The 947,080-nt window shown below is 36.4% G+C and overlaps 5 protein-coding genes and 2 pseudogenes across 43 annotated transcripts; 4 read left to right on the forward strand and 3 right to left on the reverse strand.

Annotated features, from left to right (window-relative positions):
* Nucleotides 1-22,965: 22,965 nt before the first annotated feature.
* Nucleotides 22,966-488,412, forward strand: PPFIA2 (PTPRF interacting protein alpha 2). 38 transcript variants are annotated; one of them, XM_027592669.2, is made up of 35 exons: nucleotides 22,966-23,190; nucleotides 23,899-24,005; nucleotides 28,373-28,623; nucleotides 109,146-109,199; nucleotides 303,156-303,257; nucleotides 311,187-311,351; nucleotides 317,401-317,475; nucleotides 340,405-340,500; nucleotides 347,068-347,184; nucleotides 369,291-369,512; nucleotides 380,918-381,064; nucleotides 382,056-382,190; nucleotides 387,492-387,578; nucleotides 388,006-388,089; nucleotides 388,337-388,468; nucleotides 390,004-390,066; nucleotides 394,152-394,243; nucleotides 398,869-399,004; nucleotides 400,781-401,001; nucleotides 408,013-408,250; nucleotides 411,871-411,900; nucleotides 415,018-415,148; nucleotides 416,901-417,055; nucleotides 427,947-428,040; nucleotides 441,124-441,132; nucleotides 452,067-452,148; nucleotides 455,862-456,062; nucleotides 464,003-464,065; nucleotides 465,776-465,805; nucleotides 467,355-467,548; nucleotides 472,166-472,263; nucleotides 477,897-478,072; nucleotides 479,000-479,068; nucleotides 482,184-482,343; nucleotides 487,947-488,412. In XM_027592669.2, the coding sequence occupies exons 3-35, from the start codon at nucleotides 28,375-28,377 to the stop codon at nucleotides 488,054-488,056; spliced, it is 4,017 nt and encodes a 1,338-aa protein (XP_027448470.1). In that variant the 5' UTR covers nucleotides 22,966-23,190; nucleotides 23,899-24,005; nucleotides 28,373-28,374; the 3' UTR covers nucleotides 488,057-488,412. The 38 variants fall into 38 exon arrangements, with proteins under 38 accessions (XP_027448470.1, XP_027448471.1, XP_027448478.1 ...); XM_027592677.2 differs by lacking the exon at nucleotides 22,966-23,190 and adding an exon at nucleotides 483,544-483,635 and having other exon boundaries at nucleotides 23,744-24,005; nucleotides 485,660-488,089; XM_027592681.2 differs by lacking the exon at nucleotides 22,966-23,190 and adding an exon at nucleotides 483,544-483,635 and having other exon boundaries at nucleotides 23,744-24,005; nucleotides 467,373-467,548; nucleotides 485,660-488,089.
* Nucleotides 488,413-488,463: 51 nt separating this feature from the next.
* ACSS3 (acyl-CoA synthetase short chain family member 3) lies at nucleotides 488,464-633,537 on the reverse strand. The gene is made up of 16 exons (XM_027592708.2): nucleotides 633,108-633,537; nucleotides 599,386-599,530; nucleotides 585,090-585,278; nucleotides 580,667-580,801; nucleotides 576,944-577,084; nucleotides 567,061-567,141; nucleotides 566,885-566,980; nucleotides 548,304-548,455; nucleotides 534,931-535,034; nucleotides 519,899-519,994; nucleotides 517,152-517,215; nucleotides 506,945-507,026; nucleotides 504,666-504,788; nucleotides 491,030-491,129; nucleotides 490,765-490,940; nucleotides 488,464-489,918 (listed from the first exon to the last, which is right to left on the reverse strand). The coding sequence occupies exons 1-16, from the start codon at nucleotides 633,419-633,421 to the stop codon at nucleotides 489,850-489,852; spliced, it is 2,067 nt and encodes a 688-aa protein (XP_027448509.1). The 5' UTR covers nucleotides 633,422-633,537; the 3' UTR covers nucleotides 488,464-489,849.
* On the forward strand, nucleotides 624,817-626,399 carry LOC113921705 (annotated as a pseudogene).
* Nucleotides 633,538-741,027: 107,490 nt separating the features above from the next.
* On the forward strand, nucleotides 741,028-741,204 carry LOC113923301 (annotated as a pseudogene).
* A 4,861-nt stretch (nucleotides 741,205-746,065) lies between these two features.
* Nucleotides 746,066-868,619, forward strand: LIN7A (lin-7 homolog A, crumbs cell polarity complex component). 2 transcript variants are annotated; one of them, XM_027595584.2, is made up of 6 exons: nucleotides 746,066-746,651; nucleotides 787,822-787,940; nucleotides 827,743-827,814; nucleotides 830,153-830,362; nucleotides 857,386-857,583; nucleotides 863,391-868,619. In XM_027595584.2, the coding sequence occupies exons 1-5, from the start codon at nucleotides 746,570-746,572 to the stop codon at nucleotides 857,581-857,583; spliced, it is 681 nt and encodes a 226-aa protein (XP_027451385.1). In that variant the 5' UTR covers nucleotides 746,066-746,569; the 3' UTR covers nucleotides 863,391-868,619. The 2 variants fall into 2 exon arrangements, with proteins under 2 accessions (XP_027451385.1, XP_027451386.1); XM_027595585.2 differs by lacking the exon at nucleotides 746,066-746,651 and adding an exon at nucleotides 763,435-763,453.
* Nucleotides 868,620-917,769: 49,150 nt separating this feature from the next.
* Nucleotides 917,770-919,635, reverse strand: MYF5 (myogenic factor 5). Its single transcript, XM_027595725.2, has 3 exons — nucleotides 919,135-919,635; nucleotides 918,364-918,439; nucleotides 917,770-917,960 (listed from the first exon to the last, which is right to left on the reverse strand). Exons 1-3 carry the CDS (start codon nucleotides 919,633-919,635, stop codon nucleotides 917,770-917,772), a joined length of 768 nt encoding a protein of 255 aa, XP_027451526.1.
* An 8,058-nt stretch (nucleotides 919,636-927,693) lies between these two features.
* On the reverse strand, nucleotides 927,694-928,953 carry MYF6 (myogenic factor 6). The gene is made up of 3 exons (XM_027595382.1): nucleotides 928,431-928,953; nucleotides 928,049-928,139; nucleotides 927,694-927,830 (listed from the first exon to the last, which is right to left on the reverse strand). Exons 1-3 carry the CDS (start codon nucleotides 928,947-928,949, stop codon nucleotides 927,712-927,714), a joined length of 729 nt encoding a protein of 242 aa, XP_027451183.1. The 5' UTR covers nucleotides 928,950-928,953; the 3' UTR covers nucleotides 927,694-927,711.
* Between the last annotated feature and the right edge of the window lie 18,127 nt (nucleotides 928,954-947,080).

Consider the following 947,080-nt stretch of genomic DNA (forward strand, 5'->3'; position numbering starts at 1 on the left):
TGGAAGTAGCTTTTCTTAAAGCACTTTTTGTTTATTACTGTTGACTACAGTCATATATGTAATGATAAAGGGGGAAAATAACTTAAAAAGCTATTTCAGTATGGCATGAGAGGCGTAATAATTAATTCTGCCGCTCTATATCATATTAAGGGAAATGTCCTATCTCAGGTGAATTGGGGTATGAGAAATGCAGGGAAATTAATTTGTGTAGAGGAGGGCATCTATCCTAAAATGGGGATGAGAAATGAAGGCTGCTTGTGAACAGGAAGTGACAGGGAATGGTGATGACATCCTTTGGAAGTCATCAGAATCAGTCAACAGGAACTCCTAACCCACAGCAGTGCTTAGGCTGTGGGTTCATGTCAGGCAAAGTCATTTCCTGGTTCCTAGAGGTCACCTACCCCCATGCAGCACATGAAAAGTGGTTGGTGTCAGGGAGCAGCATCCACTCCCTGGAGGGTAGCAACTGGAAGAACTAGGCAATGTTTGTCATCAGTGGCGAGAACAGTTCCAGGTGCAGAACTCCAACCCCATAAAGGGAATTGAAAGAAAACCAGGGAACTAAAGTAGAAACTTTGCAACTATGACAGGAGCAGGGGAAAGAAGCAGCTTGGAGGGCTCTAAGGTACTCAGAAATCTCTTCAAAGCAGTAGCTCTAGAACACGTCTTCATAAAAAAGATTCTAAAATCATGCTGTTGACTTGCACACATTTTTATGGAATAAGTAAAACAAAATGGAGGCATCAGCCACTGTAGCTGAGCCATGAAAAGTTCTCAGTAAACTTCAAAATACTGGTATGCTAGAAATTGTACCGGGCATATTCTTGGACCAGATTGTATGTGCATGTGTGTATTAAAAGATACAATAATATAAATAAAACATATAAAATATAATCATTTAAAGAGAGATATACAAAATAACCAACAAGATTGGTAGTTGGGATCTGTTTCTTTGGAGAGAGAATCAATATCAAAATTGCTGAATCTCTAGGAAATAATAAAAGTCAAAAACCTATGTGTGGACTTGATCAAGGTGAAGTGACAGAGACTCAGTTTACTCTACCATCTAAAAACAACTAAAAAAATAATGAGCAAAATCTATAAAACAGTATTTAAAACACTGGACATCAAGCAAGGAGGAACAGTGATCCCTAAAATGTGTGGCGCACATGCAGTGAGCCCTTCCCCAGCTTTTTGCCTTGAGAGAGCTTTCATGCTATGTGGCACAGGGAAGTGGTACCTAGGTAGAGATTGGCATGCTCCCCGAGTTAAGGAGTTGGAGTTGAGATCTGGGGAAACCAACATGGATAGAGTCCTGCCAATCAGAATACCTGAAAAGAGACACTTCTGCACAGAGAAAGATCTGCAGTGGATTCCCCTTGAGTATTCCAGAGAATACCAAACAGTGCATGACTATGGAAGAAACTACCCGAGGCTCTGAAAAGAACCACCCTAAAGGATGGGGATGTTGTTTATAAGCATGACATCAAATACAAAAACCTTAAAGTAATAGGTTGGTGGATTGGTTTGCATAGTAGCTCAGAAAACTCTATGTCAAAAAGGTCCAAAGACAATGAGCAGATAAAAATATATGCATTATATGAAACAGATGAGAATCAGTTTCCTTAATATATGAAAAAATTCATAATTAGAGAAAAGATTAATAGTCCCTTAGAAAATAAAAACACCATAACGTTGCAGGGATATATGTAGGGATGATTATTACAGGGTCATTTGTAATTTAAAAAAAAGTTTTCCCATATTCTGTCAAGAAATAATGTGATTGAATATATTTTGGGACACTCATAAAATGAAATACTATTCAGCATATAAAAAGGACAAGGGAAATCTCTGTAACCTAATACAGAGAGAAGAACAGGATGGATTATTTTGGAAATAAAACAAAATTGTGGAACATCAATGTAGCATGATCTCATTTTTGTAAAAATTAAAATAAATTATATGTGTATGTAATTAAAAAAGAAAATAAAATTGAAAAAGTCTATGAAGAGTTATATCAATAATGAATAAATATAAGAATATCACATACCAAGGGCCAAAAAATCTATGATCATGTGGATATATTCATAAAAGCACCACCAGATTTGTAAAACTGTAAACAGGTGATAAACATCAGTGTTGAAGTGTTGACACCTGCTATGTAAAATAGAAACTCAAGCAGTTGTTATTAATAGGACTTAACACTTCTTTAACCAATAAGGAAATGAATATTGAAATGATTTATTTGAAAACTAGAAGTTCCACTTATAGAAATGTTATCATACTTCTATAAATGTGGGAGCATATCTGTATAAAGATAGTTAATTGTTTATAATAATCTAAACTGAAAACAACTTAGTGACCATTCATAACGGCTGCTTAAAAAAATTAAGGTTTTGAAATACAACTAATATTCTTCAAGGCTTTAAAAGGATGTGTGCTATAAAGAGAATGTTTTGGATTTTTAAAAATTTTTGTAAAAGATTTTATTTATTTATTTATTTATTTATTTATTTATTTGAGAGCGAGAGTGAGCGAGAGAGAGAGAGAGAGAGAGAGCACGAACCAGGGGAGGGGCAGAGAAGCAGACTCCCTGCTGAGCATGGAGCCTGACTTGGGACTCCATCCCAGGACCCTGGGATCATGACCTAAACCGAAGGCAGATACTTAACCAACTGAGTCACCTGGGCACTCAGAGAATGTTCTGGATTTTGTCAACGTGCCCCTCCACATACACTCCTTACTCTCTCCGCTAAGTTTGCACTACCTAGACTTGCAGAAATGTCACCAATAGCGTCCTTGACTTCTGGTTTCCAGTCTGGATGGGAGAGGAACAACAGTGAGAGTTTTCTGCCATTCCCACTTCCTGCTGGGTAATTAAGGTTAGAGTGAGCTGGTGGTTCCTAGAAGGCAATCCTATCTACCTAGTCCTCTCTTGTCTCTGTATTTTGGGGGTTGTTCCAAGTCTAGAGAAATGGGAAGATGCCCTCCTGTTACTTACCCATCCCTCATGTTACTGGCTTCCAGATACTGTACCATCCTTGTGGTTTTCCTTCACCTCAACCATAACTTTATAAAGAGTCCCATTATTAATCTCTCCTAAAATTATTTTAGGTAGCCAGCTGGGACCCTAGGTAATATATATTGTTTGCTATAACAAAAGCAAGCTGAGTATGTCAGGCAGTTCAACTTAGAGATTCTGGAGTCTGGGCTTGAGTCCCAGCTATACCACTGACTAGAGTGGCTCTGGAAAAATTGTTTAATTTCTTTAAGGCTTAATTTTCCCATCTCTGAGTAAAGCAGACATTCTCTGCTACATCGGGCTATCACGAAAATTAATTGAGAACATGACTGTGATATACTGACCCAAAAGACTGGTCATTAGTAATGAAAGGCAACATGAACGGATTTCTTACAATGCACCATGTATTCCAGGCCACTCTATTTTAGTCTTTTCAATTGCTTGTGAGTAGAGACAATTACACATACGTGCGCGCGCACACACACACACACACACACACACACATAAAATAGTATCTGGAACATAGCAAATATTATTTTTTTAAAGATTTTATTTATTTATTTGAATGAGAGGGAGAGAGGGCATGGGGGTGGGCAGAGGAAGAAGCCGACTCCCCGTTGAGCGTGAAGCCTCACATGGAGCTCGATCTCAGGACCCCGAGATCATGACCTGAGCCAAAGTCAGATGCTTAACTGACTGAGCCACCCAGGTACCCCCATAGCAAATATTATATAAATCTTTGTGTTATGATTGTCATCTGAATTTCCTAATTTTATTGATGAGGAAACGGAGAGGTTAAATATTAAAGGTTGGTTTATCAAACAAGAAATTTAGCTTGGATTTGAATTTAGGAGGAGTGGCTTTAGAACACAATATTTTATGTGCACTTATCAAATAAATATTACTTATGATGGTTATTGTTTATGCTATTTGTGTAAATATATATTTAATAAATATAATATTTACTGTATGTGTATTTATGGTATATACACACATATGAATATTTGTATGTTCACAAGCTATGTCAAAGAAGACTACGTATCAAGCCATTATTTTAAAAATTACAGATGTAGGAATTAAAAATAAATTATGTTAGTGTATGTGTATCTATCTATGTGTATATCTGTGTACCGACTACCTGTATACATATAGATGTAAGTATCTGTCTATAAATGTGTACATATATAGCACATTAAGTTGTAACATCCTCTGCATTTCTACGTGTATGACAAAAATCAGCACATGCATTTAAGATCATTTGTGCTTGCATTTCCTAATTTAAAAAATATAACTTTTTCTTGTAGCTAATGGACAATAGTCAAAAGTTAGAAACTTGTTCCATCAAACAAAATCACTAAATATACCTTATGTTTTGAAAATGTGTAGTTATGATATTTTAGAGAAAATAGTGTTTGTTTGCTTATGGATATGAAGAAGGCTATCTCTACTTATGCTAGAGGTATTTTTGCTTTTGTGCTATCACCAAACTTATATGATGATGATTTTTGTTTGAGAAATGCTATTTCACATGTGTTAAAGGAAAGGGTATACTTTGTTCATTTCTAGTATTTTAGGAGCCTCCAGTATTATTCAATATAAGTAGTTGATCTTTGAAAACTGTTTCTCTTATTGTATCTCCCTCAAGAGTAGAAGCTGCCTTAAAATACTGAAATATGCCTCAAATAATGGACATCACATAAATTAATAGAATCTCTGGCTAATGCAGAACTTCTTCTAATGTAACCATGGTATCATCATTGAACATTTCTATTGTTAGTTCCCTATTCTACTGGAGAGAGGCAAAACAGCAGGACTTTTTGATATCTGAATAATTTGAACATAAAATGACAGAATATAATACAAAAGGAAGGTAGCTAAGTTTTATGTGAGTATGGATTTAAATATATATTTTAATTTCCAGAAGGTAATATGGATTCCTATGGCAAAACAATAACTCTAATTTAAGCTACAATTTATTGTGAAGAATGAGGAGTGTGATGAAACATTCAGGCAAACTGTCAACCCTGATGCTTAAATGTTGTGATTACAGCTGCTATTTGAGGGCAGAAATCATTTTGCTTGAATTCCTTTCTGGTAAATTTATTGTTCAAATAATATGGTCCCTGAAATGTCATATAAAATGATAACTATGATCAATGGACTTGTGATAATTACTTATCTATTGTAGATATTTTCAATGTCAGGTTGCAGTGTACAAAGAAAATAAAGAGGGCAAATCCGTGGGGAAAATGTTGATGCAAATTACAGACTATGCTTTTAATTCACTCAGTGGCAGGGAAACTTCAGGGCATATACCAGCTTCACATGTTTTTTCCTTTTTTGTAATTGGAAGACAATAAATGTTCTAATAAAGAAGGTGTAAAATAACAAGAAACATTAGCTCCTTTGGTAAATGATATTGAACAAAGTGATGTGATGGTGAAGTTAAATTATATATCATTTATATTGATGAATAGATCTGTGACATAATTGATTAAGTTAATAGTTATAGTGTGAAGTTTAAATTTAAAAGCTCCCAGAGCAAAACCTTCAGAGATAATTAATTAGCTTTCCTTTGACCTGTCAGTCAAACACTGAGGGACACAGAAGATACCATTTTTTCTGTAATTTTTCCTTAGCTTCATCAAAGTATGTTCAAATATACAAAAACCTCCTACCTTATCTCTTAAAATGCTCTATCAGAGTTCCTAGTTAGGTTTTGGCAGATTTTTTTACAACTTGCATACATTCTTTAAACTGAAATATCATAATGATGATCTAATGACCCACTTAGGTAAATAACTCCTCAAACTAGAACTCAGAGTTCCATTTTTAATTTCCATGACTTATTTGCAGCTACTATGGACTTTTAAAACATTTTATGGACTTTACATATCTATGTTTTATTGTCTAGTATTGGAAGATGTTTCCTAACTAATCAGAGATGTAGCTTATAAGAATGAATATTTTATTTTAGTTCTAGCTTTGATTCTAAGCAACAAAAAAGTGATTTAATACTTATGACCTTCTTTCCTTTACAGGAAAGGCTTTATTATTATTTGTATTAATATTATTAAGGATGGATTCTTTTTTTTTTTTTTTTTTAGTTCACAGTGGGATCATGGAGTGGTGTCATATATTGTTGCAGGCAAAAATTAGCCTTACTATGGACAATCATATATTATTCTCAAGTTTCTTACATGTGAATAAATTATTTGTACATGAAGGAATTACAAGTGTACTGGCATATTTCAGGTCCCACCCATCATACTTACTCCTTACTTCTACTGACCATTTTATCTGATCATACTGGAAATTCTTTGAAGAAAGGCAATATATTTGTTCTATTGTCTTCTGTTTTCCACAAAATATTATATATACTATCTAGATAAATATATAGAACAATTTTTCAATCTATGATACAAAGATAAAAATGATTTGTTTTATTTTGTCTTTTTTTTTTTTTGCATCTTTAAGTTAAAGTTTTCTAAAGTGCTCCTTATTTTCAAAGAGCTAAATGAAAGTGTAGTGGTTGCACTCAGTTTAAAGGAATCATTTAACGTGACTACATTTTAATATGTTTTCCTTTCACAATAATTAAATTGTGAAGTGCATGGCCAGAATGGCTCCTGATGTGAAAAATTTGCACTACAGTGATATTTAAGAATTGATTTATCTTGGAAAATTGACAACATAATGGATATAACAACATTAACCTTGAAACCAGGACTTATAATTAGCCAGAGTTGTCACGGAACAAAGGTCGCCATCTGAAGGTTATTTTCAGTATCTTTATCTGATTTCTAAAGGACAAACTTACTTCATCTAACACCCACTGTCTAAGTGATCACCAAATAATCATTGTAAATTGGTCTAAACTAAAACACCTTGTCTGTCCATATACTTCTTTTGTTCTTTGATAGATAAGTGACAAAGAAAGAGAATATTAGATCACTCTTGCTGGTGTCCACATGGTGCCTGGCCCATAAACATATGCGGCCTATCAAGCCAGTGGTGTTTTATTAATCTCAGCCAGATTGACCAATGCAGTTAGTTCTTTCTAAAATGTGCCCTTCCTTCACAAGTACAGGTTTTTCTAGTTTTTCAAGTAGGTGATATCATTGCAACCCTAGAGTCTTGAATAATTTTCCCACTTCAGTAAGTTAAACATATTTTTGGGTCATGAAAACAGAATTAATTAAATCATTTAAAGGACTTTTAGGCAGAGAGGTAGGCTTCAATTTACATGGTAAGTACATTATTACAGGAGAAGATGAGAAAATAAATACATACAGTATTACTAAAGAAACTTTTCAAGTAATGTGGGTTTGTAAGATAATATAAAGCAAGATTTAAATCAAAATGCCTAATATAAATATGGATGCAGGAAATAATGTCTCCTATCCATATAAATGCAAATAATAGACATAGATGATAGATAGATGCTAGATAGATAGATGTATAGGTAAAGAGAAAGATATTGTATTAAAACAGCAAAGGTGGAAATGTGCAGTGACTCGGTATGAAGCTGGTAATTGATAAATGAAAGATAGCATTCTTTGTATACTTATTTTATGGCAGTACCTATTTTATTAGTCATATCTTCAATTATTTAGCTAATTTTAAATGGGCATAATCCTTTATGCACAGTTTGAGTTTCTATTTAGAGTATATTCATATGAAATATTATAATTTATTTGTTAAAATTGGACCATTTAATGTAAATGTAATGTAATGTCTTTTCTAAAATGAACCAGAACATAAATGACGCATTTAAATTCTTAAAATGTAGTGTTTATGGCAAGAAACATAATAGGATATAATGATATTCTTAAACACTGACAGGAGTATTGTTTATTCTTGCAGTAAAATGGAAAAGTTAAATTGTATTTTCCCATATTAGAGAAACGAACTCCCAGTTTTAATCCCAATACAATTTTAATATTGTTTTTGATGATATGAACCCAAATATACAAATTATCTTAGAGTACTTACGAGAATTTCCTGTAATATGCCTTCTGTTCAGAAATTTTGTCACATTTTACCATAAAAAATAGTAACTGTGAGGTAATTATTTTTAGGAGCCCACATCTTATTTAAGATTTTGAAACTGGTCGCTTCTCTTAAAAAAAAAAAAAAAGAAAGAAAAAGAAAAAGAAAATCATCCCTTTTAAGGGAATGCAAACTGCCAGTACTTGGAGATTAAAATATTTTCTCATAACTGCTATCCTTGGTGATATCAGATGTTAGCCTGAAACTTATAATATTGAAATTAAAATCAAATAAATGACATCTTGGTGAAGTGAGAGTGATAAATAAATAAATAAAACTGAGTTATCAAACTCATAAAGTAGTTATGAAAAATTATTCATGTGAACAATGTATCTTTACACATTTCAGTTAATATAAAAAATCTTTTTTTCTTGAGTAAGCTCAATTTGTGAGCCACTCTTCGCATTATTAGAGCGCTATGTAAGCACACACTTACCTTCTTTAAGTAAAAATAATACCTTCAATCAGTTTAAGTAGATATTGCTTGTTTTGATAACTTGCTCACCTGAATTTAATAATTATTATAGTAATTGCTTAAAGAAAGTATGCCATATTCAATGTTTATCTGTTGTATCTGACATCATAAATATTTGTTGGCTGTATTAATAATTTATTATTTTAAACAGGGATATTTTCTGTAGATCAAAAACATATACAATCCTAAAATAGTCATATTAATAATATTTTGCCATGTCTTTTTATTTTTATGCTTTTTTAAAAGAGCTCTTATATATTCTTGTCAGAGAATCAGTATGGTTTGAGGAAATGATGTCTAGCGCTGCCTTCTCATACATTGTTTTAACTCCATACCATGTGATTTAGGAATACAAGCTGAAGTCCAGACAAGGATAATTTAATTGCGTTTTTCCCCAGATGAAGATATGAAGGATTCTCATACTTTAACAATCCAACCTAACCATATGTTTATATTCTGATAATGAGTCAGTGAAGATAACTGTATTAAAAAGCATTTTATAAAATCATTAATAAACTAAATTGTATGTTGGTGCCTTAAATGTTAACATAAATTCTATATAATTTAGTTGTGTATTTTCTACTTGAAGCTTCAGAATTGAGAGGGTAGAGCAAAGTACGTTTATCTAACAAGACCATCCCTGACTTTTATCTGCTTGTACAAATTTGCTCTACCATGACCTCTAATTTTTATCTCAGCTGCAAATACTAGGTTTTGCCTGGTTTTTCAGGTCTCGAATTACTGGTGCTAATAATAGCTGGCATTTATTTAGCTCTGTATATAAATGATCTTCTTTAATCTCATGCTGTAGATACTATTTTATCCTTATTTTTCACATAATGAAATGGGAAATACAGGAAGTTTAAATAATTTGCCTAAGGTCGACTGGCATATGATAGGATTTGAAAACAGGCAGTCTGCTCAGAGGATGTTTTCTGTGCTACATTTTATTTCCTTACTTAGGGAAAGTGTCCTGCCTTCCTCTTGCAACCTCCTGTGGGCTGGAATTGTGCTTCAGTCAGTTTCTGAGCAACCCTCACATGCTGCCAGACATCCTACTTGCTTCTCCTTGACTGCTGGTGTCTCCCCTACTAGGTGAGGACATCATGATTCAGATGTTCTGCCCACTGAAATATTGGTGTATAATTTACCACTGTACCTCGCTGGTACATCCCCCTGCCTTTTGCTTGCCCTAAGACCCTTTATAGTCTGAGTTCCTCCTACATGTGCTCAACACCTTCAAGAATATTAAATAAGGTCAGTTTAATGACCTCTACAATAATATGGCATGAAGGAGATTGCATCACAATGAAAGAAAGAAAAAAGAAAAATGAAATATTTTGTGGTTAAAACACAACAAATCTTAGTATCATACTAGATACCAGGCCAAAATTTAGAATTAATTAAATGGAGATTTCAAAATTATGAACCTTAGTTACTGGAAGGTTGGATGTGTCATTCAAAACAAAGAGAAACTGAGAGGAGGTAGGGATAAAAAGCAAAGAAATAAACGTGCTTTTGGCTACACTGATTTTGAAGCGAAGGAGAAACATACAAGATATCTTGATATCACTATGTCCTCATGTTTATTTGTTCACCATACATGATATCATTTTTTCAAACTTTTTAAATATCTCATAGTGAAATGGTGAAAAAGCAGAGCTCAGGAAGTTGCATTAAGAAGTACATAATAGGTGTTCAAGAAATTCATGGTAATTACCAGACTAAGGCATAGATTGATATCTAATTTTGACAGTTTCAAGGCCAATTCATTTCAAATTGAATGTGCTACACTCAATTGTTAATAAATGGAAAGAGATATCAAATGCTGTCACTAAAGCAGAATCTGCCATATAGGTATATTCAATTAATCTTAAAAACTTTAAGTAACTTAAAACTTTAAGTAAACTTAAAAAGACTTAAAAGTACTTGGGCACCTGGGTGGCTCAGTTGGTTAAGCGACTGCCTTCGGCTCAGGTCATAATCCCGGAGTCCCGGAATCGAGTCCTGCATCGGGCTTCCTGCTCGGTGGGGAGTCTGCTTCTCCCTCTGACCCTCCTCGCTCTCTCTCTCTCAAATAAATAAATAAAATCTTTAAAAAAATTTTAAAAGTACTCTAAGAATATTTATTTTTGTCCTTAATAACTTCAAAATGAAATGAAAAATCAGTCCAAAAGTTTCCAATTAATAATGCTTGTTTTAATTGCAAGGTTATTTTTAAGGTGTTTAATAGGTATCTTAGTGTAAAATTCTATTTCATAAGGAAACAGAGGTTTGAAATAAGAGATTATGAGATTTGTTCCTCATAATTTGCTTAGGAAATTTCATGTAGTTATTATTTATAACATTTAAAGTATTTAACAAATTAATGCATTTATATTTTTAAAGAACAAAGAATATTTTTTTATCTGTTTCCTTTGACTTTGCTCTTTTTTTTTTTTTTGAGTTTCTAAATAGGACACTAAACCCAATTGGACAGAAATTAATTTAAAGAGAATTATATTCTTCGGTATATCTTTAAAATTGATTGTCCTTAGGTTCTGAAGGGTTCAGAAATCATTAATACAATTTTATGTTGTTTTTTATCCCCTTTATCTACTTACCCTTCCCCCTACCCACCTTCCTTCTGGCAACCACCAGTTTGTTCCTGTATTTAAGTCTGTTTATTTTATTGTTTGTTTTGTTTCTTAAATTCCACACGTGACTAAAATCATACGATATTTGTCTTTCTCTGACTGACTTATTTCGCTTAGTGTTATACACTTTGGGTCCATCCATGTTGTTGCAAATGGCAAGATTTCATTCTTTTTTGTGACTAATATCCCATTGTGTATATGTACCACATCTTTATCCATTCATCTATGGATGGGCACTTGGCTGCTTCCATATTTTGGCTATTGTAAATAATGCTGCAATAAACATGGGGATGCATACATCTTTTTGAATTAGTGTTTTTGTATTTTTTGGTAAATACCCAGTAGTGTGATTACTGGATAATATGGTCATTCTATTTTTAATTTTTTGAGGAAACTCCATGCTGGTTTTCACAACGGCTGCAGCAGTTTGCATTCCCACCAACAGTGCATGGGGGTTCCTTCTCCCCTACATCTTTGTCAAATGCTTGTTTCTTCTGTTTTTGATTTTAGTTATCCTGACATGTGTGAGGTGATATTTCATTGTAGTATTGATTTGCATTTCCCTGATGATTAGTGACGTTGAGCATCTTTTCATGTGTCTGTAAGCCTTCGTTGGAAAAATGTTTATTCAGTTCCTCAGCCCATTTTTATTTATTTAATTTTTTAAAGATTTTATTTATTTATTTGACAGAGAGAGACACAAGCAGGGCAGGGAGTGGGAGAGGGGAAAAGCAGGCCTCCCGCTGAGCAGGGAGGCTGATGAGGGGCTTGAGGCTTGATCCCAGGACCCTGGGATCACGACCTGAGACGAAGGCAGACGCTTAACGGCTGAGCCACCCAGGCACCACCACTCAGGCCATTTTTAAATTGGATTATTTGTTTTTTGTGTTTTGAGTTGTATAAGTTCTTTATATATTTTGGATGTTAACCCCTTATCAGATATATACTTTTGTGCTTTTTTATTTGTAAATTATTACGCCAAATTGTTTTCTTGTCAACTTTATTAAAATGTGGAAACATCATAATAGTCATAAAAGCCACACATGATAATGAACAAATATAATGAGGAAATAGAGAACAATTTTGTAAAGAAGTGCATTTTATATATAAGCTTCTCTGTACCTTAGTAGAAACAGATATAGAAATAAAGTGCATTTTAAAAATAGGATATTTAGGACATGCATCTGGGTCAAAGTTTCTTTTTCTATACAGATACACACATACACACACACATACACACAAAGACCAGGGGTCCATGGTTTTTGCAAGGTGCTGTACAATAACTGATATTTATAACTGGGGTCACATAGTACTGATGAATTATGTGATAAAAAAGAAGGTCTGTAATAAATATTTTGAAATAGATGAATACTAGAATGTGAACTCCATGAGTATAGATTTGTTTGTTTTAAAATTCACTGCTACTTCCTTGACATTAGCACATCAAGATGTTTAATAAGACATATATAGAATGAAAGAAATGAAATTCATAAATTAGGAATGAATTAGAGCAGGGAAGAAACTATCTGAGTATAAAAATATGTTTCTAGCTACTTGGATTAACACTGCTCCTCCAAGCCCTATATGCATCATTCCTGACCAAGTATGAAACATCATCTTGAGGGCGCCTGGGTGGCTCAGTTGGTTAAGCGACTGCCTTCGGCTCAGGTCATGATCCTGGAGTCCCTGGATCGAGTCCCACATCGGGCTCCCTGCTGAGCAGGGAGTCTGCTTCTCCCTCTGAACCTCTTCCCTCTCATGCTCTCTATCTCTCATTCTCTCTCTCTCTCAAATAAATAAATAAAATCTTTAAAAAAAAAAGAAACATCATCTTGCATTTCCCATTTAACTCCTTGTTCCACTGTTACTTATTTCCATATATAACCAGTATAATGTTGTTTCTGGTCTTTACTCCAAATGTCTTTTGATTCTTTCTTTCACTAAAGTTTTAGTGTCACTTATTTTAGCGAATTAATAATCCAACAATTTAGGTGTCTTACCACTATCCTAGAACATCTCTCTAGTCGGATCATCCTTCTTATCCTAACCCTTTCTCTATTTCCCCCATCCCCAAAATAAATTCTGTATAATTGTTCAAGCTCTTTACTCATACTCTTACCTCCTAATGTAACTCATAAAAACATTTAAAACCGAATTAATATCTACCTTCTTTGAGAACCTTATTGCTTTGATATGCATAAAATTTCAGTGGATTATACCTTTACTTTTTTTATACTAAAGCCTATTGTGATTTTGTCTTATTTCTTCCTTAGGGCCTCAAGGAGTGGGGCCAGATTTGTTTTGTTTTGTTTTGTTTTGTCTGGTTCATATTGAGTAATATTCCGTCATCACTCAACATATACTCGTTCTGTGAATAAAAACAATTCTTGATGCAGTCCTTCCTTTGCACTGGTTATATAGAATGGAAAAGGAGAAAAACCTGAAAATGGCAATAATATCCAAAGAATATTGATATGTGAACACATTAGTCAAAGATATGATTTTGAAAAGTATATTAATATATGATGCTAAAGGGATAGCATCTATCCTGGATCTGTGGCAGAGGGAAAAGAGCCAAGGCAAAACTGTGATGAAATCTCTGTTAGGTTCTGGCTTAGCCAGTTCTTCCATGAACACAGTCAAATAACATGACCAGGCCTATGTCAATACAGAAGGGCTACATAACTCCTCCTATAGAAGGCAGTGCAATGAGCATTGCAACAGGTGGGGGTTTATAATCTTTTTCAGGGAATATTGTAATAACAAATAATAATAAAATATATAACAATATGCATTATAATAAAGTAATTAGATTTGTTTTCCTGTCCCAGAAAAAACTAGTCACAGTAATATATTGTGATCATATATAAATTTAGGTCTCTGCAAGTTATAGAAATTATACATAGAGTATATAATACTAATGAGTATCTAATGTATTACATACAGCTCTGGTTACTAATATTTTGATCTCTGACTCCCTTTAAGAATCTCATACTATCAATATTCATCTAAAAAATGCACTTGTGTATATACATACAAATTTTGCATGTAATTTCAGGGGATTCTAGAAATTTCTAAAGCCTGCTTAGGACCACATAGAGCTCTGACTTCCAAGACAAGAACTCTTATATTCTCTTTTCGGCTTGTTCCATCTCTTTCCCACCATCAATGGCTATATTCCTTGGACAGTCACTATTTCAACCTGTAATCTCCTTAAGCCACTGTGATTTGTCTTCAAAAATTATCACTTAAGTGAAACTTCCCTTATTAAATATTCTAGTAATATCTTGTTGCTAAATACACAGGTCATTTTCCATTTTTTAATCTTACTTGATTTTTCAGGAATATCTAAGACTGGTCACTACTCCCCACTTCTTGCGATGTTCTTTTTTTTTTTTTAACTTGTGTCCATAACATACACCCTACTAATTTCTCCCTCTTGTATACCTATTTCTTGTTAGAACCATTTTGTAAATATTAGCATTCACTGAGATTCTGGAATTCAGCCCTCATTTTATCTAACTGTACACTTTTCATCATCAATGTTGTTCACTTCCATGGTTTCAAATACCACTAATGATTTCCAAACATTTATCATCAGTCCAGATTTCTCATTTGATAGATTAGTTTTTCCAATGTATTTTGAATATCTCTAATAGGATGGCTCACAGTCGGATAGTAAATGTCAACATGACCAAAACTAAATTCATTTTGTTTTAACCTAAATATTCTCCTGTTTCATAACTCACTGAAGAGTAATTTAATCTTCATATCTTAACCTAAAATAAGTTTTTTTCTTCTTTCCCAACTTTTTATCCTGTTTCTTCCAAAATATGTTCTACCTTTTCTTGTTTTTTTTTTTTTTTTTTTTTTGAGAGAGAGAGTGCACATGAGCATGAGCAGTGTGGGGTAGGGACAGAGGGAGAGGGAGAGAGAGAGAATCTGCAGCAGTCTCCATGCCCAGCAGGGAGCCCATGCGGGGCTGACCTGAGCTGAAATCGAGTTAGACGCTTAACCAACTGAGCCACCCAGGTGCCCCGTTTTTCTTGATTTTAAACTTTCCTCGGCTCCCTTAGGATAAATATAAGCTCTTAAACAAGATTTACACATTCTTTCATGGTCATGGTCGCTGTTTGAATTTTCATTCTCTTCTCTCAGTCTCCCTCAACCTCACATAGTAACCAAATTGGCCCTGTTCCATTAGCAAAGTATTGTTTATCTGCCTTTCGTTATTTGCCATTGCTGTTACACTTTTACACCATCCATTCATGATTTACTTAGTAAACCCTTCTCTTCCTTGTCTCTGATCTCCCATAAATAGATTAGATGGTTCTTTCTGTGTTCCCATATCACCTCCAATTTCTCTCTTATTAGATTGTGTGACTCCTGACTCCTTACGCAACTGGTTACTAGATGATGCCTGGACACCTAGAGTTATGAATAAAAACTTGGTTTACAAATATATAATATCAGAAACCCAAAGACTCATTTTATAATCCCAAACTCTAAAATTGATTGGGAAAATAAAACACAGATGTATACTGTAACAAATACTTACTATGGTAAATGATTACTAAAATAAATTAAAATGCACACTTGCCTAATTTCAAAGACTAATCAAATGGTCATAATTCCAGCTTGCCAGGAGTCCAGATTATGGTTCCCCTCTATAAATTTAACCAGGACCCTGTTTGCAGTTTGGCAGCATTTGGTGATAGTTGTCTGCCACAACTTACCTACCCTATGGCATAATTTTGGGTTCTGTGGCTGAGTGAGACTTCAGATCCAGAGAACTGCTAATTCGCTGACACCTGGTTGGTCAGGATCAGGTTTTTTGTGGTTGCTATTGTTTGTTTTTGTCTGGAGCTCAATCCGAGGAGATAACACTGGAAAAATATTTGAGGTTATAAACTCAAACTTTGCCTCCTAACCTTCCAATATAAACTGTCATGGGACATTACCTTGATACAATGGTAGCCTCCACGTACATTATCAGCATGCTATCCCAGAGGTCATGATATAGAAAAGCTCATAAAGCAAGTTAAAATACTTACATCACACATTTTATCAATTTTATTAAAAACACACAGAAGCAAGGGAAAGAGATGGGATAGGTTTACACACATAGGATAAGGTAGTATGGAAGGACTGCATGATCTGAATCTCAAGGTATATAATAATCAAATGTCCTGTTCCTTCCTCTGCCACATCAACCTTCCACACTGATGGTGTGGTTACAAAGGCCAGACTTGAAGTTTGAGCTAGAGTTCAACAGGCAAAATACACTATGGCTCAGAGATACACACTTGTTCTACTAGAGAGATGCGGGGACAAATACACCTGGTTGATAGATGTACCTCTCCAGTTAGCCTAATAAACAGCCTTGGGTTTTATTTGTGTTACTTAAGCAGGGGACATATAGAGTCATAATTGAAGTCACCAATGGATAGCCAAATAAGGACTTTGTGAATGATAATTTTTCATGTATATCTATTGTATCCTGAATACTTATAGGCTCTTGTATCTTTATTCTTAGTTATATTTACATACTATAAATATATAGTTTACAAGTGTCTCATAAATATTAGGTATTTCTGATCTTTCCATCCCTTTCTGTCTATATTTAACACAATGTTCTTCTTTCTAACTACTTATCTTATATTTAACAATTCTCATGAATTCCACCAATGTCTAACAAACATTTTACTTACCAGCTCCTCGTCTATTTTTTAAAACATTTTAAGGTGCTTTGCCTACATTTTACAAACTAAAAATGTATTCATCTAATATAATAGAATACTTTCAATAGCAAATGTGCATTTCACAAAAGTAGCCTGCTGTGACTGATTGTATTTGTGAAAAACAGCTTCAATAGTATTTGATTACCTTGTGATTTCGATGCTCTTCCCATTGAGAGGTGAGGGTCTATGTTTCTTTGCCTTGAAATCAAGTGGGCTTGTGACTGGTATCTGGTAATAAAATATGGTGGAAGTGACGCTATTTGACTTTCAAAGCTAGGTCATAAGAAGAGAAGCAGCTTCTGCTTCTGCCTTGTTCACTACTTGTTTTTGACTTCTGCTGTGATATCTGATTGCCCTTAGGCTGCCATGCTGTGAGGAACCCCAAACTATCCCATTTAGCAATACCACATGTAGAAGCCATAAGACCACAAAATGGGAGTGGGGGTGGGGGTGGGGGAGAAGTAGAGAGCAAGAGATATCTCCCAGGTCAGCCCCAGCTGCTTTAATGGTTCTGCTCTTCCAGGTCTAGCCACTGTCACATTTCAACCACATGAGAGATTCTAAGCCAGAACTATGTAGGCAAGAACGTCCCAAATTTTTGACCCACTGATACGATGATAAATAAGAAAATGATTGCTGTTTTAAGTTACTAAGTTTTGGAATGATTTTTTACTCATTAGCATATGCCAGAACACTTGCCATTTCTCCACCTGGTCTTGACCTCCCTTCCATATTTCACCCCTCCACATTCATGAGATCTGAACGTGATTCTACCCCATTTCAGACTGAGCAGAAGACAAGAGCCAAACTGCTAAAGACACCATATATAACTGCCATTTTGAAGAGAGTTTTATAAAGATGTAAACTCTCTAGGACTTCTTGTTATTAAATTTTTCTTATTAATTTAATATTGAAGATGCTGTTTTTTGTACACAGTCTTTCTAAACCATATATTTGTATCCTTCATTATTCTGTGAATCTTTAAAACTATATCCAAAATGAGGATTACCGATGTCAGTTATTTTCATTGTTTAATTTACTATCTATGACTGCTTGCACATGTCTTTGAATGAAACATTAAGGAAAAGCTTTCATGTTGGTGATTTATTTCCCAAGGATTTCTCACCCAAAGAACAGAGTAATCACTGAGCTCACTTCATCCAGTTTATTTATGTTGCCACCTGATTCAGAGAATTAGACTGGTATCACTGATGTCAATAAACAAGGTAGTTAGGTAATCAGAAATAAGTTTGAGTCAAATTCTGAAGGATTTATATTTGGCAGGAGAAGTTAAAAAGTAGATGCCGCAAGTCAAGCTGTACATGCCTAGCTTCTTCAGGTGCTTGAGTTGGAAAACCCAGGACTTAATACTAATGAGTTTTATCTTACCTGTAAGATTGGAGTTAGATGGGCACTGGGTGTTATACACAACTGATGAATTATTGAACTCTACATCTGAAACTAATGATGTACTATATGTTGGCTAATTGAACTTAAATTTAAAAAAAAAATTGGAGTTAGATTAGCATCACCAGCATAAAATTCTATGGTTCTTAAATGATAGAGTGAGGCTCCCTGAATTTGAGCAGAGGCAAAAATGAAAACCTTTATTATGAGGCTTTATGTTATAATCAATCTCTTCTCTAGATGAAAACAACCACTGAATATATTTAGGATGTTTCTTTGCTCTTGATATTTTACCTCATAGTGGTCAAAAGAGGAACATAAAAGATTTTTTCCTACAAAATGTTATTTTGGGGCACCTGGGTGGCTCAGTTGGTTAAGCATCTGCCTTCGGCTCAGGTCATGATCCCAGGGTCCTGGGATCGAGCCCCACATCATGCTCTGTGCTTAGTGGGGAGTCTGCTTCTTCCTCTCCCTCTGCTCATGCTCTCTCTCTTACTTGCTCACTCTCTCTCTCTCAAATAAATAAATAAAATCTTTAAAAACAAAACAAAACAAAATGTTATTTTTTCTTTTAAAAGGAGAAAAGTATTTCTGAAGTCATTACTATTTTAATTTATTGCTCCTAGATTTGATGTCAGATAGCAGAGCGATGCAAAATGAAATTCTCTGGAACTTGTCTTCTCTTATCACATTTTGACTGCAGAGAGTAACGAGCAGTTTTTGCTCTTCTCGAACACTAAGATATTCTTAGTTATGAGCTGAAATCTCGGTGACTGTTAAATGGGTACATTTTACAGTAATCCCATGTAAATGCATAAAGACTGATTAATGTAGTCTTTTCACAACAATTTATCTTGTGAGAACTGGTGCTTATGCTTTTGTGCGGAGGCACAAGAGTCAGCAACGATGTGCTCAGTACAGCTCTTGCGTTCTGTGGTTTGCAGTTTAGACAGTAAGAAGAGTAATATAATAAGAAACATGAGACCTACATAATAAACAATACTTACTATTTGTGATCGAATTGGATATTAATTTTATGGCAATTGATTTCAATTAATTGCATTCCATCTATTTTTTAAAGTATGCATAACAGAAAACTTAAACATAGCATATTTTCTACATACCTTTTATTTCCATTATCACTTTCACAAACAACATGTGGAAGAAGCTGGTAGGTTTTTACCAAAAGCCTCTTTATTCTTCTTCCAGCCTTAAGGCTAGACTACTTTCCCAGCTTCTCTTGTAACTGGATATTGCCATGTGAGTTGTTCTCAGCAGTGGAATTTAACAAAAGTGTGTGTTACCCCTGCACCAAGGATTTTTGAAGTGGCTATGGTTCCTCCACCCTGTCTTTTTCCTTTTGCTTATCTGGATATAAAACCCAAGGAGATAGCAGGGCCCAGATAAGAAAGGTGCTTAAATTCCTGTGTGAAAGAAAGTAGACCACTGATCAATTCTCACTCTGGAATATTGAGAAAGTGAAAAATAAACTTCAATTTTGTTTGAGTCATTATGTATTTGGGGTTGTTTTGTTGCTTATTCTAAATAATACAATGTAATGGTATTGAGTGGCCTTCTTCTTTAATGAAATAAAATAAGATACACATTCCCACAAAACTATAGATAAAGTGTGTGATGGGAGTTACTTCTATTTTCTATCCAAATCCATCTTGAAATTTGAATTCAACAGTAAGCATAAGTGCAGAAAATGTCATTTAATTGTTTTAACAATGTAAAACTATTGTGAATATAGGCAAAAACATATTCATAATGAGTAACTATATAGTTGAAATGAGGTGATACTGAGATCAAAAAAATCTATTGAAACTAATATTGTTTGCTTTCTTTTTGCATCCATATTATCCTTGCACTTAAAAGACAGATTATTGTCACTTACTAAATCTTTGTTGTTGTCATGGCCCATGCTTTTGTGCTTGACCTCAGTAACTTAAGCTTTACAAACAAAACCATCCTTGATTTTAATAAAACAAGCACTTTTTATTGTTACTAAAGAATGGTTGTATGACACCCTGCACTTAAGACAGTATATAGGTAAAAGATCATATTTGAAATAAAATGTACAGAAAGAGTATTAGTAAGTGTGGTTAGAAGAGTGTGTACCTCTGTGGACTAAATCCTTTCATTGATATAAGGCACTAAGACTAATGAAAGAGATAATTTTCACTACCTCATCCTAAACCTATTTGACTACGAAGAAGGCATATCTCATCTTAATCATTACTCCTTGGCTATTAAAAACCAGTAGGAACAGAGGATAACTTAGCATATTAATTGGTTTTATATTTGTTTGAGAGACTTTTTTGCCTTGAATGAATAACATTAGTTGTTTTTCTGGATCTGTATGTATTCTGTTCCCAAATTTCTTTGGATTTATTTAAGCAGTGGTTCACAAAGTGGGATTCCTGATCTAGCAGTATGTCCTTTAATGGGAACTTATTAGAAATGGAATTTCTCTGGTAACACCATAGACCTACTGAATCTGAAACTCTTGGGATGGATTTCAGAAATCAGTGTTGTAACAAGCCTTCTGGAGATTCTCTTATATGTTAAATTTGAGGACTATTAAGCTAGAAGAACTGGTGTAGGGGGTGAGTCCTCTTTACTCATGTGAATTAGTTGATGTAATGCCTTCTGCAAAATTGCTGCTTAAAAATGTCCCTCAGGGGTCCCTGGGTGGTTCAATCGTTGAGCGTCTGCCTTCGGCTTTGGTCATGATCCCAGGGTCCTGGGATCGAGTCCCGCATCGGGCTCCCTGCTCCGCGGGAGGCCTGCTTCTCCCTCTCCCACTACCCCCCTGCTTGTGTTCCCTCTCTCGCTGTCTCTCTCTCTCTGTCAAATGAATAAATAAAATCTTGAAAAAAAAGTCCCTCAGTTTTGATAGAAAATGTTGTTTTCTTGTAGTGATGTTAGTGGTGAGAAAAGGAGAATGTATAGTTTCTAAGCTGAGAGTAACCATGAAGACTATCTCTTCTTACTAAAATATTTTTACTCATGACTATTTCCTGCCTTCTATTATCAAAATCTTCCTTTCTGTGATATCAACTACCAAGTATCTTTTAACTGTGTGTCAGCCACATGTGGGGATTATACTTAGAATTAAAACTTTTATTTGATGTGTGAATGGGAGTCAGGCAAATTAACATTCTTCTTGGAAATGGTAACATCGGAAGCTGTAATTGGCAAATGTTGATTACTAAGGAAATTAGAACCAAGGTTTAATAAGGAAGGAATTCTTCTACAGAGAGACATATTAACTGTCTTTAAACATAGGAAGTTCTCTCATGTGTAAAGGACATTTTATGTTTTCTGGGCAATTCCAGGGAGTGATAGTTAAGAGGACTGATTCTGATTAATATGTAAAAGCTATTATTAAATTAAATGGACTGGGCTATCTCTTGAGTTAATGAGTTTACTCAAGTTAAGCCACATCAAATGGTAGGTTGATAGAGTGGTTTAGACCCTACTCAAAGTGTGGTCTTATCCGGGAGTTGTTAGAGGTACAAAATCTCATGGTTTACCCCAGTTCTAGTGAATCAGAATCTACAATTTAACAAGATCCATTGGTGATCTGTATGCACCCTGTGTTTGAGAACTAGTGCTCCAGTAGACATCTAATGAATCATCTAATTGTTCTTATACTTAATTCTTATAGGATTGTGTTGTGATGCAGAACTTGAGTAACAGTCTAGAAGAGAAGGAGGAAATACATGAGCATGGCCTCACATTCCACTGTGGGGCTGCTAACTGAAGTAAATGCTACTCTAGAAGAAAAGATTCTGTTTCCTGAATATTGTACTTAATTTAAGTAAGCTGGCATTTGAATACTACTTCTTTAGTTAGCTTTGGACTCTTTGTGTTAACCAAAAATGAAATATACCTCTTAGATTTCTTGCACTACCTCTCCAAGATACTTGCATTAACCCCCATATTAAACCCAATGTTTAACCCTTCTCCCAGTTCCCTCCTCCATGCCCTCTTCCGGTTCACTAAAACTAGGATATGCTAATTTCCCTCACTGAAACATTTCCTTTTTGTTTAGGTACTGGTTTCGTCTCCTGCTTTCTCCCTATACCTGGTTGGATGGGTTTGTATCAATGGAGAGTAGCGGCAGAAGGAAAGAATAGGTAAAGGGATGTGCAGGTATAGGGGGAACTGGAACGCGTTCTAGAAACCAGACTTCGCCCAAAGCTGAAATTTACTAGGGCAGGGAGTACTAAACACATACCCCTTATAGCCAAAGCAGTGAATGGAGAGGAGCTGGAGAGGTAGTGAGAAGTGACAGATGCCACCACACCCTAGCTTGACTCAGGTCAGCCGTGACTACCATGCCCTGGTCCTGGGAGCAGGAAGCTGCTTAAAGAAATGACAAGCACGGAAGGCCAGAGAGCCAGAAGGTGCCCAAGCGCATTCATTCGCCTTCCCCCAGCGTGGGCGGTCACACGCTTCCCTGTAGAGACCATTGTGCGGGGGAAGCCCGGACGAGGAAGAGCGTCTCCCCTGCCCACACCTGCCCATCCCCAGCCCTTGGCTTCTCCGGGTGCACTGGGAGCAGCGCCAGCGCCTGCAGCCCGGGAGCGGCTTTGAGGGAGTCGTGTGTATCCGCGAGCGCGTGTGCGTGAGGAGGAGAGCAAAGACGTGATTACTTCAGAATTTATTTAAGGGCCGGTGGAAACCACTGCAGCAGCTTCCAGGGGAAGCCCTTGTTCCAGAGGAAGAGGAGGTGGCGGCTGCCAAGGAGAGGAGGGGGGAGAGACCGAGGAGGAGGAGCCCCGGCAGCCACAGCACGAGGCAAGTGAGGAGCGAAGATGCTGTAGCAGCCGCACCGGCTCCCAGCAGGTTGGTTCCTCCGGCCGACTGATGCAAGCAACGAGGCTTGCAAAGAGGCTGGGAGGAGAAACTGGGTGTGGGGGGCCGACTGTTTGCCTTTCCGGAGAAGAGGCGCCTCTTTTGAGTTCAGTGAGACACCCTAGCGCAGAAAGAGTCCGGGGGCCAGGAGAGGACCCGTCGTGCTTCCCGCATCCCTGGGGACTCGCTTCCCCTTAGCTTTCCAACTCGCGACGTTCGCCTTAAACTCCGGAGGGGCTCCGGGAGGGGGACTGGGTGGAGAACTTCTCTTCCAGATACTCCTCACGCCTTTCCCCAAAGCTCACGTTTGGAGGGACACCCTCCGGGTGGCCTGGACGCGGAGGGGGAGCAGTGTGGCTTGGTTAAGTTTCTATAAGTCAAACCCAGTACCCAGCTCCCGGCTCCCCGCCCCGGGTCTCCAGCTGCACGCGCGGAGTCCAGGCTGCTCCGGCAAAGGGGCCGCTACTGCTTTAAGAGCCGCCTCCCCCTCTCCTCCCTTTGACAATGGTCTGAACCGAGCTCTGCTTCCCAAAGCAAAATTTGTAATATGCCATTTTTCCGATGGACGCTTCTCCTTTGGACTGCTGACGGAGCCGCGGGAAGATGCCGGCTTGCTGCCACGCCACCCAGCCGGGGCACGTTCCGGGAGGGCGCCGGGGCACTCGAGTGTCTAAGCTGCCTTTCTCCTCCGGTTGCTAGGGAAATGGTCCAGGAGTGCCGGGCGTGAGCTTCCCCTCTCGTCAAGCCTGAGACTGCGGTTGTCATTGATCTATTGAAGAAGCAAGACCCGAAATTACAGACATTAGGTACAGAAACTGTGCTTGAGTTACAAGGTTTCCCTTCCGCTTTATTTTTTTTACCACCCTCTACCTCCCCGGCCCCACCCCGCCCCCAGGGAAGATGAGATGCAAATTCCTCCTTGCCAATTACTGTTCCATACCTTTTGCTTTCCACCCCCATCCTCTCCCTTCTCCTATTTCTCCACCTCCTCCCTACTTGGCTCTCTCTTGCTGGGCGAGAGATAAAGAATTTTAGTGTGGAAATTATTAAGTCAACTTCAGGGTGGTGGGGGGGGGTGTGGCTGAGCGATAACTGTCCAGCCGTGTGGCTAGAGCTGCTCTTGGCCATCGGTAAAGAAAGTGCAAAATGCTTCTATTAGAGGTGATAATAATATTTCCTGAGGACAGGGAAGATTTCAAAGAGTTAAATAGGAGGAGGAATATTCATGTAATGTAATCAGACAATGGCTAGGATTTCTCTCACCGAATTACTCCTTGTGGGTTAAGTGAGGTGGAGCTGGGTTGGTTCTTAAGACTAAATCTTTGAAGAGGAAACTAACTACCCAGAATAATCGCATCTTTGCCTGTAGGAGGGTCTAAATCCCAGTGATCTGCTTCTATGAAGTGATTCATTGACAGAAAAAAAGCCTTTTGTAACACTATCATATTTGAATAGGTACTGCTTGAGAGGCATATATTGCTAAGAAGCACACTGCATCTCGAAAGCCCTTGGGCAATGACTCCAGTGGGCATTCAAAACTTTTATTTTGAAATCTGAGAGATTTGGAAGACAGTCAAGGTTATGTACTAAGAGTAAGGGAGTTGGTTTTCCTGGTATCAAATTCTTCAAGCTAAATTTAAGCACCGGGATAATTAAATCAATATTTTATTATTTTTTCTTCTCACAACAAAATAAATATCTCTAGGTCTTAAAACCTTCAGTAATTAATGAAAAAGGCATCAACATTTAGAAAAGGATAACAATTCATATATCCATTTGACTTTGGGGAGGGGTGCCGAAAAGGCAAATATCAAAGTGAGCTGTTAGGACGTCCTTCCTGGTTTTTCAGGAATTATGTGATACAATACAACTTTTAATACTGAAAATGATTGTGAAAGTTAAAAGTGGCATATGAGGATGAAGTACACTAGAGGGTAAATAGCCTCTGGAAGTTGCTTCAGATGTCCGTTCTATAAGAGGGTGTTGAACATTGAAGATAGATTTTTAATTGATTTTAATATCTAAATATGCATTTAAGAAATAGGTTAGACTGTATTTTCAGGATTATGCAAGACAAGTATTTTGTAATTTATATTAGAATCCGAGTTCTATTGCAAGAACAAAGCTAGTTCATGAAAGTGACCTTTATTTTTTGTAGAAAATTTTTTTCTCCTAGTTTTGATGACAAGATTTTAGATTTACTCATTTGGGTTGACTGTTGGTGGAGAAAAAGCAGAGGAATTCATTTTATTTCCTAAGTAACTTTAGCATAGCTTGATTTTTCCCAGTTGGATTTGAAGAGTTCAGAGTACCCACCGGAATTAAAACTTTAGGCATGGAATCAGAATGAATCGTAAAGGCACAATATTCTTTCTGCAAAGGTGAATGTTGGTCACCTTATAAAATAAATAAATACTTGTATTTGTAATTGTCCTTTAAATTTTACTGTGTGATCTCAGTCAAGTATTCTATTGGAGACTTACAATGGGCTTGTTTTAAAAAAAAAAAAAATCATGGATTCTTATCCCTACTTACAGAAGAGAAAACTGAAGTTTTGAGAGGTGATGTGACTTGTTCTGGTTCCAATGCTACAGGAGTGGAATTGAATCAAGTTGAGTGTAGAATTAATAGACTAAGACCCTAAGTCCCTAAGCTGCTTCTCATCATAGTATCTTTGGACTGACTAATTCAGAGACCAGCTTTTATACTGATATAAGAGTCTAAAGTCTGTGAATGTCTAATATCTCATGGTGGCAACAAGCCTTTGTTAGAATTAGGGTCATGTATTCAGAAGGAAGTTGTAGCTGCAATTACGCTTTTCCTTGGAATTTAAACCTTTTTATAAGTAATTCAGAGTGAAGATGTGCTAATGGCTTTTTTCCAAGAAGGAGATGTTTTAAAATACAGATTTAGGAATGTTTAAGTAACCCTAAAATGTAAACCTTGCAAGTGTTTTGGCACAAATTGTCACAGTGCAATCATTTCCTCTCCCAGTATTTTGTTTTAACCTTAAATGTCAAAAAGAAACACATTGGCTTCTGGTAATGATTTCTCAGAATGACACAGCTGTTCAGTGTGTGGATTTTCATGCGTGACATGTGAACTAATTGTTTTTAATATTCAAATGTGTTAGAACAGTTTTTTTTTTTCCAATTCCTTTTCAATTAATGTAAAGAAAATGTATAGCAGTTAGAAAAGAGTCTCTTTTTTCCAGGTTTGTGATAATGTTTAAATAATATTCAAACTGAGAAAAACACACAAAAAAATACTATTTTTTCATCCATTAGGTGGTTAGCGACAGTAACAATGCACGAATGTGTGTGTGTGTGTGTGTACATGCATGCGTGTGCACTCACATGTGCGTTTAAATAAATCTTACCTATCTATTCTGTTACCTATTTTAGAGTGATTTAACAAGTCAAATATTTGCCTTCAGGTAGCCCAGTGTTTTGAGTGATGAGCAATAATTCAAAGTATTATCTTAAATTATCCTAAAATTCATACGCCCCTGTAATTTTTTTTACATAGGATATCAGTAAGAAAATACTTTCCTTTTATCTTTTAAAAAGTTTCTCCTAGTTTTCAGGGGGCCCTGACCAAATCATTCATATAATTGAATTTATCTCTTCAATAACCCAATTTATTTGAAGAATCACATAAAAGTATTAACTATTGAGCTGTTAAGTCTTGACATTTTATTTGACTATATCACCAGAAATATTTTCCTAATGGACAGGAATATATAGGCAGAAAAATGAATTGACCTTGCATTATAAAACCAAAGAATGCTCCAGGATCAACAGCCAAACCAGCATTTCTCCACATCAGCCTTCTGCAAAACCAACCCCTCTAATTAATAGCTCCTGGCCTCAGTACAACAGCTGAAATTGAGATGGGTTTGATTCTTTTTTGAACACAAGATAAAAGATAAAGGAAAAAATGAGATAATTTCTGATTTTTTAAAATGTCATACAGTAGATCAGTGTTGCATCTTGAAGTCTGTTGTCTATTATAAATCAAATTAAATGATTTAAAAAATATTCTGAATAGTTCATTTATTTCATGACTGAAAGCTTGTGATTAACAGCTGAGATGTGAAGTAACTACATTAGCTAATGTAATTTATGGTTTCTGTTTTGGGGAATATTTGAGAGTGTTATTTTGTATTGTTTGGATGGAAAACTGACAATGCAGTTCACAGGAAACAAAAGAATATTAGGGGCAATTATAATAACCTAAACAACCTCAGTCTATTTCATAGAGCTTACATTTAATTTAGTCAATATCACTTTGTCTACTCTGTGTAGATTACCTTAACAATTTAGCACATAAAAGTGATAAAATGGGAGTTGTAAAGTCAAGAAACTTTAAACTAGTTGGTATGAAAAAAACCTGTTGATAAAATCTGAAAAAAAGTAAAAACTGATTATTATATAAAATGAATACTTAATTATTTGTAGATTCCCTAAATGCAAGAGTGAACATTAATTCATTCAATTATTTAAGTCATTCAAAAATCAATTACTTCCTACCCATGAAGTGCTAGACACTGTGCTTGCTTTTAACAATATAACAAATAAGGGTAAGATGGTGGTATTTGCTGTAAGAGATTTGTAAACTTACAGGGGTAGAAAGGTGATCAACTAGTAAGTTGAATAACATGCTACTATAAATTGAATTGGAGGAATAAATCATGAAAAAAAACAGCAAATCTTTTTTTTTTTTTTAAGATTTTATTTATTCATTTGACAGAGAGAGAGGGAGCACAAGCAGGGGGAGTGGGAGCGGGAGAAGCAGGCTTCCCGCTGAGCAGGGAGCCCGATGCGGGGCTTGATCCGAGGACCCTGTGATCATGACCCGAGCCGAAGGTGGACGCTTAATGACTGAGCCACCCAGGTGCCCCAAAAAACACCAAATCTTTGAGAAGTAGGTGGAACCAACCTGTATTTTGTAGGTAGGAGCTTTATACATTATCAATAAATGGGAAAGGATATAGATTGGAGGAAGTCAATGAATCATATTTCATTGAGTTCAAAATATTTAGTGTGGTTGGAGTTGGGGCAGTGGGTAGGGGAAAAAAAGAGACAATTAGGCTAATGAGCAGCAGAGTTTGGTGAGTTGAGGGTCAGTTGGTTTCTTTACTAAGACTTCCTTCCTCTTTACTTCCTTTAAGCAATGATGTGTGAAGTGATGCCCACGATTAACGAGGACACCCCAATGAGCCAAAGGGGGTCCCAAAGCAGTGGCTCGGACTCAGACTCCCATTTTGAGCAGCTGATGGTGAATATGCTAGATGAAAGGGACCGTCTTCTAGACACCCTTCGGGAGACCCAAGAAAGCCTCTCACTTGCCCAGCAAAGACTGCAGGATGTCATCTATGACCGAGATTCACTCCAGCGACAGCTCAATTCAGCCCTGCCACAGGTATGCTTCCTGGTAGTACTTGTCCTTCCTATTGCAATTGCAAAAGTGACAAGACTTAAATAAGCTGTGCTTTATTTCTATTCTTATAATTATCTTTTCCCTTAAATTATATGATATGCATGTTTTGGTGAGAAAAATATAAAAATAGATTATTAGTTCACATAAAAATCTTACCCCAAATTTGTGGTATGTTGGTGATGGTGGGTGTGAAGGCTGAGTTCCTGTCTGGTCTCTCTTTTTTTTTTTGAAAATTTTATCTGTATGTTTTGATGGGCCTGTCAGCTGTTGATCAGCATTCAACTGCCCAAACGTGGGAATAGTTTTCTCCTTCTTGCTCTTTAAACAGTATTATGACATTTGGAAATATGTATTTTCCATTTTTAGCTGTGTGGTCTGTCTTTGGAAGTGATTGTAGTTTGGAAGTCTGCTGTCCATTTATATTTTATTTGTCTTTCTTTAAAAATGCCTAACACCTGCTCAAAAATTCTTGGAATTATCATGTATTATCCTCTCTTCTCAAAAAACATTTCAACCAGTTTCTTTAAAAAATATTTAGGAAAATAGAGAAAAGGCAAAAGTTCAGCCTTATTCTCACAAACTTAAAATTGTTAGAGGTCTTTTGAAATATATGCTTGTCAAGCATCTTATGTTATAGGAAAATATATCATTTTAAGGGTTTCAAGCTTATTTATATACAAAGTTAATTTTGAGACTCAATTTTCTTATTTAAGAACAGAAGACTTGTGTTTGTTTTAGATATGAGAAATATTATAGAATATGAATAAGATTTGCAATAATCACCCCAGTACACTATATTTTTCTTTTGAGTACGAATTTGATTGGCCCTCTACTTTAAGGACAGTATAGAAATGTTGAAGAGTTGACCTCTCTCCATGAAGTTATGTCTTGTGGCAAATATCTTTTCATGAATATTAAAAATTATATAATAAAAATTGATGAAATTCTAAACCCAGCTGTACTATTAACTTGAAGTGTGATGTTGAGATACTGAAGACTCTCAGAATGGAAAGGATCACCTAGAGTCCTTTATCACATCCCTATCAAGAAACCCTGTAGCCCTATATGAAGAACCCTTGTTCCATTCGTTTTCATTTTCAGTCAGCTTATCTTGTGTTAAGATGCAATACTATGTTCAGTAACTCTAACGGGTTTGTTTAAATACACAGAAAGAGTCGATTCATTTCAAAAGACAACTATCATATCTTCACCAATTATTATATTTTTCAAGGTTGACATTTCAGTCTTTGCAACTGTTCTTCATAAGGTGATTTTTGAAAGATCACCATCATGCTTACTCTCCTTTAAGATTATATGAGTTGCTTAATAGTGTTAAATTGGCTCCTGGACCCCTCAAACTATTCGTTATCTTCTGTGACAAGCATAGAATAAACAATCATTTTTCTTTCTGGATAGAGTGTTTTATTAAAGAAGCCTAGGATTACATTATACATGGCGGCAAGTTCAACATACTTTCAGTATGCCCTGGGACAGTAGTCACCTGAGGTTTATAATTGAGTTGCATAAATGCAGCATGCGTTCCCATTTTCCCTAAACTCTTATTGGAAGTTGATTCCTTGGTCCTATGTGTAGGACTATGCATATATCCCTCCTGCATTATCTTTGTGTATCTTATTCAAGCCTGATTCTGTCAGTTTGGATCCTAACACTATCAAACTGATTCTAAGAATAATTTAAATGTTTAAGTTATTTCTCTATCTGTAAAAAGAAGAGAGAACAAAGTATATTTGGGGAAAAGAGGAGAAAACTGGAAATGCTTTCATACATACTATATTGTGCAGATAAATCTTTTCTTAAAGGTACAATAATAAATTCTAGCAATTCTGTTGTATTGAATATCTTGATTATAGTAAAATCTAAAATTTTAAGTTTTGAATTTTAATTATACTTGTCTGTAATCTTTTGTTCAAAACCCCTGGGGTCAGTTGTATTTTAGAGTTCAGAATTTTCTTGATTTTTTTGTATGTAAATGATGTATATTATGGAACACTTCTCCAGATGGATTCTGGGAAGCACCTCATAATCATACATTTTTGTGTCTGAAGAGAATTCTATGAATATTCCCATTGCATGGGAAAAATAAAGACCATAAGTCTCTCATGTTAGTACAGGTCTAGTTTTGCACCAGTCAAGTTAGCAACACACTTAAAATGAAATATCAGTTTTCAAAGTATATGGGTTTTGGAATTACAGATTACAGATTATGAACCTGTACATTTAGATGGACATAGTTCCAAAGTCTTTTACAAATACTTTGACACTTTTTTTAATGTTAATTTGCATTTGACTATTATAAATATTTGAGTAACACTAGCAATCCACAGGTCCTTAAAGAGAATGATGGTCCTGTCATATTTTTAAAGCAAGCTTTTAATAATCTAGTCTGTACCTTAAGGGCCGTAGGTTTTCTGCAAGCAATAGAGTTATTCTTCTTTAATTGGTATCTTGAATCTTTTTGACTATTTTGTAAGCAGTGTGCCTATGCTGTTTGGTGGCATTAGCATTGGATATTTAGCTGGAAGGAGAAAATAACTATAAATGTGAGTTTTGAGGCATTAAACATTGCTGTCTGTAAAACATCAGATATTATGGATGTTAGGTTGCATCTCCATTGTTAAACCTTCAATGAGAGTTTACATTTATGTAAGTTGTGCAAATTCTCTTTGTAAATACAGAGTGAAGTGTGGACATAAACTGGTCCTGCCATTTGGATAGTGGCACTAGGCAGATTTATGTGTGAACTAACGACAAAAATTCATGGCTAGCAATATGTAAAATAAATTTTCTTTGCAGAAAAAAAAAATAAAGCATGTAAAATTGAAAACTACTACAGTAACATAAAAATGAAAATTATTGTAACAAACATGGGATAGAATTCAAAGCAGGGTCAAACTTTATGACATATTATGTTTTATACAATACTTTTAGGTGTTGGTGATTTAGTGCTTTGCTTTAGTCACTTTCTCTCTCAACATTGCTTTGTGAACAAATGTAGCAATGATTTTAACAATCCTAACCATGTAAAATATATTGTACCATAGTGTTTAGTTTTTCATATGTGACTGGGTGTTTAAAGAGTACTAATAATTCCATATCTCCAGGCCTGATGTTTCTAAGCTACACACTCGATTTTTTACCTTTCTTATGCACAGATGCATCTTAATGTTCCATAGAACCTCAGATTCAATGTGCCTCAAACTCAGTCATCCTCTGCCTCCTCTTTCCCATCCAAATATGGTGCTCAATCTCCTCACCCAGACACTGAAAGTCCTAAATTCAATCATCACTGGGCCATATTGTTTTTAATCTCTTGAATAATTCTCAAATCTCTATTCTTTTCTGTTTTTTTTTTTTTTTTTTGCACCTGGTCCCAAACTTCTTTTTCCATCTCCTAACATTTCCACTTTAGCTAATATGTCATGCCATGTGTTTGAATAATACACAAACTTCATGCTTTTCCAGCCCATGAAACTTCATGCTTTTCTAATATCTTCTTCATGCATATTCATCTATATGCCCATAATGTACTTCCTCAATGTCTTTGCCTCACTACTCGTCTTAACCAAGAATTTATCTCTTCCAGGAAGCCTTCTCAGAACCCCCAGGCACATTTCCTCTGTGTTTCTTAGCCTTATCATTTCCCATTTTATCATCAAATTATCCCCTTATATGCCTGTTTCCTAACTTAGACTGTATGCCCTTAAGAATAGGAAAGTATCATAATCATCTACAATGCTCTGAACCAGTGGAGTACCAGGTCCGTAGTGAGGGCTTTTAAGGTAAAACCAGAATTAAATGCGTATTCATTTGGATGGAGAAGGAGCAATAAACTTGAAATAGGAAGATCTAGTTTGTATTGTGACTCTTTCATATATCAACTTGCATCAGGACTTCAGATTTCCATGCTACAAAAATCAGTTAATACTAACACCTCACAAGGTAGTTTGTGATGATTAAAGAAAATAACATAAGTAAAAACTAATTAATTTGTTGGGGCGCCTAGGTGGCTCAGTTGTTAAGCATCTGCCTTCGGCTCAGGTCATGATCCCGGAGTCCTGGGATCGAGCCCTGCATCAGGCTCCCCACTCAGCGGGAAGCCTGCTTCTCCCTCTCCCACTTCCTCTACTTGTGCTCCTGCTCTCGCTATTGTTCTCTCTGTCAAATAAATAAATAAAATATTAAAAACTAATTAATTTGTAATGCATTAAATATGAAAAGACTTGAGTCTGTTTATTCAGAATGCCAAAAGATAAATTAATTTCTATATATGTATGTCAATGAGCATTAGAATAATTTACTAGGAATATTGATCAAATAGTATTAAATTTTTTGAAAACAGGACAGATATTTGTCAATTACTAATATACTTAGTAAGAATATTTAAAGGAAAGGGGAGGGAAGAAGTGAGTTTTCCATTTTTAAAAATCATTATTTATAAAAGTTTACAATTCTTTTTTAGCGCTTTTTTTTAGCATATATTGAGGGTCTTCTGTGTATTATTAAATTGTTATATATATTTGTAAAGGGGATAGGGAATAAGAGGAACATAATTTGGCTCCCAGAGAATTCAGGAAATAAAGTTGCTTAGAAAAAATATATAAATGGATCTAAATTAATATAGTACTAGAAGCTTATAGAAGTACTGAAAAAATTTTGAGCTATAATATTGACATATGATTAAATACAGAAAGTTTCATGTGTAAAGTGATATTAAAGAGGTATTTTCAAAAAATTTTGGAGGGGCTCCTGGTGGCTCAATAGGTTAAGCATCTGCCTTTGGCTCAGGTCACGATCTCCCTCTCCCTCTGCTGCTCCCCCTGCTTATGCTCTCTCTCTCTGTCAGATAAATAAATAAAATCTTTAAAAAAATGTTGGAAAGAATTCAAGGATATTCTCTCTATCCTAAATCAGAATCAAATAAGGAGAATAACTGACAGATATTTTTGTCAAAGAGTTGTAGGGTAGGAATGAAATTTTATATAGTGGCAGTGGAGGAATACGACCTGTTCATATATATGGTGACAGCTAACAATAGGAGTTTGTATATAGAATGATCAGTAGAATTTTGAGTGAACTGGTGATGAGGTAATAATGGAAAAATATTATTCTGCCATTTTGATTTAGATGGATTATATAACATACTCATCAGCTAGCTATCACTAAAATTATACTATGTAGAAAGACAAATACTATATGATTTCACTCATATGTTGAATTTAAGAAACAAAACAAAAGAACAGAGGGGAAAAAAGAGAGAAATTGGCAAAGCAAGAAACAGATTCTTAACTGTAATGAACAAATTGATAGTTACTAGAAGGGAGGTTGGTGAGGGGATGGGTTTAAATAAGTGATGGAGGGGCGCCTGGGTGGCTCAGTCGTTAAGCGTCTGCCTTCGGCTCAGGTCATGATCCCAGGGTCCTGGGATCGAGCCCCACATCGGGCTCCCTGCTCCACGGGAAGCCTGCTTCTCCCTCTCCCACTCCCCCTGCTGTGTTCCTTCTCTCGCTTTGTCTCTCTCTGTCAAATAAATAAATAAAATTCTTTATAAAAAAAAATAAAAAATAAATAAATAAATAAGTGATGGGGATTAAGGTATACACTTTGATAAGCACTGGGTATTGTATGAAAGTGTTGAATCACTATATTGTACACCTGAAACTAATATAACACTGTATGTTAACTAGCTGAAATTTTAATAAAAACTTAAAAAAATAAAATTATGTTATGTAACAACACAAAACTGCACTATAAAATCTTGTGCAAAATTTTGGGTTTATGGAATTCAGCTGATCTTAACTTGGATTGGTTGATCTTGGCTAGCTCACTTATGCCATTGGTTAGCTGAAGGTTGGTTCAGTTAGCTGTATGTTAACTGGCTATTGTTTGATCCAGGATGACCTTGGCTGGACCAACTGGGGCCACCCAGCTCTATCCATGTGTGTAATCCTGCAATAGGCCAGCCCTGGCAGGTTCTCATAGTCATGGAAGAAGAGTAAGAGCAAAGCAGAAAAAAGCAAGTTCTTTTTAAGTTTCTTCTTGAGTCTTTTGGTAATACTTCATGGTCAATCCTAGAGACAGAGTGGAAAGCAATACGAAATTACATGGCAAAATTACAGGGAAGGTTGAAGCACAAGGACGACCACTGCAATTGGTCTACCACAAATATAAGCTAAAAGAGTCACTTGAGCCATTATTGTATTAGGGAGAGCATATCATGGTAATCTAATAGTTCTAGAGGGTTGTGGGAACTTGAAATAGGATTGTGAGCCTTGAATCTAAGAAAGACAATAGAAATGGAAAGAATATTGAGGAGAAAGGATAGACAAGGACTGGTAATAAACTGAATGGCCAAGACTTTGAAGTTGAATCAGAAGATCTGAATTTGAACTGGAGTTCCACTTATTAGCTGAGGGACCATTGGTAAGTAACTTGACTTCTCTGAAACTCAATTTCCTTAATTGGAAGGAGGGATGATATCTTCTCTTGGGAGTGGTTGAAAGGAGGTGTGTGTATATGCTTCAGAAACCCTGAATATTTAAAAATGTCAGGAGGCATTTTGCATAAATTGGGGTATGCTAGTAGTATACCCCAAAGAGGAATTAAGTTGAAAGAGGCTACTTGTGGAGAGCAGGAATATGTTTATATTTTGACATTTTAAAACACAAAGTATTTAAGTGACACCTTAATCACTTAAAAGAGAATCACTTTTATTCTGGAGGCAGACTACCTGAGTATCTTTTTTGGCTTGTAACTTACTAGCTCAATGACTTTGGTCAAAGTAGTTCATTCAAACAATGATAGAACCAGCCTTATAGGATCATTACAAGAAATGAATGAGCTGGAATGTGTCAGATGATCAATTCAGTGTCTCACAGATAGTACATGCTCAATAAATGTGAAATGCACCTATTAAGAAAAGAGAATAACTATAATAAGAGGGAGCAAAAGATGCAGCATCTTTGACGGGAGAAGGGATAAAATGCTTAGTGCAGTGGTATTAGGTTTCATTGAAAAGGAAAGAGCTCGATCCAGATGTTATCTTCTCAGCACGATACGAAGGGATGTTGTTTGAGTTAATCAAGGGACACGTGAGACTAGCCATTGAGGAAGTGGAAAATTTGGGGAAACCATTTAGCAGAGTGTAGTTAAGAATTCTTTTTTTTTTTTTAAAGGTAAATAAAGGGACTTGCAAAATTTGGTCAAGATTGTAGAGAGTAAGGAGTTTTAGTGCTTTCAGTTTGTGCTAGTGTTCATTATTACCCAGTAAAATTGTGCAGTTAAGGTTGGCTAAGGATAATGATGATAATATCTATAGTAATAATAACAGCATCAATAGGTGCATTTCACAGGTAGGAGGTATGCTTCTTTCCTCCAATTAGTTATTTTCCCCTGACCAAATGAAATGGTGTTCACAAGCAGCCTTTGTGTCTCATGATTTGTAAATAAATTTATATTATATTTGTATCTTTTATTTACATCTCTTTTTTAACCTTTGTAATCAAGCTTTTATCATCACCATTCTCTTAAAAATACACTCGTGTATGCTACCAGTGGATACATATTTTGCAATCTAGTGATTCTCTTTCATTCTTCATGCCCCTTGGCATCTCGGTGCCAAGCAATACTATTAATTATTTCATCTTGTAATTCCCATGTCCTAAATTCTTTATAGCCATTCCTTTTCTAGCTACTCGTTATGTTGTCCTTCATTACTGGTTCTTTTCCCACATACCCCCATACACTTATTTACTCTCACACTCATCTTCATTTACTTCTGTTCTCCAATCTTATGCATTGCCCTTTCTGGTTAAAGCTAATACCTTCCTCTAAATCTTTGATGCCTTGTTCTCAAGTCCCTTTGATTATTATTTTTTCTCTGTATCTACTATCTTCAATTATTCTTGCTCTATCAACTGCCTTTTTTGTTAACATATTCAAATTTATTTCTTAAAAGGAAAAGTACAAGACCAACAAAAGAGTTACTTAACACCGTGTCTCTGCTTAGCCACCAATCTATCTTTTCTTTTCCTGACGCTTTATTTCGCAACTTGTCTGTTCTCACTGTCTCAGTTTCTTCATTTTCTATTCACTTTTGAGCAACTGACATCTGGCTTTCCCTCAGACTCCTTGCTCAAAATGATGTCACCAGTAGGCAGTTGATGAATGCAGTAGGTCTGTTTTATTAAAATTCACTGCAAAGTTTGACACTGTGATTGCTCCCTTCTCAAAGAGCAAAACAAAACAAAAAAAGCCAAACACCTTACTCTCTTAACTTATATGACACCACACTGTCTTGGTTTTTAAATTTTTTTTTTGACTTTTTCTTCCCCATTTCTTTTTCTGTGAGCAGCTCCTCATCGATCCCCTCCTTAAATCTTAAATAATAAAGATATGATGAATAATAGCAATAGCTAATATTTCTGAACACTCCCACTATGCCAAACAGTGCTTTTTTAAGCATCCAGATATTCAAATGGGAGGCTTTCTGTCTTTCTCTTTAAAGGGAGGCTAATTAAGTGAGATGTAAGACTTTATTCACAGAGAGTGCTAAGACATAATCCAACTAGTAAGTCCAACATTAGTTCAGGCTCCATTTTTAAGACTCTACAGAGGTTGAGGTGGTAACCATTCCATGTATGAAGGCTAGGGTAATTACCCTTCAGTTGAGCCAAGTGAGATGAGCTTCAGGGAAAACACTTAAGAGAGCTTGATGTATTTCCTCCAGAAGCTGAAGGATATAGATTCTGATGTCTAAAAGACACAGCTGTGGCTACAGATGCCCCGCCTTTGTAGTAGATTAAAGGGTCGCATGGTAGGCAAGATTCAAGTACTCCAATGTAAAAAAAAAAAAAAAAAAAGTTGTTAATTTTTTGAAGCCCAGGTCCCCAGGTGGTAGGCAAGCTTCAAGTCCTCCAATGTAAAAAAAAAAAAAAATTTGGTAATTTTTTGAAGCCTAGGTCCCCAGGTGGTGAATAATGAGAGACAAATTGGAGGATTGATTCCAAATAAGAAACTGAGAGTGAATCAAGTAAAACTGAGGAAAAGTGTTCTTTGAGAAAGTCATGAACCTACCCCAGAAGGGTCATTGATTGTATATTTGCCATTCAGAAAGCCCTGACCATAGCTGACAACTGTGTCAACCACATTCCACTGTGATCTTACATTCCAGTTTTAGGGTCAGGAACTGTTGCTATGAGTATAGGATGTCAGCATAAAGGGAGACCACCGTGTTCACATCCTCCATTGCAGACTTCAAAAGCTTGAAATAAGCCTGAACTGAGTGAAAGGGGTGAGCTTTAGGTGGGATAGAAGCTTAGGGCTGTTCCTGTATGGAACTAGAACTATGAAATTGTTAGACTATTTAATTCCCAAACAAAAGGACAGATAGTTTATTTTCTAAGCATGAACAGAAAAACTAAGACACCTGCCTGAAATTCTGTTTGGGGTTCATTTCTTCACTTGAGGGAATCAGGAGACATAACAAACAATATTGATTTCTGAATCCAGCTCTTTCATTAAACTGGTTAGATGTATCATCTCAGTCAATCCTCACAACATTCCAATGAGGTCGTTATTATTATTCCCATTTTACAGATGATACAACCGAGGCACAGAGAGGTTAAGTAACTTGTTCAACACCACACAGTTGGTAAGTGGTACTCACCAGGATTTTATTCATGGCTTACTTTTGTTTTACTCTGAGCCATCTCCTTCATTTCATTACGCTCATTGGATATAAAGAAGTATTAAGCTTCTCTGGAAATCTTCGTTATGAGACATGGGCCATTGAAAGTATTTCTCATGTCTACTCCTAAGTTTTAATAAGGCAAACAACGTTATTATGAGTGAAATATGAAAAGATTATTAGAGCTCATACAATTATATAAACAATTATTTAAGGATCTCAAGTCTTTATAATATCATAACTTTACCTTTTAATGTATTGAGCATACTTTATAGCCATCAGATACTTTTTATAAGCAAGAAAGTATGGGTTGCATGGAAAAGTATTCAACAAGAAATAATAGTACGTGGATTTCAGTTTTACTTTGCTAAACCCCATGACACAAGAAAAGCATTGAACTTTTGAGACTTCTGTTTACTTACATGTGAAAGGGTAATTCTGGTTCTCTCTAATATGTTGAATACTTTTGCTAATTTCAAATGATGACAAAGGGCGTACCCTTTAGCTTTACTGATTTAATCATAACCATTTAATCAACACTTACGACTTCTACAACCAGTATTTTAGGGCCTACTCTGTGTCAGGTTCAACGCTTAGAGTGTAGTGTTGCTGATATTTATGCTTTATTTTACAACCTTGGCTAATTATGGTTCCTAGGAATATATTGTGGTAATAAGAAGGTAAGGCGTATAATCCAGTGAATATCATGTCTATTTGTAAATTCTTTGTAACTGAGGATTATCTCTAGTTATTCCATTGCCTTTTATCCTCTAATGGAATGAACTGTCCACGTTCCTGGAAAAAAGGCAGTTCCCTCTCGTGTGTCCAGAAATCATCCCCTCTTGCTATTTCAGGACAAAACTTTTCCCCTTCTTTTCCTACATCATCAGTGTATCCATCTTTAGTGGGTTATAACCAACAATATTAAATGTTCTTATATTTCTCCCATCTTAAAAAAATTCTATTAACAACCTCACCTTGCTAAGTCACCACCCCATTTCTTTCCCTTTACAGCAAAAGTTACAAAAAATTATATACACTCATTATTTCTCATCTCTCTCCACATTTTCTTCATTTTCTCTTGAATTCACTCTAGCTGGGCATTTACCCCCTAAACTTCATCTACTCTGCTTTGTGAACATTATCTATAATCTCCACATTGCTAAATGCATTGGTCAATTCTCAGTCTCATTCCTGTTAGTCAGCAGTTACTACCCACTTTTCTGAAACACTTTCTTCATTTGGCTCTAGGGCAGCACACTTAGCTACTTTTCCTCCTGCCTCACTGGTCACTCCTCAGTGTTTGTTGTCGGACACTCCTGATCCTCCAGACCCATTAATGCTTGATGATTCCAGGACTCGGTACCTGTATCTTTTCTCTTCCCCTCTGGGCTGACACAATTGATGATCTCTTCTATCTCCTGGCTCTCCATATCATCTAAGTGTTGATGACTCTGGAATTAACATTTCGAATCCACACATTTCTCATGACCTTCAGACTCCTATTGTCAAATGCAGAAATTTAGCATGTCCCAAATTGAGTTCATGATCTTCACTCACTCTTCTGCATCTCAATTAATAGCCACGTCAATCTTCTGTTGACCTAGGCCAAAACCTCAGTGTTTTCTTTCTTTCACACATTCAGTATTCCAACTCGCAGTAAAGTCTCTCCATTTTGTCTTCAGAATATATGTAGACTTGAACCCCAACAATCACTTCTACAGCTCCATCCTAGTCAGAGTCACCATCTCTTATCTGGATTAGACAGCATTTTCCTAACTGGCTCCTTGCTTATGTCCTGGTACTTCATCAGCCTGTTGCCAAAATAGCAACAAGAAAGATCCTGATTCTGATAAAAGGTAAGTCAAATTTTGTTTCACACCTGCTCAAATATCTGAGATCTCCCCTCCTCAGTGTAAAAGCCCAGGTCTTCAAATTAGCCTAAAGGTCTAACAGCTGCCCCCTTCCCTTTTTCTGTCTGATATCATCTCCTGCAGTTTTCTACCTCATTCACTCTACACCCACAATCCTGGTGTCCTTTGCTCTTCAACATGTCAGGCATTCGACTGCCTTAGGGACTTTGTACTGGCTATTCCCTAGGGCTGGAAGGTTGTCCCCCAAACAACCATGTGACTGGCTCTCTCAACTCTTCAGGGATTTTCTCAGATACCATCTCCTCAGTGTGGCCATGCCTGATCAATGTATTCAAAGTTAAAATAGCTCCCTCCTTAATATTTCCAATCCCTCTTTTCTGTTTCTTCTCCATAGCACTCTCCACTAGTCTCTGTTCCGTGAAGCCAGGGGATTCTTTTCTAATGGTTTACGGCTGCATTTTCTGCCCACAACAGTATCTGGCATGTCCTCTTGTTCAAAAGTACTAAATAATGAAATGAAAACAAAAGTCATTCTTTTGCTTGTTGAACATATTCTCTTTGGTATCTACTTTGTGCTTATTTGGTTAAGTCTCATATAGCCATATAAAAATTAGACAGCATATATTAAATATCCTGATAGAACAAGAAAACAAATCCAATTTATAGAGCAGTATGGCTAAGATGTTGACAGCACTAAAGTCCTAGTATATATGTCTGGTGTTGATATTACACCTCAAAGGTCCTTCTGGGATGAAGTGGGTTTTATGTCAAGAGACTGTGGCATTTTTAATATTTTATAAATCAGAGCAAGAGAGATCAGAATGTAAATGGCTTGCTTTGAAAGACAGTAGTCCAAGTTTTTTTTTTTTTACTTCAAATTCCATTTCTTTTCACACTTTCATGCCCTTTTATTAAAGAGTTTATTTCCTAAATTAAGCCAGCTTTCTTGAAAGAAGTGGTGTGGATAACTATGACACGCTATGATACTACTGCCACTCTTTGAAATCTCTATCGGACTTTCATTTCATGGAAGGACAAAAATAAAAGTAGAATATTTTGGTTAGTTTTTATTTTTGAACAGTTTACCTTTTAATTATTGAGTCTTTTCCTTTCTTTCCTCTTTTTTTTTTTTTTTTGCTTGCTCTTATTCTCGTTCTCTCAGAAGGAATGATATCAACAGAAAAACAGTCATTAGTATTCTCAAGATGAATTTCTAACTTGAGTGTTCCACTAAATTTTATAGTCTAATTTGATGTACTTAGTACTAGCATGCATATGATTAATTTGTTTTTATTAATCTTTGAAGAAAAATTTTGGATTCAATAACAGAGACATTGAAATTTACATTGTTTACTTTTTCTGGATCTTTCTCTTCAGGACCTTATGGCTCAAGACAGCAGCCATCACAATGTTCTAGTCTGGAAAAGAGAAAGAGTTTAGAACTATAGTTGTAGAATGCTTTACAAGCATGACTATCACACTCTATCTAATTATATTACACATCTTTGCGTTGATTTCTGCTACTTAATTAGTTTACAAAATAGTAGCTCTCTATTAACTTCTATATCATAGACCTTAGGAGGCACCTAAAATTTGTTGTCTGGTTACTTAACAGTCAAGATTATGTGAATAATTCTTAGTGAAGATTAGTATATCAAAGGAACATAGTGCTTGAATTTTAAATTATTCTTTGCATTGCAACTGAGTTTGTGACTCTAATTTTTTTTTTTTTTTTAAAATACAGATCTACTAATTTCCCCCAAATGTGACAGAATGTCTTCCTTGGGCCTTGAATTTGGACACATTTCTCCCAAAATGAAATTTTTAAATACTTTTTTGCCTCCCAAGAAGTGAAATCCTTGATACTGGAACTTGGGATAGGTGCTATGGGAAAAAGGTAAATATTCCTCTAGACTCTCCCTCCCAGGAGAAGTTCAAGAGATCTCAGATTGCCTGTAAAGGCTGGTGTAAGGATTGACAGTTGTTCTTACAGTATTCAACATAAGATGAAGATTTCTGTTTTGAAACATTACTCTGCCGGCAAGCCCACGTTAATCTTGACGTTAATTAGAGGAAATTGTTCAAAAATGGATGTGATTAGAATTTGGCACCACATTGTTTTATATTAAACTAATTTTCCTGAATTATTCTTACTTATGATTCTCCTTTTATGCCTAGTTTTAGGGTAATCTGCTTCAAATAAAATATGTAATATTTTGGCTCAAAATTTATTATATATTTATGTGAGAGTGTAGAATGTACATTTATGTTCTAGTGACTTACAAAAGATCATTAATTGATGAGTTTAAAAAAAAAGTGGGTGTTAATTTAAAATTTTTCATGATAAAATCTTACCTAACGATCTATTTCTAAGATAAAGGAGATAAATCAGTTCCAAATAATAGCAAGATTATTTTATCTTTATTAATTTTGTATATGAGAAACATTATTTAATAATATTTATACAAAATGTCCTTATAAAAATTCTGTTAGTTAATTGCCTGACCTATTCTGTCATCAGGATATGGTCCTATGAACTATATACAATCTGCACAAAATAATCCATGGCAGTTGACATTGCTTGAGTTAGAAGAAATTTATCAATTAATATCTTTTTAGTAGAAAAGATTAGATCTCTGAAATCACTTTATTTTATTTTATTTTATTTTTTTATTTATCTATTCATGAGAGACAGAGAGAGAGAGACAGAGAGAGAGAGAGACAGAGGGAGAAGCAGGCTCCCAAGGAGCAGGGAGCCTGATGCGGGACCCGATCCCAGGACCCTGGGATCATGACCTGAGCCAAAGGCAGACGCTTAACCATCTGAGCCACCCAGGCGCCCTGAAATCACTTTTTTTAATAACGTTGTTAGGTAAATTTAATTTTTCTTCTAAAAATGTAACTTCATTTTTACAGCTCCAAGTCTAAATTTCTATGTTGGTATAATTACAAATTTTGATGTCTCCCACTATGCTTATAGATTTTCTTTCTCCTTGCAGTTCTATTAATTTTTACATATGTTTTGAGACTGTTATTAGTTGCTTTCTACTATATCATTGTTTTATTTTCCTGGCCAATTGAACCTTTATCATCATGAAGTGACTGCTTCTATTCTTAGGCATTTTCTCATAAATTCTGGGTCTGATTTTAATTATATGATAGAGGATCTTTTTTGTTAGTCTGTCCTGTACACATTTACTTGTCTTTTTACTTTCAGTGTGTCTGTGTTTCTCTGTGTATTATGCACAGATAGCAAATGGTTCTTCAATTTTATTTGTATGCAGTCTGACAACTTTCTCTTTTAATTATTTGGTCTCTTTATATTTACTGTGATTACTTGACTGTGCTTAATATAATGTCTTAGTAAGGGCTATTTTCCTTGTCTTTTTTGTGTTCCATTTATTAAACCCTTCATGCTTCCTTTTGAATTGATTGAATACATTTTTTTATTATTCAATTTTCCCCTCTATTATCCTGTCAATTTTATACTGTTTTGCTATTCTTTTTTTTTTTAAGGTTTTATTTATTTATTTGAGAGAGAGAGAGTATGTGTGTGCATGAGCAGAGGGGAGGGGCCGAGGGAGAGGAAGAAGCCGACTCCCCACTGAGTGGGGAGCCCGATGCAGGACTCTATCCCAGGACCCTATCCCAGGACCCTGGGATCACGACCGGAGTTGAAGGCAGACGCTTAACTGACTGAGCCACCCAGGCACCTGTTTTGCTATTCTTTTAACAGTTAATGTATAAATTGTGATGTGCAAACTCAGTATGCTCAAGTGTAATGTTAATGTGTATTTTCCTGCCTTCTAATCCCATGTGTGTGATGCAAAAGATATTATTTTTTAGATTTATACAGGCAATATTTCTTTAGATTTATTCACACATTTACCATTTATGTCACTAATTCCTCTTTCTGGATCTTGAATCTTCCATTTGATTATCTTTCTTCTTTCTGAAGAACAGCCTTCAAAATTTCCTTTAGTATAGAGGATGTAATTTAGTATAGATGAGTAATTTCTTAGCTTAGGACTTTCTGAACATGTCTTTATTTTACCTTTATTCCTAAAGGATGTTTTCACTGGATATAGAATTTTAAATTAGCAGTTATTCTCCTTTGGCATTTTTAACATGTCATTTTATTCTGACCATCATTCTTGCCATTGAAAAGGCAGTTGTGAATTAGTTATTGCCTCTTTGAGGGTAAATTGTCTTCTGTTTTTCTTTTTGGCTGCCTTAAAGAATTCTTTTTAAAAAAGTTTTAATATCATGTCCTTACAATGTATTTTTTTTATTCTCTTCTGTTCTGGGTTCATAGGGATTATTGACATTGTAACTTAATGCCCTCTATTAGTTTGGGAACATTTTTACTCTTTTTTAAATTCAGTTACATTCCATTTTTACTCTAATTCTAGAATTCCACTTTCCATATGTTTATTCTTCTCATTTTATCTTTTATGCCTCTTACACTCATTTCTGTATTTTCTATTCCTTTATCTATGATTTATTATGAATTTTTTTGTACTCACCTTTTGGTTCACTAATTTTCTCTACTGTATCTAATTTGATGTTGAATCTATTTATTTGGTTCTTTGTTGCGTTTATTGTCCTTTTTGATTTTACAATTTCATTTGTTTTGTTTTTAAATGCCAGTTTCCTGTGAAATTTTACAATCTTTTTTCACCTTAAACACTATAAGCATGGTTATTTTAAGTCTTTTAGATAGCTTCAATATCTGGGACTCCTATGGTCTGTTTCTGTTGTTTACTATTTATATTATCATTTGTTCTTATTGTCTTGTCATCTCATGTTTATGGTTATTTTTGACTATGGGGCAGACATTTGATTTGTAAAATTGTTAGTAGAAGTCACTTTAGTTCTAGATAACAGTTCTAATAAATACATATGTATTTATTCTGGCCAGGTGTCTAAGAAAATAGCAATCCTCATTTACCTTTATTCAAATAATTCCTGGGGTGATCCATCATCCAGGGATATTCCTTCTAGAGTATAGCCTTTCAGAGTCTCAAATTCAAATGAAGAGGATTCCCTAGAGCCACTTTATCTTATCAGAACTTGACTCCAACTCCTGCCCCTTTAGCCCTATGAAGCTATCATATGTGCTAAGCTAGTCCCTTTAAAACTAGGGAAAAAAATAAAAAATAAAACTAGGGAAAATTATCAGACCTAAATGTCCAAGACCTTACTTTTCTCCTGATCCCAATTCTTCACTACTTTCTTGCTATATTCGGTCATAAGTGAATTATATATATATATATATATATATATAAAATCCGATGTTTTTAGTTTTCCTTATCAAGAAAGCTAGTCCAAATTGCATGGTCTGACATTACCAGAAGCAGAAGTCCATGAGCTATAATGAGTACAATAAATGTAATTAATTTAAAAGAGATCTGAAAGCAATTTTCTTAAAATAAATATGCTCATTTCTGTGAAACAATTAAGCAATTATCTTTCTTAATTCATTTTCTAGTATACTCCTAGTCCTGTTATATATTCCTGCTAGGCTTCTGGATGTCAGTAACTGTTTCAACAGTGTTGAAAAATAATCTCCTTTCTTCCAGCATTTCCTCCTTCAAATACATCCTCCTTACAGCTGCAAAATTATCTATTTAAAACGCAAATCTGACTTTGCCACTCCTTTCTTAAAATGCTTCCATATTCACAAAAAAACAAAGCAAAACAACAACAAAAACACTATTAGAACCAATAAACCAATTCAGCAAGGTCACAGGATTAAAGATGACTATACAAAAATTGATTGAGGTGACCGATGATTAAACCAATATTAAAGATGGTATGTGATAGAAGTATGAAAATTAGAGAAGTATGTAGATAATGCATAAAAGCAAGGGTCAAAATAATGGAATGGGGGAAAAGAATAAGCATTTGTTGATCATGTATTATATTTCCAAGTATTACATTAGTTGCCACTTCCAAATATTTCATTTTATTCTCATAAGAGTCCTGAAATCAATCTCTTTAATTCTGTTTTATACATAGTAAAATAAAATCTCAGAAAAGTATGTTTGTTACTCTCACATTACTGATAAATGTCAAAAGCAGGATTTAAATTAAAGTTTCTCTGATTTCATTTCATTTCATTTCATCTTATTTTTTTGTGGTAAGTAAGGGCACTTAACTTCACCCTCTTAGGTTTTTTTTTTTTTTTTTAAGTGGGCTCCACACTGGAAGCCCACTGTGGGGCCTGAACTCACAATCATGAGACTGAGACCTGAGCTGAGATCAAGAGTTGGACGGTTAATCGACTGAGCCAACCAGGTCCACCCCCTCTTAAATTTTTTCAAACTGCAGAGTACAGTATTATTAACTATAGGCACAATGTTGTACAGCAAATCCCTAGAATTTATTCATCTTGCATAACTAAAACTCTGTGTCATTATACCTTTAAATGCAACTTCCCTTACAGCACTTAAGATTTTAGAGTCAAAGATAGTTTTTTGGGAAAAAAATCGTTATATTTCTTTATTTAGGAAAATAATTTTATTTTTGCCTGAACTATAAAATTGCTTTAAGCTGTCTTTTGATTAATTACATTTATCGTATTCTATTCTTGCTCTTTTCCTATGCTGAACTTGCCCATCTGTGTTAACATAAATAAATATTTACTGTTAGAAACCTGTATGCATTATTTTTACTCAAGATGTTGTCTATAATTGCATTCAGGGTTGGAGTTAAGTGTTCAGCAACTATTTAAATGCCACCTATGTTTAATGTATTTGAATGTTTGTATCATTCCTGTATTCATTTATCCATTTTTATATTTTTCATTTTGCTTTCATCTATTGGCCTGATGGAATGTAACCTTAAGTAAACTTTCTAAGAAAGGTATTTGAGTAGTGCTATATTTTCTGAACACTTAACATGTATTACAGTGTCTATTGACTTTATATAAGGTCAAATTTCATGTAATATCCACCTATTTCATACTATATATCATACTGTGATAAAATAGGTAAAATAATGGGCTTTCATCTTCTCATTGTAATTTCTTTTCTAAAAGTTTTTGGAACTGCTCTTCATGCCCCACTGTACCACTGATTCTTCAGAGTAGTGACTAGAATCAGAAACAGAAATGATAGCCTCTGAGAGTTTGTGTTCCAGATACAGTTCCAAGGTATATCTATGTAAATATGTTATATATATTATATAACAAACTTGATTTGAACCACCACAATATGGACTACAGGTACTGTAATTTTATCCCTTTTACAGCTAAGGAAACTAACATAGAACAGGGTTAAGTCACCTTCCCGGGCTGCACAGGTAGTGTGTGGTAGAGTTCCAGCTGTAACCATGATAGTCTAATTTCTGAGCTCTCACGGTGAGCACCACTCTACATGGATATACTCATATACTGATAGACAACTTTTAATACCATTTCAAACTTACTTATTTTTAAACTAACTGATATATCCTGAAAGGAAAAGTTAAGGTGTTTTTCAGATACGATACTGGCAAAACAAAGTCCTTTTGTCAAACTTGAGACACCAAACTCTAGAAGAGTGTAGACCTTGATGTACAAAGAAAAGCATTGCCTGTGAAATTTGAAGTTTTGATTTCAAGTTATGTCAATGTCTTGAACCTCTCTGTACCTTGCAGTCTTTGTTTTCGAAGAGTTAGTGAGGTTCATATCCATAGTGAAGAAAAATCAGCAAAAAAAGGACTGAACCTTCAGATTTAAGTATTTCATATTGTCATGTGGAAAAATGGAAAGGGACTCTGGAAAGTTACAGTTCCAGTCTCAGTTCTTCCAGACGGACCAAAGATAGCCTTCTTTTAACTGCTAGGATCAGATAGGAAAAGAAGAAAGGGAGATGAAAGAGAAGAAAGCATTTTTTGAGCAGCCAGCACCAGGCCACCAGAGCAACCTCCAAAGACAGACTTCTGAAGGCAAAGACCGAGTTTCAACTGAACTTTGGAGCAGTGATGCCAGTGATGGTGTATGAAGTGGCGGTAGTTGTAATCAGAGTAGCAATACCAGGATGGCAGGAGCCCCAGAGATGTAATGGCTTCAGCAAAGATTGTTGACTCTTTTTTGTTGTCATTAAAGAGTAGCCTGTTAAGTGCTGAGGTGCTTGGGTGACTCAGTCTGTTAAGGGTCTGACTCTTGTTTTTGGCTCAGGTCATGATCTTGGGGTTGTGAGATCAAGCCCCATGTGGGGCTCTGTGCTCAGTGGGGAGTCTGCTTTAGATTCTCTCTCTCTCTTGCCCCCCCACTTGCATGCACACTCGCTCTCTCTCAAATAAACAAATAAAAAGAGTACCCTTTGAGCACTGAGCAATTTCACTGTGCTTTAAAAAAAAAAAATGGCAGCTATTTCTTCTCTTGATTGTTAGAAACTTTTCAGAAGCAGCGCCTGTATTTAATTCAACTTTGCTATGTCTAACACTGTACATTATGTAACATATTGTAACTTTCCTGCAAATTTTTGGTAAAGTGGATGGGCAAAAGCCAGTTTCAACGAGTTTGAGAGAAAATGAATTGAGTAGATATACAGATTTCAAGTATAAAGAGATATTTCAAGGAATTTTGCTATAAATAGGAAGATATAAACAGATGATGGGGAAAATGGAATCAAAAGAAATAAATGTTTTTTCTTTTTTTCAAGATAGAGTAACAGGATGTTTTTACACTGATGGATGCTGATGAGAATAATCTCCATAAATTTATGATGTATAAAGGTGGGGGGGACTTCCTGGAGTTATATCTTTAAGGAGGTGGAAAGGAAAGATAGAGGGAATGGCTTCAGTAGGTGCCATTTATATATTTTTTCTTTTCTTTTTTTTTAAAGATGTTATTTATTTATTTGACAGAGAGAGAGAGCAGGAGCAGGGGCAGAGGCAGAGGGAGAAGCAGGTTCCCTGCTGAGCAGGGAGCCTGACGCGGGGCTCAAGCCCAGGACCCTGGGATCATGACCTGAGCCAAAGGCAGATGCTTAACCAACTGAGCCACCCAGGTGCCCTTACCTATTTTTTTCTATGATAGTACATGAGATATGTCAGTAGAGATGCTTGTAAGTGGGCAGACAAGATTAGGAAGTCTGTGGAAGTTTTCTGCTGTTTGCTTCAATTTTCTCAGTGCAATAGGGAGCAGGGCATCAGTTGAGAGTGAATACAGGAAGGAAGGAAGTTAGATGTTTTGAGGATAAAAGATATGAGATAGTTTTCTAAGAGTGTGAAAGAAAAAATGAAATACAATATAGAGTATGATTGCTGGAAACTATTAACAGCCCCTTAAGGTTTATTATAGCATCTATTATTTACCTATTATTATATTTTCTTTTTTTGCTTTGTGCATATGCTTTCTTCTCTTTTTTTTTTTTTACTTGACTGGAATATTCAAAAGGTTATCTCTTTGTTTCTTTTCAATGAACTGTTATTTGGCTTATCAGCTGTATGATTTTTTTCTTATTCATTTATTTATCATTTTAAAATGTTTTATTTTTGTAGGTTTTTGTTATTCTTTTTCTATGGATTGGGTGTTTAATTCACATATTTTCTGTGTTTCTTCTTCATAAATATGAGTATTAAGTCTCCCCCCCCCCCCAAGAACTGTTTGGTTTCTCTCCATTAGATTCAGATATATAGTATTTAAAATATTCTGTAGGGTTTTTTTTTTAAAGATTTTAATTATATATTTGAGAGAGGAGAGCACACATGAGCGGGGTGGGTGCGGGTAGAAGGAGAGGGAGAAGCAGCCTCCCTGCTGAGCAGGGAGCCCAACAAGGTGCTCTATCCCAGGACCCTGAGATCATTACCTGAGCTGAAGTTAATTGCTTAACTGACTGAACCACCCAGGTGTCCCTAAAATATTCTGTAACTTTACAAAATTAAATGATTGATTATATAATTTTGATGTTCGGAAGATATTTTTAGATTATTTTCTAATTAGTATTTCTATCTATAGTGCATTGTGATCAGAAAATCCGGTCTCCACTAGTAATGTCTACTAGTTCTAATATGGCAAAATTTATGAACTAAGGGAATTTGGGAATAAAGCTCCATTGTTTTTTAAGGTGTAGAATTCAATGTATATATCGTGTAGACCTCTTATTTGTTATTATTAAGTTCTTCTAAATTGTTATTTAATTTTTGTTCACTTGCTCTCACATGAACTGAGAAAAACCTGAATTAATTATATAGGCAATTTAATAACATTTTGTCATTCCTTGTAATTATAGAGCTTTCAAGTTATCAGCCAGGCATAACATAATGTCATTCTGAAGCTTATAATAAGCGGAATAATTAACGATCACTATTAACAACAACCTTTTGAAAGAAGATATTCTATAAATCTTTTAATATTATTTTTAAGATTATTCAAACTTAAGATAAACAGTTGAAACCAAGGCAAAAGATAACTGGAAATAGTCTCATGTGAAACAGTGATATGTTCCATTTCATTTTTCTTGTATTTGCAGATAGCTCCATTATTTAAAATAAGCAAAGGAATAATAGTTTGAAATTGCCTAAAATGTGCTTCAATCTCAGACATTTTAGTTGGCAATTTAGTTAAAATTAACAGCAAATATCATTTATAATTTATCTCATTTTCAGTCTTGAAGGAGAAATGTCTCCTAATTTTACCCTCTAATTTGTGCTTTCAGATATAAAGCACCTTAAGTGGGGGAAAATTATCCCATTGTAGTATGCAGAATTTTCTCAATGGGCTTGCTTTATAGACAAAATTCTAGAGTGTCTTTATATTGCAAAATTTGCATTATAATAGATGTTTTTTCAAGAACGTAAGGCGCTCAACTGGAAGCTTTTCAGTGTGTACAGGGAATTGTGTTCTACTGAGCGATGACATGATTTTTTTTTTTTATAAATAAAAGTAATTATTTTCTTGGATACCTGGGGAATGTACTAGAATTGGAATACGAAGGGCAGAGTAGGTGACGATAATGATAGTCAAGATTATATTTCAGTGATCCCCCTCGGTACATCAATATGGACAGTTTTCTACAGAGTGATTCCTGTTAGTCGTTATTTTTGTGACACTTAAAAAAATATTAGCTTTCTACTTAGTACTCTTTTTAGTTTTACGTATTTAAAACAAGTGTAGGTGTGTCACAAATCATCTCATTTAATTGTCACTAAAACCTATGAGGAAGCTTGTGCAGTCTTGCAGTTGCATTTTCTGTAGACCTACTAACATTTCCTCTTTATGTTTTGTATTCAACTGCAAGCAGAAAGGGTGCTGTGAACTAGTTGGTGTTTTGAAATGTTAATTATAAGTTTCAAAGGGGATGCATGGAGTTAGTGGAGCAGTGAAATATGAGGCAGCAAAGAAGAGGCACAATGTATTCATAACCTTTGTTTTCCTGAAGATGTTTGCCTACATGCTTTAACCTGTACATATGTGCAACTAAACTTTTAAGTGAGGCTAGCCACAGATGATAGGTTATATCCTCAGGCTGGGTTCTGTTGTTTGCCGTTATATATTGCCAGTTGATGTGTAATTCATGTATATCAGAAACCTGACAAGTTGAAGAGGTAATTAGTTTCCCTTATGCTTGTTGCACTGCACCTGTAAAGTCTCAGAAGAGAAATTTGAAAATAAATTACATCTTGGCAAAGCAGCAAGACCAGCTTAGATAAGCATCAAGTGGGCAGGTTTCTCAGAACAGGAATCTTCCTTAGGAGGGTTGGAATGAGGCAATCTGGAAAGTCAATATTGAGACCTGAATTTGGGATAATAAAAACCTTCCCGTGTAGAAACTGGAATTTGTCTGAATTGGTTTCCTGATTTGCATTTGGGAAGGCAAATAGAAGAAAATAACAACTGTTTCTCAAGGGATTTTGCAATGGGAAGCTGAAGTTTAATACAGGAAGTGAGACAGATGCTCTTTCTCTCATGGGGTTCTGTGATGTTAGATAATACTTTGTTGGTAAATGAGGAATTATTTTTTATAAAGTTTTGAAGGAAATCACAGAAGCTTTGTTACCTTTTATCACATAAATACATTAAAAAGGTTAATACAGATTTAGCCAATTTAGATTTGGAATATCAAGAGAATCCTCATTAATAATGACTTGATGGACAGTAAGCATGGTTTAGAGAAAAACCTATCTCAAAGGCAGGTTGATATACATGACATCAAGTTCTTATTATTGTATAGTGTATTGTAAGATTATTGCAAGGTTTCAACCACTTGACTTTTGGTTAAGATTAAATTTGCCTGGAAGGTGGGAGTTGAGGGAGAGTGTGAGGAGTGTGTCACATGGCAAAACTCATCTGGGTTATACCTACTCTCTCTATATTGCATCATCTATGTGAAGTTTTGCATTAAAACAATATTATTGTAGAGATAAATGCTATAGAAAACGTTTTCTCTGAAAACCTGATGCATTTTTCCCTTCTGGACAGTAGGAAAAATTATAAATTACAGATCTAAGCTAGTGACCTACACCTATTACTACAGATACTTTTTGGTTTTGCAACACATTGTTTTAAAAAGTAAAAATAGCTAATATTTATTAAGCCCTTATAATACATCAAACACTCAGTTATCCCATTTAAATCCTTACAAAACCCCTTTGACGTTGATAATTACAGGTGACTCTTAAACAACATAGGGGTTGGGGCACCAATCCCCATGCAGTCAAAAATCTGTGTATAACTTTTGACTCCCCAAAAACTTTAGTAATAGCCTACTGTTGACGAGAAGCCCTACTGATAATATAAACAATCAACTAACATGTATTTTGTATGTTACATGTATTATATATTGTAATCTTATAATAAAGTAAACTAGAGCAAAATGTTATTAGTAAAATCATAAGAAAGAGGAAATACATTTACAGTGCTGTGTGCATATTTATTGAAAAAAATCTGCGTTTAAGTAGACCACATGGTTGTTCAAGTGTCAACTGTATTATTTTGTTTTCCAGATGAGGTGTAGGGAGACTTACTGTCATGTTCAAGGTAAAACACCAGTAAATGATAAAGCCAAGACATAAGCTCAGGCAGTCTGATCTCAGAGTTAACTTTTTTTTTAACCTACCAACTATAAATTAATTTCCAAGTTTTAAATTTGGGAAATTTTTATATCTGCAATTCTAGTTTCTCTTAAAACTTGGATAATCTTGTGACTAGATTTGTATTTATTCACGGAAACAATGATTTTAAACTGAGGAGCAACTGGACCTTTAGACACATTTCGGTAGGGCTATCAAATTGTACTCATGGGAGCTAAGACCGTGAATGATGAAAGTGATTGTGTTCTCTTCATTTTGATTATTAGGATATTCACAACATCTGTGACTGAGTAGTAGTTTTTTTCTTCCTTCTGGTATTGATTTTTAATGTTCATAGCTCTCTAATGAACATAAATTTGTTGTGTGCATTTCTTTTTAGGCATGACAAATTCTTTGTAGGATGCTTTATTCAACTATTGTGCTAAAATCTCTTCTGTAATTGTATAAAGAACTTGGGTTTTAAATAGACATAAATTTTGTAATAAAGAATTTAAATAGATTGCCATGGAAGAGTATTAGAGCTCCTATAGTTAAGCTGTGTTATCCTTAAGTATATGAAATTTATGTAATTGAAAAAAATGTGGATGATATAGTATGGTGCTATATCATGAGATTATGAAGAAAAGGGTAGAGTTGCTTTTAGACAATAGTTGTAGTAAAATATTTTCCTAATGGCAAAATTGGGGGGATATGCTTTGTGAGACTCCTAATTACAGCTACCTAATCACTGGGGACAGTCTTAAATCTCAGATTGCTTTAAGTGTGTGTGTGTGTGCACTCGCGCGTGCATGCATGTGCACTTATTAAGTGGAATGAAGTCAACATGTGTTAATGGAATAAATATTCTGCACAATTCACTCTACCAGATATAGAAAGCATAGTAACCATAAGCCCTGCCCAGCTGGAGCTTGAAAATGCACTGAGGAATATGAAAGAGTTTAGAATATTTACAAAGCAAAATATATAGTCCCGGAGAGCAGACCATGGTTAAGCCAAATTGATCAGGGGAAGTTTTCTAGGAAAATCTCTGGGGTCAACATGAAAGAATCTCCAGACTTGGCCTTATCTACACCTGTTTCCCCATTTTACTAGTGCTCTTACACTTCCCTGCTTTATTGTAGTATTGTCATTTATAATAGCTGCAGCTAAGCAATATGAACTGTCAATATTTTTGTCTTGCTAAGGTGTGACCATTTATCTATTTTATAATCACCTGCTTGTTGCACTTTCCAATTTGAGATTTATGAGACATTTTATGTGCCAATTCTAATTTATTTGTTATTACTACCACACAGAAACATTTCATTTTTCTTCTGTATATGTAACATTTTATCATTTCTAGGAGCTTTGATTGGTCAGAGATCTTTTAAGTAATGGAAGTTGATTCTAACTAAATAAAGTGAAAAAAAGAGTTTATAAGTTGTATACAAAGCAGTGCAGTCTCAGAAAAGAAACCCAATAGTTAGGTCTCAGAAATACTAGGGACCAAAGGAAATACAGGGAGATGAGCAAGAAGGAAGGGACAACCAACGGGGTGTTTGCATTGAGTTGAATCCCTTCCAGTTCTTTACAGCTTTTCTGACTCTGTTCGAAATTCACATTCTCAGGTAAAAGAATTGAAGCAGTCCAAGTGGAGTGACAAGCTTATACCTTGGCTAAAGGGGGCAATACTTTCGTCAGTGGTCCTAGTGTATGTGATGGAGAAGGGGTAGTGTTCCAAAGAAGCTGAAGTTTCATTAAGAGGAAGGCAGGATAAATGCTGTGCAGGGAAACTGATAGATGTCATTCCTGCTGGAGTCTTAAATTCCACCCATTTTAGTTCCACTTACACGTGTGTAGCTCTTGGCTACACAAGAATGAAATTAGTATATGCATTTGACATGCAGACACAAATGTATTTAGTGCCAGTAATTTCAACCAATTTTTCCTCCAAAAAACATATTTTATAATCAGTTAGAGCTTTTTCTAGAACTATTTATCTTCCTAATTAAAGAATCCCGTTGAGAGGAACTGTCTGCACAGAACTAAGTAACAATTAGGGGTTTGATTCTATTTGAAATTTAAGACTTGGGCATATGTAGGCCATGCTTCCTCACCAATTATATCACAGGTTACTTCACAGGACTTGTATTTGACTTCTTAAAGTAGAGAATGTCTGACTATGTTTAAATTGCATTAAGTATTCTTGAGGTTTACCAATTCTAAATATATTAGAGGGATAAATTTGTTAGTAAAACAGACATCACTCTTAAAGTGTAAGCAAAGGAAATAAATGCTCTTTCACACCCCAATATTCTATATAGTTAAAGCAAAAATATTTAAATAAATTAAGCTAAGTGTTATGCATCAGAAATACACTATTTTGTTCATTTATTATTTATTTTTTTTAGAGAGAGAGAGCGAGCAGGGGAGGAAGGGGAGAGGGAGAAGGAGAGAATCTTAAGCAGGTTGCAAGCCCAGCATCAGCCTGATGTGGGGCTCGATGTTCCGACCTTGAGATCTTGACTCGAGCCCAAATCAAGAGTCGGACACTTAACTGACTGAGCCACCCAGTTGCCCCAAGAAATACACTATTTTAAAAGTCAGAGGACATATACATTATTTTGCAATGACTTTGTCCCAACAGAATATGAAAGTATATATAATTGTGGGAAAGAATTGAATTTTTATTCATTTATCCTTTTAAGATCTATGGTTAAATGCTGTTTTTTTTTTTTTTTTTTTTTTTTTTTAAAGATTTATTTATTTGAGAGAGCGAGAGTGAGAGAGAGAGTACATGAGAGGGGAGGAGGGTCAGAGGGAGAAGCAGGCTCCCCGCTGAGCAGGGAGCCCGATGCGGGACTCGATCCCGGGACTCCAGGATCATGACCTGAGCCGAAGGCAGTCGCTTAACCAACTGAGCCACCCAGGCGCCCAGTTAAATGCTGTTTTAAATATTGTTTTACTTAAACTAAGATAAAGATGTTTAATTAAAAACTTTAACTCCTCCCGATGGATCAGTTTGACACAAATTTCTCTTTAATGTCATCGGTATCTCAGCATATTTAAAAAAAAGAAACATTTCTCAGAGTCCATAGTCTCTCATGCTTTGTCTCCCCTTCCAATTTCCCCCCCTTCATTTTTCCCTTCCTGCTATTTTCTTTTTTTTAACATATAATGTATTATTTGTTTCAGAGGTACAGGTCTGTGATTCAACAGTCTTGCACAATTCACAGTGCTCACCATAGCACATACTCTCCCCAGTGTCTGTCACCCAGCCACCCCATCCCTCCCACCCCCCACCACTCCAGCAACCCTCAGTTTGTTTCCTGAGATTAAGAATTCCTCATATCAGTGAGATCATATGATACATGTCTTTCTCTGATTGACTTATTTCACTCAGCATAACACCCTCCAGTTCTATCCACGTCATTGCAAATGGCAAGATCTCATTCCTTTTGATGGCTGCATAATATTCCATTGTGTATATATACCACCTCTTCTTTACCCATTCATCTGTCGATGGACATCTTGGCTCTTTCCACAGTTTGGCTATTGTGGACATTGCTGCTATAAACATCAGGGTGCATGTACCCCTTCGGATCCCTACATTTGTATCTTTGCGGTAAATACCCAGTAGTGCAATTGCTGGGTCATAGGGTAGCTCTATTTTTAGCTTCTTGAGGAATCTCCATACTGTTTTCCAGAGTGGCTGCACCAGCTTGCGTCCCCACCAACGGTGTAAGAGGGTTCCCCTTTCTCCACATCCCCGCCAACATCTGTTGTTTCTTGACTTGTTAATTTTAGCCATTCTGACTGGTGTGGGGTGCTATCTCACGGAGGTATTGATTTGGATTTCCCTGATGCTGAGCGATGTTGAGCATTTTTTCATGTGTCTGTTGGCCATTTGGATATCTTCCTTGGAAAAATGTCTGTTCATATCTTCTGTCCATTTCTTAATTGGATTATTTGTTCTTTGGGTGCTGAGTTTGATAAGTTCTTTATAGGTTTTGGATACTAGTCCTTTATCTGATATGTCATTTGCAAATATCTTCTCCCATTCTTTCGGTTGTCTTTTGGTTTTGTTGACTGTTACTTTTGCTGTGCAAAAGCTTTTTATCTTGATGAAGTCCCAATAGTTCATTTTTGCCCTTGCTTCCTTGCCTTTGGTGATGTTTCTAGGAAGAAGTTGCTGCGACTGAGGTTGAAGAGGTTGCTGCCTGTGTTCTCCTTTAGGATTTTGATGGACTCCTGTCTCACGTTTAGGTCTTTCAACCATTTTGAGTCTATTTTTGTATGTGGTGTAAGGAAATGGTCCAGTTTCATTCTTCTGCATGTGGCTGTCCAATTTTCCCAACACCATTTGTTGAAGAGACTGTCTTTTTTCCATTGGACGTTCTTTCCTGCTTTGTCAAAGATTAGTTGACCATAGAGTTGAGGGTCCATTTCTGGGCTCTCTATTCTGTTCCATTGATCTATGTGTCTGTTTTTGTGCCAGTACCATACTGTCTTGATGATGACAGCTTTGTAATAGAGCTTGAAGTCCGGAATTGTGGTACCACCAGCTTTGCTTTTCTTTTTCAACATTCCTCTGGCTATTCTGGGTCTTTTCTGGTTCCATACAAACTTTAGGATTATTTGTTGCATTTCACTGAAAAAAGTTGATGGTATTTTGATAGGGATTGCATTAAATGTGTAGATTGCTCTAGGTAGCACTGACATCTTCACAATATTTTTTCTTACAATCCATGAGCATGGAATGTTTTTCCATTTCTTTGTGTCTTCCTCAATTTCTTTCATGAGTATTTTATAGTTTTCTGAGTACAGATTCTTTCCCTCTTTGGTTAGATTTATTCGTAGGTATCTTATGGTTTTGGGTGCAATTGTAAATGGGATCGACTCCTTAATTTCTCTTCTGTCTTGTTGGTGTATAGGAATGCCACTGATTTCTGTGCATTGATTTTATATCCTGCCACTTTACTGAATTCTTGTATGAGTTCTAGCAGTTTTGGGGTGGAGTCTTTTGGGTTTTCCACATAAAGTATCATATCATCTGCAAAGAGTGAGAGTTTGACTTCTTTGTCGATTCGGATGCCTTTTATTTCTTTTTGTTGTCTGATTGCTGTGGCTAGGACTTCTAGTACTCTACTGAATAGCAATGGTGATAGTGGTATCCCTGCTGTGTTCCTGACCTTAGGGGGAAACCTCTCAGTTCTAGAGGGGAAGGGGTGGGGGGATGGGTTAGCCTGGTGATGGGTATTAAAGAGGGCACATATTGAATGGAGCACTGGGTGTTATATGCAAACAATGAATCATGGAACACTACATCAAAAACTAATGATGTAATGTATGATGATTAACATAATATAATAAAATTAAATAAAAAATAAAAATAAAAATAAAAAAAGAAGTGTGACATAGAGATGAAAATTAGACTTCTATTTCAAGGACATCTCCTCAGTAAGGACTAATCATCACACTAATAAGTTTTTAACAGCAAATGATCAAGAAGCACTATTACGATCAGAAATTTGTATATAGGAGATTGACATCTTTAAGGCAAAGCCAGAAACTTTAGAAATTATACTTTAAGAAAACAGAGTATGGCTTTGCATTGGAGATTATAAAAGTATTTTGATTTAATAGAGTTACTGGATGTAGTTAGTTTACATTAAACAACAACAACAACAGAGGGCTGAAGCAACTAATAAATATTTCTATGAAGGCCAATACTAATATGAAATGGAATATTTCTTTCAAACTAATTGAAGCAACAGGCTATCATTAGTGTTATTGGGTATTCACGTGCAGTGTCATTTTAAGATTGCTTTATAACTACTTACTGATTATCCTTCAAGGATGGTCTGCTGGTCTCCATTCATCAACTTGAACATAAAATACTTTGCATTGGGCTTAGTAGAACTGACAATTTATGGTGCTATACTCATCCTGGAAGTAGCTGACCATTGCATGTAAGGAAAATATGGCTCACTTGCTTGAAACCATGTCACCATTTCTCTTCCCCAAGGTGATGGAATTACAGCTAGCATAAATGCCAAGCTAATGCCGGACTGTGAGCATGCATTCTCTGTATATCAGCCAGCTAGCTCTCATCCTCTCACAGTTTTGCCATTGATGGGATAACAAGATTCACGACTTAAACAAATGAAACCTAATATACAGAAACAGTTCAAATATTTACAGCAGAATTTCCTTCAAATGTATTAAATGGGAAGTTGCTTCCCATGCTTTTAGAACCCCATCCTTGTCTTTTAGCTTCAGTGAGATTTTTTCACTATAGAAATTCCCTAAAATTTGGGAGTTAGACCAGATGGCTTTTGAGAGACCTTCTGGTTCTAAAGAGATAGCTTGTTTCTCAGTGTAAGAGCTCAACACCCCTCAACACCCTACAATGATCTACAAGGCTCTCTACATAATCTGTCACTGCCTCTTTCCTCTCTGGCTCAATTCCTACGTACCTCACTACCCATCCTTAACCATTTCAGCCACATCTACCTTCTCACTCTTCCTAGGACATTACAAAGCTAGTTCTATCATGAGTTAGTCTTCCTTTGTTCAGATAACTACATGACCAACACTCTTAATTTTGTCAGATCTCTTCTCAAATTTTATATTAATCCAAGAGGACTTCCTTGATCACTCTATCTAAAAGAGCACTCCTTCTACCCACATCATTTTCTGTCTGCCTCTTTCATGTCATGACCTGGCATATTAAATGTTAATATGTTTAACATTTTCATCTCTCCCTTGTAGTGGATACTGTTAGTTCCCTGGCCAGATCCCGCCTACTAACAATTCCCAGATACTCTTGTCTCCTTGTCCGGACAGATTTACCCTCAGGTCAAACAAGAGTGGCCTCTCCAGTGAGGCCGTGCCCTCCTGAAGATAAGAGTACAAATAGTCCACCCCCTTCCCTCAAGGTGCAGCCAGTTGCGGTGCATTCCTACTGCAAATTTTCCCCATTGGATTAACGTGAAGCCAATCCCCAGCTAAGACTATTTCTTGCTTAATTTTTACTGAATCTTGCCTCCTCCATTCCCCTCTTTCTCAGCCTCTGTTTCTATGGAACTTGACCCGATACACTACTTTGGAATGTAAGCTGCCTGAGGTTAGACAATTTGTCTCCTTTATTCACTGACACATTCTCAGCATTTATATGACATTTACAAATACTTAAGTGATTTAGAATGACTGTTTTAGTCTTGAAGTCCCTGATTATTTTAGGTGATTTGAGCACTCATTCTGTATTGGGTAAACACAGGCAAACAAGTGAAAGCCGCCCAGCTTTACCTTCTCCACTTGCAAACATCTTAATGTTCAATTAAAACGGGTTCATTAACATATATCTTTATTATTATTCTCAACCAGCATTGGATTTTTTGAAGTTCTGTGTGATGATTTAGGCCAAACTATGACTTGTGGGTCAAATCCAGCCCTGTTTGGTATTGCCTATAAGATAAGAATGTTTTTTACATTTTTAAATGGTTGAAAAAAGACTTAAAGAATAGGATTTCATGACACATGGAAATTGTATGAAATTCTAATTTCAGTGTCCGTAAATAAAGTTGTATTAGAATACAGCCATGATCAGTTATTCATGTATTATCTATGGCTATTTTCATGCTACAAAGGAAGAATTTTTAGGAATTGCAACAGAGACTATACTGCCCACAAAGCCTAAAATTTTACTCTCTGGCCCACTGCTGGAAAATGTTTGCTGATCACTTTCTTTATATGTAGACTCTTGTGGTGTCTCATGACCCCTTGCATTCTTATAAACACTTTCATTATCACTTTAGATCATGAAATGTCTTTAGTCCAACAAGGCGTGTGACACCATACTTTTCCCTATAATTATTATCTGACCTCTTTCATTCAAGAAACACACTTTATTCTTTCCTGTTGGAAACTTCATTTTTTTCCTGGTTACCAGCTGCTACATGTCTAGCTGGTAACCTTTTCTTAGTCATCCAAAGCATTCACAACTCTCTCTGAGTATATTTGCTCTCTTACCCAGTAAAACATTCCTGGCACAAGTCTTACTAGTAGAAACAAGAAAAAAAAATAGAATACATGAAAACACAACAAAAGATTTCCACTTGTGGCAATTTTCTTCTAAGAAGTTTTTAGTACTTATTAGGTACAAGTCCCACAGTCTTTTATTCCAGATGAAACTAATTTTATCACTGTCTCTAACTTGCATTTCTTAGGTAACAGGTCTTTTGGTTTTCTTCGTACAAATAGTATAGAGAGCAGACAAAGCTTGTCTCTGTGTGTGTGTGTGTGTGTGTGTGTGTGTGTGTGTGTGTGTGTGTGTGTGTGTGTGTGTTGATCATTTCTAAGCAATAGGTAGTTTATTATCCAACTGAAAACCTGTTAGGTGAGAAATAAAATCTTAAACAATAACCATGGATTACACTTGGTATTAAAAAAGAATGTCTTGGCAGTTTTATGAACTGCTTTATGATTTAACTATCTCAGCAGTTAGATCATAGTGCTAATAAGTTGAAATGGATGAACTTATTTCCTATAGGCTAATTAGCTTTATGCTCTTCTTTGACCATATAAATGTCAATTTAGTGAGATGTTTTGCTGGTCCAGCTCTTTACTGGCATAGATATTAAGACAAGAGACAAGAGTGTGGATGAAATCAGTAACATTTAATTATATAGTTTATATTCACATTTGAGAAGAAACATTTTGTGTAAGATATTTAGATTACATTTTAATATTTATTTATTTATTTATTTTTCTTAAAGATTTTATTTATTTATTTGACAGAGAGAGACACAGCAAAAGAGGGACCACAAGCAGAGGGAGTGGGAGAAGCAGAAGCAGGCTTCCTGCAGAGCAGGGAGCCCAATGTGGGACTCGATCCCAGGACCCTGGGATCATGACCTGAACCGAAGGCAGACGCTTAACGACTGAGCCACTCAGGCGTCCCACATTTTAATATTTACAAAACTTGTTATTCTAGATGATACATAGATAAATATAAACTGAGAGGTAAAAGTGAAAAGTTAGCCATTATGACTAGTTGAAGCCATGACAATCAATATTAGAATCAATTTTTTTACTATATCAATGTTAAATATTATTACTTTGATTTACTCAACAAATCTAGTAAAGATTTATTAAAGAAAATTCATTAAAGAAATTTACTCAAGTTCTACCTAAAATGTCTCTGAACTATGAATTAAATTTGAAATTTGTGGTTCCATACAAATATTAGGTTTGTTTTTTTCTATTTCTGTGAAAAATGCCACTGTAATTTTGATAGAAAGTACATTGAATCTGTAGATCACCTTAGGGAATATGGACATTCTAACAGTATTAATTCTACTGATCCATGAACACAGGATATCATTTCATTTATTTCAACTTATTAATCAGTGTCTTATAGTTTTTTGTATAGAGATCTTTCAACTCCTTGGTTAAATTTATTTCTAAGTATTTTTATTTGTTTTTGATGCCATTGTTCACGGGATTATTTTATTTTCAGGTAGTTCATTTTTAGCATATAGAAACACAATTGATTTCTCTATGTCTGATCTTGCAACTTTTGTTGATGTCTTGGGATTTTCTATATACATGATTATGTCATTGACAGAGACAATATTACTTCTTCCTTTCCTATTTTGGATGCCTTTCATTTGTTTTTCCTGCCTAATTGCTCTGCCTAGAATTTCCAGTACTGTATTGAATAGGAGAGGTGAGAATGGGCACTCTTTTCTTATTCCTGACCTTAGAGAAAAGCTTTCAACATTTCACTATTGAGTATGTTAGCTGTGGGTTTGTCATATATGCACTTCTTTGTACCAAGGTATGTTTCTTCTATATCCAGTTTATTGGGAGTATTTCTCATGAAAGGATGTTGAATTTTGTCAAATGCTTTTTCTGCATCTATTGAGATGATTCTATGATTTTTATCCTTTAAACTATTAATATGGTATATCACATTGATTGATTTATATATGTTGAACCACCCTTGCATCCCAAGGATAAATCTCACTTGGTCACTGAATATGATCCTTTTAATGTGCTGTAGAATTTTGTTTACTATAATTTTTTTAAAGATTTTATTTATTTATTTGACAGAGAGAGACATAGCAAGAGAGGGAACACAAGCAGGGTGAGTATGAGAGGGAGAAGCAGGCTTCCTACCTAGCGGGGAGCCCAATGCGGGGCTCGATCCCAGGACCCTGGGATCATGACCTGAGCTGAAGGTAGACACTTAATGACTGAGCCACCCAGGCGCCCCTGTTTACTAGAATTTTATTGAGAATTTTTGCATCTGTATTTATCAGGGATGTTAGCCTGTAGTTTTCTTATAGTGTTCTTATGTGGCTTTGATATCAGAGTAATTCTTGCCTCATAAAATGAGCTTAAGAGTGTCCCCTCCTCTTTAATTTTCTGGAAGAATTTGAGAAGGATTCGCTTTAATTTTTCTTTAAATGCTTGGCAGAATTTACCAGTTAAGCCATATCCTGAAACAGCCAAAGCAATCTTGAGAAAGAAAACAATGTTGGAGGCATCAGGCTTTCTGATTTCAAACTATATTACAAAGCTATGGTAATCAAAACAGTGTGATACTGGGCCTAAAAACAGACACATATCCCAGTGGAACAGAACTGAGAGCCTAGAAATAAATCCACACAGATATGGTCAACTAGTATTTGACAAGAGATCCACAAATAATTAATAAAGAATGGATAGTCTCTTTAAAATGTGATTGAAAAACTGGATATTCATATGCAGAAGAATGAAATTAGACCCTTATCTCATACCACTCATAAAAATCAACATGAAAGAGATTAAAGACTTAAGTGTAAAACCTGAAACTGTAAAACTCTTAGAAGAAAACATAGGGGAAAATCTCCTTGACATTGGTCTTGGCAATGAGTTTTTGGATATGACACCAAAGTACAAGCAAAAAAATAAAAAATAAACAAGGGAGACTGCATCAATCTAAAAAGCTTCTTCATAGCAAAGGAACCAATCACTAAAATGAAAGCACAACTTATGGAATGGTTATCATATAATCTGGTAAGGGCTTAATATCCAAAATATAAGAAATTCATATGATGACATAGAAAAAAAAACAAAACCAAAAAGAAATCTGATTTAAAATAGGCAAAGGAACTAAATAGTCATTCTTCTAAAAAAGACTTAAAAACTGTCAACAGGTACATCGAAAGGTGCTTAACACCACTAATTATCAGGGCAATGCAAGTAAAAACCAGAGTGAGATATTACCTTATACTTGTTAGAATAGTTATTATCAAAAAGATAAGAGATAGCAGGTGTTGGCAAAGATGTGGAGGAAATGGAAACCTTGTGCATTTTTAATGGGAATATAAATCGATACAACCTTTGTGGATAACTGTATGAAGGTTCCTCAGAAAATTAAAAATAGAACCACCATATGATCTAGCAATCCCATTTCTGGGTATAAACCCAAAGCAATTGAAACTACTATCTCAAAGAGATTTCTGCACTTTCAGGTTAATTGCAGAATTATTCACAATACTCAAGATATGGAAACAGCCTAAGTGTTGATGGATGAATGGATAAAGAACATGTGGTTTTATATAGAGAATGGGATATTATTCAGCCACGAAAAAGAAGGAAATCCTGTCATTTGTGACAATATGGATGACCCTTGAGGGCACTATGCTGAGTGAAATAAGTCAGACAGAAAAAGACAAATATTTTATGGTATCACTTATATGTGGAATCAACAAAAGCCAGACTTAGAAATAGAATAGATGGGTGGTTTCCAGGCATTGTGGGTGGGGGAAATGAGAGATGTTGATCAAAGGGTACAAACTTTCAGTTATAAAAAGAATAGGTTATGGGGATATAATTTACATTATAGGGACCGCAGTTACTTATATTGTATTGTATACTTGAATGTTGCTAAGATAGCAGATCTTAAGTGTTTTAGCCACAAAAAAAAAGAGAAGGAAGGAAGGAAAGAAGGAAGGAAGAAGAGAAAAAAAAAAGAGAGAGAGAGAAAGAGAGAGAAGAAGAAAGAAAGAAAGAAAGAAAAAGAAAGGAAAGAAAGGAAAGAAAGAAAGAAAAAGAAAGAAAGCAAAGAGAAAAATAAAGGTAACTATGTGAGATAATTGATGTCTTAGCTAAGCTAACCTTATTGTGGTAATTATTTCACAATATATTTGTATATTAGTCGTCACATTTTGCACCTTAAACTTATACAATGCTATTTGTCAATTGTATCTCAATAAGGCTGAAAAAAATTAAAATTTGTCTATATACCAGGGTCAATCATATGTAATAAGCTGTTGTGTTGATAATAATACACTAGAGTTTGTTCTAAATTATTTTTATAGAGCTATGACTGATATATAGCATTATATTATTATATTAGTTTCAGGTATACAATGTAATAATCCATTATTTGTGTATATTGTAAAATGATCACCACAAGAAGTCTAGTTAACATCCATCACCATACATAATTACAAATTTTTTTTCCTGCAATGAGAACTTTTAAGATCTATTCTCTTAGCAACTTTCAAATATACAATACAGTTTTATTAAATATAGTCACCATGCTGTACATTGCCTCCCCATGATTTGACTTATTTTTTTATAACTGGAAGTTTATAGCCTTAAAATTATTTTTAAATAGTAAAAAATAAAAGTAAAATGAGATCAGAGGTACATAGGCCATTAGCTTAAGTTCATGTGAATTATGTATTTTGTCAGTAATTGTTCATTTGTTTTATATAATTTAGTTTTCCTTGCCTAAATTTTGTACATCCAGCTTGCAAAGCACTATACTTAAATTACAAATGTGTTTCTTGGGCGCCTGGGTGGCTCAGATGGTTAAGCGTCTGCCTTCGGCTCAGGTCATGATTCCAGAGTCCTGGGATCGAGTCCCGCATCGGGCTCCCTGCTCAGTGGGGAGCCTGCTTCTCTCTCTCTCTCTCTCTCTCTCTCTCTGTCTCTCATGAATAAATAAATAAAGTCTTTAAAAAAACAAAAAAAAACCCAAATGTGTTTCTCATTATTTACCCTAGCACTGAAGATTATGTTCATAAAGTCTAACAGCAAATGTTACATTCCTCTTATTAATGTCATGGCCTCACCTTAATGTTATGGGAAAAAAGAAAAAAAGCTGAGAGAAAGCACATTATATTTGATTATCTCCCAATCTGCTCATACCCAGTAGCTTACCTGAGGCTTGAACATGAAATCATCTGAAAAATGTAGGCTTCTTTATTATATCCACCCTTTTTTAAAAAGTGTTCTCTATGTTAAACTTAGGATACAAGCATGATTTTAAAAATGAGTACCAAATTCATCAGTGTATAGTTATTAACATGTAGTATATTCAGCTATAACATAATTAAATTCTTCTACCATTAGTAAAAGGGGGATAGATTAATGAAAATAAAGAATTCTCAGTCTTATAAATGTATAGAAATTGTTCCCAGGACTGGACCCCATATAAATATTGTATTTCTATCGTCTTCTGTTAACATTAGGAAATTATCTGCTTATATGTACCAGGGTTCTTGTGGAATTTTGTGAGATTAAGGCCAAGGAATACTTTTATATCTTTAATATTTGAACTTCCATTGCTGGACAAATTAATAATATGAATAATACTCAGATTAATAATATGAATAATACCAATAATATGTGGAAATTTGTAAACAGACTTTCCTCTTCTTTAACTTCCATTGACCATTTACAGATGTTCATAACAAATCCTCCACCATTACCTTTTGGAAATGATAAGTGTTGGCCTGTGTTCTTGGCCTGATTTCATACCAAGAATTAACACATATATTCTTGTCATTGCCATTATTTCATCAAATAATATCAATTTGTCTATATACCTCTTTATATTCCTCTTGGTTCATTGTTAAAGCCAAAGCATCTTCCCTTATCCAAACACAATATCTCCATAAATTTTACAGTGTATCTTTTATGAAAGGCATAGTTGTAAAACATAGTGTTTTTATAGAATATTATCTGAGGGCTATTCAGACCCTCTCTATTCCTTCATATTCTATATTCTAGTTACTTTTTTTATTCCGACAATATAATTTCTTTCTCATATTCCTCATCGCAAAATGTCACCATGCACTAATGTTGGTCCTTTGTCTTCTCTTTCTACATTGACTCTGAGGGTGAGCTCAGCCAGTCTCATGGCATTAAGTATGGTGCATAATGTGACAACTCCCAGATTTCATCTAAAGCTAGTAACACTTCCTCAAGGGGGACTCATATCTACAACTGGTTATTCAATAGTTCCATTTTGACATTGAATAGGAATCTGAAATTTAACGTATTTATAACGTGAACACTTGATTTCCACACCCAACCCTTCAAAAAAATTGCTCATCCAACTGCTCTCCACATTTTTGTAATAAATTGCATTCTTCCAGTTGCTTAAGCCAAAAATTTGAAGTCATTCTATATTTAATATTCTTTTTCTTTCACACACATCCAATCCAGCACTTAATCGTCTTGGCTCTTCTTTTCATACATAAATGTATGCATTTATGTATATATGTATGTACACATACATACTTACATACATATTTCCCATTTCATCTGCCCCCTGTGTCTCTCTAATCCATACTACTCTTCCCTCTGTTTTTTTCTCTCTAATTACACTAATGAGGCAATTCTTCTTAGAATGGTCTTCTCCCAGAGGTATAGATGGATCACTTCTTCATTTCATTTAGATCTTTACTCAAATTCCTTATTATTGAGGACTATCCCACCATCCTATATAAAATGGCTTTTCCCATCTTTGACTTTTTCTTTCACAGTACTTATTGCTAATTGACTAATTATTTATCACTTATATCACCCTTATCTAGAATATAAACTTCATTAAAGCAGCAATTTTATTTTGTTGTCAGCTATTTTTCCAATGGCTGCAATAGTAATGGACACATAGTAGACATTAAATAAATTTTGAAGAATAAATGAATCAAACTGACCCAGGAGTTAAATTAGACAGCAGAAAATGTTATGATAATGACATGCAGAATATGCTATGGGATAAGTACATTGGCAAGCCCATGATATATTGCTAACACATTAGGATTTCCAGAACTTGTTAGGAGTAATTGAAATTGGGTTGCTGTAGAACTGCAGAAATGGGTATTAATGAATCAAGGAAATGCTGTCTCCATAACTTTCATTATGTCCTTGTTAAACTTCAGACTGGTAGCTGGAGAAAAACTTTAAGTTATATGAAGCCCTAGAGAGTATACTCTTCAAGAGTGGGAGGCAGAAGCCATCTGCCCTGCTTTTGTCTTAGCTCTACTACTCCTAGATATGTGATCTTGGGCAAGAATTCTAATTTTCTGCTCTGTCAATATTCTTGTCTGTCAAATAGGAATACAAATAGTACTAACCTCATGATTTTGCTGTGAAGGTTAACTGAATCAATACACTTAAAGCTCTTAGCATACCATCAGCCCTCAAAACAGTTCTATTATTATTGTATTTTCTAGTAAATTTGTACTAAATATTAAAGGGAATCATAGAAATATTAATCATGACCAGGTACCACATAGGTGTAAATTTGACTTATTATTAAGCAAGAGTGAAATCATGGTATTTCATACTTCCAGAAATAGACTCCAGCCCTTACCTTGAGAGTAATGAGCTTATGATACAATCAAATTTTACTTACTTAGTGGGACTCTAGCCACACCATCTCTTAGAGATGTGGTTAAAAATATCAGACATTTAAGGAAATTTTAGGCATGTACAGGATGGCAGGTCCATGATCCAAGTTAAAGACAGCACAATTGGAAGTATAACCTAGTCCCTTTTTGTGGTTGATGTCAAAAAAAAAAAAACAACAACAGTGATGCCCCACTAAAAAATCCTTTTGTGTTATTGTTAGAGCCAGAGTGAAGGGGCTGACTCACCCAGGAAGCCACCTGTTAAATCACGATGTTTCAAACTCTACTACCTTCAGAATATATTTGAGAGTGGGCTGTTCATTAGTCATAACTAAAAATATGTGGTACCGAAATGCAAGCTAGACACATAGTCTCTATAACTGATACTTATAAATAAACTCTTACCGTAAGTTTCTAAGTCTATTTAGAAGTTTAGGCAGCCTTACTTTTAATGCACATCCTTATAAACCAAAAGTAAAGTCAGTTGGGAGAGACACATTTGCAAATAAGCATTTTTGTCCAAATCAGGAACAATATTATTGGGGAGGTTTTCTTTGCAATCAATAGAAAATATTAAGTACTTTTATCAAACTATTACAATGGCACATTGATACCAGCCTCAACACATTCAAACCTATGAAGTGATTTCTCTGATATTATTTTTAGATTTTTGCTGAGTATTAAAGATGAAAGTGAGACCAACATATAGCATACATGTGTGATATATATTATAATATATGTACATTGTATGTGTATGTAATTTTCATAGTCTTGGGATAAAGTAGGTCCTTTTAAAAGTTGATACTATAAATCTTGATATAAAAAATTGGTATAAAAATTAAACTTGATATAAAAAATACTGAAAGGAAAACTGATATGACTACAAAACAGCTAACCATACAAAAAAAGATAAAATATGTATAAAAATGCAGAAAAGTATTTACAAATTATTTGAGTCCATATATTAAATACTCAATATATGAATTGTCAAGTATCGATAATTTCAGTATTGACAAGAATATGGAGAAGTAGTAGTCACTTTTACACAATGTTGATATAATTAGAAACTGATAAAACATTTTTGGAGGAGAGTATAGCAATGTGAGTCAGAATTTAAAACGTATATTTTCATTTACTTAATTTAATTTAGGGGGATTTATCTGGCAGAAATAATCAGGCATGTGTTCAAATATCTATGTACAAGGATGTAAATCAAAATGTTTATAATGGTAAAAAAAAAGGTACTAATCTAAGTTTCCAACAATAAGGAATTTGATAACAATGTCTAGTATATTCAAATGGTGGAATGCCCCGTAACCTTTAAAAAAATATGTTGTAGAGATATGCTCTCATCATAGATTTTTACCAAAAAAAACTGGCTACCAAATATCTGGGGCAATATGACATTAATTTTGTTTAATATACATGTGGATCTGTGCATCTGTCTGGTTTGTGTGTTTGTATGTACAACATCAACTTGTTAATGGTAGTTTGTTAATGGCAGTGGAAAAACCACATAAAGTTTTAGTTGCTGTGGAATGTTCTACAGAGGGAAGTATAACTGTGAACAACTAAGCATACAGATTAACAAGATGCATTCAGAGTTGTTGGTCATTCCAAGGAAAAGTAAGGAATAATTTCTGCGTCAGGGGAAATGATAACTTAAAACAGGGAACTCTGGAAAGATGTCTCTGAAGTAGTAACATTTGAACTGAGACCTAAATGAAAAGAAGGAGCTTGTTTTGAGAGCCTTGGGGAATATAGCCTTCTAGGAAGAGGGAGAACAGCAAGGACAAGTACTCTTAGACGGGAATAGGGTTGCAGGGCTGGAGCAGAAAGAAGCCCTGAGTGATGGAGGGACCAATGACAGAGGGGAAAAAAAATGAAAAAAAATTGGAGAAAAAATTGGAGTCTTAAAAAAAAAGAAGTGTATTTTAATTTAATGCAAATGTATGAATTAAGCAGGACTAACTAAATTTTACAGTTACAAAAAAACAGTGAAATAATTTTATTTTTAAAGTTACCTTGCCTTGAAAAGTAAAAATTCAGCTAGAGTACTTAGCATTGCCTTCCTAAAACAAGAGTGTTCTGCCTTCCCTTTCCCTAACACTTTAATTTAACAGTGAATCAGGTTCATTGAATCACGGCTAATTGTAAAGCTTTCAAAATTAGCAGAAATCTTCCATTAAGGGCCCGGTGATTATGTTTATTAGTATTTGTAGCCTGATTTGTTATTAGGTAAAGAATGCTATTACAGTGTAATCTCATGCATTTTAACAGCTATGTTATTCCTAATCATTCGAAGAAAACTGTAAACTGAGTCTCTTATATTAACAGAGATTCCCTAAACAGGGTAGATAGTAACAATCCATTTTATTTTAAGGCACTTCACAGAAATTCGTAGAACTATGTAATTAGTTTAATGTTATTGAGTGTCACTGTTGCTTTATGTTAACTCAGCTAAATATTTATTACTCATAATTTTTGTACAAGTAATAATTTTATCAAAATAACTTCAGGAAACTTTTTATATGAGGGTCATTGACTTACAAGTAATTTCTAAATGTATTTTCCTTAATTTTACAGTAATTGATGAATTCGTCTCAAAATCTCTAGTTTTAACAAATAGATATTGACCATCTTAAACCATTTTTAATTTAACTCTTAAATTATGTTATCATACTCTGTATTTTCATGTTTCTTTAAAATGAAAAAAATAAAGATAATCATATAAATATATAATTGCTATACATTTCTACCTAATGTTTATTTTATCTTTAGCTTTAACATGTACAAAGTGCTATTAAAAATCAATAGATTCAAAGGAAGGGTAGTATACATGGATCAGAAAAATTAAGTATTTTTGTATGTTAATTTTCTAGGGTTGTGGAAATAACAAAAATAACACAAAAAATAGCCTCATTAAAAAAAAACGGTGGGGCGCCTGGGTGGCTCAGTCATTAAGGGTCTGCCTTTGGCTCAGGTCATGATCCCAGGGCCCTCAGCATTGGGCTCCCTGCTCCGCAGGAGGCCTGCTTCTCCCTCTCCCACTCCCCCTGCTTGTGTTGCCTTTCTCACTGTGTCTCTCTCTGTCGAATAAATAAAATCTTTAAAAAAAAATAAAGGTGGTTATGAAATTTCCCACTAGCACAAGACAACACCTTAGAGGTTTTTAGGTTTAATTTAAATTATAAAATATAGTTCCCCTAAGTAAAACTATATTAAAAAAATACTCAATGCTTTTCCATATGTATGAGATTACTATACTGTTATATAATGCTAAATTTTTATAGTTTTCATTTGAAGCACATACTAGTTAAAGAGGATTTTATGTGCTCAGTGTTGAATAATCTCTAATCTAAATTGGTGTTATCCATTCCTGGAGAATAGTATCAACCTGTTTTATAAACCCTTTAGAACAGCATAGTCCTTTAGAAATGTCTGTACATGTAGTTTAACATTTTCTAGAAGTCATATTTAAAAACAGACAAAATAGGTGAAATAATATTAATAATACATTTTATTTTATCAGTGTATCCAAAATATTATCATTTCAGTATGTGGCAGTAGCCATGTTTCAAATGCTCAGTTGCCACCTGTGGCTCACAGCTCCAAGTTTAGTCAAAGAGGTTTGAGAACATGCATTGATCTATGACTTAAAAGAGTCCCTATAGACTGTAGTTTCTCCACAAGAGAAGCTGTGTTTCAATTAGCAGAGACAGTTATAGTGGAAGAAAGCTAAATGACGGATTAGATAGTTTTCTATCATGACAAAACAACCAACTGTATCACTTTGCTTTAGATTTTTGCCTTTTTAATTTTTAGTGGGATGTTTTGGCTCTGAGTGAACAGTCTTCTATGCCGCAGGAACTTGTATTAATTGACTGAGATGTTCTCAGTTCTCAGCCCTTTACCTGGACGGCTCCTGCGCTCCATATTCCACAGACACTCCATTTTCCCTCAGGCCTATGACTTTGAACAGGTAATTCATTTCTTCTATCTGGAATAAGCTTCTCTCATTTTATGGGAAGCCAAAACTTTACTTACACTTGATGCCTGCACCAAAGGTATACCTTTTGTGAATCCATCTTAGAATCCACCAGGTAGAATTAGTTGACTTCTCAATAGTGGGGCCTCCGTAGCATTGTGTTAGGTCTTCTATACTGCTTGTTGCAACATATATTGATTTGATGTTTAGCTCATTATCTTCCTTCCCTCTCCCTCCATTTGGATTATAGACACTCTGTGGATAGGTACTATATTTTATTCATTTTTGCCAACCTGACTCCAGCTAGAGGATTGACACAAGATAGGTCTTTAATAAATGTTTATATATTATATTTAAATTGCTATGCCAAAGTATTACTCACCACAATTCTGATTTTTTCTTATAAGTTATCTGTGGTTATTAAAATTTCCCAAGGCACATGAAGCTTGTATGTGCACACATATATGTAATTTGATTCTGCTACTTAGTGGGATCTACTCTTGTCCTTAATTTCATCTCATCTCATTTGTGCTCACTTTTTGGAGGGCCATGGATGTTCAAGGCTGTTCTCATCAGAGACCCATTTGTTCTCATAAGTTTTATTAAATACTTTACAGCTATTTGACACATCATGAAATCATTTCATGTATCCTTTTCCTGTTGCTTTGTGTATTTAAATCTTAGCTCCTCAAGACTATAAATGTTTTTAGAGAGTAATGACTATTTTTATTTATCTACTTATTTATTTATTGAAGACTTTATTTATTTGAGATAGAGAAAGAGAGAGCATGAGCATAAGTGGGTGGAGGGGTAGAGGGAGAGGGAGAAACAGACTCCCCACTGAATAGGGAGCCTAACATGGGGCTTGATCCCAGGACCCTGGGATCATGACCTGAGCCAAAGACAGATGCTTTAACTGACCAGGCACTCCGACTATTTTTATTTTTATTCAAGTCTCCCCATAACACCAAACAGTATTCTGGGCATAGAGTAGGTACGGGGTTCAATAAAAGGTTGTTGATAAATACACAATATTCCTATATAACAATTACATGTAATATGGAAGGGTTACTATATAGCAATATAGTTAAACTTTTTTATGTTTGTATAATTTAAAATAAATCCTACTTAATTATTTAAGTGTACATTGAATACGTATTTCATATTGTGTTTATTCATTCAGCATATTGAGTGCTACAAATTCAGCAAATGTATTAGATAATGAGCATCTATTAATGAACACAAGGGAAAAGATCCTATATTGAGTATTTTACAGTATAATGACAAATAAATAAGCAAATACATATAAAATAATTGTTCTTAATTCAATGAAGGAACGAAAAGTCGAGAAGCAGAGAATAACAAGGGGAATACACATAGATGAAGTGGATAGGGATTCCATGAGCAAGGAACTTTAAACTGAGGCTTGAGTGATTAATAAATCATTGCTGTGTGAAGAGTAGGAGAGAGAACATTCCTGGGAGAGAAACAACTGGTGTAAGAGCACAGTGCTTATTGGGATTTAAAAGCTGGGCATTGCAGCTAGGACCCAGTGAGCCAGTGGGAGTGGCATGGGATATAGGTGGAGGGGGAGGCAAGGGATAGGATTAAGTAAGACATTTGTAGGCTATGATAAGGATTTGGGTTTTATGCAAAAGATTTTGAGTAACAAAGGACATGCTTCATACTGAACAGACTATACAGCATCTAGTGGAGGAGAGCGAGAGGGCAGATGGATAAGGATTAGGGGAACATTGTAGGTGTTCTTATGATAGAAGATGGTGGCTTGGGCCACAGTTGTCGCAGTGGTGATGAAGAGAAGATGACTTATTGTACACTGGTTTGCAGAAGATTTATCAAGAGATTGTAGATGAGGATTGAGGAAGGGTGAAGGATCAAGGATGACTAACAGTTTTTCTGCTTTGCAAATTGTGGGTGTTAGGATTTTTTTTAATTTTTTTTTTAAGCTGGACCAAAAGAAAACATAATTAGAGGGCTGTTAAAAATAGTTTTTAGGAATGGATAAAGGATGGCAGAGTAGGAAGACCCTGAGCTCACCCCATTCCATGTTTACAACTAGATATTATCCATATTCAAGTCAATAAACTGGAGAGTGATCTAAAGTCTGGTAGAACAAACTCCACAACTAAATATAGAGAAGAAGCTGCATCTGAAAGGTTAGGAAGATCAGAAAGTCAAGGGGAGGCTGCCTGCAGGAGGGAGGCAGCTTCACACATGGAGTGGGCAGAGAAACAGGCCCTCAAGAGCCCCAGGGAACTCACACAGGGAAAACTAACCCCCATAACATTTAGCTTTGAAAACTAGAGTGGCTGAATTCTGTGAGTTTGTAAAACCAGTGGGACTTGGAGCCTGGAGTTTTGAAAGTCAGCTGACTTAGCACTGGACAAGTAGGGAGAGCTAGTGATATGTCACCACCCTTAAAGAGACAGTAACCTGTGCAGAGAGGCAACATAAAAATGGCAGTGTACACAACCCCAGGGAGAGATCTGTTCAAACTAATTTCAGACCACGTTGGGGGACTTTTCCCAAAACAAGGGAACTGGCAAGAACCATTTTCCTCCCTTGCTTCCCAACATAAGCACAGAGACACCTGTGGGAGGCAGAGCTACACAGACACTTGCTACCCAATCTGATAGCAGGGTGCCATGCCCACAAGTTTTCATGAGGACTCGCATACTTCAAGCCTCCAGGCACAGCTGTCACTGCACACTGTGCCCATCCAACATGCCACACCCAACCTTGTATCCCCAGCCATCCTCAGGCACTGGGCTCAACTGCACCCAGCCAACATCATGCAATGCATTCAGGCTCCCACCCCTAGCCACCCTGGTGCACAGTCCCCAGCCTCCACAGTGTTTCGGGTGATCTGGCAAAGAACTAGTGGCCAGTGCAAATTTTGCTATTACCGCTGCCCCACTCACAAGTTTCCCAGCAGGCACACCCCTCAAAGCTGGCTTGCGTGGGTCCCACTAACACCACAGAAAGCAAGCATAGCTCAAAAGAGGAACAGTGTCAGTGCAGACAACTGTACTGAAAGGAAAAGTGTCATAGACACACAACAGGGTGTAAGCAACACACGTGGGATACTCTCCTGAAATGCCAGGTTCTGGTGAACAAGAGACACTGCACTGCAGGGCACTCCAAGACCTCTTCTTCATCAAGTCACTACTTTGAAGAAGACGCAGTTAACTTTCTTAATATACAGAAACAGACACAGAGAGGCAGACAAAATGAGGAGACAGAGGAATTACCTGAAATGAAAGAACAAGATCTAAGTGAAACAGGTATAAGTAACAAGACTGATAGGGAATTTAAAACAATGATCATAAGGATATTTACTGGACTTGAGAAAAGAGTGGAGGACATGAATGAGACCCTTAACACAGAGATAAGGTATAACATAGCAGAGATAAAAATTCTCAATAAATGAAATGAGAAACATACCTGATGGAGTGAACAACAGGCTGCAAGAAGCAGAAGAATGAATTAGTGATCTGGTGGACAGAGTATTGGGAAGTAATCGAGCTGAACAAAAGAGAGAGAAGAGAATCATGGAAAATGAGGATAGACTTAGAGAAATCAGTGACTCTATCAAACATAATAACATTTGCATTATAGGAGTCCCAGAAGAAGAAGAGAGAAGAAAGGGGGCAGAAAAGTTATTCAAAAAATTAAAGGATGAAAATTTCCCAAATTTGGGGAAGGAAACAGATATCCAGATCCAGGAGGCACAGAGAACTACCACCAAAAGCAACAAAAGCAAACCCACACCAAGACATATTGTAATTAAATTTGCAAAATATAGTGATAAAGAAAAAATTTTCAAAGCAGCAAAACCAAAGAAGTCAGTAACTTATAAGAGAAAACCCTTTATAAAGCTAGAAGGAGATTTTCAACTGAAATTTTGCAAGCCAGAAGGGAGTGGCATGATATATTCAAAGTGCTGAGTGGGAAAAATCTGTAGCCAAGAATACTCTATAGAGCAAGGCTATCATTCAGAATAAAAGGAGAGATAAAGAGTTTCCCAGATGAACAAAAACTAAAGGAGTTCATGACTACTAAAACAGATCTTCAAGAAATATTAAAGGGGACTCTTTGAGTGGAAAAGACAGACAAAAAGTGACAGCGTAGAGGTAGGAAACATAAAAGCAGTAAAAATGAGTAATTCTGTAAAAAAATGCATCAAGGAACTCACAAAAAAAGAATATAAAATATAATGACATATACCTAAAACATGGGGAGGAGAGGAATAAAGAATGGGTTCAAAGTTAAAAGACCACCAGCTTAGTATAGACTGCTATATGCAGAAGAGGTTATATACAAACCTAATGGTAACCATTTATCAAAAACCAGTTCTAAACATGAAAAGAATAAAGAGAAATTGAAATATATCACTAATGAAAATCAGCAAACCATGAAAAAGAGAAAGACAAGAAAGGATCAGAGAAAATCTTCAGAAACAACCACAAAACATAACAAAATGACAATCAACATGTATCTATCAATGATTACTTTGAATGTAAATGGACTAAACACTCCAATCAAAAGACTTACGGTGACAAAGTGAATTAAAAAAAAACAACAATGAAAAAAATCAAGACCCATCTATATGCTGCCTACAAGAGACTCATTTAAACCTAAAGACACCTGCAGATTGAAAGTGAGGGGATGGGGGCACCTGGGTGGCTCAGTCGGTTAAGCGTCTGCCTTCAGCTCAGGTCATGATCCCAGGATCCTGGGATCGAGCCCCGCATAGGGCTCCCTCCTCCGCGGGAAGCCTGCTTCTCCCTCTCCCACTCCCCCTGCTTGTGTTCCCTCACTGTGTCTCTTTCTGTCAAATAAATAAAATCTTAAAAAGAAAGAAAGAAAGAAAGAAAGTGAGGGGGTGGAGAAATATCTATCATGCAAACGGATGTCAAAAGAAAGCTTGAGTAGCAATACTTATGTTGGACAAAATAGCCTTTAAAACAAAGATTGTAACAAGAGACAAAGGACACTATATAATAATAAAGGGAACAATCCAACAAGAAGATATAACAATTGTAAATATTTATACACCCAACATAGGAACACCCAAATACATAAAACAGTTACTAACAAACATAGAGAAAATAATTGATAATAATACAATAATAGTAGGGGACTTCAACACCCAATTTACATCTATGGACAGATCATCTAAACCAAAAATCCACAAGGAAACAATGCCTTTGAATGATACACTGGGCCAGGTAGATTTAACAGACATATTCAGAAAATTCTGTCCTAAAACAGCAGAATACACATTCTTTTCAAGTGCACATGGACATTATCCAGAATAAATCACATATTAGCCCACAAAACAAGCCTCAACAAATTCAAGAAGATCAAAATCATACCATGCATCTTTTCTGACCACAACACTATGAACTAGAAGTCAACCACAAGAAAAAGTCCAGAAAGACTACAAATACATGGAGGTCAAATAACCTACTACTAAACAATGAATGGGTGAACCAGGAAATAAAAGAAGAAATTTAAAAATATTTGGAAACAAATGAAAGTGAAAATATAATGGTCCACAATCTCTGGGATGCAAGAAAAGCAATTCTAAGAGGGAAGTTTATGGGAATACAGGCCTACCTCAAGAAGGAAGAAAAATCTCAAATAACAACCTATCCTTACACCTAAAGGAGCTAGAAGAACAACTAAGGAAACCTAAAGCCAGATAGATCAATGAAACTAGGAGCTGGTTCTTTTGAAAAAAGTCAATAAAATTGATAAACCTCCAGCCAGACTTATCAAGGAAAAAGGAGATAGGATTCAAATAAATAAAATCACAAATGAGAGAGGAGAAATAACAATCAACACCATAGAAATACAAACAATCATAAGAGAATATTATGAAAAACTATATGCCAACAAATTTGACAACCTGAACAACTGGATAAATTCCTAGAAACATATAAACCACCAAAACTGAATCAGGAAGAAAAGGAAAATTTGAACAGACCAATTACCAGCAATAAAATTAAATCAGTAATCAAAAACTTCCAACAAACAAAAGTCTAGAACCAGATGGCTTCACAGGCAAATTCTACCAAACATTTAAAGAAGAGTTAATACCTATTTTTCTCAAACATAGAAAAGGAAGATTAACTTCCAAATTCATTCAATGAGGCAAACATTACCCTGATCCCAAAACCAGATCAAGACACCACTAAAAAAGAGACCTATAGGCCAATATCCTTGATGAACATGGATGCAAAAATTCTCTACAAAATAATAGCAAATAGAGTCAAATAATACATTAAAAAAATCATTCACCACAACCAAGTGAGATTTATTCCTGGGTTGCAAGGGTGGTTCAGTATTCACAAGTCAATCAATGTGATGCATCACATCAATAAGAAAAAGGATAAGAACCATATGATCATTTCAATGGATGCAGAAAAAGCATTTGACAAAGTACAACATCCATTCATGATGAAAACCCTCAACAAAGTAGGTTTAGAGGGGCCATACATAATAAAGGCCATATATGAAAAACCCAAAGCAAACATCATACTCAGTGGTAAAAAACTGAGAGCTTTTCCCCTAAGGTCAGGAACAAGACAAGGATGTCCACTCTCAGTACTTTTATTCAACATATTACTGGAAGTCCTAGCCACAGAAATCAGACAACAAAAGAAATAAAAGGAGTCCAAATTGGTAAGGAAGAAGAAAAACTTCCACTATTTGCAAAAGACACAATGCTATATAGAAAACCCAAAGTCTCCACCAAAAAACTGTTGGAACTGATAAGTGAATTCAGTAAATTCTCAGGATACAAAATTAATGTACAGAAATCTGTTACATTTCTATGCACCAATAATGAAGTAGTAGGAAGAGAATTTAAGAAAACAATTCCATTTACAATTGAACCAAAAATAATAACATACTTAGGAATAAACTTAACCAAACAGGTGAAAAACCTATACTCTGAAAACTATGACACAGATGAAAGAAATGGAAAGATATTCTATGCTCATGGATTGGAAGAACAAATACTGTTAACATGTCTATACCAAAATCTACACATTTAATGCAATCCCTATCAAAATATCAACAGCATTTTTCACAGAGCTAGAACAAACAGTCTTAAAATTTGTATGGAACCACAAAGACCCTGAACAGCCAGAGCAACCTTGAAAAAAAAAAGCACAGTGGGAGGCTTCACAATTCTGGACTTCAAGTTATATTACAAAGCTATAGTAATCAAAACAGTATGGTATGGCCACAAAAATAGACACATAGATCAAGAGAACAGAAAAGAAAACCCTGAAATGCACCCACAATTATATGGTAAATTAATCTTTGACAAAGCATGAAAGAATATCCAATGGTAAAAAGACAGTCTCTTCCACAGTGTTGAGAAAACTGGACAGCTACATGCAAAAGAATGAAACTTTCTCATACCATACACAAAAATTAACTCAAAATGGATGAAAGACCTAAATGTGAGACCTGAAACCATAAAAATCGTAGAACAAAATAAGCAAAAATAAGCTATTGGGACTACATCAAAATAAAAAGCTTCTGCACAGCAAAGGAAACAATCAAAAAACTAAAAGGCAACCTAGGCAGTGGGAGAAGATATTTGCAAATGACAAATATGATAAAGGGTTAGTATTCAAAATCTATAAAGAACTTATCAAACTCAACACCCAAAAAACAAATAAACCAATTAAAAATGGGTGGAAGTCATGAACAGACATTTCTCCAAAGAAGACATACAGATGGCTAATAGACACAGGAACAGATGCTCATACTCACTCATCATCAAGGAAATGCAAATCAAAACTACAATGAGATATCACCTCGTGCTTGTCAGAATGGCTAAAATCAATAATACAAGAAATGACAAATGTTAAATGACAAGTGTTGGTGAGGATGCGAAGAAAATGGAACCCTCCTGCACTGTTGGTGGGAATGCAAACTGGTACAGCGACTCTGGACAACAGTATGGAGGTTCCTCAAAATGTTAAAAATAGAGCTACCCTATGATCTAGCAATTGCACTACTGGGTGTTAACCCAAAGAATACAAGAACCCTAATCCAAAGGGATCAATGCATCCCTATGTATATAGCAACATTATTTACAATAGCCAAGATATGGAAGGAGCACAAGTGTTCATTGACTGATGAATGGATAAAGAAAAGGTGGTAATATATATACAATGGAATATTATTCAGCCACAAAGAGAATGAAATCTTGCCATTTGCAATGACATGGGTAGAGCTAGAGAGTATAATGCTAAGCACAATGAGTCCGTCAGAGAAAGACAAATACCATACAATTTCACTCATATGTGGAATTTAAGAAAAAAAAAACAAACAAGCAATGGGAAAAAATAAGAGAGATAGGGAGACATCAAGAAACAGACTCTTTTTTTTTCTTTTAAGAAACAAACTCTTAACTATAGAGCACAAACTAATGGTTGCCAGAGAGGAGGGGGCTGGGGATGGGTGAATAGGTGACGAGACTTAAGAATTGCACTTGTGATGAGCACAAGGTGATGTTTGGAAGTTTGAATCACTGTTTTGTACACCTGAAATTAATATAACACTGTATGTTAACTAAGTGAAATTAAAATAAAAACTTAAAATAACAAAAAAGGGAAAAAAATTAGACTTAAGTTTGAGATGTCTGGGGACATGTCCAGTAAAATGTCAAATAGGCATATTGTTTTAGAAACCTGAGGCTCAGGGGAAACTTTGGGGGTGAAATGCACAAGTCTGGAATTCATTGAGACATGTAGGTAGCCTTTAGAGTTATGGAACTGGATGAAAAACCCTGGGGGAAAAGTCTACAGAAAGAGATGATGTCTTTAAGCGGAACCCTGGGGGATTCCTGGGGGATACCTGTCTGAGCTCAGGCTCCCATAAGAACTACCACAGGCAGAGTGGTTTATTTTTGTTTTTATTTTTAATTTTTTTTTAAAGATTTATTTATTTATTTATTTGACAGAGAGATAGAAGCACTACTAGGCAGAGAGGCAGGCAGAGGGAGAAGCAGGCTCCCCACTGAACAGGGAGCCCGATGCAAGGCTCGATCCCAGGACCCTGGAATCACGACCTGAGCCGAAGGCAGCCGCTTAACTGACTGAGCCACCCAGGCGCCCCTTTTACTTTTAATTTTTTTGTTGTTGCAAAAATCTAATAATAACTATTTTGTATTATTTTATATTATTTTTTGGTGCAAAATATAATGTATAATAATAATATTATAATAAAAACAAATAGGGGCTTTTATTATAGCACAGGGATATGCCGTTTACTTTACAGTTCTGGTTCTGGGAAGTCCAAGATCATGGTGCTGGCAGATTTTGGCTTGGTGAAGACCCTCTTCCTGACTTTCAGACAGCTGCCTTTTTCCTATATCCTCGCCTGGAGGAAATAGAACTCTTTTATAAAGGAACTAATCCTATCATGGGAACTTCACCCTCCTGACCTGATCTAAACTTAATCTTGTCCCCCAAAGTCCCTCCTCCTAATACTGTCACACTGGGGGGTAGGGCTTCAACATATGAATATGGGGGAGATGCAAACATTAGTCCATAACAACTGGCATTTAGAGTTTTGTTTGAGAAGGGTACACTAGGGAAGTAGGATTAAAACTCAGTGTAGTGTCTTTGGAGACTTGTCCTCCCCTAAAAACTCTTTTTGTGGCTTCCTGTGGCACTTTGGATAAAACCCAAGATTTTTAGTGTGTTCTGTAAATCTCGGTGTTTTGAAAAGGATGTGAACAACTCCAGGAAATGCCACTGACATGTAGTAAAATGTATTTAAGTAATTTGGTGATGTCAACAAGATTGGCTTTCCAGGAGTGGTGGTATTTGAAGGCAGTTTGGAGTTGCCTGGGCAATACAGCGAAGGGAACTAGTGGAGACGTTAAAATTTTGGTTGTCAATGGTAAGAAAGAGAGTAGTAGCTGGGAAGGAAAATGGACCGAGAAAAGATATATTTAGACTGCGACAAGCTCTAGCACATTTGCATACTGAAGGTGTGTGAGTGCAGAATTACATCAACTTGCAAAATCTGGGCTAGAGTATCGCACTAGACAAGAGTAGTCGCAGTGCCATTTGTGGTGGGGGTGGGTCTCAGAAAAAGAAGCTACACTTCGGGTGTTTGCCAGTTGCCCTATTTTTCTTATTCCTATCCAGCAGCCAGCTGCTAGAAGCAAGTGATAGGAAATGCCTGCTTACATCCCACGTTTTCTCTCACTTTTCTCAAGTTTCCAGTCTGCTGTTCTTTCTCTCTTTCCTTACTTATCCAAGTCTGGTTAATCTAAGCTTCTAGCCACTTTCTTTTTTATTCTTTTTACCTTCCATGAAAACTACAGCTTATTCTGATGAGGTTAACCGAAATCAGAAAAAAGAGTGCAGTTCAAGCTTTATCAGAACAGTTATGTGACTGATGAAGTGAAGCAGAAGTAGTAAGCCTCTATTTAGTTTTAATGGAGAACCACGTTAGCTCTCCCCCCCCAAAAAAAGAACGAGAATGGTAGAATATGAGGTAGTGACTGATACTTATTGAGAACTGTTTAAGTGCCTCATGAGCAATGTGCCGTTTACATTTCACAACAACATTTAGTCACCTGTTACTTTTATCCTCATTTTATAGATAAAGAAGTTGAGTAACTAAGTTAAGATCAGAGGTTTTAGAGCCAGGATTTGAACCCAGATAGTCTGACATAGAGCCTGGCCTCTAAAGCCCCTAAATCGTGCTGCCTGGGACACCTGGAATGGATATCTTAACAGAGTGCCAGAATCATGTGGCTCCTTCGGGATGGTGTCCTTCTGAATCCCCTCAAAATGCATGGATCAGTTCAACCCACGCCCTACAAGGAGGGCGCTGTGTCTCTACTAATACCTTTAAGCGGTAGTAAGAGCAGCAGCTACCCAGCCAAACAGCCACACTTGGTAAGAGATGACCTTTGCTGGATGATGACTGAATGCCAGGCACTGTGCCAACCATTTTACTTGGAGTATTTCATTTAACCTTCCTGCAGCCCTTTGCAGGGGTCCCACAATGGTCTTCATCTCACAGATGAGGGAAATGAGATTCAGAGGGGCTGAGTAATTTGCCACCTTGCTCGGAAATACAGGAGGAGGCAGTATTACCCCAGAATCTGGGCTATCAATCTCAAAATCTTGGACATTTTTACTTGCTCAAAATTTTTTGATGAGTTTAGCCAATTCTCCGTAGTCTTTCTCTGCCTTATCTTCCAGATTTTTCTTCATCCCAATTTGGGAACAACTTGTAGATGACCTTTTATTGATTTCTAGAGGACATACAATATAGGAAGTTCCGACTTTGAGCATTCTCAGTAAAGTTTATTTCCACGCAAATTATTTGTCACTCAATTTTTATATCCAACTAATTTATTTAGATTTCATGTTTCCTCTTCCTTCCTCCCTCTCTCCCTCTCTTTATTTCCCTTTCTTTCTTTCTTTCTTTCTTTCTTTCTTTCTTTCTTTCTTTCTTTCTTTCTTTCTTTCTCTCTCTCTCTCTCTTTCTCTCTTTCTCTCTTTCTCTTTTTCTTTCTCCCTTCTCTGTTGTCTTTATTGGTAATTGTTCTCCGAAATATTTCTGTGGTAGATTTTAGCTGTCACTTGCTTTTTATATCATTCTGAACACTGAATGAAGTTGAAATATAAATTCAAACATAATGCACAATGCCAGAAGTGAAACTAGTTATCTTTTACATGGTGACATTAAATTGTTTTGAAACACATGTTCCAGAACCATATGCTCTGGAATGTGCCAAAAGGAAAAAAAAAAAAAAACCCCTCTGGGCAGAGAAAGTTTTCAGGTTCCATGTTTTATTCTCTATAAGCTCATCATTTATTTTTCCACAAGCTATGACAAATTTTATATTTAGCAGAAGAAAACATCTTTAAAAAGCATAAAACAGGAGTTTTAACTTTTTTTTAATTTGAAAGCAATAGACAATGACTAGAACTTTGTCTTTGATTAACAATTGTAATTTTTCAAAATATTTTCATTTAAATATCAAATGTAATCTTTGTTGTTACTCCTGTGGTTAGAGAGGTTTACTTTGCTTTCCAAGTGAGTTAACTGTGGTGTCCAGAGAATAGCCTCAGAAAACCAAATAATTTTATGTAGCAAGGTCAGAATTAGCATTTATGGCAAAGAAAGAACATCCATTTTTTTGGTCATTTTGGCCCTTACTTAGGGACTTTACTGGCAGCATTGAACATTTAAGGGGTTCTTAAACATAAGAGGTATTCCCAGAGAGGGTGCAAAAGATACCACTCTCCCAAGATACAAGCCCAAAGATAACCAAAAGAAAGAAAGACCCAGACAACTCTCCTGAAAGTTGCAACAGTCAATAGGATGCTAGACGCAAATGGAAAAGAACCCACATTTCTGTCCAACTGTATTTTTGGGGTCCCCAAACTGACAGTTGCCATAAAAGTTCTCAGGACACAAATCCAGTCAAATAAGGGGTCAGGAGCTGTCTGGGGAAGAAAAAGGAGCCACAATCAATGGATATCTGAAAGCAAATTCAGGAGTCACAATTTAAAGACCTAATATTTATTTGTTTGGTTGTTTGTTTGTGGATATCTGAAAGCAAATTCAGGAGTTACAATTAAAGACCTAATATTTATTTATTTATTTGTTTGCTTGCTTGCTTATTTATTTATGCATGCATGCCTGCCTGCCTGTCAATCTGAATTTGGAAAGGTAAAGACAACATAAAACTTTACCTTCCTGTCTCAATAGCGATCTAGGGCCGACTTTGATAAGAATTCTTACCCTTTGCCAGCTTCTGCCAGTTTTTGCAGGATATAGTCTGCAGGCTCTGGGAGTGGGTCTCACTCTAGTAATGAGAAACTATAGAGTAGGAAAAAGAGTTTCCCTCTACCCTTGATGGTGAGTTTTTTTGTTTTGTTTTGTTTTTAAGATTTTATTTATTTATTTGACACAGAGAGAGAGCACAAGCAAGGGGAGTGGCAGGCAGAGGGAGAAGCAGGCTCCCCACTGGGCAGGGAGTCCCACACAGGACTTGATCCCAGGACCCTGGGATCATGACTCCAGGCCAAGGCAGACGCTTAACCAACTGAGCCACCCAGGGGCCCATGAGTTTTTGTCTGAGACCCCTTTTTCTCTAGGGCAGCTCATAAATGGATAAGCTTATCTAGATTAAAAGTTCTCCACTGTGGCCACTGTAATTCAAGATTACTCTTGGTGAATTCAACCTGCTTGTTCAGCCTTAAAATAAAATTTTATTCACCTGAAGCCTCATACTGGAACCCGTGCAGCTTAAGTTGGACCAAGAATGATTCCGGACCTACTCTGGTTTCTGTCAGACCCAGAACGACTCCGGACCAAGTCTGGTTTCTGAGTGGGACCCACTGTAACCCTGGACGTGCTCTGGTTTCAAAGCCGGAAGTGGTCCAATACTGAATGTGCTCCGGTTTCTTCCTCAGACCCTAAACCCGGTCCAGTTTTTAAGCCAGTCCCTGCCTGAACCTAGACCTGGGCCAGTTTCCAGGTAGGACCCAGTCTGACCCAGAACTCAGTCTGGTTTCTAAATCCGACCCAATCTAGTTCCAGTCGGTTTCAGGACCCAGTCCAGAAAAAAAAAAAATTCTCGAAGTCTGAAAATTCACAACGCAAAGCGGCAGAGGACCCGAGAAGGACTCATGACCCCCCGAAGCAGTGAGAAAGCAAAGAGCTTGAGGTGCTCAACAGGTACCATCCATATCTGGTTGCTCCTTGCTCCAGGGGTGGGGAGGGAGGGGCAGGGGTGTCTTCTTTGCTTCCCTGTTTTGACATTAAGAACTGTTAAGAGATAAACTGAGGCATATTAAAAATTTTAAGATTTGGGGCACATGGGTGGCTCAGGCAGTTAAGTGTCTGACTCCTGATTTTGGCTCAGGTCGTGATCTTGGTGTGGTGAGATCTAGCCCTGGGTTGGGCTCTGGGCTCAGTGCAGAGTTTGCTCCAGAGTCTCTCTCTCCCTCTCTTTCTTTCTCTCTCTCTAAAAATAAATTAAAATTCTTTAAATTTTTTTTTAAGAATTTACTTGAGCAAACATTGATTCAAATTGGACAACATCCAATCTAGCAGGTAGGTAGGAGCTCTGAGGAGCTGTACAAAATTAAAGACTTTTATAGGTAGAAGGGAGTGGGAACAAAGAAGTTATACTAGGCAAAAAAGGGAGTTCATTATTTCAAAGTTACTTTCCCTTTAGGGGATAATAGGGGTTTATCTTGAAGATTACCTAACTAGAGCTGATCAGGAGATTCCTGATTGGTTTAAGTAAGATTCCATTTCTGGGAGAAGTCTTGGTTTGGTGACATGGGGTTTAACATAAACAACTCCATTTTGGGCCTGTTGTCTTGTTTTTAATAAAGGATATAATCTTCTCTAAGTATAAAATATAACAAAAAAAAACCTTGAAAAAAAAAAGCAGAAAAAAGATATGTTTCTGACTCATCTAGCCTAAGAAAAGACTAGATAGATGAAAATAATGGGACCTTTAAGTTTGTACATCCCTGCCGCACCCCACTATTTTTCAAACCAGGGTATTGCCAAATGTTATAGGACTGATTGCACAACAAAGAGGATGGCCACATGCCTGATACCATTATTAGTTCCCTATTTTATTCTTTGGTGAATTTATTGATATTCCTTATCAATAGCCTATATACAGCCTGTACACCTGCTCAGATCTTGTCCATACCTCAAAAACAAACATCCTTTGCTAGAAAGGCAGATTTTTTTCATTCCTAAATCCACTGAATCAGAAACTTATGGATGAGGTGTGGAATCTGCATTTTTATCATCTTTCCAGATGTGCATAAGATTTGAGACTTATTTAAGAGGTAAAATTACAAGGCCTGGGTGATGTAATGGAGAAAGGAATCATCCAGGGATTCTACAAAGTCTGATTTAGGTAATGAATGGTAGTATTATTAATGGAGGTATGAAGGTCAGTTGAGAAGAAAACCTGAATACTTCAGGTTGGATACATTATATTTGGGATTTCTCAGTGGCAATAAGCAACAAGACAGATAAGGATTCAGGAATCATCAGTCCACCTTATAAATGGATGAGATCCTCCAGGGAAATCACAGAATAAGAAGACAAATGAGTCAAGGATTTAACTTTGAGGGATACCAGTTTCAGATAAAGAGGCTTGCATTAAAGAATCTGAGAAGGAGTGGTCATGGGGTTAGAACTAGGAGAAAGTTTAGTATTTTCATGGAAGCAAGTTTCCTGGGTTAAAATTTCAAGATGTGAAGATTCAACCATGTTATGGTGGACATCCAATAAGAATTTTATTTAACTATACATAAATATCATTGTGCCTTTGGCAAGATAAGATTCAATAGAATTGAGGGGGGCGCCTGGGTGGCTCAGTTGTTAAGCGTCTGCCTTTGGCTCAGGTCATGATCCCAGGGTCCTGGGATCGAGCCCCACATCGGGCTCCCTGCTCAGCGGGAAGCCTTCTTCTCCCTCTCCCACTCCCCCTGCTTGTGTTCCCTCTCTTGCTGTGTCTCTCTCTGTCAAATAAATAAATAAAATCTTAAAAAAAAATAGAATTGAGGAAGCAGAAACCGGTTTGGAATTGAAAGATAGATGAAGATATAGAGAGGGAAAGGTATACTGCTTCTTTTAGAAGATGGACTAAAAAGGAAGGAGAGACAGGGAGATACCTGGATGATGATTCAGGGCTAAGAAATGTATATTAAGATACAATAATTGGGGTGCCTGGGTGGGTCAGTTGATTGAGCGCCTGACTCTTGGTTTCAGCTCAGGTCATGATCTCAGGGTGGTGCGATAGAGCACCGTGTCGGGCTCTGTGCTCAGCTCAGAGTTGTCCTGGGACTCTCTCTCTGCCCCTCCCCCATACAATTAGTAAATCTTTTTAAAAAGATACAATAATTAATATTGTTCAAAGTTGTAACACAATTTATGGTGACAAAATACACTACAGGTAAACTTTTATCTTTATGGAATCATCTTAGAATCCAGTAATTTGTTTCTTCTTTCATTTTGATTACACTTAAATCTATACTTAATTCTAATGATCAGGGGAGAAGCTAACTTTTGTTTTAGGGATTTTATCATAATTTTTAAGTGTAGATACTCTGGACAAGTGCTTACATGACTACTATGAACAAAGTAATTTCACCACTACGCAATTTTTGATACATAAAATATTTATGATAAATGTTGGGGAAAATCTTTAAAACAAGAAGGAAATATCTCTTTAAAAAAGTAGTGTTTACACAATCTGAAAATCATTAAAAATTAAAATAATTTTTATGTATTATTGTATTTATTTTAAAATGTTTTTTATAATGTATACCAAGAGTAGGGGCTTCTTAACCCTATCAAATGTTTAAACTTCTATTGAAACAAACAAATACAAATCAAATGGATCCTGTTTTATCTTTTTATTGTTTGAGGATATGGATAGATAATCTGCCCATTTAAAAAGGTTTATACTCTATATATCATCTTTAGTGATTTCTTCTAATTTCTTGAATCCCATAATATTTTATTTCTGAAGTCTTTCTGTTGTTTTATAGTAGATCTATCATCTGATTCTATATATCCTTTGATAGTAGAATATCTGATCTAAAGGCTTTTCTGAGTTAGAAGAAATAAGTCTGTTTTCAAAGTTACTCATGGATAGCAAATATCTTAGCTTTCCCAATATTTATAGTAAAGTCCCTTGTGCTCAAATGCATTAGTTATAATATACAATTATCATGGAACATGCAACAGATAACTTACATCCAGTCTACTCAAAGCCACTACTCTAAAGAAGAAAAGGAATGGGTCTGTTTCCACTGTGTGTGTGTGTGTGTGTATAAAAGTATTTATATATGTCTGTGTATATATGTCTGTGTATATATGTGTGTGTAAATGTAGGCTTATGTAAAAGTATTTGTGTATATATGTGTGTATGTATAAATATATATATATGAAAATATGTGTGTATACATATATATAAAAATATGGCTTATTTAAAAATGTCACTAAACAAATTTATCTGAATAGGATTATTCTTATCATATTGGTTATAGTATTCTGTGTTTCAAATTCCAAACACCCTATATAAATTTGTTTAAAAAAAGTAACTTCAAAGATTACGTTGATTGATCATTCTAGCCTGGTTTGAATTAAAATAGTGTATTCATCCAGTCATTCAATTATATTTGAGTGCCTATCATATGTAGACACTTATCCGCATGCCTGTAAATTGAGCAGTGAACAAAACAAAGCCATGAGGAAATGTGCTGAATAGTAAGGGAGACAATGAGAGAGCATTTGTAACATTTTGTAAGTTTTTCTATTGACTGATTTTCATTTTGTCATTTCCATGTTCTGTTGCAGTTTCTATGTTAATGTTATTACCTAAAAGTGGAAATTATCCTCTTCTGAATAGCGTAAATCTAAATTCAATAGTGTGATACAATTATGTATAGATTTTTCAGTTAAAGTGGCCTTAAAACTCTTCATAATTATAAATACAACTTATTTAATTTCTCTGCTTTTCTTTTCCTTTCCTTCCCCAAACCAATTAAATATATCTCCCTAGTCTGAGCTGAGAGTTGTTGCAAGGGAAAAGAATTTTAACTAGCATAAATAATGGTATTTTATAAATTAGTTTTTAAATATTTTAGCATAACTTTTTGTAACATACCATATGGCATAATATTTAGTGACTCAGAATAGCCTTAAGGCTTTAAAAATGATTTACTGAGAAATTATCTTACTTTGATTGTCACTTTCTGATAAGACCTCCCAAATGAGAGAAAAAGATTGTCTTCCTTTCTATATTTAATTTGTCACACAATTAAAACATATTCATTAAATAAAATTTAGAAATTCAAGGGACAATCTACATTTTCTATGTAAGCTTGCCCCTTTTCTCATTAGGTATTATCTGTCTGTGATTCATTTCAACAACAACAAAAATTATTCTAGATTCATAGTTAGCCCAGATTTAAGATTAAAATCTTTTACTTTCACATGCAAAAAGTATCTTGCTTCTCAAAGGAAAAAAATCAAATTCAAAGGTAGAACTTTATTTCCTTTTAAGTATATGCACTTTAAGGATAAAAGAATGTCTTTTCATCCAGTGAAGAAAGACATAGCAGGAGATCAAATAGGTCAAGACTAATTGGATCCTATTTTAGTAGGTAACTTTATATTGCCTATTTTCAAAAAAGTGTCCAAAACATTTTTAATTAACCTTTTCTGAGAAAGGATTCATGATATGGCTTGAGAAATTGCTCATTCAAAAGTAAACTTTGAAGAAATGAAAATACAGTGATATGTGTTATGAACAAAAATTTTGCTGAAGACGTGGTATACAAGAAGGCTTGAAGAGACCTGCTTAATTATAGGTCTCATTAAACCTGTAAAAAAATTGTGAGATCTATTAACCTTGGTTTGTGTCTCTGCTTCATTAGAGAAGCCTGGTTGTTTCATGATTTGGTAAGTCAAATATTCAAGGCTTAAATATATAAATATTGAAATATATCAGTCTTTTTTTCCTTACTCTTCATTCAGCCACAATGTCTCCTGATGAAATTGTCACCACACCCTCATGATTAGATGAGAGGGAGAGCCTGTAGGCCACATACCTGGTAAAATTGAAGGGCCAGACTGTTTTACTCTATCAGTATGAGTTCAAAATTTAAAACAAAATACATGAAAACAATATTGCAACGACTACTACTCAAGCTATGCTCCTACCAGCTAACCCTTATTTTCATTTGCTATGTGCAGTCATTTACCCTCCCAATGACCATGTGAGACAGGTACTATTATTATATAAGTTTTATATGTGAGACACAAAAACACAGGAATGTTAAATAACTAACCCAAGTTTACTCATCCGATCAGATTCAAACCCAGGTATTCTGGCTCTAAAGCTCATATCCCTGACTACACTATCCAGCCCCACATTTAACACTAACACCAAACCACATGACATAGAACCACCATATGTTGAAATTAAATTAGCTTCTCAGTCTATTTTCTGATTGCAAAATTCTGGATAAATTTGTCTCTCATGTTGGGGGACGCTGCTTGTTCAGACAATTATGTAACAGCCCTGGGAATTAGGAATGAGGTCAAGGAGTTGCCTAAGGAAACTAGAGTTGGGAATATAAAATGAAAAACCATTTAGAAGAAGCCGAAATCAATTGATGTATACTGGTGATCATTAGAGCAGAAAGATCAGGTTTTTTAGGAAAACATTAAAAAAATTTTTTTTTGACTGCTGTGTGTGTGTGTGTGTGTGTGTGTGTGTGTGTGCAGAGTGAGGCTGGATCATTTGTAAATGCTCATATAAAGGGGAATTCTCTACATGGAATTTTAATATCTTCTGTACTTTATAGTGCTTCCTCAAAAGGATGTTTTTAAACTGCCTTATTTATTAATTACTAAAGCACTAGGTAGAAATGATTTGGATGGATATGTTCATATTTTTATTATGTGGTCAGACATTGAATGAGGAGTATTTTTAATCTCTGTTGTAAAATATCTCAGGTTAAAAATAAAGTATGAGTCATCTGCTATGATGGTATATTCAGTAGCTAAAAATCACAGTGCTTTTAAAACATTCTGCTGTGTCAATTCGACTAAGTCATTCATACATAATTGAAAAGATACTGCTTTTTCTCTATAAGATTTCATATTGTAACTGATATTTATAAGGGTTTGAGTTATCAAAACTCCACCTTGTAGTAATCACCACAAAAAATGCTTTTCTTAGAAATTTAAGGATCCTTAAGTATTCAGAGATGGCCAAGACAATGGAAATGTAGAGGGAAGAAGGCATATTGTGAGTTATGCATACCTTTTTTATGATTCTTACTCATAATTATCAATAATGCAGGCAATCAATTGACCACTTAGTGTTTTTTCCTGAACATTGCTTTGCTTTTAGAAATAAAGTTAGAGTTGTACAGATGCATAAAAGAAGAAAAATAACTTTCTATGGATTTATTGGTATAAAAACTTAATCCTGTGAAATATTTTTATTTTATAATGAGCCCTTATATGGTGGATATACAAAATTGAATGATAGATTAAAAATGTAGGAGTTTTGAGTTTAGTTACTGTATTAGCTATTTATTCCTGTGTAAATAGTTACATGGTTTTGTAAACCTCAAAACTTACTGGCTTAAAACAACAGCATTTATTACCTCACAGTGTCTGCGGGTAGGGGTTTGGTGCAGTTTAGCAGGGTCCTCAGACCCAAGGTCTTTCCTAAAGCTGGAATCAAAGCATTAGCCAGGCCTGCAGATATTTCAGGCTCCAGTAAGGGAGGAACTGCTTCTAAATTCACCTACAGAGCCTGGCAGGCTTCACTTCCCAGCTGGTTGTTGGCATGAGATCTTTGTTTCTTGTCACATGGACCTCCCCATAGGGATGCTCACAATGTGGCAACTTCCTCTAGAGGAGTCTGAGAGAGAAAGAGAGTTGTCACAATTTTCTCAAAACCTAATCTCAGAAGTGACATTCCATTACTTTTACCATACTTTCACTAGGTCTAGCTCACGTTCAAGGGGAGGGGATTATACAGGGCAAGAATTCCAGAACATGAAATCATTGAGAGCCATTTTAGAGTCTTCCTACCACATTTTCAAAGACATATTAAACAATATTGTAAAAGAAGGGAAATGTATCTTTTTCTTCTCTTTCCCTTTTTGATAACTTTCTTCCTTATGGAATTCTCTCTTCTGGTCTAAAATGACTTGTCTCTTCCCCACAACTGATTAAAGTTTGCTTTGAGCTATTGTTGAAATAATCTTATTTTGTGTGTAAGACATTTAGCAAATGCAATGTGGACAATAACAGAATGAGTAACTTAATGTACTTCCTCCCAATGAGTTTGTACTGTAGGTGCTTAAGATGGGTTAGAATATGTTGAAATGATTCATTTTGTGTTAGTGACTAATTCCAATAATGAGTTTTCTTTTAATTATGCCTTAGGTTTCAAGGCCTTAGAATAGAATAATAAGTTATAATAGGACCTCAAAGGGAATCCTTTTTGTTAGAGGCCTTAAGAAGCCTCTTCCACGGTACAGGCAGCTGCCTACTTTCAGCATCCTACTATTGATTGCTTGGGGGTTTTTGATTTGACATATTTATCAAGAGCTTATAGAACACAGAGAGGTATAGATCAATCTCTGCTAAGGGAGTTGAAATTTATATGGAAAGAAGTGGTAGAATATATGACAATTAATACATGAATATAAATATAATGGAATTTCAGTGGATGAAGAGGTCACTCCTGGCTGGGCTGGTCAAGAAAGTGTTTTGAACCTGAGCTATCCTTATAGTTCCTATGATTCAGGCGAAGCCTACTCCAGCTTATATTTTTAATATCTCATTATGGTAGGGTAAATAATAATTGCCCAAAGATGTCCACGTCTTAATTCCAAAAACCTGTGAATATGTTACCTTATATGGTAAAAGGGACGGTTCAGGTATGTTTAGGATCTTGAGATGAGGAGACTGTTCTGAAGTATTTGGATGAGGTCAATGTAATCATAAAGGGCCTTATAAGAGGGAGGCAAGAGAGTTAGAGTCAGAAAAAGGAGATGTGAACCAGAGATTGGAGTGATGCTCTTTGAAGTTGGAAAGGGGGCAAGAAATGCAGATGGCCTCTAGACTTTGGAAAAGGTAAGGAAATAATTCTCCCCTGAAATCTCCAGAAGAAACACAGCCCTGCCAACACCTTGATTTTTAGACCTCTGACCTCCAGAATTGTAAGAGAATAAATGTGTTTTCTTTTAAGTCACTAAATTGTACTAAGTTGTTACAGTAGCAATAAGAAATTAATATACTTCTTACTCGCTGAAATTTCACTTATCTATCCCCAGACTAGGTTGCTTAACCCTTCTAGGAAGTCATCTTGGGTTAACTACCTTTCAGGATGTACTTCCTCTGGGTAGGCCAAATATGGTCTTTGGGATTGTGTGTGTGTGTGTGTGTGTGTGTGTGTGTGTGTGTGTGTGTGTGTGTGTGTTGGCGTTAGGGAGTTAGAAACAGGGATGGGCTTTGGTGCCCATGTCTGAAGTTGCTGGACATCCTGAAAAGTAAAGATACTGCACTATGAATGAAGAAGATAACAGATGTTGATAAGATTGGAAATATTGGAACCCTTGTACACTATTGGTGGGAATGCAAAATGGTGCAATTACTATGAAAAACAGTACAGAGGTTCCTCAAAAAATTAAAAGCAGAACTACCATATGAACCAACAGTCTCACTTCTGGGTATTTATCCATAAGAATTAAAATTAGGACCTTAAAAAGATCCCATGTTTAATGTAGCACTATTCACAGTAGTTCAGATATGGAAAAATCTTAAATAGATAAAGGGATATAGAAAATATGACATAAAGGGCATCTGGGTGGCACAGTTGGTTAAGCATCGGACTTGGTTTCGGCTCGGGTCATGATCTCAGGGTCGTGACATCAAGCACTGCATGGGGCTCTGCGCTAGCGGGGAGTCTGCTTGAGACTCTCTCTCCCTCTCCCTCTGCCCCTTCCTACTGCATGTGCTCTCTCTCTCTCAAATAAATATATCTTAAAAAAAAGAATATATGACATGTTTACACATGTGCACACACACACATATACTACATACATATGTATATATATGCACAATGGAATGTTATACAGCTTTTTAAACGAAGGAAATCCTACCAAATGCAACAATATGGATGAAGCTTGAGAATATTATGCACAGTGAAGTAAGCCAGTCACAGGACAAATTCTACATGATTCCACTTATATGAGGTGTCTACAAGAAAGTCATAGAAGCAGAGAGTGGTGGTTTCCAGGGGCTGTGGAGAGGGGGAGATGGGGAGTTGCTAATCAACAGTTATAAAGTTTCAGTTATACAAAATAAGTAAGTTCTAGGGACTTGTGCAACATGTGCCTATAAGTTAATACTACTGCATTATGTACTTAAAAATTTAGCAGGATAGATTCCATGTTAAATGTTCCTAGTTTAATAAAATATGTATAGGAAGATTTTTCCTACCCAATATACCAATAATGTCCCCATTAAGAGAAGGTGCCCATCACTTTTGGCAGAAACTTTTTTTTTTTTACAGTATTTTAGCATGACCTGGTGTAGCTTCTTGGTTGAGGATGTGGGGATACTTGTCACCATAACATTCTTCTTGGCCTTTGGGCCAAGCTAAAGTTGAGAAGGTTTCCAATTTTATTTTTTATTTTTATTTTTTAAATGTTTTATTTATTTATTTGACAGAGAGAGACAGCGAGAGAGGGAACACAAGCAGGGGGAGTGGGAGAGGGAGAAGCAGGCTTCCCGCTGAGCAGGGAGCCCGATGTGGGGCTCGATGCCAGGACCCTGGGATCATGACCTGAGCCCAAGGCAGACGCTTAATGACTGAGCCACCCAGGCGCCCCGAGAAGGTTTCCAATTTTAATATTAGGTTATATATAGCTACTGCATTATGCATTCAGGATTCACAATCCAGTTTTGGGGATGCTGGAGGCAAAGAAATAAAGACTGATCTACCATTACAATGTAGCTATAGGCTGTCCTCAGTCTACTTGTATTGTATTAACTGAAACCAGTGCATGTCAAAACCAGAGAGCTGTGTCCTTGCTTTACATGGTAGCTGAGTTACCATGGAGCCACGTCAGGATGTGGTTCTTATATTCACCAGTTTCAGTTAACACTGTGCCATGCAAAATGAGTACTGTCTGCACTTTCTGTCTGGGTGGCTTTAAGCAAGAGAAATGTGCATACTTTGTTACTGCACTAATCTCAAGAGACTTGGCATTCTATGCACTTTGGAATTCTTAACTGGCTGTGTGGCTCAGATGAATGCTCTCAGTTACATTTGGAAAGAATAATTAATAATGAAAAATAGGTTCCAGAAATATGAAGGAAAAGAAAGATCTGAATATAAAATATTCTAAATTAATTATAGTAAATCAAAGCATATTATAAATTTGAAGCTTGGCTTTGAGTTTTTTGTTTTCTTTGTTTTGTTTTGTTTTTTGGAATCTGATCAAATGAATAGAAGAAAACAAGACTGTCTATAGAGCATATACCGACCATAGACCATTCTGTCATGGACTCTTAAGTCTCCAGGTTAGAAGACTCTTGCATTATGTTATAATCTCAGTTAATTTAGTAACATAGCATCAGTGCATTTTATGCTCTCATTTCAGTCAGCTTCATTTCCTTTCATTTAATAGTATTTTGAGAATGTGATACTGCTATTGTAAACATTGATTCATATCAGAATTTTGGTAGCATCAATTGAAATGGAGCTGCCCAGAAGAAAAATAGAGAAATCATATGTCCTGTTGCTATTTCTGGTTACCATTCTAATCATCATTCATCATTTCAAAAGCAGAAGAAATAGGAAATGAATTTGAAATTTACTTCTTGTGATTTGGAACTTGGTAAATGAATTTTTTCCCTAAAGTAAATAGCAATGCAGAAAAGGAATTTGTCTGCATATCCTTTAGATTCAGATTTGACTTTGTTCTGAAAAGTTTGCGTATCTGATTTTAGATAGTGCTACTGATTCCTGTTTTTTCAAGTTCTCATCTCTCCCCCATCTATCTGATCCTCCATGCCTCTTATTTTCAAAATTAAGTTATGAGCATGAGATACATAATATTTAGCTGAAAATCCCATGCCAGACTTTTCTGAAACTGTAAACTTAATGTATTTGAAAAATATTTTATCTGCTCTCTTGCCAGCTTCTCATGATTACCTTAAAAATTATTAGTGTTAATTGGCTTAATACCTAGAATCTCGTAAGATGAGTATTTATTAGAAATATCTATGTAATACGCTTATATATTTTTAATAAATTATTTGCTCTGTTTCTGTTTTTAGTTCATAAGCAATTCTTCCTTACAGTTATTTATAATTCAAAATGATAAATGGCTTTGAGGTACTTTGGTGTAGTCAGTAGAATTGCAGATAATAGTTGGAAGGGCAGATGTATTTTATTTTTTCCTCTAAAAAAAAATCACCTCAGATAGAAAAAAAATCACCTCAGATAGGACAATCTCCAGTTATTTTTTTGACCTCGCAAATATTTTAAGCTATTATTTACTGAGTTAAAAATAAAACCTGATACTTTAAAAGGGTAAGATATGTTTTTTTTTTCCCTAGCTAATTTATTGTGTTGCGTCAGGGGAAGATTAAGTATAGGTGGAGGTTGTTTTTTTTTTTTTTTATTTGACAGAGAGAGAGAGAGAGCACACAAACAGGGGGAGCAGCAGGCAGAGGGAGAGGGAGAAGCAGGCTTCCCACCGAGCCCGGAGCCCAACGTGGGGCTCAGTCCCAGGACCCTGGGATCATGACCTGAGCTGAAGGCAGACGCTTGATCGACTGAGCCACCTAGGCACCCCTAAATGGAGGTTTAATTGTAAACTAAGATCACAGTAATTGAGTCTCTGACTCTTAACCAACAATGGCTTATAGATAAATCTGCCGTAAATTATGTGTATCGTGGATTATAACATTGATATCCTCTTTTAAATGTTGGATCTTTTCTCTCAGTTGCTACCTCACATTTTGAACAGGCTGAAAGCTGCCCACCATGGTGCATAAATATGTGATGTCAGATAACACACACTGGAAGAGGAATAAATTGTGTATAGGTTCATGGTATGGATTTTATTCAGTAAATAATTCTAGCAAAAAGATTGCTCAAAAATAAAAATTATATATTTAAAAATACTGTGAAAAATTTATAATAACCAAAAACATAAAAATGCATGAAAAATTATAGGGTGGATTGAGGAGGTAAAATATAGAATTTAGGATCTTTTGCCTTTCAGGGAACATACATTCTAGAAATTTAATGGAAGTTAATAAATAGAATTAATCCATATCTAGGTCTTATCCACATGTTTCTAATCCATATCTATTTCAACATACATCATTTTGTAATCTGTGTCAATAACCTATCTTTGTTTTACTCATTTATAATCTAATCTGTGCCTATGCGTCATTTCATGTATAGTAATAACTAATAATAATTGACAATTTACTATCAGTTATCATTAAGTATCTTTCCATGAACTCTCATAATTAGTTTTCCAAGGTCCTCCTAAGATAGGTCCTAGGACATAGATTGACTTATTTTACATGAGGAAGATCAGGCAGTTGGCCCAAGTTCACACAGCTGGTAAGTAGTGAACATAGGCTTGAACCTGTTTCCTTGATCACTAAGGTATTTCTTCTCCCATGTGTGTTGCATTTTGCAGGCTTGAGGTAGAATTGAAGGGCTATTGACCATCTTTCAGGCAGAGTCTCTTGGGATGGTGCCTCTGTCGTGTTAACAAAAATATCTGATCATCAGTCTTGCCATCCAGAAGTTCAATTTCTGCAGTAAACTCAAAGATAATCAGCTTCTCGATGGTTGTTTTATAGTAATGAAACAAAAATATAATGAGGACAAAAATCTATTAATATAGGATAATGCACATTTCAAAGTGGTCCCAAACACTGATGTCAGCTAATCAGCTTATCCTTTCTTTGCAGGAGAAATTCATAGGAAGCTAAATTCAACATAAATTTTTCAACTTCCTTTAACATTTATTGGTTTTTCTTTGTGGTAACTTCTGAGGACACAGAGATAATAATAAGTACAGTACTGAGTTGATTTAACCTTCAATTTTTTTTTCACATGAGTAAAATGACAATTATAAAGTGATGTATGTAGTAAAGTTGTGATAGAGTTAAGTGCAAGATGCTGGGAATAAAGGGAGAACTAACACTCTAGCTTGAGGGACTCAGGAAAGTCTCCTAAGAGAGGTGATGCCTGCAGTGGATCTCAAAGGTAAAATTTATCCAGAGGAGGGAGGTGGCTTTCTAGGCAGAAGGATCTGTGGTGCAGTAGCATAGAAGTTAAAAAAAAAAAACAACACTTGACGCAAAAAAAGAAGTATGGAGTTCATTATGGTAAGAGTGTAAGGATTCTTTTGAGGAAGTGGTGAAAGGTAAAATGAAAAAAGTAGTCCAGAATGATATAATGAAAGACCTCATGGATAAATACGCTTGATATTTTTTTTCCCAAGAAGAATGGGGACTTATTAAGAATTTTGGGTATGGGAGTAACCTATACATATCTGCATTTGAAACACATCATTCTAGAGTAGTGTTTTCCAAATTTTACTTTGCATTAGACTCACTTGGGGGCTTGTTCAAACACAGAGTTTCTGATTCGGCAAGACTGCAGTAAAACGTAAAAAAATGCGTTTCTTTTTCTCTCTCTTTTTTTTTAGAGAGGGAGCATGCCCATGCGGGGGTGGGGGAGGGGCAGAGGGAGAGGGAGAGAGAATCTGAAGCAGGCTCCATGCCCAGCATGGAGCCCAAGGTGGCCCAATCTCATGACCCTGAGATCCAATGACCTGAGCCTAAATCAAGAGTCAAACGCTTAACAGCAGGTGCCCAAAGAAAATGAATTTCTAAGTTCCCAGGTGACACTGATGTTACTGGTCCCCAGACCACTCTTTGAGAACTACTGCTCAGGAGAAAAGATTATATGAGTGTGAGAGTGGAAAAAAACTCAAAAAACACACTGTTTTGGAGAAAGCCAGCATGGTTGTGGGGTGGGGGAGATAAATGAGGTTTTGAACTAAGGTAGTGAATGCAGTAGTTATTAAAAGTAGGTAATAGATTGAGTTGAGCAGATAGTTTGGAAAGAAAAATTAACTGGCTTGGTAAACAGATACCAGTGTGAGGGAAGACCTTATTTACCTCCAGAAATCCCAGGTTGGGCAACTGCCTGTTTACTGGAAGTACCAACAAGATAAGCACTAGAGGAAGAAATTGGATGGGAGGCAGCTGGCCATAGTAATGGGAGGGGAGGAGAGGAGATGATGTCTGATTTGGACATACTGAGTTTGAGATAACAAGGATACATCAGTGTGTAAACATTGGCAAAGAGGATCTGACAGAGACTGAGACAGGATTCAGCAAAAGATTCCCTTTATCACCTCAGACATATGGAAGGGAATAGACAAGAAAAAAGCAACATGCAAAAAAATTCATAAAGGAAAGCGTTTCAAAGAAGGCACTCCATGGAAAAGGCAGAACCTTGAAACTCTTCGGTACTTTCTTCAGAAAACCCTGTTCCATGCGATACTGGCACAATTATGTCTTTGAAACATATTAGATTTCCTGTTTAGGTGTGAGTTTGAGGACAGTATTTTGACATTAAAAATATATGGCAAAAGTCTTTGGAATTGTACTTTTTTGCTAAATTCAGTGGCATTCACTCTCATACCTGTAGGTTGAACAAGGATATTCTTTTTCCCACCAGACGATCCACTTCACTTCAGGAAAACTCTGCTTGCAATGCCATTCATTCTTTCTACAAATATTGAATAAATATGTTTTTTCCCAAGTCACTATGTGTCATACCAAGTTGTCCCCATTTTTCCCCACACCTCCATTTATTTAAGAGAGCATAATTGTTAGAAATCATTTCCTTTGGAGTCAGCCTATCTAGATTTGAACGCTTATTAGCTGTATGATTTCTGTCACATCATTTAAACTCCTGAAGACTCTCTTCCATCTTAAAAATGATGGAAATAACAGCTAAAAGAGCTAGGATGCTCTTTAATAAGGCAATAGAGCTCTTTATACTGGGTCTGGTATAGTCAATGCTCAATAAGTGTTAATTATATTGTTACACAGTCAAGGTCTCAGGACAAACTTTCCCAGCATGCATTCAAAACCATAAACAATTCTGGAAACATGAAATACTCAAACTTACTGTCACCCTATATAATCTACTTCTATAACACCTATATAGTATAATTTTAGCACCTTGTTTCTCAGAATTCTTCCTCATTTTGCTAGATTGAAAGATCTACTTTTACTCTTAGATTGACATACTCTTAGACTGAAAAGATCCTTGAAATCAGAGAGCATGTCGCAGCCTCTATATTCCATACACCTGATTCTGTATGATACCTTGCACTTATTATGTGTACAATATACATATACTGACTAAATTGTCTTTGTCATTCTGACTCCCCACTAGACTGTGAACTCTTTGAAAGTGACCTTGATTTATTCATCATCATGCTGTTCATGTTCAGCACAGTGCCTCAGTCAGTCATTGCTTTATGAAAGAATTCATTGTGTGGCTCATGGAAAACTTAGATTCGGGCTGGACTGTGCTCAAAGTAAAAAATGTAGATATTTTCCTTTTTTTTTTTAAATTTAAAGAATGACTAAATAGGGCTTTTTCTGGCTTCCATAGGAAAGAAGATATATAAATTGGTTGTGTGTGTTCCCTGCTTCTTCCTCTGCCTCCCAGGAAATTTACCCTGTAAAGTTGCCAAGGAAACACTAACAGCTTAAGTCTGGTAGAGGAGAAAGATGCCTCATTAACAAACTCAGTTTCATTATTTGGATGCTTGCCTCAAGGAGATGCTGTTCTGTGATGGAAGATTGTTTCCATTAAGCATTGTGTGAAAAACTGAATGTTTTTTTTTTGACGAAATTTCTTCTTCTATTACTCTTTCCCAGGGCAGTGAACCTACACACTATGAGACATTACATAAGAACATTATTGACTTGTAATTCAATGTATTTGAACTATTTATTATTGCTAAGTGCATAGGTTAGATAAAGTTTTCAAGCATTCACTGTATAATGATTAAGGGGTGAGGTCTTTAATTTGAAGTATTGACAGTATTTCACCAGAAATAAATTTAATGTATTGTTTATTGTTTATTAAATCCTTTTGTATATTTTCCTTCTTATGAACTAGAAACCCTGGGAATATAGAAATTTATTGTCTTAAGATAATACAGAATTGAGTGCCTTTTCTTTAGGAGGCTGTCTCATCAGTGATGTATAATGGAAAAAAGGTACATGGTGCTTGGGGTTATAACACTTGGGATTCAAAGCTTCTTTCCAGAATTCACTAGCTGTTTGGTCTTGGGAAAATCATTAGTTTTTTATTCAGGCATTCTATAAAGATGGGTTGTGCAAACACTGTTGCCTTGAGCCATCTTTCAAAGTGATATATTTATATAAAAAATGAGAAATTCTTCATTTATGTACCCTGAGCCTCAGCTTTTTTATGTATAAAAATGGTATTATGTGCTTTATTGAGTCATTCATCCATTCAAAAAGTATTTATTGAGCTCCTACTGTGTGGCAAGCTGTTCTAGAGGGTGATGAGAGGTGTTCATCCTTTGTTGGACTCTTGACAACATTGTTCTTTTTTCTTACTTCTCTGGACTTAGGGTTGGTTAAGACTTCCAGCTGTTACTAGTCCCAGTGCATCGCCATTCCCTTGGATCCACTGAACCATCCATACCTTTATAAAGTATCCTTTTATTAAATGCTCTTTTATGATGTTTTTGAGTTTGTCATTTGTTTCTGGGTGGAACTTTCACTGATTTAGACAGTTAGGAAAAGTCTGAGATTTTGATACTTAAATTGAGATATGAGGGAGTGGAGATAGCTAGGGATTGAGCATCCTAAGCAGTATGAAAAACATGTAAAAGACAACCATGTGGTAGGAGTCCTATTTGGACTGTTTCTGGAATGGCAATGGGATCAATGTGACTGGGTGGCATGAGAGAGTCGGATAATGGAAAAAGGATGGTATCAGAGAGATGGTCAAAGCCAAATCACTACAAGGCATTGCAGGACATGGTAATACATGTAATACAAACATAAAATACCTCATCAAATGTTTTTAAATACCTTGCAGCAAATTTTAAATATAATCATTCAGTAAAAATGGTTGAAATCTATTTCTTATTGATTTCACTGTACTGATACATTTTTGATAGATTATTTTAATGCACTAAAATGTACTCTATATCAAAATTGAATCACTTTCCCCAAAAGCATTGGGAAAATATTCCCAAGCTTTAAATATGTATAAACCAAATTTTAAAATAGCAGTAGCTAATAACAATATTATAATGTTTTAAGTATTTTTATAATATAAAGTGACTTTTTGGAAGTATAACACTTGAAACTTGATATTAACATTAAATGTAACTATTAGGTTTCAAGATGTTCTGGGTCTTATGGCATTTGCAATGTTAGACTCAGTGGACTATTTAGAATTTTATTTTTCTTCATTTTTAATGTATTTGATACCCAAGCTATTTTAACATCTTTTTCTTGACCATAACTGGCTGATCCTACTCTTTAGGTATAAAAATAAGGATACAGCAACAGCCCTGAGGGAGATTTCAATCCCAATATCCTCTTTTTTCCCCCACCTCCATGCAGGGGAAACAAGACTTAAACATCAAACTTAATGACTTACATTGAAAACCACATGATTAATCCCTAAGCTCCATTATTGAAAGTGTCTGTCAAGGGAAAAATTATGTCAACTCTTGGAACAGGGGATCATGGGGAGGGGGCACAGCTGGGCAGCCAACAGCATCAGTGCTGCACAATGTGGAGTTTATTTTAAACCTCTCCTAATATGGTACCCGAGGTCCAGGCTGCCCTCAAATCTCACTCTACTCAGAGCTCTGACACTAATCGCTGCACCTGCGGCTCAACCTTCCCAAGACTTGAGACTTCTGATTCGTGAGCAGCCTTGGCTTACCAAGGACAGAGCTTTCCTACATTAGAAGAGGCTGCCTTCACACAGCTTGTGTCAAGGCTGGCTAATAACCTCACTTAGCTATTTGACACCTTGAAGAATAAGTGAAACTTCCATTACCTGAAAATTTTTTTAAGAAATAAGGTTGTTGGGGCACCTGGGTGGCTCAGTTGTTAAGCGTCTGCCTTCGGCTCGGGTCATGATCCCAGGGTCCTGGGATCGAGCCCCGCATCAGGCTCCCTGCTCCGTGGGGAAGCCTGCTTCTCCCTCTCCTACTCCTCCTGCTTCTGTTCCCTCTCTCAGTGTGTCTCTCTCTGTCAAATAAATAAAATCTTAAAAAAAAAAAAAAGAAAGAAAGTTGTTTACATGGTTAAGGATCTTAGTTTAGGGGCGCCTGGGTGGCTCAGTCAGTTAAGTGTCTGCCTTTGGCTCAGGTCATGATCCTGGGGTCCTGAGATGGAGCCCCACATGGGGCTCCCTGCTCAGTAGGGAGTCTGCTTCTTCTCTTTCTCTCTCTCCCCCTGCTTGTGCTGTCTCTCACTCTCTCTCTCTCAAATAAATGAATAAAGTCTTAGGAAAAAAAGGATCCTATTTTATTTTGTTCTGTGTAGATGATGGCAACACATATAATGGAGGCTGTGTAATACTGGCGGTAAGTAGCGATAATATCTGAGTAGCAGCATGTGGGCAGGTACTAGGTTGGCTTGGCATACTTTTATAAATTCAACTGGGAAACAATGAGTCAAATGGATATAAAGACTGTATTACATACACAGCATAAACAGAGTCACCATGGTGTCAGCTCTCTATATTCCTAGGAAGGTTAGGACTAGGTGAGACAAGTAGGGTGCTTAGGGCACAAAATTTGAGGAGTCACTCACTTCTAGGATTGTACAAATGCCAATTCTGTTCTTATAGGACTCTAAAATAAGGTGCCTAAGGGACAAAATTTAAGGAGGGACTCATTGTCAGGATCCTGCACGTGCAGGGGCAGCACTTGTGTGACCCTCAGAATGAATGCGTCCCTAAATTGTATACCCTAGACATGTCATCAGTTGCCTCACCCGACCTGGTCCCTAGTCCCACAGGACGACACTAAATTGGATGGACCAGATGACAGACAACAAGGAGGGAGAGGCAACTGGGGAGGAGCCAATCCCATAGTGCACCTCAGCAGTTTTACTGCCTGCCGATGGATCTAAGGTGGGGAAGAGTAAGGTGGAAAGTTCCATGCCTCACGGGTGCCAGAGAGGTGAATGAGAAGCAGCTGTATGGAAGCTCTTTATATGACTGCCTACCTTGTTCTGTTCTCAGGAGGCTGACAGAATATTCCACCAAGACATAGGCCAACCTACTGTTTAGCTCTGCCTATATTGTCCATGTGGGTATGTTCAAGGTAACCAGAATGCCATGGTAAAGCTATTCCCGTACAACTGGTATTAAAAAACACGTTTGCAGTCATACAAATATGTTTTGTAATACCACTTCTAATAGCTATATGACATTGGGTAAATTATGTAAACTTTTTAACTTCTTAAGTGAGAAAAGAAATAGGTACTCTGTAAGGCTGTAATGTCAATGTTTATAAGGCATTTACATGGTACATAGTAAGTGTTGAAAGAGTAGATATTTTGTTAGATCTAAATGAACTATTAGATCTAAATGAAGCTATTAAATCTAAATGAACATGGTACATAATATAGTTAAATTCTGTAACTAGTTTAAAAAAATCAGTTTGTTTTGAATGTTTAGTCAAACATTATTATAATAGTCAGCCAACAAACTTTCTAGGAGATGAGTGTTTTTACTTTTTGATGTATTTTTGTTGTTATCTGTATAAAAAGATATCTAAATAACAAGATAGATGGATTTGTTAAGGATTTCAGTTATATTTGGCAGACAAAATATTCAATAGCCATCAAAAAATTGACTCACTTTTAGTTATGTGCAGTGTTCCTCAAAAGATTTATTTATTTCACCTATTAATTTCACAACATAAGTGCATTCATGCACACTTATGCTCATTATTCACACCCGAAATGTTTATTTTTGCATCAGGTGATAGATAGCTGTGTTTAATTTGGGCATTCGTCCAAGTAGGACACTTTTTTTCAACTTATACTCAAAATAGCGTATAAGCTCAAAAAATCATTTTTCATTTATTTTATTTTTTTAAAGATTTTATTTATTTGTTTAAGAGAGAGAGAGAAAATGAGAGAGAGAGAGCACGAGAGGGAAGAGGGTCAGAGGGAGAAGCAGACTCCCTGCTGAGCAGGGAGCCCGATGCAGGACTCGATCCCGGGACTCCAGGATCATGACCTAAGCCGAAGGCAGTCGCTTAACCAACTGAGCCACCCAGGGGCCCAATCATTTTTCATTTAAATGAATAATCAGAATAAGAAGATATATCTGTACTCTGTTTAGAGCCATGAGTTCCTAGTTTGCTTTAATTCAACATGTTAAAAATCATTAATCTCAATGCCTTTTGCATTCATCTTCTAAATTCTACTTTTGCTTTGTTTTTCTCAAGACGATAACTGTCATGAAAGGCTTAAAATTTTAGGAATCTGAGAAATGATTCAGTTTACCTAAGATAGCAATAAATCTTCATATCTATGAAAGTAAGAAATCTTTATGATATAACTTTAAAAAATGCATTAAATAAATGGCTAAAGTGCTTTTAATCTGAATCGGTTTCTATGTTATCTCTTTAATAATGACATCAGAAGTGTTTCTCTTTAATGTACTTTATATGTCTTTATATTTAGAAAGGCATGTATTAATTTAAAATGTACTTAAAATCATTTTCTTTCATTTTAAATGTACTTGGAAATCACTTTTCCTATGAATAGAACTTTGTTTTTTGTCATGGTCATAACAGGTATATTTTCAAACAGTGCAGTGATTATGCTTTATTTTCTGTTGATCTAGTATTTTAGCCACTTTACTACCTAATGTTGTCAGTTCATTCCATGAAATTCTAAAACAGGTTTAAAAATTATACTTTTATCTTTGGATTAGAAAATGCTTGTCAGCTTATAAATATGTTTCCCACTTTAGTTTTATTATGTAAGGACATAAGGTTACTTAGATGATTTAATAGGAATGTTAAAGGATCTTGCTGTTTTGAGAGCCAGAAACTTATCTTAAATTTGCAGGTAGGGAGAACATCTGGTTTCAAATGTTACTCAAATGATAGAATCATGGACTTGGACCCTACCATTATATCTTCCCAAATCCATATTACCTTAATTTTCCATAAGACTTCTGTCTCATTTGAAGCAATTTTTATAAGCCTATTTTGGAGCTAGAGTGAGGGAGAGGAAGTTCTTCAAAGGGATGCTGAGTAGGGAAAAACATTATGTACAATATGTTTGTTCCAGTGAAGACAACAATTTTCTTGGCAAGTATTCCTTGTGGTTGCCGTGTCATTTATGGTCCTTGATAAAATATGCATATGGAAAGTCATCACCCATTGAGTTCTTGCTCAAAGTCAGCTTCTTCTGATGGAAACTTTCATCACATCATTCCTTCCTTCTCCCCTGTCCTGCTGTTTATGTTGCCTCCACATGCTCATTTCAGCCGCATGTATTTTGTTAAGATTCCCTATTTTTGAGATACCAGGGAAATAATGATGTGATTAAGTCCCAAATGAATTTGTAGCATAAATCTTCTTAATGATATAAAGGTATTGGTTGTTTCTCTGATCATAGGCATTTAATTTTCTCTTCCTTCAGTCTTGACTCAGTGATCTTCCATCTTTGATTTCTTACTGCAACTGTATTTCCTGGGTTCCTCATCCCTATCCTTTCAAAAAGATGCAAACAGATAAGTGACTGGGGTCACAAGAAAAAAACTTTTTGTCAAGAAGTGTAACTCTTCAGTGTAGCCCCAAACTCCTCCAGCAGCCATTGAGCAGACAGTTTTGGCTACGCTGTATGTGTACCTGTAAATTGGGCATATGCTCTCTAGTTTGTCACAGCATCACCCATTTCTCCGTGTATGATACTTTTGACAATTATCATTATGCAGGCATGATCTTCTGTAGTTACTGACTGAAGATTAGAAATAACCTTGTAAAAGAATAGCTAATCTATCCATATCTATTTATATTTTTATCTTTTAAGTCCAGTAATAGAGTGGACTACAGATAATTAAAATTTTTATAGGGCAAGCATTTTCCATGGGATTTATATTCTTGCAAATAATATGTTAAATTGCAGTTTTATTAAAATTTCTTTTTTCTGTTATGTCCTCACTTTGACTCCCTAGGGAACAAAACTGCCTTCCTACCTAGAGTGATTTTTTTTTTTTGCATATTTCAAGATTAGTCTGTTTACATTTTATTCTTTTTACGGTTTCCACAGAATTAGAGAAAATATCTAGATTTTTAGATACAGGCTATTTGTATAGTGTTACAGTGTGCAAGATTGTCTGAAAATAAAACAAAGAAAACAAATGTAGCTATGTGCCCTAACTTTGTAGCTAAAGAAAATATGACACTATGGGACTGGGATATTCTCCATGCTGTTGAGTGGCATTTTACAATCAACACCTCTCCCCTTTTCAGGATATCGAATCCCTAACAGGAGGGCTGACTGGTTCTAAGGGGGCTGATCCGCCGGTAAGTTAGATTCTTCATTAAATTTAACTGTTAACAAATTGAATTATGTACACACCAGATCATCAGACAACTACTTGTATACAATTTTCATATAGCTATCTTTTTCAAATATATAGCTATTTCAATAGTACACACACACACACACACACACACACATATACACACACACTAATATATAGTAATTAATACAAAAGTATGAACTTGATTTGAGATATTGTTTGGTGTTTTAAAAAGTTTTAATATCTCATAAAATTCATCTCTGTGTATTGACTCTAAAAAGAATAAAATCTTCATTAGAATATGTAAATACTTTATGTCCTATGGGCTACACGAAAACTTTTGGAACTCGAGGGTTTACCATTCTAGATATGAATGTATGATATGTGTTGCAATATATTTTCTAGTTACTGAGAAAAATTATTTTATTGGCCCATTTTATCAACATTATTGATCCTTGATATTGCTATTTCTTTTCTACTTTATCCAGGGAGCTTCTGGAAAATTAGAGAAGTGTTCTAAAATTTTAAAGGATTATTGTTTTTAAGCAATAAGAAGAGATTGATAGTCTAGTATTGGAACATCTTAGTTCTTTCTGTGATACCTGCTGTCAGAAAATATTGATTAAGATAACATGTGATTTCATGTTTGAAGTACAAACATGAGTTCATGGTGTATATATAAAGTAATATGATTCCATCTATTTCAACAGAGAGTCAATGCATAAATTTTTATCACTGTTTGCTTTTCACTTAGCACTGTGAGGTTTAATGCTGAACATACAGAACCCAGTGTTATCAATTTTAGTTATACTTCACCGAGGTATCTAGGTGAAGTTCATAATCACATTAAAACATCAGTGAGATGTTAAACATAACTTTCAATGGCACCTCTTTCTCTCCTGTCTCCCTTCTATATCTCATGATGTTGTCTAATCAAATTGCTTCTAAAGTAGGCTAAACAACGTATTTTAGCCCTTTCCCTTCCTTTTATTTTCATTGTCTGAATTTATGTGGGAAAAAATGTATTGTCTTCAGATAGCTGCTTATATTTAGTCCCTGAACCTATTACATTACAGCTCAAGGCAAGATGAAATGTAAGTCAACCAGCCAGGATATTGTGACAGGATTTACAGCCAGTCTTATATTTAAGTAGTGTAGGTGACTGTTTATGTGATATAATCTTACTCTCCTGCCTGGCATGGTGTTTGTACATAGCACTCAACTTTTATTAGAAGATTAAATCCGTTTCCTTCAAAATCCCACCTCACCTGTCCACTGATTCCTAAAAGAATTCTACGGTTAAGATCAATTGATTTTAAAAGGATTTGTCCCTGGTTCAAATAAAAAATTAACTCACTGATATGAGGAATTTGAGAAACAAAACAGAGGATCATAGGGGAAGGGAGGGAAAAAAGAAACAAGATGAAACCAGAGAGGGAGCCATAAGAGACTCTTAATCTCAGGAAACTGAGGGTTGCTGGAGTGGTGGGTGTTGGGAGGGATGGGGTGGCTGGGTGATGGACACTGGGGAGGGTATGTGCTATGGTGAGCACTGTGAATAGTGTAAGACTGATGAATCACAGACCTGTACCCCTGAAACAAATAATAATTCTATCTTAATAAAAATAAATAAGTAAAATAAAAAAATTAAATGCCTCTCTTCTGCAAGGGTGATAAAAATCTTATTCATGATTTCTATGTTAAAATAAGTTAATCATATCCTTTCAAGAAAACATTTTCCAAATATGGAAGATTGAGTGGGTATAAAAATCTAGTTGTTGAAAGAAGCTTCTTGAAAGGAAAAAAGATCACAGAAAGGAAAGATGGTGTACAGAAGGCAAGCTTCATCAACTTCATTCCCAGTAGCTAAAAGTGAAGTGTGTGTGTGTGTGTGTGTGTGTGTGTGTGTGTGTGTGTGTGTGTGTGTAGTTTATAATACTGTGAAATAGAGATTCTCTCTTGGCCATGACCTACCATGATGTTGGATATTTTATACTGCTGCTTACATTTTCTAAAATCCAGACTGTGCTTATTTTTTACCGTTTCGTGGAGTGGGAAACATGCAAATTACAGAGTACATGAGCTTAGGCAATCTAATTAGGGGTTAACAGTACACATAAATTTAGTACTCCCCATTGTTAAAGAGCTATCTAGAACATATTACTTGAGAAACTATAATAAAATCATTTCTTAGTCCCATATAAAGCTTATAGAAAGCAGTCTAAGTAGCAGTGAAATGATAATAGGATCTAGTGTTACTTCAGATACTTAAGAATAAGACTTTGAATGAAGCTATTGTTGTTGGCCCTAAGTTAGAAAACTGAAAGTAGATTACATTAATTATAACCTAAATCCATTTGAAGTTGTTTATAATTTTTCCTTTCTTTAAAAAATATCTTTATGATAGATCATCTAAATACTATTGTCCATTTCTACAATTAGGTCTTCTGTATACGTGTTTACAGTATATTACTAAAACTGTTCTATGATGAAATTTTTATTAGTAAGAAATTCAAGGTCCTATATATTTCCCCCTCATTATACAGAATATATAAGGTGCTAAAGGAATGGCATATCTCACAATGCCACCACAATGATGCATAGCTGTGAAATAATTTCTTTACCAGTATAACAGAAATCTCAGGGATGTAAATGGTATATTTAACAAATGCATTTTCTTTTCCTGTGGTTACATGTGTGTTATTTCTGAAGCATGAGAAAAAAGTGAAGTTTATATTATTTTAAATGTACAAGAAGTTGTATACATTTGCAAATGTCATTATAGATAAATTTGTATACCTGGTAAGAATAAATTTGAGGAACTCCAAGAATATAATTTACGTTAATATTTTTAACAATAAATATTAGCTAGTTTTTTTGAAAACTCAAGTAGTCTCATTTTCAGTACTAATCGTGAATGGTAGAATCATTCGTTCATGATTTTCAGGGGCAATTTCAAGTTTTATGATGGCTTTCTTCATCTGAAAAGGATTACAAGAAGGATTTTTTCTTTTTTTTTTTAAAGATTTTATTTATTTATTCATGAGAGACAGAGACAGAGAGAGAGAGAGAGAGAGGCAGAGGGAGAAGCAGACTCCCCGCTGAGCCGAGAGCCCAATGTGGGACTCGATTCCAGGACCCTGGGATCATGACCTGAGCCAAAGGCAGACGCTTAACCATCTGACCACCCAGGCACCCAAGAAGGATTTTTTTTTAATTCAGAAACTGAAAATTAATTGGTTCAGTAGATAGAATTTATAGATTTTTCTAAATCATAGTCATCTTAGAAAAAACCTTTCTGTCATTTAGAAATATTATCAGTTTAATATTGCTTACAACTGCCTTTGAAAAATTATATCAGACATAGTCTACATTTAGCATGTTTTTCATTCAGAAAAATTGGATCACAAGTTAACGTCCAGTGTAAAATCAGCATATATTTACATATAAAAATAAAGTGAAAGAAAAGAATTAAAATCTAAAGGGTAAAAATATCATTAAGTTAAATTAGTGCTTTTTTATATACCATTTGCCATAGTGGTTTTTTTTTCTTGTTTTTATTTAAATTCCAATTAACATACAGTGTTATATTAGTCTCAAGTGTATAATATAATGATTCCACACTTCCATACAATACTGATGCTTACAGCAAGTACACTTCTTAACCCCCATCACCTATTTAATCCATCCCCCCACCCACCTTCCCTCTGGTAACCATCAGTTTGTTTTCTATAGTTAAGAGTCTGTTTCTTGGTTTGCCTCTTTCTTTTTCCCTTTGCTTATTTGTTTTGTTTCTTAAATTCTACATTTGAGTGAAATCATACGATATTTGTCTTTCTCTGACTGACTTATTTTGCTTAGCATAATACTTTCTAGCTCCATCCATGTCATTACAAATGGCAAGATTTCATTATTCTTTATGGCTTAGTAATATTCCTGTGTGTGTGTGTCCCACATCTTTATCCCTTCATCAGTAGATGGACACTTGGACTGTTTCCATAATTTGGTTATTGTAGATACTGCTGCTATAAACATCAGGAAGTATATGGCAATACAGGTCTACTTTAAGAAGCAAGAAATATCTCAAACAATTTAACATTACACCTAAAAAAGCTAGAAAAGAAACAACAAATGAAGCCTAAAGCTAGAAGAAGGAAGGAAATAATAAAGATTAGAGCAGAAATAAATGACATAGAAACTAAAAAAATAGAACAGATCAATGAAACTAGGAACTGGTTCTTTGAAAATATTAATAAAATTGATAAACCTCTAGCCTGGCTTACTAAAAAGAAAAAGGAACCAAATAAAAGCACAAATGAGAGAGGAGAAATAACAACCAATACCATAGAAATACAAACAGTCATAAGAAAATATTATGAAAAACTAAATGTCAACAAATTGGACAACCCAGAAGAAAGGGATAAATTCCTAGAAACATATAAACTACCAAAACTGAAAAGGAAGAAATAGAAAACTTGAACAGACCAGTAAGCAGCAATGAAATTCACTCAGTAATAAAAAATCTACGAATAAACAAAAGTCCAGGTCCAGATGGCTTCCCAGGAAAATTCTACTAAGCATATAAAGAAGAATTAATACCTATTCTCAAACTATTCCAAAAAATAGAAATAGAAGGAAAACTTCCAAACTCATTCTATGAGGCAACATTACCCTGATACCAAAACCAGATAAAAACTCCACTAAAAAAGAGAACTACAGGCCAATATCCTTGATGAACATGGATGCAAAAATTCTCAATAAAATACTAGCAAACCGAATCCAAGAATGCATTAAAAAAATCATTCACCACAATCAAGTGAGATTTATTCCTGGGTTGCAAGGGTGGTTCAATATTTGCAAGTCAATCGTGATACACATTAATAAAAGAAAGGATGAGAACCATATGATCGTTTCAATAGATGCAGATAAAGCATCTGTCAAAGTACAACATCCATTCATGGTGTTTTAAATTTTTAAAATAATAATATTAAAATGTAAAAAACTGGTAACCTCATGGTATCAGGGGTGTCCCAGGATCAGTTTTGAGCCAACATTTAGGAAGGCCAGGATAAGGTCTAAACAACAATAGCTTCAGATAGCCAAGAGGATTCTGGATACTAAAGACTGGGGCACAAAGCATAAACACTCCCAGTGAGATGTGCTAGCTGCACTTGGTATCTGGAGAGCTGTGGGTTTGTAGGTCTGTCAAGTCTTGAGCCCATGGAGCCAGGATTTGTCCCAGACTGTGGGCCAGTTCTAAATCTATCGCTGGAATTTAGTAGCTCAGCTTAGCCACAGAACTTAAGTTTAATGACAGTAGACCCATGCAGACTAAAATACACAGTGAGGAAGGTTTTTCTTTGTAATTTGGTTTAAGAAATGTCTGAGTATTAATTGGTTTTTTTCTTAATCATTTCTGATTCTTTTTAAGAGTCAGCATGGACAAAATTTAACAGAGTAATGTGGGACAAACTCTAGACCACATGAAACACATTTCTGAACCTATTTCAGTGTAACATACACATTGGTTCAATGTGGAAGTGTCATGCTATTTCAGAGTGCTGTTGTCAGTGTTTGAATGAAGTCTACCTCATTTGCCTCATCCAGAACTTACAGCAGTAATGTCACTGGCACTATGCAGCTTCTTCCCTGTTTCTCTTTCTGTTTGTTACCTTGAAGTAATAAGATCTGTAAATGTGCTTCTTACAGAACTTAGTACTTTTAATTGTTCTGTTTTCTTTATCCGAATGCTAATGGTTCTCTTTATTTCTAAAGTGTGGTGAATAAGTGAATACTCCTCTAATCCACATCCTTGGGTTTGTTATGTACACTGTCCTGAACATTCTCTAGCTCTATTAATTTTTTCCCCATTGAGGAACCAGAGTGTACATTCCATATTTTTGTACTTTCTGTTCTCATTTTTATGTCTTCTTGATGATTCTTAGCAATTTGGGTAAACACCCTGCAGAATTTGAAACAAGTTTATTTTCCTGAGGGTGCTGTTTAGACCAGATTATATATTTTTCAAATTGTAAATGGTCTTAAAATTTAGAAGTCTTCAAAACCAATTTTAATTTGATTATTCAAAAAATGCCAATGTTCTACTTATTTGCTATAAAAGATAAGGGAATAAAAAAATGCAAATCTGCATTGTGATCTAATATAATTTCTTTCAACCTAGACTTTATATTGTGTATTACATACTTTGATTCTTCTGTCTGTTTATTTAAAATTCAGTGTATATTTGAGTGTACACTAGGTGCTAGACATTTGTTTAGGTTTTGGAAATACAGGGATACAAAATACACAGTTTCTTATTTCAGAATCTTGCAATATAGTGGAGTAGTCAGGTTGGTAAAAATAATTACAATGTAAAATAAACACAGCATGAGATGAAAATAAGAAAGAGAATCCATATAATCCAATTGTTGGGAATGAAAGGGGCTAGAGAATCAAAGAAGGTGAATAGAAGAAAATACTGTCTAACTTTATAATTGTAGGATAAGTTGAAGTTTGCCAAGTGAGGAAAGCGGGGCATGGCATTTTAAGCAGAGGAAACAGTGTGTGCATAGGTCAAAAAATGAGAAAATAACTTACTGTCGCTAGAATAAGCTGGAGTGTGGGAGGTTGTGGTAAAGAGAGAAGGCTAGGTTAGGCCAGGGCAAGAACACGAGAAATTTCATGGAAGGAATTTGTTCTCTATACTAAGAATGAGGAACCATTAAAGTCTTCAAACAGGAGATCATTTAATCAGCTCTCTCCTTTAGAAGGCTTTTCTTTTTCTTTTGACTCTACTTGGAGAGTGATTTAGATGATAGTCTAAAGCAAGGAGACAAGTGAAAGGCTCTTGTGGTCATCCAAAAGAAAGATGAGAAAAATGGTAATTGCAACCTGTGTGTGTAGGTATATGTCTACCCCACTGAATTATAAAACTAGTCGAGGGCAGTATCTCAGGAGAACATCAACATTTTGAGTAACACAATGAATGATTAATATGAACCTATAGAGTGACAGTGAGAATGGAGAAGAATGGACTGATTGATGAGATAATAAGAACATAGTGAATACTCAGGAATAAGGGATTGTTTAGAGGGAAGAGAATGAGACTTACTGAGAAGTCAAGGCTGACTTTTGAACTTTCTGGTTTGGAAACTGAGTGGATGAAAGTTCCATACATAGAGACAAAAATCTCATGACGTAGAGCACTTTTGGAGTGGGGATGATGAGTTCAGTTCTGGACACATTAAGTTGAGCTGACCAAACCGGGAATATATGAGTGATTTTGGAATCAATGAGGTGAGATCTCATTTATAGCCATCGATTTGGACATGTAGGATCGTTAGTAATTGAAGCCATTGGAGTTGATGATGTCATCTCCAAAAATTATATTCCAAGTGAGAAGATAAGAGAGCTCATAATAAATAAAGAAGTGGGAGGGAATAATAGCCAATATAGGATATGAGGTTGAGTGTGTTGAAACAGATGGAAAGCACATAAAAAGGGAGAAGAATTTACTGAGGAAAGAGAAATTAATTGATAGAGCAGAAGATGAGGAGAAAAGGATGGACTCCAGGGCATGTTCTAGAGAAAGGGCAGTGTGTCTTCAAATATGAAATAAGTGAGAAAGAAAGGATTCTTTTTAGAAATGGAGGTCTAAAGAAATTGAAAGTGTCCATTTAATGGTTTTATTTTCCTCACAAAGTATAAAGGAACTAATTAGCTGATAGTAGCAGGAGAGATGATGGGATGAGGTATCTCAGGAATATAGAGATGATTTATCTATTATGGATTATGCGTGAACTATGTAAACCACAGATGGAATACTGGAAAGTGTTAGAGGTCCACTTGTAGTTGTGGGCAGTGAATTTGTAGTGGTTATGTGACTCAAAGGTGTGTTTGCTTTTACCTCCAGCAGTGTTCTGTAGCTCAGGTATGGGAGGGGGGAATGCCCACAACCATTTTAATTTCAGGTTGTTCTGCGAGACCATTGCTATGGAAGGCCAATTGGGCAAGATAATTGAGAATATTAGCAAAAATCCCAGAGTCTAAGCTGAATCAGAATTGTAGTGAAGATAGGAAAGGATTGATAAAGGATTCAAAGTTCTCAATAAACTTGAAAAACAGGTGCAGTGGATATGAGAAGAAAGATAGAAGGTTATGGTGAGAGAGTAAGATGCTTGATTTAAGCATTTCAGGACCAAAACATTTCTAGGTGCTAATAAGATCCCGATTGAGGTTGTGGGAATGGGTAAAGTACAGAGGGAATGAAGCGCACTGAACTGATGACACCAAGAAACTGAGAGACAAATTTTGGATGGATCATTTCTGTGGGTCCGGCAATCTTTCCTGCTACATTCATTCCCTTGATAATCCCAACCTGTTTTACAGTTTAAATGCCGTCTAGACTCTAATAACTGCATCTGTAGGCTGGATCACTTCCCTGAATTTTAGACTTGTGCATCCAGCATATCCACTTATACATTCAAAAAAGGAATTTAAAACATAACAAGTTAACAACCTGAGCTTCTCATCTTCACTGTCATTTTACAAGTTTCTTGCAGTTTTCGTCATATCATTTCATGGCTACTGTTTCAAAAAAATCAAGACCCAGAGTCATTTTATAGGTTCTACCTTCATAATTTATCTAGAATCCAACCAATTCTTGCTAACCCGACAAAACTACCAGCCTGGTCAAAGCTACCATCCTTTCTCACATGCACATGCTCAGTGAAACAAGCAGGATAAGTTTCTTAAAGTCAAATCATGTCACATCTAGGCTTACATCATTGTCAGCTTCCCATCAGAATAAAATTCCCAAAGCCAATGGAGTAGTTTCTAAGACCCTTCAAGACTTCTCTCATTACAGTACCTCTAGGAACTCCTCTACCTTTTTATTTTTCCATATCTCATTCCATTTCAGTTGTACTAAAAATGTGCTACCCTTTACCCAGGCAAGCACTTGCTATTATTATTCCTTCTGCTTGGCATGTTCTCTCCTGATATATCCCCATGGCTTACTCCCTCATTTTCTTTAGGTTTCTGTTAAAATGCTGTTTTAACAGAGAAGTCATCCATGAGCACCCAATATTCTTTTCTTGCCTCTATGTGTTTATTGTTTGTGTTCTTCTACTAGAATATAAACTCTGTATGGTAAGGGTCTTTGCCTCTTTTGATCACTATTATAACCAAATATCTAGAAATAAAAACCTGTTATATGAGTTCCCCAATACATATTTGCTGAATGAATGAATGAGAACAATACATTTTAAGCACATGATTTATATGATTACATTTGTGTGCTTAAAATGATAACTAGAATACTGAATGGAGAAAGAGATTAAGAATGTTACAGTAATTCTGTAGTGAGATTATACCGGTGTACCTGAGACTATGGTAATGGTAGTAAGAATTAAAATAGCAGAGAGTAGGGGTGCCTGGGTGGCTCAGTCGTTAAGCGTCTGCCTTCGGCTCAGGTCATGATCCCAGGGTCCTGGGATCTGGGATCGAGCCCCGCATCGGGCTCCCTGCTCGGCGGGAAGCCTGCTTCTCCCTCTCCCGCTACCCTTGCTTGTGTTCCCTCTCTCACTGTGTCTCTCTCTGTCAAATAAATAAATAAAATCTTTAAAAAATAATAATAAAATAAAATAAAAGAGCAGAGAGTAAAAACCTTATAAAAACAGTATTAATAGAACCTTATGGTAGGGAAAGAAATAGGACTCATGGATAAATTCAAATATTGGCCACTGGGAAAAATAACAGCAATATAAAACCAGAAGGATATATTTTGGATACTGTATATCTCATTTTCTTACCTTGCTTAATATCACTATACATAAGCCCATTGAGAGGAGGATTTTTCTGTCTGGCTTACAGCTGCATTTGCAATGCTTTCAACATAGTGGGCCGTCAGTAAGTATTTAATGAACAGATTAATGAAACAAGAATGATAATGCTAAAGGGTCTTCAGAGGGTGAAACTGTGAACCAGGCATTGGAAACTTCAGTAAATAAGGGAGGCAAAAAAAAAAAAAAAAAGGCAGAGTATAAAAGATAAAAATGAAACTTCCATTGTTGATTCAAGATATTACTGAAAGCCCCGAACCATAGTACAATTGGTGATAAATATCCCCAAATTCTATGGAGAAGTGCTAAACATACTCACCAAAGACTTACTAAGTAATAATTACAGTACTATCAGTCCTGCACTGTGAATCATCACCTTGAGCCTAAGAGATGACCAGAAAGGCATCAGCAGAATTTCAACTGTAGGGATTACTACAGGTTTTTACCCTTTGAAAGAGAGAAGGGTGTGCCTCTTCTAAATCAAATGAAGGTGAACCCAAAGCAATGACTCAAAGAAGGAGCCAATGGTATCTCCATGTTTGGATATTTGTTCAGCAGTTAAATTAGCAGGTGCTTCCATGAAATAGATGTAAGAGAGAAATTAATGTGTATCTCTTGGAATATGGGGACATGCATAATCAATGAATTAGATATTTGCTTCCTATCTAAGTCATCAGTCATATAACAAACACTTGGCCTATTTTTTTTCTGTAATCCCTTTTCATATCCCTGCCCTAATCTAGAAGGAAGTCCTATGAAGAAGACAGAAGACAGGTGAAAAAAAACGAATCATTTCCCTCTTCCCAATACAAGTTCCTCAGTCCTAAGTTGGAATGATCAGGGAAACTTTGAGTTGAATAAGAAACTAAAGTTTTGATACAGGGCTTTATTAGAATTTCTTAACCTGAAATAGTCTTAAAATCTAAAATAAAACTTATTCTTATAACTCTAAGTGTCCAGAAAGTTATGAATATGCTAAAGCTCAAGCAGTCAGACATGGGAAGGTAATATATGACAAAGCATATTTAATGGCAAGGCTGGGTGAAAAATGAAGTTGGTATTTATTTAGATCTGTTACTTGTATGCAGTTACTCATTTAAATTGAATTCAGCTCATTAAATAAAGTCATTTATATTGTGGAAAGAGAATGTCATTTATAGTTATTAATGACAAGGAATGGTAAAGCGGGGGAGAAATAGTGAAATGATGTGGGTCTCAAAGTAGAGATTGTTTTGCTTGAGACTGGAGGAGTAATGGATTGGAAATTCTAATGGCTTTCAAGAAAGGTGCCAACTTTACCATCTGAAGTGAGCTAAGAAATTATGAACACAATCATGTTGGTGCTACCCATGAAGTTACATAAATTCATTTCAGTTAAGATAAAGTGATGGTGGTCTCCTTCAACAAAGTGATAAAATACACAGGAAAGACTGTTTACTGTAAAATAGGGGTTTCAGAAGGCACAAAGTTTGAGGGGAAGATAAGACTGCAAAGTAGGATAGAGAAGAGTGAACACAGAACACTACGATAAATGTGCTAGAGAGACTTGGTGACTTAGAAGGGTTAACATTTTGTGTGTCCTACGAAGATGAGAAAGGTTAACTGGTAGGAAAGTTTCCGTAATAATTCATACCAAGTATACATAGAGATGTCACTCAGACTTTAATTTACAAAAAATAAACAAAATTTAAATATATATACAATGTAATATACAAATTACATTTTGTGTAAATCCAAATTTGAATTGTTTTGTAATCCATGGAAAATAACAGAAGATATAGTGATCTAGACTGTCGGCTCTGGAAAGTGGCCTCAATTTGATTTTTGGCTCTGCTTCTTCCTAAGTATGTATGTAATCTTGACCAAGTTACTTACTTCATTGTGCCTCAGTTCCCTGAACTGTATGATGAGGGTAAAAATAAAATCTTTTTCACAGAGTGGTTATATATAATGAGTCACTACACACAGAATATTTCAGATAATACATTGTATGTGCAAATCCTCTGTTAGTGTTCATCACTATAATTGTTATATAAATGAAAGTCTTCATTAAATATTGTGGGATCATTGCAAAGAACTGACTTAGATTGTATGCTATATTTTAACTGGAGAAGGAAAAGCAATAGTCTATGTAAATTAATTTTAAATCAATTTAACCCAGTAATTTGATGAACCACAAAGGACATTCTCCATAGAAGGTGGGTATATACCAGGGTGGATAGGGAATAGGAAAGAAAGGAATCAACTTCACTCTAATCAATTAATTAATATTTTTTAACTTGTCAGAATGGTTAGTTAAAATATTGATGGCATGAATATGTAGCCAAAATACTGAAAGATCATTCATATGCAGGAATTTTATCATGAGAGTAATGGGATAGTTAGCATATATGGTACCATAATTCCCATGTTATGTTATTTCTTACTCATTAATGTATTACTGATTAGAACTATTTAATCATTTATATTTCAACACAATCAAACTACTTAATTAGAGGGGACATTTGAATGTGGTTTCCTACATTCAAAAGTTTATGTTAAGTGTGAAAGTGAGAAAAGAGATGAATTATAGGCTAACATCTGAAAATTGGGTTTAAAATAATACTGAATGTGGGAAACATTTATGAGATCTTTTGGCATATTGTTTCACTAATGACTAATGTGATAACAAAACATTTTAGAAATGATTTTTCCAGTATAATCATTATTTGAGAAGCTCAGAGTAATGAAACAACTCCTTGTTGGAAATAGTCTTGTTATTTACTGTTAATTTGTAATTATAAGAAAAAAAGTACTTGAGGGGCGCCTGGGTGGCTCAGTCGTTAAGCGTCTGCCTTCGGCTCAGGTCATGGTCCCAGGGTCCTGGGATGGAGCCCCGCATCGGCCTCCCTGCTCCGCAGAAGGCCTGCTTCTCCCTCTCCCACTCCCCCTGCTTGTGTTCCCTCTCTTGCTGTGTCTCTCTCTGTCAAATAAATAAAAAAATCTTTAAAAAAAAAAGAAGTACTTGAAAAAATTTTGAGGGGAAACTAATATGTGAATGAAAAAAAACAAGGTAAGTAAAATCAATTAGGAACTTGTATTATTGCAAAGATACATTATTTTCATTAATAATAACATAAAACATTGAAATGTATATTGATACATTTTCTGATCATATAAAGTTCAGTATGAATTAATTTACTTATCTTTGCTCCCCAAAGTACATATCATAACTTTGTCCAAGAGTAATATAATTTCAACCACATTTATATTTTGTTCTTTTGTACCTGCCTTCTTTTCTTATTCTTTTCTCTATTATTTTTATAATACATAAATGTATTTGTATATATGTGTATATGTATTTATAGGTAACATATGTAAACATGTATAATATATATAAAACATATATAACATATATTCATATATATATAAACATATATAACATATATTCATATATATTTATATATATATTTCCTCCTACAAAAAACAGAACAGATTTTTTTAGTCTCTTGAGTTTTTGACTAAACAAGAGGCTGGTTTCTAATTAGATTTTTCTTATCTAACACAATAAAGTGAAACTATTTTTATTCTTGTTCAAAGATGCTTATAATTTAGAATGTTTATCTGAAAAGATGGATGAATACAGCTTTATACATATAATTGTTCATTAAAATGTGAAAAATATAAAGTAAAAATAAAGGTTTATTTAGAAAGCATATTTGTAATGCCTCTTGTGTACTTAGTGCTATTCTAGGCACCTTAGAAAAAAATATCAACTCAGTGCAATAGATTTTTGCACTCTAGTTAGCAATTGTTTCTTTTTAAAAACATGATTAATAAGTATAAAAAGGGGTAGAGAGATACATAATTTTGTGTTATAGGCAATAATGTAAGTGTGTTTTGGGGCATTTAATTTTTATTTTTTTGGAAGATTGTTTTGAAAGGTAAATGTTGAGCCAGGTCTTAAAGAGCTAATTTGCATTAAATTTTAAAACTTTTATTCTAGATGGAAGGAAATCAAGGGTCTTTCTTTTCCTTTTACCTAAAAGTAGTTCAATTCTATATATGGCTTTAGCAACTAATAAAGCTGGCTGCTGCAACTTGTTTACAGTACATCAGCTTATTTAATTGCCAAAGTTATTTAGAATATGAAATTAAAACTAGTTTTTAGATATCCTTTTCAAAAGTATCTATGCATCATTTTTTTCTAGGAAGCCCCAAATAACCTCCATGTGCTTCTGTAGCTTAACAGCTAAACACCCGTTCACCCTCAGTGAGATTAGTCTACTGGACGATGCTTGCCTGGCCATTCCAGAAAGTAGTCATGATTGCCCCCCAGCTGCCCTCTAAGAGGAAGAGTCTGATGGGCAATTCCAGCAGAGCCTCAAGTGACAGGACATGCTCAGCTCTGGGGCTGCTGTCTTTGCTTTTCCAAGGATCCCAATAAGGTGATGCTCTATCTCCTTTAGCAACATGAAAAGGAGCTAGAAAAGTTTTCAAAGAATTTACCCCCTTTCCACTTGTGGTATTCATTAAAGATTGGCTGGGTAAGAAACCTCAAAAGTTTTTGCCTAGGATCCTCCCCTTTTCCCACATTGGCCTCCAGTGGATAAGGAGGCAACATTAAGGCTTGCTTGCCTTCTAGCCCTACCCAAGGAACTTGTGTCTCTGTGTGAAGGAACACTTACCTGGAGGGAAAACAACTTGCTCTAGCCACTCCGCTATAACTAGATATTCTTTTTCAAATGCATACAGTCAGGGAAACACGAACCAGCAAAATGTAAATGCTTGAAATTGCATACATATTCTTTTTTTCACTTAATGTTAATTATAACGATGGCAGGCACTTTAAAAAGGAATCTGATTATATATTCATAATAAAGTTGAGATTCTGTAGAATTCTTACTTTCAGTTAAAGTCTGTGTTGGTTTAAGAACACTGTATACTAAGAATATATCCTAAAGATTTTATGATTTTATTTTCCAAGATTAAATTATTTTTCAAAAAGCTTTGAAACTGTTGAAGTATATTTAGAAAATTATAAGTGTTATGGAAAAGTGGGAAATTAAAATACCAGAAATTGAATATTTGACCGAAAGAGTTCACCAAGGTTTTTTGAAAACTTCTAAATCATGTTCTGGCTACATGACAAATTCTGCAGATATTCTTATATTTTACTCATAGAAATCATTTATATTTTTACTGGAGTATGGTGAGAAGTTTTGTGGAAAATCCTGGTTATTCTCTCTACTCTCCCTTCCTTTTACTAACAGATTAAAACTGGTAATCCACATGAATGACTATTTTATCCCTCTGTAGACAGCTCTCTCTTCAAACTTTAAAAAAACAATCTTCTTGCTATGCCTATTTAGAAGCACTGGATTTCATTTCATTTACTTCACCATTCTCTAAAAGAGCAAGAACTTAACTATTATTTTACGTTACAACCAACATCATTATTCTAACTTTTAAATAAAGGTATTTAAGTAATTGCATTAAATTTTAGTGAAAGAAAATGGTAAATTTGAGATAAAGATTGCCTGAATGACTTTTTAAAAAAATACGGTTGTTTATAAAAGAAATTTTAAATTTAAGAATAAAGAAAGGTTGAAAATAAAATGATAGAAAAGATATACTGTATAATACTAACTAAAAAAATTCCTATGCAGTTATATAATATCAGAAAATAATCTTTAAGAAAAAAATTATTAAGTGTAAAAAGAGAAATACTTCAACATAAAAATTGATGTACCAGAAAGATAAAAAAATTTTTAATTTTTATGCACCTAATAACATACACTTAAAATATAGGAAACAAAAATTAACAGAAACAAGAAGTTTTAAAAAAAACTTCGGTCATGGTGGAACATTTTAATACTTAGTACCTTAAGTGAACAAGAAGATAAAATTTGTAAAAATAATGATAAGTTGAGCAATAGGAAAAACAAGCATGACCTAGTGATATATAGAGAGTTCTGTACTTGATTTCTACAAATTAAGCAAATATGTGTCATAGAGGAAGATTCAACACATTCTAAAGAATTGCATCAGGCTGAATATTTTCTTAAAATAGCAGAATTCAGCTAGAAATTAGTAAAAAAAATGAAATTTTAAAATTGATAAATAGAAAATACTCAAGGTTTTGAAAAGTAGGACAAATACTTCTAAGTAATTCACTGGTCAGAGAATTTGAAAATTAAAAATTTTTAAATTCAGTGGTATTGAATACTACATATTGAAACATATAGGAGGCAATTAAAGCCTCACTTAGAAATTTACAACATTTATATATATTAGAAAAAATAAAGGCTAAAAATTAATGATCTAAGTATTCATTTTGAAGCTAAGGGAAGAGAAGCAAATGAAACTTAAAAATAAGAAAAAATAATGAAGCAAGTAGTAGAAACTAATAAAATAGAGTAGAAATATTTAAAAGAGGATAAACAAAGCTAAAATTGATTTGTTGAAAAAATTATTAACTGATAACTGATAACTGATGGGTTGGTAAAATAAATGAGAAGGTGCAAATGAATTAAATATAGTGAAAGGATTTTTAACACAATTTATGCTTATGAATTTTAAGTTGTTAGATGAAATGAAGAAATTCCTAGGCAAATACACCGTGGCCAATTTAACACAAGAAAAAAGAAATACAAGTAATACTTTTACTATATGAAAGAAACCTTCAAATAAAAATCTCACAAAGAAAACTGCAGGAGCAGATGGTTTCATTAATGGATTGTAGAATCCATTTTAATGAAGGAATTATACCAATTATTAAAAGCTTTAAAAGACATTAAAAAAACCACTTCCCAAGTCGTCTTATGAGTTTTATTAGTTTTCTATTGCTATATAACAAATTACTACAACTTAGAGGCTTAAAGCAACATACTTATTATCTCAATTTCTGTGGGTCAGGAGCTTGGGAATAGCCAAGCTGGGTCTTCTGGTCAGGATTTAACTGGCTGTGACCAAGGTGTGGGCTAGGTTGCATTTTGATATGGAGTCAGGCTCCCTTTCCAAGTTCACATAATTATTGGTATATATGCCTATATATATATATATATACATATATACAAATATATACACATGTATATAAGTACACAAACACACACACACCATGTGTGCATGTATACACATCTATACACATACATATGCAATGATTGGAATGACATCCTATTACCTTTGCCATATTCTGTTTAGTTAGACCTTGCCCATGCTCAAAGGGAGAGGATGAGAGAAAGGATGAACATGGGACCATCTTAGGGTCTGTCTGCAACATGAGGCCAGAGGGAAAAATCTTAAAGCAAAGCCTGAAAAATTAACTTAAAATGTTAGCTAATTACATGAAGTAATACATAAAGACATGACATCAAAAACTAGTTGGGTTTGTTCCAGAAATGTAAGGTTATTTTAACTTTCACAATTCAATGAATGTAATTCACCATGTTAATGAATAGGGAAAAATAATATAATCATACACATAGGTATAGACAAAATGTATATAAAAATTGAGTACTTATTTATAATGATATATTCCTATATTATATAATTATATGATTTAATATATAATGGTTTAATATCATTAAATATTAATTATATAATGATTTTTATGATAAAATTTCAACATTCTAAGAATAGAAGTGAATTTTCTTATTCATTAATTCCTCTGTCATTATTTTATTCAAATATTTATTCAGCAACTAATATTCACTAGGAACTCAACTCTTTTCCCTATCCCTGTGCACTCATAGATATCACTCCCTTTAAAATATTGGCAGCTCTAGGGGCACCTGCGTGGCACAGCTGGTTAAGCATCCAACTCTTGATTGCAGCTCAGGTCATGATTCCAGGCTCATGATCTAAGGGTCCTAGATCGAGACCCATGTTGGGCTCCACAATCAGTGTGGAGTCTGCTTATCCCCCTCCAGACCCCACTGCCCCACCCCCTGCTTGTTCTCCCTCTCTCTCAAAATATGAATAAATAAAATCTTTAAAAATAAAATATTGGCAGCTCACCATATGCATGCACTATACAGAGATCATGCTTACCAAGTACTTACACATCAGAAGTACACACAAAATACTTTACACTTAATCTGAATTTATTTCTGTTTAATAATTTTTTTCCTCATATCCTTCCTTCTGTATTTCCTTATTATTTAACCAAATATAATAGCTCTTCCAGACCTTTCCATATTTAACAGCTGGAGTTGTGTCCAATTTTCAAGATTCATTTAGTACAATTACTCCCCTTTTTATAGCTAAATCATACATGTATTTTTTGGCTAATACTTAAATGAATGAAATGAAAATTTTTAAGGAAATGTGACTGGTTTGATTTTTTTAAGTGGAAAGAAGATGGATTATTATGAGTAAGCTATGTAAAATATTATGCTTCCCAGATAATTAGGAATATGAAAAATTTTGCAAAAATGAGTATATTTATGCATACTTAAAACTGACAAACAAAAAAGTACAAAAAATAGCATTATACTCATTAGGTAAATAGATAAGCTGCTCCAGAATGAAGATTTGAAAAGTAGTATCTTCTTTGTTTTGCTATTCTCTGCAAAACTTTAATGCTGTAAACAAATCACCAAAATGCATACATCGCTAGCAATAATTAGAGAAGGGTTTATATTAGTATTCTTTTAAAATATTTATAAATATCTGGAACTTGTTACTTGTAATTATGTTTTGTTTATTTTATGTTTGTTAATATTGGAACTTAATCTCTCAGCCAAAAAAAAAAAAGTTCAAGTATAAAATAGCCTTTACCTGGTACTGTTTTTAGAGGACATCACTAGTATAAAGCAAAAGAGTACAGTTGAGGGGCACCTGGGTGGCTCAGTCTGTTAAGCATCTGCCTTTGGCTCAGGTCGTGATCCCAGCATCCTGGGATCGAGCCCCACATCGGGCTCCCTGCTCCGTGGGGTGCCCCCTCTTTGTCAGCCTCTGTCTTTCTCTGTCTCTCATGAATAAATAAATAAAAATCTTTAAGAAAATAAAGAATACAGTTGATATTGTACATTAAGACTCCCTTCCTTCCTTTCCCCTTTAAAATTCTAGTTATGAATCAGTTTCTTTGGGGCCACTAATCAGCTCTTTCGATTGTATGGCAGTCTTGATTTGCTAATCTAAACTAGATGAGGTTGGATGCCATAAGGAAGAAAGGAAGAATGCCATGTTCTTGCCCTTAAGAAATTTATTTCTAAAGTCATCAAGACATTAACTTAAGTTCACATATTTTAATGCTATTCAAACAATTTTAAATATTTATTTGGACATGAAGGAATTCCATTTTCAATATATTATAGTAAGAAAGATTGTTGCAAATACTTGAAGGGAAATTTCATTTATATTAATGTTGAAGATGTGACAAGAATTCAAATGTATTGCCGAAGTGTAACTATAAAAAATGGAGGTTTTGCTAAAGTGTATGAAGGTTTTATTTAGATATATATATATCAATCAGGGTATCTATAGCCACACATCTAACTCTTATTATCTCCTGTCAAGGTTGGATTTAATAGGAATGACTGAGAAGCTGACTTTCCTTCCTTTTCCCTTATGATGCTATTGTCTATGGAAAGCTCATATTTTTGGAAGTAAAAAAATTTAGTTATTTTGTGCTGATCCTATCAGAGGACTCTATAGTACTTAAACTGAAATTAATAGACTGGAAAGTCTGATTTTTAAAAAAATTTTATTTAAATTCAATTTAGTTAACATAGAGTGTATTATTAGTTTCAGGGGTAGAATTTAGTGATTCATCATTTGCATATAACATTCGGTGCTCATTATATCAAGTGCCCTCCTTTAATGCCCATCACCCAGTTACCCCTTACTCCCAACCACCTCCCCTCCAGCAACTCTCAGTTTGTTTCCTGTAGTTAAGAGTCTCTTATGATTTGTCTTGCTCTCTGTTTTTCTTATTTTTCCTTCTCTTCCCCTATGTTCATCTGTTTTGTTTCTTAAATTCCACACATGAGTGAAATCATATGGTATTTGTCTTTCTCTGACTTATTTCACTTAGCATAATACCCTCTAGTTCCATCCATGTCATTGCAAATGGCAAAATTTCATTCTTTTTTATGGCTAATATTCCACTGTATGTATATGTGTGTATTATATATCTCCACAATAACCAAAATATGGAAAGAGCCCAGATGTCCATTTATGAATGAATGGATAAAGAAGATGTGATATATATACACAGTGGAAAGTCTAATTTTTTAGAACTTTAGTTTTTTTTCTGAACAACTCATGTAATACAAAGTGTTATTGCCTTGCACCTTCCCTTTGACTTCTCATTATTTTCTCATAGTTTATCTTTGACACCTGTTTATTTTTTTAATTTGAATTTTATTTTTTTAAGTAATCTCTACACCAATATGGAGCTCAAAGTCATGACCCCAAGATTAAGAATCACATATTCTACCGAGTTAGCCAGCCAGGCACCCCTCTTTGACACCTTTTTAGACTTAAAATTGTTTCTGCTAATTTGCTTTTCCTTCTTCCTTATACTCTTTATTCTTCGGGTGATTTTTTAAAAAATTATTTTTAATTCCTTAAATATTGCACTTGTTTCTTTCTAGCTTTGTTTGAGTATATACCATGATAAAGTTAGATAAGAAATGTTCTCATGTTCTTAAGGGGAACCCTCCTATACTATTTGTGGGAATGCAAGATGGCGGAGCCACTCTGGAAAACAGTATGGATGTTCCTCAAAAAGTTGAAAATAGAGTTACCCTATGACCCAGCAATTGCAATACTGGGTATTTACCCCAAAGATACAAATGTAGTGATCCAAAGGGGCATGTGCACCCAATGTTTATAGCAGCAATGTCCACAATAGCCAAACTGTGGAAAAAGCCTAGATGTCCATCAACAGATGAATGGATAAAGAAGATGTATACACACACACACACACACACACACACACACACACACACACACACACACACACACAATGGAATATTATGCAGCCATCAAAAAATGAAATCTTGCCATTTGCAATGATGTGGATGGAACTAGAGGGTATTATGCTAAGCAAAAGAAGTCAATCAGAGAAAGACAATTATCATATGTTCTCACTGATCTGTGGAATTTGAGAAACAAGGCAGAGGATCATAGGGCAAGGGAGGGAAAAATGAAACAAGACAAAACCAGAGAGGGAGACAAACCATAAGAGACTCTTAATTTCAGGAAACAAGCTTGAGGGTTGCTGGAGTGGAGGGGGTGGGAGGGATGGGGTGGCTGGGTGACGGACATTAGGGAGGATATGTGCTATGGTGAGCACTGTGAGTTGTGTAAGACTGATGAATCATAGACCTGTACCCCTGAAATAAATAATACATTATATGTTAATTAAAAAATGTTCTCATGTTCTTAACTGATCACAGAGCGTGCACATGCAGACAAACATGTTACTATGTTTTTTATATTTATATATTTATATTCAGAATGTATTTATATTTAGTATGCATCTGTGTGTTATATATGTGTTTGTTATGTAAAGTAAAATATACCACCGAAATTATACGTATTTGGCTAGTGTTGTGAAGGCAGCAATAGGGAGCTATTATTAAGAATGAAAGATAAGGGTGCCTGGGTGGTTCAGTCTGTTAAGTGTCTGTTTTTGGCTCAGGTCATGATCCCAGGGTCCTGGGATCAAGTCCTGCATCGGGCTCCCTGCTCAGCAAAGAGTCTGCTTCTCCCTCTGCCCAACCCCTCCCCACCGCTCGTGCTCGCTTGCTCTCTCTCTTTCTCTCTCTCAAAAAATAAATAAATAAATAAAATTTAAAAAAAAAGAATGAAAGATAAAGTCAAGGAAGGTCTCTCTTCCTAACTCTAAAAACTCTAAAAACCATGAACCATCTAAAGAGTAGATGCTGAATGATCTGGGCAGATGAAATAATATGAAGAGTGTAGTGGGTTAAATGGTGTCCCCCTAAATTCGTGTCTACCCAGAACCTTAGAATGTGACCTTATTTAAAAAACAGATCTTAAGATCAAATCATCCTGGATTTAAGATGGGCTCTAAATCCAATGACAAGTATCTTTATAAGAAGATGAAAGGACACTGAGAAGCACACCAAGGAGAACACCATGTGAAACTGGAGACAGATTGCAATCATGCATCTACATACCAGTGAATGCCAAGGATTCCTGATAGCCAACAGGCTGGAAAGAAGCATGGAACAGATTCTCCCTCAGAGTTTATACAAAAAAAAAAAAAAAAAAAAAAACCAAAACTGCCCAACAACTTGATTTCAGACTCCTGGCATCCAGAACTAAAAAAAGAATAAACATCTATTATTTTAGGCTAACAAGTTGTGGTAATTTATTACAGCACCCTTAGGAAACTAAGACAAGGTGCACAGGACTTAAACATGACTGAAATTTAGTGAGCTACAGGAAAGTGATGTTAAATTAAACTTTCCCTGCAGCCAGATCATGTTGGGTCTTATAGGAGTTTGGGTTTTTTTCAAGTGTTATGGGAAGTCATAGGAGAGTTTTATGTGAGGGAATTACATGGTCACATTTATGTGTTAAAAATATTATGTTGGGTGCTCTTAAAAAATGAGTGGAGTAAGACAAGAATTGAAGCAGGAAGCATGAGGGTATGAGACCAGGGAAGAGGTGATGGAAGTCTGATTGAAGTTGGTGGTGACAGAGAAATGAACTGGGCTGAGGTATATTTTGAAGTTGCAATTGATGACTTGCTGATGGATTGGGTGTAAGTGTTGCAAAAAATTAAAAATGCCTTTTTAAGTTTTGGGCTGAGCTACTAGAGAGATGATCGTGGCATTTACTGAAAACAAGGAGCACAAAGAAGAGAAAAATTTGTGGGGAGGGAAGGAGGAGAATGTGATTTAGCTTGACAGGTCTGAGTTGTTTATATGGATTGAGATTTAAATTTCAGGGATGAGAGTATGTAAATAATATTTAAAGGGATGGAAATAGTTAAGATCATCCAGGGAAAGAGTGTAGAAAGAGGAGAGAGTAGTCCAAGCCAATACTGAAGCAAATTAGAAGAAAAGTATGGACATTAAATAAGAGTTTCCTGGTCAAAAACTTGAGTGTTATGTTAAAGAGGAAGAGAGATTAAGTGGGGAGCCAAGTTCTAGAGTCTCACTATAGTAGAGTAGATACAACATTTATTTTTATGTAAAGGAGGGATTTATGAGTCAAATGATTTGGAGTTCAGGACTTTTTGCCTAACATCTTGAGAAAAAGTTTTGTTCATACATATGGCTGGGCAGTTAGTCTAGTTTTAGACTCATAGGGATATAGAACTAAAATGGACCTTACAAACTGTCTAGAAGTATACCTTTATTAAAAATAAGGGAATCAAGACTCAGAAAGGCAAAAACAAACAAAAAACAAAAAATCAAACTTGCCCATGGTCCTATCTTGGCAGAAATGGAACTGGCTTTTTTTGGGGGGTGGGGGAGGGCAATCAGAACTGCACTGTGGAAGCTTCTCTTTAGAATTAATCACAAGGGAATGCTGTCATTCGGAAGGCAACAATAGATTCTAGTTTCACTGAGGGAAAGAACAAAAGAAAATATTTATTATATACTGTGGTTATATAAGTCGTCATAAAGGACCTTAGGGCTTAATCCTAATTTTATCACTTTAATAAGCACTTTGATTTTTCTCAAGCTACATATTCTCACAGAGCATCAGTTTTCTCATCTGTAAGGTTAAACCTGCATTTCACAAATGACTGTTATGTCAGGACTCATGATAATTCTTTAGTAACTAATTAAAATTCTCAGTCTCTTGTAGCCTTCAATCATAACGCCATTAAAATAGTACAATTTTGACTCACCTTGGAAGCTGGTCTTGACAAGAAGAACCAAGTAGAAGAGAGAGGGAAGTAGTAATGAAAATAAAGAAAAAATAACAGCAGCATTTTAAAGTTCTGGCCATGTACATGTAATACTGATACATTGGCCTTTAACTCTTTTTCCAGTAAGGTTTTTTGAAAAAATGTTACAAACTTCCCCTGCAGCAAGAATAAATCTTCTCTACCTTCCATCTTAATAGATTACTTTTTTCCCCATCTCTAATGGTTTTCACCAGTAGTATCACTCTCCTTACTCTTTTAGCACCTTGGGGATCTTTAACCTTCAAACAGTCCTTTTTCCTCCAGCAGTCTCCTCCTTTCCACTGACCCCGCTTTCTCTAATAGTCACTGTGCTTAAAACCATTCTATAGGATGATCCTGTTCTCTCTGGTTTGGGTCTTCTATACAACCAGATTCAAACTACATTATGCTTCCTGCTATAATTTCTCAGCCACATTCTCTCCTTCATTTTCTGTGAAATTATTTCTATTCCCAAACTATAACAGAATGTTTGAAAATTATATTTGGAGCTGTAGTAATTGAATCCACTGACCTAATTTCATTCTTCATTTCCCTTGCTCTCTCTGTAGCATCTGATACTGCTCTGTCCCTGCCTTGAAAGACTCCTCTTCTGTCTCCCACTGCAACCAAGTGAACATGCCCTAAAATTCAGTCCTTAGTCATATGCTTCTCTCTGTACATACGTACATTTTTATAGTGGTTAGCTTCCACTACACACATCTAAATCTAAAATCTCTGGCTCTAGACCTAAAGTCTCTTTTGATCTCTAATCTTCCACTTACAATTAAAGAGGAAAAAAAACTTATTTAAGGAATATTACAGGGGTTTCTAAACTTGTTCCCTACCCATCATTCTTGATTACCAAATCTAGTTTTATCTTCCCAAATTATATATTTGATTTCATTCTCCTGTTCAAGACTTTTTACTAATTCCTGTTGAGTATAGGTTATAAGCCTATACTTAGGTGGATTTGCTTCTTACGCATTGGGCGTCATAAGAGCCAGAAGACAAAAAAAAAGAAGAAGAAGAAGAAGAGGAAGAAGAGAAGGAAGGAAGGAAGGAAGGAAGGAAAGAAGGGAGGAAGGAAGGAAGGGAGGAAGGAAGGAAGGAAGGAAGGAAGGAAAAGAAGAAAGAAAATTATTTTTGAAAATCCCTTAGGAAGAAGCCATGGTAAAGACTGACAACACACTGATCAAGTCATCTAATATATTTATTAAAATTATTTAGGTATAATATTTAAGGAGTAAAATTCACATTTTCAAAGTATAAGTTTGATTAGTTTTTAATCAGCACCACAATCAAGATAGAGAACATTCCTGTTACCCTAAAATTTTCCCTGTGTCCCTTTGTGGTCACAACCCTCACTGACACTCACACCATGGCAGACATTGATCTGTCTGTGAGGATAATTTTGATATTTTTGGAATTTCTTATAAATGGAAACATACAGTGTGGCTACTTTCACTTAGCATAACAATTTTAAAATTATTATATAGTTTTGCCTGTATCATTAGTATATTCTACTAAGTAGTATCCCATTGTATAGTTATACCACAATTTGTTTATCCAGTTGTCAATTGATAGACATTAGGGACATTTCTAGTTTCCAGCTAGTGTGAAGAAACCTGCTATGAATATTCAAATACATACTAATTTCTCTTGAGAAGTTACCTACAAGTGGGATTTCTAGATTGTCTAATAAGTGATCCTTAATTTTATAAGAAACTAGCAAGCTGTTTCCCAAAGTAGCTTATCATTTTGCATCATCAACACAAGGTATGAGAATTCTAATTGTTCCAACCTTCTTCACCAAAACTTGGTATCGTCAGTCCTTTTTATTTTTGTTACTCTAATGAATATATCATGGTATCTTGTTAGAGTTTTAGTTTTCATTTCTTGAGAAGTAATGATATTGAACATGCTGTCTAATGCTTTTTGGCCATTATACTTAATGGCTATATATCCATTAAAAGATTTTTTTTTCCTGTAAAATTTTCAGAGTTCTTTACATAGTGAGGAAACAAGTCCATTATTAGATACATATTTTATAAATATTTTACAATCTGTTGCTTGTCTTTTCATTTACTCCAAAAGTATCTTGCAAAAAGAAGATAATTTTAATTTTGATGCAGTCCAGTTTATCTTTTTTTTCTTTTATGATTTATGTTTTTGGGTCCTAAGAAATAAATAAAGGTAATAAAGATTTTTTCCTATAGTTTATATAGAAGTTTTGCAGCTTTAGCTCTGACATTTAAGTCTGTGTTCCATGAATGGTTAGTTTTTGTGGATCCTGTGTCAGTGTTCAATTTTTCTCATGTGATATTCATTTGTTTCAGTTTCAGTGGTTGAAAAGACTATCATTTCTTCACGAAATTATGATCAAACCTTTACCACAATAAATTAACCATATCTATTTTGCTCTGTTTTGGACTCCCTCTTCTTTTCCATTGATTAACAAGTCTGTCTTTTCCCAATACCACAGAGTCTTGATTACTGTGGTTTTATACTAACCCTTGAAAGATTTACACTTTTGTTCTTATTTTCACTATTGTAGGTTTTCACATTTCCATGTAAATTTTGGAATTAACTTGTCAAGTTCTACAGACAAGACAAGCAACAGTAAAACAACCTGCCCCAGTTTTATTGAGATTTCATTAAATCTGTAGATCAATTTTGGAGAATGGATATCTTACCAGCATTGAATCTTACAATCCATGAATATGGAATGTCCCTCCATTTATTTATTTTTTTTAAAAATTGTATCAGAAATTGGTTTAACATTTTAATTTCCGATTTTCTTTGAAGATATATAAAACTTAAAATTTATTTTTCTATAGTGACCTTATATTCTACTATCTTGCTCTACACACTTATTAGTTCTAGTTGCTCTCTATGTAGATGATTATATTTTGTGAAAATAAAGACAGACTTTATCTGGTTAGGACCCTCCAAAAAATGTTGAAAAGAAATAGTAAGGCTGGACAGCCTTTTCCTATTCCTGTTGTTAGGAGGAGTAACATCATTATTTTGTTATTAAGAAGGATATCAGCTCTAGGGTTTTCTTTTCTGTTTCGTTTTGTTTAATTTTTAGAACTTTTTTTCATTTCATATTGAAGAAATTCCTAGTTTTTAGGGACCATTTTAATTAATTTGATTTGTATTTTATTTAATTATTTTTCTTTCTGTTGATTGAAAAAAATGTGTCCTTTTCTAGTGAATTGTATGAATTAATTTTAATTGTTGAACTAACCTTACTACTATATTATAATATGAAGTATTATACTTTTTATATAATCCTGAATAAATATATTGTACCAGTTATAGGATTCTAGATCAAGATTTTTTGCCTTTCAGTAGAGATGTTTGCTTCATTGTCTACAGGCATTCATAGTTTCTGACAAGAAGTATCCTTTAATTTGTAATTATTTTTTCCTATATATACATATATAGTGTCTTTTTTTCTCCTGAAAATGCCTTCAAGATTTTCTCTTTATCTTTGATTTTTAGTATTTTTACTATGATTGCCTATTTGTGTTTTTCTTCTTATTTCTCTCTCCTGGAATTCTCAGAACTTCTTGAATATATAGTTTTTGTTCCCAATTGTTTTGGAAATTTCACATGTATTTTAGACTGTTGGATACTGTCTTGCAGGTTTCGAAAGTTCAGTTTGTTTTTCCATTCTTTTTTCGCTACATGTTTCAGTGTGGATAACTTCTATTTACCTATATTTTCAAGTTCGTTGATCCTCCACCGTATCTACTTTGCTACCAAGCCCGTTAATCAAAATTTTTAAAGATTTTATTTACTTACTTGAGAAGGACAGAGAGTGCATGAGCAGGGGGAGGGGCAGAGGGAAAGGGAGAAGCAGACTCCCTGCTGAGTGGGGAGACCCGATGTGGGGTTCTGTCCCAGGACCCTGAGATCATGACCTCGGCCGAAGTCAAATGCCTAACCAACTGAGCCACCCAGGCACCCCCATCAATCAAATTTTTAATCTCTGATACCATGTTTTTAATTTCTGGCATTTCCATTGGATTCTTTTATTTATGGTTTCTGTGTTTATGGTGAAATTTCCTATTTTGTACATAATATCCATTTTTTAGAAACTGAATTTCCCAATATATCAATCATAGTTATTTTAAAGTTTCTAGCTGAAAAGTTCCATTGTTTGAACAACTTGGATTTCTGTATCTGGTTCTGTCAAACTTTTTTTTTTTCCTTTTTGTATGCCTTGCAATTAATTATTGATTGAATAACAGACATTGTGTGAAAATAAAAATAAACTGAGGTAAACAATATTTATGTCCATAAATTGTTTCCCCTCTTTATCAAGCCATTAATGTGGGGACTGAGTCAATAGTTAGTAGTGAAACTTGATTTGTTTCATTGCAACAAAGTCTTAAGTCCCCTAATTTTGAACTGTACCTATATTGTATTTTATGCGTTTTGGAATGCCAGATGGTTTGTTGAAGTGTTCCTGTTCTACCCTCAACCTCTAGAAAACACTATGTGCCTATCCTACAAGGGGGTGTGGAGAGAAAGCTCTGCATTCTTACATCGTCCCTAGCAAAAGATTGCAGTTGCTTGTTACTCACTGCAAGGCTCATGGTAGGAGCCATGGAAGGGGGGACTGGGCCTTCACAGTTCTCCTCAAGTCTTGGTCTTAAGCTGGCTCTGAGCACCAAGACTGAGAACTGGGTCTTTCTCCTTTTTCCTGCCCCCTCCTGAGTGAGAATTTTTCTATTCCTCCTCCAAGGTAGCTGACTGCCTTGATTTAGTAGGTGTTTCCACAAGTCAGTTTCTTGCCTTCCCTACAATAGATCTCTTCTTTTTTTTTTTTTTAAAGATTTTATTTATTCATTCATGAGAGACAGGGGGAGAGAGAGAGAGAGAGAAGCAGAGGGAGAAGCAGGCTCCCAAGGAGCAGGGAGCCTGATGCGGGACTCGATTCCAGGACCCTGGGATCATGACCTGAGCCGAAGGCAGACGCTTAACCATCTGAGCCACCCAGGCGCCCAATAGATCTCTTCTTTATATCGTTGCACATTCCTTGGATTGAGTAGGCTACTTGATTTTCCCCCAGTGGCAAATGGCTTTTTCTTACTGTTAGTGCATGTTAGAAGGGATGGATTTCTGTACTTCTCTAGTGTCAGTTGCCTTTAGACTGGGAGCAAGAGGTGAGAAGGCTTCCCATGCCTTCCCTAGTGGCAGCCAACCTTTGCCTGGGACTAATGGAAGGGACTTTATAACTCCTGTAGACAGATGCCTTTTTTTTTTTAATGAAAACAAGATCAGCTGTTGGATATTAGAAGGGTTCTTGCTCTTCTCCCAGTGGCGGATATCTTTTTCTTTTTTCATGCCTGTCCCCAAGCAGCAGCTGAGCTCATCTTGTTAAAGAGCAGGTAGTCCACAGGTGCAGACTCCCCTTGTACATGGAGCTCCCAGGATTCTGATGTCTCATGAGAGCCCAGACTAGGCTTTTAAGAATTTGTTAAAATGTGAGTTTACTTCTTCTCACTTCCTTTTATGGTTGCTTTTGTCTCCCATGTCCTGCCAATAATTAAACAGTTTGTGTATCCTGTTTGTCCTTAGAGGGGCTTATCAACCTTGGAAATTTGGTTCATCTGGATGCCTTGTATCCTCATCTTTCTGATTGTTAAAGAAAAAAAAATTATTATTGTCAGATCACCTGGTTATTCTTCATTGTTAGCATGGGAGCAATGTTCTCTTAATACTTTCTTTATTATAAGTGGAAGTAGAACTCCTCATACAATTAATTTTATTCTAGTATTGAAGTATATTATTCTTGCTTTGGCTGATTACTAGATATACTCTTTGGCTTTTCCTGAGGAGTGATATGAACAAATAATAACATTTTGAACACTAAAATGGGCCTCAGGAAGGTGAGATGTAGTACTCTAAAATAATTGAGGGAATTGAGGACACTGAAGAAATAACAGATTCAAACTTCTTATCTCATACTTAGGGAATATAATCCTTGAGAAATGGTGAATAAAATCACTATCATTATTCAACTTATTTTCTTCTTCTTTCTACATCTCACTCTCTGGTTTTCCTCTCTCTTTCCCCACTAGCTGAATTCAAGTTAATATAATGGCTTAGTATGTGAATCCTCTGTATTAGCTTAATATTAAAGGCTTTCCAGATAGTGTTCCCATACTATATTCTAGTTTTCTTCTCTTTCCAGGGAAGAACATCTATTCCAGACAAACGTTATCTTCTTCCTTCTTTCCTTTCACGTTTTCCCTTCTGAAAAGACTGCATTTTCCTATTCAGATTTTAACCTTGAATTTTTAAGACCTCTAAATTTTCAGTAACTGAATTGCTACTAAAACTTATTCGTACATTTAGCATTTTTTAAATAAAAGTCTAACTTTAACCCAATAAGTGAAGTGGGATGATCAATAAACATAAATTTTAAGTAACGCATGCATTTTCACGGCTCATTTCACCATTCATAATATGCTGAAGCCTGTATGATGTCTTTGAGCACTATGCAAATAAAAAACTAAGCTGCTTTCTGTTGGAATTTTTAAATAAAGAGCACCACCTTGTGGGAATATATATTTATATGAAATGGAAGACAGGAATAGTAAAAGGATAATAACTCATTTTTAAAATACCTGTAATTTATGCTATTCTAAATTATTAGTGTGAAAAGAAAACATCATACTTTTTCCTAAGGAAGATTAAAAGATAGCAAGAGAGAATTAGAAGATTTTTATTGTGTAATCAAATGTCAGGTTTTTTTCCTATTCTATGAATCAATATTTTAATTTCATTTATCATTAATTGCTAATGATTCCTCTTATATAAATGTTCTTCTAGAACTGATTTTTAGCGTAAAATGATAAATATTGTTATAAGGAACTATTAAGATGATCTAATCCAAAAAAGCCTTACTTTAAAAATAAGAAAACCAAAATTGAGGGAGTGTATTTAGTGCATTCATTAGGTATCAGTGGTGGGATAGGTATGTTCATGGAAACATCATTGCTGTTTGCCTGACAGGTTTTGATCAGTTAGCAGAAATTAGAACATAGTAATGTTTCATTGACCTCTGCTGAGAAAATAGATTATAATAAAACAGTACATAATATATAATACACTGTTGTCTGCTTAAAATAGTTATTATTTTTCTAGAATCTTTCTATGGTGCTTTGTTCTTATTTCTTTTTTAACAGCAAATAGTGCATCTATTGTTTCATGGAACTTAATTTGTAAAAACTTAACATTTTTATGGATTAAAGTGTTGCTGGTTCTTTTAAAAGTTCTACATTTGGCATTGTTTCATTTCAGCTTACTTTCAAAGATTGGACTAAAGTGTATTGATATTCTTCTTAAAAAGAGGAACCCAGAACTAGAAAGTAGTTCTCCCCACAAATATAAAAAACAAACATATATGTTTCCTCATCTTACAAACTCAAACACTGGTCTTATGCTTTAGAACTTCAAATTACTGGGGCGCCTGGGTGGCTCAGTCTGTTAGGTATCTGGCTTTGGCTCGGGTCATGATCCCAGGGTCCTGGGTTCAAGCCCCACATTGGGTTCTCTGCTTTTGGAGGAGTCTGCTTCTCCCTCTCCTCCTGCTCTGCCTGTTTGTGCTTTCTCTCTTGCTCTCTGTCAAATAGATAAAATCTTAAAAAAAAAAAAAACTTCAAATTACCTTACTACTTTTTGATATCAAGTCATAATCAATCTTCCATGTTGAAATTGCAGAAGAATAAAATGTAGGTTTTTTTGTTTATTGTTTAATTATTATTGTTTAAACATGGAATTTTGTTAAGCCAGGTTTTGCCCTGTTGTAACTTGTGTGAGTTGGGCAAATATTTCTAACGAGTTTAAGCAGTCTGGCTTTGATTCTTGCAGTTTGTTGGAATCTTTATGAATCCTGATTCTGTTCTTTGGTTCTTATTTCTCTCATTTTGAGTGATAAATATAATTTATTTATAAATATATTTTTGAGTCTTCATATACAATAACAACAGTGAACTAGAAAAGATCAGTTAGACTTGAGGCTTGCTTCTGGTAACCTACATTCAGGTGATTCCCAGTACAGTTATTTGTTCTGTTAAGAAACCTTCTCACTACATCATCCAACTTGTACGTACTCATCTTTTCTCCAGGAGCCTTGACTTAGATGATCATGCCCACCAAACTTGTTGGGCTGTAGCAATATTTCTCTCTCTAGTCTTATAATCAAGTGTAATTCAAATAAATCTGTTTGTAACTATTTTCATTCATAATTTATTGCATCTAACAAAGCGTGACTCTGAAGAACCAGATTGCATACGCTTACGAGGCATGATTTCCAGAAGTCATTACATAGGGTGATTTATAGAAGCTGTAGGACACGAGTCTTTGAAAGTATTTTCGTGGTTTAGGGGTCTTTGATGTTTATGTTTCAGTTCTCAGAAGTCTTCTTTATGGTGTATTTATTGGAAACCTATCCTTCAGAGAGATGACATGTGACAAATTATTTTGAGTAAATTTCAAATAATAATCCTTTTGCTTTTTAAGCCAATCTGAATAGAGTATTTGAATGATAGCATATTATATTTTTATAAGATATTTTAAATAATTTGGATATGTATGTTGTAAGAATTAAATACATGAATGTATATGAAATCCTTAGTACAGAGTCTGGCACATAGAAGTTTCTGAATATGTTTGCAGTTCTTTTTTTTTTTTTAAGATTTTATTTGTTTGACAGAGAGAGAGACAGCAAGAGAGGGAACACAAGCAGGGGAGTGGGAGAGGGAGAAGCAGACTCCCCGCGGAGCAGGGAGCCCGATGCGGGGCTCGATCCCGGGACTCCGGGATCATGACCTGAGCCGAAAGCAGACGCTTAATGACTGAGCCACCCAGGCGCCGCCATGTTTGCAGTTTCTATTAACATTATCATTATTATGTCCTCAGGAAAATCTTGGCTCAAATAGAAGGATCAGAGGATTATAAGTATTGTACAGAAGTGAAAACTAAGGCCAGAAAAATAAAATAACCTATATAAAACCTAACATAAATCTGTATAGAAATTGTTCTGTAACTAGAGCTAATCTTCTACTTTTCTACCTTTTTTTGGTACTTCTTTAACTCAGTTATATAAGCAATTTTTATGTTAGTCTTATTATAACAGGTTTGTGATAAAATTGTGTTGTGTATGTATTTGAAATAGCAAGTAGAGTAACTGCAATCATGTAATCAGAAGGTAAAATATGCCAATGAATTTAATCAATAAGACACCATTACAAGAAAATAATATGAAAGTAGTGTGAAATATGGTATGCCAGTATAAAAGTGGGGAGATAGGGCACCTGGGTGGCTCAGTCTGTTAAGCATCTGCCTTCAGCTCAGGTCATAAACCCAGGGTCCTGGGATCAAATCATGTGTCAGGCTTCCTGCTCACTGGGGAGTCTGCTTCTCCCTCTACTCCTCCCCCTGCTCGTGCTTGTGTGCTCTCTCAAAAATAAATAAATCTTAAAAAAAAAAGTGGGAGAATAAATAGTAAGTAGGCCAGTTTGATTAGAGCAGAGTTTTCATAAGTGAATAGGTTACATTTTGTTACATACCAGACTCCCTGACACTCAATGATTTAAGACAGTAACCATTTATTTAGCCTACAGTTCTATAGGGTGGCATTTTGGGGTGGGCTCTCTAAGCCAGTTCTGCTGATGTGAGCTATGCTCAGATGAACTTGGCTGGACCTGTTCATATGACTGTAGTCAGTTGTCAGATCAAGGAGGCTGGCTGGCTTAAGATGGCTTAGCTGGTATGGCTCGTCTTGTGTGTTCTCTCGTCCTCCTGCTGGGCCAGGTATGTTTCATAGGTAGCAGTGGCAGAAGTCTCAAGAAGGAAGGCAGAAACATGAAAAGTCTCTTGAGGCATTGATTTAGAACCCACATAACTTCATTTCTGGAGCATTCTATGTTCCACAGTAAATTATAAGCCAGCCCAGATTCAAGGAATAGGTAACTTCACTCCTCTTGTTAGTGGGTAGACCTGCAAAGAATTGTGGTCACTTTGGTAACTTACCACAACCAGAATTGTAGCCATGGAAACGAAAATGGTATACACTGTGAGATAATAATCAATGGGACTTGGAATCAAAGAAATGAAGAAGGTGGAAAAGTCAAGTTAAATTATTTGAACTAAGTGACTCACTTAACGAGAAGCAACATAATTTATGTGGTTAAAGATTTGTAGTAAGGTTTGCCTGGATTAAAAGTCCTTTCAATTTTACCACCAATTCCCTTCACTAAAATCTGGCCTTAGGCATGTCATTTAATTTCTTTAGGTTCTCATCTGTTCCTTCATTTGTAGAAAGCTGGATATGATAATAGCTACCTCAGGTGATGGGAAAGATTAAATGAAATCATTCAAGTAAAGTACATGATTGTATGCTTGATACAGTAAAAGCTCAAAACTGTCATTAATAATTATGGAATTCCTATTTTCTTGATGGTATTACAAATAGTATCCTGATTACAACAAAAACACACTCAGGAGGAAAACTCAGTTGAAGATAATTCTGTTTGGGACAAGGTTTGACTGCAATGTCAATGGAAGTAGTTGCTGGGGCACTGAACATTTTAAACTGGAGCTTTAGATGGAAATCAGAGATAGAGATACCCATATAGAGATGATACTTGACAGCAAGGAATGCAGGAAATCTGGAGCAAAAATCTGTGCAAGGGAAAGAGCACGCAGCCAAAACTAAATATTTAGGGATTTAGAAGATTAGATTATGATTAGTTTGGCCTGTTGGATCGTATATATATATATATATATATATAAGATAGGATGGTATTTTTGTTGTTGTTTGCTTCCTGGCTCTAAATTTTTGCTCATTCTGTTTTTAGTTGTTTACATCATCACTAACTGTTAGATCTTATTCCTCTGCAAAGAATCTTACTCATATATCCCCTGCTTTCCATGCTTAATGATCTCAGCCTGTATTTGTAGGCAAATAATAACAGCTCAAGAAATATTTTAATTGAATAAAAACAAATGCAAGATTCATAATATACTAAGATTCCAAAATTTTATATTTCATATGTGATAAATATTAAATTTAAACATATTTAATCATATATACTTATATATAATCATGTTCACATTTGAGTATCATCAATCATAGGTAAGCTTCCCCAAACTCAAATTAAACAAAACAAAATAAAACAAAAACACCTGATAGTTCTTCCTGATAGTTAAGTATAAATTTAGCACTACCAGTTACAAGTGGTAATAACTAACTGTATCTGATATAGGAAAACATGGAACCATCTGGTTTCTGCAAAAGCAACCTTGTATTTATTTTATTAATGGCTCACCACAGGGCAGAGCTTTGTCCAGATCAACAATTTTGGTCTCATTGTATAATTTAGTATTATAATCTTAATGTGAACTTCAGTGAGATATTATATCATTTTTCAGTCTTATTCAATAGACATTTAATTAGAATATATCATGTAAAGGATGTCCTTGTTTTAACTTTCTTAGTTTAAATCCCCCCAAAATAAAATAAAATAAGACATTTCAGCATTGGTAGAACCTATTGTGACTGCATAATATATTTTATTGCTGACTTTAGGAAAACTAATTTTTTCAACTGAGTAGACATTCTTTGTAAATGTGGGTAAGGGGAGAATGTGTCTGTATGAGTCATGCTGGAGGTGGGAGGGAATGTGGGTGGTTATAGTTTATTTTTCTAGGCTGTAGGTGGTATTTTGATATTTTGGGGATATTTCAAGGCTTAGGAGTGAATGTTCTATTGTACTTTCTATTTTCTTTTGTCAGAGTTATGCCGAATGTTGTTTTTGTTGTAGGTGGTATTTGGAAATTTGATCCAGAGGAACATGTTTTAAGAGAAAAAAAGTGGGATAAATCAATACCAGTCAAACATACTCCTACACTGCTCATCTGGTAGTTGTTATTGCTCTTGTAGTTTTGTTTTATTTTATTTTATTTATTTTTTCTGTGAGACACAGTGAATGATGAACAAATTGTTGGCTTTCATATCTGACTCACTAAGGGCTATGACAAATCCCTTAATAATAAGTACTTCCCTCAAAGGAGAGAAAAGTGACAAGAAACTAGAGAAGAAATACAGGAAAGAGACTCCTAAATATATAGAAGTGAGAAAGAAAATTTAAGACAAAAAGGAAAAGCTAGGATTGCTGTCTCCATTTTCTTGTATTATATATGGAGCTCTAAGAAATTCTTATAGAGACTTCAAATTTATAAAATTATTATCATCCTGCATTGCTCTTATGTGGATGTAATCAGTGAAGCAAACATTGCTTCAAGATCCATCCTCAACATTCCGCTTCTCTCTCTCCATAAAATCATCTAAACTTGTGACTTCAAGTATAGCTATAAAAATTACCTATCACTGTAAGGATAAATTTATCTTATCGTATAGATACTTCTTTTATTTCTTATTGAGGTTTTTCCTGAGCTCTAGATCCACTTTATAACTTGAATATCACAGAGAGAGCACAAGCAAGGGGAGTGGCAGGCAGAGGGAGAATTGGTACCTCAAGTACCAATCCAGTCTTACCCTCTTTTTTTTCTTCTCCTGTATTCTATATTTTACTAAATGGTTCTTCTACCAACTCAGACACTCCAGTTCAAAACTTAGATATCATTCTTTTGAATCCTTCTTTTTTCTGAACATCTCTTTCATTGCCAACTTCCATCAATTTCATCTTCAAAATACATCTCAAACCAAACATTTCTTTTCTCTTTGTGGCCACAGGCCTGGTCTAAATCACTGCTCCCTCACTCTTGGACCTCTGCAACAGCCTCTTCATTAGATTCCTTACACCCTGCTTCACTCCCTCAAATTATTCTATAAATTTGACATGGCATTTTTCTGTAATATGTAAATTTGATCACAGCGAAGCTGCAATGGGATACCAGAGGAAGTAAGTTGGAGCACAGGAGATACTAGTCAAATGGGTAGAATCTGGAAGCTGAGCGTTAGATCACATTGTCACAGATGGTGAGGACAAGATCAAGGTCTAGCCATCTGCATGCATGTCAGAGATGAAGCACTGGAAGTGAGGAGACTGAAAAGCTGAAAAAGCTGGTTGCTGAATGAATTTCCTGTGATTTTTTTTTTTTTTTTTTTTTTAGCCATTAAGAATGGCGATAGGAATAGGTGGATGACCTGGACTTTTACCCTTACCTGGAAGTGATGAGGCAGAACCTCCCTCATCCAAGCACTGGAATAGTCGGTGGACGTGTGTTAAAACATAATAGTTAAATAAGATCCAGGAATCATAACATAATACCCAAATGTCCAGGTTTCAACAGATGTTAATCCTGAGATAGCACAATGGTTAGGATGCTGTGATGAGGATTTTATTTTATTTTTAAAATATTTTATTTATTTATTTGTCAGAGAGAAAGAGAGCACAAGCATGGGGAGCAGCAAAGGGAGAGGGAGAAGCAGGCTCCCCCCTGAGCAAGGAGCCTGATGTAAGACTCGATCCCAGGACTCTGGGATCATGACTCATGACCTGAGCTGGAGGCAGATGCTTAATTGACTGAGCCACCCAGGCATTCCCCTCCCTTCTTTTTTTTTTAAGATTTTATTTATTTATTTGGTGATGAGGATTTTAAAGCAGGCTTCATAAAATTGCTTCAGTGAGTAACGACAAACATGCTTGAAACAAATAAAAAATAAAATCTTAGCTAAGGAAAAGCAAATATCAGTAAAGTGATGGAAGATATAAAGGGAACCAAAGGAAATTTTATTTTTATTTTTTAAAGATTTTATTTATTTATATGTCAGAAAGAGAGAGAGAGAGAGCACAAGCAAGGGGAGTGGCAGGCAGAGGGAGAAGCAGGCTCCTTGCTGAGCAAGGAGCCTGATGCGGGACTGGATCCCAGGACCGTGGGATCATGACATGAGCTGAAAGCAGATGCTTAACCTACTGAGCCATCCAGGCATCCCCCCAATGGAAATTTTAAACCAAAAAGTATAATACCAACAATAAAAATTCAGTGGCTGGGCTCAACAGTGAAATGAAAAAGACAGAGGAAAAAAATCACTGAATTTGAAGAAAAAAAGATAGGGATTATTTGCTCTGAAAAACAGAGTAAACAAATTAAAAAACAAAGTCTCACAGACAGAACTAAAACGAATTATCTGTTCATGTCAGTAGAGTGCAAGAAGGAAAGGAGAAAGAAGGTGAGCTGAAAAATATTCTAAGAAATGAAAAATTATCATTTCTGAGTAAATCCCAAATAGGATAGTTTCAAACATCTACACCAGGACACATCATGCCAAATTTTTGGAAAAAAAAAAAAAAAAGGATAAAGAAAAATCTAGAAAGCAACCAGACAGAAATCATACATTATCTGTTAGAGAAAACCAGTATAAATGAGAGTAGAATTGCAATAAACCTTGACTCTCAGAAGACAGTGATACAGTATTTTTTAAGTGCTGAAAAAAAAGAAATGTGAACACAGAATGTTATCCTTATCTAGTGAAAGTAACCCTTAAAAATGTAGGGAACAATCAGGACATTCTCAGATGAGAGCAAATTAAGAGAATTTGACATCCACACCTACTCAAAAAGAATGTCTAAAGGCAGTTCTCTAAACAAAGAGTTATCAGTAGGCCACTTGGAACATCAGGAAAGAAAAAAACATGGAAGGGGCAGAAATATAGACTTTCCTTCTCCTCTTAAATTTTCAAATTCTACTTAATGGTTGAAACAAAAATTACTACACTGTCTAATGTGGTTCTCAAAAGCAATTATGATGACAAGTAATGTGTCTGAAAATTCTATGTGCAGCCAGTTCCTTCAAGGAAAAATACTACACTTTTCACCACAAGAGGGCAATGTAAAATCCTCTGGGAGAAGGATTGGTTTTAACCGCAGAGAATCAAAGTGTAAGACAAGAAAATGACTTAATTTCAGGAAGTTATTTACAACCTTCTTAACTCTGGGGGACAACAAAGTTATAATTGGATTGGGCCACTTCACCAATTCACCTGAAGGCCAGAAATACACTGTTTAAAGAATACAAAACAAAAACTTAAATACTTTTTTCATCCCACAAAACAAGCTTACAGAAGTCACTCTGGTTTTATGAAAAATGGGTTTCGTTGTTGCAGCAGGAACATTCAAAGAAAGAATGGAGACTTCTTGCCTTTTCCACAATTTTAAACCCTTAGGTATAAAATTCATATTGTAACTACACTACAAAAAGATGCCAGCCTTCGAAGCAACAATATACAGAGCAGTCCATGAGAACAAAACCTTCTATTGTGTAAAGTTTAGAGACATTTCTAGAAATGAAAGAAGCTTCAACTTTTATTTGGAATCCATATTTGGTGTGGCAGGGCACAAAACTGCTTTACTGGGGAAAAAAAAATGGTAAATTTTCCTTATGTTTCAAGCCATTCCAAAGTGGAAACCAGCTGATCACACAGAGTACCCTTAAATAGATTTTTTACCTCCCAGCTTTGTAGTGTTTTAAGTATATGATCTTCTCATTTTTGGCGTATATTCCTGAGTTCCTGATAAAAATATAAAGAGCCTCTGTAATAGCCCCTCAGCCCTCCCCCCAAAAATTACAATTACCGTCTTAACGAGGAATTATGGCTACTTTGATACTCTTCATCTTGTTTGGTTTCTATTTAGTCTCATTATCTTCATATGTTTAATCATACAGTTTTTATCTGTATAAATGTTTGAACCTTAGTTTATTAAGATTTTTTTCCTTTGCAAATAAAATTCTTCTCGCCGAGAATGGAAGTCATTCCATATGTACTGTACCCTTCTCTACTAGCAAGCTGCTTTTTAGTTTTCAAGAACTAATTTAAAAGCCACTTCCTCTGGGAAATCTCCGTTTTGTTTTGCTTTGTTTTGTTTTTGCTTGTTTTGCAGTCCTGCAAAAGAAAAAAAAAAAAAAGCAGCAACAATAACCTAACCACGATTACAGCACTAGTTTTCTCATCTGAGTTCCCAGGTGATCTCCAGAATATCTCGTGTTACACTGATGTAGTTTTTTGAATGTAGGTGAGGTCTGGAGCCGACGACCAAGAAAGAATTCTTCAGACGTCTTTGGTTCAAGATGGTGGTTTTATTAAAGCATGGGGACGGGACCCGTGGGCAGGAAGAGTTGCTGCACCGGGATTGTGAGGAGCAACTGATTGTATACTTTGGGGCTGGGGGGAAGTAAAGGTTCAGGGAAGTTTCAAAATGATTTGCATATGCTAAAGAAGACTCGGGAAACCTGAGTCCTTGCTATTGTCAAACTGAGGTTGTTTTTCCCTCTAGCAAGGCATTAACATGAAGACAGTTGGGAGCTTCCTGGAGAAACTTTACACTCTGTATTTGTCAATGGGCTGCAGGTTATAAGGACATTTAATTTTATCTACAGTTCCTTCTGCCTTTGTTTCCCACATCAACATTTTATTAGAATTGTTTGCAGATCTGCTTCTCCACAAAGTTGTCAGAAATAAAAGTGGTGACAATGAGAAATTAATCACTTAAATCTCCAGTATCTAACACAGGACCGAGCACATGACTCCAGTGTCTGGTTTATTAAAAATTTCCTAAGCAAAAATAAACTTTTTTCTTTCTAATTATCCCAAGCCTTTCTACAGGTTATTCTTTTATATTTTGCACAAGAAAGAGAAATCACAGATGTGCTTCAAGAGTATGATATTGGAAAGTGTTTTCTTTTCCTATAGTCCAATTAAGGTAGAAGAACATTATAATATAAATAGCAACACTGTTTTTGGAGTCCGACAGTTACCACACTCATCACTTACTAGATATGTGAAAGTGATCAAATTTTTTTCATCTCTGCAAGACTGTTTTTCTCATTAATATCATAACTACCTCAAAAGAGTTGCCATGAATGGTAAGCATGAGAGACCGAGTAAATGTAGTACTTACAGAGTGCTCTGCACAGTGTGAGTGACCATTTCCTAGTCAAGCAGAAACTGAGAGTCCAGTTAGGTCTCCTGTGCTACTGAAAATCAGAGTGCCAACAACTTGAATAGAGACCTGTCAGTTGGCCAGAGCCCACGGCTGGGGCCAGAAAAGAGGAGCAGTTCAGATCAACCAAGGGCCATTGAAGCCCTCAGGACACAGGCCGTAGCCTCTGCCTAAAATGCAACCCTTCACACACATCCTGGCTTACTTTTCTTTGGCTCAGAGATTAAAAAGGACTGCATTTGCAGCTTGCAGACTTCCTTTCTTATTTCAAGAGCCGCTGAAAATGTGAATTTTGTAATTTCTATCACTAAAGAAAACTAACGGTAAAACAAGGGAAATGGGAAACACAAAGAGAGCAAGAATGAATTATCAAAGCTCTCCAGCCCAGTGCAGCGTTTCCATCAAACTGTATTATTTTATTGCCTTCTTTGCTTTTTTTTTTTTTTTAAGAGAGAGAGCAGGTTGGGGGTTGGAGGGTGGATCAACAGTGGGAGAGGGAAAGCATTAATATTAATATTAAGCACGCCCAGCGCGTGGACCCTGAGATGATGGTCTGAGCCGAAATCAAGAGTTGGTGACTGAGCCACCCAAGGTGCCCCTCTCCCTTTGTATTTCTAAGAATTTTAGTGCAGTATACACCCGAACACTTCCAGATAGATGATTTTATGTGTGTGTATATATGATGAGGTTTTGGAATGTAGGTGAGGTTCGGTTGGGTGAGGTCTGGAGCCAACGACCAAGAAAGAATTCTTGAGACGTCTTTGGTGCAAAATGGTGGTTTATTAAAGCATGGGGATAGGACCCGTGGGCAGGAAGAGCCGCTGCATCAGGGTTCTGAGGGGTGGCTGGTTATTTACTATGGGGTTGGGGGAGGTAAGGAAAAGGGAGGTGTCAAAAGGATTTTCATATGTTAAAGAAGACTCACAGGATACCAGAGGCCTTGCCATTGTCAAGGTTATTTTTCCCTCTAGCAAGGCATTAACATGAAGGTATTTGGGAGCTTCCTGGAGGAGCCTGCTTCAAGTATCTGTGAATGGGCTGCAGGTTATAAGGACATTTAACTGTATCTACATTTCCTTCTGGAAGCTAGGTTATAGAAATGCTTTGCTCTTGTAGATAGCTAAGACATTCGTAAACTGGGGGAGACTCCTGTCTGGCAGGATTGTGATCACTGTAAGTTAACTATTTGTTTTTCCTTTCCTTAGCTTTAGGGCAGCCAGGAGTGCCTGAGGAACGTCACATATATCCCATGGCGGGGGGATTGTGGGGTGTCAGCTTCCGCTTTGTCCTCAGCTAGTCTTCTGTTCCCTCATTATTTATATACATAGACATATATATTTATACACATACATATATATAGTGGGACTCATTATGTGATTTTCAAATGATATAAGATCTTTAAGAGAAATTGTTACAAGATTTTTGTCCCCTTGTTCCCCTGGCTCTTGGTCGCCCTGCTTCGAAGAATGAAGAGGTAGACCAGACAAAGAGTGGTCTGGACCCAGGCGTCCCTACTTTGCCTTTATCCTGAGAGCATTTCATGGTATACAAATTACTTGGAATTAGAAAATATGAACCAATTTCCCACTTCTGTATTTTGTGTTAATGGCTACTTTAGAGAGTTGTATTGTGATAAGAAATCTACTTTACCACTACGTAAAAACACATTACAAAAGATGATTATAAGAATGCTAGCCATATATTGTGAAGGAGGATAGTGTTATTTCAGTGAAAAAAATATGTTCACCACATTGTGTTGCGTGGAAAACATGTAAAGACACATGTATAAAAGATATTTCTAGGAGAATAAGAGAGAAATATGTTTTAGGGTACCCGGGTGGCTCAGTTGGTTAAGTGTCTGCCTTCAGCTCAGGTCATGATCCCAGGGTCCTGGGATTGAGTCCTGCATGGGGCTCCCTGCTGAGCGGGGAGCCTGCTTCTCCCTCTGCCTGCCGCTCCCCCTGCTTGTGCTCTCTCTCTCTCCTCTCAAATAAATCAATAAAATCTTTAAAATACCTATTATTTGTACATTTAATCGTTTATAGCAGTAGAAATATATGGAATAAAAATAGTATGGATTCCTAATAATGGACACAAATATTATACCCTCAATACATATTTGACTTGTCATACTTAACATTCCTGATATTAAGAACTAAGATGACCTGAGTAGCTTTCCTGTGCTAGATAATGTGCCAGGTCAATAAGGTATTATATGTCATGCCACTGAAGCTTGTTACTAATCCATACAGTAAGTACTATGATGACTACAACTTTACACATGAAGAAGGTTATTTGGAAATTGTAATTAGACCAGGTCAGAGCCAGAACTGGAAATTATATCCGTTTGTTCTTGAACACACTTTTACACTGCTTAACTATTTTGGAGTTATTGTAAAGCAAAATTGGGATGAAAGCATGTACAGAAACATAAACACTAAATAAATAGTAGACTTTGTGGTAATTATGTTGTAACTCAGTTGAGATGGTATCCTCCAAATTTAAGGTTCAACAATTCATGAGTTTGATCTTCTATATTTATCACCAGAAAAAAAAATGTTGAAAAAGAATGAAAAACTAAATTTCAAATTTTGCCTTAACCTCTGTTTTCATAAGCAACTTTATAATTTTATACAACATTGCCAGTTGTTTTCCCTTCATTTTTACCATTAGACCTTTCAGTTAGGTGAGATTGAGGTTTAGTCAAAGGAACTGGGCTCAGAGAGAATCATTTTCACAAGACCAGACATTCATTCAATAAGAACTTTATTGTGAATGCAGTGTCCAGAATTTATCCTGACTCTTAAATCAGCATTTTTTTCCATCAGAAAAAACTGACAAATTCAATAGTATAATCCAATTTTATATTTATTTTAATAACTAGAAATGTGCATTTTAATGTAAACATTACTAGTAGCATTGAAATCAATGTCTAATTGTACAGATCAAATGTTCTACAGCCCTTCTAAAAAATGTTCTACAGCCCTTCCATAGGAATGTTTATGTAAGAATGTGACGGAGACTAGCAGCAGGATTTTTCTTTTTTAATGAAAACATTATGTAGAAAAGATGCAATTATATAGAAAATGTTTTTTTAAATCATGGTATGTCTGATTAATTTTAGCTATAGTAGGAATTGGCTTTGATCTTTGATGGCTAAAGCAGAAATTTTATGATTTTGCCTTAAGCTTTTGGAGGTAGTGATCTAGGAAAGAATGGAGATAATGGATCAGAAAGTCATCAGGACTAGAACATCAGGCTTCCAAAAACAATTTGATGATGATGCAGTCTAAAGAATAATGATAATATGAAACTGTGATAAGAGGAGATACATGTACTTTCTTTGGGTTTCCTAGCACCTGACGCTTTTTCATATGCTTAGAGAATTTCTCACCATGTACTCCCCACCCCCACCACCTGGCTTTGTGTAAGTTTAAGGTGTACAACATAACAATTTCATATGTGTATGTGTGAAATGATTACCACAATAAGTTTGTTCATGCCCACACTTCACATAGTTATATTTTTTTCTTGTAATGGAGAATTTTTAAGATCTACTGTTAGCAACTTTCATATATACAATACAGTATCATTAACTATAGTCACCATGTACATTACATCCCCAGAACACATTTATTTATAACTGGAAGTTTGCACCTTTTAACCACCTTCACCCATTTCTACCAGCCCTCAGTTCCCACCTCTGGCAACCACCAATCTGTTCTCTGTATCCACGTATTGGTTTTTAAGTAGATTCCACCTACAAATGAGATGAGATCATACAGCATTTGTCTTTCTCTGTCTGCATAGTATGTTCGTCTGATGGGTCTTGGGGTGAAATTTAATGTCTGGTGTGGTCCCAGTTACTCCAAAGCCTCTGGTCTTTTTTTCTTCCTTTCCAAGCCAGCTGGCTCAGGTTTTTTTGGTGGTTCTGTGAGCTACTATGTACTTTTTTTTTTTAAGATTTTATTTATTTGACAGAGAGAGACACAGCGAGAGAGGGAATGAACACAAGCAGGGGGAGTGGGAGAGGGAGAAGCAGGCTTCCCGCCGAGCAGGGAGCACGACGTGGGGCTCGATCCCAGGACCCCGGAATCATGACCTGAGCCGAAGGCAGACGCTTAACCGACTGAGCCACCCAGGCGCCCTGCTACTACATACTCTTTACAAACATTCCTTCTCCAAGTTAATTAGACCTCTGACTGTATAGAGAGTATGAGTGAGATAGATGACATTTATAGATGGAAAGTCCAGGCAAAACAACAACAGCAACAAACTTCCCAAAACAAGAAATAAAAACCAAGAGAGTTTCCAGCTTCCAGCTGTTAGAAAGTCTAATCATTGATTTGTTGAATAAATGTAGTAGAGATTAATCAGTTATTTTTTAAAACTTTATTTTTATTTTGAGAGAGAGAGAGGGAGAGCAAACTCTCTGATGAGTAGGGAGCCTGCTGGGCTCAATTTCAGGACACTGAAATCATGCCTGAGCCGAAATCAAGAGTCCCACGCTTAACCAACTGGGCCACCCAGGTGCCCCTGGTTATTTTTAACCTTAAAAGATTTTCATCTAAAAATAAATATTTTAAATGACTCCTAGATTTTAAGTTGCTGTCTAGTTAAATCAAACCAGCAGTTCATTAAATGTAATATACATTGTATTAAAGTAATTGATACATTATAAAATCAATCAATTGCTCAGTCTCTACACACACACACACACACACTCAGATCTAGGTTACATAAACATTTACAAAGCTTTTATGATTCAGTTCGTGTCCATTTCTTATTGGGGTGGTGACCACAGAGTGGCTTTACCTTTCTTTTTGGCATATATCACTTCTGGAAGAGGTAGAAGGGTCAACTAATTTAGCTTACCCAGGGAAGCCTGCTTAGCATCTCTCCGCCTGTGGCCCTTTTCCTCCCCTTTATTGCTCGCAGCCACTCCCTGCTAGTCCAGTACTGAAAACAAGAGACTATAAATACCATGTGTCACTGTGTCCTTTGCTCTAAAAAGAACTACCCCTAAAGCCTGCAAATGTGACCAGAAGGCAGCTTCAAAAAAAAAAAAAAAAAAAAGGCATTCATAGATATTGTGACTTGCATTCTAGACATCAGATGGAAAAAAAAAAACAACAGAACTGTTCGTTGCTAGCGAGCTCTTGCTCATGAGATGTAGGGCACAGCTAAAATGGATGTTAATCAAGATCACCTGGCTCAAACTTCTTTTACAAATAAGGAAACCGAGGCTTAGAAAGCTTAAATAGCCAGCTCAGGATCAATACACTTTTAACAGCTTCATTGTCTGATTGTATTTGTATGATTTCTTAAGCTGTCTTTGAAAATAAAAGTGCTCAGTTTATTAAATATGTTAGGTAACCAAAAAGAAATCCTTTTCTTTTAAGATTTTTGTTTATTTGACAGAGAGAGACACAGCGAGAGAGGGAACGCAAGCAGGGGGAGTGGGAGAGGGAGAAGCAGGCTTCCTGCGGAGCAGGGAGCCCGATGCGGGGCTCCATCCCAGGACCCTGGGATCGTGACCTGAGCTGAAGGCAGACGCTTAACGACTGAGCCACCCAGGCGCCCCAAGAAATCCTTTTCTAATATTAGCACTTTTCTAATAATGATCTTAGATATTAGTATTATATCCTAAAATTTCTTTCTCTTGAAAATTATATTAAGGATAGCACTAGACGGGTGTCTGGGTGGCTCAGTCGGTAAGCATCTGCCTTTGGCTCAGGTCATGATCTTGGGGTCATGAGATGGAGCCCCTTGATGGGCTCCCTCCTCAGTGGAGAGTCTGCTTCTACCTCTCCCTCTACCCCTTCCCCTCTCCCTTTAATTAATTATTTAAAATTAATAAATAACCATATCAGACTTCCATTTACTTATTTATTGTATTTCTTGAATAATTTTATTATTATTATTGCAGCCAGTATTGAATTTTCAGAAATCAAGATTTGCTTACAATTCACATTGAAGAATATTCGTGGATATTTCATCTTGAAATATTATAAAGTGAATTTTAAGATATTAATAAACCCTCGAATCATTTCCTAGATATAAAGAAAATACATATATTATTTTCATTTTGTTGTTAGTAGCATCATATATGGCCACAAGAGGGCAATCTATGAAAATAATTGAAATTGCAAGGAAAGCCGCATTTATTAAGTGGATGTTGTTAGGTACCTCTGATCACAAATTTGGCATCATCGTCAAGCTATATAAAGGGGTTCCATTTTAACTACATAGTATTTCATTTTAATCAAGACAAAATAAGCTTTACAGTTTCCTTTAGGTTGTGATGTTTATAGTTATGCAGTAGATGCATCCTATGTGTGACACTGGAGTAAGATTACATTCTTATGGTAATGATATCTTGAACTATCAGGTCCTAGGAGAGTGGCAATGATCAAAATAACTGTCATTTTGTAAAGACTGTCTTGGATTTTGATGACCTTTGCCTAATCACTGATAAGGCCATTTCCTGCTTTGAAGCACATCTCATGAGACTTAGGGGGAAAAAAAGGGGGGTCCCTTTATGGATTTAAAGCTATTTTGATAAGTAGAAGTAGATTGATTATTAATCTTATCTATATCCCTATGACTCAAAGTAATGTTGCATAAGAATGATTACTCCTCACAGGATCAAAGAGGAAAAAGTGTTTAAAGGATAAAGAACGGTTTTGGCATACTGAGTTCTTCAAAAATCTCTGCCCACACTAACTTCCCACCCCGACAATCCCCAAAATAATACATCTCATCTAAAATGTACATTCACTTTTGTTCTTAGGAAAATAATGCAATAGAGTCTTCCAATTGAATTTCTGGAAGCAGGTGTTCTTTATGATAGCATCACCTTAATTCCTGCCAAGAACATAATGTTCAGCACACAATTCCAGTTTTATTAATTTCATTATTATGTGCAGTACTCTGCCCATGCTACCAGACATACTGCAGAGTGACTCAAACAGCTCAAAAGAGAATTTCTATTTATATCCAACATTGTGTTTATTTGGTTACATCCCTTAATTTTTTAAGATTATGTAATTCTGGGGCGCCTGGGTGGCTCAGTCCTTAAGCGTCTGCCTTCAGCTCAGGTCATGATCCCAGAGTCCTGGGATCGAGTCCCACATCGGGCTCCCTGCTCAGCGGGAAGCCTGCTTCTCCCTCTCCCACTCCCCCTGCTTGTGTTCCCTCTCTCGCTGTGTCTCTCTCTGTCAAATAAATAAATAAAATCTTAAAAAAAATTATATAATTCTGGGATTTAATAAAGATGTAATAATAACATATTTGTTACAGAATTATACTTTTGGTGGTATCTCAGACTATGTAAAGATTTACTTTGAGATTTCATAAGTTGAAACACGCTACATTAGTAGAAAATATCCCTTTGATGTGCAATGGAAAAAGCTTGAAAATAATTCTTTCAGATAGCTTTAAAGTTCTTTTTGACCTAAGAGGCATCCTCTCCACTACCTTTAATGTTCCTGTAATAGGTAGGATATGTAAATTACATTCACAAACTTGGTATAAATGATGGCAGCAAGAGTTAATGAGCAAACTTAGAAAAGGAGTACCTGAAACTAACTTTACATATTCTACTCTGGAAACTAGACATTTCTGTCAACTAAGTAAGGCTCTGGGATTGGGTTTTTTAATGAAATCTGATAATGATTGCTAGTGAGAATGGTTTCTTCCTCTTTCTAGGACTTTTGCATCATATTTCTGTCACAGACACTGAAGCTATAGTGCAAATAATTACGGGGTATAAAAATAGAAGAGAGGGAAAAATCAGGAAATAGCAATAATGCTTAGAGAAATGCCTGCAGAATAATAGAAATAACATATAAATGAAATCAACAAATCTTTTTTTCTGAAGTACCTATAATGTTAGTTATTTTCAAATAAGATGTCTAAATACAACTTTCTCAGGTATGTGTTATTACAGCTAGTTTACAGCCTTAGAAACCATGCCTTTAAAAGTTAAGTATCTTGCCCAGGAACACATAATAGCCATTATGTAAAGTAGCAGAGCCAGGATTCAGCTCATGCCTTCTGAGTCCCAAGTCCAGTATGTGTGTGTTTTGTTGTTGTGGTTTGTTTTCTTGTTTTGCTCTTATGAAATTTCCTAATGGAAATCCACTAAACTACCAGAATACTAGCGATCAACAAATTTCCTGAGTATTCCTAGTGCCAAATAGAAAGAAGAGGCAGAAGGAGAAAGGATGCAAAGAATGGAAAAATAAAGTAAAAAGCAAGAAAGAGGGATACAATTTGCCAGGATTGGAGATGGAGAAGTTTTGATTTGGTATCTGAGAGGCACCAAACATAACTGAGATGTAGAAGCCACCTTTCTATGCATATGATCTTACTCATCTGCATTCTACCCTAAGCCCTGCTCTACCCATGTGCTGCCCATTCTTGTGGTCTGTGCATAAGCTGTGTCTCACCCAGGCACCAAGGGTGATAGGAGGCTCGCTCTCAGATGTTACCGCTATGTTATTCAACTTTGGCCAAATTTCTAAAGCTTTTTCAAGTTTCTTTTCAGGCTTGTTTCTTTTTTCTCCCCTCCCTCCCTCCCTCCCTTCTTCCCTCCCTCCTTGCCTGCCTGCCTGCCTGCCTTCCTTTCTTCCTTCCTTCCTTCCTGAGAGACTTTTGCTAAGCCTGGCAAAGAAACTAAGGAAGATCATGTCATGACACACTGTATTGATGACACCGATGTTGGGTTTTGACACACAGCGTCCAGATTTTTCCCATCACACCGAGTTTTCCTGCCTCCTTGGAATGCCATCCAAAGAGACTGCAAATTTTAATAATGAATCTGAGCACTGTATCTGAAGTCAAGCATGATTTTTCTCACTAGATTTCATGTTTTGGGATGTAAATGTAAGCTTTGAATTACCCATTCACAGCTTTTTTTCCAGTGCTTAGGACATGTCCATGCAAACTGAATGTATTAGAGACAACTTTGACATATCAGAATTACTAAGAGTGATAAGGTTACGCCCCAACCATGACCTGGATTAAAGTGTGTAAGTGTACAAATTTAGCAGTTAGGCACTAATCTAAGTCCAATTTTCTCTGCAGGTTATACACAGTTCTCATGAGCTGAACAGATGCATTTCTGATATCCCAGAAGCCTCCCACTCTTTATGTAGAACATAATTATATATATACATATATACGTATATATATTCATACAGACATATATTGTGTATATATACTATGTAGGGTTTTTTTCCTTAGAAAACTGAAATATGCAGTTTTATTTATTTTAGTGATAGTGACATATCCCATACTGTCATAAATTTTTATTTAAACAACCATATTTTTTAGCTAAGTAAGTCCTCCTGTGGCTCAGGACAACTCTTTGCAAGATGATGGTGAGCATTTATGAATTCTAGTACCACTTCAGAGAATAAAACTGATTATTTTATTATATCATAGCATTACCTCATAGCACTATTACCTCTGTGCTTTAACAAATTGGCTTAATTTCATTCTATATGAAATTTGCCCAATTATTAACATTTTAACAGATTAAGTTATTCTGAAATGTTTTTTAATAACATAGTTGATTGCATTGTGGCCTGGCTTCCTTCACTTTTGCAATTGATATCATATTTAACATACTGAAATGTTTTTCCATTTATATAACCTGTAACTAAGAAGTTGTTACTTCTATCAAGATTCTGAGAAAGCCTAGAACTATTAAAGGACTATGTCATTGTCTTAGTTCTGGTTGCTGTCTACAATAAAACTTGTAGAGGAAATTCCTTAAGACATTTTGTCATCACCCTTATCATCATTAAATATTGTAGATAAAATTGTGACCTGGGACAAATGCTAAAGCAATGTATAAATTATAGTATTTGGCCTGGCTCTGAACCTAAGAAATTAATAATTAAGAAATGGGGTATAAGGAAAGTAATGAGCATGTTTCTACTCTATATTTTTCTGGATTTGCAAGTTTGATTATGATTGTCAACTACCCTAGGAAGATTATATTTTGATGCTTAGTGCTTATTGATAGGAAGATCCATTTTTTCCAAACCACCTGTCTCTTTCATTTCGCCTGTTCTTTCCTATTCACCATTTCACATGGAATCTTCTCCCTTGATAAGGAGAAGATACATTAATTGTGAACCAGTTAGTACAAAATAATATGACAAGTGTTTCACTATAAAGGATTGGTGGCATAATGTTCTGATCAAGAACATAGTGAAATGTGTGTGTTTTCTTTTTTATGCAGCTATTTGAGTAATGCCCCCAAATGTAGCTGCCTTGTTTACAGGACATAAAAGAGTACTAAGTAAAATTTGCCTTTTTTAACCCCAATATCACAGTCTTACTTTCATCACATCTTAGGTGGAAAATGATGTGGTTAACACTTCTCTATTCAAAATAGACTCCAAACTCAAAAATATGGTATCTTTAGCCAACACATAATAATTTCATTTCCACAAAAAAATTCCTGGTGTCCTGATTTACCTCACTTAAATGTTAATTGTCTAAATACCTTTGTAAAAGTGCTTTTAACTAACATGTATCACAGTAACACATGTTCTCTATCCTCATGTCTATGGTTCTTCACAACCATAACTATTCCAATTAGGAGTTTTTCTAATTAACCATTAAATAAATATTGTTTTAACACTTTCCTAGCATAGAAGATATAGTTAGGAGTAAGGGTCTTTACTCGCATAAGGCTTATAGTCTCAATTTATAGATAAAGAAACAAAAATGTAGATTTTTCTATCACATTTTATGATCCAACCATCAATAGCTTAGAGCTAAAGGTGAATAAGCCATTATCCATGCTCTTTAAGAGAACTGATGGTGAATTGAAGGAGATGAATACACAGATAATTCTCATGTGAGAAATATAGATATAAGCCTTCTAATAAAACTATAGACAGAAAGATCTGGGACTGTATGGGAAGGAGAAATTATACCACTGTTTGAACATAAGAATGAATAATTATTATATTTATATTAATATTGAATGAATAATTATAGCAGAGTAATTCACACAAGGATTGGTTGCAGCTATGATAAATGAAGTTATTTAGGATGCAAGGTTTTCCTTTTCTCTCTTCCATTTTACACACACACACACACACACACACACACAGGCTTTTTAAAAATTCAAAGTTGTGTATTTGTTTCCCTTTTGGGTGGCCTGCAAATTGAATTTTAACTACCCCATGGTTCTTTTTTGCTTGTATACTTTTGCTTTGTTTTGATTTGATTTAACCTGCTTTGGCCTACTTCTAATCTGAGTGGAAAAACCTAATGCCACCCAACCATGTTTTAAGGCTTTCCTCCTTCCCTAATCACTTCTGATGATTATTGGCTTAGGTAAAATTAGACACATCAGTTCCTTAGCTTCTGCAATTTGTTTTGATTACCAGGTGTTGTTATGTTTCTACTGTCACCAAAAATGCAGTGTATTGTCTAATTTGGGAGTAAAAAGTGAATATACATTTTAGGGCCTCCTACCCTTGCAAATCTATAACTCTGTTACACAGAGTAGCTTGTTTAAAGTGGGCTTTTTCATGGATTTCAAGAGATTGGTGTTGTCACTCCAGCTTGTGTATGTTATGGCATTCATTCATTCAACAAATATTCATTGAGTTGTGACTTTATGTGAGGCTCTGTTCTAAGCACCGAGGTTATAACAATAAGCAGAACAAAATTCCTTGCCATTACATAATGTAGATAGTTCCAGTACAAGGAAAAAATGAGCTAGTTTCATATTATGTCAGATTTTTTGGTATCAAATTCGTGTAAGAAAAGATCCAGATACATATCTAGATCATCAGGACATTTGTTCTTCTTTTGAATGTCTGGTTTTAGAAACTGTACCCACATGCCCATAGGATGCACTTGGGGATATACTGCATATGCAGTCTGAAAACAGATTGTAGTGGGAGTCTTACATTGCATATGTAAGTTACTCTGACATCTTTGCAGATCACTTAACTGCTCACATTTGTAAACATCTTTTGGCCTTAGACAGAAAAATTAATGTCCCAGTTCTGTACAGTAGATGGATGAAGTTAATGACATATCATTTGAGGTCATTAAAATTGCCTAAGATACTCATTATTTTCATGAACATTTATAAATAGGAGTTTGTATTGCTCATGACACTTACTCCTTTTTATCTACTCTTTTAAATTAGTGCTGTACATTTTGAGCATCTCTGTTTTCACTATTTTGAATATCTCCTGAAAGTCTCACATCTCTAAATAAGCTGGAGTATTCCTCTTGAGGGACCCCACAAGATTGCTTTCCTAGTCACACTTCCACTTAGTGCTGGCAGGAAGGCTTATCTTCTATTTGATTAAAATAGATTGATATTGTAACTATAAGTTCATTATCATGCCTGCTCTTCATTGTAACTTTTGTCTTTCCCGAGGTGGTTTGGAAGAGCATAATCACTATCTTGTTTTTCTTTTCTTTTCTTTTCTTTTCTTTTCTTTTTTTAATCTTTAAATGCACCTTTTTTACCCCCCTACCTTAGAGTTAAATGTGTTCCTGAACTGGATAAACCTCACTGAATGTGTGTATTCTTATTTATATCAAGTTTAATTTTCTTCTAGACTATAAACTTTCTCACTTAATTTAAATTATAATTTATTTAATATTATTGCCAGATAGCCCGGGTATCCTCAATATGCTATCGGTAGTTTTGGAGATTTTGCATATCATAATCTAGGTTGGGGGAAAACAGTGCTCATGTACCCAGCTTGAGGACACCACCGTCCTTGTTCTTTAGTCACACTCTGAGCATGCTACCACCTTACCACCTTTGTATTTCTTTGTTCTACCTAGCACCCTCTTCCTTTGATAACCGCCATGGCTCCTTCCTCACCTCAAGTCTATTTCTGTTCAAATGTTACTTTCTCATTGAGGCCTTCTTTAAGTACCTTTAAAAAATTCAGTTCTTATCTAGAAGATAAGCTCCATGAGGAAAAGAATATTTTTTTTTCTGTTTTGTTCACAGTAGAATCCTCAGCAGTTCAAACAGCTGTAAGAATTCAGTACACATACACACACACACACACACACACACACAGAGAGATTTTATATATATATATATATTTTTTAAAATAAATCAATGACCTTTCCTTAAATTCTTTCCTTTAATCTCTAAATAATATACCTACTTTACTATGGGTATCTTGGTGCCCTTACCATTTTTGAAGATATAAAAGGGGATTTTAAATTTGCCTGCCATTTGCACCAGACTTGTTGCTTCTGATTCATGCTGTAGGCTCAATTCCAATTACCTTAGATACAGTTGGTTCCACTGCTACCGGAATCTGTCCTCTGCTTGAACCTGCTTAACTCACACATGGAGGCATCCTTCCCTAAGGTGTCATGAATGCAGCTTTTTATGGATAATTTTAAGATAATAAAAGGTATTACATCACCAAAGAGAAAATAGTTTAAAAATCAATAATAAGCATAATAGTTCATAAAGCTTATTGGCTATTCTCTGCCTCAGATTATGTCTTTTTTTTTAAGATTTTATTTATTTATTTGACCGAGAGAGACACAGTGAGAGAGGGAACACAAGCGGGGGGAGTGGGAGAGGGAAAAGCAGGCTTCCCGCAGAGCAGAGAGCCCAATGTGGGGCTTGATCCCAGGACCCTGGGATCATGACCTGAGCTGAAGGCAGACGCTTAACAACTGAGCTACCCAGGTGCCCCAGATTATGTCTTTCTTGCTCTCGTGTGAAACTTTGGATATTTGTTTATCTTTACATTTCTAGGTTTTAGTTGTGGTCTAATTATGAAACTACAAAAGTTGGTACATTAAAACTTATAGATTATAAAAACTATTCAGTAGTTTAGACCCATTACTGCATCCATTTTGGATCCAGAGTACAAACTTGAACCATATAAACTTTTATGTTTAGAGCTCTCATAAGTAATTTTTTTTCTTTGATATATAAGTTATAGATTTAGTTGTGAGATATTTAACCTTTGCTATGTTTGTTTTATCCTCTTTTGATAAAGAAGTCTTTCTTTTTCCATTTCTCTAATCAAGTTATCTTTATTGCAAGGCAGTTTTCTTTTTAAATGGTTAGCTTTGTTTTGTTAGTGGCCATAATGAAAATTACATTTTGTGTTGTGAATATTAAGCTTTAATGACTAAGTAATTAAAATATGGATTTTACAATGCATTTGCCTTTTATTCCATTGGGAGAAACACTAAAGTTGCCCAAAAAAACATTTTAACATTTGAATTGCAAAAATAATGAAGCTCTTACTCAAATTTCTTATAATAGAAATATTTTTTGATATTCCCAAGAAGGAAATAACAGATTTCTTTAATATCTTGCAGTGTATATATATCAAGTGAAGATATTAACTAGCCCCATTCACTGTTCAATGACACACACATATATATGTAAATTTGGCATATATATTAAAAACATATAAATATCTACAAATTCAAAGGGTGAGAAAAACACTGATTATTATATCTTATGGTATTGGGTGAACTGCTTTTGTTTTTTTAAGATTTTATATATTTATTTGAGAAAAAGAGAGAACGGGGCAGAGGGAGAAGCAGACTCTGATTCCCCGCTAAGCAGGGAACCCAGACTGCGGGCTTCCATGACTATTGTTGAATGGTGATTTTACTCAAAAGAAGCAGTGTGATGCTTCACAGTCTTTGTATTTTAATTTTTATAATAATATGTACTCAGGGCTTTATATTAATTAAAGATGACTCTAAAAATAATTATTTCAATTTTTAAAATTTATTCTTATTTATTTTTTAAATTCTATTATAATTAACCTACAGTGCTATATTAGTTTCATATATATAGTGAATTGTTGTAAATCTAGTGCTTAGTACAAATCTTAGAACATTATAGGCACTCAATTCATAATTACTGAATTAATGAATTGTATGGTCCAATTTAAAGAAGTTTGGCAGGTCATTGTTATCAATAGGAGTGCTATGGGTATCAAAAGTAGAATTTTAAAATATGAAGATTCCTCCAAGTTATTGAGAAATAATATATTGTTGATTAAATTTTAGTTTTCTTGACTCTACCTTTTATATTTAATAACTGTTAGCTGAAGCTAATTATTACTTACATTCATTTATTCAATAACTAGTTATTAACAACTTTATGGCAAACATTGTCCTGAGCACTGGAAATGAATGCAACAGTTAATAAAACAAAAAATATATTCCCTTATAAAATGAATAAATACCATTTTTCACATACAGTGCAGTGGAGAAAATAAAGCTGACTAAGGGAATGAAATGTTGCAGTGTAAGAACAGGGGCATACTTTTTACATTCTCTTCAGATAAGGACCTTCAGAAGTGCTAACATTTAGGTAAACCCTTAAGTAACTGATGGAGGGAACCATATGAATATTGGGTAGGCTGGGGAGAGAGCCAGGCAAAAGGAACAGCAGTTGCAAACACCAAGAAGAGAACATGCTAAATATGGGATTTGAAATCACAACTAAATAATCCTTTCCTTGCTGTAGTTCCTGTTCCCCCTCCACTGCTCTCCTTCTTCCCGTTGCACTTATCCCCTTCTGACATACAATAGAATTTACTTCTTATGTTGGTAGTTTCTGCACTTCTTCCCACTGCAGTGAAAGCTCTACAAAGAAGAGTGTCTGTTGTGTTCACCAGTGTAACCTAAATGCCTAGAATAGCATCCAACTCACAGCTGGTACTCAGTAGATCTTCACTGTGCCAGTTGACATTATATTTGGGGGACCGCAAGATCGTGTGGCAGTGAACAGTATATAGGGGTGTAGTGGCACAAGTGAGGACAGAGGGCCAGGATCAATAATTGTATGGCTTTATAAGCCATGGAAAAGACTTTGTATTTTCTCCTAAGTGTGATAGGAAGCTTCTGGAGGGTTGAGAGTAAGAGAGTGGAATGGCCTGATTCACATATTTACAGATCTTATAGACTGTTGTGTGGACAACCATCCACATTCTCCAGCAGCTACCAGTTGTGTGGACAAACACACCAATGTGCTAATAACTCACCTATTGCAGACCTTAGTAAGGGCCACAGCTGAAGTACAGACTAATTATGTGAGGATAGAAAGATTCTGGACTGGTAAGACTTCCTAGATGAGGGAGCACTGGAGTTAGATCTTGAATATGAGTAAAAAGAAAATTTCAGGCAAAAGAAAACAATTGGGCAAGGGATAAATGCAACACGATCTTTGGGTAGAATAAAGAAATTTGGAAAGTAGGTTTGGATTCTGAGTACTGAGAAGGTGACAATGACAGTAAATGCTCTAAATACATTATTTCACTTAATTTTTATCAAACCCCATTGAGTTAAAGCCTATTTTAATCTCCACTTTTCAGAAAACTGAGGCTCAGAGAAGCTTAGTCAAAGCTTTATGCAATAGGAAAGAAGCATGGAGATTTGAACTTGGATCTGTTTGACGCTAGATCCCATGTACTGAGTTGTTGCTTTAATAATATAGTCAAAATTCAAAGAATTACCCAGTTCCTTGCATTTGATCAGTTCAATCAAATTAATATTTATTTTGCATGACTGGGGCTGCTAATGTGTATAATGCTGTCCAAAGCACCATAATCATCTTACTGATTATGGTCCTTTTTATATTAAAGCAAAGCATTTATAATAAGAATTTCTCTCTTTGTTATGAAATGTTAATAATATTTATGTTCCTTTCATTTATTTATGTGTGGTGAATGTCAAGTACGAGGCAGATAAATTGAAGAAATTAATGTATGCCCATAATTTATCATGACATAATAACCTATTAATTCTGTGTCTGCATGGCCTTGTAATCAACAAGCTGAAAAATTGTGACTTGACCATAGTCATTTAGATATCTACAATTCCAACTAGGAAGTTGTGATTCAGGACGTAATAATAACTTCTAATAATTCACTAATATTCACATTCATTTAAAATGAAGTTTTGCCAAGGTTATTCCCTAGGTGGTGTTTAAATTTTTCATTCCTTATTTAGTTATTGGACTGAAGAATATACTGATAACACATAACTGGTCACAACACCTGGCCTTAGAAGAGAGAAGAAACATTAAAAATGGAATTTAATGCAGAAAAGGTGAAAAGATAGACTTCTTAAAGAAGAAATATTAACCTGTGGCTTTGAGGATAAGCATACACCAGATCAGTGTTTCTTGATCTTGTTCACATTATAGCACAAATAGGAAATCATAATATTTTTACATTACATGAATGTAGACAGAGGAGGATGCTCAAGCCTGGTATTGAGTACTTTAGGCACTGTGGAAGCCCCAGGATCTGACGAGTCACCCTGAAGCTGAGAGACTGCTGTTTCAGTGCACCTGTGATCTATTTGTAACACACTGGCTGGGAAGCTCTGTCCTAGTTAGCTCAGAATGATTCATGGTATGACCAAGAAAAGCAAGACATTTTTATCTTTCTTATGTTCAGTTTGACTATAAAAAAAAAAAAAATCCCACTATATCAGCTATCCCTTAATCCTGTTTGCACATTGAAAAAAAAAATCCTGGGGAGATTTAGAAAAATACCACTTTGGCATCCTTAAACTAATTAAATAAAAAATCACCAGTGGTGAGGCCCAGACATTGGTATTTTTTAAAGCACCATAGGGGATTCTAAAGTGCAGAATATTCTACTGTACTAGATGATTGCTAGTGTCTTCTATATCTCTAACCAGCTAGGATTTTAAGTGATGTTAGAAGATAGTCTATAGAAACCTAAGTTTGGAGAGGCCAGTGAATGTGTGGATGCTGTACAGGGACAATTAAGGAATACCCACAAAAGAGACTGTCTCTCAAAAAAGAGATTGCAAGACACTACTCATGATGCCTAGGAAAATCCCCATAGACTTAAAATTGCCAGTAAGCTTCCCTTTCTCCTTGTGACAAAATTCAAGTGGAGGCATCAGTCTGAGACTTTGAGATGAGAGAAAAAGAGATAAGGAGAGGGACAAACACATGTGAGATTGTAAGGAAAGGAACTTCAGTATAAAACAACCAACTGTTAATCTGCTGCAGGGGAGCGTATAAGCAGTGAAGAGAGGCCTCACCAGACTGGAGAAAGGTTTATTGGACTGCCGTGAAAAGAACGTGGGGGGTGGTGGGGGCCCAGGCGGTATAGAGGGCACTGTTGAGGTTGAGGGTGGCAAGCTTGCCAGCGCATTGATCATCTGATGTGCTCCAGCAACGCGCATCAGTTCAGCTTGTAGCAGAGAAGCAGCGTTTGATACAGATGATCGTCTTGCCTACTTGATTCATGTCAATCTCTCGACTTCCAGGACACATCCCTCTCTTGGTCTCCCCCCATCCCACGTCACTGGTTGGTTCCTACTCATTCTCCCTTGCTGGCTCAGGATTCTTATTGTTGGAGTGCACTAAGGCTTGGGTTTGGACCACTTCTCTTGTCTATTTGCATTCACTTCCTGATGACTTCATTCCAGTTTTTTGGTTTTCAGTCTGCATGCTAATGTGGTCTCCAGATTTGTATATTCAACTGCCAACGTGACATCTCTATTTAGATGACTAATAGAAACCTCAAACTCAACATGTGCAAAATTGAGCGATTGAATTTTTCCCAAACCTGCTTCTTTCACAGCCTTCATCTCATTTGGTGGCAATTTCATCCTTTCACTGCTCAGACCAAAGACCTTGTAGTTGTTCTGGATTCCTTTTTGCCTTTCACAACCCACATCTGATTCATCAGGAAAATCTGAATACTTCCATAAAATTAAAATAGTTCATCAGATAGCCAGTCACCGAAGAATTCTTTGACATATGAAATCAATTAGAAATTTATCAATTCCTTTTTCATATTCTGTCCTGAATTAAAATCAGTGGCAGATAAAACAGTACCAAGATGTAATTTTGATTTATGGGGGACTTTTGTAATCAGCTAGACCTGGTTTCAAATGATATGAATTTCCCATTTGTCTAAGTGTGATTTTAGACAAGTTATATTTCTCTAAGACTTTGTTTCCTTATATATAACTGAGGAATACCTCCTTCAGAGGGTTTTATAAAAGGCAACTCTGGCTTCCCTGTAATATCATTCAATAAATAGCAACTATTGAGCTATTGTTATTGCCCTTAATGAAAATAAAACAGGATCATGATTGGCTTTGTCTTTCAAATGAAATTCTTGGAAAAAGTAAAATTAAGGAGAAAATAAAATACTTGCTACCATGACAACTGAGGCAGTAGAGAATGTAAAGAATAAGAAATGATAGTCTAAAGATTGCTTCAGTCTATTTCAATGTTTTCACTAATATTGCCTTTGTTTCTGTAATCTTGTAATCTTTCTAATCTTAAACATGGGATTGTGAGTGGAGTGTCCATCCATATAAATTAAAATGTTTTTTTTAAATGTTCTATTATTCCAAGATAGCTATGATAGCATTATCCTAAAAGCTCTTGCACAGCCTTGGTTACTATCATGATTCTTCTCTTCCTGTTATCCTATCAGTTAAACCTGTATCTTCTGAGATGGTATAAACAAAGTATTTAACATAAAGTGAACTCTGTGAAGAGCATCAGAACATCTGTTTTGTTTGTTGGACCATACCTTTCTTCTTTTTCTTTATTGTGATATTTCTCCCAATACTCTGTGAATGTGTGATGGAGATGATTTTATCTGTATGTACATTTGAATGGATGGATGCATGTAAGTTTGCAAAGTTATTTTTTCAATCTATTTTCGAAATTGTTTTTTTAAAAAAAAATCTATTTACTAAACTACTAGGCAGCATTATTTAATACAAACAATATGGGTTGGTAGTTAGAATATCTGGATTTATACATTCTCTTTTTTTGTTCATTTATTCACCAACAACTTGACTATTTTTTAAAAATTTTATTTATTTATTTGAGAGAGAGAAAGAGAGCATGAACAGGGGGAGGAGTAAGGGAGAGGGACAAGCAGACTCCATGCTGAGCATGGAACCCGACGTGGGGCTCAATCCCATGACCCTGAGATCATGACCTGAACTGAAATCAAGAGTCAGGTGCTTAACTGACTGAGTCACCCAAGTATCCCTTCGCCAACAACTTGACTGTTATGTACCAAGCAGTACAAATAGCCCAAACTTTGAATGTTCGGTATACCACATATTAACTGTAAGAATCTGGGAATTAGAATAAGCATTTTTGAGTTCTCAGGACTAGTCAGTAAGTCAAAACGAGATAATTACTATTAAGATACGACTCATAAAAAGACAGAAGCAAAACAGCCAGAGGAAGATTTGTTTCAAGCATTTCCCAAATATTTATCGGATGCCCACTCTATGCCTTGCCTTGTGCTGGTTCTTGTTAGTGATAGACAAGAAATTCTATACAAGACAACTTTTGCATATTAAGGACTCTTACTTCATCTCAACTTTAGAAACTATGCTTCCTGGTTTAAAAAATAAAATCAAAATTTTATGTCAGTGACCAAGAATTTTTTTTTTTTATCCTGATGCAATAATTATGGTATATAGTAACAGAGGACATATATGGAAACTGGACCGTAACTAAAGTAGAAAATATAGATTTATCCAGAGTGGAAATATTGGCCACAAATCGCTAAGAATTTTGCCAATTTCTAGGGAAAAGTGAAACTTAATATCAAAACTATACTATAAAATAGGGCATGTAGGGCATAACCATGTTTAAGTTCAATATGTAATAGTCTATATGTAGTTCTCATGCCATAGAATGGACCCAGTGTTTCTCAACTCACTGTATTTATGTTTATAAAAGTCAGAACTCAGAAACCCCTTCAGGTATTATAAAACCTTAAACTATGTGGGCATTTGATATTCATAGTGGTAGATGAAGAAATAATGTCCTGCCATAGAACTTTAATGTGGTTTTTGTAAAAACAGGCTAATGACATGTATTTTAGAACATGAGATAAATTTAACAAAATACAGTAAAATTATTGTGTCATAGAATTATAAAGTTCCAATCCATCAATATTTTTTTCAGTTAAAGGACCAAAACAAAACTCAAGCCTGAATTTCATACAATTTAATATTTTTTAATTTAAGCATGAAGATGTTTATGGACTATTATAATACATGTAAATATTTGTGAAAAATGCCATTCAAGCAAAGAGAAACCAAAGTGCAAAGAAGAAATAGTATGGGGAGCCTGGGTGGCTCAGTCGTTAAGCGTCTGCCTTCGGCTCAGGTCATGATCCCAGGGTCCTGGGATTGAGTCCCACATCGGGCTCCCTGCCCCTGCTTCTCCCTCTCCCACTCCCCCTGCTTATTGTTCCCTCTCTCACTGTGTCTCTCTCTCTCTCTGTTGAAAAATAAATTAAAAAAAAAAAGAAGAAGAAGAAATAGTATGGAAAGAAGATACCCTTTTAAAATTTTCTAATTTGAGTTTTGAAGACAATATGTATGTAGATGTGTTTGTGCATTGCATTATACATACATATACATAAGTACAAGTACATGCACACACAAAAACATCCATACACATAGGTATATACACGTCTACATGCATGCCTATATCTAGATATATATATATATGTAAGATTTCATGAGATTATGTTTTTAAAAACGAGCGCATTATCATCAAGATGTGGATTAAAGGCAAATTTAATATTTTTATCTTGTTATAAATGGAAGCTTGTAAGTTGCAGTATGCTTGATTTGTATTTATTTCTTTAGTCTGAATGACTACAAATCTCAAGGGATCACAAAGGATTCTAAATATTGTCTTTATTTGAGACACCCTCAGTGAACGGTTAGGTAGCTTAGAAATATCTCCTGAACTCGGAAGAAAGTCTTTGAGGCATTAGAAGTTTTGTTTTGTTTGTTGTTGTTTTCTAATTGGGATCTTCCAATGCAAGCTCTCACAGCTAGAACTGATTATACCTGTTGGATGGAGTATTTCATTGGCTGGCTACAAATGCGGTGTTTCCTCTCACTTCACCTGCCCTTCATCTCTATTCTAACTGTAACAGGTGTCTGGTACTTCATTGCTCCTCAGTAAAAATTTGTTGAATAAATGAGTGAATAAATGAATGAGTGAACAAAACCTACAAGCTTGTGTACAACCAGCTGTGACTGTCAGGAAGGAAACTCAGAGGCAGTGTGCAAAAGTAAACTTAGAGTTGTTGGCTTTCTACATAAGATCATCTTTGCTGAATCTTGTAGAAGTCATAATATGAAGAGAAGGAAGCAGATATAGTTTGAGGTGCATAAATAAGAATATATATTTAGTAGATAGATAGATAAGATAGATAATCTAGCTGGCAATATGTACCTAACTAGCTTCCACATGCCATCCATATGGATCACTAGGATGTATTTGCCCATCTGGACTCCAAATTTCACTCCATCTGGCATGACTTCTAACTGAACGCTTGGCTAGAAAATTCTTTGTTATCCTATAGTGTGATGGTGTAAATTGTAGCGATCTCTCTCCTCTCTTCCCTCCTCCCTCCCTTTCTCTCTCTCTTTCCTTCGTATTCTTTGTCCAGTATGGCATTTTCCCCTCTGGGCATTTATCAGGAACTAAGAGCAAATGAACAGCCCTTTCAGTGTATTTCCTTAATTCTCCAAATTCTTATCACTCTAGCAAATTTTTGAGCTTCTTATCAAATACCCATAAATGAACAAAAGAAAAGATGTATTGAATTGCTTGTCTTGAAGCAAAATATATCTAACAGTTATTTGTTCAAAAAGTTATATTGAGGGGCTATAAAAAATGTGTGAGCTGAATCTTCCTGACAGTATATGAAATAGTAGGCTCTAAAGTATTTTTTTGAACTTTTTATAAAACCAAGCTGATAACATACATTTCAGAAGGCTTAGGAGTAACTATTCTCAGAGGCCGAGGGGTATATTAGATGACTTCTGGGAATCTTCTCTGTAAGTCTATTAAGAACAAGTGTCTGGCTTCAGGATTTTATTTTACCCATTTTTAAGAAAGTGTAATTGAGTTATCCTTTTACTTTTTCATCTTCAGTTTCTTTCTGTAAAAATCCAAGGGGTTGAGATAGCTGGAATTAAATCTTCTAGAGTTCATATTCTTAATTTACCTATCCTGAGAAAAGATATACCTTGAGAGATTTTGGGGGGTGGTCTGGGTGTAGTAATTGAAGTGGACATATTATTTACCCTTTATATGGTTGATAGACATTGTCCAGAACCTAATGACTGCTACCATAAGCACATTAAATTTTGTTTCACATAGTAATACTGTACTGTATACTTTTACTTTCAAGTTAATACTTAAAATAGTCTTATTATAAATTGAACTCAATCAAACTAAGAATGAAGTTTCTTGACAAGCCAAAAAATCTTGGAAAGCTATTTGGAAAACTTAAGAAAGATGTCAAAATATACTAACCAAAAGTATGAAAATATGTCTCTACATTTCATATATTTTTTGAGACAAGAATGTTCTAACTTTACTTGATTTCATAGAAATAGGGTGTTAACCATATTAAGTCTCTTTACGAATTTCACTTGAGAAAACATTTGTATATGAAAAAACACGTCTAACACAGTTACCTCATATGCCCCGAAATGTTTTCAGCCATATTTCCCCAAACATTTTGTATCTTTTCATGCTTTTATTCTTCTTTTCAGAAAGCCTTCAACCTCCTGCTCTTCCTAGGGTCACTTTGATATATCCCTCGAGTTGGGTGCTTTTCAAATGAACGCAATCTTCTTTACGTTAAGTCAGTCATTAAGACTCATTAAATTGCATTTCAGTTGTCTTGATAGTTAACAACTTCTTACTAGTTGATATCCTTCCCACCAAATTGAAAGTTCCTTGAGGACAGAGACTGGATCTTTTAGAATTATTCCTCCATTAGAAACAGTACCAGACTTCTACAACCACAATGGACAAGGCAAGATTCTGTATCCTTTCAATTTTTAGACATGGACACCACCTTCACTATTGCTGCCAGGCAGAGAAAGAAACTTGAGTTGTCTTTAAATAAACCCTCAGAACAATGATATACTGTCATTATCATAAATAGCCCACTTAGAAAACAAAAATTTGGGAAGGAATGTATATTTTGACAATTTCCACAACATTTAGAGTAAAGCACTGTATTTAAAATAATTATATATTAATACTGTTTCTCCTTCCAGCTTCTTTCAACATTAATTCATACTGCCTTCTTTCCCCTCCCCACACAAAAACTATGGAAAAGAAAAACTTGTACTCTTCTTGGCCAAAAGCTTTAGAATTCCTTGCTAAAACAGTTTGTTGGTTGATGCAAATTCAGCAAATATATGAGATTATACCAGGAATATGTAATATTATACCAGAAATATTTGATTTATTGGCCCCTCTAAAAAATAATAAGAAATCTAGTGAATCGTCTGGTCTATATTATATCAGAACCAATTAACAGATAAGCATAAAACACATGGAGATTTTTTATAGCATAATAATCTATTTGGAAAAAAAAAATTCCTTTAAAACCTGGATTCCCAAGAACCTTCACAGTTGTTTTTGAGACATTATTTCCACTAACAGCTCTTTGAGGAGCACAACTTACATGGCCCCACTAACCATAGGAAGAAATATGATCCCAACATATATTTTTGAGTGAGAAAAATCAAAATTTTTTACATAGATCACTGATTACCAACATGTATAGTAATATGGCTGATTAAATAATCATGGAAAAAGAAAACATGACTTTTCAACTTAAATTGCAGTGGTAGAGTTATAGTTATGATGACTAATACTTTTAGCAAATAGGTGACTCATACAGGAGAAAAAAAATTGTAAAAAAAAATAGTCGTTTGAGTGCTCAAAAAACAAATGGATGGGAGCACATCAAAGGGAAATAGGAGCCAGTCTGAAGGAGCTCTCTGTGGCCAAAGCTGGGACAATTTGAGCATCAAAATAAATTATAAGTATAAAATAAATATACATGGGTCCATACTGATACAATTAAATTATTGAAGAAATAATTATAGATGAGGCAAATCTTCTCCACAGAAGAATTCTACTTAATACATATAAACACTACCCTCCACCAGGAAGTAAAGCTTAATTTCACCACTTTCTATCACTTCTTTGAGGATGTACTAGACTTAGTGGCCAACTTCCAAAGAATAGAGTATGGAAAGGAAAAAATAGTGACTTTACAGTAGAGAAACCTGGCAAATGCCATCTTGCCAAGTGATGGTTAATATTACTAGTGATATGTGGATATTGTATACTTGCATAATGATGTGATGAGGTCAGTTCATTAATATATGATGAGAAGGACACTTTACCTCTGTGGTATTCTTCCCTAAAGCCCATGGCCTGAGTCTAATCATGAGGGAAACATCAAATAAAATTAATATAGGCATCAGAGCAGGATAGCCTAGGGGATACTTGGCCAGTACTTGATGGTCTTCTAAAGACCATCAAGATAATGAAAAAGTAGGAAAAGCTGAGAAGGTGTCACAGACCAGAGGAAACTGGGCAGACACGGAAACTAAATAAACATGGATTGGAAACTAGAACAGAAAAGAGACATTAATGGAAAGACTAGTGAAATCCAAGTGAAGTCTGGAGTTTATTTGATAATAATGTGCCAATAACAGTTATTTAGTTTTGACAAAGTGCACCATAGTAATGTAAGATGTTAACAATTAGGGAGATCGGGTGAGGGATATATGGGAACTCTTGTACTAGTTCTACAACTTTTCCATAAATTTAAAATTATTCTCAAATTAAACATTTGTTTAAAAATTATCTTCTGGCTTATTTAGCAGTTTGCTGGGTAAATAACTACCTACTTGCTGAATTTACCAGAATGTGGGACCCCTATCTAAGGAACGGGGAGAGATTTTTCTGCTTCCTCCTCATTGATATTATAAATCTGAATCATAATTGGAGAATAAAGATATAAATGAATAATTAAGTTTTGAGAGCCCATCACCATCATACTCTATTTATAGTCTTCAGGTTCAAAGCAGGTGGTTCTTGGTTCTTAATTATGTATAAGTATGCCATCTTAGATACATTCACAAAGACACCGCTTTTGGCTCGTTCTCTTCTCTGTTCTCCTGAAGTCTCCACCTTTGAACCATGTGTAAATGGAGCATTTATTTTTACCTCTAAAAAGTGTAAAGTCATCTGAATATGATCTTTTATCCAGACTGAATACTTTGTGTTAAAAGACATAAAAAAATGGACATGATTTGCAATGTAGTCTAGACCTTTGCATTTAATGTTTTTGGATATTGAGTTAAAAATCTTCATGTAGCTAAAATATTTTTTGATTTCTTCTTTCTATATATGAGAGATAAAGTTTTGATTTTTAAACAAGTGTATTGGACTTCTTTAGCCATTAATTATGAAACTTACTGAATTTTTGAGTTAAAATGGGGTAGGGAGAATAATGATTATGTCCATATTGTGATGTTCTTTGAGAGTTCAGAAAAGTAGAAATATTTAATGCATTTTATTTGATAATATTCCTAGTATTATATAGCTTTACTGAATTGTATGCCTTGAGCCTCAGTGTTCTAGCCAGCTATAATATGCTTTGATCTATAAATGTAAAAAGAACTCTTCACTGTAAAAGAAAAGGATTTGTACAAAAGTCTAAAATCTTGTTGAAAAGACTGGGAGTAACAAAGAGATTTGGAAACATACAGAAATAAGAGTGTAGAACAAGAATTTGTTACTAAATACGGCTTTAAACGGCATATGAAACATGCTTCAGGTTAGTCAGAAGAGGTCCTCTGAATTACACTGTGCACGCTTCCCTGAAATGAAACTGTATGTTATTGGTTAACCAGGATATTTAGCATAATCACTCTGCTAGACTGTGGTAGAGGGAGGTGATTATCACTGAGAACAGATGGGCAGGTCCACAGCACTGCCAGATTCTTCACAAGCTCCATTTATTGTTGGTTCTTGCTTTTTCCCTTCTGTGTTTTAATTTTTTTTAAAAAACATTATATGTTTTAAAGAACTAGCTGCACAAAAGGTCGGTGGCTGATAGTCTTTCAGCTTAGATTTCAAACGCAGGAGAAAGATTCAAAATGCTATCACTGTGTATCTATGAAGGATGGGGCAGATTTCATTTTACCCTCTAGCCTCCCTCAATGATGCACGGATTTATCTGTACGCTAAGCTCTCTGCTCCGCATCTGTAGCTCCTTGTGGATTATACTGTCTCTGTGATCAGAAATGATTTTCTCGGATATGAACACCGTTTCTGGCTCCCCTAAAGTGCATCCTCCTAATGGGACCCGGTTTTACACTTTTCAAGTAAGTGTGTTTTAAATGGCTTCGCTACTTAGGAAGTTAATGTATAGTCAAACTTTTAATAAAGGCAAATATAAGCAAAGGAAAACTGCAAAGTGTGAAAGTGTTAAAGAGGATGTAAGAAATGGATTATGTGCATGTCAGCTTAATCTATATTTTTAAAATATGGAAATAGGATGGCATTAGGATTCTGTGTGAATTCAAGCAAAATAATAATGAACACTTAATTTTCACAGGGAATTTAAAATTTGCTACTGTATCATCCTTGAGGGTTTATGAGATGTGTGTCCTGATACTGTTATTTATGGCTATCATATGGTGAACATTACAGAGTTACTTCTCTTATATATCACAGAGAGAATAGAACTAAGGGACATATAATAGGACTTTAAAAACTGTCTCCTCTGGGCTTAGAAAAACCTTTTATATTTCATATACATAGCTTAACCAAATTTCTATTATTTCATTTTGTTACACGTGCAATAAACAAGTAATCACTAATATAAGAGGCTTAAATACCACGTTTAGTATGCTTTACAATTTGAGATAAAGTAGAAACTCATGAAGATGGAAGATTTTCTGTGTTACCAGAAAGTCAAAATGATTTATAACATAAATATAAATGTGAGTTACAAAGCTGTTACCTACTAAATGTATTTCAGTTGCCTGTGAATAAATCAGTCATCAATCTAGAAAATGGTTAAGTCTAAACTAAATCAGATTCTTCCTCATTTTATCCTCAAACTGCATCTTTTAGTACTAAGGTTGACTTTGTAATTCAGTCATATCATCATTACATGAAAAGGGAAAATGAACCTCTTCTCTCTGTGTATTTTACTGTATGTGAAAATAAACAGCCCAGCATTTAATTATTATAGCTATATAGTTATAATGTTCTGAAAAATATATATATAAAGACCTAGAGAATTAATACAGTAGAGGTAGTCAGAATTCTTTTAAAAGAGGGCTCTGAATAAATGCATATCTGATTTATTAACGTCTTTTGCCTTTGCAAACTATAAGCAGCAAATATAATTACTCCATCTCTCTCCCCTTTTTATACTTCTATTTTTAATCCTGGTGCCTCTCCTGCTTTACACTGATGTCCACTGATAGTGCAAGTCTGTGCTGTTACAGAATATATTCACTTCCCAGTGGCGATCTGCTTATTGTGGCAGTGACTCAAAATGCAAGTGCCCTGGGGCTGTTCTACAGAATTTTTTTTTTTTCTCCTCTGTACACTGAGATATAAACACGCTTTACAATATCCTGTGGTCTGGCTCTTTGGGACAGCTTTTGACATTAGGTATTCTAGTTCAGTCTCTTAAAGTTTAAGGGTCAGTAAATTCCATATGCTCAGTCATGACACAGGCTTTTTACAATTCCTTCAGTAAAGATCTTCCTGACACCTTTCTTGGCAGGTGATTTTCTTTGAAAATACACTGGAATGATTTTTAAACACTCACTTTTTTTGTTGTTGATGTTATAACGATTCGTTTAAGAACTCTAGGAATTTGGATAAATAGAAATGTTTGTTGACAAATATGAACTCTTTCACATTTTTAATTCATAAGGTGATATTTGATCCTGACATTTATGATAATAGGCAGTGCGTGTTTAACTTTTTGTTGCTATTGTTTGCTTCTGTTTGTGGTAGAAGAGAAGGAAGAAAAAAAGATAGTTTTTAAAGCATGGAAGGTAAAGATTTATAAAAGTTGACTCTTGGCTTTTATTTTCAAAGGGCCGAATTGAACATGATTATTTTTCTTCTTTATAAGCCTTAACCTATTTTAAGGCAATATATTTTCTTTGGTTGAAATACTGTTATAAGAAATGAGATGCTGTAGAAGTAACAGACCATTTCTCAAAAAAAAATGTGTCTTTGAAAATGATCAGTTAAATTTTCAAAAGCGGTTCTCATTATGGAATGACATAAATGCATTTCGGAGATGATTCTGCATCAAGGAGTTGAGATTTTAATGCTTACTTTCTTAAAATTATTTTAGCACGAAAGTTAACATATGCAAAAGCATTTAAGATAGCTTAGCATGAATAGTATTGAGTTTCAGTTCCTTCTTCTCATTAAATGTTCAAACTGTCCTGTCATTTTTGCTGAAATTGTACATTACCAAATTTTAAGAATAAGATTTAAAATGTATTTGACCTGGACAGTTCAAAGGTAACAAGGCAACAAATAAGCTGAAGGCTATTTTAATTACAAGATTTTCTTTTTCACTGCAGTTTAATTTAGTCAAATATATTTGTACTTGTACATACACATGCAAATATGGTTTTTGTATAGCCTATCTAACACTTAAGTTAATTTCCTTATATGTGAGGTCTCATTTCTATCTTCGTATGCATATACGTGTATCTGCTTTTTTTTTTTTTTTTTTATTCAGAGGTGCCTGGATCCTGGATGATGCCAAAACTCAATCTGCACTATATGTTTAGTGAATTATTTATCACCAGAAATCAAGTTCTAGAATGTAGTTGCCTAGACAAAAATTGAGATTAAATGCTACTATAGGAGAAAAAATTATCATGTTTGTATGCATCAGAACAGCCAATTTATGGCACTCAAATGTGTATAAATGGGAAATATTCTTCAAAACAAATTAAATGGAGATACATATGCTCTACATATGAATGCAGTAAATTCCTCTTAATTTTATGTCCATAAAAATGATGCCCCAACATGATTTAACTTGTATTTTTGCAAGTAAAGCCATCTATGTACTTTGTTAAATCTCTCGATTGGCTAATCATGGCTTAATGGGTGAACCTCCCAGAGGTATTGGTGTCCAGCACACTACCCCTCATTTCCCAGAGATTAACTATCTTCACCTAGTGGTTTCCAAACTGTATCTGCACAGCCCTAAGGTTTCATGAGAGTTTGTCAGTAGTTGCTAGAGACAGTAGGGAAGAAGAATGCATCCTGAGGTTCTTAATGTTTCTTGATTCTATATTAACCAGTTTTAGTCATTGGAGCTCTATGCAAGTTTTATGAACAATAGTAACAAATGGCATGGTATTATCAAAAACAGAACAAAATAAAGGTTGCAAACTACTTCCTCCAACCAAAGGAATTTACTTCTGATGGGAGCAACTTTATCTGTTGAGTCCGCAGAGGAGTTATTTCTGTTTAGAATACATTTCTTTGCCATTTAATCCTAGCATTAATAACATTAACTGCCAAGACTGTATGAGTGGCTGACTCTGTTGCTCCTGGGACCCACAGAAAACAAAATATGGCAACATAATAATCACTATTTTTATGTTTAAAATACTTCAGGTATCCCCTGTCCTTAAAGGATGAAATCCATCCCTCCCGCTTGGCATAAAAAGCTCTTCATGGTCTGGAGTGCATGTGACATACTGCTTTACTTGCTTTGTTTTCCCAGAATGTTGTCTGTATGCTTCTGCTGTCTTTGTCTCTTCACTCAACCTGTCCATTGGTCAATTTTTTTATTTTACTTTAACACTCCTCTCAAATGCCATCTCCCCTGTGATCCTTTACTCATTCACCACATTTCTGAAGGCTGTATTTTTTTTTTTTAAAGATTTTTATTTATTTGAGAGAGAGAGAGAGAGCACATGAGAGGGGGTTGGGTCAGAGGGAGAAGCAGACTCCCTGCTGAGCAGGGAGCCCGATGTGGGACTCGATCCCGGGACTCCAGGATCATGACCCGAGCCGAAGGCAGTCGCTTAACCAACTGAGCCACCCAGGCGCCCTCTGAAGGCTGTATTAAGTGCCTTCCCTTTGCTCCTTTACCTGTCCATACCATTGCTGAAGCACTTACCATGCTTCGTTTTAATCCCCAAGAACACTTTATCAATCTGTGTCCCTAGCACATCATGGATACTGCCAACATCTCTGTTTAATAAGCTGAGGGAATATATTAGGTAAATGATTAAAATATGAAAATTTAAAACAATCAGCAACAAATTCTTTTTTTTTAAACTAGGCATTCCTTATTACTTAGAGTTTTTCATATTTTATCAAGAGAGATTTAAAATTTGAGTAGTATCTGTATTTCCCATTCAGCAGATAGGATTAGCACCTGAAATATATAGAACACTAAAGGGCAAGCTGAAAATTTCAATTGCATGAAGAATTTCACTCAATTCTTTTAGTGTGGGACACCATATCTTTGTTATCAAATGAAGTTGAGGTAGTTCTGGCTTTTTAGCAAAGAACCAGATCTTTAAAATATTCTATATCTTTAAAATATTCTGTCTACCTAGGAGTCCACTGTTATTTTTCTATTATTTAGAGCACATTATAACTTCTTACTATTGATAATTTTGAAATGCATTGAAAGCATCTAGCAGAATTCTTGGCACATGTTATATGTTTAAGAAATAAAGGCAAATTAGCACTATAGAGAAAAGAAAGACCCTGTGGCTCCATTGTAATGCAGGCAGAAGTCCCCAGCTAAATGAGAGAATTGAGCATTTTCTCTGTCATCCAGTTGTATGTAGTCATGATTATGAGTGGTACACAAGAGGTGGTCCAAGCAGGTGGACGAGCCCATTCAAAGGACTGGTGTGTGGGAAAGGCAGAGTTTAGTATAACTGGAACATAAACTGAAGATAAGAAATGGTTAAAAGTGACGTGTGCAAACTCCAGAATTAAAGATAAATTTGAATGTCATCTTCAAGGATCTTGGACTTGGTATTTAGAGATTTTCAGCGAGAATTTACAGGCTTGGATATGCTGTGTAGTTAGAATATTGGATTGTGCCTTGGCTTGGTGATAGGACTAAAGCAGAGAGAACAACTCAGTAGCTTTCAAAAAAGTTCAGATTAATTGTTATGATTTTCCTGTATTACCGATGAAAACAACCAAAAAACTGGTACTCAGACTAACAAACTGGTGCTCACAAAAGGTTTTCAAATGGTGGTTAATAATGCAGAGAGTAAATAATGAAGCTTCTGTCTGAATTCAAGATTATGGAACCCAAAAGTCCATGCTCTTTCTCCTATGTTCTGCTGCCTATAGTGTTGATGATTCAATATATTAAAAAAGTATTCCAAGCTACATAATTTCCAACTCAATGATCTATTGATTTATAAACATATAGGAATGTGCTCCACCACTTCAGAACATTGTACTACTGCCTCATTGGGTTTTTTAACTTAAGGCTTTCATTTGGTTACACCTCCTCATTTTATCTTTACTGACACAACATCCTCATTTTTATAGTAACCAAATTGTCAATAAACTTATATCTTGGAATTGCACTGAAAGACAAAAAGAGAAATCGAGGGGAAAGCTCTCCTAAATATATATATATACTTGCGTTAGTTTAAGAACATCAGTGAGACCAACCAAGGGAATCAATGAATAGCCCTTGGAGCTTCATGTAGGAAATCAAACTCTTCCACCTGCAGAGGTTCTGCTTAATGGAAAGCTGGTGGACTTTATGTTCTGTAAGCACAGGCACTGTGTCCTTCTTTTCACTGTTAAATCACTAGCACCAAGCAGAGTGCCTGACATACAGCCATGATTAGCAAATAGATATTGAATCGATTTGCAAATTGAAAGGAAGAATGTCTTGCTCCTCATCATATAGGCATTACTGATACCCTGTATAGAATGACCTCCTCATAGGAACACATAAATGCTTGTAAGATTCCCAGGCTGAGGTCCACAAATATACTTCACTTATATCTAGCTAAAATAGCTACATTTTTCAGGTACCGTCTGGAGGGGAGGGCAATTGGAAGTAGGGAAATGATTAAAGATGTTCCTGAGATAAGCATTTCATGCACCAAGTACAGTGTCAGGTAGTTAGTCAGGGCTCCATAACCACCAGCAGCTGCAACATCAGAAGCAGTAGAAACTTTGGAGGTAATCTTGCCTTGTCCTCTTTTGTGTCCTATATTTGGTAAGTTAATAAAGTCTTTTGAATGTTATCTCTTAATAGCTCTTCTCTCATGCTTAACTTCTCTCGGCTCATCCTTGCCACTTCCAAGTATTATTATGACTTGTAAGTTTCCATTAAATAATTTTACCTCCAAATCTACTTTTAGTTATAGTTCATGGTGAACTTTTCCACTGTTATCATATTAGTAGTGATAAAATTGTATAATAGTTAAGAACATGTCCTTTGGAATTAAACACAGGATTCAAAACCAAGTTCTACCATTTATGGGAGTGTGACTATAAGCAAATAGGATCATTTCTGTATTTTCCCTTCCCTTGAATATTGTAAAATAATAAGAATAACTCATGAATGGTAGGTGGATTATTTGTGAAATCATGTGTAACGTATTTCCTTCTGATAAAGATGGCCCGCAATCAAGATTAGCTATTGTTGTTTTAATTATTAACAAAACTTTCCAAATAATAGTATAATTTATTTTACAAATGATCTTTTTCCTTTTGGCTTATTTTAAATTTAGAAAAAATTAATGCTAAGAGAGCACATTTACCACTTCAGAGAGCATATTTACTACTTTAAATACTTAAGGGAGCTTATCAAAATATTTCATTAACTTTCCAAGATCTTAAATTTATATAAAATAGTTTTGTGTTTATAGAATGTAAGCTTTTGGAGCATTGATACTATGTATCCTTTTGAAAATATACTTGGGTTCCTTTTATAAATATAGCTTTTGTATTTTCAAAATGTGTTTTGTAAATTTACTTCGAAGTTTACCTTATATCTTCATTATGACTTACTATCATCTAAAGTTTTGCACACATGCAAATGCAGATTTAAAATCCTCAGTTTATGAAACTGGCTAATTTAGTGTAAAATATAAAATATCTAAAAATCAAAAGAGAGTATCTCACTTTGTATATTGGATGCTCTATACAATATTTAAAGATCTAAAGTAGTTATGTTACTGGGAGCCATGAAGATTCAATGCTATTATTGGCAGCAGAACTGTCTGAGAACTGCTGAGCATCCCAAAAATAATTAGGCATTTTAACAAGACTAAAAATTGTACAATGTTTTTAAAGAAATTCACAAAATGATATGTTCTATCACAAAGCAGAGTTGGCAAAGTTAAATGGAAAATTGAACAATGTTATTAAAAATAAATGAAGGTAACCTAGTTCCTATAGCTTAAATATTCACAATTTCAATTATGTTAGTGAAAAAAATACAGAAGATTCATAGAAAACAACATTATATTTAATTAGTTGTTCTCTACCAGATAAAATCTGTGTAAAAGTGACGGTTTGAACTACAGTGTAATTTTACACTGTTACATAGTATAATTTCCTTTTATCCTGAATTTTTGTTTTTCTTATTTAGTACAGCATTAATCTGCTCTTTCTCGGATGATCCATCTTTGAAGTTATGATAGGCCTATAGGAAGCCACAGGTGTATTTTGATTCATTTTACAAAGAAGCTAAAAGAGGAAACCTTGTTTGAAATCCTAGAAGATGTTATCATATGTTGTCATAAAATAGTATAAATTTATTATATTTGAAGAATTATACATTGTCATTAACTATGTTATTTGTTTTAATACCATTTTGTTTAGATGTTAAAATGTTTTATGCATAAAGAACCAAATGTTTTAACAATAATATAATGCAGTTCAAATAGTTGCAAACACATTTCTTTCATTCATTCTTTTCACTTATTAACAACTTACTTTGGAAGTGGTCATTATTTTCACGAACAATTCTTTCAGGACATAGCAGATCAAAATAAATATTATCATAGAGAATCTCAAAATACAGTGACTTAGTACAGCAGTACTAAGAGTCAGTTAATTCCAAACGTGTCATTGAGAAAGACTTCAACAAAGAACATTGGTTTAGAAGTTAGTAAGGAATTTTAAAATAACTCTATTATACAAACATAGGTAAAAAAGATCATTTTTTTCAATTTATGTATGCCAGCCATGTCTGTGACTGGCCAAAGGTCCATGATCTGTGGGACCATCCTAGACAGACTACTCTGTCTTTCCCTAGAGTCTTAGACTTTGCCCAGATTTTTTTGTGTCTTATACCTTCTTGTAGTTCCAAAATGTGCTGTGGACCCCAGGCCTCCATATCTTTAGTTATGCTGCTCCTGTGCCCATGCTGGATGGTGCACACATAGACACAGTCATTCAGTACCTTTTGGTGCTGGTGATCATGCAGAGAAAATACTTCTTTAGCTATGAGGTTTGTATGAACAGCTTGGATCCTGAACTAGCATGGCATTCTGAAAAGAGCAATGACTGGTTTGTTTTACTAAATCTTAAATGTCCAATATTTACTCTTCTTACTTTAAAAATTGCATTACAAGAAAGAAACTGCATATTTTCTTTGATGCTGAACATGTTTATTGATAGAGGACAGAGAAAGCTAAGAAATCAAGAAATGTGAGGTTAAAGGAAAAGCTCAAACAGCCTTGAAAGGAAGATGCTTCATTTTCTAAGGAAGAAAAAATGAGGATGGTGAAGGAGATAGAACAAAAAGCTGGAAAGAGAGGAAGAAAGTGGAGGCAGTTCATATCCAATAGCCTCATCCTAATGGTTTTACCTAAAGTGGATGAGATAAGTAGGTAATATGCTTTAGGGCAATAGGAAAGGTTGGAAATAATGGCTGTGTTGGGGATAACAGCTGTCAAGCAGCAATGAGACTCAGGCTGGGATTGGAAGCATAAGTTTGTAGCAGTATTAATAAGTGAATTTTTGTGTTAGTCTCCCTAAATGGAAATTACAATCAGAAGAAATATTGGCAGATATGGCAAATATCAAGGAAGTAAGGAATCCTAAGTGCTATGGGATTAATGTTGAACGGACTGAACACAGTTGTCTTCAGATAATGAACATAGGAAGTAATATTTTTAATTAAAATTATAGTTTACTTTTTTAAAAGGAAATAAAAGAAATTCAAAGAAAAATTATGCTTTGATCAATGCTTCTATAATATCATACTACAGACACAAATTCCAAGAAAATTTTTTTATTTAACATACATTTCCAGAGTATTTTACCAAGCCTGCTACATAGTAAGTTCTCCAAAAAAATATATGTGGAATGAATAGATGTTCTTTAATAGGTCTGAAGATTTTTTAACCTCATAAAATATTCTGAATGAACAAAGTTAATATATTTTGCACTATTAGGTAATTCTCAAATTTATTTTAATGTTTTGCCTTTAATAAAAAGATTAAATCACAGTATAAAACATGTATTTAGGGGAATATGAGCAAATCAGACATTGTAGATAATGATAGAGGACAGTCACACCGTAAACTAAACAAAGGTAGAAGAGTCTGCCACAGACTAAATTACATTTTGAAAATTATCCTTACTTTTCACATTACATTAGTTTAATTTCATTTAATATAGCCAGTTAGGGTACCACATTTTCAAAAAATAGAGAAATCTGTAGTATAGAATGCTGCCAAATAACTTATTCAATGAAAAACAGATCTTGAGAAGAAAAGATAGAGAAAATTGTGGACAATATGTAGCCTGGGGTAAAGAATAAGGAAAAGGGACCCCATCTCTTCCACTCAAAAGAAAGTTTCTTTTGATTTGAATACATTCTAATTGTTCACAATATGTGGCGAGAAAACTGCAGAAATACGTGAGTCTGAGTGAAAACCGGAGCGGTTTCAATTGCATATAGAAAATGAGTCTACATCTATTGCAGTGATAAAATAGTGCAGTGGGCAGTCAGCAAAGATAACTCTGGGAACTCTCTATATTGGGGATTATCAAGAGCAGGCCGAATACAAAATGCAAGTAGCAGAAGAAGCAGATTTGTATTTCATATCTGCAACTTGAAACATGTGAAAAGGCAAAAGTGAGTGAATTTTACTGATTCAGTTTCCTCATTTTAAGCAATGAGGATAGTTAATATGTTTCTCAGGGTTGATATGAGAAACCACATTTGAAAGCAGTCTATACATTTAAAAAACACAGTTAAGCCTCTTTTGCAAGCAACAGAAACAGATCCTGGGTTCATTCATCAAAAGAAAAGTATGTTAGAATGATATGGGAAACACTGAAGGAAAAAGAGAAGAATCAGGATTTTCTTGACTCATGCAGCCTACTGTGTACCAGGTTCTGTTCCAGGCACTGGATAAAGAGTGAGCAAGTAAAATAAGATTATATTTTAGTGGGATGAAAGATGTATCTAGTACAGAAGGGGATAGGGAGTGTGGGAGGGTGCAGTTTAAATCATGTGGGCAAGGAAGTTGTCCTGGAGATGTGAGAGAAGACATGGAAGAATCAGAGAAGCTTTCTACATCCCTATACTGGAATGAACTAAAGAGTAGTCTCTTCACAGTGTCATCACCAGATAGGTTAACTCAACCTACCTCCCTATATTTGGGATTTAAATTCAAGGGAGAGGAGGTTTGGTTGGCCCAAACTGGACTTCCATGAATCATACCTTGCCTTTTGCCTGGCTTGCCCGGTCTCTGTCCCAGAGCTCTCCCACTTACTGCAGTAAGGTACCCCATCGACAGACTGTGGTGCTCAACAGATTTTAGATTTCCTTTAAGACATAAGAAGCTGTCCTTTCCATCTGGATATTCCTCACTATTCCCAGAACTTTCTGTATCATCCTTTCCCCATTTTCTACCTTTTTTGTCCCCAAATCTCACTAATTCTTTAGACTTCAATGCAATATGTATCTCTTATGAATATGTCACATTCCCCAGTTAGGTTCACTCCCTCCCTGTTAAGATATCATAAAATGTTGTGCTTACCTCTATCACAATAAATGACACAAATCTAATTTAGGGATCCATATCCCTTTCCCCATTATACTATGAGTGCCTTAAGGACATAATATATTTCGTTAGGTGAATGAATTTTGAGTCCTCAATAAGTATCTAAATATATAAAGGATACCTGTGATTATTCCAAAGATCACAAAATGCATTTTGTATCACATTTTATGTTGAGAATATGGTGGTTAAAGTTGACACTGTGACTATAAAATATGAATTATCTGACAGAAGATAGTTGATTAGCCTCATTATCTTTCATGTGCATGTGAGCATGTCTGGGTGTGTATGTGTATGATTGTGGATGTTTTCTTTGTTTATTTGGTGGAGAGATTATAATTAAGGAATAATTTATTTTTGTATGGATTTTAAAAGAATAAATTTTAAAATATTAGGGTCGGTTGAGGTGCTAACCATGGGGCTCAATATGAACAGATGTAAAATGGGTGTATGTACAGTGTTCTTTTTATTAATATTATTGTCAAAGCATCAAGTATTTGAAAGAAATACTTTGTTTCTCAAGAATATAATTACTTCCTATTGTCAATGCAAATTCTTTCTGGGAATTGAAATTGGGCTTTCAGATATTATGTTATTGACTAGAGTTTATATTATCCCACCTCTCTTGTGGATCAGAGTAAAAGATCCTTTGAGTTGTTATAGGGATTCTCAAGTTTCCGAATACATAATTATCCAAAATGCGGGCTACCAAGTGCCACCCCCAGAGATGATTCAGAAAATCTGGTAAGGGCCAAAGAATTTTCATTTTAAATAGAATTCCAAGTGATGTCTGTACAGAAATGTCACGAATTGGGAAACAGTGGACAGGAGATGGAGAATTTTTAGCACTATGAAAGGTACTTTCTATTTGAAGGACAATTGATGAATGGGTGAAATATCCACAAGGCCTTGCTTTGGTTTTCAAGACAGTTGACCATTGAACAAGGTGGGAGTTGAGGCACCGACCCCCTGCACAGTAGAGAATTTGTACATAGCTTTCAATTCCCTCAAAACTTAACTACTGGTAGCCTGCTATGGACTGAAAGCCTTACCAGTAAGTCAATTAACATATATTTTATGTGTTCTGTGTATTATATACTGTATCTTACAGTAAAGTAAACTAGAGAAAAGAAAATGTTATTAGGAAAATCACAAAGAAGAGAAAAAACATTTACACTTCCATACTATAAAAAAATCTGCATAAAAGTGGACCCATGCACTTCAAACCCATGTTGTTCGGGGGTCAACTGTAATTGTTCTATTTTAGAAAGACATGCTTTTGATTTGTTGTAATGAAGTCATTTAGTATTTCTTTCATGGGCAATTTTTAACTGAGTGATGTATGAATTGCAAGGATTCCAAACTACTGCTAAGAGAACCTGATTAAATCGAGGACCAGTGCTCAGGAATGATGAACTTTAGCTTATTCTTCCTTTAGGGCATATGTTTGTCATGGAATTTCCAAATTCAGACTTAATAGATGGCCAAGTCAAGAAATATTCATTTGTTATTAATTAATGATTTATCTGTCACCTAGAAATTGTTGTAAAATCAAAGAAAATCTCTGAATTATTCACTGCAGTAAAGAATCAGTTCCTTTTTTAAAATTCTGATTTCAAATTAGAGCTTGATTAAAACAGTAAGTGTTCATTAGAAGAGGAGTGTTAGGTGGTTGCTCTTCCTGGACTACACAATTCTGTTATCAAAAATAATCCCTCCTTGTGTGTTTAGTCATTATCTATATGCCTTCAGCTAATACTCAATATTAAGACCTACACAGTGTCACTTAGCTTTCGTAAAATATCTGCCCTTATGCCAAGTTATGTTTGCATCTTCAAAATCCCAAGTTCATAAGAAAATTGTGGTGTTAAAACCTTCACAAAGAAGGTTAACTATATGATTAGTTGTAAATACACTAATTTCTTGTCTCCAGATTTTTTTGAATTTAGCTTCAATGAGAAGAAAATTGGCAATCTTACTCGAATTTTGTAAAATAAGCAGTTATTAAATATATTTTACCTAGTGTAGAAAAAATGCCTTTAAGTACCTGGATTATTAGTGTCGATTAATGTCTCCATCTCCTGCACTTTGTGCTATTTTAAGAAGGACAGTGGTCACTATGCAGACATTTTTAATCTAGCAGGATCAGTCCAGAGCTGACGATATTTTTTGAGAAGCATCATATATGTTTGAAGGAGTAGTAAGATTTGAAATCAGATCAACATATATCCTGCCACTTACTGCCTATATGACTTTGGGCCCGTTATTTAATTACTCTGATTTTTAGTCCTCTCACTATAAAATGAAAATAATTAAACTTATCTCATGAGAATTTTATAAAGATAAGAAATGATGTAAAGAGATATTATAAAGATTAGAGACGAGTAGACTCCTAAGTATGTGGTACGTTTTTTGGGGGTTTTTTGTTGTTATTTTGTTTGGGTTTTTTTTGAGAGAGAGAGGTGTAGGGGCGGGGAGGGGGTTGTGGTGGAAGAGCAGAGGGAGAGGGAGAGAGAGAGACTCTTAAGCAGGCTCCACACTGAGAACAGAGCCCGATGCGGGGCTTGTCTCACAATCCTAAGATCATGACCTGAGCCGAAATCAAGAGTCGGATATTTAACTGACTGAGCCACCCAGGCGCCTCTACGGTAGGCCTTTTTATAATAAAAAATGATGATGATGATAATGCTAATATTAAAATACTGGATTGTTTTCTAACTTCCATGATTACCTCCAATGATTCTCACCACCTGTAATTCATGTCTTTGTATAGACCTCTCCTTCAAATTAGAACTGGCACTGTGTGAATAATACAAGGTTCAAGTGACAGTGGGTGCCTTCTGAAAATGAGATCAGGAGGCATTGCAGCTTCTACTTCGCTCTCTTGGAATTGCTCACAAGCCAGCTGCCATGCTGTGAGGGTGCTTCAGCAGCCCTGCGGAAATGCTCACATGGAGAGTAGCTAAGGAACCCCCAGCCAATAGCTAACACTAATTTGCCAATCATGTGAGTGAAATATTCTGGAAGTGGATCCTGTAGTAGTAGTCAAGACTTCAGATGATTGTTGCCCCAATCAACCTCTTGACTGCAACCTCAAGAGAGGCTCCCAGGTAGAACTACCCAACTGAGCCATTCCCAAATTCCTGACTCATGAAAAAATGAGAAATAATAAATAATCACTGTTGTTTTAAGCCACCGAATTTTGGGATTTGTTATGCAATGATCAGTAACTAACACAACTACCAAGATCAAAAGACAACTTTGTCTTCTCTAAGAAAGTTCATGCTATGTATTCTGTCCATATATATTTCATTATCCCTGATATAGCCTTCCTAGCCAAACTGACTTGCTCTTTCTCCGCCTAAATTATCTTTGCTCCCCACTTTTCCTCGTTGCTTTTACTTCATGAATACATCAATCTTAACAGCATCAATATCTTTCACATAAAACATTTTATGGGCTTTTCTTCCTGAAAGTCTTTTCTAAGATGTTAACACAATACACTTATAAGTTGCTTGTTATCAGGTAACCTAACTTCTCTTCTTGCATTCTTTTGACAGCTCATATGATCTAATCTCATTTTATAGTAGTTAAATGAATATATGTATACTCTCTGGTATTTGGCAAATTGAAGGTCATGTCTGCTTACTAATACTGTGCATGGGAAACGAACCTTTTTTTTTTTTAATTGAAATATAGTTGACAATGTTACATCATTAGTTTCAGGTGTACAAGGTAGTGATTTGACAACTCTGTATATTATGCTATGCTCACCGCAAGTGTAGCTACTACCTTTCACCATGGATTGCTATTACAATACCATTGACTATATTCCCTGTGCTGTACCTTTCATCCCCAGCACTTATTCATTCCATAACTGGGAATCTGTACCTCCCACTCTCACCCATTTTGTGCATCCCTCCACCCTCTTCCCCTCTGGCAACCATCAGTTTCTTCTCTATATTTATGGGTCTATTTCCACTTTTGTTTGTTTTTTAATTAGGACAGGAGCCTTTTATATAGGGGATGACCAGTCCAGAGGAAAATTTGAAAGAAAAAAATAAAATAAATAACTCCTTACAGGTTTTTATTTTTTAATGGAATATTTTACCATAATTTACAGTTTCCTTCTAGGGAGAGAAATGTTAATTTTGGTAAGCTGGATAATTAAAATAATTATTTTATGGAAGACAAAATACACTAATGTCTAACTTTCTTAGATAAAGTACCATTTTGTATTGAAAGAATTTGAATCCCTTTTGTTTTTTTTAAGGTTTATTTATTTATTTATTTGAGAGAGAGAGCTAGTGAGCGTGGAGGGAAAGAGAGAATCCTAAGCAGACTCCCTGGGCTCAATCTCAAGACCCTGAGATCACAACCTGAGCTAAAACCAAGAGTTGGACACTTAATTGACTGTGCCACCCAGGTGCCCCTTGAATACGTATTAAGTAAATCTATAAATCAGAATAGCCTGTTTAGTAATGCATTTTATTATCCTGACTAACAAAATTCAAAATAACATTAATTCTTATATTTGATTTATGTTAATGTTTATGTGAAATTCTAGTATCTTCAACTATACTTCAAAACTGTTCCTGCCAAGTCTGGATTTTCCAGAAAAATGACTGGTCTAAAAGTTGTTTTTTTTTTTAAAGATTTTATTTATTTATTTGACAGAGAGAGACAGTGCAAGAGAGGGAACACAAGCAGGGGGAGTGGGAGAAGGAGAAGCAGGCTTCCTGCGGAGCAGGGAGCCTGATGTGGGGCTTGCTCCCAGGACCCTGGGATCATGACCGGAGCTGAAGGCAGATGCTTAACGACTGAGCCACCCAGGCACCCTAACGTTTTGGATAAATTACCAATCCCCTCTCTTCAAAAAATAAATGGGCAGGGGATGTTTTCAGAGAATATATATCAGATGAAAGCATAGCAGTTAAAGGGGCTTTAGGACATGTTTCAGAGAAATATTTCCTAAAATATGAGATTTGTTCACCTAAAAATTTTTAAAATTTTTGCTTTAGCTCAGCAAAGGTACTTCAAACAGCTTTTATAAAATATGTATATATATATATATATATATATATATATATTTATGACATTTATATGATCCTGACAGGAGAGATTCATTTACTTGTGTCTGTGATACTATTAGAAGCTTACATAAACTCATTGCAAGAGTAAACTTACTATTATTAATAAACAAAATGAAACTTTAATTACTGACCAGGCTCAAGAAAAATACTAAAATAGAGAAAATAGACCTTATCTAAGGTCTTATCTAAGGGGTTAATAATAAAGGCTGTTATATTAAATAGGATTAGTTAGGACTAGTTTGAAGTGCATATTTTAAAAATCTCAAAACGGGTGCCTGGGTGATGCATTCAGTTGATCGTCTGACTCTTGGTTTCAGCTCAGGTTGCGATCTTCAAGGTCTTCGGATTGAGCCCTGCGTTGGTCTCCGTGCTCAGTGCAAGTCTGCTTGAGATTCTCTCTCCCTCTCCCTCCACCCCTCTCCCCCTGCTCATGTGCCCCCCTCAAATAAATAAATAAATCTTTTTTTTTAAAGATTTTATTTATTTATTTGACAGAGAGAGACACAGAGAGAGAGGAAACACAAACAGGGGGAGTGGGAGAGGGAGAAGCAGGCTTCCCATGGAGCAGGGAGCCCGATGCAGGGCTCGATCCCAAGACCCTGGGATCATGACCTGAGCCGAAGGCAGACACTTAACGACTGAGCCACCCAGGCGCCCCAATAAATAAATCTTTAAAAATCTCAAAACAGCACTAATAAAACAAGAGAGAAGTTCTTTCTTTTCCCACATAAAAGACTACTGAATACCAGTGGTCTACATCCCACTGGAAGGGAGGCTGGCACAGCCATGTGGATTGTGCCTCTGCCTGGAATGTCCTTCACTCTCCCCTTCCTCCTGCCATCCTGGGTAACCACTATTCACCTTTCAAACCTCAGATCTAAAGTCATTTTCTCAGGCATGCTATGGCAAATACTGCTACTTACCTCCCAAATATCTATTTCTTTCTTCTTTCTTATTAAAAGACTCCTAATTCTTAAGTAGGCACATTTCGCATGGCTATACCATACCCTCTTATAGCTGGATATGGCTGTATGACTAGGTTTTCACCCACTAATGTAAGGGAACAGGTTGTGTGAAACTTCTAGGAAACTCTTTAAAAGAGATGGAAGGCACCGTTTCCCACTTTACTCCTTCCTGCTAATTAGAATGCAGAACTGATCGCTGGAGCTCAAGCAACCATATTTGATGAGGTAGAAGCACATACTCAAATTGGCAAAACCAAAAAAGGAGGAGAGGCTTCTGGCTACTTGGACTTTCCATAAATAGCCTTGGACCACATATATTCAGTAGTCTTTTATATGAGAGAGCAGTAAACTTCTTTCTTGTTTCTGTCATTTTTATTTTGTGATTTTTATATGCAACTGAACTTTATCCTAATTAATATAACAGCCTTTGCTGACCCATTAGGTAAGGTCAAATTTCTCTGTTTTATAGGTTTATAGCACCATATTTTTTCTTTCATACTAGTTATCTCAGTATATAATTATACATTTATTTTTTTAAGTTTTTGTTTAAAGATTTCTTTATTTTGAGAGAGAGAGAGTTGGCGGGGAGCAAAGGGAGAGAGAATCTCAAGCAGACTTGCAAGTCTAACAGACTCCCTACTGAGTATGGAGCCCAACACAGGGCTTGATCTCATGACCCTGAGCCCAAACCAAGAGTCAGATGCTTAACCAACTGAACCACTTAGGTGCCCTGAGTATGTAATTTTACATTTATGTGTATTGGCCTTCTTTCTTTTTCAATGGAGATTCCAGACAGCAGGGCCTATGTATATTTCTGCTCACTTTTATTCACTGAAGTCTATCATAGCGCTGACCACAAAGTCAATATTTCATAAATATCTGCTCAAAAAGGAATGATCACAAGGTCAATATATATGAGCTGTGATTGATAAGCTTAAGTGGGACTTTAAATTTCTCATGAAATCCTGTGAGTAATGATTACGTTTCAGACCTGTGTTTGTACTGGTTGTATGTCTAGCAGTAGTAAAGTATTTATAACTATCTACTTTGTCATAAGACTTAATTGGTGAAAAGAGTGATGGGAGAAATACTGTTTTGATGGATGAAATTCACTGTCCCCATCACGCTGTGATGAAATTCGCAGTTTCCAGTTATCTTCATTACATTTGTCTTTACTTTTAAGCACTATTTCTATTGTGGAGATGGGGATTTTAAGAAATAATTATTGAGTATATGCTCATAAATTACATAAATTGTGTATGTCACAAGATAAAAGAAATGTAACAATTTTAAAATCAGTGCTCTCGTGTGTATTTTTATATAAATAAATAACTATATATATTATATATATGTGTATATATATGACTTTTTTGGCTTCATGATAGAATATTCTGTCAGTTTTCAGAACCAAAAGAAACATCAGTTTAGTTAGCATTCAAATTACTTTTAATACAATCTCATGAAAATAGGAGAAAATGTCAAAATCTTTTTGTTTGCCTATCATCCAACCTCAGGTAACACAAAGCCTTACCACAGCAAACAATTAAGCTTGGTAAATGTGAGATGCAGTGTAAAACATAAAAGGATCAATTAAATTAAGACTTTGTTTCTATAAATGGACATGTGACTCATTTGAATGCAAGCCCTCTCAGAAGAGGACGTTTTTTTGAAGAAAAACAAAAAGTCTATAAGGACACCATGGTAACTGCAGGTAGAAATGCACTTACACATACTTTGTTCATGGGAACTGGAAAGTCAAAGGGTATTCTAGGGATCATATTACTAAAAAGGTTATTGATGGGTTGTGCACCGTGTTATCATTGCATTCATTCAGTCCTAATAGAAGGATGCAAACTTTTGTGCCTGGGAAGCTGAACACAATGGCATAGAAATAAGAATCACCTGTTCTAATTCTGACCATTTTTTATTTAATAGTATTCCTGTAAGGCTTTTTTTTTTTTAATACAAGGAATTTCAAAATTCTGATAGGGCTACTGAAACATCAAGAAAAAAGTCAATAAATGGTTCATTTAGTGTTAATCTTAGATATATAAAACTCCTTAAAAGCTGATCCATCGCTATTACACAGAATATTATGTTATCCAGAATTCTCCATTAATCCCCTGATTAAAAGAAAAATATATTAGAAAGCAATTCAACAGATGGTAAGGCGTGGTATGGAACCTTATGGCTGAACAGAAGTAGATGATAAAAGAGAAAATGTGGGTTATTTTTCCTGGGTGTCTACAGAAAATGGATATGCAGCCCATGATAACTATTTCTGTATTGTGATATTAGAAAAATGTAACATTAAATGTGCAACTGAGTACCATCTGTCTACTTGCAGGCCAAAATCATGATCACAGATCGGACATACTAAGTAAAGCTCTAATGAGAGAGTGGAAGTCAGAGGTACAGTTCTTACTGAGAATGTTTATAGCTTAGAACACTGTACAGATGGAATTTTTTTCTTTTGTTACGATATTAGAGTGCTTTTAAGGTAGAAATATTGACCATTTTGAGATACTGGGGTCAACCAAAGCTTCTTTAACATCCATAGATATTTCAAAAATAATATAATATAGTTAAGGATGGTATTTAATTGCTATTCTACAGGAGCATTTTAATTAACAGTTTTGAAGCTCCTAGCATCAGTGATTGAAACCATGCTGCTCTTTTTCTGTCTTCCTTAAGAGGGTTATACATTCTTAGCAGTGAAGAAAGAGTTGTGATTATGGTTGTCAGACCAAACACAAGATTAGAATCACCAGGTGAAAGCTATGAAATCAGAGGCAGAGAGAGGAATGTGGGGATTCAAGTTTATCAGAAAGACCTAGAAATAGAGACCACCTGGGGAACCTAAGTGTTGACTCTGCCATTTCTCCTTTAAGGGTCCAATTTTGCTAATGTCCAATCAGAATGGTTGTCTGTAGACATCTTTTAAATGGACATGCATAGATTGTTAGCATTCCAGAATGGTGATATAAACTCTAAGGATAACACACTTATGTGTTGTCAGTAGCAAGGAACTGGCTATTTTCTCACTGAGTACAGAGAATGTGAGGGCAGTTGTGCACCTACCCTGTAGGGTAACAGTGGATAAGAAAAAGATAGGCCAAGATATGCTGCTGCTTTGTGTGGTAGCCCCTCTTTTCTTAAGGTCTGTGACCCTCACCATGTAAATTGGGAACTTATAGCACATATCTCCGTGCTGTTCCTTCCTACCAATCTGCAACACAATCTAAAAATCTGAATATATCATGACATTTAATTAAACTTATTATTAACCTAAATAATTAATTAATCAAACTCATTGCCTTCTTATGATACCAACTAAGTAATATGAGTTCCTATTATATATTGTATAGGTACTTTTAGACTTAGGTGATGAATTTTTATTATTTTTTCTTTATGTATTTTCTTTATATATGATGTTAATAATTCACATTTATTATTTAACAAGGAAAAATAGACATTTCTAGAAAAACAGCCTTATTGAGCATTGTCCTTTTTTTTACTATTATAATTGTAAGAAAACTCTTTTATTAAACTCTTAAATTAACTTAGAGTAAAACTGACTTCTTTTGGTATACAGTTCTATGAATTTTAACACATATATAGGGTCATGTAACCACAATCCAAATACACAATAGTTCCATCACCCCCAAAATTCCCTCCTGCTATCACTACTTTATACTCCCCTCTGCCCCTAACTAGCCTCTGGCAATTTGATCTGTTCTCCATCACTCTACTTTTCATTCATCATATAAATGGAATCATACATAATATAACCTCTGGAGACTACCTGCTTTCATTCAACCTAATACCTTTTGAGAGTCATCCAAGTTGTATGTATTAATAACATGGATGCTTTTATTTTATTTTTTTAAAGATTTTTTATTTATTTATTTGAGAGAGAGAATAAGATAGAGAGAGAGCATGAGAGGGGAGAGGGTCAGAGGGAGAAGCAGACTCCCTGCTGAGCAGGGAGCCCGATGTGGGACACGATCCCGGAACTCCAGGATCATGACCTGTGCCGAAGGCAGTCGTTTAACCAACTGAGCCACCCAGGCGCCGAACATGGATGCTTTTAAAAGCTCCTTTTACACAGTTCAAATAAATGTATTTTTTCCTATGTAAATATACCATGGACCAAATGACAATTTTGATATTTCTTACTAGAAACAGCAAATCTTAAACTCCAAGGCCAAAAAGAATTAATTTGATCTCTATTATATTAACAATGTGGAAAAAAGATAAGACTTTACTTTAAAAAAACACATTTGCTAGAGGTTTTATCAGAAGAGCATTTTTAAATTACATTAAAAAAAATACAGTGTTTTAGACCTTTCAACTATTTTTATCTTCAAGAATTAAAGACATATATTTTGAATGTGTTTAAAGGAAGAGTTGGATTTTAACAAATGTAGTGTATATTAATGATCATTTAATTATTGACTGGAGACAGAGTGATCAGAGATACCTATTAATAGCTCTGTAACCTTGGGTAGTTGACTTAACCACTTCTCACCTATTAAAAAAATCAATAAAAGGAATGATGGCACCCTTTTCATTGGTTTTGTGTTATTAAATAAAATAGCATATATGAAGCTGTTTGCACAATTCTTTTACTCATGAAGGGCTAGTGGAGGTTATTGGTGTTATTTAATTCCTCTTTAATTCCACAATAAAAGTGTTCCAAACTTGTTTAATATTCTACTTCTATGTTTATCATTTGGTGTTAAATTAAAAATATAGGACACAACGGTCCATGTCGAGTATGATCCTTTTGTTTAAATGCTTTTAAGTGAATGAATTTTAAAAATTTTGGAAGTATATTTTGAAAGATATCACAACCAGTTTCTTCCTGAACATTAGGATTTTACGTATTATAAAATATCAAAGGATTTTTGTCAGTGTTCTAAGATTTTAGGTGATTTTATTTTGTTTTTGCTTATTTACACAACTTGTTCTAGAGTAAATGGACATTCCTTTTTTGCTAGGGAAGATAAAAGTTACATATAATGCTTATCTTAAAACATTTCATTCCTCAATTGTACAACAGAGCTAATAAGTATGGTACAAAGTTTTTTTTATTAAAGATAAAATATCTTTATATGTTAAAGTTAAAAAATGTAACAACACTATTATCCCCAGTGCATTTGTTTGGTCTAAACAGAATTGTTGTGAGCTTGTGTCATGTGACTCTATCCTGAAGAAATCTGAAAAACTGAAGTATACAAATCATCATACCATGTAGGTATATTTTCAGCAATATCATTTAAAAAAGCATGGTTCAAGATGAATGCATCTTGATGACTAAATTAAGTAGTTAAAATATTGGTTTGTTTTTTAGCAATTCAATTTGAATATCATTTTGAAGAAAGTAGAAAAATACCTAATTTAGTTTTACTTAAACAGTGTTTTTCTATTTTGGCCACATAAACATATTTTATTATTTTAAATAAATAATTATGAGTTTATGTCCTTATTTAGCAAAGAATAGGGGCGCTGGGGTGGTTCAGTTGGTTGAGCATCTGACTCATGGTTTCGGCTGAGGTTATGATCTCAGGGTCGTGAGATAGAGCCCTGTATTGGGCTCCACGCTCAGCAGGGAGTCTGCTTGAGATTCTCACTCTACCCTCCTGCTGCCCCTCCCCACTATGTTCTCTCTTTCTCTCTCTCAAATAAAAAATAAATAAATCTTTAGAAAGAAACAAAAAAACCCACAAAAGATAGTATTTTGAAAAAAAAAATAAACTGCTTTGTTTTAATTTCTCCATTAAGCCAAAATTTCATTTGTAGCTTCTGACCTCTGGCCCTGAGTAGTGATGTAGAGAATGCAGTAAAGCCTGACCCTTTCTAGCAAGAGGGGAAACGAGAGGAAGGAGGGACAGATATTAAACAGGTTAAAGATCTAGAGGTATATAAGATAAAAGAGAGGCATATAGAGCAGAAGGAAGATTTGACCATAATGGATTCCTGTTCTTTACTCTGAGATGAGACTCACTCAACTATGGGTATAAGGGAACTTGGTTCCCCAGGCATGCCTATTTTCCCCGTAGGATGAAAAGACCTGTGAGTTCTCAGATAAATCTTCCTGAGAGGACATGCCTCTGGAGGCAGTTAATTTGAGTGTTTGGGGGTTTGCAGTCGGACTAGCCCTGGGAAAAAAGCAGTTTGACCCAGCAGTGAAGGTGGGAGGTGGACCACCCATACAAGGAAGCTCAGTCAAGCATGTAGGTAACTTTAAGCCGCCTGGCAGTGGTGACCGGACTCCAACAGAGGCGGCAGTAACATTAATCACAGATAGTCTGTGATTCTACGGGAGAACCATCAGCAGATAGAGAAGGGAGAGAGGAGTAGAGGACAGCATCCTTTGTGGCTCCTGACTCTTGTCCATTTTTGTGAGTTTATGTAAGTACCATCACCCCGAACTGTCATCTCAGATTGTAGCCAGGACACACTCTAGGGAATCAGAGCTTTCTCTAAAGGGACTGTTCAAATTATCAGACTGGATTAAGTTCACTTTTATCTACTGCTCGGTGTATGTAGCTTCTTGAGGAAGATTAGATGAATCACATATTAAACAAACATACCAGTCACTCTACCTTCAAACATAGTGTTAGTCACATTTATGGCGTGGTCACTGCAGTGTGGTTCTGACACTGACTATCCAGAGTCGGCACAGACTTCACAGATTGAGGTATAGTCCTCCACAACACTCCCTACCATTTAGACACTGGTTGCAAACTCCAGGCTTCCCAAGCCACCCACACTCTAACCAACCGGCTATAAATTTGAGGGTCCCCACTACCCTGTCAGGTTTGGTAATTCACTAGAACAACTCAAAGAACTGAGGAAGATGCTATAGTTACAGTCAAAGTTTCATTATAAAGGTTATAAATCAGGACCTTCCCAGTGTAAAGACACATAGGATGAGATCTGGGAGGGGCCCAAATGTAAAGCTTCCACGTTCTCAGAATGTATTATCCTCCTGGCACATTGATTTGTATCACCAATAAGGAAGCTCATGAGTCTTTGGATATTCAGGTATGGTTAATTGCATCATTGGCCAAATGATTGAATTCAGTCTCCAGTCCCCTCCCCTCATCGGATGGAGGTCAGGAAGTCATGTTGATACCACTTGGCTGAAAGCCTCAATCCTCTGATCACATGGTTGATCTTTCTTGCCCAGACCCTATCCTGAAACTATCTGAGGGACTACCATGAATCACTTCATTAGCATAAACTCAGGTGTAGTCTAAGGGACCCACCATGAGTAATCAAGACACTCATCACTGGGGACATTCCAAGGGTTTAGAAGCTCCCTCTTAGAAACCTGGACAAAAACCAGATATATTTTTTATTATACAATAGTTTACATATTTTAGAAATTGTGTTAGAATTTTTTTAGAATAGAATTTTGTTGTTAGAATATTTTAACAGAATTCAGTAGATTTCTGAGAAACTTTTATATCATCAAAACATTTCTTATACTATATATATATATATATAGTTGAATACTGGTATACATATACGCATACTATATATATGTATATTTATATATCAGTATATGTACAGATATGTCTCACAGATATGGAAAAGAGTATGTATTAAGTGGAGTGGCATCATTTACATATGTATCTTATATAAATTCAACTATTCATGTACTGCAACATCATAAAAGGGGGAGACAAATAATCATTTGAAAATTACAGAGGATTACATGCAATGAGCATATTCTCTCCAGGTGAATGTGAGATGAGAAACCTGAACAATTTCTGAAGTCGCTCCTGTGATTCTCACGGTGTGAGCACCTCATGATGCTGAATTAATCTCAGTTTTTAAAGATACTTCTCATACATTAAAGAGTACACATTGTACTTTTCAAAAAACAAAGCCCTTATGGCAGGGTAGGTCATCCATCTGGTGCTTTTCCCCTGTAGGAGTGATATGCTCTAACCTGGGAGGAAAACTTCCTGGAGTGGACTTAGTGGGACATAGTATGTTGGTCTCCAGTGTGATGTCTCCCCGAGGAATTGTGTAGAATAGTGTGGAGTACATTGTTTTTTTCCTTATGAGCTGACTTTTAAAACCAAATCCTCCCCACAGAGAGGATGTGATTTCCCTGTAAATATATATATGTGACAGGTTTGAGAATATCAGTTTCAGGTCTGCCTTCAGCAACTAGTTTTTTTCAAAAGGAAATGAATAGTTGTAGATTTGTGCTAGAATGAAGTGATCAGATGACGGATAAAGGAGATAATTGTTGCATTATCTTTGACATTTTAGGAGACACAGCTTGTAATTTTTTATAAGATATGGAAGATATTTCTAGGAATCTGATTTTCTTATTCTTGTTTCTTAGGGCAAACAGTCTCAACTATATTAAGTACCATCTATCTGAGGATTCCTGGGAGTTTAAAACTGTCTTCTGGAGTTGATCTATCATTTTATAATTGGAGTAAATGAGGGAGTGGGAAAAACGTAATACTCATATATTCATTAAAATGTTTTTCTTTGAACTGTTATAAATATTTTCAGAAAGGGGTTGTGCACGTCACCATATAGTCGTACTTTTGTGCTCCGTTTGCCTGTTTGGTGAAAGATCATTTGGAGTGGAGCATCATGGGTTCTGATGCTCTTCTGCCCTATGCATGTGTGTGATTTGTAACAAGTGTCTTCCAGAGTCAGTTCCTTCTTTATAAAACAATAACTTTGGACCAAGTAGTCTCTGAGTGCCTTTCAGCTTTAAAAGTGTATAGTTCTGTAAGTTTTCTCAGTTCAATTATACCACCTTTTTTAAGATTTTATTTATTTATTAGAGAGAGAGAATGAGAGAGAAAGCACATGAGATGGGGGAGAGTCAGAGGGAGAAGCAGACTCCCTGCCGAGCAGGGAGCCCGATGCGGGACTCGATCCCGGGACTCCAGGATCATGACCTGAGCCGAAGGCAGTCGCTTAACCAACTGAGCCACCCAGGCACCCAATTATACCACCTTTGAAGTGCCATTTGATTAATAATTATTTTCATAAGTATTTAATGAAAATGAATGTTTTCAATCTATAATGATAATCAGAACTAATATCATTTAAAATAGTTGTTTTTCATATTTAGGTCTATTTTACAAAATGAGTAATGTTTTGTGTCATTCACACAGAATTCTTTAGAAGCTATTTCTATTTGTTTATTCCCATTAAAATGAAGAGATTTATATAATTTTTGTTTGATTTTATATACTTGAATGGGAACAGTGATTTGTATTAAAGGTTTTTAAAATAAGACCTCTTCCATGATACCATTCTGCAAGGTAAATATTCTGCTATAGCCTTTATCACATTTTATAACAATTAAATGTAAACTTTTTTCTCTCAAAAAGTTCAGTGACCGTATCTTACTTACCAAAGTTTACACTTCGGCACCTGCAATGAAACCTGCCAAATGATACTGATTTAATATCTGTTAAGTGAACAAATTAATGAATGGTGACTGAACGGTGTGTCATTAGAGAAGCCAAGAGGGAAGACAGTGTGAAAGAAAGGAGTTATAAATTGTGTCAAATATTAGACAGATTATTAGAAGTGGACTAAAAGGACCATTGGATTCAATCCATTAAAAGTAAAGATAGATTGCACTGAACAAGTTAAAACCAAATGGAAGCAGTGAAGTTAGACCACTTAAGAAGCATAGTCATGTAAAGGAGAAATCTAAGGCAGAAGAATAAAGGTTGTACATATATGAAAGGCACTGTTTTTAAATCTTTAAATATGTTACTAGTATATAATGTTTGAAGGCCATGCTGAAGGATCCAATGGAGATGCTGGAGGAGAAGGGTGCCCAGGGTAAGTAGTGGAGTGACATATCAGAGGAGGGAGAAGATAAAAGTAATGCATTAAAAAAATTGATATTTTTGGAAAGGAATAGATGGTTGAGTTCTTTGGAAAAGATAATTTAAAAAGAAAATGAGGGGTGCCTGGGTGGCTTAGTCAGTTGAGCGTCTGACTCTTGGTTTCGTCTCAGATCATGAGCTCATGGGTCATGGGATGGAGCCCCATGTCCGGCCTCCATGCTCAGCGGGGAGACTGCTTGAAGATTCTCTCCCTCTACCCCTTCCCCAACTCATGTGTTCTCTCTCTCCCTCTCTCTCTCAAATAAATAAATAAATCTTTTAAAAATTATTTAAAAAAATAAAAAGAAAATGAATGCATGTAAAAGAGGGCAAAATGAAGAAATTTATTCCAAATTAAAAAGACTGAAAATGGAGGCTGTGACTTCTCTGTGAAGACAGTGTTCATTGTCCATTCTCCTACATAATGACTTGCAAAAATAATCTCTTCTTGCATAATAACCCGAAGGAATCTCGATACTACCATATTGGAATTCTCTAGGGCAAGTGGGTATTGCATAGTCTCTTAAAAATGGCTATATACTGTTGAAATATTCCTCAGTGAACCTTATTCGGCTATTACCTTTACTACACAAAAGTTTTGTTTTGTTTTTTCCTAATAGTATATCACCTCTAATTACCTGTATAATAAAAACAAGTTATTATTTTTATTGCAATAAAATAATGCCCTGGCATTCTCTGAATTATTTTTATTTTATATGCTGGCTTAATCATTTTTTACCTATAATTTTATGATCAGAGAACATCTATGCAATTAACCCTTGGTTTATATTAGCATACTTTATTCTTCTTAGTAACTTACCACTTTTAGATTCATTCAATTTTTATGTTCTACTGGGTTTTTAGAATTTTCACTTCATGTCCCCCAAGTTATATTTGTTTTTCTGCAGTGCTTGGCACCAGACAATTGCTACAAAGCTAGGTCTGAAAAACATGCAGGCCCATCCTCTTCTTAAGAGATAAGAAAACTTTAGAATTAAAGAATTTGTGTCAATATTAACTTATTAAATGATTTTTATCTTTGATGCTATCTCTGTTTTCGGTCACTAGTAAAAAATGTGAACATGGAGTATTTGTTACAGTTAAAAGAAAGCCTAGCCAGAATTCACTGGAAACAAAAAGCTGTCACTGGATGCTGGATATTACTGTTCGCACTTTGGTGGAATGAATGGACTCTGTCCATACTTGCTGTTTATCACAAGTCTCAGATTATAAACCTCAAGTAGAAGCACCCAAATGGCTGAATGTATGGGTGCTCCAGTCGTTAAAGATCAGGGTAAACATCTGACTTTTTTTGCAGTGAAATGCAGATGTTTCTTTCTCTTAGATCCACCCATCCACCTCTAACACTCTTTCCCCGAACTCAGTTACTTTAGGTCAAGTAGTGACCACCTTATCTAAACTTGCCAGTGAGATCTTTCTAGGGAATTTTAGGAGAAACAGAAAAGAGGAAGATTTATACTTGTACACATAAAGTTTGGGAGCAGTATGAAGTCCCCCCACCCCCCCCTTTTTTTAAACTAAGGGACCTAAGGGAGAAAAAGCAGAACTTCAGAGTGGTAACAGAGAAAAGAATCAAGACGAGTAAGAAAGGGGTACAGATAAGAAGAATGAGTCTGTGGCCATTCAAATATTCTTTCTTTTCTTAATTCCTGAGACTCGGTTCTTTTCCCATTCTTGAATTTTGTGAGACACTCATTTTTCTTGTAATAATTTATCCTTCTTAGTCAAGTAAATTCAAGTTGTTTGTTAACTCTGGTTGCTGTAAATATGTTCCTTATTTGTAGGTCAATTAAAATGAAATAAAATATGGTAGGATTTTGATGTAGGTGAGATAGTGAAATATTTATATAGGTTTGACATTATAAACTTTTAAAATTATGAAATGAATTCTACCATAAATAATGCCATATTGGTCAGTATACTACACATCCTATTAAAAAGGAGAGAAAACAAATTTTACACTTGAAAAACCCTGTTATGTTTTTCTTTAAAGAATTAGTTTTTGGGGGGCACCTGGGTGGCTCAGTTGTTAAGCGTCTGCCTTCGGCTCAGGTCATGATCCCAGGGTCCTGGGATCGAGCCCCGCATCGGGCTCCCTGCTCAGCGGGAGGCCTTCTTCTCCCTCTCCCACTCCTCCTGCTTCTGTTCCCTCTCTCGCTGTCTCCCTCTGTCGAATAAATAAATAAAAAAAATCTTTAAAAAAAAAAGAATTAGTTTTTTGATGTTTAACTTACAAACAATAGGTTATTTCTATTTTAACAAATTACTTGCTTATCTGAGTACATTTCTTCTGAAAATACTTTCAGCTTAATGTGTCTACATTCACAGTACAAAGGATCTAAAATTCTCCAGGATTAACGCAAACTGGTGCAGCCACTCTGGAAAACAGTGTGGAGGTTCCTCAAAAAGTTAAAGATAGAACTACCCTACAATTCAGTAATTGTACTACTAGGTATTTACCAAAGAATACAAAAATATTGATTTGGGGGGCCCCCTGGGTGGCTCAGGCCATGGAGCACCGACTCTTGATTTTGGCTTAGGTCATGATTTCAGGGTCGTGGGATCCAGCACCTTGTCGAACTCCACACTCAGTGGGGAGTCAGCTTCAGGTTTCTCTCTCTCCTTCTCCTTCTGCCCCTCCCTCTGCTTGCTCACTCTCTCGAAAATAAATAAATAAATCTTTAAAAAAATGCTTACTCAAAGGGACACATGCACTCCAATGTTTATAGCAGCATTATCAACAGTAGCCAGGTTAGAGAAAGAGCACAAATGTCCATTGACTGATGAATGGATAAAGAAAATGTGGTGTGTACACACACACACACACACACACACACACACACACACACACACACACACGCTAGAATAATATTCAGCCATAAAAAATGAAATCTTGCCATTTGCAATGACATGAATGGACCTAGAGAGTATTAAGCTAAGCGATGTCCGTCAGTCAGAGAAAGAAAATTACCATATGATTTCACTCATATGTGGAACTTAAGAAATGTAACAGATGAACATGGTGGGGGAGAAAAAGAGGCAAACCAGCCTCTTAAGAGTTAAGAGTCTTAACTGTGGAGACTCTTAACTGTGGAGAACAAACTGAGGGCTGCTCCAGGAGAGGTGGGCCGGGGCGGAGGGCTAAATGGATGATTTGGATTAAGGAGGGCACATGTGATGAGCACTAGGTATTGTATGGAAGTGATGAATCACTAAATCCTATACCTGTAACTAATATTAACATTAGTATGTTAACTAACTGGAATTTAAACAAAAACTTGGAAGAAAACAGAATTATCCCAGGGTTCAAGTAGAGTTTTCCTGTGCAGCCTACTATAATTTTTTATTAAACTCACACTAGAATGTTTTCTGGATTTTTAGGAGCCTTCTTCCTTAAGAGCTTTTCTAAGTATCTGTCTTAACTTTTAAGTATTAAGAATGGTACTGATAGCAGAGGCTTTAAACTGGATAATTGTTGCTATTAAAATGTGTGCATGTTTTCTATGTCTTCTTAATTCTAGATGTGTAAGAGGTAGTTTCTACAAAAGATGCCAATATTTCCAGAACTGTAATTCTGAATTATACTCACAGTTTCTGAATTACTATCATAACGGTTATTATTAGCAAAGTTATTGCTTTTTAATTTATATATGTGATCAGAAGAATAGATATCTTTTAATTTGGATGGCCCTATTTATTCATTTTTAATTGTTGAAAGGTCCCCACATGGAACTTTATTTCTATCAGACTGGTGATTTTACACTTCCCAACACAGTAAGGACCTATTCCAAACCTGTGGGTTACTTCTCTTTACCCCCAAACTCCTGGTTCCCTCTCACGTCACCCCCACTGATCTGAATTCTACATCTTCTTCCTCTACCTTTTCATGAATCGTCCCTGAATATCCCCCATATATGCTCTCCTTTCCTTGAACTCCATATGTAATTTTCTAGTATCTACCTCAAAAAGGTTAAGGCAAACATGAAATTAGATGGCATCTGTACAATGATTGATTGATGTATTTTAGGTGCTCAATAGATACAGACTTCCTCTTTGATGATGTATATGAATATCTAAAGGCAGAAATTTTGACTTGACATTAATCAAACCATGAATGGAATGGGTTATGTTTCATGATGTTTCATAATAAAACTTTTTTTGAAAAAAAAAGTGGAGAAGCTTTGGAAAGTCGTATGTGGGTTTTTTTCTTTTAAGATTTATTTATTTATTTTGAGAGAGAGAGAGAGAGTGCGCACAACCAGGGGGAGGAGCAGAGGAAGAGGGAGAGTCCGGCATAGGGCTGGATCCCATGACCCTGAGATCATGACCTGAGCCAAAATCAAGAGTTGAGCTGACTCACCCAGGCGCCCCAGAAAGTGATGGTTTTTACAAAGAAGGCAGAACTTGGTAGCTTGTATCTGTTACTAACTCCATCAGAACTCTATTGTAACGGACCAAAAGAGATTCCTTAGACTATCTCAATCAGTGCTCCAGAGAACGTAAAAATTATTCATCAAGAGAAGACTAATCTTTCATCTACATAGATTTAGGAACCCCTGAAGTACCTTCAGGAATATCTCTACACACCCATGGTTTTCTCCTGAACCACACTTTATTAAGTCATACCTCTGCTTGCGGCATCCTCATACCATAAGTAAACCTTCTATCAAAGTCTTACTAAAGGGGGCGCCTGGGTGGCTCAGTCGTTAAGTGTCTGCCTTCGGCTCAGGTCATGATCTCAGGGTCCTGGGATCGAGCCCCGCATTGGGCTCCCTGCTCCACAGGAAGCCTGCTTCTCCCTTTCCCACTCCCCCTGCTTGTGTTCCCTCCCTCACTGTGTCTCTCTCTGTCAAATAAATAAATTAAATCTTAAAAAAAAAGAAAAAACAAAGTCTTACTAAAGTATGAGTTTAGTTTAGTAAAATTGTCAGTTGTCCAAAGATGTCATTTTCATATATAATTAACCTGTTTTCTGTGGCAATTTCTATGATACAGGATTTGTCAATTTGGCAACTGTTAGAATGCTCAATAGGCGTCCTCATAATCTACTCAATGTCAAATATTAACAGTAGTGATCGTTGGGTTACAGCATTTAGAATGATTTTTTTTTTCTTAAGAGCTGTCTTTTCCATCTTTCATGCTCTCATGTCTGGAGGCAGCTTCATCTTCCTGAAACTGATCTTTTAGAAGCTGCCAGTACTGTCTGTCTGCAAAACAAAACTTTCCCTTTCACACTTCTCAGCTTCAAAACCCACAATGGCTCCTAATTTTGCTAAAAGAAGACTGCCGTTCTTCCTAACAGAGTTTTAAAAACCCTAGAGGCTGGCCCCTGGGGATGTTTTCGGCATCATTTCTTGCTGTTGTCTACCTCATACTTTCTGCTTAGTTAGTTGCCCTCCACCTTAAAGCCTGTTTCTTAGTGTGTGTTTTTGCTGAATTCATCCACCTTCACCAGGATAAATGTTTAACTTTTAAAACTCCTTCAGATTTCACCTCTTTATTTATGAATCCAACAAGTGTTTTTATTAAGTAGCTACTGATTTTATGGTGAGAAAAAGCAGAAACAGTGCAGCTGTCTTAGAGCCTCCTGTCTATAGGAGAGGCAGGGGCGCCTGGGTGGCTCAGGTCATGATCCCAGGGTCCTCGGATTGAGCCCTACATCAGGCTCCCTGCCCGGTGGGAAGCCTGCTTCTCCCTCTCCCACTCCCCCTGCTTGTGTTCCTGCTCTTGCTATCTTTCTCTGTCAAATAAATAAAGAAAATCTTTAAAAAAAATAAAGGAGAAGCAAATATTTATCAGATATTCGAAGAAATATAAATACAAAAATTAGTTAAGAACCAAGTGAAGGATGAGGTTCAGAGAAAACTTTTCCTGAGGAAGTCCAGAATTTCTTCAGTCCAGAGCTTGGCCTTAGTTGGTTCAAAGGAAGGACAGGGAGTGGGGTGTTAGCTGAATAAGCCCCTGGACAAGAGCTTTTCTATCATAGCCAGAGTCAAGTAAGGGCTTTTCTTGGTACTCCCATATTACTGTATGCACATCTCAATCTTGTCACTGATCTCATTAATTTGTTACTTCTACTTGCTTCACCAAAGAGATTGTAGAATTTTTGGAGCATGAACTGTGTCTAATTTATTCTTGCTTATTCAATCATAGTTGCCTGTCACATAAAAGGCACCTAAAACTATTTTATGAATTATTAGCTTATATCCTAATTGAAATGTTATGCCTCAAACTAGTGAGATTAAATTAGTCCAATATCATAAGGGAAAAGTGGGACACAGGAGTCAACATATTATGTTCAAGCATTTTGCTTTGTCATCTCATATAATATACAGTCTCTGTCTGTCTTTTCTCCTGTGTAAGCCACAATAGAAATAGATGCTCTCATTTTAAATGAATCATAGGAATAATTTTGGCATGTTATTACACTTTTAAATTATTAGTGAATTAAATAAACTACTGCACTAAAATAGCTAATGTATATACAGAAACAAGCAATTAACTTCTCATTTATAAGAATAAAAGCTCCTTTATTATAATTTGTGCAGAATGTCTCTTGCATTAAACGTGGTTAGCTGATGTCTATTCTTCCCTAAACAGAAGTATCACTAGATTAAATTTATCAGCGGTTTTCAGATAGATGCATTCTGTTAAATTTTCTGAATTTAAGCTTCTACGTTCACCAAGAAATCATGCCCGTAATGTTCAAATGTGAGGCACTAGAGCTGAAACTTGAACTTGGGTCCTGTGACATCTTTTCCTATCCTATGCTTTCTCCTGCCTACAAGTATAAGGTTACATGATGCTGAAAAATAGTACAGGCAAATTGTTGGCATGTGTGAGCTAAATTAAGATATTTAGAGCTATATATTTAAGATCTGAAAAAGCCTTCTGTGAGAGACAGAGCCCGCTTTCTGCCTGACAAAGAGTAGGCTCTTAATGGACATTTATGGACGTTTATTAAATAAGTCAATCCAGTTTTTATTTAACAAAGAAGTAAGACATCCTGATAAGTCTCCTAGTTCTTTTCAAAACATATATGATCCTCTGCTAATATTTTATAAGAATAGTCAAATGATGAGAACATTTCAATATTTATAATATGTGATTACCTATTGCTTTTCACATGTAATTCTGTGTCCAATGCTAAAGGATTTTCTTTTTCTCTCTTTTCCTGTCTCTCTCCACCTCCTCTCTCTCTCTCTCTCTCTGTCTCTGCCTCTATCTCTGCCTCTGTCTCTCTCTTGCCTCTGTCTCTCTCACACATATACGTACATACTACACAGAGGTTTGTCTTCTAAAAAAGAGATGCCAGTACTTTTACAATGTTTTAAACTTCTTATTCATACTATCTCTGGTATCTCTGCTATTTCAACCATATTTCACCTTTTTTACATCCCAGTCTCTGGTACCCGTATTCCCCAAGGCCCAGGCACAGGCCAATAAATGTCAGTTAAAAAGACGAGAACAAGAAAGAAGATGCACAGCTCTTCTGCCTCGGTTAGTGTGAAGCATGATAGCATGTGCTATATTTTCAGTGGAGGAGGCCACATAGGTCCACTCATAAATTAACATTTGAGCTTTTTATTCAGGCCAAATGAGTCTACTGAAGTAGGATGATAATTAATTTGAGCAGATGTGTGTCAACATTGGTCTGGGGGAAAAATGAGCCAGAAGACTGCAAAAGAACTTAGCATCATAGAACAAACACTGGGTAGGAGAAAGAAATGAAATGTAAAAGTCATTTAAGAAATATCATTACTTTGCAATTTTTGAGGTTTGCAACATCCCACCCAAGTGTGAAGATGTTTTTCTTTCGATGTTTGTGTGAACTTTTAGATACAGTAGCACTTGAACCCATTCTTAAGTCTAGAATAACTGTGACCTAAGAGAAAAAGTCTACAATGGTATCTTGAGTATAATTTTTAATATATATATAAAGTTCCCTTAGGTTGAAGTCATGATTTTCATTGTACAACAGGAAAACACTAATTTAACTTTGGGATAAAAAAAGTATTTTCCTTCCAAATGAATAAAACTTTGGAGAACCCATAACACACAACAACTCCATGGAAATCCAATCTTACATCTTTTCTTGCCCTCTAATTTCCTCACTATTTAAAATATGTACACACACACACTGCTGCCCCCACACCCACATTCCGTTTTTAAACATTGGAACAAGGCTGTTTAACACTTATTTTTGAAATGTAGTTGGTTGTTTACCTGAGTTTTGTACCAGTTAGAACATCCCAAAGCAATCTTGACTCTTTTAAAGAAATGAAGGATGGCATTTTCTCTGTTTTAAAATGGTTTCAGCTATTGCACGAAGTACAACATTTAAAAAAGATTCAACCTTTTTTTTTTTTTTTTTTTAATTTTCAGGACCGTCAACTCTGGAGTGGATTTAAGAAAAGAGTTTAAGCTATCCAGATAGCCCTCTGTTGTAATTCAAAAACTTATAAAAACAAGTTTCATGCTTTTTCTAGTGCAGAAAGGACTCTTCCCACACTTGCCATTACAGGACTTTAAATAAGTTAGCACAGGGCTGGCCACAACTTCAAGTATTTGACAAGTCTCCAGAAATGTCTCAAGGGTCCCCCTAACAAACCCTTTGAGTGACGGTGATCTTCTTCAGTGGTCCTGGCTTCTTTAACTGTCCTGGCCTCATTGATGTACATGACTCTGTAGCTCCGTGATCTCACTAAGTGGCTTTGTCTCCACTACCACCGGTATACAAGCACCATGCTGTTTCAGGCGGATGTGTGAGAATGCTCTCTCTCTCTGGGTGGTGCAGTTAGCAGCGATTTATTTGTGTTTTGCTTATCTAGATTTCCTAACTATTCTCAGTGAACTCATATCAAATTATAATTTATATGAAAATATATTTGCATTAACATAAGTAAATATAGTAGGTCATAGTAACTACGCACCAATCCTCCATTTGTTCTAAATACTGGTGTAAGGTCCAAGCTCCACAAACTGAGAAGCATAGGGAACATTTGGAAAACCATGAATGTAATTCTTCCTATATTTTAATTTAGTCACGAGAAGAATCAGGTATCATACAATAATATTTCTTACATACAAGGCGGAGTTAATCATATGTATATTCTTTGAGAAATGAGCCACAATCCGGGGTTCCCAAGAACCTTTATTTGATAAACCTGGTAGACTCTCATCTGCTAAGGTGGCATGTGTGTAAATGGGATATTTTCAGAATAACAAGATAATATCTCAGAAACTTTTTAAGCATGACTAATAATAAGCACATAATTATTTGTTAAGCACTACTATTTTTTAAGCATGTCGTTTTTTCAGGCAAGATCACCTTGGGAGGACCCTATAGTTGTGCCATCCTGCAGCTCTGATTTAACAATCTCTTTAGTTTACCAAAATATATACATTTCTTGTCAGCAAGAGTATGTTAGCTACTACTGCTTTTTTCTCCATTCTATAATGTACATCCTTGATATATATATTTTTAAAATTTATAACATTCTGTTATGACTACTTCAAAAATACACTGCGGATTTTATATTAAAATATTGCTTATCTGCATAATATGTCGAATAGCATCAATTCAGTGTGCAATATAATTTTTACAATGCCATTTTCAAATCTAGATAAATATGATGTGTCAGGTAATTAAATAAATATATTTCCTTACTCCTTAAATAGTCTTTAAAATAGAGTCCATTTATTTTATCTTTCAAAATAAATCAAAGGGTGCCTGGGTGGCTCAGTTGGTTAAGCGACTGCCTTTGGCTCAGGTCATGATCCTGGAGTCCCGGGATCGAGTCCCGCATCGGGCTCCCTGCTCAGCGAGAAGTCTGCCTCTCCCTCTGACCTCCTTCCCTCTCATGCTCTCTCTCTACCATTCTCTCTCTCTCAATAAATAAATAAATAAAAATCTTAAAAAAAAAGCTGTCTCAAAATAAATCAAAGTGTTGTGGTATTACACTTCTATATATTAATGACAACAAAATTGAATTATAAACATATTAATACAATAATTTTTTCAATTAAGGGAGAGCTGTGTTAATGGCTGCTATGAAATTTGACCCAGGTACAAGCCTAGATTCCTATCTCTCAGATTTTAAAGAATGAGAACAGAAAATTTCTGTGTCACCTTTTGGCTGCTAATAAGATAGAAAAAATGGTATATATTATATATTTTGTTTCTATTAGCTATGTAGAATTCTTAAAAACATATATGAAACACTTTAACATTTTTTAAGTTTTTATTTAAATTCCAGTTAGTTAACATACAGTGTAATATTAGTGTGAGGTGTACAATATAGTGACTCAACACTTCCATACAACACCCAGTGCTCATCACAACAAGTGCCCTCCTTAATCCCCATTACTTATTTAGTCCATCCCCCCCCCGCCCCACCTCTCTCTGGTAACCATCAGTTTGTTCAACATAGTTAAGAGTCTGTTTCTTGGTTTGCCTCTCTCAACATATTTTTTAATACTGTCACTAAAATGTTTCATCTCTGGTGAAGTAAAAGAAAATATCATATTGCATACCTAACCATATTGTGGACCAAATAAATGAAATTAGAAGTAAATTATGATGTAATTTTAAAATTACGACCTAGGGCCACTGATTCCCAAGCACATGACTTGTAACTGGAATCTCACCATCCTTCAAGGAACTTGTTGATGCCTTTTCCTATGATAATTCACTTCATTCTGTAGAAACATAGTACATTAGTCAGATCTCAATGTGTGCGACTTAGAGCATTAATAATTTGTTCATACAAATTAGGCCATAGCCTTCCTATAGACACCTTTCCTGGGTCTCAGATGATATTAGAGAAATAATTTATGGCCAGAGAGTTTGTAAGTACATTTTCGCATAAACATTAATTCTCTCAGACCATTAATACTCTTAAGTAAATTACCCATTTAATGAGCTAAATGCTATTTAATTTGAGAAGGCTCAGTTATGGTCTGAAAGTATTTAAGTCTGAGTAATGAACTAGACTTTGTATTTTCAGGAATTAGCTTAAATAATAGAAAAAAGGAATTATTATAACTATTCACCTAGGCAAAGACTAACTTTAATGATAGCTGATGGGAATTGCTAAAATAAGGCTGCTATCCAGAACAATTGATAACCTTTATTATAAGATTTTGAATAAGAAACCATTAACTCTAATCATATAACTTTATAAGGTTGATCAATTTTAAAGATCCTTCTTTACTCTGGTAAGCAGAAAGGAAAATATGTAAGAACTCTCAGTAGAGTGGGTTTGACATTGTATGTAACAGAAAGGATTTTAAATATTCTTTTAAGATTTTGGGATTTGGGGATTTTGAGAGTTTATCTGGTGCAGGAAATTATGCTGATATGAGAATATCATGATGAATGAAAGTAGATCTAATCCGTCCACTCATGGAGCTTTTAGTCCAGTTGGCAGACAAATATGAATCTAGTAATCACTCTAAGTAATGTACAGCTATAGATTAGGAATGACACAGTATAAAAGCACTTTAGAATTACTTTTCAACTTGGGAAGGGGAGAAAAAGGCTTCCATAAATGAATATAATTATATTCCTCTTGATCACAAATCCAGTATCTCATAAATTCTCTAGCAATCCCTGTAACCACAATTTATTGGTAAATTGAATTGGTTTTACAGTGACTCATATCTAAATGTGAATAAGGATGGAAACTATACCAGAGTAACCAAAATTGCAAGAACGATTGGTAGGATTTACACTGAATTGGTTAGATAATCTTAACTTCATTCTGTGAAAAAGGCTACCAGTTTGTGTGTGCATGTGTGCGTGTGTGTGTGTGTGTGTGTGTGTGTGTGTGTGTAGGTTTTGGAATCAGAGACCTGATAAACCACTTCTTATTTAACCCCTTTTCTTTTTTCTTATTAAAGATTGTATTTATTTATTTATTTGGTGGGGAGATAGTGGGAGAGAGAGCATGAACAAGGGAGAGGGGGAGAAGCAGGCTCCCCACTGAGCAGGGAGCCTGACACAGGATTCCATCCTAGGACCCTGAGATCATGACCTGAGCCAAAGGCAGATGCTTAACTGACTGATCCACCCAGGTGCCCCTTTTTTCTGTTTTCTTATAACATCAATATAAATATAAAAAAGTGGTTTTCAGCATTTTAAGAAATTAAGAGTTGTTCTGCTATATTCTTTCTAATGAATAAAAAAATACAAATACGTTGAGAAGTGCCCAAAGTACCATCCTGATGTAACTTATATTTTACCTTCTCTTGGATCTATCATGAATTTCAGTTATAAGGACCCCAACAATGAGTAGTTCCTAGGATTAATGCTATCTGTGGAATTTCTCCCTTAAATTTGTTGTCACTGATAAGCTTTTGCTTGATGTCTTATCAGCCACAAGAGTTAGTGTAGATAAATTGAACCAAAACAACCTAGCAAAGCATTCATCAAAGGTAGCTCAAATGTATCCACTCTGGTCCCACTTGATTGCTTACTTAATCTCACCATCAGCAATAAGCTTTAACTCACAGGATCACCTATTAAGTCCAATCAACACATTTTACATTTAATTTGTGTAAAAAAAAAAGTTCAGAATTTTGCATCTTTTAATACACATGGAAAATTGTAAGAAATATTCCACAAATGATCATCAAACCAAAGTAAATCAAGTTTAACAAGAAACTAGTTTAAAATGTTAGAATCTCAATGAGCCCATTCTGTTATTCATGATAAGATGTGTTATTCATTTGATAGCCATAGACTCTTGTTTATTCATTGGGTTGATTTTTTTATTATTATTATTATGTTAATCATCATACATTACATCATTAGTTTTTGATGTAGTGTTCCATGATTCATTGTTTGTGCATAACACCCAGTGCTCCATGCAAAACGTGCCTTCCTTAATACCCACCACCAGGCCAACCCATCCCCCTACGCCCCTCCTCTCTAGAACTCTCAGTTTGTTTTTCAGAGTCCATAGTCTCTCATGGTTCGTCTCCCCCTCCGATTTCCCCCCCTTCATTCTTCCCCTCCTGCTATTTTCTTCTTTTTTTTTAACATATAATGTATTATTTGTTTCAGAGGTACAGATCTGTGATTCAACAGTCTTGCACAGTTCACAGCACTCACCATAGCACACAGCCTCCCCAATGTCTATCACCCAGCCACTGCATCCCTCCCACCCCCACACCACTCCAGCAACCCTCAAGTTTGTTTCCTGAGATTAAGAATTCCTCCTATCAGTGAGGTCATATGATACATGTCTTTCTCTGATTGACTTATTTCGCTCAGTTATAATACCCTCCAGTTCCATCCACTTCATTGCAAACGGCAAGATTTCATTCCTTTTGAAGGTTGCATAATATTCCATTGAATATATATACCACATCTTCTTTATCCATTCATCTGTCGATGGACATCTTGGCTCTTTCCATAGTTTTGTTATTGAGGACATTGCTGCTATAAACATCGGGGTGCACATATCCCTTCAGATCCTACCTTTGTATCTTTGGGGTAAATACCCAGTAGTACAATTGCTGGATCATATGGTAACTCTATTTTCAACTTTTTGAGGAACCTCCATACTGTTTTCCAGAGTGGCTGCACCAGCTTGCATTTCATTGGGTTGATTTTGATAAAATAACTACCACACATTTATTAATATATAATTATTGGACTATCATCATCTCAAAGTATTTGGCCTAATAGTAAGTTTTCATTATGATGAATGAATAATGATAACCCAAAAGTGTATAAATATAATGTACGTTATCTAGAGTATTTGGAAATAGTTGGCAAGTGACCTAGGAACAAAGACCCCGTCTAGTGATTTTCACATATCATGGCTAGTCATGGACTAGTGTAGTGGTATCAGAGTCTCCTGAGGTGCTTTTGAACATAAAGATTTCTTGGTTCCAAAAAGAATTTCCAACAACTCCTTACTCAGTTTACTTTGTGTTAAACTGCAGGAGTCCCTGTTCCTACAAAACTATTTGAATTATTCTGATGAGCAGCAAAGTACTGGAGCCACTGATTTTTTGACCTATTATGTTTAATAAGGGCCATGTTTAAACATAGAGTATAACTGTAGCATGTACATCTGTAATCTTTAAGCTTTTGTGTTTTTTTAAGATTTTATTTTTAAGTGAACTACACCCAGTAGAGGGCTCAAATTTACAACCCCAAGATCAAGACTCACATGCTCTACTGACTGAGCCAGCCAGGCACCCCTAACCTTTAAGCTTTTGTTCTGCAGACATGAGTTGGGATTCTGGATATTTTCTTCTCCTCATATGCAATTAAAATGCTATTATTTATTTTGAAAAATATCTCAACTCTATCAATATACTGACTAATTTGTGCTCTAATCTTTTTCTTGTCTTTTATGAAATTAATTGTAATGTTTTGTGTTTTGCAATTCAAAATATCAGTGAAAAGATTAAATAACAGAAACCAATGACTAACTATTTTCTCCTAATGAAAGTCATTGTCTGAAAATTATGCCTACTAAAATTTATAGATTGCCAGTTCAAAGGACCTCAGATTAATGAGGCATAACCCCTTTGGGGAAAAATAGGAAAATAATTAATGCCAATGCTATTCCTTAATTATAGCTATCATATTTAATGAGATTTTATTCAACAAATAATGTATGTGGTAATGATTTTATGCACATTATTATGTTATATATTATACACCATATACTCTAAATTAGAATTATAGTTTAAATACCTTCCAGTTTGAAATCATGGAAATAGATTTTAAATCAATATTATCTTAAGTGCATTTTCCACAACATGTAATACAGGTTATTAGAAACATCATTTTTAAAAATTGTCAAATACATTAGACAAAACTATGGATATATATTGAGAGACAGAATTTTTCAGAGCTTTCAATCTTCTAAGCTATATAGTGAATGCCTAAGAGGCAAACATAGAATGTAGCACTTCTAAAGTTCACATGACCACAAAACCCTGTGTTTGAAGTATTTAGAAGAATACTCTTTGGGAAATGCTCTTCTAAAGCCAATGAACTTCCTTAAGTTTTGCTCACAAACCATACCCTGCAATCCTATTCCCCAAAGAATATCTACATTGAAAGAAAGGGGAAGAGTCTTAGTTACTAGAATATGCACCCAGCCTTCTCACTGAGAGTGAAATGAACTCACATGGTACTGAATGAGAAAAAACCCTGGCATACATTTCATACAGCCTTCAGTTATTGTGCTGAAAAAAAAAGTGCATAGCTTTTTAGTTCAGGAAACATTTCTATTTCAAATATAAGAACTAATAACTTCCACTTGATCTATATTGCATTTTCACTTGGACATAATCATTTTCTTCTATTAAGACTATTCACCATACCTCAGATGAAACCCCCCTTTGCCAATTGTGAGAATATGAGCACGAAGAGATCAATTATTTCTCAAATATTTTCCTAGATATTTCTGAAACAATTTGTTCCTGGATCTGAGAAAGACAAAGTAGGCTTTCTATTGGATTTAGGACTATTAAATATACCTCTTAGCTGATTTGGAGGCCATATTTTCCTCCATCCAATTTCCATCATCAAATCCAAAATTTCTTCCATGAGAAAATTGGAAGAAATCATTGTACAGAGAAAGAAAAGAAAGAAAATTTAGGAGAGAAGAAAAGTGGAAAGAGATCTGGGGACATTGGTTTCCTCGTCCAGTTGTCCCAGATGCCCAGACACATCCGAATCTTTTTTCTAGGAAAAACCCCACTGTCCTGGAAATATGTCCCACATTGCCTTAATAAAATTTAATTTACTGTCATTTTTGACTATTTGAATACCCAAAATTGTATCTCCCATCCAACTGATCACGTCCCATGAAATTTTTTCTCCTATACAAATCTTCACACCACTTGTATCCAACCTTCCTCACTGTTGCCATTTTATTTTGGGCTCATTATTTGTATTTCAATTAGTGAAGCACTCTTTTACTTGGTCTCCTGATTCTAGTGGTAGCCTCTTTCAGTTTAAGTTGCAATATCTAACATGTAAATTGTATCAGATCAATTTCTAGCAAAACAAAAATATATTTTGAATCATTTTTTTTTGTTTTGTTTTATCACTTCCCTTAAGATAAAACCAAAATCTTAAAAATGCCATGAAGGCCATTCTTAATCTGATTCTCAGCTATTTATCCAGCTCTGTCTCTTGCCACCTACCCCATCATCACTGTCAAACACACTATATTTCAGTTATCCACTGTTGGTAAAGAAAAACTTCAAAACATAGTGGCTTAAAACAACAGTTTATCACTATTTCTTATGATCTGAGAGTTGGCTAGATGATTCTTGCTTGGAGTCTCTCATGCAGTTGTAGTTGGAAAGCAGTTGGGCCTGGAATCATGTCTCAACTGGGATGGTCAGCAAAGATGGCTTCTTCACTCACATGTCTAACAGCTCAGTGCTCCTCTGCATCTTTCCAGTTAGAGTCCAGTGGTACCTGCACTTCTTGTGTGAAGACTAGACTCAGGGTTGTAAGAAGCAGGAGGCAGAAGTTGTTAGGGTTCTGTTGGGTTGTATAGGCTATGCTTGGAGCTACGCTATTATTTCTGCCACATTCTATGGGTTAGAATACTCTCAGGGCCTGCCAAGATTCAAGAGGGTAGAGAAGTGGAGTCTAGTCCACTTCATGACAGGGACAGAGTAAGATAACATTTCTGAAGAGCATTCAGAGATCTGATACACAATGTAATATGTGAAGCATTTCCTTGACTAGAAGGTTTTCTTTCCCATTTCCTGTCTCCAGTATAGAATTCCATGCTTGTATATGAGATTGTTCCTTCTCCAATCCATAATTTTTGAGATACTGACTAATCTTATTAAGCAGTTTTACTATTTAATTATTTTAAAGTTCAATTATAGTTTTTGTTGTATGGCATTATTTTATTATAGTAATGATAACACATATATTTCAATTCTTTAACATTAAATTGGCTATACCAAAATTATTTCTTAGAATATTTGTCCTTAGTGTTTTCATCCAGACCTCAGTGTGGTCATAAAGAAAAGAGCATTCTGAGGAAGAGAGGAACTGAATTAATTAATCAGATCATTTTTATTACAAAGTACAGTTACAGAGAATGATCTTATTTTTATTTTTTATTTTATTTTTTTTAGATTTTATTTGTTTATTTGACAGGGAGAGACACAGTGAGAGAGGGAACACAAGCAGGGGGAGGGGGAGAGGGAGAAGCAGGCTTCCCACAGAGCAGGGACCCTGATGGGGGCTTGATCCCAGGACCCTAGGATCATGACCTGAGCCAAAGGCAGACGCTTAACAAGACTGAGCCACCCAGGTGCTCTGATCTTATTTTTTTGAGAAAAGTTTTGAAGGGATAAAACTGAGGCTATAATTAAGGATATGGCAAAAATTACATGAATCCATTTATTTGAAAAGATGTTCATGTATATAATTAAAAAAATTATTTTTAACATAAGAAATTCACAAAGTTACTCTGAGGAGTAAATTTTATAATACAAAAATAAGTTCCACATGTAGGTGAAATCATATGGTATTTGTCTTTCTCTGTTTGACTTATTTCACTTAGCATAATACCCTCTAGGTCCATTCATTTTGTCACAGATGGTAAGATTTGACATCTTACCATCTTACTGTGGCTGAGTAATATTTCATTGTACCTATGTTTACCTTATCTTTATTCATGCATCTATTGATGGACGCTTGGGTTGCTTCCACATCTTGGCTATTGTAAAAAACAAAACAAATGAACAAACAAACAAAAAACAGAAACAAACTCATAAATACAGAGAACAAAATGGTGGTTGCCAGAGGGGAGATGGGTGGGGGGATGGATGAAATAGATGAAGGAGATTAAGAGGTATAAACGTCCAGTTATAAAATAAATCACTGAGATGAAAAGTACAGCATAGGGAATATAGTCAGTATATCATAATAACGTGGTATGGTGACAAATGGTGGCTACACTTATTGTGGTGGGCAATGAGTACTGTAGAGAATTGTTGAATCACTATGTTGTACACTTGAAACTAATATAACATTGTATATCAACTGTATTTCAATAACAACAAATTTTTACAGTAACTATAAAAACATAACCCTCCAAAAAAGAAAGGTTACTTTCTTATAACAAAACATTGTCTGGTGCATATCATAGTATTGTAATGTAATAAAGTTAATTAAATATAATAATGCAGCACCCAATAATAAAGTACACAATCAATATTCCATTTTGGATATGGGTAAACCTGCAATTTCATAGTCATTCATCTCTTCATTCACTTACCCAACAGTCTTTAATTGAGCATCTGCTAAATGATGAGTCTTGTTTGTCTTGGCCTTGATGTGTTAACACTGCCACCAAATTTTGACTGTATTTGTAGCCTGATCATTTTTCTACTCACTATTATCTGTGTTCACCATAACCATGCAAATTAAATTGCTTTTGCCATGTTTTCTGTCCTATTTGCCAAATTCAATGAATATTTTTCAATTTATTTATTTGATCTCCCTGCATTATTTATTACTGTTGATAACCCCTTCCTTCTTAAATTCTCTCATTGGGATTATAAGACAGCTCAATCATCTGATTCTTCTGAATTCCTTCTCAAACATCTTCCTAACACAAGATTCTTCCTCTCCTTAGCCATTAAATATTGATTTTCCCCAGGGTTCAGTTCCTAGTCCACTGGTCTTTTCACTTACATGTTCTTTCTTTATATTTTTATTCACAATTTGCCTTTGTTCCCTCTTTTATACAAATAACACAGCAAAGACATCTTGACTTTATTTCTACTCCCAGATGTCCCATACGCACACCAAGATCAGCTCAACTCAAATGCCAAGTTAAAAACTATCATTAAATACTCTCTGCAGAGCTTCCTCAGCCAGAATCCTGGGTCTATTGAAACCAAATTCTTTTTTTCTTTGTTTAAGCTTTTATTTATTCATTTGACAGAGAGAGAGAGCATGCACAAGCAGGGGAAGTGGCAGGAAGAGGGAGAAGCAGGCTCCCCACAGAGCAGGGGGCCCGATGTGAGACTCAATCCCAGGACCCTGGGATCATGACCTGAGCCGAAGGCAGTCACTTAACAAACTGAGCCACCCAGGCGCCCAAAACCAAATTCTTAACAGGAAACTTGTGCCTGTCCAAAATCCTCTAAGTACTGTTTACTTCCACAGCCTGCTCTACGACCTTCAAAATGTATCGCTATAATCCCCTAACCTGCTGGCTAATTGCCTTGCATCATTCTGTGTATATCCTGTAAAGATAGCTCTTTACTCTTTTCCCAAATAAAATTCCTCCGTGCTTTACCAGTGCTCTTCCCTGGGTCTGGAGTACCTTAACTTCCCAAGTGCCTAGCAAATTCTTAGGCACTCCTGAAGACTTAGCTCAGATCCGATGTTTCCTTCTATGTGAATTCTGCCTCAGGCCATGAGCTGTATAATCTCTGGATTTTCCCTATTCTTACACATCTCATACAGCTCCATTTTAATACTTAGTGCATTGCCTGTAATCTTTTCGCTTGTCTATCTTCCTAACTAGACTGCATTTTGAAAGAGGAACAATTTTATCATTTATTCTGCATCTCCTGTGTCTATTGTTAATTAATTGGTCGATTTACTTGAGATTAAAGATTAAAAAAAATTGGACTAATTTTTTTTTTTTTTTTTTGGCCACAAAGCTCACAAACTTTTCTTAGGAAGAAAACTGTCTTTGCTTTGTAATGTACCTTAATGAGCTTGGTTTCTTATTAAGATAAAATGGTCTGGAGCTGCTTTGGGAGACCACAGAAACAAATAAATTGCTTTACATAATAAGTTAATTGGGCTCTGCAAATGTGGAGAGAAAATAATAGGGACCCCAACAAGAAAATGGTTAGCTGGACAGCAACAATTTCTCAGTGATATGGAGAAATAGTGATTCAAAAAAACCTTTTAGAATAAGAATGCCTTATACTCAGATTGCTATTATTTATCCTGATGCTATTATGCATTACTATGATCTATTTTGAGATTATTGTATATTGTATATATATGTATGTATATATGTATGTATAAACATGCAAATGCCTTATGTGAATGATGTTTTGATAATATTTAGGGAAAAGGACCATATTCAAGAATTCAGTAAGACAAGAACTTTGGAGTGATGAGATTGTTGTGAGAATGAGCACTCCTGTATTTTTAAAAATATCAAGGGTGGGGGAGCATTGGACTTCCCATAGGATATGATATGGATGTAGCAATCAGTATTATTTAAATTTCAAAATGAAGGAGACCTCAGTTGACATTGAAGTCGTATTTTTACAGAAGCTAAAATTTCTATCAATTCCTATAGTGTTTCTGATATGCATCATTAGATATCTTAAAAGTAGATTTTTTTCTTAGAATATACATTAACTCTCCACTTGTCAATTCAAATATTATTTCCATTTATGAATGAGAATCATTGATATCTTCCAATAAAACATGTAATTCTTATTCAACATCATTAAAGGACAAGACGTTTCTAGGAAGATAGAGGCAAAACTAGAAATATATATAAGTAAAGGCAATAATAATGTATGTGCCAGTGCTCTTTCCAGGGAGGCATGTGTTTCTAAAGGATGTGGTTGGGTTAGGACAGATGGGACAGTATGATTCTCTACTTGCGTGGAGGCAAGCTATGGCTCAAAGACATGATTTTTACTATTTATTTCTCTTGTGGGAAACTAAGCTTTGTTGTATTTTTGCTTACCAAAGCAACTTACTAACTAAAGCTTTGAAATAACACAAATATTTCCTCTGCAAAGTTAGTATTATAGCTCTATAATAAGCACCCATAGTGTCTTTGTGGAAAATCATAGTATCTTTTGTAACATTGGTTTAATGACTAACCTCATAATTCCTAACTGTGGCTACAGGAGTCATGAAGTAATATTGTCGTTGTTTAAAGGAAAGTAAATATTCTAATTCCCTTCTTACCTTATTAAGTAAAAATAGTCCTTTGTGAGAAAAACACAGTAGAGCTTTGTCTCATTTCTTTATTAAATTTTTCCTAGGTACTTGCTATTGTTGTTATAATTAGAGATCAGTTATTATTCTTATTTTTTCTGATTAAAATAATAGCCGTATGGAATTCACAGAGGTTGTCAAAGAACCACATAGAACATCATTGTGGAATTGAGCTCAAATCCACGATTTTCTTTGTTCTTTCTCTAATTCTCTGTTGCCTCTCCAATTAAATATGTCACTGATCCATTTACAAGTTAATCAACAAGTTAATGGTTACCATAAAGTGAAGAGTATAGAATTTTGTTTTAACCTAAGACTCAAAGGTAGACTGTTGATAACTGGATTTCATATCACTTGAGATGCGTAATTGATCAGTAAGATTTTTTCTGTAATAAAATAAGAATACAAACGAAACTTATACAACTTAGGTTTTTAGTTAATTTAAAGTGAGCATAATTCCATAAAGTGAGCACAGTTTCTATAAAAGATAAATGCAGATTGTCATGGACAAATAATTTTGCTGCCAACACCAAAATCTAGGTGCCGGAAAATATTATTTCCTCTTCTCTTCCAGCACACCCACCCACCCCCAACATCTGCCACGGTTCTCATTGCCAGGCTTAGGGCATGATTGGGAGTTGAGAAGTCACAACCTGCTCTAACTCTTCCCATACTGAAGAAGAAGGAAAAAGGATCAGGAGCTTTCTGGACCAGTGGTGTTCAAACCTCCCCAACCCTACAACCTGGTCTCGTAATAAATACAGTACTATCTAATGCAGTGCTCGTTTTTACTTCCTAAAGTGACATGCACCAGAAACATAATTCATCTAAATATATATATATATGTATTTTTTAAAAAGTCAACATAATTCTCTAACTGAAGTGTAAAAGAAGCATAAAAGAAGGTTAATGTATAGTAAATAGCATGTATTTTAATATGTAAATGTTCAGGCATATCCAGATATAATGAATTTGTTAGATGTTTTAATTTATTATGTAGGATCTCTGTGGATGTGGCAGAAGTATGCTCTATTGGTAACTTGAGTCATTGGTAGTGAGGCTTTCCAAAATGTTTTCAAACAAAATTGAGTCTGGTCAGTATTCCATTTGCTACTGAGGTATCATTACTTCTAGGCCGTCCCCCTTGACAGAACAATTAATTATATGTATATACTAATTTGTGTGTGTGTGTATATATATATAGACAAATGATGGATAGATAGATAGATAGATAAGGTAGATAGATCTGTATTAGTTGCCTGTGGCTGTTGTAACAAAATACCACAAGCCTGGTAGCACCAAGAAAACAAACAAACAAACAAACAAAAAACAACCAGAAATACATTCTCTCACAGTCTAGAAGCTAGAGTCTAACACTGAGACGTTGGCAGAACCACCCTGCCTTCCAAGCCTCTAGAGAAGACCCCAGTTGTGTTTCTTGCAGCTTTTGGTGGCTGTAGGCATTCCTTGGCTTCTGGCTACATCAGTTTGATCTCTGTTTCTGTTGTCTCATTGCCTCCTCCTCTTCTGTCTCAAAACTCCCTCTACCTGTCCTTGATAAGGACACATGTGAAGCCATCCATTTACTTAATAGTTCAATCCCATCATACATCTATAGTGGTGTCAAATTGTTAACTGGTAGCCCAGAGCAAGTCAACTCAAGAAAAAATGTCTTTATCTCAGAGACCTGATCACAGATACCTGAAACACTCAAACTCTTAGTCTTTTGTTTATTGATTACTATAAAGACGTAGTCTATCTGATTAATATAAAAAAGGGAACTATTTGTTGATAGATGACAAATTTTCCACAAGTCTATTTTATTTTTGACAAAGAAAATAAAGCCTCTTCCACATTATCATAGATAATATAAAGATCACACGGGGATGCGCCAAAACAAAATTACTTTGTTGTATATTTCTTCTTGGAGTTTATGATTTTCCTTTAGCACTGGATTTCCCACCACAAAAGACAATTGTTCTAATGGGAACTTCTTATAGAAACATTAACTTTGCACAAAATTGTCTTGCATTAGTAGGGACAGTTGTTAAGGAGGGGCTCATGGTTGTCAGATTTGACTATGCCATGCACAGTTTCCTACAGCTGAATTCATTGAAGAGCACTCATTAAAAAAAGAAAATGCCTGCCAAAGAATTGTTTGTAATGCAAGGAAAGAAAAAGTGGAAATGACCTGATTCTCTGTAAGAGAATGAACTGTTTTGTTTTTATAAAAGAAGACTATGCAGCAATTAAAACAAATGAACTACAGTTACATATATCCATACTGATAAGTTTAAAAAAACTTAATGTTAAGTAAAAAGCAAGTTATTTATGCAAATGTTTAAACACAGAATGATACTATATTTTTATGAATATATATGTATAATATGCAGGAATCTATATGATAGTTCTGTACTCCAACTTCAAGGCCGTGCATATCCCTGGAGAAAGAGATAAAAAAGGACTAGATGAGGAGGTACAGACTTTAATTGTATCTGCGACGTGTGACTTTTTTTTTTTTTCATAAAGAGAGATCCTAAGTCAATGTGGAAATAGGAAAGATCTCTAAAATCTTGATAGGTACAGTTTATATGTCATATTATTTCTGTACTTTTCTATATGTTATTTTTATTGAAATGTACCAAAATACCTTAGAATTCTAAATTGTAATAATATATGAATATAACATAATTATTTGACTGTGTAAATTTTTATTTTGAATACTCCTTATTTTTGTCAATAAACACAAAAGAATATATAGATATACAATTTGCCCTTAATATATTTTTAAAATCCTAAATACCTATATTTGTTTAGAATGAAATAGTTGATAAGTTCCCCCTGTACCAAAGTTCCTTCCTTTAATGAGAGATAATTTCTTCCATCTATTTTTTAAGAAATTTTATTTATTAATTTGAGAGAGAGAGCCGGGGGAGGGGCAAAGGGAGAGGGAGAGACTCTCAAGCAGACTCTGTGCTGAGCATGGAACCTGATGCGGGGCTCGATTCCACAACCCTGAGATCATGACCTGAGCTGGAATCAAGAGTCAGATGCTTAACCGACTGAGCCACCCAGGAGCTTCTCTTCCATCTATTTTAATAGCAACTTCATCTTTGCTTAGTTCTTGGAGTGACAAGGTACTGTCACATATGAGAGATCAACCTCAGCCCTCATGGTGAGTTTACAAGGAAGTTTTTCTAGTTGTATACATATTTAATGTTGAACATGAGGAGGTTCTGAGAGATTAAATCACTTTCCCCGAATTTGTTGTTGGGCTAATATCGAGCACAGTTGTTTCCATTCTTAACTGCTAACTCTTATGTTAAATCTTTTTACCTTCCTTAAATATTAAAAGAAAATTTCAAAGATCTGTCATGTATTTACTCCCTGAGTTAATTTTATTCCCTTGCTATTTGTCATTTTATTTGGTTTGTTTGCTTTGGTGAAGGCAGGAGTGGGAGTTGGTGAGAAGTACAGAATCTGCCTAAAATAGGCAATTAATACAAACATCTCTCCTTCCCTCTCTCTCTTTCTCTCCACTGAGAGAATTCATCTGGGTAAACAAGCGCTCTTTTGGAATACTAATTATCCCTAGATGGGTAAAAACGTTAGTTACATTTTTGTTGCTTTAATCAGATTTAATGGAAAGGAATTGAAGTTAGTGAAATCAACTTGGGAGGATAAAATCTGCTCCAAGCAATCATGCCTGAAGGAAAATGTAAAATGAGAAAATAAGAAATATAAAAGTATGTAAAAGCATTAATCTGAGTGTAGTAATATCTTAGAGCATGAGCTCACTGAGTGACTGTTTGATACTGTATCTAGTGGAGTGTCTGGTTCTTCACACAAGCTCAATGATAGTTTATTAACATTTAAGAGAATCAATGCAGGTTCTTCCATTTTACCACAAATCCAACTGTACCTCTAAGGCTTAAGCATGCTTAAGAATGATCTGAAAGAGTTACAAAAAACATGAATTGCTGGCACCATCCTGAAGCTACTGATTCCTTATGGCATGAGTAGAGCAAAGAATTGCCTTTCCCCTGTGATGCTGTTGATGCTAGTTGGGGGAAAAATCATACTAAGTTTTTCTCCTACTTAACTGATTCTTCCTTCTCAATTTCCTTTGCTGGTATTTCTCTTTCCCAGACCTCCTAGTACTGGACTACCTCAGAGCCCAGTTCTTGGCCACTTGGTGATCTCACATATCCAGAAATCTGACCAGATCTTACCATTTATCTTGCTACCACCTGCTCTGAGCAGTCACCTCTCTTCTGGATTACTACAGGATTGTCTTAAACCATACACCTTAAACCTTTCTTCTACTCTTGTCTCTTTACGGTCTATCCTTATCACAGAAGTCAGAGTGATGTTAAAACTGTCAGTTCTTGTTATTTTTGTACTCAGAACTCTCCAAAACCTTTTCATGTCCTTCCAAATAAAAGCCTAAATTCATAAAGTGACCTACAGAACGAAATTCATGCTCTGGCTTCACCTCATACTATCTTCTCCTAGTTCACCCCACTCAGGCTATGCTGGCCCCCATCTTGTTCCACAAAATAAGTCAGGGCTTTATACTTTAAGAACTTTGCATTTGCTGTTAACTATACCAAAATGATTTTATGCCTGAAATCTGCATGCTCACCTCCTTCAAGTCTTTGTTCAAATAACATCTTTTTAATGAGACTGACAGGGACTTCCCAATTTAAAATTTAAACTCCTCTTCTGTCTCCTCATCCTCAGCATTTTCAGTCTCCCTGTGCTTTCTGTATTATTTTCACCAAAACGCTTATCATCTTCATTCTTATTATATAAAATATATGTTATATAAAATATATATGTATTTCTTGGATTTTTACATTTATCTCCATCCCTACCGGAATATAAACTCCATAATGTTTTGTACACGGATATATCCAAACATCTAGAATACTGACTGACACTCAATAAGAATATGTTTAATAAAGGAATTAATTAATCATCAAGAACTACAACTTCATCTTCTCTGCCTTTGTTATTGTCATGATAATATCAACATTTTCTGCTTCTGGTGAACATGCAGTGATTGTGCTATGTATTTATCCTACCTTATCTTTTTTTAATATTCAAAACCAACTTTTGAGCAATTATTATGCTTATTTTAGAAATGAGGAAACAGACTTATTGGATATAGTAACTTTCTAACACTAGGAGCTAATGGGGATGACAACATTTGATTTAATAAAATATGATCGAGGGGTTGTAACCTGAACCACTATGCTGTGATGCCTATTATTCACTTGTTGGAGCTTGTGCTTGTATCAAATTATGAATATGGTTGACATGAGTCTAAGTTTAAGACATGGATCCACTCTCAGCATGCTGCACAAATCAAATGTTCAACCATACAAGATTGTAAGAAAGATACTAATCTAAGGAAGACTCAGTAAGGAAATGTCATGTCTTGAGATCCCTCATAGCTAGCCAGCTCCCTTGCTCCTCAAAGCTCAAGGGTCTTGTTCTAGTGAATATCTGCACAGGCCAGGCATTGTGCCAGGTCCTAGAAGACACTGATGAAATAAAGAACTCTCTCACAGGCTAAGGGGAAGAAGGGATTCTCAAAATACTTTGTGATCTGCACTCTACTAGAGGTGTGTTAGTGGTAGAATAAGAGCATCCTAAGTTTACCAGGAGGTGTGGAGAGGCATCTCAGGGATCTGGATTAGATGAGTAAATTATTTACACAACGTTGGTGGAGAGCCAGAGGGGGAATCCAACGAGGGGACATTGCATGGGCAAATGCACAGAAGTGAGAAAGAGCTCATGTCTTCTTGGATGGATGTCTTTGGTTCTAGTTCAGGCAACACTGTATTTTTCTCTCTTTCCCTCCCTTACCTCTTTTCCTTCCTTTATTTCTCTCTTTTTTTTCCTATTAATTAGGGAGTTAGGGGTTTGGGGGCTGGGTCTGGATTGCCAGTGGGGAGAATTTATGAAAAAAATGGGAAAAATGAATCAAATGCTGAATACTGGATTTCATCTACTACATAAATGTCCCAGCAGATTTTTTTAACCTTATATCACATTAAATAATTATTCTTTTACCCTGTCACTGTTTCTGGTTAAATTTTTTGTGTCATCTATAAAATACATATGTATTTAAGTGCTTTATTGGAAGATACTTAGTTTTGATTCGTTTTCCTTCTACTGTCTAATAATGTTTTAGGGCTATGTGGTACAAACAGCATGTGCCTGATAGATTAATATTTACTGATGTAAAATCAGGCACTGGCAGGGAATCATTCATGATTTTTAAAAAATGTTTAGTTTTCACATTTAATATATATTATGTAATATATAGTACTAATTTGGTAATCTACAGTAGCTAATTTGTCGTTCATATCTTTATTCCTTAAGAAATTGAATAATTTTATTCTTCTCAATAAAAAAATTTGGAACTTTAAGAGAAAGTTTCTATTTTTGATTTTCTGTAGTAAAGTCATTGTGGGGAAAACAAGACATCTTTAGCTCGTGTCTAAAATAAGGTGGTTGATAGTTTTTAGTAATGGTACTTGAGTAGTTTGGAAAATATAATTAAAAGCTTTATGTGTAAAGCACAGTAAAAGTCTTAGATGAAAATTACAGTTTATATTAAATATTAAATATTCATGAGTATGTAAAATGTGTAGATTAAAATGTGGAAATTATTCTGAGCTAGTAAGGATTACTGTGTTGATAGTTCAGAACGATGATACATTTATCTTGTTTCATGTTTATCTTAAACCAATCTGATATAGAAGTAAATAATAGTTGTCTGCTTTGTTGTGATTTTTGATGAATATTAAGTGCTTTGATAATTGATTCTTATAGTGTATTTTATGCATGCTGAGATGCTGACTATATTTATGACACCCATATTTTCACTGAAGACTTAGCTGTGATGATGTGTGAAAATGAATTTGAGGAACAGATTTGAAAATCTGGCTTTGCTCATCTTTTATGACTTGCCTGATTTAGTGAAATGTGTTTTTCCTAGTTGTTACCTTGTATTTTATTCTGGTTTCACATTAAAAGGTAGATTTGTACTCAGCTACAACAAAGACAGCATGAATAAGTTTTTGAAGTTATAAGTCATATAATAGAACTGAAATTTTCATACAACGCCTAAATGTGAAAGAAAATAAAAGTCCTACAAAATTCCTTATTTTCTGTAATTAATATCTTCTTATTCTTGAGGCTTTTTTTCCTCATATGAAGAAATGTTGATAGCATCATAAAAGAAACCTCAGTTCTCCTTTAGTTTAAAACAGTCTAATGTTTACAGAGTTACTCAGTTGTGGGGTATTTTTTTCCTTTTTTTTGGTGGTGGCTGGGGGGGGTGAGAATCTCCATGCACATGAATTTTCTTCTTTCCCTCCTTGCCCAGATAACATCTGCATAGATAGAAAGGGAAGCTTAGGTGTGTTTGTAGTTTTGAGTTAAATTTTCTTTATTTTAGGTGTCTCACCATGATCTCATGGAATCAGTTACAGTGAAATTTTGCCTTCCAGGAAACTGGACATCATTACCTGGTGTCTACTGAAGTTGGCTATCTGATCTTCCAAATATTGTTCTAGAACCCAGTGCCAATGAGTATAGACCTGGCCTTTGCCTGGAGTCAAGAGTTCCCAAACTCTAGGATCCTCTTATCCTGAAGTCAGGCCTCTTGAAATTCTCCAGCACTCATAGAACTTCTGTAAATCCTTTGGTGCCCATTGCCCTGAAGAGTTTAACTATGTATTTTATTCTGCTGTCTGCATTGTGTCAGATCTGCCAGATCTGCTGAGCATGCTCTTATGTTTTTTCATCTAGACAGCTTCAGCCATTACCTTGTTGTATTATGGTGGTCACAGCACCTGATAAAACTGGGACTTCTCTGAGAGTGTTGAGGCTTTTGAGGACTATACAGAGGAAAGTGGGAAACTTCTCAAGAAGATCAGTTTCTTGGGGTGCCTGGGTGGCTCAGTTGTTAAGCGTCTGCCTTCCGCTCAGGTCATGATCCCAGGGTCCTGGGATCGAGCCCCGTGTCAGGCTCCCTGCTCCGCGGGAAGCCTGCTTCTCCCTCTCCCACTCCACCCTCTTGTGTTCCCTCTCTCGCTGTCTCTCTCTCTCTCTCTGTCAAAATGAATAAAGAAAATCTTTAAAAAAAAAAAAAGATCAGTTTCTTCAATCAGCCTGAATTGATTCAATCTACCTAAATCTACTTGTATGTCAGTTACTTTATCTGGACTTTCTTCTGATTTCATGGTCTGTTATCTCAGGTTTGGTTCTTGACAGACATAAATTCTACTTTGGCTGATTCTAGAAAAGCTTTTGAGTAAAAGTTTTATGAGTTTTTTGTGTGTGTGCATAAAAATTTGTTTCCTACAAGTTTTTAAGAATTTATTTAAATTCCAGTTAGTTAACATACAGTGTAATATTAACTTCAGGTATATGATTTAGTGATTCAACACTTCCATACAACAGCTGGTGCTCATCACAAGTCCCTCCTTCATCCCCATCACCTATTTAACTCATCCCCTCATCCATCTCCCCTCTGGTAACCACCAGTTTGTTGTCTATAATTAAGAGTCTGTTTCTTGGTTTGCCCATCTCTCCCTTTTATCCCCCCTATGCTTGTTTGTTTTGTTTCTTATATTCCACATATGAGTGAAATCATATGGTATTTGTCTTTCTCTGACCGACTTATTGCACTTAACATAATACTCTGTAGCTCCATCCACATCCCTACAAATGGTAAGATTTCATTCTTTTTCATGACTAATATTCCATTTCATATATATATGAAAACACACCACATTTCTTTATCCATTCATCAGTCGATGGACAGTTGGGCTGTTTCCATAATTTGACTATTGTAGATAATACCGCTATAAACCTCAGGGTGCATGTATCCCTTGAATTGGTATTTTTGTGTACTTTGGGTAAATATCTAGTAGTGCAATTGCTGGATGGTAGGCTAGTTCTATTTTTAACTTTTTGAGGAACCTCCATACTGTTTTCCGGAGTGGCTACACCAGTTTGCATTCCCACCAACAGTTAGAATAAACAATCCTAAAATTTGTATGGAACCATAAAAGATCTCAATTAGTCAAAGCAATCTTTAAAAAAAAAGCAAAGTTGAAAGTGTCACAATTCCAGACTTCAAGTTATATTATGAAGCTGTAGTGATTAAAACAGTATGATACCAACATAAAAACACACATAGATCAATGGAACAGAATAGAACCCAAACTATATGGTAGTTAATCTTTGACAAAGTAGGAAAGAATATCCAATGAGAAAAAGACAGTCTCTTCAACAAATAGTGTTGGGAAAACTGTACAGCAACATGCAAAAGAATGACACTGGACCAGTTTCTTACACCATACACATAAATAAATTCAAAATTGATTAAAGACCTAAATGTAACACAGGAAACCATTACAATCCTAGAAGAGAACACAGGCAGTAACCTCTTTGACCTTGGCTGTAGCAACTTCTTACCAGATAATGTCTCCTGAGGCAAGGGAAACAAAAGTAAACATAAACTATTGGGACTTCGTCAAAATAAAAATCTTCTTCATAGCGAAGGAAACAACAAAACTAAAAAGGCAACCTAAAGAATGGGAGAAGATGTTTGCAAGTGACATATCTGATAAAAGGTTAATATTCCAAAATACGTAAAGAACTTATGAAACTCAACACCCCAAAAATAAATAATCCAATTAAAAATGGACAGAAGATATGAATAGATATTTTTCCATTGAATTCTTGACTTAAGTTTGAAACTTAAAGTTCAGTAATGAGTTGTTAGTCTTTGAGGTCCTGTTATAGCCTTCTCTAAAGAATTCCAAAAGAGGGGCTCCTGGGTGGCTCATTTGGTTAAGCATCTGCTTTTGGCTAAGGTCATGATCCCAGGGTCCTGGGATAGAGCCCTGTGTCAGGCTCCCTGCTCAGCGGGGAGCCTGCTTCTCCCTCTCCCTCTGCTGCTCCCCCCTGCGTGTTCTCTCTCTCTCTGTAAAATAAATAAATAAAATCTTAAAAAAAAAAAAAGAATTCCAAAAGAATGAAAAGTAACAAGAAAACAATTTAATTTCCAAGAAGATGAAATGTAATGACAGTATTTCAAAACACAGCCCCTTTCATTATATCCACTTTTCAACTTGGTAAAAAGCCCAGCAAGGGAGTGATAAATGAAAGACAAATATGGTGTTAGTATGCAAGGTCACTAGAATAGGACAATGGCTAAAGCAAGGAAATTTGAATTTAGAAATGATTATAACTGAAGAGGATCTTCGCCATACCATCGATAAGCTCTAATTCATATTTCACATGTTTATCACTCTAGGAATATTTCTAATCAGGAGCAATTTTTGCACCCATTTTTTTCCCACTCTGAAATCTTGCAAGTTTTAAAAGCTTGTAAGTAGTGGCAAATCACTATGGAAAGTCTTCAGCTGAGTATAATCTACCAGAATTTATTTGCTATAGATCTTGAGGTCTGTTCAGTGGCACTTTTTTTTTTAAATAACCTGGTCCTAAATAATAGGATAAAAAGAATATTGAAGACATACAACATTTAAAGAATATATATATATTCTCTATACATAAATTTGATAGACCCTAGAATCATAAATGATCTTTGGAGAAAATTTATACAGTATCCTTTTGTACTAAAATATTGCAGCCTTGTTTATAACAGTACCATATCTGAACACCTATAAGCATTTTGAACATTTTAACCAATGCCCTTTTCATCATGGTTACACACTGCACTTTATTAATCTCTTTCTTCAGCAAGTGACATTGGATATGAAACTGAACCCTACTTTGTTCAGAAAGTTAAGTACCCCTTCACAGCATTTCACACTAATGTTGTAATTTGAAGTTGGAATGTCAGCTAAATTTTGGCCAAAAACCAGATATATGAGAAACATAAGTAAGATTTGATAAATGGAGACAAATTCTTGGTTGAGATAAAAGGGCTTTTGCTTTCATTGGTGAGAAGCTACTTTAGTTAATATGTTGACAGAAGGGGGCAAATAACCATTTAAAAACATTTCTAGCCACTCTGCTAAAGAGAAGGAGGTTAGGGTGGGGGGTAAACAAACAATAGGCATAGTTCTTTCTTCAGTAATTAAAATGAAGATCAAGATAGTTTCCATCATAATATCAGGAACTTACTAATAATGGATACTTAAAATTCTGAAAATGGAATAACTATCCAAAAGAGGTATGCTTCTGGTACCTAGATATTCATAGAGAAGCTAAATAACTTAATAAGTAAAAGAAATTCCTAACTGCATAGTATCTTATTTGTTTGTTTATTGATTTATTGCATCTTCCACCCAGTGTTCTTTGGGTGCAATCAATATACACATACATGTGAACAGATCAAGAACAGGGGATATTGATTATGAATGTTTGAAGAGCCTCACAAAATCCAACCATGGGAGGGAAAGACTGCTTGACTTCATGAGAACTGGCAGGACTTTGGGAGCTAAGCTGCTCTGACAGTCTCTCAGGGACTACATGATTCTTATCTCATTCTCCTTTTTTATGTCTCTTCTCTCTACCTTTCTCTATAGATTGGCTTAGTCATAAGTTTGCAGAAGCTTGCAAATATCGACCCCAGAACCTAAGGGTACATCATCTTCTAGCTGGAAAGTTTAAAGCTCACTAGTAACGATCTCTACATCTCTCACGGGATTACATTAGCACATCTCTTAAAGTCAGACCACCAAAATCATAAGTTTCTCTAAGCAAATGTCATGGCTGCTTTTATTTCAACCTTTGATCCAATTAACTGTGGCCAAAGGTTGTAGTTGGAGGGACATTGCATTAAAGACAGTGCCGACCTTTTAGGAAACTAAGCAGCTCAGTTATCAGGAAATGTGTCCATCTCCTTTTCTTTTCTTTTCTTTTCTTTTCTTCCCTTCCCTTCCCTTCCCTTCCCTTCCCTTCCCTCCCCTTCCCTCCCCTCCCCTCCCCTCCCCTCCCCTCCCCTCCCCTCCCCTCAAGATTTTATTTATTTGAGAGAAAGAGTGAGCGGGAGAGAGCACAGGAGCAGGGGCAGAGGGAGAAGGAGAAGCAGACTCCCTGCTGAGCAGGGAACCTGGTCCGGGGCTCTGTCCCAGGACCCTGGCATCATGACCTGAGCCAAAGGCAAAACACTTAACCTACTGAGCCACCCAGGTGCGACCATCACATTTATTTTCTTGATTAATATCTACTTAGTGAATTCTCAGTTATTTCCAGAAGTGATTTCACAAACTTGAGAGTTGATCTATGAATTTCTTTCTGATTTTCAAATTCCACTGTTACCAATTCTGTTATTATTATAACCCCTAAATTTAATCTTCTTGTCTATAGTCTCACTCCATTTCAGTGTACTCTTCTGTGTTGTTCTTTATGGGGGAAAAAAAAGTCTTCAAAACCTCCCCAGTACCATTAGGAAAAAGTTTTCCTTCACGTGGCCTGGGAATATAGGCCTGCTTCCTTTCTATCTCATATAATGCCGTATCATCACATCCAATGTCAGTCATCCCCTGACCATTTGCGGGTTGCCAGTTATTATTATCTTCTTCTTCATCACCAGTTTGTCTTTTTTTTTTGTTCTGCAGTTTGATTAAAACTGATCCATTCATAGCCTAGAGAACTCTCCATTACTCAAAACTCTAGCCAAACATTAATTAAGTCTTCTATGATCCTTTGATGTGGCATTTTGTTTCCCTTTTCTGAGACGTCATGGTACACTTTACTTACACTATCATCATATTTCTTCTTCAGTGTTGTTATTTAATTACCTCTTTCTTCTGCTGAAGTATGGTTTTCTGAAGGTATCTTTCGCCTCTGAATATGTACTGCCTAATCAAATTCCAGGTACATTGTAACTAATTAATCAGTAGGCATTTTTTAATGAATAAATACTATACTATTTATGCCAGTTTGATTTGCTGGCATAGCTTCCATTCACTGGATATAAGAAAACTGGAAAACTTACCTTGAGAAAGGCGAATGATATGTCAGGAAAATAATGCAAGTTATTTCTTTGAAATTATTTTTGTATCTTTGACCAAAAAAATTTATAACTTTTTGCACCTTATATTTCTCACCCATAAAATGAAGAAAGTGGAATAAATGACCTCTAATAAGTCCTCAACATTATAATACTAATATTATAGAAAAATATTGACATTTTAGTGTTAGTAACATCAGTTTTTTATCAAAAATATTCCTGCGGTAAATCAAAATTATCTGTTGATAGTTACACTCTAGGCTTACCACGAAATTGATATAAATGAATTTGAAGGATATTAATACAAAACATGGAACCAGATACACAAGTAGAAGTTTCCAGATGTGTTTCTCCTGCCCTGACATCCACAGAGCCCCACCATGTACATCAGGTGCCTACTTCACATCTTCACTGGGACGTCTCATAGATACCTCAGACATCCTCAAAAGAGATGTCTTGATTTTCCACCTTCAAAACTTGTTTCTCTTTAGTCTCAATAAATAACACCACCGGGGCGCCTGGGTGGCTCAGTTGGTTGGGCGACTGCCTTCGGCTTGGGTCATGATCCTGGAGTCCTGGGATCGAGTCCCACATCGGGCTCCCTGCTCAGCAGGGAGTCTGCTTCTCCCTCTGACCCTCTTCCCTCTCATGTTCTCTATCTCTCATTCTCTCTCTCTCAAATAAATAATAAATACAATCTTTAAAAAAATAAATAACACCACCATCTTTTCAGGTTCTCAACCCAAAATTCTAGTATTCATTTTTAATCGCTTCCTTTTTCTTATATGTCTCCCATCCACCAATTCCCAATGGAAATCAGCAAATTCTATCAGCTTTACCTGATTTCATGCATCCAAGCATCCTAATTTACTTTCAATGTAAACCACTATCAACTCTTAACTGAAGTATAACACAGTCTTAACTGGCCCCTGTGCTTCCATTTTTGTCTCCCTACCATAGCAACCAAAGCAATCACTGAAAAATGCATATCCAATCTCATGCCTTCACAGTTAAAACTTTCCAGTGCCCCCCAGTGTAGGATTTTGGAGGGGAAAAAAAAACCTTCAAATCCTCACTCTAGCCTTTATAGCCTGAAGTGTTACACTCAAGCCTGCCTAGGTGCTCTGACCCCAGATATTTGAATTATTTTATTTTGTTTTATACATTATATATTTATTATAGTTTAGTATATATTATGTGCATTCATATGTTTATTTAGTTATTTATTTTTGCTCTCCATTCCCACTCTTTACATACAACCATGAGGTCTATTTTAATATATAGAAAATATTTATTTGATGATGACAGAATTAATATTCAGTGGTTTAAAGTTATAAATCCTAAACTTAATTTTCTCATTTATAAATGAGAAATCATACTTTTCTACTCATAATTTTAGCAAGTCTTAACCTTTATAAGGCTTTTGTTCAATCTATACTTTGCCATTTATAAACTTAATTAATATCTTTTTCTGTGTTTTGGTCTGCATCATATAGTTAATAAATTTGATTTTCCTTTTAATGGCTTAAATGGTTTGACAGATAACATCATTTTAAATTGCTTAAATTACTCTCAAACCTTAATAAAAAATATATTCAAGACTAATTTCCCTTAAATATTTCAATACTGCAAACTTAATATGATTTTTATTTAAAATCGTAGTTCCAAATCAAATAACACAAAACAAGAAATAGCCTTGCTCACCAGTGTATTCTTAGTGCTTAGAACAGAAATATAAAGCTTATGTTCTCTTTAGAGGTTATTCCTTCATGGTGGACTATTGGATTGGGTTTTAATTCTCCCATCTGACTTTGTCCCATCTTTTTTTTCTCCTTTCCCTGCAAACTTTTTTTTTAATGTAATACTCATGATTCTAGAATTATGCAGTATTAAATACAAAGGTTAATACTATATCGAAACAGTAGAAAAATATGAAGTCAAAAAATGTGATATTGCCTCATCACTTGATGCTGGAAAGGTAAATGAAATATTAGCATTAGGGTCAGATATCTTTTTTGATTGGCTAGAGAAATCTATAATTACCTCATTTTTATATACTGGACTTAAATTTTTATTTAATATAGCAAAGTGTTTACTTTGGTGGTATTTCTTTGTTTAATGTGACCCATTAAAATAAAAATGATTCTCGTTTTGGCTGTCAGTTTGATATTTTCCTCTTCTGACTTTGATAGTCATTTGATAATCCGTTCCTTTCTTAGTTCCAGGTGAGCTCTTAGCATTGAGAAGAAAGTAAGTTTCATTAATGAGATACAAATTAGGATATTTGATTTTTTGCATGTCTTCTTCTAAATTTGGAACTCTAGCTGCAGTATTTTAATTTTAGAAAAATAATCCAAAGTTAGAATATAATACATTTTACTGGTACTGAAAAATATCACAATGTCTCTTTCATAGTTATTATTATAAAATATATATTTTCATACTCATTGGTTTCCTTAAATTGTAGAGTGTACAATGTCTTTTAAATATGAAATATAATTTTCTGTTCATGCTGCTGATTCTGTTGTGTGGGTGAGCACTGTAGTCCCACAATTTTGAGAAAAATAAAGCTTGGTTTTAGCATATTTCCTCTGCTGCTGATTATAGAGGTAATTATTCTGATGTTGCTGTGGAAATACTTTTAATAACACTTTTTGTAGATTGTGTTGCTGGTGTAATATTTCTGTTTATTTACTTATTTACAAATTGGTGAACTTAAATTACATTTTGTAGGCAAAGACAATTACAAGACACTATAGCTTAAGGCTGATAACATAAGTACTCTGTAATTTTAATGGAATGCAAATTCCTTCCCATTGTCAGGAACTGCTTTTAATTCACCTCATACCTAGAAGTTTGCCTACTTCTACTTAAAATCAGCTTTTTTCAAAACAGATGCTGCCTCTAGAACGTATGAAATATGTATGGATATTTTCTTCAGTAGAAAGCTGTTGCTTTATATCTAATTCCATTCTAGAAGGTGGAGTCCTGTGCATTTTACCTAGTCTTCTTGCTGAATCTCTGAATTCCTATTACCTATGTCACTCTCTAGTTCTTGATGTCTTTTAATCAAACTGTCTGCTTTAAGACTGTACCCTGACATCCTCTGTCTACTAATGGCGGCTGCCCTAATTTTTGCTCACTGGATAAATGGTGCTCCGTCGTTCATTCAACAAAAAGTATTTAGTATCTACTAAGGGCTAGGCACTATTCTAGGAACTGGGATACTGAAGTGAATAAAATAAAGACCTTCCTTTGTGGAACTTGCTTTCTAATGGGAGTAAATGGTGATGATAATATAATATAATAATATAATATAATATAATATAATATAATATAATATAATATAATATAATATAATATAATATGTATATCAGATGATCACTAAGCACTAAAGAGAAAAGTAAAGCATGGGGACACTGGAAGTATTAGGGAAGGTTTATCTGAGATTATATTTGGACAACAGCTCAAAGAAGGTGAGAAAAGGACTATGCAGATATTTGAGAGGGGCTGGGGAGGGTCATTGTGAACCTTTTCAAGATGAGTTTTAGTTAGGAGAGTTTGAGAGAGAATAGAAAGAGTGGAAGCAAATACCATGAGTAGAGACAAGTTTGTCAAAGAGTCTTATTCTAAAAAGAAGCAGAAAAAAATGGGATGGGAGCATGTAGGAGATGAGAGGATTAATGATATGCTTTCTGGATGGTTGAAATTGCATGTTTTTGTGTTGATGGGAATGGTCCAGTGGAAAGAGAAAAGAAAAAAATCCATCAGATGCCCAAAAGTAGTTTCTTGGTCTGTTTTCTTAGTTTGCCCATATAGTGCTGACATCTATTAAAATAAGATTGATTAGCCCAATTCCTACAAGCAAAGAAAATGTTATGGTTCAAAAAAATACATCAAGACACAAGCATCTTGATCATATAATTGGCAAGGATTTTTCAAAAATTAATCCTTCTTCCCATCACTATTTTATAGAATTAACTGAATTTCCCACAGTTGTGCTAGTATGCCATAGCCTTAGTTCTTCTGATCAAAAGCTAATTTAAATTCTCATAGAGAGAAATCCTTTATTTTAACCATTAAGTCACACTCCCATCTAGAAGCATAAATACCATTCTGTTATGGGAATTCCAAAATATGAGTAAATATATCTATCAGTTAAAACGAATAAATCATACGTAGACTAGATCAGAACCATAAAGGTATGAGTAGTTAAATACCATTAAGAAATCAAATGTGTTAAATATTTTAAAATATCTGATATTTGTTATTTTTATCCTTGTAACTCAATATTAAGAAATGTATTATTTTTGGTTTACATTATCATATGAGGAAAGTATTAACAAAATGTCAAAATTATCAATTCAGTTACTTAATATTTTATAAACAAACAACTAATTGAATGACTAATGCTTATTTTATACTAAATCCTAATAATACCTTGAGAATATAGCTTTAGAAACTATCAGTTCAAATTTTATGTTAAAGCAACAGAAGTCCAACAAAAACTGGTTTTAAACTATGGCATGATTTACTGGTAAGTGAAAATCCCCAAATAAGGCAGAATTCAGCATTTGGTGGTACAGTACCTTAACTAGTGTCATCAAAAACACAATTTCTTTTGTTTCTCTGTTCTGCCCTCCAGAGATGTTTTCTCCATCATCAAATAGGCAAAACACAGCCACAAAATTGGCTTCCATTAGCAACCAGGGTCGCATACCTCCTTATTCACATCTAGGAGGAGACAGAACACTTTGTGATTCCAGAATTCCAAGTAAAATATTCAGAGGGTACATCCCTGGGACAGTGTCTGAGGACAAGAAAATAAAAATGCTGACTAGACAAATCAAAAAGATTCTCTGAAGTTAGGAGATTAACTGGCTTTTTTCAGACTGCCTGGGATACATGTAGGCGGTGTAAATAATTGTTCTAAAATCTTGATACTTTGAATAAAAGGACCCAGCAATACCACTACTGACCTAGATGTTTATAATAATTTCCTGATATTTTTACTTTATTTTTTTTACCAATGATTGAATTTCTTAGACAAGAGTAGAGGGAAATGTATGGGAGTTTTATTGTGTAAATATATTAATCAAATCAACAAAAATATTTACTGATTCACTGAATTTTACAGATTAGAGGTGGTTCCTGCCTTCAAGGAACTCAGAGTCTCACAGGAAAAAAAGATGTGAATGAGCCAGAGATATAGCATGTTAAGTGTTGTAACTGAGTTAATAAACACTGCTGGGAGAACATATGTAAAATATCTGTATTACTTTTCTAGTGCTCAATAATAAATTACCAAAAGTATAGCATTTTAAAATAATACACATTTATTATATCACAGTCATCCTGGTTTTGGAATCTGGGCATGATTTAGCTGGGTTTTCTGTTCATTCTCACAAGCCCATAATTAAGGCTTCAATCACTCAGATCTCAGTACTCATTTGGGGCTTGGGGTACTCTTTCAAGCTCATAGGTTGTTGGCAGAATTCAGGCCCTCATGACTGCAGTGAGGAGGCCTTCAACTCTTAGAGACCAGCTAGCTACGTTCCCCTTCAAGGTCAACAGAAGAGTCTTTCATCTTAACGGGGACCAGTTCCTCTTTTAAGGCTTCCCACCTGAATAGACCAACCCCACCCAAAATAATAATACTTTTGATTAACTCAAAATCAATGAATTTGTAACATTAATTACATATGCAAAATCTCTTTAACTTTGCCATAATCTGTTGACCAGGAGCAAGGCACGGGTCCTGTCTGCACTCAAGAGAAGGGATATACAGGGGCGCCTGAGTGGCTCAGTGGGTTAAGTGTTTGACTCTTGATTTCCACTTGGGTCACGATCCTGGGGTCCTGGGATCAAGCGGGTGTTGGGCTCCCTGCTTAGCCAGGAGTCTATACTTCTCCCTCTCCCTCTACCCCCACCCCCTTTCATGCTGTCTGTCATTTGCTCTCAAATAAGTAAATAAAATATTTAAAAAGAAAAAAAGAGAAGGGATGTATAGAAAATGAACAACAGAGGGAAAAAAAAATCAGTGTCTTGACCCTGGCCCTGGGGTCCATTCACCATAGGAGCCAAGTATAATCTATCTAAAGGAGCAGAGAGAGAGGGAGAGATAGTCTTAAGCAGACTCTGCTAAGCATGGAAGCCGAGGCAGTGCTTAATCTCACAACCCTGAGATTACAACCTGAGCTGAAATCAAGAGAAAGATGCTTAACTAACTAGGACAGCCAGGTGCCCCAGGATATTTTTAGATAAGAGAGGAAAGGGCATGTAGGTACTGAACTAAAATGAGCAGAAGTTTATATGGAATTCTAAAGTGATTAAATGTGGAATAGAGAAATAGGTCCAATATTCAACCAAAACGTTTATAAGAAAAAAATGGCTTTAGCTTTGACTATGTATGGCCATATCATAATATGTCATAAAGAGTTTAGAATTTCCTCTGTAGACAGTGGAGAATGATCACAGGCATTTTCACTTTTGTCTGTGCATCCACCCATTCATTCATCCATCAATATTTCCAAAATGGTACTTTGTGCAAAGCACCTCTTAGATGATAAGGATATGCAGGTAAATGTTATGCTTTCCCTGCCACCAAGAACTTAACAGTCTAGTGAGTAATGAGTCGAATTCATTTAGCAACTTGTATAAATGTGACTATGAGACAAGAATAAATCTGTAACTTACTTGGTTCAGTCCCAGAGAGACTTTGCCATCCAAAGAACCCAGTTCAGCAACCAAAATTATTTCAAAGTAATTCAGTTCCTTTACTTAATGTTTCTTGAAACTGGGAAGGGAACACAAAGTTGGCAATAATATTTTCTAAACTACCCCTTTTTTCCCCATCCACTGTCCTCAAACTAGAAGCAACATGTTAAAGACCATACAACCTCCATCTGCCTGGGTTCTGGAGTGAGTGGGTGGATCCAAGTTTCCCAGGCCACTGATTAGAAAAACTTCTATTGAGATGGAAGAGTTTCTCTGTTGCAGAAGCTACCATCACCTTAACTAATAAGAGGTATTGTATCCATGGGTAAGAGCCTGGGAGAGCAATGCATTCCAAATAAAGCTCCATTTCAGTCAAAACAGGCAAATGGGAAGGCATTCTGTGAAGAATGCAAGTAAATAAGAGAATGATTTATTATGGAAAAGGGCTTCTGAGGAAAAATTTGGATCGGAGGGAAGCAAAGTGGAGTGAAATGAAGAAGTGATGTAACTTATAAAGGTAAGTCTTGCAGCAATAGGTAGGGTGAATTATAGTACTGAACCAGCGGGAGCCTGCGGGCAAAAAGCTTATGTAACTTCCTATTCAGAAATAGTTCTATAGAGATGTAGTACTGATTGATTCAAATTTTTCTATGTCTAAAGCATTCTGTATAAGAATTTTGAAAACATTTTTTCATAGAGCCAATCTTTAGATAGATATAGTACTCTCTTTTAATGTATCATATCTTTCTGAACCCAGAAGACATGTAGAGTTACATTAAATTTTGCATATATATATATGCAAAATGTATATATATTTATATATATATATATTAAAAATCCACACTAGACGGGCTACATGTATTTCTAAAAAGAGGGTATTTATGTACATATGAGAGTACTTGTTCATTCCCTGGGAAGGTGTAGGCAGTGGAACCAAGAGAAAAATGGAGCCTGCAACAAATTATTTTGAAGCAATTGAATAGCTACCTTTAAATATCTTAAATAATGAGTGCTTGCAGTCCAGTTCACATTTCTTCTATTTTTTTCTTCTTTTAAATCTACAGACTTAATATTTTCAAAAAGCTATTATGGAACAAATAGGTGAGAATAGCTATTTTAAATATTTTTCTTTATTCATCCTAATTTCTTCTCTTAGAAAAGTGTATTATTTGATTATGCTTAGTTGGAGTAAGAACAGTTGAAAATATCGATCCTTCCTCTTGTCTTTACAATGTAAATTTGGTAATATAGAATCAAGCAGTCCTGGATATAATTTAACATCTTCATAATATAATAACATAGATTACATATAAAAATGTGCAGTGATTTTAACAAAAGTCTATGAACATTTCAAAATCTCTCAATGACCTATGGCTATTCAGAATTGTATTTCAATTAAGAAAATAGTCTTATTAAGCACTCACTGCACATATAAACCACACTTACTATTGTGGCTCATAAATTGCAGGTGTTTGCAATATACTGGCTCTTATCCAAAGAATTAGTGATTAGTAAAGATCAGAATAAACCTCCATCCACTCAATTCCATGATTAATATGTCAAATTACCACTCACCAGAGTTACCGTATAAGCAGCATTTTAGTGGCTGTCATCTAGGGCATGCAGAAGGCTGGAAACTCACTCTGATCTTTTGTTAGTGATCATTAGACCACACTTTCTTTCATGTGACTCCTGAAATTTCTAAGAAGTGTCAGGAACACATGGTTTTCCATTACCACTAATCATTTAGTTACAGTCTAATGATTCTTTTATGAATATTTAGCACCACTCCTTTTTTAATGTACTGTAATTTTTGGATTTATGTGATTCTCTAACATTATATACAAAATTGGGTAGCCTATAAAAAGAAGTTTCTTTTACAATACGTTGATAATTTGGCACTCCTCCACCTTCCCTCCTTCCCAGAAAATGGCTTCTCATCACACTTCCAGTAGAATCCAGTCTCCCTCCTTGGCTGCCAGGCACTGCATGGTATCAACCCTGCCTACCTACTCTGTCTCTTCTCTTAACACACTTACTGTCACCCACTCTGTTCCCAGCACACCAGCTCTTAGAATATACACTGCTTTTCCCATCAGAGGAAAGTTGTGTGGATGCTCTCAGAAAAGACAGTCACCACTTCTGACCTCCTCCCTTACAGCTGTTCTCTTGACTGACTGCTTTCTATTCTTCAGATCTCAGTTAATTTGTGTGTTTTGTTACATGCTATTCAGTCAAACCTGTCAAAGTGGCCGGCGCAGAGTAGATGACCAAAAGAGGTGAAGGAAGGAAAGAAAGGAAAAGGGGAAGGGAATAACAATTGTCTTTTGCATTGTTTCTTGCATATTGTTTGGAGTTACAAATACATAAACCCAGATAATTCCATTTTAAAACTGATTCATTACGAATACTATTATGATAAGCTCTACATAGTATTTGTGTGATATGCTTCTACCTCTTAAACCGTGTAGATTTTAGGAGCATGTTAATTAACACAAGGACTTGAAACGTTTCTTGAAGTATACTATTTCATGCGATTTGACATACTGTAGATCTTTGGATGGTTCATTATAGTAATGAAAACAACATTGCTGTAAACAATCAAAGTAACATGCATGTAAGTTTATGGATATAGGCTCTCCTATTGCAAGCTTATGTAATATGGGCCTCTATAATTAGCTAATCAGTTTAATGGTTTTTACTAATTCAATTTTCTTCTCCATTTCCTTTTAATAGATTGTCATGGTTGATTTACCTGATGTAATTAATAACTTGGGAGCTGCTGAAAGGCATTGTTAAAGTCAATCTTTAAATATTTTCAAGCTATTTAATTTCCTTCCTTAAAAACAGATTGAAGAGTAGAATCAATTAGAAGAGAATAAGAATTTCAGTACAATATTAATATAACTTATAGTTATTTTAATTGACCAATTTAAGAATTCATTCAGTAAGTTATCTCATATATTTTTAATCTTTGAAAATTGTATTGTTGCTTTATTTCAAGTAATTATCATGAAGAAGCTGGGAAATTTTATAAGAGGAAATAGAAAAGGAAAATTTTCAAAGATATATATTCAAATTTCACAATATATAGCAAAAATATTGCCTTTGTATTTTTGTATGTCATTGACTTTATAATAGACTTTTCCACTTACCTTTAATGGGTAGACTAAATAAAATTTTGAGGGTTTGCTTCATCTTAGAATTTCAATTCTGTATAACTCACTTATTCAAGAAAATATTTGAACATGTATAGTGTTCTAGTTAAATTAAGGAATTATTACTAGATGATTATGTTGTTAATTTACTCGGTAAATATTTATTGAGTTCTTACTTTATGCCAGACACTATTGTATATTCTGAGGCAAGAGCAGTAAAGAACAGAATCTATGACCTCATGGAAATTATACTTGAATAGGAAAAGAGGCAGATGGATAGTTAGATAGATAGATAGATAGATAGATAGATGTATGTCACAGAAAACTATAAGGCAGGAAAAATGGTTTAGAGAGTGTTAGGGAAGAGAAGGAGATAATTGAAAAGGTGACAGTGTACAAGATTTTAATGATGATTATAATGATGAGTTGTGGTATTAAGACAGGCAGTTAGGCATGTGAGGGCATCAGAAAGTATAAAGAGATGATATGCATTCACTTTGAAAAAAAAAAGATGATATGCAGTGAGCATGCTCTTTCTAGCCTTGAAGAATTGCTGAGTTTGGGGTATGTGAGACAGTAGAAGATGGTTTATATAAAATGAGATGTTTATAATTGAAATTATGGGAATTTGGGTATAGTTATTGTTATTAGTGGGACAGAGCATAACCTTGAAAGAGGGTGGCTGAGATATGATTGAGGATTGAATCACTGAAAAAAAAAGAAGGTCAAGATTCTTCTCCATAGATATTGAACCATTGGGAATTCTGACCAGAAAAAACTAAGTGGCAGTGAGCCAGGTGTTAAAATCTTTAAGAAATGAGTAATTAAATGTCATTAAATTACATGTAAAAATTACTTCAAAAAAGAAAGGTAGCAGGCAGTGTAATCTGAGAGTTTGGGCTTCAAAACAAGGAGTTTTCAGGAAGTAGTCTGAAAGAGGCAATGAAGAGTAAGGACTCCTATGCTAGGCATTTCACTGGGCATCTAAGGTGCTTCCATAGCAAACCAATGTTGCTAGTTTATCTGGTGGCTATAGTGGATTGGTGCTCACCACCATCCCACCCTTGTTCTAATGGGGCTTGATGAGTAGAAGAACATGGCAAACTACAAGCTACATTTTCAAGAGTCTCTTGCAGTCAGAGCTTCAGAGGTGATATAGGCTTAATCTCATGCCCTCTCAGAAAGCTTGTGTTCTATAATTTCTGCTCCGTTGGCTGACAAGCACACTCGGGAGGCATGTGGGGCTTCTGATGCAGAATTAGCACCAGTCTCAGCATCTTGTCAGGTGCTCTGTGGGTGCTGAGCGGCAGGGCATGTGGCACATCTCACTGGTGCAGGTTGTAGCAGATACGCTGTAGTTCTGGAGCGGCTACTGCTTTTGTTGTTTTTTCTGCTCGCTGCAGTGGTGTCAGAAACTTCCTGACTGGGGGCAGAGATAGCAATTCCCCTGGATCCTTGTTCTGTGGGATATCTTTAAGGTTGGTTAGTAAATGTTTAACCTAAAGTCTATTTCTTCAGCCCTCCCAGTGAGTCAGTCATTTACTATGCTGTGACAAATCCCCCCACAACTAAAGTGGCTTCTCATCTCTCTAATAGAGCCTTGAGCAATACAGAACAGTTAGTCAGAGAGAGCTACATAGAATTCCATATGGTAGACATACAGGGAGGAGTTAAGGAAAAATGTTACATTAGTGACTTCATGTAGCTTTCTCTTTTGGTCATGAAGCCTTCCTTTTGGCTCTGTAGAATGTAAGGGCTATTTATTCAACATGTTTTCATGTAGGTTTGATAGAATTTCATGTCTGGCATTATCATTATTTTTCATTAATTATCTAGTTATCTATGGTTCTTTACTAAGCAGTGTGACAAATGATCTACCTATCCCAAGTCCATGTCTTTTCATAATCAACCTTCTAAAATAGTTCAAAAGAATGGACACATTTGTATAAAATACAGTCAAACAACTTCACTAGTTAGTACTGAGATTGCTGTAACAAAGTATTACAAACTGAGGGGCTTAAACAACAGAAATTTTATTGTCTCACAGTTCTGAATGCTCAAAATCTGAAATCAAGCCATTGGCAGGGTTAATTGCTTCTGAGAGCTGCTAGGTAGAATTTGTTCCATACCCCTCACCTAGCTGGTGGTTGCCTTGTGGATCCTTGGCTTGTAGATAGGGTCCTTTCTGTGTCTTCACATGGTCTTCCCTCTGTAAGTGTCTGTATCTCTGTCCAAATTTCCTTGATTTATAAGGAGACAATCTTATTGAATTAGGACCCAACCAAATGACCTCATATTAGTGTGGACATCAAAGATCTTATTTCCAAATAAGGTCACAATCACAGGTACTGGGGGTTAGGACTTTAACACCTTTGTGAGAAAGCACAATTTAACCCATAACAACAACCAAATAAAAATATAAATGTCTGGTATATGTAAGGTAAGGTAAGTGTATAGTAGAGCTGATAAGTGGAGACTGGAAGATTGTATAACTAATCCAGTAACTTAATCTCACAAGAAATGGACATGTATCAGGAAATATCATCCTCATTTTGCCAATAAGTAGACTGTGTCTCTGGGTATTTCAATAATTTGGCCAAGTTTAAATAAGCATAAAGGCAGTTTTTGAACTCTGAAATTGTAGAACTGATCTATTTGAAACACTTTCAATACATTTTTCCACTCTTCTATGCTGTTTTCCCAAAATAGAAAAGCTACATAAGAATTAAAATCTAGAAAGCATCTTTTTCTTGATACTCATAATCTTATGGAAAAATATAATAGTGTAAGAACTGTTTCAACCATGAGGAACAGAAAATGTGTGTGCTGGGAATTTAAGGTCCTTCCAGGTGTGTGATGTTGATATGGTGGAAACTTTGGTAAGAGTTTTGGTAAGAGATGATGAGGACTATGGAAAAGGAGAGGGGGAATGAGATCCCAGAAATATATCTGGGATAGAATTTATAAGTTTTGATGATTTAGTAGATGTGTAGTAATGAGAAAAGAGGGAGTTTAGAATGACTCCCAGATTTCTGTTTTGAAAGAAGGAAGTCAGGTAGAAAAGCATCCATGTGTATATAGAACCATATTCATAAAGAGAAGATACAGGGAAAGTAAGTTTTGAGGGCATGGGATTGGAGGTGACTCTGAAACATCCAGATGATGAGCACTAAGAAGTTTGAATATAAGAATCTGAGCTGTTGGAAAAAGCCAATGATAGTCTTTAGAAATCAGGACTGAATATCAAAGTAAACGTGAAAGAGTAGTCAAATTGAAACATGAATCAGAAATCAGAGAAATGGATAATGAAGCTGAAATAATGGTGACATGATATTTGGAATTTTTTGCAATATACATTTTTATGTGTTTAATTACGTAAGCACAGTATGTTGATCAATATCAATATTACACATTTGGATTTGTGTATTATTTGTATTAATCAGAATATGATTATATACATACTGGTTAATCCTCAAGATTTTTGAGAAACAGTGGGTTTTATCCTAAGTGTAAAGTTCCTTTTGATACACTTTTTGCCAGCCATTCAGAACATCAAGCTAATAGGAAAGAGAGGGGGAGCTTTATTGTATGTTCCATCACTGTTGAGTTAGCATCATCTGCTATTTTTTAGGTGCCAAATATTGTTGATTACAAATAAAGTATAATTTTAATTGTCAGCTCATTTTTATAGTGATTTTAAAATACTTAAATGTAAACAAGTATTGTAGAATTCATGAGATGTCAGTAATAGGAGAATGTCATATTTTCTCTCTCATTAAATTCATTTTAGTTTTCCCATACATGATCTTACAGATTAAAGCAAAAAAAAAAAAAAAAAGAAGAAGAAAGGCACTAAGCATCTACAAGTGATTCTTCTTTAAAATAGAAGCATAAGTGACGGCTTAAATAGTGAAATGTCATAGAATAACAAATGAGTTAATTTATTTCTACAATCTGTTATAAAGGAAAGGACAGTGGATTGAAGCAAAGAAAAAGGCTAAATCATATAGGACAGTTTAGTGTATTTACTTTGAGAAATAGAAATCAAATTTGTTATTGTATATAAGTAATTATTTTGAATGTCCAGTTTTGTCATAAATATGTCATTTAGTTGTTCAGAATACTATGGTACCTCGTTAAGTCTTTTTTTTCTGCATTTTTTAATTGAATTATGGTTAGCATACATTTTTATGTTGCTTTCAGGTGTACAATATAATGATTCCACAATTATGTACATTACAAAATACCACAGTAAGTATAGTTACCCTTTGTCACCATACAGCGTTATTATAGTATTATTGATTATATTCCCTATGCTGTACTTTTCAATTTTGTTATTATTTTTTTAAATTTAAATTCAATTAATTAACATATAGTGTATTATTGGTTTCAGAGGTAGAGTTCAGTGATTCATCAGTTGCGTATAATATCCACTGCTCATTACATCACCCAGTGACCCCATCCCCTCACCCTCCTCCCCTTCAGCAACCCTCAGTTTTTTCCTATGGTTAAGATCTCTTACGGTTTGTCTCCCTCTCTGGTTTCGTCTGGCTTAAAGTAAAATAATATAAATCTTTTTTGTAATTGAACAGTCTCAATGCAGTATTTCCTTATATGTGTATTAAATTATAAGAGAATGCATAACTCCAAAAGGATCCTAACTTTGAGTAGATGAAGATACTCTTTTAAAAATTTATTTCTAAAAGGGTTAAAATAAAATATGTATTTCTTTTAATGAGTGTATAGTATTCCACTGTGTGAATGTATAATAATGTATGTCCTCATACATAGTTTAATGGGCATCAAGTTGTTGCTATTTTTTTGCTGACACAAAATGCAGTATAGTGAACATACATTTATGTACGTTTTAAGTAATTTTGAAAATATGGTAGGATAAATTCTTAGAAGCAGGATTAGGTTACAGAGTACCTGCATTTTTTATTTTAATAAATATGAGTGAGTTACTTTCCAAAGACATGTATGACTTTATATTTCCCTAGTTGAATGTGTACCTACTCTGCCTGTCACCTTAAATGACATCTGTAACATTTATGACCTTATATTTGACATCTATGACACTATAAGGAAACACTAGCTTCCTTTTATAAATGAGGAAGGTGTATTTCTAGGCAAGTGGGATATTTATCTCTATGTTTATTGACCTTTTGTGTCACTTGGTAATCCCTCTTTTCTGCCCTTTATTCAGCTTTACAAAAGAAATTTGGCTTAGTTTTTAAAAATTTCTTTGTAAATTTTTATTGGTTTCAGTTTAATCTATCCAAGCCTTATTTTTCATTGGTAGACACTGACACTGTCTGTCAGTAACTATACACTGGATTTTATGTGTCTACCTAAATATCAGTAGCATGTCTCACATATTCCAACAAGAAATAAACCATACCACTGACTTTTTGTTTCCTGTATTCTCTTTTTTTCCCCAAGTCTCTACTTTGAAGACATTAAGGACTAAGGTAAACATAAATGTCAAATATATATTTTTTATTTTGTTAGAAAACAGAGTATCAAGGCATTCCCATTAGCTATTAGATTATTTTAGGAAAGGAGTCTTAGTTGTATTTGAAATATGAAATGCCTTCATCAAACACAAGATCACACATATGCTAATGATGAAGAAAAAAGCAGATGATCAAAGCCCATAACAATGAAGCACTATATTAGAAAAAGAGGTGTGCCTATGAAATGCCTATGAACATAAAGTGGTTCACTTCTAATTTGCAAGGTAACCTTGGAAAACGAGATCCATTTTAAATGTGCTTTTATGCTTAATTGGCCTCTTTGGTCAGTCTCCCTAAATAATTAAAATGTTCTTTGAAACTTTAAGCCATTTTGGATTTCGAAACTGAGTACTGTAATTTCTAACTAATTCAATGTAGCACATCAATAAAATGATTTCACCAGCTTCACTCCTGTATCCATACTAATCCATCTGAAAACACTATGCTAGATAATTTATTCACCCCATAACTATGTATTGAGCTTCTGCATTGGGCCATGCTTTGTGCTGGGCACCAGAAAAATGACTAAGACACAGAAGCTAACTTTGAACAGGTGCCAGTCTAAGGGGAAGTCAGTCAAGGAAAGCTGCGATCACATCAGAGTTAATTAGACATGTGTAAAGGGGAACCCCAGGTCCAGCTGGAAGAGGGAGGACAGAGAAAGTTTCCTGAGGAAGGTGACAGTTGTGGTGAATTTTAAGGGAAGATTAGAACTTAGATCAAGGCAAAATTGTATTGCAAACTAGGATACAGAATATACAGTCTAAAGTAGAGAGTTCAGGGAATGTAAGTAATTTAGTTTGGCTGAGGGCATATAAGACACTAGTGGGAGACGGAACAGGAGAGGTAGAAATGTGTCAGGCCATCAAATATCTTTTGTGTCAGTTTGAGGCATTTAGATTTTGTTATGAAGACACTGGGGAGCCATTATGGGATTTTAAGTAAGGAATAATAAGGCAACATCTCCTAAGTATTAGACACATTGTTAGCTAACATGCTGACATTGATGGACGCTACAGAAAAAAGAACTAAAAGCAGGCAAAGAAAACAAAAATTACATAGTGCATCTCAATAGATCCTAAGGGATTCAGTTTACTATGGTAACTGTAGCTCTTACTTATTTAGTGCTATATGCTTATGTGTAAATGCTTTTCATGCCTTTGTGCCATTTAATCTGCACAAGAACACTATGAGGTAGTTACTAGGCTATTATCTCTTTTTAAATGAACAAATAAAAATAATCTGCTGCCTGATTTTGCAAAATTAAAAGGGGGATGCAAACGACCCTTCCTTTGAATAGAGAATATCTACTTGTGTAGATGTGCTTGATCTATCAAGGACAGTCAGTTTAGGAGTTGGAAATGGTTGGTCATTAAAGAACTCCTTATCATGAATCCAACAATAAATATTCATTCATTTGTTAATTTTCTGGGTTTTTGTTGTTGTTGTTGTTGTTGTTGTTGTTGTTGTTTTACTGAGAATTAATTATGTTCCTGATATTGAACTGGTGCTGGAGACATGAAAGTGAACAACACAGTTTTTTCCCTAATGGACCCTCCAGTATAAAGGAGAGCCTAATGAAGCTTTGGGTGTATTTTTATGTTTTGGAAATCAAATTATACACACATACCTGCTCACACTTGCCTAGTGCTTTATAAAACAATATTATTCAGGAATATTTTCCTATGCCTTCTAAATTTCCATGATTTTAAATTATATTTTAATCAGTTTTAATTATGAATATCATTGTATATAAATCTTGATCATCATTTCTAATTATTTCCTCATAATGATTTCCTGGAGGAGGTATTAGTTGCTTAACAAATAACTTTGCAAAAGACTGTAATGATTAACACTCCCACCAGCAAGTGCCCAGTAACAGTGTGAGAGGAATTTTTCTAATGTTTTTTTGTTTGTTTGTTTTAATGTAAATGTTATCTCTTGGCATAGTGTTGGAAAATATACAAAGATGGGTCAAAAATGATCACAAGGTTGACCTAGCATTTTTCAGAATTTTTTTGAACGCAAAGAGTTTTCGACTTCTGTTGTTTTGCTTGAAAATTTTTCAGAATTTTTTATTGCTAACAATGACTATTTTTAGAAAAGCTGTCATTTATTTTGCAGTGAAAATCTTAACAGTATGTGGCTTTTCCTTTTTCTAGTAAGTTATTGTGAGTTTAACAACTACATGTCTACTTCTATTTGAAGATTATGGAAGAGATAAAGATGGGAAACAAAAAAATAAATAAAGACAGGTAATTAGAATATTTTAATAGGCACACCAGCTTCCCTGGCTGAAGCTGAATCAGTTTTGTGGGGGTGGTTATGTTTTCAGACCTGGCCTTCTTTTTATTATTTCTAGTCATGAATATTTTGTTTGCAAAAACAATTTCTTTGAAGGCTTTCTTTTATGATGACTGCACAAAATTAGTACCTCATGACATTAATTAAAAAGAAAAAACAGAAATAGTTCTGAGCAAAGACTCTGGAGTTATATTCTGTGTTTAAATCCCTGCTCTGCCACACACGTTTATGATTTTCTGTATCTTCTTTGTTATCACTAAAGTGGGTATAACCATGAAATAAATTTCAGGTGTTGCCTTTAGCATTAAAGACATAAAATATGCAGAGTTTTGAGTAGTATCTGGTACCTAATAAGTGATTAATAGATGCTAGATATATATTTTTGTTTTAAAATTCAGTTCATTGGTCAATGATTTCATGTTGCTGTGCTGAAAGTTTAAAAGTTACACAAGTATCAAATACAAATGTAAAAACAAATTTGAATTTGTCTGTAATAATTGGAAAAACTAACATGTAGAGAAGTTCGAAGTTCACATTACCTGGAACTCAAGAGAAATGTATATTTCTTTAGGAAGTTATACACACACACACACACACACACACACACACACACACACGCATCTGCCTTGTTTATTTGTGTATCTGTTATTAAGGAAATGTATAGAATAGCTGTTTGAAAAATACTCAATTTTTGGAGATTCAACTGAGATTTGGAATTATGTGTTAAGGTAATTTTGGAATCTGCCAGTTGAAGAAACCAAACTATAAGGCATAGGCAGTTAGGTGATTGGAATAGTCAGGTTGCACTTTATTTGTGGAATAGGTGTCTTTCTTTATTCCTCTTCTACTCTCCTTTAACATCTAACAGAATATAATGGTTCTGAACTTTTAAAAATGTTCACATTACTTCTGATGAAGAAAGACAAGGTTGAGTTCTCACAGAAACCATCTTGAGTCCTTTGTTATCAGGGAAAAGAGAGAATATTTTCTCTAAGAGTGGTGTCTGACTTCCTCTCTTGTTCAAGCTAGGCTTTCAGAACTCTGAACTGACTGAGTCCACAAAAGCCACATTTGATTGTGGGAGTAACTAGAGGCAATCCACAGCTTGGAGCTTGGAGCAGAGAAAAACCACAGACTGCATTTCACACAGGAAGACTTTATACAATTTTAAGTTTAAAGAGAAAGTTTGGAATCAAGAGCTAACATTGAAGTGAAGGATCCTGAGAAGGGGCTGGGTGGAGTGGGCAGATTCAGACTGCAAGGCTTGGGAGTAGTTCCTGAAGCAAGAGGACGTGGTGAAGAGGAGGGAGCTATTAAGATGGATCACAGAGGACTATACATATCCCTACAAATAAAATCTTGTTCATCTCAGCCCTAAACCTTGTATTTGACCCTGATACATGATCTCAGACCAATGGTGGGAGAAGAGGAGGGGGGATAAGACACCTTAGTAATATAATTTGAAGGTCCGTCCTAATCGACAGGAAGGCTAGGGTTAAAAGCCTTTTTTCCCTTACCATTTTCTAAGTCCTATACAGTATCTGAAGTCTATGAGCCCTTGTGGAGGGGCACTACTCAGATTTGTACCATCCGCACGTCCAGATACCTCGCCAGGAATTCATGGACAAATGGTTCTACTTTGCTTTGGACCCCAACGAAGTGGTATTGTTTCTATACTTTTAAATGCCTATAAAATATGCTCTTGTTATTTGTAATTCTTTAAATTTTAAAACATTCCTGCCATAAACATTTTCCCATTTGTTACTTGTAGATGATTCAAGAGACATAGGATTTGTATTATGAATTTTATTTCAAAGATGAAAAGCAAATATACACAGATAATAAAGTTAATGCCATACTGTAGTAAAGTTTAATAGAAAGGACTAGAATCCAGAGCTAAGGGTCTTAGGACTTATTTCACAAGTAGGAGTAAAGGCTCTATGGTATTATTATTTTTTAAATCCCTAACACTAATAAAATCATCAGCATACAGATATAAATTAAGGAACCTCTGGTCATATAACAGAGTCTCAAATGCCAGGTGTGCTCTGTGCTAGTCTGAAACCTGTCACAGTCTGTGAGAGGTTGACAGGTCCCTCCACCTTTTCACAGATTATTATCCATCTAAAGTTGATTATGCCTGGGTTTCAAGCAAAGGAAACACTTGTGTGTCTTACATCTGTTTTAAAAGGATCTCTCCAGCAGCTATATTGAGAAGAGATGGAAAGAAACAAGATAGAAACAGAAATTAGTTTGAGGATACTGCAGTAATCCAGAGGACAGATAAGGACACCTTGAACCAGCATGGTTGCTGGGGAAGGAATGGATATGCTTGGAAGAGTAGAGCCAATGGAATCTCTTAATATACTGAATGAAATGAAAGACAGGAATCAAGGGTGATTTCAGGTTTCTTGGCCTTGGTAATATCTAAACAACTTTAATGGAGTATTGAATACCAAAAATTACTTCAGTGGTACATATAAAGTTCAATTAAAATATTCCCCAGATGTTTAAATAAGAATTTCAGCCTGGGTTTTAGCTATATATATATATATATCTAGTTTCAAGTTCATAAAATATAGATTGAAGAATATACTACCTTGTTAACAATCTATGTAAAAAAAAAAGGTGGGGTGCTTTCTTGCTAAAACTCACAAGAAAATAATTGACAATGATAACATTCAGTTTTCAGTTCAGGCATAATAAAAAAAACTCAAGTGGAAAAGACTTAAGGGGATTTGTTTGAAAAAAAGATCGATTTGAATCAATGATATTGCATGCTGAAAATGTAACATAGTCTTAGGCCTATCCATGAATATAGTGGAATATATATAGTGGACTCTCCACCAGTATAGTGTCTAGATAAGCCTTTCTGTCATCCATGGTTGCTCATCTGAACCACAGAAAAAAGAAAACAGTTTGAGTAACTATCTCAATTCTCCTAAGATGCCACATAACTACTACCACTCTAGGTGCAAAAGAAGTTAATTCTTCTTTAATTCAGCCTACAAATGATGCTTGAGGCCTTAGGGCTTATTCTTTTATATAATCCTGGTTGAGAAAGACTATTCCAGATAAGGGCCATATCCAGCAGGTCACCTGTTTTTTTAAAGAAAGTTTTATTGGAACAGTCATTTGTTTACAACTTATCTCTGCTGCTTTTGTGTTGCAAAAGTAGAGTTGAGTGTCAGAAAAGAGGTTGTGTAAAAAGTTTGCTGACTGGTAATCTCATTCAATGGAAATAATGTATCTGTTCTAAACCTTCTTGTTATAAAATATCTCAATATTATTTCACATTTATCACAAAAGACATTGATAAACGTGAGTTTCAAGATAGTATAGGAATAGAAAACCTGATGTATCTTGTGTTTAATTCAATTCATCAAGTAATAATTCCTTAGCATAGATCACATGCTGTGTTTGGTTTGGAGTTAAAAAAGGATGAGGCACAATCCATGTGCTCAATGAACTTATATTCTAATGGAGAAAATACACACAAACAAACGTAATGCTGTGTGGCAATGTTAAGTTAGAATTATATGCAGAGTCCTATCTGAAATTAAGGTAATTCTGCTGAATTTATATTGGGGAATGTTCCATGTAGAGTAGACATGTGACCTGGGCTTTAGAGAACCCTGGAAATTTGACAGGAAGACAAGAAAGAAGAAACATTCTGGAGCACCTAGGTGGCTCAGTCAGTTAAGCATCTGACTGGTGATTCCGGCTCAGGTCATGATCTCATGGGCCACGGGATCAAATCCCCATGTACGGCTGCGCACTCAGGGGGAGTGAGTCTGCTTGAGGATTTCTCTCCCTCTCCCTCTGCGCCTCCCACTTGTGCTCTCTCTCTGTCTCTCTAAAATAAATAAATAAATCTCTTAAAAAAAAAAAGAAAGAAAGAAAGAAGAAGCATTCTAAGAGAGAGAGATGCACGAACAAAGAATAAAAGTAATAAAAATATGTGGGTTTTAGTCCTTTCAGACTGCTATAACAAAAATGCCATAGACTGGGGGGCTTATAAACACCAGAAATTTATGTCTCTCAGTTCTGGAGGCTGAGAAGTCCAAGATCAAACACCAGCAGATTCAGTGTCTGGTAAGGACCTGCTTTTTGCTTCAGAGATGAACGTCTTCTTTCTATGTCCTCACATGGTAGAAATGAGAAGGGAGCTCTCTGGGGTCTCTTTTATAAGGTCACTAGTCTAATCCATGAGGATTTTTACCCTCATAAACTAATCACCTCCCAAAGACCCCACCTCCAAATACCATCACACTGAAGATACATTGAACACATAAATGGGGGGAGGGGGGACACAAACATTCCATCTATAACAGGGACTCTGTTGAAAAGTAAGCACAAAGAATATTTTCTAAGCCCAGTTTCATTGAGCATCTGACCTCCAGTTTCCTCAGCCTGGTCCCTTGCACCAGCATGCAGCATTTTCATGCTCCTGACAGCTGCTGTGCTACTTAGGTATTCCATGCTTACTTCCCCCTCAGAGACCTGACGGCATCAAGGTACTTTTGTTCTGCGTTCTGTGCTCATTCCTCCCACCAGATCAGATGTTCTTGAGGCCAAGAGGATATACCCAAGTAGATCCCCTATTACCCCTCTTAGACCATCTCTGTGTACCAGAAACTCTGAAATTCCCTAACCCAGTAACCTGGCTCTGCTTCCAAGGCCTGAATGGATGTCTTCCTTTGTCTGGAGACCTCATCTCTGACATGTGCATCCCTAGGACAAGTGAGCCAAAGGGGGGGCTGCTTGTGGCGAAGGAGCTTGGACCTATGGGCCACAGTGTACACATGTATACATGTGTCTGAGTCCCCTCACTGTGTGGGACAGAGCAGGTGGTGGTGGGAAAAGAAGGGGGACAGCATTAAACCTCCATGTGCATTGTTGTGACAGTGTAGCCAGAAGCCAGAAAACATGTTCCAGCTGCTGGCCAGCACTGTAGATCTGGGTATAGATCACACCCACTTGCATAGGGAACCAGAGCTCAACAAAGATACTGAATAAACACCGTCATGGGAAAAAACACTTGGCTACAGAGAACAGAATGCCAGAGCCTGTCCTTTTGAGTAATTGCCAAGATTTTCTATCTCTTTACAATGATAAATCATAATAGCTACTCTACTATCACTCTCAATACATTCAGGGGCACCTTCTTTTTAGATTTTAATGGTTTGCTCTTTCTTCCCTTCCTTTCCATAGTCCACCTGCCTCTGAGCCTCAAAAATTTATGAGAAAGAGGATTAAAAGTTTTAAGTACTTGGGAAATAACTAATTTATTTATAATTATTTACTATGAAATTGCATATAAAAATATCTCACAACCAAGTGTAATCTGCCTCCAGAATATCACTCTTTAGTCATATTACTTTAAATATAGTATTATTTTGCTCAAATTGCCTTGTTTGTATCTTTTTCATAAACTAAAATAATCCAAAAGATTTTCTTTTTAATGAGTTTTAAACCCAGCATTAATTAGCAGTCTGCCCCAGTTTTCTACACATTGTATATTCTGCTTAAAATAACTTTTTTTGTGTATTTATGCATAGGCATTTGCACGACTATTTAGGCTATGAGGTGTACTTAAAAAATGTACGATTTATAAATAGGGAGAAATGAGCAATCTACTCAGTTTACCAAGGACCCAGGAAAATTAGTTTCTGTAGAAGGCTGTAGTTTTCAGTTCATACTTTATAAGGTTTTCAAAAACTGCATAAAAAATTTCATCTTTTTTGTGTTATTCCTTCATTTAGTAAAGCTTATTTATTTATTTATTTTACAAAACACCAGAAGAGTGAGTAGTCCCATGTATCTAGACTTGGCTAGCCAGAGTTGCACCAGAAAATTTGATCAGAGTCAGGTTGTAGAAAACTGTGTATGCCATTCTAAACTTGATCTTTGAATAATGGGAACTTGTCTGGCTTGCTTTTTTTTTTTTTTTTTTTTTTGACAGTGAAAGAGCAGATCTGAGATTCAGGGATATTTCTTGGGACTTTGAAGGACTGTTTGCAAAGTGAAGATTCTGAAAAACAGGAAATTAGTTAGAAAGCTATTACCATAGTCCTTGCTAGAAGTGGGTCATGGCAGTGGCTGTGAGAGGGAAAGAATGAGAGAAAAGAACTAATCAAAGAGAAATGTTTCTTATGGGAGGAAAGAATGTTTAGTCTGGAGAACAAACCCACACACAGGGTTTCTAAATAATTGAAGATCTTATGTTTCATCTCAAGTGAAATGAAATTCTCGCTGTCTGTCTCTCTGTCTCACTTTCTCTTTCTCTCTTAAAATTTCTGTGGGCGAATGGCTTTTGATTAAGGCTGTGGTTTCTTCTAGAGGAGATGTTCCAAGTACAGGGAACATTTTAAGCTGTATTAGTTAACAAATGGTGGCCTAGTTTCACTATATCCTCAATATTCTTTAGATAAATGATAAAAAGTAAATTTAGGTTAATTTAAATCAGATTCTGTAAGAGTGAGTATAAAAAACAAAGATTGAAAGGTTTGCTCATAATGAGAAGGAAAGCTCACTCGATCTCCTTTATTAAAATGATTAATTAGGTCAGGCATGACTTCCATGAAAATATGGTCTTCTACTGGAAAACAAAACAAAACAAAACAATTCTCCAAAAATGCACATCCCATTTTTTTGAGAGAAAATGTTCCCCATTATGTAACTTCCTCTCAGTACCAGAGCTCAGATCTGTTCCTCTTCAAAGCCACATTAGTGTCCCTAGCTCTATGCATCTTTGGCTTTCAGTTTCTTGTTCTTTGATCTCCCTTAGGATCATATTGACAATAGCAGTTTTAGGAGCACTATTTATACTTAAGAGCCCGTCTTTACCTTGGAAATACCACTGCCTTTAGTATATACTTTTAGAATTTTCATTTAAAAAATAAAAATATTAATATTAATAAACTTTTAACAATAAATGTAAAGATTTAACAAAATATGACCACATAACATTAGCTTCTTCTATAAACTGGCTAGTATTATTTAGTAATAATAATCCATGCCTCAAACATTTGCAAAAGTTGATAGTAGTGTATCTACTCATTTATTTATTCAGTCACTTGATAAATAACGTTTTAAGAACCTCTTTGGTGCCAGGTACTTCTTTAGGCTCCATAATCTAGCAATGCTCAAAATAGAGACATGTGCCTGTGTCATGGAGCCTACACAGTGTTCAGGGGGAGACAATAAACAAACCCATTTAAGCAAATATATAGACTGTAAGGTAGTAATAAATATCCTGGTTGAAAATAAAGCAAAAAGAATGTTGTAAATTTAAGTAAGGTGGTCAGATAATGCCTTGATGAGAAGGGGACATTTGAATAAAGGTTTGATTGAAACAAACGAGAAAAATCTGGGAAAAGGCAAAGGAAATGGCCCTGAGGTGGAAGTATTTCTGGCATGTTTGAGCAGAGGGAGGATGATTCCACTACAAATGGATTAGGATGAAAATATTCAGTGGTGAAATCAGAGGAGAGGGGTACAGGCAGTGTAGGACATTGTAGGCAATAGCTGTGACTTGGACTTGAGTGAGTGAGTGAGTGAGGTTAGAAGCCACTTGAGAATTGTGAGGTTAAGTGAGTCAGGTAAGAAGCCACTTGAGAATTGTGAGCAAAGGGTGGTAGTGCTGGTCTGACTTTGGTGTAAACAGGGTATCTTGGCTACTGTGTTGAGATTAGACCAAAGTAGGGCAACTGCTATTATTGGCAATGGTTTTGACCTCCTCCCTGAGGCAGCTTTATCTGAGTTCATCTGATTATGAGGAGCAGAGGTCAAGACTAAAAGAATCAAGTCCGTGGACAAACAGAAATAGCAGTTGAGAAATCAGGGTCAAAGTAACAGCCAAAACTCAGAAAAGCTCACAGCTCAAAGATATGGGTCATATAGCAGGTCAGGATATGCACATTGTTAGTACAAATGAATGAATGACCACCACTTGACGCCCTAAATGCTATTTAATATAATACCTAAGAAAGATAAAATCTGATTATGTTAATTTAAATTATATTCTAAGAACAAATAACTTACGTATTTTAGAAATGGAAATTGAACAGTTCCTATTGTGCATCACTGGAGGCCTGTTGCTAGACTGACAAGATATTGGATGCTGGGTGCCAAAAGTAGTGTTGTCTATCAGTGTAGAATGTGCTTTTTGGTCTGGAAGCTTTCTAATACAAAGTGGCTAACGATTTGGATAAAATGTGCAAATGAACTCAAAATTAATAAAAGGTCATGGAAATTATTTAATTCAACAACACTTATGGAATACTCTTTGTGTTCCAAGCATTTTACTACAGACAGGGGCTTAATAGGGATGGGTGGTACAGGGTTGCATAGGACAGGGAGGGTGTGTACTGCAGTGGTTATGAGGTCAAGCTTTGGGCCAGAGAAACTAGAATTCCAATTCTAATACTTGCTAGCTTTGTGACATTGAATAAGTAATTTAATCCTTTTAAACCTCAGTTTCTTCAGGTGTAAATGGTGATCTCAATTTCTGCTTCATAGGGCTGATGGAAGCTTAAATAATTATATGAAGTGCTTAGCAGAGAGCCAAGTGTGCAGTGACCCAGTTAATGGTGACAGTTGCTCTGTTGCTTTTTTTCTTTTTTTTTTGTCTAAGTTTAAGAGTTACAGGTTAGGACAAGAAATACACATTTCACAACGTTACATGTTATAAAATAGATTGATATTGTATGCAGATAGGCGGTTCAATGTAATTACAAGGAAGAGATATCTAAAGATATCTGAAGGAATCAAGAAAGATGTTACATAGGTAGGTAAGGGAGAAAATAAGCTGGATTTTGAAAAATGTTCAAGGTAGAGGTCATCATTCATTCACTAATTCATTCATTATTAGTCATTTAATATTATTTTGTGTATGCTATATTCAGGAACTTGCTAAGAACTGAAAATGCAAATCTTTATATGAAATAATCTTTGCCCACCATTTTCCTCTATGATGGAAAAGAACAACTGGTGAGAATCAACTGTTACACATGTCAGTCTGTGTTCCCTAAAGCTTCCTGTAGGTTATATACCCTGAGAGCAGAATGGAAAGAAGGTAAATGAGTTTGAAGTAATGAGAGGAGGAAAATGAAAAGAAAATCCTGCAAGTATCCATTCTAGGTGCTTTGTAAGTGTGTTTTCCTCATATTAGGGGAAGAAACTTAGAAGCAGGGGTGTTAATTATCTTGTCCAGATCATTTAACCAGCAAAGGGAAAAATTGGGATTTGCACACAGCTGCAGCTAACTTCAGGGGAAAAGGAAGTGCGTGTTGCTATGTGCCCAAAAGGAAAGAAGACCCAGAATATTTGTCAGCATCTCTCATGACAACCACAGATGGCTCCCTGCTTTGAGGAACTGGTCAGAGTTGTGTTGGCTGAAATAAATCAGTGCAGGAGGATCATGTCCTTCGGTTTCAGCGTTCCTGGTAAAGGCTGGAAATAGCAATGCAGAATATTGGAAGAGTAGTGTTCTGGAGAGATTATATAATAGCCACTTAGGCATGGAGAGTGATCAAGGATGCAGACACAGAATCTCACATGAAATGAAAAGTTCTTAGGAAGCACTGGACTGTCCATGCTTCCATTAGAGTTCTGTGATCAACTGGACTTTCCATTTTTAATGGGGAGCCCTAAAGTCTTGGGCATGAAGAAATTGTTCTGTAAGTTCAAGATCTTTGCAGACAAATAATGTTAAAGCCAAGAATAAAATTCTTACAAAGAGTAAGAATCTTTGTGTTTAGTTTCTCATTTTGCCACATTTCATATAAAAAATTCTTATTGTTATTCATTGTTGAGTGGAACTTGGGGAGCCATCAGAAACACACACGAAATATAATTTTTATTTGCACTTTATATTACATGATCTCTAACTACTCATTTGTATTAGAGTAGGACTGGCCATGTGAAAGGAGAAGCATTAAGCTCTTTGAGGGAGACAAAAACCTCAGAACTTTAACAGGGTTCTTTCTGTGTACAATTGAATTGTATTAAATAAAACTTTGTGAAACCCTTGTTTGCTGCAGGTGTTATTGTTCACATCATTTCTGCCTTTCAAAAGGGCTTGGAAGCACAGAAATAACCATTACCAGTTGTCTCAGGGCAATTATTGGGGCATCTACCCTCCAAGAGAATGGGATCAAGATTGCATTTGATTGGTGATATCAGGAAGATGTGTGCCTTTCAACCACAAACTGAGAGGGTGTACATCATTTATACCCTCAGGTGAGGGAGGCAGAGAGATCTTTGGTCTTTACGCTTTACTACCTGGCTGACTGAAGAATTTTTTAATCCCACTGAACTCTACTCTCCTCATCTGTAAAATAGGGAAAATAATATTCACCTCAGAGGCTTCTGAAATATAAATGGGATCTAATGAAATTTCTCAGCATGGTACATACATGATGACTCATCCTCCCTTCTCCCCCTTTCTCTATTCCTCGACAAGATAATTATTATTAGCTGAGCCTCTACCTCCAAGGAGAGAATTAACTGAGGAGAGGGTGGACTCCCCTGGGGCATTGCTTTTGACTGTGCCTCTCTGCTCAGATGTAGAATCAAAGAGAGAGAAGAGATAAAAGGAAAGAGAAAATGAGAGTTATAGACCTTTTTTTTTGAGTTTATCAGCAATTTCTGTAGCTGGAACAAAAGAAAAAAGTAGTCACTGACTCCCTCTAGTTGTTAGTTGTTATTGTGGTTGATAATAGAACTTGGAGAGCAGATGTGGAATGGTGCACCCTTCGAAGAGGCATTACAGAGGCATTGTACAGAGGTAGGATGTATGTCCTAGCAGGGAGAGGATATTCCATGAGTTCATTGCAGGGGTGGCAGGGTCTGCAAAGATTAATGTAGCAGAAGTACTGAAGTTCTTATAGCATTATACCCGCTAGCTTATAGTATTGGCTTATGGCCAGCAGGCCAAAAATATCAGCAGAGAAGGAGTATCATAACAATTTCCTTCTTCCATTGCTTGATGCACAATGTTTTTCTTTATCTCACTTTCTCAAAAGGAAGCATGCATTTTTAAATCTCTATGACCGGACCCCCTGAGAGGATGCAGCAAGAAGGGCACACCATGTTTGTGATATTTTTACAAAAAAAAAAAAAATCAATAACTTCAGTGTAATCATGAGAAAATATCAGATAAACCCAATTGAGACTCATTCTACAAAAGATGTGACCAGTATTCCTCAAAAAGGTCAAGGTCATAGAAGACACAGAAACACTGAGAAACTGTCACAGGTCAAAGTAGACTAAGAAGACCTGATGACTTTAACATAGCATTCTGGTGTCTTGGATTGAATTCTGGAACAGAATAAAAATATTAGTGGAAAAATTTAAGAAATCTGAGTAGTTTATAGTTTGTACCACTGTTCATTTCTTAGCTTTGATAAATGTTCATGGTTATGTAAGATGTTAACAGTAGTTGAAGCTGGGTAAAGGGTATATGGGAACTCTGCTATCTTTGTAACTCTTCTGTAGATTTAAAATTGTTTCAAACTAATTTAAAAGAAAATTCTAAGGCACATACTACAGTGTGCTCTCTTGAGCCATGTCAGCTTTATGTAAATTTGTAAGAATGAGGGCTGTTAGAGTTTTTGTTCATTTTATCATTTGGGATAAGGTGTCCTTCTCATCTGTCTCTTTCCCAACCAATTTTAGTGAAGAACCAGGGAAAGGGAAAAATATGGAAAAAAGAAATGGAGCCCTGCCCATGTAAAGTGAAGGAAACTCTTTAGAACTAGAACTTAAGGTAGTGCCTAAAAGTATCCAAAAAAGATATAAGAGATATGGGGACTTATTTAGATGCAAAAATGTCATGAGGAAAGAGGAAAGGTTCTTTTTATATAGTTCATCCCTATTATGTTTTCTAATGTAACTTATATACTAAAAGCATAAAGGAAACCCCATGTTTTAATAAAAAGAAAATTAATTTACAAATAATCTTGGGAAGAAAAGATATTAAGTCACTAGTTTCATCCAGGAATTCAAAAGCATCTCATTTTTTAATCCTTAATATTCAATATTGTTGAGCCAACAAATAAATAATAATGAAATGACCTTAAAATGTGGCCTCAGTGCAGTTGCATCTGTGATTTTATTAATCACAAAGAACAATCTCTAAGAGGCTTATTTCTCTAGTCACAACTGTCATTGGTGAATAAAGCATTTGGTTGTCTCTAGGGAAGTGGGACTGCTTCCAAACAGCTCATATGCATGAGGAACTAAGCCTGAGTTGGGACACATATTTTGACTTTTATGATTCAGGACTATTAGTTATGACAAATTTTTGTTAGTGATTGTTGAATTTTTTTTCAAAAAAACTGTAACCCCGCTCTCCTAGGAGATGGTGCTCCAGCATAGCTAAAGGCACTTTAAAGTCTATTAAGTCCGCACTATTTGCTTGGAGGCATGTGATAGTCAGGAAGAGCAAGATGTGGTACATTGCATAAGATGCCTACTTTCTCAGATTTATTTTTTATGACTCAAGGCTGCCCCCTCCTTTTCTATCTTACTAACCAATCCGTCTAGTCTTGCTCACATAAACATAGCATCATCAACATCCCATAATACACATATACTCAGAATATCCCTTCTGTTTTATTTCTGAATGTTGAATTATCTCATACCATCCCAGAGGGGTGGCTGCTAGAAACCCTGGACTCTGATCATATGTGTTAAAGCTAACAAAATATATAGAGTCAAAATTTATTGATATCATTTTTTCCTTCACATTGATTTATGATTATTTTGCCACATTTGCTTCATGTATTTCTTTCTCCAACTTTTTATCTGGAACACTTGAAAGTAAGTAGCAGGCAGCATGGTGCCTCACCCTAAAGACTTAGAATGTCTTTTGTAACAGTGAAGACTTTCTCCTATTATAATACAATACTATTATCGCACCCAAGAATTTCACACAATAGTATTCTCTAACAGTCCATAGTCAATCTTCTCCCATTCTCCCCAAAGTACTCTTATTATTTATACCTCTTTTATTCAGTCCAGAATTTAATCAAGGATCACATGGATCCATAATTGGATCTTCCATGCACTCCATTTCCTAAGATTGATTTGCCTATTGAAGAATCAAGCCGATTCTCCTTTCTCATATCCCGTTTCAAAAAAGCCTATCTCCCTCTATATAATATAAACGAAAGATGAAAGGAGAAAGGAAGGATGGAAGAAACGAAAGATGGGAGGGAAGAAGGGAGGGAGGGATAGAAAGCATCATTTTCACCCATTTTGTATTTTTCATGGTACATAGTTCTAAGTTATAAAAACTCCTGAGACACCAAACAATAAAACAAAACATAACATTGGCATCTGTGAAGTATTGTTTAATCAACTTACAACATTCCTCCCTAACTTTTCATTATGCTATGCACTGCCAATAAAATTTACTTCCTATATCTTATAAAAATCAAACTTTGTAATACATGTATACTGTTTTTCTTTGAATACTATTTTGACTAATAATTAGTCAATAATTTTGACTAATAACAATTTGGCTAATAACTTTGACTAATAATAGTTTATGAGAATTCAAACCAAAGGAAAATTTAAAAATTGAGCCTTATGATATTACACATTTTTACCTTATGATATTACTCACATTTAAAAATTGAGCCTTATTACACATTTTTACATATTTAGATATATTTATTGCAGGCAGTTAGGTGATTAACGAGTGACTCTAAGCTTAGAAATACATTCCAAGTGATGAGAAATGAAATGGAAATACAATTTAGGTAGAAGAAAAATGCAAAATTTCAGTCTTAGAGAAGAATTTTTTTGTTGTTTGGTTAATAATGGTGATTTAAAATTGCAAAGGTATTATGATTCAATTTGGTGTATTTAAAAGAACGATGTAATAGTTTTATTTTAATATGCCAATTATACACCTGTATCACTACAGTATATTAGAAATGGCATAGTTTGTTTCCAATTAAACACAGAGTAACACATTTTGTATATCACTTTAAAGATGTGGGAGGAGGTACATTCCCCAAATTTCATAGGGGATAATTGAACAAATATGTTTGAAGACCAGCGTCCTAGGTATTTTCACACCATGACTTTCTCTCATATTTGCAACAGTGCCTTTCCCATTCTTGTTCTCCGTTGTTGGCTCTGCTTCTTCCTCTGACAAAACTGACGTTCCCATCATGATATCTCATCTACTTACGCGTTATCCTGTGTTCTTTGTTGTTACTATGGGAAACCTGGTCCTGCTCCTGGCAAAGGCTGATCCCTTCTTCAGCTCCCCTCTTGCCTACATAAAGACATTTTCAATAACCTTCCTTTCTTTCTCCTTGTCCCTTCTATCGACATTCAAAAGTCTGTTCTTTTCCAATGTGAATGCCATTTTTAAAAACCCTTTTGACTCCACTTAGGGTTCTACCTACACTCCCCACCCCAATTTCTCTCATTTTCTTTACAGCAAAATGACTCAGAAAACTGTGAATGCTTATTGTCTCTACTTTCCCTCCTCAAATTCTCTCAGGCTCTTGCCCTATCTCTCCAGCAAACCTGATAATGTCAAGAACATCAGAGATTTCCATGTTACCAAATCCAGGGATTAAATTTTAGTCTTCAAGGGTATTTGGCAGAGCTGACCTCTTCTTGCACCATGTTCCAGCCTTCCAGCAAGAACATTCTGTTTTTTCTCCTCCCTCTCTGGCCACTCTCAATCAGTTTCTTTTATTATCTACCTCCTAATCTTCCCAATATTTAGATATTGAAGAGTACACTGGACTTGTTCTTTGGACCTCTTCTTTTCTTTTAATGTATTATATACCTTGGTAATTTTTGGATGGATTATTATAGACTTAAATACCATTTTATAAATAATGACTCCCAAATTAATGTCTCCAGCTTGGACCTAAACTTCAGATTAAAAAAAAAATACATCTTAGTTTTCTAAATGGCATCTCAAATTAACATATCAAAAACTGAGCTACTGACTCCCTACCCCTTGCTTCACACCTACTCTTCTCAAAATTTTCCACATCTTTTTATTCTGTTCTTCTAGTTGCTTTGGCCAAAATTCATTGACTCATCTCTTTACCTCACACCCACAGATAATTTTTCAACATATCCTGTTGGCTTTATCTTCCCAGTATATTTTTTATATACTGGCTACTTACTCTAGTTACTTCAGTCACTTCCATGGCTAACATTCTGGTTCAAGTCATTATCACCTCTCTCTGGATTCTTGCAATTGCCCTCTCAGTGTATTCCTCTCTTGCCCTACTTCAATCTCTCTCACAAGCAGCTGCCCAAGGGATTACATCAACACTGAAATTGGATCATATCACGTCCCTGCTCAGAATCTTCCAATTGCTTCTGAAAAGCTAAGTCCTTACAGTTGCCTATAGAGTCCCAAGTTACCTCTGGGAACTGATCTCCTTTGCTTTGCTGTTTTGTTCACTCTGCTCAGAATACTCTGTCCTTTGTACTTGCGCTTCTATCATATTAGATATGATATGATATCCTATCTCTTAGGGATCCACATGTCTTACTCCATCATCATCTTTACCCTTTTGCTCAAATGTCACACTATCCCTGAGTGCTCTCTTATATCCTTATCTAAATTGCACCTCCACCATTCCCTGTTTTGTTTTACTCTTTAGCACCACCACCATCTGATATTCTCCCTATTGCCTATTTGTCTTCTTTATTATAGTCTGTCTTCCCAACCCCATCCACTATCCCTGCAAGGATCCCACCACCATCCCTTGCAAGCTCTCTAAAGGGCAAGGATTTTTGCCTGGTTTGACTGAATACAGTCTGCTACTCTATTTCCATTCTCTGGCAGAGTGCTCAGGCCTTTTCTAGGAAGTCCATCAATATTTTTGAGTGAATGAATCCATGAGTAAATGTAATGAATTTTTGAAAAAAAAATTAAGAGGTATTCTAGCTTTTTTTTTTGCAGATTTTAGTGTATGAAACATAAGTAGCATAATACCTACATGTTACTTTTTTTCCTAAAATAATTTGTAAGATTATTTTAAACACAAAACTCTTTCTGCTTAGGTTTGAGTAATTATGAAGAAAAGTGAATTGATCATTACATTCTGGGACAGTTGGAGAAGTATTCATTGAAGTAGTAGGACGTGAGCTAGGCTTTAAATAAAGAACATAGAATTTAGAAATGTAGAAAGGTGAATAACAGGGTGATCCAAGCAAGAGAAATGATGTGAAACTACACTGAACAGGCAGGAATGTGTGTAAACATGCTTTTCTTCCTGAGCAGAACTTCCCAATTAAAGGAGGAGAAGCTATAACTTAGGGATAGGCTAAGGGAGAGGCTAGTACGTGGTGATCTTGAACAAAGGGCTGAGAACTTTTCACTTTATCCTCAAGGTATAGGATGTTTATCAAATATGAAGTGACATATTTTGAGGGGGGAATATGGGAATGAAATGCTAAACAAAGTGTTGGATAGATGATGTTCTGGCTGTAAGATTAATTAAACATAAGAAAGACTGAAAGTAAGAGAACCTGGATTGGCCAGTATTTCAGTAGAGTGAGGATGAAGCCTAAAGGGGAAAAAAAAAAAAAAGTAATGCTGAATCCTGGGAAAATAGCAGAAAGTAATTTTCCTGAAGCGTAGTAGAATGGAGAGAGATAGTAACTTGTAAGAGAGGGTTGCAAAAGTCTAGCTTAGAGTGGGTGAAAAAGGAAGACCTCTCTTAGAAGATGGCATTGAGGAGGGGAGAGCATTCCAGGCATAATGAAGAGCAAATGCAAAGTCCATTTGCAGGCGAGAGTTTGGTGTAATAAGGGAATGGGTGAAAGTAGCATTATGTTCAAGTAGGAAATGGCTGGAGATGAGGCCAGAAATTAAGTCAGAAGCCTAGAAGAAATGAAATCAGATAATGGCTTACCATTGACAAATTAGGGTGTCATTTCCTTATTTGAAAGATATTTAGTAGAGGAGTTATGCTTTGAAGAATGTTGAATGAGTTGAGAATGTTAAACATGAGGAGAATCAGTGGAACATATATAAGCCAATGTCTACATGCCATGAGCGGTGGGATAAAATGAGAACAAAGCAGGAAAAGACTGATAAGACTGAGGGAAAAAGGCACGTTGGAAAGGTAGGAGGTGGAAGGTGCTCTAACAGAGAATGTGATGGTTTGGAAGACTTACGAGACTGCAGAAGATTTTGTTGTTGCCTTTTCTCCTGCAAAGTCAAAGTCAAAGCTACTTAACAGCATTTGCTTTTATCTGATGAATATGAATCTGACACCCAGAATAGGATTTAAATATACAAACTTCAGTAAACTTCTACTTGTATTTAGTGCTTTTACTTTTACATGTTCTCAAACATAAACATTTAGCTTAGAAGAAATAGTATGTTCCTCATTTAAAAACATTAGTAAGTAATGGCAAAATGGTGATAAAGACAACCATGGAAAAGAATGATGCTAATGGCCTGGATGCATTTCTCTCTACTTGGCAGTAATGCCCTTCCACTGAAGCAGGTGTTTATGTTTATGTTGTTTCTACTGTTTCCATTTGCAATTTTCAGTGGATTGAATTTCCAGAAATATCCTACAAAGCAACATGCCCCAAAATGAATTATCAACAACAATAATAAAATCAGAATTTTCCAAAGGGTGACCTTATAGCTCCTAAAATTCCCAGGGAACCCATCTGTGAAACAGCAGATGTTGTAAGTTTGAGTTTTATATTTCCAAAATATATAGTTTATTCAATATGAATTTATTAAGGATCTACCATGTGCTCTAAACTGTGAAGCTGTTTATTCATGATACCAACAAAATGTTAGGTCTTATAATGAGGAAGATCTTATCATGGAGAACCTGGACATATACACAAAAGAAGACTATGATAATAAGTTAAAAAAAGGGAGGGTATGAGATAGATAGATGATAGATAAGAAGGCGAGAGAGAGCAAGAGAAAGGGAGAGAGATCATTTATTTCTAACTGGCAGAATATCTGAGTAAACTTCTCTATACTGGTGGAATACAAAATGGATCTTGAAAGGTAGGGAGCATATCAATAGGAAGCTATGCAGCAAGAGTTAGAAGGACATTCTTGTCAACCTCCACTTGTGCAATGTTTTGAATTGTTAAATATGATGCATAGGCAAGTTTCAAAGAATACAGTACTTTTTTAGTTCATATACAGCTTAAATACTCTAAGGCCTTAAGTAAAATTATACTCAATAGAAATATTATTTCTCACAAAAAGCTTTATGGGGAGCATCTAACAATTGAGTTATTTGAAATTTTGTGAAAATTAAACTTTTATTAAAGACGAGTTTGTGGATTGTTTTTTCAGGATTGTGTGATAGTGGGGTGTAGTAATTATTTAACAGAAAATTAAGAAAAAGACTCTTTTTTAAGTATCTTTTTGACCACCTGATCCAGAATCAAAACTGTCTAATAACATTTCTGTTATTTTGATTGCTTTAAAGTGGTGCTTTGAAACATATACACATGCAAACATTCAAATAAAGAGAAAATCAGAAATAATGTCCTTGAACATGGAAAAAAATATCTTGAACTTTCCTGTTACCCCCAGAATATTTGGTAAAATACTTTATGTTATAAATATTTTGATCTAGTCATAATATCTTTATATGTTATTGCTAGAATACTGAGCTACTAGAGAACCATTTTTGAGCTTTCTCTAATACTGTGACACTTTGAATACCTGAAAATTCATGAACTACCTGAGTAATTAACAATGCCCATTAGTACAGTTTATCATTTTTGTAACTCTCAGTGTTACCAAATTAAAAAATGTTGAGAATGGTAAACAGCATATCTGATTAAGAAAAACTGAACATTGGTGATCTGGTCTAACTAATTTGTAAAAATAAAATAGGGTCTTGTTTATGTGGCTGACCTCTACGAACTTAAAATCATTGTAGTGTGCTCAGTTTACCTCTATTCCATTATTTATCATTCATTCAAACATATTAGGATCTTGCTTTTCTCAAACACCTCATGTGGGAAGGTTACAATAAAAAGACCACAGTTTCTGCCCTGCAGAGTCGTGTGGTCTCGTGTGGGAGTTAGACATCTGCACACATAATTACAGCACCATAAATAGATCTCCTAGTCTATGGGAAACCTCAGGACAGATTTTTAAATTCTTTTTGTTGAAGACAGGCTTCTTAGAATAAAGGATATGCCATCTAAGTCTCAGAGAATGAAGAGGAGTCATTCAGGTAGACAGGGCAAGCAAGAGCAGCATGAAGCAGAGGAAACAGGTGGTACAAAATAAGGGAGATCCAGTGCCTTCAGTAGATGCTGTAAGGTCATGGGCTTTTTAGTGACCAAACTCAAACACTATCAGGAGTCAGATTACACATAGATTTAAAGCAGAGGAGTCACAGGATGATAATTGTGTTTATGAAAGATCACTTTGGTGCTGATGTGGAGAGAAAAGGCACTGGATGCAGGAAGAGTTGATAGGTGTCTGGGCAAAAAATAATCTTGATGTTAACTAAGACAATAGTAGTGGAGAAGGAGAGGGTGGATGCATACAAGAGATAGCAAAAAAGTAGAATGACAAAACATGATAATCAATTGGATATTATGACAGAAAGGGAGAAATCTTTGTGTTATTTTTTTCTGTCCCTTTTATTTGTTTGTATGTGTGTGTTGGTAACTTCAGTGAAATCTCCAGTTATGATGGAGCAGGGAGGTATGGCACATAGTCTTTAAGAACCAGCCCTGCAAAAAGACACATGCACCTACTGTGTTCACTCAGTATTATTTATAATAGGCAAGATATGGAAACAAATTGTCATTGATGGATGAATGGATAAAGAAAATGTGGGGTGTGTGTGTGTGTGTATGTATGTGTGTGTATATACTGGAATATTATTCAGCCATAAGAAAGAAAATCTTGCCATTTGTGACAACAGAGATGGATCGTGAGGGCATTATGCTACGTGAAATAAATCAGACAGACAAAGGCAAATACCTTATGATCTCATTTAAATGTGAAATCTAAATTAAATTAAATATGGAATAATAATAACTAAAAAAAAAGCTCACACATGTAGAAAAGAGATTGGTGGTAGTTGCCAGAGATGGGGTAGAGAGTGGGAGAATGGGTGAAGGGGCTCAAAAGGTACGAACTTCCAGTTATAGAATAAGTAAGTCATGGGGATGTACAGCATGGATACTATAGTTAACAATACTGTATTGCATATTTGAAAGTTGCTAAGACAGCAGACTAGACTTATTGCAGTGCTTATTTCATAATATATACAGTTAGTGAATTATTATGTTGTACATTTGAAACTAATGTCAATTATGCCTCAATTAAAAAATAAATTCTAAAATGGCAAAATGAAAGGTGATGAAAATTGTAAGTAGGAAGTATATGACAAAGCAGTGTATATTACACATTTTATGCATTGGCTAGTAAAAACTGGAACGGATTCTGGCTTCATTGTGATCATACCTTCTGTATGTGTCTGATCCTATTCTGCAAATGAAAATATTTTTTTTAAAACCTGCAATAATAAAATGACAGGGATAGATAGATAGGAACTTTTCTTTGGATAAATGCTGGAATTCTTAGCAATGATTAATGTTTTCATAAAATATTTAGCTATGTTACATGTCTTTTAAATCACTAATTTAAATATGAAAATTTAAATGGAATGGGTGATGGTTATTAAGGAGGGCACCTGTGATGAACACTGGGTGTTATATGTAAGTGATAAATCACTAAATTCTACACCTGAAACCGACTTTACCATATATGTTAACTAATTAGAATTTAAATAAAAACTTGAATTTAAAAAAAATTAAATGGAAGTGCAGATGTTAATAATGAAATCAGATTTTGAGACTCATTACCCTCACACACATTACAAACTATTTGTATAATATAATTTTTATTATCTGCCTTCTATGGCCATTTATATTAATTATTCTTTCTGTCCAGTTCTGTCCAGATCCTTGAAACATCAGGCTGGCCATCAAATAGCTGTCTTTATCATGATATCAGGCCCAATGTTACTGTTTTTTCTCTTACCATAACAGAAATAACTTAGTTGACTAGGATAAGATTCTGAGGGTGGAGCTGAGAACGTGGATGTGAAATACCAGCCATGGAAGCTGATGATCAATGTGACAATGTCAGTCCCTAAGAATAGGTGGGGCTTCAGGACATAAGCTTACTGCTAGAATCACCTGTGACATGAGTTTCCTGTCCTTAAAGACATAAGCTGTGAGTTCATTCCAATAATAATAGTGAACACTTAGCAAGGACTTGCACTTGTCTCAGAGAAACCTATTGAGACTGTGTGTTTGGTTCGGTCATTTATCCCTATTTTATAGATATGTAATCAAGTAAGACACAAAAAGATAAAGTAAATTTCCCAAGGATAGACAAGTACTGAAGGATGGTACCAGGATTCTAACACAGCTGCTTCCAGAGCTGAAAATTTTAACCACTTTGCTTCTTTACCTTCCCAGAAGTCCCCTTTCTCCCTCATGTAAACAGGCCAATGACAGACTCACCCCCAACAGACATTCTAGTTAAGTCCATTCATGGCCAGTTGATGTTCCAGATGCATCAACCTGAACACTGTGAGGTGCACATTCAAATGTTTTTCATCCTTAAAAGCAGCAATCACATTGTTTTGCAAAATAGGAATATCCATTGAATAGAATAATGTGTGTGTGTATATATATGTATATATACATTTTTAAAGAAATTTTAAAAAGAGATTCCCAGGATTTCACATGATTCATTATTTGAGTATAAGAAGGACATGAGGTGGGAGTACCTGGCTGGCTCAGTCCATAAAGCATGTGACTCTTGATCTCAGGGTCATGAGTTCAAGCCCCAAGTTGGGTGTAGAGATTACTTTAAAAAATGTTTAAAAAAATAAGAAGGACATGAGGTGACTGGCATATGTTTTCAAGTTTACTTAATAAAAATTAATATTTCACTAAAAGATCACATATTTTTCTTTTAGTTTCATTGCATTCCCTCGTCAACAGATTGAAGTTGACAGTTACGTAAAAGTAATATATTTAGATGGGCTAAAAATATTGTCTATTACTATTACAATGATTACTATCAGCCAAGAGTGGATATGAGTATGACTCTTCTAAGCTAAAGATGTATAGTTAATATCCTATTATTGCCAGTATGAGTTATGTAAATTAAACATGGCATGCCTATTAGTTTTAAGAAGTAATCACTAGCTGATTTGACGATTGAGCAACCAAGTTTGAAAATATTTGTGTATATTTATTGAACAGAGTTACGCAGTTTAAAAATATTGGCATATGCTTATAGTAAATAGATTTTTATCCTAAAGCAATTTGTGCCTGAAAAAGGCATTGATAATATCACTTCTAGAACTACCATTGTTATTTACCCTTTCTCTGAGCTTACATCCTAAAGTTCTCTGCCTTGTATATTAGATTGTGTTATACTGTTCATGTTATAATAAATGAGAGTGGCATGCAGTGTGGTGCTTAAAAACTTTAACACCAGGTGACTAAGTTCAAGAACTAACTTCTCCATATAAGACATTAAAACATATCAGACATTGGGAAAATTACTTAAATTCTCCGTTCCTCATTTCCCCACGTGCAAAAATGAGATAATCATAGTAGCAAAACCATATGATATTAGGAATATTGAGTCAGCACATACAAGGAGCCTAAGACAGCGCTTGAAATAGAGTGAAAAATACATTTGCTGTTATTATTAATGATCTTATGATTTACATTGTGTTTAAAAATTAACTTCTAATCCTGAAAATGTATGACAATATATTACGTGCAATGAATAAGTGAAATGTGAAATCAAAAGAGAAAATGTCCTTTCCAAAGGTTCAATTTTATCCAGTAAGAGCTTCGTATTGAAAGGTAACTATTTTTCTCTAGGAGATCTTGATGTTGAAAGATAACTAATTCACTGTTGATTCAGTTATCATAGTTATAATGGATAAAATTTGAATCAGTTTAATACATTAACTACTTTCTGAAAACAAAACTTGTGGCTATAAATGAAGCACTTTGGCCAGTAGTCTCAACCACTTCAATCCATTGCAGCAAGTTTCACCCAAGCAAAACAAACCTAAACTTAAAAAAAAAAAATTTGAAATAGTGACATTTTAAATGGAATTTTCAAGCATTAGGTAATTATTAAAGATTAATCCCATAATAAAATTATTAGCACTTAAAATTAGCAATGCTATTTCTATTTTAATGGAAGATATTTAATAGAGAAAAACATTAAATGATACCCAAACAGATACCTATAGTGGAGATTTAAAAGCTGAGAGGATCCAATATGGTCTAATGCAATTTTGCTAAAGTAAGGGTCTGACCTACTATGAAATGTGTACTCTCAGTTCTAATGGTTATTTATTTTCAAGGTACCATAAGGAATGTTGCTGTTATTTCAACTTACTGAAGTATAATTAAGTTAGAATATATGCATTTGAATAATATGGAAGCATGACACCAAATAAAGCCTGTGAGTGTTGGAATATATTGGACAATATGAAAACAATATCTGAAAGCCTTTCTTGGTCCCATATTCACCATTAATCCTACTTCCTCTGGAATGTTTCTGTAGCACTTTGCACATGTTTTTACCATGAGGCTCTGTCCCGTAACTATTCATCTGCTTTGTTTTCCCCACCAGATAATCAGCGTCACTTGAAACAACATCTTCTTTAAACACATCTGGTATAGAACTAGGCTTGAAACCGTGTGAACTAATATTTAAAATTTATCCATTATACCTATCTCAGGAGCTTTTGACTTTTAACTTGATGATATTTTAGGCCTTTTATTTGGGTTATTTAGAAACTAAAATTACTAGAATATAATGCAATTATTAATAAGGAAATGACCTTTACCCAGGCAGTCCCACACTTCTTTTTTAGTGTCCTTTGAGAATATAGTACCACAAATTAAATAGTAGGGCATTTTAAAAGTGATTCCTCCCCTAGAGATACTTCAATTTTCTTCACAAGGGCAAGAACTAATTTACTTTTATATGTTCGCCCAACCAAAAAAAAAAAATGCAGGAGATGATGCTATGAGGTACTTTGAAATGATTGCATTTATAATGTTAAAAATTCCCAAGTGTGCAACAAGGAATTTAATTCAACTTGAAATCTGTATCCTATAGAACTGAAAATACTAGACTTCAGAACTTGGAAAACTATCTTCTATGAAAGTCCTTTTCCATTTTGATTTTCAAATACTTTATATAACTTTTTTCTCTTATAATTTTTATAACAACTTTACTAAGATATAATTTACATACCAGAAAATTTGCCCTTTTAAAGTATACCGTTCATTGTTCTTTAGCATATTCACAGAATTATACAACCTTCATGACTATATAATTTTAGAACATTTTAATAACCCTTCCCCCCAAAAAACTGGTATTGATTAGTGATCATTCTCTATTCGCCCTTCTCCAAGCCACTGCCAACTACTAAACTATTTTCCTGGTCTACTACTTGCATATTCTGAACATTTCACTTAATTGGAATCACACAACAGGTGGTCTTTTGTGACTGACTTATTTCACTTACCATATTTTTAAGATTCATCCATGTTGTAGTATATTTCAGTATACTTCATTTCTTTTTATTGGTAAATAATATTCCATTGTATAAATCTGTCATTCAATGGATAAAAGTTTGTTTATCCATTCATTAGTTGATGGACATTTCAGTTGTTTTCATTTTTTGGCAATTATGAATAATGCCGCTATGGACAATCATATATAACTTTTTTGTGTAGACATATGTTTTTATACTTTTTGGGTATATAAGTAAGAATGGAATTTCTGGGTTATGTGGTAACCCTATGTTTAACATTTTGAGGAAGTACCAAGCTGTTTTCCAAAGTGACTGCACCATTTTGCAATCCCTCCAGCAGTGATGAGGGCAGGTTCTATGTAAGTTTTTATAATACATAGTTGAGTTAAAGAAAAATTCTATCTCCACTTTTATAGAATAACTTTCCATTTTTATCACAATGTACTATATATCACAGTATATCTGGAATAAGTCTGTTACCTCCTTAGACTGTAAGCAGAATTTAAGAGCCAGAACCTATTTTATCCATCTTTGTGATGCCAACAGAATTTTGACATGTGACAGTCATTTTTTTAAAATGTTGAAAAAATGGTGATTTGGATTTATCATTTAATAAAAATATCTGTAAATATATTATCCATATTTGATTTCTACTTTCTGCCAATGTGGCAAATATGAAAGTCTGAAAGCTTCCCAGTACAAAAGCCTACATAAAATGCACCAAATAGGCCATTTAAATACCAGTATAGTGTTTTCTGAAGACTGGAGCAACCTGAAGACTTTTGCTGATCCAAAGAACTAGAAACTTGGGTTTAACGCCAATGGGATAAATCGGGAGCAGAGGAGTAAGAAAGGGAATTGGGACTAAAACCCCTGCATCAATCCAGAACCAGTAAAGGGCCACACCCTCAGAGACAGGGTAGCCTAGAAGAAATCTGCAAAAAGATGTCAGGAAGACGATCAGTATAAACCTGAGTTAGGAAACTAGGTTTAGAAAAAACAACAACAGTAGCAATGATTAACAGGATGTTGCCCTTGAAAAGGGTGGGAGTTCATATTTTTATTTATTATTTAAACTTAAAGTAGTCTCTGCTTCATAGTGCTTAGCAGAAGGAAAAATATATTCTCCTGAAGGAAGGTCTTTCAGCCAGACCTTACAGAATTCCTACAGATTAGATAAACCAAATTGGGCTTGCAATCACTATTTTAAATCATGAGAAGAACTAAGTTGCCTTGTGCTAGAATCAGAAGAAACAATAAATAGCAAATTCTGTTCTCAAGGATATTGAATATTATGGGGCGCCTGGGTGGCTCAGTCGTTAAGCATCTGCCTTCGGCTCAGGTCATGATCCCAGGGTCCTGGGATCGAGCCCCGCATCGGGCTCCCTGCCCTGCGGGAAGCCTGCTTCTCCCTCTCCCACTCCCCCTGCTTGTGTTCCCTCTCTCGCTGTGTCTCTCTCTGTCAAATAAATAAATAAAATCTTAAAAAAAAGATATTGAATATTAGAATTGCAATACACATAATATAAAATAAGTGTAAAATATTTAAAGAATAACACTTTAAGGGCACCTGGGTGGCTCAGTCGGTTGGGCGTCTACCTTCGGCTCAGGTCATGATCCCAGGATCCTGGGATCAAGTGCCGCATCGGGCTCCATGCTCAGGGGAGAGCTTGCTTCTCCCTCTCCCTGTGCTGCTCCCCCTGCTTGTTCTCTCTCTCTGTCAGATAAATAAAATCTTAAAAAAAAAAAGGAATAGCACTTTGAAAAGAATGAAACTAGTATGCCATATTTTAAAATTTATTCATCAATAGCTTTATGAGAAGCAAAATTTTACTAGTTTTTTCTTTAAAAGGCTTATTAACTTGCATTAACGTTGTTATTACTAAATATGAACAGTTTAACATTGTTTTTATTTAACAAATGCAATTCCTATGACAGGCCCATCACAAGGAGCTGGCAGTATAGCAGAGGCAAAAAAGTCTCAGTTCTGGCCCTCATACTTTACCATCTAGACACAGAGATTTTTATATTGGATTAGAATTAAAGCTTCTAGTTTTCTGTCTTATTGAGATCTGAAGATTTACTACCGTAGATTAATAAAAGTCGAAGGAAGAGTGGCATGAATAATTTAAAATGAGAGTTAACTCTCCTAAAATTCTCATTAATTTTAAAAGATTATTTTATTTCTATGTTTTATGTATCATTGTGTTCTGAACAATTCACATTTCAATGTCGGTCAAGATTCTTCCATCAGGGTCCCCCTTCTGTATGTACCATTGACTTCACCACACAAATGATTCTAAGAGTGATCTATTCAATGTAATACAGCAAAATTAACAAACTTATAGCTAATTAGAAGGCTAACCCTTCTTTAATGTATTGGAAGCAGAGACTTGGCAACAGTAATTAGATTTTTACTTCTTGTGAAGGATACAGGGTTTCTAAAGAACACCATCAGAAGACACTAGTTGTATTTCAGAGCAATTAAGTTACTACAGAATGGGACTGGGTGCTAGTATATATTTACAAGTAAGGTTGTTTAAAACAAAATGTAGGGACGCCCGGATGGCTCAATTGGTTAAGCGTCTGCTTAGGGTCCTGGGATGGAGCCCCAAGTTGGTCTCCCTTCTCAGCGGGAAGTCTGTTTCTCCCTCTCCTTCTGCCCCTCCCCCCTACTCATGCTCTCTCTCGCTTGCTTGTGTTCTCTCTCAAATAAGTAAATAAAATCTAAAAAAAAAAAAAGAAAATGTAAAAACTCAACATGAAGGATGGGTTAAAAATGTTTTCTTCCCTGAGAGTTATAACCTCCTCTGACTTTTTCCTGTGTAAAATTCTCACTCATAGAATATGCTCTTCCTCTTGAAGTATATTATTAAATAAACTTAACACCAAAAGATAAAATTAGGAAGAAAGAACATCTGAATATAGACATTGACTCCTAGATGTTTTTCATTCTCTCAAGCAACATTAGCTTAAGGAAAAAAAAACGAAAACAAGTAAGGAGTATTATGGACCCTCATTTCAAGGGAAGTAGCTTTTCCATGGTGATGTCTCTGCATAATTTATGCATGTAAACAAATGATAATCCTAGTCGTGGTTCTGCAGTTGAAGAACTTTCTGTAGGAGAAGTTTCTAACTTGGAGTATTTGAAACACTCTATTTTTTGAAGAAGATATAAAAAAAAAAAAATTCCAGAACAGAATGGCAAATAGGATTCATCTTGGGTACCAGGTCTGGGGTAATAAATAGCTGCTGTGTAAAGTTGCAGCAAGAGGAATATTATGAGGTTGCTTCAAGAAACAGGTGATTATTTCAGGTTGTCTCAGGCAAGGGAGGATAGAGTGTCAATACATATGTGGCTTATTTGATGCAGCTGTAGAAAGCTGGTGCCAGGTAGTAAAAATCAATCTATTACGTAGCTGATTGTACATTTCAATTTCTATATGCAATTTTATGCACTATATGTTTATGTAGCAATTTAATATTGATGGGGCTTATTTCGTAAATGAGTAAATATCTTTACAATACAGATAAGTCAAGAGTTTTTCCCAACTTTAGTTAAGTCTTTTTGTTTGTGTGAGAGAGAGAGAGCGTGCACAGGAGGCGGGGTGTGAGAGGGGCAGAGGAAGAGGGAGAGAGAGAATCTTAAACAGGCTCCATGATCAGAGTGGAGCCTGATGGGGGTGCTCAGTCTCACGCTCCAGAGATCATGACCTGAGGCAAAATCAAGAATCAGATGCTTAACCGACTGAGCCATTCAGGTGCACCTGGCTAAGTCTTTGCCAAAGATTTCTTATGAGCAGTTGAAAAGGTTAAGAATATAGATGAGTGGTTTTCCATATATATTCTTCTTGAAAATGTGTCTTACAAAGCACTTCTCAAGAAAGCAGTATTCTGAGATTCTTTTTGCTTCTACTGACCAGAAAGATTCAGATGTTAGAGGAAGTCCCTGGGAGAAGAAGGAACAATGACATATTTCTTATGTAAAGTGTTGTTTTTATTAGTATTGCTAGGGAAGGGACACCAAGATGATCAAAAGGATAGGAATGAAAAAATTTCCAATAGCAAACAATAAACAAATGTTATTGAAATTGAAAGAATTGGGTGTCCACAAGAAGACTCTTTTTACTAAAAAAGAATATGCCAGGGTGTTGTTACCTTAATAAATTTAGCAAGGTCCAGAATCTAGCCCTTTGCTGGGCAAGTCCAGAAATTTTTTTTTTTTTTTTTTTTCAATGACTTTGAGCAGTAGCTAAACTCATATGAAGGAAGAGGAAGTTAATAATGTCATTTACCTGCTTAAATCCCTTCCATGGCTCTCATTCCCTTCATCAAAGACCAAAACAAATAGCAGAGCTTATACTCCACTGCAGCTGTACTGAACTGCTATTTTTTTAGATGTTTTATTGAAACATCATTCACATACCACATGCGTTATCTTGGAGATATTGTGGGTTTGGCTCCAGACCACTGCAATAAAGTGACTATCACAATAAAGCAAGTCAAATGATTCTTTTGGTTTCCCTGTGCATATACTGCAATCTATTAAGTGTGCAATAGCATTATGTCTGAATAAAACAGTGTACATACCTTAATTTAAAAATACTTTATGGGGCGCCTGGGTGGCTCAGTGGTTAAGTGTCTGCCTTCAGCTCAGGTCATGATCTTAGGATCCTGGGATTGAGCCCCGCATTGGGCTCCCTGCTTGGCGGGAAGCCTGCTTCTACCTCTTCCGCTCCCCCTGCTTGTGTTTCCTCTCTCGCTATGTCATGTCAAATAAATAAATAAAATCTTTAAAAAAATAAAAATAAATAAAAATACTTTATGGTTAAAAAATGCTAACTGTCATCTGAGCTTTCAGGGGGTCATAGTCACTGATCAGAGATCATCATAACAAATATACTAATAATTAAGAAGTTTTAAATATTGGGAGAATTACTAATGTGACACAGAGACACAAAGTGAGCAAATGCTGTGGGAAAATGGTGCTGACAGACTTGCCGCACTCAAGGTTACTGCAAGCCTTCAATTTGTAAAAAACGCAATTATCTGCTAAGTGCAATAAACGGAAGCACAATAAAATGTGGTATGCATTATAGTTAACCCACTTAAAGTGCAATTCATTGTCTTTTTATTAGAATCACAGAGTTAAGCATCCATCACCACAATTTTAGAACATTTCCATTACCTGCAAAAGAAATCGCGCATCTCTTAATTATCACCTCCTCCAATCTCCTCACTTCCCCTACCTCTAGTAACTACTAATTTATTTTCTGTTTCTATATATTTGCCTATTTTGGACATTTCATAGTAATGGAATTATACAATAAACATGGTCCCTTGGGGCTGGCTTCTTTAACTTAGCATAATATTTTCGAGGTTTATCCATGTGATAGCATGTATCAGGATTTTGTTTATTTCTGCATAATATTCCATTTTACATATATATTACATTTTTTTTCATCCATTCTTCAATTGTTGGATGTTTGGGTTGTTTCTACTTTTTAGCTATAATGAATAATGCTGCTATGATCATCCATGTATAAGTTTCCATGTGGACATATGTTTTCCACTTTCTTAAGTATATTCCTAGTAGTGAAATTGTTGGATCATAGGATAACTGTTTTACCATTTGAGACACTGCCATACTGTTTCTTCAAAGCAGCTGTACCATTTTACATTTCAACTAGCAGTGTATGAGGCTTCTCCACATTCTTGCCAACACTTGTTATTATTTATCTTTTTGATTATAGCCATCCTAGTGGGTGTGAAGTGGTATCCCATGGTGGTTTTAATTTGTATTTAATTTGTATGATGTTGGATATCTTTTCATTTGCTCACTGGCCATTTGTATATCTTTGGAGAACTGTCTCTTCAGACTTTTTGCTCATTCTTTAATTGGGTTGTCTTTTTATTATTGAGTTGTAACAGTTATCTATATATTCCAGAAACAAGTTCTTATTATAACATATATGATTTGAAAAAATTCTCTCATTCTGCGGGTTGTCTTTTCACTTTTTGGATGATTTCTTTTGAAGTGCAAAGATTATTAGTTTTTATGGGTGTCAAAATTTTGATGGTGTCAGCTTGGGCTGCCACAGGCTGGATGGCTCACCCTAATGTATGTTCTCACAGTTCTGGAGGCTGGAAATCTGGAGTCCAGCATGTTAGCATAGGCAAGTTCTTTTCCTGACTTGCACACACCTCTTTTCTGACTGTGTCCTCACATCATAGAAAGAGAGCCCTTGTGTCTCTTCCTCTTCTAAAAAGGGCAGAAATCCCATCCTGAGAGCCTCACCCCCATGACCTCATCTGAATTTAATGATCTCCCAAAGACCCCATTTCCAAATACCATCACATTGGGGATCTGGGCTTAAACATGAATTTTGGGGAACACAATTCAGGCCATAGCAGATGGTGTCCATTTTATCTATTTTTCTTGTGTTGCTTGAGCTTTTAGTGTCATATCTAAGAAACCACTGCATAATCCAAGATTATGGTTTACCCCTATGGTTTTTTTTCTAAGAGTGTTACAGTTTTCGTATACCTAAGTGTTTTGTTTGTTTTCTTGCTTTGACTTTAGGAAGTTGTTCGTGCTGTTTTCTTGATCTGGAAAATATTTTACTCAACATACCCCTTGCCTGCCTAATTCTTAGTCATTTCTCACATGTTGTCTTAGATGTTCCCTCCATAAACATACTTTCTGCAGGGTTAGTTGAATGCTGAGCACTGAGGATATAGCCCCATCACAGCACTGATCACAGTGTTTTGTAATTGCTCCAGCTACCTTTATTTACCATGTCTGCTTCACCATTGTACACATTATAATGTCTGAAAAAAGTACAGGAGCTCCTACATATGAGGCATTCAATAATATTTTATGGGGCCAATAAAGAAATGATCAAAATGTCAACTTTTAATTTATGGTGAGAAATAGAATTGTCAAGCAGACCTGGTATCCAAACTGAGCTGACAAGGGCAGGTCTCTTTTCTGCAGTAAATGACACAGAAAATTCAATTATTCTAAGAATATTTCTTGGTATCCATGGGCTCAGAATGTGTTATATTATTTGAATATTTAATGGCCCCATGTTATGATGGTGTGTCCTGACAGTTCCAGAACACACATATACTTGTCTCTACCCCTATTCTCACATGACTGTGATCGTTGAGACTTCCTTTCAGAGAGAGAGTGCTTTGAAGACCCCTGCCAGCTTTTTCTTTCCCGTTGTTTTTCTCTGTTATTTGGTGCCATTCCTTCCCATTTCTCACTGACAAATTCTGCTTTATTTTTATATTTATATTAATACAACATAATAGAACACAGGGTGTTACTCTCTGAGTTGCGCTCCTCTTCTAAATGCTGCACACGGTAAAATTTTCCATGGCAGGACAATATGTTTTAATATCCTTTATAACTTCTAGGGCACCCACCAGAGCATTTTAACTCTGTGAATAGCAAACAATGTCATAGCCCAAATATTTTTGGCTATATAATTATAACTCTGTTGATTAGAGACATGATTTAGTTTTGTTTTGTTTAGAGTTAGAGCTTTGTTGGGCTATGTAGGGAGATTTAAATATTCAGCCTGAATGCTATTTTGTGTGCCTGGGAGTGTTTGCCACAGCAGGTGTTACCTAACCAGATGCTAAAGCCTTTTAAATTAATACGCAGCATCTTGTCAAACATGCCTCCTGCTTTACACCGTCAGAGCTGTTGAAAATTGGCTTTTCCTGCCAACAGAGTTGTCAGTTGGTAATGACTCAGCCTTGAGATGCTTTAGCTACAATGCTTACTGGGCCAGGTGATTTTACTAATGTGCTTAGAATGTTGAGTTTTAAAATAAAAATAAATTTATAAATAAATTTTAAAATAAATTTATAAACAAATTTCCAAATAATGTTCAAGCATCAAATGAGCAAAATGTATCTTTTGGACATTGGTAGGAATAAAGGATTCATTCCCTCTCTTTCCATAAGAATGAGTCAAGCTCAAGGACAAGCTCATTAATTGGGTTAGAGAACTAAAAGGCTTGGTTCCTGTGTGAGGGTTTCTTTCTGGTGTTCTTCCTCTCTCTTCTTTCATATATCTGATACAGTAAGACCAGGCCTAAGGACTTTTCCTATTTGGGGAAAAGTACAGCGGGGAGCTGGAGCAGGTTAAACGGAAAGGATACCTGGACTGTGTCTTCAGTCTTGTTTCTAGGCCATTGAGTTTGTCTTTGTCATTTCAGTAATAATATGCAAAGGGACAGCAGGATTTGGGAGTTAGAGAAGCTACTCAAAGTTAGGATTTGGAAAGCTGCTCAAATTTAGAGCCAGCACCCAAGAGGGAGGGATCTTAACATAGTCCATCTTACTCACCTGAGTCAGGAAATCTATAAAAGGGTTCAAACTGTAACCCTGGGCTCTGGACAGACTTGTAGGCAACCGGGCTGCCCTCAAACAGCATTTCAGAGCAAGCAGCACAAGGGTCCACTGAAAACTCCTCCGATGTGTTTTATCCTATAATTTCACTTTGGACTCCAGACAGCATCTCCAGTGTTGTGTAAGCCCCAGGGAAGTGGCAATAGATTCAGTCACAAAGGTGTGGAGGGAATTATAGCAGATGGCGTCACATGCATTGTACGGGGCTCCTAAGAACAGTTTTGTGACGACCAGAGAATGTCTTCATCATTGCTATCTTTATAGACATTAATATGATGCTTAAGAGAACAGAGTGTGTTACTTGATGTGTTTTAGGTAATATCCAAATTAATGGAAGAGTAAGAATATACTCCTTGCAAAGGAGCAAGCGGGTACAACAAGTCATTTTCTCTTATAAAAATGTGCTAGTTGTTTTAACTCTGTCACATTGTCAATCATTTTTATCATGCTGCTCCACTAATGATACAGTAGGATCGTCTCTTCTTGAGAGCAGTCCTGCTGTCCCTGATTTACAAATAGGATTCTTCTCAAAGAAGTGTGTGTGTGTCTGTGTGTGTGTGTGCACGTGCGTCTGTGCACGTGCATGTGCGAGCGTGGGGGTGGAATGGGGATCTCAATGAAATTTGTTTAATTGATTTATTTAAGTTGGTTATGTGACTCTCAAGTTCATTTCAGTTGCCGTGAATTGAGGGTGGGGGAACTGCATGATTTCCTGAAGCACCTAATGACATATACTATCCTAATATAGAAAACTGGGTCTTAGAAGAAAACAAAATTATATGTAGAATAACTACAGATAGCTCAAAAATTATAGAGTGTGTATCATTTATTGGACATCTGTTGTAACCAGGATCTATGCTAGTCACATTTGTACTAATGATCTCATTCTTCTTCTTCTTCTTCTTATTCTTATTATTATTTTACTTTAAGATTTTATTTTTGTAGAGCAGTTTTGGATTCACAACAAAATTGAGAAGGAGGTACATAGATTTACATAGACTCCCCCATTATCAACATGCAGAGACTCCACCATTGTCAACATCCCTTACCAGATGGTACATTTTCTACAATTGATGAATCTACATTGACACATCAGTATCATCCAAGTCCATAGCTTATTTTACAATTCACTCTTGGTGTTGTGCATTCTATAGATTTCAAAAAATGTATAATAACATGTATCTAATATTATAGTATAATAACTGGGCATTTTTATACCCAAAAAATTCTCTATACGCTATTCATCCCAGCTCTCTCTGACTCAAACCCTGGCAGCTGCTGTTTTTTGTTTTGTTTTGTTTTGTTTCTTACTGTCTCCATAGTTTTAACTTTACCAGAATATCATATAATTTGAATCATGCACTATGTAGCCTATTCAGAATGGCTTCTTTCACTTAGTAATGTGTATTTCAGGTTCCTCTATGTCATTTCATGGCTTGACAGCTCATCTCTTTTTAGCACTAAGTAATATTCCATTGTCTGGATGTACCACAATTTATATATCCATTCACCTCTTGAAGGACATCTTGGTTGCTTCCAAGTTTTGGCAATTGTGAATGAAGCCGGTATAAACATCCATATGCAGGGACTTTTGTGGACATAATTTTTCAGTTCCTTTGGGTAAATATGAAGGAGCACATTTGCTGGATCATATGGACTAATGATCTTATTTTTACACCAATCAAGGAAGAAGGCACTGCTACCTACATTGCCTAGACAGACAATTGTGGTTTAAAAAGTTCACTGCTATTGGCCTAGATATGAACCTAGGTCTGTTTCACTCTGAAACTGGTACTGTTTGGACTAAGCCATATATAACTTCAATAAGGCCAATTTACCCATTAGGCACAGTGAAAGCACTGCTTCGGGCACACATTATCCTTAGGGGCCCATGCAAATGTTCCAATTACTTTAAACATTAAAAGAAAAAAGTGAATATTATTCATTCTGGATTATATTAATCTTTATATCAACACAATCATAAAATAGAATTTTTAATACTTTTTATGAACGAAGGGGCCCACAAAAGCAAAAGTACCTAAGGCCCACAGAAGTCATAATGTAGACAGAGTAGTCAATTTTGGGGTACTGAAAAATATACTTCCCTCGAAATAGGTCCCCAACCAATCTATGATAGCATTGCCTGTCCTCCAGTATTCAACAACAAAGGTGAATCATTTCTAACAGCTGCTTTTAAAGAGCATCTGATACCTGGGGCAGCGCTATACACAGATGGACAAATTAAAGCCTAGAAAGCAGAGCAGAGATAAGATGTAAGATGGGAACATTTCAGTGGGAATGTAATAGATGAGGCATGGTAGGTACATGGCTTCATGGTTAGACAGCCTGAGCCTGCCTGACAGCAGCACCTATGTTTGACTTCAACAAACACCCACTTTTTGGATGATGCAATTTCCTTGATTGGAAGATTTTTGAAAACAAAAGCTACCCAGTACCTATGTCTCTATCTACATAAAATGGTTCTTGTAGCATGTTTGATTTTAAACAGACTCACATCTCTCAGATCACTATAATACATTAACATAATTTTCTATTACGCAGTTTTAAGGAAAAGGCAACATAGTCCTCTTGTTGGAATATGGATACATAAAAAATCAAGGGGACACAAAATATTATTTGCATAGGGTTTAAATCTCATTTTCCGGGGCACCTGGGTGGCTCAGTCATTAAGCGGCTGCCTTCGGCTCAGGTCATGATCTCAGGGTCCTGGGATCGAGTCCCACATCGGGCTCCTTGCTCAGCGGGAAGCCTGCTTCTCCCTCTCCCACTCCCCCTGCTTGTGTTCCTGCTCTCACTGTCTCTGTCTCTGTTAAATAAATAAATAAAATCTTAAAAAAAATAAATCTCATTTTCCTTTTAAATTGGGCAGCCTTACTCAACAATTTCTGTGAAAACCCTGAGAGTCCAGTTGTGCCTGTCAAATTGTATTAGCTATGCAGGCGATTCTCCAAGCTGTCTAGCCCAGGGCTGACCAGGAGACGTGGCTGTTTCACACAGTAATTTTGGATGACAGCTTTTCCTGAGCTCATGCAAGTCTAGGAGGCAATTATGAGACCAGAGGTCATTAACACTGCATTTGATTATATAACATAATATGGCAATAATAATACAATAAAAATGAATGTATATATACATACAGAGAGAGATGGGGTATTAATGTCTATAAAACACATGCTTTTTTATTTCCAAACTGAATTGCTACAGACTCTTGTTAATTTATAACTGATATTCTGAGATTTGTGTGTGTGTATATATATATATATATATATATATATATATATAAAATTTAAGGACTACATTAAGACTTTTTGTTTTTTGTCTTCATCTCTTCAATGTAATATTTCTGTTATTAATTTGTTCTAGAAAATATGTCCTATGGTGTAGGAAAGGAGATATGTATCATTATACATGTAAATTTATGTGCAGTTATATCCAAAGAAATGTAGATTTAAAATCCAAAGCTTTCCACTGAGGATTACAAATAGAATTGCTAGAAGAATTTTCAATTTTCAAAAGAGGAGACACCAAAATGCGGTAAAATTGGGGGTACAGCCTAAGGAAGTCATTATAAAAACATTTTGAAGTCGTTAATTTTGTCTAATTTAAATGCTGGATGGTCAAGTCAGCATGCTTCCATGCCATATGCTTTCCTCAGAGCTATTTTTGATTTGCACAAATGTTAGATGGTTGGAGAATAAACTTAAAAGATGCTTTTTTTGTGGTTGGTGAGGTTGGTGGTGCTTAGTGAAGCTGAATTCCAGCTCACCCTTTATTTTTTCTCTTCTCTCTAAGACTGGTTTGCACTTATGATTTTTCAGCCAGTATATACTCAGATATACTGCAGAAATAAGGCCATTGCCATAATTAATAAAGTGGCCCGCAAGATTAGAGAATGCAGGTTTAATTGGAAGGTAAAGAGTGTTAAAATTGTGATTATGATGAATGGATTGTCAGAGATTACTCTGGAGACTGCTGCCTGGTGTCAATGACTTGAAATTAAAAGGTTGAATTTCCCTTTTGTCATGCAGCTTCTCCTGACCTGCTTTTCTGAGGTGAGGATTCACCTATTAAATCAAGGCCTTTCAAACATTTAGTTATGAGAAAATATGTCCTTTTTCTTTTTCCAAATAAACCCCCTCAAGTCAGCACACCATCCTGAAATGAATCAGAGAAGTTAGCGGTCTATTTCAGTCCTATGTTTAATATTAAACATCAGAAAATGCATCTCAAGATGAGCATGTTTAAAAGTAGAATGTTCTGCATCTGTCTGAAGATGGACAGCCTAGTAGGCTGTGGCGGTTTACCAGGTAAAAAGCGGCATGAGGTGAAGGGAAGAGAAATGATAGCCAGAGGAAACTCTGAATCTAAACACTCTCCTCCTGTCCAAGTCACTCCTGTAGAAAGTAATTAGATGCAGAAACTCAGGGAATTTGTATCTTGCCCTTGTAGCTTTCACTTTTAACACATGCAGGAACCAAAACAAGAGAAGCTTCTTGCATGAAACCAACTGAGAACAACTCACTGACCCAAGGGCTATTATTTGAAATAGTAGCAACTCAGACACTTGAATTACTTAAGTTCATCCTTAGCTCTGATGCCAGCAAGCCCAGGCAAAACCACTTTTAAGATACAAAGGCAGGTTACCTCTGCTCTGGGGATCTGACAGACCTGGGGGAGATGGATACATAAAAAATCAAGGGGGCACAGTATGGGTTTGCTAGAGTTAGTTAATCTCTTTTTTTTAGATTTATTTATTTATTTTAGAGAGAGAGAGTACACGCTTGCACACACAAGTGGAGAGAGGGGCAGAGGGAGAGGATATTTTTTTATTATTATGTTATGTTAATCACCATACATTACATCATTAGTTTTTAATGTAGTGTTCCATGATTCATTGTTTGTGTGTAACACCCAGTGCTCCATTCAGTATGTGCCCTCTTTAATACCCATCACCAGGCTAACCCATCCCCCCACCCCCTCCCCTCTAGAACCCTCAGTTTGTTTCTCAGAGTCCATAGTCTCTCATGGTTCGTCTCCCCCTCCGATTTCCCCCCCTTCATTTTTCTCTTGAGACACCACCTCACACCAGTCAGAATGGCTAAAATTAACAAGTCAGGAAACGACAGATGTGGTGGGAATGCAGAGAAAGGGGAACCCTCCTATGCTGTTGGTGGGAATGCAAGCTGCTGCAGCCCCTCCGGAAAACAGTACGGAGGTTCCTCAAAAAGTTGAAAATAGAGCTGCCACATGACCCAGCAATTGCAGTACTGGGTATTTATCCCAAAGACACAAATGTAGGGATCTGAAGGGGTATGTGCACCCTGATGTTTATAGCAGCAATGTCCACAATAGCCAAACTGTGGATGTCCATCGACAGATGAATGGGTAAAGAAGATGTGGTGTGTATATATATCTATATGTATATAGATAGATATAGATATATATAATGGAATATATATATCTGCCATCAAAAGGAATGAGATCTTGCCATTTGCAATGACGTGGATAGAACTAGAGGGTATTATGCTGAGCGAAATAAGTCAATCAGGGAAAGACATGTATCATATGACCTCACTGATAGGAGGAATTCTTAATCTCAGGAAACAAACTGAGGGTTGCTGGAGTGGTGGGGGTGGGAGGGATGGGGTGGCTGGGTGATAGACATTGGGGAGGGTATGTGCTATGGTGAGTGCTGTGAATTGTGTAAGACTGATGAATCACAGACCTGTACCTCTGAAGCAAATAATACATTATATGTTAAAAAAAAAAGATAGTAGGAAGGGAAAAATGAAGGGGGGGAAATCGGAGGGGGAAACGAACCATGAGAAACTATGGACTCTGAGAAACAAACTGAGAGTTCTAGAGGGGAGGGGGGGATGGATTAGCCTGGTGATGGGTATTAAAGAAGGCACATTCTGATGGAGCACTGGGTGTTATACGCAAACAATGAATCGTGGAATGCTACATCAAAAACTAATGATGTAGGGGCGCCTGGGTGGCTCAGTCGTTAAGCATCTGCCTTCGGCTCAGGTCATGATCCCAGGGTCCTGGGATCGAGCCCCGCATCGGGCTCCCAGCTCCACGGGAAGCCTGCTTCTCCCTCTCCCACTCCCCTGCTTGTGTTCTCTCTCTGTCAAATAAATAAATAAAATCTTAAAACAAAACAAAACAAAAAAAACTAATGATGTAATGTATGGTGATCTTAAGCAGACTCCCGGCTGAGCCCAGAGCCCTGCACAGGACTCCATCCCAGGACCCATGAGATCATGGCCTGAGGCAAAACCAAGAGTCAAACACAACAGAGGAAGCCACCCAGGTGTCCATAGAATTAGTTAATCTCTTTTAATCAAGTTTTTTTTATAAGACTTGTAAATTACAATTAGGGGTGCACAGAAATTAGATGACTTGTGTTTGGTGTAAGAAATGATACTTTCAATTTTTTTAAGATACTAACAAAAAAAATTTCTTTCTATGTAGAATATTTTCTATATATTTTATGTATATATAAAATAGAAAAAATATGTTTTCTGCTTGGCTATATTTATTTATTTATTTAAATTACGGTGTAGTTAATATACAGTGCGGTATTAGTTTCAAGTGTACAATATAGTGATTCAACAGTTGCATATATTACTCAGTGCTCATCAGGATAAGTGTGCTCTTAATCCCCTTCATCTGTTTTGCCTAGCTCCCCCCCAACCCCTGCTCTGGTACCCCTCAATTTGTTCTCTATAGTTAAGAGCCTGTTTCTTGGTTGGTTTCTCTTTTTTTCCCTTTGTTCACTGTTTTGTTTCTTAAATTCCACATATGAGTGAAATCATATGGTATTTGGCTTTCTCTGATTGGCTTATTTTGTTTAGCATTATATCTAGCTCCATCCATATTGTTGCAAATGGCAAGATTGCATTCTTTTTTATGGCTGAATAAAGTTCCATTGTATACTCACACCACACCTTCTTTATCCATTCATCTATTGATGAACACTTGGGCTGCTTCCATAGTTTAGCTATTGTAAATAATGCTGCAATAACCATGGGGTGCATATGTCCCTTCAAATTAGTGCTTTTGTATTCTTAGGGTGAATACCTGGTAATGTGATACTGGATCCTAGGGTAGTTCTATTTTTAATTTTTTGAGGGACCTCTATACTGTCTTCCACAGTGGCCATATCAGTTTGCATTCACACCAACAGTGCTCAAAAGGGTTCCTTTTTTCTCCACATCCTTACCAACAGTTGTTGTTTCTTGATTTTTTTAATTTAGCCATTCTGATAAGTGTGAGGTGATATCTCATTGTGGGTTTGATTTGTATTTCCCTAATGCTGAGTGATGTTGAGCACTTTTTCATGTGTCTGCTGGCCATCTGTATGTCTTCTTTGGAGAAATGTCTATTCATGTCTTCTGCCCATTTTTAAATTGGATTATTTGTTTATTGGGTGTTGAGTTGTATAAGTTCTTTATATATTTTAGACATTCACCCTTTATTAGATATGTCATTTGCAAATATCTTCTCCCATTTGGTAGGTTGTCTTTTAGTTTTGTTGGTTGTTTCTTTAGCAGTGCAGGTTTTTTTATTTTGATGTAGTCCCAATAGTTTATTTTTGCTTTATATTTTAAAGGAACTAATCTACATGGTGAGTTGATTTAGTTTTGAGGGTGATATAGCTGGAAATGATTCACTCTTGGGACGCCTGGGTTGCTCAGTCAGTTAAGCGGCTGCCTTTGGCCCAGGTCATGATCCCAGGGTCCTGGGATCAAGTCCCGCATTGGGCTCCTTTCTCAACAGGGAGCCTGCTTTTCCCTCTCTCTCCCTCTGCTTGTGCTCTCTCTGTCAAATAAATAAAATCTTTAAAAAAAAAAAGAAATGATTCACTCTTGAATAAAAGTTGCTTGAATGGTGAATGCCTGAATGTGTATGAACATATTGAGAACAAAAACTTTAACTTGCTTCCTTTATTGTCATCTCCCTAGCACTTAGAATAATGTCAATACACAGGGAGTGCTCATAGGAATGTGTGTGTGTGTGTGTGTGTGTGTGTGTGTGTGTGTGTGTGTTAGGTACATGAGTACACGTTAAGAAAGAATAGTATATTCTCTTTGGCCTGAGGGTACTTACATGGCTCTTTGTGTCTTGACCACTCTAAAATTCCAAGAAAAAAATAGAGTAGGGAAAGTCATTTTAGTCCTGGGAAAAAGTAGGAATTTTGGCAGACTTGTTGGGAAACAAAATGATTGGTCTGGAAAGTTGTTGAATATGGCTTGTGGTTGGTAACTGATCTACTACTCCTGTGTCAGTGACTCAAAGCAAACTCAGCTCTTCCTATAGACTCCTTTGAATTCAGAAATGGTGGAGTATGAATGAAGTTTTCTTTATCTTTGCTGTCTTCAGCTTCTGAAAATACTCCATATTACACACTGTGTTCTCTTTCTTACCTTTTTCACTCAAAATTATACTTTTGAAATCTTTCCATGTTGCTGTAAAAAGATCTAGCCTATTCATTCTGCCCTTTGCACAATATTCCATCATGTGCATTTACTATATTTAATTCACCCATTTTCTATAGATGGAAACCCAGGTTGTTCCCAATTCTTGGCCACAAACCCAACTTTCCTCAGAATCTCTAATATTCTGATTTCTATAATATAGTTCCAAGAGCAAAATATATAACATACATCATTTCCCAAATTCATTTGGCTATGGATTTTTTTTCTGAGACTCTTATAGAAATACAGTTCTATAGACTATAGTTTGGGAAACAATAGACTAGAGAAATAACACAAAATAGTATTTTTTTCCTCTGAGAATGAACAAGACAATACAATATAGCCAAGGAACAAATGATAAATCTGAATGCATGAATTATTGGGAATAATAGTATCACTTTATATACATGCAACACAATATAGCAGATAATAATGCCATTGCTATGTAGAATATAGCATAGCATAATATTTCAAATGTAGACAAAAACGACTTCTACAAAGTAAAAAGGATATCAGACATATTATAGGTGGAACAAATTCTAAAGATCTCACTCAGAAAAAGAAATAACTACCAAATTATACCTTTTAAATACTGTTTTAGTATTAAAGTAAAAAAATTTAGGGAAAGTGAACCATTCATTTATTGTTACAACAAAGATTCATTGTCTATAATTTGTCAGGAACCGTGCTAAATCCTGAGGATATAAAAATAAACAAATAACAACCTTGCATTAAAGGATCTTACTGTTACTTGGAGGAGATGAACACATAATTCAGTTACTTTAAAAACAATTCAGTAAATGCATTAATAGATTTTAGAGAAGGTACTGTAGAACATTAACAAGGCAAACTGGTAACGTAAAAATAAATTAGGGGGCTCCTGAGTGGCTCAGTCAGTTAAACATCTGATTCTTGATCTCAGCTCAGGTCATGATCTCTCGGGGTCTTGCCATCAAATCCTGCGTCAGGCTCAGGCTCTGCTCAGGGTTCACTTAAGATTCTCTCTTTCCTTCTCCCTCTGCTCGTCCCCTTGCTCACTCCCTCTCTCTCTCTCTAAATAAATAAATAAACCCTTTAAAAATAAATAAATAAATGAGTTAGGCAGAGAGGTTGTGGAAGAGTATTACAGATATAAGAGATGGTATGTAAAAGAAAGAAAGAAAAAAGAAGAGAGATGAGGAAATGGAAAGGTGGAAATTGAAACAGGAAAGAAAAATCTGTGGTAGATACAGAAGACAGACCTTCTAAGAAGGAGGCTTTACAGGGTAAGAGTCATCTGTAAATCAACAGTGTCTCTAAGCAGGTAGACTAACATTCAAAAGTTAATTGTGTGTCACTTTAGTGATGGGTTTTGAGTGACGAAAATCCCTAATGTGCCTTAAATGTGATTTTCGAAAGGTCTGTGAGATCAAGTGCAGCACCTATGCTAGCTCTAGATCTTCAGCACCTAGCAGCGGGTCTGAAATGTAGTAGGTGCCCAATAAGTGTTGTGTGGATGGATGGATAAGAGGGATAGATTTGTATCAATTGTTACTATTAAGAAATTTGATGATTTTTCATTTTCAGCCAAAAGGAGGTAGTGTTGCAGAAATTAGAGAGTTTGGGAATCAGGGTGAATTATTTTTAGCTGTGTGACCTTGCACAAGTTACTCATCCTGAGAAGCTTCAGCATCCTCATCTGAGAAATAGGGAAAAATGCTAAGCTCAGGGCAGAGCAAAGTGACTCCTGCTCAAAGGGGTAATTGCTATTGTTCAGTGAGAAATAGAGTGAGTTAATTATGAAAGGGCCATGTTTTAGATAGTTTGAACTTTAAAAGTTAAAATCTGTTTACATTTGGTGTGTTGAAAGTAGGAAGCTCTGAAAAGTTTTGTGAGCTTGAGAAAGATATAATGTTACAATGACTGAACGAAGGACCAATTAGAAACGGAAAGCCTATGATCAGGAGGGAAAAACAACAAATTGTCCTCACCTATACCATTGACTGACTGTCTAACATTGGGCAAATTTCTTAACTTCTCTAGGCCTCAGTGAGACTTGTTTCTAAGACTTTATATTCTTAGAGCAGTTTTAGGTTTCTAGCCAAATTGAGGGGAAGGTACAGAGATTTCCCATATACCCTCTGCCCCCACACATGCGCAGCCTCCCCTATTATCAACATCCCCCATCAAAGTGGTACATCCACTACAATTGATGAACCTGCATTGACACATCATTACCACCTAAAGTCCACAGTTTACATTACTCTTGGTAATTATTCCACTCTTGGTGTCATACATTCTGTGGGTTTAGACAAATATATAATGACATGTATCCAGCATTACTCCACAGAGTAGTTTCACTGCCCTAAAACTCCTCTGTGCTCCACCTGTTCATCCCTCTCCCCCAACCTAACCCCTGTCATTCACTGATCTCTACAGCTGTGCCTTTGTCATGTACTTGGAGTTATACAGTATGTAGCCTTTCCAGAATGGCTTCTTTCACTTAGTAGTATGTATTTAAGTTTCCTCCATGTCTTTTTCTGTCTTGATAGCTGATTTCTTTTTAGCATTGAATAATATTCTACTGTCTGGTTGTACCAGAGTTTATCCATTCACCTACTGAAAGGCATCTTGGTTCCTTTCAAGTTTTGGCAGTTATGAATAAAGCCATTATAAACATCCATGTGCATGTTTTTGTGTAGACATATTATTTCAACTCCTTTGGGTAAATGCCGAGGAGTGGGTTTGCCAGATTACATAAGAGTGTATAGTTTTATTTAGTGATATTCTAGTATTTTATTACAGAGTTTTATTATGATTAAATGAGATAATCATATAAATTGCCTGGCAGAGTACCTGGCATATTCTAAGGGCTGAATCAATGTTAATTATATCTGGTGTTATTATCATCTCATAAAAGATATATAGTAGATACAGAAGAGAGAAATGTCAGAGGAAAAGTGTAAGAACATTTGATGATTAGCTCTCAGTGAGATGCTCTGTATCTGAGTCTGCCTCTACTGCAGTCCCAGATACACAGAATGTGCTTGTCTAATTCATGCTGCTCTGCATGAAAGGTATACTTTGCCTTGGGCCTCTTAGTTCCCCCATACCCCCTTTGGACTAATGAAGAAGGATAATACAGGTAATTGTAAGTAATGGTTATCTAATCCTTCAGGTAAGGGGAAAAAATACAGCTAAATGCACTCCAAATCTGAATCATATAAACCTGACGAACAGCTAGGGTCAAATGGAATAGAGGAAAAGCACTACTAGACAAGTGTTCTGGAAAACTGTGTTCACTGTCTAACTCACTTTGTGTGGATTGTGAACTTAATGAACTTGGACTTGAGTCTTAGTATTTCAGTTTCCTCAGCCGTCAAATCAGAATGAAACCCCCCCCCCCCCAGTTATTTAGAGAGCAAGATGAGATAAGGAACATCAAAGTACTGCTTGAAATTTTCTAGGAAGTTAAGAAATTTAAAATTAATCTTAATACATGGAGACACCAAAGAGCTTGCTCAGATTCAGTTCCATGATAATAAATAAAAAATCCAAAGTCACCTAGCACCAGTAACATCATGACCAATTTCTGTCCTCGGTTTTGAATATATGATTGCTTCTATGCACTTATAGATTTGTATTTTTTCTGTTTTCTAAGCATAAAAAGCATATTTCTCCATTGTAGAGAGTTTTGATTATTAAAAATACATAGGAGGAGGCAAAATCAAACCAAACCAAACCAAAGCTCACTTATTATTTTACCACCTGGAAATACCTCATGTTAAAATTCAGAAACATTTCTTTCTGATATTTTATCTTTCTGTAGACAGTAAGCTAAATCTCTAGAAAGGTAGACCTAGATATAAGTTTTTTAAAAGTGGTCTGTTGTTAAATATAGATTTGATTTATATTTTGTCTAATAATCTTCATAAGGATAAGATTACATCTAAATGCCCATATGTTAACAATATATAATGTAGCACTGTCACTTCTTCATCAAAATTATGCTGTTTTTATAAAGTTCTGTTTTTTTATGGAAATGTTTATTGTTTTCTATTTGTTGCTTATTTCCATTCTCCACTAAAATAATATGCTCAACATTTTTTTTTAATTTAAGATTTTTATTTATTTATTCATGAGAGACAGAGAAAGAGAGAGAGAGGCAGAGGGAGAAGCAGGCTCCCAAGGAGCAGGGAGCCCAATGTGGGACTCGATCCCAGGACCCTGGGATCATGACCTGAGCTGAAGGCAGACTCTTAACCATCTGAGCCACCCAGGCACCCACTCAACAACATTTAAGCAGGCAGCAATCAGGGGAGAAAACATTTATCTGTAATGCCAGCCTAAATGTAACAATGAACGCTTTCATCTTGATTCTAAGCTCTAAGTCTACTCTGAGGTCTTTGAAGTACCCACTTGGGCTAAAGCCACTCAGAAAGAAACTGAGCAAAATAAGTGGTTTAAAGCAAACAAAAATATGAACCCTAAACCTTTCGAAGCTTTGCATAATCATATTCATTTACTTTTTTTGTTGTTGTTGTTTTTGTTTTTGTTTTTATTATGTTATGTTAATCACCATACATTACATCATTAGTTTTTGATGTACTATTCCATGATTCATTGTTTGTGTATAACACCCAGTGCTCCATGCAGAACGTGCCCTCCTTAATACCCATCACCAGGCTAACCCATCCCCCCACCCTCCTCCCTTCTAGAACCCTTAGTTTGTTTTTCAGAGTCCATCGTCTCTCATGGTTCGTCTCCCCCTACGATTTCCTCCCCTTCATTCTTCCCCTCCTGCTATCTTCTTCTTTTTTTTTTTTTTAACATATAATGTATTATTTGTTTCAGAGGTACAGGTCTGTGATTCAAGAGTCTTACACAATTCACAGCACTCACCATAGCACATTAACTTTTGACTATATTTCCCTTTATAGAGGTTAGGTTAACCATAATTGTCTCCCTGATTTTCATCTTTATTTTTCATCTTCTGACAGTGACTTCTCAGCCTGTTTCCCAAATATTTAAATATTTGACAAGCATCAGTTTTATTACTGGGAATCACTTTAAATGATTTAATGATAATCATAATGATAACATGGACCTGTTTACTGTTTTTCAAAATCATTTTAAAAAATAGTATTTGATTGTAAGTTAGAGTAGCCGAATAATTGAATTTAGTTTCTTGATTTTCTTTTTATGTAATCTTTACTGTGTTGAAACTCTCTGCTTCATGGTAAAAATACCCAGATCATACAATTTCTGATCCTATTTTGGGGAGGCCATTGAAGAATCCTCTAAATTGTCACTTGTCACATGGAGAGAGGATTCTTCCAGAACCCTCAATATTTTTTTCTAACAACATGATCCATTTTCACTTATTGAAAATAAATACTATTGAGCACCCGGTATGTATTAGACATTAAGAGTGTAGCAGTGAAGTCAGACAAAGTCCCAGTTCACATGGAGTTTATGTTTCAGAGGGAAAGACTGAACAATGCATAAATTAATAATTTGCAGGATGATGTTATTAACTCTTAGATATTTATTATTTTGTAAGAGGTACATTTGCTTTCTTCATCGTGTTAACATATAAATGAATTTCTTAATCTCTGGATACACATGTAGTAGGATTTTTTGTGGTTGCTTTTGGTAGTGGTTTTGTTTTGTTTTGTGTTTGGTTTTTGATGATTTAGTATACTCAGTCTGAACATTGCTGAATAGGAGTGGAAGTGTAAGATTTTTGGAGTAGTTCACAAAATTAGCCAAATTTAAATCATTCTATATTACTAATATATTATCATACTAATGTTAATTTCAATGTGCTGTATCTGATACATTTTGAAACATCTTATATTCACTCACCGAAGCAGCATATTACAATAAAATGTAAATGTTAAATATCATGGTTTAGCATTTTCTGAACATTGGAATCCAATTAATTCAATAACAGCAATATATATACATATAGGCCAGTCATTGAAGTCATTATTCCCGTTTTTCACATTCAAGTTTATATTTTGATTTTTTTTTATTCCTGTGGGAAACATTTTTTTTAATATCTGAAATATGTCTTCAAATATTTTTATTCCCTTTTCAGGAATTTGCTGCACTGACAAAAGAATTAAATGCCTGTAGGGAGCAACTTCTAGAAAAGGAAGAAGAAATTTCTGAACTTAAAGCTGAAAGAAACAACACAAGAGTAAGTATAAAACCACCTCTGCTTGGAATCAATTCCATATACGGTTCAGTGCCTTATCTCTTGTATACTCATAAGAATATAAACATTTAAAAACTTGAGGAAGGGGCGCCTGGGTGGCTTAGTCGTTAAGCATCTGCCTTCGGCTCAGGTCATGATCCCAGGGTCCCGGGATCGAGCCCTGCATCGGGCTCCCTGATCCACAGGAAGCCTGCTTCTCCCTCTCCCACTCTCCCTGCTTGTGTTACCTCTCTCACTGTGTCTCTCTCTGTCAAATAAATAAATAAAATCTTTTAATAAATAAATAAAAATAAAATAAAAACTTGAGGAAGACGTTAAGCAGACACCAACTCATAGTCTGTTACTTCAAGTAGCAGAGACTATTCTATAAAACTCAAAACAGGAAGACCAGAAACCTAAATTACAGTCTCAACTTCCAAATCACCGTGTTGCCTCAGAAAATGCTTTTATTCCTTCTGGCCTTTGCTTTCTTTGACTTTAAAAAGAAGGACTGGATTTCAATAGTCTCAGACTTTCAAACTGTTGTACTGGAGTAAGGGGCCAATTCTCAGAGGCTGGAGGTGGGCAGAGAAGAGTTTCTCTTCTCTGGAAGAGAAGGCTCAGAGGCTCAGAGGCTGGAGGGGAGTATGAGTTTCCATTATGGGGTGATGTGAGGGAGTGGCTTGGCATTGGTCCTCACCTCGTTAAAATGTAAAAAACCACTGAAGCAGAACTCTCCTAATTAAAAGAGGCATAGCTTTTCTATTTCGGAAGATGATTGAGGAGACTTCTGTTCTGATGTCATGATTTTGATGGACTCTTGTATCTTCTGCTCTTGGAAACCCATGTCTCTTTCAGTCTCATGCCCTGTAAAACTGAAGTCCAAAATTTGATCAAAGGTGCTGTATTTTCTTGTACAGAAGAAATAGTCACTAAATTTCATAAAATATATAAATCACCAGATTACCTATACCTATTACTAGAGAACAGTTTCTCTATTAAAAGAATGTGGAGGAGAAAACACTTTTGTGTGGATATATAGTTCAATTTCAACATGAAGTAGGTGAAAAATATTTTCAGTATTAAAACTCTGGCAGATCAATGCTAAAAAATAAGAAAGTGAGGTATTGTTAATAGTGTATTCATTTGATGCTTGGTCTTAGAGAATAATATAAAAATAATAGCTCCATAAACAGTGAGCTTGTGCCTTTAATGAGGAGTACCATGTATCCATAATGGTTATATGATCAAACTCAATTTATCTCCTTATTCATCAGGGTCTTATTTTTATGGTTAAGAGAATTCACACAGTATACACACAAGATTTGGTTTTCATTGAGACTTTGATGACTGCCTCAAATAGAACATAATGAGGACAGTTTAGATCATGTTCCCAGGTGTCTGATGAATTTTTTCTATTTCTTTCTCTCTGTTGATATTTTTTCCCCACCCTTGATTTCTAACTTACAATTTTTTCATGCAAATTTAAAGTTTATTTCTGCCATGAGATTTGTTCTGCCCTATTTCACTATTTTCCATTTTAATGCTTTAAGCTACATTCCCTGATGTTGCACAGTACAGCCAAATGTAAAAGTAGGATCAGGAAGCTGAACATGGAAGGAAATGTAAACTTCTTGGTAAACTTTCAACAAATTCTCATATTTAAAATGCACCAGAAATTCTTTTTTAGCTGTGTATTTCTCCTTTATACAACTTTTTTTTTTTTTTTTTTTTTTTTTTTTTGTCTACAGCCCTTTACTCCTTTCTAATGCCCTATGAGGGACATGTTATAATTATCCCCATTTTACAGATGAGGTAACTGCTCAGAAAAAGGCAGATAACTTGCTGGATATTATGCAGTGAATAAATAGAAGAGAAAAGGGATTTGAAAGCTAAGGCAGTCTAACTCCAAAGCCTGTGCCCTCAGCCATGAGGCCATTAGCACAATTACTCAAGTTAGATCCATGGAGGAGCACCTGGGTGGCTCAGTCGGTTAAGCATCTGACTCTTGATTTTGGCTCCAGTCATGATCTTGGGGTCGTGGGATCAAACTCTGCATGGGCTCCACACTCAGCTGGGAGTTGGCTTGAGATTCTCTCTCTCTTTCTTCCTCTGCCTCTTCCTCCAACTCATGTGTGCTCTCCCTCAAATAAATAAATAAATCTTTTTTTTTTTTAAGTTAGATCCATGGAAAAACTCCCAAGATTTACAACAGCTTAGAGAAGACTTTGCCGTAAGAGTACACCACTGCAGTATGGAGTGTATCATTCCTTCCTGATTATGACTAATTTCAGAGAACTCGGAGATTTGGCAGCAGCATCCATACAGTCTTCATCATATTACACTCTGTCAGGCCCAGAAGGACCTGTGGCTCTTGTACCTGCAGAGGAACCTTGGGGGGTAGAGGCAGTAAGGCAAGCTCTACTTGCAATACCTCTTCAGGGGTCAAAGTGAGAAAAATACAAATATTAAATTCCATTAGGGTAACAAAAATTGAAGCCATTGATTTTAAACATGAATAATAGTTACTCTGAAAGCATGAGTAAAGCTGGAAAACATTTTTTCCACCCTCCTTAAAGCAGTGGTATGAGGATTTTTGTTGTTGATTAGGGAAAATAGGGAAATGGATCTAGGAAAACTTTGTGCAAAGTATCAATTATATAACAACTTCCTAAATTACATAACCACCTGTTCCCCTCCCCACCACCCAAAAAATATCCAGGGCTAAAAATCAGCCATATCTTCTTCATGATCCCAGAGTCCCAGGATTGAGCCCCGCATCGGGCACCCTGCTCAGTCAGGAGTCTGCTTTTCCCTTTGACCCTCCCCCTTCTCATGCTCTCTCTCTCACTCAAATAAATAAATAAAATCTAAAAAAAAAGCTTTATAGCAGCAGCCAAGGTTATGTTGAATTCAAATCTAATAAGAAGTTGTATAATATTAGAAATTTAGTTCAAAAATCTCCAATGATGCAGTATGTACGTATGCATATATACTATGATATGTTTATAGATATACAGGCTGTGGTCATTTAAAATGAATCCCAACATAGGATTAGTGGTCATTTACGTAGTCTTTGCAATCCTGTGAGTACACCAAAAAGAGTGCCTTCTGCAATATTTATTAAATATTAGATAAAAGTGCAGCTCCTAGCAAAGGTATACAATTTGTAGCTTGTTAGTGTTATCTTTGTGAGTTCCTCTTCATTTTTCATTTATTTTAATTTATAAGCTTAGAAGTCATGGATACGTGCTAGTTTTGAACATTTTGGCCCACATTCTCCAGGCTAGATAACTTATATTTATCTCACTTCAATTCAATATGTGAGTATTAAGCAGATATTCTATAGAATATTTTCCTAAGTATTGAGGAGTACTGAGGATAAGTTAAATTGTTAAGCCCCTAAGAAGTCTGTTTTATATTAATAAGAACACATTATTTGGTTTTATTATATCCTAATTGCATAAAACAGTACAGCTTAACTGTTTGAATCAAGAAGACATTAATTAAGAAATGTAAGAAGTCTCCAAACCTAGCTTCCATGCACAATGTCTAGGACCATATTTCTTAGCTTTGGTGAGTTTTCCTTACATTCCTAGTCCCAGAAACATGCAACCTGTGCCGACAAAATGGACCCCCATGCCTAGCATGGCTCCTCATTTGGCTCCCTTCAGAATCTGTCCTGTGTGGGTGGCTCTGGTTGGCTGACTCTTAAGTCACTTGTCTGCCACCTGGTGGTTAAACATGCCTGCAAAGTGTTTTTTTTTTCCAATATTGGGAAGATGACGTTCAGCATTCAGGTAATTATCAAAGATGGAGGGTATGTACAAAAGATTTTGGGCAACCACAAATACCAAGTCTCCATGATAAACTAACTTTTATTATACTCTTTTTCATATTAAAGCTCTATACAGCAGCAGTACTAACATGTAACTACCCAACAATACAACTATACCTCTTAGACAAAAACAAAATCACCTTTTCTCAAAAAAGAAGGTGCATGCATCCAGCCACAGGACCAGGGTTCTTCCATATGTACCTTCTTGCTCTTATTAAGTCTCAGTCATATCTTAATATTCTGTAATGTATGGACTACTTAAAAAGTTAATCAGAATCAAATACCCAGTATATAAGAGTAAAAGGGGAAAATAATTTAATATACATTATGTATATGATATAACAAAAAAAATAAAATCCTCTCTTCTCCAAGTGATCAATAAGTCCTATTGGTAATTATAAATTCCAATTCTAAACCTTCATTCCTGGACCTCTGTATATGGACCAATATATTCATCACTAACTCTAAATATATACTAATTTCAGGATGATAGCACCCCAACCTAGCCATGTGTTATCTCCAAGCAATAATTAAGATAGACTCTTCCTTGGGCCATTTAACCGTTTTGTAGGATCACCTGCTTCTGAATGATGTGATAGCATGGTGAAACCAGGGCTGGGAACATCAGTCAATTGCATTACTCCTTTCAGTATAAAATGAGTGTTTTTTTTTTCTTCTTTCGGTCAGATGTAATGTTGTATATGATAATAAGACTGTAAGCAGGGGACGCCTGGATGGCTCAGTCGTTAAGTGTCTGCCTTCGGCTCAGGTCATGATCCCAGGGTCCTGGGATCGAGACCCCCATCGGGCTCCCTGCTCAGTGGGAAGCCTGCTTCTCCCTCTCCCACTCCCCCTGCTTGTGTTCCCCCTCTCGCTATGTCTCTCTCTGTCAAATAAATAAATAAAATCTTTAAAAAAAAAAAGACTGTAAGCAAAAATCTGATAAGATAGTATTGCTAGTAGAAGCAGAGCCATTAGAGAAGGCAAATCCATATCCAGAAAACATTTATTACATTAAGAAAAGGCAGCCGCCCCCTCCTTGATGGAAGGGATTTAATGTAATCTACTTGCTTCAAGGTAACTAGCTGGTCTCTAGGTATACTATATCATGAAATGGGTTCAAAATTGATGGCTACAGCTAATCACTTGGCCATTCAGCTGTGATGGTAACCCTATCAACCTTAATGGTGAGAAGCCCATTTTGCAAGGTCAATGAGTAACTTCTCTCCCTGAAACCATGGGCACTTTTTCTGCCCACTGAGCAAATGTGGTGGTGGCCAGAGAAATAGGCTAATATCCAAAAGGTGAATCATTTTTGTCTATGAGATTATCAAAAACCTCTACAACAGTGGGTACCAAAGAATTAGTCCTAGTTCAGAGATAATATCCAAGAAATTTGGTGTTCTTTTTTCCTCAGTACTGTTGACATGGTATAATGGCTATAGATGCTTTTAGAGAAGATCTTCTGATTAGCTATTGCTTCATAACAAACCACCCCAAAATTTAATGTCACAAACAACATTTTACTGTACTCACAGATTCCATGAGTCAGGGATACAGAAAGGGCATAACATTTGCGCTCCCAACACTGATGACTAGTGACACTGATGTGCTGGTAAATGATTTTTTTACCAGGAAAAAAAAAATACTAATCTATATAGCGTTTGGAATTCCCATGGTGTAAATACTCCCACTGTAGCTGATTTCAAGCTACCAACATGATGTCACTGAATGCAGAGGTGGGAAACGATGCAAGATTGGCAAACAGTCTATAGTATTTCTACCATTCAAATACAATAGAAGTAAACAACCCAAGGAGCATGGGATATTTAGGAACTTTACTAAAAACTTGGAATTTGGGGCGCCTGGGTGGCTCAGTCGTTAAGCATCTGCCTTCGGCTCAGGTCCTGGGATCGAGCCCTGCATCGGGCTCCCTGCTCCGCGGGGAACCTGCTTCTCCCTCTCCTACTCCCCCTACTTGTGTTCCCTCTCTCACTGTGTGTCTCTCTGTCAAATAAATAAATAAAACCTAAAAAAAAAAACCTTGGAATTTAGTAATATAATTAGGAAGTAATACATTCTGAGTGTTTATTATCTTTAAAAATATTTTTATTTAATTATAAGCTTGCATAATTTAAGCTTTAACAATTCCTGTGTCTTAACCACTGGCTCACAGAAATCCTGAGAATTAACGGTCCACTCTAGCAAGCTGGTATGAGCCAGCTTTAGCACACCATTTGCGGGGGAGAACGAGAATATCTGGACTCTGAAAGGTCTACTGGGAGCAAACTGTTTCACATAGGTTATGGGGCTTTGTACGAACTTAACCCTGCTTATCTGGGGTTGATCTTTCTTTGACAAACTTTGCTCTGACCGTACCAGCCTCCTTCGGTTTCCTTAGAAGCCAAGCCTTTGCCTGTGCTGTACCCTCTGCCTGGAGTCCTTCATCTGGCCCCTCATCTGGCCAGCTCTTTCTCATTCTTTAAGTCTCAATTTAAACATCACCCTCTCACAAAGGAGATCTCTCCTCTTTTCAGCTCCCATAATTCTATTTCAGGGTTAAGTTCACACAAAATCCCATAGCCTGTGTAAAACAGCTTAGATTTAACCAATGCATGCATATATCTGTAGAAGTCAAGAGAGTAGAACACCAGGAATATAATCAGATTGATAAATAAAAGGAAAGCTCTTTGAAAATACTGTGTCATCATCATACTGAAGAACTATTAATATTATTTTGACCCTTAAATGTGATCCCTACCTGCTGATCTATATACATTTCGGATTTCAGATGTTTGTCTTCTTTTGTACCAACGCATGGCAAAGTTTTCTGACACTTTGAACCATAATTAGTGATGGTGAATGGAAAGAAATTAATTTATTAAGGACTAAGAAAGGTGACACTAATATGTGACACTGAATCTAACAATAACTGTGAAAACCAAGAATTTCCCCTACTTTAGGAAATGTAAGCTTTAGGAAAAAGCCTGCAATTTTTTTTCCTTTCCTTCTTTCCATCCCAGTATCTTATATCTGCTTTTCCCTTTTTTGTTTGAGTAATTTCTGCCTTATTTTACATAGACACCATTTGTTAGCCTATGCTTTTCACTATCCTTCTGAAAATCTCTCCTACAAAACTTCCTGCTCATGTCTTGTTTTTCCCTGGCAAAATCTCAATAACTGAGAAGTTAAACCAGCAGGGTTTTTTTTTTTTTTAATGTATCTTTGTTTTTAGCAGCAGAACTCCCTTTATTAAACGAAACGAAGGTGAAGCCCCAATTCACAAAACATTGAAACGTAAAATTTCTTTGGGAAATGTTAGAACAGACTGAAACACTGTTCACTGGACTTTCTCCAGACTCTGTCATGGCTCCAGAGGCTATTCTGGGTGAATGTAGGTTCTAGAATAGACAGTTTGAAAAGCATGCACTTTAACCTCCTTTCCCCTAGTGATTATTGCAAATCTCGGTTACTGTATGCCAGTTGGTTGCATATATTTTTTCTATTATTTCTATTTCTATTAAGAATTAATTGTAAATAAAATCATTATTTTCCCTATAATCTTTAGAGCAACATGTGATTATAACTATCACTCTAATCACTACATAAATATGATTATCACTATAATCACATTCAAAGCAACCTGATTATGTTATGCTCATTACCTTCATTGCAACACCAAATGTAAATTAAATTGGTTTTGACTTTTAATACTTTTTTCTTAACACAATCATTATTGTGTTAAGAATTGTACCATGTTCTTTAATAATTATTCTATTTGATCATGCCTATTTTGTGTTCTGTTTCTACTGAATTCATGCTGAAATTATTAAATTGTTTAAAAGAATGCATAAGAATTTACATGATATTTCTTAAATGAGCAATTTGTTATATACTAGAAATGGGACTTACTTTAATGTAATTTAGGAACCCTGGTTTAGACTTCTTTGCTGCTACCTGTGATAAAATCTGAGGCTATCATTAGATTCTATGCAAACCTGCAATCTTTTATAGTAGTAGTCATGAGTATTAGTAACTTGTGTTCATAAGATAATTACATTTAGGATAATTGCATTTTCTGTTAAACCCAATAGCTGTTACTGGAGCACTTGGAATGCCTGGTGTCCCGACATGAAAGGTCACTAAGAATGACAGTGGTGAAACGGCAAGCCCAGTCCCCCTCAGGAGTCTCCAGTGAGGTTGAGGTTCTCAAGGCACTGAAATCTTTGTTTGAGCACCACAAGGCCTTGGATGAAAAGGTATAGTATTGATAAAGGATTCCTACAATTGTATGTGTCAATTATACCTCAATCAAGCTGAAATGTAAAAAAAATAAAATGAAATAAACTTTTATCTACTAATTTTAAAAAAAGTTTTAGTACTGACAAAAGCTTTCAAAGCTTAACAGTGCTTTTGTCATCAGCATCAAACTCCTTGTCTTCATCTAATGACTCAGCTGACTCCTGATGTAAATCAGTACAGAGAAACGCATTTGGATTATAGGAATATCATTTTTTTAAAATGCAACTGAATTATTATTGTGTGTATATGGGTAATACTCATAACCATGTTGTTTTTATTGCCACTGAATCTATGGCTTATCAAATTATACTTGTCTTGTGTTGCATTATGGTCCTAGTCCAGATGGCTATTTTGAAATTTAATATTGTCATTCAGTCTCCCTCTCTCTTCCTCTCTCTTTCTCTTCTCCCAGCCCCTCTTTGAAGTGCAATGTCTATAGATGGCAACACAGGAGACTGCTAACTGACAACATATCTTGAGGTGTAAATTGGATGTACTCTAACCTTTGGAGATTTATATTAGAAGCATACATTTTTTTTTTAGATCTCTTAATATCTAGTATCTTCTGAATATACATTTTGAAGAGTCTCCACATCTAACAGCATAAGGTGTTAGTGGAAAAAACTGCCTTAGGTCTTTTTAGAAGTAGCAATAAGCTTCTCTTAGCTGTTACTCAAAAAACCTTTCCTGACATAAATAAGCCAATATGATGATAATATCCTTTGGAGATTAGTAAGGCTTATGACATGATTTTAATTTTGTGAAATGTTAAAGAATTAACTTTTTAAAATCAATAAAGCTTTAAGATTTTGTAGAGTAGGAATTGGGGCACTTCATTAGAAAGTACCTGAGAAGTTCTGAGTATTAAAATCCAAATAAGGGATTATTACCCAGTTATATCTAGGTTTTGAGCATGCAGACACTTGTGCTCTAGTTAATATTTATGTACATAGATACTTTTATCATTGGTCTTTCAGATGTTCTTAGAGCGGGGGATTATGTGAAGTTTGTGCAAAAGGATAACTATAATTCTGTCTTCTAGATTATTAAGAAATTATAGTTTATTTTTCATTTTAGCTGTGAGAGGCAAATAATTTTGAATAAAACAGAAATTGATATTATTTAAAGATCCATGATAAATGTAATATCAAATAATCATATTTAATGTTTAGTTTCATATATTCCTTTTCTTATTACAAAAGTACATTGTTAAGAATTTGGAAGACTATATTTATGGAATATCTATTATATGTAGGACAGATATTTGGCCACACAAAAATAGACAAGACATTCTCCTTACAACTGAAGAGATCATAGCACTAGAGATTCATGTCAATAATAGGTAATGTTAAAAAAACAATATGTACAATGCAGTATGAAGTAACAGAAAAAGTTGTGACTAATTCTACTTGAGAAAGTGATGAAAAATTCAAGAATATCTTCACAGAGAGGACATGTTGTCTGAATATTAGAGAATGTGTTGGAGTTTTAAAAGCAGAGTCATAAAGATACTCTGCACACCAAGATCAATATGTAAGATAACCCAAAGATGTAGGAAGAGCGTGGCCCATCCAGAGAAAGTGTAATGGTTTGGAATGCCTTGAATGAAAGTGCTTGAGAATGTGTGATTTTAGATGTTCCCTGTAATCATTCCCACATCACTTGAGGGATGCTGTTATGAAAGAATGGATATAAGGCAATAAAGAATATTGAAAACAAATAACCTGGTGGGTTTGAGTACATTTAAGAAGAAAATAGTTGTACAACTTAAAATTTAGAAATAATTTACTATGTAGATGTTCAGTGAGCTTAGCATAACTAAATGAAGCATTTATACCATGGCCCTAGGAGCTATAATAGTCTTTAATAACTCACCGGAAGTGCCATGGACATTGATGAATCCAGGGGCCACTGAACTGATTATCAGCTAAGTATTGCTGACAGTCTAAAGGAAAAGTGTTATGAGCTTGGATTCTGGAGTTGGACAGATACGGACAAGTGACTTAACTTCTCTATGCATCTGTTTCCTCTTATTTTGAATGAAGAGAGTCACAGTACGTACCTCATAGAATTGTCATGAGGATTAATGGGATCTGACATGCAAAACTCTTAGCCAGGACTTAGCATATGGCAAATGCTCATTAAATGTTAGTGAATATTACTATTAATATGTAAATTTCAGTATTTGATAAAACTTTCGAGCTAAGTAAAGATATTGGTGTCACTGTTGATCCACACGCTTGTTTTAAATAGCCTTTTATTTAGTTATTGAGGGATTAATCTGTGCCTTCATAGACAATTTCCCTAAGAATAGCTCACAGCTACTCAAAAGGATAGGGAGGGTGGAGACACAAACTACAACATCCTAATTTAAGTGGTATGGATATTATGTTATAATATATAGAGATGATCAGAAGAAGATGCAATTAACCATGTCTTGAGGACAAGACACTACCAACTTTACCACAGAGGGTAAAGTTACACATGAGGAACTAAATAAAGTATAAAAAATTGAAGATAGCTGTGAACAATTACAATGACTGGCAGTCTTCATTATTAATGTCCTTATTTATATATCCACTGAGTTGTAGGATCAGATTTTCACAATTAACTAAGACCAACAGTAATTTTGACATCACTCTCCAATATGTTTACCAATTTCATGGGCTGGAGGAAATGAGAGATATACATGTGTTTTGCAATCATTCAGACATCATTGACTTTTTTTTTTTCTTTAAAAGACATATTGGCTATGCCTGGGGAATATAAGCAAAAAAAACAGTAAATATGTATGCACTCTGCATATATTTCTGTGATCTGCTATCACAGTGCCAAAACTGGATTTGAACTTTTGGTCTAAGATTTCTTTATAATGTTTTCTGTTATAAGAATGGTAGTTCCAAAATGAAACCCTGCCATACCTTACTTTTAATTTGGAATGTATGCTTCTTCCACCAGAGTTCCTCTTTATCCCGAGACACATTTGTTATTTTTAGGGACTTATTTTATTTTAAATCCTCAGGGATTTAAAATGTAAGTAGCCTTGAAACATCTTTTGGGAAAGAAATTCTTGAGGTATTTTGAAGAAATATGCCATTATGAAGAAAATAGATGTAACAGATGAAATTAGAAATAAAAAATTCTAGGTGTACATAAATATTTTGGAGTTTACACAATAGCTCCATAAATAAACAACTGATATATATGAACTTAAAGACTACACAGACGATGGATTAATTGAATGTGGTTAAATAGTAAAAAATCAGAAAAGGTTAAGTAGAGAGCTAAGGCTATCAACTGTGCACTTACATTTAGGAAAAAAAATTAAAATTGTAATTTGTCATGGCATATCAATCATGTCTAGATGGTTCCACAAGAACACCAAATCTAACAAGGAAAATAAAGATAATTATGGCATTCTGCTGGTGCTGTCCTTAACAGAGCAAAGCAAAAAGCTAAAAGGCTTGTCAAAGATAATTTTTTTTCCTGTTAATGCAGTTTTAGCTATGTAGACAAGGTAAGATGTTAAGATTCTTTATACCCTGGAAAAGTTACTCCTTTGGATCTTACTTTTTTTTTTTTTCTTATCAGTTTAGCAGAGATTAGTGCAAGATGAATTAAATACAGAGAATAATTTATCCTCATATAAATGTGACTAAAGAATTCATATCATACTACATTGATAATTACAGCACCAATTTTTACATTTACAGCTAATTCAAAATATATTCAGAAATTGTTTTTATTTTCTCATAAAGACAGCTTTGGATTCATTACTCTGTGGGTAATAGGATCTTAAGCTGTAGATACCATTCTAAATTTATTGAGGGGTGATTCTATTTTCAAATTGTTTTATAAGCTTAATGATTTTTACTTCTTGGAGGCTCAATATAATGAGAATAAAAAACGCTTAACTTGTAAATAGAAACCAGTTTAGAACATTTTCTGTGATTATTAGTTTAGCAAAGAAAGTCAGGAAGATATTTTAACCTACAAGATAGCCTGGTTTCAGCCATCCTTTATATGATTTGAAGGACTCTTTTAGAAACATTCCAATGTATCAGTATATCTTAAAATAGGACACCTTCACCTCTTCACAGCAATCTAAATGTGATCTGATCAATGTTGCATATAGTGAGATCGTTAAGTCACATTTAGACTGTTTCATATTGCTGTTCTCATCCACCAGGATCCTTAGACCTTTCTCCCTCAGAACACCCATATTTTATAGTTGGTATTTTAGGAAGTGGGCATAAAACTTTACAATCATCCCTATTAAATATCAACCACATCTAGTAAGATTTTTGTTGATATCTGCTTTCCACATATCAGCAATTCTCCTTATTTTCAGCCTTCAGGATATTTGCTTCTTTTGCATCTATCCAAGCTTGCTCATAAAAAGGTATTCCCCAGATCAAATCATCAAAGATTCCCTTTCAAGTAGCTCTTGTTCAGTTATTAATCAGCACTAATTTTATGCATTTTAATGAACAATTATTTGTCTAACAGCACTGGTACCTGGAAGTCCATCTAGCATGCCTAAATATCAGGAAAGGTTCTAATTATCTTTGAAATCAAATATCAATTTATGTATATATTACTAATTTTCAGAGAATTTCAGCATAATTAAGTAAAAATAATATTAAGCTACTCTCAGATCATTATTCTTTCTCACTCAAGATGTATTTCAGGAGTTAAGTGCACCCAGCCACCTGAATATGTATGTATCAGTTATCATTATACAGCACAAAAATATGGTTGAGATTTTTAAAAATTTCTAATTAGATTCTAGATTAAGAAGATATTAGTGTTTTTTGTCTGTTTACTAATTGGAAAATAATGTTATAATTCAACATTAAAATTGTTAGGTAAGTTTTTAAAATATAGTTTATATATTTAACCTATATTATGTATTAATAATTAATTTATTAAACTATATTACTTAACCTATATATTATGTTCTCAGTTAAATCTTTTTTTTAAAAAAAGGAAAATGTGATTTATTAAACTGTACTATCAATGAATTAATAAAATTAGTTTATAAAAATATAATTATATATTAAAATACATGTTAACTTCACAAAATACTCTAACATTGCCATGCAAAAAAAAATGTATGTTAACTAATAATCAGAAATTCACCATGAATTGCATCTCAAGTTGAAGCTATAAATTTTGTTGATTATTTTCTAAGGAGAATTAAGCCGCTGTAGACATTCATTTTAATTCAGGCAAATCTCTTTCTCTGAATTTCTTAAATTTTTTACATAATAAAAAATACCTTTTTAAATATATGTAATATAGAGCATATCTAAAGATCTGAACATATAAAAACTAAATCAATTTTAGAAGTTCTAAGAAAGCAAGAATTAAAAAACTACTTTGAGTTTCATGTATGAAACATTTGCAAATCACAATTATCTTCAAACTAAATGTGCAGAGTCTTTGGTTCTATAGAACGTATTGGCTTAACCTTTGGTATCTGGAAGCAAGTTAGGAATTCCAGAGTAATCAAGTACTTGCCAATCCCTCAGTAACAATATAGACTTCTAATTAATATAAAATGTATGTGCAATGGACACATTTTTCAGGTTCTAAGAATCCTTTATGAAGTTATTCATACCAAATGAAGCTTATGTATTATTTTTTTTAAAGTAGAAAATTTTTTACCCATGTCATACTTAATCAGTGAGTCTGTTTTTCAGATGAATTCATAATATACTTTTGAACTTTGCCTCCACTTACTTAAGATCAAGCAGGTCTATCTCCAACCCCATTGGAAATTCTTTCATTGGAACACTAAAATGACTTGCTTATAAGGAAATCCCTTGATATAGTGATGCTATAAGGTGACAATGTATTCATAGTATTTATGAGCACTGAGGGCTATAAAGACTTTAATAATTTGCCAAATGTGACTGTCTCTGATAATGGTATTGATGGCTTCAGCACAGTTTAACATGTATGGGATGTACATTACTGCACATATTTTGGTTTTTCTTCTAGGTAAGGGAGCGACTGAGGGTTTCTTTAGAAAGAGTCTCTGCACTGGAAGAAGAACTAGCTGCTGCTAATCAGGAGGTAACATACCAAACTTTCTCCTCTTTTGAGGTGCAATATCACTAACATTATAGCCCTTGTGTTTCACGTCACTTTTATTAAAACTGTCACAAAAAATAAATTACATTCTGTATATGCCACTGAACAAGGTCTGTTGAAACTAGTTGCCAGAGTCATATTTTCTGATTTCTGGTGATTCAGATCTGTCACTAAGAGATGAAAAGAAAATTACCAAGAACTAGCAACAAAGGGGCTTAGAAAGACTGCAGTCAGAATACCAGTCCTTTTAAAAAGTAAAACACAGCTCCAAAATTGGAAAACATGTCAAATATCTGTTAAACTTAGAAAATGTCACAAATGAAGTTAAACTCCTTGGAGATATAAATATACTTCCCTTAAGGTTCTTATTGTTCTTATCTTCTAAGAGCATCATGCCCGTGTTTAGTGGCATCATTGAATCCACTTTTCTTGCTCTCATTCATGACTAAAGTATTATAACCATCTCTGACATTTAAAGAGTTGTTTTTTTCTTTAGAAAAATTTGCTAACTTTGGTTATTAGTACACAAATGAACTTGGGTCATTAGACTAGATAGATAGATAGATAAAAAGTACATTAAAATATATAAAATATATGAAAAATAACCTGGGTAGGCCACCAAAATAGCCCCATCTCATTTTCTCTCTCTAACATTTACTTATAAGGCTACCTTTTTCTCCAGAAATTTATTCCAGTGATGTAAATATTAGTATTGCTAGTAGTAGACATACTAAAATAATCCTACAAAATCTTCTTAGTTTTAAGTAGTTAAAGATGTGGGAGGCTAATGTCCTTAATTATAAATATTATCAAGCCATTCTCCTTAAAATAATATTTGCATTTACATTGCACACACAAATACACATTTTTAAACCATGATAAAAAATCTCGACTAGTATAAATTACCTTGTTCTTTAAGCTAGATCAATTAAACAAGTCTAAAGTTTACCTTTGTTTATTCTAGGTTAACAATTTAAATGTTAGAAAAAAATGGACTTTTAAATGCAGGGAGAATGAGTTCCATGTGAACTAAATGCTAGCAGTGTCAAAAACAGAAACGATGGTACAACAGTTTAAATATATATAGACAAAGCTGTTTGGTGACCAGATCAGCTTAGCAAACTGGATGGCTTTAAATAAATAAATAAATAAATAAATAAATAAATAAATAAATAAATAAAGCAAAGGGAACAAAGGGAAATAAGAGATTGGTACATCTTAGTCATCATAGAAGAAAAGAACCTCTGAAATAATAGATAATGACAAGAAGAACTCCGCCTTTTTATGAGAAAGAATAGGTTTTACCAATGACGTAAGTATATGCATTCCTGGAATGTCCAGAAAGAAGATATCAATTGTTTGTTTATTTTGTGTTTTACCATTGTTAATTTTGATTTTCATGTATGTTTAAAAGTACATTTATTTTGGGTACATCCCTCAAAATATTTTATTGATAAGAGTAAAAAAACAAAAGCTTTGGCAACTACTACTGGAAAAACCTTGCTTACTGTGTGGTGATAAATCTTCTGTTTGCCAGAGACAAAGGTGTGGTGAGACTTCTTGGCAAAGTTATGTACCCTGAAGTAAAAATATTCCTCAAGTTCAAGTAAGGCTCTCTAAATTTGCTCCAGAGATGGCAACAGAATCGCTCAATTAGATATAAAATGGAAGAACGATCCTTGAGAGAACCAAAGTGGAGGAGAGACCTTTGACAGTTATTTAAATATTTTAGCCTCAAATTTTATTGTAGGCAGCATGGTCCATTTGATTGCGTGTGTATATTTTAAATCATTAACATTATTCTACAATTACTGCAGCCCTTCTGAATGCTTTTTGTTTTGTTTTACATCATTTGCATAAGAGGAAAGTAATTGTGTACTCATTGTTAACTCCAATATGGTTTTTTTCCCTTGATTTTTATTAACTTCCAGGTGGCTTCACCAGAATCCCTATTTAGGAAGTCACATATCCAAGGATCGGGAAGGGGGTACGGAAGTTCCCTTAGTTTTCTAACAATAAATTGTTTATAAATAATTAATGATTTTAAGAGAGAGTGCATGGGGAAAAGCCAACTTTTACTTCATAATGAAACTTGTATTTCATTATGAAAATAAAAAAGAGAGCGAGAGAGAAATCAGAAGACACCTGCAGTTTGACTTCTTAGAGTAACAGTTAGTACAAGAAACTTCTATAAACCAGGCATCATGTATTGATGATAAGATACATTTAGAAATCTGACCAAAAAAGTTTAGAAAAAGTTACACTATTATCAGCTTCAGAAAGGGGAACTAGATGACATTTGATTATTAGAGGAAGTAATTGAAGAAAGTATTTTAGAAAATAAAGGGCAATTTTTTAATAGAAAAAAACTATTTAAGAACACAGTCTTAAGAACCAAACAAAAATATGTAACACGGACAAAAACAATCAGGTACTAGAACAAAATTCTGCAGATGGCTAAATGAGGAAGGGTTTGGGGAAAATTTCATTTGGTGCTTCAGATTTTAAATTAAAATTAAAATGTGCTTACAAGTGTCCCTTACAATTCAAATCTGTGCATTTCCTGAGTTCATATAGCAAGCTTGACAAGTGAGGATGCCGTAGTATCTGAATCTGTTTGAGTCCCAAGTTTCTGGTAGTGGTAATAACTGTTCAGATAGCAAGGAATTTATCCAAATATATTCCTGAATTATTTCAGTTCCAAAATTCAGAAAGGAGAAATCAGAGAGCAGGGGTTTAGACTGCAAGGGATACATTGATATATTCATACATATATATGCATATGTAGAGTCTTAGAAGATGATAAAATAGAGTTTATTCTATCATCATTATTTTAATAGAGTTTATTCTGTCATCTATATATCATTATTCTCTTTCTGTGTCTATGTATCTGTCCCTATCTCTGTCTCTCTCTGTCTCTCTCACCTTGTCCCATTCTCATACATGTTTTGGAATTAACACCGTTTAATACCTTTCCTTTATAGAAACTCCCCCATGGAGGCCTCATCTATTTCTCTTACATCCAAGGCTACAACCATGACTTCTGTGAGGGGAAAAAAGAAAAAATCTGTAGCTCAAAGTTCATGCTTTTTTCTGAGCCTCACAAAAGTTTTTAAACATTGGTTTGGCATTTCCACACAGCTTTGCTAATGGTTGTAGAGATCGTTCTCTGCCACAGGTATCCAGCAGGGGACAAAGCAGAGAGATTGAAATCTTCCTCAGGGTTTGCAAATTAAGATATGCACCTGTATGTCTGTCATCACCTACAAGGAGCAAATTTTCTAATTTACACAAAGGCACCATATGTGCTGGTGGGCCTGGAACTCCACCTAGTTTTTCCAAGTGTCCCCTTAGATTCCCTATGGCCCATTAATGCAGTGAAATAAGTAGCCTTATTCAAAAGAATATGAGGTGACTATATGTTCTAATTTGGAAAGAGCTCCAAAACATTCTTTTACAAAAAGAAAGAAGTTGCATAGAATGATCCCGATGTTGTACAAATACAAGTAATAAATACATTATTGTAGGACTAGAAAAAATTTTGAGTATAAATACCAAACTGTCATTATTGGTTGTCTCTGCTGCTTGTAATAATATGTACTATGCATTTCTGTCATATTTGTGTTTTTAATAACTCTTCATTATATCAAATGATAAAGATATTTTAGAGTTAGATAACATTTTCCATGACTAGATGATTCTATTGATCACTTAGCAATAACAATAAGTAATATTTACTGAGTGCTTTAAATTCCGAGGCACTGTGCTAAATACGTATGCATCAGCAGAATAATCCTGGAAGATTGGTACTACTATTATTTTATAGATGAGCCCAGAGAGGTCATTTCTCCTAAGGTGCCATTCTCTCCGACTGCAAAATGTTCTTATCTCTGAGTTTGTCTTAACTCTCTGTACTCAGGGAGTTCCAGTCTCTACATTTAAATGTATCTGTAGTCAGCCCCCCCATCTATTTACTCTCTTCTCTTTGCATATACATTAAAACCACTGTAGTTCAGGTGTTCATTAATTCTCACTTGGAATATTACAATAGGTTTTCATTTATTCTTGTTTCCTCTCCCTTTCTGCTATGTAATTCTCCAAGGTTAAACCTGCTAAGTAAAGTTCTAATCATAGTGATCATTCCTCATAACATATTCCAATATGTAATATACACTTATATGCAATAAATACCATATTAGTATATTAATAACATAATGCCATAATATACTGTACTAACACATGTTAATAATATAATCATGTATCAAGAACCTCTTCAGTGGTCCTAACCTACAAATCTAGCTCTAACTCCTACTACCCCTACTGCCCTGAATCATTCTAAGCCTTGTTAACATCATTATATTCATTGTTTTTGAAATCAGCCAGCATGTTTCCTGTATCTTACTTATGCTAATGTCTCTCTTGGAATGCTTCCACAACCCTAATTCACCCACTGAAATCATATTTCCCCATTTAAACTCGAGTTCAGACATTACCTTTTTAATGAAATATTTTATGATTTCTTGCCAACAGTCATCATTCCTTAGTTTAAATTGCTAAAGCTCATTGCTTCAGCATCTATTATGACTTTTCAACAACTACCGGAGTTAATTATATATCTGTCTAAACCTAGGTTGTTAGTTCCCTGAGAAAATGGACTACATCTTGTTCATTTGTATTTATTGTATTCACTACAGGGATTTGAACCTCATGATTAACATATATTTGTCAAATTTTACTGCAGAGTTTGTTCTAACCAGTGTTTTTACATGGTTTCTTCGCTATTTCCTTAGTATTAAAGTTTGAATAACCTTAGGCATGCTCAATAAACAACAATGCATTGATTATATGGATTAAATGGACAAGATGTTTGTTCTTTCCAAATATAATTGTTGAGTAACCACCAAGTGCAGACAGTTCTGAGTCTCTGACAGGAGGAAGAGGAAAAAACAACATTATGCAAATTTTCATGTAATTTGCCCTCAGGTGATGAAAATGAATATATAAATGTAAGTAAGACAAAACTTAGTGCAAAACTAAGTAAATGAAAAATAGAGGCCCAAAATGCAGAGAGGAGAAGGGTATTTATTGTCAACTAAAGGATCAGAGAAGGATCACACTTGAAGGAAGGCTATGATTTGGTTTTAAAACTGGGGGAAAACATTTCAGGCTGAGCAGACAGTATGGTAAAAAACAAAAATAAAACCCTGAAATTGGCTGTTTCAAGAGTTAAAGATGGTGCTGTGTCTGTAAGGATTTGGGTGTGAAAAGATGTGGAGGTGGGAGGTGGGGAGGACTCAGATTTCAGAGGGCCCTGAATGCCACGATCAAAGTGTGGAATTCATACTTTATGAAATGAAGAAGCATCGAAGGTTCTGTTTTGGTTTATTTTTGTTCTGTTTTGTTTTAGTAAAGTGAAAACTACTGAAAGTATGTGCTTTTTTTTTTTTTTTCCTTTTGTAAAGAGGTTAGAGTGGAGTAGAGCTGGAAAGTTGACATAATTGACATGACTGGCTGATGTAATTGGCTGATGTGTGATTTTGATCATGACACCTCAGTTGAACAAACATTTATTGGCCATCTTCTGTTTGCCAGGCATTGAGTTAAATACTAGTAATAAATATATTAATAAAACGCAGATATTTAATGAATCAGAATTCTCTCAAATACAGGAAATAGATATGTTAAAAGTAATTATAGTGGGAAGTTGTTATTTCATGGGTATGGAGTTTCAGTTTGGGAATATGAAAAAAGTTCTCAAGATGGATACTGGTGATGGTTGCACAGTAATGTAAACGTGCTAAACCCTACACTTAAAATTGGTTAAAATGGTAAATTTTACGTTACATACAGTTTACCACAATAAGAAATTAATTATAATACATATGACTAATATGCAAATTAAAAGTAAGTAGTACAAGGTTTTTTAATATTATAAAAGAGAGTAATTAATTATATGGGCATAAAGGAGGAAAAGCAGATGGTGTTACAAGCATTCTGCTAGAGAAATTTTGTCATTTGCAACAGCATGTATGAATTTTGAGGCATTACACTAAGTGAAATAAGTCAGACAAAGAAATACTGTATGACTATACTTATATGTAGAATCTAAAAATGTTGAACTCATAGAAATAGAGTAGATTGGTGGTTGCCCAGGCTGGAGGTAGGGGAGAAATGGGGAGAGGCTTGTCAAATGATGGAAACTTTCAGTTATAAGGAGTAAGATTAGGGGATCTGATGTAGAGCATGGTAACAATAGTTAATGATAGTGTATTGTATACTTTAAAATTTGTTAAGACAGATATTAAATGTTTTCATTACCAACAACTAAAAAATGGTAATTTGTGGGGTGATGGATGTATTAACTAACTTTATTGTGGTAAACATTCAAAAGTATATACATATATCAAATCACTGCATTGGGTACCTTAAACTTACACAATATTATTTGTCAGTTGTATCTCAATAAATTTCAGAATCTTTCTAGAGAAAAAAAATTACCTAGAATTTGAAGGGTGATTTTAAAGAGCTTACCAGATGGACTTGGAGGAGAAGAAGGGAAACAGGCAGGAGGAGGGATGAGGACTAAGCTGCAGAGGTAGGCAGAGCAGAGTTGGGGAAGCCTGAGCTGCCTCCTGTGGGCAACAGTGAGTCAAAAAAGAGTTTTTAAGGAGAGAGAAATGATCACATTTTCAATTTTGCAGACCAGTGGTACCTCCAGAAGTTAAAGGTAAAAAATGTATATGATAACCAAAGTACTGTGTTTATAGTTCAGATTTTTAAAAATCACTATGAATTTTTGAAAGAAACAAGGGACTAGAGTCAGAAAATACTGAACTGTGTAGAACAGAGGTATTACTATGTCTGGCATTTCTTCTGTTCTTTTATTTTTTAAAGATTTTATTTTTATTTATTTATTTGACAGAGAGAGAGGGGGGAACACAAGCAGGGGGAGTGGGAGAGGGAGAAGCAGGCTTCCCGCCGAGCAGGGAGCCCAATGCGGGGCTCGATCCCAGGACCCTGAGATCATGACCTGAGCCGAAGGCAGTCACTCAACCAACTGAGCCACCCAGGCGCCCCTCTTCTGTTCTTTTAATAATGGGAAATAACATAAATGAAAGAATCAAAACAGCATTATAAATACATGTGTGTGTGTGTGTGTATATATATATATATATGTATATATAAATTTGCTGTCATTTTATACCTCTTTGAATAGCCCCACAGAGGTAGATTGTATTGTTAATGTTGAATACTTTTTCCAGGCCATTGTCCTAAAAAAATGAGTTCAGGTTACTTAGACATGGAAAATACAATGAAGTCTTTATTTCTTGCAGAATATTTTTGTTACTGCTTAAAATTGGAAAACCACACACACACACACACACACACACACACACACACACACACAAATGTACAATAAAGGGAAGTGCAAGGAAGAATAAATAGATTACTTCCTAACAATGTGTTCTCCTTTAGCAGAAGCCCATGTCCTTTTAAAATTATTTAATTAAGTGAGACAAAATGGATTATTTAGAAGTTACAAGTAAAAACTCAATTGACAGACTAATTTTCACTGAATAAACAGGGGTACTTATTTTAAAAGCTTTTCTACATGATTGCATTATACATAAAAAGAACTGGTACATGGAATTGTAGGCTGATCTATATATATTTTTTATGTTGCTTTCATTCTGTGTTTGTTTATTCCAAGCAGTGAATTTACCAACTTTCAATTAGAATTTTCTTAAGGAAATTAGCATTTCATTTTACTTCATCTATAACCAGGCTTATCCTTGAAGTCTCGTTTCCTAAGGAAAAATTAAAGAACTCACATGGGCAAATCAAATATCATTTGCATTTAGAAGAATATTGGATCAGAATGGTGAGAGGAGCTAGAGGTAGACAGCTCATATTTGGGGGACTTACAGGACTGTGAACTTTGGCCATTACATTAAATACATTACACCATTAAATCATCATAATGATTTCTTGAGTTGGAATTAGAACCAGTGCTTTGTGGAATCCATGGAAATTAATGGAAACATGAAAAATGTGAACAGATACAGGCAAAGGTGGAACCTACCCTAAAAAGCAAATAAAAGTCTGGGGAGGAGGAATGAGAGATGTAAAATTCAACTGAGTCAAGAGTTAATGAAGCAAAAAAAGAGATAGAGATAGATAAAGAGAGAGAGAAAGAGTTTTAAGTGTGGAGATTAGAGGTGGACAACAGTGTCAGTGTTTCATGAAAACATAAAAGATTATGTCTAATATGAGATGATTAGGTTTACAATTAGGTCACTGGAAATGTTTACAAAGAGTTTCAATAAAATATAAGAGAAGGAGAATAGCTATGATGAAAAGAATGAGTCAATTAGAAGTTTAGACATGGAAATGATGAGTAATAATCTTTGAGAAGTTTGGCAAAGAAGGAGAAAGGTGGTTAAAAGTTGAAAAAGTAGGCCATATTGAGAGATAAGCTATTGAAAATGCTTTCAGCCAAGGAAGAAATGAAGGAGAAGCAATTTTTGATGGGCAACCACAGTAGAGGATCAAGATCAATTGCAGGTAGTAGAACTCTTTTCTCTGAAAAATGGAGAAAGGAGAATGGAATGTGTAGTGAAGAGATGAATCAAAAGTTTGATTTGGAGGGAAATATTCCTCCCACGGAAGTATGGGTTCTTGGCTAAGGGAGGTGGGAGCAGAGGTACTTTTTATGAGCTTAAGGAAACTGAAAATAAGGCAATTAGAATATGGCAAGGAGCCAATAAGACAAAGCAAGGAAATTTTATTGTGAGACGATGGACTCACAGGAGGTTTTCATTGAGATCCCCCAGCAAACTAAAAATGGCCAGTTTCCATTTACCAACTGAAACAACGTGGATTCTGCCATGATGTTTCCTTATCAAAATCTATGAAGTTCTGTTATTCATCATAATTTGAAAGGAAGAAATATGAATATGAAATTAAAGTTGTTTCAGATGACTTTGGCCACTTTGAATCAATCCAGAGGTGAAATGTTTTTCTACAACTTGACAAGGGTAAAAATCAGGAAGTTTCTGAAATCCATGAGCAACTCAACTATAGGTAAATAGTTTGAGAGAAATTTAGTAGCTGAAAATGATCCAGAAAAATGTGAAAAGTGGGAAAGCTGTTAAGCGGGACTTAGTAAAGATACTTGCTTTTGGGGAATGGATAGCAATACTCATCTGAAGTTACAAGATCATTTATTTGCAGATTTAATGAAACGACCAAGTCATTTTCCTCTTCAAATTAAAGCTGCCATTTCTGTGAATGGAAAGTTCCAGATGTAGAAAAAAGAGACTGCTACAAAAGTTCTTGAGTTAAATTATCTCAGATCCGAAAATTGATCATTATTTATCTTGATAGACTCTACCAGTTACTCATTTTTTGATCCTTTTAATTCTCTTTCCCAGTTCCATCAGATGAAAGTCTATCCCTGCCTTTATAAAAATGATTAATCTTAAAACAGCTTTCTAATTTACTGTATGTTTATGTACACCACAGCCTAATTCAGCTAATTAGCTTATTTTCATCATTAGTAAATGTATGAAACTATTTTCATAAATTTCATGACCGACTTTGAATTAATGTTCTAACAGAAATTCAAATACAAGTTTTTCTGTGTTTTATTAGCATTTGAAGCAAGTTGCCATGGCTAAACTTACGTGAAAATATTATTTAATGACAACAGTGTTTGCATAAGATAGTGACATCTTGTAGCTCCCAACTTATATCCCAACGTAAAACTCTCTGATGTGACATTTTTAGCTTGCCTGCAAACTTTATGACCTTCTGATAGACCCATTTATTGGAAACTTATACTTCCTGCTGGAATTGTATCATTTTGGGTTAGAAAATGTGGAGTTCTTAATTGATTTTATTTCATGGAAAAGTTTAATAATAGTTGAACAATGTCCTTTTTTTGTTTTATATTTGGTAAAGCTCAAAGCTTTGACATTGTCAAACTGGTAGTTATTCACAAAGGCCTACAATTGCTTATTATACCTCTCGATTATCCTTTATGATGACACTGTATTGTAAAGATAAGTGTAGTACTGTAAATTGCCCACATTATTATCATCAATGGAAAATGTCTTCTTTGCTGTTGATAATTGTACTGTTCCAACACAAAGAATCTTTCCAAATAAAAGGAAATCAGATGTCTTATGACAACATATGTTAAAAGGCAACAATGAAAAAAGCTAAAGAAATTGCCATTTGCTACTCCCACTGTTTTTACTATTTCCAAGACCTGTGTAAAGCAATTGTTTAAAATATAGGTTAAAGTTGTCTCCTGTTGTGCATGAGACATTTGAAGTCTGTTTGCCACTCTTTTTGACTCTTTTTCCTGTTTTGGTTAGAATTGGTTCCCTGATGAAAGCATAGGATTTGTTTTTCTTGTGATAGCAGGCTTGGCTGTATTATTTACATATGGAGATTACGAACTGTTTTTTTTTTCCCCTCTTACTATTAATAGCAAGATCACACTTGATATTAATACTTTGATCATAAGTATCATAAATTGACCCATTTTATTTTACTCATAGGTTTACTAAAGCATTTTTATTAATTTCAAAGCTAACAATTTGAGAAAGATAACTTTTAAAAAATTAAAATGGAATACTGAAATTTAGTGAGAGATAAGGGAAAAAGGTGAAAAAATGTTTAACTTGAAGTTAAAGATCCCCGTTGAGTCTTAGACTAATCACTTTCTAATTTTGTAGCCCCTGGAAATTTATTTACTCTCTCTGCACCTCAGTTTTCTTAACTGTGAAATGGAATACTAATAAATTTTGGATCAGCCTAAGGCATGATATTTGGATGAGATTTTATACAAGGAAGTACTTGGTAAATTTGAAATGCTAAACTCGTATTGCTGTTACAAGGCTCAAAAGGCCAATATCAACTAGTTATTGGTTGAGTAGCAGAAAAATCTTTTCTGTTGACAACTTGAACTTGATGACAAATGAAATAATAGTAGTTTATTTTATACCCAAGACTAAATCTCCTTTCTTGGGTAAATAAACATTTATTCATGGGATGATTCTGTAGCACAACATGCATTTTATAAATTGCTTTGCAATTTGCTTATTTATGCAGTTGGTAAAAATAATAGCAGTCTAGAGTTTTTTGAGAGATTATTGTGTGCCTGGCACTATGCTAAGCACCATATATCCCCCCAGAAACACACACACATTTTTCAGTTAATCATCATAATTAACTTACAAAAAAAAGCAGCAGGAATCCAGAGCCAGGATATCTGACTCAAAATTTGAGTGTTCAATAGTGGCCACTAAGCTGCCTGGCCTTTCTCTTAATAACAAAATTTCTTTATATATGAAAACTGTGTTTCTAAAGAAATAGTTTGCCTTCTACCAGTTACTTAAATTCATCATGACATCTTCGGATTTGTTATATTCCTATGGGTGATTTCAAGATTCATAGCTTCCTTATATTGACAGCTATATTAAATCAACTAGTTAAAACAACCGGCTTTTAAACTGTCAAATGTTGGATTGAAATTGAACATTTAACTCTATAGAAAAGAATAAAACATCGGTATTTGCAGTCATTTGGCTAAATAAGATTGTTGGATTTTAAACTTTGCATCTAAGTGTTTTTTCTTGGTTTTTCTTGACTCTGACTAGTGTTCCAAAGTAAATAAAATGACAGCATTCTATTGGTCCCTATGTCTTCAGTATAGAAAATATGAGACCTCAGATTATACTAAAGAAGTTCAGCACTCCTTTATTCCCATTTCATTTTTATAAGGGAAGAACAAAGGATCTTAAGTGTTGAGAAATTTGGAAGTTTCAAATAGGTGAACTTTTGAGACACTAAAAAGAAACAGATGGACAAAATGGATGCATGGATTGCTTTCATTTCTTGATTCTTTCTCTTTTTTGTAATTAGTAATTTGACTGCTCATGATTTTACTTTTTAAAAACTTGGTAGTAGAAAACATCACAAATTTGATAAGCTAGTATTTACCATATGTTGTTTGTCTCAGTCTGTTTGGGCTGCTATAACATAGACTGGGCGGCTTAAACAACAAATACTCATTTCTCACAGTTCTGGATGCCAAGTAGTCCAAAGTCAAGGTGCTAGCAAATTTGGTGCCTGGTGAAAGCTTACTCCTGATTCAAAGATGGTGTCTTTTCACTCTGTACTCACATGGCTGAATGGGCAAGGGAGTTCTCTGGCTTCTCTTTTACAATGGCACTGACCTCAATCATAAGGGCTGTGCCCTCATGAACTCATCACCCTTAAAGGCCTTACCTCCTAATACCATGACACTAGGAGTTAGGATTTCAGCGTATGAATTTTGAGGGGGTACAAACATTTAGAACAACACTTAGCCAAACTGCAAAGTTTGAAGGCACAGTGGCCCACAAGAGTAGCCTCACTTCAAATACCAACTACAAGTTCAAGGGGTTTGAAAACCTACTCCCAGATTCAATAATTTACTAGAAAGACTCACAGAACTCACTGAGGGTTGTTATACTCACAGTATGGCTTATTACAGGGAAAGGATACAGATCAAAATCGGCCAAGGAAAGACACACAGAGAAGAATCTTGGAGGGCTCCAAAGACTAAGCTTCCATTGTTCTCAGGATGTATTACCTTCCTAGAATCAGTGCATAACCATATACACAGAGCACTGCCAACCAAAGAAGCTCACCAAAGCTTTGATGCCCAGAGTTTTTATTAGGATTTCCTTACATAAACACGATTGATTGATTGTCCATATGGCTCATATCAGCCTCCAAGTCAAGATGCAAAACCTCTGAAGTAATATGATTGGTCTTTTTGGGATGAACAGCCCCCAGCTATTATATCTCCCATCCTAGGAACCAAAGTGGCCATGCCTTATTGTAAACAAAGACATTCCTATAAGGCATGGCACAGATGACCTCCGAAAAGCTGAGGGCAAGGCCAACATCTTTACTATATAGCAATAAATTATCCTAACTGAAGATTTTTACAAACAGTAAGTGCTGATAATATCTCCTTATTTAATAACATGTTGATAAAGCAAATATATTACTTTTCACCCAGAAAACACTGCCAGTGGGAGATAAGAAGGATAATAACTTATAAGTAGGATCAGAATATGTGTTGAGAAAGTTTTATAAAATCAGAAAAAGCATGAGAGGCAAAAAAGGGAAAATATAGCCTTTTAAGACAAAATTGCAAAATAGATTATAGTGTCATTAGAAATATTTTGGGAGCACCTCCTTTGTGAGGCATTAGGCTGGCTGAAACACTAGGATGGTGCTTTTCCACTCTCTTTTAGGCAGATTCAATCGCTTACCTCTCCTCTCCTTAGGTTTATGGATCCCCACATCATGAGATAATTGCTATTGTTAATAGCAGTTCACTGTTAGTAAGAATTTATTGAGATCCTGTTATTGCCTCAACACCTTACAAGGCGGGAAGTATTGTCACCATTTTAAAGATGCGGAAAATACCTTCTGGAACTTGAAGTAACTCACCTGAAATATACAACTAGTAAATTATTGAGCCACTGCCCTTTTCTGGGGCCTGTGAATTTCTTTAAATCCTTATTTTTCAAAACTCTTCATAAGCTTTGATTATTCCCCACTGATTCTCAGAAATATAACTATTATCTATCCAAGTGATTGGATGGATTTGTACCCTCACTAATGCTTCTGTATGTTTTTGTATGCTGAATAAAACAGCTGGGGGAAGAAAATAAGTTAATATTTCATTTTACTTATTTATTTTTAAAGATTTTATTTATTTGAGAGAGAGTTGGAGAGAGAGCACAAGCAGGGGGAGCAGCAGAGAAAGAGGGAGAAGCAGACTCCCCACTGAGTAGGGAGCCCCACACGGGGCTGGATCCCAGGATCCTGGGATCATGACCTGAGCTGAAAGCAGCCTCTTAACTGACTTAGCCACCCAGGTGCCCCATTAATATTTTAATTTTAGAAGAAGAGCAGTCCACTGAAGCTCTGGTATCCTTTTTTTTTTTTTAAATCAATTCTTTCTGATATTTAGGATTCCATCACCAAAAAGGATAAATAAATGGAGAGGAAATACACCACAGTGGAATAATTCTCAACCAACATCCCCTGTAAAGCATTTGAAAAATGCAAGTGTATCTAGAAATTCTTAGCCATTGTTAGCATGAGACCTGGCCTATCTTCACTTAAAAAATAAAAGAAAAACTGTTATAACTGATTCTGATGTTAACCTAAGTTGAGAACTAGAGTGAGTATATAGTAGAGAAAAATCATGGGCTTTGAAGCAGACCGACATAGGTTTGACTTCCTAGTCCTGCCATTTATAAGCTAAGTGATTTGACATAAGTCAGTCAATATTTTATTTATTTATCTATCTATTTATTTATTCTTTTATTTTGAGAGAGAGAGTATGTGCAAGTGGAGGGGCAGAGGGAGGGGAAGAGAGGATCTCAAAGGCTCCATGCTCAGCATGGAGCTCGATGTGGGGCTCAGTCGCACAACCCTGAGATCATGATTTGAGCTAAAATCAAGAGTCAGACGTTTAACCGACTGAGCCACACAGGGCCCCTAAGTCAGTTAACATTTTTAAAATGGTGAATGTCTATTAGTAAAATATGAATGGATCAATAGCTACCTATAAGCCTATTGTAATAATGAAATACCACAAAGTAAAAAATGTAGCACAATTAACAGCTACTCAATAAATGATAAATATCATGTTGATAATCAAAATGGTAATGATTCTTACTTATCTAATGAGAATAATTTGAGAGACACATAGAACTTGTCCCATGAAAGGATGATTAAAATGCTGTGCAAATGCTTAGAACCATTCTTCCTAAAGCTAGTTAGAACTCCAGGGATATGATTTGGAAAGTATGATTAAGTTCACCAGAAAATTTTCTTTACAAATGAAATTATCATGCTGAAAATACTAACTCAGGTATCAAACAAAGGTTCAAAGGATGACACATACAGGCTCAATGTGGGAGTATTTATGGGTGTAGGACTAAGTCCTGATTTGCTGTAAGAAGACACTGATGAGATAAATGTTTAATCAACTTGCACTAAGGTCCTATTTCCTAGCTTTAGTCTTTCAGACAATAACCCAGTTCTAATATGCACTCTGATTTGCATGCATGACTGAACTAACATCCAACCCTGAGTCACATTGCCTTCTGAGTATTTGTGGTAGAATATTAAGGTCCATCTGTCCATCATGACCACTTCATAGCAAAGGCCCCAGTTCAACGTGGTGCGCTGCTATCTTTGCACACTTCTGACCATAATGGGAGAAACCCTAGTAGTTATTAAATTTACTTCTGAAGGCCATGCTCCCTTGATATTTAAAGAATCTCCTTCCATTTGTGTCAGAATTACTCTCATCACAAGGAGAGTGCATAATCTTAGACATACTTTCTATAACAACCAAAGTAATTTTATCTGTATGTAAACTCAATACGGTGCTTCTAAAATATACAGCTGGTTCTAAATTATAACATCCATTTGGGCAAGTTGCTTTTATCCTTTCTTACTGAGAGTTTATCACAACTTTTATTGGCTCAACTGACACATACACATATAATGACTTCTATCTTTGGGTTGAAGTGCCTGCCACAATTGCCACCACTTCTAGCCAGCAGGATATGGAAGGGGATCAAAATGTATATAAAGATAAATTTCAGGGGCATGATAAGGAAGCAGTACACATGATTTTTGCTTACATCCCATTGAACAAAACTTGGTTTCACAATCACTTTGAGCTGTAAAAGAGACCAACAAGTGCATGCTCTGGTCAGGTGGCCATATGCAGGAGTTCTATGGCTAAAGAATGGGAGAATGGATATTAATATGCAACAAGGAGCATCTAGAACATGTGGCATATAAAGAATGCTTGGGATTCATTAGTAAATTGAATAAAGTTATATAAAAATATGTACACAAATATCAGGAGCATTCCCATACTAGCAGTAAGTAAATAGAAAAAATAACAAGATCAAAATAACAAAACTTGAAGACCATGAAAAATGATTAACCAAAAATGTATGCAAGGATAATAATTTAAGATCTTACTGATATTTAGCAGAAACAACATTCACTCAACAAACATTTATTAAAACAACAATTACAACTAATAATTATAAAATACCCACAGAGGCCCTCTTCTAAGTGTTTTATGAATTTTAACTAGTTTTAATCTTCATATTAGTAATCTCTGAGGCTGGTATTACAAACATTATTTACAGAAAAGGAAACCGAAGCTCAGAGAAAGGAAATAACTTGTTCAAGTTTATACTGACAGAACATAGCAGAACCAGAATTCTGCTTCATATTTCATACTCTTAATCAGCACTTTGTCTTATCCCCTGGACAGGTACCAAGTACTGTTTTGGACCTTGAGGACATACCAGTAACCAAGTCAGAAGTTGCCCCTCCCTCAAAGAGCTTGTATTAGAAACACATAAATCTGAAAATCTTTTAGATAGTGATAAATTCTGTGAAAAAATTACACAGGGCTATGGATAGAGAGTATTGTAAATAAAGTCCACAATTATTTTTAAGATTTTTCTTTGTTCTCTCAGTTCTTACTTTTGTAATATCATTAATCAATGTCATCATGTCATCTAAAACATTCCTATTTTGACCAGAGAATACCAAAGAGCATACAAAAAAAAAACCATATTTACTTCATTAGTAATTTCAATCTCAGGGATAATTTAGCCTATGTTTCTACTGATTTAACTGACATTAGAAACAATGTGTGAAAGTGAATAAAGAACGTAAGTCTAAAACTCAGGAAATGGAGTTACAGTTCTGAGTTTCACTGAGTTCACTTGAACAGTTTTGAAATTGTTTATTTTATTTGTTATCTGAGTATAGTTGACACAGAATGTTACATGAGTTTCAGGTGTACAACATAATGACTTCACAAGTTTACACGTCTTGCTATGCTCACAAGTGTAGCTGCCGTCTGTCCTCATACATCTCTATTACAATATCATTGACTATATACTCTATGCTGTTTTTTAAAAAAGAGATAGGCATGAGCTACTACATCAGGGATCAGCAAACTCTTCTTTAAAGAGCCATCTAGTAAATATTTTAGGCTCTGTGGCCCAGATGGTCTCTGTCACAACTACTCTACTACTGTAGAGTGAAAATTATCACAGACAATCATGTAAACAAATGAGCTTGGCCATGTTCCAATAAAAATGGATTTAGGAACCCTGGAAATTGAATTTCTTATAATTTCTATGTGTCACAAAGTGCTATCTTTTGATTTTTTCAACCATTCAAACATGTATAAACCATTTTTAGCTTGCAGGCCTGACAAAAATGGGCTACCTGAGGGCTGTAGTTGATGACCCTGTACTAGGTGATCACATAGGGCCTGTCCTGGAGGCTCACTGTTACTGGTGTTGGCTTTTCCCTGGGCTGCTACCTCTACCTGCACAATAGATAAGAGAAAAGCCCTGAACTGAAGACTATATGCATTGGTCCTCAAACTGAAGGGTGTATCATGATCACCTGGAAGTAGATTCAAATTCAGATTCTTTAAAATGGAGTCCACATTTTTAACAAGCATCATAGGAGATTTTGATGCATGTGACTTTGAACTGTTAACAAGAACCTGGACCTGAATATAGCATGAACATCAGACACAGATGTAATCTCCCATAAACGGGAGATTACAAAACAGTGAGATAAGAAGCACAATAGAAATAAGAAGGAACCAAACAAAGAATACCTGATATTCTGAGAAAAGTGGATACTAGGGAGTAGTTAGAAGTTAGCATGGACAAGTGGGAGGAATGTGGCAAGTTTAAAACCCTTTTCTCTGTGGAATACTTAATTGGGTGCTATAAATACATTCTGCCCTGGTTGAGAAAAGAAGCGTGAGGACAAGAAAGGAAAGAAGCAACACACTACAAACAGGAGCTGTAACTTCCCTGCAGGGGAATTTACTTTCTCCCTAAGCGGTACTGCCATTTGCGAGCTCTGTGACTATAGGCAATTTCCTGTATCTTCTTTGCCTCAATTGGCTCAAACTTCATTATGAACTTCTAAGGTTATTGTGAGGTTTAAATAATGTAAAGTGCCTAAAACTGTGATTGGCACCAAGTATCTTTCAGTAAATATTTTTGATGTTGATACTGATTTTTTTTTTAGCCGTGATACTGTCCAGCTCCTTTTAAAGATGATTGAACTGAGGTCCAGAGAGATGGAGTGTGTGTCCCACAGTGGGACTAATTAGGTAAAGTTTGGGGGGGGGGGGCAGAAGAAGGTTTATCATTCATTCTCTGTAAACGTTATTTTCTTTATCCATGGAAATAAAGTATGAAGACCACATAAGTTCTGGTCCCTTTCCATTCTGGCATTTTCTAATATATACACATTTGAAAAGCACATAAAAATAAAATTGGAATGGGTGCAAAGGAAGGTAGCGCATGATTATCACCATTAGAACCCAAGCAAATAGGTTACTTGAAAAGGAATTCTTCAGAATAATGGGTTTAGTATGCTTCTTTTGTTATTTCTAAGGAAGAACTAAATGGGTAAACTCTTTGTATTGCCCTGGCTTCCTTTTTTATATTAAAGAATGACTAATGGATATTGTTTCTGTCTTCTGCATTTTCTCCAGTGCTTTTCAAGCACTTTGAAATGCTTTTCTTCTCCTTAAGACTTTTTCCCTTACCATATCAGAGCTAAAAAGAATTGTTCCAAGACACAGCCTATAATTTTGTCATTTTTGCCCTGATTGGGAAAAAAAGGTGGGGGGACAACAAAAACTCAAGAGTGGATTCACGGTGTTAGCCATGCCTGGGTTCACGGTGTTAGCCATGCCTGGGTTCACGGTGTTAGCCATGCCTGGCTGAGGAGGTCAAATCTAATGGTGCCGAAAGGGAATACAGTCCATCTTCAAGGAGGTTACTTTTACTTATTATTTTTTTATCTTTATAGGCTATCTCTCCTTTTTAAGTGTTATTGAGATATGATTGATATACAAAAATTGCACCTATTTAATGTATACATTTTGATGAGTTCGAACTTATGTATACACTCGTTAATACAATATCACCACAGTCCAGGTACTAAGCTTATCCATCACCTCCAAAAGTGTTCTTGTGTTCTTTTGTTGATGTATCTTGTTTTCGTTTTTGTTTCCGTGGTAAAAATACTTGATAAGAGATCTGTCTTCTCAGCATATATTAAAGTACACAATACCATATTGTTAACTAAGGGTACCTATGTTGTAAGCAGTCTCTAGAATGTATTCATCTTGCATTCCTGACACTTTATATTCCCTAAGCAACAACTCCCCATTCCTTCCCCCTCACTTCAACCCCCTGAATGTGCTGAATCTTTTGTCTGATCTCAGAAGCTAAGCAGGGTGGGGGCTTGGTTACTACTCAGGTCAGAGACATTAATTTTAATGTGACATTTTAAAAGATTCAAATATTTATCGATGGAAATACAGTGTTTTTGGATTATTAAAGTGGAAATTTCATTCTAAAACATCCAAAAATTCCTGACAGCATATGATTCACTCTTGAATAAACAGATGACAGAAACATGATCAGTATTAGGTAGATTTACCTTTATTAATTTAATAATCAGTATTTGCTCAAAGCATTTTAATATTTCTCAGTATACATAACATAACTAAAGTAGAAACTTTTATTCATGTCTTAACATAGTTCATAAAAAACAAGCATTTATTGAGACTTTTAAAGACAGACTCTTATTCACAGAGCTTACTGGCTACTCTGTAAACTAATCATGTCTGGACCCATTGGATCCTTACATTGCTGTGACTCTCAGCATGACTTGGTCTCCTCATTTTTGTTTTTTTTGTTTGTTTGTTTGTTTCACTTGAAGGGTGTGGGATAATTACTGCATTCAGTTGTCCTCTTGCCTTCGCGGAAGGACATGTCAAATTAGCATGTTTTTTTGCTTCTGACTTTAGGGAAGGTAAGGGGCCTAGTGATTGTGGGAAGTATCTTGAAGGAAACCTCTGTTTTATGCCAACAGGTCCTTTATGATAAGCAGTGCCTTTAGCAACTCCTGTTCGTTTTTTTCATTGTGAGACGTGTTAAAAGATAAACTGAAGCATATTAAAAATTCTAAAGGTTTCTTTATACAAAAATCCGTTCAAATTAATCAGCAGGTTCAAACCAGAAATGGTTAGAAGCTCCCCCCACCCCGGCCCCGACAGGACGGGGGTGGGGGGGGGGGTCAGAGACAGACTGTGTAGAGAGAGTGCCAACTCAAAGAAAGAATCTTATTTGATTGGCTCTTGTAAAGCCTAGTGAGCTGTTTGTGATTGGCTGTCCTTGGCATTTCAGTTCCTTAACCTTGTGGCATTTTATAGGGTCACATTTTGGTTTGCTCATGTAGCGTGCCATGGTATTAGAGCCACCTCAGTCTAATGGCCTCCTGTTTAATTAATTTAACAGCTTATTTTTTAAATAGGCTTCTGCTGTCTTCAGGGAGGGGAGGAGTTATTAGCAACTCCTTGCCCATCTTGCAGTGTATTTTTTTTTCATGACATTCAAAACTTTAAACTACTGCCAACATTCTCGGCACTCAGTGTTGAATTATTGCAATTGCTTACACATGGTATACACTTCTCAGCGTCATTTGTTTACCTCAGTGAATATTCTTCACCCCTCCTTATTTTTTTTTTTTTGCTTATTTGTATTTTAAATTGAGGCTTGCTTTCCTGCAGTGATAAATATAACTTGTTCAGAATATGTTTTCCTATTATTGATACTTTTGGAAAACTCTTTAGGACTTTGTTTTTGCTTTTATTCTCTTGATTAATTCTTGTACTTTACTACATTAGCAGCTTCCTTGGTCATTTTTATTACTGTTCTTCTATTTTAGGCCACTCTTAGCTGCTAACCTGCTACAGCAGCAGTCCTGTGCCTCAACAATGTCCACTAATTCTCTCCATTTTAAGTTGTTTTGTATTTCCTGTAGTCATTTATATGCCCCTAATGAAAATGCTAGCATTCCACTTTATTATCATATTAAATATTATGGAAATATTTGAATAATGGAAATAAGTTAAAATAAAGAATAACCAAGTATCAAAAAATAGAATGACTGAAATACCAATTAGATGAACAAAATAGAGATAGTTTCATAGAGAATTGTAATTTATAGTAGAATTAAATATCAATAACTGTATTAAAAATATAGCTATTGAAATTAATATTATTAAATATTATAGTTAACAATGAAAATGAATACCATAAGTATTCCATGCAAAAACAAATCTACGTAGGCAAACATTCGAAATCCTATTGTTATTGCAACCATTGTCTTTAACTTAAAACTAACAATAAGTTTTGCATGCCAGTTATTCTTTTAAAAATGGGCTTTAAAAATTTTAATGTTACTGAGTTTTTTAAAGATTTTATTTATTATTTTAGAGAGAGAGCGAGAGTGTGATTGGGGGGTGGGCAAAAGGAGAGGGAGAGAGCATCTCAAGCAGACTCCATGCTGAGTGCAGACCTGGATAAGGGGCTCAATCCCACAGCCCTGAGATCTTAACCTGAGCCAAAATCAACAGACTGAGCCACCCAGGTGCCCCTCTAATATCATTATGAAAAGGATTTTTTTTCACCATTAAAAACTACACAAGGAATTCTTATGTTTTTAGGTATAAACAAAATCAGTTCATGTGTAAAATTTGGAAATAGCCAAAATTCATGTCCTGTTCATGTACTGCGTTTTCCATCAAAGAATCCCCAGAAACTTATTGGTGATGTGCATTTAAATTTGAGTACCCAGCCAATTCATCTAATAGGAATTGGGAAGGAAGGCTGGTCAGCCAAAGTGGAGCAGATTAAAAATAAAGGTATATTGTGTTCTCATTTATTCAATAAGTATTTGTTGACTGAATAGAGGTAGTATAGTGATAAAAATTTGAAACCACCACAAGTGAATCTGTGTTTTCTGCCTCTAAGCTATTTGGTCATTCACTAGGATAAATGGATTCATACATTAAATCATTGATTAACTAACGATTTTCTAAACTTGACAAGAGTCAAAATCTCACAGTGCAGACCTCTGAGTCTCTTCTCAAAACAATTCGATCATTCATTGAATCTGCTCAGTTTCACAAGTTTTCAGTCGTTCACTGAAAGACGCTGAAAATGAATGTTACATGTGAGCTGATCAAACTGCATTAGACGCTATGAAGTTGTTTTCCATGGGTTTTAGTATGCTTCAGTGGTGCTTACAGATCAATGGCCAAGACCTAGCGCTGGAAAGTGAAATAGCTATTGGCTTGGGGTCCTAAATTCTGTTTGAATAAGTATCTCAATCTTTATAGTTTCCCAATTAACACAAATCCATATAACAACACAAATCCAAACTATTGCAGCTGGAGAGTTGCTTAAACATAAATCATAAATCTCTACTGTTCTACTAGTTACTTTGCTTTTTCATGTTGCAACGTCAGTGGAATCTAAGCATGGAATTCAGCTAAATTAGAATAAGTATATGTGTAGAAGCAAATTATGTGTTAGTGTAGTGAGATTTCTGTAAGTCTCACTCTTGGAATTGTTAATTGAGTTTAGGGTAAAAATAGATGAAAAGAATCTTTGTTAATTAGACACGGGCACTGTCTGGAAGTTCTTGTTAAGTAGGTAAAGGCAACTATGAATTCACAAATATCAGAATGACAGTCCCTGGAGAATTAGGATGAAGAGTAGACATGATTTATTTTAAAACAGTAGCTGGGTAATTTTCAAAGTAAATTGAAATGCCTGTGCCACATAAGAGTTATAAATAAAAGTGATAAAAATGTAAACAGCATGATTTTTATTCCTGGGAATAATTGAAGATATTTTCTAACTGTATCTAAATTGTTTTGCCAAATCATTACAGGTAAATGCCCCTGCTATCAGACCACAAAACTGTAGTCTTGACCTAGATAAATTTTGGATTGTGTATGCAGTGAATCACTTCAGTCATTTTCAAAAGGTATTATAACATAATACTTAAACAACAAGTTTTAACGGTATCAAATCTGGATTGGAAACCTGTCTCTGTCATGTCTTTTTCTCTGTGACCTTATGTATATTAGTTATTCCCTCTGTGCTAGGTTCTTCATTTGTAAAATCAAAATAATACCCAATTTATAACGCTATTAGGAGGATTAAAAGAGATTATAGTAAAAGCTTGTAAATTGCTTTGCAATTTGTAGCATGTAATATATACCCAACATATAACAACTATTATTATTGCTAATAGTTCTTAATTAGAAACTTAATTCCTAAATTTCTTTTTTCTTGTTTTTCGGCCTTCCTTGTCAAACTTCGGAATGTCCTGTAGATTAATATTTTCAAAAAATAAGGAAGAGAAAAACCAAGTGAAAATTAAATTAAATTACATTGCTTTTCTTTTTTCACTTTAAGAATTCTGTTGGCTGAAATGAATTTCTAGATACCCTTGGAATTCCATTTTTCCATCTAATGTCAATCTATTTTAAATCTAAAGCATATAAACACAGCATGTACTTCAGTACATCCAAATCATACTTCAATATACTTGTAAACATTTTGCAGTATTTTAAGACACAATGAGACACAGAGGTCTGGTTAACTTTCACTAAAGCTGGCCTCCCATGATCCTGTTCCTATCCTCCTTTATAGTTGCCTGTGCCTTCTGCCCTGTCTGCCTCCTTACATTCAAGCTGTGAATATCCTATAAGACTAGGTCAGTACTTCTCATTCTTCCTTTATTTTCTCAATGAGTTCTTCCATTCTCAGGGCTCCTTGCTAATCTTGAATCATGTATGAACATTGGAAAGATTTCAGGCTCACACAGTCTTCCACACGAATGACTTAATTTTCCTCTCCATGTATAAATTTTCGAGAACTTTTCCATCCAATTTTTCCAACTCCCTATCAGTCTTTTCCATTCATATAGTGTGTTTTCATGCAACATTCAGTAAGTATTTCTAGAGTGCCTCCTACTTGTTAACCAGTGTCTTAAAAACTGGGAATAAATAATCAGATATAGTTTTCTGGTCTCGAGGCACTCAGTGGCAAAATGGGCAGTCAGAAAATAACAGCTAATTGTGATAAAGAGTGATAATTTGTACAACATGAGTTATTGGAGAATGCTAAGAAATTATATAACTTAAATCCCTGGGAGGAGGATGGTCCCAGAACCCATCTCAGAGTGGGTGACATACAAGCAAAGACCCAAAAGGTGATCCAGAGGCAGTCAAGAAGGAGGAAGGGGTGTAGAGGAAAACCCCAGTCTACCTCCTGTGGTTCTTTACTCTCACATAACTACCACACTTACAGCACTTCTGATTACAGATGTGTGTGTGCATGGGTGGGAGGGGAGCGTTCTTCCACCAAACATTCTCTGAGACACCAGTGGGTATCCTACAATTTAGCTTAATTCTGACACTTCCTGGAGATAGTGTCAGATCCCACAGGTTAAAGGCTCAGTCCCACGTGTCTACTCCCTTCCACTTTTTTTTTACTTTTTTTAATTTAAATTCAGTTAGCCAACATATAATACATCATTAGTTTTTGATGTGTTGTTCAATGATTCATTAGTTGCATATAACACCCAGTGCTCATCAGGTCACATGCCCTCCTTAATGCCCATCACCCAGTTACCCCATCCCCCCACCTAGCTCAGATGTCAGTTGTAAATAAAATTTGTCACCCGTGTTCCTGACTGATTCGCTGTAAATCAGAGGTTCCCATAACCCCCTCTTTGGATTCTACTAATTTGCTAGAGCAGCTCAAAGAACTCAGGAAAACAGTTACATTTACTAGTTTATTAAAGGATACAGATGAACATCCAGATGAAGAGAAACAGGGCAAGGTCTGGGAGGGTCCCAAGCCCAGGAGTTTCTGTCCCTGTGGAGTTGGGGTGTGTCACTCTCCCAGCACATGGATATGTTCTGTTCACCAACCTGGAAATTCCCTGACCCCCATACTTCGGGATCTTTATGGAAGTTTCATCACATAGGCACGATCGGTCATTAACTCCAAGCCCTCTCCCCTTTCTGGAGAATCGGGGGTAGAGTTGAAAATTCCAAGCTTCTAATCATGGCTTGGTCCTTCTGGTGACCAGCCCCCATCCAGGAGCCAAAAATAATCTGACAGAGGCAAAAGCAAGAACAAAACTTGGAAGATTGGCTTGGAAATATCATGGGTTTGGAAATGTCTAAACACAATGGGTCAGGCTCTCAGAAGCTAGATGAGCAATCAGGAAACACAAATAAGGGTTGAGGAGAAGCAATAAGCCAGAGAACAAAAAGCACACAGATGTCAGAGTTTTAGTTGAGGTACTACAGTTTTTTTTAGTCTCTTGTCCTCTATCTTCATCCAGATAGTGTTTGCCCCAGGAATATTAAACAATCTATAGTACTAGGAACACAAAGAGCTCCTGTTCTTCTGTCCACCTGAACAGTTTTCTCCCATTGTCCCCAACTGGTAAATTCTTAGTCATTTTTCAAAATCTCCATTTAGAAATTCCATGCTCTGTGTTACCTTCCATGTCGCTGGTTATATTTTCAAGGACACTTTCAGTTATAAGTGACAGAAAAGCAAGTTTGAGCAAAAATGAGAAATTTTGGGCTCATATTAATGAAAGACCAGGGGTAGAGATGATTTAAGAATGGTTAGAATTAGGAGCAGATGTGATTCATCAGGGCTCTATCTTTTTCATGTGCTTTTCTCCGTGAGCTAGAACTGATGGTAAACACTCATCCTGATCAGATCCTACCAGCTTAACCCCCATAGTAGAAAATGAATCTTACCCCATACCTCTGCCACAAACATCTCAAGAAGTATTCTGATTTCCCCGGCTTGGATCATGTATCCATTTGCCCTAAGCTCTGACCCCCTAACTGACAGTCTCTAGAGTAGGGAAGGAAAACGCCGCAGTGAAAATGTAGGATGTTGTTTACAAAAGTAATATTGAAGGGATACTGGGCATTTAAAAAGAAATGTCAACAAACAGTTGATAAATCATGGTTGATCAATTAAAACGACTGTGGGCAGTTCCCCTTGACCAGAGTTCTATGGGCCTTCAGTGGATTGATAAACTGAAAATGTAGGCACAATTATGCCTGGATGTGAATCTCTCCAGGGAGGGGTCCATACCTTAATGATATAGAAAGGATTCCAGGGTGGGAAGGTAGAAATACTTGGAAAGGAAATACTTTGTCCCCATCCCCATCCACTATGAACTTCCCTGACTTAAGCCATGTGAGGCAATTTGACAGAAAGTAGAAAGTATCAAGATAGGAGTTAACTTTTGATTCCTACTTAGTTTTCATCACACTCTGTTTATCTCCATTTAATCACTTGTTAAATGTGGATCATAAAAACTATTTTATAGATTAAAATAGTTTATCACAGTGCTTGACACATGGTGAGTTTCCAGTACTTTCTCGCAGTTATGTAACAACTGGGTAAACCACAGAGACTACCCAGAAGTGATTCCTCCTGCCTGCCATGCCATCTCATTTGTAGTAGGTCATGCTCTTTAGCAATGAGGGATCCAGGACTACTTTGGTATCCTAGACAAGTCACTGTCCCCTCCCTTTGACAGCATTCCCTGCCAGTGAGAGCCCAAAGAATGTTTGAAGTCCATCAGCTTCTTTTCATTCTGCTTGTGCTTACAAGCTAGTTCTCAAGCCATCTCCTGCATTTGCTTCTTAAGCCAGTTGGGAGAATTTCCTAAAGAGGACTCTGCTACCTAGAGACCCTGCGATTTCTAGGTGAATTTCTCTGCCCTTTGAACACATTAAAGAGGCTCAACTCCCAACATTGCATTCACAGGAGAGAACCTCTCACTTTTTCCCCCGTGAAAGAAAGAATCAAGATTATTAACACCTACAATTAAATCATATGCTGAAGCTTTGCTTTCATAACTCCTCAGGATAATCTGTTATTGGGCAAAAACAGAACAGAATAAAATCATTTAACAGTGATAAAGAATATAGAGGATTCTACATCTATTCTGTTTCAAAAACCTAATTTGCGGGCTTAATTAAAAACAACAACAAAAAAAGTAGAATTTGTATGTTGGTTGTTGTGTCTTTCTTAGAACTGCCATGTGTATACTTTGTAAAACACTTGAAGTTTGTCATTTTTTTAACATAGCTGCACAATTATATTTGCATACAGTGTTTTCCATATGAATTTGGTGTTTTGATGTTTATTATTTATTATTATTATTATTATTTAGGGTATTAATTCACTGAGTCATTCAGTAAACTTTTATAGAGGGCCTGCTTTAATTTAGGCACTAGGCCATGTTTAAAATTTATCTGAATTACTAAACCAATAGAAATTATTCTGAAAACAGAGTTAAATTTGGTGTTTAAATGTTTTTTTTTAAAAAGGTCTCTCTTCACTTCTAGGTAGATTAAATAAAGGAAGAAAATGCATAGAATTTTAAAATTTATTATTAACTTTGTCAACAGATTTGTTAAGTCATGGATGTTATCTTAGTGGAATGTCAGCATACAATGCTTAAATTTTTTAAAATTTGTAATAAAATTTCATTATGTAATGATGATAATATAATATTATTCTTTTATTCAAGAGACAAGATGTTAAGAATTAATATAAAAATGATATGCCAAGGGACTATTTTATTCTTATTGTTCCTTCGATATAATCCATTTCTGTGCTAACATCAAGAGAAATGTCTCTGAAGGTTCCCACACACTCTAAATCATTATCTTTTGTTACTTCTGAATGAATTAGGCTTACATTCTTTGTTTACCCCTATCCATTCATTATTTAAATCAACACATTTTTGTTGAATAAAATAAACCTTGCACATAATAATATGATGTGCTGCTTCATATGAAAATGTTGTTTTCAATAAGGTATTCCTTTGAAAATTGTTTTCCCCTGAAATATTATTAGGACTTCTGATAGCTAAATAAATAAGCAAAGTGATTAAGCAAATAAAGGAAAATAATATTAGATTATAATCACTGAAATACCCACAATAATAAACAGGGAAACTATAACAAGTGGTTGATGATGGCAAGGTATGTTTTCTCTGAGGAATGGCATTTCAGCTGAATTTTGAAAGCTGGGATTATGTTAACTGTGGTCTGAGCTGGGATAGAATGTTTCAGGCAAGAAGATAAAGTTGCTAAAATCTGAGTGAAAATGAGCCCAGTGTATTTGAGAGACAGGAAGCCATTGTGACTGAAGGGATCATATAGGATATTCTAGACTTTGTTAAGAAGTTTAAATTTCTGCAAATAAATTGGGAAAACATTGAGGTTCTTTGGAACGCGGCTGACACAATGTAACTTAAGTTTCAAAGGTGAATCTGGCTCCTTTGTGGAGGATAGCTTGTAGATGAGCGAGAGTGGGAGCAAGGGAACCAGTTGTTTGCTGATTGCAGTTCAAAAAGAAGAGCATTTACAGAGTTGTTCTTCATTATTTGGTGATAGGCCCTTACGAAAGGATATGCTGTATGTTCAAATGCTGGAGGTCACATACAAGATACCTGATCTCAGGAACACAGCATTGTGCATCTGGGCATTAAAGCAGTGGCAGGGATGGGGACAACCACCCAGCTTCTTGACATTTTATGTTTATTTGGTGATTATTGGTCTATGCGACATACTGGTCTCATATGTGATTGACTATTTATTGTGTATTAAATCTATGGGCATTGATTTCCCCAAGAACCGATACTAACTCATTATCTGAGTTGATAATATAATAAGATTTGCCAGGAAATAAATAAGGTATGGTATTAATGTAAAATACTTTAAAAAAATATGTGTAAATAGCAACTATATTTTAAAACACCATTTAAAAATGTTAGAATGATATTTTTCCTCTGTTTATTACTAAGATTACTTAAACTACAACTATCTGAGAATCTTTCTTAGTTGAAAATATTATGTCTGTAAAGTTGAGCTGAAAATTTTCAAGAATTAATTCCTTTTTGAGAAGTCTTCTGCAAATTAACTATAGTTGAATTAGCAGCACTAAGATAATGGTCATTAAAATAATGATAAGGAAACCAATTTAATTCTAAGTACTCATGATAGTGCCACAAAATTAAGTCTAGTTTATGTTATTTGCTTATTTTAAAATTACAGTTATCCTACCTCTTAGGGTGAATGAATGTGCTTATAACTAGCCTTCAGCCTGCAATATTTTCATTTATCTTTCTTTTATACTTTAAAAATATAGACCCATATGAATTTTATCACATTTCATAAATTAATTTTAAAGGTAATTTCTGAATTAACACATGGATCATGGCATTAATTTAGACACATTTCCGACTATATAGATACATATTTAACTAGAAAATATTTTCTTCAGTAAATTTCATATTCATGTAATTATTATTCAAAATGCTAACCTAAGTGTTAAAAATATTTTAAGTAATAACAAGAGTTATATTAATGTTTATTTTCTGATTATTTGTTTGTATTCATTAGTTCTTAACCACATTTGAATAAATTCAGTTTTTCTATACTTTATGCTCTAGTTTAGATTTTTAAGGCATAATGCTTTTATTTTGCAGATTGTTGCCTTGCGTGAACAAAATGTTCATATACAAAGAAAAATGGCATCAAGTGAGGGGTCCACAGAATCAGAACATCTTGAAGGGATGGAACCTGGTCAGAAAGTCCATGAAAAGGTATGACACATACGACATGGTTCTACATGGAAATATTCATTTGCTATATCATTTGACAAAATATAAAATATGAAGTCCATGTGATAAACATTCTTTATTATTTTTTGATTTGTTGGTCAAAAGTTCATGATGACTTTTCATTTATTCCTTTTAATTTGATCTTCTTAAAAATAATATGTATATGTGTATGCATAGATATATATTTGAATTTCTCAATACTTGCTGTTAACTTGATTCTCTGAAATAATTCAATTGTATATCTAATTGAATAAATATATTTGCACAGATAGGTATATCTATGATATATATCCAGGACTTTTTAAGTATAATAACAATAATTTTGATTTATAAATGGTATTATGTACAATTGGCAACTCATCTGTGGCTTATCACTGCAAAAATTTTTTTGGTAATCTCCTATTTGGTTTGGTATTTTCCGTGTGTTTAAGAAGGTCCTAACAGTGTTCCTGTTAATGAGAAATTTCATAAAAGGATATCTGAAGTCTTGGGACTTTTACTGGTTTTTAGAAGGGAATTATTTTCCTTTGGTTGGGTCTTCTACCCAGGCTAAGAACACCAGCAGTCTGCTTGGCCCTTTTAGCCCAGAAAAAATTTGTTTCCAGCACAAAATTTGGTCAGTTGCTGGTAGGTCTGGAATCAGATAAAGATGACATAGGCTTTGCATACCCTGTGCCCGAGGCTTAGACAGTCTGCAGAGATATTTGCCGTGACCAGTTACATCTTCAGATGGTTGAACTCTTTAAGCATCAAGACTGCATGAATTAGGTAGCTAAATTGGTTTCATTGTCAATGTCAAGAGATCTTAGAACATAGAGATCAAGAGGCAAGTGACTGGACCACGAAGCAATAGCACCAGACTTCTTACCTGAAAATAAACTGAACACTTCCTTACTTATCCAGTTGAAACAACTGGAGGGGCTTATGTTTCTTCCTCCAAGTATGAAAGCAAAGGAGGCCAAGTCAACCAGACTAATTTCCTGAGACTGTCATCAGTTCTGGTGGCTGAGAGGCAAATAGCTCTTAATTTAAGGCTTCACTGTTTTAGCCTTTATCCATGTATTTTATAGAAATCTCAAGCTGAGTATTAAACATAAACTACAGTCTGACAGCTAGGTTTCATGAGCTGTATTTCAAATTTGAATAAAATTATTTCTCGTCCCTTCAGATAAGTAAAGTGACATTAATTCAGTAAACAAACCACCGAGCTCTTTAGAATAAGCTGTTTGCACTCAAAACTCAGTTTAGGAAACTAACATGTAATTTTCTATTACTGTTTCATTTTAATTATGTCATCAGTAATACAGTGCTATACCTTTTCTCAGAGAATTATAGAATCATACTTGTTTGGGTATAAAAATGGACTTTGTGGTCATGAAGTCTTTTTCTTAGAAGTCTACAAAACATTGCGTTTTTTTTTTTAACAATGCTGTATTTATGCTAATCCAGATAAGAATTAAAGATATATGTATTTGAAAGGCAGAAAGAACTTGAGATCTTGTCTATTCCCTAACAAACCATTTGATATTTAAAGCGTTCGTCTAGTACTTTCAGGAGAGAAGAGAGTACTCACACACATTTTTTTTTCAAATGTTGTTTCTTTTAACATATAACCCCTAAATGTCCAGGCATTCTAGAATGTAAGACAATTCATGTCAGATTAACTTTCAGAAACTGGTTCTAGTATCAGGATGAGGACCTATGTATAATAGATGTTTGTCTCTATTGGACTCCACAGAGTCTAAGGATTCTGAGTAGTTGGTGATGTAAAGTACTTGTCTCTTTCTTTGCCTTTTCGTTCTTGAAGAAGGCATTTCAGCCAGTAAAGAAGAAAAATTCCATGCCATTGCTAACTTACTCTTCCTTATGAATGTAACTAAAGATTTTTAAACATTGTAATTATTGGTATTCTTTTCTTCCCAATTTCCCAGAATTGTAAGAAGAGTGATTTCCAAATGCTTTGAAATAATGGTAAACTAGTATTGTTTAAAATAGCATGCCCCTATCTTCTGAGTGTAAACCTAAAATATATATCATGCATATATATTTTTTTCTAATTTAAAATAAGTGACCTGTTTCAATTCATATTACTACTGAGATGTCAATCAGGAAAGTATTTTGAAAGTTTGAGGGGTTTTTTGTTTTTTCTTTATTGAGGTATAATTGATATACAATGTTACTTTAGTTTCAGGTGTACAACACAGTGATTTGATGATATTTCTATACCTTGCAAAATGATCACCACGATAAGTATGGTGACCATCTGTCTCCATACAAAATTTATACAATATTACTGACTATATTCCCTATGTTGTATATCACATCTCTGCATCTTATTGATTTTATAACTGGAAGATTGTACCTCTTAATCTTCTTCATCTGTTTCATCCATTTCCCAATCCCCTTACCTCTGGCTACCATCACTTTTATTTTCATGTATTTATTTATACATTCATGTCACGCTTCTTTGCCTGCCATTTCTTTTTTTCCAGTTTTATTGAGATATAATTGACACATAACGTTGTTAAGTTTAAGGTATACCACTTGATGATTTAGCATATGTCTATATTGTGAAGAAATTACCACAGTAAGGTTAATTAACACATTGATTAGTTCACCTAATTACCTTTTGTGTGTATGTGTGTGCATGTGCTAAGAATATTTTAGATTCACACTCAGCAACTTTCAAGTATATGATACAATCCTACTAATAATGGTCACCATGCTGTATATTAGATCCCCACAATATTCTAACTGCTGACATTTATGGATAGAATATGAAATGATATCCTAATCATTATATTTATCATCCTTATATAAATACTCCTATCTTACACACATACACATTATAAAGCATCTTTACTTTTCAAAATTATTCTGTTGCATGATTATTTAAAGCATTTCAAATACCAAGTGTTATAGGATTGTAATTTAAATCCTACCACTTAATTTTTTATTGAGAATTGTTTAAAAGGCTATTCCAACAAAAAGAAATATTATATTTGGGAGTCTCTATACAATGAAGATTATCAGTTAAGTATGACTGTAGTAGTAATGCATAAATTGCAAAGTGGAGACAAATACACAAAACTATTGTTAGATACTATGGAACTGCCAGAAGGTGACTTGTAAATCCTAGTCACAAGGATTACCCTTTGCTTAGGGTAGTAAAGCTACTTAAATTACATAGTCAGGGTGAGTTATTAGCCAACAGATGTTTTATGTTGGTGGCTTGAGAATTCTTTTGACAAAATAGTTGATAAAAATAGTCTCAAAAAAGCACACTCTGAAACGGCCTTATTACTCATAGAAAAGCTGTGTAATTATTATCAACATTTTAAAAACAAAAAATTAAAAGAAAAAGTAAGCTTAACTGAAACTAGTTTAAATGTTTCTGTGGGCCATAAATTTAATCAGTTGTTCTAGAAGAACATAAATACTCATCAGATAATAAAAATTTTCAGGACACTAAATTTTACCTCATTAAAAGTTCAGAACTGGGCTCAATACGTTTCTTCCTATTAATTTCTAGAGGCGAATTAATTTGTGAAATTTTTGCAATAAACACACTGTTCTTGTAAAGGAGATAATAATGCTCCTGACTCATATACTCTGTACTTCCAATTATTTTTTGCAGCTGCAAATATTTGCTAAGTGATGTGGATAAGTGGGATGTTAGACACTGGTGGAGATTCAGAAGACATTGTCTCTGTGATAAATCTGCTGAGAAACTAGAGTGGAAAATCAGCATGCCTCAATTAATATTGTAAAACATGATAAATAAGTAGTGTCAAAAATGATATTAGAGTTTAAAGGAGAGATAAATTAATTGTGATGGGAGGTGTTAGAGAGGCAGCATGGAATAATGATTTGTTTGATGTCAGTACACCTGGATTCAAATTCCATCTCTGCCAATTACTAGCTGGGTGACCTTGAACTTTAACCTCTCTGAGCATCAGTTACCGGAAAATAGTCATACCCAACTTACAGCTTTGTTGTAAAGAGTAAAGACACTGACTATAACTAACAAAACTTGATTACAAGCAATAAATAGTGATGGTTATATTTATTAAAACTATGTTTTCATGGTCATGCATTTTTCAATGAATATTTAGTGGCAACCTTATTGAAGGTGCTAGGATATAGGTTCTGGTCTAGGTGGTTGGGAGGTAGTAATGAACAAGGCAGATGAAGGCACAGGCAATAAGTGCATATAAGAGGGAGTGAATGTGATCAAGGGGCAGGTGTGAAGTATGTTAAATAGACATGGCAAGGAAGGTCCTTTTTAGGAGGTGGGGCTTGGACTGAAACCTGAAAGAGGACACGGATTCAACCACATGGAAAAACTTAAAAGAGTTTTTGAGGCAAAGGAAACACTAAGTGCAAATGCACCAAGGGTGAGAAAGAGCATCTCTGGCACCTTCTTGGGAAGAAAGGATGACAGGGTCACTGAAGCCTAGTACTAGGTCAGGGGAGAGGGCAGCAGGAGACAGGATGGAGCAGTGAACAAGGTCAGATCATGTAAGTTCTTGTAGGTTGTGGTAGGGAGTCTAATTTTATTCTCAAAGCAATGGGAAGATGTAGAAGTCTGTTAACCTGGGAGCATCTTAATTAGATTTTTTTTTTTAAATCATTTGCACTGCAATTTTATATCCGTCATTTTTTCACACATCAGACTTCCAAAGTTGATAGAGATGTTCCTTTTCTTAATTTTACCGATAATGAAATTGAGACTTAGAACAATTAAATGACTTATTTGTCCAGAGCAGGACCACAACCCTGGTCTTCTCACCTCCAGGCAATATTATGCCCTCATATTCCTTCTCACATGCCTGGATGATTTCTATAGGTGTTACTGTCAATTTTTAAAAAAATTCATTCTAGGGGCGCCTGGGTGGCTCAGTTGGTTAAATGACTGCCTTCGGCTCAGGTCATGATCCTGGAGACCCGGGATCGAGTCCCACATCAGGCTCCCTGCTCGGCGGGGAGTCTGCTTCTCCCTCTGACCCTCTTCCCTCTCATGCTCTTTATCTCTCATTCTCTCTCTCTCAAATAAATAAACAAAATCTTTAAGAAAAATTCATTCTAAGCCAATCTTAGTTTTTCTGATCTTTTCTTCTTTTATTATTATATATATTCATTTGTTTTTTAGAATTGATTATTTCATTCTCTTCAAGAGTGTGCTTTTATTTTTATTTTTATTTTTCCCACAACTTCTCCCAGTTATTACTGGTTTTTTTTGTTTGTTTGTTTTTTTGTTTGTTTTTTTGTTTGGTTTTTTTGTTTGTTTGTTTGTTTTTTACTCTGAACAGATCCTCCAAGGCAATGGCATTCCAAATTTTTGATCATGGCAAGCATGACTCTTAAACCTAGGCAAGACAGGGCTGTGATTTGGTGGGCCTTGCCCTTCTACTGGATGAGAAGTTCAGGAGACCAGGGGAAATCGCACACCTGTGAGCCACACCACCACCACTTCTTGACCCTATGCCGGGTACTTGGAAGCCCAGACACTCTGATCAGACAGACCTTCACCTGCCTCCAGGGCCTTTATTGACTTCTTCCCAGGAGCAATGTCTGTAGTCTATCTGCACTCTAGTGCACCCATTCCTAGACTGAAGGAGTGTGGCCAAGGGATGCCTGTTTGCTGGGGTTCCACAAAGTTTGAAAATGCTGGCTGAGGTATCTATTCAGGCAAAACCAATTCAGTATTCTGGAAGGAGCTGAGACTAGGAAGAGAAAGGGAGCAGACAACAGTCCAGGGGCCATAGCTGGCTAAGTCCTGCCATAGAACTTCAAGGAGACTGAGAATTATTATTTAGAATTTGGTCTAAAAGTCAATGTGAAGGTATCTTTTCAAGGGATGTAATAGGTTATATTTTTACTTGACAGTTTGCTGGCTTGATTTATAATCGTTAAATATTTAGATTTATGGTAAATGGACCTCTCTTCATTGTTTTGCCCTGGACCCCCCCGGATACTGGGTACCTACCTGTCAGCTACCCACTGTAAGAAATACAATTTAATTTCAACCTTTTACTCAGCAATATATGTATTACATCTGTTTGCATGTATGTGTAAAACTGAAAAAGAAGTCTCACAAAGCAATAGTTACATTTTACCATATACAGTACATTTTGATATTTCTTATTCATCAGTGACTGAAACATTACTTTAGTTCTTCACAGAACTAAGGGTGAAGGAGGTGGCTATTTGTCAGTGACCATACAAAGTGTGAAGCACCTTTTGACATGTGAGGCCCTCTCTAGGCTGGTGGTTCTCTGCTCCCCCCTCAAGCTTCCTTCGCTTGTCATCCTCACTTTGAACCTAGGTGCTCTGAATGAACCAAGCTGTTTGCTCGCTTTTCAAAATTGTTGTTCTTGTTATTCTCTTCTCTTAGAATCTGACATTAGTTCATGACTGTTCTTAAATTGAAATGTAACATAACTTAAGCAACAGTAATATGTAAATGTAAAAGCTGAATAAATACAAAATCAGAAATGGATTTTTATTCACATTTTTTCAGTTCCTTAGTTCAGATAGGGAGAAAAAATTATGGCCAAAAAATTCACAAAACAAAATGAAGAATCAGTGGCAAGAATAATCCTCAGTTCAGAAAATCTAGGAACTAAGTGTGTAATGTTTGCTTTGTAGAACTTTGGTCATGAAGGACACTGAGCTGAAATGTTATAAAAAATGAAATATGGCATGTGCCTTTACCAGAATTAAGGGTTTTATGGATTTCTAGCAATACAATGCTGTATTTTAAATGAACCACCAATGACAAAAATGGGCACTTAGGAAAAGTTAACATACGAGCAAAATGATCCTCAGTGTTGACAAAAGGATTTTATTTCATCATGCTATTATGGTCTAATTTGAAATATCATAATATGAAGATTCTGCATAATCTCACACAAAGCTGATAGCTGTACATTTAAGGGTTTGGCTTATGAATATACCATATTTCTAATTTAAAATACTAATAAACATTACTTGGCACAAATGCCATTCTTTTAGAGTCCTCTGCTAAGTTCTAGTTGAAAGTAGTTACCCATGGGGATGCCTTTGGTGTATTCACTGCATTTTGGCCATTTTTATATGCCTTCCTCACTACATGTCAACTACTGCCAGCAACTATTCTTCTAGAAATTTAGTCTTTGTCAATGGTGGCCTATTTTATGCATTATTGATTAAGCCCCGATTTCTTCTCTGTATCAAAGATAATTATCATTTGGATTTGTTTACATTTGAATAGCTCTGACAGAGTATTTTCTTCTGTGCATTGATCCCATATATTGTAATCTAATTCCTCATAGGAACTGTGTATACTTCTCTTTTATTCTTTATTTGAATTTTCAAGCAATGAAACCAAGCAAAGGGATGGGATTTACGAATTCGCCATCTTAGGGGTGGCACGTCTCTCAGGAAAGAGAAGGTCCAAGTATAGCCCTTGACACATATGGCTGGAGTGGCTTAGAGGTCTATGACTGGCTTTGAAAGGGCCCAGAAGAGGCAAGTTTAGGATGCCCCATGTTCATTCATATGCACATGAAGTTATACCATATCAGTTTTATAGGAGCTGAGTTGAAGAAAAAACTTCTGACCAAAAGTCAGGCATCTTCTATATGCAATGGCAAAAATGAGAAATAAAAATCTAATGTGTGGGAACTCATTAAGCTCAAAATAAATGTCTCTCTGAATGCAGTGCCTGGGTTTTTATGCTTTAACTATGGCCTTACTAGATGGGAAGAGAAAGGGGAATTGACTTGCCTATCTTTGAGAGCAGATTCAGTATCATTTATATTATCAGCCCAGATATGAGGGCAGAAGAAAGAACACACCTTTGTTGAAGTAGGTTATCTTCAGACTTTAAAAGACTGATTCACAGAATTTGACAGAAAGTGTGTTCATTTATCTCTATCCTATTGGCATAATTTGAGTGTTTATTTTATACCAAGGATTTGCTCCCTTAAAGTGATGTAGAGAACAAATACTTTTCCTTCCCTGTGTATTGTTTCGTCTGATCTGCTGAGTCAATCCAGGAAAATTTTTAAAGCTATTATTTAGATACTCTGCAATTGACCTACTTTTATTTTTCACTTTTGTTGAGTTTATCCTTCTTATCATTTCTCATGAAGCCCTCGTGTGCCAGGAATTTAATGTGTGTTTTACAGAATCCACTTCCCCAGAAAGAGAATTCCTAGGACAAAAATATTAGGAAATGTTGTGCTATACATTTTTGAACTAACATCTTAACTGTAGTATTCATTAGATTTTTTTCTTAATATTGTCAAGCTCCAAGAGGAGCAGTATTCAGCTTTTCCTAAACTTGTATGACCAGAAATCCCCTTTATCTGCAGGGAAATTGCGTATGCCAGGATGAGTATTCTGAAGAATATTCCTTAATGCTGGCCCTGGCCTTTTAAAGATAGGCAAACCCTTCTTCAAGCCTGTGTGGAGATTTTATTAACAAAGGCTACACACCAATATGAACAAGATAAATAACTGGTATGAAGCCCTTTACAGCTTTCCCAAAGTGCTTTTACACAGTTGTTTTATTTGATGCCTGTAAAAACCCTGTGAGGTTTGTAGAGCAAAGATTACTAACTCAAAGTCCCACAGCTCGTAAACAGGAGGAGGCGACATATAGTATAAATATACCAAATATTAAAAGTGAACATGGGTGAAGAAAGGCAGCATATCAACTACCTGATTTCATGGATTTCAAAATATAAGAGTATTTGCTTTAAGCAAATTCTTAAATTGTCCGTGTGTCTAAGAGGATGAAAGGGCTTATTAGACTGAGCATAAATCTTTAAAAAATTCAAAACTAGGGGCACCTGGGTGGCTCAGTCGTTAAGCATCTGCCTTCGGCTCAGCTTATGATCCCAGGGTCCTGGGATCGAGCCCCACATCGGGCTCCCTGCTCCGCGGGAAGCCTGCTTCTCCCTCTCCCACTCCCCCAGCTTGTGTTCCCTCTCTCGCTGTGTCTCTCTCTGTCAAATAAATTAAAATCTTTAAAAAAAATTCAAAAGTAAATCTTAGACAAAGACAACTTTGTTGTCTCCTGTGTTGACGTCTCCAGCAATCATCTAGTCAGTTATACTCCCCCAGCCATTCTTATTGTGCTGTCCTTGTCATCATTTTTTTCTTTATCCCATTCCTATAACACACAAAATTCTTCCAACTAAAAGAAAAAAAAAATTCTCTCTTGACCTTACTTCTACCATCAGCTATTGCTCTATTTTTGGCTCCCATTTGCCACAAAGCTCTTCAAAGAGGTTGTCTACTCATTTTCCCCAGTTGCTTTCTTTGCAGTTTTTATAAATCTATTCCAATAAGGTCTTTGTCCCACCACTCCACATAAACCAATCCTGTTACCATCACTACTTGGTAATTTTATACTGGTAAATTTTATATTGGTAAATACAATGGCCAATTCTCACCTTTGTTGTAGTTAATGCCTTAGATCACTCTTTCCTCCTTGATTCCCCCCCTTTTTTTATTTACTTACATTATAGGAAACCACACTCTGTTTTTCTCTTACTTCACCAGTGGCTCTGTCTCAGTCTCCTTCCTTTCTTGGACCATATTCTTCTTCCTGACTTCTTTTTTTTTTTTTTAAGATTTTATTTATTTATTTATTTGACAGAGAGAGCACAAGCAGGGGGAGTGGCAGGCAAAGGGTGAGGGAGAAGCAGGCTCCACACTGAGCAGGAAGCCCGATGTGGGACTCGATCCCAGGACCCAGGGATCATGACCTGAGCCAAAGGCGGATGCTTAACTGACTTAGCCACTCAGGTGCCCCTTCTTCCTGACTTCTTAATGTTGGAGTAACCCAGGTCTCAGCCTTCCATTTCTTCTCTTAATGATTGCCATCAGTCTCATAGTCTTAACTAGTATCCATAAGCTAATGATTTACAAACCTTTACTTCTGCTTCAGACTCTACAACCAAACACATTTATCCAACAGCCTATTGAACATCTCCACTTGTACATCTAAAAGATATTGCATACTTAAAATGTCAAAAACTTACCTCTTGTATCCCCTAGACCCAAACAAATTGTCTGCATCTTCCCCATCTCAGATAATGGTTGCTCAAGGTGAAGAATATCAAGTTATCCTCAAGTCCTCCCTATGTCTCACACCCCACATCAAATTGTAAAGAAATTAGATTTGCCCTACCTTCAAAATATACGTAGGATCTGACCACTTCTTACCATCTCCATTTAATCATTATACTCTGAACCACTATCAACCATCTCTCACCTGGGTTATTGTAATTATTTCCTGGCCGCTCTCTCTGCTTCTCCAATGCACCCTCTACAGTCTATTTTCAACATAGCATGATTTTATTTCTTTACTTCTTATGTATTGCCCAAGACTTCAATGTTCAATACAATGTTCAAGACCTCAATACACTATAGAGTAGCATGGGTCAAAATGGCATACTTGACTTTATATAAAATAGTCTGGTATCACTCTCTTAGAACCATTCTTGCTCTGCCTGAATTATCCAAGAACCCCCAAAACTTAATCAGGTCAAAAGCACCAGTTTGTTTTGTTTTGTTTTGTTGTTTGTTTGTTTTTCACATTTTGTGAAAAAGAACTGGAAAATTTCGTAAGATAACAAGTGACCAACCATTTTTTTTAATTGCCATTGCCTCTTTTGAGTTTTCAAAGTATCACTTTTTTAAAAATAGGTGGCCCCTCAAAATCAAATGCTATCCATGTACCATTGCAATAGCCCACTGACATACAGGCTAAAAGAAATCATTCCATACCAGTCATTGGCCTGGTTTGAAGTTCCACCAGCAGTAGTGACATCCCATGGCAGTTTGCTTCTTCAGGGAGGATTCCTCCTTCTTCAAGTGACACCACTTTGAGGCTTAGTTTCACACCTAGGTTCCCAAACTTATCAAGATGACTGAGCCAAGGAAGGTCTTTCAGACTCAGCTACACACTGAGCTAGAACCATGACTGATATTGGGCATTGGACTCAGGTCCCTGTGCATACTCCCACTTCCCACATGGTAGGTTCTTCTCAGGAGTTCTTGGAAACCTTCTGATCCAGTCAATTGTCTTAGTTTGTAGGATAATTGAGAATAACACTGAACTTCAAAACTGAAAGGAGAGCAGTCTTATTTTTCCTTTCTCCCCTGAGGTTTCCTGGTAATTATGCAAATTAACCTTCTGCTATCCTCTCTTATATCAAAAGACACTTGTTATTTCTTGTGTTTTTTTTTTTTTATTTTAGCCATTCTGACAGATGTAAAGTGGTATCTCACTATGGTTTTGAGTTGCATTTCTCTGATGATTAGTGATGTTGGGCATCGTTCCATGTGTCTGGTGACCATCTGTATGTCTTCTTTGGAAAAACGTCTATTCAGGTTCTCTGCCCATTTTTTAATTGGATTGTGTTCTTAGTGTTGAGTTATATAAGTTCTTTATGTATTTTGGATATTAACCCCTTATCAGATATATCATTTGCAAATATCTTTTCCCATTCATAGGTTTCCTTTTGGTTGTTTATGGTTTCTTTCACTATACAAAAGCCTTTTAGTTTGATGTAGTCTCAATAGTTTAATTTTGCTTTTGTCTCCCTTGTCTGAAGAGACATTATCTCAAAAAATGTTTCTACAGCCAGTATCAAGGAAATTGCTGCCTATGTTTTCTTCTAGGAGCTTTTATGTTTATCACATTTGGTGTGGAATCCACTTTATATTTTTATTCAACTCTCCCAAGGATTATAATGTGTAGTCATGGTTGAGAATAACTGATATGGAGTACAGATATTCTGTCTGCTTTGTTCTAGGCTCTAGATTTGCAAGGTTTGTAAATAGATGATTTATATATGATGAAACAGATTTAAAGAGTCAGTGTAGAATTAGAAATAATAGCTGTGAATTCCGTGCTGGAGAATTTCAGAACAAAGACAAAATGTGGTTATTTGTAGGACAAGATTTGAAATATGAGGTCGGGTCTGATTTCTGAGAGCTAAAAAGCAATATGGAAATTAACATAAACAGTCTAGGCAGACCCAAAATGTCCAAAATCATAGCCTTGAAGCCTTTGGACTCCTCAGTGTTTAAATACTTTTTGGTCCTTATGAATTTTGTTAATGGTTTGGTTGCTTGCTTTGGTTTACTCTTTTTTCCTATATTTTGTTACTTTCAGGTAGGAATCTTCATATTCTGAGCACCCAACGTAGTGTCTGGCATATGGTAGAGGCTAAACAGTAGTTTTAGTGCTTGAGTGAATGGATAAATGAAATACAAGTAGAGATTGAATAAATTGATAAATGAAACAGTGAATGAACAAAAGTAAGCAGAGAGAGAGGCAGAGAGAGAAAGAGAGAGAGAATGAATGAAAAAAAGAATGGTATGTGACACTGGAATACTTGGGTTCCTGTTTGAACCTCATTACTTTTTAGTAGTGTGACCTTAAGCAAAATACCCATGTTCCTTGCTTCAATTTCCTTTTCTGTTAAAATAGTGTGCTATAGGGATTAAAGAGTTTATGAACATCATGCACTTGGAACAGTGCCTAGTACATAGTCAGAACTTAACAAATGTTAGTGAAGTGGAGTAATTATTTCAAACCCATGCTTGGATCCAGAAATCTTACCAGCTATATGTCTTGGGTAAGTAAGTATCCAATAAATGATAGCTATTATTATTAGTTGTCATTATTCTAATGGAAGATACAGTCTTATTTGAGGATTTGGAGGCAAATCCAAATTTGAGAATTTGAAGTAAAATGAGGAGCATAATGATCTCTTAGAATGAAAGGAAATAATATTTGCTAGGGCATCAGATTGGCTGAAGTCTTCTAGAGTCCCCCCGGAATCAATGTTTGGTCTAGGATTTACTCACAGAGTTTACAAAGAGACTTCACTATTGGTCTGTAGAATTCCTGATTGACTAGGTCTTTATTCTGTTACCTTTTTCACCCTAACATTGCTGACTCACATAGGAAATTTCCAATGAACTATCAACTCTAGTTTTTTTTTCTTATTATTTTTATGCTTATGAATGTTTTCCCTGTCTGATTTGTGTTATTTCTTTATTTTTGGTTCTATATTTCAATAGTACTACATTTCTCTTCTCACAGAATGAAATATATTTTATAAGACTTTGCCATTTTTTAGAGTCTCTCTAATCCCCCACAGAATTATTAAAGCTAGATTACTTACGTTATGATTGCAAATCTTAGTGTAACTTTTTTGATCAATCAAGGATTTAGCTCTAACCATAATATTCATAGAACTGTTTTTAAAAATGGAATGGAAGGGCATGGTGTGACCCCTTAAATGCTGATAAATTTTAAGTGTATCTGTGCCTTTAACATCTGGATTTAATTAATAATAAGATAAATTCCTACTTTCTACTCTTTGGCCTCACCTTTTCTTATTTTCTCTAAAAGATTAATAAGCCACGAGAAGTAAAATACATAAGAGAAAAAGAGATCTACTTGAAATTCCTTATGAGAGAATCAAGCACTTATGGTTTAGATATGAAACACATGGGAAAAGAGGTGTCAAAATGTACAAATCAAGTGTGGAATTATGTTCAGAGTAATATTTAAGTTATCATCTGCCATAGTGACTATAGTTAAGAATACTGTATTGTATATTTGAAATTTGCTAAGAGAGTAGATCTTAAGTGTTGTCACTACAAAAAAGAAATGGTAATTATGTGAGGTAATGGATGGGTGTTAACTACCCTATTGTGGTGATCACTTCACAATATATACATGTATCGAATTACCATGTTGTACACGATATGCTTGTGCTTACACAATGTTATATATCAAATATATCTCAATGAATCTGAGGGAAAATTATCAGCTGTCAAATATAATAGCTTCTTAAGGCAGGGGGAGGTCAACCAAGTATTCATTCTGCATAGGCAGTGTCCATCTACCTCTAAAATCTTATAATTAACATAGCTCCTAAATCCTCTGGAATACCTTGTCAAGACATAACTATCCAAGGGGAACTTAATTATTAAGTTATACTAATATAGCACTTTAAATGCCCTCTGTTCTGTACATTCAACAAGCATTATCTTACCATTTAAAAGAAATGTGAAAATTATTCATTGTTATGTTTCAGAAACTGCTGTTCTTTGATGGGGTAGAAGGGCAATGTGTAACCACTAAAATATGCTCAAAATCAGCAGTAACCGTTAAAGCATCATAAAATGCAGAATGCAAATGTGCACATTAGTAATTTAACTAGACTATTTTTTTAAAAACATGTTACAGTTTTTTAAATAAATACTAAAGCTAGAAGTAGGATGGAAAAAATATTAATGGTGAGGTCATTTTACTGAAGATTATCAAATACAAAGAGAACCATATTTCCAGTATTTACTTGATAGAAAATGGAAGACCATGTTTAAATTCCTGGCTTTATCTTTAGAAGCTGTAGGACTATGACATGGTAGGACTTCTGGGACTTCATACACTTCATTTGGTCTTACTTGTAGACTGTATATTTCTACCATTTTTTTATCTTAATATGCATTTATAATAATGGTTTCCTTAGTTTACATCAGATTTTTCTACCATAAAGATAATTCATCTATATTATGCTTTAAAATAGGGCAAAAAAGGACTCAGTTCTATTTTATATATACTTTTTATGAAAACATTTTTTTCATAAACTTTGTGCAATGAAGGCTGGAAATACTGTCTCCATATTTTATTTCTTTTTGAATCCTTACTGTTTTTCCTAAAACTCATCTTACTCATTAATGGAAACTTTCATTCATTCATTTAACGAATACATTTTTTTGTGGAAGATGCTGTTCTAAGTCACTAGAGACACAAGTAATCAAAACATTTATTCAGTTAAGAAAAGTTTATCTCATAACCATCATGTGTCAGGCATCATTCTAGGTACTTGTGATACACAAAAAGAAAACATATAAAGGTTCTTTCCCTGCTGAAGCTTATGATCTAGCAAGTTGGAGAAGGTTAGCAGATAATAAACAATAAATATAGCTAAGTAAATCATCTAGTATGTCATAAGGTGATATTGAAAAGGTAAAGTAGAGAAACACAAAAAAATCAGGAGTCTTGAGGAAACATGGAGGTCGGAACAGTTTGCCCTTTTAAATAAAGTGGTCAGGGCTGGCTTCATTGAAATAGTTGAGGTTGTTAGCCATGTGGAATACCAGTGAAGAATGTTTCAGTCAGTAGCAAAAACTAAAGCCAAGGCTGCAATGTGGAGGAGTGATTGACTTATTAGAAGAGCAGCAAGGTTGCCCATGTGGCTAAAGCAAGAGCGCAAGTGGGAGAATAGTAGGAAAGAGGGCAGGGAGGGCAGGGCTTGGAGGGGAGGGCAAGAGAGTAGGAAGTGGGAGGCTGCGGTTATTGCTTGTTATAATATTTTTGCTTTTGTACTGGGTAGGATGGAAAAGGATTGGAGTGTTCTGAGCAGAGGAATGACTTGGTCTGACTACCATGTAACAAGATTACCATGGATCATTTTGGCTCTTTTAAAAAGGAAATTAAGAGGACAAGGTTAGAAACAAAGAGACCAGTTAGAAGGTTGTTACAGTAATTCAAGGGGGAGTAGATGACCCAGACATCATGCGCGGAACAGGAAAATCCAGCTACAAATCCCAGGTGAGGATTGGTATGGAGGATGGCAAAGATCATACCAATGCCAATCACCAGGAGTAGGAGCTCGTAGATCTTGGCCTACTGCATCTTCTAGGGGTTCAGAGTTGTCAAAGAGGATTGGATATACAGATGTTCATGACACACAAAGAGGTCATGGACATGGGTCCAGTTCAGATATGTCACAAGGTAATGTTCAGTATAAGATGTCACTGGATCCAAGACCCAAAAAAGAACATGCCACATGTTTATCTGGTAGAGGAAACAGAAAAATCAAAGGTTGGGAGACACAAGTGGGTTTAGGGATTTTCAAGGGGACCAGTATAGCCAGAATGGAATAGACTATAGCAAAAACATGGGAGTGGGCATAGATGGGCAGATGATGTGGGTTCTTGAGATGATATGGGTTTTTTTTTAAAGATTTTATTTATTTGTCAGAGAGAGAGAGCACAAGCAGGGGGAGTGGCAGGCAGTAGAGAAACAGGCTCCCCGCTGAGCAAGGAGCCTGATAGGGGACTCCATCCCAGGACCCTGGGATCATGACCTGAGCTGAAGGCAGACACTTAACCGACGGAGCCATCCAGGTGTCCCTGATACGGGCTTTTGAGATCATTGTAAGACCTTGACTTTTACTTTTTTTTTTGTTTGTCTGCCCACTCCCATCTTTTTGCTATAGCTTTGTCCCTGCTCAGCGGGGAGTCTGCTGCTCCCTCTGCCCCTCCCCCTTGCTAGTTTTTTCTCTCTCTCTCTCTCTCTCTCTCAAATAAATAAATAAAATCTTTAAAAGAAAATAAAGATAAAATTCAAAGAGTATCACAAATAATATTTTCTCTGCCTCCATATCATAAATATGTAGGCAAAACCTAACTTTATGATAACTCATTGCATTGCCTAATAGTTGCTTATTTGTGTTACTTCTCTGCATGATGAGACTTTTCTTGATGCAGAAATGTATCAGCACATTAAAAAAAAATCCCAAAACATAATACTTTCCTCCTGGCACATAATCGGTGCTCAATACGTATTTTTTAAATGAATATATATATATACTTAAAACTCTAACATTTGAGCTTTTATTGCATTTGAAAATTAATAATTTAAATATAGTCTACAGTTTAAAATAAAACATTGACAGTCTTTATAACTTTGTGTTAGGAAATAATTTCTTGATACACCAAAAGTGCAAGGCATAAGGGGAAAAATGATAAATTGGACTTCATTAAAAATAAAAACATTTGCATTTCAAACAGCACCATCAAGAAAGTGAAAAGATAATCCACAGACTGAGAAGAACTATTTGCAAGTCATATAACTGATAAAGTACTTGTATCCAAAATATATATTTTATGGAATTTTTATAACTCATTAATAAAAAGACAAATAACTAAATTAGAAAATGAGTAAAGAATTTGAAATAGACATTTCCCCAAAGAAGATATATAAAAGCCAATAGGCACATGAAAAGATGCTCCACATCATTAGCTGTTAGGAAGTGCACATCAAAATCACAAAGAGATACCACTACATACACGCTAGAGTAGCTGTAATTAAGGAGGTCATGTGATGTGAGAAGCACTGGGTGTTATATGCAACTGATGAGTTACTGAACACTACATCTGAAACTAATAATGTAATATATGTTGGCTAATTGAATTTAATTAAAAATTTTTTTAAATTTTAGAAAAGCAATAACAGGTTTGGGTGAGAATATGAGAAACTTGAAGTCACATCATTGTGAGTGGGAATGTAGAGTGGTGCAGCAATTTTGGGAAATAGTACTTCAAAATGTTAACATAGAATTACCATATGATCCAGCTATTTTACTCCCAGGAATCCACCCAAGAGAATATAAAACATACATCCACACGAAGACTTGTACCCAAATGTTCATAACAGCATTATTCGCAGTAGCCAAAAGGTGAGAACAGTCTAAAATGTCTGTTACCAGATGAATATATAAATAACAGGTAGTATATCCACATGGTGGAACACTATTCAGCAATAAAAAAATCTGATAATAGCTACAGCGTGAATGAGTCTCAAAAACATTATGCTCAGTGAATAAAGCCAGTCACAAAAGGCTATCTATTTTGATTCAATTTATGTGAAAGGTACCAAATAGGCAGGTTTATTGTGGCAGAAAGTAGTTAAGTGGTATCTAGGGCTCGAGATGGGGGTCAGCTGCAAATGATTGCTAATGGGTAAGGTTTCTATTTGGGGTGATGAAAATGTTCTCCAAGTTAGATTATGTTGATAGTACACCTCTTTAGGTATAGCAAACACTATTGACATTTATACTTTAAATGGATGAATTTTATGGATACAAACTGTATCTCAACAAAGCTATTTAAAATAACCCCTGAGTTTTCTTTTAATTCAATAATTTGTCACTTCAGTTCAAATCCCACAATTTATTTTAAAGATAAGTCTACATAACAATGATTTGGAACAAAAGTATTATTTTTCTAAGATATAAATCATAGTTTTTATATGACCTTTTACTATGAAATTATGAAATATAAAGCTCACCACAAAATATACTTAAGGGGGTTTGAATAGGTGAAATGTTACACATCTTTAAGCATAAACGATTTATAAATACTTCAGAAAAAAACTGAGGTTTCAAAAATTTTCCCATGGATAGTCAAAGTAGTGTAAAGATGTTGTAATATACATCTGTTGCTAAAGGAATTAAAAAGGTTAACATTTTAAGTGTTTTATTTTAGTTGCCTGATTACTGTTTATATTTAATTAAATTTTTCTTGCCTTAAGCCTGTTAAAAATATGCAGTTTTTAAACAAGATTTTAATGGACCTCAGGTGCACAGAATTGGAATAATCATTTTTCTAATTAGAAAATTAACATGATTCAGTTGACTGAACAAATATTTGTTGAATGTGTGGTGTGTGTGTATCCAGTATATTCAGTACACACACACACACACACACACACACACACACACACACACACACACACACACACACACACACACACCTACACAACATTCCTGGTACTTGTCTATACCATATAGCATGTATAAGTGTATCCTGTTGATTTACATGTTCCGAGTAAAGGCAATATGGTAAAGGTTAGATGAACTGAACTGGGAATTCAAAGTTCTGCCTTTTAATTCAAATCCACTCTGTGTGATTACCTGAGTCTCATTTTCTCTCACGTTCTTTAGGGCTTTAGAATCCGAAGTGTATTTTTTTTCCAGTTATATAAAATATTTTCTAAAACAAAAATTTGTTTTCTAGTGATTTTTATAGTTTCTAAAAATTGTCTTTTTTAAGATGACTAGAGGAAGTCTTCAATGTAAGGCGTTAGAAGTTCTCTGAAAAACAAACTGAGGGTTCTAGAGGGGAGGAGGGTAGGGGGATGGGTTAGCCTGGTGATGGGTATTAAAGAGGGCATGTTCTGCGTGGAGCACTGGGTGTTATGAACAAACAATGAATCATTGAACACTACACCAAAACAAATGATGTAATATGTGGTGATTAACATAACAATAAAAAATTGAAAAAAAAAGGAGAAATGGATGCATGCTTTCAAAATGTAGATGCAGTACAATTATTTTTAAATAAGCAGAATAGGAAAAACAAATTAAAAAAAAAGAAGTTCTATTAAAGCTTAAGCTTGCCTCGTTACTTGTAAGTAGTATACAGAGTTCAAAGATATTTGCTATTATGAAAAAAAAAAAACGAACCATGTCATATCATGCCTCAGTAATACCAAATTTGGACATAACTGACTGGCAATTGGCTCTAGCCTTCTTTTTTTTCTTTTTTTTTTTAAGATCTTATTTATTTATTTGAGAGAAAGAGAGATAGAAAGTGGCAGAGGGAGAAGCAGGCTCCCTATAGGGAGCCCCATGCAGGGCTCATTCCCAGGACCCCGATCACAGGACCCCAATCCCAGGACCCCGGGATCATGACCTGAGCCAAAGGCAGATGCTTAACCAGGAGCCCCTGGCTCTAGCCTTCTTCCTTAAACCAGTTCTCAATTACTGCCTAAGGATTATAAACTGGCTTTTCTCAGTTCAATGCACAGATAGTTGTGTCCTGTGTAAAGGTCCCTAGGTTTTTGCAATTTATGCCCATAAAAACTGTCTAGAAAGTTGGTTTTTCTTTAGCTTCACAGTTCCTCTACTTTGTATGTGACATTGCATGCCTCAGGGACGGGCATAACTTTGTAAAGAGTTCTGGTCCCTCAGCAAGCAGCCATCTCAGCAGTGGGAGGAATAGAGCCGCTGAAGGAGTACCTGGATCTCAGCAACATCTCCGGACGTTCCTACATATTTGCAACACCTCCTACTTGTTTTGCTAGATAATTAGATGTTCAGTGTCTGCAATATAAGAGTTCAGCAATATCTTCAAGGTATTAGGTCTGTAGATCTGGCATCTTTAGATACCATCTTAAGAGTAACTCCATCTTTTCTGCTATTTTAATTTAGATTTTCCAGGCTGTTTCTCCATGTGTTGGTTATTGAACTTTTTAAACACTCCTTACCATTTGTCTGCATTCCCTTTCTATTTTCTCTCTCTCACTGCTTTTATGGTGCTTTCTGTTCTCCCTCTTTTCTCCTGCAGTCAGTTTTGCTCTAATGTGTCATTTGCATTCCTAAAAGTTATGAGCTAGGCAAAATTGCACAGTAAAAAAACACAGGGCTTGAGGAAGGATAGGAGTTTGTGTCACAATTTTACCAATGGCATAAAACAAAGAGAAAACTAATTAAAAATGTAGCACAGATTTATAGGTTAAATAGTCAAGAATTGCATAAATACTATAAATATGACTCTTTCCTTGGAAAAAGACCTGAAATTTGGGTGTTGGATGTGTTTCAGGGTTTGTGCATTATATGAAGTGGTGGAAGGAGGGGTATTTGAAATCAGGCAGAAAATGATAACACAGTTGGGGGTGGTTTGACTCAAAGCATGTGGTAAACTGAGGCGACGTTAGATGTTTGAGGAACGTGCACGTGTCTATTTTGTGTATTCCTACAAAGCTCAGTTAAGTTAGTTATAGGTTTCTGTGGTTAGCCACTGATTCTCAGGAATGAATAGTGCATAAGAAAACACAAAATTTAGAGCATAGCATAACATATAGAGCTGTCCAATCATTACGTTGTACACCTGAAACTAATGTAACATTGCTTGTCAACTGTACTTCAATGTATTGGAAAAAAGAAAACACAAAATTTATATAATATTCAAATTGTTTCTTATATCTGTTGTATTAAAACAGATTCATGTTTTCCAAACAAGCACTATAGCAAAATTAACTGTACTTTCTTTGCTTTTTCTCAACTTATTTCTTTTTTTATGTTTATCTTTTTTTAATTTGGCATTCGTTATTTGCATCTAGATTAAAGCAAAGTGCATCATCATTTTCTTATTTCAACTTAGTTGTGCCCTTTTTCTTTCTTCTTTAAATTTTATTATGTTATGTTAGTCACCATACATTACATCATTAGTTTTTGATGTAGTGTTCCATGATTCATTGTTTGTGTATAACACCCAGTGCTCCATGCAGAACGTGCCCTCTTTAATACCCATCACCAGGCTAACCCATACCCCCACCCCCGCCCCTCTAGAACCCTCAGTTTGTTTCTCAGAGTCCATAGTCTCTCATGGTTCGTCTCCCCCACGATTTCCCCCACCTTCATTTCTCTTTTTCTTTTAGTGCTGTTTCTCCGCAGTGGTTGCACTGTCTTCACCACAAAGCTTCTCCAATGTAGCTGGGCTATAGGACGTGCTTCTGAACACATGGGTCACCCTGTTTCTAGGCAGCAAGGGGGGAAATCAGTCTCAAAGTATTTAATCCTCTTAAGCCTCCTTCCTGTGGGTTGTGTGCCCTCAGGACTTTATGTTCTTAGCAATATAGAAATCAAGGCTTTTTTACGTTTCACCTTTGTTCCAGTTAGGTCAGATTCATACCGGGAATAACCTTCTTTAAAAGAAAAACGTGTAAGTTCTTTTCCTGAGTGTCATTGAAAATAAAACTTGGCAAATGCACACAGGATCTTGAATAAAAATAGAAAATATTACAGTTTCTGTCTTCTTTCGTATTACTTAGTAATAATACACTTTATATAAGTATAATATTGTTTATAATAAATTTTGAATATAGTTGATAAAATAATAGCTGCCATTTATTAAATGTTTAGGATACACCAGTGTTTTGTGTGAAGTTAATATATATATATATATATATATATATATATATATATATATACAGCTTCCAGTTCAAATACATCTCTTAAGCTATTTGAAAATTACTGATCTACCTTTATATTTAATGTCAGTTAAGAGTTTTTCTAAAAACTTAGTTTTTCTTCAAAACTAGAGTTCTTATTTCTCACTGTGAAAGCTCTATCAGTTTCATTTCTTTAAGTTCATGAATTTTAAATTGAAGATGAAGAATATCCTAAGTGCCATTTCTTTTTTATTTCCTGCAGCGTTTGTCCAATGGCTCTATAGACTCAACTGATGAAACTAGTCAAATAGTCGAACTACAAGAATTGCTTGAAAAGCAAAACTATGAAATGGCTCAAATGAAAGAACGTTTAGCAGCCCTTTCTTCCCGAGTGGGGGAGGTGGAACAGGAAGCAGAGACAGCAAGAAAGGATCTCATTAAAACTGAAGAAATGAACACTAAGTATCAAAGGGACATCAGGGAGGTAAGTGATTCATAACACTTTCAGACATTGCTTTCCAAATGCTGCTTCTGAGAAACTGTCTCCAAATCCCCTCTAATGGCATATAATGTTTACATCTCAGAAGACCATGATTTGGGATGCATTGTATTAGTTACAAAACATGTCCACAAAGGCAAAAAAGAATTTACCTCATCAACCTTTAAATAGGTATGCAAAGAAAATTTAGTATCAAGTCACAGGGTAAAAACTTTCTGTAGTTTGTAATGAATTTTTAACATTTTTAAGCTGCTAATTTTAAATAACTTTAGACGTGGGTATGAATAATGAATTGCCACACTCTTAGCATATAGGAATACTCAAAATCACTACTTTATATTTTCCCCCTTTTATTTTGGTGTTGTGTCTGTGAGTGCGAGTGTATCTATGTAAATGTGGGAACCTTTCTTTCTCTATATCTTTGGTTCTTCCTAGACATAACATCACTTCATCTACTTAATAGAGTACTTGAAAGTTACTGCAAAAAGATACAAGGAGATGTTTTATATGTAACATCATCTAATCATCTTACCAGCTAAGGTGAAATATTTAGAATCTCACTTTTTGCTCAGTTAATTAAAAAGAAAATTATCTGTATTTGTGGAAATTTTATTTGGTAACCTCTCACCTTTTTCATTTTTATGTATTCTTTTAAATTACATATTTTTTATCTTTTCAAATACTTTTCGTATATAATTAACTAGTTGCTATTGAAGTTGAGTCTACTGCGTATATTCATTTCTTTTCTTCCCATTCCCTCTTGAGCCCATTTTACATTCTTTGCCTCTAACATCCCATTAAAACTGTTCTTACCAAAGTCATTGCTAACTTCTCTGTTGTTGAATCCTGCACTGGATCCAATTATCACTCCCCGTAGTAATTCTTCACTTGGCTAAAAGCACCCTGTACTCCTCTGATTTTCATCCGTCTTTACTTTCTACCCTCATCCCAGGCTCCTTCATTGGTTCTACTTTCTGTAGACTTGTAGTGCCTTCCCTTCTCAATCTACCTTCACTCCCCTGCTAAGTCCATGCAGTCTCATGGCTCCAAAAACCACCCACTGCCTTGAATCTCAATTTATATCTCCAGCATATCCTATATCCTGATTGCCAGATGCCTGGAAAACTAACATATTCTCAAAATTAACATATTCAGGACTGTTTTCCCATTATCCTCCCACCCCCAAGAAGCCAGACTTGTAGTCTTACACATCCAGCTGTCCCCAAGGCCATTATCCTTACTCAGATCAAAAAACCTTGGAGCTGTCCTTGGTACCTCTGTTTCACTCACACTGCATTTGATTCAGCCATAAACCTATTACTTCCAACTTCAGGATATCAAAAATGTGACCTCTTCTCGAAGTATTCATGGCTATTCCTTATTCCACACAACCATCATCTCTCACTGGATTATTCAATAGTCTCCTGGCTGGTTCTTCTCCTGCTGTTGACCCACTTCAGTCTATACTCAACCTGGCAGCCTGAGTGACTTGTTACAATGTAAGTCAGTTCAAGTTAATTTTCTGCTTCAATGGCTATGTACCCTACTTACAGTAAAATACAAGTCGTCGCCTACAAGCCATGTATGATCTCCACTACCACCTTCCTGACCTCTTCGAAATCACCTCCTACTCCTTCATTTTAGCCCATTCTGTTCAGTTAAGATGGCCTCTTAAACTAGCCACACCTATTCTGTTGCATTTTCTTTTCCCTCTTCCTTTTGCTCAAATGTTTTCTTCTCAGTCAAGTGTTCCCTAACCTTGTTATGTGCACATATACACTCTCCCTCTTCTTTCATTTTGTTTCATCTCACAGCCCTTACTGCCATCTGACACAATATGTACTATACTGATTTACTTGTTTGCAATATACCTCCCTCTCCACTGTACATAAAGATTCATAAGGGCTGGGAATTTTTGTTTTGTCTTGTTTTGTTCACTGCTTTATTCTAATCACCTACACGGCTACGGGGCATATAATAATAATAATATAATAATAGGCATTCAAAAACTCTTTGTTGAGAGAATGATATTTATAAGTGTTTGGTGTAAATATCAAAAGGCACAGATGAGATTAGAATGTGTATTAAAACAATATCTACTGTCTCAGAAAAAGATGATCCATGAAGTGTGAGATGGCTTTACTACCACACAAATGATGATACTGTGCTCTCTACACCTTTATATGAATTGATCGTTCAAAGATACGTCTCTCATTTTCACTCCTTCCCACAACCCAAAGTCAGAGAATTTATAAAATAGCTGAAGGTTTGCCACTCTTCTATATCCCTGTTTGGAAACACTAAGATTTCTGGCTAGTAAAGCATCAACGCTATTTCTTGAGTTCTTGCTCTTTGTAATTTCTTCATTGTCTTAGTCCCAGAGATTTAGCTGTTTTCCTTTCATCTAGCACTCCTCTCCTACCTCCTCTCTTCATGTTTATCTAATCCAGTGTCACAGGTAGAGCCCAGGATCTCCAGCTCCCCTTTCTTATTGTTTATGTAAAAATAACCCCTTAATTCTAATAGTCTTTGGATGTAGGTGACAAAGAGCTAAGTCAGATGGAAAATATCGATCATCTGATGCCAGGTTTCTTTTATGAGGAACCTTTTCTAGTTGGTAAGGAGTTCTGCTATCACATGGAATTCTTTTAAAATATAACGAATCTTATCAGCTCTAAAAATTTTTATGTAGTTATATTTTAGAAGAGATTCATGAGAAAATATCTTTCATCATTCACCTCTAAAGGGAGGTTGCAAACAAATGTTTCAAGAGCCAGGCCGACATATAAATGTATAACACATTAGGCAGCAAACATGCAACATAGAAAGTGGTAGAGTTAATGAGATCTGGACAAGGTACCTATACTCTGCCTGCCTTTCTGGATATATCATGTGTGGTATGTGTGTATGTGTGTGAAGGACACTGTGAAGGCCAAATAGAATATTTCCAAAAAGGTTCAGGTCACAGACCACAAGGCCCTGGCTTACTGCTAGGAATTTCTTGAGGATCAACTATGAAAACTATTATGGATGCATTGCATTTAATTTCTCTAATTTCTTACATCGGTCCCATCCAGAAGGTACTTGTCATTATCCCCATTCTTCTCAAATGAGGTAAAGTGATTGTCAAAGGCACATGCACTGCCTTCCCCAGCACCCCACTTCTTCCAACCCCTCTCCCCCGCCCCGCCCCTTGCACCAGGAAGACACAGGATCAGCCCAGCTTCAAAACTTGTGTTTCTTCCGCTATGAGCAGCTTCCAAAATCAATGAAATAGAATCATTCATCAGTGATAACACTAGTATAAAAAATGCAGCTGCACTATTAACTGCCCAAATAATCAATCTTTTGCTCTTTCTTTCCAGTAAGATGTGAAAATCATGTACTTTAAAAAGGTATCACTTAACGCTCAAAACTTCAGCCTCTGCTTTTGTTTTCCTGACTGATAATGTACTCAATAGGCGATGGGCACACAAGGTCTACTAGATTGCGTTTTTTAGTAGGAAACTAGAAAAGTGATTCTTCTTGGCTACCCCTATAGCATTGTTAACACAGTATGTATGTATTATATAAGCGATGCATATTTGTTCAATTAATTAAGGAAAAATAGGGAATAAGAAAAACTGACGAGATAATTAAAAACTGAGCTCATTTTGCTTTGCATGTGAGGACAGACTAATATATCTAAAATGAATTGTGTAAGTATATTTCATTAATGGCTTTAGAGTATATTTTTGTCATTATTCTTTGTCAAGAAATAAATCTATTTAAAATTTACTTTTGTTTGAAGTTTTGTCTTATTTGCTCCTTAAATTCACTGTGACCTATTAGAGTAGGGGGCTGGATTAACGCTAAGCATAGTCCACATATTAGAAAACGTAGATAATCTTATAGTAGGCTTAGCTCTCCACTTTTTTTTTAAGATTTTATTTATTTATTTGACAGAGAGAGAAAGAGCACAAGCAGGGGGAGCTGCAGAGAGAGAGAGAGAGAGAAGCAGGCTTCCCACTGAGCTGGGAGCCCAACATGGAGCTTGATCCCAGGACCCTAGGATCATGACCTGAGCCAAAAGCAGATGCTTAACCAACTGAGCCACCGAGGCGCCCCTAGCTCTCCACTTTTTTATCAAAATAGCTACTAATTTGGTATTAGATAATAACATTTTATTAAATATATAGGTATGCAAAGAATTAGAATTTTCTATGATGTATTTAAATTATATATTGTTTTGTGAATTAAACCAGCTTATCTTTCCAACTTCCTGTTAAGAGTTCTTAAAAAATTCCTTAGTGATTAAATGAATACATATCAATTTTGTCTTTTCTATGATCTGAAATATGGAGTTATATTTTTTAGTTTACTAGATCTACGTTACTATAGAGTTATATTTATTTGATACAATAAAATCCATTTTGTACACAAACTTCAGGTCAAAAGATAATTGAATCTTTACGCTGTTTTTCTCCTTTTAGGCAGCAGTTTTTAAAGACTAGAAAAAGCTTCCTTTTTTAGAATTTCCAAGTGACATGCAGGGAAAAGATATTTTTCCGACTTGTAAATTCAAAATTTATTTTTGGCAACACAGCTTGCAGTTAAAAATTGAATCTCCCACATGAATCACTGAATCAAAAATGCAGTAGCAAAGTCTATACAATGACTTCTGCATGCAATATATGCCATAGAGTCAGATCAGCTAATTAGAGGCACAATAGTAATTAATAATAAAAAAGCAGCTATTATTTATGGAGTGTGTATTACGCATAAGACCACACAAGGCACTTAAAATTTTGTATCACAACAATGTTGTGTGGTAGAAATTAATATCCCATCCAAAACCAGAAAACAAAACAAAGAAGCAAACAAACCAAAAAAAAAAAAAAAAAAACCTGACAAAAGAGAAAAGGTGAGTTATAGAAAATGTAATCAACATTTTTGCATGGTAACTGAGTTAATGAATAGCAAAAACTGGGACTTGGAGCTAGTATGTGCTGCTCCAATGCTCATGTTCTCAGGAAACCTGTATATGTCTTTAACTGAATTTATTGCTATTGTAATTTAGTTAGAAGTTTATATATGTAGGCTTGATTCAGGATTTTCTTTTTGGGCTACAAAATCGACATAATGTTCCCAGAATTCTTTATGAAAATGAAATTAACAGAATACAGTACTCTGAAAGAATCCTCTAAAATGATAAACTCTATCCTCATTAGGCTAAAAAATAATATTATAGAATCAAAGAAGTCAAAATTTAAAATACAAGCTTTTTAAATAGTAGCTTTTTTTGTGTTGGCTAAAGTCTAGAGATGTATAGATAATGTTGAAAAAAATAGTCTGGGTAATTTTTGCCAAATTGATGGATTAGCTGAATTTCAGACATCTGATCTTTAATATTAATATAATAACCAAGTAATCTTTAGTTGGATCTTGAAGGTCAGTAGACCCAGAAGAAGGTAATAAAAATGCATTCCAGGTGGAAATGAAGTCAAGAATGCATTAGTTTCTTAGGGCTCCTATAACAAATTACCACAAACTGGGTGGCTCAAAACAACAGTAATTTATTTTTTCACAGTTCTGGAAGCTCCAAGTCTGAAGTCAAGGTGTCAGCAGGGCCGTATGCCCTCTAAAGACTCTAGCAAAGAATCCTTCTTTGCCTCTTCTAGCTTCTGGTGGTTGCTGGCAATCCTTGTGTTCCTGGCTGATAGCAGTGTAACTATAGTCTGCTTCTCTCTTAACATTGGCTTTTTCCTCTGTATGTCTGTGTGTCTCCAAATCTGCCTCTCCTTGTAGGAACACCAGTCACTGGATTTAAGGTCCACCCTAATCTTATATAATGCCATCTTAACTTGATTATGTCTGTAAAACCCTATTTGTAAATAAGGTCACATTCACAGGTTCTAGGTGGACATGAATTTTTTTTAGGGGGTGGGGGGTATGCTATTCATCCCAGTACATAGAGATAGAAGTGTTAAGTCATGAAGCTATTTGTTTTCCAGGCTTTGTAGCTCAGATTTTCACTGAAGAGGGGGGGAGGGGGTTGGGGGGGTTGGTGAACATATAAAGGTATTTAAGCCAAGAAGCAGTATGATCAGACTGGCATTTCGTATTTTCTCTTGGTCAGCAGGTTAGAGAATGTGGAAGTAGGAAAAAGACCAATAGCAGGTTAGGCTATTAAGTGGGGAGTTAGGGTGAAGATTTGAAGGATGATTCTAAGAAGAAAATCTGATTTGTAGGTAGACAGGGCAGGCAAGCATGATGGGTTTCATGGTAGAAATATTGTTTTTTAATTGCTTTTAATTTTTATATATACACAATTTTTCAAAGTCAAATAATAGTAAGAGGGTACAAATCTAAATACGTACACACAAACACACACGTACATAGAGAGTGCCCACCGACTTTCCCATCTTACTTGCCTGAGAGTCTTAACTGCAATCCTTTAGCTGTTACTTGTGCTATTTTCTCTCTTATTTAAACTTAATCTGCGCCTTGCTATTATCTGAGGATTTTAGCTCTTTTATTCTCTCTCTTCCTTTCTCTCCCACCCATCCTTCCACTACAGTTACCTCAAAATCACATTTAGTATCTCCATTATGGCTATGTAAGTAATTCTCACAACTGATCCAAGTGGTGATTTCCCATGATAGTATTTCCTATTGCTGTACAGCTTTTTGTTTTTCTAAGATTTTATTAATTACTTGATACATTAACTTGCTTACTTGTTTTTAAAACTATGGCATATCTTCCCACCCACTCTACCAGATTAGTAAATTCTATAATTTCAATTCAGTTATGGTCAGTGGTCAAGCAGATAATTTATCTTCCTTTTCCTTACTTTCTTTGAATCATTCCTTTTTCTTCTGCCATCCACCTCTGGCCTGTACAGCCTTATCTAAAGCCTGCTCATTGTTTCTGCTGTAGTTGTGGGATTTACTTCTACTATCATTTTGAAAATCCAAGACAAAAAAGGTGATCAAGATCCTAAAAGGCATAAAATGTTGAGCACAGATAATGATTAAACTTTGAGAGAGGGTGGAACACCTGTTCTAAACTGAGAGCTAGAACTTAATGATTTGTGTATGTGGTTATTTCCAGTTGGTGGTGAGGGAAGACTGAGACATTGAGGGACTATCCATTTAAGGGCTTCTATTTATTTTGGAAGAATGGAAGAAAATTTATCTGCTCTGTGCATATAGCAGGACTGGCTCTGGGTCCTAAAGGAGAGGACCAAAAGAACTGATTAGGAAGACTCATCAAAGAAATTTGGATAGTAATACATGGAAGCCACCACCATCACATCAATTTTAGGCTCCTTATGCAAAGAAGCTCTCCACATTATCAGGAAACCACATCAGGCCCATGAAACTCACCTTTTTTTTAATTTAAATTCAATTAGTCAACATATAGAACATCATTAGTTTCAGATGTAGAATGCAGTAATTCCTTAGTTGCATATAACACCCAGTGCTCATCACATCACGTGCCCTCCTTAATGCCTGTCATCCTGTTACCTCATCTCCCTTCCCACCTCCCCTCCAACAACCCTCAGTTTCTTTCCCATAGTTAAAAGAGTCTCTCATGGTTTGTCTTCCTCTTTGATTTCTTCCCATTCCATTTTTCCCCTCCCTTCCCCTATGATCCTCTGCATTGTTTCTTATATTCCTCATATGCATGAAACTATATGATAATTGTCTTTCTCTGATTGACTTATTTCGCTCAGCATAATACCCCCAGTTCCGTCCATGTTGATGTGTATGGTAAGATTTCATCCTTTCTGTTGGCTGAGTAATATTCCATTGTATATATGCACCACATCTTCTTTATCCATTCATCTGTCGATGGACTTCTGGGCTCTTTCCATAATTTGGCTATTGTGGACTTTGGGGTGCAGGTGCCCCTTCAGATCGCTACATTTGTATCTTTGGGGTAAATACCCAGTAGTGCGATCGCTGAGTCATAGGGTAGCTCTATTTTTAGCTTTTTATTTTTTTTATTTTTAAGATTTTATTTATTTTTTAACAGAGGGAGAGACAGGGAGAGAGGGAACACAAGCAGGGAGAGTGGGAGAGGGAGAAGCAGGCTTCCCACTAAGCAGGGACCCCAATGTGGAACTCGATCCCAGGACCCTGGGATCATGACCTGAGCCGAAGGCAGACGCTTGATGACTGAGTCACCCAGGCGCCCTCTATTTTTAGCTTCTTGAGAAACCTTCATACTATTTTCCATAGTGGCTGCACCAGCTTGCATTCCCACCAACAGCGTAAGAGGGTTCCGCTTTCTCCATATCCTCACCAACATTTGTTGTTTGCTGACTTGTTAATTTTAGTCATTCTGACTGGTGTGAGGTGGTATCTCATTGTGGTTTTGATTTGGATTTCCCTGATGCCAAGTGATGTTGAGCATTTTTTTCATGTGTCTGTTGGCCATTTGTATGTCTTCTTTGGAGAAGTGTCTGTTCATGTCTTCTGCCCATTTCTTGACTGGATTGTTTGGTTTTTGGGTGTTGAGTTTGAGAAGTTCTTTATAGATCTTGGATACTAGTCCTTTATCTGATATGTCATTTGAGAATATCTTCTCCCTTTCTGTAGGTTGCCTTTTAGGTTTGTTGACTGTTTCTTTTGCTGTGCAGAAGCTTTTTATCTTGATGAAGTCCCAGCAGTTCATTTTTGCTTTTGTTTCCCTTGCTTTTGGAAACGTGTCTAACAAAAGTTGCTGTGGCTGAGGTCACAGAGGTTGCTTCCTGTGTGCTCCGCTAAGATTTTGATGAATCCCTGTCTCACATTTAGGTCTTTCATCCATTTTGAGTTTATCTTTGTGTATGGTGTAAGAAAATGGTCCAGTTTCATTCTTCTACATGTGGCTGTCCAATTTTCCCGACACCATTTGTTAAAGAGACTGTCTTTTTTCCATTGGACATTCTTTCCTGCTTTGTTGAAGATTGGTTGACCATAGAGTTGAGGGTCCATTTCTGGGTTTCCTATTCTGTTCCATTGATCTATGTGTCTGTTTTTGTGCCAGTACCATACTGTCTTGATGGTTACAGCTTTGTAATAGAGCTTGAAGTCCGAAATTGTGATGCCACCAGTTTTGGTTTTCTTTTTCAACATTCCTCTGGCTATTCGGGGTTTTTTCTAGTTCCATACAAATTTTAGGATTATTTGTTCCAGCTCTGTAAAAATTTCGATGGTATTTTGATAAGGATTGCACTGAATTGTATAGATTGCTCTGGGTAGCATACACATTTTCACAATATTTATTCTTCCAACCCATGAGCATGGAATGTTTTTCCATTTTTTTGCCTCTTCCTCAATTTCTTTAATAAGTGTTCTGTAGTTTTTAGAGTACAGATCCTTTGCCTCTTTAGTTAGGTTTATTCCTACGTATCTTATGGTTTTTGGTGCAACTGTAAATGGCATCGATTCCTTAATTTCTCTTTCTTCTGTCTCATTGTTAGTGTATAGAAATGCCACTGATTTCTCTGCATTGATTTTATATCCTGCCATGTTGCTGAATTGCTGTATGAGTGCTAGCAATTTTGGGGTGAAGTCTTTGGGGTTTTCCACTTAAAGTATGTCATTTGGGAAGAGTGAGAGTTTGACTTCTTCTTTGCCAATTTGAATACATTTTATTTCTTTTTGTTGTCTGATTGCTGAGGCTCAAACTTCTAGTACTATGTTGAACAAAAGTGGTGAGGTGGGCATCCCTGTCATGTTCCTGACCTTCAGGAAAAACTCTCAGTTTTTCCATGAAGCTCACTTCTGACCACAGAGGCATGTCACTCACTTCTGACCACTATTTGGGCGTGTCATGGCAGAACACTCGTTTCAACTTGTCGACCTCTCTTAAAGCACGCGTGTGTGTATGTGCATGTGTGCAAACACACAGGTTCACATGGCCAAGCCCTCGTGGCTCTGGAAACTCTGTGCCCTCTTCCCAAAAGCCATTTGACCCTAGGAGAAGTCCAGACTGGCCAAACTACAAAGAGCTTGTGGACCTTGGGGACAACCCAGAATGAGGATTGCTGCTGGAAACAAGGAGTGTGGCCACGCCATTCCTGGGGGTCCCAAGCAATTCCCTTTTGCCCCAGGGCCAAGGTCCCCTTCCAGGCAGGGGGCAGGTGGCCTCGGGCTTCGGCCACTTGCCTACTGCCGGCTCCTGGGCTCTGGGGGCCCCACAGAGACCTGCCTCCCCTGGTTCGCTCTTCTACAAACACTGGATCTGCTGGGGCTAGGGGCTGGGGCAGAGAGAAGGGCCCGCCTCAGCACCCTCCCAGCAAGTGTATTGTGTACAGAGGGGAAGTGTGTGTGGGAGCGGGGTGCACGCCGGCTTAGTAACGTGGCTGAAGCCTCTGCACTTCCCCATTCTCAGATAAGAGATTGATTTATTATTTCTGAATAACTTCTTGGGGTAGAAACCAAATTTCTTTTGACATATTACATATATATGTACACACTCCTGTGAAATATTATGTACTTTGAGGGGGATCTATTTATGTTCCATTGGGAGTCTCTCTTTTCTCTCAGGAATCTTACCCTGCTGCTTTGTGTATTTGGTCAGATTCCTGACAAATGTTTTGTTTTCTGTTTAGTAAAGGTGCTTTTTCTGGGATGTACTCAAAAAAAAATTAATATCTTTTTTAAAAAGTAGGTTATCCACCTACTAATAAATTTTCATGTAAGCTGTTAGGAAGATAAGATTATCTCCATATTATCTTTGAATTTAGATGGTTTAAAAATTATTGTTTAGAATATCATTAATGCCAAGGTTTTCTCCATTTGAACTGATAGTTTATTTTTCCCTAGAGTTTTGTGTTCATTGAGTTCTTTAAATTCTTTTTTTATTTAGAATATATATGACAAGGAAAACGGTTAAGTTCCAAAGTCAGTTGGTCGATTCATTTGTGAATATGACGCAAATTTACTTTTTTTTTTTGGCCTCTTTTTTTAACTGTTGAGTTACTTTTACTTATATCTGAAGTTGAAAATACTGATGATATTGGTTATCCTTAAAGATTGCTATGCATTTTGGAACAGTAGCCACCATTTCACCTTTATGGTTTACAACTCTACCCATAATTGTACTTATCTTTACTATATAACAAGCTAATTTAGCTGTCACTTCTTTTCTAAGAATGCCAGTTCTACAATAGGTAGTTTCATGTACTCCACTGCATTCTCAGAGAGGTAAACTTCATTAACCCAAGATGTAAGAATTCTGACGATAAATTGGGGAAATTCACAAGAAATCTTGCATACCTTCCTTGAAAAGAAAGGAATGAATATTACTTCAAAAAAACAATAGCTTTTAAATCTTACTATTTTATTTAAATAACAAGACAGTACATTAAACTATCTGAGAATCTGATTTTAATTAATTTCTTATTTTAATTGTAGGCCATGGCACAGAAGGAAGATATGGAAGAAAGAATCACAACCCTTGAGAAGCGTTACCTCAGTGCTCAGAGAGAATCTACCTCCATACATGACATGAATGATAAACTAGAAAATGAGTTAGCAAATAAAGAGGCCATCCTACGGCAGGTTGAGTATCTCTATCTTGGTTTTGTTCTGGCCCATGTGCATTCTAATCATTCTCACAAAACATGGAGTAAATAAAATATGGTATTGGCAATCAAACCATTGTCTAAAATTTAGAATAGAACTGACTAGACAGATGTGATTTTCAGCATATAATTTATAAATTTGTCTTAATAATTATAAAAATAATTACTTTTAACATTTACTTTGGATCTAGACATGAGCCAGAAACTGCTAAACAGTTAACATGTATTACCTCACTTAAATCTAATCATCACCTGTGAAGTAAGCACAATTATACTGAGGCACTAAGGTTCAGAGTCATGAAACCTTTTCCAAGGTCACACATCTGGTAATTGCCAGTCATTAACAGAGGCCTAAGTCTATTTGACTCTAGAGCAGGAGTGGACAGACTATGGCCCGTGTGCCGAAACTATGGCTCTGTTTTACAAATAAACCATACCCATTTATTTAGCAGTCTGTGACTGTTTTTGTGCTGCAATAGTAGAACTGAGTAGTTGGAACAGAGACTATATAATACACAAAGCCTAAAATATTTATTTTCTGGTCTTTCAGAGAAAAAAGTTTTGTCAAACCTATCTCTAGAGCCTGGACCCTTAACCATTGTACTACATTCCCTCTCTCACTCCGGTTAATACTATAATTTTCAATATTATGCTGTCATGGTACATCTGATGTCTTAGTATTGAGTTATAATCCATTTGTCCAGGTTTATACTCACTAGTGACTTTTTTTTTCTTTTTGCTGCCATTGGTAAGAGCTTTTCTATTTTTTAATGTGCTAAATTTTATTGAGGAATGTGCTTAAGTAAGATATGAAAATACGAATACAGTCATCCCTTTGCATAGCAGGTATGGTAGTACTGGCTGATTTTAAGTCTAGAATAATGGCTGAAACCCAAAGCCCCTAGGGGCTGGTGTTTGTTATCCTCACAGTGACTCTGTAAGCGTCTCTTTTTCCATCCCTATTTCAGATGGAAGAGAAAAACAGACAGTTACAAGAGCGTCTGGAGCTGGCTGAGCAAAAGTTGCAGCAGACTATGAGAAAAGCTGAGACCTTACCTGAAGTAGAGGCTGAACTGGCTCAGAGAATTGCAGCCTTGACAAAGGTACTGCGATAAGACAGTCAACCTAGATATACTTATAGAAATGACTAGTAAACCAAATGGATTCTATAGATTTTCTTTAGGTTTTATGAAATTTAAGTTTATTTAATCTACCGTATTGGTTTTGTTGATTCGATGAATGTTTCATATTATATATCTTATTTAACGCTACCATGAGTGATATACATGTGCATGTGATGATACCTCTGCCTATTTAAACAGTAGTAAATACAAAATTTCACATCGTTATAGTTAATTTTCCATGATAATATTTGCATATTAGAATAATCACCAAATATAAATAACGATATTTAATATGTATATAGATAAGCCATGATAATTTAATAAGCTTAATATAAATTGGCATTAAAAACGTAGGAAATATCATAAGCAGTTGATTGCATTCTGACTAGAGTATGAAAAAATTTGTTAGAAATTGGAGGTTAGATTTGTAGAAGTCTAAATTCTAAAGTCATTAGTCAGAAGGTGATTTTAATAGTTACAATTTCTCCTGAACCAATTAAATTCAAAAATAATCTGAGGGATGTTCAAAATTATCTGCCATGTTATGGCTGTTAGAGTCTGCAATTGTCTGCATATTTTAGAATTTTGCAACCATTATAATGTTAAAATGACTATTCTGACCTTTCACAGTCAAATGGAAATGGACATTGCTTCCAAGTGTATGTCTATATCACTACAATGCAAGTTTAGATTTGCTCACTAAAAGCATGTTTTACTTTTAATATCAGTTCAAAAATGTACAGACATTTTAAAAATTGTTATTTATTTATTTGAGAGAGAGAGAGAGCAGGGGTGAGGGGCACAGGAAGAAGAGAGCGAATCCTAGGCTCCATGTTCAGTTTAGCATAGAGCCTGACATGGGGCTCAATCTCAAGACCATGAGATCATGATCTGAGCCAAAACCAAGAGCTGGCCACTTAACTGACTGAGCTACCCAGGTGCCCCCAAATTTTCACACATTTTAGATATTCATGCACTCTTTGCTATGTGCTAAGTTTTCCGTCCCACTATAATAGATGGGTAAGATAGATATGTGAACTGCAAGTTACAAATTCTGGCATTCAGGATTATCCAATACAATTGATATTAGCAATATAAAAGCAGGTACACATGTTTACTTTCCTGAAAAAGTAAATGATTAAAGAGGAACAGTAGACTGATGCCTCCTGGTTAAAATAGGGTAATGAATCAGGTAGTGAAAAGGCAAACATTTGCAAAGCAGAGCAGGGTTTAGGAAGTATTGGAATAGTTGGTTGTCTACAGAGTATTGGAATAACTAGCTGAATAAAATATTAGTGTGATTAGGGTAATGTTACAATCTGTATCCTTCTGTAGTCATAGACATACCATAAACCCTTCTGGCAATTTGAGAGATGTGTGATTTATAAGATGAAGATAAATTTATCATTTAATTTGAGAAATAGTCTCTAAATTATATAAAAATGTGCAAATATAGTAGTAGTATTCTATTTTTTTGGAAAGCACATTTTAAATTACTTATGTGTGGATGTATACACACACACACACACACACACACACACACACACACACACACACACACACACTTAGGCTTTCCATTTGAGGAACATGAACTTCTATAAAGAGTTATTGAACTCTTTTCAGGAGCTTGGTGAGTGGCTAATAATAAAAATAGCTCTTGTAAAATTTTAGTGTAAAATAATCATCAGTATTATCCAGAGTAAAATACAAGAAAATCTGGAATCTCTCTCAAAGTAACACAATTTAAAATTCACCAAATAATTGCTCCAAACTAACCTCTGTAGACTGAGGATGAAACATACTTTAAAACATTAATACTTGGGGCACCTGGGTGGCTCAGTCATTAAGCATCTGCCTTCGGCTCAGGTTGTGATCCCAGAGTCCTGGGAACTAGCCCTGCATCGGGCTCCCTGCTCGACGGGAAGCCTGCTTCTCTCTCTCCCAATCCCCCCTGCTTGTGTTCCCTCTCTCTCGCTGTGTCTCTCCATCAAATAAATAAATAAAATCTTTAAAAAAAAATTAAACATTAATACTTGACTTACAAGGCTTCAAATTATACATGCCTAAGATTCCTTAACTTAGAATATAACAATGAATCATGGAACACTACATCAAAAACTAATGGTGTAATGTATGGTGATTAACATAACATAATAAAAAAATTAAAAAGAGATAACTTGAAATATGTGCCTTATCTTTTCTGCCCTCCGTTTTTCTCTGGGGCTCTTATTTATTTATTCACTTATTTATTTATTTTTGATTCATATATTCATTCGTGTACCCAAAATAATTTCCTCAGTTTACTTCTACCTCATAAGATGTTGCTAAAATTTCACTTCATCTGAATCCTTTCAATTTTCTCCTTTTTCAGTAGAGTTTTATCCTTCACTCTGCTTCTCTTTTTTACCACTTTCTCTTCAGGCTGACTCTATGTAATATAAACACCATTATTTCAACTATAGAGTTTCTAGATTATTGGTATATTTAATTTACATTTGTCAATGATGAGGTTTCATCCTCAACACACTCCCTCTGCTTATAACATTTTTATTGAAATGTTACTCTTTCATTTGTTTTCCCAAGTTTTATGGCTATAATGATCTTGCACTTTTTCTTCTCCTCAGTTCACAGGCCTTTAGGGACTGTCTCTAGAACCTGCTTTACTTATTTATTTTTTCACTGTCAGTTACATTTTTAGTATATCACTATTATGGATCATCATAATTTTTTTCTACTTCTTAATATTTTTGACACTAAAGCAAAAAGATTCTGCTTAGCTTGAAGCTAAGCTTCCCTCTCCTATATTATGAATGACATCCTAAATAATTTTCAGACATTTTATTTGGCCTATATATTTTTTTCTGCTTTTATTATCTGCTACCTGTTCTTTTTTCTTCTCTTTGGTCCTCCCCTCTTTTAACTTTTATTTCTTTTCCATTTCTAAATATACTCATGCTTTTCTCAAAGCCACTTCTATGTGTAATTGCCTCTAAAACTTTAGCTCATTTGAAATAGTCCTGTATCACATTAAAGAGTGAAATCAAGATAAACTCTATATCCCATCAAGAAATACAAAAAATAGCAGATTGTTCTTGTATTTACATTAATTACTTAAACTGCAGTCTTCACAAAGCTAAGATGAACGTAAATCAATAGTAGTTAAAAATTGATACCAGTTTTTGTATAGAAATGATGTCTGAATTTATTCTCTGACGGATAAGATTATGTTTTGTGTATGTGTGTGTTTGTAGATAGGTAGGTAAAGCTCATTTAAGGCTTAGAAAGTCAGAAGTATTGATTAATGGCTATGGATAAAAGGTATAATTTGGCTTTGGCAAGTATACACAAAATTAACCAATAAAGACTTTAGGCTCCCAGTTTTTTTATTTATGATGTTTACTTCTTTAATTAAAATGCATATTCCCTCAGCAAGGACATAATTCATCTTGAATTCCATAAGGTATTTCATTCATTTTTAGTACCAATAAAAATACCAACAGTAACAAAGTAATTTAAACTTGACAGAATTCTTGTTCAGTCTCTGAAGTGAATTTTCACAATGTTTGGTATGTTTTCAGTAGTTAGGATGAAAACTTTTGAAGAGACAGTTTTGGAAATTGAAATGTTCGTGCGTTGACTATGTTGAATCAGTCACCTGATTAATTTTTATACCACCAACTGCCTGTTAAAATGTACTTTTGAAAGATTACAGATATCTTAATGAATTTAGATTATTTAATTTCAACAACATTTTGTCCCATTTACTGTATTCTTATTTGAATTCTAGGTTTTAAGTGATATTAGAAAATCATTTTATGGCATTTGGGAACTATGGTAGCTTTCTGTGTTTCTTTTGCTTGGAAATTTGGAGAGAGAAATCGGTCATTTGTTATTTCTTCATTACTTTCCCATTTATGAAACAAGACTATCAAAAGGAAAATCTTACAAAATGTAAATGTTGAATTGTAATTTGTATAAGTACACCAGTTAAATGATAAAACTTTATTTTGTAGATTAGTTGGAATTTGTTGCATAAAATAGTACATATGCATATGAGCCAATACATGAATAGGCTACTATTTCTTTTCAGGTACTGCATGCCATATTTATATATAGTCCTATATTTGCATAAAGTAAGTTTCACTGTTTTAGAATAAACTTATAAAATATAATAGAATATGCTCTGGAGTTCAATCTTCTAGATCTGACATAGGATAATTTTGATGTTATAATTACTTAACTTGTAATTATGATTAAAATGTTGCTTTGACTTTACATGTAATCTGTGCATAACATACTAATACAATTCAGCTATCAGCAGTGTCACATGTGTTAACACTCTGTGTCTTTGGTAACCTGACCGTCACCTCCAAGACATGTAACTAACCCTGGCACGGGGCAAATACTAGCTCACCCAGGCACCGTGCTGCCTGCTCACGTTAGGGCACTATTTTGTTTCCATAGCAACAAATAACACAGAAACAGTTTGGGAGTGGTTCCTAGTGTCATTCAGGAGAGTTCCTAAATAAGTTCTCTTGTCCTCACAGTATATTGTCATCTTGGTAATTTGAGGACTTTTAATCACTTTCATTTAAAATTTCAAATTAAGACTATATCTGAGAACAGGTGCTAAGGTTCTAGACCTAGAGTCATACTGTGTGTTCAGAGACAAGAAGTCATTTTGTAAGTTTGTCGCTGTTGCTGAGGAAACTCAATCCTCCTTAAACTGGAGAACACCCACAATAATGATTTCCCCTGGCTTAGCTTTTTCTTGATTTCTACAGTGTTAGGTTTGTAATAAATTTTCTTACAAATTTATTTCACCCGGGTCATTGCCTTAGCATACACTTCAACACTGAGATACATTGTTTCCATTATTCTTAAGTAATATGATAAACAAGCCAAAATACAAAACTTTTAACAATCTATCAGAGACATATTCTAGTGTTTGGTTTCCCAGAATTCCAATTTTTACATGACTCTTTCAGAGTTGCTTTAATTCATTCTGTAGTAATCTTTCATTGCCATCACTAACCTTCCATACCTTAGGTTGGTAGCCTTTTATTTGGGCATATCATTGTTTTTCATTTATAACCATTGACTGCATCATGTTCACCAGATACCAGTGTAGCTCTTTTCATATAAAATTCCGTCATATTAAAGTATTAAATCTGTTGTCACATTTTTCTTTTAAGCATTCTGTGCTATGTTCTGTTCAGTGTCAGTGTCTTTAGTTCTGATTTTTCAATTTTGTCCCTCTCCTTTTCCTTGACTTGTTAGTCTGATCCAACCTCTTCTACCTCATCTGATGATTATCAATATGTTATGGAAGCTAAACTACAAGAAATGATCTCCATACGTAGGAAGGTAGTCCTACTGGACTTTACTTTCTATTGCTAAATAGAATCCATCTAAGTTTTTCTTTTCATTTATAAAAATTATGTTACTTTTATTTATTGATAATCAACCATCTGTGCAGTTCAGTGCTTCAGGAGCTTAAGATTGGACAATGGCAGGTTTGTGTTCAAACCATGCACAGTCTGCATGTTACATTTGGCTGATTTCATTGCTCATAAATAAGTCCAATGTTTTGCTGATGCTTGGATGTAACAGGCCTTTGTAGCTGACACATTTCAAGCAATGCTGTTCAGCTGCCTGTTTAAAGAAAGTTTATTTTTTGAAAATTACATTTGCGGTTGGTAGTAGCTTGCTTTACATTTTATTTCAGTTTATTTAGAGGAAAAGTGTTAACCAAATCTTACATGTCAGGTACATTTTTCATATTTCTCAACAGGCCGAAGAGAGACATGGAAACATTGAAGAACGTATGAGACATCTAGAAGGTCAACTTGAAGAGAAAAATCAAGAACTTCAAAGAGTATGTATATTAAGTACCATTCCCCTCGATCATCAGTTTATGGGCATGTAAGAAATGACTGTATTTCTTGATTATGGGTTCTATTTACAATCTTATGAATATGCTTTCTGCATCTAAAAGGAAAAAAGTTTCTGCCAATTTAATCACACCAGACATAAAATGAAATCAGTTTTAAAGCCAGAAAAATATAAAATACTTGTGTAAATGACTTTTATGTCAAGTTTATTTATTTTGTCTTGAATGTAAGGCTAGGCAAAGAGAGAAAATGAATGAGGAGCACAACAAAAGATTGTCTGATACTGTGGACAGACTTCTGACTGAATCCAATGAGCGCTTACAGCTACATTTAAAGGAGAGAATGGCTGCTCTAGAAGAGAAGGTAAAATGACAGGAGAGTAGACTCGCATGAATATTTAGCAGTGTGCTCATGATCATGGTTGTTTTATACCCTGCTGCATTTACTGCCCTGATCAGACCATCCATGTATTTTCCTTAGGTGTATGTGGTTTATTCTTAGAAGTGAACAAGTAGTTCTGTAAACATGTGTAAGATAAATTTTTTAAATGAATAACAAATGCTTATTAGCATAATCATATAGATAAATGCATTAAAATGTGTTTTGTGATGAAAATATTTTAGTTATCCTTCACCTGGTGTGCAAAAAAGAGTGATAAGATAAAAATCAATATTTTGGGGTATGTGGGAAGTCTCCTTGCATTGAACTATTCAAATGTTTCAAGTAACTAAATCTACAACTACTCTAAAAGCCAAAATGTGAGTAAATTTATATTACCAGTAGAACTAGCGTTAATCCCAGTACAGAGTTTAGGAATGCAATCATTTCAGCGGCATTGTTTCAAAAAAAAAAAAGTGCTTCTTTACAGTGTGCAATATCATTCACAATTTTATATGTCTCATTGATAGTTGGCAGCCACCAGACCAGCACGAGTTATGTGAGCTGGTTGCCAATTCCAGAGTATAAACAAAGGTAGGGGCTAAAACCCAGGTAGACAAATCATTTTGGAAATTTAGATTGAATACCCATCATTACTTAAGCTAGACATTTTCCCCTGATCCATACAACATAGGAAAAATGTTTGCATGAAATTGTTAAAGTAGGCTGATTAATTTACCCATTACAAAGTGATAAGGCGGGCCTTCTTCCCATTCAATTCCAAACGCATGACCATTTTGCCGATTGCTACACACTTAGTTTAATTTTACTAAAATTAAATTAGAAAAGAATACATTATTTTAAGTCATGCTTTGTAGTAAATATAAAAAAGTATAAAGCTTTTACAACAGTAATATGTTCATGACAAAATTTAAAAAAATATACCTATGATACAACTTATTTTCATATGTCATGAGATGTAAGAGTTTTGTAAATAGTTAAAATTTCATTTTTATTTCTCTCATAATTTAGCCATTATTAGAAATTAATTATTCTGTATTTGAAATCAAAGTCCAGAAATTAAACTTTTCAAAAATATGATCTGATCTTTTATTTTTTTCTTCAGGTAATAAAAATGAGTTCATCTGAATTCTTTATCTATAACACCTTTGGCTAATATTTCACTGTTACTCACTTCTTCTCATTTTAAGAGTAACCTTATTATTTCAAATTTTAAAAGACTGAGAAGAGGAAAACATAAATAACTTAAAAGATAATGTTTATTCCCTTCGTCAATCCAAGTGTTATAAAATAACATTTCCCATTTAAATTATGTATTTTTCTAAATGTTAAGGTATCATGTTTAAAGATTCTATTTAAATTTGGTTTCCACGGAAACCAAGAAATAGATACACCAAGGAAGGAATCAAAGAAGATTCTTGAGCAATAAAAAAATTAATCTACATATTTAATTATTTTCTGTTTTGTTAATTAATTCTTTATTTTTTTATTTTCTTTAGAATGTTTTAATTCAAGAATCAGAAGCTTTCAGAAAGAATCTGGAAGAATCTTTACATGATAAGGTATAATGGAAACTTACATTTTATCCATTTTTCTATTTTACACCGATGAATGTTTTGCTATGAAATAAATTTGATAAGAAATAAGTTTAGGATGTTATCTTTTTAAAAATTTTAACTTTTATATTATACATACAGAAAAGTATGCATATATAGAAAGAGCTTGATGAATTTTTACATACAAAACACACTAAAAATCGACACTATGGTAGCTCCCTCTTGTTAACATACAATTACTACTTTTATCCTAAATGATAATCACTGTCTTGACTTCTAACAGAAAAAAAAATGCTTTTGACTTTTTGTGCTTTATACAAATGGAATAAAAATGTATGCACTAATTTGTGTTTAGTTTGAGGTTATCATTTTGGTAGAGATGCATTAAATATCTATTATGCGTAATAAATTATGCTGTGTATTTGCAAACATGATCCTAACTCCAAAGTAGCTGAAAAATGTAATTGAGGAGAGAGAACACACCTTTGACAAAACAGCGAGTTGCAGACGCCAAGTGTCAAATGAGTGAAATAGTAAAAGCTACAGGGGGCAGAGATCACCATACGTTGCAGCTATAAAGAAGGCTTCAGGAAGGTGTGAGTTGACAAAATTTTAAGGAATGGTAGGACTATGTTGCAAGCTTTCAAATACAGTGCAGGTGGCATGATTGCAGGTGCTTCGTGTGGGGAGGGGGTGAGGTAGGGAGTCTGATATCTTAAATAATAATGGGCATAACAATTTTGGCTAAAATCAGTTATTCCTATTGTAGGATATATGGTAGAAGAGGAAGGTAAGGACTAAATTATGAAATGTTAAAAGCTGTAATTGCTAATATGTCTTTTCCTCCTTCATTAACCTGTAAATTCCTGTGAGCAATTTTGTCGGATTTCATTTTGTTTGGCATAAGCATATAACATAACATAAAATCACTAATTTAAGAAGTGACCTATACATGTGTGTTGAACAAAAGAAAAAGGAGAGAGAGTGGGAGCAAAGGAGGGAAGGGAGGGAGGGACAGAGGGAAGATCTGGCAATAGTATGGCATAGGGAAAGTACTGGAAAAGATGAGAGAATAAAAATTAAAAAAAAAAAAGCAATTGTACATTTAGCCCCACTGAATGTTAACTATTATGATGTTAATTTAAAGCTGGTTGGTCCCACAGTCAGGGTATATAAGATCTCCTGCAAGAGAGGTCTGCTATAGCAATACAATATGGTGCCCAGAAGACAGCATCTAATTCTTTCTGAAGTTGTTGAGAAAGTCTACACAGGGGAGTTGCCATTTCATCAGGTTCTTGAAGGCATATAAGATCTTATCAAATAGAGAGGGGTAGGGCAGAAGACAGAGCCTATGTGATAGCACAAAGAAAACAAAGATGGTTGATTTGCTGAATCACCAGAAGTTTGCTGTGACTGGTATGTGTTTAAAGAACTAGGTTGTGACCAGATTGTGGATTCTGGACTCGATGCTGTTATGTAATGTTATGTTATCCAAAGCTCTGTGTGCTCCTGGCAAGATCCCCAGAACCCACTCCCCCACCACCTACCCAAGCCTTGTAGCTTCAACAATCTGCCTAAGCAACCAGCAGAACTAAACATTCCATGCTTTGCACCCTTGTTCATGCTAGTAACTAGAGGAGGCAAATACCAGGTCATACCTCATTTCTGAATATCATCCCATACAGCTGAACATATTTCCCAACCTAACTACATCTCCTATAACTTCTCAGATTTTGACTCAATAATCTATAACTGACTGTCCATCATTGGCAAAATCTCCTGTATATTCAACCTCTTCTTATTGTTTCTCTTCATCATGTTGATCTCTAAAATATGAAATTCTTAGGACTGGTTTTTGAATTTCTTCTCCATATTCAGTCCCTGAGTTCAGTCTCATCTGATCTCATGGATTTAAATACCATCTATAAACTGAGCATTTCCAAATTTAGATCACCTACTGGGTCCTCTCTGCTGAGAGAGCTCATGTGTTCAAGAGCCAACTCAGTATCTTTATTTGGACACTTTGGCACCTCAAACATTACAAGGCAATCCCTCCACCCCAAACGCCAGCACCACCAGTCTAAACTACCACCAGCAGCCATCTTCTCATCTTCTCAGTAAATCACAACTCTTTCTTTTACTCAGGTTAACCTTGGAGTCATTCTTGACCCCTTTCTTAATCTCCCACCCCACATTCAGTCCAATAGCAAATTTGTTAGTTCTGTCATCAAGGTATAACCAAAATCCAGCCATTCTCTCTAACACCATTATTATCCAGGCCACAATTCTCTTGCCTAGATTTTTGGAAGAACAGTAATAATTTTATTTCTTCCCTCCCTCCCAGTCTTATTCAATGGTCCATTTCACTGCTCTTAGAATGATCATGTCACCTCTCTACTCAAAAATTCTCTAGTCATTTGGTGTCCACTCAGAGTAAAAACCAAAGACTTCAAAATGGTTGACAAGGCTTTCAGGACTACCCTTCCCAAGCCCTACAACCACACTTTTCTCAATCTATTCCCTATCTGTCTTTCTCTTTAACCTGTCCAGTTCTGCCACAGTGACCTCCTTGCCTACTCCTTCAACAAATATACTCCCCTCCCAATAAGGGACATTTGCAGTTGCTATGCCTTTTCCTGAGACATTCCCATTTTTTTAAACTCCCTTCCTTTAGGTCTTTGCTCAAATAACACTTTATTTGAGAGCCCTTCCATGACCCTTTTATTTTCTTTTTCCTACCAACATCCTATAGACTCTGTTTATTATCTTTTTTACTAGATTATAAATTATGTGAGGGCAGGGAATTTTTTATTTTGCTACTTTATCATAGTGTGTAGCACAACAGAGATGCTCTATGCATATTTGTGGAAATAACAAACAAAAGAATTAATAAATGCAATAAGAAACCATTGAATATTTTAGGCAAATAATTTATTTGATCATATGTGTTTTTTAAAATGATACAACTAGGGGCACCTAGGTGGCGCAGTCAGTTAAGCGTCTGACTCTTGGTTTTAGCTCAGGTCATGACCTCAGGGTCCTGAGATCAGGCCCCACATTGGCTCCACACTTAGCTCGCAGTCTGCTTGAGATTCTCTCTCCCTCTCCTCCTCGTGCTCATGCTCACTCTCTCTCTCTCTAAAATAAATAATTTTTTAATTAAAAAAATAAAATGATACAACTAGCAGAAGACTGTGTAGAGAAGAGATTGAAGACAGCACCACTTCTGTGGAAGCTGGTGAAATAATGCAGGAAAAAAGTAAAAAATGTATTAAGTAGAATGATGGTACTAAGAATAAAAAGGGCAAATGAGAGAAATACTGGGAAAGCCACACTGACAAAAATGTATAGTGAGAAGTGAAGTATGATTCAAGTAAAATGTCAAGCATTGGCTGGTGGGACAGGAAATAAAACAGCAATAGAAAATCCAGAAAGATACATTTAAACTTTTATAACATTATAAAAGTTATAATCATGAAAACAAAATTAAATGCTTACATAAGCATTTAATTAAGGACTATAAGACAACCCTTATCTTAAAAAATCTACAAACTGAAAGTGTAATACCAATCTGAGAAAATTTTCAGATGCACAAATAATTCTACGAATATCAAACTGATAATTTTAACTTATAATAGGTAATGATTTTTTTCCTCATCTTTTTAATCCATTCTTCTTTTTCTTCATCCATGTGTACTACAACGCTTATAGAATAATCAAAGTCCTTCACTTACTGCATAAATAAGACCTTTTCTTTATTTTTTAACTGGCTATGATTATGACTCTGCATTTTGAAGTGATGTATACATAGCTAGTCATAATCTTAGGATTCCCATATGTTTGCAAAAATTTAGGATTAATGAATGCCAGACAATATAGATAATTTTTTATTGATTTCTGCTATTCACATTTCATTACAAGGGAAAAATTAGGCATATTTTACTGTCAAGATTATTATCTTTAATAAAACTATATCCATCAGTTTTGCATTTTTAAAAAGCCATTAAGCTTGGTAGCTTGGTTTATCATAATTGAATGTTGGTATTATTGGCATTTACATATCTTCTGAGTAAAACTTCTTTGATTTTTAGGAAAGATTAGCAGAAGAAATTGAAAAGCTGAGATCTGAACTTGACCAATTGAAAATGAGAACTGGCTCTTTAATTGAACCCACAATATCAAGGTAACAGTAAATTAAAATCTTATCTATAGCTCACCAAAAATCAATATGAATTTTTTATGATTTCATATTGCCTCAAATAAAATAAATAAGTACCTCTTATTGCTCAGCAAGCATTGCCCTATGTTCACTCCTGACTGATTTACTGTTTCTATATTCAAAAATCATTCTCTAATTTAGTAATCTATTCTGCAAATATGCAATAAAAATTTAAATTATTACCTTTTGTATTCTCCATTTAATTACATAGCTATAAATACATAAAAAGAGTCTTAAATGAAGAAATGGAACTGTATATAAGGAGATTACATCTCATTCTAGGAAGCAGCAACACCTCTTTCCTCTACATGCAGAAATGTTTTCAGTGCTTAATGTTACTGAAGAAATATCATTAATTATGGTCCCTTAACACCTACCTCTTTTTTTAAATTAATTGCAGATTCAGAGTGAAGGAGAAATTATACATGTTTTAAAAACAAATACGTTTAGCCATACTCATCTACATTGACTCAATACCTCATCTTGAAAGAAAGAAGCAATGACATGATTATTTACTCTCTAGATAGATAGCTCAATCTTGATAATTCACATATAATTTTCTTTTGTGCTAGGGCCTTTTATTTAAGGTTAATAAGAAACCCTACAAAGATTTACTTATTTGATCATTTATTTGACAGCACAATTATATCAACTATCTGAAACTTTTGAATAACACAGACTTTTAGAAGTTCATTTTTCTTGCTCTTATACTTATCCTAAGAATGTTAGCTCCACAGAGGCTGGAATTTTTGTTTGTTTTGGTTACTATAATCTCAGCACCTAAAACAAACAAATAAACAAACAAACATTGGTATATTATACTCATAATAGATATCACCGAATGAATGAATATCTAATAAAGCATTTTTCAGATACTCAGAGGAAAAATCCAAGTTAAAAAAATTCAAAAGGTGCTTATATCCTCTTTAATGTAAGTATTAATAAGAGTAATAATGTAAAGTATTAACAAAAATAAGATTCAGCATTTTGAGTATTTCTACCTTCAGTTTAATATAAGAAACACAGTTCTGCAGGCACAAAAACACCCAAAGAACTTTTAAAAGTGTAGGTCTTTAATTTAGAAAATCTTGTTTATTTGTCTAAATGCTTTGTTATGATTTGTGTATCTGAACTGAAGCTATTTTTTTAATTCAGTGGTATATATTCACAAGGTGGTGATGATGACAATGATGGTGTTGATGAAGGGCAAGAGCTGATAAAAAATATCAACAGAGTAAATACATAGAATGAGCATCATCCAGTCAACACATTTAATATTTTTAATAGAGCCAAATGGCCATTTTGTTAGCTTTTTGACCTTTGGTCTCAGAAGTACAGAGTTGTATTTAAAAAAGGGGGTTCCTGGGGCATGAGGAGAGAGACAAACAAAAAAACAGACTTTTAACTATAGAGAACAAACTGTTGGTTACCAGAGGGAAAGGCGGTAGGGGGGTGGGTGAAACAGGTGAAGGGGATTGAGAGTACACTTATTGTGATGAGCACTGAGTAATATATAGAATTGTTGAATCACTAGATTGTACATCTGAAACTAATATGACACTGTACACTAATTATACTGGAATTAAATATATACATATATATCACTGGGGAGAAAAACAGAGTTGTAGAAGTATTGTCTAAAATTTCATCACTGCAGTGAGTCATCATGGACAGCCTAATAATGGGACACTTATCCACAATGAGGGATCATCATGGAAGCTTGGGAAGTACATAGAGAACAATTCTTCTTTGATACAACAGCTTATAGTAGAAACAAAGGTAGACCAAGAATAAGAAGACTGACATCCCTAGGTCTAAGACAAACAATTACTAGCTGTTTGATTTTGAAAAGCCTATTTTCCTTAATAAGTTCAAATTTCATATGTATTTTACATGAATTGTATATAAAATAATATTTTTATGACTATCTCACAAGCTTACTTTGCAACAAGTGATCAAAGGGGGGGTTGTAAACTAAATCATAAGTGTAAAGTATTATAAGAATTATTGATAGATAAACTGATGGGATGGAATTATAATGTGGTATAAGATAACAATATTTATTGAACAGCAATTATAAACTGATGGGGTGAAATTATAATATGTTATCACAATATTTATTGAGTGGCAATTGTTTATCAAACATCCATGCTTCTGAGTGCACAATTTAAAAAGAAATAAGAAAACAGAAGATGCATGAGAATTTCATTGATCATAAGGCAGAGAGGTAGGAAGAGATGAGCTAAAGTTGGTGAATATCAGTAACTAATATCCTCTACTAGTATCTCATCTGAGAATAATAAATGGCTGGAGAAGGTCTGATTTGTCTCAATTCTGAAGAAAGGTAGGATCTGGGTCATTGGAAAGGACAGTCGAAGACAATTCAGGAATCATAGAGATGGGTAAAAATGTTCTTTAAGAAAATTCAGACTTGATTTATCTATGGAAGTCCTTTGGTGAGATTCTATGCAAGAGATTCAGGTGGGGAAACTGCACGGGTTCATGTCTAAAGGAACCAGTGACTATATTGTAACTTAGACCTCCAAGTGACTCAAAATATTGTACACCAAAAATTATTTAAAAGTTGAAATGTATGGAAATATTGACTCTGATTTCTGTTAGTAAAGTAGCTCATGGAGTTGAATAAAAGGAGAGAGGTGAGCAGTAACTGCTTTAGATGAAGTATAAGCAATGGGCTCTTCTAAAGTTGATGTTGGTTCAGGCCTTTTGTTCTTTCAAGATCAGTTATGCACTTTCTACTTGCAAGAAACTGCATTGGAGATATAGTGGTAATGGTGATGAAGAATACATGTTTCAAATGGGAAATACAGGGATACTGTGAGGACAATTGAAATAGAGGGAATACAAGGGGCTACAATAATATAAGACAATGGGAATTTTAATCTGAGACTTTAAAAATGTTAACCGCATAAAGGTGTGATGACTATTTCCAGCAGAAATAGTATGTTCAAAGGACAGTATGTTCAAAGGCTCAGGATTAGAGGAAAGTGTGAGTCGTTCGAGAAATTGAAAGGAAGTCTGTATGCCTGGAGAGAGAAGAGGCAGATAGTAACTAAAAGTGAAGCTGGGATAAGAAGGAGCGTTCTAGATTGTCGAGGGCCTTGTAAGGCCATTGAAGAGTTTTAAGCAGTGAATCAATAGGAGCAGATCTGTGTTTTGGTTCACGTTTTTATAAATGACTTGGAGTTGAGAGAGAAAACAATACTCCTAGAATGATGAGTTATAATTTTAGAATCTCCACTCTGATGACCATAGAGATATTACCCAGGCAGTGACAGAAAAAATGTACTTAGAATGTTCTGAGGTAGACAGTTTAGACTGTATAATAATTAATTTCATTCATTCATTATCTTACCAGATATTTATCAAGTGTTTATTATATGCTAGGAATACCTCCTTAAGCATACAGTGGTGACTAAAATCTGACCTTTGTCTTCATGAAACACAGACCCTGTTATAGAAGTTGAGAGAGGTCCTATTTATGAGTATGACCTGGTTCATTAGTTTTTATATATGACTAATCCATAATAAAACCAGTTTGCTTGATTAAATTTCAAGTTCACCGCTATAAAAATGAACAGCTGTCCTCTTTGGGGGATGTTTTCTTAGTCCATTTGCTCTAAAGTTCTATTTGACAAAACAAGGATTTGCATCAGTTAGGTCAGTGTCTTCTACTGTTGCAAAAACCTAGAACTTACCTAACCTTTTCTAATCTTGCCTATCATTTGGAAATGTTTGGTTTTTCCCTTTTCTTTTTCCACAAAGAGAAATAATAGAAAGAGCATAGTAGATCATCAGGACCCCCAGTTCAAGAGGAAAATACAGCATTAAGCATATTTTGTCCTGATGATAGAGCATTTTATAGGGCAGCACGCTGTCACTGTTATTATGATTATAGCAATAAACTGAATTTGTTGTAAATCTCTATATAAATAATGTGTCTGGAGAAACCTTTATTACACTTTGATGACAGTGTACTTTATTATCATGTTTATTGAAAACCAGTGTGATAATATTTTTCTATTGGAATTTTCCAACTATTTCGTCTCTAAGCAGATTTCAGAATCAAATGTGCTTATCAAAAGATTTTTCTTTATCTTTTTGAAACAGTGTCTTAACAAAAGCTGAAAAATTATCTGGTGGTATATCCTATTTTGTTAAAAAAATAAAGGGATACAGCAATAAATAACATGTTGATATGTATACTAAATACTTCAACAAAAAAGAATTGCCAGAATTTAAGCCAATGGATCTTGGTTGTCCATCTTAACATGCTTAATTTTACTACCACAGTTGAAAATGATAATTAATGAACAAACAGATTTTTTCTATTCTAAACAGAAAATTCACTTCACTTTCAGGAATGAACCTGAGACTGGAATTTCTGACATAAGCCTCACAAGAGACCTCAAAGAATCATGATAATTCATCAGTTTTCTTCCTTGAATTTTTCTTTTTTCTTGAGGGTTTATGCTTTATTCTTTATTGACAATTAAGCAGGTGATAGTGATTTGCTGGGAAGTTTAACTTCTGCGATTGGTCGTCTTTCGTATTTTTCCTTTTTCCAGAACTCATCTAGACACCTCAGCTGAGTTGCGGTATTCTGTTGGATCCCTAGTGGACAGCCAGTCTGATTACAGAACAACTAAAGTAATAAGAAGACCCAGGAGAGGCCGCATGGGTGTGCGAAGAGATGAGGCAAAGGTTAATTTTTTTTTATTTCAAGTCTTTGACGATTCTAAGTAAATATCTTACTCCATCTTGAATAGAATTTTAATACTGAGAGAATTCCAACTGCTAGCATTTTTAGTTTCAAGCATGACATATGACATATTTTTGAAACTATAACTAATGCAAAACCACTGCTATGTACCAGAAGTTGAACTAAGCATTCCCCATGTGTGTATCCACATAACCTTTTGAATTTGATTCTATTTTTATGCTAACTTCAGACATAAAAAGATTGGAGCTCAGAAGTTTTAAGTGTTCAACATTATACAGCCAGCAAAGTGTGATAGAGTCAAAACTTGTACCTTTATTTGTGTGGTTTCAAATTCCATGCTTTTTTATCCCTTATGCTGTATTGCCAAACAAATGGACTCTTGGTTTGCTTGGGCACTTATGCAATGGTATTCATATTGTTAATTAAGATTAATTAAATATTTTAATTATAATTGCTATTTTAATAAAACTTTGAGGAAAATGTACATAGACTATTGAAAGTGTTTATAGAGAACTCTTCATGATAAACTGCAGTGCCAATCTTCATTCATTCGCTACATATAAACTATGTATATTGTAAGTGGGGAGTGGCATTTTATAGAAAAGTCCTATAGTTCCTTTGTGCCCTAAGTATAAGCTGTTCTCTGCAACCACTTTCATGTGTTGAATACTATCTAACCTTATTGTCCTTACTTGTATACAGGTCCTTCATACCCTATGGTTTTTAATTGGTACCTGTATCATGTATAAATTAATCCTTCATAGTAGGCATTCAGTATCTGTTAAATGAATGAATAAGAAGTGAACAAATGAAGAATAAATCAAGTCCATCTTAGTTCTTTTCTCATTTGTATATGACAAATAAATTAGTGCTACTTGGTACCAAAAAAATTTATAACACAAATGCTAATTCAGGTGCTCAAATCTTAAATAAATACTGTGGTATTTACATGTGGTCCCCCTCCCAGAAAATCATTTTACATCTTCACAAAAATGAAAACCAATTTTTTAAAATGCAGAAAACTCTAGGTCCTCTCTCTCTTACTTCCCTTCCTCTCCTATCCTCAGATAACAGCCTGAAAAACACCAGTAGATATATTATCTTTGGGGGCACCTGGCTGGCTTAGTCAGTAGAGCATGCAACTCTTGATCTCGGGGTCATGAGTTGGAGCCCCACATGGGGCATAGAGATTACTTACAAAAAAAGATTTTCATTCACATGAGGGATTTATTATATCAAATAAAAACCATAGTCATGTAAACTAGTGTGCCTTGGGCTTAAAAAATCAATGAAGCATTTAAGTGATCAGAGAAGTAGAGGTGAAATTAAATCACTTTTCAATATTATTTTAATTATACTTTGTTAGAATCTATGTAAATGAATGTTGGGGAGAGAATTATTATATAACTAGTATGATAATATTTGCAGTCTCAGTCTATAATAAGAAAGTGTAAGTAAGACTAATTAGTAAAAGAGATGGAAATGCTTCAGTACCAGTGAATAGAGATTGTTATATTTGGAAAGAAGGAAAAATGTTTCAAACATAGATGCTTCAAAGTGATTGTTAACTTGAATTGGGGTTGAACTAGAAATCATGCATAAGTTGATCATCAATATTCCTATTAAAATCCTATTAAAAACTTCTGCTTTTGCTAGGTAAACTATAAAGCATGTGTGCTTTTTGTTGATATTTTTCAGAATAGTGCTTTAATAATGAGCAATATGATACATATGGTAATGACTCATTTACCACACAGGTGAAGTCTCTTGGGGATCATGAGTGGACTAGAACTCAGCAAATTGGAGTGCTAAGCAGCCACCCTTTTGAAAGTGACACAGAAATGTCTGATATTGATGATGATGACAGAGAAACTATTTTTAGTTCAATGGATCTTCTCTCTCCAAGTGGTCATTCTGATGCCCAGACTCTAGCCATGATGCTTCAGGAACAATTGGATGCCATCAACAAAGAAATCAGGTGAGTTCAATTATCACTGATGGTTTTAAAGGATTAGAAGAACTTGATACTAAAAATGAGATAATTAAACCAGAAGCACAGGCATCATCTGGGAACCTTTGAATTTTAAAGCACTTTTTACATTTAAATTTACTATTTAAATGATATTTGTGGTAATAAGGTACATTCTTAAGGTACATTTAACACTGCCATAAAGGTACTAAATAGCATGCAATTAATATGCAGCCAGCTCCTCAAAACTATTTAGACATCAGAGTGAAATTAACTAGGACTGAATTATTTCATAGTAGATATGAAAAAACTGCACTATCACCACAGTGGATAATAGATGGTTTCCAAAGAGTAGATTACATTATAGAGTTGAAGTTGTACAAGTTATCAATTCAGACATTGAGAAATGTTGATAATTTCAATTTTTAACTTAATACTGTCTCAAATCCCAATAATGTTAGTAGTCTTTACTTACCATTAACTTGACTAACCCCAGTAAAGAACCTAACTGTGTCGGGTGGATTTACAGACTTTCAAACATCGGGAAACTACTCTTAACTTGTTTTTTCTCAATGGATGAACAGTTTTTTAATATTTCAAACAGTGGGTTTTTTTGTTTGTTTTTCTGGCTCTAGCTAAGTCTGTTTACCTCCTAATACAATTCACATCTATCCAGTTCTCTACTATCATCAGCCTTTTGCACATTGTAATAGGTTCTCATGTAGATGACAATAATTCTTTCTGGTTTCCTCACGGTGTATGGGTTCCCATCTAATCCAAAGTAACACTGCAACCAGAGAAGACTTTTTTAAAACCGAATGTGCTTAGGTAAAGTAACCCTTTTTCAAACCCTTCACTTGCTCTTAAGATAAAGAACAAAATACTCCATATTGTCTACAGTGCCCCACCTTCCTCCACATTCTCACCTACCTGATTCCATGTTCCATTATACGTGACTTCCAGTTCTTTGAATCTTCCTTGCTCTCTCCTTTGTGGTTGCTGTTCCTTTCTTCTAGAACATTCTCCTCATTCCACACCATTGTCCCATAACATTTCACCCTCTTTAACTCTTACCACCATCCCTTCCTCTGTCCTTCAGTTCATTTTACTGTCCTTCTTACCTTCATTAGATTGTAAATTATATAAGAACAAGAAATATATCTTGTTTTGCTCACTGTCTTTTATATCCAGATATTAGCACTTTTCTTGATAAATAGAAAGTGTTTCACAAATATTTGATTAGTATAAATAGAAAAAATAATATAGAACATAAATTCAAACTGAATGACATTTTTTGATGCTACAGAGCTAATGATTTAACAGAGTAGATTTGAAATCAAGTATGTATCTGTGATATTTGTTTTCATCGAAAATATATACACACATCCTCAGTAACAACCCATGTCCCTCTAGGACCTCAACTTTGTTACCTTAGGGTAGTAAAGCCCAGTTATAATCTTGGTCTAGACTAATTAAGTTGGTACCCTTTTATATGTTTCCTTGCTGACCCTAATAATGTATTTAATATAGTTGCTAATTTTTAAGAAATTAAGAACTACATATAATTCAGGTATATAGCAACATTCAAAAGAAATGGGCATCTTGGACAGCAGGAGAAGATGGTGGAGTAGGAGGACTCTAAGCTCATCTCATCCCATGGATACAACTACAACACTCACATAAGTGAATATAACCCAGAAAATGATCTGAAGACTGGAAGAACAAATTTCACAACTAAAGGTAGAGAATATATCTGTAAAAATTAGTCAAGGGATTCACAAAATAAAAGGATGTAAAATATGACATCATATACCTAAAATGTGGTGTGGAGAGGATTAAAGAATGGGTTCAAACTTAAAAATGAGTCAATGGAAAAATCAAAAAGAAATAAAAAATTACATGGAAACAAATCAAAATGAAAATGCAATGGTCCAAAATCTTTGGGATGCAGCAAAAGTGGTTCTAAGAGGAAAGTTTATAACAATGCAGGCTAGAAGCAAGAAAAATCTCAATCTAACTATATACCTAAAGGAGCTAGAAAAATAACAAACAAAATGCAAAACCAGCAGAAGGAAGGAAATAATAAAGGTTAGAGCAGAAATAAATGGTAGAGAAACTAAAAATAAATGAACAAACAAAAACTAAAGAAGAGATAAATGAAACCAGGAGTTGGTTCATTAAGATCAACAAAATTGATAAACATCTAGCTAGACTCATAAAATAAAATAAAGACCCATATAAACAAATCACAAATGAAAGAGAAGAAATAATAAGCAACACCAAAGGAATACAAACAATTGTAAGAGAATATTATGAAAAATTATATGCCAACAAATTGGACAAACTTGAAGAAATGGATAAATTCCCTGAAATGTATAACCTAAAACTGAAGCAGGAAGAAATAGAAAATTTGAACATTTGAAGAAGAGGTAATACCAATTCATTTCAAACTATTCCAAAAAATATAAGATAAAGGAAAACTTTCAGATCATTCTATGAGGCCAGTATCACCCTGATACCAAAACCAAATAAAGACATCACACACACAAAAAAGAGAACTATAGGCCAATATCTCTGATGAACATAGATGCAAAAATTCTCAACAAAATAGTAGCAAACCAAATCCAACAATACATTAAAAAAATCATTCACTACAGTCAAGTGGGATTTAGTCCCAGAATGCAAGGGTGGTTAAATATCCACAAATCCATCAATGTGATATATCACATCAATAAGAAAAAGGATAAAAACCATATGATCGTTTCAATAGGTGAAAAAAAAGCATTTGACAAAGTACAATATCCATTCATGATAAAAAACTCTCAACAAAGTAGATTTAGAGGGAAAATATCTCAACATAATAAAGACTTTACATGAAAAACCCACAACAAGTATCATACTCAGTGATGAAAAACAGAGCTTTTCCCTTAAGGTCAGGAAGAAGACAAGGATGTCCACTCTCACCACTGTTATTCAACATAGTACTGGAAGTCCTAGCCATAGCAATTAGACAACAAAAAGAAAGAAAAAATGTCCAGATTGGTAAGGAAGAACTAATACTTTCACTAATTGCAGATGACATGATACTGTATATAAAAAACTCTAAAGACTCCACCAGAAAACTACTAGAATTAATAAATGAATTCATTAAGGTGGCAGGATACAAAATCAATGTACAGAAATCTGTTGCATTTCTCTACACTAATAATGAAGCAATTCCATTTACAAATGCACTAAAAAAATAATGAAATATGTAGGCATAAACTTAACCAAGGAGGTGAAAGACCTCTACTCTGAAAACTATTAAATGTTGATGAAAGAAATAAAAAACAACACAAAAAAATGCGAAGACATTCCATGTTCATGGATTAGAAGAACAAATATTGTTAAAATGTCTATACTACCCAAAACAATCTACAAATTTAATGCAATCCCTATCAAAATACCAATAATATTTTTCACAAAATTAGAACAATCGTAAAATTTGTGTGGAACCACGATAGACCCTGAATAGCCAAAGCAATCTTGAAAAAGAAAAAACAACATATCACAATTCCAGACTTCAAGTTATATTACAAACCTTTAGTAAAACAGTATGGTATTGGCATAAAAATAGACACATAGATCAATGGGACATCATAGAAAACAGAAAAAAACTCACAAGTATATGGTCAATTAATCTTAGAGGAGGAAAGAATATACAATAGGAAAAAAACAGTCTCTTCAACAAATAGTGTTGAGAAAACTGGACAGCTACATGCAAAAGAATGAAACTGGATCACTTTCTTATACTGTACGCAAACAAATTCAAAATGGATTAAAGATCTAAATGTGAGACATGAAACTCTAAAAATCCTAGAAGAGAGCATAGACAGTAATTTCTGACATCAGCCATAGCAACATTTTTCTAGATATGTCTCCTGAGACAAGGGAAGCAAAAGCAAAAATTAACTATTGGGACTACATCAAAATAAAAAGCTTCTGCACAATGAAGGAAACAATCAACAAAGCTAGAAGGTAACCTATGGAATGGGAGAAGATATTTGCAAATGACATATCCAATAAAGGGTTAATATTCAAAATATATAAAAAATTTATACAACTCAACACCCCAAAAATAAATAATCCAATTAAAATGGGTAAAAGACATGAACAGACATTTTTCCAAGGAAGACATACTGATGGCCAACAGATTCATGAAAAGATGCTCAACATCACTAATCATCAGGGAAATGCAAATCAAAAGCACAATGAGATACTACTTCACAACTGTCAGAATGGCTAAAATCAAAAACACAAGAAATAGCATGTGTTGATGAGGATGTGGAGACAGGAGAATCCTCTTACACTGCTGGTGGGAATGCAAACTGGTGCAGCCACTCTGGAAAACAGTGCAGAGGTTCCTCAAAAAGTTAAAAAGAGAACTACCCAAGACACCAAGAGACACCAAGACACCCAAGACAACTAGGGTGGCTCAGTCGTTTAAGCGTCTGCCTTTGGCTCAGGTCATGATCCCAGGATCCTGGAATCGAGTCCCACCTTGGGTTCCTTGCTCAGCAGGGAGCCTGCTTCTCCCTTTGCCTGCCTCTCCCCTTGCTTGTGGGCTCTCTCTCTTTCTGACAAATAAGTAAAATCTTAAAAAAAAAAAAAATAGAACTGCCCTAAGATCCAGTAATCACACTACTAGGTATTTACTCAAAAAATACCAAAACACTAATTCAAAGGGATTCATGCAACCCTATGTTTATTGCAGCATTATTTACAGTAACCAGACTATGGAAGCAGCCCAAGTGTTCACTGATAGATAAATGGATAAAGAAGTGGTATATACATACAATGGAAAATTATTCAGCCCTAAAATAGAATGAAAACTTGGGGCACCTGAATGGCTCAGTTGGCTAAGTATCTGACTCTTGATTTCAGCTCAGGTCATGATCTTAGGGTTGTGAGATTGAGCTCTGCCTCAGGCTCTGCATGGAGCCTGCTTAAGATTCTCTTGCTGGAGAAGAGGTGGGTGACGGGATGGGGTAACTGGGTGATGGGCATTAAGGAGGGCACTTGAACTAATGAGCACTGGGTGTTATATGCAACTGATGAATCACTAAATTCTACCTCTGAAACTAATACAGTATATGTTAATTAAATTGAATTTAAATAAAAAATTTTAAAAAAAGAAATGCACATGTTGCAGGTGTACAACATAAAAAAAATCCCCCCCGCCCCTCACCTCCCCTCACTCACGTGTGTGCATCTGTGTGTGCTCTCTTTTTCTCTCTCTCAAAAAAAAAAAAGACGAAGAATGAAATCTTGCCATTTACAACAACATGGATGGAGCTAGAGAGTGTAATGCTAAGTGAAGTAAGTCAGAGAAAGCCAAATACCATACGATCTCACTCATATGTGGAATTTAAGAAACAAAACAAATGGGCAAAGGGAAAAAAGGGAGGCAAACCAAGAAACAGACTCTTAACTGTAGAGAACAAACTGATGGTTACCAGAGGGGAGAGGGTAGGGGGATGGGTGAAACAGGTGATGGGGATTAAAGGGTACACTTATCATGATGAGCACTGAATATTCATGGAAGTGTTGAATCACTATATTGTACACCTAAAACTAATATAACACTGTATGTTAAACTATATTAGAATTAAAATTAAAAAACATTATAAAAAAGAAATAAGCATCTTCATAAAAACAGTGACAATGTCTTCGTAAAAACTGCTAACACTAACTAGAATTTATTTCTGGTTAAGATTTTTCTTCTTCCACAAACTATTCTAACCATTAAAAAAAAATTCCTCTTTTCTGGTTTCCTCAGTTTACTTATTCTCCCTTAAAGGAAGGGATCAAATTACTTCATTTGCCACTGTCCTGTTTGTTAGTTAATCTGTGCATCTATAGTTAGCTACTGTTTTGAGTGCCTTACTTTTATGGTCTTATTTATTATTTCATCCTTTTGTATGATTTATATGGGACTCTCTCCCCAACACATTAGGACATTTCAAAGGGAATCTATTTTGTGTTCTTTCTTTCTTTCTTTCTTTTTCTTTCTTTCTTTCTTTCTTTCTTTCTTTCTCCTTCCTTCCTTCCTTCCTTCCTTCCTTCCTTCCTTTCTTTCTTTCTTTCTTTCTTTCTTTCTTTCTCCTTCCTTCCTTCCTTCCTTCCTTCCTTCCTTTCTTTCTTTCTTTCTTTCTTTCTTTCTTTCTTTCTTTCTTTCTTTCTTTCTTTCTTTTTTTCTTTCTCTTTCCTTCCTTCCTTCCTTCCTTCCTTCCTTCCTTCCTTCCTTCCTTCCTTCCTTCCTTCCTTCTACATATTCTTGAAGCTTCTCCTTAAAGAAAAAATGAGTAATAGTGCTTTGTTTTCTCAAAAGCATTTATAGCAACAGCTAAAACAGTTTCTTTTATTAGGTATGTATGTGTCTATCTGACTATAAATAGATCATCTCCATATTATTAACACTGCCTGGTGCTTTTTTGAATTTGACTTGGCTAAGTAGGTATTGTTAAAAAAAAAATCTCAGGGTTTTATTTGACCAAATGATAATTATAAATGACCATTCATTGAAAATTCTGTCAGTCGTACTGTTTCATCAGGTGGGAGTTAAGATTCAGTATCTTTGTTGGGATCTGAGTTTCTAAAAGTCTCATTTATTGGCACCTCAGTTCAAATGTAAGATTAGGATGAGTGACAGGAAAAAAAAAAAGGATTAGTGGCAGAAATTTTCTTGGCAGGCAAGGTTTTAAAAGGTTTAGCAGGTGGAAAAAAAAAGTTTTAGCAGGTGTAGTATAGAAAGAGGGTTAGACTGAAAGTGGGGAGGAGTTATATATCACTTGAAAAGAAGGATTTTCTAATATTCAGCCAGAAAGCCTCTGGAATTTTTGAAAGTTATATCATAGCCTTAGAGAAAAGAAAACATTAGATTTGATATAAAATGTTCACAGAGCTATTTATTTCTTTATGTGAATTCCAGTTACCATCTTAGCAGCATATAATGGATCCAAATTAAATTGTATCTTTCAGGCTAATTCAGGAAGAAAAAGAATCCACGGAGTTACGTGCTGAGGAAATCGAGAACAGAGTGGCTAGTGTGAGCCTGGAAGGCCTGAATTTAGCAAGAGTCCACCCAGGCACCTCCATCACTGCCTCCGTTACAGCTTCTTCACTGGCCAGTTCATCTCCCCCGAGTGGACACTCAACGCCAAAGCTCACCCCTCGGAGTCCTGCCAGGGAAATGGATCGGATGGGAGTCATGACACTGGTATGATGATATGCACGAGAACATTTGTCCCCATTAGGATTAATGGTGCATGAGCTGATACTTATTGGGTGTTTATTCTAAGGACCTTCTGTGGTTTTTATCATTTTTCTTTTTTCACAACATCCCTTGGTGGTAGGTGCAACTATTAATCTCATTATGAGACAAGCAAATGTAGCCTACACAGGTGTAATTTTCTAAGGTCACATAATAGGTAAGTAGAAGAGCAGCAATCTAAATATCACAGCAGCTATCTGAATGACTTAAACCATTAAGTAAATTTTTACTGGTGATATCTTGAAGTAAATTGGGACTGGGTATTTTATTTTTAATGCAATAAATCACAAAAAAAATATTATAATTGCTTCAGTAAAACAACAAAGAATGTTAACATTTTATAATCTAGATAATATAATTTTAATAAGAAGAGCTATCAAAAATAAGAGTGACAATTTCCCAATTTTGTTTTAGAATTTCATGTCAACATTTTTACCCTTCTTTATTCTTTAATTCTTTGTTTCATTTATTTTTATATTTGGGATTCATAGTTAGAAACCTAAGTTAGGCGGTACCCTGAATATAACTGAGAGAAAATCAAAATGCCTTTGCTAAAAATAATATAGAGAAACCTCTGGAAGAAATGATGGGAATGACTACTGAGTGCTATGATGGTTAGCCACTTAATTCTCATGATAACATCTGCAAGTCTGAGGGCATCACCTCAACAGAGAGCAGAGGTAACTGGGGTTTGAGAGCATGAGTAAATTGCTCATGTTCAACACAGTAAGTGGAGCTGGATTTTTTCTTCAAATTTGCCAGCACAAAAGTATGTGCTATTCTGTCCCTTCTGTGTGTGTGTGTGTGTGATTACCTGGAAATACGTTTAAATGACAGTAATGAAGATTTAAATATTCTGAACTATTTTGGGAGGTAAAATTCTGCTTTTGTAATGAATATTAAAACTTTACTATTAAAATAATAAAATTCTAATTAAAAATGAGTTTGGGGATAGAAATTAATTAAAAACAAATAGGTGAAATAATAGTTTTATACAGTATAAAACTAGCACAAATATAACAAATGGAGGAGAAATTAATGATACTACAGAAGAATATGAAGTGTATACAGTGTTTCTAAATATAGTCAGAAGGCTGTGAAGCTTCTATAAGAAGTGTCACAGTATCTATGTGTGTGTATGTATGTGTGTAAAATATCTGAACAAAAAATTTTAATTCATTTCCTAAATGACATCGTTAATAAATATGTTGCAGTAATATGTATTATAGCTAATAAATTGTAAAAATTATTTCCACTGGAATTGATTTATATTAATGCACATATATGCATTTCTTTATAAAGAAATTATATCTATATCTATCTATATATATAAAATGCTCTCACCTCTAGGGAAAAACTACCTTATAATTTTTTTTTATTTTATTTTTACAAAATTTGTTATGTATGTAAGTTAAATGTCTTTTTCTTTAATTTTACAATTGAGAATTGAAACAGAAAACTATTTTTATGGTGTGGCAGCATTTTTCACATCCAAACTCTTTATGATTATGGACTTCCATACAATAAAGTCAACATAAAAGAAAAATGACAAATTTTTTTAAAAAAAGGGAAACTTTTACCTTCTTAAACCACTGAGTCCTCTATTCTGTGCTCATTTCCAGACTTGATATTAAAAATATTTTTAAAATAGGAGCGCCTGGGTGGCTCAGTCAGTTAAGTGGCTCCCTTTGGCCCAGGTCTTGAGCTCAGGTCTCGTCCTGGGCTCTGGCCCCTCCCTAGTCAGGCTCCCTGCTGCTCTGCAGGGAGTCGGCTTCTCCCTCTGCCCCTCCCCCCTTTTCCTGCTCGCTCTCTCACAAATAAATAAATAAAATCTTAAAAAAAAATTTTTAAATAGACATCATAGACTGTGCCCAATCAGGACAAAGGACAGCTAATCAGAACTGACCCCCCTTTGACACAGCACACAGTTTTAGCCAACGTACTATATACCCAGTATATGGAGCTACATTATGATCTGCTTATTTTTAGAAATCTAGGAACCGTCAATCTGACTTTAACTAAACAGGATATTGTCTCTCGCTTAGTTTCTGTTTATATTTGCTACATATATTGATGACTTGTTTATTATCAAAGCTACAGTAAGAATGTTGGCCCACAGAGCAGAATTTAGTCAGCATTCAAGGCAAGGAAGCTTTGGTTATTTCTGTCCTGGTCCTTACATTTTTGCAACATAGTGTTTTGCTCTTTAAAGTATTTTCATAAACATTGCTAATGTTATTATTTTATACTAATAAAATAATGTGTATAAACACATTTACACACATCATTTACACATGAGATTTGTGTATATTTGAAAAAGATGCCACAGCTTTCATGCATTTTCTTGAGCAGTTAGTCATAAATAAATCAATGATAAATGAACATTATTACACTGTAATTACAGTACTTAAAAATGTTTGAAGCATTTCCTGAGGGTAAAAAAGTACTTAAAATTTTCCATATCTGACTCAGAAAAACAAGAAATGAAATCCAGAAGTCCTTATCACCCTAAGAAAAGTTTGTCATTAAATTCATCACTGCTACAGTGAAAGACAAGTAGATTTTCTTTTACCTATAGAAAATATTGGGGGGGATAATTCTGTTGGATATAATCCATGTTTGAATTTTCAGAGGAAAATGAAGAATTTTAGGGACAGAAAAGCAGAGATTGAAAAGATATTGTATTCATTTGTATTGTATATGTTTATATGTTATGCAAACATTGTTATTTGTCCTGATTATAAAATGTGCTTTCATTTACTTTTACCTCACCACAAATCTATAAGCATAAAGAACATTCTACCAATATCTAGTTAGAATATTGAATGAACTAGATCAACCAACTTTCCAATAACATAAAAATATATAAATGTAAATGTAACTAAAATGGAATAAAATTGTTTTACTCACACAAGAAAAATTAACGAAGATATTAAGTGAATAAGGTTCATTGGAAATCAGAAAGAATTAACTTTTAAAAAAAATTCTGTAAAAGCACATTGACAAGAAAACAGCAGCTGTAGAAACATGTTACACTGAGGCCAGAGCTTTAGGCATTTGGGAATGAGAGATTTGTTAGGATGCCAGGAAGTGTGAGATACATCAGGGATAACATCCCTGCCCTAGGGAGGACCAAGGCTCTGCATAGATAGGGCAAAAGGGAATGTTTATAAACTCCATATATGTGCATTGATTCTTCATTTACATATGATCTTCTTCATTCCCATTTATGTTTTCTCGGGAGGATATAGTCCCATATTTATTTCTGGCTAGATCACTGCATACGTGCTTCCTGTTCCCTAGGGTCCCGTGTCTCAGATCTCATACACATATGTTTGACCCTCTCATGTGGACATGCCCCCTACCAATTCCATCTAAGAAGGTTCCTCTCTGAAATCACTCTGAGGAGGAGTCCTTCTGTAATGGTTAAAGACATTTATTTAGAAAACAATGGAATGAAAAAACAAGACAGTCATGTTATGAATACTATTTAAACTTGTAACATGGTCAATTGGTACTCATTAATTAGTTCTATTTTATGTTGTTTTTATTACTGCCAATCACAGCCAAGTGATCTAAGGAAACATCGGAGAAAGGTACTGTAAATATCTTTTTTTTGATTGCTAGTTGAATATTGTTTTTCTGTGAAAGCTTTAAAATTATATTCCCATTAGTTGAGCCATTTTAGTAACATAAAAAGAAATATTAAAAGTATTTAAGTGTTATCCAGTTGTGTAAATATGATTATAAGAACAGATGCCTCAAAATAAAATTGTTTATGCTTCCTAGGGTAATGGTTAGATTATGTGGTCTAAATATCCTAGAATTAGATTGTTTATTGCCAATGCTAGAACAGTGCTGCTTGTTTTTAAAATGTAGGTTTTACTGTTATTCAGGCATGTGAGACCAACAGATCAGGAGACCACTGTCAACGAAAAGAGAGCTTGTTACTCACACTTCCCCAGAGGAAGGGCATGCCATGCTATGCAGAGGCAAAAGGAAGTACCAGAGGAGGTCCTGAAGCAGAAAGAGCTAGGAGAAAAGATGAGTAGGAGCTTTATTGTGGTTTCTGTTGGAAAGGCAAGGCAGGGTAAGCAGGCTTAGGATTGGCTAGTTTTAATCATGTCAGTGGGCTCTAGGTATAGGGGCCATCTCTAGTTGTCCAATTCCTGGCCTGGGACAATTAAGGCAGAGGAATATTGCCTCCTGAAGTGTAAGAGCCAGAAAGAGAGTATGGTTTGGCGCACTGGTCTAGATTGATTGATGTGCACATGAAAGGCACACTCCAGGGAAGTAGTTTGCTATCTCTAGGAATTAGCCAGCCCTGAGAGGAACATTCTGTCCTGGGGACCAGATGCTAGAGCATCAAGAAGACAGAACTTATAAAAATATAATTAATCTGATGCCTTCCTATTTGGTGTGACATAAATAGAATAAGTATTGGAAATGAGAAACAAAATTGACTCTAGTTCTGATTCACAAAATGACATCTTGTTAGATAATTGAGAACAGCAAAGCTCAGAATCATGGATGTTGGATGGGAAAGATTTCAAAGATTCAACCTACTATCTAGTGCATAAATCTATTTTTCAGCATCATCAAGATGTGATAGACTATTTCCAAACACTTCAGGAACCAGAAAACTATTTTTTTTTGTCTTTTTTAAATTAAAGAAATCTGTATTTGTGTGGCTTAGATTGATGGAACTTTTTTTTTTCTTGAGTTAACATCTATCTTCCTATGGTATCTTCTCCTTGATACTACCATTTGGTTCTCAACTGTCAAATTTATCATGCATAAAGTTCTTTGTCTCTGACTTCCTCTACCACTTAAAAGGATTATTCTAGGAATATAGAAAGAAATCTGAGTAGATGATGGATGTAAAAGAAGTTCAGTGGGTATAAGAATAAAAGTGACAAAGGAAAGTCTCATACAGGAACGCAGGCTCAGGGAATTTAGCGGGTGAAGAAACGGTTGGTAAAAAAAGTAGGTCATGGAAAGACCGCAAACTAAAAATTGTTGTGTATCAGGCTAAGGAGTTACGGGTGTGATTCCATTTGCACTTCAAAAGAACACTTTAAGATAAGTATTATCACGTCCATTTTGCTGATGAGGAAATTGAATCTTAGAGAAGGTAAGTAATTAGCACGCGTCATTCAACAAATAAGAGAAATCAGAATTCAAATCCATCTCTGATTCCAAACCGTTTCTCCTCTATTTTATTTATACAGTGTAAGCTCCAAGCATTATTCAGACAAACAGTTTGTGTATGATGTTTTTAAAAGCTGGTATTTGGACAGTTGGCATATTTGACTGGTGGTGTGGAGAGAATAAGGCATTTTAGGAGGTGTTTCAGAGGAAAAACTCTGGAAGCAGAAGGGTCAGGCTTAGCAGAAAAAAATCACAGAAAACAATTACGGCTAGACCATGGGACTGTGAAGACATAAACACATATTAGGTAGAGTTTGGAAACGTACTTTATGAATTTAGATGAGAGGTGAGTTTAGGAAGAGTTTTCCAGAGTATTAACCTCATGCTGAAAGTAGTTCTTGAAAAAGATTCTTCCGGTGGCACTATACTCATTGAAATGGAGAGAGGAAATCGTATATAGATGCCTACATGAACTGTTACAAGTAATCTAGGCTTGGATGACAAAAGCCCAGTCAAACAATTTAATTAAGTTTCTCCAATACATGAGGTCTTTATCATATATCATATATAAACACACTTATGAATAATAGCTCAACATAGAAACAAAGCAAGGCATTATGTAGACATAAGATGATAAACAGCTTTAAAATTTTTGCTATAGCCATATTGCTAACTTTTTGTCATCAGAACTTCCAGAACTGTATCTTCTAACTATGCTTTCCAGAATCTTTCTCTCTATATGTATGTATTTCAATGCACAGTGATGCCGTGGAAAAAAATGCAGGGTTGTTGTAAAAAAAAAACCTCTTTACAATCAATTCGATTGTTGAAAAGTCTGACTGTCATGCAGTTTTATATGTCTGTCTCTGACAAAATTTATCCTGAATTGTTCTGGATTCTGAACTAAATTATTTAAAGAAATCCCTTCCACCTCATCTTCTTGTTTCTGTATACCTTTGTCCACATTCCCATGAGAGGTAGTGAAATGAAACAATTTGCAAGAATTTTTTTTTCTAATAAATTGCCACTCATTTTTTAAACATCTGGAACACATTTCATTAGCCTGATTTAATACACTTTATCTGGTAAAGTTGTATTTTTGCCACCTTCTCTTCTCACTTCAAAGATCTATGTAAAAGATATCCATGTTATGATAACCTGACTATGCATACTTTTTTTAGTGAATTAGCTCAAATATGTGTTCAGTAACTTTTTATGAAACATTTACATTCCTGATATATTGAAATGGATTCCAGGGTAGCTTTTTTATAGTCCCTAGATACTGATCTATGGTGTTTATTTACTCTGAAATAATATTTTTGTGTAAATTATCCAAGAGTTTTTTTTTTTTTCAAACTGGAATATCTTTACTTTTAAACAGTTATGACACACACTCTTCAATAATGTGAATTTATATGTGTAAGACCTATATGCCCCAAGTTTTTTATTTTGTTTTTGTGTTAGAATTACACAAATAGCCTTGCTTAATGATTTCTCCATTTCCATCCATTTCCATTGAAATCTAGAAAGAGTTCATCTGAATGTATTGTTTTCGCTTCTAGATTGCAGTGGTGGAAGAAGATGGTCGGGAGGATAAAGCAACAATTAAATGTGAAACTTCTCCTCCCCCTACCCCTAGAGCCATCAGGATGACTCACACCCTTCCCTCCTCCTACCACAATGATGCCCGAAGGTACGACTCTCCCAGAACACAGCACAAGACCTGCTCTCCTTTAGAAAACACTCCTCTTTCTTTCAGTGTTGTCAAATTGACTGCACTCATATACTTTCTCAAAATTATATGAGAAATTTTATTTGAGCTCTAACTCTCCATTAAGGTATTGCCCTGCTCCCTCTCCCCAACATCACTTGTGGAAAAAAAAATTTGCATTCTGAAATCAAATTTTTAGTTTTAAAATTGTATATTTTTGGTCTTATTAGCCAATATGGATGAGACGAACTCTTCTATTTTTAGTGGCTATTTCCTATTAAAATAGAGTCAGACTAATGGAAGGACTTATTAGGAAGAATAATAGAAAAATTAAGGTATTCGAGGACAAGACTATAAATTTGGCTTAAATGTAAGAGTAATTAGGGTCTGAAAAGTCCATAATTGCACATCATTTACTTTTAGCAGACAGATAGGTATACCACCCTCCAGGTGCTGGTGCTGCTGGCTAGAACAGCTACTCAGGCAGAAAGTTCTTAAGAAAAAAAAAAGTATATTTGCCAAAATATTAAAAGAAAAGGTAAGGGAAAATACCCATTTTTCACAGTAACTCATCCTGTGGTCCTTTCTGTCAGCCTACAAAATTGCAAGCAGATCTCCATAAGAATTAATGACATAAATAAACCTAAACATGCGAGTCACATCTTAAATATATGGCCTTTTACATTCTTATCAATTGCAGCGTCTCTAGACACATAATTGATATAACTGACCATAATGACTTAGTATTAATAACTTATGTAAGAATCTGTCTTCTAAATAGTATGTGTTTTACAGCAACTATATTTGAAAACAGAGCTTTCTGTGCTGGCAGGCATTTTTTGTCTTTCTGTTTTGCTTATTTTTGATTTCTAATGTGGAAAACAAAAGTTACTCCAATTTCAAAATATATGCTTTCACCTTCCAAGAAAAGAGTGAATTATATTTTAACATGTGAAAGCTATTGGTTTGGAGTTTAGAGAATGTGAACTCATGAATTAGGATGAATAAGTAAAGTAATTCATCAAGGTGTTGTCACATTAGCAGCTGTAGAATAGATAGCAATATATATGAACCTCTCCTATTAATACGGTGTCAGTTACACTGACCAGGAATGGAACAGCAAGCACCTGCTTGGAATTCATTTCAGTGTCTCATGTACCTAAAAGAATACCTGAGAACTATAAGAAAAAACAAAAAGTGATCACTAGAGCATATGATTATTTGCTTCTGAATCCTTCCTAGATGATTTAAAATTAAACGATTTAGACTCCAAAACTGGGAGAGAGAAAGGTGGCTAGAAGAAACCCCAGTAAAGATGTGGGCTGGAATGGCAGCTTAAATTTCATTGTTAGTTAAATTTAAATGTCTTATCATAGGTCATTATGTTTATGACTGAAAAAAACATAAGCTCTGAGAAGGAAATAGGGAAAGGGTCACATGCTAAAGAATGGAAGGTCATTTAACAGGCAATGAATAAGCCAATCTATGTTCATTGATTCATTTGAGATCATATCAGAAATAAGGGGGAAAACATTTAGAACAAAAATAATCTTTTCTAGAAAAAATTTGGAGGCTCAAGGCCCTAAGCCTGAAAAAAACCAAACTTCAATATGTGTAAAAGCAAATATAGGAGGAAAGGGAGAAAATAAGTGTTCTTCCGTTTGTCCCTTTCTAAAAGAAACAAGTCTTAGTACTTTGTGGGACGAGCAGTTTGCTCTCTTTTGTGTTTTGCAGTAGTTTGTCTGCCTCCCTTGAGCCAGAAAGCCTTGGGCTTGGCAGTGCCAATAGCAGCCAAGACTCTCTTCACAAAGCCCCCAAGAAGAAGGGAATCAAGTCTTCAATAGGACGTCTGTTTGGTAAAAAAGAAAAAGCCCGACTTGGGCAGCTCCGTAAGTGTGCATGTGTTTGACTCTTCACTGCCACTCATTTCAGTCACTTCTGAGGGTCCATCTGCTTTTCATTTCATTTCCCATCTTTGCATTGCTTTTTTTTTCTACCTGACAAACTTTCTTTTTCAATCAGCTCTGTAAATGCAATTTAGCTGAATAATGTTGGACAAAACTTACAAGGGAAGAATATTGTAAAACGTATAGTTCTTTTGATTTCTCTGTGAATAACAATAGCTAGAATTTATTTGATGCTGACTCTGTGATAGACACAAGGCCCCTATGAGGCAAGCGTTATTACCGTTATTCTTATTTATTGTTGAGTAAACAATGTCTTAGTAAGTTGCGGAACTGAGAAATTTATCCTAGTGTCGGTGTTTCAAACCAGTTTAAAATCACTGAGCGTACTGCCACTTAAGGCACAGATATCTATAAAAGCTTTTCTGCTGAAACAGTTGAAATACCTATAAAAAATCCAAAATAATTTTTTTAGTCAAAATAAAGAATTATATGCAGGGCAAAAAAAGTACAGGATTTCTTTGTTTAAAGCTAACACAGCTTTCCACAAGCAAACTCTACACTATGTAGGTGGGGAGACAGAGGAAGGAATAGGGCAATACGGATTGTGTTAGTCACTAATAGAATAAAAATATAGATCAGTACATTTGAAATGACCCTAGGTAAATACATAAACATATGTACATAGGTGATGGATGGATGGATGGACAGACATATTTATAATTGTCTGAAACAAAAAGAATATGAAAAATGTATTTCCTAAAATGATGATATATATACACTTGCCTGTGTGTGTGTGTGTGTGTGTGTGTGTGTGTGTCTTCCTATATATTTATTTTTTCTTCTGAAATCTTTTTTCATCATATTGGATATTTGTGATTACATCTTCTTTTTTCCATCTTTTCCCATTTAACTTAGAACTATAGTTAAGTGATTGGGAAAATATTTAGCTCCCACCTCTAACACTAAATGCTGAACAGAATGATACAAATTTCTTAGCACTTTCTTTAGTTTTCCAAATAAAGGAATGATTACTTACAAGTAATGCTCCAGCTCCCAGGCTTACTTGCCTGTCCTGGCACCAAAAGAATTTCTGAGAATAATATTTATGTTTGCAAATTTACAAATGTGGTATTTTCAAAAATGCCCGTCCCAACTTCCGTAATGTAAAACCCACACAAAGCATCAATGATGTCTGACCAGCTGTGTGATTAAATGTTACTCAGCAGGTGAATTAAATCCTCTTTGGATTTCTGTTTCTCAGGAGGGAACTCCTTAAGCTATAAAAAAAATTATTGCATAAGGAGAGAAGATAGAAGATGCTTCTTTTTTAAATATAAAATATACATGCCAAGGCATTGTTTTAATTTTTTTGTTTGACAACTATTTATAATCTTACCAAATTGTCATTTCCAATATATTACAGTGTAATTCACAATAGTGTAGATAGTTATTTTAAGATATTTATTTTGCTAACATAGTAATCATTTTATTTATTCCTATTTCAACATATATATTCATTTTAGGATCTATAATTTACTTTTCCCTTTTAACATAGATTTAATTGCCTTTCCCTCATGGATTTTTTTTCTATTTTTATTTTGTATTTAACTTCGATGAAGAGTAACTGAATCAGAAATTTTGCCAATATTCTTTCAAAATCAAAGCCAAGATATAATTTAAAGTCTGGTAAAATATAGATTCTTCTAGAAACCTAGCACTTCTTACCCATTTTCAGTGACTGTGTGTCTCTATGTCAGACCAGATGAAAAGGGAATCAAATTTTCTGATCAACACCATCCAAGTTGGAAACTAACCATAGTTTTTGGGGGTCATAGCATCACCCCAGGAAGAATTCTGAACTCTCAACAATTTTGTTTTACGCTGAAGAACAACAGACACAGTATAAATAAAGCCAGAGTCAGCATGCTAAGGACTGCACTACTGATGAGGAAGACAGTGACAAACATCTGTGCCTCTGGAACTGTACAGAAGCTGTACTGAAGGTGAATCAAAGCTCCTAGAGAAGCCAAGAATAAAAAGTCTTTACTGGAAATGAGACTGGAGTAAATAAGAAGAAAATACAGACACAAATAGGTTCTAAAAAACCATACATTTACCAAAAGAATATGGTACATGGTACCACTGGTACTTTGGTTGAGGGATAAGGACTCAGGTCTACTTTTGTCTTGGAAGGTGTATCCAGGTTGTTAGGGGAAGACTGTGAAAACTTTTCAAACCCCAGAGGCTACCACCTGGTCATGCTGATTTATGCATTAGAAGAAACTAAGAAAGACCTCTAGTGGTTATGATTTTAATATCTTGATCTGACAAATTTAGGCACAGGCACTGGCAATGTTCTTTCTTCTGCCAATGTGAATAGAAATAGAATAAAAGATGGCACAGAAAGTAATACGGTAGAGGGATGATGGTGTCAAAGAACCAAATTTGAAGTTTTGGACCACGTCCTAAGATTTTGAACTCTTAGTTAAAGATTTAACTCATAAGCTCAAAGAAAGAAAAGTAATCTGAGGGTAGCTATGCTAGAGGCCTCTAAATGAAATATGGTATGGAGGAAGAAAACTATCTAAACAAAACTATGAACGTGTTCGCTTGGTTCCATCAGGAATGATGAAGAACAAAGGAGAAATTCTTAGTAACTCAAAGAGGAGAATATTGGTTAAGGGGGTGTTGTTTGTATTGTATAACAATCTGAAAAGCTAGGGTTATAAGATAAAATTCAGATATGATGGATCAGTCAGTGTGACTGCATTAATAACCCCTAACCATGAATCAAACTGAATATCCAAGTAGTCATTTTTTCAAATGTGTTACTAGCAGAGACAATATAAACATGGAGACCCCAAAGCACAAAGACAACAACACATCCAAAAACATTTGAATAAAGCTAACAGAAACCAAACAAAATTATTTTATTCCAGAAGTCTGTTTGTTTATTTATTTGAGAGAGAGAAAACAAGCAAGAGGGGGAGTGGGGGAGAGGCAGAGGGAGAGAGAGACTTAAGCAGGCTCCACACTGGGTGTGGTGGGGCTCAATCTCATGACCCTGACATCATGACCTGAGCCAAAATCAAGAGTTGGATGCTTAACCGACTGAGACACCCAGGTGCCCCTATTCCAGAAATCCTTAAAGTATGTTTTCCTTGGATACCTTGATTATTCAGTCAAATCACAAAAGTAGCATGGAGAAAAGCTTGGTAGTAATGGAAGATTTCACATTTTCAGGTACCTTTTAGAAAATTCATTCTGCTCTTTATCAGACAGTTTGACAGTTCTGTGTACAGTATTAATGCCTATAATGTAGGAGCAGGATTTGCAAACTAAAATGTCTACTCAGTGCATCAGATTATAGGCAGAGTTTAAAATAACAGGAAGTGATATAGATTAAAATGAGTGAATGAGCATTTATTCTTCCATTTAAAGCATTCATATTTAATTTTTAAGTACTATGCTGGAAAGGTAAAACATATATATGAGCCAAGTCTACCTGAAGGTATCAACTGAATTTGGGGAGAGTATCCTAGCAGAGGAAGTATTCCTTCTAGCAGACATGGGATCTGGTTTTAGTTTCTCTTTCTCCTTTTATTTTCACTTACTCTCTTCCCATAGTACAAATCCCAAGATGAAAAGATGTAAAAACAGGTTTGATAATCTTGTTGAGGGGCATAGAGACAACAGGACCAGTAAAAACTTCTGCTGACTTTGTAGAACATAGATCCAGGGTGTGATAGTTGTCTATCAAGACATAGCAGCCCAATGACCACAGCCTTTTTTCTCGATGCATACATCTAGAGATGCAAGGCATCCCTGATATTTCAATTAATATTTAAACATGCTATGTCCAATCTGTATTTAAAGTCATCACTTGATCCTGCCATCTTCCTTAGATGTTAACTTATCTTTCCCTTACCTCTAATATCCAAGCTTAAATGAGTTGTCCACAGTTACTATTTTCACATTCTCATCTGTCAGTCACTTTATAACCTACCACAGCCTGACTTCCACACAAACTACTAAAATTCTAGAATCAATTTTAGTCTTAACCAACATAGAAGATTGGTTAAGACAATGAAGGATAGATGTTATCCCAGCAATTCAAAAGGATAGTAACACACTCAGGAGAGTATTTATTATGATGTGAACTTAAGGAAGAAGCAGTATATCTGAAACAGAAGACCTCTTCCTAAAAAATATAATTTGAAAGATTTTGGTACCAAAGTTGTATGTATAACAAATGATAGATATAAGCAAATTAATAAAAGTAAGGTTTGCCTTATGTGATCAGTAAGTACACATAAGTGGAACTATTCAAAAATTCACTTTTGCTTTTGCTTGCTTAAAGAGAAAGATTTTACCCAGAAAAGAAGCATAACAAGAGGGAATTGAAACCCAACAGGGTTGAGATTTTGAGGGAAAAAAGAACACAGAGATAATCCAAAATCATTTCTGTCTTCCTACTTTGAGTGAATAAGCATATGTTGAGCCATTCTTTCTTGTAGAGTACCAACCATGAACTTTAGTAAAATGGCTAAAGCATAACTGTTGGCATCAAAGAACTTTCAATTTATTAAAATAAAGCACATAAGCACATACAACCTTTTATTTAAAACAAAACAAAACAAAACCTTCAGCATGTTCCTGACCCAGAAAAATTTTACCTGCTGCATTGTCTATCCTACCAGGATAGCTAGGGATAGGAGTTTTGAACCCCACAATCTAAAATTATACATCGGTTATTGGAATCCTGACTGGCTTGCCTTTTAATTCTATCTGAAGGCATTAACCTATTTTGAAGCAAAGCAAATTAAACTGTGTTAAAAATAACTATGTCAGATGACACTTGTTTGTTTTTCTGACAAAGTTACTCAGTTACAGAACAGGAAAGGCAGTGGGTGAGCTGTGACTCATGGCATCCCTGTGGACAAGATGTCAAAATGGGGTCTGGGTGATGGAAAAATTCGGTGGGGTTTATAACTGGTTGAATAATCCTCCTATTATAGTGCTAACAAGTAGAGTGATGCCACCTTGGATCAAGGTCCCTGGTGGCATAATTAGGACTCCTCTGTCTTTAGTCAATACAACCCCAGTCACTTAACGTGAATATTTCAATAGCACAGGTATCCGATTTATGGATTACTGATATGGACAGAAAACACAAATAAAAAAAAAAAAATAGAGTTGTTCTAAAAACTATCTCAAAAATATCTCTCCATATGATCTTAATACATTCTTTGATTTACTACCTGGGAAACACCAGGTCTCCCAGGTCTTCAGAGAACCCCAATTATAATGACTATAAAGAAAAAAAAGAACAGAACACACATGACCATCCTAGCTGATGTTAACAGTGAATGATAAGGATAAAGAACAGAGGCCATTGACAGACATTGTAAGAGAGGTGAACAGAAATCAAAGACGAAGAGATTTTCAAGTATGGAGAATTGATCCAATAAAACCAAATGCGACGAAGCTATGAAAAACAAAAACAGTAAAAACAAAAAAATATATTAAATTTGAACAGGCAGTGTCCCCAATTTTGAATGTATAAAATACATGTATCACTGAGTAAAAATAGATTGATAGATGATAGATAGAAAGATAGATAGATAGATAGATAGATAGATAGATAGATAGATAGATAGAAGCTACTTTTGAGAATTGCCTTAAGTGCACATGAAAAGCAATACATTCCCAAGAAATTTTTTGCCTCCTAAATTGCAGTTCTCTTTCCTTTATGGTCATCTGACAGATTGTATTTTAGTTGCCCGAACTCACTGACCTACTATAATTAGCGTAATGAAGAAAATACCTTCATAATGACAAAAACAACATCAATATTGCACCAAAAATGTTCAGCAAGCACCCTTCTACACATGAAATTTGGGTGGCTTGTGCTGGCCTTTATCCAAAAATTTAGATTGTTCCTAGATGCTCTGGAGCCAACAGATACAATAGAAATTCCCAAAGTATCAATTACAGATGACTCATGCTCTTCATGGTGAAAGGGCCTTTCTTTGAATAAAAAACTATTTAGCTTCCATTATGAGTGCATTTTTTACACTTTATGAGCCAGGCCCTGTGTCTAGGTGCATTTTTCAGAGAGCTAACAGACTAACAGATACAGAGCAATTAAGTAACCATTTGTAAACTCAAAGTGTGTTTAAATCCAAGTGAATGCTATGGTTTAATACTAAAGAGAGGTCAGTTGAAAGAAAAGATGAAGCCACCAATGGGCACCAGATTGCAGTCTTCATCTCTGTGGAGTTAGAGCTCCCTTTTTAAATACAAGAACAGGGACCTCTATTGGATAAATGGAGAGGTATAGACCTTGCAATATGGGTTTTGGCTAGAAATTCCTATAGACTTGTATTTCAAGGGACAACATGAAATAAATTATGTTGAAAGGAATCTAAGGGCCAAGCAACATAGAGATATTTGCCGTCATAGTTCAGATGAACAGATAGCTCCAACCAGTACTATTCATAGATCCGAGTATATAAGGGTCCTTTAGATTCCTTGGCCAGGGTCTTAGGAAGCCTCACACTTTGCAGCACCTTCCTTGGAATTTTCTATTATCCCTCTCTGGTACCTGGGAGAGTCTAGGGCTGGCTGTGCTATCGGGGCAGGACACTCTTAGCCAAGAAGCCAAGATTTGGACCTGTGTGGGTCTAATCACTGAAAGCACTGATTATTTTATTTTATTTTTTTTAATTATTATTATTTTTTTTTTACCTTTCAGACCCTGGGGCAAACCAGGGAGGCAGTGCCATCTGGGCACGGTGCCTGATCCAAGCAAACCATGTGGATTTGGGTCCCTCTTTCTCCCCTTCAGAATGTACCTTGACCCTCTTTCCCGTGCTTGGGGTCAACCAGATATCCCAGGAAGCCCAGAGACTTACACCCATGAGGTTGTTCTGGGCCAGTGGCCCAACTTTGGTTGCAGGAGGGTGATCTGACAAGTGAATCACTCACTCCTGCTGTCTGGAATGCTATTGTATGATGTTGGACCACTAGATTGTTGTCCTGCTGATTTGGGGTTAACTCAAAATGTTTACATAGAAAATGAAGTGGAGGGCGCCTGGGTGGCTCAGTTGGTTAAGCGACTGCCTTCGGCTCAGGTCATGATCCTGGAGTCCTGGGATCGAGTCCCGCATCGGGCTCCTTGCTCAGGCAGGGAGTCTGCTTCTCCCTCTGACCCTCTTGGATCTCGTGCTCTCTCTCTCTCTATCTCATTCTCTCTCTCAAATAAATAAATAAAATCTTTTAAAAAAAAAGAAAAAAAAGAAAATGAGGTGGAAAAAATATTTGAGTGGGACCCTCACATCTTAGGAGTGGTCCTGTGTCCAACAACTTCAACTCCTACAAGACCTCACCAGTGTAAATGTGCTTAGTGATACCCTAGAGAACTTCACTGAAGGCAAGAATTTTGACTTGGGCATTTGCATGCACAACTACTGGGTGGCCACTGCCAAGTGATAAGCAATTTATTATCTGAGTAATCCAGTCAATCATGAAACTCAAGCCTTCAATGTCTGAGTGCCTCATGCCATGAGAGGGTGGAGAGTTAATGATGCTCTCTTAACATTCCTTTTTTTTAAAAAAAAAAAAGATTTTATTTATTTGTCAGAGAGAGAGAGAGGGAAAGAGAGGCAGAGGGCAAGCACAAGCAGGGGGAGCAGCAGGCAGAAGGAGAAGCAGGCTCCCCGCATAGCAAGGAGCTCAAGGCGGGACTCCATCCCAGGACCCCAGGATCATGACCTGAGCCAAAGGTGGCCACTTAACCTACTGAGCCATTCAGGCATCCCTCTCTTCACATTCCTAATGAATCTCCCATAGAGTGAGTAACCCCTAGCTTCCACAGGCTAGCGTTTCATATCAGGGTCACTCTTGCCATTTTAAGGATAGGCTAAAGGATTTTCTACTCATTAAAGAATTTAGAATCCTTGTTCCCTGCCCAATATGTATCAGTTGCCCTTTGCAATCACTGTGACATTTGAAAACGTGCCTCCCTCCCCAATCAACATATGCAAATATTAATTTCCTTCTGGAGATTGGTACTGTCTCCAGTTTAGAACCATCAGTATAGAGAGAGCTGTCCAACAGAAATATAATTCAAGCCACAAATGTGAGTCACATATATAATTTTTAATTTTCTAATAGCTACATTAAGAAAAGTAAAAAAAAGACCATTGAGTTAAGTTTTAATATTTTATTTAAGTCAGAATATTTCAACATGTAATCAACATAAAATTATTAGATATCTTATATTCTTTTGCATTCTGTTTTCAAAAGCATATGTGTATTTTATACTTCCAACACTTAATTTGGACCAGCCACATTTCAAGTGCTTCATAGCGCTGTATGACTAGTGAATAAAATGTTAGTATAGATACACAGACAGATATTCCTAAAGTCCACATAGCCATATGAACCCACTACCACCTGGACAAGAATAAGGCAGACACTCTCCAGAGTCAGAGGATCATCCATAGAGTAAGAGTTCATCAGCTGGTTTGGCTGAGATCATTATTACCAATAGCTGGAACCTGAACTTTGCTGGATCAGTTCTATGAAAGAAGGTTCTCATCCAGAAATATTTTAATCGGGCTTAAAAAATGCACCTGATTAGACTTTTGCTCCTGCTTAAGGGTACTGTCCTACATGTGATCCTTAAAAATAATTTTACCTACTATGGCCATAAATGTTATTTTGAAACAGGATATAGCTGTAATTCTCTATTAAATGCTCTATTCAAAGGACATTAGATTTTGAAGTAGCCAGAGTATTTCCAAGCTCCTCATGCTTTTTATTTTTATAGTTTTATTTATGAGAAACAAATTCTAATATCTTTTTTTTCTGGGTCTAGATTTGACTCACCGTATTCTTCCAGAGCTGTCTTTGTTTTCCTCCCAGAGCAATCATTTATTTAAAAATGTTAGTTTTGCTAATTAAAATGTTGGGTTCTTGAAAAAAAACTGAAATCATAATTTAGATGTTCTTCTTTGCTGAGAAAAAATAGAAAGCCTGATTCATACAACCACTCAGTGGTCGAAATGTCTTGTTTATTGAATGGGTCTACCTCATCAATCTCTATGTCCCCATCTGGACTGATCAAGAATTTTGTAACTTTTAAGTGAATCATTCATTTCCATTTCCATTTCAAGAGAACAATTTTATTGTTACTTGCAGACTGTGAATAATAAGTTATGGATATACAGTAAGGCAAGTACACTGATGAGAGAAATAAAATGAAAATACCCACTCACTGTGCATAAATGGAAAATCTCACATTTAAAAATGACCCCCAAGAGTCCTTCATTCAGCTAGTGGATGATTTTCCTAATGGTGCCCACAATGAAATTCTTTCATAATAAAAATTAAGTATTAATTACACATGTGCATAATAATAAAATAAATTTTGGTACTCAGCTTCAAAATTACTGACTAGATCTAGACAACAGTCACTGTGTTTTCAGTTAAAGAGGATTTTGTTACAATTATACAGTTCAGTAAGAGAGTTACTAGGCTATGAGATTAATATTTATGCCAATGCTGCAGAATTTATAGCATCAAGTATTATAGATTGTTTGCTAAAATAAATTATGAAAAGCATTAACAACAAAATTTGTCACTGGTGCTTTAATAAGATATCTCATTTCACTAGAAAAACCATAACCTGGCCAAGCCCTGCAAATGTGAAGTCGGGAAATTACAACGACAGAATAGTAAAAATTGGCTTTAGTAATTTTATTTATTGATATATTGGTGATGTGTGTGTGTGTGTGTGTGTGTGTGTGTGTGTGTGTCTAGTCTTTGTAAGGGTTAGTATTAGCTTGAGTCTTTCTGCCTAATCTTGAGCTTAACTGGAATTTAAATCCCTTACACTTAAAAAATATGCATACCTTAACCCACTTAAAAATAGTGAACATTTTTTCATGTACTTTGGCTTCATGTTTTTTTGCATATAGTAAATATGAGAGAAAACAGAGCCCAGGATTAAGTTCTCATTTTTCAATCGTAACAAGAATTTATTAATTAATTATATGTTTATGGATCCTGAATGAAATAACTGCATTGTAAAATGTGTACTTCTGTGTTTGATTCCCAACATACTTTTTTTTTCTTCTTCCTTTCCCTGCAATGTTATGTATATTGCATATTTTCGAGAGCCAATAAAAATGACACTACAGTAAATAATCTATGGCCTGCTGAGTAAAAGCAGTTCTTACTAAGATCTTTTGAAGACATGATTTTTTCCAGATGTCATTATAAAATTTACAAAACAAAAGAAAACCTGCCAGAACATAAGAAGTTCTGGAAGTAGGGCTTATACCAAAGGTTATAGTAGTCAGCCAGGTGAGGAAAAGATGATTCCAAAAGCAGGATATGAAAGATCTTTAGAAATCAGCAAATGCCTCTACATTCCCTTGGCTTGGAATTGAAGACATGCACCGGATTGGGTTCATTGGGCTATCATGTATCCCATTATATATAAAATATGTCACATTTTTCAAATGTTGAAAAAAACCTCACTCACTACACCCATACTTGCTCTTGTTTTTCGTAAGAAGAAGAAAGGACCTTGAAGCTTGCAGACCGTACTTATCCATGTATTTATTATGTATTATGTTGCTGCTGGGTGCAGTTGAATAGGAGGCTAATAGGGTACCTTGTCTTTTCATTCTCTCAGTGTATGTCCATTTGTGTACCCATGCCATTTTACACATGTTGGGTTGGAAATATAAAGACTATCTGAGAAAGAAAAAAGAATATGTGGTTACTGAACCTGTTGATCATCTAACTTTTAAATTGACACAATGTATCCAACCTAATATGAATAGTTACTTCTTCACAGGAGGCTTTATGGAGACTGAGGCTGCCGCTCAGGAGTCCCTGGGGCTAGGCAAACTTGGAACTCAAGCTGAGAAGGATAGAAGACTGAAGAAAAAGTAGGTTTGGAGATTTTCTTCTTCCTTTTTCTAGCTTTTACTGACTATTATTTGTGGGGAATTAAAAAGACAGTAGTTGAAAGCAATAGACCAAGGCCACTGTTGTCCTAGGATTCCCTAAAACTACTCAGTGCTGGGATTTCCTGCTTCTACTCAGCTACAGTTTGAAATAGGTATACAAATCTTCGGCCTATAATAGAAATAAACAGTTTATTCTAAGAGACCAATGCATTTATTGCAAAACTCGTATATATTGAAAGTATTTAAATGTAGCCTCGTAAGTAATATAATAATCTATTTGATGTTAAATCCAGTACTGAATTGGTATGATAAAATGAGAACCTATACCATCCAACTTTGTGTTTCCTCTTACAACAATTAAAGTACCTCCTCTTAAATTGGAGTATTTAAAAGGAGAATATTTCTCTGACTGATTGAACATAAACTTATTTTAGACCCGGGGCAGATTGTTTTGCATCTGTCAGGAAACTGATAGTGTATCTTTTCATTCACATATAATATGGAACATTTAAATGACTTGCAAAATTGGCAAATTTTGAGTCTCAGCAGCTGTTAGAAAGCTAGTGGGTCTATAAATAACATATTTTTAAAATACAAAATAGCATTTTCAGGGATGAAATAATACCTATAAAACATGTTCTTTAAAAGCCAAAGGATTTCTCTATTCCAGAATATATTGGTTGGTTACTCCTTTACCTCTCCTCCCTCTCAAATATTTGTTTGTAGTTTTCATGTTTACCTTCTTTCCTATGAAATAATATTCATTGCTCTAGTTACCATTTTTATAAGAGATATGCTCATATGGTTATAGTATTTGGGATAATCAGTTGACTTCATATTTTGCTTTCTCATTTGCTTTACAGATGTTTACTAATAATGAGAAAATACAGACTTGCAAGTTGTAGAAGAGCTCATTGGCCTAATTATTTCATTAATTTTCTACTTATTAAAATTATATATGTATATATATGTATCCAAATTTAATAGAAGCACTGTGCAGAAATAAAGAAGTGACCTTGAGAGCATTATTTCTTGAATACAACCAAATGCTCAGTTGCATTCAGTGCAATAAATATTTCTTCTTTCATTACAGATCACTCAAAAATATAACTAAATATTATCACAATCTGTTCAAACTCTCTTAATTTTATTTATTACTATAAGGAATGCTTTATTCAATTTTATGGCTATTTAATGAGAAAAAAATTCTTCTAAAAATCTGTTTTGATAGATTCTTTAGAATTTATTTCAAGTCTAAAGAACTAATTTTATTTATTTAAAATTATTTTAAGTCTAAAGGAATAAGAGTAATTAAAACCCAGGCTGGCTAATAAACTTGGTTTATTTCACTTAAAAGTTAATTTTCATTTTTTCTATAATGAAATATTTATATATAATGGCAATTTGACCAGTTTTCACATTGTATAGAAGGGTGATATTGAGGCAAATAATATATTTCATTGGTTTATTTATGGAACCAAGTTAAATGTCTTTTTTAACAGTTACTAAAGTTAAACATTTCCAATTATGCAGTGATTTTAAGACTAATATATTTAAAATTTATTATTAATTTTAAACACTGTTGGATTAACTTAATTTTATGGAGTTATTTCTCAAATCCTAACTACCCTCATAGTCAGAAACCAATTTTAGTTCTAGATTTGGTTTGAAGATTTTACTATACTTGACTTTTGAGTTTTATTTTGCAAAATGTTTTGGCAAAATATAATTTTAAAATGTATTAAATAAAACATTTGTCTTTAATATTAAGAAGAATATTAAGAACATTCTGTAATATAATAAAGGATAACATTTCTCAGTACAATTATTTCCTATAGGATAATGGTATTTGGGTTAAAAAGAATCCAACAAGGCAAGACAGAGTTGATTAATGGAAGAATAGAAGTATTTCTGTTATTATTGATTATTCCATAGCAGGTACTTCAGGAGTATAAATATGTAACCAGTATTTATGAGACATATATAAGTGCTAACCCTTATTCAGGACTTGAATGACACTGCGCCTTGGTTTCTGGATTACCAAAGAGTGAAGTGTCTTCATGTAATGAGTTTTATAAGATAGAAAAGATCAATTATTTCATGTTTATTGGTCTTTCAAGATGGATAAGAAATTCAGGTACATTTTCCTGAAAAATAAACCAAGGCAAAAATGGAACAATTTCTTTGAAAATATTGAACACTATCAGTTTATGTGCATAGTTGGAATGACTGTAGCTTCCTCACAGTTGTTGCTGTATGTTCTATCCACTGACCAAGCCAAATGATGTTTCCAGGACAAAGTACTTAGCTTAGACCTATGTTCACTGCCCCAAAATTTATATCAGAGCTTCATTAGTCTCAGTGGGAATAAGCAGAGCTGAAGAAAAATAAAAATCTTCGTTTCAACTTTACTAGTATATCAGGTATCTACAGTTGACAATCTGTGGATTGAAATTTAATTGAGAGAAATCCTATCTCAAGAAGTTAGTTATGACACATTTTTTAAAAACCATATGTGGGAGATACTTTCAGAGAACAGCACTCAAGATATTCCACAAATTCTTGCAAAGTTCAGAAATTTGTAATGTTGGCAGTCCCAAACAAAGGTCTAATTTGAGGCACATTTCCCATCCAACAAATTAAGCACACGCAGGTTAGAACAGCTTACTGGGTCTGGGTCCCTACTTCATTCTACTTTTACTTTGCTTTGTGATGTAGGAATTTGTTTTTTCTTATATTTCTCGTTATTTTCCTATGATTAGACATAGGACTAGTACAATAGTGGATCTTCTAAAGCACCCACTGTTCAAGAAAATCTTGTTGACCTTTCCCTTCCTGAGTTGGATATTACCATGCAGGTGCTATTCAATCAGAGCACCATCTTATCTAGGCCTGAAGTCCATCTACTATTGTTCTGTCTGGTTTGCTTTTACTATGCCTTATCTTTGCTGTTCTTCCCTTTAAAGCTTTAATTACATTAATTATTCCAGTAGGTTTATATGGTATACGGTTAGTACCTACAATAACTGTGTCAAATTGAAACTCATCTAGTAATTCTTCAAGTACTTCACATTAATTTCTGGTCTTCCCCTCTAAAATTAAATAGTTTTTCTGTAGCCTCATGATACAGCTGTCCTAATCTTTAAGAACTGAGTCACGTATTTCTCAGTATGTTCTCTCCACTTTAAAATGGTGATTCTCATAGTTCTCTTGATGTGGGCTCCTGCTGGAATATCACAGCTCTCGGAGATCTTGTCCATCATCCTCTGTTTGATTTCAGTGGACTCCAGGCACCTTCTCTAACTTAACACATACTAAATGGCATCTCCATTTCTAAAATTCACATTATGAGCAACTAGCCCTGAGAATTTCACCTCTCCCCTTTTATACCTGTCACCCTGATCTTTAGGAACTTATTCCTCCTTCTTAGCTCTCCAGCCAATGTTTTAATCTAAGATCTACAGCTACTTGCTCAAGATGGCCAACTAAAGCCAACCACACAACTACGAAAAGTAATTGGGGCATGATAGAAGCTATTGCAAGGTCACAAACTTACATGGTCTGGCCCATCAGAATCTGAATTTCTTTTTTTGTTGTTTTGTCTGAGCATAATATTTTTATTGAAGTGTAATTAACATACAATGTTATATTAGTTTCAAGTGTACAACATATTGATTCAACAATTATGTAGATTATGCAGTGCTGAATTTCTAAATGTTCTTTAAGTCCCCAAATTTTCCTTAGGGTTTAGATGTGGGTCTTTTAGGACCCAATAACTAGAAACTCTGTTCTTCACCTAAGTTTAGAACGTATTTGATAATAGACAAAGGGGTCAGGCAGTTAGAGATCAAAATGTCAACTTTATTACCAATCTACCAATCTAGCTATTAGGGTATGACTTATGAATATGGCAAAAATGGGGGTTTCCCAAAACTGAAGCGCAGAATTAGAAAAACTTAACCTGACATGGAAAGAGCTGGATTGTCACAGATTTCCAAAGTGTGCAAGTATAATTCCCATCTCTCCTAAAAATAGCAATCTATAATATTATGATTCTGTAAATATGTCTCTCTAGAATCAAGGACTAGGAACTCACAAGGAAGGAAATGAAATTTTATGTCATTAGCATTTAAAAGAATTTTCAAAGTTTTAACATTTCAATGTTAAATGTATTAATATCTCATCATACTTCTTGCCTTTATTTTCCTGGAATATACATAGCTGACAATTTCCCATCACCATTTCTAGAAATGTGATGCTAGGGTGTATGGCAATCTCCCTGAGTTTTTAGAGAATCTGGAAATATATTTTACATATAAAATTAGTTGATAATTGCCAAAAGTGTAAAGCTATTGGTTCAAAGTGATTTTCTCTCAAAACTTTAAGAGTACTGGTCTTCTTGCTTCTAGTTATATCTAATATCAATTGATTGTCATTCTTTTGTATATAACATGTAGGGTTTATTTTCTCTCTCTCTCTCTGAGAGTTTTAAGAATTTCCTCTTTATCTTTGGGGTTCAGGAATGTAAGTATTCTATTCAAATATTTTTTGTTTCTTTTTTCTGCTTTATACTTGCAATCTGAAGTCTAGTTAGTCTGGCCTGTTTTACATGTATTGACTTAAAAATTGTTCACTTCTAGACTCAACTTTAATTCCAAGAAGCCCATTTTTAGAGACTTACAAGATTAAAGATGAAGTTGTCTGTTTCAGTAGTAATACACTGGTCTAACACTCTCATGACCGTCCCTGATAGGCAGTGAACATATTCAAATTGACAGAATACCCTGGGAATGGTTACTTATCTCTAGAAATATAAATTCTGAAATCTTCATCTTAATTTTTATCTGCAAATTTTCCTCCTGCATTTTTACACTACATAATTTTTTATTGAAACATGTGCATACTGAGGTCTTTTGTATCTTGAGACTTAAATTGAAAAATCCCATATAAATATTAATATACTAATTTATCATTTTCGATCTTTAGTTATAATATAGGTAATGTGTTATTATTGCTATGTTAGATATGCTATATTCTTCCAAGTGGATATCATTGCTAAATGAATATGAATTTGAAATCAATTTTTCAACATCATTAAAATGAAATTAACATTCCAACTCAGCTATCAGCAGCATCCTCCAGAGAAGTGGTTTTATCCTTGGAGCATGGCAGTCAGAGTCAATCACTACCAATGAATCTTTATGTTAGAACTTCAAAGACATAAAAGTGAAGCTCTATAGATTTAGTTAATTTATTTCCATTGCAATCCTAAGGGTCTTCCTCAGTGCATAATCTTTAATGTGTTTTGAGACTCTGCACTTTTAATCCTTGGCATTTGGAAGGCTCAGAGTTTGCATATCTCTAAGTAAAATAAATATCACTGAAAATATTCATAATGAAAGGTATCACATAAATTCCACAACATTCATTCATTCAATAAATATTTATTAAGTGTCTGTGTGCCAAGTTAAACTTATAAATGAGTTGTATTCCAGAGGTTAATTTGTAAGACGTGTGTTAGAAGCTTTGAATACATTTTGCCATCTAAGTATATATATGGAAGGTAAATGTCTTTGCTTCCTCCGCAAAAATCTATTTTGTAAACATGCTATAGGAATCGAATCTGACTAGACAAAGCAAAAGGGGGAATTCATGATAGGATATTAGAGTATCTCAAAGATTTCAGAAACAACAAGGGCAGGACAACTCCAAAATTTCAACAGTAAGAGATTATGAAATATTTCTCTAGAGTGTTTTCAAGAGCTCATATATTCTGTTTCACCCCATTCCAAATTTTCAATTCCTGGAGGGAAAGCATGTGATTGGCCCAGTGTGGAACCGATATTTGTACTTGGATCCATCAGTTATAGTCAAAGGTTCATTTAATACAGATAAGACCACAGGAGAACACTCCAGAGACTCAACTCAAAAGGATCTAATAAAGTAGAATATTCCAGAACCTAAACCTGACGTCCTCAATATTTCTCTGGGAAAATGTGTCCCAGTTTCCTACTCGAAATTTCACAAGCATGTCTTCTCTGCCTGCACTGAGATAGAGCTCTCTTTGCCTTGCCATCCGATCCTATGTACCCTGCCTAGCTCCAGCCGTGGACAATTGTAAAAATTCCCTAAACCTAATAATAATAATAATAATAATAATAATATCCAAAGACTAAAGGCCAAAATGCATTGAAATTTTTTAGGAAAAGAAAGATAAGAAAAATCAGAGTGTTTTTAAAAATATTTATATTAGATATATTCTGTCTATTTGTGGGAAAGAAAAGAACCCAGAATGAATAGGGTTGCTGTTTTGAGCTTACAGTGCAATATTAATAGATTAGAATAAGTAGATCAGAAGCCCTGTGTAGTCGCCATATTTTCTGCCCAGGAGAAACATTTTTGACATGGAAAGAGTAAAATAAGAATTAGTAGTAGGAAATTAAAACTTAAGATAGTTACATATACTAGAAGAATGACCTCCTTTTCTAAATAAATCCATACCATTTGTCTTCATTGAAATATATCCTGGATTAATGGAATATGCAAATGATAATTTTTCATTCATTCACTTAATGCCTATTATGTCCCAAGGACTGTGTTAGAAACTGATATTCAGATTACACAGTTCCATTTTTCAAAGTGCTTGTAGACAGACAGACACGAAAACAAATTATTGCACGTATTTCAGAGGCCATGATCACTTCTCTGAATCACTAGTTTTTGAACAGAATTTAAAAATAAAGGTGCTGCACACCTAAAACCACCTCATGTTCTTATTTGAAAGTTGTTCTGATTACCTCATTGTTAGATTCCAAAATAAATGTGTAACATTTATTAGATTATTTTTGATCAATAAGAAAGGAGATTATTGATGACCAAGAGTAAATGGAGTCCTTTAAGAATAAGCTAGACAGGTAGAGGAGGGAAAATGCTGTAAAAACAGCTTTATTGAGTTCAGCAAGGTATTTCTCTTACTTTGTAAATGGTATTTGTAAACATACCGGGTTGAAACTAACAAAATGGATTTATATCTGATGGGACCATTGTGATCTGAACAAAAAAACTGATGACATAGAAAGTGCCTGACTCAGCTCTTTCACAAGTGATTTAAATAAGGGTATCAGATTTGTGGAGGAATGAAGCTAGAAGGCATAGTTAAGGTTTTAGATAAATCATTTTATTTAAGGAAGACCTTTACATAGAGATCCAGATCGAAGAAGGTAAAGTTTAATAAGGATGTTTATATAATTCTCCATCCAGTTTCATGGCTACCCTTGCCGGTTACTTGTGTATAGGAGGCTATGATGTGTGTCTATGTATAGGGGGATCTAAACTGCAACTGCTAAGATAGCGGTTTCTGTAAAAAAAAAAAAAAAAAAAGGACACGTTAGCAATGTCTGGCAAGGAAGTTAATGATTTTCAGTATCCATAAAAGCAATTGATAGGACCAACATTCTGTGTGCTGCACAGATCACAAATCATAACTGGATATTGTGTTAATTTCTGGGAAATATACTTGAGGTGGATATATTCAAACCAGGATCTATTCCAAGGAACATGACCAGTATCTTCATGATTAGACTGTGGGCCAAAAGTCAGAGGTTGTTACAGATAAATTTGAGCTGAATCTAAGTGAGAACTGTTAGCAGTCACATATCTGAGAAGAAAGAATTAACCACCTGGAAAGAGAGTCGTTCCTCATGATTCTGTCGAATATAGACCTGCCAAGTATGTATATGTGGCAGAATTATTATATGGAGGATTCAAATTATATAAGACATTGACTTACATGCTCTTCAAATTGTCCCTACCCTGGAATTCTATTATTCTCCATATAATTCAGAGAACAGAACTCAGGAGAACCCAGGCTTTTTTATTTTACTTATTTTTTTTTTTAACATCGCAGTGCCTGGCATATTGGAAGTACTGAAAACATATTTTCTGAATAACTGAATGCATGAAAAGAAGCTGCACGGGGAAAGAACTCTAAAGAAAACCTAAGAAAAGAACAGATACTAGGGCAGTGATTTCTACTCAGATGACCAAACCAGGAAACTGGACTTCATCTTCACCCTTAGTCTTCTTGTCCTTATTCTTCCTCTATGCACCTCTGTTTACTATCATTCCATATACTCGCTCTTTAAAATCTCTCAAATGAATTGATTTTCTTCTTTCCTTTTTCAGACCATCGTAGTAAAGCCATGTTCCATTCTTGCCTTCCTGTAATCCATTCTTCACACTTCAGCTAAAGAGATCTATCTGAATTAAGTTTCTGAACCTGCCTACCATCCCTCAATTATTACTTAGCTTCCTTAGGATAAATTCCAGATGCCTTTATATGGCCCACAAATCCCTGCATCATCTGGTCCCTATTTGTCTCACCAGCTTTATCTCTGTCTACTTCCCATCTTGCATGTTATGGTCTTAATATATTTAATATCTGTTACTTATTTGTAATTACTCCTCTCTCCCTGTGTGCATATATCCTGTTCCATTTTCCTCCTCATTCTTTGTATGGTAATGATAATCATTATCTATTATATTTGTAATAACTGATAATCACGTTGAGCAGTCACAATATTCTAGGTGGTGTTCTATACACATTTTACATGCATTATCTCTTTTAATTTTCACAAAGCCTTCAAGGTAGCAGCTGCTATTTTCCTCCATCTGTGAGGAAATACAGCTTTCCAGGGCCTGGGCCATACAAGGGGCCGGACCTCCAGAGCTTAGCTTTCCTCTAAATTATTTGGGATCTCAGGGTAAAGCTGCAATGTAAAACATGTGGCTGTCTGTCAGCTGGACCTTGAATATTCTATATAATTTTGGATGCTTAAATAGGGAGTCAAAAAAGAACTCCTCACTCTCTTTATACCCTAAAAAGGGTAGCATATTTTTTCTAGAGAATAGTTAGTTTCTCATCTGACCCTATCCCATCTTTCAACATGAGCAACAAATATATTCAAACCAAACACCTTTTTTTTTTTTTTAAGACTGGGAGGGGGACGTAGTTTCAAAACACAAGATGTAGCTGTGTTATAAGCTTGCTTTCTTATATATAATTAGCCACATATAATATCTCAAAGTTTGATATAAGAATAGTAATGATCACTTATAAATAAGCTATATAAGAAATTTAAATGTGTCCTTGAATCAATCTTAGGCTATTCGTCCCAATAAAACTTACAAAGTCAGTATCAAACAGCAAGGATAATTAACCTCCTTTTTAAAGAAAAAAAAAGTCACTAAATAGGGTACATTTAAATATAATGCTGGCATCTTAATCTGGAAAGAATTACCCCCATTTGTTCCCACAAATACAGGATCTTATATTGGCTCTGCATAGGTTTTTCCTAAGGTCTTTGAAGATACTGTCTCTTCTAGCAGTTATTTAAAATTAGCCAGCCGTCAAGCAAGGTTCTCTTCCTTGTTTCCATGTTCCTAAGAAGGGCAGTGATTATCTATATCTCATAGCTAGAGTTTTATTTAAAAAATAGTTCTATACCAAAACATTTCCAATAAAAAATATAAGTATGTGTATATGTATGTTTTATGCACATGTATATGCAAAAATACAATTAAATGTCTTTGTTTCAGATTTTACATAATCAAAACTTTACCCATGGGCCTGACTGGGTTAAATTTACTAGGCAAATGAACAGCAAAATTCTTAGAAGAATAAAGATTTCTTAACCTCTCTAAAAGAGTCTCAAGAATCTCAAACTTTAGCTATTTGAAATCGATATGAACTTTAAAGAAAATTATTTCTGAAGTAGTGTGATGATGAACCCTACTGAAAACTTCTGAACCATTTTCTTTCAATTATAAAGATCACTAGAAATATGCTTGAACATTTATTTATCTGTATCCCAGCACACTAGCCTCTGTCTGTCCTCTTCTTGCTTCCTGTTTAGCTTAGATTCCATGGGCATAATTTCAATACACTCAAAAATCCCTAAACTTTTTTGCTCCTCTTTCATTTGGTTGTATCCACAAGTCATACTCACAGCCACCAGTGAATTTTCTTTCCTCATGTCTGCGTTTGAACACCTCTGTGCTGCCGGAAGACATTATAGCAGAAGTTGAGCCAGCTTCATTTGGGAACTCAGCAGTGCCCAATAATTGCAGTGTTTTTCTCTTACCAATCTTGTTTCTACTCTCTGCAGCTTTCATTAGAGACCTCCGCGGTCCTCAAACCTGCATCTTCTGCACATGAGCTCACAGTCTGCCTCAGAGGAAGAGAAAAAAGAAACCAACAGGGTGCCCTAAATTATTTGCTGCCAAATACACACTAACACTTGTCCTTCTCCTGTTTTATTAGAGGAAAGTAGGATACTCTCTTCTTGCCTGTGCCCATCTCTTCCCAGTTTCTTAGTCATGTTGTGCTGACTTCGCATTTGCTCTCATACCTTCAGATTCTGCTCTCTTCTGTATTTTGGCCATCAGCATTTAAACATTCTCAGGTTTCACCTATTAAGAGAAATCTTCTCTTTATTCCACATTTCCACATCAGTTCCTACCCATTCACTTCCCAATCCGGTGTTAATAATTGATTTTAAAATCTTTCTGAGTCACCAACTCGAACCTAAAGAATCGAGAGGCAATCACATTCCACATATGAAGCTCATGTAGTGACTTATTTATCATGTGAAGTTTTAACATTCAAAGTTGACTAGTTTATAAACAGGCAAAGGCCCATTCATTCAGTAAGAGATCTAGAGGATTGAAGTGAGACAGCTCAAAAGTTTCAGGCACCCATTTTGGACTATGACATGTTAGCTGGTAATGTCTCCTTGTGTCTGGATGTCTGCTGATGTTCCCAAGGAAGACATGCTAATAATTGGATTTGATCTTATTCATTAAATGGTAACTTAAAACCTATTCTTTTTCTATATCAATTAAAACTTGTTATTTGCCTGTTACTCACAGACGTCTTTAACTGAAGAACATTTATTTTTCACAGACTCTGTCTTGCTATTATCATAACCTTGACAATCTGGAGTGAAGAGAAAAAAGAATAATGAGGTTATGTGTTGTTGTAAATAACTGCTTGTAAGAAAGAATATAGAAAGAAGAAAAATTAAACACTTTATCTAGATGAAAAAACTGTGCAAATATATACTCCCTCTGACATGAATTTATAGTATATTCCCACAACATATGTCAGAGTCATTTATGACTCTAGCTTTTTGAGACTAGACTGTCTGAGAAATCAGACAACTTACGAAAGTTGGTAACAAATATATCAGAACTTTAAGCAGTACTTTTTGAGTGTCTCCTTTATGTATGTGTTTCCTCCTTATTTTCATAATTTCTCAAAAATGTTATATTTAAGGTATTTTTTATTAGTATAAGTTTTCTGTTTTTGAAAATGACAAATGAAGATGTGAGGACTATTAATATTCCACTGTGTGCAGATTTAATCAACTTGTTTTATTGGAGAGCAATTCCTAGATAGCTGGTAGACTGCAAAAGATGATTTTGTCCATGGGAATAACTGGCCCCCAATACTTTTGGCAATTTTCCTGGAGAGCTCAGAAATTGCCTTTTTTAAGAGCTCATCAAAGAGTTCACAGGTATGTTGACAGGAAAGCCATTTTAACCCCTTAGAAGTGATCTCTTTTTGGTTCTAATGTTCTTTCTGTTGCATGTGTGATGTAAAAAAAATGCCTTAAATTTCTTAGAACATGGTGGTGCCGATGTGTATGGACATTTATGTTTTTGTTCATGTGAAAATTTGAAGAGCTTCCCACAGCTGTTCCGGAGCTAAGGCCAAAGAATATGCGTTCTCCAAAAGGCCTATCTAATGAAACAATACCTGGTTTCTCTGAATGAATGCGTTTAGACGAGGCACGTACAGGGTGTTCCATTGCACGTCAACCTTTACTTTATAATGATTGAGCAATAAAAATGGAAACTAAGTTGCCTAATTTCTGAGATATGAATTTCTGCTTCATATTTTGTTGTACTTAATATATTTTATGAGTTGTAGTAAAAGTTTTATTTTTTCAAAGAATTAGTCTATTATGCTTGTATAGAAAAATTTTAAAATAATATTCTCATGGCTTTTTGTTGAATTATTTAAAATCTGTTATTTTCCCAGTGCCACTACTATATCCAGGGAGCAAGAGGGCTACCTCAAAAACTACATTTAAATCAATGCTGTTTTGTGATGATTTATGGTAAGATTGGTGAACCAATTGAGTTTGCTTTTTTCCTCAGGGCAACATTTATAAAAATCTGTCCAAATAAATGTTCCTATTGAAAGAGACCCAATTGGCACCAACACCATTTATTTTGCCAGCTCAAACAGAGGAGGAAGAAGTAGTGTAGCAGGAGGAGAAGAGTGATAGACTTCTTTTATTCTTTCTCACATTCTGAAGACTGGCAAATGCATATTTATAAAAATAATAATTATTATTATGACATTTGTGAGCATATTAAAATTATGGACCCAGAAGGTAAAATTTCTTCCTGCCCCAGATTAAGGTGAGGACATTGAAAATCAGAACCTGCTAGTAATTTTAACCAACTCGTGTATGAGAACTGGAACCCAGATACTCTGACCTTCACCCTAGTGCTCTCTTAAGTCGCTGTCTCTGCAGGGGTCCATCATAGTTTGCTTTGAGCTCTAGCAGTAAGCATGTAAGGCCATATGAGGATCTGAGTACTCTTTTGTAAGTTATTGCTTCTATTTGTAAAACAAGCCAGGAGTGGCCTAAGGTAAAGAATATTCTTTAATAAAGTGCCTAATTTCTTCCCGGGGTATACTAGAGGCTGGGAAAAATGTGGTCATGCATGTTTCAGAGTGGCTCATTTTCAAGAGACAGACTTACTAGTCAACAATTAGAGCTACCCTCAACCTGATCATGCTTTTGGACGCAGTGAGTATGTGTGTCATGGTGAAATTAAAAAAAGACACCATGTCTTTCTCATATCTGAGCTTTTGCACATCTGAAATGATGCTCTTGTTTTATTCCATGGCTTTCTTTGGACTGAAATGTATCCATTAACATTTGTGTGCTTTTCTTTTCCATCCATCCTTCTCCATCTCATGAAAAGCACATCTGGGTAAGTTGAATGACAACGGCTGCTGAACATGTTTATTTTCAGCACCATCCTTTTTTTCTTTTATCTTTAGTATTTCTCTTTTCAGTTGTGACACAAGCTGCACTGCCTCTGACCTAAAATGAAAAATGTGAAGTGTATTCATTTCTACACCGTAAAGGAATCATTGGTTCAGAGAAATGTTCACACTCAAATTAATGATGGTGGCCTTGCAGGCACTTCTGTTTCTTCAGTTCTACTAGGAACATGTCAAAAGGCATTCTAGATGTCATTTCCTTACTTCTCGAGTCATTCTCTAGGAGTTAGGATGGCACTCAGTGAGGCTTAAGTCATGGGCCACTTCAGTACGTTGGACAGTGCTGTATGATTGGGTCCTTCTGTGTGCTCCCTAGTGCTTTCTGGTTCCCACTGCATCCTCTTCCAGACACAGGCTTCTGTGTTCATTACTAGAACTATACTTAAATGAAGAGGGTTAAATGCTAGATCTTACCCAGTAGGACTTTTATGCCTAGATTCCAAAGAAATCCTTGGTTTTGGTTGATTCCTTTGGTTGTGTGTGTTTCTTCCATTATTTCCGATACTACTGGTTAATTTTCAAAGCTTTAAAATCCAAACAACTCAATCCTGCTCTTTGAACTAAAATTAAAACATATTATTATCTATTCCTAAGACAAATTGGGCTTCGAAGCAAAACAAATTGTGTACAACATTTACAAAATATTTACATTGGTGTAAACTTTTGCTTTGGTAGCATGGTGAGCTTTTAAAAACACTCTAGTTTGGGGGAGCTATTGCTTTTAAATTTAAAGCTATATATATATATTATACACACACACACACACACACACACACGCATATTTGGTAAACAAATGGCTCCAATGAGATGCTGTTATCCAGGAAGTTAGGGAGAGTGCCCCTAATTTGCTCTATGGATATTTTATATGCCAATACAAGGTCATGTACTTTGTAATATTGCTTAGTTCATTACTATCGCTTATATTTGTTATACTTTTCTACTCTAATTTTAAGTTACGGTTACTATTACTGATTATTTAACAATGCAGAATTTACTTCAGTTATGGTAATTTATTATATTAAGAATATTAAGGATAAACTAGGATATTAAGCTCTAGTAAGTGTTCTTAAAAATGCAAGGTGAGCTGTGGTTAGGGTAATGTTCAACTCTGCTAGCCAAAGTTGTAAGCTCTTACTTTTTAAAAATAATGAATATTCTAGACATTAGATTTAAAACATTGTTTTCATGTCATCATATAATACTGGCCTTCTGTTTCCTAAAGACTTTTAAATTTCATGAGGAAAAAAATCCCAATAATAAAACTTCATTTCCCTATCACTTTTTGAATGAAATACTGAAAAAGAATAAATGCATGTTGCATTGTCATTTATGGACTTTAAGAAACTGATGTAATTGTCTTCATTCTAAAATTCAGATTCTTGTCATCTTGTACATGCTCCTGGAACTTAACGGTTTATGACCTCAAAATCACTTCCCTTGTAGAATCTCTAACAGAAAGCTTAGGAAGTTAAAGTACAAATATAGTGAAAAACAGAAGATTTGAGGTGGAAAGATCATTCATTAAATTAGCAAACAGAAGATAAGAATTTAAGCATCAACTTTCCCATGTGTTGCATACCCTTGAGTGACTGACGTATTCTCTTTATTTATTGATACCACCATCAACTTCCCGCACCTCATAAGAGCATGAGAAAATATGTATAACCTCAGAAGCACAAAACCTATAAACTTCAAAATCTGAGTTAAAGAGGGCTGAAAATTAGATGAGGCACTACGGCAATCTAGTCTAAATGGTGTCCAAATACCCTGAAAATTACCAGTGTTCCTCCAGTAAGTCCCCAATTTACTATCAGGAAGTGACTAGGGAGAACAGACCATAAAATCTTTCCAAAAGTGAAATTGTTCAATAGAAAGTAATACAAGTCCCTTTAGTTTTCAAGAACAGCACAAGTAATTGTATTGCTCCATCACATTTGTGTGTGTGTGTGTGTGTGTGTGTGTATACCTTTTTAATGGTTTTGAAACTGATTAAATTCAAAATAAAGTGAGGAAAGAAATTATGTAAATCCCAATTCAAATTCACAAATAAATTCCTGAGACTAAGCCCTCCATTTCAGAGCAGCTTGAAGAACAAAAGTTTCAATATGAATAAGCTTTGGTTTTAATGTAGTCAAACTATTTCAATTCCAAACAACCTAGCATGTGTTCTTAGAATCTAAATAAAACACGACTTAGATGTGTAATGGACTTTTAAATGCACTTCATGTGAAAATGTGCCATAATACGATACACAAACACACATTCACTTGCACACACACACACAATCACAGTATACTGTGCTTTTAAAATCAAGTCAACCTTGTTAGTGTTGAATTTGAAACTCTTAATTTTATGGAGTTAAATATGTATATTTAGGCAATCAATGCTCTGAAGCAGCTGATTGGGATTTTGACATTTCTGTTTAGAATAATTACGTGAGTTAAGATATACATTTTCAGCTTGCACATGTTAGAAAAAATGTGGGTGGCACCATATTTTGTTCATATTTGCTGACCAGAATTTCAAATGGTTTCTCAAATATGTAATGTTGATTTTCATAGAATTGATCAACAAGTCTAGATTTCCGAATAATACAGTTATAGCCTATTGTCTGTTTGAAATTTGAGGTGATCATTTCCTACTTATCCTTCTGACTCTTGAATTTTAATGGAGCAATTAATAATGGTGTGAAGTAAAGTATAAGTAAGTTTACTGCTAGCATTATGTAACGGAGATTTATTCTCTGGCCTACGCTGTTGAGAAGAGATTCAACTGTCAAATTATTTTGACTCATATTTTATTCTTGGTTCTTATTGAGCCACATATTTATTTCTTCTGGTTATATCAATAACTAGTTACTTGTCATGTGCTACAGTAAATAAATAAGGCCTGAAGATAAATTTTTCAATCAGAGAATTACTTTGTATTGCAATTACACAGAATCAATTGAACTGAAACCAGTTACAAGAAGTTTCGGCTTTTCCTTCCCAATTAGATAAACAAGACCAACCTCCTTCCTCTGACAGAGGTGCAGAACCTGGCATTAAGGAGGAACAAGAAGAGAAAAGGCACAGCTCCTTTTTTTCTTACAGTGTTAAGGATTAAAAGGTGTGATGTAAGGGGGTAAAGACTATACATACTAGCCAGGAGGCCAAATAAGTATATACCACTTCTAAATATAAACAAACCACAAGAAAAGAAAGTGGGAGACTATCATTTTATTTAATACTAACAATGAAGTGGATGCAATTGGTTTTAATGTAATCAAATTCTTATAGTCAGTTTACCCTCTTTTCTCAGTAATGAAACATTCAAAGGGTAATTAACTAAAGGATCATAGGAGGGTTAAGAAAGTTAACTCTGTGGCCAAGTTTTTGAGGCTCAGATTCTGGCTCTGCCACCCACTGGTTCTATGCTCCAAGTGACTTTTGCTCTTCAATGTCCTCAGCTGCAAATGAGTATCAATATATATCTTAACCATTGTGAAAATTAAAGAAATTATACATATAAAGCACTTAGGATAAAGCACTTAGGATAGGATAAATGAATGTTAGCCATTGTTGTCTGGGATCCAAACCCTAATTTGTCTACATCCAGAACCTTTGTTCTTTCAAACCATGATATAGTATTTCTGAAGAATAGAAGTGGTTTAAAGACAAGAGAGCAAGATAGATAAACCTCTATTATGGTACATTTTGAATGAGAGGTATAAGAAGTGCAATAACTGGAGTATACACAAGTGATACTATTTGTATAGAAGAGAAATCTAATTCTGCCTGGGAGAGGTCTTGGAATCTTCACAGGAAGGATAAAGCATTAGCTATGTCTGAGGGACAAGTATGAGTTTGCCACGATTCTGATGCAAAGAAGGATGTTTCAGTCAGAAGAAAAAGATAAGAGTCATGGAAAAGGTCAAATAAAATGAGGTATTCAGGGGATGGCAAGTATTTGGGCACTGACTGAGCACAAGAGTCTGGAGAGAGAGCCAGGGCCAGATTACTAAAGGTTTTTTTTCCATCATGCTGAGATATTTGACCTTTATTTTTAGGACAATGGGGAGGTTTTTAAGTAGGCAAGTCTTAACAAAAACTTTGTGTTTAGGAGGGTCTCATTGGGAGTTGGAAATAGGATGGAAAGGAGGGGGTACCAAACAAGAGACAGAGAGACTCTGGGAGTCCATTGCCATGATCCACAAATGATGAGAATTTGAACAAAAGCTTCGGTAGTAGTCAATCAATTTGCAAAATATCTTATTTAATATTAGAGAGTACATTTTTTTCTCTTTCTGAACAGCCAATATAGGTAACTGCTAAACAAAATTCGTATTCCTTTTCAAGATGTAGTGCACAGTTTGATGTTAACAAAAACAAAATACTTAGAATTCACTCTGTCATCAAAGATCCCAGATGGTTGTCAACATTGAGAGTTTTGTGGATTACAATATAACAACCATTCAAGAGATATTCTTAGCTACAGCATGGGAAGAAAAGCAAGAGACAGTGGAAGAGCAAAATCTCATCTCTAGGACTTTAGAGTCTTGGGTGGGAGAGGAGATGCACGCATGTGGTGCTAACCAACAATCTCTATGAGTGATTTTTGACACTATAAGTATCCAGATTTTGAAGGATAAAGAGTGTTTGTGGAATGGGATTATCACAAAAATGAAAGGAAGGGTCATGATTTAAGCAAACAGTAAGATTCTGATAGTTGAAGAAGGGAAAGAACTTCTCAGCTCTGGAAAATGGTACTCGCAATGATAGAATTAGTAAAGCACAAATTATTTGCAAAAGTAGGTTCTCAGTCCTGGTTAGAAGTGAAGACGATTAGAAAGGGAAATCAAGGCTAAACCTATTTAGTATTTGTAATTCAGGTTGAGGGTTATACTTTAAACATTCAAGGAACCATTGGAGGGTCTTCAGAGGACAATGCTATGACAAAAGTAACAGTTCACATTCATTAGCTGCTTCCTTTGTGTGAGGCCCTGTTGTAATCACATTACATGTATTTTCTCAGGTCACTTTCAGGAAGGTACTGTTATCAGCTTTATTTTACAGATGAGGAAACTGAGGCACAGAGAGGTAAAGTGACTTGTCTGTGGATGCACAGTAAGAAGAGGAGGCGCCGAGAATCAAGCCTGAGCAGTCGGACTTTAGAGGCCGCTCTCTTACCTAATCTGCCAGCATAGCAGATTCTTTTTATGCCAGGTGCATTAGAAGGGTTAGAGAACTCGAGATAGGGACCAATTAAAGGGTTGGGAAAAAAGGTATGGTGGCAACGGGAATAGAAAGTAAAGAAAGATGAAATAGAAAACATGAAGGGGAAATGGGCAGGCATTAAATAGAAGGTGACTGGCGCGGCCATCACGCAGTCATCACAAATTGGCAATCCTAAAATAGCATTGTAGGCTAAGTGGTCTGCTGGTAAAGTCTCTTTTCACTGACAGTGATGGACCGTCCACACTGAGAAGAATATGAGAAAGGAGACCTTACTGGCTCTGTGGTCTGTGACTTTTTTGAGTAATTAATGAACTTTATTTCTCAGAGTTTAACACTTTCTTGAACTTGTTGATTTACGAGTTGTGTTCCCGTACTATGAGGGCATGAGGACAGGGAACTTTGCATGCCCCAGGATTAATCAAATTTGTTAGGTAGTCAGTCATCTGATTCTTTTTACAGACCTACTATGTGCCAGGTTTTGTGTTCAGCAAAGAATAAAACCGACTGAATCTCTGAGTCGATAAAATGTTAAAGGTACTAGAGGTAGGAATGCTTAGTATTCTAGGGCACTTATAAAAAGAAGTAGTAAATATTGCCTCAGGGGTGAGGAAAGGATAGCTTCAGAGAAGAAGTATTTTTGTATGTCTTGAAAATCAAGACAAAGTGAGGGAGGAGACAAGGCAGGGAGGCAAGAGGACATTGTTGAGTGTCCTCACATTTGTAAGAAACACAGCTTACAAATATGCAGGCATACTCCACCAATTAGGTCCAAACTACAATAGCTGAGGAGAGACATAAAACCAAAAAAGGAGGAACCAGACATTTCCATTTGGATTGAGTCACTGAGGCAAAGCCATACCTGCTTACATTCATGTGGATTAAGAGTTAGAAACTACAAACCCAGCAAATGCCCTTGATTTATGTACATTTGTTAGACATCCTTGATCATTTACCCAGAAATCCTTGGGGCTGGTTATTCTTAGGGTGCCCACACCTTGTTCCTGTCCTCAGATTAGGCCTGGCATGAACAGGCTCCCCTCTGTACAGTTATATATGGGCATGCAAATGACTCATACCCCCCAAGTGTTTCTCACCTGTTGGGCCTCCTGAGGTGTCACTTTCCAGTCACAGTAACTCATTGACACCTAATTCAAGAGAGTCTGACACCTTTGGGGGAATCTAATAGCATTCTTCACTGTAGATGAGAATGTGTTTCTTGAAAATACTCAATGATTCAGTTTTTCTTCTTCAGTACAATTAGTACTTTTCTTTGAGTTTTCACACAGGTGATGACTAGCCCTGAGCCAGATAGATTTTCTAAAAGGAAGTGCTACTGATATCCTCTAAAATCTAGTCTACATCTTAAAACAAAAATGCATACCCATAATTATAGTGATATATAAATTATCCTTTGGGAAAAGATGGTTGAATATTAGATTGTCTGGAGAGGAAAAAAAAAGAAAAAAAAACAAAAATATTTCTTCAGGTCTAAAAACAAAGGCAATTTCCAGACTCACACATATACTAGGGAAAGTTGATCACAGCCCTGCTCTGGAAGAACTGTCACTTGACCTTTTAAAATGCTGACTCTGGAGTATAGAAAAAAAATCATACCTTTCCACACAGGGACTGGTTCAAAAGAGAACACCAGTATATTCAAAATGCCTGTTTGTGGCAAATCAGTTTTTTATTTAGTATTTCCTCAACAGTTCGGGTCACTATTTCTCTGTCAGTGACACCAAAATATCTCATGAGAAGAAGCATGCCCCCATACAATTAATGTTGACACTTAATAATCTGTTAGAAAATCATAATGTATTAAACTCAGTGATTTCCAATTATTCTAGTTTTGCCTGTATTATTTTTTTAACATCGCTTCTTTCTCATGGCATACACCCAGATACATGTCTTTTATAAATTCTGTATGGTGCAGAGTTTTTTAAGATTGAGAAGAATTAAATGTAATGTTGCTTTGAGAATTTCAGTGCATTTCTTTACACAGTTGATTCTACCCTCAGATTAAGGGAAAACGCATCTGGAGTTAAAGTCATGTAGCGCTCCGTTCTGCTGCAAAACCCAGCCTTCCACCCCTTACCTGGCAGTTTCTCTCCTGTTTCAGCTCAAAGGCCTTTACATGGGCTCCAGCCCTGCCAGTTGGGGTCCAAGGGACAGAATCAGGTGGACTAGAGTTCCCTTTTCCTATTATCTTAGCATATTCTTACTAAAGTCATCATGGTTACAAGAGTTTGCAATTTAAGCAAAACAAACAAAGCAAAAACAAATAAAACTTTTTCAAGGGCCAAATTGCCCAAAGATTTCACAAAGAATTGTGTGATTAAATTTCCATTAAGACAGAAAATAGAACTACCTGAGCACCTTGGATTGCATCTTAACCACACTGCTGTCAGGGATCCCATGCCAGATCACACTCGGGATCCGCCAGAGTGGGTGTTACTTTGACAAATTGGCTCAAGAGGAAACAATTTAAGGATTTTTTTTTTTTTTTTGAAACGAAACTTTGAATGGGTGTTGTAAGCCAAAACAGAAAAAGATACTTGGACTACAAAAAAATATATACGTTATCGGGCTCAGTTTACTCTAACAAGAAGTACCTAACTGTGAACACTGGCAGACATGTTCAACATTCACAGCTATATATTGAGCACCTTGTCTGTGCCTGACCTTGTTCTAGATGCTTCTAATTATCTCTAAACAGAATATGTGAAAACATCAGTCCTCCTTGAGCTTATATTTGATTGGGATATAAAAGACTGAGGTGTAAATGATACTTTGTGTTTGAAGATAAGTGCTGTGGAGAGAAATAAATCAAGGAACAGGGATAAAGAATGTCTGGTGGGGGTTGAAGGAGAGAAGGGAGAGACAGAGGAGGTGACATTTGAGTAAATATTAAAAGTAGAGAGGGAGTAAGCCATGTGGAAACAGAGGGCACAAGCATTCCACACAGAGAGAATAGTGGGTACAAGGGTCTTGAGGCTGAAAGGCCTGCCCTGTTTCCAGGGAACAGCGAAGAGGCAGCATCATTGTGCGAGGTAGCAGCTGAATCAGAGAGTTGAAGAGGGTAGGAGAGTAGATCCTAACTGCCGCTTTGCCTTTTATTCTCAGGGAGACCAGGAGTGATTGGAGGGTTGTGAGCAGAGAAGTTACAGTATCTGACTCAAGTTTGAACAGGTTCACTCTGGCTTGTGTGGTGTAATATTTTTAGAGAACTAGTCAGAAGTTTCACAATTAAAGTGTTCTAGCTTTTAAAAATGGCTTTTGTACAACTCCTTTAATTCACCTATGACAATGTTATGTGTTTCCTTGGTGCTGAGTGCCTATTTACTTGCCTTTTTACTAAATGTAGCAAAAAACGGCTGTAAATGTCTGTTTCTTCCCCTTTACTGCCACTCAGCTCCTGCATCACTGAAAGTGTTTCTTGCCCTATTGGATATAACATTACAACTCCGAATAAGGCTCGTCAGCCCCGTGGAGGTCTGCTCTCCATTGGCTTGCACGTATCCCATGCCGAGTCCTTCTTCTGACCCCCCACATTTACTGCTTATCCTGCTTAGAACGCCTTTCCACATTCCCTTCAGAGCCAGCTTGGTTGCCACAATGCCTTCACCAAGTGTTTCCATTGCTTCTGACCCATATTCCAAAATCCTCCCGCTCAGAACGTGCATCACCAAGTTTTAGCATCTGTTTGTGTACTATATTGTGTTTTTAGACAGTTCATGTGTTTGCTTTTTCTATCTAACCGGGGATCTTGTGAAAAAATGGGGCCATGCCTGTATTCTCACATGGGACACAGGTCTAAGCTCACAACAGGTGCTTACAATGAGTACCTGATGGTTGGTTGGTTGACCCTTCAACCCCTTTCTCTCAGTACCAGTAGCAGTGAGACTAGGCTCCTTGAGTCTGTTTTTCAATGAAGGAATGTTGGGAAGCGCGAGGGAATGGGGGATGGTACAGAAATCCAGGTGAGGAAGCCCCTCTAGTTTTCACTTTGGATTCAAGGCACGGGTCACTCTTCTCTGTCACAGGTGCTGAGTAACTGACAGGTAGAACTGACCTGTGCTTTCCTTGCTAGTCCCTCAAACAAAACAGCAGTTGATTTATATGTCTCTTCAGCTGCTCTAACTTCAGTTTTTATTTTGCCTCTTTGTTTCTTTTTTCACACTGATTATTTGTTGGCAGCATCCACTGCAAATATGGAAGTTCTCACTGAAAAGCATTTTCGGTTATATACAGTTGACCATTGAACACCGTGGGTTTGTACTGCTCGGGCCCACTCATATGAGAATTTTCGTCGATAAATACACTACAGTATTATAATGTATTTTCTCTTCCTTATGATTTTCTTAATAACATTTTCTTTTCTCTAAATTTACTATAAGAATACAGTATAAAATACATATAACATGTAAAATATGTGTTAATCGACTGTGTTGTTAGAAAGGCATCCAGTCAACAGTAGGCTATTAGTAGTTACGTTTTTGGAGAGTCAAAAGGGCAATGCAGATTTTTGAGTATGTGGGGGGGTTGGTTCCCCTAGCCCCCGTGTTGTCCAAAGGTCAACTGTATCTTAACATACTATAATAAGCAATTGATTGTTTGATAGTGGGAAATAATCAAATGCTTCATTTTGGAGTTCATATATGATATTATTGATAGATTCCTAAGCGTGAAAGATACACATTCAAAAAAGCAAATAATATACTACATTTTTATCATTTGTGTGGAAGATCAAAGCATACTAAGGAACAGAGAATATATTTTCCAATATAGTCCTGGTCAGGTATATATCAATTTGAGGTTCAACACATATTTGCTCTTTCAACAATGAACGACTCAAATTGGTTTTGTAAATGGATGTCAGTTATAAGGCTCAGTAGTAGAGACAGTGATTAATAATACATTTGTCAAGGCTCTTTACAACATTTTTCTATCAGAAACAACCATTTGTTGTCATTGAGGTGTTTCACTTTCATTAAAAGCAGGAGTGATTATAAATGAAAAGGAATGTACTATTGAATTTCACACCTTACATTGCTTTCTAGTGATAGAAGTTAATTTCCCTCTGAGCTCTCTTTAAATGAGAGGTAATTTCATAGACTAGATTAAAAAAAAAAAAAAACTCCGAATATAGCTACCTGGACCTGGAGAGCATACTAAAATGAAGCACATGTCTTGAATGGGACTAAAATAACCAAATTTATCTACTGCCTCTATATACATTTTCTCTATCATTGAAATCGTAAGGAGAAGTGAGCAAGGCAGATGGAAGAAGCCTCATTTAGATCCCATGATGTATGCTTGAATATGCATATGTGGGCTATTTTCTTGTTAAAGAGATAAGATATTTGCTGATAATAGAATTCAGCTTCTTAGTCCATTAACATTTAATGTTTGAATTTTGTGAATAAATGTTGGGAGAAATTATTTTTAGATGTCCGTGTTTCACTCATAAAATCAGTGGGTGATTTCCATGTATTACTAAAAGGAAGAAAGAATTCTGTTATTCTGTATTAGCTCAGAAAAAGTTTGTAAAGGATTATTGGTTTTTAAAAAATACTGTCATTAAAAATAGTTGCCACTGTCTTTTTCCATGCTACATAACTAATAATCTCTGCTGTGTACTTCAGGCATGAACTTCTAGAAGAAGCTCGGAGGAAGGGATTACCTTTTGCTCAGTGGGATGGGCCCACTGTGGTTGCATGGCTGGAGGTAAGAGAATTAAACCAGAAAGCTCTTAAATTCATCACTTCAGTTTGATACTTTTTCTAGATACAGGTAAGGATGGGTTCCTGAAGTCACAGCTTTCCAGTAGCCTGGAGTAGCTTATAAAGGGAATATTTGCTTTATCCAGGGGGCTATGGGCATTGTTTGGATCTTACTCTGATACATTCTTGTGATTGGGGCAGAAGGAAGCACCTAGTGGGATAAAAGGAAGTTTCTCTAAATCTCACCATCTTCATGTCCAGAGAAAGAGAAGACAACTATTGAGCCACACATCTGTTGTCGCAAGAAAACATCTGTCCCCATCCATCAGTCCAGAGTTCTTCCTCATCAGCAGGTTACAGAGAAGAGCCATCTCTATCTTCAACACTTCTGTGTTTTCCAAGAGATCACTGTCACCTGATTGCATAGAGAACCATTCCTTTGCTTGTAAATTAATTCTAGAACCTAATTCTCTAAAGCCTAGAGGCCAGCTAGGTTTAGCCACTTGGAATAAAGCAAGAGAATACTTAGCCCCTTGTTCTCCTCTTGGTCTGAAGTGAGTGTTATAATGAAACAAGAACTACATTCAGCATTTTCTACAGAACACTGGGGCCGGGAAAACAAAAAACAACAACAAAAAAAACAGCACCCGAGCAGGGTGGGGGGCAGCAGGAGCAGACTGGGACAGTGGAGGAAACACACATTTCATCACGAAAGACCCCTTCGTACCACGTATTAATAGTGCTCACTGCCTATTCCATTCGGTTCTCTAACGTGGGCTGCTAGCCGCTGCCGGGAGATGCCAATGTCAGGGCAAAGAAGAAAACAGGCTTTTCTTGCCTGGCAGAGGCTATTGGAACCCATTGTTCTAAGTGGTTGGAGATGATGAAATCACTGACTTTCATCATCCTATCATATCCAGAGCTAACAAATTAATCAACGAGGAAAAATGAAAACCCATTTTAGTTTAAAAATTAGTCTTATATAGATAGATATAAAGACATAATTTTTTCTTAGACTGAGTGAAAGAAGCCTGTCTTGCTTTATTTTATTTTCTCATATCAGTCAGGGGATTTTCAGCATATTAGTGATCAGAGCTGCTTCTTCCAAATGTGCTTTTAAAATTATGATACTTTAAAAATCAACTATAAGGCAACATGCTTAGGAAAGCACACTTCAAAATTGATAGCAGTTTTTTTGTTCAGTGTCACTCCAGTAAAATGAGCTACAGTTTGACAGAGAGTTAGCTGCTATTTTGGCAAGTGATGAACAAAGCCTTAGACAAAAAAGAAAAAAGCTTTACCGACATTAAGGAGCTAGGAAATGACAGGCAGTGAAATTTTGTGCTAATTAAACCTATCCTGAGCACACAGAAGTTGCTCATAATGTGCTTCCTAAAGTGACTCAAATGATAAAATGGAATAAACAAGATGAGTGAGCAGGGTGATCCAATGATGGAGAGCTCTTAACTTTCTAGCTCCTTTAGTGCTTCCTCGTGTGCACGGCCTGGTAAGAATGATGTGCAAACATAAGTCTGCTGCTTCACACACCATTTGTCAACACCAGAAACTTTTTGAAAGTCTAATTAGGGATGGTACCCATAACAGTGTATTGGCAAGATTTGGGTAATATTATTCGGTATAGAAATCTAAATATCTTAGAAAGGGGGGGTGAAAAATCATTAGGGTCCAGGGAAGGTATATTTAGATGTTTACTTATTGTGCACAACATGAGTTTATAAACTAAGAAGTCCCATCTTCCATCACATCTAACAGTGCCTGTCAAGGTGAGGTCAATACTTTGTGCCACACCTGCTGGAAGATAGCATGAACTTCTCAGTGATGGGCTATACTTAGAGCCCCTCTGCCTTGTCTTTTATCTCTAATCACAGCCCAGGCCACAGTGATTCAAAGATTTGGCTTTCTGTTTGTTTGTCTGCCTCCCCTGTAGAGACAAGTTAACCTCCTCATACATACGACAGAATTTTTTGAATAAAAGGATATCTAGTTAGGTTAGTTATCTATTACCACGTAACAAAGTATCCAAAAACGTAACATTTATTTTCTTCGTGGCTTCTGTGGGTCAGGAATCTAACCTGGGTTTCTGATCAAAGTTTCTCACGAGGCTGCAACCAAGGGGTCAGCCAGATTGGCAGGCATCTCAAGGCTTGATGTGGGGAGAATCCACTTCCAAGCTGACTCTTGTTTTCACAGTCATGATTCAGTTCCTTGCCAGTGACTGGCTGGTAACATTTGCTCCTTGCCACGTGGGCATCTCCAACAGGGCTGCGCACAACATGGCAGCTGAATTCCCCCAGAGCTAGAGCACTGAGAGGAGGGAGGGAGCGAGGACTAGCAGGAGTGAAGCTACCCTCGTTTTGTAACCTCATCCGGAAAGTGGCGTCCCATCACTTCCACAATAGCCTATTCATTAGATATAAGACACTGGTTTCAGCCCAAAGTCAAAGGCAGAGGATTACACAGAAGCACAAATATCAGGAGGAAATCCCTGGGACCCATCTTAGAAGCCTCCTACCACAATGCCCTAGAAGTAATAAAGCTGACTCTCTTTGTTTTACAAATGAAGAAAATAAGGCCAAGGTTTAGAGAAGTTCCAGGCCTCACCAGTGACACTGAAGCAGTTAGAGCCCAGCCTTCTGGTCCAGAGCTCTGGGCGTTGACGTTTGCTGATTCATGGCTTTTCTTCTTTGTCCTGTCCTCACTGTTCTCACTCCTTTTGCTCAATCTGTTCATATCAACAAATAAAATAGTCGAAAAAAATGACTATTTTGGACATTTAAAGACCAAGAGTTAAACTGCTCACTTGCCTGTGCCCTGCTTCTTATTCATAGCTAATGATGGGGGGGAAGGGGAAATGAGAGAATATTCCTTTTTCCAAATGTGCGTAATTCAAATGCTACAACACCATCCGTGTGAGTTGGCATTCACCCAGCACTTAAGACGTGTGCAGACACTGTTTACCGATTCCATTGTCTTTTAAGAGCATCATAGCAAAGTTGAAAAATTGGAATCCCTAAGTTCTGATGCATTATTCATTTTCTTATTCTCTTTACCTAAAGTTTTCCAGATGTTTATAACTTCAGTCTCTCCCTTTAGCACATCATTTTATCCTCCAAAACTTTGTCCATGCAGAACATCAACTTAAGTTCACACCACTATCGCATGCTATAGGTAGGTATGTGAGAAATGGGGCTTAACTACAATACAGGCTTGGATCAAAATCACATGGCTGGAGGTGGTAGGGCCATCTCTTTCGGCAACAGAACTTCTTTGCCCTCAGAATTCCAAAGGAGATTGATAAATTGAATTCACGCATTAGACAAAGTCGATTGAGCCTTTACCAAATGCAGCTTGGGGCTGTTCTTCTTGTCCTTAAATCCAAGGGGGCAGGGGTGGATTTGGTGATGTGCAGCTAGTATGTTTAACCTAATAATATAAAATAGTTGTTAAATTGCACACCCGAGAGACTCAATTTCAAATCTTTAGTTCCATCACTGCCTAGCTGATATCTTTTAATAAATTGCTTAATGCCTTTATGCCTCTGTGTCATCTGGGGAAAATAATAATAGCATCTGTCTTTTGGGGTTTGGGCAGTAAAAGAGTTCATACGTGTAAAGTACTTAGAATAGTGCCTAGCACATAAGAGACACTATTAACTATTAGTATAATCTGTGTATGTATTTTTTCCCTACCCAACAGCTCTGGTTGGGAATGCCTGCTTGGTACGTAGCAGCCTGCCGAGCCAACGTGAAAAGTGGTGCCATCATGTCTGCTTTATCAGACACTGAGATCCAGAGAGAAATCGGAATCAGCAATCCCCTGCATCGCTTAAAGCTGCGACTAGCAATCCAGGAGATGGTTTCCCTAACAAGTCCTTCAGCTCCTCCGACATCCCGAACTGTGAGTCCACTTGTGCTCCTTCCCTCTCCAGTGCTGGGCAAATAGCAGCCTCTCTAAGTCCACAGAGCCAGGCTGTGGCAGCACACATTTCAATGTCAGCACGAATTATTCGGAAGAGACTTAGCTTGCTCTTCATTAACCTTGCTGCTACTTTTAATAGGTTTTCAAGTGAGGAGCTGTGATTCCGATCAGACTTGAAGACTGTGACCAAGATAGACTTTTGAGCTAGTTTCTAACTAAAGTCTACGTTTTTCTCCCAGGCAACAGTATCCCAAGTTTACTCTTTTTTAGGATGTTCCCTTTAAAAAAAAAAAAAAAGAACAGGAGATGAGCTGTTGGCATTAGTGCTTTCTAAAGATGCAATGCCGAACTCACTACTTCTTACGCAGTTTTCATAATTATGCAACTGTGCAGATATTTGATATTTTATAAACACCAAGTGGAAAACCTTCAAATTCTCTCTTTGCAAATTCTCTTTGCTTCTCATTTATAAATCCCTATTCTTCTGATAATTGTGTCCCTATCCTAATGCTAGGAAAGAACAAAATGTCTAAAAGAAAATGCATGCCAGATGACAAATTCATATACTAAGAACAACTCCAAATAATATTCATTCTTTAGTCCATTCCTGATTTATATATATCTTTTGCTGGTAATGGATATGATTTCTGATGTTAACTGAATTTCTCTGGTCCCATGTCTTATGCAGAATAACAAAATATGAAAGAATGAGGTATATTTGAGATGTGGGTAAAAGATAGAAAAGTGGTATTACTTTATTGCAGTTTTCAGACACAAAACTAAACTTGAGACAACTTTTCCTCTGTGGCCTCCAACAGTCCGAAAGAATTGGCTTCATGTGTATTGTATCTACCTTTACATTCCTTCCCAGCATACTAGGTTCTAATGCCAGAAATACCAGGTCAAATTTAAAAAAGTTTTATCTTTCTTGCATAATTCCATTTTAACTTTTTCTAAATCAGATGTAGAAAAAAGATACAGTTTAACAAACATTATGTATAACATTATTTTAAAATGTCTATAATGTTGTATCCTATAGCTGACGTGTTACTTAAGCTAAGAAATAATACAGAATATGTTTAACATAAAAGCTGAGTAGCCCATTAAAATAGGTATTGTAAACCAAATTCAGATCTGATAGAGTTTAATTTCCGAGTGAGAGCGAAGCATCACAGCTTGTTTGTATCAACACTCTTTTCCTAAGAGCAAATGCATACGTGGTTGCTGAAAATGCAAAATTGGAGCCTTTGAAGTCCCAATTTCAAGAGGAAAAGTAGAATATATTTTATGATTTTTATTTAACATCCAGATCCATTTCTTAATGGAAAATAGAATAATTAAGCACTATTTTTCTAAAAATATCTAAGTGAACTTAAGAAATTTAAATCACAAACTATTAAAACTAAAAGTATACTCAGTTGTTTAAAGAACAGTCAAATGTGGAGAGAATTTACAATGAGATTCTTCGTGATCTAGTGATGTAGCCTCAGTTCACCTCAAAGGCTTTATCTCCCCAGGACAGGATCCCAGTGACACAGAACTGCTTTCAGCTCGCTAAACTTTCATGCTTGTGGGTGATTGTGAGCTTTTGCAATTGCTCTTCACTCTGTCTGGAACACTCTTCCCACTCCAGGATCACCATCCTTCCCCAACTCATCATTCATCGAATGATTCGTGAATGTTTTTCCTTGAAAAAGCTTTCACTATGCACCAAAATCCGGTTTGCTTCCCTTCCTGCGTTACCACTCCATATACTTATAAAAACCAATTAAATTTTTTTCTTAATTTATCCTCCACTAAAGCCAACCAAGGATATTATCAGTTTTCCATGGCCTTAATTCAGTGCCAGGCAAATTATAGAGAGTAGTCAGTAAACATTCATCTTAAGAATGGTGATTGTACAAGTCACTCTACCAACGAATGCAGAGGCTGTAAAATCTGTATGGCCTTGACTTCTATGCCCTTCTACCATAGGACAGCTATGCTAAAGAAAATAAGACTTGCTCACCACTAGGTTTAGTAGATGAGATAGTTTAATTCCTCAATGTTAGGCAGAAGCAAAAAGTTGTGGAATTCCAAAGAAGGGCAAACCTTCTCTGGAATTTGAATAAGGCTTCAAAAAGGAACTAACAGTTCAAAAACAGGTAATATATTATTAATTAATTATTAAAAATTACTAATTTTGTTCAATAGTAACTTTTGGATAAGACACCTTTTCAGTCTATTTCTTTTATCTTTTTAGAAAGATGAATTATTTCACATCATATATTATTTTATATTTTTCTTTTAAAACTTAGTAGTATGGTGTGAACATTTTCCTCATATTATTAATATACAATTATAATATCATGTCTAATTGCTCTATAACTCCTTCATGGAAATACCATAATGTATTTAACCAAATCCCTAATATTGGACATTTTGCTTAACAATTTTCATTGTATTCACAATACCATAGTGGATGCACATATAGTTATATTGTTGCAAAAACTTTTTCCATAGCAATATTTGTGTATAGGGCATTTATATTCTTATTACTTTTAAATCTAAATCGCCAAATTGTATTGTGTAGCCTTTTCTTCATCTTTTTGTTAACAGTGATTGTTACATTGCTTAAACTTATATTTTTAAAATTACTACTAAAGTTAAAATGTTTTCATATGCTTATTGATTTAGTATTTAAATGAATTACCTATTAGTAATCTTTTCCATTTTTCTAAAGGATACAGGACTATTCCTCTTACTAATGTGTAAAAATTCTTTATTCAGAGAGGATATATACCCTTTACCAAATACTGATGCAAGTTACATAAAAGATAAGTTGTATCTATTTGTTTTAATAATGATCTACTGAATACTTTTTCTTCCTTTTACTCCACCACATGGAAGTATTTACTCACTTTTAATACATTTTAAATATGATTTGCTTTGCTTATAAATTTCTAGTAATGAATCCACCATATAGAGTAAAGACTAAAACATCTTAAAGTCATCACCTAAAGTTATATATTAGGATTCACATTTTATTTTATTTATTTATTTTATTTTTATTTTTAGAGGGGGGTGGGGGCGGAAGGAGAGGAGAGAGAGAGAATCTTAGACAGCTCCATGCCGAGCACTGAGCCCAGTGCGGGGATGTTATCGCGTCTCCCAGAACACTGTAATTAGTTCAGACTATACAAAGGTTTCTGTGTGTTCAGGTTTGGGTTTGTGTTCCTCAGTCAGGTGTATCTTGCTTATTTTTTCAAATTTTCAAGAGAAAAAGACAAGATTGTTTACTTAGGCTTTTTTTTTTTTAACTGAACAGAACTCTTGTCTGATTCTGCCTCCTTTCCTGTCTACATGAAATGGGCCAGACCACCAAAAGGAAAATCTAATATTTACATTTATTATTTTCTTGGGTCAGCCCTAATTTTCCAGCTTTCTGTTTCTTCTTCCTGAGCTGCTGTTACTCTGGAAAGTCTCTTACCTAAGAGAACAAGGATGGAGACATCAGTTCATTGAAATATTTGGTTAAAGGAGGATGTCATAAAGAATAAGTACATGCTTTAAATATTTTATCTTCAATAAAAATATGTAAATGTTCAGGCACTTGTAAATTTTAAATGAAACACTTAGGACTTTTCTTTGAGTACAATTCCAATGCCTGGAGTCCTACATTATCTTTCTTTTATAACTTCATACATAAAACATCTTCAATTTTTCTAGTTTGAGTTTCTTTTTAAAGTGGTAACTTCAGGATACTCAAAAAGCTATTTGAGCGCAGAATCCTCCTGGACATTTACAATCTTTTCCCGACTTTGATGAAATTGTATCTCATTGATAACGTGTTATAAGATTTGCCTAGATCTGTCTTTCCAAATAATTCAACTCAGTGTTCATATGTGAGTGAAACTTATTTTCATTTTATGTAATATTTATTTAAATTGCCTAAGTAAAAAAATAGTGCAGTATAAAAAATGGGTTTGGGAACGCAGAATTCAGCAAATTCGAGCAGAAATGTGAAGCACAAGATAGGCATCAGTCAGCACAATATACAGGGGAAACAAAGAGCATTTATGAAACAAAAGATTTACTGGAGTAGAAATTGCTTAACAAAATTTCTAAAGAAATTGTAAATTTCTAATGAAACTGTGATAATATCCAACATCAGTGGATGCCTAAGTGTCAGGTACTGTTTGAAGTGCTTTACATGTTATAACTGATTTAAGCCCCACAACAACAACACTATGAGATAGGTGTTTTTTTTTTATATCTGTTGTGCAGATGGGAAAACTGCTGTACAGAGAGGTTAAGTGACTTGTTGAAGGTCACACCACCTTGTGGTTTGCCCCAGAGTTTATGCTACTATTAAGTACACCCTCCTGCTTCCTGCATCTACCTGTTTTCTTCTCTTTTACAGCACTCTTCCAGTCTGCTTTGGTTCCCCTTTCCATTATTAGTAACCTCATAATAAAGTGAGGTGCAATTGTGCAAATGCTAGTCTTCATATAATAAGAAATATTTCTCTTCTTATACTGAAAAACATAAAATCAGATGGGGAGAAATGTGGTTCTGGGCCATTTCGAATGTGAAAAGTAAATGTCAAGTTTATTTACTTTGTAACTCAATTATCAAGTAGAATAATACTGCAAAATGACCTAGGAAGTAACAGAAGTTACTTCCAGGTAAGGTAAGGTTTAGGATTATTCTGGGGTCTTGCTGCTTTACTTATTTTCTATTTCTGCCAGCAAGAGAAGTGATTATTTTCCCATAATTAATTTTCATGAGTTATCCCTTAAACTAATTTTAATATTTATTTTTATGTTGTAACTCTTTCCTGAATGACTTAATTAGGTAAGTGCTTTAATCCTCAACAACCATTAGGAATCTTCCTCCTAGTTCTCATTTGATAATACTATCTATATATTCTACTCCGATTGGACTAAGGTGAGGCAATTGAGGCAGGTCAAGTACAATACTGAGGGAGGCATGCTCTGTCAGGTGCTGACCTTGCATTTGCACAGCCATGAAAGTGAGTGCTTCCTTAAGTTTAGTCCCCTTGATACCTTACCTGCCTTATCTTAGTCTCGGACCTGTATCAAAATTGATTATATTATAAATTTTTCAATATTTTTTCTAGTATGAAGTACATTCCTAACCCACTTAACAGATACAGAATCTAAAACTTAGAGAGGTTTAGGAAATGTCCTAGGGTAGTTACTGAAAAGTGGCATTGCTAGAACTCAAGCATCTTTATTATAATTTGGTAAATTTCCAGATAGTTGAAATTTTAGAAATCACCTATTAGATTCAGACTGTTAACCACACACACACACACACACACACACACACACACACACACACACACATGAAAATGACTATAGGTAGGTATTCTTCAGCTCAGAATAGGGGGCTACAGCATAGACTGCCAAGGAATGAGTAAGTCATTTTCAATGGCTCTCAGAGAACCACAGTCAAATTATGTGATCCTTGTCCTTTATGCTTTTCCAAGTTACTTTTTTGCACTCTTTATCTTTGGACCCCAGGCATAGTATCCTCTGTCCTTTGGTTGCTCAAAGCCTCGCCCTCTAGCTATTCTCTAAGACATGCTCTTCACTGGAATGCTTATGCCCTACATCATCCCTTTATGACTTACCCAGGTGAAAGTTCCGTACCTTTAGCAGGTGGTGAGGAGAAAGAAATCTGAATAATTGACTTATGGCGCATGGGCTTGCTTATAAAATCAACTTGTTGAAACCTCAACGAATGTCTAAATGATTGGGTTGTGCAGAAGCTATTTTATGAGTTACTTTACAAGATTCTAGAACAGACAGTGTTCCTCACAAGTAAAACTACAGGTCAAAAGAGAACAACTAACATACAAGTTAGGAAAGTTTGCCAGCCGTATATATTATTTTGCATGTATATATTATATATCAGTATATATTATTTTGCATGTAAAGAGCTACAGATAAAACCCTGGCTTCGAGCATCGTGCCCATTCCAGAATATGATGATAGACTGGCCAATATAAACTTTAAGATAAACTCTGAAGGGGATTATACATGTATGAATTCCAGTATGAGATAATACAGGTCAAGTTTCTTACAGAAGGAGGGAGATCTTAATTATTTGGATTCACAGTTAACAGAAAAGCTACAGAAATCGTTGTAAAACGAGACTGGCTTAAGTGAATTTCGAGTAACCATCACAGCAGTTCCCTTTGAACAAACAGTACAGCCATTCAGGCAAAGCACTGTGGTCTCTGGGTATAAAGGGTATGTGACACAGGAGTGTTAAGTTCTTTTTAGTATAGTACACCCTTCATAAAGTTAATAAAAGCAATTTATTCCAAGTGATTTCATGATTCATACATCCATATGCCTCTGTTTATATTGAGCACCATTCCCAAAAGCTGGGAGTAGAGGGGAGGGGCTCTTAATAACGTAGGTGACTCCAGTATTCAAAATAGTTCCTAAGTACACATAGTTTTATCTTATAGGGAAAAATTCAGATATACTTTAAATTCCAAAATGGTAGGAAAATGAGAATTTTGCACATATAAATTTTACATATATGATGGCTGTCCTCTGGGATTTTTTTAAGTAAGCTCTATGCCCAATATGAGGCATAACTCCCCTTTGTTACTCAACTATATATATATTCTTATTCTATATTACGCATTACTCATATATATATAATTCTCTTATAAATGAGATTTCTCTTATATTGAATTATACTCATCAGTTTAGTTTATATGTAGTTATTTTTCAAATTATAACATAATGTTTAACAGAAGGAAAATTAAAACGGTACTGTGTGTTGGTAGAAGACGACAGAGAGAGTTATGGTGGAGGTTTGTGTTAGGGCATCAGATTTCCTACTTCCAATTCTAGACCCCTTCCAAAACAAGTTGTAAGCAATGTATGGGATATAAATTCCATTGTAACTATAGGATGGATGTACTTGGACAACCTTGCAGTGTTCATAAGGATTTCCCAGTGAAATGGTGGAATTTAATGGGAAGTGGTTCCCAGTAGCCGTTCCCATCAACAACATGTCTGTTCTGTATGTTACTAACTGGACTTTAGTTTAGAAATTGTGCATTATTCAGTGTATAGAGCAAATATCATGGGTTATCTTATTTAGAAAACAAATGCGACTTTATAAAAGAATAGTGCCTGCTAAAAGGAAAATTTCCTTTTACATCATGTTATTCTCTATAATGGTATAGGACACTGCTGAGAAATTGGGAAGCCTAGGTTTTGTAATTTCTGACAGCATTTAGTAAGGTTAAAAAAATACCCTTTAAATTAAAAGTAGCATTTTACTTCTTTTTCCTCTATAAGAATATAGGAAAACAACATACATAAGGAATTATAAAAGGAAGAAATCATTTGGGAAAAACTGATGTTAGTTTCCAGATAGATGATGATAGTGCTTTCTGCTTTGTATTGACCACCAATTTTCTCTTTTCAAGGACATTGAAGAATCAAAACTTTGTGAATGAAATACTGGTAATTGCACAGCAAAGTACCTGTGCTTTTGTTTTCTGAAGAAAAATAAATACATTCCCCTACAGATCAAATTTAATCAGTTCTTTATGATTACAAAAAAAAAAATGGATCCAATAGCTCCCTACCTTTGAAATGCAAATCGTGATTTGGCCTTTTTCCTGATTAATAATCACAGGAGCATCATTTTAAATCTATCCCACAGGAGCTTCACAGCATGCCTCTTTCTATTTAATCTTTTTAAGTAGAAGAAAAAGGGAGCTCTGAGCAAACCAGCAATGCTGTCTCTCCTGTGCATGCTGTAGAAGCAAGAGCACTGTCGTGTTGCTGTGGGGCTGGTAACTTACAGTGCTGCTGCCTTTCTTCTTTACCACTGCTTCCCTCCCGTGGATACCACTGCTTCCCCGCGGGCCTCCTCCCTAGCCTTCAGGCAACGTTTGGGTGACCCATGAAGAAATGGAAAATCTGGCTGCTCCAGCAAAAACGGTTAGTCTCACAGCTTTGTTGAACATGAAAAATAGTTATTTGGCTGCTATTGGGATGAAAAAGCTATTTTGTGTGTGACAGATCAGAGTAATGGGTATGTTTCCATAGCGATATGCATGAAAACTAATATTTTTCGTTAAGGTTTCATTTTACTGCACTTGAACATTGTTAATGAAACAGGGCTAGATGGTCATAATGAGTTTGTAATGTGCAGGCAATAATCAAGAATTTTACAAAGCTTATTAATCCATTTTGCAACCCTGGGAATTTTTAGTAACAGCTATCACCTAGTATTGGGCATATTCATAGGTAATATATGTTATCAAACCCAATTAAACTGGTAATAGAAAAGTTCAGATTGAACACTCCTTTTTTTCTTTTTCTTTTTTTTTTAAAGATTTATTTATTTATTTGAGAGAGGGATAGAGGGGAGAGGTAGAGGGAGAGGGAAGAGGAGAGGGAGAGAGAATCCCAAGCAGACTCCTTGCTGACCACGGAGCCCAGTGTGGACCTCAGTCTCACACAACCGAGATCATGACCTGAGCCAAAATCAAGAGTCAGATGCTTGACTGCCTGAGCCACCCAGGCTCCCTGAAGACTCATTTTTAATACAAGCATTTGGTTTCTTGTACTTTACCAATACAGAACTTAAAACTCCACCCCTCCAAAAATATTCTGTTCATTTGATATTCAAAGCACAGGCTTAAAGAAATTTTTAGTGACTTTGATTATAATTGTCAGCTTTTAAAAATATAGTCTTACATATACTCATTTTTCATTTAAAGTAACAAAGTTGTATGTCATACATTTTATTCTTAGCAGCTTCTTTTAATCTAATGTCTTTTTGGTTGTATCCATATGTGAAAAATTGATTATCTAGTTTATGAAGGATAAAAATACCAATGTCATTTTCTAACTATATTTCTAGTTCACTTTGTTGGGTTTGGTTTTACTCGTGTTTGCTTTTGTTTGTTGTTGACTGTTGCTGAAATCTGTTTGATTACCACAAAGCTTTGTTAGAGGGAAACAGTTACTTTTTGTACTTCATTAATTTACTTTATGTTAGATTTTTTTCAGTGTGTGTGTGTGTGTGTGTGTGTGTGTGTGTGTGTGTGTGTGTGTCTGTATACATTTACATGTATTGGGCGCCTGGGTGGCTCAGATGGTTAAGCGTCTGCCTTCAGCTCAGGTCATGATCCCAGGGTCCTGGGATCGAGTCCCGCATTGGGCTCCCTGCTCCTTGGGAGCCTGCTTCTCCCTCTGCCTCTCTCTCTCTCTCTCTCTCTCTCTGTCTCTCATTAATAAATAAATAAAATCTTTAAAAAAAAACATTTACGTGTATTGTATACTTGTATATATAGAATCAGGAATTTTTATTGTAGCTTTTTTTTTTACATTTACATTTGGAAAACAACATACTTTTAAGAATTAAAAAAAGGTTTGGAATGACCAGATCAAATATCATGAAAAGCCCATATGTCGTATGTGTGTGTGTTTAATCGGAATTAACTGGAAACCACATGGCTGCTCTTGAACTGCTATATTGATTACTATGGGTTTGAATAAGTATCAGTGTATTTATCTACTTAAGTCATAATTAACATTTTCAATAACAAACAATTTTGCTTCTGCTAGAATAATTTTACTGTCTTCATTTGAGATTAATTTATATTCATCTGCTTTATTAATCATTCCCTGCTGCTAACACAGAAAGAATCTGAGGAAGGAAGCTGGGCCCAGGTAGGAAATTCATATGCTCTAAAACAATATCATTTAGTACTCTATGAGGATATAAAATAAGAAACTGTAGTATGTCATAATATAAATCTTCACTTAGCTTAGGATTAAGCTAATATGTATGTTTGAATTTGTTATGTTTAATACTATATATGTCCTTTTAAATCACCATATTTTGCTAAGAAAATGAATATCATTTCATACCTGGCCTCTTTGAAAGGGAAATTTTCTTTCTTTTTCAAAAGAAGGAACTGTAACTTAAATTTCTCTGAAATCGCCCCTGAATATATTTAATCAGGAATCATTCAAGTTGGATATAAAAGGGGGTGTTACAAAAAACCTTACAAAACATGTGCTTTAAAGTATAATGGAAAGCGTGGGCGGCCTGGGGTCGAAGGCCATGTGTCAGCATGAGACTGCAGGTCCGAAGTCACTTCCATTAATTGAGATGGCCATATGAGACAGGCATCTGTACTTTGAACAAGCATGTGTGTTTGCAAGGAAGCTGCACATTTTTCAGCATATCCACATGACATACAACCAAAAGAATTAATGCACGTGATTAGGCATCTGATTCAAACCTTTGACTATAAGAAAAACTTGGTATACAGTTATTACTAGGACCTATGTTTAAACATTCAGTAAATTAGGGTGGTATTTGGTTTTGATTTGGGTAAGAATTTCATCCTTTTTAAGAACACGCAAAAGAAGGGGAGAGCCTGAGACTTTCATTAGAAATACATGTTATAATTACAACTGTGAATTTGTTGTAACATAAAGAACTGTAAAATTAGTAGATAGTAATAGTCCTTTTTAACAATTGGTTTAGAGGTGATGGTTGACTTTGGTTTTCATTTTGGCTGTCATGAACAATGCTTGGTTAGATGAGTTCTTTCATATTGTTATATTAAATAACTAGATTATTTCTTTGTTTTTTGACCATACCCTGCTTCTTAAATACAGAGTCTATACTGATTGATTTCTAAAAGAGACTGATTATTCCCAGTGACCTTTATGGACCACTGGCTGCATGCTTCACTAGATAACAACAGTGTCCACAAAAAGCTTCAGCATTCTGTCTCTCTAGACTTGTTGCTCCTTTCTCTATTTGTTTACTAAGGTCTCTACTTTCATGTTGAGATTTGCAATAATGCCATGGTAATGCTAATAGTAGCATCGAAGAGATGGTGGACTATTAGCAGACAGATAAAAATCAGTTATATTAAATAAACTTACCTATACAAAGAATCTCAGTGTTTATATTTTGTCATTAATTCTGTTTTTTAATTTAAAAATGCATATTTGTATATAATATAATTTCTTTTGAGAATACAAAACAAACACAATCATTTCATATAAGCAGGTGCCATGATACATGTACCTAGAGTTTCATTTTATCAAATTAAATCAAATACTTAAAGGCTAGATATTATTTCTGCTTTTTTCCCATATATTATAGTAATTAAATGTCAGTTATCATAATATGCAATATCCTCCTATTACCATCTCATCTTATTGGCTAAGAAACTTGACTGCTATAAAACAATTCTAGTGTCCGGTTTTTCTACAGACTCTTGCTTATGGAGATATGAACCACGAGTGGATTGGAAATGAATGGCTTCCCAGCCTGGGGTTACCTCAATACAGAAGTTATTTCATGGAATGCTTGGTAGATGCAAGAATGTTAGATCACCTAACAAAAAAAGATCTCCGTGTCCATTTAAAAATGGTGGATAGTTTCCATCGGTAGGTTTTTTTCAAATAGTAATTAAAATGAAACGATAAATAATGTATATATTACTAGAACAAAAAGATGTCTAGGAGATAGAGAATTATGCTGTTCAAAACACCTGTGTGCATATACTTGGTGAATATTTTCATGCAGCAAATTGCAGGGACTATCTAATGTAGAGCTTTGTACATATTATGAGCTCAAAGTTTATGGAACCACACATGTACACAATTCTCATGCAGTGTAAATCTTTTTTTTTCTGTATCTTTGGGAAATTCCATGTTTGTGATTTGTATCTGTGTATATTTTTATATTAGGAAGTTATTAAGAATAAAATTAAGTCAGTTTCAACTCTATAAATAGATATATGGTTATAAATTATATAATTTAGGTATATACTAGGAAAAATTTGAGAGAGCACTGGATCCTAATCACTAGACCACCAGGGAAGCTTAGAAAAAATTTGAGAAGGAATTCTTCTCTGAAGAAAATATTTTTTTTGTTTTCATATAAATCTTTTAATATTTTTATTTGTGCATTAATTTTCAGAAAAAAATACTGAATGGATTTTGAGACAGCCATAAGGACACATGAATAAAATGCAACCTCTTTTTTCAAATTGTTTACCATCTAGGGCGAAGAAGCTTGTTATAATACCGTGTCATAAATGTTATGCTGGTATCTTTGTAGGTTAGGTGAGAAATTGTCAGTGGGATTATGATTCTTTTTTGTTCACTTCAAGTGTTTATTTATTTATTTTTTAAAGATTTATTGATTTATTTACTTATTTGAGAGAGAGAGCACATTGAGCAGGGGGGAGGAGCAGAGCAGGAGAAGCAGACTCCCTGTTGAGCAGGGAGCCCAATACGGGGCTAAATCACAGGACCATGGGATCATGACCTGAGCCGAAAGTAGACGCTTAATTGACTGAGCAACCCAGGTGCCCCTCAGGTTTTTGTTTAAATTCCAGTTAGTTAACATATAGCATAATATTAGTTTCAGGAGAATTTATGGTTCATCACTTACATACAATACCTAGTGTTCATCGCAAAAAGTGCCCTCCTTAATATCCATCACCTATTTAACCCATCGCCCACCCAACTCTCTCTATCAACCCTCAGTTTGTTCTCTATAGTTGAGTTTGTTTTATGATTTCATATATAGTTTATTATGATGATAAATTAATAAATACAAATCTAGATGATTTTGGCTTGCAAAACCCTATTTGTTCACACCCTGTCCAACATTTAATTAGTGACTGAAATGAAAATGGTATAAAAAATCAGATATGTTGATATGACATAAAGTTGGGATAAAGAGATAATAATTGGAGCTCTTCAATTAAACTTATGGAGATGTTTTGAATCTTAATACAGTTGTTGACACTGTTGGATTAAATTTAGTAGAGATAAATATGATGTAGTTTTTAAAAACCATTAAAATGTTGGATGGGAATCCATGTTTTAAAAGTAGATCAGGTGAAAAAGATATGATTTATACTTGGCACAAAAATCTCAGTTTTGGTTAATGGCTTACAGGGCATATTTAGATTGTGTTTATTTTCAGACTTAATAAAGTCCTACCATATGGTGAGATGACAATAAGAAACTATTAATTTGGGCGCCTGGGTGGCTAGGTCGTTAAGCGTCCACCTTCGGCTCAGGTCATGATCCCAGGGTCCTGGGATCGAGTCCCACATCGGGCTCCCTGCTCCGCGGGAAGCCTGCTTCTCCCTCTCCCACTCCCCCTGCTTGTGTTCCTTCTCTCGCTGTCTCTCTCTGTGTCAAATAAATAAATAAAATCTTAAAAAAAAGAAAGAAACTATTAATTTATGGGTATTAAATTGTTATTGATAAAGTGGTAAGAGCCTGGTGAAAAAGTTGAATTTTTAAAAATTTATTTTTTTATTTTGAGAGAGGGAGAGCGAGCAAGCAAGTGAGCACCCATGCAAGCTAGGGGGAGGGGCAGAGGGAGAGGAAGAGAGAATCTTAAGCAGGCTTGACTCCCAGCATGGAGCTGGATGCGGGGCTCAATCCCACGACCCTGAGACTATGACCCCAAGACCATGACCCTGAGACCATGGCTGAAACCAAGAGTCGGATGCCCAACTGACTGAGCCACCCAGGCATCCTGAAAAGTTGAATAAATTAAAGACATTTAGCTTGGATAAAAGTAGACTTTAGATGTTTTCCTATGTTTTGATATTATTACATGATGGAAGAATAGTATTTGCTCTGTTGAACACGTACTTTTCTAGTTCAGATAAGTGTAGATTGGTGAATGATTTGTGTTTAAGTAGGCTGAATGATTTCTATTCAGTAGAAAGAACAGCTTTGTGTGACTCTCAATTACCCTATCGTATACACATTATTAGGCAATGAACTCACTGTTCACTGAACTCAAATTTTACGTGGTTGTATTAGATTTTCGAATACTAGAATCTTTTGATGATATATTTGTGCCTGTTTCCCATTCTTCACTAGGTTTTTAATTGTTTTACATTATAGTAAAAATGATTGTTACAATGATTTTTTTTAATAAAAATTACTGAAACAGGGTTCTCTTGGTTCAGGGAAATACACAAACTTCACCTTTATGCTATACTTAGTTCTGACTTAAAGCAGGTAGTACTGACTGCATAGTGCATCCCACTGTCGTTTTATGGCCCAGTTTTCCATCTGATAGACATTGATGTAATAATATGTATCTTAATAGTACAATTTTATATTATGTATAAAAACTTGGCAGAAATGAGCCAAGAGCCATTGGTTTAACCTCAAGCTACCTAATACCTATGACTATTATTACATCTGTATTATCTGTTTTTCCACTATATTAGTTTGCTGGGGCTGCCATAAGAAAATACCACAGACTGGGTGGCTTAAATAACAGAAATTGATTTGCTCACAATTCTGGAATCTAGAAGTTCAAGATCAAGGTGTAAGAATGATTAGTTTCTTCTTGGCTTGCAGATGGCTGATTTCTTCTTGTGTCCTTACATGATCTTTCCTCTGTGTGTGCATTTCCCCGGTTTTCTCTTCCCAGCATGTCCAAATTTCCCCTTCTTTTTTTTTTTATTATGTATTTATTTTAAGAAATCTCTACACCAAACGTGGGGCTCAGACTCACAACCCCAAGATCAAGAGTCACACGCTTCTCTGACCGAGCCCTCCAGGTGCCCCCAAAATTCCTCTTCTTATGAGGACACCTACCAGTGAGACTGGAATAGTACCCACCTTAAGGGCTATATTTTAAATTACCTTTTTAAAAACCCTATCTTCAAATATAGTCATATTCTGAAATACTGAGGGTTAGGGCTGAACATTTGAATTTGAGGGAATGTAATTCAGCCCATAACACTGACTTTTTTCCCATTTCTTCTGATTCTGAAATATTGTAACTCAGCATTGTCCTTATTAACATGCAAGGCTTAGAAATGCTTCCAATGCTTGGGTGTAACCTGGCCAGTGTGTGTGTCGAAATTTCTGTGTATTTCTAAACAAGAAATTGCTAATAACAATGCTCTTTACTCTTGAAGCCTAGAAATTCTTTTTTCCTATTGTACTCTTTCACATCTTTTATATCTAATATCACCCTGTCTTCTTTCTTCTCTCTGTACATCTCTACTGTCTGGATTTTCTTTTTATGATCATGGCAGTTGTCCTTTTTGTGCCCTTTATTTTCACAGCATTGACCCCTTAATTGATTTCCCTATCCTTAGATTTGCCTATTCTCCCCATCTCCGGTTTTCCTGCCAAGTTAGTCTTCTTACACCGAAACAAGAAACCATTTATGATCAATTCTTTTTGCTGTGAAAACCATCCAAATAATTCTCTGTCACCTAGATGTATTCCACGCTTATGCCGAATGAGGCTTTCCTTAATGTTACCCCATTCTCCATATGTAATCATATTCCTCCTTACTTCCTGGCATGGATTTCCAACTCTGTACAGTATGTCTCATTATCACCACACATTTAAAATTTCATTGGCGACCCTGTGTTCATGGTGCTCCATTTTCTTTAATAACCCTTTCTCTGCTACCTGACCTTTAAGGATCTGATCAGTTTTCTGCTCTTCCACAATATCCTTTCCACACAGAATTTCATTATCTGCTGACTTATTTCTTTCACATACTCTGTATCACTGAAAGGTGGTAGCTATTCATTTTGGTATGTGGTTCTCTGTCTTACTTTAACTTATTCATGTGTTTATATTTTTTTCTCATCAGCTTAAGAAGAAAGTATTCATTTTTTATAAATTCCTTCCTCTCATCATAATAGTGGTTTTAAATTCTTTCCAAATGAGTAAAGTGTTCATTTGTCTGCAAATAATGCCAAAATAGCTTGATGGAAGACAAAGACATATGGATGAACAACATAATCCATAGTTATTTTCAAGACTGTGGTTTTCTTATTTTGAAATTAGTATTTTTACTCTTTAGAAACCTCGTGTGCTTCAAATAACTGTAGTTTGTTTCCCACCAGTACTAAAGGAGTTAATTGCAAATGTAGTTTATTATTCTGTTGCCCTAAGAAGTAGTGCATAGTGTTGAGTATGCTTAATCAAAGAACATTTATTATCTGCTGAGTAAATTCAATGTGTTTTCTTCTTTTAAAAAAAAAATAACAGAACAAGTTTACAATATGGAATTATGTGCTTAAAGAGGTTGAATTATGACAGAAAAGAACTAGAAAGAAGACGGGAAGCAAGCCAACATGAAATAAAAGGTAGTATGTCTTTCTTTCATATCAAATGCCTTTTTTCCTGGGGTTTTTAGTTTTCACTTTTATGAATCCCAAATGCTGTATATGTTACAATGTCACTAAGTAGCATAACTGTTTAGGCCACTATTTAGAATTCTGTCATCATTATTTCTTTTTTACTGCTTTTATGAAACATTAAATATAAACATGAAAAAGATATCATCACTTTATAAGGTGACTATCCCATCTAGGACATATTCTTGATTTTTTTTTTTAAAAATTGCATTGACCCCCTAATGAACAAATGAATCATGAACAAATGATCATGAACAAATGAATAAATTAAGATTTATTCCTCTGAACCTATTAATTATACATTGTTTGTCCTGGAGATACCTTCAGGTAGACATTTTTGTCAAACTTTTAATAGAACATTCTCATATTCAACAGAGAAACATGGTATATAATTTATTTATAGCAGTTCATCTTTGGTTTATATCATTTGAATTTTATTTCAGTGCTTAGAAATTTTATTTGTGTACTATAGTTACAGAAATCATATAGGGATTTTATATAGAAGTTACACAGAAATTTCCCCTCTATAAATGAGATTAATCCATTAATAATTTTAGCTCTAATTGTTAAGTCAAAGAAATTATTTAAAAGCATTGCTAATTGCTGCAACTATTGTGTGTACAAAAAGGTTTGATTTGAATAAGAAAAGACACTCCCTATTACAGATTAGAAAAGTATTGTATTTAATAATTAATTCTCTAAATGTTGAGAAGTACCTTAATATACAGGGGAAAGAATTGTTTAAAAGAACATGTTAGATCCTATATTTATTAGACACCACTTTGCTTTTATTACTATTGTTGAAAGAAAATTTAATTGTTGGGTATAAGTATTTATGGGTCTTTTTCAGTAAAAATCATCAGTCCACTTAAGTCCATTTATATTTTTTTAAAGTAAAAAGTCTCTCATTAAGGGAAATATCACCAAATTTTTTGTGGAAGATTTTGGATACAAGCAATGTTTCCATTTACTCTTCCCCAGGAGTTGATATATGGGAGCATTTCATCAAGTTCAATAGGTGTTTTTACATTAATTGTTTACAGTTAGGCATGAGTCTCTGTTTTCATCTTCACTTCTTTTGGGTCTCACTTTTTTGGGGGGCTCACTTTAAATATGAAAATAGTATGTGCTGCATGTTATGTTACCCTTTCCTTCCTATTCAAGTTTAACGTTGTTTTATTCTTTAGGATTATCTTAGACTTCTGTCATTTTCATTTGTGATAAACAATGTCAGAAATTACTTTTATCAGGGTGCCTGGGTGGCTCAGTTGGTTAAGCGACTGCCTTCGGCTCAGGTCATGATCCTGGAGTCCCGGGATCGAGTCCCGCATTGGGCTCCCTGCTCAGCAGGGAGTCTGCTTCTCCCTCTGACCCTCTCCCCTCTCATGTGCTCTCTCTCTCTCATTCTTTCTCTCAAATAAATAAATAAAATCTTTAAAAAAAAAGAAATTACTTTTATCTTTGGCAGTTTAGGGAACAGCACATTAGTTCTAGTAGAATGGGTTTGAATGCACGTGAAGGTGATTGGTTAATATATTTTTCCATATGTGGTTCATTGGAGAGTAGATAGACACACAATGGATTTCTTGTAACAGTTCATTTGACTCATTACTTAGGAGCAAGAAAGTGTTTTTCCATTATCAAAGTTGAGTTGTTTGATTTCACTTTATTTTGGGGCCCCAGGAAATTGCAAGTTGTTTTCAGTACATTGTCATTCAGTTGAGTTGAAATTTGGGAACAAGTTGATCAAAGAAAGACATTAGAAAGAAGTCTATGCTTGACCTAACAAAAGATGTTTTAGCACACAAATAGATTTTACCCATGGGATACCACTTTCTAGTTTTCTTTCTGAAGTATTTTTTCCAATTAGATTTTATTATGCTTGGTCTCACTGCATGGAATCCTTCGTATATAGGCAGATGTAAAAGAGAAGGAGAAATTACCCATTTGGCCCTACACCAAATATTATATTAGTATTTGGCAGCTACTGGTTAGAACATAGCCCTGAGAAAAACTGCTGTGATTTACTCTGATTGTACACAGACCACTCCATATGATAGGTGGCTGTGAGTGAGATCATAAAAAGATAAAAAGCCCCTGTTTCCTGTAGCTGACGCAATGACATTTGCAGGAATAATTCTTGACGCTGACAAAGGGTCTCTGTTATTATCTGAAGTGTTAATTAACCTTGACCTTAATAAATAGCTTTCTGAAATGAAGGGACCATGTGAATATCAAGAATGTACTAACATTTAATTTGTTGCTAGGAAACAGTCAACACCGATGTCTAGCCATTTATTGTTGAGGTCAAGAAGATCCTTACAAAAACTTTAAAGTCAGGGCATAAATTTTTCTTGAAAACAGATTTACAGAAAGGGATCTGATTTACAAAATGAAAAAAAAGTATATTGCTGTTCAGAAGGAATAAAGTTTAGATTAGTGCTTTATTTACCTTCACCCTATAAATAAATGGATTATTTTCTATTTATAATTTTATAAATTTGAGTACTCTGAGCTACAGGTGTGGCAATGGAATTTTAATGAAGATATATTTGCAGAAATATGGTAAATGCAAATGTCTTGTCTATATTTGCAGAAACACAGTAAATACAAATGTCATAATATAAGCCCATCTCTAGAAAAGAACAAGCACTTCCTACTTACTGATCCACTTCGTGCAAACTGGACAGGTTTTGTTATTTTTTGAGGAAACCGTTGTAGCATTACTTTTTAAAAATATTGCCGTTAGTGAAAGCAATTGGAGAACAGATGCTGTCAGCCATACATACCTGCCCAATTTTTGAAGTGCAAGTTTAGTGCAACCAGTAGTTTGAATCGATCTGTTGTTATCAACAGCAGTTGATTAATTTAACCAAAATATAATACTAACCAACTTATATCCCATTTTCTGAGATTTAACACCTCAATAGAACAAGCTAATGAAAACTCAAAGGAAAATATACCCTTTAGGAATGACCCAGGGAGACCCCACTGAATGAATATGTGTGTGTGTGTGTATACACTATAACATTTCTCTATCTAGTAAAGAATTTCTCTGTAGAATAAAAAATTTCTGTATGTAGTAAAGATCATTAAGAATGTCTTTTGCCTTGTTGAAGACATGGGGAAAGAAAGACCCATAAGTGTGAGGGAGACAATAAACATCCTTCTCCCTAAAGAAATTCATTCTGCCTTGGCTGGAACAGGGAACGGTAATGACTGTGGGAAGTGGGCATTATGAGTCTTTCTTCACATGTTCCTCATTAACTAAAAAAAAACATAAGGATTGGAAAAAATATATAGAAAATCCAAGTAATCTAATGATATGCCATATAATTCAAATTAATATGTGAATTTATCAGGGTCTGTATATAAAAATTCAATATGGCTAAAAAGAAATGAACAACCAAACCATGAAAAGACATGGAGGGACCATAAATGCATACTGCTAACTGAAAGAAAAGTACTGTATGATTATACTGTAAGAATCACACCATATGATTCCAACTATACGGCATTCTGGAAGAGGTAAAATTCTGGACACAGGAAGAATTGATCAGAGGTTGCCTACTGAGTTGGAGAGGGAGGGATAAATAAATGTTGTACAGGGGATTTTTAGGGCAGTGAAACTATTCTGTATGATGCTATAATGATGAATATGTATCATTATACATTTGTCCAAACCTGTAGAGTGTACACCACCAAGAGTGAACCTTAATGTTAACTGTGGATCTGTGTCAATGCAGGTTTGTCTAACGTAACAAATATAGCACTCTGGTGAGGGATTTTATAGTCAGGAAGGCTGTGTATCTATGGGGGCAGGGGCTATATGGGAACACTGTACTTTCTGCTCAATTTTGCTGTGAACTTAAAAATACTCTTTAAAAATAAAGGCAATTTTAACGTTTCAATAGATAAAGCTACTATATTTCCCCAAGTATTCTTTATACTTTTTCTGGAAAATAACAGAAATATATTGTCTCACAGTTCTGGAGGCTGGATGAAGGTGTCAGCAGGGTTGGTTCCTTTTAAGGGCTGTCAGGAAGAATCAGTTCCATGCCTCTCCCCTACTTTCTGGTGGTTTTCTGTCAATCTTGATGTTTCTTGACTTTTAACCACATCACCCTGATCTCTGCCTTGATCTTCATATTGTTTTCCTTGTGTGCATTGCATATCTTATTTCCAACTTTCCCCTTTTCAGAAGGAAATCATTATATTGGTTTGGGGCCCACCCTAATAACCTTATTTTAACTAGATTACTTAAATAAAGAACTTCTCTCTAAGTAAGGTAGCACTCTGACGTAGTGGGGGATCAGGACTTCAACATACGAATATTGGGAGGACACAACTCAATCCATAACAACAACAAATTTACCATAATGGCTAAAAACAATGAAATGAAACAAAACATATGAAAAATACAAAGTATTGGTAAAGATGCAGATTTTTATACATTGCCATTGGGGGTTTAAATTGTGAGAGTGGAATTTATTTAACATATATATGGTTATTCAAAGCAGCGCTATCCTTAATAACCCACAGTGGAATCTAGCCAAACGTCCAGCAACAGTAGAATGGATCAACTGTGGCATAATCATACAAGGGGGTACTAAGTAATGATGCAAATAAACAAGACTTCTATTTTCCATAGCACAGATGAATCCCATATTGAGTGAAAGACACAGACACAAAAGTACGGATTGTACAGTTTCATTTATAAAAAGCTAAAAAACAAACCTCAAAAGCAGAACTAATCTGTGTTAAGGATAGTTAGAATATTGGTTACTGTTGACGTGAGGACAGTGACTGAGAACATGACATAAGGGGCCCCTGTGCGGCAGAGGTATCACTCTCTTGCTTTAATGGTGTGCACAAACCTAACTTGATTATAAATGAATGCATTAGGACAAATGAGTAATGCTTTTGAAAAACTTAAACAATATATAAATACTCTCCGCCCCCCACTTGTGACTTGACTGAGTGCTTGATTTTTGCATTAGTATGTGATTGAAAAATAATGAATTGACAAAGTAGTGGGGTAAGGAGCCAACTATGGAATCACTGTTCTATCTTACTGTTCTGTTCTTGGATTTATTGCTTCAGGTTAAAAATTAAAGTCTCTCTAGTCTATATTCAATATCTAACCAGTGGTAAAAAAAACAATGATGAAGAACCATATTAGCCTCTCATTTTGCCATCTTTACTGAAGAGCTGTGTATCAAGACACAAAGGAGAAATGTCCCCATCTGGTGATAAAATCACTGCACTTCAGACAGACCCCTAGAGCTCTAGAATGAAAACAGGAAACACTTTGAGACATCGTGTTCTGTGTTATGGAAGTGCTTTTCAGTGATAACAAACACTCTTCAAATTGACAACTTTTTTTTCTAGGCTAAAAGTAGCATAGGTGAGTTATGAGAACGGTAAATACATGCAACACAAGGGGGCCAGGTGCATCAGCGAGTGGATGAAGAAATCGGCATAAATGCTGACTTGGCCAGACACCTGTGGCTCATTTCAGCCAGTAGGTTTGTTTTTCATGCAAAATACTGCAGCCTAAAATGATGCGCCTCTTTTCCTAGATGTGTTGGTGTGGAGCAATGATCGAGTTATTCGCTGGATACAAGCAATTGGACTTCGAGAATATGCAAACAATATTCTTGAAAGTGGTGTGCATGGCTCACTTATAGCCCTGGATGAGAACTTTGACTACAGCAGCTTAGCTTTATTACTACAGATTCCAACCCAGAACACCCAGGCGAGCCCTTTATGCTCTAGTTGTACTGTGTCTTAACCTGTAGAATGATAAACTGAACTTTTAGCGAAAAAGTAAAAGTTGGCTGTGTATTCATGATTCCTAATGAGAGTTATTAGCTCAGCTCAACCTTTGAAATGTGTCACTGGGGCTTTAATTTCAAGCCACTGGATTTCTAGCCAAAACAAAATCATAAAACTAAGCAGGAAAAGGGATTTAGAGATTCTGTAGTCCAGCCTTCCACCTGAACGCCAGATTTCTCAAAACAATACCCCTGGCAGATGGCTTTCAGTCTCTGCCTCTCTTAGAGGCGTTCATTTCTATTTACATGTCTGAATTAGACAGACACTTAACAATGAGGATGCCAGTGATTCCCCAGCCTGGATAATTATTTGAAATCATCAGAATTCCTTAAAAACTTAAAAGAAGGCTGCAAGCTTCATCACAGGCCTGAGAAATCAGATATCTAGAGGTAGGGTATAGGAATCCTAATTATCTCAAGTTTCCCCCAAATAATGATCATTGAACAAGTTTGAGAATAGATGTGATGAATATCACGCATTGACATGATAAAGATCACGTATAGATGTGATAAAAATTTGGCAGTCAACTTCACTTTATTTTGTTTATATATATTGTGAAGTTTATATAAAATATTCAGTTGGATTAAAGTAACAGAGTGAGGTCAGTGCCCCTTGACCTCAGACATGTATGTGAGGCTATCTCTCCATTGTTCACAGACTAAAGAAAATTGCCCTGCTTTATATTTATAACTAAAACTTGCAATGGCTTGCAGACATGGAGGACTAAAAACTTAAGCTCCCATAAATAAAATAGGATTTGTAATGTTTTCTCGAATGAATGTAATGTCTATGATTTTTAAAATAAAATGTGACTTTGATGATGATAACTGTACTTTGATGTCAACAGGCAAGGCAGATTCTTGAAAGGGAATACAATAACCTCCTGGCTCTGGGAACTGAACGGCGACTGGATGAAGTAAGTCCTTCTGTATCATTCTCAAGGGATCTCAGAGAGTACAAGTAAAACGGCTTTCAAGGAATAGTGCTCAAAAATCAATCAGATGCTTGTTCCCGGGATAGAATCTAGAATTTTCCCCAGTATTGTTCTTAGCTATTAAGTGTTATGACTCATTTGGTTTTAGAAAAACCTTTATGAATTCATAAACATTATCATATCAGCCGTTAGTAACACAAAGAAGTAATTCAGAAACAGGCTCTTTTATGAGCTGTGACTGCAAAATTATGTTGAGTGACATTTAAAATAAGCAGTGATAACACTAATCCTGATAAGTTCAGCTTTTTAATAAGGAATGCACTTATTTCTTAAATATCAGTATATCTTCACAGGAAATTTTAGGATATTAAAATGAAGAGAAAACCTGCTTTCAGTAAGGGGAAGCTTTTCATTATTTTAGATAGCAATACTGAGTTTTCCTTAAAAACAAATGAAAAACATTTTGACAGTCACAAGATTTGAAAGCCACATGGAATGTTAAGAATCCCAAGCATCATATATGCTTGTTTAAATTATTTGGAAAATAATAAACATGTAAGTAGCCTCCTGAGATAAAGGAATACAAGGGGCATTGGCAAACTCTGTGCATTGATAAATGCAGTGGACTTTAACAGGCCTTCTGAGTTTTTTACAGGCCCTTTCTGGAAGAAGTAAGAAGAAATCCTGAGTATGAAGTCGAAAATGCAGAGATGCATAATTCTGTGTTGCAAAATGCAGGTGTTTCTTAGCTATCGAGAAAAGCTGATTAAAATAATTTTGTTAATGAACCCAGCAAATCCTAAAATGAGGCAATTATTCCACATTCAAATGGGCAGGACAGATGATCTTGGATTTATAAAACCCAGGCTTTCCTTTGCAGAGGAGGTTATGGACAGATAAGCTCTACCTTCTTGACCTCAGCTAACTTCCTATAAATTCATACTCCTGTCCAATAGGATAATGAATAATATTTTTAAAACCCAGTTAATACTTAACTGATTTTCATTTTATAAGTTGTTTGATAATCTTTTGTCCTTATTCTTAATTGTTGAATCAAAAAGATAGTCTACATACACCTACATCCTTTTGAACATAATTATTCTCCTTGCTTAAAAGTTGCAAAAGGGATTTTAATAAAAATTATTAAAGATCTGTCCTATTGCTATATTTTTAAAATGTGGATTGACCCAAAGGAGCTAGGTAGAGATACAAGCCTATGTGAGTTAGTGTTGCTTTCTGAGAGTAAAAATAAGCAGAAAGGTCTAAATGGAATGTGACTATCTGCCTTTAAAATATGCTGCATCTTTTTCTTATTGTTAAAAACATGGCACATGATTTTATCACTCAAACTCTGTAGTCTCTTTTGTCCTGTCTTTTGTCATTTATTTATTTATTTATTTATTTATTTATTTTAGTGTGAACAAAAATAGCTAGACAACTAACCCAGAACCAGAGTATACTTGTTTCTGGGGCTGATTACGTTCAGATTCCACTAAAAGAATTTGAAAAGTGCTCATGTGCTTCTATAGACTTTGACTTCAGTTAAGTGGGTATCTTTTAACCTCACCTCATGGAAACTTTTTTCCTCTGATGTTGTCGCTTGTAGGTCCTATTAACTTTCTACAGTAATAAAAGAGCAAAAGGAATCATTATTTAAATCTTCAACTTGCTTATTTTTCAGTCCTTAACTCATGCATTATAGGAGTTGTATATCCCTACAATGTAATGTAGTGTTTAGTAGAACTGAAGAATATTTATCTTTATGCAAGAACTCTTTCAAAATTCAAGAAATCAGAGAGGCCACAACTGTGAAATTCTGTTCCTTTTCTTTATTTATAAACATTTGGAGGCGTAGGACCATGCAGAACCTGGCAGCTGAGAAAAGGAATAGCAGACATCTCCTAAAGTGTAAAATGGCTACCTAATCTAAACAAAATTTAGATTTGGATAATAAGAATTCTAGTAAAACTGTATATATATATATATATATATATATATATATATATAAAATTGCATAAATTTTCTTCTTTTCCAAAATGACTCTGAATGTCAATTAAATTAGCAATCTATGATGAAGAATACCTTATATTTCACTCATTTATAACAATGATAATTTGAGCCAAAATGAAATCACCTGAGCTAGTAGGGTCAACCCCACATACTGAGCCGTAACTTCAGGGAATGGACAGCCATTGCCTAGATAAGAAACTTAATGATATAAGAAGATAAGATCTATATAGAATGATTAATATATTCCTTAGAATTTGACACAAAGAATAATTTGTGTTTAATAAAGAATACTACTAGTTAGACACTCGGTTACATAGCATTCCTTACGAATTTAGAGAAAGTTCATTGTATTTGAGGAGATACTTTGTGTATGCACAGAGAGGGAAGAGAGTATATCATTATGATATAGAATTACACTTGTAAAACAGGAAGCAGAATTATATTATGCTTTTAGTGGCATCTAAGGAGCACGTGGATTTATTAAAAGGATGGTTTCCGGACTGCACAGGTTTTTCAGTAAACTACAAGTTAATTCAATATCAGATGAAATCTGATGAATGACAAATTTAGAGTTTCTTACGTAGACTATAGGCTGTAGTGTCTCATATGATCCAGGCTATATCAAATATAGCTTTTCCCTTTCTCTTTTTTACATAAAAGTAAAATTCAAGTAGTAGTTCCTCAAGTCTGTGAGTCAAACGCAGTTTGCCTAACACTTATTAAACTGAATATGTCATCTCATACAGTAAAATGAGTTGGCTTACAGTGTAACAAAGAACAGCTAATATTCTTTTCAGAGAAACTTTTGGGGTTTTACTTTAGATTTTCAAAACTGTTTACTTTTGTAGATAACAAACCTTAGATTTGAAGTCACAGGAACATTTTTATAAAAACATTTCTGTTGCAAATCTCCTGTGTTATCATTTTGGAATCATAGAACTCTCAAAATAAAGCACAATATTCCATATGTATGCTTTACGGACTGAATATTAATCATCAATATTACATGTTTCTAAGCACACATTTTTAAGTACCTGGACTAGTTTACTTGTTGTTATCACATCAAATTATAATTCTGTATTGGCAGAGTGATGACAAGAATTTCAGGCGTGGGTCAACATGGAGAAGACAGTTTCCCCCCCGTGAGGTACATGGAATCAGCATGATGCCTGGGTCCTCGGAAACATTACCAGCTGGATTCAGGTTAACCACAACATCTGGGCAATCGAGGAAAATGACAACGGATGGTATAGTAGTTTTGCATTTCTCCTTATAAAGTAAAAATACCAGTTTAGCAAATGCTAGTATCATTCTCTGACCTTGCATAGCTTTCTGGAATTCTTAAGTTGGTTTGCTCTGCTTGAAGTTTACTTTGCTTTCATCAAAAACCAGACTCTTGTAAACGGCTAATGCATGAACCCATGGCACCTCGTTCACATTTTTCAAAAGAATTTAGAAAATCCTAAAAAGGACAATTTTTGGCTAATGTCCACATCTAGGAAGAACAATACTCATCTGCATGATTTGTGTTTCTTTACTCTTCTATTCTCAAAGTAAAGAATTTGTTTAGTTAGAGGTTGGATTTGGACTAATGGTCCTTAGTGGATGGAAATTAACTCTGTGGTCACCCTACATGTTTGAATATTGTGAGTTTTATATTTTGTCTTAGAAACCCAGACTCATCAGATCTTTTCACCTCTGACCAAGGCAGAAGGCCTTAAATAAACAAGCACAACTATGAGAAGAGAATTAAACAAACACAAAGCCAACAGTAATTTCCCAATTAGTATTATTTCCTTCTGTGGACATTAGACTTGTGTTACATACTTCACAAAGGAAAACAGCCATTCTGAAGGAGAGACACTTTGAAGTAGTAGTCACAAAGTTATTTCTATTTGGGAGGCATTAAAAAAAAATAAATTCCCTCTCTCTTTATTAAGACAATTGCCCAGAGTCATTATTTCTTTTCAAGGTTATAGCTCTCATGGCCCTTAAAATTAGTTCCAGTATAAACTGTGATCTCTGATCTACACGTCTTCTCACTTGTTAATATTATGGAACATGTTAACAAAATTCATGAGGAATCTAATGTGATTAAAATTAGTGAAGAAGCTCTTTAATACTTGGAGGGGAAAAAAAATCCACTATTCTGAATTCTCTAGGAGCAGTCTTCGCTTCAGAAACAGAAGCACCGTGGAGAGTTGCTTTTGTTACAGGCTTCATCTAAGGAGGACTACAAAACAACCCGAAAGCACAGTTGAATCACACTGGAATAAATTTTCATTAGTAACTTGGTCTAGCGGGAAGGGATGTGAGTGGCCTATGTCTGAGAGAAAGAAGTTCTACTAATATGTTCAGGATCCCTTTACGCAGGGGATCATCTTTCTCATCTGAGATTCTGTACTCCATCATCCAAGTTCCTCTAAAGCACTTTTCTCCGTTTGCAGTTGCTTCATCAAGACTGCAGAGGTTAGACAACTCCACTGTTCGCACATACTCATGTTGACAAGCCACTCAAAGGAGGCAGCACTGACTTGCTGTGAGTAGCTTTCCTTGGCTGACAAAAGACAAACCACCCCAAAGTGGAACCTACGTAGAGTAGGAAATATACACGATACTCTTTGGGATGGCCTAGCAGTCCAGAAGGGAGATCACCCTTTTGGGTCACTAGAGGGTAGAAGACGAGTCTTAGCATCGTAGCTCTGAATCCAGTCTTTCCGATCACCATCTGCCTGTTCTGATTGATGTAAAGTCCCGCTGTTGGCAGCCTGGCACTATCTTATTACACATCAGCAGGTCGCAGCCCTAGCCACCGTCACCTGCTTTTGAGTAGCATTTTATATGGATGCACATAGCATTTTACTGAGGACAGTTTGGCACCTTCAGAATGACACACTTCTAAGTGAGTATTTTATGTAGGGGAAGCTGAAGTAAGCAGAGAGTGATTCTAGTAGGTACACAGAGTCAAATAGTAGCAGAGACAGGAAAATGACTTAGAGGTTGTTTATTATTAAAAACAAAAGGGTAACTGACAATTTTGAACTTTTAGCATGTTGTTTTTCATCGCTGTGATTTATATTTGTTGAAAACAAATATGAGTTTTAAGTAGCTGGGGCTTACAGCATAGGGACAAAGTGAAATTATAAGAATGGCAAATAGGACTAAAACCTTGATTATACCATCGTAAGATGCAGGCATTTGTATTTAGAGAAATACTTAGCTGATGAAATCTACTTTCAAGTCCATATAAAAATGGAGTTTGACTGGAAAAGATTTGGTAGTAAGACTGTAGTTTCCTGGATTATAAATGTCAAGTGCTCATGAAACTTTTTTAACCTAAAACTGAGTTTTACAAAAATATTCACCATTTATAATAAATTAATATTTTGGAAAAATAATTTTTAGAGCAATATTTAGAACCCAATATATGCACAGGGATGGGGAGAGGAAGCAGTTATAGGCAGAGGAACAGCTCATCTTGTGCTGTTTATTCATTGCCTTGAAAAAGCTCCATGCAATTTATTGTTGGTCTTTGGGGCCTAATATGGGAGCTGGTATGCTGCCTTATTTGGGTCACTATTTGAAGCTGCTGATAAAACAAAAAGCTTTCTGATAAGAGATTTAATTTCAGAATGTAAAACCTAACATTAAAAATTTAATTATGGTATACAATTTGGCATCTAATTAGGCATGATCTAAAGTATATAATGATTCGGCTAAATAAGAGGCTTTCCAAAATACTGTTTGTAATAGCTTCTACATGATAATTTCCCCAGGAAATGAATACTTCACTAATTTACAAATGACTATTTAATATGTTGAGTAGTGCTTGCTTCTTAGTTCCTGACTGATGGGTAGAATTACTCTTTAACTATTTGCAGTCTGTATTTTGTGCATGGCATTCTAGTTCACATTTCCCAGTTTTTACCATTAAATGGGATAAAGGTATTTATTTACAATAATCTAATCTAGGACAACCAATTTCTATTAGCACTTTTGTTATTAAAAGAATTCAGAACATATCATTTATTGTTTCATTTGTGTCAGAAAGAGAAACTGTGAGCTTTTCCTAAGTATATTATCACAGGAAAGAATCAGTGATGCCACATCACTGATCCAGATCCTTTAAAATATGTCATTTATTACCATTATGTTTTTGTCACAGTTAAACAAAGGTGTCTTTTTAAGAGCTCTAGAAGATATGAACTAGAATATGACTCTCTTTCATGGACTAGGTCAACTCAACCAAATTTATTGATGAGCAAGCTCTAAATTTTTCAAAAGTACTGCTCACATTTTCTGTGAATATCTTTGTTTCTATTTACCGCCATGCTTTCCACAAACTTGAGCAAATCTTGTTACTTATTAAGTTGGCCTGCACAAAATCGGAGAAGAGCAAATGTTAATTACCTACAACTCTCAGTCAGATCCTAGCTGACATTCTGGGCACAGGCTCCCAGGGCAGACGCAGGCAGGCTGCACGGAGATCACCGACAGTGGCAGAGGGGCATTGCCCAGGCTGGGAGCTGTGGGTAGACTAACGCTGTGCATTAACTATTTTAGATGTCTTTTCCGTCTACTCTACCTAAAGTGCACTACCATCTCAGAAGACAAACAGTGAAAACCTTTGTGAAGACTGAATTCTAAGGACACAACCACAAGTAATGGCTTATTAAGCTGAAAATGTGACCTGGGGGGAGTCAGATACTAAGTTTGATTAGTTTACTACAGTTGTAAGAAAATGCTTCAGTCATTTGAATAATAAGCATCATCCACATCATAATTCTGTACAACTGATGCTTTTATGAAATGGAGCCACTTGTTTTTTCATGTTTTATTGTAATATACTACGCATTTATGTATTACTGTGTATGTATTTCTTTTTAAATGTGTCTTATGTAAATGGATATAAATATGATTTTTAAAAAAATAAAATATATGGTTCATGGAGTCTCGAGTGCAAACATTTGACAATTCCAAGTACTGTTTGTATTTTACCATCCCACCATTTTTACAGTTTTTGAATTGTAACAGTCAAATCGATATGTTTCTCCTTCAAGTCTGTCAATACTTAAAGCTGAAAACCTGCCTCTGATCATGTAAAAAGGAATGATTTAACCTGGAACTGGAGCCAAAAATAGTCCTTTAAAGGCAATCAGGGATGTCCTAAATCTTTAGAAATAGCACTGTGATGGCTCGATCTCCTTTTCAATACAAAACAGAGCTAAACTGTTTACAAGAGTCGAAAGCAATTATTTAAAAAAATTTATAAGGAATAAATATTATCTTCTCTTGTTACCTGTGGACCAAGGAAAAAAAGAAAAAAAACTTCTTTACTAAGAACCACATGTTCATCAGATCTTGAACCGCCAGCCAGCACTGTTCAGTGAATGTCAACCACTACGGAGTCTGAGGCTCATTTCCATTGAAAAAACAAAACAAAACAAAATCCAGAAACCTTTCCCTTTTGTCAATGTAACAGGGCATTAGTCAGACTCATGTATAATGTTATAAGCTTCTAGCCAAGATGGCCTTGTTGCGACTTCCCTGAAGTCAGTCTTATCAGAGGAAATAAATGAAAGACAGAATGATTAACATATATAGTGTATAAAAGTATAGAAGAGTAATCTCTTCCCTGTGGCTTTATTTGGTGGTGTTACTGTTGTTTATTCTTTGTTTATATGGGAGATTTCAAAGTAAAAACCTATTTAATAATACCATTTATCTAACTGCTGATTTTCTGCTGCTTGATCTTATGAAGCGCAAGACCTGTCATTAGTAATTTCCTTTTTGCATTTAATTTGCTATGTTTGCACGTACATTACATTTGTTTTGATGTCTGTTTTTGTTTAACAGATTCAGTCAAAAGGTAATGGTAACAGAAACCCTTTCCATTGTCAATAAAAAAAAAAATACTTCCAGTTCTCTGTTTAATCTTTGTTTTCTAGTCACCTAATGTTTAACAATTTACTTGAACCACAATGCAAATTGTCCTTTTAGTGATTCTCAATCTAATATCTTCATTAGTGAGTCTGCCACATGAGGGAGCTCTAAACTTGCTTATGAAGGTGATTTTAAATTTTCCAGAAATGTTGCCTGAGCAGAAACAATGGGAAAGAGCTTTCTAAGCTCATCTGATCGTGGGGATCCTGACTTAAGGAAATGAAATGTAATATAGGAACTATGATATTATAATAACAAACGATTTGTATCTACTCTCAATACATGACTTAATCACATAATCAGTTTCTCCCCTTTAGAGATCATCTGGTAAGAAATAGTAATCGTTTCTAATAGACTCTTAACGTAGAGCGATAAAAAGATCTACCTGTTCCTTCAAAAAAAGTATAAAATACTCTTCAACGTATGATATAATTTCTGCCAGATTCTAAACTACATTTAATTTGGATTTAAGCTCAGAATCTCAATAGTTTTCCTTCTGGCCATCTATCAGCTTTATGAATTTTCACATTTGTAATGAGAGCCTGTTCTCAAATACAATTTTATATAAATAAAAGTGCTCTTGAAATGTAAAGCAGGTCTAATTTTTATATATTTAATGTATTGTCTTGAACAAAATAACTCAATTGGAAAACACTTTTCCATAGATTTTAAAAGAACATATTTAAATTTTTCCAATGTCTTACAGTAAAAATTTCCATGGAGATATCAAAAGAAGGCCATGCGGACTTTATTTCAGCACATTTAAATATGACTGTATTTTTAGTAACATTATATTGTTATTTTTAAAGATACATTTGATCCAGAATATTTTAGGTACAATCTAGTGAAAGTGCTTTATGGTAAGTATGAAATAGAAAATTCCTTTTCTTTTCCTCCCAAATTTTAGGCAATCGACGACTCAAGTTTATCTTTCTTGCCCCACTTTTCATCAGTGAAAGTAACAGTACTTCTCCAGCCTCATGCACCGTTTTACAATCCCACTCAACTGGAAAATAACTCAAGCCTGATTGCTAATGTGCCCCTTCAGAATTGATTGCAGGACAAATGTGCAAGAGATCCCACAGATGTACCCTTCACACATGCCTTTGTTTACACCTTGCAAATGATGATATGCATTGAGCTAAAGAATGTGCCATTTCAAATTAACTGAATCTTATCTGAAAAAATAAGGTAATACATTTTAAACATTAAAAGTGTATTATTTGTTAAGATTACAGTTGTGATTATGAGTAAAATGTACCCAAGAGAAAAGACACTTTAAGGAACCCGGCAGCTTCAAATTATAAGTTGAATGTCTATCTAGTTGGTTTAATTCAGGCTACTAAAAAAACTAAAGAGAACAGTTAGCTGACTATATTTTTTCAGGTATAAACAACCAAGAAGCCAATTTAAGCAAACAGGACTTTCCTTTGAGAAGCCATTTATTTATACAGCCTATGGTCCAAAAAAAAATCTATCATTTTCAGAATGTCTTACACTGGTTGTAAGTAATTTTTATGAAACAAGTAAATAAGCTCTTACGTGTTACCTCTCACAAATATTTCGTGCCCAGACTATTACGTTAGGACAGCTACTCTTAAAAATAATGTTCCTGATGGGGACTGAAAGACTGGGAAATACTTCGAGCACCATCAAAGACTCAATGGGCATGGTATATTTTTTTTACTTTAAATGTATTATTTGATAACTGATATCAGGTAGAATCCTAAGTAATCCTAAGTAAATCACATATTTAACTATATCAAGCTACTGTGGCTTTAACTGGCACATTATCATAAGCTTAGCAACAAAAACTCATTTTCAATTACTTTTCTTAATTTCTCAATACTTTTCTATAAGTTCAAATGGAAAGATGTGTTTGGAGGTCACAATATTATTTTTTAGTGAGTTATTATTTAAAAATTAGAGATTTCAATAAAAATCTGGATTTGGGGTTTCTTAAAAATTCCTGGTCTTTAGCATAATGTAAAAACTTTTACATTTCTTCCTTAAGAACTTTCCTTGTCAGTTTACCCCATTTCTGTGTCATTTGCTTGTTTTGATAGGAAGCTGGAATCATTAAGTGTACAGTCTACTAAGAACCTGAGACGGGAGGAGGAACTCCAAACAGCTCTCATCTCCATGACAAAGAGATCGGATTAAATGACCTCTAGGATCTGTCAGGCATGTGATTTCCCTTGACTAAAAATGGCCTGAAGGCAGAGCTGTACTCTGGTATCCAACCTTCCCTCAGGAAATGTATGACGAGACAGATCCTCCTATCTAGAAAATCATCTGTCTAGATGATTACCTAAAACCTCCCATGTTACCGATTTCATTTAAAATAACCGGGCATGGGGACATCTCAAGAATATTAGAAAATACTCAGAATTTCTGTTAAGAAAAATGATAAATATTTTCTGACTTCAACTTGAGTTTTAGGTTTTGGGTCAAAGCTACAGATTCCTCATTTCAGGAAGTAGCTCTATATTAATGTGTCTCTTTCAATTAAAATATTTGGGGGGTTCAATTTTTTAAAAATCATACGGTAGATATATTTTTCTTTAAGTGCTAGACAACCTTTAAGGAGCCATGTTATAGGCAACTGAAAAAGCTGCTTTTTGGATCTAATCAAACAGAAGGCACAGGTCTTTCACTAGGCTTCAAGTACTGTTTTTAGACCAAGCTTTACAATTCATATTTCAGTTTGCAAGGAATTTCTATTTAAATATTTATTTATGGGAAATAATTCCAGAAATTTGACTCCAATTAGAAAATTGATTCAAATTGACTCAAAATAGGGGAAAAAGTCATGATGACTGCTTCAGCACTTCTTCTATGTGCCCAAAAATGCTGGGGTCTTCGATTGTAGGTGTTATCTGGAAAGAAAATACAAGTCAGATGAATGCTATTCCTTGAACCCTTTTCCCCTCTCCCTATAATTAAACAATTACCTGCAATACTGCATTCTCCATTTTCTTATAAAGGCATATAGAAATGTTCAAAAAAGGGGACTCCAAATTTAATATTTTAAAATGTATATATAGTCTTCCAGAGTAATAAACTGTTCAGTTAGCAAAACTATAGGTCCTAAGTGGAATTTCTCTAGAATCCCTCTAATGAGCCTTTCTATGTGCCTCTCTAGAAATATATATATACATATATATATATACATATATATATATGTATATATATATATTTGTATTTACAACTACTATTTACTGCTGCATCACTTTCTGTTAGCTGTTGAGGATTAAAGACATGTATATCTATGCACATATAAAGTGCACAAAAATTCAAAGAATATATATACTTGAATTAGCCTAATGTTTGCCAAAATAATTTTCACTCAAAACAGGAGACATAATTAGCATATGCACCAGTTAGAACTGCTTAAGCATGTATAACCAGCCTCAAGTGTTTGCTTTCTCATTCAGTAATAGACATTAATGACTACAATGAAGGAAGTTGTGTCTTTAATTCAGTAAGATTGCGTTCCCACAAGTTGCTGGAATTTGACGTATTTACTAATAGTAAAAGTATTTCCACACACTGGTACCTATAATCTCGAAGCATATGGTGTTAATTAATCTGTGTTTCCACAACCCTCATTCCTAGAGAGTGGCTATGCAGTTTCCCCCTTAACATTAAAAAAAAATGTTAATGCCAAAGAGGTGGGGAAGAAACTTTTCAGAACCTGGCATTAAACATTCTTGATAATTTACCTTATAGGGCTTGCCGTTGACAAGGGCTGACAGAGCCGACCGAGGAATTTTGCCAGACCTCGTTTTGGGTAACTGTTTGACAAACACTACATTTCGAACTGCAGCCACAGGGCCAATGCTCTGTCTCACATGGTTTATAATCTCTTCCAAAACTTGTTTCTCTGTTGTATTTATATCTAGGGAGAAAGTCCAGATGATAAGCACTGAATTAACCTTCGTTAATCATTCAGGGCCCAAACACTCAGGGAGGACAAAGATTTCTCACCTTTTCTCAACACACAGAGCGCTAAGGGCACGTGACCTTTCAAAGGATCTTCCTTGCCGACAACAGCACAGTCGGCCACAGTACCATGGGAAAGGACTGACTGTAAGAAGGAAAAGCATCCATTTAGAAAATATATGTGTACATATATAAGAATGTATATACACACACACGTATTTTTGTATGTATTTCAATTGGGAAAAAAGTACATGTCGGAGAATCGAAAACCTAAAACCTATAGCTGTCTGTGTGGAAATTACTGCTGATTCACAATTCCTACCATTCTAACTGGGGTGAGAGAATTGTTAGGACCCCCGTGGTAGTCACTCAGTAAAGGCTAACCATAATTAAGACAAATTGCTTTGCTTACCTGGAAAGTAAGGGAACTGTTTCTTTGTCTCGCTTGCTTATTAATGAAGTTGGGGCAAATATGCAGCAGATACCACATGGGAACAAGTTGCAGTGGGCATCCGAAAACAGATGACCTCATGGTGATTTGGCTTTAGGTGGGCTACCATAAGCGGACTCTCCAGAGAAATCCAAGGCAGCCCCATGACTAAACGGTGATTTTATTTCTGTATCTGTTACTGAGCAATGAACAGAGCATTTCTTTTGTTGAGTGACCACCCATCCAGAGAGGATTTTCCGACTTGAAAGAAAAGGCTGGGCGTGGCATGAAGCCCTGACATCAGATAATCACTCCTGTTGAGGAATCATTTTCATACTGCTTACCCTGAGCTCTAAATATCTTAAAGAAAAAAGCAGCTATCTATCTGGAATCACAAGAACCCACAGAGTAACCACATGAAATACAGAAGCTTAGGGTTAAAAAAGCATTTCTACCGTGATGGTACTTTTAAAAATGATTGTTCAAAATATCCTCTTCTGAGAGAGTGATGGGTCTTTCAGTGACTGCAAATCTCTAATAGCTAGAGAAAACAGAGGGCAATATACCAACAGCTCGTTTGGCACTTCCCATTCTTTCAACAGTTACTAAATCCTTCTCTGTTCCAACCACTGCCCTAGGCCCAGTGGTGAGCAAAAACAGGTGGAGCACCATCTCAGGCTGCTTACAGTCTAATGGATGAGGGCAATATTCATAAACAATCACGAGTACTTATTATTATGAATGTTTAAATATACAAGTGATAAGGGCTCTGGAGAGCTAGCCTGGTTTTTATATGAAAGCCATAGCAGAAGCAGCCAAAAAAACTTGGGTTTTTATAGGAAATATATGGCAAAAGCAGGAGGATAAATACCGGTCTCAGAGAAGCCTTCAGGAAATGACAATGAGTTCAGGTTTAGGTTTACAGGATGAGTAGTCACTGATTAGGCAAGATGGAGAGGCGGGGCAAAGCCCTGAGGAAGGACTTGGCACAAACCATTCAAACCTGAAAGAGATTAATATGGAGGGAAAGCAGAGAGCAAGACTTTCAGAAAGGAGCAAGAAGAGATGAACGTGCAGAGTTAGAGAGGGGCTGAGCTAAGGACTTCCAATTTGTTTTAGTAACATTGGAAAGGCAATAAAGCATTTTTGGGAGTTGAGGAGGAGAGACAAGATTTTTTTTAATAGACTTTATTTTTTAGAGTAGTTTTAGATTCACAGCGAAACTGAGTGGAAAGCACAGAGATTTGTCATATATGTCCTGCTTCCATATATGCGCAGCCTCCCCCACTCTCAAAATCCCTCACCAGAGTGGTATATTTGTTAGAACTGATGAACCAACATCAACACATCAGTCTCACCTTAGGCCATAGTTTACGTTAGAGTTCACGCTTGGTGTTATACATTCTGTGGGTTTCATGATGTATGTCCACCATTATATTGCATTTCACAGAATAGTTTCCCTGCCCTAAAAAATCTCCTATGCTCTGCTTATTTATTCTTACTTCCTGCTAGCCCTTGGCAAACATGATCTTCTCAGAGTCTCCAAAGTCCTTTTTCAGAATGCTGGAATCATACAGTATCTAGTCTTTTCAGTTTGGCTTCTTTTACTTCAGAGTGTATTTTGAAAAACAAATTTACTTTGGGTTCATTGTAGAGAACTAATAGAGGATTGTTAAGGGTGAGTATTACAGTTTGTTGAAATCGCCCATGAGGCTACCATAGTAGACCAAGGCTATGACAGTCGGTATGAAGATTCTAGAGTTTCTTTAGAGGTAAAATGAACACAATTTTATGGTAAATTGGATATGGGGCAAGAAGAAGGTAGAGAAGCCAAGGATGATTCTGTGCTTTTTGGCTTGAACAGCTGATTGGATAGTGGTGCCATTTTCTAAGCCAGAAAATACTAGTGAAGGCCAGGCTTGGAAGGAATGATCATATATTCAATCTTGGAGATGTTCCACAGAAGCACCTTGGAGATATCTGAGTCGAGGCAGTTGAATCTGATGGGAGTCTTACTCTGGAGATGCACATTTGAATGTCCTTGAGGCAGTTGAATCTGATGGGAGTCTTAATCTGGAGATGCACATTTGAATGTCATTAAGTGCAGAGAAGGTAATGAAAGCTATAGACATTGATTAGATCAGTTAGGGAGAAAGCAGTGAGAAGAGTGAGAGCTTTAAGGAACGCCACCATCTAACAGCTACATGAAAAAGGAGGAACTGCCAAACTAGACTAAAAAGGCACAACCAGAGAGAGAGGAGAAAAACCCACAGAATCTAGGACACTCCACTCTCAAGGCCCAAAGTTTCCGTGAATTCTTCTTTCTTTTAATGATGCCAAGTTGAAAATGAGCTGTCTCTTCTCTGAGGTCCTGGAAGACTCAGTGAACTACTAGCCTGTGCACTACCTCACACAGCCCCTAGTGAAACAGAGAAATCAACATCTCCTCTATCCTCTTGTTACCATCCATGTTGAAGGACTGAGTTGTAAGAGTTGCCATCCACATAGTTTTTGACTCTTATACTCCTGAGGATAGTATGTGTTAAATGATTTTTGTGCTGTACATTTTATTAACTTCATTGCTGAGATAGAGATATGCACCTCATCTTCCATTAATTGGGCGTCACTAAAAGGCTTCTGCAAAACACCAACTAAACAGGCCATACAACACCATCTCCTCCCAGTGCTTCAATCTGAACTCTCAAAGTGCTTTCAACAGCTTTCCCATTTATTAAGATTTTATTTATGGTTTAGGTCCATATGCTTAGAGACAAATATTTATTGCCAGAGATTTGTACTGGTAGGTAGTAAAGTCAGTCACAGTCTTTGGAAGAGAGTATTTTGTCTATAGCAGATAGAATATAAACTTGGTAGGCCCATTGCTCTGATTCCGATTTAGGATTCCCTTACTGAGAACAGAAAAAATTTTACCTGCCTAACCAGAGTTTTGATTGTCAAAAAAAAAAAATTTATTAAAGTTTTCACTGGTGCCATAAGCCTCTCTACCTTAGTTTTTAAAATGCCAATGTATCTGTTCAAATTACTATTAAAAAAAATTGATCATCCAGGTATTTTGTCACCTAACTGGTATAGTTTTAACTAAATCAAACACCAAATCTTTAACTAAATCAAACACCTTCTCTCACCTTACTGTTTTAATTTCGCCATGTTTCCATCCTCAGTGTTAGTATGTTTAGAAGTGGATGGGAAAATGCTGACTGCTTTTCCATATGGGCGGAGTATTTTAAATTCAAAAGTAATATATAACACAGTTTTCTACAATATCAAAGTTTCAGTTTTTTGTCCAGTTTGTGGACAAACTCTTAAAAATCTGTGAACAACATAATCATTTACCAGAATTTTATGTCATCTGTAAATGAGGTTCATTATTATAGTAAATAAAATATTAATCTATCAGCGTTAAAATGATGTCATAAAGGGAGGGAGACAGCTTTCTATGTTGGCTCCACAAATAATATTTACATGCCAAATTATGATTTCAACGACTGAATCATTAAAAAGGAAAGCATCAAAGTATGTCTTGGCAACATTTAAGGGACAGAAGCCAAACAAATGTCCTATGGGGGTAAAAATAGCAAAAGCCACTTTCGTATATGTCCTGCAGGTACAATCCATAAAGCATCCGTGATTAACTGACAGTTAAGAACTGAAAAAAAATGATACAACTTGAGAGATAACTGTCTCACCAAAAGTGTGCAATGGTTCCAACTTATGACTTTTTGCCTTTAGGATGGTGTGAAAGCGATACGTGTTCAGGAGAAACTATACATCAAATCTTGAATTTTGATCTTTTCCCAGGCTAGCAGTATGCAGTACACAATCCTTTCTTGTGATACTGGGATGCTTCTTGTCTTATGGTATTATTTCTCTCACATTTTTTTCTTATTTTGTAATATTCCAAGCATCATTTATTCATAGTGGGTAGGGATGATCTGTAAATCTTCTTTGTCCTTATATCTTGAAAATGTATTTATTTTGTCAAATTTGATTGATAGATTAACTATATGTAGAGTTATTATTTAAAATCCCTTCCCACTCAAATTTGATAGCATTTTCCAGTCTTTTAAAAAAATTTTTAATTTAAATTCAATCAATTAACATATATTATTAGTTTCAGAGGTAGAGTTCAGTGATTCAACAGTCTTATATAACATCCAGTGCTCACTAAACCCCTTCACTCCTTAATGTCCATCACCCAGTTACCCCATCCCCCAAGCCCCCTCCACTCCAGCAACCCTTCCTTTGTTTCCTATGATTAAGAGTTTATGATTATGGTTTGCCTCCCTCCCTGATTTCATCTTGTTTTATTTTCCCTCCCTTCCCCTATGATCTTCTGCTTTTGTTTCTTAAATTCCCCATATGAGAGAGATCATATGATAATTGCTTTTCTCTGACTGACTTATTTTGCTTATCCTCTAGTTCCATCTACATCGTTACAAATGGCAAGATTTCATTTTTCTGATGGCTGAGTAGTATTCCACTGTGTGTGTGTGTGCGTGTGTGTGTGTATATATATATATATCATCTTTATCCATTCATCTGTTGATGGACATCTGGGCTGTTTCCATAATTCGTCTATTGTTGACATTGCTGCTATAAACATTGGGGTGTAAGTGCCCCTTCAGATCACTACATTTGTATCCTTGGGGTAGATACCTAGTAGTGCAATTGCTAGGTCATAGGGTAGCTCTATTTTCAACTTTTTGAGGACCCCCCCCCATACTGTATTCCAGAGTGGCTACAACCAGCTTGCATTCCCACCAACAGTGTAGGAGGGTTCCCCTTTTTCACATCCTCACCAACATTAGTCATTTCCTGACTTGTTAATTTTAGCCATTCTGACTGGTGTGAGGTGGTATCTCATTGTGGTTTTGATTTGTATTTCCCTGATGCTGAGTGATGTTGAACACTTTTTCAAGTGTCTGTTGGCCATTTGTATGTCTTCTTTGGAGAAATGTCTGTTCATGTCTTCTGCCCATTTCTTGATTGGATTTTTTGTTCTTTGGGTATTTAGTTTGATAAGTTCTTTATAGATTTTGGATACTAGCCTTTTATCTGAATAGACATTTGCAAATATGTTCTCCCATTCTGTTGGTTGTCTTTTGGTTTTGTCGACTGTTTCCTTTGCTGTGTAGAAGTTTTTTATCTTGATAAGTCCCAGTGGTTCATTTTTGCCTTTGTTTCCCTTCCCTTTGGAGACGTATCTAGCAAGAAGTTGCTGCGACCAAGGTCACAGAGGTTACTGCTGGGTTCTCCTCTAGGATTCTGATTGATTCCTGTCTCACATTTAGGTCTTGCATCCATTTTGAGTCTATTTTTGTATATGGTATAAGAAACTGGTCTAGTTTCATTCTTCTGCATGTGGCTATCCAATTTTCCCAACATCATTTGTTGAAGAGACTGTCTTTTTTCCACTGGATATTCTTTCTTGCTTTGTCAAAGATTAGTTGATCGTAGGGTTGAAGGTCAATTTCTGGGTTCTCTCTTCTGTTCCATTGATCTACGTGTCTGTTTTTGTGCCAGTACCACACTGTCTTGATGATTGCAGCTTTGTAATAGAGCTTGAAGGGGATACTGTCATTTTTGTGTATATTTTAATGGATTTGAAAGATTCTATAACTTTAGTGGGTTGAATTACACAGATTTTTCAATTATGTTTTTAAGAATTTTAATTTTAGAAGTATTAGTTTAAATCAAGCACCTTCATAAGATGCAGGATCCAGTCTTTGGTAGGAGATTGCCTCTGCAGTGGGAAGAAGAATGCTTCTTCATTCCCTCTGATATTGGAGTCATCTAGGAAACTGTTAGATTCCACATTATCATCATATTCATATTTGTACTCAGGAAAATATTCAGCAATTTTACAACTATTTAAAACCAGTAGTCATTTAATGCTGGGTAGAAGTGAAATTACATGGCATCTTTGCTGAATGCACACTTTATGGAAATATATTCATTCCTGAAGAAATCAATCCTAAAAATAGCAAACAAAATAGCTAACTTGGAAAACAAACAGTGAAACTTTGGTTCGAATAACCTTCCAAAGGGCAAACTGCAATGAACACTGCTCTAGGATTTAAGTGCCATATTTTAACAATTCCCAAGGATACTAGTAGAATTATTTAACAAAATGAAACTTAAACTACAAGTGAAAGAATGAAACCAGGGAGCCTAATTTGTTCCCTGGAGGTGTCTTTGCATGAAAACCTGACCACAACAGTGAAAGAGAACCAAGCAAGAAGGACCACATTAGCTCCTAGTAATTTTGGCTCATAAGACCTGAATTAGCAGATTTCAGACCCAATTTTCTTAAGGACACTTTGAACTTCCACTGAAGTATCCCAAGTGTCGAGCTAGATGTCAGGCTCTCAAACATTAATCAACTTTTCAAATAGATATGATTATTACTTAATAGTTACAGAAGGCCCTTACACGTGTTGAGATCTGCAAGGATAAGATGCTCTTAAATTTATAAAAGCTATTCTAGAACTGTTTCTTATGATGAGAACAGAAAAGAACATACAGTTTCCTGAAATGTATTTAATGTAGTAATTTTAATAGAATTTGTTTGATTTAGTCTTATGTAAGGTAATGCACTTGTCATATTTTACTTTAAGAAACTGGAAAGACACAGATTTTCACACTATATAAAAATAACATTCAGTCTATTTTTAATTATTACAAATGAGAGTCCCGTGAATTAAGACCCTCAAATCCACTTCAAAAACTCAGAGTGGAATCCAACATTCAGAATTGACAATTGAGAATCCTAGTGAGAGTCCTGGAAAGCATTTACAAATAAAGTAAGGTTTGAGCACTTTAATAAATGTTGGTTATGTCATCAATAAAACCAATAAAAATATGTATGTAAAAACATACACATTAATTATCAATGTTAAGCAATTTTGCTAGGAGGTGAGAAAAATCCAGTAAAGAATGTTAGTTCAAAACTCTCTAACAAATGCCAACATGAAGAAGACAAGCCTGATATGAATTGAGGTACTAACTTCCTTATTAGACATAAATATATGATAGAGTTAATCATTTAATTCATATAAAGGGAGACGTTCACTTCAAGAAGGCTTCAAGGCTGACAGGTGTCCTATTACGTGCTGTAAGTACTCCAAGACCTAGTGGCAAAATTCCTGTAGGAAACTATTGATTCTAGCATGCTTTTTTTTTTCAATTTTGTCATTTTACTGCCTACCTTCTGCCTGCTTCATTCTCTGATTACATACAGTGAAAAGGATGTCAATAGAAACATATTAAAACATATATTTAAATAGGTTGATACTTCTCTTTTTGTTCTAAAAATAAGAGAGAACCAAGAACTTTGACTGATAATAAAAGCCTTGCATATGTAATCTCCATATTTTGATTAGCTGACTCTGCCAGAAATGCAGGTGAATATTAGAGGTAATCTCCTACAGGCAAGAAATTAAAAGTTCATGCGACCAGAACCACATTTTGCCAACACACCAAAATACATGAAGCGTAAATTTCAATTTCAGGTTATCACAAAATTCACAGTAGGTTAAAAATAAGATAATATTATGATAGCACACAAAGCCACTTATTCCAAAATATTATATAAAGTTCTTTCCTTTTACTCAAATGATATTACATTGTCACACACACAAAGCCGACATGACAAGAAGCGTTAAGCTATTTTGTTGTCACTGAAGGTAAGTATGACTTTCAAAGAAGGTGACCATCTTCAAATTATAGGAAGGAGAACTAAGCTTTCATTCTGCACACTCTGATCCCACTGAATTATTTTTAAACATTGTCTTTCATTTAAACTTCAGTTTGCTCTATTCCATTTAAAAATTATTCTGGGTTTGGTTCTGAAAAAGATGGAAGAAATATGTTCCATCTTATCACTTTCACTAATTGCAATGAAAAACTCTGGCTAAAAAAACAGGTCGGATGACTCTCTTAAAATTATAAGAACTTGAGACACAACCATCTTGTTTGTTTCTTTGGAGGTTTTGGGTTTTGCTGTCATTATGGTTTGTTTCTTTGTTTGTTTTGCCTCCTATATATTCTGGCTTGGGTGCTAGAGTAGACCAAAAGGTGCAGCTGCCAATAAGTGCAGACAGAAAAGCCCTAAGAAATGTCTGCCTTTATAGAGGTCCAGGGAAAGGATAGAGGATCTGGGAAATAATCCTTTTCATTTTACCTCCCTACTCCAGGTGAACACCAACAAAGAAGCAGTGCCCTTCTTCCTTCCTACAGAGCTGTAGCAACCTTATTGACTCTCTGCACCCTACTCCAAGTGAATGCCAGCAAAAGAGCTGGGTCCTTCCCCTTCTCCACTACTGGTGCACAGCCTGTGGCATGAAACCCTGAGGGACCCCCGCCCCAAACACATGCACACACTCTAAGGGAGCCTAGAAAGATTCAGAGCCATCTGCACCACTGCCCCCCGCTCCAAGAGCAGCTATCCAGTCCCTGAGTAGATCCCTGTTAACTTGCTCTGCTCTACACTAAGCGAGTGCTACCAAAGAGACAGTCTCATCCTCTGCCCAGGGATGCTGTGCACGTAGAACATGCAGTATTGACCCCTGATAAGAAGACAGGGAACACAAAGCCCCAACTTTTTACCCAAAAGAATAGCAGTGGGGATCCTTGGAAATCAGGAAGTGAAGAGTAGATTATGGAGAGGAAGGAGCTGGAGAAAGGGATATTTTAAATCTGTGTATGAAGTCCTGAGCCTACCCCAGATTCGTGCATGCATGAATCCAACCAGATTCAGCACAGTGTAGATTCTGAACACTTAACTCAAGTTTCAGATTGGTCTCTGGGAGAGACACAAGTGAGATGGACCACATATCACTGCAAAGACTGAAAATCAAATTGACATTGGAACTACAGTCCACAAAAAGTGAATAAGGACAGGTGGTCTGTTCTCAACTAAAATAAGTAATCACAAGAACACAAATCCAGATGATTTAAACAGGATCCAGAATCTCATAATGTAATATTCAAAATATCTAGGATAAAAATCTAAAGTTACCAGACATAAAAGGAATCAGGAAAACCTAAACATCTCTTAAGAAAAAAGACCATCAATCAATAGATGCCAATGACAAGATGACCCAAATATTAGAATGATCGGACAAAAATTTTAACGCAGCTATTATAATGGTGGCAGAGGGATAAAACTTTCCTGGATTCCTCATTACTCCTCTAAAAACCTCTAGCCTCCTGAGAATTTTCAAATACCATGAGAATTTGATCTATAGCTGTTTGTCAGGCTAATTGCTCTGATCTGAAAGGATAATAAAACTTTTCTAATTTCCCTGGGAGGGCAAAATTATTAAAGTCTGGACTAGACTAGATCCCTAGGTTAAACTCACAGTGTGCTGGGGAGACTGGCTCAGTAGCTTCCTAGGTATTTACATGTCAAAAAAAAGATGAAGCCTCAGAACTTGGAAACATTTCTAAGTTGTTAAGAGTTGAGACACACAGGGCTATCTGGCTCCTGGAGAGATTTTATTTACATATCAAAGAGTTGGAATTTGGAATAAGGCCCTTATGTTTGTAAGGAGACCTTCTGATGAAGGGTGGAAGATGAATGACTCCTTGCTCTTCATAAGCCGACAAAAATTATCTTCCTCATCTCTCATCTATGAAGTGTCTAGCACTTATGTGCGAACGAAGGCTAGAACCTAAGAGGGCGATGACACACTTAAAAGAAATCTGTCTTTGACCCATAACACCTCATTTGCACATTCAGTATAAAATTAACCAAAGATGAGTATTAAAAACTCAACAATAGCCATGGCGCAAGAAGAATGGGCAAACATTCTTGGAATAAAAGGAAACACAGTTTTCAGTAAAGAAACAGAAGCTACAAAAAAAGAATGAAATGACTTAAAAGATAGGAGATAGGGTATAGGAGAGGAATGAAAAAGAGGCAAAAAGAAAACTAATACACTGATAGGCATAAATATAAACATATGAATAATTTATTTAAATGTAAATGATCTCAGTTAAAAAGATAAAGATTGTCAGATTGGATTAAAATAAAAATAAGACCCAACTGTATGCTATCTACAAGAAGTCCATAGGAAGCATAATGATCCAGATGATGGATCTGTATGGATCCATAATGAGCCAAATGAAAGGATGGCAAAAAATAAATGATTCAAATGCTATTCAAAAAAAATGGAATGGCTATGTGATTACCACACATAACCAACTTCAGAACAAAGAAAATTACTATAGATGTTTTTTAAAAAAATCACCCAGGGGCGCCTGGGTGGCTCAGTTGTTAAGCATCTGCCTTCGGCTCAGGTCATGATCCCAGGGTCCTGGGATCAAGCCCCGGGCCCCCTACTCTGCGGGAAGCCTGCTTCTCCCTCTCGCACTCCCCCTGCTTGTGTTCCCTCTCTCGCTATGTGTCTCTCTGTCAAATAAATAAATAAAATCTTTAAAAAAAAAATCAATACATTGCAACCAAGTAAGGTTTATCCCAGTGATGCAAGGCTGAACATTTGAAAATTAATTAATGCAATTCATGTATTAAAAGCCTTAAAAAAAAAAATGATCATATCAATAAAAGCATAAAAAGCCATTTGGCAAAATTCAGCATTCATTCGAGATTTCTTAAAATACCTCATCAAATTAGGAACAGAATGAACATCTTAACTTGATAAAGTTTATCTACAGAAACACCTACAGGAAACAACATTCTTTTTTTTAATTTTTTATTTTATTTTTTTTAGGAAACAACATTCTTAATGGTAAGGTACTGAATGTTTCTACCTTAAGATCAGAAACAAGACAAGGGTGTCGGTTCTCACCACTGTTATTCCATATCATACTGCAGTTTTAGCCAGTTCAAGAAGGCAAGAAAAAGGAATAAAAGGCATTTAGACTGAAAAGAAAGCAATAAAACTATCTCTATTCACAGACAATAGGATTTTCTATATAGGAAATCTCAAGAATCTATAAAAAAATGCATTACCAGTTCAAGGAAGTCAATGGTATTTCTACCCACTAGCAATGAAAATTTAGAAACTAAAACTTAAGAAAAGATTATATTTACAATAGCTTAAAAATTAAATACTTAGTTATAAATCTGTATACTAAAAAGTGTAAAATGTTGATGAAACATCAAAAAAGACCTAAAGAAACGGAGGCACATACAAAATTCTTGGATTAGAAGATTCAGTATGGATCAGATATCAATTTTTCCCAAAAGAATCTATAGATTTAATCAGTCCCAATAAAAATCCATTGTAACTACAAAAGATTCATTTGAAATATATACGGGAAAGTAAAGAAACTAGAACATCCAAAACAATTCTGAAAAAGAAGAGCAAATGTGGCTACTATTCAACTTTAAGGCATTCCATGAAGCTATAGTATCAAGACAGAATAGTATTGGTAAAAAGATAAACATGTAGAATAATGAAACAGAAGAGAGACTCTAGAAATAGATCCACTCAGATACTGTCAGCTGATTTGGACAAAGGTGCAAAGGAAATTCAAAGGAGAAATGCAGTCTTTGCAATAATTGATTCTTGGAACCATCGACATCCATATTAAAAAATAATAATAATCCTCAACCTACATCTTGCACCATACACACACATGAGAACTCAAAATGTAAATGTAAACTGATACAAAATGTAAAACAATAAAGCAAATGTAAAGAATGAAACTATAAAATTCTTACGTCAAAACAAAGGAGAAATATTTATGACCTTGTGTTAGGAAAGAGTTCTAAGATATAATGCCCAAATTATGATCTGTCAAAGAAAAAAACTGAATTTGATTTCACATTATGAAAACTACTTCTGCTCTGTTAAGGACACATTTAAGAGAATATAAAAACTAGTCACAGACTGGAAGACAATATTTGCAAATCATGTATCAGATAAAGGACTCTCAAAACTGAAGAATAAGAAAACAACCCAATTTTCAAAGAATGGGCAGAATATTTCAACAGGTATTTTACAAAAGAAGATATGTGGATGAGAAACAAGCATGTCAAAAGATGCCCAACATCATTAAGTCATTATGGAAAAGTAAATTAAAAGTAATGAGATACCATTACACATCTAATAGAATGGTTTAAATAAAGAATAATGATAACACCAAGTGTTGATGAAGATGAGAAGAAACTTCTACCCTCAAACACCGCTGGTGAGAATGTAAAATTGTGTAGCCACTGAGAAAACAGTTTGACAGTTTCTTAAAAACTTAAACATACACTTACTACCTAACCCAGCCAACTCACTATAGGTATTTATCCTGGAAAAATAAAAACAAATTTTGCCCCAAAACCTGTACATGAATGTATATAACAGAATTATTTAAAATTGTTTCAAACTAGAAACAATCCAAATATCCTTCAGTGAATGAATGGATACAGAAACTGGTTAGTACATCCACAAGTGGAATACTACATAGCAATATAAACGGACAAATTATGATACACACAAAAACTTGGATGGATCTCGAATGTATTTTCCTAAATGAAATAACCCAGTCTCAAAATGTTACATAACTGTATGAGTCCATTTATATGACAGTCTAGAAAAGCAAAAACATAGAAACAGAAAAATCAGTAGTCACCAGGGATGGGGAGGGTCAGAATACAAAGGTCAATGTTATGGGAGAATTCTTTGGCAGTGTTGACATTTTTCTGTATCCTGTCTGTGGTGATGGTACCAAGAATCTATACAAGTATAAAAACTCATAGTTCTGTACAACAATAAAGTGGATTTTACTCAATGTAAGTATACAAATTAAAAAACATTATAAAAGAAACCTCTTCTGGGGACTTTGTGACAACGTATTTACATTGGAAGAAAATTCTCAGGATTTAAGAGTACAATAAAATGTTTAAATCTCACACCAGTTAAAGACGATATGCAAACCAGGTTATTAAGCAAGAGAAAAATCAAGAAGCTAGAGGCAACGAAGTAGCAAGGATCAAGAAGCAAAAGTATATAAGCTCTCCTATAAATAACACATATGTGTAGCTTCTTAAAATTCCTCCCTACCACCCAGACAGAGATCAGGGAGTGAGGTGAGAAGAATAGGAGGATTTACACAAGAGGAAGTGAGGTGAGAGAGATACAAGAGTAACCTAGCCTCTACATCCAATGAAGGGTACGGTAATTTTCCAGGTACACTGACTTAACCTCAATTATTGACTTCAGCTCTGTCTCTAAAAACTACCAGGAACAGAAAATCCATATTCATCAATACCTCTTCAATAGCACCTGCAGAAATCCTGTGACCTGCAACATTTATCACATCATCAACTCGAGACATAACATATAAATAGCCTTCTTCATCCATGTAACCAGCATCCATGGTGTCATAGTATCCCTGAAAATAAGAACCGATAATGTTTAATTAGCATGTATTGCTAGGTAATGCAATCATTTAGGTTTCTTATAATATAAAATCTGATAGAAATGGATTTACTGCATGCATTTGACTTTTTTCATTACTAGGCTATGGAATTAAACTCCTTTTGATTTTGATAACTTACTAGAATCTCTTTGCTCCACTAATAGCCAGGACTAAATTTAAGCATTCTTATATATATATTCAAGTTAAATGTTTGAAAGTTGTTAAGTTTATGAACTCAATTTTTTTTTAATGGAGAAGTAACAGTTCAATGTTTCCAATATACTTTGGTATTGCAAAGTAATTCTTTGATAGATTTCTTCCTTAATTATATTAATTTTTAAAAGCTTTAAAGCTCTCTATAAATAATTACAAAATAGAGAGCTAGTTTACTAACATGAACCTGGGTTAGACTCTAGCTTCCATGAAATATAATAATAGGGGTGAAATTTAATTTTTAATCAACTCAAAGTAGTAGCACATCTTCACTGGTCCAGAAATCACAACAGAAATGAAGAATCAAGAAGAATAAGTAGAAACAAATACTACTTCTAATGCTTTTCAGTTATCTTGATACTTACGTTAATAAGCATGGGCTCTAGCAACAATCCAGATGAGTCACTATTTGTGCTTCTTATTCTTTCTGAGACTCAGTGCGCTCATCTGTTAAACAGGGTAGTGGACTATACCCTGTAAGGCTTCTGTGAAGCATAAACGAGATAGTGTATCTAAAGAGGGCAGGCCCTGGCCCATTATAAGCCCTCAGTAATTGGCAGCTCTTACTGCAATTACTACTGGAGAGAAAACCTAGAGTACAGTTAAAGAGCACGGACCGTGGAACCGGCCATTATGAGTTCCATTTTCAGCTCCATCACTTCTAAACTATAGGCAAGTTACTCAACCCTTCTGTGCTGTGATCAAGCCCTTAGATGAGAAGTTTGAAGTCAGGGTAACACGGCAAGAATATATATACAGAGTCACTCCACATAGTTTAACCATAAACTGAGACTCTGAAGGAGCTTTCAGTGTTAAAGGTGATCATGTTAAAACCACAGGCACACCTTATTTGCCATTGTCAGGTGTTAACTAATCATATCAGTACTCTGATGATTTAACGGTGGCCCATCGGGCGGATAGATTGGGCTGACCTGGAGTCAACTCTACTAACAAATCTTCCTGGCCACACTCTATCCATCGGGGGCCTGTTTAATCTCAGCTACTGAGGTCATTTAACTCCAAGATCTCTTTCTAAAGGAAGCTATTTTAAATCTTGTCATTTGTCTGCTTGATTAGATTACCTGTCCTTCACTCACAAATAATAAAGATAAATTGTTAAACACTGAAACTTGTTTTTGTTTTTAAATGAAGTTCTGACCTTTTTTTTTTTTCACCTACTGCATGATGAGAACCAAGAATCTCTCGGAAAGAAATAGAAGTCAAAGGACAGCAGCAATATGATGGTGGGACCTGATGTGTATTATCAGTAAAGTGCTGTTATGAACACAAAACACATCTCGGTGACGTGGAGAAACAGGTAAATGACAAGACAAAAACAGTTTTTGTCATCCAGGTGACTGGAGTTTGTGCTACAGGAACACCATGTCTAGCATGTATCTGTATTTTAAAATGGGAATTTAAAATAAAAAGCCAAGAGAACATTCAGGAACGAATGTCAAAAATAGGTAAGGGAATGGAAAAATAAAACTGTGGGCAATCCAAATGAACTTTGCTCACATAGCATAGATTAAGGGGTCCCAGTGACAGGGTACAATTCTGATCAGGTGCTCTCAGTCTGCAGAGGGATCCAATGCAGGAAAGAACAGAGATAGCCCCCCAAAAGTCTTTAATTTAATAAAAACTTTCCTGATATTGAGGGCTGCTAAAATTCAGGAAAATGTGCTAAGAGAAACAGAAATGTCTATGTCCAGAGACTGAAAAATAAATATAAAAATGACTTGTTTCGATCACTGGGGTGTGGGCATTCTGATTTCTGAGATCTAGAACTTGGTCCAGATAAACTTTAAAAGTTGTATTGTTATCTATGATTCCAGGACTGAGTGCTCAATTTAATAGGCAAGAACTATAAAGAAGTACTTTGGAAGGTTTAAAGAAAAGTATAATAAAGTTCTTACAGGAAATTTTTCAAAGTATAAATGCTTGAATGCTTCCTGATTCTTCCAGAGTCCTGAAAAAGCCCCAGGTGGTAATGGCAACCTTATATAAAAACAGAGCAGTTAGAATTATGATCAAAGTGGTAATAAAGATAGATTGATTAGAATAATTTTCTAGTGTGATGGATAATTGCAAGTCAAATCCCACATTGAAATATAACCCCTAAATCTACTGGACAGATCATGTCTAACTGAGGCTGAAGTAGCTGACCATGACATAGCAGCGTCACTGAGGGATGACTGTAGTTTCTGGAAAGGTCACAAAAGGCATATATAGCTGGCATTCAAATAGATATTAGCAGCAATCACTGTTTCAATAAGAAGCATAACATCTGCAAAAAGGAACCACAAATGCATCACTGAATTACTTTTTAGGACAAATATCCTTCTACCATAGGCAAATAATTTTTTTTTTTTTTTTGAAGTTCCAAGGTCCTAACTGCCACCTCTGCCCATCTCTGTGTGATGAAATGCTCCAAGTCAACATTCCAGGAACAATCTTACCTTCCTAATCAATCTGCATCAGGGAATTCCCTCTCACTACACCCTCTTGTATTCTTCCTTTTCATGACCATCCCAATCTATGTGATTTCTCATCTGATGAACACATGGAGATACTTGTGAATATAAAATATAAGATAGGATACACCCTTCTTTCCAACTAATTTGCTCTTATATTTTTTGCTTTCCTCCATAGTATCAAACAGGTGTTATACACTTGGCAAGGGCTTCATCTTTATCTGTCTATCTTGATACAAGTAAATGAACAATTGTTTTCTGGACACAAGAACATTTTCAGATGTTTTACAGTTTGGAAATTCAGATGCTGTAAAACTTATGGATTTTCCAAAAACCTTCCCTCTCCAGGCTCACGTAATAAAAAATACAAAGTGAAGCAGTGACTTCACAGTACTGATTCTGAGAAAACTGAAAACAAAGTAGACATGGCTACTGCCCACATGAGGCAACGTCCTGCATCCTCCACCCCAACATTAGGCCTCCGAGGCTCTGAACTGTAGTCTCATGTTCTATCAGGCAGAAAGTGCCGTTACAGGTGGATCCGCAGCCCAGCTCCACCATCCCCAGCCTCCCGGTAGGTCCTCTCCTTGCAAGGTCTTCATTTTGTACTATTTTATGATGGAGGAAAAAATGCAACATCTGCATTTCTGGACCTCATGTAATTGCATAAAATGCATATGAAAGCAATTTGTAAAGAGAACGACAGAGATTCTGCTGTTGTTACTATTGCTGTTCATCACTAAACCTGCGCGAAGGCAGTAGGCTGAGGCAGATGATCCCTTTGGGTCCTTGTAACTGACTTTGCTAGGTCAATCCTCAATCACTATGTACATAATTTCATTTCATCAGTTTGTTTTTATTGTTAATATTTTACAAACAAGTGTAAATCATTGGTAATTAAACATGGAAATAAAATATGAATATGGCAGCCACCAAAACACATTCAATTCAGCATCCTTTTCAAGATGCTGAGGATAAAGAGGTGAACAGGACACCAAGAAGGGATGGTAGATGGTAAATCAAAAGCCAATCCGGGCCAGAAGTGATAACATTAATGAGTGAAGCCAACTATATGTAAAATAAAAGACCTCGACCATAATCTCAGTGGAGATGGGTTCTGTTCACATATTAAATGAGTAATTTTCAGTTGTTTCCCTCCCCCAAATATATCCTGATATATATTCCTTTGTTTTTCATGGTGATATTTTTAAACTATACTCTAAGAAAAACAAAAGTTAACTATGATAATAAATGGCAACTGACACCCAGGCAGCTTTGGGGACATCAGAATGCGGACACCACGTCTAAGGAAAGCAACTTTTTCTTAGCGCCATCTGATTGCTGGTATACAGAAATGCCCATCCAAATCCTGAAACACTTAACATTGCCCATATTAAAAACTATGCATATAGAAGGACCTACTGTTCAATAAGCTTCGCTTTCATTTTATACAAATTTTGATCCCCGCAGCAGTAGAGACGCCTAAGTATTTGCACTAATAATCCAAATGAATTAGTACTTTGGGTACTGCATGCAATCTGACTTTCCCGGTGGCCTAGTATGTACCTGATTCAGTCAGTGTGTGTACATGGGATGGAGAGTGCAGCATTTTCTGGTAAGGGTGTTACTAGAGAGAAAAGGAACATTTTATACTTCCCAGAAGTCGGTTACATCTGCAACCTCTGTCCTTAAAAAGAAGATGCCCTGATAATTTGGCTTTTCTCTTACTTCCTGAGAGGACTATGGTACCAAAAATTAGTAACAGATACATTATATTCTTATAATTAATTAAAGCTTAGAGAATTAAAGTATAGGTAGCCATCCTCTGGGGGGGTAATTAACGAACTTTAAGGACATGGGCTTTTTCAGCTGTTGCACATTTTAAACACCTACTTAAATTTTTTGAAGAACAGGGACAGTAGGGATTTTTATACAATTTCTCACTCCTGTGAGAAAGGTCTGCATAAGTTTGTATAGACCTACAGACCCTGAGAATTAAGAATAACATACCAAGGATATGATCCAGGGACAATGCATGAAATGGAAGGAAAAATTCAAGGGCAAATGCTATTCTTCTTTAAGGACCAAAGAAATAAGATCAGGGAACAAAAACAAAAGAAAATCAGATGTTTAAGAACTAGGAAAAGATAGTATCTTAGGAGCCACTCCAGTAGAATTTTAATAATGACTGAGTGTTCAACAAAGTCACAGAAGCACAGATTTTGTTTGAAAGTGATTCAATAGAGGTCAGGGAATTTAGTGATTAAGATACTTTGAGTATTCTTAGGATTGCCATTTCAGTGGTGTGGAGCAGACAATAACAGGAGTGATTAAAAAGTAAACAGGAAGTAAGTGGAGGCAGGAAGTTAGACTACACTTTTTTAAAAGTTTGTGGAAGACTGGAAGGAAAAATATGTCATTGATTTAAGGCAGAGAAGCAGGCTGATTTAAGATGGGGACTATGTGAATAGAAGTAGCCAGTGAGGGGGCAATGAAGATATGAAAGTTAGAGAAGAAAATACCAGAGGAATTATGTTTTATTCACTCATTCATGTATGCATGCATGCGTGCATTAACTCATGTATTTATTTTCTTCATTCAGTCAATATTTGTTGGATGCTTGGTATTCCTCAGTCACTGTGTTAGACATTAACGATATAAAGATTTAAATTCCGGTCTCAGACACATGAAGATCCTGGCATAATGGTACTATAAGAAACTTAGTATTTTTATAATATAGATAAGGAGAAAGACTGTCATGAATGATGTCTATTCCATTAAGTTAATGAAATAACATAAAGATGTTTGTCAGGCAAGTTTTATAGCAGGTCCTTAGACTCTGTACCAGCAGGAGCTCTTGGAAGAGAGTTTTATCCCTCAAACTAAGCCCACACCTAAAAGCCAAGGTGTGGATCTGCTGGAAATGGCATCTGTGCCTCCTGATCATTTTTGAGATGTCCCAGAAAACTACTTCAATATCCCCAAATCTAATTGAGAAACAGGCTGGAGAGCAAGATAGGAGATTGCAATTAGTATTTAGTAGGATAAAATGAGGGAATGCTATCTGTTCTTCACTAATAAAGTCTGATACATTTTAAAAATTCAGATGTTGCAATTTCAATATTAGAAAAGGAGTCTAAAAAAGGAACCTTGAAAGATGCCATATAATGGTCCTAAAGAAAAGCAGGAAGAGAGGCTTCCAGAATTGGGAGTGTGAAATAAAACAGGAGCAGCAATAAGCTCCAGAGAGAAGTTAGGTGTATATGAGTTAGAGCAGATTTTTTTTTTTTTTACAAAATTCCAAATTAACATTTTTCTTGTTGAATATCCTAACGATTATCCTATTCCTTCTGGAAAAATGGATGCCCTGGGGATAATATCTGTCCTACCGTCTACCTCACAGAGATGTTACAGAAAACGAAAACTATTTTCTATAGTTACAATAACATGAAGATACATTAGACTGGCAGGAGGAGGGGAAGACTTGAAAATACTGAGACATAGGCTGGTTAGTGTCTGTACTCCTCCTTCAAATCCAAGATAAAATGTTACCATTCTGTGATACCTTTCCCAACTCTTTCAAGCAGAGTGAAAGGCAAGTTTTGTTGCAACCTGTCCAACTGTGAATCAAGAGTTACCCTCAAAGAATGTCTTTCCTCAGAGACCAATCTTAAGGGAAAAGAGAAGTAACAGAAGTGATCCCGAGCACGGGAGCTGATGGGGAAGCATGGGGGTGCTGAGAAATCCTTAAACAGATAAGAAAAGAAGGGAATGCTCATCACTGTAGAAGATGACATTCCGGATCACTCTGGAATGTAAAACTCTTATATGTCTCCATTCCCAGATACAGGATGGTCTGTATTTACTGTTCCATTAGGAATCCCCATGGTAACAGAAGTACATTGAAGATATAACTCCTGTTCCCTAGAGAACTGTGGGATTAGATCCCAACTTTGCCCTCCCAGCATTTCCTATGGAGTCTGCAGGCTTTACTTGATATTTTTCATATGAGGCTACTTTTTGTCTCCCCACAGAGACTGATTAGGCCATAATTTCTTTCTCTCTGGACAGACAAAAGACTAGGTTATAAATGTGAGCTCTAGCTGTGTCACTACGAAAGATGTTTAGACACCCATGTCTAAAATGAGGATAATATCTGTCCCACTGTCTACCTCCCGGTGATGTCGTAAGGCTAGTAAAAGATCATACTAAAATCTGCGTATAATAGTTAGAAAGGAAGATGATTACAATTATGTGTCACCCTTAGTTTTACTCAGAGGAGATGCTGAAGAAAAGAAAGCTGTCCTGACCCTTTCCCAAGACAGCAGCAAAGCAACCAAATCACTCCTGCGAAGCTATAAAGATGTGAACAAACACCGTTAGGGGACAGGAGTTCAATTTCTGGAGGCTGAGAAATTGGCAGGCACCAGAGTAGAAGCCACCTGGACGCTGCCACTGCCTGCAGGGCACCCCCACCCCCCCACTGCCCCACCCCCAACCTCCACCCCCTGCCCCCCACCCCCCGCACACATCAAGAGTCAGACAAGCCCCACTTCCAGTAGCAACAACTGGATCTGGTCCAAGAAAAATGCAGGCCCATAAAAGAGGACTTTTTTTAAAAAACTGAATACAGTGGAAAGATTTATTAGTCAGTACAAGTTGGTTTTGATCAGCTATTGCCTACTTGTTACAGTAGCCAGAGACCTATGGCTTTAATAACAGTGAGCAGTGTGGTACTGAGGAAGGCAATTGCAGTTAAAATGTTCTTTCATGCCCTGCTCTGTGTTGCTTGGAAATTACTGGCTGTTTTACTTCTGCACTTTAAAGCTCTGAATGCAATTGCAGGACACCTCCCACAATTCATGAACATTCTGTATTCATAGCAATTCAGACACTATAACTTTCCCACTAAATTAACTGCCTGGAGTAGGTTTCAAAATCAAAGGAATTTGCTAACATCCACAAAGACGCATAGTTTCTCTTCTACTAGAAAGGCAAATCCTATGAATGCAGAGAATCTACAAAGCTGTAGGATTCATGTTTATTACATCCCAGGGTCTATGGTAGTTTAGGAATCACTTAAATGTCTCCCTTCCAGTAAAGGGATCCCCAGGAGAGCAAAACAGTGATTTCTAAAAAACATTAACAAAAAGAAGTGGAAAAAATGAAGCAGAGCTAGAGTTTTCTGTTCAACATTTCCACATACCACTATTTCTCATTTTAGGTGAATCATCTTAATATGATAAAATGAATCATTACATTTAATATCTCGAAAAGGGTAGAAATATGATTATAGCTTCAGATTTTAAAGAAACTGTCAGAGAAAGATGGTATCCAATGTTATTATTTATCCTATTCATAACAGATTTTATAGTGAAAGAAGCAGCTATAGCAGTACTTATAAAAGCAAACAAATTTGGGATTAAAACAATGAATCATTTTTTTATTGACTTACTTTAATATACTTTAAGCCCCATACATTCCAAATATTCCATGCAGACTTTCCCCATATTCTTGTAATTATACTCCAAGTAGGATTAGTGAGCAAAAATAACATTAGGGAATACTGCTCTTTCAAACTGCTCCTACTTAGTTACCAGACAAGATAATAAAGAAAAGTGTGGGTATGAATAATTGAGAGTGGACATCTATCTCTGGCCAGGGGTCAATCCCAGGGGTGGCTTTTGATGCCATCTCAGTTTCAAGTCCCCCGTGGGCCCTAATTATTCTTATTACCAGTGGCCTTACCCCCTATATGTGCACAAATAATAAAACATAGCAATACGCCATAGAAACTAGAATTTTTCTGGAAGAAAAGTTATAATTTTGCTTTTAAAATCATTTGGCAAGAAGCCACACATTTAGTTTACTATTGGCTCTTATTTCTCAGCAGTCACTGTATATATTCAGAAACTGTGCAGAATGAGAAAATAAGACCTAAACGTTGTTTGCAAATGAACTGAAAAATTTATGAAGATTCAATTGACTGGGTGCCTGGGTGGCTCAGTCATTAAGCGTCTGCCTTCGGCTCGGGTCATGGTCCCAGAGTCCTGGGATTGAGCCCCGCATCGGGCTCCCTGCTCAGCAGGAAGCCTGCTTCTCCCTCTCCCACTCCCCCTGCTTGTGTTCCCTCTCTTGCTGTGTCTCCCTCTGTCAAATAAATAAATAAAATCTTTAAAAAAAAAAGACTAAATTGACCATGAAGTTGTTATGATGTTAAATTTCAAAGATATTTAATTAAATATGTATTAACTTTTGTTGTAAGTTTTTTCAAATTTGAATTTTAAGAATTTTTCAAATTTCTTAAAATTTAGAGTCTCAGAGGATGTGAGGGCGATCTGGCTGCGACATCTGTCACCCCATTGATCGCCAGGGTTGATTCAGCTGATCTGGCTGGCTAGGCGGGTGTCCCCTTCCTCCCTCACCACTCCATGTGCGTCCCTCCCAAAGCTGCGCACTCGGTCGAAGAGGGCGACCTTCCCCGATAGAGAAGAGGACCGTTCTTTGGTCAAGGGTATACGAGTAGCTGCGCTCCCCTGCTAGAACCTCCAAACAAGCTCTCAAAATTTAGAGTCTCAGATATTTTGTATATCTGATATAATCCCTTTTACAGTCCACTGAGGTTTTTGGGGGGCCCATGTGGCCAATCTCTAGAAAGAAGCCTGCTTTCAGATCACAGACCTTCTTTAGAATGTAGTCTTCAGGGAAAAAATTATTATCTCTCAAATTACATACTATTTTTTTAAAACCAGAATAATCTTTATTAACTCAAAAAGCTGTGCTTTTTTCTTCCCCTTAATTCAATTAAACATGTATTCATTATGAGATCTTAAAAAGCATTCATTGACCATTTCACATTCTGGATGAATAATGTATCCCCTCGAGGTACAAAGAACAGCTATGGGTCTTATCGATAGATGTTAAATATGAAAACATCCTTCGCATGCTGCCACTGAGATGCACAAATAATTTTGAGGTTAATGGGTTAGGGTGGAAAGGCCACTGGAGAAGTGGGTTTCAAAAGGAAATCCTTGCTCTCCCAGATAAAAACGAGTTCCTAAAATAAGGCTTCAAGAACTATTTTTTTTTTTTAAAGAAGAGATCTTAGTGGGAACTTTTTTTTCCTGATTTTTCTACTTTACCTTTTGAATACAATAATATATATAACATTTCAAACATCTAGTTTCACTATTAACTTAAGGAAAGAATCAGACTCCACTGCATGTTATAACATATTATATCTTCAAATAATTCACATAGAAATTTCAGAATCTCAGATCAGTACAATAAAATTCCCTGTTCAGGAATGCAGAGGGAAGAAAATAATTCTGAATTGGTGACAATTTAAACAACAGAATGCTTTAAGGCAATAGTTATGTTACTCTTAAGTACCAGAAGTCACATCAATGGCTTCAAGAAAAAATATAGTTTATGTGGGCTGTTGCTATATTTTATTATTTTTGAACGGAAGTAGGGCAAAGCTACCAATAATTAGAATGACAGAACACATGAAGGGTATAAAACTGCTAGATCAAACACTACCCCTAGGATCATACATGAGTTGCTTTATGAAACAGATAGACTCACTTATAGTTAAGAGGTTATATAAAAATGTATGCTGCTAGAGTACTTTTAAAGGCTCTCAAAACCCATGTGCTTCCCTAAGTAAGCTAAACAACCACCAACAATCTTGTTCAGATTACTTATTTCTTAGAACGCCATGCCCCCCATCCCTACCATCTTCCACCCAAGAGGTCAGATTTCAACCAGCTCTATATTAACATGCATTCTGGCTCAGAATAATATGCATGTAAATGGTATATTCAGTATTTAATTTTCCCATCTTGCCAACAAGATGTCTTAAAATTTAAACTTGAAAAAGCAACATAGTGCTTATATGTTTAGGGATAAATGAGAATCTGAGAATTGTATCATAAAGTGTATCTGCTCTGTTAGCTTTTTGTAAGGTTAAAGTATTTTGACCTGAAGAAATACATTCTTTTTTAAGTTACTGTTTTTCATTTAATTTTCACAGAATTTTAAATGTTTTATTAACCTGAGATAATTTTTTCTAGCTCCATCCCTGTTATTGTAAGTGCCAAGATCTCGTACTTTTTTATTGCTGAGTATAGTCCATTGTATAAATATACCATATTTTCTTTTTTTTTTCCTCAGATCTAGGGTTCAGGTTTGGGTTCGGGTTAGGTTTAGGGACTGGTGAGGGTATGTGTCTGGTATCCTGCAGTTCAGACACCTAACCTGAGACAATTTTGTACCTCAGGTTAGGTCTCTGACCTGAGACAGGATGCCAAGTCATAAGAATTCTTTTCTTTTATTATTTCATTTTATTTTATTTTTTAAGGACGCTCCACACCCAGCTTGGAGCCCAGTGAGGGGCTTGAACTCACAAGCCTGAGATCAAGATCTGAGCTGAGACCAAGAGTCAGATGCTCAACCGACTGAGCCACCCAGGAGCCCCAAGAATTCTTTTATTTTAAAAATTTTTTTTCCAAGTATTTTTTTAAATAAATAGGAAAACAAAGCTTTTTTCAGACCTGACATACAATGTTCTTTATTTATAGCAGCTCCTTCTGCCAAATTCTACTACGAAACCATATCAGTAAAGATGCCAATCTCATGCTAATCAGAGTCACTAAAGTAACCTGTATCAATTACTAAAATGTCACATCCTGTTTTCCTCCCAACTTAATCAACTTCCATTTCAGCTTCCACTAGCATAACAATTTTAAAGTATGGATATAATCAAAGCAAATTTTAATATTTCCCTTCAAATTTTGACACTTTTGCTTACAAATGAACAAGGTTGAAAAATGTTAGCAAGAAATTGTACTTGCTGAGTCAGGGATTTTATATTATGCTACTATTTGACCTAGTAATTACACTTTCAGAAATTATGCAATACTATAGTGATTATCAGAAAAGAAGAAAAGACAACACAAAGAAAGATGTTCAATACAGCATTATTTATAATCGTAAATATTCGAAAAAGACTAAGAGTTCTAGAATGGGATAAACATTTTTAGAGGCAGAGTTAAAGTGAACAATGCTCGTGAGACAAATTTAAGGAAAAACAGCAATACAGAATAAGCTGAATTGTTTCAAAAATCTAAAATGCCTACCAAAAGGAAAAAGTCATATATACTATAAAATTAATGTTGTATTGCTAAAGGGTGGGAGTATAGAATCTTTATATACTTCCTTGTATTTTCGGCATTTAAGTTAAATTGATCACCTACACATTACTTGTATCATCAAAAAATTATTTAAAATGGAAGATTTATCTTTTAAAAAATCATATCTAAATTTGTTCTACTTTAGGGGGCTTCCATGTTTATTTATTTTTAAAATTTAAATTCAATTAGCCAACATATAGTACATCATTAGTTTTTGATGTAGTGTTGAATGATTCATTAGTTGCATAACACCCAGTGCTCATCAGATCATGTGCGCTCCTTAATGGGACCTCCATGTTTAATGACAAGAGTTGGCACTGTGTATTCTCAAACAATGCATGAGCTTATTTTGCAACCCCTTCCCTAGGACTATCATTGCAACCACTCCATTTTTTTCTTAATATTATATACCAATTCTTGGTCTCTTAAATAGTAGCATTGCAAATCTTTCTTACTTTACCACAATATTTCCTAAACATCGAGCCTTCAGTTTTTGCATGTTGTCATCCAAAATCATAACTGCAAAGTAAAATATAAACAAACAAATAATATAAATTTGAATAAAAATGCATACCCTTAAAGCATAAACTTTTCCATGTTTCCTATATCCAACCCCCAAAATTGTAGCTTCACAGGCATCTTTTAATTTCTATGAGACCGTGAACATATAACTATGCTAACATGTCTCACAAAAAATTAAAAGAGCACATGCTTTGATTCTTAACAAGATCATGAATTTTCCCTCAGAACCTCCCTTAAGTAAAGACATTGCATTTCAAACATGCTGTTAATTTCATAATCCATGTTTATATCCACTTCAACATGGCCTTCTATTCTACCACAAACATTAAAAATATATGCAGCTTTTCAAAAATTAAAGGAAACACATCAAGTTCTAAAATACACCAAAAAATATTTCAAGCAATAAAAATAAGGTATTTAAGCCTGGGAAACCCCTTCTTCTGATTTAAAGCTTAATATCCACTTCTGAGCCTTCAAGATCCATTTAATTCCCAAATATTATCCCAGTACTTTCTGTTAAAATACACTGTTAAAATCCTGAAGATTTTAGGAGGTCGAAGCTTGAATCCACATTCAGTAACCCCTAGTGCAAGCTGGAAATGAGGATATATCATCATGTTTTAAGCTCTAATTGATCCTTTATGTGGCTTCATCCATCCAGGTTGTTCTACTGAGCGAGGCTATGAGAAAAGAAGGACACTGTCCCCAGAAAAAAGTTAATCGTTCCTTTCTTTGTGTTCCCAGAGCACTTTGTTTTAAAGTTCTATTCTGACAATTAGTAGTGGTATAAATATTCCTCTCACAAGACTAGAAGGTCATTAAGGTTGGAGGTCATGCCTCACTAATGCTTGCGTCCCCAAATCTCAGTACAGTAGCCAATTTACTCTGCTCCCCTGTACAAGTATTACACCCTCAATTGATTCTTTTCTCAGTGTTGTTACAAGAATTACCTGAAGAAAAAGGTGACAAGCTTGTGTTAAGGTACTCAATGAATGTGAAACTGTTACATCGCATTGAATATTTTTCACACACAAAAAATGGTTTTCTTTCCTTTCCCAAGTGGATACTGCTTTTTTATTATACTACTGAATACTACATTATGCTTCTGAATCTCTGACTAACCACAAAACATAAAAATCATGAGTCATAAAGTCACCACTTCCTTGGTTATAGATACTTTAGTTCTAACGTTTAACCTACACTGTCTGTCAGCCAAGGAGAAATTTCTGTACTGAAATTTCATGAGGCATCAAAGCTTAACTCTTTCTTATAGCTCAGTATAAAAATACCAAAAGGGAAATGTATTTAACATCTCCCACAAACATCAGCCCCTAAAAATGGCTCAACACAAAGCAATTTTTCCAATAAAAGGAGCAAGGATGACAGAACCGTTCAAAGTGAAGATTTCACTAAAGCTGGGTTCACCTTCCCATGCTTGGAAAAGTCACTGACTTCACAGAATATCTATTTCTGCCCTAAAAAAAAAAAAAAAAATCTAAAGTTTCTTTTTACAAATACATCTGAGAGGCTAAGTCAAATGATCCACGTTTCCTTAACTAATCACTGTCCTAGAAAGAAAAGACAGTATTTTTATGTCAGAGAGGCAGAGGATATATATTTTATATATTCTCTATATTTTAGAATTTACATGCAAATAGAAACTATATGTTGGAACCATTTTCTGTCTCCCAAAGATGGGTTTTCCTCATAAGTCTATTAAGCTAAATTGTGTGACCTTATGCATATAAAATAACTTCTGTTCTTCATATTCCCTGAAATAGCAGCACACGACTAGCTAAGACTTAGTTCAGTCTGGTTACTGGCAAGTGCTTGTGTTAATGCTTCAGTGTGTTACATCATGACCCTATGAAGCATGGGGAATTGTTATTCCCATTTAGAAAGAAGGAAATCGAATTTCTGAAAAGTTAGGTGACTTGTATAAGTTATGCAACTAGCCCATGGGATATTACTGAACTGTTATAGCCACTACCAGCAATCTATAGCAAATACTTAAAATATATTATATCCCATTGTCACATACCACCAGCATGGATGAAGTGATTTTTCTATTTAGAATCTTTACTTTTTATTTATTTTGAATCTTTACCTTTTATACTTATCTTTGGCCAACAAGGTTCAGAAGCCTTATCATCACTCCTAAATTAAACGGTAGCATATATATAATGGGAAACACTGCAACTTTTGTAGCAAAAACACACAAAGAAACAAACAAAATGAAACGTTGTCTATAGGAGCAATCAGCCGTATTACCTCAAGAAAGTGATTCAGTCTCTCCGGGCACCAGTTAACTCATCTTTAGAATGGTAATGATACCTCTGAATTAAATACAATTCATCATTAAATGAAATGATGTATGCAAAGTACTCTGCACCTAGCAAGGATTCCATACATATTAATTTCACAGCCATATCCTTAATGTACCTTATAAATACTATTTTCTTGGTTATGACAGCCATTTAGAACATGTCCTTGGAAGTCAACAATCTTATTTTTGATCCAATTGACTAATAACAAAATTAAGGCATTTATTTATAGTACAAAGTATTCATTCAATCAAATACTTTTAAGCACCTACTGTGCAGTTTGATTCGCATTAGACATGGAAAAATATCAAATGTATTAACCTTGCATATTCCAAATAATCAGGGTCATTTCTCACCATTGTATCCTGGAACACTTTTTCCTGCTTGTCCTGGAGGAGGTGTTTTAGAATTACCTAATCCAATGCATGATGCCGTAATTGGGGATCCAGTCTCTGGAGAAATAAATATTATTTATCATTTAATATTTAAACTCGAGATCATGATGTTTCTTCGATGTATGCCCTGCCCCCTACCCCCAAGTTTGTCATAGACTTTAACTGCACGAGGAAGAGATGAGGAGTGGAAATGTATTCTTTAAAAATGAAAAAAAGATCCAGTAATCGATACCAGATCCAACAGTTTTAAAACCTAAGGACACAAATTGAGAATAATGTATAGAGTAACACTTCTAAAGAAAAGAGAGGTCTCTCTAATGTTCTTGGTTATGAATCAACAGGCATGAAAAATACAGAATTATGTGGCTGTGAGAATTTTGCAACACATGATAAAAACTCAAAGATCTTTAGAAAAGTGCTCTCTCTTAATTCACCTAAAGATTTTTATCATGGTAAATAATAGCTACGTGCAAGATATTTGTTATTTATGGCTTAATTTCTGGAATAAATAACCCAAGGATTTGGGGGAATATATGAACAATATCAACTCTAATTTTGAAAGAACTACAGCTACCTAGAGAGCTTGCATCTACAGCTGAACTTAACAATGCTCTATCAAATTGCTCTCAGTCTGTTGTCCCTGGGCTCCTAGAAGGCAGGAAGACAGGGCAAGCAGGCAGGCAGGAAGGGAAGAAGGAAGGAAAGAAGGACATTTATGCTATGCTGATTATTTCATCAAGACCAGAGACTTTGCCACAATTAACTTGCACGGATGAACAAACATGATAAAATCATTTTCTCTGTCTCAAATTGTTAATAGTCAGAACAATAGCAGCTATTATATGATAGCCGTACATTCTGAAAGTGATTATTTTTATGGACAAATGCATTTGTTATTATGGGTGAACACAAGTTTGGGGTTAGCATAATCTTTTAAATACGAGATTTACATGTGTGGAGGAGCACAGTAAGAGGTACTAACTGAAAAGTTTTGGAACTAGTGGCTTAATATTATACACACAAACATACAGTATGTATACCCAAGGGATTAACTGCCAAACCAACTGGATCCAAAGTAATCCAAAAAATTAAAAAACATCTATCTTCCTAAGGACTCAGAATGTATTCTTTCCACTATGGCTTCTACCATAACTTATCATACATTTATATCACTTTAGGATGGTGGGAAGAATTTATTACTCTTCTTTACTTTCCAGAGTAGTTCAGTTTATTATTCACATTTTATGGATGGTGGTTCAGCTGGCATCAATAACGGAAGATGGACTCTGGAACATGAAAACACAGTTCCTAAGTCACAGTCCAGTGCTTAAGATGCTAAGCGATATGGTCACCACTGAGGAGAAGCAGCAAGTCACCAGAGCAGACATTTCTGATGTTAACAAAGAACTTTCAAATGGCTTCATACCATGACAAATGTTTCAAATGTGTTCATACCATGACAAAAAATGGACAGGCATTATACAAAATGGCATTCCATCAGTCACGCAATCTCCCTGTCTTCTCTCCCTACAGCACAAGCAAAGCAGGGAAGGAAACCCCCATATTCGGAAAGGTTAGCAACATTTTCCCCTTTGCCTTTTTAAAAATGTCTCAGTAATGACTCAGCTGTCCTCCAAACTGACAGAGACAAGAGCGGTGTGGTACCGGGAAGCAACCCCCTGTCGAGTTTCAGTGAGGAGCTTAAAGGAAGGTGTGCTGACAGAGCAAGGTGACTACAGCCACAGAAGCTACTAGGACACAGGACACAGGGAGATGTCCCCCTTATGATGCTTCTGTTCCCCCTCACGCCCTGGGCGGGGGAAGCAACTGCTAAAGCACATCTTCTGTGTTCAAAGTGTGTCTCATCAGGTTTAGTTTATCACCAGTGGCACTCCAATCATTTCAAGTTCAAACTCTCTACATTTCTTAACACCATGAAGCCTCTCAGCAACGTGTCAACAGATGGCTCTAGAACCTACAAACGAACCTTCCGGAAGATGGCTTCAGGACCTGCTGTCTGAAAGAGAGACAAACACAAAACCACCACAACGAAACTCTAACTGCACTCTGCTGCATCTCATGTCCCTGTGGATTCTTAGGAAAGATGCGGGCACTCTGTTCTTCCTCTAACACTGGGAGAAAGGAGGTATGGGAAGAGGAAGCGAGAACAAAACCTCGTCTTACGCAAAGACACAGGAATGAGTTAGTGACGTGGTCAGCTTCTACTACCTGCATCTTTGTATAGTGATTACATAGTTACCATCTTTGCACCCTCAGCTGTTTTGTTATAATTAATGATTGTAAGACATATGAACAGCACGTTCTTCTACATGATTACTTTGACTGAATTTTAATGGCAATGAAAAGGATTATCCAGTAGTAGACAAGTAGACAATATAAGTCATTCAGGTATCTCGCTGACTTTATATTCATTTGGGGGTTTGGAAAAAGAACTGTTGGTAGTGACATGTAAAAGATACATTCAGGCGAAATGACAGTTCCTCGGCTCCACACAGGGAGCCATAGTTAGGACCAAAGTGGGATGAGAACTTTGGTTTTCTCTCTTTATATCTCTGAACATCCTGAGACCCAAAGAATGTACTGATCCACCTGCACGGCAAGTGCATGCCTGTGTGCTCACACATCCATGTGCTCACACATTCACGCACACAGATCACAACCACCCCGGCTCTCAGGCTGGTCCATGTGCAGAATAGGCTTCTGGCTGGGACAAGCCCTCAGGCATACTGCCGGCCTTAACCAAACTTCTAAGGATTCCCAAAGTCCCACTGCAAATATGTTCTAAAATCATCTGCTTCACACTGTCCAAGCTATAATTAACCGGCTAGCAGTTATCTAGGGAGATGGGAAATCTGGATGTCACCCTGTGACCGGGAAATAGGTGCAAACTAGAACATTCTCTCTGAAGAACAGAATTGGATGGTTCATTTGGAGAAATCTTTCCAAAGATACCTAATCTTAGAAAGAGACACCCAGGAAGAATATGGCAGGGAACTGAAGCTTGTGAAGAATGCGTTATTTTGGTACATTTATATTCATACTGCATTAACGGCGAATGCAGACACTTCACTTTACTGTCTCTCTACCTCATTGCATTAGTGAACTGTTACGTAAAGGAATTTTCCTTAAAACTGCTAACTCTAAAGGAAGAAAAGGAATGAAAATGAATATACTTTTTTTTTCAAATATGAATTATGCTGTGTACTATGCTAAGTGCTTTTTGTTTATATCATGCGTTTAATCCAACTACATAGGGAGACAGGGAGAAAAGGGAATATTCTTCTTACAAATGAAAACTACTAAGGACTAACCTAGAAAATTTAAACCATTTGCACCGGTTTGCATAGTTCTTACAGACAAGGAGAAGAATGAAATAGACAAGTGTACCACTTGTGAGGTTCTTAGGGAGAATACAGAGGGCTGAAGAGAAATCACCCAGACTGTGTCTCAGAGGAAGAAAAATCCTAGCAACAGAGAGTGAGCCCGGTCTCTCATATTCGCAAATGGAGGTACTGGTGGGACATATCCCTTATTAGCAAATATTTACTGAGCAGCTATTACATGATAGGTGCTCTCATTAGAACTGGGGATAGAATAGTAAACAAAAGTGACCACAATTCCTACGGTCAAGGAGCTCACATTCTAGTTGGAAAGACAAACAATAAAAAACATAAATAAACCATATGGCATGTTAAAGAATGATGAGCACTAAGAAAATTTTTAAAAACATAGACAGGGAATGAGATGTGATGGGGAAGAATTGCAATTTTTGACTAGGGGGCCAGAAAGGCCTCCCTGAGAAGGCAACATCTGAGTAAAGACCTGAAACGAGTGAGGACCTATGTCACATGACATCTAAGGACAAAGAATCCACGAGAAAGGAACCACAACTGCAATGGTCCTGAGGTAAGCTTATTCCTGGAGTGTTTCAGGAATAGTTAGGCAGCTGGTGTTACTGAAGCAGAATAAATGAGGAAAGTATTAACAGGAAATAAGCTCAGATAGGTAGTGAGGAAACAGATCATTTAAAACTACTTTGAAGTCCTTGTAAGACCTTAAGCTTTCAGTCTGAGTGATCCTGCAAGCTAATGAGGGCTTTTGAACAAAAGGTTAATGAAGCACAACAATGCACATAAAATTTATGTAAATATTTGTACAACATCCATTGTCTGCAATCAGGTTTATTTTAGTTGGGGTTTTGAGAGAGATGTGTATGAGAAAATTCATGGACAGACAGAGGCTATATTAGAATAGTTGTTTCATATTGAGACTTCTGTGGCTTCCTGAACATGAAGAACATGAGAATTTATTCTCAGATGAGAATTCACTAGACTAGCAGAAAGACTAGGGTGCAAGGGAGACAGATTGCCCACAAAAGCCAAAGACAATCATTTTTGTTACATAAGTGTTAGTGTGTGTATAGATCAACACAACATTTCTCAAAGGCAATGTGGCAATTATAAAAGTCCTTAAAAATGTACATACTCTTTAACCCAGTTGTACCACGTTAAGGGATATATATATATAAAGGAATATTTGTAGGAGTTCACAAACATTAAGCATCAAGGATATTTATCACAGTATTGTTTATATTAATGTTTAGAAGACTGTCCAAAAATAGAGAATATTCCATATTAAGAATTATGCATAGCTATTCAAACAACATAGAAAAATGTCTGATAGGAGATAATTCTCACAAAATATTGTTTAGAAAATCTGTAAAACAGAATGCATAATATGATTCTTTTTTGTAAATACTATGCGTTGAACAAAAATATGTATCCTGGCAAGATACACATGAAAATATAGGCAGAAGTTATTTATGAATGGCGAGCAAAGGGGAAATTATGTTGAAAAATTCAGAAGGCTACATCCACAACTTTGAAATTTACCCACGGTGGAGATTAAGGATGACTGCAATTTATTTGAGCCTCATCCTCCTGAAAGGTGGGACCTATGTCCTCTCTATTGGAATCTGGGCCACTTTTTGATGACACTGAGAGAAAAGAGTGGAAGTGATTCTTTGTTTCCAGGCACAGGCCTGAAGAGTTTTAGATCACTATCTCTGGAACCTCTGAGCCACCATGTAAAATGGCCCATTATTCTGAATCTTCCACACTAAAAATGCCACTTGCAGGCATTCACACCAACAGTCCTGACTGACTCCAACCTTCCAGCCATTCCAAGCATGAGAGTGAAGTTATCTTGACCCACCAGATCAGTCCATTCACCACTATTTATTGTCTGAGTTGTCTCAATCAACAGTCCATGGAAACAAACAAACAAACAAACTAGTACATGGAGCATAAAACCCCTGCTGATCATTGCCCATAACACACACCCATGAAACCATGATACATGGATGTTCTTTTAAGCTGCTAGGTTTGGGGGGGTTTTTTTGTTTGTTTGTTTGTTTTTGCACAGCAATAAACACTTGGAACACTCGCCACTAAAAATATTATAAAATCTTTCAAAAAAGAACTAGTGTAATTCTCAAAAAAAAATGTGCATATAATTATCTGAAAACTCTCTCCTAACCAGTTGTTGAAATTAGGTTCTTCCTAGGTGCTTGAGAATCATTTGAATGAGCAGGACCAAACACAGTCTAGTCCCTGACATTTTGTGCTCGAGAAATGTTTGCTGACTAGTAAATACATATTTCTTACAGGGGTTTAGGCTCCAGTTCCCATTACTGAGGTCAGGGTTCTTAAAAAATAAATAGCTAATCACAGAATAATGCAATCCTAAAATGAATCAGGGAGTGGGAGAATAAAGGATTCAGAAGAGAAAAAGCTGTATCTTACCATTATAATTCTGTTCCAACATTTTCTTATCCCAAGAATGATATTCAAAGGTCAGTCCTTCAATACATATTTATGGAATTCTCTGAAAGGCATTTCTTTTAATGAGAAGGCAGTGTTAAGAGTGGAAAGACATGCCAAACAGAAATAGCAGCATGTTCAAAGGTTGAGAAGATAGACCATCAAGGGACTGACAGCAAGTTATTCAGCATAGCAAAGCTCAGGGCAATTGGGTGGCTAAGAGAGAACAGAACAAGAGACAAAGTGAGAGAGATGAGCAGAGGCAGATCATGAAGTGTCTTCTGTGCCATGGCAAGAAATGTGGATATCATTCCGGGAACAAGGAGAGACACGGGGTTTTAGCAGAAGTGATTTGCTCAGAATTGCATGGTAGAAAAATCCCTTCAGTTGCAAACTGGAGCACTAAGCTGAGGATCCCATCCAGAGCAAGAAGTCAGTTTGATGCTGGTGGTCTGATGAGGGTGAGTGAGCAGAAGTGGAAGATGAGACCAAATCTGAGTTATGCTCAGAGTCAGAGGGTCTTGGTGATTGTCTGGGTATGGAGAAAGAGCAAGAGGGAGAGGTCCAGGACCACCCCAGGACTTTGGCTCAGACATGAAAGGCAACGTGGAAAGAAGAGTAGATGTGAGTGTGGGTTAAGAAGAACACAGTGGCAGGTTCACAGAGCCCAACTCTGTTGATAAGAGCTCCTGTCGCATCTGAAAATCTGCTATTCTGCACACTGTGGTTCTAGAAACACTACATTTAAGCAATATAGATTTAGAAGTTGGTGGCCCATGCAGAGAGCTGAAGTCCTGGAAATCAATCAATTCAGCAGCCTGGTACCGCTGAGTCATATTAATCACAGCATCATGATGGGCATAAAAGCAATTTGTAGAGAAACCATTCTCTCCACCTCTGAATCTATACAGTGCGCTATAAATAACTTGAATGGTGGTAGCAGAAAGAAAGCAGAACAGTGAGATGTACACTGGTGAAAGAAAATCAATTCAATCTTTGTGTTCATGAGATGGTACGATTACTGTTTAAAATACTTAATTCAAAGCCGCCTAACTTTTTGTGCTGGAAGCAGACCATGAATTTGAGCTGTGGTCTTATCCTTCCTCCTTACGAGCTCCTTCCTGCCTCTAGTGGTGGGAAAACTCATAAATAACCTGCAGTTGAGTTAGATAAGAAATGTTGAATTAATGAAGGCATAAGATAGGACATAAAATAGGAGGACTCTGGACAACACAGAGCAAGGAGAGTTCCAATTCTAATCTTAACTAGCTGGCTGACTCTAAGAAATTAAACTATGATTACTTTTTCTCATGTATAAATTGAGCTCTTATGTTCCAAGTTTTCTTGAGTCTGGATTACCTACAGGCCAGGAGGCTAAAGATGGTCTTTATATTCGTGAAGGGTGATTCATAGAAAGGAAAGGAAAAGGAAAAACTTTATTGAGTGTTACGATCGGCCGGGAAGTCAGCTGCATTGCTTGACATATTTCACTTCATTTCAAGCTTTCTACAAGCCCATGAGATAAAATGCAAGCAGAAGATCAAGGACTTGCCCATGGCTATCGGGTCAGTGGCTGAATCAGGATTTAAAGGCCATCCTGTTAGGATTCCACAACACTTTCCACTACCTACATTGATTGCTTTTCCAAGGAGAATAGGCATCTGTGGTTTTTGAAACCAGAACTGACAGCAAACGAGTTAATTGGGAACTATTTGGGGGGGGGTCAATGGACCCACAGTACAGGGGTTTACATGCAGGAAAGAGAAATTTCCAGACAGTAAGGTTTATCAATGGAGGGTTTAGGAACTCTTTTTTTCTTATAAAGATCTACAAAAACATAACAGATTTTCACCTTTGAAGAGTGGATTAAATGTGATTCTTGCCAAAGGTTGGAGGATTAGAATAGACATTTCAAAGACCAAACCAACTTTATGTTATTAATCGATTTCCCAGTGTTCAGTCTTCTGTGAAAACATTATCACTAATACAATAATGAGTACAAATAAATATTCTAAAAAGCAGTTATACATATCCACACTACTTCATGTAATCGTATTTGAAAAAAAAAACAACTTGATGATCTTTCTACATTATCATGCTGTAAAGAGGACAATGTCTGATTCAATGGCTGTTATTTGACTTGGGAGATTCAGTTTCAGATGGATTAACAATTTGTAAACAGTTATTCCCTTTCAAAAAGAAAAGCCTCATCAAGCTTGCCTTACATTTGACAAGAGATTATTCCTTCCACAATTCAAATTCACGTAGCTTACCTCTAAGCCCCTGCTTCTCAAATGATCAGTAAAAATTACCCACCTTAAACTAATGAAGATTGCTCTAAATGAGAAAAAAAAAAAATACCGTTGCCAGGCAACAAAGATGACGTCAGGACTTTTTTCTCAGCAGATGGATACTGTGGCATCGCTAGCTGAACATTGCTGAGATGCCACTGCATCCATAAAACTGTTCTTTCCCCAATCATAACTTCTCATGCTAAACTATGTAAAATGTCTTCCCCATGAATTAGAAAAAAGAGGTGAGTTTATTTTTGACCACTGCATTGAAAAAAGCAAAAAGGCAGCAGACAGAAGTGATTCATTCACATCACTAAAGACTCTGCATCCTACTATTTGAAAGTGGCATGGGGTCTACCCTGGACAGCGCAGGTCATGGGGCGAAGGCATTGTCAGTGCAGCCCAATTCAACCCAGCATTCTGAATTCTACAGTGTGCATTTCGAGAGTTTAGTGCAATGCATTGTCTTTGAAAACACAGGCCTGTACTTTAACGAAGCTATGCCACTCGGACTTGGACATTAAGTAAAACCCAAAAGCCAGGAATAACAAAGAGTTAGAAAGCAAACACAGGAAGGCATCATCTGTACATAGGTGTATTTCACTCCGAGATCTGCAGCCGGGGAGTGTTGGCTAGTGACTATTGGCTCCCAAGCTACAGAGAATAGCTTGTAAATAATTGAGGATAGCATTTTCAAGGTAAGTGACCAAGAAGACGCTTTCCTCACTGTCACGTTACCCATATAGAGCTTCTTACGCCTTAGTCCTAGAAAAGCATTTTGCAGCAAAATATACAAGATTTTGCATGGGGCAAACTACATTCAAGTTATAAGAAAGTCACACATTTCGCACATAGTTTCAAAATGTTTTTTAAAAAGGCAGAAATAACAATCATAAAGCTTCCAATGTTGAATTCCAAAGATGAAGAAAATCCCCTACTATGGATTAAATTTAGGACTATAGACTGACACATTAGAATCTCTCGGCAAAAAGTGTACCAACATATGCACAAGAGTAGAATGTCTGAGAAAGTGGGGGTAACAAAGGAAGAGGGTGATCCGGAGAAACAAGTGGCTTAAACTCTGATACCCTCCATATCAAATCCTCAAATGTTGGCTATGTGTTTCACAATTAGCCTAGCTGGGAGGAATGAGATGGTACTATATCTGAACCTGTACCATTTCCCACAGAGATCCCTGCTCAGGGTAATTGTTCTTAAACTGTAATTAATTATTCAATTTTGTGGATTTGATTTTTGTAAAGAAAATACATTGCTGTCTTTAAAAAAGTCCTGGGCTACTGGATCTTGTCCAGATAAACCCAAGGATATGGACTGAATTTGGTCAGCCTAGCCAGTTTTTGTGGTTAAAGCTGTTGTCCAAGTTGTCTGTTCTTAAAAGTACATCCTACCAAATTGTGCAAAAATAAGGATTACCACGTCAAGTAGCCTTGACACATATTAATAATATGGTATTAGGGTTCTGTGTACTTTTTTTTTTTTAAAGATTTTATTTATTTATTTATTTATTTGACAGAGAGAGAACACAAGCAAGGGGAGCGGCAGGCAGAGGGAGAGGGAGAAGCAGGTTTCCTGCCAAGCAGGGACCCCGATGTGGGGCTCAATCCCAGGACCCCGGGATCACGACCTGAGCCGAAGGCAGCCGCCTAACCGACTGAGCCACGCAGGCGCGCCGATTCTGTGTACTTTTAAGATCAATGATTTTGGTTTAAGAACTGGCATGAGTGAAGTTTGCTGGAGGATTTGGAACCACTTTAATAAAATCCAGAATTATCAGGCTCCTCAAAGAAGGAGGATTTTGGCTATATATAGAATATAGTGACTTCAGAACTGGCAATTGCAATTAAAACTGTAGCAGTTCAATCAAACAGAGACAAAAATACTGTGATTACTCTAAGACATAAGAACTCAGCAAAGATGGCTCAAGGCAGATAAAGAAAGATCAGTAACTTAAGTTGTCACCAATGTCTCAATCCATTAGGTGACTACTGTTTTCTCATTGAAATCCCTCCTTAGGGCTTTTGAAATTCTATGAAGAATCTTACTCCCCCATTAAAGTGATAGAAACAAAACAAGTAAACAGACAAACAACAAAATCACCCTGTTGCTGCTCCAACTGGCAGCTCTTAAGTCATTTCTACTACTTCCTCTCTACTTAGGCAGAAGGTACTTGAAACACTTTCAGTGTCAGCTCTGTATCTTCTGAGGGGAACCACACAGATAATATTCTGGCAGCAGATGGGAAGAATCATGGATTCCTTTCATCTCAACCCTTTACCAAGTTGTCCTTTATAGAAGCCTTCGTGGAACTCGAGTATTCTAACCTCACAGTCGTTGTCTTTAATTAACTGACTGATGTCATGTGAAGAAATAGTGTTTCTACATAAATAACATTAAAAAGTGGGACGCCAAGCTGTTTGGTTGCAATCATTTCTAAACCAGCATCATAGCTTCTCAGTAAATAGCTGTGATGGAAAGGACAGGAGAGAAGAGGAAAGGTAGAAAACCTCAGAAAAGTGTAAGGTCTACGATGTTTTGGGTTTTAGTAACTAGTCTCGGAAATTGAAGGAAGCTTTTTGTTTGTTTGTTTGTACTTGGTCATTCACTCATAAGGAAAACCATTCCTTTATAGTTATCTTCAGTCAGAAAAAACAAAAAAACAAAACCCTTCCTGCAAAGGACGCCATGCACCATGCAGACAGCTCTCTCTTTCCAAAATGGTGCCCTGTATCTGATTTCTGGAAAAGCTAAAAGTGACTCATAACAGTACAGTGTTTTCCTGGTGATTGTACACCTCTAAGGATAATGAAGTTCTGGCTGTTTGTTTGTTTGTTTGTTTCTGCACATGAACTACCATATCTTAATGGGACAATTATCTATTCCCTTAATTTCCCTTTTTTAAATTATGATTGTAGCACCTGTTTCTCTATGTACAAAAGAAAATGAAAAATTCAGTCTATAATCCAGATGTTTTCAGTCATTTTATAGATAAGTTGCTGGGAAGATAAAACATCTGGGTAAATGCAACAATTTGAACAATTTGTCTTTTATCCAGATTTATGAACCAAATGGATACAAGCCCCCGTCTAAATTTAGCAAGATGAATTTTCTTTATGAAAGCACTTAATGTTTGCACTATGACAACCCAAAATAAGCACTTAATATTTTAGTCATGTTGAACGGTGGTCTTTATTGAAATGCTCCTACAAAGAGTTGATCGGTTCTCAAATTTTCCACAGATTACTTCTCAATTTAGAATCTTAGGTATTACATATCAGATATTAAAGAGTGTTGCTATTAAGGGGCCAAAAGAGAATGTTAGTCACTAGATATCTGCAGTCACTAATACAAATTTCACTTATGTAACGAAAACAACACGGTAATGAAATGGATTGACTGCATGCACAGTACCTTCTTATAACTCAAGTCACAGGAATTTATCAATTTTTATTCATAGTTTAGTTATTTAACATATTCCTAATTAATTCCAAATCATACATCACCATTTTGAAACAGCTCATTTGTGCACATATATTAATGTAATCAGAGAGCAAATTCATAAATTATACATTGTAGGGAAGGCTCATAAAAGTGTACAGTTATATAAAAAAATCAATTTCTAAGTCAATAAAAAGAAAAGAGATCTTGTTAGCAGGAAGGGAAGAATGAAGGGGGGGAAATCGGAGGGGGAGACGAACCAGGAGAGACTATGGACTCTGAGAAACAAACTGAAGGTTCTAGAGGGGAGGGCGGTGGGGGGATGGGTTAGCCTGGTGATGGGTATTAAAGAGGGCATGTACCGCATGGAGCACTGGGTGTTATACGCAAACAATGAATCATGGAACACTACATCAAGAACTAATGATGTAATGTATGGTGATTAACATAACATAATAAAAAAAAAAAAGAAAGAAATGTACCTAGACTGAATCGAGATGTACTGTAAGTGCAAATTACACCAGATTTTGAAGACTTAGTACAATAATAAAGAATATAAAACAGCTTATTAATATTGTTTAATGTTGATTACATGTTGAAATGATCATGATGCTTATATTTGGCTATAAGTCAAATAAAATATATTATCTAAATAAAAAAAAAAGAGATCTTGTAGAAAACCTGACATTTGAAATGAAAAGTATTCCTTTGGCCAACATTTAACATTCCTTCAAATGTTATCAGGTTTTTACTAGCATACATCTTGTGGAAATGCACCCCCATCCATTTGATATGTAAAACATTAGGAAATTCATGACCGTGCCAGAAATATTGAACTTCCTTTTCTTTTTCCTAAGAGTTAATAATAACCCAAAAAGTACCTGCCTTTGCCTCCCCCCACCCCCGGGCGATTCAACATTAATGTGATATCACCTTAAGAAAGGTGAATGGCTGCAAATACTAAACTTCAGTATCACTTTGCAGTTACCACAACCTACATCTTTGAAAATAATGATTTCCTCTAGACAACCGAATAAAAATTCTAACTAGATTTGTTATTAGCTGACATCTGCATCACCTAGGATGAATTTCTTTTATAAAGTATAAAAAGATCTCTCTAGCCGGCTACTGCCTACCTCTCTACGTGTAGGTATTTGTGTACATTAATTGGACACAATATCAAATTCTATAAAATCAGATGGGAGGGGGTAGAAAGAATCCGTTGTGACTAGTAGAAATCTACTGTCTTCCGCAGTATTGAGCAGCCATTCAAACCTGATTAAAGTGACAGCACCCTGGCATAATGTGGCTATTAATTTGCTCTGAACAATACGTTAAAGAAAAACTGCAAATTCACATGAAACTCAGTACCCTCCAGGGACCTCAGATGCTTGTTTCTCAGGTGTCAGTAAGCTTTTTTGTAAGCCTGGATGCACAAACTACATACATCTGCACAGGCCATTATGTACAACAATATTAAGAAAAAGGAAGAGAATCATGATTTTATTTATTAATGTGCTGGTTTCCCTTCAGTAGGCGGTGGCATAGTGACCTTTAATGGGGGAAAAACAAAACTCTTCTGCAAACACTTGTATAAGGTCACTGTGTGGGAAACAACCCCTTGCTTTGACCAGGAAAGGAAAACCAACTTAAAAGTGACAAGATATTTTCCCTCCCTGCCTAAGAGAATAACTGTTAGAACTTTCCTGGTGAATAGAGTATGCAGCAATTCTATAAATACTTTTCTTTTCAGAGGCAATAATTCTTCACTTGTTTTTATGTATGTCTACATATGGCACTGCTCTTTCTCTGAATTCTGTCTTTTTTATTTCCTAAATAGTTACAAATCTGAATTTAGATAAGAAATTTCTCCCCTGGCAAATAAAACTAGAGAGAATAGAAACTCTTTCTGATTTGCCTTTTATTTAAAGGAAACTGTATTCCACTCTGATCACTCATTTTATATTTTATGTTACAATGGGTATGGAAAACATGTTTTTCCAAAGAACAATATGCAAAAAGATGTCAAAAGGATAATTTATCAGCATCAAAGAATTTTAAAATACCAAACACTGAACTTTAGTTTTAGTCATTCACTTGATCTTCTAAGACTTTAATTATTTTTAAAATCAGGCTTATTTTTTGCAAAGAAACTTTATTATTTTTTTATTCAAATTTGATACTCTGCCCCAGTTACTCAGAAGATGAAAATTCCGAAAACATTAAGAGGGTTAATCTAATTTGTTGAGCCAAGTGGAATTGAACTAAAATATGTAAGGAGGAAAGCCACAAGGTTCTCATAGCTCTCAGTTACTTTTAGTGGGTCAAATGGAAAACCGAACAAAATCTCTACACTTCGTGATGGGGAAAACAGGTTCCAGATAATCTACTGACTTTCACAAATGTACACAATTGAGCCTCAAAAGAAGCAGCAGAGAGGTTTGTTTTTTTTTTAATTTGTACCAAATTTTATGTTATATCCACTTAATATGAGAATTGTTTCCCAAGGATCACTTAGTGGGAGGAAAATAGAATAAATAAACAAAATAAGTAAATAAATAAGTTACGTATATAATGATAAATGTTTTGGAAAAAGATACACTTCTTTGTCTTCCATGCTAGGTAGAAGAGATTTGATTTTATGGGACACAAGAAGGGAGCTAGAGAACGACAGAAAATCTTAGTAGAGAAACAGTGCTTTAAAAAAAGTACTCTGGGACCAGTGTGCACGGTACAGGAGAGCAGAGGGAACACAGGTGGCTGATAAGGAGAATTTAAATCGGGGCAGATAACAATGCAGCTGCCACAGCTCAAAGGCAGTGGGAGTACTGAGGTGGTATGAATCCAACAGATACTTCCAAGGAATATCTGAGATTTAGTGCCTTACTGGATATACGCAAAGCAAAGAGGAGGAGAAGCAGAAGAGGTCTTCAGCACTTTACACTAGGGACCGAGAGGGTGGCGTCATCAATGTCATTTGCAGAGACATTTTTAACAAAAGGAATACCAGGGGCACCTGGGTGGCTTAGTTGGTTAAGCGTCTGCCTTTGGCTTGGGCCATGATCGCAGAGGTCCTGGGATCCAGTCCCCCGTCAGGCTCCCTGCTGAGTGGGGAGTCTGCTTCTCCCTCTGCCTCTCCCTCCCCCTGCTCATGCTCTCTCTCTCTCTCTCTCTCTCTAATAAATAAATAAATAAATAAATAAATAAATAAATAAATAAATAAATAAATCTTGGGGGTGTGGGGGGAAAGGAATACCAAAGAACAGCTTATTTCTACTGAAACCAGAATGACCTAAGTCCTGAGTTTGTGCCTGGTGGTCATAGTTCAGAATTTCCTCCAGTCCTTGCAGTGTTTTTGAACACTTTCATAATATTTATGTACATTCTTGGAAATGCTCACCAGTTTGCCACCAGTGGTCTAAGACAGGTACTCTGAAGACCTTTTTGGACCATTCCAGGGTCTCCACATCACATCGTTCTCCAGCCACAAATAATGTTTTGAACCTGAATATAAGAGGGAGAGTGAATTCAAATTATTCCTTGAAAATAAGTATAAATAATGTTATCCTCATTCTGTTAAACATTCTAGAATCTGACCACATTAATTGTCAAAGGAAAACAGTTATATTATCACAATATCATACTACAGAATGGTGAGAAACGTTATTTGTGTTGACCCAAAGGTAACCAAATGTACATCACAGCATTGAAGAGAGGTGCCTCAAAAGAATTCACAGCTACAGCTTCTGAGTTTTGAGAAGAGCAACTGAGTTGATCTTTGTAATATATCTGTCATATTCATCTAATGATCAAAGATGAAAAACTTTTTCCTCCGTGACATCATCTCTGCTAATTTTAGCTCCACATTTGATTGCTATATTCTACTTAAGTCTATATACAAAAATATACCCTTGAGTATCAGCTAAAGCAACAAATAAGCTCATAAATATGATGTTCTTGTTCATTTTGGTGAATTTCTTTGGTAAAGATTACTCTGATTTCAAGCACATATTTACCCAAGTCCAAGGACATACAGAGGAAAAATAGGTTATTTAAAATTAAATACCACTGCGGCCTTCTAGATCAAAAGACTCTTATCAAAAGGAATATAAGGTTACTAAGAGATGAATATTTGACATGGAGCACCATGCCATAGAACAGAAAGGATGAAACAGACAAATGGAATTGGGTTGACACTATTGGTGGTTCATTGAGAGAATGATTGTTTCCTTCCATTCCCAATGTCTCCATGGTCTATCTGTCAAAAAAGGAATGCATGTTTGAAGAGTTAATTCATTGCCATCAAAGTAAAAAACAAATAAATAAAAACCTGCCTATTTATCCTAAACAATGTAATATAGCCACAGAAGATTTCTTACCATTCTCTTATCATCTCATGAAAATTCATGGAGATTCAGACATTCCTACCCTTATGCTTCAACAGTGTACATTTCCATCCTCTGCTATAAACATACATCTCATTCTATACTTATTTGTTTCTTGTCCATTTTCCACAGTGGACCATGAGCTCCTTAAGAGCATTCATCTTCATGACCCGAACACCAATAAAAATATCTGGGATTTTTAGATACTTATTTCTAGAAGCTTAGAAAGATGAAGTACACAGGTGGGGAGTTGGCAAAACTTATGTCAGCTTGACTCATTCTTCTAAGTAAAGGAGGAAGCATGTTGTTTTGTTAGAGTGTGGAAATAAACAATGGAACAGTGACTTGAAGAGAGAAAAGTTCTATTTTAGGAAATTTTTAATGAATAACATAAAAGTGAAAGAATTGAAAAGCAGCCACTTGGCTTTCATAGACTCAATTAATAGCCTAGGAGGCTGAGTAGAGATAACACAAACTGGGTGTAGTACAAAAATAAGGAATGGCAAATCATGCTAAAACTTCTGTCTGGGGAATCTAGAGTAGGCAGGAGAAATCGGGAAGCGAAGTAGGAATGACCATGATGGAGGAAAATACCAGGAAAAATAATGTAAAGGTAGAGAAATATAATTTCAAATTTCAGATCAGAAAAGAACCCTTTACTAGTCTTTGTTAAGAAATGATTTAAAAAATGTGGCTCAATCATTTTGGTGAGTCACCTCTCAAAGCATGCAAGGCTTCTAGGGTAATATTTAAATCTTCAAGAGCACTGAAGGGAAACAGAGAAAAAGGATGAAAATGGGAAAACCAAAAGAGAATAATAAGGGAGACTAGAAAAGAATACATCAGATTTCTTTTGACAAAAATATATGTATATTTGCAATTTGAGATAAAATTTCGGTAATCAAATGTGTATTCATTTATAACTTGCTTCAGATTAAAATGGGGGTGCCTGGGTGGCTCAGCCAGTTAAGTGTCCAAATCTTGATTTTGGCTCAGGTCATGATCTCAGGGTCATTGGATCAAGCCCCCTTGGCTTAGCACAGAGTCTGCTTGGGACTCTTTCCTTTTCCCTCTGCCCCTCCCCCCATCACGGACACACTCTCTCTCTCTCTCTCTCTCTCTCTCAAATAAATAAATAAATCTTTTTAAAAAATTAAAATTAAGGGACGCCTGGGTGGCTCAGTTGTTGGACATCTGCCTTCGGCTCAGGTCATGATCCCAGGGTGCTGGGATCGAGCCCCGCATCGGGCTCCCTGCCCGGCGGGAAGCCTGCTTCTCCCTCTCCCATTCCCCCCTGCTTGTGTTCCTGCTCTTGCTATCACTCTCTCTCTCTGTCAAATAGGTAAATAAATAAAATCTTTAAGAAAATTAAAATTAAAAAAGATTAAAATGTGGTTACCAAATATGACTTCATCTGACAAAACCGATATATCACAATGAAACAAATATTAATACATTAAATTATTAAAACTGGGTTAAAACATAAAGCTTAGTGTAAAATTTTAAAGTTTAAAATGAGGTCAATACATCTGTGATTTTAGATGCTATGTAAAAACAAGACAAAAAAATTTTTTTTAAAAATTTATCCATTTATTTGGAAGTGAGAGAGAGAGAGATCACAAGCAGGGGGTAAGGGCAAAGGAAGAAGCGACTCCCTGCTGAGCAGAGAGCCCAAGGTGGGGCTCGATCCCAGGACCCTGAGATCATGACCTGAGCCGAAGGCAGACACTTAACCGACTGAGCCACCCAGGCACCCCAACAAAACAAAATTTTAAATATAAAAAGTCATATTATTGATAATCTTATGGCTGAAAAATGTTAATTTATTTTAATTATATCTTCTTTAAACAGTTAGATTCCTAATACATTAGAAAACTTCGGTGATTACGAACATTATAGAAGTAAATAATTTGTATTAAAATTTATAAATAGGTTTGGGTGATTCCAACAGCATAGGCAAAGAACAAGGAAGTTTTATAGGTATCAGAGATCACATTTCCATCGTCTATCAAACCACAGATTATTCCAAAGAACTCTAGATGGTCCAGGTGGTCATGTGTTTAGTTTACATATGAAACTGCAGATCTACAGTTATATATATTTTTGAAAACATGGTATAAAATATTGTCAACTAAAAATATTAGCACACAACACAAAATAATTTTTGGCTAATCTAAGAACAATAAATATCTTGATATTACCAGCAGTTTTGCAAGTTTTAATTAATTTTTTGGCTTCTTTTCCCAGTCAAGTAAATTACAATTAATTTAATAAATTGGTTATAATGATAAACTATTAATTAGCATTGAGTTTTTATCTGATGACAAATTTCCACATTATATATTTTAAAACTTAGTATTTATTATTATGGTTTTGCAGTACAAATCTATCACTCATTTTTCTTAGATTTTAATTACATTTGTATCATTATGATTGCAATCTCCATGCTGGCACTAATAAGCAATATAGAAAGAGACAATATTCCACGATGCATAGTAAAATTGATATCTGATTTTTCTGCATGTCAGACAATCTCCTTCATTTCCATTAAAATCACTTACTCTTTACTAAAAGCAGAGGAAAAAATGTGAGCTCATTGGTGATATAGAAAAATGTCAAAGTCGTGTAGATAATTCCTTTCCCTAAATACACTAGAAACTACCAGTCTATTTTTTTATTAAAATTCCTCAAACTGCCCCAAAGTTACTATTTTATCAATTATAGACTCCCAAATGTGTAACATTAATGAACATTAACATACTGTATACAAGGATTAATGGAAAATGTTAAGTCCTGTAATAAATACATAATCAAATATTATTTGACTCCCAATTCCTCAGTTAGGAAAACCATTCTATTGATGTGATATTTTTATAACCAGGATGATTACTGAAAGAAAAAAATTTTAGTATAAATCTGTAATTTAAAATTAAATTATAAGATAATTTAAAGATAAACTCATATCTAAGAGCATAAATAGTCTTATTTTTTAAAAGACATTTTGTGGCTTAAAAAAAAAAGAATAGTAACGTCACTTAACAGTTAAATTTCTCATTAATGACCTTGCCATTATTTTATTAATATGAAGAGATAAATGCCCCATATTGAAAAAATTTCAAATAATTTTTCTTTAAAAATACATTTTATAAAGGGGTGCCTGGATGGCTCAGTCGGTTAAGAGACCAACTCTTGATTTCAGCTTAGGGGCTCAGGTCATGATCTCAAGGTCATGGGATCAAGCCCTGCAACTGGCTCTGCACTCAGCTCTCAGAGTCTGCTTGAGATTCTCTCTCTCGCACTGCCCTTCCCCTTGCTCACACTCTCTATCTCTAAATAAATAAATAGATAAATAAATAAAATCTTTTTTAAAAAGATTTTTATAAAGGTTAAAATTAACCATTCTTGTGCAGTAATTTGGATTCTGGAGGATAAATTTATCTAAGTCAATTACATAGGTCTTCTATCTGCACTGTAAAATATGGTAGCTTCTAGCTATGTGTGGCTATTTAAATTTTAAATTAGTTGAAATTTTAAAAAAGTAAAAATATCAATGTACATGGTAGGATTATCCCCTTGTCAAGAGTTCAATAGTCACATGTGACTAGTACCTACCATATTGCAGAACTGAGTTTTATTGGATAGTGCTGTCCTAGATTATGACAGACTAATAAATATATGGATAATGTTCTGATGATAGTAACATCATGGGAAGATGAATTTACTTCCAAACATATAATACGAAAACTTAAACACAATTATAATATGCAATATCCAGAGTAGGAAAGAAACAGTGGAGGGGATTAATGGGAATGAAGCTTGTATACCTTTCCCCAATTCCATAAAAAACTGAGTAGAATCCAAGACTCAAATGAAGCTAAAAATTAAGCCAAGAAAAACAAAAAAAAGGTAATATTGTCGAATAATTTTAGTTCTAAATAAAAAGGAAGCTGCATAGAAATGGATAAAAAAGCTAAAGATAAATTCTGATGAGTTTTTAGGTAATAAATTAGGAAGAGAAGAAAACCAAAGTGAGTATTTCTTTCAAGCTCCATAAACTACCAAACAAGTGAAAATTACTCTTCACTTGTTCCAAAAGAAGTTAAATAAAAATAGATAATTTCAGCGATGACTCATCAACTCCTAGTTCACTGAACATCATTACTTTTGCCACCAGTGTCCCTGCGGTTATCTCCATTTTTCCTTCATTCTATTTCCCTCCATTTGCTCCCCACTAGAATTCACTTTTTTAAAATGTAAAGACACTAGCGTTAGTATTACACATGCATTTGTCACTCTGTCAAGGACCTACTAGCATTTTATCCACCAATCCCTCCCTCAAGCACAACCAGAAAAGCTAGATAGAATGTAAAAAAGAAACATCTCTTTAAGGTATCAGAGAACTACAAGGGTAATGAGCCCTGGAAGCATTAAGATCCCAAAGAAAAAAATGTACAAAGATGTCTGACACTGACGTGCTGCTTTTCTCCCTTTAGTATATATGCCAAAGCAAACAGTGGTTGAAAAACCAAGAAACGGAACAAAAACTGAGAGGCTTAGAAAATGAACAGCAATTCCTGCCATCACAATCTCTTGGGAAAGGAAAACTGGAATTCAAAAGACCCACAATGGAAAGGGGTGGGGTGTAAAACACTCAGGATTTCAGTTGAAATGCCTGAAGATTTATATCCCACCAACAGAGATAAACTGAAAAGGAACTAGCTGTCTCAAATACTGAAGTCTAGCGTCAAGTTAGCTAAATCCCTAACTGGATCAAAGTGATTTTCCTTTATGCTAATTGTGTGCCAAAATAAGAATTACTCTGTGGGACCTTAACAACTCCAGGGTATCAGAGTAACACACGATGGTCTATTAAGATAGAAGGCTTTATGACCAACATGCAAGGAAAAAAGAGACACCAAAAAAAAAAAAAAATCACAGAGAAAATCAGATATTCTTGTAATTAGACACAGACTTGGGGCGCCTGGGTGGCTCAGGGGTTAAGCGACTGCCTTCGGCTCAGGTCATGATCCTGGAGTCCCTGGATGATTCCCGCATCAGGCTCCCTGCCCAGCAGGGAGTCTGCTTCTCCCTCTGACCCTCCCCCCTCTCATGTGCTTTCTTGCTCTCATTCTCTCTCTCTCAAATAAATAAAATCTTTAAAAAAAAATAGACACAGACTTTACAATAATTCTGAATATGTCCATGAAATATTTGTATAACATCAGCCAAGAACTGGAAATTATGAGAATCAAATAGTATCTTTGAACTTAAAGATACAAAAATACAAACTTAGAAACTGAGAGAAAGTTTAGATACAACTGAACAGAGGATTCAAAACCTAAAATATAAGTTAAAAGAGAATAATCAAACTGCTACTGAAAAGCATAAAGGAGAAAAAAACATAGAATCTATGAGATATAGATAATATGGTAAAAAGTTCTAACATGTGTCATTAAAGTATCAATGTCTAAGAAGGGAAAATTAGATAGAAGCAATATTTGAAGGGATAATGGATGAAAGTTTCTAAAAATAATGAAAGCCATCAAGTCACTAATTTAAGGAGTTTGAATCAAATGAAATTGAATCCATAATTTACGGGGACCTGGGTGAAATAGATAAAGAAGATCAAGAGTACACTTATCATGATGAACACTGAGAAATGTATACAATTGTTGAATCACCTATATTGTAAACCTGAAACTAATGTAACACTGTATGTTAAGTATACTTTGATAGAAAAAATAAAAAATAAAATTTCTTAAAGTAAATTGAAGAAAAGATGTATCTTTCACACAATAAACAAAAGAGCATTAATGAGATAAATTAAAGACCTAAATAAATTAAGAGATATACTATGATTATGAATTGAAGTCTCAATATTAACATGTCAGTTTTTATCATATCAATCTATAAATTCAAAGTAATCTCAAAGTTCTAGTTTTGTGTGTGTGTGTGTGTGTGTGTGTGTGTATGTGCATGTGTAAACTGATAGGCTAATACTAAAACATGTATGGAAATACAATGGGCCAAGATTAAAAAGCAAAGAACAAATGGATGTACTGCTATTGTTACTACTATTGCATATCAAGATGTGTTATATAAATCTATAGTGACAAAGACAATGTGAGAGCAGCACAAATATAGGCAATTATGCCAATCAATGAAACAGAACTGAAGCAAGAAAAAAAAGTATTTGTGGACACCTTTAGGACAAAAGTAGTATACAGAGCAGTTGGAAAGGATGGCCATTTAAATGAATGAAACTTGATTAATTGGATACATATAAGGGGGAAAAAATGGACCTTGACCCCTTACCTCACTGCATACACAAAAATCAAACCAGGTAGGTTATATGAAAGGTAAAACAATAAACCTTCTAGAAAAATGACACGGAGGAATAACTTCCGACCTTCGAATAGGTAAAATGTCTTATGTAGGATTTTAAAAAGCAAGAACATACAGGAAAAAAATATTGATGAAAAGGCATATCTCTTTATCAAAAGTCATCACTAAGTGAAAGAGAAATTGAAATCAGAAGGTGAATATTATTTGTAATACATGTAGTCAATAAAGAACTTGGATCAGAAGAATATGAAAAGTCCTACTCAACAAGAAAAACAAAATTAAAATGTGCCAAAGATTTGGATAAACATTTCACAAAACAGAATCTTCAAATGGCCGATGAAATACGAAAAAGCAGTAAGCTTTAAAATACAGTAAGTGAGAGATGTAATATTTTTCTATCTTGTATAAATTATTAAAATTTTACTTCACTTCTTCAATAATGGCTTTAAATTATTTATGTTTCTGATTCAACTACCATGGTGATAATTGGCAACTAAGTTTTAAAAAAGATTCAATAACGAAAGCTGGATATCTGAATTGCTCATCCGCAATCCATCACATACCCAAAGACAGCCAACGTATGGTCATTGTCACTGTGAGACTCAGAGGACCACATACTTGGAGCAGTGAGCCAGATGTAGGATATCTCTGAAAGCTTTTGAAAAAGAAGGATTGATAACTTTCTGAAGAAATTTTGTTTTTGTGTGTAGGTTTTCTTAATTCTTTTAAATTTTAGTAGTGGTGGTCACTGAAGTAGCGAAGTTATTTATTTAGGTGATGGCAGCCATGTTAGACCAAATGAAGAGAGTAGCAAAGCGTGTACACTTGCATACCCTCACCCACCTCTCCCACTTATGAATATGCACCCATAGTATGACATCCTTGATTTTCTGAAGTGGTTCATAGATTTCATGTCAAATGAGCACATAAACAAAATGGGAAGAATTTTTCATTATGAGATTTTTAACTTCCCTGAGAAACAGGACAAGAGTAGATGATAATATAGTGGACTTATTATGTGCACACTGCCCAGTTTTATGCATAATTCCTAGTTTTATCATTGTCATATTTGTGTCACTTAGAAAATAAAATATTATTGACTCAACTGAATTCTCTCCAAACCCTACTTAAATCTCATTTCTCTTCACCATCCCACTAGGCACACTGCCTCAGAGGTAACCAGCATTACTCAGAGGTTTTTATTCCCATGCATTTATTTATTTTTTTTGCCTGTTTGCATATACATAAACAAGACAATATGGTTTTCGTAATTTTTCAAATTTCTCTTACTATATGTAAGAGAAACAATCAGTTTTCACTTGCTTTTTATACTCAAAAGCATTATGCTTTTTGACATTTATTCATGCTAATACCTGAAGTTCTGGTTGATTTCCACTTCTAAACATCCTGTTGAATTAATACACCATAGTACATAATTTATTTTCCATTATGTGGAATGGAAAATTACTATTTTTTTATTTATTTATTTTTTTACTATTCATGTAATTGCTTATATTTTGTTTTGTTTTAAAACAACCCTGTTAAGAACCTTCAAGTACATGGTTTGTCGTTCGCACTTGTGAGTTTCTCATTCTCATCCCTCCATATTAATACGGGTTTGGTCATGGGGCATACTGAATGCATGGAGCAACTGATATTACTAGATATTTCCACTTTACACTCTCCATAGTAGTGTAAAAACCATTCTGCTGCTTTATAACCTGCAAGCAAGCATTACTGTTAGATATTTTAACTTTTTGCCTGTATGATGGGAGGAAAATGTTATTTCTCTGTTTATTAGTGAGATTAAAGTTCTTTCAATGTTTTAGACTACCCTCGTCTTCTCCATGAACTAACTGTCCATATCCTTTGCCCATTTGTCTACTGGATTGTGTCTTTTCTTATTGATTTGTAGAAGTTCTTTATAACTTCTGTACACTGTTTAATGGTTATATACGTTGCAAATATCTTCTCTGGGTGAATAATTCATCATTTAAGTTTGTTTATTCTTTTGGTGGGCGATTATTCCTTTTAGTGTAGTAAATTTCATCAGTATTTTCTTTTTTTTAATTTTATTTACTTATTTGACAGAGAGAGACACAGCGAGAGAGGGAACACAAGCAGGGGGAGCGGGAGAGGGAGAAGCAGGCCTCCTGCGGAGCAGGGAGCCCAATGCAGGGCTCGATCCCAGGACCCTGGGACCATGACCTGAGCTGAAGGCAGACGCTTAACGACTGAGCCACCTGGCGCCCCTCATCAGTATTTTCTTTAGTGATTTGTGATTTATGCTTTACATGGTCATTCCCTACTAAAAAATATATTAAAATATTTATCCATTTTCTTCTGAAAGTATTAATTCTTTGTTTTACAATTTTAGGGCCTTGAATCCAGCTGAAATTTATTTTTGTGTCGAGTATACGGTAGGGAACTCAATTTTTCTACATCTATATAGCCAGTACCAATTTATTTAAGGGTCTATCCTCCTTCCACTTATCTGTTAAGCTACCTCCTCTGTAAATCAGGTTTCCACAGCAGTGCGATCCTTTATTCAACTTCATTAGTGTGTTTGTTGATCCCTGCTCTTATATCAGTGTCTTAAGTAGAAGAAAAAGAGGTTCTTTGCTGTTCTTTTTATCTCTTGCTCCCTCTCCTATGTTCACCTTCTCTGTCCAATAGGTTTGTGGGTGATGCAACTATTATCCCCCAGCAATGTCACAGTGATGGTCCAGAATTATTACGACCACACAGTGATACTCAGGATATCATAGATCCTATTCTAGGACAGCAGGTGGGAGGTTTAATTCAGTCTCCAGTTGCCGGGCTGTTCTCTGTCTCATTCAGACCTCTAGACCAAAGCTGGCTCTAAGTCCCAGTCCCAGAAAACACCCTCTCACCATTATTATCAATCTTCTGTTTCAAGTGTGAGGTGCAATGCCCCTGAGCTGACTCTGACCCCAAGTCAAAACAGGGGAATACTGAGCCTCTACTCCGCTGCCAAAGCCTGTTTGCACACCTGCCAAACCTCTGGCTTCGGCCCCGCCTACTACTTTGCAGATCGATTCTATTTCCAATCCGCAGATATGTTTATTTTTGAGCTCATCTCTGGTGCTCTGCTTTTTCTTTTTTGCATTATCCCTCATTATTATGCAACTGCAAAAGAAGGGCTGCATCTGAGTATTAGGGACTTTGATACCTTGAATGGAAGTAGCAGAACTGAATTTTTCTAACTTGATTGAGATTGAACTAGCAGATCATGGGAAAATAAATCACCATCATGTGAGGAAGAAGAGCAGTATATTAGAAAGCAAAATAATAATAATGGTAAGAGCGATGACAGTCTATGTTAAGCAGTGTTCCAAGTGTTTTACATGGATAATATGCCTTTTAATTTCATTATATTCTTGTAATATTACTATACTTATGTTCTGGAAGAAGGAGGAGGAGGGAGAGCGAAAAAAGAAAAACAGCAAAAACAACAGAGAGGCTATGTAACTTTCTTGAGGTCACACAACCGGTAAATGGCAGACTTGAACCCAGTGTGTCTAACTCCAGAGCGAGAATCTTAACTATAGCACATGGTACTGCCTCATCCCAGCTTTGCTGCAGGGTAGCTCTGTAGTCCTGGGCATGTCACTTCACCTCTTTGTGACAACAGCTTCTCAATTGTCAAATGAGATGTTGGTGCTAGATGACCTCTAATTTGTTCTTCTGACTTCTAATCGTCTATGATAAAAGGAATTTATAGTTCTGCTTAGTTCCCTATTTTAGAATGCCTTCTGAAATTTGCTTTGGGGAGGGAAATCTTTGAAAATCTCCAAATTTATTTTAAAACAATCTTTAATGAGATATGTAACACATCTGAAAAACACATTTTCATCATTTGAAATGTCCTATAAGAGAAGAGAGAAAGCAAGCTCTGCAGATCAATCATGAGCCTGCAATTATAATACCTGGTGAATGTCAGTTCACTAAGTAAGTAGGAAATGTCTTGAACATAAATATAAAACGAAAGGTATAGTTGTGTGAAAAGACTTGAGTCCTGGTCTTTATTCTGTCTTTAACCCAAACTTAACTTTTCTGGACTCTGGTTTCCTTGTTTTTAAAATCAGATAGTTGGATTTTTGAGGTCCCTTCTAACATCCCATTAGTTCACAAGTCAGAATCTATTACAGAAGTTCAGTGAAGCTATTATTTGAATAGGCTAGAAATATATAAGAAGTAAAAGCTGCTTTTATCCCATGAATGACAAAAATCTCTGGATCAAGTGAGTTTCTTAATTTATCTCTCATAAGGAAAATATGTCTGTGTGAAGAATGTGGGCCCTTTTCAGATTGTCTGAGTTAGTTTCTTTCCAAAGAGTTTCTTAAACTTTCTGGTCCTAATACTACTCATTTGTAAAATGAGGATAATCACAATTCCTACTTATTGTGATAACTGAATGAGAGAAACTTAAACTGCTTATACCTGGAGCATAGTAGGTAATCAGCAAATGTTTGCATTTATTAATGGTAGTGATTGGAAGAATTGAGGGTGTCCAAAGCATCTACGTCATTAAATATCTATTAAAAACATATGTGCCCACCATCACGAATAACTTAGGTGCCTAAAGACAGAAGGGCATTCTCAGAGGGAACTGAAGTGCAATTTCTCTTACACTAAAATCTCATGCTCCATATTAGTATTAGTTTGAAAAAAAGGTTATGATTTAATAGGCATTCAGTACTACTGGATGCTTTCTACGTTAATACAATTAGAAATGGTTCCTGCCTTCAAAGTAACGGATAACATCTAAAACCCATGTACAAATGGGAAAAGAAGATGATATAGCAAATAAGAGACCTTCCTTGGCTTGCAGGTCACACAACATCACACCCTGCAATCAGAATGCATTTGTTAGGAAAGAGATGGTGCAAAGAACTACAATCACGGTTTCTTCAAAACTTCCCGGAACTGTCTAAGCCATGGAGAGGCTGTACAGAGCCTAAGATGTTCTTAACAAAATCTACTTTTCTATCCTTTTGGCTGAAATGGAGAAAATACAATTGAAAGGTAGTAAATGAAGGGACAAACCGAGGGTGAGTAGAAATACTGTAATGGAAGGTTCATTTTATGAACACTTTTATTTTAATGAGTGTATTCTTTAGATTATGGGTAAAATTTTATGTAAATCCAGATCTAACTTCTCATAAAACAGAAAAACGGAAGGACAAGAACCAAAAACAAAACCACTGACTGCCCAAAGCTTCTTGCTCCCACCTGCAATCGGTATATGATATCTATTTTGACTCCTTCTTTGGGTTTTAACAACATAAAATTCCTAACACTTGGCATTTAACTTAAAAAAATTCAAAACAATCATTCAAAGCCATTTTTTTTGACTTGAAGAAACTACAAAATCCTCCTTTTAGTTGATGAGAGCAGGGACCAATTTCAAACAAGTTCAAAAAGAACTGATGCTGGAAACTGCCTTGAAGATACAAATTGCTATATTTATCTTCAAATATACATATCATTAAACTGAAATGGATGTCAATAAACCAGTAAAAAATATTCAAACTATTCAGAGCCTATTATTACAAAACAACAGAAAAACAATTTCCTCCATTCTTTCAACAACACCAACTGGGACCATAATTTTCACATTTGATCTCTATATATGAGATCAAATAATATTTTCCTTTTATTTACAATATTATTCTATTTTCAAAAGACAGTCAGATACTATTATATATGTATAAATGCATTTTAAGCCATAGTCAGCATTTTACTTTAAGGAAAATGTAAGCACGGTGGTTTAAAAAAGAGAAATATTTTGGTAAGATCTGAACTGAAATAAACACAATATGGTATTAAAAAATATTCATAGTATAGTTAAAATTCTAACTAATTCAAAGCTATGTTTAGAACAGTCATTCTTGATAACATCCAGAATCTTCTGGCTCTTTCCACAGAGGTATCGCAGTGCCAAAAAAATATATAATGTTCAGTTATTCATTCTGATTGCAGTTTTTAATGTAATTTGCCCTGTGCATCCCAAGTTCACCTTGTCAGAGAGTACTGCTTCCCCAAGGCTGCCCCAGGGTCCTGTTGACGGATGGCTCTAATTGCAGTCGGCGCTGTAAACAAGGCAGCTACTCCATGCTCCGCGAGCACGCGGAAATAAGCACCAGCATCTGGTGTTCCCACAGGCTTCCCCTACAAGGAGATTCATTTAAAATGTCACTGGGTAAAAGGTCTCATATTTCATTGACAGTTCAATACTTATACATTTAACACAGCGGTATTGATAAAATGGGGTGCTCAACAAATCTTGGTTTTAAAATATCCCCGTTTTCTATCATAAATAAAACAAACCCAATGCCCAGGCTTCAGAGAGGCCATTTGCTCCATTACATCATCCTAAAAGCTTTTCAAGTTGCAATTGTTCCTTTCTTCAGTTTCAAGAGATAAAGGACAGGAAATATATATCACATTCAATTTAATAATATAAAACAGTCTTCCGTTAGCCTAGAAATTAAATACCTTGTTTTGGGTGGTAGACTAAATGACAAATATGATTGCTATGAATTTCTAACTTGAACACTTTTTCATAATTACTTTTAAAAGTAACAATAAGGGGCGCCTGGATGGCTCAGTCGGTTAAGCGGTGGACTCCTGATTTTGGCTCAGGTCATGATCCCAGGGTCATGAGATGGAGCCCCACACTGGGCTCCCTGCTCAATGTGGTCTGCAGGAGGTACCCTTTTTCCCTTTCCCTCTGCCCCTCCCCCAGTTCATACATTCTTTCTAAAAATAAATAAATGAAATCTTAAAAAAATAAGTGACAACAACAATTCTCGAAGTGTTTGGGAAAAGAGAAAAATATGGAATCACAGTGATTTCTGAACAATGAGTTTTTCAATTAAATGCCTCACTCCAAGGAAAGCAACTTCTATGACTTAAAAAAACTTCAGTAAGATATTCCCAAATGTATGTTTTCCCTCAAAATGATATTTTACAAATTCAATGGAAGAAAATCCATGAATAAAAATCTAACAATTTTTATAGAATATGTAATCAAAAGGACACAAAGCATTTTTTATTTATTTTTTTTAGAGAGAGAGAGCGAGCACACCGTGGGGAGGGGGAGGGGAGGGGGGAATCCCAATCAGGCTCCATGCTCAGCGCAGAGCCTCATGTGGGGCTGGATCTAACAACGCTGAGAGATCATGACCTGAACCAAAATCAAGAGGCGGTTGCTTAACCGACTGAGCCATCCAGGAGCCCCCCAAAGCATTTTTTAATAGGTGTTTCTTTGAAATGGAAAATGAACATAGCATACATAAATCAGTGATTCTACAAAAATTCTAAGTGTTGCATAGAATCTATGTTGGCCCAACTATATCCCCTTATTCCTCAATCCATTCTCATCACTGCTACTTTGTCTTTTGATTCTAAAGCAAGGTGCCTGGAAATTTTAATATATATGTATATGTTAAAAAATATATACATATATATTAAAAAATATATATATACATATATATATTTCACAGTCAAATCCTTTTGGAAGGGGTTGGGATAAAAAAAGGAAAACAGGTTTCTGATTTTCGACCATTTCTTGAAGACTTTAAAGTGTTAAAGAACATTAGGAATTCCCAAAAGATAGTTACTATATGTAATCTTTCCTAAACTTCTCTGTCCACAGCCCCTATATGCATATCTCATGGATCTTATACTCTGGAAAACACACTTGGGAAATACTGATAAGGTAAAAAGAGGAAAGAAGTTGCTAGTAGCAAACTGAGAGATCTCCCCCAACAGAGAATAATAAATGAACAGATGATAAGAAGAGGCCGACCACAGCTATTCATGAATTTCCATTCACTATCTACATCTACTTGGATCTTGGATAGGGCATTATTAGTTTGTATTTTCTTTTTTTTTTAATGATAACGCTTATTATTCTTTAATGTAAGTATATTTTCTTTTTTTAAAATATAACCCCTTTCTTATATTCTGTTGCTTTTTCTCTTGCTCTTTTAATACCGAAGTATTTATTGCAACAAGAAATTCATTTTTATTATCACAACTATCCCAAAACACTTGATTTCAATTTATTACATTACCACCTCATACAGGTCAACATGTTAATACAGTATAAAAAGCTGCCAGATATAACCTGGCAACTCATATACATAACTTGACTCACAAATTTTGAAGCCTTGAGCACATCAGTCTAAAATGAACCAGCCAGTATATTCTTTTGAACCAAGTGAGGTAAACATTTGACTTTTACTTTTTCTATCTGTCTTAGGCACTGTTCAGTTCCTGGTGTACTAGATTGTGACTTCGGAAACTTGATCTCACCCACATAAAGATGATTTATTAACTGACCTCATACAATTGACTTTCCCTGTCTATGCTGCCATTTGCTCGCCCACTAAATAAGAATAAATCACTTTTCCAATATTTCTTCGATAAGCTAAAAGCACGGAGATGATATTTTAAAGTAGTTTGACCTCCACTGAAGAAAGATATTTTATAGCCAATTGGAACTGAATTCCACTACAGTTCCAGTGTCATGGGACAAAGATAATATACTCACTAAAGGGTGATATTAGTGTCATAACAAAATGCTATACCATGATTACCTACATAAAGGACATAATTTGATGTATTTTACAATGCCTTCAATTAATTATGTCTAATGATAATGACAGCTTAAAATTAGAAATATTAGTTAAAAACTCTACCATTCTTTTAATAAATAATATAATAATTAGTATTGCAATTCTGACCCACACCAAATACATTTTCATCAATATTCTATTTATTGAGCATAAAAATCATGATAACGTTGCATTCCTATTAGGACACTGAAGGAAGTCATGTATATAATCTCACCTTATTCATTTGTAAGTTAGTTGAGCTCAGTAAGGTTCAGATTTTTGCATTTTATTGTCCATTCCCGCAGAATTATTCGATGCTATGTTTCACTATTTTAGAATTTAGTGACTCAATGGCTTATCTGTTTTATTGACCACTCTTCTCCCCTGCCCTCCTGCACCTACACAAGCTTGTTACATCCCCATACACGCGTGCACGTGCAGGCAATATAATCCCTTTATAGTACTTTTTAAAAAATAACCAATAACACACTAACCACACTGAGTTGCCTGGAGAAAGTGACTCTGATTCCAGAACTTGTATATTCAGTGAGGAACAACAGCCAAACACTACTCAACTGAAGAGGAGGAAGATTCTAAAACTGTGGGGATTTTTAACAAACATGCACACCGAAAGAAGTAATGTGGCTAAAAGGTAGCAATAACTTAAAAACCCTTCAAAACCCCAATCGATGTCATTGCCGTTTGCTTTTATTCCCTTTGCCAAAACTACAGGCTAAAGTGTCCGTTGCTGCCCAGAAACCAAAAGCAAAAAGCAATCCCTACGATGGCAAAGCAGAGATTCTAAGCTTTTTGCTGTTACAAATCATGAAGTTTTAACCCCAGAGATTTATAAACATCAACTGCTAATATTTATAATGTGGTTAACGATGGTACAAAGCAAGAAACCAAGACAGATAAATTCCTGAAGATTAAGCTGCACATATAATTTTCTACCACTTACGACTCAATGTGTTAGTTTTAAGGAATCAGAGATGATAGACTATGAGTTAGAAAACGAGGTGATGTCTCAGCTTCTCACATAATCCCTACCGAGGTTCAGTGTCAGCCCTGGAACGTAGTGAGAGACAGCACCTTACCAAGACAAAGACAAGCTTAAACACTTGAGTTAGATCTTTGAGCAAAAAAAAATTATTCGCTTTATTAATCCTATGATTTCGGTTTATCCAAAGGCTTGGTGTCAAAGCTACTTGTAGTTTCTTGGATTTTGACATAACAATTTCCAAGTTAACTGAGGTTTCTGCCTCTTTTTGTGGCAGGATTAAAAATACATCTGGTCTCTTTGAACACTACTTTTGAGAATATCACCGAAGGCATGTTTGTACTGCAGTTCTCAGGTGAAGACAGCAACATCCCTTATAGACTAGTTCGGAATTTAATTTCGGCAGACAGGTGAGGCAGTGCTGGCTTGTTTATTTTGGAAGTGGGATGAAACTGGCAATAGCATCTGTTGAATCTCTATTACATGCCTTGTGTCTTTACCGAGGGATGAAAGTTTGAACATGCATCATCTAAACTTGAGACTTGTTAAGACATAAGCAGTTCCCCAGGATATAATATTTAGTGAAAGAAAAGTGAAATGCAGAATAGCGTGCCTATCATTTGGACGATGCCATTTGTATGAAAATAAAGGAGGGGGGCATTGCTTGTGTAAGAATGAACTATCAGACACAGAAGACTGCTGACTGCTTCCAAGTCAGAGAAATTGAACAGCGGGGAACAGAGGACAGTGAGATTTGCACTCTTTACCCTTTTGTGAGTTTTGAGTTATGAATCAAATGAGTGTACAGCCTCTTTTATTTTTTATTTATTTTTAAAAGATTTTATTTATTTATTTGAGAGACAGAATGAAAGATAGAGAGCATGAAAGGGAAGAGGGTCAGAGGGAGAAGCAGACTCCCTGCTGAGCAGGGAGCCCGATATGGGACTCGATCCCAGGACCGTGGGATCATGACCTGAGCCGAAGGCAGTCACTTAACCAACTGAGCCACCCAGGCGCCCTACAGCCTCTTTTAAAAATGGACTTTTTCTTCCCTAAAGTTCCTCTCTCAATAACTCACATTATCTTGTTCCAATCTTGAAAACGTTATTGCCACTTAAGGGCTTGTATCCAGAATATAAAAAATATTAAAAAATAAAATAAATAAAAATAAAAATTTTAAAATAAAAATAAATAAATAAAATTTAAAAAAAAAGCCCTATGAGAGAACTGCTCTATGCCTTAAGACCTTCAGATCTAGGATACTATAGCAGATACCCTCTAAAGGAGTAAAAACTTGCTTATAAATACAATTGATAACTAAAAATTTATATCAACTCCCTTCATTGAATATTTGCTAGAGATTTCCCATAATTCCATGGTCCTCACCTGTGGGGATATGTGGCCACCTTGCTTTTTCCCTTATCTTAACCATACCACCATCTAATTTGATTCAATCCCATGAGTGTCAACCCTAAATGTAGATTAGAGTTGTGTGGGATGCTTTATTTTATTTTAAAGATTTTATTTATTTGAGAGAGAGAGCATGAGCAAGGGGAGGGAACGGACAGGGAGGGAGGGAGAAACAGACTTCCAGCTTAGCAGGGAGCCCAACTTAGGGCTCCATCCCAAGACCCTGGGATCATGACCTGAGCCGAAGGCAGACGCTTAACTGAGTAAGCCACCCAGACGCCCCACTTAGAATGCTTTTGAAAGGTTACCAATGTCTGTTCCCTACTCCCAGAGAGTCTGATCCAATTTGCTTTAAATTAGGCCTGGTATTGTTATGTTTCATGTGCCCCCTAAGTAATTCTAATCCGCAGCCAGGGTTGAGAACCAATGCATAGTCCTTAGATATTAGGCATTACCTGAGGCTAGATAATATTACCTGCCTCATATCCTTAGATACTAGGCATTACCTGAGCCTAGGCAATACCACCTGCCTCATTACCTTAGAGGATGAGCCTAGAACTCAACACTAGCCTTTTCCCACCTGCCCAAGTATTAATAAAAAATATACTGATAACTGGAATCTGACTATAGGGGACCATACACTGAGAAAATAATTGGGGAGAATTGCCTCATTCTTTATGTCTTGCTCTATAAACTAGACTCCAGACTGTACATATATATTACGATTTATAGGACATAGCACCCTGAATACAATTATCCTTTCTCCAAAGTCAAAAAGAAAAGCCCCAGGCCAGCCACTCTTCCTGTTTTTTTGCCAGAGACTTCTGAAAGCTAAATTTCAGTTTGAGGGTTTTGTTTGGTTGTATCACTGCTCAAAAGGATTATATCTAATCTTTTAGATGAAGGGTTTCTGACCAGACTTCAGGTCAAGTGTATGAGTATTCTGATTTTTTTTAATGTGCATATATTCATTTTCCTAGGGAGGTAAGTCAATATGATCAGATTCTGAAAAGGAGTCCATAACCAAGGTTTCTAGGCATATGAGAGCCTCCCCAACAGAGGAATCTCTTCAAAGATTTTGTCTGGCTCTGGGAAACAGCTTGGCATCCATATTGGTAAGGAAGAAGTTAAACTGTCACTCTTTGCAGATGACATGACACTATATGTACATATACAGACTCTACCAAAAAACTATTAGAAGTAGCAAATGAATTCAGTAAAGTTGTAGGATACAAAATTAATACCCAGATATCAGTGGCATTTCTCTACATTAATAACGAAGTAGCAGAAAGAGAAATTAAGATAAACACTCCATTTACAATTGCACCAAAAAGAATAAAATACCTAGGGATGAACATAACCAAAGAGGTGAAAGACCTGTACTCCGGAAACCATAAAACACTGGTGAAAGAAATTAAAGATGACATGATACACACTTTTAATATCCTACAATTTTGTCCATTATACTTCAACAAAGCTGAATTAAAAAAAGAGAGAGAAAGAGTGTTAGCCCTTCTGGTTTGGTTCTTCCCCTGCTTTCTCCCAGATTGCTGAGAGTCGACCATATGGGGCCTTGTGATGAGGTTACCCTCCAATGAATTAGCCGTTGCTTCCACCCAGGTCATAAGAGTCCATCTGTTCCACTAAAAAGATGCTTACCTCTGAAAGTGTTAATGCCAAGTAAATGAGGCAGAGCACTGGAATTGATAATTCTGCAGACCCAGTGCTGAGCTAACGAGGGACTCTGACATATTTACCCCTCTCAGCAGTCACAGAGAGCATTTATCACTAGGATAGCTGGTAGCTCATGGCTTCAAGCAGGAGAGCGATTACCTCTGAATTCCTCCACACTGAGGAGCCATCACTGCTATCTGCACTAGAGGGACAAACTCAGGTTTTCTTTACTCAGAGTGAGTAGTTAGACTTTGCTGTAAGCAGAGAAATGAAATGGCCTCTTGCTTTTATTACACTAGCAGATTTCTGCCCAGGAAGTGAAGTGTGGCTATTCTGTATGGACGCTGCAATTCAACCTGGGGGTGTACAAAGCCTGGCTACTCCATATCGTCCAATAATTTACCTAAAATCACCTTCAAACATGCTCATATTTCCCCCACGTTCAAAAACAAAACAAACACACAGACCTTCCTATGGCATTGCTGACTAATGATACCTGATTTGCAAAAACTCTCTTCAGTTGTTGTCTTCCCAGACCTCCTTCGGAAGCAATTGGCACTGCTGATCCCCCCTCTTCTGGAAAACCCCCCTCCGCTTCACGAGACTGTCTTTCCAATCCTCCCACTGTCTCACTGATTTTTCCTTCTCAGTTATTATAGCTTCCCTTTTGTAATCTTTACCTCTGAGTATCTTAATCACCTCAGGGACTTAAATTATTAACTCTTCTACATCCTCAAATTCTGAAAGGTTTTCTGAGTTTCGAAACTTACCTTCCCAATATCATACAAATGTCTGAGGAGCAGCTTTAGAATTGACATTACCAAGACTAAAAATGCTCTTTTCCCCTCCACAAGTAGGAACGACCACAGTTCAGTTGGTAACCACCATTACATTGGTTGTCCTAGCTGAAGACAGCAGAGCTATTTTCAACCTCCTATTGAGCTTTATCTTACGATATCCACCTGACACCCTAATATCCTGCCCTTTCCTTAAAGATCACTGATACACTGGTTCTGGCCACTAGCTGGCGCTACTCAGTAATTTCCCAATTGTTCATCTCTAAATAATGGGTAGAGCGCACTGCTTTTGGAGCCAGAGAACTTTGTTTCAAATTCCAACTCTGTCACTCCTGTACCACTGGTAAAGTTACTTAATGTCTCTGATCTTCAGTTTCTATAGCTGTAAGTAGGGACTCAAAATATTTATCCCATGGGTGTATTGATAGAAATAGTTAAGACCATGCTTAGTAGAGTTCCTATCACCCAACACCCAGTCCACAGTAGCTATTATTATTACTGGTACTGCTTCATCCACAAATCTTTCCCGGTCTACTCTAATCCTAAACTTCCCCTAAGACGCTGGTAGACAGATTTTGAGCCACGGTGGAATCCAAATGACCATTTACCAGCTATGTAACCTAAGTCAGCTTATTTGATTTCTTTGATCCTTATTTAGTTCCATCATCAGAAAATTGCATCAAAGCAGGTGCAAGAATTAAATGTAGAGTATTTACCATAGGCAATGGCTCAATATAACTTCTGAAAAAAGTTTCCTATCTTCTACACGGTGTAAGAAAGTTCTCAGTTAGCCAGTGTTTTGGTTGGTTTCCTTTCTGCCCTTTACTTTCATCTTAATTCTTTGACTATCTTGTCAGTGTGTTCAGGACAAGGAGTGTATCTGATACTTATTCTGTTTCTCTATCAACCCCTAGAAAATACTGAGCTCACAACAGGCACCAATAAATATTGTTGATGGAGCCATGACACTAGCTGCACTTGCTGGCTCCAACATAAAACACAGGCACACAGAGAAAAATAAACTCAGAAAATAAGTATCTTTGAACAATTAGTCATGCGAGAAATCTAAAAGATGCTGGCATCAGCTTTGCCATCTTTTCCGATTGAAAAGATCAAATTATATAGCCTGAATCAGAGTAATAACCATGTCATCATTTTTCTCCTTCGGTACATACATAAAAGTACACTGCTGTTATACTAGATAAAAAAAGAAGAAGAAAGAAGGAAATCATTTTCTATTAGGTAAGAGGGGGAGAAGTCTCTGATGTGTGCTTTTGAGTGTACTAGTTAGCAACATCATGGCTACTAGTCTTGAAGTAACAGATCCCTGTGCTTGAAAGAAGCAAATCTCTGTCCTTAAAAACAAAAATGGATCATCAAATTTGAGAAAACAGGTTAGCATGGGAAATGCAAATTTTTTGCAAAAAGAAGATAACTATACATGCAAGCAACAATTACATTTTTAAAATGAAACCCTGGAGGGGGTAAGAATTCAGAAGGTCCAAGTGTGGAAACTACATCACAGGATGTCTTCATGGAGATAAGAGGTCCAGTGCAGTACAGGAGTAGGTGATATGTGCACTGAAGATACACTGTGGATGATCTGAAGAGTGTTCAGACCAGAAATAATTTGAAAGTAATTAAAGTAGTATCCTCCAATATTCTCAAACGTAAGACTTTCAAACTGGAAAATGTTTTGATCCATGTATATAAAATGATAATAATGATGTCTAAAATATGTGTATGTATTTTACCAATTATATATATATTGTGATATTTCTTTGTAACTTTCAAACTAATTCCATTTATTTTATCTGATTCCTATGCTAATAAAGGAAAAGTGTAGCGTTCATTTTCACACTAATCATTCTATAAAGAAACAATAGATAGGGATACCTAAACTCTTCCTTCAGGAAAAGAGCACTCGGAGAGCTTATCCAGCTGAATATTCGGAAGTCTTCAAAGATATACACAGCTTCTAAAGTAGTAATGATAAAGCCCATCAAAAAATAGAAGCGAAAGATTATACATGTTTGGATAACGGTGAGCCATGAAATGTACTGATTTATTCACACACGAAAGGTTTCACAGCCACTCTTACTTCACTCACCAGTTCTACTCTGAAAGGACAGATACTTGTGGGGACAGATCACTGCATTATTTTCCATATACGCTACTCATTCTTCAAAGTTGATACTAACAGGATCGACACATCCGTGTGTGCTGATTCCTCTGCCTGGCTCTTAGAAGAGAATTAATGGGCTCTAAAGGGAGCTGCCATTAGTGTTCTGAAGACTGCTGCAGAGTTACGAGGACAGACTTTGAAAGAAGAAACATGGAGCCTCTGAAAATTCAAGCGTTACGATGGCTGGATTGCATGGGAATGACTGGTTGGTGTTCATATTGTAGAATTTTATTCTGGTAAAGAATAAACCCACATGTTTGGATAATAACAGTAGCTTATTTATCCTGGCAACTATTCTAAGGGCTTTTCATGGATTAACCAATTTCATGATATATAAGAAAAGTACTATTAATATTGATATTTATAGATGAGAAAACTGAGGTTGAGAGCAGTTAAGTAACTTATCTGAGGCCAAACAATTAATAGGTAGAAGTTTCAGGAATTATTCTCTGGAAGTCTTAACCTGCTGTCCTTCCTCTCAAACGTGAACATTTTTCACTAATTTTGAATGAAACCTTCAGTAAATGCATTTGAAGAGTCCGCATCACTTTCTAGGAAAATAAGTTGAAATGAATTCCAGAATTAAAAAGTTAAAACATATTACCAAATAATATATTTATTCTAGGAAAAAACATAATTGATCTGGGGAAGATTCACAGACGTGCAAAATGGGAAAAACATGTATCAATCTTCTAGTTTTAATAATGAAGAAATGGATTCCCAAAGAGGTTGACTTAATTTACCCAAGGTCATATAGGTAGATACAAGTACAGCAAAACAAATAACACAGATATTCATATTACCAGTCCAGTGACCATACTCTTATATCACAATTCAGAATCTGAAATCCTCTACTTCCTCTAATTTATCATCTGAGAAGGCAGAATATAGTACATATCTTCAAAGTTAATCATTGAATTATTAACAGAGAGCCATCTGTCCTGGTTAATCTAGGGAGCATAAGCAAGAGTTTACTGAAATGGCTTGCTGCTATAAGGTGCACAATTTGTGAAAGGCAGACAAATGTAAAATGAGAGCAAGCTTTCATTCCTGAGGACTTCCAAAGAGACTGTTATTACATAAAAATGACAATTGCCATATCAAGATCAAGTACACCAACTAGTTTATGACTTAAAGCTAAACTGAAGGTGACCAGTAATTAACATTCCATCCTAGGTAATAACTTAGCCAAAGAACAGTAAGCAGCTTTCTTTTTTTTTATTTAAGGTAAAACCTATTTTAGTATATTTTGTATATTTTTATTTACAGTTTTATATAATTTTTCTCAGATTTATTAAAGTATAATTGACAAAAATTTAAATAAAAATTATTTAAAATGTACAACTTGATGTTTTGATACATGTATATACATTGTGAAATAATAACCACAATCAAGCTAATTAATATACTTATTTCACATAGTTAAGATTTTCTTTTTCTTGTGTGTGTGTGTGTGTGTGTGTGTGTGTGGTGAGAACACTTGCAATCTATCATCTTTGCAAATTTGAAGCGTACAATAAAATATTTTAAACTATAGTCGTGTTGCTATACTTTGGATTTCCAGAACTTACTCATCTTGAATAACTGAAACTTTGTACACCTTGATCAACATCTTTCCACCCAACAGCAAAGAAACATACACTCTTCTCAAGGGCACTGAAAACATTCTCCAGCATAGATCACATGTTAGGCCACAGAACAAGTCTTAACAAATTTAAGAAAATAGAAATCATTCCAAGGATCTTTTCTGACCACAATGGAATGAAACTACAAATCAATAATAGTAAGAAAACAGTAAAATTCATAAATATGTGGAAACAACACACTCTTGAACAACCATTGGGTCAATAATGAAATCAAAAAGAATTTTAGAAGTATCTCAAGACAAATAAAAATGAAAACACAACATACCAAAACTTAGGGGATGCAGCAAAAGGGATACTAAGAGGTTAAGTTTATAACAATAAACCCTGACATTAAAAAAAGAGAGAAAGATCTCAAATAAATGAACTAATTTTACATCTCAAGGAACTAGATAAAGAACAAATAAGACCAAAGTTAGCAGAAACAAGGAAATAATAAAGACTAGAGTAGAAATAAATCACACAGAGAATAAAAACAATAGAAAAAAAAAACTAAGAGCTGTTTGAGAAGATAAAATTGATCAATCTTTAGGTGTACTGAGAAGACTCAAATAAATTAAATCAGAAAGGGCAGACAATGTAATGGACGCTTCAGAAATAAAAAGGCTCATGAAGGACTATAATGGGGAGATGTTTTTCAAGTAAGTTGATTTCTTGCTTAGCCACATTGTTGCCATTATATAAGCCTGGGTTCCACTGTATTATATAATTGAAATGTGTGCCCAAGGTACACACTGCACATTGGTACCCAAGCAAAGATAAGGAGAAAGAGGGCCCGGCCAGATTTCTTTACCTTGAGAAAAAATGTTGGGTTTTGATTCTGCAGATAACAGGCTTTTTGTAAAAGGGGACAAATACAAAACAGAAGAAAGAAGCCAAAAAGCATGTCTGAGTATAACCATCATTTATCAACACATACATGGGTCTATGCATACATACCAGGTTGCTAAATTTGTTTCTACCTTGAAGTCCCTAGATTAAAGTATTGTTTGTTTCATTTCTCCTCTGACCACCCTGTATACCAAATATGTCTTGGTCTGTATGTTGTTGGGGTTAGGTCTGTTGGAATCAGTGCTCCATTAATAAAGTAAATTTCTGAGGGCGCCTGGGTGGCTCAGTTGGTTAAGCGACTGCCTTCGGCTCAGGTCATGATCCTGGAGTCCCAGGATCGAGTCCCACATCGGGCTCCCTGCTCGGCAGGGAGTCTGCTTCTCCCTCTGAACCTATCCCCTCTGATGTGCTCTCTCTCTCTCATTCTCTCTCTCAAATAAATAAATAAAATCTTTAAAAAAAAAAAAAAGTAAATTTCTGAAAAGGCACTGTTTATTTTCTTCCTCTCAAAAATAAGGACTGAATTGTTCAGAACTGGTTTGCATATTTTAACTGGTCAGTCTAAATTGGCTTCTAGAATTGCATACTTTAAATATGTCCAGTTCAATGAATAATAGTAAGTCTCTGCTTATTAAAAAAAATATAACCTATTACTTAAGTTGTTCATGCAATTTTCTGGTAAAGATAACTAGAATTACAAATTCCTTCATATGAGAAGAAAGCCTTTACTTACAAAATCAAGTTATTGGTTTTTTTTCTGATATCTTCATCCAGGCATTTATTTAACAAATATTTACTGGAACCAAACACACATGTCAAGAGCAAAGCAAAGGACACCTATTACCTATTACACACTCGTTCCAGGTTTTTGTGTATTTCTCAACTGGCACTGGACCAAAATTCAAGAGAAATAATGCTTATGTTATAAATGACTACATATGAAATATATGTATTAATGTGTATATATATATATATATTTTTTTTTAAGATTTTGGTTATTTATTTGAGAGAGAGAGAGAGAGAAGCAGGCTCCCCTCTGAGTAGGAAGCCCGACGCGGGGCTCGATCCAAGGACCTGGAGATCGTGACCCAAGTCAAAGGCAGATGCCTAACAAACTGGGCCACCCAGGCACCCCTATACTTTTTTTTTTTTTTAAACCAGTAGCTGAGAATTGATGGTGAGAAAACACTAAAATGATCTATTTCCTCTCAGAGTTTGGAATAAACAGGGGCAAATAAGCAAATCAAAGGGGCCTATAAAGTAACATGAAACTGGATCTGGGACACAAGCCAGGGAGGAAAAACCTAAGGCACTTATGAGATCATGAGGACAAGATCTGACCTAGTGAGAGAGGTCAAGGAGGGCTTCCAAGAGGAAGAGACACTTGAGCTGAGGAATATATTTCAGACAACAAATGGACAAATTCCTATAGCAGGAATGAGCATTAGAACAACTTCAGGAAAACAGGCTATGCCTGAGAAGGGAAGAGAGCGATTCAACAACTTTCAAGGGTTGACAAGCCAAGAATAATTAGGACTGAAAATGCCCCCATTAGCATTTGGAAAAATAAAGACAGCCAGGGAAATTATCAAAAGCTGTTATAATGGAATGATGGTGACAGATGCCAACGAGAGAGGACCATAGAGTAAGGCAAGCCTTCCAAGATGAAGAGAGTGTTCTAACTGCAAAGGGGATTAGGGAATTGAAAATTTTTGTGGGATTATTTTTTGGTTGTTGTCTGTCTGTTTTAATGAAAGAAATAGAAGTGTGTTACAAACTTGGTAATCCTCAAGAAGCTAAAGCCAAAGCAGACAACCAGGATTTCCAATGTTTTCAGCCTGCAGATGCAGAGCTATGTGTCCTCTATGGCAGAAACAAAAATCGTATTTTCCACTTCATGCGTTCATGTTGAAACACACATTGTTTCAGGTGAGTGTCTAGAAGTTAAACTGATTTTCCAACTTAGTTATAACCACTTTTGAGTTTTTTCAGCCGATATAGTTATAGATGTGTATTAAATTCCAGAATATAAAAAAATTATCTTTGCTGAGAAAAAGGATTCATTTATTATTCATTCATAAAATATCATGACCATTTACACTCAATAAGATATGTTTTATGGGGCACCTGGGTGGCTCAGATGGTTAAGCGTCTGCCTTCGGCCCAGGTCATGATCCCAGCGTCCTGGGATCGAGCCCCACCTCGGGCTCCTGGCTCAGCAGGGAGCCTGCTTCTCCCTCTCCCTCTGCCTCTCTCCCTGCTCATGCTCTCTCTCTCTCTGTCTCTGTCTCAAATGAATAAATAAAATCTTTTTAAAAAAAGGGAGATGTTTTATGAACTCTAGATGACTTGAGCACACAACGAAATAGTACTTCAGAACATCAATTTTTATTAAATCAAAATTCATCATTATGTAAAAATATCATCACACTCACCAATTCACTATCTACCTTACAGCTTTGAAATGCTGTAATTCATTAAAAATGAAAATAAAACTTTGAACATACTGAGCTGTATATGATTTTATTTCTCTTTAGAAAAGTTAATCCTATGAGAAGTTCATGAAGGATCTGTTATCTAGTCACTATAAAAAGAATGTATTTTTAATTTTTTAATGGGAGATTTCAGCTTCCTAAAAAAAAAAAACCAATAATCAGACTAAAATAAAATATTATTAATTTGGTAATACACCTAAAATTGGGGGACAAATGGGATGATCATTTTGCAGAGGTTCCTAAATATTTTTTTCACTTGCTGGCCTGGTGACAAGACAGAACTCATCTTCAGTTTATTTTAATTTTGTTTTAATTAATCAAGCAAGCCAGTTTTTTCCCTATATTTTGCACGTTCAAGTTGTCAATTAATCCCCTGAGCAATGGTTCATTTACACAACAAATTTTACCTACTACCTGGAAGGCACTGTGCCAGGCCCCGGGGGGGGGGGGGAGGTGGGCACAGAAATGACAAACATCCCCTGTCCTCAGAGTTTCCAGTATCATAGCACGGAATCTACAAGATCAGAGGAATCTAGATGGTATAACGGAAGCACAGAGAACACTTCAATCAGCCTGAGGAAAGCAAAGGAAATACCAGAGAGATGATATTTAACTTGCTCCCTTAAGAAAAAGCATCAGTCTGCAACATGATCAGGACAAAAGTGGAATTTTACTATCAGGAACAACGCAATCGCTTCCAGTTCTGCTCATGTAAGTGCCCATATTACAGGATTTTTAAGTGGAAAGTTGAGTCAGAGGCCAGGAACCAGAGATAAGACTTTAAATATAGGCAAAGGGCAGATGACTATCAATCACGTGTATTAGGCAAATGGGTTTAAATTATGTTTTTTTTTAAGAGACAAGAGTTCTTTGAAGGTTTTCTATTTCTTTTAATTTTTGAATTAAACTTTTTATCCAGATTCTTCATTTGGCCTCCACTGATACCCAACTGGGAGAATGCTTCTCATTGCAACTGGTTGGGTTCCATTTTCAACAGTGGGTTTCCACTGATAACTCCCTGGCTGGGGAGGGGGGGTGGTAAGAGTGTCCTGTTACTGCTCCCTGCATGGCCTTCTCTGACACCACCCCAATGGGGAGTGAGAGGGGTACCTCATTACTGATGGGAGGAGGTAAAAGTCCAGACCCCTATGGGTTTCACTGTCACTGCAAGTTTGAGGGGTCCTCATTACTACTAGGCAGGGATGAAAGTCTTGGCTCCCTAGTTGAACTTCTGGGACACCCCTATGGGAAGATGGAGGGTTACCGCTCCTCCTTACAACCAGACAAATGTGGAAGTCTAAACTCAGCTTTTGCTGTTGTGGGGGGAGGGGGTGCAGGGAGAGACAGCATGGATTTTTCTGTGGTGTCTGCCTAGAGTAGAGCCATCTAAAGTTTTATGTTTTATTTAGGCTGTCCCTTTCCTACTTCTTTGGCTTAAGAGATCATGCTTCTTTTTTTTTTCTTTTTTAGTTTTTTGTTTGTTTAGTTTTTGGTTTAGTTTTTTCGTTGTTATCATTGGCATTTCTGGGTTGCCAGCTTTTTCAGCAGCAAATCTAGGATATATGCAGGAAAAAAAAAACCCAGGATCTTATCACCATGTTGATCCTTGGGTCCCAAGGTCCCTAACGCCAGTTTCCCTTCTTCTGTCCACCCTTCAGCCTTTTCATGTTTGTTCTAGACACGCTTGTGACTTTTAGTTCTAATTAGAGGGAGGAATAGAGGAAAGTATGTCATCTTCATCTTTGCAAAAGCAGAACTCAATCCTTTGAAGGATTTTAAGCAACAAAGTTCTATGTTGGCTTTTGCATTTTAGACATGTAATTATATGTGGTTAAAGCTCAGAGATTGGAGGGAGAGTAGAGGTAGCCTGGAAGGACGCTTAAAGGCAGAAGCAGCTGTTAGAACGTGCTCTAGACTGATTATCAGATGATAACCTGAAATACACAACCAGAGAGCACAGGCACAAGTCAGATCAGAAGCCAAACGCAGAATATACACCAATTAACAACGTACTTATGCATGCCAGCTGAATATCAGCTCTGAATATATGGCAGGAAGCATGGAAAAGAGAGGACACTTTTGATAGGTACTAAAATATAAATTCAACAAAATGTAATGAGTGATAGGGTGTGACATGTAAAGATCATGAAATTAGAATCACTCCTCAATTCTTAGTTTGGATGACTGGGTAGATGCACAAAAAATTAAAAAACTACAAAGTACATGGAAAGTATGTGGAAAGAAAATGAATTTTGCAGGGAAGAATGGAGATGGTGAGTTCAATTCGTGTCATCTTGAGCATAAGATGTGTATGGGCCATCCAAAGATGGGCTAACAATAAGTTGGTGCTCATCAGGAAGATCTGATACAGAAATAGGAGTACTTGGAAGTCCTGGTTTAACTAGTACTACTAAATCCAACTACATGGAGATTACCCCAAAAATATAAGCAGAATGAGAAAAGAAGGCTAAGAATTAATACCCCTATAAGCCCCAATGTTTAGGACCAAAGTATGAGAAACCAAGAGAGGAAAGGAGGTCAAGCTGTCAGAGAGATGGGAGAACAGAGGAGTAGAGCTCAATTTAGTTTCATGAGCATTCACTGAGTGTTTAGTGTGTGCTATGCACGTGCTGGAAGACTGGTTCTTGAGGGTCTCACGGCCTACTAGATAGGAACAGATAATATCAAAACAGTACACTCAGCTCAGTGATCAGTGATAGACACATGCTCAGGGGGCAGTGGAACCATGGAAAGGGCACTAAACAAAACCAAAGGCTGTAAGAGGAAACTTTGAAAACATGGTAACATCTAAGCAGAGTCTTCAAGCATAGTAGGAATTAACCTGGTAAGGAAAGATACAGGAAAAGTCATGCCAGGAAGAAGAAACAGACAGAAAAACAGCAAAAGGACATGGAGCTCAAGAGGAGAGAGAATTACTTGCAGGAAACAGCATGGTTGATGTGCCGAGAGAGTGAAAAGAAAATCAGACTGAAAACCTTTTGACTTGGCCACTTATGAAGTCACTGTTGACCTCTGTTGCGGTAGATTCTAGGAAGCGAGGTGGACAGAAATTGCACCACAGTGGGATATGGAGTGACTAGAAGAATATTAAATTCAAAAAGTGTGGATTTGGTACTTTTTTCAAGGAGTTTAGTGGAGAAGAAAATAAAGATGGGATAGCCAGAGGTGGGCAAAGGTCTAAAAAGCTTTGTTTTGTTATCAGAAAGAATAGAGGATGTTTACACAGTGTAGGAAAGAAACCAGAGTAGAGATAAAAGGTTTTAGAATGTAGTTATTATAGTTAATCTTTTACATAAAAATACTTATAAAACAGCTACACTCTTCTTGAGCACATCATTCCAAGATAAAGACAAACAACTGAGCCCCTTTCATGGTATTAAAATCATATTTCAAATAAACTCAAAAAATAAAAAAAAGCTGATGGTAAATGCACAAGAACGGTATATTCTTCAGCTCTAAATGCAGCTTAATACTTCTAAATATAAATACTTATAGTGGCACCTTCAGCTCTGTTACATTTGTGTTATCTATACCACAATTCATCATAGGTATTCAGTGTGGTTTATTTTGTTTACTTCAAAGGGAATGATTATTTAAAAAAAAACAACAACATTATTTTATTGCAATAACTTTGGTATAATCCTTTCTAGAAATCCTTTAGGGATAGACATCAAGCTGATTAGTATATGTTTTTCGTAATATAATTTTTACTGGCTTTGTTCAGCACAATTTAAAAAGCTGGCTATTATTTTTCTTTATTCCTTTCTCTTTTGAAATCATATTTTTAACTGGAAGAATATATAAAAATGTCTCCTGCCCCCAATCCAAATTTTTCTGTTCCCACTTAGAAACTACTTCTTTTAAAAGTTTCAGTAAAAAAAAAAAATTATCTTTAGGTGGTATTAATCTCATTTTATTACCTCATATAGGACTGTCGTGTTCCCATGCAGAAGAGGTCCATAACAGATATAGGAATGGCCAACAACCCAGCCTAAGTCAGAGGCTGCCCACCACACCTAAAAAATAAGAAGATAATAAAATACGTAAGTGTTCACCAAGGAAATGTCATATATCATGAATTTAAAGCCATGATTACCTCTCCAGGTTTAAGTCCATAGATAGAAGACATTGTCCAGTTTAGCATCACAGCATATCCCCCAGTGGGTCTAACAACACCCTAAAGGAGAGAAAACATGAAGTCAGCGTCAGCAACCAGTGGGTTAAAAGATTCTCTGCCCTCACACTATCCATCTTAAAAAGTCCCTGTTCAAATTATTATTTATTCTACAAACTACATACTACTTTGGCTTTCATATAATTGTATTTACATCAATATTTATTTGGTTCCCTCAATCATAAACACAGAAACATTTGTCTACATCAGTTCACTTCTAGAATCCATTTTCACAGACCATTCTTGACTTTCTAAAGAAAACTTAAGGCCTCACAGAACCACAAGTAATAAAAAATTTTTTTCCAGGGGTGACATAAATTAACGACATTACATTTACAGACATTTTTCCAGACCAAAAAAGGAAACTCTCAAAATTAAGTGCACAGAAAAGTCAAAGGTAATTGCGTTCTTCAAACACAGGCTAACATAAGGATGGCTATTCCTTAATATTATTAAATAATAATAGGATGCTTAGAGGAAATAAAGTCATATTCTAACTGGAGCCTCATTATAATGGTATACTGGGGATTGTGCTACTATAGGATTAAAGCTAAACAATCCTTTAATGATGAATTCTGGAATTCTGACAAAGCAATTCTCCTGGGCCGGAGCTAAGGCTGACAGATTTGCCTTCTATTACATTTGGGGCAAAAGTAGGGATTGCTACATCACAGTGTTAAGGCGTTCATGAAACTAGCAGCTATCCATGATATTGAACATATTCAACTGTAATACAAGATTAATATTTGGAAAACTGGCACAAGAGTCACCATAAATAAAAGCTGATGATAAATTTAATAATTGCATTTATTGCTTCACTATAAACATTAATCATCATTGGCTTAAAAAGGCTTAACCATGTGAATATTCAGAATGGTCAAGTGAATGCTTGCTAAAAAAACAAGCTATATTTCACTCACATGAATTTTGAAACTTCCTTTAGTAGAGCAATTAATATTACTCTATGCAGAAAATAATTCTTTTACCTAAAGGCAAACACGACCCTAATACACGTACTACTAGCTGAAACGTTCTAGCATAACTCAGAAGCTGCATACGTGAATCAGAGAAATGAAAAACAAACTGACTTTCCACTAGTTACTAAAGTTGCTGCTCTCCTCAGGTACCACTAATAAAACACAGGTATCAAGCTGTGGAACACATTTTATCTACCAGCAGAAACACCTGGCCTCTTGGCAAATGTCTCATGCAGCTTCCTTGGCATTTGACAGCTACTTTCTACATTGTATGACATGGTTAGCATGCAGCTGCCTCTCCTGATCACCATCGGAGTATTAGTAATCCTTAGCCCCCTGCCAGTAGGTTTCACACGTGCATTTTCCCAGTATATTCTGTACTATCTTCCATGAACTTCACTCATTACTTTGTTTTATTGAGATCGTTTTTTATGATTCAGTACCTTGACGAATTTGATAGTCATCAACTTGCAAATTTTTTATTCATTTTGTGGAGAAGAAAAAGTGAAGCCTTTTTTCATAGATAATATGCTCTCCATATACTATGGTAGACAGTGATAAGTAATGTCAGTAATGATTTCATTTAAGATGTTTTAGAATTTTCTGTCCATCTACCAGTCCCTGCATTTAGAGCTCACTGTTATCAATAATTCTAAATATTATTATAACTAGGTACATTTTTAGATTATATGGCACAAAGGGTAAGACAAATCAACTGAGAATGATAAAAAGGAAGAAAAGGCTAGAAAAAAACACGAGTAGTAATTCACTTGTAAAACTAAAAAGATAATTTAAAGGAATAAACTATCAAATTTCTATTTACCTCTCAAGGGGACTTTATCCTTTACCCTTCCTTAAAGGATTATTAACCAATGCCGCTTTCCCCAGAAAATGGTGAGTGCTTAAATCCATTTGATGCCAAAAAAGTGGGACTTAAAAATGAGACCGTGCATGAAAAAAACATTTAAAATTATAAAGTATCGGGACGCCTGGGTGGCTCAGTCATTAAGCGTCTGTCTTCGGCTCAGGTCACGGTCCCAGGGTCCTGGGATCGAGCCCCGCGTCGGGCTCCCTGCTCCACAGGGAGCCTGCTTCTCCCTCTCCCACTCCCTCTGCTTGTGTTCCCTCTCTTGCTATATCTCTCTCTGTCAAATAAATAAACAAAATCTTTAAAAAATAATAAACAAAATGAAATTATAAAGTATCTATAATTTAGTATCTTATTAACAAAAATATTTCCTTAGTTCTAGCAATTATTGCTTTTTATTTTTCCCTGTGCTGATACCACTCAAAAGCCAGAAATGTCCAAACAACTAAAGGTTGCCATCAAAGATTCTCATTAAAAACAACTGAAATGGAGCAAATAGAGAAAAGCCGTGATGTCTGTTTTTCATTGGTCTTTGATATCCACTTATTTCTATCTTTTTAAGGATGAGTATAAATATTTCTGTCAAGTATTTTACCATTCATTAATCTAGATAATAGATCTGAAATTTGGTCTTTGCCTCCAAAATATTTGGGTAATAATTACCAATTTTCTGAGTATTTGATATGGTGTAGGAAAAAAACCTGCATAATTCCATGTTCTTTCATGTAGATCTTTCATAGAAAGCTTGAAAGTAAAATAAAAATGGAAAGATTAGGTTGAAAAAGAGAATTTCCTTATTATAATATTAATATGTGACTAAAAAATAAGATGATAAAGCTTTTTTTGTTTGCTGCTTGTTTGTAATCACATTTTCGAGGTAATGATAATTAAAATGCAAAAGAGAAACTTTGTTCAGTCTCTGAAAACACATAAATCATGCTCAAAAATGAAATCATTATATTCTAATAGTCAAAATAAATCAGAAACTAAAAACTCTTTTAAACATATTTGAGGGACACCTGGGTGGCTCAGTCAGTTAAGCGTCTGCCTTTGGCTCAGGTCATGATTCCTCATCAGGCTCCTTGCTCAGCGGGGACCCTGCTTCTCCTTCTGCCTGCCACTCCCCCTGACTGTGCTCTCTCCCTCAGTCTCTCTCTCTGACAAATAAATAAATAAAATCTTTTTGAAAATAAATTAATAAATGAATGAATGAATAAATAAATAAATAAATAAAACATATTTGAAATCTTAAGTATGAGGCAAAAACACTTAATCATTATCAGTGCTTACCCCTAAAATCCAAGCATGCTGCATTTTGCTCTTGAATGTCTGTTATTACTTTCCTTATGTACTTGTATTCTATCTACCTTAAAAATTAAAACATTGGATGAACTAATGTATTGTCAGAAAAGCCCTGTAACCTGCCAGTATACTGTTCTGGTATTTGTAGTATTAGTCATAACACTTAAAGTCTACTGGAGAACTTGAAAGATTTCTGAGTGGGAATAACACTCTATACCCCAGATAAAGACATGAAAGTGAATTCTACCTCAAAAATGCAAAAGGAGACAACGTAAGGGTACTTTTTAAAACAAACAAAATAACAACAATAACAATACATTTTTAATGTATATGGGCATTTTAAAAAACTTCAATCCACACAGGTAAAATTAAAGGCTGGTTATTAGTCACCCATAAATAGGACCACAGAATCATCCCAGATGGTTCTTTATGATTTCCAGTTTAATGAGCTGCCTTTGAAAACAAGGAAAACCACAAAATATCATAAATGGGGCCATTAAAGTCAAACATAAAATATAAAAGAGAACATGTCAGCATCAAGTGTGGTATGCAGTTTTGGTTGCCACAACTTAAGAAAAATACAGAACAACATGGGTTTTAGCAGCAGAAGAAGAAAGACTGAGTGTGGTAAGATTAAGAGCTTAGGATTCTTCATCCTAAGTGTTTTTTTTCCTTAGTTGATTTATAAAAATCTGAAAAGCAAATCTTAAAATACTCAGGTAAGAGAAGTTTTGAGTACTCAACAAAACTTCATACTTTCTAAGTTGAGCCCCTTTCTCATCCTACTCTGTAACAAGCTTATATAAAACAAATCTATGTGTAAATATATATGCTTATGCGTATGTGCATGCGTGTTTCAATTCAGCCTGACAAGTTGAGGAAAAAAACAAAAAGAAAGGGTAAATATTTTACCTAAATACAAGAAATCCATCAGGAGATGATGACTGGGGTCAAGTGAATTGAGAAATAAAAGATAGAGTTCTGATTACTTAAAAAATCCAACAGATCAATAATAATCTTGTTCTTATAATGGCTTCACTGATGATATCCCTTTTTTCTAGAATGTAACACCACCCCCACCCCTTCCCTGAACGTGGTTAGCTCCTACTTCATCAGAGAACTACTTAAAGACATCATGAAAGTGCCACCTCGTCTGGAAGTTGTCCCCAACCCCATAGTTTGTGTTATGTGTCTCTCCTGATCCTTCCTTGGCTCCCGGCCTGGCTCATGTCCTCAGAGTGACCAGCTGGACTGAGGGCTGCATCTTCCCCCCTATTCTGAGAATGCTTCTTCATCTTCAACACAGTAACTGCCATGCAGTAGGCATGTAATCCATTTGTTGACTGATTCAATACGTGAACAGTTGAGTGAATAAGCACATGTAAGAAAAATACAATTCTTGTTTTAAATAGTCTTCTTTGTTCAGGAGAAAGCTTTGAAACTTGTTGAACTTAGTGAATTGTATGGTTCCATTTGGGGTAGTGCATCAAACATAAAATCTCTTGCTGCAGGTTTTTGGAGGACTCTGAAGCTGCCTCTCAGAGGATACTTTAGCAGCAATATAATTTTTTATTGATCTGAACAACTGTGAGATAAGAGGCAAAGGTATAGCAAGTTCAGTATTTTAACTGCAAGCATTGTACCACAGATAAAAAAAGTTCACTGCTTTTTTACTTGACTCTCTCCCATGTTTTGTTCTAGGGTAGGAAATATGAATGTCACCTAACATGTAGGAATAAAGGTGACATAAATTGTGTAAATGCACATCGGGACCAAAGGCCTACCTACCTTCTCATCATGCCTTCCTTTCTTTTTTGTTCACTTGCTTCTTTCTGGTTTGTTTCTTTTCTTTTTTTTTTTATTATGTTCAGTTAGCCAGCATATAGTACATCATTAGTTTTTGATATAGTGTTCAATGATTCCTCAGTTGCATATAACACCGAGTGCTCATCACCACATGTGCCCTCCTTAATACCCATCACCCAGTTACCCCATGCCCCCACCCACCTCCCTTCTGTAACCCTCAGTTTGTTTCCCAGAGCCCAGAGTCTCTCATGGTTTGTCTCCCTCTCTGATTTCTTCCCATTCAGTTTCCCCTCCCTTCCTCTGTGGTCCTCTGCTCTATTCCTTATGTTCCACATATGAGTGAAACCATATGATAATTGTCTTTCTCTGCTTAACTTATTTCACTGAGCATAATCCCCTCCAGTTCCAACCATGTTGACGCAAATGGTGGGTATTCATCCTTTGTGATGGCTGAGTAATATTCCATTGTATATATGAACCACATCTTCTTTATCCATTCTTCTTTCTTTCTTTCTTTCTTTCTTTCTTTTTTCTTTCTCCCTCCCTTCCTTCCTCCATCCCTCTCTTCCTCCCTTCCTTCCTTCTTTTCTTTTCTTGAAGTGCGCTCGACATACAATACTATATTAGTTTCAGGTGTACAACATAGTGATTCAATATTTACGTACATTAGGAAGTGATCACCATGATAAATCTAGCTACTATCTGTCATCATACAAAGTTGTTACATATTATAAATTATATTCCTTATAGTTTGTACATTGTATCCCTGTGTCTTATTTATTTCTTAACTGGAAGATGGTACTTCTTTATCCCCTTCCCCTATTTTGCCTATCTCATTAGCCCCTCTGCTCTGGCAACAATCAGATTGTCCTCTGTATCCATAGGTCTGTTTCTGTTTTGTTTTGTTTTGTTTTTTAGATTTCACATATAAGTGAATTCATATGGTATTTGTCTTTCTCTGCCTGACTTCTTTCACTTAGCATGAAGTCCTCTCATGGTTTCTTTTCAATCCTTTGCTTTCTTTCCCCCTTTCTCCTGCTCTCCTTTTCTGCTTTGGCACTGGACTTTTGTTTTGTTCCTTCGGTGTGTGCGTGTGTGTGATTATCACTGTCCCTTCATGATATCAAGCTGGAAGAAGATACATATGACCATCACTATATCTCCCTCTCCCCAAAGGACACCCCATCAAGATGAAGGATTCTTCCATTGTGCAGTACTTGGAAGTATCTGTAATAAAGGCACCCAAACTAAATAGGATAGAGGCCTACAACACCACAGAAATGTATGCAAAGCAGCTCAGTTGTGGTTGCTGGATTATTTACAGCAGCTGACAGATTAACCTCTCATACAGCAACCTGACAAATCCAGGGTTGGCAGATGCAGAGATGCAAATATGCCCTAAATATATCTGCAACTTCTAACCAAAGAACAGATTGCCTTATGAGTGTCTTAGATGTGCCTATGAGAAATGAGTATTTTTACTCACAACATTATTTTTCCTCATGAAGATCGAAGATTGAGAGAACAAATTATATGATGACATGAAATTTATACTTAAATGCTTCATAAATATATGTGTGTTCATCTTTCCTGCACTTCTATTCTGGGAATCCAAATATTAAAATTTCAGATCCCATTAATCCTGATTATACCTACCAAAAGTGAAATGAGAATCTTATGAATAAAGAGGAGTCTGGGAACGAACTGGAGAAGTAAAAGATCATTTAACAAATTTTCTGAGGATTTATCATAGCCCAATTTTTAGGACAGTGACATAGTGGAGTCAAAGATGTATGAAATACATTCTAAGACCTCTGAGAACATGCAATGTTATGAAGATAAGTAAACAAAAACTAGCAGGGATAAGGTAGAATAAAATAAGTAGTATAAAGATTTGTTGACAATGTATAATTTCAATACAATTGAAATTCTAAAGTGCACTAAAGGGATGAAGGAAGTAGTTCTGAGGGACCTGAGAGATGACTACTTTTTCTTGCCCTTCTGCATGCCCTACTGTGCAAAATCTCCTCACTCCCATGCTTAAACACCAGAGTTCACTGATGACCCACAAAAGTCTATCACTCAACCCAGATGCACTTCTTGGACCCAGACCTTCACCTCCAACTTCTGGCTAGGCACCTCCACGTTAATGTCCCAAAGATGCATCATACTCAAGGTGTCCCCAAACTCGCAGTTTCCCCTGCCCTAAACCACCTCCTATGTTTAGTAAATATTCAAAACCCACTGAGAACACAGTGTCAAATTTTGGACCCTTCCTCTGCCTCACTCCTATCTTGTGAACAAAATCTGATTTCTTTTAATTAAGTGTGCTATCCTAAGTAGAGTCCTAAAAGCCTGAAAACAAATCTCCTTGCCTCCATCGTGTGTACCTATCTTCCCAACAAAATGTTGCAAGGGTTTACCTTCCTTCATGTTCTTCTCTCCCTCTTAAGTAGCATTAGTGTCCTCCATTCCTTATATACAGAATATGACCTAAACTTCTTGGCTAAATTTTAAGAGTCTGGCCCCTGCCTATATATCTAGTCATTTCTCCTCACTTGTACCAGATGCACTAGCCATCCTGGAAACTTTCTTTGCTTATGCTAACCCTTTCTGCCTACACTGCTCTGTTCTCGGTGATGCCACTCCATGAAGACGTTTTATCCATCCTTCAAATGTCATCTTATAAGAGCTTTCTTTGACCACTCTTTGATGGAATACTCTCCCACTCTTCCCACCACTGGGTTCCATTACCATGCTTTATTTTTCTTCCTAACACTTTTCACATATTCCATAGCTCTCTGTTTCATGCCTGGGCCCTGGCTATAGAGTACAAACTTCTAAAAAGACAGCCAGACACATATTTGGGTGCTCAGTCATATTTGTTGAATTTACTGACTGTAATCCTTCAGATACTATTCAATCTCATCTTTTCCCTGAGAGAGAAAGAAATAGTGTTGTCCTTTTAGAGCAAGGATCACAGTCTACCTTGCACCATCTGCGTTCATGTATATTTCAAACCACTAGACTGAAGGGACTGTGGTTCACTCCTATCTTCTAGTACAGAATGAACACGCAATACACGTATATTGAATGGAGCTGAATTCAACATAGAGATCTATAATGTGAAATAGATTATCTTTAGGATGGCACATTAGGAAGAAAATAAGAATGACTGAATCTTCAAACTATCTGCAGTTTGGGCATCTAGGACTCCAGAAGAGAAGTTCTTGACCCAGACACAACCTGAAAAAGCTAGGATCCTTCTGTATTTGGAATCATGAACCACCACTTTTCAAATTTGACACTGTATACGTTACTGTCATTTCTCCCACATTGGCTGAATCAGTTTTGAGTTGCTGACAAACTCTTCTTCTGTTCCTGCCATAAAGATCCCCATCCAGGCCATGGTGAAGTTCAGGGTAATTTAAACTCTTGAAGTGGCAGAAATGTTCTTGTAAGAATCCTTCAGGCTTATAGGAGCTAAAGTGATTTTTGGAGGGTTCTTTTTTATTTGGTTAGGTTATACTATGTTTTCAGGGTCAGGGGTTTCCTCTCATGTTGATACTTTCCTATAGGATTATAACTTTCTGAATCCCCTTTTATTTTACAGCCAAACATTCAATTAGACTCTAGGTGGCTGGTGCATAATGCAGAATTGCAAAAGGTGGAGGGTTAAGGTTTGGGTTCAGAAGATCATTTGGACTGCTTGAACAAGGCACAGTCAACACCATGAAGGAATATTTTTCAGATGACCAGAGTTGTTACAGAAATCAAAAGAGTTTGATTCTATAATGACACAAGTATATTTATGTATATGCATTTACTTATTTATTTATGCACTCAACAAAAATTTATTAAGTACCCAACTACATACAAGATACAAAGGTAGACTAAAATGTAATAAAACATGGTCTCTGTCCTCAGAGAGAATATATTCCCTACCAAATGTTTCCTTTTTTGACAAGCAAGTGAGTTTTCTATGGAACATCTTAATTTTTCTTTTTAAAAACTAATCAATGGAACCACTATTTTAAGAATATTAACAAATTATATTCTCAGAACTCTGATGCTACAGAAATCGAATATTAATAAAGAGGCCACTGCTCTCCAGGATGCAAGTGATCATGAAAGTCCCTTCTCCCACTAAAATTTTATGATTCAATGACTATTGAACTCCTTAATAAAAATGAATAGGAAGATGACATGGCAAGCCTTTATGAAGTTGTATGAAGAAACAGTATTAATTGGAGATACAGGCAAAAGTGATTTTATTTGTTATCTGACACCTTCAAAAATATTGATACTTCTAACTTTGTTTTGTGAAAACATCTTTCATGTAAGCGGATTTAAAAATCCTCGAGTATCTTCAGTGCTGCAAACCGCATAGTTCAATACTCTGGATAAATTGCCTGTTGTTCAAACTGTCTAGGTCAATTCTCAAACTTGCATTTATAACAAAGAATTAAATTCCCTTAGATCAAAAATCAATTCCATACTCTACAAAAGTTATACCTCAATTTAGAAAATAAAAATATTTCATTTAAAACACAGTTTTATAAAATTGTATTAAACCAACTGATGTTTGATCAAATATCCATTCATCTTAAGAGCTTACTAAAGCAATTGAAACTTGCTGATATATGTGAAGATTCTGGAAGAAATCGGGGCAAAGCATTTGACATTAAATGTAATTAATATTTTTCAAGATTTAAACACAACATTCCTTTAAGATATAAAGTACCCAAGTCTAATCCACTACGTATAATCTGCATTCTCAGTCAGTAATCAAATGTTCTCGGTGCGCAAGAATTCTGCTGCTACAGATACTTATCCCTCAGAGAGCAAATACCTTGGGCAGTCCCGTTGTTCCAGATGTGTAAAGAATATACAGCGGGTGCTCTGAAAGAACAGGAACACAGTCATGTGACTGTGCTTTGGCCATCTCTTCATGCCAATCGAGGTCACGACCTGGAGCCAAAGGAACTGCCTCCTACACAGGAAGTATACAAGAATATGCACTGAACAAAGGAGATTACAGTGGAACAATGGAGACTGACTAAATCTATATATATTAGTCTGAGCAACTGACTGAAAGTCTAGGCCTAGATAGCACTAAGTATCAGATTGATGACTACATATTTCAGGGTCATGAGTTAAAAATATTCCTAAAAAGTCCAACAGTTTAATGTTGGCTTCAACTTGAACTGACCAAAGAACATGTTCTATTCAAATCTAAGGATATCTTTAAGAAATCCAAAGTGATGCAGTCATGTTTTCATCAACAGTCAGAACTTAACTAACAGAGGTTCATGTTTTCCACAAACATATGTACACTATTAACTTTATAAACCAATTTCTATTTTTCTAACTTCTTTTCTTCTCTTTTGGAACTAAAGTCTTCACAATGAAATGTCAATTAACCTATTAAAATTTTTCTTTATACAAGGGCAATTTAGAACTAATACTGTGGCCGTCTTTCCAAATGAGAAAATATTAAATCATTTTCAGGGATGGGGGAGAAATCAATTTTTGCTTTTTCAAGAACAAAAATTTGTTTTGAAAATTAATGAACATAATTAATAATTAACATGGTAGAAATGTTTGTGTCCTTTTTTGTTCCTTGAGCCAGGCTCTGTGTTGTAAACTTCATGGTAACAGAGTCATGAGTTAGAGACAATTAAAAGAGATTAGACCTCTTTATTTAAAATACTGCCAACAAAACAAGCCAGATAGATAAAGAGTAAGGAAGTGGCTTATGGAAAAATTATTCTAATGGGGAGTCACAGCTATTTAAGCAGAATTAAGATTCAGTACATGCCTGATTATTTTCTGAAATGTTAACTAAGCTCCAGATGACACATCAGGAAGTTTATATTTGGTGAATTTATTAGTTTAGGCACAGGCAAGGCTACACATTCCTCAGTGAAAGTTAGTAAGATCCACCATCTAAAGAGAATATGTAACCATTCATTTCATCAAGGTGATCCCCCAGTGAAGCCCAGAGACTCTGAGGGATTTAGAAAAGCCAGGCCATTTCCATTTTTCAGGATACTGAATATATTAATCAGGGTTGTAAATATGGTCATATATTTAAATGAGTACATTTACAAAATAACACTTCAACCTAATATCACAAATAAAATGCCTTTGTGAATAAACACATTATAGATAACAATCAGAATTGAACTGCATAAAGGTGAAGTTTAAGGCCCAACTGGCTTCTCTGGCCTCACTCTGATAGACCCTGAATGTGCCAATGAGATAAATAAAAATAGTTAACTGTAACCAGATTGTATATTTCCAGTTGTTTTTATGAATCAGATAAACACAACTAATTTCAAATCACCAAGCCTTTGACATTACAATAACAGACCTATAAAAAAAATTATCACACTGCATAATGAAAAATGTCAATTGAATGATCACAAAATCGAATGAAATGAGGATTAAAAGAATGGTTATTCTTCAGGCTAAGAAAATCCTTTACAGATATATGTAAAGAAGACTTGGCAAAAGGAAGAGAGGGAAAAATCATCATTAGCTTTTACATATATACATTTACTTCTATAGACACGTCCTGTTATCATTCTTAAAAGGCCATATTGGCAGAGCACCAGAGTTGACTGATGTGATGTTCTTTTGATTCTGTCATTGCTTGCTTGAGGCTTCAGAATGGCAGCAAGGTTTTTACCTCCTTTGGCAAAAATGCAATCCTGGTTAATGAGACACACCACTGAGCCTCATAATTTGTGTCTCTAAACTGAAAGCAAAGCCAGTCCACCGGGCTTAATTACTAACTAAACAGCAGGCCTACCAAGCAGGGCAAGAGACATCCAAAGCCCTCATCTAAAATAAAGATGAGTCAAAATAGAGGGCAGAGTCTCAAGAAAAAAGGAGAGAGAGAAAGTGAGCCATTTATGGGAAGGAGGGATGGAGGAGGGGATATCTACCTATAAAGAGGAAAGAGAAGAGATTTGCATTAGAAAAATCCGAATAGGAAACTTGCCTTTCCATTTCAAGTGTGTTTATAAAGTAAAAGAAATAGCATATATCTTGTTGATTAAAAGTCATTGAACCAAAGTTCAAATCTTGGCACCACTTATTAGCTGTGACTTTGGGCTATGAACCTCTCCATAACTCAGTTTCTTCATCTGTAAAATGGGGCCAGGAATAGCATCTATTTCATTGGTTTGTGAAAATTAAATAAGAAGTATATGAAAGTACTTAGCTTTGGGCTTAGTGTAAGTTCTATACAAATTCGTGAGTTTATGTATATGCAAATGCCACACACATACTCACAGAAACGCTTTTGTGTGTGTGTGTGTGTGTGTGTGTGTGTGTGTGTGTGTGTGTGTGTGTGTTCCCAACTTTCCTCCAACCTCCTCATACCCAAAGCCTCTTTTTTTTTAGTATATGTGCTGCCGAAGCGAGCACCCCAAAGCCTCTTTTATTGCTGACTCTGTATTCCTTGACTTAACAGCAACAAGCCTTCTTAAAAATATGCTTGAGGGCATCTGGAAGAAACTCAAAATTCTTTGAGACAGTAAGAATATTAAAATCAATGAGTGCAGCAGTTCATGAACCACAGACTACTAAAACTCTACACAGAAATTTAATGTGGTAATGGGAATTGCTAGGTGGTAATCAAAATGACATAGTTTTAATGCTTTCTATTCTTATATCTTGTCATTTAAGCATTTTCTGCAGATAACCTCTCAAGAGTTCCATAAAATTACATGATTCTCTGCATTCTTATCATTTTTCTTCTGCAAAAAATTTTAATCTGCTAGGAACCCAAGTTGGTTCCACTATAAATAGCTGACACTTGCATGGATATAAAAATAAGGTGATCATTAGATCAAATTTACTACGAAAAGCACTGTAAGATGTATTCATTGTGGTCTTAGACGGTTTTTTCTTCCTTCATGGATCACAAAATAATTTATCTGTTTAGAATATTCATATTTTATTTTCCTGAACATAGTTTTATTTCCAGACTAAATGCTTTCTCGAAAATTTTAAAAGACAACTTTTTTATATACAAATTAATCATACCACTCCACAAGGCAGGAGAGCTGAGGGATCAAGAATGTGGTCAGAGTGCGTGTGTTCAAATCATGACCCTGATTCACTAGCTGGGCAAGTTATTTTATCTCTGTTATTGGATTCCTCTTACATAACATAGGAATAATGCTGTTACCTAGCTCATAAGTTATCAGCAAGATTTTTTAAACTATTCATTAGTAGAGTATCAAACATCATATGGTAAACAGTGTTTGTTAGTATCATTGTGATTATTATAATTTAAATTAATACATGACACAATAGACTATGCATAGAATCCAATTCATTAACATTACATATTATATGTGTTTCAATCTTTTTGTTTTAAGCTATTTTTTTCATAAAGATGGAAAACATAATTCATACCTTTTTTTTTTTGCAAAAATGGTGACATTCGGGAAGTCTATTTAATAGTTTATAAATCTAGTGTTTTTTTCACATGGTCAAAACTAGAATCATCCTTTAGCACATCACCATCAGCAAGCACCAAATTCAATACTCATATTACCATATTTGGACGATTATAAATGAGCACGTTATCTGGTTTGTGTTGTCCCAGTCTCAGTGCTTCTTCTAGAAGGGGAATGTATTCTACTCTTCTTCCAGGTTCAATCCCAAATGATGCTGTAACAACCACCTTGGGCTACAACAGAAAAATCACAATAATTGAGAAAGTTGAGCAATACTAATTAGGTGAGCACAATATTTCAGGTGCAGATTGGCAATTTAACATTTCTAAAGAAGTGTAATAATTCCATTCCCTATTGAGTAAATGACCTGAAAATAATAAACCCTTTGTAAATGTTGTAGACCTAACAACTTCCACAGAGATCTCACTTACCTGCTCCAAACTTCCTGTTCAGTGATGCTTTGGGCCAGTAAGTATGAGCTGTTTAAAAAATATTTCCCAAAGAATTCATGAAGCCAGGTAGAATTGCCCTGAACAGGTGACATGCAATCCTAGAGGCCCCATATTTACCGAGGCCCCCATACTGGCTGGTTGGTGCTGAAGTTGTAGTGTTTCTTAGGTGGGCAGGGTCAGCCTGTTGCTAACAGGAAGGGTTACAACATTTTTTTACGTCAGCATCTCTGCTTAAATGTGACCACAAAAAAAAGGGACCTGAATCTCTGATTTTTTTGTTTTATGATTCTTTTCTCATTCTAAATACATTCATTTTTGTCAAATACTTTATTTGTAATTTTGTTGTATTTTTCTTAAAAGGGCCCCCAAATGATTTATGTTTCAAGCCCCACAAAGCCTGAACCTGTCATTAAGTTACACTCGGCACTTTTCTTTACCTGATAACTTACTAGTCCTTCTCCAAGATATACTGTGGTGTAGCCCAAAGGTGTCCCTGGAGGTAACTGAAGAAGTCAGGGTTAATCTCCATTCTGGGCAGGCCCCAGATGTCCAACTATAGTCAAAATGTTCCTTCATCCCCACACTGAACAGGAAGACCCCAAAGCCAAATTTGGATCCCATTTATCTCTGTGTCTTCTATGCCTGGTCCAATGCTCACCATACCATAAGCTCTCAATAAATGTTTCTGGAACTGAACCAAAATTGTCATTAATTTGCAGAAACAAACATGTCTTTATCCTTTTAAGTACACTGTTTCTTCACCAAGAAATCCAAAGCAAAGGAGGCAGATCATAAATTATTCAGGAGATAGATAATCAATCCAAGATAGTGCATCCATTCCTGAATTCTGATTTCTAGTTATAGTGCATTTCATCTAGGAAAGGTTTATATTATACCAAGTTATGCATATATCATACTGTCTGCTTTTTGAATATCATTTAATATTCATGGAGCTGAGACTCAGTGCAGTTACATAGCTTGCCCCAGGTTACAAGTGGTGGAATCAGAAAGAGCGCTAGTTCTGTCTGGTTACAGAACCTTTCTTTTCACCCTGTATCAAGCTGCCTTTTAAAAGAAAAAAAAAAGAAATAAAAGAAAAATGTCTTGTTTCATTTTATTATATTTTTGAAGACCTGACATTTGAACAGAGTTCACATTTTAACATCTGCAATACTCACAAAAATAATTCTAGACAACATTCCCTAAGATTAGAATTCAGAATAAATGAAAGTAAGTTCCATATCAAATTAAAAATATATATAGAATATATCAAAGCTTGAATAATTTAATAAATTCAAAATTAGTCTCTTTCCGTCAAAAAAAGAATCCCTTCTACATTTCTATTCAACAGCCTTTTATTGGGAGATTTTATTTGGTCCAGACTGACTTGTTAGGATACTGTACAATCTTCCCATCTTCATCTGTTAAAAATAAAGCTTTTTCTTGAGGCAATTTATTTGAAAATCATGACATCAAAATCATTCCTGATTTCAACTATTCATTTTATCCAAGTATCTCAGATATATATCTCTATTTCCTCACCTTTAAGTTGACCTGTTCAATGGTCATGCCCATAAGCATATACACTCATTGCCTAAACTCCTTAAGAAGGGTGTGTGTGTGTGTGTGTGTGTGTGTGTGTTGATGTGGGAAACAAAAGCAGAAGAAAAATTAATAAATTTCCTTACTACCTTACAGCCCATTGACAAGTCCTGGAAACAGAGTGACATTCCTCTAGGGACTCAGCTGCCTTGATGTTAGGGCAAAAGACAATCAGCCTGACCCCCAGGACCCTGTAAGTCTACTTTAACATATAAAAATTCCTTTGGAAACTTCCTTTATCTCTACCCCCCAAGATACATGTTGGCAATCATCCTCCAAGTATATGATCCACCACTATACACATCTGAAGAGTCTCATGACTGAGTTTTTCCTAAACATAACAAATGACCTTTTCCTAACAAAGCTAGCCCCTTCAGGATCCTGGAAACTTTGTTTCCAAAATACCTGGGAGGCTTATGCTATCCTTAACCCCCTCCCAACTTGAAAGCATATCATGGGTCACTCCTCATGACCCCAATGCAGCTCTTTCTGCCTACGGGTCCTGTCTCCGTTCTTTAATAAAACCACTTTTTGCACCGAAGACGGCTCAAGAATTCTTTCTTGGCCATTGGCTTCGAAACCAAATGTCTTTCCTACATCATGTGTGATGAATAAAAACTTAGCCAGTGATATAGTATACATTTTATAAATCCTCATTTTTATGTATCTCAATTTCCCCACATCATAGAATTTCCTTAAAAAGGAAATAATACATATAATACATCTCATATTTTTATCCATATGGTATTTAAGATTTCTATAGCTAAAACGCTGGAGTCTATAGCTTCCTCAAAGGAGACCCCAGCAGCCCACTGGTTTGCAGGTAAGTGACTATTTCCCCCCTAGATTTATCTTCATAAGCACTGACTCAACATGTTCGAAAAAGAGAGAAAATAATCTACCCAGTTAGTCCACAAACCAGCTTCTTAGTTCTACTAACTGATCTATTACCAGATGAAGTCAGATATGCAAACCCTCACTTTCTGCCTTGCACCCAGGGGACCCTCAATACCTATTAGCTCCCTTGTTAGGAAGGTCTCATCTCGGGTTTGTGAGACTCTGAAGGTCAACCATCTGTTAGTCCCATCACTACCTTCCTTCCTTAATCTTCCTGCTGCTATTACTCTGTTGCACATCGCCCATTACTTCACAGACAGACCACCCGCCAATGGGTCTTATTCCAGGCTCTCGCCTCCCTCCCACTCACTATCTCATATTGCAAGACCTGCCTCCTGTTAGCATTGCTTAAAACAAGACACCCACCTGCTCAAAAACTTTCGAGTCAAGGTCTACAGGACTCAGTTCAGACAAAACTGCCTTTGTAAGCTCACCACCTCTCCCTCTTCAGCCACCTCTGTCTCTTCCCCGTCCTCCCAATGAATTTTACCCTTTCCTGTCTCAGGCCAGACTCATATTCTTCTTCTCTCCTTTTGGATCCCACAACATCATTCTCTTCAACTGGCTGAATCTTAGGCAAGATCTAACTCAAATCTCAACTCCAGGAAGTCTGCTTCAGCCACTCCAACTAAAAGAAGTCCTTCCTTCTTCTAACTCAGGGGTCTATGAACAATGGGTGAGGACCACACCCCACCCACAGCATGTTTCCGTCGAGTTTTCTTGGGATGCTGTCATGTCCTCTGCTTACATAGTGTAGTGCTCGCTTCGGCAGCACATATACATAGTGTGTAAAGTTGCTTGAGTGCTCTAACAGCACAGCTGAGGAGCTGCTGTAGCCACCTGTAACCCACAGTGCCTAAAATAGTCACTGTCTGGTAACTTACCAGAAAAAAGTTGGCTGATTCCTACTCTAAATTCATAAGGAAATGATAGCTAACCTTTTTTTTAATAAGTACTAAATACCAGGCACGGTGTTAAATGCTTTCAATTCAATATCTCAATGATTATTTCACAACAGCCTTATCAAGTTTGTTATTCTAGTACTCCCATTTAAACGTGTAATCCACCCCTCCCTGACACCCCTTCTTCACCACTGCACTTATACCAACATTCCTGGAAGTATGTACGTTATAAAGCTACTATGTGTTCCATCCATCTGGGAAGGATCACTCATTATCCAGTTCTCGGGATAGTACTTGGTATATAGTAGGAAGTTAATAAATATGTTAATGAATAAATTGGTTATTAGTTATTTTCCTTGTATGTCTTATATGCCCCCAATATGTGGCAAGCTAACTTGAAAGGTATGCATCTAATCTTATATTTTATATTCCTCACAGCACCTGGCAAGATGTTTTTCACATAAGATTGACCCCAAAGTAAATTTTTGGGTAATATATATATATATATATATATATATATATATATATTACATGGCATATATATATATGCCAAAGAAAACATAAAATTTAAGTATCTCATTTGAAAGGAGAATCTCATAAGTACAGATCACTCTTGGACGATTCTTTCACAGACAAATATGATTGTTTTCTCCAAATAAAGCACTTACCTTTGCATGATCAATACGACTGCTTAGTTCTTTGGATGCAAATCCCCCAAATATGAGACTGTGGATGGCTCCTATCCTTGCACATGCCAGCATGGTATACATCGCTTGCGGGATCATGGGCATGTAGATAACCACGGTGTCACCTTTCTTGACACCATGCTTGACCAAAACACCTGCCAGCTTAGAGACCTATAACAAAATCATTACATCAGCCAAGTGTTTTCTGTGTTACTTCACCAAACTTCTAAGACAGTAACACAAGAAGATGGTCATCGTCTTGGTAGTGGTTTAAAGAAACCTGAGTAACACGTATTTGATGATGATGATGTAAGCTTAGACAGTAGCAGTAATAAAAGACACCTGTCTTAGAGTAATTGACTATAAACCAACTTACTATTATTATGCCATATGAACTCTGTGGCTTAAATTTGCTTAATTATCCATTCAACAACATATTTACCGAGCAACTATGATGGACCAGACATTGTGTTTCAAGTCAGGAACACAAACAATGAAAAACAAAGACACAGATATGTCCCTGTGGAGCTTTAATTCTAAAGGGGAAATTTGTCCAGTGAACAGAAAAGTAACATAATGGCAAATATGGATATATGTTGGCTTAACTGTTGAAAGAGACAAGTATGTGTCAGGAAAGAAAGCATTATCATACACTTATAAGGTCAATCAGACAGATTGTGTTATTATCATTCCTATTTTAAATATATGGTAACTGAGACTCAAATATAACAAATAGCTAACCTGGGACCAGATGATGTAGCCAGGATACCATCACAAGTCTTTCAACCTCCTATTCTTTGTCTTTTCTGCTGCCTGAAGCCAATTACTTCTCTTTATAGTTTTTTTATACTAATTATCTATACAAAGTGACCACCCTCTATATTGAGATAAAACATACAAACTTCTTTCTACTTTCGACACATGTTTTGGGGACCAAAACAGACTGTGTAAAATATACCCAGATCTAAGTGAATACAAAGTTCAACATTCTTTCATTTAAAAAATGTATACGGAGCACCTGTATATGGCAGACACTCTTTTCTGATACATCTGTAAACAAAACAAGACCAAGATCTCTATCCTCAGAGGACTTAGGTTTTAGCAGAGTAAATACTTAAAACAAACGTAAGTCAATTATGTATTATGTTAAAAGGTAGTCAGTACTGTGGGCGGAGGGGGAGTAGAACAAAGTAGAGGGGTTGAGAATGAGGGGGATAGGATTCTCAATGGGACAGTGAGTGCAGACCTCACTAAGAAAGTGGCATTTCAGCAAGGACAGGTACATGTTGAGAATAAGTGGATATCCACAGGTATGCTCTTTCAGGCAGAGAGAACACCAGTACAAAGGTGCGAGGGGGATCATCTGTGACGCGATGGAGTAACAGCAAGGAGACCAGGGAGCTGGAACAGAAAGAACAAGGGAGAAAGTGGTGATAGATCAGGTCAGAGAGCGAAAGAAAGGGCCCAGAAGAGCCCAATGGGCAGTGGAAGGACTATGGCTTGCCCTTCGATGTGGCTGTTCAAGATAATGAACAGAGGAGGCCCGAGACAAGGAATTGGGCCACAGGGCTCTTCATAGATCCTTTCATTCCATTCTGCTTCTCCTACTTTTTCAGCAAGTTCTAAGGACTTGGAATCCTGATTATTCTTCCTTTTTCTCTTTATTCACTTCTTCTGTACAGATGGGGAAAGATGTGGTCAAAGTTAAGGGCTCTGGTGAAAGATAGAAAGTAACAAACAACTCTCTTAGTGTTTTGCTCTCCCCTAACTACGCGCTATAATTTAGTGCTATTTTTTAAGAACTCAAAGCTGCCCAGCAGAAAGTTATGAGAAAGATATACCAAAGTAATATAAATCATCAATTTAAATTCTATTTGGAGCTCAGGACCAAGAAAAACACTGGAAAATTATATCCAAACCCTCAGGGTGCCATCCCCATAGAAAGGGGCCACGCTCTGTGATCACATTACTGGGTATCCCATTTAAGGTACAGCGCTAGGAGAGACCAATGAGAAGAGTTTGTCCTATTTACAGCTATAATTTCAGCATCTTGAATAGTGTCTATTGTTGAGTACAAATGATCTTCATCCAAGACCCAACCTAGCAGTGATTCAGTAACTTTATATTCCAGTCTCACTTCACAATGTTGCTGGAAGATGCCTAACATCTGAAAGAAATTTTTCTGTCCTCTGAAAGAAATGATATTGATGAATTCAAGAACTTTTTTGGGAAAAAAAAAATCTCAAAATGACCAAATGTGATGCCAAGATGTATTTAAGTTGGAGTCACGTCACATCTTTAAAAAAAAAGAGCCAACATGTTAAAATTAGGAGCCTTCATATACAAATCCAGATTTCCAGGTTCTCCTGAAAAATTGTAAAGTCTAGCAACACTGGGCCTCTGTTTTTGAATGACAGCAATCAATTAAACCTGCTATCAGCGACTAGGTTGAACTCACCATTCCCTGGAGCCATTAATCACAGAGCATAGTTTTTTCTTTCCATCCTGAGTTTAAAATATATTCTTCTACATCTTGTTTATTTTGTGTTATATGCTTACATCATAGTTCTATAACCATAAAGGGTGTGATATATACTGATAATGAATTTTTTCCCCACCCGTTTCTCCTATTTATATTATCTGCTTGGCTCAGGCATCTGAATTGTGAACCACTTCCCTGAAGACAATTAGTAAATTAGGCCGCACCAGGTCCGTATAACCACTAGATGGCGTCCATTTGGCCTTGTTAACCTTGCTTTTTGCAGCCACTCAAAGTTTTGGAATACTGTGCTAACCACATCAGAGTTGCCATAGAGAAAAAAGTTTTACATGATCAATAGAGAAAATTTCTTTTTCAGTAGTGTCCAGGGCTAAATGTCATTCCAGTTAAATTTTACATTGTAAATTGTATACATATATAAAATTATATACATATATATGTATTTATATACATACATATATATACATATGTATGTATATATACGAATGAAGTTGAATGGGAAAACATTTCTGGTGAGACTTCTAATAGGCATATAAAAAACAAAATATTAGCTCAAGCAAGAAAAATAAGTGGATATTGGTTTAATATGAAAATATGTGGTGATACTTCATTACAAAACATTTCTTACTAACATTAAATCTAGAAATAGTCAGGACGGGAGTCCTAAACAGAATACTTAAGTCTTGTTTCAGACACAAATAAAATCATTTTGAAAATAAGTGTAAGCAACAGCAAACCAGAAGAGGAAAAATCTAGAAATCCCAGTCATCTGAGAGTCCATAATCACTCCAAGAAAGTGTTATGAAACTTCAGTACAAAGGGCAATTTGTTTATTGCTATTTCACGGCTCATCTTGTTTTTACTGACTTTCAGATGGAAAAATTATCAAAGAGAAGGAAATTGGATATTATTTTTATTCAGTGTTAATATTCTTCTTATCCTACCATAGATATCTGAATGTAACTTTACACTTTCTATTGCTATCCAAAGAGAAAATAGTTAATATATATCTTGTATAATCTATAACTTCTCAATGAAAGGAAAAGTTACATCATATGTCTTCACCCAATCCATATTCATTTTTGCACCTTCTAAATATTGTGTTTTAATTTATCAACAATTTAATCATTTTCTATCACTCACACACCACTAAATTGGTTTTCCGTCTAATGTCAAGGGCAGTACACATGCTATGAAATCATGGTCAGGCCATGCCTCTCTGCTAGCAGGAGGATAACTGAGCTGTGAAGGAAGCCCGAAGAAACAAAATGAATGTACATATTCATTTAGATACAACACTATTTGCTTCTTCCCACTAGAGACTTTCAATTAATCATTATTTTGATTAATAGCTAATTTAAAGCCGCTCAAATGTATAAGTATCCTGTCACTGATTCAACTTACACAATATCTGCTATGTATACTATCCTGAAGTCAAGTTTGCAGAGGCAAAACAGGAAGACATAGTCCTTAAAGCAAAGAAATGAAGAGTCCAGGGAAAAAGAACATAAATAAATAGTAATGACAAAGAAACTGTAACGGCAGATATTTATGTTATGTGAAATGGTATACACATAGATTTGGTTTAAATATAACAAATGTGCTTATTTTTGATATAAGTAAAAACTTTAAATTTTAAAATTATAAAATGAAAACATATTAGTATAAATAATAAAAAAGAATTTAATAAATTTGGTATGTAATCATTCTGCAAAATCTTCATTCAAAAGCAGTCTGTGGGTTAGTATAATTTCATGATCAAATGTCCATGACACAAATATAAACATTAGGTGAAACTGACCAAAGACTATGTTCTGTAGAGTAAATTAGCACTTGCTTCACAAACAGCAAGTGTGTCTATCTAAAGAAAATCATGTTTGTATGAGAAAGATAGTGTTGGTGTCCAAATTATAGTAAAAAGATAATAATTATAGGCAATTTCAGGGCCATTTCCAAGAAAATTATATGAAAGAGAAGACAAGAGGAAGCATATTCCAAGCTGCAATGATGTCTCACTGCACACCCTGGTCTAATCAATCACAGAAAATATAACTCATGTAAAAACCAATTATAATATCTGAGGAAGCAATCTTTTTTTCCTAAAATTCTACTTGAAAAATATTCAGAAACCTTCCCAGGGCGTTCTATATAAAAACACCTCAAAAGATGGGGAGTAAGCAGGGGATTTACAGGTGGCTGCTCTATAAAGTTTGAATCCGACTTTTCTAAAACCCAGTAAGTATAAAACCCAGGAAGTACAGCCGGCATTCCCAGATAAAGACACAGATGGGGAATAGCTTCCACAAGGCACAAAGCAATGGTGTCCTTTAACTGTCCCCATGCAAGCAAATGTTGCTATCGTTAGGGAGATTTAAACATGATGTCTATTCATTTCTCCCCTGGACCATTTGTCATCTCTTGGTTTCCAGTCTTGCCCACTATAGTTTCTTCTTCAGAGAATCCAAAGTGATGGGGCTTCCTAGCATACTTTGAATAAAATATAGTCTTGGGGTGCCCAGGTGGCTCAATTGGTAAGGGTCTGCCTTCAGCTCAGGTCAGGATCTCGGGGTCCTGGGATCGAGCCCCACGTCGGACTCCCTGCTCAGTGAGGAGTCTGCTTCTCCCTCTCCCTCCCCACCGTTCATGCTATCTCTTGCTCTCTCTCTCTCTCTCAAATAAATAAATAAATACATTTTTAAGAAAATATATAGTCTTTACAATGGCACACAAGGTCCTACAGGATCTGACTCGTGGATACTCCCCAACCTCACCTTCTTCCACTTTCTTCTCATTGCTGGCCTCCTGGTGCCCCTTGATGACCCAAGTATGTTCTTGTTCCAGGGCCTCTGCTGATCTGATTTTCACTCAAATGGGCACATGGTTCTCTCTCAGTCTCTATTTGGGTCTGTGTCACTGGGTCATCTCCTTGGTGACAAGCAGTTTTTTCTGACAAACGTTATCTAAAATGGCAGCCCAAGTCACTCTGTAGAGCCATATTTTTCTTCACTTATATTGTATAACTTTTCATTTATGTTGTATTATCTTCTTATTCAAAATGTATCATCTTCCTAATTAGAATGCAGTTTCCCTATAAGGAAAGATGATACCATTCACTACTATAGTCTGTGATGCCCACAGTAGTGCCAAATATATATCAGGTGTCCCAAAAGTATGCTTTAATAAATAAGTAAATTGGCTCCATCATCATTCTGGTCCAGAAAAATGAATTCAAAACAGATGGTCTATTGATGTTGTCGAGTTAACTTTCTAAAGGTCAGAGGTTAGCCACCCTGAAAATAAGACAAATCATCTACTAAGAACCTATCAATAAATGACAAAAATAAATTAATTAAGCAAATGTAAAAATTCATGGACCAGAATGTCAGGTTTCCAAGAAAGCCAAGTAAGGTAAATGTTTTAAGCAGAGATTTAGGTGAGGCAGGATATAAACCTTCACAGTCAGGCAATGCACTAAAACAAGATTCTCACTGCATGAAAAAATAAAAATTCCCTGTGGGGCCCCTGGGTGGCGCAGCTGATTAAGTGTCCAACTCTTGGTTTCCACTCAGGTGGTGATCTCAGGGTCCTGAGGTAGAGCCCCCTGTCGGGCTCTGCGTTCAGCACTGAGTCTGCTTCAGAGTCTCTCTCCCTCTTCTTCTGCTCTCTCTCTCTCTCTCTCTCTCTAAATTAAATAAAAATTTTGAAAATTTCTAAAAATTAAAAAGATGTAAAAAAATAAAAATAAATAAATAAAAAATAAAAATTCCCCAATGTAGAGCAGACAAGTGACATTTTTGGAAATAATTATTTCTCTCAGACAAGGATTAGATTTTTCTTTACTTTTTAATGAATGAGTAACTGTTCTTTTTCACGAATCCATTCAGTATATAATATGAGCTTATGCTATAAGGCCTGTATTAGACACAATGTTGGTAAAAAAACAAATACATAAATAAAATATTACCGTAATCCTCAAGGAATATTACTCTGGTCAAGAAATACACTAGTAAGTAGATACACTAATAAGTAATGTAAAAAGCAAAAATAAACTCATGTATGGAGAAAGTGTCCTGGACTTCACATCATGGAGAAATAGTTTCTGGCACAGAAGGAAGTGAAAAGAAGTGAGTTTACACTTCAAACAATCTCAAAAAATCTGGCTGAGAAAATTCAAGGGCATTGGTTGTCTTACTGTCATTTTGAGTTGATGCCTAGACATTTTTATTTTGAATGCATGACTCTAAACATGGAAAAAAGTAAGCTAGGAAATATTAAAATGTCGCTTTCTCATTTAATTTATTCCTTCCTACAGCATCTATTAAATTGGTCTAATACTTATTTTCTTTAGATGGCGTATTCTCAGAATCTAATCTAACTTAAAATTTATTCAGTTGAGAAGTTATTCAAAACAGAGTTTTAGCTACAATTTTCGTAAAAATTTAAATCAGTAGTTGGTGCCTACTCATCTACAATTTCAAATGAAATACAAATGTGTCTGCTAAAACATATTTTACAACATGGCATTATACAAAATAGTTTACAAAAATAATAAGGCTTATGGAGAAATAAGGTTGAGCTAGGACTCAAAAATGAACATAGCTAGAGTTCTTTAACATTAGTAAAGTACTGCGACAGCATCATGTTCCATAGATCAGTTACAGGCTTAAACAGTGGGACTCATGCTTCCTGTTCTAAGATATTCTACTGGAGGGCATTTGCTTCCAAATTTCCTTGCAAAGAGGGACTGGCCAAAACAGCAGTGTAGATTATGTAGCAGTATCATTATTTTTAAAATGGGAGAGTATCTTCTTAGCTTTAGATTCTTAAAACCACTTAACTCATCAACACTGGCACAAAAAGATCTTCATTATTTCTTTTTCTTTTGAAAAGGTTTTCAGATATGGATAAGGTGTTCTCTTTAAATTGTGAGAAAGTCTCTCCAGGACTTGCTAACAAGGTAACAATCCAACAGGAAAATGAATGGGCAAAAGGTTTGAATGGGCACTTTAGAAAAGTAGAACAAATGGCCAATAAACACAGGAAAAAGGAGCTCCATTTCTGTAGTCATTAGGGAAAAGTGAACTAAAACCACAATGCAATATCACCACACATTCACCGCAAAGGCCCAAATTGAAAAAGACTTGGAATTCTCGGGGCCCCTGGGTGGCTCAGTCGATTAAGCGTCTGCCTTCAGCTCAGGTCATGATCCCAGGGTCCTGGGACTGAGTCCCACATCCAGCTCCCTGCTCAGTGGGAGCCTGCTTCTCCCTCTACCTCTGCCACACCCCCTGCTCGTACTCTTTCACTCTCTGTGATAAATAAATAAAATCTTTAAAAAAATTTTAAAAAAACCTTGAGATTCTCAATACCAACTGTTGACAACTGACATTCTCATACACTGCAAGTGGGAATTAAATTGGTACAACCGGTTTGGAAAACCATTAAACGAAAGAATCTCATACACAAAGAGTTGAATAAAAAAGCCAGTGAGTACATTCTATTATTCAATTTATACAAAGTTCAAAAGCTAGTAAATGTCATCATGGATGGTATGTAGATGTCTGAATAATAATCCCATAAAGGCTGAATAAGAAATGACTAAAACGAAGCAATAATACGTGCTTCTAGGGGCTGGGGATATTCTGTCTCCTGAACTGCTTACGTGGGTGTGTTCTGTTTGTGAAAAATCTAACAAGCTTTTATACTTATGCTCTGTGTACTAATCTGAATGTATATGACATTTCATCCTAAGTTTAAAAAATGGCATGCTAGGAAAAAAAACCTACATAAAGCACTATAAATTCAATCTCATACCAGCATCATTCACCTACTCACCAAGCGTGGAGAAGGTAATTCACCTTACAGAGATATACCTTTTAGCAGAGCTGACTGCAGTACAACTGAAGTTTTTATTGCTTATTTAAGAAGTCTGAAGAAAGTAAACTAAGCATATGCACTGTTGTAACCCTTCCCCTCAACAAGACAACCATTGGCAGGACTGAATTTCTGCATGTTCTAGTTTTTGTGTTTTAGGTTCTTGCTTAAGGAAATGCTGGTGATGTGACAGACAAAGAACTATCAGATTATCTCACCCTGACATATTTCTGAGAAGATGGAATTCATATTTTGAAAAGAGCATCCTGAAGGTCAGAATTGGAGGGAAGACTTCTCATGGGACATGGCCCTTGACTTCAGAGTAATTTTCTCCTCCAAATTATTCAACCTTCCTAATTACAATCACCAGCATAATTATATCTCAAAGAATTACCTTCAGTAGAGATAACAGACACTTTCAGTTTGAACTAAATCAGGAAAGTTTAGCACACACGGTGTTTCATCAATTTTCCCTGTATATATATACTCGTGAAAATTTCTCAAATGCCTTTTAGTGGTCACATTTTTATTTAGCAAATAAACAAATAAAAATTCACAACTGGGGGCAACTGGGTGGCTCAGTCGGTTAAGCTTCTGCCTTTAGCTCAGGTCATGATCTCAGGGTCCTGGGATCAAACCCCACGTTGGGCTCCCTGCTCAGAGGAGAGCTTGCTTCTCCCTCTACCCCCTGCTCATGCTCTCTCTTGTGCTATCACTCTCTCTCTCAAATAAATAAATAAAATCTTTAAAAAAATAAAAATAAAATACATTTAAAATTTTTTAAAAATCACAATTGTTTGAATACCAAAAAAGAGCAAACTTACCACACACAAATGGAGGTAAACTCAAAATGAAATTATAGAGAAAATAAATTCAAAGTAGGAATTTCTAAAAATGACGAATACTGTATATAACATATGCATCCAAATACAAACATAAACTCACACACACCCCTTTATTTCACTGAGCTTTGATAGAACCACTAACTTGAAAAGAGCTACCAAGAGGAGGACACAATAAACACATCCATTTCTGCTGCAATGCAGATATGGGTTGTGAGTGGGGAAAATTCATGGAGGAAATATTCATCTTGAACTTCCAAGCCCAATGTAAATAAGCTACAGTTCTTCACAGGTAGTAAGAGGTCAGAATTTACTTAGAAAGAAGCTCGTGTTATATTACCAATAAAATTCAAAGATAAGAAGTTCCCACAGTAAAGGAAGCTAGAGTCATTTAGAAATTTCAAATCGTATTTCCTTCATTCATTCCTTCATCATTCAACACATGTTCACTACGCACCAGTCCCCACTCTGAACAGAACAAAAGCCTCTTCCCTCAAGGAAAGTACATTCTGGAAGAGGAAACACCACAAAAGAAGAGAGCTAAGTAAAAGAAAAACAGTGGTACTGAGTAATAAATGGCAAAATTAAAAAGAAAGCAGAAAAGGGAGGTCCAAAGTCGTGTGGACATGGGAACATTTGTATTTAATATGGCCAGGGAAAATCTCATCCAGCTACCATGGAAAATAATATCCAGGTACCATGAACCATAGATATCTGGAAGAAACGCTATCTCAAGCAGAAGGTAGGTAAGTACAAAACTCCAAGTCAGGAATGGAGCAAGATGAAAGTTAACTGCAGGAGGCAGTGGGGTCGGGGTGTGCAGTGTAGTGGGGCTGGGGTATACAGTGTAGTGGGGTTGGGATGTGCAGTGCAGTGGGGCTGGGATGTGCAGTGCAGTGGGGCTAGGGTGTGTGGTGGAGTTGGGGTGTGCAGTGCAGTGGGGCTGGGGTGTGCAGTGCAGTGAGGCTGGGGTGTGCAGTGCAGTGAGGCTGGGGTGTGCAGTGTAGTGGGGTCAAGGTGTGCAGTGTAGTGAGGCTGGGGTGTGCAGGGCAGTGGGGTTGGGGTGTGTAGTGCAGGGGGTAGGGGTGTGCAATGCAGTGGGGCTGGGATGTGCAATGTACTGAGGCTGGGGTGTGTAGTGTAGTACAGTGGGATTGGGGAGTAAGTCACAGGAGCTGATCATGCAGAACCACAGGTCACAGGGAGGAGTGGCTTTTGTTTTTCTCTTTCCATGCTCTCAGGATAAAGTACAAATCTGTAGTGTAGCACTCAGAGTTCTGAGAGTCTGGTTCACTGGAGCCCTATCTCGCTAATCACTCGTGCTTGTACTTTATGCCAAAGCCACCGGGGAGGCACTGGATTCTCCCTTCCCTGAATATCTCTGTATGAGCTATTCCTTGTGTCTGCAGGACCCTCCTTCCCACGATTTCCCTTCCCACTTCTGGTATTTTGGGCTAATTTTAGGCACTGACTCTTCCAGAAAGCCTTTCCATGCTGTATTAACAGTTGGCTGAGCTGCATGCCTTCCCATGTGTTTCTACAGAACATAATACTACCCTCTAACATAACCTTTATTACAGTTACGCAGGGTCTTAGCTCTTTAAAATAGGGAATGGGCACATTCGCCTTGTATCCCTTGTTCCCAACAGGGTTTGGCATATAAAACAAACATTTGTTGAATGAATGAATAATGGATCTTGAACCTGGCTCAAATCTCTCTCCAAAAAATCTTAATAAAGGGTTGTTTAAATGATCAGATCTACATAAAAGGTGACAGTTTTGGAAAAGCTCTACTTCTGAATCATTCTGTAAAATCTTCAGATCCTTCATGTCACTGAAACAATTTAGCCTAAAATGTGTCTGTCTCCTAATTAAATAAGAAATGCTAACTAACTTCATCAAGTTTTACTTAGTCAAAAACTCCCGGTAGAAAAGAGAGATTAAAACAAGTACAAAGCCACTTCTCTTTGTTTGTTCTCAGTGGCATTACCATTAAAGCTTTCTTTCTCTGTCTTCTCTACTTAATAAAATAAAGGCCACAGGGAACCGGGAGCAGGTAATCAAAGCAGAGCACAATGCCTCCCTCTTTCCTAACACTTCTTCCTTTAGTACTTTAGAGAAGAAAAGCCTGGGGAATCAGAAGCTGTCAGCAGGTGAGAGAAACAGGACTTTTAAGTACTTTGATGTCAGGCTAAACTGAAACCAATGAACCAGTACAAACCTCAAAAGGGTCTAAGAGTCTAGACTCAATATTAGAAAATAGAGATGAGTTAGCAGAAATGTTTCTAAGCAAAATGTGTATGTGTTTACCATATATACTTATGCAATTGATTTACAAAAAGCAGCAAATTATTTAACTCTCCTTAGTTTATGTTTCTCTAAAGCTTTCTCTTTGGCTCTGATGGTTATGTGTCAAATTCAATACTGGTATAGATAATATTCGGGAATATATAAGTAAGCGTCCTAATCTGTATTCTAATTAAGATTCACCTGTGTCTTAGGCCTTAATAAAATGAAGCTGTGACAATATGCCCAAATCAGAGGAGTAAAGTTTTTAATCATAGATAAACCCTCATCTAAAAGCCAAAAATGCGAACCTAAAATAAAACACAAGGTAGAGCAGGTTATCAGGAAATTTACATTATCTCTTATAATAAAACATGGCCTCAGATGAGTAACAGGGTCGTTTGCTAATGGAGTTCTCTCTCTCCTCAGCCCCAGTGTGAGCTCTGTTTCTGTATAATTCATTCTGAAAATAGAGTTCACACTTACAGACCAATACAAAGTACTCAACAGTATAATTGTGGCATTATTTTATTCTGTTCTATCTTGGGCTGCCTAACATTTGAACTCCCTTCTTATTGGATTGGAATTCCCTCAGTATGAGTCCTAGAGGGAGCTAGGACCCGAATTCCTAGTATGAAATCAAAAGAAGAGAAGACATTTCTTCCTCCACTGCCTGGTACTTTAGGCATGTAACCTAAAATTGGCCAACTAGGTATTCCTACTGTGTCAGTCTAGGGGGTTAATTCAAGTTAGCAAGTCTAGTTACCAATGTGTGGGTTCTCCTTAAATTTTTACTTCTGCCCCTTCTCTAGTTACCAATGTGTGGGTTCTCCTTAAATTTTTACCTCTGCCCCTTCTCCCTTCTCACTTTTCTGAACCTGGTTCTTTAGTCTTCCCTTTTCATGAATTCCTCTTATGTTTAAATCAGCTGAAGCCAGCATTCACTGATACAACCAGGCTGATACCCAGCTTGAGTAAAACTGGCTTAAATTTCTCTCTTGATTGTTTGCAACAACTCAGGATGGAGACATTGGATTGTCCCAGTTGCCTTTTTTGGAAATCTCTTAGAAATCTAAACAGGAACATTGTTGATGCAAAAGGATATAATTTCAGGGAGCCAAGGAAAGTTGACCAAATTTTCTAAAAATCCAGCACAAACCCTAAGTAGGTTAAAAAAGCAAAAGAAGAGAATGTGCTTTCAAAAGCCTTAATTTAAAAGCAAATGCTTCCAAACCCTAGTATAACCAACTCTGCTCAACCAGTAGTTCTCAACCAGTAACCATTTTGCCACCCAGGAGACATTCAGCAACGCTTGGAGACTTTTTTTGGTCATTACAACTACGGGAGGTGTGCCATTGCATCTAATAGGTAAAGACCAGGAATGCTGCAAAACATCGTACAGTGTACATAACAGTATCCCATAACAAAGAATTCTCTGGCTTACAATGTCGATAGTGTCGGGTGCCTGGGTAGCTCAGTCAGTTAAGCATCCAATTGGTTTTGGCTCAGGTCATGATTTCAGGGTTGTGAGATGGAGCCCTGTGTTGGACTCCATGCTCAGTGAGGAGTCTGCTTCTCTCCCTCTCTCCCTCTCCCTTTGCCCCTCTCCCCCTCTAAAAGTAATTAATTAATTAAAATAACAAATAAATAAATAATAAATAAATAAATAAATAAAATGTCAATACCATCAAAGTAGAAACCCTTCCTTATGCTTTTATCTCCCTTTAAATCATATGTAAATAGGGCGCCTGGGTGGCTCAGTCAGTTAAGCGGCTGCCTTCGGCTCAGGTCATGATCCTGGGGTCCTGGGATCGAGCCCCACGTCCAGCTCCCTGCTCAGCAGAGAGCCTGCTTCTCCCTCTCCCTCTGCCTGCCACTCTGCCTACTTGTGCTCTCTCTATCTGTTGAATAAATAAATAAAATCTTTAAAAAAAAATCATATGTAAATAAATGCACCCACAGAGCTAGGATACATGTTGCACCGTCCACAATACCCAAATACATTCATAATTACTTCTGAAACCTCATTTCCACCTTAATGCTAAAAAAAAAATCTTATAATTCATCTGTCAATATTGTGATTCACCCAAGAACTACACAGATGGGAAAGAACAAACAAACAAGAAAAAAGAACAAATGAAGGAAAGGCACAGTGTGTAAAAAGACCTGTAACGGACAAGGAGTGCTGGAGGGCATGACGGGACAACCAAGATGAAGAACGGTTGTGTGCACGGCCAAGAAGTTCTGGAAATGAAGCTTGGGGAAATGCTTCATTACAAATGGCTTCTGCATTCCGGCCGTCCAGATTTTACTCTCTAAGTAATAGCAATTTTTATGGAAAAGGTTTTTAACTAATTGTTTCTTAAGGAGGAAACTCCAGCGTCACTTTAGGTAGTGATCCAACAGCAGGGGAGGCTGGTAGTGGGGAAGTTGGGAGGCTGCTTCACTACCGCAAGAGCTGAAAATTAGCAGGACTGAGTGATGGCAACGTAGATGGAAGCAAAGGCCAGGAGAGGACCTACACATATTCTTAGAGGCTTGCTAAGCTCTCCCTGTAAAATGAGTCTCTTCCAGTACTGAAACATACAAATATAAGGGATAAAAGCCATCTAAATGAGTTAACATACCTCTAGTTTTTCCAATGTGCATCAAAAGGAAACCATAGTAATGTAGGTCAATGAATTAAGCGAAGTAAAGGTTACACAATGTGAATGCAGGTTATTTAAGTAATCTCTATGATTTCCAAATAACATATACAGAACATTTATGATATTACCTGCTCCAGAACCTCTTTGTAGGTAATAGTTGCTTTCGTGTTTGTAACAGGACTGTCGTAGATGATAGCAATCTTATCTCCTTGACCATTTTCAATATGACGATCGATGGCATTGTAACAAATGTTAAGCATTCCTTCCACAAACCTGAAAAATTGGAAGGTAAGGGTCAATAATTCTTTCCAAAATGTATTATTGCTTAACCAGTTTCTATATTTCTAGTTTGGTACCACTGCCCTTAAAATAGTGTTTCCCCATGCATAGTATGCCAGGTAATGATGTCTACAAAGTGGATATTTAAGATGGTACAGAAGGGACATCTTTTTTTTTTTTTAAGATTTTATTTATTTACTTGAGAGAGAAGGAGCACACGAGCGCGAGTTGGGGGAAGGGGTAGAGGGAGAAGCAGACTCCACACTGAGCAGGGAGCCAGATGTGGGGCTGGATCCCAGGACCCTGGGACCATGACCTGAGCCGAAGGCAGACATTTAACGACCGAGCCACCCACGTGCCCCCAGAAGGGACATCTTTATTTTAATAAATATGTATTTATTTTGATGTGCACTAGAAAAAAATATACCTCACACTTCAAGGGGACAACTTTGTCAATTTAATCGCTTAGGAGGAAACTAAAGTATGGAGCACCAAAATAATCTAGGTTACATGGATGAAATGAATTGTATATAAGAGCAGTGCAGGCCAAGCAAACATTAGGCTGAGAGAACAAATGGTAGATGTGTGACTGAGTTTGGGTATCTGCTGTAAAACGACAAACTTACTGGAAAATTCAATTCTTTAAAAGAACTGTTTATATATACTTTTTTTTGCATCAATTAAGTGCGATGCCTCCAGTTGCACAAAGAATAGATAAGCTCTGTTCTGCTTCTTTTTTTTTTTTGCGTTTTTGAGATGTTTCATAATTTGAATAAAGAATGGACATGCATATAAAATTTTAATTAATTTTTTCAAAGACCTTTGCAATTTAGTGCTTTTCATCTCCTAATTGATCAATGCCTTCCTGTGAAAATACGGATATCATGTAGATAGATGGAGATACTTTTTAAGGAAATATATCTCATTTTTCCAAAAGAAAAAGCTTTGCAGGTGCCACTTGTTTAGGAGGAGGGGATTAGAATAAAGCATTCAAATACAGCAATGGTCTATTTGTTCCAATGTCAGATTAGCAAATATTGCAACAATGCAAAATAACAAGAAAAAAAAACATTGATGCAAGAAGAAAAAGTCTTGTCAGATAGCAGAGGATCACCTTCAGGTCTTCATTCAAAAAGCCCTGTGTGAAACGAGGCAGTGAATTAAAAGCAGCTGTAGATTTAGTGGCGGCATTAAGAAATTACACATACAGAACTCAGCAGGAGGAAGGATCACTTAATCAGGGTCAAATGACCCTCCACACTTCAATAATCGGAATATGACTACCTGACAACACAGCACAAAGGGTAATTAACGTAAAGATTCTTAATCGCCAAGTGTGATAGGTTCAATGTTCGTTCAAAAATATTGTCTCTTCCCCTTGCCCCCACCTCCATGGGAGCTCATCCGTGGGAGCATGCTTTGCTGAATCAGCAGAGGCCTGAAAGCACTTGTGCAGCTGGGCTCACTCACCTTCACCTCTACTTCCTCCAGAAGAGCCTCCCGTATTACAGCTGCCTCCTCAGCCTCCTACCCAAAGCAGGTATCTCTGCAGGTGGGAGTAGAGCCCCAAAAAAGTGGGGAACCCAACCCAGTCAGATAATATGTCTTGGAGCCACGTTTCCAGTCATGCCCATCCTGGATCATCTGACCCCATGACAACCTAGAGATACATGGAAATAACTGCTGAATGTGTTAGATTTGGACATTTTTAGAGTTACTGGATATGCATGCCAAGAAAAAAAGGTAGTTTGCTCAACATTTTGTGGCAGAAATAAGGAAAGATGTTTCATAGGATTTTCTCACAAAAATATTTATTTCTATTTTTTTTTTTTTTGTTTCTGTTTCTGAAACAGAATATTGGAATATTGGCTTGCTGCAAGAGCAAATGTTTTTGTCATCATTCTCTTTCTTTTTATCTACTCTTACCACACTTTGTGCCCAATAATTAATTACGCTCATGACAGTGCACAAAGAAAGGGGCCCCCTCAATACCAAAGAACAGGAAGAATTCACTTTATCATCTGCTGACTATGCTCCTACCGCTTTACTTATTCCTTCTCAATACCTTTCATGGAATCCTTTTCCTCTGTCAAATCTTTGACCAAGATTCCTAAGGCTCCATATCCATCCCTTGACTCACTCTGCATACACTCCCTGGGTAATCTTTATACTCATATGGCTTCAACTTCCGTCTTGAGCTCCAGCCCTGACCTTCTTTCTGAGCTCTGGACCCCTACAGCCACAGCCTGCTGGACACTGACGGGTTTCGGAATGAGCATCCCCAAAACATGCTACTTTGACATGTGGATTATTTTGAGCAGAAGACAATCAAGGCCCAAAAGACTCAGGAAGACCTTTAGCCTCCCCTGTCCTTAACTGCTTCTAAGAATTTAGTTAGACGGCCTGGTCCAGGAAAAGATCTATCACCAAAGGTAACTACAAAGGGTATGGGCTAGGCATGGTAGGCTGTGGGGGGAGGGTTGGCAGGGCTTGATTGTTCCAATTCCTCTCTATGTCCCATGGTCTCTGCAAAAAAACATTTGCTCTTTCCATCTTCCTGTGAATTGTCTTCCTTCCCTTTGAAGCTCTAGGCCCCTACCCCCCTCACCTTAGCTCAGGATGCCATATAAGCCTCAATAGTCTGACTATTAGACTCTCTCATGTCTGTGTGAGGCTCCCATACATTCGAAATTAGTTTTTTTCATTAATTTCACATTACATCAATTTAATTAATAGATCAGCCAAAAGAACCTAGAGGGGTACAGTAAAAAATTTTTCCTCCCCAACAAAATCTCTACTTGGAAAGAATAACATGTCCAAAACTATAGTCATTTTCACCCCACCTCAACCCACTGCCCCATCCCAAATGCAAACCCTCCCCTTCTCCTGTTTTCCATATTTCAAGGAACAACCTTGCACCCCGGGACCTGAATTAGAAACCCCAGAGTCAGATTTGATCCCTCATTCTCTACATTCCATTGGCCATATGTAACATCACATTAACCTCCATAAATGTTCAGTTCTCTCATTGATAACCTGGGTTAGAATTACTGCCTCCTAATTAATCTCCCTGCCTCAGGCCTCAGCCCATCCTCTCAAGTCATCTCTCTATGCTATTAGAATGTTTTTCCTCAATAAGTCAGACTTAGAAAGACAAATTCCATATGATTTCGCTCTTATGTGGAATCTAAAAACAAAACAAATGAATAAATAAACAAAAAGGAGAATCAGACTTATAAATACAGAGAACAAACTGATGGTTGCCAGAGGGAAGGAGGTGGGGGAACGGGTGAAGGTAAGTAGGAGAAACAGGCTTCCAGTTACATAACGAATAAGTCACGAAGATGAAAGGCACAGCCTAGGGAATACAGTTGATATTATAATGGCATTTTACAGTAACAGATGACAGCTACACTTGTGGTGAGCATAGCATAATGTACAAAGAAGTTCGATCACTATGTTGTACACCTGAAACTAATGTAACATTGTGTGTCAACTATACTCAAATTAAAAAAAAGGTTTTTAAAGAATGTTTTCCCTCAGTGTAAATGTTCTCATACCAAATAGTGCTCATATTTAGTACTGTTCCATGAAGTTCAGCATAAAAACTATGTATCTTCCAATGGCATGCAAAGCCCATTCATCTCAGCTTTGTTTCTCCCCATCCAGCTTCCCACATTTCAGCTTCAATGAACTACAAAATTTGTAATTCCTGAGTCCAGTCAGCTGCTTTTTCTGTGGCTATCCTTTACCTTTACCACCACCCTCCCCCACGCAGTTCCAAAGCCCTATGTACATATCTCTGCCATGGTACTTATCACACTGTATTGACAATTGGTCTACTTACATGTTTCCTTCCTTATGCTATAATCTACCTTATAGCAGAAACAATGCCATATTCTCCTTAAAAGTCCTAGGATCTACTATAGCAGTTCTCATATTAGGCATTCAATGTATATTTGATAAATGAATGAATAAAAATACAGTGAATGTTCAAGAAACATTGGATTTAGGATCCAGGTAGAGTAGCCAGGGCAGTTTTTACTATCTCATTTTAAAGTTGAGAGAACAGAGACTTAACAAGAATAATTCCCAGGACATTTGGCAAGAAATTGGATAATGCCATACCTGCAACCCAAGTCTTCAGACATCTAGACACACATCAGTATTAACATCATATTAATTATTCCATTTATAAATAACTTATTTTCTATCCTCAAGTTCACTGATTCTTTCCTCTGTGGTGTCCATTCTGCTGTTGAGCCAATTTGGTGAGTTTTTATTTTGGTAATTGTATTTTTCAGTTCTCAAATTTCCATTTGGTTTTTCTTTATATCTTGTGATTCTACGCGGAAGCTTTCTATTTCTTTATTGTGACTTAAAAAAAAATATTTTGAGTATGTGTATACTTGTCTGTTGAAGCATTTTGATGATGGCTGCATTAAAATCCTTATCAGATAGTTCCAATCTCTGTGTCATCTCAGGGTTGGCATCTACTGATTGTTTTCCCACTCATGTTAAGATTTTCCTGGTTTTTGGAATGACAGGTGATTTGAGATTGTACCCTGGACATTGTGGGTATTTTATTATGAGACTCTGGAGTGTATTTAAAGATCCTATTTATATTCCAGACCTCCCCTAACACTGTGTCAATGGAGAGGGATGCCTCATTACTCCCAGGTACAGGTGTCAGTCCCAGTTCCCCTAATGGCCTCCTTGGACACTGGCGCGTGTGAGGGGTATCTCAATACTGCCAGATTAGGGTGGAAGTTCAGGATCCCACTTGGCTTCCATGACACTATCCTGGCTGTGAGAAGGCACCTTTTTACTGTTTTCCCACGTGGTCTCCACTGACACTGCCAGATGGAAGAGGCTCGTTACCTCTCTACCTTAGGCAGAATGAAAGGTCTGACTCACAATATAACCTTCTCTGACAGCACCAAGGGAGGTGGCAATGTTTGCGTTGCCACCTTAGAGCCTGGCTAGAGTACAAGTCTAGACTGCACCAGGTTTTCATGGGTGAGGATGGGACTGGGGTCATAGTTTTTTCTGTAGCATTTGGCTGGGTTAGGGTGGTTACTGTCTAAAATCCAGAGACAGATTTTGGTTGGGGCTTTTATTTTTTTTCTCTACCTATTGGTGTTTCTGGGTGCCTGCTTCTCCAGCACTCAGTCTAGGATATATAAGACAAAAAGTAAACCCAAGGAACTCATTACCATGTCATTCCTAATATCTCAAAGTTTCTAGATGATTTGGTTTGTTCTCTCTACCTTCCAGAGTCTTCTTATGTGTGTTTTATATATAATGTCCTAGGTATTTATCTGTATTTAACTGGATCAATAGAGGAAAGTACATTTCTCCATCTTGTCCTGAAACCAGAAATTTTTATTTTTTATTTTTTTAAAGATTTTATTTGTTGGGGGGGGAGCACAAGCAGGGGGAGTGGCAGGCTCCCCACTGAGCAGGGAGCCCAATGTGGGACTCCATCCCAGGACCCTGGGATCATGACCTGAGCCAAATGCAGACACTTAACCGACTGAGCCACCCAGGCGTCCCCAGAAATTTTTAAAAAACATTTATTGATCCCTTACTTTAGGCCAATATTTCATGTGTATTAGCTCATTTAGTCAAAAAACAACCCTGCCTTATTAGGTAGGTACTTCATTCAATATTCAAAGAACTTTAGATTTTTTTCAATTATTTGAAAATATGTATGAGTTTCATATTTAAGTTATTAATATCCTAGGGTTTTCTTTTTTAAGGATACCCTTAAAGATATTTAAAGAATTTTAAGGGTATCCTTTAGGACAGGCAGAAAGGAAATTCAAATAAAGGGCAGGGCCCGCAAGAAGTGTTAAACAAGAACTGTTGCAGGAGACAACAAATTGGCATGGCTCCAGAAGTGGTAAGAGTTAATGAATATACCACTATAAATTGGCTAGACTTAAAGACTGGTTTACTGTGGCTGACTGGGCAAACTGACCTGCAAAGGAGCCTCCCAGCTCAAAGATTTGATTATTCTACTATGACAAGATTCTTATTTCATTTTATACCAAATCATTTCAGTAAAGGTCAATTGAATGCCTTCTATGTGCTATCTCTTCACTGTCCCTTCTAAATTCATGATCAGGTTTTAAATGGGTTATCTCCCCAGATTATTAAAATAACTAATGTCCACTGAGAAACAACTGAGAAAATATACTTTGGGGTATTTTATTTTTTATATATGTAAATATTTTGCTCCTATGTTTAAGATTGCATTATGAGCCTTTTCCAAGGGCTGGAAAAATTTAAAAAAAACACACATTTAATGATGGCATAATATTCTATTCAATGGCTATTCAATAATAATGTTAACCCTGTATTGTTGCAAATTGCCTTTCATAATACTGCCATTATTTTAAATGATCTTGGAATGGTGTTTCTTATAGAGAAATACTGGTTGCATTGTTTTTTATTACATTTGCAGGCAAGTATTCCTATAATCAAACACATACATCAAATAATTAAATTCCTTCTGGAAATATTGAATCAATTTATATTACAATCAGCAATACCTGAAATCCCATTTTATCACACTCCTCCAAAGACAGATTATTCTCAATCTTCTTCAGTTTGAGAAGTGAAAAATAGTTTTAATTTTGGTTTGACTACTGGTATTAAGAACAACGTCTTATCAAGTTTTCAAAGTTCGTTATATTGAACAATGAATTTACATCTGACATGGTTACAAATTATTTTCTCAATTTATTCATGAATTTCAATTCATGGTGTTTCCTGACATAAAAATATTTGAAATTTGTATGTAGTCAAATAAACTCATCATTTTCCTTTGCAATTTCTTCCTCTAAGAAATTCATAATACTCTCTCCGGTTTCATTTTTTATACTGATCCCTGACATATGCCAATAATTTATTCATGTATGTATAAAATCTGTATGTAATATATATGATATAGTATATTTACACATATGTATTGTATGCTATCTCTGTGTGTATATATATATGTATGTATGTATAGGTATACATATACATATGCCTAAATACTTATATTTATATTTATATAATGATGTGGTGGTAGAATTATATTTGTTTATTTATCCATAGTCAATTTTACAAGCATCAGTTTTTTTTTTTTTAAGCATCAGGTTTTTTTGTACAATTTTTATACAAGCATAAATTTGTGACTAATGCTTACTATACTCATTCTTTCATGATGCTCCAATCTTCCCATATGTATTATGCATATATATCAGAGACTTTGCCAGGGCTATGTAGTTTCTAGATACAACTACTTGAATGTTTTTTCAGTAGAGTCTTGTGAAGAGTTCTCTCTTTAAACTCAGTCAGCTTTTAGTTCTGTTAAAGAAAGAAAGGAAAAAACTTCATATTCTTTATTCTACCACATCTCAACCCTGAATTTCTTCTGCACAAAACTGAAAGAAATCTGAATGTACCCCACAGCTCTCTTGAATAACAGAAAAAAATACAAAACTGAAAATAAATTGATAGCAATAATGGAACCACTAGAAATGGTGCTACCACCAGATCAGAGCAGGGGCAAAATTTGGACTACATGAAGCAAACAGAAGCAGAATGACTGTAAAATCCAGAAGTCATGAAAAACATGGTAGATCCAAGTGTACTGATACAGAAAGATTTCCATGACATCTTATGTACTGTCAAGTTAAAATAAAAGAAAGAAAGAAAACAATGTGTAGAAAAAATTATACAACCATACCATAGAATATATTTATGGGGAAACTATAAACCCCAAGCAGGGAATAAAGAGGCTCACTAAAGGCTCTCAATACAAGTCTGAAATAACACCATAATCAGAGGAAGGTAGGAGTAAAAAATGGGCCATAGGTGTTTGGATGGATAATCAAAACATAAGCCACACACACATATTCCCCCACCTACATACACATCACACAAACTCTCACCAGCCCAGTCTAACTTTCTGAAATAGGGAGAGTTTCTGTATGGATGACCCTCTAGAATATTTAAGACCTGTAGAACAGAGACAAGATTCTACCTGACTTCCAGGAGGCCTAGAAACCCTACATACCATTGCCACCTAGAAATCCCCTTTGCTCTCAATCACAGGACAAAGGACTCTAGTAATCAAAATATGCATTCACTGACACATGAGCAAAGATCCTTACCTGGATTCTGAGATGTACTCCAATCAGCTACCTGAACCTGGACACTCAGATGAGCATATGTGTGTGTATGTAGCTGTTCATGTATGTATGTATGAATATATATATATATATATATATATATATATATATATATAGTCCAAATAGAGGACAATATAAAGCTGAGAAGTGGGTAAGGCATATTTTCAACATAAATAACAAGGGGAAAGACATATTTTTAACTTTTTGAATGAGTACAAATGACATGAAGCAAATCTCCTGGGTAACCAAAGACAAATTTACATGAATGAGAGACACCTGGGCTATTTTAAACTAGGGGTATTTGAAGGTCATTTATTCCTACAGCACAGCCTGGTCTATCCTGACTGATAGATAGAAAAATTCTCAGACCCATCAATTTTAGCAAATTCAAACAAACTTTAAAATTGCCATATTTCACAATTTAAGAGGCAGATAGGTACTTTCCAGGGCAAAACAAACAAACAAACAAAAAACAGGGTAATGTCAGCTGCCTTAATGTAGTCACTATAATAATGTTAGATGTCCCTAAAAAGAAGTCAAGATGCACCATCATCAGTGTCTGAGCTCACAGAGGTGGAACTGAGAGTCTTCAGAAGGAGCTCCATTTAGAAGAAAGCTCTGGGCAGGGGTGCCTGGGTGGCTCAGTCGGTTAGGTGTCTGCCTTTGGCTCAGGTCATGATCCCAGGGTCCTGGAATTGAGCCCCTCGTCGGGGCCCCTGTTCAGTGGGGAGTGTGCTTCTCCCTCTCCCTCTGTGTGCACTCTCTCTCTCTCAAATAAATAAAATCTTTGCAAGAAAAAAAGAAGAAAGCTCTTGAAATTCTTTCTAGACTTCTTTATGCATGATCTTCTATTTTCCCTTTCCTTTTTCTCATTAACTAACCCTGCTAGTTTACATCTAGCATAAAACCTTGGACTCAGCTCTTCAGAGGGAATCTTGTTTGAATTTGACTTCACTTCTTCCCCTAAGCCTATGCTGAGTCCTCTCTGTCTTCCTAATATTTGACTTTAGCCCACCCCGGATTTCCCTTTGACCTTGTTCATCAAATGAGTTAAATTGGAGTGTGTACTTGGCCCACACACTGGGCTGAGTGGATGAATGTAGGTAGATATCTGAAGGATTTTTAAGAGGTTGGGAGCCTGACAAGTTCCATAGCCTTGATCTCTAGGTACCAGAAGAAACTAGTGCCAAATGTTCACATGATTCTTCTATTCCCATCAATTCTCATGATTACCAAACTGCTCTTTGTTGAGAGCTAAAATTTTGTTATTTAGGTATGTATTTGTTAGACCAGTTTTCAAACATTATATAAAGTAAATAAAACTCTGACACTAAAAAGAAAAAGAAAAAGAAAAAGAAAAAAGACTTCTCTCAGAGGGGGAAAATGATAGCAGTTACTCTGTGAATTTGATTAACCAGGTACAGAAAGTGGAATTAGTAAAGTTTAAAATGTTCCTTTCAATTCCACCACTCCCTCCTATTTCAAGAATAAAACTTACTGTATTTTCAACAGTGTGACCTATGAAATTCTTTCACAAACTGCCATATTTCAATCTGTAAGAAATAACTGTTGAAAGTTACCCCTAGCACAACCATATTTGCTTTTTTTTTTTAAGATTTTACTTATTTATTTGAGAGAGAGAGAGAGAGACAGAGAAAGAGACAGAGAGCACAAGCAGGGCAGAGGGAGAGGGAGAAGCAGACTTCCAGCTAAGCAGAGAGCCTGACATGGTGTTCAATCCCAGGACCCTGGGATCATGACTGAGCCGAAGGTGGATGCTTAACAACTGAGCCACCCAGGCGCCCTAGCACAACCATATTTGGTAGTCACGGTGCTGCATCCCTCCCTGTAGTCCCAGCTTTTGATTTCCATACTGGACATACATTCACCATTAATTAACTGAAAAGTCCAACTTACAATTTACCTTCCGATAGGAGCTCCCTTCCTTGGATCATATTACAATTTCCTTCCTTGATGACCACCTATTTGAGTCTTTATTTTGGCACAATTTCAAAAAAAAAAGTTCAAGTTCTTTTTTAAAAGTTAAATAAACCCAAGGATAACATATTGAAAACAATTCAAAGATGATGGATATATTTGGCTATCTACATACTAAAACACTAAATCTATATAAAATAGTGAGGAATGTATAACCATGAAAAGAAATAATTCATTATTTTATAGGCAGACTTCGGCAGATTACAACCCCCAATGTTAGCTATCAATAATGATCTTCTCTTCAGAAGTTTTTTCATCCAAAAAATTTAACAATAATTTGTTGTTGGCTAGACCTGAGACTGTAAAGAAAAGGGGAAAAATATAATCGGGAACATGTCCACCATTCTAAAAGCCAGAATGATTTACATAACTGTAATAGGAAGCAAAATGTGGCAAATTTCCTGGCAGAGGTAGAAACTGAGTATGATGAAAGTACAGTAAAAAAAGAGATTAATTCCAGCTAGAAGAATGGGGTTAAGCACCGGTGGATGTTGAAATGAATGTAGTATAGTTGTTATAAGGGTCTGAACTCTGAGGTCAAAAAAACCAGAGTTCAAATACCAGGCATGTCAGGTACTAGATGTAGGACTGCAGGCAAATTAACATGCTTAGGTCTTTCTTCCTCCATCTATAAAACTGGGAAAACAAAACAAAAAACAACAGAGCACTTACTCTGCACCAAGACAACACTAAGAACAGTTAACACAAATTCATTCAAGTCTCATAATGACTCTGTGTATACACCAATATCATCCTCATCTTATAGATGAAGAAACTGAGGCACAGAGAAGTTAAGTGGCCTAACCAAGGTCCACACTGGTGGAATGGATGTCAAACAGTCAGGCTCCAAGTCACAACCACTTATACTATGCTCTGAAATGTACTCTATATCCTCCACAAGCACAATTTTATACACATTTCACTGACTCCTTTCAATAACCCTATCAGGTAATTACTATTATTATACACATTTACAAATGAGGGGGAAACTGGCTTAGATAAGTTATGAAAGCACAGTTTTGTGGCAATGGGTATAATGGGCTAAAGTAGGACACAAGGGGAGGGTGACTGTTGCAAGATTTCTTGTAATAATAGTGTTGCAGTGATAGAAATGGAAGGCAGGGAGGGGTGTGAGAAATATGGAAGACTGAAAAAAGAGATTTTTAGAGAAAGAGAGGAAGAGAATGAAAAGAATGCATATTAAAGAAAACAGGGCTCAAGAGGAATCTGCAAACCATAATCACAAGCCAAATCTGGCCCACATCTGTTTGTGTACATAAAGTTTTATTGAAACACAGCCACACTCAATTGTTTACACACTCTCTCTGGCTACTTTTGCTTGATAACAGCAGAACTGAGAGTTTGCAATGGAACCTAACTGGCCCACAAAGCCAAAAATTATTTACTTTTTGGCCTCTTAAAGAAAAACTTGCCAATCCTGTCCCTAGAGAAGCCTTGTACGATAGAAATTTCTGTGATGATGGAAATTTTCTGTCTCTTCAGAATAGCATAGCCACAGGTAGCTGGCTAAATTTAAATTTTAATTAATTAAAAATAAATGTAATTTAAAATTTAGTTCTTCAATCATACTAGCCACCTTTCAAGTGCTCAATAGCCACATGTGGCTAATGTCACTGCAGAACTAAATTTTAAATGTTACTTAATTTTAATTAAGCTTAAATTTAAATAGCCACATGTGACTACAAACTACCGTATTGAACAACACCGTTGTAGGGAATTTCAAGGAGAGAGAAGTAGTCCCCAGCATCAAATACTAAAGAGAGATCAAATGAGGTAAGGACTCCAGGTCAATCCATTGAAAAGGAACACATAGGTATTGGTGTTCTCTGGGAGCGCTATCTGGATACAATGATGAGCACTGAGGCCCCTGCAGTGGATGCAAGTGTCCTAAAGGAGAGAAGAACCTGGAATACAGACAACATGGCTGAGAAGTGAGGATATAAAGACAAGGGGGATGCTCTGGCTTCTCTTTAGCTTGTACAAACTTTTCAACTGGCTTTTATTAAACAGGTGAAAAGTGAAGGTAGCTGAGGGAGGAGGCCCTGAAAATTGACGGAAATATGATTTTTCAATGGCAATGGCAAGTGAGATGGATACAAAAGTTAGGCAAAATTCAGGTTCTGTTTTAGAAGTGCAAGTGCATTGAAGCTGCTGAAATAGGAGATGTTGGGGGGGGCGGAGCGTACCAGGAGCCAAGACAAGGAAGACCAATGCAAGCCTTATCTTAAAAGCCTGGAATGCCTTGTTAAGTAAGTGCAGGCAAATTAAAAGGTCTAGAGCTGGAGAACACCCTGCTTAGAAATGGATTTCAGGTCAGACTTGAGAGGCAAACGAGGAAATGGAATCAGCTAGGATCTCCTAACTAGCCAAGAGGAGCAAATAAGTAATGAAAACATGGGGGAAGAGGACCTATTAGAGAACCAAATCAAAAAGGAACTAGAAGTAGGAGGAAGGACGGTATCAGAGAAAACTGAGGGGGTTTTTTTCATCTCTGGATGTCAAGTTTCTGTCGTCTTTAAAGGAGATCTGGAATAAGAAGAAAAAGGAACAGTTTTGAGATAGGAAAAGGAACTAATATTTTGTTAATCGCCCATGTGCCAGGTTCTGCGTCTGGTAATTTATATATATCAAATCATTTAATCCACACAATATCCCTTGAGGAAGACACTGTTATTCTCATGTTATAGATGAGAAATGAGCCCCAAAGAGGTCAAGTAACTCCCCAGAATTACAAAACTAACCCATGCGGCAGACGGCAACCCAGTGCTTTCTGACCCCAAGGAAAATGGGATGAATTTCCCATTTTATATGTCTGTGTGCTTATTTGAGTAATGCGTGTACCTTCACTAGAAGCTGTTTCCTGTGGGCAGAGACCATGTGCTAGTTCATTAATGGCACACAGCAAATGCTCAATAATTATTTTTAAATAAATGCCTGCAACTGTGAATGAATGTGAACTGCAGTAGTACTCTTCTGACACATTAACACAAATAAGAAAAAGAGTCTCATGAGGTAAACGCTCAGTAAAAAACAGTGACTAGCTCAAAAGACTATTATTGCACACAAACAGAGAAGGCTTTAGGCATTTTTAAGAGGGCATCATATTGCCTTATTCACACGGGGACATCTCATCTAAATTACAGATACTTGGCCTTGAGCGGTATCAACTGACTGTTCCAGGAAACCCTCCAAATTGGGTAATTGCTTACTTGGGGTGGCATAATAACCTAATGTTAATTTAACCACTAGGGATATTGTTTCTGTAAAAGTATTTGGAAAGCACATCTCTCTATAGGGCAGTTATTTTTACAGAGAAATCTAACACAAAGAGAGAGACACCCTTTAGCCCTACCAATCCTTTATAGGTGAGCACCTACACACAGAACCTGACCCCCCCCCCCAGCCCTAGCCACAGCTTGTCCCATCTCCACATGAAAGGACAGCCCAGGCATCTGCACCTCTGCCAGATCATCTCAGATTCAAACGGAGTGAACTGCCAATGGTGAGAAATACAGCCAACAGGAAAAAGAATAGAAAGAAAGGCTCTCAAGAAATCAATACCTGTTATCTGAACTATATCCACTGTCAATGAAGAGAAAAGGCATGAATGAACGATCTTAAAGATCCACGGGTTGTGAGTCATGCATGACAGTTAAATTCAAAGCTGAAAGTGAAGACACCATTTTATCTTGTTGGTTTTATTTTTATTCTAGAGGAAATGCAAGGGGGAAAAAAAGAGTTTAAGCAAACAGAAATAGGATTCGGTTTAATATAAAAACAAAAGATAAAATTATAATTAATTAATAGTAAAGGGCAAATGTTAAAGATCCAATCAAAACATGTTTAAATTTCAAAGCATGAATTCATTAAGACTGAAATATAATCATAAATAAATATAAATTTAAAAGTACATTTTAAAGGAAAGGAAACTTCCTCAGTCAGCCCTTTTCAAGAGAGCATTTAGGATATTCTTAGGAGCAGAGGTCCTCAGTCAACCAACTCAGAAATTAAGTCATCATAAGCTCGTAAGGAACCAAACTCCAAACCAGAGCAGGTTCCTAGGAAACCAGACCTACAGACCAGGGCCCACAGGGTCTCCAAGCAGGTAACCCTGAAACCTCAAAATTATCCAGAGAACCAAGAAGGGACAGAAGAAGCGGTGCCACACTCCAATGCCAAGCATTATTTGTCGGAGGGAAGAGAAGACACGTCTCAGCATTTAATCCTGATAACAATGATGAAGTGATGAAGAAAGAATTAAAGAAAAAGGAGGAGAGGGAGAAAGGAGAAGAGAAAGCAGCGCCAGCACCGTGCAGGAGAAGGAAGGCAACTTGTTAACATGGTGCTACCTTACTCTGGTTAAGGAGAAATGTGAAGAGACGGGAGAAAGAGGTAAGGACTGAAAGTAATGTGCTCAAAACCTGAGGACATTAAGGCTTTTTCCTATTTTCATATTACATCGCCATCTCAGCTACCCATTTCTTTCTCTTTAAGGCTATAACTCACACAGAATAACACACCACAATGTCCTGATGAAACTCTCCTCTACACCTGAGGCTCCCAGAAGGCAGACACCACATTCATTAAGTCATTCTGCACAACACTCAGCTCATGTCCACAGAGGGATGTCTAATACAAGCTCTTATTAAAGAGGAGGAATACAATCAGTCATTTTAGAATGTCTGAGAACTTTTTCTTCCCATTGAACCTATATAAGTTATTCTGAGATTGTCTCTACAAAGACTGTAATTGGGAGAGAGACAAAGGGGGCATCAATTTTGTTTTACTGCTTAAAAAAATAAAAGATATGAAGCAAATGTGACACAGTATTAAGATTTTACAAAGCCCAGTGTTCAATGTCCAATAAATTTTTATCTTTAGTTATTCTCTAAATATTTCATAAGGGAAGAAAGTTGTGAGACTTTATGCACAATATTAATCTTTTTGGAGAAAAAAATTGACAATATACATCAGAAAGTGTATAATTTCTCTTTGACCTAGAAATCTTCTAAGAATTCTTCAGCAGGAAGAAAGTTAAGAAGGAAAGAAGCAGATAGAAACAGAGAGAGAAATTTTGGGGAAATGCTGTGTCCAGAAGGGTAAGTATATCTGCCTGTTTATAATAGCAAATAAAGAGAAACCACCTAAATATCCACATGAAAGGTTATAAAATAAAAGTGTTTACATTCACCTAATATGTTAAAACATTCTGCAAACAGGGCGCCTGGGTGGCTCAGTTGGTTAAGCGACTGCCTTCGGCTCAGGTCATGATCCTGGAGTCCCGGGATCGAGTCCCACACATCGGGCTCCCTGCTCAGCAGGGAGTCTGCTTCTCCCTCTGACCCTCCTCCCTCTCGTGCCCTCTATCTCTCATTCTCTCTCTCTCAAATAAATAAAATCTTTAAAAAAAAACATTCTGCAAACATTAAAAAGCATGGAATAGAAGAATAGAGGGCTGGAAAAATCACACCTTATTACAAGTGGAAAAATGAGCTATCGATAATATGGATAGTATAATTCCATTTTTCAGCAAGAACAAAAATGGAGACCTAGAGAATCAAACAGTCTGACAGACATATAAATTTTTTTAAAAGGCAAAACACATACACAAAAAATCTGAGTGTGTGCCAAAACTGGCAAATCTGAATACGGTTTATAGTCTAGTTAATTGTACTGTGCCAATGTCAATTTTGGTTTTGATAATGTCCTAGTTGTGTAAGATGTTACCACTGCGGAAAGCTGAGTGATAGGTACAAACAACCTCTTTGTACTATTTTTGTAACTTCTTGTGAGTCTATAATTATTACAAAATTCAATTATTACAAAATTACAAAAAGAAACAAAACAAAACCTTACAGACACAACCATGCTAGCAACATGGCTACAAAGATAAATCTGACTAACTAGATACCATTGAGCATAACTTAAAAGTTTTATTATGCCTTATCCTCAAAATAATCTTAGAACAGTATCACAAACTGTTTTTTATCCTTGCTGATCCCCCAAAATCTACATACATATTACATTCATAGATAAAACATTTTCCGTTAACACTTCCATAATTTGAAACTTGAATACAGTGCAGCCTACTCAATTTTCTAAGAGTTCATTACCTAGCTCCTGCTGAGCCCACTATTTCCTTTATTCTCTTTGTTGTTACTTGTCTTTTCCTCACCTTCCTTGTATTAGCACCTCTAGCAGAAAATGAGAGGCTGTACAAATGGATAAAATTAAAACTGGTTGATTCTTTTATCTATGAAAGGATTCATTAGTTAGAAAGTGGCTACTGTTGATCAAAATGTGAGGTTGTATCCTCTAGTTATTCACACCTCAACAATCAAAGGCAATTCAGAGTAGAGCTGACTGTAAAATAAAACAAATGTTAATACCCATATTTTCAGAAAATTATTGCTAGATAGTTCCCATCACTTGCAATTACTCTTTTTTTTTAAGATTTTATTTATTTATTTGAGAGAGAGAATGAGAGAGAGAGCGAGCACATGGGAGGGGGGAGGGTCAGAGGGAGAAGCAGACTCCCTGCTGAGCAGGGAGCCCGATGCGGGACTCGATCCTGGGACTCCAGGATCATGACCTGAGCCGAAGGCAGTAGCTTAACCAACTGAGCCACCCAGGCGCCCGCAATTACTCTTTTTAAACAAGAAAATGAAAGCGATCTCAAGCAAAAACACTTTTTTCCTTGAATGTATGAAGTTGGTCTTCAAGGTGACACCTTATCTGGAATTTCATTCAGCACGTGGAATAGTTTCTGGCTTAGAAGGCATTCGATAAACGTTTGTGGAATGAACAAGAGAAAGAAGGAAAGGATGAAGGAACAAATGAGTTAATGAATAAGTTCTGAGCCAAAACAACTCCACTTTTATAAATGTAACAGGCCAACAAACATAGACGTGTGTATATATATGTATACATGCACCAGGCTTGTTTTTATAAATCCGTAACACTGGTATTGTGATAGATGGGACTAACTGGAGAGGAATTATGATACAGCGAGAAGGTGATATACTCTAAAGCCTAACAGATCTGGTTTTTCATCCCAGATCTGCCACCTGCATGCCAGGTAAACATGAGCAAGTTACTTAATCTTCCCTAAATTCTTCAAGAATGTATGTGTTTGATAAGTTAAAAAAAACTATGGTAAGGAGTATTGTTATTATTACTGTAATAATATATTTTGCATTCTGTAACATTTTAACACGCACGTACAAACACATACACACGTGTGCGCACGCAGTCACACAAATACACACAGAAAGTAAAATCATCTTCCAGGATTTAAGGGATTTTGATGAGAACATTATTATTTCTATCAGATGTAGACTTTGAAATAATTAGATATTTAATAAGAAAATCTTCCTAATTAAAGGTAAATTTTACTAATTAGAAATTTAAAAATTAATTCTTTTATAACTTAATTAAACCTAGATAAGAGAAAATTTTATCAAATTGGATCTACCAAGCCTGTAATTACAAATCACATTTCAAACAGCTCCTAAAAAATTCAGGTGAAATAATGAAATGTTTACAATAAACAGTAGAAGATCTTGAGCAGTCAGGATCCAACATTTTAAAACAATAATAAAATCAATGTAATATTTTCTAAAATTCAAGCTCTTACCAGAATATAATCAGCTTTTACTTCAAATAATAATATTAAGATTGGTATCATTATGGCAATATCATAAATGTGTCCTAGAAAAATAATATTTTTGTATTATCTCATTGATATCACTTTTTAATTTTCTATTCTTTTTTAATTGAGGAATTGTCATATAACATATAGGTTTCAGGCATACAATATAATGATTTGACATTTGTATACACTGCAAAATAATTACCACAGTAACTCTAGTTAGCATCCATCACCACACAGTTACAATTTTTTTTCTTCTTGTGATGAGGACTTTTAAGATTTACTCTTAGCAATTTCCAAATATGCAATTAAGTATTATTAAGTATAGCCACCATGCTGTACATTACATCCCCATGACATTTATTTTATAACCAGAAGTTTGTACCTTTTGACCTCCTTCACCCATTTCACCCAAACCCTTAACGATCCCCACTCTGGCAACCACCAGTCTCTGTTCTCTGTATCTGTGAACTTGGGTTTTTGTTTTGTTTTATTCGTTTTGTTTTTTTAGATTCCACATATAAGTGAGACCATTCAGTATTCATCTTTTATCACTTTTAACCAATGATTTTCATTTGATCACTAAAATTTGGCTTATCGGTTAACTTATTAACTACAAAATGACTAATAAATGACAATGTGGTAACATGATATTGGTCTAACTCTTAAATCTGAAATTCTTAGAATCTGATATGTGCCAAAGAGACAACTTTTTCAGTCCATACTCACATGGGGACTTGGTCTGTACCACGTAAGTGTTTACCTCCTTGTAGTATGTGTGTCTTTGGCTTAATGACTGAAAACCCATGCTGCCGTTAAAATAGTCTCTACTACAACTTAAAGATAAATGAGCTAAGGGGAAGCAAAGGGAGCCAACTGCCTCATCAGGAAACTTAGACCCAAATAGAATGCAAACTGGTACAGCCACTCTGGAAAACAGTACAGAGGTTCCTCAGAAAGTTAAAAATAGAACTACCCTATGACCCAGCAACTGCAGTATTAGGTATTTACCCAAATGATACAAAAATACTGATTCAGAGGGATATATGCACCCCAATGTTGACAGCAGCATTATCAATAATAGCCAAATTATGGGAAGAGCCCAAATGTCCATCAACTGATGAATGAATAATGTGGTGTATATATATATATATATATATATATTCACACAGTGAATCAGTATACACACACACGCGCACATACACACACACACACGCACACACACAGTGGAATATTACTCAGCCATAAAAAGAATGAAATCTTGCCAATTGCAATGACATGGGTAGAACTAGACAGTATTATGCTAAGTGACATAAGTCAATCAGAGAAAGGACAAATACCATATGATTTCACTCGTTAGTGTAATTTAAGAAACAAAGCAAATGGGGCACCTGGGTGGCTCAGTCGTTAAGCGTCTGCCTTCGGCTCAGGTCATGATCTCAGGGTCCTGGGATCGAGCCCCGCATCCAGCTCCCTGCTCAATAGGGAGCCTGCTTCTCCCTCTCCCACTCCCCCCTGCTTGTGTTCCCTCTCTCGCTGTGTCTCTCTCTGTCAAATAAATAAATAAAATCTTAAAAAAAAAAGAAAGAAAAAGAAACAAAACAAATGAACATGGAGAGGTGAAGAGAGGCAAACCAAGAAACAGACTCTTAACTATGGAGAACAAACTGAGGGTTACTGGAGGGGAGATGGGTGGGGGGATGGGTGAAATAGGTGATAGGTATTAAGGAGTGCACTTGTTGCGATGAGCACGGGGTGCTGTATGTAAGTGATGAATCACTAAATTCTACACCTAAAACTAATATTACACTGTATGTTAACTAACTGGAATTTAAATTAAAAATTTGCAGAAAAAAATTTCAAACCCTTTGATGCCTTCATAGAAAGAAGATTCATGAGTCATTTTGGGTTCTGGCAGGATGGATAGTTCAGGCATATCTACCTACAATTTATATAGGAACCCAGATAGAAGATAGATGAAAAAGATAAATCTATACATGTGGTGAAGTTTCAAAATCAGTGCAGTTGATATACACAAGGTTATGTGCATTCCACTGGGGATATAAAGGTGGCTGAGACCCGATCCCTGCCCTTCCATGACTTAGTCATGATTTGTTAAATTACTGGTAGAAGTATTAGCGGAGTGGGAGCTTATCTAGTAGATGTATAACGGATGGAGATGAGCATTGAGCATTCTTTGCCAAACTACCTTAAAGGGAAATAAGATTCGAGATGATGTGCTTTTTAGGAAAAAAAATAATTAGTCAAGAACATGTGTAAAAGTGGAATCTGGGAAACCAGTGAAGATTTACAATTCCTCTAAAATCAGAGAGTGGAAGATACACAGAAACAGAGATGACAAATGAGGATAAGGGAAGCTACACCTCGGATTAAAACTTTTTAGAATTCTAACACAGTTCTCACTCTTTCGCATCCTCCAGGTCCCGACATCTCAATAGCCACATGCTCACCAGGAAGAAGTTGAAGAGTGTACTTACAACTCATTCCAGAAATTGTGCTCCACAGTGTGACCCAACTTGGTTGAAAAATTAAGTCCACCACTACACGACAAGTCACTTACAACATTCTGTCCTTTCCTTTACACAGCTTTAAAAGTGCATTGTAACTACACCTATTTCACAACGTGTTGGCAGGATTTGAAGAATACATATGTACTTGTAGCACGGGGCCTGAGCTAGATTAAGTGTTCAGCAATTAGTTACCTGCCTCTGTATTCCCATAGTTGTTACCATTATTATTATCATTACTGAGAAATAATCCATCAGCATGAAAGAAAGGAATAGCTCTGGCATGAGCCAGAGAATAACCACATGTGCGTTCCCTATCAGAGACTCTACGAATATCCCAAGTCTTATTGTGGCACACCCCCTAAACACTCAAAGGAAGCATTTAACATTCTTAGAGGATTTGTTCCCCAATGTTTGGCAACAACTATGGAATAACACAAGTAAGTGAGAGAGCCCGCAACTCATTGTCCTTGTGCTGAATTTCAAAAAATACGGTCATATATTATTGATCAATTATATGTCAATATATATAAGAGCTGTATACAATAGGATTCCTGAGAAACACATCTCTGCACTTAGTGTGAGCCATTTAGCAAGGTTTGTCCACCAGGCCCTAGGGTCAAGAGGAAAAGCAATGGAAGAAAAACAAGAAAGAACACTGCATATGACTGTGTAAATCAGTAATAAACGCAGTAAATAAAATCAACAAGTTCCATAATTATACACATATAAGAAGTCCAGTATTTTCTTTTATTGAGAGGTTGGAGGAAAGGAAAATTTTCAAATATTCATACTTACATGAATTAATTAAGCTATTTATCACCAGGTTCTAGTAAAAGTAATATTAAAGCATATTGCAAGCAATGAATAATGTGGTCATTATAGATTTTCCTTAAGCCAAAAAACCAAGAGAGCATTTTTTAGAGAGAAGATTAATACTGTTTTCTAGCGTCCAGGAAACATTTCCAAAGTGGGTAACAATTAATATAAAGCCTCCCTCTCCCCAACTCTGGGACTGTTGTACACATTTTAAATATTTACATATAAAACATAGTTCATTTTTTTCAAAAAGTATCAATCTACTACTCCATATATAATGTGGATATTTTCCAAATGTTTCTAAGAATTAAATCCAGGTGTTTTAAATTACTTTTAGTGGTTTCAATGGAGAAGGAATAAGAAAAGGAAGAAAAGCTAAAATTAACTGAGACTCTTAGTATAGAAACACTATAACATAGTTTTTATTTATGTATGTATTTATTAGAGAGAGAGAGCGCACGTGTGGGGGTAGGGAGGGGCAGAGGGAGAGGGGAGAGAGAATCTTCAGCAGGCTCCATGCCCAGCACCAGCCTGATGTGGGGCTTGATCTCAGGACCCTGCGATCATGACCTGCGCTGAAATCAAGAGTCTGGCGTTTAACTGACTGAGCCACCCCGGCGCCCCCGTAATGTAGCACTTAGATGGAGTATAGAAGCTAAATTCAGTCTGCCTGGGTTCAAAAATCCTAGATCTGCTACTTACTAGTTTTATGAGTTTAGGCAAGTTTCTTAAACTGTCCATATCTCCATTTCCACACCCATTTTAATCAGAATAAAAACTGACCCTATCTCACAGGGTGGTTTTAAATATGACATAAATTATAGCACTCAGTATTGTACCTGGCTCATAGCATGGACACAAAAAAGCCTAGCTGTTTTTACTATATGCTGGACACTATGTATACCAGCACATGATTCATTCCAACAATCCTATAAAGTTATTATTGTTGCCCTCTCAATCAGGAAGGATAGGCTGGATTACACCACAGTAACAATCGCAAACTCTCTGTGACTTGCAAAAATAAATGTTTATTTCTTACTCATGCAACTTCACTGCGGGTTCAAGTGGACTCCCCAGATCTGTTATCAATGCATTTCTCTTGCATTGATAGGTGCAGAGGACTTCTATTCCACGTGTGCCTCAAGAGGGCCACAGCACACCAGAAGATTAGGATGGAAGCTCTTGCAAATAAAGGCTTCACCCTCAAGTGACACACCCTCCTCCTCTCACTGCATTAGCCACAGCTAGCCACGTATCTCCGCGTGTATATGGGGACATCCAATCCTTTTGTGTGCCTGACATAGAGGAGAACAGATACCACTGAACAATAATACCCATCGCAGACCAATTTTATAAATTCCGCCATTTTACAATTACTTGGGGGAAAGCACCGTTTCACACAGTGCAGGCAGAATTTTAACCTAGGTATCAATTTGTTTTCTCCACTAATAATGATCCTCGACTTTTTATTCCCCTACCCACCAAAATGAGATATCTAACAAACTCCCGTTGGTAACTGGCAAACTTCATTGGGCCTTGATTAAAGAGGGGCGTTGGGAGGAAGGCAAAGTCAGGGCATTTGTGGTTTAGAAAAGCACTTAACTCTCAATGAGAATCAGTAAAACTCTATGAAAATAAGAAGAACTGTGGAGAGAAGGCAAAGGTAGATTAGTATAAAAGTACACTTTTCTAAGCTCCAATGCTTTTGCTTAGTTATTTAGCAAACAGTCAATAATACTGATCCTATGTCCCTTTGACAACTATCTATCTTACTAATTTTTTTTTACAAACATCTATATTGGTCATGTCTACTGTAGATACTGAGCATTCATTCTTTTTTTTAATCTTCCCAAAGTTATTTTACTTAACTGATACATCCACTTAGGAGAGATGTCTTGAAAGACTTTACTTGGGAAATGTTTTTATTCTAATATCAAAACCTAAGCAGAAGGTATTCTTATTGTCTAGAGTTACCTCTTAACTCCAAGACCTACAGAATTTAATTGCTTTTCTCCCACTTAGAAACATTTATATTTTAAATCTGCAAAATTCACTATTAACCTAAAAGCCATAAATTAAATTCTACTACCCTCTAACTTAGAATTTGAACGTTTTTATTTATTTATTTATTTTAGCTATTCTAGGACTTTCCACTGGACTACTTCAAACTCAAAATCCTCTTTTTAAAAAGATTTTATTTATTTATTTATTTATTTATTTATTTATTTATTTGAGATAGAGTGAGCAAGAGAAAGAGCCTGAGTGGGGTTGGGGGGAGATGCAGAAGGAGAAGCGCAAGTAGGCTCCCCCCTTGGCAGGGATCCGGGGACTTCAGGAACATGACCTGAGCCCAAGGCAGACGCTTAAACGACTGAGCCACCCAGGTGTCCCGAAACTCAAAATTCTTAAACTTCGACTTTCCTAGATATCATAAGAATAGTACTCCTCCTTTCTATGCACTGTCTTTTACCTCATTTAGCCATAATTCCAGCAAAAGCAAATATAATTACTCTCTTTTATAGTAAGTTCTCTATCTCCACGGTTTAGATAAAGGATTTTAGTTCCACATTCAGATGTGCTTCTGAAATTGTAATTTAAAGAGGTTATTAGATTCATATATTGTCACAAAAATTCATCAGCCTCCTCCATATTTCTCTTGCAAATGTCACACCACCATGGAAAGCAAGGAGTTGCTGCTTGTTGCTTATGAAAGTAGAATTCTTTAAAAAAAAAAAAGCAGTAGCAGCAGAAGCAATAATTTCAACCACTGGATTTTTTTTTTTTTTCTCACCTAATAGTATATGGCACGAACAAAGGAAAAGTAAGCCACTTTCCAGGAGGTGCTAAGAGTTTGGATTTTCCCATGCACCTGGTAGTTGATCCGGTCACAGCTGATTGAATTTGCATTGTTCATTGATTGTGCCATTTGTCAGGCAATCCATCCTTGCTTAAGTAATGGCAGCATTCCTGTAGTTCACTCTGTTCTGTCCTGGAGGTTCAGCAGCATGACGGACTGAGAAAATTAGATATGGCACAGCATCAAGCTGCTGACCTTCAGAATATAAAATAAGGCCCATCTTTTAAAACTGGTCTTTCTCCATGAGGTTATTCTGCGGGACCGTATTTCTAACAGGCCATTTTTCATGCTGACCATGTACCTTCTTAAAATATTTTTTGTATTTATAGAAAAATGATAATTTAAATTTATATATGCCTGTACTGTGCAGAATATTATGAATAAATTCATTTCATTTAGAGTTTGTCAAAAGGGGATAAATTTTTCATCTTTAGGTAAACCTCTACCTTCAAACCAGAATTAAATATCATTTTAATAAAATCTGATAAATATGAAGGAAAATTCACAGAATCTTCATAAGTTAAAAAAAAAGACTAAATTTCCCAAATAGTTTAACGTGGCTGACCAATGGATTGCCAAAGTACCAAAATTCAATAGGGAAATTAAACTACTTTCCGGTTGCATAAAATCCACATTATATTTTCCTTATTTGTTTTCCTTGGAAACAAAGTCAAACTCACAGAAAAGTTGCAAATAAAGAACTTTCCCCCCCCCCCCCGCTCTGAGCCACTTACTTACAAATGCCTAATAACCTGAGAATAATTTAGTAAATCAACAAATACTAATTATTTCATCCCTTTTCAACTGCCTCCTTATCTTCCCTGGTTAAACTCGCAATCAAATGTGTAACTATCTAGAGAAATAGAATTGCTACAGTATATAACAAGAACACACAGATTGGCTGAGTAGCTCTTTATTGCATTGTTTAGACTTTTCCATGGAGTTTCTTCCAGGAACATCTAGTATCTAAACAAAAAAAGATAAGACCACACAAAGTTCAACTTGCAAAAACAGGGAGACCTGTTGATGAGAAACAGGTTTCAAAATAAGCAAAATTCCGGAAATTTAAATTGCGCCGGCCGGCTGCACAAGCCACACTGTCTTTGGGGTGATTCGTGGTGGACGTTTTGAGGGCAGCTGACCTGCAGCCTGCACTCCCCAGACCACCTCCTGTGGAAGCCTGAGCTGGCCGTGTAGCTTTCTCCCTTTGTCTCATAACCATGTCCACCAACGAGAATGCTAATTCACCAGCTGCCCGCCTTAACAGATTCAAGAACAAGGGGAAAGACAGTACAGAAATGAGGCGGCGCCGAATAGAAGTTAATGTGGAGCTGAGGAAAGCTAAGAAGGATGACCAGATGCTGAAAAGGAGAAACGTTAAGCTAATTTCCTGATGATGCTACCTCTCCACTACAGGAAAACCGCAACAACCAGGGCACTGTAAATTGGTCTGTTGATGACATTGTCAAAGGCATAAATAGCAACAATTTGGAAAGCCAGCTCCAGGCTACTCAAGCTGCTAGGAAACTGCTTTCTAGGGAAAAACAGCCCCCCATAGACAACATAATCCGGGCTGGTTTGATTCCAAAATTTGTGTCCTCCTTGGGCGGAACTGATTGTAGTCCCATTCAGTTTGAATCTGCTTGGGCTCTCACTAACATTGTTTCTGGGGCATCAGAACAGACCAAGGCTGTGGTAGATGGAGGTGCTATCCCAGCATTCATTTCTCTGTTGGCATCTTCCCATGCCCACATCAGTGAACAAGCTGTATGGGCTCTAGGAAACATTGCAGGTGATGGTTCAGTTTTTCGAGACTTGGTTATCAAGTATGGGGCAGTTGAGCCACTATTGGCTCTCCTTGCAGTTCCTGATATGTCATCTTTAGCATGTGGTTACTTATGTAACCTTACTTGGACACTTTCAAACCTTTGTCGCGACAAGAATCCTGCACCCCCATTAGATGCTGTTGAGCAGATTCTTCCTACCTTAGTTCATCTCTTGCATCATGATGATCCAGAAGTATTGGCAGATACCTGCTGGGCCATTTCCTACCTTATTGATGGTCCAAATGAACGGACTGAAATGGTTGTGAAAACAGGAGTTGTGCCCCAGCTTGTGAAGCTTCTAGGAGCTACTGAATTGCCCATTGTGACTCCTGCGCCAAGAGCCATAGGAAATACTGTCACTGTGTCCCGGACAGATGAACAGACTCAGGTTGTAATACTTGCTGTTTTTCCCAGTCCTAACGAACCCCAAAACTAATATTCAGAAGGAAGCTATGTGGACAATGTCAAACATCATAGCTGGTTGCCAGGACCAGATACAGCAGGTTGTGAATCATGGATTAGTCCCATTCCTCATTGGTGTTCTCTCTAAGGCAGACTTTAAGACACAAAAGGAAGCTATCTAGGCTGTGACCAACTATACAAGTGGTGGGACAGCTGAACAGATTGTATGCCTCGTTCATTGTGGCATAACAGAACCACTGATGAACCTCTTAACTGCAAAAGATACCAAAATTATTCTGGTTATTCTGGATGCCATTTCAAACATCTTTCAGGCTGCTGAGAAACTAGGTGAAACTGAGAAACTTAGTATAATGATTGAAGAATGTGGAAGTTTGGGCAAAATTGAAGCTCTACAAAACCATGAAAATGAGTCTGTGTACAAAGCTTCATTAAACTTGATTGAGAAATATTTCTCTGTAGAGAAATAGGAAGATCAGAATGTTGTGCCAGAAACTACCTCTGAGGGCTATACGTTCCAAGTTCAGGATGGCACTCCCAGGACCTTTAACTTTTAGATTGTACAGCTGAGGCAGAAAGTTGTTTGTTGTGTACTCTGTTTGGTAGAAGTCTGTCTTACTGTTTCTCCACCAAGAACTCTTTTTAAATGTGTTTTGTTATTGTAGCACTTTTTACACTGAAACTCTACTTGACCAGTTCCAAACTGTACAACCTGAATGAAGTTCCTCCTCTCAGTGGGTTTCTTATTTCTATGTGGAATCTCCTCTCTTGCAGGGTCTTGTAAATAACGATTAAATTCCACTCTTTTCTTTAAAAAAAAAATAAGCAAAATTCCCTTCATTCCTATGTCACAGATTTCTTCACTTCTGCCTTTAACCATGGGTTTCTCCTAAAAGGGGAGGAAGGAAAAGTAAAGAGAGGGAGGAAAGTATTTCATAGCTCAGGTGTGTCTACACACTGTCATTCCGTCTCCCCTTCCTGTCTCTGTCTAATTCCTCCATGGAATGTTTACCTACCATCAGCTCACTCCGTAATGGCTGCTCTGGCCGTGGCCTCCGACTCTCCACTGACATCACATTATGAAAAGTCACTGAGGATTTCTGAATCAGAACTGCCCTTTCAATCCTCCATAGCCTTAAAACATCCCCAGAGCCTTTGACCTCTACTGACGTTCCTACTTTTATCTCTTCCCTTCTTCATACTCCATGACACTGAAATAACCTGCTCTTCCTTCTCCTACTTCTTTGACCAAGCCCCATCCACTCTTACACGGTATTTTTTTTCCTACTTGTCTTCAAAGTTTAGTTCTTAGTATGGTGCTCTTCCTCTCTCTCTCTCCCTCCACCCCCCATCCCCACTCAACATTCGCCAGGCTTTAACTCTACGTCTTTTCGACTTAGAGTCAAATCTATACTCCTACAGCAAGCCCCCTCCAGGTTTCAGCCCATTAAGTTTCATTTCACAATCAATTCTTCAACTTGGATATCTGACTCACTTTCCTGCAGTTGCCATACATAACTCCTTTCCTTCCCTGAACCCCACTTCCAGGCAGTCATGATGTCGCATTTAGCTTGGGATGGCAGCTACTCAGTTCCAGCCAAGTGTTGCCCATAGCTGCTGGATATTCCACTTTTTTGTCAAAAGAAGACCAAAAATTGAATTGATAGTGGAAATGTAGATTTTAGGTGAAATCTTCCAATGTTTAAATACTGAGAACTACTTAAAGAAACAAAAACTCAGTATCTGGCTCAAATAAAACCTACCTGCAGGCTTAGAGTCAGATTGTGACTTGTAGCCTAAGAAGTGAAGGCAAATCCTTTTGCTTTCTATTCCAAGATTTCTGACACCATCCTGAAACTACCTTCTGAATTTGAGTACAGTAGTGTCCCCCACCCCCCCCCTTAACTGTGGTTTCACTCTGCTGTTTCAGCTACCTAGGGTCAATCTCAGGCCTAACATTTTGTCACAGGGCCTATGTCATTCATTTCACTTGATCATATCACATAGGCATCTTATCATCTCACACCATCACAAGAAGAAGAAAGGTGGGTACAGTATAATAAGATATTTTGAGAGAAATAGACCACATTTACATAATGTTTACTAGAGTATATTGTTATAATTGTTCTAGTTCATTAGTTGCTGTTAATCTGTTACTTTGCCTAGTTTACAAATTAAATTTTATGATAGGTGTGTACATATAGAAAAAAAAAACAGCATATGAGGGTTCAGTACTATCCACAGTTTCGGGCATCCACTGGTGGTCTTTGAATGTATTCCCCTTGGGTAAGGGGGACTACTGTACCAGTAACTCAAAATAACCTCTACAAGCCAACTGTTCTACTATACATAAGCACACTTGATTCTTTCTAACCTCCATGCCTTTGTCATGTTTGCTCCCCACACAAAAAAAGTGTTTTTCTTCTAACGTCCTATTTTAAGATCCAGTTCAAATGCTACCATATTTCTGAAAGCCTCCCGGACCACATTAGCTTAAGGAATATCTTTCCCATATTCCAAAGACATTAATACCTAGTATTGTGTGTCAGGCACAGCCCCAAGCATTTTACAAGCTCCTCCCTACCCCCATATAATTCTAAAAAACTGATACTACCATCATTCTCATTTTACAAATAAGGACATTGAAGCTTACCCAAGGTCAGTGGCAGAGGTGGGGCTGAACTCATACCTATCCTTTTCAAGTGCAGAAAGAAAAGTAGGAAATTCGTGTTTTGGTCATCCATTATGTGACATGTTATGTACCACAAAAAAATCTAAAGTTCCATAAATGACTCACAAGACCATTTACCATATGGCTCTCTTCTTCCATTTCTTTTTTTTTTTTAAAGATTTTATTGATTTATTCATGAGAGACAGAGAGAGAGAGAGAGAGGCAGAGGGAGAAGCAGGCTCCCAAGGAGCAGGGAGCCCGATGCAGGACTCGATCCCAGGACCCTGGGATCATGACCCGAGCCGAAGGCAGACGCTTAACCATCTGAGCCACCCAGGCGCCCTCTTCTTCCATTTCTTTATAATTTCCTTGTCATTCCTTAAGCCCCAGCCGCATTAGCTTTCTTTCAGTTTCTACAATCTACTGAGCTACTTCATATCTCATGGCCTTTGCATATGCTGTGCTCTTTGCCTGGAATGTTCCTCCCCACTTTTGTCTAATCTCTACTCATTGGGATCTCAGTATAAACATCATTTCCTCAAGACTCCTTCCATGATCTTCTAGAGAAGACTATGTTACATCCACCACTAACCATTGTATTTCATAGTATCTATTGCAATTCTAAATAAATAGCTTTGTGATAATTTTTTTAATGTATGTCTCCCTTGCTGCTATGTGGTAAGTTCCTTCACAATCTCTTCCATCATTTTCTCTGTAGTATCCACACAGTAAGTGAACGACTGATGTCTTTAATTCTTATAGACCATTTGAAGACTTAGAGGAATTAAATAACCTTTATTTCATAGCTAGTAAGGAACTGAGATCTTGCATGTTGAAAAACCTACACACTTTCCATTATAGAAATGTTAACCAAGTTGAAATCATTTTCTAATAATCTGCATTTAGTTGGAGTCCTTCCTTTTCAGCTTATGGTCGCTGTTGTTATATATGAAATTCTAAATCAAATAATATATGAGAGTCTTATCATGGAATGCCGTTTAAATAAAAATAAGCAAAAAATGGTTTGCATTGCTTGCACAGAAAGAACAAACCGATGACCTAGACAGAAGAGTAAACCACAATGAGTAATGCAAAAGTGGACTGCCTAATCTTTACTTCAGAGGGTGGCAGCTGAATTTCAATTTCAGGCTAGGCAGCAGGATGTCTAATTCATGAGGAGAAAATAACCCAAACATCCATTTTGTTGTTCCAGGATTAGAGAAATTACTCGGAATTCTAATTGCTTCACCTTTGACTGCAGTTTTCCACTGAAGTCTCTAAAATAGAGACTTTAGTACCCCAAAAGCCAGGTGTCAACAATGTGAATTAACCACCAAACTGTGAGAAAAGGTGGATCTTCACAACTTCCTAGAGCACCTACATGTAATTGGGATTTATTTTTCAAAGATCTCAGAGATTACAGTACCAGAAATGTATTTTACAGGGCTATTCACTTCAATGGAAACTCCCTTCAGGATTTCTATTCCATGTTCATACTCCTGCATCTGTAAGCTACTCTTGGATAGTTAGCTTATGCCACTGTGAAAGCTCATATGCATTAATATTTATGTGTTGGAGCTTTTGACAGGCCTACAGATGCTGAGGGGAGTTTACTTTCATGAAAACAGACAAGATTATAATGAAGATGGAGAAGTCAAAGGGCACCAAGGATCTTGATTCCATGTAAGTCAGCTCCATCTAGGAGAAGAAAGCTACAGCAACCCCTCCTCAGTTTACTTAAAGGTTTGGATGTCCACATGTCCATTACCCAGATCCCAGATACACAGAAAATAAGCAAGTCTCTTTCACATCAAATTTTGCTCATATCCCCTTACTACCTCCCAAAGACATATGGAAGCAAAAATCATCACATCTATGTATTCTGTTACTTTACTAACATTTTTTAAACTCATTATGTCAGCTCTGCCCTACATCCTAGGGATATAAAGACAAAACAAGAGAAAGACATTCATCCTGCCCTTGAATTTAGCTTCATAAAAAATTGTTAACCCATAAGGAGTATCTTCAAATATGTGTCTAACACAGTAATGGATTCTATTTGAAATTGAAACTGCTTACTGATGAAGTTTTAGTTATATGGTCTCCCACCTCTATTTCCCTGTCGAACTCTGCTCTGCCAACCAAAATTCTTAGTAAGATCAAATCATACTGCTGAAATAAATACAAACTCAAAGACTTATCTTTATTCACCTTGATCTTTTGGGCTGCTATCAAACAGATATGGCCATGTGATTCCAAGAGTGCAAAGACAGAGGAGTTCAGATACAGTATTATTAAATGTCAGTGATCTAAAATGTATTGAATTTTTCAAAATACAAAGACCCTTCCGCAAAAATTTCATTAAAAACATTTAATGCACACAATTTTAGAAAATTTAGGCAAACAATTAGAGATTTAAGAAGGAAAAACAAATTAGAAAATCTCCAGGTCAAGAACACACAGGTGGCTCCGTCGGTTAAGCGGCTGCCTTCAGCTGAAGTCATGATCTCAGGGTCCTAGGATCCAGCCCCGCATGGGCTCCCTGATCAGCAGGGGAGTCTGCTTCTCCCTCTCCCTCTGCTCTTCCCCACCTCTTGTGCTGTCTCTCTCTCTCAAAGAAATGAATAAAATCTTAAAAAAAAAAAAAAAATCTCCAGGTCTAAAATACCTATTTGATGGACCTTTGACTTCCACATTCTCTGCACTCACTTGGGCCCCTGCCAACCCCAACCAAAGCTCTAGAAACCTGTGCTTTCCCTTCCATTGTCACTGCCACTGCCTTATATCTGGCCCTTACTGGTTTTTACTTGGAATATCCCCATGACTTCTTAATTAACTTCTCTGCACATGGTTTTAAGGTGGGGGGTGGTCACATAAATCATTTTCAATACCATACTTTATGACAGATATGTAGACACAGAACTTTGAGAACACACTCTTAGGAAAGACCATAATCTTTGTTTTGATCTAAGAAACACAAGGAGGGTTTCCTGTTCCTGAAAGAACTGTGGTGTAAGAGTGGAAAGACAGCTAGCTACTCTTCCTCCAACATTTATAAAGTCTATTTCATCCAAGACATGGTCTTAATTCTTTACCCATTTAAGCCTCATAATATTTCCACATTTATATATGAGAACACTGAAGCAGAGAGATTAAGTAACTCGGCTGTGAACACACAGCCAGTAACTGGGAGACCGAGAACTCAAGCCCAGTATTCTGGTTCCACAGACCATGCTTTTAGTCATCATGACTCATTGGCATATATGTGTGTATGTGTGTGTGTGTGTACTTATATGTCTATGTGTACTGATTTGTCTACATAAGTATACTATATACACACACATAAATATATGTATACATATAGACTTAGACATATAAATACACATAGTGCTTGGATCACTGTCAGGCTTATCAAAGAGAGTTATTCAAACTCTACTGAAAAACTTAAACCAGAAGAGAAAAGGTGCTCAGATTCTAAAGGGAAAACTATGTAAATTGTTCCAAACAACGAAGAGAGGGCATGACGACAATACAGAATAGGCTCTGGTTGGCTTGCCTTTCTCCATTTCAACAAGGAGACATTTATCAAATGCAAACCTGACTGTGTCATTGCCCTGCCTCACTACTGGGAATTTGGGAACTTGGGGAACCCCACTGCAGTGTTTCTCAAACTTTTACAGGAAACATCTCTCCCTAATGGCTGGCAGATGAGAGCAACCACATTCTTACTAGGCACCTAGCTGAACCGGCAGCCACAACTCTGAGTTTTCATAGACTGTGCGCCTCACCCTTACTATTCTGACAAGTTTGGCATTTATTCTACAATGTATCTGTTTTGTTGTAATGTAAAAATAATGTTTATAGCTACTTAAAACTGCAACTCTAGATCAAAAAAAAAAAGTACTCCTACCATGATTTCTAGCACCACCTGGCCTATATGTGCATAATTTTGGAGTACCTCATATTGCACCTTCACACAGACAACAGCGCTATGGATCTAATCCAAGCTGGTTCACCAGCCCCTTCTCCCACCTCTCCAGCCAACACAATTATTTGCAACCATAGTAACAGTCAAATTTCAGCCTGTTTTCCAATCCCTGGTCTTTAATAATTAGATCCTTCTCATCTTGCTAAGATATACCCACCCTCCCAAACTCTACTTAGGTGTGATTTTACTTAAGTCTTTCCTCAATTCTCTGCCTCCCTGCAGTGTGTGGATACTTGGTAATACTTCCCTAGTTTATCACACTGTTTGCATTTGTTTCCGTGGCTGTCTCCCATACTAGACGGGGCTGTCCCCGGAGACAGATCCCTGCTTTAGTCCGTGTAACATCCCCAGTGCCAAGTACAGCCCTGCCATACTGGTAAATCTCTGGGCCATTGGAAACTGGCCTTATAATGAGTAACCCAATCCCTCAAGAGAAGGCAGGAGAGGTGACCATAAAATTTAAATTAAAAACAAATCGAAAGATCTGAGCACATCTCCAGTCTTGAATTTCTTTCCTAATACAATGCCAGGTTCCCCGTGAAAGGGATGTTGAGCCCAGTCGCCCAAAAGTCATGAGAGATCTGGCTTGGCGAAGGAGTCACTCACCAACTCGTGGAAGGCGGGTATCTGTTCTCCAACGTTTTGGTCCAGGGCTTGTACCAGCTGATCTGCTCTGCTGCTTTGCCCCAGAACCGCTCGGGGTCGGCCACCGAGGCCGCGAAGTGGGTCTTGTACTCGCCGCCACCACCGACCGACGACAGCGCTCGGCAGCCCCGGGCCCCGAGAGCGCCCCGCGGGCCGGGGGCCACGTACGCCCTGCGGGCCAGGCCGGCTCCCCGGGCCGGAGAGGACCCAGGCAGGGATCCCCCGAGTCCCCCGGCGCCGGTGACTTTGCGACACTGCAGCCAGGACGGCTTCATCGCCGCCGGCTGGGCCGCCTCCCCCTCGCCAGCTGTGCAGCTCGAGGTCCCAGAGTGCACTCCTCAGGCGACAGACGGGGCGCTCCCGACTTCCAGAAGGTGGCGGGCAGCGGGCGGGAGGAGGAGGCAGCTCCCAACGGGAGCCCGGGGCCCTGGAGTTTGGAAGGCACACTAGGGCTGCCGGGAAAAGCCGACCTGGAGCGGCGGGAGAAGCAACAGGCTGGAGTGGGGGCTGTGGGGGGGGGTGGGTAGGGGCCGGGGCCACACCGGGAGAAATCCAGCCCCTGCGTGCGTCCCCAGCCGCGCGGCTCCCCCACGAGAAGCGCCCTGTTGCCGCAGAACGTCCTCCCTTCTCCGACACGCCAGTGGACCTCCGGGGAGGCCGACGCACCCATCTCGCTTTCAACAAGTTTTCAAACAAACAGCTTGTGCGCAGTTTCTGTGGCTCCATCTGTGCGGAGCCAGCTGGTGGAGACGCATCGCCTCTGGCCTGCGGCGGAAACCGAAACCCCCGGGCTCTGCGGCAAGACCCCTGCAGTGTTCGTTTCCTTAGTTTGTTTTTTTAAACTCAGCTCAGTCCCTGGTTATTAAAAACACCAGCGGCTCCAGGGCAAGGACTGCTCCAGGATTTCATGACAGCTGAGAGGAGTGGAGTAGGAGGTTGCGCAACTACTGACAGTAGGAGGAGTGGAGGAAGGTTGCGCAAAAGTGGGGAATAGTGATTGACCGGCTACTGGGGAAGACAACCCCGCGGGGACGAGGAGCTACCAGCTGCCCGGACTCCTCCCACAGATCTAGAGGTGGAAAGCGGAACGGACGTGTTGCATTTCTTCCCCTCCAATTTGCCTCTGGAGTTTCTGGGGCCCTTTTCTTGATGGGTGGGGTGGGGGAAGCCAAAAGGAGGAGCTAAATAAAGGTAAAGTGAATCAAACAAAAGACAAAGAGGAAGCTGGGGAAAATTAAAAGACAAAGGCAGTATAAATTACTATCTGGGCTTAACGTTCTACAAGCTCCTTCACTGTTTTTTACACCCAAGTGAAATTCAGATGCAATCCTGTTTGCCTTAGCATTTGCGGTTTTAAATGTAAAGATGTGTATTCCCAAATCTGAGGTGAGAAATACGGGAATGCCCCTGACCCTAGGAAGGATTGTAAACTTGAGAAGCTGTAAAATCAGATTACTCTGCAGGAAAAGAATAATGTGGAGATAAAGGTTAAAAAACAACAACAGAGACAAATCTAATGCAAAACAAAGAAAATTTAAATAACCACTTTGAACTGAGAAGGCACTAGACTTTTTCCTGACACCGGCAGCCTACTTTATTCCTTCCAACGGCTTCAGATCGAAGGACTTCCAGTAGCAAGAGACATTCACTACCTCTTGAACTCAGAGATAAAGCCATTTAACCTCCTAGCCCCCTGCTTTCCTCTGTCCAGTTGCTTAATGTTGCTTCCTGGTATTTAAGATTACTTGATTCCAAATTATCCCCTATTGTATTATAATGATGTCCACGTCAGTCATTTGTTTAACAAATATGTGAGTACCTACACTGCAAGCAAGATGTGGTTTGTTGGGGGATATTTGAAGGAGGGAAGCAGACAGTTTCTTGGCACTTTGTATATTCGTGGTGCTATCTTTTCAAATAGTTCCTGTGATTTTCAAAAAAAGTACAAAGAAGTGGAAACTATAATCCGCCTGTTTACAAATGGAGCTTAGAGATAGGTTAACGCAGCTACCCAGCAAAACAGGATTCAGACTTTGTTAATACTCAGAGCTTGGCAGCCCCTATACCTTTAAATACCTGTGTGCCAATGATACTGATCACCATGCTTCAAGGTAGAGGGCTCACTCAGGGTCAGTTCACTCCACTCCTGTCCCTTACCCCAGCATACTCTACGAATAGTATCATTTTCTCTGTGTGCCATGACTTGAATAAGGTAGGGAATCTGACTCCGAAATCCATGGTTTTTGCACCAAGCTGATCATCTTCCTATTTAGAAAGAGACAGAGAGAGTAAGAAACAAGGAAGGAAAGAAGAAAGGAAGGGAGGAAGGAAGGAAGATTGATTTTAGACTCCCAGTAAAATATGGCAAATTGAATTCCCACATCCATTCCTAGAAGCCTGCTGAAAGAGAATCAAAGAGTGACAGTGATAGTGGTGGCAAAAAGCCACAAGGACAAAGAGAATAGGAGAAAAGAAACCAAACGAGAGAATGGAAAGAAGATGGATTCATTGTTATATGACTTACAGGGTCACTTTAGGGTGGGGAGGGTCCTGAATTTAACTGCTTTTGGTCAAGTAAAGGGATTTCCTCTTCAGAAATCTGGAATGTGTCAGGATTTTGAGGCCCTGGTTTCCTCTGAAGGTTCAGAATGAAGGTTAAGGGCTTAAAAACACACACTAATTAAAAGATTGTGTGAGGGCGCCTGGGTGGCTCAGATGGTTACGTGTCTGCCTTCAGCTCAGGTCATGATCCCAGGGTCCTGGAATCGAGTCCCGCATCGGGCTCCCTGCTCCTTTGGGAGCCTGCTTCTCCCTCTGCTTCTCTCTCTCTCTCTCTCTCTCTCTCCCTCTGTCTCTCATGAATAAATAAATAAAATCTTTAAAAAAAAAAAAGATTGTGTGAGACAAAGTTAGACCCCTGAATTGCTGGGTGAAACCATTTTCTCGGGACCTGGCAGTACACCGTCTTATTTTAAGTAATTGTACAAAATAGATCGTTAATGTTAAGTTCCAAATCAGATGTGAGTGAAGGCACAGTCCAGCAAAGGCAAGAAATAGAGTGGACAAGTAGAACAAGGGTGACCAATGAGACTAGAAATTTTTCCTGGAGCTCAGTACAGAAGTGCAAAATAATGTCAAATGCAGGCTGGAGCCTGAGGGTGCACCATTGGCCTAAATTAAGACACTCAAAGCCTGTTGACTGGCCACTGAACTTAACATTACCCAGAGTCTCAGTTTGAATACTAGTACTGCCACTTATTAGGTAGAAATTTGGAAAACTTATTAACTCTCCTACACTGTAATACCAGTTATCTATATTCTGAGGCTCATAATTCTTACCTCACACTATTGTTGCAAGGTTTAAATATGTACGCATTGATTAGCGTCAGGGCACTAGCAAAGCAAGCTAATATTGGACAGCAACAAAGCCTATGAACAACCGACCAAGCCTAAAGGACAATCTCAAAAACCTCCAGCTTCATTGACATACCTGAAAGTTTAGAATCAGAAAATTTTGAAAAAATTATTTTCATTTAAATATGCATGTACATTCTATACTGCTTCAAAAAATAAAGCTGTGTTTTAAACTAATTTGGGGACAGGATAATCGCAATCTTTTCAATGTTTGCCCCTCTAAAACTCTGGCTTTTTGATACAAAATATTTATTTTCTTGTGTGCCAATAAATTGTATATATACTTTTTCTTTTTTTCATGTATTTTATTTTATTTTTTCGTCATAATAAGTGTACTCTTTAATCCCTATCCCCTACTTGCCCCATCCACTCACTGACCTCCCCTTTGGTAGCCATCAGTTTATTCTCTAGGGTCTGTTTCTTGATTTGTCTCTCTCTCTCTCTCTCTTTCTCTTTGCTCATTTGTTTTGTTTCTTAAATTCCATATATGAGTGAGATCATATGGTATTTGTCTTCTCTGACTTGCTTCACTCAGCAGTATTCTCTCTATCACTATCCATGTTGTTGCAAATGGAAAGGTTTCATTCCTTTTTTATGGCCGAACAATATTCCATTGTGTATATGTAACATATCTTCTTTACCCATTTATCTATAGATGGACACTTGGGCTGCTTCCATAGTTTGGCTATTATAAATAATATTATAATATTATAAATTATAATAATATAATGCTGCAATAATCATAGGGGTGCATATATCCCTTCAAATTAGTATTTTTGTATTCTTAGGGTAAACACCCACTAGTGTGATTAGGTAGTTTTTTTTTTTAATTTTTTGAGGAAACTCCCTACTGTTTTCCACACTGGCTGTACCAATTTGCATTCCCATTAACAGTGCAATAGGATTTTTAATTTTTTGAGGAAACTCCCTACTGTTTTCCACACTGGCTGTACCAATTTGCATTCCCATTAACAGTGCAATAGGATTCTTTTTTCTCCACATCATCCCTAACACTTGTTGTTTTTGTGTTTTTATTTTAATCATTCTGACAGGTATGAGGTGAACATATCTCAACATAATAAAGGACTTATAAAAAACCCACAGCCAACATCATACTTAATGGTGAAAAATTGAGAGTTTTACCCCTAAGGTCAGGAACAAAACAAGGATGTCCATTCTCATCACTTTTATTCTGTGTCTATTGAAGTGACAATATGGTTTTTATCCTTTCCCTTATTGATGTGACATATGACATTGATTGCTTTGCAAATATTAAACTACCTTGCATCCTGAGAATAAATCTCACATGACAGTGATGTATGATTCTTTTTAAAATATATTGTTGGATTAAGTTTGCTAATATTTTGTTGAGGCTTTTTCCATCTATATTCATGAGAAATATTGGCCTGTAGTTCTCTCTCTTTCTTTTTTTTTTTTTGTGGTGTCTTATCTGGTTTTGGTATCAGAGTAATGCTGTCCTCATTGAATGAATTTGGCAGCTTTCCTTCTTCTTGTATTTTTTTGGAATAGTTTAAGAAAAATGGGTATTAACTCTTCTTTAAATGTTTGGTGGAATTCACCTGTGAAGTCATCTGGTCCTGAACTTTTGTTTGTTGGGATTTTTTTTTTTTTATTACTGATTCAATTTCATTGCTGGTAATTGGTCTGTTCAAAGTTTCTATTTCCTTCTGCTTTAGTTTTGGTAGGTTATATGTTCCTAGGAATTCATTCAGCTCTTCCTAGTTGTCCAAATTGTTGGCATATAGGTTTTCATGATATTCTGTTACAATTGTTTGTATTTTTGTGTGCTGGTTGTTATGTCTCCCCTTTTATTACTAATTTTGTTTATTTGAGTCCTTTCTCTCTCTCTTTCTCTCCCTTTTCAATCTTGCTAGAGGTTTACATAATTTTGTTGATCTTTTCAAAGAACCAGTTCATGGTTTCACTGATCTGTTCTATTGCTTTTTAAATTTCTGCATCGTTTATTTCTGCTCTAATCTTTATTATTTCCTTCCTTTTACTGGATTTGTGTTTCATCTGTTCTTTGTCTAGCTCCTTTACATGTAAGGTTAGGTTGTTTATTTGAGATTTTTCTTGCTTCTTGAGATAGGCTTGCATTTCTATAAACTTCCTGCTTAGAGTCACTTTTGCTGCATCCCAAAGACTTTGGACTATTATGTTTTCATTTTCTTTCATTTTCAGACTGGACAGCAACATGCAAAAGAATGAAACCGGAATACATTTTTACACCTATAAGAAATATAAATTCAAAACAGATTAAAGACCTAAATGTGAGACCTGAAACCATACAAATTCTCGAATAGAACACAGACAGTACTCTCTTTGACATCAGCCATAGCAGCTTCTTTCTAGATGTCTCCTGAGGCAAGGAAAACAAAAGCAAAAACAAACTATTGGGGCTACATCAAAATAAAAAGTTTCTGCACAGCAAAGGAAACAATCAACAACACTAAAAGGCAACTCACAGAATGGGAGAAGATATTTGCAAATGACAAATCTGACAAAGGATTAGTGTCCAAAGTATATAAAGAGCTGATACAACTCAACACCCCAAAAACTGAATAATCCAATTTAAAAATGGACAGAAGACATGAATAGACACTTCTCCAAAGAAGACATAAAATGGCCAAACAACACATGAAAAGATGCTCAACATTACTGATTATCAGGAAAATGTAAATTAAAACTACAATGAAATATCATCTCATACCTGTGAGAATGACTAGAATCAACACAAGAAGTGACTGGTGTTGGCAAGGATGTGGAGAAAGGGGAACCCTCTTGCACTGTTGGTAGAAATGCAGCCACTGTGGAAAACAGTGGTTCTTCAAAAAGTAAAAAATAGAACTACTTTATGATCCAGCAATTGCACTACTAGGTATTTACCCAAAGAATACAAAAAAAAATCATTCAAAGAGATACATACCCCAATGTTATAACAACATTATCTACAATAGCCAAATTATGGAAACAGCCCAAGCATCCATCGATTGATCAATGGATAAAGAAGATGTGGTAAATATATACAATGGAATATTACTCAGCCATTAAAAAGAATGAAATCTTGCCATTTGCAACTACATGGATGGAGCTAGATAGTATTATGCTGAGTGAAATAAATCAGAGAAAAACAAATACCATATGATCTCACTCATATGTGGAATTTAAGAAAGAAAATGAAAGAGCAAAGGGAAAAAAGAAAAAGGGAGAGAGGCAAACCAAGAAAGGGACTCTTAAATATAGAGAATTGATGGTTACCAGAGGGGAGGTGAGCAGGGAGATGGGCTAAATGTGTGATGGGGATTAAGGAGGGCACTTGTTGTGATAAGCACAGGGTGATGTATGGAAGTTGAATCACTATATTGTACACCTGAAACTAATATTACACTGTATGTTAATTGACTGGAATTTAAATAAAAACTTAAAAGAGTGCCTTCTCAGATAATGCAGTTGTGATGGAAAATTCAATACAAATCATTAATATTTAATTTAGATCACCAAAATCCTTGAGAGATCATTTTATTTCTTCTGTACAGACCATTTCTAAGAAATTACCCTGTTTCTGTTTCATATTCCACTACTAAAGCCACTCTATGGTACTCAAATATTTGTAATAAAACCTTGAATGTATTAGAAATGTATTACTGCCAGTGAATAAATGATAAAAAGGAAAAGAAATATCCTTTAAACTAATATTTTTTCATAAAGTGTAGTCAATTACTTAGCATTATTTTAGGCTGCCATTTTTTTTTCTGTTTCTGTGAATGTGTTTGTGCAGGGGGTATATGAAATTAAACTGGGAAATGAAACTTAAAGTCAATTTACCACAACATGAGCTGTTCTTATGTAACGAGGAGGTGAGCAATAATTTTTTGGTTTCCACAATAACACAAGGATCTCAACTGAAGTACTCTTTTAAAATTAAAGGAAATATAGGAACAAATAAATGACTTACTTTAGGTAGATCATGAAATCAGGTGTCTCACGTATTTATTGGAAGCAGTATAGATAAAAAAACTAAAAAGTATGAAATATGTGTGAGGTATGTGGGCACCCTTTTTCAACCATTATTCTGAATGATGAAATGCTTCGATGACTCTTGTGGTACCTTTACATTTTATTTGTTGGTACAATTTTCTATCTGTTTTTAGAGCTGAACAAATAAATATTTATGGCTTGCTTAGGACATTTGTTTTAAAAGAGGTTTTTGTAAATTTTATTAAGAGCTCCAGAGTACATTCAGATTTTCTAGTGAAGATGTTTTGTGTATAAAAAGTATTTCAATGGACATGTCTTTGTTATTTGCTTACACTTACATTTTTGTTCAATTCAGATGCTCCTATATCTTGATGCTAATATAAAATTCATCTTTATATCTATATACTTATAATATATGGATATAGAGTTTATAGTTTATAACATTATATTATTTATCCCCATTGAAATTTGCATCAGCTCAATAGAAACCAACTCATTGCATTTGAGAGAGCAAGAAAACTTATTTTTTTTTATTATTTTATTTTTTGTCCTTTTCTTGGATTGTTGTTTTCTAGCTAAAAACTTCAGATACTATTATTGGGCTCTCCTGGACATTTTAGCAGAATAGACTGGAGGAGTCTTCCTTGTATCTCTGCTTAAGAGCTATGACAACCCCGGGAGGCAGGACAAAGGTTTAGGTTGTTTGATAAATCATCACACCTGCAAAACTAACTGTAAATCTATGTGTGTATAAAATGGCTGATTTCTGCTTTCTTCTTCTTTAACATCTCTAAAGGCTATTTCTTCAACACTTTTGCAGTGAGCTAATGGAATAGCATGCTAGCCCAACATCCTTTCTCCAGGCTCATTTTCCTCCTTTCACTCAGTGAATCAGCAAATATTTACTGAGCGCCTCTCACCGTGCTCGGCAGGATTCCAGGAACACAAGGAATTATTTATAATGACCAATAATTCATTTCTGTTCTCAGGTAGCTCCCAGTCTAGCCCGAGGAAAACAAGTCCACAAATGCCATTCTAGTTTGTTACTCCCTTCAGAAGTAGGTGAAAAACAGCAGAGGAGGACTCAAGAAGGGAATGGGAAACCGCGTTCACAGCAAAAACAGTCCTTCTAAAACATAATTGAATTGTTTCGCTCTCTTACCTTAAATCTGTGAATATCTCCCCACTGCCTATAGTGGAAAGTTCAAAGCCTTTAACACAGACCTGTGATTTTCATTTGGTATCTATACTGCTACCCGGAGGGCATTTGGAAGTGAGTAGTGTATTCTTATCTATTGGAGACTAATAAATTATCCCTTAACTTAGCAACTTAAAACAGCAAATGTTTATTATCTCATATGAGATTCTATGGATCAGGAATTGTGATGGCTTAGCTAGGTAGTTCTGGTTCTAATGGGGTGGTGGTCAGGTTGTTGGTCAGAACTCTGGTCATCTGAATGCGCAGGAGAACCTGGTCCATGCTCACTCATGTGGCTGTTGGCAGAAGGCTTCAGTTCATTGGGCTGTTTTGAGGGCATGGCTGGTGCCTTTCCCCAGATGAGTGGTTTAGGGGTGTGTATGTGTCTGTCTGTGTCTGCGTGTGTGTGCGCACACATGTATGAGAGAGAGAGAAAGATAGAGACAAAGAGAGACAGAGATAGACAGAGAGATACCAAGACAGACTCCACAATCCTTTATGACCCAATCTCAAGAAAGGCAATTTATCACCTCCGCTTTTACGCTATTGGTCACACGGACAAACTCTGGTGCAAAGTGGGAAGAGACTACCCAAGGGTGTGAATAGCAAGGGTCTGGATGAGTGGGGACCATCTTGGAGGCCGGCTAGCAAAAATAAGGATACTTTTGGTTTGTCATAATGACTGGATGGCTATTAGCATGGGCAAAGACCAAGGATTTTAAAGTCTTGTACAAGAAAGAACTGTATCCACTCTCCAAACTGTCAACTGTGTTGCGAAATAGCTCTTCTACACTTTGCATACACTACCTTTTCTCTTATGAGCACACCTGGCCCTATCTGTACCTGGCTTCTGGCAATTCTCTGTAAAATACTATTTCTTCTGATCTCCACAAATCTTCCTTCTGGCTACAGTGCCTTCTTCAGTTTGGCAACCTTTCAAACTCCCTCTTTACCATTTAGTACAAACACCTTCATCTCCTGGATGCATTCCCTGATCACATTAAACAGATGAGCCCTTGCTTTGCTCTGCCCTGTTTTATATTTGTTATAGTACTTACACTGCTGTAATTACCTTTACCAACTCTTTTCCCCTAGAAGACTGTGACCCCAGTAGGAATATGTTGTATAATCTTAGCTTAATCTCAGTGTCCCCATACCTTACACTGTCCCTGCACAGAGCAAATACTTCTTATCACAAGTTTGTTGAATCGATGACCCAGTTAGTGATATGTTGTCTGGGTTTGTGTATGTATGTATACAAGGATGGTGCCACTTAAGAGAGAACTGTAGAACATAAAAGCTTGAGAACAACTGATGTGCTCTGTTTCAACCCAGATTCTGCTTTGTTCCATTGGTGTCTTACTGAATTACAAATTTACCTTCACATTTCATAATATATTTTTTAAATAAACATTTTGAATCATTGACAAAAGGATAACTGAAAGTTGTATTTTTGGAGATCGTGTTTATTAATTTTAGGGGACATGACCTGATTCATACACTTATCTTTCAGAAATTGTTCATGTTAAAGAGTTTAGGATCCCATACAAATCAAGAAAGAATAAAATCCTGCCTCAGTGCATTTAATGATGTTTAACCATTGAACTCCAGGAGTTAATACAAGTTCTATGTTATAGCCACTAGAATTTATTAAACTGGAACTGCAATAATAGGATAAAAAGCTACTATACTAAAAGAGATATTACAAATAAGAAATGGGCTAAGTTACAGGCAACAGAAATCTGAAGCTATGAAAACTAATGCTTGCTATTCTACACAAATCAATGCAATATCCAAATGCGTTAACCTAAAGAGTAGCTTATTAAGTGAAGCATCTGTGCTATCTAGGAATAATTTAGGAGCCTCCTAGGGCTTGGAGCTTTACTTCTGGTGTTTGATCCCAGAATTATCTGTTTTTGCATACTTCTATTTATGAAAGATTCAGCTTGCCAGTCATGACGGTACCTTGACTGACTTCCACCGAATCTTCCAGATATTGAGTGGCTTCCAAACTCCTCTGATGCTCTTGGAAATATGACTAGTTCAAAGTATACTCATTCATTCAGGTAGCCTTTTTAGCAAAGAGCTATTACTTAATGTCAGCTCTATGTCAGGCATATACGAATAGTAGAGATCAAAAAGAAAGACACTTTGTGCTAGATCTCATGATATTTACTTTCTAGTGGGCAGATATAGTAAATAATAATCTAGTACATAATAATACAATAAACAAATATTTTAGATAAGGATGTGGGCCATGGTGAAAATAAAACAAAGTAAAAGGAAGTGACTTCCCTTAGGAGGTGATAATTTAAACTAAGTCTTGAATTATAGGAAAAAATTGACATGTGAATATCTAGGGAAAGAGAACTTTAGATAGAGAGACAGAGGGACCAACAAGTGTAAGGTTTCCTTGGTTGGAACAAGCTTAGAATATATGGGAGTCAGAAAGTTAACAAGTGACGTTGGAGCATGTCAAAAGTTGAGAGATGCAGTATAAGAGATAGGAGGAGCTACATCATGAAGGACATTATAGACTATGGAAAGAAGCTTAGATTTTATTTTAAATTCAGTGGAGAGCCATAGGATGAATTTCAAAAACAGAAGTGATATTTTGACCCTTCTATTCTGGTAACATAATCACTAGCTCCTGAATCTACATCTGTGACCAAAGGTCTTCAAAGCATCCAACAGTAGAGGTGGCTTGGGTTTGCTGATGGTGCACTGTCCCTTCTATTTACCATGTTTACATGTCATGGAGCTTCCAAGTCCCACCTTGACTCCTGTTTAGGAAGTCCTTTCTCTTAAACTAGTTTTACCAGTTGGTTAGACAGGCACTTAATTCTTCAGTCATTCTCAGCCTTTTTAACTCCCTTGTCAGGTCCATATTAGAGAGCTATAAGGAAACTTACCCCACTTCTCCCCCACCAAAACAAGCAAACAAACCCAAAAAACTTTAACATCTCAAACCCCATTCTGGGCTCTTAATCCTAAGAATAGTTAAGTGGATTAGGCCCTTAAAAAACAACACAATTTTAACACAGCCAAATAATGCCAAATATTCCTTACTTATTCAGTGTAATAACTAGTCATTGTTTTACAAACTAGAGAACATTCAATGGCTATTCTAGACACAGGACATTCAAACTGCTAAAGAAAATGTTTTCCATTGTTGTTTTTGTTTACTTGTTTTGAGAGAGAGAGAGTGTGGGAGGGTGCGGGGGGGGGGGGGGGGGGGGGCTGGGGGGGGAGGGTAGAGGGAGAAGGAAAGAGAGAATCTCAAGCAGGCTCCATGCCCAGAGTGGAGCCCGATGCAGGGCTTGATCTCACAACCCTGAGATCATGACCTGAACTAAAATCAAGAGTTGGACGCTTAACCAAGCCACCCAGGTGACCCAAGGAAATTCTTAACCTATTAATCTTAGATAAAACAGCTGTTACGAAATAAGTCAATCAGAGAAAGACATGTATCATATGATCTCACTGATACGAAGAATTCTTAATGTCAGGAAACAAACTGAGGGTGGCTGGAGTGGTGGGGGGTGGGAGGGATGGGGTGGCTGGGTGACAGACATGGGGAAGGGTATGTGCTGTGGTGAGCACTGTGAATTGTGTAAGACTGATGAATCACAAACTTGTACCTCTGAAACAAATAATACATTATATGTTAAAAAAAAGAAGAAGAAGAAGAAGAAGAAGGTAGTAGGAAGGGAAAAATGAAGGGGGAGTAATCGGAGGGGGAGACGAACCATGAGAGACTATGAACTCCGAGAAACAAACTGAGGGTTCTAGGGGAGGGCGTTGGGGGGATGGGTTAGCCTGGTGATGGGTATTAAAGAGGGCACATACTGCATGGAACACTGGGTGTTATATGCAAACAATGAATCATGGAACACTACATCAAAAACTAATAATGTAATGTATGGTGACTAACATAACATAATAAAATAAAATTAAAAAAAGAGCTGTTACTTTAAAATATTTCTTACCCATTTCCTCAAAAACTGTCCTCAATATTATCAAGACCATGCTTTTTTTAATGTAAGTTTTCTGTGATGGAAAAACATTATAAACAAAAGAGCCACTTTGTGTAAACCAGTATAGCAGAGGGGCAGCTGGGTGGCTCAGTTGGTTAAACATCTGCCTTCTGCTCTCTTCATGATCCCAGAGGCCCCCCATGAAAGAGGCCCACGTTGGGCTCTCTGCTGAGCAGGGAGTCTGCTTCTCCCTCTGCCCTTCACCCCACTCATGCTCTCTCTCTCTCACTCTCTGTCTCTCTTTCTCAAATACATAAATAAAATCTTTAAAAAAAAAGTCTTTAAAAAAAGCAAGTATATCGGAAGTTCAGTTATGTGGGTGCCCCTTTTATGTTTTTTTTTAAAGATTTTATTTATTTATTTGACAGAGAGATAGTGAGAGCAGGAACACAAGCAAGGGGAGTGGGAGAGGGAGAGGCAGGTTTCCCGCTGAGCAGGGAGCCCTATGCGGGGCTCGATCCCAAGACCCTGGGATCATGACCTGAGCCGAAGGCAGACGCTTAACGACTGAGCCACCCAGGGGCCCCACGGATACCCCCTAAACTTTGTCTTCCTGGGATTAGATGCTTTAGGAACTAAACTAAATCTTTACTTCTACCTTTGAGCAATACTGTTTAAATAACTCTTAGACCACAATCAATATTTGAATTAAAATTTTAGATTGAAAATCACAAAGTTTCCTTAAACATGAGCACTTATGCTTTCAGGATTAGATAAGTAATAATAGAAAAGTGACCAACTTGGGCCTCTGCATACTTCTTTATTATCTACCATATGTGTAATGCCCATTGACCGTGCTACATAAAGCAGCTACTTGTAACAACACTCTCTAAGACTCCATAAAGGGAAGATAAATTTGAGCCTCAACACTGTAAATGAATATGTAGTAATTAAAAAGTATAAGCTGTTAAAATTATGTTGCAATTAAGATATGTAACAAAATTCTTAAATTTCTATGAAAGTCAAAACAATTATGTACAACAAAACAAAGACTTCTACAGTAAAAAATAAATACAAACTAGGGATTTGGTTATGTTGTATGTAATTGAACAATAATCAAGTTTTATTTGTTGTCATAACCTTAAAGTTGACTTGTTTCTCACAAATATTATTAGAAAATAACATTGAACCATAGTATAAATATAAATTAATTCAAAATAGAGAATGATGTGAATATTTGACTGAACTGTCACAATTTCACCTTTGGTAATTTGATCAAGATTGTGTGCAAGGTCTAAATCCAGGGGACTTGGGTTTTGTAGGCAATACTCTTCCTCAATCTTTCAAAAATAAACTATTTTTTATTTAAATTCAAATTAGTTAACATAGAGTATATTACTAGTTTCAGGGGTAGAATTTAGTGATACATCAGTTGCATAAAGCACCCAGTGCTCATGACATCAAGTGCCCTCCTTAATGTCCATCACCCAGTTACTCCATCTGCCCACCCACCACACCTCCAGCAACCCCTAGTTTGTTCCCTATAGTTAAGAGTCTCTTATGGTTTGCCTCCCTCTCTCTTTTTATCTTATCTTATTTTCCTTCCCTTCCCCTATGTTCATCTGTTTTGTTTCTTAAATTCCACATATGAGTGAAATCATATGGTATTTGTCTTTCTCTGACTGACTTATTTTGCTTAGTATAATACCCTAAACTTAATCAGCTTAGGTTAGAAAAGCGACAGTCAGTAAGCTTGCAAAGGAAAGACTCAACCTACTTCAAATTTCTCTTTGGAGATAGAACATAGGTTTTAAAAAAATAACATTAAAAAATAACAATGATTCAATTGTCAGGCAATCAAAACAGATTTAGTAAGAACTAAAGAGCACAACTACTTAAATACTACCTTGAACTTATCTGTAACCCCTCCCTTTATTAAACAAAAACAAAACCAAAAAAACCCAAGTGGGCTTTTATCCATTCTATAGAGGTAAATGAATAAAATCTGAGATGTACAATTTGAAGATATATTGTTCAAAATACATGTGGAAACACTGATAATAAACATGTGTAGCTAACATTTATCCAAAGGAAAGAAAAATGGAGAAAAGGAACTTAAGAACCATAAAAATTGTGTGATTTTTTTCTTTCCCACTCACCTCAATAACCTTTGATGTGGGCCAAACAAGCTGTAAATTCCAGGCCATCAAAAATATACAAAGGAGTAATTATTATAGGAAGAACCAGAGAGAAATTATTATGATAGAGGTTAAGAGCTGAGACTCTTGAGACAGACAGTCTTTGATTTCAGTCTGTGCTGTACGATTTGAGGCAAGTCTCTTATTTCAAAACTGAGTTGCCTCCTGTGTAAAATGAGAATAGTACTAGGAAATGTAAGTGAGGTAATGCATATGAAGTACTTGGAACAATGCTTAATTCATTGTTGACACTAAACAATGGTTATTTTCATTCATGCATTCAACATGTATTTATTAGGTACCAGGTATATGCAAGGCATTCTGCTGGGTAATAGGAATATAACAGGAGCAAGATTCTAATTATAGAACTTAATAAGAAGGAGAGAAGATTAATTATCCATTATAAGAAAGTGCTGTGGGAGTATAGGAGCACATAATCATTCTTGAAGAGAGTGGGGCAAGAGGTAAACCAGAGAAGGTTGCTTGGAGGAGATGATTTTTAAGCTTAGCAAAACAGGAATAGACAGGGGTTGAACAAGAAAAGAGGTAAAAAAGTGTTCAAGACAGAAGAAACAGTGTATGCAAATAGCTTTATTTATTTTTTTTTTCAGAGATTCAGATGGACGTACACTTTTCTCCTCCTAATCTCTAGTTATTTTCACTTACTGGGACCTCTGTCTAGAATACTTTTCTGCCTCTTTGCATGCTCCCTGCCCTATGACACCTCACCCATACACAGTGGTTACTAATGATTAAGTAAAGGTGTTGTCTGGACTTATAAGGTTATATTAGTACATTTTAAGCCGCATAAGGTAATATGAAATTTATCTTCAGGGCCACACAAGGTCACTGAAGTTTGAAACGTGTGTGTGTGTGTGTGTGTGTGTGTGCATAAGTGTGTGACCATGCTATTTCCTGGAGGTTAATATTCTTCATTGTACTTTACTTAGCATCAACCTACCTTGAGAAAAGGAGAAATGGATCTTCCTGGATGCTGGAAAAAAAGACCCACAGATGGAATGGTCCAGAAGCTGAACGTTATAACATTAAGTTTTATATAGCCCCATAGTGTGAAAACAGTATCTGTTCTGATACTAACCTGGTATGTGCAACAAGAAGAGAAACTGAACCCAGCAGAGTATAAAGGTATAAATGTTCAGAATATGCAGCCCCAAAGATATAGTGACAGCTGGGGTGACAAGGGAAGCATGACCAGATACTGGGAAAACTCACAAGAGGCCTTTATGCCAGATTATGATGCAAGAAATGGACTATGTGGGCCAGAGACAGAAAAGAAATTGGGAAAATAATTTGATTTGCTTATTGCACTCCAAATAAACTCCAAATTCCTCAACTTAACTTAGAAGACCCTCCAATATTTATCCTCCCTTTACCTTCCTTTCCTCATCTCTTACCACATCCCCAAGTTGCCCGTGGACTTTCAGTTTCTTTATACCTGTTTCTTACCCCCCCTCTTCTTATACACGTGATTTCATTTTAGTTGATCATTCTGTTCTTATTCACTTGCTTAATTTCTCCCCAGCCTTCAGATCTGTTCTTGTATGTCCTTTCTTCCAGAAAGCCTTTCTAAGTATAGTTAGCTGCCTCTACTTATGTTCTTCCTCTGTCAGAGCATCTCCTATACTTCACAGAGAGCCCCAGTAAACAATAACTTGTGAGGGTAAGGAGCTAACATACAGAATCATGGAATCTATGATAGCACTATTACATAGTGGGTGTTTAATAAGTGTTTGTTGGAGACTGTATCTGACTTGCCAATTGACTTAATGAATGGATAAATGAATAAGACAAAAAAAAATCAAAACAAAAAGCACTATAAAAGAAAGAAGGGAGGGCAGGGCACCGTTTTGATGCTTTACCCATAATGTTTATAGTTTACTGCTTGGGGCACCTGGGTGGCTCAGTTGGTTAAGTGACTTCAGCTCAGGTCATGATCTCAAGGTCCTGGAATCTAGCCCCACGCCTGGCTCCCTGCTGAGCAGGGAGTCTGCTTCTCCCTCTACTTCTGCCTCTTCCCTCTGCCTCTTCCCCCTGCATCAGGCTCCCCGCTCAATGGGAAGTCTACTTGTCCCTCTCTCTCTGACCCTCCACCTGCTCCCCGCTGCCGCTCATGCTCTCTTTCTTTCTCTCAAATAAATAAAATCTTTTTTAAAAGTTTACTGCTCATATCTCCTTCTGCTACTTCATTATTAGTGGATAGAAATGCAAAGGATTTCTGTATATGGATTTTGTATCCCGTCACCTTACTGAATTCATTTATCAGTTCTAATAGATTTCTGATGGAGTCTTTTGGGTTTTCTATGTAGAGTATCATGTCATCTGCAAACAGTGAGAGTTTTACTTCCTTACCTATTTGGATGCTTTTTATTTTTTTGTTGTCTGATTGCTGTGGCTAGAACTTCCAGTACTATGTTGAAAAAAAGTGGTGAAAGTGGATATCTTTCTTATTCCTGACTACAAAGGAAAAGCTCTCAGTTTTTCACCATTGAGTATGATATTGGCTGTAGGTTTTTCATATTTATGGTTTTTATTATGTTGAAGTATGTTTCCTCTAAACCTACTTCATTAAAGGTTTTTATCATGAATGGATGGTGTACTTTATCGAATGTTTTTTCTGCATCTATTGAAATGATCATATGGTTTTTACCTTTTCTCTTGTTGATATGATATATCTCATTGATTGATATGTGAATATTCAACCACACTTGCATCCCAGAAATAATTCTCACTTGATTGTGGTGAATGTTTGTATTGTTGGATTTGATTTGCTATTATTTTGTTGAGGATTTTTGCATCTGTGTTCATCAGAGATATTGGCCTGTAGTTCTCTTTTTTTGTAGTATCTTGATCTGGTTTTGGCATCAGGGTAATGTAGGCCTTATGGAATGAATTTGGAAGTTTTCCTTTCTCTTCTATCTTTTGGAATAATTTGAGAAGAGTAGGTATTAACTCCTCTTTAAATGTTAGGTAGAATTCACCTGTAAATCCATCTGGTCCTGCACTTTTATTTGTTGGGAATTTTATTTATTATTGAATACAATTTCATGGCTGGTAATCAGTCTGTTCAAATTTTCTATTTCTTCTAGGTTCAGTTTTGGTAAGTTAGGTTTCTAGGAATTTATTCGTTTCTTCTGGGGGTCCAATTCGTTGGCATATAATTTTTCATAATATTCTCTTATAATCCTTTGTATTTCTATGGTGCCGGTTGTTATTTCTCCTTTTTCATTTCAGATTTTGTGTACTTGAGCTCTCTGTCTTTTAAATTTAAATCTCAAATGTCTTTAATGCCGCAGCAATTAAAATAAATTAAAAGTGACACCTGCCCCCAATCTTGAGTAATGAGAATTTTGAGGGAATAAGAAACTTAAAGTTCTTGATATGAGTGTTTTGAACATACAAAGCAATAGACCAGACTTCAACATCTAGTAAATAAATAGACTAGAAGGCTGAAGAATATTTATAAGTCAGATACCTTTGAAAACACTAAGATATAAAGCCAAGTTTGGGTAATGTTCCTTTCTTGTTAGATCTTGTCATCATAAAATTTATACCTTATCACCCCTAAGTGTAGTAATTTGTTTGCAAGAAGATCTTATATGAGATTTTAGTTTTATGATCATTATTTTTATTACTAACCTCAAGATGCTTGTTGCTTGTTTACTTGGGTGTTATGGAAAACTGTACTTAATCTTTGTAGATTTTGTTTTAGTCAATTGGATTTAAAAGCACTCAAATTTAACCTGCTGGCAATTATTTAATTGCTCTTGTTATAATTAACTCAATTTCTTTACAATAGAATTAAGTCAATATGTATAAAAGATTTTTCAGAGTCTCATGAAATTAGGAATCAATGAATTAATCTCCATTATGATTAAATAAAATAGTTTGTGAATGTAACAGAAACATTTGTAAAAAGTAATATCATTACCATATCAGTAAGAGTCTGTTAGTTTTTTAAGCAAGCCTCCTGAACTTCTATAGAAGATTGGCAAAGCCCAGTTGGTTGATACCAATATCTATGTTCACTTCTCCTTTGGCACGCTGCTAGGCTACATTCTAGCCTTATGAGGTGGGGCCAAGAGTCCAGGTTCTGAGCCTAATGTGGGCCTGAATGATGTGTGTTCTCCAAGCCTGGTCCCTAAACCTTTGAACAAGATCTTTTTTTTATACCTCTCTGCTATCCAGCTGCAGAAAATCCTTTGGAAGTCCCCAAGACCTTAGAATATGGTGGAGATAAATGACAGGAGCCTAGGTCCCTGAGAAACCATAAAAAGTAGAGTCTACCACTTCCTGACTTAGATGCGATATGAATGAGGAATGAATCTCTCTTGTGGTAAACCATCAAGATTTAAGGATAGTTTGTTACAGTGGCTAGTCTGATCTGAATAATACAAAGGATATGAAGAAAATTCTAAACTCGTCTCATGCTTTCCTCTCTTAAATACCACCGAACATGCTCAACCTTGCTATATATTAAATTATCATTAATTTGTACAAACTGGTCTAAATGAAGATAACATTGATCTGGATATTGCCAGGAAATCTATTTATCAATTGTTTCCTGCATTTTTACAATAAAAAATGTGCATCTAAGTTAGAAGTATATAGTACTTAACCATAGAGCCAAAATATTCTCCCTTTGCCCACCAAACACTAAAATGCCTTTGTTAACACTTAGTAATATTTTCTTCCCCCACATGCTCCATATTTTCTGCTAAGATCTTTCTACTGGACAATTTCATCAGTAGAAAAAGAGTAATTTGGGCTTGTAGGGAGTCTGATTTAATGAAAATCCATATTACCAGTTAAAACGCATTTTATCAAATCATATCATGAAATACTCATTCAAATTAGAGTTAATTCTCATCTTATTTCATCTTATAAAGTGAATATACTTCCTGCTTTCTACTTAAAAAAACAAAATTGTATGCTAGCTAGCAGACATTAATTGTTAGCAATATGAAGTTTCTCATTCTTCAAATGCATAGGAAAAGTTTGATCATGATGGCTAACAAAAGTAGCACAGTTATTTCTGAAGTACTATACATTGTTTTTATTTAATTATACCCAGAATCCAAATCAGAACAACAAGGAGTCTCTGTTATTCTGAAATAACATTTTTGGCTGACTGATTTTATGGGTGAATGCAATGTTCCCCTTAATTAATTCAACATGAAAGGAATTGAGCATTTTATTTCTCATTTTACCTATAAGAAAATTGAGATTCAGAGCAGGAAGTTAACTTGCTTAAGGATCTACAGCTAAAAAATGGGAGACTTGCTGCATTTGACCCTAATGAGATTGGCTCTGATAGCCTGACCTCTTAATGACTAAATCCATTAACCAGAATTTTTCAGACTTGAGAACCTACAGGTTGTTGAGAATGTATCTGAGGATTACTAAGGGTCCATAGACCCTAGATGGAGAAGTATAAAAATTAACTACTAAGCATAGTCTTATTATGTTATATCTTGGTCTAATAAAACCATAAACAAAAATTTACATAGAAATTACAAAGCACAATGGTAAAAAAAGCTGTCAGATGATCTAAGCCATGTGTATACATGTATGCATATCTGTCTATCTGCCCATTTGTTCATCCAGTTATTGAAAAGTCTGGACTTGGTTGTATACAAATAGAGACTTTAGTTTTCTCTAATTACTGCCTTTGCAGTGCTCTTGAAACAGTCTTTAAATCTAAGTCTGCAAACAGCTGTAACCCAAAGCCTTTAAAAGCAATAAAGGAGCAAGGATAGTTGAAAGAGTATCAATTTCCACATATTCAATTTCTTTTCTTTTCTTTTCTTTTTTTTTTTTATTTGACACAGAGAGAGAGAGAACAAGGGAGTGAGCACAAGCAGGGGGAGCAGGAGAAGCAGACTCCCTGCTGAGCAGGGAGGACCCTAGGACGCTGGGATCATGACCTTAGCCGAAGGCAACCCTTAACCACCTGAGCCACCCAGGCGCCCCCATGTACTCAGTTTCTTATGTGTTCTTTCCTAAGACTGATCTAGTTTTGCGTGATCTGTGGAAGAGACTTAAGGGCACTTTCCCCCTCTCCATCTCCCTTTCCTGTCTCTTCTGTCCGGCTTCATAGAAAGAAGGCACACACCTCAAAAATCTCTCTGGACATCAAAGTGACTTCAAAATATTGGTGTAAGAAAATATATCAGTGTCAACGGATAACCAAGGAAATAGAAACCACCTTAGGACTTGTGCCTTTCCCGGTCTTAGAAACATTTCTGTTGAGGTTGAAAAATTGTCACTTAGAATGGATTGGTACTGCTAATTGTTGTTTAAAGACCTCACCTCTTCCATCTTCTCACTATTGTCAAAGAATGCATCAATTTGAGGGTGTTCCACAAAAGCAAAGCAAATAACATATAGGCAAGAAATAATTAGGGGCGCCTGGGTGGCTCAGTCGTTAAGCGTCTGCCTTCGGCTCAGGTCATGATTCTGGGGTCCTGGGATCGAGCCTCCCCTCCGGCTCCCTGCTCCATGGGAAGGCTGCTTCTCCCTCTCCCACTCCCCCTGCTTGTGTTCCCTCTCCCTCTGTCTTTCTCTGTCAAATACCTAAATAAAATCTTTAAAAGAAAGAAATATTAAATATTGAAAACAACTCTTTTCATGTATTTAAATATAAGCAGTTCTGGGGCTCCTGGGTGGCTCAGTGGTTAAGCATCTGCCTTCGGCTCAGGTCATGATTCTGGGGTCCTGGGATCTAGCCTCTCCTCCAGCTCCCTGCTCAATGGGAAGTCTGTTTCTTCCTCTCACATTCCCTCTGCTCCTCCCCCCTACTCGGTGCTCTCTCTCTCTCTCTCTTGCTCTTTCTCTCTCAATAAATAAATAAATCTTAAGAAAAAATAAATATAAGTTCTTTTCAGCTCTTTACAACTTTGGGACATGTTACTAGTGAAAAGAAAAATTTTGAAGAGTTGAAGCAGTATAGGTTAATGAAGTAGATCCTTTCAATATAATTGGAATATTTTCTGAGACCACCAAAATTTTCAAGATACATTGGGTAAAACCCACGGATAAAATTTTTATGATTTCTTCCAGATTTGGCATGTATTATTCAACAAAGGAGTTAAAACCTGTTTTATCAAGTCATATCATGAAATACTTATTTTAATTATTCAATTCTCCTCTTATTTCATCTTATAAAATGACTATACTTTGTACTTTTATTAACAAAAAAATAAAAATATATGCTAGCTCCTAGACTGGTTAGTTTGGGGCAAGAGAAGTTTCTCTTTATTTAGATACACGGAAAGTTTGATCATGTTGGCTAGTAAAATTGATGAGTTCGTTCTGATTTTATATAGAATAATTTAATTATTCCCAGTGACCAAGTAACAGAGTCTGATACGTAAATGTACACATATTTAACAAGGAAATATTTCTGGATCTGTGATTTATGATCTAGGCTATGTATTACATGCATCTTTAAAAAATAAGTAATAAGAAATAACATATTGGTTTACATTTTTTAATAAATTATTATAAAATTATATGAGTTAATCTTGTCTTGATTGAGAGAACTCTATTTTACAAGACATATTCTATATTTTATTTCTCAGTGTTTTTATAATACTTTTGAAAATGAGTATTAAAATGCTTTCTTGAATAGAAAAATGAAGTTAGACTTTCCTTATCAGAAAGTATATCTTTCTGCTTTCCAAGTTTTATTATAAAGAGGTATTGATATATCTAGAAATGTCTCTTCTTCATTTATGGATATGTGTAATTGTAGTTAAACTGCAACATAATGATTTACCCAACTGTTAGTGTATCAGCTCAAGTGCAACAATTTGCTTGACACATAGTAATGTTATGTTTGCAATTTTAAGCATTATTGACTCATTAAATAAATGCAATGATAACCATTTTATTAAAAAGTATTGTTTGGGGATGAAGAGTCAGGATCAGTAGCTATGCTTTAAGCCAACATACTGTATTTTGCTAAAATTTTTATTACCTAAAGTTAGATTTAGAGTACACTGTCTGATCTGTAGTACACCTCAATCCATGTTATATCACACCAAGTGTCTTTGGTATGTGCCGAACGACTATTAACAGTCAAGAGAGGGTGTAATTTAATGAAACAAACAAGGATAGGATAGGCTGCCATTTCAGAAGATCACAGATAGCTAATTTAGGGATAACTTTGTTCTTTTTTTTTTTAAAGATGTTATTTATTTATTTGAGAGGGAGAGAATGAGCGATAGAGAGCACGAGAGGGAAGAGGGTCAGAGGAAGAAGAAGACTCCCCGCCGAGCAGGGAGCCCGATTGGGGACTAGATCCCGGGACTCGAGGATCATGACCCGAGCCGAAGGCAGTCGCTCAACCAACTGAGCCACCCAGGCGCCCAGGGATAACTTTGTTCTTTTCTGCTGATGAAGAGCACCACTTGCGGTTGGCGTCACTGTTTATTAGATTCTGTGTTCCCTTTTTCCTGATTTACTTTCACTTTTGCAAGAACACAGTCTCAAGTCCCTTCTTAACAAAGGGGTCATCAGAAGTAACTTCTGCATCCACAAATACCTTAAATGGCTTTAGTTGGGCCTTATGCTTGATGAGATATTTTGGTTGTTAATTAAATTCTGGCTAGCAACTCATTTCCCAACAGAATTTTGAAGATGGTACTTCATTAGATTCTAGCAACCAGGGATGCCTGGGTGGCTCAGTCAGTTAAGCAGCTGCCTTTGGCCCGGGTCATGATCCCAGGGTCCTGGGATCAAGTCCCACATCAGGCTCCTTGCTCAGCAGGGAGCCTGCTTCTCCCTCTCTCTCCCTCTGCTTGTGCTCTCTCTGTCAAATAAATAAAATCTTTAAAAAAAAAAAGATTCTAGCATCCATGTTACTGATAACATTTTGAGGTTGGTATAATTCTTATTCTTTTGTAAGAAGACCTGTTTTTCTGCCTGAAAATCTTTTATGATCTTCTCTTCATCCCTGGCATACTGAAATATTCAAAGTGCCTCACTGTGGGTTTTGGGTATTTCCCCCCCATTTATTATACTAGGTGTTTGGTGGGTTCTTTCAATCCTAAAATTCCTGGCTCTTCGGCTCTGGAAATTCTCTTCTGTAATTTCTTTAGAATTTCCCCTTTATCACCTTTGTTGTTTTTCTGAAAGTTAAATCTGATGTTAGACCCTTATCAGAAAGGGTTTTTTTTTAAGATTTTATTTTTAAGAAATCTCTACCTCAGTGGTGGGGCTCAGACTTACAACCCTGAGATCAAGAGTCATATGCTGTACTGACTGAGCCAGCCAGGCACTCCAGAAAGTATTTTTGATAATGGTTTTTTGGCTTGGCAATGAGAAATGGCTTAACCAATTAAATTGCATAACAACCAAATTTAGCTAAATCTGCACGCTCGAGAGTTTTTATACAGTTTGTTTAAAGCACATGGCAAGAGAAAAACATATTATAAAAATATTATATTGGCAAATATGTATTAAAATTTAGAGTAATTTATTTGTCAAACCTTTGAGTAGATTGAGGGGAGTTTTAATTTCGTGGATAAGAGAACAAACCAAAGCAAGATGACCTGAATTGAAATCCTGGCTTCACCACTTTCTAGCCAGGAGATATTAGGCAAGTGACTTCATCCATCCATGCTTCAATTTTCATCTTTAAAATGAGGTATCAGCAGGACCTATCCATAAGGTTGTGATAAGGGTTGAATTGTTAATAGGTTAAGCTGTATGAAATTTCTGTGTCCAACCAATTTTGACTGATAATTTCAGTTTCACATGGTTCAGCCCAATATGAAAAGTTTTTAGAACAAACAGTGCCTGACACATGGTGAAGACTATACAGTGTAAGTCTGAGCTATGAGTCAGTTAAACTAAATGCCATTAGAGTAACAGCTACAGATAACAGTTGTTTGGTCAGTTTTGGTAAAGCCATTTCAGAATACTTCCCAGAAGTGGAGAAAGTAAATGACTTTCACCTCTAGGTAACCAATCTTTTTGCAAGTCAGGGTTTTTCAAATTGTTTGCTTTTGACAAAATTGAAGGAGGACCTAAATGAGCTGAGTAAATAGATTATTAACAATTATTTTTGGTGATAGATGACTGTGCTATTTTTACTTATAACATAGAATTCAAATAATTGAGTGATGTTTATATTAAAAAATATTGACATTTCTATTGACATATTTATGAAAGCATATTTTTTGTTCTATACAACAATAAAAAATAGAAATGGAATTGATCCTAAATTTGTTGCATCTAACATTAAGTGATGTTAATCTTTGCATATATTAACTAATATTTTAAAATTTAAATTTAAAAATAATTTAATCTCATTAAGAGATTCATTTCTAATTATTTTATATTTCTAATAAAATTTTACCTTTAGTTAATTGGGATGACATTTATAGAATATATTGTTTTGAAGAATTGCACATCATATTAAAATAACTTGATCCATAAAAATTACATATTAAATCTATAGGAAATTTTTAACAAATTAAGAAATTCAACTTAATTTATATTCCTAATCTAATTCTCTTACTTCTGAACAGATAGGCATAAATCAACAACTATGCTGCATAAGAGAATGTTCAACTGAAGAGTGAGAAACCAGTGTGGACTTCTAATTTCTGGGAGTGGCACTTCTTTTTTTTTTTTTAAGATTTATTTATTGAAAAAGAGAGAGAGAGATTGAGCACATGAGCAGGACGGAGGGGCAGAGGGAGACAGAGAGAGAAAATCTCAAGCAGACTCCATGCTGAGCACAGAGCCTGACCGGCGGCTCGCAGGACCCTGAGATCACGACCTGAACAGAAATCCCGAGTTGGACCCTTAACAGACGGAGCCACCCAGGCGTCCCATGGGAGTGGCACTTCTTAAACCTTTCTCTCTTGGATTTGGTGAACACCATTTCTCCACTGTTAAGGCAAAGAAGTGAAAACCCTAGATTAATAATTTACAATTTGGATAATGTTCAGCTCTCCCCATTCCCTGAGGTTCTGCTTAGATAAACAAGGTTGGGATGGAGACTAGGGCAATGATAAGTAACAGCTATCTGTAATCAGCTCTCAGAGAAATCATGGCCTCTTAATTATTTTTAGCATTTTTTAGAATGTAGGAAATTGATGCCTCTTTTTTTCTCAGTCTTGGGTTTTTAGTTGTTGAACTTAAGTCCAACAATAAGGAAATTGCCACTCAGCTCACAAACAGAATGAAGCACAGATTTTTAAAATTGTATAGTGAAGTTATCGTGAAAACCCTAGAATGCATCCTCGGGTACAGGGAGCCATGACACCCAACTTGAAGTTCGATAAGAAGTATGCTTTCCAGGTTTTAGACAAGTGCCATCTAAAGCCGAGACAACCTGTGAACTGGAGATTCCATCAGAACCACAGAATGCCTATACTACTATTTATAAGACAAATTTCATGGAGATGCATTTAAAAAAAATCAAAATAGATAAGCCCACTATAAGTTATCTGTCATTTTATCTAAAGATTTCTGGAAAAGTATGAAATAAAATTGAGATTATTACAATCAGCATTGTAGGGTAAAATTAAGAACAACTTTCAGTATTTTAGTATTAATCAATTCTTTAAAACTTTATTACAGAATAAATGTACCAAAACTGGAAGAGAAGAAAAAAAACACACAATGAAAAATATAATAATTGTTCTGATGAAATTATATATAAGCAAGTCAGCAATCTGGATGAAAAGACTATTTCGCAGTACCCAGATATTTTCTAAAAATGATTATCTAACAACATTGCTTCTTTTGTTTGTTTTCGGCCATCATTCTCTAGTTTATCACTGACCTAATCAAGTCAACATCACTGGGGGCTGGGAATAGATTCCAAGTACATGAAAACAAAGGGATTAGAAACACATCTCCGTCTTCTATAATGTAGAGATAACAGAGACAAAGTATCAATACATTCAGCCCAGGAAATACTAGTAAGAACAAAATCACAGAGAACAGTTTGGGAATATATAAAGAAACATGGAAATGTTTCCAACACAATGTTCACTAATCTTAGTTTTTAATTTATACCATATTAACCTCTCAGAGTACTATAATTTAGAATTGATTCTGGCCTCACATGTGGAAAGACAACAGATTCAAAAGTTTATGTGTGCCTTTTCTTCAGTATCTAAACCAATGACTAAATATTACAACCATTCAAAGCAATGCATATATTTACTAACATAATTGTATTGCCCAAGAGTACAACACGTTATTTTCCACATGTCATTTTCTATTTGATAATAACATCTGATTTACTCAGTGGTCAATCTTCTGTCAGTTTCAACATCGGTAACAATCTGAGAACCTGATAGCAAGTGGAAAGTTCTGACCCGTTGAAATACCTGGTATTTTAAGATTCATGCATCTTGTCTGTTGGCTAGACCCTCAACTCAAGAACGCACATATGCAACAAGCTTGGGTATTTTATTTCTCTGTGCGCGTCAAAGTAGAAGGAGAAGAACTGAAAGCTTTGTTTGAGAATGTATGCATTCATTCTATAAACATTTTAAAAGAACTTGCCATGTGCTCCTCCTTGCACTGATAAACTCAAATGTTATATAATAGTTAAGTAACAGCCAGAGAGGAGATAGAAGAGCAACCATACTAAAGCCAAGCATAAAAGTGGTGGTCATGCAAATGACTCTAAATTGTTAAAATACAGTCTAAATTATGCTTACAATTTTTTTGTGTGTGAAAGCAAGTAGGAAGCATGTTTATTTTAGTAGGATATTTTAAATTTTATCTTCATTTTATAGGACTGTAACTTAAAATACTTTTTGTTGAAAATGTGATCTTTAATACTTAATTCATTATATAAAATATATTTACTGAAGTGGTAGATTTCACAACAGCAGCAGGTGTACAATGATATTAATGGGCCGTGCCTCATTGTTTCTTTAGAAACTTTTAGAATTTATTCTCATAAAAATAATCATCTCCAAAGGCCAGTAGAGAAATTTAATAAGCTTGAGATTAATTATGATTACATTATGTCTCAGAAAATGGACATTGTGTAATAAGGTATGGCTAGATTCCCTGGAGAAACCACAGTGGTTATTTCCAATTGGTCATTTCTATTAGATACAGGAATAGCACGAAAAAGCTTTGAAAATTTAATAGTCTCTCTTCTCCCTAGAGGACTCAATCAGTAGGCTGAAATGAAATGTTATGCTGGATTTCAAAATAGAATATTCTGAATTATGTACACAAATTAATATTAGTGGTCATTCAGAAAAGTAATTAAATATTGCATATGTGAAACTAGCCATATAGAATGGCATGAGTTCATAAGTTCAAGGACTTCATGAAATATTGCTGTGGGCAAGTAAAGATTTATATCAAAATTGAAAATACAAGCCTCAGGTCTATAGCTTAATATATTTTCTGGTCTAAGTTGCATGCATTATCACATTTTGTGCTCATATAAAATGCACAGTTTTCAAAAATAAACCCAAATGGTCACCACCAATCAAATTAGTAACATCCCAGTGAAATTCAATTTGGCTAAAACCCAAAATTGTCAGTCTCATATCTGATCTCCTAAAGATATTCTTTCTTTTTTGTACCATATATTTATTATTTTAACCTAACAACATATCTTATGCTAGTTATTAGCAAAACAGCTATACATGACCATCCATATATTTTGAAATGTAAAGTTGACAATTATTTCTGAGCTAATGTTTTATATTTTACTTGCAATTTACTGATTTCTAGGCTTTCCCCAGGAATGGCGGTTTTGAATCAATAATCCTGCATTATTATTGTTTTATTTCTATAAAAGCATTCTGTTAACTCTTCTTAGCATTCCATTATATGTAATTAAGAGTTTTAAGTGCAAATGAAATAAAAATAAAAAAATCGACCGCATGTTTGGTTCATCCACTAGTAAAGCAATTGAATAAAATGAAAACCTGCTATCTGTTTCTATGTATTCAAAATCCATGTGTTTATAACATGGTCTATGGTAGCCTTTTGATGTTATTGTGATTTCCAGAGGAAATATATTAAGATCATTTTTGATGGCATGTTTCAAAATATTGTGGACTCTCACCAACTTTATGGATTTATGATTCTTGATACATATCAGTTTTCTTTCCATTCCTTACTTTTGTATTACAAATCTATGGAGGTATTTTAAATAATGAAAATAACTTTTACCCCATTTTCTTGAATGCTCAAGAGAAATTAAAAAAAAAATCTGCTCCCTAGGCACAGTCACTGAAATATCAAAAGAATGAGTCTTTAGATATATTACAATTGGGAAAAATAGAGTTTTTTGAATAGTAATATTGCATAAAATCACCAGATGGCATCTCCCAGTCCCTATAGACGATTTCTCTTCTCTTGGTAGACAAAACACTTAAGAGAACAAAATAAATTATTCTGTACCAAAAAAAGGAGCTGTTTCCAAGTACAAACTTTATTTTTGTATCACCCTTTCCTCACTCGTTAGTTTCTTGCTTCCATTTTTACTGATATTAACAAAAAGAATATTTATTGTCTATGTAAACTCTCAGGTTTATTACCAAGGAAACACCTGGAAGCAACCACTAAAATTCTCTTCTTAAAATCTCTCTCCAAGAATATAAAGTCCAGGGTGTGTGTCAAGTGTCTGACAGATGCTCATAATATGACACTGGTACTTCTGACTTGAAGCTGACTCTGCTACAAGAAGCACAGCTCAGAAGGCAAAATTAAACGTGCAATGTCTAAACTGAGTTCACTGATCATTCTTGTTTTCCTCTGAGAACCTCAAGCTGTGGTTTACAAACAGTTTAGTTGCAGAATGTGCTGTGAAATAGCAAACTGATTTTAACTTATCTGTTACCTTGGGGCTTTGTTTACTTTCTTAAATGGAGAAGCAGCAGGATATAAAGAAAGAATTCTGGAAAAGTATACCATCTAGAACTGTTTCCCAAGCTCTTTGCTGTGGTCAAGTACAACGTAGAAATAACTGACTCAACAGAAATAAAGGTTTTGTTTGAGAAGGCTCAGGGCTTTTTTGTATTCTAAAGGTTTTGGTGGATTTCTCAAAAGGAAATATGGATAAACAGTGATATCACCCCAGTGCACTCATTTTGTTGATTTCTTATGGAGACTTGATTACAAATGAATGTACTTTGGGAAATATTGTCCTGGTAGAAGCTAAAGTTAATCACTTGTTTTAGAGAATTATAAAAATGCTAATACTGGGGCGCCTGGGTGGCTCAGTCGTTAAGCGTCTGCCTTCAGCTCAGGTCATGATCTCAGCGTCCTGGGATTGAGCCCCGCATCAGGCTCTCTGCTCCGCGGGAAGCCTGCTTCTCCCTCTCCCATTCCCCCTGCTTGTGTTCCTTCTCTCGCTTTGTCTCTCTGTGTCAAATAAATAAATAAAATCTTTAAAAAAATGCTAATACTATCATTAATGATGGCTTTTTTTTCTTTAAGTGTGATATTAATGAATGAACAAATTTGGAATATTTTTCTATTCCCATTGCTATTGAAATATAGTTTATAATATTTTAGGTGTGGTGTGTACCATCACATATTTTCTCAAAGAGAATGTCTGTATATGTGGAAGAACCTGAGTAAGTCACTGAATTTTTCACATTTTTGTATGAGACGTGTTGATGCAAACTGTGACATGGCACGGATTGTTCAAATAGATTTTTTGAAAGTTTTCCGCTGAATCATACAGATTGTTAAAGTATGAAGATATCAATGGACTTATTTAATAAATTTACCTCCCTTGCTTTAAGGAAGTTCCAGTTCAAGAAGATAGAGTAAAATGTTCATGTCTAAATATTAGAAGAAAAAAACAGCAAAAACTAAGAAAAAAGTTAACAAACAGGATACCTATGGCATAAATAAAACTTCTTTTTTTCCCTTCTCTTCTCTTTAAGAAACCCCAAGATTTCCAGCCCCGGCTCCGTTCTAGGTGACATGCTGTAAAGGCCACCTTTTCCAAGGCCACCTATTGGTCCCTGTTAGCTGCTGGAATTTCAGCATTTAGGTATTTGTTCTAAGCAGCAAGGAGAGGAGGATGAAAGGATTCTCTTCAAGAGCACTTTCTGGAAGTTGCACACCCTGCTTTCCTTATATCCATCACTAGAATTTAGACATATGGTAAAACCTAAAGGCAAGGAAGCCATGTGCCTAGCTAAAAATTGAGAAGAAAGTAAGAATAGTGATTAGGGGATAATTAACAGCCTTTGCCACTCAGGAAGCTAGTTAAAGCAGAACTTGAAAGTTAATTCAGATTCTTAGATTTCCTATGTATTCTTTCTTTACCACATTTCCACTTATTCTGTGAATATACACGGGTTCTGCATTATTAAACTCTTCAAACCTGACTTTGAATCTTCCCTCTGTCTTAAAGGTTTTTTCTAACTACCAAACCTCAGTCTGATGATTTATGTCTCTGAATTTTCATGTAGTCAGTCTATACCACAAAGTCTGGGTGGTATTGTATTATAGAAACTTCTGTTTGTATGCAGACTCTTTCCAACTGCATCTCAAGTTTCAGGAGGCCTGAGAGCATAATGTTACTACAGGTTTGTGGCTGGCCCTAGTTTTCGATTTTCTGGATCCAGTGACCTTTGTGCCCTCATCCTAGTTTATGGGCTGTAACCTTGTTGACCTCTGTTGTTTATAAAAATTCATCCCACCCCTTAGCTTCTGTGGCACCACCCACCAACACTTCTTGTGAGTTCCAACTAGCATGTTAGTGTTACAACACTGTGTTCCCACAATTCCCAGTAGAAGAGATCTTGAACTTTGACCCCCAATCAGTGCTCACTTGTAGGATATTTTAATACAGTCAAAGTTTGCACACTGTTGACATACAGACTGGATCTGGTTTGTAGACAGATTTTGTTTGGCTCATATAAGGTCATTAAAAGAGTGATTTAATTGCCAACATTTAAAAATCAGATGTCTTATTAAAAAAAGAAAATAGAATTTCTAGATGCTCTTGAAAAATTCAAAGATCTGGTTACATTGGACCAACATGCCTATAAGCTATTAATAGGCTTGAGCTGAGTAGCTATTATCCCGTTAGAAAACACAATGCTATGTGTTCACTAAATCTCATTTCCTTTTCTTTCTTCTTCTTTCTTCTTTTTTTCTGAGCACATAACTAAATTACATTTTGCAACAAATCAGTTGTCACTGTTTGACTGAGTTCAACCAATCCAATATAGTTAAAAGTGATATTCGTAACTTCAAGGAATGCCGGCTGAAAAAATTGCCCATATGATACTTCTCCCTTTCTTAGCCTGTATGTCAGACTGGTGCAGAGGACACAATTGGACGACTTCAAGCCATAAGAGACAATGGGGGCACTGCATAGGAGTCTGAATCCTTGAACTATTACATGGAACAGAGTTCCCATGCTAATCTCCGCTGTAACATAAGCAATAAATAAAACTTTATTGTATTAAACCATTGGGATTTGAGGATTGTTTGTTACAATAGTTAGCCTAAGCCTCTTTCTTTTTTTTTTTTTTAAGTTATTTCCACACCCAATGTGGGGCTTAAATTCATGGCCCTAAAATCAAAAGTCACGCACTCTACCAACTGAGCCAGCCAGGAGCCCCGGATATACCCTTTTGACAGTGGTAGGCAGTGTACAGTTCACCATGATCTCCACCAATCCCAATTTACCTCCCCAATTCTAATAAGGAGTTGACTTTTTGACTTAAATTATGCACCTAGAGCAGTCATAGAGCAAATTTTGAGGACTAAGTTTAAAAGGAATTTGACAAACTGAAGCATTTAAAAATGTTTACCAAGGCCTGGATTACTTGCCATAAAAAAGAACAGTTGTAGGAATTATGAATGTACAGCTTGGAAGTTTAGAAAGTATTTTAAACAATCTCCCAATATTTGAAAGGGTTATGCAATGTGGAGCTTAGTCTTCATATCTTTGGAGGGCATAATTAGGACTCCTTCCAGAGTATAGTAGACACTATTCTTATATTGGGTTAATAGGTTGAACTACAAGAGCCCTGAATTCCAGAAAAATTCTTAGATTTTATGAAGTTGGTGCTAAAAATTATTCATCTAATATGTGAGTGTATGTACCTATTATTAGTTCTGCTTTCCTTGGAATATTACAATTTTTGTTTTGGTTGGGTTTGGTTGCCTTTATTGTTACAATGAACATATAATGCTTTGTTTTTACAAAGTGAGCTTCAGCTGTGCTACAGATTGATTTGTTTATTATGAATACAAAATGAAATTGCCTTGGTAAAATAATTAGTAGTCAATAGGTCCTAACGATGCTAGCATTTTTACTTTCATAGTTCCTAATATTGAAGATAGATGAGCTTTTATGTCTCTTTACATGAACTTTCTTAAATAGGTCCAGTGACTATTCCATTTGTAACCATCTTTAAATTTCATATGATTTTTTGCAGAATCTTAGTTAATGTTAATATCATTAAAATATAAGAAATAAAATAAAAGAAAATATGAATCACTGACCTCTACCTCTGAAACTAGTAATACATTTTGTTAATTAAATGAATTTAAATAAACCAAATTCAAAAATAATAAATAAACAATAAAAATAATAAAAATAATAATAATAAGACCTAGGATACACAAACAAGCAGTCTAAAACCTAAACAGTTTTAATATTGGGATAATCACTGTGATATGCTCATTCAGTCTTTAAGTAAATCAATGCTACTTTTTTGTTCTCCTTTATACTTACAGGGTTGGCTCTCTCATTTTCAATACAGCTTCTCTGACCCCTTTTATAAGTTGGTGGGGAGTGATTAGTTGAGGGTTGCAAAATTACGTCATAGCTACCTCCTTGAATGTATGTTCAGGTGTTTGACTTGCGCTTTGGGGAAGCTGGGGGCCGGGGGTGGTTGGCACTTTGGAAAATTGACTTTCAGTAAAAGCAGAGGAAGAAAGTGTTCTCATTTGACATACAAACCGTATTTTTCTCCAAACTGACAAGAACAGAGAGATGATTTGGGGCAACTTAGAGGGCATAGAAATCAATTTCAATAATGTGGGAAAAAAAGATATAAAATAAAATAAAATATAAAATATATTAAAAGGATTTTCCTAAAATAATTCCTTTACCTGAAAAAAAAAAAGTATTTCTACATTTCTGCCCTTCTCTGAACTTTTTCAATCTATATGACCTAAACTGAAATAAAAATGTGAAAGTTACTCTTGAAGTCACTTGACTTTCCCTTCCCCGATCCTATTCATCTCTTTATCTTTCCAGAAAGAACCACTAGCCTAAATTTGGAATTTATTATTCCCATGAATATTTTTGAATTATTACTACATAAGCAAGTATTTTTAAAAGATTTATTTATTCATTTTAGAGAGCGAGAGCATGCGGGGAAAGGGGCAGAGGGAAAGAGGAAGAGAGAGAGTCTCACTCAGACTCCCTGCCAAGCCTGGAGCCCGACACAGGGCTCTATCTCACAACCTTGAGATCGTGACCTGAGTCTAAATCAAGGGTCTGATGCTTAACTGACTGAGCCACCCAGGTGCCCTGATACATAAGCAAGTATTAATAAATTATATATTATTGATTTGCCTGCTATTAAAACACATGCAGTTGACCCTTGAACAATGCAGGGGTTGAGGTGCCAACCCCCACACAGTTGAAAATCCATGTATAACTTTTAATGCCCCCCAAACTTAACTACTAATATTTACAGTTCACTGGAAGCCTTAGTGATAACACAAACAGTTGATTAACACATATTACATATGTTCTATGTGTTATATACTATATTCTTAAAATAAGACAGATAAAAGAAATTGTCATTAAGAAAATCATAAGGAAGGGAAAATACATTTACAGTAATGTATGGTATTAAAAAATAAAATCCATGTATAAGTGGACCTGTGCAGGTAAAATCCACGTTTCAGGGTTAACTACATATGCACCACACAGAATGCAATTTGCTTTTTTTTATTCAACATTACAGAGGTTTTTGTTTTGTTTTGTTTTAAAAAGTAAATGCATTCTTGTTAAATATTTTACCTATTTTTTCCCTTAAGCATTTAAACAATTTGTGCTAATCCATTCATATGGTTCCAAAGTCAATAAGGATAAAACACTATAGAGTTGTCTTCCTCCCACCTCTGTACTTTAGCCATCCAGTTTCCACCCACCTCAGTTCCCCAAAATAGGTACCTATGGTTACTAGTTCCTTGTATATCTGTCCAGAAATGTTTTAAATGATAGCATGTTATGCACTGTCTGTACATTGCTTTCTTTTTTAAAATAATATATTATCTTTTCATATCACTGCACAAAGAACGTCCTTTATCCCTTCTTAACATAACATGATGTTTCATTTTATGATTGGAGCTTCACATATTTACTATTCTATTAATGAACATTTACATTGTCTCTATTTTTAAGCAACTACGAATAATGCAGCAATATATAACGCACTATTTTTTTTGCACATGAGTTATATTAGTTACCTATCACAACATAACAAACTAGCAGCTTAAATTGACAAATATTTATTATCTGACATTTTCTGTGGCCTGAGATTCCAGGTACAATCTAGATTCTTCTGCCTCATTAACTCTCATGAGACTGCAATCAGGGATTGGTCTGTGTCTGTATCTGAAGGCTTGATTGGGGGAGGATCTGCTTTCAAGTTCACTCACATGGCTGTTGTCAAGATTCACTTCTTTAGAGACATTTATTTAGAATAAACAAATAGTAAAACGATACCTATTATTTAAAAATGAATGAAAAAGTAGCAAGAAAATTAAATTAGAAATACATAAAAATACTGCATAAAACTAAACTTAGAAAAATCCAAAAATGAGATGATAGAACTAAAAAAATAATCAATTTTATTTTTAAATGCTTTGATGACTATTTTGTGCCCATAAGTTGGAACACAGATGCTAGAGTTTCACGGAACTATATGACTAAATGTGGAATTGCTTCATCAAAGTATGTGTACATCTTCAAATTCACTAAATATCGCCAAATTGTCCTCTAAAATGGTTTTAAAAAATGGTTTTGCCAGTTTACATTTACACCAATATTTTAGGAGACTCAACAGTTCTACATATGTTTACCTATCTTTTTATTACTATGCCAATCTCTGGGGCATGAAATGGTATCAAAATATTATTTAAATTTTTATCTCTGTGATTACCAGTGAAGTTTTGCATTTTAATATAATTTTTATCAAATTTTTTCTGAATTACCTGCTCATAGCTTTTATCTACGTTTCTCTGTTTTCTTTTCTTCTTATTGAATCATAATAATTCTTTGATGTATTCTAAAGAACAGTACTCTACCTGTTATATGCATCTCAAGTCTCTTTTTTTTAAGTTTCAGGTCTGTTTTCTTAATTTTCAGTGGCCCTTTTTGAAATAAAACCTGTCATTTTATTTATTTTTTTAAACTTGTCATTTTAATGTAGTATATATCTCAATACATTTTTATGTATGGCTTAGTGTGAAGTCTTTGTGCTTTCCTCCATCCCATCCCAGTAAGAAAAATAATTGTCTTATACATTCTTTAACATTTTTATAAAGTTTTACATGTAAGTCTTTAATCCATAGATTTTAGTTATCCATTGAGGCATGGTTCCAAAAGTTTATTTTTGCTACATCATTGACCACACTGAAATCCATTTTTCACTAATACAAACTATGCTGTCACTGGTATTCTTATGCACATAAGCACCTGTTTCTCTGTGGTGCCCCTTGAAGTGGGGTACTGGGGTGAAGAATATGCTGGTTTTCATATTCACTAGCTACTGCCAAGTCATTATTCTAAGGGAATTGTTAAATTGGTTCTATCACCAGTAAAGTATGAGTTCTACTTCCTCATGAGTGTCACCAAACAGTAATTTGCATCAGTCTGCTGAGTCTTAATTGTTCTATCAGCAGTCACCTTACAAAGTTATTTTTTTCTTTCAATTTGTTTACTTGAGATACATTACACAGTGACATATTCAAAGTGGATGGTCTAGTTTCTGAGTTTGCATGATTTGTGAATCCCAGTTTATTTCTTTCAACAATAGGCAAATATCCCCAAAGAATGTATTAAATAATGTATCCTTCCCCTATTGTTACCTCATATGTAAGACTATCTTAAGGGTGATCAAGGGAAAGGAATTTACAAATTATTTACTTGAATTTTCTCTTCCCTGTGCTTTGAATATTCATACTAATAATATCTTGTATCTTATGAGCACTTGACAATTTTAAAGAGTTCTAAATGTGTTTGACAAGCATTTAAAACTCAGATTAAAGTTTCTCATAACTAAGCATAATAAAAGTAGTAAAATGTTCTTTTTTGTATGGATGAGTCACTTTCAGTTTCTTAGTTATCTATTATGTTATGTTTAATCAAAAATGCTTGCATATTTATATCAACTTTCTGTTTACCCCTCCGATTATTCATGCCTGAGTGGAGTGTCAGCTGCAGAAATAGGAGGCTTAATGAGTTTCATGGGGATACCTCATTCCAAGAACAAAAACTGGAAAAGGAATAAAACACAAGTGCCTGCATGCTAATATAGACCATTGTTAGAGCTAATATTGGGAGCACAGGATGATAGATAGTCCCTGCACAATACACATCTCCTTTGGAGAGACCTTTAGTTCCAATTTGGTTTTCTTTTTATAAGTTAATCTCCTGCAGACACTGTGCTAATGCTAAATATATAAATGACAGATACCCAAAGGGAGAGGTTACCACTACTCTACCCTGAATACTGTATTATTCTGCACCTGCTCAGGTTTTATTTTAGACTATTGCATTGTTCTGAGGCTCTCTTCACTTTTTTTTTTTTAAGAACCATTGTTGTTTGTAATAGAAATGGATGCCATAAGAATAAACATTTAGCTTATTAGCATTCTACACAGACATTCTTTTTCTATGAAAAAGAGCCTTAATTTACTTTGGTGAAGATAATGCATTGTAAAGTACCTTTTTTACATATTTAATATATGCTATGTAGTGCTAGTCTGTTGGGACAGCAAGCAAAGTTAATTTAAAAGAGTGAAATTTAAAGTTGATCTATGAAGTGCATGAAAAATGGAGAACTAAGACAATTATTTATGCTTTTCAGATTAAAAATTCCAATATATCCATAAATAAAAAGAGAAAGATTTTGGATCTGTATAATTTAGATACATTATTTTTTGTATGGTTTCTGTGTGTGTGTGTGCATGCAGTAAAATACATGGAATTATAATTTGGTCTTATATTTTACAGTAAAAATCAAACAAAAGAATTCCAAAGTACCTTACATTTCTTAAGCCAGGTGAAGTTTTTGAAGCAATATTTTCCAATGGTATTCAGAAGGATTTCATTAACTCATCTGCAACATAGGGGAAAATATTGTTTGATTTAATTTTAAAACTTATTTTGAACTATATTCAACAACTTTCAGATATTCTCTAAATTTCCCAATCCTCATATTTCAAAAAGAATAAATTTCATTCATTAAAGCAGAAAGATGCTGATCCTCCACACATAAAAGAATACTCTGATGTGGTGCTTGGGTAGCAATAATGAAGGAGATAGGCAAGAGAGACAAATGGGAATGAACATTAATATAATAACTAATTCATGTAAAGCACTTTATGTATTATTTATATTATTTTTGTGGTTGATGCCATCCCTTGTAACCCATCTCTCTCTTTCTTTCTTTTTTTTCTTCCTTCCTTCCTTTTCTTTCTTTCTCTCTTTCCTTCCTCCCTTCCTCCCTCCCTCCCTTCCTTCCTTCCTCCCTCCCTTCCTTCCTTCCTCCCTCCCTTCCTTCCTTCCTCCCTCCCTCCCTTCTTTCTTTTCCTTTCTTTCTTTCTTTCTTTCTTTCTTTCTTTCTTTCTTTCTTTCTTTCTTTCTTTCTTTCTTTCTTTCTTTCTTTCTTTCTTTCTTTCTTTCCTTCCTTCTTTCCTTCCTTCCTTCCTTCCTTCCTTCCTTCCTTCAAAGCATTCTTTTTTCTTTTTGGCAAATAACCCAAGAGAAGTTAGCAACTTGATCAGTTTGCATGGTTAGTAAGTATCAGAGTCGGTATTTGAATTTTATGACTACAAAAATCAATATCCCATCCAACATACCATGCAACAAGAAGTACCCAGAGAGTTTTGGCAAAGGGTTATTAGATGTGCAGATATGTCTGATAAAGCCACAAATTTGTTCTTCATGCTTTTTGGTGTTGTAGAGGAGGAATGAATGCATTGCTAAGAGCATGTATCTAAGGAATACAATTTCTTGGAGAATTTAAAGATATGAACTATTACTACTAACAAGGCCATATAGTGCCTTAGAATTTACAAAAATATTTTGTATGATTTAGACATTACTTCATGAGGGTTTGTTTGTTTTTTTTTCTAGTCATTGTTCTATTGCATTTCATCTATTCAACAGCCGGTGAAGAAAATATTATTAACCAGTTTTTATAGATGAAGACACTGAGGTTCAAAGACTCAGCCATTCAGAGATTTATCAGAACTCAAAGGTCTCCAAATGTCTAGTCCCCTAAACTCCTACTGTTCCACTACCCCAAGGAACTGTTCAATATATCAGAGATGGAAGATAGACAGTCAGGGTCCCAACAATGATTTAACATTAAGAAAAGAGACAGTGGGGTGCTTGGGTGGCTCAGTCAATTAAGCATTCAACTTCAGCTTAGGTCATGATCTCGGGGTCCTGGGATTGAGCCTTATGTTGGGCTCCCTCTTTGGCGGGGAGTCTGCTTCTCCCTTTCCCTCTGCTTCTCCCCCCACTCATGCTCTCTCTCTCAAATAAATAAACAAAACCTTAAAAAAAAGAAAATGAGACAATTATTGCAATTATTTATACTTCCAAAATTCCTTTTTTTATACAGAATAACCCAAGTGTTTGGATTCTAAAACATCCAAATAATTCTCTCAATATTTCCTTTACTTTGCCAAATTAATTAAATGAAAAAAATACTTCTCCATCAAATTTTTTTAATTAGATAAAGAAATATTAAAGAATTAAAATTTCTTGAATGTACTGATAGTAAATGCTATAATGTTTTCAACCATCATTTAGGAAGTCCATTTATCTTACTGGTTAGGGACTGTGGCTCTGGAGTTCTGACATCCAGAATCCAAATCCTAGTTCTAGAACATATATTTTTAGACAATGATATAACATTTCTGAATCTAATTTTTCCATGCATGTAATGGATATAATAATATGCCTATGAATGATTTATGATGCTTGATTATAAGTTTTACAAAACTACTCAAAATAAACTTTAATAACCAAAATGCAGTGGCCTATGTAGATTCAGAGTTCAGAGTTCTCAAAAAGTCCTTGATCACAGCTCTGGCTTCATTTTTCTAAAGTTTCCTGACAATGTTGTCTTACTTCAGGGTAGCCAAATGCCTGTAGTACTTCTGAGCGTCCTGTCTCACATGGTTCCCTCAAGAGCAAGAGAGCCTACCTTACTCATAATCCTCAGATGCAAGCCCTTCAAGCTTCATTGGGATTTAATTATCTAGAAGTCCTTTAAAATTGTTTCTACAGCAGGAAGAATGAGAAGGAGTACTCTTAGTGGTTTAAGCCAATGTATTGATCAGAGGCTCAGTAGTAAATAGACCACATAGCAAGCAGTGGGGGAAGAGACAGAAATGGTAGTGGAGAATACCAAAATCATTGTCCCCTGCAGCCTGCCATATAGGGTGGTTATAGAGAGAAAGACATAATCTATGCAAAGCAGCATCTCTGACACACAGTAAAAAATACAAAACCACTAGATAATGTTATTCTTCTAATGCTTTTACTTTATTTTCATTTCATTTGATTTCATTAGCAGACAATCTAAAATATAGGAGGCAAGATTATGTAGAGTATCTTATAGTTTTTCTAGAATACTTATTCTATATAACTGAATTAATCTGTTGTTATTTTATGTGCTGAGTTTGGCTTATACAGAGAGCCAAATCATACATCTTGATTCAAACAATTCTTTGCTCTCATCCTCCCTCTTTTTTTTCCATAAAAATATTTATAAATTAAATTAATCATTCAGCAATGGTTGATTTGGCAAAAAAAAAAAAACTATAGTAGAGTAATTCATTAACTAGATCATTGGTTCTCAAGCTGTATGTGTTCATGATACACTTTCAAATGCACCAATATAAGCTGAATATTTAAAGGGATTAAAAGAAAATGGGCAATTTTTTTTAAAAGCACATTTTAGAAAATTGAGGGGAAGAAACCTCTTATTGAAGTTATTCAACTATCCTTTTCAGAACTGAGCCACTGAGTAGTTTTATCTTTCTATTCTGACCACATTCTTGTGAATTTGCAAGATGTTTTCACATATTCTTTTTTTTTTTAAGATTTTATTTATTTATTTGAGAAAGAGAGAATGAGAGACAGAGACCACGAGAGGGAAGAGGGTCAGAGGGAGAAGCAGACTCCCTGCTGAGCAGAGAGTCCGACGCAGGACGTGATCCTGGGACTCCAGGATCATGACCTGAGCCGAAGGCAGTCGCTTAACCAACTGAGCCACCCAGGCACCCCACATATTCTGATAAACATGTTCATCTCTCTTTTTTTCATCTTCCCTTTCTCTGCACCTTTTTTTTTATCCTAAGAGATTCCATGTCACTTCACCAAACCTAACTTTTCATAATGATACTAACAGCTAAAATTTATTGAGTGCCTATTATTTCCCAGAGGCTGTGTTACATTTTTTATATGCCTTATCTCTCTTAATCCTCTAAATGATGACATTCCTTGCCAGAGATGTTTTGGTCCTTTTAGCACACATTATTGGGAGCTCTGGAGGAAATCTTTTAACACATTCTATGCTTCAGAGAGTTATTTTTATAGTTTGAATAAGTCACTTACAAGAAAGACTGCTTATATTGTTGCCTCCTAATACACACAGACACACAGACACACAGACACACACACACACACACACACACACACACACACACACCTGCTATGTGATAAGTCTAGAGCTCTTCCATCACCAGGAGTCTCCATGCACAGGAACCATGCAGTCCCTGAGTTTACAGCCTCATATTCATGCACAAAGACTGCCCACCTATTTCTAAATCATGGGTTCAAATTCCTGGAAGAAAGAATATGATTGGTCCACCTAAGGTTAAATGTTCATGAATCACTCAGCTATATCTACCATGAAGAATTTTGTAGTTGTAGAAGAAGAAAGAGGAGGAGGAGGGCAGGGAGGGGGGGAAAATAGACCAATTGATTAGTTTTTGCTATTTGTACTAACGTCTCTGATAAAAGGATGCATGTTATGAGTGCTTAGTGGGATTGGAGGAAATGGGACATTCAGAGATCAGAAGAGGCTGGACAAAGGAACAGGAAAGTTACTTTGCAGAGACACAATTTCTTAGCTTTATGTCTAAGGGTTTGTAAGTGCTTTAGTAATGAGCATGGAGAATTTATGAATTATTTATAGTTATTTAATTGTGTTTAACATCATAGCATACTTGGTTTTCTCTGTATGTGAGATGAATCATTCTTATCCAGTTTTTCATAATTTGAGTCAAAGAAACCTTCCCGATAGTTTTATAAAGTTATATCAAAATAGGGAATTTTGGCAGAATTGTAGTTAAGATTCTTATACTCAGTGAGGGCAGATCATGTAAGTAGCAAGCCTTACAGAATATTGCAGTAATAAGACGTTGCTGTCTGGAAGCATTATGCCATTATACTCATTCTTTAAAAAAAAAAAAAAAAGTTCTTTCTAGAAGCAAAGAAGTGAAAGAGAATATCAAAACAAAACATAACTCCACATAACTAAGGACTCATACTCAGAAATGCAATAATCATTTCCCTGGACATGATGTCTATAGATGTCTCTTCACATTCTTTCATAGGAATGACTTAGACTATAACTGACTTTTCTGGTCCGAAGCTGTCCAAGAGCTTCCTCTCTTCCTGGTGTGTTGGATGCTTCACTCCACTATACTGAAGAATGCCATAGTTTTCTCGGTTACCCTGAAGAGCCACAGATTTTCTTTCAAGAAGCTAACTCCTTAATATCTGTAATGTCCATTGTGAATATTAACATAAAAAGTGAAAGAAAGAATAGGACCCTGCATTATCAATTCAAACTCAATCTCAAATCAAGATCTGAATCATCCCTTGCATCCAGGTTCTTTTAACAGAGTAAGTTATATAAGAAGACAACATTTAGTATTATCAGTCTTTTAACAATTTCAGTTGCTATGCAATGACACCTCATTACAATTTTAATTTGCACCTCCCGATGACTAATGATACTGCACATTTTGTGTTTTTGGCGACCTGACTCTTCTCTCTTTTGTATGCCTTTCTCTTTTTCCCATTTATAAAACTGTGACTTATATTTTTCTTATTGATTGGTTTTCTTAATCTTAATTTTATTGATCGATTACTTATTCAATAGGATAGTCTGGAAGCAAGTTCTCTGATGCATGTACGTGAGACAATGGCTTATCTTTCCAGTCTCGTAACAGTATCATTTGTGAATAGTCTCAATTTCATAAAAACCAATTTATCAATCTTTTCTTTTATGATTTGCTTTTTTGTGAACTGTTTCAGGGATTTTTGCATACTTCAAGCACATGAAATTTTCTCCTCTATTGTATTCTGGAAGCTTCATTAGTTTACCTTTTATATTTAGATCTATGATCTATCTCAAACTAGTTTTTATGGGTCAAATTTAATGTTTTATTTATGAATATCCAACTGACCCAGCACCATTTACTGAAAAGACCATCTTTGTATAACATTCCAGTGGTGTTCTTATCACAAAACTGATGAACATATGTGTGAATCTGTCTCTGAACTTTTTTTTTTTGACAGACAAAAGATAATTTCCTTTATTTACAAAGTGTAGCCAAAACAGTAAGAAAAAAGTTGAACCCAGTGGAAAAATAAGCAAAGAATATGAATAAGCAATTCATAGAAGAAAGAAATAACTGCCATTTCTGCATATAAAAAGATGTTACATCTCATTCACATTTTGGTGAGGGTATAAATTTGTGCAATCTTTTGGGAGGGCAATTTGACAAATCTACCCATACTTTTTATTTTTTTACATATTTTTATTGTTATGTTAATCACCATACATTACATCATTAGTTCTTGATGTAGTGTTCCACGATTCATTGTTTGTGCATAACACCCAGTGCTCCATGCAGAATGTGCCCTCTTTAATAGACATCATCAGGCTAACCCATTCCCCCACCCTCCTCCCCTCTAGAACCCTCAGTTTGTTTTTCAGAGTCCATTGTCTCTCATGGTTCATTGCCCCTCCGACTTACTCCCCTTCATTCTTCCCCTCCTGCTATCTTCTCCTTTTTCTTTTTTCTTAACATATGTTGCATTATTTGTTTCAGAAGTACAGATCTGTGATTCAACAGTCTTGTACAATTCACAGCGCTCACCATAGCATATACCCTACCCAATGTCTATCACCCAGCCACCCAATCCCTCCCATCCCCCATCACTCCAGCAACACTCAGTTTGTTTCCTGAGATTAAGAATTCCTCATCGGGCGCTGGGTGGCTCAGTTGGTTAAGCGACTGCCTTCGGCTCAGGTCATGATCCTGGAGTCCCAGGATCGAGTCCCGCATCAGGCTCCCTGCTCAGCGGGGAGTCTGCTTCTCCCTCTGATCTTCCCCCATCTCATGTACTCTCTCTCTCTCATTCTCTCTCAAATAAATAAATAAAATCTTTAAAAAAAAAAAGAATTCCTCATATCAGTGAGGTCATATGATACATGTCTTTCTCTGATTGACTTATTTCACTCAGCATAAACACCCTCCGGTTCCATCCACGTTGTTCAAATGGCAAGATCTCATTCCTTTTGATGGCTGCATAATATTCCATTGTGTATATACCACTACTTCTTTATCCATTCATCTGTTGATGGACATCTTGGCTCTTTCCACAGTTTGGCTATTGTGGACATTGCTGCTATAAACATTGGGGTGCACGTACCCCTTCGGATCCCTACATTTGTATCTTTGTGGTAAATACCCAGTAGTGCAATTGCTGGATCATATGGTAGCTCTATTTTCAACTGTTTAAGGAACCTCCATACTGTTTTCCAGAGTGGCTGCACCAGCTTGCATTCCCACCAACAGTGTAGGAGGGTTCCCCTTTCTCCGCATCCCCTCCAACCTCTGTTGTTTCCTGACTTGTTAATTTTAGCCATTCTGACTGGTGTGAGGTGGTGTCTCATTGAGGTTTTGATTTGGATTTCCCTGATGCCGAGCGATGTTGAGCACTTTTTCATGTGTCTGCTGGCCATTTGGAAGTCTTCTTTGGAAAAATGTCTGTTCATGTCTTCTGCCCATTTCTTGATTGGATTATTTGTTCTTTGGGTGTTGAGTTTGATAGGTTCTTTATAGATTTTGGATACTAGCCCTTTATCTGATATGTCATTTGCAAATATTTTCTCCCATTCTGTCGGTTGTCTTTTGGTTTTGTGGACTGTTTCTTTTGCACAGCAAAAGCTTTTTATCTTGATGAAATCCCAATAGTTCATTTTTGCCCTTGCTTCCCTTGCCTTTGGTGATGTTTCTAGGAACAAGTTGCTGCGGCTGAGGTCGAAGAGGTTGCTACCTGTGTTCTCCTTTAGGATTTTGATGGACTCCTGTCTCACGTTTAGGTCTTTCAACCATTTGGAGTCTATTTTTGTGTGTGGTGTAAGGAAATGGTCCAGTTTCATTCTTCTGCATGTGGCTGTCCAATTTTCCCAACACCATTTGTTGAAGAGACTGTCTTTTTTCCATTGGACATTCTTTCCTGCTTTGTCAAAGATTAGTTGACCATAGAGCTGAGGGTCCATTTCTGGGCTCTCTATTCTGTTCCATTGATCTATGTGTCTGTTTTTGTGCCAGTACCATACTGTCTTGATGATGACAGCTTTGTAATAGAGCTGGAAGTCCGGAATTGTGATGCCGCCAGCTTTGCTTTTCTTTCTCAATATTCCTCTGGCTATTCGGGGTCTTTTCTGGTTCCATACAAATTTTAGGATTAATTGTTCCATTTCTTTGAAAAAAGTGGATGGTATTTTGATGGGGATTGCATTGAATGCGTAGATTGCTCTAGGTAGCATTGACATCTTCACAATGTTTGTTCTTCCAATCCATGAGCATGGACATTTTTTCCATTTCTTTGTGTCTTCTTCAATTTCTTTCATGAGTATTTTATAGTTTTCTGAGTACAGATTCTTTGCCTCTTTGGTTAAATTTATTCCTAGGTATCTTATGGTTTTGGGTGCAATTGTAAATGGGATCGACTCCTTCATTTCTCTCTCTTCTGTCTTGTTGTTGGTGTATAGGAATGCCACTGATGTCTGTGCATTGATTTTATATCCTGCTACTTTACTGAATTCCTGTATGAGTTCTAGCAGTTTTGGGGTGGAGTCTTTTGGGTTTTCCACATACAGTATCATATCATCTGCAAAGAGTGAGAGTTTGACTTCCTCTTTGCCGATTTGGATGCTTTTGATTTCTTTTTGTTGTCTGATTGCTGTGGCTAGGACTTCTAATACTATGTTGAATAGCAGTTTGATAGTGGACATCACTGCCACGTTCCTGACCTTAGGGGAAAAGCTCTCAGCTTTTTCCCATTGAGAATGATATTTGCTGTAGGTTTTTCATAGATGGCTTTTATGATATTGAGGTATGTACCTTCTATCCCTATACTCTGAAGAGTTTTGATCAAGAAAGGATGCTATACTTTGTCAAATGCTTTTTCTGCATCTATTGAGAGGATCATATGATTCTTGTTCTTTCTTTTGTTAATGTATTGTATAACGTTGATTGATTTGCGGATGTTGAACCAGCCTTGCAGCCCAGGGATAAATCCCACTTGGTCATGGTGAATAATCCTTTTAATGTACTGTTGGATCCTATTGGCTAGTATTTTGGTGAGAATTTTTGCATCCGTGTTCATCAAGGATATTGGTCTGTAATTCTCCTTTTGATGGGGTCTTTGTCTGGTTTTGGGATCAAGGTAATGGTGGCCTCATAAAATGAGTTTGGAAGTTTTCCTTCCATTTCTATTTTTTGGAACAGTTTCAGGAGAATAGGTATTAATTCTTCTTTAAATGTCTGGTAGAATTCCCCTGGGAAGCCATCTGGCCCTGGGCTTTTGTTTGTTGGGAGATTTTTTTTTTTTTAAAGATTTTATTTATTTATTTGAGAGAGAGAGAATGAGAGAGAGAACACGAGAGGGGGGAGGGTCAGAGGGAGAAGCAGACTCCCCGCTGAGCAGGGAGCCGGATGTGGGGCTCGATCCTGGGACTCCGGGATCATGACCTGAGCCGAAGGCAGTCGCTTAACCAACTGAGCCACCCAGGCGCCCTGTTGGGAGATTTTTGATGACTGCAGGCGCCCTGTTGGGAGATTTTTGATGACTGCTTCAATTTCCTTGGTGGTTATAGGTCTGTTCAGGTTTTCTATTTCTTCCTGGTTCAATTTTGGTAGTTGATACATCTCTAGGAATGCACCCATTTCTTCCAGGTTATCTAATTTCCTGGCATAGAGTTGCTCATAATATGTTCTTAGAATTGTTTGTATTTCTTTGGTGTTGGTTGTGATCTCTCCTCTTTCATTCATGATTTTGTTGATTTGGGTCATTTCTCTTTTCTTTTTGATCAGTCTGGCCAGGGGTTTATCAATCTTGTTCATTCTTTCAAAGAACCAGCTCCTAGTTTCGTTGATCTGTTCTACTGTTCTTTTCGTTTCTAGTTCATTGATTTCTGCTCTGATCTTTATTATTTCTCTTCTCCTGCTGGGTTTAGGCTTTATTTGCTGTTCTTTCTCCAGCTCCTTTAGGTGTACGGTTAGGTTGTGTATTTGAGACCTTTCTTGTTTCTTGAGAAAGGCTTGTATTGCTATATACTTTCCTCTCAGGACTGCCTTTGCTGTATCCCAAAGATTTTGAACAATTGTGTTTTCATTTTCATTGGTTTCCATGAATTTTTTTAATTCTTCTTTAATTTCCTGGTTGACCCATTCATTCTTTAGTAGGATGCTCTTTAGCCTCCATATATTTGAGTTCTTTCCGACTTTCCTCTTGTAATTGAGTTCTAGTTTCAAAGCATTATGGTCTGAAAATATGCAGGGAATAATCCCAATCTTTTGGTACCAGTTGAGACCTGATTTGTGACCTAGGATGTGATCAATTCTGGAGAATGTTCCATGGGCACTAGAGAAGAATGTGTATTCCGTTGCTTTGGGATGGAATGTTCTGAATATGTCTGTGAAGTCCATTTGGTCCAGTGTGTCATTTAAAGTCTTTATTTCCTTGTTGATCTTTTGCTTAGATGATCTGTCCATTTCAGTCAGGGGGGTGTTAAAGTCCCCCACTATTATTGTATTGTTGTCAATGTGTTTCTTTGCTTTTGTTATTAATTGCCTTATATAATTGGCTGCTCCCATGTTAGGGGCATAGATATTTATAGTTGTTAGATCTTCTTGTTGGATAGACCCTTTAAGTAGGATATAGTGTCCTTCCTCATCTCTTATTACAGTCTTTGGTTTAAAATCTAATTTGTCTGATATAAGGATTGCCATCCCAGCTTTCTTTTGGTGTCCATTAGCATGGTAAATCGTTTTCCACCCCCTCACTTTCAATCTGGGGGTGTCTTTGGGTCTAAAATGAGTCTCTTGCAGACAGCATATTGATGGGTCTTGTTTTTTAATCCAATCTGATAGCCTGTGTCTTTTGATTGGGGCATTGAGCCCATTTACATTCAGGGTAACTATTGAAAGTTATGAATTTAGTGCCATTGTATTGTCTGTAAGGTGACTGTGACTGTATATTGTCTGTGTTCCTTTCTGATCTATGCTGCTTTTAGGCTCTCTCTTTGCTTAGAGGACCCCTTTCAATATTTCTTGGAGGGCTGGTTTCGTGTTTGCAAATTCCTTTAGTTTTTGTTTGTCCTGGAAGCTTTTTATCTCTCCTTCAATTTTCAATGAGAGCCTAGCTGGATATAGTATTCTCGGCTGCACATTTTTCTCGTTTAGTGCTCTGAAGATATCATGCCAGTCCTTTCTGGCCTGCCAGGTCTCTGTGGATAGGTCTGTTGCCAATCTAATATTTTTACCATTGTAGGTTACATATCTCTTCTCCCGAGCTGCTTTCAGGATTTTCTCTTTGTCTCTGAGACTTGTAAGTTTTACTATTAGATGTCAGGGTGTTGACCTATTTTTATTGATTTTGAGAGGGGTTCTCTGTGCCTCCTGGATTTTGATGCCTGTTTCCTTCCTCACATTAGGGAAGTTCTCTGCTATTATTTGCTCCAATATACCTTCTGCCCCTCTCTCTCTTTCTTCTTCTTCTGGGATCCCAATTATTCTAATGTTGTTTCGTCTTATTGTATCACTTATCTCTCAAATTCTGCCCTCGTGATCCTGTAGTTGTTTCTCTCTCTTTTTTTCAGCCTCTTTATTTTCCATCATTTGGTCTTCTATATCTCTGATTCTCTCTTCTGCCTCATTTATCCTAGCAGTTAGCGCCCCCATTTTTGATTGCACCTCATTAATAGCCTTTTTGATTTCGACTTGGTTAGATTTTAGTTCTTTTATTTCTCCAGAAAGGGTTTCTCTAATAACTTCCACACTTTTTTCAAGCCTAACTAGTATCTTTAAAGTCATGATTCTGAACTCTAGGTCCAACATCGTACTAATGTCCGTATTGAGTAGGTCCCTGGCTGACGGTAGTATCTCTTGTTCTTTTTGCTGTGGTGATTTTTTTCATCTTGTCATTTTGTCCAGAGGAGAATAGATGAATGAGAGAACAAAATGCTAACAGGTTAACAACATCCCCAGCAAATATACTCTATACAAATCAGAAAAGACCTGAAACCAGGGGAAAAGAAAGGGAAAGAAAGAAAAAAGAAAGAGAAAAGAAAGAAAAAAAAAACAAGAACAAAAAGATAAAAACAAAAACAGAACAATACAAAAAAGCAGAATATGATCAAATATGATCAGGCTAGTGCATAGACAGTGCCACACACTAGATTTTGGGCGTATTTTGGTCTGTTAGAAAAGAGTGACTCCTAAAATTTTAAAGGAAGAAAGACTTATATATGTACAAAATAAGGGTTGATACAATGAAGGGATGGAAGATGACTGTAAAGATGAAAATTATAAAAGATTTTATAAAAGGAATTGATAAGATAAGACGTTGTTCGAAAAAAGAAAGAAGAATTAAAAAAAAAAGAAAAACGAAAAAAAAAAGGGAGAGAATGTGATCAGTCAGGAGACTAGTACAAAGCCATACACTAGTGATTTAGGGTATATTTTGATCTGTTAGAAGAAACTGTGTCTCAAAATTCTAAAGAGAGAACAAGTTTTATATATATATATATATATATATGCCAAAAATAAGGGTAACTACAATGAAAGGATAAAATATGACTCTAAAAATGAAAAATAAAAAGTTTTTTTTAAAAAAGGGATTGATAAGATGTTAGTTGAAAAAGCGAAAAAGAAAAATTAAAAAAACAGTTAAAAAAATTAACTTTGAAAAACTAATGAATCGTGGTAAAAAAAGCCATGAGTTCTATGTGCAGTATTCTCCTAGCGCTGGAGTTCTCCCGTTCTCCTTGATCAGAAAACTTGGTCTGGGCTTGCTGGCTGTTTGTGCTGATCTTCTGGGGGAGGGGCCTGTTGCCGTGGTTCCCAAATGTCTTTGCCAGAGGCGGAATTGCCCCGCCCTTGTCGGTCTGGGCTAAGCAAGCTGCTCGGGTTTGCTCTCAGGAGCTTTTGTTCCCTGCAAGCTCTAGGTACAGCTTTGGAGGACCAGGGTGAAAATGGTGGCCTCCCAATCTCCACTCGGAGGAGCTGAGAACTCGGGGCCCCGCTCCTCAGTGCACCCGCAGAGAAAAGCAGTCACTCCCGTCTCCCCGGTCTCTGGCCGCACTGCGTGCTCACCCGGCCTGTGACCGAGCGTTTCTATCTCTGGCACCCGACCTCATGTGGAGTCTCCAAACCCAGCAGATCCCTGCGGTGTGCGTTCGCGCCACTCCTCCCGGGGGGGGGGGGGGGAAGGGGAGTCTCCCCGGCTCTGCCGCTTGTTGGGTCCCAACCGGAGAAGCAGTGGCCCAGCTGGGCCGCGGATCACAGTTTATGGCCACCCCAAGCTGAGAGCCGGCGCCTCGGTTCCGTCTCTGCAGCCGGCTTCCCCGCTCCGATACCCGGGAGCTCTGCGGCACTCAGGCACCCCCGGTCTTCCTGTGACCCCGAGGGTCCTGAGACCACACTGTCCCGCGAGGGTTCCACCCCCCAGCTTAGCCACTGGAGCGACATTCCTCAGTGGAGCCGACTTCCAAAAGTTCCGATTTTGGATTTTGTGCTCCGCGGCTCTATCACTTGACAGAAGCGGCCGACGGAGGCCCCCTCCCCCGCCGTCTATCCTCCCGAATATCACCTCGGATTCACTGCTCCGCTCGTCCTACCTTCCAGTAAGTGGTCGCTTCTCTGTTCAGAGAGTTGTTGCTACTCTCTTCTTTGGTCTCCTGTTGAGTTCATAGGTGTTCAGAATGGTTTGATCCCTATTCAGCTGAATTCCTGAGACCAGACGAAGTCCAGGTCTCCTACTCCTCCACCATCTTGCTCCTTGATCCTGTCTCTGAACTTCTTATTCTGATTCCTTAATCTCTATACTTATACTCATGCCAATATTATGCATTCACAATTACTGTAGATTTATACTAAGTATTGATAACTACTAATATAAGTAATCCAGCTTTACTCTTCATCAGGATTTCCTTGACTCATAAATCCTTTCATTTTCTTATAAATTATAGGATTAGCTTAATTTTTATTTTAAAAAAGCTGCTGGGAATTTGAGATTTTATTCATTATATAGACTAATTTGGATGGGGTCTAAAATCTTTAGTGTTTGAGTTTTCTATTGCTGCATCACAAATTACCACAAGTTTAGGGAATTAAAACAACACTCATTAATTATCTCATTTTCCATAATCTGAAGTCTGGGCATGGTTTATCCGGGTTCTCAGCCCAGGGTCAAGGCTCACAACGCTGTTTGTCTCCAGTCAAACTGTTGGTTCACTCTGGGGTCTGAAATGTGGCTCAGGGTCCTCTTCCAAGTACTTGTGCCATTTTTTTTTTTATTTGAGGCATAGATTACTTTTTTGACTACTTGTTGTGACAATTACAGTAACATCCCAGCTTGATGTAAAATAAATTGGAGGGGAAGGAAAGGGATGCAGGGGCAGGAGAGGAGAGATGAAGAGACAGCTAAATAATCCAAGAGGAGAGTGGAGGGAAGGGAAAGGAAGTTACCACAAGAATAAAATACAAACCCTAGAGAAGGCAGCCTGCAAAAGTGCCCAAAATAAACACTTCTAGTTGGTAAAACCCAGTTTAGATTTTTCAAATCTGCATTTGTTAAGTCAAGCTTGGAGGGTGGAGCAGCTGAACAGTCAGCATAAGATGGACAAGCTAGATACCTTCTAAAATAAGAGGGGTAAGAGGGCTTAAGTGAAGGTCAGTTGGTCAGAGGGATGGATTATCAGGAGGAATGGAGAACCAGATTCCTGCAGGCCTTCCTTACCACCCTTAGACGGGGGTGAGTTCAGTGAGCAAGGCAGGTGGGCAATATACTACAGTGTAAGTATGACCAAAAGTTGGCTTTTCAGCATATAGGACTAACCCCCTTGGGTTAGTCCTGGTGCATGGTCAGGCACCCCTAATCTAGCTGGCTTTTCAACCCCACAGTTCACACAGGTGAGAAACTGGCCTGGGGTCTGTGTCAGGATTCTGCAACAACTCAAAGATGAATTTCACCTGGGTCTTATAAACTTAGCATAAGATTTTCTCCCTGAGTGAAGCCACTCTGGAAAACAGTATGGAGGCTCCTCAAAAAGTTGAAAATAGAGCTACCCTACAACCCAGAAATTGTACTACTGGGTATTTACCCCAAAGATACAAATGTAGTGATCCAAAGGGGCACATGCACCCCAATGTTTATAGCAGCAATGTCCACAATAGCCAAACTATGAAAAGAGCTTAGATGTCCATCAACAGATGAATGGATAAACAACAACAACAACAAAAAAAATAGATGAATGGATAAAGAAGAGGTGGTATAGGTATACAATGGAATATTATGCAGCCATCAAAAAATGAAATCTTGCCCTTTGCAACGATGTGGTTGGAACTAGAAGGAATTGTGCTAAGCGAAATAAGTCAATCAGAGAAAGACAAGTATCATATGATCTCACTGATATGAGGAATTTGAGAAATAAGACAGAGGATCATAGGGGAAGGGAGGGAAAAATGAAACAAGACAAAACCAGAGAGGGAGACAAACTGTAAGAGACTCTTAATCTTAGGAAACAAACTGAGGGTTGTTGGATTGGAGGGTGGTGGGAGGGATGGGGTGGCTGGGTGATGGACATTGGGGAGGGTAGGTACTATGGTGAGCACTGTGAATTGTGTAAGACTGATGAATCACAGACCTGTACCCCTGAAACAAATAATACATTATATGTTAATAAAAAAAATAAAAAAAAAGAAAGAAAAAAGATTTTCTCCCCGATCCCTTGGATACTACTGAAGCCAGAAGCTATAGGTCGATGAGGTTAAACCAGTAGATGCCAGTGGTGAAGTTCACATAGTGTCGGCTGTCTGTGTTATGAATATAAGTACTTGGGGGACAATATTGACTACCAGGAAGATGAACGGCATGATCTGGTGACGCAGCTGATAGCCCAAGGCCTGGTCATTAGAGGGGTTCAACACATGAAGCTGGACAGTCATCAGCCACAATGTTCCTGATGAGTTCTGTGTGTCTGTGCAGGGTGAATCTGGAAGTTGATTGTGGCCTGGATCACTGGGGGAATGACATTTACTTTGACCTCTGAATTAAATATGGTGAGTTGCCTTGGTGGTCCTCACCAGTTCATTGGTTATATGATTTTTCCTCCATTAGCCCTAGGACTGAGTCTCTCCCTACTTTAAGTATTTGTTCCTTACTATGTAGAACTCTTGGCAGCTTGCTTCTTTAAGACCAGGAGAATCTCTTCCTTCTTCCTTCTTTGCTGTCTAAACCCTCTTTAAAGGGCTCATGTGATCAGTCAGGCCCACCCAGGATAAAGATACTTTTCCTTAACTTCAACTAATTAGGGACTTTAATTATATCTGCAAAATCCCTTCACCTTTGCTGTATACCTTGAGTCAGAGGCAAGCTAAGGGCCCTGCCCACAGTCAAAAGGAGATTATAGACAAGGGTGTGAATCATTAGAGCTCATTTTACAATTCTGCCTTGTACAAAGTAGTGGGTCTTCCAATCCAGGAACATGGTATTCTCTCTATTTATTTAAGTCACTTTTACACTTCTCTCAGCCATATTTTGTAGTTTGCACTGTAGCACAACTATTGGAAGATTTATTCCTAGGAATTAGATTTTTTTATGCTGTTATAAATGATATTTTAGTGTTATTTTCTAGTTCCTGTTTTCAGCATATAGAAATAAAATTTACTTTCGTATATTAACTTTGAATCCAACAATCTTGCTAAATGTACATAGTAATTTCTACTAGTTTATCTGTAAACATTACTAGGTTTTATATACTCACGATTATATCATGTTTCCCTTTTTTCCCTCAATTTTATATTTTTTCATGCTTTTTGCACTGGACAGGACCTATAGTACAAAATTTAATGAAGTGATGATAGTGGCATTCTTGCCTTGTTCCCAACCCCCCCAAAAAGTTAAATATTCACCATTAATTATGTTAACTATGGTTTTTTTATAAATATCCTTTACCCAATTAAGGAAGTTTCTTTCCCTTACTGTTCTGAAACTTTTTTTTTTAAATCACTAATGAGTATTTAATATTGTCAGATGATTTTTCTGCATGCATTGATATGATTATATTATTTTTATTCTTTATTTTCACGATTAATTATATTTGTAACTTTTCTAATATTAAACCAATCCTGCTTTCCTGAAATAAAACATTCTTCATCATGATAACACATCATATATTTTGTTTATTACTTTATTTGACTTGCTAATTTTTATTTAAGACTTTTACTTATGTTCCATGAAAGATACTGTTCTGTAACTTTTCTTTCTTATATTGTTCTTGTCCAGTTTTAGTATCAGATTTATTCTGGCTGCATAAAATGCATTGGGAAATATTCCCTCTTTTCATATGCCAAAGAAGTTTTTTGTTTTTTGATTAATATTATTTCTCCCTTATATGTTTACAAGAACTCACTAGTAAAGGCTGGAGTTTTATATTTTGTGAAGACTTTTAAGTTACAGATTCAATTTCTTCAAAACATATAGGGCTATTCAGACACTATTTTTTATTGTCACTATTGGTAAATTGTCTTTCTTAAGGAATTTTTCCTGTCATTTATCCTGTCTTCCTTCTGTGTTAGTTGCAGAGTATTCTCAGTCCAGGCTTCCAGAATACAAATCTCTGCTCAAATGACCAATGAGAGAATAAGTTAATTATTGACAAAAGTTCTTTTCAAGCTGTTAAGTAAGTTTACTAACAATAAATGAGAGATATATTGGATATATATTGGATAGTTTTCATATCTTTCTCATAACCAATCGCCATAACCAACAATCAAGAGTTTTTTGTTTGTATTTTGTATCTTTTAAATAATTTTTTTCTAATCTATAACTTTTGCTAATGAAGTCTCAGTAACTGAAGTGAGAAAGCTAGTAAAAAGTTGGAAAGGATTGAAGACTCTTTTGTGCATGTTACTCCATTCACTGCCATCTAGTCACCAGTTGGTCATCTAAACATACCCTCGATAAGTCATCAATGTGGCATAATATGGATATGCTTCATAATAAAAATAAAAATGACTTTCCCATGTCTGATAACATCAAAACATCCTAAAAATGTGAAAAAGTCAATTAACCATTTGGATTTTGTTAGCTTGCGCCTAAAATATATTTTTCAACTATTACATCTTTTATACAGCTGTTTATTCTTAAGTAATTCTGAAGGCTCTTCAATATGTGGGAACTAAGACATCAGCAAATACACCTGAATTTTGGGAAATACGGAATTTGTTACAATATAGTTGAAAAATACTTATGCAAAATACATATACCATTTAAATATTTTGTAAAAATATTTCTTTTTTTAAAGATTTTATTTATTTAGTTGAGTGTGCGAGAGAGAGAGAGAAAGAGCAAAGAGCACTCATGAGCAAGGGGGAGGGGCAGAGGGAAAGGGAGAAACAGACTTTCTGCTGACACAGGACTCAATTCCAGAACCCTGGGATCACGACCTGAGCTGAAAGCAGATGCTTAAAGGACGGAGCCACCCAGGTGCCCCTACCATTTGAATATTTTAAAAGATTTTGAGAATAATTCATTAATTTGTGAAATGGCAGTACTAGACATTTGGGAATTTTGACTTTTATTTCTTCATTATGTCTTAGAAAGCTTTTAGCTGTTCCCAACACTTCTAATTGTACCAAAATTTTACTTTACTTGAAACTAGATTTAAAAATCCTGCATCATCTTCTTATCTAAACAACCAAAGAGATATTTATTTTTATCAAGTATAAAGGACTAAGGTTTTCACTTTACAGCATTCTATAAAATGATTTAAAGAATCAGGCAAATAAAAATTGCCTGATTTTGTTTGTTGGTTGGTGTTTTTGTTTTCTCATTTTGTTTAGTATTCTCAGAAGGGTGTAGGATTAGTGAGGGATCAAATGGAGGGCATACATCCTTAGACAAGGACAGTCTTCCACAAGTAGAAGTTGAATATTCTGAGAATTCTGTTACATCTTGAGAAACATCACCGGTGTTTCACACACCAGATATAAAGCGTACTCTGAAACCCAACAGTGGCTGCCCCTCTTGAGCATTTTGATGCTTTTCCCCCTCTCACTGCCTGGGTAGGTTCCTGTTGATGCTTGATAGGCTTAACAAATAAATACTCTTTGTTCCTACTGCCAAAATATCCCTTTGATGGCCTCTCTCTAGACCTCAGTTCTGCATTACCCATAATTTAAACTTGTAAACCACTTACTCTCTTAAGCTAATGCGAGAGTGATTTTATGCCCAAGGAAATAGATTTGTTAGAATACACAAGTATAAATATATGGCCAGCTTTCCCTGTAGGTATCTATTTGGTGGTCTTATGGATGACAATTGTGTTTAAATATACTATAATATGGAGATTTCATCCCTTAGGCTTTCAACATTTTGTGTCCTCAGTATTAAAGTCTATGTATTTCTCACTAGGTAGAGTCACCCTTAAATTGCTATTTGCCCTATAGGGAAGAAACAGTTGAAAACTAGTCTCAGGACTAGTAGAGAGGGAAAAAGAACTGCCCAAGTGAGAAAAGATATCAGGATAATGGAAAGAAAAGCCCAGGATGAAGATTAAATACTTGAGATGCAAGAATATGTCTTCCTGTAGATTCTTCACAGATTCGCCTATGTTTAATTCTATAAAAATATATTTATTTTCTAAGTAGGATTAACTGTAAAACAGATAATTTAATTGAAGCTAGTGACTATATTTTTAATCCATTCATACGGGTTATTTAAATGTAGAGAAGAGTTGTGTCTCCTTTCTGCTGTATTTGGAAGGGCTTTCAGTTAAACAAATATCTCTTCTATGTGTATTAAAGATTTTTTTTCTAAATAGAGGAGATGTGTACAGACTGAGATTAAACTATGGGCAAGAAAAAGACAAGAAAGAGCTTATCTTCTGGCAAACTCTTTGCATTTTCCATTAAGCCATTGTTACATTGTGCATTGTTACATTGTTACAGTAGTTTTGGAATTCTTTGTGAGCCTAATATTAGTATCATGGAACTTTACTGCTGATAAAGACAATCTAATTTACGCCCTTCATTTCCAGGTGATGAACAAAGATCTCCTAAATCCCACTTCAGAAGTGATTTCACAATATCAAAATGTCATTGTCTCCTTACATATGCATTTTTATCTGTAATTGTTTCAGGAATGGAACTGATAACTGTAAGAGAATAATGTTCAGATTAGTTAGTGTATTGAAATCATTTTTGAATAAGTACTTTAGACAAAACACATTGTTTTAGTAGCAATATGATATTTTGTTCAAAAACTGAGTGGCCATTTTGCATATTTTCATGTTATGTAAAGATACTGAAATAACACTATTAACATTAAAGCCTTACAAATGAACAGGAAATATAGTCAAAACTCTCCCTTAGCTAAACAGAGTTATCATAAATAACACACACATCCTTTGAAATTTCCATTTTAAAAAAGCAAAAACCCAAGCCTTCAAGTGAGAAATACCAACAAACAGTTCATCTTTAATTAGAGTTCAAATTACTTAACACTTTAAAGCACGGAACTTCACTAAAAATCCCTCTTTTAAATTCACAGTGTTTTTAATTTTATGCAGAGCTTTAAGTATGGAATGTCGTGCAGCTTTAGATCCTTCTACTCATTAAAATGACTTATTTTGAACAAAGAGCTGACTCCTTGGAATGCCTGTTGTTGTATTTCACTGAATGAATGTTTTCTGACTTAACAGGGAATATTTTAGTGCTACACAATAGAGAACTGAAAGGCAGCTTAGTCACTTGGAATTTTAGAAGTTGTGTGAAGTAGAAGTTACCTGGGAGAAATGTTACCAAATGGTACATAGACTTAGACTATTCGATGTATAAAATTATCAGGTCTGTAAAATTTAACTAGTTATAAGAATGTTTATTGGTTAGAGATACTCTGTCTTGAGCCATTTTCTCTCTCCCCTCTTCCAATTTCTGAAAGTGGGATACTATTGGAAAAATAAAGAAAATGAAGTGAAATAACTATTAAAAAATACCTAATCACTGTTTTTTCAGGTTAGTTATATTTCGGTCATTACTTCCTATGCTCATCTAAAATTGTGGGACCACATTTTGAGAATCATTGCTTTGAACCCTGACCCAACTCTATCTTTTCTTCAAATCTATTGCAATTGCTTCTTTTCCTCAAGCTTTGTTGGCTCATCCTGATTGAACATGTTCTCTTCTGAATGACATACTATTCTGATAGATGATATATATATATATACACATATATATATAAAATTATTATTTGCTATTATTTTGAGCCATTTAAGATTGCCATTTAAAATAGTTAAACCATTGGAGTGCTTTGGTGGCTCAGTTGGCCAAGTGTCTGCCCTCAGCTCAGGTCATGATCTCAGGGTTCTGGGATTGAGTCCCGCATTAGGCTCCCTGCTCAGTGGGGAGCTTCCTCTCCCTCTCCCTCTGCCTGCCTCTCTCTGTCAAACAAACAAAAACTTTTTAAAGAAATAGTTAAACCATTAAAATGTTGGCAATTTCCTATAATTCAAGTTAATATATGTCAAGCAATATGTGCGTGCTTTCAAATGTGGCATTTATTTAATTCCCTCATGTACTTATTGTATACTACGTTTCATTGTATATGATTAAACATATTTACCATCCAGCTTGTAAACTCCTAAGGAAAAGGACTGTTGAATTTTTTTGTTTGCTTCTAATGAAGAAGACCACAAAACAAATTTTGTTGAGGGAATGAATGAGCAAATGAAAGTAGCAGTAGGGAAGAAGCAAATGCAGTTATTGCATTAACAAATCCACTTGTAACATCCCTTAGCCAGAACTTCTTTTATAAAATATAGCTAGAGGGGCACCTGGGTGGCTGAGTTAGTTGAGCATCAGACTCTTGATTTCGGTTCAGGTCATGATCTCAGGGTGGGGAGATCGAGCCCTGCATTGGGCTCTGTGCTCAGCACAGAGCTGCTCAAGATTCTCTCTCTCCCTCTCCCTCTGCCTCCCACCTCCCTGCTCACACTCTCTCTCTCAAAAAAAAAAAAAAAAGCTAGAAAAGAGAGGAGCCATATAAAATTTCAATATATGATATATAATTTTTAATCCAGAAACATAGATATTTATTCATTTATTCATTTATTCATTCATTCAACAGTATGTGGCCTGTACCTACTATGTTTTGGACATCATACAATAAGTATGAGAGACCAAAACAATAATATCAAATATTTCTTGAGTTTTTATATACCAGGCACCATTCTAAATGTTTTACACATTTCAACTCATTTATGCTCACAGAAACCTATGAAGTATTATCTATAGCTAACAAATAGTGAAAAGAAGACACAGACAAGTCAAGTAGCTACTTCAAGGGTACACATCTCATAAATAGTAGAGGTGAGCTTCAAACAATGCAGTCTAGTTCCAAAGTCTGTTCCCTTAACCACCATCTAGTACTGCTCCTCAAGATAAAATCCAGACACAACATCCGCTGTACTTTGAGGCTGGAAATAATTTGTGTTGTTTCCATCACTGCATCCTGAGCACCTAGACCCATGGCTGATACATTTATGTACAGAGTAGCTGTTGTTGAACAAATGAATGAATGCTCAAGAATTCTTCTAGGGAAGTGACATGGTGAGATAAAATCTGTAATAGAGACAGGAAAAAAGTAATATGGAAAGTCTCGGGATGCAGAACTTAACCTTGGCTGATAGAATTAGGACAGGTTTTATGAGTAACATGTGAACCATGTTTAAAGGAGATCAGCCATAAGAGTATTCTTAGTGTAGAAAAGAGCATTTGCAAAGCTCTGAGTCTTGAACCGAGCTAGGTTCTACTTCTGGGTATTTAGTAGAATATAGAGGAGATGAGAAAGCTGGGAAGTTCCTCTGGGGTAGGACTGGGAAGGGTGATGTATCTCAATCTCAGGAGATTGCATCTAATCCTATGGGCATTGGGGAAGGCAGCAGGCTTGTTTTCTTTCTTCTTTACTCTCTGTTTGAATCTACCCTTTAAAAGTTTTTCAGTTCAAGGGTGCCTGCGTAGCTCAATCAGTTATGTGTCTGATTCTTGATTTTGGCTCAGGTCGTGATCTTGTGGTTGTGGGATCGAGCCCCACATTGGGCTCCCTGCTCAGTGAGGAGTTTGCTTAAGGTTCTCTCTCTCTCTACCTCTACCCTTCCCCTTTGCACTCTCTCTCTTACAAAGAAACAAATAAATCTAAAACAATAAATGTTTTCTCTTCATTAGTGGGTTTTCTTGTTGTTAGAGTTGCTCCCAACTGTATCTCAGCTAAATTTAGTGAAATGTCAGTTATTAAGGCAGTAAGTTTCAGATCTTACAAAAATGCAAAAAAGTATTAAACCAAACCTCCACAAAGTCCAGGAGTTTAACTGTCTGTTAGAACAAAAATAAACATTTTCAGTGAAAGATAACAGAATTCACAGTTTCTACAACTTCCCCCCACAATGTCTAACATGTAATAAAAAGTACTAGACTTCAGGTGCCTGGGTGGCTCAGTCAGTTAAGCATCTGCCTTCAGCTCAAGTCATGAACCCAGGATCCTGGGATTGGGCCCCACATTGGGCTCCCTGCTCAGAGGGCTTCTCCCTCTCCTCCCCGCTCACGCTTGCTTCTCACTATCTCTGTCTCTCTCTCTCAAATAAATAAATAAAATCTTAAAAAAAGTATTAGACTTCAAAGAAGCAGGAAAATATAAATCATTGTCAAGAAATTTTTTTAAAGGGTTCAATAGAAAAACCCCTGAGATGAGCAAGATATTAGAAATAACAGATAAAGACTTTAAAGAAACCATGTCCAATGGGATTAATATTAGATTGGAGACAAGAGAAGAAAGTGTCAGTGAACTTGAACATAAATCAGTTGAAATTATCCAATCTGAAGATAGAGGGAAAAACTGTAACAAAAAAAAAAGCAGAGTCTCACTGAACTGTGATAAATAGGAAGTCATTTGCAAATAGAGTTCTAGAAAGAAAAGAGAGGGAGAATAGAGCAGAAAATATTTGGAGAAAATTTTCACAAAATTTGGTGACAAGCAAGAAGCTCAGCTAACTTCACACAGGATAAATACAAAGAAAGTACACAAGGAAACCCATAATTAAACTACAAATGAACATCAAAGAGAAAGAGAGTGTCTTAAGCAATGAGGGGAAAAATATATATTACATTTAGGGGGACAGTAGTATGAATTAAGTGGACAAATTTTTCATTAGAAAAAAAGATGAAGAAAATGGAATGACATCTTCAATGTGCTAAAACAAATCAGAATTCTGTGTCCAGCAAAAATATTTTTTAACAACAAGGATTTAAAAAGACATTTTTCAAAAAAACCAAAACTGAAATAATTCATCCCAGAGATCTACACTTCCAGAAATGCTGGAGATTTAGATGATAAAATGTAAGCGGGCAGACTCCTCTTGTTCCTTTATGTATTCCTCCCATTGCATGTAATGGTACTTACACAAGTTAGGTGCTTTGTAAATAATTTCTTACAATCCATGTTTGTAATTAATTAACAAATAAGAAATAGTTTCGGACCAATTATCTGAATGATTGATAACTCATTTTCCAGCTTCTGTAATTTTTGTTTTCCTAGCCCAGTTCTATTTACCTTGGCATTTGAAGATTTCATCTCACTTGTACTATCCAAAACTTTTACTAAAATCAGGTCCTATTTAGAGAGGGGAATGAGATTTGTGGTATCCAAACAGAAATTCTGAATAACCAACAGTTTTCCTTGAAGGATTTATGGTTTTATTTTGTTACTGCCTGAAGCACCCAAGTAATTGCTTTTTGTTTCGAGGTGTTCCACATTATCATGGTGTAACATATTTAAATATCCCTACCTTTATTTTCTAGACACAGTGCAATTTAAAAGTATTAGCATGCATTTTTGGTTGTGATCTGCTTTAAGCTATGGCCTGCAAAAAAAAAAACAATTATGGGAAATATTCTGCTACTGTGTTTTCTTTCCAGAAGAAAAATTTATTATCTCCCTAAACTTTCCTTTCTGTATCTTAATTTTCTCAGTTTCCAAAACTAGAATACAAACTCCTCATGAATAGACTAGAATTTGGTTCTTGAAATCCTTTGGTACAGCACTTTCTACTTTGTAGCTGTTACTGGTGAATAAAAGAAAAAAAATGAATGAGTTTCCTAAATAATAGACTCACTAGTTGGGTACACAATTTTTTAAATTCTGGTCATTCCCAGGTTGATATTAAAGACGTTGGATTGTTTGCCACATGATCTCATTATTTATATGTTGTTGTTCTTATAGCCAAACTCCCTAAGTTTATCTGTAATTCCTCACTGTGTTCTTCCTCTCTATTCTCCCTTTGGCTCCCTGCATTCCACTGAAATTCTCTTTATCAAGGTCACAATGATTTTCATTTTACTGAATGCAGGGGCTTTCTTTCTATCCTCATGATATTCCAGCTCTTAGAACCAGCAACACCCACCCTGATATTGGGACTCTTTTTCCTCTGGTTTCCATGATACCACCTTTGCCTCATTTTCCCCCTGGTTCACCACCTTCTAGGTATATAATTTTATTATCTATTATTTTGGTCATCTGTTGTAATGGTTGTATTTTTTTATAATACATTGATGATATATCAATATATTTCCTAATATTAATATATCCTTGAATTCCTAAGAACTCTATGAGGTTGTAGAGGGTTATGAGTTTATTGCCATTTTTCATTTCCAAAGGTTTTTTTATTCTGCATATTCATAAGCAGGTTTGCATTAAGTGAGAAAGGGAGAGAGAGCTCTTTCCTGTGTTTTGATCTCAGAAGTACATATGTTAACTTTGAAGATGATAGAAAAACAACTTCCATTTTTCTAAGCTTTGCTAGTTTATATAGCACCAGTTACATCTGCAATAAAGCTGTTAAGCAAAGAATTCTTAAATAAGTTTAATAAGCTCTTTAATACATTTAATAACACATTTTAATTTCTATCATGGTTATTTATTCAGCGTTTTTTCTTCTGGAGTCAATATTGGAAACTTGTCAGAAAATTATCTATTTCATTGATATTTTCAAATTTATTAGTAGGTCTATGAAAAGCAGTCTCTTAAAACTAATTCATATTTCTTCTTTTTCTCCTGTTTTATGTCTAAAATTATTTTTTCTTTTATTACATTTGTCAGAGAGTTTATATTCTATTTTATGACACCTCCTCCTCATTCCCACCTTTTACACATGTGCAAAAGCAAAAACAAATACAATAGAAATCACAATTTTTAAATTTATGAATTGTGTTTCTGTCCTAAAATTTTATAAATTATCAGTTTTCTACCTTGATCCCATTTATTTCCATTCCAATACTCACTGTTAACTATTTTTGTCCCTTCTGTATTCTTTATTTGAATAATTTATATTAATTTCTTCTGCTTTCTTAATAACAAAATACCTTCTTTAAAGCATGTCTCTTTACGTCTAAGTATACATTTGGCTGTCTATCCTACAAGTTCTCATTTTTCTTTTCTTTATATCTAAGAATTTTATTAATGCTGATTTTACTTTCTATTTGAACAAATAATTTCTTTGGGAATTTTTTTAAAGATTTTCTTTATTTATTTGACAGAGAGAGACAATGAGAAAGGGAACACAAGCAGGGGGAGTGGGAGAGGGAGAAGCAGGCTTCCCACCGAGCAGGGAGCCCGATGTGGGGCTCGATCCCAGGACCCTGGGATCACGACCTGAGTGGAAGGCACACGCCCAATGACTGAGCCATTCAGGCACCCCTCTTTGGGAATTTTTTTGAATTAAGGTTCTAAATTCTTACTGTGTGTAGGGCTGTTTCCCTCTGAGAAATATTATTTTCCATTAATGTCTGGTACTTGCCAATCAGAGCTCCCCATTCATCCCTGACACCCTGTGCCCTGCGGTTTCCCTCGCTGATTCCACAAGTCTCACATGCTTTTGCTATATGTACATATAATTTCCATCCTGCATGGTTTTGCAGAAAATATAATTTGTAACTTCTTTTTTTCCATCCATTTTCCTTGATGCTTTCTATGATTTCTAGGAGAGCAATGGAAAGATAAGTAACTAAGCCACTGATACATTTTTTGGAGATTGAATTTGTAAAATATTTATAGTGATTTAATAAATCTGCTGGGGCAGAAAGGATCTTCTCTCTGCCACAGTGTCTGCTCATTGAATATATGAATATACTTTTTATAGCATCTCATCACTACTGAAGTTAATTTTAAATTAAACTTTTTCATCAACTAATCTAACTTTGTTAATTAACTTTCAGGCATCCTGTGTCTATTCAAAGAATGTGTGATTAACATTTTAGAAGCTAAATTGAATTTATGTCTAGGGAATTGTATCAAGAGTGGTAGCTGGATTATAAGGTATTTTGCAGGATAATAATAAAAGTAAAATGAATACAAAGAAAAACAGTGAATTGTCTATTTGAATGTCTTCAATATTTAGAAAGCTAAGTAAATCACTAGAATAGTCTATTTTTTTATGGACTTATTAATTATTCACATGACCTAGTGAACTAATCTGTGACTGTTTTGATGAGTTTGATCTGATTCATTTGCATGTATGATATGATCAAACTAATTGGTGTCTTGGACTCCTTTAGCTTTTACGTATAAAGTGAAAGGCTATCTAAATTTAAGAAAAAAAATTGAGGAAGGAAATTAATATCTATTAGTATAAGTTTTAAAATATCTCTTAGAAAGAAGTATTATGAAGTTCTTAATTTTCATGTTTTTAGTGATGGGCTCTAAATAATGATCAATACACAAGATCTACTCTTATCCAAGTTACATGTAAACCTTCTACATATAAGCTTATTATTCATCACTGTTGTACAGTCTCTCCTGCCGCTAACAAAATTGTCTCTAAAAATTCTAGTGGTAGATTTATATTAATGAGGGCTAACCTGTCTCATAATATTATACTGCATGCATTTTTCAAACTATCATATATAATTACCTTTAAAAGTTACTATATTCTGCCTGGTTAATTTCTAACACTATAGTTTGGATACAATTTTGAGCACATCATAGTTGTTTTTTATACTCTTATTTAACAATTTTCAGTCAAACTTTCCGTTTTTTTTTGATTCATAGTTTAAAGGTGCTGAATGGATTCTACTTCTGAGAGTAAGCTAACTACTTCTGTCAAAAGTACTCTAGCAACATTGCGGTTATTGTGTTAATAATTTCTATGATACCTACATGCATGCATTTTTATGTAGTTCACCACCAGCCACACAGACTAATATCCTTACTAATAACTTAATTGTGATATACACAGAGTTTTATCTTTCTCTTCTTTCAGGTCTTAACTCAAATGTTATCTTCTTGGCAAGACCTTCCCTAACCATCCTATTTAAAAATACACTTCCAGGGTGCCTGGGTGGCTCAGTTGGTTGGGCGACTGCCTTTAGCTCAGGTCATGATCCTGGAGTCCCTAGATCAAGTCCCGCATCGGGCTTCCTGCTCGGCAGGGAGTCTGCTTCTCCCTCTGACCCTAACCCCTCTTATATGCTCTCTCTCATTCTCTCTCTCTCATATAAATAAAATCTTAAAAAAAATTAAAAATAAAACAAAAATACACTTCCAATGTTCCCTCCCCTGATTTATTTCACTCCATAGCATTTATCTTCCTGTGATATATTTTACTTATTTATTTGTTTATGGTCTGCCTCCCCTCTCTAGAATTGAAGTTTTATGATGTCAGAGATATTATATGCCCTTGTTAATGCTCTAATCACTGCTACTGGAGTAGTTTCTGGAATGTCATAGTTCTCAATAAATATCTGTTAAATAAACAAAAAACAAAACCCAGAATGAAATAGACATTATGTCTATATAGAAAATGTCAAGGGTGTTACAGGAAGTAGTGGAGGATGTTTTTAAGCAAAACATCTTTTAATATATTATGCAATATGGCATATAATATTCTTAGTAAGATGTGCCAACAAAAGTTGGTCTATATAAGTTTCTGTATTTCCAAATAATAAGTATCCAGTTGTATAGAGCCATAAGATTTGGCAGAATCTTGAGATAGAAAATAAGAATGAAGTTCTTAGTCCTCTGGATTCATACTGACAATGAAGATATTAAATGATGAGCTGAGTACCTGCTATGAAGGGTGGGGATAGAGTAGAAGCTAGAAAACTGCACCAGATATGCTAGTGAGAGTTTGCTTCTCCGTTTCCAGATGCTGTGCCTCGTTCAGTCATCTTCACTGGGACTTGCTACTCACTGCCAAGAACAATATAAGAACCTGAAAAATATAAGACAGCTCCATCTCTATTGATTTTTTCCCTTATCTTCTGGTATGCATAGTACTAGGTAAATAAAGACCCCCTGTATAATTGCTTCCTCTGATGCTCTTCAATGTCTAATGAAGCCAAGTGTTCCATTATACCCGAGTAGGTCAGGGCATCACTACCAAAGCCACAAATCCCGAATCAAAGCTCATTTTGGCACTGGTGCCTGATGCAGGATGAAGGAAGTAGCAATATGCCAGGTGGAGATAAATCACTTAGCTGGCTGATTACATCAAATTGCTTCCAATATAATCAGCTGGGACACATTTACCAAACTGGCATTTCAAATCATTATAAGGAAGTTGAATTAATTACCTAGTTATATGGCTTAATATTATGTGCTCAATATGTGCCGTTAGTAGGCACATAAAGTGTTAATTATTACATATGGAAGGAAAAATAGAGTAAAATCAAAGCTGATTTTTGTTTATAATGTTAGACTTATCTTTACATTATGACTCTGGAATATTGTCCTAATTATGAACTCTGTTAGTTATCAATGAATGTTTCTGATTAACCTGAAATATGTACGGAGGCATCAGCGGAGAAAATTAGGTAAAATAGACCTCACCCTACAACATTCAGCACCTGAATTTCCTTGTATCAGCCTCCATTTAGAGTCAATCAAAATTAGATTGCAACTCATTTTAAAATTTTTCTAGTTGTTCATTGCTGTCTGCCAGCCCTGGGACCGCAGTTCAGCTGTGCTCTGTCCTGTATACATTGTTTTTGATTAAAAGGCTTTATTCGTTGGTTGAGATGAGGTTTTACACAGTCCCTTGATCCACAGAGTTCACTGTCTTGCCATTTTCACATTTCATTACATAGAGAAAAGGAAACATGGGAAAGACTGGGCCATAGTATACATCATTTTTTTAACCTTTGAAACTGATGACACGACAAGTGGCAATAAAAATGCATTTTAAATCCTAATATAGTGACATTGAAATTAATGTAAATGGTGAGTTCTGTGACTGTCTTCCTTTTCTATTTAAATGTTGAATACTACTGCCTTGATTCCATAACAGAGATTTTTTTTTATGCCTTTTTTTTTAAAGTTGTGCTCAGAACTAAATGATTCCTGTTCTTAGGGATGTTAAGACTCAGACAACATCAAAATTAAAAGTATAAAGAGTTGATGGAGGCTTTTCATTATCGCTTCAAAATAATTTGGTCAGAGAAGTCTCTAAAATTTCATCCTGGCACAGAAAAAAAACCTTCCAAACTGTTAACACTGGTTACCTCAGGAAGGATTATGATTGTTTTTGACTTGTTAAAAACCAGAAATATTATTTTTGAAATTTAAAATACCTAACAATGTAAATTTGATCACAAAAAATAATGGAATTCTCACTTCGAAGAAGATAGTAAGTCCTTAGTTTTTACTGAGCATATTTATGACCCTCCATATATTCATCGCCATAAACTAGAAAATGCACTTATTCCACATATTTATTTCCTGGGTGTTTTTATAGTAGACGGTTGCCTTCTTGATCCTACTGCCCATTATCCTACTCTCCTTCTCGTTTGGGAAGAATTCCCTTGATTCAAGTGATCAGAGTTCTATCTTCTAATACAAAAGTTCAAATATCCAGATACCACATCTCCCTGATACTGAACTAGTGAAATTCTTCACCTTTGAGCTGGAATCTGCAAAGACACAGGTACTATTAGAGATGTTAGTATGGCTCTATTGAGTCTTGTAGAAGTACCAAGTATGGCGTCCTTCACATGGACTTGACTATATTCCCTGCTTCTTAACTAAACTTTTAGTGTATGCTTATTTTCTGGGACTGATTCTACAGCTTTCCCATACACTATTGAACTAATCATTATTTATTCAGAAAAATATATTTTTTTCTTTGGTTCACTAGTTTATCTCCTGAAAAAGTGCTCCTTATTATTTTTTTCTAACCTTGTGGCTAGAGACTTTGATTGTTAATTTAACAATAATTACAACTAAGCCAACTTCTTTAGTCTACAATATAACATAATCTCCAGGACAATGTGGAAGGCAATTATAAAAATAATTTTACAAATACATCACAACTGTGATTAATGCCCCAAAGTTTAATGGGGTGCTGTGAGAACACATAATGAGGTACCTGGCAGGTAACTGCCTCTGAGAGAAGCAATGTATTTTTCAGAGCTACGGTGAAGGTGGAATCTGGATCATATTAAGGCTGGCAGCTGATGGGTACAGGGCTGTTCTCCAGCTGATGTGTCTGATGAAGATCAAACTGAAACATAGGGCCATCAATATATGGTGTGTCCGTCCGCTGACATACTTTATTAATCCTCCTTTCCTCTTGGAATTCTGGAGCCTCCGTTCTCAAAGGCCTTGGATCCAGGTTTCCTCCCCTCAGCAACCCAAAATTAGGTGTTCATATCACTTGAGAAAAAGAGTAATGAAAAGGCAAATAAATGTCTTCTGGTGGCCTCAGACATCAAGATATCAGCAAAGCTCTGCCTTCCGTGGATGCGGCCGTTCTTCCTCCTGGTTAGTTCCGCTTTCTTTTAAACTTAGAGAATAAAAGTTTCCACCTGCAGGAAGTAAATCCAGAATTCTCCTTGAGAAGCAAAGTCTCATAAAAATCCACTATCCGCAAAGCAGAAAATAGATTTTCTTTTAGGCTAGTGTTCTCATTTTCTTTGCCACTTTAGTTTAATTTAGGTCCTGGGCATGAGTTTATTTTCACAGAGGTATTTATAGAGAGAAGAAGAGAGAGAGAAGTTTAAATTTGAATTCCTCCAATGCCTTTAAGATATCAGGGCTCTCTCCAAGGAACATAAATGTATTTCCTTCATAGTGGCGGCTTCCAAAACATGATGGCTAAGAGCCAGGCTCCAAAGCAAGTAGATGAGGTTGTTATTTCTGCTGTCACCTTCGTGGGACAATTCTTTACTCACCTAAGCCTCAACTTTCCAGTCTGTAAAATGTGTCAATAATAAGATTCTGGTGAGGATGGAATGAAATAAATTTGTGAAGTGTCTGGTACAATGCCTGGTCAATATCTGCACACTAGGCCTGCGCTCTTAACACAGCCATCATCATCATTTTTTAACAAATAGTCAGTACCAGAATAGCAGTGGAAGTTTTGGGCCACAGAAAGATGGACAGAGAAAGGAGCACATTCATGTCACATAGGCAACCTCTAAAAATATTTTAATTTTATAGAACCTATGCTCATCTACATTATTCATTTTCACCATTTTTATTGACTATGCCTCTTTGGATTAACCTTTATTTATTTCATTACAAAGCAGCACATTAAAATGTTTGAGTAAGGTCTCTGGAGTCAGAGAGCCTGGGATATAAATGCAGTCTCTCCCATTTTCGAGCTATACCCTGTTAGACCAGCTACCTCTCTGAGCCTCTGTTTTTACATCTTTAAAATAGGGGTACTAATAGTGTCTACCTCATAGAGTTGATGTGAGGATTAAATGAGATAAGATATGTAAAGTTTTTAGAACAGAGCCTAGCACAAGCTAAACATTCAAGAAATGTTAGTTCAGTATAATTATATTACAGAGTATCATAGATTTGGCATGTTCTTCTCCCAAAATCAATAGCGTTTTCATTTCTTATCCTGCAAAGCCTGTTCAAGGATTTTTCTCAGTATGCTAAGAGTTGATAAAATTTTCATTGAAAAAATTTAGGCTGAAACAAGCAGTGTTGCCAAATCTCAAATTTTCAAGATTGATTTAAGCAATTCTGTGCTATCCGTCAGGGTTCAGTCAGAAAAATAAAGAAACTACTCTATTTCAAGCAGGAAGAAATTTAGTGCAGTGAACTAGTGACTTAAAAATACATATAAAGGACTGGAGGAGCAGGGATTGTGGAAACCACTCACTACTACTCAATATTACTCACTTTTATCACAAGCCATGAGAGGATTAGAAAGTTCCAGAAGTCACAGGAAATTTTCACTAATGATCTCAGATCACCAAAGCACCAGATGAACAATTTCCAGGGATCCAAAGGAGTTGCAAAGAATCATGTGTGTTGCAGCTTCTTTCAAATATTGTGGCCTCTGCTTGGTGGACTCTAAGCCAGAAGGCTGCTGGCAAAGGATTCTGGGAAAGGCATTTCCTAGACTCTCAGTCACTGTGATATGAGGACAGCAAGGAAAAAAAAGTGCATGCTGGTTGTTCTTGGAAAAGTAATATGCAAGTCACTCCTCTGACCATTAGCATTCATTTGGACCCTTTTACCTATATTTAAATTTAAAACAAAAAACAAAAGTAGCAGAATTCTTAAATCTAACATATTGAAATTATTTCTTATTCAAACACAGGTGTGCTCACTCTCTTCTTATAAAGGAAAGATGCCAAATTCCACCAGTTACTTTATCCAAATCAGAGTGGTGTTTCTTACCTTTCTAGGTTGGTCATGACAACTTTTGGATAAACTTTAATCTAAACAACAAATTTTAAAATTACCCACCACCAAAATGCTTTATACAAAACAGTGAGCACTGTGAATTGTGTAAGACTGATGAATCACAGACCTGTACCTCTGAAACAAATAATACATTATATGTTTAAAAAAAAAAGATAGTAGGAAGGGAAAAAAGAAGGGGGGAAATCGGAGGGGAAGATGAACCATGAGAGACTATGGACTCTGAGAAACAAACTGAGGGTTCTAGAGGGGAGAGGGCCGGGGGGATGGGTTAGCCTGGTGATGGGTATTAAAGAGGGCATGTATTGAATGGAGCACTGGGTGTTATACGCAAACAATGAATCATGGAACACTACATCAAAAACTAATGATGTAATGTATGGTGACTAACATAACATAATAAAATAAAATTAAAAAAAAAAATACATGCACACCCTGATCACTTAACTTAAAAAAAAAAACAGTAGAAGAAAGGAAAAAATAATATAGGTAAATATACACAAGTATATTCATAGTGAATCAGGTAAGAAACTATGGGCACTATAGTGACTTCTGCACCCAGATAGGAACCAATAATTGATTTTAATAACTTTCTTTTTGTGGTAACTGTTTTGTAACCATTGTGCTCAGTTCGCACTTCAACTGCTTATAGTTCTCTACCTGGTGAGTTGCCCTAAACCTTAGTGGTCCCACCTGCATTAACATTCCTACAGGCCTCCATCAGTGTCTCCTCCCACAGATGAAAGCAGTAGGAATGTCCTAGAAAAATCCCTTCTGTTTTGCATGCCACCCCACTGTGTAGCAGAGATCTTATTTTTCCTTAATAATCAAGACCATTCACTCCAAACTGTTCAGTGAACCTCTTCTTTGCCTGTTGGTTCATTGTTATCTCATCATCCAGTTTCATAGAAATTTCATATGTCCTATGGTAGAAGCATTCCTCCCTTAGGACTGGGAGCTGAAGTTATTAGGACAGGAATTGGGACATTAGGAATGAAAGGAGCCACTCCCAGTTATTTCCTTAGTTCCAGACCCTTGTATTCTCATTATACTTCTAGGTGGTTGGGTACCTGGTAAAACCCCGTGAATCCTCTAGGTATTAGTATATTACCTCACTTATACACAGTAAATCAATTCCTTGGTCAGAAACAATGTTTCCTATGACAGAAACAATGGATCCTATGACAGGAAGTCCAAGGTTTATGCTGCTGGCAAAGTTTATGGGACTAGGAAGGAGAATCTATACCCACAGTGTCTATTCCACAGAGCTCAAATTGCTACCCTTAATGAGATATAAAAATTCAATGTATCCATTTGCCACCATGTGACTGGCTGATGGTAGGGAATGGTACAGTACTGGGGACTCAACTTTCATCTTAGCCCTTGACAAACTGGGTACTCAGTAATGGTATTCACTGGCTGGATTAGCCTTAGAGAAGGTCCACTCATGTGGCTTAACTTTTGGATGACTTCCATCTGTGCTACTTTGAATACTTTGTTTTTTCATTTATTGAGCAAACACTGAAGTGGTTTTTGAAAGATAGTGATTAACATGCACAGATCAAAATCATCTTGTCTATGTGATTCCTGAGGGTTTCCTCTGCAGTGTATGCCCTTTGGTGAGGCAGTGTATGTAGGGGATACAAATACCTGTACACTAAGTAATGACCTAGAATGTTCTCTTCTGTTGATCTTTCATTTACCTCCTCCTCTGACTTCCTGGTCACCAATGTTCCAGGCATGCTCCTTCCATATTCATCGCAATTTAGTCAATCCATTAAAATCATCTATTAATTGGTATATATCCATCTATCTGGTTCATTTCCCTGACCAGCAAAGTGAAACACTAAATGCACTGTCAAGTTTCTGTCTACTAGGAAGTTTCTCTTTCCCAGCCTTCTAGGACCCCAACTGAGTGGAGTCGTTCTGCTATAGTTGTGTGGTTCTGACAAGCTGCAAATCTCTTTTTTCTGTGTAAACCAGCCTTGAAATTTTTCTTTCTCATAAAATTGGTTATAAAAAACTCTTCATGGGGCACTTGGGTCATGGGATTGAGCCCCACATTGGGCTCCCCGCTGAGCATGGAGCCTACTTGGGATTCTCTTTCCCTCTGCCCCTTCCCCACCAACTCACCCCCCCCTTGCAGCTCTCTCTCCTCACAAAGCAAGCAAGCAAGCAAGCAAGCAAGCAAGCAAGCAAGAAAGCAAGAAAGCAAGCAAGAAAGAAAGAAAGAAAGAAAAAGAAAGAAAGAAAGAAAGAGAAAAAAAGAAACTGTCCATGAGGTCACAGGTATAGGCTGAGGGAGAAGTGGCAATACTTGTAACTGCAGAATCTAGAGGGGCTTTTGTTCTCAACGATAGGGGAGTGCAAGGGGTAACAGCTTAACTTTTACTTTGGAGGGAATATGTTAAGATAACAGAGGCCATTGGCACTTTAGAAACTTCACTGAGATAGCAGGCCCCAGAATTTCCATGGAGATCACTTGCCAACTTCTTGCACATTATGTGTCATACGAAGGTATCTAGGATACTTGTTGATTCTTGTCAACCAGATCCAAAGAGGATGTCAGCAGTGTCGTAAATTCCAAAAACCTATGGGTTGTAAGGATGATTAAGATGCCTGTGGAGAGGTAGAAAATTTAAATAACCCTGGTAAGAAAAAAAAAACAAAAACAAACCCCAAACCAAAAACCCAAAACTGCCACTAGTAATCTTTTTAATGGGTTTAACTTTAAAGACTGGCTGTAGGTTTTCCATTTGTACGAATTAGTGCTTTAGAAAAACTGAAAATTGGGAGAAAAGGAAAATATTTTCATATCTAATAAGCAGATTTACAAAACAAATCAGATGAATAAAAGTGATATCTGAGAGTAGGAGTATTATGTAAAAAGAACAAGTAATCATGTAAAACAGTGAAAGGAAGCAAGATAGGATCATAAGATAGAAATGAGAACTTAAAAATGAATTTTAGAGAGATAATGAAGATGAGGGATAAGTACAGATAAGGCAAAGGGAAAAAAAAAAGCAACAATTATATAGAATGCTAGGATAATCCATTCGTGAGTTATTTTATCAACTGTAATTACTTTTCTTTTTCAATTAACAACCATGAAAGGGAAAACATCCCCAGTGCTGAAAAGCATTTACGACTCGTATATAAGAAAAATAACATTTTGCTACAGTGCCAATGCCAGGAATATCATAGATTCTATTTGAAATTTAAATGTGCCTAATGTTCATCTTTGTGTAGATATTTAAAACTCACACATGCTGATTAGTTATTTTCATTTTCAAGGTTGCCATTGTCAAAAAAATTTAAGTACTTCTCTGGAATAATTTAATATCATTCTCTACTAGTAAAATTAGTCATCTTCATGCTGCTGTTATAGATTAAAACAATATTACTGGTTCTAGAAATAGTTTTCTTTGCTACAATTGAAATACAATATATATAAAAACTTAATGTTTCCCCTCAAATTTCTCCCAATTTTACATTATTTAATAGTTTTTGGCATTTTAAATTTTACATTTTATTATTTTTATTTTATGGGAATATACATCTAACAGATTTTTAAAAATCAGAATATATTTCCAGATTCTTTAATTTTACTGGGTCTAAAGTATTAGGTGCTTAACCAACTGAGCCACCCAGGTGCCCAGAATTACACGTTCCTAATATTGCAATACTGGAGGGGAATTGAGAGAAGTACCATTAAAAGTATGTAGTAAGCATCTGCCATATAGTAGGATTGGCACCATGTTAACTACAGTACAAAGCATAAATGCTCGTTGCCTTCTGGTGATTTATGATCTAATTCATAAACCACTCTAAATCCCTCCTCATTTTATACATCTGTGAATTTAAAAAAATCTCATTTCATTGTTTTATGGTTTGTATTTTTAAACATTATACTTCTAAGTAACTGTCCACGTAAGAGTTAAGTGGCATGCTTTTTATTGTTAGGTGAGTTTTTTTGGTTTTGTTTTTCAGATTTCAGCTCTGCTATTTTGTAAATTAGTTTTATTGAGATATAATTCACATATCATAAAATTCAACCATTTAAAGTATACAATTCAGTAGTTTTTAGTATATTTGCTGCTATCTAATTTTAGAATATTTCATCACCCCCTAAGAAACTCTGTTTCAATCATTACTCATTCCTCCTTTATCTCAGTCCTTAGGAATCACCGTCTACATTCTGTCTCTATGGATTTGTTTGTTCTGTACATTTCGGATACATGGAATCATATAATATGTAATCTGTTTCATTTTTTTTTTTAAGATTTTATTTATTTGACAGAGAGAGACACAACGAGAGAGGGAACCCAAGCAGGGGGAGCGGGAGAGGGAGAGGCAGGCTTCCCGCGGAGCAGGGAGCCCGATGCGGGGCTCGATCCCAGGACCCTGGGATCATGACCTGAGCCGAAGGCAGACGCTTGACGACTGAGCCACCCAGGCGCCCCTGTAGTCTGTTTCATCTAGTTTCATTCACTTACAATGATATTTTCAAGATTCATCCATCTTGTAGCATGTATCAATACTTTACTCTCTTTGTGGACAAATAGAACCGTGTGGATATACCGTATTTGTTTATCCACTCGTCAGTTGACTGATAACGTAGATTGTTTCCACAGTTTGGCTATTATGAATAACGCTGCCGTAAACATTCATATACAAGTTTTTGTGTGGACATATGTTTTCAATTGTCCTGGATACATACCCAGGAGTGGAATTGCTGTGTCATATGGTAACACATACCTATATAAATAAATCTCATCTTTCTTTAACAAAATAAAATATATACACACAGAGGTTAAAAATTTTATGAACGTCTTTGTCACACTAAGCTGGATCAGTATACAAGTTATTGTTCATTATTATCCCTGTTGGCAATTTAGCAACATTCCTGAATCATTGTATTCTCTGACTGGGCCAATTGGATTGTGGCCTAGAATTACCGATGAAAAGCCTTTCTGTGAGAAATACAAACCATTGCTCCTGGATCGGCAGTGGGATACATAGTGAGCTTCGACAGATACGAAGTTTTACAATAGTGTCTGAGAATTCTCCCACAAATTATCTGCTTTGAGGCTAGGGACAGGTATAAACATACATAGTGAATCCCTACACTTCTTGAAGTTGCTTGAGTCTCAGAAAGCTGGCAGTGAACCTGAGAGTTAGAGGCTTTTCCTCATCTTTACTCTTCCAATGTACCCAATGGTTTTCCAAGTTCTGAATTCCTTGTATTAAATTTCTTCCTTCTTGGGTTACTTGGAGTCATTTTTGTGTTTTTTTCTTATTGAAACTTGATATATTTATGTTGGAGGCTTTACCACACATATTTTTAAGTCCTATGGAATCAAAATTCTATCCACACATTTAAGAGATATTTATTTTATTTTTTTTTAAGGTTTACTTACTTATTTTAGAGAAAGAGAGTGAGCGAGAGAGAGCTCTTGAGAGCAGGGGGAAGGAGGAGGGGCAGAGGGAGAGCATCTTCAAGCAGACTCCCCGCTGAGTGTGAAGCCCAGCTTGGGGCTCCATTTCAGGACCCTGAGATCATGACCTGAGACGAAGTCAAGAGTCAGACACTTAACTGACTGAGCCACCCAGGTGCCCCTAAGAGAGTTTATGTTAAATATTAACTATTCTTTTTGAAGATTTATTTATTTATTTATTTGACATAGAGAGAGGGAACACAAGCAGGGGGAGCAGCAGACAGAGGGAGAGGGAGAAGCAGGCTCTCCTCTGAGCAGGGAGACTGATGTGGGGTTAGATCCCAGGACCCTGGGATCATGACCTGAGCCGAAGGCAGACGCTTAACCGACTGAGCCACCCAGGTGTCCCTAAATATTAACTATTATAAGAAGCTTTCTCATGCTGCCATCTCCCTCACCTTGGTATTGCTGTAGCTTCATCCAGATTGTCTATGAAAGAAAGAAAGTTTCCTACTGGTGCTTTATGCTGAGGTCACCACCTTAATGCCTGTGGGATAATGAGCTCCATTGCCTAGCTCTTGAAATATCACAGCTCACTGAATTTTCTTCCTGCTTTCATCAGATGTGTCTTCATGGACAACATGTGGAACTTTCTCTAATTTGTTATGGAAGGGTTCTGGTTCCTTATGAGACTTTGTGGGAATGCATGGAGAAATAGTATTCATTTTCGGCTTTCAGCTTGGAAAAAGAGTCCTTGGAGTGTTATTTTTCTGCTCATTTTGTTTTCAGCCAGTCATCCAATTTCTTCTTTTATAATACATTTTGGTACTACAACCAAGACATGTAGAGAAATACATTGATAAAGATGTTGTTATCTATAAATACATGTGTAAAGACTACTTTCTGAGAACCCGCTACATGCCAGATACTGTATGATACATTTTACATAACACTAAGGGTATTTTTTAGTGCATACTATGTTCAAGGCTTTCTCTAACTGAGCCACCCAGGCACTCCTGTTTTGTTCTTTTCATGAGCAAATAATATAGTCATGTTTTGCTCATAATTCTTCAATGGTTCCCTATCACTTACAGTATGAAATTCTCTACTTTTTAGCATGGTTCAAAAGGCACTTTGTGCTTTGATTCCTTGAACCTATTAAGTCTTAGTTCCCTCTATTTCCTCCAAACTATATCTTTCCCTAACATTGTGTTTTTCCATCTGACTGGGATGCTTAGATGACTAGCAAACTCCTAATCATTCTTCAGGTCTTACCTCCTTACCTCCAGACAGTCACCCTCCACTGATTTGATTTCTTCAGGAAGACTTGGATAGAATGTCATCTCTATTGGCATTGCTTCTTGCACATTTGTGGTAGTGAAGTATGCTTCTGTCATAGGCCTGTTGTGAAGATTAAGTAAGAGTGTTCTTGGAAGAGACTCAATAGAAAGCTTTGACTACTAAGCATTATCCAAACATATTAAATAAGCACATCGTAATTTTATGTATTTTTTACAGCTTCTCATTTTTTTGTTGTTCTACCTTTAATATTGTAAATTCTTTTACACAGGATTTGTGCTTATGACCAGAAAAGATGCTGGGAATATTCTAGGTGTGGTTTATTGGACAACATTTACCTGTTGCTGAGACTCTCTAGTTGGTCACCAAACCAAATTTGAAAAGTTTTTAGGTCCTAAAATGAAAATAATTTGCCATGGTGATGTACATGTCAATTTGCATTTAAATAGTGTTATTGAGGGGCGCCTGGGTGGCTCAGTTGGTTAAGCAACTGCCTTAGGCTCAGGTCATGATCCTGGAGTCCCGGGATCGAGGCCCGCATCGGGCTCCCTGCGCGGCAGGAGGCCTGCTTCTCCCTCTCCCTCTGCCACTCCCACTGTTTATGTTCTCCTGCTCTCTCTCTGTCAAATAAATAAATAAAATATTTAAAAAAAATAAATAAATAGTGTTATTGACCGGGAAGAACTGAAGTGAGTCAGCTGAGCATCTCTGGTGATGACAGAACAACCAGAGTTTCAATTGCTTAGATACTTAAAAAGTGGGGGTACTAGGCCTCCTTTCACGGACAACTTGATGGAACCACACAAATTCTTTGCTTGCTTTCTGGGCTGCTGGGTCTTGCTGATGAAGCTACCATTTCTTCACTAGCAAGAAGATGACAATACAATGATGGCTCACAGCCTATTAAGATACACAATAATTCCTATTCCTTCTGTTAGGAAAGCTCGTACAGTGTGCCCTCAGTGAAAACTAACAATAAATAGCCTCGTGTTCTTAAACTAAAATGAGTATATGTGGATGTGTCTTGTCATTGTTATCCTCAAACATAAAAGAACCTGAGATCTATGACCTGAACAACATAGTCAGGCATTGTTAATGCCCTATCTTTTTATCTTTATAACCACAAATTCTTAGCAATATTCTTGTCCCATATCAAACATTGGGTGAAGATAAAAGAAAAGAAAGGAAAAAAAAAAAAGAGGGACACACACGTGCACACACACACAGAATGAAGGAAAGGTGGGAAGGAAGGAAGCCTGACAACAGTCATTACTTTCCTGAAGAGGAAATCCTTAAAAACCGTACCATTCTTCCTGTATTTATTCACGGAACAAACATTTACTTTATGGCAATAGTACTTCAGACAGCTTACCATGTGCTGGGGGCCCTGCCCTCATGGGGATACCAGAGAATAAATAGGAAAAGCAAATGAACTAGAAGCCATCAAATAGAGCTACATATAAAATTAAACAGGGCTACATATAAAATTAAACAGAGCTACATATAAAATTAAACAGGGTGACAGGCTAGGCAGTGCCTGGTGAATGGATCACTTTAGATCAGGTGGTCAGGAGAGACTCCTTACCTTATTAGTGTGACTTAACACCTAGCAGTGTGGTTTTCTGGGTGAGCTCACGCTGCACCAGGTGCTGTTCAAAACAAAAAACAAAAGTAGCCAAAGACAATTGCCCTGAAAAATATTAGTGAAGTTTGGGAAGAACTATGACCAATTTGGTCCCAGAGAACCCGTTCTGCTTCCTCTGTTTTGCCACTCACACCATTCCCCCTTCCAACGTTCAGGCCTGGTCCAAATCCAGTCAAAACAGTTTCCATCACAACAAGATTGGTTTATGAATGTGGTGATTCACGCTGCCATCTGATTCTCTGCATTTGGCTGAGAGCAATGCTCCAGGCATGGAGATACGGAAAGCCAGTGCGATTCAGATTTGAAAATACCATCAGTATTATGTTCACTAAACCCTCTCATTTTTATCACAGTGTTTTTATTGACAGATATGAAAAGGAGAATTATTCTTATCACAACCAGATTTTAAAAAGAGTCAATGAGAAGAAGTTCAAGTGCCTTGGAGTACCAAAGATATTTTGTTCTGCATTGACAGCAAATGAAACAGTCATTTAGAAAAAATAACAGCATGTGGATTAAGTGGTCAACACAACCTGATGCACCCAGTGAATTTGAGTCATTGACATCTAGGAAGGTGGTTATTAAGCTTCAATGGACAGAGAACTAAAAATTCTCCCTCTGAGCTTTTCACACAGGATCATTGCAGAGGGTGATATTCCAGACACGGGACAATGGTTTACCTGATGCCCATAATCCAAAGGAAGAAAAAGGTAACCAAGGTTTACTTAGTGTTTTTGATGTGCTGCTCAGGCAATGTACTAGATACCATGTATGTATTTCCTCCTTCCAGGTGCCCTTCCATTTCTGCGTGGGCTACTTCACCAGGGCATCACCCTCTGCCTTCAATAAACACTCTTCATTTATGTTCAAGTCTTCTGCAGCTTTTACTGGGATTTAGACATGGAGGCTCCATGGCTGTAGTTACAGTTTATCGGTACAGAAGAGCAGTGTGCACATCCCCACAAAAGAAGTAAATGCAAGCTCATAAGGAGATAAAAGGTGCCTATTGACTGAATTTCCTTCTAGAAACTATACTTAGGATATGGAAAATCCTGTAATGTAACCATATTCAAAGTATACGTACATAACCTCTTTCACTAAAAAAAAAAAAAAAGAAAGAAATAGGAAAGAGAAGAAAGAACAAAGAAAGAAAGTAAACAAAAGATTCTGTCATCTTGCCTCTGACTTATTTTTAAGCTTTTTATATGGTAAGATCAACAAAGAAAAAATAAGGTCAATACTGAGAAGAGATGAAGGGAAGAGTCAAATACTGGAACAGAGGTGGAGAGCCTTTGTGGCATACCCCCTTAGGCTAGGACATAAATTAAACCATTCCCCAAGGGTTGCCTCACAAGAGCAGACTGGCTATTAAGGCAAGGTTTAGAGATCGTCTTATTTATTGTCTGGGTTTTTGTTGTTTCTTTTTGTAACTAAAGCATATTGGAATTTTCCTCCCTGTATTTTCATTGAACCAAGGTTATAAAAGTGATCTGAATTATATATTAGCCATTTACATCCTCATTTACATTGAGAAATCTCTCAGTATGAAAAATTTGAAAGTGAATGATTATGTCAGGTATGTTTAGAATAGTAAAGCCATAACAGGAAATGTGATTTGCATTTTTGACATTTATCCATACGTTAATTACTTAAGTGTTCATGCATAAGTGGAAATTGTTGAATTTTCTTCATATGTTAGTTATTGACCAAAATCTTAATAATATTTAGATACACATCATTCAGGCATTATCTTCTTATGTGGAATATACCTCCAGAAATAAAGTATGAGCCTCTAGGGTAACTGAAAAACCACTACATTTTATAATTATCAGATAAAGTCTAAGGCAATAAATATTGTCTTTAAAACACCTGGGAAACCATTATCTCTGAAAATAAATTGTAAACTAAGCATGATTTTATTTTGCAGGATTTTGAAGCTATAAATCAATTTATGCTTTGCCTCTATTCATTTAACCTATTATTCCCTCACTTCCCTATTTCCAAGGAGGTGATAATAATAACCCCCCTCCCCCCACCGTATCTCACAGGGGCTATTAGGAAGATAAATGGCATAATATATGTGAACATGTTTTGGGCTACTTGAAGAGGTATAGAGACAAACTTGAAAGAGTCGTTTAGAAAAACTAACAGAGTATAGACGAAGTGGTCGACAAGACTTTACATATATAAATAAGTTTAGTATTAATTGCTGTTGAGGAGCTATAGCATGAACGTTTAATAAGATTTTTATACTTTCATGTAAATAAAATTTCAGAGGTACATTCAATATATGGTCAAAAAAAGGAATCAGTGATTTACCACATCCTCTGATTCAGATGATTCAAAATAAATGCTATTGATTTTTTCCTCTTGAGTTCATTATTTTTGATCACTCTAGTAAGTCCTCATGGGCCAGCATTCACAGCACTTTTTTGGGGGGCTGTTGAGCCTAAACTCAGAAATATACATAGACCTTTTTATGTGTGTTACAACTATAAATGGTTAAGTCAGTGGCTTTATAGAGTTAACAAATTATATTCTTCTCATTAATTCCTAAAAGACATTGTGTTATTTTCCATCTTAATTGTGCTATTTTTCAATCCACCATTTTACCCATAAATAGAGATGAACAATGATACAAGTTATCAGAAACAACAGATAATCCATTGATCCCTCCAGCAGAAAAAGCAGTTGTATGCAAAGGGGACAGTTGTGGGGATTTGTAAAAATGTGGCTGTGATCTATTTTTTCTTGGCTTCAATGCATTATTGGAGAGGAGTCTCAGCTGGGTTCTCCAATCCCTCAGTTGAATTGTGGTTATTCATGGGTTCAAGGTCATCAACAATCATAAAATGAATGCAGATTAATATGGGGAATTGAATTTAATTCTCATTACTCTGGAGAAATAGCTCTGGGAACGGATGCTATGTCTGCTGTCTAATAGATACCTTCTGTGCTCCCAAGGCACCTTGCCTACAGAAATGTTTTCACTTGGATTAATAAATAAGCCAGGCAATAGCATGTATCCTCTAAATGACCAAAATCATCGATTGTGCATTTTTATCCCAGCAACTAGAACAGTGGCTGAAATGAAATAGATGCAGTATACAATATGCTTATGTGGATGAATGGATGTCTTGAAACAAATTACTTATTAACCATTTTAGACCTCAACCTGGAAAAATATTATTCCTGTATTTTGAGGTCAGATAAAATTAGAAAAAGAGACCATGGAAAGAAACTTGGGAGAAAAGGGTAAATTCAAAGTCCTTTAAAGCACAGATGCTTTGTTGGGGAAGGGAGACACCTTATTAGGCTCTTCAGTTACACATAAACAAAGCAAATTCTCTGCCTCTTGTTCTTTGTTCCTAAAGGAAACTGGGGCAATTATTTGGATCCTTTAAATCAGGGCTCTATTTCTGAATACTTGTTCTTTCCTTTGTCCAAAATCTCTCTCTCTCTCTCTGTTTTGTTTTGTTTTGCCTTGAATACGGTTAAAGCAGGATGCCCTGCAATGGCAAAGTAATTGCCTTTATAAAGATTATATATTCTTCTTTGGGAAGTTACTCATAAAATAAAAAGAGGTGAGTCTCAATCTCTTGAGGTAAGGCGTATCTGATCTTTAACCAAGAATTAAATGATGTGTCCAGCACCTTCCAGGGATCCACGTATCACAAACCCTGGTCGGGAAAGGCTTGGCATTTCTTGCCCTGTGTGTTGGTGTCTTCAAAACAAAGGCAACTGCTGTTAGTTAGCAGGTGTGGAGGTTTACGTGCTGTGTTGCTGTCGAAGTTTGAGGCAGACCGTAGTACTTCCAAAGATAGGGATTATTTAAGAGGTGAAGAAAGGGAAAAGGTGAGAGAAAGACAAGTTAACCAACTTCTCAAATTCCTCCTCTTAGTATGCAGTAGTGTTCCTAACAAAATCTCTTAGTAAGAGATCATTGAAATTTCAAAAAAGTAGTTAAAATGTTTTATTATATTTTACTTAAATGAATTAGTTCGTACATTGATCTCAGAAAACCCAAATTATGAAGAATTTGTCTTAAGCAAAGAACTCTTCTATCTTCTTTGACCAATTCTGTAATAGGTCTGAGAATCTCATGGGACGTGTACAAATGTGGAGTTGGACCTTTGAAATAGTATCAAATTTTTAGATTGTGATAGTAATTTGAGATTTCAACATTTATCAATATTTTTAGAATCTGTAGTTTTTTTTACAGGTGATGTTCAAAATTGTTGTATATTAATTGCAGAAAATGTTCATCATACATCCAAAATCTCCACTGGGATTAATGTAAATAATTGGACAAGGCATTAAAATATTAAAACAATCTTTCAAATACCAACAACAAAAGAATGAATTATGGTCTTTGACCTGAAATAAAAACAGTTTTAATTTTGTGCTACCTACAATTATTTGGTATGAACTCTTGCTTGACACTGATAATGTTAGAAAAGACTTAAAAAGGTAAATAAACCTAAGGTTGGATGCTCAATTTTAAACAGCTTAAAATACACTATTTCAGAATTTAGAGAAAATAGTTTTTTAATTGAAAAAAAACTGCATATAAAATATGCAACAGAGGGGCGCCTGGGTGGCTCAGTCATTAAGTGTCTGCCTTCAGCTCAGGTCGTGATCCCAGGGTCCTGGGACTGAGCCCCGCATGGGGTTCCCTGCTCAGCAAGAAGCCTGCTTCTCCCTCTCCCACTCCCCCTGCTTGTGTTCCCTCTCTAGCTGTGTCTCTCTGTGTCAAATAAATAAATAGAATCTTAAAAAAAATATGCAACGTAACTGAATTTTTTATAAAATATGAAGAAATTAAGGAAATGAAAATATTTGCATAACTATAAAGGAGAAGATCCATATACAAATAATACTGATATTAATGTCTATAGATACTATTGTATAGCTATTATAAATTCAAAGTATGGTCTTGATGGAATAGGGTTGAGCAAACTGAGGCATATACTACTACTTTAAATTTTCTTTATAGGGGCGCCTGGGTGGCTCAGTCAGTTAAGCGGCTGCCTTCGGCTCAGGTCATGATCCCAGGGTCCTGGGATCGAGCCCCATGTCGAGCCCCACGTCGAGCCCCACGTCGGGCTCCTTCCTCAGTGGGGAGGCTGCTTCTTCCTCTCCCTCTGCCTGCCGCTCCCCCTGCTTGTGCTCTCCCTCTCTCTATCTCTATCAAATAAATAAATAAAATCTTTATAAAAAAATAAAATAAAAAATCCAGTTTTCTGCCTCCCTGACCAGTTCTTTTAAAAAAATAAATAAAAATAAAAAATAAATTTTCTTTATACTATCCTAGCACTGAAAGTAGTCAAAGAAATGTGTATAGTTCTAGATGTTGCATTATAAAAATATATAAAATAAATATATATAAAAATTTGGTGTAGGTAATACAAAATTATATAATTAAATTAAATATTTTTGTAATAGCTTCTGTGAAGTGTTAAATTTTTAAATATTATCCCCAAGATAATGTTTGGACATAGAGTAATGCCAACGTGCATTACAAATTCATAAACAATTTCAGACAATTTTTTTTCCAAACTGAAGTTATTAAGGCAGATAAATCCTATTTAAGCACTGTGATGATTTGACAAAAGTCTAATTTGGAATTATTGTCAATAGAATACAAATTATTTGAAAATCTTGATTATAACATATAATGAGTAATTCTGCTGACATGGAAGCTAGAAAATTGTTATATGAAATAAATATATAATAATTTATGATTTGTTTTGCTTTATTATTCATCCAAATGCTTTCCTCCTTCAATAGAATAACGAAGGATGTGTCATATTTAAGTTTGTTCATTTTTGATATATTGCTGACCTTCAGTAATAAAAATTATCAAAGCTTAGTGCATATTTTTCAATGTATTCATTATGAAGGGATGCTTGTCAAGGTAAAAAGGAAGACTGGGTTTCATTTAATAGCCTGTAACTCCAAATCACAACTTTTAAATATTTAATCTACATTTATCATGTTTTCCAGGTCTCACAAATGTTAGGTATAAATCTGAGGTGAGTCTTGCTCTGAAGGAAGTGGACATTTCTATTTTTACTAATCTTGTGAAGAAGCCAGAGCATCAAAATATAATTGTCTACAAGTTAAAAATATAACTCATAAAAACATAAAGTAAGCTCACGTCAAAAACATTCATGAAAGTCAAGAAAGAAAGAAAGAAGTCAAGAAAGAAAAGAAAGAAGTCAAGAAAGAAAAAAATGCTGAAATGACACTGCTAAATTAAATACAAAACTAATATCCTCCAGGACCATAAAACATAACCTTTGGGGTTATTTTTTCTATCAGACAGAAATCATTTGTATCTCAACTGAGCAAAAATCATTTGCAATTTAACAGTCTTCTAAAGGTTACATCTAACTGCACAGAGTCAGAAACTTTATCAATAGTAAATAATAAATCCAACAAAACTGAATCCTCTTAGAGAATCAGATAAGCTTGGAGTAGACCCATTCGTGTTCTAGTATGTCATGGACAGGACGTGAAGTCATGCTTTGTATCCCACGTTTTGGATACTTTTTCTTAGTAAGGGAAAGGAAATGAAATCTGGGAAATTCAGTCTTATATTGGGGTGAGAGAGGGACTCCTTTAACTGGAGCTTGGGCAGTGGGCCAGGACTCTGCTGGATATAAGTGGACTCAAAAATATGCCCTGTGGTCAGAGTAACTTGGCCTTAGCCATTTAGAAGCAGGTTGGAAGCAAGGCCTGGAAGTGCCCTGTGGACTGGCCCTCTTCAAGGATGGGCCCACGCTGGTGCACTCCAAAAGTACCCTTATTTTATTGTAATTGTAATTTATTCTGTGTTTTGATAACCTTTCTGTATCTCCAGCCTTCAGTAAAATCCAGCCAAGTGATAGCCTCCTCATCTTTAGCTGTGTGGTAGGAACATAAACAATGGATCTGTTCCATGACTGGGCAAGTTATTCATGTTAAGCATGGAAAGAAAGGGGAAGGGCAGTGTTTTTCCTAATGAGGCCAGTAGAGTGGTAACAGCAGTGGTTCAAGGCAAAAACTTCATAACTAATACTGTGTGCATTAAATAAATCCCTTTGCACTTGAAATATCTAGTGGTTTCTGTTTTTCTGACTGATGGACATAGTTCTTATTATTTTATTATATTATTTCTATTAGTGTCAGTTATAATATTAGTCTTATTATTAATATCCTCTGAAACATTATCTAGGAACCACAAAGTCTAATAATATAACATTCTTACCTGATTTTCCAATGCACTACTCTAGTCCTTTTACCCACAGACTTCGTCCTTGATCCAGAAGCATATATATAAAAAATGATCAACAGTTATATGAACTGGTGTCTCATTTGAATACACCACTATGGATTTATATCTATCATTGATCAATGGCTTAATGGGTGGAGAGATTTATTTCATTTGACACCAGTCTAAGAAAGATCATTGACATTTTGGAGAACAGATTTTGAGCAATTAGAAAAATGTGTAATCAATAATAGGAGAGTTCTCATGTCCCACATAAAGCAAACGTGTCAAGAACTATTGTGTGATTTACCTTTAATACATTATCTTCCTCCAGCTCTCTATCGATTACCCATGACTTACAGCAGTTTGAAGGGGAAAATAGACACCACACAGGTAACCTTGTTTCACGGCTGAAACAGGTAGAGTTTATTTCCAGTAGCTGGACTGCTTTGCTAAGAGGAACTTGGATCAATGGATTTAACATCCAGAGTTATAAATTCATAGAAAAATGTGTGACTGTGAGGGCTTAAAACTAAGGAATAATTTTCAAGAATTATTTGGAAAAGATACAACGGATAAACAGATGTGGAGAGAAAGTATCTGGCTCATCAATGCACTTAAAATGTTCTAAGCGATCAGTCTGGCTCACCTCAGGGTCTCTTCATTTTTCTTTGGTTCTCATTCTTCTCTTTCTTCAAGGACTTAATTCTATCTTAACATTGTCATTTCTGCCTTTCCTCATCATCTTCACGTTAGTGTCTGGAAAAGACTGCCATTCAATTGTCACTTCCACCTGGTTGTTTTTGCTGGCAAGCAACAGGCTCCTTATTACACACTAGCCGTGTGAGCTCGAAAAATGTCTTTACTTTGAAAGACTCTTGCTAACAGCATATTTCAGCAAATAGTGTCATTGGCGAGGTTGATATCTTTATTAATAATCTGGAGTTTATAACCATAAACATGCGACTAACCATAAATAAGGGTGATATCCAGGCACAACGCGTAGAACCAGCACTGTTACAGTTATACCACTTGTAACATCTGAGAATTCTATGCATGAAACAGTCTACTGCTTTCTGAAAGCTGAAAAAAGAAAATACAAAGAACTGCTAGAAAGTAATTTAAAGCGTTGTTGACTAGAAGACACATTATGGTGAAAGAAAATTAACCCTGGCTTTATAATGAGACCACTTGAGCTCAATCCCTGACTCCCTTATTCTTCTTTTCTAAGATTTTATTTATTTATTTGAGAGAAAGAGAGAACGAGCAGTGGGGAGAGGCAGAGGGAGAGAGAGAGAGAGAGAGAGCGAGCGCGCTAGTGCACAAGCCAGGGGAGCAGCAGAGGCAGAGGGAGAAGCAGGCTTCCCGCAGAGCAGGGAGCCCGATGTGGGGCTCGATCCCAGGTCCCGGAGATCATGACCTGAGCTGAAGGCAGTCGCTTAGCCGACTGAGCCACCCAGGCTACCCCCTGACTCTTTTATTCTTTTTTTTTTTTTTTAAGATTTTATTTATCTATTTGACAGAGACACAGTGAGAGAGGGAACACAAGCAGGGGGAGTGGGAGAGGGAGAAGCAGACTTTCTGCTGAGCAGGGAGCCCGATATGGGGCTCCATCCCAGGACCCTGGGATCATGACCTGAGCTGAAGGCAGATGCTTAACGACTGAGCCACTGAGATGCCCCCCCTGACTCATTTATTCTAAGGATTAATTCATTTAATTCACCTCTCTCCCTCTCTCTCTCTCTTTCTCATTCTGTCTTTCTGTCTCTCCATCAGTCTCTCTCTCTCTCTCACACACACACACACACACACGTACATGCCACACATCTGGCTTATAACAGGAGCCAGCCAGCTATGACTTGCAGGCCAAATTCAGCCTATCACCTATTTTTGTAAATAAAGCTTTACTGGAAAACAGCCATATCCCTTTGTTTACATTTTATCTATGGTTGCTTTTTCACTTCAAAAGCAGTTTAGTAGTTGTGACAGAGACCATATGGTTGCAAAGTCTAAAATATTTGCTATCTGGCTCTTTACAGAAAACATTTGCCGATCTCTGGCTTAGATTATAGCAGAATACCAAAAAATATTAGTCTCATCCATTTTAGGTTGAAAAAATATGGCAGAACACCTAGTGCCTAGGTCTTGGTTTCCAAAGCATTCTCCAGTAAAAAGAAGCAGGGCTCCTTGGAAAAATGGTTGATTCTATGGCTGGGGCAGGAAATATACAGGGTGAGCCTGGGGCATCTTGTAGTTCCCCCCCAAAAAAGTGATTAAACAAAGCAAAATAAACAGTAATAGGGCTATGTCAATGAACATACAAGGAAAGGTACTCCCAGTGATGAAAGCTGAAACGTTTGAGTAAATAAATAAATAGATAAATAAAAAATGGTATTGGGTTATAATTCAAGGTCTAAAATAAATCTCCATGAGTTCATACTGATATAAATAGCTGACTGAATAAATAAATAATGGAGAAAAATAGAAAAATCTCCAGTACAGAAGAATTTTAAATAATTTATGTAGATAGTCTGCCCTCAAGGAGGTGTAACTGTCCATTCCGTAAGTGAGGCTGTGCTAGTGACTTCCTTCAAAGATACAGTACAGAAAAAGGGACAAAAGTAACTTTGTAGGAGAGAAACCTGACAAACACTACTGAAGCCAGGTGATCAAGGTCAACATCGACAATGATTAAGTCAGATGGATAGTAGGTACCCTTTATATGATGGGATGAGAATGGTACTTTGCCTCAGTGGTCTTCCTCTACAAAATATATAACCCAGGTCTAATCATGAGAAAAACACCAGAAAAATCCCAACTGAGGGGCATTCCAAAAGTATCTGACCAGTACTCCTCAAAATTCTTGAGGTCATCAAAAAGAAGGGAAAATTTGAGAAATTGGCACAGCCACCAGGAGGCTAAGAAGACATAACTACTGAATAAAATGTCATCCTGGATGGAATTCTGGAACAAAAAAGGACATAGGTAAAAAATAAGGAAATCTGATTAAACTATAGAGTTCAGTTAATGATAATGTATCAATATTGTTGTCACATCAATTATAACAATATATCATACTAATATAAGATAATAATAGGGGACACTAGGTTTGGGGTAAATAGAACTCTCTGTTCTATGTTTATATTTTTTCTGTAAATCTAAAACTATTCTAAAGGAAAAATTTTATTTGAAGATTTGTGAGGAAACACTTGAAAAGTTATTGTATTTGATGGTCATATCTTACACATTTAGGTATAGAAATTATTTCATCAGATGGATCTAACAAAGCAGAATAAGATGAAGAAAAAGTTCCAAATATTGTTATTCTCTTGTAGTAATTTACGGTACTGAAATAGTTACTTGAAAATTTTTGCAGCTTTTGCATTTGTACTAATGGGCTCTGATCCTAAAAATACTAGAGAAATAAGAAACTCTATTTCAAGTAGAAAAGACAAAAATAGCAGGAAATAACAGTCATGCTCTGAAATATAATAAAGTCATTCAGAGGTTCTATGTCATCACAGTACAAAAATGAGAAAAGAATACAGTTAAAGGTAAAATCTATTGGGGACATGTTTAATTCAAGCCTTGTATTTTGGAAACTACCCAAAAGCAGTAAGAGATTTAGCACAACGTCTGGGAAATTAGAGAGAGTACAATGGAATGGCAGTTCATTTGTACCTTGGAGGAAAAAAATCAGCATAATAAGAAGGAAAACAAGTTTTCCTACATTTAAAAGAAGAAAATACTGTAATCCATAAACATATTTCCCAAAGAAATAACTATTCTCAGGTAACAAATGTGCAGCTTATAATGCAAGGGCAATTTTTTTTTTTTTTTTGCTAGGAATAAATTCAAAAGTGACACAGTTCATTCTAGAGATTGCTAAAGTTTGAATGCTTTAAAAAGTTAAGCAAAAAAAAATCCAAAGCTGTCATCTGAAGCATTTTAAATCAATGACAACATGCTTAGTTTTAAATAATGACTCTAAGCCAAATGAAGCCACACTGGCAAACTTTCTGGAAGAGACACCGGGTATTTCTCAAGGGCTGCTCTCAGGTCATTTTGGAATAAAGAATCATCGATACCCTGGGCCTCTGATGCTAGAAGTGAAGGGACAGACCCTGAGTCCATCCTCAGGAAATATCTTTTTCAACCTATTTAAATGTAAGGAAGTAATGTAATCTTTTAGAAGACAATGATATTCCCTTCAGAAGACATACTATCGTGAATATAGTAACCACAAATCAATGGTTTCCATGGCTTTCCCTGATATAACAGAAACAACATTTAGGATTATCTCACCTTTACCTAGAAAATAAGTTTTTAAAACAGATAGTCCTCAAACAAGTCAAGGTAATAAAGCAATTTAACTTATCAATTCCACGACACTAGATTGGAGAATATCTGTTAAATTGAATACAGTTATTAGCTATTGGTATTCTATATTGATACGTAAATATAGAAAATCATACAGTGTGCTATTAGGAACTTAATGGTCAAAATAATTGTCAAAATCTGGGTATACTGATTAACTCCAAATTGAGCATATAGATTCTATACATGTTTACTTTAGCCTGATGTCCATAGTTTGTTGTTGTTGTTTTTTAAAGCAACTAATAATTCAGTGAAGAGTAAAACAACAAAGATGAAACAGACAGACCAATCCTGTTGACTGCTTGATAGTTACGTTGTTTAACATCTTGGCTGAAGAGCAGGAATTAAATTTGCTTATTCCAGTATAGCCTCAGCATAGATTAATCAAGTTTCATTTATTTAACAAATGCTTACTGATCACAAAATTTACAACAGGTATTGTGCTAAAACTCTGGGGATACAATCCAACAGAAGAGACAGATAATAATTAAATAATCACATAAACAGATGTGAAATTGCTCTTGTAATAATTGATAGGAAGGACAAGTACATAGTGGTATGTGATATAGTCAGAGAATTGGAAAAATCTCTGAGAGTCACACTTGAGATCAGATATAAAGAGTAAATAAAGGGCACCTGGGTGGCTCAGTCTATTGAGTGGCTGCCTTTGGCTCAGGTCATGATCCCGGGGGGGCGGGGGATTAAGCCCCGTTGTCGGGCTCCCTGCTTGGCCGGGAGCCTGCTTCTCCCTCTCCCTCTGCTGTTCCTTCTGCTTCTGTTCTCTTGCTCACAGTCTCTCTCTCAAATAAATAAATAAAATCTTTTTTTAAAAAAAGAGTAAATAAAAGTTCACTAGAACAAGAGAAGAGGGGAAATTTCCCAGGTAGAGAGAAGAATATATGCTACTACATTCTGGTGAAAGTTAGTGTGGACCTTGAAGGAACTTTGGAGATCATAGTAAGAATGTTTGCCTTTATCTTAAGAGAGCAGGAAAGCATTGCATCTTAACCAAAATGCCATAACTATTTTTGCACTTAAAAGATGCTATGCAGTCTAATATTTGGATAGATGATGAGATGGAGCTGACCCAGATTCAGGTACATTTGTTAAAGTGTTATTATACTATCTGGGAGTCCGTTTCCGAGAACCTGAGCCAATGATGCTTTCCTTGGAGATTCTAAAAAGTGGATAGATTTGAGTACCATTTAGGAAATAATATGCACTGGACTTGATGATAGGTGGAATATGGGCTGGGAGATAAAAGAGAGAAAGAGAAACAGGTGTAAAGATTAGCCTCTAGATTTCTGCTAGTGCAGTTTGATGGGTATTGGGGCTACTCCTTGAGACAGACTACAAAAGAAGATTATTAAAGAGGGAAGATGATGTTGAATACCATGAGTTCATTTGGAGATGTTGACTTAAAGATACCACTGGGACATACACGAAGGGACAACCACAGTGGCACTTCCTGAATGGCAGAATAAGGATCTCTGAAAATCTGTGCCCCATAAAAACAATGAGAACACTGGAAATAATTGTCAAAATCAACTTTTTTAAAATTCTGGAAATTAATCAAAGGCTTAGAACAATTATGAAGCTTTTATTTGAGAAAAATGGCTGAATCACAACAAGGACAGTGAGCTCTGTGGCATTTTAACTTGCCTTACTCCCAGCACCCTGTTTCCCGCTCCCCAGTAGCACTGAAAACCCACAAGCTCACAACCAGCATCTATGAGCCGCTAGAGGGAGCAGAGTGGGTTCGGAGCTTCTTAAAGCCCCTCCCCAAGGAAGATGTTGCTCTTTGACCTTTCTAGCGGCAACTAGGTATAGCTCCCTTTGCAGGGTTTGCCTTTAATTGACCCATCCCAGAATTTCTTCTCTGTGTGTCTTATATCCAGGGTATTTGTGGAAAATGGTTAGTGGTAACCAGCAATACCAGTTGTAGCTAAGAAGTTGACCAAAAATCTTAATAAGGGAAATGGGGTAATGAGATGTCCATTGGGGGATTTAAAAAGGTCCAACATATTCCTGGAAATCCAGAAGGACACGCTCAGATGCAAGGCTGCACGTATGCCCAGGAATGACTTGAGAAGGCTCTAATCTCTCACCTTTGGCTGATACTGATGCTCTGCTAAAGAAAGAAGTAAAGACTAAGGCAGAGTTTAAGGCAGAGTTTTAACTGTGTGATTGGGGCATTGTATGCATAGCCTAACATACAGAGCCCATTAGTAAAGACAGGATGACTCACTGGTTCAACGCCTTTAAGGAAATATCGGTCTGATCATTAGCTGATCACTAAGTTAATCAAGAAGAATCTTCATTGGCTGCACACAACGAAGAACACAGGTTGAATGAGTTTAAGTAAGTCACTAAACAAACAACTTTGTTGGTGGAATTGTAGAGTGGTGCAGCCATTTTGGAAAACAGCTTGGCAGTTCCTAAAATTCTTAAACATAGAGTTACAATAAGATCCAGCAATTCCACTCCTAGATCTATGTCCAAGAGAAATGAAAGTCTGTTTACACAGTCATACATAAATGTTCATGGCAACATTATTTATAATAGCAAAAGAGTGGAAACAACACAAATATCCATCAACTGAAGAAAGGATAAAAAATATGGTGTATTTATATAAGGGAATATTATTTGTCCACAAAAGGGAATGAAGTATTGATACATGCTGCAACAAGGATAAATCTTGACACATCATGGAGTGTACAAAACCATACACCAAAGGTCACATATTTTATGCTTCCCTTTATACAAAATTTCCAGAATAGATAAATCTAGAAAGAAGAATGATTGGTAGTTGCTAGGGGCTTGGAGGGAAGTGGGAATAGGGAGTGACTGCTACTGGATGTGGTGCTTTCTTTTGGGGTGATGAAAATACTCTAAAATTATATAGAGGTGATGGCTGTACAAATGTGTGAATATATTTAATTGTACACTTCAAATGGATGAATTTTATGACATGTGCATTATAACGCCACAAAGTTGTTACAAAAAAATAAAGGCTGGAATGATAAATTTCAATGTTTGGTGTTTAGAGGAAAGATAATAACTTTGGATGCAAGTTATAAAGTTTTCTTTAAAATTTTAATATGTTGATAAATGGAAAGTTTCACAATTGTCTTAGTCCATTTAGGCGGCTATAACAGAATCCTATAGACAAAATATATTTCTCACTCTTCTGGACTCTGGGAAGTTCAAGATCAAGGCACCAGCAGATTACATGAAGGCCCGCTTCCTGGTTCTTCTGCCTATGGCCTCATAAGGTGGAAGGGGTAAAGGAGTTATCTGGGGTCTCTTTTATAAGGGCACTAATCTCATTCATGAGAACTCCACCCTCAAGACCTGATCACCTCCCAAAGGCTGCACATCCAAATGCCATCACATTGGGGGTTAGGGTTTAAACAGGTGAATTTTGGGAAGAGACATACAGTCCATAGCAATAATGAAGTTACAGAGTACAATTTTTTAAAAGAATATTAAAAAATAAAGTAGGGGAGATAAAAGGCCCAGGGACTCAGGCAAGGAAGTGATTGCAGAAAACATCTTGGAGACATTACATATATGTCTCTGGTTTACATTGCCTTAAAGCTATCATGTTAGAGAACATGAATATGTCAAAAGTTACTTTGAAACCAGGCAAGAAATATTATTAAGATAAAAGGAGCTCACTAAGGAGATTAAAGCATACGGTCCTTTGCTGTTTCTTAAACTTCTAAACTTTTCAAAGGCATTTGGATGATAGAACAAAGCATAAAAACAGAGCAAAAACTAAAAGGAGCCATTCACCGTAACTGAAACAGCCAAATGTAAAATGCAAATTGTTTTTAAGGCACTGGTGCTGTGCTTTGAGAATGCTTTTTCAGGGTTTTTCAAGAGAAGCTGGAGATGGACACAGTTTATATGGATACAGAAAAGAGATTTAAATGAAAAAGAAACAGCATTCCTTCCCATGTACGTGGTACATTCAAACCACTACTCGGTTCTGAGGGCCACTTATCTACATATATATGAAAAGCTAAAAGAAAACATTTTGAGTGTGTTCTTCTTTCTACGAGAAAGACGTTGTAGCTACAAATCAATCTCAGCATTGCTCCTCATTGTCTTATATAATTATAGCGTTTCTATCTGCTTTGTCCATGTTACAGTCTTATTCCAAGTCATGTTCATATCAGTACGATTCTTCTTGGCCAGCTAACCTGCTGGCATTTAAACAACTGTCATCCTTGAATAGTAATACGAGAACCATGAGCGAGGAAGACTGGTGAGGTGATGGGGGAATTCGCTTTTGAGCAGTGGATGAAAAGCTGATATGGTCCAGGGTAGGTCTTTAAACGTAGTCTTTTGAGAGGTGGGAGCGGGACAGAGAGGAAGAAAGGTCGGCTTCAGAATCAAGCCCATGAAGGGGAGTGGTTATATTCCTGGACTTTCTTATCCTAAATAGAGAATAGAATCTTCTTCAGAGAGATACAGGAAATATTAAATAAAATGATGTTAGTCAATATTTTGTGTGTCCCTGGAATAAAATAAGCTCTCAATCACTGTAGTTATCATTATTAATTATTATTGAATCTTATTTTACATTATAAGCCATAAAAAGCATCAGGAAAAAAGTGACATTGTTGTGACATTATAACACGTCCAAATAAATATTAATAAGTAATTGTAGTGCGTCTCGGCCAACACAGTTTCATATCCTGGGAACTGGGTTGATGTTCACATGAGAAAGATGATGAACACATAATAATTTCTACTTAAATATGGCACAGAGGTACAGTGTTTATGAAACAGTGTTTTTCTCCTTTTGCAATTAAAAAAAAAAAGACAAAATTCAACCTCGAATGAAATCATACAACAACTGGGAGAATGAGAAAAATGAACAAAAAATGTCAGACTCTTTTGAACCTTCTCTCTTTCCCAGATGAAAAGTAGAATGGCGGAAAATGATTATTTTTTCGAATGACTATGTTTGCCACTCAAATACGAATAACACCCGAATGCTAACAAGTATTGCATAGTCATATAGGATGTATGCTGGTCTTGCCAGCCTACAAGGGAGAGAGGGCTATGGAGTTGCATCAGTGGCACAGATTACAGCAAATCGTCATTAATATAATTTTCATTCCTCCCTCCCAGCTCATAGGTGTCATGAAATCAGTATGTCTCATCCACCAATTAGTCTGCTAGGTGCACTATGCACTCTCTGCTATGCTACAATATTGAATAAATGTTGCTTTGATGAAAGAGATATTCAGACTGTGTATGCTGGAAACACAGCTGTCACCACTTTTCAGCTGGAAAGGAGAATAGTCTGCCCTTATACTGGCAGAGGAAAGGAATCCTCCACATCTGATTGCTCTCCCAGGCAAAAGCTTGATGGAGGTAATGGTGACAAAGGGGTAGAAGTTTAAGTAACTAGAGTTACAGAAGGTGTGTGTGTGTGTGTGTGTGTGCGCCCGCACGGGGTGGATAATGGACCCCAGGGCTTTAAGACAGAGCACCTAAAGAAACCATTCCTTTAGGGATTCTAGCTGGGGTTGGATATGCTATTGAAACTTGGTGAGATATAATAAGATGGGAGACTTTCTGGCCAAGAAGTTGAAAACCTTTTACGTAGAAGGAGTGAACTGGCAGATCTTAGTTACATTATAGGTGCTTCTGAGGTGGATTTAGAACCTAACCCTTATTTAATGACATTTAATGCCTAAGAGCATGAGCCTGATTCCTGTTCAGCGGGGCCTCTAAAGGTACTGACAGACTCGAAAGAGAGATGCAGGCAGTCAAGGTCAGCTCCATATTTTTTCCAAGAACAGTATACACGTCCATCTGCTTGCTCAAGATTTAGATTAAGATCTAGTAAGCATTCCCTACTGTGTGCCGGGTGACATTTTATCTTGTTACCTCCTCCCAGGAAACAATTTATTTATATTCGTTAGGTTTGCAGCAGCTGATTTATTAAAACAGAATGGAGTAAATTCTTCAGGCAAACAGAAACATTTTATAATTCTCATCCGTTATTTGTTCTCTATTAGAAGTTTTGTAGCTATCAAGTCAGGAGGAATAATGCACACTCTTACTGCATGCCAGACACTGTTGCAAACAGTTGACACAGATTATCTCCTTTGATCTTCACAACAACCTATTCCCTAGGTATAATTATAATCCAAATTTTACAGATGTGGAAACAGAGCAAAAGATATTGTCATTTAGCCAAGGTCACACAGGCACTAAGCGATGGCTCTAGGATTCAAAGTCTGTGAGGTGATTTCAAAGCAGGGACTCTTAAACTCCAGGCCACACCATCACCATCACCATGCACTGAGTCACTCACAACCCAAGGTTTCAACTTTTGTTCTAAGTTTAGCATAGTACTCCTCAAATTTTAATGCATTTAAGAACTACTGTATAAGAGTTTAGACCCCAAATCAAGTTGTATAGATGATATAAGGGAATTCAAGGACAAGTTTTGCCTCACTAGCTGACTTTAGAACTCAACCTTGAGAAGAAGCAAGCTCACTGTCATTTGCAAAATCACAGCCAGCTTGTGAAGCAAATGCGATGTGAGTAGAAGCCAGCCCTCCCTCACAGGGTGCTTGGATAAGCCAACTACAGATAACTTATCTGTTCATTTGAGCTCAGACGTTGTTTAGGTACCATTAGTTTGCCTGCTGTATTGCAGTTAGTATATGAAATGTAAAATATAAAATAAGTACTTAGAAATGTATTTTTATTAGTATTGCCTTTTCATGCAAGCCTTAATCACTCTCCATTTATTCATTCATTTGTTCCTTCCCCCCCTTCTTTCCATCTATTCATAATGCATTAAGTGCTAAGTGTTAGGTATGTGGACCAAACAAAATAAAACATAACCCAAACATGCTCAGCGTATGCCCTTCAAACAAGTAGGGAGCAACCATATTTCTCAGTAGTGCCTTAGCTCTTAGAAACATACCAAATATTAATCAATGGAACTAGGTCTTTTGCCTAAAACCATAGAAAAATTTAAGACACATAGAATTATGTCTTGATATTTACAGTTTAGAACTCTAATGGATAAAATTCTGGGAAAAGAAGAGGATTAAAGAATCTCTTTTGAATTTGGTAAATGCATTTGCTTGTCATCAAGATACTTTCTTTTATTGCTAGATAATGGAAATAATGTGTTTAGCTCTTAAAAATGTCCATCTTGGGGCGCCTAAGTGGCTCAGTAGGTTAAGCGTTTGCCTTTGGCTCAGGTCATGATCCCAGGGTCCTGGGATCGAGCCCCACAAGCCCCACGTCAGGTTCCCTGCTCACTGGGAAGCCTGCGTCTCCCTCTCCCTCCGCCTGCTGCTCCCCCTGCTTGTGTTCTCTCTCTCTCTGTCAAATAATTAAAATCTTAAAAAAAAAAAAGTCCATCTGTTATCAAGCTAGGAGATCAATTGCAGTTGTCTGTATTCTATTTTTATGTTTCCACATTTAAAATTTTCTTAGTGAGTATTCCTAGATTTTAATTTCTAAATGTTCCAATAATACAAATAGAATTAGACAGTTTGATGCCCAAATGCTATTCTGTCCAAATAAAAACTTGTAAGTCATGGATAATACCAGAATATGATTAAAGGAATCCTTAGGAAATAGAGAACCCAGGCCAATAAGATGAGGAAGCTCAAACTATGTCTCATTCTGAAGGAAACACATTGATATTCCCTCAATGCAATAAAGTAATGCCCATCTGAGCAGATCTCCTCAGATAAGGATATTGTCAAATTGTAGAAAGACATCCTAACATATTTAATTAGTTTACTTTTTTTAAAGATTTTATTTATTTATTTGAGAGAGAGAGAATGAGAGATAGAGAGCACGAGAGGGAAGAGGGTCAGAGGGAGAAGCAGACTCCCCGCCGAGCAGGGAGCCCGATGCGGGACTCAATCCCGGGACTCCAGGACCATGACCTGAGTCGAAGGCAGTCGCTTAACCAACTGAGCCACCCAGGCGCCGCCTAATTAGTTTACATTTTATAATGAACTTGAAGTTTGGAAATCCAAGAAAATAAATGTATGACTCATGGTTTCCACATAGATAAAAGAAAAATCAAAATCACTGATAAGCCTATGAACAATTATATCAGCTTTTCTACCACAGAATACACTCAGTTTTGTAAAAATTAAGACAATTTTAAGTGATTATTTTTTATCAAAATAGGCATTTTCTGACATAAAACATAAATTGTGAGGTAAGCAAGGTAATGGCAGTTTTTTAAATAAAGATTTTATTTATTTTTTTTGAGAGGGAAAGAGAGAGAGAGTGCATGCACGTGTTGTGGGGAGGGGCAGAGGGAGAGGAAGAAGCAGACTCCGCACTGAACAGGGAGCCCCACCCTGGGATCATGACCTGAGCCAAAGGCAGATGCTTAACCTACTGAGCCACCCAGGCGCCCCTGACAATTTTAAACATATACCTGATGACAAAGGCCTACAAATTTTATTTGAGTGTTTCACTAAACTATCCAATAAAATTTGGAACCCAATAGAATGTTATTTTCCAGGGGCACCTGGGTGGCTCAGTTGGTTAAGTGACTGCCTTCGGCTCAGGTCATGATCCTGGAGTCTCAGGATTGAGTCCCGCATTGCACTCCCTGCTCAGCAGGGAGTCTGCTTCTCCCTCTGACCCTCCCCCCTCTCATGTGCTCTCTCTCTCTCTCATTCCCACTCTCTCAAATGAATAAATAAATAAATAAAATCTTTAAAAAAAAACCAAACTTGCTTTAAAAAAAAAAGAATGTTATTTTCCAGAGCTCTCGTTGAAAGGTGAAGATGCAAAAGTTCCCTCTTCCTCTTTTAGTAATTTTTTTAATAAGCATGACAATTTACAGTTCACAAAAGTTTGCTTTATGTTTCTTTTTGTTACCTTCACTTTTTCAAGATTTGTGTACATGCTTTCCAAACTGAACAATGGAATGTCTCAAAAGATAAACATTTGGAAAGGAAATATTAATATCATTAAAAAAGATAAAGATAAAAGCGAACATAGAAGTGGAAAATTTGAAGAGTGGGAGCATGAAGAAAAGAATACATTAGTAAGCAGAAGAAAAATACAGACATTCTTTAATTTACATAAATATTAACTTTCTGAATTAGCAAAGTAGTTAAACAATGTTGATAGTAATCTGAAGTTTCAAATTTAAAGACAATGTCAACCTGAAATTGATGATAATTAGGCAGCAGTATCTCTAATACATTATTGTAGTATAACCCAAATCTAAATCACATAGGAAAGATGAGGACTCGGAGAATATGAAAGCCAAATTATTGAAGCTGTGTATTTGAAGTCAAAAGTTCTTTCCTAACATGGAAGAAATTTCTATAGTCATTGAGTAGGTGGATCCCAGAGGACTAGAAAACTACTAAAAAAGAAAAATGACCTGTCAGATGATAATTAAAATTACCTGCAGGCTTAGCATTGGTGATATGCCACAATTTTTAGAATGCCATGGAGACATCTAGTAAAATACCTCTTTCTTCACAAAACCTATTTTTCAAAAGGTTACTTGATAATATTTTCCATGGAACTGTATTTCCAACTCTATACTGAAAATGAATAGATGAGAGGCATTTTCTTTATTTTTAAAATGTCTTGAAAGTCATCTTTATTGAAGGTATTTCTTCAGTAACCCAAGGAGTTAAGGGAGGGGGAAAGAATCAGACATGGGATGTAAATAATAACAAGCGAAGAAAATCTAACAAGTATAGAGATGAAGGAAAATTGAAGGGCAGAGATATAAATGCTGCGATTTTATCTCCACTTTTTCTCCTGAATGATGTTGAATGCAACAATTAACCTGGCATTAACCTCCACCCACACTTTCCATTGACTCAGTGGGAGCTCGTCACAGAGCTACAATTATGAGCTGCATATAATGCAAAACTGCGAACTTGCTCGTTTACCATCTCTCCTATTCTCTAAATAGTTTATCTCATCTACTAATATGAAAGTTCCACTGACGTCAAATGCAGATATTTTATATCTTAAGAGCTATAACATTTATATACCTCCTATATGAAAATGAAAAATAAATCTCATGTCTTTGCTTAAAATATGTCTTACACACATATGAACCTTTGTCTTCTATAACCACTAGCCTGAATACAAGTGGCAATCACTATGTGCTAACACATTATGATGCTGAAACTCTACAGTAGGAATGTTGTCCACATAAAGACTTGGGGTAAGGAGAGGAAGATTTCTCCAAACTGATAATATAATTTCTACAGGCTCAGTGGGGACATATTCTATTTTTTTCCCAGGCTTCATCTCTAATTTAAAAATTGGTGTTAATAGTAATTATAACAGAACTGATATAAATGACTCAGTCTATGCACCATCATTTAAATCTCTATAGCTACTCTCTCTCCTCACCTAGTTCTTTTTCTTCAAAACATTTCGACTGCATGAACATATCCTTATTTGAAAACTCATCTTGGAATGAAGAGGTTTCCTCAGTAATTGCCTAAAGCCTTCCCTAATGAACATCTTATCCTTGGTATAATACCTGTATTTTCTTTATATCCTTTCCCCATTAAAATTTCTTTTTCCCCCACTATTTCATTGTTGTTCTTTGCATACTACTGGGAGCTAAGACAAGCTACTACAATTAGTAGGAACTCACAAAAAAGGAGAGTTAGTGGGAGCATTTACAGTGACATTTTAGGAAAGATGTGGGGCATTAAGAAATCTTGAGTCCTCTGAATTTCAAACATAGGTCACTGCATACTTTTCCTTTGTAAACTAAAAATTCTTCTGCAGTCAAAGTCAAAAGCCTTCAAAAAAGAAATATTTTTTTTCATGTCTGCCCTTACGGACAATACAGAACATGGTGGTGAGTGCCATCTCACCAAGGGATCAAGCTATAATTTGGTGTAAAGGCCTATATCTATAGCCTCAGAATGGATCTGTTCTCTTCAGCGTCATTAGGTGATATTCTAGTTGATGGATTCTAACCTGTAATCATTTTTCTCTAATAAATTTTAATATGCTATTTCAAGAAGAACCACATAGCACCTTCCTGCTCAAAAAGCTCTCAAGGCCTTCTGAATAAATTCTAACGTCCCTAGAGTGACTCCCAAAGCCTCCTACAGTGCCTGCCATTCCCCTTCCCTATCAGTTTCTTTCTAGTCTTAATGTTGTATTACTTTGTTCATGTCTTCCATGTTCCAGTAAAGTGGACTGTGTCAGTAATAACATTCATGCCGTTGTTTCCTGACTCCACACATTTAAGTGCTTCGTTCAGTTCAACTAAAATGTCTTCCAATTCTATCTCCATTTAAAAAAATCTTCCTGTTTTTAGAGACTGGGCATAAATGCCAACTCTTCTATAAAGGCTTCTATGTTCCATATAATGCGTTGTTCATATGTCTTGTATGTTGCATTTACCACACCCTACTCTGTTTTGCAGATAATTATGATGGCCATAAGTTCCTGCAGGGCAGGGGTCATATTGTTTTTATCCTGTTGTCATAAATTTCCATAGAACATAGTAGAGCAAATATCTTGTGTAATGTAAGCAATCAAGAAATATAGTTGAACTAAATTTCCGTTGTAAACTGTATTTAAAGTGAAGTCTATCTGCTAGGAAGTATGGTTCTTTTACTCACCCTTTTATTCACTAATGTTTATGGAGCATTGTTTACATGCCATGCAATGAGTATATAGTGGCAAACCAAACATTGTCTTTTCGTTCATTAAATTTACAATCTAGCATTACAACATAGCGTAATATAAAAAGTGCAGGATGTGTTGTCACTTGGATTTGGGTCAGAGCCCTGCTCCTCACTAGCTAGGAAAATTTGAACAGCTGATGTTATCTCTCTGGAGCTCATTTACCACTGTTGGTTAGATTTGATGTTCTTTACCATCTTCTATGGCTCAAAAATATTATATTTTATTTTGACTCTAGGGAAACACATTTCAGTGGATGCAAACTTTCAATTATACATATGTCAATATCAATATATCAATAGTCTTTTAAAAATATAACTAAATTGCTTTCTCTCTGTACAGACCAAATACAGTAACAGCACATGTATTTACTAAGTAAAATCAAATACCTGTAAGAAAAAAGAAATCAGCTTCAAACAAATATTTTGGTAGGCTTAGTATAATTTACAAAATGTTAATAAAAAAATTTAGGATTATTATGTATTGCTTCAGACAAATGAGGGCCCAATTGGAAAATTCTGGCCAGGAAGTTCACCAGAGTTGAGAGTGTTCCCTCTGGCCATGTTTCTTCAGCCAGACCATCATGATGGAGAAGATGACTTTCCCCAGATCAGCTCAGTTCTGTAGGAGGGAAATAAGGACACTCAACAATGGCTAAACTATAGAGTGTTATGATCTACTTTGAGGAACATTAAAGAAAGTAATTCACAAAGCCATTCACACAATCCACAATTTGGCATTGAAGGGATTCAAGATCAGAAGACCTTACATGATGCAGGTATTATCAGTGAACTCAGGAGTAGAAAAATCCCTCGAAGACTGACTAAATCTGGACCTTGATCCACTTTTATCAACTCTATACAGTAGTTGTTTCAGATAGTCTCTATTCTTCCCAGACCCACTTTTATCTCAGCGCATGGGCTTGTTTCCTACATCATTGAAATCACAGAAGCTTTCCAAGGGGAACTTTGCCAGTCTCTTCACAGATTCTATAAACCTACTTGCAACAGTGTCTAGTCTCTCATCTTCTGGCTCCAAGGAAGGAATTCTCTTCCTCTTACCCAGGCCCATTTTGCCACCTTTTCTCTGGATCCCTCTATCCTCTCCTGCCTTCTAGGTAACCATACGTCATCATTATTCCTTCTCCTGTATCTCCAGCCTTCCATCCCTGCAAGCTACTTCTCCCTTAGAAGTACTGAAATATGCTCAAGGTTCTCCCTAAACACACCATAAACGTTTCATTTTTGGAGAATTTTTTTCTGAATTCCCAGATTGATTTAGGTTATAGACTCCCATTGCACCATGTACTTTCCTTAATAGCATTTATAACTTTTTAAATACAAATAATTCCAATAGGGTATTGGTGGTCTTGAAAACTGCTTTATCATCAGTGCTTAGCACACAGTAATCACTTAACATGAAACCATAGAATGAATGAATGAATGAATGAATGAATGTATTTTCCTCTCTCTCTCACACACACACAAACTCTCCTGAAACAAATGGCTTGCATAAACACTTGTAATAAAATTTTCTCCTAAGCTTTAAAAGAAACACCAATATGCTGATTTTTTTTTTTTTTTTTTTTAGTATTTGCAGAGTGGTACCGGAAGGAGAGGTAGAGAGAGAAAGAGGAAAGAGCCCATGGTGGTGGTCACTGTTTACTGTGAATTGCCCATATACACAGCCATCCCTTCTCCTGAGAGGCCCTTCCCTGTGTTCTTCAGGAATCAGGGAAAACAAGTGCCTTAGATATTGGCACTGCTTATTAAACGGAACTGAAAAACATTATGCCTCACATTAAAGCTCCACATCCATTTCTTTGTATTAACCTTTTATTATATAACTGTTTGTGATAATGTATGGCAGCAATTCATTTGCAAAGTTCAAAACTAACTTCAGTATAGAAATTCAAGAACAAATATTTATATACACACATACACACATACAGGTACACACACACACACACACACACACACATATTTAAAGTAGAAACCAAATGGAGATTAAAATAAAAATACTAGTAGTCTTTTGGGACAGAGATGATGATTTTTGTAACCCTGGAAAAATACACATTTGACACTGATTGTACTTGCAATAAATGTAAGACCAGTAGAGAGCACTACATGCACTAACTTTTTAAATATTCCTTCGAATACTAACTAATAACAGCATTTAATGAAAGAATATTATTTTTCATTTTAAATCTTACTTAGATTTTTCTCCAATTTGTAATCAAGGTGTTATTTTATTTGAAAAATAAGGTACTTAAACGTCTCCTTGTGATTTCATTGTGTTCCTATCTCCTTTCATTTGGTGGAGATGAAAGATTCAATAAAAAATATCTACAAGTGGATTTTTAGTCCTTTAATTTTTAACTTGCTTTAGACATATGTACTGTTAGCTTCTTCATTAAAAATTATGATAATCATCATTGACTTATTGAATTGCTGGATGGTACATCATACCACATATTTCAAACAGAATAATGGTCTTCAGTCTATGGCAACTATTTTTTAAAAATCACTTTGGCATTTGAGGTTTCAGAAATTCAATTAAATATAACATTTCTGTAGATAAGAGGTATCAACTGGTGTATGATAGAATGTTTACAATGGAGCAGGAATAAAATGGCCATAGGTATTGTAATCTGGAAGCATATCACTGAAAATGGCCACATTAGCCCTGGATTATACAAAAGTACAAGGCTATAACTGAGTGGAATTTACATTCTTAATGATGATCTAAACAAGAAAGACTGTCAATTGTAGCACTCTCTGACATAGCAAAAACCTAGAAACAGCCTGAAAGGACACCGATAAGAGACTATTTCAATAGGATTTTATGAAGTACTTAAGAAATGTTATATGTATCTATATGGATGGATATGAAAATATCACTATATAAGATAATCAAGGTGTAAATATGGTGTATACTATAAAGCTATTTGAGCTTTGTTTTTTTTAAGATTTTATTTATTTATTTGTCAGAGAGAAACAGAGAAAGAGTACAAGCAGTGGGAGCGGCAGGCAGAGGGAGAGGGAGAAGCAGGCTCCCCACTGAGCAGGGAGCCCGATGCAGGACTCAATCCCAGGACCCTGGGATCATGACCTGAGCTGAAGGCAGTCGCTTAACGGACTGAGCCACCCAAGCATCCCACTCTTTGATCTTTAAAAAAAATATGTGCACACACACGTGTGTGCACGTATCTATATAAATTAAAATATTATATATAAGATACATTTATATATGATATATATATAAAATTTCTGGAAGAATACACCAAAAAAAAATCCCTGTTAACATTTATTACTTGCAATGAGTGAATGAGTAATACCTTTTGAGAGTTGTTTTCCATGTGCATTGTCTCACACTTAAAATTTCAAAACAAAAATACTTGTTAAAAAGATAACATATTAACTATATAAAATATTTAATAGACTAGTTTACCGATTTGTCCTAGCTAAAAATGGTAGAGATTTGTTTCCTCTCTCCATTTATCTGCCAAAAATATTTGTTTGGCTTGATCTGCCACTACTGATCGATGCAAATTTCCAGGTGACAGGAACCTGAAGATATTCAGAGTTAAAACCACCTTTATCTCATTTTTTTCTCATCCTAGTTAAATCCTCAAGAAGCCAAAATAGAAGTCATAATTGGATTTACTATGTGAGTAAACGCTTTCAGAAAGAAGTAAAATGAAGAAAATTTGGAAAAGGAAATTTCTCAGAGACATTATTTCAGGAGGTAGATCTACCTTATAAGCACAGATTCAGGAAAAGACAAAATAATATTGTAAGTATCAGAAAGGTCCACTGACATGGGCAAGAGTTCATCCAGGACCAGAAAGGCAGGGAAGGCAGAGAAGCTGAGAGAGAGAAGCTTACTCTAAAAGAGCATAATTTGATCCCACTGTTAAGTTACAGAACAAAAACAAAAACACAAAACTTAATGCTTTGGGTTGGGCCCAGAAATTTCAATGCAAACCAATTAAAATTGTAATTTTTGCTTTCAATTCGAGCACTGGAAGATAAAAACGAGAGTTTTGAACTCTCTTGTGAATGTGCTGTCCCTGCTAATGTTGCAGTTTGCTCTTTAACTTGCTAATTACTGACATATATGTCCCTCAGCACACCTACAATAAATTCTGTTACTAGCCTCAGTTACTGGACTGTCTCATAATCCGGGAAGAATTCAAAGATGCCCTCTTCATATGTTTCTCCCTAATATCCTTAATGAATTCCATAGCACCAGAATTAGAGAAAAATAAGTAAGTTGAGCTGGATTTTTTTTTAAAAAGTCAGGATTTAAGTGCTTTTCAATAAAAACCTATTTAAACCATATTTTAAATGAAGTTGAAGCCCCAAAGAAAGAAACAAGCTTTGATCCTAGTGTCCTTTTCAAGGATCAAGGTAACAGTGTTCTCTGTTCATCATGGTTAAGATTCTCTACAACATAGATGCCTGATTATAATGACCATATTCCTCTTTTTTCTTTAGTTCCTCATGAAAATATCCTGGCCCGCTTGTTTAGCAATTCTTCGATTCAAAACTGCAATGAGTATCTTCCCGCTCAAAGGTATAATGTTTTATTATCTACATGCAGGAAAGAAAATATCTCCAAATTTCTTGTGAAAGTGAATGTAAAGTGCCTCCAGGAAGCCTTCGCAGAATACAGATTTTCTTTTCTTTCTGTATACTTTTAACACATACAAATTTATGATGTCACTTAATCTTGTTGATGCATCATTTTGTAATAAATTCTATGCCATTTCACTGATGCTCTTATTTCTTGTCCGGTTATTTTATAAACTCTTAAATCGCTTCTCGGCCTTTTGGCTAAGATCAAGTGTAGTATCTGTTCTTATAAACTCTTCAAAATTAACATGAATGTCTCCTTCTAACTCTGTCTAAGGTCCGGCACTCCTAGCCAGCACTCCATCAACTACAGGGTAGATTTGTTATTTAAAAAATTTTTTCTAAAAAAAAAATTTCTATCAAGTACAATGTGACCTATTTTCTGACCTTTCTAAAGTGGCCTTCCCCTCTGCTGCATATTTCATCACAACTTCCAATTTTATTTGCTTTGTGAATTTTGCGGTGTGTTGGTTAAAGTTTAACAACTGACCTTCCAGAGGGGGGGGGGAAAAAAGAAAACTTCAATATATAGTATTTGCCCATACGCTGGGTGTAAATGCTTCCACTATGGCCAATCTAACGTGACGTCGCCGCAAGTGATGTCAGGACAACGTGCACATAATTGGGTCTTGGGAACAGAGTCAACAGGTTTCAGTATACCACTGTTTGTGGCCATTACCGCTACCCAAGATGATCTGGTTTATAGTATCCTTGTATGTTTCCTTTCATAAAAACTAAGCGCTGTAAGTAAAGGGACTTCTTCCATGATTACCACCGGGTCTCTCCAGCCATAGAACAGTGCCTGGCATATAGCAAGGACATATCGAACGTTTGTTGGCAAAACACATAATTTTCCACTTGAAACTGAATATACTAAATTTTTTAAAATGTTACGCTAATAATTTGTTATTAAAACTTTAATAAAGGTTGTGGGTTTTAAATATTTGGAAATATCTCCTGAGTCGATGAGAGAGAGAGAGGAGTCCAGTATCACTTTTAAAAATCATTTTATCTTGCCTTTCTTAAATCTCTTAGGCTTTGTCAATGATGTAAATGTGAGGTTGGGATGAATAAAGAAAAAAAGAAAATTGTAAGCTGTGAACTTAAATTTCATTATAAAAAGATCAATCATGACTTCCAACTGTGAAAATAGAAAAATGTTCATTTCAAAATGAAATAAAAACATCATTTTATATTCAATGAGTTAAATAGGCATAAATAAAATACCCTAGTTCCAGAAAGACTTTGGACTTATTATATGTGCGATTGCCCATTGCAGAATCAGAGAAAAAGTTAATTATCATACTTAGGATTTGCAAGATAACTGTAATGTAAAGTAATGCAAATAAGACCCTACCATTGAGGAATAATTACTCATATATCAGATTTCTGTCTCTCAAAGTTCTTTTTTATTTCTTTGAAAAGAAATAAAAAATAATTAGAATTGAATTTTTATATTTTTATTTCATCTTTAATTTTCTAACATCCAACTCTGAATTAGTAACTCTTCATTTCATTCTGATGTGATTTTTATTGTAGAAGCTACAACACAAAATTTTTTTCCTGGCCTGGATTGTATTGGTACATTTCATTTATGATGGGCACAAAGTAACTCATGAAAATGTTCAGTACATTTCTGTTAATTATATTATCTTTCACAACCTGACTCTCAAAGGTCCCCTTTGGCCTGTTTTTCTTTTACTCCAAATTAAACAGTCTTTCTTTTTTTTTTTTTTTACCCAAACACACACCATGTGTGCTCTCCCATCCTTGGCTTTGCTCTCTTGCTTCTCAGAATACCCTTCTCTCTGTCACTGTCTTTTGTAAACCTGACATTATTCTAGACCCAGTTCAGTCATCAAATCATTCATTCTTTGCACAGTACTTAGTCACTAATTGATCTCTTTCTTGTTTATTACTTTGTTTATTGTCTTTCTTTCTCCTGCAGACCATAAGTCAAGTGAGAACAGGGCTTTTTCTTGTTTGCTGCAAAACCCCAGGGCCTAGAACACTGCCTAGCATACAGTAAGTACATCAAGCATTTGTTCAATGAACAAATAAGTAATTATCAAAACAGATCTAAGGATTAAATGAATATAGTAAGATTATTTATGATTATTTTTTAAAAATAACATAAACATTTATATTCCAAAGTATAGGTTGGCACTTCATCTTAATCTAGTGTTATTTCGACAAAGCTGTGAAAATTAAGGAAGATAATGTGATATTTTGAATCAGTCAAAAATAATTTCTAACACCTAAGGTTGAAAGAATTCCAGTCTGCAGGTGCTATTTTCCTCATATGACACTGCGCTTATTATATCCCACTTATCTAGCTACACTCATTTTCTTGGTATACTAATTCTTTATGCAAACCTTCTCTTGATTTTGTTATATAATTCAAAAAGATTCAATTAAGTGAAACAGACCTTAACGTAGCTTTGAATGAATTTTTTAGCAAGAACAGATTTTATATTGCAAAGTAAGTAGTCATTTTAATATTAACCTATATGGATATAGAATGGAACCAGTATTATAGTTCTTTTCTCCTTTGACCTAAATTTCCTCCATGCATTCCTCTCTTTGAGGATAATTCAAGCATAACAAAAAAAAAAAAAAAGAGAGAGAGAGAGAAAGAATCTATATACATACACAAACACATTATAAATATAATATAAAATATATATAATATAAAATGCTGGAATCCCTAAATCTTCAGCAATACAAAATGAAGTATAGTATTTCTTAGTGGAAAGCACAGGGGCTCTTGAGCCTGAGTGCCACTATTCTTAAGCAAGTTGCTTAACCTCTATGATCCTGTCTACTTATCTATAAAATGGGATAACAATACCCACTTTCCTGGGTTTCAAAGAGGAGAGAGAAATCAACCTAGCACCAAGCCTAGCATGTTTTAAGTGCTCAATAAGTATTTAGTGAATTCATGAATTCCATTGAAAATATAGTTACCACTGAACTAAATGATTATATATCATTTAATGAAAAATTGTACTGATTGTGTAACCAAATAGCTAAGATAAAAGTATAATTATGTGTTTTAACAATTCCTTGATTAATACACAATCAACAAAGCAAAATACATACGAATAGATCAAATACATTGACCGTGATGGAATACTATGGTTAGTACACTAGTGGTGGAGGCAATTATTCATGAGACCTAAGTATGATCACATTTCCTGAAGCTAAAGAAGAGGGTAAGGAACTTTTCTCATGTCTCTGCGTGTCTAAAGTAGGAACCCACAAATACTGTCACGGAAAGTTATTCATCTTCCATAAAAAACAAATTCTAACAGATATGCAGTGTTTGTTATTAATTTTCTACACCTACATAGACATAAGCTAAAGGCACTGAACTTGCCACTACTAAACAAACTAATGAATATATGGTGATTTGTGCTTTCTTTTACTTTTTCTTTTAATCCTTACAAAAACTCTGCAAAGTCAACACAGAGAGATTATGATAGAGCAAATTTTCAATTAGAGAGCTCAAGGTGTAAGTCTAGAAACATGCTCTAAAATGTTTGGTATTGGGGATACATCAGAAAACAAAAAGACAGAAAACCTAATTTCCTAGACATCACAATCTGGGATTTGTGTTGAAATAAGTACAATTATGGCTTTTAGACTTATGAATCAAGCTGCTCAAATACATATTCATAATAAAGTATGTTGTTAAAAGAACTACATTAGTGACCAATGGATTTTGTACGTTCCTTTCATCCTCAATTATTGAATGAGGTTTGATATTTTGTGCAAATCCACAGAACACACTCTGCTGTTTAGTGTGTACAATGTAACTTTTTTCTGTTGTTTGATTTAGGGGATGTGAATAATGATAATCAACCAAAATTGTTGCTTCTTCCTGTCCTTTCTATGCTGCTTAGAGCACTTACTGCATGGAATTCTCACAGCTTGCTCATTTTTTGTCTCCTCACCTGGACTGACCACTGTCCAGGGAAAGGGCTCTGTCTCTTTCATCTTTGCGTGGCCAGTACCTAGCATAGTGCTTGCCACACAGTACAGGTGGGATGTATGTTTGTTGTATGAGTAAATGTATACATTGTTTTCAAAGCAGAGTCACATGAACAGTATCATCAGACCCTCACAAAACTCAGATTGTAGGGTAGAATTAATTCTCTCATTTTACGGAATCTCAGTGAAATGGAAGGTTATTAATTCCTCTGTTTGACAGATGAGGAAAGGGGATCAGTGAGAGATTATGTGATTTCTGAAGAGCACATAACTAAGACTTGAATTTCAAGATCAGGGTTCTTAAACACTAAATGAAAATATAGGCATAGTGAACTACTATTTTAAGTACATCTTTAGGATCTATTTGGTGTATGGCCAGTCATCTTTGACTTGCTCAAATCATTGGTGAAATCTTACTTTTTTTTTTCAAATGTAAAAAATGGGAAGGAAAAGATCTTCAGAAACCACCCACATTGTAACTGGAAGACAATGAAATAGATCATATGCAAATATTTTGCTGTAAAACTGTGTCTGCCTTTAAGAGTATATTGCTAGCCAAAACAACTTTGCTTTGTCATAAAGAAGGGGATGGAGGCAGCTTTGTCATTTCCAATCCGGAACCCACAGTCATCACCTTTCTGCTTACAGAAGGTTTCTATATGCTTCTTATTTTCTTGATCAGGAAATGAAAGTCCCTACAGTGGCAGGATAGTGAAAGCCATCTGTTGGGGTGGAAGGGGTCACAGCCAGTATTTGGAGGTTCTAGTCATTGAATCCTGATCAACTGACTCTAAAATGATCCTTTTAATAACATCATCTCCCACTAGACCACAGGCTATATGAAGGCAGGAAGTGTCCTGAACTCCCAAGTGAGGGAGTTCAGGCACATGGCACATGGCATGTAACACTCCTAGGGTATTTCCTGTCACACATGTTAATTAATCAGTAAGTGGCAACTCTCAGTAACCACTGGCTAAAAACCAACCCAAAAAGTGCTAGGTGCGTGTTTTTCAAACAGAGTGATAAAAAAAATTTTTCTTTGTGCGTATTTTTTTTTAATTCAAAGCCATTTTTAAGAAGTTTGTGTTTAAGGTAAATTATTTTCTAGGCAATACACTCAGGTCCTTAATGGAGACCTAGTGATGGAACCCTGGCCTTAAGTCAGTTATCCTGTATACTGTTATACCTCAACATTCCAAAAAAACTTCAACAGAAATTAACAGCAACTATAATGAAATCCTAACATTTCTGAACTAGAAGCGTTTTCTCTCTAAGGGATGGGATTACTGAGTTGACAATTTCTCTTAATCTGAAAAAAATCCGTCTTCCCCCCTCCCTCCTTCCCCCCATCCCCTTTCAATCTTCTCCCTTCCCGAGAGACGCACGTACACTCAGCATTTTATTCGAGTGGAAAGTTGAAAGAGAGCAACACACTGGCTGCACCCATCCAGCGCTCCTTGGGGTGGATAGCAAAGTTCTAGGGCAGAGCCTTCCTGCCCGGAGCCTGCGATGCAGCCGCTCTCCGCTACCTGCTCAGCTTCACGACGCAGCTGAAGGTCCGCCCGCCGCGGAACAGTTGCGTCTCCATCTGGCTGCCAACCCACCCTAGCTTTCTTCTCCTCCACCACCACCACCTTCCCTCCTTCCCCCCTCCTCCCCCTCCTTTCCATCTTCCCTCTCCACCTCCGCCCCCAATCTCCTCCTCTTTTTCTCACTACAAGCGGTTGCTGATGCTGAAGCCGAGCGTCACTTCGGCTCCCACGGCAGACATGGCGACATTGACAGTGGTCCAGCCGCTCACTCTGGACAGAGGTAAGGGAGCGGCTCGCCCGCCAGGCCGCTGCGTCCCCTCTGCCTTCCCCTCTGCCCCTGCCAACTCCCACCGGGACAGCCGGACGCGCTCGGGCAGAGGCAGCAGGGTGAGCGAGGGCGAGCGAAAACGAGCGTAGAAGGCGTTCGCGCCGAGAGCAGGATACTTTCTTCCCCTTTCTCTGCCCGCCACGTCCCCACTGCCCCTGCACGCTGCGCTCACTCGGCCCAGGGATGCCTTCGCCGGGCTCTGGCGCCCCCGCTGCCACTCCCAGCCCCTCGCCCGGTCGCCTCCCGGCCGCCGGCTTTGTTGGAGCGGAGGCGCAGGGACCGGTAGGCGCCCGGGGCTCGGGGCTGGAGAGGGGCAGGGAGGAAGCTCGCCGTGCCGGGCGAGGGCGCCTGCAGCCGGAGACCGGGGAAGCCTGGCGAGGGAGCCGCCTGCCAGCCTGCGCGGCCCGGGGGCCCAGGAGGGAGGAAGTTTGTCCGGGAGCCGGAGGACGAAGGTCGGTCGGGCTGCGGGTGCTTAGGCGGCCGCCCGGGGGCGGAGGACGCGCACCCCGGGGTGGCCTGTGCCGGGGCGCACGGCGGCCCGGCTGCAGCGGCGAGGAGCTGCCCTCGGCCGAAAGGGCAACGCGGAGCACGGGCAGCAGTGCCCGGGTTGGGGGCGCAGCGTCGCTGCAGCGGAGCCCGACTCTCCCCGGCTTCGTGCTCCGAAGGCGGTCGGGGTCTCCTCTGCCCCCGCCGCCTGCAGCGCTCCGGTGGTGGCAACTCAGTTTCTCCTGCCCCAGCCAGCCTTGTTCGTTCTCTCCCCAGCCCGGTGCCAGCGCGGTGCCCGGGCTGCGGAAAGCGCTGGGACGCAGCGCAGGTTGCCTTTGAAATGCAACTTCTGACCCGCGACCCTGTGCGTCCTGCTCTTTGACTTGAATGGGGAAGCAGTGTTTGCTTCCTCCCAGGACCTCACCAAGCCCAAGGCTAGAATCCTCCAGTGCTCTGGGGGGCCTCTCTGGAGTGCGCGTACGAGGTTATACCTGTCCCTGCGTGTTCAGGTTTCCTTTCTGGCTTCCGACGTCTAGTTATGCGGGCGCTGGCGTCCCACGACGCCGCAGCGGAGGACACCTGCTCGTCCCCGTCCGCAGCAGCTTGGTTTAGGACCCTGGGCGGCCATTTGGAAATGGTGTGCTCAGTCGAAGATGATTTAGCCCGATGTGCCTCTAAAAATATTCTTCCTAGCGGATTAAACTGGACTGTGGGGGCAAAGCAAAAGAGCATCCTGATACGAGTACAACGCAAAAGCCAGTGAACTCAGTGGGGTTTTAATTTGGAGGGATTGTGGATGACTTTAACACAATCTGTTGGCTCCAGAACAGATATTATGGAGTGCCCATAGCAATCTTACTTGGGGTAAGAGTTGAAAAATAAAAACAAAAAAACAAAAAGAAAAAAGAAAGAAAAAAGTAATAATTTTATGTTGGGAAATGTTGATTTGCAAGCTACTAAATTAATAACAGTAAAGAGCTCAGAAATCCAGGTATAATCCATGATTTCACCCCAGTATCATCATCTACACTAAGCAGGATAAATCCATTGCCACTAAGAGCCAAACAGATGGCAAGCTATTAGAAATTATGGATTTCCCACGAATTTCTGTTTTAATGTAATGAGCTCTTATATTGTCCCATGACTAAATCAGCCTTTAAATATCCCAAGTAAAATGACTACATTGGGAGAAAAAACAAACTCCAAGAAAATTGCCTACCTGAGCAATTTTATATATTAGGACTACCAAAAATATTTCACTTTTTGGATTTTACTTTAGCCCTGAGATTCCTGACTCAGTTGTGGAGAGGAAGTGCAATCAGACGTAAATATGTTCTTAAAGTTTGTTCTTGTTTGCAGCCAGACTGTACCTGTCCTTTCCAGTGTGATTAGGCCCATTTAGTAAGTAGCTCAAGAGGCAAAATGAGACTGGATGTAACTGAATAAATTAACCAGCAGCTAACTGCAAAGTCTGTAATTTATGGATGATGAGTTATTGACACCATTGCTGTACATGAAGTCAGTGTGTGTAAATATTTTTCCCTCTACCTTATTAAAACATGATTAATTAATTGATTAATTGCATCTCTAAATCAATGGAAGAAAGGGTTCTGAAAATGTTCCTACAAAAAAAATACAAGTCTGTTTAAAAAGGCAGCCCGATAATACATATCTGGGTCCTATCTGCTTACAACTGTGACACTCACTTTGTATGGCTTGGTTAGTATCTTTGGGCATCAGTTTTCCTCTGTGCTCTGTAAGGAATTTGGATTAGATGATTCTGACACTGTGCAACTTTAACAGTCTATAATTCAATTAGTTGAAATTAGAACTCAGTTTCTGGGTCATCTACTGATAGATTTTCCAGATTAGGCCTTCTCCCATGTTGTTTGGGTGCCCTTTGTTGTGCCCAGAGGTCACCCCCACTGATTTGGCCCCATCAAAGCATTTCTCACATGCTGTTGCATCTATCTCCTTATTGAATGGTGCCCCTTGAGGGAAGAGACCATTTCTAAATTCATTTTCATATTCTCAGTGCCTGCCGTAGTTCCTGACTCACAGGAGAAGATCAAAAATTAATGTGAACTAAGGACTGCAGTAATTTAAGCAATGTTAAAAGATAGGGAGTCAGTCGTGAACCAAGGTCCAGTACATAGATTCACGACATTTTGGCTCTGGGAAAGATGGCAGGAAGAACACAGGCCAGTGGTTCTTAACCTTTCTTTCCCCCTATGTGCTTGACAGAGTCCTGTCAGTAACCATAGCTCACAGAAGCTGTGATTAGTAACCAAGAGGGGTTGGGGCAAATAGGCAAAGAAGAAGGAAAGAAGATGCTTGACAAAGCCTCCCAAAGGCATCTCAGCAAACCTGAATGCATAAATCCATAATTTGATTTTTTCTAGCATCTTTCCTTTTCAAATGAAAAACGTTGAAGAAGCTATAAGTATTTTCAAGGTTACTCTACTAGTTAGTGGGAGATTTTGTGCTAAAATTTAAATCTTCTTGTTTGATGCCCTTTGGCACCATAAACCGATTTATCTAGAATCTTAAGGGCAAAGGTTTTAAGCAAAGAAATCAAACCTGTGGATTGGAATTAAGATTTACTCCTCCCAGAATTCAGAAGATATTATCTGAAAGTAATAAGCTCAGAAGTCTGCACCAGCTTCTTGGATCTTGTTTGGGAAGGGAGCCTTTGTCAGGATCAGGCTGGGCCCTGAAAAGATGAACAGAGGGACTTAAGGTTTTCACTGCTCTGTGCTTATTCCAAACTCTTTTCCACCTGCCATTAAGGCTTCATATTAACCCCGTGCAGGTCTCTCGATGGCTATGGCCGGAGCAGGCCCCTGTTCACTCTGGTCCCAGTTGTCTGGATTCTTCACTTATTCATTGAGTGCCTGGTCTAAGCCAGACCCTACTGTGGAAAGGCTAACTGGCTAAACAGAGTGGTGAACTAAACAGACATAATTCTAGTCTCCGTGGCAGTTAGAGCCCATGGGGAGAGAGAGGTTAATCCATACACACACATATGCACACATATATACACAAATAATTCACTCATTCAATAAATATTCATTCCCTGAATGTATATATCATATATATGTGTACATATATGTATAGACACACAAGATTTTATATATATATATATCTGGGGGAATGCCCTCTAGAGAAGGGTGTCACCTATGCATCCTGGGAACATCAAGGAAGGTCCACGTGAAAACGAGAACACAGGGAAGAGTGATGAAAAGTGAATGTGTGAAGTTGGTGGCCAGGGGTCAGATGATGTAAGTTATGATGAGGATTTCAGATTGGTTGAAAACATGAAGTACTATGAAGACAATAAAAGTGTTGTGAGGATGGAAAAGAATGGGGAAGGACCTATTTAAATGGTATTGGTCAAGGAATGGTCCATGAGAAAGCAAAATTTAAACTGAGTTCTGATGTATTAATACAACTTTTAGGAACAGCATTCTGGATAAAGGGAGGAATACACATAAAAGTAACTTGTATGTGTGCAACTTGGCTACCATCCCGTTAATACAAACAAATGATCGAAAAGAAAAATTACCAAGAAATAGTAACACTCCAAATATGCATCCTAGGATAGAAATTTGGTTTTAAGTATACCAAGAAAATCGATAGATCAGTTTTTTCTTCTTATTGCTAGGATAAAATATCATATAATTAGATTTTCAAAGACATACTGAGCACTGTAATTTACATGTCACTATGCATAAATCTACATGTTGAACCCAAGTGGTCATAATATGAGATATAGTCATTTTTAGTCTAATATTTTATATTAGACAGTGTTGTAGAAAGTAGTACCTGTAATTTACCCTTGTGGCAGAGGGAAGAGGCTGATAAGGAGATTAGTGTGGAGTCTTCTCCGCCAGAATTTAAAATGATATAGCAATTCTTCCCTACACCAGAGGTTAGTTTGCCCCGACTATAATCTCTAAAACAGGGAATGACCTTCAGCTAAACTCAAGAGAACAAAGCAGGATGCAATCCATGATACTTAACACTTTCATAACAAAGGACATAGGAATACTTCACTACATTCAAGACTTCATGGATTTACGCGCTTAAATACAGTAGCTCCAACTCTCCTTCACTTTCCATCTCAAGGTCAGAAAAGATAATACAACCAAATTCTTCAAAATTTTAGTTCTCTGTAACTTTAATCAGAATTGCTTTTTTTTTTTTTTAAATCAAGGCTTATAAACTAACACAAAACCAGGTCTTGGAAAATATGGATAAATAAAACAATTTCTAGGAGTAATTAAAATTGTATCATTTTAAACATTTGAGACTTTGTTGATGACATGATCAATATTTTACAATCTATATTAGGTGCCTATGTAAAATCAAACATTGGTATCAGTCATCTAATGTTTCTGTGAGTTAGATGCAACTTGGATAAGTCACACAAGTATAAATAGAAATCTTGATTTCTTGGTTTCTGATAAGAGTAGTAATCTAAGATATTGATTAAACAATATCTTATTGTTTTCAATATTGCTGTGTTTTCCCTTTTAATAAAATAAAACTTTTAGTCCTTTAAGAATTCTAATATAACAGCTTAACAATAACCCACAACCCTCAGCCTGCTTCTCCCTCTCCCACTCCCCCTGCTTGTGTTCCCTCTCTCGCTGTGTCTCTCTCTGTCAAATAAATAAACAAAATCTTAAAAAAAAAAGAATTCTAATATGAAAACAATAGCTTTTATTTTGTGGATTATAACTTTATGGAAAAAAAACATGGGTGCAAAATTGAATGCAAATGAAAATCCCATGGGTGCCACACTTTTCATGGAATTTGTGATACAATAAAATTTTTCTTTCTTTTCTCTTCACTTTTCAAGGCATGCAGAGTTTATTACTTTATGTATCTCCCAATTCAGGCCTTGGGCAGCCTATAGCTTTCTAATCAACTGTATTCGCCAGTTTTTATAAAATCTGTATTTGCCTGAAAATTGCTTTTGCTCACAGTCCAAAGGGGCTTGTCCCTCCTCTCTCTCCTTTCTATTTCTTTTAACATGAGGAGCGATTGAGGAAGAAGGAAAACAAAAATTAAGTTAGTTCTTCTGTTGTTTCACACATGTATGCCCTGATGGTCAGATGGGGGAGGAAGGAAAAGAGGGATTGACTCTGTCTTATGGCTCTTGTCCTAAAACCTTCTCACAGCAGCAGCCAGGTATGTTTTCGTCTACAAACATTAAGTGCTTGCTTAATTTCTCATGTTTTCTGTGAGCTTCACTACACATTAAAAAATATATTTTTTTATTGAGTTTTTTTGACAAATCAATATTTGTGTCTTTCATTCCACACTATATAGTTACAGAACATTTTCCAGGAGTCAGAATCATGCCACAGCCATCTTCTCTTTTTCTTTGATAATGAAAAGTTGCAATACGAAGGACCCAAATTTTAGAAATCTTTTGATTATTAAAAAAAGGTATTTTTGCATTTAATGGGAGTTATATGTACAGTTTTAAAATTGAAAAGAAATCAAAGCGTTAATGATAGAGCTTCCAGAAAAAGAAAAATAAATCTGGTGTATACCTTCTAGTTTGGTGCACTAGCTGTTCAAGCCCTGAGATATATTTGGTGTGCTCCAGTCATTTATGAAATTAGTGTTTTTGCTTTTGGAGTGCTTCCTCGGGGATCACAACTAGGGCTTAACTAGGACTAGTAAGGAAAAGGAAACATTGAGTGAATAGTATCAAATGGGAAGCTGTATACTGGGTATTAGGGATGCTATTACAGGTGCAAAGCCAATACCTCTTGGAGAGAATTCTTATCTTAGTCTTGATATCACTCTATTAGGATACAGCCTTCATCAGATCAAGGTGCTGGACTTGTTTAGTTAGAGCTCAACCCATTGTCTGGCACAGAGTTGGCACACTCCTAATATTTGCTGATTGAATGAATGAATGATATTGACTTAGCTCAACTACCTCTCATGGACACATTTGTAGTGCTTAAAACAAAAAAAGCCTTCCAACCCATAATAATGTGAAACAGGTGGCTACCTCATTTTATCACTTTGCTTCTGTGTGTCTGTGTATGTGTAGCAGACTCCTAAAAGTGGCATGCTCTCCAGGGCCAAGAAAGGGTGTGACGTGCTGCTGTTGATATCATGGCCTACTTTCATCGTTCACATCCACCTGCTATTTTAACTTGTTATTTGAACCATGCAAGCTAATGCCAAAATACAATTGAAAAGGTTTTTAAAAAAAGTTGTTTTGTGTGTGTGTGTGTGTGTGTGTGTGCGCGTATGTGTGTTTGTGTGTGGAGGGGTCTAGCAGAATTTCCTCCACACACACACACACACACACACACACACACACACACACAAATAAGCTACGCTGCTTCATTCCCCCTTTTTTTTTTAAACTACAAATGGATGAATGATGAAGCTGTGTCCTGATAAGCAAGTTAAAATGGATTTAATTTGAAATCACTCTGTGTTGGCAAGTGGGAACACACTTTAAAAGTCATATTGATTACATCAATGATTTACTTCTGGGCTAGGTGGTAGACAAGTTGTTTTATGATTTTTACTAACATTAGGTGCTAGCTGAATTTGAAGACTGGTCTAATAAAAAAATAAATATGCCCAAACACTACTTGAAAAAAATTGTGTTGAATTAAGACTTACTTGATAAGTTATACTCAGATAGTTATTTTTCTTGGACAGAAAACTGTAGCTCCTTCTTTAAACTGATGGCAATTTCTCCTAGAAACACCGTAGCTATTTCAAGTCCAACTAGTTCTGCTATTTTTGTTTACTTGGCCAGTGTGGTGATAGTTATGATATTTCAGTATAAAATCTGTTTTTTTTTTCTATGAAAGAATTATCTTTAACCAAAAAAGGCTAGAATGAAGGGAATCACAAAACAGCAATACAAGTTAATCCCCCAGTTTAGATGGGGGAGAAAACCATTAAATCCCAGCTGAGTTTATTTAATAGTAATGAGGGAATTGGGAAAATATGGCTGAGAGACTCTTGAAAGTGATCTTTTGAGGAAAATTGGAGAAGAGCAGTAATTGCTGATAGGCAAATATCCTTGATTCCAAAAAGGTGAGAAAAGTGTTTTAGGAAACTGTAGTTCAATCTATTTGTTTTTCCTTGCTGACAGAAAAATCTAAGAATATCAATAGAAGAATGGGATTTTGGTGCTTATTTATAAAAGAAAGTGGTGATCACACAGAGCCTACATGAGATCACTAAGAATAGATCTTGTCAAATTTCAGGGGTGTGCTATCCATACTATGCTTATGACATCCTAACTTTTAGAGAAGCCTTGTGGAAAATGTAGAAATATGTGAAATGGATGATCATACTCTTGGATTTCTAGTGGTTGAAACACTACTCCAAGGCAGTTTGGTTCTCTGTCCTACTCACCGTGGTTACTGATATTTTGGATGAGAGTCGTGGAAGATATGAATAGATGATATAGAACTAGGTGGGGTTGCAAATGATTAAAGAAACTATATCAGTATTCTAAAATTATACCTGGCTTGAATGGCAGGTTACAGCATAAGAGACAGAATTTAGGGGCAATGAATAAAGTATTCATTCATTCATTCACCAGGTAAAAGGAGCCAGCCCTCGCTATTTACTGCTCTTGGTCATACTGTCCAGTGAATACTGCCCCACCGACTCCACTCAGCCACCTTGAAAACCTCAGAGAGGCCCCGTCATCATGATTCAGTCCTGGGCTGGAATAGAGGTGTATTAAATGGCAAAGATGCATTCCGGAGTCAGCCTCCCTGGTTTTGAATCCTAGCTTTTCCATTTACCAGCTCTGCAACTTCCAAAGTTCCTAGACACTTTTGAATCTCTATTTTCTTATCTGTAAAATGGCAAATGACAAAAATAGCACTGACTTCACAAACATACATTATATGAGCTGATATGTATGAAGTACTTAGAACAGGTCATCCTAGTAACCACTCAACAATGATAATTATTTCTTCCTTGAGTTGTGGAAGTTCTATACTCCCACCCTACTCCCAGGGGCAGAGACAGATAATATTTCTTGTCTTCAGGCTATACTAAGAAGCAGAGACTATTTATTTTGGTATTCTCTAGAAGCAAGATGCATTTAGAGATGCCTGGAGGTCAAAACCAAAAGTTTCCTGTATACATGCTTCATTTGCCAACCCACTCTCCCCAAATCACTTTTTTCTTGATGCTTGAATAACACTTTTTTTCCCCATAATTCTATTGGAGTACTTAGCACACAAGACTGACTTTTTTTTTTTTACACTGCTGTCATCCTAACAAAATTAGGTTATTTACATTCATGTTTGTGTTCGCATTACCTATCACAGTGCCTGAAAGATAAAGTGCTCAGATATGTGCTGAATAAATTACTGGTTGGTCTTCACATGTTGCATGTGAAGGGAGTAAGACTAGGTAGGTGAGCAGATGACACAAGATGACAGATTTTTACTTAGGAAAAAAATTTTATACATTTATTCAGCTCAAAATTCAAATGGGTGCCTTCCAGGAATTAGTGAACATCTTACTACTGGATTACTGGAAATGTACAGGCAAAAGTTGAATAACAGATTAGAAAAGCTACAGAGCGACTTTAGGATTCAGTAAAAGTTTAGGATAGGGATTAGAGTTTATGTAGATGTTCATTGTTTTTATTTTATTTTATTTGTATGCAGCTATCAAAAGTGTACTAAATTGTTGACTGGGGAAAATATAGCCAAGAGCAACTTTTTTTTTTTTTTTTTTTTTTTACTCCTTTGTAGTGCTATTTCATTGTTAAGCATCACAGAACAGGGAGAGGCATATATATGCCAGTCAGGAGTAAGAGCTCCGGATCCAGATGGCTGGGTTCAAGTCATACCTATTCCTCCCTCGCCCTTGCTATGTCAACTTGGCCTGTTGCTACCTTCTCTGTATTTTAGTTTTCATCTGTAAAATTGAAAATAATATCTCTCTACCTCTTGAGGTTGCTCTAAAAATGAACTGGAAAAACATACGCAAGTGCTCAAAACACTGCTAGGTCCATATAAGTGCTCAATCCTGATTGATTATTCTCCACCTCTTCTCCCCAGGGCATGCGTTTTTCCCAGTGCAATAAATGAAAAGTGTACCAGCTTCAGGTTTTGACAGATGGGGATTTGAATTGCAGTTCTGCCACTTACTATCTGTGGAAGCTTAAGATATTTCTTATTCTGTTCACACTTTCTTTCTTTCATTCTTAATACAGGAATAATGACACTTTGTATGGTGATTCATTCCTTCAATTCTTCCCTCTCTTAGCCATTCAAGGAAAAGTGAATGAGTCTGCTTTGTGCCTGGTACCAAGTCAAGGGCCAGAGGTAGAGCTTGCAGTCTAGGGAAGATAGACATTAAGCAGATAGTTTATGGTAAGAGAGTTTAACTATTATAACAATGGCTCACGCATTGAGCATTTACTACATTACACTGCATTACATTACATATACTACTATATAGCCAGGCATTTTGCTTAGATCTCTTCGTGTTTCATTTCAATTAGTCCTCGAAACAAGACTTCGAGGCCGATGCTATTAGTATTTTGAAGATGTGGGAATTGAGGCATAAAGAGGCTAAATAAAGTGATTGAGGCTCAGGCTGGTTGATTCCTGAGGCCTTCAGCTTAATCACTATGCTACCCAGAGGGCAAGTGCATAGGTCTGTGATGGGGACTGTAGCAAGCTTTGAGGAATTTGAACTAGTAAGGGACAAAGGATGCAGAGGTGCTTGCAAAGTCTTCAAAAGACAGACAGACAGACAGACGGAAGGCACACCAGGAATGCATGTTATGCTGAGAGAAATGACTTTGTCCAATGCTTACAAAAGGAATGTATACTAATGTTGCTAAAGATTAATTTAAGTGATGTATTTTTAAGAGTCTACCACAATTATTCTAAAAAAGCAGGTTTAATAAATGGTTGTGCTTATTATTAATTTCTTAGTACCGAAGAGAGAATCCCTGTAGGTAGAGTCACAAGAAAGTACTAGCAATATTCTGTTCCTTCCCATGCTGTGCCGGTGAACCAAAAGATAATGACTGTGGCATTCAGATACCTTTCAGTGCTCTGTACTGCACAGCCAAAACTTCTTTATAGACCTAGAATTTTCACAGGCTCTCATAAGGGAGTGATAATAGCATCCCGAATCCCCTTTCCTTACAGTCTTTGCCTCTAAGTGGGATTAGTGAGAGGGATTTGGGAATGTGGCAGAACTCAAATTTCAGGCACACAGAGATAATTTTGTTCAAAATTAGCTTTCAATGTCTTGAAGACATACTCTGCTTACCCATTATTATTAAACACACTCTGCTTACCCATTATTATTAAAATACATGCGTTGAGGTTTTCATACGGATTTCAGTGGCCCAAGTAACGCTGCATTTGTCTAGCATTAAGTGTGGAGGAGATGTTCCACCTAAGTAAAACTTACAGATAACTGAAGTTTACTCCTTTAGGCCCCAAACTTACTAATTTTTAACCTAAAAGTATAGGATTCATTTACTTTCTTTCTTTGTTCTCTAGAAACAGTGTTTGTTCTCTAGAAAAGGGAATTTTTGTGAAGGAATTGTGGAAGATAAATAAGGCAGTAAAACTTAATGCACATTACTGAAGGAATGATGAGATACTTACTTGGATGGCCCAAAGGGAAATTCTGCATCACTCCAGCTTCTCAGACCTACTGTAGCTAGTTGAGGTTGACAGATACGTGCCTCTGGATAAATGAAATATTCTGGATCATGTAGACATTCATTTCTTCTGATGTCACCCACGTTCCCAGTATTGCCAATTTGGCATTCAAATGATAACTGTGAATAGCAGAATATTAAGATGGGCATATGTTCTGGACTGAACGTGTCTCTCCCCTTCCCATTTATATGTTGAAGTCCCGACCCCCAAAATGATATATTTGGACTTTTGGGAGGTAATTAGATTCAGGTGAGGTCATGAAGGTGGGGGCCCCATGTTGAGATTAATGCCCTTCTAAGAAGAGACCAGAATACTCTCTCACCAGGTGAGTATACACATGCAGAAGGCAGAAGCTGCAAGCCAGGAAGTGAGCTGAAGGAACGGGATCAGGGAATCAGCGGGCACTGTGAACCTCCCAGCCTCCAGAACTGTGAGAAATAAATGCCTGTTTTTTTAAGCCACCTAGTCGATGGTATTTGGTTATAGCCATCTAAGCTAAGACAGTGTGGCAATCATCACATGACCTTGGCCTCAGCAGTCCTCTGTCTTAAGTAGTTGAACAAATTAGCTACAGGCAAGATTTGCTGTGCGTAGATACACATTAAGGTATGTCTAATTTCCTGCTTACTTTCATTTTCTCCCCTCTCTGGGTTTAGAAATCTCTGCTTTACATGTACTAACAAGTTTTCAAAGCTGCTTCTCTTGCATTGGTCTCCATTATTTTCAGAGCTTGAAAAGAAAATATATTTAATTATTCTTTTCTTAAAAGTTTCTCCGGGATATTTTCCAAGTGGAGATTTTCTATTTGTAAATTGCGTGTTTTCCAAATATGAAGGAGCTCTAACTAATCAATTGTTTTATATTCAAATAATACTTTCCTGCTCTATTATTGATGTAGGCCTTTGCTTATCTTACTATTATCTTTCTTTTTTTGTCTGTGGTGGTAGCCCTAGGGTTGATAGTATATGTCTTTAATTTAGCACGGTTGTCCTTCAAACAATACACTTCAAATTGCTTCTTCCCATTTTTGTGCTAGTTGTACCTATGCCAGAAACCCGTACTTCATTGCTACAAACCAGGGGTCGCAAGCCATAGCCCCCAAATCAAATTTAGTCTGTGAGCTAAGATTTTTTTTTTTTACGTTTTTAAATGGTTAGAAAACTCCAGAGAAGAATATTTTGACAGAAGAAAATTCTATTAAATTCAAATTTCAGTGTCCATAAGTAAAGTTTGATTGGAACACAGCCATGACCATTCATTTACATACTGTGCACGGCTGTTCTCCAGCTACAAAGGCATTGAGAGTCGAGGAGTTGCGACAGACCATTTGGTCTGGAAAGCCCACACTATTTACTGTCTGACTCTTTACAGAAAATGCTTGCTGACCTCTGCTTTTAGAGCATTAGAAAAATAGAGGAGAGAACATATCTTTTATATTTATCTTCAGTTTAACCATTTGAGGGTCTTTCCCCTCAGCTTTCAGTCTTGCTTGTTTACCTGTGTCCCAGCTGGTTCTCTCTCCTTGCTCTCTGCCTTCCCCCAAGGGTAGATTGTTGTTGCTTGTTACTTGATATTAGTCTGGCCCGGGGGACACAGGGCTTTCTCTATTGTCCTGGCCCAGCCTCAGTCTCAGGAAGGCCCTGTGCCGGAGTCTCAAGGATGGGGCTTTCTCAGTGATCCTGCCTCTCTTTGGTCTAGAGACTAAAAACTATGCTTTCATCCTTGGAAGGTCTTATGTAGGAGTTCACTGCACCTTCTCTCGAGGTAGGAAATTTCTAATAGTATTGGCATAGGATCCTGGGACTAGGAGTTTCCTGCTTCCTCCCTCCCCCTTGTGGTAGAGATTTTTTCTTTCACCATCTTCCTGTTGTAATGTGTCTTCACTTCTTGTCCTGTCTTGGTCCATTCTTTCTTATGAGTTCCCAGTAAAAGTTTGTGGAAAAAAGCCTGTGAGTATTTTCCTGTGCTCACTCCCCCTCTCTGCTTGGAGGAGTGTCTGTACCCTTTGTTACTACTGTTTTGCCAGGTTAACTCAATCTTTGTGAGCTGTAATTCCTACTAACCTACTTGAGTAAGGAATTGTGTTCCCAGTTGGGAAGACAGGCTTTGAAAGCATTTTTACAGCTTAGTTAATTTTCGGTACTGATTTGCACATCTGAGCAACTATCTGGTTAGGCAGACTGTCTTTACGTTGTTACTCATATTTCATATTAAAATCCAATTTAGAGACTAATTTGAGTGACTCTGTAATATGGTAGACTGAGCTAACACAGAACCTCTCCCATTACAAACATCAAGATGTGCCAGATAAAATCTAACAATTGAAAAAACTATCTATAGCTTAGATTGCAAGTGAGAAAGCATAATCTCCAGGTGCCAGAAATGAAAAGGGAAGTGAAGGCTGGAATGACATCTTGGTAGAAGTTGAGGGAGGGGGAAGAAAGACATGTCAAGTGGTTCCAGACTTAGAAATTAGCCCCATGGTTGGGGGCAAAGCAGGAACTAGGGGTGAGGTGTTAGATATGCTTTATACGCATACCTTAAACTTCATTAATTAGCTTGGAATCTAAATATATGCCACAGAGTTGGTTCAGGAAATGTTCTCTCAAGAAATTTACATAAAATGATTGCTAGGCTAGAACAAACAAAAGAAGTAAAATGAAAGACAGTACTCTTAAGAAACATCTAGCTACGCTGGTTTCTCATAGAACAAATAAATAATCCCTGCCAAAGGCGGGCTCACAATTAAACATTAGAAATCTATGAGAAGGAGCTAGAACCTTGGACTGAGTCAGTATTCATAACAGATCAGTGAGTAAATGAACCCTGCATTTCCGGCAGAGGGAACAGAAATTCATAGAGAAGGTATATCTATAAAACGAAAACAACTTGATGTGGAAAAAATCAGAAAGAGACTATAAAATAAGCATATTTATAATTACTTTAAAAATGTATTTTAAAAGAATGGAAACTATAAGGAGATAACCTGACACTGAAAAATTAATAGGTACATTTGAAAAACATTATTGAAAAATATGAAAAAAGAATGTTGAAAGGTTTTTTTAAATGACATATTCAATTATATTAAAGTTCTGAAGAATTTGAAAACTTAAATTTATAAGACCATTTTTATGTATTCACTTACATTTTCACTTTATCTGATGTTATAGGCTTATATTAGAAATTACTGGGGAACCTGAAAGGAAGATATTGTGGGTTAAATATTAAACAAGCCAGGAACTGGGGGGTGAGACTTATGTTTGGTTTTGATTTTCGAGATATTAATCTGGTCATGTCATCGCTTGCATTAAACTCTTCAGTGATTTCCCATTGTCCAACCTTCTTAATATGTTTTATATGTTCTTAATTTTATTAATTGAGCATATGCCAAATATTTATTTGTGTATGACCTCTCCCTTTTACTCCTTAGGTCCCAAATGCCTGGAACACAGTCTGGTACATTGCAGGTGTTTAATAAATAGTTGTTGAATGAACAGATAAACTCAAGGTCTTGGAAATGCTGTTGTCTTTGTGGGAAAGCTCTTCCCAACCTCTTCTTCCCCTTTTCCTGGCAAACTCCTCTATTTGTCCACGTTCAGGTTTCAGATTCTGCAAGAAATCTTTTCTTGTTCTCTCAGCCTAGTTTAGATCCCTGTTTAATTCTTCCACAGCACCTTATAATGCCCTTTTGTAACGTTACTCAATCGTTCACTCAACAAGTAGTTTTTGAGTGCCTGCGATGACCCAACCCCTGGCCTAGGCCCTGGGAATGCAGTAGCAAACACAACAGACCGTCTGAACTCTCGTGAAGTTTATATTCCAGTGCGGTTGGGGTGGGGAGGGTAGGCGAGACCTAAGTAAACCAGTAAATACATAGTACTTCATTTAATTACAAGTAGTGGGAGGAACCAGGAAGCAAGCTTAGGGGGATGAGAGAGCCAAGGAAGTGGGGGTGGCTCATTTACATAGGGGACCAGGGAGGTCCTCGTGCATTAGATGTTTTTAAAGAGAATCTGTAAGTGAATGAGGCATTGGCCCTGAGGTTAAGTAGGGAAAAGTGAACCAGTCAGAGGAAAGAGCAAGGGTAAATGCCTTGAGGGGTGAATGTTCTAAAAGTATTGTGGGACCGCAATGAGGCCCATGTGATTAGAGCAGAGTGAACAAGGGAAAGGGTAGGAGATGAAGTCAGAGAGGGACTTTTTTTTTTTAGAAGGGATGTCGTTTTAGTTATTACAGTTACCACTGGGTGGGCTGGGCATGGTGCAGGGAAAAGGGGCATGGTGCGGCTTCTGGTCTCACAGATGGTTCAAAGGAGCACCAGGGGCTGAAGGTACAGCAGCCCCAGGACCAGCAACAAGATGGTGCTGGGCGGCACAGGCCGATTCAGGATGTGGGGTCTGGGCTGGGAGCTGGGTGTCCACCAGTGATTCTAGGGGACCCCAGGACCAGCCCTCCACAAAGCTGGTGGGCCTAGGAACTCCTTTCCTCAAGCCTCAGATGGGGTTCGCTCCACTTAAGAGATCCCATTCCCAAGGTCTGGGCATGGCCGTGGTGGTGCCCCCTTGTTTGAGGTGCAGACCCGTGGTCACAGCCTGGGGACTGACTGGGTCTAGCCCAGCCAACTCAGCAAAAGGTCAGTACCCAGCTCCTTTCCGTGCTGCTGGGGAGGTTGCGGGAGGGAGGGCCCCACAGAGTCCAGTCCCCACAACTGTGGCTGCTGAGGGCCCCGCTACGTTGGCTGCCTCCTGGAAGAGGGCATGGAAGTTTTCGTGGAGATGAGCCAAGCACTGGAGGGAGGCCACTGTGCCCACGGACTGGCTGAGGCTGAGGCTTGCTATTTTAAGGGTTTCGGTTTTCGCTCCTAAGATATTAAAACCACAGGAGGGATTTTAGTTTGAATGGGCTTTCTGCTATGTTGACCACAGAGGGTAAAAAGTCTCCAGGGAGATTAGTTAGAAAGTAATTTAAAAAATCCAGATCAGAGATGATGGTGTTTGGGACTTGGGGAGTTAATAGGGAAAGCAGTGATAGGTGGTCAACCTCTGGATACATTCGGAACATTTAGCCCACAGGATTTGATGAAAGATTGAATATAGTGTATGAGAGAAACAAAGCAGGGGATGATGATCAGGCCTCTGACCTGAGTATCTGGAAAAAGTGAGCCCAATTTACTGAGATTGGGAAGACTACAGAAGAGCAGAAGGAAGGGGTTATTCCAGGAGGAATATAAATTTGGACATGTTGAGTTATCTATTGGACACACAATGAAGAGTTTGTGTTGGCAACTGTATATAAAATTCTGGAACTCAAGGGAAAAGTCCAGGATGGAGATATAAATAGGGGGGTTATTAACATATAGATGGTATTTAAGGCATCTGGAGCATGGAAAGATGAAGACTGTTGACTCAGCTCTGGGCAATTCCAACATTTAAAGGTCGAGAAGATGAGGAAGCACGAACTAGAGAGGAAAACCAAAAGAGAGTGGTGATCAGAGGCCAAGTAAATGTCTTTTAAGAAGACGGCAAGGATTATCTGTGTGAAATACCAACAGGTGAGGTAAGATGTCATTTGGGAATTGACCATCGTGTCTAGTGTGTGTGGAGGTCATTGGTGCTCCTGACAACTTGTTGGAATAGCAGGTGAAAGCTTCATTGGAATAGGTACAACAGAGGATGGGAACAGATATTTTAGAGACAGAATGAAGGAGTTTTTGGAGAACTTTTGCTTTCAAAGGGTAGAAAAATCATAGAGTAGCTGGAGGAAGATAGAATACTCAACATACTTAAAACTCCTGTGCCTGTAAGAATGGTAAGAATTGTATGTTGTGATAACAGTTCTGTCCATCTTGTTGACTTCTTTTTGCCTACTACAGTACTTGACCCAAAGCAGAAGCACAATTAAATATTTCTTAAACAAGTACCATTTCAGTTAAAATTATAACCCTAAATTTGTTATCATTTGGAAATATTTTCAATTGACACTTCTTTTTCTTTTAAATTGGACAAAAATATGTATTTTGACACTGGTGAAAAAATGAAGCGATCACAGATAATGATTATTTCATATCTACTCCCCAATTCCCCCAGCTGACTTAATTATGCTAAGCACCACATACCACATTTATTTCAGAAAAACCATGCAATGTGACAAATTAATTTGCTAAAAATATTCAGCACAGGTAGCTTTAATTATCTGGAGCAGAGTTTTTCAAATCATGGAGAAAAGAAAGTAAATCTATTTTTCTTCAACAAAGTAGACTTTGATTTAAATTTGGAGAGCATCAGGAAACCATGAAGTCTTTAAGGAGTACCATAGTTGTGTGTGAAAGGTTGATTCATTGCTAAGGGATGGTATGCATTTATGTGATGAAGCACATGTATTTGATCTGAAGATGGTCAGTTGTCATACTATAGATCCTAAGCCTGACATCTGGGAAACTACACAAATGAACGAAGTCATGAAAGATAAGAAGAAACACAGGTTGCAGTTAGATAGGGGTGCTTAGCTTTGTTTGATGGATAATCAAGAATGTTTGAAAATTTTAAGCCAGGAAGTGAAATGATCTGAGCTGTGTATTTATTAACTAATATAAAAGTTGGTTGCAAGATTGAAATGTATGGAGAAGATCAGTGTTTTACAAACATGACTCTGGGAGATTTTATTGGATGCCCCTTGAAAAAAGTTCCACGGTAAAACAAATGAGGAGATGCCAGGTTTCCAAAGCACTGGATTAAACAAATTTAAAGATGTCTCTAAGGTAGCCTATGACATGCTTTGTGAATCTCCAAGTCATATGGGCTAGGCACATCATGGAACTCTTTATTCAAGGAACTCTATTATTCTTTGGAACAGTTTGACAATTTTGGTCTGTATTATCGTTGTGATCTGGATGACCAAACCTGAACCTGCGGAGGAATTATGGGAACGGAAAAGAAGGAGGAGATGATAGTGGGCATGCCTTATTGGCTAGTAGGTGGTGAAAATAGGGAAAGGGAAAAGCCAAAAGGGAAACATATTGGTCTATAAAGCTGATGAGTTTAGCTTAGCACTTCACGAGCTTTAAGATGCTGTGGGGACAACCACGTACAAGTTAAGGCTTTGACCCTGAAAGAAGTTTCAGAAGCACAGATACCAAATAGTGCATCGTGTTGAGAATAATGGGAATGATTAGAGCATGAAGTAGGGATATTGAAGAAATGATAGTTACAGATTTTTTTTTGAAAAAAAGTGCAGGATAGAGCAAAAGACTAGTTTTAGAAAAGATATGGCAACAAGTACTTGAAAATAAGTACTTTTTTTTTTAGCGTGACTAGTATCATTTCTAGTATTCAGACTGAGATATAAAAAGAGAACCAATGTAAAAAAATGTTTTTCTGCTCAGCATATTAATTCACCATGGCAGAAAAGTGTGATGCCTCCTTCAGAAATCCTGACAACCTCAGGATACTTAGGCCATCGGTATTTTGTGACAAGTCAGGAAACCCTCAGCTGTTTAGCTTTGTCATCCTTCCTGTGAGTGTTCATGGTGATCCACTGTATCACATCAGGATTACAGTGTGAGGTTCCCATCTCCTCCCCTTGACATGCTCAGAGGTCTACCTTCTGGGCTTTCTTGAGAACCACCAGTTCGCAAAGAAGTATTTATTCTTAGAACTGTGCCTGTCAGCCCTTGCAGGTGCATCATGGAAAGTGCAGGAATTTATTGAATGGCTGAAAAGCTGACAAGGTGCCATCACCAGAAACAAAACCTTTTAAAAAATCAGAAAACTGAGATTAAATAAACAACAACACACTCTGTCCTTTGTTTTATTCATATCCTTTACATAATTAAGTCTACCTGCATTTATGTTTAGAAGGAAATAGATGTAGCAAAACCTGTGAATGCATTTTCAAGGTCAGAATGTGGAGTTTGGAAGAAAAATATGGAGCAGAAGGTAAGCTCATAGGAAAATTAAGTCAGCCAGCTCTCCCCAGATGGTCACCTTTATACTGTTTTTGTAGCTCATGAATTAGGCACCTGTGTTTTCTTCAACTCACTCCCTGCCATGTGAATTCTTTCATTTGACATTTTAATTGCAAATAAAAACAATAAATCCTGATTTATTTCACCAAAAAAAAAAACCTTATGTTTTTTACTCTTATCTGTTCTTGGAATGCAATAACACATTCATATTTGGGGATTCCTAAAATGCTTATTTGAATTTTACAATTCAAATTGTATAATATGATAATAAAAATGCAAATATAGTGGTTTGACACACATAAGGATTTCTTGCACTTTTCAGGAGACTGACTTGAGTAACTTTTAAGATCTGTTCAGTTTCTTTTCTTTTTTTTTCAAAGATTTTATTTACTTGTTTGACAGAGAGAGAGAGAGAGATCACAAGCAGGCAGACAGGCAGGCAGAGGGAGAGGGAGACTGGCTCCCTGCTGAGCAGTGAGCCCAATGTGTGGGGGGCTTGATCCCAGGACGCTGGGATCATGACCTGAGCGGAAAGCAGACGCTTAACCAACTGAGCCACCCAGGCGCCCCTGTTCAGTTTCAAAATATAGATTATGTGTCTTCTGTTAGAATGTATTTTTAAAGTAGATCTATGATTCATGATAAGAATAGCCATATGGATTTCATACCTAATTCAATTTAAAATGTTCCTTGAATGTGATAGTCACGTGTTAAGTACATCATCTACCCTCATATATGAGAAGAACATAATGCCTTTAAATAAACAATGATTTCCAAGTAAGGAATGTACTTTTCTCAGTCACTGCTTTCAAACTTCTCTGGCATTTGAACTGGCATTCTATTATTGAAATGTCAGGTAAAGATAGTAAGCTCCCACCATCAGTGCTTAATAAACCAACACAATAATTTCCACTTTCCTTTGCATTGCTTCTATGCATTGATTAAGTGTTAACATTTATGTAAAAGAAAAGTGATTCCTAAGAGATACATATTATTTTTTCTCTTTCTGTTAGAGATACCCTTCATAAATGTAGCAGAAAAATAAATGTGTTTAAAGCACATGTACAATTAAAGATAAGATAAAACTACTCAGTAAATTATGGCAGGAGTGGTTTATATTAATACCACTTGAAAAACAATGCCTTTCAAATTAAAATTGTTTATGTATGAGTAATTTGTCTTGCAGTAAAATTAAAAAAAAAGCGAGAATTCGTAGTCTGATTTAAAGATTAGGACCTTATCTGATTCAAAAGATAAAACAAAACTAAGCTTATTTTATTTAATAGTCTCTCAAATGGAACAAAACCAAGTTATTTACTGTATTCAAGACCTTGTTGAGTAAGTCATTTCAAGTTTATTGCATTTCCCTGTTTACTTTGAGTTAATTAGATCCTAATGACTCATGAAATAGAAAAGGTAAAAGTATAATTTTAAGGATGTCTAGTGGTCTATGGGATTAAATTTTTTCATCTGACAAAATATTAAATTATTATTTAATCTAATATGTGCTTGTAGCATCTGTTTTTACCCAATTAAATGTTTTACTTGTGAATTTAAAAATTAACTCCTCATACTTAGAATCTACAACTCAACCTCCAATTTCATCTCCTAGAACTTCCTTAAAATTACATTTAAAAATGTTTCTGATACATTTTCATGTATACAGAGATTGAATTGTAGAGTCACTGAATAGTCTTTTGAATAGTGTTGTTGAATGGCATCAAGCAATTCAACCCTACCCCCCCCCAAATATTTCCTCCACCTTCTGGACAGGTATTTTCTTTTGGCTCATTTATTTGTTCCATAAATATTTAATGAGTACCTGTCATGTTACAGGACTTAAGCTAGGCATGGACATCAAAGGAAAACAAAAAGCAATCATCATTCTTGTTCTCATGATACTTACAATTTACAGTAGAGAGAGAGTAGCCAAATAATCATGGAGATAAATGTAAAGTTACAATAATGATAAATACTAGGAAGCAAGAGTAGATAGTACTATGAAAGAATGATGGCACATGGTAGACATTTAATAGTAGGCACTTGATCTTTGTTTGCTGGATTAATGAAAGAATAATTGAATGAAGGGGATAGTACAGAGACTTGTCTTGGAAAAAGCTTCCCTAATCCAAATCAAAACCTCAATGAGATACCACCTCACACCAGTCAGAATGGCTAAAAATTAATGTCAGGAAACTACAGATGTTGGCAGGGATGCAGAGAAAGGTGATCCTCCTACACTGTTGGTGGGAATGCAAGCTGGTGCAGCCCCTCTGGAAAACAGTATGGAGGTTCCTCAAAAAGTTGAAAATACAGCTACCATACGGCCCAACAATTGCACTACTGGGTATTTACCTCAAAGGTACAAATGTAGTGATCCGAAGGGGTATGTGCACCCTGATGTTTATAGCAGCATTGTCCACAATAACCAAACTATGGAAAGAGCCAAGATGTCCATCAACAGATGAATGGATAAAGAAGATGTGGTGTGTGTGTGTGTGTGTGTGTATATATATATATATATATATATATATATATATATATGAATATTATGCAGCCATCAAAAAGAATGAAATCTTGCCATTTGCAATGATGTTGATGGAACTGGAGGGTGTTATTCTGAACGAGATAAGTCAATCAGAGAAAGACATGTATCATATGATCTCACTGATATAAGGAATTCTTAATCTCAGGAAACAAACTGAGGATTGCTGGAGTGGTGGGGGATAGGAGGGATGGGGTGGCTGGGTGATAAACATTGGGGAGGGTATGTGCTATGGTGAGCGCTGTGAATTGTGTAAGACTGTTGAATTGCAGACCTGTACCTCTGAAACAAATAATACATTATATGCTAAAAAAAAAAAAGAAGAAGACGACAGTAGGAAGGGAAAAATTAAGGGGGTGAATCAGAGAGGGAGACGAACCATGAGAGACTATGGACTCTGAAAAACAAACTGAGGGTTCTAGAGGGGAGGGGGTGGGGGGATGGGTTAGCCTGGGGATGGGTATTAAAGAGGGCACGTACTGCATGGAGCACTGGGTGTTATATGCAAACAGTGAATCATGGAACACTACGTCAAAAACTAATGATGTAATGTATGGTGATTAACATAACATAATAAAATTTAAAAAATGCAAAAAGAAACAGCTTCACTGAAGCAGGTATGTTTGACCTGAAATCTGAAACATGAATAGGCATTCACTTGGCAAAGAGTATAGGAAAAGGGTCTAAAACAAAAACAAAAACAAGGCTTGGTGGCAAGATAGAACATGACAGATAAAGAAGAGTGAGCCTGTAATAAAAGTTCAAAATTGAACATGGTGCCAGTAGAAGCTAGAGTGGTTGGTCTTTATTCACAGACCACATGATTGTCTATATAGAAAATCCTACAGAATCTACCAAAAAAGCTACTAAAACTGTTTTTCATAAGATGAGAAAATATAAGGTTAACATTAAAATATCAATTGTATTTCTACATAATAACAGTGAGCAATTAGAAACTAAAATTAAAAAAACGGTAATATTTATAGAATCAAATATAATATCAAAATCATGAAATATTTAGAATCAAATGTAACAAAATATGTACAAGAATTGTTTACAAAAAAACTACAAAACGCTGCTGAAAAAGTTAAAGATTTAAATAAGTGGAATGGCATACTATGTTTACAGTATTGGAAGACCCAACTTTGTAGAGATGTTAGTTTTTCCCGAATAGATTTGACACAATCCTAGTTAAAATGTCAGCAGTCTTTTTTTTAAATGAAAGCTGACAAGCTAATTATATATAATTATTATAAAACTTACATGAAAATGCAGAGGGTATAGAGTAGCAAAATTGAAAAGCAAGAAGAAGGAGGATTTATACTACTACTTCATTTCAAAACTTACTATAAAGATATAGTAATCAAGAAAATGTGATATTAGTGTAAGTATTAATATACAGATCAATGAAATAGAATAGAGCTCAAAAATAGGCTCACAGATACATAGCCAATTGATATTCAGTATGTGTGCTGGGAAACTAAGTGAAGAAAGGTTAGTCCTTTCAATAAATGGTACTATAAAAATTGGATACCCATATGCTATGCTGAAAAATCAACTCAAATGGGCCATAAATATAAATGTAAGATCTGAAACTAAATTATTTTAAAATAAAGTATAGAAGGGGGGACCCCTGGGTGGCTCAGTTGGTTAAACATCTGACTCTTGATTTCTGCTCAGGTTATGTCTCAAGGTCTTGAGATTGAGTCCCGTGTTGGGCTCCCCAGTCAGTGAGGAGTCTGCTTGAGATTCTCTCTCTCCCCCTCCTCCCATCTTAAATAAATAAATACATCTTTTAAATAACAATAATAATAAAAGAAAGTTTAGAAGAAAATCTTTAAGACCTTGGGTTAATCCAAGGTTTCTTAGATTGACTGTAAGAAGCATAAGCCATAATAGAAAATAGTGCCAAATTTAAAATTATTGGTTTTCAAAATAAACCAATTTACTTTTATTTTATTTAAGAAAATTTTTAAAAAACCAAGGATAAGAGAAAATAGTTGCAAAACATTTCTGATAAAAGGATTTTTACCCAGAATATATACAGAACTCTTAAAACTCAACAATAAAAGAAAATAAATGACCCAATTAAAAAAATAAAAGATTTGAATAGACACTCCACCAAAGAAGATATATAAGTGGTTAGTAAGCATATGAAAAGATATTCAACTAGTGTTTAGGGAAAAGTAAATTAAAACTACACTAAGACCCTATTAGGATGGTTTTATCTTAAAGTCCTCATTTCTGTGTATGATTTTTAAAAAGGTAGACTTTACTCTGTATGATTATTGTCTTAATTACAGAACAGTATAGAAATGACTCTTCCCTCAGATAATATCTCTTACCTAGGCTAAATTCTGGCAGTCTTCTTTCTCCAGTAATTACCTTTCATTTGATAATAAACTCTCATCTTCCCAAAATTTTCCCTGTTCAAAATCTTGGACAAATCATAATGTGTCCCTTGACCTCAGTTTCCTCTATGTGAAATATAGAGTTTGGAACACAAAGTCCCTTCCAACTCTGTGATACTACTCTCCTAAAACCGAGATAACTTTTTGATAAAAATCAAGGAAAATTAGCCTCCTTCACCTACATTTGACCCATCTATGGTATGAATAAATGCATATAGATACCGAATTCTGGTAAGACCTACTCCTCGTACAATTGTGCATATTAAAACTTTAGCATTTATTTTGATTATTTTTGTAAACTTTTCTCCTGAGTCAAATTTTTACTGTAACCCTCATTACTAATGTATCTGAATTTCACTAAAAAATATGACCCTCGATATAGTAGATGTGTGAGTATTGATTTAGGAAATGTTGGACTCATTCTTATAATTGGTACACATTTATGTGTACAGTAAGTTATTTTTAATTAGGACTCAAGGACAAAAACAAGCCTGAACAATTTAACTATTGAACAGTATAGTCAAAAAGATCTGCCCTGGGATCCAGAGTATCTTAGTTTTAGTTCTGGCTTTATCACTAACCATTTCAGACTACTTAGATGTACCCAACCTTTGTTTGTTTGTTTGTTTGTTTGTTTAGAGAGAGAGAGTGCATGCACATGGAGGTGGGAGGGGTAGAGGGAGAAGGAGACAGAGACTCTTAAGCAGACTCCACACCCAGCATAGAGCCTGACACAGGGCTCGATCTCACCCTGAGATCATGACTTGAGCTGAAATCAAGAGCCAGGAGCTTAACCATCTGAGCCACCCAGGAGCCTCAGTACTCAACCTTTATATCATGGGCAGTAATTTTATCTTACTTGGTTTTGATTTCCTCATCTTTAAATTTATGAATCTGATTTGATTATCACTAGGGTGACTTCTGTTTGAATAGTTTATTGCTTCTATTCAGATTTATTACTTTCAGGTACATACAAAAATTTAAATTAGGCTGTCTATCGAGAACACTTTTAAATAATTCATTTTCTTTTACTGTCTTATATTTACTGTTCATTTACCTGGTGGCAGGGCTTTCTATTACCTTCTACTCTGAGCATTCTTCCTTTCAAATCTCCTGCACGAAGCCAGCTTAGCATAATTGTGTACTGGGCCCTGTTTTTCCTGGGACTCAAGTTGCCCTCTCCCACCACTCTTTTTTTGTGTGTCCCATTAATTAATGGCACTCCTGATCAACTAGTCCAAAACATTGGTTTTATAAAGATGCTGAAATTGACAGAAATTAAGCAAATTTCCCAAAATTATAGCAACAGTTTCAGGACTACAAACTAGAACTCTTGACTTCCTAGTCCTTTGTGTTTTCCATAATATCATAAGACATTTCTAGAGTAAATGGATGATGATAAAAGGAGGATTTGTATCAAGGTGGTAGATTAGGCATATGTAACTTTATTTCCCTCCTACCTCAAACATCATAGATGTAAAAAGATGTAAAACAAACAATAAATTTTAAACAGTGATGGGGGATAAAGGATGTTATTAAAACACAGAGTTTTAAAGAATCCCCGGAAGACAGCAAGCAGACAGGATCAGATTCATGAATGAAAATGATGATAATAATAATCAGTAGTAACATTCATTAAGCTTTTACTATGTACCAGGCACAGTTCTGAACATTATCATTTATTATTTAATCCTCAACACACACACACACACACACACGTGCATGCCGCACATGCATTCTGGGGTATTCTGGCAGAACAGAAAAGACTAAAAACTCAAAAGCATGAACCTGAGAAAGCAGGGTATGGGCAAATTCTCCCAGTGAAGGCCAAGGAAGAACCTTAAACTCACAAACTCACAGAGAGCAAAAGAGATTCCTGGTACAAACATTTGGTGATCGATTAAAGAACTGAACTGATAGGGTGAATCCATTCTCTTTTCTTAGTTCTTTAGACTTCGAAACAACAGCAGTTGTTCCTAGGTTAAAAGCTCCAGCATTACTCTCTAGAAGAAGACATTTGAATTTTGGAGTAGGAGCTGAGATGAGAAAAGCGTAGCAATATCCCCAGACGTTTTTCAAAGGCCAGGAGCAACTGAGCCATCATACCCAGGGACACACCCTCTCTTTATTACCCTTTGCTGAAGTGGCCATTCCTCAGCCACTTGCATATCTACTCCTGGAAATAGGCTTTTATTATTAGAAACTGTATCCACCCACAGATGGATGGGAATCCCTACTGGATTATGGAAGCATATAGTTTTTAAGTCGTTAAGTAGACCTATTAAATAAAAAAAAAAATCACGGACTCTTTGAGAATGACCATCTTTATGAAGATATATATATTTATATAATTATATATAATTATCTCAGAGGAGATAGAATTCATTGAGCAAACAGATTGCACTCTTTAAAACATAAATATCAGAAAAATCAAGAAAATAATAGGCTGAGGTGAAGAAGAGACAATCATAGAGAAAAAGTTTGAAAATAAGAGATGAAAGATGTAAGGAACCTATCAGAGTTGAATTATGGAATAAATAATGAGAAAGGCAAAAACACTAGAAAGAGGAAATACTAGGGAAACATTGGAAAAATATGGCAAAGTAATATTAAAATATCAGTCAAAATAAAATTTAAGCCAAAACTATGTGACAAGGATGACTTAATTTAGAGAAAAATTACTAAGAATGTATTAGTATCCTAAACCCTTGCATACCTAGCATCAGAATTTTGAAATACATGTGTATGAGGCAAAAACTGGTAGTGGGGAAAATTAGCAATTCACACAACTTTCTCAGAGATTGACAGCTCAAATAGACAAAAATGTGAGACTAGTTGAGATTTCAATAATTCATTCATACACAAGCTTGAGTATGCATATTATATAGGTTTGTGTATGTATTATCTATTGTTTTCAAACATCTGTGGAATATTTACCATGTATGACTCCAAAAATGTTATTAAAATACAAAATGAGAAATGACGCAAGTAATTTCTTTCTCTGATCAATATATAACAAAATCACAAAGTCAAGATAAAAGTATAGTCCTTTTAAAACCATTCCCTTGGTAACTTTTTTTTTTCCTCTAAATAACATTTACTTTAGGGGCATCTGAGTGGCTCAGTCGGTTGAGAGACCGACTCTTGGTTTCGGCTCAGGTCAGGATCTCAGGGTTGTGAGATTGCGCCCCTTGTTGGGCTCCGGGCTCCATGGGGAATCTGCTTGGGATTCTTTCCTTCTCCTTTCCCCTCCTCCTCTGCCCCTCCCCCCTGCTCATGTGCTCACACGTGTGCACTTGCTCCCTTTCTCTCTCTCTTTCAGATAAATAAATAAAAGGTGAAAGATTTATGTGATCTGAAGAAAAACCAGGGTTAGGGTTAGGGTTAAAAAAAAGAAGAAGATAGTAGGAAGGGAAAAATGAAGGGGGGGGAGTTCAGAGTGGGAGAAGAACCATGACAGACCATGCACTCTGAGAAACAAACTGAGGGTTCTTGAGGGGAGGAGGTGGGGGGATGGGTTAGCCTGGTGATGGGTATTAAAGAGGGCACATACTGAATGGAGCACTGGGTGTTATACGCAAACAATGAATCATGGAACAGTACATCAAAAACTAATGATGTAATGTATGGTGATTAACATAACATAATAAAAAAAGATAAATAAAATCTTTTTAAAAAAAGAACACTTAATAAGAAATCAAAATTAAACGGTAGACAAAAAAGAAATGATCCGCTCTGTCAAAAGAAGAAAGATATAACTATGGTGGGATTCTGAGGAAACATGCAGAGTCATGAACACACCCATAAACCTAAGCAAACTATCAAGAAGGAAGTAATAAGGATATTAGTAAGGAAATAATAATGAAACAAAATATATTTCACAAAACCAAATTCTGGATTTTTGGAAAAGACCAATACCATGAATGAAATGTTTTCATGTTTGATTGAGAAAAAGAGCACTGGTACAAATTTTAAAAAGAAAAAATCAGATGAAATAAACATTCTAGGACCATAAGACAATGAAATGATAGAAAATTGGAATAGCCCAATAGCAGAAGAAACTGAAAAGAAAAGCTAAAACCTACCCCAAGTTCCCAGTTCCAAATGAATTTACAAAGATCTGTCCTTCAAAGAACAGGAACTTCTAAAGTATTTTAGCTATTCCAGAGTATATGTTAAAATTAATGGAAAAATATTTGGTAACTCAGTAAATAAGATATTAGTCAGGATTTTTTTTTTTTTTTTTTTAGAGAGAGACCAAGTGAGAGAGAGAGCATGAGTGGTGGGGGGGGGGGGAGCGGGCAGAGGGAGAAGGAGAGAATCTTAAACAGGCTTTATGCTGAGTGCAGAGCCCTTCATAGGTCTTGATCACACGACCCTGACATCACATCTGAGCTGAAATCAAGAGTCAGATGCTTAACTGACTGAGCCACCCAGGCGATCCAAGGATTCTATTAATTCTAATATAAAGAATGATCTGATGACAGAGTAAATGATTATCATAAAACTAAAATTTTATAGATGTACTACTCTAAATTTATAGATTATAGATTGGAATCACTATATACCCATGATTTCAATTCTTGATAAAATAGTGAATTTTAAGACCTAGAAAATGAAATAAAATAGCTACTTCCAATTTTAATCTAAAGCTATTCACTTGGTTAAATTATTTTGAATCATCTTTGAAATTTTTCATTTTAATTTTAGGAAAAATGATTAGTAATAGAAAAATTTAAAAGATTTTTTAAACAAAGAAAAAGCATCTAAAGCACAGGACTGGGATTCAGACTTACCCTATAAACCCACAGGAGGTGACTTCATTTTATAATTAGGAAAAAATACTCAAGTTCATTTTTGATAATCTCTAATATTATCCAATACTTCATAAAACTATATTAAACCAAATAACACTTCATTCGTTACTGGTAGTTTGCTATGCAAATGCAGTAAGTTACTAACCAATTACTTTTCCTCCTTCTCTATTCCCAAGATTTAGTTTATAAAAGAAACACCAATAGAAAGTCTGAGAAAGCAGCCCCAGGGAATCTAACATACTGAGGAGAAACTCATTATTTCATGTGTTTCACTTGGAAGTTTAAATCATCTTAATAGTAATCATGTTCTCAAGAAAATACATAAACTATTCACCACCATAACAATTTCTGGGAAGTCCAAGCTTCACCCTGTCCTATGAATATCTTTTACAGGTGTAGATAGTACCACAGTAACCTCACCACACAATTCCCAGAGTAACTAAGAAACTGGATGACAGTATGATACAGTAGCAAGAACGTAAAAGAGGAAAATACTGTTAAGTAGCTTGATAGTGGAATAATATATCAAAGTGTCAGTTTGGATAGAAATATTCATCCATTTTCTAGTGCAGGAGATACTTGAGGACATGAGAAGCTGAATTTGTAAGGTTTCTTTGTAACACGCTCTCTGAAAACACCCAATTTGATTGGGTGTCTCTCCAGCAATTTCTTGATAAAGTCTTTTTCCCTTCCCATTTCCTGAGCACTATGAAAAAGGGAATTGGGATTTACTAATGATTATTACAGAAAAAAAAGCCTCCCAATTTTACGATATGCATAGGTAGAATCACTCCCGGTATAAAAGCTTGGTTGCTTTTTTCTGTACTAAGCTAGGGAAATATTATAGAGCCTAAGGGTCCACATCATTTTGGGTCTAGTATTTTAAGATGACAAATAATAATTATTTTACTAACTTTCATCAAGGAATCATTAGACCGATAAGGAGTTGTGGAAAGAAAGGTAAAAATACATAGACTTTAATTTTAAGGTAAACTTAAAGCTCTGTGAAGGAGGTTCTGTCTTTCATCCAGCTGCACCTAAGGTCAGTTGAGGTCATAAATGAAGCATAAATAAATAACAGTGTGGAGGGACAGACTGGTAGCTGGTGCACTGCTGAGGTATCCTATTGCTCATCTGATGTGGTGGTTTTATTGTATTCCTGCAGTCATATACCCAGTATACTTAATTGGCTAATGAATAAGTGTTCGTTATATTCATGTTCTAAGAAACTTCAGAAACGGTTTGCATACAAAATGTTGTCGTTTGGATAACATATTTTAAAATACCTCTCCAGAGAGCTTAAAATAAGACTTCTCTAAATTTTTTCACAAGTGCTAAAATGAACTTTGAGACACTTTTAAGTCATACCCATTGGTTCTTACTCCTCCCATTCATGGAAGGAAGATTAAGTTTGATCGTTATGGAAAGATGGGGTCCAGTCCCTTAGGTTCTTATTTTCTTAGAGTTCACATTTTGTAAGATCTAAATCTTGTCAGTAAAACCTGACACAGGTATCACTGTTAACTAGTGAATACAGGGGCACCCGGGTGGCTCAGTCATTGGGCGTCTGCCTTCGGCTCAGGTCATGATCCCAGGGTCCTGGGATCGAGCCCTGCATCGGGCTCCCTGCTCTGTAGGAAGCCTGCTTCTCCCTCTCCCACTCCCCCTGCTTGTGTTCCCTCTCTTGCTGTGTCTCTCTCTGTCAAATAAATAAATAAAATCTTAAAAAAAAACAGTGAATACAAATACTATATAAATATACAATAAAATTTAATTCTGTACAATCAATTCCATTCAACAAACACTTTTTATGTGCCTACAAGTGTCATGATTCTGTATTGGATACAGTGGCATATACAAAAATTAGTAGGACACAGATGTTCTAGTATTTAGCATAGAAGAGGACAGTAGATTGTTCAGCTTCTTTCAGACAGGGAAAGACAGATTACATTTTGTTCAGGTCTAGTCCTCATAGGTTCCCAAAACACAATCAAATCAGCTGTTCTTTTGCATGGATGCCATGAAGGTTGGAAATAAGAAAATATGGACTGAGCTAATTTCACTGTCATTAGGAATAAGGTTATAGTTGGCTGTCATGATGTACAGACATGTACGCAAGATTAAAGAGAAAAGTGAGGTGAAAATACAGAAGGAAAGGGAAGACATCAAATATAATAGAGACAAAAGAAAGCTCAAACAAAAAAGGAATGTGCAACTTTTGACTTCCTGAGGTGTCAGGTAATGGTAGACAAATCAAGATTCAGTTTTAGCTGCTTGGGAAGATTAGATGAATTTTAAAAGGGGGAGGGTGGGTGTGGAGGGAGAAGAAAAGAAAAAGAAGGAAATGCTGATTATAGTTCCTAGAAAAACTGGGAAACATTACTCATTCTGACTGCATAATGGATTGTTTAACAAAGAAAACTATCTTAAGCTTTGTATACTAAAGATTTGTTTATTGGGTAAGTAATCACTTTCAAATGAGATAGGTACCTTCCATTTCAGAGAGTCTCTTAGCAACTACAGCTTTTATTTTGTAGCATAAATTGTTCCCTTGGTTGTGGTAGGTTTGGCAAACACTTTAAGGAGAGTCTGGGCCAGGATTTTGTCATTTTATAAATTCATGATTTAAAAATTCTAGTATTGTTAAATTTTTTTTTTGTTATATATTCCAATATCATCCCAAATCCCATGAAGAAAAGTCATCCTGTTTTTGATAAATAACAAAGTAGGATATTTTTAAGAATATAGTGAAGTTTTATTTGAGCACATTTAAATTGGGCTAATTCTTTTTTCGGGTTTAGTTATGCAGTTAGTCTGCATTTGAGGAACATGGCGAGTTGTTGGTGGATCAAAGCAGAGATGATTGGCAGATGAGAAGGACACACTGATTATCATGTCTCATTAGTAACCTGTAAAGTGAGAGGGTTTCCTTTCATAAACAGAGCAATGGAAGTGCAAGGCATTATTGACCATTTATTTTGTTGGTACATATGTTCTGCTGTACAGCATTAGACTTTTAAACTGACCATTTACCTGCCTAGTGGGAGCTGATAAGTACAATTTTAGGAATTTTGCAACCCAGTGATATCATACTGTTAGTTTGGAAACTGGCCTTGGTAGGAGTATTTACATAACAAATCAGCAAGTGTTACCAATCAAGACTTTTGTCTTATTTTGTTTTGTCTTTTTGTTGTGGAGAGCTGGTTGTTGATTACTTACCAGGAAACCACTGTTGCTATTGCTCTGCACCTCACTTACCATGTTGCATTGACTCTGGTTTTGCCTGTTCTTCTTCTAACATACAGACTTGCTCCCCTCAATTTAGGGTCTTTGCTCTTGCTATTCTCTGTCTGGATGCCCCTCCTTTGGATTTCCATAAGACTGGCTCCTTCTGAACATTCAGGTTTCACTCCTAATGTCACCTTTCCAGAGAGGCTTTCCAAGACTTATCTTAATCAAAGGACCATGGGTGACTCAACATCATCAACCTTAGCTCTGTAACTTAGAATAGTGTCTTTAAAGTTACGTGCTTGTGTATCATTTAGCTTGCATCTGGTTGCAAGCCACAGAAAACCAAACAGTAAAGCCTGTATTTGTCTAGTAGGCAGGAATCATGGGGTTGCACATTCGAGGCTAGTACAACAGCTCAGTGATGGCATCAAGGGCTGGGCTCCTTTCTTTTTCCTGCTCCACCTTCCTTAACACGTGAAGGTTCTTTGCATGATCACGAGCTGGGGAAAGAGGAAGGGTGCAAAGACCAACTCTCTGAAGGCATATGCCAGCAGTTTGTCCACTTAAAAAGCCGTCTTAGAAGCGTACCCAGTGACTTGACACTTAAAACAATTGGCCAAATGACAAGAGTCTGGAAAGAGAAGTATGTTTGCTTTCCAGCTTTTGTAGTAGAAGGCAAGGGACGTGAGGGTTTTAGATGGCTTTAGAGTAGATAATTCATATTGTTTGCCACAGTACCCAATAAATGTTTATGGAATTAGTGAACAATATGCTTTAAATGACCCAGCTCCATCTTCATCCAAGTTCCAGATGGAGATGAGTCATAGGTCAGATTCTGTAGTCTAAATGTCAGTCAAGTTAATAAAAATTCATCATTAAGGAAGAAGAAAATGGTAATTGGATTATTCCAGATCACTGGAAGCTCATGCCACTTAAGTGTCAATATTTTCTTGTTTTGGGTTGTAAGGTCCAACCTTACCTTAAAGGAAATCTTTCCAAAATAGGTTATCTTACTATCAACAGGTAGTTGATGATTTGATCATTTTTCAATAATCAAAATATGTTATCAGGGGCACTTGGGTAGCTCAGTCGGTTAAACACTCAGCTTTTGGTTTTGGCTCAGGTCATGCTCTCGGATCTGTGGGATCGAGCCCCGGGTCGGGCTCTGTGCTCAGTGTGGCGTTTGATTCAGATTCTCTCTCCCTCTCCCTCACTCTCTCTCTCTCAAATAAATAAATAAATAAATAAAATCTTAAAAAAATATGTTATCAATACGAACACATTGATTATACCATAACACATTGAGGGGTTACCTCCTGGAACTTTGGACAGTGTTATGACTCTTTGCCCCAGCTTACAATGGTCCTTGATGCTATATTAAAAAAATTTTTTTGCCATACCTTTATTGTTTTATTTCTAATCCCTTTTCTGTGGCAGGATAGAGAAATAAATAAGAGCATGGCCACTGGGATCAAACACATATGGTTTTGGATCCTGGCCCTATCATTTACTAGTTGTATTGTTTTGAGCCAGGTAATTCATCTTTCTGAGCCTTAGTTATTTGTTATTTTTCTTTAACTACACAGTGGAACAGTAATAATTCTTTTATATATTGGTGAGGATTTTACAAAATGATATAAAAACAGCAAATAAGCACTGGATAGATGATGACCTCGCCTTGTTCTAGATCACATATTAAACTACCTATGAGTAGTAACCTGAAGAGTCTATCTGTGATCTGCTTCCTGCATCAGCCTCATCTGAGAGGACCATTACAAGAGCAGATTTCAAGGTTCAACCCTCAACATCTTTTTTTATTTCAATTTTTAATAATAAATGGTCATGTTGACTAAAATTTGAGAACCACTGCCTTCAGCCCTCAAGCAAGGATTTGTTGATCAGATTAGTTTAATCTCTGTTAATGACCTCGGAGAGCTGCTGGGAATGATTTTAAGAATAGGGATTCCTGAGTCACATCTCAATGTAGCCCAGATTCTACAGCCATATTGCTGAGATTCAAATCTTAACTCTACAACTTCCTGTTTCCCTGGGGAAGTAATTTTAACTCTATTGGTCACAGTTTCCTTTTCTGTAAAATGGGGGTAATAATAGTACCTACCTCATAGTGCTGTTAAGAGGAGTAAAATGTTTAAGTCAGTGCCATACTAAATACTAGACATAACAGCTATTACTACTATAAGTTAGCATTGCTATTTAAAATCCCTGGGATGTACGTTGAGATTCCATATCAGTGATTCTCAGTATGGCCACACATTGTAATCACTGGGGAGTCCTGAAGATCCTGATGGCAAGACCATACCCCAGCACAATGAAATCAGAAATATATGTAGGTAGGATCTAGGTATATGGTTTTATTTTTTTCCCCAGTGTTCCCAGGTGATGCCAGTGGGTAGCCAAGACTGAAAACCACTCCTCCCTGCCATTTAAAAGCTCTCCTGGTGATTCTGATGATCAGACAATACTACCTGAGAGAGGTATACTGGCAAATGGAATAGGGGTTAATCTTTATTGAGGGAGGAAAGATTAAGAGCTCAGCCTCTGACCAGGAAAGCCTGCAGAGCATAAAGCTATTATAAAAGTACTGAATGTTGAGGGCAAAAGCTGCTAAAAGAAAAGCTGTGAATGGAATTAAAATAAAAGGCACAGGGTTTGGAATCACTTAGATCTGGACTCCACACTCAGATCTCTTGTTTGTTAATGAGGTACTTAAATCTCTCTAGAAGCTTCCATTTTCTCATTGCAAAATGTGGGTATTTACTACCACATAAAGGTTGTTGTAAGGATAAAATGGGTTAAAAGTGTAAAGTTCTTAGCATACAATGCCCCCTACTTAATAGGCATTAAATATTTATTGTTATTGTTGCTTTTAGAAGTGAGGATTAATGAATGGCTAAAGTTAACAACACAGGAAACAACAGATGTTGGCGACGACTCAGAGAAGGGGGAACCCTCTTAAACTGTTAGTGGGAATGCAAACTGGTGCAGCCACTCTGGAAGACACTATGGGGGTTCCTCAAAAAGTTAAAAATAGCACCCTACAATTCAGCAATTGTACTACTGGGTAATTATCCAAAGGATACAAACATACTAATTCGAAGGGCTACATGCATCCCCATTTTTATAGCAGCATTATCTAAATAGCCACATTTATGGAAAGAGCCCAAATGTCCATCAGCTGATGAATGGATAAAGAAGATGTGGTATATATATGTACACACACACACACACACGAATATTACTCAGCCATAAAAAGGAAAAATCTTGCCATTTACAGCAGTGTGGTTGGATCTCGAGAGTATTATGCTAAGTGAAGTAAGTCAGTCAGAGAAAGACAAATACCATATGATTTCACTCATATGTGGAATTTAAGAAACAAAACAAATGAACATGGCGGGTGGGGGGCGGGGAAGAGAGGCCCCCGGACTCTCTTACCAAGAAATGGACTCTTAACAAACTGATGGTTACCGGAGGGGAAGTGGTGAAGGGTGGCAGGGATGGGTTAAATAGGTGATAGACATCAAGGAGGGCACTTGTGATGAGCACAGGGTATATGTAAGTGATAAATCACTAAATTCTATACCTGGAAGAAAAGATTATAATAACATTGTTTGGTGACAGATGTTAACTACACTTATTATGATGAGCACTGAGTAGTGTATAGAATTATTGAATTGGGATGTTGTATGCCTGAAACCAATATCACACTGTATATTAATTATATTTCAATAAAAATTATATTAGTAATATATATTAAAATAAAGAAGTGAGGATTAACAAAATCCAGGATATGAGAAAGAGCGAGGGGGAAGGGTAATACCCCAGCATTTCCTTAGAAAATGGGATAAATGCTACATAGAGGGATGAACCTGAGAGTTGGCAGGCCAGAGGAGGAGTCCGTTTCAGGAAAATATTCTGAGATCTTCTTGTTTTCATTGTTTGTCTGGCAGCCTTCCCAGTCCTTATCTAATATTCCTCATAGGCTGAGCTAAACTAGTAAATCCAAACTTCTATATTAGTAACCAAATTTGGTAGAATAGTTTCATGAAATAAGTGCAAGGAGGTTCTGAATAAGAACCTTTAGGGGACACATTAATAAGGTATGCACAGTATTGCAGTGGTTTTAAGAACAAGTGTTTTGCTGACTCGGAGGCTTCTTTCGCTCCCTTCCAGATTCTGGCCTTGCAGATTTCTGGTACTTTTACAGAGCTAAAGGGAATCAGAATTCCATTGAAAACTCCGGTCTCATATCCAGTTTATTACTCATCAACTCTTTGCAGCACTAGCCAAGTCTGGGCCGGTGGGACCTGATTTCTCCCACTTTTGGTCCTTAGACCTCTTTTGGCTTTTACCACCTGCTTGTATATCCCATGACCTCATCCTGCTCGATTCTCTTGGGTGGGTTCCAGCAAGATGGCTCAGGCTCCAGTGGGCTCTGCTTTCCAATTCTCTCCCTCTGATCAGATAGACATAGAGGGCAGGCAGGCCACCAAGTCCATTCTCTGTGCAACCAGGAAAGATTCCAGTCTCCCTTCTTGCAGGCACCCCCAGCAGCTACCATTGGTTCTATTGGGAACACTCCTCATTGGATAGAAGGGAAGCAAAGACTTAGTATTCTGACCCAAGTTAATGACATAACACTTCTCCATGAGTTTTCTTTCCTCTCACAATTACCTCTTAATAAGGATTGGAAAAGGCCTATGGTGTAATGTAATAGGGCTGGACCAGCTTTTAATGGGGTGTGACTGGTTTCCTTGATGGCTTTTTTTTGAATAATATTTCTTAGCCTTGGATGGTCATAGGAATCATCTGAAAGCTTATACAAACAAACAAACAAACAAAAATCCTGATGACTGGATCCCAGTCTTGAAGATTTTGATTTAATTAGTGTGGAGTAGCAGGCTGGTTTAAAAACTCTGCAGGTGATTCTAAAGACAGCCTTTATTGGGAACACTGTTTTAGAATGGGGTGCTACTTAACACTAATTACTTGCATTCATGAGCTTTTACCAGTCATTTGGGGACTCCTGGAAAAACCCTATTCAGTGTTACACAGGGTATTAAAGAGTAATGGAAATGTGAGGATTCCTGGAATGCTGGGACCGATAGGAACCTGAAATATCATTTTATTTACTTTCTCAACAAATGGGGTCTGTGAACCAGCAACTTCAGAATCACTTGAATTGTTTGTTTAAAAGACCTATTCCTGGGCCTTATTTTCACACCTTCTGAATTAACCTCTCTAAAGTGGGGGTGGAAGGTCAGGAACATATGTTTCAATAACTTCCCCCAGGTGATTGTTAAGCACATTCATGGTTTAGAGCCATTAATCTGTATCAGAGCTTTTCAACCCTGGCTGCACATTAGAATCACATAGGGGCTATAAAAATACCCATGCCAAGTAGACCAGTGGTTTTCAACCTTGGCTGCACTTTAACATCACCAGCAGGGTTTTTGAAAGCCCCATGCCCAGGCCCCACACTGTGCCAATCACATCAGAATCTCTGGGGTCGGGACCCAAGCATCTATGGTTTTTACAACTCTCTAAGTGATACCAGTCTACATCCAAGGTTGAGAACCAGTATTCTGAATATTCTGGTTTAATTTGGGGGGCAGGTGGGGGCAGGGGAGTCTCAGGCATTGATAGTTTCAAATGTATCCCAGATAATTGTAATGTGCAGCCAAGGTTGAGAATTCCTGAGTATTCAGTTTGGGGTCATTTTCAGCTTTTCTGAACTTCCCTCATGTGGTTACTCAGTGGCCTTTAGCCTACAGATGCAGGCTTGCCTCCTTCTCCCACACCAGGTCCACGCCAGTCTTGACCAAGTAGATCTAGTCTCTTCAGAAGTTATGTGTCTGTCTAGACACAAACCTCTAACCCCTGCTTTCCTGAGTTAGTTTCATTAATCTATTACACATTCAGTAAGTGTGTATTAAACTTCTCATATTTGTCAAGTACTCTGCATTGACCCATGGATATAATGGCAAATAAGATAGCATTCCTGACACCTGGGGAAGTTTATAGATTTGCAAGGGTAAAGGAGGGAGATATACATGCAAACAGAGGCATAGGAGAGAGTAGTAATTATTACAATGGATGAGTGAAAAGAGAACTATGGGAACTGAATCTGCCTTGGAGAATCAGGAAAGACATGTCTAAGGAGATGTTATTAAGCCAGGTCTTACCCCATGATTTAAGACATCTTCCATGATGTGATTTCTCTCTACTCTTGCCATGGTTTCAACTTGAGCCATACCAAACTCCTTTCAGTTCTCTGTCCCACACTCTCTTGACAAGACTTCAATCTGCATTGATTTGCCTGGAACATTCTTCCCCTTTTCCCCAACCTTCACCTCCTACCTAAGACTGCTTAGCTATTAATTCCATGAAGAGGCCCTTCCTGGCCTCCTGAATGATGATAAATGCCCTTGTTATACATCCATGCACCAACCTGTAGTGATTCTTTTATAGGACATGCCCACTTTCCTGCATGTCTGTGACCCCTCGAACCTATAAATGTCATGAAAGTGACAACAGCCAGCTGTGTCCTTTACCACTGTGTCCTGTGCATAGCATGGTGCTAAGGCATTACTGGATGAATGACTGGATGAATGACTTAATTGTGTTCCAGGAACAGGGGATGATGTGTGCAAAGCCATACAGGTTGGAATTCAGGGCCACGTCCTAGAATAACAAAAATTATGGATGTCCAAAATAAGAATGAGCAGGGAAGAGTTTTTAGAGATGAGTCAGAAGAGGTTGGTTGTTAAGGGCCTTGAGTGTAACCCCACATGGTCTGAACTTCACTTTGTAAGCAGTGGGAAGCCAGAGAAGGTGTTATGTGGGGGAGGTAATAATGAGGTTTATCATTCAGGATAGTCACTCTGGAAGCAAGGTGGAGGATGGAATGAGCAAGAAAAGGCTAATTTAGAGAACAGTTGGGAGATGTTCCAGTACTATGAGGGAAAAATAATAAAAGCTTTTCTGAAGTAATCAAGCAAAAGGGCTCCATTCAAAAGGCATATTTGAGATAGAATCTCTAGCCATCACTGAATAACTGCATGTGGGGGTGAATGTGAAAGATGATGCCATTGTCTAGCTTGGAGGACAGCTGGATGGGGGTGCTATTAATGGAATTATGGAATATGGAAAGAGAAGAGCTAGTTTCAAGAAAAAAAATATTTTTTTAAGACTTTATTTATTTATTTGACAGAGAGAGAGAGATAGCCAGAGCAGGAACACAAGCAGGGGGAGTAGGAGAGGGAGAAGCAGGCTTCTTGCTGAGTGGGGAGCTCAATGAGGGGCTCAATCTCAGGACCCTGGGATGACCTGAGCCGAAGGCAGATGCTTAACAACTGAGCCACCAGGTGCCCCCAGAAAAAAAATATTAATGAGCTCAGTTTTTAACATGTTGAGAGTTCCATATGCTTATGGACATCTAGGTAGAGTCTTCTGTACAGTTAGAAATGCATAAAATTCTTAGCTTGGTAACTTACTGACTGTGGATATGGCTGGTATTGTCCAATTGACTACATTAACTTCCAGTTTATGTACAAAAAAGACAAACTTTTCAAACTGTCATTGTTGTTTTGATTTCATGACTTTTGCTTCTTTGGGCCACAATTGGCAATCAGTTGGCAATACTTCAAGGGAGATTCTCCATTAAGGTCACTTACTGGTTATTTTCTTTGATTAGATACATACAGGTATGCCAACCGCCCCTAAATTCTGAGGAGGTAATGATTTTATTATAGGTAGCAATGCTGTTCTCTTCTTCTCATTTGTGAGTTCAGAAAGGAAGTGTGTCTTATTCTTTTTGTTAAACTTAGTGCCTGGTCTAATAGGAACACAAATTAGTGGATGGATGGATGGATGGATGGATGGATGAATTTATAATCTGATGACAGAAATATGGGGTGCTTTCTGGAGCTAATCACTTAGGAACTGAGAACCTTCTATCTTATACATAAATGCCTATGTGACTCTTCCCTGAGCTACCGACTACAACAACAGGTAGAAGAGATCACCTTAAGTATTTTTAAAATGGCCTTTCATCATATCATTTTTTCTTGGCAGTACAAAACCACCCTGGGAATTTTAAAGCTATAAAAGACAGTATTTCTTTTTCTTAAAGACAATATTTCTTGATACATTAACCTTTGATATTGTCAAATAAAGGAGGAACATTTAACTTAATTGTTACAGGAAATTCTTTTGCTTGGTACTGTCCTAGAAGCTGGTAGGTAGGTACACGATCAGATTCTTTAGGAAGATAACCCTATGGACCATATGAAGAGCCTGGAGGAGAAGAAATGACTCTATTTGAACAGAGGAGAGATGATGATGAGGGCTTAGAATAATAGAATAGCAGTTAAATGGATAGAGCCCATTAGTTAATTAATTAATTCGCGAAATATTTATTCACTGTATTATACCAGACTCTGGGGATGCAAAGGTAACCAAACTTAGATAAGTTCCTACCCTATGAGATTTTATCAATAAGTGGAAGAAAAAAGGCACTTGATCAAATCATGATACTAATAAATGTATAACTGCAGATGTGATAAATGTAGTATGTGAAAGGAAAAGTCAGACTGCACACAGCATCTCAGAGGTAAAATTGACAGGACTTATTTGGTTATTGAGGTATCAATAAAAGACATGTCTCCTACTCTTCTTTCCTGAAAGAATATTCAAACTGATTTTTGTGGCAGAAATAACATACTTGAAATGCCACCGAAGAAGGCATATCCAGTGACGAATTGTGTAGAACAAATTAAAATGACTTTTTACCAAAAGATTAGATCAATAAGCTATGAATTTTAAGTTGCGACTTTGCACCACTTATTTTTCATTGCACCATTCAACTGGAATGATAGTACTTTGCTGATGAGATACGGTTGACTCTAGATCTCTCTATTTTGATTTTATTTTTTCAGATGTTGCCAGAGCAATTGAATTATTGGAAAAACTACAGGAATCTGGAGAAGTACCAGTGCACAAGCTACAGTCCCTCAAAAAAGTGCTTCAGAGTGAGTTTTGTACTGCTATTCGAGAGGTATGAGACTAAAATTTTAATCCCTTATATTTAGCCATATGTCTTCTGAAGAGAAAAACGTGAATTTTCCACACAAACAGTTGAATAGTTAAGACTGGAGCTACATCTAAGCTTTCTGTTTTTAGCTCCTTGGACAGATGATAAAGTATGATTTAGTCTGCTAAATTCTTAAATTAGATCCAGTCAGGATTTATACATTCTTTTAAAACCAAATATTGACCTTATGGTACCAGTGAGGTCACTGCCTCAGCAGGTAACTATTACTTGCTTGTAGTCTAAGTTATTTAGTGGCCACATGAAGTCATATGGAAATTCAATTCAAAATAGTCACAATTCGTGAGGGTTGAGCTTTTCTTAAAAGAACACTCAACTGAATCTTAGATAAATCTGGAAGAGTAACCTCCTACAGACTAATGTTATAGTTATCCAAACATTGCTGTCTAGTGCAATAATGGAAAATCTCTGAACAGACTGATATGCCCTTCTAACAAATCTTTGTAATGCTTTCCTCACTAGTGGGTTCAAGAAGCCTAATGTAAAACAAGTGTGTAGAAATGACTGAATTTTGTATTGACTTGTGGTGGAATTGACTAGTCCACTAATGAATTTAATTGGTTACAATAGAGTTCATTTGAGATGTATATGCCATATCATTTTTTGAATAAAATAATATTAAGTAAGCCCATCATTTCTTCCCCATCAGGTACTAAGTAATAATTCATTACTGAGAACCTAGAGTCCATAAATCCAGCATATTTGCTCTGCTAGAAGTCCCCAATAATAAATTATCTACTGTCATTCTCTCCAAAGCTAGTTGAACCCAGTGACTACCTGGAGAGCTTGTTCTATAGTGGAAGACATACACTTGACAAGGAATACTTGTTATCAACGTCCCTTCCTCCTTGCAATTCTACCTGTAGCTAATGCACTTATTTTTACCTCAATAATGCTAATATATGAGTATGGGAAAGACCTAGGTGACTAAGATAGAGACATACAAAACCTCTTTCACTACAAATTTAAACTATAGCCTATCCAGTGTGGTTACAATTTAGATTTTGCTGAGATTTGACTTAGACTGGGCTTGTGCTAAATATTTATCAGGTGAAGTTGTTCCCTGTTTAATTTTTGTTTATAATGAACACAGCTTAAGTATATAACCATAATTGTGTCTCTAAGTTCAAAACTATGAATTTAACCAAAGGCTGAAAGGAAATTTCTCAAAGTGTATGAGTTCTCGGCCACCAGGGGCCCAGTGGGAAAGGAATAGATATGTGGAAACCCCGTGGGCCACTCTCAGTTAAATTCCTGTAGTCACTCTGTAGATCAAGGTTAGATCCCCTCTACACTCTTTTCTTCCTTCACAGAGTGTTACTCCTCTGAGATTTGATGGCTTATTTTTCATTTTTAGATATTCTATCATCTCTTTTACTTTCCACAGAACTAACTGAAGGATAGGACACCGCAAATATATAACTCTGCTCACTGGGAATATGGCATATGGTCAATGCAAAGTCTCTACTTTCATGGAATTTACATTCCAGTGAGAATATGATTAAATAAATATGCAATACAATGTCAGAGGGTGACAAAACTATGGAAATAAATAAAGGAGGGTTAGGGGTAGTAGGAGTAAAGCTCTATTAAGCTGGGGTGGTAAGAAAATAACCTAACTGAAGTAATGGAACATGTCACAATTATAAGTGGGGTATAGTTTTCCAGGCAGAAGAAACCACAGTTGCAAAAACCAAGAATGATCTTAGTCCGTGGAAGGAATATCCCAAAAGCCAGACTGTCTGCAGTAAAATAAGCAAGGTAGATTTCCCCGAGGCAGCCAGAGAGCAGATCACGTAAGGCCTCGCATGCCATGGTTGGCGCAGTGGATTTCATTCTAACCATGGGGGAAAGCCCTTGGAGAGTTTTGCCTTGACCTGATTAGATTAAAAAGCTCCTTCTGCCTGCTGTGAGAGAATACAAGTGTGTGGGCAAGAGAAGAAACAAGAGAGTGCAGGAACCAAGTAATGAGCAATCAAGTGAGAGACTAGATGACGGCAGCTTGCAGGGTCAACAGTGTAAGTCATGGGAAGTCCTCGGGTTCCATGTGTGCTTTTTGACAGTAAAGTCAACAGGAATTGTTCATGCTTTGGGTACATAGTGGAGAGAGACAAGTCTCTATTGCCTTTTAGGTTTCAGCTTGAACAATTGGATGAATGGTTACATAATGAGATAGGAATCTTTGCAAATGGACCAAATTTGGACTATCCAAGAGCTCTGTTGTAGACAAGAGTAAGTTGATGATGCATTTCAGACATCCAAGTAGAGTCTGAGTCTGGAGGTTGAGGGAGAAGTTGGGTCTGGAGATGTAAATGTGGTATGAATATCTGTTCAAATAAATGCACAGGCCTTTTTCTTTAAAGAGTTTGCTAAGGAAACAGAGAATAAAAGTAAAAAAGAAAATAAACATTAAGACATTGTATTGGCATTATAAATATCTCTTCCAAACCCTGTCTGTGGTAAAATGTTCTGTGTGTATCATTAGTGATCCATGTAAATCTATAACTGAACTATGGGCAGTCCAGCAATTTCAGAGGGAAACAAATGATATAATTTGTCTGCCTTACATTTTATAAATCTGGACTCATAAGATTAATTTTAGGTTCATAGTAATGTCCTTATAATAATTTTGTCCTTAAGGGCAATGCATGTTATACAGAAATTTGTTTTCATCACTTCATCTTGACTCACATTCCACACTAGTTTTATGATATTGTTCATATTTAAGTTTGGAATGTTCCTCATTATTCTCATTATGTCACTCTACATTAACTGGGAAGTAATGGTAAAAATAGCAATATGTATTCAGCAATTCTGAATCACAGAATAGTATTGTATCTCCATCTAGTAAAAAGTTCTTCAATACAAATGTAAAATATGAACCCATGTTGCCAGACAGATGAATCCACAAGCCAATAAAGAAAAGGGCAGCTGAGAAGTATGACGATGTACAACAACAAATCTCCGAAAATTCAAGTGTTTTGAGTCAAGGATCCTTTCCCTCCTGGTCTCTTGGGTCCTGACTATTATGATGGCATGAAATCTTTGAAGTTATGGTTTCTTATTCAAATTATGCTCAGAATCTCTGTGGTTAAATTATTTGATTTTTCAGGAATATTTGATAGTTAATACTTTCCAGTGTGAAAGTTATGAATTTGTCATGACAGGTAGAGAAAAGACAAAGGACTACAGGGGCATCATCCTAAGTTGAACTTACCAGAGCAAAAACAGGCACAGGTCATCGTCAACAAGACTGTAAAACCTAAATTATGCTCAAAAAAAATTAAGGACAATCAATTGCCAATATTTAAAATTGCCTTACACAAGTGTAACAATGGTTACTGTTGCAATCCCATGTTTTGGTTTACATTTGGATGCAACCACTGAATCAGCTCTTGGCCTATGGGCAGCACTTATATGGGAAGAATGGTTTCATGAAATTTTATTTTGTTTTTTGCTGAAAATGAATGATTAAAAGAGATTCGATGTTTTCTGTCCTTAACTATTCTTCTGCCATCTCTTATAAAGATGGACAAAATTGGGGGCGCCTGAGTGGCTCAGTTGGTTAAGCGACTGCCTTTGGCTCAGGTCATGATCCCAGAGTCCCGGGATCGAGTCCTGCATCGGGCTCCTGGCTCAGCGGGGAGCCTGCTTCTCCCTCTGACCTTCTCCCCTCTCATGCTGTTTCTCTCTCTCTCTCTCTCTTTCTCTCAAATAAATAAATAAAATCTTAAAAAAAAATGGACAAAATCATGTTGAGCTCAGGACTGAAGCAAGACCATTTATGTATATAACTAAAAAAGGCACTGATCTATTAATAAATAAGTTTCACTTGAATGCCAATCCACACACAGTTTTAGCCACAGAATACAGATAGTAGTTGGCAGTACTTACCTTGATGTTGTGTTTTATGCTGAAGGATCTTAAAAGGACCTGATTAATAATTAAATTGTACCTATTCTGGGCAAATAATTTTAAAGTACGTGGCAGATAAATGGACTGACACATGATGCTGCTCTCCCATAGTGAGAGGTACCAGCTGACAAGAGAAAGTTCACAGAACTTTTTGAATGAGAAATGAAATAAAAAAATTTTATGGTACTGATATTCCCAGTAAGGACCATTTCTGGAATTTTAAGTGGCTTCTTCAAATTTTAGTTCCTCACTCTATTATCTAGGTTGCATGACCTAAGTTTATAAATTAAAATATAAGGAAATATATGGGATTATAAAATGTTGACTTCTGATAAGAGAATTTCCCATGACAATTGAAGGGTGAACTTGAATTGAATTCAAATAGCTCGATTGCCAAGAGATGAACTTTTTCCTGACACTTCCTGTTCTTTGTGCCTCAGAGAAAGAAATCAATAGTATATGAGTGGTCATATTTTAAGAGGACATCCAATTTCTGCAACAAAGTTCAAAGAAATTCTTTCTGAAACTAAAATAATAAAAAAAAAAACAATGAATTTGTTTACCATCATCATCTTCCAAATTTTACAACATTCAGGCTTCCTGCTTTCCAGGGTGATGTGCTCATTGATCTCGTGTTTGATGTGCTGCTGAGAGCGGTCTGTGGCGAGGACTTGCTCCCACATTTATGACCATCATATGCATGTGTGAACCAAAAATGCAGAACCGAATGACAGTCACCAAAAACTGCCTTCCTTGGCCAATCACCAGACGCTGTGTGTTGGTATGCTCTCATGTAGTAGAACTGTAGATTAAGAAAATAATCCAACTCCCATATGGAATCATTCTGTGATAGTCAGTAGGATTGTTGGAAAACATTCCCGTTCTCCTCTCCTTCTTAGCACATGTTACAGTTGGATTTCCCCAAACTCCTTAAAGCAGGATGTGGTTATAACAACTGCTCTGGCGAGGAAAATGTGAGTGGAAATGATGTGTGCCACTGCCTTGGTGAAGCCTTTGAATTGTACGTGATATGCCGTGTTCCTTCCTCTTTGCCATGTGACTAGTGATGTTTTACCTGATAAATGATCAATCAGCCTGGGCTGCAGAGGGAGAAAATGAGAAATACAGACTTTAGCCAAGCTTTTACAAACATGTAGCCTGAGCAAGCAATATACTTTTGTTACTCTAAGCTTCCAGGATATTGGGGTTATGGTACCACAACATAATTCAAGCCATCCTTACTGATAATACACAACCATCAAGCCAAATTTAGCTTGGATAAAGGTTATAAGCAGTAGCAAGCAACCCTTTAACTGCTGTAAAACAAAATTAATTTCTGAAGTCTGTGTTGTTATTTTCAGTAAGCTATGGTAAATCTTTTTAAAGCTATATGAAATTGATAACCAATATAAGTACCCATGCCCATTGGGTGGCTCATAAATTTTAAAAATTGAGATACTTGGTTCGTAGATTTTGCTTCTAGGTTATTTTCCATTTGCTCCTATTCTCATTTTTTTTTCTCCCTGAGGATGGAGCTGGTTAACCCTCCAGCACCACCTCCCACCCCATCTAAGTCTTACACTGTTGCTTTATAAAGGGGTTTCTTTGTTTTATATACTTAAAGTTGTAAGCCACTTGGAAGAAATATTTAGAACGTATCAGTCTGCTATTCAATAGCTCTTAGTCTCCAGTGAGAGTCTTTCCCTGGAAAGAGCTATAGATTAGGAATTATCATCACAGTGCCTCCCACCGGTAATGTGTGAAATGTCACTGTGAGGCATCTGTCAGGTGGGGGTGGGGGGCAGCCACATCGTTAGAGCAGTGTTGTAGTCAAGTCAACCAATGTTTAAATCCCAACTTGGCTACTTATTTCAGACCTCTCTAATATTTTATTTGTCAATTTTAAATAACAGAATGATGCATCAGTTTTGAAAGTGATTCTGATAATTAGAGATCATATATGTAAAGTCACATAGCACAGAGTCTGGCATCCAATAATTATGTAATCAGAGGATGCTATTGTAATTAAAGAGTAGACTCCCAAATTATCACTAGGTAGAGTGTTTTGGTAAGTCAGGACATAGAAAATAGATGGGAAGAGAAGTGTTAGTTTCTATAGGCTAGATTTAAGAAAACCCGTAAGACTAATAGACATATTCATTGCCCCAATGTTAGTCATGAAACAAAATAAATTGAGCCATTGTACCCTAATGCCACAACCATATGGGACATACCATTATGACACACATGTTTTTTTTGTGCTGTTCTGTACATCTTAATCTACTGTGTGGATGAAAATGTGGACAGTAAATGTAATCAGCTTTATGAGAAAACTAATGGCGGATGGTATGACAGCATGCAGATTTATAATTACCTTAAGAAAACACATACATGGATCAATACTGACAAGATGAGGTGAAGTAAGGATACATAGGAGGAGAAAAGAGAGCGGGAGGAAAGGAGAGTGGACGGGAAGGAAGGTAGAAAGCAGAGAGGGAGAGGGAAAGAAGCAAACAAGAAAGGAAGAAAGAAAAAGACAGGAAGGAAGGAATGAAGAGCGGCAGGCTAATGTGGAATCATGGCTTAGCGTTGTGTATTGGAAAAATGGCAAGAACATGGAGTCATAGAGAGCACTGACAACGAATTCTGACAACCTGGACTCAAATCCTTGCTTAGCCACTTAATTAAATGATCTTGTGCTCATTACTTAACTTCTATGCTCTTGGTTTTGTGTATCCTTTTTTTTTAAACATAAAATAAGACAATAATAATTTTATGGGGCTTTTGGGAAGGTTAAATCAAATGAGATTAAAAAGGATAAAATACCTCGACTAACACAGTGCCTAGCTAAAAGAGGAAGTAGTTAAGAAATGATAGCTACTCTGGTGAAAAATTCAGTGGTTTTAGTGACAATACAATAAAATTTTACTGTGTTCTAATAGAAATATTAATTATAAATACAGAGAATAATGGTTCTGTAGTTATCAGTCATCCAAACAAATGAAGAATTTTTTTCTCAATAGGAAGATCACATTTTAAGAAAATGTTGACAATCTGGAGTGGTTTTAGAATAAACCAGTATAGTAAGGGATCTGAAAACCTTGCCATTTTACAAAAAGTTAAGGAGTTGGTGATAGTTAACCACAAAAGAAAAAAATAGTGGGTAATATATTTGTCATTTATTATTTGGTAAGATAAAGTGAAAGGGAAGTAACCAATGTGGACCACTGGGTGAAAAGCGGATTTCAGATAACTAGCAAGAACCAGCAATGAACTCACTTATAATGTAAGAAGCTTCCTATAACAATAGCAGAGGTCAGATGGTCATATTTCAGATCATTTTTGCACAAGAGTTTTTAACTTAATGTCACATATAAACTTCATGTTGTAGGTGAAGTAAAAGCAAATATATTTATATGTGTTAATAATGTATATTTATAGACTTACATATAAGTATATATAAATTATAGAATTTATATTTATATGCCTAATTTTTGTTCCCTTCCATTTATGTGCAAAAGTTTTATGGCAAAATATGTTTTTAATGTTTTACTTTAAACATGGATAGAATGGCATGGATTCATTATGTAAAATTATCAATCTGTTATATAATGGCATCTAGAATAGTATTACATTCATGGGAATTAGCAAAAATGTGTCTGACATATGTTTACACATATCTCTTTCTGTTCGTATTGAATTTAGCTCAAGTGACAGATGACAAAAGAAAGAAAGCTTGATGGCTCTTACATTTCCCTTGATTTTATTTGCACTGCCAAATGTGATAGGACACAAAAGCTAGATTGTTTCTTGTGTGATAAGTTTCCTGCCAAGAAGAGCATGAAGTCAATAAAGCTTATTTCTGAGCATCCTGAAAATACATCGCACATTAGAGAATTTTTATTTTCTTTACCAAAACTTGTATTTGTCCCAGCGTGTCTTGACATGTCTCCAAGCAAAAGGAATCATAAATAATTGGGGAAAGCTTGATCAAATCAGGTACTCTAGAAATGTTTGAGCTGGTGGGTTGCTCAGAACTACAAGAACAATAAAAATCTAAAAGAGTGCCTCTGTTCATTTGGTGTAACCTACTTCTGAACTCTGACATTTTGCTAATCTTTTGAAGCCAGTTATGGTGAAAATAGCAGTTGTACCATTCCTGCTTGGCATGCAGTTTATGAAAACTATGATTGTTTCAGTAAAGCTCTGATTTTTAGCTATCCTGTGAGTGCTGATGGTCCTACTGAAGTCCGTGTGTGTGTGTGTGTGTGTGTGTGTGTGTGTGTGCGTGTGTGTGTGTGTGTTACCCTGTGGATACTTTAAAGACCAATTTTTTCCAACGGTAAAAAGTTTCTTTGCTCTGCAAAACTCCTAATGGAAGAAAATTCTTCCTACTCAGTGTACATGTGGAATACATATGCAGTTTCACTTTTTATGGAGACTTACTACTTTTCAACATCAGCATGCATTAGTGTCAAAGACTGACGATTATCCTAAAAGATGCCTTGCCTTCTCCCTGTGAAAAGTGGCCCAATATTTTCAAAGCCATATCCTAGAACCTCTATATTTTTTAAGGTTTTATTTAGAAATAGTGCAAACTGTGTGCTTTTTACTGTCAAAACTTTTGTTTGTTTGTTTGTTTGTTTGTTTGTTTTTGGCTTTCCAGAGGGTGTTAATGCCCTTTGTTGAACTTGGGTCAGAAATTTCACTTTATTCATTTTTTTAAGTATCTGATTTATTTTTCCTTGTATCTTAGAACAGTTTGACAAGAGAGGTTCATTTGTGGCTAGACTTTCTTGTAGTAAAATCTAAAATGGCTGTAAGAAGGAAGCTAGTCATCAGATTCCAGATTCACTGTATGATTGCTGCTAGAAATGTCTGCCATTTTGGAAGGAGAAATTAGAGCTGAAAACTTGTGACCTTTCCAGAACTGAAGGAGGGATATCTGTGAGGGGAAAGGGAGTTGAAAATGAGAAAGCCTTGTCAGTTTAACCATGGGAAAGAACTATAGCAACTGGAAAGACTGCAAAACTCTTTTAAAGGTTACTTCTGCTTAGATGATTTAAATTGAAAAAAGATTTCAGACGTCTTTCTTTCCTGACAGAGGCTGCATTGTTGATGCCAACCTTTCTAAAAATAACTTTATTTGCCTTGAGGACACGGGATTTGGTAGGACCTAAATTCAACTTGAAGTGTCTTGAAGAAAGTTCAGGTGTCTTGACACAAGCCTGTTCTGCCATAAGAGAGTTTAATTCTGTTTGCTTTTGAAAGTGATGTGGGCTGCAACTTTGAGCCCTTGCTGGTATTAAAACAGATTCAAAATTGATTGAATACTAAAAATGACATAAATATTTCCATATAAAAGATTACCCCAAACTTTGACTTCTTCCAAATCAAACAGGCTTCTCATTGAAATATATTTTAAGCAGACACAGAATTTTCTTCTTTTATATGATTTGGTTAATTTGATTAATTCTTTTCCAGGAAGCAGCCATTAATTTTTACAAAAAAAAGAGTCACATAATCTTAATAAAATAACTCAGTGTCAAAAGCAAAAAATGGCATGAGCACTTATACATATGGCTGTATTTTTCTTGGGATAACACCATAACTTTATCAGATTCTCAAAAGGGCCCATGATATATCCTCCTACTCCACTTCCCAGAAAATGAAGACTACTCCCTAATAAAGGATTCTGGTATCAGTTGAGATGCACTACTTGACTAGTTGGTCTCCATCTCTAAAATCCTTCCAATTCTATGAATCTGTAATTACATAGCAAGTAACCTATGTTTTTCTTCACATAAATGACATGGAATTATATAAGGCTGAAGCATGTATGGATGGTAGGAATATTTGACTATGTGAGACTGTGTATTATTGGGGTAGGGAAGACAGATACCATGCAAATTTTTAAACTGATAAAAATAATGAGAAAAATAAATGTATTCATTGAGTTTTTCGAAGAATATAATTATGATTTTATCACAGGAAATTGCAAAAACAGAATGACTAACTCATGGGAAACAATTTTTAAACTAAGTTACATTTCTGCAGCTTTCTCAGGAAAACACATTTGTAACAATGTGAGGAGTGTTTATAACATCAACATTGTCACTTTCTGGTGGCAGGAATGGGGTCTGTATGGCAGGAACCATCATAGACTGTAATTGCACTAACGGTCATTGATCTTAAAGATATCTAAACAGACCCTCACAAATAGTCCATAATGACTCTGAAGACTGTTAGCATTCACTTGGGTAAATACTCAGCTCAGGCTTCCTATTTGCTGTAACAAATGATAAAATAAACTGTTCATATTTCTAGAAGCTTGTAATTATATGTACTTACATAGTAGTTCAAAATAATAGAGCCCTCAGAGAAGTTGTATTTTATATCAGTTAGATAAAGTGAACATCCTGTCTTCTCTTGAGATCATAGGACTGGAAATCAGAACTCTATTTTTGGCACCATGGATGACAATTTTTTTTTCAGTGAACAAGTCATTTAACCTTTTCTTGCTTCAGTATTGCCAATATATGTGTAGTATAGACAAGTCCATTTGTACAAGCCATCTAAAGTGAATGTTAAGTTACAAATTGTCATTTTTAAGCTGCTTGCTATTATCCCTTGGTGTGATTTGCACATTAGTATCACCTATAATTCAAATATATGCAAGTTTATCATTAACCTCCTCCCTCCCTTCCTTCTTTCCCTCCTTCCTTCCCTTTTTCTTTCATATAAGATTTAGGGCTGACTACTGACCACGACATCTTATATTCATCATTTCCTTGTTTTTTATATAGTCTGAGTGCTTGTATATTTTCCTCAAATATATTTATTTCATTTTTTTAAGATTTTATTTATTTATTTATTTGAGAGAGAGAGAGCAAGTGAGCATGAGCTGGTGGGGGGCGAGGCAGGGGGAAAGGCAGAAGCAGACTCCCCACTGAGCAGGGAGCCTCAAAGAGGAGGCTCAAAGAGGAGCTCCATCCTAGATCCCGAGAACATGACCTGAGCTGAAGGCAGATGCTCAACCAACTGAGCCACCCAGGCACCCCTCAAATATATTTATTTTAATTGTATTTGTTTAAAATGTTATAAAAAGGTATCATGCTGCTGAAATCTTTGGGGATGTCCTTTTTTCACTTAATATCATACTCCTAAGATTCAATCATACTTTATTGTGTTACTGTAGTTCACTTATTTTGACCGTTGTGTGATATTCCATTGTGTAAATATACTACCATTTATTAATTCACTCTCTCATTGATGAACATTTGAATTGTTTCCAGGTGCTGCTATTAACATATGTGCATTTCTTGTCACATGACCAAGACTTCTTTTGGGTTCATATCTAGATCTGGAGTTTCTGGATCATAAAGTGTAAAAAAATATTCAACTTGAAGAAATAATGCCAAACAATTTTTAAACTTGGTTGCTCTGGTTTGTAGCCCAACAAGCAATATAGAAGTTGTGTCATTCCCCATTATCTCCAACTTGGCATAGGAGACATTTAAACTTACACTAACTGACTATACTAAAATAGTATCTCGTTGCAGTCATCATTTGTATTTAATTGATCACTACATAGTTTAATACCTCTTCTTGTAATTATTGGCCATTATGTTTTTTTCTGTGAAAAATCTGTTCATGTATTTTTTGCTGATTTGTGTTTATTTTTTTAATATTTTTTATATATATTCTTTTTTTTTAAGTAGTCTCCTGCCCAGCATGGAGCCCAACAAGGGGCTTGAACTCACAACCCTGAGATCAAGACCTGAGCTGAGATCAAGGGTCGGATGCTTAACCAACTGAGCCACCCAGGCACCCTTTATATATTCTTATTATTAATTTTTTGCTGGTGATGTGTCTCCTACGTTATAACTTGTCTTCAAGATGTCTTTCATAAATAAAATTCTTAATTTTAAATATTCACATTAATTATCTTTTCAATAATCAAGATTTTGGGGGGTATCTTACTTAAGAAATATTTCCTACCCTGAAGTCTAAAAGATATTCATCTATATTTTCTACTAAAAGTAAAAATTTTATTTTTGAAATTTATATTCTTAATCCATCTAGAGTTGATTTTTTTTTTGTATGTAGTATGAGTTAGGGATCTGATTTTGTCTTTTATCTATAAGGGTAACTATTCACTGTTCTATTTATTGAATAACTCATAAATTTCTCTGTGATTTGCCATATTAATACACACCAGACTATACACATGTATCTGTTTCTGGGTTTCTGATTAATTGGTTAATTTACCTAACCTTTCATTAATGTCCTACTTATTTCTTTTGGGAGAGTCAAGGTAATGAGTATGGGGTGAGTGGCATAGTTTTAATCCTAGGTTTGTTTTATTAGGAGATTCATGAGTGCTTAGTGTGTGTGTGTGTGTGTGTGTGTGTGTGTGTGTGTGGAAATTGATGAAAACAAACCATTCATGCATCAATGAACAATGATGAGTGTGTGCCATAAACTAAAGATTATTATGATAATTCCAATTATCTTTTTTGCACTAGAGGTCCAATGGGGGAGAATAACACAGTTTAATGTTTTCATACAGAATAGTTTCATATTCATAACTTGTGGGTCTCTTTCAATTTCTTTCATCAAGGTTAATTAAGGTTTTAAGTAAAGTCATTTTTCTTATTCAGCTGAAGGCAGAGAATGTTTCAGTTATCACAGCAAAATTAGTGCTTACCACAGTATCTGCCACGTAGTGAGCATTTAATAAATATTTGTTGGATGCATAAGAAATTCATTAAGATGACCTTTTTATTAGTAGACAAACATATATTTGACTTTCATGGGTCTTGATTTTCAAATCGGACTCTGAGCTCATACAAATCTCAGGTAAAACCTGATAGCACCTCTAGTTCAGAATAAGATCTTACTTACATTAAAATGGCTTCCAACCTTGAAAGGTGATCAGTGATTATAACCAAAAAAAATTTTTTACATTTTAAAAATTGTTTCCAACTATGAAAACTGACCTGTAATTAAAATAAAAATTTCAAAATTTTTTATTTATTTGTATAAACTGCATTGGTAAGGATGTGCAAATATGTAACACATTGGTCTTCATGTGGTGAATGTATAACTACTGTATTGGACATAAAATCTAGTAATGTGTATAAGGTGAAAAAGGAACCTTAGAAAGCCCCTAGTCCTGTAGTTGTTAGACTTTGTCTTTCAAGCTAGTTAGTGCCTGAGTTAGTATCAGAGCAAAGTTTCCTGAATGCTAGTTCGGTTCTAATTCCCCTTGCTTTGGACAGTATTTCAGAACATTCTGAAATGTGGAAACAACGAAATATTATTTCACTACTTATCAGTAATGAGTCAAAATAATGGGAAAATTGCATCATGGTTCCCATTTCCATAATTCCTATTCATATCAGTGTTCCATGTGTACCAACAACATTCTTTTAAAATTTTTGCCTTCTAGTTCTTTCTTTGCTTCATTTAACACAAGACGACGCATTGTGGTTTAGTATTATATCCTCTCATATATTTGAAATCCAAATATCCTGGAGGCAACGTAAAAATTTTAGTTACTAATCATTGCGTAATTGGCATCATATCCCAGAAAGAATTACGATATTTCCAGAAAATTTCAGCCTCTCCTGGAATAATTTTAGTATTTTTAAGATCAAACTTTAGCAGATGTGTTTCAGAACCTATCACAAATATGCGTGTCTATTCAAATATGCCTTTAGTCCTTTTCTTAGTAACTTAGTTGTGGAGGCAGCAAAGCCATTTCCAACAGATAGCTATATTAGGGCGAATGCTTGCTCTCCTAGTTAGAGAAAAGAAATCTATTACAGGTAATCTTGTCTTCCAGACTACTTTGTTTTCCTCATGTCTACCTGTTGATTATATAAGAGATGCCAAATATACATTAAGCCTGATACTTGGAAACCTTTTGAACTGCATTTTCTCCGCATTGTTTCCCATGATCGGCAATGGGGCCAACAGAGACATATCCTCTTCTCCTCAGTCTTGCTTCTGGAAGGGTGGGGCCAGTGACCAGTGACACCAATGACAGGGAATTCATGGAGGTCTGAATAGCCAACCAGAAGCATCACCTTGATGACAGTGGACAGATGTGTATTTTCCATGTTAAATGCAATAGTGTCTCTCTTTATTTAAGGTGAAGAAAGAAGAGGGGACTTAGTCTTTCTGGAACATCCAGTAGAACAGATAACTTCTCTCTCACTGCTTTTGTAGACATCATTTCCTAAACAATTTTCAGGTCCTATCCACTTGGGGATATCAATCCAGGCATGTGGTCACAACAAGGATGACAGTGCCATACACATCTTTCTAAAGAATACTTGTGGAATATAAGCCCATATGGAGTCAGGTGGGCGAGGTTACTGGCAGCGTAGCAAAATTAAAGAATCCTATCTCCTGGAGTTTCTAATTGAAAGGATATTCTGTCAGATTTGTTTTATGACCACCTGCATAACTACCAGATATTTTTTACTCCTTATTTCAGAAAGTGAATTATAACTGGGTTCTATTAAAGTTTCTTTGAAAATCATTCCATTTCCTCACAGACGGGACAATAATTACTTCTGTGTCTAGGATAGAGACTAGACAACCACCACTATACATTGAGAGAATTGGGATTGCTAGACATTAGCTAAGTAAATTAGACTTTCCTCAACAAGGTAAAAAAAAAAATACGTCTTTTTTCCACACATGACAAAGATCTGTGTCAACTATATTTCAGTAAAAATTAAAATAGCCAAATCATAAGGTTGGAAGAAATTTGAGGTCTTAGAAAATTATAGAGACACCATAATTCTTCAATAGAACTTCTCAATAATAAATATTTTAAATGTCTGAAGATAGTCCCAGGAGAGGACAATAATTTATTAGTTACCATGGTTGAAGAGTTTGTAATTATATGATTCAAATCACATTGTTGATATTTCATGCAAAATACCTTGTCAAGCATAGGCAATTACTCAAACAATAGTTAAGAGGAAGAGATTCATTTAGAATGTTCACTTGCCTTAATTAATTTTGGCACATTACTACAGCCGAGGGAGGAATTTTTAAGATCTCCATGACTTACTGACAGAAAGTAATAGAGCCACTGAATCATACTCGATACTCATATTTTCATCTTAGAAAGGATAAACTTGGGTAATAAGGAGTCCATTTAAAATGTTGATTTAATCATCATGGTATTAAAATTGTTTTTAATGAAATTGCTTATTAGTATAATTATGACTTTATAATATCTGCATTGCCAAGTATAAAAACAGATTGAAATAGCCACACATTTGAAGATGTGACTATGTAAATGAATTTTCCCTAAGTTGAATTTCTATGTAATGAAAACTGTACCCTGGAAAATTGGACCCTGTTAAGCTATAGTTTAGTGTAAAAAAAACCCTCAGAGCATTTACTCTATCTTAGTTGAGTTAGTTATAATGATCTACTAGGATGAAAAAGAAATATTGCCTATTTCATATTTCATAAAATTGTATCTCATAAAATATTTCCATTTCCATAAAATATTTCCATTCTGTAGAAGAGAAAATATTTTTTTCATTGAATTCCCAGTGATAAAAAGATTTACATTTGTTAACTTATTGTAAGATTCCAGAAACTTTTTGACCATCAAATACTTATATTTAATTTTTTAAGATGTTTTACAATGGATACTTAATTAAACATGAGTTTACAAGCAAAATATTTACAACTTCATCTGTCAGGCTGTTTTGCTTATTCAATGTCAAATGTTCAGATGTTTACAAACATGGATTTTCTTTTAGGAAAGCAATATTTATAATTGTTAGGAAAACATATGCTTATTGAACTACATATTTCAGTGTATTTGGTATTGTACATATTGGCAGCTAAAAAAACAGTAAAAGGAGAGTTTTCCTCAATGGCTAATTTGAATATATAAAACTATTTAGTCGGCTTTAAAAGCAGATGCATTGTAATTAAGCTTGTTGACTTGCTTTGCTAATATAGAAATAATTTTTTAGAGATATTGTTCCAGACACTGCAATGCCATATACATAATTTTATTTTAATGTAGCAGGTTATTTAGGAAATAAATTCATTATGTGTTGTGTGCTCACTCTCAGGGACATTTCCTGTTTCCCACTCTTCTCCACTACCTGCCCTTTCTCTGAGCCTCTAAAAATCAAGTAACCACTGATACATTCTCTTTACCTCCTCTCATCCCACGCTTTTATCCTCGAATGTGTCTGGAAAAGGGAAAGAAGCTGAATGAGTTGGATGCCTCCCCTAGCCCCCGTCACTGTTTTCAGCTGACGATTTCTTAATTCTGACTGTGATTTTGGTTCTTTTAAAAATGTAGCAATTACTAGTTTTAGCGCCTCAGGGCTTAGATCATTTCTACGTGAATGCTTTTTCCATTTGTAGCACAATTTCCATTGACCTTTCCTAAGGTACACAAATAATTCCTTAGAATCCCTTTTTGCTGCTGAAAAGAATACAAACGCATTACATTTACAGTGTTCATGTACAATGGTAAATTAGGCCCCAGATCGGTGAATTTTTCCGTTTGTAGCTAGCACCCAGAGGAGCTCCTGGTGAAAGGAATGACTGCTATACATAGTCTGGCCAGCATCCTGGCTCAGCAAGTTTTCTCCTGTTTCATAACAGACTTTCTCTTCCTTTGTGGTCTCTCCCAGTAAGCCATAGATGATGGCACTAGACACTGAGTAGGTGTTTGTGATGTTGTACTTTAATACATCTTTGGACCATGTCTTCAGTCCTCCGTGCTTGTGTGGGCCGCCCCCCCCCCCCGCCCCCCCGCCACCACACACACACTTCTGTTTACCTCACGTCAGCAGCTGCTCCTCCTCTCTGTGCCCAGGGCTTGTTCAGGAGTTTTTTTTCGTAGTATCAGGCTGATCACCTGGACTGGCAGGATCGACCTTTCTTCCTGTTGAAGAGGAACATATACTTCCTCTAGCTATTCTTCTGGAACTTCTCAAGGGTACCAAGGAAGGTTGTGCACTGCATGTTTTAGGGACATTGCTCATTTATGTGGTCATCCTGGGTTTGAATATTTATTACTACGATGTTCTGGCAGATGGCTGTGTCTTGAAGAAGGGCCAGCTTTTTCTAACATGCGCAGAGGCACCAATTGTGCTAAGTACAAGACTGGGTTTCCCATAACATACTCTTTGTCATCTTGGACATTTATAATAGAAAGGCAATACTTTGTACGTTGAGATTCTAAGAGAGATCCCAAACCTATTAGGAGTTAGCAGAAGTCCCCAGAGCCTTACAACCAGCAACCTTCCTCTCCCTGATTTAAGCTTTCTTATATCCTTTAACTTTCCTCATACAGTATGGTTTCCCATCCTTTCGATCATCTGGTTACCTGTCTGTAAATGCCAAAGTTCATGAGAAATGCTACTTTTAAGTTTTGCACGATTGGTTTACATGAAACGCTGTTATGTAATTCATGCCCACTCAGTGCCCCGTGGGCTGATACATATATCCGACCTTAGGCATAATTCAGTTGAGTTATGCTCTTAATGGTTATATAGTCGTCTACATCTCTAACAACACATATACTATTGTATGGCCATCTACTTCTTGGAATCTTCCAAAATAAATGTTATTCAGTGAAACGATTTCCAAAAATTTTTAAAATAAGAATATGTCTATTCTAAGGACACCTGAGATGCGATTTTAAAAAATACAGGGTTCCAATAGACATGGTTCTCAGCCCAAACCTCTGGACTCTTTGCCAAACTCATGACACATTGCCGTGATGGGGTGCATCTGCCGAGAGTAATTCCACACCTCGCCAACTCAACAATCTATCCAAGCAGTTTGAATTGAGTAGAAGGGACAGACATGTCCCCAGCATTCTCCTCACTGAGGAATCCTCGAATTCATATTGAAATGCTTTCTTTCTTTATGTGCAACCAGAAACCACATGCATCTTAAACACCAAAGTGAATTCCCCTGAAGCCTTCAGTTGAGCTTCATAGGACTTTGCTCATTTGTCTCATACTACCTGACATTTAAAATAAAATTTAAGATACTTTACTTTAAATTGTTAAATGCCAATGCCTTTTCTCCACCTAATTCAAAACTCAGTTCACCTTAGCTTCTTCACCTTGTGCTTCACCTTGCAGCTTCTCGATGGCAATTATGTCATTGTTTAAATAAGATATCACATCCTTAGCGACCTTACTTAAGTGTCAAATGCAGAACAGTTGCAATGCAGTGGGTCTGGTTTTTGACGCGCGAGAACCGTCTCTGCTCTAGGATTTCCTCAAGGCCCAGCCAATCCTGCCAACTGATAGTGATTATAACTGATAGGAACCAGCTTGTGAAACCAGCCAAGAGGCAGGTTCTAGCCTCCAGTGATCTTATCCAGTAGGTTGCATATGCTTACTTAGTTAATTGAAGCTAAGCAATAAGTTTGCTGAGCAGTTTGGCAGGTAGCATTTCTGATCTGTCTTGTCAGGAGACAGTTAAGTGAGATCCTAGCCACATTCTAGTTTCTGAATTAATTAGTTCCTGGCAAATTTGACCTAAAAGACAAATAACACACAGCTGTGGAGAAAGGCATAATTCCTGCCAGTTTCTTTCCTGTTTTACCAGCAGGGCTGATGTCTCTGGATCCTTGAGTAGGCAAACACTGACGTGTTGGAAGAACTCTGTGAGTCATTACCTTGCTACTAAGCAGATGGCCTCCCATAATTACCATTACACTCTCGTGGAAGGCAACTTCAGCATTACCAAAGGCAAGAAATGCTACCAAGGTGCAGTCAAGTTGGTAACCATCCATTATTTCACTACGGGAGGCTCAGACTAGCTGCTTCCAGCTTTTCCTTTGCTCTGTTGTCAGTGTAGGAACACTTTAGGGATAAATATTTTGGTGTGGACTGTATATCCGAAGTATACTTAAATGAAAATTAAAATTCTACTAATATGTTAAATTGGTAATATAAAACACATGCAGCAGCCATGTTTTTTATACATTTCTGGGTCTGAAGGGGATGGGTTGCAAATACTAACAAAATGCAAATTGAAAAGAATGGGAATTTACTATATATAATAAGACCATACCACCAAGGAAACATGCTTAGAGAATGGGATTGTTTCCAGTGGATATTCCTTTGAGCCCTGCCATCTTCATGATTTTTCATTTTTATGGACCAAAGAAAAATGTAAGAAAAAATGGATAGAAGTCTTACATAAGAGGAAACCAATCCAGGTGATGGAGTAGAATATGGAAGAAAGGAATAGTGCAGACACTCCAATGTTTCCTACCAAATAGCTTCCCTCACTTCTCTCCAGCTGCCAGAAAGATGATTTTATTGATGTGCCTACACCTCCTACCTCTTCATCCCTCCCCCAGAATAATTCAGGGAAGGGTGAGTTTACTCCCTCAGTTAGGGGGGTAAATCTCATTGGCTTAAAGTAAGGCAGGTGCCACGGTGTCATCCCCTTGTGAATGATGGGTTTAGCAGGGCAGGGAAGTGACCATGATATAGCTAATGTGAAATGAGTGGAAGTCCAATGACAAGTTTCTGAGGAATATATTATAGGTATTAAGAAAAGACATAGAAACCTCTTTTCTACTGGATATCATCCTGTCTGGATGTGATTTTTGGAACTATGATGGCCTTTTGAGGGCTATAAGGAGAACAAGGCTCCAAAGACAAAACTGATACTCAGAGGGTTCCAGAGGAGTAAAGACCTGGGTCTTTGATGAAAAGGTTAAGTCCCTGAACTAATTCTCTAGATTCTCCTTATCTTGAACTTTCTTGTTGCTAGCTTTTCTCAGTGTTTGAACCCGTATTTCCTAAACTTTCCTGCACAGGAAAATTCACCAGGAGAACTTTTAAAAATCCCAATGCCCAGCTCTCACCCCACTGTAGTCTGATCAGAGTGTTGGGTGGGAGCCAGATACCAGTATATTTCAAGGATCCCCAGGTGATTCCATTATGTAGCAACATTTGGAAGCCATCTGGTTTGAGCCATTTTGAAGTATATCTTTTGTTATTTCCATCCAAGTGCTTCCTAACTGAAATGACAGAATTCAAACTAAAAAAAAAAAAAGGAAAAAGGAAACTAAAAACATCATTTGTATGAGTAGCTACACTGAATAAGAAAACTGAAACAATATTAAGGAGAATATAAGAGTCAAAAATGCTTTAATAGTTTTCAAAAGGAACTCTAAGTCAGTTACTTAACAATTTAATTGAACCATATTCAAATGTAATCAAGTACCCACTACTCTTGATAGAGTAGTCTTAGTGATTATTTCCTTTGATAAAGCTTCATATCTATTTACTAACCTGAGGTTTAATTTACGTAAAATAATTAAAAGTGAGAGAATCCTTCTATCTTTATTAAATTTGGTCTTTGAAGAATGTCCACATAACAGAAACAAATACTGGCTTCTGTTATATATAATTTCAAGAACGGAAGATTCATTATCTTTGTCAGCTGTTACAAATCTCCCTAACCACACACACACATAAACAGCACATACATAAACACCACACACACACACAAATATACACTCATCATTTTTTAACCCCTGGTAAATCCTAGATTAAGTCCCTCTGATATCTTATCTTGTTGTGTAGTCCATAATTATTATAATGTTGAATTTAGGAAACCATCTAAGAAATGATCCGCTCATACTCCACATGGGGAGACCCAGGCAACAAACCTAACAGTTCACCAGGAAGCATGGCAGTAATTCTAGGACTCAACCAGGAAGTCATATTTTCTACTCTCCAGAAAGTTATACTTTCTCTTATTTTGAGGAGGGGAAGTTCCTGTCTTCTACTTCTTCAGGGTAGAGACTACAGAGCGATAATCCATTAGTTGTTTCCTTATCTAAGAGTCAAAGGGCAACAACCTCTGTCTCTTCTTAGACTTTTTTAAAACACTGTGCCGGGGACTCGGGATCTTGCTGAGAATTTCAGTGTCACCCCCAGCCCAAGTGTGGTTATTTTTGGTACTCTAAATTTTAACCTTATTTATAATCACACACCACATCATAATCTAACATGATGGCTTCCAGAAAAAACTTCCAGTTTTTGGGAAAATGTTCTTGATATCCCTAGCTATCATGGATCCCATTCTTCTCCACTATTCAGTCGTTGGACTGGGGCCTTGACTTCCTACTTTGTCTTCAAGATCATAAAAACTGGATGGGTACTATATATGTAGGTATCTCTAGTCTCATTAGATAGCAGGATAGGCCACTCAATTAAAAAAACAAGCCTAGTAAGTTGATAGATAAATGGGCTTTGCATTTCATTGGTCATGCCAGTGTAGAATTTCTTTAATTTTACAACACAGAGAGATAAGTTCCTCAACAGACAAGAAAAGTGCCTACCCAATCTTTTTCTTTAAATAAAAGACTTTTCAAGAATATGCATTTACATAGGTAGTAAGAACATGAAGAGGACACTACAGATTTAGAAACAGGCATGAAGGGCGCCTGGGTGGCTCAGTCGGTTAAGCATCCACCTTCAGCTCAGGTCATGATCTCAGGGTCCTGGGATCAAGCCCTGCTTTGGGCTCCCTGCTCAGCAGGGAGTCTGCTTGTTCCTCTCCCTCTGCCTCCCCCCCACCTCGCTCATGCCCTCTCTCTCTCCCTCTGTGTCTATTTCAAATAAATAAATAAAATCTTAAAAAAAAAGGCATGAGATCAGAAGGTTGTTTCCCTTTAATGCTGGGTTATGCTGACAATTATCTCTAATAAAAATGGGCAATGTGACAGGAATAATCAGTGGCTGAGAGAGAGATTGTTTGCATCAATCTGAATTGATAGCATTTACCTGATTGAGGGTAGGTAGTAGTGAAGCACTTCAACCTGATTAAACTTTCTGAGCTTTTCTTCCCCCTTTTGAAACTTAGATTTTTTTATATGATTTAATTTGAAGGATATGGAAATACAAAGGCAGATTTTTGTCATGCCTAAGAACAGGTTAATAATGCATTCGGATTCACATCATCTTCCATGTTGATAAAACTGACCTACTTTTTCTTCAAGAGACAAAATGTCTTCTGAAAGATTTTCACATAAAAAATGTTGCATGTTGGTGTCTTTCTTCTTGCATTCTATAATTAAACCTGGCATATCACTTCCAAAAGTTAAATGAAGTTTAGTTCATTTTCAGGTTTGGGCTATGCAGTGAGTTAGCATCTCTGCTTCTTGAGACAAGTGGCATTTGCTACTTTGCCTGCCAGAGAATCCTTCTGACAGTAGTGATAATGATGCAGATGTTTTTCTTTGTAGGGATCTTCCAACAATATCCCTAATGAAAACATATGCCTACTTCCTGGCAAATAAAAACAATCATTTTTGAAAGCAAGAAAATTCAAATGCCTTTATCCTAAGATGGCCAATGTAAACAGTCCATTATTTTCTCCACATCATTTCTGCTGTGTTCTGTTGCAGCAGTAAAGTGATTCTTTTCTTTTACTTTTTTTTCTTCTGGCTCTGATATGGAGCCAACTTTACAAAAGCTTATGCAGGTTCCAAGTGAAGTGGAGGTATTTAAAGCAGTGCAGGTGTAATTAGAGTGGAGGGTTCAAGCCTTGCGCAATTGACTGTTAAAATTGATTTGCCATGTCATCTTGAATCTTAGGTCCAGGTGAGCTGATTTGGTTTCAAGAAAGAAAGAAATACAGTTGCTATCAGTCTTATGTCCTTAAACTCAGGAATGTAACTTTGGGTCTTGGGATTTATAGAGATGAAAATATTGAAAGACCTGTGTAAATAATCTTTAACAGATCCTCTTATAGGCATAGTTGAACAAATGTTTTTACATTGAACAAAAATGTGAAATTTTGCAAAAATGCAGCTGAGATTTTTACAAAACTGAACTCTAGATATATTTTGGGGTTAAGTGAATGTTTGCTGCTGCTCTTTCCTCAAAGGAACATTTTAATATGTTCCAAAAAACAAGGCTTTGTCAGCTTTTTTAAAAAAGAATTTCCAGTTGATACGCACAAGAGATGTCCTTACACTATTCATTTTTTAAAATGTTATTTTATTGTTGTAAGAACACTTAACATGAGATCTGTCCTCTTAACAAATAGCTAAGTGCACACTGCAGTAATTTTGACCATAGGTACAATGTTGTACAACAGATCTCTAGAATTTATCGTGCTTAACTGAAACTTTATGCCCATTGTTTTGTAATTTCCCATTTCTCCATTCCCCCAGCCCCTAGCAACCATCTGGCCACTCTTTGATTCTATTAATTTTATTATTTTACATCCCTCACATAAGTGGAATCATGCAGTATTTGTCTTTCTGTGACTAGCTTATTTCATTTAGTTTAAACAAAGGACAACACATGTTGGTTAGGATGTGGAGAAATTAGAACCCTTACACATGGTTGGTGGAAGTGCAAAATGGTGCATTTGTTATGGAAGACAGTATGCAGTTTCCTCAAAAAGTTAAAAATAGAACTACCATATAATCTAGCAGCCACACTTCTGAGTATTTATCCAAAAGAATTGAAATCAAGATCTTCAAAAGGTATGCGTGCCCTGAAAGTCATGACTGCTTATTCCTCAACCTCACCGCAAGCCTGACCCGTACTACTAGATGGGATACAGAATGGAGTAAAGACCAGAGATACCCGTTGTATCCATTGCTTGGTCATTAAAAAATACATCATTTTAAATGTACTTGTCTGTGTTAAGAGAACTATGTCAAAATGCCACATCTGATGGGCAACATCAAAATAGTCCTATTTTCAAAACTTATTTACCACCAGGGGAGCTATTTTGAGTCTCTTTTCTCTCCTTCTTGGGTGAATGAGCCATCATGGTCATAGGACATATAAGTAAAACACTCTTCAGAATAGAGGGGGAGGGCCCAGAACAGTCTGGGTAATTCAAGCCAAATAAATTCTGTCATTAGTAGCAACTTGGTTAAGTTTGTGTGCACCTATGGATAAGTGATTTTGTTCTCTCTTTCTCCTGTCTTTGAGAGGACACATTGCCCTTTTGTATGATCAGCCTTAGAACATTTTTAGGCTCTACCTTCATAAACAAAGTGTGTTTAATTATGTTTACCTCCTTACTTCAATCACCTTTTGAATCTAACAAGAAAATGGAGAACAAAATCATTTCTGTGTGTCTATTTAGCCCTTGAATGAATGAGCTTGAAATAGAACTCTAATGCTGTTAGAATGCTTAAGCCAGCAGTTTTAAAATCCCCTTCATTTCTTCTCTTTCTCTTTTTATCAAACCTGCACATGTTTAAGAGCTAGGGCTCGTCTTTGATGACAAATGAAAATTTAGTGATTGTTTTATGCACTTTATGAGATTAATTGAGCAGAGCCAAGCCTGGTGCCTTGAACAGAAGTTGAATTTAATAGAGCACATCAGAGAAGAGGAAATGGAAAACTCCTGTTCATGCAGAGGGTAGTCTGGTGTTTTGGTAATGGTGAGTTGGGACAGAGTTAGGAAAGGCAAGCCTGTTCTGATACTCTTCATTTTGTAGCTCCTCAAATCAATTATCCTCATATAATCAATCTTCATTATTTGGGAATGCTGTATTTATGAATTCATTTATTTGCTAAAATTTATTTTGTGGTCATTCTCGAATATGCGCAGAGTTGTGAAAAATGTGAGTCACCCAATGAGCACCCTCATGTTCCTGGCTGAAAATAAGCAAGGCAGCGCTCCACCTTCTTGTTTCAGCTCTTATACCATAAACAAGCATTCTTTTCATGGTCTATTTGGTGTCATGCTTATCTCATTTTTGCATTTTTTGTTGGCAATTTCACTGTTTGGATCGGCCCCCAAAGTGCTGAAGTTCTGGCCAGTGTTCCTACATGCAAGAAGGCTGTGATGTTCCTTACAGGAGAAAATTCTTACTAGATTAACTTCATTCCAGTGTAAGTTGTAGTGCTGTTCGCCTTGAGTTCGGTGTTAATGATCAAAAATGTTTATTGAATAAAGTGTCTTTAAACAAAAACACACATAAAATAAGTTAATAAATTGATTGGTTGATGAGAATGTTGTGACCAGAGGCTCGTAGGAACCTAACTGTATATTTCCCTAGGAACAATGACGCAGTATTAGCTAATTTAGCATTTGCAGGGTCTTTATAGACTGTAACTACTACAAGTCACAAGAATCCGTTGTAGTGCTCATTTTCAATATAATCATTCAAGAGGAGAGATCAGGCCTAGGAATGCAATTAAATATATATAAATATATAATTATAATGTAAAGATTCATGATTTATCATTTTCCAGAAGACTCAGAAATTATGATGAAACTAATTTTATAAGTTTCACAGAGATCACCAAAGTGTGCCTCACAGGAAAGTTAGTGTAAGCTGAAAGACTTGGTCAGAGCTTTGACAGTTAGGACATTTGCCATCTGATAACTTTTTTGGGAAAGAACCAAATCTTCTACTTCTCTATTTTGAAGATGTATTTCAAAGACTGCACAACTCCTATCTCAAAGTCTTTAAATGGTGAATTAGCACAAACTTTAAAACTGTTTTCTAAATAGTAGGAGGAGCCATGGAACATTTGGAAAAATCAGTGATTATGCAATAATTTCGTATTAAGACCCAGACCAAAACTCAGGATTCTTTTTTGTTCATTTTTCAACATGTGTCTGTAACCTCTCCTATTCTGAAGCTTTATTTATTAAACAGTCTTTTTTTGGTAATAACTTAATTTCAGAAATATCTGTTTTAGTAATTTTCTTACTTGTTATGAGAAATTTTATCTATAGCAAGAATTGCTTCCTGTAATTAGTAGAAGAAAACTTTGTTTCTTCATATCACCTAAATTGGCAGGAGGCACAGATGGGGAATTACTAAAAATAATTTGTTAATATCTTCTCTTTTTATTCAACTGTCTGTAACCCAGTTTTAATGTCATTAAATTTTCAAATAATCAAATAGAAAAAAGGAAAACAAAACAAAAGTAATTAGTAGATTATAAAAGTAAGTCACGCGATCTGATCCCAATTTTTTTTTTTGCATTAGCAACAAACTTTTATGGTTTAAAAATCATATGTCTGTCACCAATAGAATTTTTTTTCTAATTCACACTTTTTTTATGACAATCAGGACCCACTCAGTATCTAACATGGTTTTGCCACTAGGATTCTGTTGAGTAATGATCATGTATACAATCTGCTTTTGTGTTTAATGACTATGATCTAATTGGTAAAATGCTGATTTTAATTTTATATCCTGTATTTTTATGCTTAAGATTTAAAGAAAGGACAAGTCTAATGTATATTTGGCAGTGAACATACTGTAATTGATCAGGGAGTAATTATAATCCATTTCTCTTTTCTAGCGACCGTATCCCATTTCTTCCATTTCTTAACAGACTTCTAGTTACAAGTAAATGGGTCTGTATTTTCTTGAGTCTATCTGAACATATGAGAGAAGAGGGAGGAATGAATAAGTATCAAGTATATAAACTATAGTGAAAATAGTAATTGATAAACTCTTTCACATGGACAATGATAAGATCTATACATAGGGTATAGAGTGCCTTTTATTCTTGTGTCATTTGTTCATAAATACATTATGGCACATTATAAGATAAATATGATGGCACAATTAAAATAGTGTGAAAGGGTGCCTGGGTGGCTCAGATGGTTAAGCGTCTGCCTTCGGCTCAGGTCATGATCCCAGTGTCCTGGGATCGAGTCCCACATCGGGCTCCCTGCTCCTTGGGAGCCTGCTTCTCCCTCTGCCTCTCTCTCTCTCTCTCTCTCTGTCTCATGAATAAATAAATAAAACCTTTAAAAAAAATAAAAAAATAAAATAGTGTGAAAGAGGGGACGCCTGGGTGGCTCAGTGGGTTAAGTGTCTGCTTTCCGCTCGGGTCGTGATCTCAGGGTCCTGGGATCGGGCCCCACGTCTGGCTTCCCTGCTCAGTGGGGAGCCTGCTTCTCTCTCTACCTCTGCCCTCCCCCTGCTCATGATTGCTCTGTCTCTCTCTCTCAAATAAATAAAATTTTTTAAAAAATAAAATGAAATAATGTGAAAGAGTATTTAATACCTGAGGAAAACATTCCCAACATTTTAAGTAAAACATCAGATTATAAAAAGCATATAATGACTGAATTGATGTTGATTTTTAAAATTGAACAAATAAAACAGACTAGAAATAAATCTCCCAAAATGTTAACAGTGGTTGTATCCTAATATGGAATTATAAATGATTGTAATTTTTTGCTTGTACATTTCTATATTGTACACATTTTTTGTAATGTATATGAATTACATTTGCTGTCAACTCACTTTTAAAAAATGTATTTCTTTGTGTTCTTTTTCTCCTGGATATATTTCGTTGGAAAAAGGCATATATGTGAGTTATTTAAGTTCAAAAAAGATGCCTTGGCTCCATTGGTTAAATATAAGACTAAAGCTCAACTTATAAATTACATAAGTAGATGTTAGAGCCAGCCCCTCAAGACCCCATCTTCTCACTCTAAATTTCTCCTAGAGGATAACATACACAAAGGGCTTCATTTGCCAACTAAGTAGATAACTCACAAATTGTATCTTACAGTCTATATTCTTCCTCTGATCTTCAGATCTACATATCTAGCCATCTACTGAACATCTCTTGGAGATCACAAGACAACTCAATATCATCCAAAGTCAAAAACATTATCCTGCCTCCCTGCCCACACCTCCAAATGGGACCTCTTCCCATCTTTTCTCACCCGGAGTCGACCAACACCAAGTTCTGTTCAGTCTACTCCTTAATGGTATTCACTATCTTGCTCTGAATTTTATCCAACATTTCTTGCCTGCCAAACTGTAATAATCTCTTTTTCAACCCCAGTCCATTTATGATGTCTCAAATATTGTGTGGGGCATATTTAAACTAAAAATCTACACATTGTCTGAAATTCCAATTTAATTGGGCATCCTGTATTTTTACTGTTACTCTGGAAACCTATTATTAGCTATAATAATTTTAATTCAATCAACTGAATAATCATGTTGGTTTTTAATAACTGAGCTAAATTTTTCTTTAGTGTTTACTTATTAGTTCACATGACTTCTGTGACAGTGACCGTATACACCGAATTGACCCAAGATGATTAGTTCATTTACCACATAAAGACCTATTTTAAGAAGTGGAAATGAATTTTACAACACTCACAAAATTTTAAGTACATTGGTAAATTTTAAATTTTAAAATTGCTCCCAAGGAGCAATATTCTAGTGTTTTGGGATCTTTTGTGAAATTTCACATCATCTTAATCCAATCAGTAAAACGAGACAAATTTTTAAGCCCCAAACCTCATTTGAATTTTACCCCAAATAAGCAAATAGAGATAATCCAGTCCCTGTGAATGGTGTTAGACTAATTGGATATGACATCTTCCCAACATTTTGCTCAGGCGTTTCCTGTCACAGGACTCTGGCTCTGTAACAAGGACAGGATGGAAAGAGCTGCCTTAAGGGAATTACTTTTGAGACAACCATAAGGAAAGAGATTTCTCCCTGGTGGCTTGACCACCTGCCATGTGGACCCTGTGGAAATGCTGTTATTTATGATCTCACTTTTTTCCTGCAGTTATTAAATGATTTGTACAAAGCATTTAATTTGTCTTACTTTATGAAAGTTATATGTGTAAAGAACCCACTAGGAAATATAAACCAATCATAAAAATAAGTAGAGATTTCAATAGTTAATGACACAGTTTTTTTTAAAATTATAACCGTTCCTCAGTTTTATAGCCTCACAACTAATTATTGTACTATCATATAACAGAATAATTCTTTGCAAATCTATAAAACTGAACAAAGTATTTTCTCTTCCCTTTGGAAAATTAAGTATAAGTGTAGCCATTTTAATTCATTTAAAACACGTGATCTAAATAACCTCTGGAAACTTCAAAATTCATAGAGATTTGAGGACTGTGTTATGTAACACAGCAGTAGTTTTCCTACTGAGTCCCTACAAAACCAAAAACAAATTAAAAGATGTGCCATTTACTGTTGGGCATGAGGGGGCGTTTAATCCTCCGTGTTAAGTGACCCCTGAATACCCTCCTTAAGGGCCCTGTCATCCCTCCCACATCAGTTAGGCTATAGAGTGCTGGGGAACTTTCTTAATGTGTTCTTCTCATTAGAATTAACCTATAAACAGCATTTCAGAAAAATTCCTAGTTCCATTGTAACTTGGCTAGGCAGATGGGTAGATATTTAAAGGCATCATTTTGTCCAGAATATTCTTCATCTTCATCTAACTCTAAGCATTGGAGATCACTTGCAATTTGAGGCTATATTTTCCTTCAGTAGAGTAATACTGTTTTCACATAAATCCTCTAAGACACGAGATTGGTCACAAATTATGGACCCTTTCAATCCAGCTTTTCTACTGCTGTGGTCTAGTTAGTGTTCCTTGAAGAAAGTAATAGATGGCGTGTATCACATTGCAGCAGAAAGTCTGAGTCAGGTAGTTGAACTTGGACATACACAAGTGGATTGTGAGAGACAGACTTGAAGTTTCAGTGCTGTTAAGATGCTTTCATAGCCAGTGTGGTTCCAGGAGTGCTCAAATCCTCTTCTGCATTTCAGCTGTCCTTCTCAGGGAGTTACCAACCAAGGAAGCTAGATGAAAGGACCAAAACCAAATAGGAAACACATTACCGCTTTGTTAATTGCATGGGAAGTAACCAAATCCTCTCTAGTGCAGCTCTGTCTGGTAAAATATAGATTGGATAATGAAGGTTGGGCCCAGACACCTAAATGAACCCCCCTTTTCTCCAGTCTGAATCTGAGATGTCTGTTTAGGCCTAAGAAAGTAGACTATAAAACAACAAGATCAGCTACCTCTGCCCCAAGCGGCAACTCCTGCCTGATTTCTTGTGGCATGGATACAGAAAGGGATGAAGGTGTGTCTCATGGATGGCTGAGCTTTTAGAAACAATCAGTACCTCTAGTAAAACCATGGCCGAATACAGTTCCTGGTTGCTGACCAATCACATGAGCCAAGAGGTCTTCCTTCCCTGTGGCTATTGGGACAAAAAGTAAACAGGTATGCAGAGGTTAACACGGGGGAGGGGAGGCCAGAAGTTTTCAGTCCCACAACGTCATATTTGTTTTCAGTCTTCAAATTCAGTGTTTTTTATGTGTTTGTTTTTGCTTTTAATTATACGTAATGCTATCCTGTTGATGACTTAGTTGTCAGCTGTATCTTGGCAGGAGACAGGTGAAGTAGGAGCCTCTGTAGGAAAGCTGATTTGCTTCTGGAAAATAATAGTTGTATTGGAGAGTGTTAACTGAGGTTTTTCCTTCAGTGCTAAAAGGAAGTGCTCTCTCAAAGGCATTTACTATATACTGTATCAGCATAGTTGAAAAAAATAGTAATGAGGGGCGCCTGGGTGGCTTAGTAGGTTGGGCGTCTGCCTTCGGCTCGGGTCGTGGTCCCGGGGTCCTGGGATCAAGCCCCACATCGGGCTCCCTGCTCGGCGGAGAGCCTGTTTCTCCCTCTCCCTCTGCCTGCCTCTCTGCCTGCCTGTACTCTATCTCTCTGTCAAATACATAAATAAAAATCTTTAAAAAAAAAAAAGAAAAAAATAGTAATGAAGTTATGAGGCATACTGCCTAAAAAAAAGGTATTTTGTGTCCTTTGTGACTAAAAACTGCACAGTCCATTTATCTTCCCCTTCCTGGTTTGAGGACATAGAGTATTTTGCATGGCACAGTTGTCACTGAACCAAGGAGGAATGCTTCTACTTCAAGGCTCATTTCTGGAAGCAATGTCAGTCACCATATTGATTATTCCAGCAATACCATCAAATGTCTGCCTTAATGACTGAACCCTCTTTTGCAAATCATTTCAACCTAATAAGAGATTGTCCTTTGCTTCTTTATACCTGTCAGTATTTTTCTTGTCCAGTGGGTGGCATATTTTCATCAAAGTTGATGGCTATAAAAAGCTGTAGAAAAAGACATTACTCTGGAAATTTTATCCTTCTTGGACTTTTGCAGGATTGATTTGAGCTTTGATGGTCTAATTGTAGCAGACATGACTTATGACAAGCATGTGTCATTTTCATTTCTTTTTGCAAACAATGGTTGGTAGGTTCTAGACATTAAGTTTTATACCTGAAATTCCTTCGTTTATAGGAATTCTAACACTGCAGTTTTAAACAAAATGTTTTATAGCTACAAAAGCATATGGAAACTATATGTGATAGATACATAGATAGCTATAGTTTTAAATATATAACATTTATTTATGGTTGCCATTTTTCCAAAATGGAAGAAAAACTCAAGGCAAAAATTAGGTATTTTTGAAATATCTCTTCCTTAATAGATGAACCAGTTTTCAGTTGATCTGGAATTATTCCTATAAAACCTCCTAAAATAAACAGATTATATTTTCAGTAACTTAAGCTCTATCTCTATTTTATTTTAGCCATATGAAGTATAGTATACACATTCACATCAGGGCACTTGATTTTTGCATGCATGGACTCCACTCCACTGAATGCAATTAAATTTAGGACCACAAATTCATTTTAAATACATCCCCTGCCTAAAATCTGCTTTCAGAAAACCTTCCATATTTTTACATATTATGATAGATATATTGTGACTTAATATTGTAAATGTTGTCCAACTACCCAGGTGGCCTATAATTATAAAAGGATATGGAAAGGTATCAATCTTTGCTTTTAATATCATTAGAATATTTAAATATTTTGTGAAATCAAGGTACCATATCAAATAACTTTCTTTTATTCAACTCTTATCTGAGTTTCCGAATCTGAAAAATCAAGAAAACCACTAAAAATTATAAATACAGATACAAATATCAGTCTTAATACTTTTATTGGCTTTTTCTTATTTTTAAAATGCACATTCTTACTTGCTTTTTAAATAAAAACTATACATTTAACAAGTCTTAATGAACACTATAATTGGTAGGATTCAGACCATATCATTTTTCCATTTGGACTATGTTTCTCACTAATTTGCTCTAATAAGTCTGATCATTTGTCTTTCCACTTTATTTTCCCCCTCTTGAGGTAGCTCGGTCTAATGTAATTTTCATTTTTCACAATGTTGCTGAAAGGTTTATTTCTTTTTTCTAGTCACTGATATAGAGGAGTGTATTTAATCCTAATTGTAATTCTGTTGACATTTTAGGAGCCAGCCTGTTCAGAATGAGGTACTACAGAATCTCTGGAGTATCTTGTACTTGAAAGAAATGTTACCATCCATATATGTTGCTTTCCACATTTATAAACTTTAAAACATTGGAACTAATGTCATCTTTTTATTCTATTAAACATTTTAAATATATGTAGGTCTTAGTGTATCAAAGCCCTTGTTTTTAATTTCCAAAATCATGATGAAGTTTCAGAATATTTTCATCTCAAAATATTTTCTGCTTTTTTAAAATTTGGGTTTATGGAAGTATAATTCACATAGAGTAATAATAACTCCTCTTTTCCGTGTACAATTCTAAGAGCTTTAATTGTCACATACAATCACATGATCATCACCATTATCAAGATATAGGAGTTCCAACACCCCCAAAATTTCTTCATGCCTGGTAGTCAACTCGTCCCCACCCCTAGCTTCTGGCAACTTTGATCTATTTTCTATTCCTATTATTTTGCCTTTCCCAGGGTGTCATATAAATGAAATAGTCATGGAGTCTGGCTTCTTTCACTCAAGCAACACCCATTTGAGATTCATCCACGTCGTCGCATGTATGAGTAGTTTCTTCCTTTTTATTGCCAAGCAGTATTCCATTGTATACATGTACTTCCATTTAATTATTCTTTCACAGTTGAAGACTATTTTAATTGTTTCCAGTTTGTGGTGATTATGAATAGAGCTGCTATAAGTATTTGCATACCATTTTTGTATGAATATGTGTTTTTATTTATCTTGGACAAATAGCTAGAAGTAAATAAGGGAATCTTAAGGTAAGTGTATGTTTAACTTTATGGAAAACTGTTATCCTGTTTTCAAAAGTGGCTGTGCCATTTGGCATTCCTACCAGCAATGTACAAGAGTGCTAGTTGTTCAACATTCTTGCCCATACTAGGTGTTGTTAATTTTTTTAAAAATCTAGACATGGTAAAAGAGTGTAGATGTATCTAATGATGGTTTTAATTTGAATTTTCATAGTGACCAATGATCTTGAGTATCTTTGATGATGAGTATCTTTTCATATTTGCCACCGATAGATCTTCCTTGATGACATGCCTATTCAAAGAGTTTTTCCAATTTTTAATTGGATTGTTTTCTTACTGTTGACTTTTGAAAGTTCTTTATATATTCCAGATATGAAGCCAATATTTATCAGATATATGTTGTGCAAACATTTTCTCCCAGTCAAATTGTATTTCCATTTTCTTAGCAAAGTTTTCCTAAGAGTTGGTGTCTACTTTTTTTTAGCTACATTTTAATCTATCCTCCTCTCTCAGTTTCTAAACCCTGATATTAACAAATTTGAATTAATTTTTAATGAACAAGTTATATAACTCTTGGAATTGGAGGGGCCTTGAAGAAAACAGACCCTAAAGATAGCACAGTTCTGTATAATATTTACTCGAATAATATAGCAATCAGGAATTCTCTTGGCTGAAAGTAGCAGAAAATCCAACTTCAGTGGCTTAAACAAATAAGACTATTTTTCTTCATTACAAGTTGAGAGATAAAGGCAGCTGCTTCCAGTGTTTCAGGAGCTCCCTGTAATCAGACCAGGTATCTGTCCTTTTTCATGGCCTTTCTCTTGCAGTGGTAGGCTGGTACTACAGCTGATCATATTCACACTCAGGACAAGAAGTGAAGAAGGAAAAAAGGATAGCACTTATACTAAGAGAACAACACTTTCCCAGAATCCTCTCACCTACTTCCACTTAAATTCTTACTGGACAGAACGGGTCCCATGGTGAGGCAATGCAGGGAGGAGGAGGTTGAGAATGGGAGCTAGGTAAGGTGAGCCTACCCAGTATCTGCCTCACACGGCAATTTTAGAATAACACCAAAGTACAAAAGACAGTAAAACTGTAAGAGCAGAAGACAGAACAATCAAAATCTAATTTCGAATTCAAGGTGTTTTCCACACTTGCTGGCCAAGCAGCTAAATTCTAAAGGCATAGTTTCAGTTGCATCTTAGGAATGCACATAATAATAATAATAATAGATATATAGTAGCTATTATCATAAGAATTTAATAAGAATCATGGGTTATGGTTTATGAAGTCACATATTTTATCCTTTTTGATTGCCTCTTGAAGGTAAGGTTTTATGTAGACGCATAGATAGTAGGTCACTGAAAATCACAAAGAAAAGAGACCCAGGATGAGAAACTCATGATATAGATTTGTCAGCCCTTACCTACCTCTCTCTACCAATCAGAGTTCTCAAGACCAAGAAGAATAATTCAATGTAAAGTGTATATTTTGATATGGTCTATGTAACCTGCGTATAAATGAAAGCTCAAAAGCAAAAATCCTATCGCAGTAGAATTTTACCTGTTCAGCTTAACATATCTAAGTGGTAATTCTGTTATAAACCTGGTAAATAAATTGGAGTGAAAGAGAAGCTTTTACTTCATTTGTACTTGCTATTCTCTCAGTGATGGAATTTCCATCCAGAAAAAGTAGTCTATTTGCTTGTTAATATAAAGAAAAGTAAGAGTAAATCTTTTATTTAAAAAAATTTTAAATTTACAGTGAAAGTTAACATTCATTTGAAGTTTCAGAAGGAGCCATTAATTTTTTTTCCTTCATATTTTGGCCCAGTAACTAGAGTAACTCTTAAATGATTGTTAGCTGAATGAATGACTAAACGCACTTTCTGAATCGACTGACTGCAACCCCATCACCTTAATTGAACTGATCTGTATTTGTAAATTTTCAATAGCTTGGAGTAAGTTCCAGATACTCAAAATGCTATTGAATCTGTGAGACTTATTCAAAGTTAGTAAATTACTGATACAAAAATGTAAGCTAAAACCTGTACAAGAGTTTCTAGAAATTATTTTACTTTCAGTAGGAATTAAACCCATCTTACCCAAATGGAATGTGGTTAGAAATGCTGTAGCTGAAATTGTCCAGAAATTTGGAGGCCCAACTGATTCTGGAAGCTGTAAGCCCCACTGTCCCTTGTTGAAGCTCATGCAACCCATTTTCTGTTTTCCCTTTTAAGAATTCTCTCAGGGCATCTGGTAAAATATTTTAGTTTTCTATAACAACTTCCTTCAAAGTTTTACAAATATCTGTACAATTGTCTTTGAAAAGTAAGCTAAGTAGGGATACATTGTGTCCCCAGAAAATGATGAGCTAAGTAACTTTCAGAAGGCAACCTAACTAATGGAAATAGAACTAATATCTCCCAGCTTTGACTTGACTCTCTAACTAGACCATGTCAGCCAGTGTTTAAAGACCAACTGATAAGGATCTGTGGTGCCTTACAGGAGAAAAGAGTAACAATGATATTTGACTTCTTTTCTTTGAATCTTAGTATATTACAATAATAAAAGTCAATTAAAAATGCTATTTCACTTTCATTTGGAGTGATGAATTTGTTAGTTTCCGAATTGTATTATACATTTGCAGCTACCATTTGTATAATGGTAGGCATCATATTAAACCTAGATGGCTTTATTCAAAATATAAATAAATACTGGTGATATCTCCACATTTTTGTTTCCCCAATGCTGCCAAAATAATAGTAGTCTGACGCTGTCTTAAGAAGAAAGCCTTGTGTGGTTGAAAGAGAAAAGATTTTGGAGGCAATTACATCTGAATCTCTGCACCAAATCTGCCATTACCTGTGCGGTCACGGGCATGTTACCATCTCTGTGGCCGGTTCCTTGTGTGTAGAATCCCTGAATCATAAGCTGTGAGCATCGAATGAACTTACAGATATAAAATGCTTAGCATTACACTTGGCCTAGAGCAAGTCCTCTTTAAATGCTCACCAGAATCATGATTTTTTACTCCAAAAGATATTTGTTGAACAAGACCCTTTTATTTATTTACAAGATCCTTTAGCCAGTGCTACACAAGTGCCTTTTTGTGGCCTACTAATTATTAGGTATAAGAAGAAATGATATAGCATGATTTCTTAGTTTTGGGTTTTTCAATCTCAAGACTATTGACGTTTTGGCAGATGGTTCTTTGTTATGGGGAGCTACTCTGAGCTTTGTAGGGTATTTAGCAGCTTCTCGGTCTTCTAATAATAGATGCCAGTAGCACCATTCCCCTCCCCATTTATGACAACCCAGAATGTCTCCAGACATTGCCAAATAAATGTCTTCTAGGGTGCAAAAACAACCCCAGCTGAGAACTACAGTCTTCCATCAATTCTCTGTAAAATGTGTTCATGGACTACCAGTCCTAGGAGATTCTTCCCAGAAGATCCCAGTGTCAAATAAGTTGGGAAACATTGAATATTAATAATAATAGTAGTAATAATAGCTATTTTTAAAATAAACTTATTACATGCTGCAAACTGTTCTAAACTTATTTAATCCTCTTAACAGACCTAGAAGTTAGTTACAACTCTAAGGCTTATTTTTCAAATGAGAAAATTGAACCCCAGTGAAATCAAGTAACCGACCCAGAACATACAATGAATACGTGGTGTCTGCAGGACCTGTGTGTTATCTATACAGACTGCTGCCTCTTGCATACTCTACTTTTTAATTCACAATTCAAATTGCAATGTTAAAGATAATTATTCTTAAATTTTTATTTACTTTATTTTACAAACTTACAAAATTAGCATTTGCTTTCATCAATTTCATCATCCTAATTTTTGGCTAATGATTGTCCTCATAAACATCCTTGGATGCAAGCAAAGATAGCACTTTCCCTGGAAAAGATCACCAGAATGACCCCAGACAAATTCAAATGGTTCAAAACTGAGGAGGGAGGGAAAGATTTCTCTGCTTGGAGGAAGCCAAGAACAAGGAACAGAGAAAATGATAATTGGGTCTTTTAGCATCCTGTTAAACAGGGATAAATGAGAGTCTGGCATGTGAAAGGGCGTTCTAAACAGAGCAAAGGTCTAGGCAGTTAGGAAGGTGTATATGTTTGCGGAACAGTGAGGGTGGAGGAAAACAACTAGGGAAATGAAATTAGAGAAAAGCCTGGGTTGTGCATTATTGTCACTGGTTTGACTCCTGTAGGCGTTTGACTTTGCAACCTTTACTCTAAGAGTCGTAGACAGCCAGAAGCACAGTAGTGACATGGTCAGGTAGCTCCTTGACAATGATAACTAAAGTCGATAGTGTTTGGTGGTGGGACACCCAAAGAAGACACTGATGCAGAGTTTTGAGCAAGAGATATAATGAGTTAAGATAGAACAAAGGAGGGGCGCCTGGGTGGCTCAGTGGGTTAAGCTTCTACCTTCGGCTCAGGTCACAATCCTGGAGTCCCGGGATGGGGATCGAGCCCCCCTAGGGCTTTCTGCTTAGCGGGGAGCCTGCTTCTCCCTCTGTCCCTCACCTCTCACCCCTCACCCCACTCGTGCTCGCTCTCTCTTGCTCTCTCTCGCAAATAAATAAAAATATTTTTTAAAAAAGATAGAACGAAGGGATCAGATTTAAGAGAGATTATTAACAAGAGAAGCAGAGTAAGGAGAATCTTGCTCTTAAATGGGCTGTAAGATCAAATAAGTAGAATTAATTTGTGGAAGAGATAGCTCTACAAAACAGACTGATGCACTTTCAGGGAAATAATGTGTCAACATGTTGAGCAGCTCTGCTGGTAACCTGGAGAATTTGCGTTAACCAGTCCCGGGGTATGCAAATGCTTTCCTGGAAAACTATTCCCTTCCCATTCAGATTGCTCACCAAAATTGTACACCCCAGTTATTTAGTGAAGTATAAGGCTAAATGGTAGATTCTGAATGGTGCCCCTACCTTCCTAGTCCAGGCCACTTGGTCTTTTTCCTTCTAAACATGCCACTTGGGAAAGATGAGTCAGCATTAATGGAAATTCAACCAAATGTATTTGAGAAATGATGAGCCAGCTTAGAAATGTCTGGAAGAGATCCATCTGAGACACTCAAAGAACAATTGTTGAATGGATGCATTAATCACATTCTGAATTCACTTTAATAACTTTTTACTTAAGTGTGGAAAATAAGATGAATTTTCTACTTCATCTTTTACTGAATAGCTAATGGGTCACTCTCAAAAAATACCCCAGCAAAATTCCAAATGGACTTTTACCTCTACACATCATACAACTGATTTTTACAATTTATTATTTAAATCTTTAAAATGGGCATAAAGTCTAACATATTTAATCTTGTTAGTTTTTTTTGTAAATATTGTCTTCAGGGGCGCCTGGGTAACTCAGTTGTTAGGCGTCTGCCTTGGCTCAGATCATGATCCCAGGGTCCTGGGATCGAGCCCCATATTGGACTCCCTGCTCCACGGGAAGCCTGCTTCTCCCTCTCCCACTCCCCCTGCTTGTGTTCCCTCCCTTGCTCTCTCTCTCTCTCTCTGTCAAATAAATAAATAAATAAAATATTTAAAAATAAATAACGTCTTCAAACTATCCTTTAAGAGTTATTCTCTATACTTAAGTTTATTTATGATGAAGCAATTTATATTGCCACTGATATACAGATTTTATAATCCCATCCCTGACAATTTAGAAGGAAAACATTTTTTTCTACTACATTCCAATAATTTTCATAGTTTTGTCTAAAATCATAATTAATAATAATACCTGATATTTAAGGAGTGCTCTTTAAGTGCCAGGGGTCTTGAAGGTATTATTTCAAGTAAAAAAAAACATTTCTCAGATGGGCACAAAGAGGGTCAAAGTGGTAAAGTGGTTCAATCAGGACCTCGCAGTTCCCCAATTAGACTGCAAGTCTCAAACTTCGGTCCATTAGTCAGTGAAAACTGTGTGCTTTGTACAATATCATTCTGAGTCCAGGTTTTACTTCTATTCTTTTTATTTCACTTAAATGTTAACATGAACCCATACCTGATATGTTGCTCTCTGTTACTAGTTCTAAGAATCTCTTGCTTTACTTGTCCCTGCCCCTGAATACCATTTATCTCTTATATTTATGAATTATGAATATGTGTCACGAAGGGTAACTATACCTTACAACATGCAAGGAAAAGATATTGTTACCCCAGTCTTGTGGAATATTAATTTAGGAAACTATTTTTAAAGATTTTTTTTTTATTTATTTGAGAGAAAGAGAGTGGGGGGGCTGGGGGGAGGCGCAGAGGGAAAGGGACAGGCAGACTCTGTGTTGAGCTCTCTCTCTATCTCCCTGAGATCATGACCTGAGCAGAAACCAAGAGTCAGATGCTGAACTGACTGAGTCACCCTGGTGCCCTGAAAACTATTTTTAAAGTGTTACTTAGGGGCGTCTGGATGGCTCTGTCTCTCTGTCAAATAAATAAATAAAATCTTCAAAAAAAAGAAAGTGTTACTTAGATTCAGGAAGTTATATATATTATATTATATATATATAATTTTATCACATATTTGAGAGACAGAGCTTTATGAAATGGTAAAAAATCTTACTAAGTAGTTTTTATAAAACCAAATATATGAGTTTTTATATTTGAGGAATACAGATACCCAAATAATAAAAGTGTGTGCCTTCTCTGCCGCAACCGTGCCCCACCAAAAAAAAATAGGAGGGATCTTTGGTCCTAATCACCGGGATAATTTATCCAGACCTATTTCACCTTGTGACCGAGAACTTGCGTTTTACAATGAAAATTTATAATCCTATCTGCAGTGAAAGAATTGATATTCCTAATGTTCTTACACACTCTTTTTTTTTATGTGAACGTTCTAGGTGTATCAATATATGCATGAAACGATAACTGTTAATGGCTGTCCTGAATTCCGTGCCAGGGCTACAGCAAAGGTAAGGCTTGAGTAACTTTGAAAATATACTTGACCCCAGTGATCTAGTAATTGACTGTGCGCGTGTGTGTTTCAGGTATTCTCGTGTGTACACTGTAAGAGAATTTAGACATCAGTGGCAGCCCAGAGTCTAGAACCAGTACTACTTCCCAGGTAAAAATCCTAATGGAAAATTGAACGTTTCTGCTGCTTCTGTAGCTTAAGAAAGGAGAATGATTTCATTAAACTCACTAAACGTCCATTTGGCACAAGCAAATCTACTGGTTCATTGTATGAAATAATACGTGGTTTTCTGACACAGGCCTCTGATCCAAAAGAACTTGTTCCCTGTTCAGTGTATGAAGATTTATTTGCACAAGTCCAAAGATTTGACTTGAGTCAGACATGAAGAGAACTCACCTGAGACCCACTGACACAGGATTCTTCCTTGTCTTCAGCAGAGCAGTGGGTAGCTTGCTGAAAGAATGTGACATTGACCTAAAGGGAAAGCCGGTCACCTTTTGTAGTAGTTACCACATTCGTTCTTTAAAGACTCAAATCCAGAGATTGCAGAGAAATCTAACGGAAATTTTACACTAACAGAAATCTTATAACAATGGGATCATGAAATTATCTGGAAAATAGACCATTAGGAAACAATAGTTTTAAACTTTAAACTAAGATCACTTATGTAGTTCTCATTTTACAAACACAGAAGTGTTCTAACAGATGCACAACGACTTGCTTTGTTAAAAGCTCTTCTCTTTCTAATAATGTATAAGAAACAAGAACTGGTGAAAATAATCAGCATTTTCCATTTAATTCTTTTGTGTTATATCACCTCGTTTGGTTTCTCTCTTGATTTTTTAGTTGTCATTCTGTAACTGAACACTGTAGATTTGTAAGTTGTTTTGTTTTGGTTTTTTTAACCCAGGCAAAAGGAGGGTGTTACTATCATTACATCATGCTTTGCTTGTACTGAAGTGGAACACACACAGAAAAATGATCCCTACATGGTTTAATTAAGGGGAAAGTGAATTATGTAGTGTTTTGCCATTCTCATTTCTTATTCATGTAGAACAGCAGGATAGCAGCATAATGTTGCAATAGCACAATATTTTCTGGTTGTTTCTGGGCTGTCTGCATTGCATCCATGTCAGCCATTAAAATCTATGCATGATGACAAGGTTTGCATGAGCAAATGCATGTAGCTAAAAACAAGCCATTATTTCCATATCATTCACTAAATTTCACTAAATGCAGACAGTAGCATAATGCTCAATTGATGTGATAATGTTGTGTGTGGAAAAGAATGTACAGTAGTTGGCAATCAGTATTTTCACAGTGTTGAGTAAATCACTTTATGGTAGGCATCTAATCAACTGTGGTTAAGGCAGGTTAATGGAAGTGGAAAATAAGAAGCAGGCAGAGAATCTTTTCTTGGTAGAAACTACTTCAATGCTGTTCTTTTCTTTCCATGAGGGGTGGGAACTAATGGTAAGTTGTGTTTTCAACTTATTTTTAAAAATTAATATAGGAATCTTAAAACGATGTCCATATTAAATGAAATTGTGTACACGTAGGTGTAGAACCATAGGCTGCTCATTTTGCCCACGACGCCATAGGAGTTGAAATATTAATGTAAAATGTAGGGGAAAACATCCTTACCAGATAAGAGGACTTCTCATAATAATGCAAAATATTGATGTGAAATAATAATCATCTGTTTGAATTTATTATTTGTTTTAGCTTTTATTTTCCTTTAGGTATCCTCAGTCAAAAAAAAAAAAAAAACCCAAAAACTAAATTTGTGAAGCCAGTGGTCTGGCAATAGCAAGATTATATACGTATCTACCAGAGTTTATACATATAAGTGCTTCTAAGTACATTGAATAAATATTCATGAACGTTTATGTGCAAGCACTGGGGTAGACTGTGTGGCATACAAAGAATCAAATTACATCATCTCTGCCCTTCGGGTGCTCATGGTCAACACATATACGGAATAGTGAGAGCCTATGTACCGTAAGGATGTAGTCTGTGGACCAAAGCTATTTCGGAGTCCAAGAAAAGGAGGAATTACAGCTGCCTCAGGTAACTGGGACAGAGTTTCATGAAGAAGGGAAATTTGTATCATAATGGATAAATTCTAGAAAGCCGGAAATAGCCAGGCAGGGCTTTGCCAAGGAGAGGAATCATAGATGACATTTAAATGAAGCTAGCACCCTCCCCACTGTGTTCTTTTTTTCACAGGAGAATGCTATAAAAATAAGAGGAGTTGCCCGATCCTACCCACTGCAAAGCATACGATGAGCCTTATTTCCCTCGTTTTATTACCAAATGACCATCTTTTCTTTCAGGCAACAGTTGCAGCTTTTGCAGCTAGTGAAGGCCACTCCCACCCTCGGGTAGTCGAACTGCCAAAGACTGATGAAGGCCTTGGTTTTAACGTGATGGGAGGAAAGGAGCAAAATTCCCCCATTTATATCTCTCGCATCATTCCTGGAGGGGTGGCCGAAAGACACGGAGGCCTCAAAAGGGGAGACCAGCTGCTATCAGTGAACGGAGTGGTATGTTCATAAAATAACCAGAGCTTTTCTCCCCTAAGCACATTGCCCCCCACTGCTGTTACTAAAGTCAATGTTGAAATCCTAGAACAAATCAGAATTTTGTGTCCAAACAGCTTCCTCAGCATTGATGGACAGTAGACCTACAAAAAGCAGTCATTTTATAGTTTTTGTGTCTCGTTTTGTCTGTTTGGGGATGATAAGTATGAACTAGTTAGAAAACCATCCCCCCAAATCATCCCAACTGGTAGAATTTTCCCCCCATATGATACTCTAATGGATGTAATGTTTAGAAGAACATAATAATTCCAAGGCACTTTTTATTCAAATTACTATAGAAAAATACACACATTTAAAAAATAAAGATAGAACTCCTCACCCTGTGTTTTTTATTTTAATTAAAGAGGAAGGATGATTTTAACAGAAAAAGATAATGCACAGCTAATTCCTTAATGTACAGCTATAATAAAAATATATTAGCCTCGTTCCCCCAAAAAGTTTGGTTATGTCATGTATTCATCCTAAATATTTTCCTTTTGGCATGAAGTTAAGGTAGTTTAAAATATATAACATTTTAAAGTAGAAGTATGAACGTACTTTTTTTTTCATTCCCTTGTATTCCTTGGATGCCATTACCTCTTCATGTAATAAGGACTTGCTAAAGAAATAACTTTATCTGAAATGAATCATTTTTCTCCCCCTAACTTCTACTTACATCAAAACTAATCGAAAAGCATAAATTTCAGAAGTTTAAATAAGAATAGATCAATGTTTACCTGTGTATTCACCTAAGATCTTTTCCCTGAGAACTTAAGATTTTAATTCATCAACTAGATCTGGATTATTTGTGACCATGTTGATCTCTGCTTAGAACACAACATCCAAAATAAAATGCATCTGGAATGTGCTATTGGTAACTAGGGGCTAAATTCTGGTGTATTTGTATCATGCATTTTGTTTATTCCTTTTTTTTTTTAATTTTTAGCCTGACTAGTAGTTTTGTAGAACCCCAAACTACTTATTCAACTCTGCTGACCTCTGACGGCCATCAAAATCATCAATCCACGAATATTCTGTATCACTTCAGCATTCCAATTCTAAAACTACCATTTCATTTACTTCTTTTTATGTAACAATGCTTGAGATGAGCTTTCTTGTTGACCTTTAGGTAACTATGAGTTTTTCAAAGCATGTTTCAACTGATCATTTCAGAGTCCAACTTTCCAGTAGAGCTAGGTCATGCAATTATGTCACAAAGTAATCTGTGCCTCAGTGTATGAATTTACTACAGTTTATCTGAATATATTGGGAAGATCTAAAGTATAGATTTTGAAAAAAATGAAAAGTACAAAAAAGAACCAAAAATACATTAATAGGAATTGTGATTATATATATAGCAACAATAAATGTCAATGAAATCAATTTAATAGGTGGTTGGTTGACTTTTAACTATCTGTCAAGGGAGCTAAAGAGCCTTTGTTTAACCCATGTATTTGCAAGGAAGCAGCTGTAGGCATTTCCTAATCTCTCATCTATTCCTTGCAATGACCACATGACTTTATCTGGGTGGTTGCAGGGGGTATTGTAGAGTAGAATCAGATGCATCAGGCTCTATCACTCAATATTCATATGATTATAAGCTAACATCCCCTACACTTGAATTTCCTAGCCAGAATAAGGGGAGTGGTAAGGAAGGGCTCTGATGAAGATTAAAATGAAGCAAAATGTCTTTTAAGAACTGTCCTGTGATAATTTGTTGACACACACCTTTGTTAAGTAAGTGTGTTTATTGAAGAGGGTTAGCGGTAGCCCTGTGATAGTTAATGCTAGCCTTGCTAAACATAAATCTTAAGGCAAGTTCTGCTACACATGCAGGCCTATTTAATTTAATTTTATTTTTTTAAGATTTTATTTATTTGAGAGAGAGAGAGAGAGAGAATACGCAATGGGGAGGAGCAGAGGGAGAGAGAGAAATTCTAGTTCTCTGTCCATTCAGATGTTTCAGTCATTACCTGAGGAAAAGGTTTCACTTGAGGCAGATAAAACGACATTCCAGGGCCAGGATTTTTGTTACCCTTATATTCAGTCTCAGACAACAAGAAATCCTATTAAACTGGCAGTTGGAAATAGGAAGGTTTAGTGATCAAACTTAGGCCATTAATCCTATGGTATGGGCTATGAGCCTCCTTAAGATTTTTGCACCCTGTTCATGCAAAGGTGGGGAATGGCTCCAAAAGTCTTTAATATTCCACATATATTTAAAACTTTTAATTTTACCAGTTAAGTTCCACTTATCATGGTAGTTAATGAGTCACTAGTTTCACCAATTTTGAATCCATTTCTGACATATTTTTGCTAATAAGCAAAGCATCGTTTGTTCAGTGAAATAGTATAGTAAATGCTTTTATGGTGGCCAAGCTCTAGAATATTGCCTTTCTGATATAATTCTTACTGACCACCTGGTTTAAGCTCCTAAAATTGGGGTTTCAAATATTGCACATCCCATATAATCAAACTATATATTATAAGCTACATATTTTAAAGTTTTTAAAAGTAAGTTATATACATTTCAAGAGTGCCTAATATTGAACAGATGTTCATCAAGAGGTAGTTTTCATTCTATAGACGAGAAACTTTATGAGTTTCTCCTGGCCGTGCAAAGAGTTGTTAATCCCAGACAAGAACCCTGGGCCTCTAACACCCAATCCAGAAGTCTTTTCAGTATAAATTTCAGTCAGATAAAAGTACTTAATTAAAGAAAAAACAATAACCCTATAATGGAAGAGCTAAAAAAGAGAAAAGATTAGCAAATGATCAAATTATTTCTCTTTACACCTTAAAGTACCATTTGGGGAAATTACTGTGGAAGATTTTGAGAACATGTCATTATAAACTGAGAAAAAAAATTTAGAAAAAAGTGATTTGAAGGGCTGAAGCAAATCTAAACTACTTCAGTACAAGTACTCTGGGGAACATTTCCTAAAGTCCTACTTAAAAAGTGAAGAAATTATTCTGTGGATCTTTAAACATCTGAAAAGATATTTGAAAAGATGTCCTGATTATGTATGTTTCTATTCCCTGCCTCCTTTTAGAAAGGATATGTCATAATGTCTGGTAAAAAAAATATGTATATACAGAACCATTAACATGGGGTGTTAGGTAATAAAGTAGAATGATGGAAAGAAGGAAAAATCAATAAATAGAAATAAAGAAAAGGTACAGCAATTGAGCAGGTGATTTTCAGTTTCTCTTAGTGTCTTGGAAGACAAAACAGAAGGAAACTCATACCAGCTCAGCTATCATTGGAGGGAAAATTTTTTTTTTTCTGAGCGCCAGAGAAATTTCCCATGGGATTCTTACAGATGAGACATCGAATCACCTGATACAGTTTTCTAGAAAATACAGAGGTCTTTTGTGTAGGGCTACTTCTTATGTCAACCCTCAGTAAAAACAGAGCTGAGTGCTCAATTAAAATTTAACATTAACAGAAGGTCAAAATGTTACAGTTCGAATTTATAGCTTTTTAATGATCTCCTTTTCACCCTTCTATGCACAAGTATGTCTTCAGCAATTTTCAGAAAGGACTAAAGGACCATTTGTAAAGGGTGTAGCCAATGTGGAGCCAGCAGAGACAGTAAATAAATTTAGTGATAGAGTCCAGATATATATATAAAAAATCTCAGTAGAATGGTAGAATAGGCCTAATTTAATGAGAATCTACATGAAGTCTTGCTCCTGTGCCCAGAAAACTAACTACCTATGTGCAAAATCAGGGAGGAATGGCTTAAACATCAAAACCTGAGAGGGAAAAAAAAAAAAAAAGCTTAGGGATTTCAGTTGATTTCAAGAGGAATATGAGGGAAGTTGGGAAAAAAAAAAACCCACAAAAACCTGTTAATGTGAGTGTCAGGGCAATTAATACAAATATAGTGTACAGACATGGAAGGAGACCGCTCCAGCTCTGGAAAGTGCTGTTCAGCTCATACCTCATTGTGCTTCAGTCCTGGTTCCATCCTTGTGGAGAACGATTAAGTTCATCCAGAGATGAGCAGTCTTGTATCTGATGAAATGTTAAAGAAGGAAGGGAATTGTTTAGGATGTAGGCTCCACCTACTCTCTGTGTACACTACTAATGAGAGATTTTTCCTGAACAAAAAGTTTAGAAATCTACTACAGTATAATACTTTCTGTTTATTTAGTACTTTACAGTTTATGAACGGCATTTACGTGATATTCTCCCAATTGTTCCTCGGAACAGTCGAGCATGAAATGGGTAAGGCCAGAGTTTGTCCTCCCCCCGCCCCCACAGAAATGGATACACAGAAACCCACACTGAAATACACATACATGAACTGAATTCCAGCCTTTATTTTGATCATAACTGATGCTTACCAAATGCAATTATTAGTTATTTAAAAAGTCGATCCCAATGAAATCTGAATAAATTCCATGGGATTGTGCCAACGTCAATTTTCTATTTTTAATATTAAACAATGCTTTTACAAGATGTTAATATTGGGAGAAGCTGAGTCAGGGGCACATGGGACTTCCCTCTCTATTTCTTTTCAACTTCCTCTGAATCTATAATCATTTCCTAATAATCTTTTTTAAACAGAGAAAGTTCAAAAGAATCAACTTGAAGTATGATATCCTACTGGTACTGATGAGAGAGAGGACAGGTGGGAGAAGACAGAAAGATAAAGTAAAAGCCCAAGAACTTTAAAAATATGGCACCGCGAGAAGAGTTCTTCATTAGCCTCTGAAATCCATGCATGTTTTTAGAGCATCATTGGTGGGAAAATTGCAGTTAAATTTGCCCAGCTCTGTAGTTAATCCTAAATAAAGCTGTTGATACAGTGTATGCACAGTGCTAATTGATTTTTAAGCATAACAGATGAATGAGTAAAAGTTTAGGGATGGAACAGAATAAATTGTTTTCCTGGAATTTGGCTTTTTTCCCATTTTATAAATACCTAAGCCAAGTTAAGGGTGAGTACTCACAGTCTAAATTACTTATGCAGAAATGCTGTCGGGTGTGGAGTGAGGACGAAACAAAAATTAGAATTCCTTAGATTTGAGCTCTGTGGAGCTACAGCATCCCAGAAGGAAAATCTGTATGAAAATCTCATTTACCTGTTATCTGAACGAAGAGAAAACAAAAATGAAGTGATTTTTTAAAAATTACTATGAAATAAGAGTTCTATGAAATTTTAATTTAATTTACACATTCTGATGAGGAGCTTAAATTTTCATAGAATTAATTTAATTTAAATTTTCTATGAAAATTTAAGCTCCTCATCAGAATGTGTGCCCACTGAGAGCAGTAATTTTTGTTCATGGCCTTACCTTCAGCCTTGGAACAGTCCCTGTACGTAGCCAAGGCTCCATATAGAATTGTTGAACTCCAGACACCATTGTAAGCACTTTCCATAATGAATTTGTTATTTCCCCATAATGATCTTTTGTGGTAGGTGCTATTATTAGTACTCTCGTTTTCAAAATGGGGAAACAGGAAGAGAGTAATCAAGGGACTTCCCCCGGGGCTCCTCGGTGGCTCAGTCGAGTAAGCGACTGCCTTCGGCTGGGGTCATGATCTCAGGGTCCTGGGATGGAGCCCGCCGTCGGGCTCCTTGCTCCGCGGGAAGCCTGCTTCTCCCTCTCCCACTCTCCCCTGCTCATGTTCCCTCTCGCTGTCTCTCTCTGTCAAACAAATAAAATCTTAAAAAAAAAAACAAGAAAGAAACTTCCCCAAGGTCATACAGCTACTGAATGATAGAGCTGGACATTCTAACTCAGGCAGTCTGGCCTTATTCATTGTAATTTAAAGGTAAATTTCTCAGCCATTCATAAAGTAGTATTTTTATCCATCTGTAGAAAAGAATCTTAACCTTTATGGGTTTATGTAAGCACATTATTAGTGGGGAAAGTTTCAAAAGTTAAGAACCGTTCCTAAAAATAGTAATGTTTTGGAAAAGGACGCGTTTACTTGAATTCAGGTGGCTCCGAATACGGAAGGGGCCTGAAGAGCTTGGTTTGGATGTATTGAGCTGTGCCATAGCTGCCTAACCCCTCCCTCCGCTCCGTGCCAGACACAGAAATTTCGGAGGCCACCGCGAGGCTGGACCAGCCAGGTACAGCCCGGATTGATGCGCGGTGCCTGCCGATGTCCTCTTGCCTGTCAGAGGGGAGCAGGCGGAGACCTCAGAGGGGGCAGGCAGGGAGGCAGAGCCTCAGCCTTCACTTTCCCTAGATGCCTGGTGTGAGGGTCCCCAGCTCCGTTCTCAGCCCCGGGGCCTCGAGGAAAGCTATTCTCCTCACATCTCCTCTCTGCCTGGGACTCATTTCCAGATTCTTCATCTTTCTCTGCAGCGGAGTGGAGGATTGTTTCGGTTATAATTAAATAGGAGTGCAAGCTGGAATTTCAGTCAAGTACTGAAAGTTTTTGTTCTCTGGATGACTTCCTGTGACACTGCACTCACAACTATGAAGGAGCCACGAAAAATGCAACTGTGTTGTTTTATCCCAGTCACCTTGGGAATGACACACACACAAGGTGCCATATCATCCGGTACATGGCAACGCTGAGCAGGTGGTGGTCCAGTCCCCTTCATTGTGAGGTGGCTCGTGAGGTTGGCCTCCCCCACAGAAACAGGTAACAATAGCTCACAGGCTACAGCTGCTGTATCCCGCCCTGTGGTCTCAGCCTGCAGCAAAGGGCACTGGGAATATTGCTTCTCGGACATCAGCTGCTCAACTTGAGCTTTTGAGCATCCACTGAGATTGTGCTGGTAAAACTGACTGAAAACGTATCAGTGCCAGGACACACTCACGTTTAGTCAGTAATAAAGGACAAATCTCTAGACGCTAGAAAGCATTCCTACACATGGGGTCAGACTGAACTAAATCCCTATTTAGATTGCTGATAATGGGTATTTGACCGTTCAGTGTAGTTGCTGGTGCAGTCTTTCTCAGAGTTATTTTTACTGTGTGTTGTTTGTGTTTTCCTCATTTTGTGCTGCTATTTTAGCAATTTTTTTTCATTCATTCAACAATTATTTGTAGAGCAAGTATTATGTAACAGCTGCTGAGCTAAGCCCCGGGTATAGATGGCGAACCAAATAAAAAAGGTTGTAACTCTCATGGAAATTTCTGCCTGGCAGAGAGTAAGAAAATGATACTGATAATAATAATAAGTGTGTACACATAAATCGATATGTAACCGGTGATATATCTATCACTTCTCACAACCTAAAGGACATCACCCTGATGTGATTGAGTTCAGTTCTGCACTGGCCAGGATAATGAGATTTTCACTCCAGCTATGGATTAGTTTCCTATGGCTGCTCCAACAAATTATCACGAACTTCATGGCTTAAACAGTAGAAAAGTGATCTCTCATAGTTCTAGAGGCCAGAAGTCTGAAATCAGTTGAATGACCCAAAACCAAGGTGTGAGCAGGGCTGTGTTCCCTCTAGAGGACAATCCTTTTCTCGTTCCTTCCAGCTTTAGTGGCTGCCTGCATTCCTTGGCGTGTGGCTGTCTCGCGCAAGTCTCTGCCTTCTGTCTTCGGTGTCAGGTCTTCTTCCACGTCCCTCGTATAAGGACACTTGTGGCATTCAGGGCCCACCTAGACTGTGCAGGATAATCGCCTCATCTCAGGATTCTTAATTTAATTAAGATTCGGCAAAGAACCTTTTTCCATGTAAGGCAACATTTATAGGTTCCAGGGAATAAGACCACTGTGGGCTGTTATCCAGCCTTCTGCAGTGTGCTAATGTCCTAAATCCAGAGGGCTTGCACTTGTCCGGGACTATGGAATACGACCAGTTGTCCACAGGCTGGGGCACATTGGTTTTCCACTCTCGGGTCAGCATGTGCTGAATCTTTTCCCATTTTACTCCTGTTCTTCCCCTCCCACTCTGGGAACTTTGCTCCTTTTACTTTCTGTCTGTACAGTCAATGAAGCCTTTCGGCCTCCTTTTTGCCTTTCCCCCAGCCCCAATTCTATCTTGTCTTTGGATGATGAAAAGCAATGCTGCCATTTCTTTCTGCTGTACAGCCAAAGGTTTTCAGCTATTTTTGAGTCTTTTTTTTTTTTTTTTTTGTCACCTAGGTGTGGATTGAAGGAAACCAAGGGGTATGGGGGGGAAACACACAAAAAACACACATTTATACTTCCAGATATAAAACTGCCTCATAATTAAGCACTGTGACAAGTGTCAGAAAGGGAAAAGGAGAAGAAAACAAGGTGCTGTGTAAAAGAGTATGAGAAGCTACTTTTAATAGCAGTAGGGATAGTCTCGCTGAGACACAGGGCAAGGACAGAGCTTGTGTCGGGGCACCCAGATAAGGAAGTCCGTGACTTGCCACGTGGGACTGGCTGAATATGAGCAGGGCGACTGCATCATGGAGAGTCAAGTAAGAGGAGCTCAAGAGTTGGTTGGGAACCAGATGGGGCAGATTCTTATAGGTGCTACCAAAAAGGTTTTATTTCCTTTTATTTTAAGTGTGAGAGGAATCTTGATGTCCATCAATTCTGAAATCTGGTGACAGTCTAAGGATTTCTGATACCTTCTATGTCTATTCCTTATGAAATGAAATGTGTAATATTTTTTCACTGTTTAAGTATGGGATTGTTTTTTCTCTATTTACATTTTCTTTCTATATCCTTATACCACTTGACTAAGATCTGGCACCTGAGAGCAACTTCAGAAACCATTTTCTGTCTTTCTATGTTACTTTTAATGGAAATTAGAAAACTTTTACTTTCTTGACAATTGATATTTTCAACATCTCAATTAAGACATTAAAATTCAAGTTCTTATAGTTTCTGAGGAGTGTAAGCATATTCTAACCATAATATGATCATTTACTCTTTTTTTTTTAAAGATTTTATTTATTTGGGAACGAGAGAGAGAGAGAGAGCACAAGCAGGGGGGAGGGGTAGAGGGAGAAGCAGACTCCCCACCAAGCAGGGAGCCCGATGTGGGACTCGATCCCAGGACCCTGGGATCATGACCTGAGCTGAAAGCAGATGCTTAAACAACTGAGCCACCAGGCGCCTGATCATTTACTCTTTGAAACTCTAACTCATCATGCATAATGCAGAAATGACAATACCTTTCTCGCAGGGCAGATGTGATTAAGAGAAAGTGTGTGAAAGTACCTGCCACTAACATTAATTCTTATTAACTATTATTTATGTTAACTGTAAATGTAAATAACTTTCCTTTAAGACAGGCAAGAGTCCCTTTCCTATCTTAGAATTTTGCCTGCATGTATATTTAAACTCCCATCTCAGACTAAGTCATTTCCTTTGCTCTCTGTTTGTCTTTAGGAGACAGTAAAAGTCCCCCATTGACCATCCTAAGTCCAGAGGCAGATGGAGCCTATTCATTGGCTGGTATTGGCAAGTCATTGGATTTTTTGGTGTTCTTTCATCTTCAAAACTGATATAAGGGCACCTGTCCTATCTACCTTGCCTAATAGCAATGAGGGTAAAAGAGAGAGTTAATAAATATAGATAGCATTGGCAAAAAGAAGACTTTATCTTTCCACAAAACATGCACCATTATTACTGTATATTATTATCCAACAGCCTTTTTCCTCAAACTCCCAGATGGGTCTGTCTGTATTTCCTGTTGCTACAGAGTCTTAATTTGCAAATGCAGAAAATGGAAGTAATCATCCTTCTTCTGTTGGCTGAGAACTCTGTGGTTTATCTCAAAGGAATACAGCATTTGTCTTCAAATTCAGTGCTACATCAAGATCGGGCATTATTTTGGCTTTGAGGAATTCACCAAACCCAATTACCAGTTATTGTTTTAACCATTAGCAGAGAAGCCAATTTCTATTGCCTAAAAGCTGTGCTTGATGATTCAGTTTAAGCTTAACTGGCTTGAGAAAGAATATTCTTTTAGGTTATTAAATATTGGCCTACAGACTGCTGGCACCAGCCTAAGGCACAGCCAGGATGTTGTTAATATACCACGGCTCTATAGGTATACCTAAGTTAAGCCAAGTTTGTGCAGTTTTCCACAGTGGATTTTGATCTTGTCTTGTTCTTGGTTACACTTACAAAGCAAGAGGAAGCTGATACAGATGGCAGTCATATAACACATCATAAGCTCTGTGTGGTTACTGGGAGGTTCATGTCAGATGCCCAAACTTAGAAGTTGATTGCTGAGCCTCAGCTATGGGAAATGGAGGGAAGGAGTCTTGGCAGTGGTGGTGCCGGAACCCCACCTTTCTAAGTTCAGCCATCGGGTATAACCACGTTTAATGAAGTTGCAAAGTGTGTCATGTTGAACTATAGACTTCCACCGAATCATAGCATGTAGGGAATTTCACAAATGACAACCATTCTGGAAAGGAGACTGCATCCAAGGCTTGTCTCAGAATTATAAGATCCATAAGAAGGAACCCTGCCATTGACCTTAATTACCATGGGTGACAAAGACAAAGAGATTGACAGCTCACTGTGAGTGAATCTGTCTCTACAGGCAGGCAGTATTTTAAGAAATCACTTTAAAGGAGTCAATCAGACTGCCAAAAAAAATTATTAACCAGGTGCCCTTATGCCTGGCACTGGGAAAGGAGCAGTTTAAACAAAACATAGATCATACCCTAAAGGGGCTTACTTTTACCTAATTCTCCTGGAAACCTCAAGTTAAGTTTTTCATAAATAGAAATGGCTACATTACTCATAACTGGCCTTAGATTTAGCTTTGGGTGATTGGTAGAAATATTGTGCCAATATCTTATGAACAGAAATAGGCTAAGAACTCTCCACTTTTCTGCCTGAATCTAGATGGCACAGTATCATATTTGACCACTCCATAAAGTCTAGAACTGAAGTCTGCAGGGAACCTGAGACCCTGAGAGCTCTCTGAGTTTTATAATCGGTCTGGAATGAGGCTGACCACCAGGCTGGGAGGGGGAACTGTTGCTAATCCTGAAATTCTCTTTATTTTTGTGTCTCTGATCTGTTTAAATTTTTAGAAAATTTAAATGATGATTATGTTATTATTCATTCTTAAGCAATGTAAGAAGCAACTTTAAATATCACTGCCCATGCCATAGCAGTTGAGACAGAGCTAATTCCCACAGGAACCCATTGCACGCACCATTTCACATGGGTCTTATTTTATTAAATGAAATTGGCAGGAGGGATAATACAAAGCTGTATGATGCTAGTTATCAGAGCACACATCATTTTATGGTGTCAATATTTGTAGATGTTAAAAATATTTCCTCCAGTTCTAGTTGTATTGAATAATATTTTGCACATATTTGGAGTATTCCACAAAGAAGCCCAATCACTTTTAACCTGTTTGACCTCTAATAAATTTATTAAGAAAATCATCAAGAAGTTAATTATGTGCAACTTATTAGGCATATTTGATTATTCTGTGAATAAAACAAATCAAATATAGTCATTAACATTCCCTCTGATGCACTTTCAATTATTTATAGAAATGTGGGACTTGAGTCAAACTTTAAACTTTATCTTTTGTCATGTTACTCTCTCTAGATCTAACCACATCGTCTGCTTTCTCTAATACATTAGCTGCTTAGTTATTCCACCGAAATTTTAGTTTGAGAGATAAAAATCGGGCTATCTGTTGACAAAAGATAGTTAAATTCCCTGTATCTAGATCATATATGTAGCCAAACAAGTTTATATAATATTGCCCAGTTATAGTCTTGATATTCATTCATTCATTCAAAAAAGTATTTTTTAAGCATCTATAGTGTGCAAGGCACTATTTGAGGCATTCAGGATCCTCTGGTGAAAAAAAAAAAAGAGAGATTGGGAAATTCTTCCCTTCATGGAGTTTCTATCCCAGTCGGGCAGATAAACAATAAACGAAATAAATAAATAAACATATATAATGTTAGGTGGTGGCAAGTATTAAGGGAAAAGAAAATAAATCAGTACAGTATAAGGAGGATGGGGAGTGCCAGGGTACTGGGAGGAGAGGGTGTGGGGCTGGGTGGTCAGAGGAGCATCAGTGAGGTGGTATTTGAGGAGAAGACGAAAGCAGATGAGGGGCTGAGCCCCCTGAGTGTGTAGGCAAGAACATTCCATCCCGGGGAAAGAGTGCAAGGCCCCTAAGATGGAAGAGCACCTGGCATGTTGGAGGAGCAACAAGGGGCTACGGATGAGGTCAGTGGCAGTAGCTTCTTTCCCCCTTTTTTTTTAATTTTTAAAGTTTTTGCGGATTAAAAAAATGTAACTTTTTAAAAAATATATCTTCTACTCGGCATATATGCCACTGCATTAAAATGGCAACTTAAAGAGCGCCTGGGTGGCTCAGTCGGTTAGGCATCTGCTTTTGGCTCAGGTCATGATCCCAGGATCATGGGATCGGGTCCCACATTGGGCTCCCTGCTCAGCGGGGAGTCTGCTTCCCCCTGTGCCCCTCCCTCCTGCTTGTGCTCTCATGCTTTCTCTCTCAAATAAATAAATAAATAAATAAATAAAATCTTTTTTAAAAATGGCAGCTTAAAAATCCCCGGATACTAGGCTTAGAAATGAAGCAGGCAGAAACACAAGCATAGTCCCCAAATCAGGAACAAAAGTAACAGGAAAGGCTTCCTTGGAGAGCTTACAGCCCAGGCATTTGCCAAGCACTCTGAATGCACTGGGCGACTGAACTCTCACAGACTAATTCAGTGGAATGTGTGGAGTTTGAGGAGTAATTTAGTAACTTCTCTCAGCCCTGCTCTCCTCATCACAGAAGATAATAACATTGGCTTCCTCGTTTTTATGTTTTGGTGTTAAAATGGCATAACACAGGGACGCCTGGGTGGCTCAGTCGTTAGGCGCCTACCTCTGGCTCAGGTCATGATCCTGGGGTCCTGCGATCGAGCCCCCACATCGGGCTCCCTGCTCCACAGGAAGCCTGCTTCTCCCTCTCCCACTGCCCCTGCTTGTGTTCCCTCTCTTGCTGTGTCTCTCTCTGTCAAATAAATAAAAAAAAATCTTTAAAAAAAATTAAATGGCATAACATGGTCCCTGACACATAGTAAGAACTGAAAAAAATGTTTGTGATCCTTGTTACTAGTTTGTAATTACAGCCATTAACTAGGAAATCGTTGTCTTTTCAGAGAAGTGACAACATAGCTAACTTACGGAGTTGTTGATGAACATTAACCCAATTTGTAAAATTTAGGTATTCATCCGTCCATTCATTCATTCATTCAGCAAAATATTATTGGGTCTGGTGTTGTCTTAGTCATTGGTGACAGAAAAAAAAATAAATCTGATTTCATATTTATGGGTGTGGGGAAGAAATAGGCATAAGTGTGGGGTTCTGTGGGGGATCATGAACGGGCAATTATTTATTTATAACCGGGACGTGGGAGGGCCAGATCTGGCTCCTCCTGCAGACGAGACTCATAGGCAAGTAGATGCTACAGGTAGGTGGAGGCAGCGAGGAATACGAAAGAGCCACCTCACGGGGAGCAATAACAGAGTCCAGACCTGAGACAAAATTGCCAGTTCTTCTGTTTGGAGCCTGAAAATATAAGCAGGGGCCAGATTTTAATGAGGCACACTGGCCTGACGACTTCGGGCTGTATCTAAGCGATAGGGCGACTCAGAAGGATTTGAAGCAAGAGAGTGACCTGATCAAATGTGCATTTTAGAATGCTTACTGTGATTGCAGTGTGAAAAGTGGTTTAGAAAAGGGCCACAACCAGAGGCAGGGCAACCAGACGTGGACATAACTTACTGCTTAGTGAGAGGAGAAACAGATCTCATTTTGAATCTGCTGTGTAGGGAATAACTCTGTTTCTTTCTTTGTTGCCCCACATTGTTATTGGGAGGACAGGGGGCAGAGGATCAATTATCATCATATAAAAGTAGGATTTTAAAGCCGACTCATGTCATTTTTTAAAAACTTCCTGGGTGGACTGATTTGTACCTGTCTCTGGGATCTCACATCTATCAAGCTTGAAATCACTGCAGTTTTTCATCTCAGGAGCCATTAGGTGAAAAGCAAAAATTTAAACCTGCAGTATTTCATAATCCTTCCTCACCATTTCTCACTCAAACATCATTCCCTGAAAACTTGGATGTATAGCATTTCCGCTTCAGCATGAATGATCTACCAGGCCATAGAACTAAAATGCTAGCACAGACCAATAAACAACCGAGACGATGTGGAGAAAAGGAAAACTTAGACAGGTTTCAGCAAATTAACGGTACCAGCAGAAAAAACATTCAGTTATGACTGGTCAAATGGAATCTCGGTGGCTCACACAGACCACACTTCTACATCTATAATTTCTGTGGTCATGCAGCTAAAATCCCTTCATTTCACCTAATTTACCCAGGCAATTACAGTTGTAATTTATTTTTGCTCAACTTACTTCAAAGATGCGCCGCAAAGCACTTTTTAAACAAAATTACCCTTTGTCCCACCTTCTTTGGTTTGTTCTAGAATGACTTTCCCTGTCATTTTCCTTATGATGATACTGGGCTATTGTATTAAAACAAATTACACAAAAAAATATGAATACATCCTTATAAAATTTCCAAATACTTCAGTGTGAAAAGAATGCAGTCAAATTCTTTTTTAAAAAATCCCTTTAACCATTTCCCTTTCTTCATTCCATTCTCGCTCCTCCCTCCCTCCACCTGCCCTCGTGAAGAAACGCTATGAGAGTGGGTATTTATGCAAACATTTTTCTTTGCACTCAAGTATACACGCACACAGCATTTAATTACTTTAAATGTTACACACAACTTTATTTATTTGTTTTTAGACCTAAACACATAAGGCAATACAGAGCGGTGATTACAAGGCAAATGGAGAGACAGAGTCATTACCCATTAATGGTGTGCCCTTAGAAACTTACTGTGCCTCAGTTTCTTCATACAAAATTGGGATGATAACATTACATACTTCACCAGGTTGTTGGGAAGGGTAACTATTTTGATAAATTTAAAGCACTTAGAACAATACCTAATAGTAAATACTCAATGAATGCTAGGTATTATTATTTTTATAAGTACTTTTTAAAAACGCATTGGTATTTTCATAGGTACTTATTATTCTGTGACTTGCTTTCTCAGAAGTATGTCATGGGGGGCATCTGGGTGGCACAGTCGGTTGAGCATCCAACTCTTAGTTTCGGCTCTGGTCATGATCTCCAAGTCGTGGGATCAAGCCCCACGTTGGGCTCCACGCTCAGCAGGGAGTCTGCTTGGGTTTCTTTCTCCCTCTCCCTCTGCCCCTCCTTGCCCTCCCCCAACACTCGCTCTCACATTCTCTCTCTCTCAAATAAATCTTTTTTTTTTTTTTAAGAAGTATGTCTTGAACATCTTGCCTTGTTAGTATATACTTACATTTTTAATCTGCTGTGTAGTATTCTGTGGTGTGTGAGTACCATGGTTAATCTAAGCATTTCCCCCTGGATGGATATTTAGCTCGTTACCCAATTGGCTTTTTGTTCTGTTTTGTTTGTTATTGTGAACACGGCTTTAATGGAAATCTTCATGTATACCAGTGACTGTTTTTCTAGGGTGAATATTGATATGGGGCTAAGGTTAGGGAGATATGGGTATACTTTATTTTAATGGACACTGCCAAATTGACCTCCAGTTTATACTTCTGCATTGTACGAGAACATAAATTTCACCAAATCTTTGGCAATACATTATCAATTTTTAAAAATAATTGGATCATTTTTGTCCCATTCTGGATTTAATCTGTATCTCCCTAGCTAATAGTAAAGTTGAGCATTTTTTTACTTGAGCCCTTCATGACAGGGAGCTAGTCATACCAAAATTCTGGCAGAAATGAATGAGGCACTACAATACAAAAAAGAACTCCAGTGTGATTTGGGATATGAGTGAGGGGGAGAGTCTTAGAAGGTAAAGTTGAAGAGGTCAGCTGGGAGTACAGAAGGAAGGTCCTTATAGGTCACTGTAAGGTGTTTGGAGCAAGAAAATGACCTAATAGAGAAGACGTGCTATCTGGGAATAGACTTTGAGTGATGGGTGGAGATTTACTACCACAGGAGAATGAAGGAAAGACATTCTAGGCTGAGGGAATAAGACTGAGAGATTATGGAAACATGAAAATACATGGTAAAAACAAAATGCGTGTTGCCCATATATTGAAAATGAATATAAGGAAACAGGGTTGGGCCCACTTGTTTGAGGGAAGTACTTTGCATGTTATACAAGTTTTTATTTTTATTTCTAGAAAATGGGAAAATATTCATCGGGTAGAGGAACCTGCCTTTCCTGGGTGCGTGGGTGCATTCCGTGGGCCAGGTTTAGTACGTGGTACTTTACATGGGTAGTTCATTAAATTTTAAATGACACCTCTGAAGGAAATGTTACACCATTTTGCAGGTGTAGGAACTGAAGCTCAGGGAAATGAAATAACTTGCCCTAAATCATACAGCTGGTAACCTGTGGGTCAAAGCTTTGAAGCCAGCTCTCCCCAGATAGGTTAAGTAGACGTTGGGTAAGTACTGTGTCCTGTGCTGGGTACTGGGGAGGAACAATTGATGTGGCCCAGTCTCTGCTCTCTAGGACAGTGTCTACCAGAGCTGTGGGTATTCTGTTCTTCACCGGATTTAAGCAACAGCATGGAAAGACCAGGGGACTCAGACAAGAATCTGGAGAAGAGTTTTGATGATAAGAGAGAAGATAGAGGATATTTTAAAATCCAGGCAAGAAATCATAAGAAATAACAGGGAGGAGAGATGAGATGGTAAGTGGGGAATCAATATCAATCAGTATGGTGGTTAATTGGATGTGCATTGAGGAGAGCATGAAAGATGTCCCCAAAGTGTCTAGTTTGGTTGGCTGCATGGCCAGTGACAGCAAGAACCAGAGAGGAGGGGTGAAAAGAATCTTTGGAGGTTAGAGCCAGTTAAAGCATTTGAAATAAGTTTTATTTTGTGGACCTACCTGAAAAATCTTAGTGTAAGTCACTGGTGACAAGTCCAAGAATACTCTGTGGGTGTGCTTTGAATTGGAAAAGACATTTATATGCAGAGCCAGAGAGATACTGGACACTAAACCCAAAATATCCTTTAAATGTTCACTTCTCCTGCAAGAAGGCATCTGTAATGTTGAGTCTCCACAATTAAATTAAATGTTATAGCTATTATTAATGTTTATTATTCATGGTACGCAGCGACATAAATGTCCCTGCTGCTTTTTACACTTCACAAGAAACACATTTGACAGCTCTGGACTCAGACAACTTCTGCCTAGATTTTTTTATGTTTCTCCCTTATGCTTTATATGAATTGCCTGGGCGTCTAGGATTCTAAAACAGGTTAAATAATAAAGTGTATCCTTTGAAGGGTTTGATTGAATAATTTCAGGAACCTGTTATTTTTTCTGACACCCCTTAGAAAACAATGGTCTCTGTGAGATCACCAGAGTAAGACACCGAAGCGGAAAGAAACAAAACAAAAACAAAACACTCTTCTGGTTGACAGAATCCCAGTTGTTATTGCAGGGAGAGAAGATAGGAAAATGTGTACCGTGCTTAGTTAAATAAGATTCCCCCATACCTCCTTTGATTAAGCCTTTTTTCTAATTTGCAAAATCTTTCATAGAACCTTCCAGTATTAGCCTTGTCCCCATCATGATAACAGGCCACTGATCCTAAAATTCAGCGGGGACTGTTTGAAGGGTGGGCTTTGGTATTTGTCCTTAGGGATCTCAGCCAGTGTTGAGGTATGCAACACTACTTCATTAACATTTAAAAGACCTCAACTGAACCTGGGTACTCCTTTCTAAACTAGTTTGACATGTTAAGCCAGCTTCCACCATTCTTGGGATCCTGCAAAAGCAGCAGATCATGCTAGGTCTGCATTTAGGGTCTTGGGCAGAATTGCAAATTGAGCAATAATGACCTAGCTGCCAGGAAACCTACCATTTCTTTTTTTTTTTATAAAGATTTTATTTATTTATTTCAGAGAAAGAGAGATGAGAGATAGAGAGCACGAGAGGGAAGAGGGTCAGAGGGAGAAGCAGGCTCCTGCTGAGCAGAGAGCCCAATGCGGGACTCGATCCCGGGACTCCAGGATCATGACCTGAGCCGAAGGCTGTCGCTTAACCAACTGAGCCACCCAGGCACCCAGGAAACCTACCATTTCAAACTTTTCTCTTAAGTCAGATCTCTTCTTCCCTTCCCCTTCTTCATGCTGCCCTTTGGTGTTCAGTGGACCTGTCCTTCTTTGATAAAATCACTTCCCCTCGTGTCCACTGAAAATTCAAACTCCCCAAGGGCTGCTGATTTTTTAAAAACAAACAAATATTTACTGAAGAAAGAGCATGTACCAGGTGCTACCGTGTTACTCTTTGCAACACCTTCCTGCATCTTAATGGATGACCAACCGTCTCGGGTTGTGCGGGACTGAGGCATTTCCTGGGACATGAGTGTTAAAACCAGAGACTGTCTCTATCTAGGAATTGAGGCACAAAGAGTTAGGGCATTTTCTAAAGATCACACTCTTTTTTTTTTTTTTTAAAGATTTATTTATTTGACAGAGAGAGCACAAGTAGGCAGAGCAGCAGGCAGAGGGAGAAGCAGGCTCCCCGCTGAGCAGGGAGGACCATGCTGGGCTCCATCCCAGGACCCCTGGGATCATGGCCTGAGCCGAAGGCAGCCGCTTAACCGACTGAGCCACCCAGGCGCCCCTAACGATCATACTCTTAATGATTTTTCTACTATTCACATGCCTCAACCCTCTTGACTCCCAATCTCTGGACTTTCTGCCCTGTCACACAGGCTATACTAAGGGTCAGTTTGATGATTTGATAAAGGAGTCATACAGTTTTAGTGGCTTAGATATTATTTGCATGTTTCAGTGAAGTATAATAGTGGGGAGTATGGGGGAGGCAGTTTTTGGGAGGTATGTGGGATGGTGGTTATCAGACCTCCACACCCCTCCCGTTTGCCAGACCACACCCAGAAGCAAACGTTGAGAACCGGCAGTTTCTGCATGACTGTTTCTGAACGTCGGCAAGAGTCTCTGCACCTCAGGGCTTTGGAGTCACAGTGTCAAGGCTTGGGAGAGCGTGGGCGGACACAGCATGCATTTTAGCAGCACGAATCAGGTGAATCATGACTGGGAAGGGTTTACTGTAACTTCGACTTCTTGGTGAAACTTACTCCTCAAAAATTAATAGACTGATTGGAAGATCTCATTTCCTAGGAATATTTTCCCATGCTGCTTGCTTGTTACCAGATCTCTAGTGCTCACATTTGTACTCCTGAAGATGGCTATGTGTGCCTTTGTATTATGTTTACTGTGTGTATGTGCACGTGTATGTGTGTGTACAGATGTTTATTGAATGTGTGTGTGCATTTATTACATGTTTGTGTGTATTTGTGTGTGTGTTTAATCTTCATCCGAACAACCATCAGGAATTTTTTTCCTTCATTTGGTGCCAGAACATCATGAGTTGAGCTGTTACTATAAAGCATTACAACTGAAGTGTAGTAGCTGCATTTGCTTCCAATTTTAGCCTCCAGATCTCAAAGGTGAACTGAGATCACCCATATGCTAGATTTGTGATTTCTGGTGCTGATTTTTCTTCCAAAGCTTTTGCTCCCTCTAGGTTTCTTGCCCCCTGGGCCTGCTGGCAATGCTCTGCACTCTCTGCTTTCATGGTTCAGAAATTTTTATATTTATAACTACTCTCACAGGATGAAAATATGTGTAATTATAGACACTCTTTTCTCCTGTCAACCTCTCCACTCTTTTGTAGTGTTGGGTTAGTTGATGATTTTCCCCTCTCAAGTTCGCTCACACTATGCATGCTACTATCAAGCAAATCTCCTACCCACTGTTCCTCTCCTTAACAAAGTGGGACGCAGTGGAGGGACTGAGAAGAATAGTTTTTCATGAATAAATAATGATCATTTGTAATTAACATATCAATTGTATGTATGGAAATGATGCTTCTAAATTACTTGACAGTAATTAGAAGCAGTTGATTTACCTAAATAGTTGGAAACATTCTTCCAACAAACTCCATCCACTGTTAATTTATTTAGCAAACTTTGCCCTAGATAATATAAAGGAAATGTCTACTTACTCCAAAATTAGATTTTGTTGTTGCTATTGTCCTTAAGCATCTGAAGCCCTACAGTAAGATTATCACAAAGAGCTAGCATTTCTTCGACCCTCTTTAAATATCACACACTTTTCCAGGTGCTTTGTGTACATTAAGTTTAATGCCTGTAATGATCCTTAGAAGTAGATACTCTATGATACCACTTTTACAGAGGAAGAAATTGAAGCTTGAAGATACCAAGCAACTTGTCTGAGCTCATAGAGCTGATAAGTGAAGAAGCTCAAATTCAAACCAAGGAGCAGTACTGGCTCCTTAGCCTAATAGAAAAAAGTGTGTTATAACATATAGATAGATAGATAGATAGATAGATAGATAGATAGATAGATAGATAGAGGGAAGGGAGAAAGATGGTTTATTCATTGACTATTAATTGAACACACCATTGATGTTGGGCACAGAGATAAATAAGACTCGTCTTGCCCTTGGACAGGCCTGTGACAGCAGAATGATTGTAAACAGATAAATTACAGTGCACTGAAATAGATGTTAGCATTTAGGCAGGAACAGACTACTATGGGAGAATATTAGCATATTTTTTCCAAGGGATAAATGTGATACTTTTTATATACTTACCACTTTTCTTCAGCAAAAGAGAATACATTTAGAACAAGAAATTAACATATTTGAGGAAAGGAATGGATCAAAAAGTCATAGAAGTTTTTTCTGAATATGTCCTGCAGCTTGTGCAGAGATACTCCATTCTTAATTAAATACCCAATTAATATGTATAGGGTTTTCTCAGTGACCAAAAATGATGATTCTAGAGCTACACCAAGGCAAAATTACAAGATTTTCTAGCCTACTCAGCTCTCTTTCCCAGAATAACATAGTAGAGAAACTCTTGACTATTTACTATTTGGGTTAATTATAGTCTAGAGTACTGTGTCCAAACACTGACCTACGAATCAGTGCCTGGTTGGCTGGCTGTATCAGGGTTTTATAAAGTCGCATATTCCTAGGACATATCGCTGAGTATATGGCAAGTTTGAGATACAGCCAGGCCTCTAATATTTTGAAAAATGCCTCAGTTGAATCCTATGGACATCCATGTTTAAGAACTACTGGTCTAAAAAAAGCCAGAAACAGGGAATAGCCACCCCTATGATATTTACTTTCTCTTTAATATCTTGTTTAATGCTATGGATTTGGTAAGTGGGAGTCTAATCTCTGGAAACAGATAGATCTCAATTCATTTTAATCTGTTCCACTTAACTACTTGGGGGCCTAGGATAAATTTCTTAAGCTTTCCATTCCCATTTTTATAGAGTTATAAGGATTAGATATAATGCACAGAAAGTAGCTAGCAGTGCTTTGCACTTAGTACACACACACACACACACACACACACACATTTTTATATACAGACATACGCACTCTTAAAATAATAAAATGCCTTAATGGACTAAAAGAAAAACTATCATAAGAACAAAATGACCAGTCACTCTAAACTTTGTGGAAAAGGAGTAGGTCTGTCTTTGACTATACTGGATCATTTCAAATGTGAGAATCATAACTGGCTAATAGCGAGCCCTTCACATAGCCCTCAGGCTGCTCCCTCACTAGCCAACTCATACTCATTAGTGCTAGGAGTTGACCGATCTTACCCTTGTCATTAGTTCCTATCCTTTCACATCACCCCAAAAAACCAATCTCTGTCCAAAAGGTACAGATTTCCAGTTATAACATAAGTCACAGGGGTGTAATGTACAGCTTGGTGACTGTAGTTAATAATTCTGTATTGCGTGTTTGAAAGTTGCTAACAAAGTAGATCTTAAGAGTTCTCATCACAAGACGATCATTTTGTAACTGTAAGTGGTGATGGCTGTTAACGAGACAAAAGATTAAATACAAGGAGATAACTAAGATTGTTTCTAAGGGTCTTTACAGCTATAATGTTCTGAGTTCCTGAGTTACCTAGATATTATGACCCAATGCTCTTAATATAATTTACTCTCTGGTCACATCATTGGGCCCTTAATCCAAAGGAATGACTGATGTCAATGTTAGGAGCCCAGGCATAAACTTGGCTCTAGATATGCCTAGAATAACTGAGAGGGATAGCCAATTCTTGGCTATCTGAAAAAGTGTTTAAGCAACTTTTCTATTAGCAAACTCAGTCAAGATTATGTTCAAGTAATCCTCACAGAGTAAGACCTGCATGAAGACCTGGGCATAGACCGTTTGACAGCTAATTATGCACAGATAACAAGCTTCCTTCCCAGGACGGGCATCTCTTCCATCTGAGGGCTAGCCAGGGTCAAAATTTAACAACTAGTTTCCCTATTGCAGTGGGGGAAAAAACATGAGTCATGACCAAATTAGTGTCTGCAGTGTGATCCAAAGTTCTCTTTTATTAGAGAGGATTCTTAAATCAACTAGGAAATGGAGCATACCATGAAATAGCAACCATTTTGATATCTCCCAACCTGTGGAAATAGAAAAGCTATTGAAAGATCAGAAGGCAGCCATGTTGTTAAGTTGGTTCATTTACCAGCCACTGACTTATTAAACTTTCATCAAATTAACTAACTTTAAAGCTTCCTAGAGCTTACTACTGCATGAAATTGCTGATGAAACCAGTACGCACCTGGTTTTTACTGAGCTGTTTTTTTCCCAGCTTCCTGAATGAAATATCTTCTCTTATATATTAACATTACAGGATTATTATTTTATATCAATTTACTATTTTTAACTTGTATTTATGCATTTGGAAGTGACAAAAATGATTTAAATTCTCTCATATTGATTTCTATGTGTATTCTTAAAAGATTTAGCAGGAGAAATACATATTTTCAGGATAGAAATGTCCATTTTTCCTAGTGCCTTTTAATTCATTTCAGTGACTGATCATGGCCAAAGTATTATGCATAACTGTGGGGTAGATAATATTTCTCTTTAGGGCCTTTTCTCTTTCAGGGCCATACTCCTCTTTAGTCTAAATGTTTCCTAGGTACCTACTATTCCCCCATGCTTCTTTACCACCCCTCGCCTTCTTAATAATATCTAACTTTCACCAGATGTCTTTACTAAATGAATCCTTGCTTATGAGTTCCTAAAATTGCAGTAGGTACACCACAATTCTTAAAGCAAGAGAATGAAATCTAATCATATAGAATTTCCAATTTTAAATGCAAGAGGGGATTTTGCTTTAAAATGGGAAGCCTTGCTAGGTTTCTCCAAATTACAGAAAGGCCACATTTTCCTGCTCAGTGACAAGCTGGTGCTGCAGGTTTTCAGTGACCGCTCCAACTGAGCAAGGTGTCACAAAGGACAATTTCTGAATCAGGATAGCTTTTATATGTACAGCTTTGATAGAAACAGTTCAATTGTCGACAAATAAACTATTACATTTCAAAACATGTTTTAAATATTTAGCTCGAAATAAGGCATACTTTCATTAAGAGTGAGTAGTAGAACAGGCCAAAAGCAGGGATAGGTGATACATTTTCAGGGCTCAAGGAATACCTATTAACAAGTGTTTGCACATCAACACGTATACTCTGAGCAGATAGTTTGGCTTCTTTTTATGCATGGAATAAGACCTCCATGGGAAGATGATCTGCTTTTTCGTTCTTACCTTAAAAAAAGAAAGAAAGAAAGAAGTAGAGAAAACAGACTATTCTTCCAAAAAGTTGAACTGAGGGACTAAAAGCACTCAAAAGATAAACTATATGTTAAAGAGGCAACCATATGCACTCAAAAATATTCATAAAGTAGGCAAAGCCCGTGAAGAAGCCATCCAGATCAGTCATTAAGACAAGAGTTGAAACATTTTTCTGAAAACAATTGAAAAATAAAGTTAAAGAGTGTTTGAAATAGTACATTCTACAAACATACTTATATTTCCCGAATCTCTGAGTTACCTCTTAGTTTCTCTTGTACTATTCAATTATATAACTTGTATTATTTGAACAAAGCATTTTTTGGAAGCAGACCTATGACACTCTGCCCAGATCCCATCAGAAGGTTCTGTGCCCTGGTGAAGAAAGCAAAGCAAAAGGTAGAGTCAGACCAGAAGACCTGTTAACTCTGGTGAGCCCAAAGGAGGCTGAGTCATCATCTAAACCAGAGAAAGAGCATCAGGGCAAAAATTCTAGATTCAAAGACCATGGAGTCTGCTTTTTAATAAATTGCTAACTCTGGGGGACAACAGAGCTTGGGGTGGGAGAGGGTAACTTTGATGGTTCAGTGGGGCTGGATGTGGCACACCAGCCACATTTCTCTCAGCTTTTTGTCCCTATGGTGAGAGCTTGATGGCCCCATGTATTAGTACCACAACCCTCCCATGGCAACTCTAAACTGCAGACATAGTGCCTACACGGAGATAATGGGCCTCTAAAGGTCTGGCCTAGAATTTCCAACCCTATTAAATGAAAGCAAACAGAACAAAAGCCAAAAAGGAGTTTAGAGACTAACATCTGGCCTAGAAAACGGGTGAACCAGTGTTACTGAAATATATACACATAAATTTTAACATTAAAAAAGAAATTAGAGAAAGGCATAAACAACCAAGTTGCCCAGATTTCCTTTTGAAGGAGATTTTCATATCTTAACAGTTCATCTTGAGGCAAATTAGAAATTTTGAGCACACTGAAAACAGGGATGATATTGTACAAAGGTGTCAAAGTTTTCCCCTTTCCTTTAATGTTCTTCCAAAAAACTTGGTAGAATAGAATTCATAGAATAAATGCTAAATAAGCATCTGTTGAGTGAATGACCAAATCCATGATTGAATGAATAATTAAGAGAATGAATTGATCAATGAACAAGCCTATTTTCCTAGGCTTTAGCCACAGGCAAAAACTCACTCTGCCCAGCTGCTATTTATAACCACTTGCTTTCCATTTACCCCAAACTTGGTGAAGGGGTGGCTCTGTAAATTGCCTCCAGGGCTCATCATGGTCGTTTCTTAAATCCTTAGTATCTGCCGGATAGTCCAACACGTGATGAAATAGCGTTCTTACACACCATGATGGCTACCTCATTGCTAAATTCAAAGCATTTTCTTTTTCTCAGACCACATCCACCTTGCTGAAGCAAGTTATAAAATTGGAACACAACTTCTTGTCTCCAAATCTGTATAATGTAGCAATTACGAGTTTCCAGATATAACTGAAGTGTGCTTGAAGTGCAACCTACTTTATTTATTTATTTATTTATTTGGTAACTCAATGTAATATCCATTTTTAGTCCCCCTTCTGCTTGGGTTGTAAAATGTGATCTCAACCAATTTGGGGTGGCCTTCCTGGCCACTTCTGTCCACTCTCAGGTGTTCTGGCACTCTCTCAGCCTCTCTCCTCACACAGATGTTTTCTTCTGGGAGCTTCATCCAGGAAGCAAGTCAAAAAGACCTTTGCACTTTGATCCTATAAAATATGAGTTAGGTCATTTGCCCTGAGGATCAGCTGACAGGGAAGATTATTTCCTTTTCTTGGGGCCCTGTAATGTCTGATTACAGCTTTCTTCTGTTTTGCTTCTCACTAATCCCAACCTGGAGAATCTTTAGACGGTTGGGGAAAGAGACCTCTTTGTATTTACTTGTAGTAAAAACATGGTTTCCCAACTATTATCTGTACCATGCTGTTTAAAAGACTTGGAACTCCAAAGCCAAGAAGTGATTTATTTTTTGCTTTCTGCTTCATCATTCCTACCTTATAGGTATGTGTGTATATATGATTATATCCTTAGTAAATTTCTCTGAAAATAAACTATTCTTTATAAGGGGCTTATTCAATGCATAACAATAATGCCCTCTGGAAAAACTGCCAGTTTGTGTTAAGTTACTAGCAGTATGACAGTCCCATTTCCCTACATCCTTGGAAATACACCATATTTTTAAAAATACATATTCACCATTTTTAAATTATAATTATAAAGGAAATATTTTGTGTTCATCTGTACTTCTTTCATTGCAAGGGAGCTTAGACATCCGGAGTTCATGTGCCCATTTTGCTTAGGTCTTCATAGACTCAAGAGTTCTTCATGGTAAGAATGTGAACGAATTGTCATATATTGAGAAAATTTTTTCTTGTTTGTTATTTGGCCTTTTTGTGGTATATGAGATATAGAAACTTACAATTTATAAATCTGATTTTGTGATTTTTTTTTCCATTGGCATTTTTACTCAAGAATTCTTTCTCCGTTGCAAGATGAACATTTCAGCTCTGCTTCATTTTAGTTGTTTTATGGTTTTAATTTTCCATTTAAATTTTTAATCAGTTATATTTAGCGTAGACTAGGAGATTGGGCTCTACATTATTTTCTATCATTTAATTATTATTTGCTTCCACATCATTATTTAACAGTCCTCTCCCCCTTTGGTCTAAATTCCACATTTATCACATAACAAAGTTTTACACACGATGGATCTGCTTCTGGACTCTGTGTTCTCTCTCTTACTATAACAACAAGACACTGTTTTAATCATGATAGATCCCTAATAATGTTAATATCTGATAGGGAAAGTTCCCCTTTTTTACTATTTTTTAAAAATTCTTTCAGAATTTCCTTGACCAGTGCATTTACTCTTCCAGATGAAATTTAGAAATCCCATGCTAAACGTTAGTGCAATATCTTAGGTCTTGATGGCTTCTCACCCTCTAAACTTGAACCCCCACTCAATCCGTTCTGTACCCTAGTGCATCCTAACCTGCCTCCACTTCAACCTCAAACACAGTAAATAATAGTGATGATGGCAATGCGTCCCATCTGCCGTAGCTTCTGGACATTTCAAAGTGGGACTTTATTTTTATTTTTTTACATTTAATTTAATTTTATTACGTTACGTCAGTCACCATACAGTGTCAAAGTGGGATTTTAACTAGATCATGACAGCAGACTGGTCCCGCAGGGCGAGGAACAAGCGAGCTCTCCCGTTTAAGAGCTGTCACTGTCTTTCCAGAGCGTGGAAGGGGAGCACCATGAGAAAGCTGTGGAACTGCTCAAGGCTGCCAAAGACAGCGTCAAGCTGGTGGTCCGATACACCCCGAAAGTCCTGGAAGAAATGGAGGCGCGCTTTGAAAAGCTCCGGACCGCCCGGCGCCGACAGCAGCAACAACAGCAGCGGCAGCAACAAACACAGCAGAACCACATGTCCTAGGTGAGGAGCGCCTTCTTCCGCACCAGCGACGGCCCGACACGTACAAGTTTGTTTCGGTTTTTAATACAGTGTCTGAGGCAGCTGGAATACAATCATTAGGTTATGACAGTCCCCCCGCCCGAATCAGTCAAGCAAATAAAAAAACCCGATGACCTCAGAAAAATGTAAACAAGACAGTCGCTTACTTTATAATGCCATTCAGCCATATTTTCTGCAAATGTAAGATATTTTGGAAAATCATGTACTTGGGAGGGCCGGGTACAGACTATAGAATGCCTTTAGGCACATTAGGAAAATGCAGCCTCTGTGCAACCCAGATCCCCGGGCACAGAGCTCCATGACAAGAGTGTGGGCTGGATTCCAGCCGCCCGCCTTCCCCCCCCCCCCCACCCCCCCGCCCCACTCACCTTCTTGGCCAGCTGCACAGTGTACGGAACTAAACAACCGTATAGTGCTGATCCTGGGAAGAGCCCTTTAGAATACTGATACAAATTACTGGAAAACTACTCCATGGAGAAAGACGTGGAGACCTGCCAGTGGACGCGCTCTGAGAGATCTGAAATTCTCTGTGGGTGCTCACTGAAAATGTGATGCTCTTGCCTTTTTTCTAAATTCCACTGTGACAAAAATTCTCAGTCAGGTCTTGCTATTTGTTTTTTTAAGAAAAGCCAGGAAAAAAATGTGAAGAGTAAGAATCCCCATCTTTGAAGTGTGCTAGGCTTCCCATGTGCTAGGCTCTTCTCCCATGTTATTCCTTATCCTCAGAAAAACCCTTCCAGGTAAGTATCCCTAAAACCCCATTTTTTAGATGAATGATACGAAGTTGCAATGGCTTTGTGGAGCCCTCCCACAACGACACTTTCAAGTAACATAGAATATATTTTCCTTTTTGCTCTTGCAGGCATTTCATCTGCCAACATCAGATAGTCTGGAATTCTATAAATTGTCCTTGCTCTCCTTTGGAAGAGACAGTTAATAGCATAACACACCTCTCCACTATGATGTCTGCAAATGGGATTTTCAAGGGAGGTTCAGATGTTCTTGGGAAAATGACAATGGGTAATAGTGGTTTTATCAGACTACTATTTGCACAACCAGAAACACTGGATATGACATGAGACTTTCTGTGGTTTGTGACACAAAAAGGAGAAGCTACATGGGGAAGTATAAAGACTCCAGGATTTGTCCTCAGACACTGCTGAGAATTCAGCTGTCTATCTTTCTTTCATAGCTTGTGAGTTTTTATTGTACATATCCCATAGTTGGGTGACTTCATTTAAAATCACCTTCCATTCACTCTAAAAACTACATTTATTCAACAGTAAAGATCTATTTGGTACTGCCATGGGCTTGACACTGTTCAATGGGCTGTAGAAACAGCCTGAGCAAAGCAAAATCCTTGCGCTCATGGTGCTTACATCTTGGTTGGAGGAGACAGTTAATATCCAGGTAAATGAAAATAACCTACTGGGACCGGTACTTAACAGAGTTAAAATCGAGTACTCTGATAGACACCGGCTAGCTGACAACCTTCTATTAGGTGATCAGGGGAGACGTCTCAAAGGAGATGACGTGTAAGCTGGGGTTGAATGGTGAGGAGAAGCCAGAAATGAGCATAAGAAGGAGAGGAACTAGCCAGTGCCTAGCTCTAAGAGAGACATGAGCCACTTGATGTTTGAGGAATAGAAAGAAAGCTGGGGTAGTTAGTTAGGAAATAATGAGGAAGGACAGAGAGGTAGATGGGGGCCAGGTCACAGAAAGCTTTTTAAATCACTGAAAGAAGTTAGATTTTATTGCAGTGGAAGCCACTAAAGGTTTTAAGCAAGGGACTGACATCTGATTTATGTATTAAAAAAGATCACTCATGCTGTTCTGAGGAAAATAGATTATTGCAAGGTAAGAGTGAGAGCAGAGACTAATTAGAAAGCTGTTATAGAGTAGTCCAGGCAAGCGGTATGGTGGTTGGACTGGGGTGTGATAGGGTTGGGATGGAGTGATAAGGATGCATCTGGACAAGTCATTTTGCCCACATCCTTCTCTCTAATCCATTCTGAATACAAAGGTACTTTACCTCCCTTGGTACTGTCAGAATCCCTTCAAAGGTCTAATAACAATCCACGGTTCTTCAGTAGAACATGGAACTCTTTCCACTAACTCATTTTCTTCTTCCATCCTCAATAATGCGAACTTGTACCGTTTTCCTAATTGATTTGCCACACTGGTCCACAGTAAAATTATTCTAAAGTGTTTTGAAAGAAGTATGTTCCCATTCAGACTTCTGAGGTCTCACTAAAAGCTTCCACTATTCTACCCATTCAGTCATCTTTGGAAGGATACAATTTGGCCGTCAGTATTTGCTGGGCCGTGCACTCCATTGCATTTCTCTGCTCCATCAGTCTTCATTAAATCACTTCAGAATTTCCTATTGTCTCACCGCCAAAGACTAACGTTCTTTAATAAAAGACATTTGCAAACAGTTTTTTTTCTGGTAGAGGGTACAGGAAAGTTCTATTTAAATGAACATGCAATTTATATTTATGTCTGCCAAGACAGCCCTTGCTACACACACGTTCGTGGCCTTTTGGGATGACACCGTAGCGGCCATTCCAAGTACGAGCGAAGTCGTACCGAGTCAGGTCATCCATGGATTTTATGGTGAATTCAGTCAAAGAGACCTACATTAGCTCTTGTTCAACTCTTAATTAATTAAATTTTTAAGGATTAAATGGGATTTGCTACACTTCCTAACTCATACTATGGTTGCTTTGGGGAAGAAATTTGAAGCTAATTTGGTGTGTGGAGATTTATCTCTTTTGCCCACTTTTAATTTCAAACTCGCCTGAAATAAATCTCAATTGTCTTTTCCCCTAACTTCCATGTGTGATAATCAGGAATAGATTACATTTTCTAAAAGGTAATAGAGATGATCCCTATACAACTGAGTTATAGAAACCTAAACAGAGAATAGGAATATGGCTATTTTTATGCTATCCCCACTTTCTTGACAAAGAGCATTACATTTATTCAGGTTAAGGCATCTTATTTTTCAAGCATGATTTTATAGACATCCATACTTCACCCAGATTCTCAAAGAATAAAAGGAGGAAGGAAGAAGAATCCTTCCTGAGTTGTCAACATTCTGAGGAAGTCAAGACTAAAAGATTGTCAAATTTCTCTGACCTCCTATTGCTGCATTGATGGCGGAGAATTCACTGCATTTGAAACCAGGCTGGATCTTCACAGATTTACAAAGTAGCTGGAGTTTAGCAGTGGCCTCGCCCACCGTCAGGCCCCCGTTTCCCTTCCCTTGTCCACTCCTGACTGTTCTAACCTCCCACGACCACTGCCACAGCCGCCGTCCTTCGGGTCCGATCCAGGGAACCACTGCAGAGCCGAGGAAACCAGCCTCCAAGGATGATTCTGATAATTGAATCCAAGGAACCCAGAGTTATCAAGCAGAAAACCGGAATAATAGCAATAATCACTGAAATGCTGGATAACATTTATTAAGCAATTAGGGTATGCCAAAAACCTCTTCTAAGTGCTTCATCTATGTTCAATTACTTAATCTTCACAACAATCCTATGGGTAGTAGGTACTATTTTTAATCTCGTTTTAGAGGGAGAAACTGAGGCACGTGGGATTTTTTTTTTTTAAACCTGTGCCACAGTTCACAGCTTATAAGCGATAGGGCCATGACTCAAACCCAGAAACACGGGCTTCAAAGCCTTTCTCTACACCGCTGTGCTACGACTCTACTTCTTTCTTCGGTGGCACCTGCCCTTACCTCCCCCATCCCTCCTCACAGACATCCTCACATGAGCTTTCCAGGGATTCATTCTCATGCTCGTTAGAGTTATCCAGCTCCCCCTTATCATTTACCCCATACTTCAAAGTACTCCATCACCTCAGCTGTATCCATGTCTTACTGCTGCCTTAAAAAAAAAAAAAAAGTTACCACAAATTTGGTGGTTCAAAAGAACATAAATCTATTATGCTGTAGATCTGAAGTCCAGTACAGTCTCTCTGGGCTTTAAGAGGCTCCAAGGTGAAAAGTCATTTCTCTGCCTTTTCTAGCTTCTAGAGGCTCGCCACATTCCTTGCCTCGTGGTCCTTTCTCCATTTTCAAAACCAGCAAGGGTGGCTGAGTCCTCACACTGCATTGCTCTGACCTCGGCTTCCTCATCACAGCCCCCTTCCCTGGCTCCTCCTTCTCTCTTCATCTTCCACGTTTAATGATATCAAGCATATGTCCCACCTGGACAATCCGGGATCATCTCCCTGTTTTAACATCAGGTGTTTAGCAACCTTAATTCCATCTACAACTTTAATCTCCCTTTAACGTGGTATCTAACATATTCACAGATTCTAGGGATTAAAGTGCAGATAGATTTAGGGTCCATTATTCTGCCTACCACAATGGCTCATTTAAAAGTTAGCAAAGCAATTTGAGCGATAAGATTTACACTAATAGGGAAAAAAAAGGCTTTTATTTAAACAAGTAAAAAAAAATCACTGATCTGTTGCATTACAAATCAAGGGAATGAGAGAAATAATGAGAACATTTGGTGCAGATGGTCCTTCCCAGTGGGTGTTTCAGTGACCCACATTTTGGATGCCCGGTGATCTCTCAGCTCCTGGCATATCCCTCAGGCCTCCTCCTTCCCCACCCTCTGGAGAGGTGAAAAGATCCAAGACTGTTCCTAAAATTCACCTGTTGTTCTGAGGCCCATTCCCCTGGGACGTGTACTATATAATAAATTAATTCATTAAAAATTCAAGTCTCTAGATCTCTGTCACTTGCTGACTCGGGGACCTATAGGAAGTTATTCAATAGAAGACTCAGTGAAATGGTCTGTTATGGAGATTAAGGAAAAAATATGTAGAACTTTTAACACAATATGTGGTGATTAGTGAGCACTCAATAGTAGTAGAGTAGTGGTCACATTGTAGGAGGGAAAATGTCGGTACCAGGCAGTGCTTGCGTGTAATATGTTCTTAAGTGAGTCTTGAAGAAGCACAATGGCCTTGTGCATGGCTTTGAAGCCCCCACCCAGGGGCTTTTAGGCACATCTGCAGAAGGCATGCCAGCTGGAGGGTGTTGATGCAAAGTAGGCCAATTGCAAGGCCTGCCACAGTTTGTAAAAATCTGTTTTGTATATGATGCTTTGCATTCATGGGCATAAAAATATCTGCAGCTTTAAAAACAAAGATCGGAAACCACTGTTCTCTCTGAAAGGAACGATTCCATGATGGGGCAAGAGTGACAGGTCTTGGGGGGAGTGTTCACGGAGGCTGATCCTCTGGATCTGACCACATGGGCAGCTGCGTACTCCGTTCTACTTGGTGTCAGGCTGACCTTGTGTGAGAAGAAACGGGTCTGAGAATCTGCTTCAGAGCAAGGAAGTTGGGGCTTCCTGCCTATCAGAGAGAGGTTCTGACGGCTGTACCCCAACCCTAAGAATCATACTGTAAAAGTTAACTATCCTTTGCCCTCATGAAGAAAAAGAGAGTCATCTGGAAATGGGAAGAAGAAACGTTTTACATTTGAAATGTTTTCCAACTGGTGTTCTGTATTTCATTTTAGGGAATAACTGTGTCTTTTCCATCCCCATTTGATAATTACTTCCTTTGCAAACATCAAACGATTTTTTTTTCGTATGTGGAATATTGTGCATGAGTGATAGGGCCTAAAATAATTCTTGCTGTTCTCACATAGCACATGCTCTTCTGATATTTTTAGCATATTGTCATTGACAAATGAATACTAATCACTGGCTTCCCTTCACTCTTTCCTCCTCTTTCAGGTCCTTAGAGAGAAGCTACCTGATCAAAGATCTGATAGTCACAAATTCGAAACCGTGCTTCCGAATCCCAGCACATAGTAAAAGGAAAAGACCACATTGATAATTATACCTGTCAAGAAGCTGTGAACACGCGGTGTATAAATTCTTTACCAAGGCGACTCAACATCTTCTTTCTCTGGGCCTGAATCCCACTGCTCACGTGCTCTTTACACACACAGACCTTCCATTCACTGCAGTGGGAATTCTCAGTGTGTAAAGGGAGAGGTTTTCCAGTCTGCAGACTGAAATAGTACAAGAAGAATCAAGTCCATGACTTTCAGATAAATCACCAGGCCAAGATGAAGTGAATCTTTGGTCTATAGCTTTTCCAGAGATTAACAAATCCCTCATTAGGCTATAGTTCAAACTGCATCAGTTCAAGGTTGTTAACCACTTAAAAGAAACCTACGCATTGCCCGGTACCCTGACCTCGTCCACATCCATACTGCTGAATTGTCTGAATTAGAATTCCAGTTAATTGCAAATTCAACCTTTATTCCCCTCTTGAAAAAGGCAAGTTATGCTATTTATACTCTGTTCAGGTTCTAGAAGCAATTGGCTTTTTATTTTCTGTTTCCATGAATTTAATTTTGCATTAATGGAGTGGGACAATTTTCACTCAACTTTTGGTTTGCTAGAGGCAGGGATAGAGAACTCTAGTAGGGTATTTTTTTTTTTTAATTTGAGTATTGCTTGTATCTATGATTATTAATTCTAACAGAATATTATGTATATTTATTCCACAAAATATATATTATCAGAGTGTATTTGCTACAAACTGAGGTCTTTTCTTACCAAATGTTACAAATTTGGTAAGAGAACGCTAGCAAAGGACCTAGCTTTTGGTTAAGTTTTATATTTTTTGATTGACAAACTCTGGAGAAATCTGAACTCTTTCTACCTACACCGATTCGTCATTACAGAAATTTATTTAATATTTTAAAGCTTAGGGCTTCACAAAGCTCGATTATGATATGTGTTCATATATATATACAAATATATATGTCACACAAAGTTTTGATCAGTTTCCCCAAAGATAAACTGGATATTTTTGGCAATCTAAGACCAAAAGTATCATTCCTTTTAAAATTAGGCAGATGTAAACCAGGATATAATATTGTGAATGAAAAGAAGCTGTTCCTTCAAGAGAGAAAAGATGCCTAATTCATTACACATATTCATATAGGAAAACAGACAAGGAGATATCATCTTTCAGAAAGTATCAGTTGCTGGAAAATGATCTGTTAAGAGCCCCCTATACAGATCATCACTTTTGACTTATGATAAATCTAAGCACATAAGTCTGACTTTACTCATTGGAATGAATAAGAAGCAATAATCATTTGGGCACTTAAATAGGTTAGGCACAAAAATGTACCTGAAAAAAGAATAAATGTTTCAGTTGAAACATTCTAGATAGAGCATTAAAACTGAGGCAAATATTTGAATGTTCCCTTTTCTCAGATGCAGAAATTGATTCCCCAACATAAATAAAGTTTACATTTCAGATAGTCCCCCAAATTAGAAAGTGATGAAGCTCAGTTCAAAAGCTATTGCTTGAAAACAAAATAAAACCAGTCGGAACTACCCAGCACATTTTATTTTGCCCTGTCAAGGGGTATTATTGTCAATACCAAGTTCTGCCTATTCTTCCTGGTGAATTTGAGTTCTTTCCCTTGGCCAGTACATCACCCAACAGAGAACAAAGAGCGAGGAAACTAGGAGGTACACCAATTTCAACAACCGTCCTGAAAACATATCATTTTTTACTGGAGAAAACTGGGGGGGTGGGGGGGAGGGCAAGGGGGAGGACCTTGAATGTTATGTAAAATAGGTTTAAAAAAGAGATAAGCATGACTAAAGGGAGTGAATGGAGACTACGTGTGAGTATTACTCAGTTTGAAAGGGGTAGTTCTCATTTTTATAAGAAAAATTTAATAAGACATATATTTTAGTTATCATTTAACAAAGAAATATTAAAGCTATTCAGGCGATGCCACAGATTCTCATAAAGGTGCTCATTGCACCTTTATAATGAGAAGATGGTCATTTCAACACATTTCAATGCCTTGTATAAATTTGGAGCTTAAGGTGTGTTTTCATTTAGCCATAAGTGTATGGTTGATATGAAATGATCATATGTTTTCACATCAATATAAATATTGTCATGGTGTTACGGAAGCAGCTATCAAATGAGCAGATACCTTACACTTGTGTTTTCTAGATGTCTTTGTATGTTATGCTTCATTTGCATAATGTTAAATGCTAATAAATCTATGCCAAGTCCTTTGTCAAAGTGAAGGGGCAATCCATCACACCTAAGGCATCTAAAGACAGATTACATGTCACAGTGGTCCTACATACAAATGACCAAATGACCAGTTTTTGTTTTGTTTTTTTAGTAAAATCTGGTTATTGAAATATAAGCCTTCCCCTAAAGTTTTAATCCAAAGTTTCTGTCCCTAAGACTTAGAGATGCCCTTTTGTGGTTCTCTAAGTTTCGCTGAAGCCAGAGGGGAAGGGAAAAAAAAATTCCCACAACTTGTACTAATGTTCTTTATTAGTAATGATCACTGTAGAGCCACTGACGTGTCCAAAATCATATTAAGGACATATCATGTTGCTCTTAACGTGAATGTCAGTCTTGAATATCATAAATAAATGAGATATTCGAAGTTAGGGGGGAAATCTGGTATGACTATTCCTCCATGATCCTGGTGAATTTGAGTTCTTTCCCTTGGCCAGGTTGGTGGCCAGATTTTGCTAAACTCTTTGCTGCTGTGATTTTGAAGGCCAGTACATGAGCATAGTTTAGTAAAAGAATACCTGAACCTCTCCATTTGGGGCATTTACATTTTGATTCTGTTGCCATTTGAAATAGAACATCCGCAGGGAGATAACGAGCTTAAATTATAATTGACTTCGGAAAGAGTAACAGACTTTTGTGCTTCCTCAATCATGTAATCAATAGGGAATTCTCTCCTTCTGTGAACTACCATTATCTTTAAAGACAATGCTAAAATCTAAATGTAAAATCTAGCTGTCGGGCTTTTTAAGAATTCAAAGCTGTCTCTGAAGAACTTGGCTAGAGATGGATTACATCAATTTACAAGTGCAGTTCTCAACCGTGACAAATCAAACTGATGTGATCTCAGTTCATTTTACTCAGCTGTGCCTATAGGACTCCAAGACGTGGGGATATTTTGTCTACATTATCTTAAACATCTATAGATATTTGTGAATGTGTGATTAATGCCTGAATTTCTCATCTTTTAGCTAGTTTGTGTTTATTATACAGACAGCCTGTTAATAAGACCAGCTTTCGATAGTGTTGTGAAGTAGAAATCAGTGCTCTGAAGATTTAGGGAAGCCATCGTTAGGCAATCTCCCCAAACATGGGGCAGTCCTACCCAGCGCACCCTCTCTGGATCATAAACTCCACGAGAAAAAGGTCTGTGATGGCTTTGTGGACCTGCCAGATCTCTGACATCCGGTGTGTGGGAAACACGAGAGCCGCTCAATTGGTATTTGTTGAATGAATGAATGAATGATTGGATATAGGTGGATAGACAAATGAATTTTGCCTTCAGATAATCTGAAAAATTTCACCAGCGTACAGTAATTGACACTGTAATTTCTGAATTTCATAGAACCAGAATTGATTCTTTTCATAAATAAATACTTTTCAGATAGATGAATTTGGAATCAATTACTTGAAAACCTTCAAGGATTTGAGGCCATTTAGATAACGGATGGTGTTTGGGAATTAAGAGTTTTTAACAATGAAGAAAGCTCAGCCTTGCTAGTTCTTTATGAAAGCTCCCTGAGTGATTTTGCAAGGGTGATTAAAACATAGAACTCCATTTATGAGTTTTATAAAATATTCTGTTTCAATTTTTAAAAAAGGAAGAAAAGTCATGACATCAAGCACATGATTAATATCGCCTTTAATATTTACTGATAACTTCTCTCTAAGGAGTTCATAGTAATTGGGGACACCTCTCTAAATCTTCTGCTTTCAAAAGATCACTTCTTTCCTATTTGATTTCTAGACTGTACCTGAGCTAAAGATGAATCACATAGCTACTAAGCCTTTTCCATGTATTTATTCATTTAACAAATATTTATTGTACACCGAGAACATGAGTACCTGGTAGGTTCTAGAAATAACAATGGCAAACAGGACAGACATAGTGCCCTCCGGGGGCTTACTGTGGGGATCTCCTCAACACTTAACTCTGGCGATTAGCTAGAGTTTACTGTCCATCAGCTCCCTCTTCACAGCCGACAGAAGAAATAAAATCCCTAACTTATGGAAATCGTGACAGACCCCCTGCTCATATTTTATGTGAGCTTGCTTTTCTAAATGCATCACTGAAAAATACTGCTCAGTTTATCCACACACCATAGTTAGATCCCAGCAAGGTAGGTAAGTAATAATTTACTCATAACACTTAGCTCTTACTAGGTTCTACTGTGCTTGGTACTTTCCATAGACTATATCACTGCATCTCTTCAACTCTAGTAGGTTTCATTTTATAGACAAGAAAACTGAAGCTCAGGTATGTGACTTGTCCAGGTCGCAAAGCTAGCTGATGAAATGGGGATCTGAACCCATGCAGTGTTACACAAGAGTTCATGTGTCTAACCATTATCTGTGGTTTGGGGGACACCATTACATTAAATGAGTCATTAAACGAGTCACTGTATATAAAAGTACCTTGAAGTTGTAAAGTAGTATACAAAAAGGTAGCAGCCAAGTATAAAGGTCAATAGTACATCAGTGGCAGAAGCAGACTGAGAACTCAATCTTACGTTACAGCTTACTCTCGTGAAGAACACTTCAAGCCAGGGACATGGATAAAGTCCAGATTCCGAAAATTTTTGACGTGATAAATATGCCAATGACTTTTCAGAATTATATGTTAGCCACTGTGTCTATTTGGTGCTACAAGAAACAAAATCCCTTGCTGTAAGGGCTTCTAATAAATACACAGTGTGGAGCTGAACCAAGGATATTTCACATTTCCAGGGAAAGATCGGGCAATAGTACTATTTTCTCACCATTGCATGTGATTGTGTCTTTCCAATTGTTTTCTTTATTTTTCTGAAAGAGCTGCAAAATTGTGCAGTGGTTCAACCTGACCAAAGTGGTATTATGCTGCTGGGAAGTAAAAGCATTAGACACCAGACTGGAAGTATTGTCTTCATTATCAACTGACTTTTAAGTTCATTTAAAACATGGATATAGGGGCGCCTGGGTGGCCCAATTGGTTAAGCGTCTGTCTCTTGGTTTCCACTCAGGTCATGATCTCAGGGTCCTGAGATAGAGCACGGCATCAGGCTCTGTGCCCAGCGTGGAGTCTGCTTGAGATTCTCCCCGTGTCCTTCTGCCTCTCCCCCCACCCCCACTCTCTCTCTCTCAAGTAAATAAATAAATCTTTAAAAAATAATAAAACATGAATATAGAAGTATTTTTAGATGCTGAAGGTGCCTGAATATTTGGATGCCAAGTTCCTCGTACTTTTTCATTCCAGACCATACAGTGGGGTCATATTATTGAAGGGGTAGGTTCTAAAGCCAATATGAAAGGCAGAAATTGAGATTGGTCTAATGTTAGAACCATAATCAACTGGATGGCACCATATTTCCAGAGGCCAACAGGAACTGACACCTTCTGTGGGAATAGCAAACTCCTGTTTCCATCTCATTCAGTCACAGAGGGGAATCCTACATACGATTTACATGTGTTCTCTCTCGGCACCTCCCAGTTAAATGGGCACATGATGCAACTTAAGTGCTGGTTCCTGTTGGTGGCAGCAAGGAGTCTTCTTAAGAAGATTTTTGTTATGTCACTATTCTTCCCCAGTACTAAGTAATTAGCCCCTTCAAAATAATTAACATTTTAGGAAGTTTAGCTTTGCCCATAATACACCAGTGGAGAAATTCAAATACTTCATATCCAAAATCAAACCGGTTACATCTCTCTACCTCCCTCCTCCCTTTGGTCCCTTTTATTTCCACTGATAAATATTACCATTCTCTGTACAAATATTGTCATCTTTCTCACTTCTATTTATATCTAGTCTTAGATTCTTTAGATTTCACCTTGGCAAAGTCTCTTAAAAATATCTTCCTTTACCCATTCTCACTATTCTTACCCATGCATAGAACCTTAGTATTTTTTAGCAGGACTTTCATGATCTTTTAACTGTTTTCACAATTAACATGCCTCCCCAATTTTCCCTATATGTCAGTGCTAGGTAACCGCCCCCCCCGGAGCTATTCTTTTGCTCAAAATCTTCTGACGGCTTCCCTATCCCCCCCACCCCCGCAACACACACACAAAGTCAGATTCTTAGTCTGAAACAAAACACTAGTATGGTGTTGAGGAAGGAGGACAGTAGCGTGCCCTCCCATCCACAAGTGCAAAGTATAGAACATGAAACGTGATAATATTAAAATCTGGTGCATGGACTGTGAAATAGAAGTCATGGGTTTCATGATGCTGAAAAAATTACAAGTTCTTTTTCAAGGTGAAATTAAATACAAAGACAGACTAGCAGTGTTCTATAGCAAAGATATCAAGATTCCATCAGATTATGACCCACAAATTCCAAAGTATTTGCTTGTGCGTGTGTGTGTGTGTGTGCGCGTGTGCATGTGTGTGTGTGTGTGTGTGCATGTGTATGTGTAGAGATAGGCTACCATGCTAACATTAGGAAGAGATATAGGTTGAGATGTGCATTTCCCTACTATATAGCTTTGCATTTTTAGTCATTTTGCTCTATCTCGTGGTCCAAGTTGACCACTACCTATTCCTGGAAACTGCCCCAAACTGTCCTTCCCCTGAGCTTTTGATCATTTGTGAGAGGCCTCTTTCCTTCCTCTATCTATGCCTGAAAAAAGTTGCTCAAATTTTAAGGCTCATTTCAAATGGTCCCTCTTCCAAGAAGCTTTTTCTTATTTCTCCAAGCCTGATGTTATCTTTCCCATCATTAAACTTCACTGTGGTATTTGTACGATTTTCAGCTCTTTTCTTAGCTTCTCTTATAGTATAATTATTTGTGCCCTTATCATCCTAATTTGCCCTGTAGTTAGTAATTTCATATGGAATGGGTGCTTAGTATTTCTTAAGAGGAATTACCTTTCACTTGTCAACTTCACAGAATGTCTTCAGGATTATTTGGGGGCCTATCTCAGTAGCTCACCCATAAAATTCATCTGAATTGAGAACTCAACACCAACACTTTTAAAAGAGAGAAAAACTAACTTCTGAACATTTTTATTAAAAAGAAAAGAAAAGATAAAGATAATAGTGTTAATTCTTATCACTTATTTCTTAGGTTTTTCTGATCTGATTTTTGCTCTCAGGGTGAATATGAAGGTTGATGTAAATATTTTAGATATCATCACCACCACCACCCCCTTTACACACATACACACACAGACAGTGACTTTACTGATGGTTTATTCCCATGTACTTATTTGGTTGCATATTACATGGGAAAAAATGGTAAATGGTAAAAATTAGGTTTCAAGTCAGCCACTGAACAAACAAGATGGGCACCATATTCTGATTAGACTCCAGTCCTGTATTAACGGTCCCGACTATTTCTGCCGTTCACTAGAACACAGGCTTAGCTACTCGTTATTAGCCCTACTGTTCCCTGAGCCCCCAAACCACTACATCTGCAGTGGGGGACTGGGAGACTAAATATATTGTCTCTGCTTTAGCTTATATAGGAAAATCAAAGTTAATGGAAATAAAAAATTTCTCCAGCCCTAGTCACAGTTTTATCTGAGTATGGCATGTATATACCAAACATATTCAACATCTGATTTAAACATGATACTCATTTATTTCTCTCCACAGAATAGAAAATACAGTATCTTACAGGAAAATTCCCACACAGAGACTAAAACCTGCACTCTTTTTAATTCTTTAAGTTAGAATGATTACAAAAAGAACTCTGAGAAATCTCCTACATGAACACAACATAGTTTCAAAGAGTTTAATTGCTATCTGTCTAATAAACTTCCTGTGGGTTCTTGTCCATTAACTGTGTTATATCTAAACAGGCTCTAAAAGTGGGATGCTGACTGGCAGCCATGGTAGGAAACCCAGAGAGGCTCCATGCCTGGATTTTTTGTGACACAACTTCCCAGCATCTGGTCCTCAGCTTTGCAGTTCCAGGCTCATTTGTTTTTCTAGGGAACTCAGGGACAGTTTCAGTTAATACCTGTTTTCTCAAATAACTACTAAGAGCACTCCCTTTAACTCTCACTAAATTGAAGTGCCTCAATTTAGACAACACATTATGTTGTCAACCTACTTAGAGGTGATAAAGTGCTGGGATGATGGTTCATATTAACCTTCAATTCACAAGATGATTATAAGGATTCTTTCTTGTTACAAATAATCAGAATGCAACCCAACCGAGCTTGAGTAAAAAAGTGAATTAACCACCCCCAAAGCAGGCCAGATCCAGCGTCTCAATGTTAACAGGTTTCCTATCTTTTTTTTTCACTTCTTTCATGCCCCTTTCTCCCATCCTCAGCAATGCTTCTCTCTCCTCTTTATTCATGGCCCTTTTTCTCCCCGGCACTCAGTTCCTCTCCCTTATCTGTTCCTCTCCTAAACTTGTGTAGCACCAGATCTATATCCTTATAGCTCTCAATCCAAAAGAGAAACTAGACTCTTTTCCTCAGGTCTATATTGTAAAAGCAGATTCTGAATGGCCCTGCTTGGCCCTCTTGGGTCAAACCACATGGGAAAAAGTGGAATGAGTACCTTGGTCTGGGTCGCATCTTCGTGTCTACTGAGTGTTCACTTATTAGCTGTAGAGAAACCAATATGAGTCACTAAGAGAACTACAAAGGGAACACAATATAAAAATGAGGGTTCAATTCCAGGTGAGAGAACACATTGCCTGAAGAAATTAGAAACATCTTAGAAGAGATGTCAGTTGAAATGGCTGTTAAAAGTTAAGTGGCATTTGACAGGTGTGGAATCGCATTGAGATGGCCATTGACAGGAGGAGGAGCACTACCCCAAATCTTGGGCTTAAAACAGGAGTCATTTACTTAGTTCTTAATTCTGAAGCCCACCAGTTTAGCCTGGTCTCAGATAGACAGTTCTTCTGGGGTGTGGCTGGTTGGGCCTCCGCATGTGTCCACAGTCAGTTGCCTATCAGCTCAGCAGCTTAGCTGACTAGGGGTGGCTGACTTCCAACTGAGGTGCCTCAGCACTCCTCATTCCAGCAGGCTACTTTGGGCCTGTTCTCTTGACCAAAGAAGGGACTGAAGAGAAGGTTGAAGTCCACAAAAACGTGGCTCAGACTGACACAATGTCACTTTCACCACATTCTATTGATTAAAACAGGTCACAAGGCCAACCCATATTCAAGGATTGCAGAAAGAGCCTCTACCTCTTGATAGGAGAAGTTCAATGCAGAGGGCATGGATACAGAGAGGGACAGAAAATTGAGCCATTTTTCAGTCTGCAACAATGTTTTTACAAAAATAAGAAGATTGAGAAAGTGGGGCACCTGGGTGGCTCAGTGGGTTAAGCCACTGACTTCGGCTCAGGTCATGATCCTAGGGTCCCTGGATCGAGTCCCGCATCGGGCTCCCTGCTCGGCAGGGAGTCTGCTTCTCCCTCTGAACCTCCTCCCATCTCGTGTGCTTTCTCTCTCTCATCCTCTCTCTCTCAAATAAATAAATAAAAATCTTTTAAAAAAATTTTAGAAGATTGAGAAAGCATCTTGGGTAGACAAAGCTATAGTTAACAGCTAACATTCATTAAGTGCTTACTGTGTGCCAGGCACTCTTCTAAGAGCCTAACATACACGGACACATTTTAATTTTTATAACATCTTTCATTTCAGAGAAATAGAATACCTGCATATGGAAATCTAGATGTGACTTATTATTAGAAATCTAGATGTAACCATAGTTGAGTCAGGAATTCCCTGAACTCTGGGCTATTGTCCTCAGATCTCAGATTACTCTGCATAATTGCTGCTTGGGTTCCCAGCTGCCCATGTAGAATATAACAACTAATAAGATGATGTATTAGGGTTCTCCAAAGAAACAGAAGCAATGGGAGATAGATAGATAGATGATAGATAGATAGAGATTTATTATAGGAATCGACTCATGTTACTATGGAGGCTAAGAAGTCCCACAATCTGCCATCTGCCAACTAAAAAACCAGGAAAGCTGATGGTGTAATTCAGTCTGAGTCTGAAGGCCTTGAGGCCTCCTGAGAACCAGCACTGCCTGTGTCCAAGGGCAGAAGAAGATGGATATCCCAGTTCCAGCAGGAGAGCAAATTCACACTTCCACTGCCTTTTTGTTCTATTCAGGCCCTTAATGGACTGGGTGCCAACCACCTGCATTGGTAAGAGTGATATTTACCTGGTCTGCTAATTCATATGCTAATCCCTTCCAGAAACATCCTGACAGACACTCCCAGAAATAATATTTTATCGGCTATTTGAACATCTCTGTCCCACTCAAGATGGTACATGAAATTAACCGTCACAGACGGTTTCAACCTCTTCTTCCCAAAGAGAATGCAATCTACTGAAGCAGATGTAATAGGATGTTGAGAGGATTTTTTTTCTATTGGCCAGAATTATGGTTAAGGCTTGAGGATGAAATCAGAATTTACCAAACATTAAAGAATCTGAAGACAGCTTTAAACTTTCTAAGAGGTAGCAGAATTGGCCCCATGTACTTCAACCTCTACCCAATCACTAAACATCACAACAGTTGAGAGAGGGAGAGAGAGAGAGACAAAGAGACAGAGAGATGTAGAGAATGTGATCTTTTAGAGAGAAAATTTTCCATTTCTGCCTCCACTCCCATCCAGCCCAAGCCATGTGAGAGAGGAGAGCTTCAAGACATCCCTCATAAAGACATAAGGGTAACTATAAGAAAAAAAATCCCTGGAAACTCACTCCCTTGCTGAACAATTGCTGAACTGTGGAAATACATCATTCCCTACAGTGCCATTGCTTCTGTAGCTGAGAGCAATGAGAGGGTTCTTAGGAAAGCTTTGAGATGTGTCCCTTGAGTGTGGGGCACACATGAACAAAGAGACCAAAGACAGGGAGCCTCCTTCAGGACCTGTGCCGCAAGGCTTGAAGGGAACGTGGTGCCTGGGAAGAAGATGGGGACAAACCTCTGCTTCATTCCAATTCCCTGTGGCCCTCAGGGTACCCAGAAGAGGGTTCTCAGTAGTGCCAATAGGTCTGTGTGATGAAGTATAGAATTTAGAGGAGCAGCTTGAATGAACTTGGATGTTACATCAATGTCAAGTTGTCATACAAGCTTCTAAATGCTTATTCTCACTTATTCACTACTCTCACCAGTAGTAAACCATTTGTGGGCCAGAAAGAGTCCATGGACCACACTTTGAATATGAAAGTGAAGGGGTTTTGCTGGAATATGCCACTTTGGCATGAGGATTATTTTGAGCTCAAGGCAATCAAGACCCAGCAGACTCAAGAAAAACTTTTACCCTGCCCTTAATTACCAAAAAGAATTTAGATATGGGGTCTGGCCCAGAAAGAGAGCTATTATGAGATAAGTTTTTATCTAAAAGACCTATCTGTAAGGCAGGGCAAACATCTAATTACTAAACTAAACATCTGCTCTTCTTATTGCCCCGCGAATTACCCTCCTCCCCTTTGAAGGCCCCTACCCTGTTCCTTAGCTCTGGATGGCACAGAAGCCTCAATTGCCTGACTTGCCCTGGTGTCTCATATGTTGGGGGCTCCCATATGGACTAAATTAAATTTGTTTTTCTCCTGTTAATCTGTCATGTGTCAATTTAATTATTAGAACAACCAAGGAATCTAGAAGGAAAGAAGGTAAAAATTTTCCACCGCTACAAATAGCACCGCTTATGTATATACTCTGCAGAAGAACTTTGGATCGAATATAAAGATTGCGGATCTAAATAGAACCCAGATTTAATTTCAACAGACAAAAGCAAACAGAAAGTTGTGGAATCTGCCCAAGATACTGCCAAAAAAGGATTGCAAGGGAGAATTAAGGAAGAAAAAAAAATTGCTGAAAGAAAATTGAAAAACAAACAATATCATTTATACTGTAGGGTACAGAGATTTTCAATAAATTCATGAACTTATAATAATTCTCATTCTAAGTTTAAACTTATTTTATCCTTTTGTGAGTGCTTACATTTTAATAAAGTCCAATCACAGCAATGGATTTGCTTCAGAATTGAACCAATCAGAGCAAGAGTCCTGTGGGATACTGTTATTTATAATAAGAAATATTTTGTCTGTTCCTGGCACAAAGCTCCTAAAAACCCTGGGAACTTCCTGGGAAGAAAACAATAAAGGAGTCTTTTGTTATATTAATTAAGTGACTTTTAGAAAGTCCCTAGATCTCCTAAGGATGTGGGCTGATTGCTGGTGGAGCCAACTACATGATTAGAAGGTTGGAACTTTCAGACCGACCCTATACCCTCCCAGGAGGGAGGGGGAGCTGAAGATTGAGTTCAGTCACCAATGGGCAACGATGTAATCGACCATGCTGATGTAATGAGGCCTCCATAAAAATCCTAAAAGGACAACGTAGGAGAGCTTCCCGGTTGGTGAACATAGGATGATTCAGGGAGAGTGGTGGTGCTCCAAGAGGGTGTGGAAACTCCATGCCCTTTCCGCACACCTTGCCCTCAGCTTGCTGTTCCTGAGTTGTATCCTTTTATAATAAACCAGTAATCTAGTAAATAAAATGTTTCTCTGAGTTCTGTGAGCTGCTCTAGCAAATTAATGGAAACCATGATGGGGGTCATTGGAACCTCCAGTCTCTAGCTGGTTGGTCAGAATACCAATTGCAAGGCACCCAACACAGTGATGTTCATGCAGTGTTTCCCGGGTCTAAAATGAAATCTCCTTAGTACTCTTCCTTAGTTCCTGCTCCATTTGGACGAATGCTTGGTTCAGGTCAGAGAGAAGCATACAAACCTCTCAGACAAGAGTTTGCTGTCCCAGCCTGCCAAAGAAACTGCATAGGCCAAGGGATCGAGGCCTGAGAAATTTTCAGAAATTCGTATGTTCAGGAAAAAAGCAAGCTGTTGGATTTACAATTTTCATTTGAAATATACTTTTAGAGAGGGATCACACTCAACATAGCATTAAGAGATTTGCATTTCCTATTTCCTATTGGACAGAAATACACCACAGTATAAAGATGTCATTCTCATGTATACCTTGACTGGAAATTACTGAACAAAAAAGTCGAATACACACTCCTTTTCCCACAAAACACAGAGCTGCTATATAAAAACTCGAGAGTCGTGGCTTACCTTTCTTTGGCCATGGCTTATTGTGCAAGCAGTACCTGGATTTTTTTTTTTTTTTTTTTTTTTTTTTTTTACTTTTAAAAAGAAATAGGTATATCTTGAGAGCTATTTCTAATCATGGGAAGCATGGTAAAGTCAATGAGAATTGTCATTAGTTACAAAATAGTGGGGAGGGGGCCCTAGATGAAATCGAGGTTCTAAGGTTGTTAGGATTTTGTTTTGTCTTTTCTGTGATGGTGATGGTAAAGACTTGAAGAGTAGCAAATTCAAAGTGTGGAAGCAAGTCTCTTTCCCCTTAGAGACAGAGACAGCAATTCACCCTGGGGATTGAATGAAGAAGTTGGAATTTAATTTAAACATAAAGCCATTAGCCATCCTTTATTCTTAGAGGAAACTGAATCACCATTCAGCGCGTGCGCACGTGCGTGTGTATGTGTGTGCGTGTGTGTGTGTGTGTGTGTGTGTGTGTGTATGTGTGTTAAAGAAAAAGAAAAGGAACCCAGAGGAAAGCCTTGGTCTTACCACTCCAGCAACTGGGAAGCATCTCATGAAACACCAGTCTTCCACTCTCTTCCAGGAATGACTCTTAATCTTGCTTCTCTCTTTTTTTGTTTCCTAACAACGGACCTCCCAGACTATAGCTCTGTACACTTGAAATGAAGCAAATAGAAATTTGTAGACCTGTTAGGATATACATTATATAATAAGAGTCATTTAAAACCTTCAGTGAAATTAAGAAAACAGTGATGTAACCTACTGCAGCATCCACCTGTTGCTAAAATGAGAGACAATAAACTTCCCAATGCAAATTTGAAGTACAATTTTTCCACGTGGCCTGGAAATATACAAATGGCTTTCCACGGCTCGCAAGTGCAATTTTCTATCTGACCACCAGGGAGCAGACAAAGGCCTTGAAAGAACAGCTCTTCAATCACTAAGACGTGAAAATGTCAAAACCTTACCGCAAAGGGAATGCAAATAAAGCCAAAGAAATAAAAGGCATTGATGAACACACTGGCTCTCTTGTTTTAAAAATGAAGGATGCCAGAAGGTGTACCTAAGACAAACCATCTCAGCCATTTTTCATCTCAATATCTTTTAAAGGGTTTCATCAACCATCATTTTGCTGGTTTGAGTTTGAGGAAGCAGTGTCTTCTCTCTCTGAAAGTGAGCAAGTACTAAAGAAAGGAAGGGGGTACATAGGTACCCCGTGTACTTCTTGAAATGACTTCACATGTCTAAAAAAGGGGACATTGTGATATCACCATAGTTAAGGTGCGAAGACTTCCCTAGGAGTTCTCTTGAGTCGTAGAAAATCTAGCTGAAAAACTACAAGTAAATCCACAATTTCACTTAGTGTATAAGTGCCAATAGAGTTTAGTTTAGTCACTGGCACATTTGAAATTAAATTCCAGGCTATCAACTATACAATCGGTAAAATCATGGTAAAAATTCTTATTTATAGGCAAGTTTACACAAATTATTCTTGAATACATAAGATCCACCTCCCATATGCCTTTAATTTAATCACTTCATGTTTAAAAACCACCCCCCGGGTTTTTATTTTAGACAGGACTTCAAAAAATAATCAGTCTTAGAATTAATTTCTAAAATTTGACTTTGAAATCTGGCAGTCCTAATGTTCCCTTCCCAGTTCCTTAACTCCTTTTCATTCTGTACCTGCCCCCACCCCCCACTCACCCCCCCCAGCATCTTCCCTGTGTGCCAGTATATACGTGATTGCTCAACACCTGTTGTCACAACCTCAATTGCTATAAAAGACATAGTGACCAGCTTCCCAAATTACCCTCTGAGCACCAACTGAAGTTTTATAGGGCTCAAATACTTAAAGCTGAAGGGAGAAGGTAACGGCACAAAACTTTAGACTCAGAAGGCTGGGTTTAAATCCCAGCTCTTCCCGTACTAGCAAATTCCTTAACTTCTGTGTGATTTCTTTTCCTCTTTTGTGAAACAAAGAGAGTAGTCGTAGCATCTAGCTCATGGAGCTGTTTAAGCCTTAAGTGAGATCATGGGACAGTGTGTCTGGCATGTTGCAAACTCTTAATGAGTGTTAGTTCTATGTCTTCATTACAAGGGAGTTCTTTTTTATAAGCCCCTTCTCCAGTGACTGAAATCATTACCCCTGGCCGGTTTTCCCTTAAATAGGCCAGAGCATTCTGAGCTTGGCTCTGATTTAATGCCTAAATGGCAGTTTACAAGAACAACTGTTCATGACAACAATTCCATCTGTAGAACCCTGTACGAGTCATCCAATCTTTTTGACAGATGAACCCCTCAATATGTAAAGAAACAGTATTGACTAGACCAACAAATACTGTATTTACCAGAGTCCCCAAGCTCTTTCTCAACTAAGAGGTAGGAAGGGAGGATCTCAGATGACTAACAGACATCTCAAGCTCAGCCCAGCCCCAACGGAACTCCTGACCACCCCCCCCCCACATTCAGGCCCCCCATCTTAATTTATGGCAGCTCTCCCCTGCCGGTTGTTCAGAGTGACCCCCAAATCCACTATTTCTCTCACAACCCACATCCAGTATGTTAGGAAATTTGGATGACTCCACTTTCAAAAATATATCCAGCAGCTGACCACTGTAGTGGAAACTACTCACGTTACCATCATTCTGATTCGGGCCACCATCTCTCACCTAAATGGTTGTAGTACCTTCCCAACCCCCAGTCTCTTCTCAACACAGTAGCCAGATTCTTCAAAATGACAAGTCAGATTGTGTAACTCCTCTGCTCACAGCCCTGTGAGGACTCTTCACCTAGAATAAAAACCAAGTTTCTTACAATGTCTGCAAGGCTCCATTAGCCCACTTCTATTGATCACACTGTCCTCAGTGTTGTTCCTCAAAAACACCAGGCTTTGAGCAAGCTCTTCTCTTGCCCCAGCATACTCTCCTCCACACAACTGCTTGGCTAATTCCTGCAGATTCTTCAAGCTTTGTTCAAGTCTTAATTTCACAGCATGACCTATCTTAACCTCTCTAGTTCCTAATGCAAATCGCCCGTTCACAACCCCCCTGCTCTGAACGCATCTTCCCCTGTTCTATTGACCCTTTTTCCTTAGTACTTACCACCACCCAACATATATATCTATATATCCTCTCTCTTCTCGCTCTGTCCATTTTTTGGCACTGCTTATTTTATTTTGTCTATTTCCCTCTACTAGAGTATAAGCTCCACAAGGGCAGGGATTTTGATCTGTTTTATTCATTGATGTGTCCCAATTACTTAAAACACTCAATAAATATTTGTTGAATGACGTGAGGGAGAAAAGTAGTGCACAGAGAGGCTTTAAGGTAAATTGAAGATTTATTGGGCTGATCACTGATCTACGCAATTTCACATACAAATTTACCTGTTTTCCTCTTTTATATTGTATGTAATAATATATATTATAATATATTATATATATTAAAAGTGAAGCTTCTGTTAACCCAGACTTCTATCATCATTTCTTGCCTAAGATTTGCTTTTCAGGTATCAGCAGTAGATGCTGAGACATAAGAGTCACATCACTACCTCTTCATATATAATTGGGTCAAAACAATAACAGTAAGAAGAATAGGGAACAAGAATCAGAAAGGCAGGAAAATGGCAAATTCCTTGAATGGAGCTTCAGAAGGCAGTAATTATAGCCCTCACATGTTTTTGGGTCCAGCAGTCAAGTTTGTCAAATATGAACTCACACTTGTAAGTCATTTTCTTAGAAAAACTGGTTTGGATCTTTTTTTAACTATTAAAAATTGTTAAAATCAATAACATAATACTTAATATAAAAGATCAATTTAAATTTAACTTAAATTTAAAAGATAACTCAATTCAGGGCACCTGGGTGGCTCAGTCGGTTACGCATCTGACTCTTGATCTCAGTTCAGGTCATGATCTCAGGGTTGTGAAACTGAGCCCCACATCAGGCTCCATGTTCAGCATGGAGTCTGCTTGGGATTCTCTCTCTGCCTCTCCCTCAGCTCATGCTCTTTCTCTCTCTCTAAAATAAAATCTTTAAAAAAAATAAAGGATTGACTAAATTCAACAAACATATAATGAGTGACCATTATGCATTAAGCAATGTGTGAGCACTGAGTAGAATACCAGATGAGACATCATCTTTGCCCAGTAAGAGTAGGAAACCTAGGACATGTACCACCAGTAATTATAATTCAGCACAGAATGTGGTAAGTGCTATCATAAAGCTACAGAGCACAATAGAAAGACAGAAATGAGAATGATTAATTCCAACACTCAGAGATATTCACTTTTAAATTTCATTTTAAATTTGTGCATGTGTTTATCTCTTGCAAGATGCTCAACTAAATTGACCTCAGCCAGTTGCAAATAATTGCTATGGGTTTTTATTTTATGTTATCAGACTCTATGCTCTTCATTTGTCATTCCCTCAATTTGTTTAAGTAATGCTTTGCAAAGTACAAAGCCCTGAATCCTGAAGCTTTAAAGATTATTTTTTTTAATCTAGTAACTTCCCATAATCTAAAGTACTACTGGACTCAATTTAATTCATCTTATTATCTGAAGTTGAAATGAATCAGGAGATATGAAGTATGACTCCCATAAAGCATAATTCAAGCATCTATCAAATGAAAAATATTGTGGTATTAGCTTCATGAACACTACTACCTGATTGTGTTTCATATAGATGGTCAAAATTATAAATATATGACCAAACCAAAAATGATGAGGAAATTCCTTTGCCAATATTCTCTTTTCCAGTGAATGATAAAATCAGAACCAGAAACTTAGGAATTGTCTTTGAAATCTCCCTATCTTTCCCTTTACCCAAGAGCCAATTCAGCATCAGATCCTATAGATTTTTACCTCCCCGGTACCTTTCAAATGCATACATTTATCTCCATCTCCTGCCATGCTAGTTCAACCTACCACCATATCTCACTGGACAATTGCATTGATATCTGGTCATCCTACATGGACTCTTGCCTCCTACAAGCCATTCTCCACACTGTGTCAGGAGCAATTCCCATTTGCATGTGTGGTTATTTGGGGGGCCCTGGGTGTTAAAAGCCGAGTGACTCATAGTTTTCGACTCATGGCACAGTATCATCACCAATCCATACAACGTTCTTCTCTTGTTTTATCTGTTACTATTTTCTCCCTCTACCCCCATCACCAATATTTTCTTCTCTCATTCTGCATATTCCTATACGTAGATATACTTGCAAGAAATATGATGTTATTTCAGCATAATGGGGTTTTAAACCGTATGAATGTTACCCTGTGAAAGATTGTACTCTGTATCTTATTTTTATTCACTCATCACTATGCTCTTAAGATTTCACAACGTCTGCATATATCAAATCACCATGGTGTACTTTTCAAATGTATCAAATCACCAAATTTTACTATTTGGGGGGGTCATTTTTACCTCAATTAAAAAAAATATTTATTTATGACACTGTTTACTCATCTAATTAAGTACTTCCCTCTGCTGCCTAGTCTTTACTGGATGCATTCACTACATTTTTACCCACCGTACTGTGAACATGAATTCTTATATATTCGACCCATATATTTTGAACACAACTAAGGGTCAGGAAATTTTCTAGGCCATGGAGAAATTTTCTAGGCCATGGAGCACATAAAATAGACAAAAATCCATGCCCTTCAGGAATTGATATTCTGCTGGTAGACATAGATAAATAAGATAAGTAAAATGTAAATTATGTTGGATGGTAATAACTACAGGAGACAGATAAGCAGGGGAGGATGTGTAAGAAGTGTGCAAGGGTAGGGGACAGTCAGGAAAACAGTTCTGGGTTCTGAGAAGGTGATGTGTGAATGAAGACCTAGAAGAAGTGAAGGTATGAACCATATGGGTATTTGGAGGAAAAGTATTCCAGGTACAGAAAGGGCAAATTCAAGTCCTGAGGTGAGAGTGAACTAATGTGTTCAAGAAACGGCAGAGGCCCATGGGCTAGAGCAGAGTGAACCAGGGAGGAATAGTAGAGGTGTGATTAAAGAAGTGATATGGAATCTCTTCTTATACAGCTTTGTAGCTCACTTTAAGGAATTCAGCTTTTGTGCTAAATTAAATGAGAAACCACTGAAATATTTGAATGGAAGAATAACATGATCAGATATATGTTTCATCAGGATCTGACTACTGTGTTGAGAATAGACTGAAAGGGGCAAGGCAGAAGTGGGGAGACTAGTTAAGTGGTAAGAAGTTATTTGGCTTTTGATATATTTAGAATATAGAGCCAGAATGTTTTAATAAATCATAATAGCTTATGAAATAAGAGTCAAAGGTTTTTGGCTTGAGCAACTGTAATAATGAATTGTCATTACTGAGGGGAGGAAATCAAAAAAATTCAGTTTTTCCCATGTGCAGTTTGAGATGCTTATTAAACATCTAAGCAGAGTGGTTGATCAGACAGCTGAATTTATGAGTTTATAGTTCAGAGGGAAAAATCTTGGCTAGAGATATAAATTTGAGTCTTCAACATTTGACCAGCCATGAGATGGAATGAGTTCACTAGGCGAATAAGAGAAGACATCCAAAAGCTGATGCCTCAGTCACACTAACATTTGTAGATCGGGCAGAATGAAGGAAACAAAACAAAACAAAAAAGCTAAAATGTGTCCAAAAGGGCAGTTCTCCATCTGGTGTAATAAAAGTTTTTCAAAAGGCATGCCTTTTTCAGTCTATGGAAATACAGCTAAGGTCAAAACAAGGACCCAGGTTTGGCATTTGTGGTTTTTGATACCAAGAGAAATTGTACATAAACGCTTAGCTTAAAAAGCTTTTACTTTTTTATTTGCTCTAGAAGCTGAAACATCTGCAAGTAAGCAAGGTGGGGTGTGGCTGGAGGGCACATGTCTTTCTCACCAGCTCAGCCCTTGCTCCCTACCAGCAGGTTTATCTCAGTGTCTCATTTGCAGATGTCTTTGCCAAGGGTAGCGGGTACCTAACTGCATGTAGCAATTTGCAGCCAGCTCTGCACACTGTCTAGGATACAGGAGTCAATATGTTTAACTGTCGGCGGAGTAGGCTGTATGCTAATTGGGGAAATGGGCGCTCTGGAACTCTGGAAACGCCTCACATTCCATTGGTTTGCAATGGTATCAACCTCATTCTGATTGGTTAGGCCCAAAGTTACGTAAGCCATTACGTCATTGATTACATAATGTTTTTGTAAGTTACATCGTTCCTTATAAATGCATTCTAGAACTTTTTTTTTTTTTTACTTTTCAAAATATATTCACATCTTTGAGGTACAACAGGGTATTTATCTTATTTATCTCCTTTGAGTGAGGTGCTCCCTGCTGATCCAAAACGAAGTAAACCTGTTCACAACAAGGAAATGGTCTCAGTGGGAAAGGTTGTTTATCACCCTTAAAGCACAGCAAAACAAGATTTTATTCATTTTTATTAAAATGTAGGATGAAGCATACTTAACAAAAATTTTATTTGAATGCCTGACCATGCTTCTGATTCAAATTCTTTAAGAGATTCCTATTGTTCTAAGAATAAAGACCAAATTATCTGAAGTGGCCAATTGGACCCTTCGAGGTCTGGCCTCAACCCACCGCTCCAGTCTGATCTCAGAATCATCATTCTCATCCACACTGGCCCTTTTGATTGAACCTCAGTTCAGTGCAGGGACTTTGTATGCAGTTTCCTCTCTTTGGAGCTCTCTTCCCCAGTCCCGCTCCCGGGTACCCTCCATTCACCCAGTTAACTCCCTTAGATCTCACATCATTTACTTCTTCCTCAGGGCAGACTTCTTGACTCTCCAGACTATGTCTAGGTCCCTATCACTTGTTCTTAAAGCACCGTATGTCTTACCTTTGTAACCATTGTATCATTTGTATTTTTATCTATATAATTATTTGATTAATATTTTCCTAATTAAAAAGTAAACTCCACTGCACCCCCAGCAACTACCATAATGCCACATTACAGAGTAGGTTTTCATTAATATTTGCTGAATAAGTCAATAAATAGAAAGCACTTTTTGGGGCACCTGGGTGGTGCAGTGAGTTAAGCAACCACTCAGTTTCGGTTCAGGTCATGATCTCAGGGTCGTGAGATCAAACCTGGCGTTGGGCTCCATGCATAGTCTGCTTGAAATTTTCTCTCCTTCTGCCCCTCCCACTCTTGTTCTAAATAAATAAATAAATAACGAACTAGAATGCACTTGTCACTGGGGTCTAGTGGAACGGGGCAGCTTTCTTAAGGTGTCTATTTGTATTTGTACGCTTAAAAAGTCAAAGTTGGAAGCAGAAAGTTACAGGTTTCCCCTGGCTATCCAAAAGTCGAGCATTCTTACGAAAGCTTTTATAAGGCGAAATGGCATAAAGTGAAGCAATAATATTAATTTATATAGGAAAAATTTTAAGCATTCCCAGACCCCAAAATTAACCTGTCTTAGGCTTCTCTGGTACCTTAGGACACATCTTGCTCATGGATGAACAAAATAAATGAAGACAAAGCGCAGATGTTCACAGATGCATCTTGATGCTGCTATGCTGAAGGGCAGGTCCTGGAGAAGGAACTTGGTGGAGCCGCTCTTGCTGCTTGGGCCCGCACTGCCTCCATAACGGCACACAGCAAAGCAAACACTCCACATTTGATTTTGCTTTTCACCTTTTTCCTAGAAGTGAAATTTCTTTTCAGATTTCCTTTGATTAGTGAAAACAGAGACTAATACAGCAAAGTGGTTGTAACATAAAATTTTGAAAAGAGGGGATAGCTCAATACGGAGAAGCGCTGTATGTAATATAGGCATCTTAAATCTACCACCAACTGGATTTTTTTTTGCCTTCGTGATGCAGAAGCTAGAATAGTGGGTATTATCATTCATGCTTAGTGATGTTTCAGATAACAAAGATGACCTGTTGTTAGGTCCCAGTGCCTAACACCTATGCATTACCATTGGAAGAACACAGGTTACTATGTAGTAAGCCTGAGTGGAATTTGACTCATTAAGCATCTGTAGTTCTTCGATTGAATTTGGGGTTTTTTATGGAACACAGCCACAGTGCCTATGGGCATGAGTCATGAGATGCCTACACTGAATATGCTCACATTCAATCAAAGAGAGAATTTTGACAACTCTGTTGACACATCAATGCTTCCACTAGATATTTTTAAATTGTAATATATATTCTGGGTTGACCAGTATCTAAATTCCTTGATTATTAGTTACATAGTTCTGTGGAGAATTTTGGCCTGCCATGCATCTCATGCTGCCAAAGACTTACGACATATCCACGCAGGAAGCCCAAAGACAAGACAGTTTCCCAGTGTTGACTCTCCCATCTGGGAGGAGGAGTGTTGTCTCAGTGCCTGCTGTAACCAGCCACTCCTGCAATCCATTCTTTTCATTCTAAGCCTAAACAAAACACTCCACCTTCTAATTGATTTCCTTTCATTTTTCTTGGATCATTTGGCTATGGAGGCAAAAAAGATACAGATGGTTTTCCAAGAGATTTAGAGCTTGATTGTAGGCTTACATAAGCAGAAAGAAGGGGTTGAGAAATTGTTGAGAGTGTAGTAGAAAATTTCAGGAAGTTCAGAGTAGAAAGAGGAAAAAACAGCGAAGGACTGAAGGTCCTGCCCAACTAAAGAAATCACCCTTTAGAACAAGTTTTGACACCTCCCATAAGCAGTTAAGAAAATTAGAGTTTTGGTTGAGCTTTGCTGTGGAAAATCTTTACTCATTTTTGCCCTTATTCACACCCTTTCACATAATACTGTTTTATTTTCATATAGCACTCATCACTACCTAAAATGTTCTTTCTCTCTCTCTCTTTCTTCCTTTCTTCCTTCCTTCCTTTCTCTCTCTTTTTCTTTCTTCCTATCTTTCTTTCTTTCTCACTTTCTTTCTTTCTTTCTATTTCCAGTTTACTCTGTAAACTCTGGGAGCAGAAAACTTGGCAGTTTTGTACTGTACTGTATTCCTACTGCCTTAAAAAGCATATGGCACTAAGTAAACCCTCAAGAAATCCTTACTAAATGAATTAAATAATGTTTAAAGTCCCAACAAGGGGCACCTGGGTGGCTCAGATGGTTAAGAGTCTGCCTTCAGCTCAGGTCATGATCTCCGGGTCCTGGGTTTGAGTCCGCATTGGGCTCCCTGCTCAGCCGGGAGTCTGCTTCTCCCTCTCCCTCTCCCCCCAGCTCATGCTCTCTCTCTCTCAAATGAATAAATAAAATCTTTTTAAAAAATCCCAGCAAATATTTCTATCTTCTCTGTAAATTCCTTGCTGATTTCTTGAGGTGAAGCAAGTCACTCCCTCTATATTCCTGACATATTTCATCCATCCAGGGATTCATCCGTCCAATGATTCATTTCTTCATTCATCCACTCACTCATTTCTTCATTCATGCCATAAACATTCACTGAGTGTGTGCAGTATCCTAAGCACCAGGAGGGACACTGAGGCTGTAAGTTTGAATAAAACTCTACCTTCTGTTACAGTATGGAGGAGGAAACAGGAAGTCAGTGCTATGATAGAGATGTGCACAGGCTTTTAGGATAGTGCACAAGGAAGAGTTCTTCATCCAGCATTTCAGGGTCAGGAAGGCTTCCTGAACAGGAGACTCTTTAGGCTGAAATCTGAAGAATGAATAGAGGGGAATTGCATTTCAGAAAGAAGAAATGGCCTTTCCAAGGCCAAGTCGAGCATGGTATATGTCAAGTTGTTCATCTGACAAATCTCATCAAGAAGACAATGCCGTGCACACAGTAAATATTCGATAAATATTTTATCCCAGTGGTTGTATGGCTTCTCCATTGACAAACAGAACAACTATGGAAATGAGAAAATCACCCATAATGAATAAAGTCTAGTGTCTCTGTGTTTTCCTTGATCTGATTTAAGAGCAGCACAATTTTTCTCTCCTGTCATACCAATATGTGGCTGAAACAGCATTCATGCCTCCACGTGTTGTATTTTGTAAGCACCTTAAAGGACAGAATCTATGTCTCCTATGCTGTGCCATTACTGCACAAGACTTCACATTTTAGTGGAACAGCTCCTCCTGTTGTGGGAGGTAGAAAGACATGAGGACCAACCATGTCCTACCCTGTATCCTCACCAGTTCAGGTTTGAAAGGAAATCATCATGCACTCTGTCTCAGGAGATGGAAAGCAGGTGCTTAAAATCTATCAAAAAGCTTTTATGACTCTTTGGCAAAAAGGCAAAAACAATGAACTCCATTATCCTTTCAGTATTCTGGGTTTTCCAGTATATTCCATGCTACTTAATACAGAATAACTTTGGAGGATTTCTTGGCAATCATAATTCACGGCTGGCTTCTCTCTGTTCTTTATGATTTCTAACCAACTCCCATCTGTTCTTCAGTTTCAATATGGACTTGTCACAAAAGAGATTCACTGCCCACCTAAGGTTCAAGGGGGTAGCACAAGAGCGGCAAAGATGTTTCACATCTCAATCTGTAAGAAAAAGGCAAATGGTAAGACCCAGGGTACCTACGAAGGCTGTTAGAATCAGAAAATGTGCCAGTTATTATTGAGATAATGAAAACACATACAAAATAGCTTGTTCAAGAATTACCTTACTCTAAAACAAAACCGAAGAAATCAATATGGAACACGACAGAATCCTAAGGAGAGAGAGTACTGCGCGAGGTCAGCTGTCAACCTGCATAATATTTGGCATTCTGTCTAATGACCATCTCGTCCCCAAACCTGTCAGCTCCTTTCCGGTGGGTCTATCCCTTTTCTCTCTTCTCCTGATCATTCCTCCCTTTCCCCACCATGCACGTACAAAATTCGTGATTTTAAAACAATTTTATTTCATTGACCTCATTTAAAAACATGACCATTTTACATAAAAATTGAGATGCTTAGTGTCTCTTGGGTGGAAAAAAAATGAGCCTGCGTTCTTCTTTCGTGATAATTAGCTAGAGCTGACGATGTAAACGCTCTGGATTCTCTGTTTGCCCCGATCCTCACTTTAATCCCTTTAATCACACACAGCGTCTTTCATTTGTTTACGTAACCTGTCTCATTTCTAGAGAAGTTTGAATTTCATTTGTCTGATTTTCTCTTTTGGTGCCTGTATCTCTTTTAGGGCGTGTATCACTTACCGTCTGTTCTTATAATTACCGATATACAAGTCCTTCCTCTTCCCCAACTGTTAGCTCTTAAGAGTTCTGTGCTTCATTTTTGAATGAAGGTGAATGAAGGCATATAATGGATGTTCAATGAATATTTGATGGAAGGATAATACAGTAGATGAGAAAGTGTCACAGAGTAGAGACAGGACCAGTCCAAGTTAAGACATGTAGCTTTTCTATTAACATACTATGTGACCTTCAGCAAGATATACCTCCATTTTTGAGTCCCAGTTTCCATGTTTCTGAAAATAAGCATTTGAATTTGGATGGTCACAACTGCCTTTCACTCTAGAATTGTGTGATTCCAGAGTTCTCTGCACTGGACTTTCGTCAGTTTCTATAAATATGCCAGCTGGGTCCCGAAATCCCCACCTTCTTCCCCACTGAATATGATTGGGAAATTATTGCAATTATGGTTTTGCAAAGGCAGGCAAGAGAGCATGTCAAGGAAAATAATACTTGGCACATTGTAAATGAGATTTTAAACCAAATATTTTTAGACTGTGTTTTTTTTCTTTGATGTGTTGTTATCTAAATCCTCCTCACAGGGCTCCCATTTCAGACGTGATTTAGAGTTAATAATATGTTAAGAGTCAAGCAACTCTGTCTTCCCCTTTATGCAACACAAAAGAGGAGAATGCAGGCGTCAGGGAACTTGTGATGAAGAATTTGCCAAGTCACCCTTTCCTTTATATTCTGCAGAGCAGTGAGAGTTCTGTTGCCACTTGAAAGATAAATAATAATAATTGTAATAAATTCTTCTTTATTCCCAGCAGGACTGTCAGAATCTGAACATACTTCTTTGCAATATTGTAACTGGGGACACAGGCTCCCTGGTGTCTCTAGGAAGCTCAGGATCATGTCATAGGATATCTTCTTTTTCCCCTGACTTGGCCTCAGACCGGATGTCTTAAGTAAAGCCAGTGATTTCCTTCTTAAAATGTAGCACCACAAAATACTAATTATCCATGGTAGAAACATTTATATATAAATAAAAAAGGAAACATTACAATGAAGTCACCTAAAATACTGCCATGTAGACAGTTAACAATTCCAAATACACGCACATACAGCAGCACATAATTTTGAACAGGATATTTATCATTTTATTCTCTGGTATCTTCCCCCTTTCTACCAGCACTCTGCTGTCCTGGGGAGTATCCTGTCTAACCCCTCATGTAGAATTTTAGTGAGACAGTAAATCTAAGTGTGAGGAAGAATTATTATTTCCCAACTTCCGTACTTCTGCATGGAGCAGTTTTTCTCAGCTTTGTACTACTATCATCTTGAGCCCGAGAAGTCTCTGTTGTGGGAGCGTTCTTATTCATCATAGGCTCTTTAACAGTATCCCTGGCCTTTGTCCACTAGATGCCGGTAACAACCCCCAATTTTGATGGCCAAAAATTTCTCCAGCCATTGCCACTGGGACAAAATGGCTCTCAATTAAGAACTAATGACATAGTATGGTGGCCCTCGAATAAAATTCTAGGCCTCTTGTGAGGGAGGAATGACTTAGCTCTTTAGAGATGCTGAGGGAAGGAACCAAGCATGCGTGGTCTGGCATCTCTGGATTTCCTTTGCAATCTGTTGCCGTTAGCGAATATATTGTGCTCTGCTCTTAGCCTTCTGGTAATATAACCGGGACTTAAGATTTGGATGGTGATTTACTGAACCAACTGTTTTTTTTTTTTTTTTTTTAACTCAGATGGTAGTCAAAACTGTACTACATGACATGCTTTTAAGGTTGTGGAGCTGACTTTAAACTGGCATGATTTAGGTGAGTGGCTGTAAGACTTGGGATTTTTTGTGTGCAGGCTACATGGTTATTTTGACCTTGACAGGTCATCACAGTGGAAGGTGGCTTTATCCTCAGGCAACTGACTGTATCTCAGCAAAAATGGGCCATAATGGCCTTGGCAGATGTCTGCTGTATTGGCTCTAGAAGGCAAGCCGCTGTAGCTTGACTATAAACTCTATTTTGACTTGGCACGGCAAGAGAGACAGAATGTGGATTCGTTCCTTTGAACATTAATAGGGAGAGAAATGTTGGCTGTTTGTGCTGTTTTTCAGCCAGGCTGTCAGGTGGGACTTCACACAGCACATGCCGCCCAGTTCCAAGTGGACTCCACTAGTGAATTTTAGACTTTAAATTATTAGTGCCTGGCCCGAACAGACGGTGCTGTATCAGCTGCCTGAAATCCCATCCTTCTTTGTGTTGTCTTAAACTTCATTCTTGGCAAGGTAAGAGCTAACATCTTTGATTCATATTCCTTGTCCACATATTTGCACGTGCATACCCTCTACCACCATCACTGCAGGGGCTCATGATGGCTGTGGTTTCGTTCATTACACAAGTTCCGACTGTTCTGACCTCCACATTGTAGAGGCCCAAAGTGGGATTTTATTCATATTTATTCATGATTCATGAAAAAAATAAAATTATGTCATTCCTTCCCATAAAGAGGATATCCCTTCTTCTTTGTTGGAGACAGAGAAAGAACCCAATGAACCTTTGCAAAGTACAGGTCTGTACCTGCAGCAACATGTTTCCTGGAATCACAGTACCCAAGAATTGGTTTAAAAAATTAGGCTTCAGACATATACTCAGGAAGAAGCAAGAGAAGAATAAAAATAAAGCAAGGAAGGCAAACAATTAAACTTGAGGAAGAGAAAGCATTCTTTAATGTTGAGACCATAGAAGATATTCTAGAAGGATATGAAGGGGAAAATGACATTAGATCTTCAAGGTCATAATAAACAGGTACAAAAAAAGAAAAGGTTGGGGTGCCTGGGTGGCTCAGTAGGTTAGGTGGCTGACTCTTGATTCAGCTCAGGTCATGATCTCAGGGTTGTGAGACTGAGCCCTAAATCGGGCTCTGTGCTCAGTTGGGAGCCTGCTTCAGGATTCTCTCTCTCCCTCTGCCCCTCCCCCACCCCATCTAAAATAAATATATAATTTTTTTAATCTTTAAAAAAAGAAAAGGAAATGTTTCCAGATCTCATTTCTTTTAGAGAGAATATATAAACTAGAGGAATCATTTCAGTAATTCACAAGGGAAAACTAGGGTCCAATAACTTCTAATAGAGGAAGAGATGCAAGATCTTAAACAGCAGGTTAAAATGACTGCCTCCTAAAGAATAAGTTTTGAGAAATTACTGACCTTGAACCACACAGTTCGATTAAAACTGCTACAGAATCCAAGTCAGCACACTTGGAAAGCCCCCTTGAAGACTAGACAGCTATATCAAACAGTTTTAATATAGAAAATTTGTATATATTGGAAAAAAAAACCCAGTAAGATCACTATAGAACTCAAGACTTATCTGGTGAATGTTCAGGGTGACAGTAATTGTCAACAGGTTTGCAAACATTGCCTGTGTCTTGAAGGAATATGCTCCAGGAACTCTTGACATCTTGAATCCAAGGGAAGGCACAGACAAGATGAGACATACTACTGAAAACTGGGCAAAACCATCATCGAGTCCATGCCTGATCTGAATATTTGCTTGATGGAAGAATATTTCCTGGGCAAGATGATCTGACTTGGAAGGAATAAAGAGGAACACAATTTGCTTGAATACTTAAAGCTTTTAAGTGGCCCCATAAACTACCCATTTCTATGGCAGATGCCAATAAGGCAAAATCTAGAAGAATATGTAAGAAAAATAAAGTCTGAGCCAAAAAAAAAAAGAAGAAAAAGGAAAGAACAGACTTTCAAATCCAGCAAATATTGCTAATTCTACCTACCTAGGAAAGGAAGAAATGTAAGAATCAGGGAATGCAAGCTGGCGCAGCCACTCTGGAAAACAGTATGGAGGTTCCTCAAAAAGTTGAAAATAGACTTTCATCTAGACCATCATACGACCCAGCAATTGCACTACTGGGTATTTACCTCAAAGATACAAATGTAGTGACCTGAAGGGGTACGTGCACCCCGATGTTTATAGCAGCAATGTCCACAATAGCCAAACTATTGAAAGAGCCAAGATGTCCATCAACAGATGAATTGATAAGGAAGATGTGGTATATATATATATATATATATATATATATATATATATATATACACACACACACACACACACACACAATGGAATATTATGCAGCCATCAAAAGGAATAAAATCTTGCCATTTGCAATGACGTGGTTGGAACTGGAGGGTATTATGCTGAGTGAAATAAGTCAATCAGAGAAAGACATGTATCATATGATCTCACTGATATGAGGAATTCTTAATCTCAGGAAACAAACTGAGGTTTGCTGGAGTGGGGGGGTGTGGGAGGGATGGGGTGGCTGGGTGATAGACATTGGGGAGTGTATGTGCTATGGTGAGTGCTGTGAATTGTGTAAGACTGCTGAATCACAGACCTGTACCTATGAAACAAATAATACATTATATGGTAAAAAAAAAAAGAAGATAGTAGGAAGGGAAAATGAAGCAGGGGAGATCGGAGGGGGAGAAGAACCATGAGAGACTATGGGCTCTGAGAAACAAACTGAGGGTTCTAGAGGGGAGGGGGATGGGGGGATGGGTTAGCCTGGTGATGGGTATTAAAGCAGGCACATATTGAATGGAGCACTGGGTGTTATATGCAAACAATGAATCATGGAACACTACATCAAAAACTAATGATGTAATGTATGGTGATTAACATAACATAATAAAATTAAATTTAAAAAAAAGAATCAGGTAAATCAGTTAAAGCTGGACTGAACTTTTCTGAAAGGAATAAGGGAATACCAAAATGTAATGAAGAAAGACTATAACAGCTCTGTAACACATCTGCACAAGATTGATCTAGAACTTTCAAAAGTTTCAGGAAGACAATGTCTTGGGGAGCATGTGGCAGAGGTCCTGGTCTTTACTGCATGCACCCTGAGACACAAGCCTCAATATGTCAACAGCAGTGTCAGCTCAGGAATTTGCTGAAGGGTGATTTTGCTGCTGAACAAATATGGAGCCCAGGTGAAAACCTTCCCAAGCACACTGGTTTCACAAGCCTCAAAACTAATACAACAAAAAGCCTTGAGAGCAACTGTGCTTGTGCTCAGAAGAAAGCACAGGCTTTGCCAATTAGTGCGGAACCACGGCATCAGAAGCACAGATTCTGCTGGGAGATGAAGTGAAGGAGATTTGAGTTTGCTGAGTAAAAACAAGTAAGACCTGGTCACCGGAGATCCCATATTGCAGATTTTAAAATTTACAGGGAAATAACATTATTACAGTATGTCTATGTAAGCGTCTGCCAGGCTGATTAGGAAGGGAGATTATTCCAGAGAGAGGGAATGGTGTCTTCAAGACTAAGAGTCTTGAGGTAAATGTCACACACAATTGGAGGATTGCAAAGTCAAGCGATAGAATGGAGTAATGTCCAGAAATGAAGACAGAGGCAAGATCTTATGTACAAATAAGCAGGATCACATCATGGGTACTAAGTTTATGTTAGAAAGAGAGAGGAAAGTAAAAAGTTTGAAAACAAGTTTGAAACATGAAAATACTTAGTGTCTTAGGAAAAGCAGCATTTAGAAATATTTATGGTAAGGTTGATTAACATTGGTCCAGAAAGGGAAGAGGTCTTAGCAGAAATAGCAAATAAATACTATAAACTCTCCTGATTATCTGTTGCTGCATAGCAATGTGGCTGAAAATTTAGTAGCTTGAAACAACAATTGTTTATTGTTTTTTATGTTTCTGGTGGTTGGTTAGATGGCTTTTCTGATCTCACTTGAGCTTTCTCACGGGGCTTCTGCATTCGGTTGGTGTATTGGTTGGTGGTGTGCTCACCCGGGGCAGCTAGAATGGCAGGGTTTTTCTCTCAATGTACTCTTTTCCTTAAGGAGGCTTGGGTGAGCTTCTTCATAGCATGATGGTGTCAGGGTTCCAATGGGGTGAAGGTGACAGCTGCAAGGCTTTTTGAGTCCTAGTTTCAAGAACCTGAACAATATCACTTATACCACATTTTATTTGTCAAAGCAAACAGCAAGGTCAGCCCCTTGTTGAGATGTAGCAAAATATTATAACCATATTTTTTTCAGTCCATCTGATCAACTCATAAACTTTTTAAATTCTATGGTCAAAATCACTTGAGAACAGACCTCAAACATCTGAACATCCACCAACCAGTCTATGATACCATCCATACTCCAGATTACTCCAACTTAGGTGTTAGAGTTCTATAAATGCTACTCACAGATGGGCCTGATAGTATATGGGTTGTTTTTTCCTTTATCCACAACTTTTTCTTTTCTTTCTTTTTTTTAATTTTATTTTATTATGTTATGTTAATCACCATACATTACATCATTAGTTTTTGATGTAGTGTTCCATGATTCATTGTTTGCGTATAACACCCAGTGCTCCATTCAGTATGTGCCCTCTTTAATACCCATCACCAGGCTAACCCATCCCCTGACCCCCTCCCCTCGAGAACCCTCAGTTTGTTTCTCAGAGTCTATGGTCTCTCATGGTTCGTCTCCCCCTCCGAACTCCCCCCCTTCATTTTTCCCTTCTTTTTCTTTTTTTTCTTTTCTTTTTCTTTCCCTTCTTCTTCTTCCTTTTTTTTTTTTTAACATATAATGTATCATTTGTTTCAGAAGTACAGGTCTGTGATTCAACAGTCTTACACAATTCACAGCACTCACCATAGCACATACCCTCCCCAATGTCTATCACCCAGCCACCCCATCCCTCCCACCCCCCACCACTCCAGCAACCCTCAGTTTGTTTCCTGAGATTAAGAATTCCTCATATCAGTGAGATCATATGATACATGTCTCTCTCTGATTGACTTATTTTGCTTAGCATAATACCCTCTAGTTCCAACCAAGTCATTGCAAATGGCAAGAACTTTTCTTTCTATAGAATTAATGTTTGTTTAGTTTTCTTTGTTTGTTGTGTACAAAAACTCACACAACTAATCCCCAATTCACTTAAAATTCACTTAAAAACAGTGGGTATTCTTCAATTTTCTGAAAATATTTCCTGTGGAGAATTCTATCTTGCTCCAATCTGATTGGTCAACCAAACAGCTATCTCCTTGAAATTGTCATTAGTTTATTCACGGGTCTTATGTCTCACTTGTTTCTTTGTAAACTCCCTCCTACTAGTGAAATGCATCCTCCAATAACTTTCTAAAGAAGGTAAATTTTTGAAACCATGCGTGTCTATTAAAAATGTCCTTATTCTATCTTCACCCTTAATTGAAAAATGTCTAGATGGAAAATCATTTTCACACAGGATTATGAAGTCATTGTTTTGCTGTCTTCCGTTTTTCCATATTGCTCTTGAGATGTTTATTGCTTTTGGATCTTGATCATGTGTATAAAATCTGTGTTCTTCTCTCTGGAAAATTTTAGAATCTTCTCTTTGTCCTCATCTTCTGAAATTGCATACTGACATTGTTTGTTTTGGGTCAATATTCACCCGGTATGCTAAGCATTCAAAGGATTCATTCATTCTGACAAATCCATTTCTTTCTTTCTGGGGAATTTTTTGAATTATTCCTTTCCCTGCTTTCTTTTAGAACTTCTATTATTTGGGTGTTAAATCACTTGGCATGGTCCAATAAGATGTGCAGTCTTTGCTCTGCTCTTTGCTCTCTTTTTTCTACTTTGTGAGGGGTTTTTTTGACTTTATTCTTCAGTCCTTCTCTTGAATATTTTGTTGTTATACTTTTAATTTCCATGAGCTCTTTTTTATTCTCCAAATACTCCTTTTCTGTAGGATTCTTTCTTGTTTCTTTTTTTAAGCTTTTATTTATTTATTTGAGAGAGAGAGAGAAGGAACAGGAAGAGGGGCAGAGAGAGAGGGAGAAGCTGACTCCCTGCTGAGCAGGGAGCCTGACAGGGGGCTCGATCCTGGGACTCTGGGATCACGACCTGAGCCAAAGGCAGACACTTAACCCACTGAGCCACCCACGTGTCCCTCTTTCTTATTTCTTGATACAATAATTTCTAAGTACCATGAGGGCTGAGTTTTTGGTCTGTTCTACTTACAATTGAATTCCTGGTGACTGGCACGTAGTAAATGCTCAAAAATTTGTTAATTGAATCTCTCTTGGGATATTTTTACAGGATTTTGGAGGTTTTCTTCTCTCTGCATAGTCCCCGTTTCCTCCAAAATTTTATGTTCTAATTATTTTAGCTTCTTTCATTGTACACCTACCAATTCTTGCTTGTCTTCTCATAGAAAAGCTTGGCTCTAAAAAGCTGATAAAAAACTCTTTAAACACAGACTGAACTTGACAGTAGATTTCTTGTATGGAATCAGTCAAATGGAATTTAAAATAATTAGTTCCAGTTTTTAATACACATTTTAGTAAGATTTAACTACAGAGTGTTCTAAATCTTGTAGGATACATGTAAATGTCTAGTTTTAACATGCTCTACTATTTTTCTCATCTTCCTGAATACTTCTTAATCTTTACCATAATGGCTTACACAGAGTAAGGTTACATCAAATGCTCCTCTCTTAATTTTGCCTTCCAAATATGTTCATATAAATATCCAAAGATCTAGAAGAGTATTCATTGCCGTGTTGTTTGTAAACAAGCTATATGTTCATCAGTATGGGAAGTGTAAAATAAATGATGGCATAGTCAGATAATGAAAGACTATACTGATTTTTAAGAGCCTAAGGGATACCTACGTGTGCTTATATGGAAAGAAATCTAAATTTCATTTAAGACAAAGTGCAAAACATAAAGAAATATAGGTAGTGTTCCACTTACATAAAAAAATGAATAGGCACAGAATTAATTATCCCTCTCCTATAAATAAAGCCTAGGTTGTTAGGGAATAAACATAATGCTTATTTCCCCTGGTAAATTATTCTAGGAATTAATAAAAATCCATGACAATAAAACCATCTTTATGTCTCACTTACGTAACCTCAAAATTTATTTACTTATATATTGTCTACTACCTTTCAGGTACCCTTTTATGAACATGTATATTTCAGATACTTTGCATATGTTAACTTTAATTCTCAGAACTAAATATAAAGTATATACTATTATTATTCCCCCCACTCTTTAGATGAGGATACTGACACACAAAAAAATTAACTAATTTGCTTAAGTTTACTACCTAACATTTGAATCTATAAAATCAGTATCCAGAACTTATGCTTTAACCACTCTGCTATCCTATTTATTTATCCATTTTCTATTGGGTTTTCAGCCCAAAGCATTTCTAGATGATACATGATTAGAAGGGCCAAGTTTGATCACTTTAAAATTATGGTTGGTCATTCCAAAGAAAACGAGTTTTAAACCTTTCAAACTGTTATTTACTCTAATATGCACTATTACTCACAGCTTCATTGAATCACAACTCCTACTGGTATTTCATTTTTATATCTTCCTTCTTATAAACCCCTTAAATTCTAGACGTGTCTTTCTCTTACTTGGTGCTGACAGCAGCTAAAGAACATTTGTATACTTGAAGTAGAAATGGAAGTATATTCTCGCACAAAAAAAGAAGAAAGAGAAGGAGGAGAAGAGGAAGGAAGGAAGGAAGGAAGGAAGGAAGGAAGGAAGGAAGGAAGGAAAAGAGAGAAAGAAGGAAAGAAAGAGAGAAAGAAAGAGAGAAAGAGGAAAGAAAGAAAGAAGAAAGAAAGAAAGAAAGAAAGAAAGAAAGAAAGAAAGAAAGAAAGAAAGAAAGAAAGAAAGAAAGAAAGAAAGAAAGAAAAGAAAGAAAGAAAGAGAAAGAAAAAGAAGGAAAGAAAAAGAGAGGGGGAGAAAGAAAACTATGGGAAATAATAGATTCATGGATATGTTAATTAGCTTGGTTATGGTGATCACTTCACAAAGTACACATATATTGAAACATCAAGTTATACACTTTAAATATATACAATTTTTATTTGTCAATTTTACCTCATAAACCTGAAAACAAATCCCACATTTGTACTTACACACTTTCCCTGGGCGTCTTCTTTTCTAGTAGCTAGAGATTCAGTCAGCAAACCAGCAAGATCATCATAGCAGGGGCTCAGGCTCAACTCAAGAAATATATTCTCCCCATGTCCTCCCCTTGCCTTCTGAATTACACTAAACAGTTCCTTCTTAGAGCTTATAAAATCCACATTAATTAAATCATATTTATGTAATATGACTAGCATACCAAAGTTTTTTTATTCCTATACCAGTAAAGAAAATGAAGAAAATTAGAATATATCCCTAAACACTCTAGCTTCAGTTCCAGTTCTCATATTTTAAAAAATTATTTTATTGGAAAGGGGATTGATTTTATTTTTAAATGTTCAGGAGCCTCTGGAGATCTTCCTGTCTATGGCCCACTTTACCCTTCTGATAAACTCCAACTGGCTCTTTCTATAGCATTGTCTCCTACTAAGAGAAAGCTATTTTAAAGAGAGTAGACACTATGTTCAGGTCCCCTCAGATCCCTTGGATCTTGTCTGTGCCAATCTCCAGGTTCCGTCTTTGTTTCTACACAAAATACTGACCTTGGCTAGAACCACTTTGCCAAGTGCAGAGAACAGGAAGTTCCTAGGACATTACCAGCAGAGCCCTTAGCCAAATGACTGATTTCATTCTCAGATATGAAAACCCAATTCCTGTACCTCCAGTAGGGACAAATTCTGGAACAGAATTCATGCTTCAGAGATCAGGCTGATGCTGGAGCTCTGTCGGAAATTACATTCTTTCTTGGATTCTTCCTCTTCTCTAGTCTGATTCATTCACTCTCTTGCCAGACTTTTCTGGAAACACTTCTTTAATAAATGACTTGCACATAAATCCCCATCGTGGGATCTACTTCTAGGGATGCCAACTTCTTAACCTAAGACATGAAGGGATAGATTTTCATCAGTTGTTCATAGCATCAGATTCTCCCCCAAACTCAGGCCCCCGCCCCTGTGTGTACAGGCTGGATCTGATCGCTTTAATAGGTTTTTCTCTCCCCATCTATCTACCCCATACTACTGTGGTATTTTTGTGTGTACTTGCTTCTTTTCTTGGAATTCATTTCTAAAGTTCAAGGCTCTTCTGGCTACTGAATGTGGTTTATACTCTACAAGCTCCTAAAAACTGTATTCTTTGCTACCAACTCTTCCTGAAGAGTTCAAGTCTGATTCCCTATTATGTATTTGAGATCTTAAATAATTTTATACATACCCACTTATGCAAGTGCATATACATTAAAATGTTTGTTTGGTAAGCCAAAGTCTTAAATCTTTTCTCTTTCACCCTTACTGCTCCTAGAGTATTATTTCTGAATGTCTAGATCACTACATCAGAATCATCTGAGTCAGAGTAATTTTTGCTGCTATTTTCATGAAAAAATATTTTTACATCATGATACTCTATACACCTACACACCCACGCATTCCCACACACGTATATAACTGAAATAACATTTTTAAAGAAATGATACTTATTCTTACTACATATAATATGATCTGATATTTTGTACTGCACTTCATATTTTGATTCTACTTAAGAACATTAACTTTAAAACATACCCATTTTTCTCTCCAACTTGTATTTCTACCCATTTTCTCATATAATCTTAGTGCAATATATTTTTATGACTTGTTGTCTTTTTTAATTTTAACCCCAGTATAGTTAACATACAGTGTTATATTAGTTTCTGGTATACAGTATAGTGATTCAGTAATTCTATACATCATCCAGTGCTCATCATGACAATCCCCATCACCAATTTCACCCATCCCCCCACCCACCTCCCCTTCGGTAACCATCAGTTTGTTCTCTATAGTTAAGAGTCTGTTTCTTGGTTTGTCTCTCTTTTTTCCCTTTGCTCATTTGTTTTGCTTCTTAAATTTCACAAATGAGTGAAATCACATAGTATTTGTTTTTCTCTGACTGACTTATTTCACTTAGCATTATACTCTTTACTTCTAACCATGCCATTGCAAATGGCAAGATTTCATTCTTTTCTATGGTTGAATAGTATTCCATTGTATGTATACCACACCATCTTTATCCTTTCATTTATTGATGGACAGACATCCAGATGGTCAACTGACACATAAACGATGCTCAACATCACTCATTATCAGGGAAACGCAAATCAAACTACAATGAGATATCACCTCACACTATCAAGATGGCTCAAATCAACAACACAAAAACAAGTCTTGGTAAGGATGTGGAGAAAAAGGAACCCTCATGTACTGTTGGTGGGCATGCAAACTAGTGCAGCCACTGTGGGAAACAGTGCGGAGGTTCCTCAAAAACTTAAAAATAGAACTACCCTACAATCCAGTAATCGCCCTACTGGGTATTTACCCCCAAAATGCAAAATACTAGTTCAAAGGGATACATGAACCCCTATTTTTATGACTCATTGTCTTTCATTGAGCTCGCTATCATAATTCTCTATAACCAAAGTACATATAAAATTTAAATTTAAAAATGAAACTTCCTCTGACTATAAGATCCCAAGTGTGTTACAAGATCCTAAATGATTCTTTCAAATGGTTGTTCCAATGTACACTCCCACTAGCATTAGTCCACATCCTTACCAACATCTGGGATTGTCAGACTTTTCAATTTTTGCCAATCCACCATACATAAAATGAGAGTCAATTGTAGTTTTAGTTTGCGTTTCCTTGATCATAAATGAAGTTGAGCAACTTTCTACATGTTTATTGAGCATTCCAGTTTCCAATTTCCTCTTTTATGATGTTTTGGGTTATATGTTTTGGCACAAGTATTTAACATCTTTTCTGTGCTTTGTGCTATGTGTCTTATGTAAGAAATCCATCCTATACTTGAACATCACAAAGATACTCCTTTTTTCTTTTTGCAGTTTTTTTGAGACGTCATTGACAAACAGAACTGTATAGTTTAAGGTGTACAGCATAATGATTTGATTTACATATACTGTGAAATGATAACTACATTAAGTTTAGTTAACATATATCCATTTCAGTTGCATGCATGTTACACTTTTTAAAATTGTGCTATAGAGCCAAGCATAATATATCAAGTAACAGGAACTGAGGTAAATAGACTTTTGGTGGGAGGTTTTATGTTCACCTGGCTAGAAGGTGGGCTCTGTTTAATGTTTCCTATAGCTGTAGATAACAGAAGCTTCAAATTCCTAAGTGTCCTTATTTTTGCCTCTTCTGTTGTCTTTGTGCTTCCCTAAGAACCCTTTCTTAAATAGAGTCTGAGCCTTGCAGCTCTTTCCATTATAATCTACTCTTGGTGCACTAGAGCTCTGTTGATGTGGTGGTGAGGAATAGGAGAATGTAAGCGTTCTGTAGCCTATATTAAACATCCATCTTTTATTGGCCCATGTCTTGGGGCTGTGACCTTCACACACACTTCTATTTTCACCAAGGGTAGGACTTTGTTATGGAGAATGTGCTGGGGGTATTTCCAAATGCTAACTTTTCCCCGATTCCCTGCCTAAGACAGGAGGTGATTTTTCTTGGCTCTACAATGAAAACCTAGTGGCATTCCTGGAGGTAAAGCCCATGAGAGCATGGGGACCCCTCTAAGACTGAGGGTCCCAAGAGTATCTCACTCTCAGGTTGGTCCCCACTCATCCTCTGCAACTTGTCAAAATTACCATGTGAATGTTCCTGTCAGTTATGACTCCTGCCCTTTCTGCTCTAGGTCAGCTGATATTGGTTCTGTTTCTCTGGGTTCATCTGTCTTTCCAGATTTCAGGCGGAAAATTTGCCCTGCAACTTCAGTTTTCTGTTGAGTCTAAGAAAAACGGTTGGTTTCATTTTGTTCCATTTCTTTCTACTTGAAGAAGAGGTGGAGGTGATTTCTAAGACTTTTATATGTCAGAGTTGAAACCAGAAGTCCAACTCTTTTTCTCAGAGTCCTGCGTGCCCCCACCCCTTCCCCCATTTTATAAGGGATATCATATATGTAGACACAATGCAGAACACAACACACAATCTTTAGTGAAAAATAACCCCGTCTTCACTCTCCCATCAAACCAAGAACAATCAATACTGTTACTTATGACAAAAAGAAACATTTAGGAACAATCTCATGTATTATATTTGACATCCTTGGCTTCCTTACAACACTTTCCTAGTTTGCTCAGACTTCTCTGAGTGCTCTTTCCTTCTTCTTTTACCCATCCTTTTCCTCTCCTTGATTCCTAAATACAGTTAGTCTTTAGGCACCATTTCTAAATCATCTCTTCATTCCACATGCCTTCCCGTATGTTCATGGATTCAGTGAATATCCAACTAATTAAAAAATTCAAAATTTTATTTCCATCTTGGTCTTTTTTTTAACTTCCAATGTATATATCCACTTGCCTCTCAATATTTATATTTAAGTTTCTTAAAAGTATCTTAGTAAATATTTTGATTGATAGAACGATCAAAGAGTCTCGTGAGCTTTCCATTGCTACAGTATCATTAATCAGTGAGCTCAGTAGTTAGTGCTTGAAGAGCATTGTCAGTCGGGTTAAAGCCCAAAGGTGAAAATATATGTTTTTTTTTTTTTCTCCACATGTGATTGTAAACCCTTGAAAATTGTCTCCATAATTTGTTCATCATGGAGGGGATCATAAAATATCTTTCCAATTATATTTTCCAAGTAGTGAATAGTGTTGTTCTTTCAGAAAAAAAACAAGTACGTTATAAATTTCCTCACCTTGATTTCATAGTCTGTACAATAATACATGTCAAAGAATGAGTGCAGTGAATGTCTTTCCATAACACCTGTTATTAAGCTAAGACGGCACCTAAAGTCCTTCTGGCTACAGGCACATAAATACATGTCAGGCATCAGGATGCTCCCGTTTTCCACTCATTACTTGCATTGATTGAACACCAATTTAGAATTATTCAGGCTTTTGCTTTCAGGTGAATGGCTTTTAACATTTTCCTACCAACTTCTAAAGGAGCAGAACACCTCCTCAGGATTTTCCTGGAATACAAAATCAGAAGACACGTTAAAGAAATAACAGTTTTCTGCAGCAGCACCCAAGGTTTTTTTTCACCAGATTGATGTCTTCTGGGCTTTAGATCTGATGCACAGTCCACTGAGTTAATCTGAATACTTTAAAAAGAAGGGAGCATCTAAAGATAAATAAGAAAACTACGTTTAAAAGTCTTTTCCACTCTGGGTAGCAATTGTGGACTCAATTTAATATTCCAAATGATGTACTGTTCGGTAAAATTTATGCCAAGGATTTAAACCTTCATGTCACTTAGATTTCCCCAAGAACATATTTTCCCCCAGTTAACACTGCAAAATGTATGATGAAGTAACTGATACCTGAAATGAGTTTCATCTATTATTTGTTCCCTGACTCATCATGGCAGGACTGTTTCTCACCCTACCAAAATCTAAGCTGCCCAAGCCCGGTCCTGTGTTGTCTGCTTCTTGTATTTCTCTACACAATCCCTAGCAAGTTCCCTGTGCACTGATGATCCAATAAAGACATGACAACCGATTATAGTTTAAGTCTGTGTATTCTAAACGCAGACATATAAAGGATGAATTCTGACTGAACTAGCACATTCTTCTAAAGAAGAAACATTTGGGAGATATATTTGTTAAGAGGCACTCAAGGGTGCCTCCTTCCAAAAGGGCAAAAGAAAAACCCTGAAGCCAGTTGCATATCAGAAATGGCATCCATTAGTCTCTTTGCCAAAGCAGCATAAAGTAAAGAGGCCTTTGAAAGGAGTTGCCCTTAAGAATGGAGTCATGGTTTAATGTGTTTGATTTGGAGCACCTTGCTTTCAGAAGCTAGCACCTGCAGTGGACTCACACAGTCACTGCTTCTGGGAACAGATTGGGTAATGATACTGATGACATTTATGGTCCAACATTTCAAGAATGAATTTACAATGGAAATGGTTCTTAGTGCAGTGAATACATCATTGCAGTGAAAGATTGACTCCCAGTTTATCAGCTATAAACTATGCAGCCCAGCTTAAGTCCTCTAGAAGGCAAGCATTACGGACATTACTCACAGTTGTTTGGGGTTCATAATTCACTGGGAGAATATTTGAAGTATGAAGGTATATGCCACTATAGTAAAAACAAGAACAAAAACCCAGAAAGGGATTTGCAAGCAAAGAGGAACAATGGAGAACCGTGTTTCAGGTGCCTCCGTGTCTTTTTCCTCCCCTCGTCAGATTTTCCATGGAAGCCACACAACTTTTTCCTTGACAATCCCCTATATTCTGCTTCAGCAAGAGTCTACCAAAACATTTTATTTATTCAGCTTCTCTTCTTTATCATTAGTTTATAGGCCAGTCTAATCATTTTTATTAGAAAGGATTTTTTTCTCTAAATCTATTAGAGAAATTCACACAAAGTGTATATCTTTATGTTATTTTGTGATTTTTATAATGCTTTACAAGTCACTCTTTTCTAGCCTTCAATAAGGGCTGATATTTACCTGAGACTTCTGGAATATTCTCCAAATGACTCTAAGTATCTGCTCTTTCAGTGGGAGATGGCTTTGTGTACTAAAAAAAACAAAAACAAAAAACAAACCTAGAGATACACTGGTTCTAAATCCACACTTAAATATTGATGAGATTCTTGGATTTAAGAATAAACGTATCTTATAATTGCAAAATAATAAAAATTAAAATTATGCAAAGAGGATTAATGTAAGCTCTTTATTGCAGTAAGCCAATATTTGCATTAGAAAGCTAGTTAGTGAGAAGCAGAGACACTGAAGTCACAATTATTAATGCTTATTCTTAGCTCTGAAATAGACTTGGGATAAATTCTTTAATTGAAATCAATATTTTTCTGTGTCTTTAAATTAACATGATCTTTCTCAAAGATGTCCTGAGTAGAAATATTATGTAAGGAGGAACAATTTGATGAGGGTGGTCTAAGTAATCACTAGGGGAGTAAGGAGATACACTCCAACTGGCTTTCACAAAGGCTTTTGTCAGAATTCTGTATAATGGGTTTTTACTAAGTCTGGTAAGTATACCAGGGCCCACCCTCAAATATATTTTCCTTTCCTCCCAACCTACCCTTCCTGCTATGGTTAAAGCTTATGGAATTAGATGTATCCATGTCCAAACAGTACATGAAACATTAGGGCTACTTTCAAAATCAATTAATTAAGTTTTGGGTAATGTTGATATAAGAAGAGTGTGTAAGTTGCCATCCACTGTTTTGTTTTCTTTATTCAAGTGTCTATTTAAAAAACTTAGAAAAAACTGGGGCGCTTGGGTGGCTCAGTCATTAAGCGTCTGCCTTCAGCTCAGGTCATGATCCCAGGGTCCTGGAATTGAGGCCGGCATCGGGCTCCCTGCTCAGCGGGAAGCCTGCTTCTCCCTCTCCAACTCCCCCTGCTTGTGTTCCCTCTCTCGCTGTGTCTCTCTCTGTCAAATAAATAAATAAAAGCTTAAAAAAAAAAAACGTAGAAAAAACTAAAAAGAAGAAAATAATGAGACAATTATATCCAGAGTTCCCTCAGCCAGATGCGCTGTCATTCTTTGTACATTAATATCTAGGAATATATAGTACAAGTACTACATGAAAGAATTTGCCACATACTATAAAATGTCATTACTTTTGCCTGAACATTTATTGGGAGCTAACATATAAAGTAATTTTTAAAATACCACCATAAAAACAGAAGTCTTCCATATAACTTACCAGCAAGTGATATGGGTCAGCGATTAAAGCTAGAATGGACACACCAGAGACACTCAACACTTGGCCAATGTTCCCAAGTGCCATAGCAAATATAACACATGAAACTTAATAGCCACGATTTTAAGAATTAACCTCCGGACAGGATTAGACTAACAATTAGAATCCTGTGTACTTAAGTTTCAGTGAGCTGTAAGTCTTGCCACCCGACTTTTGTTATACAATGATTTTAAAAGGGATATTTTGCCTACCACACTCAAGTTAGAATGAAAAATTATCTTCTCATGAATGCTGAAATAACCATACATACCCAGACAAAGTGAAGAGCAATTTGTAATATGCTTGCAACTCACATGCCAATTGCTAGTATATGATTTCAAAGTGTAACTCAGATATTTTTCTCTAAGGATTATTAGAAAGTAGTTTTTATAGCATTTTTGTATTGTATGCTCACATATATTTATTAATATTTCAGAGTTTAATTTATATTGTGAAAACGTTTTAAAATTATATCTTCAGTTATTAATTCAGAGAACGATGACCAAAGTTCAGAAGGGAGATGGAATGGAGAAGTTATAGTAAGATTTTATTAAAAATTATAAATGAGGGACACCTGGGTGGCTCAGTCGTTAAGCGTCTGCCTTCGGCTCAGGTCATGATCCCAGGGTCCTGGGATGGAGCCCCGCATCGGGCTCCCTGCTCAGCCAGGAGCCTGCTTCTCCCTCTCCCACTCCCCCTGCTTGTGTTCCCTCTCTCGCTGTGTCTCTCTCTGTCAAATAAATAAATAAAATCTTAAAAAAAACTTATAAATGAATCAAAATAAAAGGAATAATGATTTTAGGTAACTAATTTAAGTAACTTTATTTAATACCAGAGCATTTTATAACCTCCTATATGAACATTAATACTTGTTTGAAAATCCTACAGTTTATCAAACTGAGTTTGAAGCAATTTATTTTGGAATTTTGATTGAATATTTATTGTTAGGCAGAAACAACAACAACAACAAAACAAAAAATTAGTGTTTGTGTTTTCTCTAGTTCCACCTAAACCTATCTTCCAACTATGAAAGATATTATACAAGGTATATAATCTATTGCTATTGCTGAAACATCTTAAGTTAAACCAGACTCTCTCTTGAGCCAACAACTCTTCAGGTCCCTAAGTTAAGAATAATTTAGTATTTAGGAGTATATGTCTCAGAATTCCCTTCCCAGTGTTTTGTATGAATTCTGCCGACCACAAATAGGTAAAAATATTTTTTCCATGTATAGTGTGGGTTCTTTGTATTAGGAATTGATTTCAGAGCTTGATACATGTTATGTGTATAACCGATCCTAAAAACAGCTTGCAGAGCTGAGTATTAAGAACTCTGTGTTACAACTGAGGAAAATAAAGTAAGAGAGAGGGAAAGTAGTTTGATCAACCTTTAAGCTGGGAACTTGTGACTTGTCCAAGGTCACTTTCTTTTGCTGCTCATTCCCTTAACTATACCCATCACTTTCTGCCTTCTCTATGTTGGATCAGAAAACCAAAGAAGCCCCATGTATTATTAAGAAACTCTTGAGCTGTTGAATCACATCTTAAATTCAGTTAGTTGCACTAACATGAATTTTGTGGCCATCAAGGACCCTAGGGACTTTATACCGGTACAGAAATTTAACCTTGTTGGCCTGGCCAGCAATCTAATTTGAGCGGTTTTACTCTGATGCTCTATTTTTGATTGGTTAAGCCACTCATCCTGTTGGACATTGTTGTGTGCTGTTGCTATGCTTACTTTAGGCAGCTGTCACATTCCAGCCCAGAGGTGGGTGAAATGATTCTTGTTTATATGTAATTCTGAAAGGACTCTTAGATGCTTTGAGTTGGCAATGTGTCAACTGTAAAAGCCTGAAAGACTTGCAAAATTCTTCATGGAACTTTATAAAAAATTTCTTTCTGCCATTCAAATGTTGGCAGCTTGATGCGATTATTTCTAGTTCTGTTATTAATCCTGTGATTGTAAAGAGATGCCTTTGTAGTGGATACTCATTTCTTCATGTTGAATTGATTCTAAATTTGTATGAGACTATTCATGTCATATATCCTGTCTTTCTGAAAGAGATTATAACATTTAAAACAGGATGGATGTTCTGATCTACAATTAGCTATGGGAAGAAGTTTGAATTCCTCCACTAGAGGTTCTACTCATATATACAAATTGATACAAGAATACAGAAATTGATTCAATGAGCATTCATTTTATACTTTTTATGTGCCTGAAGCAAGACTAGATATCAGGGGTTCTGGATTCAGGGGACTCATAACCTAGTAGGAAAAAAAACCCCACATGCTTTTAATATTCTGTAGCCAACAACTTCGGTTCCTTCCAAAATGTATTAACAACTGGAGTCCGTGGAGTTTGGGTTTAGGTGCCCAGAAAATCGTCTCAGCTGTCTTCCTCACTTTTCTGTGTAGATACTTCATCTTTCTAGTTACTATCATCCTTATCCACAGAATGTAAAGTCAATCAAGTGATTCAAAAACTTGAAAAGTCAGTAATTTCTTCAAGAAAAAAAAATTATGGAAAGAGCCCAAATGTCCATTGATGAATAGATGATGAATGGTTAAATGGGTGATGAATGGATAGAGAAGATGTGGTGTATATATATAAATACACACACACACACACACACACACACAGTGGAATGTTACTCAGCCATAAAAAATGAAACCTTGCCATTCGCAACAACATGGATGGATCTAGAGAGTATTATGCTAAGTGAAGTCAGTAGTCAGACAAAGACAAACACCATATGATTTCACTCATATGTGGAATTTAAGAAACAAAACAAATGATCATAGGGGAAAAAAAAGAGAGAGAGGCAAACCAAGAAACAGACTCTTAACTACAGAGAACAAACTGATGGTGACTAGAGGGGAGGTGGATGGGGGATGGGTGAAATTGGTGATGGGATTAAGGATACTGAGCATTGGGTGTTGTATGGAATGTTGAATCACTAAATTATACACCTGAAATTAATATTACATTGTCTGTTTTTTTTAAATATTACACTGCATGCTAACTAATGGAATTTAAATAAAAACTTTAAAAAAGTATATGAGAATAGCCATATGCTTAACTCATTGGAACTGCAATGTGTATGGTGCGTCCTTCAACTAACATCCTCTTTCATTAAGATACAAGTGCTAGTAAACTTATGTGTATAAACATATATGATGAACCCTAGGCTTATCTCATTAAATCTACACTGTGTATAAATAGAAAAAAAAAAGAAAGGCCAATCCTATAGTAGCTAATCTCTTTATCATCATGCATACAAAACACTCAGATAACCAGTTATTCAAACTTTTATTTCTCAATAAGTCAGGTTAGCAGTTAGACATACAATGAATTTGATTAAAAAGTATTATCTTCAGGGTACCTGAGTGGCTCAGTCGGTTAAGCGTCTGCCTTGAACTCAGGTCATGATCCCAGGGTCCTGGGATCAAGCCCTGCGTCGGGCTCCCTGCTTCTCCCTCTCCTCCCTGCTCGGCCTCACTCACTATCTCTGTCTCTCTCTTTCTCAAATAAATAAATAAAATCTTAAAAAAAGTATTATCTTCAATGATAGATTAATGTTCTTATTTTCAGGTTACATTTTCTTTAGTTTGGAAATAATTTTTCAAAAACCAGAGGTATATGTATTTTATGTTACCATCATTACTTAATTAAAGTAGTATGATTTTATCAAAACTGTGATTTTTAGAATACATTATTATATACAATATAGTTTTTAGGAGGATAAAATTTACTTTTAGTGAACTGAATATGATATTACAATGCTTCGCTTTTATATCACATTTGAACTGTGCACAGAAGGAAAGTGTTAACATTTAATTGTCTGTGAAACATTTTCAAGGAGTTAGCTTTGATGTGCAAAAATAATAGTTACTTAGAGGACTGTAATGCTGTAAGCTTGAGACACCCAACCCAAAGAAAATTTTTTGAATAAAAAGAAAAGAAACCACCACAAATAGTGTTTAAGATACATCTCTGTTAATATGAAGCTTTCACTTTCTTCATAATTTACTAGGTCTCACTTATTTTATGTTCACCTGCCTGCTATATAATCATATAATCATTCATCTTTTAGCGATTCATCAGCCCTGGCAACCAGATTAACCATTCTGCAGCAAAAAAAAAAAAAAAAAAAAAAAAAAAAATCAGAAATAGCAATTGGTACAGACTCAAGCTGAGTTAACTCAATGCTATTCATCTGGATGAAAAGTAAAAAAGGCAGTCAATCAGTTAAAAGTTTTAAATGTTTGATGGCGACGTATCATGTAACATTAACATCTGGATGACTGGATTTTACTCTTTATATCCAGATGTCTGGCCTCATACAGACACAACCTCAGCAGTTCAATCAGTCAACAACTTTCAATGAGAACCCTGCTTGTGCTGGGGCTAAAGGACAATGTCACCTCACGCAGGGGCCATTTATAAAATCCTCCTAATTAGTCCTCCTGGCTCTACCCTCTTCCCATTCCAAACTACCAGAATACTAAAACACCATTTTCAAGATCTCTAGTTAACTTGCTCAAAATACTTGCTTTGCCTCAGGTTTTCACTGAACTCTAGTTGCTGCATCGGGCTGTAATTGGACGGTTTACAAGAACCCCACTTATGAATTGATCATATTACTTTCCTCTCTGCGTGTGAGCCCTTCCTCAGCTAGAGCCTGGAGTCGGTAATACTCATCTCATTGACCAGCTTTTATGCTTAGTTATATATTATGCACATCAGACGCTGAAAATAGTTCCAGGGACACAGTAGTCGCTCCATGAGTGGAGGTAATTATTTTTATCTACTAGTGATCAACATTAATAATACATGTAAAACCCAGTTTCTAGTATAAAAGAAATGTTTAATAAATGTCCTTTCTTAATTTTCACTTGGCATCAACATTTCTTTGGCCTTAAAATCCCATTGATTGTAAGATGTTCAGTTTAAAACAATTTTTTGAGTAAAAAAGGAATCTTCATTAAATGTCGGCAAAGAATATAAAACTAAAACTGATTTCGTAAATTACAGTATGGAAAATTATACTTATTGAGGAAATACACTATTGTTTCCATCGCTGTTGCTGCAATTATTTTTACAATTCCCTCTCATGTATGTTACTGATGAACTAAATTAACTCTTTTGGGGGAAAATGAAGAATCAAAATGATTTTAAAATTTTGGGCATGCTTACCTATGCAAGGGATACCACAAAACGAAATAGGGTACCTAGGAGGAGATGCATTTAATTGGGTCCACGCTGGGATTGCCATCGAGGGACAAGTTTTCAGGGGCCACTGAAAATATTAATGGCCTTTTGAAGAAAAACCTACAGATTAATATTTGGATAACGTTTTAATGTGGTTCTTTCAGTTGCAGGTCCATTCAAGCTAACTCATTTATGGGATTCATGAAGAGTAATAATGGGATCACTTGGGCCCACAGGCAGTAAAGCAGGAGGACTTTCTGGATGGTTCCAAAGATCTCCACATCAGACATTTATGAGCCAGCATCCTAAGTCTCAACCATTGAGCTTTCTTTTATTAATTATCATTCCCTGAGCATTTGTTATGTATTAGGCACTAAGCTAAGCATTTTTATGCCTTATCTCATGCAGTCCTCCCAAGTTCTGTGATTTATATTCTATTACAATCCACATTTATAAAAGAGAAAACAAGTTTTTGAAAATTTAAGTAACTTACATAAGTTCCCTCAGCTAATTAGTGGTAATTAGTAAATTAGTGGTAAATTAGTAAATCAACTTTAGCTCTTGTCCAGGGCCCCAGATTTACTATAAACAGTGGTCGCGTAGTGGGTCATGTGTTCTATTCTGTCTCTGAATCCACCCTATTCCACTACTGATGGGTTTCTTTTGTTTACTTAATTCATATTCTTCAATTATTTCAGCCTGTGCATGGCCTATCATAATCTCTTCAGCCCCATCAACATCATGATCTTTCAGCTTAGTTCCCATTATTAAATAGTGATCTATTTCTCTGAGTCTGAACCCCTGATTTTTTTTAAAAAAATGTTTATTTCAATGCATATATTGGAGTCAAGCCATGCATTTCATAAATGTTGATCAATCTATGGGATTGGTTGTTCTCAGGTCAGATATCCATCCCTACCTGATTAACAGTTACTAAAAAGGCCAATCCATGCCAATCAGAGGCTGCATGTGGGGAAGCTTCCCTTAGAAAAAATATGGATGAGACAATGGTAGAAACATCTCTACCACAGGTGCTAAGTAGGAGGTGAAGCTATGGAAGTAGAAAAGCCCGCAGTAGACCAAAAGAAAAGAGGCTGCACATCAGAACATTAAGAAATAAGTGTATACAGATTGGTCAGAATTAGAGAGGTCAGTACAAGAAATCAACAAAAAAGAGAAAAGTAAGAGAACCAGTAGAAAAATAGAAAATGGTATTAAAGAACTCAATGAAGAAGGGAGTTTGAAATGTAAAAAGTATATTCCACAACAACAAATGCTTCAGCAGTGTCAATTCATTCATATTTATAACACAAAATATGCTACCACAGTCCAGGGGACATAGGGTTGAGCAAGAAGAACAGGTCCTTGTTCACATGGCAGAAAAAACAAATGTCAATAATCACTCGAATTAATACATGATTGCAGTTATGAGACATGCTACAGAGAGGTATACAGTATTTTTAAGGGTTTTATTTATTTATTTGAGATATATATATATATATATATATAGAGAGAGAGAGAGAGAGAGAGAGAGAGAGAGCGTGCACGAGCAGGGGTGAGGGCAGAAGGAAAGGGAGAAGCAGACTCCTCATTGAGCAAGGAGCCCAATGCAGGGCTTGATCCCAAGACCCTGGGATCATGACTTGAGTGGAAGGCAGATGCTTAACTGACTGAGCCACCCAGGCTTTGGGTATATAGTATTTTGAGATCATAGAATCAGAGGACATGACACTGTGAAAGAGTTCAAGGAAAACTTCGAATTGATGCCTGAGCTGACATCTAAAAGGAGATCAGAAATCAACTGGGTGAAATGAAGGAAGGAAGAGCAAGGCAGAGGGAATGTGGAAAGCTCCTTTGGCAAGAGGGAACACAGTGGCTGTTAAAAGTGGCTGGAGTGGAGAGAGCAGGGACTTGACTTTACCTCTACAAAGAGGTAATGCTAGAGATGTAGCTAGGAGACAGACACACAAAACTGGAGGGTCCTATTAAGTTGGGCTGTTGTTAACCTATGTGCAATAAGCTGGAGGGGAACGGGGTGATTGACATGATCAGAAGAACGTTCTGAGATGATCGCTCTGGTTGGAATAGGCAGAAAAGATCAAGAAGTGTTATTATACAAGATTCTTTCAGAATTCCCTGAGGTTGAAGGGAAAAGATAACTTGTTGGCTCCAAAACTGTAAAGCATGGCCAAGAGCAGATATTCAGGTATATTGAGATCCAGATACTTAATGATGTTTTCAGGAATATAACTCTTGGCATCACAGGCACAGCTTGGCTTTCTACTATGTTGGCTTTGTTTTTAGACAGAATTTCCACTCTTGGGGATGAAATGACAGCTGGCAACCTAGAGTAAAAAAAAAAGAAAATTATATATTATCACCCTAGCAGAAAGAGAACTCCCCGCCCCCATCAATCCAGCAAATATCCCAGGAATGACACTTAATGAACAACTTGGTCATAGATCCATCCATGAAACAATCATTATGGCCAAAGAAGAGAACATACTTATAGTCAGACCTGAATGACTTGCTCACTTCTAGAGTCAGATAGTAGAGTCAATCCCACCTGAACCACATGGTCTGAGAAAAGGAAAGGGACAGGCCCAACGAAAACCTTGGATGCTGTCTCCAGGAGCGGGAGACACAGAGAAAATATGGGGTGAAGGGACAGGTTAAGAGGATCTTATGATACTCCTGGATAGAGATAACCACAGTTTTGATTGAGGGTAGAAGTTTTATAGATACTTAGGAGAATAAATTCATAGGATTTTGTAATGAATTAGACAAGAGGTTAAGGGAGATTGACATATCAGGAGTCAATCCTAAGCTTCATGTTTCCATCACTGGTGAGACCATTCACTGAGAGACACAATACTGAAAGGGGGCCAGGTTAAGAGGTCAGGAGAGAGGTGAAACATCATGAGTTGAATTTAGAACATATTTAGTTGGAGGTGCCATTGAGACATTAAAGAGATGCTAAGAACATACAGGTGTAAAGATCAGGAGTGATATCTGGGCTGTAAGTATAATCTTGCCCAAAATAGGAATAGTTGACTGATTTGAAGGTTGTCTTGACCATGGATAGGGATAGAAGCAGAGCCAGATTACAGTGAGTGGGTAAAATGGGTGTAGTAATCGTAGGAATGCCATCTTAAGGAAGAATTTGTGGGGTATAATATAGCCACTAACTTGCATCTTTCAAATGAGAATAACAAAACAAAAACAAAAAACAGGGACAATCAAGACACCCTTGATTTGTAATAACAGCTCCCTTCCAAATAGCACTTCCCAGTTTCCATAACCTCACTAACCAGAGTTTTCCTGTGTAACCCAGTAGGTTTGTGTTTCTCAGGCATGAGGAGAAAGGAGTCTCCTTTTGACTCTTTATTTCCTGAAAGCCTCCTCCCCAACAGGTTTGCAGAGAGTAAAAGGAACATTGTCCTGGTTTCTCCTAGAAATTTGCCTGTCGGTTGCATTTTCCCACCAGCTGAGATGGAATGGTCCAACATAAGCTCCGTGATGGCCCCACAGTTCCCTCTAGGCAATTTAGAGATGGCCAACTCCTGTCGTTGCTTGAATATTTTGCCTGGGTCACTCCTCACTCCTCCCCATCCACTTCCTTGGAGAAGAGACTTTCTGGGTCTACGCTAAGGGAGAGCCAATTCCCCAAGGCCCCTTGTCAAAAAAGTATATGTGATATGTTGTGCCAAGCTGGCTGCTGAGGAGACACCAGCCTTCGATGTTAGTACACTGGAAGGGAGAATGATTGAGCAAGTTGGCGTGGACTGTATTATCTTCAATGACACATCAATCACCACCTAGATTCACTCCAGACCACCAGAAGATGAACTAAACACTTGGAAGCTATATTTCTTATACGCTATATATATTATACAGTATAATTTCCACTGAGAATATCAAATACAATAACAAGTACATTAATACATTAAGAAGTAACTGGAGTTTGGTAAGAAAGAAAGTTAATTTTTATTCCCTTGAATAAAATTACACGATATTCTCTGCCTGCTTTTATGAAATGGAACAGAGTACGGTAATATGACTTAGAATTGAACTTTAAAAAAACAAACCAATCTTTGGATGGTTCCCTTTATTCTAATTCTACGGAGAAGAGCAACAAATCTCCAACCTCTCCACAGAAGTATAACAAAGAGTGTACACTTAGCACAGTGTCCAGTGAGGGTGAATAATGCAAATTTGTACTGAAACTATGCATACATATCCGTCATGCTCTCGTGAATTCTCCTCACCTCAACTCCTCGCACTCCCAGACCAAGCGCAAAGACTCACCTGTGTGCTCAAACTCAGCATCCCCGGCAGGGTATGACGCTAGCGGGGATATACGGTTATGTTATTCTGTGAACTCAGCCCTTCTTCTCTCCCTCCCTTTATGGAATAACTTCCATTCTTTTAAGCCCGATAACTGGACAAGCACAAGAATATCGGAAGAAAGGGAAAACCTTCCTGGGAACAGTATAATTGCCAAGCTCTAGCAAAGAGTCCAGTTGATTACTGTATATAATGCAACACTTAGCAATTTTAAATGAAAGTACAAATTAGAGGATGAAACAATTAGCTTTTCTGCGTTACTTTAGATGCTTCAAGGTTATTTCCTTTTTATCTTGTGTCTCAATGGTAAACTTGTGAGAATTATCTCAATGACCATCTAAACCTATTTTCTACTTAATTGTTCTATGTTTTATCTCAGTTCTTGCTAAAGAAGATTTAAAGTGATGAACAATAAAAAAAATGCATGTCCATCATACACACACACACACACACACACACACACACAATATGATTAATAAAATCAAAAAGGCTGTGAAAAGAAGGAAGACAGTCGCAATCTGTTTCACTTCACTATATATAGTTTGTGTAAGTTTTCTTATTCCAGCACGTTAGCAATACAAAAAAAAAAAAATCAGCTCGGTACTTTTAAATATTTTATTGACAATATTAACATATTAATGTATCAAGATATTTTCAGGCAAGTAAATATTCTCTGACTCATGATTTCTAATGTCCTGTAGGTTTTCATTGAAACATTTAGTTTTGTCCTGAATAACTTCTCCTTCCCTTCCACACACATATAATTTGACCTTATTGGGCACCGTACTAAGAGAAGGGAAAAATTGTATTTAGCAGGCTCCCTTCAAAGCTGATTAAAATAGAAATGTTCTCTTCCTTTGTGACAAACAGGACCTAAAATATGTCCGTGAGATGGTAAGCATTCAAATGTATCCACAAAGCCAACTATTGTTATTTTCAGCCCCATGTTAAAAATTTCGTGTCAGTGACTGTTAATTTGATTAAGGGTGTTCTTTTTAAAAAACATGAACCAAACTATTTCTTCATCTAAACAATTTTATTTATGGTGGAATTTCCAAAATTTCTTATATCTTGAAATTATCCACAAAGTACTATTTTGTGCTTACATTAAAAAGATGCATTCCTTATGAGAAAAGATCAAAATATATACCATTAGGCAGTATCATTATGTGTTTACTTAATAGAATATCACCAAAGCGTTAATAGAAAAACAAAAGTTAAATATATTTGTTTCCTGTAACTGATTTCCAGCTGTTCTAATGTTTTAAAGAAAAAAATAAAGATCTAACATCAGACATAATATTTTGATAAGCAATATTTATAAAAAAATATAAGTTAAGCATTGCAACAAGCTACCTTCAATGAATTGCCCCCATCACAAAGAATATAATTGGAACTATATATCTAAAGTGAATAAGGAGGTAAAGAAGAAGGAGGAAGAGGAGCAGAAAAGAAATAAAGTATAATTGCAATGGTGACTTTTTAGTTAAATACACTTTCGTATAAAGTGGCAAGATAATATTTACAAATTTACAACTGAAAGGAAATCTTTATATACAAGTTGTCTTGCTTTGGAACTTTTGGAGCTTTCTTCCTCCTGTGTAATAGGCCCTCCTCGTAGAACTCATCTAGATAGATTTTCAGTTCATAGCACATGATAGATGAGCCTGGAATTAGAGGCCCCTGGAGTTGCAGGCTGTGAATCCGTGCTGGCAACTGGGGAGAGAGAGGCCGGGTCCTGGAGAGGCAATCCAGGTTGCTCTGAGTTGGTGATTCGATCCACTATGCTGGATAAACAATCCAAGCTGGATAAGGAGCTTTTATCTGTGGCATATACTAAGAACACAAGGAGAAAACCATTAAAAAAAAAAAAAATCCCAAATAGAGAGACTTGTTTATGTGGCCCCTTAAACCATAGGTCAGCAACTTTGACACCCAGAGGTCAGGTGGTCAGAGAAAGCCTGATGCAGAAATTTGCAACAAATATCTAGCAATTCATGGAGGTGAATGTAGGGAGTGGAGAAGCCCCCCTAGTAAAATTTTGAGCCACAGTGCATATGTGTATCTCTGTTAGGGGAATTTTGAACAAAAGATGTGTGTATATTTTGCTGCACCAAAACCTCCCCATAAGAATCCTCCCTTCTATTCCCTTCCCCGATACAACCTGGAAAAGCAGACTCTGCTTTCAACTGTGACGTTGAACTGATTTTTAAACTCCTCTGAAGTCATCAGTTCTTACCATTTGGTACATCTGGGCAGTAGATGCTGTCAAAGCTGCTGCTCTTTCTGGACCAGACAGGACTGTTACATTCCGGCTATAATACAAGACACAAAGGAGGTTTGTTTTCACGTCTTGGTAAAAGATGCTCTGACCTACGGTGCGGCTGTGCTTGACCAATGGCTCTGTACATTGACCGCTCTCAACCACCTTCATTGCCCCGATTTAGGAAGGGTTGGCCCTCACCGAATTGTAAGGGCACTGAGGTCAATCTCTGCGCTTGAAGAAGAGGAGAGCAGCGGCACAGGGAACAGGGCGGGGGTGGAATTCAGCAGCAATGTGCGTTGGGTTAACCATGCAAAATGGATTGGAGTAGAAGGAAGCCACACTAATTCAGGGAGAGAATATTTTCCCAGGGCAAAAACACATTAAAACCTGGCAGCGATGGAAAAAACGCCCTCTGAAAAGAATGCATCATCTCTTTCCAGCCAGGCCTCAGCAGAGCAAGGACAGGGGCCATGTGGAGAAAACATGTTATTGATCATTTGCGGCCACCTGCCTCATAGGACGACCCTCGCCTACAATGTTCACCTGGAACCTGGGAAGAAGTCAAACTAAAATCCTGTTCAACAGCTGTTTCCTGGCATCTTTCTACATGTGGCACCTCTCTTCTAGCCCCCCCCCACTATCCACCAATAACCATTGAACATTTGGTTGCCACACCTGGTTTAAGTGAGATGTAGGATGTAGGAAGTTTTGGAAAAGATCGGGGGGACCAGCGCTTTCTCTTACCATGCCGTCGGAGCAGTTGGAGGTGGGGCTGGTGGGCTCAGAGCAGCTCTGTCCTGGCAGCCTATAGTAGTTCTCCACCTGCTCCCTCAGCAGCTCCTGCAGGCTCTCGATGTAGCGGATGGCATTCCTGAGGATCTCCACCTTGGGCAGCCTCTGGTTGGGGTTGGTCGTGGTGCACCTCTTGAGCGTCTCGAAAGCCTGGTTGACCTTCTTCAGGCGTCTCCTCTCGCGCATGGTGGCCGCCTTCCGCCGATCCATGGTGGTAGACTTTCTCTTGCATGCTTTGCAAGCCCACATGAGACAGTGGCCAGCCTGGTGGTGGCCTGTAGGTGCTCGCACGTGCTCGTCCTCGTCTGAGCCTTGCAGCTCTGGTTTGTGCGCCCCGAAGGCAGCCCCTCTGGGCTCAAACTCATCCCCGAACTCGCCCTCGGGGGACGGGATACAGGAGCCCTCACAGAAGTACTCAGAAGGCGAGAACTGGCAGCCATCCATCATTTCCATTCTTAGCGGTGAAGCAAGTGGGGCACCTGGACAGCAGCGAGAGATACAGGGGAGAGACGGGAGCTTGGCGCCGCTGCGGGCCAGCAAATCCCGGGCGGAACTCCCTGGTCGGTTTCTCCGGTAATTAACAAGGGCAAACGCCTGGCGGCCTGGGTCGGGTGTGCTGGGGTTGGGGCTCTTTATATATTCTTGGGGGAGGGAGGCCGGCCCCAGTGGCCAGGCACTATTAGCATATCCCACCACAACCCCCGCAGGGGCTGTCTGGGCAAACCTCCGCCTTCCCTCTAGAGAGAATTTGCTGTTTACAGCCCTTTTTGACGCTAATGGTTTTACTGCATTTCTGCTGGGGCGGGGGTATCATTCCCCAACCCGTTCACTTGCACACTCTAGAGTACCTAAACCAAGGGATCACTTAAAGAGTGGTAGAGACAAAGGAACGAAGTCCATCCAACTTCTTGGAATTGCTCATACATAACAAATATTAATAAATAAAACTCCCTACTATAAGCTAACACCAAAAGCCTTCCCAATCTTGGGCATGAGGAATTACCTTGTTTTTTGGTGTTTGTTTCTCGTCTACATGAACTCTAATTATCTCAGGAATTTTTTCAGTCAGTGGATCGAATAATGGTTGCTAAAAACTTTGAAGTGACACTTTGAATCACGGAGTGAATCTAGATATTTAAAAACCTATTTTGTTCTGGTCAGATTGTCACTTTATAGGCTCTGTATTATTGGAGGGTGGGCAGGGAGGTTCCTTTTTTCCAAGACAGGGCTCACTCTGAATTTTCTTTACATGTCTGCTCATCTAACAGGAGGTGGGCTCAAGAGCCAGGTGACCACGAACTGTCCTCCCTTCCTTTCCCCTTCTGCACACGTTTACCAAGCGCCTCCTCCTTTGTACCAGGCCTTTGCTAGACCCCCAGCCAGCCACAGATCCATACTGACTGTGCCTCTGTGATCTGTATTTGAAGAAACTGAGTTTTAGACGGCGACCCTTCTTTCCAGGGGCGAGTTTCCTTTCTCCTCTTTCTGCTCCGCCCTGCCATTTCGACAGACTAAACAGCCAAGCTGGGCTTTGGGGTCGCTAATTTTCTGCTTTCAGGCGAACTAACACCGTTACAGATGCATCCCAGCTGCCGGCACAGCAATCCTTCTCGGCTCGTGTAAAATTTCCAACTCAAACCTTGAGTAACTTCACACACTTTGGCGACAAAAGCCTTCCAGAAAAGCAATCGCAGCAGGGTCTTTGGAACTTTGGTGGGTAGAAGGAGAGAAGGGAGGGCTGCCATTTATGTAAGAATGAATCTATTAATCCGCTTTTGCCAATGCTCTTCTACCCTTAACCCACTTGCAGATCTCTTGGGGTGGGGAGGGGAGGGAACGGTGCTGTTTATGGACAGGAAAAAACATTACTTAAGGTCTAGGTACATAGACTTAAGTAGTCTGGAGGTTTGGACCAGGGCTTGTGGCCCGATTAAAATAGGAGGGAGTGTTCTCATCACCATCTTCAGTCATCCAGCCCAGTAAGTGGTGTGGCCAGGGGCGGGGGGGCTTCCTTCTATTACTTATTCCTAAAATTATTTTCCTCAAGCAACCCTGGCTGGCTGATCCCAAGTCTGCAAGGATCAGAGAAGTTCTAACTTTTTCAGGATGAGATGTGCTCTCTAAAGTGAAGGTTCGGAAAAACAGGGGTGGTAGAATGTCAGTCATTAAGGTTAGCTACTAGGTGCAAGGCTCTGCCCCCTTTCCCACCTTCATTCATCCCTAAGACAAAGACACCACCACACACACACCCCCCCACCCCCTTGAAAATCAAGCTCCCTTTCACACCAATGGGCTGCTTAATTGTCTGGCCAGTGGGAAATCCATCTGCACCTTATTTAGGACTATTAACAAGTGGATGCCTTTGAAATGAATAGGGTACTAAGGGCTACACTAGATAAAAGAGTCAAGTTCCTAAAGGACCCAGGTGGAATGGAAGACTCCATCCACACCGGTGGAAACTGGAATGCATACACATTGCTACCTCTGAAATACAATAGTGGGGAGATAATCTCACCCAGGAATTCTCAGCCAAAGTCACACAGGTTCTGGTCAGCACCAATACCCCAACTTTCTCCGACTATGCAGTACACACGAGTCGCGCAGATTTATGATTTGGGCACAAATCAACTTGCCCCTCAAAGTTTAAGGGGAAGATATGTTATACTCGCTTTTCAGCTGATTTCTTTACACCAGGCACCTCATGAGTTCTGTACCCGATCCCTCAGTGCGGGATATTTGTAGTAAACAATTAGTAAGACTTTTCTCTTTGCCAAGCACTGTTCTCAATCCCTTCCTTGTGTTCATTCATTTACTGCTCTCGACGACTCTGTGGGAACTATTTATTAGATCCATTTTTAAAAGACGGTAACCAAAGCTCAAGGGGTAGGTAATTCGCCCCAGGTCACACAGGAATGGAACTGGGCATCCTGTTCCTTAGAGCTTGTGCTCCTAGAGATGAATTTTGTTTTCTTTTTGGTCAATTCGGGCTCAGCGCGCGTGCTTAGCGCTGCGGAGCCGACACTCGCCAAAGCTGGGTGCCCGACGCCTTTCCCTCCGCCCCGGGCCTGGAAGACGCTGTCACTCAGGAGGCTCTGTCAGTAACGGTAGTTCTCAGAGGTTAGGGCTGTCTTTGGTAAGGTGATCTCAAAACAAATTTACCAGAGGGCCGCGGGCGAGTGGAACGAAAGAAGCCGCGAAAACACAAGCGCCCGGCGGCTTAATGGGACTTGCTGGGGGGGAAACAAGGTCCGGGGTTGAGGACCCTTGGGACTCAAGCGCTGAAAATAGGATCGCAAAACACCAAAGTAAAAAACGAGACAAAAGTTTTAAACCGCTGTCAGTGGTGAGAAGGGGGAGAGAGAGAGAATAAAAGGGGGGCGGGGAGAACAAAACCAAACAAATACACAAAAAACGGGAGACCGTATACAAAGAGAAAAGGAAGCAGTGCCTCAAAGATGGCTGGGGTCCTCCAGTTCCGGAGAGATTCTGCTGCTCTTTTCCGAGGGGAAACTGTGTAAGAGAAGAGGAGAAACTGGGTGAGCGATACATACAAAAATAATTTTTGGGGGGTGGGGAAATGAACAAAGCAGTATGAAAAAAGTTGAAAATCATAAAAAAAAAAAGAGGGAGAGAGAGATCTGATTATTTGGGTGCTCTTACTCAAAATCAGACTCGACTGACTTTTGTTCCTCATAGAAAAGAATAAAAATACAATCAGTGTTCCACTCTTTCTTTAGAGAAGTGGATTTCTCACGTGGAGAGGAAACTCCCACATATTTAATATGCAACCACGTTGTTAGAAATAACATTCCAACACTAACTACTAGGAAAGCCTTACAGTAAACAGATGAAGGGAAGACAATTAAGCCAAGCATTATAAATGAATGCCACCCAAGGTTCTCGTGAAGTATATAGATAATTAAAAAAATTTTTTTTCACTTAACATTCTGAAGGAAAATAAATGCATGTCTGATTTTCTTACAATTTAGACTCAGCAGGTTTTAGCTGCATAGACCTTTAAGTAATCACCAACCTTTTTTTTTTTTTGAGAATCTATTTTAGTTTAAGCATTATGGCAACAATCCTAGTGTTGATGGACAGAGCCCACCAGCAAAATGATGTTCAGAGCTTCCTTTTCTAGTAAATTTTGCCTACCCTAGGAATTCTGCATTATTCCAAATTTTCTATGCTTCTCTCAGTGGGAGAGACCAAATATACATAGAAAGATGAGTCCATTTCAATCACTTCTGCCTCTCTCTGAGACCCTTATCAACTCCTGGAAAAGGGAGCTGTTCTAGGGATTTGGGCTTATCATATATGAGTTCACAATGTGCTAAACAATTTCAAACTGCTATTAGCTCTGGGAACCAGGCACACCTAAGTAAACACATTAGTACCTGTCAAAGCTGCTGGAAGAATTTGCGGAGAAGACAGCTGAGGAAGACATTGGCCTCTGCATGCGTTCGAAGGCTCCCAGGGGAGATCAAAGGCCTATGGAGGGACTTTGAGCAGCCTTGAGAGTAAAGAAAGGAGCCAGTTCTCGCAGCATTATCTTTGTTTCAGCACATGGCATAGCCATTCTGAACTGAGAAGCCAAGCTGACTCTGAACTCGGCTTGCAAAAAATTTCTGTTTCAGAATGAAACCTCTAGGAATGAGGGTCATCTTTTGTAACCCTGCTTTTGAGAGTAAGGGAGTCACTGGAGGGGTCTGTTGGAGAAATGTCTTGATGGCTTGGCTCTTTGAGGAAGTACCATGTTATTGCTAATTTACTAATGCATTAGATTAGGAAATGAGATATTCAAAGTTTAAACTTAAATATTTTTAAAACTTTTTTTCTAGGTAAGGTGCTCTGGGAGGAGAATTTTAAGATAAATAAATGATATAAAACATTGCTTACTAAGAGAAAAGCACCAACGGCTATATTCTAACTTTGTGTCAAAAATGTCTTAGTAAGGATAGAGTTCAGTTTAGCAGCCCAAGACTTCTCTGGCAGTCTCAACAGTAGTTGAGAACACAATTTCAGCACCATGCTCCCATCCCCCATACATATATATATGCCCATTAGACATAAGTGAATTTCCATTATGTTCAGGGTCAGAATTCGATGATTCAGGTGTGATGATTAAAGTTAGTTTGAAAAAGCTGGCATTTGACATTTCATAAGTTATTGGTATAGTAATATAAAAAAGGAAAATTACTTATTTTTTAAATATTTGATAACTTTATGCCTACCTCTGGAAAGAGGCTCAGTTTAAATCCCAAATTGCTTATCTTTACCAAGTTATTATATCTTGATTTTCTGCTTCCATGGCCCTGTTTGTTTTGGCTTTGGCCTTAGTAAAGATTATCATCATTAATATCAAATAAAAACATTTTAATTGCAAACACACCAAGGCTTTCACTGGAGAGTCTAATATGTCAACTATAGCAGTGGAGGTCACATGAAGTCTTTGGGAAATATTTGCTCTATTTAACAAAGAGACCTCTATAGGCAAACTTATTCCAAACAATTTCTCAAGTTACCTAGCTAGGAGAGAGAGAGAAGATTTGGTCACAAAGACTGAATAAAATCCATCAAGCAAATAAAGTCCATGAATTGATAAAAAGCATTCTGCTGCTAAATAGTTTACAACACAGATCTCATTATAAATATATGTGCAATCATAAAGTAAGTGAATTCACCTGGTTAATTATGAGATTTGATTTCAGTTGTGGCATGAGTCTGCGACACACACACACACACATATATACACCTATATTTTACTATATATATTATATATATAATATGTAATGTGTATACATATAGAATATATATGTATAGACAAACATTTTAGGGAAAATACTGATTCTCAAGAAAAAAATCACATACATAATAAGCATGATGAATGGATATACACACCACCCAGACATATTCATGTTCATATACATGTTCTGATTGGATAATTTGAAATGCTCTACAGTTTATCTTTAATTAAATTACTGCCCAAATTTGGAGTTTGCTAGCTAATCACTCTTGAGAAAGAACATTTGGAAAATAATTGCTAAAGAGAGCCAAACTGTTCTAGACCATAAATGTTCTTTCTTATTTGCCAAGGCTTCTCTTTCAGGGTACAGGTGAGTGAGCCAACAGGCTTGAAGCCACTGGTATTTACTGGCTCCAAGCCCTGGCTCTATGCTTACAAATGCAAGAAACTCTTCGTTCCAAAGAAACCTTTTCTCAAAAGAAGTAACAAGTTTCCCTCAACACAAGTAGTTGTAGGATTCTGAGTGAATATGTAAAATGCTAAGAATGAGTCATTCATATTGCTACTGATTTCATTGTTATTAATACTTTTCCCAAATAGCGCCCGCAAGGCAGGCAGCAAACAGTATTTGAAGGAACTGTGGCTTTTGGTGGAAGAGAAGCATTTGATGGTCAATATAGATTTACTAAGGAAAAATAAAGAGAGCCCACATTGAGTTTGTTCGGTGCTCTGCTTTGGCTAAAGCTTTTCTGTGTTACATCTCACCGAAATCTTCACACTCCCGAGTTAAGCACCATTATTGTCCTCACCATTATTTTATAAATGAGGAAACGGGAAGAAGAGAGGAGCTGGGATAGCCCAAGGCTCCACAGGAGCAACCCGGATTCAATCTAAGTAGGCAGTGCCCACAGCAACTCAGCAGTTTGCAGCCACTAACACTCCCGCCTGCTTTTCTCAAACCTCTGGGAGAGATTATATGTCAGTGTCAGTTTTCTCTATGAAGCTTTCTGCACTTTATAAGCATTCTAGGAGAAACGAGCATTATCCAGGTCCTCAGTAGACAGAGTAACTATTACCCCCAGAAAGAGGCCCTTAGAGATAGAAAAGGGGCACGATACTGCTCCGTGCCTGCAGGGGGCGCTGTCTGTGGTGGTATCCGGGACTTCTGTGGTGTGCAAAAGGAACGTCCAGACTGGAGGGTTAGGAAGCAAGGTTGGGATGGGAAATACTGAATTCGGTTTGATTTTCACATTTGTAAACTGAGGACCAGCTGTGGGGGAAAGGAAGGAAGAAGTCAAGGGTGGGGAGGGGTGTTGGAGTGAAGGTGCCATTTACGGAATGCAAGCGAGAAGTAGCGATTCCAAAGAAACGGCTGGCCCTCTCCTCCGCTTCACTTCACACTGTGATTCTTGGTGGTCGTTTCTTCCTGAAGTTACAGGATAAACAAACCTGGCACACGTTGTAAAATCCTGGCCGTGAGGAGCTCCTGGGGCTTCAAGCCTCTCTGGGGTCTTTGCTATTTGGTCCAGCTAAGAGGTTTCATGTGTGTTGTTGTTGTCTTTTGCCCTCAGCCATTTAACCCTTCCCTCTCTTGAAGCCTTACCCCACCTCAAGAAACAGATTGTTCCCTTCTTTTATCTTTCTATTTGCAAAACAAACCCCAGCCACACGAGGCCTGGATGGTATTCCAGTCTTCTAACCAGTCTAGTTCAAGAAAACTAGGGAGGGGCCAGCGACCTGGCTGGGAGGCCAGTGCAGCCCCTGGGTCCTCCAGAGGAAGGCTTTTTCCTGAAGGGCCTGGGCCTGGAAAGTCAGAGGCAAAGTAATTGGGGTAAATTAGCTGAAGAGATTTTTAGGCAAATCCAAGTTTTTGTGTGGCTATCTCTTGCAACAATGAGATTTTACTGGGTTGAAAATTCAGTTCTTAACTCTGGGTAAGTAAATCTCACCCAGAGCTCCAGGTATAGGACAGTTGAAACATAAAAAAGATGGTGATAAAGGGGAAGAGGGAAGATTCCTCCTGGATATTCTTCACTTTTAACCACAAGTGTGAGGTCTGTATGAGATAGAAAAGTGAACAGTTTAATTCAGACACAGGAAAACAACCCAATTTCTTCCCTTTCAGTCAGCCTTTAAGAACACACCCAAACAAATGGGCTTGTGTGGCATCTAAGTTAAAATATGACTTCTCTTTATTTATGTGCACCTGCTCCCAAACATATTTTTTTCAGTTGAATCAAATTGGGACCAACTTTGTTCATAAAGAAACTTATTTTTTTAATATTACAATATCAGGATCCTCGCACATTTTATATGCAATCCATCACTCCACATTTAAAATATATTTCTTGGGTTTACATAAAAAATGAAAGTACTAAGGATATTTACAAAAATACATTCAATACCACTAACATTTCGATGCAACGTTCCCACTTCGCTTCGGACAGGAATGAACTTCTCTTGAACATGGCACAAAAGGGTCACCGGAATAAAAGTAAGAGGTTACACAGCTAGCCACACAAACACAAAGTCAGGCTGCTAGAGCTAAGCCACTCGCGGTTCCAACAGCAAAAGCCCAAAGCCGAAAGGCTTTTTCATCTGAGCGTGCACAACAGTTTCTGAGACGTTTCCTTGTGAACAGGTCTCCTTTCCTTTCATAAACTCCTGGGCCTGGGTTCCTAAATATTAATGTAATGTGACCCAAGCTACAGGATTAGAAGAAGGAGGGAGGGAGGGAGGCGTCCTCCGGCGGCGCGGAGAACATCCCAAGCTCGGGCTGCGAGTTACTTCTCCACCACCTCTTCCCCGCAGGGCAGTTTGCGTTCCTCGGAGGAAATACTGTCCACGATGGAAGAAAGGCATCGAAGGCTACTCGAGGCTGACGAATCGATGCTCGCCCCTCCTGAGCGCAGAAAAAGAAAAACACACAAGTATAGCACCCCCGACGAAGGAAGAACAAGGCAGGGCGGGCCCTGCGCCAGGCCGCTGAGGCAGCGCGGGAGGACCCCGGTCCCCGCGCGCTCGCCCCCGCCGCCGCTCCGAGCCCTTTCTACCCTTTCACCCCAGGCCCTTTCCCGGGATATTCTCCAGCACAGCCCGGTGCCCTTTCTTTTACTTTACCTTCCTTGGCAGTTATCACGAGCCCCCTGGAATGATCCGAAACGCTTGGCCACTGGGAGCTGCAGGTGCTCAGGAAATCCGCACCCTCAAGCTGGAGAAAAACCGAGGCCGCAGAAGATTAGGAAAGAAACATCGGTTCCGGGCAGGGAGTGGGGAGGCTCTGTGGAGGTGTCTCCCCTACTTCCTCAGGCCGGGGACGAATTTCCTGCCTACTGCAGGCACCCCGAGTTCACGGGTCACCGGGGGTTCACTGGAGAAGGGGCGGGAGGGGCGGGCGAGGAAGGGGAAGGGGAAGGGAGACGGAGCAGCTGGAGGTTAAGGCCCCAAGGAAAGCGTCTAATCAGCCGGAGCATTCCCCTGCCCCTGCAGCATCTGGGCTTACATTCTCTTGCTTGGGTCTGTAGCTAAAGGGGTCCACCCCTAGCTCCTGCATTTTTTCCTGCTGATCCAGCTGATGGAGCAGGTCCTGCAGCCGCTCAATGTAGCTGATGGCGCTCCGCAGAATCTCCACCTTGGGCAGCCTCTGGTTGGGGTTGGCCACAGTCCGCCGCTTCAGTGCCTCGAAGGCCTCGTTGATTTTCTTTAGGCGCCTCCGCTCGCGCAGAGTGGCAGCTTTCCGCCGGTCAGTGGGGGCAGATTTTCTCTTGCAGGTCTTGCAAGCCCAGATCAGACATTGGCCTGGGCAGTGGGGGGGCTGCAGGCCTGGGGGCGCCAGGACGTGCTCCTCTCCGCTGCTGTCGCTGCCAGCTTCCGGGGGCATTTGGTCCTGGCAGGGGGACAAGGTACCATCACTCCCTGGGTACAAAGGAGAGCCCTCTGCCACTTCTAATGGCTGCAGAGTAACATTTTCCCCGTCCAAGTAGAAGAAATAGGAGCCAGTTTCAAAAAGGTCCATCATCATGTTCTCCTCCTAGGCCTCTGACTTGGTCTGAACTGGGTGATGGGCTCAAAAACCCAGAGGAACCACCCAGATGGCATTTAATTAGTGCGGTGACATAAGTCGCCCCAGCTTTATATATAGTAGCTCCTGAAACTCAATCCAACTTTTAGCTGTCATGGAGCATCAGTCTCCCAATGTGATCACAGACAGTGCTCTCCAGAATAGCTAGTTTGAGAGAAAACTGAGAAGTATCACCTCCAGGACAATGGGACAATCTGTATGCAGAACAGGTTAAAACAAATAACTCCGAGAGAATCCTACAATATAAATAAAGCACCGAATGCTTCCATTTATGACAGTTTAGATGCTAACCTGTTTACCGGACAACGTCAAAACAACTGGGGATTTACACTGCTCCATTCCCCTCCCCCAGGCTCATCTGAATTCTAAGTATAGACCCATGATGAAAGATTTCAGAGGCAATAGCCATTGCTCCAAAATAGCCTGGTTAATATTTGCAGAGTGGTTCAGCTCTTTTCTCTGTCCCGCCTGTCAAAAAGATGCTATTCCTGTGATTAAAACCATTACAGTCCTTCAAAGGTTATACATGACTTTCAGGCTTCAGCCTCAGTAGCAGCAGGTAAATCTCTTTCCTCTCTTTTACTAAGGCTGTAAGATGATTTGGGAGCTGGAGGGGTGGCTGGAGGGTGCTCAGATTCCTTCTCTGGCTATCTTTTTTTGGGGGGGTGGCAATCAAGATCTGAATTCTGTACCCCTCCATGGCGGAGCAGTCATACCAATGAGGTAAGGGGTGGGACAGAGGATGGGGTTGCAATACATGGAATCACTTCTCTTTTAAAAATAGTTTTAGTGGAAACAAGACTCACACCGTAGCTACTTGATATTTCAAAATTCTCTGCACCCCCCTCCCAAGGTGCCTCCGTTTTGTCTCCTACTCTGCACACTGTGCTCATGGCTTGTTTGTTTGCATTCTTGATATACATTGACTCAAAAAAAAAAACTTGTTTCATAGGATTCAGGTGAGAAAGGAGGCAACCAAGGCAAAAGGAAGGAATACACATTTTAATCGCCGCCCGCCATGGTCCAACACACACAGCATAGTGGTCAGGAATGCAGTACAATATAGGGATGAAGGACAGCATTTCTAGATTTAAAAGAACTCCCTTCAAGTCCTAGCTAAGTTAATTTCTATTTATGTGCACATAGACAAGTACTAGCTCTGTATTGTTCCAAGATACAAGCAGTTGTCTTATAGAATTTTATCGAGGGTTGACTCAAATGGTGTCATGCATGTGAATCACATAGCCTTATATAAGCTGCTTGATGAACATTAGTTAGCACTTAAAGCACAAGGCTATGTATAGGGCTAAGACCATTTCGTATGAGGGAAATAAAGCATAGCTGTTGGAGAGGGGTTTTCCCCCCCCCTCTTTTATTATTGCATTCTTTTCTTTTTCCTTTCTCTTTTCCCTTTCCTTTCCTTTTCCCTCCCAAGCTCTGGAAGGACACCCTTCGCTTATAAATGGCCTTTGTGATGACAGTCAACCTTGGTTTTCGCCTCTATAGTCAGTTCCTGAAAAAGTAGACATAAGGTCTTCCTGTTCTACCCCCAAGTAGGGATAATTATAGGCTGTGTTCACTATGATTTCATTTTTTAGATGAATACAGTGAAGACAGTATAAGGGATCAATGATCAATATAGGAACTAGCTACATTTTTGAGTCAAGTCACTCATTCCAGAAGATAATTCTTCATAGCCTTTTCTTACTGAGACAAGATTTCAGGTGTTATGTTCTGACATTTTGGGCTGTTTTTATGTTTTTGTTATTGTGCAGCTGAATAATTTCCTCTCAAGTTTGAGAACCATTTTTATGTTTTTGGAAAAGTAGGAAACACAGGGAAGAATAATACGAAGCCATTACCTCTTTTGTGACATTTTCTCCTATTTTTGTCAGGGCTGGTTGCTAATATCAGCAGTTAAGACAGCAGATTGGAGGCCCCAACAACTCAGGGTATACTCTAACATCCATTATGGAAAATTATCCTTTGCTCTTAACCACACTGCATGATGCATCTTATAATGTGTAGGCAATTTGAAAAGTCATTTTTAACCAGTAAAAGTATATCACATTATTGCTAAGGTAGTTAAGATAACAATAACTGAAATTTTTTTATTCAGGATTTTGGGGGTACCTACTAAGTGCCTTATCCTTGGGGATAAGGATAAAACAGTAAAAAATGATCCCTTTTCTCATGGAGTTTGAATCTAGAAGGGTGAGTGAAAACGACGAAGAGATTAAAAATGTGAGAAATAGCCCTCAATTTGGGGTGTGGAAGGCTTAGGTTACAGCCATTTTAGCTTGTGAAGCCTCCATCAACTCTAATATCTCAAATTCTCACTTTTTTTATCCTTACGATAGAGTGACTAAAGATGTCATACACTCAAAGGTAGTGATGAAGATTAAGTTTTTAAAATCACTTCAGAAATGTTGCATATTCTATAAAAGTACTTTCACTGATGGAATTAGGTGTAGGCAGAAAATGAGATAAGAAAAATAGCACTTCTAGGGAATTTTGTTGCTTGAAAAATAGAAGGAACATTAAGGTGGTACCATTCTTAGACTCATTATCAATTTTAAGAGAGATAGACGCTGGAGAGTCTACGCATCATGAACCTGCTAAAGAATGTGAAAATGAGCACGTTCCTTTTTATTTTTCCCTCACTCAAGTGTTGTCACTGGAGAAACAGCGATTTAAAAGTGTAGAAAGAAAAGATTCTAGAAAGTAGAAAAAGCTTTGAGGTGCTGATCAATATTAACCTCCCAGACAGGGGTGGCATTTCTTTGTGAATTCAAACTTTACTACAGAATTGTTGTTCCTTATTAAATTATAAAATCCCTTTCCCAACATTCTCTAGAACTCGGGCCAATAAAATTTAGTGTTGTTGTTCACCTTGGTTGAAATATGCTTTCCCTTCTTTTGTTATTGTTTTGGGGGCTGGGGGTGCAGGTGGGAGGAGAGGAAAAGGAAATGCCAGCTTGGGAAATAACCACCCATTACTACACTAGATAATGGGAAAATAGGCAGTGATTCCAAACAACTAATTGGTGAACTCTTGGAACTCAGACTGTTTACAGAATATGAGAGGCCTGTAATTGCATTATTTCTCAGCAGAACTTGGGAGACACAGACCTTGACAAGTGGTCCAAACAGGTTTGTGTAAACCGAAATCCTCCAAACTTTAAAAAGTGCAAATGCATTTTTAAAAATTATGGACAATTTATTAGCAATGAGAGAATAATAATATTAAGGATCAATTTTTCACTTCAGGGGCCTAGAGTTCATTCATAACAAAATCTGAAACTAGGTTAGAGATAAAATTGAGAGTTTTCAAACAGTTTACCGCCTTGTTATTCTTACTTCATGCTTAGTTATTTGCAAATGCATTTTCTTCCCATCATCTCCACAAAAGCCTGACCGTATCCAGTTCTTCTCTGTGAAAAGGAGTGGGAGGGAAAGGATTATCGCTCCTCAGTCAATGGTGGATTGCAGCTATGAGCCTTTGGGAAGGTGATGTAAGCAGTAGAAAAACAACTTTGGCGTGAGACAGAATCCAAGTTCTAGCCATTCTTTTTAAATCTTTTTTTTTTTTTAAAGATTTTATTTATTTATTTATTTGAGAGAGAGAGCACGAGCTGGGGACAGACGGGTAGCCGCAGAGGGTGAGGGAGAAGCAGACTCCCCCTGAGCAGGGCTCCATCCCAGGACCCTGGTATCAGAACCTGAGCCGAAGGCAGGTGACTTCTGACTGAGCCACCCAGGCGCCCCTCTAAGCATTCTTCATTATATATTCTGAGCTTCATTTTTATAAGAGATCAACTGGCATATGTAACACATCCATCACAGGCATGTCCTTCGCCTAAAATGAAATAATTAATTGTTGAGTCCATGATAAGGAATACGCACTCAACAAATGTTATTTTCCCCCCTTCCCCTACTCAGTTCATAAGGCCTCTGATTGAAATAGCTGGAGTGAATTAATGGAAATACCTAGATTTTGTGAGACAGATATTTAAGAGGAATTTAAGGACTGATTGATGTTAATGGTATAGTGGAAGTGAAAATATTGAACCTAGTGACTCCAGTAACAGTGTTTCATGTATTTATGCCCTCAACAAATCTCCAGTTACCTGGGGGATAGATGCTAATTTAAAAAATCACACAAATGAGTAACGGAACTAGGAACTTTGGAGGAAAGAGTGTGGTTCGAAGCTAGCATTCAATGACCAGTCTATCATGAACTGGAAGCTTGAGAAAGGATGGTTTGGGGATGGAAGTCCCTGAATGTGGGGTTGATATTTCCAGGGAACATGCTGAAGATTTTTAGCAAACCTGTGGGTTGGGATGGTGGTCACAGAAGGAGGAAGTTCCAGGAAGAAATGGTCACAGGTGACAGTTTGTCAGAAACTGGTGAAGAGATTTGTGTGGGTCATATCTGAGGAATTTGGCTATATTGTTGCATAGCTGGATTCAAAGAAAGCTGTTTCAGTTATAGCTGAGGAAGGAGGACTGAGAGCCAGACAGAAGCAGCCGTGAAAAGAGAAAGAAGAGAGAAAAAATGACAGAAGAAAAGGGGGGAGGGGGGCGGGAAAGGAGAGACGCAGGATGAACAGAACCTGGTCCAGCCTGCCTGTGGAAGAAGAAGAGTCAACTAGCAAGGCCCCTGAGAGGCCTAGAGAATAGAGCCAAGAGAATAGAGCGTGAAGGAAAGGTCCGCTGACCAAAAGGGAAAATTCAGAAGAGGCAGATTATTGCTTTAAACTTGTGGCGGCCCGATGAGTAACATGAACCCCAGCACCTGTAATTTACCTAATCTGCAGACAGTTTGTGCCCAGAGATTCCCCAACACTGTGGTAAAAATAGTTTTGCACTTAGACTGACAGAACATTCGAGTCACTTGAGAGAACGCGGGGGAGGGGCAGAAGGGTTCCTCTGCTCCACGCAGAGGAACAGGGAAGATTTTAAAGGCAGGTCCTGCGCTGTCTCCAGAGGGGGCGGCAGTGAGAGGCGATGCGGGGAAATGGCTCCTAGGGAGCTGGCTGCCCTTTTAAAACAGCTAAGGCACGGGTGTAAGCCAGGCCAAAGAGGGACCAGACAGGCCGCTCTTCAGATCTTTTAACAAATATATTGTGTGCTCTCTGCTTTCAGCCGGCCCTGATTCCCTTCCATTTGGGACTAGAACACAACTTTCACAAAACTTGTGTTCACTTCAGGCACTGACTGCAAAAGATACTGTTAAGAGGCTATTGCTCATTTCTTATTTTCTAGGCCATAATTTCCAGGGAAAGAGACAATGAATGTTCCTCTACCTGCGAAACACTCATTTCTTGGTGTTTACAAAAATGAAGTTTTCTTCATAAGTTGGTACCCGCCATTATTTTTCATTCAGATTTATGAATTTGGGAGCAAGATTCAGGAACCATTAGAATCTTTCCAGGTTAAGTAATGCTTCCTGGTGGGTCACCAGCTGGGTCACCGACTCGTGTAGGTTTGCTTAGGATGGGAACCCAGGGGCCCTGAATTTCAGCACTAAAACTGGAAAATCCCATGCAAATCAGAACGAGTTGGTCACCATACATCCCAGAAAAAGACAATAGATGCCTACAAATATCTATCCATAAATGAGGCAACAAACAGAGTGAAGGATATATAAAGTAGACTTTTTCTTCTTTAGGAAATTTACAGTGATTAGAAATATGGGGTTTGCCTTTAGATTCAAGTTCTAGGCCCCAGCTCTGCCACTTGCTAATATTCGACCTTGGGCAAATTATATAACTTTTCTATGTCTCAACTAACTAGTCCGTAAGTGGAAATAATATCACCTTATTTAAGGTTGTGTTAAAGATTAAAACAATGTCAATGAAACACTTAATATACAGTGTCTGGCACATAGTAAAACTCAATACAAATCAGTATTATATTATTTAACTTTTGATTGAAGAAAAGAAAAAAAATCATCCAACTACATATCACCTTCATAAATCACACTCTGCTTTTTTTGTTTTCTATACATCCAAAAATTTCATAAAGTGTAATATTGCATAATGTAAAGGTATTACATTATTTTAAAAATATAAATCTAATACAATATTACGTATGTTACCTTTTGTACTTAAAATATTACATGACCTTTTTCATGACACTACATACAACTAACTACTATTTAAAATGTCTAAGAGACATGGAGTAATTTTTCAGTGTTGTTTACATCTTTTAAAAACTAAATGAATTGTGCTATTTAGATGATCCAAGTTCTAGTAGGGTCTGGTGTTACTAGCTTTGCTAAGCTAAACAGATGTCTCTAGTGTAGAATAGTTAGCCAAGTATTTTGTTACTGTCCTCCAACTGGCTGGTTATGACATATTGTCCAAAATAGTTGGTGCTTTAATGCCAATGTCAGAGCCTCCTGTGACAAATAGTCACCACTGTACAAACACATTTATTCCAGAAAGTTTTTCTACCGGTTTAGAAAAAAAAGTTGTTTAATCAGCCATACACACACATTTCATACTTTTTGAGAAGCTCAGACATTTTTGCCTCCCGATAATACATGTTAGTCTTTAGGATAGTGATAAAAGCACACCAAAAGTTAGAATATGTTTAAACTGTATATTATCGGGAACTTTTACAGCACAGAAAAAGACATGGTCGATGTGTCACTAGTCACATAAAAAGTATGTTAAATTTTATCTTCCTTGATTTCATGATCTAGGCTAGATGTTGTGATTGGAAAAGACTTTGCTATGGAATTTTACAGTAAAAGTATACGTGTTTTATTAAACCATGTAAATTAATTTTTCCTTTTCTTGTATTTAAGTATAAACTGCCATGAGATTTATACTGTTTGACAATATAATGATCAAGAAGTTGTACTTTGAGAGTGTAGACCCTACTCTAAAAGTAGAGTGTAGTTTTATATTTTATTTTGTAAAGTCATGGCCATTATTCAACTCCGGGGAAAAAAAAGTGGCAGGCCCCGTGTTGAACTGCTTTAAATGATCTCATTACATCTTCTCAATGTTTTACTAAGCCTGTTATATAATTACTTCATTTTAAAGAGGGAGAACGCAAAGAGAAATTCATCTACTTGCTCAAGATCACATGCTTATAAACCAATCCTGGTTCTTAAACCAGTGATTGATACACTCAAAAAGAAGTTCTTATTCTGAGCCTCCTTACAGTGACCAATAGAAGAATAGTCCTCAGTGGGAAAAAAAAAAATCTAGGGGCAAACTAACTTAGAGGACCTTTGAGTGTTTATTTGGCAGCCTGCAGGGTAACTTCCTTATTTTCTAGTAGAGTGACCAAAAGAGGCAGTGTTGATAGCTGATGGCTGAGATTCAGATCTGTGTTCTGTCACATTGGGAAATAATGATGCAATTGTATTTTCCATGTACACAGCCATGTACAGGCAGCCTGTCACTGAGGTCATATACCTGATGCTTGAGTTAAAATGCTCAAAACCCAATGTCTCTTTCATTATTCAAAAATATACAGTAAGAAGCACAGGGAAAAAGATGGAGTAGTTTTGCACACTCAGGATGGGGTAAAAGTAGGGTGGAAAGACCATACTATTCAAGTCCTGAATTACACTGTGCTATGTCCTGCCTTTCTCCTCCTTCGGTCTGCCCACTTACGGTAGTGACAAAGACTATAATTGAGGGAGAGCGAGAGATTGCAACAAATGGAAGGTGCCTGGAACTAACACATGGATCCTGTTTGTCCCTAGTCAGAAGCTATAGCTCACATATAATCTGCTGAGCAACCATGGCTTTCATCTGTGTGGGCCAAACTGGATTCCCCGAATAAATGCTCAACGTAAGACCTCCTGAATGCTTGATGTCTCAGGCATATTTGGCTATTGATGCTTAACTGGCCCACCATCCCTTCCTATGTTGACAAGCACAGGCTACCCCTACTTGATCCATGTCTAATTTGTTTTCCAAGCCATTTGCTTTTATATTTAACTTCATCTATTCTTCTTCTTTCGCCTCTTATACTCTATGGTAAGATTGAATATTCTGAAACAATAGCAAATGTCTATTATATCTGCTTTCACAATAACTATGTATGTGCTTTCAACTAGAATTGCTATTGCTTCATGATTTTTCATTGTTTACCTAACTAACAAAAGTTTGATAGTATCATCTCATTTCTATTTGCCTCTGTCCATTCCTTGCTCTTTGCTTCTTTTTGGAAGTTGCTATTTTATCTATGTACAGTCCCACACCAAATTCTATATTCACATGTGGTTTGTGGACCTGCTGCAGAGAATCTATCACTTACTAAAATAAGTCACAAACATTGATATGATTAACTATTTAGCAATACATCCAAGTTTATTTTACCACTTCTGTTTCATATTTATTATATATTTTAAATAAAGGATAAATATATCCTCTCAAATTTTTTTTTAATTAACACTTTTAGATTTACAGAAATATTAAACAAAAACTTCAGAGTTCCCATAAACTCCCACATTAAATGTTTTTTAAATTTCCCTTTATTCTCATTCTCTTTTTCTACCTCTTCCTTAATAAGCCTTTATTCTGTGCAAAATTTTATATTAAACTTAGAAAGATCTATATATTTGCCTTCACAGTGCTTGTTTTGGTACATTTGGCTTATTATGTGAATTACATTGAAGTTTAAGAGATTATTTCACATAAGCCATTTATAAAGAAAGCCTTTATTAAGAAGTCTTCTTAACATAATGTCCTCCTAAAATAGAGAGGGAACATACTTCAAATTTTCTATTTATTAATTATGCTTTTAGTCAGATTTAGTAATCAGGAAAAAATGTTTTTTATTACTATTCATTTATTGACAGAACAGAGAAAATTAAGTTTTGAGTGGGGTTGCTCCAGAAAAAAGCTAAAACTTAAAATATATTAGTTCCAAATATTTTAAAAATCACTTAGAAATAACAGTTCGGGCTTGAAAGAGTCTTTTTTTTTCCTCTCTAAAATAATGGACACATTTGGTCCAAGAATTACATCGCTGAGGGTAGAATTTCTTTCTAAATTTGTTTCCAAGAAAACAGATGATCATATGCTGCCAGAGATCAAAAAAATAAGACGCCCACATAGCCCCGTAATACGTTCTTTTCTACTCAATGCAGACTAATGCGGACTGTGACAAGCATGACTCCTGTGATGGATATTTGGTAAAGTTTGATGTTCTTTTCATACAAACAAGGGCTCTATTAACATGGTTTCCTCAACTCCACTTCTCACTTCCAAATCCTCTAGGAATTGACACCAACTGGCCATTTTGACACTCGTTCATTAATTTCCTTTCAATAGAACCATTCTCTTCGCTCAGCTGTTGCGGCAACTTAAGGTTTTACCAACTCTTCTGATACGGCTTTTTGTTGAACATTCTGTCTGTATCCAGAAGACAGTATAACCCCAGCGCCCTCCAGTATGTCACCGAGTCATTCGTGCAGTTTGCCACTTGTTCCATTACCCACTCTCACAGAGCGAAACTTTAGCTTGACCTCTGACAATGAAAAGAGAAAAATCAATTTGTTCTCTCTACCAAGACTTACCGTCTGAGGTTCAGTAACTGGCGGCAGTAAATCTGTACCAATACTTCCTTTCCTAACTTGCCTCTTTCCACACACCTGACCAGAGTGGATCCAATAGATCCTGAGTTATAAACTGTTTACAGAAAATCTTTTCTCCCCCCACTCCAATTGCGAGGTGTGGATGTGCCCACTATCGAGTGGGGTCACCTCATCGCTGTGACTGGAAACACGAACGGATCCTAGGGAACAGAGAATGATTGTTGTATCTCTTTGTGAAATAAGGTCAACCTGGCTAATTTTTGCTCACGATTGGGAAACTCCAGCTCTTTGAGGATTAAAGGGTATAATAATGAATAATAAAAGGCATGGCTGGAGTTGAGTATAACATTTGTTTTGTAGTAAAATGAAGTTGGGGGGCGCCTGGGTGGCTCAGTCAGTTAAGCATCTGCCTTCGGCTCGGGTCATGATCCCAAGATCCTGGGATCGAGTCCCACATCGGGCTCCTTGCTCAGCAGGGAGACTGCTTCTCCCTCTCTCTCCCTCTGCTTGTGCTCTCTCTGTCAAATAAATAAATAAAATCTTTAAAAAATTTAAAAAATTAAAATGAAGTTGGACTGTGCACAATGGTGCGTCTTTTCCATGTAACCACAAACTCTTTACTTGTGTGTCAGTTTTTGTTTGAGGTTAGTTAGAAACATCACATCACGAAGAAAGAATGCAAGAATCAAGGGTTGCTTTGCTCTTTACCAATCTGTTGCGCTGTTCTCAGAAATGTTTGTATTTGAAGTTGCCAAAAGGTAGCGATTTTTTTTTTGTGGTTGCTATGCTTAAAACTAATAGAAGTGTAGTAAGTGTATTTGGTTGTTTTTATATTCTTTTGCCATTTTATTCAGATAGGTGTGGTTTAGTCTTTCAGATTTTTGTATTATGTTATATAATGTGATAGCACTAAGAACATATGCTATTTTTTTAAAGAACTAAGTAATTTCAAGATATTAATTCTTTCATGTTCTATATATGATTCTAAGATAGCTAGACTTCTTATGTTTCCAACTTTATTTTTACTTCTTTGAGGGTTTGGTATTTTATATAGCTTTCTAAAACTCCCATAGCAGATTTTTTTTTCTTTAATCTTATCCATTTCAATTCACCAAAAAGCTTATTTTTTTTCCGACTTTGAAGAAAATCCCAGTCTTCTCAATGGAATAGGTTATCTTTTGAAGATTAAAGTGATGATTAAAATCAGCTTTTGGACATATGCTAATACTATAATACTATTTTTGGCAGTGGTGTGTTACTTAAAGAGTTTTATAAATACATTATCTTAGCAATAACCTCAGCCACAGGAAAAAATGAAGCACGATCTTATAAGATCTTATAAGATTAGTGTGAGATTTCCTGAGGGTACAGTAATTTAGCTCTACCTTTAGAAGTGGGCAGCAAGACTTTTCTAGGGGCTCTGGGGCTTTTAATAGTCTATCTAGAGAAAAGGCAAATAATGGAAAGAGTGGAGGGGAGAGAGGAGGAGAGGCAGGGAAGGAAGGAGAGGGGAGGAAAGGAAAAGCCTAGAAGAGGAAGTGTAGGGTTGTGAAATCAGAATTCTGTGTTCAGAACTGACAACCAGACTTCTGTCAAAATCAACTCTCTAAAAAATCCAATGTTTTGAAAATCAGGGCATATTTGCAATTATTTTAAATGCTTAGCATTACTGGAAAAACACAAAATGCTTTAGGGTAAAGCACATTTTTTTATAGTATGCTTCCTTGGGTATAAAATTTGGTGAAAAAGCACAGTCACAGGAAGCTTGCAAGCACTTGGGTTGTCTCATATGTTCCTGCCTCTCAGTTGATGACTGTGAGGAACTCACAAGGAAACTATTTGTAGAGTATGGATCAGCAGACTATGCCCATTTTTCACAACTGTCTCTTTCCACATATCTCATATTGATTACAATATCTGCTTCTATAATTATTCAGAACCAAGCACTTATCACATTGCCCTATAATGCTTATTTGTTCATATGACCCACTCTCTAGGTCAGGAACTGTGGAGTCATCAGTACTTGGAAAACGACATGGTAGAGAACAGGTACTATGTCATCTTTGCTGAGGGAATTCACAAGAATGATAATTATCAAAAACCCCCTGGTCTTTTCTGAGATGAAGTGGCATTTTTCCTTATTAGAGATTTATTTCTATTTTTATTTCTCCTTGAGATTTGCTTGTTTATTCATGCTTTGCCCAAAAAGACATGTGTCTAGATCAATACAAGATATAATGAACATTTACTATCTTTGGAAAGGGTTCTCTGACCTTTGTTTTGGTAGAAGTTCCCAGAAACTATGGGACCAGGAACTCCCTTACTCAAAACAACACTTTATAGCCAAACTTCTCTTTTTGTACATGAAACTGCTAAGCCTCAGATACTAAGTCTAACTAATTAATTGTTAAATCTGACCGTCAAAACTAAATTAGAGAATTTGAGTTCAGGCACTCATGCTATGTTTATAACAGACTATGCCTGTTTATCGGCTGTTCATTTTGAAAGTATTGGTGGGTTGCTTGTTCCTGGTCACCCAGCTCCTGTCAACCTGGCCACCCTTGACGTTCCTGGCATCTATGTCAACAAGAGTCACTATGTCACCTAATTGGCCCCATTAGAGTGAGAGCCTCAGGATATGTGTTTACCTTACACCCAGCCACTCCCTAGGACACTCTCCAGAAGCTGATCTTTGTTGCTATCTATTCATCTCCTGAACCCTGCTGGTTCAGTTTCCTGGGTACCTGAAGGTAGTTACAACAGTATGGAACTCAGCATGGAAAACTGTAACCCTTAACTTAACCCCCTCTTTCTTTTACCTTTCTTCTTCATAAAGTCTTGGCTTTATATTAATAAACTTATATTTTAATTTACCTTAAAAGAACTTAATTTTGTAAAACATTTTTTAATCCAGTAAATCTTCATCTTAAAAAAAGCTATCTTTAATGTTACATACTGGGTAGCCCCATTTTAAAAGGCCTTTGAAATGAAGACAGTAGACTATATAAGGTGCTTATTGAAATAACCAGGACTCAAGGTTTATTTTAAGAAGCGGTCTTAGTATCAGTTGCATCAGAATCCCTAGGGGATCTTGTTAAAATTTGGATTCCCATGACCCACTGCAGCCCAACTGAAGTAGAATATTTCTGTAAATGATAATAGAGTTGTTGCTGGAATTCAATGTGTCCAGCACAGGGCTTTTTCATATTAGCTGCACATTAGATCATCTGGGAAGTTTGGAAAACACCAGGTGATTTTAATGCACAGTCAAGGTTGAGAATCCCGGACCTAACACTTACTAGATGCCCAGTAATTGATAGAAACCCTTGTAAGACAAAAGCTAGTAACTAATTAAAAACCCATCTCTAAATTTAATTTACTAAGGGAAAGGGGAAGATCAATGAAATCTCCAGTATAATTTTTTTTTTACTTCAAATAAGACTAGATCTTGGGTATTTATCTCCCCAAATACACATAAATGATTTTACATTAGTTAAAAATAAATAGCATTTAAATTATGAATAGCATTGGTTAACTTTACATAACACAACTCCTTTTTTTTAAAGATTTTATTTATTTATTTATTCATGAGAGACAGAGGGAGAGAGAGAGAGAGAGAGAAGCAGAGGGAGAAACAGGCTCCCAAGGAGCAGGGAGCCCGATGCGGGACTCGATCCCAGGACTCTGGGATCATGACCTGAGCCGAAGGCAGATGCTTAACCATCTGAGCCACCCAGGCGCCCAACACAACTCTTTTTCTGAGTAAAGTCCTACTTTTTAAAACATGGATTCTAGAATACGATGTCAAGAAGAAATAAAACCATAATTCAATTCCCATCTGATAATAAAGAAGTGATGACAAACACTTTTATTTATTGCATACCTACTGTGAGACATTTCAAATTATCATTTAAAATTAAAAATTATTTAAATATATTAACTATTTTTTCACAATATCCCTAAGAGTTAATATCACATCCAAATCTTCACTTCGTACATTTAAAGTGAAAGCAAACATGTAGCAAAAAATGCTAGAATGAATCACCTGTCCCCATGTATTGTTTCTTTTATAAAGAATTCTTTATTGGAATTAACCATAAACATCTCTTAAATTGTGATTTTTTTCCTTTAAAAGTTCACACAATGGCATTCTTCTTGGTGTATAATCACCTACTTTGTTATATTATGAAAAGCATGAGAGCTGAAGTACAAACTATTCCATATTATAATAATGTCAACTTTGCTAGATTATATGAAATGTCATTTAAAAATTAGACAATAAGTTCTGTTTAGTATAGTTAGATTGAATTCAGTGTGCAAAAAAGGACATTGAGAAAATCAAATAAATATCATTTGAGAAAATCAAATAAGACCAAAAACTAGAACTAGTATATCTGGTAAATAAGACAGACTCTTAATTTTTAGGACCAGGAAACAAGACCTGCAGCACATTTGCAGCAAAGTTCGATTGAGGCTGACCCAGAAGTATTGAAGGAATATATCGTTAATTTCCCTGGATAAGGGCTAAGTGCTTCCCAGAGTTTGGGGCAAGGCTGAGCTTTCTGGTTAAATGGAGTTGCTTCTGATATACAGACGTGAGGACTCTGGCATAGGGAACCAGGTAGCTCGCTCCACACGATAAGCTTCAATTATCTTGGAAATTCAGTCCTTCCTAATTAGAACAGATTTTGTTATGCGCTACTTTACTTAATTTCTTTGGACTGGGAAGTTAAGGTTACTCAAAGTGGTCCAGTAGTCTAAACTCCAGATTTTGATTCTGGGACATAGATACGTGTTTGAATTCTTTTAAATTGTGGAGAAAAAATGTTAATGTTTTATGTTGAAGTAGTGTGATCCACTGGGCATTAGAAGTTGGGTGAGTGATTATCCTGAAAGAATGAAGTTATTTATGGTCATTAAAGGGAAATAAGGCCATGCACATACTAAAATTTATTTGCTCCAAAATTCATTTTGGCTAATGGTGAGGTGGGTAAATTTAACATGATACTTTCTTTCTTAGCAGCCAATTTCCTTTCATCATTTATTGAATAACATATCTTTTTTCCACTGTGACCTTTTTCCTTAGCAACATATTAAAGCCTTATAACTTGGTCTGTGTTAGAAAAACTTGTTTCACTGAGGTACTTCTTGCTTCTCATATCAGTAATACACTTTATTCAGATAAGAAAACATCTTAATAACTGAAAGAAAAATTCTCCCATCGCTCTTACTACTCAATTTTAACCTATTTCCCAGTTATTATTTCAGATAAACCTAAACAGTTCTTACAAATTTGAAATAATCTAATTTGAAAAGAACCATGTTCTTTATAATAGGTTTCCATTACCAAAAAATTAATCATATTTTAGATTTCCTTATTTTATAGTGTTCTTCAGAAATGCCCTATAAATTTAACCTTATGGTATTTTAGAATATTTTGGACATTATCAGTGAACTAATTTTTCTCATTATATCTTCTTACTAATTGGGTATTTGTAGTTTTGGCATATTTATTTTGGGGTCACTTGCATTAGAGAATTTGTTATTACTTATGAAGTTTTTCAGGGTACTTATTTCTATCTTCTAGGTTTTTTTTTTTTTGGTACAATATTTTTGTACCAAATAATGGCAACTTTGACTTCTACGGTTATTTTTGTTATTGTTTTGGTTATATTAGCGGTATTTTTGGTAACTCATTTTGATAATTTTTTTTGCCTTTAAATTCTAATACCCTAGTTACTTTAAAGCATTCATTCATTCACCATTTATTTAGAGCTCATGCTCTATGAAGGAGAGATATAGAGGTAAGTATGTGTATAAGTGTGTATGTCTTTATCATCTATCAATCATTTGTCTAACCTATCATCTATCATCTATCTATCTAATCTATCATCTATCTACCTATCATCTATCATCAATCAACCTATCTATCTATCAACTATCTATCTGTCTATCATCATTTATCTTTCTTCAGGAAATAAGGGTCACTGACACCTGCCTGGGTCTCTCTACTTTGTGTGTGTTTCTGAGGAAAGCAGTCGCCTCTAAATCCACCTGGCATGTAGGACCCTGCTTCCTGCTGACCCACTTTCCTGCCTCTGCCTTTTCTGGGATCTGCATGGCGCCAGTTCCTGGACTCTCTTTAGCCCTGCTCCACCTGCCTGTTATGACATGCTACCTCTTACTAGTCCGCCCTTACATGTCCTGCTAGCCTGATTTGCCACCTGTTGCTCACGACTGTCCTCTCTGACCTGGTGCCTGGCTCCGTGCAAGTGCACCAGTTCAGCTGGAGCCACACCTGCCCCTGCATCTCTAGCACCAGCTTCACTCTGTGGAATATCTTGTTCCAAGTTTCTTCTGAAACTGCCTCACCCTGCCTTTTTAGTCTAATTATTTTTTTTAAGATTTTATTTATTTATTTATTTATTTATTTTTTAAAAAGATTTTATTTGTTTGACAGAGACACAGAACACAAGCAGAGGGAGTGGGAGAGGGAGAAGCAGGCTTTCTGCTGAGCAGGGAGCCCGATGTGGGACTCGATTGCAGGACCCCGGGATCATGACCTGAGCCAAAGGCAGAGGCTTAACAACTGAGCCACCCAGGCGCCCCTAATTATTTTTGATAAGGTCTTTAAAAAATGTGCTAAACCTAGTCCTGACTCCTTAAAGAGTAAATATAATTCAAAGAGAAAAAAAAAATAGTATGTTTTCTTAAAGACCTCTTGTTTGCAATAGGTATTATTGTTCTATTCAGGGGCTATTGAAATATCTGGATTTCAAATGGTTCTGAATTTTTATCTTTTGAGGGCCTATATGCTTTTAATAGAAAGGTGTGTGTGTGTGTGTGTGTGTGTGTGTGTGCGCGCACACACACACACAATATTAAGAATATAAGCTATTGGCTCTGCTATTTTCAAATTGCTGTGAACTGGGAAACCAAGTTTGTTGAAGTGTCTACAATGTAAGGGGGAAAAAGGCTGTTGATAAACTACGTTTGAATAAGTAAGTTGCTCAAATGTACAGAATTCTTTTTCATCAACTTCAGTTGTTTTAAAGGCTTTTTTTTTTTTTTTTTTGCATTCTGTCACGATCTTGGTTTCATTCTGGGATCACTGATAATCCTGAACAAGCGACCGTGTTGTATGCCCGTTTTCCCTGCTCTCCTGTCTTTATCTGTGATCCAGCAGTGTTTGCTCCCCGATTGGAAAGATGTTTTAGCATGTGTGCATTGGTAGGAAAATAGGCTGCCACAGAGGCGATATTATTTTACTTCTGCTATGGCAAACTTTTTGACTGGACATATTTGTTTTTCTCTCGCGTGTAAGATGTTATGGCAAATGCTACATGAATAAAATCATGAGCACTTAGTCCTTGTTCACAAGCAGCTGACAATCTAGTAAGTGGGGAATGCCAGGGGATAAGAACTATTGAGGAAAATGTAGGAGCCAAAGCATGGTTTTAGGAATGTGTAGGGTGTGCTTTTGTAGACAGCAAGTATTCTTACTAGGTTTAGGTCTAGGAAAAAAAAGAGTAATACTGTGGGAAAGGATTTATTAAAAGATTTATTTATTTATTTTTAGAGAAAGAGATTGTATGTGGGGAGGTAAGTGGGGGGAGAGAGTAGGAGAGAGAAACCCAAGCAGTCTCTGTGCAGAGCACAGAGCCCAATGCAGGGCTCAATCTCATGACCCTGAGATCATGACCTGAGCCGAAACCAAGAGTCATGTACTTAACCCACTGTACCACCCAGGTGCCCAGAAAGGATTTTTTTTTTATGAGTTTAATTCAACAGACGATGAAGGCTACTGAACAGATTGGTGAAATGATCAAAGCTGAGAGCTAGGGAGACAAATCTGGCACTAAGTTACAGAGAACTGGAAAAACAAACAATGCAATTTGGTTTGGACCAAATATATATTGGAGGAGGCAGCAAACTACAGAAAGAAGACTGGACTAGGTCCCTGAATTCAAAGGCCAGCACTACCACTGGCCATGTGGCATGAATAATTTGCGTAAAGTGGCCTAATTTAGGCAATATCAGGAAACTTCTGTTTTTGAAGATGGCAGTAATTAGCATTCACGTGTATGTTCTGTGTCTAATTAGGGAAGATCAAAGATATATATACCGTGGTCTCTAGGTAATAAATTGGGGTATGGTTGGCCAACACTGCACCTCTGAAATCAGACTTCCGGTTTCAAGCCTAGACTCTTACATTTACTTAGTGTGTAACCTCAGGCAGATTATTTAAACTTTTTTGCTTTTGTTTTCTCATTTGTAAAACACAGTTAGTAGCACCTACTTCCAAGAATTGTCAGGAGATGAATGCATTAATATTTGTAAAGTCCTTGGAAGAGTGCCTGGCACATAATAACTATTCAATAAAGACAGTGGTTATTAAGTTACAATAAATAAAATTATAATAGTCTATTTTATGTAGATTATTCACATCACAATTTTAAGTGTATTCTTTAAAACATAAATACGTAACACTTCTAATAGTTAA

This window comes from Zalophus californianus, chromosome 9 (genome assembly GCF_009762305.2).
Source record: "Zalophus californianus isolate mZalCal1 chromosome 9, mZalCal1.pri.v2, whole genome shotgun sequence".
NCBI classification, from domain to species: domain Eukaryota; kingdom Metazoa; phylum Chordata; class Mammalia; order Carnivora; family Otariidae; genus Zalophus; species Zalophus californianus.

Bases quoted from the DNA above. Each gene is read 5' to 3' on its own strand.
- ACSS3 (XM_027592708.2), bottom strand. From the start codon at position 633,421: ATGAAGCCGTCCTGGCTGCAGTGTCGCAAAGTCACCGGCGCCGGGGGA. The intron at 599,531-633,107 runs GTGAGTGACTCC...CCAATTTTTCAG, and splicing joins TACCCGCCTTCCACGAGTTG to GTTTGTGGAAGGAATGCTTA. The intron at 491,130-504,665 runs GTATTGATGAAT...TCCTTCTTACAG, and splicing joins CTGCAGGTGCTATTGAAGAG to TCAGTCCTTTCCCATGGTAC.
- MYF6 (XM_027595382.1), bottom strand. From the start codon at position 928,949: ATGATGATGGACCTTTTTGAAACTGGCTCCTATTTCTTCTACTTGGAC. The intron at 928,140-928,430 runs GTAAGCCCAGAT...GTTTTTCTCCAG, and splicing joins ACAGACCCAAGCAAGAGAAT to CTTGAGGGTGCGGATTTCCT. The intron at 927,831-928,048 runs GTAAAGTAAAAG...TTCTGCGCTCAG, and splicing joins CGTGATAACTGCCAAGGAAG to GAGGGGCGAGCATCGATTCG.
- PPFIA2 (XM_027592669.2), top strand. From the start codon at position 28,375: ATGATGTGTGAAGTGATGCCCACGATTAACGAGGACACCCCAATGAGC. The intron at 369,513-380,917 runs GTAAGTGATTCA...TTTTAATTGTAG, and splicing joins ATCAAAGGGACATCAGGGAG to GCCATGGCACAGAAGGAAGA. The intron at 408,251-411,870 runs GTATGATGATAT...TGCCAATCACAG, and splicing joins GGATGGGAGTCATGACACTG to CCAAGTGATCTAAGGAAACA.
- LIN7A (XM_027595584.2), top strand. From the start codon at position 746,570: ATGCTGAAGCCGAGCGTCACTTCGGCTCCCACGGCAGACATGGCGACA. The intron at 787,941-827,742 runs GTATGAGACTAA...TGAACGTTCTAG, and splicing joins TTTGTACTGCTATTCGAGAG to GTGTATCAATATATGCATGA. The intron at 827,815-830,152 runs GTAAGGCTTGAG...CTTTTCTTTCAG, and splicing joins GTGCCAGGGCTACAGCAAAG to GCAACAGTTGCAGCTTTTGC.
- MYF5 (XM_027595725.2), bottom strand. From the start codon at position 919,635: ATGGAAATGATGGATGGCTGCCAGTTCTCGCCTTCTGAGTACTTCTGT. The intron at 918,440-919,134 runs GTAAGAGAAAGC...CTTGTATTATAG, and splicing joins CCAACTGCTCCGACGGCATG to CCGGAATGTAACAGTCCTGT. The intron at 917,961-918,363 runs GTAAGAACTGAT...TTGTGTTCTTAG, and splicing joins CTGCCCAGATGTACCAAATG to TATATGCCACAGATAAAAGC.